The sequence below is a fragment of the Schistocerca serialis genome, chromosome 2, assembly GCF_023864345.2.
Source record: "Schistocerca serialis cubense isolate TAMUIC-IGC-003099 chromosome 2, iqSchSeri2.2, whole genome shotgun sequence".
Taxonomy (NCBI): Eukaryota; Metazoa; Arthropoda; class Insecta; order Orthoptera; family Acrididae; genus Schistocerca; species Schistocerca serialis.
The window spans coordinates 1,023,023,153-1,024,176,585 of NC_064639.1; the positions used below are offsets into that span (position 1 = coordinate 1,023,023,153).

Here is a 1,153,433-nt window from a genome sequence, read left to right on the forward strand (position 1 = left end):
TAAAGGAGAATGAAAAATAAAATTTAGGATGTTTTAAATGATAATCAGTTTGGTTTTAGGAAAGGTAAAGGCATCAGAGAGGCAGTCCTGACGTTCCGGTTAATAATGGAAGCAAGACTAAGGAATAATTACGTGACATTCGTAGGATTTATTGACTGGAAAAAGCGTTCGACAATGAAAAATGATGCATGATGATCGAAATTCTGAGAAATATGGGGTAGGCTGTAGGGAAAAATGGGTAATATAAATATATAGCAGGACCAAGACGGAACAATAATAGTGGAAGATCAAGAACGAAGTTCTCGAACTAAAGAGTGTGTAAGTCAGGGATGTAGTCTTTCGCCCCTGCTATTTAGTCTGCACATCGAAGAAGCATTGAGGCAAGCAAAAGAAAGGTTCAGGAGTGATATCAAAATTCAAGGTAAAAGAATACAGTGATACGATTCGCTGACGTCATTGCAATCCTGAGTGAAAGTAAGGAAGAATTACATGATTTCGACTTACTAAAGAAAAACGGTTAAATTTGTCAAACTGGTATTTATGGAATGGATTTTACCCATAAATTGCGTAATGAAACAGGTCAGTACTGAATCAATTACGCATTATTTTTGCTGGAGAGAAGTAAATAGGGTTTTCACTTTGACGAAGTAGATAGCGGTAAGATAATTGAGACGAGACAGAAATCAATGTGAAAAATTTCTTCGTGTCATGAAATACATCCCCGGAAAAATATTAGTACACCGGGAAAAAAGACGTCGACTTTGATACGATGAGAGCACTTTGCACCTAGGGGATAGTAGACGTACTGCTAAAGGTTTCAACGTCGTCCTCCGACAAATAGTGTGGTGGTATGGCTACCAGAGCGCCATTTGTATCAAACCTTTAATAGGGAATGCTCACAGCTAGAAGGCTCAGTGCGGCGCAAAAGTGTGAAGCAAGCAGGCAACCATTCCACGGTGACGCACTCGTGCTTTCTGCAGCCAAATGTGCGAGTTTGTAATCGGTCAAATTGAGGTTCCAGAGAGGCAGTCCTGACGTTGCGATTGATAATGGAACCAGACTACAAGAAAACCAAGACACGTTCACAGGATTTGGTTCAAATGGCTCTGAGCACTATGGGACTTAACTTCTAAGGTCATCATTCCCTAGAACTTAGAACTACTGAAACCTAACTAACCTAAGGACATCACACACGTCCATGCCCGAGACAGGATTCGAACCTGCGACCCTAGCGGTCGCGCGGTTCCAAACTGTAGCGCCTAGAACCGCTCGGCCACCCCGGCCGTCACAGGATTTGTCGATATGGAACAAGTGTCCGACAGTGTCAAACGGTGCAAGATGTTCGAAATATTGAGGCAAATATGGGTAAGGTATAGAGAGAGAGACTGGTAACATACAAAATATACAAGAGCCAAGATGGAATAATGTGAGTGTACGTATTAAACAGGGTGTAAGACAGTGATGTAGTCTTTCGTCCCTTGTGTTCAATCTGTATATCGAAGAATCAACGACAGAAGTAAATGAAAGGTTCAAGAGTGGTATTAAAATTCAAGGGGAAAGGATATCAATGATGAGATTCGCTGATGACATAGCTATCCTCAGTGGAAGCGAAGAAGAATTACAGGATCTGCTGAATAGAGTGAACAATCTAATGAGTACAGAAAATAGATTGAGAGTAAATCGTAGGAAGACAAAAGCAATGATAAGTATCAGAAATGAAAACAACGAGAAACTTAACATAAGGACTGACGGTCGTGAAGTAGATAAAGTTAAGGAATTCTGCAACCTAGGTAGCAAAATAAATAGTGAAGGACGGAGCAAGGAGGATATGAAAAGCAGACTAGCTCTGGCAAAGAGGGCATGCCTGGCCAAGAGAAATTTACTGTTATCAAGCATTGGCCTAAATTTGAGGAAGAAGATCGTGAGAATGTACGTTTTCAGTAGAGCATTGTATGATAGTGAAACATGGATTGTGGGAAAACCGGAAGAGAAGAGAATCAATGTTTCTGAGGTGTGGTGGTACAGACGAATGTTGAAAATGAAGTGTACTGATAAAGTTAGGAATAAGGAAGCTCTCCACAGATCCGGTAAGCAGAAGAATGTTCGGAGAACAATGCCAAAAAAAAGGGCAGGACGATAGGACATGTATCATGACATCAGGGAGTAACGTCCATGGTAGCAGACGGAGCTGTAGAAAGTAAAAACTGTAGAGGAAGACACGGACTGGAATACATCCAGCAAATAATTGAGGACGTAGGTTGCTACTCTGATATGAAGAGATTGACACAGGAGAGGAATTCGCTGCGGGTCTTTTCAAACTAGTCACAAAATTTAAGAAAAAAAGAAAAAAGTTCGGACAGACACACCTCTAGCCCTTCTTCCACTCACGGCACAGCTTCGATGTACACGCACATCTCGACTGGTGCCGCCAGAGGCTCACTTGGAAGTTGTCCGCCCCGATAGCTGAATGGTCAGCGTGACGGACTGCCGTCCTAAGAGGTTGGATCGAGGATTTTCTCCGCTTATGGACTGGGTGTTGTGTTGTCTTCTTCATCATTTCATCCCCATCCGGCTCGCAGGTCTCCCAATATGGCATCCAATGTAATAAGATCTGTACGAAGGCGGAGGGATCTTTCCCGTAACGGGCCTCCTGGCCAATGACGCCAAACGCTCATTTCCATTTCCACTTGGTAGTTGTAATGTTGGGCCGTTGTCTTCACCAATGAAAGCAGAATCTCCCAGCTAAGTGATGGTCGTTTGAGCGTAAGACGTAGACCTAGTGAGTGGTGTCTCGTAAAATGCATTCGTCCAAAACACACTAGCCCCACACCAGGTTTTATGGTCTGATTTGCGAAAAGCTACAACTCTCGTTCATCTTTTGTATTACTGGAGAGGAGGCTAACTTGCACTCAGTAATTGCAGAGTGTTCTTAGACTTATTTCTTTCCATTCAAGAAGGTGATGTGAAACTTCCTGGCAGATTAAAACTGTGTGCCGGGCCGAGACTCGAAGTCGGGACCTTTGCCTTTCGCGGGCAAGTGCTCTACCAACTGAGCTACCCAAGCACGACTCACGCCCCGTCCTCACAGAGTGAAAAGCTCGTTCTGGAAGATGGTGATGTGTTGTTCCAGCAGGCTAATGATCGCCCACAAACTGCCCGTGAAACTCAACGTACTCTGCAATGTGCAGCAACTTCTCTCCCCAGCTCGATATCTGGATTCGTCTCCAATCGAGCACATGTGGGATATGGTAGGATGAGAAGTTAAGCCGGCCACTGTGGCCGAGCGGATCTAGGCGCTTGAGTCTGGAACCGTGCTGCTGCTGCGGTCGCTGGTTCGAATCCTACTTCGGGCATAGATAAGTGTGATGTCTTTAGGTTAGTCAGGTTTAAGTAGTTCTAAGTCTAGGGGACTGATGACCTCAGATGTTAAGTCCCTTAGTGCTTAGAGCCATTTCTGAATGAGAAGTGACTTATCATCCAACGAATTTTAGAGAACTACATGAACAGGTCGATCAGACGTGGAAGAGAGTGTCCCAGGAGAACGTTCGCCATTTGTAGGATCGACTAGATGCCATTGACTGCATTGCGAGCCGTGGAGGTTACATCAAGTGCTGAGATGGATATTTCAGCATGGGTAGATACCTGGTACCTCAGAACTTGTACTATTGCTCTGTAATTGTAATCATTTCAAGTACTTCGTATGCTCTGTTGCAACGATAAGACTTTAGGGAATTTGAAACCTCCAAAAGGATGTACCAATTTTTTTCCGGCAGTGTAAATTATTGAAATGATACAAAGAAGAACAGTTGTGTATAACAAGTCACCTTGGAAAAAGCTGATTTACACGGTTGCTTCTGATATGGTATTCTTGTAGTGTCTGTGATAATTACATGAGAAAGAATAGCAAATGGAACGCGTTGATTTTGAATTATTACAACGAGAGAGCTATACCTCAGATGGAGGGAGCACCTCATTCATCACAAATTCCCCACGGCCCAGCGTATCAATTTATTGTCCTTTCTCACCTGTTGAACAGTCGGTGAGCAGCGTCCATTTAGAAGCTAAATTTGTGAGAGCGCGTTTGGAGATTGTCCAAGAATAACTGCAAGGATTTAGACACTTACTGTCCTCTTCTTAATTAGTGCGGAGAGGAGTCGTTGACATAGATTTAGAAACTGTAGACGCCAATTTTTTTCTACCTATTTCGATGCCAAGTAGTGGGCCGAGGAGAAAGTAAACAGGAAGCAACATTTCACACTCGCCACGATCTGCTGTCCACGCCGCTTACCGCAGAGTCGACAGAAATACGCCTCGCGTCGCCTGCGCCCAGCCGGCCGGAACCGATTGGAGTTTCAGAGGCAGCCAGCGGCGACATCGTCAGCGCTTTCGAAACCCGGCGGCCTGCCGAGAGCTGTCGTCACACGGGCAGCTGCTGTCAGTTTAACGCGCCGCCGCTGCGGGTGGCAGCACTGACAAAGTGACTCGCGGGGAAGTCCCCTCCCGCCGCCTGTTTACTCTTTGGCGCTCCCTGCGGGATACGATACCGATCGCGCCGTTTCATCCGATTCGTGCCCGCCTCGAACAGCGCGACGTAGAAAATTAATGGCGGAAACGGCACAAAAAGACGTGAACGGCTGTACTAAGGACCCCTATCTCGCCTTGGTCATCGCCGGCGTTCCGCTGCAACCCATCTCCTACAGCGCCGAGCTGGGAAAGAAGGATCATTCCGAGATTCCAAAGGAAGATCAAGAAGTCTATTAAAGGCGAAAATTGGATGCTTGTACGACAGGGCACGTTTTCATGCCACGTGAGCAATGACTTGTCTCCCCTCTGATAGGAAATTCTTGGTAATATTGAAGCAGGGAAGGGGAGTAAGCTTTGTGTGGGTTTGTATTTGTGTGTATGTTATTTATCTCATGTGTTTCATGATCCTGTGTGTTCATACCTCCTCCATGGTTCTGTCTGCCTCCGTCATGCAGCAAATAAATAAAAAAACAGGTTCTTAGGAGGAACTTCTTGTATTAAAGTAATTTTTATGTATACGTGGATCATTTTGCACAAACTTATTAGAAACTTCAGATATTCAGAAGAATACAAGGTAATAATAAGCAGATGTTCACAAGAGTAAAAGCTAATAATAAGCAAACACTCATTTTTTGAGACCATGAACAACTGATATGGAAATTTCACCTAGTTAAAGTTCAATGATACAATAATTATTTTAAATTTATTTTTAATTTTTGTGGAGGTCTACAGCCTCTGTTCTGAGATAGAAAACATGCTCCAAGTAGGCTGTTATGTGTTTATTACTCACGAAATTGGCCAGTTTCAACCATGGGTAATTTTCAAACACCTTTAACTCATTCAGTAATGGAGACATTATTCTATACGCCAATTGTCTACAAGCTCTCGCATGTACATTTACTTTACAACCCAAGTTATCCACGTATTTGAAGTGTTACGCAACATTTCACATTCTAATACATTGCTGATGCAAGTGCACCGGTATACGTCTCATTTCTGTGCGTATGTGGCACATAAATAACACAAAGATTTACATAATTACGTCCCTTACCCACACAAAAATGAAAGCTGCTGTATCACAGTAAAAGCCCAGCTGTTACGGTATGACCAACGGTGTTTAAAGCCCTAAACAATGGTCGATACGATTAAGTAAGCTGCTGGCTCAGTGTTGTTGTTGTGGTCTTCAGTCCTGAGACGGGTTTGACGCAGCTCTCCATGCTACTCCATCCTGTGCAATCTTCTTCATCTCCCAGCACCTACTGCAGCCTACATCTTTCTGAATCTGCTTAGTGTATTCATCTCCTGGTCTCCCTCTACGATTTTTACCGTCCACGCTGCCCTCCAATACTAAATTGGTGATCCCTCGATGTCTCAGAACATGTCCTACCAACCGATCCCTTCTTCTAGTCAAGTTGTGCCACAAGCTCCTCTTCACCCCAAATCTATTCAATACCCCCTCATTAGCTATGTGAACTACCCATATAATCTTCAGCATTCTTCTGTATCACCACATTTCGAAAGCTTCTATTCTCTTCTTGTCTAAACTATTTATCGTCCACGTTTCACTTCCATACATGGCTACACTCCATACAAATACTTTAAGAAACGACTTCCTGGCATTGAAATCTATATTCGATGTTAACAAATTTCTCTTCTTCAGAAACGCCTTCCTTTTCATTGCCAGTCTACATTTTATATCCTCTCTACTTCGGCCATCATCAATTATTTTGCTCCCCAAATAGCAAAACTCCTTTACTACTTTAAGTGTCTCATTTCATAATCTAATTCCCTCAGCTTCACCCGACTTAATTCGATTACATTCCATTATCCTCGTTTTCATTTTGCTTTTGTTGATGTTCATCTTGTACCCTCCTTAAGACACTGTCCATTCTGTTCAACTGCTCTTCCAAGTCCCAGAATTACAATGTCATCGGAGAACCTCAAAGTTTATATTTCTTCTCTATAGATTTTAATACCTACTCCCAATTTTTCTTTTGTTTCCTTCACTGCTTGCTCAATATACAGATTGAATAGCATCGGGGAAAGACTAAAACCCTGTCTCACTCCCTTCCCAACCACTGATTCCTTTTCACACCCCTCGACTCTTTTAACTTCCATCTGGTTTCTGTACAAATTGTAAATAGCCTATCGCTCCCTGTATTTTACCCCTGCCACCTTCAGAATTTCATAGAGAGTATTCCAATCAATATTGTCCAAAGCTTTCTCTAAGTCTACAAATGCTAGAAACGTAGGTTTGCCTTTCCTTAATCTTTCTTCTAAGATAAGCCGTAGGGTCAGTATTGCCTCACGTGTTCCAACATTTCTACGGAATCCAAAATGATCTTCCCCGAGGTCGGCTTCTACCAGTTTTTAAGTTCGTCTGTAAAGAATTCGTGTTAAGAGTTTGCAACCGTGACTTATTAAACTGATAGCTCGGTAATTTTCACATGTGTCAACGCCTGCTTTCTTTGGGACTGGAATTATTATACTTTTCTTGAAGTCTGAGGGTATTTCGCCTGTCTCATACATCTTGCTCGCCAGAGGGTAGAGTTTTGTCAGGACTGGCTCTCCGAAGCCTGTCAGTAGTTCTAATAGAATGTTGTCTACTCCGGGGGCCTTGTTTCAACTCAGGTCTTTCAGTGGTCTGTCAAACTCTTCACGCAGTATCGTATCTCCCATTTCATCTTCATCTACATTCTGGCACAATGTTCACTGACATATTATGTTCGTTATTCTCACATGTGCTATCTTGTTAAAAGTAGAGGAAACTCATATGTCGTGCCACGTGTAATATTAGAAATTATAATGCGATGTCCGAACTACAACGATTATGTCGGGCCATTTTAAGAGATGCGCCAGTCAGTTTATAAAATGATACAGTTGTGATCTAGTAAAAGTACATCATGTGGTATATTAGAAGCTCTCGTACACTTCCTATTTATTTCATTTCTAAGTAGCCAGTTATATATGTACTTAGCACGCTTTCACTTTATCTTTGATGCTGTGTATAATAAAAACTGCAAAAGCAAAGTTGGATTAGAGCATGTCTGCACGGTATTTAAACAGCAAATTACAGTACAATGTGGGAACCTAGAGGTGTTATGTGAAGGCGAATGGACTTACTTCGAATTACTGTACCACTTGAAGCAAACTGTTTTGAGGAAAATAGCCTCGTCGAGAGCCCCTACTTTATGTCTTATAGTACTAATTGATTCATAGCTCATACAAGATGTATCTTGTTACACGTACAAATGTAGCATTCACTGCCGCGTTGAAACTACTAAAAGTATGCCGGACTTCCTCTTGGGGCATATTAGTCAGAGTTAAACCTGAAGTCTCCATTAGTGATTCATTAACAGGGTGAACAGAATATTTGAAACCGATATAAAAATTCACACATAATACACTAAACTGAAGTCCTAGTACATCATAAATACAAAAAATATCGAAATTCCATAATTTGCTTATATCGTGCTTTGCTGCTGTAAGACAAACAAAGCATAAACCCGTCTAGTGCACGAAGCGGGAAATGGCTAAATTACTGACAATGGAAAGACGAGTAGACTGAAACAAATTGGAGGAAGGGAGGGGGAAAAGGAAATAGGTGACGCTCTGGCGATTTTCTATAAAGGACGAAAGCTTCTAACATTTATGCAAATACTACAATGTCTACCAAATCTATAACATTGATGATTAGCGGTGAGACAATAGTCTGAAACCAATATCATCTCCTCTCACTCCATGTCACTCACAAAGTTTGTACAATGAACAAGTCAACAGGCTCGTGAATAGTTAATTTTGATCTTCAAAACTGCTATGCTGGAAGTAAGATATGAAGTCTTCACACGAATACACAAGCGGATACAACCAACTTGTATCTACCTTCCACGTATTTTCCACTTAATTAGCTGCATTCTGAATCAGCTTGTCTTAGCATGGGATAAAGTTTTGCAAGTCCTCCTCTAGTATTTCACAATCAATAACAAGAAGACGACATTTTCTTTCTCATTATGACAATTGCTCATTTTCTTAAACACAGATTCAGCTCTTACTAAGGAAGTTTCTCATGTCCTGAGTTTAATAGTTGCACTCACCGCCACGTCTTCTACTAGTCACAGTAAACCGTGGTATAATAAAATGTCGTTAGCGAGTTCACTCATTCGTAACAGAAGTCAGCAACCGAATATTAAGTGTTATGAAAATAGCTACTGTGCCAGTGAAATGAAATCTTCCCGTCCTTCTTCGTAGTGTTCGTGATGCATCACAAGTCATAAATTTTCCTATCTTCTAGTGAAGTGAAAAGATGGGAGAAAATGTATGCCTGCCGATATGCCAGAGTGGGCGATGGGGTGGGGTGCCGGACTACAAATTGACGCGCCAGGAAGACAAGGAAAACCCGAGAAGATTGTATTGCATTCACATTCTACTCATAAACAAAGCAACTGTCAATATGCATATGGAAGCTTTGGACTGTTACCACACCGCGATAATAAGTTTTAGGTTTTACCGGTAAATGCTAGGATTTATTAATTATGTTATGTTTACAGTAACACATACACAACTTTTAACTAACTAATGATTATTGTTAATGGAAAGAATAATCTTTGTGTGGTGTATGTATAAAATTGTACCCAATTTCAGGGTTTCCAGTGTTTTACTGAAGCCTCTTGATCGTCTTCTCGGTAATAGTAAGCAACTTACCTCGCTACAAGTATACCCCTTACAGTCTTGTCATTGATACAAATACCAGATTACAGTAAAGAAAGCACTCCATTAACTTCATTATCTTTCAAAAATGCGGTTGTACAAATGGAAAAGCATTGAAAATTAGTGAGATGTAAGCTTCTGGAAGAGTGCCAAACCACATCAAACAGAGTGTAGTTCTTTTCCGTAGAATAAAGACTGTTCTGTTATTACTTTCCTAAGCAGTTTCTTGTAATTTACTTGGTCGCTTTAGCCCTATGATAGACATGATTTACCATCGGAAGTGCATTCTGTTAACGTACATCAGCATGGTAACTATGAGACTCTGGCGAGTAAAACGGATATAGTGTAAAAAAGATAACTGCATATGGTGCTGAAGCCTTTTCAATGATCTCTTAATTCTTCGCTCATTTCCTAATACATTAACTCCTAAATGATTTTGTTGCTGACGATAAAAATCAGTGTCAAGTGAACTGTGATATACAGTCACAACACAAGACACAAAAATAATACAAAAATACCTCAAGCGTATATAAAATTAAGCAGTACAATGATTTCCTAACGATAACACAGATGCTGAAATACACGCACTACTTAGAAGTGAACTCATGACGAACACGACTGTCAGACGTTGATGTTACCCTTTGCTCAAAAATAAGTTCCTGTAGCAATTTCAAAGCTCAAACCAGGAAAGGCACCTGGTCCGAATGGCGTCTACCCTGACGTAGTGCGGATGGTAGGTCCACTGATGGCACCAAATTTGACACCATTACTAAACGAGACGTTGACAACAGGTAGGATCCTGGCAATACGGAAAATAGCTAGAGCTGTAGTGATTGAAAAGGAAAGGTTAAAAACACGGAGTCCCCGAAAAGGAACAGACCCTTGTCCTTGTTAAACGTCTTGGCCAAAGTACAGGAGCTTCTGCTTTGTTATCCGCTGCAGGCACTCAGGGAGCTCTTCGGTCTAAATCGATGGCAGTATGGTTTCAGAAAAGGGAAATCTGTAGATGGTGTGGTTAACTGAGCTCTTGAAATCATAGAACGTTCTACAGCCAAGAATGAAATAGTGCTCGTCACTGACACCGCAGGTGCATTTGATGATCTTTGATGGCCTGTGATCTTCGGATGCTTCCGAGATCTCAGGATCCCCAAATGTTTGTATAAAACGTTTGTAGATTATTGTACTGGACGTAGTGTCAAGTGGCATGCGGGGCAGAGGAAGGTAATCAGAGAGATTACCAAGGGCTGTCCTCAAGGCTCCATAAGTTGTTCATTGTTACGGGATATTAGTACTGAACCTCTATTAGATATGCTAGACGGAGCAGATGCTATTGAAGGTGTTGTTACATATGCGGATGACATCCTGGTAGTTCTGTCTGCGGACCCCATGGAGAGACTTGAGGGAAGCAGAATGATGTGGTTGCTCAGATACAGCATTGGCTGCGGACTCCATGGAGAGACTTGAGTTAAAGAGAATGATGTGGTTGTTCGGATACAGCATTGGCGTAAGGGTAACAAAGTCATTGTAGCTGTTCATAAAACCATATATATATATACTTCTGAAGGGAAGACTTTCTATTGCCAGAAATCCTTCCCTGAGGTTAGACGGAATCCCTGTAAAACGCAGCACAATTTGTAGATATTTAGGCATTCTTCTACACGAGAAAAGAACTTTCTAGGACATGTAAAATTTGTTACTCAGAGAGGGACTAAAATTATGCATAAGATTGCCCATGCTGGCACTGCTGACAATAAATTACCGTTGCATGTGGTAAGGTTGTATCATGAATTTTCGCTGCCAATGTCTGGGCACAAGGCCTTCGACTAGGTAGCCACAACAAGCAGTGCAACGAAACCAGTGGAGGATGTTCCTGGGGCTCACCCGTGTCATTTCGATAGTTTACTGGTGATTCTCAGCATACTTCCGATGGATATCGTGGTACGTCACAGGGCAGCACCGTATTGATTGGGGTGTGAACAGCGCGATCGTGTGTACGTGATCATAGAAACTCATATTACTGATAAAAGACATTTACGAGGCTGGGATTTAGACCAATGGCAGATTTTCTGGGGCACTAGAAGTGCGGAAAGGCTGGTTTACCGCTTATTCCAATCATCTGAAACAGGTTCATACCTCTACTCGAGGTATGTTCAATATCCCAAACACCTGCATCGAGTGGGATGCAGCAACACATCAATCTGTGAACTTGGGGAGGAAGGTTCCTCTGATATCGTTTTCAGCTGCCCCCTGACGATTAGACTGCGATCTGCAAACAACTGTAAGTGACTGAAACTCGTGGTCTACAGTTAATATGACTGCACGTCAAATATCTGAAACACGTTTGCTTAACTATAAGATCAAATGGATGGTCTGAATATCAAACTAACGTCAACTGATCACAAGAAGCATTTCCTCCAATATAGATAATCATACCCGCATATAAATTTAATTACTTAAATACATATATATCTATAAATCAGAAATATTAAAAAGGAGATGAAGGAGAGAAATAAAGAGTGCTCTGATCACCTACGATCGTAAGCACAGATTCGAGGATTGCCAAGGCATTCACATATCCCTGTGGGCAATGCAGAATAACTTAGCAACAATAGCTTTAGAAGTAGGTAATGTTGCAGTTCGTTGATAGATCTCAAGTTTCTCCGAGGCTGCCTGTAACATATATAGTAACGTAAGCTGGAAATATCATTTGGAACTGGTGTTAATTCCTTTTATTATATTTTTTATTGAGTCTTATGTTGAATAGTTTTTTTTCTAAATCAGTATTTCCAATAGTTGACGTTAACATCACCTATTACTGTATGCATAATAAGAAACAATGTCTGTCACAATGATTATAGAATATGTGTGACCTGTTTAGAGTTTCCAGATAAAACGTTCAAAATTTATGGCAATAAATTAAATGAATTTAATTGAGTGCAGTGAGAGATTTCTCCCTCATGATGGGATGATGGGATCCACGAAAAACGGTGAATGAATGAATGTTTGCTGTACTCAATCCTTGTCTCAGTTCTAAGATTTTTACCCCCCCCCCCCATCCGCAAACTCTCTCTCTCTCTCTCTCTCTCTCTCTCTCTCTCTCTCTCACACACACACACACACACACACATACATATATATATATATATATATATATATATATATATATAGTCGATTAATATTAGATAATAAGGCACTAAAATTAGTGGAGAAATCGTACTTAGGAAAAGATGACGTTTCTTGGTCGGTACATCAATCTAGTGACCGATTTTAATCACTTGAAAGGACACCCACCAGAGACTGGCATAAGCAGTTTTGTTGTTAGCCATCAGTTTTTGCTTTGTGCAGCTTTTGCAAATGTTTCTCGTTCTAAAATTTACGTGCTGCATGATATGTTCAAGCTACTTGGAATGTAACGTTAGTTCTTCAGGAACAGAATTTTATGCTGAGTAAGTGCTGTATACTTTTAGTACTACAGGGTGTGGCAGAAAAACGGGCTGTTTTAATCAGTCTCTAGAAGTGGAATGGTATTACTGGCAACACTGAATGTTCCTATCACGTGTATGTTTCAGGTAGTAGGTCATTTTCTGAGCCTGAATACTGGAGTGAGCCTGAACGTGCTGTGGCTGTGAAGGCCTTTTACAAAAACGATGACTGTGTTGCTGCTGTTAGGAATACCGTCGTCATTTCGATCTTAGACGGAAAAATGCTGTACCATAGGCACATGCAATCAGCCTATGTGTGAAAAAACTTCTATATTATATCTATATTGAAGGCAGATTCGAGGATTGCCGAGGCATTCACATATCCCTGTGGGCAATGCAGAATAATTTAGCAACAATAGCTTTAGAAGTAGCTTTGAGAGATGAAACAGTAAAGATAGCAGAGCATCAAGCAGGCAAATAGTGAGAGGTAGTAGAAATCCTTGAGTAACACACGAAATATTGAATTTATTTGATGAAAGGAGAAAATATAAAAATGCAGAAAATGAAGCAGGCAAAAACGAATACAAACATCTCAAAAATGAAATCGACAGGAAGTGCAAAATGGCTAAGCAGGGAAGGCTAGAGGACGAATGTATGGATGTAGAGGCATATATCACTAGGGGTAAGATAAATACTGCCTATAGGAAAATTAAATAGATCATTGGAGAAAAGAGAACTACTTATATGCATATCAAGAGCTCAGGTGAAAATCCAGTTCTAAGCGAAGAAGGGAAAGCAGAAAGGTGGATGGAGTATATAGAGGGCCTATACAAGGGCAATGTAGTTGAGGACAATATTGTGGAAATGGAAGAGCTTGTAGATGAAGATGAAATGAGAAGTAAGATATGCGTGAAGAGTTTGACAGATCACTGAAATATCTAAATCGGAACAAATCCACGGGAGTAGACAACATTCCATTAGAGCTACTGATAGCCTTGGAAGAGCCAGCCCTGACAAAACTCTACCACCTGGTGAGCAAGATGTATGAGACAGGCGATATACCCTCAGACTTCAAGAAGAATATAATTCCAATCCCAAAGAAAGAAGGTGCTGACAGGTGCGAAATTTACCGAACTGTCAGTTTAATAAGTCACGACTGCAAAATACTTACACGAATTCCTTACAGACGAATGGAAAAACTGGTAGAAGCCGACCTCGGGGAAGATCAGTTTGGGTTCCATTGAAATTTTGGATCAAGTGAGGGAATACTGACCTTACGATTTATCTTAGAAGATAGGTTAAGGAAAGGCAAACCTACGTTTCTAGCATTTGTAGACTTAGAGAAAATTTTGACAATGTTGATTGGAATACTCTCTTTCAAATTCTGAAGGTGGCAGGGGAAATTACAGGGAGCGAAAGGCTACTTACAACTTGTACAGAAAGCAGATGGTAGTTATAAGAGTCGAGGGGCATGAATGGGAAGCAGTGTTTAGGAAGGGAGTGAGACAGGGTTGTAGCCTATCCCCGATGTTATTCAATCTGTATATTGAGCAAGCAGTAAAGGAAACAAAAGAAAAATTCGGAGTAGGAGTTAAAATCCATGGCGAAGAAATAAATATTTTGAGGTTCGCCGATGACATTGTAATTCTGTCAGAGACAGCAAAGGACCAGGAAGAGCAGTTGAACGGAATGGACAGTATCTTGAAAGGAGGATATAAGATGAACATCAACAAAAGCAAAACGAGGATAATGGAATGTAGTCAAATTAAATCGGGTGATGTTGAGGGAATTAGATTAGGAAATGAGACACTTGAAGTAGTAAATGAGTTTGGCGATTTGGGGAACAAAATAACTGATAATGTTCGAAGTAGAGAGGATATAAAGTGAAGGCTAGCATGGCAAGGACGCGTTTCTGAAGAAGAGAAATTTGTTGACATAGAGTAGAGACTTAAATGTCAGGAAGTCGTTTCTGAAAGTATTTCTATGGAGTGTAGCCATGTATGGGAGTGAAACATGGACAATAAGTAGTTTGGACAAGAAGAGAACAGGAGCTTTCGAAATGTGGTGCTGCAGAATAATACTGAAGATTAGATGGGTAGACCACATAACTAATGAGGAGTTATTGAACAGAACTGGGGAAAAGAGGAGTTTGTGGCACAACTTGACTAGAAGAAGGGATCGATTGGTAGGACATGTTCTGAGGCGTCATGGGATCACCAATTTAGTATTGGAGGGTAAAGTAGAGGGAGACCAAGAGATGAATGCAATAAGTAGATTCAGAAGGATGGAGGTTTCAGTAGGTAAAGGGAGATGAATGAGCTTGCACAGGATAGAGTAGCATGGGGACCTGCATCAAACCAGTCTCAGGACTGAAGACCACAACAACAACAACCCTGTATTTTATTTGTGACTCCTTCAGGATTTCATAGTGTGTATTCCAGTCAACATTGTCAAGAGCTAACTCCAAATTTAAAAGCCTGTAAACGTAGGTTGACCTTTCTTCAGCGTATCTTCTAAGATACATGTTGGAGTCAGTATAGGCTCATGTAATTCCACGTTTCTCCGTATTTTAAAGTGATCTTCGCCGAGCAAGACTTCTATCAATTTTTCCATTCTTATGGACATAATTCGTGTGAGTTCACGCTTTTCGACCTAGGTCTTCTAGTGCTGTGTCAAATTCTTCTCGCAGTATCGTAGCACCCATCTCATATTCATAATTCCTCGTCCCTTTTTATGACACTTCCGTTGTATAGCCCTTCAACACAGGTTGTTTCATGTTATTTATTTTATATTACATGTCTAGTTCTGTAGTACCATATTGAGGAGGAAGTTTCCAAGGTCATGGAATTACAGCAGAAAAGTAATGACAGATAAAACAAAATGTTCATGAATCCAAAACAAACGACAAGCTGTAAGCTTATATAAACACAGTGAACAATATAATACAGGAATTTGCTTAATTTTTCAGGAAGCCCTCGACAGAATAGGAGGAGTGTGCCATGAGGAATGTCTTCAGTTTAGATTTAAAGGCGCGTGGATTACTGCTAAGGATTTTGAATTCTCATGGTAGCGTACTGAAAATGGATACAGCAGAACATTGACAGGACAATTTCTGCCTATCCAGACTAACGATGAGGGGTCGACAAGAGGTTCGCGAACTTACACCACTTATTGATCGAACAGGACGTTTCTGAGCCAAAAGTACTCTTTCAGAATGGGAATAGTTGCCCCAAAATATAATAACATACGTAATATGCGACAAAAAATAAGGTAAGGAGACTACTTTTCGTGGCAAACCGTCACTTAATTCAGCTACTGTTCTAATAGCAAAAATTGCAGCATTAACTCTTTGAACAAGATCCTGAACGTGGGCTTTCCACGACAGTTTACTGTCTATTTGAATTTCTAGACATTTGAACTGTTCTGTCTCACTAATCATATTCCCATTTTGCGTAACTAAAACGTCATGCTTTGTTGACTTGTGTGTTAGATATTGTAAAAAATGACTTTCTCTGTGTTTTGTATTAGTTGATCTTCTACAAGCCATGAACTTATGCCACGAACTGCACTATTGGAACAGTGCCAGTGTTGCACACAACATCCTTTACTACCAAACTAGAGTCACCAGCAAACAGAAATATTTTAGAATTAGCTGTAACACCAGAGGGCATATCATTTAATTAAATAAGGAACAGAAGTGCCCCCAACACTGATCTTTGGGGCACCCCCACATTTGACCGTACCCCACTCAGACCCAACATCATAGCCATTCTCAACATGGTGAATAATGACCTTTTGCTGCCTGTTGTTAAAGTACGGGGTGAACCAATTGTGAGCTGCTCCCTTATTTCCATAATGGTGCTACTTCTGTAGCAATATTTCGTGATCAACACAATCAAACGCCTTAGTTAAAAGAAAAAATATGCCTAGCGATCGAAACCTTTTGTTTAATCCATCCAGAACCTCACAGAGTAATGAGAATATAGAATTTTCAGTTGTTAAACGACTTATAAAGCCGAACTGTACATCTGATAGCAAATTAAATTATAAAATGATCAATTATCCTTAGATACACAGTCTTTTCAATAACTTTAGCAAACACTATTGCCATTGTAATGCAGTAGGTCTAAAATTGTCTACAGTGCCCCTTTCTCCATTTTTATAAAGGAGCTTTATTATTGAGTACTTTAGTCATTCTGGAAACAGACCATTCTTAAAGAAAAAATTAAAAATATGGCTAAGTACAGGGCAAACAAGTGCAGCATAGTAATTGAATATTCTGCTAGGCACTCCATCATATTCATGAAAGTCCTTATTATTCAGTGATTTAATTATTGACTCAATCTCCCCTATGTCAATATCACAGAGGAGTATTTCAGACATCAGTCTTGGAAAGGTATTTTCCAAGAGAGCTATATGATTCAGTGTAGAAACTAAATTTTTATTTAATTCACGAGCAATGCTCAGAAAATGATTGTTAAATACTGTTCATATATCATATTTATCAGTAAAAGAAATATTTTTACTTCGAACGGACATTATATCGTCGACCTTATGCTGCTGATCAGACACTTGCTCCACGACTGACCATATGGTTTTAATTTTATCCTGTGAATTAGCTATTTTTTTCCGTACCTCATATTCTTTGTCTTCTTAAGAACATGTTTAAGCACCTTACAGTACTGTTTGTAACTGGCTCCTATAGCTTGATTGTGACTACTTCTAACATTTTGATATAATTCCCACTTTCTTCTACATGATATCCTTCCACCAGAACGTTGTAATGGAAAGCACCTTTCAAAAGCACGAGAAACGTGTTAAGGAAAGCATTATATTTGTCACCTGTGTTATCGGTGCTTTAAACATCCTGCCACTCTTCTTCCTTAACGAGGTTTAAAAAACAACTTATTGCCCCTGGATTAGCGTTGCTACACAGCTTGAAATTATATAGATCATTCGTTTGTGTTAAAAACCTTTTAGTGTTAAATTTGTGCATCATGCTCTGAGAGACCACTCACGCTTTTACTAACAGAATAATCATCTGGCAAAGAAGAATGATTAAAAATATTGTCTATGGCTATGCTACAGTACCCCTGCACTCTGGTTAGAAAAAATACAGTCTGCATCAGATTATATGAATTTAGGAGATATTTCAACATCTTTTTTCTTGCGCAGTCATATATAAAATTAATATTGAAGTCACCTCATATAACTAATTTTTGTTACATCGTATAAAGCGAACCAAGATCCCTCTCTAGCTTTAACAGAAATGCTTTGTAGTCTGAGTTTGGGGGCCTATAAACAACAACAATTAGAAGCTTAGTTACACTAAATTCAACTGCCCCTGCACAACATTGAAATACCTCTTCAGTGCAGTTCTTTGATAATATACAGACTCAAAAAGAATACCACTTTTTATGTACAAGGCCACTCTCCCACTCTGCAAAGAACTCCTTGGAAAACAGCCAGCTAATCTAAATCCTGAGAAAAGAAACATCTGAATTGTCACATTATTTAAGTGGTATTCCGATATACCAGTAATGTCAGAGTCAACATGTATAAAGATATAAGTCAGATATTTTTATATTTGGTACCTTAAGACGTACAGACATTACTGCGTTGGTCCTTTTCCTCTGCACTGAACTGTCTTCCCACAATCATCTCACGAACTGATTACCTGATGTTGTCTGCGTAGTTGTAATAACACCATTAAGTACACTGCAGACGTCGGTATATACTACCCATTTGTCATCTACATGCCCACACTTCAATATTTGGGCTGTCACCCATGGGACGGTCTAATGGCTTGATCTTGATGCATCTTCTTGGAGGTACTAACCAACCTAAAAGCATACTACTTCTAATACCTATGGTTATTAGTCTGCAGATGATATACCGGTAGATACTGATGTAATGTTATTCAGTACACTGTCCTCAGTCACCAATAAAAATATCCGTTCTTATTTCAGCTTTTACGCTATTTCTTGCCACTGGCTTGCCATCTTGAGGTCTTCATATTCACAAAGTTGCTCCTTTCTTAAAAGGTTTATTTAATTTTCCTGTATGCCTCGTCTACCTCTCTTCTAATTACTCTTGCTTCAGCAGCCTTTGAATCTCTCATCTAGCCATTCCTGCTTTGTCAGTTTATGCTTTCCATCAATATCGTTTTTTATATAACTGCAGTCCCTTTCAACTAATTCGTTTGCTTCATTTTTATATATTCTCCTCTGTTATTAAGTGATTACTAGTGGAGCTGATTGATTTGCCTGTGTGACCTTCTGCTGCCTTCTCAGTTGCAACTCTGAAAGCTGCCCATTCGTTTACTGTCGTATGCCTTTTTCCTGTTCAGTCAGTCGCTCAACCGTTTGCTAATGGTTACTTTCAATCTTTCTTTTCTCTAAAACATCCAGGTCCCTTCTCCTTAACTTCTAACCTTTCTCCAACTTTTTCAGTTCTAAGAAGCACTTCATAACAAAAAATAAAGGTCAGTGTCCACATTTGCCCTTAGAAATGTTCCTCAGTTCAAAACCTAGTTTGAACATGTTTGCTTCCCATCACATAATATCTCTGACACCTTTCGGTTTCTTTACGTTTCTTCCACTTATGTAACCTTCTTTCATGATACTTAATGACATCCTTATGCTATGTGCGGAGCTGCACCACGCACTTCCCCTTTCATTTCTTTCCCCTGGCCCTCGTTCTCTTCCCGCTTCTGATATTGAATTCCTGTCGTCCATCACAATTCAGATACCGTCTCTTTTACCATACAGAAAAATTTCTCTTGCCTCATAATACATTTTAGCAATCTCTTTCTCATCTGAGGAGCTGCTACTGTACTGGGTTTTGCTCTTGTGTCTATCATAGCTACAATGATGTTCAGGATGATAGAAACAGATCCACATCTCCAGCTTCTGTACATTATTGAATATACTCTCGTTTTACCCTTATTTTGTGTTGAAAACTTTGTATTCTCCTGAGCGCAAAAGCCTGGTTCATTCTGGTGTGACACTCTACAAAATCCCACTGATACCTAGCTCCAACTTATCCCCTTCTTTTATTGACATATAAGTGAAAATACTTTGTTTTCAACCGCAGATACATTTGTATCCGTTTCGTATTTCACAGAATGTTGAAATAACTGGATAACGTCGAGTTATTAACTGGTAACACGCAAAAAGTAATATTGCATGTAATATGTACCTAATGTGAATGTCAGCGGCTCAGTCCAAGACATCATTCTTAATGTTACAAATGTTGCTCAATCACTATGCCGTCGTTCTACGTTTCTGCCGGTACTTTACCTGATAACGGCAGCGTTATCAAGATATGTATCATTGACGAAGGAGGCAGGTATGTGGGTAGAAGGTAACTTGTGTGATGAAGTGAAAGCAGTGGGTAACAAGATCGTAGTTTATTTGTGCAAAGATATATCAGAGAGTGGAGGCACGTAATGGTGGCAGGCCCCCAGCGGTCATGCAGTTCGTCGATATGTCGTGAACATCGTTTCCACAAGGTGCTCGCTACACTCGTATTACAGACCAAATAAATCTCAACGATCAGCGATACTATCACCAATAGGTGTAACACACTTCCAGGACATGCCATTCCTCTACGACTGAGGATAACGGATGGGCTCAATATGTGATTGCCAAGGGAATTAACGAGCGCTAATTCTCGCGCGACAGCCGGCCGTGTGGCTACTTTTATTTCGCGCGGAGTCTATTTCCGCTGGTGGCGGGTCCTGGCTCGCTGCCGTATACCTCTCCGGGCCGCCATTAATTAGTGAGTCCGGCGGGAACCGATACTTCCGCCGAGTCCCAATTACTCATCGCCGGCCCGCAGCGCCATACCACCCCCTTCTCATTCCAGACTCCTGGAGTAGGAGGTCTACGTCCAGTATTCTGCGATACTACCGCCTGAACGATCTGCGTCTGATACCTCCAGTCTGTTTACTATGTACGTAAACCACCAAAGAAATTTCGTGCTGCCTGTTGGCGTCCATTACGTAATTCTCGAACGAGAGTTGTTTTATTGATTTACTTAGCCCTCGGATATACATTGAGGTGAGAAAAAGTGTTGTGAGATGGCGGTAGTATCGCGAACACAAGTTTTATAAAAGGGCAGTGCCTTGGCGGATTTGCCATTTGTACTCAGGTGATTCATGTGAAAAGCTTTTTGACGTGATTACGGCCACTCGACGTGAATTAACAGACTTTGAACACGGAATGGTAGTTAGCTAGACGTATGGAATATTCCTCTTCGGATATCGTTAGGGATTGCAGTACTCTGAGATTCACAGTGTGAAGAGGGACAATGCAGTGGCCGACGACCTTCATTTAACGACCGAGAACAGTACCCCTTGAGTAGAGTTTTCAGTGCTAAGGGACACTCATCATTGCGTGAAATATCCGCGGAAATCAACAGGGGACGTACGACTAATGTAGCCATTAGAACACTGCAGCTATCACAATAGACGACCGACGGAAGTGCCTTAGTTAGCAGCACGTCATCACCTGTAGCGCCTCTCCTGGGCTCGTGAAGATATCGCTTGGATCCTAGTCGACTGGAAAACCGTAGTCTCGTCGGAAGACTCCAGGTTTCACCTGTTAAGAACTGCTGGTAACGTTAGAATGTGGTGCAGACTCCAAGAAACCATGGACCAATGTTGTCAATAAGGCACTGTGATAGTTGGTAGTGCTCTACAATGATGTGGACTGTGTGGCATGGAATGAACTGGGCCCCTGGTCCAATTGTATCGATCATTAACTTAATTGCCCGACGTCAGTCCCGCAGAAAATTTCTGAACTATTTGGATCAGCATGTGAAACGTGGCAGTGAACTATCCATCACATCATCATTGAATGGCTAAAGCTTCATATGGCACACATGAAGAATGTAGACTCTCTTCCTAGCCAGATGCAGGCCGTTATCAAGGCAAGAGGTGGTTTAAGCGTTACATCTCCCGTGGATGACAAACTGTTTGTCTAGTGTTGCATCATGTAGACGTGGAAGCTATTCAGTCGGGTAGCAAAATTCCTAGTAACGTAGTAGCTTTAAGTCTGAACAATAGAAGCTTATGAACACGACTGCTGAGACAGTGCTGTGCCTGCTCAGACAGCTCCTGTTCCAAACAATTTGATACAGCAGGAAATATATTCCTCTTTGTGATGTTCTTCTAGCCATTTGCAGACTATATTAGCAGTAAAGTGAGCCGAGAACATGTTGTGCAGTTTGATAGTTTTATAGGCAATAATATTAAATTTGAACCTGGATTACGAAGTCCTAGCAACGCATGGGCACTGCCTTGTAATCATATGTACAGTGATAAGCTGCGTGATCGTCGAAGGAATACTGAAGTACACAACTCACCATTCAAAATAAAATGTAGCAAAACTCCAAACAACGAAGTAGAGTTCAAAACCACTATAATATATTGTTACTACTATGTACATACAAGAGTGGTTACATTCTGCCGGTTGTTTCAAGTCGGCTTTATTGGTCGCGACTGCAATGACCTGGGTGGCTGAAAATGTTGCTGTAGGTGCTGACTTCTTAGAAGCGTCGTGAGGTTCCATCTGGATGAACGTACACGGCTGGGATGCGACTCGGAAGAATTATTGATGGTAGTAACAGTGCATTGCCTTTCCAAGTACTGGCGAGAAGTAGGCAGATGTACTCTGTGTTTCTCGGCTTCCAAACAGCTTCTTGTTCTGTAGCACACCAACGGCTACGGAAGAGAAAAAAAAAAATGTTAGCTTGGGATAACAGAACTGGTCTGTAGTTACGGTAAAAATGTCCTTACAGGTTGCACGCAGCGTATTCTCTTTTTTACAGAAGCGTAAGTTAATCTGTTGTTCTCTAGGTGATTGTAAGTGTATTACTACTCTTCACGTTAAATGTTAATGCCTTAGCGCAGCATTAGTTGCCAACTCAGGGTTTTCGCAGGTGATGCTGTTATGTGAGAAGAATTCGTAATCCACAAAAACTGTGCTAATATTGATTTAGAACTTGACAAAAATTTTAATAGCTAAGAAGACTTGCAATTAGCTCCTACAGAATTAATATAAAGTTTGCTCACAAACTGTAATAATTGTTTCACAATTAATGACTCACAGATAGAGGCAATAATGTCTTACAAGTACATGGAAATAACAGAGGATAAAAGTATGTGGTGGAATTATCATAGATTATATTAGATTAGATTCAATTTTCGTTCCATAGACCCAGAAAACGAGATAATTCTAGTGGGTGTGGAACATGTCAGAAAGTATAAGATATAAAGATATAACATTTGAATATAATGCTTACTACCCTGATCATTTGTCAGGAGATTGTCCGAATCGGTGAACACAATGCGGTAAGCTGGAACAACTCATATTTAAGAATTAACACGCTGTCAGAATGAAACATTGTTATGCACTATTAATAAAATTATCATACCCAAAACACCTAATCTTGTCTGTTGAGACCAAGTGTTGTCAAAATGTAACAGACATTTTTACTTAAGATGGCTTAACAGTCTCTGTTAAGATGTACGTCTATAGAGTAGAAGGAGTTGCCTAACAAAGAGTCTTTTAGACTCAGTTTAAACCGTGCTTTATCTGAAACCAAGTTTTTAATGGTTGTTGGCACTTTATTGAAAATTTGTTTCCCTGAATATTGGATCCCTTTTTGGACCAAGATAAGTGATTTTAGGTCTTTATGTAGATTATTCTAATTCCTAGTATTGATATTGTGTATTGAGCTATTGGTTGGTGATACAGATGTATTACTTGCAACAAATTTCATTAAGGAATAAATATACTGAGAAGCAGTGGTCAGAGTACAAAGTTCCTTGAACAGGTTTCTACATGACGTCCTTGAATTTACAATACAAATTATTCTTATAACAAGCTCTTGCACCCTATCAACTTTTGCTCGGTTTGATGGGTTGCCCGAGAGTATGATCCCAAATGACATAATAGAATTAAAGTAAACGAAGTATGCAGTTTTTTTTATATTTATGTCTCATACATCTGACATCATTCTTTCTGCGAATACAGACTTGCGTAGGCACTTAAGCAATTCTGTGGTATGCCCTTCCCAACTGTATTTATTATTGAGTTGTACTCCCAGAAATTTAACACTGTCAACCCCTTCGATGTGCATGTATTCATATGTTATACACGTGCTGGAAGGAACTCTCTTACAGGTTCTGAAGTGCATATAGTGGGTCTTCTCAAAGTTTAATGACAGTGAACTAACTTTAAACCACTTATTAATGTCAGTGAAAATTTGATTAGCAGCTATTTCTAAATCTGTGCTTCACTTTCTATTTATTGCAATGTTTGTACATCTGCAACCAAAACAAACTTAGTACCTGGAGATGTAACAGATGATAGGTCATTAAAGTACACAAGAAAAAGGAATGGACCCAAGACGGAAACTTGAGGAATACCACATGTAATTAATTCCCAATCAGATGAAGAGTGACTGCTTACTTCACAGGTATGTCACAACGACACCCTTTGTTTCCTGTTAGATAGATAAGACTCAAACCATTTCGCAGCATTGACACTGTCACCATAATACTCTAATTTACTTAAGAGGACGCTGTGGTTCACACATAAAAGGCTTTTGACAGGTCACAGAAAATACCAGCAGCCTCTAATTTATTATCTAATGAATTAAGTACATTCTCACTGTAAGCGTAAATAGCTTTCTCTATATGAGAAGCCTTATGAAATCCAAATTGTGACTTGGACAGTATATTACTTGCCGTCAGATTCTTAAGGAGATGCTTGAACACAACTTTTTCAAATATTTTTTAGAAAGCCGGCAAAAGTGAAACTGGTCGACAGTTTGATGGTGTCTCTTTATCCCCCTTCTTGTAAAGAGGCTTAACTTCAGCATATTTAAGGTAGAACTCAACTCGCATGAGCACTCTTTCATTAACTTCGTTGATATGTCTTCATACTCACTGAAATACTTAGTTTTTAAAGCTATTATGATAGATGCTACTTATTTGGGAGTCGTGAGTGTCTTCGTGTCTTGTTTTTTACTGAAGATATTTTTAAAGACTGGTCTCAGATACTCCAGTACACTGTTCACGGAACCTTGTAACCCCAAGTTGTCAGTAACAGAAATGAAGCACTTGTTTAAAAGGTTTGCAAAACTACATGCACTTGTTACCAAAGTCATTTATTTTTAGAGCTATCTGTTCCTCTTCCTTTTTGGCCCCACCTGTCTCTGTCTTCACTATACCCCATACAGTTTTTATTTTGTTGCCTGATGTAATTGTCTTTTCCTCGTAATAAAGCTGCTTCGATTTCCGGATTACTTGCTTTAATATTTTGCTGTATTCTTTGTAATGCATTACAATTCTGACATCAGAGCTGTTTCTAGATCGTAGTTACAGTCTCCTTTTTGTCCGACATGATATCTTTATTCCTGTGTAATCCACGGTTCAATTTTTGACTTCTGTGTGATTTGAGTTACCTTTAGGGGAAAACAGTTTTAAAAAGTGAAGGTTTATTAGTATAGATTCTGCAAATGGCAGCTGTAAATTCTTTGATAGGACATTCCGAAACGGCGGCTTGTCTACAAAAATATTGCTAATGTACAACTTCTAGGGTTCATCTGAATGTTCTTCAAAGATCCATATCGCGTCGGACTGATGAACCCAGTTCTGACACAGTCTTGTCTCAACCAGCCAGTAAAAGAACGAATTTGGTGATTCCACTGTAGCGTACACAAGAGTCGCTGTCTATTGAAAATTGTGTTGGTCGAGATGTAGAATGATGAAAGGAACTTCCGGTAATGTTACATTAAGTGCATGGGATACTTGTCTTCTGGTTATTAACTGGATATTCTACTGTTTTTAGGAGTTTTATTGCCAATAATTTTTTTTAGGAAGTAAAAACGAACCTATTCTGAAATTATATAACTATCTAAGGTAAGTCGCGTAACTTTTTCACGTCTAGTAATTTATAAATCCTTAAAGATATTTGCAATCTGTCGTCACCTATACAGTGATCAGGGTCTCGTGAATTAAAGACCAACTCATTTCCACTATCGAGATACAGACAGCATCTTTATTTTTTTGCTTAAATGGAATTCGGTCCACGTTAGCAAATCTATAGAAGCATTTTGAATATTAGGTGAAGTAATAAGGAATGAGGTTCTTCAGAAAATGGAGGAGGAGAGAAATACTTGGAAATCTTTGACAAGAAGAAGGAGCAGAATAACAGGACATTTGTTAAGGTAGCAAGGAACAATTTCCATGGTACATGAGTGACGAGTGGGGGAAGGCAGCGATTGAGATATATCCACAAATAACGCTAGTCAACAGCCATTTTGCATCTGCAACAGCCATTTTGCATTTTGCATGTCATACATCCACTAGTATGTATTTTGGTGTGCAGAATCTGAATATACCTTTCAAAATGTTCTAGCACGTACCAGGTTTGAGTTTCTAAAAGTTTTTGATTTTTCCTATTCAGTATTTCTCTTTTTACTGTTCTTCTTTGATGTTTACTTGTTTGTTTTTGATTTGCAGAGGAGAGCTAAAAGATCTACAAATCATCAGTAAATGGTTGGTGTGGTTCGTTGTTTGGGGGAAGAGACCAAACAGCGAGGTCATCGGTCTCATCGGATTAGGAAAGGATGGGGAAGGAAGTCAGCCGTGCCCTTTCAAAGGAACCATCCCAGCATTTGCCTGGAGCGATTTAGGGAAATTACGGAAAACCTAAATCAGGATGGCCAGACGCGGGATTGAACCGTCGTCCTCCCGAATGCGAGGCCAGTGTGCTACCACTGCACCACCTCGCTCGGTAATGGTTGGTGTGGTAATCCAGTGGTGTGAAAGAGATCCTCAGGGAGTGTACCTGTGAAAGACAGTGCAAACATGTTGTGTTTAGAACTTAAACTAAGAAAAATGGCAACTAGTAAATCTCGTTGCCGTCTAAACCACCCCGACAACTGTTGTTATATGTGTGGGAAATACACTCCAAAGCCAAAAAAAAAAAAAAAAAAAAAAATGAAAATGAAGGATTCTGATAGAGAACAAACATTGTATTTACCTTAATTATGTTCGTAAGTAATGTGGAGAGAGAGACGCCAGAGTTTTGAGAGGTTACTATAAGCGGACGATCTAGACGTGTGTCCGCCAGAAAAAGGAAATTTGTAAAGAGGGATGTCATGAATTGATATATTTGGCGGATACACATCTAGATCATCCGCTTATAGTAACCTCTCAAAACTCTGACATCTCTCTCTCCACATCCGCCACTGCTGGCGGCTCAGCTCCAACTGCACAACGCTACGCGCTGTTGACATCCAACTGCCCAACACTACAATAGCGAATATTCCAACAATGCCAACCAGCCACCGACTGCACACAGCACAGTCAGTGATTTTCATACAGAGCGCTACATGGCGTTACCAACATAAAAACCTAAACAGCCTACTTACAGCTTCAAGTTTAAGATTTTAAACCTTTCTGTAAGTTATTTGCTTTAAGATATAACTGCGTTGGTCTTTTACCTTTGATAGTCACTCACTGTTCATGGAGACGAGGCACACGCCAGAGCTCTTGGTGTTGACTTAGTACTTATGGTGTTGACTTAGTACTTATGTGCCGCATTTTTAAACTGTGACTACGCATATTCAGGCTGTTTTAATTTTATTTCTAGACCATGCCCCCTAGACAAATTATAGATTCAGGTATATCTTCTGAAGAAGGCTCAATCATTTGGGCTGAAACCTAGGTAAAGGTTGGTTTCACTACCGCAATCGAGGGTAATAGTTTCTTATATATTAGATTATCGAGAATGCTGACTGTGCTGCAATGTTGAAGCACAAAAATGTTTTGCAACTCTTTTGTAGGCCCAACAAGAAATTACTGGTAAAAATGTACTGGATGTGGATATTTTTGAGATGCTGATATGGCTGTTTGAATGGCACGCCACTCTGAAGAAAACTTAAGTTTCAGTGGAAAATAGCGCTTCCACGTAAAGTGGTATGTGACGTTTACGCCAGTCTCTAGTTTGAGTGTAGTGTGTAAGAAATCTGTGCGCGGCAAGCTATTCTAGTACGAAACTCTTGATTTGTTTGAGTCCTATAAAAGACTTATATCGCATGTGTGATATGATGTGAGGCTTCGGCTAAAAAAAAAAAAAACATATATTTGTGCAACAATGTTTGTACTTAAAGATGTTGCCAGTAAGCGTTGGTCTTTGTTCCACGAGGCTCTGTTCACTATTCGTGTCGATGGAAACAGTTTACAAATAACTTTAAAGACTTAAAAGTTATTTTAGGTGAAAAATTTAGGTGACTTACGCTTCACAAACACATGTGCGAAGCCGCACAAAGATTCTGGTGCGTCGATGTTAAAACCTACACATCGACTACTCATTTTGCAAGTATAAGCAGAGCTTGATAAACTTCGTATGTCCTCCACAATGCCGCGCAGAGTGGCCGCGCTGTTTGAGGCGGCATGTCACGGATTTCACGGTACCTGCCGCCAGAGGTTCGAGTCCTCCCTCGGGCATACGTGTGTGTGTGTTGTTCTTCACATAAGTTAGTTTAATTAGTGTGTAAATCTAGGGACAGATGACCCCTGCAGTTTGGTCCCTTAGGAATTCACACGCATTTGAACATTTTTCTTTTGTCCTTCACAATGTCAAATTACCACTGTCTTCAAGGTGAACGTGTATCAGAGGCGACATGGATGAAGCAAATGATAACAGACGAATAAACATATTGAAATATTTTAAAACTCTTTGGGCAGCTTACGGAAATTTCGTCGCTAGAAAATACAGTGACACACTAGCATTCATATTTAAGAAATTATGTTAGTTACCTCACGAACTGAATAAATAATTTTTAAAACTAATTCATAAGTTCAAGTGAGGTCTTTGTGTCATATCACATTATCCGAATTTAGATCATAGCCTTCAGTCATTAATGAAGCGCTGTGAGCGAAACGTATGATAGTAAATTGTCAGAAGTTAAATCCTAATTGTAGATGCTTTAAATAACACTACCTTATACGTTTGAAAAATATGTGTTAAAGAATCTGACTGATGTCCAATGTATAAAACTATTGTGAGAACTAAATAGATGCATTCGCTGAAAAATCGCTTACAAACACAACTTTTGTCAGAATCGCAGTTGTTTCATTTATCGCATTTCCTCATGGAGCATTTCGGCATCAGATTAGTAACGTTACAGATTTGTAACCAGAAGGCATTAACTGCAAAACTATAAGTATGCTTCGACACAATGTGCTGTATCTAAACTTTTTATATCCAATTGGTACTGATATAATGATAACGACACCGAGACATGCCACAAATAAAATCGTTAAATAAAATATTTGTAATAGTAATAAAAGTTCTGCGTGAATGTGCAAAAATTGTTCTGTAATATCTTTACGAATTTTAGGTCATGTACTATGCCGAAGAACCTATTAGATACGTGGAGAACAGTACATGAAACACATCAACGTTCGCCTTGTGTTTGATCCAATTCCTACTGAATTTCTGAGAAACATCAAAACATTTTCTTGACGCAATGTAAAAAAGACATGTAAGTTACGTCTTTCATTAATTTCCTTGGTTGTGATCGCCCGGAGTCAGACGTTACTGACTTTCGCTTTCCTCTCTCAGTGTAGGCCCACTCGCTGGATCCGGCTTGAGGCACGCTACATGTATGGAAATTAGTACGTTGGTTTAGTAACTAAATACTAGGATCACAACACACCAGGACGAAATATTTCTTAAATAAATTAGGCAACACTTAGTCCGACTTCATATTTGAAAGACGCGGTGGTGACAATCACAAGTGCCCGCAGATACACCTACACTGAGCGGACAAAAATATGGAAACATCAAAAACACTACATATTACCATGCTTAATACGTTCTAGGAAAACACGTAGTCATTCAAACCAGTTCTCAGTCGTCTCGGAGTGGATAAATGTAAGTCCGTTGTGGATATCAAGGGAATATTATGCCATTCTTCCTGCAAAATAATGGAATGTTCAGATAACAATTGTGGTGTCACCGCCAGACACCACACTTGCTAGGTGGTAGCCTTTAAATCGGCCGCGGTCCGGTTGTATACGTCGGACCCGCGTGTCGCCACTATCAGTGATTGCAGACCGAACGCCGCCACACGGCAGGTCTAGAGAGACGTCCTAGCACTCGCCCCAGTTGTACAGCCGACTTTGCTAGCGATGGTTCACTGACAAATTACGCTCTCATTTGCCGAGACGATAGTTAGCATAGCCTTCAGCTACGTCATTTGCTACGACCTGGCAATGCGCCATTATCAATTGCTATTCATCTGGTGATGCATGTACCGTCAGACCGATGTTCACCAATTATGGATTAAAGTTAAGTATTCCAGAAGCTACATACTATTTTTGCTACTATAATGACCTTGTCCTATTCCAGACCTCACGCCATCCTGCGTGAGCTTAAACGCGTGCCCTTCGGCCTCCCGTCCTAGTGGATTGGCTGTCTCGCCAGCCCACAAAAACAATGATGGAGTTGAACAGAGATCACACACCCTTCTCTCCAAAGCAGACCAAAAAGGCTCAATAATATTGAGATCTGGTGTCTGGTGGCCAAGGGAGATGTGAAAATTCATCCTCGTGTTCGCATAACACGGCTTGGACAATTCGAGCTGTCTGTACAGGAGCTCTTCCGTGTTGGAACGCATTATAACCGTTGAGGAACAAACATTGTACCATGGAGAGGACTAGATCAGACAAAGTGGTCATATAATCCCTGGTAGTAACATGCCCTTGCATAGTAGCCATGGGGCTCATGGAATACCTCGCTATGGCTGTCCTACGGTGACCTTTGGACATAAACTCGGCCAGCAGTTGGAAGCAGTGTGAAGCAAGACTCATTCGACCAAACGACTTTCTCCAATACTCTATAGTCCAGATTTTTAGGCTTCGGCATCATGTTTTCCTGTCACGGACATCTGTTTCGCTTATGAGCTTCTCTGGAATACCAGCTCGCATTGCAGTTTTTAATTTACGGGGCTCCCTTCGTGTCGTTTTCATGCTGACAGGATTTGCGAGTGCGACATTCAATTTACACTACCACGTAGATAACCTGTTTTGTGGTTTAAATTAAGTTTAAATCTCTTGACAAGTTATTGGTTTGAGTTAGTTCAAATGAACTGTTCTGTCTCTGGTTAATTAACACTTACTAAATTCTCTGCACAAGTGAAAGGAAACTGATAACTTGAAACTATTAGTTTGCATAGCAAAGAACGGCATGTCAGGATTTATTTCAATGGCAGTGATTACGAATAACGGCTTGACTACAGTTTCAGTAGAGCAGAAAATTTTGTAGAGTCGATGTTGTGCGTACTGGAGAATTTGGTGATATTCTCTCCGTTGACGCGACAAATCTCGGCAACATTGAAGCCTTAAATAGTCTTTATTCTTCTCGCATTAGATCCAGCGAATTATGTCCTGGTGGCAATGACAGTATCATAACAGGAAGCGATTGGTAATCCTATACATTTCCGTAATTCGAGACTAGAAAATAAATGGACTCTTGTAATAGTAGTGACAGCGAGAAGGCATGTCCACCAAATCAGTTCACTGTAATTCCGAAGAATCTGAGTGATGCTTTAGTGACGCTCATGTGAAATCAAATAACCTTCGAAAATCGATATATAAACGTACCTTCCGTTTCAGAATCTTATACTACATTTTCTAGACAACACTGCCCTACTGCAGATTTTTACAAGTAATGAATCCTCTAGTCAATATTATGACTTGAACTTTCCCAAGATAAGAAATTATTTAATGGCGACCTTTAATTATGTATCGCAATGTAAAGACGTTCGCTATCAGAAAACTAGAACATCGGGCCAATTGTTCGGATCGATAGGGGCGGTTCCGGGTGACATCACTGTCGGGTACGTCAGGAGCGCGAGAAGTAATCTCAATTTGGCGTAGGGCCGCTGAGAGCCAAGAGTGGCCTAGGAGCAAGAAGTGTGACAGAATCCACTTTTATTGTTCCTTTGTAGAAGGTCTGAAATGAGTTATGCATAAATCAGTTCCGGGAATATTGGACATACACAAAAAATATACATTCGTATAAAATACAGAATAAATATAATGTCTTATTAAACACTAAACATATCTTTACAAATGCAAATGCCGATGTGCTCCAAAACGGTGCGTACGAAAACGTAGTTTTTCAGGAGGTTGTATATCGGGTTCTATTGATCACAGAGATAAGGGGTCAATCGGGTTCTATTGATCACAGAGATAAGGGGTCATTGATCACAGAGATAAGGGGTCAACTGTTTTGGATAGCTCTTGACCACATTCCAATTTGTATATCTACGGTACCAGACCAAAATTTAAATGTTACACACTTTTTCCAATCCAGCTAGATTGAGTAAGTCGGTAGGTTCTTCTGCACTGAGTGTGGCCTAAGGTGTACCTCAGGCGGCTTATGAAAGCAGCAGTTGCTCGTGGGCGATTCGTGAGGAAATCTCGGAAAACCACGATTCTTTGGGCACGAAAAGTACCCACTGTGGTAATTCTGCGGTGAAACCACTTCGATAATTTCTGTTGATGGCAGATAGTTAATCCGCACGGTATGTTCTTAAGGTAATATTCTCGTAGAACTTCGAAACTTTCTTCGATATGGTTATTTGTTATCAAGTTCCCCGGATTCAAAATTTTCGCACTTATGCAATAAAATATGGGCATAGTACCCAGTCTGAGGCGTAAACGTAGTTTCAATTGGCGTTGTGGACGCATGGCAAGGGTTTTAGGATCATCGCAAGGGTTCTGAGACCACCTAACTGAGCTTTTAGTCAGCATTTGCTCACCAGTAATACTTTATGGCGCACTGTCTCTGTATAATGAGCACTTAACACCTGCACAAATATGCCCAGAGTGGTACTGCAGTAACAAAATAGGCCAAAAAGGGATCTTCTTGTTACGGCGTGATGTCAAGCGCCATCACGCCAGTCGGGAACAATAGAGAAAAGATGGCTGTGAGAACACGTCAGCCAATCGCACGCTGAGCGACCACTTTCCAGGACGATAATGCGTCAGCAGTGGCCCCTGTGTGAAGAGGACGTAAGCGCCGCGACCGGCTGGCGACCAACCAGTTAAATAGCAGTTTCAGGATTAGGTACTTGTATATCAACGTCTTAGGATTGATTATACTGAAGAATGTTGCTTATTTTGCATGTCGCCCTTTGCTTGAGACACATTAATGTATTTGTCAAAGTTTAGTACTGTAATCTTTTCCTTTTGTAATGAAACTCATTAATACGATTTGTTTGAATGTTGTCTACAGATAAGAGAAACCAGGTTTCCTAGACACCCCATATTCGACGACTAGGTTGGATATAACAATTAACATGCCTGAAAGGAACTTAAAATGACTGGAAAAATTATGTTCAATCTAAAGACTGCAGATTCAGTAAAATATTTTAAATTACATTTCTACTCCTTCGGGATAAAAATCATAAGCTTGGCGGTTTCTCTGAATTGCTATCGATCAGCAGAGTATCGAGAAAAGAGTAAAACAAACGATATTGTGTTAAACTTATATTGTGCGTCCTTATTTGTTGTTTATATCTGTCAAAGTATATAAATGTGTCGAAGTCTATGAACTGTACAACTTTATTGACCTACAGGGTTCGTTCGAGATAAGCGGCATGCGCTGCAGTCGCAGGGGAAAGAAGGGAATCAGAGGAAAAATGCTCCCGTTGGATCACAAAAAAGGCTAATAAATATCTTCCCCTTTAAAAGACTCTGACAGATAGTGGGGATCCAGTTCTACCATTCTCGGCACACATTTTGGCATGTTCACGCCTTTTTGTGCTGAAAGAGGATGACAGACAGATAGTGACGATGGAAGAAAAAGGAAACAGTGCCAGTGGGAGAGAAGGCGAGAGGAGATAGTGATGGTCGGAGAGAGAAAGTGTCAGTGAAAGAGAAGAATGAGATGAATGAAGACAATAGCAGGCAAAGAGAGAGGAGACACCGATGGTCAGTAAGAGGCGGTGCCAGTAGAAGAGTAAGAGTGATGCATGGAGACAGAAGCAGTGTGAGGAAAAGAGAGAGGAGACAAAGGAAATGAAAAAGAGAGATGAGTGGACGCCCTTTATAGACTTGGCGGCGTGTGGACCGACAAAATTTAGTTTGAACCACCAGTAATTTTTGAGTTCCGAGGTATGGTGGAGACCGCGGCAATGGCGAAGAAAGACAAAAGAAAACTTAGGTTGTCTTCTTTTGTGGCAGTGGGATATAATGTAAGTCAACAGGAGAAATACGAGACAGTAGGAGAGAGACATAAACAGTGGCAGTGAGAGGGAGATGCTGTGTACGAAGACTTCATTACTAAGAGACACTGGATAAAAGGATTTAGAATGTTCTGTGTTAAAAGAGCGCAAATATGTTCGCGCACCTGAATGCTTAAATTTTTGGTGAGGAAGGTGGAAAGAGGACTAAGGCTGCTGCTTCTTCACTTTTCTGCCAGTGTTTTAAAGAGTGACATATTCGCCGTTTTTGTTCTCCGACAGGAGCATTTTCTCGCTGTTTTAGACTACGGTACCATACGTTCCACGAGACATTGCCGTCGGAATAGAGCAATAGGTTGAATCAGAGTGAACACAGACGTGTATCAGTGAGCCACAGTTAATAGTACTAACTTCGGTTGCATATTGGAATAGTGTTGTCCCATACTACAGACCATGTGAACATTCGAGAAAATTATATACACTGGGACATGTCAATGCGCTGTATTTAGAAAACAGATGCCTCCGAAGAAATAACGTGAAGTTTTCCGACGCAGAGCAGAAACTTTATATACAGGCGTATCAGAATAACACTTCCCTACAGTGCTTGCAAATGCTTCACATTCTACACAAAAGCCAGTGCACATCGCTCAGATTTTAGATGCTTTTGTTTCAGTTGTTTTTCTTTACATCGAAACAATAAACTACTGAAGTTATTCGGTTAGTGCATAAGTTCGTAGAGTTTTTCTTTTGCATATTGGTTTTACGGTTCCTATAGATTTATTTATCGATTGTCATTTTTTGTTTGTAGTTCACTGTAACTATTTGAGTTTGCATATAGCCATTTTGTCGATTGGATATAGTAATTGGAGCTGAGGACGCTAGAAAATAGAGTTCCAAGTGTAGAAATCGGAACGTACCCGACATATTCTGTTTGAGTTCAATAGAGGGGTGACAGTAACGGAGGCAGCCAGAATCATTTGCGCAGTGTATGGGGATAATACAACTGAACAGAGCACGGCAATAAAACGGTTTTCACGTTTTAACTCTTTCATGCACAGGTGTATGAAACAAATTTCGACCGTTATTGAACAAGAATTTTATTTTTTGAACAAATTGATAAAAATTTGGTTGGAAGTTATATAATTACATTAGAACAAAAACATTAATAGAAATTATGATGTATTTCAAAAGAGTCTTTCGAAAATGTGTACCACCACTCTTCAAGTTACATCCCAGTAATGGATGCAGGATCTGTTTCTGGAACAATAGAGGAAGGAGCCTGCCATTCGTAACACTTCAAGCAGCGTGGTAGTCTTGCAAGCAAGGCTTGTTTTTACCTAAGGCGAGGGGCTCCTGGCACTCGCAATACGTCCATGCGGTCCTTATCTGCTTTTCCTTGGCGCTGCAATTTGCACATCTTCGTCGTGTACTTCTTTGTGACTGGTGTACTGTACTCTCTGTTCTCACACTATTGGGCACATGAGGTTTCTTTTTGCTAATCTCTACTGGGTTGCTCAGGCGCCTGCCTCTCATCCTTAAAGCAACCAGAGAGTTGCTCACAAGACTTCTGGTCACATCCCTCCGAAAGTTCTTCATCGTCATTGTTTCAAGCTTCAGTTCCTTGTGAAGCACAAAGGCATTCACGACACTTGGATCAGTAAAGTACCAGAAGATACGTGGCTACCATTTCATACTCTTCCTATCAATTTCACATGTTTATTTTCCTTGATCAAATTTATCCACACAGTTCATGATAAGCAACTACCGGTAGAGCGCAAGGCAGCTTTGTCACAGTTCCAGCGTTTTCTTTCGGCTGTACTTCTGTTGTGATTCTTGGGTCGTGAAAGCTTGACAAGTACACTGTTCCTTTGTCATTCCATTTTACAGTACACAACCCAGTGTCATTTGTAACCGAGTCGTATTCACAACGTTTCAGTTCTTTGCCTTGTTTCACCCTAGGCAGATTCTTTCTTGATATGATGATAGTACCACGTGCATGTATTTGCTCCCTTTTCAGATCCTCCATCAGTCGTAGAGAACTTTATGATCTTTTCCTTCAAGACCTGTCAACAGCTCTGTTACTACATTCTCTCCAAGACATTTTTCTGTTGAGTTGCCTATTTTACCAGTATAATTGTTGAGTTTTGGTGCATAACCAGACTTATCTGCTAACATCCACACTTTGTAGCCGCTTTTGATTGATTTTTTAGGTACGTACTGTTTCAAGAATGACCTACTTTTGAATTTGATCATCGACTCATCTACACGTACGTATCCATTTCGATGATAGTCACTTCTGAAATTGTCACCAACCATTGACAAATACGATTGTAACTTGTACAGCTTATCACAACCGTCCTCACCCTGATTTAGCACGCATCTGTTGTCATTTAGATGCAAAAGCAAGCCGGCCGCTGTGACCGAGCAGTTCTAGGCGCTTTAGTCCGGAACCGCGCTGCTGCTACGGTCGCAGGATCGAATCCTGCCTCGGACATGGATATCTGTGCTGTCCTTAGGTTAGTGAGGTTTAAGTAGTTTTAAGTCTAGGGGACTGATGACCTCAGATGTTAAGTCCCATATTCCTTAGAGCCATTTCAAACATTTGCAGAAGCCACCCGAAACCATTAACAGTCATCGTTGAACTAAAAATATATCATGAAGATCGAGCCCAGAGCTCCAGTAATCCCCGTAACTTGCTTGTGGTTTTATGCCCATGAGAATGTCCAAGTCAAGAAAAGTTTCCCTCTATCTACATGGGTGTGTTTGTGAAGTTTCCCATTTTTGTGATTGTAGTCTGGTCCCTTCAATCCCACAAACTAACCAACCAAACATTTCTGTGATACTCCTGTTCAGCATAAAAATTTGTCTGCATAATTATCTACTGAATTACATCATCAAATATGAACAATTTGAACAACTGATATGGAGTGGAATCCTCTATGTCTCCCACATGCGCAGCAGGACCAGTTATTGAGGAAAAGGCCGAGGTTGGTGGGGGTTTCCTGTTTTCCCCAACTGGGGACGCTGTTTACGTGATGTTCCATCTGTGAGAGTTGCATTTTAGTCACTTGTATTATGTGCTGGTACTTGCTGTGGATTAGCAGTTAAACTGGATACAGTTCCACCAGAACAGTAACATGACAAGTCCGTTGTTTGATTGTGTATTTTCTCAGGCGAATCACTTTCGCCTGAAGAGCTTCTTTCAGAAATAACCATCCCTGAATGTGATACGCAGTAATCTGGGTCGTCACCACTAAAATCTTCATCTTCGTCCGACGGACGACTGAAGGTATTCCAGCATGGAGTATTGCCATTATCTCATCATCTTTCAGTACTTCCCTAAAGCGATTCGTTATAAACAGAAATCGAAGATAAAGCCTGAAATTAAGTATATGAACTTCAGAACCTCATTTACTCTCCTAAGTAACTTAGTTACATAAACAATGCACAAAATGTGTAGCACTACTCGATATTCAAAGCAGTTTCTCACGTAGAAGAGGGACGTTGATGCATGGTTGTAGATATTTTGGATTCTGAATTATTCATGAAATACTCGTCTCCTGTAGAATATATCTAAGACCATGAATTCTTGAGTGGTAATCAACGTCCCCTATTTACCACTGCGGCTCTGTAAGAATTAATATGCGAATCTTATAAATCACGAATTAATGTGCTATGATTCTTTCATGGGACAGAAGACTGAAAGAATAGTAACAAATTGATTTGAAAAGTAGTGACGAAGACAGTTATCAGGAGCCCAAGACCACCACAGGTAGGGGACTGTACGATAGCTCAACCATGACTTACACGACAAGGGAGAAAACGGATGCAACTGACCAAGTTACAAGTTCATCTTCAGATGCTACTCAATAACGAATTATTGTAAAATGTGAGTACGCTCCACTTAATTTTATTTTTAAATTGTTTTAATGGCTCTGAGCACTATGGGACTTAACTTCTGAGGTCATCAGTCCCCTAGAACTTAGAACTACTTAAACCTAACTAACCTAAGGACATCACACACACCCATGCCCGAGGCAGGACTCGAACCTGCGACCGTAGCGATCGCGCGGTTCCAGACTGTAGCGCATAGAACCGCTCGGCCACCTCGGCCGGTCTAAATTGTTTTAATTTACTTTCAGTACACTTTAAAATAAAAGGCTAAGTATTGTACGGGCCTGCAGACTGACGAACTGTCTGGTGCTAGTAACGTTGCAGTATGGAGTGTTCTGTTCCTACCTGTTCCTTGGCATGCCCACGCCTTTCAGTAAGCAGACATCGCCAGGCTTGCATGTAAACGGCAGTGAGTCGTCCAACAGCGTTCCCTGTAACACTGTCAGTGGTGCTTTTTGAGCCATTCGTTCAGCAACTGTTTGAGTCACAGCATCAAAGTACGGGTGCATTGCGAAATAGTATCCAGTTGTCAACGTCCCTGATACTGCGAGACGTTCTTGATGCATAGTTGATTTGAGACAAGTTTTTAACACGAAACAGAGCGCTGAACAGCCTTTCTGTTCACAGGAAAGATGTAAAAGATGAGCAAAGCTACGCCAACATTTCGAAACAAGCTTGAAATTTTAAGCTCATGCTTCGTATTATAGAGGTCTAATGCTACGAAATCAATGTATTAAAAGTTATAAGTATAAATTGCTTTCATACAGTTGATTTCTTCTAATTGTCTTGTGGCATCATTACGGTATTCGTTGATGCCTCAACGACCTGACTGTCAGTCATCTTTGATTTCCATAAAACCCAAACGTTTCATCTAAAATTCTCACAGCTTCATATTGGACTTTGAAATTAGACACAAAACTATTAGACGCAAAACTATAGACCTATATCTCTTACGTCGATCTCTTGTAGAATTTTAGAACATGTTTTTTGCTCGCGTATCATGTCATTTCTGGAAACCCAGAATCTACTATGTAGGAATCAACATGGATTCCGGAAACAGCGATCGTGTGAGACCCAACTCGCCTTATTTGTTCATGAGACCCAGAAAATATTAGATACAGGCTCCCAGGTAGATGCTATTTTTCTTGACTTCCGGAAGGCGTTCGATACAGTTCCGCACTGTCGCCTGATAAGCAAAGTAAGAGCCTACGGAATATCAGACCAGCTGTGTGGCTGGATTGAGGAGTTTTTGGCAAACAGAAAACAGCATGTTGTTATCAATGGAGAGACGTCTACAGACGTTAAAGTAACCTCTGGCGTGCCACAGGGGAGTGTTATGGGACCATTGCTTTTCACAATATATATAAATGACTTAGTAGATAGTGTCGGAAGTTCCATGCGGCTTTTCGCGGATGATGCTGTAGTATACAGAGAAGTTGCTGCATTAGAAAATTGTAGCGAAATACAGGAAGATCTGCAGCGGATAGGCACTTGGTGCAGGGAGTGGCAACTGACCCTTAACATAGACAAATGTAATGTATTGCGAATACATAGAAAGAAGGATCCTTTATTGTATGATTATATGATAGCGGAACAAACACTGGTAGCAGTTACTTCTGTAAAATATCTGGGAGTATGCGTACGGAACGATTTGAAGTGGAATGATCATATAAAACTAATTGTTGGTAAGGCGGGTACCAGGTTGAGATTCATTGGGAGAGTGCTTAGAAAATGTAGTCCATCAACAAAGGAGGTGGCTTACAAAACACTCGTTCGACCTATACTTGAGTATTGCTCATCAGTGTGGGATCCGTACCAGGTCGGGTTGACGGAGGAGATAGAGAAGATCCAAAGAAGAGCGGCGCGTTTCGTCACTGGGTTATTTGGTAACCGTGATAGCGTTACGGAGATGTTTAATAAACTCAAGTGGCAGACTCTGCAAGAGAGGCGCTCTGCATCGCGGTGTAGCTTGCTCGCCAGGTTTCGAGAGGGTGCGTTTCTGGATGAGGTATCGAATATATTGCTTCCCCCTACTTATACTTCCCGAGGAGATCACGAATGTAAAATTAGAGAGATTAGAGCGCGCACGGAGGCTTTCAGACAGTCGTTCTTCCCGCGAACCATACGCGACTGGAACGGGAAAGGGAGGTAATGACAGTGGCACGTAAAGTGCCCTCCGCCACACACCGTTGGGTGGCTTGCGGTGTATCAATGTAGATGTAGATGTAGATGTAGTTTGTCAATAATAACATAAAATACATTTACCGTGCTGAATTTAGCTCTGCCGCTTCACGTCTGCTTTCATAATGAAATTATTTCCCCTCCTTAGTTCGCACCTTTGGAAATTCAGGATCGATATTAGTTGCACTGGCAAAAACATTGTATCAGGAAGAAAGGCGTCCCAATTTTCACAAATATATTTTATTTCAAATAATAAGCACTCGAAGTGTTTTACCTCAGCGTCAGTTGTAGTCGTTCGAGCTTGTAGCAGTTTGCTTCTGTAGTCAATTGGTACTAACAACTTTAGTTAAGCTGATATCTTGATCAAACACTTGCATCAATTCACATAACCAAAACACCCTGTACCACTAAACGTTATTAACATGACAAATTTGAGAGTTTCAACAGCAATGGCAATCTTATCCAAGTGAACTGGAATTGGCATTGCAGCGTCAACAGGAGCTCTCCAGCGAGTATCAGACAAGGAATACAAGGAATTTCTAACACACTGTTTCATAATTCCCCATCGTTGTGAACTACTGCTGAGTGGATTGTAAAGAAGTTTGCTGTCTTCGAAAAAAGTATCTGCTTCATGACAAGTCTCACCTGCATGTATTCCACATAAGGCTATGACAACCACATAGAGAACATTTTGCAACAGAATTTCATGAAGGAAATGTCTCTTAGGTCTTTTATAAGTTCCTCTAATATTATTTATAACGAATCATTTAGGAATAAAGAGGGGACTCACCGAAAGCCAGAAGGGCTGCTTCTATCGAAGACATAGAGACGAAAGGTATAGAGCTTTGCTTTGCTAGCTGTCGGAAGGAAATTATTTTCGAAAGGTGTAGGAGAAACATACACACACACAGACACACACACACACACACACACACACACACACACACACACACACATTGGGAAACGCCTGCCTCCCTACTTTGTGATGATTCAACTCAGCCTTGTCCGTGGCTTTCACTGATAGGAGTTGTCTCTTTCGTAAATGCTGGTCGAATTAACTGTACAATAGCAACTCGCCTTTTCTGATTACAATTTACGAATTTCAAAAACTATTCATGTACTTCACATTTATCAGTTTCGTTCTTGAAGTAAATATAACGTAGGATAAATGTTGTTTGTTCAGTTTGACTTGCATCATTATCACTGGCATCCACAATGTTTGAATAAAACTTCTCATTTTCTCTCAGTTAGAATGGGGCACTCGCAACATGATGAACACAATTAGAAATAAATACATTCTGAGAATCACTTGACAATTAATGCACTTGTAAACGATTTCCAGCTTCTTGTCGGTCTCTGACCTTGCCAGTGTGTTTTGCAAGAAGTTGATCATAATGACTCAAGAGCTCTAGCATTCCGAGGAAATTTCCGTTATTTGGATTTCCTGTTTTCTGAGCTGAACCTCTGAACGCCAAGCCTCTTTGGCCAAGAAGTAATGTATAATGAAGAAATGAGAGAATTCCCGTGCAAGTTGGCTATTCTGCGAGCGAAAAAATATGGCCAATCTACCTCTTGCATGCCATTTCAATTCTTCACCTTTATGTTCCTTCCAGTGCAACAAACAAAAGTATTTTATGTTGTGTTTACTCCCGAATGCAAAATATTTTCGGTATACGCGTTTTTCGTGTAAAATCACCTTGTGATGGAGTCAGAAGTGCCTTACCTTTGAATGTTGTTAGCAAACCTACCAAATTACAATGATGTATATTTGTTGGGGAAATGTTTTGATAGGATTTCCAGCATCATTTAAAGAAAGCGCGTTTTCGACTCCATCATCAGGTGGTTTTAATGCACTATGTCCAAAGAAAATAGTGTGCACTCAGAGTTAAACACAAAATAGGATTTTATTCAATTGTCCAGTATGACTCAGAAAACTGAGAACGGACGTTGAAAGGAAGAGGTACTTTGGTTATGCTGGTGCTGGAGTAATGTTTTTTTATTTGTTGTATGATACAAATTTGTTTTACAATATCACACTGACATTCGCCACTTCGCACCCTGGGGAATACGAACCTTGAGAGACTTGAGGCCCCTCATGAGTCTTGAAGCCCGGAGATTTTTCCCGTCTGCTCCCCTCCCCCCCTCCTCACGATGGGCCTGCGTTCGCGTTTGTCACTGTGCTGCTTAAAGTAACGTTAATTTGCGAAAACTGAAGGGCGATATAACGAGATATGGGACTACTCACTAAGGTCATAAAACCCTTTTTATTGTCTTCCTGGTAATGACAAAATTGAAACAACAGAGTTTTGGCTCCCCCTGAATTCTCTTACTCAATATTTTCTATTGGATAATTCAGTGTATCATTCTTCAGTCTTTTTTATATACTGTACAATTTTCAATAGTACTGGAAACGCACGAATCGCAAGAGCTTTCAGTTAAACTCATTTTTTGCGTCACAATCGGCTAGAGTGTGTAACATCCTCTTCGTACAGATATTAAATAGCAAGTAAACGATGCCAGTCTAGTTACTTGACACATTACTACGCATGATGATACAGAAGCTAGAAGACTAATCACCTCACTACCAACAATTTTAAGAAGAATTTAAATATCTTAATCCGATACGGAGTGAACTGTAGAAGCTGCTTTCGTTGCAGCTGTTTGCCCTCTGTGCCTTTGTTGATGTGTTGAAGTGCCTTATCCAGATAAAGGTTCCGGTTTTAGCGAACATCGTGATGACATCTTGAAAAACACTTAAAAGTCTCGTGAGGTCTGTCTGGCGTCTTTACACACACTCCTGCCATGAAAATTTAATAAAGCACTTGTAATTGCTTAACAACTTCAAATCACAGATCTAAAGACACGACTAAGTCACCTCGAGTCAATTTCTCAGTCCAACCAGAACATTTGACATTTTCATTATCATGCCACTAGGATGTCCAACTGATTTGTCTATGCAGGCTCATCTCGAAGCAGTATACCCAGCGATGTAGCGGATCCGTTCTAGAGAACACTATGGAGCCTCTAACAAAATTGAAACAATTAAATCCTCTACTATAATGTTCCTGATTTGTTGCTCACCTATCATTATCTCTTCCTCAGTACCCGACACAAGTTCTGTAAAGAACTTGGAAGTCAGAGAGCTTGTACAAGTTTCCACTGCGACTGGTGAAGAATTTCCTAACTGAGTATCAGCAGTACTTTTGTTCAAAGCTAAGATACATAAATGGCTTTTCAATTCCACTCATAAGGGATGATCATGGGCCGTGGGAATTGCTCTTGTCTAGGAAAAAAGTTTTCAAGGCAGGCTTGGTTGAAACCTTGAGGTCAATACATAGTTCAAATCGTAGCCATGTTTTAAATCAGAAAAAAACCAGCAGTTACGGTATCGAGGAGAATAATTCCGTTTGGAAAGGAAGTAAAGTTTTATTACTTCCTACTAAAATTTTTTCACAGAAGGAGTAGAATCTGCCAAGAACTCGCATTTCCGTACACAATCCAAAAACACTTTAAATGGGTCATTTACCAAGAGGTATCATCGAATTCATAATTGTCGTTTATCGAACTGAAGAGATCTGGAGTGTCTTTTTCGTCAGGCATTACATAAGAAAGTATCTCTGATACATTACTGGGAAGAGTTGGTAAGTAAGATGAACGCGCTGTCGATCTCTTCAGGAAACTGTCAAATTATGAGCAGTAAGTGTGGGGCACAGTTTTAGTTCTCAATTATCTTTCAGCAATAGCTGCTCTATTACGCGTTTTATTATTGCTGTTCCGTCGCTAAATGAAAAAAAAAGGAATCCAAAAAGTGGTTTCTCAAAAGTTTCACCACATGTGATACATCAGCAAACAGCTAAACACGTTTCACTTCACAACGCAAGAGTTTCTGTTGTCAATGTGAAATTCCTTCCACACTTTCCCATCCCCCCGCTCCCCCCCAGCCACTCACCCCCCACCCCCTTGCCGACCCCCTCAAAAACTCGTTTTCAATGCCAGCTATGACAAACTCCAACTTTTTCTGCATCCTTGATGATACTGACCAGAAAATCCCGATTCATCGTAGTGGCAAAATTATAATGTACAGGTTGCTTCCAGGTTCCTCCACGCCAAACAACATGTACTTGGCAACGCTATTCGTACATGGTGTCGGTTTCTTGGTCGTAAATTATAAGACTGTCCGATTTCAGTTTGGCAAAGCCTTAGCGGCCGCGCGGTTCCAGACTGAAGCGCCTAGAACCGCTCGGCCACACCAGCCAGCTACGGTTTATCCAAGAATACAAGACTGATACTGCAGTTAGAGGAAATTCGAGATTTTTCCTCAGAAAATTTTAGCTTTCTAGCGAGACGGAGGGCAAAGTAATCGACTTGCAGATGTACTCTCTGTCCCATCGAACCCTTTGTGATCCGTGTCATACACTTCTGATTTTACTTGGTGAAAGTATTTTGCCCAGAATTCGATGAATTTCGTGAGACGCGAGGGCACTGTTATTTCTTTCTTCATCGTGCAGACTTGGTTTAGTTGATGACAGCTGACTTCGAAGATTTTTATTACGTACTCGCAGTTTAAGGACTTGTTTTTCAGCTGATCATTTGCCCTCTGTAATGCTCAACAGAATTCAGTAAACTGATTTTCTCGGGATCATTACCAGCTGCATACGTAACTGTACATTTTTCAACGCACTTCTTCTGTGGCGAAAGGTTTTTTTAGTCTTTATGCTTCGCTTAAGCTTGTTGTTTGCTTACTCATCGAGTACAGCGCATTAGACAAAATACTAGGAACAAAGAGAAAAGACTATCCATCTTTCTAAAGTAGAAAATCCAGATAATGGTATACTCATTATGCTTCTCAAATAAATATAAGCTGTTTCTGGACAGAGAGTGCAGAAACAAGCCATTTCTTGTATCTTCCTGGTTCCAGTGGATGCTCTTCTTGGGTTTCTGGAGACGCTTCGTTTGTGTGTCCGTGAATAGTTCTAAGACTTGATGTGCCTACTTTAGTCGCCACTCTAGCATTTGGTCGGTGCTGAAGGCTTTGGCAAAGCTTCCTCTATCTGTTTAATGCTTGAGCCAGTAATTTGTTTTTGGTTCTCAGCGTACTGTTTTCATCTATTAAACACTGATTTTTTTTTCTCTGTAGGGACAATTCTTTACCAAGTCTCTTCATTTCATCCTCGGTACGTCCTTTTTCCATTTCAGTGCTTTGATCAACTATTTTCATCGATGACAATGAAGCTAGGGCGTTAAGCGCACGTTTACATTTTTCATTATCTTTCATTCCGTCGTCTCTTTGTTGGACAGAAGACGAAGTAGCAGCAGAAGTGGATTTAATAAAGTTCAGTGTATGAACTGCAGTCGGCTTTACTCGTAAAATCTTCTTTGGCTGAAGTTTCATTTATTCGGCATGGAGAAGCCTTAAATAATTGTTTTCTTTAAATTGCATGCTCAGATAGTACTAATGTTAACATGTACCATTACTTCTACAGAACTGAACCCATCGAGTACGTGTTTCTTGATCCTTAAGAAACTTATGATAGGCACTACTACTCTCTTTAGTCTTCTAATTATAGTTTTCACATACCACCAAGGCACAGTTCGGCATTATTAACGTCTAGCAGAAAGTAAATACTCCATAGAACTCAAAAGTAAACAGCAACAACACAAAACTCATTTGCTTCAACATGTAAGAGCGCTCGTAAACTGAGCGTAGTTTCCCGACGCTGACGTAATGGGCAGTACGGTGAAAAAATCTCGGTTCTACGCGGGCACTATGCCTTCCCTGTTACAATGTTTCGTTTACAAATGAATTCTGATAACCAGCTTAACATTAATATAGGCAAAAAAATTATGACTGACTGAGAACGCTGATGCCGCTAGCAGGCGAATATTGTTGGACGTTGTTACAACAAATTAACGATCCATAACACTCGTTGTAATTCAGTTCAGTGGTAAAACACTCAGTAGACAGAGTATAGGCAATTTATATTCATACTAATACGATAGTTACAACTACATGTAGCTACATTGCGATAGTGAAACACTTCGCGCAACTACTCGTATGTTGGCGGCTGTGCTGTTTTGTGAGTGTAGTCGCTTCCGTGTAGGTACTGGTCTGTAGTAAGTAATTAGCAATTGGAAATGTTTGAATTGTGGGCAAGCAGTGCCAAATTGTGTGTTGCTGACTAATTCTTGCAATCACAACACAAAAGGAGCCGAAGTTGTACTTCATGCTTTCCCTAGCGATTCAAGTCACCAAAAGATTTGGCTGTCGAAATGTTGCAGAAAAGGTGCTGTGAATGTTGTAAATCCTGGAATACGTTTTCTTCATTTCAAAGACACTGATTATGACAAAGACTTGCGTATAGAGCTGCTAAATTTACACAGGTAACGAGTGCTGAAGGGTGATGCATTTTCATCGTGTTATCTGCCTTGCACTAGTAGCCCAGCACGTGCAACAGAAGAGAGGAAGGGAGGTTTCAACAAAATTGAGATTCATAGACGAAGCATAAAGACTTAAAAAAAGCTTTCACCACAGAAGAAGTGTGTTGAAAAATGTACAGTTACGTATGCAGTTGGTAATGACCCCGAGAAAATCAGTTTACTGAATTCTGTTGAGCATTACAGAGGGCAAATGAACAGCTGAAAAACAAGTCCTTAAACTACGAGTACGTAATAAAAATCTTCGAAGTCAGCTGTCATCAACTAAACCAAGTCTGGACGATGAAGAAAGAAATAACAGTGCCCTCGCGTCTCGCGAAATTCATCGAATACTGGGCAAAATACTTTCACCAAGTAAAATCAGAAGTGTATGACATGGATCACAAAGGGTTCGATGGGACAGAGAGTACATCTGAAAGTCGATTACTTTGCCCTCCGTCTCGCTAGAAAGCTACAGTTTTCTCAGGAAAAATCTCGGATTTCCTCTACCTGCAGTATCAGTCTTGCATTCTTGGATAAACCGTAGCCGGCCGCTGTGGCCGAGCGGTTCTAGGCGCTTCAGTCTGGAACCGGGCGGCCGCTACGGTCGCAGGTTCGAATCCTACCTCGGGCATGGATGTGTGTGACGTCCTTAGGTTAGTTAGGTTTAAGTAGTTCTAAGTTCTAGGGGACTGATGACCACAGATGTTAAGTCCCATAGTGCTCAGAGCCATTTGAACCATTTTGAACCATTTGAACCTTTTTCGATAAACCGTAGATTTATTTGCCATCCAGGTACTTTGAAGGGTATTTTAGTGCAGATGAAATTGCAGGCCGGAACACTGACACGGAACGTAATTGTATTTATTCATTTAGCGAAATGAACATTGATAGCAAAATTTACAATGATACTTGAACCTCACACCAATGTCCTAGTTGTTATGGTGCGAGAGTTGTTTGCTACTTGGAAGCAGCCTACCTACTTCAGTTTTGATTTTGAAATGACAGCTGTCCTCTTGACTGAAACAGTTGTTTCCTTGCCAGCATTTGCTTTGATATCTTGGCTGCAATAGCTGACATTCGTGCAAAGAATACCTCTTTCTGGAAAGAGCTTGGCGTTAGTCACAAAAACAGTGTGTGAAACGTGTGTGGGTATTCGATAACGGCCCACATCCGCTAAAAATTTTGAGGAATCATTTACTCGATCAAGGCATTGTGCTGCGAAATAAGACAAGTTACGAAGGCCGTGTCCAAGAAACTGTGAATTTTGGGACCGTGGTGAAATGAAAATATGTCCTAAGTTATCTCGGCAACACACTGAAGTTAAAAGCAAAGAACATCAGTGAGTGCGCTAAGCAGTTCAATCACTATCTCACACAACTGCACAGGCGATTCGCTGTTTAATGCCTCAAGGAGGTTTAGCCAGTGATTTCATACAGATCGTGGATGAGACCTTCGATGTGTTCAATTCAGGGACTCGCGAAAGTAACAAACCACTAGCTTATAGATTCGGCATTCACTTTCAAGCCGAAGAGTAATGCCCCTGTAAATTTTATAAATAATGTGAGACATGCTCGTTGTCCCCCCCCAAAGCGTCTTCTACCATTTCCACCATTTCACTTTTGGGCCTGTTCAGGCTTATATTATTGAACACATTCTCACTGGAAGGTTAAATCAATACTGCCTGGAGGACATATTTCCATTATAATAGGATTGGATACTTTTGTAATGATCCATCACCAGTCAAAGTAAAGAGCCGGATAAGATTGCTGTTGCTGCGAGCAAACACAGACGATATTCCACTTTCAAAAAATCGTCTGTTGACCTAAGTGAAGAAGAAAGTTTTGTGACTGAAAAGCTGTTTGCCAGCATCCTGCCAGATATGTTTGAGTCACTGGCAGTGGTTGAAGGAGAGAATGAGATCATAGATCTAGATCTCGAAGTAGCAGATTCCGATGTTTGAGTAGCGTCATTGTCTTTTGACTGCAGCGTTGAAAGATTCAAACATCGCGCTGCCTATACGTAACATACCTGTGCAGACAGTACGACTAATGACTGACCGTAGCCCCTGGCGAATTAATGAGAACGCCGGAGGATACAACTAGTAGATGGCTGAGCATGCTTTCTCTGGGTGGGGGGGTTAGTTGTACCCTCTGAAACATGGCTCGAAAAGCTAGAGAATTAGAATTTATATTTGCCTAGTTCCGTGGGCAAGACAGTTTGTATAGGAAAACTGGCATCATGAGGAACCTGATTGCTACACTTACCAAGTGTTTCTGCTCTGTTCACCCGACAATAACAAAAATTTACGCCTGAACGAGAACATTTATTCGACTAAACTGATTGTCATCAAAAGACAAGGCACTCGATATCGCTTTAGGGTACAAATGAATAATACGAGGGTCGTCCTCAAAGTAAGTTCCGTCTCTATCTCTATGCGCGGCAGTTACTCTGACTCAAGAAGAAGACACGCACGCCATTTTCAGATCGCTGCTGCCGCTGCTGACGTGTGCTTTGCAGTGCTTCTTTGTAATGTCAGCCGTAATTGAAAATGCGGCCATAAATGCAAAGAAAGTTAAACAAAAGGAAAATCATCGGAAAATCTCCGAGGTTTACAGAAAAAATGCTACGATTGATTCAATGGTTAGAAGATGGGTCAAACTGTGCAATGGAGGACGTGATCAAATGCACGATGAAGAACGAAGTGGACGTTCGTCTGTGGTTGCTGATGAACTGGTTCACACAATTGAAGAGAAGATTAAGCACTTAGTGTCCTTGCTTTGGAAGTTCCGCAAATCTCACGATCACTAATTCATGAAATTATTACTGAAAAACTGAAATTTCGGAAACTTTGCTCACGTTGGGTAACCGAAATTCTTACTGAACAACCCAAAAAACAACGGATGGTCAGTGCACTTCAGTTTTGACACGATACAATGAAGAAAGTTTTCTTTCTCGGATAGTCACCTGGGATGAAACCTGGGTATCCTACGACACCCCTGAAACAAAACGGCAATCAATGGAATGGAGGCACACTTCATCCCCAACGAAGGTTAAGCCTAAGTAAATCTTGACACCTCGAAAAGTCATGTGCACCGTTTTTTGGGACAGAAAAAGGCATTTTGCTGATTGATTTTCTACCGCGAGGCCAAACAATCAATGCACGTGGTTACGAGACCATTAAGAAATTACGCCTCGCAATACAGAACAAGCGCCGAGGATTAATGTCAAAAGGTATTTTTTCCGACCTCACACGGCGAATTTCACAGGGACGCGTTTGATCATCCTCCGTACAGCCAGGAACTCGCTCCTAGCAACTTTCATCTCTTCTTACACATAAAATCTGTCCTTGTTGGGCCGGCCGGGGTGGCCGACCGGATCTAGGCGCTACAGTCTGGCACCACGCGACCGCTACGTTCGCAGGTTCGAATCCTGCCTCGGGCATGGGTTTGTGTGCTGTCATTAGGTTAGTTAGGTTTAAGTAGTTCTAAGTTCTAGGGGACTGATGACCTGAGAAGTTAAGTCCTATAGTGCTCAGAGCCATTTGAATATTTTTGTCCTTGGTGGTCAACACTTCAACGATGATGACGAGCTGAAAGAACATGTTAACACGTGGTTGAATACACGTGTGGCAACTTTCTATGGAGAAGGCATACAAAAACTTGTGCCACGCTATGACAACTGCCTACAAAATTTCGGAAGCTATGTAGAAAGTAGTCTAACATTTGTAGATTTTTGTACAGCAAATATTTTTTCTGTATCTGTACACGTTTGTTTTATATAACCAAACGGAACTTACTTTGTGGACATTTTTTTATTTACGGAAATTAAGTTATGCAGGAACCTAAATTAATGACAGAAGTGAAAGTCCTCTGACAGTGTTTGTTTGACAACTACCGAGCAAGACACCAATCCTGACCTTGCCGAGGTCTCTCTTATTTTCTCCCACACCACAGCCCAGCTTTGCTGAACGCCAGGCATGGTAAGTGAACTTGTTTATTTCCCTGTAAACGTATTTTGCAGCGGTGTTAAAAAGTTGTCTACCTAATTTACTTTTATATGAGTTAATCTGGACAACTAGGATCAATATTCTTCTCCTGCTTGGTTAAAAGATCATAAGGTTAGTGGTGTGAATAAAACTATGTATGTGTGTGCGTCAGCAGTGTCTGTTTAAAATCTGAAGAAGCTACAGAATGTAGCCATAACGTTCTAACAAAACGAGAACGAGAATTTACATTTCATTATTCCAGCAGAGGCTAAAGCATACCACAAGTACATCGCATAAATGTGCGGCCTGTTTGTTTCAGCGCTGTTCCCGAAACAGAAGGTGTTCCTTAGCGGCAACCGATAGGAGCACACAACGCTTCCTGCCAAACCTATTTTTTTATGTACCTTACCTTGTCCCTGTATGCGGTATAAAACGGTTGCTCTGAGACATCAGGCACTCACGAATACTTAAAACACTTTTCTTGCCACGAGTGGCACTTGCAACGTTTTGCGGACATTGCACAGGTGGCGTTCGTGGCCAAATACAAAGGCGCAACTGGCAGCCTTGGCTAGCATTTGCATTTACGTCCAAGCATGCATTTTTTGCGGTATTTCTGTACTTTGTCCAACCCCTATACGTTTTTACAAGAGAAACTGCAAAAAAACAGCTGATATTCTCCCCGTCAGCAATGGGGAATGTCTAAGGCCGATTCAGTACTTCTTTGATTAATTCGATAATGTATGGAAGCGCTGTCGGCTTGTTTTTAAATTGACATGTCTTTACGCTCTTGTCTGCTTTTGATGTAAATATGACCTATCCATTGACAATTTTCCAGCAAATGACGAAACTTGTCACGCTTCCAGACAAAACAATACTACAGTAGCCGAGTCGCTTACGCACATTGTTTTGTAAACCAACGGTCTCAGCTACTGCTGATATTTACATTCTCAGCCACGTGATTTTTCATGTGTGTAATTACATTTAACTCATCAAACGGCTTCGTAGAACGCAGTTCTTATTATTCGCTGGCAACGTGATCCTCATTAAAGCATCATGTGATAGCCTGAAAAAAAAAAAAATGAGTACAGGGGGGTTTCACCGAACAGCTCGTCAAAATCTGTATAGCGCTCCTGTTTCGAAACGTGTAAAATGGACATTTCTGTCAAAGAAATACTAAATGTCAGATTAAAAGAACAGAATTCTCAACAAATTATTTTATGAAACAAAGGTAGCAGTGAAAGCAAATATATAAAACCTAATGAGAGTAGCTAAATGTGGTACAAAATGTTTTCACGAGATTTATTAGAGATGGTTGTTTTAACAGTTAAACTGAAAAGCCACACATCCGCTCATCAAATATACGAAAAATTTTGTGTACACTATCTGCTTCAAAGGGTTATTCTTTCAGCTACGAGTCGAGACTCAATACTACCAACTGCTTTTCTATACATTTATAGGCAGAGGCTACTGAATCATCTGTATTTAAAAAAATTAATTTGTAGGCCTCATTTTACATTTCCAGTTTCATTCTGGTCTTCTCAACAGTAACCGCAAAACTACTCAGAAATTAAAAGACGCTGACGTGCTTCGCTCAGCTTCATTTGGAATTAACATTCAATGTCGTGAAACAGAAGAGTAATTACTTCATAAATTTTTCAAATTGTAGAACATTCGAATGGTACAAAGTCAACCATGCGAGCTCGGAAAAGGAATTATATGGGCAAAGAAGTTTTACTCCGGACTCTGTGGTACAAGGCTAACAGAAACTACGTTTCAGTCTGCAAAGCCCGTGTTCCGCTTCACGAAACTAATTTCTTACTTGTAGGGTACAGAATGTCGTCGGGTTATTAATAAAGACGAGCACCGGCGCGTGCCTTCCTGCTCGCGACAAACATGTTGACGATTTAACGGCACCGTCCATAAATTTTCTGCCACAGAGAACACACTCCTTGTGCCAAATTCTATGGATGTTGGCGAGCAGACGAAAGATATACTTAGCTGAGAGTCACATGAATTCTCCGGCCTCCGACTCACAATAATATGTTTGGCACTGGTGACGCGTAATAAATAAAACGCGTAATTTGGAAGGCACCTGTCCGCATCTGCGCAAGTTATACGGCTCTTGTGTTGACATACACTCGAATAAAATATTAGGTGTTTGCGCGTGGCCGCAGCATAGCGTATGCTTGGCTAATTTTATGACAAATTGCGATAAAAATATTTCTATGACTAATTTTCAAATGCAGTTGCTGTAAATAACAGGCTAATAATGTACAGTCATCTGCAAAGCAACGTGCTAATCAGTGAGCCAACAAAAGTTTGCAAATTAAATCTTTACTTTACATATATCCTTAAGGGTCGATGAACTGACGTATGTGACTACCATTTTTGAGAACATCTCTCTAGGAGAGTATTAGCGGTCTCGGTAAAACATTTTAAAATTGACTTGTAAACGGTCCTGGTAGCAATAAAAGTTTATTAGTGTGGTAATCGATTTCGGCCTAACTGCGACCATCTTCAGGCCATATTATACCATGATGGCAGGCGGTGGCGGTAAATGGAACAGGTATTGTGGATCCACGAACGTCAACTGATGTTCATGGGTCCACGATACCTGCTCCAAGTCATGGGATACCTCCTAATATCGTGTCGGACTTCCTTTTGCCAGGCATAGTGCAGCATCTAGTCGTGGTATGGACTCAACAAGTCGTTAGAAGTCCCCTAGATAAACAATGAGCCAAGCTGCTTCTACAACCGTCCACAGACGTGAAAGTGTTTCCGATGCAGGATTTGGTGAACGAACTGATCCACAGTGTTCCTCAGACCAAAGAGATCCGGTGAAATGGTGTATTATCATCCATAAAATTTTCATCGTTGTTTGGGAACATGAAGTCCATGAAAAGCTGTAAATGATCTCCAAGCAGCCGAGCAAAACTATTTCCAGTCAATCATCGGTTCAGTTCGGCCACAGGACAAAGTCCATTCTATGCAAGCAAATCCCTCACCATTGCCCAGCGTATTATTGACAGTTTGGGTCACTGATTCATGGGCTCAGCGTCACACTCGAACCCTATCATCAACTATTACCAACTGGAATTGGGACTCAGCTCACCAGGCCACGTTTTACCAATCGTCTAGGGTCCAACAGATATGGCCGGCCGGTATGGCCGAGCGGCTCTAGGCGCTTCAGTCTGGAACCGCGCGACCACTGCGGTTGCAGATTTGAATCCTGCCTCGGGCATGGATGTGTGAGATGTCCTTAGGTTAGTTAGGTTTAAGTAGTTTTAAGTTATAGGGGACTGATGACCTCAGCTGCTAAGTTCCATACTGCTCAGAGCAATTTGAACCATTTGAACCAACAGATACGGTCTCAAGACCAGGAGAGGCGCTGCAGGTGATGTCGTGCTGTTTGCAATAGTACTCGCGTCAGTCGTCTGCTGCCATAGTTCATTAAAGCCAGATTTCTCCGCATTGTCCGAGCTGATACGTCCAACGTACATCCCGCATTGATTTATGAGGTTATTTCACGCAGTTTTACTTGTCCGTTAACACTGACGACTCTACGCAAATGCTGCTGGTTTCGGTCGTTAAGTGGAGGCCGTCGACCACTGCATTGTCCGTGGTGAGAGGTAACGCCTGAAATTTGGTATTCTCTTCATACTCTTGACATTGTGGATCTCTGAATATCGATTTCCCTAACGATTGCCGAAATTGCGTCATAATTCTCAGCGTTCGGTCATAATCACGTCATAAATCTGTTCATATGAATCACCCGAGTGCAAACAACACCTCCACCAATGCACTGTCGTCTTATAAGTTGTGCACACGATCGCGATACTACGGCCATTTCTATAAGTGCGTATCACTGTCCCATGCCTTTTGTTGCCTCATTCTATGGTCTGAAGATGGTCACATTTTGACCTAAATCGGTAACCATTGTCAGTAAAAGTTTTAATGCTATCAAGACTATTTTTAATTCAGTTTTTAAAATATGCATCTATATTTTTGTTAAATTAGAGGGCGATACGTGTAGTTACGTATCCACGTATTTAAAACTAAGTGTCTCAGAAACTAATCTACTTTGCGTAGATACATTAACATCTTGCAAAGCCGCTTCTGCCAACTACAGTGAGTATATTGATATCTAACTGTCAATGTATATTGACAATAAGTCACTGAAAAAAGTGTTAGTGGGCTTAAAAGAGCACATTGGTTGGTATGGAGCGCAGTAGCATCTGACCTTCCACTTCTGACGTTTTCATGCAGTTGTATAGAATCAACGCGGTAAGGTAGATCGACCTGAGGATGTGACAGTGTAGCAGAAATGAGATGAGGTATATGGACGAGTTCATGGCCAAACTTTGAATGAAGCTGCCAAATTTGTTGATGTGACTTGGCTTCGAGAAAGCGGCAGTAAAAATGAATCTGACCTACAGGCTTGTAAATGGAGTGTTACGCCTTGCCGGTTTCATAAGCGATATGAATTATTCTTGTCATTGAATACAGCTTCACCTCAATCAATTTAGAACAATCGTTGCGAAGGGAGCTGCGTAGAAAGCTGGTACCTCGGAAATGGCCATTGCTCACTGCAGCATATAAAGCTGCATGTTTTCAAAAAGTTAACGGTATCTGACTGAAGGCGCATAGTTCGCCAGGTCTTGATTTTACCTCTTTTCAAAAGGTGCAAGGTGTCGACTGCACCGACGTCCTTGTGAGGCGCTTAAAGTGGAGTGTGTGGGAAATGTAGCTCAGGCTGCAGGTGGTCATGTTATATTTTTGAAACTTTTTATTCATAACGTATGCCCATTCATTCAGGGCACAGCGAACTTGAACTATGGTAACGTCCATCGATATCGCAGAGCATGATAATGTATCACTGCTTACCGCTAGGACAAATGACAGGTGTTGGCGAAGCCACGCCCTCTCTCCTAGCACCGCAGTGCAGGCCGATATACAGCTGAACAGTAGAGGATCACCCCAGTTAGTGACATCCGGTCAAGCAGACAACATATGTCTTATTATAATACATGTGGCACACGTGTCTTAAATAGAACTACCATTCAGAACTTCCTGAACATTTTACTTGCAGAGAAGAGTTTATTAAATGAGGGCGCCACGTCATGGTTTAATAGTCTAAGATAGTTGGAAATATTTGACAATGGATTGGATAAAATTAAGTAAATTATTCGGTTACTCTTGTAATAAAGTGAACCAAAATTTCATATGTCGTCGTTTCCCACCACCATCTCCTAGAGCAATTGAAGAACCCACAGTTATACTGGGCGATTGTAGTTTCGGCACTTCATACCATGAACCAGAATGTTTATTTCGACATTCTCGGTGAACAAGTATAGCCCTTTCTTCTATATACTCATGATGAATATGTTGTGGACACTCCGCCTACCAAGACGACAACGGTTGTGTCGACAGGGTTGCGTTTCAGAAGTGGCCTGCGCCTCGAGTGGTCCACAAATCAATTTTTTTACCCTACTTTTTAAAACATTTGATGAGGCGAACATCCGCAACTGAGGAGATTATTGATAGAATAAAAATTCGCATCGGCTGCCGGTAATTTCTTATTTATTACACGACGTGTTTCGAAACCTAAAGCACCATCTTCAGGTGCCTCCAAATAATTAACAAAACGTAAATGTGTGGTAGTCGGACCTGGCCGGCTATCGACGCGGACGTTGCAGTTGCTAGTCGTTCTCTCCCACAAATTTGTTTGCCGTGGGCGTCATCCCTCGCGATTGACTGGGCCAACTGCCACACTGGCACCTGATGAGCTTTCCTCTTTAAAACTGGTCTCGTAATAAGTACGATATTACTAGCAACGGAAGCGGGTTTTTATTCTATTAACGTCTGAATAAGATAAACATCTGTTTACAATACCAAATTGAGGTACATTCATCTGCCACAGTCAGTTGACCATAGTGACTATGGAGCCTCATAGCACATTGGAACATGACAGTGTATAAATATAAATTGTTATAAGAAACTCGAAACGGAAGGCAAAGACGCTTGTAAAGATGGCTCAAGAGCTCGGAACAGAAATCGTGAACAGGAAGTCTGCTTGTGATTTGATTAAGCCCTAACGGCTTGAAAAGGGCGCTAAAGATCATACAGCGTACAGCTTCCTGGTGCATCTAATGGCATGTATATTCATCAATCCTTTAAAAGTGTAGAAGGTTAGTGTTTACTTGTAAAATTGCCTGGCTATATTATCCCACATATACCTACCTCGTAAATAACACACTTCCAAAAAACTAACTAAATTACTAATACTTTTTGACTAACACTCGAATGTAAACTATCCTGGAGTCTACACTTACTAATCATCCAAAACAAATCCGGCAATAGACTGAAACTAATAACTAGCGAGATTTCAGACTAAGTCTCACTATCATTACCCTAACTTGCAAAACACTCGTCTGTGCCATCTTCAACTATGCACCCTCTTGGTGAACCTCCCCCCCCCCCCCCTCCCTAGTCTATGGCTCACTCCACATGCACGCCGCCTCATTTTCCATATCCGATTCCTCTCCCATACATATCTTGTACCTACTCAACACGTTTCCACTCCTCAATACATTTGCCCATTCCCTCGAGCAACACCCAACTGTATCTTTCATCCTCAAGAACCCTCTCCTGTTGCCTCGCCATTACCAACTCCTCAACCATTCTTTCATATCCAACAACACTAATCGAGTCCTCCTCTCAGATCATGATATCATCCCAGAGACGTTACCTTCTTATCAGCCTTTTCTCAGCTTACTCCTTTCACCCCAAAGGAAGCTCAAAAAATGATTCCAGCTCTTACTCTCCCTGGCTAACTGCCGTAGTATGCACTCAATAAAACGATCTCTGATACATCAGTTCTTTGTCATGAAAACAACCCAACATTTCATCCCCACCTCATCACTCCCGCATACACCAACCCGTTATTATCAGGAGCCCATAACAACTTTATCTGCAATGAATTATTATTATTCTGCCGTCATAAAAATTATATTAGTGTTTCACTCATTTCCTTATACAAGCATGAAGTTTGCTAGAACGGCCGTCACCAGCCCATCTCAATCGACATGAATGCAAATTACGAGCGAACAAAAACTGAAACAAGTAACGTTTTCAGGTCGGCAGACAACACAGAGAAGGTCGATAGATGGAACCACAGAAGCTGGTGACCATCTTGCAGACTGATATCGGTGAAATTGGGAATTATCAATAACTGTGTCAAAGGCGTCATTAATAAAGGTTTGCATAAGTGAAATATCTATTCTCAGTTTACGCTGCTCTAGTTTCACCGAATGGAAAATACTGCAAACGGGAACTGCTGGAGATATCACTGAATCGAGTAAACGAGATCTGTTAACCATCGTAATAAGACACTATGTTCGTTGCTAGTTCTTCGATACAGCATAGGATAGGCAGCTGTCACAACTGAAGCACACCCCACTTTCTGTCACATTTATATACATGTCCAAACACGTGTGACGTTGGCATTTCGATTGACTCCACACGAATTTATTGCTGACAGTTACCAATAGCGTATTGTGGCCAACGGCGGCAATAATCATAAAGGTGTATTTCATAACACTATTCTCTAACTTTTCACAAATGTCTCTTATGAAATAACGTATCATTGGCGACATCTTCGTAGCCATTGGTGTTACGACAATCCATTTTATACGTAAAGGTAACGATAGTGTAATAGTAAGTATTATGACTCAATTCATGAAAATTATCTCAAATTTCTATCCTTTATTCAAATGGTTCAAATGGTTCTAATCACTATGGGACTCAACATCTGAGGTCATCTGTCCCCTAGACTGAGAACTACTCAAACCTAAGTAACCTAAGGACATCATAAACATACATGCCCGAGGCAGGATTCGAACCTGCGACCGTAGCAGCAACGTGGTTCCGGACTGAAGCGCCTAGAACCGCTCGGCCACAGTGGCCCGCCTTATCTTTTATTATGGCAGGTACTTTCCGCAGAGTTATATGATAGCCTACTTCTCTACTACATCTTCATGTATTTCCTCCCAGTTTCTTAGATAAAAGTGAAACAGATACAGGAAGAGTCGACGATAGTACAGTGAGGAATGTAGTCTTTGTTGAAGAAACCTTATTTGGATGCTCTGAGGTGGATATTAGAGAGCAGAGTGTTACAACGATTGTGTAGATCAATGTGATGAATTCTGATTTATGTTTAATAAGAAAAATAAACAGAGATTCCTCGCATAACTAACGAAACAGCTGCATGATTTACGAGTTTGAGGTCCAGTAAAATTCACTTACATCTCACCATTACGTTTCATTACAGGCCTGATAGTTAAAAAGCTATAATTCCAAGTTCTAATGTATGTCTTTACATAATTGTTAACAATTTCTGTCTCAAAATTTAAACTCCTCAGAATTTCATTCTCCCACAGTCCAAAATGCTCTTACTTAGATGTAGTATTTTTGTGCTAGTTTTGCTATTTTCATGAAGCCAGCCAGCTGTGATTGTATTCCTTGGTTCGACAATAATGTACCTTCACTCCCCAAGTAGCAGAATTCGTTTACCCTCGTCCTGATTTTAAAGAAATCGTTTTTATTCTTTCGTCGTCGCTACTCTCCTTTGCTTGTCACGTTATACGAATGAAACAGCTTGTGCGTCAGTTACTTGTTTATTTTTCTACTACGCGTTTCGATGATTCACAGTATTATCTAGAGGTGGAGAGATGTTTATTTACGTAGCTGGTGTTGGTGAAGAGTACAGACGTGTTTCAACAGAAGCAGATCAAAGACAGTGTAAGAAGTGTAGCGTTTTTTTGCTAGTCATAAAAATTATTTACTTGGAAAAGGCACTTCGATGTTAAGAAACATCTAACTTCAAAAATGCCTTTTCCAAATAAACGATTTTTATGATTATCAGAAGACGCAGTATAGTCAACAATGCCCTTGTACTGTACTCTTCGCCAATGTCACCCATGTAAGTAAACAAATCTCCCCCTCAAGATCATGATGTAATCTATCGAAACGCGTAGTGTCAAAATAAACAGAGGACTGACGCAGAGCCTGTTTTATTTGTATTTGTCGCACCTCTCATAATGTCTTCTCTTACGTACGAAACATTCATTTGCCACCTTATCATCTTGTCCCTACAAGCAGCAACCGCACCACATCATTTTTAGGGTTGGATTCTTAAAACAAACTGTTGTATTTCAATCTCGTTGTTTCGAAACAATTCGTTTGGACATACTTTATGTGTATCAGATTTTAATATTCGTTTGACATTTTCACTTCAGTGATAAACTGAGGGGATATGTAATGAAAACATAAGCTCTCTGTAAAATGATACAAGTCAGAGTCCCGTGGAAGAGTTCCAAATGACTGCACTGCCGTTTTCTGTCAAAACATGTCCGACGAAGTTATCTCATTAAACACGGTTAGTAAAACGTAATACTACTCACTGAAAACCTGACTGTCTGTTGTAGTCGGTAGTCCTTCTCTCTCTCTGTGAGTTTTGTTCAGGCCAGTTTCTGGAAAATTTGAAGAGACACACTTGTGGATGCCTTCTCTTTCTCTCTCTCTCTCTCTCTCTCTCTCTCTCTCTCTCTCTCTCCGTGTGTGTGTGTGTGTGTGTGTGTGTGTGTGTGTGTATGTTTACGCATGCGCACGCTCTCTCGTGATAAGATGGTTGGTATGTGGGTCGCAGAAGTATTTTCCAGTTACGGCCATGCCCAACTAATGAAATTCCATTTCTTATTCGAACGAAGGGTGAAAGTAAATTAAATGTGAAATTAAATAAAACTAAATTTTCATGATCTCTTGAGAATTTTGAAATCGAAACTGATGTAACTCCAAAGAGGCTGCGGATAGAGTAGGTATCCCACGATAACTTGTAATATATAGGAAGCTGCTCTTTATAAAATAGGGGTGAGGTGATGGGCTGACACGCTTGCTTTGTGAATGATGAGTGGGATAAGTGAAAGGTGGAGAAGATTGAGGTTCCTTTGCAACTGAGAGGAAGTATGCTGGGTATTTTGAAGAGATATAGTGGATATATGAAGAGCAAACTGATTGAAAGCTGTATGAAAGCTGTAACGTACAGATTTGTTGTCTGAAAGACGAGTAGTATGCAGTCTCTAAATGCAGAAATTCTGACTGGTAAGAGACCAAAGTGGGTGTAGTGCTAAACGCTCCCTTACTATTAAACCCGTACATATTATTAAGATAAGTCCTCTGCCGTTGTATGCGAAGGCTAATCTCAGGATTTTCGTAGAGTTGTCACTAACTGACAGACTAGTGAGGAAGAATTGTGTATAACATATATTACCGCTACGTCAGACAAGTCGCTTGGTCATAGCTACTCACAAGGATACCACGTAGGAATCGGACTGTTTTAAATTTTTGTGTGTGTTATACATGAAGTTGAGAACTCAAATTTTAATCATTGAAAGCGGTTTGATGTAACTCAAAAATTCTCGAAGTTTTGAACTTTGGAGTTTTCCGACGGTCTTTAATACTTAAAAGTAAGGTTAATTTTTCTTGGCAAGCAATGTGGCTCTGTGGTAAAATTCCCGCTTTCCACGAAGTGGCCTCATGTTTGTATCCTGCCCGATGCAAATTTTGAAACAGAGGTGCATTTTCTATTGGCATATCCGTGAAGCATTGAGTACATAAAGAAAGAAAAAATCAATAGCTCTTGAGAATAGTATCAGCTGGTTCAAGTTTCATTTCGATCATTATTTTTGCCCTTCGTTTCGTTCAGTTTCAGTACTTTCGTCATTCAAGCATAAAATCCAACACTCATACGTTAATTAACAGATATCCAATAGTCATTTTTATGGAAAATGCACTTCTTCTAATTTCGTATTATATATTATACACAGAAGAGCAGTTTGGATAGAAAATGCTAATTCTTAATTACTAACCTTTTGTAAAAGACTAGCGGAGAAACCCGGCGTTTCCTAGACATTTTTTTACGGCTGTGCGTCCACGCCCGTACCATGCAACGTTAGGCGTTGTGCGTAATGTCTATAACGGCATATCTACTTAACTATTTGTCGTACAATGATGTACTACTGCAATTACATCCAGTGGCATATGTGGATACTACCTGCGGAATTTAAGAGGACAGAGTTGGTAGCAAAGAACATGCATAATGAGGCAGTTTTTCACACATCTTATAGTTTATGACGTCTTACCTGCTGAACTGTGTGTCATAGAACAATATGAATCTGCACTTCCATGCAATGGTATGTGTGCATGCAGTCTGCAGAATGAATCACGAATACATTTAGTAGTAAATAAGTGATAAATTACAAAGACATGTCTCGCGCGGTACTTTTCCTACATGAACAGCAGAAAACTAGTAAGTGATAAATATTTTTCACCATTCTGTGGGAGATGCCAGCGAGAAAAAAATTCATAACGCTTCGGTATTATGTGTAAAGCAGTTGAAAGTCTGTAAGTACCCTCATTCTCCAATATTGGATGAATAACATTTGGGAACTCAAGCGCCGTAGGCTAGGCTCCTTTTTCAAACCTCCACTCCCGTTCCCTCGCCTTAAGATAGATCGGTGGTTGCCACTCCTACAACGACTGTCGCCTGACAGCAAAGTATACGTGTAGCAAGTTTCCTTGAAGTAGGCCCAGTGGTTTAGGAGAAGATGTGGAAAATACATACATAAATAAACACACACACACACACACACACACACACACACACACATCCATTTTAATAATCTATGTTGTTGTTGTTGTTGTGGTCTTCAGTCCTGAGACTGGTTTGATGCAGCCCTCCATGCTACTCTATCCTGTGCAAGCTCCTTCATCTCCCAGTACCTACTGCAACCTACATCCTTCTGAATATGCTTAGTGTATTCATCTCCCTCTACGATTTTTACCCTCCACGCTGCCCTCCAATACTAAATTGGTGATCCCTTGATGCCTCATAACATGTCCTATCAACCGATCCCTTCTTCTGGTCAAGTTGTGCCACAAACTTCTCTTCTCCCCAATCCTATTCAGTACTTCCTCATTAGTAATGTGATCTACCCATCTAATCTTAAGCATTCTTCTGTAGCACCACATTTCGAAAGCTTCTATTCTCTTCTTGTCCAAACTATTTACCGTACATGTTTCACTTCCATACATGGCTACACTCCATACAAATACTTTCAGAAACGACTTCCTGACACTTAAATCTATACTCGATGTTAACAAATTTCTCTTATTCAGAAATACTTTCCTGGCCATTGCCAGTCTACATTTTATATCCTCTCTACTTCGACCATCATCAGTTATTTTGCTCCCCAAATAGCAAAACTCCTATACTACTTTAAGTGTCTCATTTCCTAATCTAATTCCTTCAGCATCACCCGACTTAATTCGACTACATTCCATTATCCTTGTTTCGATTTTGTTGATGTTCATCTTATACCCTCCTTTCAAGACACTGTCCATTCCGTTCAACTGTTCTTCCAAATCCTTTGCTGTCTCTGACAGAATTACAATGTCATCGGCGAACCTCAAAGTTTTTATTTCTTCTCCATGGATTTTAATACCTACTCCGAATCTATATGATCGTTAAAAGTAAAATCAGACCATTACAGTTCTTTTTTTGTCCTTCTGTATTTTGCGTTTCACGGAAACGTTCTTGGAACCTGCACCTTTGTTTAAAACTTTTCGCAACGTACTAAAACATTTACGAAAAAGTAACTTGCGACTCTTCAAATGTGAATGAATCCCTGTTGAAACAAATGATTGTGACTTCAGTAGCGAGCGATCTTTTCTCCCTCTCTCATTCCCTTCTGTCTTAGCTTCCGATGCAGATGTACGCTTTGATAGGATGTGCGGTTCTTTTTAACACATACATAGTTTGTGACACATCAGCTAAGCTATCAAATGTTCTTATTTACAGTAAGCTATTGCATCTACCTTGTACTGACCCGTATTTATCTATTTTAGTGTATGAGGCAAGGCAACGTGGAGATCTCGGTGAGCCGCGCGGGATTAGCCGAGCAGTCTTAGGTGCGGCAGTCATGGACTGTGCGGCTGGTACCGGCGGAGGTTCGAGTCCTCCCTCAGGCATGGGTGTGTGTGTTTGTCCTTAGGATAATTTAGGTTAAGTAGTGGGTAAGCTTAGGGACTGATGACCTTAGTAGTTAAGTGCCATAAGATTTCACACACATTTGAACATTTGAGATCTCGGTAAGGTGATGCAGTTGATTGGCAGCCTATATGCAAACATTCGTAATCCGTCATACAACCTGTCTTCATTATCTTTTTATGATTTACGAAGTCCAGTACAATTTGTTGTACTCATGCATATGCACGACGCACTGGCGACTTAAATCTTCGTTACCGGTACAAAGTCTACCGTTACCCTATTAATGACTGACCACAAAAACCAGCTGCGTAGATTCATAAACAAAGTCTTTTATTCATTTCATTTTATTAGGTGACGTAAGTCATTGCACAGCGATATGCACATATACAGATGGCGGTAGTATAGCGTACACAAGGTGTAAAATGGCGATGCATTGGGGGAGCTGTCGTCTATACTCAAGTCATTAATGTGAAAAGATGTCCGACGTGATTATGGTCGCACGACGGGAATTAAAAGTCTTTGAAAGCGGAATGGTAGTTGGAGCAAGAAGCATGGGACATTCCATTTCGGATATCGTTAGGTAATTCAGTATTCCGAAATCCACAGTGTTAAGAGAGTGCCGAGAATATCAAATTTCAGACACTACCTCTCACCACTGACAACGCAGTGGCCGACGGCCTTCACTTAACGACCGAGAGCAGAAGCGTTTGCGTAGATTGTCTGTACTAAGAGATAAGCAACCCTGGGCGAAATAACAACAGAGATCAATGTTGGACCCAAGGAGAACGTATCCGTTACAACAGCACGGCAAAATTTGGCGTTAATAGGATATGGCAGCAGACGACCGACGCGAGTGTCTTTGCGGATAGCACGACACCGCTTTCACTGCCTCTCCTGGTAACGTCACCAAATCGGTCTGGACCTAGACGACTGTAAAATCATGACCTGGTCAAATGAGTCCCAATTTCCGTTGGTAAAAGCTGAGGGAAGGTTTCGAGTGTGGTTCGGATATCATAGGGCCACGGACCCTGGTTGTCAACAATACATAATGGTTTTGGCTTGTTTACATGGAATGGTCGGGGTCCTCTGCTCCAACTGAACCGATAATTGACTCTGAATTGTTATATTCTTCTACTTGGACATCATTTGGAACCATTAATGGATTTCATTTTTCTCAACAACGATGGGATTTTCATGTATGACAACGTGACATGTAACCCCTTCACTATTATTCACGATTGGCTTGAAGAACATTCTGGACAGTTTGGGCGAGTGATTTGGCCACCCAATTCGCCCGCATGAATCACATCGAAGATTTAAGGGACGTAATCAAGAAGTCAGTGCATCGATAACACTTCTGTGCTTACTGTCGGATATAGAGGCAACATGGCTCAGTATTTCTTCAGTGGACTTCCAACAACTTCATGCCACGTCTCATTGCTGGACTACGTCGGTCGAAATAAGGTCCAGCGTTAGCTTAGAAGGTACCCCATGACTTTTGTCACATCAGCGTAATATTTCTGCTCCCATCAACTCCATTTTTAATTATTAACTCTGCCCCGGAGCGGAAATATCGTAAGGCGAGAGTTCTACCACAGAGCCAGAAGGTATACTGGAAAAAAAGCCGCCGGCCGTTGTGGCCGAGCTGTTCTAGGCACTTTAGTCCGGAACCGCGCGACTGCTACGGTCGCAGGTTCGAATCCTGCCTCGGGCATCGATGTGTGTGATGTCCTTAGGTTGGTTAGGTTTAAGTAGTTCTAAGTTCTAGGGGTCTGATGACCTCAGAACCATTTGAACGATTTGTAAAAACGACCTTGCTGTACATATTAAGGACTCTAAGAAAATCTGCAAAGCGATTTCTCCGAGAATTATTCACAGCTGCATTGATTTACTTTGGCTGACTGATACTTCAGTTGTTAACGTCACGTACCATAACTATAAAAATGTTCTTGCCATGTGATCTCCATGCGAAACCGGGACAGATCGCCAGTTAGTGCTGATTACAAGTATTGATTTGGCTTCGAAAACTTTTATGGAAGGCGGTACTTGTGTTAACTGATGCTCTCATATTCAGCTGCGCAAATAACAGTCACGTATTCATTCGAAAAAATAAAGAAATCAACATTCCGTCGGAGCACCGGCAGAGGTAGATTGCCTAGCGGTACGGATTTTACCAGCGTCCATGTACACATTGTTCTTTGCTGTAACAAAGGGCTTTGTACGATACTTTCATCAGGTAAGCGTTCACAGATACAATTAATTCTTCCTTATAATTACAAATTCCGTGATCCTGGCTATACATCTCTATTACTCAGGTGATTACCTCGGCTCTTGTTATTTATGGGCGAGCCGACGGAATTTTCCGTAAATAATGAGCAGACTTTATCAAACAAGCTCCGAGTGGGACGAAGGCCACCTCTGAAAGTAATTACACGAAGCCGGCCGGTCTGACATGTGGAGCGCGTCCCAGAATGGTGCTGGGTACGTGAACAGGGGGCGGGGGGCAGGAGGGGTTGAGGGGAATGGGTTGGCATCACCGGAACTGGTTTACACGCGCTCCGTGATTACGCCCGCCGCGTATTCATACCAAGACAATGAGCCTTACATAAATCGGGCGTAGGATCATGTTAATGCACAGCTAAATTATGAATGCATAACAAATGCGCCGCATGCAGTATCGGTCTGACACTGGAGTCCAAGTGCGAGAAGTAAACTGCAAGCGTACTCTACAGGCCGAAACAGAACTATCTATGGATTGCATTATTATGTATCAAACGATGACTTGTTAGCTTTATAACCAATTCAAGTAAAGTCCGAGTACAGGACGTTATGCGTCAATAATACGAAGAAGCAAAAGATAAGCAGAAATTTACGTTGATCTTCAAGCCCCCCACTCCGCCTCCTCCAAACCCCACGGGTCGAAACAGAACTATCTATGGATTGCATCATTACGTATCAAAGAATTACTTGTTACCTTTATAACCAATTCAAGTAAAGTCCGTGTACAGGACGTTATGCGTCAATAATACGAAGAAGCAGAAGATAAACAGAAATATACGTTGATCTTAAAGCCCCCCACACTGCCTCCTCCAAACCCCACAAGAAAAGGAAGTCAACAACGAAATTTAGGACTGATCAAGAAAGTGATAAGTGACTCGATGGAAGTCTTGTGGCTTAACTGACAAGCAGCTAACACGGATTCAGAAAATTCCATTTTTGTGAAACACAACTAGCTCTTTAATCTCACGACATATTGAGTGCTACCGACATGAGATATCAGATTGGTTCCATATTTTTAATTTCCAGAAGGCATTTGGGACCGTTTCTCACAAGCGACTTCTAATCAAATTGGGTGCTTGTGGAGTATCGTCTAAGTTGTGCGAATGGATTCGTGATTTTCTGTTAGAGAGGTACTAACCGACGGAAACCATAGAGTAAAACAGTAATAATATCCAGCACTTCCGAAGAAACTGTCATAGGCCCTCTAGTGTTGCTGATCTACATAAACGACATAGGATGGTTCAAATGGCTCTGAGCACTATGGGACTTAACTTATGAGGTCATCAGTCCCCTAGAACTCAGAACTACTTAAACCTAAGGACATCACACACATCCATGCCCGAGATAGGATTCGAACCTGCGCCGTAGCGGTCGCGCGGTTCCAGACTGTAGTGCCTAGAACCGCTCGGCCACTCCGGCCGGCAAACGACATAGGAGACAATCTGAGCAGCTCTCTCAGGTTGTTAGCAGATGATACTGTCACTTACCGTCCTGTAAACTCATCAGATGGTCAAAACCAATAGCAAAGCGATTTAGATAAGCTATCTGCATGGTGCAAAAAGTGGCCAGTGACTGTAAATAATGAAAAGTGTGAAGTCGTCCAGATGAGTATTAAAACAAATCCGCTACATTTCGGTTACAAGACACAACATACGAATATAAAGGCTGTGAATTTAACTGGGTATACTTAAATTATTAACGATCATATAGGTAATGTTGTGGAAAAGCAAACCAAAGTCGGCGATTTATTGACACAGCTCTTAGAAAATGCAACAGGTCTAGTAAAGAGACTGCTTACACTACGCTTGTCCGCGTACCCCTGGAGTGCTACTGTGCAGCGCGGGATCCGCATTGGATAGGGCTGACAACGGAGGACAGGATAGTTCGTTTTGCATTATCGCGAAACAAAGGAGAGAGTCTCACGGATATAATATACGAATTGGGGTGGCAATCATTAAAACAAAGGCGTTTTCAGTGTCGGTAGGATCTTCTCATAAAATTTCAGTCACCAACGTTCTCCTCAGAATGTGAAAATATTTTGTTGCCACCCACCTACACAGGGAGAATTGACACGATGGTAAAATAAGGGAAATCAGATCTCTCACAAGAAGATTTAAGTGTTCATATTTCCCACCCGCTCTTTGTCGCGTTCCGGCACAGCCTCACTATACCAGAATGAAGTAAGTGCGAACTGCGTAAGGCAATCGGGACGTTAAGGAAAATGGTTCAAATAGCTCTGAGCAGTATGGGACTTAACTTCTAAGGTCATCAGCCCCTTGAACTCAGAACTACTTAAACCTAACTAACCTAAGGACATCACTCACATCCATGCCCGAGGCAGGATTCGAACCTGCGACCGTAGCGGTCGCGCGGTTCCTTAAGGACAATGGGTTAGTTATAAATTGCTGTCAACCTTTATATCAGAGATGAGAGGGAGAGAATGTCCTTGGTTTGAAGCAAATAAGTTTCCTGAAAATGGGTTACAGAATTGCAATAGGGAGAAAAGATTGGTTAGTTTCTATCAAGTTTACTCTCACATATACTTATGTGAGGTGTTAGACCATAAACCCCTTAGTAAGATTCAGTCTATTTATTCGGACTTGCTACTTCAAAGCTAATTGCTGGTACATATAAGAAACAAGCACAAAGCAATTACTTGTTCTTGGATAGCACTGAAATCTCTCTAAGTAATTGAAACAAAGACTGACAGCCTCTGTTCAACACTATTCCAATGAAACTCTGAAAATCCTACTTGACCTGCAGTTCCTGAGTGTCCACCAGAGTCTATCACCGTCTTCTTGTAGTTGAAGTCTTTATCAGCTGTATCGGCTGCTTTGGGCCTACTCAGCCCAGCTGGCGTTTCGCTGCGGAATCTCCAAACTGCCGGCAATGGCTCTGAATCTGCATCTGAATCTCTGCTCCTAGCTATTCTGCTCTCTGGCCTTTTATTTCGTTTCTCATGTACTTGGGTGCACACGAGTTAATTTGTTTCACACGACCCATTCATTTCTAAGTGATTGGATTGCACAAGAATGCCTTCGGTTCCACACGACACTTTCCTTTCTAGCTGCACACAACTTAATTTGGTTCCACACGACTCCTTTCCCCACGTGACTGACACTCTCTCTTGCTGTATTATCGTCCTGGTGTTTGCGTCTTGCATTGCGCAAGTTTGATTCATGCTGCTTCCTCTAGCATGAACTCAAACACTAAGTTATTTGATCAACAAACCATACTTGGCAGCCTCCGCTGCTTATCTTGTCCCTATGTCCTGGTGGACTAATTCTTAATGTCGACTGGCTGGCTGCATATGGAGCCTGGACTCTTATTACGGTCACAAAAGCAAGAATAAAAATTAAAATTTTCTACGGTCACAACATCTTCGAGAGTGAATCAGTAAATAAACAGCTGGAAGATAGTTCGATAAGCGCTATTCCAGACACTTAATTGTGAATTGCAGAGTAATCATGTAGATGTAGATGCAGAATATGTTGAACAGTGAGAACAAATTAATCTAGTGAAACAGTGATTTCACAGTTTATTCGAAAATAAAGGGTAAATCTAATTAAGTTACACTAATAAGCAAAGATTTCGCGCACAGGAGTCTATAAGTACACCGACTAGTAACATATTGGCTGAAACGCGTTACATATAAGGGAATCGCACCCCCTTCCCTTCCCCTGTCCTCTGAGATTTACCGGTAAAATTTCCTAATGGATAGCCCGCCAAAAACTGTAAACAGGTCAAGCATGAAAACAGGGGGAAGGTTCCCGAACAGTGAAAATAGAAACACGATACAAACAGTGAACGGTCCAACCTTAAGATGTGCAACATCGTGCGAATTACAGCAGCCACGATGTCGTGGTTGTGTGGTCACCGACTGTGAAGAGGAACATCCGTATTCAGGTCTCTCTCGTGGCCCAAATTTTGTTTACAAAATTATGAATTCCTATTCATGTCATTGAGGTGTGTGTTCGCTGTATTCAGTTTTATATCTGCGTCCTGGTGTAACGTCCGTTTGCAATAGCGTGGTGTAAGTAGGTACAGCCGGCCGCTGTGACCGAGCGGTACTAAGCGCTTCATTCCGGAATCGTGCTGCTGCTGCGGTGTCAGGTTAGAATCCTGCCTCGGACATGGGTGTGTGTGATCTCCTTAGGTTAGTTAGGTTTAAGTAGTTCTAAGTCTAGGGGACTGATGACCTCAGATGTTAAGTCCCATAGTGCTTAGAGCCATTTTTTTAAGGAGGACCTCCAAACTTACTTACCTCCTGTTTGTTCTACCCAAGTAACACATTTTATGGTTCTTGCGTTCCGTATTGGAGGTTTTGACTCTTGAATTCCTTTGTTGTAACATAGTTCACAAATGTAAAATGTTTAGTTGTTGTCTTTATTTCTGTGAGAGGTCTATGTAGTATCTCACCTGCTCTCACTATTCATCATGTGCACTTGCGAAGGTAATATATTCTTACCACATGACTCATATTAAACTACGCATAGTATGATAATTGCCAAGACTATAGAAAGATAACAGACACGTCAATGATTGGGCGGTCGGTTCGTAATTTAGTGAAAAACAAATAAATTGGATGTGAGGGGGCTTGAACACGGATCTCCCGCTTCGTGACCACACAACCACGACACCATAGTCCTTATTATTTGTTCGATGTTGCGTATCTTAAACTTGGACCGTTCGCTACTTCTGTTTTCCTTATTTCCTCACAGTTGAATACACCTTCTTCTTGCTTTCAGGCTTGATCTGTGTTTTTGACGGGGTCATTTTACCACTACATCTGAAGAGGGGTGCGATGGGAAGTTTCCTTTGTTAGTTGTGTGTTAATTTTTGTTGCTTAAAATTGTGCAGAATCGAAAACATATTTTTATCAATCGTAGGCAGAATTTAGCATTCTACCAACAGTTTCAATTTAGTTGTGAGTTTCCATGCAGTTCCTATACCGGCAAGAGCTCTTCCGGAATGCTATGATACTATTCGAGGAAAGGAATGGGCAATGATTCAGTCATACGAAATGCAGATTTTTTGGATTGACGGAAACTCAATCAACACAAGTTTTCAGTGGTGGCTTACTTAGGGTCTTAGGAACTGTAAGAGTCATTATCTGGGTTCTGAGAGTTACTCGTATACCCATAGAAATGAAACGTAGCTGGTGCATTTTGAAGAAGTGTATCCCTTGTCCTTTATTTTCTGCATACTTCTCGTAAATGAATAAGGGTGACGTCTAAAGTGAAGGGTGTCAAATTCTCATGATGGAAACTAAATTTAAAAAAGGAACATAATGAGCTCTTTCGTATTGAAACTCCACTATGAATTCATAAGAAAACAAAACATTAAAGCTAATTAAACTAACTGGTTTACAATTTGTGTTACTTCCTGTAAATCCTTGTCGACATTTTACCTGTTTTTCATTGTGTAACAAATGTCAATGCATTAGTCCGTGCCCCCGTGGTGATACCAATGAATAAAATCTTCTCATGTGTCCATCTGCATCAAGTGCTTGTATTTCGAGGTTTTGGTCGAGTAGTCTTGGGCCACTGTAGAGTAGTAACTGAAGTGAGGCTGTTGGCTTCGTCCTATAGCCCTCATACCAGCTGTGACGTAATCGGTTCTCCGTTCATCGCCGTATAAAGGCATGTTTTCGTCCTGTGTTCACTTCGGTCGTTTAAACCTCGTAACAGCCGCAAACTGCTATCTTTATCGATTTTAGTATCACGAACTTTGATCTCTATAGCTTCTTTAATTACGCTATCTCGGAAACCTTTAGACTTGGTCTTGATACTGGTGTTGTTCAATGCAGTTTTATGTCCTTTTTCCAATTAATTTCCAGCTACCGGAGATGTCTCTGCATGAGGTAATTCCCTCCGAACGTACACAGTATTTTATAAGTGCCTGGAATCCTGAGTTCTACATTATCGTAATGACTTGAATTCATATCTCTTAAGGAGTTGGCTGAGGTTCCGTTTCATTGAACCGCATACTGCAGTTTTTCTCACCTCCTAGGCGCTGTTGTACTAACAGATGCCTCCTCTAATTGTCCCACAAGGAACACTTGAGTGTGAGGTTGCAAAACGTCAATGATGTTTACGGAGCTCGACACCCCACATATTGTCTACTACGCAATCACAATATTGGCTGCTTATGACAACACAGGGCGAGACTGTTGGCATTCAAGGGTGAGCACAGAATGAGGCTACGGAGCGTAGTTGAACTGTTTAGTCGACGATTCACAACAGTGCTGTATGCTAGTGGTGTTGATACAAAGCACAGCAGTGACAACTATAAACAAAGCAAACATTGCATTATATCAACAACAGTTGCCGAAGTTGACATTTCGTCAGAAAGGAACTCAAGGAATTTCACAGAGTGAGAAAGAAGAGGCAGATGAAATACTAGCGTTTTTGGAAGATAAGTGAGTGGAATTTGTGCTTTCGTATACGCTCGACTGTGCGGACAGTGTATGAGGACTACAATGACGTCGATACACGCCTAACAAGTGAAAGCGATAATGAAACAGGTGTCGGACCATGTAAATAACATCCTTATCGGATAGGGAGTCAAAAATCTCGTCTCCAGTGAGACTTAGTAAAGGACAATCATTGTCCGAGGAGCACGTACTAAACATACGCAATTACGTATGTGGAAGATCATGCACAACATAAAAAACATTAAGAACAGATTTAGAGTAAGTCCTCTGCAACGTGACCGTGTTGTGGGTAAGAAAAGCGACAGATATTCAAGGGAGGACAAGACATACTTGTTGCAAAAACTGATGTTTGCGCGTTTCAAAAAATGGCTCAGAGCACTACGGGACTTAACATCTGTGGTCATCAGTCCCCTAGAACTTAGAACTACTTAAACCTAACTAACATAAGGACATCACACACATCCATGCCCGAGGCAGGATTCGAACCTGCGACCGTAGCAGTCACGCGGTTCCGGACTGAGCGCCTAGAACCGCACGGCCATCGCGGCCGGCCGCGTTTCAAAGATACTCGATACAATTTACAGGATGTGCATGATAGTGACCTATTCCGTTATGCACAGCAATTCGCGCAATACATAGATTACAGTGATTTCAAGGGAAGCAGTTGATGGTTGTATAACTTCAGAGAGTGCTACAGAATTGGAAGACATAAGATAACGAAATTTCAAACAAAATGTCAACTTGAAGATGCACAGAAAACTGCAGAATCGTCCTGAAAATTTTTAGCTGAGATAAACAAACTTATCCCATCGTTCAGTAATGAATTACTTGTCAACTCTGACAATTCAGGATTTGAAGATGAAATGTGTAAGAGATACCAAGAGTTGTATCAAGATCAACTAACATCAATGCCCAAACGCCTTCTTATACAATTATTCCTATTGTTAATTTAGAAATAAATTGTTTGGAAAGTTATTTATTGTGCTGCGAGAAGTTGAAGGTGCTGCGTCCCCCACGACTCTTTCCCGTGTGCGTGATATTTCAAGCGCAGTAGGGAATATATAGGTCACAGCCAGCTAGAGTGGGAAAGTGGCCCTAAGAAAGCTACTGCTTTTGGCCAGCAGCTGGTAAAAATAACTTGCTTTTACTTGATTCCTGTTCTGAGTACAAAAGTCATACTCCTTTAGAGCAAACTATCTCCCCCCCCCCCCCCTGAAAAGTACGTGACATTGTAATTCAAGGCACTTGGAAACATTGGACAAATTGGACAAGTTCAGCCTCTGTATGTTTGTTTTTTCCGTGGCTATAAAAAATATTATCGCACTATCTGCAGCTACGGCTTGAAGGATACCCACTTTCACGATAAGCTCCACGACAGGGAGTTTCGCATTCGGTTGCATACCATTACATTCCATCAATTCTCATCACCCCATTACACCAGTATCATTCTATATGCATTATTTAAGTGTGAATACCTATCTGAATGTCCTGCATGGTTGTAAATTCCCAAGGAACTCGCCTTCGACCTTGATGGTGTGAACCTTTGTGATCACTGTTGCGCCCCGTTTTTCATTTTGTGTTGGTGCAAGTTAAAATGTTTGTTCTGAACATATCTTGAATGTAGATGATATTTTGAGAAGTGGAATACATACATTGATCTCTGCATGTTTCAGACACTCATCTTTTCTTGCCCTCCTCATGCGCATGATGGGTCAATAGCGGCTAATATTTTTCCTGTCATAATTAACACAACACTTTCAAATGAGCCTTACTAAAGGATGAACTTGCGACGCTGCACTCAATGCCTTCCTTCTCATATATTTGTTCATTGTTATTGCTATTCTCACAGCAGCATTTTAGTGCGTTTTTCAGTTTTTATGGAAAGGTTTCGACATCGCAGGCGGCTCCCACTACCGCAACCAAGGTCCTTAGAAGTGTGGGGTTTTGGATCGAATGATTGTCGCTGTATGGGTTCAGACAGATTATTAGAACTGATTTTCCCGATCCCATGTTGATGAGACATCCTTTGGGTATTCGGACCACGACGACGAAAAGGAAGCGTAAGGCAACATCCTTGTCAACCTCTGTTTTGGACGATTTTCATATAAGAACGTGTAAGACAACACATCACTAATGAAGTAATAAAGATCAACGTGAACCTATGAGCTGGGTGCGATTAAGACTTAACAAAATTTAAGAAACACGTTTAGGACTAACTTTAGGCAGCCCATCATTCAAATAAAATGATTAAGAATAAAAATGTTGACGTAATAACATGGAGGTAACCATCATTATATAAGAAAGAATGCAACGCTTCTGTCTATATTGTTTAGTTGAAAGGCACAGTCTTCTGTCTGTGACCTCGGTTGTTATGCTGTATGCATGTATAGTCACAACACACGTCGCGCCTGTACGTGTTGTAGGTTGTGCATAAGTTCGTAATGTTATTCTGTTGCATATTGGTATGCGGTTGCTACGGTCGCTGTGGGTTTATTCATCAATCTTTATTTTTTATTTGTAGTTACTGTTCCTATTTGAATATATACACTCCTGGAAATGGAAAAAAGAACACATTGACACCGGTGTGTCAGACCCACCATACTTGCTCCGGACACTGCGAGAGGGCTGTACAAGCAATGATCACACGCGCGGCACAGCGGACACACCAGGAACCGCGGTGTTGGCCGTCGAATGGCGCTAGCTGCGCAGCATTTGTGCACCGCCGCCGTCAGTGTCAGCCAGTTTGCCGTGGCATACGGAGCTCCATCGCAGTCCTTAACACTGGTAGCATGCCGCGACAGCGTGGACGTGAACCGTATGTGCAGTTGAAGGACTTTGAGCGAGGGCATATAGTGGGCATGTGGGAGGCCGGGTGGACGTACCGCCGAATTGCTCAACACGTGGGGCGTGAGGTCTCCACAGTACATCGATGTTGTCGCCAGTGTTCGGCGGAAGGTGCACGTGCCCGTCGACCTGGGACCGGACCGCAGCGACGCACGGATGCACGCCAAGACCGTAGGATCCTACGCAGTGCCGTAGGGGACCGCACCGCCACTTCCCAGCAAATTAGGGACACTGTTGCTCCTGGGGTATCGGCGAGGACCATTCGCAACCGTCTCCATGAAGCTGGGCTACGGTCCCGCACACCGTTAGGCCGTCTTCCGCTCACGCCCCAACATCGCGCAGCCCGCCTCCAGTGGTGTCGCGACAGGCGTGAATGGAGGGACGAATGGAGACGTGTCGTCTTCAGCGATGAGAGTCGCTTCTGCCTTGGTGCCAATGATGGTCGTATGCGTGTTTGGCGCCGTGAAGGTGAGCGCCACAATCAGGACTGCATACGACCGAGGCACACAGGGCCAACACCCGGCATCATGGTGTGGGGAGCGATCTCCTACACTGGCCGTACACCACTGGTGATCGTCGAGGGGACACTGAATAGTGCACGGTACATCCAAACCGTCATCGAACCCATCGTTCTACCATTCCTAGACCGGCAAGGGAACTTGCTGTTCCAACAGGACAATGCACGTCCGCATGTATCCCGTGCCACCCTACGTGCTCTAGAAGGTGTAAGTCAACTACCCTGGCCAGCAAGATCTCCGGATCTGTCCCCCATTGAGCATGTTTGGGACTGAATGAAGCGTCGTCTCACCCGGTCTGCACGTCCAGCACGAACGCTGGTCCAACTGAGGCGCCAGGTGGAAATGGCATGGCAAGCCGTTCCACAGGACTACATCCAGCATCTCTACGATCGTCTCCATGGGAGAATAGCAGCCTGCATTGCTGCGAAAGGTGGATGTACACTGTACTAGTGCCGACATTGTGCATGCTCTGTTGCCTGTGTCTATGTGCCTGTGGTTCTGTCAGTGTGACCATGTGATGTATCTGACCCCAGTAACGTGTCAATAAAGTTTCCCCTTCCTGGGACAATGAATTCACGGTGTTCTTATTTCAATTTCCAGGAGTGTATATTGCCATTTTGTCAACTGGAGACTGTGAGTGGAGCTATGGACGCTAGAATATGGAATGTGAAGAAGAGAAATCGAATATTTCCGACGTACTGTGTTCTTCTGTTTGGGTTCAGCAGAGGGTGACAGCAACGGAGACAGCCAGAAATATTTGCACCGTGTATGAGGGTAACGCCATTGGACAGAGCACGGCATGAAAATGGTTTTCTTGTTTTCAGTAGGATCGTTTTGACATTAGTGACTCTCCATCCTTAGGAAGTTCTTCGGGGCACAGGTGGCCATTGTGGCCGAGCGGTTCTAGGCGATTCAGTCTGGAACCGCGCTGCTGCTACGGTCGCAGGTTCGAACCCTGCCTCGGGCATGGATGTGTGTGATGTCCTTAGGTTAGTTAGGTTTAAGTAGTTCTAATTCTAAGGGACTGATGACCTCAGATGTTGTCCCATAGTGCTTAGAGCCATTTGAGCTTTTTTCGGGGCATGATGAATCGTTTAAACGCATTAATACACAATGTCCGAAGTAAGAGTGATTTCAGGTGTGCCGCAAGGGAGTGTCGTAGGACCGTTGCTATTCGCAATATACAGGGTGGTCCATTGATAGTGACCGGGCCAAATATCTCACGAAATAAGCATCAAACGAAAAAACTACAAAGAACGAAACTCGTCTAGCTTGAAAGGGGAAACCAGATGGCGCTGTGGTTGGCCCGCTAGATGGCGCTGCGATAGGTCAAACGGTAATCAACTGGGTTTTTTTAAATAGGAAACCCCATTTTTTGTTACATATTCGTGTAGTACGTAAATAAATATGAATGTTTTAGTTGGACCACTTTTTCCCTTTGTGATACATGGCCCTGTAATAGTCAGAAACGCATAAGTACGTGGTATCACGTAACATTCTTCCATGTCGGACGGTATTTGCTTCGTGATACGTTACCCGTGTTACAATGGACCGTGTACCAATTGCGTAAGAGGTCGATATCGTGTTGATGTATGGCTATTGTGATCAAAATAAGCATCGGGCGTCTGCTATGTATGCTGCTCGGTATCCTGGACGACATCATCCAAGTGTCCGGACCGTTCCCCGGATAGTTACGTTATTTAAGGAAACAGAAAGCGTTCAGCCACATGTGAAACGTCAACCACGACCTGCAACAAATGATGATTCCCAAGTAGGTGTTTTAGCTGCTGTCGCGGCTACTCCGCACATCAGTAGCAGACAAATTGCGCGAGAATCGGAAATCTCCAAAACGTCGGCGTTGAGAATGCTACATCAACATCGATTGCGCCCGTACCATATATCTATGGACCAGGAACTGCATGGCGACGACTTTCATCGTCGTGTACAGTTCTGCCACTGGGCACAAGAGAAATTATGGGACGATGACAGATTTTTTTGCACGCGTTCTATTTAGCGACGAAGCGTCATTCACCGACAGCGGTAACGTAAACAGGTATAATATGCACTATTTGGCAACGGAAAATCCACGATGGCTGCGACAAGTGTAACATCAACGACCTTGGCGGATTAGTTTATGGTGCGGCATTATGGGAGGAAGGATAATTGGCCCCCATTTTATCGAGGCGATCTAAATGGTGCAATGTATGCTGATTTGCTACGTAATATTCTACCGATGTTACTACAAGATGTTTCACTGCATGACAGAATGGCAATGTGCTTCCAACATAATGGATGTCCGGCACATAGCTCGTGTGCGGTTGAAGCGGTATTGAGTAGCATATTTCATGACAGGTGAATTGGTCGTCGAAGCACCGTACCATGGCCCGCACGTTCATCGGATCTGACGTCCCCGGATTTCTTTCTGTGGGTAAAGTTGAAGGGTATTTGCCATCGTGATCCACCGACAACGCCTGACAACATGCGTCAGCGCATTGTCAATGCATTTGCGAACATTACAGAAGGCGAACTACTCGCTGTTGAGAGGAATGTCGTTATACGTATTGCCAAGTGCAGTGAGGTTGACGGACATGATTTTGAGCATTTATTGCATTAATGTGGTATTTATAGTTAATAACACTGTAACAGTATGCGTTCTCAGAAATGATGAATTCACAAAGGTGCATGCATCACATTGGAACAACCGAAATAAAATGTTCAAACGTATCTAAGTTCTGTATTTTAATTTAAAAAACCTACCTGTTACCAACAGTTCGTCTAAAATTGAGAGCCATACGTTTGTAACTGTTACAGCGCCATCGATCACAAAGCGAGAAAAGTGGTCCAACTAAAACATATTTCTTTACGTACTACACGAATATGTAATAAAAATTTGGGGTTCCTATTTTTTTTTTAAAGCGGTTGATATCCGTTTGACCTATGGCAGCCCCATCTAGCGGGCTAACCATAGCGCCATCTGGTTTCCCACTTCAAGCTAGACAAGTTTCGTTCTTTGTAGTTTTTCCGTTTGATTATTTCGTGAGATATTTGGCCCTGTCACGATCAATGGACCATCGTGTATATAAATGACTTTGTGGACAGCATCGGAAGTTCACTGCGGCTTTTTGCGGATGATACTGTAGTATATCGAGAGGTTGTAACAATGGAAAATTGTACTGAAATGCAGGAGGATCTGCAACGAACTCACCCATGGTGCAGGGAATGGCAATTGAATCCCAATGTATACAAGTGAAATGTGCTGCGAATACGTAGAAAGAAATACCCTTTATCATTTAGCTACAATTTAGCAGTTCAGCAACTGGAAGCAGTTAATTCCATAAATTATCTGGGGGTGGGCATTAGGAGTGATCTAAAATGGAATTGCCATATAAAATTAATCGTTGGTAAAGCAGATGGCAGACTGAGATTCATTGGAAGATTCCTAAGGAAACGCAGTCCGAAAACAAAGGAAGTGGGTTACAGTACACTTTGTTCGCCCACTGATTGAATACTGCTCACATGTGCCCACAGATAGGGTTGATAGAAGAGATAGAGAAGATCCAAAGAAGAGCAACGCGCTTCGTTACAGGATCATTTAGTAATCGCGAAAGCGTTACGGAGATGATAGATAGACTCCAGGGGAAGACTCTGCAAGAGAGACACTCAGTAGCTCGGTACGGGCTTTCGTCGAAGTTTCGAGAACATACCTTCACCGAGGAGTCAAGCAGTATATTGCTCCCTCCTACGTATGTCTCGCGAAGAGACCGTGAGGATAAAATCAGAGAGATTAGAGCCTACACAGAGGCATACCGACAATCTTTCTTTCCACGAACAATGCGAGACTGGAATAGGAGGGAGAACCTATAGAGGTACTCAAGGTACCCTCCGCCACACACCGTCAGGTGGATTGCGGCGTATAGATGTAGATGTAAATGAAGATGTTCCCCGTGAGTGTACTTGAGAATAGGTAAATGTGATGAACTGTTATCATTCTACCATCGTGCGACATTTGCATGCAGTGAGGAATGTTGAAACATCGAACCTAAGCCAAAATTTTAAAAAATCAGGGGGGTGCCATATGTACATCTCTGTTTGACTGTCGTCAGCTGGCTGTACAAAAACACTGACTTTTCCTATCCTGTATGGTTACTGCTGACAAGGAACTGTGGCTTTGTGCTAACATAAGGAAAAGAAAGGAACGGCTGAGCCCAAGCAAAGCAGTAACTCCCCGTGCAAAGACCTGCACGCATACACAAAAGGTAATGTTGTGCACCTGGTGGAGCAGCGACGGTGTGGTGTACTACGACTTGCTTACCCAAGGTGTAACCATCACTGGTTGCACTTATTATCAATTACTGAGACGTCTGGCAGGCGCGGTCCATGAACAACGACCAGGAAGACTGCGTGAAGTGAAGCTACTCCACGATAAGACCTCCCCGCATTCTGCTAGGCTGACAAACAACACTATAAAAGAGTTGGGTTACTAATTCATTTCGTACCCACCTTCTTCATCTTACCTTGCACCCTCAGAGTTTCACCTTTTCCGCTCTATGTCACACAAGCTTCAGGGAACTTCCTTTCCGGTTGAAAATATCGTCCAAACAGCGTTGGACTAGTTCTTCGCCTCAAAACCAAGTGATTTCTATAGCCGCGGAATCGAACAGCTACCTCAGCGTTGGCAGACGGTTGTAAGTAGTGAAGAAGAATATACTATTAATGACTACAGTTTCTGTTATGTGTATTTGTTGTCTTTATTAAACTTATGGAAAAAAGCTACGAGTTCATGTACTAAGTCATTGCTACTGAATTTTAATTTTTATTCGTGAAGGCTAGGAATTGCTTGGTAGCTAGGTGTCAGTTTACATACCAGAGTCCGTAGTTGTCCAAAGGGCATGTTTCCCACACAATTACTTCTACGTTGTGTAATAATTCATATAAGCTACAAGTGCTAAAGGAAATGCAAGTCACTCAATAGCTGGCCGTCATGACTAATTATGAGACTTAGAGTGAATAATTCATGTGTAGGTTGCTCTTGATATTGCGTTCCTTGTATAGTCATTGAACAACCGTCGGTGGAGAATAGACATCCTATGGTGTGTACGTCATTTGTGGTTTAATTGTCCTGTGAGAACACTATGTAGTCATACCGTACAGCTCTTCAACGCCTTGAAAAGTTTCTGAATAAAAGTGTGATAATTATTGTTTTGAAAGAAACCATTTTATAATAGTAGCAGCAGCATACTGGAGATATAGTAATGATCCAAATATACTCATGCTGATAAGTTTAGGATAATGCTGATACATGATGAAACAACGCTCTGGTGGGGGGGTTTCGGGTTTAAATCACCTCAGGGTATGACCATACGGTGCATTTGACCTGCGATCGTCGCACTGTGGCGCTGGCAGCAGTCCACATATGCAGAGGTGTGTTGGTGCACGTCAAGAGTATGGTGCAGCGAGTAAGCGTGCAGACGGTTTCAGACGTGCTAATGGTGACTGTGTATTCAAAATGCCTCAAAGAACACGTACTGATGACGCTATGAGGGATAGAATACTAGGGCGACTGGAGGCTGCCCAAACACAGCAGATTGTAGCACGGGTCCTCCGTGTGCCACAAAGTGTGATCTCACGATTATGGCAAAGATTCCAGCAGACAGGAAACGTGTCCAGGCGTTACAGTACGGGACGTCTACAGTGTACAACACCACAAGAAGACCGATATCTCACCATCAGTGCCTGCAGACGGCCACGGAATACTGCAGGTAGCCTTGCTCGGAACCTTACCGCAGTCACTGGAGCAGTTGTCTCCAGACACAAAGTTTACAGACGACTGAACAGACATGGTTTATGCGCCCGGAGACCTGCAAGATGCATTCCACTGACCCCTTGTCGGAGGAGAGCCCGTAAAGCCTGGTGTCAAGAACACAGTACATGGTCATTTGAACAGTGGTCCCACGTTATGTTCACGGACGTGTCCAGGTATAGTCTGAACGGTGATTCTAGCCGGGGTTTCATATGGTGTGAACCAGGAACCAGATACCAACCCCTTAGCGTCCTTGAAAGGAACCTGTATGGATGTCGTGGTTTGATGGTGTGGGATGGGATTATGATTGGTGCACGTACCCCCCTAGCATGTCTTTGGCAGAGGAACTGTAACAGGTCCGGTGTATCTGGACGTCAATTTGCACCAGTATGTCCGCCTTTTCAGGGGTGCAGTGGGTTCCACCTTCCTCCTTCCACGGCCCAACCGAGCTGCCACCGTGGAGGAGTACCTTGAAACAGAAGATATCAGGCGAATGGAGTGGCCTTCCTGTTCTCCAGACCTAAACCCCATCGAGCACATCTGGGATGCTATCGGTCGACTTATCACTGCACGTCTTCAAACCCCTAGAACACTTCGGGAGCTGCGACAGGTACTGGTGCAAGAATGGGAGGCCATACCCCAGCAGCTCGGCCACCTGATCCAGAGTATGCCAACCCGTTGTGCGGCCTGAGTGCATGGTGATGATATCCCATATTGATGTCGGGGTACATGCGCAGGAAATAGTGGCGTTTTGTAGCACATGCGTTTCGGGACGGTTTTCTCAACTTATCACCAATGCCGAGGACTTACAGATCTGTGCCGTGTGTGTCCACTATGTGCATATGCTATTAGAGACAGTTTTGTGTGGTGCCACGTTGTGTGGTACCTCATTCTGCAATTATCCTTAATTTATGAGCATGAGTGTGTTATGAGTTTATTCACGGCGAGTTTTTATGGCGCCTTCTGGAGATGCGGGCACTTGCCGCCGTAAGGAAAGAATAGAAGCGTGGTAGAGACGAATGGGGAATCATTTTGGAAACGATACGGGGCACAGATTCTGACCATCCGTTTGCACCCAAAAAGGTGGAAGAATCAATAACTGAAAGTCGTTTGTCACACTCACCACTTCCAGTACTGACTTCGTTTCGCTCATCCTCAAACGCAGACACTCTGCAAGGATATATTATGTACCTAGAAATCGATCTCTGAAAGCATGACTGTGTTTGATATGCTCTCAGTAGGATGCTTTGGGTGAAGTGACGTTCCTATTACAGTGAAACAATAATTAGCGAAAGCGTAATTTAGTCTATTTGGGACGTTAGGTTTGAATGAAGAAAAGGTCTGACAGTTGCACGCTGACGGTCGGACTGGTTGATGTGTTTTTATAATATTAAAGTTGAGTAATATGCAAGTGGAACTGAATGACGAGTCTGACGCAATCTCAGATCTAATACTACAAATGTGTGCCTATTCTCTGGTCCTTATTGCAAGGCTAGGCGTAGTAGTATTTACAGTATTTTCAGAACTTTAGCGTGCACTTATCTATATTGAATCAGTATGTTCGGAGTTTGTTAAGATGGTTGGCTTTCAAAGCACAGTATAGGATCGGATTAATATTAATCCATCCGAATTTTAGGACATTTGAATTAATTACATTCCGTCTTAGTGAACTTCTTTCTATAATTTCTCATGCATGCAGAATTTGTTTGTTTAAATATTTCACATTTGGTGGTTCGATGTGCCACGCGTTTTACACACGGATTATGATGTGTATCATGATGGCAATAATTATGCTTTAAACACAATTACAAATACTGAAGCGCCAAAGAAGCTGGTATAGGCATGTGTTTTCACACAGGGGTATGTAAACAGGCAGAAAACGGAGCTGCGGTCGGAAACGCCTATATAAGACAAGTATCTGGCGCAGTTGGTAGATCGGTTGCTGCCGCCACAATGGCAGGTTACCAAGATTTAAGTGAGTTTGAACGTGGTGTTATAGTCGATGCACGAGCGATGGGACACAGCACCTCCGAGATAGTGATGAAGTGGCGTTTTTCCCGTACGACCATTTCACATGTGTACCGTGAATATCAGGAATCCGGTGAAACATCAAATCTCCGACATCGCTGCGGCTGGAGAAAGATATGGAAAGAACTGGACCATCGACGACTCAGGAGAATCGTTCAATGTGACAGAAGAGCAACCTTTTGGCAAATTCCTGTAAATTTCAGTGCTGATCCTTCAACAAGTGTCAGCGTGCCAACGATTCAACGAAACATCATCGATATGGGCTTTCGGAGCCAGAGGTCCACTCGTGTACCCTTGATGACTGCACGGCACAAAGCTTTACGCCTAGCCTTGGCGGACAACACTGACACTGGACTGTTGATGACTGGAAACATGGTGCCTGGTCGGACGAGTCTCGTTCCAGATTGTATAGAGCGGATGTACGTGTACGGTTGTGGAGGCAACCTCATGAATTTATCAACCCTGGATGTAAGCAGGAGACTTTCAACCTGGTGGAGGCTCTGCAGTGGTGTGCGGCGAGAGCATTGGAGTGATGTGGGACCCCTGGTACGTCTAGATACGACTCTGACAGGTTACACGTACATAAGCATCCTGTCTGACCTCCTGCATCCATTCATGTCTATTGTGCATTCCGACGGACTTGGACAATTCCAGCACGACAATGCGACAATCCACACACATCCAGAATTACTGCCGAGTGGCTCCCGGAACACTCTTCTGAGTTAAGACCATTCCGCTGGCCACCAAACTCCCCAGACATGAACATAATTCAGCATATCTGGGTTGCCTTGTAACCTGCTGTTCAGAAGAGATCTCCACGCCCACGTACTCTAACGGATTTCTTTACAGCCCCGCAGGATTCATGGCGTCAGTTCCCTCCAGCACTACTTCAGACATTAGTCGAGTCCATGCCACCTAGTGTTACGGCACTTCTGCGTGCTCACGTGGGCCCTACACGACATTAGCCAGGTGTACCAGTTTCTTTAGTTCTTCAGTGTATTATCTTATTCATAGTTTCTATGGTTTATTCATATACCGTTGTCACTACTTCATTATTCTAGTATTTTTACACTTGAGCTGCCCTTTGCAATGGGCATAAGCTAATTCACAAAATGTTCTTCCTACCTTTCAGCCAATTTCTGAACCTAAGCTATTAATGCAGTCAATATACATATATCAAAAACCGCAGTGAGCATCACGCCTCTCTATTTTCGGCGCATGTTTTTACAGAACAGAGGGTAAGTCAGCAGCTGGTGTTGCAGAGATGGCTGGCATTTCATCACTTTATATGCGGCACAATTGTTTCGTGACTTTGAATTTTTATATTTCTAAATAGAAAGTTTAGGCTGCAAGAATGGACCAAACATGTCCACCGCAAGTCACTTGGCTGAAAGCTCGGTACTTACGTGTTATTCAAAAATGGTTCAAATGGCTCTGAGCACTATGGGACTTAACATCTGTGGTCATCAGTCCCCTAGAACTTAGAACTACTTAAACCTAACTAACCTAAGAACATCACACACATCCATGCCCGAGGCAGGATTCGAACCTGCGACCGTAGCGGTCACGCTGTTCCAGACTACGTGTTATTTAATTTGTGACTATGCGCTTATCACAACTTACTACGTGCATGTAATTCACTGAGGTGTCCACTTGTGTCCATCATTATCACGCTTCACACAGTGATCTACTGCGGTACTCTTCGTGTTCTATTATTTTAAAAGTTGCATTATTCTATAACATCTAGGGTCAACATTTTGTGTAGATGAGGGTATTTTATTTGGGCCAAGTTGTAGCATACATATTTGCATGTAATTCGAAGCAGAAAGAAAAGACGGGAGGCTTACATCTGGTGATTCTGCCAAGACTGCATGCTTGTGAAGTTTTTAATGATCTCCAGTATGCAGTTAACTGCAGTTTACATTATCTCTTGTCAATGACATTCGGAATTTTGGCACTTGTCATTCTGTAAGTGTTACAAAATTATTCAATTTTTTTCAGATTTTGTAGTGGTTTCTTGTCTACCTTGTCAAAGCGACTATTGCATCGGCTTTTTTGCTTGTGAAGCTTCTGGTAAATACAATTTTCAGCCTAATTGCAATTCATAACTTTTTATTTACATTTCAGTGTAATAACCAATTGTAAATGTGAGCTCACTATCCGGTTATCTCAGGATCAGTGTTTGTTTTCGTAGCTCATCGTGTTACCTGATTGCATTGCATATGCTAACTGTATATTGAAGGATATTCTGTGCATTCCTTTAGTGTTTATCTTGTTACAAACATAACTACCTTGTGTGCTACTTTGCTGCAAGTTTCAGATTTCTATTGCATTCCTGAATGGGTACAGTGTTGTAACTAAGAATCTGAAACAATTTCATGTTTTCGATTATTAATGAAAGAGCTATTTACGTCCTTAAAATTGTTTCAAAATACGTTTGGCTTGCATAAATTTCTGAGCAAAAATTGATAAATTTGGAGGACCTTTAATAATGTGTGGGACACTTAACACTCTCGTTTCCGATATACTGTATGGGCTGGAGATTGGAGCTGTTTCCACGAGTTCCCCCTGCTGATGCCTGACCATCTTCTCGAGTGGATCTGCGTTAATAACAGATTATTCATGACCTTCGAAAAAGTATTACAGGGAGCGAATATTGCATTTATTTGTTTTATCTCGGTTTTTCACCATTTTCGATGCCAAGGATTGATTTTCGCGCTGTGTTATTCCCTAATTACGTGTATATTTCTTGATTCACATGTTTGTTTCACTTCTCCGGTATATGAGTATTTGTATGCTGTTAAGTGGGAAGGATTTTCATGAAACCACATATGGACTGATGTGGTAAGCGCATACTGAAATATTTTTACCATCGTTCTAGTGTTCACTTGGGACTGATAAATATCACGTGTTTTGCGGTGAAATGAACATGATTTACACTGAATGATCAGGTATGACGTGGAAATTCGGTGGTTCATAAAGAAGTTCTCTATATTTTCGGTGAGATTTAAAATACTTGTAAATCTTAAACGAGAGAGTAATACTTTGGAACAGTGAGTGGTTTAAGGGATTTGTAGGTGTGATGAGTGAACATATGTGTTGTGTAGTGGTGATTTTGTAGGGGAGATTTTCTTCTGAGTGATATTGCAGACAATAAGTCATATATTCTGATCAGATGGAATTAATAGTAGCTTTATGGGAACTGAAATGACAGTTTTTTTATTTTAATTGTGCAACTGAAAGATGAATTTATTGTTGGGGAAGAGTAATATAGAAAACCATACCGAAACTCTGAATGCAAAATTTTCTTCATTCCACTAAGAATATTATACATTACCATAGATTGGATGTACTTAATCATTTGCCATGGAGGCTTAAAAGTTTAGTTGCTGATTGATTGGGGGATTGTGTCTGAGCATTGAGTAAACGTGTGGTTCTGTAGTTTATCTTATAGCAGCTCACAAGTCTAGGACATTTAATGACTTTCTTAACTGCGACCTTTTGGATTGTTGCAACACATAATTCAATTATAGTGGAATGATAGGAGTATCCTTGTTTGTGCATTCAGTAGTTGTACTCAGCTGTGATGTAAGTGGTGCCTTAGTAGACTGGAGTTAACTCCTTCTCTCTCCTTCAAACCCTCCTACACTGATGTTGAAAGTGATTTGTATGTAAGTGAGTATAGATTGTTTGCAACGTATCTCAAGGGTATTAAATACGTTGAAACTTACAATTTAGATCAATTTGAAAAAAACTATTTATTCAGGGGAGAATGTGATATACTTGGAAAAACTTTGCAACGTGAACAGATGTGAATTACTGTTGAGCATTGATTACTGACATTTGAAATACATTGTGCTGGCGGCACTTACTGCCTTTTGTAATATTGCGTGTGTCTGATGTTAAGATTATGAGGACCAATTATTTTATTCTTGATACCAGTATGAGAAGAATTTTGATTTTTTATGGGGGACAGTATAAAATGGTGCAAGCTGTTCGAGATTCTGAAAAAAGTAGGGGTAAGCTATAGGGAGAGACGGGTCATATACAATATGTACAACAACCAAGAGGGAATAATAAGAGTGGACGATCAAGAACGAAGTGCTCTTATTGAGAAGGGTGTAAGACAAGGCTGTAGCCTTTCGCCCATACTCTTCAATCTGTATATCGAGGAAGCAATGATGGAAATAAAAGAAAGGTTCAGGAGTGGACTTAAAATACAAGGTGAAAGGATATCAATGGTACGATTCGCTGATGACATTGCTACCCTGAGTGAAAGTGAAGAAGAATTAAATGATCTGCTGAACGGAATGAACATTCTAATGAGTAAACAGTATGGTTTGAGAGTAAATCGGAGAAAGACGAAGGTAATGAGAAGTAGTAGAAATGAGAACAGCGAGAAACTTAACATCAGGATTGATGGTCACGAAGTCAATGAAGTTAAGGAATTCTGCTACCTAGGCAGTAAAATAACCAATGACGGGCGGAGCAAGGAGGACATCAAAAGCAGACTCGCTATGGCAAATAAGGCATTTCTGGCCAAGAGAAGTCTACTAATATCAAATACCTGCCTTAATTTGAGGAAGAAATTTCTGAGGATGTACGTCTGGAGTACAGTAGTGAAACATGGACTGTGGGAAAACCGGAACAGAAGAGAATCGAAGCATTTGAGATGTGGTGCTATAGACGAATGTTGAAAATTAGATGGACTGATAAGGTAAGGAATGAGGAGGTTCTACGCAGAATCGGAGAGGAAAGGAATATGTGGAAAACACTGATAAGGAGAAGGGACAGGATGATAGGACATCTGCTAAAACATGAGGGAATGACTTCCATGGTACTAGAGGGAGCTGTAGAGGGCAAAAACTGTAGAGGAAGACAGAGATTGAAATACGTCAAGCAAATAATTGAGGACGTAGGTTGCAAGTGCTACTCTGAGATGAAGAGGTTAGCACAGGAAAGGAATTCGTGGCGGGCTGCATCAAGCCAGTCAGTAGACTGATGACCAAAAAAAAAAAAAAAAAAAAGGGGGATCTGTATGAATTCATTCACGGTCTTGAATAAATCACTGATCCTTGAGGAACAATAGACAGTACCGTTGCTTTATGATTTGCTCTTGTGGAGCTATAAAGAAATTTTGTGGTTACAGTTAGAGATTATTTCTTAGTTGCTAGGTGTTTAATTTGTATTTGTCGCATTTGTGTGTAATTCCACTTGACATTCTTAGGGAAGATTGTTTGATATCTCGACTTTTTCAGCATTTATTGCGGAAATGAAGAGTGTTCAAGTGATTGTGCAGGGTATTCCTTCAAACTGTGAAAATATCCCCATCAGAAATGGGTTTGGCATATCAATGAACTCTGTAGAGGAGATGTTTGAGAATATCAACAAACCAATAAGGGCTGATAATAATGACTTACTCGAATAAATACTGAGGGATTAACAAAAGAGGTAGACTCCCATACTGAAGTAATGAAAGCAAATTATAAAATATTAGGAGGGAAGAGTGTACACTGATAGGCATTAATCTTGAGGCATCAGTTAACAGCGATCGAAAGATATGACTAGTGAACGAAAGGAACAAACTGAGGTTCAGAAGGTTGTTACACTGATTGATGCACTTAATGCTTCTGCAGCCCAGCTGGTTGTTAGTGCTGGGAGAACCGAAATGGCATAGTTCCAACAGTGTTTGTGATTTAGTGGAGATCAAGAGGAGACAGTGGCTGAACCTGCTAAACTCACAATAAATATGAGGCTACAACTAGGAAGAGGAACTGAACAAGCAGTAATTACAGTACATGTGCAACATGAGAGGGGAGGAACAGGTTGTAGCCGGTAGAGAACCTACCAGGACAATAACTGAAAAAATGGTTGGTTCAAATGGTTCTGAGCACTGTGGGACTTAACTGCTGAGGTCATCAGTCCCCTAGAACTTAGAAGTACTTAAACCTAACTAATCGAAGAACATCACACACATCCACGCCCGATGCAGGATTTGAACCTGCAACCGTAGCGGTGGCGCGCTTCCAGACTGTAGCGCCTAGAACCGCTCGGCCACATCGGCCGACCAAGAACTGAAAATGAATTACTAATGAGCAAGGTGCTAGTGAATCAACTTTTTGTGGGAAGTGCGTTCACAACTGTGTTTCCTTGTTTTGAGAATGGGTGTGGTTTTGTGAAGGCTGTACTAACAAGGAGTAAAATTTCAGAACACGTTACATCTCCACTGAAAAACGAAATTTGTTTAATTCTTTTGGCAAATGGGCATAAGACATAGTTACTGGGGTTAATTCAGAAGGAATGGGGTACTTGGGATACTTGTGTGTTTGGGAATTGGCTATTCTGATGAGAGGTGTTTCCAGAATGTGCTTTGATGTATATTTTGATGTAGTACTACTGGATCTACCAAAATATTGTGTGTTATAGTGGGCTAATGCAGGACGATGACTGTTTACATATTTATTGTGAGTCTTTAATTGTGACAGTAGTCATGATTCGATATACGAGTAGTAAGTTTAGAAGCATGGCACATACTGGGTTTATTTGCCAATCTCAGTGTTAGGGGATTTGAAATTTTCACATCCCCATTTAGTGATCTTCCATCAGTACTTTCTCATGCATACATAATTCATTTGTTTAAATATTTCACAAGAAGTGATTCGTTGTGCCACGTGTTCTGTACACAGATTTTGTATGTATGATGGTGGCCATATTAATGCTTTACATGAAGTTACATCTCTTCTTATTAAAAAATCCTAAGTTTATTCGTGATACCTTGCCACTACTTTAAAATTCTATTATCTTTACAGCTAAATTGCACTTTGTACTTGGAATTGAGTTATCTCACCTAATGTTCTGTTTGAGTTTCTCCCTTTTCCTGAACTATTATTGTAATTAACATATACACTTCAAAATCTGCAGTGACCAGTACACGTCGTCTATTGTTTTTACAGATCAAAATATAAGTCATCAGTTGTAGTTGCAGAGGAAATTGGCAGTTCATCACTTCACATGTAACGTGATTGCTTCTAGTCTTTGAATTGTCAGATTTCTGAACAGAAAGGTTAGGGTGACAGACTATATGAAGCATTCCCACTGCATGTCACTTGGGCAAAAGTTTGGCTATTTCGATGTTATTAATGTGAGGTCGCATGCTTATCACAACTTAGTACATTCGTATAATGCAGTCGTGTACATACTTACGGCCATTATTACAATCTTGTAGAAAGTAGGTCTTTCTGTTCCTTCTCTTGTTCTGTTACTATAAAACATGTAGTCCGATAGCATTGTTATATGAGTTAATCGGGCAAAAGTATTATAGAATAAGAAACTGTACTCAAGGCATGTTTGAGGATACATTATTGCATGTGATCCGCTGCTGTAAAGAAGATATGAGACTTATAAAATGATCAACAACATGAGGATGCAGACAGCAATAGAGCCCAACGTGTTCAGGACACTTCATGTGTATCCAAACGACATTTATGCTCTAATTCAAAATGTCATTATGACCTCGCTGTTGGCAAAAATTCAAGATTGGTCCCCCCAGTCAGATCTTCGAGATGGAATGTGAAGGGGAAGGGAAACATGAAAAAAATAATGAATAACCAAAGAAAATGTAACTTCCTACACATTGAAGCGTGGAATATTGTATTGCGGTAGGGAAGCTAGAAAATCTAAAAATGGATGTAGTAGGGGTCATTGAAGTGAAATGGCAAGAAGATAAGGTTTTTGGTCAGATGAATGTAAAACAATATCAGCAGCAGCAGAAAATAGTTTAATGGGAGAAAGATTCGTTATGAACAGGAAGGCAAATCACAGTTCGCTATTTTGAACGATTGGGAAGTAGGATTATTTTCATCGCAATTGACAGCAAACCTACTGGAATTTCAGAATATATATATATATATATATATATATATATATATATATATATATATATATATATATCACCCCTCAGTACTTCAGTATTACTCTTCTTTTCATACTAGTTCTTCTGGACTATTCTTTTAAACTTCAGCCTACAATTCACCATTACTGAATTGTAGCCCCGTGTATATACCGACGTCGGTAGCACAAAATGGAGAGACAGGGAGAGTATATGAGGGCATTGAACTGTTAACTTAGTGGCCGGGCCCCACAGCATCAATAAATTTGAAAAATAACATCATTCCGACAGGCTGTGTTTTAAAATATTTTACTTGCACTACCAGGCTACAAATCAGTAATGGTGGATTGTAGGCTGAAGCTTGAAAGAATAGTTAAGAACTAGTATGAAAACAAGTGTGATATTGAAGTACTGAGGCGTCATGTGCGTATGAAATTCTGTGAGACAGCGGATTCTGCTACAGTTAAATACAGTAAACAATTCAGCTGAAGTGGAATGGACATCTTTAAAAAGGACAATCACAGAACCTGGACAGACATAGAAGGTGTTTCAACTGCCCCTACCGATGTCGTTTAATGCAACCCGCTATTTTATATGAGGCCTTCAAAAACCGCGCTCGAAATTTTCAAATTCTCTCGCTCGCTACACATAAAATTTTTGTAGGAAATTTAAACAGTTAAATTTTGGAGTCAGATAAGTTTTCGCTAGAGGCCGTAGTTTTCGAATTATTCAAGAGAAACGCACGAAAGTGATATTCAAACGCACCGTCATTGCTGCACTGAGCGCCCAGTCTGTCAGAATTTCTAATATTGTCGTTCACAGTATTTCTATCACTTACAAAAATTCGTGTCGGTAAGAACTGTTTCCTACATGCGATCTTCTTCGGTCTTCATTGACTGTCCTTGTTACGTCGCCAGCTTATTCAAGCAGTTACAAATTGTAAAAATGATATCTGTGTAAATTTTACATAAGCGTTTTGTGAATTTTAACAAATACAACGTTGTATTCGTCAGGCCTTCTGATTACTGATCTACTGTGCTTGTAAGTGTTAAGTCTGGATCGAATTATCAACTTCATTAGTTTTAGCGTAAGGTTTACAAAAGCCGTTTTTCTTTCATTGCCCTCACGGCCATGTTTAAACTAATAATGTTAACGAAATAATCAACTATGCTGGTGGCGTAGCAGCCCAGTCAGTAGAAACCAAGAAAAGATCGAATATCAGCAATAGTTCGTATAATCAGAAAGTTCTGTACGGTGGTAGGAGAGAGTGATATGAACCAATTGACAATAAATTCTGACTGATGAAGGGATGAGTGTTTGGGTGGAAGTGCGTTAGAGGTCACTTTTGTGAATTTTCCTTGAATGACTCTAAAACCGTGACCTGCGCTGGAAACGTATCCCTGTACAAAATTTAACTACGTTATCTTTTCTACAAAAAGGTCCTGTCAATTTTTTCTATAAGACTGTTAGTTCGGCCATAGCGGGCGAGGGAACGTGCATATCTCGCACATGGTTTTTGAAGGCCATATACAGAATGAAACTACATCAGTAGTACAGCTGGGTCACCTTGTATATAGGTACATGACAGGTAACTGTAAAAAATGCTTTTCTAGCAGAAGACGTACTTCAATTGATCGACGGAAGAACGTAGCACAAAAAGGCCCTGGAAAACACAGTAAACAGCAAGACAAAGCATTTAGGACTGAAATAAATAGTTAACACAGGAAACATAACGTGATATGGTTGCAGGAGAAATATGAAGAAATCGAAAATGAAGTGGTCATCGGGAGGACTGATTAGCAGACAGAAAAGTCTTAACAACTTCAGTGAATCTAATATCAAACGTGTCAACATTAAGAGTGCAAGAGGAGTTCCGCTGTTAAGCGTTGAGGAGAGAGGTGAAAAGAATACACTGAAAGCCTCTAAGAGGGTCGATATTTGTTTGACAACGTGACAGAAGAAGAAATGGAAGTCAGTTTGAAAGAAATGGGAATTCAGTATTACAGAGTTTGACAGAGCCGTGGAAGGATTTCGGTGAAATAAGGCAGAGGATATAGACAACATCATATGGGAATTTGGGAGAAACATTCGACAGTGTAAAATGGTGCAGAGTGTTCAAAATTCTTTGAACTATAGGAGTAAGCTGTAGGAAAAGACGGGTAATGTACTATGTGTACAAGAATCAAGAAGGAGCAATAGGATTTGAGAATCAAGAACGAATACTCGGATTAGAAAGGGTATAATGCAAGGTTGCAATCATACATTCCTTCTGCTCAAGTTGTACTTCAAAGAAGGAAAGGCAGAGATAAAAGGTACGTCCAGAAGTGTTTATTAAAATGTAGGATGAAAGAATATCAACGATAAGATTCGCTGATGACGTTCCAGTCCTGAATGAATGTGAGGAAGAATCAAAGGACTAGCCGGATGGAATGAACAGTCTACTCAGCAAAGAATACAAATTGAGAGTAAACCGAAGAAAGGCGGAGGTAATGAGTAGCAAAAATAATGTTGGTGAAAAATTTAATACCAAATTACACGGCCGCGATGTAGGCGAATTGAAGGTATTCTGTTACTTTCACACCAAAGTAACGTATGACGGACGTAGCACAGAGAATGTAAAAGATAGTACAGACCAAGACGTAATTCCTGCCGCGTCGTCTGGTGGACTCAAAGCGTTGAAGCATAGCTATCGTCTGGATTGTAAATAACAAGTGAGACGTTGCTACCAGCGCAGTGTAACCGTCGGAGAGATGAAGATTCCAGTTTTTGTACAATATGGCCTTTATATATTTAGAGGGGAGATGGATGATGGAAATTTCAAATACAAACACACACATTTCAAAAAAGAATGTTCCAATAAGTTTATAAATATGTTTCGATAACAGAAGCGTATAACTCTCAATCTTATTTACAACAAGGTCAAATAGACGAACGTTTAGAGTAAACAGGAAGATCTTAAATATAATAGAAGTTTTGCTATTTATATTTTATATTACAAAAGTTGCTTACTAATGTATAAAATACGAAACAACAATTATTGTACAATAGTAGTAACAAGAAAAATCTCTTTTAAACAATAGCAATTAATGTGGTAACTATCATTATTTGATGAATAAGTGTGGTCACTGTTTGTCGGTACCACTTTCACTACAAATCACTTTGCAGACTGTTTATCGTCGCGTAACAAACAGTTTAGAATTTCATAATGAAAAATAAATAAGGCTCGCATTTTCATTTTCGGGGATACGTGAAAAAAAGTCATCACTTTACCGAGTGGCCCATTTCCGAAGGCGTCTGTCAAAGATAAGAAACTACTGAGCACAATATACTCGCAGTTATATACTGTGTTGTATCAACACTCTCTAAACTGTCATGTCACAAACGTCATGTAAGTTTATAGCTGCAACAAGCTCTGCTATAGGAGCTAAAGTCATTCGCTTCTTCAGTACAGCGCGTGGTGCTATTTATTTTTCTGTCATCGCCAGTACAGAGTCAAAATAACACACCAGAAGTACCTATAACTAGTGTACATAACAATAGGACTTTATGTGCCTGTATGGAACACAACAGTGGCTGAAGTGTGACTTTGTAGAAGTAGTAAAGAAGTTCTTCACCACAAATGCTTGTAGATTTAAACATTTGATTACCATTTTGTGGAATTATTTTCGATAAGTATGTACAAGGTTACAGCAAAGATGTGCTATTACAGAAGAGAATACTTTTTTTCATCATAAAGTAAAAAACGTTTTCTACCTGTTATCCACCAGTATCCTAAACATACGGTATAAGAAAACCAAGTACTCAACTATTCGTAAAAAGTTCCTTTCTTTCATTAGGATAAAGATAAAAAAATCGCAACCTTAAGGGGTTTTGCAATGACCAGTTAGGATAATGTGTGTTTCTTCACAATTCAAGACCTTTTCGAATGGCTCGGTACTTTTTAGTGCAAGTATTTAGAAAAGTTTCTTTACAAAACTTTCGATAACTTCATACATTATGTTTCTTTCACAGCATAATTTTGACAGCAACAGATATTCAATTAAATGTCACAATTCTTGCAACAGGTGGGAATTGCCCTTATAAGGCATCGCTAAGCTTATAAGGTGACAAACAGTTGTTATAGAGAACATTTGTGGACTCTGTCTTTTCCAAGCCACGGATACCTTTGAATTACGAATTTGGAAACCTTTCGTTAGTATATGAGTTCCGCCTGCAAATTTTATTCCACTTTTCAAAACGTATCTATTCTGGGAACTCTGTATTTGCTGCGTATTATGCAGGGTGACGAAAATTCGCACACCCTGACATCACAGAGCGATTCCCTGCTTTAGCAAAATTTTCTCCCGCACATATTTCGGATAGAAAATTGACTTAAAAGGAAGCCAATTGACAAAACTGCTACCATATATATGTTGTTGGTTCAATACACTGTAGCTGTGGTGCTCATTTAGTAGACAGGGTAGTGTTTTGCTTTACAATACTTGAGTTCGAGATTCCGGTTGTGGCTCTAGGAGTGATTTTTTCTCCTGATGTTAAGCTGTGTGGAGTGGTATCTGGCTTCTCGAGCGTTACAGAGCAGTTACAGCAGATCTTATGCATACCAATGGTATTATTTAATACGAAATCAGAAACAAGTGTACAATAGTTTTACTTATTTCACTTTCAAAGAATGTTTTGACATTGTTTTTCTGTCATCTTCCATAAAGTACAGTACAACATACTCTTTCCTGCCATTGCCAGCATTTCTCTGTTTCTCTTTAGTTATACCCCTTCCCCAAAAGTAAGAAAAACTGGCCCCAACCATCTCCTTTTTCGTTTATCCCTGCTTCTTTCGTTCTAAATAATTCTCCTACATCCATGAGAATTACATAGCTAATCGTCTTAGTATACTGCAGTACTTCATCAACTATATTCGAACACAATTTCCAGTGAACCTTCTAGTCACTGCTCGTAGGAATTAATACCAATTATCATGCATACTAATTTCATCACCTATCTTTAGGAAATTTGGTGACCAATGGGTCTAGCAATCCACTTCCTAGGTAATCAACGAACTCTGTTACGTTTATTGTACCCGGTCGATGAATATAGAAGAACTGGTAGCGCTTTCCTATGCAGCTCTTGTTACTGTGGGTGCAGATATTCAGCCAGTACTACAGAGAAGCAAGAACCAGCTAGTCGCTAAAGTTTTGAAGCTGCAGGGGTCTCTGCTTGAGTTTCTGCTCTATTTGGTTTTTGGAAAACATGCTGTCACTGATAGTGTATTTAAACTTCTACAACTGGCCAAAACGTCAGTCGGGAACGATAGTACGGAGAGGGCTATGAAGAAGGCGTCAACTAATTGCACGCTGATCGACCCCTCTCCATTACGACAACGCGATAGCAGAGGCCTCTATGCGAAGAGAACGTAAGCGTCGACTGGTCGCGGCCCAGTTCTACAGAAACTTCACGACTAGCTACCTGAATAGAAGAATCAACTGTATTACTTCACTTGCGTCAGGAATTGTAAATATTGAAAAGTTTTCTTATTTGCAAGTCGCCCTTTGCTTGCGACACATCTATGTATTTCTCAAAGTGAAGTATTGTCATTGTTCATTTCGTAAAAAAATTCATTAATGCGATTTGTTTGAATGTTGTCTAGGGAACTGAGAACGCAAGCTTCGTAGACCCCACATATTTGACGACAAGGCAGGATACAACAGTATTTGTGTTTAACGTCTCCAGGTTGGTAGGTTTTGTAGTTATTTATGTCCTGTGTCAGTTATAGGGTATGTATCTTTCAAAAAATAGTGTGTACTACAGATTACTGGACAGACATAAATTTGGAAAAAAATTACACTTTGACCGGTTATGGAGGTCTGGAACCTGATTATTCTAACGCCAAGCTCTATCCACTGCACTAAACAACCAGCACAGTCACTGTGTACTGAATGATTATGCATCTCGTACGTGTGGTTACAATGTTGCCAAACTGACTTCTTTTAACGTCTCTTTCTGCTGAAGATATGCACGGGACGAAATTTTGTTACTGCTATTTTTGTAACGTTAATATGCAAATAAAATGCTCTTCGAATGTCGACATCATCTACCTGCTGCAACAGTTCACCGAAAAGATGTGGTAATATGGCGAAAACCTACATGTGCCCTTCATAGATTTTAAGAAGGCGTAAGATTGCATCCACCGGGAGAGCCTGATGAGTTGCCTAGCCTAGTTTGGAATACTCAAGTTCGAGTTTGTGTCATTGATTCCAAAGGCAGGTGAAGCTCCGGAACCAAGTCACGGAAGCTTCTACATAGGCTTGAGACAAGGAGATGGTGTGTCACCAATAACATGCAACTTGGCACTCGAAAAGATAATAGAGAATGCTATCCATGAGAACTTCGCGGTGGAGTATGAGGGTGAAACATTTACACGTTTCCTATTTGAAGACGATGTGGCTCTCTTGTCCAGATCTATGTAAGAACTGATGCAGATGAGAGACAGCGAGGAAAATCGGTCTACATGTGTATCAGATGGGGACCGAGTATATGGTGATGAGCAGGTTACATGGCCATTCAGTATACTCACTCGCACTTCTGGTAGTCGAAACCCGATCATACAAAAGGGTTCAGAATTTTAAATACTGGGGGGTGGGGGGTAATCTTTAAAGAGAACGCATCGTTTGAGGTAGAAATCAAAGCGAGTATATAAGCCACAAACCGATCATCGTTCAGTCTGAGAGTTTTTTAAATCACGCTGACACTCAAGGAACTTCAAACTCCAGCTGCACCAAACACTAAGCCTACGCTAAAGACTGAATGGTTGCGAAACTTGCAATATCTGCAAACAGACAAATAATCTTCACGTTTTCGAACGAAAAGTCCTAACGCAGATATATGATCCGGTACAAGATGAGATCACTGGAGAATGGAAGATGCGGCGTAAGTGTGTTCTGGATGAAATCTACAGTAGACCAAATATTGTAAGCATGATGGCAAGCAAGCGGCTGTTTGGGCAAGATATGTCATTCGGATGGGTTGCACGGATGGCCTTTGTAATCCATGGACTTTACTTTTCGTGGAACAATGCCAATACGAGGACCAAAGAAAAGATAGAGAGATTTAATCCATGAGGACTTGCTGCACATCGGTAGAGAGAAAGAGAGACGGTGGAAGACACAAAACCGAATCCAGTGGAAGAGGAGTGTTGTAACTCAGCGCGGTAATCTAGGTCTGAACGCGTGTAGTAAGTAGTGGGCAAAGAACCTTGTTGCGGAGTCGGGGGGGCTGAATTCAGGTTCACGCTGCATATAAGAATATATAAGGATTAAAACGCCTACTTTAGGAGAAACTGTTAAAGTACGTAAAAGCAGCTGCAATGACAATGAGAATCTAACTCAGCAGAAAGTTGAGTTCAAGGCCAGCATGAAATTAAACTCTAGCCATTTCTTTTGCCAATACAACCCGAAGTGAATAAGTGATATACCCTTCTCGGTAGAAAGTTCAACGGGCCTTTTGATTATTGTATCATCCCACTAGTATTGAAAGCATCTTCCTGTAATTTGTCATGTACTCTGGCCTTATTTTACCTAAATAGACTGAAGCGATTCAAAATTTAAAACAAATCTCTTTTGTTTTCGCAGACTTAATCGTGAAATAAATGTTACATAAAATACACACATAACTAAACTCCGTAAACCATTTTGCCAAGTGCTTATTTTTCTAGTTCTGAATAATGTTGGAATGTTTCAGACCACTTTTATTTTGTGTCATGCCACTGACGACCTTACCGATCTAACAGTACTCCGAATACTAGTACTGTAGAAACTTGTGGACGCAGCTTTTCAGTTCATTACATTGCGCTGCTTTCAGGCTGCTTGTGGTAGAACAAGTGGTCTATGGTGGCGCCGCCTTCCAGGTAAAGCAGGCTCGTTATCAACAATCAGGGTACATTCTCGGAACGGAGCACAATGCAATGGCGCTGTGGTTGCACTGCGTACAGGATGTTGGCACTGTTCGCCATGATCCGCTCATTAGCTCTCGGTAATCCACATGTTGGGCGGGGCGTGCATTCTCTGCTCCGCATCACTCTGTTAACGCCAAAGAAAAAGTTTGCTGGCTGTATTAACTTTTCGACTTTCTATCACAATGAAAAAGTTCCACACATTACCTTCAGGTGAAAGGACTACGAAAAATACCGGATGGTCGGTGTTATGAGGGTAAACTCTTTATATTAGTGTCGTATGTATTATTTCCGATGGTATTTGACGAAAGTGTGGTTTCTGGGTTTCTTATGATAAAACGAAATAATTCATACAGAGATTCATGACGAGTTACTTGAAATAAAAAGTCAGTGGTCATACGTGTCCACCGCAAGAGCAGTTCAGTAAGAAATAATGAATAAGAAGCAAGAAAAAACGAATTACATATTTATCATGCAAACATAAATAACCATCAGTTTATCACACAATAAATAGTATGTGTCACATACGCCGTGACTTTTTAGGATATTTGAACAGATAGTGTCGGTTCTCATATTAGGACTGGCGTGATCACAAACTGCCGTGATCATTGGATCGCACTCATTTCATTATTTTCGTGTAGAGTCGATCACGTCGTGACTGAAAAAGAAACTGAGCTGAAATCGATTTGTTTGTGGCATAAAATCGTTCAGTGGTTTTCTTAGTCGGTAATGAAACTAACCACAATTTTTTCGTACAATGCGGAAATGAATCACAAGCGATTCTAATTTTCGATACCTTGACACACAACCGAGACATGTCAGTTCTTTGGTTTTTCTTTATTCAAAGCACTCATTTTCGAGCTCTCCGTTATCTATCTAATTCCTGTTTGGTTGGTTACGCACTGTAAGTTTGACGATATACTCTAAAGTATCAAATGGTACAGACTTCGTGAGAATTTTCCTAGTATCAAGCGCACGATAAAAGTCGACTTGTACACATGACTCAAAATCTCTGCGCAGCCAGCCATTATTTCAGTTAGAATTCGGGCTCTGACTGGTGCTTTAGTAAAGCCCTACTCAATAGAACACGCTATAAGGAATGAAGTTCCTATTACATTATTTGACTGGCTTGGACTTCGATTCTACACAGAGAGACAATGGCTTCGGGCCATTGTTATAATGATGCCGTCATCTGAGAGTCTCGCACACAATGCTGTTCTGTTCTACTCTTCAGATTCCATTTTCCTTCCGTCCCATGCCATTATACCTTTTCTCCTGTACACTTGCTCCATACAGTAGTCCTTCTCGCTTGTTTGAACCATCATCTTGATCGCCTTATAGTTACTAAACCGAAACATCTCAAGAATACACTCCATGCATTATAATTTTCGTCTAACCATTCAACCTTCATTCATAAGTACTTCCACACACGTGGCTCTGCGTATCTTATTTCCTTTGTTTCTGTAGAGGTCTTTTTTTAAGTTTTCTTTCTTCGTATGACAGTCATTCTATCAGTCATGGCAACTATGGTATATTGTGGGAAAATGTTGCACCACCGTAGTCGTAGTAAATACATTCGAAAGCCCGCAGCAAACAGTGTCGTAATCTACCGACTGATTGCGACCGCATGTGAGGATCGCTCGTTACCAGCGCCTGAAACATTCAGTGTGAGCTTGTCCGCGCTACAAGATGGATGTAAGCAGAGTAGAAGAGCTAGTATACGTGAAAATTGCCTTTTTCGGGGCAGAAGTGTTACTCACTGTCATGCAGAGCTAGGAGATGCTATGGATAACAGGGCATTATGCTATCGAACAGTTGCACTTTGGGTGGAGGCTTTCCGGCGTGGACGGGGAGCAAAGACAGACTCGCAGCGAAGTGGGCAGACCACGTCTGTCCGTACTGACCGCTCTGTGGCTGTTATTGAACAGTGTCTAACAGAAGACCGACGCTGAGTGCAGGAATTACTGACGGAAGAGCATGTCGAGGCCAAGTATTCTGTATGTCACAGCAGGACCTGAAGGTGCGCAAAAGGTGTTCAAAACGGGTACCGCATCACGTAACAGAGGTGCAGAAGTGGATGCGATAGGAGACCAGGCGTATCCACCTGGACTGATTTCAGTGGAAAGGCAATGACATGCTGAGTTGCATTGCTGCGATTGATGAAACTTCTACACGAGCGTGTGAACCGGAACTGAAGACCCAATCGGCAGAATGGCGTTATTGAGGTTCACCACGAAAACACAGGTTGTGACAGAATCCATCACCCATGCTCATTCTGGCGTATGACGGACACGGCATTCTGGAGTGTCACTCTGTTAGTGGCGGCCACACAGTCAATGCTCAAAACTGTTACAACTTTATACTGTACCATCTGCGACGTATATTCGACGAAAGCGTCCTGCACTGCTGGATAATGCTACCGTACTTCATTACGACGTGTACAGCGGTACGGATGGGAACTCCTCCTCCACTCACCTCACCCAGCAGATTTCTATCTATGCCACTTCTACCTCATTCCATAACTGAGGAAACCGTTGCATGAGAGGTGCCTTCCAAACAGAGTGGATATCCTCAAGGCTTTTCGGCGACAGGTGGCACACACCGATGGGAATGCCAATGGCATTGAACGCCTTCTGCATCGCGAATGCACTGGGGGACTATTTTGAAGGACAGTAATTGATTTCGTTCAATTTGTACTTGTGCACAATGCATTTACACCGACTTCCAATGCGTGTGTATCATTTCACCTTTCGCCGTGATTTCCAGTACTGGAAGCCTACTTTAAGTTGGCATTCAGATTCACGCTGCCATACTGGTTCAATTCACGGTGTGGAATTCCCATGTGGTCGCATTATGGCAAGATACGAGGCGTATTTTTTTTAGTAAGAACCGTTTTGAAATTAAAAAAAGACGTGCTAAGATATCTCAATAATTTTATTTTTGCATGAAAGCCTGTACTTTCATCTACGCGCTGACACCATTACAGTGTGATTCTTCGTTGTTTACGTTGTGTACTGAGTGTTTAAGATTCCTCCGATAATCGTGAGTCCCGCCGACTGTGAAGTACGGGCTGTTATAAGATTTCTTAGTGCTAAAGGCCTAAAAGCGATTGATAGTCATCGTGAGATCTGTGAAGTTTACGGAGAAAACATTATGAGTGATGGAATGGTAAGAAAGTGGGTGAGAGCATTTAAAGAAGGCCGCACAAATGTGCATGATGAACAACGGAGTGGGCGTCCTTCGGTCGTTAATGAAAGTTTTGGTGCAGTTGAGAGAAAACAGACGCTTTACGATTTCTTCCTTGCGGGATGACTTTTCTAATGTTTCTCGTGGTGTTTTGTATGGCGCTGTGACCGAGCACTTGAATTACCGAAAATTGTGGGCACGTTGGGTATCGAAAATGTTGGCGGATGTGGACAAAACCAAACTTCAGACAGTGCATTGACTTTCCTTGAGCGATACCACAACGACGGTGATGATTTCTTAAGCCAAGTTGTTACGGGCGATGAAACATGGGTGGCCTACGTCACACCAGAATCAAAGCAACAGTCTATGGAAATTGAGCAATTGCATCGTTTTGCTGCAAGACAATGCCCGTCCGCATGTGGCGAATCAGACCAAAGATCTCATCACATCTTTTCGATGGGAAACTCTAGATCATCCTCCGTACAGCCCCGATCTTGCGCCCAGTGACTACCATCTGTTCCGGCACTTGAAGAAACACCTGGGCGATCAGCGTCTTCGAGACGATGACGAATTCAAAACAGTGGTGATGCAGTGGTTAACAAGTCAGGCGGCAGACTTCTATGAGGAGGGTATTAAGAAACTGGTACAACATTATGACAAGTGCCTCAATATTGACGGAAATTATGCAGAAAAGTAGATTAAGGTACAGGCTTTCATGTAAAAATAAAATTATTGTGATATCTTAGCATGTCTTTTTTCAATTTCAAAACGGTATTTACTTAAAAAACACTCCTCGTTTACCATAGTTGCTAGGACTAACAGACGACCGTTGTTCATTGTAGCATTTCGTCTTTCATGGTTTATTTATATCCGGTTTCTAATATAACATAAGAAATGAAAGGTTGATGACATATAGTCCAATAATGAAAGCAATGAAAGAGATATCTTTAAATATTTAAAATGTTTATTGTCGCTGTATAATAGTGCCACATTATAGTCAAGGGCTTATGGCTTTCCAGTGAGTGACGAGTGCTAGAGAACGTAGACAGTGAACGTTCTTGTGTAATAGGTGCAACGGTATTTCGTCTCTATTCGAAGAAATAAATAAGCAGTCTTTTCTGCGTGAGTGGTAGTAAAATGTGGTGGAGATGTGGCACAGAGTGAAGGTGATCGATGGAAGGTGTCGACGAGTGTCGCCGTGACGTGGGGAAAGAGGGCGTGGCGCGGTCAGACGCAGGTGGTGATCTGCTCGACGACGGTGAAGGCGGCGGCGGCGGGCGGCGGCGGGCGGCCCAGGCTCTCGGGCTCGCTGCGACACGACCGCACGGGCCGCCACAGGATGTCGTCCGGGGGCGGCAGGTCCAGCGGCGTGCCGAACGACATGCTCTTGGTGAGCAGCGGGTGGGGGCGGACGCCGGGCGCGCCCGCGAGCGGCGCGGGGGCGGCGGCGGCCAGGGGGCCGTCCGGCAGCGCGCCGCAGCCGCCGGGCACGGAGTCCCAGCCGCGCCGCGACCCGCCGCCCACCACGAACAGCAGCGCCGCGCCGGCCAGCGTGGCCGCCATCGAGAAGTAGTAGCCCGCCTGCGGGTGGTTCTGGTTGATGTAGCCTGCAAGAGGGCAACCAGCGCCTGACTCAAATTCTACATCTACGAAGGCTACCCAGAAAGTAATGCACCGCAATTTTTATCTCTCAGCTGAAAACAATGCTACGAATGCGAAACGTTAGTATGTACCAGGTGATCAAAAAGTGAGTATAAATTTGAAAACTGAATAAATCACGGAATAATGTACATAGAGAGGTACAAATTGACACACATGCTTGGAATGACATGGGGTTTTATTAGAACCAACTAAATACAAAATTTCAAAAAATGTCCCACAGATGGCGCTTCATCTGATCAGAATAGCAATAATTAGCATAAGTAAGACAAAGCAAAGATGATCTTCCTTACAGGAAATGCTTAATATGTCCGCCATCATTCAAAATTGGCTCTGAGCACTATGGGACTTAACTTATGAGATCACCAGTCGCCTAGAACTTAGAACTACTTAAACCTGACCAACCTAAGGACATCACACACATCCATGCCCGAGGCAGGATTTGAACCTGCGACCGTAGCGGTCGCGCGGTTCCAGACTGAAGCGCCTAGAACCGCTCGGCCACTCCGGCCGGCCCGCCATCATTCCTCAACAATAGCTGTAGTCGAGGAATAATGTTGTGAACAGCACTCTAAAGCATGTCCGGAGTTATGGTGAGGCATTGGCGTCGGATGCTGTCTTTCAGCATCCCTAGAGATGTTGGTCGATCACGATACACTTGCGACTTCAGGTAACCCCAAAGCCAATAATCGCACGGACTGAGGTCTGGGCACCTGGAAGGCAAGCATGACGAAAGTGGCGGCTGAGCACACGATCATCACCAAAAGACGCGCGTAAGACATCTTTCACGGGTGTAGCAATATGGGGTGGAGCGCCATCCTGCATAAACATCTTACGTTCCAGCAGGTGTTTGTCAGCCAGGCTGGGATGATGCGATTCTGTAACATATCGGCGTACCTCTCACCCGTAAAGATAGCAGTTATAAAACTAGAATCACGCATTTCCTCAAGAAAAAAGGCCCGATAACGGTTGATGTGGTATATCCAACCCATTGCCGTGACTTTCTCGTCGTGCAATGGAGTTTCCACGATAGTTCTAGTAGTTTCGGTAGCCCAAATTCTGCAGTTGTGGACGTTGACAGACCCTCGGAGCGTGAAATGAGCTTCGTCGATCCACAACACGTTACTCAACCAATCGTCATCTTCCGCCATCTTTTGAAACTCCCACACCGCAAATGCCCTTCGCTTCACTATATTGCCAGGTAACAGTTCATGATGCCGATGGGTTTTGTACGGATAGCATCGGAGGGTACGCCTCAGTGCCAACCAATCAGTAGTGTATGGAATGCCTGTGCGACGTGCGACTGCGCGAGCGCTGACTTGCCCGTGCATAGACGAACCCGCTACAGTCTCCATTTCTTCCTGAAATGTCTCAGCAGCGTTACCCCTTGTGCTCGGTCGGCCACTACGGGGTCTATCGTCTAAACAACCCGTGGCTTCGAACTTCGAAATCATTCTCGCCACAGCTGCATTTATCAACGGACCTTTACCCGTTCGAATCCCTTTCCTATGGCGATAGGATCATAACGCTGAACTAGCACATTCCCCATTCTGATAATATAGCTTCACTAAACGCGCCTTTTCAGGTAACGTCAACATGCTGCGACTGGTGGCGCGTCTGATTCTCTCTCTCTCTCTCTCATTACAGCGCCTTTTATACACGATTGTCATACGCAGTCACTGACGTTTTACTGTCCAGTGCCATCTGTCGGACATTTTGTGAACTTTGTTTTTTTTTTGTTCTAATAAAACCCCATGTCATTCCAAACATGTGTGTCAATTTTTACCTCTCTCTCTACATTATTCCGTGGTTTATTGTTTTCAAATTTATACTGACTTTTTGATCAGCCGGTATAAATTCAAGCATCCTGAGTGAGCGCCCTAAGTTTCCGTCACTTCCGACAGCTAGTGTAGCTGTAGGATAGTTTCAAAATGGTGTCTGTAAGTGACGTACGTTACAAGGAACGTCCCGTCATTGAATTTCTTACTGCAGAGAAAGAAGCTGCGGAGCACAAACGCTTGTACAAAGTCTATGGAGCATCTGCTGTCGGCAGAAGTACAGTTAGTCGCTGGGCACGGAGGGTGAGGTCATCAGAAGGCGGTTCGGCGAAGCTCCACGATTTGCAGCGGTCGGGGAGACCATCCAAGGCTTCAAAACCTGACATGTTGCTGATGTCACTCGCGATAACAGACGCATTACGACTCGCAGTTGGCACTGCAATCAGCAAAGGAAGTGTTGATGCAAATCAGGGTTGGACAGTGTTAACCCATCCACCCTACAGCCATGACATAGACCCTAACACTTCCACTTGTTCAGGCCTTTAAAGGATGCCATTCGTGGAAGACGTTTTTGGGATGGTGAGGAGGTGATTCACGCAGTAACGCCCTGGCTCCACCACCAGGACAAGGTTTGGTACCGACATTGCACACACACCCTTGTTTCGCCCTGGAGGAAGGCCATAGAACAGGGTGAAGATTACGTGGAAAAAAGGGTGTGTAGATAAAACACCGTTGTTTCGTGTGCGTAATTCTCATTTTGTTCAATAAAGAATTATTGAAGAAAAAAATGAAGTGCATTACTTTCTGGGCAACCCTCGTATACTCGGCAAACCGCCGTGAGATGCATGGGGGAGGGTAAGTCCCATTGTACCAGCAGTTATGGTTTCTCCCCGTTTCATTCACATATGGCGAGCCGGTACGAGAAATGAAGGAAATAAAAGAAAGTTTCAAAAGTGGGATTTCCGCGGTGAAAGTGAACAAGAATTAGAATCTCGGTTGAATGTAAATGAGTACGAAATATGGCTTGAGACTAAATCGAAAAAGTCGAAGTAATGAGAAGTAGCAAAAATGGGAATATCGACAAGCTTACTATCAGAAATGGTGATCACGAAGTACATACTCACGAAGCTAAATACATACGCAGCAAAATAACGCATGGCGGATGGAGTAGGGGAGGGGTGGACATAAAAATCAAATTAGCAGTGGCAAAAATGGCATTCCTGGCCAGGAGAAGCGTACGAGTATCAAACGTCGACCTTAGTCTTAGGAAGAAATTTTTGAGATCATACTTTTGGAACACATTGCTGTATCGTAATGAAACAAGACTGTGAGAAAACTAGAATAGAAAAGAATCGAAACATTTGAAATGTGGTGCTACAGATGAATGATGAAAATTAGTTTTATTGGTTACGTAAGGAGTGAGGAGATTCTGTGCAGAATCGGAGAGGAAAGAAATATATGGAAAATACTGAAAGGAGGAGGGATAGGATGATAACACATCTGAGAAGACATCAGGGAATGGCTTCCGTGGTGCTAGAGGGAGCTGTGAAGGGTGAACTGTAGAGGAGGAAAGAGGTTGGAATTCACCCACCAAATATTTTAGGACGACTATTAGAAGTGCTACCAAAAAGGTTGGCTCTACAGAGGAATTCGTCATGTGTCGTATCAAACCAGTTGGAAGACTGGTGACTTGAAAAGAATGACGCCTCTACGGTTGTTGAAAGCTGAATGTACAGAAATGTTTGACATCGGCTGCTTTGCCTTAACCGTTATTTCAACACGAACCTTTGCCTATATTTCGTCAGAGCTACACACAGCTGGCATTCCTCTGCTTCCGCAGTTTTAGCACTCTTCCCGGACGGTTCAGTCACAGAAATTTCGCAGCAAGGAACGGAAATGATTCATACACACTTTTATCTCAAATATTTGTGAATTGGGTTAGAAACTTTCACGTCAAAATATATTTGCTGTAAACAGTACTCCACAACTTCAACCTATTTAAAGAATAGCATAACAACACCACCACAAGCTACAGCAACGTGCATTTATTTACGGGCAAACAGTTGTGCTCAAGCGTCCATCTTCGTCACAGATACGAGAATATCAGCTTCAAGAAAGTTTCCTAGGCATCAGGTACATATATAGAAACTACAACTGATAATAAATGTGTACTTCATATCAGGGAATTCTCCACTAATCCGACGTAATCGTATGTTTCACTTGAGGGTAGTTGCTTGACACGGTGGTCCTCAACCAAACACACACCGCAACAGCTTTTGGTGCTGTTGTTACACCGTACTTAGTGAATTATGTAGTAGTACATGGGATTTTAGAGCGTAACAGGCAGTTTTAAGATGCTCATTAAGAGATAATGCCAAGTTATTTTACACAATAAGCCAAGTACTAAAGATAGAAACTGTAAACATACCCAGTATGAGAATGAGAGCACTTAGTGAGTTACAAACAATTTTACACCTTGGTTTTTGACTTTTTGCTTGGTCTGTGGGTGAATGATCTGAAACTAATAAAAACTAGAAAATCTGAGCTTTGTGTCTTGAACCATAAGGGTAAGTGTTTAACATGCTTGGAGGAGAATATTTACAGTAGCTTATTTGAAACTTATCAGGCGTTTGAAATTGTTTTATGTATGGAAGATCGATTCTTTAAGGAACTGAGTTTTTGGGAGGGGGGGGGGGGGGCGGAGATAGTACATCAATGACCGTACTTTACAGGGAGACATGGGATAAAATTTTTGTGCAAATCAAACAAAAACATTTTCTAAGTATATAGTCATGTATGGGCTCAGGCAGCCAGAAGGAAAGAAGCAAGAACCATCGCTTCCATAAAAATGACTACTACGAATGTTATTTACTTCCCCCAAGCAAAAAGACGTGCTAGTTTGTAGTCTTCTGTGAATTTTGTGAATTATGGGATCTATTAGAGGCGATTGGACAGCATCGCGGAAAATAAATTCCACGTTGTAGCACAGCTTTATAATTAAATAACAAGAGAAGTCCACAATTAGAATTGGATAATATGTCAAAATCAGCATTTACCTCATTCGCACTATGTTCGTTTCATGTATTTCACGTGACACAGTTCATTGGTGTGGGTTCAGTTACATCAGACTGCAAGAATTCTGATCATTCTCTTTCGCATTTCACTGAATTGTTACAAACTGTTACTTATATCAATGAAAATGTGCTTCGCAGCAATTTTCTTAAGATACATGAACCCCATTATCTCTACTGCGCTTCAACGTTTTGTACAAGAGAAATATCTTCACCTTTATCTTCAGGAAGGTCAAATGTATGTTCTTTGAAGATGGCATGGAATTATTAGTTGAAGAGGAGATGGCAATCAGAATCAGATTGACGAATTGAAAAAAAACTGCAAACATCATGGCAGAAGGATCAATAACGGTCTTGGTTAAAAAAGGAAGAGAAGATTAGCGAATGTCGTCCTCCATAGGGCTGAAATATGAATACTGCAAAAACGCTTGGAAGTCTTCAAAATGTGATAAGATACATGTCAACCATTTTGAGGTGCCAAACGCTTGAACATTGATAGGACAATGGCCAGTATGATGATAAAATACCGGGGGAATTGAGATGTGACGGTATAATAAAGTATTCCTTAGATCAGTGAATGGACAGTGGGTAAAAAACACGAGACACGAGAGAATACAAGCTAACAGATGGCATCAGGACAGATGCATCATTCTTAAAAAGCAAGTGTAAAATAATGGCGGAGGGGAGGAAAGAATGGAAGACACCGAGCTTCCGAAGAAAGACCTTTCCGGATGTCAGAATACTTGATGACGTCTAATAGAACATTGCCTACGAAAGGAAATGGACTAGGATTGAGCACCCGACTGGCTCATAGCTTCATTCTGTCAAAAAATGTCGTATCACCGTCTTTAGCTGCTGATACAAATAGTTTATTTATACAATCAGTTTCAGTCATCTGACCATAAGAGCTACAGGACACCGCCTCACCAAAGTTAATTCTGTCAGGCAGTTCACAACAGCAAATGCTGCTGAAGAGTGGATATTTCAGCATCGGGGTAACCGAGATGAAACGGCTTAAATTTACGCCAGATATTGAGCCATGGAATTCAAAATGTATAAAGCTGTTTAGCAATACTCATTTACCAGAAATTGAAAGGGGGATGGCCCATTTTGTAATTACGAAACAGAAAGGCCCGTTTTATTATGAATTAGGAAGCAAACCACCGGCTGCTTCAGGGCAGCATCAACGAACTCACATCAGAACACATTCTGAAGTAGGATAGATAAAGCATAACAGGAAACGTATATTTAATTAAAGCGATTTCGACTGCTTTAATAAAGACTTCATTCTCAGAAATGATGAGAGCTGTAACACTAGCATGTGCAACACAACTACATTCATTTTCATGTTTCTCAAATCTTTGTTCAACTTAAGGAGGACGGTGACATTTTCGGTCATTCGTCATTCAGTTCGAAAATGCGGAGAGTGTGCCCATTTGAATGTCGGCTAACTCTTGTGTTACCTACGAAGTAACTTCTGATTTGTAGGTTCAAGGGTCGGTTTGTTTAACTAAACCACGTCAGATCATAGTCATAGGACGTTCAGTGTACATTACTTACTCCGGCTTGGAATAATTAACATTACGTAGATGATGTACTACACACACACTTCGTACCAGGCAGAAGACATCAAGGATTTTCTAAGACTGAGCAAGTGGACAACGATTGAGCGCATTACCTACGATTCACGGCCGGCAGAATATTGCTAAAATAAAGGAAAACACTTTCGTAACACAACAAAGAACTGAACTGAGAGGTGGTGAGCTGGAGAAAACGAGAATAAGAATCAGGCGAAATATGGTGACAGATATACGCCTACATTGAAAAATAAAAGTAATAAACAAAACACACAATTCCCTACACTGTAATGATTAGTGAAAAGGTATTAATAAAGAGACCTATGAAGATTAGAATATGGAAAATTGTTCAGGACCCTTCAGTATAGTAAGAACATCATAGTAAGTTAGAACGATGTGACGAACGTCAATCTGGAATAAGGTACAACGATATCAAAAACGTAAATCCAGTCGAAAGATTAAAGACCAACGAAATATAGTTTTGCGATCGTCTTGGTAGTTGCTATACCGACACCACAAGCTACAAAATTTTTGAATAAAACCAAAGACAAGTTAAAATGCAATACCAACGTCAGTACTGAGTAAAGTAGTCATATATCCTCGGATTAGAAAGTATTTGGAATGGAAAAGGTGCCAGTGGTAATAGATCACCAGATTGTTACGAACTGTGGTTCATGTTCAATATCTCTTTAGAGCTCGTGATCAACGATGTTATCGTAAATCGTGAAAATCTGTGTAGATATACTACGTGACACACAAATATTTAAAACCACAGCTCCCTTGCTTGTTGTTATTTCTCAGTGGAACAGGAAACTTAAGCAGTTGCAAAACAACAAGATGCTTCTAGTGGAGGAGAGTCGCGTTTGGGAATGTGAAACAACATTAACACTGATCTCAGAACCAAGACTGGTTTAATGGAGCTACTGCACCACTAGTCCTGCCGAATATAATGGCAGTTACGCCCTCAAAGAACTCTAGATTCCGTGACAACTATATACACTCTCTCTCGTCTTTTACAGTAGTAGTGTCTTCAAAAGAGTGTGCGCTTATTCCGAGTTTTGTACCATAGCATCATCTTCTCACGTATGATCATCTCCCCAACAAACACAGGCCGCTGGACGGAAACACGATGTTAATCTGCGTCCAATCGTGCGATGGTGTGTGTGTGTGTGTGTGTGTGTGTGTGTGTGTGTGTGTGTGTGGATTTGAGGCGCTCAACAGCAGAGTTGCCAGCGTCGTTGCCAAAATAATCTGTGACGAATGCAGTCAACACAACTGCAATAACACTCTCCCACTTTCACTCACATTTATCTACTTAGCAACACTCTGTCACGAAGAATGTAGAACTGCCATATTTATCAATGTTAAAATGCGCTATTAAAATTATAACTGCAGTATAAACTCAAAAAAGTGACAAGGGGGCCTCTTGTCATCTTTACTGTTTAACTGCATTTTCACAAAAAAGTAAAATAAAGCAAATTAAGGCTCTGGAAACTGGGGCTAAAAATTTTCAGTACTTTTAGAAAATCTGCAGAAGCAGTTACTCCACTCATTTGGAAACAAACAGTGAATTGAATTGATCTCAAAAGTTCCGCTGAAAAAAGACATTTTGACATATATAAAAAATTGCAACAAAATACATAGTGTTAAGGCCGAAATGTTTATATGCACGTGACAGCCTGATGCTGAACTATAAATTGAACGGACTAGAGGTACTGGAAAGATGGATTATTAGTAAAATAATGGGTGGAATACAAACTACATCTGACTGTAAAATGATACGTAACGACGAGATCTACGGAAATATATAGACGGTACCGAAAGGAATGATAAAGTGAAGATTAATCTTCTTTAGCCACCTCCAGCGAATGAATAACAAGGGTAACGAAATAAGTTTGCTGTACTGTGTATCTGGAAAATAAATCTATAATAGCGTGGATTAGATGATTCATATGGCTCTAAGCATTATGGGACTGTACATCTGAGGTCATCAGTCCCCTAGACTTAGAACTACATAAACCTAACTAACCTAAGGACATTACATACATCCATGCCCGAGGCAGGATTCGAACCTACGACCATAGCAGCCGCATGGTTCAGGACTGAAGCGCCTAGAACCGCTTGGCCACCGCGGCCGGGAGCGTCGATTACATAAACGAGAAAAAATTAAGCAAAAACAACATCGAAGACTAATAAATAAAACAAACGAACGTTTTTAAGAATAAAATTATCAAGCTAGAAGGCTTTCAAGACAAAGGAAACAAGAAACTTGGAGCAACGTGGATAGAGAAAATGAAAAGACTAAATCAGGAGAAGAACAAGGACTGCTGGAAAAATAAGAAAGAACAAATAGGAAGAGATGCTGAAGTTGTTACGTGATTCTTCTTGGCCGATAACAAAGATAAATAGTAAGCTCAGAAAAGTGTAGCTGGCTGATCACTAAAATAACATATTAGAACCCTCTTCCTTTTAATATTATCCCAATTTTCTCTCGGTGTTTAACCGAACATGACAACACTGTCAAATTGGAAACACTTTCCTGATGTCCTGTTAATACAGAGGGCATTCAGAAAAAGGCTGAAAACCTCATGAGGGTGCTTTAGGGTAGATTGTGCTGAGATGTAACGGATAAGAAAAATTTGAATACATTGGCCTGGTTCCAAGTTAATTGGCATTGACGTTAGCTAATCAAGCCCTTGCGCGCACAAATTCAAGTGGCCCGCCAGATACACTAATCTCAATTGGTCTCCTAGCATAGATGACGGTGCACGAGAGTGCCCAGCCTTTGGCTCGGTATCGATCCTTACCACCATCCCAGGTCTAGTGCTTGTATAGTTCTCTTGTTCGCTTTTAGGAAACCAAACGAAGAACGTCTTTGACGACACAGTCTCTAGAAGGCCGTTTGAAATTGAGTGTGCAGCGGCCTGATTGGCTAATTTCAAAGCCGCTTAGCACGGAAGCGGTGCAACGAATCGAATTGTTTTTTCTTAAGAATTATTTCTCAGCACAACCAGCCCTGCAACATCCTTACAAGCATTTCATACTGTTTCTGACCGCCCTGTTTAAGGGCCAGTCAAAAGAAAACCGGACAGACGCAAAAAGTAAATAAGTTCAAGTGATCGCGGGTACTGTTAATACATTTATCACAATGTGAGAAAAGACGGTCAGTGCCTTCATGGAAAAATACTTGCGCTTGCCTACGGAACCAGGATTGTATACTGGCGTGCAGTTCTCCATGTGGGTCCCCCCACACGTTGCCAAGTTTGTTCCGACTATGCTGCAGAAGTTCCGCTGGGAAACGCTTACACATCCTCCATACGGTCCCGATCTCTCCCCATGCGATTCCCATAATGCAGTTTACTTATTTTTTCCATCTGTCTCGTTTGCATTTGAGTGCTCCTCATAATTTCTTCCGAGCGAGGTGGCGCAGTGGTTAGTACACTGACTCGCATTCGGGAGGACGACGGTTCAAAATCAAATGGCTCTGAGCACTATGGGACTTAACATCTACGGTCATCAGTCCCCTAGAACTTAGAACTACTTAAACCTAACTAACCTAAGGACATCACACAACACCCACCAGACGACGGTTCAATCCCGCGTCTGGCCATCCTGATTTAGGTTTTCCGTGATTTCCCTAAATCGCTCCAGGCAAACGCCGGTGTGGTTCCTTTGAAAGGGGGCGGCTGACTTCCTTCCCTGTCCTCCCCTAATCCGATGAGACCGATGACCTCGCTGCCTGGTCTCTTCCCCCAAACAACGCAACCAACTTTTCTCACGAACCAGTTTGGGATATTTAGGTCATCGTCAGAGACACCTGAATCCCGCAATTACACGTAAAGTGACGCACAACTTACATAGGTATACAACGAAGAGGAAGCAGATAATGTTATACAAGGTGAGTCACTATGGCCACCAAGAATAAATCCGAAAGTATGGTAGGAGATGAAAAGTTGCATTGGACAACGGGGGCCATAATATGACGTTGGCGTTTTGTTTTTAGGTGGCGTCGCTTCAGAGATAGGAAGGTCAACTTTTTTTTTAATGGGGTGCTTTAGTTTGGTACTTATTTTCTGATAGCGGACATCGAGACGAATCCAGTAGTGTGTACCAGTAAGGCCTTTGAATGTCAACGAATGTCACAAAGGTGGCACGAACGTCCGTTTACAAAAGGTGTTGGAAGTGATGACCATTGGTATCAATGCAGTGTTGCAATCTTCTTATCAGGGACCGAGTGGTATTGCTTATCACATCGGCACTTATCGAATCACATGCTCTGACAATTCTCTTTCGCATATTTTCAGATGTAGTCGGAACGTCTTTATAAACAATATCTTTTACGAATCCCCACAAGAAAAAATCCAGAGGTGTCGAGTGTGGCGAACGAGCCGGCCACGATACATCCCCTCGGCGTCCAATCCAACGATATGGGAATTGTCTCTGCAACTCATTTCCAGCCATCAGTGAAAAATGTGCCGAACACCCATCATGTTGATACCACATTCTATTCCCTGTTCCTAAAGGTAGTTCTTCCAATAACAGATCTAATGTTTCTTGCAAAAATGTGGTGTACTTACTACCACTAAGATTTCCTTCGATGGAATAGGTGCTTATAATTCTGTCCTCCAGAATCCCAGACCGTATATTCACCGAGGACGGGTTTTGGTGTGCAACTTGCCGCAGCCAACATGGATTTTCAGTTGCCCAATAACGCATGTTACGCAAATTAACATTTCCATGGTTCGTGAATTTAGCCTCGTCAGTAAATAAAATCAAATTAATAAATGTGTCATCCCTCTGAATCTCAAGTTGAGCGGCAAAATTCAATGCAACGCATACAATCTCTACCAGTTTATTCTTGGTGGAGACTGATCTGGTAAGGATTATATTTATGGCGATGCAGAACACGAACAACACTACTCTGGCTCATGCCAGATTCCCTTGCGATTTGACGCCAACTAACAACGGGATCTCGAACCACAGTTGCAAGAGTACCTATTTTCGTTTCCTCGTTGGTAACTTTCCTTCACCTGATGAGTCTGCGATGCGTTAAAGATCCAGTTGTTCTCAGTTTATCTTACACGTATTTAAATGTACGACATCTAGGGTGAGGACGTTGAGGATATCTTTCAGCGTATGAGTCTCCAGGTCTCACTGAATTTAGTTGGCATTCTCCGTAAATAAGAAGCATATAGACTCGCTCTTCGGAGGAATACATCATTCACATTCGCTTGATTCAACGATATTAGTCTTACCGTTCCTATTAGTGTTGCATTAGTAAACCGTCGAATGATGTTTACATGTCAATGGCATGTTACATGGATACGCCGTATTCGGAAATTTTTTACTATTTGCACGATATACGAGAGAGAATTGTTAGAGCATGTGCTTCGGTGAATCGATCATTTAAGAGACATAATCAAGAGGTCACTTCGAACACAAAACCTTGCACTGGGAGCTGTTTCACAATATGGATGGCTATAGTGGCAGCATCTCAATATTTATGCAGGGGACTTATTAAGTCCACGCCACGTCGAATTGCTGCACTACACAGGGTAAAACGAGGTCCGACACGAATACTAGGAGGTGTCCCATGACTTTTGTCGCCTCAGTGTAGTAGTTTACAAAGGAATATACTATCGTAATGTTATGCAGAAATCGTTACAGTTAACAAATACAGAATTTGTTATACTTAAGAAAATTTAAGAAATAAAAATAAACACGAATATATTGATGCAATCTAAGATTTATGTACTTTTTGTACTCCAAAGACATCGATTTGTTTTAGAAAACGTAATGAACCCCGGTTTTTACCGGTGACGGGCACGCCGACCAGCAGCGGCACCGCCTCGGCGCCCTGCACGAAGCCCCAGGCGCGCGCGAAGTAGCGGGAGCGCACGCACTCCATGGCGAACACCTTGAACGAGTAGACGAAGCCGCCCAGGCAGACGCCGTACAGCCACACGATCAGCACGTAGCCGTGGTAGCCCTCCACTGAACCCAGCGCCAGCAGCGACACGCCTGTAAACATTAGGATTACCATACCGTCAGGCGTTCACGAAAAAATAATACTTCATACAGCTCTTATAAACGTAGAACTGGCTAAAGATCGTAAGTGAGTACTGTGCATTACTGTTTTTGGTGCATACACGCTAGGAAGGTAAAGCATTGAACTACACTACAGGCCATTAAAATTGCTACACCAAGAAGAAATGCAGATCATAAACGGGTATTAATTGGACAAATATATTATATTAGAACTGACATGTGATTACATTTTCGCGCAATTTGGGTGCATAGATCCTGAGAGATCAGTATCCGTAACACCCATCTCTGGCCGTAATAACAGCCTTGATACGACTGGGAATTGAGTCTAACAGAGCTTGGATGGCGTGTACAGGTACAGCTGCCCATGCAGCCTCAACACAATACCACAGTTCATCAAGAATAGTGACTGGCGTATTGTGACGAGCCAGTTTCTCGGCCACCATTGACCAGACGTTTTCAATTGTTGTCAGATCTTAAGAATGTGCTGGTCAGGGCAGCAGTCGAACATTTTCTCTATCCAGATAGGCCCGTACTGGACCTGCAACATGCGGTCGTGCTTTATCCTTCTGAAACGTAGGGATTCGCAGGGATCGAATGAAGGGTAGAGCCACGGGTCGTAACACATCTGAATTGTAACGTCCACTGTTCAAAGTGCCGTCAATGCGAACAAGACGTGACCGAGTCGTGTAACCAATGGCCCCCCATAATATCACGTCGGGTGATACGCCAGTATGGCGATGACGAATACACGCTTACAATGTGCGTTGGCCGCGATGTCACCAAACACGGATGCGACCATCATGATGCTGTAAACAGAACCTGGATTCATCCGAAGAAATGACGTTTTGCCATTCGTGCACCCAGGTTCGTCGTTGAGTACACCATCGCAGGCGCTCCTGTCTGTGATGCAGCGTCAAGGGTAACCGCAGCCATGGTCTCCGAGCTGATAGTCCATGCTGCTGCAAACGTCGTCGAAATGTTCGTGCAGATGGTTGTTGTCTTGCAAATGTCCCCATCTGTTGACTCAGGGATCGAGACGTGGCTGCAAGATCCGTTACATCCATGCGCATAAGATGCCTGTCATCTCGACTGCTAGTGATACGAGGCCGTTGGGATCCAGCACGGCGTTCCGTATTACCCTCCTGAAACCACCGATTCCATATTCTGCTAACTGTCATTGGATTTCGACTAACGTGGGCAGGAATGTCGCGATAAGATAAACCGCAATCGCGATAGGCTACAATCCGATCTTTATCAAAGTCGGAAATGTGATGGTACGCATTTCTCCTCTTTGCACGAGGCATCACAACAACGTTTCACCAGGCAACGGCGGTCAACTGCTGTTCTTGTATGGGAAATCGATTGGAATTTTTCCTCGTGTCAGCACGTTGCAGTTGTCGACACCGGCGCCAACCTTGTGTGAATGGTCTGAAAAGCTAATCATTTGCATATCACACCATCTTCTTCCTTTCGGTTAAATTTCCCATCTGTAGCACGTCATCTTCGTGGTGTAGCAATTTTAATGGCCAGTAGTGTGTTTATATGCTGTGAAGCCATAGTACAACAGTGTCATCAATCTGTAGTAAGAATGTTACGCACTAGTTGTCAAACTGTCAATATGTTTCCAGTCCACATTACACAATCATCAAGTACTTACAGCTTTACAGTTTACAACTGAGCTCTGAAATTACACTGAGTTGCCAAGTAATGAGACATCTCCAAATACAGTGTCGGACCTCGTTTTGAACAGCGTCGTGCAGAAACTTGAGGTGACATGCACTCAACCAGTCGTTGGAAGTCCCCTGCAGAAATACTGATCCATGCTACCTCTGTAAAAAGCTAAAGTAAACTCCGCCCGAACAGGTCATGAAAGCCCAACGGTACCGAGCGGCTACTATGTCATCCTCAGCCCACAGGCATCAATGGATGCTGATAAGGATGGGCAAGTGGTCAGCACCCCGCTCTCCTGGCCGTGTGTCTGTTTACGAGACCGGAGCCGCTACATCTCAGTCAAGTAGCTTCTCAGTTGGCTCACAAGGACTGAGTGCACCCCAGTTGCCAACAGCGCTCGGCAGACAGGATGGTCACCCATCCATGTGCTAGCCTAGTCCGACAGCGCTTAACTTTGGTGGTCTGACGGGAACCGGTTAACCACTGACCACTGTGGCGAGGCCTCTCTAGCAGTCCATAATTCCGAAAGTGTTGCTGGGCAGGATTTTGTGGACGAACTGACGTGACGGTTATGTCCCGTAAATGTTCGATGGGGTTCATGGCGGGCGATCTTGGTGGCCAGAGCACTTGCTCGAACTGTCCAGAATGCTCTTGAAACCGATAGCGAACAATTGTGGCCCGATGACAAGGCACCCTGTCATCCAGAATGATTCCATCGCTGTTTTGGAACAAAAGTCCACGAACATCTGCAAATGGTTTCCAAATAGCCGAACAGAACCATTTCCAGACAGAGACCAGATGACCCAGTCCATTCCACCTAAACACAGTTCACACCATTATGGAGCCACCACCAGTTTACACAGTACCTTGTTGACAACTTGGGTCCATGGCTTCTCTGGATCTGCACAACACTCGAAACCTACGCCCAGAGTTTACCAACTGAAATAGAGACTCATCTGACCAGGACACTGTTTCTCTGCCGTCTAGGAGCCAACCGATATGATCATGAGCCCAGGAGGCGCAGTAGGAGATGTCGAGCTATTAGCAAAGACAATCGAGACGGTCGTCTGCTGAAATAGCACGTTTAACGCCAAATTTCGTCGCCCTGTATCACTGGATAAGTTCGTCGAAAGTCTCACATAGATTTTTGTGGTTATGTCACGCAGTGTGCTTGTCTGTTAGCACCGACAACTATGCAAACACTGCTTCTCTCGAACTGCACGTGAAGGCTGTCGGCCACTGTGTTACCCGTCGAGAGAGGTAACACCTGAAATTTGATATTCTGGGCACACTCTTGACACTGGATCTCGGAAAATTGAATTCCCTAACGATTTCCAAAATGAAATGCTCCATGCGTCTAGTTCCAACTACCATTCCGCGTTCAAAGTCTGTTAATACCCGTCATGCGGCCACAATAACGTCGGAAACTTTTTCACATGAAGCACTTGAACAGAATTGAAAGCTCCGCTAAATGCACTGCCCTTTTATACCTTCTTTACGCGGTACTACCGCCATGTGTACATGTGCAAATCGCTATCCCGTTACTTTTATCACGTCAGTGCATAACACGCTAACATTATATGCTCTAGGAAGAGTTTTAAGATTAACAGCGCATGTTTGCTGCTGGCTTTTATTGTTGGCGGGCTCTGACGGCATAAAAGGTGTAAGCACTTAATAATGGAATAATGTAGTCCCGACACATGTTGTGGTAAAAATATCACACATTTGAAGACTGGTGCGTAACATTCTTAGCACCGATGTTGGATTTATAGTACTGGTTGGCTATGTTACCTTCTGCGATGGAGTTCTTGAATAAATTGTTGTGGCTACACTTACCGCGTCAAACTCGGATAAAATACAGCCAAATAGATGTCATCCACTAAGCGTAAAAGTGGGAGGCTTGCCTGTTTCAGGACGGTCGGACATGGCCTGACGGCGACGATGGAAGCACTCTTCGAAGGCATGGGATTTCATTCGAATTTGACGAGAATATTTTATTATACTCAATGTCCAAGAAGTCCCTTGGCGATTCCAAAGTCTTATTACAGTAGAAACGCTCAGACATCTCCATCAGATCTGTGCTGTCTACTGAGTAAAAATCAAACTTTTTAACCACATTGCAACTGTGTATTCTCAATATCCTGTTAATAGATTGTAGGGTGAGATCTTTATTTATTTGTTCGTTGGATGTCATATGTCTGTTTACAGCCTAGAAGCAAAACAAACTCACTCATCTGTTAGTACAAACATAAAAAATACTTTAATTATAAATGCTAGCAATGAAAACCGACTATTTCACGGAAAATTTCAGATTACTCTAATTCGAAAAGAAAACTACTATCTGATCTGGGTATCAGCCAGCAGTACGTTTGCTTTACGAAATCATAGTCTTCCGCTCTGGTTTTCCGTGCTGGTGCCCTGAGGCGCTACCTGCCGTTCTATACCACATACATTTTTGCTCCATAAAACTCACTTTCTTAATTTAGTTATAGTGCTATGTCGTATATCATTATACCTAGTTTGCAGATTAGGTGAACCAATCGCGTCTTGCGTTCAGCTGATACGTTGTGTTAACCAGGTGTCCTCAAGGGACTCTCTGCTTCCCGCAACTCTAGCAGGGTGCTTACGGAACCGGACACCGTTCTCATGTTTCCATTTTTAGCCGAAATTTTTGGGGAACAGTGATCTGGTGTGGTTCGGCATGAGTTCTTCTTTTATTTGCATCCATACATGAGGTCACATGTTGTACCTTATTATTTAGAGTTTTTGTACGTGATTAAATTAATGGCATACTACGTTTATGTGCAATGTCTATATGTTACCTGCAACTTAGATAGTACAGCGGATTAAAATTGTGAAATTATGCACAAAATTTCATTTTTTGATGCACATGCTTTAAAATCTTCGTATGAAGTATTTTCCATCCATGCAACTAACTGAGGGCAATTTGTTTATTGCCATAAGCATTTCCCTTCTTTTATTTGAGAAGCGTCTTCAGTGGCCTGTAATACATGTTTTTTTTTATACATACAATAAACGTATTATGTAGTAGTTACAATATGTTACTATGTTACATTTTGTCGTGTTTTTCTCTTGCTTTTTAGGTTAGAATCAACGTTTGGAGCACAAATTTCGTGATGTGAAATTGTCGTTGGGTGTTACTTACGGTTTCCAGCGATGTTAGCGCAGATGGGCTATCCTGGAGACGTGTTCATTAGTCTCTATGCTCCAGTTGGCCGATTTACTGAGTTCTTTCAATCATATATGATTCAACACATCGCATACATCACTTGCACTTTATATTTTGCGTGTGTTTTCGGTGTGTAGTGTAGGCAACTGTCATTGTGTGTCTATCATTCGTCTTATGCTTGTGTTGTGTGTGTGTGTGTGATATGCTCTTTTATTGTGTGTGTGTGTTTGTGTGTGTGTGTGTGTGTGTGTGTGTGTGTGTGTGTGAGAGAGAGAGAGAGAGAGAGAGAGAGAGAGGGGGGGGGAGGGAGGTGGAGAGGAAGATTCATTAATTATCTATTCTGGTTATGTTTCAGATCCATGTTTGCTATTATTTTAGTGGCTAACGTGATCAGAAAATTGTTTATATGGATTTGGTCATGAGTACCGTCTTTCTCATTGCAGTTGCTCTTCGTATGTTAAAGTTTTCTTGTAATGTCACAAGTCTTTTGATGTGATTATTCACTCTAATAACTATCATGTCATGATCCATGCTGGATGGTTCGTGTCCATGTTTTATCAGGTGTTCGGTGAAGGTAGAATGGCTACTTTCATAATTCTAACTTCTTATATGTTCTTTGCCTCAAGTTTTGAAGTTCCTATCTGTCATCCCCAGATATACTGCTTTACATTCTTGGCACTCTAACTGGTATATACCTGCTCCTTGGTATTTATCTAGCTTGCCTGTTGTTTGTAAATTCTTGGGAGAACACAGACAGACACACACACACACAGCAAATGAAAATATCAAACCAAACACACAACAGAAACAATAGACGAATGTTATGCACACAGTGACACTTGCCAACACTACATACCGAAAATACAACACAAAATACAAAGATATAAAGTGCAAGTAAAATATCCGCGATGTGTTGAATCAAATGTGGGTGACCAAACGCCAGATATCGGTCAACTGGAGCATGGAGGCTAGTGAACACATTTCAAGGACCACACATATAGGCTAACTGCGCTGGAAATCGTAAAACCCAACGATAATTTCACTTCAGCAAATTTGTGCAACAAAAGTTGATTCTAACCTAAAAAACAAGAAAGAAAGGCGACAAAAGGTAACATAGTAACATATTATAACTACCACATAATACGTTTATTATATGTACAAGTAAAGCATGCATTACGGGTCACTGAAGATCCTTCACAAAAAAAGAAGCGAAATGCATATAGCAATAGACAAACTGCCTTCAATTAGTTGCGTGGATGAAACATACCTCCACGAATTTTGATGAAACTTCGGAACGACGGAAAAAAAGAAAAAATGACGATTTGTTAATCTATTTCTCCTGCCACCAAGTGAAGCACAATGGCAGCATCTGCTATTTTAAATATTTAAATATAGCTGCTCCTCTTGGATAGTATCGAAGTCTTTCCCACGGTATCATAGATGATATTCGTCCTATCCTAGAGGAGCAGTGATGTTATCCCACTTGTGCTGGTTGTGGTGCCTGTTCTTTTCTTGCGGCTGATTCTTGTTTCGCCAATTACAGTTCCAGAACACCTTTTTAGCTAATCTATTTAGTATCTCATTTAATCCTCTGCTACAGACACTGTTGTTTCAAAACAGTTCACAATGGATGACGACGTGTGCACGAGTCCCTGACAGCCCACAAAAACAAACACCACTTTCCCTTCTGTTTATCCTCTTCAATTAGGTGAGTTACATATGTATCGTGTCCATTTATGAAATGAGCCACCCCTCTTGATGAGTAAATACCGTTCATTAACAACATTTCCTCAACACTAGTAAATATTTCATATAGTCGATTCCCACTAGCACTGCTCTCCCGGGCTGGTCGCAGTTCTATTAACAAATTATTCATTATTTCCAACTTACTGTCTGCTATTCTCCTACAGTGGTTTTTATTTCGTGTCAGAATCTTTTCCTTGGGCAATACAGTACACTTCTGCAGCGTATGATAGAATCCATTGAACGGATTCCCAGAATCATAACAGCATCTGTAGGTATCAAACGATATTCTCTAGTTAATAGTATCGCCACTCTTCTCTTCGCCAGTTAATCTTCTGATTATTCTTCTCTGCACTCTTCTTCTTACCAGGACGAATGATGTCCTCAATCTGCGGGCCCATATTCTTGCTTCATATATCGTTGTGTCTGCCAAAATATAGGGTGACCCAAGAGATCATCAATATGCAGGCATTATGACAGGAACGATCATTCGAAACAAAACGTCCAGTAAACATGAACTATAAACTGTATACCTTAATTGATATGAACACATCATCTTCGATACTGTGAAACATATCTCTTCTACAGCAAGCTCTTTGCTTTCCATATTTTGGGTGGCGGTAATAAGAAAAATTGTCGACTTAATATTGGCTTTAAAACGCATGCCTCAAGAGTTACGAGCACTCGAGCCATAGACGAGATGAACTGCACAGTAGCGAAGATGAAAAAGTGCTCACAGCTCTAAAGGTATGCATTTTCACGTTTATTAGACTTTTTGCTTCGAAAGATCTTTCCCGTTATATCCTTGAACATCCATCATTCCTCCTGGGATACCATGTACACTCCTGGAAATGGAAAAAAGAACACATTGACACCGGTGTGTCAGACCCACCATACTTGCTCCGGACACTGCGAGAGGGCTGTACAAGCAATGATCACACGCACGGCACAGCGGACACACCAGGAACCGCGGTGTTGGCCGTCGAATGGCGCTAGCTGCGCAGCATTTGTGCACCGCCGCCGTCAGTGTCAGCCAGTTTGCCGTGGCATACGGAGCTCCATCGCAGTCTTTAACACTGGTAGCATGCCGCGACAGCGTGGACGTGAACCGTATGTGCAGTTGACGGACTTTGAGCGAGGGCGTATAGTGGGCATGCGGGAGGCCGGGTGGACGTACCGCCGAATTGCTCAACACGTGGGGCGTGAGGTCTCCACAGTACATTGACGTTGTCGCCAGTGGTCGGCGGAAGGTGCACGTGCCCGTCGACCTGGGACCGGACCGCAGCGACGCACGGATGCACGCCAAGACCGTAGGATCCTACGCAGTGCCGTAGGGGACCGCACCGCCACTTCCCAGCAAATTAGGGACACTGTTGCTCCTGGGGTATCGGCGAGGACCATTCGCAACCGTCTCCATGAAGCTGGGCTACGGTCCCGCACACCGTTAGGCCGTCTTCCGCTCACGCCCCAACATCGTGCAGCCCGCCTCCAGTGGTGTCGCGACAGGCGTGAATGGAGGGACGAATGGAGATGTGTCGTCTTCAGCGATGAGAGTCGCTTCTGCCTTGGTGCCAATGATGGTCGTATGCGTGTTTGGCGCCGTGCAGGTGAGCGCCACAATCAGGACTGCATACGACCGAGGCACACAGGGCCAACACCCGGCATCATGGTGTGGGGAGCGATCTCCTACACTGGCCGTACACCACTGGTGATCGTCGAGGGGACACTGAATAGTGCACGGTACATCCAAACCGTCATCGAACCCATCGTTCTACCATTCCTAGACCGGCAAGGGAACTTGCTGTTCCAACAGGACAATGCACGTCCGCATGTATCCCGTGCCACCCAACGTGCTCTAGAAGGTGTAAGTCAACTACCCTGGCCAGCAAGATCTCCGGATCTGTCCCCCATTGAGCATGTTTGGGACTGGATGAAGCGTCGTCTCACGCGGTCTGCACGTCCAGCACGAACGCTGGTCCAACTGAGGCGCCAGGTGGAAATGGCATGGCAAGCCGTTCCACAGGACTACATCCAGCATCAGCATCTCTACGATCGTCTCCATGGGAGAATAGCAGCCTGCATTGCTGCGAAAGGTGGATATACACTGTACTAGTGCCGACATTGTGCATGCTCTGTTGCCTGTGTCTATGTGCCTGTGGTTCTGTCAGTGTGATCATGTGATGTATCTGACCCCAGGAATGTGTCAATAAAGTTTCCCCTTCCTGGGACAATGAATTCACGGTGTTCTTATTTCAATTTCCAGGAGTGTATATTCATAGCATATACTTATGAAATGCAACGGCAGTCTATATTTATTTTGCGCTATATTGATAATATTTTGCAGCAGGAATAAAGCAACAGTCGTTATGCAAAATGTTATCAATATAGCGCAAAATAAATATAGACTGCCGTTGCATTTCATAAGAATATGCTATGAATATACTGTTGCTTTATTCCTGGTTGTTTTGTAAGGCCTAAAAATTTCTTTCTTCAAGAGTGATCCCTAGATGTTACTGGTAACTGCTCTACGAGTTTACTGTTTATTGTACGGTTTCTTGTGAGACGTTAGGGTTCTTTCAACGATGTGTGAACTGTTTTCTGTTTGGCTGTATTTATTTTATTTAACTGACATCATTGATATAAAATATACTGTGAAATGAATTTCATACAAACAGGCTGCTCTTCAAGAGCAGATGTAGTGTGAATCAGTGTTTACTGGAATAAAATATAACTTAGCGAAGCTTCATAATTTACGACGAAACATTACTAATTTATGCTCGTATTCTAAGGCGAGAAAACAACACTTGTAAGATACCAGATCCAGCAATCGATCCTGCACGAGAATTTGTGCCATAACTCTCGTAGTATACAGCCTTGACCTTCTGAATGAACAGCTTTTAAACTTTTTACGTGTGCCGGCTGTTTGTCACTCGCTCTGCCCCACTTCATCCGCGTAATGCCCGAGTGCGAAACACGAGGGCTATTCGTTTATTAAGGCCTAATCGAACGCGAAATGTAAACAACAGCGAATATCAAAAAATGGTTTATTTGCAGCAGTTAGCTTCTCTGCATAGTCGTCTCTCCGCTCTGGTGCTCAGTTCCTATTTGGGCTATGAACATGGGATGAAAAATTTTTGGCTTAGCTCGAACCAACGGCCATTTGTACAACCATTCGAATATATGTTTTACCGTATCTATGCAATAGTATGCACTGCTGTCCATTAAAATTGCTACTCCATGAAGATGACGTGCTACAAACGCGAAATTTAACAACAGGAGGAAGATGCTGTGGTATGCAAGTTATTAGATTTTCAGAGCATTCACACAAGGTTGGCGCCGGTGGTGACACCTACAACGTGCTGGCATGAGGAAAAATTCCAACTGATTTCTCATACACAAACAGCAGTTGACAGGCGTTGTCTGGTGAAACGTTGTTGTGATGTCATGTGTAAGGAGGAGAAATGCGTACCATCACGTTTCCGACTTTGATAAAGGTCGGATTGAAGCCCATCGCGATTGCGGTTTATCGAATCGCGACATAGCTGATCGCGTTGATTGAGATCCAATGACTGTTAGCAGAATATGGAATCAGTGGGTGCAGGAGTGTAATACGGAACGCCGTGCTGGATCCCAACGTCCTCGTACCACAAGCAGTCGAGATGACAGGCATCTTATCCGCATGGCCGTAACGTATCGTGCAGCTACGTCTCGGTCCCTGAGTCAACAGATGGGGACGTTTGCAAGACAACAACCATCGGTACGATCAGTTCGACGACGTTTGCAGCAGCATGGACTATCAGCTCGGAGACCATGGCTGCGGTTACCCTCGACGCTGCATCACAGACAGGAGAGCCTGCGATGGTGTGCTCAACGACGAACCTAGGTGCACGAATGGCAAAACGTCATTTTTTCGGATGAATCCAGGTTCTGTTTACAGCATCATGATGGTCGCATCCGTGTTTCGCGACATCGCAGTGTACGCACATTGGAAGTGTGTATTCGTCCTTGCCATACTGGCGTATCACCCGGCTTGATGGTATGGGATGCCACTGGTTACACGACTCGGTCACCTCTTGTTTGCACTGACGTCACTTTGAACAGTGGACGTTCTGTTTCAGATGTATTACTATCTGTGGCTCTACCCTTCATTCGATCCGTGCGAAACCCTACATTTCAGCAGGATAATGCACGACCGCGTGTTGCAGGTCCTGTACGGGCCTTTCTGGATACAGAAAATGTTCGACTGCTGCCCTGGCCAGCACATTCTCCAGATCTCTCACTAACTGAAAACGTCTGGTCGATGGTGGCCAAGCAACTGGCTCGTCACAATGTGCCAGGCACTACTCCTGATGAACTGTGGTAGTATCGTGTTGAAGCTACATGGGCAGCTGTACCTGCAGACGCCAACCAAGCGCTGTCTGACTCAATTCCCAATTGCATCAAGGCCGTTATTACGGCCAGAGGTGGTTGTTCTGAGTACTGATTTCTCAGGATCTATGCACCCAAATTGCGTGAAAATTTAATCACATGTCAGTTCTAGTATATTTGTCCAATGAATACCCGTTTATCATCTGCATTTCTTCTTGGTGTAGCAATTTTAATGGCCAGTAGTGTATTAAGCAACATTTGAACGACGAACCAGAGCTGGCGCCAGGACATTTGTACGAAACCATTAATTCGTCCTGAAAGAGATGTTAAGTAGGCCAAAACTAATGATTAGCTAATGACACCATTTGTATGTTCATCGTTCGGATTTTGCGAGCAAATACGTGCAAAGCACGTTACTCTGGACTGTATTTGAGGCGGGCCACTACTATACCATAAATTTCTATGAGTAAGTTCAAACTTCCCATGAACGTAGACAAACGGTTAAAGTAAAAATAAGAATTGATCCAACAATCTTTATCCTTTGTCGAGATAGTAGGTAAATGTAGCATATAAAAATAATTCTTAACTGAACTGAATGTGCATAAACTGAAAACGTGCTTCCGATAAACTATTTTTAATTGAATTTTGTGTGGAAAAGCACGATTTTTTCAAGGTGTTTTGCGGTCGCCACTTATACGAGGCGTATTCGGAAAGTAAGGTGCGATTATGCGCGAAATGAAAACCACTGTGAAAATCCAATGGAACTTTGCATAGATGTGTTTCTCAGTGTCCTTAATGTGCCAGTCGATCGCTTCACGTCGCTCTTTTCAGTTCAGAGCGCATAGTGACCACGTAGAAACGCCTACAAAACTGTCTTCCACCAAGTACATGGATCTGCTGAGAGATTTCGCCTGAAGCTATGCAGCCCACGTAACATAAATGTGATGCATTTTTCTCTTCAAGACAATGTTAATCCACATTCTATAGGGGCAATGAAAACACTCCCCCCACAGCGTTTTGGATGGGAAGTGTTTGATCATAGACAATACAGCCTTTAATTGGCTCCTTCCGTTGTTCATTTCTGCTCACACAAAACGCTGGCTACAAAGACAACATTTTGGCACAAACAACGAAAGGCAGATCAGCGCAGAGAATTGGCGGAAAACACAGGTGGCTGCTTTCTGTGACGTGAGTATTGGAAAGTTTGTACAACGCCATGTCAAATGCCAAGTCGGAGCGGCGACTACTTAGAGAGGTAGCTGGAAGGTGAGGCTATCTGCTGCGGATAAAAATGTTTTATTTTGAATGTGGTTCTCATTTCTCAACCCATCGGACCTTACTTTCCTAACAGCCCTCGTATGTTTCAGACAATTATGAATCGGTTCAAATTTTGTAAGAAGGTAGACAAATAACTGTAGTTTAGCTCGTCCTGTTGTTTTGTGAAAGCTCTATCCGTTACCGTGATATAAACAACATGATTTGTAAGGTAATTTAAAAAACCTATACTGCGTCAGTCGTCACAAGGGTCAACAAAAATGTACATCAATTGTCGAGCTATGCAGTCTGATGTCAGTATTACGGAAGAGAAAAGGTTAGGAACAAGAACGTAAAATGCTCCTTCCACAGCTCAGAAAAAGCGAATATGTCCTGGTCAAAGTTTGGGACGTAAAAGAAGTAAACCGCCTTTTCGACTTATCTGGCAGCTTCAAAGACACACTCCTGGAAATTGAAATAAGAACACCGTGAATTCATTGTCCCAGGAAGGGGAAACTTTATTGACACATTCCTGGGGTCAGATACATCACATGATCACACTGACAGAACCACAGGCACATAGACACAGGCAACAGAGCATGCACAATGTCGGCACTAGTACAGTGTATATCCACCTTTCGCAGCAATGCAGGCTGCTATTCTCCCATGGAGACGATCGTAGAGATGCTGATGCTGGATGTAGTCCTGTGGAACGGCTTGCCATGCCATTTCCACCTGGCACCTCAGTTGGACCAGCGTTCGTGCTGGACGTGCAGACCGCGTGAGACGACGCTTCATCCAGTCCCAAACATGCTCAATGGGGGACAGATCCGGAGATCTTGCTGGCCAGGGTAGTTGACTTACACCTTCTAGAGCACGTTGGGTGGCACGGGATACATGCGGACGTGCATTGTCCTGTTGGAACAGCAAGTTCCCTTGCCGGTCTAGGAATGGTAGAACGATGGGTTCGATGACGGTTTGGATGTACCGTGCACTATTCAGTGTCCCCTCGACGATCACCAGTGGTGTACGGCCAGTGTAGGAGATCGCTCCCCACACCATGATGCCGGGTGTTGGCCCTGTGTGCCTCGGTCGTATGCAGTCCTAATTGTGGCGCTCACCTGCACGGCGCCAAACACGCATACGACCATCATTGGCACCAAGGCAGAAGCGACTCTCATCGCTGAAGACGACACATCTCCATTCGTCCCTCCATTCACGCCTGTCGTGACGCCACTGGAGGCGGGCTGCACGATGTTGGGGCGTGAGCGGAAGACGGCCTAACGGTGTGCGGGACCGTAGCCCAGCTTCATGGAGACGGTTGCGAATGGTCCTCGCCGATACCCCAGGAGCAACAGTGTCCCTAATTTGCTGGGAAGTGGCGGTGCGGTACCCTACGGCACTGCGTAGGATCCTACGGTCTTGGCGTGCATCCGTGCATCGCTGCGGTCCGGTCCCAGGTCGACGGGCACGTGCACCTTCCGCCGACCACGGGCGACAACGTCGATGTACTGTGGAGACCTCACGCCCCCCGTGTTGAGCAATTCGGCGGTACGTCCACCCGGCCTCCCGCATGCCCACTATACGCCCTCGCTCAAAGTCCGTCAACTGCACATACGGTTCACGTCCACGCTGTCGCGGCATGCTACCAGCGTTAAAGACTGCGATGGAGCTCCGTATGCCACGGCAAATTGGCTGACACTGACGGCGGCGGTGCACAAATGCTGCGCAGCTAGCGCCATTCGACGGCCAACACCGCGGTTCCTGGTGTGTCCGCTGTGCCGTGCGTGTGATCATTGCTTGTACAGCCCTCTCGCAGTGTCCGGAGCAAGTATGGTGGGTCTGACACACCGGTGTCAATGTGTTCTTTTTTCCATTTCCAGGAGTGTATTTTAATAAATAAGTCTTGACATTTTCGCTCTTTTTTAATTGTTAACGCTACTTCCCAGTGTAATGAACTCTATTTATATGAATGTGTGGTGTCTGTTCATTCGGACATGTCCAAAAGAACATAAACCACACATTCATATAATTTAATAGGATTAGATAGGCAATGAATCCATCTTCCTCACTGCAGATGCACAAACACGTTCGACCTCCTGTGGGAGTCTCGGAAGAGCTAATATGAAGGAAATAGACAGGGCTACGGATAGGTGAAGCTCGATGGTAGTGTGAATCTGCAGTGAAGCTAGACGAGATAATCCGTGCAGTTGTGATAGAACTGTTTTCCTGGTGGTGCTATTGCTCAAATGGTTCAAATGGCTCTGAGCACTATGGAACTTAACATCTTAGGTCCTCAGTCCCCTAGAACTTAGAACTACTTAAACCTAACTATCGTAAGGACCTTGCCGGCCGGTGTGGCCGTGCGGTTCTAGGCGCTTCAGTTTGGAACCGCGTGACCGCTACGGTCATGGATGTGTGTGGTGTCCTTAGGTTAGTTAGGTTTACGTAGTTCTAAGTTCTAGGGCACTGATGACCACAGATGTTAAGTCCCATAGTGCTCAGAGCCATTTGAACCATTTGAACCTAAGGACATCACACACATCCATGCCCTAGGCAGGATTCGAACCTGCGACCGTAGCAGTCCCACGGTTCCGAACTGAAGCGCCTAGAACCGCACGGCCACCGTGGCCCGCCCCCTGGTGGTGCAGTGACTACGGCACATGCTTAGTAAGCAGGAGATCTCGGGTCCGAATCCCGGTCCGGCAGACATTTTCACTCGTCGGCGCCGACTCCGCGTAATGTCCCAGTACAGCTGATAGCAGTGATCTCTTCCTTTTCCTTTCCTTGCTTCCATTCTCCACCTTCAGTTTACATACATTTAATGATCTCTGTACTAGGTGTTGTTGCATCTACATCTCGCTATTTGTAGCCTAAAGACCCTGATGCTGTGCCCCAAAACCACAAGTTTCAATAACCAACCATAGTACACAATGTATAATATCATGTAGATGAAGAGCGTACATGCAATAGCTAAGAAGTGTTTGTTGGGGGATAAAATTTCTGTAGGTGGATTTGTTCGTGTTATGTTACTTATTCGGTACGATGCATTATATCACATGACGTGGGCGCTAATACTAACAAGTAAAAACGCGAATATTTCGAGATGTTTTGATTTACACGTGTTCAAATCTGACAGATAAATCATAAACCTAGTTCCATTCTTTTACATCTCTAACTCTCCCGAGGACTTATTCACCCTTTTGCACTGTGACAGTAGCGTTTTCTATTCTATCGCGAATTACGTCCCAAATTTTCTCGCGGGGTCGATTGTTGGAGCTGACACGTTGCAACTGTGCGTTTTTCTCCTAAAATATGAAGTCCGGTTGGGATGTTCCCTTATGGAAGATATCCACCACCATACCCATCAATTAAAACTGTTTTTGTTGTAGTCTTCAGTCCAGAGACTGGTTTGATGCAGCTCTCGATGCTACCCTATCCTGTGCAAGCTTCTTCATCTCCCGGTACCTACTGCAACCTACATCAGAAAATGGTTCAAATGACTCTGAGCACTATGGGACTTAACATCTATAGTCATCAGTCCCCTAGAACTTAGAACTACTTAAACCTAACTAACCTAAGGACATTACGCAACACCTAGTCATCACGAGGCGGACAAAATCCCTGACCCCGCCGGGAATCGAACCCGGGAACCCGGGCGCGGGAAGCGAGAACGCTACCGCACGACCACGAGCTGCGGACCAACTTACATCCTTCTGAATTTGTTTAGTGTATTCATCTCTTGGTCTCCCTCTACTATTTTTACCTTCCACGCTGCCCTCCTATACTAAATGGGTGAGTCCTTGATGCCTCAGAATATGTCCTACAATCCGATCCCTTCTTGTGGTCAAGTTGTGCCACAAATTTCTCTTCTCCCCAAGTCTATTCAATACCTTCTGATTAGTAATGTGATCTACCAATCTAATCTTCAGCATTCTTCTGTAGCACCACATTCCGAATGCTTCTATTCTGTTTTCGTCTAAACTACTTATCGTCCACGTTTCACTTCCATACATGGCTACACTCCATACAACTACTTTCAGAAACGGTTTCCTGACACTTAAATCAATACTCGATGTTAACAAACTTCTCTTCTTCAGAAACGCTTTCCTAGCCGTTGCCAGTCTACATTTTATATCCTCTCTACTTCGACCATCACCAGTTATTTGGCTCTCTAAACAGCAAAACTCATTTATTACCTTAAGTGTCCCATTTCTTAATCTAATTCCCTCAGCATCACCCGATGTAATTCCACTTCATCCCATTATCATTGTTTTGCTTTTGTTGATCAAGACACTGTGCATTCCGTTCAGCTGCTCTTCGAGATCCTTTGCTGTCTCTGACAGAATTACAATGTCATCGGCGAACCTCAAAGTTTTAATTTCTTCTCCATAAATTTTAATTCCTACTTCGAATTTTTCTTTTGTTTCCTTTAGTGCTTGCTCAATATTCAGATTGAGTAACATTGGGGATGGCTACAACCCTGTCCCACTCCCTTTCCAACCACTGCTTCCCTTTCATGCCCCTCGACTCTTATAACTGCCATCTGGTTTCTGTACAAATTGTAAATAGTCTTTCACTCCCTGTATTTTACCCCTGCCACCTTCAGAAATTGAAAGAGAGTATTTCAGTCAACATTGTCAATAGCTTTCTCTACGTAGGTTTATCTTTTCTTAATCTATTTTCTAAGATTATTCAATTCAAATATGACACAATAAATATAGTGGAGACAGGGACAGTCTCTGATCAAGGAGGAGTGCAAAATATCGATCGTGTGAGAAATGGTTTCGAGTTAGTATAGCCCCTATCTTCGTGAGTTTCTACACTGGACATGATCTTACAGCGGCAGCTACGTCAGGGTGTGCGTTACGTACCGATGCCGACCATGGCGGCCTGGCAGAGGTACTGCCTGGAGACGAGGCACTGGTCGCTGGCGCGCACCACCATCAGCCCGAAGCCCACGCAGCCCAGGGCCGTGGCGCAGCCCAGGAAAGTCTGCAGAAGCACCAGCGCCCGCTCGTCCAGGCCCTCGCGCTGACCTTGCAGGGCCTAAACACCACAACTTCACGTCAGACAGAGAGGCAGCAACTCTGCATGCACCAGGTACTAGACTAGCCACACACAAATACACTGAAGCGCCAAAGAAACTGGTACAGGCATGCGTATTCAAATACAGAGCTAAGTAAACAGGCAGGATACGGCACTGCGGTCGACAACGCTGTATATATACAACAAGTGTCTGGCGCAGTTGGTAGATCGGTTAGTGCTGCTACAATGGCAGGTTATCAAGGTTTAAGTGAGTTTGAACGTGGTGTTATAGTCGATGCACGAGCGACGTGACAAAGAATCTCAGAGGTAGCGATGAAGTGGGGATTTTCCCGTGCGACCATTTCACGAGTTTACCGTGAATATCAAGAATCCGGTAAAATATCAAATCTCTGACATCATTGCTGCCGGAAAAAGATCTTTCAAGATCAGGACCAACGACGCAGAAGAGAATCGTTCAACGCGACAGAAGTTAAGCCTTCGGCAAATTGCTGAGCCATCAACAAGTGTCAGCGTGCGAACCATTCAACGAAACATCATCGATACGGGCTTTCGGAGCCGAAGGCCCACTCGTCTACCCTTTATGACTGCACGACACAAAACTTTACGTCCTTCCTGGGCCCCTCAGAACAGACTGCTGATGACTGGAGACCTGTTGCCTGTTCGGACAAGTCTCGTTTCAAAATGTATAGAGCAGATGGACGTGCACGGGTCTGAAGACAACCTCATGAATCCATGGATCCTGTAAGTCAGCAAGGGATTATTCAATACGGGGGAAGCTCTGTAATGGTGGGGCGCGTGTGCACCTGGAGTGATATGGGACTCCTTATGCATCTACATACGACTTCGACAGGTCCATCCATTCATGTCCATTGTGCATTACGACGGGCTTGGGCAATTTCAGTATGACAATGCAACACCCCACACGTCCAGAATTGCTACAGAGCGGCTGCAGGAACACTCTTCTGAGTTTAAACACTTCCGCTGACCACCAACGTCCTCAGACATGAACGTATTGAGCATATCTGGCATGCCTTGCTACTTGGCTGTTCAGAAGAGATCTCCGCCCCCTCTAACTCTTACGGATTTATGGTTGGTTGGTTGGTTTGGGGAAGGAGACCAGACAGCGTGGTCATCGGTCTCATCGGATTAGGGAAGGATGGGGAAGGAAGTCGGCCGTGCCCTTTCAGAGGAACCATCCCGGCATTTGCCTGGAGTGATTTAGGGAAATCACGGAAAACCTAAATCAGGATGGCCGGACGAGGGATTGAACCGTCGTCCTTCCGAATGCGAGTCCAGTGTGTAACCACTGCGCCACCTCGCTCGGTACGGATTTATGGACAGTCCCGCAGGATTCATGGTTTCAATTCGGTCTAAAACTACTTCATACATTAGTCGAGTCCATGCCACGTCGTGTTGCGGCACTTCTGCGAGCTCCCGGGGGCACTACACGATATTAGGCAGGTGTACCAGTTTCTTAGGCTCTTCTGTGTATAAACGTAGTTTAAACTTCAGAGTGTTTCTCGTAGATTAATCCGATTTCACAGAACTATATAAAATGAGACAGAAACTTGGTGTAAATTTTTACCTATGCATAGGACAACCAACTTCTTAACAGTACAAAAACGATCTGACTATGCATCCATGTACACAGCCAAAGTTCTGGGTTTAATTTTTACGATTGCCTTTGGGATCTAAATTTTCTTCAGTTTTCACAAACGTTCCATGTTCCTTCGAAACAGCTCTTTAACAATACAGCCCCCATGATCAAGACAGACCATGAATCAGCCTGTTATGGTTGTTGCATATGTTGTAGGATTATAGGATTACAGGAAATTGGCGTTATAGACTGCGACTATGGGAACAGCAAAGACAATGTGAACTAGTACGTGCTGATTAAGAAGCTCATTTCCAAACGGCACCAAACACGAACAATTAAAAAAAATGAGATAACAGGTGGCAGCACTACTTAGAGTCATTACCTACATAATAAGAACTGTTGTGAATACCAAAACATACCATATTCTTTATATATAGCCCCTTAAGATTTGCTGTTCATGGTGACGAGTACCAAATACAGTCTTATTTTGTTTCCAAGAAGTACCAAATCCCGGCAGCCAATCGTTGGTCATCTTTGTAATGACGTCACACCCGAAATGGCCGACGTCTGTGCACATAAAGTTGCTTTTAGTAACGACGTGTCTGGCGCTCTTTTATGCCCATTGTGTTTTGTAATTAAATTATGGAGTCTGATATATCAGATGAGCATCGTGAATCACCAACGGAAACTCCATAACAATAGCTACCAAACTTAACACGATTGTTTGATTAAAGGGATCAAGTTGATGTTTATTTATGCAATAAGAATTAGACAAATAAACATTTAATAGAGACACTGGGCGTAATGTGTCTCTACATCTGCCCGAATATAATAACAGAGCTACAAATCATATTCTGATGCTACTGTAGCTGTAAAACGTTTTTCGTCTCTCCTTGTAAATTATATTTTATAGATTTGGTACCTTTTGAAAATGAGTTTCTCGGTTAGGATCTCCTCATGATCTCAGAATAAGAAGTCGACTTTCATATTACCTGATGACTGAGTGAAACAGAACTATTACAAACTATGTATAGTTATCAAAACGAACATCGAGTTGGCTTGTGGCTTCGGGTCCTAAGTGAATTTTGTTACAAACTGGAAATAGCCTCTAGGCTTTGAGATATTACTGTGCGAAATACTTCCTCCCAACAGCGCAAGGTATGCACTGTAACTCTGTTTGAATTCCTCTTGACAATTACTAATAGCACTTTGTTCGGATTCAGGTATCGTCACCCTTTGCAATAATGTTGGTTGGCTGTACTTACACTTACTTCTGGATCGAGGATACTATCTTAGAATTCGAAAAATATCGTATCATCGACTTGAGCTGCTGGTAAAAATCTTTATTTATACAACCAGTTTCAGTCGGCTGACCATCATCAGGCTCATAAAAATATTTAGAGGATTAATTTAGGCAAAATTGAGATCGTGTACTCATTCATACATACACTACTTAGAACAGTTTATATAAATTGACGATGTAATTTATATTGCGATATGATAACAGTGTGTATTTCATGGTTCTATCATCTGACAGTTGTTTTCTGTATAACCTAACGTGACACTGTAAATACTTTTATGAAACTGATGATGGTCAGACGACAGAAACTGGGTGTATATGTAAAGAATTTTACCACCAGCTCAAGAAGACAGTACAAGATTTTTGAAATACATAAGAACCGTGGGGCGCCACCTCCCAAAAACGTATTGGTACCGTGTTAATTTGTTATCTCCATCTACACTGTAGAGCCCAGATCTAATTTAAAAGACGGAAAGGCTTAAGGAATTGTCTGAGATTTAGTTTCACCTTCCTAATTTTAGGGGGTTTCCTTCCTACTGTTACAGGTTCAAGTGTATCGGAGCGAACAGTTCAGAGCACATTGTTGACGATGAGAGTCTGCAGCAGATGGCTCTTAACGTATTCCAACGTTGACCCAACGACATCGTCAGTCACGATTGCACTAAACACAGAATCGTAGAGAGTGGTCCGTGGGTCAATGGAAACGCATCACAATGCCGTATTAAATACATTTCTTGTCACACCAGTTCGGTGGTCATGTTCGGAAACGTTGTCAACTAGGGGAATAGCTTCCGGAAACATGCACCGCATCACGGACGAAGGCCTTTGGGGGACAGTATTATTATATAGGACATTCTACAGGACCGTCATGCTCCTGTGATAGTGACGAAAGCATCTTGACAGCTGCGGATTACGTGACTTCTTTGCAGACAGCCTGCATCCCTTGCCACTTGATGTCTTCCCCAAGCGCGACTGCATCTTCCAAAATGGTAACTATCAACAGCGCCAGGGCAGATTCGTGCCACACCCGTATCGCGAACATGACAATGAACTTAAGTTCCGTAGCACGCCTTACCTGAAGCTGTAGCCACCAAATTCACTGATCTGAAATCGATGGAGCACTACTATGACACTATTGACTGACAGTACCATGCCCACAAAACACCAGAGCGTAATTTGGCGTAAAAGAGTGGCCTATGGATAGATGAGCTGCCACGATTGATTTGTCAAATCCATGACACGCATTGCGTTCCGAAGGTGGACAAACGAGCTGCGCCGGCAGCTGTGACCGAGCGGTACTAGGCGGTTCACTCCAGAACGGCGCGCCTGCTACGGTCGCAGGTTCGAATCATGCCTCGGATATGGATGTGTGTGATGTCCTTAGGTTAGTTAGGTTTAAGTAGTTCAAAGTCTAGGGGACTGATGACCTCGGATGTTAAGTCCCATAGTGCTTAGAGCCATCTGAACCATTTGAGCCAAATGCGCTGCTGTCAAACAGGTCGTCATAATGTTTTGGCTCAACGATGAATCTGCATTGCATACCAGAGGTAGGGTACTTATTAACTTTATTTCCACCGCCGCATAATCACTGTATAGAGAAATTTCAATCCTCGGGATGAGGGGATACGCGCACCAAGAACCATAATTGGGCATAAGCTACAGAAAGATAACACACACACACACACACACACACACACACACACACACACACACACACACACACACCTAGACAACTAACACCAACACATAATAAAGAAGAACCAACGCCAGAAGGTATCAATGTTGTTGTTGTGGTCTTCAGTTCAGAGACTGGTTTGATGCAGTTCTCCATGCAACTCTAACCTGTGCAAGCTTCTTCATCTCCAAGTATCATTTACAACCGACATCATTCTGAATCTGCTTAGTGGATTCATCTCTTGGTCTCCCTCTACGATTTTTATCCTCCACGCTGCCCTCCAATACTTAATTGGTGATCCCTTGATGACGCAGAACATGTCGTACCAACCGCTTCCTTCTTCTAGTCAAGTTGTACCACAAATATCTCTTCTCCCAAATTCTATTCAGTACCTCCTCATTAGTTATGTGATCTACCCATATAATCTTCAGCATTCTTCTGTAGCACCACATTTAGAAAGCTTCTTTGTCTTCTTGTCTAAACTATTTATCATCCATGTTTCACTTCCATGCAGGCTACACTCCATATAAATACTTTCAGAAAAACTTCCTGACACTTAAATCTATACTCGATGTTAACAAATGTCTTTTCTTCAGAAACATTTTTCTTGCCATTGCCAGTGTACATTTTATAACCAGCTGGTGTGGCCAAGCGGTTCTAGGCGCTTTAGTCTGGAACCGCGCGACCGCTACGGTCGCAGGTCCGAATCCTGCCTCGGGCATTGATATGTGTGATGTCCTTAGGTTAGTTATGTTTAAGTAGCTCTAAATTCTAGGGGACTGAGGACCTCAGATATTATGTCCCATAGTGCTCAGAGCCATTTGAACCATTTTTGAACAAAGCTCCAGAATGAGATTTTCACTCTGCAGCGAAGTGTGCGCTGATATGAAACTTCCTGGCAGATTAAAACTGTGTGCCGGACCGAGACTCGAACTCGGGACCTTTGCCTTTCACGGCCAAGTGCTCTACCAACTGAGCTACCCAAGCACGACAGACGCCCCCTCCTCACAGCTTCACTCGGGACCTTTGCCTTTCACGGCCAAGTGCTCTACCAACTGAGCTACCCAAGCACGACAGACGCCCCCTCCTCACAGCTTCACTTCTGCCAGTACCTCGTCTCCTACCTTCCAAACTTTACAGAAGCTGTCCTGCGAACCTTGCAGAACTAGCACTCCTGAAAGAAAGGATATTCCGGAGACATGGCTTAGCCACAGCCTGGGGGACGTTTCCAGAATGAGATTTTCACTCTGCAGCGGAGTGTGCGCTGATATGAAACTTCCTGGCAGATTGAAACTGTGTGCCGGAGCGAGACTCGAACTCGGGACCTTTGCCTTTCGCGGGCAAGTGCTCTACCAACTGAGCTACCCAAGCACGACTCACGCCCCGTCCTCACAGCTTCACTTCAGCCAGTACCTCGTCTGCTACCTTTCAAACTTTACAGAAGCTCTCCTGTTCGCAGGAGCTGTGAGGACGGGGCGTGAGTCGTGCTTGGGTTGCTCAGTTGGTAGAGCACTTGCCCGCGAAAGGCAAAGGTCCCGAGTTCGAGTCTCGGTCCGGCACACAGTTTTAATCTGGCAGGAAGTTTCATTAACAAAGCTACTGGGAAATCTACCGTAGCGTACAGTTATATTAATCGTCTACAGTAGGCCACTGTGGTTATGCAACTTCGTTCCTTATGCTATATGCTATAGTCAAAACTGCCGTACACTTCTGTACTACGTTACAGTGTCGCGTGCTACGGAATTGTGCCCTGTGGATTTCAGTGCGTACACAGACTGCAGGCAGAGAACTGCAGACAGAACCAAAACTTAAATAACGTGCTTGGTTTGTTCGATGTGACCGTCGAAACATAGTTACTACACGATGTACAGCGGCGTATTGACAGACGACTTACCAGCCGAGCGAGGTAGCGCTGTCGTGAGCAGATTGGAGTCGCATTCGGGAGGACGACGGTTCAAACACGCGCCCGATCTTCCTGATTTAGGTTTTCCGTGATTTTCCTAAACCACTTCAGCCTGATGCCTGAACGGTTCCTTTAAAAAGGACACGGCCGATTGCCTTCCACATCCTTCCCTAATCCAAGCTTCATCTCTAATGACCTCGTTGTCGACGGAACGTTAAACACTAATCTCTTCCTCCTCGTCCGCAGCTCATGGTCTCGCGGCCGCGTTCTCGTTCCCGAGCACGGGATCCCGGGTTAGATTCCCGGCGGGGTCAGGGATTTCCACCTGCCTCGAGATGACTGGGTGTTTGTGTTGTCCTCTTCATTTCATCATCATTCATGCAAATGGCAAGATTGAACTGGGAAAAGGTTAGGAATTTGCACGGGCGCTGATAAACGCGCAGTTGAGCGCCCCAAAATCCAAACATCATCATCACATCATCCTCCTCCTCCTTAGGACTCACCAGGTAGAATAGCGGTGAGTAGACTCCGAAGGCAGCGACGGCGGCGGCGAGCATGAGCAGCTGCACGGCGCGGATGCGCAGCGGCGTCAGGTCGAAGAAGGGCTGCTTGGGCTGGCGGTGTTGTGGCGTCTTCTTCAGCTTCACCTTCTTGCGCTGGTTCTTCAGGTGCTGGATGGCGCGCCGCTGCGGGTGGTACATGGACGCCGAGCGGTACAGCATGCCCAGGAAGAAGGCGGCGCACAGCAGCACCGTGACGGCCTGCAGTCCCAGGCGCCAGCCCCACTGCCTGCCGGAAGACCACCGCTCACTCAGCTGTCCCGCCAGAGTGTGCCCACTGATTACTGGCAAAACTCAATGTTCTAGTTATAACACTGCCACATGGTGCCTAAAAGTATAACTTTATTTATTTTGCAATCCTTGCACAGAGCGGAGATCACTGAAGTTAAGCGCTGTTGGGCGTGGTCGGCACTTGGATGGGTGACCATCCAGGCCTTCATGCGCTGTTGCCAGTTTTCGTGGTGCACTCAGCCTCATGATACCAACTGAGGAGCTACTCGACCGAATAGTAGTGGCTTCGGTCAAGAATACCATCTTACGACCGGGCGAGCGGTGTGCTGACCCCATGCCCCTCCCATCCGCATTCTCCTGCGAGGATGACACGGCGGTCGGATGGTCCCGGTTGGCCACTCGTGGCCTGAAGACGGAAAGAGAATGCACAGGGCGGAACAAATAAAAGTGGCCTGGACGAGTGGATACGATTGGACGCGAACGTGCCGTGTGATCAAAAAGTGAGTATAAATTTGAAAACTTAATAAACCACGGAATAATGTAGACAGAGAGGTAAAAATTGACACACATGCTTGGAATGACATGGGGTTTTATTAGAACCCAAGATCTCTTGCACGCATCGTTTGGTGATGATCGTGTGCTCAGCCGCCTCTTTCGTCATGCTTGGCCTCCCAGGTCCCCAGACCTCAGTCCGTGCGATTATTGGCTTTGGGGTTACCTGAAGTCGCGAATGTATCGTGATCGACCGACATCTCTAGGGATGCTTAAAGACAACATCCGACACCAGTGCCTCACCATAACTCCGGACATACTTTACAGTGCTGTTCGCAACATTATTCTTCGACTATAGCTATTCTTGAGGAAAGATGGTGGGCATATTGAGCATTTCCTGTAAAGAACATCGTCTTTGCTTTGTCTTACTTTGTTATGCTAATTATTACTATTCTGATCAGATGAAGCGCCATCTGTCGGACTTTTTTGAACGTTTGTATTTTTTTGGTTGTAATAAAACCCTATGTCATTCCAAGCATGTGTGTTAATTTGTACCTCTCTATCTACATTATTCCGTGATTTATTCAGTTTTCAAATTTATACTGACGTTTTGGTCACCCTGTATATAGGCTATATAACGAGACCCCATGACGCACACAGCACGGGTACGTCCGACACCTGAGCCACACCAATTCAGAGCATAATGCGGTCTGTCTCAGCATGAATGGAGCAGTGCAAAGGCGACGATGGTACTCAATGTGCAGCAGGTGTTCATTATGAAAAGTGTAGTGACAACAAAGACGTGGAAATGGTGTGGTCAGTTGTTTACTGAGAAGTTTAATGGTGTCAAAGTACCCTGCAGGACAATGCGGATGAGACTGCAGCAAGCAGTCCAGCTTCGATCCGCCTTCAGCAACATGCTGACCAGGGCCCAAAAGGGAAGACATGAATGGTGGTTACCTTCAACGTCTGTTATATCAGGTTAGTGCTGTATTTCCTTTCCCATGCTACGATTCTTTTTATCTTGGAACTAGGTTCCCTTGGCCACTTTTATTTGTTCTGCCCTGTGTCATGAAGTGCTTATAGTGAAAGTGCAGCTGCTCACAGAAATTCAGTGTGGGCTGTAACTCTCGTATGGCAGCGAAACATGGTAGATATGCTAATGTGTTAACGAGGAACCGACCTACGCTGGAAGAAAATTAGTTCCAATTTTGGCCACCTGGTGCAAATCTGGCGCTGTACGCCATCTCGTCGACGTCTACGGTGTTCATATTAAAGAAACGGCGTAATTGGCGGATGCCTTTGTCACTTGTTTGACATATTCTGCCTACATCCTATTCTTAACCCATTACATACGGAATTATTTCTATACGTTTTCCTTGCATTGACGCTGCCAGATATGAACATGGTTGTCAAAATTGGAACTAATTTTTCCCAATGTAAGTTGGCTCAGCATTAACGCATCATAATATCTATGAAGTTTTGCTGTACTTTAATTACAATCACCCAGCATTTATGACCACCTAGATACCCGTTCGGTCTAACGCACTGTTTCCTGGGCGCCAAGGCGTGCCGGTCCCCGGCACGAATCCGCTTGGCGGTTTAGTGTCGAGGCCCGGTGTGCCGTCCAGCCTGTGTTCTAGGGGACTAATGACCTCAGAAGTTGCGTCCCATAGTGCTCAGAGCCATTTGAACCAATAAGGGGAACCAGCCCGCATTCGCCGAGGTAGATAGAAAACTGCGTTAAAATGCTTAATATGTCCGCCATCATTCAAAAATGGCTCTGAGCACTATGGGACTTAACATCTGAGGTCATCAGTCCCCTAGAACTTAGAACTACTTAAACCTAACTAACCTAAGGACATCACACACATCCATGCCCGAGGCAGGATTCGAACCTGCGACCGTAGCGGTCTCGCAGTTCCAGACTGCAGCGCCTAGAACCGCACGGCCACTTCGGCCGGCGTTCCCCGAATTCCACCTCGGTTCTACTAGGTCGGCGATTGCTGCGCCAACACTATCTCCAGGTACGCGTACACCATAATTACTCTACCACGCAAACATTGAGGTTACATTCATCTGGTGTGAGACGTTCCCAGGGGGGGTCCACTGGTAGCTGAACCGCACAATAACCCTGGATTCGGTGTGAGGGGGTGGTGGGGTGGGTGGACTGATGTGGCCTGTTGTGGGGTTGTGAACCATTGAAGGCTACAGCGGGACAAAGCCTCTTTGTTGTTTCTAGGCCCCCGGTTTAATACACAATACACATACCCAATATTTTTCTGAATATAAACATATCTTATTACTTCCTTGGTAATGATCATTAACTGATGTACGATAACGTGTAATTCTGAAAATATATTAGAAAACAGTATTGTAAAATAATGTAGCAGCAACGCTGGTAAAGTCAGGGACCTCGCACTATGTACAGTCAAAAGACATTATTGGGAACAGTGCTTGATCGAGCACTGATTAACAGTATGGCACTAACATCGTTGAGGCACGTGCGTGCATAGGTAAGAAGGAGCGCTGTTAGTGAACACTGATCGATCATGGACGAATACGGCTAGCGTAAGTAATGAAGTGCAGTGTCGTTGTGGTATCCAAAGTGAAGGAAGATACTGTTTATTTTTAATGAACGAGCGTATATCTGGGTCACACTTCCTAGTTTAATCAAGAAGGGTTGCCACATGAAATAATGGAAGAAGAGTACTGTGTGGCCACTCATTTCCGAAGGAACTATGCATCATAATTCGGAATAACAAAATGGTTCAAATGGCTCTAAGCACTATCGGACTTAACATCTGATGTCATCAGTCCACTAGACTTACAACTACTTAAACCTAACTAACTTAAGGACATCACACACATCCATGCCCGAGGCAGGATTCGAACCTGCGACCGTAGCAGCAGCGCTGTTCCGGAATGAGGCGCCTAGAACCACTCGGGCACAGCGGCCGGCTTCGGAAAAACACTTGCACAGCAATATCGACAACGGGCAAGAAAGTTAAATTTCACCCCTGTAGGGTAATATACATTATGGATGTACGAATACAGGTTGTATACATCTGGTTGACGACACATAGATGTTTGGGTCTGGACGTGAGTCGTATTCGGATAGCCAAATAGTAAGGCGACGGTTCGAGATAAGCGGGAAATCTGGGTTCGAGTCCCGACCCGGCACAAATTTTCACTGTCGTAGTTCCACTATACAGCTGATGGTTGTCCATATTCGCAGCTGCGAATATATTTCATATACTGTGAATAAACTTCAACTCTTCGAGAACCTACTCCATCATTTAAAAAAGGAACGCATTTATTGGCAGCCTGACTTGTGATCTCTTTACCAACGTTAACTCAACATTTCGTTTTAGTCTACAGTCTGCCATAGCGGGACTGCAGCTGAACCTAATGAATCGAAATACTTCGCTGGCGAAGTGTGTGTCCCAAATCGACTACGGCTGGAACTGCGTTAAGCTATTTAGAGTAAGACTGGAATATGAAACTCCAAAATATGTGGCAATAACAACAACATATAGAAGAACGAAATGTACAGTATCAGCTGAAAGTAGCACCTGGCCTAAGCAGAACATCAGACGCTAGTACGCTCTAACACTCTCAGAAGCCCTATAGCCCTTAGAAAGTCCCATTTTGAACAAAAAGGAACATTTTCAGAAATTTGTCTACGAGGGAAGGTTATTTGGGAATATCTTGACACCAATAGAAGGGCTGGGGTAGTATAGGAAACAAACCGTATAGAGCCCGAGTACATTGAAAATGGCGATTTTTGCTGAATTATGTGGTCATTGTTGGAATAGCAGGAATTACCGAACGGCTTATTGAGTCCAGAATGATATTTTCACTCTGCAGCGGAGTGTGCGCTGATAAGAAACTTCCTGACAGATTAAAACTGTGTGGCGGACCGAGATTCGAACTCGGGACCTTTGCACTTCGTGGGCAAGTGCTCTACCTACTGATCTACACAAGCACGACTCACGCCCCGTCCTCACAGCTTTACTTCTGCCAGTACCTCGTCTCCTACCTTCCAAACTTTACAGAAGCTCTCCTGCGAACCTTGCAGAATTAGCGCTCCTGAAAGGAAAATTGTTGCGGAAACATGGCTTAGCCACAGCCTGGGGGACTTTTTCAGAATGATATTTTCACTCTGCAGCGGAGTGTGTGCTGATATGAAACTTCTTTCTTTCAGGAGTGCTACTTCTGCAAGGTTCGCAAGAGAGCTTCTGTAAAGTTTGGAAGGTAGGAGACGATATACAGGCAGAAGTAAAGCTGTGAGGACGGGGCGTGAGTCGTGCTTGGGTAGTTCAGTTGATAGAGCACTTCCCCGCGAAAAGCAAAGGTCTCGAGTTCGAGTCTCGGTCCGGCACACGGCTTGTTGAAAGCTAAATTCTCTTTAATGGTCATTTCTATCGTAACATTACCTAGTTTGTGTGCTGTGCTTTCCGTGTTATCGAATAAAATGACACGAAGATGCCGTCCGGTTACAGAAGTTCAGCTGCTGTGTCTTCTAAGTCAAGTTTACGAGGACTTCTTCATACCCAATCCAGCACATTATGATTGGACAGATAGTGATGTCGATAAGCCTGTAAGTGAATTGGTCATTAGAAATATTCAAAACATTAGTGAACCAGAAAACTCTTAACCAGTAAAGTCATATCCAAATTTTGATCTTGCTATAGCGTCCTCCCCCGATTCCGAAGTAGAACTAGAGCATATGCCTCACAAATCTGCTACAATACACAAAACAGATGATTTTAGATGAAGACTCTCATTTGGACCGCAAACTCTATGATTTCCATAACAGTCAAATGGTTCAAATGGCTCTGAGCACTATCGGACTTAACTTCTGAGGTCATCAGTCCCCTAGAACTTAGAACTACTTAAACCTAACTAATCTAAGAACATCACACACATCCATGCCCGAGGCAGGATTCGAACCTCCGACTGTACCGGTCGTGAGGTTCCAGACTAAAGCGCCTAGAACCGCTCGGCCACCCCGGCCAGCCCATAACAGTCACTCCGATTGCGAAATTATCAATTAAGACGATTCAACTGCTTTATTTGACTGTTTAACAAGAGCACTGATCGGGTTTACTGTTTCATTGCCGTAAATTTTCTGATGACTCATGCGAGAAATATGAAATAACACTTATTGGGCCAACAATCAATCACTATCTACTCCAGTGTTTGTGCGGGTCATGACCAAAAGTAGGTATGTTCTGTTACTAAGGATGTTACAGTTTGTTGATAACAGTGAGGATCCTGGAGATAACAAAATCTGGAAAATTGTGGAGCAGCTAAGAAAAGTATTTCTAGATGGCTTATATTCTTTTAAAATATGTGCATTGACGTAAGATTAGTTCTCTAGAAAGGTCGTGTTTTCTTCAAGCAGTACATTCCATCCAAACGCTGTAAATTTGACGTAAACTTATTTCGAGTTGTGTGATTGTGAAACTGGATGTGTTCTGGACTTATTTATGAGGCTGCAGCAACGGGCGTAAAGAAAGAGAAACTGATTTTAGTGTCAATTTTAGAACACCTGTAATTATTATTCTTACCTTTCAAGAATGCTACCTTGGTAAAGGTCAGGCAGTGTACGTTGACGACTGATACACTAGCCCGATGTAATTTTCTTATTTGTACTACAAAGCGACTAATGCTTGTGGAAGTGTAAGGAAAATCGTAAAGGCAAGTCTGCTTTATATATATATATATATATATATATATATATATATATATATATATATATATAAACCAGGTGAGATCCATTTTATGCCAACAGATAAATTTCTTCCTCTCAAGTGGCAGGACAAGCAGGAAGTGAGGATGCTTTCAACTCTTGACCAAAGCGAAATTATAGGGAGTGAATGATTTGACAGAAGTACAAATGAAGCAAAAAGTAAATCAGCTTCCATCGTAAGATACACTGAACATATGTGGGCCATCGACAGCAGCAACATGATACTAAGTTCAGTAAAATGTGTACGAAAATCTATGAAATAGCATGAAAACTACTTTTTCATTTTGGATCTGTCTTTGCTGAAGGCGTGTGCGTTATATAAAACTGTAAGAGAAAGAAATATTTCAATATCTGCTTTTCAGTGGGCTCTCGTCAAGGAAACCCTAGAGATTCACCACCGATCGTAAACAGAGGGTCGCCATGGAAGGAAATCGGCTGGTGCTGATAACCCCTTACGCCTGAACTACCGCCACCTTATCTCGTTAATCCTAGGAACATCAAAGAAGAAGACCGCGCAGATAAAAGGTGTGTTGTATATGCAGAATAAGCTAAATCAAGTGACACTAAATACACGTGTATAAAATGTATTGCACATTTATTTCTAAAATTTTATTTCGAAAGATATCACACTCTGATGTTTTATTAATGTATTAATTTGTCTATAGCCGACCGCGGTGGTCTAGCGGATCTAGGCGCTCAGTCCGGAACCGCGCGACTGCTACGGTCGCAGGTTCGAATCCTGCCTCGGGCATGGATGTGTGTGATGTCCTTAGGTTAGTTAGGTTTAAGGAGTTCTAAGTTCTAGGGGACTGATGACCACAGATGTTAAGTCCCACAGTGCTCAGAGCCATTTCAACCAATCTGTCTATTGTTTCTCCTAATAATGTAACTTCTTGAAAAAAGTCTCTATAAATGCTTAAAAAAGGAACAATTTAACATGATAATACTGTATTTTGCGTCATAATTTTCTCTCAATAATAACGATAGACTGCTAGATTTATACATATACGTACCACTTGAAACTTATGCACGCATCGCAAGTGGCCAAATGGTCAAAATTGTTCAAATGGCTCTAAGCACTATGGAACTTAACATCTGAGGTCATCAGTCCCCTAGACTTAGAAACTACTTAAGCCTAACGAACCTAGGGACATCACACACATCCATGCCCGAGACAGGATTCGAACCTGCGACCGTAGCAGCATCGTGGTTTTGGATTAAAGCGCCTAGAAGCACTCGGCCATAACGGCCGGCAGTAAATGGTCCATGAAATAGTTAACATATGAGGCTTAAGAGATGATATCATAGGATATTCAACGTCAACCACAAAAAATGTTCGAAAAGTCTTCAAAGTCACTGGAGTTTTCACGACAAACCGCCCCGTAAGAAGAGAACGTCTGGTAAACATGACAGGAAGGCACTCCGCGGCTGAAACAAGCAAGACAACTGGGCTAATATCCAGGCCAAACACTGTGGTCACACAGTGACTGGTACATATTTCACATCATTAGTAGTTAAGTAAACACTGATGTATATTATGTGCAGTTCCAAGATATATTTTAAATTTGCATGAAAAATGTTGTTATATATTACATTCAGTCAATTTGTATGTAATATATCAGGCTGTTTCATTCAGCTGCAGCGATGAGTCTTCGTGGCAGAGAATTATGACTCTGATTTTCCGTAAATTAAGTCCAGTGTGAGAGATCGCAGCAGCGCTGACTTAATTTCAATGGAACTGAAATTCCTGCCGGAGTTTCCGTACCATGTACAATTGGAACATACGTCTTCGTGCAGCTTCAGTAATTATTATCAAGCATGGAGGTTAACATTCAGCGAAGGAATACATTTTCCTTAGCTGAATACAGAAGTAGTTTCGGAAGTGACTTAGGGCTCGCAGAGAACTCAGAGATTTTATGCTGCCGTAAGATGTCAGAGGCTTCACAAATAGGTCAGCGTAAGTCTTCCTTTCATTAAATTAAATAGTATCAACGGTTTGCGCATCCGTGGTTGATATCACCTGAAGGGGGACAAAAACAAGGGAAAATTTTACATTAACGTGAAAGTCTATCAATCTGCATATGCAGCACAGACAGTACAGGACGTTTAATGTTCAACAGCTATCAGGAGTTGTTTTAGCTCGTGACGTAAGGGACTCGATAATGGATCCTTGAGGACAGTTCAATCAGTTGAGAAAACGGAGAAAAATGAGGAATGGGAGTAATGATTTCCAGTAGTTTCCTTAGGCAAAATTACGGTCGTCTGGTTCTGTCGTAGTTCATTTTATGTGGAGAGATGTAAGGTGAAGGTGTGTATTGTTATTAACATTTCTACATCTACATCTACATCTTAGTGATACTGTGCTATTCACAATAAAGTGCCTGGTAGAGGGTTCAATGAAGCATCTTCATGCTGTCTCTCTACCGTTCCATTCTCGAACGGCACGCGGGAAAATCGAGCACTTAAATTCTAATTTAGGAACGGGAGGGCTGTGGTGAATGATCGGTGACAGCCTTATCATAATGGGCAATAAAAAATTTTCCGCTCGAAGCCCGTACAGTAAAGCATCGGTATGCCAATCAGGAAAAATCTCCGTAAGCATAGAGCCAGTCATTCGTGACCTACTGCGTGAAGAAATTCGCAGCTGCCTGCTGCACAACATCATCGTCCTAAAGGAATCGCCGACCGTTCAAGGCCTTTTTTATGGGACCCAAGGCGTGATAATCGCTTGGGGAGAGATCATGATTATAGGGTGGATCCTCTGGTGTCTGCTACTTGCGTTGGCGTAGCTCCAGCGTTACGACATTTGCGATATGGAGACGTGCGTTGTCATGAACCAGTAGCACCCCTTGTCGCAGTCTCCCCAGAGGTTTCGTCTTATGGCTGCTTGTTTACCCGCAGCAGAGTCGCGCTGAATAGCGTATAAGCTGCAGCACCACCCTCAAACGGGAGAGTTTTGACAGCCCATTATACATAGTAGGGCTATTAGACACCTTGCAAACGTGCTACTTCATCAGACCGACCAGGTAAATTAGTTGATGTGGAAATAAGCCACATTGTTTCTAAGAAAACTAATATGTTACTAATTTTGTATGGGTCTCGCAACATCCCAGTAATCACCCACGTACGTTTTTCCCGCTCTGTCCAGAATGTTTCTAGAAATCAGTCGAGATGTCAAGTGAGGATTATTAATCATCAATATTTTCTGATACAGTAACTAAATCTTAAAGTTTATCTGACTGCAGTCATTCACAGGCGTCACACCGCTTGTGTAGGATCTGTGAATAGAAATTCAGGCTAGTAACCTTTATCTAAATAATGTCACTATAAGTGTGGGAAGTTTCCATGTGTAAAAAATGTTTCCTCTACACACCGTACTATTACTACGCCACTGCTTGAACTGTTTAAGAGTCGGTCGTGACAATGTAGACGAAAAATTACAAATAATTTTAACGTTGCAAATTATTGGCTATCTCTTCTGTAGCACTGTTCCTACTAAGTACGAGCAATGGGGTGACACAATTAACGGAATAAATCAAAAGAAGGAATGAAACATATTTCTCCAGCTGAGCTGTGTCTTCCATTAGTGTCTGTGTCACTGCTGGTATTCTAACTCGTGGTTGATCTGTGATACCTCTCGTTCATTCATTACAGAGGTCTCTCTCTTATTTCTTACCTGTTCCCATTGCTTTCGAATTAATAAGTACACATAACGTTGCACATTATTCTTTCCGAAGAATTTCGTCGTGTAGAAGAGATAATTATAAAAATGACTCAAATGGCTCTTAGCACAATGGGACTTAACTTCTGAGGTCATCAGTCCCCTAGAACTTAGAACTACTTAAACCTAACTAACCTAAGGACATCACACACATCCATGCCCTAGGCAGGATTCGAACCTGTGACCGTAGCGGTCGCGCGGTTCCAGACTGTAGCACCTAGAGCCGCTCGGCCACCCCGGCCGGCAGATAATTATACACTAAAAATTTAGAAACAATATTCTTGTCCTCTGTAAAGCAATTGTTTATAAATGTAATCGTTATCAAGGACAAATGACTTCAACACTTCTGGTCGGAGGAATCCGAAAACCTAGAGGTATGAAAAACAAGGAAAATTAAGCATATCCTCCAAATGTTTACGTACGTGGCGATAAAAGTCTTTGCACAGGTAATGAAATTGACGTAAATTATAGGCCGTTGGTTTGTGGGCGCGCAGATGGCGCCCGATTGCTTCATAATTTTATTCCGTCACATTCAGATCTGGCGAGTTTGGTGCCTACAGAAAAAACGTCCCACGGAACAAGAGTTCGCTGTAACGCTCCTCTATAGCTCGTTTCTGGCCTCGTAATACGGACAGTTATCCTGCTGGAAACGTCGCTGTCGGGGAAGATATCAAACTTGAGAGGTTGCAGGCGGTCTGCAATGATGTTCACTTAGCTCACTGCTGTGACAGTTTTCGTGGAAACACAGATAAATGTTACCCACAGCATAATAAAGTCCTCATTAGCCTGCGTCTGTAGCGCGGTGCATCCTTTGAGCAGCCATTCTTCTGGATGAAGATAAAGCATGTGATAAGAATGAAAGGGAAAACAAGTCACGGGTCAATTCCATCAACATCCGCATATGCTATGAAAAGCGGACAGTCCTACGTCAGCACCTGAAAGACATTTCTTTGATTGATTAGAAGCGTAAATTTCTCAATGTTCTGAAATGCAGTTTGTGTTTTCCTGATCTGGTCACTAAATTGGTTTGAGATGACTTTTATGGAAGAGAATTATTAGACAATATTTCGTTTCTGTGGTTGGTCAAAAGTGTTTTACTGCACTAATCACAACATTCTTTCAAATAAGTTAAAATTTTATGGCGTCACAGAAATGTTAAACAATGCTTAAGTCTTATCTGCGTAACAGGAACCAATAGGTGTCAGTTCGAAATAAACAATCAGTTGCCATTCGTTCCCGAGATATCATCCAAGGACCTTAGGACTTCCTTAGGCGTACCGATTTATCAGTTACGTTATTAGAATGTCCTGGATTAAATTCCAAATGTCTCCACAGCATCTCATCAAGCGAGGACATGTGACATCGCTGATGGTGATTAGTCTGTCGGGTAGGGAAGTTAAACTTGCTAGCCTCCTTGGTTCTATTCACGACGAGTAGTCCAAGTGCCGGCATTGGGTTCCACAGTCTCCCTTCACGTTATCCACAACAAAGCAAACGCCACACTACGTTGAGCAAGCAGTCATCACAGTCATCCAAACGACACAGGTATACACTTGACACTCTGTACCAGGCTGGAGGAAGACAGTGGCATAGGACCTCCACTAGGACTACTTCACCTAGAATGACGTTGCAGCATTTCTGTATCTGGTACCTACGCTCGTTTCCTGAGTATGGGACTACTTTGACTTGATTACACTCTACGTTTGCTTAGTTCGCATATTATTCATTTTTTACGCAAATGAAGTTTCGGAAAGAGCTGTTGGCCTTGGTCTCTGGCATGAAGTACATGTAACTTACGCAAATGTTTTATCCTGTGACATCTACCAGGGCTGTCCAGAAAGTAAGTTACGATCGGTCGCGAAATGGAAACGACTATGAAAATCCGATAAAGCTTTGCAAAGATGTGCTGGGCAGTGTCTCTAGTATGACTCTTTATTTATTTATTTTATTTATTTATTTATTTATTGTTCCGTGGGACCACATTTAGGAGAAGTCTCCATGGTCATGGAACTAGTCAATACATGAAATTATAAGACGATTGTAGAAACAGATAAAATGAAATATAAGAAATATGTTCAGGCGACAGGTCGTTAGTTTAAATAAAGAAAATCAAGAATGTAACACTGGAATTTGCTTAATTTTTTATCTCTTCCAGGAGCTCCACGACAGAACAGAAGGAGTAAGCCATGAGGAAACTCTTCAGTTTAGACTTAAAAGTGTTTGGGCTACTGCTAAGATTTTTGAGTTCTTGTGGTAGCTTATTGAAAATGGATGCAGCAGAATACTGCACTCCTTTCTGCACAAGAGTCAAGGAAGTGCATTCCACATGCAGATTTGATTTCTGCCTAGTATTAACTGAGTGAAAGCTGCTAACTCTTGGGAATAAGCTAATATTGCTAACAACAAACGACATTAAAGAAAATACATACTGTGAGGGCAATGTCAAAATTCCCAGACTATTGAAAAGGGGTCGACAAGAGGTTTTCGAACTTACACCATACATAGCTCGAACAGCCCGTTTTTGAGCCAAAAATACCCTTTCTGAATCAGAAGAATTACCCCAAAAAATAATACCATATGACATAAGCGTATGAAAATATGCGAAGTATACTACTTTTCATGTTGAAATGTCACTTATTTCAGATACTGTTCTAATGGTAAATAAAGCGGCATTTAGTTTCTGAACAAGATCCTGAACATGGGCTTTCCACAACAGCTTACTATCTATCCGTACGCCTAGGACTTGAACTGTTCCGTCTCGCTTATAACATGCCCATTCTGTCTGATTAAAATGTCAGTTCTTGTTGAATTGTGGGTTAGAAACTGTAAAAACTGAGTCTTACTGTGATTTAGCATCAAATTATTTTCCACAAGCCACGAACTTATATCATGAACTACATTATTTGATAATGTTTCAATATTACACACAAGATCCTTCACTACCAAGGTGGTGTCATCAGCAAACAGAAATATTTTTTAATCACCTGTAATACTAGAAGGCATATCATTTACATAAATAAGGAACAGCAGTGGCCCCAGCACCGACCCTTGGGGAACGCCCCATTTAACAGTGCCCCATTGGGACTGAACATCATTACCACTCTCAATATTGCGGAGGATTACCTTCTGCTTTCTGTTCTTAAAGTAGGAGGCGAACCAATTGTAAGCTACTCCCCTTACTCCATAATGTTCCAACTTCTGCAGTAATATTTTGTGGTCAACACAGTCAAAAGCCTTCGTTAAATCAAAGAAAACACCTAACGTTCGCAACCTTTTATTTAATCCCTCCAAAACCTCACAGAGAAAAGAGACTATAGCATTTTCAGTTGTTAAGCCATTTCTAAAACCAAACTGTACATTTGACAGCAAATTATGTGAATTTAAATGCTGCAGTAACCTTGTATATACAACCCTCTCGATAACTTTAGCAAACACCGATGGCATAGAAATAGGTCTATAATTGTCAACATTATCCCTGTCTCCCTTTTTATAAAGTGGCTTCACTACCGAGTATTTTAATCGGTCAGGAAACCGACCACTCCTAAAGGAAAAGTTACAGATATGGCTAAGTACTGAGCTACCATACGTGGAACAATACTTCAGTATTCTGCTAGATACCCCGTCATATCCATGAGAGTTCTTGGTCTTTAGTGATTTAATTATTAACTCAATCTCCCTCTTGTCAGTATCATGGAGGAGCATTTCAGGTAACAGTCTCGGAACACTTTTTTCTAAGAGCGCTATATGATTCCCTGTTGGGACTAGGTTTCTATTTAGTTCACCTGCTATATTCAGAAAGTGATTATTAAGTACTGTACATATATGCGACTTTTCAGTAACACGGACATCCCCACTACGCACTGATTCTATATTCTCGACCTATCTCTGCAGACCAGCCACTTCCTTTACGACTGACCATATGGTTTTAAGTTTATCCTGAGACTTAGCTATTCTATCTGCATACCACATACTTTTTGCCTTCCTAATAACTTTTTTAAGCACCTTACAATACTCTTTGTAATGGTCTGCTGCATTTAGATTTTGACTGTTTCTAACGTTTTGATATAATTGCCACTTTGTTCTACAAGATATTCTTATCCCTTTAGTCAGCCACCCAGGCTGCCTGTTTGTGCTAGTACCCTGTTTTGAACGTTCTAACGGAAAGCAACTTTCAAAGAGCACGAGAAAAGTCTTGAGGAAGGCATTATATTTATCGTCTACTGTATCAGCACTATAAACATCTTGCCACTCTTGTTCCTTGATAAGGTTTACAAAAGTCTGTACAGCAACTGGATCAGCTTTCCTAAAAAGTTGGTAACTATATTTAACATGTGTTGCAGCACAAAAATCTTTTAGACTTAAAATTTGTGCATCATGATCTGAAAGGCCATTCACCTTTTTGCTAACAGAATGCCCTTCTAATAATGACGAATGAACAAAAATATTGTCTATGGTTGTTCTACTGTTCCCTTGCACTCTCGTTGGAAAGAATACGGTTTGCATAAGATTATATGAATTAAGGAGGTCTACCAGCATCCTTTTCCTTGCACAATCACTTATACAATTAATATTGAAGTCACCACATATAACTAACTTTTTGTATTTCCTATAAAGTGAACCAAGAACCTCCTCTAGCTTTAGCAAAAATGTTGTGAAATCGGAGTCTGGGGATCTATAAATAACAACAGTAAGACGTTTAGCTCCACTAAATTTAACCACACCTGCACAACATTCGAACACCTTTTCAGTGCAGTACTTTGAAACATCAATTGACTCAAATGGGATACCGTTTTTCACATACATGGCTACTCCCCCACACCGCAAAGAGCTCCTAGAAAAGCTGCCAGCCAACCTGTATCCTGGTAAAGGAAGCCTCTGAATTATCTCCTTATTTAAGAAGTGTTCAGATATACCAATAATTTCAGAGTCAACATCTATAAGCAGTTCACTAACTTTATCTCTAATACCTTGTATATTTTGATGAAATATACTAATTCCCTCATTAATCGGATACCCAAGTTTTGTAGAAAGTGGTTTCTTTGTTAGAGAGACTTCCCTTAAGCAGGAATACCTATCAGCTGACTTCAATCTAAAAAAGGTACAGCTCTAACACCCACAACTACCGGAATTTTCCCATGAGTGATCCCACCACCCCCACCTATGCTGTCACCTATAAGTTTTGCCAACCTCCCCTTCCCATACCTGTTGAGGTGCAGGCCATGTCTAGTGAAACCCGTCCTACTGATAGACTCCACCGACAGCACTGAAATGTGACTCATGCCTTCCGTCATCAGTGCACCCCCAAGTCTCATGTTATTACGCCTGACGGCTGTATTAAGATGAGTCCGATCGTGACGCTGAAACAGTTCCACGAAATGCACATTCGTGTTGCCAGTCTGAGTGGCTATCTTTTCCAGGTCACCATCTATGTCATACTCCCCATCCCTATCAATACTATTACCAGCCCCACCCACAATCACTACCTGATCCTCTTTAGTAAAATCCCTACATAAACCCCCTATGTTAAAAGTCACCTGAGCCAATCCTGCATTAGGCTTCACAATGCTGGTGACCTGGTACTCACTCCCCAAAACTTCCTGCAACTGCTGGCCTACACCTCTACCATGAGAACTACCTAACAGCAGAACCTTCTTCTTTCTCTTAGACTTTGCAACTGTCCTAGCCACCGTAACTGCTGAGGTCTGCTGCATACTTCCTACATCTACAGCTACTAGAGATTCCTCTCCACTAGACTCTGACAGTTGGTCATATCTATTACAAACACCAATAGTAAAACTATCTGAAAATCTCCTTCTCCTAGCAGATCTCTTGCCAACAGCCAGCTCCCATTCCCCAACCCCCTTCTCCCTCCTTATCCTATCTAGCTCCTCCTGTGCGTTTTTCAACTGCACTTGAAGGGCACAGATCTTACGCTCCTGCTCCTCTATCTACTTACTCTTGCTACATAACCTGCAGTTCCTGGAGAGGATCTCACCAGAATGCCCACTGGCTTCCCCACTACATTCCCCCCAGTGAAAATACTTCGAACAAGTCTCACACCGCAATCCACTACTCACGAACCTACGGCAAAGCCCACACTTCTCACTCATGGTAAAATTTTACAATTATTGAAACAAGAAAACAACTTTATCTAAGTTTCGCTACTACAATAAGAAGATGTTAAAAACTGACTACAATGATCACAAACTTGCTCTACAAGGGAAGTAACTACTATTATAGACAGTATTAATCAACAACAAATGAGAATATAACAAAATACCAACACAGAAAGAAAATCAAACGTCTAATGACAGTAACGAAACTGAAAGCAGTTCGCAAAAATTTCTTCTGAAGTTATTTCACCGGAAAACACCAAGAACACCGGTTGAAGGCTACTAAAGTTCCTAAATAAACTACTATACACAAACAATTAATTAGTACTTAGCTTTCGATGCGCCGCTACAGCTGCAACTGGTCAGCGCGGAATGTAAACACGGGTAAGAGGTTAAGTTGCTCGATACGAAACACTCACAAATATCAGGCCACAACACAAGAAATGCAGAGGTGAATGAAGAAACCACTAATAAGTCACTTATATAGTAAATATTATCACAAAAACAGTTAAAATATATATCTGAAACCTAAAAATAGATGAAAACTTAGCGATCTCACACGCAGTCACGCGCTTATGACGTCACACCAAAGTCTAGGTATAATTATGTCGCTCTTTTCATTCCTGAGCTCTTAGTGAGCGCGTAAAGATGTTATAGAAAATAGTGTCTCCCGCCAAGTACGAGGGCCTGGTGAGAATTTTCCCCTGAAGCTATGCAACCAACATTACATAACTGTCGTGCGGTTTCTTCTTCAAGACAATTCTCAGCCTCATTCTGCAGGGGCAATGAAGATGTTCCTGCATCGTTTCAATTGTAAATGTTTTGTTACCCACAATACAGCCCGTAATTGTCCCCCACTGAGTTTCATCTCTGCTCAAACGAACCGCTGGCTATGAAGACAACATTTTGGCACAGAGAACGAGTTTTAGGCCAGCGTAGAGAATTGGCGGAAAGCACTGGCGGCTGCCTTCTATGAAGAGGGTATAGGAAAGTTGGTACAACGCCACGACGAATGTCCGAGTCAGAACGGCGACTACGTAGAGAAGCAGCTGAAAGGTGTAGCTAACTGTTACAAATGAAACATTTCTGATTTTCACTGTGATTTTCATTTCGCGATTAATCGTAACTTACTTTCTGGACAGCCCTCGTATTACAATTTCTTGTTGACAAGAGCCCCTACCTGTGGGCATTTTATAGTGGGCATTCATTGTGAAGTACGACATTTGTAATCTGGCTGCTATCTAAAGCCTTGCCTTGGGAAAATTCTTGTTTTGTCAATTTTGTATATGACCAGAGCCGCACTGTTTCATCTAATCTAATGTACCGTCATGTGATGTAATAAGACCCACTGCTTCTGAAGAAGATATTTCTTCAAATATCGAAACCTAGGTAAAGGGCTAGTGAATCTTGGTTTGCAAGTGGCTGATGATGTGCAACCTCTTCATGCATTGAACTATGGAAAGGCTCATAATTTGAAACCGAGTGAGGTGGTGCATTGGTTAGCGCAATGGACTCTCATTCGAAAGGACGGCGGTTAAAAATCTGCTTCCGGACATCCTGTTTTAGGTTTTGCGTGATTTCGCTGAGATGCTCTAGGCAAATGTCAGAGTGGTGGCTCTGAAAGGGCACAGCCGAATTCTTTCCCAATTTTTCAGGCAGCCAGAGCCTAGATGTCGACGGGACACTGAACCCTAATCTTCCTTCCTTACTCTATTATTTCAAGTAGCAAACCTGTAAGATTTAGGAGAGGGAAGTATAAGTTGGCTGCGTTTCTTGCAGAAAAGGTACACCAGGGCCACCATCACACAAAGGAAGATACATGTGCTTACTGGTGTCAGAAAGGTACAATTTTTCGGTTAGTATCAGGATTCAGGCACACTGTTTTGAAAGACACCAAAATAACGGAAGAGCCCCACAAAATGCTTAATAACGTACAAAAAAAGTATGTTTAGTTTATTTTATCAACATATTGGATGACAGCAATAAGCAGAACTAACTCTGTCGTTTAAAAAATTTGGAGAGCTCTGAAAGGACAGACATCCTGTACCTATCTGAGCACTACATAACCACTGGGTTAGATCGCAGTCTAGCATAACAAATGAAAAGCACGAATTTGCTTTTGTTCTACAGTATTACTTTTATTGTGTTAACCGGATTTCAGCTTACAAGGCCATCTTCAGACATTTACCGAGATAAGACTTACACAGTAAATGTATGAAGATGAACTTGTAAGCCGAAAACCGGTTAACATAGTAAAAGTAATACTGTAGAACAAAAGCAACCGCGTGCTTTTCATTTATTATGACATTGTTCCGACAATAACCAACGGAAGATTCAGTTAACACACTAGCATCTTGCTCATGCAAAACTAATACGAGGAAAATGATTTGTTACATATATTATGACCAAACAGAAATTCAGAAACACTGAGACACGTAGAGTTTGAAACGATGAGCACGTAGAAGTGTGCGCTTGTAAATTAATGCTGAAAAATAGTCCTTTTTAATATATATATATATATATATATATATATATATATATATATATATGCCCACTGAGGTATTTAGAATTGTTTATAACAAAACTAGATTACTTACTTCGCTATCTGTCAGGCAGCAGCAAACAGACTGTGCTCACTTTAGTGTAGATTTACTAAAGGCCTCTGCCAGGGAAAGTGACATCGAAACCTTATTTGCATCCTACAACTTGAGCTCAGTAATTGAGTTTCCAACGCAGATGGATAAAGACGGTGGGGCCCTAACTGATAATGTTTTCTTTGTCGAGGATCAAAGTTAAAAAAACAAAGTAACATATGCCCTCTCTGATGCTCATGCACAGTCAGTAAGGATCAATAAGATAGAGCCTTTCAGTACGGACACTTCTAACTGGAAATCAGTTTTTTTAATCATTCTTCTGACTGGTTTGATGCGGCCGCCACAAATCTCTCTCCTGTGCTAACCTATTCATCTGAGAGCAGAAACTGGACCCTCTGTAATCAGTTATTTGCTGAATGTATTTCAATCATTTTCTTCCTCTACAGGTTTTACCCTCTACAGCCCTCTAGTACCATGGAACTTATCCCCTTTGCCTTAACAGATGTATCATTCTGTCCATTCTACTTGTCAGTATTTTCCCTATGTTCCTCACCTCGACGATTCTGCGGAGAACTTCCTCATTCCTTACCTTAACCATCCACGTAATTTTCAACATTCTTCTGTAGCAATACATCTCAAATCCTTCGATTCTCTTCTTTTCTGGTTTTCCCGCAGACCGTGTCTCACTACCACACAACGCTCTGCTCCAAACGTTCATTCTCAGGAATTTCTTCCTCACGTTAAGACCTATTTCTCATAACATCAACTTCTCTTGGTCAGGAATACAATTTTCGTCAGTGGTAGTTCGCTTTTTATGTCCTCCATGCTCCATCTGTCATTGGTTATTTTGCTGTCTAGGTAGCAGAATTCCTTAACTTCGTCTTCTTCGTGATCACCAGTTGTAATGTTGATCTCCTCGCTGTTCTCATTTCTGCTGCTTCTCATTACTTCCGTCTTTCTTCGATTTACTCTCATTGCGCTCATTAGACTTGCCATTCCATCCAGCACAACCTGCAGTTCTTCTTCACTTTCACAGAGGATAGCAATGTCATCGTGGATCTTATCACTGATAGACATTCCCTCTGAATTTTAATCCCACTCTTGAACCTTTCCTTTTTTTCCCTTATTGCTTCTTCGATGTACAAATCGAAAGTGGAGGCGAGAGACTACATTCCGGACTTACACGCTTTTTAATCCGAGCACTTCGTTCTTGGTCTTCCAGTCTTATTGTTCGCTCTTTGTTCTTGTAAATACTGTAGATTACTGCCTTTCCCTATATCTTAACCCAATTTTCCTCAGAATTTCGACCATCTTACACTATTTTACAGTGTCGAACGCCAACTCCAGGTCGACAAATCATAAGAACGTGTCTCGATTTTTCTTCAGTCTTACTTCCATTATCAACCACAACGTCAGAAGTGCCTCTTTGGTTCCTTTACCTTTCCTAAAACCACACTGATCGTCATATAACAAAGTCCTCAATTTTGTTTTCCGTTCTTGTCTAAATTGTTGTTGTCAGCAACTTGAATGCTTGAGCTTTTAAGCTGATTTTGCGATATTCCGCCAAGGATTTTAGAAATTGTGATGGAATGTTATGTATCCCTTCTGCCTTATTTGATCTTAAGTCTTCAAAAGCTCTTTTAAATTCTGATTCTAAAACTGGATACCCTATCTCTTCCCTGTCGACTCCTGTTTCTTCTTCTATCACATCGTCAGAGAAGTCGTCCCCCTCGTAGAGGGCATCAATGTACTCTTTCCACCTATGTGCTTTCTCCTCGGCATTCAGCAGTTAGAACACAATAGGCAATGACTTCAACGCAAATGCTCTTAAGAATAATTTACAAAATATGACATGCAATGAAATTTATGACGAGCCATCTGCTAACAAAAAATTTAATCTATCCCATGACAAATTCATTTCATTATTTCAAAACAGTTTTCTGAATAAACTAATCAGAAAGGACAGAGCCACGTAAAAAATCCTTGGATCACTAGAAGGTTTGAAGCATTTTGTTAAAGAAAAATGGAAATGAATCTGTTGGATAGAACAAGTAGAGATCTTTCAACAGTTCCACGGTACACAAACTACTCAATATAACTAATAGAAGTAGCATATAATGCAAGAAATCAGAAATTACGACAACAGGTTTAAGGCTACATGGAATGCAGTGAAACAAGAGACATGGCAATCAGAGAACTGGACATCATCACTGGTGAACTGAATGGAAGGGCTATAAATGATGAGTCACAGGTAACAAATATGTTTAATAATCTTTTCTTAAACATAGTGGAAAGAATATGGACAAAAACTACAACAGAAAAATCACAGCAGCACGTTGAAAAAGCAACTTATTCAATTCAGTCGTATGCAGGCTTAGCCAAGTTTTCCATCGGAAATTAAGAAATGTATATATTCCTCCAAAAATATAACCCCATTAGGACTTGTTACTTTAGGCTGGTTTTGATCGCGTTTCCGATAGAGTAATAGAGATCTGTGTCTATATAATAAGCGTTGCGTTATCTGAAATATATAATGCGTCACTAACTCATGGCATTTGTTTTCAGGGAGAATGACAGCCCGCTGTAAAACCACTCTCTAAGGAAGGTTACATGAGAGATGTTAATAACTACTGACCAGCTCCAATAATGACATCATTTTCCAAAATCATTGAGAAGGTGGTGTATTCTAGAATAGTATCTCATCCAAGCAACAACAACATCCTCAGAAAAGCAAAATTTGAATTTCAGAAGAGTTCTCCACTGAGAACGTCGTTTACATGTTCACTCACCATATTTTACTAACATTAAATGAAACAAAAGCGCCAGCTGGTATTTTATGCGACGTATCTAACGCATTTGCCTTTGTGAATCACAACATTCTCCTAGATAAACTGATGTTTTACGGGTTTGGTAGTATAGCCAACCAATACATAATGTCATACCTAACCAAAAGAATGCTGAAAGTTGTGCTTAATAATTCAACCAATTTAATCTCGGAAGAAGTCATCATATAGGTAAACCATCTTCCGTCTAATATACAACAAGCAGAATTAGTTCTGTTTGCAGATGCCACGATTATTGTAATCAAACCTTACACTGCTACAGGAGAAATGATAAACCATGTTCTTCATAGCATCTCTGGCTTTCTACGAAAGGTCTCACCCCTGAGTTTGAAAAAACATATCATATATAGCACTGCACATCTAGGTGTACTACACTAATGACAAGTTAACAGATGGTGACGAAATTGTACAATGAGTGAAACTTCAAAATTCTTAGGTGTCAACACTGACGAAAAAGCACGTTTTAAACTTATTTCAGTCACATTTTCACTCAGAATAATGGCAAATCTTGGGGAGAAACAAATCAGTAATCTGACATATGCTGCACATTTTCATTCAATAATATCATATGGAATAATGTCCTCGGGTAACTCCTCTTCAAGAAAGAAAGTCTTAATTGCTCAAAAACGTACTGTAAGAATAGTATGTGGTCTTAACCCACGATCATGGTATAGACATCTGTTCAAGGAGTTTAGCTATCTGAATGTTGAGTAACAGTATGTTTAATCACTCACGAAGTTTGTTTTAAATAATCTTCCACAGTTCATAAGCAACAATGACATACATAATTACAACAGCACAAGGAAAATGACATTCACTATTTCACATTAAGGTTTCCTTTTGTTCAAGAATGGATGCACAATGATGCAATTAAAATTTTTGGTAACTTGCCCAGTGATATAAAATGTCTGACAGACAGCAAAGTAAAATCTGAAAACAAACACAAAAAGTTCGTCCTTGACAATTTTTTACCATTCAGTAGAAGTATTTCTGTTATTGTCATATATAAAATGTGGTGGATAGAAATTACTATGTCAAATCTGTAAATTTAATGAAACAGAATTAAAAACTTATAGATGTTCACTATGTAGCAATATTTACAAATTAATTTGCAATCTGAATGTAAAATAACCTGTTTCATATCATAATGACTTATAAACAGATATAAAAACTTACAGATGTTCACCATGTAGCAATATATACAAATTAATTTGCAATCTGTATGTAAAATAACTTGTTTCACATCATTATGACATATCCTGTAAATGATACATGGAACATGAAACTAAACAACTTACCTGGCAAGACCATAAAATATAAGACCTTGGACAAAAAAGATGCGCCATATTAAGCTCTTTGGACCTCAACATTAAAATATTTCACTTGGCCTACATAACAAAACGGCCGTAAAACCTAAAGGAATCTTCTTTGCAAAGCGATTGTTACCATACATTGGAGACGTGAAGATAAACAGCTTGCATGTTATGCTTCTATTAGTCATATAATACCACACTTTGGGATAATTCAGCTACCTTAATTAAGCTTCTAATCTGAACTATATACGGTTTTACTAAAACATTTTCATATCCATGGTAACAAGTGCATGATTGTGTAAATCAAATTATTCTTTTCTCTTCTTTTACTGTACATAACTGAGGACCTCTTCACAATGGATTTCCAGCAGAAACGTCAAATTTAAACATATTTATTCTTGTGTGAATTATGAGTTAGATTCTACACTAAGTTATCCTTAAGTGTTCTATATTCATGAGGTTTCCTCCACAATGGGCCAGCATGTATCTTTCATAATTTGCCGGCCGGAGTGGCCGTGCAGTTCTAGGCGCTGCAGTGTGGAACCGAGCGACCGCAACGGTCGCAGGTTCGAATCTTGCCTCGGGCATAGATGTGTGTGATGTCCTTAGGTTGTTTGTTGTTGTGGTCTTCAGTCCTGAGACTGGTTTGATGCAGCTCTCCATGCTACTCTATCCTGTGCAAGCTTCTACATCTCCCAGTACCTACTGCAACCTACATCCTTCTGAATCTGCTTAGTGTATTGATCTCTTGGTCTCCCTCTACGATTTTTACCCTCCACGCTGCCCTCCAATGCTAAATTTGTGATCCCTTAATGCCTCAAAACATGTCCTACTAACCGATCCCTTCTTCTTAGGTTAGTTAGGTTTAATTAGTTCTAAGTTCTAGGCGACTGATAACCTCAGAAGTTAAGTCGCATAGTGCTCAGAGCCATTTGAACCATTTGAACCTTTCATAATTTAAACCCAAGGTAATTCTACCAAGATAAAGAGCTATCTGGGATGTCCTATGCTAAGGGTAATTCATTGTGTTATTCTATCTTCCTACAAAAATGGTATTAATATTAAATATTATAGCTGAATTACTAGTGTTTACAAGTTCAAAAATCTGCATTTACAATGTCTTCCCTTGTAAAAACGGGATAAGTAGCGCACATTGATGAAAACAACGGAATAACATAATCCATTGTGTTTTTCTCGTAAATATTATGAAGAGTCAATAACAAACGATCAAATCGTTGAGTGGAAAACATATCAAAGTAAAAATTCCTTGTGTGTATTATTATAGCATTATTTCTTTTGGGGGATAGTATGCCTACTTCCAATTCTGACTTCTACCTGTTATTTCAAAATTATTCCTAATTGAGTAATTTGCATCACCGGAACGTATTTTTTGAGAGCTTGCTTTGGTCTTATTTATGTTATGACGTTGTACAGAAATTTTAAGGAAGTCAGATTTCTGGAAACAGGTCTGAAAGGTTTTAATTGTGGCCAATACAAAGTTATTACACGAGTATTTTCTTCAGGTACTGCATTTCACTCCAGCAGCTGTTTGCCATCATTCTACTTCTATTAGCCGTTGGAACGAGTCATTAAATTAATAACTAAGCTCAAAAACTGAAGCTTGCAATAACGACGTGTTAGACATTGTTTCTACTTATTTGAGACTATTTCGTCGTGGAACATCGCTTGCCAAAATAGAATTTGCAGAAACTAGAGAAGAAGAAGTGCGAAGAGCAACAACACCTCAAGTCACTGAATTCGTTTTCGTGAGGGGTGGGACGAAAATTCCTTGCGGCCGTCCTCAACTTTTTTGTTTTCCGTGGATTCTCCAAATAATTTGAAGTGGATATCAAGATAGTTCTTTGAAATATGCACCACGAAAAATTGTTTTTCACCGTTCTTTAAAAGCCAGGTGTCAGTGTTGAGAGATCGCAACGTTTCAAAATGGTTCAAATGGTTTTGAGCACTATGGGACTTAACTTCTGAGGTCATCAGTCCCCTAGAACTTAGAACTACTTAAACCTAACTAACCTAAAGACATCACAAACATCCATGCCCGAGGCAGGATTCGAACCTGCGACCGTAGCGGCCTCGCGGTTCCAGACTGTAGCGCCTAGAACCGCTCGGCCACAACAGCCGGCAACGTTTCAAAAGGTAGCACACTCATCATCTTCTGGCGAAGTATCAATGTAGGAAGGAAACCTACACAGTCCTGTATCTCAGTGAGACAAAGAGCCACCAACCAACGCAGAAGCACACAGTATTAAAGACTCTGGTGTAAAGGGCGCTTGGCCTCAGTGATAAAGAAAGCCTCCCAGCCGAGGTACAATATATTTTCGATATATTCCCCCAAAATGGGTACAATCAAGCCCGGATCAGAACGGCACACAAGGAGAGAAAATATGCAGCAAAACAGGAAGAGTCAAGGTACCCTATCTTTCTTTCCTATATTGGGCCACACTCGGCGAATATAGAAAGGCTGCTTGACGAATGGGACATCAAGCCAGTCTAACGACCACCATCGAAGATGAAAGATTTTATTTGTGGCTACTTGGACTGCAAATATTGCAGCAATGGATAATGGTGTTGATTTTAGGTTTTCGGGGGCTCGTACTCTTAGTCAGTAAACAATTTATTTTTTGAGCATACACACACGTTTTTAAAATAAGCAGTGCCTATTGACATTAACCAACTAAGAGCAAGGTAATTTAGAATGTCAATTGTGTTTGTTTCATGATTCTAGTGCCAGACGTTTACGAGATATCGTATTCTGAAAAGTTTACACACCGATACTTGTTGGTATCATTCAACATGCATAACTGCTAAGTACTTTATTGTTATGGTTGCTTACAGTGTGCTGTGTGTTCCTTGAGTGCATTGTGAGTTGCTAGTCAGCTAGTGTGTGACAGTCCAAGCAGTAGGCCGCGATTGGGCGCTGGTGATTATCAATGCAGAATAAGCCGACCTGGTCATGGGGTCTGGACAGTGCAGGAACAAAGCATTTCGTCCTCGTACGGCGGATGCGGCAAGATATCCCAATAGACGCCAATCATCTCTGCAGTTATTCATCAGCCTCTTCAACCAGTTACGTTAAAGTGCCAGAGTAACACCTAAACAACGTAATAGAAGAAAAGAAGTGATGACAGAAGAGGGGGGATTAATGTTCTTGTTGCTATTGCAGTTGATCCGCACGTTACCTGCCGTGCAATGATACAAGGAACTGGCGTTATTCACACAAGCGTTCCACTCCTTCTTTACCGACATAGGTTCTATCCCTATCACGTCTCTCTCCATCAAAAGCTGCATGAAAAGATTACGAAATCGTCTTAACCTCCGTACATGGAAACTAAGACAGGATGCTCCAGATGTATCATGTATCTTATTTAAGGATGAAGTAACATTTACCAATTATGGACAGGTAAATTGGCGAAACATACATTATAGGTCTCTTGACGATCCCAGTTGTCTTCTTCAGGTAGAATGTCAGCGTCCATGGAGTGTAAACGTGTGTTGGTGGATAGTGAACCATCAGCTCGTACGACCGTTTCTCGTAGGCGGAGTATTGAACGCAAATATCGCAGTCTCCTAATGTACCAGCTTTCACGAATGCTAGAAGACGTTCCTCTGCGTGTGAGGAGGAACCTGTGATACCATCATGATGGCTGTGCAGCCTATCGTGCACGAAGTATTTCAGCATGTCTTCACGAATTGTTTCCGAATCGTTGGAATGTATACAGAGGACCTGTACCTTAGCCCGCCAGATCCCGGGATTTTATGCCTGTACACATTTTCTTTAGGAATCTGAAAGACGCTGTCTAGAAGAACATATCAGCTACACCAGATGATACGCAGCGACGTGTTACTGCAGCCAGTTCCGACATCTCCGCCATCTGGAATGCCAGCACGTGTGCAGCGGTGGCTCCATAACAGACCAGAAGCGTGTGTTGATGCTGCTGGTGGTCATTTTGAACACAATATGTGATAGTCTACTGTCTCGGTACTGGTCAGAATATGCATGACTAGTGAATACATTTGTGTTGTTCTTTCTTGTGTGCTGCAATAGGTATTGTACAAATGTCGGTGTGGGAACTTTTCAAAAGACGATTCCTCGTATACCACTCACAACAGAATCCTGCAAAAAACACCACTGCCATTCTAATTTACACTACTTTTACTCTGTTAATGTCAACAGGAATTGTTCCATATAAAACGGTGTGTATTTGTACAAAAGTTACACTTTCTATCATTACAATCTATTGATTGGCTAACAGTACGAGCCCCTGACTACAAATTCATTCTGTGAAAACTTCACATAAATACCGCTTTCCACATCCTCAACTTTTGCGGTGCAAGTTTTAGGTGATTCACCGTACATATACACTATGTGATCAAAAGTATCCGGACACCTGGCTGAAAATGACTTACAAGTTTGTGGCTCTCTCCATCGGTAGTGCTGGAATTGGTTCAAAATGGTTCAAATGGCTCTGAGCACTATGCGACTTAACTTCTGAGGTCATCAGTCGCCTAGAGCTTAGTACTAATTAAACCTAGCTAACCTAAGGACATCACACACACCCATGCCCGAGGCAGGATTCGAACCTGCGACCGTAGCGGTCGCTCGGCTCCAGACTGTAGCGCCTAGAACCGCACGGCCACTCCGGCCGGCAATGCTGGAATTCAATATGGTTTTTGCCCACCCTTAGCCATGATGACAGCTTCCACTCTAGCAGGTATACGTTCAGTCATGTGCTACAAGGTTTCTTGCGGAGCGGCAGGCCATTCATCAGGCAGTGCTGCACTGAGGAGAGGTATCGATGTCGGTCGGTGAGGCCTGGCACAAAGTCGGCGTTCCAAAACATCCCAATGGTGTACTATACGATTCAGGTCAGTACTCTGTGCATGCCAGTCCATTACAGGGATGTTATTAACGTGTAACAGTCCGACACAGGCCGTGCATTATGAACAGGTTCTCGTTCGTGTTGAAAGATGCAGTCGCCATCCCCAAATTGATCTTCGACATTGAGAGGCAAGAAGGTACTTAAAACATCAATCTAGGCCTGTGCTGTGATAGTGCCACGCAAAACAACAAGAGGCGCGAGCACCCTCCACGAAAAACACGACCACACCATAACACCACCGCCTCCGAATTTTACTGTTGGCACTACACACGCTGGCAGATGACGTTCACCAGGCATTCGCCATACCCACACCCTGCCAACGGATCGCCACATTGTGTATCGTAATTCGTCACTCCACAGAACGTTTTTCCATTGTTCAATCGTCGAATGTTTACGCTCCTTACACCAAGCGAGGCGCCGTTTGCAATTTACCGGCGTGATGTGTGGCTTATGAGCAGTTGCTGGACCATGAAATCCAAGTTTCCTCACCTCCCGCCTAACTGTCATAGTTCTTGCAGTGGATCCTGATGCAGTTTGGAATTCCTGTGTGATGGTCTGGATAGATGTCTACCTACTACACATTGCGACCCTCTTCAACTGTCGGCGGTCTCTGTCAGTCAACAGACGAGGTAGGCCTGTACGCTTTTGTGCCCTGCGTGTCCCTCCACGTTTCTACTTCACTACCACATCGGAAACAGTGGACCTAGGTATGTTTAGGAGTGTGGAAATTTCGCGTACAGACTCAAGTGACACCCAATCACCTGACGACGTTCGAAGTTCGTGAGTTCCGCGGAGCGCCCCATTCTGCTCTCTCAGAATGTCTAATGACTACTGAGGTCGCTGATGAGGAGTATCTGGCAGTAGGTGGCAGCACAATGCACCTAATATGAAAAGCGTATGTTTTTGGGGGTGTCTGGATACTTTTGATAAAGGTGATTCACGTAGATATGCAAGTATTGTAATACGCTATTCTACAAGTATAAGTAAAGGAGAAATTTCATGTAAACATAGCTACGCAAATGTTTAGTTACGGAGTTACGGGTCGGCTACTGTGGCCGAACAGTTCTAGGCGCTTTTGTCCGGAACCGCGCTGCTGCTACGGTCGCAGGTTCGAATCCTGCCTCGGGCATGGATGTGTGTGATGTCCTTAGGGTAGTTAGGTTTAACTAGTTCTAAGTCTAGGGGACTGATGACCTCAGATGTTAAGTCCCATAGTGCTTAGAGCCATTTGAACGGAGCTACGGATAACAAAAGATTTTCCCTCAAATTTAGCAACTTCGTTAACATGAAGCCATCGCAAAACTGTACGAGGTTAAAGTAAAGCACGATTTCCATTTATTTTGTTGTTATTGATCTGGTGAATCTAATACAATATGTCCCAAACGTGTATCTGCAGTAGTTTCCCAGAACATTGAGAGAAGCAAAGATAATTATATAAGTAAATCGTTTACTTTCCATTAACAACGTTACCTTTCCATCAAAAAAATCTGTTCATACACGCGCAGCTAAATGCACTGAACGTGGTGGAAACATTTTTGAACATTTATTGTGAATGTATTGTGAAACTGAATGCACACTGTACAATTTCCTTAACACTGAGCTTTGCTTTTTCCGGTTTAATATGATTTCACGAGTGGTATGGTACTAATAAAAGCATATTATCTCACACATTCATACAGTTTCAGTTAACGTTATTACCACCATTTCTCCAAAATTAAATTCTCTACAACTTCTGTTGAAAACTTTGTTCAACTGCCTGGAATTTAAAAAACAAATTGGGCCAAATAGTTAATAAACTAAAAATTTTACGATATTACGTCATTGCTTCTCTGGATGTTTTGGAAAAATACTGAAGGTATATGTCTTGGACATGTTTTATTAGATTCACCTGATCAGTAACAACAAAATAAATTTAAATCATGTTTTACTTTAGGCTTGCACAGTTTTGCGATGGCTTCATTTAGCGGAGTTGCTAAACTTCAGGCAAAATCTTTTATTAGCCGTGACTCCATAACGAAACATTTGCGCGCCTATGTTTATATAAACGTTTTTCTTTTACCAATACACCGACCAGAGCTTAAACGAATCACGTGTGACTGAGTTTGAGGACAGTAAATTTGTTTTCCACCTCAGTGGTTACAGGGAAGTATAACATAGGAGTCCTTAAAACTAAGGTTCTACGATAATCTTGCCAATAGCAAAGTTATAAAGTAAGTTCGATGTGGAATCCCTGCTGTACTCTTACAGCACACAAAGCTATTATCGATATGCGAAACGGATCAAGAATGCCCACGCATAGACACGAGTGCAGCTCCTACTCATTCCCACTCCCTCCACATCTCCGGCATTCATTCCCTACGCAACAGATGGTCGAGCAAAATATGGCGCACACAGCCACGTGGAGGGGCTGTCGCTGCACTGGTATATACATACACATGGACATCCGCGATATCTTGATTTTTAGCCAGATGATAACCATAATAGTCCGAAACGTCGCGGTGACTCAGCACTACCACCCATCTGGAAACCCCAGGCTGTATCACCGCTTGCTTACAAAGTCTACGTCCTCATCCTTGTTAGTTATGAGCGTATGTCGCGAAATGTTTGGTTTTATTTGTACGTGTGTCGTAGAAAAAGCTTAGCTTGATTGACCTTCCATAGAGTAAGCTCTGACTTACCCGCCTGTGAAATCGCAGATACTGCTGCGCAGTGGTACGTCATGTAAGTACACCAACCGGGGCTGCATGGCTTCCACAGCCCTCTCCACTTCGTATATCACGGCCTAATAACGAGATGCTCATGAATAGGTAATTACGACTGGATGCCAGCAGTCCGTCAGCGGGCTTTATTGCCAGTTCGCCGTCCGCCGGCCTGAGCACACACAATAAGTGTTTGTACACACGGGGCCGGCAACTCCGCGAGCGGCCGTGGCCTGAGTTACGAGCCGGGCGCCGTCTTAACGTAATACTGCCGTCCCGCTGAACGTACGACCGGCGCGAGCGCTCGAGGTGGAGCGCCTAGCCCGTGCTCGCGCGCCTGCTGCAGCGGTGTTTACGCCTGATACACGACGTCAATTACGACGGGCACTGCAACCGGACTAGCCTCTGGGCTTACAGTTGCCGCAGACAAACTTCTGGCTGTGGCCGTCGCTAAGCCGCGGGAATACCCCACACGCTGTGCGCCGACTATCTTCCACAGATTACCGATCAGCAGTTCCTGCATTAAAAGCTTTCTACTGTTCTAAACTTGGCGGTAAACTCCATGCAAAATATGACTGATTTCGATTACTATTACGTTCTATCAATGCTTTTATGTCGTTTTTGTATATTTGCAGTCTCTCCTCCTAGTTATGTTACTGATTAGATCCTGCCCTATTCTTTCCTCACCAATCCACGAGAAATGATCATACGATGTTATTATCTTTTCTCGTCTAAGAAGCTCATTAACTTTCCACACCCCTGCATTTTATTTCCCAACTGGTATTCGCTATAAATTATCCGGGGAGCAGGTTAATCCACCAACAGAATGCCTGTTTTACTTTTGAAGCCACACAGTTCATTTATGAACTTATGTGCTTAGTAACAACTCATTTTCCACTTTCGTTGTCCCAACATTCTTGTTTAGCATCTCCTTTCAAGTGCATCCAAATTAATGAAACTTGCCGCTCTTTCAGGTTCGTACACTAGAGTGCTCTAGCCATACATTTTAGAATATTTCTCCCACAACATTAGAACTTATTTACTATAGAATAGTTTTTACTACTTTCGCTCTGTGCTTTGGCTCATAGTTTCAATTGCACGCAAGGAATATCTTAAACTTTTAAATCATTTGCAGCTCTCTTGCGTAAGTCTGCTGTGCTTCAATCATTCCTTGTCGATGGTACACCCATGTCCCACTAAAGTAATACGCAATTCTGAGCGTCTTGACATCTATATTTCATATCTGTCTAGTGCTACCATGTAGCCAGGTGCTTTCAGAACTTGAAGACAAATGCTATGGGTCATGGGGGTGGATAGCTACATACGGATATACTGAAAGCTGTGAGCGACCGGATAGGGTGGCATGTGTTTATAGCTAGCACAGTACTTCTGCCGGCCGAAGTGGCCGTGCGGTTAAAGGCGCTGCAGTCTGGAACCGCAAGACCGCTACGGTCGCAGGTTCGAATCCTGCCTCGGGCATGGATGTTTGTGATGTCCTTAGGTTAGTTAGGTTTAACTAGTTCTAAGCTCTAGGGGACTAATGACCTCAGCAGTTGAGTCCCATAGTGCTCAGAGCCATTTGAACCATTTTGAACAGTACTTCTGTCCCAAGAAAATCAAGTTAGATGACTGTCTACCCCATTCTACCATATTCTATAGTATCTGACTGAGTTTTTTATATATCATACACATTATTTTAAAACAATACTACACTCTTTGATTTTACCCATACTGGATATGAGGTCGTCACTGTAAAAGCCAATGTTAAAATGTCGCCTCAACCACCTAGTTACAGTGCAAAAAATACTAGAATTGATACGTTTAGGAGGTCAAGGCTCAATAAAAAAATAAAAGAATGTGGCTGCTTCCCTTGAAGAAGTGTTCACTTAAGATGTGCTCCACGTCGCCATAAAATGACAAAACACACACATCAAAAAAAGTTTTGAATGACCCCGGTTCCCTGAACGCCTGAAGATAGACGTTGATTGTGGATATTGTATTAAAGACCCAGGCCCTTTGACTGTTCAGAGGTGTACACGGCTCGTGTTGTCTGTAGTTCAACCATGCCCTAGACGGTCAATATCGCGGTTCAATCGCGTCCGCATTGTTACTTTGTGCCAGAAAGGGCTGTCCATAAGGGAAGTGTCCAAGCGTCTCGGAGTGAACCAAAGTGATATTGTTCGGATATGGAAGAGATGACAGGAACATCGATAACATGCCTTGCTCGAGCCGCCCAAGGGCAACTACTGCAGTGGATGACCACTACCAACGGATTATTGCTCGGAGGACCCCTGACAGCAACGCCATCATGTTCAATAATGCTTTTCGTGCAGCCACAGGACGTTGTGTTACGACTCAAACTCTGTGCAGTAGGCGGCATGATGCGCAACTTCACTGTCGACGTCCATGGCGAGGTCCATCTTTGCAACCATCACACCATGCAGCGCGGTACAAGTGGGCCCAACAACATGCCGAATGGACCGCCCAGGATTGGCATCACATTCTCTTTACCGATGAGTGTCGAATATGCCTTCAACCAGACAATCGTTGGAGACATGTTTGGAGCCAATCCGGTCAGTCTGAACACACAGTCCAGCGAGTGTAGCAAGGTGGAGGTGCCCTGCTGTTTCTGGGTGGCAGTATGTGGGGCCGACGTACGCCGCTGGTGTTCATGGAAGGCGCTGTAACGGCTGTACGACACGTGAATGCCATCCTCCGACCGATAGTGCCACCATATCGGCAACATATTTTGGAGGCATTCATCTTCGTGGACTACAATTCGCGCCCCCATCGTGCACATCTTGTGAATGACTTCCTTTAGGATAACGACATCGATCCATTAGAGTGACCAGCATGTTCTCCAGGCATGAACGCTATCGTACGTGACTGGGATAGATTGAAAAGGGCTTTTAGTAGAGGACGTGACCCACCAACCACTCTTGGGTATCTACGCCGAATCGCCGTTGAGGATTGGGACAATCTGGACCAACAGTGCCTTGATAATTTTGTGGATAATATGCCATGACGAATACAGACATGCATTAGTGCAAGAGGTCGTGCTGCTGGGTATTAGTGGTACCGATGTGTACAGCAATCTGGACAACCACCTATGAAGGTCTCCCTGTATGGTGGTACAATATGAAATGTGTGGTTTTCATGAGCAATGAAAAGGGCGGAATTGATGCTTGTGTTGATTTCTACTTCAATTTTCTGTGCAGGTTCCGGAACTCTTGGAACCGAGGCGCTGCAAAACTTTTTTTGATGTGTGTAGATTAAAATGGAATTCCATATTTCGTTCTAGGTAGAGGCAGCGGCACAACAACTGTGTGGGTACAGGGCCCGTATATCTTTGTGAAAGCCATACCCCGCAGACAAACACTGAACTACAGCGAGTAGCTGGTAGAATTGTTCTGCAGTCTACAGCACATCTTCTTCCCTTCAGGGACTCCCATTTGAGTTCACGGAACATTCATGCTGTAGTCACATGGTGATCGAGCCCACCGGATAACAATGTAGCTGCAAGCCTCTAAATTGCTACTACGCCGTCTTTTAAGTAGATGGTTGAAATCCTAAACTTGCTAGCAGTACTTAGGAACTGGTCGAAAAAGTGTTTTGGACGCGGACGCCTTTCTGTGGGAATTACGCCTCCTAAAGTTTTTTTTCTTTTTTTACGATATTTTAAGTCGACCATTCGCCTTACCTACAATCATGAAGCCGCACTCTTTCCATTTCATGTCGCTTTGAAACGTTGCACCTATATAATTAATCGACGTAACAGTGTCTAGCAGCACACCACTAATACTGTATTCGAAAATTCCACGATTGTATTCTTTTCAGACTATCGGATCGACTATACTCACATTTAGCAATCATACACAACCGCTCCGTCGGTGAAAAATCTGTCCCTAACGACTGGAAAGTCGGTCACATCAATACTCAAGAAAGAAAATATCTGACGTAGAATTGTAATAAGATTATCGAACACGTACTATATTCGTATATTACGTATTACATCTAAGAAAACGATATATTGACATATAGTCAGCACAAATTCAGAAAATATCGCTAGTGTATGACCCAACTAACTGTTTATTCTCACGAAGTACTGAGTGCTATCAACAGGGATCTCAAATTGACTCAGTCTTTATATCTTTCCAAAAGGCTTTTGATGCCACTCCTCACAAGCGGCTTCTAATCAAACTGCGTGTGTATGGCTTATCTTCGCAATTGTGCTATTGGATTCATGATATACTTTCAGGAAGGCCACAGTTCGTAGTAATTGGCGGAAAGTTATGGAATGAAACAGAAGTGACATCTAATTATCTCCAAGGAAGTGTTGTAGGCCCTCTGCTGTTCCTACTCCTGGAGAGAATCTAAGCTGGCCTCGTGGATTATTTGTGGATGATGCTGTCATTTACCGTCTAGTAAAGTCATCAGAAGATCAAAACCAGTTGCTGATCGGTTTAGAAAAGATATCTGTTTGGTGTGAAAAGGGGCAGTGGACCCTAAGTAATGAAAAGTGTGAAGTCGTACATATGAGTACTGAAAGGAATCCATTAAATTTAGGTTACAAGATGAATCACACTAACCTAAAGGGTGTCAATTCAGCTAAATGCCTAGAGATTACAATTATGGACAACTTAAATTAGAACTATCCCGTAGATAATGTCGTGGGTGAGGCGAGCCATAGGCTGCGTTTCATTGGTAGTATAGCTAGAGACTGCACCAGATCCACTAAAGAAAATGCCTGCACTACGCTTGTCTGTCCACTGCTAGAGTACTCCTGTAAGGTATGGGATCCTTAACTGATAAGATTGATGAAGGATATCCAAAAAGTACCAAAAAGGACAGCTCGTTATGTCCTAACGCAATATAGAGGAGAGTGAGCGTCATGGATGTGATAAGCGGATTGGTGTGACAATCATTAACACAAAGGCATTCTTCGTTGCTGCGTGATCTTTTCACGAAATTTTAAGTCACCAACTTTCTTCTTAGAATTAGCAAATACTCTATTGACGCTCGTATGCATAAAGAGCAATAATCATCGTAATAAAGTAAGTGAAATTCGAACTCGCATGGAAACATTTACGTTTTCCATGCACATCGTTCGACAATGGAATGTTAAAGAAATAATATGAAAGTGGTTCGATAAACCCTCTCCCAGCCACTTACGTGTGAATTGCAGAGTAGTCACGTAGGTACACATGTAGGTGTAGAAATATCGGCGCCTGATTAAACTGAAGGAGAAATGTATTTTCTCAAAACAAGGCTTTAAATTGACATTATTCAAAGTGTTGAACACACGAATAATATGTGATTCTGGTCTTACACACTGACTGCAGGTAGATCATGATAGTAATAATAATAATAACAATAATTAGCCGGTTTACTCCTTTCTGTTTTCTACAGCCAGCAAGGCTGCACTCAACTTAGGCTAATCCTCAGTAAAACAAACTACTTAAAAATCAGTTCCTAAAGTTAAATTTCTTGGAACAGTTTCTAGTGCCCTCTAAACTGTATCATGAGTCAGAGAAGGAGACTACTTGTCACCATTATTATTGAATTGTGTACAAGAAAACATTATAACCGAAAAGAAAATAGAGGAGTAAAAACAAAAGGTTAATAACTACCTCAGAGAATGCAAAGAAAACACTAGAACTTCTGAAGGAAATACCTAAGAAGGCAAGTCTACTAATATCGTTTGAAAAGGCAGAATACATGTCCAATGAAAGGCTACATTAAGAAAACAGGCAATTTAAATATCGGGACGAAAGTATAAACATAAAAGAACCAATTAAAACTGAAAAAATATAAACAGCATACGTAAAAGTGAGATATCTGCAAGATTAAGATTGTTTCTCAAGGTATAAATTAAGGTACTGTAAGACAGTTCTGTACTTGTTCTAAAGATAAATCAAGACATAATCGAGTTCATGCAGTTAGAAACAAGAAAGAGCAGGAAGAATCTCTTTAGATAGATGATATGCGGTTGAAGAAAGTTCACCAGTTAAAATACTTGGGATCATGACTTACAAATGACAACAGCAAAGGAAAAGACATCAAGGAAAGAATAGCACATTGAATGAATTGCATATATTAGCTTAGGGAGACGCTCAGCTCAAAATCTATATCCACGAAAACTGAGGTACGATGAGAATATGTAAGCACTGTATGCTCAGCAGTCATGAACAGCTCAGAAACATGGAGCATGGCTAAAAGAGAAAAGGAAAAACTATTATCATTTGAAAGAAGAGTAATGAGGAAGATATGGGGATCCCTCTTAGATTTAAAAAAGATTGGAGGTTGAGGAATAATGAGGTAATGCACCACACGATGGAACAACCAACAGTCCTACAGAAGCTGAAGAGAGAAAGAATCCGGTGGGCTGACCATGTAGTTTGTATGCCAGACGAAACAAAACACAGATGAAGAAGGCACATGAAGTAAAAAGCAAATACCAGACACCTCATAGCTTGGCCAAGGCAGCGCTGGATGGAAAACCTGGTTAAGGACCTGGCAGCATTGGGACTGAAGACGCTTGGAGGAACAGAGCACAAATCAAAAAGGAATGGAGGCAGCCTGTGGAAGCAGCACGTGGTCTTCTGGGCCTGTGATCGCTGGATATGTATAAGGAGTAGAACAAGAAAGGTATACACAAATTTGATAAACATAATCTTATACATTACTATCAGTATTACAATGACTCAAAGTGAAACATTTATAGTAAGTGTTCAAACTGCAAACTGCCTGCCTGCAAATATTTCTGAGTACTTGCCATACATTCAAGGTCATGTCTTCCAGATTAGCTACAGGAATTACATAACAATCTGTTTCAATTTCATACCACATTTCTGTCAGTGTGCTTGACTCTCTGCTCTACACTACATTCTTGAGGGAACCCCACAAGCAAAAATCAAGTGAATTCAAACCAGGGGAACGTATGTAGTACTAGATGGGACCCCTTCGTCCAATCCAACGAGCTGGTGCATTGTTATCCAGACAGACGAGTACGTTCCTATGCAAGTGGAGTGGAACGGTATCTTGTTAGAAGTAAAAGGTTCATCACCTAACAAAGCAGGAATGGAAGATAAAATTAATGAGTCCAGCATCTCCAGGTAACTCCTGCCGGTAATATTACCTTAGAAAAAGAGAGTTCCGGTCAGTCCCTTTGACGATAACCGCACTGGACGTTAAGTCACGGAGCATTGACCACTCGCTCGACATAAACAAGTGGATTTCACGTGGCCTAGTACACACAGTCATGCCCGTTTATAGTGTCATTTGATTTGAACTGCGCCTCGACAGAACACACCACTTTGGTAACAAAATTATTATTATGTTCATCTTGCGCGCGGTACCATTCACTAAACTGGCTTGTTATGTCTCGGTCGTCCTCATTAAATGCGAGTACCAACTGCGGATTTGTTCTGTGCAAAATACGATTTATGCTTGCCCTACACATGCCCGTTTCGTGTGCAGATCGTTGTGTTGACTTCTGCGGTGAAGGTGTGAATGCGTCTAACATCTGAGCGGAAGACTCCTCACCTGTTTTCTGTGTGGGCGGCCTGATCTTCGCTCGTGCACATCCAAAATTGTTCCAGCATTTTCTAACTTATTGCGAAGGAGAGTGATGCTTACACATTTTGGTAGTACAGTTTCATATCCCGAGCTCCAATGTCTTTGCACTTCATTGATGTTCTTGACCTTCCAATACCATTTGATAATGCTTTGTCGTTGTTCGAATGTTAGTCGTGTTTGGTCCATGGCCTGACTTTGTACACTGACATTAGCACGCCACAACACTATTGCTGTTGTTGCTCAACCATTGTTCTACACCTTCAGCCCATATCTATCGTGATTTCAAAGCAGCGGCTGGTCCCGGCTGAGGTTTAAGTCGTCCCTCGGGCTTGGGTGTGTGTGTGTTTGTCATTAGGATAATTTAAGTTAGATAGTGTGTAAGCTTAGGGATTGGTGACCTTAGTACTTAAGTCCCATAAGATTTCACACACATTTGAACATTTCAAAGCATATGGTTTGTTAGCCAGTTTTAACGTCTGTATACATGTTTTGATTTACCATTTATGTTTGTATACAGTTGTAAAACCGTAAGAGCTCTATGGGTCTAAAAACTACTTTTATTAGGATGCGAAAGAGCATTAGATGCAAAAAATGTTAAGTCCAGTCAAGAACGATAATGGCAATCGGTGTTGAGATCAAATAAGGAAATACACTCTTTCTGCCCTAAAATAACAGATGAGATAAGGAAAAGATGTGTTACGCTTATGGACACCTAGAGAGAATGGAGGAAAACATATTAACAAAGCAGTAGACACATTCTTCCAAAACAGGATAACAAAGAAAATGGGTGGGGAGCCAAGACAAGGACGTAGTTACAAGCAATACGGACAGAACAGATCTTACTCAAAAGAGACAAATGCAGATTGGAAGTCAAGGAAAATGAAGGTCATCAAGAGGCTAACACGAACAGAAAAACAATAGATGCCAAATGGTCAGAGGAAGGGAAAAGATATCGTTGTGAGAAAGTGAAAAATTTTTGAACGAAGAAGAAGGAAAAGTGAAATAAATAGTTGTAATGACGTGGTCCTTAGCTGGCCTCTAACGAACAGAAGAAATCTTTAGTAGAATGTTTGGGGTGTTGGGAGGTGGGAGCCGGTCATGACCTCCTGTGGCCTCCGTGTTCTGCCCTCATGAAGCGCCGCTAAACTTGCGAGACTCACCCGATGGCCTCCCAGTAGAAGACGGAGAAGAGCGCGATTCCCACGCCGGCGCCCGCCTGCATCAGCATCTCGACGAACTCGCGGCGCCGCCGGAAGTAGTGGCCCAGAGTCAGCGACGCCGTCTCCCGCACCAGGCCGCTCGCTGCCCCCAGCAGCAGTCCGTAGCTGAAACACAGCGGCAGCCTTCCACAGCACGACTCATACGCCGCGGTCGCACTGAAGCTAGAGTGTGTTTTGTTGCTTGTACAAATCCGACCTGAGGCGCTTACTTGCTTAATGCGCTGTATTTCAATTTGAACTTAGAGTGCTAAATGAGAACGTACTCGTAACGCCACCAAAGATTATCTTACTGATAATGCATAGCAAAATAGATTTATTTTACATAGCGCGGTTCAAACTGCCACTGCAGTATGGGACTAAAAACCTGCAACGAAAATTAACGGAGGAAAGAAAAATCACAAAATTACGCAGTGACCCAGCTGTTACAGGAATCGTTTGATGTCGTAATTCTGCTTTTGACCAGAGCAACTTTCAGAAAGTCCTCATCAAAGAATGCATAGTCTCTTTTCATTTACAATACCTAATCAAAAGTATCCAGACACCTCTAAGTAGTACTGAATCTAAGTTCGAATAGATTGGTGTTGTTAACATGTTTTTGTGTCATGTGTCTGATACTGAATCGTTTCAGACAAACCTTTGAGTAGTAGTTAATTCTGATTGACACTTTTGTGTGTGGACGATGATAGATACATAACCAAAAAACTGTACTGCCAGTCCGCATATGTAACAGGTGGATGTTTAATACCAGCCATATTTGAGTAAAATTGTATGGTACCCAAATCCGGAACCGATGATGTTCTTTCTAAAAGGGAAGCTACTTTTTAAAAATATTTGGTTTTTTAAAATTATTTTATTAAATTATGAGATTCCTTAATCATCTTTAAGTTCGGTTCTAATTTTCATTAAAAACGTGAAGCCGTATTTTAACATGGTTCTGGCTTTAAGCTTAGTGTTTAAACAGTTGCTAAGTCGCCTCCAAACTCTTAAGAGTTTGACCTAAATTCGTTGGGAACCTTGTTTTTGCAGCTATTAATGTATTTGATCTTTTTAATTTGTTACTTAGTTCTGCTCAAGTTAAACTGGGTTTGCTGAGAAGCCCCAACAAGCGATCTGTCAAGTTATTAAAACATATTTTGTGCTTTAAAAATAGTTGTTACATACAAGGGTCAATTCTTGCATTTGTAACAATTCAGTTCGTGCCACCATTCATTCCCACTGTCTAGTGGCGCCACATCATATACTGAAGGCACTGTCGAACATTGTGGAGGTTTGGTTGTACTTGAGTTTCAAAGTAATTCCAGCAGTTCAGCTAGCACAATCACTTTCCGCCGGCAGTTGAAAAGAATAGGGTACAAAGGAAATTCAAGAAGTAATGTAACTCATTTTCATTCTGGTACCGGGCTGGGTTTATTGAGGATTCCAATACACCACATTATTCCCCACTCTTTCGCCTACAAAACTCAGTTTTTCAGCACAGTCTCCGTTAAATGCACGGCTTTACACCTTCTTACTGTGAGGGCCTGTATGCCCGCATGGTACCATTCTACTGGTCGACGTCGAAGCCAGCTCTTGCTGCATCAGTAATATCCCCAGCATCCAAGAACTGCTCTCCACGGAGTGCATCTTCCATTGGCCAAACGGATGGAAGTCGGAAGATGCGAGATTTAGGCTGTAGAGCGGATAAGGAAGAACAGTCTAAAGAAGTTTTGTGAGCTCCTCTCACGTGAACAGACTTGGGTGAGGCCGTGCATCGCCATGGAGAATGAGCTATTCGTTTGTACGATTGTGGCGACGAGTACGCTGAAGTTGTTTCTTCAATTTCACGCTTGAAAGTTTATCGTTACTCCTCGAGGGACGACATCAAGCGGAGTAGCTCCTTCACAGTCCCAATAGACCGCCGCAATCACTTTATTGCATCAGGGTGGAGCTTTGATCTTCTTCTTCGAAGGGAAGGTGTGGCCCCATTCCGTAAATTACCGTTTTGTTTCCGCTTCGAAGCGATGAACCTATGTTTCATCACCTGTGACGAAGATCAGCAAAAATTGTCACGATCAGCCTCGTAAGGCGCAAACAATTTCTCACAGATGGTCGTTCGCTGCTCTTTATCGTCTTCTGTTTGGTGGGCCACACCTTTTTGAGTACCCCAACTGGTGCTACCTACAGAGACGTCCAGCTGAGCAGCACAGTGTTTAATTCTGATTCGTACATCAACTCGAATAAGGGTGTTCGCACGTTCCATCGTTACATGAGTGACAGCTGTTTGCGACCGGTCGTCACGCGGGATTTCGGACAGATTGGAGCGACCTTGTTGCAATCATGACAGACGCTTTGCCTAACGGCTTACCGTGCTTTTGTTCACTGTCAGATCTACGTTGACATCTGCAAGTGCCTATGAATATCTGCGATGCCCCGATTTCCACCAAAAGAAAATCAATGACGACCTGCTTGGAACGCACCTCTGTTAAAGTCGTCATTTTGAAGACCACATATAGCACTGCCACCCACTGGAAATTCATGAAACTGTAGGGGGTGAAGCGAGAATATTTCACCATGTTCCTCAGCAAATTCTGCGTATTTCCAACCGAAATTGGCCGAGGAAACAGGTCTGTTGCATTAGTTATTGAACACCCCTCTCAGAACCATCGAGCTGTTCTTCATAACCCACACACTCCTGAAGTCAATCTGACCGACGATTGAGCTGGTGCAAAGAGAGACGTCAGTGGACAGTGGATAACTGGAAACGAGTGATTTAGACACTTTTAACTTCCCTTCAATACAGACGGGGAACAAACTGAAGTAGGGAAGGATTAGGAGGGAAATCAGCTTTCCTCTGTCAGAGGACCCATTACGTCATTTGCCGAAGTGATTTAGGGAAATGACAGAAAACCTCAATCTTGATGGTCGGATGGGGATTTGAAGCAACGTCCTCCCGAATGCCAGTCCAGTGTACTAACCATTGTGCAGCCCCGCACAATGAGAGTGATTTGATATGATGTACCACCCTACATGCCCTGTGACATTCCGATGGAAGGGTTTGGGTTTGTCGAATACCTGGTGAACGTTACTTACCACCATGTGCAGTATCACCAATGATGCACGGAAGAGGTGGTGTTACGGTGTGAGAGTGTTTTTGTAGTTAGAATTTGGTTCCCGCGTTGGGCATAAGAAAACACTGAATTTTGAATGATATGAACACATTTTACAGGTTATTCGTGAGTGATTACATGAACACACAATTGTGTTAAATGTGGAAGGACATGAACACATTTAACAGTTGTGTTAAATTTTATTTCGTTTTCCAATAAAAGGAGAGCACAACCAGGTTTCGGGATAAACAGTCCCATCTTCATATACGTAGAATATCCATCTTGGAATATATGAAATGAATTTTCTGCTTACTTGTCATGTACTAGAGAATCACTACATTCCTGAAATGGACTGACCTGCCCGGAGTCCAGACATTTGGGATGAGTCAGAACGTTGACTTTGCCCTAGTCCCCCGCGTCCAACATCATACTATCTTCTTTGGTTTCTGTCTTGTTGGAGGATGGGCTACCATTCCTCCACAGACTTTTAGACAACGCATTCAATGTATTCCTCAAAATAAAAGCGAAGGGTGAACTAACACATCCCGTATTAATATCCACTGATAGATGGAATAAATGTTTTGCTGGTTGTGTTTCTCTGTTTTGAAATAAGTATTTGTTTATTGTACTGTATTTCAAAATGCACTTCATGCACTATATGAAGACGAAACACAAGAAAAACTATTTTGTGAATAGGGCACAGCAAAACTGAGGAAAATACTGTTATAAACACGTGATATATATTTATTGCATACAGTGTAAGTAATTCAGGCAGAGCAGTATCACACCAAGAACATGCAACAAAATGAAAGAAAACGAGGTAAAGGTCGCGAAATTACACATAGTGATTCAGCTAAGCTGTTCACCTCAAATAAATTCGGCACTTATATCCAGAAATGATTATACTATCACAATTCTGTTCTCTGAGAATGCGGATAGAAGGTGTGTGTGATCAGCACACCGCTCTCCTGGTTGTTATGATGGTTTCTCTGACCGGAGCCGCTACTATTCGGTCGAGTAGCTCCTCAATTGGCATCACGAGGCTGAGTGCACCCCGAAAAATGACGACAGCGCATGGCGGCCCGGACAGTCACCCACCCAAGTGCCAGCCACACCCAACAGCGCTTAACGTCGGTGATCTGACGGGAACCTGTGTATCCATGGCGGCAAGGCTGTTCCCTGATCTGTCAAAAAGTAGTCACTAAACGAAAGTATAGTCTCTTTTCAGACCTGTATTAGTAACAGAGATGTCTTCATTATCTTCACTCTTCGAAGTGTGACTGTAATACTATAAGACGCTAGTGTGATAGTACCAGTAAGAGGAATCTTTTAGAAGCTAGTATGATAGTATTGCAAGAGAAATCTCTTCTCTCTGTCCAGACCTCCTTGGCAACAGCGACTGCAAATATGTGTTTCTGTAGACGATGGGTATTTCAGACTTTTGATATAAACTGAATTTTAAGAAAAATCTTTATGATCGCATCGTTTTGTCATTTCCTTTGTCTTGCTGTTGTTGATGCAATTTTACAGTGTGTTTATATTGACAATAAAATCATAATGCAAAGCTATTATGTAACAATCGGTATACCTCAATTCTATATTTTATAATTCTATTCAATTTTTGACATGCACGTTTCTGTCAAGGCTCTTATGGAAACAAGAACGGAGTTGTTACCTCAGTTAACTTGCAAATCGTCCTTAGATGCCACGTCCTATGCCTTCCAGTTGGTCTGTCGGTCCAAACACACGTAGCCAAGTGTGATTCGTACCACTTTTAAATTAAACTTTTCAACAATATTCTTGTTTTGTTATATAACATCTATTGCCGCAGCTTTTCCTGTTCTGTGGGATAAATTTCCTTTTTATAGGGGTAAGATAAATGTATGGTTCTATATTTGCTCGTCTCTTAACACTAATACTCGTCACTTTCTTTTCATATTGAAAAGAGGTGACCATAATATCAGAGTGAAATGCTCGTAAATGTGGATTTGGCGATTTCCATGTTTCCTGATTTCTTGGGAATTGTTATAAGTTGTGGACGTTAACTTCAAGTCAAATTCATTGCCCAGCTCCATGAACCTTTCTCCATTCTCATTCGTTCTTTTGCGGTGAGTGGGTATTCCCCAACGCTTTTTCTACATTTATCTGTCCTCCTGCTTGCGCAATGAAGTCCCCGAATAGCTTTTTTTTTGGTATTGTTCCCCGTAATTTAAGACATTTCAAGCTCTAGAGCAGCACCCGTCAAACGTTTTTCGTTACGAGGCAATACTGATATTTTACGGGGGCACCAGGGACCACATATGTACCAATCCTGTTATTATTTGATAGCCTACGTAAGTTAGTGTATTACGAGTTACCAATGGACAGCTATGGCAAGAGCACGATAAGCTGCCCACTCGCCCCATTCTCATTCTCGAATCCTCTTTACTTCCGTTTGAAATTTGTAGTATTGCAACTGATAGAGACGACTCAAGCACGCCAGTGAGTTGTCAGTACTGGAGGAAAAACGAGAAAACATATCCCCTCTCATGCAGTCATGGACTTTGCGGCTGGTTTCGGCGGAGGTTCGAGTCCTCCCTCGGGCATGGGTGTGTGTGTTTGTCCTTAGGATAATTTAGGTTAAGCAGTGTGTAAGCTTAGGGACTGATGACCTTAGCAGTTAAGTCCCATAAGATTTCACACACGTTTGATCACTTTATCCCCTCTCACAACCTCTAACAGAGTGGTAGCCACGCTACTTCACCCCCTGTACCTGAAGTAAGCAGGCAGCGTGACTTGTCTCTTATTCTATGGAACGATTTATCTTTCAAAATAATGCAGATTTAGCGAGCAAAATTATCTATTATGGAAGATATTTATACGACTTACTCTTCATAAATAACGGTTCTCAAGATGATAGAGAACAAATTTTCACAACTTTTAATAAACCCCACGAGAAAATAAGCTTTACGCTGGAAAATGACTCTCCCAATAGAACTTTGAATTATTTAGACCTAAATTTGGCAATAGAGGACAACCGTATTAGGTTTAACATTTTTCGGAAAAATAACTTTTCTGATAATATCATCTCAGCCGACTCTATACACCCCGAAGCCCACAAAATGGCCATCTTCCATTCTTGCATACACCGAGCGCTCGCCATTCCTCCCCAATGGAGAACGAGTTACAAACCCTAGAACTTATCGCCTATAGTAATGGGTATAAACCAGAAATTGTGAGACAGCTCTTTAACAAGGAAACAGGTAAGAAATAAACTGCGACCGCATCTACACTTGATGTCGCACCAGAGGATAACGCCACTAGATTTATTTCTATTCCCTTCGTAGGCAAAGCATCCCATAAAATAGAGCGACTCTTAAAGAGCCACGGCTTTAAGACAGCATATTCTACTAATAACAGCCTCAAAAAGAACTTGGTCCACTCGTTAAACACTACTAAGGACATATTATATCATTCGGGGGTATACAAAATCACCTGTAGTGATTGCCCGAGTTATTACGTTGGCCAGACAGGGAGAGCCCTCTCAGCTAGATATAAAGAACATATACCCACGAAAAGTGGTGATGGCACGCGTGGCTCGACTTTTGCCGAGCACCTTGTTCAATTGACCCACGCTCCTAATCCACCAAATAATACAGAGCTATTAAATTGCGAGGTTAAAGGCACTAGGCTTGACGTCCTTGAGGAGATGCAAACCTGTAAACACCTGTTGCTAGATAAAAAATACCAGCTTAACGACCAGCTTCACTTGAGAAATAAGAACTTTTTCGATGGTTTTCAACCTTTGCTTCACCTGCCCTGATGTTACGTTGCCTTTGTAGTCACCGACGGCTGACTCCACTTTCTTTAGTCGAATAGTTATGTATTCAAAATTGAGGAATAGTTTTGCCGAGTAATAGCTAGTCTTTCTTATGGGCTCCGAATCAGTTATAGGGTTCTCTTTCTCCTCGGAAATAATTTCGGTTATATATTACGCCATTAACAGTTTTAATGGTTACATTAATCCAATTCCTAACGTAAAGGTAGCTACGGTTGTGTATCTGTATTTTCAAGCAGGCATGCGCATGACCGTCATCTGTGCTCGGTACATAGCTGCTCGCCACGGTTAGTTCCGGCGCAGCCCTCGCGGCCTACAGACCTCATCCGCGCAGTGGGGCCAGCTGTTTCTCTTCCGCTAAGTAATGTAGATTTATGAGTGGGTACTAGGTGCTATAGTTTTATACTTGACATGGCCAAACTTTGGCATGCAATAGTTCAGTGGCCGACCGCTGTGGCGTAGTGGTTCTAGGCGCTTCAATCCGGAGCCGCACTGTTGCTACGGTCGTAGGTTCGAATTCTGCCACGGTCATGGGTGTGTTTGATGTCCTTAGGTTAGTTAGGTTTAAGTAGTTCTGTCTAGGGGACTGATGACCTCAGATGTTAAGTCCCATAGTACTTAGAGCCATTTTAAACCATTTGAATAGTTTAGTGTCAATAGCTTCTAACATCAACAAAAGCAAAACGAGGATAGTGAAATGTAGTCGAATTAAGTCGGGTGATGCTGAGGGAATTAGATTAGGAAATGAGACACTTAAAGTAGTAAAAGAGTTTTGCTATTTGGGGAGCAAAATAAATGACGATGGTCGAAGTAGAGAGGATATAAAATGTAGACTGGCAATGACAAGGAAAGCGTTTCTGAAGAAGAGAAATTTATTAACATCGAGTGTAGATTTAAGTGTCAGGAAGTCGTTTCTGAAAGTATTTTTATGGAGTGTAGCCATGTATGGAAGTGAAACATAGACGATAAATAGTTTGGACAAGAAGAGAATAGAAGCTTTCGAAATGTGGTGCTACAGAAGAATGCTTAAGATTAGATGGGTAGATCACCTAACTAAAGAGGAGGTATTGAATAGAATTGGGGAGAAGAGGAGTTTGTGGCACAACTTGACAACAAGAAGGGACCGGTTTGTAGGACATGTTCTGAGCCATCAAGGGATCACAAATTTAGCATTGGAGGGCAGCGTGGAGGGTAAAAATCGTAGAGGGAGACCTAGAGATGAGTACACTAAGCAGATTCAGAAGGATGTAGGTTGCAGTAGGTACTGGGAGATGAAGAAGCTTGCACAGGATAGAGTATCATGGAGAGCTGCATCAAACCAGTCTCAGCACTGAAGACAACAAAAACAGCTTCTAAAGAAGGCCCAATTATTTTGGCTCTGGCTCTGAGCACTATGGGACTTAACATCTGAGGTCATCAGTCCCCTAGAACTTAGAACTACTTAAACCTAACTAACCTAAGGACATCACACACATCCATGCCCGAGGCAGGATTCGAACCTGCGACCGTAGCGGTCGCGCGGTTCCAGACTGAAGCGCCTTTAACCGCGTGGCCACACTGGCCGGCCAAATTATTTTGACTGAAACCTAGGTAAAGATTGGTTTCTACTTGCAACTGAAACTGACGTGTTATATGTTAAATCTTGCTTTTCTTACCCTGGTGCCCGCCCCTTTTTTTATTTGCGAACGGGTGAGATTTGCCAAGATGTAGTTTCAGATGTGACGGAAGATGCTGCATCGACTTCAACAGTAGCCTTTCCAGTTTTTAGAAGCCGCAGCTCCTACAGATAGTTCATTGCCTGGATCATTGGAAAAAATCTTCAATCTCTCCTTCATTTCCGGCAATGAAATCTGCATCCGTGAAAATATGAGCGTTTAACAGGTACATTCCTGTCACCCTAAACCCATTTACTGCTATCTCCCTTGTCTGGCAAATTGAGGTAAGCCTCCCCAAACAGTTCGGCGATCTCCATGATTGTTACTGGACGTGCAGTTTCTCCCATCCAATAGCGTACCTTTCAACTGACTCATGAAGGTCCTACGCAGCGGCTGCATCTTGCGATAGGCATGAGGGGGCATTATGACATGGTTTTCGCATGCGAGATTTATAACATCCATATTTCTTGTGTGGCTAAAAAGCCCATCCAGAATCGGTATCACCGGTGATTCAGCTGTTGGTTTCATCTTTCTCAATAAATGTTGAACTCAATCAATGAAGAGCTGGTTTGAATCTATCTAGAGAGATGGCAGACAAGAACGGACCCAGGTGAAGCACTTCTTGTTAGCTGACTGCCGCAGTTCTTCCAAGTGAATATCATCATGGACGGGACAACATTTCCTGTAGCACTCATGCAGGTGACGACGGTCACAAGTGATCAGTGCTCTGCAGAAGAAATGGTTGCTTCTTGTCGCTTTCCCTTTCTTGCAACGATGTGGAAATCTTTGCTCTGTATAGTACGTAAAACAATGTCGTCGACATTTCATGATCTGTCTGGCGGAAAGCGATTTTTCTGCATCTCTTGTGAAAGCATAGAGAAAATATATTGCAACATTTTCTGTTGTGAAACCTAGACATCTGCAAAATGATGTTGCGGTGATTTTTCTGGTAGAAATTTTCTTTTAGTGAGGCTCCAAGAATACGCGTAACCACTTTCTTGCAGCCCTTCACCCAAAAATGGATTCTGGATACGTTCCATTGTCATGCTATATTCAATCAGCTGTTGTTCTTGTTCGGGAGGTAGAACAGCTTTTCACCCAAATTTAGTCTTTGTGGCTAAATCACATGGTAAGTCTGACTTTTACTAGCCTAAAACGAGTGGCCCTGGGAACTTTCAAAGTTTTTGCCATCTTCAGGAAGCCCATTTTCTTCTCTCCAATATTTTTATTTGCTGTTTGCATAGCTGATTCATTCTACTGCTTTTGAGCTCGTGAAGTCATTTCTGAAGCAATACTCAGTTTCTGAAAGTACGGTACAAATATGTAATACTGGAGCAAAATACGGAATACTACATTTCATATTAGTGACACAGCCACATTGAAATTCAGAAACACGAATAAAATCGAAAATGAAATATAGATAGGCAAAAAACACACCGTTTTACAGCTTAATGCGTGAGCTAAGAGTCTGTTTACAAAATACAGTAATAATTAATGTATTATGACATGACTGAAACTGAAAACTACACTACCAACCTGCAACAATTATTCCGACTAGTGTATTCATTAAAACAGGTTTACTCACTCGCAGTGGCTGCCAACTGAAAAAAGAACGCATCCCAAAGCACTCCACAGTTGCCGAATGTAGTCTTCAACCAGCTCACTAGAGTCTTACAAGGCAAGAAGCCGTAGTATTTCATATTGCTACCCTTATTCCACATTTGTGCCTACTCCTCTACTGTCTCTGTAAACATATTTTTTGGTACTGAGCCGAAAAACTACACTCTTAAGAATCTGTCAGTGTTATCTGACGTTTTTGGATTAGGCTAATAGTTCGTAGATGCATATTGTTACACATTACGGCTGAAACCCGGGCCGCACAACTTGTTGATTCTCGCCGCATGCGGACCGTCGGCCGCAGTTTGAGGACAACTGCTCTACAGCTTTCTATAAGCACTCCACATTGTCGGGATTTCCTTTTCGTCTTCATTAATTGGGGCATTGTATTTTATTAAAGAATATCTTTTATTCACGCGTAGAAGGGTTAAAATTAAAAGTGCCCATTTGCTTACCGAAAATATGTGACAGGATATTGGGCTGCAATCGATTAATCTTGTTACTAAGAGAGGGATCTCTAATCTCGTTGAGTGCCAGCCAACTCTACCACTAAAAGTTGTATCTCGCTTGGATTCATAATGTTCTCGCCCCTAAAGCTAGCTGCTTGCGTGGAAAAAGAGTCTGATTGGGTAAACATCCTGAACTTCAGTGACTTGTTTAATTTTTCCTGTTGTAAAAGCGTGCTAATGTTTAATGTTTCAATAAAAGACTACCTTCGTGCTTTTGGCTTGTTACTGGCTTCATGATTTCTAGTAGATTCGGATTTTCACGTTCGTTTGGCCCAATTGCATTTTAATTTGTGGTGGATAATTTGCTTTCAGGCTGCCACAGGAGTAATCCTTTTTAGAGTACTTTCAATCATGAATCCTCTATTTCAAATTATCTTGCAGAAATTGTTACGAAACATTTCCAAGCTTAAAACTACCACCGTGATTCCCTGAGCGCAAGATCTGCTCTGCCCCGTGCACCTCATTTCAGCGGTACCACCAATATCAGGGAATTGCTCCCTTATCCGACACCTGGGGAGGCGCCTTGTGGAGGATATAGTAATTCCACCCCTATATTATTATTATTATTACTATTATTATTATTATTATTATTATTATTATCTTGTTTGACATGTGGTCAGTTTATGCAAGTATATTTATATTCATATGACATACTTCTTTCGTTTCTTTTTACTAGCGCACTATCGTCGGTTGTATGATTATAACAAATGTGTTTTCGGATATATTACTACTCACATTCACTATATATCTATAACAAATGTGTTTTCATATATATAACCATATTAAAGTTTATTTGTTACTCTCTTAGTTTCAGGTAACAACTTTCTGGAGTACAATTTTCGTAACATTAAGTTGCTGGTTGATTCTACACACGAATTTTTTGCGATCTTATCCTTTTTTTGTCGCCCTGGAACTGTACATCTTTGCACTGCATGCATCGGGACGTCCGAGTTTCGGCGTTTGCGATCACATTAAAAAAAAATACCGGTTCGCTACATACATTTTACACTCCTTGTCCAGATTATCATCGTCACACACAATAAAATATGCACCTACAAAACAAACCAATATCCACACGCATACAGACGCTTCACCAAAACCAGAAGACGACTTAAAAACACCCAGTGACAGGTGGCAACAGTAAACACAAACAACCAACACATTTTATTAGAAATTACGCACTTTGAAATGTTTGAGTTGGAATGTGCTTGCAATTACCGAAAATTAGTCTCCTGATGGTACGATTTCCAGACTCATAGATTCTACGAAGCAATCTGAATGTCAGGTTCCTTGTAGTTACGTTTTCTTATCCAACTTCTGTGAGTGCCCTCTTACAGGTGATCATTTCTCTTCAACTAAACTGGCTATTGTTGTATTCATTATCCTAATGTCTATAGTCCTAGAGAATTTCAAATGCACCTCATCACTGCTCAGTATTATGGTATACCATTTATTTCTATGACGGTTTTTGTTGAAGATTCTCTCAAACTTCAACCGTCTCTTCATCATTATTAAACTGAGACATGAGCTATATCTACTTATCGGCACGTGCTAAAATCTATACTTGTTTTGAGAATCTCTGCTGCAATATCTCATGTCTCTAGGCCTTTTCCATGTAGAACTCCTCCCCTTGTGATTACTGAACAGTTTATCAGCTATTATTATATGAACGTTAATGCAGAACTCAAATAGTGTTTCTTCTCTATCATTACTACTCTCAGCCCATCTCCTGCAATTCTGTCTTGTACTCTTTCCCCTACCACAGCGTTTCAGTCACCCACGTTAATTAGATTGACATCACTCTTTACACATTGAAATACCCAGTAAGTATCCTCATGTACTTTCTGTAACTCTTCATCATCTGCTTGCGATATACGCATATGTGTATAAACCCAAACTAGTGTTGCTGTTGCAGAATTCAAGTCGATCCTAATGAGTATAATCCTACCACTTGAACTGCTCTTACTAACTCACTCTCTGCCCTACACTTCCATTCATGACGAAACCTACTTCTGTGACACCATTTTCTGCCCTATATTCGTCAGGCGATATGTCCTTACCTTTTCTTTCACATCATTTCACTAACGTGCTTTATTGCTAATTGAGTCTTTGCAATTACGTTTTCAGATTTCCTAGCTTCGCTGCTTTGGGATCACATATCGAAACCTCCTCATGGTCGTCGTAGCAACGGAACTGCAAGTTTCTGTCTGACTTCGATAGCAGTCGCACAGGATATGGCAGACCCAGTGGCGCGAGCCCGCTGAGCCACGTCTCCAGCATCTCCGTACCACAGCGCTCTCTGCCACCACGATGTGGAAACCACCATTATTCTTGCTTAGTACAGCAAGACTAATCCTGGTAGCTACTGTATGAGCTGGACTCTGTTTCTTGTTGAATTATTTGTACTGGGTCTTCATATGCTTGGGGAAATATAAGTTAAGTAAATCTTCTGTTTACTGTAATTGGTTTCTTTCACTAATCATTTCTGCTCCTGTCAAGCTTTTGTGAGACGACAGTTGCCGCACCCCTCTGCAGCCAACCACTCCTTACCACAATGCAGGAGTTGTACACAACAACTACCACAAGCAAATTCCGACACTGCATGCCCTGACTCACAGAATATTACGCTTTCTTTGGTTATTCAAGCTTCTTCTCATGACCTATTTCTCCAGTGCAGTTGTTGAAGTGGACAGAGGTTTGAGGCTCCCTTTTGCCCTGGGACCAGAACCAGATCCTAAAAGACGGTCCACGTCTTGAGGATGCAAAAGGAAAAACGCAGCGTGTAACCACAGGCTTTATGTCCTGTAATAGGAAAAGTGCCCATTGTCAAAACATTCCTGATTTCTCCACCATTCGAGTCTTCAGGAACAGAGTGCCAAGGAGAAACAGGTCATGAGAAGAAGCTTGAATAACCAAAGAAAGCGTAACATTCTGTGAGTCAGGGCATGCAGTGTCAGAATTTGCTTGTGGTAGTTGTGTACAACTTGTGCATTATGGTAAGGAGTGGTTGGCTGCAGAGGGGTGCGGCAACTGTCGTCGTGGTTTTCTGTTTCCAGATGTTGAAAGAATATGGATGTTTTAACTGTTTCGGTGTGCTCTTTGTATCTAATATTGAAGTTTCTGCTGGTTTGTCCTTCCGGCCGCTGTGGCCGAGCGGTTCTAGGCGCTTCAGTCCGGGACCGCGCTGCTGCTGCGGTCGCAAGTTCGAATCCTGCCTCAGGCATGGATGTGTGTGATGTCCTTAGGTTAGTTAGGTTTAAGTAGTTCTAAGTCTAGGGGACTGATGACCTCAGAAGTTAAGTCCATAGTGCTTAGAGCCATTTGAACCATTTTGATTTGGTTTGTCCTGTGTGGAACTTGTGGCATGTGTTACATGAAATTTTGTAAACGTCGAAGTTGTTAGTGTGGGAATCGTAGAGTTGCCTTTGTAGATTTTGTGTTTTAGCCTGTGCTGTCTTGATATGCAATGGCGATGTTGGTTTTGTTGAATAATTTGTTAATTTTATTTGAGACATTACCTACATAAGTTGTGGTTACGTATGTTGCTCACTTCCTTTTCGTTCTGCGTCTTAACTGTTGTTTACCAAGTCTCACTTGTTGGTCATTCCGCAATAAAAAAAAAAAAAAAAAAGAATTTCTCCTTGGGACTCTGTTCCTGAAGACTCGAATGGTGGAGAAATCAGGAATCTGTTGACAATGGGCACTTTCCTTATTACAGGCCCTGGACTAACAAGGGTGACTTCTTATGCCGAAAAACTTGGGCTGCAGTTGCTGACGACTTTTATTCAAAATTTAGACAATGTCCGTGTTAAAAACTGGAACCCATGACGGTTTGAGTACTAGTCAAAGACGCCAATCGTAGACACAGCTATGCCGAATACTTTCGCCGCCTAACCAGTGAGACAAGTGGCTCTGGCCAAAGCACTGGCTGCACAGTGGAGCTGTTACGCCTCAGCCGGTGAAGCGATTGCCTCGGTTTCCCACAGGTCGGCGGCAGTTGGCACGCACTGCACTGTGCGCCCGTCCACTTGGAGACCGGGGTATGCAGCGGAGGTCCTGGCCGCCCGCCGTCCACATACAAATGGGCGCCAAGTGGCGGCACCAGCGCCGCACCCACCCGGGGACAGGCGGCGCGCTCACCTCGGCGCCGTCCAGATATATCACAGTGCGTCGGTGATGAAAGAAACAACAGCCGCGGTCCTCCAGTCAAAGTGTAGGCGGTTCATGTTTCCATTCATGATGTGCCACTTCTGCAGCAGAGGAAAAAAACATTTTGGCGCCAACGTCGGTCTTCACACCAAATGGAGTGCCATCACCCTTTGGGTGTTTAGCGCTTTTGACTGTGGACGGTAGGGCCTACATTTCGATTCTGTGCAACCATCTGAAACATTTTCCTTTCTTTTTTTTACTGTGCAATGACCTTCAAGTGAGACACGGTAAATAACAGTTACGACGCAGAACGAAGGAAGTGAGCAACATACGTAACCAAAAATAAAATTAACAAATTATTCACCAAAACCAACATCGTCATTGCATATCAAGACAGCATAGGCTCAAACACAAAATCTACAGAGGAAACCCTACGATTCCCATATTAACAACTTCGACATTTACAAAATTTCAGGTAATACATGTCACAAGTTCTACACAGGACAAATCAGCAGAAACTTCAATATTAGATACGAAGTTCACGCAAGAAACAGTGAAAACAACCCATCCATATTCTTTCAACATCTGCAAACAGAAAAACACTACGTAAAATCCATAACCGAAGCTCTATTAATCCTCCTTATTACGCAAAATGAAGCAATCACGTACCTCCTCGAAGAAATGGAGATATGTTGAAATCCACAACCCTCTAAATATACTGAACAAACAAACCGACCTCAAGCACACAAAATATATTGAAAACCTTATTGATATTATAAAGCAGAAAAACGGTTAAAATAAACAAACCAGACACACAAGTAACACGCATCTATAGTAACGACATTAACATCATATAACAAAGATACAACAGCAAGAAAATTTAGCAAATCAGTAAGAAAATTATTTCATAAAAATAAAAAATAAAATTAAACATAAGAATCTTCAAAAATCAGACCGATTTTCAGGCAAAAAACCGAATCAGAACCTAACCTAAGCAAATAATCAAAACATAACCGAATTTCCACATAGTACCTGCCTCTACCGGTAACTATGTAAACATGTAATATCGCTGATCCACTGTCATCCAAGCTCTCAAGAGGGAAAATAACGCACAATAACTGAATATTATGTATTTAAAATAAGATATAACAGTAGGTTAACAACGAACGTCGAAGTAATGTCTAAATACAAGTTCCAAAAATACAGCATATAGCAGAATCGATATTACAAGCATGATAAAAACACTAACGAATGTATAATACCTTTACGATCGTAATTGCAGTTTACAATATCAATACTATCACCTCTTAATGGAATAGAAACCACTTCAAGATGGCTATATATTGAAACAGCACATTGTGATCTGCACAGTAAAAGTCATACAAAGAACAGTGTAACTGGTATATCACTATCGCACTCATGTCACTACAAGACATATTTTGCACTGTGGGCCCCATGGAACAAAGAAGATTGTAAAAAGGAAAGGACTTTTGACTGGAAAGTGATATGTCTATTTTTCCTATCCATGTGAGCAAGCAAGGTCCGCCGCTTCTCTGTCATCATCAGATGATCTTAACTAATCTTTCAAAATGATGGAGCACAGCACCATCACACTAAATCAATGTAGTTCACTGCAGTTATCCAGTTTCGTTAATGAAGGTGCAATTTGTAGTCCTGAGTGATTTCGACCAAAATGAAAGCTTAATTGTTTCTGTCTCTGCTCCACTATCATTTTTTTGTTCACTCGGAAAAGCGTAGTGGTTCAAATGGCTCTGAGCACTATGGGACTAAACGTCTAAGGTTATCAGTCCCCAAGATCTTAGAACTACTTAAACCTAACTAACCTAAGGACTTCACACACGTCCATGCCCGAGGCAGGATTCGAAAAGCGTAGTGGTAACGTCTTTCGATTAATGGGAAACGAAAACTGAAAGAACCTGCTTTCGCAATTTCCCCTTTAAAATAGCGGTTACATTTTAAGGGAGATTTGTAAACTCTTGCCAGTAAAAAGTAACATCAAAACACTGTACTCCGTGCGAGATGAGGTCTCTAAGATGGATCCCAAAAGATTCGCGGAGAGATTGTGTAGAAGTACAAAACATTTTACTGCCAAAGCTCATTAGATGTGTAGACAAAAAAGGACATGTCATTTGTTCTCGTTAGCAAATCCAGCTTCTGTCAACAGACAAACGTTTCATAAGTTCTCATTATTCCTGTTGCCATGAAGCTGCCAAGAAAAACTCCATCTATCACTATGAAAGTGTGTAACTAAATTCTGACGGAACTACTTTCATTAGTGCTTTAGTTTTCTAGTCACGTAGGAAGCTCGTATCTCATTTTCTGAGGAAATGTGGCAAATCGGCTGATTATTATTACGAGGTGTGAAGAAAGGCTAGTCAGCAACCAATTTATATATATATATATATATATATATATATATATATATATATATATATATATATATATATATGCGTTCCCCTGAAGACAACTTAAAAGCCACCGACAAGGCGCTGCAGTCTGGAACCGAGCGACCGCTACGGTCTCAGGTTCGAATCCTGCCTCGGGCATGGATGTGTGTGATGTCCATAGGTTAATTAGGTTCAATTAGTTCTAAGTTCTAGGCGACTGATGACCTCAGATGTTAAGTAGCATAGTGCTCAGAGCCATTTGAACCAACCACAACTCACTTCGAGATCCATGCATATTCAAATGTCATCGATAAACATGCAAACTGTCTTTTCGTCATCAACTCTTACTTAAAGTACTATCAGATATTACAATCAACTGACTGTAGAGGTTCGCCGTTTCATCCTATAACAACCGTCGTGCACTTCGCGAGAACTCATTGCATTTCACCTTATACCTCACACATTCGGCTATAAACGTCTGCCATTTCGTTTTGTGTAGTAAGAAACGGAATAAGTATTCGCATTTCTCTGTCAAAATACGGTTTCATTGTGCTAAATATTCAGATCGCCGATTCGAAAGCACTGCTAGCTTACCCACATACAACGTGTGCTATCGTGTGAAGCACATTGCAAGGCTGCCTTTATACTTTACAACAATAAGAGCAGATGTAGGCAAGTACAGAGAAATGAATCTCTGCTAATAGGCAGTCCTCTTACCCCCATGTCTCAATAGGGCTTGACATCAAAATCAGCAAAATACAGTATTAGAGAAGGTGCATGCAGTAATAAATTGAGGACAAAATTTTTTGGTCAAAAGTCTTATCCAAAAATTCCGTGAAACATGGAATGTATTGAGACTGATACTTACTGGAAGGTCACTTCGATTGGCATGAACTGTACTAACTTGGTTCTCTGCGGACATTTCAATAATCTAGCTAGTTAAACATCAGAGGGATTAGACGGAGCCTGTTTTTATGATACGTACAGCAGACAAAAGTCTTAAAACTACGCCAGGAACCTCCGAGTAAAAACTGATGACACACTGTGTCAGGTACGTCGAAATAGCAAATGTGTTCTTCAAATTATTCTTGTGTTGTTATTACTATGAAACGGTTTGAACAGTAGTGATTAATAATTTAAACTTATCTGTGTGCTTTACAAATGGCAGTGAATAATTTATAGTCCCTTTTATTATGTGTGTACACACACACACACACACACATGCAGAAAAACTAACATCCCCCCTCCTGACACACACACACACACACACACACACACACACACACACACACACACACACACACACTGATTTGGAGGACGAAAATGATCTCTACAAAAATCAACATGGATCCCGAACAGTGATCTTGCAAAACCCAGCTTGCTCTATTCCGCTATGCCATCCATAGCTATGTAGGCAACGGTGCTCAAGTTGATACCGTGTTCCTAGATTTCAGGAAGGCATTTGTCACCGTCCCGCACAGCCGTTTAGTGAAAAAGTTGCTAGCTTATCGAGTATCGGGCTGTATTCATGACTTCCTTGCAGCTGGAACTGATCACGTAGCTCTTAACGGAACAAAATAGACAAATACAAAGGTAATTTCCGGAGTACGTCTAAGAAGTGTGATAGGACCGGATAGGACCATTATTGTTTACAGTGTATACAGGGTGTTACAAAAAGGTACGGCCAAACTTTCAGGAAACATTCCTCACACACAAATAAAGAAAAGATGTTATGTGGACATGTGTCCGGAAACGCTTAATTTCCATGTTAGAGCTCATTTTAGTTTCGCCAGTATGTACTGTACGTCCTCGATTCACCGCCAGTTGGCTCAACTGAAGGAAGGTAATGTTGACATCGGTGCTTGTGTTGACATGCGACTCATTGCTCTACAGTACTAGCATCAAGCACATCAGTACGTAGCATCAACAGGTTAGTGTTCATCACGAACGTGGTTTTGCAGTCAGTGCAATGTTTACAAATGCGGAGTTGGCAGATGACCATTTGATGTATGGATTAGCACGGGGCAATAGCCGTGGCGCGGTACGTTTGTATCGAGACAGATTTCCAGAACGAAGGTGTCCCGACAGGAAGACTTTCGAAGCAATCGATCGGCGTCTTACGGAGCGCGGAACATTCCAGCCTATGACTCGCGACTGGGGAAGACCTAGAACGACGAGGACACCTGCAATGGACGAGGCAATTCTTCGTGCAGTTGACGATAACCCTAATGTCAGCGTCAGAGAAGTTGCTGCTGTACAAGGTAACGTTGACCACGTCACTGTATGGAGAGTGCTACAGGAGAACCAGCTGTTTCCGTACCATGTACAGCGTGTGCAGGCACTATCAGCAGCTGATTGGCCTCCACGGGTACACTTCTGCGAATGGTTCATCCAACAATGTGTCAATCCTCATTTCAGTGCAAATGTTCTCTTTACGGATGTGGCTTCATTCCAACGTGATCAAACTGTAAATTTTCACAATCAACATGTGTGGGCGGACGAGTATCCGCACGCAATTGTGCAATCACGTCATCAACACACATTTTCTGTGAACGTTTGGGCAGGCATTGTTGGTGATGTCTTGATTGGGCCCCATGTTCTTCCACCTACGCACAGTGGAGCACGTTATCATGATTTCATACGGGATACTCTACCTGTGCTGCTAGAACATGTGCCTTTACAAGTACGACACAACATGTGGTTCATGCACGATGGAGCTCCTGCACATTTCAGTCGAAGTGTTCGTACGCTTCTCAACAACAGATTCGGTGACCGATGGATTGGTAGAGGCGGACCAATTCCATGGCCTCCACGCTGTCCTCACCTCAACCCTCTTGACTTTCATTTATGGGGGCATTTGAAAGCTCTTGTCTATGCAACCCCGGTACCAAATGTAGAGACTCTTCGTGCTCGCGACGGAGGGTGGATGCGTGTATCTTCGCTAACGGAGGACATTTTGAACATTTCCTGTAACAAAGTGTTTGAAGTCACGCCGGTACGTTCTGTTGCTGTGTGTTTCCATTCCATGATTAATGAGATTGGAAGAGAAGTAATAAAATGAGCTCTAACATGGAAAGTAAGCGTTTCCGGACACATGTCCACATAACATATTTTCTTTCTTTGTGTGTGAGGAATGTATCCTGAAAGTTTGGTTGTACCTTTTTGTAACACCCTGTATAAATGACCTAGTAGAGAGCGTCGAGAACTGTTTCAGACTATTCGCAAATAGCGCACGTCTGTAACAAAATAGCAACGGCAGAAGACAGTATGGATTTGCAGTATGGCCTGCAGAGGATTGATGAATAGTGTATGTTCTGGCAGTTGACTCTGCACGTAAATAAATGCAACACATTGCCTGTGCGGCTGGTTAAGTAGTGTGTAAGCTTAGGGACTGATGACTTAGCAGTTAAGTCCCTTAAGATTCCACACACATTTTTTTGTAATATATTGCGCGTACGTAGGAAAAGAAAGCCGCTACACTACTGATGATAAACTGAAGGAAACAGTATCTACTGTGAAATAACTGAGAGTGTCTATTCAGAGCGACCATAAGGGGAATTATCACACAAAACAAATAATAGGAAAAGTAGATGCAATACAGATTCAAAGGAAGACTGGTAAGGAAATTAACTCATCCACGGAGGAAGCGGCATGTAAGGCGCTTGTTGAACCGATTCTTGAGTATTGTTCAACAATATGGGATCTTTGTCAGGTAGGACTGATAGAAGAGATAGAGATGATCCAACGAAGAGTGCCGCGTTCAGTCACGGGATCGTTTACTCGGCATTAGAGCGTTACCGAGATGATCAACAAACTCCAAAGGCAGACGTTACAAGAGAGACGTTGTGCGTCATGGAGAGATTTACTATTGACATTTCGAGAGAGCAGTCTTCACGAAGAGACGGACAGTATACTACTTTCCCAACATAATGTCGAATAGTGAACACGAAGAGAGATTTCGAGGAATTAGAACTAGTGCCTGGGCTTACAGACAATAATTCTTTCCACGCGTCTTTCGCAACCGAAACAGAATAGGAGTGATCAGTTAGTGCGGGGTGTGATGCAGATGTAGAAGTAGATGTAGAAGTAGTTGAGCCAAATCATTCCGTCCACAGCCCACCGCAAGAGCGAATGCCACCTCATAGCATTACGAGCAAGTCATGCAGTAAGGAAAGCATATGAGCGAAGCAGAGAGGAATTACAATGCATTCCACAGACGATAAGGCCCCAAATGGAGACATTCACCCACATAAGTGACGTTAAGAAAGGGAAAATTGTTACGGCCCAACCCCTGGGAACCTCCATCTCGGAAACTGCGAAGCCCTCGGCCGTTGGCGTGCTACTATCGAGAAATTCTATGGAAAAGTGGTTGACTGGTGAAACCACAAGCCGGCGACAAGGTGTTGGGAATGCACACCTCATTAAAGAACGTGGAGGTCGCTCTGTAAACCAGGATGGACGGTGATTTGTGGAAGATCTGATGACAGTGTGTAGCGATGCAAGGGTCACCAAATTTGTTATAAAAATCAGTAAATTACTCAAGGAACAGTATTTTTCAGTACATGTATTTCGTTCATTCCAAGCACGTGTCGATTCGTGACGTCATCGTCCAGATACGAGTTGACTGTAATATGAATCCGTTTTAGCAAACTAATAACTTATCACAGGCAATAAAATTTTATTGATTATGAAATACAAGTTCTTGAAGTTTATTAAGAATCGCAAATGTTTAGTTACTAATTACACTCCATAATTTATTTGCTTAATGTAAAAGTGTTTTGAGTTTTTTATTCATAAAAAAAGTGTGAATTTATGTGCTGCTTTTACTCTGAGACGAGTTCAGTTCGCTGACCTATGTAGTAATTTTATTTTGTGATCTAGACCCGAATGGAGAGTAAATGCAGTTTCATTTAAACTTTACGTGAGACAGACACATCACGTTATTACAAAAGAGTAGTTTAGCCCATTAGGGAAAACTGAAACCTGCGTGCTTGATTTGAAATAAGTTACACTACAGTGCGTGATCGAGCTGTCCAGTAAATCATGTACAACAGTTACAAATGCGTTAGGACTTAACACAGGAAGTCAGAAATTAATTTTGAGACAAGTGCTAATTTTGAGAAAAAAATGAACCGAAAGTTTATTCAAAATATGGAGGTCCAGTTTTATTTGGGACTCGTATCACCTTGTTGATTACGTTGCCTAGGAAACACTGTAAAGTAGTTTAACTAATTCATTAGAACGATTTGCGACGTAGTGACGTCCATTAAACACACAAAATGCATCACGAAGTTTGCTGACCGCGTGAGAGTATGAGAGTGTTTTCCTTTCCATAAATGCCAATAAACAGGCAGTTTCAAAAGATGAATTATTAACTGCTGTGTAACTTCACTGATTGTCCTACACCACTACGGAACTAGTTGTAGCTTGCCTCTTCGGAAGAGATCTCAGGAAGCCGGGGTAAACAAGAAGAAGAGAAAGACTAAATAAGAACATCGGTATAAGTGCACAACGCTGGTGCAGGTACAAGTATTTGAGAGCACACCACGCAGAGCACACTGTTGTGCATGGGATCCGATGCAGGAAACTCATGGTTGCATTAATCACGTTTCTTGATTCACCATTTCGATGATCATATCTGGGTACGCCATGGTACAGGCGAGCTAGTGTTAGAAACATGGAGCAGTACTATACTATGGGAAACAGTCATCTGGGCTTCAGTGGGACGTGTAGAAGTAATCGAAGGAACCATGAGGCTGTAGACTACATGAACACTATTGCGAAACACCTGCATCCATTAACGCTTGATGTCTTCCCTGCTGCTGATGGGATTTTCCAGCAGGACAAATGTCAGTGTCACAGAGCCAGAATCGTGCTAAAGCGGTTTCAGAAATACGGTAGGGCATTCACGTTGATGTCTTGGTTATCAAATTAGCCTCATTGGGACCTCATGGAGTGCGTCTAGGACGATATCAGCCACCAGCTGCGCGCCCATAATTTATAGGAATTGCCTTGCCTGTCGAACAGAGGTGGTGCCACATACCTCCAGAGACGTACCAAAGATTGACGAAGCTATGACACGCAGATTCGCTGCTGTATTATGTTCCGAAGACGGATCAACGTGCTATTAAGTAGGTGGTTCAAATGGCTCTGAGCACTATGGGACTTAACTTCTGAGGTCATCAGTCCCCTACAACTTAGAACTACTTAAACCTAACTAACCTATGGGCATTACACACATCCATGCACGAGGCAGGATTCGAACCTGCAACCGTAGCGGCCGCGAGGTTCCAGACTGTAGCGCCTAGAACGGCTCGGCCACCCCTGCCGGCTATTAAGTAGGTGCTTATACGGTTTTGGCACACTGGTGTTTTGTGGCGGTGTTCGTAGCGACAAGCAATTCGCTGTAGAAACGGCTTACGAAGTCACCGCCACACTTTTAATAGCGGGCCGACCGGTCCGCTGGAACGGTGAACAGAAAGATGAAAACCCAAACACTCTGATTAAATAAAAGTCGGTACTTATCTTTATTAACGAAGATACAGAAACAGTAGTGAAGTCGGTGTCTACAGAAATCTGTCTAGTTCGAGTCGGAGCGGCTAGGTCAGCGTCGGCTGACGACAAACAACAACTCTGCTGCGATGAACACACAACTGACTAGCAAGTACACAATTCGGGGCCGAGTATACAACTGAGCGGCGAATACAGAACTGTCCTAGCGCTCGCGACTCCAGCGCTTAAGAACCCAGAAGCCAGCGGTGGCGCGCGCAGACTCGCGGCGATTTGCTGTCTCGCTGGCGCTGCTTATGCGGACGGCGTCCGGACTTTGATGCTGCCAACCTTTTGGCAGCGGGCTCGGGTGGCATTACCGGCTAGGATATAACAGGTGTATTTACATTTTATTGTCTGCTGCAGTGTCTAGTGAGGAGGATAGTGATAAGTTACTTGTCACGTCACACACCGACAAGCATTAATTCTCATGTTATGTTCGCTGAATAGAATTGTTACGTTACCTTTGCTTGCACGAGCGACCACAGTAAGGTTTTTCCTACATGTGTCCACTTCTGCAGTATCTCGCTAGGATGCCATCCTAATGTAATGGTGCCTTCTATGCTAATGTATCGACCAAGACTCCACCACTACAAGATGTTAACAACAGACATGCAAATTAGTCACCTCGAAACATATCCTCAATGCGACCTGTATTTGTGGATGATGCATTCTGAGGAGGATAACGTACAGGTGATGGAGGCAACCCACCTGACCAGGAGCTGGTGCAGTTGCATGGCGAAGGAGGCGAAGAGGCAGCCGAGCGCCATGACTAGCCCGGCCAGCACGGCGGAGAGGCGCGTCCACTTGCGCCTGCACAGCGCCACCGCCAGGGGCGCTGCCAGCAGCGACATGGCCGCGCTCAGCGCGCCCAGCCACGCTGCAACACCACCACACACACTGTTCAGTGCAAACTTTCATAACTGGATGTGTCACGTTTATTATAATACCAGCTTAGCGCCCGCAACTGCGTAGCAATTGCATAAAATACATTTTTGTAAACTTCTCGTGGTGACAGTTAAGTACACTACTGGCTATTCAAATTGCTACACCAAGAAGAAATGCAGATCATAAACGGGTATTCATTGGACAAATATATTATACTAGAACTGACATGTGATTACATTTTCACGCAATTTGGGTGCGTAGAGCCTGAGAAATCAGTACGCACAACAACCACCTCTGGCCGTAATAACGGCCTTGATACCCCTGGGCATTGAATCAAACTGAACTTGGATGGCATGTACAGGTACAGCTGCCCATGCAGCTTCAACACGATACCACAGTTCATCAAGAGTATTGACTGGCGTAATGTGACGAGCCAGTTGCTTGGCCACCATTGACCAGACGTTTTCAATTGGTGAGAGATCTGGAGAATGTTCTGGCCAGGGCAGCAGTCGATCATTTTCCGTATCCCGAAAAGCCCATACAGGACCTGCAACATGCGGTCGTGCATGATCCTGCTGAAATGTAGGGTTTCGCAGGGATCGAATGACGGGTAGAGCCATGGGTCGTAACACATCTGAAATGTAACGTCCACTGTTTAAACTGTAAACTGCTGTCACGTGTGCCACATCGAGACGTGTGGCACCCCATACCCTGACGCCTGGTGATACGCCAGTATGGCGATGACGAATACACGCTCCTAATGTGCGTCCACCGCGATGTCGCCAAACACGGATGCGACCATCATGATGCTGTAAACAGAACCGGGATTCATCCGAAAAAATGACGTTTTGCCATTCGTGCACCCAGGTTCATCGTTGAGTACACCATTACAGGTGCTCCTGTCTGTGATGCAGCGTCAAGGGTAGCCGGTTCGTGCAGATCGTTGTTGTCTTGCAAACGTCCCCATCTGTTGACTCAGGGATCGAGACGTGGCTGCACGATCCGTTACCGCCATGCGCATAAGTTGTCTGTCATCTCGACTGCTTGTGATACGAGGCCGTTGGGATCCAGCACGGCGTTCCGTATTACCCTCCTGAACCCACTGGTTCCATATTCTGCTAAGAGTCATTGGATCTCGACCAACGCGATCAGCAATGTCGCGATACGATAAACCGAAATGGCGATAGGCTACAATCCGACCTCTATCAAAGTCGGAAACGTGATGGTACGCATTTCTCCTCCTTACACGAGGCATCACTACAACGTTTCACCAGGCAATGCCGGTCAACTGCTGTTTGTGCAAGATAAATCGGTTGGAAACTTTCCTCATGTCAGCACGTTGTATGTGTCACCACCGGCGCCAACCTTGTGTGAATGCTCTGAAAAGCTAATCATTTGCTTATCACAGCATCTTCTTCCTGTCGGTTAAATTTCGCGTCTGTAGCACGTCATCTTCGTGGTGTAGCAATTCTAATGGCCATTAATGTAGGTTTCTTTGATTTTGTTCACAAATTACATCACCTCCTAGACTTTTCATGGTAATTAAGGCAACAGAAGCGTGGTCTCTTTTGAATTTAATCCTGGTAGCTGCAGTTCGTTAATCCTGTCTTTTGAATCCTTGTGGTGGTATTTCCAAATAAAATTTCGTCCCCCAGCACAAATTTTCTTATTTCTAACGGAGACGTCAAATGCTAGATTTCACAGATTCAGCATCAAAAATATTTCATAAAAACTTTCATCCTGCATTTCACCCTCATAGAAGGTGAATTTCCACAAACACTGAAACATCTATTTTATGATTTCAAACCGAGCATTCAAACAACAATTCTCATGGTTCTAACTTAAAATATACTTAAGTAGTTCTTTAAAAATGATTTATTTGAAAAAAAAACTTTTGGCCTACATTTCACCCCCTTGGGGTTGAATTTCTCAAATGCTGCAACAGGTATATTTTTATATCCGACACAGAAACCAATCGCCAATTTTCATAGTCTAGCTTCAAAATTACCTTTTGTAGCGGCATATTTTTAAAAAATACTTCCATCTCTTACTTCGTCCCCTTGGGTAAGGATTTTCGAGAAGTCCCCTTAAACGATGCCTACAGTATGACATGAACACCCTAGCCAAATTTCAAGTTCTGTCCTTAGCAGTTTGTGCTGGGCGATGACGAGTCAGTCAGGATGCTTCCTTTTAAATATAGAGATTCCAAGCTATTGTATAGTGATCGAATGAATTTCGTTGAGGGAACCAACGTTCTGCCCCAGCTTTAAGGAGTGTTTCAGCTTTAATGTAGATGCAGTTCATACCCTGACTCTTTACATTCAGTAGCAGCATTCAGGAGCAACCCGATAAAGTGGTACGCAGATTTATTGTAAACCGAGTTACTGGCTTACAAGATACCTAGTGACAGAAAGTACTTCCTTTCGAACATGTAACAGACTCAACACGTCGTAGCATTGACTTCCCAAGGCGTCTAGCGCAATGGGTAAGGGTGTTGAGACTTGTAGCAAAAATGTTTTCCTTTAATCGTTTTTGTAGGAGCTTAAAAGACGGCCCCCGTGCCAACAGAGCTTTCCAGCTCGTGTTTCTGACTCCCCAGACCAACTGGCCACAACAGGACATAGATTTCACTGCCACTTAAAGCCTGTTACCTGAGAAGTGGCCAGCCCTTGAAATCTAGCAAAGCTATCCACAGCTTACGTTTAACGTCTGTTTGCTGTCTGCAAAACAGGATAAGACCCACACAAATTAATTGGCTATGTTTAAAGGACGAAAGACGAAGAAGACAGTAGGGGGAAATTTATGTTAATGCCAGTCGCACCTCCACACGGCCTCAAAACTACAGTAACATGTCGAGGCATTGATTCTAGAATGTGTTGGAACCATTCAGGACAGATAGTGATTCACTCACCTTCCAGTACTACCTAGTTGGTGTTGAGTTCATCAGGCATTCACAGGTTTCGACAGCATTCCATAAATGCTTCATTGTGTTAAGATTTGGTGATGAGGGGTCATGAACTCACTAATAAGTTCATCAGGTCACCTGCGTAGAACTGCAGAGAGGTGACATTTCACAGGGTGCAGATGAAACACGGCACATCGATCTCTAATGATGGACTACAACAATGTCCACATAATGTATACCTTTTGTTGGTCCATGCCGCCAGACAGTGGCACCTACTTGTGGCAATGTGAACACAATCTTGACCTCAGCTGGGCCACCTCCGGTGTGTACACAACCTTGCTGACATGCTGTCACATGTAGCCTACGCTACACTCTCACGCATCTGTCAGCTGATACAACATCTGACCATGTCATCATTGTTCCATGGTCTACTCACGATATTCGGTGACCCAAACCGGCCATTAAGACCCGTACAGAGGGGTCAGCGAGGAGACACAGTTCGGTCATGGAATGCTGAAGCAATCTTTGTGCATCTGTCTCTATGTATTGCTGATAGAAACGGTTTCCTGAAGCCTAACATCAAAATCGGCCACAAAATCACTCATAGTAGACCGTCGATCGCTCCCTACAGCTCCGAGAAGGTGACGTGATGTTCGATCTTGATATATCTCTGGTCATCACTTGCGGCTGCCTGGGCATGTAGAAAAATTACCTCTGTTGCAATGTTTCTGCTATATTGAAGATCGACAATAGACAGTGTTGACTTTGACTCTTGATTTTTGTGTATTCTCCGATATGCAATGACTCATGCTTTTTCTATAAATTATCACCACATGTTCAAAGTCGGTTGAGTGGCGAAGAGCAGTAACGTTCACAACATACCATTCTGCTCAGATAACATGTCTACAGTCTCACCGTGCACGACATCGAGCAACAACGTTCGGGCGTTATACATGACACGGCCTTAAATGGGACCACCTTCCCCATGACTTCTGACCACTTAATTCATAACAGCCTAACCATAATATATCTAGGTATTATCCTTTCTGAACCGTGCGACTGCTACGGTCGCAGGTTCGAATCCTGCCTCGGGCATGGATGTGTGTGATGTCCTTAGGTTAGTTAGGTTTAAGTAGTTCTAAGTTCTAGGGGACTGATGACCACATATGTTAAGTCCCATAGTGCTCAGAGCCATTTCAACCATCCTTTCTGAAATTCTCCTGCACTGCACTTGTGACCATTTCTCTCACGAACCTGCAAACCAAAGGAACGACGTATAATCTGATCAAATCATGGATGAGCTTGCACGATCTTAATGCGGTAGCTCCCGGATGAACATCATCAGCAGCACAGTTTGGTCACAATCGAGCCGCAGACGTTTACGTCAGCGCTCCTAATGCCGTAAGGCACAGCTCAGAGACCACGCTTTCTCATCACTCTGCGACACAGAGGTTCCGTGCAATAACATGAATCTACCAGACCTACATTACAGTTTGTAAGACAGTGAAGGAGGTTAGGGCTGCCTAAGATCCTTAAATGTGGACTTTCGTAACTATTCAGTATCACATTCCAGCGATTGAAGCTGTTCACTGGCCACGACTAGACAAAGTTAATTGACATGAAAAACACAGACTTTTTTTGCAAAGCCTACGTTCAACCTTTCGTTTCTTTTTTTCCGAGGGGTTGAAACTTCCGCAGGACGGTGGACAGTGTGCGGTTATGAATGCCAGAGGTGACTTCGTTGAACAGGTAAGTCTTTTCAGTTCGATCGTTGCATAGACGGTTGTATTCCTACTGTTGTAGAACAACGTCGACAGTTGAGCGTTGCAGTGGCTTGTTTGATGAACTGAACGAGCAGCGAGTGGAATGGTGAGTGGGTTTTAAGTTGCTTGTCCTTCACCTTGGGAGTTGCCAGCGTACGTTGCTACTGACCTTATTACATCGTTGAATTATGAGCTGACGCGAGATTGTGGCTGTGTGGGTCATACTTGCTCTAGGTCAAGCACGCGGTGTGGTCAGTTAAATTTGTGGTTGTCGTGCTGAGGAGGTTTCTGCATAGAGCAGTTGCTCGTTTAAGTGTCAATTGTTTCCTGAGCGTGTCTGTTCCTTTTCGCTACAAGCTTGCATATTCTTGTTGTGAACGATGGGGGTAACCAATTTTCTAGTGTTTCGCAATCGTTTTGGTAACAAGACTACGAAGCAGTCGCTGCTATACTGTGTTAGTAGCTTTACTTATGGCCGCCCTAGTGGGCTGTCGGTACGACTCACTTGTAGTACTCTGCTTGTTGAACGAAGGGTATTTTAATGTTGCGCCCATGTTCTATGATCGTCGTTAGGTTTGCTGACCCGTGATTGAAATTGATAAGATATCTCTAAGCAGGACGCTGTGCTGGCTGTTATTGTGGAGAAACTGCCTTGTAGGTGTGTCCAACGTTGGTTTATATTTTCAGTGCTGGCGACGACGTTAAGTAGCCGCAAGTAAGGTTGTTGACTTGGTTACAAGTGACAAAGCGCCAGCTGCTGTTCTTTAGTGTATGCTACAATCGGTGGGGTGACAATCAATTACGTGGAGTGAGCTCGGTAATTCTAATCCAAGGTTAACTACTTGTAAAATCTGAATGGCGAATGGGACTAGCCCCTGATCACTGATTAAACACTACATAGCGCGATTTTATCCACCTTAGGCTGTGCAGGTTACTACTTGCATAAATTAAATTATAACTAATGCCAAGGCCACTGGGTCTTTCGTAAGGTGTGCTATCCAGAACAAGTAGTGCTCTTACGTTGTGGCCGAGTACACCAGCGGGCCAGATTGGTAAACATAATAGGCAGATGGTGGCTGTTATTCGTCTGGTTGATACAATTGTTCTGTTTACAATGTTTAGTCACAAGGGTGCTACGTAATGATGGTGTCTTGCTTGTGTCATCGTGGTCAACGTTGATGAGTAACATGTGTATTAGGTCAGTATTGTTGTGATTTATTATGAATTATCATTGCTTGTTGAAATTTCAAAGCCTAAGAAAGTTTAAGTAATCTTTTATAAAGGAAAATCGCCAAACAGAATCACATTTTGAGATATATTTTATTTTGAGAACCAGTTTCGGTATTTCAGTATGCCATCTTCAGGCCCCATAGGCACTTCATGTACAGACATGGAGAATGTAGATTACATATTGAAATGCCGAAACTGGTTGTCAAAATAAAATAAATATCATCTCAAAACGTACGATCTTGGCGATTTTCCTTGGTAAATATATGACGAGTCGCTGTCCTGCGTCCACAATGGATCAACAGAGATTTAAGTAAAAATGTCTGGTGACCTTGTAATTATTTGCCTTCAAGCTGTAGAGTTTCTTTTTCAAGTTATCGAACCCGTTCAAAGAACTGAAATTCACTTTAAAATAACAAATTTTTGCAGAGAAATAAAATCGAAATTATAGGCTGGAACTTCGAAATTTTGTAAATAGATTATAGTAGCGAGTTGTTTCTATCGTTGTCAAATAGTTGGTTTTGTTAAGTCGCTTTATTCCCCTCTCCCCCCCCCCCCTTATGCCTTCTATGGTGGGTGCCAGAAAATAAACTGTCGCTGCCGCAGAAAGTAGAGGCCGTCCATTTATACCGATCATTGTTTCAGAATACATTACTAGTCCTTCTCGCGAGTCGGTTACAACTAAACAGCAGACTACGCATGCTGCAGTGTAGCAAGGTGCTGAGGTACCATGGATACAACATGGGTCACTAGCCACGACGTCTTCGTTATAACGTGCCTCGTCCCTCGAAGTTTGGTCGACATGATATCTGAGAATCTCAGTGTGAGGAACAGTGGGAGTCATCAAGGGAGAAAATATCAAGTTTGAGGCAAATATAACAAGAAGAAAATGTTATTGAGTAAGTGGAATTGTATTAAGGGGCTTCGCTTGTAGCTGTTAGAGCGCCTGTGGTTAAACAAATACGCCAGCGTATACACCGTCGATGAAAATAGTACACCAGTTTAAATGTTTGCAATCCACTCACGATTTATAGTTGCAACAGTCCATACAGAGTACATGAAATGATTACATTTACAGATCAGTAGCACTACGATTTTGAGGTGCCGAATGTCGATCCATGCTGGAATACCAACATTAGTACACTACTGGCCATTAAAATTGCTACACCACGAAGAAATGCAGATTATAAACGGGTATTCATTGGACGAATATATTATATTAGAACTGACATGTCACTACCTTTTCACGCAATTTGGGTGCATTGATCCTGAGGAATCAGTACCCAGAACAACCACCTCTGCCCGTAATAACGGCGTTGATACGCCTGGGTATCCAACAGAACTTGGATGGCGTGTACAGGTGCAGCTACCATGCAGCTTCAACACGATACCACATTTCATCAAGAGTAGTGGCCAGTTGCTCGGCCACCATTGACCAGATGTTTTCAGTTGTTGAGAGATCTGGAGAATGTGCTGGCCCGGGCAGCAGTCGAACATTTTTTATCCAGAAAGGCCCGTACAGGACCTGCAATATGCGGTCGTGCATTATCCTCCTGAACTGTAGGGTTTCGCAGGGATCGGATGAAGGGTAGAGCCACGGGTCGCAACACATCTGAAATGTAACGTCCATTGTTCAAAGTGCCGTCAGTGCGAACAAGAGGTAACCGAGACGTGTAACCAGTGGCACCCCATACCATCACGCCGGGTGATACGCCAGTATGGCGATGACGAGTACACGCTTCCAATATGCGTTCACCGCGATGTCACCAAACACGGATGCGACCATCATGATGCTGTAAACAGAACCTGGATTCATCCGAAAAAATGACGTTAGTGCAGATGGTTGTTGTCTTGCAAACGTCCGCATCTGTTGTCTCAGGGATCGAGACGTGGCTACACGATCCGTTACAGCCATGTGGATAAGATGCCTGTCATCTCGACTGCTAGTGTTACGAGGCCGTTGGGATCCAGCACGGCGTTCCGTATTACCCTCCTGAACCCACCGATTCCACATTCTGCTAACAGTCATTGGATCTCGACCAACGCGAGCAGCAATGTCGCGATACGATAAACCGCATTCGCGTTAGGCTACAATTCGACCTTTATCAAAGTCGGAAACGTGATGGTACGCATTTCTCCTCCTTATACGATGCATCACACAACGCCGGTCATCTGCTGTTTGTGTATGAGAAATCGGTTGGAAACTTTCCTCATGTCAGCACGTTGTAGGTGTCGCCACCGGCTCCAACCTTGTGTGAATGCTCTGAAAAACCAATCATTTGCATATCACAGCATCTTCTTCCTGTCGTTTAAATTTCGCGTCTGTAGCACGTTATCTTAGTGATGTAACAGTTTTAATGCACAGTAGTGTAGTTGTGTAGCCTCCACAGGTGCCAAAGCAGGTGTTGACTGTGGCGTCCAATGGATTGTACAGATGGCGATTACTGTCCTAAGATGCGTTATGCCTCGACTTCTCGACCTGTTCACGTAGTTCTGTAGGAATTGCTGCTTGACGAGATGCACGAGTCACTTCTCGTCCCATCACACCCACGTGTGCTCCTTATGCCTCGCCTTCTCGACCTGTTTACCTAGTTCTGTGAGAATTGCTGCTTGCCGAGTTGCACGAGTCACTTCTCGTACCATCACACCCACGTGTGCTCGACTGGAGACTATTCCGGAGATCTTCTTGGCCAGGGAAATCGCTGCGCGTCTTTCAGAGCATGTTGAGTGTCACGGGCAGTGTGTGGGCGATCATTATCCAGTTGGAACAACGCATCATCTTCCTCTTGCCAGAACGGCAAAGGAACGAATCTAACAGCATTCTGCACGTATGGAGAGCTGGTTAGGACCCCCTCCAGAAATACTAAGGATGAAAGATTGTTGCAGCTTATCGCATCTCAGAGCATAAAGATTGGATTGGAGCCAGTGTGTCTTAGACGAATACATTCTATGAGACAGACCCCTGCAAGTCTGTGTCGTATGTGCAAACAACCATCACCTGCGTGCAGGCAGAATCTGCTTTCATCGCTGAAGGCCACGGCACACCATTCTATCTTCCAAGTGATTCTGCAACGTTACCAATTGAGCCGTGCAAGCAGATGTTGTGGCGTGAGTGAAAGACATGCTAGAGGTTTGCGCCGCCCTTGTCCCTGAGCTAATAACCGCATCGCAACAGTTCGTGCTGAAAGGTCTGGGCTCTCAGGCCCTCTTATGCGTGCAGTGATAGCTGTACGATCTACCACCGCTGCCCTTAAAAACAGACGATCCTGGCGGGCGTCTGTGTTGCCTGGATGTCCAGTACCTCATCTACGAGTGTGAGAATGTTCACGAGACCACTGATATTAGGATCGTTGCACAACTGACACAACACGGCCAACTTGTGTGGCAATTTTCCGAAAGGACCATCCAGTCACTCGGAAGACTTCAATTTGACCCACTTCGTACTCGCCCATTTGGCTGTTGGAAGCACGAGTGCGTCTCCTTGGCATAGTTTCCTGCTTGCTTCATACGTATGCACCAAACTGCGCCTTCTGGCTGTGAGCATTCTCTGTTAGGATTAGACACAGATGGCTGTCTGGCAGCTGTGTCACTACGATAACTGTTGGAAGATGACTTTGAAACCATTACCAGTACATCTAATATGCCCCGACTGGCATACGCCGTCATCTGATCAAAATCGACGTGTTCTTTCCAGGTGTATTAATTCTGCTCATCAGTGTATTTAAACAATAGTTTTCCATACGCAACGATCAAAAGCGTGGCTACAGGAAGCTGTTCATGAATTCTTTTTTGTAAATAATCTGTCTTAGTTTCTAAGTTCTTCTGGCCGAACATCTGTGCTTCTTTCTCGACATAGTCACAAGTTGTAACAGCCATTATGATAATGTGTAACGTGGGCAATAGTATGGTGAGTGTGAATGATACGTTGTGAGACTAAGGGGGATAATACGTCAAAAAGAACGAGTACGTAATTCTGTGATGTTATATAAGTGGAAGTGCTGTCATAAGAGCCGCACAGGTTCTCGAAAACCCTATCTCTGCGAGATGATTTGACACTCGTGTTGTATGAAAAATTCGAAGTCATGGATTCTAAGTGTGTTATAATCTTTTCCTGTAGAGTACCGCAGTATGCAGCGAGTGACTTATATACAGGGTGTTGCAAAAATGACCGGTATATTTGAAACGGCAATAAAAACTAAACGATCAGCGATAGAAATACACCGTTTGTTGCAATATGCTTGGGACAACAGTACATTTTCAGGCAGACAAACTTTCGAAATTACAGTAGTTACAATTTTCAACAACAGATGGCGCTGCAAGTGATGTGAAAGATATAGAAGACAACGCAGTCTGTGGGTGCGCCATTCTGTACGTCGTCTTTCTGCTGTAAGCGTGTGCTGTTCACAACGTGCAAGTGTGCTGTAGACAACATGGTTTATTCCTTAGAACAGAGGATTTTTCTGGTGTTGGAATTCCACCGCCTAGAACACAGTGTTGTTGCAACAAGACGAAGTTTTCAACGGAGGTTTAATGTAACCAAAGGACCGAAAAGCGATACAATAAAGGATCTGTTTGAAAAATTTCAACGGACTGGGAACGTGACGGATGAACGTGCTGGAAAGGTAGGGCGACCGCATACGGCAACCACAGAGGGCAATGCGCAGCTAGTGCAGCAGGTGATTCAACAGCGGCCTCGGGTTTCCGTTCGCCGTGTTGCAGCTGCGGTCCAAATGACGCCAACGTCCGCGTATCGTCTCATGCGCCAGTTTACACCTCTATCCATACAAAATTCAAACGTGGCAACCCCTCAGCGCCGCTACCATTGCTGCATGAGAGACATTCGCTAACGATATAGTGCACAGGATTGACGACGGCGATATGCATGTGGGCAGCATTTGGTTTACTGACGAAGCTTATTTTTACCTGGACAGCTTCGTCAATAAACAGAACTGGAGCATATGGGGAACCGAAAAGCCCCATGTTGCAGTCCCATCGTCCCTGCATCCTCAAAAAGTACTGGTCTGGGCCGCCATTTCTTCCAAAGGAATCATTGGCCCATTTTTCAGATCCGAAACGATTACTACATCACGCTATCTGGACATTCTTCGTGAATTTGTGGCGGTACAAACTGCCTTAGACGACACTGCGAACACCTCGTGGTTTATGCAAATTGGTGCCCGGCCACAAGGCACGGCCGATGTCTTTAATTTCCTGAATGAATATTTCGATGATCGTGTGATTGCTTTGGGCTATCCGAAACATACGGGAGGCGGCGTGGATTGGCCTCCCTATTCGCCAGACATGAACCCCTGTGACTTCTTTCTGTGGGGACACTTGAAAGACCAGGTGTACTGCCAGATTCCAGAAACAATTGAACAGCTGAAGCAGTACATCTCATCTGCATGTGAAGCCATTCCGCCACACACGTTGTCAAAGGTTTCGGGTAATTTCATTCAGAGACTACGCCATATTATTGCTGCGCATGGTGGATATGTGGAAAATATCGTACTATAGAGTTTCCCAGACCGCAGCGCCATCTGTTGTTGAAAATTGTAACTACTGTAATTTCGAAAGTTTGTCTGCCTGAAAATGTACTGTTGTCCCAAGCATATTGCAACAAACGGTGTATTTCTATCGCTGCTCGTTTAGTTTTTATTGCCGTTTCAAATATACCGGTCATTTTTGAAACACCCCGTAAAAGGGCACCTAAACTTGGATTCAAGTTCAAGTGTCATAAACATACTAGCTATCCTGGTATGTTTATCACTAGCGCTAGTTTTCAGGGCCAGCCTGTGAACGGATCCATACAAAGTGGGGAAGGTTTCGAAAGTATGTGAATGTTTTCGCAAGCCTTTGTCGTATCAGGCAGTTCATAGGGCCCACTATTTCAAGAGGGGAAAAGTTTAATGGCGCGAGCCTAACGCAAAAGTGCTCGTTGCCGCCAGCAGCTACTTACAGTAATTGCTCATGCCTCTCACTGGACCCAACGCCAGCCAGTCAGCTTTGCATACGTCGGTACGGGTGTGCTGCATTACACTGCAGCTGAGCCAGCATCACCAGCAACCTGAGTAAGCTGACGTTCCTAAGTCATTGGGGCACGTTCAGCTGGACGGAGCAACACTTGGTTCCATCACCAATAAACTTCGTCCACGTGGGAAGTACAACACAAGCGGAGGAGCCTCAGCGGCTATGCAGTCCAGTCTCGTACAAAGAGAGTATAATTAGACAATAATTATGTTTCCAACAATGGATTCAAAGAACACATGCAATAATGATTTCAACCATAACAATCACAGGCCTACTGCTCAAATAATTGCGAAGTCAGTAAAATTTATTGGCCAATTTAATCATAAATATCAGTTTTCCCTAGCTATTGGAAACCACTGATGAGTTGCCGAGCTACGGGACCATTGAGTGGGAGGCGGAGGGAATCACTTTTCATGCCCACCGATCAAGGAAAAATAATTACAAGATGGCGTAAATCAGTAAAGCTCTGGGCCGTTACATTAAAATTTCGGCTGTAGACACGACGTTGCGTGGCGATACTAATAGTTTTGTGTATAAGTTGGTAGCGTTTTTGTTTTGCCTGGTCGTATTCCGGTAGCTATGAGTTTATTTCTCGAATGTCATTTTTTACTTGTTGTTCACTATTGGTATTTGAGCTTACATGTTGTTATTTTATCATTTTGAGATAGTGAGTGGCAGTGTGGATGCTAGAGAATGGAGTGTCAAGTGGAGAAATCGGAACATTTCCGTAATGTTCTTCTGTTTGAGTTCAGTAGAGGGATGGCAGCAACGGGAACTGCCAGAAACATTTGCACCGTGTGTGAGAACAATGCTATGTGAGGATAATGATATTGGACAGAGCAAGATAAGAAAATGGTTTTGCCGTTTTAAGTAGAATAGTTTCGACATTAGTGACTTGCCACGTTCAGGAAGACCTTCGGGATTTGATCAACATCATTTAAAAGCATTAATCCACAATGACCCATGTCAGTGAACTCAAAAACTGGCACATGTGATGACCTGTGATCATTCCACCATCGTACGACATTCGCACGCAATGGGGAAGGTTCAAAAATCGGGCGTATTGGTACCGCATGCTCTTATCAAAAATCACAAAAATCAGCGCGCGTCCATACACAAGTATGCATCTCTGCTTGCTCTTTGTCAACTGGCTCATGAATAACACAGACTATTTCTATCCTGTGCCGTTACTGGTGACGAGTAACGGGGCCTTCATGCTAACATAACGAAAAGGAAGGAATGGTTTCGCCCAATCAAGGCATCAACTCCCCTAACAAAGACATGTGCGCATCCACAAAATATAATGTTACGCATCTGGTGGAACAGAGACGGTGTGATGCACTACGAATTGCTTCCCCGAGATGTAACAATCACTGCTGACATTTTATGTCAACAACTGAGACGTCTTGCAGACGCAGTCCGAGAAAATCGACTAGGAAGTTTGCATTAAATATCTCTACTCCACTATAATGCCCGCCCACTTTCTGATAGACTGACAAAAAACGCTATACAGGAGCCGGTTTGGGAAGTGATTCCGCGCGCACGTTATTTACCTGACCCTGCGCCTCAGATTTTCACCTTTCCCGCTCTCCATCGACCAACGTTCAAAGAACTTCCTTTCGGATGAAAATGTGCTCCAAATTTGGCTAGACGTGTTCTTCACTTCAAAACAATATCATTTCCACAATCAAGGAATTGAGAAGTTACCCCAGCGTTGGCAGACTATTGTGACTTGTGAATGAGAATATATTATGACTGAAGCCTCTGTTATGTATATTTGTTTTGTTTATTAGATTTACGGAAAAACGCTACGAACTTCTGCGGAAAACTGACAGTTTCTCACTCATCCTTTGACCTGGCACCACAAAAGGTTGAAAGGCGTCAGTCAATCCACCTCTCACATAATTTTGTGATTTTTTTTTTTTACAATATACAGCAGAGTATTTTTCATCTACTTGCATTTGCTTTTATTCGACATGCCAGAGAAGATGATGATGCTGGGAATCTATGTTGTCTGTGTTCATCCTCATCCTAATTACAACTGAGAGCACAACATGTGTCTATAGCAAACCTGTCCAGAACAATTATTTACCAAAGAAGATCGCCAAACAGCCGTATGGTTTGAGGAGTTATTTTATTTACGCAACCAGTTTCGGCGTGTCTTAAGTGCCATCTTCAGGGGCCTATGCACTCCATGTATAGACAATCAGATACATCGACACTTGCATAGTTATAGTCATCAATATCTGTATTCCGTGAATTCCTTCACTTGGTATTATCAGATATTTATTTCGTTTAATTCATAGTTATGAAGACTATTTTCGTTCTTACGTGTTCTGTGTGTAATGTGGAGTAATAGTCTTTGTATTATTATTACTTTTCCTTTCTCAGACGTTATGTCTGGTTAAAAATGAAAAGTGACGCGGACCTTGATCAAGCGTGACTTCCTTTTAACTGTACGGTATATGTTACATTGCATTCAGGAACTTTCGGGTAATTAAACATATATCAATAATTACAGGTTTCTGTATTTGTATATATACGTTTGGATGAGCTGTATTGCGTTAAGGTACTGGTGGATATTATGTGGTATGACTCCTGTAGTTGATAGTATAATTGGTATAATGTCAACTTTATCCTGATGCCACATGTCCTTGACTTCCTCAGCCAGATGGATGTATTTGTCAGTTTTTTCTCCTGTTATCTTCCGTATATTTGTTGTATTGGGTATGGATATTTCGATTAGTTGTGTTAATTTCTTCTTTTTATTGGTGAGTATGATGTCAGGTTTGTTATGTGGTGTGGTTTCATCTGTTACAATGGTTCTGTTCCAGTATAATTTGTATTCATCATTCTGCAGTACATTCTGTGGTGCATAGTTGTATGTGGGAACGTGTTGTTTTATTAGTTTATGTTATATGGCAAGTTATTGATGTATTATTTTTGCTACATTGTCATGTCTTCTGGTGTATTCTGTATTTGCTAGTATTGAACATCCGCTTGTGATGTGATCTACTGTTTCTATTTGTTGTTTGCAAAGTCTGCATTATCTGTTGTGATATTGGGATCTTTAATAATATGCTTGCTGTAATAACTGGTGTTTATTGTTTGATCCTGTATTGCAATCATGAGTCCTTCCGTCCCACTGTATATATTGCCTTTCTTAGCCATGTGTTGGATGCGTCTTGATCGACGTGTGGCTGTGTTAGATGATACGGGTGCTTGCCATGTAGTGTTTTCTTTTTCCAATTTACTTTCTTCGTATCTGTTGATGTTATGTGATCTAAAGGGTTGTAGAAGTGGTTATGAAATTGCAATGGTGTAGCCAATGTACTTATATGAGTGATTGCTTTGTGTATTTTGCTAGTTTCTGCTCGTTCTATAAAGAATTTTCTTAAATTGTCTATCTGTCCATAATGTAGATTTTTTATGTCGATAAATCCCCTTCCTCCTTCCTTTCTGCTCAATGTGAATCTTTATGTTGCTGAATGTATGTGATGTATTCTATATTTGTGGCATTGTGATCGTGTAAGTGTATTTAGTGCTTCTAGGTCTGTGTTACTCCATTTCACTACTCCAAATTAGTAGGTCAATATTGGTATACCATAAGTATTTATAGCTTTTGTCTTGTTTCTTGCTGTCAATTCTGTTTTCAGTAGTTTTGTTAGTCTTTGTCCATATTTTTCTTTTAGTTCTTCTTTAATAATGGCTCAAATGGCTCTGAGCACTATGCGACTTAACAGCTATGGTCATCAGTCCCCTAGAACTTAGAACTACTTAAACCTAACTAACCTAAGGACATCACACAACACCCAGTCATCACGAGGCAGAGAAAATCCCTGACCCCGACGGGAATCGAACCCGGGAATCTTCTTTAATATTTGTATTATTATTATTATTATTGTGTATCTTCATTCACTTCCATATTTAATGACAATATTTCCATTCCAGTGTCCTGTTTACCATCTGTGCGAAATTGTCAAAGTGGTCAAGTGGAGTGTGTGCCGTTTTCGAGACAAAGGCAGGCTCGTGGTTTTAAATTACTTATATTAAAATACGTTGTTATAAATTCTTTTCGTGCCCGTATAACAAGTAATTAAATTCCTTGTATTAATTGCTATGTCTCTCGGCATTAAGTTGTGTATGTTTTATTGTTTTTGTGCAGTACCGGTTTAACAAAAATTGGTAAAACGTAATAAAATGTTTCGTTTGCATAAATATCTTCTCGGTCTAGCACTTCCACTCCGAGCTCCTCCCTTTCAACCTTTTTATATGAAAGAGTGAAGCGCAGATGTAGTGTGGCCACTTGGCGGTGCTACAGTTACGGAACCGAATGTGTACGGCATCGTTCTTCGAAACTACGATCTGACGCTTCGATGTGCTCTGGTTCCTGGACTTCCGTCCAGTGTGAAAGATCAAAGTTTTCAGTCCGTGGGCAACTGTCTTGTCGTCTGTGTGCATTGCTTGCATACGGTCCACACAGAGGGCCGGTGTCCTCCCGGTGTGCCCACACGGGCATTAGCATTCAGCTGACCGCCGCGGACCAGAATAGAGAGCGCGCACGTACGCTGGCTGTTAGGCGGGCGCGGATGTACTATGAATTATTCGGCGTGCCCCAGGCAACACTCGACGTGGAAACGCCTCGTTAATAATGCTTTCTGTCCCTGAGTAGGCGCTTCGCTCCTCCTACAGTGCTTTCACAAATGAGGAGTGAAGGTTGCCCTAGTGCGGTCATCTATAATACCAAAACCTAGAAATAGTGCGGGAGACAGCACAAGGCAGAGATGAACTTTACAGTGCTGTACAAGCATATACGTCGAAATTGAAATACGTAAGAAATAGATACCTCAGTTCAGCAGCGCTCAGGGAAAAATACTGCTCCAAGTAGTGACACTATTCATCTGAATAAATAAACATTTTTAGTTGCGTGGTCTATTGCCATCATCTGTGACGTAAGGTACCAGCTTTAATGTGGGAGAAACCGAGGTGTGAAACAAGGAGCGCTAACTGATATGGGTGAATAAACAGTAGGAATTCAGTCGCTCTTTCTGTGGGTATCACCAACTAATATTTCATCCGTGGAATGGACAGACTGGTTCATCCAGCCGGAGGTGCTGAAGACCTGTTACTTTAAACGATGTGATTCTGTTGTCACGCCGAGGTTTTTAATGTGTAGAGAACCAATATTTAGGGCAGTGAGACAAATTGAATTATTCGATACCAGATCCAAATCTGGTGATGGCTGTTACCTCAAGCGATGGGTCTCTGGGGTAATGTTAAGGTTTTCACTGTGTAAAGATCCAAGGTTCAGGAAAGTTAGACAAACTGAATTATTCCATAGGAGTTCCACATGAGAAGACAACTATTGGCAGATAAAAACTGTGTGCCGGACCGAGACTCGAACTCGGGACCTTTCCCTTTCGCGGGCAAGTGCTCTACCAGCTGAGCTACCCAAGCACGACTCACGCCCCGTCCTCACAGCTTTACGTCTGCCAGTACCTCGTCTCCTACCCTCCAAACTTAACAGAAGCTCTCCTGCGAACCTTGCAGAACTAGCACTTCTGAAAGAAAGGATATTGCGGAGACATGGCTTAGCCACAGCCTAGGGGATGTTTCCAGAATGAGATTTTCACTCTGCTGCGGAGTGTGCGCTGATATGAAACTTCCTGGCAGATTAAAACTGTGTGCTGGACCGAGACTCGAACTCGGGACCTTTGCCTTTCGCGGGCAAGTGCTCTACCAACTGAGCTACCCAAGCACGACTCACGCCCCGTCCTCACAGATTTACTTCTGCCAGTACCTCGTCTCCTGCGAAAGGCAAAGGTCCCGAGTTCGAGCCTCGGTCCGGCACACAGTTTTAATCTGCCAGGAAGTTTCATATCAGCGCAGAGTGCAGAGTGAAAAATCTCATTCTGCAAGACAACTATTGTTTTAAACGGCAGGCCTCTGTTGGTCCTGCTGAAGTTTCCAGTGTGTAATGAATCAAGATTTAGACCACTTAAGACAAACTGAATTATTCGCCACCATTTCTAATTTTGAATTTTTTGATAGCATTTAATTTTGAACTACGCAAAACATGGTGTTTGTGGAAACATTCGACACTTTCGAGCATTTCCACTGCCGGAAAAAAATCATAACACCAAAAAGAACTTGTGCGATATAAACGAACGGTGATAAGAGTGCTATTACATCTGAAAGATATTGTCTATTGATATCTTACGCCAGCCGCATAAGAGTGAGGCTGGGTGCGCCACTATGTGCATGCAAAATCAAGCTTGCTTTAAATTCACGATGCAACGGTCGTGAGCTTTAGTTACCTTTGAGATTGGGCGTGGTGCTTTGATGTTAGTCAAAAATACCAGTATAAGCACCTCACTGAGTTTGAATGGGGCTGTGTAAATAAAGAAACGGGAAGAAAGCTGGATGTTCCTTCTGCTATATTGCAGAGAGACTTGGCAGGAATGCAACAACTGTAGATGATTGCTGGCAGCAGTGGCCATGAGATCGTACGGTCACAAGAAGACTGGGCTCCGGGCGGCCACGTGGCGCTACTGACAAGGAAAACTTGCCATCGCAGCCCCCTCAGATCTAGTGATAAGATGTTCCAGTGGATAGCCCACCAAAAACTGAACACATATCAAGCATGAAAACAGGAAGAAGATGTAATGAGCTGTGAAAAAGGAAACAAAATGTAAACAGTGAACGGCCCAAGCTCAAGATGTGCAACATCGAACGAATTTAAACAGCAACGGCGACGTGGTTTTGTGGTCAAGGTGTAGGACTGCCAAGGGGAGATTCGTTTTCAAATTTCCCTCGTGCCTCATTTTTTTTTTCAAAATTACGAGCTGTCCGTCCAGTCATTGACGTCTCTGATGGCTGTATTCAGATTTGTGTCTGGGCTTCGGTGTAACGTCCGTTTGCATCAGCGAGGGGAAACGAAAGCACCTGCAGAAGTACGAACATCCTACTTGCTCCGGATAAGTGCCACAAATTATGACTTCTTCGTCCTGTTTTGAAAGTATCGACTTTTGAATTCCTTTGTTGTAACGTCGTTCACACCCGTTTATTTGTTGTTTTAATTTCTGTGAGAGGTCTATGCGCCATCTCGCCAGCTCTCACTATTCAACACATTTACTTGTGACGGTAATATATTCGTACGACATGACTCATATTTTATAACCATTGTATAGTGTGACAATTGTCAAGGCTACAGAAGAAGAACAGACACGTCACTGACAGGACAGGCAGTGCATAAATTTTGAAAAAAGAAAAGTTGTGCTCGGGGGAGATTTGAACACCGATCTCCCACTCGGCAGTCCAACCACGTGACCACACATCCACGACGTCATTATTCTTGCAATGCATTCGATGTTGCAGATGTTGAGCTTCCACCGTTCACTGTTTCTAGTTTGCTTCCTTTTTCAAATTTCAGTACAATGTCTTCCAATTTTCGTGCTTGATCTGTGTTCACTTTTATACGGACAATCCACTGGGCCATTGTCCGCCCCCGGTAAGTGAATGGTCAGCGTGGCGGTTTGTCAGTCCTCTCGGCCCGGGTTCGATTCCCGGCTGGGTCACGGAATTTTCTCCGCCCAGGGACTGGGTGTTGTGCAGTCCTCATCTTCATCCTATCATCCTCATCGACTGCAGGTCGCCGCAGTGGCGTCAAATTGGAATACCGGCACCTGGCGAACTGCCTGCCCGACGGGGGCCCTAGCCCAAATGTGGGACGGGTGCCACGGGCAGTTTCCCTTGAAAGAGGGGAGACCATCGCGTTCGGCGCGTGGCTCCGGCGTATCGTACTGAAATCTGCAGCAGTCATTTGAGCAGCAGTTGGCATCACAGGAACACAATGAATTGTTACAAATCTTTTACTTCAAGGACAGCACCCAGCCAGACACCCTATAGCGACATTCCACTGACCCCAAACTACCACCATTTGTGACATCCAAAGTGTCAAGTGGGAGCTCACTGGAGGCAAGGGTTGAGCTCTGGTTCTGCCTGGGTGTCAGGGCTGGCCGCATGTTGGTTAGGAGAAGGCCAGTTCAGGGTCTGCAACCAAACTGTTTGCGTGCTAGACACACTGGAACTACACCGGGAGTTAGGGTCCTGAGTGCGATTTCGTATGACTCCAGGATCACTCACGTCGTTATCCCACTCCAGGAGCACTCACGTCATTATCCCACTCCAAAAAATTGTTCAAATGGCTCTGAGCACTATGGGACTCAACTGCTGAGGTCATTAGTCCCCTAGAACTTAGAACTAGTTAAACCTAACTAACCTAAGGACATCACAAACATCCATGCCCGAGGCAAGATTCGATCCTGCGATCGTAGCGGTCTTGCGGTTCCAGACTGCAGCGCCTTTAACCGCACGACCACTTCGGCCGGCTATCCCACTCACCCCGCCACCAAATTTTTAGGTTAATCTAGTGGTTAGACCTGTTGTGCTGCCATTCATCAACAGCTTTCCAGAGATTGTTTTCCAACAGGATAACGTTCGCCCACATACAACTGTTGTAACCCAACATGCTCTACAACATATTGCCTTGGCATGCTCGATCACCAGATCTGTCTCCAGTCGAGAACATCATCGGACGACAACTCCAGCGTCATCCGCAAACAACATTAATCGTCCCTGTATTGTCCGACCAAGTGGAACAGGCATGGAACTCAATCTCACAAACTGACATCCAGCACCTGTACGATACAGTGCATGCACATTTGTACACTTGTATTCAACATTTTGGCGAACACACAGGCTATTAATGTAGCACCGTTTCACACTGAAATGGCTCATCTCGCACTTGCATTAACCTGTGACTTGCAATGTTAATCACGTAAATATGTTACCTAGACAAATTTACTCCCGAAATTTCGCTACTCTACATAAATCATTTTTAGGTGCTGCAATTTATTCCGTAAGTGCAATTACCTTTCTTGTTTATAAGTGATGAGACTATTTTTGTAAGTTACAACTCGTCACCATAACATTCCATAAAGTTAATCATTCTATCAATTTCATTTTAAACAGGAAATAGTAAGTAGGAACACAATTTCAAACAGAAATAAAATGTGCACTTACAAAATCATGAAATTTTATATAAGTTGTTCCAGATCTTGCAGACGGTAATTAATCGTTGAATAGGTAAATAGTCATATTTTTCATTACCTTGTTGCCCGCATCTCGTGGTCGTGCGGCAGCGTTCTCGCTTCCCACGCCCGGGTTCCCGGGTTCGATTCCCGGCGGGGTCAGGGATTTTCTCTGCCTCGTGATGGCTGGGTGTTGTGTGCTGTCCTTAGGTTAGTTAGGTTTAAGTAGTTCTAAGTTCTAGGGGACTGATGACCGTAGCAGTTAAGTCCCATAGTGCTCAGAGCCATTTGACCCCATTACCTTGTTAACTTCGAGCAAACCTCTTCATTGGCACAAAATCACAAGATTATGATATGTAAACAAGATTACACACATGTAACATTCTTTAAACTTCGATCTCTAATTGGCGTTTACTTAACGGATCTTTTGTAACTAGTGTTGCAGTTAGATTCTCCTACTAGAAAAACAAATAGCCTAATTTTGTCTAAATTTTCATTAACAGAAAAAAAACATTTGTTTAACGTAATAATTAATGTGCGAATATAGCTTTCCAAATTTTTCCGGTGCACATATATAGGTTGTAAGTAAAAGATAAAGAAAAAGTACCAGGAGACAGTTCGATTTTAGTCTTCTTTGCAAGCATCTTATAGACAGTAAGTTATCAAACTTACTCCTTCTCCTTGTAAAAGGGCACTTGAACACAGATCTTCGTATAGGCAGTTGGGCTTTGTACTTGTCATACTATGCAGTAACATTTTACCTTTACATCCTCTGTAGTGTTTTCTTTTGAAATTAATCTTGTGGAACCATGCAAGTAAAACCTGATTATACATGAAGGAAATAGACCCGAAGTAGATACGAATAAACGTGTTGTGCCCATTCACTCACTGAAGTATACCCATTATACTATTTGGTCTACAAGCACGTTTTTGCGAAGGTCACCCACCAAAGATGAGTGAAGTATTCCGTAAACAATATCCCGTTTCTACCACTATCTTTATTCGTGAATATGGGGATGGAGTAGATTAGCACTGAGCATGCTAGAAGCGTTTATTGGAAGATAAGCCATTTTACAACTTTCACTTTTCAAGGCGATATCAACTACCATATTTATGTTTTGGTGAGTGTATGGTTCAAAGTGACGACATTATATAAGACCTGCTCTGAGCACGTGGTTGCTAAAACAAACTTATAAGCCACCAGTCTTATAGGCTTGGCAACGCTCAGTTCTATCAGTGTCTTCATAAGTGCGCCGAATCTAAGTTTGTGACGGTCGATTACCGATCAGTGTTGTAGAACTATGCATTTTCACGTACCGCGTCTCCATAGTAAGCAGTGGTATAACCCCTCCAGTGTTTTCCGGAGTGAAGACTGCAGTTAAATACAGAGCCGGCCATATTCCTCAGGGGAGATAATAGGAAGGCCAGGACGTCAACGAGTCCTGTAACCGTTAGTCGTCCTTGATTGAAGTTTATTTATACCGACGCTGCGGCTAGTAATTGTTCCCACACAGCAAGAGATGACCGAGTTTGATTTGCCTGAAAACTCTGTCTTTCATCCGATAAGTGATGCCTTGACGGCATTCATTCATTCCTCACCATAGTATGACTAATTTACGTCCTACTATCAGAACACGTAACAGTCCTGTATATGAAGCTGACCTCAGTAGACAACAGCACCGCAGGTACGTACATGAGCTGCCTGAAATCATGGGGTAGCTCCTAATATCGTGTCGGACCTCCTTTGTTCTGGCTCAGTGCAGCAGCTTGACATGGCATGGACTCAAGAAGTCGCTGGAGAACCTCTGCAGAAATACATGGCCATGCTGCTTCTGTAGCCATCCAGCGTTGGTGGTACAGCATTTTTTGCATGAAGCGACCTCTCGAGTAGGTCCCATAAACTTTCGATGGGATTCGGGCGATCTGGATTGCAAAACCATTCGCTCGAACTGTCCAGAATGTTCTTCAAACAAATTGCGAACACTTGTGGCCCGGTAACATGGCGAATTGTCGCCCGTAAAAATTCCCTCATTGTTTGGGGATATTAAATCCAAGAATGTCTGCGAACGGTCTCCAGCTAGCCGAACATAACCATTTACAGTCAATGATCGGTTCTGATGGACCAGAGGACCAAGTCTATTCCATGTAAACACACCCCACACCATTATGGAGCCACTACCAGCTTGTACAGTACCTTGATGACAACTTGAGTCCAAGGCTTCGTGAAATCTGCACCATACTCGAACCCTATCGTCAGTTCTTACCAACTGAAACTGGGATACATCATACCAGGCAACGGGTTTCTAGTTGTCTAGAGTCATATCGATATGGTCAAGAGTCCAGGAGAGGCACTGCAGTCGATGCTGTGCTGTTAGCAAGGCACTCGCATCGGTCGTCTGCTGCCATTTCCCATTACCGCTGAATTTCGCCGTATTGTTCCAACAGATAAGTTCGTCTTACGTCCCACATTCATTTCTGCTGTTATTCCACGCAGTGTTGCTTGGCTGTTAGCACTGACAATTCGTTGCTCACGCTCGTTAAGTGAAGGCTGCCGACTACTGCGTTGTCCAATGCCACTGGAGTGAAATTAGACAATTGGTATACTTGGCACACTCTTGACATTGTAGATGGTGGAATATTTAACTGTTCGAAACGGAATGTCCATGCGTCTAGCTCGAGCTACACTATGTGATCAAAAGCATCCCGACACCTGGCTGAAAATGTCTTACAAGTTCGTGGCGCCCTCCATCGGTAATGCTGGAATTCAATATGGTGTTGGGCCACCCTTAGCCTTGATGACAGCTTCCACTCTGGCAGGCATACGTTCAGTCATGAGCTGGAAGTTTTCTTGGGGAATGGCAGGCCATTAATCATGCAGTATTGCACTGAGGAGAGGTATCGATGTCGGTAGGTGAGGCCTGGCACAAATTCGGCGTTCCGAAACGTCCCAAGGGTATTCTATAAGATTCAGGTCAGGACTCTGTGCAGACCAGTCCATTACAGGGATGTTATTAACGTGTAACCAGTCCGCCACAGGCCGTACATTATGAACAGGTTCTCGTTGCTGTTGAAAGATGCAATCGCCATCCCCGAATTGCTCGTCAACAGTGGAAAGCAAGAAGGTACGCAAAACATCAATGTCGGCCTGTGCTGTGACAGTACCACGCAAAAGAACAAGGGGTGCAAGCCTCCTCCATGAATAACACGACCATGCCATAACACCACCGCCTTCGAATTTTACTGTTGGCACTACACATGCTGGCAGATGACGTTTAGCGGGCATTCGCCACACCAACACCCTGCCATCGAATCCACATATTCTGCACCGTGATTCGTCATTCCACACAACGTTTTTCCACTGTTCAATCGTCCAATGTTTACACTCCTTACACCAAGCGAGGCATCATTTGGCATTAACCGGTGTGATGTGTGGCTTATGAGCAGCCGCTCGACCATGAAATCCTATTTTTCCCACCTCCCGCCTAACTATCATAATACTTGCAGTGGATCCTGATGCTGTTTGAAATTCCTGTGTGATGGTGTGTGTAGATGTCTGCCAATTACACATCACGACCCTATTCAACTGTCGGCGGTCTCTGTCAGTCAACAGACGAGGTTGGCCTGTACGTGTTCCTTCAGGTTTCCACTTCACTATCACCTCGTAAACAGTGAGCCGAGGGATGTTTATGAGTGTGAAAATCTCGCGTACAGACTATGACACAAGTGACATCCAATCACCTGACCACGTTCGAAGCCCGTGAATTCTGAGGAGCACCGCATTCTGCTCTCTCGCGATAGTAGGTAGTAGGTGGCAGTACAATGCACCTAATATGAAAAACGTGTGTTTTGATCACATAGTGCACCATTCCGCGTCCAGAGTCTGTTGATTTCCGTCGTGCGGCCGTTACCACTTCGGAAACCTCTTCACATGACTGACATGTGAGCATATTACAGCTCTGTCAATTTACTGCCGTTTTATACATTGTGTTTGCGATACTGCAGCCATCTCTATGTCAATATCGCTATTCCAAGCCTTTTTGTCATCTCAGTGTATGAGCTAGTGATGAGCACACTGCTATCTTACGATTAAATAAATTTTTTCGTCAGAAGGCTAGCGATTTACCGAGTTTTTGTATCATTGGTGACGATTTCCTAATCATTGGAAAGCAGTGTACGTCGAAATCCATACCAATGCTTCACTTCCAGGCCTAAGGGGAGAGATAAGAGAACAGAATGTTCTCTGGTAGAAGTTAATTACCATCTTTGAAATCTCGTTGCATGTTCGGAGAGGGGAAGAGCGATTCGGTGTTGTTTCAGAAGTGATGTATAATTTATTATCTCTTCCCAACACCTATTCCCGCTTGGTTCACAAACCGACTTTAAAAATGCTTGAGGGCGACATATTGTTGCTTTCGTTGCTCGACCGGGACCACTCTGGCACGCATGTTTCTTGGCGTCAATGGATTACACAAGGACTTACCCGGCAGCGGGAAAGCCCCTCCCCATACCGCCACCACCACTACCGTACTTTCAATACAGCAATAGTATTTTTTGGAGGACCAGAACATTTCCTCGCTACTGACAACTGCTTAGTGTAACCAGAGCTATTTGCCATGAAATAGTGATGGAAAAAACTGGCTGGTTAAAACTCATACCTGTATTTTATTTTTGAATAATCGGTATTTTTCGGTATTTATTTGGTTTCTGTAATAACAGGTGTTATTTCTACTAACAATCGAATGAAAAACGAAATATCAGTTAGCCTTAGCAGCAGTGCTGAAATTTTTCGTTTCTAAATAAAGCTTTTCTAGTAAAAGGAGTTATTATTATTTGTAAGATTTGCTTTGGATTGAAATATAGCTTTATTGTAGAAAAATGGGAAAACGAACAGTGCTATTTTAATAACAATGCCGACAGAAACGGGCAACACACACATGGAATAAAAATTGGTACTTCATCACTGAGACAATAATATCCCTGTTCCTGTGTGTCGTAGCTTAAGGTACGCCTGTACGTGCTGTGTGTAAGACGTGCCGCCATCTGTTCTATGCGGTAGTTTCTCGCTGTTGCCACCGGACATACGTTGTATTGCAAAATGGCGCCAACCCTGCTCTAGAAATATTTTTACGAAGTGGCGTAGCAGTGAAGTACGTTTCTTGGTTTGCTTCAAAGCATTAAATATGTGACAGCACCTGTACGATACAGTGCATGCACGTTTGTACGCTTGTATTCAACATTTTGGTGAATACACAGGCTATTGATGTAGCACCGTTTCACACTGAAATGGCTCATCTCGCACTTGCCTTAACCTGTGACTTGCAATGTTAATCACGTAAATATGTTACCTAGACAAATTTACTCCTGAAATTTCGCTACTCTACATAAATCATTTTTAGGTGCTGCAATTTATTCCGTAATAATATAATGTAAGAGGATATTACGGTAACCGTAATAAATTAAAAATTTAACAATTCTTTCGTAGTATACAATAAATATAGAAAGTAACTGATATGCTGCTGTGTCTTCATAATATGCCTTTGTCTGCTTGTGGCCCTCGCAAAAAGGAAAACTTAACTTGCAAAATAGAGTCCTTCAACCTCAGTTTTCACTCTTTAACACTGAATATTCGTAATACCCAAAACGTATTATGATCGCTGACTATAACATGAGCAGAGCTTCAATAAATTTGAATCAATTGGAGAAAAGTGGTGATGTTTTGCTAGTATTGAACCACTTATCACTTTTAGAGAAAAGTAGCGGGTGGTGAACGAACTAAGGTTTCCGTTATTTGGCTATTTATTTTAATATTTCGATTCTATGTACCTCGAAACTGGGTGAGTCGAAATTTTTCAAAATTTATTTTACTTTTAATACCTGAAATAATAGGAATAACAAACCGAAAATCTGTTATTTCAGAAACCAGTTATTTTGAGCAGTTTTGACAATCATGTCAAATTGGTGTGGAAAATAGCCGATATAATCGAAAGCGATAACCGCCATCCCTATCATGAAACCTCAAAACTACGTTGCCACTGGCCGTCATTCTCTTTGCAAATAAAAATGTCATATGGCTCTGTGATCTAAATGCGTCCAATAGCGTTGTATTTTCAGTTATCTACTTCAGAGCAATGAGACACAAAGTAATCATCCGTGTCTGAATTTGATTTACTTGACAGGAAAATAAAATGTACAAATCTCACACAAATGATACTTTTCCCGCTAACTACACTGTAGGAAGCAAGAGTCTATTACAAAGAGCATGTTTGGTCATAAGTGAACAGTTTTTCAATATTATCGAGCATCGTTTCCTCTACCTCTTCACATTCCACGAAACTAGTGAATGACGCGTTTCTTTTGCACTAAATGTACATATGGGAGTCAACACTTGATGTTCTCTAACAAACGGCCAAATTACTGTATTTGCATGCTTGGAAGGTGTCATGAGGAGGGAACGTCATTTTTATTTTGCTGAAAACTTTTGTGTGTGACCACAGACATAGGCACTGAAACTGAAATAATGCTGTATGGCACTCTTATTTCTGATCACTTACGGCAATCTGTAAATTTTCATTATGTGGCATACCATAAGACATTTAAAACTTGAAGCGTTCCTATGACCCAAAATTTCGATCTACAGGGGATTCATTTTAGGTTATTTTACATTACTGGTGCGGAAACGAAATACCTGACATTAATATCTCACTTTTCTTTAAAAATTGCAAGCTATGCTATTGAAAGTACAGAACAATGAAACGTCAAAAGAGAATAGCTGGGAGGACATATTGTCCTTATGCCCAGTGCAATTAAAAATTATTGAACAAAAAAAGCTGAGTCAGACGGAAGCGTCACTGAAATAGCAGATCCCTTATAGGAGCGTTATTATTAAACTGGAGGCTTTGCGGGATAGTGGTGTAAACAACCATGTGGGCCGTGGATACTTAACCAAGAGGAGAAAGGGTCATTTGTGTCGCGTGCTGTGAAAGTGTGTAACTTTGAGCTAAAAGAAGGTATTTTGTGTTGTACAAAGAATCTGATGTTATTTCCAAAACTGAATCCCCAGCTACGCTGACAAAGAAGAATTGTATTCTGTGAAGTAACTCGAAGACGTATGAGGCAAATGAACTATCGTGAGACTTATTTTTTTATATACTGTTATTAAATCTTAATAAATAACAAAATAAATAAGTTAAGTAATGTTTTTCATCTTCTGCTCAAATAAATGGACACAAAAACCGTAACTATAAGCCATGGTAACATATGTGAGGTGGACCGTAATTGGGAACATCGGCACCTAACTGTGATCCAATTTTTAATAAGTAAAATCTTCTCTGATAATACTTTAAGTTGAAAACTGGAGTAATAACAATGTTCCTGACCACTTGAAAATAAAAACCAAATAATTTGAATGTCATATACAAGATATGTTAACAAAATGAAGAAAATTGCGGAAATTGGATGACAGTTATGGAAAACTATGGTACTTTGATCTTTACATGCTCTCAACAAGGACTGTCAGACGACAATCGTGGAGAGAAAATGAAACAATTAAAAGAAGCCTGTACCTTTAATTAACAGGATACAAACCTTCAAAAAGGAGAATATATTGCCATACTGAGTTAAACATGTGAGAGTCGACACAATGAAAACGAAAAGTGCATCTTACTCTAGCGGTGAACCAAATAGTCAGTGCGAAAGCTAAAACACAGCAGTATCAAATATGACTACGAAAGATATTGTCACAAAAGGCTTAGAAGTAGCATCTTAACACAGAAATAATATTTATCCTCCAATATCCTTTCCGTTTAAGTGAACAGGAAAATAGTTCCCATCGTTACTTACCAACGGCTATCTCCATCGCTTTCCATTGTCTCGTATCTGAAAAAATAAAATTGTTTTTTAAGTCATACATTCTAGGAAACACTAGAAGCAAATATTAAACGTGTCTATTTCAAATTATCATACATTGTATCTTTTACGGCAGGTGCGTATCCAGGGTTGGGATCTAGGAGGAGTTACATTTTGTGATTCTCTCTCTCTCTCTCCAGAAGTTTTGGGGGACGTCATGACCCCCATGAGCAACTCCTCTCCTTGTATTTTCACCGGTCAATGGACTGCAATAACAAGAAATAACAGAATCTAAAGTACTCGAACTTCTTTTAAACTAGACAGCGCCTACTCGTAATCACCGATTTCGTCCAAATTTATAGTATACTCAGGATGTCTAGAAATGATGAGCTCTCCAGATACAAAGCGTTTAGGGAAAATAGCATTTTGACACGAATCAGGTAAGACGTGAGCGATTTATGTTAGCGTATTTTCCTGGCAGCGGTTGGAGAAGCGGAGAGAGTGTGTAATGGTCATCCGAGTTTCGTGGAGTGGAGTCCTAATGCGAAACATTTTTTATTTCCAATGTTCACGTTACTTTCACTGCAAATAAACGGAAATAATACTAAATGTATTCTATATACTAATCTTTTCAAAAAAAGCATAAAAGGAAAGGCAAAGAAAAATTTAGAATTGCGTATAAAGTTCCAACAAATTATTGTACTACAGCGTCCACGTGGATAATGCAAATAATTTTACAAGAAGGAAATGTAATTAATGCGTACAGAACTGCGTATTCCCTTAATTTCATTTTGACTTCTAGCAGCCCTTGGCAGCAGGACGGAAATACACTCCTGGAAATGGAAAAAAGAACAGATTGACACCGGTGTGTCAGACCCACCATACTTCCTCCGGACACTGCGAGAGGGCTGTACAAACAATGATCACACGCACGGCACAGCGGACACACCAGGAACCGCGGTGTTGGCCGTCGAATGGCGATAGCTGCGCAGCATTTGTGCACCGCCGCCGTAAGTGTCAGCCAGTTTGCCGTGGCATACGGAGCTCCATCGCAGGCTTTAACACTGGTAGCATGCCGCGACAGCGTGGACGTGAACCGTATGTGCAGTTGACGGACTTTGAGCGAGGGCGTATAGTGGGCATGCGGGAGGCCGGGTGGACGTACCGCCGAATTGCTCAACACGTGGGGCGTGAGGTCTCCACAGTACATCGATGTTGCCGCCAGTGGTCGGCGGAAGGTGCACGTGCCCGTCGACCTGGGACCGGACCGCAGCGACGCACGGATGCACGCCAAGACCGTAGGATCCTACGCAGTGCCGTAGGGGACCGCACCGCCACTTCCCAGCACATTAGGGACACTGTTGCTCCTGGGGTATCGGCGAGGACCATTCGCAACCGTCTCCATGAAGCTGGGCTACGGTCCCGCACACCGTTAGGCCGTCTTCCGCTCACGCCCCAACATCGTGCAGCCCGCCTCCAGTGGTGTCGCGACAGGCGTGAATGGAGGGACGAATGGAGACGTGTCGTCTTCAGCGATGAGAGTCGCTTCTGCCTTGGTGCCAACGATGGTCGTATGCGTGTTTGGCGCCATGCAGGTGAGCGCCACAATCAGGACTGCATACGACCGAGGCACACAGGGCCAACACCCGGCATCATGGTGTGGGGAGCGATCTCCTACACTGGCCGTACACCACTGGTGATCGTCGAGGGGACACTGAATAGTGCACGGTACATCCAAACCGTCATCGAACCCATCGTTCTACCATTCCTAGACCGGCAAGGGAACTTGCTGTTCCAACAGGACAATGCACGTCCGCATGTATCCCGTGCCACCCAACGTGCTCTAGAAGGTATAAGTCAACTACCCTGGCCAGCAAGATCTCCGGATGTGTCCCCCATTGAGCATGTTTGGGACTGGATGAAGCGTCGTCTCACGCGGTCTGCACGTCCAGCACGAACGCTGGTCCAACTGAGGCGCCAGGTGGAAATGGCATGGCAAGCCGTTCCACAGGATTACATCCAGCATCTCTACGATCGTCTCCATGGGAGAATAGCAGCCTGCATTGCTGCGAAAGGTGGATATACACTGTTCTAGTGCCGACACTGTGCATGCTCTGTTGCCTGTGTCTATGTGCCTGTGGTTCTGTCAGTGTGATTATGTGATGTATCTGACCCCAGGAATGTGTCAATAAAGTTTCCCCTTCCTGGGACAATGAATTCACGGTGTTCTTATTTCAATTTCCAGGAGTGTAGTAGTTCCTAATACACTCCTGGAAATGGAAAAAAGAACACATTGACGCCGGTGTGTCAGACCCACCATACTTGCTCCGGACACTGCGAGAGGGCTGTACAAGCAATGATCACACGCACGGCACAGCGGACACACCAGGAACCGCGGTGTTGGCCGTCGAATGGCGATAGCTGCGCAGCATTTGTGCACCGCCACCGTCAGTGTCAGCCAGTTTGCCGTGGCATACGGAGCTCCATCGCAGTCTTTAACACTGGTAGCATGCCGCGACAGCTGCATGTATGTGCAGTTGACGGACTTTGAACGAGGGCGTATAGTGGGCATGCGGGAGGCCGGGTGGACGTACCGCCGAATTGCTCAACACGTGGGGCGTGAGGTCTCCACAGTACATCGATGTTGTCGCCAGTGGTCGGCGGAAGGTGCACGTGCCCGTCGACCTGGGACCGGACCGCAGCGACGCACGGATGCACGCCAAGACCGTAGGATCCTACGCAGTGCCGTAGGGGACCGCACCGCCACTTCCCAGCATATTAGGGACACTGTTGCTCCTGGGGTATCGGCGAGGACGATTCGCAACCGTCTCCATGAAGCTGGGCTACGGTCCCGCACACCGTTAGGCCGTCTTCCGCTCACGCCCCAACATCGTGCAGCCCGCCTCCAGTGGTGTCGCGACAGGCGTGAATGGAGGGACGAATGGAGACGTCTTCAGCGATGAGAGTCGCTTCTGCCTTGGTGCCAATGATGGTCGTATGCGTGTTTGGCGCCGTGCAGGTGAGCGCCACAATCAGGACTGCATACGACCGAGGCACACAGGGCCAACACCCGGTATCATGGTGTGGGGAGCGATCTCTTACACTGGCCGTACACCACTGGTGATCGTCGAGGGGACACTGAATAGTGCACGGTACATCCAAACCGTCATCGAACCCATCGTTCTACCATTCTTAGACCGGCTAGGGAACTTGCTTTTCCAACAGGACAATGCACGTCCGCATGTATCCCGTGCCACCCAACGTGCTCTAGAAGGTGTAAGTCAACTACCCTGGCCAGCAAGATCTCCGGATCTGTCCCCCATTGAGCATGTTTGGGACTGGATGAAGCGTCGTCTCACGCGGTCTGCACGTCCAGCACGAACGCTGGTCCAACTGAGGCGCCAGGTGGAAATGGCATGGCAAGCCGTTCCACAGGACTACATCCAGCATCTCTACGATCGTCTCCATGGGAGAATAGCAGCCTGCATTGCTGCGAAAGGTGGATATACACTGTACTAGTGCCGACATTGTGCATGCTCTGTTGCCTGTGTCTATGTGCCTGTGGTTCTGTCAGTGTGATCATGTGATGTATCTGACCCCAGGAATGTGTCAATAAAGTTTCCCCTTCCTGGGACAATGAATTCACGGTGTTCTTATTTCAATTTCCAGGAGTGTACAAGTACACTCAATAAAGAAATAAATACTCTAGCAGCTAGTGGTTGTTAAAGTAAATCAATGGGGAAAGTTGACAATTGATGCCCAACCAGGACTAGAATTCTGATTTTCCCGTTTCTCGCAAATGGTCGCCTCGACAGCTTCAGGCATCCGGACACGGTCCTTGAGTAATCCAAATTTCCAACTTATCCACACCCTACCATCATGGTGCCCCAACCCATTACCCTCACTACTCACAGCAATCGCTGATTCTCCACACACTATTGATGTATTGATGTAGTGCCCCTGCTCATTATCCTCACCACCATATATATATATATATATATATATATATATATATATGGTGTTTGTTCTTTCGGACGTTGGTGGTGAGGATAATGAGTAGTGATTGCTGTGAGTAGTGAGGGTAATGGGCAGGGGCACTACTCCAATGGTGTGTGGATAAATTGGAAACCCTTATACATAATGTTCCTATCCAGTTGAGTAATTGTTATATAAGGTTGCAGGAGAAACGATGGTTTCCGTTCTTCTGGACATGCACGAAAGAACAGACACCACGCACATACAAGCAAAATCGCCAATCCGCCGTTGGAGACAACGTTAGCTGTGGCTACGGAGCACAATCGCTTGCTAGCTCTCGACTGTGTAACGTGAACGTTTCTAGAATATGGTATGACCAGAGAGAATATTGTTTTTTTACAGGAATCTTACAACTATCATGTTTCTGTAAAGATGAGCCGTTTATGACGTGTGGAAGTTGCCGAGAAAGTTACTGCTTCCCGCGTTTCTACTATGAATCCCCTTACCCCAACACGTGTAAATCACCAACTAGAAAATAATAGAAGTATCTTATTTTATATGCGGCACCCAAAAAAAAACTGCGGTAAACCCGTTTTTTCTGAAAATACGTTTTTGCTACTGTTTTGTTCACTATTCTGCCCTCTTTCTACTACCTCCTTAGAAAACGAGGAAAGCAGCTTGTGTCCTCCCTAAAACGTACGTGCAAAATAGTTTACAGTACAAAAGTCGGTGTATCTACTTCTCGTTGCAAAGTAAAACTGAATAAATCCACTACGTGATAAAGTATCAGACCTTGGTCAATTCTTAGCAAGCGCAAATATCTGAAGACACAAAACTCGCTTGGTACACGTTATTTATTTTCCTGAACAATGCTGGTTTACCAGCTTATTATTTGATTAGTTCTGAGGCTGTGTGTGGCAGTTTCGTCAAGCTGTCCCAGATGTACGCTACCGTGAAACAGAAAATAGCAACACGCCGGCTATTACCTAACCTTACTGCTGCGTTTCTCTTGGCTTGGTTTCTTCGTGAGAGTATGCAGGAAGTTTATGGTGTATTTCTTGGATCATATGCTAAGGTTCCTTTATCATATCCTCCACAATCATGGATTTTAATGAGGGAATGTCTGTACAATTAGTTCCAAAAGGCCGTAAAATATCGTCAAATCCATCTGACCCGAAGAGGTACAAAGTACAACGTATGAGGTAAGATTCAATAGCCAACTCTTTTATTTCATGCTATTTCATGGTAGCATGGAAATTGTAAGAACTTCATTGTTAGCATATCTGAAAACAGCAATTTGTGCTGTGATGTGTCAGGTTCTTGCAGCGATTTTTTTCACCTCCTGGTACTTTTGGTGTCCCGAACATGCTGCTTCACCTCCACACTCTGAAATAAAAATTTTTGTCTACCTTCACTTTTTTGCTTGTCTCTTTGGATTCCACATTAGGTTATTTTGTCGTCTGCGGCTGGCAGCGGTGCTGAAAGCGCAATATAGGCCAAGGCGTCGCCCAATGCGTATTGCTGTGCTGTGCTGTTTCGGCAGCCGGCATCACTGCCTTGGAAACTTTCCGCGGCGTCTCAGAAATGTGTGAGACCTGTTCAAGCTCTGCGGATAGCGAGGCGATGAGTGTGGTTAGGTCTTCATTGGCCACGGCGCACGGTATTGTGCGGCAGCTGCAAGACGTCGGGGTGGACGGCGTTGGTAGCGCTTGCGCTACGACACCTGACGCTATGACTGTGTCTTCTTCAGAACAAGGAAGGGAGGGAGAATGGGTTTAATGTGCCGTCGACATCGAGGACATTACGGACGGAGCACAAGCTCGGATTTTGTCAAGAATGGGGGAGGAGATCGGCCGTGCCCTTTCAAAGGAACCATCACGGCATTTGTTTGGAGCGATGTAGGGAAATCACGGAAAACCTAAATCCGGATGACTGGACGCAGGTGTCTTCTTCAAGGCAGTGCGCTTTCTACCTGGGAAGTTAATTCTGTGTTCCTATGGCGTGTTTGCCCTTGAACACTTGGTTCGCGCGTGCGCGCTTAGCCTTCTGCTACCTCCAGGTGCACAGGTATTGGCGGCCGGTGAGTGTTCGTTGTTGATCGGCTGCCCGGCGTCTGTGGGCAAGGGCGCGGGCATATGACGGGACGGTCGGCTTTCTTCTTGAGTTTTGATGGGCTAACGTGGCCTAAAACACTTCACAGTCACCGTAGCTTGCGACGTACGGGCAACCACAGTTCTTGCTCTGAGGAGTGTGTGTATTGGCTAGCGGGCATCTTGCACTTGCGTGTTCGCCTGCCCACTTCGCGCATGCCTCGGAGAACGTACAGTACCGTGCCACATGTCCCACTCCTTGGTAGCGGAAGCACTAGGGCGAGCCATTCTTCAAAAAAATGGTTCAAATGGCTCTGAGCACTATGGGACTTAACATCTGTGGTCATCAGTCCCCTAGAACTTAGAACTACTTAAACCTAACTAACCTAAGGACGTCACACACATCCATGCCCGAGGCAGGATTCGAACCTGCGACCGTAGCAGTCGCGCGGTTCCGGACTGAGCGCCTGAACCGCTAGACCACCGCGGCCGGCAAGAGCCATTCTTCTTCCGTAGATGTTTATGTGCAACAGATGTATGTTTAGAAGCACTGATAAAGTAAGGAATGAGGAGATTCTGTGCAGAATCGGAGATGAAAGGAATATGTGGAAAAAACTGACAAGGAGAAGGGACATCTTTTCGGACATCAGGGGATAAATTCCATGGTACTGGAGGTAGCCGTAGAGGACAAAAACTGTGGAAGAAGACAGAGACCGGGCCGTGCGGGGTTAGCCGTGCGGTCTAAGGCGCTGCAGTCACGGAATGTGCGGCTGGTCCCGGCGGAGGTTCGAGTCCTCCCTCGGGCATGGGTGTATGTGTTTGTCCTTAGGATAATTTAAGTTAAGTAGTGTGTAAGCTTAGGGACTGATGACCTTAGCAGTTAAGTCCCATAAGATTTCACCCACATTTGAACATTTGAACAGAGACCGGAATACGAGTACATCCAACAAATAACTGAGGAAGTCTGTTGTGCTGAGGAAATCGTAGTGTGTTGCATCAAACCAGGAACAAGGGTGATGACTGGAAAAATAGAAAGTTTGACGTCGGCTGCTGAACCTAAGCGGTGTTCAAAAGCGAAAAAAAAAATATTCGGCCACCCTCTTCACACGAAAAGAGCTTATTGTTCTCCTGATTGTTGTTAGTGATCACCAGGAGTGGGTGGATTTGATGCGCGTCACTGTACGCACACCAGCACCGATGACCGCCAGGGCTTCTTTCAGGTGGTCAGGGTCTGCTCACCTTGGAAAGCCCGTGAAGACCGCCTTGATGGCATTATCTGGGACAACAGCATAAGTGTTGAAAGAAAGTGAGAGTTCTGCTGCCTCGCTTGTGACCTTCCCAGCGTCTTCGACATATGATAGTTACATTCGCACGTTGTTCTCTCCTGCAGCCCTCACAGTGAAGACGGTTGTTGTATCCACTTTGAGGCACTGCAGGAATCTTTCGTACTTCGTAACACCCACGATGATGAGTGGAAGCCGATGCTCCGACCGCCCAGCAGGGAGTGTTGGTTGTTAGTCGTTTGCACCGCTTTCCTCTACTCCGCTGGCAGGACTGGGATGATGGTGTCCACTTCCGTGGCCACAATTGTAGTCAAATAGAAAAGCTGCTCTGATCTAAAGTCACAATTACCTCTGCTAGTTACTACAATTAAGCGTGCAAAGATCACTGAATTGTTTTGCAGTTATTAATTGATGTAGACAATCGGTTTAGATGGATGCAGTTGAGGACGTCGTTACACCACATAGTAAGTGGCGCTACTGATTCACCCATGTAAAAAGGGTTGTGATCGCCAGAAGTGAACATGGAAACGCACTAATAAGAAGTGAGGTTGTCTGCAGAATGGACGCTGGTGAAGGCAGAGGGACATGAAGACAAGGCAAAGCCTATTTATCATTGGAACCCAACTGGAGGCCAGCCGGTGTGGCCGAGCGGCTCTAGGCGCTTCAGTCTGGAACCGCGCGACCGCTACGGTCGCCGGTTCGAATCCTGTCTCGGGCATGGATGTGTGTGATGTCCTTAGGTTAGTTAGGTTTAAGTAGTTCTAAGTTCTAAGTCCCTTAGTGCTCAGAACCATTGAACCATTTGAACCACCCAACTGGAACGCCCTTAAAGGCAGCAAAAGTGAGGACCGTTGATTTCCGGTTCAAAAAGAATTTCGAGCAGACTTGAGAAGGAAACGAAAATCTTCTTTCCTACAAGAATGTATCTGATTGTCAAACAGCTGTAAAAAGTGCAAAGAAAGACTCAGACTGTGGAATTGATACAGAGGATAACCAGTCGACAGTCATTTGGACGAAACAGGGCAGGATTTGTAAGCTTCTCACGTTTCAACTACTAACTCTTGTACAGTTTCACTTGTTTTGTAATCACAGTCAACTGTAGTGATTAAGTTGTTGCATTTTCTCCTTTGTACAGGTATTAAGTTGTCTTTGTACTCTTATGCAATGATAACATATGCACATCCATCTCTACAGAAGCAAAACTTTGTAGATCTTTGGGAATTGATGCATAACTCGGCGAATCCAAATTATTTTAGGTTATGATTAGTAAAAGAAAAACAAAATATTTCAGGGGTTGTCAGAAATGTAATACTTAGGTAAACATAAATCTATTAAGGAAATGAAATTCGAATACCTGCCACAAGGAGTAAGTAAGACATATTTTTGCGTTTCCTGAAAGAAATATTGTGGTGTACTCGCTGCAATTTGCTTGTGTGCGCCTTACTAACACGTTATGGAAATTTATTTGCGATCTCAGATATTCGTGCGCCTTTCCTTTTCCCGCCTTTCGTGAAAATATCAATAAGTGCAATATACTGAGCATTATTTCAGTTTATTTGCAGTAAAAGTAACGTAAAAATCGAATTTTCTTTTAAAACTTATGCACAGGAACCCGATCACGCGACCCTCGGATTTTCGTTCTGTGCTCCTCCCGCTACGTCAATCGCTGCTTGGGAACTACGCTAAAATAAATGGCTCATGCCTCGGCCAACCCATGCCAACAACATAATTTTTTTTTCTTTTTCTAAATGCTTGGCCATTCGGAGCTCCCGCTTCCGTCACCTTGATTTCTTGCTGCCCCTGCGTAAACCATAGCTTTTCTCGAAACCGGTGATGACAATTAGGCGGGTCTCGGTGTTAGTTTACAGATCAGTATTCTAGAGACCAAGTCACATTAGAAAACAAATCGTTTATCTCAGAGAGAAGTTAGCAGTCTTCAGGGATCTCATGAGTCAATATAGTCTCTATAAATTTACAAATTCTGCTTTAAAGAAGAAACTTCTTCTCAGTTAAGCCCCAACTACCATTCATTTATTTTACAAAAAGGAATAATAACTCTTATAAGAAAGGCCAAATTTTTCCGTTTGCAGATCTGTAACAATAACAATCAATTCTTCTGACATAATAAAATCGTAAGGCCCTCCCAGACGACCTAAAAACTGCAAGGATGTCGACGACATTCAGTTACTTCCGACAGAAGTGGTTACATTAAATCCAAGTAGCAAAATGTGCCACTGAAAGCAAGCAATCTCTGATCTGTCTATAACACAAACTATAACTTTGTTGGAGATACTTAATTAATTGTTTCGTTGACCCATACCAACTGAGATGTGTAATGTATTCACAGAGCTAAATGGGACATTAGCTCAAGCCTGGACTGGTATTACAGAGGACAGATTTCCAAGACTCCGTTCAGTCATACACAATGTAACACTTACATCGATTAGAAGCAGCTTTATATTATGTAACTTCGTATTTGTAATTATGAATTGTTTATTCTTTGTTAGTTAAGGTCATTGATTTTTGAGAGGAAATTTAGAGTTTGTAATGTGTATATGGGAAAAGATGAATTATTGTTTAAAATAATGAAATTTTATGATATGTGTAAGTCTATAAGATAAACAATGTGTATTGAAAGCTGGTTCGTGCTTAGGGCACTTGTATTGTAAAATGTAAAAGATGTAGTGAAGACCCTCGCAACGAAAGTGGGTTGGCGCGATGTAAAAGGTGGGTTTGGTGGTCGAACTGGGTGGCTCCTTTGTGTGAACGGTACGCAGTCAGTGGCTGGTCGATGCACGGTACAGATCGACGATGCCAAGGGAGGCAATTGGAAGCCGTTTTGCAAAGAAATTTGCCTCGGATGTGGATATAGCTGATGTTTGGAATTATCGGCAATAAGGAATGGCTCTAACACGTTAAAAATCCGTCGCCAAGAAGAAATTTTATAGAGCATTCAAGAATCAAGAGCCGTGAGTACGGTTATCCGCCACGTAGCTTGAGGCCATAACTTCGCCACTGCTCCGCCAACTTCATGCACAAAGGTATGTAACAGATCATGGACCAGTTAATTTGTGTGAGTGATTTTAATCATAATCCCAGTGCTATGAACTTGTGTTTACAATTATATCTTCTATCCTGATCATGTACCTATGCAGAGTCCTCTCCTAAGTGTTTATAACACCGAGTATCATGTTTCAGATGAACAAGTGATTTATTCATGTTTGTCAAACGTGCAAGGATAAGCAAAAGTTGAAGTTACTTAGAATTTTGCTAAAGTGCTCTCAGTTTATTGCAAAGTATCGTTTTGCAAGAATTCAGTGCCAGACTGTGTAAATGTTATTGTCTAAAATACCTACTTCACAGATGATGAAATAGGTATATAAGTTGAACTTATTTGAAACATAATTTAGCCTTGATTACTATCATGAACGGTTTTTTTGAAGTTAATTGAGCTCAGTGTTGAATAATTTGACTTGAAAAGTAAAAATATAAACTATTCCAAGAGAAGTTAAGAGTTAATTTTGTTTGAATTAGTCTTTGCTACTGAAGTAATTTTAGAGCTTGAATAGTAACACCATACTTGTTTATGTATCCCTATCATATTCTTCAAATATTAAAAAAATAAATGGACTATTATTACTACTATGGAAATCTGATTTATTTCTATAAACGGGAGTATAAACAGTGCGATTGTGGTATTATTTATTTTAATTGAGGTATTTTTATGTCATTTAAGTCAGAAGCCCCTCCTGGCCAATTTTAGTTTGGCACTTCTGGCAGGAACATTTCAGTACTGATCCAAATAACAAGATTTGAGTGTAGCTTTTATTGGTGTGAGTTTGGTACGAGTTTGTTTTCTATGATTAGTAATATGTGCATTATTGATAACTACTGCTACACACAGCTCAGAGTGGCTTGTGCCCTTTTGTATCCTGTATGCTGTTCAAAGTGAATATTCAATTTTCTTAAACTTATATTTCCAAATTAATGTGCCTAATTACGCTGCCAATCGTAAGTTTTTTTCATTCACATATGCATTTTACTACTTTCATTAAACCTCAAAGTTAGAGCCTGTTTAGCTTTTCTGTTAATTGCAATATATTCAAAATTACAGTCCGATACCTTTATCCGTTAGACACATACGCAGTGAAAATTTCAAAATCCTCTCAGAGGGTGACATTAACTTGAATAACAGCAGGCTAGTGCTATAACATATTCGAAAAGTGTATTAGGAGAGCAGAGACGAAAGGAGAATCATCTTAACTCCAATCCTGAGCTTTTATGGAAAGTAAACTTGGAAACTTGTTGTAAGGTCTTATGGTACCAAACTACGGAGGTCATCGGTCCCTAAGCTTACACAATACTTAATCTAACTTGAACTAACTTACGCTAAGGACTACAAACACCCAGGGCCGAGGGAGGACTCGAACCTCCGACGGAGGGGGAGCAGCCCGGGCCGTGACAAGACGCCCTAGACAGCGCGGCTACTCCGCGTGGCTATGGAAAGTAGTTTTTGAAATCACAAGTAGGTGATATGGTGCTTAAAGTCCACGCTTCATCACAGAACGTGGAGAGTTGCCCACTCACTGAAGCAGCATAGGTGGCAATCTGTGTAAAACCTGACGACGGAGTAAAATGCTCGTTGAGACATAAATTGTTCGGAGCACACTGTGTTGAGGGTTGTTGAACATGGGGCTCCGCAGAAGGCGACCTTTACATATCCTCATGCACGGGATTGTGGAATTGGACCGCAGATCAATTGAACGCCTCGTATGGCCGGACGATTCACGTTTCCCGTTACACCAGTTCATGTCCGGATAAGTCGACATCCAGGTGAACGGCTGATCCAAACATTCACCGCGCCACGGACGCAGGCGGGTGGCGGCAATGTTATGCTCTGGAGTATATTCGCCTGCGCTTCCACGGCACCTGAGATAGTGATACACTACAAAAAAGAGAACGATTCCCCACGAAGGAATTATCCGAATGTGACGGAAATCGATAGATGAGATGTACAAGTACACGCAAACAAATGATTACAATTTCAGAAAAATTGGATGATTTATTCAAGAGTAACAGCTTGACAAATTGAGCAAGTCAGTAACGCGTTGTTCCACCTTATGAGCCGTTATTCGGCTTGACACTGATTGACAGAGTTGTTGGATGTCCTCCTGAGGGATATAGTGCCGAATTCTATATAGCTGATGCGTTGGATCATCAATATCCCGAGATGATTGGAGGGCACTGCCCATAATGCTCCAAACGTTTTCAGCTGGGGAGAGATCCAGGACCCTTGCTGGCCCAGGTAGGGATTGGGATGCACGAAGCCAAGCAAAATAAATTCTCGCCGCCTATGGGCGGGCATTAACTTGCTGAAATGGAAGCCTCTGGCTTACCATGGAGGGCTACCAAACTAGGCGTAGAATACCGTCGACGTATAGCACCTCGGTGCTGTAAGGGTGCCACGGACGACAACAAAACGGGTCCTGCTACAAAATGAAATGGCACTACAGACCATCACTCCTGTTTGTCAGGCCGTACGGTGGGTGAAATTCAGGTTGGTATTGCTCTCTGATGCTTCTTCGCTGGTAATCGGGTCTCACTCCACCCTCGGTAGCTGATTGGTCAGCGCGTCAGAATGTCAATCCTAAGAGCCCGGATTCGATTCCCTGCTGGGACGGAGATTTTCTCCGCTCAGGGACTGGGTGTTGTGTTGTCCTAATCATCATCATCTCATCCCCATCGACGCGCAAGTCGCCGAAGTGGCTTTAAATCGAAAGACTTGCACCTGGCGAACGGTCTACCCCACAGGAGACCCTACTCACACGACATTTACATTTATTTATCGGGGCTCAGTTCGGAGCGAGACTCATCACTGAAGACAGTCAATGAGATTCCAGGCCGAATGTGTCCGACACCACTGAAAATGGGCTTGTTGGTTTTCAGAGGTTAATGGCAATCGGCGCAGGGGGCGCCATGAGCTATACGCTCTTTCTGAGGGCCAACTTTCAATGGCCCTTGTGGTCACTGATGCATCATTTGCACTTAGTATGGATGACTTTGGTGAATTCTGGACTCTTTATTTATTTATTCATTACAGGTCAGCTTTATTGCGTCATGTATGGCCCATTTCGGCCTATGGATAGCTGCGTGCCGGCCGCGGTGGTCTCGCGCTTCTAGGCGCGCAGTCTGGAACCGTGCGACTGCTACGGTCGCAGGTTCGAATCCTGCCTTGGGCATGGATGTGTGTGATGTCCTTAGGTTAGTTACGTTTAAGTAGTTCTAAGTTCTAGGGGACTGATGACCACAACAGTTGAGTCCCATAGTGCTCAGAGCCATTTGAACCATTTTTTTGATAGCTGCGTTCAAGAAACATGCCCGTATTTAAGAATTATTTTGCGCAACTGGAGAACTGAGATGTGTGTGTTACTGAAACAAGTCGTTGTTCCCACGTAGTAGCAATATGTATTTTTTAAATACGACACTCATTTCACCGACGCAACTGCATTTGCAATGGTCCACAGGACAGAACTGACACATCATGCAGTGAACTTCATCTGTACAAATATTATTCTGAGAGACTACGGTGGACACTGAGAACGATGCAAGTCATCTTGGAAATCTGGACTCTTAAGATGTAGCAGTGAATACTATAGTTGCTTTTAATAGTGGAAACCCTGCCGAATTGCTGCCCGACGCCCTAGGAATCTAGCAGACTATGTCTGTTGACCGGGTATTATGAGGGTGGATCCTGTGGTGTCACCGCCAGACACCACACTTGCTAGGTGGTAGTTTTAAATCGGCCGCGGTCCATTAGTACATGTCGGACCCGCGTGTCGCCACTGTGTGATCGCAGACCGAGCGCCACCACAAGGCAGGTCTCGAGATACGGACTAGCACTCGCCCCAGTTGTATGGACGACGTAGCTAGCGATGCACACTGACGAAGCCTCGCTCATTTGCAGAGCAGATAGTTAGAATAGCCTTCAGCTAAGTCAATGGCTACGACCTAGCAAGGCGCCATTAGTAACATTGTATGTTTCTAAAGCGTCTCACTTGTATCGCCACGATCTCCAGATGTACCAAAAGGATGGATTAAAGTTAAGTATTCCAGAAGCTACGTACTTTTCTTTATAGCATTCATTACGTATCCTGTTTCAGACCTCACGCCATCCTGCTTTAGCTTAGCGCGTGCCTTTCGGCTTCCTCTCATTGTGTCTAGGCTGTCTTGTCTAGACACAGCATATCCAGTATCAAAATCAACCATGTACAGGTTATACGCAACAAAATAAATGAAAAAAACAACAGATTCTGTAGTGCTAACAGTAGTATTAGTAGTTGGGCAACGAGTTAAGAGTTTTATTGTTGTTTTGCAGTAGCAGCAACGGTTGTAGTATTAAAAAAGTTTAAGTATTATTGCTGCCCAAGAAAATTTGATTTTCACGGCCTATTTCAGCCTCTCAGATAATAGGCTCAAATTTTGAAGAATAAATGAAATTTGAAAAATGTATAAAACGATTTTAACGTTCATAAATTACGTAAAGATTAGAGGGGCCATTAGCTTCCCTTCGTGTTTGATGTCTGCCCCGATGGTGATGGCATCTTCCAGGTAACTGTGGATAAGTGTGCTTGTCACAGGTCCAGAACGGTGTTACAGTGGTTTCAGGAGCATTGTATGAATTGGCTCTCTGTTTCGCCTGATCTGAAATTAATGGAACACAGACGTTATGGTATCGGATAGTGATTTCGTTCCCACAAACCACCGACCCGTAATTTGCAGGAACTAAGTGACCTGCGCAAGCACATCTGGCGCTACACACCTGCAGATACTTACCAGGGACTTACTGAATCCTAGCCAGGCAGAATCGCTGCCGTATAGGGTTTCTGAAGTGGATCAACACGCTTTTAAGCAGGTGCACATAATGATATGGCTTATCAATGTAAGTTTACTGCGCCGACTGTCAAGACAAGTCCTTCAAAACACAGAAGCCAAAATGGCTCTGAGCACTATGGGACTTAACATCTGTGGTCATCAGTCCCCTAGAACTTAGAACTACTTAAACCTAACTAACCTAAGGACATCACACACATCCATGCGCGAGGCAGGATTCGAACCTGCGACCGTAGCAGTCCCGCGGTTCCGGACTGAGCGCCTAGAACCGCTAGACCACCGCGGCAGGCCACAGAAGCCGATTACCCTTCTACACCTACATCTACATCCATACGCCGCAAGCTCGGTTGTGGTGTGTGACGGAGGGTACTTTGTGTACACTGTCGCTTTCTTCTTTTCCTGTTCCACCCGCGAGTAGTTCACGGAAAGAACGAGTGCCGATAAGTCTCCGTGGAGGTTCGAACCTTTCTAATTTTAACTTCAATATTTTCGCATGATAAGCGTACGCTCTCGGAAGATCAACAGTAAACTACGTCGTGGAGCAGAATGCCTCTCGTGCAGCGTCTGCCACTGGAGTTAGTTAATCATCTCAGTGATGCTTTCGTGCTTACTAAACGAACCTGTAACAAAATGCGCTGCTCTTCTTTGAATCTTCTCTATTTCCTCTGTCCGTATTACTTGATACTGGTCCCATACTGAAGTGATATATTCAAGTACTGGTCGAACGTCTCTTTCGTAAGACACTCCTCTGTTAATGGTCTACATTAATCTATCTGGCCTCTGCCTATCCTGTGATTAATTTTATGAGGTCGTTCCACTTTAAATACTACTTCTAGATATTTTATGGAAGTAACAGCTTCCAGTGGTTGCTCTGGAATCGCATTATCATACAATAATGGGCCTTTCTGTTTTTACGCGTTACTTTACATTTGTGAAGGTTGAGGCTAAATTGCCACTCCCTGCACCAAGCATCAAAACAATGGTTCAAATGGCTCTAAGCACTATGGGACTTAAAATCTGAGGTCATCAGTCCCCTAGACCAAGAACTACTTAAACCTAACTAACATAAGGACATCACACACAGCCATGCCCGGGGCAGGATTCGAACGTGCGACCGCAGCAGCAGCGCGGTTCCGGACTAAAGCACCTAGAACCAAGCATCCATCCTCTGCGGGTAGCCCTGCATTTTGCAACAATTTTCTAGCATTGCGACTTTTCTTTACACACAATCATCCACGAAAAGTCCCATGGAACTTCCGACGTTGTCTACTGTCATTTAAGTACATTAACAAAAGTAATGGACCTATAACAATCCCTTGCGGTACGTTCGAAGTCTGAAGACTTATTCAGAATGACATGCCGTGTGCCGTTAGCTAGAAGCCTTTCTTTCCAGTCCCACAGTTGATCCGACGTACCATAATCTCGTATTTTGGGGCAGACAAGTGTAACTGTTACGAATGCGTTTCGGAAGTCAAGGAACACGGTATCTACTACAGTGCCTGGATTACTGCTTTCTGCCTCTCATGGACGAACAGAGCGAGCTGGATGTCAGACGATAATTGTTTTCGGGACCCTTGTTGAATTCCTACAGAGGAGATTTTTCATCTCCAAAAATTTCATAACTGAAGCATAAAACATGTTGCCGAATTCTGCAGCTGACGTCAGAGATATAGGGCCATAGTTATGCGCGTTATGTCCGACGACCCTTCTTGATTATGGGAGTGACCTTGGCTCTTTTTTCCATCATCAGTATTACTTCGCTCCTCTAACACCGTGCGGTATACTGCTGCTAGACGAGGGGCAATTTCTTTCTCTTACTCTTTGTAGAATCGTACTGGTATCACGTCAGGTCTCTTGGCCTTCCTTCTGTTGAACAACACATTTACCCAATTGAGCTAACGCTTCGTCTCTGAAGACCTGGATGTGGACCAAGTATTGGACTCTAACCTTCCTTGTATCCTTCGTCGACAGTTATTACGAAGCTGAAAAGCAGGACTCATAAACAAATTTTAAAAGCCTAACACTAATGATTACAATTCTTTGAAGACAGAAGAAAGACATCTACAAAGGAAGGCTTTGTTTCATCTCATTTTCTGCTGGAAGCTGGTCCTACAGCTGTAATTGCTATCACTTTCTGCGTAGTTTCACTTTCTGCTATAGAACATAATTTCGTTCTAGATTTTTGTTTCAACAATCAAGCAGTATGGCATTTTCTGCCCTAGTGAAACCAGACCATGGCTGGAAAATTGCGCTCTGGATCGACACGCTGTTATTTGCTTCTCAGCTGACGAGCTTCTGTCCCCGCGATGAACAACATGCTGACGAATCTTGTTTCGGCAACATCAGATCGCCTTTAGTCCTTCGTAGGAGTTATGTGCACGCCAGGAGAAGCCGCAGATGCTTGTGACTGTCTGCTGGGGCAGACGCTAAAGCCTCAACAGCCAGCTTTTGCTCATTTACCACACTGACAACGGTATTTGCTGGTAGAACTACGCTGCTCGTGTTGCGTATGCCTACTGAGTACGAGTCTCTTCCTGTGTCCCTCGCCAACTACTCGTAGCGCGACCATAATAATCACTGAGCCCCAGCGTCGAGGCTACAGAACGTTCTGTAGCTGAGAAATGCCTGCTCGTTAGTCACTTCTGTAACTGAGTAATGTATGTGAGTAACAACTACTTATTCACCTTCTGTAATAATGCTGAACGATCCTACTGCTAGCAACAGCAGATACAATACAACTGCCAGGAAATATCGCGGTATGATAAACTAATCCTAATTGATTCACCTACACTGCACGTAACAGTAAAGTAAAAGCATTTAGACTGTTCCTTCACTCAGTATCACTTAACGCTTAAATAAGTAACGCAGTTTCTTCCACATGTTTTTAAGGAGATGCTTGTATGAATAAAATGACTTGAAAAAAACAAGTTACACATTATTGTGGCAGGCTCAGTAACTTTTACTGATTGTTGTACTACACTTCAAAGTGACACAAACACATGACACTATTCTTTGACATGGTCTCCAAGTGCATACAAACAATGATTGGAGCGTCCTACCACTCTTCAGTTCCTGGACGATAGAAATCTGTTCCTCTGTCACAGAGTCCTTCGAGAACAACTGTATGAACGTCCTCATCATGGTAAAATCTCTTTCGCGCAGATGTTCTTTTAGCTTGCAGAAATGGTGTAAATTACACGGCACAAGATCTCAACTTCTCGATGGGCCCCATCCACGTCACTGCGGCGTTGAAGAATCGTACTGTCCCGGGTACTTGATTTGGATGCATATTTCCAGTTGCCGCGCCATTTCACTTCCACACCGTGATGCATCTGTTATCCGAACCAAAGCATAACTATGTCTGCAAGAGACGCAGATCATGTACTCTCTTCTGATAGTGTCCCACTGATGAAGAACGGCCTTAGCGTGGGACCACAGGTGCAACTAACTTGTCGAAGTCCCCTCGTGCATTTACGTATCATCTGTTTGTATGCTTATTCTATTATATGCTACTGTATTTAAACTGATTGTGACTGTAGTTTTCTTTCACAAAATGAAATGATGCTTATCCGTTTCTGGTTGCAGAATCTGAAATTCTTTTCGGTGTTGTCCGAATATAACTGAACTGTGCATTAAACAGTGCTGCAATTCATTTTCTGACATTCACGCAAAATTGTCTGTAGTAGATACATGGTCATATGTCAGTACCCACGTCTGTTAACATCGAGAATGCAGCCCACTTCGTATAGTTAGATGAACAAGTAAAAATACAGCGATAGTTGTTACACTTGTATTGAGAAATTTTCCTTAATTTCAAAGAAACTGTTGTCAACAGATTGACAATGAAATGCATTTAACGGCAGCTGTGAAAGAACTGCAAAATCGACGTGCCACCCCAAGATTCCATAACGTTCTCTGGTATCCGTGATTACGAGCGTATTATTGGCTTCTGAGGTTTTCTTATGATCCTAACGAAGAGTTGTTGGACCTACCCGACTCCCACAAAGATATAAGATGAGCTGAACAAAACAATAAATAAATAAACAAATGCTAGACCTAGCTTTTGGTACGCTAAATATGCAGTTGCAAGAGCCGATGAGTGAACATCATCTGACGGATCACACCCTACGTTATATTTCTTCAACCTTCAATTATTATTTAGGATGGAACTTGAAAAGTAGTAAGGGTTCAATTTTCGATGGTAAAATGATTTTACCTCATATTACTTCTGTTGAATCCTACAGAAGTGGTTTTCTTGGCGTTAGTACAACTATGACTTCGAAGAAAAGAAGACTACGACAAGACAGCCACGTTTCCATACACTGAGGACTCTCCTGAGATTAACAGAACAGATAAGAGACGAAACGCGAGGGATCATAAATACTGTGGACACGAACAGTGACACAGCGCCAAAGCAGCGTGGTGTAACAGCGGCACCAGGAGGTTTGCCAGAGGCAGAATTTGTCGAGGTCGTCTCAGATATACTGGACTTCTTCGGAGACTTTGAAGTGCGGTGCGGCGAGGATAGGGCGTCGAAATAAGGCGGTCTGAGAAAAAGTATGATTTAGGAGTTCCATCTCTTTTGAGACGACAATAAAACAAAAGGCTGCTGCCGGTAGTAGTAAATCCGAGTGACTGGCAGGTAAGCCCCGCGCCAAGTTTCCAGTGAGAGAGATGTTTATTTTGCTCCTCTGGAAAAAAATCTAGCTGTGTTGCAGGAAAGTTAAGGAGTTTCTATGTCTGACGGAATAAAGTTTAAATCTTCAAACAGTTAGTCACGATCATCATTGTATAGCAGGTAGTGCATTTGTTTATCCGTGGGCAGATGTCTGATTAATAACGAAGAATACATAACTTCATTTTCACAGAATATCTGTGTAAATAGTCAACTATATTTCAGTGAATGTAAATAATGTTATGAGATAATGACAGCATTGTCTTTATTTTTGAGTCAGTTCGGTGGGTCGCAAACTATATAATAATATATGCCTTCTCTTGGATGAAAATGGAAGTAAAAAACTTCAGATGGCTAAGACCGCTCTTTCATATCATTCATTTAGATTACCGGTTTAATCAAACGAATTTGCCCTCGTCGGATTTTATGCAGTACGCTTCAGTAAACCTCGACTATGTGCACAGTACACCGTGACAAGTCATAAAAAGAACTTTCAAAAAAATGAAAACCATGATATATCGGCATGCCAAATATACTATATTATACCATACCAGCTATTGTACGAACTCCAGCTTGTATACACTAACCACCGATGTACTGTTAACATAAACCCGTACAGGCGATGGCAGCGTCACCTGGCGAGGGATGTTGCTAGTCAGACACATGCCCGATACACATAGTATCTGTGCTTTCCATGTATAGAATGCGTAAAGCGCGCTATCTGTCTGACATTGTGACGACTCGGAGGCTCGGCACGAGCATTTCGGAAACTGCACGTCTTGTGCGGTGTTCGAGGACTGCTATGGTGAGTATTCTCCACACGTGGCGAAAGAAGGTGAAACCATGTCCAGATATTGTGGCGTTGGACGGCCACCTCTCATTACAGATGTCGGACGTCGTAGGTTGAGTGGACTGGCAAAAAAGGACAGTTGGCGAACTGTGGCGGAAATAACATCATCAGACTTTAATTCTGGGAAGGGTACAAGTGTATCTGAACACAGAATATGCCCAACGCTCCTAACGATGAATCTCCGCAGCCGATGACCCATTGTGCCAATCTTAACACCACGACATCGGCAGTTACGATTGAAATGGGTATGTGACCAACAGCACTGGACGTTGGAGCTATGGCACAGCGTTGCACGGTCCGATGAATCCCGATACCTTCTTCATCGTGCCGATAGGGGGCGTGAATCCGTCAGCTTCCAAGGGAACTGTTCCTCGACACCTGTACTGCGAGACGGAGACAGTCTGGCGGCGACTGAATTATGCTCTGCGGAACATTCATGTGCGTTCGGTGGAGCTCGTGCAAGGCACCTTAGACGAGAAGTATTGCATACTGGTTTCAGACCAAGTACACTTCTTCATGACGATCATGTTTTCCAACAGCAGTGGCATTTTTCAACAAGATAAAGAACCAAGTCATAAGTCCAGGAATGTGATGGAGTGGTTCGAGAAACACAGTGGCGAATTACAATTGATGTGCTAGCCCACCAACTCGGCAGACCTGAACGTGGTCGAAAACATCTGGGATATGACGGAACGTGGCGTCAGAGCTCATTGCCCCTCTCCATGGAACCTACGGGAATTAGGTAACTTGTGTGTGCAGATGTGATGCCAGCTCTCTCCAGCGACCTACCAGGGCTTCATTGCTCACCTATCACCACATGTCGCCTCTGATATCAGTGCTAAAGGTGGACGTAACGGATATTAGGTGGATGGTCATAATGTTCTGGCCTGTATTCACGGAAATTTATGAAACGTTTGTTTTATACTGATATGCCGATATATCAGGGTCCTCATTTTCTTGACAGGATCTATTTTGATGAGACACGGTGTAATGCACACACGGTCGAGATTTATTGAAGTGTATTGCATGAAGTCCGAAGCTGACAACTTTGTTTGCTGGAACCGGTAACCCAAACACGTAAATGCTGTAAAATGTGGATCTTGGCTCTCTAATGTTTTTTGCTTCTATTTTCACTTTAATTTTGATCGCCCCCATAGAAGAAGAATGTCAAGAATATAGTTCATTTTGGTCCGGTCGATGAAATCCAAGGCACCTTTCCAAACGAATTTCGCAGGACAGCTCCTTACACAGGCATTAAAGAAACATGTACATGTAGCAGTAGTTTCTGGCGGACACGTTCGCGGAACCGCCATCATAGCAGATGAACAAACTTGAAACTTGTTTTGAATTCACTCCAGCAGCTCACTGGAGACTTACTGCTAATTACAACAATAAATGTCTTTTGAAATCTCCCAAATTCACTAAAATTGAACTGAGAATTTTCCAAGATGCAATTCGTAATATTATACGTGTTGCATCATGTGGCTTAAGAGTTTCTCAGCCGAGTTTGGAAGGTAGGAGACGAGGTACTGGCAGAAGTAAAGCTGTGAGGACGGGGCGTGAGTCGTGCTTGGGAAACTCAGTTGGTAGAGCACTTGCCCGTGAAAGGCAAAGGTCCCGAGTTCGAGTCTCAGTCCGGCACACAGTTTTAATCTGCCAGGAAGTTTCATATCAGCGCACAGTCCACTGCAGAGTGAAAATCTCATTCTGGAATTTCTCAGCCGTTTAGTGGCCGAGACACTTATAGTATATGTTTAAGAAAAATAAATGAAAACCTAATTCGCGGAAAAAGGAACGAAATATCCGCAGTAAAGAGATGAAGTATTAAACCAAATGCTATGTACGACGAAGCTATGGGTTAGGCTAGTGCGGCGAAATTTGGCGTTAATGGGCTATGTTAGCAGACGACCGACGCGAATGCCTTCGCTAACAACACTACATCGGCTGCAGCGCATCTCAAGCGCTCGTGACCATATCGGTTGGACGCTAGACGACTGGAAAACCGTGAATTGGTCAGCCGAGTCCCAACTTCACTTTGTAAGCCATCAACCCAAGTTTTCGACAAGGCACTGTGCATGTTGTTGGTGGCTCCATAGTTAGGTGGGCTGTGTTTACGTGGAATGGACTGGGTTCTCGACTGAACCGATTATTGATTGGAAGTGGTTATTTTCAGCAGTCATTCATGGACTTCGTGCTCCCAAACAACGATGGAATGCCTTATGTCACAAAGTCACAATTGTTCGCAATTGGCTTGTAGAGTTATCTGGAAAATTCGAGCTAATCATTTGACCATCCAGACCGCCCGACGTGGGACAGAATCTAGAGGACAGTTTGTGGAGAAAATACAGCACCAGCAACACTTTTGCAATTCTGTACAGCTATAGAAGTAGCAGGGCTCACTATTTCTGCAGGGGGAATTCCTACAATTTATAGAGTCCATGCTACATCGTGTTGCAGAAGAACGCTGGGCATAAGGAAATCTGACACGATATTAGGAGGCATTCCATGACTTTTGTCACCTAAGGGTATCCGCTTGTACGTTTTCAGTACTCCTGTTTTGTCCACGCCTGTGGCGTGATCACAGAGGGGTGCAACATTAACACATGCATGAACAAAATTGCAAAGGGTCCATCTAATAGTCCTAGTTCTGCAGTACTCTCAGTGCCACCTGTCCACGTTTGCTCGATCACTTTTAAAATGTACCTGCACAGGAAAAAGCTAGCTAAGAGTTCTGGTCATCTGCTTGCAGGTAAGAGGGAATCGAGAAATACTATGTGATTGCCTGTGTGCAGACGCCTACGACTCTCGCCATGGGTTTCCTTTGTACAGTTACGTTTTTATAGTGTTCAACAAAAGTGAGGGGATGGCAGTGACAGTGTTGCCGTTTTATTCACGCATGTGTGAACGTTGCAACCCTCCATGATCAAGTCACAAGAGGGCGCAAACAGGAGGGCCGAAAAAATATATGTACCCTTTACTACTTTTGATCGCATTCACGTCTCGTCGATTGGTTTTGAACGATACCTTGTGGTTCCGCACTGTACACCATAGCAAAAATTGCTGTCGTACTGCACTCCAAAGAGGTACTATCTCGATCAACGGGGTTGCTGACCCACGACGTCTTTAGAGAAGGAATGAAGCCTCCGTGGTGTGTCAGCAATGATACAGTTGGTCAAAAACGTCGTCCTGTTACTCACCGCACTGTGAACTGTCGTTTTCGACGGCAGAATTTGAGGTTCAAATGGTTCAAATGGCTCTGAGCACTATGGGACTTAACATCTGAGGTCATCAGTCCCCTATAACTTAGAAATACTTAAACCTAAGTAACCTAAGGACATTACAAACATCCATGCCTGAGGCAGGATTCGAACCTTCAACCGTAGCGGTCGCACGGTTCCAAATTGAAGAGCCTAGAACCGCTCGGCCACACTGGCCGGAAGGATGTGAGGTAATCAATGCCTTACGGGAAGGGGTGGTTCCATCGAAACCGGTTATGTTACCTCCTGACATCTTTTCGTATCAATTCTGAGAGGCGAAGCGTCTGAAATATTTTTCGCGGCCACACATAAGAAAATCATGTGATTTCAACGCTGGGGGTTGTGCTCTACCCTCCATCGCGGAGGCATCAAAAGCAGAGGGAACATGTGGGTAACAGTGGTGCAACGACCTTCTCTTCTTGTGATAGGTCCGCGCTGGCCTTGTGTAGAACTGTGACGAAATTTGGTGACAGTTAGACATCATAACATACACTTTGCTGAGTGAAGCATCGCTGAGCCCGAGAGTGATGTTGCAGCGCGCCACGCTTTTTATTTTACGGCATTTCAAAAAGGTGATCGTTTAACTCTGTTGAGCAATGTACATTCACAAACTCATTAGATCGACAGAGGCGTCAGGGGGAGAACTGTTACGAAATGGAGAAAAGAAATAGAATACTAATGTTGTGACATTCATTTAGGACGTTGTTATGACATTCGAAAGTAGCCCCAATCACTCAGAATGGGCTGGCTGCACTGCTGTTTTCAAAACGCTTCTCTAAAATCAAAGCTTTGTAGCTGTGAATGCAATAAATATGTATGACGTTTCATTTCAAAGAGTGATACCTAGTTTACCCAATCTAAAAAACTTACTATGAAATATTAAATTTAGGAGAATTACGAAATGGTCCACTGACTCATATTTTTGTTTCAAAGAAAAACGTGTGGACTCCATTCTTTCACGTAATTTGCCTGAGTATGGTATGTTTTGAAACATCCAGGTACAGAAAGAGCTATATCACAATTTGGACACATATCTCCATTCTGATTCTTATTGACAATGTTACAGCTTTGCAGACATGGGTTGGTTGTGGACTCTTATCACACTTTTTGCTACCAGAGATGTTTTACTAAAGATCATTTAGGTGACAAAATATTTCAAACGGTTCAATACATTATTGTCTTTTATTTATTCCTTACCTGACCATTCAGCTACAAAGGAATCTGAATAAATATCACAATCGGCAACTTCCCCTTCTAAAATAGGAGCTACAACTTCTTCTTCCAGGACATTGAAAACATCGTTGACATCGAAATTCCGAATGTCTAAACTATGCAGAACGCGAATAATAGGCCAATAAAGATGCCAGTAGCAGACGTGAGATATGTGGGGATCAACACAAACGCAAACATACAAACGCTTTTGTGGAATATAGACAGTTCAGTATTCAAAAGCTACGTGGTAGAACAATGTAGTGACTGTCCTGTTTGCAGTCTATATGGCTCACACAAAGGACAGAAAATGACATGTTAGCTACACTTTTTTATGCACTGCACGAGCAAGTCTCGTGTACAGTTTTGTGTTGATGACTATGCCGAGCGATATTTCAAACTTTCAACGTGTTGCCGCTGCAAGAGTCCTGCTTGTGCCACACCCACAAAGTGTCAAGCGAAAAAGTTCTGAAATATTTCCATTAAATGTTTCTGATGACTTCTCTTTCACACTTCTGAAAAAATCGATGTAGGATGGGAGCTAGACACAGATCCTGTGGCACGTTCCAGCCACGGAACGATACAGACAGAACAACCAAGACCAATGACCTGCAGTATGCCCCTGTTTTAGTCTTTAGAGTCGGATTTCTAGCTGTACGAACATGTTTCTTGACAATGTCACCTCTGATCAGAGAGCAGTACATTTTCTACGAACCTGAAAAAACCAATCTGTCAAGTCTCCAAGTCTCAAACATTTAACTCAGACTATTTTTTGTTGACGATGGTGCCGGGCAATATTTTAAACATTTAACTTGTTGCCATCAGGGAAATATATATATATATATATATATATATATATATATATATATATATATATATATATATATATATATATATATATATATATATATTCGTATATTTGCATACATACACGAAAATAATATTTAGTATAAAGTCAGTGGATTGATCAACATTTCCCTTAAATGTGTTTACTGTTGCACACTGCAACACTTGTTATATTGGTAGTTCTAGCACGTTAAAATGATTTTGCATTATGTTGAATTAATATTCACTTCATAGAAAGTCCATATGAATAGCATTTAACAATATGCAAAATATGACGATAACTATTAATGTGACTTGATTTCAGATTACTTGACGATCATACACTTTTCCGGAAAGATTCACGTTCCCGTTGGTGAGGTCAAGTCATTCACTACCATCCCATATAAAGAAAGAGCGTGATATAAATCACAGATTCACAAATTCTGAGAGCTAATGAAATTACAAATAAAATGATTGGAATTACGGATCGATTATATGCATATTAAGCAAGCACGTAAAGTTAATATATAAATCTCCTACAGATTACGAATTATGAACGAATTTGTAAAACTACCGATGCATTAGCGAGGTGTAGAACTATCAAAGATTTATGTCCGAATAATTATGTGATTATCATAAATCACTTTAATTAAACATTTAAATTAGGCCATTTGGCGCTAGGAAAAAGCTGTTTCCGTTTAATTTTCTCGTGGCCCACACGGTTGCGGAGGTAGATTTGTGTCTTCGTGTCCACGAGTTCGTGGCATGTGCAGAGGGCAACCCTAGAGCTAAAATATCCCTGCCTCTGTAAGAGGGGTCGGTCACCGCATTTTCTATGCAGGGCTATGTTTTCATCCATCGAAGCACATTACGCAGGTTATAAAACTTATAGGTCAACAACTTGTATTCGCACTCAGTATAGTATTCCTCAGATTGCATTTGGAATCCGAACCATTTTCTTTGTTATCCATGCAAGTATGTTAATTAGTTGGTCCTTTGCCATCCTGTCGTCCCTTTTAGACACACTATTGTCTCGAGCAACTGAGCTCCTCTATCAATTTGAAATTTTTTCGGCTGAAGTACTTCCTCGTTTGCTACAGATGCGGGATTTGTTTCTTTTATTTCTTGTCTGTAATCGTTCCACTTACCTCAGTGAATTATACAACAAGTTTCGGAAGCAACAACTCGGGTACAACAAGAAGTCCGACGCCGCCGTGTTGACGGAAAATTTATCTGAGTATAGGGCACGAAAGGACAGTTGGGGAAAGACCAGTCCCAGAATTGCAAAAATTTCCAAGAAAGTGTCACAAAATACACAAACCTAAAAACGTTTTGTATCACCTCTATTCCGAGAGTTCCAGAATCTGTACAGAAAATTGGAATAGAGATCAACATAAATATCTTTTCCGCCCTTTTTATTGCTCATGAAAACCACACATTGCGTGTTGTACCACCATACAGCGAGACGTTCGGAGGTGGTGGTCCAGATTCCTGTACACACCAGTACCTCTAATAACCAGTAGCACGTTCTCTTGCATTGATGCATGCCTGTATTCGTCGTGGCATATCATCCACAAGTTCATCAAGGCATTGTTGGACCAGATTGCCTCACTCCTCAACGGCGATTCGGCGTAGATACCCCAGAGTGGTTGGTGCGTCACGTCGTCCATAAACAGCCCTTTTAAATCAATCCCAGGCATGTTTGATAGGGTTCATGTCTGGAGAACATGCTGGCCACTCTAGTTGAGCGATGTCATTATCCTGAAGAAAGTCATTCGCAAGATGTGCACGATGGATCATGAATTGTCGTCCGTGAAGACGAATGCCTCCTAATATGCTGCCGATATGGTTGCACTAACGATCGGAGGATGGAATTCACGAATCGTACAGCCATTACGGCGCCTTCTATGACCACCACCGACGTACGTCACCCCACATAATACCACCCCAAAACAGCATGGAATCTCCACCTTGCTGTACTCGCTGAACAGTGTGTCTAACGCGTTCCGACTAACCGAATTGCCTCCAAACACGTCTCCGAAGATTGTGTAGTTGAAGTCATGTGCGATACTCACTGGTGAAGAGAACGTGATGCCAATCCTGAGCGGTCCATTCGGCATGTTGTTGGTCCCATCCATACCGTGCTGCGTGGTGTCGTGGTTGCAAAGGTGGACCTCGCCATGGACGTCGGAAGTGAAGCTGCGCATCATGCAGCTTATTGTGCACAATTTGAGTCGTAACACGACGTCCTGTGGCTGCACGAAAAGCATTATTCAACGTAGTGGCGTTGCTGTCAGGTTTCCTCCGAGCCATAATCCATAGGTAGCGGTCATCCACTGCAATAGTAGCCCTGGGCCAGCCTGAGCGAGGCATGTCAATGACAGTTCCTGTCTCTCTGTATCTCCTCCATGTCCGGACAACATCGCTTTGGTTCACTCCGAGACACCACGACACTTCCCTTGTTGAGAGGCCCTCCTGCCACAAAGAAACAATGCGGACGCGAACGAACCGCGGTATTGACCGTCTAGGCGTTGCTGAACTACAGACAACACGAGCTGTATACCTCATTCCTGGTGGAATGATTGGAAGTGATCGGCTGTCAGACCCCCTCTGTCTAATAGGCGCTGCTGATGCATGCTTGCTTATATCTTTGCACGGGTTTAGTGACATCTCTGAACTGTCAAAGGAACTGTGTCTGTGATACAAAATCCACAGTCAACGTCTATCTTCAGGATTTCTGCAAAAATTTTTTTCATGTGTGTTCATTTGATAAATTGCGGCTGAACTCATCAAGAATGTATCGGGTTATTTTGTGTTAAAATGTGGCAATGACTACTCTGTGGAAAATAAATTACTTCTGATTTCAGCAGACAAAAATTCAGGCCACGCGCAAAGCTATCGCCAGAGCTCCGGGATTCTGAACAGTTTACCGTGGTTTACTACATTTTAATATCCTTCGACGGCGTTATGAATAAGAGACATGAGGGCAAGGTACTTTAGAACGTGGAAAGCATTTCTCTCGCCACCACGGGCCTCTAGTTAGAGACGTACCTCTGCTCGCCGCATATAACCGTATGGAATTATGTGCAGGATTTGCCTCACTACCGTAACAATTTCTTTTTTGGGTTAGATTTTTTTGTGAATTGTAAGTGCAACATCGCTTCTTACCCTTCCGCGTGACATCGAATATCCCTCTATGTCCCACAGAGACCTTAATTAGATGTAACGGTCATGAATGAACAACGTCTCTGTGCGTGATTGCAATCGTTTGAATGCTAAGAATACGAAATTAGACTATGACTAATGAAAATGTCATTCTCATATCGCTCGATCACCAGAGTAGTACAACAGCTTCACTTTCATTAAATTACAGCTTAATTATTATCTGAGTGTAATGAATAACTGCTGGCTGATGTGGCCCAGCGGTTCGAGGCGCCTCAGTCCGGAACCGCGCTGCTGCTACGGTCGCAGGTTCGAATCCTGCCTCGGGCATGGATGTGTGTGCTGTCCTTAGGTTAGTTAGGTTTAAGTAGTCTGGGGACTGATCACCTCAGATCGCCTCAGATGCTAAGTCCCATAGTGCTCAGAGCCAATGAGGACTAACTAGTTGAGGAAAAAGTGCCCAATGACGGCCAGTTTCTAGCGCATCTCTGCTGTCCATAGAGGAAGGCTTTTGGACTTGAGAACTGTGCCACTTGGTTGCCATACAGAGGACAGTAAAGATGTGTTATCTATGGAGGCAGAAAATGTGATAGTTTGGTTGCGTAGCTAAGTTTTGAATTTTGATATGAAACCTATTAGTTGAATAGAATAACATGTAATTTTATGAACATGTCTGTATTGTTATATTTAGAGCTACGATATTTCGTAGTTTTGTATTTATACGCTTTTTTTGGGGTCATCAGTCTTCAGGCTGGTTTGATGCGGCCCGCCACGAGAAAAACTTCTTCTCCTGCACCAACCTCTTCATCTCGGAGTAGCACTTGTAACCTACGTCCTCAATTATTTGCTGGATGTATTCGAATACAGTTATCGCCCTTTACAGCTCCCTCTAGTACCATGGAAGTCATTCTCTCATGTCTTAACGGATGACCTATCATCCTGTCCCTTCTCCTTATCAGTGTTTTCCACATATTCTTTTCATCTTCGATTCTGCGCAGAACCTCCTCATTCCTTACCTTATCAGTCCGACTAATTTTCAACGTTCGTCTGTAGCACCACATCTCAAATGCTTCGATTCTACTCTGTTCCGATTTTCCCACAATCCACGTTTCACTACGAATCAGTGTTGTTCTCCAGACGTACAGTCTAATAAATTTCTTCCTCAATTTAAGGCCTATATTCGATACTAGTAAACTTCTCCTGGCCGGGAATTCCATTTTGCCTCTGCTAGTCCTGTATTCAAATCCTCCTTGTTCCGTCTGTCATTGGTTCTTTTAATGCCTAAGTAGATGAATTCCTTATTTTCATATACTTCATGACCGTCAATGATAAGTTTCTCGCTGTTCTCATTTCTGTCACTTCTCATTGCCTTCTTCTTTCTTCGATTTACTCTCAGTCCATAATCGGTTTTCCTTAGATTGTTTATTCCATCCATGAGATCGTGTAATTCTTCTTCACTTTCACTGAGGACAGCAATGTCATCAGCGAATCGTATCTCTAATATGCTTTCACCTTCAATTTTAATTGAACTTTTGAACGTTTATTTTATTTCCATCATAGATACCTCGATATACAGATTGAACAATAGGGGCGACAGACTGCATCCCTTCCTTACACTATATTTAATCCGGGCACCTCGTTCTTGCTCGTCTACTCTTATTATTTCCTCTTGGCTCTTGTACATATTGCATGTTACCACACTTTTCTCAGAATTTCAAACATCTTGCACCAGTGTAAATTGTCAAACACTTTTTCCAGATCCTATGAACGTATCTCGATATATCTTTAGTCTTGCTTCCATTATCAACTGCAATGTCAGAATTGCCTCTCTCGTACCTTTTACCTTTTCTAAAGCCAAACTGATCGTCATCTAGCACATCGTCAATTTTCTTTTCCATTCTTCTCAGTATTAACCTTGTCAGTAACTTGGATGGATAAGATTTTAAGCTGACTGCACGATAATTCTCGTACTTGTCAGCTCTAGCAGTCTTCGGAACTGTGTGGACCATATTTTTCCGAAAGTAATGTGGTATGTCATCAGACTCATACATTCGACACACCAACGTTGGTAGTCAGTTTGTTGCCAATCTCGCAATGATTTTAGAAATTCTGATGCATTGTTCCCTACCAATTTTGTCTCACTTGATCTTAAGCCTTCTAAGCTTCTTCTACATTCAGATTCTAAAACTGGATCCACTAACTCTTCTGTACCGTCTCCTCTTTCTTCATGTATCACATCAGCCATGTACTCTCTCTCGTAGAGGCCTTAAATTTATTCATTTCACCTATCCGCTCTCTCCACTGCATTTAACAGTGAAATTCCCATTGAACTCTTAATGTTATTGACCTTGCTTTTAGTTTCAGAGAAGGTTGTTGTGCATTTCCTATTTTCTGTGTCAATCCTATCGACAATCATTTTGTTTTCGGTTTCTTCATGTTCTACATGCAGCCATTTCGTCTTAGCTTCCCTGGACTTCCCGCTTATTTCATTCCCAAATGATTTGTATTTCTATGTTCCAGAATTTCATTGAATGTTCTTCTACTTCGTTCTTTCATCGATCAGCTGAAGTTTTTCTTCTTTTACCCATGGTTTCTTCGTAACTTCTTTATATCTACGTTTCCTTACAACTCCCGTGATGGCCCTTTTTAGAGATGTCCATTTCTCTTCAACTGTACTGCCTACTGAGCTATTCCTTATTGCTCTATTTAGAGCTTTAGAGAAGTTCTAACGTATCAGGCAATCCCTTAGTACTTCCATATCCCATTTCTTTGCGTATTTATCCTTCTGGACTAATGTCTTAAACATCAGACTACTCTTCATCACTACTATATTGTGATCTGAGCCTATATCATCTCCTGGATACGCCTTACAATCCAGTATCTGATTTCGGATCGCTACCTGGCCAAGATGTAATCTAACTGAAATCTTCCCATATAACCCGCCGTTTTCCAAGTACAGCTACTCATCTTCTGATTCTTGAACAGAGTATTCGTTATTACTAGCTGAAATTTGTTGCAGAACTCCTCTCTCATTCTGTTATATCTTAGCCAGTAATGCCACCCGAGCCCGCTGCCAAAAGGTTGGCAGCATCAAAGTCCGGACGCCGTCCGCATAAGCAGCGCCAGAGAGACAGCAAATCGCCGCAAGTCTGCGCGCGCCACCGCTGGCTTCTGGCTTCTTAAGCGCTGGAGTCGCGAGCGCTAGGACAGTTCTGTATTCGCCGCTCAGTTGTATACTCGCCACCGAATTGTGTACTTGCTAGTCAGCTGTGTGTTCATCGCAGCAGAGTTGTTGTTTGTCGTCAGCCGACGCTGACCTAGCCGCTCCGACTGGAACTAGACAGATCTCTGTAGACACGCAGTTCACTATTGTGTTTCTGTATCTTCATCAATAAAGATAAGTACCGACTTTTATTTAATCAGAGTGTTTGGGTTTTCATCTTTCTGTTCACTGTTCCAGCGGACCGGTCGGCCCGCTATTTAAAAGTGTGGCGGTGACTTCGTAAGCCGTTTCTACAGCGAATTATTTGTCGCTACGAACGCCGCCACAAAACATTCTTTGTCCCAAACCCATGTTTTCCAGTTACCTTTTCCTCTATTCCTTCCCCTACAACTGTATTCCAGTCCCCCATGACTATTAGATTTTCATCTTCCTTTACGTACTGTATTACCCTTTCAATACCCTCATACACTTTCAGTGTCTCTTCTTCTCCAGTTTGCAACGTCGGCGCAAGTCGGCATGTGTACCTGAACTATCGTTGTCAGTGTTGGTTTGCTGTCGATTTTGTTAAGAACAGCCCTATCACTGAACTGTTCACAATAACACACACTCTGCCCCACCTACCTATTCATAATGAATCATACTCCCCTTATACCGTTTTTGCTGCTGTTGATATTGTCCTACACTCATCTGACTAGAAATCCTTGTCTTTCTTTCCGTTTAAGTTCACTACCCCTACTATATCTAAATTGAGCATTTTCGATTCCCTTTTAAGATTTTCTATTTTCCCTACCACGTTCAAACTCCCGAAATGCCACGCCCCGACACGTAGAACGTTATCCTTTCGTTGATTATTCAATCTTTTTCGCTTGGTCACCTCTCCCTTAGTATTCCCCTCCCGGTGATCCGAATGGGGGATTATTCCGGAATGTTTGCCAGTGGAGAGATCATCATGACTCTTTTTGAGTTAAAGGCCACAAGTCCTGTGGATACACGTTAAGTGTCTTTAATGCAGTGGTTTCCAATGCCCTCTGCATCCGCACGCCACTTATTATTGCTGATTCTTCCGCCTAGGATAAGAGAATGCCCTGAACCTCTGTCCGCACCTCCACCCTCGTTGACAAGGCCGTTCGCAGAATGCTGTCATGTAAAAGTAATGACTGACGGCAGACACTAAATAAATTGCAATAATTTACATTCCATGTTCTCCTCTGGATGTATCCCAGAGTCGAAGTTCCTTTTTTTTCTCCGCTGTCGTTGTACATAGCCGTATGCCCCATAACAATTATGGACATATATATAGGAACTTCCTGAAGGATTAAAACTGTCTGTCCGAATGGGAGATGAATCTTTAATTATGAGTCATGCATGGATAACTTAATCAATGAAAGATAGCCTGCGAAGCTCATGGTTTTATGTCTCCTTGCCACTTAAGTAGACCGTTTAGATCTCTCAGGAAGTTTGAAAACAGCGCACACGTCTTTGCATAAAGAAAGATCAATTCAGGAAACAAACATATCGCTCCTAATATGAGGCAATGATTAACTTAGGTACAGGATCACTGTCATTCAACGTTCGAAGCTTGGGGAAAGATCTGCACCTACGGAAGCGAAAGAGCACAGATGAGGGATCGCATACTGTCAGAGAGGCACCAGTCAGAAAGGTGGTGGAGATATTCTTACGTAGGGGACATGTGCTGTGAAATTAAGTGGGGTGCCTGATGCATTTTCCAATGTCTCTGACAGGCGAATGATACAAGAATGCAATGTCCGATCACGTACATTCCTTTTCACACAGTACCCCGCAGACAAACACATAATGCGCCAAATCTATCGCTCCAACATTGTACAGAACTGTTTGAAGAACACTCACAGTCATCGAGGTTCCAGTTTTGCTATGAAGTTACCTGACCCAGTCATATTTAACAAATCTGAAATGCCACAGAGAGAGATGTTTTAATATAGTTTTCCAACTACGAATCAAAATGCCTACGTAGCGTCTGAACGGGCGTTGGGCAGCTTTCAAACATAATGGCTCCCAACACTCTCGTTTTCTCGTGGTATCCATCACATGACTCGTCATCACAGTCGAAAGAGATGCTTATTGTGGAAGTTGTACTCTTACCGTTCTTCATAGCTGGGACTCAATTCCCTCGTATTACACTCCTGGAAATGGAAAAAAGAACACATTGACACCGGTGTGTCAGACCCACCATACTTGCTCCGGACACTGCGAGAGGGCTGTACAAGCAATGATCACAGGCACGGCACAGCGGACACACCAGGAACCGCGGTGTTGGCCGTCGAATGGTGCTAGCTGCGCAGCATTTGTGCACCGCCGCCGTCAGTGTCGGCCAGTTTGCCGTGGCATACGGAGCTCCATCGCAGTCTTTAACACTGGTAGCATGCCGCGACAGCGTGGACGTGAACCGTATGTGCAGTTGACGGACTTTGAGCGAGGGCGTATAGTGGGCATGCGGGAGGCCGGGTGGACGTACCGCCGAATTGCTCAACACGTGGGGCGTGAGGTCTCCACAGTACATCGATGTTGTCGCCTGTGGTCGGCGGAAGGTGCACGTGCCCGTCGACCTGGGACCGGACCGCAGCGACGCACGGATGCACACCAAGACCGTAGGATCCTACGCAGTGCCGTAGGGGACCGCACCGCCACTTCCCAGCAAATTAGGGACACTGTTGCTCCTGGGATATCGGCGAGGACCATTCGCAACCGTCTCCATGAAGCTGGGCTACGGTCCCGCACACCGTTAGGCCGTCTTCCGCTCACGCCCCAACATCGTGCAGCCCGCCTCCAGTGGTGTCGCGACAGGCGTGAATGGAGGGACGAATGGAGACGTGTCGTCTTCAGCGATGAGAGTCGCTTCTGCCTTGGTGCCAATGATGGTCGTATGCGTGTTTGGCGCCGTGCAGGTGAGCGCCACAATCAGGACTGCATACGACCGAGGCACACAGGGCCAACACCCGGCATCATGGTGTGGGGAGCGATCTCCTACACTGGCCGTACACCACTGGTGATCGTCGAGGGGACACTGAATAGTGCACGGTACATCCAAACCGTCATCGAACCCATCGTTCTACCATTCCTAGACCGGCAAGGGAACTTGCTGTTCCAACAGGACAATGCACGTCCGCATGTATCCCGTGCCACCCAACGTGCTCTAGAAGGTGTAAGTCAACTACCCTGGCCAGCAAGATCTCCGGATCTGTCCCCCATTGAGCATGTTTGGGACTGGATGAAGCGTCGTCTCACGCGGTCTGCACGTCCAGCACGAACGCTGGCCCAACTGAGGCGCCAGGTGGAAATGGCATGGCAAGCCGTTCCACAGGACTACATCCAGCATCTCTACGATCGTCTCCATGGGAGAATAGCAGCCTGCATTGCTGCGAAAGGTGGATATACACTGTACTAGTGCCGACGTTGTGCATGCTCTGTTGCCTGTGTCTATGTGCCTGTGGTTCTGCCAGTGTGATTATGTGATGTATCTGACCCCAGGAATGTGTCAATAAAGTTTCCCCTTCCTGGGACAATGAATTCTCGGTGTTCTTATTTCAATTTCCAGGAGTGTATTTAATTAGTATAGGTGCAAAGTGTGAACACCAATACGTAAGAAAAAAACTCTCAGTGAGAATTAAAACCTCCAAAATTAACTATTCTTGTCAGTCATCTCACAGGTTTGTTGCAGCCAGACGCGAATTTCTCTCCTGTGCCAACCTCATCATCTCAGAGTAGCAACCGCAACCCACGGCGTCCATTATTTGCCGGATGTGTTCCAATCTCTGTCTTCCCCTAGAGCTTTTACCCTCTACATCTTCCTCTAGTACCATGCAAGTTATTCCCTGGTGTTTAACAGATGTCCTGCAATCCTGCCCCTTCTTCTTGTCAGCGATTCCCCCATATTCCTTTCCCCACCTATTGTGTGGAGAATTTCCGCATTCATTACCTTACCGGTCCATCTAATTTTCAGCCTTCTTCTGTAGCTCCGCATCTTAAATGCCTCGATTCTCTTCTGTTTTGTTTTCTCATAGACTCCGTTCACTACCCACCATACAATGCTGTGCTAAAACGTACATTTTCGGAAATTTATTCCTCAGATTAATAATAATTGTTTGTTACGAGTAGACTTCTCTTGGTCAGGAATGGCCTTTTTGTCAGTGCTAGTCGGCTTTTTACCTTTCTTCCTCCGTCATGGGACATTTTGTTGCCTAGGTAGCAGCATTCCTTAACGTCATTTGTTTCGTGGTCCCCAGTTCTGATGTTAAGTTTCTCTCTGTTCTCATTTCTGCTACGTCTCATTACTTTCCTCTTTCTTCAATTTACTCTCAATCCATATTCTGTACTCATTTTACTGTTCATTCCAATAGCAGATCCTGTAATTCTTCTTTACTTTCACCGAGGATGGCAATGTTATCACCAAATCTTATTATTGATATTGTTAGACTTTGAATATTGATTCCACCCTTGAACCGTACTTTTATTTGAGTCATTACTTCTTCACTGTATAGACTGAGTAGCAGGGCCGGCCGGAGTGGCCGAGTGGTTCTAGGCGCTACAGTCTGAAACCGCGCGACCGCTACGGTCGTCGGTTCGAATCCTGCCTCGGGCATGGATGTGTGTGATGTCCTTAGGTTAGTTAGGTTTACGTAGTTCTAGGGTACTGATGACCTCAGAAGCTAAGTCCCATAGTGCTCAGAGCCATTTGAACCATTTTGAGTAGTAGGGGGGGGGGGGGGGGGGAGAGACTACACACCCCTGCCTTACACCATTTTTAATCCCATCGCTTAGTTCTTCGTCTACCACTCTTATTGTTCCGTCTTGGCTCTTGTACACATTGTATGAGTACATTATCTGCCTTTCCCTATAGCTGCCCCGTATGTTTCCCCGAATTTCGAACAGCTTGCACCAATGCACATTATTGAACGCTTTTTCTAAGTCTACAAATGAAATGAAAGAATATTTAGTTTTCTTCAGCCTTGCTTCCACTATCAACTGAAACATCAGAGGAGCCCCTCTGGTGTCTTTGTCTCTTCTAAAGCCGCACTGATTATCATATAACACACCCTCAATTGTCTTTTCCATTCTTCTGTATGTTATTTTCGTCAGCAACTTCGATGTGTGAACTGTTAAGGTGATTGTGCTATAATTTTCTCAGTTGTCGGCTCACTGTATCTTCGGAATTGTGTGGATGATGCTTTTCCGAAAGTCAGATGGTATGTAGCCAGTGTCACACATTCTACACACCAACATGAATAGTAGTACTGTTGCCACTTTCCAATGATTTCCAAAATTCCGATGGAATGTTATCTGTTTTTACTGCCTTATTTGATGTTAAGTCCTCTAATGCCCTTTTAAATCTGATTCTAATACTAGACATGCAGCTTTACTGTATGGTTAAATGATGATGGCGTCCTCTTGGGTTAAATATTCCGGAGGTAAAATAGTCCCCCATTCGGATCTCCGGGCGGGGACTACTCAAGAGGAGAAAGAAAATTGGCATTCTACGGATCGGAGCGTGGAATGTCAGAGCCCTTCATCGGGCAGGTAGGTTAGAAAATTTGAAAAGGGAAATGGATAGGTTAAACTTAGATACAGTGGGAATTAGTGAAGTTCGGTGGCAGGAGGAACAAGACTTCTGGTCAGGTGAATACAGGGTTATAAATACAAAATCAAATAGGGGTATTGCAGGAGTAGGTTTAATAATGAATAAGAAAATAGGAGTGCGGGTAAGCTACTACAAACACCATAGTGAACATATTATAGTGGCCAAGACAGACACGAAACCCATGCCTACTACAGTAGTACAAGTTTATATGCCAACTAGCTCTGCAGATGACGAAGAAATTGAAGAAATGTATGATGAGATAAAAGAAATTATTCAGGTAGTAAAGGGAGACGAAAATTTAATAGTCATGGGTGACTGTAATTCGACAGTAGGAAAAGGGAGAGAAGGAAACACAGTAGGTGAATATGGATTGGGGCTAAGAAATGAAAGAGGAAGCCGTCTGTTAGAATTTTGCACAGAGCATAACTTAATCATAGCTAACACTTGGTTCAAGAATCATAAAAGAAGGTTGTGTACATGGAAGATTCCTGGAGATACTAACAGGTATCAGATAGATTATATAATGGTAAGACAGAGATTTAGGAACCAGGTTTGAAATTGTACGACATTTCCAGGGGCAGATGTGGACCCTGACCACAATCTATTGGTTATGAACTGTAGAGTAAAACTGAAGAAATTGCAAAAAGGTGGGAATTTAAGGAGATGGGACCTGGATAAACTGACTAAACCAAAGGCTGTACAGAGTTTCAGGGACAACATAAGGGAACAATTGACAGGAATGGGGGAAAGAAATACAGTAGAAGACGAATGGTTAGCTCTGAGGGATGAAGTAGTGAAGGCAACAGAGGATTAAGTACGTAAAAAGACGAAGGCTAGTAGAAATCCTTGGGTAACAGAAGAAATATTGAATTTAATTGATGAAAGGAGAAAATATAAAAATGCAGTAAATAAAGCAGGCAAAAAGGAATACAAACGTCTCAAAAACGATCGACAGGAAGTGCAAAATGGCTAAGCAGGCATGGCCAGAGGACAAATGTAAGGTTGTAGAGGCTTATCTCACTAGGGGTAACACAGATACTGCCTACAGGAAAATTAAAGAGACCTTTGGAGAAAAGAGAGCCACTTGTATGAATATCAAGAGCTCAGATGGAAACCCAGTTCTAAGCAAAGAGAGGAAAGCAGAAAGGTGCAAGAAGTATATAGAGGGTCTATACAAGGGCGATGTACTTGACGACAACATTATGGAAATGGAAGAGGATGTAGATGAAGATGAAATGGGAGATAGGACACTGCGTGAAGAGTTTGACAGAGCACTGAAAGACCTGAGTCGAAACAAGGCCCCGGGAGTAACAACATTCCATTAGAACTACTGACGGCCTTGGGAGAGCCAGTCCTAACAAAACTCTACCATCTGGTGAGCAAGATGTACGAGACAGGCGAAATACCCTCAGACTTCAAGAAGAATATAATAATTCCAATCCCAAAGAAAGCAGGTGTTGACAGATGTGAAAATTACCGAGCAATCAGTTTAATAAGTCACAGCTGCAAAATGCTAACGCGAATTCTTTACAGACGAATGGAAAAACTGGTAGAAGCGGACCTCGGGGAAGATCAGTTTGGATTCCGCAGAAATGCTGGAACACGTGAGGCAATACTGACCTTACGACTTACCTTAGAAGAAAAATTAAGGAAAGGCAAACCTACGTTTCTAGCATTTGTAGACTTACAGAAAGCTTTTGACAATGTTGACTGGAATACTCTCTTTCAAATTCTGAAAGTGGCAGGGGTAAAATGCCGGGAGCGAAAGGCTATTTACAATTTGTGCAGAAACCAGATGGCAGTTATAAGTGTCGGGGGGCATGAAAGAGAAGCAGTGGTTGGGAAGGGAGTGAGACTGGGTTGTAGCCTCTCCCCGATGTTATTCAATCTGTGTATTGAGCAGGCAGTAAAGGAAACAAAAGAAAAATTTGGAGTAGGTAATAAAATCCAGGGAGAAGAAATAAAAACTTTGAGGTTCGCCGATGACATTGTAATTCTGTCAGAGACAGCAAAGGACTTGGAAGAGCAGTTGAACGGAACGGACAGTGTCTTGAAAGGAGGGTATAAGATGAACATCAACAAAAGCAAAACGAGGATAATGGAATGTAGTCGAATTAAGTGGGGTGATGCTGAGGGAATTAGATTAGGAAATGAGACACTTAAAGTAGTAAAGGAGTTTTGCTATTTGGGGAGTAAAATAACTGATGATGGTCGAAGTAGAGAGGATATAAAATGTAGACTGGCAATGGCAAGGAAATCGTTTCTGAAGAAGAGAAATTTGTTAACATCGAGTATAGATTTAAGTGTCAGGAAGTCGTTTCTGAAAGTATTTGTGTGGAACATAGCCATGTATGGAAGTGAAACATGGACGATAACTGGTTTGGACAAGAAGCGAATAGAAGCTTTCGAAATGTGGTGCTACAGAAGAATCCTGAAGATTAGATGGGTAGATCATGTCACTAATGAGGAGGTATTGAATAGGATTGGGGAGAAAAGAAGTTTAGGGCACAACTTGACTAGAAGAAGGGATCGGTTGGTAAGACATGTCCTGAGGCATCAAGGGATCACAAATTTAGTATTGGAGGGCAGCGTGGAGGGTAAAAATGGTAGAGGGAACCAAGAGATGAATACACTAAGCAGATTCAGAAGGATGTAGGTTGCAGTAGGTACTGGGAGATGAATGAGCTTGCACAGGATAGATTAGCATGAAGAGCTGCATCAAACCAGTCTCAGGACTGAATACCTCAACAACAATATTAGATCCCCTGTCTCTTACCAATCGATCGCCGTTTCTTTTTCTATCAAATCAACAGACAAGTCTTACCCCTTGTTAGGGAATTCAGTGTACTCTTTCCACCTATCCGCTCTCTCCTCTGCATTTAACAGTGAAATTCTCATTGCACTCTTCATGTTCAATCTCTTGCTTTTAATTTCAACGAAGGTGTTCTGACATTTCTATACGCTGATTCAGTCCTTCACAAAATCATTTCTTTTTCGATTTGTTCACTTTTTTCATGCTGCCAATTCACCTTAGCTTCCCTGCGCTTCCCATTTATTTCATTCCAAAGTGACTTGTATATCTGTACTCCTGAATTTCAAAGTTTTTGGTAACATTTTTGTACTTCCTTCTTTTGACGATCAGCTCAAGCATTTCTTCCGTTATCCATTGTTCCTTCGTAGTTAGCTTCTTTGTACTTACGTTTTGCTCTCCAACACCTGTGATCGCCCTTATTAAGGATTTCCATTCCTTTTCAACTGAACTGTCTACTGTGATTCTCCTTATCACAGTACTTACAGCCTCAGAGACATTCAAGCATGCCTCTTCTTTCGTTAGTACGACCGAATCTCACTTCCTTACACATTATTCTTCCTGACTACATTCTTCAGCTTCAGCCTACTCTTAATCACTACTACATTGTGATCTGAGTCTACATCTGCTCCTCGATAAGCCTTACAATCCAATGTCTGATTTTCGAATCTCTGCCTGACCATGATGTAATCTAATTGAAATCTTACCGTTTCTCCCGCGTCCTGGTAAGTATACCTCCTTCTCCTGTGATTCTTGAACAGATTGTTTTATGTTACTAATTGATATTTGTTGCAGAACTCAATTAGTCTTTCGCCTCTCTCATTCTTACTACCAAGCCCATATTCTACGGCAAAGCCTTCTTATACCCGTTGCCCTACACCCACATTCCAACCACACATGACTATTAGATTTTCATCACATCTACATCTACATCTACATTTACATTCATACTCCACAAGCCACCCAACGGTGTGTGGCGGAGAGCACTTTACGTGCCACTGTCATTACCTCCCTTTTCTGTTCCAGTCGCGTATGGTTCGCGGGAAGAACGACTGCAGGAAACCCTCCGTGCGCGCTCGAATGTCTCTAATTTTACATTCATGATCTCTTCGTGAGGTATAAGTATGGGGAAGCAATATATTCGATACCTCATCCAGAAACGCACCCTCTCGAAACCTGGACAGCAAGCTACACCGCGATGCAGAGCGCCTTTCTTGCAGAGTCTGCCACTTGAGTTTGCTAAACATCTCCGTAACGCTATCACGCTTACCAGATAACCCTGTGACAAAACACGCCGCTCTTCTTTGGATCTTCTCTATCTCCTCCGTCGACCCGACCTGGTACGGATCCCACACTGATGAGAAAGACTCAAGTATAGGTCGAACTAGTGTTTTGTAAGCCACCTCCTTTGTTGATGGGCTACATTTTCTAAGGACTCTCCCAATGAATGTCAACCTGGTACCCGCCTTACCAACAATTAATTTTATGTGATCATTCCACTTCAAATCGTTCCGCACGCATACTCCCAGATATTTTACAGAAGTAACTGCTACCAGTGTTTGTTCCGCTATCATATAATCATACAATAAAGGATCCTTGTTTCTATGTATTCGCAATACATTACATTTGTCTATGATAAGGGTCAGTTGCCACTCCCTGCACCAAGTGCCTATCGGCTGCAGATCTTCCTGCATTTTGCTGCAATTTTCTAATGCTGCAACTTCTCTGAATACTACAGCACCATCCGCGAAAAGCCACATGGAACTTCCGACACTATCTACTAGGTCATTTATATATATTGTGAAAAGCAATGGTCCCATAACACTCCCCTGTGGCACGCCAGAGGTTACTTTAACATCTGTAGACGTCTCTCCATTGAGAACAACATGCTGTGTTCTGTTTGCTAAAAATTCTTCAATCCAGCCACACAGCTGGTCTGATATTCCGTAGGCTCTTACTTTGTTTATCAGACGACAGTGCAGAACTGTATCGAACGCCTTCCGGAAGTCAAGGAAAATAGCATCTACCTGGGAGCCTGTATCTAATATTTTCTGGGTCTCATGAACAAATAAAGCGAGTTGGGTCTCAGACGATCGCTGTTTCCGGATCCATGTTGATTCCTACAGAGTAGATTCTGGGTTTCCAGAAACGACATGATACGCGAGCAAAAAACTTATTCTAAAATTCTACAACAGATCGACGTCAGAGATATAGGCCTATAGTTTTGCGCTTCTGCTCGACGACCCTTCTTGAAGACTGGGACTAACAGTGCTCTTTTCCAATCATTTTGAGCCTTCCGTTCCTCTAGAGACTTGCGGTACACGGCCGTTAGAAGGGGGGTAAGCTCTTTCACCCTTAGCAGACTGAAAAATCCATTCAGTATTCTCATATACTTTATCTCTTCATCTTCGGCCTGCAGCGTCGTCCTATATACCTGTAATACCTTTGTCGCTGTTGGTTTGCTGACCATTTTGATGAGAACAACTCTATCACTGAACAGTGCACAGTACCTTCATATTTATAACGAATCCATGTCCCGTTATACCAGATTAGTGTTGGTTCTTCCGCCATTAGAGGCCGCTCTTCCACCTTCTTTAACAAGGCCGTTGGCAGAGTGAGGGTGACTTCTTATCTCAGAAGTGTTCGACCGCTATTGCTGATGATTTTTGTACCTCTCTCGGGTTTTGTCGGAGCGGACCTCATATGACACCCGTTCAGATTTATCTGTGATTCTTTCAATCAGTTTCTTTTTTTAAGAGAGAGGAGCAGCCAACCCTCTGACCGACAACGCTGAGCTGCCGTGCCGGCTACCCTTAGACTATGGGTATACTGCACTGCTCTGCATTACTTTACGGAAATCATTAAAATTGTGGCCGAATTCCTGACAGAAATCTCAACATCGGTCCTCCCATATATAAAAGTGCAATGTTTCCAAAATCAGTGTTACTTCCCTGTGAGAGCCACAGCGTGATTTCCATTGGTAGTAAAGTAATGCCGTTTTTCAGGGTGAGAAAATTTGGCATTCGGCTCTTGTTCTGACTCTGAACTAAGAACTTTGATGATGGAAATCGATTACACCAGTAATCAATCTTACTAATCTCTGCTTTGATTGTAGATACTGAACCACACTGAAGTTTGGGAGGTGGGAAAGAAAGTGTTAGGGAAAGTGAAGCTATGAGAGTCGGTCATCAGTCGTAATGCGACAGCTCCGTCTAGCAGTTGACCATGAGACGTAAAAAAATCGTCCCAGGTTCTTGTCGCGGTCCGGCACATTGTTTTATATTTCCTATATTGTTAAACGCATAAAATACTGGAGCAGAGATTCGATACACATAGAAGCACAAACAGTTGGTGATGAGGAATTGTATATTGCACTGATTAATAGGGCAGAGTCTATAATTACCTAAGCAACAGTGATATATGCGTACATTTATGACCTAAAACTTCTATAGATATTCCCCTAAATTATAAAAAAAGTTACTTTATTTAGTTTTATTTAAGAACTCTGTTGCGGATGTTTCTACATACCATGTAATACGAATTCATTCCTGGACAAATTTGACTATAGTCGAGGATAGTTTTGTACCTGAAAAAGCTCCCTTACACGTCTCAGGACGTCACATAAGCGTATTTGTAGGTGGTGTAATCACTGCAGGCCAATTCGGTTCATTAACTTCAAATTTTGTCGCATTTACATAAATGATTCATTAATTTGCGCACCGTAGAATACGTTGGATTCAACTGGAGAATACTTAGCAAATTATCTTCTGGTAAACCTTCCGGGATGTAAGGTCGTGGTCCATGAAACTCTTCAGCTCCTAACGTTTCGTCCAGAGCTGCGCTGGACATCTTCAGAGGGGTGTTTCTCCTCCGGTGAGTCGGCAAGACACACCGGAGGAGAAACACCCCTCTGAAGATGTCCAGCGCAGCTCTGGACGAAACGTTAGGAGCTGAAGAGTTTCATGGACCACGACCTTACATCCCGGAAGGTTTACCAGAAGATATGTCATCCGGTCGTGAAAGCTTTCATACTATGACTTAACAAATTGTTGTTCACTGTGTCAGCCACGTAACCAAGAGCTCGATCAGGCTCACTCTGCAGATGTTACACAATATCCAGAGAGTCACACCGTTGAGTACCAGCATCTTCCAAACGTGTGTGGCTTTTGATACCACTGAAAAGTTGGCGTTTGTGTGTGCCTAGTTTCGCGACAGGGTATCTGTAAAAACCGCTTTCATATTCTTTTCCTCTCCGATTCTGTGCAGATCTTCCTCTTCCTTACCTTATCAGTCCGACTAATTTTGAATATTCATCTGTAGCACCACATCTCAAATGCTTCGATTCTACTCCGTTCCGATTATCCCTCAATCCACGTTTCACTACCAAACAATGCTGTGCTCCAGACGTACGTTCTCAGAAATTTCTTCCTCAAACTAAGGCCTATGTTTAATACTAGTAGACTTCTCTTGGCCGGAAATTCCTTTTGCCACTGCTAGTCTGCTTTTGATATCCCCCTTGCTCCGTCCGTCATTGGTTATTTTACTGCCTAAGTAGAAGACTTCCTTAACTTCATATACTTCATGACCGTCAACCGCGATGATAAGTTTATCGCTGTTCCCATTTCTGCCTCTTCTCATTACCTTCGTCTTTCTTCGATTTACTCTCAGTCCGTATTATGTTCTCCTTAGATTTTTTATTCCATCCAGCAGATAGTGTAATTCTTCTTCACATTCAGTGAAGATAGCAATGTCATCAGCGAATCGTATCATTGACATCCTTTCACCTTGAATTTTAATTCCACTCCTGAGCCTTTATTTTATTTTCATCATTACTTCTTCCGTGTACAGATTGAACAGTAGGAGGGAAAGACTACATCCCTCTCTTACACCCTTTTTTTTATCCCAGCACTTCGTTCTTGCTCGTCCATTCTCATTACTCCCTCTTAGCTCTTGCACATATTGTATATTACCCGTCTCTCCCTATAACGCACCCCTGTTTTCCTCAGAATTTCGAACACCTTGCACGATTTTACATTGTCGAACGCTTTTTCCAGGTCAACAAATCCTATGAACGTGTCTTGATTTTTCTAAAGTCTTGCTTCCTTTACCAACCGCAACGTCCGAATTGTCTCTCTAGTGCCTTTACCTTTTCTAAAGCCAAACTGATCGTCATCTAGCATATCCTCAATTTTCTTTTCCATACTTCTGTATATTATTCTTGTCAGCAACCTGGATGCATTATCTGTTAAGTTGATTGTGCGATAGTTCTCCCACTTGTCAGCTCTTGCAGTCTTCGGAACTGAGTGGATGATATTTTTCCAAAAGTCAGATGGTACGTCGCCAGACTCATACATTCCACACACCAACGCTAATACTCGTTTTGTTGCCACTTCCCTTAATGATTTTAGAAAATCTGTTGGAATGTTATCTATCCCTTCTGCCTTATTTGATCTTAAGTCCTCCAAAGGTCTTTTAGATTCTGATTCTAATACTGGATGCTCTATATCTTCTAAATCTGTTTCCTCTTCTATCACATCATACAAATCCTCCCCCTCATAGAGGCTTACAATGGGTTCTTTCCATCCATCCGCTCTCTCCCCTGCATTTAACAGTGGACTTCCCGCTGCACTCTTAATGTTACCACCCTGCTTTTAATGTCACCGAAGGTTGTTTTGATTTTCCTGCATGCTGAGTCTGTTCTTCCGGCAACCATTTCTTTCATATTTCTCCTGCAGCCACTTCGTCTTAGTTTCCCTGTACTTCCAATTTATTTCATTCCTCAGCGACTTGTATTTCGATGTTCCTGAGTTTCCAGTAACATTTTTGTACTTCCTTCTTTCATAGATCAAATTATCTTCTATTACCCACGGTTTCTTCGTAGTTATCTTCTTGCCCTACGTTTTTCTTCCCAACATCTCTGATGTCCCTTTTTAGAGATGTCCATTCCTCTTCAACTGTACTGCCTACTCAGCTATTCCTTATTTCTGTACTGTAGCATTAGAGATCTTCAAGCGTATCTCGTAATTCTTTAGTACTTCTGTATCCCACTTTTTTGTGTATTGATTCTTCCTGACTAATGTCTTAAACTTCAGCCTACAGGTGATCACTACTATATTGCGATCTGAGTCTACAGGGTGTTACAAAAAGGTACGGCCAAACTTTCAGGAAACATTCCTCACAAACAAATAAAGAAAAGATGTTATGTGGACACGCTTAATTTCCATGTTAGAGCTCATTTTAGTTTCGTCAATATGGACTGTACTTCCTCGATTCACCGCCATGATTTCATATGGGATACTCTACCTGTGCTGCTAGAACATGTGCCTTTACAAGTGCTGCTAGAACATGTGCCTTTACAAGTACGACACAACATGTGGTTCATGCACGATGGAGCTCCTGCACATTTCAGTCGAAGTGTTCGTACGCCTTTCAACAACAGATTCGGTGACCGATGGATTGGTAGAGGCGGACCAATTCCATGGCCTCCACGCTCTCCTGACCTCAACTCTCTTGACTTTCATTTATGGGGGCATTTGAAAGCTCTTGTCTACGCAACCCCGGTACCAAATGTAGAGACTCTTCGTGCTCGTATTGTGGACGGCTGTGATACAATACGCCATTCTCCAGGGCTGCATCAGCGCATCAGGGATTCCATGCGACGGAGGGTGGATGCATGTATCCTCGCTAACGGAGGACATTTTGAACATTTCCTGTAACAAAGTGTTTGAAATCACGCTGGTACGTTCTGTTGCTGTGTGTTTCCATTCCATGATTGATGCGATTTGAAGAGAAGTAATAAAATGAGCTCTAACATGGAAAGTAAGCGTTTCCGAACACATGTCTACATAACATATTTTCTTGCTTTGTGTGTGAGGAACGTTTCCTGAAAGTTTGGCCGTACCTTTTTGTAACACCCTGTATATCTGCTCCTGGGTATGCCTTAGTATCCAGTAACTTATTTCGGAATCTAACTGATGGAATCTAACTGAAATAAACCTGTATCACCCTGCCTTTTCCTAGAATACCTCCTCCTCTTGTTATTCTTGAACAGAGTATTCCCTATTAGTAGCTGAAACTTGTTACAGAACTCAATTAGTCTTTCTCTTGTCTCATTCGTTGTCCTAAGCTCATACTATCTTGCAATCTTTTCTTCTACTCCTTCCCCTACAACGGAATTCCAGTCTCCCATGACTGTGAGATTTTCGTCTCCCTTTACGTACAGTTTTACCCTCTCAATATCCTCACATACTTTGTCTGCTTCATCATCTTCAGCATGCGACGTTGGAACATATACCTGAACTATACTTGTCCGTGTTGGTTTGGTGTCGATTCTGATAAGAACAACCCTATCACTGAACTGTTCACAGTAACACACTCTCTGACCTACCTTCCCATTCATAACGAATCCTACTTTCGTTATACCATTTTCTGCTGCTGCTGCTATTGCCCTACATTCATCTCACCAGAAATCCTTGTCTCCTTTCCATTTCACTTCAGTGACCCCTGCTACATCTAGGTTGAGCCTTTGCATTTTCCTTTTCAGATTTTCGAGTTTCCATACCACGATCAAGCTTCTGACATTCCACCTCCAGTTTCGTAGAACGTTATCCTTTCCTTAATTATTCAGTATTTTTCTCATGGCCAGCTCCCCCTTGGCAGTCCCCTCCCGGAGATCTGAATGGGGGACTAGTCCGGAATCTTTTGCCAATGGAGAGATCATCATGACACTTTTCAATTACAGGTCACATGTCCTGTGGATACAGGTTACGTGTCTTTAACGCAGTGGATTCCATTGCCTTCGGCATCCTCATGCCGTTGATCACTGCTGATTCTTACGCCTTTAGGGGCAGTTGCCCACTCCTAGGATAAGAGAGTGCCCCGAACCTCTGTTCCCTCCTCCACTCTCTTTGACAAGGCCTTGGTAAAACAAAGGTGACTTCTTATGCCGGAAGTCTTTGGCCAACAATGCTGTATATTAATCAAAATTTAACCAGTGGCGGGATCCGATCCCGGGACTGAACATGTTTTCATTACTAATCAAAGAGACTACCCCTTTTTTTCTTTTTGTTCTCATTGCGTTCGATATTGTTTGTTGCATTTTTCGGTGCGGAGGTCCCATGACAACGGTTCAAGTTCAATGTTGAGCTGTTGACTCAGTTTATTTATTACAGAGGGTAGATAACCCTCTGACCGAACACGCTGAGCTACAGTGCTAACACTTCTAGGCCAACTGTTAGTAGCATTGAAGTGTTGTCTCTGTTTATACAATCCAGTCCCAGTGGTTTCATAGAGTCGTCACACAAAATGGTGGTAGTCGAGTTGTTTACCCTGTCGAGAGCATCACACTTTAGAAGGCCCATTTCTCCAGGCCAATCAGCTCTTAGAACACCACCAACAACATTTGCAACTTAGCGCCCACCCACATTGGTGGTGTCACCTATGAACACCCAGACCGTTTGTTCAGTAACACTAATTCGTATTTTGTTGAGCGCCTCCTCGCAGCACACTGATAAATGGTTCTTTCCCAGTGTAGTTCATCTGGAACTGAATGTGTTGTGCATTTCTGTGGAACGCTGCAGGATACCACCAGCTCACACAAGTCCTTGTAGAGTGATCGTATGGTTGAATAACAGCGTTTGTCTGCTGTCATTTTCAGCACTTATCTTCACACAGCTACTGTTTTATGCGGTATTACTGTTTTAAAACACTTTTTGCGCTAACTATTACTTCAAGTAGTTTAAAAAATAGTATTTCCCCGTCAATGCTGAAGAGCTCCTGTCGAATATCATGGACAAAACCTAGTAACTTCATGCTGTTGGAGCGATTTATGAACCAGACTTAGTTTGTATACAGACTGGAAAGTGTGACCATACCTACTAAGTTTATTACGTCGGAAGCCACATCTGTTTACTTAGCGTTCCGTCGGTCTCGTGCAACAATGTCCACTGTATTCCTGATGAATAAAGCTTTTTAGTAATTGTTGTGTTTACTTGTTACAGAATCATCTGAAACACTGTCACGCGAGCAACGTCTTCACGTTTTTATTCTTCTGCCCTTAACAATATGACAAATGTATGCATTTCTGGTAAAAGTTAGCCGATATATGAACTGTTACTAAAAAGTCGTGTAAAACTGACTTCATATGCACAATAAAAATACATTTTTCTACACTAAAACGTCTGGATAAATTGTTCTAAAATTCACTCTAGGGCTCTGGAGGAATTATGGCTTTCATTAAAATCTGGGACCTACTGATTAAGTAGAGTAAACTATGTTATTTTACGTGACTGAAAGTTTGCCTGTTTAGCTCGGGGACGTGTAATTGCATTAAAGCTTATGTTGCGAACACGGTGGAACACTCGTACGTTGAATGGGAATTTCTCGTATGCTGTCGACGACTTAGGAAGATCCATTATAGTGGCGTTCTCGTTAAATTACCGTAACGTATTTACGGTATCTGCGAGTAAAGATGCGCATTTTAAGATAGTTCTTTAACACATAGATCAGCTAACCATATCGAGTTTAGCTAAATTACCCATGCCAGGGAAAGGATACACCTTTGGGGACTCTTACTTCAGTGTTAGAAACACAAGTCCTCACCAAAGAATCTTCAAACAGGGGATGGCAAGCCATCGCAATGAAGAGAGTGTAGGTAATAACACATATGATTACGATTAGATGTGTTACCTTTTCTTACGAAATCAGCTTTGGAAGTATGTGAGGTTAGGTAAAGCATGATTTTAAGCACAAAATAAAAACTGAATTGAAAGAAGCGACGAAAATAAGTCATTGTGATACACTTACCAGAACAAAGGACATGTTATTGTGTTGCGTACCATGCGATCCGGAAACAACCTCGACACAGAGGGGAATCGTACGGGCAGAAGGAAGAAATGTTTCGTCAGGCAGAGTCCAGAATACGTAAAACAATCAAGATATTGGCCACAGCCCAATCCTATTGGAGTTCAGAAATCAAGAAAGCTGTGGATATATAATCAGCAAAAATTCTGCACAACCGAGATGAGGGTTTCCAGCTTGACAAATCATGAAAACCATACAGTTGATGTCAGAGCTCTCAGAGGAATTATTATTTATCTTCGTTGCCTAGCATTCGAACATTTTCTATCAACTTCAGTAATTAAACACTGTGGATATGCTCACTCGGCGCTTGCTATGCTTCTTTGTTATGCACCTAAAGATTCATCAGTGACTGACACTATTGTTGTCGACTGTCATATCTCTGTTGAACCCGCGTTCATTCCACATTATTGTATCAAGTGCTTTAAATTCTGCCGACACTCACCTTGAAGATGGCTTCACTGTTATCAGCCGAAATACTGAAAAGAAAAATAATACTGTCCCGGATGCAAGCCCAAAAGGTGATGGAATGTTCTATCCGGCAGAAAACTTCCAGAAACACGAAAATCGAGGGTGTTTACAGAGATATACAGACGACACCAAATACACTGTTGGCCACACAAAATGCAACATCCTGAAAGAAGCATCAAAATCAGGCGAAATTTGCAACTTAATTTTGCGGTGACGTGAGATGCACAGGATTAACATTTCAGCGCAGGCCCCGATCACGAGCGCCATGAGAGCCACCCGCAAGAACTACGTAAAAGGGAAAAAAATAGCCGTGTGGACGTGATAGAATTGATCCTTCGTGCCGTTGTTTCGCATAAGCAGTTACCTTATGCGTCTTAGAGAACAACGAGCGTCTTTCGAGTACCTTTTAGAGTTCAACCGAGGAATAATAGTTGCCTATAGGGATTTCAGGTTGTCCTTCAGAGAAATCGTTCATCGTGTAGGATGGAATCAAGCAGTTACGACGCGGATCTGTAAGCTCTGGATGCAGGAGGGAACGACGGACCGACGGGGCCGATTGAAACCGAATGGAATCCCAATTCAGCCAGCACCATTAGGATGGTCGGATTAAAATCTGGAAACACTGTGGTGAGAGACGGTTAACCTGTTGCCTTATTCATTGCAGTACTGGCCCTCCACCTGGTATTGTGGTTTGGGGTGGACTTGGATTAGACTCCCACACCCCCTATTACGTACACTAACCAGCCAGCGTTACATCTGTGGAATGTTGGAGCCTGTCGTCCTCCCATACTTTTGAAACTCTCCGACGGTCACACTGCAACACGATAACGCACGACCACACGTGGCACGCAGTGTTCAAGATTTTTTCGTGGCCCATCGGATTGCGTTGCTGCCTTGGCATCCCTGTTCTCCCGATCCCTGGTCGATGACTGGGGATCGACTGACGAAGGATACACCACCCGCTGCTACACTAGATCAACTGTGGTGTCACCGCCAGACACCACACTTGCTAGGTGGTAGCTTAAATCAGCCGCGGTCCATTTAGTACATGTCGGACCCGCGTGTCGCCACTGTGTGATCGCAGACCTAGCGCCACCACAAGGCAGGTCTCGATATACGAGAGAGCACTCGCCCCAGTTGTACGACGACATTGCTAGCGACAATACGGACAAAGCCTTCCTCTCATTCGCCGAGAGACAGTTAGAATAGCCTTCTGCTAAGTCCATGGCTACGACCTAGCAAGGCGCCAGTTGTAACAGTGCATGTATCTTACGAGTCTCATTTGTATAGTCAAGAGAGATGTATCACAAGGAGTAAATAAAGTTAAGTATATTCCAAAGCTACGTATTTTCTTGATAGCAGTCATAACGTATCTTGTTCCAGACTTGACGCCAGTCGGCGTGTGTGTACGCGTGCCTTTCTTTCGGCTACTTCAGTGTGGCGTAACAGTCTTGTTACGTCACAACATCACCTTTGGCAGTATGTGGACGCATTATGGACCACTATACCCCAAAAACACGTCCATAGCTCTTTGATTCTATACCGAGGCGTGTAGCAGCGGTTAAAGCCAGCAGTGGCGGCAACACTCGATACTGATTTTATAACCTTCTTCTCCTCACATGGGGCAGAATTTTCAATCGTATGATCTTTGTACAATGTTTTATCTCCCAAATCAATTTGGCTGTGATGTCTCCGGCACTTCTTGGTGTTGCATTTTAGGTGGCCAGCGGTGAAGAGAAAGATGGGAGGTAGTTTAAAACCAGTCAAAAGACGGTCACATGACTATCAGAAAACTGGAGAAGTATAGCAAATTTACTGCAGAAGGTAAGACTGAGTATGAACAGGAAGTTAGAAAACTTATGAAAGTTGCGAGGAGAGAAGAAGAATAATACAGATGCACGTTACTTTGAATGCAGTATAACATACTGGGGATACAGTACACAGAAAAGGAAAAGAAGCAGGAAAAGGACAAGACGGAGGAACAAGACCGTCTGAATATATAGATCCAAATGTAGATTTTTCTGTCCTATGGAAATGCACGGCAGCAGTGGATATTATTGGAAGTTATAAAATTTTATATTACATTTTAAAGCCCATTGCCGTCAACTAAGAAATGGCACAACCAGCTGCTTCGAACAGGTTTGTCACAGGTCCCTGACACTTCTTTACTGGGCCCTCTTGCACTATGTAGTCTACACTTTGCTTAGGTGTGCTTAGGGTCATACGCGACAGAAATTGATGTATCCCACATATGCTTCCCGAACACGTACTACACATGGCCAATTCTTATTATGTTCAGCCTTATCAGCACCCTAGGAAATTTCGTTCCCGTATGTTCTTGCATGGGATCTGCAACATCGAAATGATTGACCTCAATTGTCCACAATCTCTTTTACTATTCATAAATATCAAAGTTTGGTTCAGTGATATTTCTATAGAGTATTTTTAGGGCCTTCCTCAGTAGATCGTTTGTGCTCATAAGAATGAGGACGTTTTATGGTCGATAGGTTTCCTGGAATTTCTCATCATCAGACGGTGGTGTTAAGGAAACATTATCTAGACCATGTGCAGCTTATGGTCTTTCTGACTGAACTGCCTGGTGCTATCCATGACAATCACCACGACCATTCATCTAGCAGCACGTAGTCCACACAATATTTCTGTAACACATCTGCGCCGGCCGGTGTGGCCGTGCGGTTAAAGGCGCTTCAGTCTGGAACCGCGTGACCGCTACGGTCGCAGGTTCGAATCCTGCCTCGGGCATGGATGTGTGTGATGTCCTTAGGTTAGTTAGGTTTAATTAGTTCTAAGTTCTAGGCGACTGATGACCTCAGAAGTTAAGTCGCATAGTGCTCAGAGCCATTTGAACCATTTTTTTTAACACCTCCGCCTGATGAGAAGCCTCGAGTGGTTTGAAAACTAGTAAACGGCACAGAAGATAAATCGAACCAAAATTCAAAACAGTGACTGGTTGAAGTGTACTGCTATTCGCATCTTCATACGGAACACAAGAAAGGCAATCTTGCTGTTCATGTCCTCTTGGGAGGTAAATAACATTTTCTAGACACTTTTTTACGTCTGGAGAAAACTTTATTTGGGACGGTCAGGATAAATGGCCAGCCTGCATATATATTTTAGCAACATTTTGTGGTCTGTAACATAAATATTTCCCATTTGTGTCTTTTTATCTGACGCATTCTAAAGATAGCTTAAAGCTCAAACGTGTAAAATTGTAAAGTTCATACACTAAAAAAGGGTCCAAAAAAGAGCATTACATTGTCTAATCTTTAAGTAATTTTAGCATAGTCCAGGGCCGGCCAAACGCTGCACAGTGTGCAGACGTGCGGAAGTGCTGCACATGTGCGCACGTGTGCGACAGCGAGCGAAGGCGACATCTGTTATTAGACGTGTGTCCTAAATGAACGGCGGCGGCTCGACTTCCCTGTATATGTGGTGCAAGCAAGAGCGCAACATACCCAGTCTCGTTTACCCCTGGTAACCGTAACCTTAACACAGAAGTACTGAGAAATGCCAGGTACTGTGAAAAAACAAAGGACGGGAGATCTATGTTCTCAGTCGTTTAAAAATGACTGGGAGCTGCAACTCTCTTTTGTATCCGTTGGTGAAAACTCACTGTGCCGCCGAATAACAGGCGGCCAGCGTAAGTTTTCAATTGAAAGACACTACAATAAATATTACAAAGACGAATGTAGTGTACTCAACAGTGAAGTATGGCAAGCAAAATTAAATGTCCTTAAGAAAATGGATGAGACACATCAACTCGATTATCAATTTTCATGACCAGTGATAAACGTGTTTGGATTTATTCCTTTCATAATTAAAAATTATTGTTTACTAACTGTGCATTATTGCTTCATTCTGCTCCACGTTACATTATTATCAGGAAAGTTGGTCATTAAATCGATTGTTCCAATGTATACTTACATTTAGGGATTTTTTTTAATGTGTGAAGGGCTACACTCAGCTGAAGTCGATAAAACATAACATTCATCTAATTGTCGGTTATTATGCAGATTTCTGACGTAACTGATGAAAGATATAGCAATAATGGTATTGAAATAACAGGTGATCACCGAGAGGTCTGCGGTTATTCTGTTCAGAGGTCAGTGAGACATAAATTATCTGGGTGTAACTGAGGGCACCGAGAATTAGTTATAGGAAACCTTGCATTAGTTTAATGTTATTTGAAATCATGAATAAGGTTCGTTGGAAGTCGGTAAGTGCTCTCTTTCTTAAATACTAGATCAAAAACATTACGCGTATTTACGTGCCGTCAGTCAAGCTGCCTTAAAAAAAAAACCACGGTTGTTAACTGGGGGTTAAACTGTTAACATAAAAGTAGACGCCTCAATGAGTAGACTGTGACAGTATTTTAAATGTTTAATACGCGAAATACCTTCCCATGGTTGGCTTGCAAGCTGTGGAACGAGCACTAGAATGCGCCGGTACAGAGTATCCCAGCAAGTGGATAAAGCGACATCTGTGCGTAGAAACATGCACTACATGAACGTTGACAGCTGCGGCGTGCACGCTGTGACCCGGAAGTTGCACATGTGCAGGAGCACCGCACGCATGAAGAATTTCTGGCCGGCCCTGGTATAGTCGGATAGCGGACTAAAGGCTTCAACGTGGTGTGACCTTTAACTGCGTGAGAGTAACAAAGTGATTGGCAGTTAGTGGTTTACAAAAGAGCTTGCATAGCAGCAACCAACAAGGGAACGAACTTTGTCGTGCGTTCTGTCTCTTTTAACATTCGAGCTTATTGTCAACACATGCTTCGGTTCCTTGCGCTGCATTTTTTTTTTTTTTGTAATAATCGAAAAATAATTCCAGCTAACAGTGAAAGTAGGCAGCCAAGCGATACGGCTATTACGATCCCGTGAGGTGTACTACAGGTTAACGGAAAACGTACGAAATAGTGTTTATCACTAAACAGCTTAGTCACGCTCTCGCGATTTCAGCTTGTCTGTCTAACGGCTTTTGAGGATAGTAAAAATTTGCTTTACAGAACTTCATAGAATACGTGACGAAGTTTAAAAATCTAAAATGCTTACGTAATCAGATCATTATTAGGTATGCCGTCCAGGGTGGCTGAGCGGTTCTAGGCGCTACAGTCTGGAAATGCGCGACCGCTACGGTCGCAGGTTCGAATCCTGCCTCGGGCATGGATGTGTGAGCCGTCCTTAGGTTAGTTAGGTTTAAGTAGTTCTAAGTTCTAGGGGACTGATGACCTCAGCAGTTGAGTCCCATAGTGCTCAGAGCCATTATGAGGTATAATCTGATGTTAAATGTTTGACAAAAGAACTTAAGAATTAAAGTTAGAACCTGTGTATATGTTTTGAGGCAGCGTAACTCACAGCCCGAAAACTACCCAGACTATGTGCATACAGCAACTGAGAATGACACTTAACGACTTCAAAGAAAGTTTATACATAATTTCAAGCCATTTAGAAACGTTATATCGCTGACACTAACTGACAAAATGATGAACGAAAAACTTTTTTCGCTTACTTTAATTTCGCTGTTCTTGTAGTAAAACTTCAGCATCAGACACGACGTTGTAATTTATTACACCTTTATGACTTACTCTACTCGCAACACATTTTGCAGACAGTATCCACATGTTTTACTGAAAGTACCTGCAATATGGTACCTATGCACGACACAGATTCAACAGATATGACGTAATAAACAGTGAGACGAGTGGAAACTCGCTTTTCTGAGGAAGGAGGGCAAATTCCAAAAACTGTACTCATCCTGTGAATAATCCGAAAGCTATAAAACCAACATGACAAGGGTTTCGCGTCTTAATCCTTAGGGTTTTTTTACGCTTAACGTTAAATATTTAACACAATATCTCATTTGTAAAGTAATCAGACGTTCTAAGTTGTTTTACACGCGGGAGTTCGTCTGTTAAGGAATTGGGGTGGGTGGATTATTGGTTCAGGACAGAATAACACAGCTATTGCTGCCAAGGCCGTACTGGACGTGCGGGTAACAGCGTACTGCCTAGTATCGTCCCTTTCAGTGTCCAAGAGTCACTTTGTTATGCTGATCTCGTCTAGTCGTTGTTACGAGTGGCGTTCAGTAAGTAACGCAACACATTTTGTTCTGAAAGTAGGTTGATTTTATTCAGGATTCCAATAAAGTAAATAAATCCTCACTCTTTTAGGTAAAAAATTCTATTTTTCAACATAATCTTCTTTCAATGTGGCGGCCTCACCGTACCTTACTGAGGGGGCCTGTATGCCCGCATGATACCATTCTCTTGGTCGACGTAGGAGCCAACATCTTGCTGCATTACTAACCTCTCCACCATCCATGTACTGCTTCCTGCGGAATGCGCCCTTGTTTGGGCAATTCTGCACAGATGGTCCTTCATTGCTCTTTATGGTTTTATGTTAGGCGGCAAGGAACACAGGGACACACATCTTTGGTGGACTGGTGTGTCAGCACTACCAACAGAGACGTCCGGTTGTGCAGTGAGGTGTCTGATTGTGATCCGTCGTTCAGCAAAAAAAAGAGAATGTCCGCACGTTTCAACATTGATGGGGTCACGTCCGCGTGCTATCGCCCAGGACGAGGGAGAATGCATAGGTTTGCGCGATCGTGTACCGATAATGACAAGCTCCTCACCCAACGACTGGCAGTGCTCTGCGTGATCCATAGTGTCAACTAAGACCACTTCAAAGAACAGTCTGGAACAACCGACATGAGGTGCACAAGTCACACACAATCCTAAAACCAGATTGCACCTTATATGTAAAAAGTTAACAGCACCTCCATGTCTAATAAGAGCTTAAAGCTAGGCACCTCTTCAAGGGACCTACGCCTCCCGTTAAGAGGCAGCGCACAGTCTGGATGGAAGGATCTTAATTGTGGTCCCTCTCTTTTGAGCCCAACCCGACTGATACCTATGGTAGATCGGGGAAAACCACCGTTCAGGCTGTGTTGCTGGCGGGGCCGGAAGGTGCTAACTGCCACACAACGTATCATTATAAGTCGCATTGGCTCAGCATGAATTGTTTGTACAACCAACCTACACAACCGATACCTTAACCTCCACTATACTAATAACTTCTGATCTGAAGCTTAAAGTTAGGCACCTCTTTAAGGGACCTACGCCTCCTGGTAAGAGGCGGCGAGCGGCCTGGATGGAAGGATCTTAATTGTGGTTCCTCTCTTTTGAGCCCAACTCGACGGATACCTATGGTAGATCGGGAAAAACCACCGTTCAGGTCGTGTTTTCGGCGGGGCCGGGAGGTGCTTGCGCCTGATGTACTCTACTAGGAGCCTTGTAGGTTCAACGCAAACCGTTAGCGTCATTACCCTTATTACTATTACCACAAGAACCCTTTCATTAGCAACTTCGAGCCAAGCACAAAATCAGTTACCTCTCTATTGTATATCGTAAATAGTTTAGCACGCTGGACATGGAGGTCTTAGTCTTAGTTTCTAGCTTTAACGTACACTAATATCTTCTAGTTAAGTTAGTATTTAGCATGGTAGATGTTAAAGGCATGGTGAGCGATGGACAGCGTCTTGAGGGTCATTCCGAGACCCGGGCCGCCGCCCACAACCAGGTGATGGGCAATATTATACCTATCTTTTCTCTATTCAATTCTCTTCCTTCCTTCTTTCTAAATATTTAATTTCGTTTTGCTTATTAATATCTCACTTGATTTTATATTAGTTATAAGTTTTTCTAATGCTGCGCAAAAAGAAGATATTAAATGGATGTAAACAAATAGAGCCCGCCTCCACGTGGCGGGACACGGGCAACGGTGTGAGTGGGGTCGGGAGCCGGTGTGGTGTTACTTTCAGTCACACCGGACCCCGGACCCAGTCACAGCAGCTAAGTGGCAACATACGACTCACCATAAGAAATTAGACGGTGGGTCATTAAAAAATAAATAAATAAGCAGCAGCAGCTAGTGCTCTCGTTCGACGCCACGTCTCCGTTGACACTCTCAAATGCCTAAGAATATCTGCGGTGCTCTGGTTTTCCGCCAAAAGAAACTCAATCTCTGCTTGGAACTTCGTTATAGACGCCATTTAGAAGGCTACGTATAGAGCAGCTACCTTTCGTTACTTCGTGAAACTACAAAGGCTGAAGCGGGTATATTCTACAATGTCCCATAACAGGTTACGCTTTATTTCAACCGAAATGGGCCTAAAAAAGTGTTGTATTACTTACTGCACGCCCTCGTAAGAAAGAGTGGATGAGGAGGAGAGACAGGTGGTTGGGGAGGGAGAGTGGAGCCGGCAGAAATGAGCAGCCGCTCGACTCGACTCACCGGGCAGGACGCGGCCCTTGTCGGCGAGATGGTGCACGGCGTACAGGTAGAGCAGGCCGAAGGCGAACTGCGCGGCGGCGGCGAGGAGCCGCGCGAGGAAGCCGGCGGCGCAGACGACCCAGCCCCAGCCGCCCTCGGGGTAGTAGTGCTGCCGGATGGCCGCCGTGTCCACGTCGCGCCGCCGCAGCGCCGGGATGTTGCGGTGCAGGCTGAACATGTCGCGCTCGCAGATCGCCGGACACGTCTCCTCGTCGTCGTGCAGCGCCGCCGCCACGCCGGACGCCGACCGCGCTCGTTGCGGGTCTGCAACACCAACCCCCAACAAATTCATTCATTCATCTGTTGTAAACATAGCAACATTAATGCCATGAGGCCAAGCTTACGTCTGACCAGGCAGTCCATATTTCGTCTTACATTCTCTACGATAAGCAAGTTATGACTGTGTGTGTGTGTGTGTGTGTGTGTGTGTGTTTATGTGTGCGTGAAGAAGCGTAGACAACTCCAACAAATAGTGAGAAATAAGCAAAAATGTGTGTGAAATCTTATGGGACTTAACTTGTTGGTTGTTTTTAGGAGGAGGAGACCAGACTGCGAGGTCATCGGTCTCATCGGATTAGGGAAGGGAGGAGAATGAAGTCGGCCGTGCCCTTTCAAAGAAACCGTCCCGCCATTTGCCTGGAGCGATTTAGGGAAATTACGGAAAACCTAAATCACGATGGCCGGACGCGGGATTGAACCGTCGTCCTCCCGAATGCGAGTTCAGTGTGCTAGCCACTGCGCCACCTCGCTCGGTGAGACTTAACTGCTAAGGTCATCAGTCCCCAAGCTTACAGCAGGCCGGAGTGGTTGTGCGGTTCTAGGCGCTGCAGTCTGGAGCCGAGCGACCACTACGGTCGCAGGTTCGAATCCCCCTCGGGCATGGATGTGTGTGATGTCCGTAGGTTACTCAGGTTTAATTAGTTCTAAGTTCTAGGCGACTGATGACCTCCGACGTTAAGTCGCATAGTGCTCAGAGCCATTTGAACCATTTTTTGAACCTAAGCTTACACACTACTTAACCTAAATTATCCTAAGGACAAACACACGCACCCATGCCCGAAGCAGGACTCGAACCTCCGCCGCGACCAGCCACACAGTCCATGACTGCAGCGCCAAGACCGCTCGGCTAATCCCGCGCGGCTGAGAAATAAGCCCTCATTACATTAGCGCATATGGTAGGACATACTAGGGGAACCTTTATATGTAGTATTTGGTACCACGCTTTTATGTATTATACGACACACATTTCACAGGATAGCAAATGTTAAAACACAACTTTCGGTGGTCTGTATTGTGTCAAGAACACTATACACGAGATACATAAAATGTAGCACATCCATGTAGTCAACTACAGCTCATTTAAATACAATTAACAGGAATCTGTAATTAGTGGAAAAGTTTCTTACTGTTACCATCAATTTTACGAAATTTACAGAAAAAATCATTACTTCATGTACCTAGCTATCAGATAACAGTGACGTAGAAAAGGTAGTGTTAATTTCAGTTCCGCCATTAAATGGGAAATGAATTACGAAAAATCTGTTACTTCAGAAAACGTGGAAATTAATGTTTCAGGTAGATTTCTGGCTAACTCTCTCTTTCCTTGTACCTTCGTCCCGCACTTTCGCAGGGTCGGCATGGTTATGTTTTGATTTGGCAAGGTTAGTTTAAGGGGTCGCCGGATGCCTTTCGTGTTGCCACCCCGGTGGATAAGATGATGATGAAGACAACACGATGACGAGGACAACACAACACCCAGTTCCTGAGCGGATAAAAATCCCGACACAGCCGGGAATCGAACCGAGGCATACTGTTTCGTGAATGCAACAGGTTACTTTAAACCATAACACGCCTTCTGCTTGTAGCGTCGAACTGTGCAGTGTGGCACTCTCCTCGTAGTTAATTAGTAGAAAGATCGTGCAGAAATAGTAACTCCTATCACACGTAACATGATTCTATATAAACGAGACACCACAACACAGCATCTAATAGTAGCACTCAGCAATCCAGCACATTTTGACTTTCCATCAGCACCTGAAACCTAATTGGCATGGCAGAATTTCTGTTCATTACTATTGTTTCTGAGTCGCGGTTCAGTGGCCGAACGTCTATTAATCAAAATGGCTTTCACACACATAGCTATTTATGTAAGACAACAAGACGACGCCCAGCCAGCGTGGCACTACCAAGTAGGTTAAAACAAAGAGTGCTTTGATTTTTGGTAAAACGGAACGGAGAAGTGATTTTAACAACCAGTATTACATCAATGAAGAAAGAGAAAAGCCTTACACACCATAGGGATATTTCAGCCTATAACTTCAACATTTAACTTCACAAACCAAGCAACACCGCCTAAAATACGTGACTCTCATTTCTTCAAAAACAAATCTTTGCAGTACAGGAGAGGATAACGTCTTTGAATTTATAGTAGCAAGAAGTGAAGCCCGCCCGGCTAGCCGCTCGGTCTAACGCGCTGCTTCCCGAGCGGGAAGGCGTGCCTGTCCCCGGCACGAATCCGCCCGGCGGATTAGTGTCGAGGTCCGGTGTGCCGGCCAGCCTATGGATGGTTATTAGACGGTTTTCCATCTGCCTCGGTGAATGTGAGCTGGTTCCGCTTATTCTGCCTCAGTTACGCTATGTCGGCGATTGCTGCGCAAACACTGTCTCCACGTACGCATACACCATAATTACTCTACCACGCAAACATTTGGGGCTACACTTGTCTGGTATGAGACTTCCGAGTGGGTCCACTGGGGGTCGATACGCACAGTAACCCTGGGTTCGGTGTGGAGAGGCGGTGGGGTGGATGGACCGCTGTGGCCTGTTGTGGGGTTGTGAACCACTGAGGGCTACGGCGGGTCGAAGGCTCTCCCTCGTTTCTAGGACCCCGGTTTAATACAAACACACACACACACACACACACACACACACACACACACTCATTCACTCACACACACACACGGAATGAAACAATCGGATTTTTATGCAATAACCATCTTCCAGATATGTTATAATGACAACTTACTAGCGCCTGTTACTTCGCGTAAGCACTTAATCTGATACCGACTCAAGGAGTAAAACGAGCGAACATTCCGAAATTCACTTCGTCACGCAAGACTAAATTTCGTCATACTAAATAAATCGAGTTGGTCTCACCCGATTTCTCATGCATTGTTATGTATGCTGAACAGCCTGGAAGAACACAGGACACAACGCTTCTTCTACTTTATCGTACCAACTCCAACCAACAAGTGGCCAAGAATAATGGAATATTACTTTCAAACAGAAAAGGACCGCCCCAAAATAGCAAACCGACTCACCGAAGGCTTAAATTTGTCACAGTGATCAAGCAAAGAGGTCGCTAAGGAGCTAGTACCGATAGATCGAAACTGGTAAGAGCTAGCTCTCATAGAGTGTGCCCAGTAGCCATTCTACGAAGTGATGGTGGACTATCTTAAAACAATGATCAAAAGCCTTAGCGCCGCGAGGGATTAGCCAAGCGGTCTAAGGCGCTGCAGTCGTGGACTGTGCGGCTGGTCCCGGCGGAGGTTCGAGTCCTCCCTAGGGCATGGCTGTGTGTGTTTGTCCTTAGTATAATTTAGGTTAAGTAGTGTGTAAGCTTAGGGACTGATAACCTTAGCAGTTAAGTCCCATAAGATTTCACACACATTTGAACACTTTTTACAAAAAGCCTTAGCACAGAGTTTTTTGTATGGGTGTGGCCTGTGCTACTGCAGCCGAACTAGGTATGACTTAGACGTGAGGCAGACGTTGGAATGATGGAAACTGGACGCACGTGTAAAAGTTGCCGAAGGACGCGCGCTGCCAAAATTAGTTCTTGTGCGTGTCAACAACACACATATCCCCTCGAGCACACAGTATATATAAGTCAATACTGTGGCTTTGCATCCCGAATGGGTAAGAATGTCAACTTAAAACGATAATATTTGTGATTGACCGAATGAAATGTTAATAGGCGACATTCGTAATATTGTAACTCCCGTTCAGCATCCAACCACAATTAATTATAATGGTGGATATAAGTAAATACACCTGCAGGTATCCATATCGGTGCAGAATTTTATCTACAATGGAATTAATTAGGATTTCAGTGGGTATCTCAGCAGCGACAAACATGCACTGCATGTGTCATACAAGTCATCGTCTTTAATATGTACACCCGTACAACAGAATTTCAGTTTTTCTTGTGTCGTATTGTGTGATGTTTATATTTCAAAAAGGTCCCATGGCTTGACTCTGAGCACTATGGGACTTAACATCTGTGGTCATCAGTCCCATAGAACTTAGAACTACTTAAGGGGCTCCGAAAATGGCTCAAAATCATGAAAAGTTCAATTTTTACTTTTTTGCGTTTTCTGAATCTGCAGACTATTACCTTTTAATAGATATATAATTTATTCAATTCCGAAGACTATGACTATTTTTAAATTTTTTTTGAAATGTGTTCTACATGGGCGTGACCCACTGTGGCGCTGTTAAACTGCTGTCAAATGGTGTTATTATTAACGTCCGTGTTCATCAGGTACATTTTAGTGATGTGAGATAAAGTATGTGTTGTGACTAACCTGTGATGGTTCAATATACGAGGGCAGTTCAATAAGTAATGCAACACATTTTTTTTCTCGGCCAATTTTGGTTGAAAAAACCGGAAATTTCTTGTGAAATATTTTCAAACATTCCCGCTTCATCTCGTATAGTTTCATTGACTTCCGACAGGTGGCAGCGCTGTACGGAGCTGTTAAAATGGCGTCTGTAACGGATGTGCGTTGCGAACAATGGGCAGTGATCGAGTTTCTTTTGGCGGAAAACCAGGGCATCTCAGATATTCATAGGCGCTTGCAGAATGTCTACGGTGATCTGGCAGTGGACAAAAGCACTGTGAGTCGTTGGGCAAAGCGTGTGTCATCATCGCCGCAAGGTCAAGCAAGACTGTCTGATCTCCCGTGTGCGGGCCGGCCGTGCACAGCTGTGACTCCTGCAATGGCGGAGCGTGCGATCACACTCGTTCGAGATGATCGACGGATCACCATCAAACAACTCAGTGCTCAACTTGACATCTCTGTTGGTAGTGCTGTCACAATTGTTCACCAGTTGGGATATTCAAAGGTTTGTTCCCGCTGGGTCCCTCGTTGTCTAACCGAACACCATAAAGAGCAAAGGAGAACCATCTGTGCGGAATTGCTTGCTCGTCGTGTGGCTGAGGGTGACAATTTCTTGTCAAAGATTGTTACAGGCGATGAAACATGGGTTCATCATTTCGAATCTGAAACAAAACGGCAATCAATGGAGTGAAGCCACACCCACTCCCCTACCAAGAAAAAGTTTAAAGCCATACCCTCAGCCGGTAAAGTCATGGTTACAGTCTTCTGGGACGCTGAAGGGGTTATTCTGTTCGATGTCCTTCCCCATGGTCAAACGATCAACTCTGAAGTGTATTGTGCTACTCTTCAGAAACTGAAGAAACGACTTCAGCGTGTTCGTAGGCACAAAAATCTGAACGAACTTCTCCTTCTTCATGACAACGCAAGACCTCACACAAGTCTTCGCACCCGAGAGGAGCTCACAAAACTTCAGTGGACTGTTCTTCCTCATGCACCCTACAGCCCCGATCTCGCACCGTAGGATTTCCATATGTTTGGCCCAATGAAGGACGCAATTCGTGGGAGGCACTACGCGGATGATGAAGAAGTTATTGATGCAGTACGACGTTGGCTCCGACATCGACCAGTGGAATGGTACCGTCCAAGCATACAGGCCCTCATTTCAAGGTGGCGTAAGGCCGTAGCATTGAATGGAGATTACGTTGAAATATAGTGTTGTGTAGCTAAAAGATTGGGGAATAACCTGATGTATTTCAATGCTGAATAAAACAACCCCTGTTTCATAAAAAAATGTGTTGCATTACTTATTGAACTGCCCTCGTATATCGCTGGTGTGATTGTCGATTGTTTCATGTTTATTTACTCTATCGTTATCTCCAAAATATTCGTAATTAATTCTGTTTTTGAGTCTCTGTTTTGTTGAAGTATAATAATGAGTAAAAGTAAAGTTGATAGAAATCCTCTGAAGGCTTTTAAGAAAAGGAGAAATGTTGGAAAGCCAAAGGTATGTGTTATTACTGTAAACAATAAAGACGATAACCAAGTGAGTGAACCGAACCTCTCAAGTACACCTGTCCATAGCAGTCAAAGTGGGAAAGAAAATACTTCACAGAAGAAGCTTGGTTCAATGAGTCAAAACTATGAATGTTTTATGGGCGAATCGGATGTGAATGAAATATTTGATATGTCGGTTCTCAAAGGAATTTTTTCAAACTGTGTAAGATGTATTCATTGTAGTGAAGTTGGTCTGGAACTCTCCATAATAAAGCACGTAGGACTTGCTAGTGAAATACAACTGAAATGTGATAAGTGTTCATACATGACCACCTTTTGGAACAGTGTTGCAGTAACTGCAACTGAAGAAAATGGTAGCAAAATCTACGAACACAACAACGAGCGATGCTTGCTTTAGACAAGGAACGCCTTCGGGCTGCAGACAGGGCTGTAAAGAGTCTAGAAAAACAAGCAAGAGTAAACAGGAGGAGGAACAAGAGGAAGCTGGAGGAGGAGTTTGCAGAGGATGAAGATAATCTATCCTATGGACCTGGAATGCACTAAAAAGTTAATCCAATCTTTGTCGCTCGATTCCCAAAACTTTTATTTTCTCATACTAATTCCATGTTTTCTAAGGATCTTCCAAACATATTTGTTTCAAACTTTCAGTAAATGTTACACAGTACCTTCTGCATAATTTAACACAGCCTTTTTCCAAAAAACTGTATATTTTTGAATATATAAATAAAAAATTGCAAAAACATGTTGTGAATTTTCATTACAATTGAAAAAAAATCATCTTTAATAACTGAACTAAAATTTTGTAAAATCCCTGTGTTAAGTTGTAGCCCATATTCCAATAAATAATCTGTAAAAAGTTCGACTTCCTACCGCAAATATTTTGTGAGGAAAGATGTAATTTATAAGCGTTATTTTAACATTGCAAGTATAGGGCGTTCCGGAGCCCCTTAAACCTAACTAACATAAGGACATCACACACATCCATGCCCGAGGCAGGATTCGAACCTGCGACCGTAGCGGCCACGCGGTTCCAGACTGAAGTGCCTAGAACTGCACGGCCACACCGGCCGGCCAAAAAGGTCCCATAGCCCACTTTTGAACAAAGTCTTCCGGAGTTGTTGCTTGGTTGTGAGGAAAATGTTGGAACCGGTGACCCCGATGCAAACATTTCCAATTGGTACTGCCTATGCCCCATTACAAGTTCACATGATATTTTGCTGAAAAGTTCCACACTCTACAATAGGTTACCACTTGAAGAGCTAATTCTAACCAGAGAATGAATAGTTTACAACAAGAACAACAAAAACCGATATTCATAACCGTGCAGACCTCTACCTGTGAGAACTGAATGTATAAAAACACCTGCTAGCGAATTTTACTCCCATACAAAAATCTGTGAAATTTGCGTGGAGCGTCCCTGGAAATAACCTGCTCACTACGTCACGGCCTAGCTACAGCTCGGGAGTCGTCGTGCACAGTACCGAGCGAGGTGGCGCAGTGGTTAGACACTGGACTCGCATTCGGAAGGACGACGGTTCAATCCCGCGTCCGCCCATCCTGATTTAGGTTTTCCGTGATTTCCCTAAATCACTCCAGGCAAATGCCGGGATGGTTCCTCTGAAAGGGCACGGCCGACTTCCTTCCCCATCCTTCCCTAATCCGATGAGACCGATGACCACGCTGTCTGGTCTCCTTCCCCAAACCAACCAACCAACCGTCGTGCACAGGACATGCTCCGTATGCCCGCAGTGAGGTGCAGTGTTGTCCAGATCGACACACATCGAGGCCGTCTTTCAGATGCTTGCTGTACTGGTTCTAGACATTAAACTAGATTTTTCTTTTTTACATACTCTGTTGTTAGTCAGGGATAAGATTCACTGGTGACACTGCTATCTTCAATGAAAGTGAAGAAGAATTGCAGATCTCTTGAATGGAATGAACAGTCTAATGAGTACAGACCATGGATTGAGAGTATATCGAAGAGAGGCGAAAGTGATTAGATATAGCAGAAATGAGAACAGCGAGAAACTTATCGTCAGAACTGGGGATCATGAAGTAAACGAAGTCAAATAATTCTGCTACCCAGGCAGCAAAATGACCCATGTTGGATGAAGGAAGAAGAACGTAAGAAGCGGATTAGCACTGGCAAAACGGTCATCCTCGCCAGGAGAAATCTATTAATATGAAACATACTCCTTACTTTGAGGAAGAAATTTCTGTTAATGTGCGTTTCAAGCACAGCGTTGTATGGTAGCGAAGTATGCACTGTGAGGAAACCGTAACAGAAGAGAATCTAAGCATTCCGGATGTGATGCTACAGACAAATGTTGAAAAATAGGTGAAATGATAAGGTAATGAATGAGGTGGTTCTCCGCGATATCAGCGTGGAACTGAATATATGGGAAACACTGACAAGAAGAAGGGATAGAATCATAGGACATCTGTTGAGACATCTCGTAATAACTTAAAAAAATGCTTCAAATGGCTCTGAGCACTATAGGACTTAACATCTGCGGTCATCAGTCCCCTAGAACTTTGAACTACTTAAACCTAATGAACCTAAGAACATCACACACATCCATGCCCGAGGCAGGATTCGAACCTGCGACCGTAGCAGTCACGCGGTTCCGGACTGAAGCGCCTAGAACCGATCGGCCACCGTAGCCGGCTGCGTAATAACTTCCATGGTACTAGAGGGAGCTGTAGAGGGCACAAACCGTAGGGGAAGACAGAGATTGAAATATATGCAGCAAATAACTGAAGATGAAGGTTCCAATTTTTATTCTGAGATGAGAAGGTTGACGCACGAGAGGAATTCTTGACGGGTCGCATCACACTAATCACAAGAATAATGACAAAAAAACTGTTTGAATGTAAAAAATCGTATTACGAATGATAATGTTTCCATTGTCTAGGGTCACAGTCGTATAATACTGCTCAAGGCCGAAATCATGATTGTACAATAGAATAGACAGTCCACTCAGTCAAATAGCGGAACTTACATTGAAGCGGTATTACGGACTGTTATAAATTTTGGTTTGCTTATTGGTTCGTAAGTGGTTTTATGATGCATACACTGTACTTTTGAAGTGCATTTTGAGTAATATGCAACTTTGTAATGTTCATACACCTTGCACTTAACATAATTACAATTATATGCAGAATTATTATTAAAAAGAAAACTGAATTCACCTTTTAAGTTACACATAGAGGACCCATTCATGTAGCGCTAGAAGTGGGAGGAGAAGCTAATTACTGCCTATGCTGCTTGTGTTGTGATCTTCTGTCCGAAGACTGGTTTGATGCAGCTCTCCATGTGCAAATATCCGTGTTACTCTATCCTGTGCAAGTATCATCTCCGAGTAACTACTGCAACCTGCATCCTTCTGAGTCTGCTTGCTGTATATATCTCTTCTTCGCCCTCTACTATCTCCCACATTTCTCCCCCCCCCCCCCCCCAAGCATAAAATCCGGATATCCATTAATGTGTCACAATATATCCTATCAAACGACCCCTTCATCTAGTCTGGCTGTGTCACACATTTGTTTGCCATCCAGTACTTCTTCTTTAGTTACCAGATCGGCCCATCTACTCTTCACATTCATCTGCAGCACGAGATTTCGAAAGCTTCTATTCTCTTCTTGTCTGAACTGTTTATCGTCCTTGTTTCACTTCCATACATGGGTACTCTCCACACGTATACTTTCAGAAAAGACTTCCTGAAACTTAAATATATACTTAATGTTACCAAATTTCTCTTCTTCAGAAAGATTTCTCGTGCCATTTCCAGTCTACATTTTATATCCTCCCTACTTCGGCTATCATCAGTTATTTTGCTACCCAAATAGTAAAACTCACCTATTACTTTGTGTTTCGTTTCCTAATTTTATTTCCCCAGTATCACTTGATTTAATTCGCCTACACTCCATAGTCCTTGTTTTTCCTTCGTTGATTTTTATCTTACGTTCTCCTTTCAAGACCCTGTCCATTCCGCTGAACTGTTCTTTCAAGCCCTTTTCTGTCTCTGTGAGAATTACAATGTCATCGGCAAACCTCAAAGTTTTTATTTATTCTCCCTGGACTTTAATTCCTACTCTAAATTTTTCTTTTGTTTCCTTTATTGCTTGCTCACTGTACAGATTGCATAACATAGGAGATAGCCTAGGACCTTCTCTCACTCCCTTCTCAATCGTTGCTTCCCTTTCATGCCCCTCGACTCTTATAAACGCCGTCTGGTTTCTGTACAACTTGTAAATAGCCTTTCGCTCCCTGTATTTTACCTCTGCTACCCTCAGAATTTCAAAGAGAATATTCCAGTCAACACTGTCAAGAGATTTTTCTAAGTCTATAAATGCTGAAACATAGGATTGCTTGTCGTTAGCTTACCTTCTATAAGAAGTCTTAAGGTCTGTACTGCCTCGCGTGTTTCTACATTTCTCCAGAACCGAAACTGTTCTTATCCGAGGTCGGCTTCTACCAGTTTTTTTTTCCATTCTGCTTGTTTTGTAGCCATGACTTATTAAATGTGATATTTACAACTGTCAGCACACGCTTTCTCTGAAATTGAGCGCGGGATTAGCCGAGCGGTTTAAGGCGCTACAGTCGTGGACTGTGCGGCTGGTCCTGACGGAGGTCCGAGTCCTCCCTCGGGCATGGAGGCATTATCCTTAAGATAATTTGGGGTAAGTAGTGTGTAAGCTTAGGGACTGATGACCTTAGCAGTTAAGTCCCAAAAGATTTCACACACATTTGAACATTTTTTTCTGAAATTGGAATTATTATATTCATTTTGAAATGTGTGGGTATTTCACCTGTTTCACACATCATTCTCACGAGATGGAGGAGTTTTGTCATGGCTGGCTCTCCCAAGGGTATCAGCAGGTCTAACGGAATGTCGTCTCCTCCCGGGGCCTTGATTTGACTTAGGTCTTTCAGTGCTCTGCCAAATTCTTCTCGCAGTATCATACTGCCGTCAAGTACCGTACACTTCCTTTGTATAAACCCTGTACGTACTCCTTAGGACTGGTTTTCCATCTGAGCTCTTGATATTCATGCAGGTGGTTCTCTTCACTCTTTAATTTCCATGCAGGCTGTATCTCTCTTTCCCCTAGTGATCTGTACATTTGTCCTTTAGCCATTTCTGCTTTTCCATTTTGCACGTCCTGTAGATGTCATTTTTCAGGCGTATTCCCTTTCGCCTGCTTCATTTACGGCATTTATATGTTTTCTGCTTTCATGAATTAACTTCCATATTTCATGTTTTACCTAAGGATTTCTACTAGGCCTTGTCTTTTTGTCGCCCTCACTATTTTATCTCTCAAGATTTCCCATTCTTCTTCTGCTGTATTCTTTTCCTGTGCTTTGTCAAATCGTCCCCAAACGCTCCCTCTGAAACTCTCAACACCTTCTGGTTCTTTCAGCTTATCCACGTCCCATCCCCTGAATTTTCTACATTCTTGCAATTTCTTCAGTTTTTGTCTACAGTTGGTAAGCAATTAATTTTGGTCAGTATCCACATCTACTCCTGGAAATCTCTTACTACAACATTTTAAAATATGGTTCGGAAAAGTTTGTCTTACCGTTACATAGTCAATCAAAACCTTCCGACGTCTCCCTGTCTTTTCGACGTATACAACCTTCTATCATGATGCTTAAAGCAAGTGCTAGTGATGATAAAATCTTGCTGTGTGCAGAATTCTACCAGACAGCTTCCTGTTTCGCTCGTTTTCCCCAAGTCCATTTTCAGCTACTGTTTTTCCTTCTCTTCCTACTATCGAAATCCAGTAACCCATCACTATTAAATTTTCGTCACCCTTAACGATCTGAATAATTTGTTTTATCCAATCAAACATTTATCATCACTTGTACTGCTGTGGTGGGCTTCGTGCCTATCTTGACTACAGTAATGCGTTCACAGCGCTGTTCGTAGTAGCTTGTCCGCATTCCTACTTTCTTATTCATTATTGAACCTATACTTGAATCACCACTACTTGGTTTTGTATTTATAATTCTGTATTCATCCGACCAGAAGTCCTGTTGAAACGTCCCCTTAGAAAAATTATACATTTAGCGCAACGCAGTCTGACTTTCAATATTCCCTACAAAAGAATGGCCCTGACTAACATTAACCTATATCATTCACAAATCACTTACCTCACAAAAATCTTCGTTACTTGAACTACGGCAATACAGCGAGCGCCACTACTGCCAGCTAAATAAAAGATTCAAACTACTGAAGACACTAACTACTGATAGGCATAGTTAGCAAATGAAAGATTTTGATAGAGAAGAAACAATGTATTTACCTTAATAGTGTTCAAAAGCCATAATATATATAGCAGTTCATGACATCCAGTCTTACAAATTTACTGTTTCTGATGGACACACGTCCAGATCATCCGCTCTCAAAGCTCCGCCATCTCACTTCCCCACATCCAACACTGCTGGCGACTCACCTCCAATTGCGCAACGCTACGCGCTGTTAACAGCCAACTGCCCAACACTACAATGGCGAATATTACAACAATGCCACCCAGCCACAGACTGCACACAGCACAGCCAGTGATTTTCATACAGAGCGCTACGTGGCGTTACCAATATAAGAACCTAAACAGACTGCTTACACTGTTTGTCCAGCCAACGAACTTCAGTAATTGCCACTCTATCTAGATTTAATCTATCCATTTCCCTTTTTAAATTTTCTAACCTACCTGGCCGATTAAAACACCCTCCGATCCGTAGAACGCTATTTTTGTTTTTCGTGATAACGACATCCTCCTGAGCAGGCTCCGCCCGGATATAGGAATGGGGGACTATTTTACCTCCGGAATATCTTACCCAAGAGGATGCCATCATCATTCAAGCACACAGTAGAGCTGCATATCCTCTTGAAAAATTACGGCTGCAGTTTCACCTTGCTTTCAGCTGTTCACAGCACCGGCATAGCAAGACCGTTTTTATTGATGTCAAAAAGCCAAATGAATTAATCATCCAGACTGTAGCCCCTGGAACTATAGAAAAGGCTTCTGAACTGCGTTTATCTGGCTTCTCAACAGATACCCCTCCCTTGTGGTTACACCTATAGTACGGCTGTCTGAAGAACAAAAACCTCACCATCAACGGTGGAGGGGGCGGGGAGGGGGGGGGGGGTGGGTGGAGGGATGTCACTTATGTACGACGATAAACCGGGAGTTTTAGTAAATATGACGGTGCGTCTTACGTACATTACATGTACGGTATGCTGATCCGTAAGGATGAAAAATATTTTATTACGTTAGTTTGAAGTAAGCTAATCGTGTGAAACAGACACAATATCAAAATTCCGTAGTTGTTATTTGGTTTTTAGCTTTTCTATTGTGGTTTACTAAGATTCTGTCAGACTGAAAATGAAATAAATTATTATCATTCCAGTTCTTGTTGAAACATTTCCAGTTCTGTTCATCAGTACATCACAGCTCCTCTGTCTGCCGGGCAAGTTGCGAAGTTCCCACAAGAGAATCAACGAACCTTTCCAAGTCCTTTCCCGGACGCCAATCTTTTTAGGCGCAGTTTAAAAGACACCGTGAAAAATTATTGGACTAAGTCTTTGCCTGAGTATGCGGGAAGCTAAAAGACACAATTTCGCTGCTGCTCTGCTCCAGTACGCTGGCAAAAATTAACAATGTACTCCGAGCTCCGTATTATTTGGCTGCGCTGTGACTTGACGGAGCATTGGCTCAGCGAGACGATTGCAGACAGGGAGGGCCGTTCCTTCCCCGCGCTGAGCCAAAGCCTTCTAAATACAAGGCCTACGCACAGCGGCCATATTGGCACGTGACGTCACAAACTGTTGGCCATCTTATCCGTAGTCGGCAGTCCTGTTGGCGTGTATGTTGTGTTGAAAGTGTGTGCCACGTGGAAGTGATATATATATTTCATACAGTATTAACCTTCAGTTCTTCGAAGTATGGGATACAAGTGTTGCGTTCCCTTTTGCCAGGGAAATTATAAATCCCAAAAAGGCATGAAAGTGCACATGTTTCGATTTCCCAAATGTGTGAAGTTGAGAAATCGCTGGATTGCAGCTATTCCCAGACAGGAATTTGTGTCTACGCATCATTAAATGGTAAGTAAATGACAAAAAATTCATAGCGTCTTATTTGTTTCCATTGCACCACATTTGCCAATTGTTTTTAAAGGAGTTATGTATCATGTACGAGTATAATTTGTTTCTTAATTCTGGACCATTGCTGCGAGGTTAATACGAAGCTGGCTGTGAAATGTCTCTCATATTTGCAACTATTGTCACACAGACTAGTTATATTAATTTGTGTGACTCGGAACTGTTTAGTATTCCTTATCATTCCTACCAGATTGTTGATTTTCCAGTACTTTTATTTGGAGGAGCTGCAGAATGATTTTGCTCAGTTTTACATACACAGCCATTCGCAAATAATTTCAATTTTAGTAAACTACCTTAGAAAATTGCTTTAATGAATTCAGTGTTCGACAGATTAAGCGGTATAGAAAGCAGAATTTCGATGTAAGTGCATTGTGATTAAATTAACAGCACTCTGTGAGATGAATTTCAGTCAAGGATATAGGAGAAACAGTCTTTTCATGTTTAAGGTTCTAAAGTTTTGGAGAAACAGGGAAAAAAATATTTTTTCGGGTTTTTTGTTTTATTAAATATAATGTCAGGAGGTGCTCCATTTCCCCGAATGGTTTGAGTGTCGTGTGAGGTCAACAAATTTTGAAGTGGAGAGGAAAATTTTCGAAAATAACCAGGGAAACAAATTCTTAAATTCTGTAGGAGCTCCAGCTGGTTTATTTAAAACCGAAAACGTCTGCCTGTTATTGCATATTGCCGATTTTTTTGCTGCAAGAAAACGTAGCACCCTGAGGTAAAATGGCTCTGAGCACTATAGGACTTAACATCTGAGGTCATCAGTCCCCTAGAACTTAGAACTACTTTAACCTAACTAACCTAAGGACATCACACACATCCATGCCCGAGGCAGGATTCGAACCTGCGACCGTAGCAGTCCCGCGGTTCCGGACTACAGCGCCTAGAACCACACGGCCACCGCTGCCGGCCCCTGAGGTAAAAGACAGAATTTAAAATTACAGTTTGTATTCAAGCCTAGAAATTCGTATTTAAGGCAAATCGTCAAAATAATTTTACATCTTGAAATAACATAGGGCAGTTTTGTTCAGTTACTTTACGCACTGATATAAATTTTCATATTTTCATTGCAAGGCCATATAGAAGAGGAAAGCGCGAGAATCCCTATGCGGTCTCAGCTCTAAATCTCGTAAAGTTCGTATAGCTGCAGAGTGCTTAACAGGAGCGTTCCGATACAGACCCGGCCACCAGTATGTGACGTCACAAGTATGCGCGCAGCCCTGTAGTCTAGGTGGTGTTGGCTGAGCCCGGGGCCAGGCGTCCACTTGCCGGCGACAGTGCGCCACGGGCGGCGTGCATACTCGGGCCGGGCTGGCCGGAGTCAATTTGGCGCGCGGGCTCTTCCCGGAGGGAGTGGAGTGCCTGCAGATGGTGCATAACTAAGGGCGAGGCGCCGCAGATTGGCCGCCGCGGAGAGGGACGCCCGCCTTCCCACGCGAAGGCGCCGGCCCCCTGCGGCGACCGCCTGTCGCGGTCGACCGGCGTGCCAAATGAGCTCCACCTGTATCTCTGGCCGGCTCGCTCATTTCCTGCGCGCCTTTCGCCGGCGCCTCCCCAAAATATACTGAGTCACTCCGTTCGACGCTGCTACTCTACAGTGCTTTCGTATCGTATCGCATCACATCGACTGCAGAGTCTTTAACCGAAACCAGACATTTCTTTCACTGAAGACGCATATCATCGGCGGCATCATCATGACTACCTCAGCTGCGTGAAAGGTCTCCTCTATACTTGCCCATCAATTACGGTCTCCTGCTGTACGGATTATTCGTGTTGCTTGTGATACGTACATACAGGGTGCGTCAAAAAAATGTATACACACTTTGAAGTGTCATAGAAAATTTATTTCCCGTTCTACAATGTTAAATTTCTGGAAATGGAAAGCTTAAAGTCCAATTGGGAAAATAAATGTACTTTGCAAATGTGATTAATGTTCAAACTGGTGGCCTTCAACATCAATACATTTCTGAGTACGAGTCACCACTGATTCCGTACATCGTACCAAAGTGTCCAATGAGATATCTGCGCACACCGCCTGAATATCATTCCAAAGTGTGTCCAGGTTACGTGGTTTACGTTTGTACACCTCATCTTTTACTGTGCCCCATATGAAGAAATCCAGCGGCGTCAGGTCTGGAGAGCGTCCAGGAAACTCGATTGGTCCCCTGCGTCCTATCCACGGGCCTGGCACATTGTGATCCAGGTACGCCCGTACGTCCCTATGATAGTGCGGCGGGGCGCCATTTTGTTGGAAATAAAACTTATCATTACCATATACTGTACGAATGGCAGGGAATATGGAGTCAGCAAGCATTGTTAGGTACGTTTCTCCAGTAACATTACATTCAAAGCGGGAAGGCCCAATGAGTCCCTTTGCGGACAAACCACACCACACATTTACACCAGGCAAATTCACAGCCTTTTCAACTGTAATGTGAGGATTATCTTCAGCCCAGTACACACAATTGTGCCTATTGACAGTTCCATTGAGTTTGAATTGGGCTTCATCCGACCAAATTATGCTACCCATAAATCCCGGTTCACGTCTCACCATCTCCTGAACCCATTCACAAAATTCTAATCTTCAAAAATGGTTCAAATGGCTCTGAGCACTATGGGACTCAACTGCTGAGGTCATAAGTCCCCTAGAACTTAGAACTACTTAAACCTAACTAACCTAAGGACATCACAGACATCCATGCCCGAGGCAGGATTCGAACCTGCGAGCGTAGCGGTCGCGCGGTTCCAGACTGTAACGCCAGAACCGCTCGGGCACCAGCGGCCGGCTTTCTAATCTTCGATCTGAATCGTCGTCACTTAGCTGTTGCACCAGCCTTGGAATGTACACACGAAACTTCCCTTTCCTCAGAATGCGTTGCACAATACTAGCACTTACATTACTCTCACGTGACAGCTGCCTTGAAGATTTTTGAGGCGAACGCTGAAACAGTTCCAAGACCGCAGTTGTGTAATCATCACTTGTAGACGTGTAATTGTTAACCTTGAAGGTGGTTCTGTACCATGCTCACTTCTCCACTGTCTTCGAACCGCGGCTATATTCTCAAACTTCCAGTACCACTTCATTATCTGCTTCCGCGCTTCAAAGATCAAACGCACGTCCGCATTTGTTGCAGTTACTTCCTTGCTACTGCTGCCACCTGTTGAAGAAACATAACATTACTTTCTCACAGATAGTTAACCTTGTTGAACGGGAAATAGATTGTCTATGACAGTTCAAAGTGTGTATACATTTTTTGACGAACCCTGTATATGGCACTGTCGGCTGGAATATCCCACGGTATGAGATCAGTCACCTGTCGGGAATGGTGTTCTTCCCCCGCACACACCTGCCTTTTCATGGCATGTGAGCATTTGCAAATTATAAGCGATCATTACAGATGCTTGTATAGTATAGCTTTATACACTGAACAGCCAAAGAAACTGGTACACTCGTAGGACCCCCGCGCGCACGTAGAGGTGGTGCAACACGACGTGGCATGGACTCACCTGATGTCAGAAACAGTGTTGGAGGGAATTGAAACCATAAATCCTGCAGAGCTGTCCAGAAATCCGTAAGAGTACGAGGGGGTGGAGATCTCTTCTGAACAGCCTGTTGCGAGGCATCCCAGATATGGTCAATGATGTTCATGTCTGGAGTTTGGTGGCCAGCAAGTGTTTTAACTCAGGAGAGTTGAAATACGTCAATTGAAAAGTCAACCAGGCCAAAACATAAATAAATCAAAGTAATAAACTGATGAAAAATATTTATAAGCTAAGAAATATGTAAATAACAATTATAGTGTGTAAGAAAAACGTGAAGAAAAATCTTTTGTGTTGGGGCTTATGGGCGCTCAACATCGAGGTCATCAGCGCCGAAAAATCTTTTGTAAAATTTATATAAGTTCTTTGCATATCGATGGTGACAGTGAAGTATCCGCACCAAGCTCTTTATTGGCGAGAGAGCCCGCACATTGATACGTAGGGAGAGCGGCGAGAAGCGCGCAGCAATGTCGATAGAACACTCTCGAGTCAACCTTTGTGCATTGAAGTTGCGTGTAGAGACAGAGCGGTGTGCCTGTTTGCCACCAGCTATGTAGTACTTGAAGAATACTATAATTATGTAATTGGTAATTATTCATGAATTATTAAAATCGACGTCATGGGGACATCAAAGGTATTTAAGCGCTAACTGCATATTGTAAGTTCGTTGTTACGTTTTTAATCTGTTTTATGTAAACGATCCCCAAACTAAAGTTTTATAAATTGAATCATTATAAAGAGTTAAAAATTTATATTCAATCATTTTCAGAATACATCAGTTTCTCTCAGTCAATATCGTATTATTTTTCATTGAACCCAGTAACCACAAGATTTAACTTTTGTTGAGTTTTCTCAATTATTTTAATAATGAAACTGAATTTGGCACGAGTAGCTTCAATTAAAAAAAGCAAATGAATAATAAGTACAGTTTTAGCTCACATACTTGCAATCCTAATAAATAAATGCCAACCCAAATAATTATCAGCAATAGACCAGAGTGGGTAAATTCAGACATGCAGTCAGATGACGTTATTCAGAGGCGACCCAGTCAAATAAAAGGAAAATATGTATGTATGTTTTCAGGTTCACTGCATAGACAACCAATACTAAGGGTCACGGCGTAATCTTATGTGTTCACGTCGAAATAATCTTCTTTTGATCAGTCACATTAATATTGTTACCAATAAAGGCAGAAGGCGTACAACATTGTGTACGCTACAGACTATCAGATCAGACACGTTGTCAAAAGCAGGTTCAAACAGGAAAGCTGTATGACACAAAAAGTTCAATTATCTTTCTTTCTTTCATTAGACGGAAAGCAAGTTAAATTATTGTATTCCAAACGGCAAGGTTTTCGTCTAAACGCATTAAGTTCAATCATTATTCGTTTCATTTATTCGACGGGACGGTTTGGAAGTGTTCCTGTGGCCACTGGACGTGTGGGTTGTCGCATTGTCCTAATGGAACTGCCCAAGTATGTCGGAATGCACAATGGACGTGAGAGGATGCAGGTGATCAGACAGGATGTTTACGAAAGTGTCACCTGTCAGAGTCGTATCTAGAAGTATCATGGATCCCATATCACTCTAACTGCACACGCCACACACCATTACAGAGCCTCCACCAGCTCGAACAGTGCCCTGCTGACAAGCAGGGTTCATGGATTCATAAGGTTGTCTCCATTCCCGTACACGTCCATCCTCTCGATACAATTTCAAATAAGACTCGTCCAACCAGGCAACATGTTTCCATTCATCAAAAGTCCAATGTCGGTGTTGACGGGCCTAAGGCTTTGTGTTGTGCAGTCATCAAGAATACACTAGTGAGCCTTCGGCTCCGAAAGCCCATATCGATTATGTTTCCTTGAATGGTTCGCACAGTGACACTTATTGTTGGTCAGCATGGAAATCTGCAGCTATTTGCCTAAGGGTTGCACTTCTGTCACGCTAAACGATTCTCTTCAGTCGTCGTTGGTCCCGTTCTTGCAGGATCTTTTTCCAGCCGCAACAATGTCGGAGACTTGATGTTTTGCCGGATTCCTGATATTCACGGTACGCTCGTGAAATGGACATACGGAAAAATCCCCATTTCAACTCTGTCTCGGAGATGATGTGTCCCATCGCTCGTGCGCCGACTATAACACCACCTTCAAACACACTTAAATCTTGATAACCTGCCATTGTAGCATCAGTAACCGATCTAACAACTGCGCCAAACACTTGTGTTATATAGGCGTTGCCGACCGCAGCGCCGTATTCTGCCTGGTTATCTTTGTATTTGAATAACCATGCCTATACCAGTTTCTTTGGCGCTTCAGTTTATATGGGTTTTAGGATTAAAAGATGCCGCTATTTCGTTACTAATCAAAATAACTAAATACTGGTAGTTGACATTTTACTGTGACGGTTAATTAACGTGTAACAGGCACTTTTCGTAGCCGAGAGTTTCTTCTTGCAGAAAAGCAGTGCTTAACACTTAGAACGGATCATCTGTCTGACAGGTGGCTAAGTTTTACGTACGTTCCGCTAGAGGCACTGAAAATCGCTCTGCCGTTCTAGGCGGCTACGACAGATTCATTTATTATTTAGTCGTAGAGCAGCGAATGTCATGTGCCTCACAGATGGTTGTTCCAGGTAACAGCAAATAGTCACCCTCTTCACAGACGGAAGTTCTTGAATTCGCGCTGTTGTGCCTCACAGGCGAATAGTCCCTCTTATTCTTTGACTTTTGTTACAGGACATTTTTATTTACCTGAGTAGGCTACAGTTTAATTTACGTTTTAGTGAATTTGCTTAGAAGCTTTTGGAGTGAATAACTTTGTCCATAAAATTACACCTACCAAATTTCGTATTTTCAGGTGCGATTTCACTTCGTTTTAGAGTATTTCTCATTCTTTATAAGCTGGAATTTTATTCGTTCAAAATATTTCCTCTACATGGGTATGCACTTAACACAGTTTCAGTTTTGATTCCATTTATTATGGCTCATTTGTTTTATCATTGTTTCTTGTCGGCTTGCTAGTCTGGAACGGTTTCCTCGGCCACCTACAAAGAAAACCGCATGATATCAACGCTGAGTGTCGCAGTTCTGATCTTCATCGCATATGCGTCAAAAGATGTAGTCAACTATGGATAAGAGCGGTATGACAACCTCACCATATTCTAACAGTGCTTGGTGGCGTTGGCGAAAAATTTAGTGCCAATGTGACATCATTAACCCACCTTACAGTTCACATGAACTCCACATCCATGGACTTTCTTTCATATATCAACACTTTGTTGTTTCGAGTGTAGCACAGCCACTTTGTGTTCATGTTCGACAACTCTTCGCTTGCACTTCCATCTCTCTGCCCATCTGCACGAGCCCGCTTCTCAACGATGTTAGTGCTATACTCTTAATAATGTCTTTGGATTGTACATAAGGCAAACTCCCTTACTTGACCAGCGTTTCCACTACGATATTTTACAGTATGTGTTTTAAATAGTTTGTCACATATATGCATTACACTCTCTAGGTTAATGACCATTGCCAAGACACTAATAAGATGTACACTTTTATATTCAAAAAAATAAAAATAAAACTGCAAAAGACACAAAGCGATGATTATGAGGTATTGTGTTGAAGTGTTGTAAGCGGCGTTTATTGTTATAATCGAAGTCCTCACGCCCAGAATGGTAAAGCTTTGGCTGAGTTCATGTTCAACTGTATACCTCAGACTGTTATGCAGTTTAGCCAGGTGTACAGGGCTCGCACAGAACAATTTAAGTGCTCCTTTTTCCCGCGTGCCATTCGAGAGTGGAACGGTAGAGAGAGAGCTTGAAGGACGTTCATTGAACCCTCCGCCAGGCACTTAATTATGAATAGCAGAGTAATCACGTAAATGTAGATGGTATACGTAGACAGGAATTGGTGCAACTTCACGCATGTTGTCATTCATTGCAGCAGCCGCCTTAAACTGTAAGCTGATGCACAATATTTGTAGGAGGTCCGCATCTGAGGGACATGATTAACTAATTTGAAGAGGCCCTCTTCAATTGTACTAAGTGCGATTGAAAAGGATGGTAGCTGAAAGCTATATAAACAATCTTAAAGAACAATATTGCGTTGGCAACAATCTAATAACAAGATATTTCACACGATAAATCAGTCTAATCTAAAAGCCGTAAATTCAACTAAATACCCAGGTATTACAATAACGAACAACTTAAATTGGAAGGAACACATAGAAAATGTTGTGGGGAAGGCTAACCAAAGACTGCGTTTTATTGGCAGGACACTTAAAAAATGTAACAGATCTGCTAAGGAGACTGCCTGCGCTACGCTTGTCCATCCTCTTTTAGAATACTGCTGCGCGGTGTGGGATCCTTACCAGATAGGACTGACGGAGTACATCGAAAAAGTTCAGAGAAAGACAGCACGTTTTGTATTATCGCGAAATATGGGAGAGAGTGTCACGGAAATGATACAGGATTTGGGCTGGAAATCATTGAAAGAAAGGCGCTTATCGTTGCGACAGAATCTTCTCACGAAACTCCAATCACCAACTTTCTCCTCCGAATGCGAAAATATTTTGTTGACACCGACCTACATAGGGAGGAACGATCACCAAGATAAAATAAGGGAAATCAGAGCTCGTACGGAAAGGTACAGGTGTTCATTCTTTCCGCGTGCTATACGAGATTGGAATAATAGAGAATTGTGAAGGTGGTTCGATGAACCCTCTGCCAGGCACTTAAATGTGATTTGCAGGGTATCCATGTAGATGTAGAGATGACGCTGTCAGAACCATTTTTAATAAATCTGTAGTGAGACAGTTGCTATTACATAATCACATGATCATTGTCATTCAGAATCTCATAAACTTCAGTCAAGGGCACTTTCCCCTCTATACGCTGTCAGTATCTTGTACGATTTTTACGAAGCCAAAGTGGCGAGGGGGCTGAGGGTGCTAGACACTGTGGAAGGGGGTGGGGGTGAGATGGCGTGCAGTACTCTCTGAACTGTCGCCTGATGATGAACTGTAGTCGAATCTGCCGCATGATCAAAATATTATAAACCCACATTTTCAACATCTACCGTCTCATTTGTTCATTTTAACCTCCGCAGAAAATTACAGCTGCTGTGGTTAACAGTTCCCCTCTCGAGACGCGTTTAGATTGTTCCGTTTCCTCTTAAGTGGCATTATCTTCTTACATTATTTCCTTTCGATGCAATGGAATTTTTGTTTCTTCTACAATTTTGTTCATTTACCAGGCAGTTTTCGGCAACGTCCTTGCATTATGACATTTGTATCATAGGATGGTTCCTCTAGTAATTATATCCGCCTCAAGCTTGACTCTGTCCATTTGAATCTTATTTCTTTCCATCATTCTTTCTTTGCTTTTATAGGGAGAAAAAGAAAGACAGTTGAAATGCGCATTTTCTCAACGACTTGCAGGCCTTTTCTTCTGGGTAACTTATATTCCTAGCTTTAGCATGTTCCGAATTCGTTTTAATCGTCTAATGTAATCCAATTGAAACAGCGAGTACGGCGAGACGATAACACTACGCATATTACCTAACGACATTACAGTGTTGTCATCAGCTGCTAGGCAAATTCAAAGTCGAAACAACGAAAGCGTGATTAGAGAATGCGCCGTGGCGCCGAGCTCTGAATGGCAATCGGCTGCGGCTGGGACTTTTGTTAGTGCCGTTCCCCGCGCTCCACGAGCTCGACTTTTCCACCCAAAACGACCTTTCTGAGACAAGGACTCACGAAAGGGCACGGCAAATTGGGGGCTCGCGCGGCAGGCGGACATTATAATACGGTAGGTGGGGGAGGGGCGTGCGGTGCTCGTGACCCACTGCGATCGTCTCTTTTTATCGGCCGCCAGACCATAGCGCACGAAGACGTTGCGGGAGAGTTCAGTGAACCAGCGGCTACCGCCAGCGGCGCCCCAACTTTCTGAATATCGTCGCGATTACAGAAAGAGTTGTTGGGCGTTTCCAACATGCACTTTAAGTTGGCGCTGGTGTAACAAAACTGCTCCTTTCACTGCGCCTATAAGTGAAAAAGCCCATCTACTCTGTGTTGGCTCTGTGGTGGTTCCCAGTCTCGTATGTACAGGGTGTTTCAAAAATGACCGGTATATTTGAAACGGCAATAAAAACTAAACGAGCAGCGATATAAATACACCGTTTGTTTCAATATGCTTGGGACAACAGTGCATTTTCAGGCAAACAAACTTTCGAAATTACAGTAGTTAGAATTTTCAACAACAGATGGGGCTGCGGTCTGGGAAACTCTATAGTACGATATTTTCCACATATCCACCATGCGTAGCAATAATATGGCGTAGTCTCTGAATGAAATTACCCGAAACCTTTGACAATGTGTCTGGCGGAATGGCTTCACATGCAGATGAGATGTACTGCTTCAGCTGTTCAATTGTTTCTGGATTCTGGCGGTACACCTGGTCTTTCAAGTGTCCCCACAGAAAGAAGTCACAGGGGTTCATGTCTGGCGAATAGGGAGGCCAATCCACGCCGCCTCCTGTATGTTTCGGATAGCCCAAAGCAATCACACGATCATCGAAATATTCATTCAGGAAATTTAAGACGTCGGCCGTGCGATGTGGCCGGGCACCATCTTGCATAAACCACGAGGTGTTCGCAGTGTCGTCTAAGGCAGTTTGTACCGCCACAAATTCACGAAGAATGTCCAGATAGCGTGATGCAGTAATCGTTTCGGATCTGAAAAATGGGCCAATGATTCCTTTGGAAGAAATGGCGGCCCAGACCAGTACTTTTTGAGGATGCAGGGACGATGGGACTGCAACATGGGGCTTTTCGGTTCCCCATATGCGCCAGTTCTGTTTATTGACGAAGCCGTCCAGGTAAAAATAAGCTTCGTCAGTAAACCAAATGCTGCCTACATGCATATCGCCGTCATCAATCCTGTGCACTATATCGTTAGCGAATGTCTCTCGTGCAGCAATGGTAGCGGCGCCGAGGGGTTGCCGCGTTTGAATTTTGTACGGATAGAGGTGTAAACTCTGGCGCACGAGACAATACGTGGACGTTGGCGTCATTTGGACTGCAGCTGCAACACGGCGAACGGAAACCCGAGGCCGCTGTCGGATCACCTGCTGCACTAGCTGCGCGTTGCCCTCTGTGGTTGCCGTACGCGGTCGCCCTACCTTTCCAGCACGTTCATCCGTCACGTTCCCAGTCCGTTGAAATTTTTCAAACAGATCCTTTATTGTATCGCTTTTCGGTCCTTTGGTTACATTAAACCTCCGTTGAAAACTTCGTCTTGTTGCAACAACACTGTGTTCTAGGCGGTGGAATTCCAACACCAGTAAAATCCTCTGTTCTAAGGAATAAACTATGTTGTCTACAGCACACTTGCACGTTGTGAACAGCACACGCTTACAGCAGAAAGACGACGTACAGAATGGCGCACCCACAGACTGCGTTGTCTTCTATATCTTTCACATCACTTGCAGCGCCATCTGTTGTTGAAAATTGTAACTACTGTAATTTCGAAAGTTTGTCCGCCTGAAAATGTACTGTTGTCCAAAGCATATTGCAACAAGCGGTGTATTTCTATCGCTGCTCGTTTAGTTTTTATTGCCGTTTCAAATATACCGGTCATTTTTGAAACACCCTGTACTATCACTGTGCCTTTTCGACGTGTACCTTAACTGCAGCTGGATTTGACTACATAGCAAGTCGACAACAACCTGGTAGTAGCTTTCTTCATTCTCCCAGACGCCAACACTTCTGTCTGTCCATGTAGATGGCTGTATGCCTCATGACATTATACCTACATCTCCATCTACATACGTACTCTGCAAGCTACCGCCGGCCGCGGTGGTCTAGCGGTTCTAGGCGCTCAGTCCGGAGCCGCGCGACTGCTACGGTCGCAGGTTCGAATCCTGCCTGGGGCATGGATGAGTGTGATGTCCTTAGGTTAGTTAAGTTTAAGTAGTTCTAAGTTCTAGGGGACTGATGACCATAGATGTTAAGTCCCATAGTGCTCAGAGCCATTTGAACCAATTTTGCAAGCTACCTCACGGTGCGTTGCGGAGGGTACGCTGTACCACTGCTAGTCATTTTCTTTCCTCTTCCACTTATAAACAGTGCGAGAAAGAAACGACTGTCTATATACCTCCCCAAGAGCCCTAATTTTAGTGGTCCTTACGAGCAATGTCTGTTGGAGGGTGTAGAATCATTCTGCAGTCAGCTTCAAATGCAAATTCTAAATTTTCTAAATAGTGTTTCTCGAAAAGAATACCGCCTTCGTTCCGAGGAATCCCGTTTGAGTCCCGAAGCATCTCAGTAATATTTGGTTGTTGTTCTAAACTACCAGTAACAATTCCAGCAGCCCGCCTTTCCTTTAAACCGACCACGTAGGCATTCCAATCACTCGAGCAGTGCTCGAGAATAGGTCGCACTAGCGTCCTATATGCGATCTCTTTCGCGGTTAAACCACACTTTCCTAGAATTCTCCAAATAAACCGAAGTCGACCATTCCCCTTCCCTACTACAGTCCTCAAACGCTCAGTCCATTTCAGGTATCTAGACGTCGTGACTGTGTCGCGCTGGACACTACTAATGCTGTATCCGAACATTACGGTTTTTCCGGAATAAGATTTTCACTCTGCGGCAGAGTGTGCGCTGATATGAAACTTCCTGGCAGGTTAAAACTGTGTCCCGGACCGAGTCTCGAACTCGGGACATTTGCCTTTCGCGGGCAAGTGCTCTACCACCTGAGCTACCCAAGCACGACTCACAGAGACCGGATACTGGCAGAAGTAAAGCTGTGAGGACAGGGCGTGAGTCGTGCTTGGGTAGCTCAGATAGTAGAGCACTTGCCCGCGATAGGCAAAGGTCACGAGTTCGAGTCTCGGTCCGGCATACAGTTTTAATCTGCCAGGAAGTTTCATTACGATTTTTTTCCTACTCATCAGCATTAAATTACATTCTTCTACTTTCAGAGCTAGCTAATATTCATCACACCAGATAGAAATTTAGATTAAGTCATCTTGTATCCTTGTATAATCACTCAACTTCGACACATTACCGTAGACTGCAGCATCATCAGCAAACAACCGCAAATTTGGGCCCATACTGCCCGCAAATCCGTTAGTGTATACAGAGAATAATAGCGGTTCTATCACAATTCCCTGCGGCACTCCTGACGACATCTTTGCCTCTGATGAACACTCGCTCTCGAGACAACATACTGGGTTCTGTTACTTAAGAACTCTTTGAGCCAACCGCGTATCTGGGAACTTACTCCTTACGCTCGTATCTTCGTTAACATGTTAACAGCCTGAGTGGGACACCATGTAAAATGCTTTCCGGAAATCTAGAGATACGGAATCAGCCTGTTGCTTTTGCAAATTTGTGGTAAGGTTCTATGTGACCAAACTGCTGAGGTCATCGGTCCCTTAGCTTACTCACTACTTAATCTAACTTAAACTAACTTACCCTAAGGGCGACACACAGCCATGCCCGAGAGTGGACTCGAACCTCCGACGAGGGGAGCCACGCGAACTGTGACAATGCGCCCAAGACCACGCTGCTTCACCGGCGCAATCTTTTCGGTGTCTAGGAAATTTATTATGTTCGAACTGAGAATACTTTCAAGAATCCTGCAGCTAACTGGTGTTAAAAACATCGCACTGTAATATATTGCACTGTATTTTTCGTGGTGTTTTTTTTTTTTTTTACCATTCTTGCATACAGAAGTCACCTGCGCCATTTCCAGTGGCTTGGGATATTGCGCGCGGCGAAAGATTCGCGGTAAATGTAGGCTGAGTACGGGGCCACTTCAGTAGAGTACTCAGACTGGTAAAACCGAGTTATAATTCCGTCTGGACCTGGAGACTTAATTGTTTTCAACTTTTTCAGTTGTTTCTCTACGCCAGGGATGCTTATTACTTCGTCGTCCGTGCGGACTGTGTGCGATGATCAAACGTCGGTATGTTTCTATGACTCTCCTGTAAGAGTGATTTCTTAAAGACGAAACTTTCGTTTTGCTTTCTTCTCGTGCCACACCAGACTGGTCACCGATTTTATATAGGACCAGAATTTACGCTGGTTCTCGGACAGATCTTTTCCTAAGATATAACTGCTCTAGCTGTTGCGTGCTTCACGCATAGATATTTTCACAGACGCACAAATCTCAACTAACTCTTGCCTGACGTCATTTGCGCGTCCTCTTTTGTACCGAATGCTCAACATCCTTTGCTTCCTTAGCATTTTCCAAATTTCATTGTTAAACCATGGTAGGTTTTTTCCTTCTTTTCACCTTTTCATAAAAATTGTGAAGCCTTACTGTCGACCTGGGAGAAATAGTTTAGGTCTTTACGTTTGCTAACAGCTTGACAATTTCTGAATGAATCAAACTTTCTTTTTGTATCTGTGAAAACATTCTTCCTCTAGTGGCAAAGCACTATCTATAAATGGTGGCAAGTGTAATTCAACCCGTCCTATTCAGAGCTAACCACATATTTATCTTCAGCGATGTCGGGGCCTACTTATTTGTTACTTTTTTCATTGTTCATTTAGACCTACAGTCTCCGTTTCTACAGGTTGAGTCAACAGGAAAGGTAGATGATTTGAAGGGTGATAATATTGGCGATTCTGAACAAAAAACGTCATATGGACTTGGGCTCTAGTCCGAATGGTTTTCCAGACAGGACACTTTTAATGTCACTTTTGTAAGTTTTCCTTGAATATCTCGAAAACCACCATCTATAGCGGAAACGTTTTACAGTAAAAAATTAAAGTACACTGAATTTCCTACTAGAAAAGTAGTATTCATTTTTTCTCTAAGGATAACAGTTTGCGCGCAGAGAATGAAAGAATATTAAAAATCTAGCGCGACGGCCGTGGGCTGTAGATTAATTAGGTTTTTTAGGGATATTTGAAGAAGATTCGCTGCTTGAAGTACCACAAGTGTTCGCCTCAAATTTCTCTGACCAAGAGAGGTGGCGCAGTGGTTAGCAAACTGGACTCGCGCTAGGGAATTTGCCCGTAATTTTCCTAAATCACTCCAGGAAAATGGCGGGATAGTTCCTTCGAAAGGACACGGTTAATTTCCTTCCCATTCTCAACACAATCCGAGCTTATGCTCCGTTGGTAATGCCGTAGATGTCGACGGGAAGCTAAACCCAATATTCTTTCCTTCCTTTTCTTTGGAATTTCTTTGCACTATTGTGGTACTTTTTAAACAATGACATTCTACTGAGCAATACAGGAAATAAATAACATACTGATGCCTTAACATACGGATGCGAAGCGTGGACTCTGGGAAAGGCAGAGAAAAAGAGACTGGAAGCAATGGAAATGGGGATATGGAGAAGAATGACGAAAACAAGCTGGGTAGATAGAAAAAGTAATGAACAGGTCTTAAGAGAAGTGAATGAGAACAGAACGCTGTTACATAGGAAGAAAAAAATCAAAAATGTATGGGCACATAATGAGACACAACCAGTTCCTAAAGAATGTACTGGAAGAAAACGTTTTAGGGGAAAAACCAAGAGGCTGGCCAAGAGCAACGTATTTTAATAACATCAAAGAAGATATGGGGATGAAATCGTATGAAGAATTGGAGAGGATGACAATGGAGAGGGACGTGGCTAAATAGACAAGGCGTAGCCTTTAGTTTATGGTGATAACATATCGTTGCTTCTCACAAAGCTGCGTCTCAGTACAATAATAATAATGATAATAATAATAATAATAATACTATCAACTACAGGAGTCATACCACACAATATCCACCAGTACATCAATGCAATACAGCTCCATCCAAACTTATATATACAACTACAGAAATCCGTAATTATTGATACATTTTCAATTACCCGAAAGTTCCTAAATGCAATATAACATATACCGTACAGTTAAAAGGAAGTCACGCTTGATCAAGGTCCGCGTCACTTTCCATTTCTGACCAGACATAACGTCTGAGGAAGGAAAGAAATAATAATAATAATAGCAATGATTACGTTATGGTAAAAATATTGTCTATCCGTAGTAGCATTAGTTGAGAGAATTTATGCATATGTGTTGGCTGAAATAGTGAAAATTAAAGTTTAAAAAGAATGAATTCTAGGCTGAAAAGTCTTGATAGGAAGAGTCATTTGTGATTTCGTTCTAAATAAGAGGGCTAAGGGCAGAGAGAAACAGTTGCAGCGAATACCAACACCTGAAAAAAAAATGACTATGTATGCCTATTTACTGGAGTAACGTTAGAGCACGTTAACGTTCTGCCTATGCCATAAGAATCAGATTTTTTTTTTTTTTTATAATCTCGGTATAGCATCTCCACGTTTACGACACTGTAGCAAGTGCACTTCACGTGTTCTACATCCCGCTCCAACGCGCGACCCCTTGTCGTAGTAGCTGTGTTGACATGGCGATCGTGTATACTGCGGATTCTGCCTGTTTTGGCGCTGCGGTCTTGGTTGTAAAAACACAATTTCTAACGCAACACTCGCATTCACAGCTTTCACAACACCAGATGCACACGGCAGCGCGTCGTTGTTCTTTTCATCCACGTCTGCTGTGTTCTCGTGAGGAGTAGGAACGATTTTGTAACTTTCTTACCATGGTAATTTTTTTTATGCCGAAAAATGAACACCGGCACAGCAGTAATGAAATGAAATGGATATTTGCATTGCTATTCTGTATTACCTCATATACAGACTTTACGAAACAAATCGTACAATATGTTTCGGAAATATGCTACCCGCACAACTGGAAAACAAGAACGGGAGGACAGAGATAAATGTATCTCGCAACGCAGTCTGACTTTCAATAATCCCTACAAAAGAATGGCCCTGACTAACAATAACCTATACCTTTCATGAATCACTTACCTCACAAAAATCTTAGTTACTTGAACTACTGCAATACAGCGAGCGCCAATACTACCAGCTAAATGAAAGATTCTAACTACTGAAGGCACGAACTACTGATAAGTATAGTTAGCAAATGAAAGATTTTGATAGAGAACCAACAATGTATTTACCTTAATAGTGTTCAAAACTCATACTATGTATATATATCAGTTCATGACATCCAGTCTCACAAATTTCCTTTTTCTGGCGGACACACGTCCAGATCGCCCGCTCTCAAAATTCTGCCATCTCTCTCCCCACATCCACCACTGCTGGCGGCTCACCTCCAACTGAGCAACGCTACGCGCTGTTCACATCCAACTGCCCAACACAACAACAGCAAATATTTAAAAAAAATGGTTCAAATGGCTCTGAGCACTATGGGACTTAACATCTGTGGTCATCAGTCCCCTAGAACTTAGAACTACTTAAACCTAACTAACCTAAGGACATCACACACATCCATGCCCGAGGCAGGATTCGAACCTGAGACCGTAGCGGTCACGCGGTTCCAGACTGTAGCGCCTAGAACCTCACGTCCACACCGGCCGGCAGCAAATATTCCAACAATACCAACCAGACTGCGCACAGCACAGTCAGTGATTTTCATGCAGAACGCTACGTGGCGTTACCAACATAAAAACCTAAACAGCCTACTTACAGATGTTTGGCCTTCCAACCATCTCGGGATTTTGCCGATCAAACGCGCCAATTGGATAGAATTTGGCACGATATCCGTCAGGAGAACGTCCGATCCCTCCACCAATCAATACCAAGCCTAACAACAGTTTACATAGAGCCCAGTCATGCACCATCGTGTTTTTACTCAGTTTGTGGTGCTCTTTCTGTTGAGTAAACAATCCAATTTTGTTGAAATTGTAATCATTGGTTTCCCTCTACATGTTCATTGCATCTACCTATTTCCGTGCCATTTAGATAATTTCGTTGTGGTCGTTCGTTTGTTATGTCTTAGATTGTACTAAAAGGGTGGCTGTTGGCTACTACATTTCTGAAGATGCTTGTGGCTGCTCCACAGTTTTACGCCTTGAAACTATTGGTAAAAATGCTTTGGCTCATCACTGTAAATGTACTTATCATTTCCGAGCATTGTGCTTAACTCAATCGTTCTACTGCTAGCCTTACTGAGTGATCCTTTATGGAGGTACATTTTGATGACGTTTCAGGATGCAAAATGATGAATAACTGATAGAAGAGGCAGAGACTATTGTGCTGTGAAATCGAAGCAGCGGAACTGGTATTTCGTGAAGTGGTCTCCAGACCACGTATAAATTACGAAAGCGACGACGGCGGTGGCGGAGTCAGTCTCCGATTGGATTGTCCGGTGGCTAGGGCCTGCGGGCCGAATCTTGGCCGGAGGAGCGGCGGCCATATATCTGTCATGTCGGGGGCTGAAGAACGAGCAGCCGGCCATTTGTCAGGGGGAGGGAGAACGATTCTGTTTTGTCGGAGCGGCCGGAATTTCCATCGACAAATCTCCCCAGAGGGGCCGGCCACCCCTCTTCCTGTCGCCGGGGGCGGCGACGGATGAGCCGGAAGCGTCTACGTCTGAGCCTGGGTCTGGAGACGTCGTCCATGCTGTGGACGGCTCTAACCTTCCGGCAGCGAGCTGAAGTTGTCCATCGCATCTTCTCACAAGAACACTGTTTCCCCTTTAGTGCAACGTATTATCCTGAATGACACGGTGCGGTACTCAAGCACAGTTCGGTTTAGGAGACTCGTGCTGTTGTCGTCGAGTTGAATCAATGTAAACTGAAATAGTTGAAACATAAGTTTGCGAAATGAGCGCTCGAGTTGAATTAAAATTAAATAGAACCAATCATATTTATTTTGTTAAGCTCTTTGACAGTGTTTATGTACTGGGACAAATTACTATAGGTACATTGCTTCAGTCGTTTTCATTGCAATTCAAACAATACTCCACGTTTTGAAGGACAATCCATCATCATCAGGTCGATTAGGTATTGTCTATTCGACAGATAATGCAATGGTAGGGAGGTAATGTTTCGTAGCACTGTCTGTAAAATAAAAAGAAACGCTTATATAAATTACTAACAAATTACCAATGGAAACGAATCTTAATCGACGTGAATATGACGACTTGGCTCAAATGGCTCTGAGCACTATGGGACTCAACATCTTAGGTCATAAGTCCCCTAGAACTACTTAAACCTAACTAACCTAAGGACATCACACACACCCATGCCCGAAGCAGGATTCGAACCTGCGACCGTAGCAGTCCCGAGGTTCCGGACTGCAGCGCCAGAACCGCATGGCCATCGTGGCCGGCCATGACGACTTGACCATGAAAATGTGGAATGATGCTTAAACTAAAGTGAAAGTAACTTAAGCAGTCTACCAGTAACCAGATGTATCTAAGGAATCACAGCCCTTAACAAGCAGTCCATTACAGACTCCCTGCCCAAGAGGACCAAAATAGGTAAGTTTATAGCATTCTAGCTCTAATATTTACAGAGATATAGACATGTGTGTTCTTGAAATGCCTACCATATAGGCTGCCCAGCTTGACAGGTGTGTTGTGTGGGAATGCTATCGACCTGCCTTATCGAACTGTTTTACAGGGCAGCTTAAACATCAGGGGAAAGAAACAGTTTTCCAGCTCCTGACATTTAGGCTGGACAGTACAACATGTATGTTGTGTTGTTGCAGTTTTGGCCTGACTTATTGACCTAACTTGTCTGGTAGCCTATATGTCATGATAAAAAAGGATTTCCAAGCCCTTGGAATAAAAGTTATGCTGTATGAGCAGCAAGTTGTGGAAGTAGCACCAGCCTGCTTTATCGACCACATTCGCAGGAGCTCCATGTGCAGATGGGCATGTCTGGGGAAAAATTGAAATGGACAGAAGAGGAGATGGATAGGAAGAGAGAGGCGCAGGAGAGGTTGGGTAAATGGAATGGTTATACGCTGCAACTGTAGAAGCACAGGTTTACCTGTCTTGACCTATATTTATGATTCGCTGTCAATTATAAGATCTTCAGCAAAATTAGCCATAGAGGCCACTCTGACATCTGTGAGAAGTTTAATGGCGTGGGACAGACAGGGACATTTTGACGATGTTGTTGTTGTTGTGGTCTTCAGTCCTGAGACTGGTTTGATGCAGCTTTCCATGCTACTCTATCCTGTGCAAGCTTCTTCATCTCCCAGTACCTTCTGCAGACTACATCCTTCTGAATCTGCTTAGTGTATTCCTCTCTTCGTCTCCCTCTACGATTTTTACCCTCCACGATGCCCTCCAATACTAAATTGGTAATCCCTCCATGTCTCAGAACATGTCCTACCAACCGATCCCTTCTTCTAGTCAAGTTGTGCCACAAGCTCCTCTTCTCCCCAATTCTATTCAATACCTCCTCATTAGTTATGTGATCAACCCATCTAATCTTCAGCATTCTTCTGTAGCACCACATTTCGAAAGCTTCTATTGTCTTCTTGTCTAAACTACTTATCGTCCACGTTTCACTTCCATACATGGCTACACTCCATACAAATACTTTCAGAAACGACTTCCTTACATTTAAATCCATACTCGATGTTAACAAATTTTTCTTCTTCAGATGTTAACAATTAAATATTTTTGATAAATTCATTTATCCAACTAGTTTGTTAGCAGTTAAGTATTTTTGGTAAAAAATTAATTTTTCCAACTAGTTTGTTTTGTTTTGCACTTATTAATAAAATTAATTTTTATATTATTGTAACTTATGGTATAATTTTTCTCCACCAACGATCACAGTTTTGTCTGAAAAATTAAGAATTGCGGTTTTTCCCAGTGATCAGATAACAATACTGAACACACGTATATTATGAGAAAGTGTAACATAGTACATTAACTAACTTGACATCGCTGTGTGTTTCTTATCAAGTAAAAATTAATTTAAGCATTACTGTGTCGAGAACTACTACAACTATTGATTAGGTTTCTTTTCATTAACAAAAATCAGACTCAGATTTTCCTCCTTTAAAGTTAGAACAGTCCCCATCATAGCCTGTGTACCTAATACAGTAGCCAGAATTCTTATGCAGGGTGTAATGACACATTCCGACGCAGAGACATACAATACCTTAAAGGCTGCGCCAAAGATTAAATTGAGAGGCATTTAGATTATAATCTTTGTAATGTTCACATTGGATTCTCTTTTGTTTCATGCTCCAAGAAGGAGCTAAGAGACACTTTCGATTGTTGCCATGTGGAGCACGGACGTAATTTTTGGTGTGTGCGGAAAGGCAACCATCTTGTTAGTAATTATGGTTTGTGCGACGAGCAGAGCAAGTCTTATTGTTTTGTGAATAAAAAATAGTGAAAAGTATCGAAGTGTTACGAAAATTATTTAAAGCGACGTAGCATAGTATTCCTTGGTTTCCACCGTCTTCGTGAAGTGAACCGATTCCGACTCATGATGGTACACACGGTCAACAAAGAGAAGAACATCGATGGCGACTGATGAATTAATATTGTGACAGAAGGACTAATTCTACGTCTAAGGTGAGAACTCTGATTAAATCAACAATGACGTAGAATTCAAAATGTAATTAATCGGAATGGTGAATTATATTACAGGCATATTTCACGCAGCACTGTATTTGTCCGCATTCAAGCCGGTCAATACAATCCGTAAAAAAGCCTTTCAAAAATTCTAAAGTGACAGTTCCATATCCATAATTTTTCCTCATTTCAAAAAAAAAAAAAAAAAATGAATAAATAAATAAATTTAAATGTTTTTTATTTATTTTGCCACACTAGCGACCGTGACAGGACAGTGCTGGTGGAACAAAGAGTAAGAACTTGATTGTTGTACTACAAATGTACTTGTACTAATTATTGTATCTCTGTTACATGACTCACATGGAAAATGACGAAAAAGGTGAAACAATATTAACTGTATAAACGGATGGCACAATAACCAGAAGGAACAAGGACAAGGATTTACAAAACTAACTTAATCGTGAGTGACGCAGCTCAGCAGGAATTAAGGTAGGAAAGCGCAAACGCATGCAGTGGCTGCACCTTAGCTTAGCTCCACTTAAAGCAGAACCTTTTCCTTTCCACATTAAAATCCTGGTAGTGTTTGTGGTAACACACAATTACACTTTGATAATTACAGTGAACCTAGCCCGGTTTCGATTCAATCAGACCGTGGCAGAGAAACAATGGCAACAAATAATGGCATAAATACAAACACACAAGATTCGTCAGTTACGCTTGAGGCATTATATAGTCTGATGTCAAACGTGAGCGAGCAATTATCTGATTTAAAGATCAGTCACAACACAGCGAACACAAAACTGGCGAATCTAGAAATCAGCCACAACACAACGAACACAAAACTGGCGAATCTAGAAATCAGCCACAACACAACCAACACTGTCGAATCAGCCACAACATGACAAACACAAAATTGTCAAACATGGAAATTGGGTTCCAACAGCAGTTTTCAAGTGTAAACACGCAATTTGAAAACATGCACAGACATTTCGATCAACGCTTAAATAAACTCACCAATGAAATCGATCAAAAGATCGCAGACAAAGTCATCAAAACAGTCAATAATGTTTACAATGTATTGGCAAATGATTTAGAAAAGAAATTGTCAGATCTTACAAACAAACAGGAACAGGAACTGTCAGAAATCGTAGAAACACACAATCAAACACAAACGGTACAAAAAGAAATACATGAAAACGTACAGGCTATTCAATTAAGCTTAACCAGAGCACAGTCCGCATGTGAAGAAATACCTGACCAAGTTAATAAAGTTAACGAAGAATTCGGTCTTCTGAAACAGGAGACTCGACGTATCAACGCTGACATTATCAAAATAAATGAAACTTTAGAGAACGGTAATGTAAATGAATCAATAACTGACCGGGAAACAAAACTTTTTGAAAAATTAGGTAATGAAATCAAAGTAGCCGAGGACAGAATACGCAAGGAAATTGCTGGTAGACTGAATGTTTCAAATGACTTGCCTACGTCAAGCAACAGGCAGCGCGACACTTATTCGCCCGTGCCAGATTACGATGTCAATAACGCAGAACATCACGCGCCCAGTCCGGCGTATGTGCACGCACCGGCGCAGGCAAACAATGGCTATCAAACGCGGTGCTGCAACAGGCAGTAGGCGTGTCACCTTGCATCTCGACGATTCTAGTCGATGAGAGCCTGTTGAAACATAGACAGTTTCCAGTTTTCTCCACAGAATCCAGAAAAACTCATCCAGTCGTATTCATAAGAGCATTTAAAAATGTCTTACCAAGAAACTGGACTGAGGCACAGAAGATTAGATATGTAGTAGGCTTCGCACAAGGCGACGCACTTTTGTGGGCCACAGACATGGCTGAACAGTGCGTCACCTACGAACAATTTGAACGGGCTTTCTTGGAGAAATATTGGTCTGCTGGGGTCCAAGAAAGACTGCGACGTGAGGTATTCAACCCACAACCGTTCAACCTAAAAAACGGCGGGTTGAGAAAGTATTTCGAAAGGTATTTGAATAAAACGCACTATTGGAACAATCCAATACAGCACGTAGATGTTCTCAAAATTCTGAAAAACAGACTACCCGCGAACTTACGCGAAAAATTGGTAACCATACCGGAGAACGACCTTGAATACTTTCTTTCCGTGCTTGACTCAATTGATCTAATATATGAAGAAGAGCCGAGCACAAGTAATCGGAATGAACACTCCGTAACCAATCAAAACAACGGTAACGGGAAACATTTTAATGGCAATGGACAAAACCATCACAGTTGGCATCCGTATGCGACAAGGCCAAATAATGGAAACTGGAATTACGGAAATCGGACAAATTCGGCGCCACAGAGACGTGAAGACCGAAGATACAGCACAGATTACGGTCCACGCCGGTATGGAAATGATAGGAATCACGTGAATGATTCGTCAGGTCCGCGTTATGAAAGGTGGCACAGAAATGAAAATTACAATAGTTACGGTAATAGGAATGACCTACCAAGGAGAAACAGCGACGACCGGTCGCAAGAAAATGTTGCACGCAGTGGTCCGGAAACTAATTGGCGACAGAATAACCACTCAGTAACTTTGTAGAGGTAACGGACAGTACTGAAGCAACGCCGTTGTCTCCCCCGGTAAACAACAATCGGTCGCAATGAGCCCCCACCGGCCGACCGATTTGACAACAGGGGGCACAAACAAGCACACATTACATCTTAGACAATTATTTTTAAGATATGATCAGGATGCTACCGTAGAAGAAGAACTGTGTGAAGAAGAGATAAAAGCACAGAACAAGGTAAGTGACTTCGTGCAGGCTGTAATAACAGTGAAGATAGGAACTATAATTACCAACGTAATTTTAGATACAGGCGCATCTACGAATATTATTTCTAACAGTTTATTTAAAGAAGTTTCGAAAGCATTTAAAGTACCAGTGTTGCCAACGGAAAATTGTAAAATCTTGACAGCTGTGGGTAACAAGTCAAAAAGTATTAAGTAGCAGACGCAAATACCTGTTACCATTAGCGATGTCACGATAAACTATACATTCTTAATCGTTGACAAGTTAATCGTCAATTGTATTTTAGGTATGGAAGTTTTCCGGCAGCATAAAGTAAACATCGACATAGGCAGTGGACTTTGCTATTTCCGAGTGGGCAGTCGTAGTGTGAAGGTCAATCTTGTAAAGTCAACAATAGATCGTAATGGCCAATTACAGAAACAAGCTGAAGTATAATTAGTTTACCCACAAGTTTTATTGATAGATATTCCTTTCCCCGAACAATTAGACACGGAAATAATTAACGAACAGGCCGCCCACGATAAGGTAGGAAAATCCACTTGTCTTTCAAATGGTTCAAATGGCTCTGAGCACTATGGGACTTAACAGCTGTGGTCATCAGTCCCATAGAACGTAGAACTACTTAAACCCAACTAACCTAAGGACATCACACACACCCATGCCCGAGGCAGGATTCGAACCTGCGACCGTAGCGGTCACGCGGCTCCAGTCTGAAGCGCCTAGAACCGCACGGCCACACCGGCCGGCACTTGTCTTTCAGAAACTCAACAAAATGAACTAGCAGATCTTATTTATGAATACCGAGACATTTTTAGAAAACAGCCGACAATAATCAAAAAGTATGAATACAAAATGGAAGTCTACCCACATAAAACGTACTGCCATAAATCATGTGCGATACCGTGGGAAAAGAAGGAAGCGGTTCGCAAAGAAATAGATAGATGGTTCTGTGGAAGGTGATAGAACCTTCGCATGCACCGTACTGCAGTCCCATTCTAGCTGTTAGCAAACCTGACGGATCAGTCAGATTAGTACTTGATGCGCGGGAAATTAATAAGATCATCCTACCAATACGCACTAGGCCGGAGAACATAGATGAGCAATCGCTTAAATGTCGTGGAGTGAAGTATTTAACATCCGCTGACATGAAGGCTTCGTATTGGCAAATAGCCCAACATAGTGATAGCAGAAAATACACTGCGTTCATTCATGCTGGCAGAAGCTATCAATTCCAAGTACTGCCATTTGGACTCAACGTGAGTGCTGGGGTGTTTATAGAGGCTTTAGACAGAGTATTGGGTCCAGAACTGATTAGCAAAGTGACGTTGTATGTAGACGATCTCTTGATAGCCACGGAGACCTGGCAAGAGCATGTAGAACTGGTACACAAAGTGTTCCAAAAGTTCCGAGAATATGACGTCACAGCAAATTTTAAGAAGTCCGAATTCGGAAGGGATCGAATAAAATTTTTAGGCCACATTATTTCACGAGGCAGAATTCTACCAGATCCAAAAAAGCTTGACGCCATAAAATATTTGCCCTCACCACAAACACGTAAACAGTTGAAAGCTTTTCTGGGGCTCACGTCGTTTTTTCGAAAACTTGTGCCCAAACGGTTACTGAATAGTGATTCCCTACTCGACCTTTTAAGGAAAAATCACACATGGCTGTGGACAGAAAAATGTGAGGAAGATTTCGTAAAAATCAAACAGGCACTCATAAGCGCACCCATTTTGAAGCATCCTAACATGAACTACAACTTTTGTTTGAGCACGGACGCATCATGTCAGGGATTAGGCTCTTGTCTGTTCCAATTAGTAAATGATAGTGGAGAACAGAAGGTAAACATAATTAGTTTTGCCAGTAGAACGTTAACGGAATGTGAAAGAAACTATTCGGCAACTGAACTTGAAGCGTTAGCTGTAGTGTGGGCTTTCCGCAAGTTCCTATACTATCTCTGGTGAAGGCATACACGAGTGTTTTGTGACCATCAAGCATTATCGTTTTTACTCACATGTAAATTGTTGCACAAACGGATTGCACGTTGGTGCTTATTCCTCCAGGAATTTGATTTCGAGGTAGTTTATATCAAGGGTGAACAGAATGTAATTGCCGACGCATTATCGCGTTTGCCACAAGGCTTGAGCGAGTTCAATGAATTGATCGAACAGACTTCCGATTTTAGAGTTTTTCTGATGCATGATGGCACATTTCAACCATATTACAGAAAGATATGTAAAGACATGAGCAATCTACAAAAGGAAGACAATAGATGGTGAAAAGTTATACAAAAACTGCAGGCAGATGACAATAGTACACTGAAACAATATTACACACTGTCAAACGATGTTCTTTTCTACAGGCGGAATCCACAATCCAACAGCTGTTGTGTATGCATCCCGGAAGAATACATAGACAATTTGATAAGACACACACATAGAGTATGGGGACACTATGGGGCATCAAAATGTACATCGAAAATATCAACGTATTGTTACTTCCAGAATCTCAGACGCAGGATTGAACAAATAATAAAAAAGTGTACAATATGTCAGAAGGTTAAACATCTTAATAGATCTTGTTTGGACGTATTACACCCTATCATTCCAACTAGAGCAAGAGAACTAGTTTCCGTGGACGCAGCAGGACCATATCCACGAGCTAGGGGAGGAGCTAGATATGTGATCGCATTTTAAGATGTCTTCACAAAGTACTTAAAAATGTATGCTATAAAAGCAGTACTGTCGGGATCAATAATCAAACGCATGATAGAAGACTACATACCACTAGTGGAAAAATCCGAAAATTATATTAAGTGATAATGCAACAAACTTCACTAGTAATAAATGGAAAACATTTCTCGAATCTCAAAACATAAAACATATATTGGTATCCAAATTTCACCCAGAATCGAGCCCGATTGAGAGAAATTTTAAAGAATTTAATCGCTTTATAGGAACTCATATACCAAACAAACAGACAAAGTGGGTGGAATACATAGCCCCATTTGAGCATATTGTAAATAATTTAATTCATACTTCAACAGGCTTTACACCTACAGAGTTAATGTTTCAAGGCACAGAACTTGACGAATGGGCTATACCTTTACCTAAATTAGCCACAAAGGAAATAACACTAGACGAAAAGGTACGTGAAGCATTACTACAGATGGAAGAACAAGTAGAAATAAGGAAAAAACAATTCAACAAAAAGGTAAGAAAGGTTACAGAATTTAACATTGGACAGGAAATACTATTACGTACCCACCCAAAATCCTCTAAAATTAAGGCATTAAACAAAAAGTGGCAGTTGTTGTATGATGGCCCTTTCATTATAATAGAGAAACCTCACCCAGGATGTTATCTGTTAGGTAACACACGAACGGGCAAGGTGAAAGGGTTATACCCCCACAAGGGTATGAAGGAATTTTTTCATTAAAGGTTATATGTTATTTTAGCAAAATTGAAATTATACAACTTTGGATCACATAGTGAAATTGCTGTCATTAACCTAAAAAACTGGCGAACACGAAAATCGAAGTCCGGTGTTCGTAGTTTAAGAAGTTCATTGAAAAAGACTGTCAGTTAGTGAAAAACATGCATTAAACTAGAAAGCATAAATGAAGTTTCAATTAAACATCGAGACTAGTAACCAACTGGGGGCATACGCCAGCTTAAAAGCGCATAGTCAACCACACCTAATGAAACATGTGTTACTGTGAGTCTTAACACTATAAAATAAACCATACGGTACTTTTTTAGTCTAACTCAGTTATTTAAGTGAGAGGAACAATGCAAAATTAGCGCGAAGGTCAAGAGTTTGTTCGCTTGAGACGAGCAACAAACCACGCGTCAAAGTTGCAACACAACGCTCAGCTGACGAGCACGCGATAGCGGCATAGCAAGACGAGGGCATTGGCCGCGCTGTAGGCAGCGAGCCGGGGAGAAATCTTCCCCCCTTCCCTCACCGATCAACTGAGTGTATACAAAGCGCGAAGGCGCATGCGCGGTCGAGTCCAGGCGTCACGTGACTCTATTACACGATGGTGGCTATCACGAATAATGTTCACCAACAATGCAGAGTTTTCCCCGCTCCTACAGTACAGTCGTGATACATAAGCGCATATGCGCGGAATGTTCAAAAGTTTTGAGACCATGCTTACTATGAGACACAATGACGAAAGTCATTCAAAAACAAGAAAGAAAAGGGTACACAAGTTTTGTAAATAGTGGTTTAGAAAATTTAATTATAAGCTGGTGCTACATAATAAAAGTGAACATACAAGTACATGCTGGTCATGGACGGTATTGTAATATTATATTATACTGAGTAAAAATCTTAGCTTGTACGGAAGGAGAAAGAAAATAGAACAAAAAAAATAATAATGCAGATATATAACCGGAAGAAAGGCAATGTACACGAGAACAACACACAATTACATATAGGGAAAAAGCAGCAAAGAGATAACGGATACATTTACATTACACAGTAGCTAGCGATTTTCAGAATGGACAACAAGGTAAACGCGTGAATTTTTGTGACTAAGGAAAAGAATGATACAAGCTTTAAAATAGGAAAAGTAATAAACAGATCTATGCAGCGTGAGTAATGAACTGAATCGCTCTCAAAACAAGTACCTAGGATTTATAGAGAGAGAAACACATTAACGTTAGGAAACACCTAAAGCACTCAGCAAACAACTTTGTAGAATATATAAGCTATACACGAGGTTACATGTACGAAAGCTAAAGTGTAAAGGAGGAAAATATGGAATGATTGCGCATTAATGGACCGTAAGGCAGTTATGTATGTAAGAAGAAATATTTAGTTGTAAGTATTATTAGTATGAGGGGACGATGCTCAGCACACCCTGAATTATTTTGGAATATTGAGGGAATGGTGCAGGGCACCGAAAAAGGGCCCCACCAGCAAAGTGTATATTATAGTGGTAGATATTTTTTGTGTGTATAAACGTATGTATGAATGTGTGAAAGGCAAAAGAAGTTCTGTACATGTTCGGAACCTAAACAACATAGAAGTGTATAATGAAAATTAAACTCTAAGACAACCTCGTATAAACATGTATATCTAACGTCAAGAAATAACTTAATTAAAACCGTAAGACTCTACGAGTTTACGAGAAAATACGAAAAACCTGATACCCAGTGCAACATTAGCGATTCTACACTCATGTATGCAGAAGGAAGGTATGAATTACTTCACACACTTGAAATATGAAATGATAAATCATGTCAAAATTATATCTTTCATACATATAACGATTTACAGTCACAAAGAATAAAAATTATATCGCCGCTATACGAGAAACAGGTTAGTAGCGTGATCGACGACCTGTAAGCAAAGGAATCGTCTATAAAATAAACTATAAAAAAAAACGTCATACAGAATATTATGCTGCACTGAAGCTATGAAAGTCGGATTATTCGTGTACAGAGATTTTCATGACAACCGATGCATTAAAATTTCTGTATTTTTTCTCCCATGATAACACAAGACGCCTATAAGCGCACTTTAATTGAAGATGATACACGCACACAAGGGCGTGCCGCTATTATGAAACACTGCACATAGTAATAGTAGTTACACCCTGAACTTCAGTCCGCAGCTAGTGGTCGTGCGGTAGCGTTCTCGCTTCCCACGCCCGGGTTCGATTCCCGGCGGGGTCACGGATTTTCTCTGCCTCGTGATGACTGGGTGTTGTGTGCTGTCCTTGGGTTAGTTAGGTTTAAGTAGTTCTAAGTTCTAGGGGACTGATGACCATAGATGTTAAGTCCCATAGTGCTCAGAGCCATTTTAACCTGAACTTCAAAATTTTATGTTTGTATGTCCATGTTAATGTAGGAAGTTTTATTAGGGTTAATGATTTACAAGCACACCAGAATGTGCTTACGCCCAAAACACTGAACATATTAAGGTTATGCTGCATATAAATGATTATTTCGTGCATTTTCAGATTTAATACGTAAAAACCGTAGCATACACGTAGTCGTTGCCACTACCCTAAGTAGAAGGTAGAAAATTCCCTTCCCAAGCTTCAGTGGAGCGGCTACAGGTGTATTCTCTGCATGCTGATGCATGTCGTTGCGTATGAAGAATACGTAACGGAGGTAAACCTTAACTTATACTCGAGTTCAAGAAGGAAAACAAAGGACTTGTTCCTTCTAACAGATTAATGGAAAAAGGTGCGTGTGTCAGTAAAATCCAAGACGAAGAAGCCACTATGAGTGGTCAAAATTTTTTTCAATTTTAGTCGATAGTTTTTTCCTGTAGTTAATGTAAACAATGTATTGTGTGTGTTATATGTTATTCCATTGTATGTGATGTATTTTGTATTTCATGCCAAGTCCCGTGACTTACAAACTTGTGAATACTTATGTACATTGACCAGAAGTATTGAGGGGAATGAATCTCGGTGCAATAGGTAACAGGGGTTAATGCGAAGAAAAAAGTGTAGTGAAAAAGAAAGTTTCGATCGCAATGCTCGCGGTTAAAGTGGTGTGTGTAGAAATTAAAATTGTGCAAAGCAGTGCTACGTTGTAAGTGTCAGCGAGCCTAAACAAGTGACATCGAAAATTGAAGCTTGTATCGTCAAACGACCCATGGCGTCACAATAGGAAAGGACAATGCCAAACAAGTTTGACATGGTACGCTTCTTACCTGGAGTTGCATCGACGGGATCGTCCTCCGCCTCGCACATAGTGTGGTGTGTTCTTCGGGGCACATATTCCAATGTACCTCGTCGTATCCAGGCTAAGTACTGGAAGGAACTACAAAAAGCACACGCATACTGAGGTTCGGAAGTCTCGACGGTACCCGCACGTCGGTGTATATTCAGTGCACTGGCGCGCGCATTCAATCAACGTCGCCCGCTAACGGACGACCAAACAATTAGGCGCGCGTATCACCCGCCCATATTCAACACTGGGTCTAGCGAACAAAGCTCGTCGCCCCAGAATAAATAGAGAAAGCAATACAAGGACTTAATTTTCACCTCTGATGAGGAAGGAAACATTTGTAAATGACGTTGTATTCATTGTATATTTTATTGTACAAACTTTACCACATAATGTCGTTTTCTCAGTATTAACCAAAACTTTGTATATTAGGATTAAGGTTTGTAAATATTAGCATAAGTATACCAAAAAACTGACACACACTCAGTAATACCAAAGAATTCACAGTGCCATGAAAATGAGACAATAAAAATGAAGTTTGTAAATAAAAGACCCCCAAACCTACCAATTGCAACGTCGACTACTGTATCCTGTCAACCAAATACAATTTTCTAGTGACAGTATACAGTAGGGGGGCAGTTGTAATGACACATTCCGACGCAGAGACATACAATACCTTAAAGGCTGCGCCAAAGATTAAATTGAGCGGCATGTAGATTATAATCTTTGTAATGTTCACATTGGATTCTCTTTTGTTTCATACTCCAAGAAGGAGCTAAGAGACACTTTCGATTGTTTCCATGTGGAGCACGGACGTAATTTTTGGTGTGTGCGGAAAGGCAACCATCTTGTTAGTAATTATGGTTTGTGCGACGAGCAGAGCAAGTCTTATTGTTATGGTTTGTGCGACGAGCAGAGCAAGTCTTATTGTTTTGTGAATAAAAAATAGTGAAAAGTATCGAAGTGTTACGAAAATTATTTAAAGCGACGTAGCATTGTATTCCTTGGTTTCCACCGTCTTCGCGAAGTGAACCGATTCCGACTCATGATGGTACACACGGTCAACAAAGAGAAGAACATCGATGATGAATTAATATTGTGGCAGAAGGACTAATTCTGCGTCTAAGGTGAGAACTCTGATTAAATCAACAATGACGTAAAATTCAAAATGTAATTAATCGGAATGGTAAATTATATTACAGGCATATTTCACGCAGCACTGTATTTGTCCGCATTCAAGCCGGTCAATACAATCCGTAAAAAAGCCTTTCAAAAATTCTAAAGTGACAGTTCCATATCCATAATTTTTCCTCATTTAAAAAAACAATAAATTTAAATGTTTTTTATTTATTTCGCCACAAGGGTCAACGTAGATTCATCGCATGTGGATCAAAGTGCTTTACGTACTTTGGAAGTTTTCTTTGTTCTTTGAAATGTTCTTGTTCCACTTTGATTTTTTATCTTCGTTGTTGTCTTCAGCACAAAGACTGGTTCTGCAATCCTCTTCTCATCTGCATAGCTCGCAGAACCTACCTTCACTTGAACCTGCTTACTGTATTCAAGCTTTGGTCCTCCTCTACAATTTTTAACACTCACAACTTTCTTACTTTACCAAACGGACACTTCCTTGAAGCCCCAGGACTTGTCGAATCACTAGATTCCTTCATTTAGTCGAGGTGTATCATAAATTTCTTTTTTCTTCTATTTAATTTAGTAACTCCTCGCTCGTCATTCAATCTACCCACCTAAACTTCAGTATTTCTCTAAAACACTGCGTTTCAAAAGGTTCTATTCTCTTATTGTCTGCGTTTCAAAATGTTCTATTCTCTTTTTGCCTGAACTGCTGTTCACCCTTGTTTCACTTCAATACGGGGCAACACTCCAGACAAGTGCCTTGAAAAACACTACCTAACTCTTAAATGTATATTCTGTGTCAACAGACATTTCTTTTTCACAAATGCTTTCCCTTTAGTCGTGTGTTTCATATTCTCTCTACTTCAGCCATCATCAGTTATTTTTCTGCCAAAACAACAAAAATCATCAACTAGTTTTCTTGTCCCATTTACTAATCTGACTCCTTCAGGAGCACCTGATTTAATTCGACTACACTGCATTCACCTTATTTTAATTTTGTTGATGCTCACCTTATGATCTCTTTCCAAGACACTATCCACTCTGTTCAGCTGCTCTCCCAGGTCGTTTGTTGCATCCTACGGAATTGGCATTACAGTGTCATCAGCCTACCTCAAAGTTTTTATTTCTTCTATCTGAACTTTAGTTCCCCTTTCATATTCTCTAGGTTTCCTACGGAGCTTGCGCAACGTACATATTTAATAACATGGGGTATAGGCTAAAGGTCTGCCTTACTTTTTATTGTGGATTCCATTTCATCTCTTTCGATTCGTAATTGCAGCCTGGTGTTTGTAATCGTTGTAAAGAACCTTTCGCTCCTTCTACTCGTATTTTGTCCGGGCTACCTTCAAAAATTTTGAGAGTTTATTCCATACAACATTCTAAAAAATAAAAGTTTCACATCAGTGCACGGACACACGTCCAGATCGTCCGCTCTCAAAACTGTGCCATCTCTCTCCCCACATCCACCACTACTGGCGGCTCACCTCCAATTGCGCAACGCTATGCGCTGTTCACGTCCACCTGCCCAGCACTACAATAGAGAATACTCCAACAATGTCAACCAGCCACAGACTGCACACTAGAGATGGACAAACTGAAACACATAACTGTTTGGAAACAAATGAAACAGTACAATGTAATGTTTCGATACGCTGTTTCGAAACAATGAAACAGTTTGTGTTTTGTAATCTAATAAACCTACACATTTTATCATCTTGAATGTCTACTGTATAAGTATGTACATATAAACACAAATGAGGTGCGAGAGCGCTAATCATATCGGAGAGCGTATGAAACTATCACTTAGGCGTATTGGCTGTTTCGTATTTCCTGCAGCAAATGCACTGCTTTCGTGTCGTGTGACTTTCATACTTTTCAATTGGCTGAGGACAGCCATAGCTGAAGACAGAAGAACCACCACGAACGGAACAGGAGGTGGGAGCAAACTGCAAAAACTACGGATATGCTACTGGGATTCCCACATTCCGTTAGTATGGGTAATATACCCATCCTGTTAATTTCCATGCACACAAAGGGAATCATTGTGGATAATAGGCACATTGACTATAGACTCACAAATAACGCCAAATAATTCGAATAAATAACAAAATATGTCAGAAAAAAATTTGTCTTTCAAGGTGTTCCGAACCGTTGCTATAAATATACTATGCTCCCCAGCCCTTTCCGTTCACCATTACACTATAAGTGATATGTTAAACAGATTGCTTGCAATTATACCTACATCAAATTTATGTATATGTCTAATTACTGTCACTCTACGCCCTTTTTTTTTTTTTTTTTTTTTTTTTTGTTCAAAATGTTGTAGTCTTACTTGCGTTTCTTAATATGATTACTGTACGTGAACAGAGAAGCGTATGTTATAAAAAAAGTGTAATTTATCTGAATGATTTTCATATATTTATTATTTTGAATGTGAATAGTATGGTTAGTGTTTATAAAGCAGATGTTACGCCATTTCGGAATAGAACAGTCAGCTAGAAACGAAGCTTTATTTTCGGATATCTTAAGCTTCATGCTATTGCCTGTCAAAAAGATTTCGACACTCTTGAAAGTGTTTCATGAAGTAGTATGTTGTGTTTCAGTACCTGTGCCGAGCCCGAATCTCGTCCGACACAGAGCGGAATGATACAATTAGTCCGTTCCAAGCACAGGTGGACTGAAACAGCCTTATTTTGAAACAACGATACAGTTTTCTGTGTCTGGCTCGAGATCGAATCTGTTCCGGTTATCCGAGACAGGGGCGGAATGAAACACCACTGTTTCGAAACAGTGAACCACAGCCGTTCCGACACGCTGAAACAGTTCCACGTATCGATACACTGTATCGAAACATAGAAACAGTGGCCAAGTCTACTGCACACAGCACAGTCAGTGATTTTCATACAGAGCGCTAAATGTCGTTACCAACATAAAAACCTAAACAGCCTACTTACACTGTTAGCAAAGACACTCGCGTCAGTCGTCTTCTGCCATAGGCCATTAACGCCACATTTCGCCGGACTGTCCTAACAGATACGTTCGTCGTGCTCCCACATATATTTCTGCGGTTACTTCACACAGTGTTGCTTGTCTGTTAGCACTAACAACTCTACGCAAACGCCGCTGCTCTTGGTCGTTAAGTGAAGGCCGTCGGCCACTGCGTTGTTCGTGGTGAGACGTAATGTCTAAAATTTGGTATTCTCGGCACGCTCTTGACGCTGTGGTCGCAGAATATTGAATTCCCTACCGATTTCCGAAATAGAATGTCCCATGCGTGTAATTCCAACTAACATCCCGCGTTCAAAGTCTGTTAATTCCTGTCATCATGTCGGAAACTTTATCGCATTAATCACCTGCGTACAAATGACAGCTTCATCAATGCAGTGCCCTCTTGTATGTTGTGTACGCAATACTACTGCCATCTGTAAACGTGCATATCGCTATTCCATGACTTTTATCACCTAAGGGTGTACCTCCATTATTAAGTGTGATCTGGGCCGCTATCGGTATTATATCTTGAGTCGAAACCACGCACTGGTGTGAAACTGCTATGCTTGGTGGACCAGCTAGCTTTTCGTTGATATTACGAGCTGTTTCTGCACTGCTGAGTGCGCTGTGTGGTTTATGTATAGGTCAACAGGTGCAACAAGTACAGAGTGTGTCATTTGTTCACGTGGCTGGATTCCACTGTACTGCTCGTGGATTTTCGTAGTATGTAAAGGAAGAAAATAATAGTTCAAATGGCTCTGAGCACTATGGGACTTAACATCTGAGGTCATCAGTGCCCTAGAACTTAGAACTACTTAAACCTATCTAACCTAAGGACATCACACACACCCATGCCCGAAGTAGGATTCGAACCTGCGACCGTAGCGGTCGCGCGGTTCCAGACTGTAGCGCCTAGAACCGCTCGGCCACTCCGGCCGGCCCTACTACTCAGTCTATACAGTGAAGAAGTAATGACTCAAATAAAAGTACGGTTCAATGGTGGAATCAGAATTCAAAGTCTAACAATATCAATAATAAGATTTGCTGATAACATTGCCATCCTCGGTGAAGGTAAAGAAGAATTACAGGATCTGCTATTTGAATGAACAGTAAAATGAGTACAGAATATGAATTGAGAGTAAATTGAAGGAAGACGAAAGTAAAGAGAAGTAGCAGAAGTGAGAACAGAGAGAAACTTAACATCAGAACTGGGGACCACGAAACAGATGACAATAAACGGTGAGCCTTACAATTTACAACACAAACACTTGTCAGCTTCTGGTATTAATATGCGCCACAGATTAACTATGTTTAATAGGTTGTTGGTGCTTGAGAAAGTTTGTTTTCAATTTGCATACTTTCAGCAGTTCATTGTGTTATCAGGCTGTTGACCAGTCTCTTCAGTATTTAATTTTGGCTAAGTGCCGTTCAGCATTTTGATTACCCTTTTTTTGTTCTTGGAGCAGTATTTTTAAAATTAATGTGTGATCACGCAGCTTTATTCTTGCTTAACTTTTTTAAATTCTTTAAATTGTTTTAAAGGAGAAAAATACTCATCTATGCGGCGTTTATCTTTTTATTCACTTCTGATTCTGTTTGAGGAATGCACATGGCTGGCCAGGTATGGAGGAAGGTTGCAATTTACCTTGGTGGAAACCGAGATCGCTGACTGGCAGCGTAGCGGTTCCGGCGAGACCCCCAGGAGGCCTGTTACAAAGGCTCTATTGGAAGGAGGCCAGATTCATGGGTTCTGCTTTTCGCAGAAGGGTCTGTAGTAAGCCCCTGACCGTTCACGTCCATTTCGGTTACGAATGCGGTTTTCTCCTTTGAAATGCGTAGCCGACTAGCCCCTAGAGAACTACGACGTGTGACGAATTCACCTTCCTGCACACAGAACGTAGAAAAGAACGATCTGAAGCAGCTAGCCTACTGCGAGAAAAACTCGTCACCTTACTTCCAAAATCGGGTTATCCAGTCGCGTAAATCTTGTCCGAAACCGTGCTTTGGCGCGAAGGACTGGACCAGTGAGTGAAACCTGGCTAGGAGACAATACCCACCTTCTGCATTCTAAAATGCTTTCGTTCAGCTAAGAATGAAAAATATGTGCGTGGTTCCCTTGTATTCTGCAGAAGAGTGCCAAATTCTCACTCGTCACCGTGGCAATTCCTGGAGATCCTCTCCTCCGGACTGTAGTTTTCGAGCGCTGGAGATTTAGGAGGAGACGACGGTTCATACTCGAGACTTGCCGCGAACAGCACGTCTGGTCCTGTTCTGCCGTCTGCGGCAGCTTTTCTCGGCCGCCATCTCAGCCATTTTTGCATTCGGTGCTGATTTGTGCGTAGACAAGCATATCCGCTGAATTTTAAGGAAGTTTCGCATTTCGTAATTAGCGCTGTCCATTATCCGAGCAGTTCATAATTTCTAGGCTTAGCAGCACAGCTCGGGTTGCTTGATTACTAGTCTTATTTCGCGAGTCTTGCAGTCGATTATTTCCCGTATGCGAGAGGTGCAGAATACGGAAGTTTTCTGTGCTTCTCAAGCACCCTTCCAGTTAGAATTGACGTATCCTCCAATACCTTAGGGGTACAATAAGCTACAAATAAGCTTCTAAGAGGCCATTGTTTACCGTTAATGTTCGGTGAACTGATTACTCTCATAGTAGTAACTGCTTGGTAATCATTTTCTTTGTTTCATGTAGAATTTTGTTCACAGTAAACCGATATTGTTCAGCACACTCTTGCTTGGCAATTACAAACCCGATTGTCCTACAATCGATCCTAACTAGGCGACCCGTTAATAATAAATATAATAAGTTACTTGCATATCCAATTTGTCGTCTCACAGTGACGGTATTTCCGCTGCATTACAGGTGCCCACGCATAAGAGATTTTGATTAATTTGTTTAAATTAATATTTAACGAGCACTGGGATTTTTAAGCTGCAGGTGAGGTACGCAGATAGCAGCCACAACTGCCGAGTCCCAGCAAGATTTCGACGTAAAGTCTCGTTGAGATGCTGACATTTTAACACCGTAGAAGGATACAATTTCATGACGACCCTGCCAGGATACTTACTGCTGGAACTATGTGACATTTCGCAGTAAGAACGGCTGCGAGACACAACTTAGAGTGCAAAAATTTGTTGCAGCGAACATTTGCGGTGCCAATCTTGTTCGCTTGAGCATTTCTCGCCAGATGCAGCCTTGCTTGCACAAAGTTTTCTTTATCAGCTGTACATTTGGGGGTTTCTTTTGTCTAACATGCCCTGTGAGAAGTTATATTTATTTTGCGCTTGACATTTCTTGGGTGTTTAGAGCATTTATTTATATAAATCGAATTTCTATTTCCAAGAACTCAACAGTTGGCTCTGCAATTAGCGTTCATTGAAGTGGACGGAGCAGATCAACGCGTTCTAGGGAAGATAGGAAGATGGCCAGAGACAACAGTCAAGTAGATGTAGAGAATTTCGTTACTGAATTTTCCGAGGAAGAAGAGAGAACAGTAGTTACTTTGTCAGCTACACAGGAAAATACACTGATAGCTGAGCAGAGTGAAGATAGAATTTCTTACGAAACTAAATTGAACGGAACGCAGAGCAGCTCAACTGTAGGAATTATAGGAAAAGAACGACCCCGGGAAAAACAAATTTTAGTTCAAGCCGAACAAGACACAGAAGCTAAGGAAAGAGACAGAAAAGCCGAACAAGATACAAAGGAAATGCAGAAAAGGGACAAAAGATCTGAGAAAAGAGACAAAAAATGGTTCAAATGGCTCTGAGCACTATGGGACTTAACTTCTGAGGTCATCAGTCCCCTAGAACTTAGAACTACTTAAACCTAACTAACCTAAGGACATCATACACATCCATGCCCGAGGCACGATTCGCACATGCGACCGTAGCAGTCGCGCGGATCCAGACTGTAGCGCCTAGAACCGCTCGGCGCGGAAAGAGACAGAGAAGCAGAACAGTACAGGACAGAAACGTGGGAGGAAAGAATGCCATTCTAGTAAAAAATGTAAGATTTAGGAAGAAAGGTGGATTATTTGCTCAAACTGATTGACGATAAGTTAGAAGTTTCGGAAACGACGAAAACCGGTATATCCAGGATGGCATAAGCGGAAATTAATCTGAAGTAGATAGAGGAAACCAATACCTCTCTTTCAAAAAGGCTGCAGAATGTTGAAGGTGTTAATAAATCTTCTTCGAGAAAAGTATAGAGCCTGGAAGAGCGACCAGTATCAGATAGCACTGGACCGGCAGAATTTGCAGAGACAGAAGAACCTGCCTCGCTCAAAAACAAAGTAGACAGATTGTCAAAAAGAGATGGAACGATCGCAATTAGCTGAGCCGCTGTTGTCAGCATCCGATAGTAGGATGAGGAACGAAAATGAGAAAAATGCAGGGGAAGTTCGCAGTCTAATGGTTGCTCCCCCGTCCTTTCGTGAACGACTTGTGGTTATAGAAACGAACGCAACATCGGTGTCCATGTCCGCAAATGACATAATATCTGATGCAAAACTTTTTCCCTCTGAGAACATTCCAAGTTATATGGTAGGTGCGACCCTACTTGTGAAAAGATGGATGGCTCAGTTTAGAGATAGCCTACCGAACTCATGGCCGGTATGGAGAAAATTAGATTTCATAACTAACCATTTAAGTGGTGAAGCTATTGCGAAGGTGTTACCAATAAGCAAAAACTGTGCTACCATAGCAAATTTCGAATCATATATTATGAAACAGTACTGACTTGTTGATGAACGCATAATTAACGCTCCGCCACTGTCAGCAGCGCGGTTTCAGTCGCTTGTAGTGCACTTTGACGAAATTTTGAAGAGAATTGAACAGTTGAATAACCAACAGAACAATGGCGAACTAATCCAGTTGTCTGTTAATTCCATGACGATGGGGCATAACTCTCTTTTACGTGGAAAAAATTACTTCGACGCCTACAGATCGATATTAACAGATTTGGAAGAGATTAAAGAGAAAAGAAGGAGGCGAGTGTTACTTTCGACAGGCACCAGCGTGGAAACTCGTAGCGTAATGAGCATGCAAATGGAAACATGGAGTGAGCGGTAAAGGCAAAGAAAGCCATAATTCAAATGAAAATTGGAGCAGTCCGAAACCGAGGCAGTTCGACGACAAAGGAACCCAAGGGAACAGAATGTCGGAACCTTCAACAGAGAACGGGGATGGTGAAAAAGTTGAGTTATATAATTAGAATTTTATTTTGTTTTTCTTTGTGTGTTCCGTAACACTAGCACTCGGGTATTTAGCTATAAGTTTGTGTGAATTATTTTTAAGTATTAATGTTTCGTGTTTTGCAGTGTTTGGTGTTTCCTTCGTGAGTGTTCTTTTGTGGCATTTTACAGCATTAAATGTAATTGGCTGTGTGTGGAGATATTGAAATCGATATGCCTCAAGGGGGACGAGGGATGGGGAGTGAGCTTGCTGTAGATGTGTCAGAAAGCACAACTGATTTGCCTCCGCACTCATTTGGAAAAATCTTAGTTTTGCTCAGGAGTGTAATAACGTTTTCGACATTTTATGGATTGTGTTGTGCCGCAGTGTACTATGAGAAACATTGGAAAAGCCTGCCAAGATGTGTTCGTTTGTATGCTCTCTTTCAGCGGCACCGCTAATACTATTCGAGGTTGTCAGAAAGTGGTGTACCTTTCCTTATAGTTTCATCTTTTTTTGTAATTGTTTTGCAGGCTGCCTCATTTCTGTATCGTTTGTTGAATGATCCATGTGTGATTCGTTACTATGCTTTTCTTGTGAGGCGTCGAATTTAAATCGTAAATGAGAGACTTTTCGTCTCAGCCACTTGCAAAAGAATTCAGAGGGGTGCGAATTAATGCATTTGTGACGGAGAGCTGAGTTGGTGTTAGTGATGTGAGGGGGAGTCTGTTGCTTTGTGTCCCGTGTAATTACGTCACACACCGCTAATAGTGCAGGAGACTTTTGCTCTTCCGCCAGCAGTGAGTTGCGCCTCGGGCAACCTTCTTAAACGTTATGATTTTTTGTCAGCCACCGGTTTCAGACATTTGAGCGTTAAGCATGCTTGACAATATCTTTTTGAGTGTGATGCTGTGTAAATCAGCTCTCTCTGTCACGTAGGCGATTATATTCGTGAATTCGGTTCAATTATAAGTTTGTCAACCCTCATAAACCAATTATAAGATGAATCCGTTTCATGAGTAGCAACAACACGGACTGGTTAAATGACAACTTCTATAGCTTTACTCGTGGGTAACATTAGCAATTTTTTCTTTTTTTCTGACATAGATTATCGCTAGTCCGTAATTCATTTTAGCGCAGCTGCTTTTCAAACTGTATTTCTGAAGAATTTTTTAATTTGTTTTATCCCTTGTATTTTAGTTAAACGTTGATAAAAATCCTTGTTGATTTCAATTATAGTCAAGGGCTAAATTTTTATTGTAAGAGGGCCCTCTGATTTCTGATCTGTTCTAGCACTGGTACTTTGTTTCCAGTCTATATTACCCCAAAAGTTTCAGTATATTTTACCAAGGGGTTTTTGTGTACTGTGTTCCTTTATTTTAGAGTGTAAAAGGTTTTAACTGCTTATTCTAAGACATTTATTAGAATTGCTTATTATGTGTTTTTTGGTTCATTGAAACGTGTTATCCCCTCTGCATACTGATTAAACTTGTCTGGATCGCCGGATGCGCCAGTTATTCTGTAAGAACTGTTGGAAAATGCAAAGGAATTGGTATGAAATTTAATTTTTAAGTTGCGTGTCTTTTAAAGAAACACTGTAATTTAGTTTTGGAGATCTTTATTGTCGTTACAGAAATTTCTACAGCCGTTTTCTTCCAGTTACCCAGTAAAAATAAAAATATTGTACACTTTTATTTCTGAGTGTGGGCACTTGCTACCTGCCACTACCGCATTGAGTGTATTTTCTTGACGTAATTTTAAGATAGTTCGAAGTGTACATATTGTGAAGAAACCATTAATATGATATCTTTTTCCAGATGTCTAGTTGTATTTATTGGCCACCTCAACTAGTGATACATCAAGGAGCTTGTGTTGAGTGTCTTCAAAATTATAACACATCAATAAAAGTACAAGCCAGCTATCTAATAAGTACACACTCAACTGTTGCCCACGGTTTCATTGTGTGCGTGAGATGTTTGTAGTAGTCGCATTTTGACGCTACGTAGCAGCATGAACCTAACATTCTGGGTGATCAATCGTTAATGGAACCATATTGGTGGCGTGCGAGGCCGGGTGCTGTACTCGAGGTGCGGGTGACTTGAAGCCTGCAGCAAATACAGTACGGTTTCTCGCGTTAAGTCATATCCAACAGTCGTAAAGTAAACACCTAAAAAGGAAAGCAAAGTAATCACGTATATTAAGCAAGGAGACGCTGGAACTACCTCATTTTGTTCTTCAAGCTGACAGCTGCTTAGGAAAGTGTTCATTACACTCTGCTGTTTCCTCCGAGAAATGGTAGCAATTTCTTGACGAATGTTAATTTTAAGTTGATGTAAACAGCGTAGAGTTGATTTGCACACGTTGCCTTTTAACGCCCCACGCAGAGATAGCCGGCCGCGGTGGTCGCGCGGTTCTAGGCGCGCAGTCCGGAACCGCGCGACTGCTACGGTCGCAGGTTCGAATCCTGCCTCGGGCATGGATGTGTGTGATGTCTTTAGGTTAGTTAGGTTTAAGTAGTTCTAAGTTCTAGGGCACTGATGACCACAGCTGTTCAGTCCCATTGTGCTCAGAGCCATTTGAACCATTTGAACGCAGAGATAGAAATCGCAGGGGGTTGGATGCGAGGAACAAGGAGGCCATACGTTGTTAATGATAACTCATCATGAAACACGTCATGAAACGCCCGTAATGAGAAGCAGGCTGTGTATGCTCGCCGCAGAGTCCTGCAGAAAGGTCGCTAAACCAAATTCTCTCTCAGTTACACTCCTGGAAATTGAAATAAGAACACCGTGAATTCATTGCCCCAGGAAGGGGTCAGATACATCACATGATCACACTGACAGAACCACAGGCACATAGACACAGGCAACAGAGCATGCACAATGTCGGCACTAGTACAGTGTATATCCACCTTTCCCAGCAATGCAGGCTGCTATTCTCCCATGGAGACGATCGTAGAGATGCTGGATGTAGTCCTGTGGAACGGCTTGCCATGCCATTTCCACCTGGCGCCTCAGTTGGACCAGCGTTCGTGCTGGACGTGCAGACCGCGTGAGACGACGCTTCATCCAGTCCCAAACTTGCTCAATGGGGGACAGATCCGGATATCTTGCTGGCCAGGGTAGTTGACTTACACCTTCTAGAGCACGTTGGGTGGCACGGGATACATGCGGACGTGCATTGTCCTGTTGGAACAGCAAGTTCCCTTGCCGGTCTAGGAATGGTAGAACGATGGGTTCGATGACGGTTTGGATGTACCGTGCACTATACAGTGTCCCCTCGACGATCACCAGTGGTGTACGGCCAGTGTAGGAAATCGCTCCCCACACCATGATGCCGGGTGTTGGCCCTGTGTGCCTCGGTCGTATGCAGTCCTGATTGTGGCGCTCACCTGCACGGCGCCAAACACGCATACGACCATCATTGGCACCAAGGCAGAAGCGACTCTCATCGCTGAAGACGACACGTCTCCATTCGTCCCTCCATTCACGCCTGTCGCGACACCACTGGAGGCGGGCTGCACGATGTTGGGGCGTGAGCGGAAGACGGCCTAACGGTGTGCGGGACCATAGCCCAGCTTCATGGAGACGGTTGCGAATGGTCCTCGCCGATACCCCAGGAGCAACAGTGTCCCTAATTTGCTGGGAAGTGGCGGTGCGGTCCCCTACGGCACTGCGTAGGATCCTACGGTCTTGGCGTGCATCCGTGCGTCGCTGCGGTCCGGTCCCAGGTCGACGGGCACGTGCACCTTCCGCCGACCACTGGCGACAACATCGATGTACTGTGGAGACCTCACGCCCCACGTGTTGAGCAATTCGTCGGTACGTCCACCCGGCCTCCCGCATGCCCACTATACGCCCTCGCTCAAAGTCCGTCAACTGCACATACGGTTCACGTCCACGCTGTCGCGGCATGCTACCAGTGTTAAAGACTGCGATGGAGCTCCGTATGCCACGGCAAACTGGCTGACACTGACGGCGGCGGTGCACAAATGCTGCGCAGCTAGCGCCATTCGACGGCCGACACCGCGGTTCCTGGTGTGTCCGCTGTGCCGTGCGTGTGATCATTGCTTGTACAGCCCTCTCGCAGTGTCCGGAGCAAGTATGGTGGGTCTGACACACCGGTGTCAATGTGTTCTTTTTTCCATTTCCAGGAGTGTAGCTGGCCAAAAAAGGCAGAAAAATGTTTTCCTCGTTTTCTCACAATTAATTGTTTCCTGAAAATAAGGGGGCCTATTATTCTCTCGCCGTTAATAACGCACCATACTTCCATTTTCGATCACTCTGGGGTGCCTCATGTATTACAATACGTTTTTCTGAACTCCAATAACGGCAATTTTGTGAATTAATATATCCATTTGGGTGGAACCATGATTCATCCAAGGAGAAAGGTGAAGTTAATCTTCTTCGTCATGCACGCTATTCAAAATCTAATTACAAAACCGCAATCTTTCTTAAGGGTCACTCGGTTTAAGTTCTTGCGCTGCAGTTATTTTGTACGGCAGTAACTTTGTAGCCGTTTGAACAGAAGCGTAGAAAATTCCCACTTGCTTTGAGACGTCGAAATTGTTATCTAGGAGGCCTTTACAGAACGTGCCTAATGTTGTTCAGCGTTTCCTCTGTGAAAATTTTTTTGGTTGTCAAGAACATTCCCAGTATTACGAAATTTATTTATCAATCGATGAATCGTACTCCGATTAGGAACTTGAACATCAGAAAATTCCTCTTGAGATAATCCCCTTACTCCACGCACTCATTCAGTATGCACTATGAATCATACGTGAATGCTCTAGGGTGAATAGGTCACTTGTATTTTGCCATTTCACTGGAAACGCTTTCATTCAATACACTGTATAGCGTCGCCTCAGGTACACATGTTACATCTGCAAGATTTCTATACTAACAAAGGCTTTGCAACGGAGGGTAAATACGGCCCCGGCCAGCACCACTGCTGGCTGGCTACCGGCCGGGCAAAAGAATCCCCAGCAGGTGATTGCATTGAGGACTGATCATCATGTAGGGTAGCGTTTCCCAACCTGGGGGTAATTACCCCCTGTGCGGTCAAATGAAATTTTCTGACGGTTGCGAACTGAACTATTCGATTCTGTTTCAGTCTATAAAATAAGATATTTTCAAAAGTTCATTGCTATTATCGCAATTTTGTAAGACTCTAATACGGATTACATAAGTTACCAATAAATGCTTTTCCTCTATTAGTAGCGTTGATGCGAAGGAGATCACAGGTTCCTCACATAATCCACCCACTACACGATTATGTTGTCCTTTGCCCCACAGGTAGCTGATGATAAAAGCGAGACATATACATTGCACAACCAAAATACCTAAATAAAATATCTTCTCCGAGGTGTAGATGGTACCTGCAGTAGTCTAGTAAACTGCCTCATTACTCACCTCGAAACAGGTAAAGGAATTAACTGACAGCATGACGCAGCAGTAACCATATAACACCTACTATAGAGCTGTACACAGTATTATTATTATTACTATTACTATTAGTGGCTGTGGTGAGACACAAAGCATTAACAGCCTGAAGTCTTCCAATTCAGAGGTAAAGAGTGTAACAATCAACTAATTTACGAACAGTAAGTAAAGTGCACATATTTTAACTTACTTGATTTTAAATGGGGTTGCAGTGTGGATGTTTAGCAAGTGCCGTAATAGAGAGGAGTAATGCAGCAGGGGAAGTATGTTTCGAAACAAGTGTCTACCCTCATTGCGAATAGATACCTTTCTTACCTGAGAAGGAGTTGTGAGTAGCACTTTTGATGCACCATGAATTCCTTCGTCATCCATACTAAAACACACACACACACACACACACACACACACACACACATACACACACACACACACACACACACACACACAAAATATCATTCATCAATTTATAAACAAAATTGTTCCAAGAAATCTTTCATTCTGTAGTTTAGTTGGTGTTAATGTTGGTGATGATGTGGGTGAGTTGGAGCACCAGATGGTGGTGGTGATGTGGCGGGGTGGAGGGCGAGGAAACCATCTTACGTCTAACTGCACTCAGGGTAATGGTGTAAAAAAGGCTGGGAACCACTGCTGCAGGCTACTAGTTATGTTACCCCATTCCTCAACTTACCCTGTCTCTACTACTCTGGGCAACAGCCCTGCGGATGTAACAAGAGAATCGCATGACGCCGACCGATTGTGGCTTCACTCAGTAGTACGAAGTGGCATGTGGTTTGCACGTTGCTCTCACTCCTTAATGTACTGCCCATGTGTCTTTTTCTTACGAAGCTTCTGCTCACAGAACGAAGAACAATGTACTGTTAATACTGACTTCGAACCTCGATTCTCCGTGAAATAATGAGATTCGTGATCCTACGGGCTCAAATGCTCCACAAATCAGCGCTAATGAAAAGCCAAGAAATGGCATCAACACACTTTTAATTTGGAGAACTTACGTAGAGCGAATGAAGGAGGTTTCGTTCAGTGAAGTTACTTTCAAAATTCTTTCCTTCTCCCCTGTCAGGGATGAGCTTTCTAGGCTGTGAAGCCTCTCAATGAACTCCGTAGCTGTTGTTCAGTCAAGTATTCTAGAGGGAGATCAGAAGCAACAATAAATAGTTTTATATCAGTGTCATTGCGGCTTTAGGACAGTTATTCCCATTTGCGTACAGTTATTTTTACCCTTGTTTCATAGTCAGCATCTTCAACAACATGTCGTCCGTTGTTACGATGAGTTCTAGCGAATGACTCTCCTTGTCTTTCCTTTGGTAGTACTCTCTTTCGTGACACTGCAAGATATGTATTTAGACTACGAACAAGTAGGAAGTACATAGTTTCTGAATAATACATACGAATACTTTATTTCCTTGTAGCACTGCTTACAGCGTCAGGTCTATCTTTGCAATGTAAACGAAATGTCGTTGGTTTAGTATGGAATTACGTGAGCGAAAAGAGAAATGGCGATCAATTAATGCCATTCAGTAGGCCTTTGGTTTGGTTTTTGTTTCGCTCAAGAAGCATAAATAGGTTCTTCACATATTTAAACATTTCAAATGCTTCTCAGTCATTACAACACTAATAATTATTCTCATCAAGTTACCTCAACCACTTTTGAAAGAACAAATTAAAACAAAAAGACTTCCCCTTATTTATAAGCTGAGGTGTTTCTTCGGATAGTTTTCTATGGTTTGTCAAACTTGTAGTTCCTTTCACGTCTTCCATTCTTTTGAAAAAAGGATTTAATTTTATACTTTTGTGGATTCGCAGCATGCTGGGTATTTATGGGAGAGCAAATTTAGTTAACCAGTTGTTTGGATGATTTCAAAATGGGTTCGGTCATCTATTAAATGAAAAAAAGGAATTTCTCAACTTTGGTGGTTTTCTACTTCAAACAATACAGGGTGTCCGAAAAGTCTTTCCCTGATTACATAAATTCATAACTCAGGCTAGATGTAAGATACAAATATGAAACTTGTGTCAAATTGTTTACAACTATCATAGTTTTTTTCTGTTTTAAGTTCGCATTACGTAAGTAGTGGATGAGGTGCAGTGCCCAAGAAGCCATGTTAACCAATGTCCTGTGGTACCGTGAGACACGATCACCAACCACAGTGCAGAGACACTTCCAGACAGCATTTGGAAGGAATCCACCTGATGTCAAGAGCATTAAAGCCTGGTATGAGAGGTTCAAGAACACAGGATCGGTTGCTGACCTTCCGAGGTCTGGTCGACGAAGAACCTCAGCAGACAGGGCGGAAGCTGTAAAGCAGTCTTTTCTGCGAAGTCCGAAGAAATCGGTGCGCAGGGCCTCACGTGAATTATACGTGCGAAAAAGCTCTCTCCATGACATTTTACACACACGTTTATTGTTTCGTGCATACAAAGTGCAAATCGTTCAGGTTTTGTTGCCCAATGACAGTACACGTCGATATGACTTTGCGGTAGAAATGCTATCACGGATTGAGGACGATGCTGGTTATCTCAGACGAATTGCCTTTTCCGACGAAGCGACCTTTTTTGTCAGTGGAGTAGTGAATCGCCATAATGTACGCATTTGAGGTTCACAACCCCCTGGCGATGTCATGAAGTGCACCAGAGGCAGTCCAAAGGTAAATGTTTGGTGCGCGCTATTGCACGATCGAATTATCGGGCCATTCTTCTTCGCTGACGTTACCATCACATCTGTAGCGTATCTGGGTATGTTGCAACTGTGTGCTGTTCCTCAGCTGCTTCAGTATCACCCCGATGTCTTGTTTCAGCAAGACGGTGCACCGCCTCATTGGGGTTTGGACGTCCGTGCCTATCTCGAGATGACCTTTCCTGGGCGATGGATTGGTCGTGATGGGCCAAAGGTTTGGCCTCCACGCTCTCCTGACATAACCCCATTAGACTTCTTTTTATGGGGTTATGTCAAGAACGACGTCTACCGAACACGTGTACCAGATCTTGAAACCCTACGGCAACGGATAACCACAGCCGTTGAATCGATCCCTCCAGTGATGTTGGCTAATGTGTGGACGGAAATTGAATATCGCCTAGATGTGCTACGTGCTACCAAAGGTGCTCATGTGGAAGTTTACTGATGTGTGAAAAAAACTATGATAGTTTGTAAGCAATTAGACACCAGTTTCATATTTGTATCTTACTTCTAGCCTGAGTTATCAATTTATGTAATCAGGGAACGGCTTCTCGGACACCCTGTACTTTTGTATTATTAGTATTGAAGCTTGCCAGTCAAGCCGTTGCACACGCACATTCAAGCAGACCGTTTATTGCATTTGTACTACGACGTCGCGATCACTTCACGAGTATAGTTTCTTTTTCAAATCCCCCATCTTAATCGGTTTCACGCTTCACAGAACTGGAACAAATGAAGCAATACTGACTCGAGGCTCAACCAAGGTCCATTCTCAGAACAGAAAGCTTTTTTGACAATATGGTCGTGCCTTGTTCTAATATAATGCCCAGTTAAAGTGCTCGAGATTATTTATTATTTACTTATGATTAAATCAAGTGCACATATACAACATCAAGTACATATATACAGCCCGCCCTGTTACCCGTGCGGCCTAACGCACTGCTTTCCGGGCGGGTCGGAGCGCCTGGTCCCCGGCACGAATCCGCCCGGCGGATTTGCGTCGAGGTCCGGTGTACCAGCCAGTCTGCGGATGGTTTTTAAGGCGGGTTTCCATCTGCCTCGGCGAATGCGGGCTGGTACCCCTATTCCGTCTCAGTTACACTATGTCGGCGATTGCTGCGCAAACACTTTCTCCACGTACGCGTAGACCATCATTACTCTATCACCACGTAAACATTGGGGTTACACTCGTCGGTGTGCGACGTTCCCGCGGGGGCGGGGGGTCCACTGAGGACCGAAGCGCACAATAGCGGGGGAGGGGCGGTGAGTGGACTGCTGTAGCCTGTTGTGGGGTTGTGTACCACAGATGCTACGGCGGGGACGAAGCCTCTCCGTCGTTTCTACGTCCCCAGTTCAATGCAATACAATACAATACTATACATATATACAAGATCTGTAGACACATGTACACAATCAGTAGCCCTTATAATCTTACCTCTCCATATCTACTCGCCTGATTGACTTGATCGCTTCATCTGACGCATGGTGAACGTCCATTATCTTCCCTTTCTACGCCCGGAGAGAACAGTCAGTAACGACACGGTGGCTATAAGAAGGGACCACAGTCACAATTTGCAGAGCTACCCCAGCCCCTCTTGTGCATTGGGTACCCACATCTGCTTTGTCACGTTGTAATTGGGTTTATGATCATCCATTGACGTCTGGGGGATCGATTCCTTGTATGTGAATAGCACAGTTCTCAACTACATGTTTGTTGACTAGCGACGAATATTCCCATGGCATTTTATCATAAATGAAGGAGGACCCCACAAACTTGTCTGTTTTGTGCCACGACGGTTTTCTTGATTTCAAGTGTTGGTGTTCTGCTTGTCCAATTTTTCGATGAGTGGGTAGCTGAGGATTCTTCTGAATGTTGGCCCAGACCTACAGGACAACTTATTATTTTAGAGCTGGATGTGGGTTATCACTGATTAGGCCTTAGGATGTTGTCCTACGAATACATTCCGTCATTATTCGCATTGCCTGTGTTGTTCGTCTATATTCTTAGCGTGAGCACTGTCTATCCAGGTCGAACAGCAGCATTCAGCAGCAGAGTGTGGTAGAGCTACAGCTGTGAATCTGAAAACTTGAGCATTGGCTCTCCATGAGGTGCCAAGAAGCTTTTGAAGAATTTTTGTCTCTCGTTTTTACTTTAGTAAGTACGCTGGAAATATGCTGCCTGTAATTTAGAGTTCTATCTAATGTTATTTCTAGGTATTTAGATTAGATTAGATTAGTTTTTCGTTCCATAGATCCGTGCTGAGGAGATCCTCGTGGATGTGTAAAATGTAATTTTTTTTTTTTTTTTTACACTACAGTACTGCAAGACTGAATCTGACTTCTGGTGTGTAATTTGCCTATCTGTTGTGTATATGAAATGCAAATATACTGTTTTCTGAGTATTTAGGTGAAGGCACTATTTCTCCAAGTACATATCCAAGACTTCCATGTCAGTGGATAAAGCGGTTTCATCAACAGAAAAGTTGGAACTCTCTTGAGACAGTACCGTCTGAAAAGACCTCTCACTGAAAGAACACACAAGAAATCAGAAAGTCCTTTTCAGGACGCCCAAGTCCTTAAAAATTTGAGAACGACTCTTTCCCTGTTTTTAGATTCTCCGGCTCATTGAAACTGTAACCGGACCAAGACTCGAAACGCTGAACGGTGACATTTGCGAATGCCACGTTCGCAGACAAAAGCTTTTCTGCCCGGTCTCATGTGCGGCTTTTACCCCCGCGGATCTAAAATATCACTCCTACTTTCCATGCTTCACAGAATCTCTACTGCATATGCTGCTGGACAATCACTCTTGCAAGGAAAGATATCACGGAGAAATGACGCGTAAGAATGGCGTAGACACCACAACCAGAATAAATTTTTTATCCTTCTCTTGAGTTTGAGAATTAGCCGTTATATACTGGAAGATCTGAAATTGTGATGGTAATTCATAAATGGTGTGTGGATTGCGCATCCAGGAAGAACTTTGCCTGGAGAAGAGTCCCAGTATGATGTATAGTTTCAGTCTGCTGAAAGTATTAAACCAATCTAAATGGATAGCACTCGTTAGTAATAAGGTACGAACATATGCTCATTACTTGTGAATATGGCAAAAGTTACCTTAATAAACAAAAAGGTTAAAGATATTACATGAATGTGCACCTGTGTGCTTTACTGAATTCTCTCCTCCTGAATGTATAATTTCTTTATGAATGAAAGCATGACAAAAAAATTTCCATTCTCTTCAAGTTAAAGATATTACATGAATGTGCACCTCTGTGCTTTACCGAATTCTCCCCTCCTGAATATATAATTTCTTTATGAATGAAAACATGACAAAAAATTTCCATTCATAGCAGAGAAGTATCTGCATAAGCTAACTTCACATTTACAGTTATGAGCTAAATCCGTCAGCGAGAATGAGAAGCAAAATAGACTGCGAGATGCCAGAATGTAAATTAAATATACCCTGTCTGAATCAACAAAAAAAAAACTATCTACTTTAGTTGAGAATAATCAAATTCTACTCTGTTAACCAACCCTGTGAAACTGAAAACTCAAATCTCCTGTATCTGGCTTATCTGCATCGCAATGGAAAAATGCTGTGCAACTGCTCCTGTAGAAAAAGAAGGAAAGGTGCACCTCAATTCCTGAGCTGCTGCTAACTACAGAGAATCATGGTAGCGCAACTGATCTCTTAAGTACATGCAAGTCGAACTCGGTTCTCATAAATTTTATCACTCATAGAGAAGAATGTTCATCAGGTAACGGGAGCTGGATAATGGAGTAGGATAATCTGAGCTAATCTCAAGACAAAAAATTTTCTCAAGAAACTGTATTAAAAGAGTTCATCTACAAACAACCTCTTGACACTACTCGATTTAGAAAATTTCACCGTTGAAGACTAAGCAAATTACAGTTAGTAAGATGAACACTGGAATGAATATAGCTCAAGATTAAAATTTAGTATAACACAAAAGTCCTCATCTAATGATTAAATTCCTTGCAAATCCATTAACATTGACTGTGAAAAAACTTTATAAGAATAGCAAGTAATTTCTGGTTTGGATGTCTATGTTGTACCAAGAATTCCTAAATAAATACTGCCGCAATAAATATATTCATTCATTACCTTAAATTCCAAAGTTCTCAAAATAGTATCTGTGTTAGAAAATCCATCCCAACAATGCATAACGTTAATACTATTTTTTAATAATAACATCTTCCATCAGATCGATAAAATAAATCCCAAGAGCACCATGTTCTACGTCCTTCCTGTACAAGCTCAAAGCCACGACGCGCTGCTACAAATCTCTATCTCCTCTCCTTGCAATCAACATTTAGGATTCGTAAACCTTCGCAGGGCAAAGATGACCTAAGAAGTGTCCAGACAGCGCTGCGTCTTTGACGAGCTTGCACGCACATAACTAAAACATATAAATACACACATCAAAAAAGTTTTGCTTCGCCTCGTTCCTGAGATTCCGGAACCTGTACAGAAATTGGAATGGAGATCAACATAAACATCATTTCCGCCCTTTTTATTGCTCTTGAAAACCATACATTGCATGTTGTACCACCATACAGGGAGACCTTCATAGGTGGTTGTCCAGATTGCTGTACACTTCGGTACCACTAATACCCAGTAGCACGACCTCTTGCATTGATGTACGAGTGTATTCGTTGTGGCACGCTATCCACAAGTTCATCAAGGCACTGTTGGTCCAGATTTTCCCACTCCTCAACCGCGATTCGGTGTCGATCCCTCAGAGTGGTTGGCGGGTCACGTCGTCCATAAACAGCCCTTTTCAATCCATCCAAGGCATATTCGATAGGGTTCATGTCTGGAGAACATGCTGGTTACTCTATTCGAAGGAAGTCGTTAGCCTGAAGAAAGTCATTCACAAGATTTGCACGATGGGGGCGCGAATTGTCGTTCATGAAGAGGAATGCCTCGACAATATGCTGCCGATATGGCTGCACTATCGGTCGGAGGATGGCATTCACGTATCGTACAGCCGTTACGGCGCCTTCTAAGACCACCAGCGACGTACGCCGGCCCCACATAATGCCACCCAAAACAGTAGGGAACCTCCAGCCTTGCTGCAGGGTGTGCCTAAGGCGTTCAGACTGACCGCGTTGTCTCCAAACACGTCATCGACGATTGTGTGGTTGAAGGCACATGCGACACTCATCGATGAAGAGAACGTGATGCCAATACTGAGCGGTCCATTCGGCATGTTGTTAGGCCCACCTATATGTCGTGGTTGCAGAGATGTACCTCGCCAAGGACGTCGGGAGTGAATTAGTGCATCATGCAGCCTATTTTGCACGTTTGAGTCGTAACACGACGTCCTGTGGCTGCACGAAAATTATTCGACATCGTGGCGTTGCTCTCAGTGTTCCTCCGAGCCATAATCCGTAGGTAGAGGTCATCCACTGCAGTAGAAGCCTTTGGGCGGCCTGAGCGAGGCATGTCATCGGCAGTTCCTGTCTCTCTGTATCTGCTCCATGTCCGAACAACATCGCTTTGGTTCACTCCAAGATGCCTGGACACTTCCCTTGTTCAGAGCCCTCCCTAACACAAAGTAACAATGCGGACGCGATCGAACCGTGGTACTGACCGTCTAGGCACGGTTGAACTACAGACAACACGAGCCGTGTACCTCCTTCCTGGTGGAAAGAATGGAACTGGTCGACTGTCGGACCCCTCCGCCTAATAGGCGCTGCTCATGCATGGGTGTTTACATCTTTGGGCGGGTTTCGTGACATCTGAACAGTTTGAGGAACTGTGACTGTGATACAGAATCCAAAGTCAACGGTCTGTCTTCAGGAGTTCTGGGAACCGGGGTGATGCCAACTTTTTTTTTAGTATGTATATTATATACGTGCCCTAAGACATCTAAAAACACGACAATTACCTACAAAATCATATATACACACCTTTCAAAGGTAAAAATTTAATTTATTATAAGACAAATGAGAAATAACGAATATATTCGGAGGTAGATCCCTATAATCGAGTATCTTCAAATGTCAGTGGCAATAGCGACACAATGGTTAACTAATAAAACTATCTTTTAAGCATGTAGAAACTTCACAGTACAATGGAGCAAGAATCGTTACCTTTATCGGTCACGAGCTAGGAGTAGCACCATTCGCTCAAATGACCTTTTGACCCGTTTGGCAGACAGAAGGTTGCTTCCCACACCGTTCTTCGCAGCGCGCTGATCGCATCCGCTTTTGGTGGCGGAAGCGGATTTGGGGGCCCTTTGATCCGCTATTTATAAATGATGCGGCAGCCGCCAGCAGCGGACAGGTCAGTGGAGGTCAACGGTCGATCCGTAGGCCAGAGTGGAGCGCCGGACAAAAGGACGCTCTTCTCACGGTACGCCACGTGTCGCTGTCTGAGCGTAGCGGTGCTGGCAGTGGCGATTTAGGGTACCAGAGTCTTGGCAACTTGCTGACCAGTGTCATGGAGTACACTGTTTCGTGAAGAAATTCGTTTCACACGCATGTAAGATGACATGAAAATCTTTCCGTAATTTGTCATACAAATTGTAAATACAAAAACATATTTTAAAGCAGTGTAAACCAGGAGCAGCACTTGTCAAAAATATCATGCTACTGCGCTAAGGCTAAAATTGATGTATAATCATTCTGCGAGTCTATCATTGTCAATAACCATATAATTTTTTTCCATTGACTGCTGCGCAAATAACCATCTGATGTCCTTTACGTCAGTATTTTTGTTCTACTGAGGCAATGTCGAGAGATATTCTTCTTTTTCTTCTTCTTCTTCTTCTTCTTCAATACTTCTATTACGCTTCAAGGTTCTTAAAAAGCTGCCAATCAGTGTCTTCTTTTGGTTGTAGCTGCTCTTTGCAACGTATTTAAAGTACGGAAGTTCATTCACCGGGAATTGGTCTGTTCACTTGATGTCGCGGCGCGTTATCGATAAATTCAATTAATCACCATCGTTCAATTCATACATATCGACATAGATTTATTTTGCAGTAAGGCTTCCATAAATAATTATTATGCGTGTGATGCCGTCGTACTCAATATCAGCTATTATCAGGGCTTTTATTTAATTCCTTAATCACAATACAAAATTTAAATAAATCAAGTAACTAATTCACTTTATAGAATCAATTTCTGTAAATACAAATCATTATAAAAATATTTTTAATTGATTATCTGTTTGTGTTGGTTAAATCTTTGAACTTTTGTTATATGTAGTATGTTACTAAATGGGTAAAACGGTCACCTAGTCACCTGGTCCGACTTGCAGGTCATCTATCTATCCACATGCAGCAAATATTTTATTTTCAGTCTTTGATGTATAGTAATCACAAACATCAAGCACTCTTGCAAATACCTCAAAGTTCAAGAAAAGAAGATTGAAATAGTAAAAGAATTCAAATATCTCGGAGAATGGATCAGTTTGAAAGCTGGAGAAAGCAAAGCAATGGAATCCAGAAAAAATAAACTTGAGTTGGCCTTCCAACTGACAAAAAATACATACAAAAAAAAGTCCCTTTCATGGGGGTCCAAAATTACGCATACAAGACAGTGATTAAGCCAGAAGCACTGTATGCAGTAGAAGCACTAAACATGAATTTCAAAGGTCAAATGGAGAAATTTGAGCTAAAGGAAAGAAAAATTTTAAGAAAAATCATAGGGCCAAAATTTCAAGACAATAAGATTATATACATCAAAAATGAAACTCTCTACAAGAAAATTGAAAAACTTTCAGACACTATGCGAAAAAGGAGAATAAATTTTTATGGTCATCTTCTCAGAGTGAATTCCAACAGATTAACTAAATAAATCTTTGTTTTTTTCCGTAACCACAAAACGAAAGACAATTGGTTTAAAGAAACCGAGAAAGACCTAGTAGAATTAAAGATTTCAGAAAATTCACTTACTGATCGAACTGCTAAATTAATTACTAAAGATGAAAACATAAGGTTCCACGACAAATCTACAAAAAAGTCCAAACCCTTCCTCTCGGAAGAAGAGAGGAAAAAAAGATCAGAAAGAATGAAGAAAAGAACAACGCACAAAGAAATTATTGATCCAGCGTACCCCAAAGAGGGTGCAACGAAAGAATAAGAAGAATCATTAACCCAATTTAAAAATTTTAAAGGCTTTTATAATCTGCTTATTAAAAGGTATAATCTTACATTAAAGGCTTAACACAACAAGTCAAGCATTGGAGTTGGAAACTGCGTATATGTCATGAGCCAGGCACAAATTACCCAGACCATTTTCATCCATTATTGGAGAATGAATGCAGTTCGCAACTGCCAACAAAATTTACACATAATTTCAAATCATTTCGAAACTACAAAATAAGTTTATCGTTTATCTTTCATTGACTTACTAATGCTGCACGCTATGTCTAGAAACTCTTCAGTCCGTGCGTGGATCAGCTCACAGAAGACGAACGATTGCATGTGTATTTTCAATGAGGTATTTGATGAGGAGAGGGCAACCAGCAGACGCAGTACAATCATTTGGGCAGCTCGACAGTATCAGCCCTCTTCTTGCGAATGTTAGCTATAGGCCAAATTGAAGGGTCAGGTGGACTCAGATAATTCGCACGCATTAGAAGAATTAAGGCAGAAAACCGAAAACGCTGTTGCTACTATCCCTCAGGCAGAGCTGCTTTGCATGTCTCACAATTTGATCAAACGATCACAGTGCTGCTTCAAACTCAACGGTGCACATTTGCAGCACTTTCTGTGATGTTCGTTAACGTAGGAAGGATACAGGGGCACCTCTTTACCCCGAGTGATTCTCTATGTTCTATGTTCATTGAACATTCTTCATTGAACATTAGGTGAACCCATAGCTGGACGGGTAGCTCATTTCATAGGTCGTTGGAAGGTAAGACATTATCATCTCTGGTAGGAGCATGAATAGTACTCACAACACGAAACTAAAACATTATTAATTTTGGTAGACCTGACGCTTGGTTTATTCCCAGTTATGCCCGAGGTGCAATTGTTGCTGGTTGTGTTTAGTAATTTACTACCAACAAAAAGGAGAAGCATAGAGGTTATAGTAAAATGGTACCCCTTATCTTACTAGTTAAGTACATTTTTGTAATAAACTTCAAATTTTGGAACACGGCGACCGGCAGTAGAGAAAAATTAACGGATCCCAATTTCAAAAACGTTATAAATATGTGGGTAAATGAAGTAGAAGCATTCGTTTTGTAAGAGGCAGGTGTCGAAGATGACAACGATGAATTTGGAGACAATGTTGAGGTTCTGTCAGATCAAGAAAGTGCTATTTCGGAGACTGAATTATCCGACATCAACGATGTGAATGATGATGTGGTTCAGCACTGTATATGTTATAGATAAAGTGTAGAATCCAGTTATTCTGCAGTTTATCTAGGTAATGTGAAGGTGAAGTAGGGTGATCCGTTAAAGTGCCGAAAATTGCTTCATGTCTTAAATTACCTAGATAATCTGCAAATTACCTACTAGGCACTCTTTAAAGCGAAAATAAGATATTTGCTGGAACAGCAGCAATGTTTCTCTGTTGTTAAATTAACATAATGGTATTTAAATATTTTTCGATATCCAAAGAATCAAGTCCGTCAACAGATTAGCTGACAGATTCAAGCATCAGTCAAGTGAAAAAGATATAATACAAAGAATCATATTGTTTAAAATATTGTAATATAAGAATCTACAAAACATATGATAAAATTATGGTCACTTGTTAGTACAGTCTAAAGACTTTGTGACACTTTCAATTAGATGGCAGATGGTTTTTGCGTGAAGCACACCTCCTTGTGGCACATTTATATTTACAACCACACTCTCTGAACCCTGGAAATTACCTGGATTGTTTTAGTGCTGTTTGACGTAAAGATATTTCTACAGAAGTGCCGTCTTTCGTTAAAAAACTTTCTTTGCAAATTGTGAATTCATATTTTGCATAGAACTGTTTTAAAATACACGTTTTAGTACCAAGTTTATAAAAGCCAAACCCTGTTTTACGAAGCACCGCAATTAAAACTGAGTGGACATCAGTTTTTGCTCTGCCCACTTCGAGTACTTAAATTCTCACAGTGTCACCTTCATCGACATTTGGATGCTTTGCACTAGCAACTGCTAACGTTTTTCTTGCTTGCTTTTCTAAACCTTTCTCGGCTTCATCACGCTGTATTTTCTGCTTCATATTCTTTTTGCAAATGTTGCACAATACATTCTTATCATACGTTTCCTCTGTAGGACCTATTTCTCCGCAGACTATGTGAACAAATATATCACATTATTTATACCTGTGAGCACCTGATGCTGCTTTTGATTAAACAATACAGATCGTGATTTGTACCGTCCTCTTTTCAGGCTCTGCAATAAACTGTGATTACGATTCTGCTGAAGTTGACTGTAATTCAGTGATGACTTCTTCGACATGTAGAGGTGATTCCTTGAAGGTGTTGGGTAACTGAATATTCTCCAAGACTGTATCCTCAGGCGACGGTGTAGAACGCAATTTAAGATTTTCGACAAACTCTTCTATGTCTACAAGTTATTCTGAGAAATACGGGATAACGGGGTGTTCTCTTGATTGTGACCCAATGATCGCAGTCCCTTGTGAACATTATAATTTTTCAATGTCTTCTTCAGTATTTACCGAATGTAATGTACTTTGTAATATAATATAAGAAGATAATCCCATTTTTGCGAGACAACCGAACATGGCTTCGTATGGACTTCTTTTAATTTCAAAATGATGGGCACGATTCTTCATGAGTTTTACAAGTCCAACGGCCTCACTCCAATTGTTCGTTTTGTTATCAGCCAACCCATTAGTGATCGTATTTCCAATGTCTTGATTCGCTCGTTCTATACTTCCTTTAGTTTGGCGGTGTCTAGGTTTGATAATAATTATACTGAATTCTTCCCACCCCAACTGTGTTACACATTCTAAGATTATATTACGAAATTCGCGTCCATAATCAGAATGCAAAGTACCTGGAGCGCCGTAAAGGAGAATAATGTGAATATAGTTATAAGGTTCTTCATCCGCCTGCTTTGATGTTAGTGCTTCAATACAACAGGTTTTGTTAGGTAGACTTATTACACGAGAAGAAACATTAAGGGGAGCCGGAGGTGGTCAAATCCAAAAAATTACGATTTTTTTTGATACCGAAAATTAATTGCAACATTCCTCTTTAATGTAAACTTTGAATTATTGTTCTACTCGCCCTAGAAGTGGAGTTATTACCATTTTCCCCCAAGCCTGCAGAGGAAATGGGCGGCCGCTGAATGCATCTAACACCCTCTCGTGACTTCCTGGCGAACTGATTGGGATTTTCTCGGCCTGTTACGCATACAGCGCCTTATGTTACGCATACAGCGAGTGTGCAAGGGTTGGCTACATTGTTTTCTGTGACAAATGAAGCGCTAAGAGCGCGGAACATCGTCTCTTTGCTGTTTACCGTTTCGAATTAGTTCAGTGTTGCGCCTGTTGTTGGTAGTATTATACGTCTTGTGTAAAGCGTTGTTTTGGTTACGATGCCACGTTTTAGTAACCGTGTATATAAGAAGAGGAAGAACGTAGGGAAAAGAAAATTAACACTAATACCAAGTTGCGATACTACAATTACTGAAACAGTGCGTTCTCCTGCTAAGCAACACATGGACGGCCATAGCACTGTGACATCTTCTAGCAAGAAGCTGACTGGTGGAAGTGACAGATTTCGTGAATATATTAGTGACAGTGATGATATTAACGAATTACTGAATATTGGATTATTATCTTCTGTGCTGAAAGAAAGTGTTCTGTGCAAAATGTGTTCAAGTGTAGGAGTGGGACTAGAGATAACAAAGAACTTTGGCTTAGCTTGTGAGATGAAGATAATCTGTGCATTGTAACGTTCCCTGGCAGCACACACACTATTAATAAACTAAAATTTAATTGTACTATATACGCCGCTATGAAGCAATTTGTATATACTATAATTATTTAACAAAGAATATAATTTAATTTTGTATAAAGGACATTCGTTATTATTGTAATATTTTCTGTAATAATATTCTCGATGTATTTATGATTGTAATATTTTTATACTCATAATGTAATTATGAAATATGTCAATATCTGCTATAAGAAATATGTAAAATACAGCCACAGATTGCAAAGAGACATTAACGGTCGGGAGTGGTATAAATAGAAATACATAGTGTGCACTCTTTGTCGTCTTCCTCGAGAGCTGAGAGAGAGAGGAACCTGTGACGTAGCATTTTATGAATGAGTAGACTTCTTTTGTCTATATCTAGATTTAGCCGCCATTAGAGGAGAAATTACAAACTAATGTAAGTTGAATTATTGTTGTGGTCTAAATACATTATAATTTATCAAAATTGTGTATTACTAATGTAAATTAGCTTGCCCATGTCATCTATAATATTTCTTTAAAGAATTTTCAGCATTTTTAGCAATTATCGCTGGTGTTGCTGGGCTGTGCAGCGGCGGCACATTTAAAAAATTGTTCCGCTAAGAAAAATGAACCATATCCGTAAATCGGGAGCAGATAAAAATTAACAGTGAATTAAGAAAATGTTTTTCTTTTACAGCGATCCTGAGACTGACGGAATTTATTATTGGTTTTACATTTGTGCATTCATAGGCGGATAGTTAATGTTGAAGTTTAACATTTTGTTGGTCCTTTGGATTTCTAAAGCAAATAACTTAAAATGTATAGTGAAGCGTGTTTTATCAATGATGATTAAACGTTCAGGTTGGCTTGGCAATATTTAACCATTTTCTGCTAACAGAGACAGTCTTGTGTTCCATTGCTAACGCCAGGAAAGAATTCAGTAAATATTTTAAAAAAATCACTGCATTTAGAAAATGTGTGCCAAGGCCGAAATACGTAAAAAATGTAATTTTTACAATTTTCAACTAAATGTTCTTAATCAGTTAATATTAATTTATCAGCATGAGATGGTTGACTAAGTTCACGTAATTTTAAATGTGCTTAATTCTGTCTAAATGAATTTTTATTACCACATGTAAATAAGGGGTTCTACAACAAAGTTCGTACAGAAAGAGCAAATAACAAAAATATTTAAAGCAACATTTCCATCCCTACATTTTCAATTCACATTTCATTATATTTAATTTTTTTTATTAATTTCATTAAAGCATGTTGCAAGTATCAAGTGACTTTCTACAATTCACATGCCAGTCTCTTTGGTGAAAATGGACGATGTATAGTGTTTGATGTGAAGGTGCAACTTGTGTATGGTCTTCGATCCATTGGAAAAGGGTCTGCTGCTGGTAAACTGTTTTGTGGTATTATGAACTTGCCATCGCCTCCAAGCAAATTTGGGTACTACCGTGAACTGGTAGGATCCTCTGTTGAAGATGTGGCTTTGAAAACCATGAAGGAAGCAGTGGAGGAATCTATAGGAATGAACGGTGGTTCTAGGGATTTGGTAGTGGCATTAGATGGTTACTGGCAAAAGAGGGGTCATAAATCCCTGAATGGGGTTGTAACTGCTGCTTGTGGTGATAGTGCAAAAGTAATAGATGTTGCAATATTATCAAAACATTGTAGGTGCAAAAATAAAATCAAAGGAGAGCACAGTGAAACCTGTGAGGCAAATTTTAGTGGATCAAGTGGAGCAATGGAAGTGGATAGAGTGAAACAAATGTTTGAACATTCAGTTCCCAGATACAACGTTAGGTACAAATACTACCTTGGGGATGGTGACTCCAAAGGTTTCAAGACTATAGAGGAACTGAAACCATATAGAAATGAATTTGTAGTTGAAAAGTTGGAAAGCATTGGGCATGTGCAAAAGCATATGGGTGCAAGCCTTCGAAGGCTCAAACAAACTTTGGGTTCAAGTAAGCTCAGTGATGGAAAGACAATAGGAGGGAGAGGCAGGCTTACTGATGAGGTGATTGAACGTCTACAGAGATACTATGGGTATGCTATAAGGCAAAATACTAGTAATGTTAGTGACATGCGAAAAGCAGTGTGGGCATTGTTCCTTCATACTGCCTCTTCCAATGAATACCCTCAACACAGCCTGTGCTCAAAAGATTCCCGGTGCAAATATAATGCAAAAAAGGACTATGATCACAAACACGGTTTGCCAGCAGCTGTGATAAATGCAATAAAACCAATTTTTCATGACTTAGCATAGCCAGAATAGTTACACAGATGTCTACATGGAAAGACGCAGAATCCTAATGAGAGCGTAAACAATTTGATTTGGAAAGTGATTCCAAAAAGGGTGTTTGTAAGCATAAAGACACTGTCCTTTGGCATTTATGATGCAATACCAACCTACAACCAAGGGAACAGTGTGAAGTGTGAAGTTCTGAAGGCATTAGGATTTACAGCTGGGGTGAACACTGTACAAGCACTAAGAAAGTTCACGTAATTTTAAATGTGCTTAATTCTGTCTAAATGAATTTTTATTACCACACGTAAATAAGGGGTTCTACAACAAAGTTCGTACAGAAAGAGCAAATAACAAAAATATTTAAAGCAACATTTCCATCCCTACATTTTCAATTCACATTTCATTATATTTAATTTTTTTTATTAATTTCATTAAAGCATGTTGCAAGTATCAAGTGACTTTCTACAATTCACATGCCAGTCTCTTTGGTGAAAATGGACGATGTAGAGTGTTTGATGTGAAGGTGCAACTTGTGTATGGTCTTCGATCCATTGGAAAAGGGTCTGCTGCTGGTAAACTGTTTTGTGGTATTATGAACTTGCGACCGCCTCCAAGCAAATTTGGGTATTACTGTGAACTGGTAGGATCCTCTGTTGAAGATGTGGCTTTGAAAACCATGAAGGAAGCAGTGGAGGAATCTGTAGGAATGAACGGTGGTTCTAGGGATTTGGTAGTGGCATTAGATGGTTACTGGCAAAAGAGGGGTCATAAATCCCTGAATTTGGTTGTAACTGCTACTTGTGGTGATAGTGCAAAAGTGATAGATGTTGCAATATTATCAAAACATTGTAGGTGCAAAAATAAAATCAAAGGAGAGCACAGTGGAACCTGTGAGGCAAATTTTAGTGGATCAAGTGGAGCAATGGAAGTGGACGGAGTGAAACAAATTTTTGAACGCTCAGTTCCCAGATACAACGTTAGGTACAAATACTACCTTGGGGATGGTGACTCCAAAGGTTTCAAGACTATAGAGGAACTGAAACCATATGGAAATGAATTTGTAGTTGAAAAGTTGGAAAGCATTGGGCATGTGCAAAAGCGTATGGGTGCAAGCCTTCGAAGGCTCAAACAAACTTTGGGTTCAAGTAAGCTCAGTGATGGAAAGACAATAGGAGGGAGAGGCAGGCTTACTGATGAGGTGATTGAACGTCTACAGAGATACTATGGGTATGCTATAAGGCAAAATACTAGTAATGTTAGTGACATGCGAAAAGCAGTGTGGGCATTGTTCCTTCATACTGCCTCTTCCAATGAATACCCTCAACACTGCCTGTGCTCAAAAGATTCCTGGTGCAAATATAATGCAAAAAAGGACTATGATCACAAACACGGTTTGCCAGCAGCTGTGATAAATGCAATAAAACCAATTTTTCATGACTTAGCACAGCCAGAATTGTTACACAGATGTCTGCATGGAAAGACGCAGAATCCTAATGAGAGCATAAACAATTTGATTTGGAAAGTGATTCCTGAAAGGGTGTTTGTAAGCATAAAGACACTGCACTTTGGCATTTATGATGCAATATCAACCTACAACCAAGGGAACAGTGTGAAGTGTGAAGTTCTGAAGGCATTAGGATTTACAGCTGGGGTGAACACTGTACAAGCACTAAGAAATATTGACAGAGAAAGGATAAGAGGAGCAGAAAGAAGTGAAAGGCATATGAAATATGCTGGAACAACAGGCCAGAAAAGAAGACAGAAGAGGAAGCTTTTGGAGGATGGAGAAGAAGACCCTGATAATCCATCCTATAGTGCAGGAATGTATTGAGAAACTTTGATAGCCATTTCCCGTAAATTACAATTTTTCGAATATAAGGAACATTTTCTCAAAATCCACTCAAGCTAGAGAGATGAAATTTTTATACAGGACTCCTAGTGGGCAAACGTACATTGTAACACAGCCATTTGGCAATATGTTCAGTAGTTTCATTTTAGTTTAATTATAAAGCAATTACTTGTAAAAAAATTGGGTCATTAATAAAAAAAATAATTGGAAGGAAACTAGAAAAGATACTCCAAAATCCCTCTGTCATAACTGCAATACTAAACCACTCTATATGTAAAAAAATTCAAATTTTTATATTTGGTAGTTTATTCATAAATGTTCCTCAAACGTAGTGATTTTAACATGGGCAGCATAGGCACCTCCGGCTCCCCTTAACTTTCCACCTGGATGAGATTGGTAATCAATGAGATCGACGTGGTATCTGTTACGGACATGCAATGAAATAATCACATTTACGACTACCATTTTCACACTTTTATGTTTTATTTGACAATGTCCGCACGAAACCAGAAACCTTTTTGTTTGGGTTTAGTTTAAAGTGCATTTAATTGCTTGACTATTTTCTCTCTTCCACTGTGGCCAATTGAGAAATGACAAGAATAAAATATGTTAAACATTTCTGCTCTGTGAACAAACTTTTTCGCCCTTTCTCACGCGTCTGACAACGGCACAATGAGTTTCTGACAGCCTAGTACTGTCAAGAAACAAAATGTTTGAGTTGTTCTGATCATCTTCGGATGATTCTTTCTTCTCGAAAATTTTTATTAGCCTTACATCTTCAATTTTGGTATCATACTTTCGTTTTTCATAAAAACACTCTTATATCCTGAATCTTCTACAAAGAAATTTGTGAAGAATCTTTTCTTCATTTTACGCATCAATTCGGTGATTGCTTGCAGACTCGGAGCTAAATTTACCTCATTAAAAAAATGACGACACAAATTCACGCTCTGGCAGCCGAGACAAAGTATGGGGAATTAAAACAACTACCGGCGACAAGATGCAGGCGAAACCAAACTAAAATGGACTTCTATGCCAGCAAAAAAAAACAGGAGCAGATATTTTGGACTAAGTGACACATTGCTATACAGTGACACGTGAAGCCACATGGTGACCTCTGAGATTCTTTTGCGTTATAGTAGATCAGACGGGAATAAATGGAAATGGTGCTATTCATGGCACGAAGCAAATCGACAGAATAAATTACAAGAAGACACTTGCTGTACGAACTTGGGTTTCAGATGGTGCAGAAACGCATGAGGAAAAGGCTGACCAAAAACTTGCCTGCAGAACATTCAGAATCTACTAGACACCCAAGAGGACAATAAGCAAGCAGAGGTCCGTAAAAAGATTAATAGAAGTGCTACGTGTTACTTGTCCTCAAGATCAAAGGACAGAAAAATAAAAACTGTGTGCCCGAACCGTGACAAGCAACTATGCCAAGAGCACCGTGTGGATGTATGTCCACTGCGCAGAAACACATACACTTAAAGTGAGAGCGAGAGGTTAACAATCAATTATTGCATTGATTCAATTAATGTACCTTAAAATTTCTTTGCGGTAATCAAATTATGAGTGTCAGTTTCATGTACCCTTCCCAGTGTTCCCATGAGTCATTCCCGAGTCTGCGTTTTTGTAAATATTGGGTTGGTAAATAAGCTCGTAGCGTTTTTCTATAAGTTTAATAAACACAATTTAATAAACACAACAGATAAACGCAACGGACACTTCAGCTGTTGATGATACATTCTCCTTCACTATTTGCAAATAGCCTGCCAACGCTGGGGTAACTTTTCGATTGCGCGACTGTAGATATCACGTGGTGGGCTAAGTACTTGTCGAGCCATGTTTGGAGCGCATTTTCTTCCGGAAAGGAAGTTCCTTGAAGGCTTTTCGGTAGGTAGCGCAAAAGATGAAAATCTGAGGGTGCTAGATCAGGTGAATAAGGTATGTGCGGAATGAATTCTCAATCCTACTCTTGTATAGTGTTTTTTGTCAGTCTAGCAAAATGCAGGCGGACGTTACCGTGGAGTAGCACCACTTCACACAGTCTTCCTGGTCACTGTAGTTGCACTGCGTCTGCAAGTCGTCTCAGTTGTTGACAATGAATCTCAGCAGTGATGGCTATACCTCGGGGAAGCAATTCGCTGTTCCCGCGGATGAATGACATTATCTATGGTGGCTGTGCGCAGGTCTTTGAAAGGGGAGTTGATGTTTTCTTTTGGCTCAACCATTCCTTTCTTCTCCTTATGTTAGCATGAAGGCACCATTTCTCATCACCAGTAACGAAACTTTTGCATCCTGCCTGGAAGGCGGTGCATGGATCTGCTCCTGAAAACTGAAAGGTTGGCCGAATGAAGAAAGCGAGTAGGAGCAGGTGAGGTAAGATTCTCGTTACAGCTTTTTACGTGAAAGGCCATTTAATTATTAGTCAACGACATATGTAACTTTACACTGAAGAGCACGTAGGTACAGGTATGAACGGTAAGGGCTACTAGTAGTGAAACAAATTATCATTGAAGTAACAAAGTCAGTAATGGCTCCCTATGAAGTAGAAACAATGTTGCTAGGTCGTCTCCTCGGAGTCAAATGGGGAGAATCTGGAACGGAACTCGTAGATCTCTCCCGCTCCGGCTAGAGTGCGCTGTCGTCGGTGTCTGTCGTACTGCCAACCTATAGCAAAGCGGACATACATTGTGGCATCGTAGCTATCGATACCACACTAACGGAATAAGAATGGTTGGTGACAAGCCAATTGATGACGAGCAAGCAGAGATGCCTATATGGCCAGCCGCAGAATTTTTGTGATTTTGGCTTAGAGCATGCGGTACCCATACACCCTGTTGTAGAATTTTCCCCGTTGCACGCAAATGTCTCACGTTGGTGAAATGATCACAGTTCGTCCCATTTGCCAGTTCTCGAGTACACTGACGTGTATCATTGCGGATTAGTGTGTTTAAACGATCATCATCGAATTCCGATGGACTTCCTGAACTTGGAGAGTCACTAATCTCGAAACGATCTTCTCTAAAATGAGAAAGTCATTTTCTTGCCGTGCTCCGTCCAGTTTTTTTTCTTTATTGTCATTTTCACACCTGATACAGGTAGGCCAGCAGCGGCATAATACGCCGCTCTTCGGCCACAGATATGACAGAGGACTACGAGCAGTGAAGGGAAGGAGACAATCGAAAAACAGACATGGTGGATATACAAACGTAGACATACAAAATTAAAATACACGGAGCCGTTCACGGGCGCTGTGTCCAAAATGAAAACGTTCAGAAACGTGGACACGCACAGAGATGACAGAGATGACACCCGCGAACAGTGGGTCACAAACGATGAAACACTGGAACGCAAACACGACAGCACACACAAACACTAGGGGTTGAGCTCCGCGCGCGATAGTTCACTACACGTGTACGAGTCCGGGGACCTACCAAAGGGGAACAGGTGGGGGAGGAGGGACAGGGAGGGGGTAGATGCCAGTGGCACAGGAGATATGAGGGGCAGGAAAGAAGATAGGGGGATAGGGGAAGCCCAGGAAAGAGGAGGGAGAGAGGAATGGAGGAGGTAGAGAAAGGAGAGAGGGTGCCTTTGGGAAAAGACACAGGGGGTGGAAGGGGAGGATCAAAGTTTGTAGGAGGGGTAGATGGAGGAGATGAGGGCATGATCAGGAAGTGGGAGTTGGTGGAAGCCACCTTGGGCGAGGGTATGGAGAGTGGAGAGATGGAGAGCAGGTGGGCTGTAGGAATACAGGTGCGGCAGCAGACGGGGGTGGGAGAGGATGGGAGAGACAAGTCAGTGAGGGGGATCAAGTTTATGGGAGGTGTAGAGGATCCATATCCGTTCGAGGAATAGGAGGAGCTGCGGGAACGGAATGAGATCACATAGGATCCGAGTGGGGGAGGGGTGACATATATGATAGGCAAGGTGGAGCGCATGGCGTTCTAGGATTTGAAGGGATTTGTAAAAGGTAGGAGGGGCGGAGATCCAGGTAGGGTGGGCGTAGCAGAGGATAGGGCAGATGAGGAATTTATAGGTGTGGAGGATGGTGGAGGGGTCCAGACCCCATGTGCGGCCAGAAAGGAGCTTGAGGAGACGGAGTCGGGAGTGTGCTTTAGCTTGGATTGTCCGGAGATATGGGCTCCAGGAGAGGCGACGGTCGAGCTCCATCCAGCGGAATTATCCACATATACGGCGCAAATGTTCCTGGCTGTCTCCGCTGCTGTCAACCCTCTACAGAACTCGAACAGAAGAATATATCGCAAATGTTCCAATTTCTCCACTTGGAATGCGATTTCTACGTCCACAGCTGCACTTACTACCTCGAAATGACAAAATGATAATACGTAAACCCAAGTAGCAACATTGAACTGTCCGGCCGGAGTGACCGAGCGGTTCTAGGCGCTTCAGTCTGGAACCGCGTGACCGCTACGGTCGCAGGTTCGAATCCTGCTTCGGGCATGGATGTGTGTGCTGTCCTTAGGTTAGGTAGGTTTAAGTAGTTCTGAGTTCTAGTGGTCTGATGACCACAGATGTTAAGTCCCATAGTGCTCAGAGTCATTTGAACCATTTTTTTGAACAGTGAACGTCAAATAAAAAATGGCAACCATAAATAAACCGATAGCAGCCGGTGTACCAACATGCAAAACGAAAACGCTACATTTTATGCAGCTTTATGTAGCCCACACTGCAGTGGTACGTTTCGGTTATTTCCGTTCATGTTCACTAACAGTTACTCCACTAGCCGTCAGTCGTGCACAGACGCCCCTATGAAAATGATGTGATCCACCCGCGTTTTTCCGCACCGCACATTCCGCCCGGCCCTCACTCGTTCGTGCTCTGCCACGGCCATAAAATTGGACGCATCCGAGCGGTTCGGCGGCCACGCCGCGCCGCGCCGCGCCGCGCCGACACTGGAATAATTTTCCACGGGCTTTGGCTGCGGCGCGGGCCGCTGTGGGCCGCCTTCACGCTTAATTGTGCGTGCCGCTATTAGCATGTCGCCGTCTTCATTTGCATGTAATGACGGCGCGCACTGCGGCCGCACGCGCACCTGCCGCTTCCTCCCAAATTATATGCCAGCCGCGTCAAGCCACCACAGGGACCAGTCAGCAAAGTCGAACGCGCCGGACGCACATGCGTACACGCGTATGCAATTATGCAGATAAGCTGCTCTTTAATTCGAGCGTGAAATATACTTTAATTGCTCTGTTTGCGCTACGACGGCCGCGTGTAATTGCTGCCTCTCGCAAATGTAGACGGGAGACCACTGACAGGCCTCACAATGCTAATTGTGGATCTCTGAAGAGAAGCAGTCTTTCATACTACTAACTGTAGCAGGTTTATGACGAACATAAAAACACCTACTAAAGCTCTTAACTGGTCCTAAATATTAACACTGTGGCAGCTTTAGATCAGAAAACCGATGATTTTGAAAGAAAAGCGCATTTTGAAAGAGAGAAAAGGGAATATTCATATTTATATTTACTTTAATGCTCATCGCTCTTTCAACTTACTTGAAATCATCCTCTTCCTGTATCAACGTAGCCATATCTTAAATAGTATATGATCGTGTTTACAGTTGAAGTTTATTTATATTGCCAACTGGCTACCGCTTTCTTCACACACTACCAATTTCAGGCCATCCCATCATCAAAAAAATTCGATTACAACAGTAGCGTAAGAGCAATTTATCAAAATATTACCGTTTAAGACAGAAAACGCATGACATACAGGGTGGTCCATTTATCGTGACCGGGCCAAATATCTCACGAAATAAGCGACAAACGAAAAATCTGCAAGGAACGAAACTTGTCTAGCTTGAAGGAGGAAACCAGATGGCGCTATGGTTGGCCCGCTAGATGGCGCTGCCACAGGTCAAACGGATATCAGCTGCGTTTTTTTTAAAATAGGAAACCCGATTTTTATTGCATGGTCGTGTAGTACGTAAAGAAATATGAATGTTTTAGTTGGACCACTTTTTTCGCTTTGTGATAGATGCCGCTGTAATAGTCACAAACATATGGCTCACAATTTTAGACGAACAGTTGGTAACAGGTAGGTTTTTTAAATTAAAATACAGAACGTAGGTACGTTTGAACATTTTATTTCGCTTGTTCCAATGTGATACATTTACCTTTGTGAACTTATCATTTCTGAGAACGCATGCTGTTATCAGCGTCATTATCTGTAAATACCACATTAATGCCATAACTGCTCAAAATGATCTCCGTCAACCTCAATGCATTTGGCAATACGTGTAACGACATTCCTCTCAACAGTGAGTAGTTCGCCTTCCGTAATGTTTGCACGTGCATTAACAATGCGCTGACGCATGTTGTCAGGCGTTGCCGTTGGATCACGATAGCAAATATCTTTCAACTTTCCCCACAGAAAGAAATCCGGGGATGTCAGGTCCGGTGAAAGTGCGGGCCATGGCATGGTGCTTCGACGACCAATCCACCTGTTATGAAATATGCTATTCAATACCGCTTCAGCCGCACGCGAGCTATGTGCCGAACATCCATGATGTTGGAAGTACATCACCATTCTGTCATGCAGCGAAACATCTTGTAGGAAGGCGAACTATTCGCACTTGAGAGGAATGTCGTTACACGTATTGCCATTTTGATCACAATAGCCAATAGCCCACATCTTGTAGGAACATCGGTAGAACATTACGTAGGAAATCAGCATACATTGCACCATTTAGATTGATCGATATAATGGGCGCCTATTATCCTTCCTCCCATAATGCCGCACTATACATTAACCCGCCAAGGTAGCTGATGTTCCACTTGTCACAGCCATCGTGGATTTTCCGTTGCCCAATAGTGCATATTATGCCGGTTTACGTTACCTCTGTTGCTGAATGACGCTTCGTCGCTGACTAGAACGTGTGCAAAAAATATGTTACCGTTCCGTAACTTCTCCTCTGCCCAGTAGAAAAACTGTACAGGACGCTCAAATTCGTCGCCATGCAACTCCTGGATATGGAACGGGTGCAATGGATGTTGTGTAGCATTCTCAACACCGACGTTTTTGAGATTCCCGATTCTCGCGCAATTTGTCTGCTACTGATGTGCGGATTAGCCACGACAGCAGCTAAAACACCTGTTTGGGCATCATCATTTGTTGCAGGTCGTAGTTGACGTTTCACATGTGGCTGAACATCTACTGTTTCCTTAAATAACGCCGGCAGAAGTGGCCGTGCGGTTAAAGGCGCTGCAGTCTGACCGCTACGGTCGCAGGTTCGAATCCTGCCTCGGGCATGGATTTTGTGATGTCCTTAGGTTACTTAGGTTTAACTAGTTCTAAGTTCTAGGGGACTAATGACCTCAGCAGTTGAGTCCCATAATGCTCAGCGCCATTTGAACCATTTTGAACCTTAAATAACGTAACTATCCGGCGAACGGTCCGGACACTTGGATGATGCCGTCCAGGATTCCGAGCAGCATACATACCACACGCCCATTGGGCATTTTTATCACAACAGCCATACATCAACACGATGTCGACCTTTCCCGCGATTGTTAAACGGTCCATTTTAACACGGGTAATTTATCAGGAAACAAATACCGTCCGCACTGGCGGAATGTTACGTGATACCACGTCCTTATACATTTGTGACTATTACAGCGCTATCTATAACAAAGCGAAAAAAGTGGTCCAACTAAAACATTCAGATTTCTTTACGTACTACAGGAATATGTAATAAAAATAGGGGTCCCTATTTTTTAAAAAAACTCAGTTGATATCCGTTTGACCTATGGCAGCGCCATCTAATGGGCCAACCATAGCGCCATCTGGTTTCCCCCTTCAAGCTGGACGAGTTTCGCTCTTTGTAGTTTTTTCGTTTGATTCTTATTTCGTGAGATATTTGGCCCGGTCACTATCAATGGACCACCCTGTGTAAGGAACCTTTTCCCCATGGCACGGGATCGTCACGCTTGCTTCAGAATTAGGTGTGTCAAATACTAAAAGAAAAGATCAATGTTGAGCTTTAAACAGATGTTAATAGCCAAAAATGTTCAAATGTGTGTGAAATCTTATGGGACTTAACTGCTAAGGTCATCAGTCCCTAAGCTTACACGCTATTTAACCTAAATCATCCTAAGGACAAACACACACACCCATGCCCGAGGGAGGACTCGAACCTCCGCCGCGACCAGCCGCACAGTCCATGACTGCAGCGCCTTAGACCGCTCGGCTAATCCCACGCGGCTGTTAATAGCCGCCAGCAGGGATAAGGGTGCCCCCTGTGTACAGACTTTATTTTATTTATTATTATGTCTTTTACCTTTTAGAGTCACAGTGTAAAAGATATCTAAAGTAGTACATTATTTGAAGACAAGAAATTACATAGTAAATGGACTCTAAATCATCACAAGCAAGGTCGCAAATATGTTTAGCCAAGTTTACATTTTACTATGAATTACCGTACTGAGCCAACCCCTTCGTCTCAGAGTTACACTTGCAACCAACTTTCTCAATTATTTGCTCGATATATTCCAATTTAATTTTCAGCATTCTTTTTAAGCACCTATAAAACATCGATCAGGCCATGAATTTTTAGCAAGTGCCTTCGTAATAGTTGTGTTACATACTAAAAATACCAAATAATTTTTTATGGAAAAGAAAGCAAACGTCCAGAGGTAATAGTGACGTAGTTTGGTTATCTATAACTTTGCAACGATTTTTGGCCGCATCTCCATTTTCATGTTCGTGCAAGCAGTGATCATGTGTACGCTGCGGCTCTCATCGGCGTTGCACTGCGCCTACTACATGCCTTGTCGCAGCTCATTGACCACCCACGGCCGCGGTAACCATCGCGCGTAGGTAACTTCCAGTTGTGAGAAGGCTGCACCGATGGGCTTTGATATTAGGCGACAACATAGGACCACACAGAAGCGTGCTTTACTGTGAACATTATCGTACTGGGGCATTGTAATCAAGTACTATATTGGTCGGCATCACGTCGAAAACGTGTAATACTCATCTCTACCAAATGTAGCATTGCAGACACAATACAGGGTCCGATGTCAAATCCGACTGTTTTTCCACACCTGAAGTCCAGCACTTACGTCACGGCAGCGGCTCTATCTATCGCTGCAATACTTGGCATTTCGAGGCAGTTCGACAATGCTTCAAGGGTCGCAGATGTAATCTCAACCACAACAAGACCTGCGTTGCCTAGTATGGAAGCAGACCATCTGGCAACGCTGGGCACGTCGCCCCACCCAGGCTTCGAACCGGTGTCTGCATGAGTTGGCTACAGCCGTGAAGCCGCCAACGCTCTTACTAATGCAGGCTTTCTCTGCCGAGGGTCGAACTGAGGCCCCCAGTCACAAACCTGCAGGCACCTGCCAGCACTCATCACTCGCCTTAGTTACATTTTTGCACCCAGCGTAGGGTTACCTATCTTGCTGCAGTGTAACACTATTTTTGAAAATTCGTCTGTCTTTTCCTATCAAGTATCAACATATCCATCTCCTCCTCCTACGGCATGCTGCGAGCATCTGTGCATTAATAGGTCGCGGCACGCTCTTTGCTTCCTCAGGCGTTTTTCTGAAGAACGTCGGCTACCAGCATATGTGCATGGCCTGTGCTGAGCTCGCTTAGCAGGTGAATATTAGAGATCAGGAGCAGAGCAAGTATAGTGCACGCAGAACACTGTTGGCGGTAGATGGGCAGACGGCAGAGCAGGTGTGGGGAGAACAGTAGTGGCGGGGGCTGCAGGCAGGTGCTGCAGGGGAAATGCTCAGCGCTAGAGGGGAAGTGTTATTTGAAACTGAAGCCTACACTCACATTTTTAGCGAGTATTAAGCGGGGCCACTTCACGCTCACACTTCCATGGTGACTATTCAAACAGATCTATCATCTTTTCTTTGATTAGTATCTAAAAAGAATTCCGTCGAAAATACAACGATTTATTTTCCCCTGTTTTGTTAACCATTTGTAACTTTCAGAGAAGTATCACAAGTGAGAGGGATTTAGAGTAAAACCTACACGTTTCTCTTGTTGCCTAGTTAAAATTTGCTTATTTTGCCAGAACTCATCGGAGCTTACACAGTCTCACCTCACTGACATGTTGTGCAGACGAAAATGCGAGAGAAGTTTGAAACAGTGGTCCATTAAGTTATTAATTGAGGAAATTAGGAAAAGTAAGGTCTGTGTCTTATGAAGAATGCATGCCCTATTTACAAAATAAATGTGTAATGACTTCACTAATGTTGTTCCAAAACTCATAACATTTCTCGTTTCACCAACTATCGATCGCTCATAAAAATTACATCCCTTCATCGTAAAAGTCTGTAATTAGCGGAAAACGCAAATAATGAAGTTTTGCGTAATAACCATGCGACAAAATAGTCTCCTCTCTGTATGCTATGATTTGTCAAAATCTAATTTCGATCTTTCAAACCGTTTATGACGTATGAGGAATGTTGAGGATATTTCACTCTCGCTTTATCGCTGGCACAGTGCGATCGAAAATGGGTGTGCTACATCCATCCCAGGTATCGACCACGTAAACAAAATTAGAGAACATCTAACTTATATACAGGCTGTTCCAAAAATACTTCTGCAAACTTCTAGGGGAAATGGGGCACATCATAAGGGCTGAGATTTGTGTAGCAGCCCATGCATCCAAACGTAGGGGTAGCAGAGATCGAGAATCAAAAAGAAACAAGAGAGTGGTTCATTTGAAACATTTATTGGACGTAATGATTATACATGGTGTACGGCATGAACACAGCTCTAGTGTTACAATAGTTTGCCTTAGACATCACGGGTGACCGACATCGGCAGATCATTGACCACTGGACACACTCGAACATATCTACACCTCTTTTGCTTGTGGTACCTGCACAGTCGAGTGTTGTGACGAGATGCATTTCAGACTCCAAAGGGTCGCGATAGATGAGAGATTTCATGGACCTCACAGAAAGAAATCAAGGGTTGATAAACCCGGTGAACGTGGTGTCCAGGGAACCAATCCACCCGCGCCAAATCCACCGAGGCGGGAATGACACGTTCAGATGCCTACGAACAGCCGGTCCAAAATGAGCAGTTGCCCCACCATGTATTCATGTCGTACACTAAGTGTTCACATTATGTCCAGTAACTGCCTCGGGCATGGATGTGTGTGATGTCCTTAGGTTAGTTAGGTTTAATTAGTTCTAAGTTCTAGGGGACTGACGACCTCAGAAGTTAAGTCGCATAGTGCTCAGAGCCATTTGAGCCATTATGTCCAGTAAATGTTGCCAGTGCCCTCCTGCCGGAGTTTAGAGTCCTAGCTCTGGCTTGAATGTGTGTGTTGTTCTTAGCATAAGTTAGTTTAAGTTGGTTTAAGTGGTGTGTAAGTCTAGGGACCGATGAAATCTGCAGTTTGGGCTCTTAGGAATTCACACACATTTGAACAGTTGTTTCCAGTGAACCATTCTCTTGTTTCCTTGCTGATCTTCGATCTCTTGCCCCTGACGTTTGCGGCTATGGGTTGCAGTGCAGTTATCAATACCTATGGGGTGTCCCACCTTCCGTAGAAGTTTGTCGCAACATTTCTGGGATACCATATAGAGGATTTTTGTACCAACCATTGATAAATGTAGAGAAAATTGAGCTTATGTGGAGGGTTCCAAAAAACTTTCGTTCGAAAACCATTCATGGATGGAACAGAGGGAAGCGTCATGATTGTGATACAATACGTACTTTCTACAACACTTGGAAAGGTGACTTGGGCACTACAGATGTAAACGTAGCGGTATGGGTGTGGAACAAAATGCATTTGGTAGTTAAGAATAAAATCAAAACAATGGCACCACAAAATCACCGAGCACGAAGAAAAAAGAAAATATCGATGAAGGTAGATAATTTGCTGAGAAAAATTATGAGCCGATTTTGGCGAAGTTATTCAAGCCACTCTATATTGGATGTCAATTGAACGCTGTAGCTCAAGGCCTAGCGTAATCAACGATGAGAGCTGTGATCCAGGGTGTGCGGAGAGCTCGCCTAGGTTAGCAATATCAGTCAACAGCAACGAAATATGTCGCCAACAATTGATACATTCTAACACCATCTGCGCTATGCGGAGATTAATTCTGAACGATCCTAATGAACGGATTTACATGCAGATCAGCAGGTCGCTTTCCCAGACACAACTTCAAAAATGTTCAAATGTGTGTGAAATCTTATGGGACTTAACTGCTAAGGTCATCAATCCCTAAGCTTACACACTACTTAACCTAAATTATCCTAAGGACAAACACACACACCCATGCCCGAAGGAGGACTCAACCTCCGCCGGGACCAGCTACACAGTCCATGACTGCGACACAACTTCGACAGGGCTAAATTAGTCTGTTAACCTCGAATAACGTGTGAGACAGGGCAAAGTTCTTGGGAGCTACTTCAAGCAGAATGTCATTAATACTGAATAATCAGGACAGTATTCAGAGCGATTATTATTCAGAGGGACAGAAAAACTTACAGGCATTTGGTGATGAATAATGTGGCTTCAGAATAGATATTGTAAGAAGAGATACTATATTTAAATAAAGTCTAGAAGTGGCATGAAGAATGTCTGTGCTGAGCTTTCCTCGACTGTATTAAGGAAACATTAGTCTATGGACATAGAAATGACTCTGGAGTAAAACTGAGATATTAAAAGTAGGACTGTTCCAGGTTATGAAGAGGGAAGGACGATTTGAAATTGGGAAACACTTGTAACCAACTTTACTGAAATGTTTTTATTCTCTTTCATTATTCCGATTGGAGCCTACTATTTTCTTAAGAGGTTTCATTACCTCTTTTAGCGGGTAATAATTATAGCAGTTTCCTGTTGATGTGAATATTTGGAGATGTAATGGCAACAAAAAAAGAAAAGAAAATCACGTATATACCTAACTTTGAGCAAAAAGTTTTTATTATCTATCTTCAACTTATTGTTATGATCTTCAGTCCGAAGATTTATTTGCTGCCTCCCTCCACACTAGTTTATTTTGTGCAAGCCTTTTCCTCTCTCAACTATTACTATTATTTTCAAATCAGATCGTATTGCAAATGCGTGGGGGGCGATTATGACCTCCTTTCAATAGCTGCGTGGCTATACGCGGCTCGACGTTTAATTTCATCGGTAAAGAGAAGTCAAAAGCCATTTCAAGAGAGTAACTTACATCGTGGCAGCTGGCGTCTGGTTTATGTAAGATTAGGACAGTAAGAGAATATACTAGAACGGTGATTTTGGTTACACAGATATCTGCGTTCTCTTCTGTTTACATGTAGCAGCTCTGGTCTCTCGGCATATAACGCAGAAGTTGCAACAACATATTTTCGAAACAACTGGTATTTTATCTGTCATCTACGGACTGCAGTCCGTCACAGCATAAAGCCACCACTGCAACATTGAAAATAAAATAAAAGGGTCTGTCCAGTGAAATGTGGTCCTCACTTACTGGAATACTACGTTACTATACAGCAAACTCACCTTCACACAGGTTTTTTGTCAGACAGCCTCTCCATCAATTTTTTTAAAATACACACGGCCTTTTGTGATCTACAGCGCCCTCTATGGGGGGACTGATGGAACTATGTGCGTCACCCTGTAGATTGGCTGTCTGGTGATGCCCTCAGTGGTTACAGCTGTGCACCGTGTGTGACGGTGGACACAGCAGCAATATTAACTAGAATACTCTCTTTGAAATTCAGAGGAGAGCGAGGATAACATGAAGAGAACGAGAAATTATTCACAGCTTGCACAGGAACCAGACTGTAGTTATAAGAGTTGAAGAACGTGAAAGGGAAGCGGTGGTTGAAAAGGGACTGGGACAGTGTTGTAGCCTAGCCTCGATGTTATTCGCTCTGTACGGTGAACAAGTAGTGAAGGAAACAAGAAGAAGTTTGGAGAGGGATCTAAGGTTCAAGAAGAAGAAATGAAGATTTTGAAGTATGCCAATGACGATGTAATTCTGTCGCAGACATCAAATGACTTGGAAGAGCAGCTGAACGCAATGGACAGTGTCTTGAAATGAGGTTATAAGATGAGCACCAACAAAAGTATAACAAGGGTAAATGGATTAAGTCGAATTAAATCAGGTGAAGCTGAGGGAATTAGATTAGTAAATGAGCATTAAAGATAGTAGATGAGCTCTGCTGTTTGCGTAGTAAAATAACTCATCCTGACGTAGGTTGGTAGGATATAAAACGTAGACTGCTAATAGGTATAAAAGTATTTTTTAAAAATTGTAATTTGTTAATACCGTAGATTTACGTGTTAGGAAGTCTTTTCTGAAGGAATTTGTCTGGAATGTAGCCATGTATGGAAGTGAAACGTGCACGATAAACAGTTTAGACAAGAACAGAATGGAAGCTTTTGAAATGTGGTGTTGCAGAACGACGCTGTAGATTATATAGGTAGATCAAGAAACTGATAAGGAGGAACTGAATCGATTTTGGGAGAAAATTTGTTGCACAATTTCACTACAGGAAGGAATCGGGTGGTAGGACACATCCTGAGGCGTCATCTGATTTATGCGACTGCAGTCTTTCTCGGCGTATTCCAATAATGAGTTCTTATCGGGTTATCTGGCGAAGATGATGGATACGAAACTCATCGAAACGTTGGGGCAAGACGATGCCACCACTCGGCTGATAACCTGAGAAGATTTCATCAACCATCTGATTGCTAATGGAGGAAAGTGTGAGTTATAAAAATTAGGATGCAAGAGATGAACACAGCAAGCAAATTCAAACTCATACAGATTCCAGCAATAATTCAGAGAGGAAGAGGATTGCAAAAAGTAGACTAGAGTGAAGCAGTGCATCAAACCAATCTTCCAGACTGAAGATACAACAAGTTAAGCACAGGTATAATAGCTTGAACGCACATAGCTAGGCACAAACATGATATTGATTTCTTTCTCTGTTGTCACTAGAGTTCGTTCGCGCAGAACGCCAGGTGACAGAATGACCCTAAATCAACGTACGGGAAGCCTCCAAAGATGTGCAATGTGCACTTTGCGTCTAGGGACAGCAGGTGGTTAGGTCTAGTAGAAAGCACCGTTTCTTAGTGTATTTATTGGTATTGCGGGAAGCAAAGCCACTGAGAAAGGACGTATGGCATATATAAGGGGCAGTCGAATGAAAACCGAACGCACGCCACGACGGGACCAGAGGATGATTCCATTCTAATCACCAAACGAGTTAAGACATTTATCGCACCAGGAAACGAGACAATCAATACCTGTTTCGTATCGCAAGGTCTTCCGCTGACGGACATACAACCACACCAATCTTTGCACTTCCCCATCCGACTGAAACAGAGGTCCACGCACTTCTATCTTCAGGCCGCCAAAGATGTGTAATTCACAAGGCGAGTGAGGATGCCGCAGTGTTTCCCAGCCAAATTGCTGGAGCGTCGCCTTCGTCGGATTGGCAGTGTGGGGACGGGAGCTGTCTTGCAGCAGAATGTTTTCTTCTAACAGCATTCCTGGGCTTTTTGACTTTATGACGAGCTGCAGTTTCTGGCATGTGTCTTCATAGTGCTGCGCATTCACTGTGGTTCCACGCTCGAACTCGACGAGCTGAGGGCCGCTGGAAACGAAGAAGAAGGTCGTCATGACCTTACCGCAGCTTGTGTGGACAGTTTTCGATTTGTCTGGCGGGAGAGATGTGGGATATTTCCACTGTTGACTTTGCTGGATGCCCTCGGGCTGTCGGAATGCTGTCGGGCGGCCTCATGGTGTTGCATGATAATGCTCGTCCCCACACTGCCAAACGGACGAAGGCTGCTCTTCAGCGATTTTGTTGGCGAACACTGCTACATTCCCCGTACCGTCCTGATCTTTCACCATGCGATTTTCACATCTTTCGCAACCTGAAGATACACATGCGTAGACATCTGTTTCTGTTCAAACATGGTTCAAATGGCTCTGAGCACTATGGGACTTAACATCTGAGGTCATCAGTCCCCTAGAGCTTAGAACTACTTAAACCTAACTAACCTAAGGACATCACACACATCCATGCCCGAGGCAGGATTCGAACCTGCGACCGTAGCGGTCGCGCGGTTCCAGACTGAAGCACCTAGAACCGCTCGGCCACCCCGGCTGGCTCTGTTTCTGTCGGACGGCGAAATGAAAGAGTGGGTACGGCTGAGTATCCGTCAGCGGCCGACCGCTTTCTACTAGACAGGAATTGATCATCTCATTTCCTCGTTGGATAAGTGTCTTAATTTGTAAGGTGATTACTTTTGAATGAAAACATTCCATGGTCCCGTTGTGACAGGTGTTCAGTTTTCATGTGTCTGCCTGTCATAGTTCAAATCTTCAAATGTGTGTGAAATCTTATGGGACTTAACTGCTAAGGTCATCAGTCCCTAAGCTTACGCACTACTTAACCTAAATTATCCTAAGGACAAACACACACACCCATGCCCAATGGACGACTCGAATCTCCGCCGGGATCAGTCGCACAGGCCCGTCATAGTTTCTAATACTCTTTTGTTACCTATACCATCGCTTCCGACCTGGACTATATCAGTCTAACGATGTGCGTCAAAAATATTTGCTGATTCGCCTGGTCAGTTGTTCAGCTTGACACTCACTTTGTGGTTTTTTGTTTCTTTCTTTGGTAAATAGTGTTGCGGGAGGTGTTGATACCTTTTATAAAAAGTTCTACATGTGTTAATTTTGTATGTCTTGTGTGTAGTTTTCCTGTTTTTATTTCTTTATTTATTTTGTAATATGACGAATCTCTTGAATATAATTTACGTCCTTGGTGTGTTAATGACCTGTTGTTTTGCTGGCTAGTGGTACATGGCGCGCTTATGAAGTACCACACACTGGTTACGTAGAACACGAGTGCATTACGCGATATCAGCACCAGGCTTGGCCGGTTATAAGCAGTCGGTGAGAATCTGGATGATACAGTAAAACTCTCAAATACTAGTCTCTGTACGTCCACCTTTTCAGGGATGGCTGCGGGACTCGGCTGTTCGCTACAGGATGTGAGCCAGCCGCGGTGGTCTCGTTGTTCTAGGCACTCACCCCGCAACCGCGCGACTGCTACGGTCGCAGGTTCGAATCCTGCCTTGGGCATGGATGTGTGTGATGTCCTTAGGTTAGTTAGGTTTCAGTAGTTCTAAGTTCTAGGGGACTGATGACCACAGATGTTAAGTCCCATAGCGCTCAGATCCATTTGAACCATTTTTACAGGATGTAAAATCAAACACCTTTCAGCCGTCTAATTTCCCAAACTTACTTTATTTCGGCGATTTACTACGCCACCTTTTGGCCTACACGTCGGTCAGACGCCTGAAGATGGAGAAGTAAATCGCCAAAACTGGTAGCCAAACAAAATAAGTTCGGAAAATTAGATGACTGAAACGTATTTGATTTTACTTCTCAAAGTCCAGTTTCGTTGCAGTAGGTCGTCATGAAAGTGTGCCAAGTGTGCCACTATTTTGACTTAGCCTTCTAGATGAGCACTACTTCCTACCTTTTACCGCTGGCGTGTTTGGCTTGTGTATCTCGTTTCAGAGTGTCTGTCTCGCTGTGCGCTGTGGGCAGCGAGAGGAGCCACGAGAACACGTGAGTGCTTGACAGCCAATCCATGAGTTGAGAGCGAGTCTGTAGGTACGTGGCCGTTCGTACGCACGGAGCTGCTGTAGGCTTACGAGACCCAGCAGTCTTCTGACGCTGCAACCTGTGGCTTATGGATTTGCCTATAGTGTGTCTGCGATCCATGTACGTTAGACACACGTAGTTATACGGTGGCCAAGACATGTGCGTAACCGATCGTGGCAAGCAACATTGAATTCCGAGCGGGTACTATGTGCTGATGGATACGATGACGTCCACTATCTGACAGCTATATACGTGCAGTATGTCGATAGACTATGGTAATAATAACTGATTCTATTGATCTGGTGGCCCACAGTGGTTAATGTATGCTGTGAAATTTTGCAGACCTCTTGTTAGTGGTCAGGCTTGCTAGAGTTATATCTTATCATTTGCGCAGCTTTTGTACTTGTCGGCTGCAGCAGTTGTAGCTCGTGTTACTAATAGAGGCCGCGGTTGTTTTCCGTTTCCAGCACTGAGCTGTTTCAGATCAGTTTCCGAGCTATTTCTTGTGCCTCGTATGTGCCGATGGACTGAGGTTAGAGTGCCAAGACGTGTGGAATAGCAGTATTCAGACGGATGACATCCAGGCTCCTGCACGAGGGAGACTTCGTTCTCAGTTATCTTAAATTTTGTTTATCTCCTTAGTGTTCTCAGTTGGTTTCAATTGAGTGCATAGTTGACTTTTAATTCGCTTGGACTCAGTGCAGTTCTTGCACTGGTTTGTTTTCCAATCCTATATCACACTGAATACGGTGCTAAATTAAAATAGAAATTTTCTCATCATTCCTTATTTATCGTTTCTGAAGTAGTATTTAATATAGGAAGCAAGCTACTCTATTCAGATCAATTAAATGAATGTAAATTACTGCTCAGAATAAATCAGTTTTAAAGTAGTACGATCCAACCAATAAAAGGATAAATGCTGTATTGTTAAACCGAAATCAGTCAATCTATTCCATCATTTTCTTGCTAAGGCCTCGTCTTCACTTACCAGATGTAATATTCAGATAACAGCGTCTGATTATTATGATATTAGTAGTATCTTTTTATAGAACTGCAGAAATTTTTTCGGTCTGCGCATAGATAGGCCATGTTACCGTGACTGTTAACCTTGGGTACCGAAAGCTTGACAGCCATGCCATGTAGCCATCTAATACTTCGTTGCCTGGCGCTCAGGATGAAAGGGTTCCACCTAAACCACACTTGGGTAAACTGGGGCTTTCCCGAAAGCCACAGAAGACAGACTGGTGTGGTTTAACTGAAATAATTTCTTCACTCTGGAAGGGGTGTCTCGTTTAAAGACTGACAGTTGTGGAACGCCACCGAGCTTGAGATGAGAATTTTATTAACAGGTAATTATCCGTTCTGATTAGACAATGTTCGCTAATTACTGTTCTTAATTTCGAGTGTAAATACTTTTTCATACTTATCGAATAATTTCTTGTCACACAGAAGTGATTAATTTTTGAATGTATTTTGTTATTTAAAAGTTCTGTTTGCGGAAATGTTCCTGTTGTAGAAATTTGTGTAATGTAATAAATTATTGTAAATTAGTTTTCTGTGCTGCACCCGGTTAGAATACATATATATTATTTGTTTAAGTGATATAGGAAGACGGTAGATGTTAATAGTGGAGTGGTGAACAAGAACTGAAGTGCTGTAGAATTCGCGATTTTCTATGAAATTCGCGGTAGTGAAAACTCAGAGGAGCTTTAAACGCATTGCATGTCGATGTCATGAGAAGTGAAGCCGGAAATTGTAGATAATGTGACGTGTTACAAATTTTTGTCGTGTCGGCGCGTAATGCCGGTGCTGTAGAACCCTTTGAGAAGTGTAACTTGGAGCCTTCGGTTATTTATTGTGCACAAGGATTATGGACGTATCAAAGGAAGCTAGGCTACAAGAATGAAGATTCACTGGTAAGAAACATGAATAGAAAATATTGAGAAAACATTAATGGCAGACTGAATCAACTTGATATTCAAGAAGTTTCGTAGATGATGGATATTGCAGCAAGACTCACGAGAATATGGATGGTGAATAAATTAACGTTGTAAGTTAACAATCTTGTTGGCAAAGCATCTAACGGGCGAATGGACTGAGGCTGTTGAACAAATTCTGGACGTGGCTAATATATTTAATTTGAACATTCAGGCTTAGTGAAGATGACTTTCTCAATAAGCGTGTATGCAAACAAGTCATTAAAATTAATCTTGTGTGTACTGTTGTAATGACATTATTGCGTTTTGCTCGAGCAACAAGTCACATCCAAGACTAGGTCTCCTTTGTTTTACTTAAAACTTACGTTTTCAGTCTGACGACCATCTGGTGCAAGACTTTCAGTCATATAACATCAGTGGAATTTGTTCATAAGTGGTTGCCAGAGACCACCAATCCATTTATAGCAACATTAGATGATGTAGTGCGACGAGAGAGCACAGATCAGGCAGCGTCTCACTGCAGCAACCGGTGACGTAAGCCAGGTAAGAAGATACATCACTGGTAACAGAAGGTAGATAACATCAAATTCTTCATGCATGAAGAACAACCTGCTGTTAGTTACCACAGTGAGATTCTGTCGAAATGTTTGCTTCACTAGCTTTATCCTTCGCTAAAATCACTGCTACCTTCTATTTCAAATTGTGTACACTAAGATACTCGAATAAGATGCTCCTTCAATAAGGTCTCTCTAAGGAACGGAGACCTAATATAGTCATACTCTCGTTCACCCATTCAAACACATCACAGGTATACTGGACAAACGTACAGTAACTTTTGATCTTGTGGTAACATAGGTGGCAAATGTATGAATAAACTGAGAACTAAAATTGCTGTGTCTGGAGTTAATAGTTTGTGGAGGATTCTGATAATAGCTGAATTCGTTTAATATTCTGATTTACTAGGACTCTCCCTCTATTGACAAACTGGAACGGCAAAAGAAAACGTTAGCTTTAACTACTAGTTAGTTCCTTTGGATGAATGCTAATTTAACTTTATCTATAGAGTGGTTCAACAGAGTTTTGCTAAAGACAGAGCTTTTGTTCTGACTGTAGCATACTAAACGTTTTGGCTAGTCAGAATTCTAAAACCTTCCATTGTTTTAAACCTTTTAAAATGCAGTCTGCTACATTAAAAAATTTTCTACCGCTTATAGTTAATACTGAAATTCTGATAATTTCAATAGTAATTCTCGGTATGATAAATAACAGCGATGCTTTGTCAGTGCTGCGACGCGTCGCTCTTTACACATGATGATTTTTTTGTTATATTGCTTCTGTGGTCCTTCTGTGCCTTGTGTGCCTTCTGTGGTGTCACCTCAAGGCACCACACTTGCTAGGTTGTGGGCTTCAAATCGGCCGCCGTCCGTCAGTACACACCGGACCCGCGAGTCGCCACTGTCGACGCTAGCAGACCGAGCGCCGCCACTCGGCTGGCCTTACGAGACAAGCTAGCGCACTGCCCAGTTCTACAGCCGACTTGAATAGGAATGGTTCACTCGTTATAGCTTCAGAGATCTCATATGGAGAGACGCTAGTTAGCATAGCCTTCAGCTGTCAGTAGCTACGACCTAGCCAGGCGCCACATACAGTTTATGCATTGACAACTGATCTATATGTGTGAAGCAATCAGAATTGTAAAGCAGTATTCGCAGTTCAGTCTATAACTGCACTTGTAAATATTATTGTACAAAGTCAAGATCGGCGTTCATCGCTGATGCAGAATTAAAGCTAACTATTTAACTGTATAACTATCTACTAACTTCTAATCACCTAAGATGTTCCAGATACATCCCGTCAAGTATAGTTCATTGGTCCTCACGTCAGCCTACGTGATCAACGCGTGCTATTAATGGCCACACCTCGTGATCAGACTAAGAGTCAAATTGCGTGACTCAGCCGGGTCACCCCTTTTTCCATGAGGCCCATAGTTACGACCTCATACGTAACACCTTCTTACCTTCCTGACATCACAGTTGCTGCGGTGAGATGCTGCGTTATCTCTCAAGCTCGTAGGTCGCTACAAATGCTGGCCCTTGACAGCCATTTACGAACAAATTCAGTTGAAAATTATGCGATTCTAAGGATTGTTCCAGATAGTCATCATATAAAATTTTTGAATAAAACAAAGGAGACTAATATATGGAATGTGAGTTGCTGCTCTAGCGAAACGCTATGTTGTCGTGACAGCTATGCATCCAAAATTAATTTGATTGACTTGCTTTCGCGCATGTTTACTTGGTGATTCTCATATAATTGTCAAATTTGAATGTTGGCATTACATTTTAATGAGCCTCGTACTACTTCCAAATACAGGGTGAACATCAACAAAACCGACAAACTGCAGGAATGGATTTCTGACTGCAAATGGAGAAAGAAAGATTCTATGAACATGTGTCCGGAAATGCATATATTCCACAGCAGATGGCTCTGTCGAATGACAGTTCCTCTGACCACGTGGCGTGTGTTTCTTGAGTGTTGCAGGCTGTGTGATGACGCAACGTACTGTAAGCAGCAAAATGGACCGGTATTCATGTTGGGAACAAGCCGAGATGGTGTTTGTGTACGGCCAAGCAGGTGGCAACGGTCAAAGTGCAGCACGACTATACCAAAACAAGTACCCTCATAGAGACCAGCCACATGGTATAACACTTCAAGCCCTTTTTGGGCATTTGTATGACCGTTGGTTCTTTCAGACAGACGAACGTGCAGGGTGGCGGCGTAGTGTGCGTGCACCTGGAGGACCGGGTTTTACAGGATACTGCGGCGAAGCTCCAGGCAAGTTGTCTGCCAATATAGTGTAAGCCAAAGCACGATTATTTGTATCCTGCATGACAGTGCATTCGATAGAGGCCACTTTGAACATTTGTTGTGACGTGGTTGCGGTGCAGCTCTATGCTGCGTTCCGGGACGACTTGACGTTGCGTACTCCGTCCAATCAGGAATCCGTCCCTGCAGCTTGTCGTTTTAATTAATGTTCACCGTGTGTAACATTAACAGCACATCTGCTATCTAATTACTGCAGACAATAGATGCCGTGAGCATGTTGGAAGCCAGCGAGTATGCGGAACCGGCGAGAACATCACGTCAGCCGCCGCGCAGTGGTTTTATCTGGAGAGTAAGTATATATGCGCAGGAATCGCAGAACAAGGAACATGATAAGTTGTCCTGAACGTTGGCACCAAGGCCGTAGAACATCAAGATAAATAAATATAAACGTCGTGTGACTAGGGCCTCCCGTCGGGACTTGCACGTCGATGGGGATGAAATGATAGTGATTAAGACAACACCCAGTTCTTGAGCGGAGAAACTCTCCAACTCAGCCGGCAATCGAACCCGGGCCCTTAGGATTGACATTCTGTCGCGCTAACCACGCAGCTACTGGGGTCGGACAACATCAAGATGAAAGCTGTGTGCCGGCCGAAGTGGCCGTGCGGTTAAAGGCGCTGCAGTCTGGAACCGCAAGACCGCTACGGTCGCAGGTTCGAATCCTGCCTCGGGCATGGATGTTTGTGATGTCCTTAGGTTAGTTAGGTTTAACTAGTTCTAAGTCCTAGGGGACTAATGACCTCAGCAGTTGAGTCCCATAGTGCTCAGAGCCATTTTGAAAGCTGTGTAGTATCAACTAATGGCCACGCCAAATTTGGCGGGAGATTAAAATATCACACCGACACCACATCAGACGCCCATGTTCACATGTCAAAGTGTCTCTTCCATGCGGTGAGATAACGTGGCAAAACCCCCTTCCGTCCCCATAACCGCTATTAGTCGTGTCCATGCACAATCGAACATGCCCTGATTTTCTTTTTGTGTTGATGCTTTGCGAAAGACTATAACAACGTAAATGTTTGCCTGCTTTACCATTTTGTACTGTTAGTGGATATTATGTGCTGTTTATGTACTTAACATGTTATAATGTTAACTCACCAAAGAGGTGTGGCTAGACGTAAATGCGAGCCTGTAGACACAGATCTTCCTGGGTGAAATAAATAAACTACTCCCCAAAACACACATTAGGCTGCAGAATCAGAAAATAGCTGGGAAAACGTGATTTCAGATATTCAGTAACGATGTAATTTTGAGGTTCTGCCTAATTCATTGCAAGGGATATTAGATTGAAATGTTCCACAAGGTTCACACTGTCTTCGTAATCAGGAATATATCTAATATCCCGGCAGGTGCTTCGTTTACTTAGTGATCAATTTGCACGTATCTCGTTTGAATTAACTTCGATAGAAGAAGCTTTCTACGTCCACCAACTGTATAGTATACAGACTGTGAAACCTCCAGAAAAACTCGGGTTAAGTCACAAAACAAGCGAAAACTTAAGCTCTAGGGACAGACAGTAGGAAAGAGCATTGCAGTACGTCCGACTGAATACGTTTGCGTCAGTTTCGTAATCAATTATTATCATGTCTTAGCAACGCTCGTATGCTGTATTCTCCATTGCCGTCCTCTCCAACTGCAACTTTTCGTAAGCGAAGACCTAAATTAAGTTCAGTAACTCAGCTCACTGGTTCAGTATATTCTCACAGTCAATGAAATGTGTGCCTCAGAAACCGCATCAGTCAATCTTGCTATGGATAGCTTATGTAAAACATTGCAGAGCTCTCAGCTAAGATTGTTTCTACGACCTAATATTCCAATAACCATTTCAGGGTGATTGTATATAAACAAGGATCAGCATCGGAAGAACGTTAAGTGATAATTGTCGTCGCTATTTCTGCCGATGTACGAAAATTACCAGTACACTAACGAAAGTGGTAACTGATAAATTCCAAGTGTTGTACAACGAATGAAATGAGGACTCACAGCAACGCAGCTAGAGCTGTGTAAATTTCGTCAAAATACATGAGCAGAAACTATCAGGATTGTAATTACACCTTCCCCAGTTGTTAAGCAAACAATTACAGGTTTAAATCACAGCGGTTATAATGCTAGGAGCAGACAGAAGAGCCTACAAGATATTTCACATATTGCACATACGTGGACCACTCCTCAGGCAGGTGGTTAAAGGCATTAGTTATTCAAACAATGGTGAATGGGACTTCAGAATAGACTGTGCCCTGTAATTAACTATGTACGGTTTAAGCAGGATTCGAACCCTTTCTTTCTTTTTTGGTCCATGTGAGACGTTGCAGATGGGGCTGTTGCTGACGCGTTTTCGTGTCTAGCACCCAACAGTGTAGAAAAAAATAAAGATCCGGGTAAGTGCGAGGACGACTCACGCAGCGAGGACTCCGTACGAACTTAATTATGTACGTAGAACGTTCTTTCATCGAGGAAATCACGAATTTCCACGATTATTTCCTCTTATTGATATCGTTACTAACAGTATATATGTGACATAAAAAGCCGTATCTTCTGATTGTATTTGCGTAGAACTTCACAATTTTACACAGTGAAGGACTGTAGATCTTAGTGTGTGACATAAATTTCAACTTGATAGGCTTATATTTTCTGTCTTAACGGAGAAACAGACAGACAGTCGGATAACATAAGAAAAAGGTATTTTTTCGTGTGAGGTAATTAAAAAGTAACATCTCCGGATTTTATCCTTTACTTATAATGTAAAACCTTGCTGCTCTCTATATTTCATGATTCCAGGTCAACGGAAAGTACCCTATAGGATTGTTGTGTGAGTTTGTATCAAAATATGAACCTATCGTTTGACTGCATTGACTTGGAAGCTTGGAGTGTTTACGTTGCCAAGGGATCATAGACCTAAGTATGTGACAAATTTCTACATTATATGTCAACCCGTTAGTGAGGAAAACGGAACTTAACAGTCGGAGAGACGGACGGACAACAAAGCCATCCTATAATGGTTCAGTTTGTACCGTCTGCAGTACGGAACACTAAAAAGCGAAAAGCAAATAAGCTTGACGGCAGCATCTACGTATTTACTAAGGCGTATAGAGCTAGATTACTGATTATGCCCTGCGACTGAGCCGTCTGACCTTGTATTGCCTCATTTACCGAACCCTTCAAAGTGAACAATGTATTCCGCGTGGTCTCTTGGAAGGATCTAAATCACCGGGAAATGGCTATGTATATGTCTTTCGATAGCCCGAGAACAATGGCCGCACACTCAAACAGTGCTATCACGAGACAAATGTGGCGTGGAAACGAATTCGGCGCGGCTCGCACGCCGACCCTGACGATATCATCAGCGGCCGGCCGCGAGTAGCGGTAGAGATTGTTATTGATTGGTATCCTTCTCCGGTTATCTCCGGCACGTGCAGACGAAATTGCCAAGGCGGGCATTCCTTCCGCCGCAGAGCCGTTTAAGGCGCGGTAATGGAGTAATTTGCCTTCTCCGCGCTACGAGATATGAAAGTCGCCGGGGCGCGTATTGTTGCAGCAGATAAGAGGCAGCAATGGCAAACAAGGACCGAGAACAAAGCCGACAGCCCGCTCCAGCTATACCGCTTGAATGCACCATCGAGAAAACGATGCTCTTTCTTTTCATCTTGTCGTTAGTGCTTCCGAAAGACGCTCAAAAATTTTGTTATTGGTTGAAGTTTGACCGCATTTCTCCTACTGGCTGTTTCCAGTATGCAAGTGATCCTGCTGTTGTTTATACGGACTTGCAAACGCACCACCACTCTCTTTGACGTACACTTACTGTGAATAATCACGGAGCCGGCTGAAGTGGCCGTGCGGTTAAAGGCGCTGCAGTCTGGAACCGCAAGACCGCTACGGTCGCAGGTCCGAATCCTGCCTCGGGCATGGATGTTTGTGATGTCCTTACGTTAGTTAGGTTTAGTTAGGTTTAACTAGTTCTACGTTCTAGGGGACTAATGACCTCAGCAGTTGAGTCCCATAGTGCTCAGAGCCAATAATCACGGAAATGACAGTGACGTATCTTTCTTTCTTTCACTGGTGTCATGTCCCAAGCTGACGCAGGTTCGGCATTGTTAGGAACGGATTTGGCAAGGTTAGTGGAAAGGGGTGGGCAGATGCCCTTCCTGCCGCCACCTCGTACACCCCAGGAGGGAATTAGTGTACCCCTGCTGCCTGCGTCTAGTGTAATTCATGGAAAAGTGCGGACGTATTCAGATATCTGCGAGTCGTGTAACTGAGGCGGAACGTGGGGACCAGCCCGGTATTCACCTAGCGAGATTTGGAAAACCGCCTAAAAACCACATCCAGGCTGGCGGGCACACCGACCAACATCGGTAATCCGCCGGGAGGATTCGATCCGGGGCGCGAGCAATTACCCGAGTCCAGGAAGCAGCGCATTAGCGATCTCGGCTAACCTCGCGGGTAGGGACGTATCTGTAGAATTTAATTATTCCTAGCCACGCAGAGTGGGCTCGTGGTTAGACGCACCATGTCACGGATTGTGCAGACTCTCCCGCCGGAGGTTCGAGTCCTCCCTCAAGCATGGGTGTGTGTGTGTGTGTGTGTGTGTTGTTCTTAGCATAATTTACTTTAATTACTATTTAAGTCTAGTAAGCGAGAAAGTCAGCAGATTGCCCCCTTAGAAATACACACACATTTCAATATTTCTGAATTATTCCAATTACAGGTGTCTATAGCCTGTAGAGAGGACTTGTTAGATGAAACCTTGATAAGGCATCCATGTCCGGAAATGTGCTGTTTCAGTATACAGTAAATTTGAAGACTGCATTGTTTTCAAATCTCCCGCTTTACGGAAAGCACACAAACTGAAAACGTGGCGCCTTCGTCGTTTCTTCATGTAATTAACATTTTCGTCCGATTGCAACAACTACTGCAAGAAACTGATACGGTAACATCTAGGAGAGTTGCCTGTGGTCGCACTTCCGACTTTGAAGAGGGCGTCCTTTGCACGCATGACGTTATAAACTGCTGCGCATGTGGGGACAGCCTTCGTCACCACCCATGAGATTAACATGCTTACTTTTCGTCAGGCGGCTGACGACCATGATGTCGAGCGCCGCTCGCCTCAAATCATCATCATTTCATCATCATCCTTCGTCACGTACCAGAGAATCCGATAACGAGTACTACAGAATTTGCCCATGCCGAGGGGCTCTTGTAGAGCACACATGTCACAGCTCATTTTGTCTGCTCTGAAACCTGACATCCTTCCAGCGTTAATTTAATATGCCTTTTACCCCCCTCCCCCCCCCCCCCCCACTCTCTATCCAAAAGCTTGGTTCAGGATCGTCCCCGTTTTCTTTTTCTATCCTACATCTTTTCGATAAAGCTCTCTCACAATGACCGTCCTTACTTGCAGCTCACTTCCTGTAATTTAGTGCAGCGAAGTGTTCAGCTTCTTTTTAAAAAAAACCAACCACTTGTTCAAGAATATTAAACGCACTACTGCCCGCTTCATTATTTCTAGAAACACGTAAACAATGTAGCATTTTAATTCTTTAAAAGCAAACGAGTTCGTTGCGTGGCCATCCTCCGCCGCAAGCACAGAAATATTTGTTTTGTAAATAATCACCGGTTTTGTTCACGAGCATGTTGACGACGGACAAGCACACGGCCACCGGCTGATTTTGTGATTTTGGCTTAGAGCATGTACTTAATATTTGTACCTTCTCCATTGCATGCAAATGTTGCACGATGTGGAATGTTCACAGTTCATTACATTTAACAGTTCTTAAGTAAACTGACGTGGATCGTTGTGGATTAATGCGTTTAAACGATCTTCATCGAACCCCGAAAGTCGTCCCGAACGTAAAGAGTCATTAATGTCAATAACATCCTCCTTGAAAAGACAAAACTATTTTATTGCCGTGCCCTCTGCAATGGAATCATCCCCATACACGATGCAAACGTTTCTGGCTGCCTCCGCCACTGTCACCCGTCTGCTGATTTGAAACAGACGAACATATAGGAAATGTTCCGGTTTCTCTACTTGGCACTCGACTTTCTAGCGTCAACAGCTCCACCCACTAGCTCCAAATGACAAAATGACAATATGTAAACTCATACAGCAACAGCGAGCTACAGATGAGAAATGACAATCGATAAATAAACCCCTAGCAACCGGAATACTACCATGCAAAACAGAACGCTACGAATTGTGCACCAACCTAATATAAACGGCAGTCATCTGCCCATTTTTCCAGTCGCTTGTGACGTTACGCTGGTCGAGATCTTCACGATAAATGCAATCTGAGTAAGGGCCCAGTTCCGAAGAGTACTCTGCGTAAAACCGAGCTGGGATTCCATAGCCGGCCCTTGTGACAGAGCGGTTCTAGGCGCACACAGTTTTAATCTGCCAGGAAGTTTCATATCAGCGCACACTTAGCTGCAGAGTGAAATCTCATTCTGCAATTTAAGTCCTGGACGAAGGCTGTTTTTCCGGTGAACACCAATGTTCTGTTACTGGAAGTAATGTTTAGAAGATATGGATCAAAGTAATTTTGGTACTAAATGATGCGAGTTGGGTACTGGAACATTGCAGGGCACAACTGAAAACCATGGAAATGTGGGCTTACGTCGTTTTGCATATTCACGATTCAGTTATGATACACTTTTGTTTTGGTATGCATTATTCGTAGATTATAAAACATTTTACTTCTCGCTTTTTATATAAATAAGTGATCACTTACAATTCTTCGCGGTTTTAGTTGGTATCTGCGTTTCCTCTCATTTGGTCACATGGAGGTCATTCCACTTCTCTATTTACGGAACATAAGCATGCTTTTATGTTTCGTACGTCGAAGAAAAATGTTCTAAACATAAAAACTTGCTTATGTTTCGTAAAGAGAGCGGTAGTGTGGCCTCCATGTGACCAGATGAGAGGAAACGCAGATGCCAACTAAAAACGCGAGGTTTCACACACATTTGAACATTTTGATGACATTATGCATCTGATGGAACAACGACGGAGTGTTGTACTATGAACTGATTCACCTAGAAGTAACCATCTCTGCTGACATTTATTGTTAACGACTAAGACGTCTTCTAGACGCAGTCCAACAGAAATGACCAGAAAGACTACTTGAAGAGGTGGTACTCCATGACAACGCCCGCCCGCATTCTGCTCTAAGCTGACAGGAGATGGTTTGGGAAGTCATCTCTCACCCACGCTATTCATCCTATCTTGCTCCCTAAGATTTTCACCTTTTTCAGTTTCTATTGAACAACCTTCAAGAAACTTCCTTACGGGATGAAAGGACGCTCCGAACATGCCTTGACGAGTTCTTCGCCCCAAAACCGCTTGACTTGTACAATCCCGGAATCGTAAACTTCTCCCGGCTTTGGCAGGCTGTTGTAAACAGTGAAGGAAATATACTATTGATGACGAGGTTGTCTGTTATGTTTATCTGTTGCGGTTATTGAACCTATGAAAAAGCACTACGAAGTTAAGCACGAACGCAATAAGACGGACCCTACATGATTAATACAGGTAGTTAACTGTTGCGCATAATTGCCGTATTGACATCGTGTTATAGTTGCCCTATGGCTTCACAACTAATGCTCGTAAAACTTATCACTAATCTAGGAGAGGTAGCACTAATAAAGACGAACTTTTTATTTCTTTTCGGCTATAGAAACAGCTGAAGGAAAACTAACAACCAATTATGCTTGGGCAAAAAGAAAAAAATAAACGGCAATGACAATGATAAAATACTAGGCTAATAGAAAGTAATTCGTGCAGTGGATATGAAAATCCGAGGTACAAGAAACAGAAAAAGTTTGACAGTATGTCGGGAATACATAATACACTACTGGCCATTAAAATAGCTACATCTAGAACAAATGCAGATGATAAACGGGTATTCATTGGACCAATATATTATACTAGAACTGGCATGTGATTACATTTTCACGATATTTGGGTGCATAGATCCTGAGAAATCAGTACCCAGAACAACCATATCCGGCCATAATAACGAACTTGATACGCTTGGGCATTGAGTCAAACAGAGCTTGGATGGCGTGAATAGGTACAGCTGCCCATTCAGCTTCAACACGATACTACAGTTCATCAAGAGCAGTGACTGGCGTTTTGTGACGAGCCAGTTGCTCGGCCACCATTGACCAGACGTTTTCAGTTGGTGATAGATCTGGAGAATGTTCTGGCCAGGGCAGCAGTCGAACATTTTTGTATCCAGAAAGACCAGTACAGGACCTGCAACATCCGGTCGTGCATTATCCTGCTGAAATATAGGGTTTCACAGGGATCGAATGAAGGGTAGAGCCACGGGTCGTAACACATCTGAAATGTAACGTTCTCTGTTGAAAGTGCCGTCAACGCGAACAAGAGGCGACTGAGACGTGTAACCAATGGCACCCCATACCATCACGCCGGGTGATACGCCAGTATGGTGATGACGAATACACGCTTCCAATGTGCGTTCACCGCGATGTCGCCAAACACATGCGACCATCATGATGCTACAAACGGAACCTGCATCCTTCCGAAAAAATGACGTTTTGCCATTCGTGCACCCAGGTTCGTCGTTGAGTGCACCATCGCAGGCGCCCCTGTTTGTGATGCTGCGTCAAGGATAACGGCAGCCATGGTCTCCGAGCTGAAAGTCCATGCTGCTGCAAACGTCGTCGAACTGTGCGTGCAGATAGTTGTTGTATTGCAAACGTCCCCATCTGTTGACTCAGGGATCGAGACGTGGCTGCACGATCCGTTTCAGCCATGCAGATAAGATGCCTGTCATCTCGACTGCTTGTGATACGAGGCCGCTGGGATCCAGCACGGCGTTCCGTATTACCCTCCTGAACCAACGGATTCCATATTCTACTAACAGTCATTGGATCTCGACCATCGCGAGTAGCAATGTCGCTATACGATAAACCGCAATCGCGATTGGTTACAATCCGACCTTTATCAAAGTCGTAAACGTGATGGTACGCATTTCTCCTCCTTACGTGCGGCACCACAACAACGTTTCACCAAGCAAAGCCGGTCAACTGCTGTTTGTGTATGAGAAACGTACGTGTCGCCACCGGCGCCAATCTTGTGTGAATGCTCTGAAAAGTTAATCATTTGCATATCACTACATCTTTTCCCTGTCGGTTAACTTTCGCGTCTGTACCACGTCATCTTCGTGGTGTAGGAGTTTTAATGGCCAGTAGTTATAAATGAAGGAAAATCTGTAAAGGCGCTACGATAAGTGTTAAATGGACACAGGGCAAAAAGATGAAAAAAAATCAGAAAGAATGATATAAACACAAAATTTACAATGGTAATCTTACTGAGCCTCGTGGGGATCGTTCAGGTATTCTCCAAAGGAAAGAAAAAAAAATTGAATCCCATAGAACAGCTCGTGGAAAATGAGCGGCATGGCCGTAATTAGAAGGATGCTGACGAACGCTGAACAACACTGCAGACTGCACGGCGGCTGAAAGAAGTTTGCCGTCTTTGTGGGTGTGGCTCGGTCGGCAGCCCTTGTGATAGCGGCGCGCGGAGTCAATTTCCAGCGCCGGTGCGGTGCCCTTATTTGTGGAGCTGGATCGCGCTGAGTGACGAGTTAATAGAGCTTCCGCGACAAAGCGTGGACGCCCTGATTACACTCAGGCCGGCGTAAACCTCGATCAAGGTTAATGGAGGTCGCACTCACAATCTTGTCGCTGAATACCCGCCGCCGCTCGCGTTCAGCCCTTTCAGCCGCAAAATAGAGCGCCGCTCCGTGACGCGCAGTTGCCTATGGTAAATAAAGCAGCCGCACTGCTAATTACTGCATAGTCCAGATACTTCCGAGCCCCGTTATCGTTCAAACTTTTTTTTAATTTAATTCCTTCTTGAGCCGTCTGAGTCAAATTCTTTCCCAGTGGTTAGGATGCGCCTTCTAACTTCTTAGATAATTCGATTGTTCTCTCGATATTTTCCGCGGCAGAGGGTTTCTTCTACAGCGAGATGGAGGCTATTTGAGTTCCTGCGCGTTGCCGCGTTTTTCCTCTTCGAGAGTAGCGCCGTGATTGTGTGGTGGCTCCCCCGCGAGGTACCGAAAGTGACGCGGTCTGTGACGACAGCCGCCGGGGGTCGGCTGTAGCGTGTCTGAGCTGGTCGTTACTCGCGAAGTAGAGTAGTCAGGCTTGCCATTACTAGAAGCACTTCGATGGAGGATCGCGAGCCCGTAAAACGGACACAGCTTCATCTGTGCACGTACGCGACCCGCACAACCATACACATTCTGTCGATGTGTACAAGGCTGCGCCGGCCAGGGTGGCAGAGCGGTTCTTGGCGCTGCAGTCTGGACCCGCGCGACCGCTACCGTCGCGGGTTCGAATCCTGGGGACTGATGACCTCAGAAGTTAAGTCCCATAGTGCTCAGAGCCATTTGAACCTTTTTTGTACAAGGCTGCCACGCACCGCATGGCTACAGGAGGCCACCTCTTCCGTCAAGATGGGGACGCGATAAATCATTGTAGCAGCCTGGGAGACGCAGACGGCGGTCGTCACGCCCGCCACGCTGGCCGCTGCCCCTGCGCTGCACGCAGCAGCACAGCCTGCTTCACCGAATGCCGATACGACAGAAACATCCACACAGGATGCGGATGATGCCCTGGAGTTCCTAAAGGGAATTCTCCCTACGCGTACGCCCCTAGAATATCGCGAACACCTGAAATCCTCACAGCCATCGCGGAAAGGCAGAGCCGCGTGTGATGAAGAAGCCTCCACACCGCAATCTGCAAGCAGTAATCGGAAGGAAGATGAAGAGGGATTTATCGTTCCAAGCCGGGAGCACACTGCTAGGGCCAAAGTTCTCCAGCCAGTGCAACAGCTACCGATGGAAAATCGTTTCAGTGGTATACCAGAGTCGGGGGACGCTGGTGTGAGTGGCGCTGAGCCGTCACAGGGGAGGAAACCTCCACCTGTACCTACAACGATTTTCTGCACCTGATCGCAGAGATGGAAGCAGCAATAGTGGCAGTCAACGGAAACGATCTTCTCAAGGTCAAAGTCGGCAGCACTGAAGCAGGCAGCAAACTCATGGACGTGTTCAGAAAGGAGGGGCTCCACTGCTACACACACAATGTGGACGCGCTCAAACTCCTCAAAGTGGTCACACGCCGCATTCCAATGAAGATGGAGCCTAGCCACCTGAAGGAAGAACTGGAGGTGATGGGTTGTGGTGTCCGATCGACGAGCCTGATGAAATCTCCGAGGACGCACACGGACATGCCTCTGTTCTGTGTCGTCCTGGCCGACGACGTTGAAAACTGTAAGATTTTCCAGCTGCAGCACGTTGTCCGAGTACGAGTGACAGTCGAGCCGCTCCGAGCTAAGAGAAGGCGGCCTCAGTGCTATTCGTGCCAGGGCCTAGACTACATGGCGCAGTATTGCTTCATGCCACCTGGCTGCGTCAAATGAGCAGGCCCTCACCAGTGCTCTCTGAAGAAAGAAGACGCGCCACTATGCTGGAACTGCAGTGAGGCTCATGTGGCAGACTATAGGGGTTGCAAGGTGCTCAAGAAGTCCAGCAACAATGAGAGAGGAAAGTCAGCGCGGTCTAAGAACGTGCGGCCTGCCACCAGTTTCGTGGATGCCGTCAAAGGAGGAGCACTCACCGCAAATCCACACCAACAGCGGCAGATTACCGTAGCAACCGAGGAACAGCCAGACAAAGAAGTAGCTGCTCCACAAACAGCACTCAGAGGGCGAGGCCGACGCACCGAGCGCTCACCACACCGCGGCCGGCAGAACGAGCCGCACAACAGCCCGCAACCGCCTCCCAGTCGCAGTGCGCTACTGCAGCTGCAGAGGACGCCACCATGGCTGTCCTGCCCGGACAGAAGATGCCGGGGAACTCCGATCACTCCTGAGATCACTCAACGAGCTCTTACAGCAGCTGCCGGTCCTGGTGACGGCAGTTACGGCAGCCCTCCAGGCCAGCGCCGTTCCCATGAAGAACTATCATGCATAATCGTCATATTCATGGTCTCACAGTCTGCGGCTTCAACGCAATCAGTCTCTGTCCCCAGCAGCAATTCCTTCACGACCAGAAAATCGACATCTGCCTCGTTTGCGAAACTCGCCTCAAAGCTGGAGTCAACGCGCGAGCCGAAAACTACGAATGCTACCGAAACGACAAGCTGACGGCTGGCGGCGGCACTGCCGTATACATTAAGAGTTCGCTGAAACAGCACTTGGTGCATCTGCCTGCACTGGACACCATGGAGGCCACAGCAGTCGCTGTCAATACCACGGTCGGGCAGTTCCTCATTGCGGCCTACCGATCGCCGATAGATAACTTGAAGGCTGCTGACATTGAAGCATTGCTGACAAATGGAGTGGGAGGAACTGCATTGCGGGTGACTTTAACGCAAAGCACACGCAGTGGAACTCCCGCCTCACAAATTCCAACGGTCGCCGCCTCCTGCGCGCCGCCCAGCAAAACGGGGCCATCACACTGGGGCCGTTCGACTCTACGATTTACTCTGCCAGAGTGTAGCCAGTAGTCCTTGATGTCGCCATCATCAAAGGCATCGAGCAACATACGGCCGCCACAACTCGCTGCGCCATGTCATCGGACCATCTGCTAGTTCTTTACGATATTGACATCGTAGGCACTGTGCTACCTGCCCGCCGCCGCTGCTACAAGAAGATGAACTTACAACGCTTCGAGAACAAAGTTCTCGACGTACTGGACGACCTCCCGGACCCTGGCACCGAGGGTGCCAACGCCACTCTTGAATCCATGTACCGCCGACTTCTACAAGCAGCAGAAGCAGCCACACCGTGACATCCATCTCAGCAGCGGGACCACTCCCATAAACTCCCTCCTCACATGGAAGAAGCCATCAGGGAAAAGAACAGGACCTTCCGAGAGTGCCAGCTTACGCGCCAGCCGGCAACCAAGCGCCGGCGAGAAATCTAGACGGCGGTGAAAGACTATACGAACCGGGATTGGGCTGGCGTGGTCGCATCCCTAAACCCAGAGGATGGCAGCACTTGTCGATTAGTGAAAACGTACTTTTATATTTACTAAGATGGTATCTGTTCTTTCGAACATGTCCGAAAGAACAGATACCATCGGTGACCAAGCAGCTCGTTAGAATGAAATTACAATGAAATGAACACCCTTAGCTGCTTACAGGCGTTGACATACGTCAAGGGGGACAGATGAAAATGTGTGCACTCGAACCCGGGATCTCCTGCTTACATGGCAGACGCTCTATTCATCTGAGCCACCGAGGACAGAGAGAACAACGCTACTGTAGGGTTTTCTCTCTAGCACGCCTCCAGTGAAACCCACATTCTCAACCTATTGTCCCGCACTACATTCGTAGTGCCCCCGCCCATTATACTCATTATTCGCGGCGCGTTGCCGATTCCCGTAAGAGTTCGGGCATTGTTTGTGCATTCGCACAGAAGAAGAAGATGGTCAAGTGGGCGGTGAACCTTAACTACACTCCTGGAAATGGAAAAAAGAACACATTGACACCGGTGTGTCAGACCCACCATACTTGCTCCGGACACTGCGAGAGGGCTGTACAAGCAATGATTGCACGCACGGCACAGCGGACACACCAGGAACCGCGGTGTTGGCCGTCGAATGGCGCTAGCTGCGCAGCATTTGTGCACCGCCGCCGTCAGTGTCAGCCAGTTTGCCGTGGCATACGGAGCTCCATCGCAGTCTTTAACACTGGTAGCACGCCGCGACAGCGTGGACGTGAACCGTAGGTGCAGTTGACGGACTTTGAGCGAGGGCGTATAGTGGGCATGCGGGAGGCCGGGTGGACGTACCGCCGAATTGCTCAACACGTGGGGCGTGAGGTCTCCACAGTACATCGATGTTGTCACCAGTGGTCGGCGGAAGGTGCACGTGCCCGTCGACCTGGGACGGGACCGCAGCGACGCACGGATGCACGCCAAGACCGTAGGATCCTACGCAGTGCCGTAGGGGACCGCACCGTCACTTCCCAGCAAATTAGGGACACTGTTGCTCCTGAGGTATCGGCGAGGACCATTCGCAACCGTCTCCATGAAGCTGGGCTACGGTCCCGCACACCGTTAGGCCGTCTTCCGCTCACGCCCCAACATCGTGCAGCCCGCCTCCAGTGGTGTCGCGACAGGCGTGAATGGAGGGACGAATGGAGACGTGTCGTCTTCAGCGATGAGAGCCGCTTCTGCCTTGGTGCCAATGATGGTCGTATGCGTGTTTGGCGCCGTGCAGGTGAGCGCCACAATCAGGACTGCATACGACCGAGGCACACAGGGCCAACACCCGGCATCATGGTGTGGGGAGCGATCTCCTACACTGGCCGTACACCACTGGTGATCGTCGAGGGGACACTGAATAGTGCACGGTACATCCAAACCGTCATCGAACCCATCGTTCTACCATTCCTAGACCGGCAAGGGAACTTGCTGTTCCAACTGGACAATGCACGTCCGCATGTATCCCGTGCTACCCAACGTGCTCTAGAAGGTGTAAGTCAACTACCCTGGCCAGCAAGATCTCCGGATCTGTCCCCCATTGAGCATGTTTGGGACTGGATGAAGCGTCGTCTCACGCGGTCTGCACGTCCAGCACGAACGCTGGTCTAACTGAGGCGCCAGGTGGAAATGGCATGGCAAGCCGTTCCACAGGACTACATCCAGCATCTCTACGATCGTCTCCATGGGAGAATAGCAGCCTGCATTGCTGCGAAAGGTGGATATACACTGTACTGGTGCCGACATTGTGCATGCTCTGTTTCCTGTGTCTATGTGCCTATGGTTCTGTCAGTGTGATCATGTGATGTATCTGACCCCAGGAATGTGTCAATAAAGTTTCCCCTTCCTGGGACAATGAATTCACGGTGTTCTGATTTCAATTTCTAGGAGTGTATATATATACTAAGATGGTATCTGTTCTTTCGGACATGTCCGAAAGGGGAGGCGCGCCAGAGATAAATCCCTGCAGTCGCGCTATCCTTTGTGTCCTCGGTGGCTCCGATGGATAGAGCGTCTGCCATGTAAGCAGGAGATCCCGGGTTCGAGTACCGGTCGGGGCACACATTTTCATCTGTGGTGGTGGTGGTGGTGGTTAGTGTTTAACGTCCCGTCGACAACGAGGTCATTAGAGACGGAGCGCAAGCTCGGGTTAGGGAAGGATTGGGAAGGAAATCGGCCGTACCCTTTCAAAGGAACCATCCTGGCATTTGCCTGAAACGATTTAGGGAAATCACGGAAAACCTAAATCAGGATGGCCGGAGACGGGATTGAACCGTCGTCCTCCTGAATGCGAGTCCAGTGTGCTAACCACTGCGCCACCTCGCTCGGTTTTTCATCTGTCCCCGTTGACGTATGTCAACGCCTGTAAGCAGCTAAGGGTATTCATTTCATTGTAAAACGTACCTTTGCCGGCGGCAAGGTATCCTGCGGCTACAGATGGGACAGAACTACGTCTGCAACCCAGACGAGAAGGCTAGCGTATTAGCAGACACTTCCGCGAACAAGTTCACAGCTATAGGACGACGTGAACCTGGATCACATCCGACGTGTGGATGAAGAACTTCCAACGTACCTGTCAGCGAGGCAAGAGAATGACGACATCACACACATCGAGGAAGAGGAAGTAGCACAGCAGCTGCGGTCGCTGAACGTCAGAAAGGCAGGAGGAGCTGATGGAATTGACAACTTTCTCTTACGAAACCTGCCGGCTGGAGACCACCGGACCCTGACCACCAGCTTTGACAGCATCCTTCGCACTGGAGTCTTCCCTTCCGTATGGAAGCATGCGGATGTAGTGCCAGTGCCGAAGACGAAAAAGAATGATCGTCTGCCCACCAACTACCGCCCCATTAGTCTGCTTTCATCCCTGTCGAAGGTATTCGACAGACTCTACGTCAAGAGGCTGCTGCGTCACCTCGAAGAACAGTCCCTCGTCCCCGACGAGCAGTTCGGGATCAGGATCGGACCCACCCACCACCTGCTGAGGCTGGTGGAAGAAGCTATGCGCGCCCTCGAGACGCCAGAGTACCTTGGGGAGGTGCTACTCGATGTTTCCAGGACCTTCGATACCGTGTGGCACAACGGCTTCGCGTACAAACTCTTTGTGCACCGGATACCTACGCCACGTGGAGTACTGGTCCGCTCCAACCTCGCCGGACGAACATTACACGTCTGCACTGACTGGCTCTCTGGCCAAGTCTTTGTACAGCCACGGCTGTTTCTTCTGAATACAAGATACTTGTGCAAATAACGAGTTGGACTGGCTCTACTGTCCGCCGCAGCAATGTTAACCATAATGGTTAGCATTTCTCCCTAGAAGCAGGAAGACCCGGGTTCGAGTGCCAGCCGCATAACAAATTTTATTTAAACTCTTCTGCTTCAATCATTATCCCTGGTAAGTTGTTCCACGTGTGATGGCATCGACGTGTATAAGGTGTGAATGGCATCCTGTGGTACAGCCACACATGCTGCGTTCACCTGGTTCCAAAGTTCATCTGTGGTGGTTGGCTTTGGGTCACAGTGCTGCACACATTGTTTGACAATATCCCACACGTTTTCGATTGGCGACAAGTCTAGTGATCTTGGGGGGGCAGGCCAAAAGGCTGGCATCCTGCGACGCCAAGAAGGCACGTGTTCGTGCGGCAACATGTCGCCGTGCATTAGCGTGCAGAAAAATGGGGTCTGGTATATCTTCAAGAAAGGGACACAGAATGTCATTCACGTAGGTCAAACTGATCACAGTGCCCCGAACTTGAACCAACTGTGGTTTGTGGTTGTACCCAACAGCACCCCACACCATAAGAACTTGAGTTGGCGCTGTGCTACTTGTGCGAATGCAATCACTGTGATGCAGCTGCCCCTGTCTGCGGCGAACCAAAATGGTGGAATCATTTTCAAATTAGGAACCTGGATTCGTCCGCAAACACTCTCTGATCCATTCCTGCCCCGGTGACGTCGTTCCATATACCACTGACGTCCAGCATGTTTCTGCACATTCGTCAAAGGTAGGAGAAGAAGTGGACAACGTGCACGTACCCCATACCGTAATAAACTGTGACGGACTGTCACCCTTGATAGCTTACATCTACATCTACATCTACATTTATACTCCGCAAGACACCCAAAGGTGTGTGGCGGAGGGCACTTTACGTGCCGCTGTCATTACTTCCCTTTCCTGTTCCAGTTGCGTATGGTTCGCGGGAAGAACGACTGCCGGAATGCCTCCGTGCGAGCTCGAATCTCTCTAATTTTACATTCGTGATCTCCTCGGGAGGTATAAGTAGGGGGAAGCAATATATTCGATACCTCATCCAGAAACGCACCCTCTCGAAACCTGGTCAGCAAGCTACACCGCGATGCAGAGCGCCTGTCTTGCAAAGTCTGCCACTTCAGTTTGCTAAACATCTCCGCAACGCTATCACGTTTACCAAATAACCCTGTGACGAAGAACGCCACTCTTATTTGGATCTTCTCTAGCTCCTCTGTCAACCCGACCTGGTACGGATCCCACACTGATGAGCAATACTCAAGTATAGGTCGAACGAGTGTTTTGGTAGCCACCTCCTTTGTTGCTGGACTACATTTTCTAAGGACTCTCCCAATGAATCTTCAACCTGGCACCCGCCTTACCAACAATTAATTTTATATGATCACTCCACTTCAAGTCGTTCCGTACGCATACCCCCAGATATTTTACAGAAGTAACTGCTACCAGTGTTTGTTCCGCTATCATATAATCACGCAGTAAAGGCTCCTTCTTTCTATGTATTCGCAATACATTACATTTTTCTATGTTAAGGGTCGGTTGCCACTCCCTGCGCCAAGTGCCTATTCGCTGCAGATCTTCCTGCATTTCGCTGCAATTTTCTAATGTTGCAACTTCTCTGTATACTACAGCATCATCCGCGAAAAGCCGCATGGAACTTCCGGCACTATCTACTAGGTCATTTATATATATTGTGAACAGCAATGGTCCCATAACACTCCCCTGCGGCAGGCCAGAGGTTAATTTAACGTCTGTAGACCTCTGTCCATCGAGCATGGTGTGTTCTGTTTGCTAAAAATTCTTCAATCCAGCCACACAGATGGTCTGATATTCCGTAGGCTCTTACTTTGTTTATCAGGCGACAGTGCGGAACTGTATCGAACGCCTTCCGGAAGTCAAGGAAAATGGCATCTACCTGGGAGCCTGTATCTAATATTTTCTGGGTCTCATGAACAAAAAAAGCGAGTTGGGTCTCACACGATCGCTGTTTCCGGAAGCCATGTTGATTCCTACAGAGTAGTTTCTGGGTTTCCAGAAATGACATGATACGCGAGCAAAAAACATGTACTAAAATTCTACAACAGATCGATGTCAGAGATATAGGCCTATAGTTTTGCGCATCTGCTCGACGATGTCAGCCATTTTTTTGTTAGTGCGAGGAGTTAGAGAAGGAACTGCAGTGCGGTCTTCCTCCGTGAAACAGCTTTGGAAAAAGATGTTTAGTATTTCAGCTTTACGCGTGTCATCCTCTTTTTCAAAGCCTTTATCATCCCAGAGTGTCTGGATATGCTGTTTCGATCCACTTACTGATTTAACGTAAGACCAGAACTTCCTAGGATTTTCTGTCAAGTCGGTACATAGAATCTTACTTTCCAATTCACTGAATGCTTCACGCATAGCCCTCCTTGCGGTAACATTGACATCGTTTAGCTTATATTTGTCTGAGAGGTTTCGGCTGCGTTTAAATTTGCAGTGAAGCTCTCTTTGCTTTTGCAGCAGTTTCCTAACTTTGTTGTTGAACCACGGTGGGTTTTTCCCGTCCCTCACAGTTTTACTCGGCACGTACCTGTCTAAAACGCATTTTACGATTGCCTTGAACATTTTCCAGAAACACTCAACATTGTCAGCGTCGGAACATAAACGTTCGTTTTGATCTGTTAGGTAGTCTGAAATCTGCCTCCTATTACTCTTGCTAAACAGATAAATCTTCCTCCCTTTTTTTATATTCCTATTTACTTCCATATTCATGGATGCTGCAACGGCCTTATGATCACTGATTCCCTGTTCTGCGCTTACAGAGTAGAAAAGTTCGGGTCTGTTTGTTATCAGTGAACCATTCTGCACACACCCGTTGCATTGCCGGAATGCTTCATCCCACATGAACAGCAATTTCCAAGATAGACGAATCGCATTCTCTCATGCCAATAACGCGTCCTCTCTCAAACTCACTTATCTGTTGGTACGGCTTGCGAGGCATCCTGCACGTCTGCTAAAGTAACACTGATCGATTACCCTCGGTTTTTAGCCACAACGAAACCCACAGGCACATTCTACCAGTTGTTGTTGTAGCGCCGCGCTATCGAAGTTGACCTTGAACGCAGACCGACATGGTTAATATGCTAAGCATTTATGTAAAACATACCGATGTACATGTCCTGTGAATATGAACTTCCTTCGTCTGGTCTTTCAATGTCACCTGTTTCTTTCTGAACATGAGTATATTATAGTCTACTGATAGAAATGGAACAATATACGTTAAAAAAAATGGTTCAAATGGCTCTGAGCTGAGGTCATCAGTCCCCTAGAACTTAGAACTACTTAAACCTAACTAACCTAAGGACATCACACACATCCATGTCCGAGGCAGGAATTGAACCTGCGACCGTAGCGGTCGCGCGGTTCAGTACTGTAGCGCCTAGAATCGCTCGGCCACATCAATATAGATTAAATTCCACATGGTATCAGTAGCTAATGGATAAATACACTGATGTGCCAAGCTTAAAATCGAAAGTAACTGTCGCATGATATGCCACTGCCAAGTAACATAGCTCTTTGAAACATTGACCATACGTGGAAAGAATTGCTGCAGCAGAATACAGAAGGTAACTGAAAGAAATACGCAATGAGACGAATATAAAAAATGGTTCAAATGGCTCTGAGCACTATGGGACTCAACATCTTAGGTCATCAGTCCCCTAGAACTTAGAATTACTTAATCCTAACTAACCTAAGGACATCACACACGTCCATGCCCGAGGCAGGATTCGAACCTGCGACCGTAGCGGCCGCGTGGTTCCGGACTGTAGCGCCTAGAACCGGAGGGCCACACCGGCCGGCGAGACGAATATAAATGACACTTTTATTCAAGAAAATTACTACACTGATGTCACCGCGATTTATGGACATTAGAAAAGATGTGACGTTGTTCGTAATAGGATGTGTGATTATCACTGACAGCAACGTATGCTCAGCATTGTGCTCCCATACTGGCCACAAGTTGGTACGGAGTTATGATATTAAGTTTCATTCTTCCACCATCACCGTTGACAACCGCTGGATGGTCGCTGAATCACGTGGACGTGCCGCAATACGTCTCACCCACACATCCCCAAAGTGCCTTGTGGGATTTAAGTCGGGGCAACGGGCAGGCCAGACCATTCGTGAAAATCTTCTCGTCCGAAGAGTTCCTCCACCAGCGATGCTCGTTGCGGTCACGCATTTTCATTTCCAGGAATGACGTAAGGGTTGAATGCACCTCTGAAAAGACGCACATTGGAAAGGTGTGCAATGCCACAATGACGTTCACTGGTGACTACTGTGTTCAGCAAACCCATGCTACATTATACCTCACCACACCGTAACTCCTGAACCACCAACACTACCATGTTCGATAATGCTGACACCACCTTCACAAAACGAGAAGTTGGAACGTGTAATGTACCCACGGATATTGTCGAACACGATTGTTTTTGTGGTCCAGGTGTTACTAAGTGGGGAACCACAAGGCTGTATGGGCCTACTAACCACCAATAATTTGAACACGTTAGGCTCACCAGACAACCTTGCTGTTACACTCCCCTTCTGCGTCTCTACAGGGGTGTGTCCAGCACTAAGTTCATTTTAATCCAGTCCAGGTCCACATGAACTAACAACCATGAAACAGTTGGCAGCCGCACTGGCGGAAAAATGGAACGCTCTATCGCAAGAATCTTATGGCCAACAGGGGAGTGCGTTGCATAAAATGGATTGCTGTCCGTAGGTATTACACAACCTATTAACATCTACATCTACATGGTTACTCTGCAACTCACACTCAAGTGCCTGGCAGAGGGTTCATCGAACCATTTTCATACTTCTTCTCTACCATTCCATTCTCGAATGGCGCTTGGGAATAAGGAACACCTAAATCTTTCCGTTCGAGCTCTGATTTCTCTTATTTTATTATGATGATGATTCCTCCATACGTAGGTGGGTGTCAGCAAAATATTTTCTCATTCGGAAGAAAAAGTTGGTGACTGAAATTTCGTAAATAGATATCGCCGCAAAGAAAACCGCCTCTGTTTCAGTGACTGCCACCCCAACTCGCGTATCGTATCAGTAACACTCTCACCCCTATTGCATGATAACACGAAACGAGCTACTCTTCTTTGCACTTTTTCGATGTCCTCCGTCAATCCTACCTGGTAAGGATCCCATACCGCGCAGCAGTCTTCCAGCAGAGGACGGACAAGTGTAATGTATGCTGTCTCTTTAGTGGGTTTGTCGCACCTTCTAAGTGTTCTCCCTACAAAGCACAGTCTTTGTTTCGCCTTCCCCACAATATTATCTATATGGTCTTTCCAATTTAAGTCGCTTGTAATTGTAGTTCCTAGGTATTTAGTCGAATTGACAGCCCTTAGATTAGTGCGGTTTATCGTATACCCAAAATTTATCGGATTTCTTTTAATACCCATGTGGTTGACCTCGCACTTTTCTTTGCTTAGTGCCAATTGCCACTTTTCACACGATACAGAAATTCTCTCTAGATCATTTTGTATTTGGAGTTGATCATCTGATGATTTTAGTAGACGGTACATTACAGAGTCATCTGCAAACAATCTAAAGGAGCTGCTCAGATTATCACCTAGATCATTTATGTAAATCAGGAACAGCAGAGGGCCTATAACGCCAGATATCACTTCAGTTCTACTTGATGATTTAACGTCTATCACTACGAACTGTGACCTCTCTTAGAGGAAATCACGAAACCAGTCGCACATCTGAAACGATACTCCACATGCACGCAATTTGATTAATAGTCGCTTATGAGGTACGGTATCAAAAGCCCTCTGAAAATATAGGAATATTGCATAGATCTGAGATTCCTTGTCGACAGCACTCATTACTTCATGTGTCTTGTTGCACAAGAACGATATTTTCTCAATTCGTGTTGGTTATGTATCAATAAGTCATTTTCTTCAAGGTGATTCATAATGGCCGGCCGGAGTGGCCGAGCGGTTCTAGGCGCTACAGTCTGGAACCGCGCGGCCGCTATGGTCGCAGGTCCGAATCCTGTCTCGGGCATGGATGTGTGTGATGTCCTTAGGTTAGTTTGGTTTACGTAGTTCTAGGGGACTGATGACCTCAGAAGTTAAGTCCCACAGTGCTCACAGCCATTTTTTTGATTCACAATGTTCGAGTTCAGTATATGCTCCAAAATCCTACTTCAAATTGATGTCAGTGATATGGGTCTGTAATTCAATGGGTTACTCCTAACTCCTTTCTTGAATATTGCTGTGACCTGTGCTACTTTCCAGTCCTTAGGAACAGACCTTTCCTCAAGTGAGCGGTTGTATATGATTGCTGAGAAAGGCGCTATTGTGTCTGCATGCTCTGAAAGGAACCTGACTGGTATACCATCTGGACCGGAAGACTTGTCTCTCTTAGGTGATTTCAGTTGTTTCGCAACACCTAAGATATTTACTTTTGTGTCATTCACGTTAACAGCTGTTCTAGTTTCGAATTCTGGAATATTTACTTCGTCTTCTTTCGTGAAGGAATTACGGAAAACTGTATTTAGTAACTCCGCTTTAGTGACGCCATCATCGGTAACATTTCCATCGCGCAGTGACGGTATTGACTGTTTTTTGCCACTGGTGTACTTTACGTACGACCAGAATATCTTGGGGTTTTATACCATATTTTGAGACAATGTTTCATTGTGGAAACTATTATGAACTATGTCTCGCCATTTGTAATGTGCATGTGTATGAAACGAGGTGATTTCAGTGTAATTGTTGTCTTTTATGTTGGTCTCAATACGTATTTGTTTCGTTTGTTTTCTGAGCTATACTGTAGCAGTTATTTCTAAGTATGATCGAAGTTACATAGAGCTGTGGCAGTGAGACATCAGGCAAAAGTTCCTTTCGTCCTCAAGTTTTGCAAACTATTTTAGTTGCTTGATACTGGAATTGTGTGTTTTTTTGTCACAGTACACATTTCACTTTTTCCAGTTAAAACATCGCCAGTACACGGCTAACAACGAAACACAATAAAGCTGGTAATGGGTTCTAGTAATATAGCATCATTTTTAGTCGACCAGTAACACAGACAACGCACGAGGCGCAAATAGGAGCCTACGGAACGGTTGTTTCACTCTTCCCCGCCTCACCCCTCACAGGCATTCCTCTGAACTGCTTACTGCAGTTTCTAATACACGATGTCGGAATTTGTTTGGTTATTCCTGGAGCACTGTGAAGAGTCGATACAAGGCTCTTTGCTCGAATCACTCTGGAACTGAACCATCTTTCTTGCTCATTCATAACACGTTCGACGTTGATCAGATATGGTCTTTGAGCCAATTTTCAACTACATTTTTTTCGAACCACGATGGTGTAGTGCTTGTTTGTAGACCACGTCGTTAGCATTCCTGCACGTACAGATCCCGTACGAGAGGTATGATAGCAGTCTAAATGCTTCGCCAAATAACAATGTTCTTTTTATCACTAATCAAAACAGTCTAAATCCGAAACATCAGAAATGGCCACAAAGCTTCGAATTACTTCCCACCCATTTCACTGCGGGTAGTCGAGAAGTTCACACATGCAGGCTCACCTCGAAACTACATCTCCACACGAAATAGTTTTTTACGCATCAAGAAAAGTCGAAATAGTGAAGAAACTCAGTCTTATTTGTGAGGACGATGATTGAAATCTACGTACAGCCATACAGACAGAAAATAAGGTGGTTTTAGGGTTTAAAGTCCCTTTCACGAGGAGACGGAACACAAGCTCGGAATTGGGAAGGAAGTCAACCGTGCCCTTTCAGATGAACTAGAATTTAGCGATTTATGGAAATTGAGGAAAACCTATGTCTTGATGACCAAACAGGGTTTTGAACCGCCAGCTTCCTGAAGACGAGTCCAGAGTCCTGCCATCGCCACACCTCCCTTCGTATCCAGATTTAGGATTTAAGTGGTTACCCTAAATCGGATAATCAAATGAGAAGACGGTTTCTTACAACAGGAAGCAGTCCATTTCCTTCTACATCCTCCGCCAATTTGAGTTCATGCTCCGAAATCCTTGTCAATGAAATGTTGAAACCTAACGTTCCTTCCACGTCACCAGGCACCAATGATTGTGTTATTTGTTTCACTCTTCCTTCACATAAGTAGCTTTCTAGCAGTAATAGAACGGTGAAAGTCGACTCTCATCGGTAGTCGGTGGGTCACACTGCAACTTCCCCTGTACTTGGATCACAGCGGAATTCTTTAGCAATAAATGAAAGGTTTTTGTGGTATGCCTTAAAGTTGTACGGTCAACACACTAAAAAAATCTTCAAAATTAACAAAATAATGATATAACAGAAAAATAACTCACGTTCGTGCAGCAGTGGCCAAGGGTGATAGCTGTGTAATCACCAAATCGCTCACCTAAAAAAGACCGAAAAATAGCTATTATTTTCTAACTCTATATAGAACGACAACAATTTACTATAGCTATTGTGTTTCATTACATCTTACTTACTGACTTTACTGATGCTTATCACAATAAATCTAAGCACAATAATTAATAGCATTCGGCATTTAATTGCTTTATACTGTGTGGTTATAATTAAAGTGCATCTAATCACAACGGTCCAGTGTGGGCTGCAATTATCGTACAGCGAAACAGGGTAGAAATTTTAATGTGTTAATGTGGAACCGTTTTATGCTGAAGAAAAGATTATTTCCAATTTGGTCACCAGGTGGAAATCTGGCGCTGTGAAAGTAAGAAAGACGTGATCTTGCAGACTCTGCATCTGGGAGTCCTCTGGAGATAGTACGTTCATGCAAGCTTGCATTAAGCAGATCTTTCACCGGGGGAACGACATGAGGTGTTGCCTCATTTTGCCTGATAACAGTGCTTTCCAAAGCAGGAATCACATGCTGAACAATGAGGTCTCGGTAAAGTGCAGACGTCATGGTACACCCGACAGGCTCTTTATGTGTATTTTCTTCAAAGAAAATCCGACCGAGAATAAAGGTACTTGTGAATTCACACCACACTGTCACATAAGATGAGTGCAGCTGGTCTTCGTCCACAACATGTGGTTTACCAGTACCCCAAATCCGGCAGTTCTGTGTATTCACTGCACCCTCTAGCCTAAAATGTACCTCGTTACTCCATACAATATTGCCCGGCCACATTTCTTCGTCGTGAATCTGTCCAGAAACAGAAGAGGAACTCCAGACCATCCCTACAGGTCATGAGGCTGCAGTTGCTGTACCATCTGGATCTTGTATGGTTACCAGAGTAAACGAGATAGAAAAACTTTTCGTAATGTTGATCGAGGGATGGACAATTCCCGTGCACCAGCGATATCTGGGACACATGCTGCAAGGTCAGTTACAGCAACAACAACCTCGTCAATTACTTCCACCCGAATAGGACACCTTCCTCTTCCAGGTGCCACAGCAATCTCACCTCTGACGGAATTACAATCATCCGGTCATAACTTGTGGATTCTTTGATTGTTCTTGAAGAGGCTGATTGGTACTATGGCATATGAAACGGTAGTTCAGTTTATTAAAAGAATAATTAAAAGATTTACCTGACTTCACACAACCCATTGCAACGCTAATGTTTCCTATATTTACAACTGTCTTTGAAGTGTAAAACGTCACTTGGTGCTCACAATCTCAAATTCTTCTCTTGAAGTACAAGTCCAATATTTACAAAAATTAGTTCCATCCTACTTCATCAGAGGTCAGGAGCTGGGTGTCAGAGCGGTTCCGTGCTCGGCTCTATATCGACCTCCGTGCGATGGTGCTGCAGAGCTGGGAGAGAGGGCGAATCTTCAGGAGTATTTGCAGATTGCATTGAGACATCGCTAATGTCTGTGGTACGGATGCGCGTTGCCGATTTTGGTGTACCACTACGATCCTTGGACGATTCCACAATTATTATCTTCTTTAAACCATTTAGTGACATTGGACCTATCGTAAGACCTTTCAGTCGACGATACTCCCACAGTGCAGCACTGTAATCGCTGCCGTTCAAATAAAGCAGTTTCACTGACTGCGCATGGCCCCCTTTCTCGATTCCATACTGTTCACTCGTGTTATGGCGTTCCAAATGACAGCATGAATGTCATAATGTCTTACAAACAGTGTACAGCGCCATATTTGTACCTCGTGGCCACAATTAGAAATAATTTGTTTTTCAACGTAAATCGCATAGCAGTTTTATCAAGTTGAAACTGCCATACGATAACTAAAGCCCACGTTGGTCCTCTGTGAGTCGCTGCACTTTAATTATAACTACTCGGTACCAATATTACTGAATTACATCACTTGCATTTGTTATTCTGGGTGCCATCCTTATGTTAGTTATTTTGATTTTACCATGAAATGAAACTACACTCCAGATCGTTTCTTTAGTGACGTAGAGAGTACGAACTCCTGGAAGAAGACAAAAAAATTGAAGATTCATAGTCAAAGCGTGATTTATTGTTATATTTCCCGTAGGACAAAGACATCTGTGCTGAATACTGAATCTCATATTGTCTTTGTCCACATACAAAATGTGGAGATATACTTGTTTATTTCTAGAAAAATGTTCATGATTAGTGGACAACGTGGATGTTATGCAGATTTTTAACAAATTTGAAATTATTTTACTTTGAACATGGCTGTTTTACAACCATCCTATATAAGTTTTAACGGAGGAATAACACAGCCACCAGTTGCAAATAATGGTTGCCAATAATTATTTTGCGACTTTTTTGTTTATTCCTTAAGGCTTTTTCACTGTATATATTGCATGCGAGCCGGCCGAGGTGGCCGAACGGTTCTAGGCGCTACAATCTTTAACCGCGCGACTGCTACGATAGCAGTTTCGAGTCCTGCCTCGGGCATGGATGTGTCTGATGTCCTCAGGTTAGTTAGGTTTAAGTAGTTCTAGGTTCTAGGGGACTGATGAGCTCAGATGTTAAGTCCCATAGTGCTCAGAGCCATTTGAACCATATTGCATATGAACCCATTTCAGTAGTTGCAAATACAGCATGCTCGAATATGGTGGGATGACAATATGACTTGTACATTTTAAATGGTTGGGTTAATTCTTGGGTAGTTCTGTCTAATATACAGATAACTTAGTTTTAAACAATAGAGTAGGTTTGTAGATAAATAAGTGTGTTACTGGAGACATGTAAGTGACGTAATGTGGTAGAAGAGAACTAGTCGAGAACGTCCTTACATTCTTCAACTGTGTTTCACAGAGATACAATGTATCTCAATTTAGTATGAGAACAAGACATAAATTTCTACAAAATCATCAATAAACATTTAAAACTAAGATCCTTCTTTTAGAAGAAAGAAATATAATGAATTTAGAGTACCTTGTGATATGTTGGAGTGATAAGACTGTACATGAGTGTAAGCAAATGTTGCAAACGGAAGAGAATGTCCTGGAAATTTGTGTTAATTTTCCTATGGGACCAAACTGCTGAGGTCATCGGTCCCTAGGCTTACATCTAACTAACTTATCCTAAGGACAACACACACACACCCACGCCCGAGGGAGGACTCGAACCTCCGATGGGAGGAGCCGCGTGAACCGTGGCAAGGCGCCCTATGCCACGCGGCTATCCAGCGCAGAGAGAATGTCCTGGTTCGAGTCCCGTTGCTATAGACATTTTAAACAGGTCAATAAAAATCAGTAGATAATTCTCGTTTTCATTAGGTGAACGGCTGGTATTTCGATTATGAAATATGTTTCATTCATGTTCTATGGGCTACATGTTGTGAATAGTATCTCATTCTGTTTCTATGGGCTGTTTTTGTTGTGGTCTTTTCTCCAGAGACTGGTTTGGTGCAGCTCTCCATGATAGTCTATCATGTGCAAGCTGCTTCATCTCCCAGTACCTACTGCAACCTACACCCTTCTGAATCTGCTTAGTGTACTCATCTCTTGGTCTCCCTCTACATGTTGTGAAAAGTACCTACAGTAGGATATTGACTCACTTTTACTATAAAATCGCGTTGTTTACATAATTTATTTTATCATCCTAGTTTATAATCTTCGTGCCATCCTTCGTGTCAATTTAAAATCATACACATCATGAACTTCCATTTTTCGTAAAGAGCTTTGAATTCTGACACGCATACTGCCAGTCATTTTGAGCAACGATAATGCCACTCCACCATTGTATCAGTGACATACTTAAAGCTCGAATTATGATGCTCTATAACCATGGGGCGACTGAAATGTCTTAAAGAGATTACACGAGAAGCGAGTGGCAGTAGTTGAACCGTGGATCTAGACGCATTTGTTTTTGTTTTGAGCCAGCTTCGTGTCTGCGTTGTTTGTAACGTGGAGACCTTGGTGGTCTCGGCACTAGGCTTAAAGCGCCTGGGCGACACAGGAGAGTTAAATTCTCATTTCATGCTTTTCAGCTATCAGTTGCTCATTTTGTTTAATATCTAGTTTCTAGCTGCACTGCAGCATTGGTTAAAATAAAATTTAATAGATGTACTAATATCACTATTTTCTGTCTACGGACCCAGTAAAGAATACGTTTATGGTGTACTTTCTTAGAAAAGAGAGCACAAATAGACATTTCCCTTCACAGGAATTGTATAAATAATTTTTTTCAATGACTGGTAACTTTTTAGTAGTGTAAATTAAGGTGATGCATCACTCTAGTATTAAAATGTGACATAGGTATTAAACATGGCCATTTTAACTGTAATATTTTTTTCTGCTTGAGCTTTGTCATGTTTAGGTATAAGTTATTGCATTTGCTTCTGCTGTTTGTCAGGCATAGTGCTACTAAATTTCACTTTGTATTACTCTGTTAAGCTAGTTTTACTACTGATTTATTTTTCTTGTTGCTGCACATTGGCTCATATTAGTTGTAATGTTGCATTTGCTTGATAATTTAGATTTACTGTAGCTTACTTTGCCAATTTCCATTTTTTTGTCATTGCTGTTTGTGTTAATTGTTTTGTGCTGCTGCATTGCCACTTCCCTTAGTTTAGTATCTGAGCTCAGTAGATGGGGTAGGCTATATGTGAGAAAGAGTTGTGATGAATTGGAAGAAATGCATTGGGAAGCTGTAAGAAAATGGTCTGGCCGAAAAACAATTTTGAAAGAGGATGTGAACAGAATAGAGAAAGCATGCTTGGATAGGATTTTTTTTTGGTGGAAACAAATGTTGAAATAAGGGGAAAGATCTACAGAACGAAGTTTTGGGTTGGACTGCAGTACCAAATGTTACACTGAAAATGAACCCTGTCATTCCGTTTGTATTATTCTGCTATGTGTTTATGTACCCTTGTGTATTTGTCTTTTTCCTGTCTTTAAGTGTTTAGCTAATAAGATTTATGTTGTAGAATTTTTCAAATACTATGTTATTTTCTTTGTAAAGATGTTTAGACATTATTTATTCTGTTCTGTTTTAATGCTCATGTGTGAAGTTGATGTTTTAAAAGTTATTCTGATCTTTTATGTATTTACATATGTCATAATTCCTGTAACACTGATGTATATGTTTATTTCTATTGTTTTGTAAAGCCTGTACTACAAATGTTATCTGTATTGTTATGTTCTTTAATGATGTATTTTGTACATTTGTAATTGCATTCTTATGTTATAAAATTGTAATTGACACCAGTTCATCATATCATTAACTTGTTAGTTCCATTTCACTGCACACGTTTCTGTTGGTCATACTATATGGACAATATGTGAGAAGTAGGGACTGTTAGTGTTTGCACGTGTGTTAATAATTCAGCAAGGGACTGGATAACAGCATTGCTGGTTCTAAGGACAATTCCAAAAACTTTGTGAGTGCACAAATGGTGGTTATGGACTTTCTATATTATCCGCAAGACTCTTCAATGGTGATTGTGCACCTGCACAGTCACAACACATGGCTGCTGGCCATCTCTACAAGGACTACAGTGGGTCCAAACCTTTGCTGACTCAGCAATACCACAATCTCTACCAGGACTACAGTGGGTCTGCAGCTCTGGTGGCCCACCAATACCGTAATCTCTACCAGGACTACAGTGGGTCTACTCTGTGATGACCTACCTACCAATATTCTTCAAAACTTCGAATGACTCTGCTGTGGGTTTGCTCTGTTGTGGCCAATTACCTGTCTGCATGTCGAGAGTCAGCACTGTCTTTCCGTTGGAAGGACAACACTACTTCTTCAAGACTGCATGGAAATCCACTACTTCTGTGTGCATTTTTTTTTACTGCTCAGACTTTGAGAAAAACACAGCAGTTTTACTGTGATGAATGATCAGGACTGTCTTTATGGACTGTGAGAAAATTTTAGCTTTTGACCAACATTGTATCAATAAGTGTGTGCATTTGATATCTCTGTTATTGTAATTATGAAAAATTTTATCAAATAATTATTGGCCACTGCCCAAAACTATATGTAAATTTTTTTGTGGGGAGCATGGGGGCTATGTAAGTAGGCTGTTTATGTTTTCTTATTGGCAACGTTATGTAGCGCTCTGTATGAAAATCACTGGCTGTGCTGTGTGCAGTCTGTGGCTAGTTTGCATTGTTGTCTGCCATTGTAGTGTTGGACAGCTGGATGTGAACAGCACGTAGCGTTGCGCAGTTGGAGGTGAGCCGCCAGCAGTGGTGGATGTGGGGAAAGAAATGGCGGAGTTTTGAAATTTGTAAGACTGGATGGCATGAACTGCTATATATATTATGACTATTAAGGTAAATACATTGTTTGTTCTCTATTAAAATCTTTCATTTGCTAACTATGCCTATCAGTAGTTAGTGCCTTCTGTAGTTTGAATCTTTTATTTAGCCGGCAGTAGTGGCGCTCACTGTATTGCTGTAGTTCGAGTAACGAAGATTTTTGTGAGGTAAGTGATTTGTGAAACGTATAGGTTAATTTAGTCAGGGCCATTCTTTTGTAGGGATTTTTGAAAGTCAGATTGCGTTGCGCTAAAAAATATTGTGTGTCAGTTTAAGCACAGTCATGTATAATTGTTCTAAGGGGACGTTTCATAAACGTTTTTAAGAGATGCACGTTATTAGAAAGACTCGTTTGGGTAATGTTTACACTATCAGCTCAAACTTTTCTGCTTGATGTATTTCAGTGAACTTAACAAGTTTTCTTTTTGTCTCATCACACTCACTGGGAACGGATATCAGCAGTTAGAACCATGTTGGTCTTTTTTCAGTTCTCACGTAAAGCTAAACAGCGAAATGGTTAACATCATCTTGTGTAACGGCGACCGTTCGTTTTACTTTCATTATTTATGTGGTGGACTGATTCTGTATGTCAGCCATTTTGTTATGGCAGTTGATCGTATTTGTAACTGGATTACACCACAATATACTGATTTGAGTGTAAGAGATTAGGAGGACATCCTATGACCTACTTCGGTTTGAACTAAAGAAAGAAATTCAATTAGTTTTTCGAACGTTTTGCTTACACTTTCATGGTGAAATATGTCGAATAGTAAGGAGATTGGAAAGGAACAGGTATTACCATCACATAATTCTGTAAGAAGTATGATTCTCCCTTTTGAATGAACAGTTTAATATAGTTAGAAATAATATTACAGTTCGAATCCATCTTTCACAACTAAAGGGTATTGTAACCACGTAAATAATTTTACAAGGAATTTTCCTACATCTGGTTTATTTTTAAGGATGCTTTCTGCAGTCATCAAGCTATAAGTGCTGCTTTTGCTAGTGCTATACTTCTTTCTTGTTTTCTTGTCTCGTTGTACAAGATCAACGAAAGTTATAAATCTTATCTAATGCATACATCAACCTACAAAATAAAATTTGAAAGTCAGCACCAGTCGACTTGCTGAAACTTGAATTGAAGATTCTCATGAACGAAACAAAATTACTAATTTCGAACAGTAACGATAAATGCTATCACATTTTTAACATTTCTTTAGTTGTCTAGAGAGTATATTGTTGTCCGATGCTGTTGCTTCATGAGAGTAAGACGATTATAAAACTAACGACTGGAATCTCTCACTTCACTAAAAATTACTAGGTATTTTTTTTATTGATAGAAATAAATTAAATATTTGAAATTGTTGCAAATTTGTGTTTAAGAAATGTATGATGGATTACCGTATATATGTGATAAAAGAAGTATTACCCTTTTTGTATTCTGTTAAATAACCGTTTTGAGAGGGCCTGAAATATTGACTGGGTGCAGCAGCAGCCCTTTTTATCAGTTATTTAAAACAGATGCTAGCGTATCTCGCCATCAGTTCGTTGCCACGTTGTATTGATACCGTTGCTGTGTACCTCTACAAATTCCTAAAGACAGCAATTTGCAAATGGCATTTTCTTTATCAAAAGAATGTATATTTGGCTTCCCAAACAGAAGTTACCAAACACAGCAACGTTCAAAAAGAAATACCGACAGCGGGTGGAACGCATGAGGCAGCTGAAAAAAAAGCACAAGTGGAATTCCGCCAGAGCGAGCACTTCATCACATCAAGCTGGCAGCCACAGAGGCTGAGCGAAGCGTTTGAAGCACTCAGGTGGGAGAGGAGGGTAGCCATGCAGCCGTCCGTGCAAGCGCCGGGCACAACAGCAAGGGTCGTACGCGAGCGTGCTCTGCGGTAATGAATTAAGTCCCGCCGGAGAGATTACGGCTTAGAGGAGCGCAACTAATTCAAGCAGCAGCCGCCAGGCGGCACTCGAAGCCGCCGGCACGCCTTTACTTGCGCCTGCTCAGACGCTGTGTAATGTTCTGAACCCGGACACCGAGCACCCTGACAATACATATGCGGCGATTGTTACAGTGTATCTGTAGCGCCTTCATTTACAACGCTGTGCTTCATGAGTGTTTTAGTACGGTGTAAAACATTACAATCTTCCCACTACACTGAACTAAAATACCCAATCCAAAATTTTGACACTCCTCAGTATCTAAATAACTTCCTTTGTCCACCTACCACAGCTCAGTATTTACTGAAGTCCTTTAGATTCCTCAGTGATAATCAGACGTTTTATTTTGCACTTGAATGAGCAATCTCACAACCAGGCATACCTTTTTCTCAGCGACGCATTTAACACTACATTTACTGCTACAACTAATACCCTAGCCTTAAAGCCCCTTCAACATCTAGATATCAGAACGACATTTTTGAACCAGCTTTCACCCTCAGACTACAAAATCCACGACTTTTTTGCACTGTCTAATTTTTTCTCCCTTTCTTGCTAACTTTAGCGCTCACTTGTTTTTCTTACCATCCCAGAAACATAGGTCATCTTGCGTTATACTGTATTAACGCCTCCAAGTGGTACACCCCGGGCAATGCCGATAGGTAGCTAAAAGTCTACTACTATCGTGGCGCTGCACTATGAGTGTGAACTCATCTCGCGTCTTAAAAGTGCAAATGGAAGCAAACAATAAAATGAATGGGTCTTCTCAAAACCCAATGACAAGAGACCTCAGCCCATCAGTCCGAGTACTGCAAATTAACATAGAAGGTATAAGCAAGACTAAATGTAGTATCCTCTCAAGACTAGCACGGGATAACAATATACGTGTCATTCTGGTCCAAGAAACACACGTAAACCACGAGGCAGATCTCATGAAAAGAGGTCTCATAAGTGGATACATCGTTGATGGAGCTATTCACCATGAAAACTATGGATCTGCTACATACGTGCGTAGTGACATTGATAACTGGGCTCCAATAAAAATAAGTTCTTCGGATAACTTATTTCTAATATAAACACTAGTAAGTTACCTCACAATAGTCAATGTATATAAGCTTCCTAACATCCAATGGCCAAATGAAGCACTCCCTGAAACAAAATACCCTACCCTCTTAATGGGCGATTTCAATAGCCAACACAATTTATGGGAGTATAGTGAAAACGATGATAATGGTCAAACCCTACTTGACTGGGCAGATAGTCAAGACCTGCAACTAATATATGATGCTAAAGAGAGACACACCTTCTGGTCAGCTAGATGGCAACGCGGTTTCAACTCAGATCTGTGCTCTGTTAGTAGAGACCACAAGGGTAAAGGTTACCCATCAAGCAGGAAAGTATTAACTAACTTCCCACACAGCCAGCATAGACCTGTCATTGACCACATTGGAATACAAGTCCCTCTTATAAAGTCAGCTCCAAAACCAAGATGGAATTTTGAAAAGGCTGATTGGGAGTCATACGCAAAACGTGCCGATGCCACTGTACGGTGGATAACGCCAATCATTAACAACTATGAACGATTTAGTAGAGCTCTTATTGCATCAGATAAGAAAACTATACCACGCGGTTTCAGGAAAGAATATACACCTGCCTGGAATGAAACAACTGAACGCCTCTATAACGAGTTCAAAGATTCGGGAGACAGGGAAGTGGCAGAGGAACTTATCGAGTCACTTGACGGCGCCCGAAGAGAAAAGTGGAAAAAAACCGTGGAAGGTATAGACTTTAGAAAGTCCAGCCGAAAAGCGTGAGCTCTACTCAGGAAACTAGGATGTGGTGCAGACAATCCCTGTGAAAGAGCAAAAACCACTCCCAACGCAATTGCAGGCCGTATAGCCAATATGTCCAGGGCACCTCTTGACAAAGAAACCGCCAGAAACATTAAGAAACTAATTAAAACACGGTGGAGACAAGCTACTGAAAGATCACATCCTGCAGCACCTTTCACAGTGGAAGAACTGAAAATGGCTATCTCGAACATCAAAACTAGGAAGGCAGTTGGGCAGATGAGTTATACCCCCAATCCATTAAGTATGGTGGGAAAAATGTTATCAACTGGCTCGTGAACTTCCATAATAACATCCTTGAAGAAGGCCGAGTGCCTAAGATATTCAAAAGATCTAAAGTATTGCCAATATTAAAACCTGGGAAAACACCAGACAAGCCTGAACATTTTAGACCAATCTCTCTCCTGAGCACCTGCTTCAAATTCTTGGAGAGACTCTTGTATAATCGTATTGGGACGACTTTGCTTGATAGAATTGTTGTGGGTTGGCAAGAGAGCCGAAAGGCATGCGTTTTAGCTCACGCAGGCTGGCGTGAGGTCTGGAACAGGACAAGGAAATTAGAATTTAGAAAAAACGGACGTAGCTGGTGGAATACTTAACTTTAATCCATAAATGGTGAACATCGCTCTTGATGGTACATTATGCACAGTATCAATAGTAACTGGTAATGGCGCCTTGCTAGGTCGTAGCAAATGACGTAGCTGAAGGCCATGCTAACTATCGTCTCGGCAAATTAGAGCGTATTTTGTTAGTGAACCATCGCTAGCAAAGTCGGTTGTACAACTGGGGCGAGTGCTAGGAAGTCTCTCTAGACCTGCCGTGTGGCGGCGCTCGGTCTGCAATCACTGATAGTGGCGACACGCGCGTCCGACGTATACTAACGGACCGCGGCAGATTTAAAGGCTACCACCTAGCAAGTGTGGTGTCTGGCGGTGACACCACAGGAATCCCTATCGAGCAGGCTGTTTTTCGACCACAACGTAACTGTTGCGACCAAGTACCGGCTTTACCAACACATATCGAGAACGGTTATGAACGGAAACTTAAAATAGCTGTTGCATTTGCAGATTTAACCGCTGCATGCGATACTATGTGGAGGCATGGTCTTCTTAGCAAGATACTTAAGATTATCCCTTGCCAGACCTTGAACAAATTACTAAGTGATATGCTCAGCAATAGAACCCTTGAAGTTCATCTAGAAGGAAAGAAGAGTCGAACCATTGTTTCAAACAACGGCTTACCACAAGGTTCTGTATTGGCACCATTACTCTTCAATGTGTACATAAGCGACATACCAACAACAAATGTGCGGAAGTTCTGTTATGCAGATGACATGGCCCTGGCTGTGCACCATGAAAGTTTTGAACAGTGTGAAAACTCCCTTAACCAAGACCTCGGAGTAATGGGTAAATATTTCAGATCTTGGAGATTAATTCCTAACCCAATAAAGTCAGAAGTTACAGTGTTTCATTTAAACAACCAACAGGCAACCCGATCCCTTGACGTTACCTTTGCTGGTAGAAAGTTACAGCATAACCCCAACCCTAAATATCTTGGTATTAAACTGGATAGATCGCTTACATTCAAACCACACCTAACAGATACTGCTGCTAAGATAAGTACAAGAAATAACATTATCCAAAAGCTCGCCAATACTAGCTGGGGAGCTGATGTACACACTCTGAAGATTTCCTCTATAGCGCTGGTATACTCTGTTGCGGAATATTGCAGCCATGTTAGGCTTAACAGCAGCCACACGTCTAAGGTGGATACTCAACTAAACAATACCATGAGAACCATAACTGGGACCATTAAATCCACCCCACTATCTTGGCTTCCTGTTCTCTGCAGTATAGCTCCACCACATCTTAGGCGGTAAACCGCCTTAGTTAATGAATGGCGTAAAATCTCCTCCAATACCAACCTTCCAATCCATCAGGACATTGCCCCAAATCTTTCCCGACTAAGATCTAGAAGACCACCGTGGAAAACAGCTCAAAGCCTTATGGCTACGTCTTACGAAGCTATGGATTCATGGAAAAAATGAATGGTCTCAGACCGGACTATCCAAGAACTGCAATGAAATATCACCTGGTGGAAACCTACCTGGTACAGACCTGCCAAGAAGAACTTGGGTTATACTCAATAGACTCAGAACTGGTCATGGCAGAAGTGGCGAGATGCTCTGTAGTTGTGGCATACGAGATTCACCACAGCGCGATTGTGGACATCCAGAGCAAACGATCCAGCACATCATTCAAGAAAGCACTAAACGTGCCATTAACGGATCCATTCGAGGACTTTATGCAGCCTCCCCTGCAGCCGTCGAGTGAATGGAAAACCTAGACATAGAACTTTAAAGAGACTCTATAGATTTCATATATGCGATTGCTGAATGACCTTATAGCAACAATTTCTATATGATAATTTTATCTTATCTATGACAAGATACCTTATTGTAACAACCTGTGTATGCCTACTTTATCCTCAATTAAATGACCATAAGACGTGACATTATTTATGTGTTATAATGTATGTTGATTTTATCTTTATCTGTCTGTATGTATTTAAACCTGAAACCATTTGTACTTGAAAACCACATACGCTAAGTAATAAATAAACAACACCCACAATCTTCAATCATAACCCATTCGTAATTTTCAGTCCTTGTGCCTCTTTACCCAACCGCAATGAACAAAAATTTTGTCTTTCAAGCAAGCTCTTCCCAGTTCTGACCAACTCACTCCGTATAGTAACACATTCTCCATTTTCATCATCGTCAAACAACAACTATAAAAGTTTTCATCTATATAGTTTTTGTTCTTCATCATCGCATCGGTAATTTTAGAAGCGTCTAATAATCGACTGTTCTGAAATATTTCCAACAGTTACCTAATGTGGTATTTAAAGGTCTGTGAGATTATGTATGAGTTTCACTAAATGTGCATCACGCACTTTTATCGCAAAAGAAAATTTTCACGAGCCTTACAGGCCTGTGTCTAACAAGTATTTTAAAACTGTCAGAAAATGTATTAAGGCCTCACATTTTCTTAGCCCTAGCAACATCAGCGCGTTTTCAATAATGCATGTTACCAACATGGGAAAGGAGGGGGCGGGAGGGGGGGGAGATGCTTGGTGACCATACTGAAAAAATTTTAGAAAACTTTGTTATTGTCGACTTATATTGACAACACAGTGTTTAAAAAGGTACTGACGAGTGAGCAGGTTGCAGAACATTCTCAGCACACACTTAGAAATATCAACGTACTTTCATTGACGTGTACTACCAACAACGGAGGGGGAGGGGGCAGGGGCAACTCACAGCAAAAAAATGGTTCGAACGCAATTAACCTGAGCTTACAAACGTTAAGAGGTTAGGTTAGTGTTTTTTAACGTCCCGTCGACAACGAGGTCATTAGAGACGGAGCACAAGCTCGGGTTGGGGAAGGATGGGGAAGGAAATCGGCCGTGCCCTTTCAAAGGAACCATCCCGGCATTTGCCTGAAACGATTTAGGGAAATCACGGAAAACCTAAATCAGGATGGCTGGAGACGGGATTGAACCGTCGTCCTCCCGAATGCGAGTCCAGTGTGCTAACCACTGCGCCTCCTCGCTTGGTCAGCAACCAAAATTTTTTTAACGATTACAAATTTCAAGAATTTTTGTAGATTTTTTCTTACAATATACTTTTTAAAGAGATACTGATGTGGAAGTAGGGTACTGAACCTGAAAATATTGACTATGACATTCAATTTGAAAAGTCACATCTACCACTAACATTCAAATTTTTGGACTAAGTTTAACGGAAAAATTTAAAATGTCTATGGGATCTGGTAGAGGACTTCATTAAAAACAATAAATAATTTTTTCAAAATTTTAAATTATAAAGTACATGAATTGATTACGATATTTTCGAAATGCGAAGTAGCCCCCCCCCCGGTCGCACTCCCTCCACAGAAACAACTGGTACAATGAGGGTTAGTCGTTTACTCACGCTAACTATGTCCATATGAACTGTCAATCCTCAGAGAAAAGCCAAGGTAAACATTATTCTTGTTATTATAAGACAAAACAGTAAAATAGTGAGGATAGCATCATGTTTCCGAGAAGTTTCCTTGATGCTGCTTTCTCAAACATTAATGTTTGTGCAGAAATCAAAGCACGTTACTCTTAATTCTGATCAGGCAACAGCAGCAGAAAGTGACTACAACTATCAGAAATTTTTTCTCTATATCGCTGTGTGTTAACTGCCGATTACTTCATTTGATGAGATAAAACTGATAACAGGATTATCAACCTAAATAACGTTTTAGCAGCTATCCAGACCACAGACTAAGCTTTCATTCGTAAATATCTACGTAAAATTCTGATGCATAGCGCTTGTTGCAATGGAGATCATATTTTGTATAGTGCAGCACTACGAAATGAAGGGCGGCCATACACCGACATCGGATCACAAGGAAAGAGACGCAGTTGTAAATGTATAGTTGTACATAGCGTAACGGAATAGTGAACTCCACACGTAAGTATTTACTGTATGCATCATACGCTGAGGCGACGAAAGTCATGGGATATGTCCTTATACCATGTCGGACCTCCATTTGCCCTGTGTACTGCAGCAACACGACGTGACATAGATCCAACAAGTCGTTGGAAGTCCCCTGCAGAAATATTGAGCCATTCTGCCTTTCTGCCCGTCCATCACTGCGAAAGTGTTGCCAGTGAGGGTTTTGTGCACGAACTGACCACTCGCTTATACGCTGTAAGTGTTTGGTGGCATCCATGTCGGACGATCTGGATGGCCAAATCGTTCGCTCGAATTGACCAGAATGTTCTTCAAACCAACCACGAACAATTGTGGCCCTATGATGTGGCGCATTGTCATCCACAATAATTTCTACCACTGCATCTACATGGATACTCTGCAAATAACACTTAAATGCCTGGCAGAGCGTTCACTGAACCACCTTCACAACAATCCTTTGTTATTGCAATCTCGTAAAGTGCGCGGAAAGAACGAACATCTGTATCTTTCGGTGCGAACTCTAATTTTCCCTTATTTTATTATAATGATCATTTCTCCCTATGTAGATCGGCGCAATAAAATATTCTCTTATTCGCTGGAGAAATAAGATGATTCAAATTTCGTGAAAAGATTCCGCCGCAACAAAAAAAAACACTTTTGTTTTAATGATGTCCATCCCAAAAGGTGCATGATTTCATTGACATTCTCTTCCCTACTTCGCAATCATATAAAACGTGCTACCGTTCTTTGAACTTTTTCGATGTAATTCTATCTGATAAGGATCCCACACCGCACAGCAGTTTTCTAAAAGAGAACAGACAAGCGCTGTGAAGCCAGTCTCTTTGGTAGATCTGTTGCATTTTCTAAGTATCCTGCCAATAAAACGCAGTCTTTGGTTAGCCTTACCCAGAAAATTTACTATATGTTCCTTTCAATTTAAGATGTTCGTAATTGTAACTACTAGGTATTTAGTTGAATTTACGGCCTTTAGATTTGACTGATTTATCGTGTAACCAAATTTTAACGGATTCCTTTCAGCACTCATGTGGATGAGTTCACACTTTTCATTGTTTGGGGTCAACTGCCAATTTTCGCACCATACACGTATCTTTTGTAAATCGTTTTACATTTTATTTTGATCTTCTGCTGACTTTTTCAGGCGATAGACGACAGAGTCATCTACAAACAACCTAAAACGATTGCTCAGATTGTCTCCTAAATCATTTATATAGATGAGGAACAGGAAATGGCCTATAACACTACCTTTGGGAAAGCCAGAACTCACTTCCGTTTTACTCGATGACTTTCCGTCAATTGCTACGAACTGTGACCTCTCTGACAGGAAGTCATGGATCCAGTCATATAACTGAGAGGATATTCCACAACCATACAATTTCACTATAAGCCGCTTGTGGGGTACAGTGTCAAAATACTTCTGGAAACCTAAAAAAAAAAAAAGGAATCAATTTGAAATCCCTTGTCAATAGCAGTCAACACTTCGTGTGAGTAAAAAGCTAGTTGTGTTTCACAAGGACGATGTTTTCACAATCCATATTGACTGTGTGTCAATAGACCGTTTTCTTCTAGGTAATACATAATGTTCGAACACAATATGTTCCAAAGCCCTACTGCATATCGATGTTAATGATATGGGCCTCTAATTTAGTGGATTACTCCTACTACCTTCCTTGAATATTGGTATGACCTGTGCAACTTTGGGTACGGATCTTCCGTTGAGCGGAGGGTTGTATATTATTATTAATTATGGAGCTATTGTATCAGCATACTCTCAAAGGAACCTAACTGCTATACGGTCTGGATCGGAAGACTTGTTTTTGTTGAGTGATTTAAGTTGCCTCATAGTTGTTTGAGAGCATGAAGTCCATGAATGTCTGCAAATGATTTCCAAGTAGTTGAACATAACCATTTCGAGTCAGTAGAGACTGGATCAGATCATTTGTACCTGAGCATACAATCTGTTCTATGTAAACACAGCCCAAACCATTATGGAGCCACAACCAGCTTGCACACTGCCTGGTTGACGGCTTGGGCCCGTGGCGTCGTTTGCTCTGCGCCATCCTCGAAACCTACCATCAGCTCTTTCCAACCGAAATCGGAACTGGTCCGTCAAGGTCACTGTTTTCCGCTCTTCTAGGGTACAACCGATATGGTCACGAGCCCTGGAGAGGCGCTGCAGGCGATGTCGTGCTGCTAGTAAATGCACTCTCAGCGGTCGTCTGCTGCCGTAGCGCATTAACGCCAAATTGTGCAGCAGTGTCCTAACGGATACGTTTGTTGTACGTTCCACAATGATATCTGCGATTATTTCATGCAGTGCTCCTTGCCTAGTAGCACTGAAAACTCTATGCAGATGCCGCTCTCTCGGTTGTTAAGTGAAGGCCGTCGGCCACTGCGTTGTCCGTGGTCAAAGGGTGAAAGATAATGCCTGAAATCTGGTATTCTGAGCACACTCTTGGTTCTGTAAATCTCGGAATACTGAATTCCCTAACGATTTCCGAAATAAAATGTCTCATGCGTCTAGTTCCAACTATCATTCCTAGCTCAACATCTACTAATTCCCGTTGTGCAGAAACCATTTCACATTTATCTCTAGAGTACAAATAACAGCTCTGCCAATTCACTGCCCTTATATACTTTGTGTACGCGATACTACCGCCATCTATGTGTGTGCGCATATCGCTATCGCATGACATTTTTCACCTCAGTGTATTGTTCGGGCCTCAGGAATGATATAAAAGATGGACATATGATGGTCACTGTAAACTGTACCTCAGTTATCTCGAAAATTTGCGATTCTATCCGTACTCTGGTTCGTTTGGCTACACTCTCGGTGAAAAAAAAAAAAGTGACGAAGAGTACAAAATGTGCAGAAATGACGAACTGTTTCCCTTCTCCATAACGACCGCCCCCCTTCCTAACAACCTCAGTAAGGCCAACCACTTCCCTTCCCACCTTTCCGAAGGTCTTCTCCATCCCTGATGATCCCCACTTTGATTATTCTCTTTTCCCCACCCTCATGGAACGCGCCGATACCGCAGTCACTCCACTTGTTCCTAGTCTCCAGTACTTTGTGCCCCCCTCTGACTCCAATCACAGGACACGACATTAAACTTATCCTCTGGTCCAAACGCAACACTTCCCCTGGTCACGACTGTGCCACCTAACGCCACCTTAGTGGTAGCCCCCTCTCCTTCCTGACTGTCCTTGCCGATCTCTAAAACGTCATCCTCTCTACTGGCTTCTACCCCGACCTATGTAAGACTTCCCACGTCCTCTTATTCCTCAAACCCAACAAACCCCCTTCTGTCACCTCTTTCTATTGTCCCATCTACCTCTTCTCCACCTTCAGTAAGATCTTCGAATCCATCCTCTCGCATCGTATCCATGAGCACGTTATTCAACATCACCTCCACCACTTTCCCGAGTGTGGCTTCCGACCCTCCTTCTCCACTGAAGACCAACTCCTTAACCTAGTCCACCTTCTCTCCCTGAAGCTTAACTCCCGTTGCTCCGCCATTTTTGTTTCCCTCGACATCCAAAATGCCTATGACCGCTTATGGCATCCCAGTCTCCTCTTTAAACTCCAAATCCATACCCTGCCTATCAGTTTTGTCTGTCTGGTTGCTTCCTTCCTCTCACGTCGGCCTTCCTATGGCACCCTCCACAACACCAACTCCTATATCTTTTATCCCACTGCTGGTGTCCCCTAGGGCTCCGTCCTCTCCCATCTCCTCTATCTCCTGTACAATACCGATACGACCAAGCCATCCCCACCTGTCTACTGAAGACACCACCTTCCTAGCTCTCTATCCTACTCTTCAATGGTCCCAATGCACCCTCCAAACCCACTGACCAGTTCACCACTTGGTGTAACCAGTTGTTCCTTCGTCTCAACCCCTCCAAAACCCAGGCAATCATCATAGGTCGCACCACCCGCTCCTTCCATCTCCACGATTTCTACATCACCATTTATGGTTGTCCCATCCATCTCACTCCCACCCTGAGGTACCTTGGCCTCACCCCTGACTGTCACCTCAACTCCTGACCCTCCAGCAAAAAGCCCATTCCCACCCCCACCTCCTGAATCTCCTGTCTGACCAGACATGGGGATCGCATCCTTCCACCATCCTCCACACCTACAAATCCCTTATCTATCCTATCCTCTGTTATGCCAGCGTTGCCTGGATCTCCGCCCTCCTCCCACTTTCACAAGGCCTTATAAATCCTCAAATGCCGTGCACTTCACCTTGCCTTCCATATCCGCCTTTCTTTATCCACACAACTCCTGTATGACCTCAACCTCCAACATCTCTGCATCCTTTACGCTGTCCACAGGCTTGATCCCCCCAGCCCCTGATTTCCTCCTTTCTCTCCACCCCCAGCCTGTTGCCATGCCTCTATCGCTGTATCTCTCCCTCTCTCTACCTCCACACCCTCCATCTCCTTCATCAGGGCAATTTCCAGCACCTTCCCCTCCCAGATGTTGAACTTTGCTGTGACACCTACCCTTCCATCCAACTGTAACCTGGCCCTGTTCCCTCCCTTCCCCAGGGTCTCCTCTTCCCTCTCCCCTCCTCGTCCCAGAGCGGATTTTCCTCCTTCCCTCTCCTGAGTCCTTGTGCCCCTCCTCAACTGTGTCCCTCACATGTCCTCCATTCTACAGACCTCCTGCCCGTCTCCCTCCCCCCTCACCCCTTCTTCCCTTCTTCCCTTCTTCCTCATCTACATGCCCTTGTCAGATCCTGTGTTAGTTCATTGTCATCAGTGTGCTACGTCATTGTAGTGTCTGGTGCTGTTCTCCTGCACATCCAGAGCTGTGATATCAACTGTGTGCTGGACTTGTACATAGTGTTACTGTCATTGATCGTTATGTGCTACGCCGTCCATAGCTACTTTTATGCGCCAGCCATACTTCGCCTTGTGTTCTTTTAATTGTCCCAGTGTGAGTTTTTCTGTGTGCAATACTATTTTAAGGTTTTTATCTCCCTTTTGCAGTCGCCCCTCTTTGTCTGTTCTCTTCCATTATGTTCCCCCTTTTTATGTTTATGTACGCCATATTCTCTCCTTTGTAATTTTAAACGTCTTCTCTTGTATAACTAATGTCTTTCGGCTGAAGAGCAGCGCATATGCTGCTTCCACCCTGAATTGAACTACAGTAAAGGAAAAAAAACGAACTGTTAGATAAGTCTCACACGACAACAAAAGCTTTCCGTCGACAGCAGTTTATACCACGACACTAAACACAATCTTCTTCCGTAACTTATTGTCCTTCGAGTGCCTTCAAACTTTAATAGTACCTTGTGTACCGATAATCTTAAACAGCTTGGGTTCAAATGGTTCAAATTGCTCTGAGCACTATGGGACTTAACATCTGAGGTCATCATTCCCCTAGAACTTAGAACTACTTAAACCTGACTAACCTAACGACATCACATGCATCCATGCCCAAGACAGTATTCGAACCTGCGACCATAGCGGTCTCGCAGTTCCAGACTGAAGCGCCCAGAACCGCTCGGTCACACCGGCCGGCAAACAGCTTAGGTCTTAGGGAATATTCCACGAGCTTCATCTACATCTGTATCTTCATGGATACTCTGCAAATCACACATATCCGGCCGCTGTGGCCGAGCGGTTCTAGGTGCTTCAGTCCGGAAAAGCGCTGCTGCTACGATCGCAGGTTCGAATCCTGCCTTGGGCATGGATGTGTGTGTGACGTCCTGAGGTTAGATAGGTGTAAGTAGTTCTAAGTCTAGGGGACTGATGACCTCAGATGTTAAGTCCCATAATGCTTACAGCCATTTTTTGAAATCACACTTAAATAGCTGGTGGAGGGTTCATCGGACCACATTTACAATAATTCTGTATTATTCCGCTCTCGAATAGCGCTTATTCTCATTATAGTAATGTTTCATCAGCAGTTTCGATACGTTCCCAATCTTTGTACTGTTCTTCAGCGGTAAAGGACTTTGGGAAATCCCTCGCAGTGTTTATTATTACTTTAATTCAACCTGATTTTTTGTCCACCGCTATTTCCAGGTGGCTTACGTTGTGCTTCTCGAACTCTAAGACATGTTACTGTGTTCAACGCAAAAGACACCAGTTTTAAAGAAGTTTACATCGCTTTCCTGTTTCAAGCATGCCTCCAGCTGTGTTAATAACTTCCGAGTGTTGATTTGAATTTCGTTCTGCTGTGTAATTTCGGGAGATATGGGGCAACAGGAACTAAAAGCTTTGCTATATGAACGGAGGTAATAACTTACCATAGTCTCCTAACTGTTGAAACATATTTGTGTTTCTTATTTAATGATTTCGAGCCGCCTAGTTTAAGCAGCTTTCGGATTATCATTCAGGAACAGGTGCAAAGAGGCAGCGAGTGACTGGAAAGCTGGTCTAGGTGTGAGCCACTCAATAACTTCGTCCGTAAAACGTCTCTTGGCGGCCGCTCTTCCAGCTAAAGTGATTGGTGCTGTTGTTGAAACGCCGTAACTGTCAGCAGAGAGAGCCTGCCGAACTAAAGGTGCATTTTATTTACTACAGGACTCCTAAAGACAGGTAAAAGATCTAGTGACACCAGGTGGAGGAGACTGAAGAACTGCACAGGACAATCATAAATTTACGACTACGGATGGAATTTAAATGTGTCTTAAAAAGGTTTTCCAAGAAAGCATGGTAAAACTGAACACTTAAATATTTTTCTATTTCACTATGACTACACCCACCTGAAAAGCAATAAAAGTTTCTGGAGCGGGGAGCGACCAGTCGATTCTCTAACGGTCAGAAGAGACCCTATAGAATGAAAGTGAAAAAAGCAAAGGTATTAGATTAACGTCCCATCGACGACGAGGTCATTAGGGACGTAGTATAAACTCGAAATGAATAACGATGGGATATGACGACAGCGGAGGCCCGTACAAATTGTAAAAATGGATGTACGCCTGTATGTATGAAAGTTTGTACGTATGATCCACATCTCCCAAACCACTGGACTGATTTCAACCAAACCTGGTAAGTGTACGTATGTATGTATGTACGTATGATCCACATCTTCTCCTAAACAGCTGTCCCGATTTCAGCCAAACTTTGTACGCCTACTATTTACTGTCTGAAAAGAAACAATCTGGGGGTAAGACCACCAACAGACTGAAGGGGTGGGGATGTGGGTGAGAAAGCAGTGTCGCCCAAGACGCGAGAATACCCGCACCTCATTCATCCAGCATTTTAGAATGAGAGCACTTAGAGACTTGTAACAAACTTATTAGATAATGTCAAGGGTTTATGAAACTTTTTGTCGCCGACGTACCCGACAAAATGATGAAAGGAGAAAAGTTTATCGCTTCCTACATTTTTCGTTGTTGATGCAGTAAACTGCCACATGAAACATGACGTTCTAATTTATCACTACTTTACTGCTAAATATATTCATGATACATTCTTCAGAAAGTATACACTTATACCACTTTACGTACCAGAAAGAGTACACCATTTTTACGATCGATAGTTCAGGAGATATGGCATCAAATACTGATATGTATAAAGAAAGTGTCGTATCATGCATCACTTTTTAATTTATTACTCCTTTAGAGCCCGCCCCCGGTAGCTGAGTGGTCAGCGTGACAGACTGTCAATCCTAAGGGCCCGGGTTCGATTCCCGGCTGGGTCGGAGATTTTCTCCGCTCAGGGACTGGGTGTTGTGTTGTCCTAATCATCATCATTTCATCCCCACCGACACACAGGTCGCCGAAGAGGCGTCAACTCGAAAGGCCTGCACCAGGCGAACGGTCTACCCGACGGGAGACCCTAGCCACACGACATTTCATTTCATTACTCCTTTAGTGCCAAGTCATTTCGCAATATATTTCTCAGACGGTATCTACACAAGCCGCTGAGTACGCCTAGAAAATTATATCATTTTGCCAGATATCGTGATATTTCGACGAGTGTCAATCATCATCTTCTGGCCAGAGGACGATGACTATGACAGTCATCGAAACGTCTCAGTACCCTAATTCTGCCACCTGGATGGATACCAGACAGCTATTCATCAGCAGTATGCGCCGGTACAATCTATTCACACGTCTCAGTATTCACTCTATGGAAACTACGAGAGACTTGGATCTGGATTGAAACCCATTCATCTTCAGCGCTTACCCGTTGTTGTCCCTCGCCTGGTCTCGTGCAGCCACACAGATTCTGCGGGCGGGAACCCATATATGTGGGTACCTTATCCCGTAACGTTGCCTCTTCTTTTTCTTTCATTTCTGCCTGTGCAACAGTGGATGCTGGTGACCACACGACGCATCATTATTCTACGAACAATAGAACGCAGTAGTCGATCTGGACTTCGTAATCTGGTCCAATGATTTATGTTATCTAAACAAGATATTCTTTTTCGTCCATTTGAAGATCTCCCAGAAAGAAGGATATATGCCACATTTTTTATAAATTTGACTTTTGACTGGAATAAAATCGGACGTCACATGAGACATACTACTACAGAATCTCTTAGTTCTGTTTACAAGTTGAGCTACTTGTAGCTGCCAAGCTGACCATCCTGAAAGAACGTTGCATATCAACGAAAATGGTGGACGTGGCTGACGTAAATTGTGTCATTAAATAAAAGCATAGAAAACAAAGTAGAGCCATCAAATTCGAAGCAGAACGTCAAGAAAAGTAGGAGAAACAGTGGAAAGTTTTATATCACTACAACTAGTAAGGACGCGCCTGAAAAAAACAAAAAAAGTAACACCTATAAGAATGTTGTGCATCATTATAACGTAAACATTGTACAACAGAATTATTTGCTTGATCTGGCCGCTGGTTTGGGTAACACAAAAAAAGAGCAACCTGAAGAATGATACTTTTGTAAACCTATCTTGTTTTGGCAGGATGTTTTAGAACAGAAGAGCATACGTGTATCGTTTCGGGCCTTAGCTTTGTGCCTTAGGGTCTTACTTCTACATTAACCTGGAAGAAACGAAGAGTAATGACATAATTAGCTATGAATGGAAGTATGTAATATCGCGAGTTTGTTTAAGTACAACTTTCATTACAAAGAAAATGGGCCGGAATGTTTTCGTTACTGTAATGTTCTTGAAGTTGTGAAGACGTCAGACCCCAACTTGAAAATTACGAGTTACATGGTTGAATATCAACATAGATGATCCAAATGCAGTGTATCTGTGTCTTATTCATAATGCCATTAAACTCTGGACACATAATTCTCTGCTGAAAACAAAAGAGAAAATCAATCTCAGGTTAACATCCCTATACCTGTGCAATGTCCGTGAAATCTCGACAATACGTTGCAAGTATAGTCGAGGTCAGAACAGTGTTCTGTGTAGTGCATTATGTCGGAGCTAAGTGAATTCGGTCGTGTGAAAATTGTTGGGGCACGTGTGATGTGGTTGCAAATTTTGTTGTATTTAGAGCTTTGTTATGTACCACCAGCGATAGTGGTGGCCTTCTTGGATATGCACGATACCGGGAATATTATACGAACTTACCTCTTGACTGAACATTCAATTATCTTTCCTCTGTTTAATTTTATCTTTGTTGTTATTTCTTGTCCTATTTAGAACGAGTTTTTTCTTTAGTTTGGTAGTTAATTAATTAGATACATTGATTATTTCGTTATGTCAGATAATATATTCTGTCAACGCTTCTCATTATTTTGGCCGTTTTAACAGAAAATTAATTTATACAACGTTATCTCACAATGTACTGCTACAGGATATGCAACGTTCTTACACAGAAAGGTACGTAAAAATTAAGATAACGTCCTAAATAATGTAAAATATCCTATAATACACACTGAATCACTTGATCACACATTATAAAATGAATAAATAAATAGTAACAAAGGAAAATAATTATTTCTACATCCCGAAAAATTATGAAATTGCGATAAAGTGCTTTCCTTGAGGGGGTCCTCATTTCTTCTTTCGATATTGCCTTCTATCATCAACTGCAGAAATGTACTGGGTGGTCATAAACAGTCCGAAAGCTTATAAGGATGTTCCGAGGTAGGTTGCGCTGGAAATAATTGTTAAGTAAAAAATAGATACATTGCACCATTTCTGAGTTAATTAGTGGTGAAGTTAGCCATTCCGGCAGTGCACATCCAAATTCAGTCTGCCCGCCAGATACAGTTTATTGGTGTCAGCTGTTCTCACAGCGTAGATGATGGCGCACAAGACTGTCTAGGCTATGGATTGGGTTCGATCCTTGCGACGTCTAAGGACGCCCATGGCCTGCGGGCAAGTGGGTCCTGAAGCTTCCCCTTAGGTCTCAGGAAAAGAAAAAATACAGCGTAGCTACGTGTTTTTCTTTGAAAAGATAATTTAAAAGTGGATATTACATAAGGTTTTAACGGGGTTGGAACTGAAACTTTTTTTATGGCTGCTTACAAGTCGCCACAAATCGCCACCCGTCTTTCAGAATATTAATAACACTCCACACCTTTTGTCACGTTTTTGTATCGTTCTCTTGTTCGGTTTTAGGAAACCAAATGAAGTACACGTTTGGCAACACCATCTCTTGTCGGTCGCTTGAATTTGCGCGCACAGCGGTCCGACTGGGTAACTTCTACGCTATTTAACTCTGAAACGGCACAACGTAAAGTATCTTTTCCTTAACAGTTATTTCAAAGCACAAACTACGCCGCAACACAGCGAATTAGATTTATATCTATATCAAAAGGAAATAAACGGCGATATTACAGCAACCAACGGCTCGCGCATTCTCCCAAAAACATTTAGCTGCATGCGTCTATGTATGAATGAATGTGTCGTCTGACTCAACTTGGGTGCATAAACCATATCGTTCAAATGTCTCTAGAAATATAGCCAAGTGTTTGGGGTCAGGGCTGAGTAGGTGTTTGATCCCATGTGTTTCATGCTTTGCAGCACCATTGGATTAATTGTCCAGTTTTGAGTTCCTACCCTCGATTTTTTGCTTCGGGTACTGTCTACAGTGCCTCGCAGAATTTGAAACAACCTTCAAACACCATTCGCTAAACACTGACAGTGGTTTCACAGATTCAGAAAATCAGATATTATAATGGAAAGAGATATCGGTCACCACGCTTGTTTCATTTTTAAAAATCTGGATTGAGCTGCAGAGGTACAAGTAAAAGACGCGGTGAAAATTTGTATCAGTATTGCTTTAAGATAACTTCAATTCTTTGGACTAGAGACAAAAAACGTAGTTGCCTATTGCGAAATCACTGCTTTTCCACTTCATTTGCACCTAGTGAGTTCCATTTCCTGTTCTCCAACAACGCACTGAAATGCTACGTTCTGACAAAGCAACGGCTCCTGCAAGGTAACTTCCTGAGTTTCAGAGGAATATTCGAGCAAGCGAGTAAGTGCGGAGCGACCAAAGAAGTCGCAGCCAGCATTTTGCCGAAGTAAGCGGAAGTTCCGCAATGGATACTAGGGAACACAAAGTTGCGGGTTCTCCAGAACGGTTGCGAAAGAACACTCCTTTCCGTTTCCCAACCTCATTCTAGACGATGAGAAGAGAGGCGACATGTTTTTACTGTCTCTGCAAGACAGCGAAACCTTCGGTAACGCTTTCGCCGACAGTAAATCGAAAATTTCTTCTTTCCGAATGTTTTTGTAAGCAAAAAGAATCATTTGTATCTGAAACCGTTCTTGTGTGACGTTTCTGTGTTTTCTTTTGTTTGTTTCTTCTTTAATCTGAGAGGGAGCTAACATCATGACGAGTTAGCGTTAGTATGCTTGCTGTTTTTACAAGTACCTTGACTGCAAAGACGATTGTGCTGCACTGTTCTATCTCAATCGAACAGAGAGCGAAGTGAAACTGTGGTTAAGAAGCCATCTAATGGGTAGTAATCAGTTATACCTTATTTAGTGTGATTTCCATGAAAGGCTGATTGTCCAATACCTAAACTCTGACCCGACCTCTTTCATTATCAGTGAAACTTGAGTCACTGTTCAGATCCACCTTACATTCCTCCAAGAAACACCATACAAAACCTCATCATCCTCGGGTGAACTCCTTATTGTTAAAAAATTGGCCTTCGTCTTCTAAGAAAATCTAAAGTAATTCATCACTGCCTTAATTTACGACCTTTTTGTTATTTAAGATATTTTAATCGTAATAAACCACCTTGGTATACATTTTCTTTAAGTGTCTTTGAATAAAAAGGCCGTTAATCACTACTTTTGAAGGAGGGGGATGAAATTGGAATAAATAAAATTCAGACTTTCATTACTGCTCGGCGTGCTTTCAGATTTTCTTTGGGATTCCAAGCGATTGAAATTTTTCAGAGTATTATTCTAATGAAACAAATAATTAAGAAACAATTCTCGTCTGTCTCTTTCGTTCACTCTTTCGTTCACTTGTGTCTCAAGATTTTAGCAGAGGTTGAAGTTGGAAGATGCCCTATATTTATGATTCAATATCTGTTAGCTTGAGCAACAAGTAGGAGTAAGTTTTATTATGAGAAACCAGACGACTTACACTTTTATGAAATCGACGGTAGGCATACACTTTCGGTTAGTTTTCAGTGAACACATCTGTTGCAGATATTACGTAATATTTTAACTAGAATTACACAAAAACTTATTAATAACTCAATCACAGATCGTATATGAGAGATGATCCTCATCCGTTGATACAACACAGTATCAAGCTTTGCGCCTTGGTAAGTTCTCGTATAGCAGTATCTACAGTCTCTAAAATTTATGTTACGCCAAGTCTTAGTTTTTAAAAGTACTTCAAAATATTACGAATTCTGACATGGAAAATTGTTTATTTATAGTATCTAGCTTCTCCTTCACTGTTACTTATTGTGATTCTTCGCCGGCCGCGGTGGTCTCGCGGTTCTAGGCGCGCAGTCCGGAACCACGCGACTGCTACGGTCGCAGGTTCGAATCCTGCCTCGGGCATGGATGTGTGTGATGTCCTTAGGTTAGTTAGGTTTAAGTAGTTCTAAGTTCTAGGGGACTGATGACCACAGCTGTTAAGTCCCATAGTGCTCAGAGCCATTTGAACCATTTTTTGCGATTCTTCAATTTCTCCAGGCGTATTTTATGACGAAATAAATCTCGGGTGAACAGCCTGGTATGAGTGTGCGTAGGACACAATATTTCGGCAATCGACCACCTCGCCATTATCAGGTGCGCTGATGTACTGATCAGCGCACCTGATGGTGGCAACGTGGTCGATTGCCGAAATATTGTGTCCTATGGACACTCATACCAGGCTGTTCACCCGAGATTTATTTCGTCACTGCTACTTATTAATGTACTTATGCAAATGTGTACCAGATGCGGTTTAAATTCGAGGAAAAAATACTGATGGCAGTAGTGAGGACTACACCGAATAAATTAATAACAGATGGAACTCAACAAAGTTCAGGAAACTGTTGCAGAAGCAATGAAAAGCATGCCAAATTTTAAAAACGCAAAAAAACTCCAGGATTATCGATGTTTTAATAAAGTATTAAATTAGGGGCGGACTGCAATACGAGATGTTTTTAATACTTCTCACAACAAAATTCTGTCTTGAAATCTAGCTGAAAATCAAAAAACATTCTGGTCTTATGTAAAGTATACTAGCGTCAAGACACAATTAACACCTTTACTGCACGATAGCAAAGATAATGTTACCAATGATAGTGCCACTAAAGTGGAGTTATTAAACACGCTTTTCCGAAGTTGCTTAATCAAAGAAGGCGAAGTAAGTTTTTCAGAATTGGAACCAAGAACAGTTGCCTATGTAAGTAACTTAGAGGCAAATATACTCAGAGCAGCGAAGCAGCTTATATCACTTACCGAAGCGAAGTCTTCTCTTCCAGACTGTATTCCAATTACAGAATTACAAATCAAACACCTTTCAGCCGTGTAGCTTCCAAACTGTTATTTTATTGGGCTACGTGTTTTGGCGATTAATTACACCATCTTCAGGCCCTCTGACTGACGTGTAGGGAGATTCCAGCCTCGGTTACGGTCAAAACAGGGGTCAGCATTAGAAGACTGGTATCTGTAGATTTCTGCTTGATACAACGATCACTTCAAACATCATCTGCCGTCTTCGAATACTGGCCCCTATTTTGACTAGAAGTGAGATTGGAATCTCCCTACACGTCGGTCAGGGGGCCTGAAGATGGCGTAATAAATCGCCGAAACTGGTAGCCCAATAAAATAACAGTTTGCAAATTAGACGGGTGAAAGGTGTTGGATTTGTAAGTCTGTACTGAACAACCAAGTCCAGCAACCATCTCTCAAAAGATGGACATTCAGGTATTTCAATTAGGTTCCTTTCAGAGTATGCTGATGCCATAGACCCATACACAACAATCACATACAACCATTCGCTAGACGGAAGATCGGTACCAGAAGACTGGAAAGTTACACAGGTCACACTAATTCTTAAAAAAGGAAATAGAAGCAATCTGCTGAATTACAGACCCGTATCAATGACGTCGATTTGCAGCGGGTTTACGAAAAATATCGATGTTCTATCATTATGAATTACCCAGAAGAAAACGATCTATTGACACATAGCATGGGTTCAGAAAATATCATTTTTGTGAAATACAACTAGCTCTTAAATCACAGGAAATAATAATAGCTATCGACAAGAGATCTCAATCTGAATCCATATTTCTAGATTTCCAGAGGGTTTTGCCACCGTTCTTCTAAAGCAGCTTCTAATCAAACTGCGTGCCTTTGGAGTATCGTTTCAACTGTGGGAATGGATTCACGATTTCCTGCCAGGGAGGTCACCGTAGTGACTGACGGAAAGTAATCGAGTGGAACAAAAGGAAAGGGATATCTGGTGTTGCTCAAAGAAGTATTACTGGTCCTCTTCATTTGCTAATCTGTACGAACGATTTAAGAGACAAACTAAGCAACAATTTCAGATTATTTGCAGAGGTGCTGTCATTTTCTGTCTAGTAAAGTCATCAGGTGATCAAATCAATTGGAAAATGATTTAGGCATCTGCATGGTGCGAAGAGTGTCAATTGCCTCCAATTAGTGAAAAGTATCAGAGCATCTACATGAGTACTAAAAGAAATCCACTAAATTCCGCTTACACAATAAATCACACAGATCTAAATGCTGTAAATTCAGCTAAATACCTAGGGATTACAATTACGAGTAACTAACTTTGGAAAGACCACAGAGATAATAGTGTGAGGAAGGCGAAGCAAAGACTGCGTTTTATTGGCAGAACACTAAGAGGATGGAACGGGTCTACTAGACTGCCTACTCTCTGCTGGTCCGTCATCTTCTGGAGTATTGTTGCACGGTATGGGATTCGTACCAGATAGTAATGTTGGAGGACATCGAAAAAGTTCAAAGATGGGTAACACGTTTAGTGAGTGTTATCAGGAAATAGCGGAGAGAGTGTCCCGGACATGATACTCGAGTTGGAGTACCAATCATTAAAGATCTTTTTCGTTGTAGAGAGAACTTCACACGAAATTTCAGTCAGCAACTTTGCTTACCGGGTCCGAAAGTATTTTGCTGGTTTTGCTGCCACCATCCTACATAGGGAGGAAAGACCATCGTGATAAAATGAGAGAAATAAGGGCTCGCACGGAAGGAGTTAAGTGTTCCCTTTTCCCTCAAGCAGTTCGAGAGTGGAAATAGTCTGAAGGCGGTTCGATGGACCCTCTGCCAGGCACTGAAATGTGAATTACAGAGTAGCCATGTAGATGTAAATGTAGATCGTTCTCTTATGTTTCTTCCTTTTGTACCACATAGTTGCTTCTGTTAAAACTGTACTCCCATACTGTGCATGTAGGTCAAATTCTGTTTCCACATGAATCCAATCAATAGGGCCTATATGTGTTTATAACTGGCTAGAAGACCCTTTTTTAAACTAGAGATTTTCTATTAATTAGTTATGTATGAATTTCTAAACAAAATATTATGTAATTGTGTGTTCTTTAAGACTGGCCACATGGCTGATAATTTGCTAGACCCAAAAAAAGCCAGTAAAATCGTCTTTTCCTTTCCTTGCGGTTATGTATTGCAATTCTTTTTATAGAAAGTGATAATATACTCTCAACCTTGTCCACTAGTTGTAGTACAAATGTGTGCATAACTACCTTGCAAAGTGTAAGGCATCTAGTACAAAACAAGAGAAGTTGAAGAGGCTCTAAACCAGATAGTGTAACACATCGAATACATAATAGTTGTCACTCGAATATGCCAGCGTGTAAAGTCGATGTCAGGTTCAGAAAATTAAGAGTGATCACTGAATTATTGAACGTCCATTACTGAATGGACGTGTTTTACAACTAAAATGGGTACTATTGTACCGTTTAGTATCTGCAATACCGAAACTACTTACTTAGCAGCCACATGTTATACTTAATATGGTCACGTTACCGTGGCCTTCAGTCCGAAGACTGGTTTGATAAAGTTCTCCACGCTAGTCTATTCTGGGCAGTTCTCTTTATCTCTGCAGAATGGCTGTAACCTACATCCATCAGAACCTGCTTTCTGAAGTCCATCCTTGATATTTCCTTACACAATATTTATTCCCTACACTTTCCTCCTTTATCAAACGAACCATTTCTCAATGCCTCGGAATGTGTCATAACAACCAAACCCTTTTTTTTAAATCTGGTTCGGACAGAAATATCTTTACTCTCCAATTACAGTCAGCACTTCCTTATCAGTTATGCGGTCTTCCCAACTAATCATCAATATTCATCATATTTCAAAAGCATCTCTTCTCTTCTCTGATTTATCGTTCACGATTAACTTTCGTACCAACAGAAAATATTTTATAACATATAAATTTATCTTCTCTCGTAACGACCTTTTTTCAGAAATACTTTTCTTGCTATTGGTAGTCTGTATTGTATCTCCTCCCTTCTTCGGTTATGATGGGTTATTTTCCATTTCTAATATCAGAACTCATCTGCTACATTTATTCTCTTACTAGCTGAAAAACTCAATGTTGCACGGGTATTCATATTGCCAGTTTTCTAGTAGTAAGGAAAACAAAAAATGAACCGTGTTTTTAGTGTATAATCGAAAAATTTCATTTCAATGTGTTCGTGAAAACACCGTTCAAATTACGAAACAATCTCACAAAGAAATATGCGTAATGTAGTAATGTATAATTCAAGTATCCAAATTAAGAAACATGATCTCGGATGGTTTCTGTACGCTGGGCGCAGCTGCTTCTTATTGTTTAGAATCCGATTTTGTGAAAGTCTCTATGGCAAAGCCTCTTCATAGGTCTATAGACAGCAATGTTACCGCCTACAGCCTTTTGCGTTTCGCAGCTGATAACTGTCGAAAGCGGTGTCAGGTGTCAGGGATTTTCTTAAGATGACTAGGGTGAAGGAGTGTCTTAATGGTAGAGAATAAATGTATTAAAACTTCAGGCATGATACAGTATTTTTTCACGCATCTGAGTTCTTATGGTATCATATCTCTTGAACTATGTGTGGTTGTAGATTTTGTAATGAACTATGTGCGGTTGTATAATTTTGTAGATACATTTAGCGGCGTATGTGGATGCTCCACACGACGTTTATTGAAAAACAGAGTTAGTGGCACGAAGTAACAAATTATAAACATCATGCGTGACGTGATAGTTTTCCACGCATCTCATTGTTTATGACGTCATATCTCCTGAACTAAGATAACGATTGTTGCCTGACAGTAACGCACACGCGTAGCAAGTTTGGTAGAAATCGCTCCAGTGGTGAATGAGGAGATGAGGAATATTCACACACACACACACACACACACACACACATACACAAATTTTGTAATGTATATGGATTTTCTAATCTTTCTGCCATCAGCAACGCCTCATTTAATTCGACCACATTGCATTACGCTTCTGTTACTTTATTCATGTACGTGTTATAACATCTTCCCAAAACACTATTACTATTGAAGTACACTTCCAATTCTCTGCCTTCTCCGACAGAGTTACAATCTCATTAGCAATCCTCGAACTTCCCTCTTCTTCCCGCCCGTACTTTAATTCGCTCTCCAGAAGTTCTTCTTGGTTTGCTTCACAGCTTGACACAGGTTGTATAACATCGGTAATAGGCTATAATCCTGTCTCACTTTCTTTTCAACTACAATTTCCGTTTCATGGCCTACGATTCATAAAACTTCCGTATGGTCTATGTATAAGTTGTAGACATCGTTCATTCCCTCTATTTTATTCCTACTACCTTCAGAATAGTGAACATAGTCAAACGCTGTAAACTTAGATATGTCTTCATTTATTCTATCTTCTGAGATATATCGTGTCGTCAGTATTGCCTTATGCATTCCTTCGTAACTCTGGAAGCCAAAATCGTCTTCTGCCTTGTTGGCTTCTAACAGGCTCTCCATTCTATTGTAATTCGTGTCAGTATTTTGTAACAACAAGTTATAAATTCAGTATTTGGCTAATATTCACACTTTTTTGAACCTTCCTTCCTTATAACTAAAACTGTTACATTCTTCTTGCAAGCTGAAGTGTTTAGCCAGACTCGTACCTCTAGCATACCATATGGGACAGTTTTGTCGTGACTGGCTCTCCAGAGGATGCCAACAATTCTGAGGAAACATCGTCTACTCCAGAAGCCTTTTTGTGAAGTGCTTAAAATTTTGTGGACGTAAATGAAATGACAATACGCTGCATCTGCTCCGGAACATAGAGATATCAGTTCCTTTTTTGTAAGTTATACAGTTACCAAGTTTCAAAGAGTGGAACGAAATGTACGATGTGTTCCATGTCTGCACGTGTAGCTACTAAAATGTCAATCCTGACGTAATTATTAGAGGACAGACACGCGTTGAGAGGCCTGAACCAGCATTGTTGACGACTGTAGTCTCTTGTGATAAGGAGTAGACAGGGAATCGGCAATCGTCACTCATTGTGGTGCTCAAATAACGTAACCCACTACGAGAGATTTTCGCTAAAGGGTGATCATAGATTTTTAAGGTTAGAGTTTCTCATGCTAGAATTTAGTCTTTTGCCACTCCTAGCTGCAGTCTGTGAGACGCTGTAAAGCTGGGCATGTTCAGTATCGTCTACCGCAATAATGGAGGAGACGCGCGATGAACAATATGCGGCCTTGAAAGTCTGCTTTCGTCACAACAAATCTTCAGCTGAGGTCTACGCGATGTTATATGAGGGCTATGCAGATTCTGCTCTTCCCTACATCGCATCTCGAAGATGGTTTAAATTGTTTTAATAGGAGAGAGGATCGGTTTCAAAGGAAGTTAGACCCAGAGCTCCGGTTACTGCTCTTACGGAAGAACACATCATCATCACTGCTTTCATTGTGAGGAGGGATCGACGAATAACCTTACGAACACCTTCTGAAATACAGAAAATTTTATTGAGTGTCATTCACAAGTTGGTGAAAGAAACTTTATAGATGAGCTATGTTTGTGCGTGCTGAGTTCCAGACTGGTGATCCCAGAATTAAAGGACATTCACATGCAGGCCTGCAAGAAGTAGAATTTCTTGTTACAAGATGAACCAGAGTTTATTTCAAAATAACCACAGCTGATGAAGCTTGACTACATTATTTTCGTCTAGAGAGCAAGCAGCAAAGCTCAGTCGGCATATCTCCTTCATCACGAACTCCCAAAAAAGCAAAGGTGGTTTCTTCTACTGGGAAAGCGATGGTCGACACCTCTGACTGGATGCTCTGAAGACTTTGAAAGTCCACATCGGGCGCAGATCCAGGTTGGGTGTCACACATCGATGGTACACGGCAACATATTGCGAATGTTGTTAGTGAATATTCTGCAATATTCAATGTTAAACGTATCCCTCACCCTCCCTATTGTCCTGAATGAAACCTCCGGGACATACACTGCTGGCCATTAAAATCACTACACCATGAATATAACGTGCCACAGACGCGAAATTTAACCGACAGGAAGAAGATGCTGTGATATGCAAATGATTAGCTTTTCAGAGCATTCACACAAGGTTGGCGTCGGTGGCGACACCTACAACGTGCTGACATGAGGAAAGTTTCCAACCGATTTCTCATACACAACCAGCAGTTGACCGGCGTTGCCTGGTGAAACGTTGTTGTGATGGCTCGTGTAGGGAGGATAAATGCATACCATCACGATTCCGACTTTGATAAAGGTCGGGTTGTAGCCTATCGCGATTGTGGTTTATCATATCGCGATATTGGTGCTCACGTTGCACGAGATCTAATGACTGTTAGCAGAATATGGAATCGGTGGGTTCAGGAGGGTAATACGGAACGCCGTGCTGCATCCCAACGGCCTCGTATCACCAGCAGGCGAGATGACAGGCGTCTTATCCGCAGGGCTGTAACGGATCGTGCAGCCACGTCTCGATCCCTGAGTCAACAGATGGGGACGTTTGGAAGACAACAACCATCTGCACGAACAGTTCAACGACGTTTGCAGCAGCATGGACTATCAGTTCGGAGACCATGGGTGCAGTTACCCTTGACGCTGCATCACAGACAGGAGCGTCTGCGATGGTGTACTCAGCAACGAACCTGGGTGCACGAATGGCAAAACGTCATTTTTTCTGATGAATCCAGGTTCTGTTTACGGCATCATGATGGTCGCATCCGTGTTTGGCGACATCGCGGTGAACGCACATTGGAAACGTCTATTCGTCATCACCATACTGGAATATCACCCGGCGTCATGGTATGGGGTGCCATTGGTTACACGTCTCGGTCACCTATTGTTCGCATTGACGGCACTTTCAACAGTGGACGTTACATTTCAGATGTTTACGACCCATGGCTCTACCCTTCATTCGATGCCTGCGAAACCCTACATTTCAGCAGGATAATGCACGACCGCACGTTGCAGGTCCTGTACGGGCCTTTCTGGATACAGAAAATGTACGACTGCTGCCCTAGCCAGCACATTCTCCAGATCTCTCACCAATTGAAAACGTCTGGTCAATGGTGGCCGAGCAACTGGCTCGTCACAATACGCCAGTCACTAGTCTTTATGAACTGTGGTATCGTGTTGAAGCTGCATGGGCAGCTGTACCTGTACATGCCATCCAAGTTCTGTTTGACTCAATGCCTAGGCGTATCAAGGCCGTTATTACGACCAGAGGTGGTTGTTCTGGGTACTGATTTCTCAGGATCTATGCACCAAAATTGCGTGAAAATGAAATCACGTGTCAGTTCTAGTATAACATATTTGTCCAATGAATACCCGTTTATCATCTGCATTTCTTCTTGGTGTAGTAATTTTAGTGGCCAGTAGTGTATTTTGTTCCTAACCTGACCAAACGCCTTCTTGGGAGGTATTTTCCATCATCAAAAGCAGTAAGAAAGGCTGCGGCGTCGATTCTAAAGGACCCTCAAAAAAATGGTTTCCAGCAAACTAGCAGAAACGCAGAGACAAGTTCATTGCATCCAGAGACCATTTTGAGAAGGACCATCAAAATTATGTTGAGCAATGGAGTGTTGTGAAAAAAAGAAAAAAAAACAATAGCCTACGTATTTTCAGTGCGTAATTTCCTAATGCAGTTACTTCAGTCTCACCTGATTTGTTTCAATCTACGTTCCACTGTCTCTGTTTTACTTTTGTTGAGGTCCGCCTTCCAGTTCCTTTACTGTGTCTAAAAGAATTACAATGTTATCGCCGAATCTGAATGTTTGAATTTCTTCTCGCTATAGTTTCATATTTCCTTTTCCAAATCGTGGAGAATGCTAAATGAAATTCTCTCATCGCTGGTCGCAGCAGTGCCTCTGTCAGACGTACGTTCATCGCGGGAGTTTGTTTATGTGCCGCGGGCGTTCTCAACTCTGTTAACCTCTGACGACGCGCTGCGGGGAATTTGAAAGGGTCATTTGTCAACGGCCGTCCGTTGGACATTGTGTCCGCCCGGGAGCATCTGCCCGGCGCGCGCGTTCCTTTTATAAATGGTTTTATTGATTGCCCGAAAATTAAACATCGTTAACGCGAGGGAGCGGGGACTTCAAAGCGAGACAAGGGCGGCTGTAACGAACTTGACGGCGGCCCGCGGCTGTCTCCAAACAAACGCCGCCGTATTTTGGGAGCGCTCAGCTCCTTGACGTGGCTTTACGTACCACGGAGGGCCTCCGCTTCCCCTGCAATGCTGTGCGACGACAAAGGCGTTGGCAAGGCCGAGGAAGCTGCGCTGTTAAAACCGCGTTAGCCGGCGAACTGCCGCCCTGTGCGGAAGCCGCTGCCGCGCCTGATACAGACGTGCCACTCACTCAGTCACACATCATTAGTCTTCATATTGTGCGCCCTGCCTTCTGCGCCTCCTCCTCGGCCTCTCATTTGCCCAGACGTCTACTACTCTACTGATTCAATTACTGAATTTGAATCATTTCTTTTGTGGCTCCCGAGACTGAAGTTGATTTTCTCCTTCTGCTCTGAATAACGACTCGATGGCGGATGATTTAGTCGACGTATTTCCTCTTCTCTTGTACGTAAAGGAAACAAAAGACCACTTTTCGGTTTTTATTCCGCTACACTTAACGCTATGTGGGAAGTTCCCCACATGTCTCTAGCCATCCACCCTGCAGAATGTATTTATTTATTTATTTACACGTCTAGTTCCGTAGGGCCAAACTGTGGAGCAAATCTCCAAGGTCATGAAACGTGTCAATAAATGAAATTACAACATAAAAGTGATAACCGATAAAAATAAAATGTTTATGAATCCAAAAAAAGTCAAACCATCAGTTTACGTAAACGCAATCAACAATATAACATAAGAATCAGCTTGATTTTTCACGAAACTCCTCAGCAGAACAGAAGGAGTGACCCATGAGGAAACTCTTCAGTTTCGATTTGAAAGCGCGTGGATTAGTAGTAATATTTTTGAATTCTTATGGCATCTTATTGAAAATGGATGCAGCAGTATACTGCCCACATTTCTGCACAAGAGTAAAGTAAGTGCGATCCAAATGCAGAGCCGGCCGCTGTGGTCGTGCGGTTCTAGGCGCTCCAGGCCGGAGCCGCGCTGCTGCTACGATCGCAGGTTCGAATCCTGCCTCGGGCATGGGTGTGTGTGATGTCCTTAGGTTAGTTAGGTTTAAGTAGTTGTAAGTTCTAGGGGACTGATGACCACAGCAGTTGAGTCCCATAGTGCTCAGAGCCAGAGCCAAATGCAGACTGGGATTTTGCCTAGCATTAACTGAATGAAATCTGCTAATTCTTGGGAATAAGCTGATATTCTTCACAAGAAACGACAGTACTGAATATATATATTGAGAGGAAAACGTCAAAATACCCAGGCTAGTGAACAGGGATCGACAAGAGGTTCGCGAACTTACACCACTTATCATTGCCCGAACTGCCCGTTTCTGAGCCAAAAATATCCCTTTAGAATGGGAAGAGTTACCCCAAAATAAAATACAATACGACATGAGCGAATGAAAAGAAGCAGACTAGTATTGGTGTCGTACGATCACTTACTTCAGATACCGTTAGAAGTTTGAATAGTAAAAATGGCAGCATTAACTACTTGTACAAGATCCTGAACGTGGGCTTTCCATGGCATTTTACTATCTGTTTACCTAGAAATTTGAAATGTTCAGTTTCACTAATCATATGCCCATTCTATGAAACTAAAACATCGGATTTTGTTAAATTGTGTGTTAGAAACTGCAAAAAATGAGTTTTACTGTGATTTGAGGGTAGTTTATTTTCTACAAGCCGTGAACTAACGTCATGAACTGCACTGCACTGTTTGAATCCGAGCCAATGTTACACACAACATCCTTTACTACCACGCTAGTGTCATCAGCAAACACAAATATTTTAGAGTTACCTGTAATACTAGATGGTATATCATTTATATAAATAAAGAACAGGAGTGGCCACAATGCTGACCCCTGGGGCAAGTTCAATATATTCCCTTATTACATTTAGAAATATAGCATCCACTTTACACGTGTTGCAGTCTTTTTTATGAAATTGCAATAGTTTCTTAGTAAAGTAAGGTTTTCCCAAAACTTGAAAAATTATTCCAAAGTACAACATTATCATATACTGGGAAAGAAATACTCTATTCAGATAAAAAACGGTTGCGATCGAAATATTCTTCTCAATACTGTATTTAATAGTGTTTATGTTTCATTATTACTATAATACACATCAATAATCAGTAACCGAAATCAGATTAAGCAGAACTACTCTCAAAATGAAGTTAATAACATTTTGAAGTAGTCTTTATCGGCAATTTACGAAATTTTCCATTTTCAAGAAAGGAAAAATTGTTATGATGTAAAGAAACTTAATTTATTTGGAACTATCAAGTGCAGCTATAGGGCGTTCAATGTTAGAAGACATTATTCCGTTTCAAGGTAGAATATGGTACATGACCGACGAAATATGGCTTAATCGTCCACACGTCATGTAACTGGTTTTAAAAGTATACTGAGTTTTAATAACCATAAAACGCTGAAGAATTAATAATATCCTCTAAAAAGCCGTAGTATATGTAGTGTTGGCAGAAGAGCCAACACTGTGTTGCTAGAGGAGGCCGAAATGCACGCTTTTAAGTTCACGCAGATTGGCGTGAGGTCTGGAACAGTTAAAGGAATTAATAGTAGCAAATAAAGTACGTAGTGGATGTAATACTTAACTTTAATCCACAACTGTAGAACATCTCTCTTGACGGTACATGTTATAACCACAACATAAAATAATATCAAATGCTATGGCGCCTTGCTAGGTCGTAGCGAATGACGTAGCTGAAGGCTATGCTAACTATCGTCCCGGCAAATGAGAGCGTATTGGTCAGTGTAGCTTCGCTAGCAAAGTCGGCTGTACAACTGGGGCGAGTGCTAGTAAGGCTCTCTAGACCTGCCGTGTGGTGGCGCTCGGTCTGCTATCACTGACAGTGGCGACACGCGGGTCCGACGTATACTAATGGACCGCGGCCGATTTAAAGGCTACCACCTAGCAAGTGTGGTGTCTGGCGATGACACCACAGTATAGCTTATTAGACAGCACTTGAATATGTAATACTCACAATATTTACGAACGCTGCGCAACACACAAGTTCATGTCTCACTACAAAAAGTCAAGGGAAAATGGCGTAAACCTTTTATGGGGGTCTCAAATGCTCATTCTTCCACATGATCAAAATCAGCCAATAGATCGAAACTGCAACCAGGCAACATAATGCGTTCCTAGGTACACTATCCTACAGGTTCAGTTGTCTGCCCTACTTTTAAATGCAATGACCTTTTTAATATTCAGTATTTTTATGTCTTTCCGTTTCTGTGAAGATTGCCAGCAGCCAGTGTGTTACTCTTCCGTCTTCGTTTGATAATGAAAAGATGTTGATTGTATGAGCTTACTGTACTCACAAAAATTGTGACTTCGTGATTATCAAGATCGAAGTGATGATGCTGTTGCTGTGTTGTCGACAAATGGGAAGGTAGTGCTAATGATGAGACCGTGACTGACGGAGCCTTAAAAGGCGCGAAAGCAATCTAACTGCTCCGGAGTGACATGGACGTTCTCGAACCAACGACGTTTCACGTGACAAAGCTGTGCTTATCGCGCCAGCTGTTCTTGAGGTCGATGAAAGAAAAGTCTGAGCCCCTATGCAGTATAGCGTGCCACACATGAACTTCAGAAGTTGATCAAGAAATAGTTCAAATTGCTCTGAGCACTATGGGACTTAACATCTGAAGTGATCAGACCCCTAGAACTTAGAACCACTTAAACCTAACTAACCCAAGGACATCACACACATCCATACCCGAGGCAGGATTCGAACCTGCGACCATAGTGGTCGCGCGGTTCCAGACTGAAGCGCCTAGATCCGCTCGGTCAAGAAGTTGATCAATACAGTGTGGTGACTTTAATGGTTGCAGTGATGGTGCCCACGATCGGTAGTTCTACCATGTTTTTCTAACTACGTGCGACGTTGTAGTGATATAGACGAGTGGTACAGCTGTGATGAGGAGTGAGTTAACGTAAAATTTAAGATTTTTAAGAAAACATGCTTGGATTTTCAATATACAATAAACACAGAAGATTCATAGAAACACGTTAAATTACCCACCAGGGCGGCAAATAAAAAAAAGCTTTAGTAGCAGACCAGGTCTTGCTCAATCAAGGCAAAAATGCAAAAGTGATTATAAGAATAATTAAAATCCAAAATGGTAGAACAAGCCCCAAAAGATAAAAGGAGTAATAAACATGATACTAAAAAATGAGGCAATTGCTTTGCGCTGGGCAAAACAACAGAGTGAAAACGATTGATAAATAATACAAAAGATTCCTAATAAACTCAAAACATATGGAACCAGAGATTAAATAAAATCACGCTATACAAAAGATACAAAATACGCATGAAAGTTACTCTAGCGAAATATGATCACAGTCTGTGCCATATGACAGAATGACAAAATGTTCAATCGTGTGTGAATTCCTATGGGACCGAACTGTTGAGGTCATCGGTCCCTAGACTTACACACTAACCTATGCTAAGAACAACACACACACCCATGCCCGAGGGAGGACTCGAACCTCCGGCGGGAGGGGCCGCGCAATCAGTTACGTGGCACCTTAACCGCGCGGCCACTCCGCGTGGCACAGAATGACAAGAAATTAGGATTATCGCTAAGGCTAATTCACCCCAAATCTTTTATTTCCCTGATTCACAAGCATGACTAATCACCATAACGATTTGGAAAGTTAAATAGTGCCATTTGAAGTCTCAAGTAATCTTAGCACATATGTTCAAAAGCAGACGTGAGCAATCACTGACATGTCAGTTAGGACGGGTGTAATAATAATATACCCAACCTTACACAGAGTATCGACCAATTTCCGCCACACGATACTAGTGTAGCTCTTTCCTGTAAATACAACACTAGGCGTATAGTTAGAATTAACAACTTGCACTAGAGCCTATAGTTAGAATTAACAACTTGCACTAGAGCCAAGGAAGCATTGTATGTAAAACACACAGACATACACAGCTCAAGCCACTGCCCCAGTTCGTGCAGTCCAGGAACCGCAAGGCGCAGACTGCTCCAAACCAAAACAGCATCGAACAAGCCTTCGAATAGCACACTCATGTTGGCCGCCGACAGCGTGCCGGCGGATACCCAGGCGCCTCTTCAAGTCCATCCTGTTCTGCTCCTCCACAACATTCTGTCTTGCATTCGCAGGAGGCCTGCCTCGTCGGCTTCGAACGCTACTGCAGCTGCGCCGCTGCCATCCGTAATGGGCGAGACAACACCATGTAATTTTAAAACGCCGACGACGTACGATGCCTCGCGATGGCACAAATGTAAATACTGATAAACCAAAAATCTCTTCATAGCTCGGTATCTGTTTCGTAAACGACTCACAAGACACTCTCGCGAGTGAGATCGGAAATGTTTATACAGCCTATTTGGTCTGTATTCTCGAAAATAAAAAAATTTTGCAGGAAGACGGTATCTACCACAAAATCAATTCACTATCAAGTGACACTTGGCATCATCAGTTTGAGGGGTGTGATGTCACCAAAGGAAGTACTAGCCTGTATTCAGTAGTATAGTTAAGCTGCTTTTAGAATATATACGTTTTCCTGTTGTATATTAAATCTGTTTGGATGTATGTTAATGTCGTAGCAACCATTCTGGCGTCCACAATTATTTCCAGGAACCTATCTGCCATCTTTCGAAATAAAATAAATGAATCCTTTACAAAAGTTAAAACGACTGAGAAATTATATATAAAATGTTTCATCCTAAAGTAATATTTTTACTGTTAGCATACATATTCTTAGATTTTGCGAGTCTGTAGTATTATCGAAATTACGGCGAGTTTAATACTGTGACTTATATTTGAGAAATTATATCCGGCTGATGCATTTGAATTACAGTATTTTGCGCGATACATAATCTTTTGTCCTCCATCCCGTGCTCAATGAATGCTAGTTTCGAAAACAGCCTTTGAATTTTATGTGAATGTTACACAAGAGCTTTCTTTCGTTCATAGGCGGTAAATGAAATGAATGTGTATGTGTAATCTTATGCGACTCAACTGCTAAGGTCATCAGTCCCTAAGCTTACACACTAATTAACCTAAAGTATCCTAATGTCGAACACACACACCCATGCCCGAGGGAGGACTCGAACCTCCGCCGGGATCAACCACGCAGTCCATGACTGCAGCGCCTTAGACCGCTCGGCTAATCCCACGCGGCTAAATGAAATGAGCGTGTAGCATTGTTGGCCTGGAAGCCCCATCCGGAGAAGTTCGGCCGCCAAGTGCAAGTCTTATTTCAATCGACGCCGCATTGGGTGACTTGCGTGTGGGTGATGAGGATGAAATAATTATGAGGAAAACACGACATCCAGTCCACGATCGGAGAAAATCTCCAACCCGGCCGGGTATCGAACCTGGGCCCGTTGCATGCGAGGCAAGCACGTCAGCACTTTGTTTTATCTCATTTTGTTCTATATTGTTCGTTGAATTTGTTCGTGGCGGACGTCCTATGACACCCGTTCAGGTTGTTCGTTGATCTGTTTACTCAATTTTTTTATTGCAGAGGGTAGCTAAACCCTCTGATCGAACACGCTAAGCTACCGTGCCGGCAAAGCAGGCGGACTTTATATGATTTACAGTTTAGGACTTAGCTAAATGATTTAGTCAGCCGTGAATCATGGTACCAAATATGGTTTCAACATTCGAAATACGAATTTCTGATCGGAATCCTAAATTACAAATTCTGCGAGTGATATGATACTAATGAAATCAGTAAGCAATAAACAATGTTGTTTTCTTGTTATAAATATGTGTTATACATAAGAAGAAATGGAATTTAATGATATGAAGTTTGGTTAGTATCAAATAGTTTGTTGTTAGGTGTCGCAACTGACTTAGCTCTGGTAATCGATTAAGAAATTATATCACATACTCTGGACGATGACAGGATGAATAATATTTGAGTACAGAAAATGTTAGATAGTCGGATCTCCAGATGTATTAAAACATAGGGATGAGTGTGGCCCCCGTGTGGGAAACTGTGAATAAACTCAACTACTTTTGGAGGTTATACCCTAGACTATGGTTCCAAAAGTCTCTTTTCCAACCTCTAGTCAGCCTTAGGACTTTTGTCTGTCACATACCACTCGCTTCATCTCTGGTTCAAATGGCTCTGAGCACTATGGGACTTAACATCTGAGGCCATCAGGCCCCTAGAACTTAGAACTACTTACATCTAACCAACCTAAGGACACACACACACATACATGCCCGAGGCAGGATTCGAACCTGCAACCGTAGCGGCCGCGTGGTCCCAGACTGAAGCGCGTAGAACCGCTCGCCCACTGCGGCCGGCGCTTCATCTCTGAAAAAGTTTGTTAAGGTAAAGAACGTTTTCTGCATCGCTTCTAGAACTGAGAAGCGTGAGACCAGGCTCCTAGAGTGAACTTGGAAACAATGAGGCTACCATTTAAACACCTGTCTTTAGACATATTGGGTTCACATACGAGGGGCGTTCAGTGAATAATGCAACATATTTTTTCCCTGCCAAATTCCACTGAAGAACGGTATGTGTTGTGGGACACCGTGAAATACCTCCGCCTCAGGCCCTTTAGTTTCATGAAATATCTATAGGTGGCAACGCTATACACATGTTTCAAAATGGCGTCCGTAACGGAGGTGCGTTCCAAGCACAGAGCTGTCACTGAGTTTCTTTTGGCGGAAAACCAGAGCATTGCAGATAGTCATAGGCGCCTGCAGTATGTCTACGGAGATCTGGCAATGAACAAAAGCTCGGTGAGTCGTTGGGCGATGCTTCTGTCATCATCGCAACAAGGTCGAACAAATCTATCCGATTTCCCGCTTGCCAGCCGCCCGCACTCAGCTGTGACTCCTGCAGTGTCGGAGTTTCAGCTTGCTCGTCGCCAAAAAATGCAAACGCACTCTCCCTTCTTCGTGACAATGCATAATTATGTTTTATCGATCACACCCACGGAAAGGTAATTAACTATTAATGTCATAAGTTCTGCCACAAGCTACTGTGCATCCGAAAACCAACGATATCGTCTCAAAGTGTGTAACGATCAAGGTGATTTTAGGTCTTTCTCTTCACCGTCTCTGTAGCCATTTCTTGTTTATCGATTTTCAAATTTGTTGGTACTTCTCCACCTTAAATATAATTCCATAGCGAAGACATTGTGCCACAACTGATTGAAATAACTTGTTTCCAGTATTTACAAAAAGAAAAAAAAGTTTGAAATTGTATTGAGGGAAGCGGCCTACCTTCATGCGTTTTAGTTTTAATGCAGAACGCATTGCAATAATGATTGAACTGTATTTGTTGAGAATATGGAAACTTGCTAGAAACATACAAATTATTGGCAGATTTCATAAGTTCATGTGGCCTTGCCACATCCTATGCGAGGACTATCTGCAATTCTTACTCTGATCGTAGATGAACTGAGCGAGGGGCGTTTAGTAAGTAATGCAACACCTTTTTTCTGAAAGCAGGTTTGTTTTATTCAGAATTCCAATGCACCATATTATTCCCCCTCGGTTGGCTACAAAACCTTATTTTTCAACATAGCCTCCGCTCAGTATGACGGTTTTACGCCACCTTTCTGGAAGGGCCTTTATGTCCACATGGTATCATTTTATTGGTCGACGTCGGAACCAATGTCTAGCTGCATCAGCCGGCCGATGTGGCCTAGCGGTTATAGGCGCTTCAGTCTGGAACCGCGCGACCGCTACGGTCGCTGGTTCGAATCCTGCCTAGGGCATGGATATCTGTGATGTCCTTATCTTGGTTAGGTTTAAGTAGTTCTAAGTTCCAGGGGACTGATGACCTCAGATGTTACGTCCCATAGTGCTCAGAGCCATTTGAACCATTTGAATGTAGCTGCATCAACAACCTCCCCATCTTCCACGTACTGCTTCCAGAGGAAAGCATCCTTCATTGGGCCAGATGAATGGCAGTCGGAAGGTGCGAGATCCTGGCTGTAGGGGTGATGAAGAAAACAGTGCAATGAAGTTTCGTGAGCCCCTATCGGGTGACTTGCGTGAGGCCTTGCGCCGGCATGGAGAAGTTAGTTTACATTTTTGTGGCGACGAACATGCTGAACTCGTTTCTTCAGTCTGCTGGAGATAGCACAGTACACCTAAGAGCTGATGATAGTTGTACTGCGGGGGAGGATGTTGAACAGAATAATCCCTTCAAAGTCCCAGAAGACCATCGCCTAGACTTTACCGGCTAAGGTTGCGGCTTTGAACTTTTTCTTCGGAAGGGAACTGGTGCGGCGGCACTCGACGGATTGCCCTTTTGTTTCCGGTTCGAAGTGATGTGCTAATGTTTCCTCTACTGTGACGGAGTTCGACAAAAAATTGTAAAGAGCAGCCTCGTAACGTGTAAGCAGTTGCGCACAGACGTTCCTTGCTCGGTCTTTATGGTCTTATGTTAGGCGGCAAGGAAACCAGCTGGAGATCGGAGAGATTTTAGTGACCGTGCTGCGATGATGACAGATGCCTCGCCTAACGACTCACCGTGCTTTTATTCACTGCCAAGTCTCTGTAGACGTTCAGCAAAGGCCTATGAATATCTGCGATGCTCTGGCTATCCGCCAAAAGATATTCTATGACAGCCCTCTGCTTAGAACGCACCTCCGTTAGAGACGACATTTTGAAGCCTGTGTATAGCGTAGCCACCTATCGGGATTTCATGAAAGTATAGGGGGCTGAAGCGGAAATATTGCACAATGTCTCACAACAAATTCCGCATCTTCTCAACCGCAACTGGCGAACGAAAAATGTGTTGCATTATTTATTGAAAGCCCGTTGTATTATGAACTATTGCATGGCTCTTAAAGAGCATTGCGACTAAGGCTTTCATTGGATCCTTGACGTTGTTGTTGTTGTTGTTGTGGTCTTCAATCCTGAGACTGGTTTAATGCAGCTCTCCATGCTACTCCATCCTGTGCAAGCTTCTTCAGCTCCCAGTACCTACCGCAACCTACATCCTTCTGAATCTGCTTAGGGTATTCATCTCTTGGTCTCCGTCTACGATTTTTACCCTCCACGCTGCCCTCCAATACTAAATTGGTGACCCGTTGATGCCTTAGAATATGTCCTACCAACCGATCCCTTCTTCTTGTCAAGTTGTGCCACAAACTTCTCTTCTCCCCAATCCTATTCAATACCTCCTCATTAGTCATGTGATCTACCCATCTAATCTTCAGAATTCTTCTGTAGCACCACATTTCCGAAGCTTCTATTCTCTTCTTGTCCAAACTATTTATCGTCTATGGTTCACTTTCATACATGGTTACACTCCATACAAATACTTTCAGGAACGACTTCATGACACTATAATCTATACTAGATGTTAACAAATTTCTCTTCTTCAGAAACGTTTTCTTTGCCATTGCCAGTCTACATTTTATATCCTCTCTACTTCGACCATCATGTGTTATTATTTTGCTGGCGGCCGCTGTGACCGAGCGGTTCTAGGCGCTTCAGTCTGGAACTGCTCCATCGCTACGGTCGCAGGTTCGAATCCTGCCTCGGGCATGGATGTGTGTGATGTCCTTAGGTTAGTTAGGTTTAAGTAGTTCTAAGTTCTAGGGGACTGATGACCTCAGAAGTTAAGTCCCATAGTGCTCAGAGCCATTTGAGCCATTTGTTATTTTGCTCCCCAAATAGCAAAACTCCTTTACTACTTTAAGTGTCTCATTTCCTAATCTAATTCTCTCAGCATCACCCGACTTATTTCGACTACATTCCATTATCCTCGTTTTGCGTTTGTTGATGTCCATCTTATGTCCTCCTTTCAAGGCACTGTCCATTCCGTTCAACTGCTCTTCCAAGTCCTTTGCTGTCTCTGACAGAATTACAATCCTAGACGTTAAAAGTACCAAATAAAACTAAGTCACATTCTGATACCCAAAAACAGTTTCAACGTGTATATCTTCATTTTTGTTCTTTATTCCACACAGTCAACTCGCATATGGTTCGTCTCGTCCGTGGTCAACTATTTCTAGCGAAGTAAATCACGGTACATTCGCAAGCCAATGTGCGAGTGCGGTATCTGCGATGCTTCATCTCGGTGTTACTCCGCGGTCAGCCGGCGAGCGCCTGGGAGAAGCGCCTGCTCCGCTTGGTCCCTTGCCAAGACGCCGACCGCCGCTCCTCCCCCGCCGCTGCACCCCGCAGACCTCACTCGACCCCCGAGCCTTGTGCCGCAGGTTACCAGGGTCGGGTCAGACGCAGTCACGTAGCCCGCGCTCGTTTACGCTGATTTACATGTAACGACGGCTTTCGCCGCGGACGCACATCTGATTGCGCTCACCCGTTGGCTTTCTGGTCACGCGTCACGAAGATTATCGTCTACTGAAATAGCCCCTTCCCCCCCTCGCACCTCTCCTGATCTCAACGAAGTGCTATTTTCTTAATAACAGCAAGAAAAATATTTCTTCCTTGCGCCGACGTCGATTGTAAGAGGAACAGACGTACTGAAAACCGTGACCAAATCACGTAGAAAATTTTTAACAGGAGGCTGTACACTGTGTTTTGCATAATTCAGACCTCATAAATTGACATGTACTTTTATTGCGGTACCTTTTTGGATTAAAGGATTACAAGTAATGGTTTAATTAGAGGAAATACCCTGTTATACCTGCCCCTTCGCATTACTCAGCTTCTAAAAGGCTAAGATGCTTTCTCCATGAAATGTGCAACAAATTATTACGTCAGTTTCTTCGTTCATAATCCATACACATTCTGTGGAAACCACTGTTTGGCGCATCAGCGATATTTAATGGTTCAAATGGTTCTGAGCACTATGGGACTTAACATCTGTGGTCATCAGTCCCCTAGAACTTAGAACTACTTAAACCTAACTAACCTAAGGACATCACACACATCCATGCCCGAGGCAGGATTCGAACCTGCGACCGTAGCAGTCGCGAGCGATATTTATCTTCTCTGTCGCATTAGATTCTAAATCTGCATATTTACATCGCAAGTCAATGGGCGACGCATGGCTGAGGGCCCATCGTACCAATATTATCGACTTTTTGACCCGTTCCATTCACGTAATGACTCAGGAGAGCACCTATATGCTTTTTTACATGCCCTAACCTCTCCTAATCACATGAGCCCTACAAGCAGTATAAGAACGTGGCAATGCCGGCGCTTGTGGCCCAGCGGATCTAGGCGCTTTAGTCTGGAACCGCGCTGCTGCTACGGTCGCAGGTTCGAATCCTGCCTCGGGCATGGATGTGAGTGATGTCCCTAGGTTAGTTAGGTTTAAGTAGTTCTGAGTCTAGGGGACTGATGACCTCAGATGTTAAGTCCCATAGTGCTTAGAGCCATTTGAACACGGCAGTATGCTGGTCGCACAGACTTCCAAGTGTAGATTCCCCATATTTATCGAACAGGACTTTTCTTGGAAGGATTCCCATTTGAGTTCTCCGAGTATTTCTGTAACATTTTACGATTCTACCAGCGTTTCTCTCAGTTCGTACGGTGTTTCTTCTGTCATGCCCATTTGTTGAGGAGTGGAATGCTAGAATTGGTCACACCAGCATTTTGTAGGGGATTTTGTATCAGATGCACTGCTTTTTCCCAAGACTTTTTCATTACATCTAAGCTTTCCATTTGCCCTCCCTAATAATGGTTTTATATTCTCTTTTAGTCGTTATATTACATTTATCCTCGTTTAAGAAGCACGCCATTACACCAAGTGGCAATATTCCAGAGTGAGATTTTTACTCTGCAGCGGAGTGTGCACTGATATGAAACTTCCTGGCAGATTAAAACTGTGTGCCGGACCGAGACTCGAAATCGGGACCTTCGCCTTTCGCGGGCAAGTGCTCTACCATCTGAGCTACCCAACCACGACTCACGACCCGTCCTCACAGCTTCACTTCTGCCAGTACCTCGTATCCTACTTTCCAAACTGAGAGCTTCTGTAAAGTTTGGAAGGTAGGAGACGAGGTACAGGCAGAAGTGAAGCTGTGAGGACGGGGCGAGAGTCGTGCTTGGGTAGCTCAGATAGTAGACCACTTGCCCGCGAAAGGCAAAAATCCCAACTTCGAGTCTCGGTCCGGCACACCGTTTTAATCTGCCAGGAAGTTGAAGTAGCAATATTATCTAAGTCTTTCTTAATCTCCTTACAGTTGTCCTACGACGATATTTTGCTGTAGACAAGAGAACCTTCAGTGAACAATACTGTAGTGCAGCTGATTCTATCTGATAAGCCGTTCAAAGTTTTCGAGTGTGTCCTTGGGGCACATTCGAAGACACTCCGTATGACCGTATCTAGCTCCAAAGGCGCCAATGTGGCACAGTCTCGACAACGTTCGGAGACCTACCAAGACCAGTGGGAAAAAGGTAACTAAAAGCGCTTCTGTTTCTCTAATATTTCATGGAGGCAACAGCATTCTAATACAGCGTTTCCAAAAGTGGTTCTACAGAAGTCTCCAATAGCGCTTCACTAAAACAAATCTGTACCAAATCAAGATACCACAGGCGACAACAGAAGCTCATTCAGCCGGCAGAACTGACACAAAGTGTAACGACACGGAGCATTGCAGGCAGACGTCAGCGTTGGAGGCGCTGTTGCGTGCGATCGGCGGCCCGCTGAAGCTGCTGGTACCTCCATATACTGCTGCCGCTGCTGAAACCGCCTCTCACAAATCTAATCTGTGGCGTTTATAGATCCCTTGCTGTTGTTCGGTCCTGAGCAGAATATGCCACATACAATCTTGCTCGTTCTTTTCGCTTGACGCATTTTATATGGCTTTGTAATCTTATCCCAAAGCCTTTAATCGATGCTCCTTCGTCCAGCATGGGTCATTGTTCGTATTACCACCAGCTCCCTCTTTCTCAAGCACGACATTTGCATCTACCCACAGTTAAGATAAACGTCACTTATTAAACCTCTACGAACGTCATTCTGAACTGCTTATGCTTACACACACCACATCGGACCGCCTTTTGCATGGTGTAGTGAAACAACTCGACGTAGCATGGACTCAACAAGTCGTTGGAAGTTCCCTGCAAGAATATTGAGCCATTATGCCTCCATACACATCCATAATCGCGAAAGTGTTGCCGGTGCAGGAAGGTATGCACGAATTAATCTCTCGATTACGTCCCATAATTGTTCGATGGGATTCTCGTCAGGCGATCTGGATGGCCAAACAATTCGCTCGAACTGTTCAGAGTGTTCTTCAAACCAATAGCGAACAATTGTGGTCCAGTGACACTGCGCATTGTCCCCCATAAAATGCCGAACATAATCATTCCATGATTGGTTCAGGTGGACTAGAGGACCCAGTCCATTCCATTTAAACGCAGTGCACATCATTATGGAGCCACTACCAACCAATTTGTAGAGTTACCTGATGACAGTTAGGCTCCATGGCTTAGTGGGGTCTACGCCAGAGTCGCACCGTGCCATCAGCTCTTACAAACTGAAATCGGGACTCATCTGACCAGGTCATGGTTTTTCAGTCGTCTACGGTATAACCGATATGGTCACGTGGCGAAGAAAACGCGCTGCAGGCGATGTCGTGCACTCGCGCAGTCGTCTGCTACCATAGCCCATAATTTCGTCCTACGGTCGTAACGGATACGTTCGTCGTACGTCACACATTGATTTCTTCGGTTGTTTCACGCGTTGTTGTTTATGTGTTAGCACTGACACTCGACGCAAACATCGCTCCTGTCGGTCGTTAAGCGAGGGGCGTCGGCCACTGCATTGCTCGTGGTGAGAGGTAACGCCTGAAATTTGGTATTCTCGGCACACTCCAGACACTGTCGATATCGGAATATTGAATTACCTAACGATTTCCGAAATGGAATGTCCCATGTCTCTTGTTCCAACAACCATTCCGCGTTCAAAGTATGTTAATTCCCTGCTGGTTGCAATAATCACTTTGGAAACATTTTCACATGAATCACGCGAGTACAAATGACTGCCCTTTTATACCTTGTAAACACGGTACTACCGCCAAATACATATATGCATATCGCTACCCCGTGACTTTTGTCACTTTAGTGTATATCGTAATATAATTTTTAGGGCACACAAATACGCTAAGGACTAGCGTTTATCTCGTCGTATGACTTCCACTATTTTCTACGATTTGGAAAATTTTATTTTCAGTTTAAATTTGCTGCTGCATGCCGTTCCTGTCGCCACAGTCGTCAGTGAACCATGTGCCTGTGAATCTCGTAAACTTGGTTGTATATGTTGTCGCATTTTTAACTGTTTGTGTATCGCATTTGCTGAATCAGCGACTTTGGACCAGTCCAGCCTTTGCCTAAACGAGCGTGAACAACCCTGAAAAACCATGCTCAGACTGGCCAGTCCACCAGACCAACGGTCGCTGATGAGCAGCGTGGATTATATCCGAGTCTGGTTCACCTTCCTTTCTTATAAGGTAGGGCTTTGCAAGTTAAGTAGTACAAGCAGGTCAAATAAAATTCAGACCGCTAGCTTTTGATATGAACAGGCATTACTTCCAGCTGGGGATCCATAACTGGTACCCCTGTTATTGAGTGTTATAAATTTGGCTATAAAACAGCGATTATCAGTTACGTAAAGACGAATTTGTATTAGTTTTTGTCTTTCAAAATTAATTTAAAGACGTATAAATAATGTACATTACATCAACTTGCAAAATACTACGATGTTTCTTTGAATTATGAGTCACATCTTTAAGAAGATCTAAAATTTACGACTAGATAGCCACGTGCGATAATCTCGTCGTCTCTGCTGTCTGATTTTATCGTGCTCTTCAGCTCTGCTTTTCTGCGCTCATTCCTTTCGCATGAAACACGAACTGAATACAAATGGAGGCATCAGAATAAACAACGACATTCTTACGGTGGAAAAGTAGTCATACATTGCCGAGGGAAGCCCTTAATACGATTTCTACGGTACACAGCTCCGGAAATAAGCATACAGAGAAGGCAGAACAAAATTAGAGTGCCCAGTCAAACGTAAAATAACCACCTTCGCAGCGCGTCATCGCCTTATGCAGAGGAGATAAAGGTAGTGATGTAAGTGAATCACTGCTTCGCGCACCAGAGAAGTGCTAAAGAAATGAAGATGGGACCTACGCTTTACTTGTCAGTTCTCTCTGCTGCATTTAGCACTAAATGGAAATTTCAGGCCGAAGTGAAACGAACTTATTTAGCTATTTTTGCTAGAGCCTTCTTTCTAGCTTTACCACCGCTTATTTTCTTTCTTGCTCTCATTCTTTCCCATTCACTTCCTCCTCTTTAATCTCTGTCCTTGCAGTTGCTGTTTGGGTCGAAGAAAACCGCTTCGCTTCTACGAGAAAGTTTCAACAGTTAGACTGAAATAAGACGTTCTGCCTTTTAGTATCACACAGAATAGATTCTCTCGCCAGGGAATTCCCGCAAATGCTGCAAACCGAGTCACATACTCTGTCAACAACCACTCGTACGTTTAATTCCCGTCTGTGTCAAATGCAGAACGCAAAGTGAGTACGACCGTCGCCATTTGGCTCTTATCGCAACCTGTTTGGGTTAATGCCCATCTAATAAGAGAAAACCCGCTTTTATTTTCTAAAGGTGCGTAATATCCCTTTCGCATTTTCTATATCAGGCGTAGTAGCATAGCGATTATGACAACAGAATCATATTAGTGACCTCCTATCTAGATTCAGGTATTCCGTGATATCCTTAAATCATTACCGGTGAATGATAGGATGTTTCCTGCTACACATCACCGGCGATTTTCCATTCCATCATGGTTCATTCCGAGCTAATGCAACATCTCGAGAGGCCTCGATTACAACAGAAATATACATTCAGCCCTTCCTATCTGAATTTCTTAAAGTCATATTTTTCTAGCTTTTTGATTTCGTCCACCATCGCTCCCCATTCTGTGCCAAAGATATCAACCTTGTGTAGTTACCTCAACCAACATCTCCTACAGTGTATTCACTATATTCTAGTCTTAACCTGGTATCACAATTTTTCCTCTTTTCTGTCCACTTCAGTTCCAAACAAACTAGCAAGATACTGTACCAGATATCCTATTAAACTAACTTTTTCTCTAAAATTGGTTTTTCACAGACTTCTTTTCACGTCTATCGTTTTTAGAACCTCATCATTACGAATTTTGTCTATCCATTTAAGTCTTAACATCGGTCGACAGGATTACATTTCTGAGGTTTTAAGTTACTCCCTCTTCGAAGTTTGCATTATGTGTGTTTCGCTTGCACACAATGTTGAGCCTCAGAGGCATTCACAAGTAAGTTCTCTGACAGTCACATTCTGTCGTACCGTAGTGGGTACTAGAGCGAAAAACCGCAACTTGTTATAGGTTTCGGACATGTCTATAGATAACGAACGTGCACTGACTGCTGATGACGACTGTGCATTGCCTTTAGAACGGGACTGGAGCCCGTAATCAACTTTAATATATCTCGTGGACATCACATCTCTACTTTCTGAAACTTCCTGGCAGATTAAAACTATGTGCCGGACCGAGACTCGAACTCGGGACCATTGCCTTTCGCGGGCAATTGCCTGCGAAAGGCAAAGGTCCCCAGTTCGAGTCTCGGTTCGGCACACAGTTTTAATCTGCCAGGAAGTTTCATATCAAGGCACACTCCGCTGCAGAGCGGAAATCTCATTCTCTCTACTTTCTGTTACCATTATGTGTTTATATAAGCTGAAATGGATAGTCTATATACACTCTTGGAAATGGAAAAAAGAACACATTGACACCGGTGTGTCAGACCCACCATACTTGCTCCGGACACTGCGAGAGAGCTGTACAAGCAATGATCACACGCACGGCACAGCGGACACACCAGGAACCGCGGTGTTGGCCGACGAATGGCGCTAGCTGCGCAGCATTTGTGCACCGCCGCCGTCAGTGTCAGCCAGTTTGCCGTGGCATACGGAGCTCCATCGCAGTCTTTAACAATGGTAGCATGCCGCGACAGCGTGGACGTGAACCGTATGTGCAGTTGACGGACTTTGAGCGAGGGCGTATAGTGGGCATGCGGGAGGCCGGGTGGACGTACCGCCGAATTGCTCAACACGTGGGGCGTGAGGTCTCCACAGTACATCGATGTTGTCGCCAGTGGTCGGCGGAAGGTGCACGTGCCCGTCGACCTGGGACCGGACCGCAGCGACGCACGGATGCATGCCAAGACCGTAGGATCCTACGCAGTGCCGTAGGGGACCGCACCGCCACTTCCCAGCAAATTAGGGACACTGTTGCTCCTGGGGTATCGGCGAGGACCATTCTCAACCGTCTCCATGAAGCTGGGCTACGGTCCCGCACACCGTTAGGCCGTCTTCCGCTCACGCCCCAACATCGTGCAGCCCGCCTCCAGTGGTGTCGCGACAGGCGTGAATGGAGGGACGAATGGAGACGTGTCGTCTTCAGCGATGAGAGTCGCTTCTGCCTTGGTGCCAATGATGGTCGTATGCGTGTTTGGCGCCGTGCAGGTGAGCGCCACAATCAGGACTGCATGCGACCGAGGCACACAGGCCCAACACCCGGCATCATGGTGTGGGGAGCGATCTCCTACACTGGCCGTACACCACTGGTGATCGTCGAGGGGACACTGAATAGTGCACGGTACATCCAAACCGTCATCGAACCCATCGTTCTACCATTCCTAGACCGGCAAGGGAACTTGCTGTTCCAACAGAACAATGCACGTCCGCATGTATCCCGTGCCACCCAACGTGCTCTAGAAGGTGTAAGTCAACTACCCTGGCCAGCAAGATCTCCGCATCTGTCCCCCATTGAGCATGTTTGGGACTGGATGAAGCGTCGTCTCACGCGGTCTGCACGTCCAGCACGAACGCTGGTCCAACTGAGGCGCCAGGTGGAAATGGCATGGCAAGCCGTTCCACAGGACTACATCCAGCATCTCTACGATCGTCTCCATGGGAGAACAGCAGCCTGCATTGCTGCGAAAGGTGGATATACACTGTACTAGTGCCGACATTGTGCATGCTCTGTTGCCTGTGTCTATGTGCCTGTGGATCTGTCAGTGTGATCATGTGATGTATCTGACCCCAGGAATGTGTCAATAAAGTTTCCCCTTCCTGGGACAATGAATTCACGGTGTTCTTATTTCAATTTCCAGGAGTGTAATATCATCATTATTATCATTATTATTATTATTATTGGCAATCACACATTGTATAGCTCAGTATGTAGTGGATACATGCTAACTTCTCTGATGCCCTCGTACAGTGACAAGTCCAAACGTTATGAGCACCTACCTAATGTCGTACTCCCTCACCTTTGGAATGCAGTACTGCAACGATTCTGCGCGATAAGGATTCGTCAAGTACTTGGTAATTTTATAGGTATATGTCATTAGATGTGTACTCACAGGTCACGCAGTCCCCGTAAATGACTAGCCGATGGATTTTGGTCGCAAAGCTGGTTCCCGGTAGATGTTTTACATCAGTTTCAGATCGGGCGAATTGAGTGCCCAAGATAGCTACGTGATTTCACTGCCACACATCTCAAAGCACTGTGGCAGGAGTCTGGCTTTGTGTTCTGAGCGGCGCTCTGCCCGAAATGTGTGCGCCTGCACCACCACTGTACTCTATCTTCAGATCTGCCACAGATCATCGCCTATTCCGTTTTACGGAGCGAGTAAGTCCCCGATCTCCGCGTTATGTGACTGGATTTGTGATTTCCTGTCAGACAGGTCACAGTTCGTAGTAATTGACGGAAAGTCATCGAGTAAAACAGAAGTGATTTCTGCCGTTCCCCAAGGTAGTTTTTTTTGGTCCTTTGCTGTTCTTTATCTATATAAACGATTTGGGAGACAATCTGAGCAGCCGTATTAGGTTGTTTGCAGATGACGCTGTCGTTTATCGACTAATAGTCATCAGGAGATAAAAAAAAAATTGCAAAACGATTTAGAAAAGATATCTGAATGGTGCGAAAATTGGCAGTTGATCCTAAATAATGAAAGTGTGAGGTCATCCACGTGAGTGCTGGAAGATTCTATAGCCGCCAGTCATTAATGGATGTAAGTGGTCTGAAAACGTTCACGTAATCCACAGGTGCCATGGTGCCTTTAATTACCATCATTGGTGGCATGAAAGCGCAGGTGATAGCGGTGATAACTGTTTTATGGGCACTATCCTGTGGTCAAAGCCACATTTCTCTGCCCAATGCTTCCTGTTCCCATGCTGGAGACATCATCAGAGGCTATAACAATTCTGAAAGCAATCTCAGACAACCTAACCAAGTTCCATATAAACGTAAACACCGGCCGTGAAAGCCTGTTGCCCAAGTGATTGTCCCTCACAGCCCATCGGAAGCGCGGTACATGTTTCGAGCAGGCGTTCATGGCCATTGATCGGGTGCGACAAGAAATGTCATTCATCCGAACAAGTCACACGTTTCCACTGATCCACAGCCGATTCTCGACGACCCTGCGCTCGCTGAGCTGACAATGCCGGTAAGTCAACATGGCGCAGATAGGGGTCGTCTGCTGTGGAGCCCCGTAGTCAATACTCTGTTCTGAGTGGCGTGCTATGCCCGAAATGTCTGCGCTTGCACCACCACTGTACTCTATCTTCAGATCTGACACAGATCGTATCCTGTTCCGTTTTACAGAGCGAGTAAGTCCCCGAGCTTCGCGTTATGTGACTGGATTTGTGATTTCCTGTCAGAGAGGTCACAGTTCGTAGTAACTGACGGAAAGTCATCGAGTAAAATAGAAGTGATTTCTGGAGTTCCCCGAGGTAGTGTTATAGGTCCTTTGTTGTTCCGTATCTATATAAACGATTTGGGATACAATCTGAGCAGCCGTCTTGGCTTGTTTGCACATGACGCTGTCCTTTATCGACTAATGAAGTCGTCAGAAGATCAAGAAAAATTGCAGAACGATTTAGAAAAGATATATTAATGGTGTGAAAATTGGCAGTTGACCCTAAATAACGAAAAGTGTGAGGTCATCCACATGAGTGATAAAAGGAATTCGTTAACCTTCGGTTACACGATATATCAGTCTAATCTAAAAGCAGTAAATTCAACTAAGTACGTAGATACTGCAATTACGAACAACTTAAATTGTAAGCAATAAATAGAAAATGTTATGGGGAAGGCTAACCAAAGACTGCGTTTTATTGGTAGGTCACTTAGAAAACGTAACAGATCTACTAAGGAGACTGCTACAATACGCTTGTCCGTCCTCTTTTAGAGTACTGCTGCGCGTTGTGGGATCCTTGCCAGATAGGACTGACGGAGTACATCGAAAAAGTTCAAAGAAGGGCAGCACGTTTTGTATTATCGCGAAATATGGGAGAGAGTGTCACAGAAATGATACGGGATTTGGGCTGGACATCATTAAAAGATAGACGTTTTTCATTGCGACGGAATTTCTCACGTAATTCCACTCAACAACTTTCTCCTCCGAATGCGGAAATATTCTGTTGGGCTGGACATCATTAAAAGATAGACGTTTTTCATTGCGACGGAATTTCTCACGAAATTCCACTCAACAACTTTCTCCTCCGAATGCGGGAATATTCTGTTGACACCGACCTACATAGGGAAAAACGATCACCACGATAAGAGAAGTCAGAGCTCGTACGGAAAGATATAGGTGTTCGTTCTTTCCGCACTGGATACGTCATTGGAATAATAGAGAATTGTGAAGGTGGTTCGATGGACCCTCTCCCAGGCCACACTGCTACCACGGAACCCACCCACTAAACAGGAGTCCGTAACCCGTTCACAGTTACATGCAGCGTCTTCTGTAGCACTTATGAAAAGATAGCATGTTTGACAATATTGCTGATTATGTCGAACGACAATTTCTTTTTCCATTTCGTGGCAAATAACTGTGAAATGGTTTGCGCGTTCCCGTACAAGCGCAGTATGTGCATTGAGAATGGAAAGGTTTCTGTTCTGCTTTATTAGCGAGCTTCAGACCTTTTGTTTGATGATCGTTTGCACTGTGTAATGTGAAGTCCGCCCCAGGTAGGTGAATGGACAGTGCGACGGAATGTTATACCTAACGGCCCGGGCTCGATTCCCGACGGGGTCGGAGATTTTCCCCGCTCAGGGATTGGGTGTTGTGTTGTCCTTATCATCATTATTTCATCACCTTCGACACTCAAGTCGCCGAAGTGACGTCAGCTCGAAAGACTTGAACCAGGCGAACGGTCTACCCGACGGGAGGCCCTAACCAATCGGCATTTCCATTTTATGATACTGAATACTTTTGAACACACTTGGACGGAGTCGCAGTCTGAGCTGGTCCCACAGATGCTCTATCGGGGACAGATTGGGGGTGTTGCTGGCTCCGGAAGTAACACCACGTAGGCGGGTGCCATGTGTGTACGAGCATTGTCCTGCTAGAAATTGGCACCATGATACGGTGCCATGAGATGTAACGCATGAGGACGCAAAGTGAGGCCACTTTCAAACAGTATCAGATGCCTATATCCCTGTCTCACACTGATTACTCAACATCTGAAGCTGCTCACGCCTTGTAATAACATTAAAAACGGACAGCACCTAAGGTCGTGGCCGTCCTACTTGTCAGAGAGAACTATATCTCGAATCATTTAAATACATGTCGTGTGCGAAGTTACATCGGCATCCGACCATGTCTTCTACGTGACCACTCTTTTTTTGTCTGGTACCGTGTATTCGCCGGCCGAAGTGGCCGTGCGGTTAAAGGCGCTGCAGTCTGGAACCGCAAGACCGCTACGGTCGCAGGTTCGAATCCTGCCTCGGGCATGGATGTTTGTGATGTCCTTAGCTTAGTTAGGTTTAACTAGTTCTAAGTTATAGGGGACTAATGACCTCAGCAGTTGAGTCCCATAGTGCTCAGAGCCATTTGAACCATTTTGAACTGTATATTCAGTTTATTTTCGCCTTGTATTGTTTCCAGATGAATCAAAATGGCTCAAATGGCTCTGAGCATAATAGCACATAACATCTGAGGTCATCAGACATCAGACCCCTAGAACTAAGAACTATTTAAACCTAACTAACCTAAGGACATCACACACGTCCTTGCCCGAGGCAGGATTCGAACCTGCGACGGTAGCGGTCGCGCGGTTCCAGACTGAAGCGCCTAGAAACGCTCTGCCACGGCGGCCGGCGCCCAGATGAATCAGTCTGCGCGAATTACGGCTAGGTAGATTCTGGTTGGTCCACTGGTCGCGGTCTTGCGGTAGCGTTCTCGCTTCCCGCGTGAGGGGTCCCGGGTTCGATTCCCGGCCGGGTCAGGGAATTTCCCAGCCTGGAGATGACTAGGTGTTGTGTCGCCATCATAATCATTCATCCCCATTTCGGTCGGAGGAGGGCAGTAGTAAACCACCGCTACTACGACCTCGCCTAGTCGACGGTGCGGGTCTCCCGTATCGTCCCCTACGCTTCTCGGAGTATGGGACCTCATCATCATCAGATACTGGGCGACCGAAGCAATATGCACAAGCGCGTATCGTTATTTTCATCGTTTGCAGATGTCAACAGAACGACTACCCTGGGGTGTATAACGAACATCCAGTACTTTGGTATTCCGTCTCAAATGGGTTATAATAATGGCTGAAAGGAGGATAGCACATAAAGTATTGTTCAGCTAAGAGTGTTTATGACAAAAAGAGTAATGGAGCTGGGAGAAGAAATAGGGGAGAGCTGCAAGTGGAGCACAACACTACGCCGGCACTGGGAGTCAGAGGTATGGTGTGTCGCGTGGCGTGGGCGGGAGCGCGGGGTTTGGCTGCGGCGGGAAGCAGCGGCGCGAGCGCGGCACAGCACAGGATGCGGCCATGAGGGGCACTTCCCCTGGCTGGCAGCTATGTGGCCAGCGGGCCAGCGGGCGCTGCGCAGTTAACTGCCGACACCGCGGCGCGGCCCGCCCCCCACGCCGACAAGGCTTCCAGCGCGTTTGTAAACACCCATTTGTGACTAGAATCAAAAGCAGTGGCTCCCAACCCTGCTGGAAGCGTTCGCCCTGAATGAGATCACGTATCAGCCAACAATGTTTGACACCTAATTAAATTTTAGATTGAAAAATAAATCTTCATTTTTAAAGAATTCATAATGGTTTCTCTTGGCACACAGAGACAGTAAAATGTACACATTTCATGAATAAAGTCCGTCGGTTGCCTGTATTTCTCCATATAAATGGAGCACATTCCTATGCAGGCGCTGCGCATCAGAGGTGGGTCAACGTCCTAAATACACTGAAGTGCCAAAGAAACTGATATAGGCGTGCGTATTCAAAGACAAAGATATGTAAACACGCATAATACAGCGTTGCGGTTGTCAACGCCTATATAAAACAATTGTCTGACACAGTTCTTAGATCGGTTATGCTGCTACAAGGGCAGATTATCAAGATTTAAGTGAGTCTGAACGTGATGTTATAGTCGGCGCTCGAGCGATGGGACACAGCATCTCCAAGGTGGCGATAAAGTGCGGATTTTCCCGTTCGATCATTTTACGAGTGTACCGTGAATATCAGGAATCCGGTAAAATATCAGATCTCCGACATCGTTGCGGCCGGAAAAATATACTACAAAAACGGGTCCAACGACGATTGAAGGGAATCGTTCATCATGACAAAAGTGCAACCCTTCATGAAATTGCTGCAGATTTCAATGCTGAATCATCAAGTGTCAGAGTGCGAACCATCCGTCGAAACATCATCGATATGGGCTTTCGGAGCCGAAGGCCCACTCCTGTACACTTGATGACTGCACGACACAAAGCCTTACGCCTCACCTGCGTCCGTCGACACCGACATTTCATTGATGATGGCTGGAAACATGTTGCCTGGTCGGACGAGTCTCACTTCAAATTGTATCGAGCGGACGGTTGTGTATGTGTATGGAAACAACCTCATCAATCCATGGACCCTGCACGCCAGCACTGGTCTATTCAAGCTGGTGGGGGCTCTGTAATGTTGTGGGGCACACAGTTGGAGTGATAAGGAACCCCCGATACGTCTAAAGATAAGCAAACCCTGATGCGTCTAAATACGACTCTGACAGGTGACACGTAGGTAAACATCCTGTCTGATCACCTGCATCCATTCATGTCCATTGTGGATTCCTGCGGAGTCGGGCAGTTCTAGCAGGACATTGCGACAACCCACACCTCCAGAGTTGCTACAGAATTGCTCCAGGAACCCTCTTCTGAGTTTAAACACTTCCTCCGGCCACCAAACTCTCAGATATGAACATTATTGAGCATATCTGGGATGTCTTTCAACGTGCTGTTCTGAAGAGATCTCCAACCCCTCGCTCTATTACAGATTTATGGACAGCCCTGCAGGATTCATGGTGTCAGTTCACTCCAGTACTATTTCAGACATTAGTCGAGTCCATGCCACGTCGTACTGCGGCACTTCCGCGTGCTCGGTGGGTCCTACGAGACATTAGGCAGGTGTAAGAGTTTGTTTGGCTCTTCAGTGTATTATAGGTACACAAGATGCCCAATCAGGCACACAAACAGTTCAAGCTAAAAATATTCTAGGTTGTTAGGCCGCGACTTATTTCTCTTAAAATTCATTATTCCACAAGCGACATTGGAGTCACCGGTTAGTTAAATACTGTCAGAGATCAGTGTCGCGTTCGTTTACGAAACAAATTTTCCCCGTGCTTTTCCTGAAGAAGTCGACTTCTTGGGTGAAATTTTTCCTGCTGCTATTGATACACCACCGTTACTGGGCATGCAGCTGTATTAGGCTAGAGAAGAGAGGAGGAATGTTCCCCAAATTACTGTTGTCGGCCGCAGAGTTGGCTTCCGGGTCGTCTCCTGTATCTCTCGCACAACGTTGCTGGATGTTCGTTGGTGGCGGGAACTCTATAACCATCAACTCTATTGAAATTACTTTCGCTCTCGGAACTATCAACGTCTACTCGGACTTCTCTTTTATAAATGTTGCCTTCTTTGGCCAGCAGTCGCACGCTGTTAAAATTTACATACTGGCCGCTATTCTCTTGGTTCCACTATCCTACATTTTGCCGATTGTTTTAAATGCGTTCGGTGCTCTTTAATCAGTATCGCCTGTACACGTTTTCCGATCAGATGTATCCAGACACCCCTATATAATGAGGATTTGGCCACTAGATGCCAAGAAGGTGACCCTGGCGGTATAGAAGGAGGCATGGATGTATTTCGTTGACACTTAGGAAGTAATAACAACTGACTGGGTCGAAATTAGAATTATATAAATACCTCCAGCTGCTGACTGGCGTTGATATATATCAACGGGGACAGGTGAAACTGTGTTCCCTGACTCGGACTCGAAACCGGGATCCCCTGTTTACATGGCAGACGCTCTATCCATCTGAGCCATATAAGTATATACTCCTGGCAATACCGGCCATGACCTTCTTCTGTGCGGATGCACACATATTCCCCGACCTCTTACGGGACTTGGTAAGAATGTCTTCCACGAGTAATGAGTGTGTTGGGGTGGGACACTACGAATGTAGTGTGTGGACATACAATGTGTGAATGCGGGATAGTCGCTGCGCCCTCGGTGGCTCAAAATACGGTTCAAATGGCTCTGAGCACTATGAGACTTAACATCTGAGGTCATCAGTCCCCTAGACTTAGAACTACCTAAACCTAACTAATCTAAGGACATCACACACATCCATGCCCGAGGCACGATCCAAATCTGCGAATGTAGCAGCAGCGTGGTTCCGGACTGAAGCGCCTAGAACCGCTCGGTCACAACGGCCGGCTCGGTGGATCAGATGGACATAGCGTCTGCCACGTAAGCAGGAGATCCCGGGTTCGAGTCCCAGTCGGGGCACACATGTTCATCTGTCCCCGGTGATGTACATCAACGCCCGTCAGCAGCTGAAGGTATTAATATAATTCTAATTTCGTCCTAGGCGGCAGCAGGTCACCAATGGTGTCTGTTCTTTCGGACATGTCAGAAAGAACAGACGCCATAGCCATATAAGTACAGAGTAGGTCGGTCAGGTGAGCTCAGTTTCTTCGAAAGTGAACTAGTCATTGGATGTGACAAATCCGTGTATTGTATGTGGCAAATCTGTAACGAACATTTCAACCTTTCTGCCCAGGTTGACAGCTGGTGACGTCATTTTAATGTGGAAACGCAAGGCAGTAACCGCAGCTAAATCGATAGCAGGAAGACCTCATGTACTGATGGACAGAGACGGTCGAGCATTGCAGAAACTGGTTGCAAAAAATCGCATTAAACCAGAGGAAAGAATCACTCGTGACTTCCAAAGCTCTATCATCAGTCCAGTTAGCACAAGAACTGAGCGTAGGAAGCTAGAAAGAACGGGTACAGAGGTCGAGAGGCTCCTCGTAAACCACTCATTTCTGTAGTCAATGTTAAGCGATGCTTGTGGCGCTGTAAAGACGAACACCACTCCACAGTGGATGACTGCAAATAACTGATTTTTGGTAATGAATGAAGCTATACCCTGTGGCAATCCAGTGGAAGGGATTGAGGTGAGAGAATGCCTGGAGGACGTTCCCTGCTCTATAATGTCAACAGTGAGGTACAGAGGAGGTGGAACTACGGTATCGATGTATTTTTCCTGTTTGGGATGTGGGCCCCTTATTGCGCTTAAGGAAAGCTAAATTCGGAAGGATGTGAACACGTTTTATAGCATTATGTACAGCGTACAGGAGACGAACGGTTCAAAGATGATGGCTGTTTTTCTCAGCATGACTGTGTACCCTGTCACAAGGCAGAATCTATGAGGCAACAGCCCGTATAGAATAACATTCAGAAAAGGAATAACTTGCTAAGTCCCGAGCTGGAGCCTTTGTGAAGAGTTACAAAGTCGACTGGATTCCAGTGCCTGAGTCCAACATCGTTACCTTGTCTGGTTTCGGCTGGCTCTTGACGAACACTGGTCTGCCATTTCTCCACAGACATTCAGACACCTCAGTGGAAGTGTCCCCAGCAGAGTTAAAGCCGTCATAAAGAGGATGGGTGGACATACCCCACATTAATATTCACCAACAAGTGTTCTGTTACTTAAGATCACATAGTTTACACTCTCCCACAGCCACACTTCACTTCACAGATTCCCACAGTGGAGGTAATGAGTTGCTTCCACCTTGTGTCGAAAAATATGTTTTAGTTTGGTTCAAATGGCTCTGAGCACTATGGGACTTAACATCTATGGTCATCAGTCCCCTAGAACTTAGAACTACTTAAACCTAACTAACCTAAGGACAGCACACAACACCCAGCCATCACGAGGCAGAGAAAATCCCTGACCCCGCCGGGAATCGAACCCGGGAACCCGGGCGTGGGAAGCGAGAACGCTACCGCAGGACCACGAGATGCGAGCATCTTTTAGTTTGTTCTGATTAAAAAACGAGTTGTTCATACCATTTTTCCGAAGGGTTCTGATTATGCGGTCAACAACTTTAGACACAGATTATAATCTTATCTAGTGAGACTGTAGTTCCTTGTCCTTGATAAACGAATATTTTATTTGGAAGATTTATGGACAAACTCTTAATAGGTATTGGCCTGCAGTGACTCCTTCCACAAATTCAGCTTCATTTACAAGCTGTTTTTGTTACACATGAGAGGCACACCAAAACAATTTGAACACTGCTCACTTCCAGGTGCAGTGGTGTACTATGTGTGTCCTAGACTATCGTTACATATTCCATAGACCAACACAGCTGGAAATTCTTTGTATACAAGGTGAATTTGTTTTTGGTATCAATATCAAGTAAGAAATTATACAAACTACGAAGATCTCATTTGCTGTGTGATCATGGAACAAATTTGTCATCCACGTAATGGAGCCAATAAGAGCGCTTCAGTGGCATCGCCTAAGACATCTACAATTTTTTTTTCCATTCTTGTGTGTATTATTATTGTCAGCTACTTAAATGCATTAGCCGTTAATTTGATTGTGCAATCATTCTTCCACGTGTCTCCCCATGCTGTCTTCGGAATTGCGTGCATGATATTCTTCCGCAGGTCAGACGGTATGTCTCCCTTCTCATAGATTTCGAGCATCAGACTGAATGGTTGTTTGGTTACTATTTCTCCATTAATTTTAGAAATTAAGAATGAACGATAACGTGAAAGGAAAATAAGAAAATTAAAAAATATTTGAATAGTTTCGCTACTGACCACTAACGAATCCGATTGTCGCATCATGCTAATATTTACTGTGTTGCTGTTTACTTGCTAATAGCGCTCCCTCACGTCGCTCTGCTTTACAAGGTCATAACGAAAAACCTGAAGTGCATTTTGGAACCCTGATAACTGAGGCACCAAGTACTTTTATTCATAAAATATAAATAAACCTGTTTTAGAGTATGAATGATAAAGAATACTCAGTTGACGTCTAAACAACTAATACTGAGAGTATTTCTCGACCTAGAAGATAATAATAGCCAACAAAAGGGGTGTCCTGATCATCTCTAACAACGGTTTTCTTATATTTGGTTTGATGTTGCGAACCGCACATCGTAAATCATGTGCCTATCCAATTAGTTCCTCACTTTTATTTTCACTGCCATCATAGCCGAATGCCTACTTCCACATCTGTCGATTGTGACGAATGGAATCAATCGGCATCCTTACGACTTATTTCAGTGACTTTATTGGTCTGTTACACGAAACACCGTTTTCTCATGTGACCCAGACATGTTTCAGCACCTTTGTACCATCGTTAGTGGATTTTCTTTATTTGAATCTGTGAAAAGTGAACATATTTTCAGTGATAAGTAGTCAACAAAAGTGATACCAAAAGACAGTTTTTGTTCGTTTTTGTCATTACCTTAATTTCACATTACATGGTTATGCAGGACATTCTGTATTTTCTCATGTACTGGTAGCTCATCATATGTCACTGAATGATGTTAATGTATATGTGGTTGGCGAGTTAATGCATCAGTTTATATCTAATCATGATTTCACTGTGTCTAGATATTTCGCGCCTGTATTTTCCGTTGTTTTTCTTGAGAAAATCCTTCTTCATTTGCATTCACACACATACTACACAAATTTTCGTTTGTAAATAGCACTTTTCATTTTGCTAAAACCAACTGTAAACCTTTTTATCCTGTCTCGAATCCGAATCTGTGTTCTCAAGTGAGTTTTGCGAAAAACGGAAGGAAGCCCTTTGCTGCTCCCCTCGAGCTTCGGACAACACTGGGAGTTATTCCTCAGCTCACACCTCACAAGATCTTCCCGGCAAGCATGTCTGGGACCACTCATATTTCTCAGGGCTAATTTAACTCGAAGAAGGATCATTTCTAAGTTGTGGCAGCGTTTCAGTGAATGGTGTTCTTAGTGTCCCTCCTGTTGCGGTAGGAGCCTCTGTTTTGTTCATTGATCTGTGACTTAGCTCACAGAGAATCGTTGCCTCCCGGTTCGTGGCTCAGCTCAGCCTCCTGATTTAGAATTTCATGGCTGCCGCCCATATCCCTCCTCCAAATTTGAATATAACGGCCTGCTTTACCACACACGCCGCTTCTAACTGACTCCCGGCGGGTCACTCGTGTGTCGCTGTTGCCTTAAAGGTTACTAAGTTATCGTGGTGAAGTTTGTTGAATTTGATTCTCTACCTGTTTACTCATGTTTATGTATTATTATTGAAGTGTTGTGCTGATTTCCAAACGGATGTGACATGTATCTTGAAATTTCCGTGAACCATTAATTACTACCACTTTCGACTCATAGCTATCTTGGCCAGCCTGGAGCAAGTTTTCTAGTCGACCTTTCTGTAGTATTTATTCACGCGAACTGAGCTCTGAGTTCCATTCGGCGCCGAGGACGTAATATTTAAAATTAATTAATGGCTGGTGTGTGAGCTTATTCCGTTCTACAGTGGGCGGGGTACTTACCTACCGGATAAACTTTTTACCTTAATTTGAGAGGTTTTATTATTAGAAATTACTCTGAGTGCATTGCAGTCAATTTATTTATTATTATTGTTGGTATTTTTATCATTATTATTAATCTATTGGTGGTGTTCACCGATTGTAAACTCCGCGATCCATTCAACTTTCATTCGTTGAGTATGGCTCTTGGTATCTGCACTTCAGCAAACGTCTTCGGTCTTCGGATGTTAATAAATGTTGTTTCGGAAACTTGTCAATGTTGTGGGTGATGTTCATCCTGCCGTTTCCCAGTCCTTCCACTTTCGAGCAACCAAGCACAGAACGTAACTTAATAGAGGGAATACACTCCGGCCGGCCGGAGTGGCCGTGCGGTTCTAGGCGCTATAGTCTGGAACCGCGTGGCCGCTATGGTCGCAGGTTCGAATCCTGCCTCGGGCATGGATGTGTATGTTGTCCTTAGGTTAGTTAGGTTTAAGTAGTTCTGGGTTCTAGGGGACTTCTCTGCAGTCGAGTCCCATAGCGCTCAGAGCCATTTGAACCATTTTTTTTAATACACTCCCTATTACTAGGAGTCAACAAACAGAAGGTGTCCAGAACCAAGTTAAGAGGTGAAGCTAGATATTCCACACAGAGATTGGAAATCTGAAAACAGGTAGATGGAATTGTTTTTGCAGAGACATCCAACCATTACGCAAGCTGGTCTTTCACTGAGACAGGTCACTAATGAATGTGGAATAAGTTTGATGATGCCAAGGCGGCTCTGACAAAAAATGAAAACTGGTTATACTGGTAACAATACATATATTTACAAATAATTCTACAATTTAATTATCTAAGAAAAGATTATCTTACATAAGACAATTCTGAGTGAATATTTTTAGGTATTTTAATTTCCGGTTGTTTTGTTACCTCTGCACTGTCTCAGTCCCCTCCTCAAAACTAAACGTTAATTGTCAAAACGCATACTAGTGCCGCCCCGACGTAATATCGGTGCAACATAATTATTCTTAGAAAATATATACCTAGAGAATAAGCAAAGAGTGGATTTTTTACTTTGCAACTAACTCTGGAAAATGTAGTTCTATATGTATTGCAGAGTATTAAAGTAATTGTTGTATAATTGTCATATCGTAAATGTGAATTACATTATGCCATTAGATCTGCCTGTGGACAAAGAATTCAGTATTTCATGGAGGTGAAATCAGGGATCTATGGTCTAAATGTTGCAGAATACATCGTTATTTATAAAAGGTATGAGTCCCTCTTAATTAATGACATTACATGTACATGAACGTTTCGCATTGGCTTCCATTAGGATTGCAAGAATCAAGGGATAGCGGTGGATAAACAGAACCTGCAAACCTTTTCTTAATTCCGTTCGGGAATCCAATCCTTTCATCTGGATAATTCATTTCACCTCAATACAACTAATACCGATAGCTATCTTCAACCTGTATCCGCGCAGTTAATGTTCATGACGTCTTAAGAATACTATAATGAACGTACTTACCCTCATTGCACAATCGCGTAGAATTAATACTAGGAAATAGCTCTTTCCAGCAGTCAAGAAGGACAAGATGTAACTGGAGAAATCAAGTAAGGACTAAATATACCACAAAACCTGCTCATAGATAACAAGCGAGCGGAGTTGTTAGTGATAACGGATTGATGTATCTTTCTTTTTCAAGCTCATGCAATAGATGCAATGCGAGGTGTGTTAGGCTCTCTTGATGAAATACATGTACATTAACAATAAATGAACTTTATGCATACATAATACAGAACGGGAAGCCAAAACAAACTTAACTCAAGTTTTCTAGATAATATTACAATGTACGATCCACAATTTCCGATCCTATTCAGCTGTGCCTGATGTCCTGGATAGAAAAAGTCTCGCCTGGTTTTGTCAGAGGATGAGACAAGTACACTGTATTCAGATTAAGAAAATAGGAATTTTTCTACGCTAGCGATGCAGAACTTGAAACATATGTGCACGGTGGGAGAGAAATACTCAAGGAAAGATGATCAACGTTGGAGAATGGGGAGCGGCACCTAATCTTGAGAGCAATATACACTAACGCCAAATGTGGAGCGGCAGTCGTGGTCTCTCTGAAGGGCTGCAAAGTACTGCTACAGTAAAGACTCGTCAATCAGTGAAGATGAACCTGACTTTCTCTAGTGCGGCAACGTCTACGTGATATACAAGTGTCATGAAAGAGTGAACAACATGTAAATAGTTGGTTTCGAAATCAGTGATATGGACTAACGTATTTTTCACAGGTGCCTAACCGAAAACAGTGTATAAAAAATGGTTCAAATGGCTCTGAGCACTATGGGACTTAACTTCTGAGGTCATCAGTCCCCTAGAACGTAGAACTACTTAAACCTAACTAACCTAAGGACATCACACACATCCATGCCCGAGGCAGGATTCGAACCTGCGACCGTGGCGGTTTCGCGGTTCCAGACTGTAGCGCCTAGACCCGCTCGGCAACTGCGGCAGGCAAAACTGTGTATATAAAAATATCAAAGTTAACTATCATTTTGTGTATTTGTAAAAGAGAGAAAACAGTATACTTGATATGTAACTGCATGCGAAACAAAAAAAGATGTCATACATAAATTTATTTTTTTTATTAGAAAGCTTCTTTCGTTTAGGTTGACCATTAATCTGACATATTATGGTGTTGATCATTCTGGAACATTTGAGCTAATCTGTGTAAACTGACGCTACGTGGCTTAAGCGGCAAAGGTCAAATTATGTAATAATGAATGGACCTATTTTTCGACTAAAAGCCATTGAATTTTGGCGTCTCTTTCAAAACCCGGGCTTCAATCGTTCATCATCTTGGATACAACATATCCAGCCTCGACATGATATTATTGCCGGGAAAATTTGTGGAGAGGCTGCCAGTGTTCTAATGCCGAAAGATACGAATGGCTATGTGAGAAGTGGACTGTTTTGTGTGAAGGTTACAAGCTAGATGATATTTTCAATGCAGAAGAAACTGTCCGGTTGTACAACATGACCTGATAAAAGTCACTGAATTTTTAGATGGCCAGTGCTCAAATGGAGAAACGTCTAAGAAAAGAATTGCAGTTATGTTTGCTTCAAATATGACAGAATCATGTATAGAAAAGCTTTTGGTGATCGGAAAATTGAGAAACGTCCTACCCGTATTTAATGAAAACAATGGAAAATGTTAGGTAACATCAAACATTTTTGAAAAGTAGTTGCGTATCTGGGACTCTCTGCGCAAAATCAAAGTATCGGGAAAACAATCTCCTAGTCGATAACTGTCCTGCTTATCCGATAGTCGACAATCTGTAGTGTAGAAAGCGTGTGTTTTCACCTCCAAAAGTCACTTCAGTTCTACAACATACAGAGCAGAGAGTTATGAGAGCTCTGAGTGTGCAGTGCGGGGAACTTCAAGTGAGGAACACGAATAAGGTAAAGAAAAATTTTCTACGTTCTCGATGCAATTTTAACGATATCAGAAGCATGGGAAAGTATCACTTGAAAAACAGTTTCCAATTATTTTAAACAGGTAGGATTCAAACATTTATCTTCTCCATCCCACGGTGAGGCCGACACGTTTCCAGCAACGCCTGAGGATGTCATACCTCTGGTGGAATTAGTGCAAGAATTACGTCCATCTTTGACATCTTGTAAAGTAGGGGAATTCGTCCAGGTAGACAAAAAAACTTACCAAGGATTCCATGTGAAGAAGAAATTGTAGCTGACGTCCAAAGCCAACAAACGACTGACGAAGATGAGAATGAAAATGGAGAACGGTTCGTTGTCTCATCACTTAACGAAGCTCTCAGTGGACTGAAATCTTTATATAAATTTCTTATTATAAAACAAGACAATAAAGAGGCAACAAATTAATACATCGTCAACTGCCAAATGCGTACGCGCATCTTAAACGCAAAAAGCAAACAAAGATGACTGATTACTTTTAATAGGACAATGCTCTATTTCTTTTTAATGTTAAAGAAATCTGGTTAAAAAGCTAAACAAGTCTGTCTCCGCTGCTATTATACAAAACTAGAAAATCAGATTCCAATATGTGTTATTTTTTCAACATACAGAAGTGGGAAAATAATATATTCCTTATTGGTGTTTTGTGGTTATGAGTGTTGGATATTTTCATTGCCTTATAAAATTTTAAAGAGAAATGTAGGAGAAGGTGTAGGATACGTATAATTTAAGTATAGAATACCTTTTCTTCTTTGTGGTACTGTTGATTAATTTTTGTAATAGTATTTGGAACAAAGTTGTTCAACATTTTATCTCATTCACTATCAAAGAGCGTGTTCAACATTACTGAATAATTTAAATGGTTGCTATTTCGTTCTACACTTATTGAAGGCTTTTAAATTTTTCTGACATGTTGTTTACTGTACTTCCGCTGCCTTTTGAAGTCTTCACTCAATGACAGCGTAAAATTTAGAAACAAAGTTTCTACGAGAAAAAGCAAAATCACGTTTTGTGCGACTATTGGGTATAACAACCTTAAGCCGTCGGTCTCTTCGACGTCATTATAACCAGTCTGGATTGTGTATACTTTCTCTGTTCCAAAACTACTGTGGATCAGTGTAAAAATCTCATCGACGACATTTGAAATCATTGAGCACAAAATCTGATTGTGAAGAATGAGGTAATTTACAGAACGGTCGTTTCAACACTGACAGGGCAACATTTACTTAAAGCCAGAATGTTTTCTTGACAAAGAATCATTTCAGAACAGGAATTCACAAATTAAACTTAAGGACTCAACATACGCTGTGGTAAGGCAAAATGAGTGAAAGATGACAAAATAAGAATTTGGTGGCAGAATAGCCCTCCGTCGGTATAGTTATCGCTTGTTTTCATTCCTACTGTCCCTGCGTAACGCATGCAGATAGACAACCCGTTAGGAGGTTTTTCAATGCCAGTTGGCTTATTTTGGTATCCTCATCGTTTATGATGGCATCCGACAAACGAACACACCTGGTGGCTACCTGCATAATAGTCACTCCCGAAAGCTTCTCTACCTCCAGACGTATCCTTTGCAATTTCATTTGAGAAACTTGTAGCTCCTATGGGTGTCAAATTTAGGACAGACGATACAAGCGGGAAGTGAAAGATTATAGACCGATTTCTGGAGGGTGTTAGGAACGAACTAGGGTTCGACTGAACGCAAGTTACTGTATCAGATGGAACATACCTCTCATTTAAAATAATTTTTGGTAACTATACACATTAGAGTAATAACATTTTACTTGTGACAAAATCGATTTTCAGAAGACTTTGTCCGTGGCAAACATGTTTATGCCTTTCGTTATCAAATGTCAGCCCACTCTCGGCAACTTTCTAATTCTGCAGTGACTGTTTCTGTAGGACTGGTAATGCGCACGTAATAATCCTAAAACAGGGTATATTTCAGTGAGAGTTTGGGCGAGTGTGTTGTACGCTCTTCTAAGCACCTAAATTATGCAAATGTGTGACATAATGAGCGTTACCGGCTCGCTTTGTCCGGAACGCGCTTGGGGAGCTGATGTGGAAGTAGGGGACGTGGCCTGCTTTATATACGGCACTTCAAATTTAGCACCAGCTTCAAGGCCTCATCTAATAACGGTTAAGCAGAGCGTCTAAAACGAGAAAAATGTCGAAACCTCCGTGAGTCACACGTGGGCACGAGAGCGCGTGCTAAGATAATCTACATTCTAGTAGACACAATCTGGGTCACCACACAAGAACCGCCGGAAGGCTGACGCGTGCAGTACACGTGGAAAGGGGCAACGCTATCCAGGCCCCACAGCTGAAACGCAAGGATACAGGCCCGCCCAGAAAATTCCAGGACGACACCTTCGCATTGTCACAGCATTCTGCCTAATCTTCGAAATATTTCATTGCCCGGTGTTAAGTGGAAAAACTGTTTCTCGTTATTTCATAATAAAAAGAAATGTAGGTGCATTATTTAACCCTTAACTACATTCGTGGGTTTATTCAGTATCCCACACACACAATTTAAAAACTGGTTCCTGATTCTCTGTCTTACCATTATATAATCTATCTGAAACCTGTCAGTATCTCCAGGCTTCTTCCATGTGTGCAACATTCTTTTATGATTCCTGAACCAAGTGTTAGCTATGATTAAGTTATGCTCTGTGAAAAATTCTACCAGGTGGCTTCCTCTTTCATTCTTTACTCCCATTCCAGATTCACCTACTACATTTCCTTCTCTTCCTTTTCCTACTATCGAGCTCCAGTGACCCATGACTATTAAATTTTCGTCTCCCTTCACTATCCGAATAATTTCTTTTATCTCATCATACATTTCATCAATATCTTCGTCATCTTTAGAGCTAATTGACATATAAACTTGTGCTACTGTGGCAGGTGTGGGCTCCGTATCTGTCTTGGCCACAATAATGCGTTCACTATGCTGTTTGTAGTAGCTTACCCGCATTCCTATTTTCCTATTCATTATTAAACCTACTCCTGCATTACCCCTATTTGATTTTGTATTTATAAACCTGTAGTCACCTGACCAGAAGACTTGTTCCTCCTGCCACTGAACTTCACACATCACTCCTACTATATCTAACTTTAACCTACCCATTTCCCTTTTCAAATTTTCTAACCTACCTGCCCGATTGAGGGATCTGACATTCCACGCTCCGATCCGTAGAATGTCAGTTTTCTTTCTCCTGATAACAACGGCCTCCTGAGTAGTCCCCGCCCGGAGATCCGAAGGGGGGACTATTTTACCTCCAGAATATTTTACCCAAGAGAACGCCATCATCATTTAACCACACCATAAAGCTACATGTCCTCGGGAAAAATGACGGCTGTAGTTTCCCCTTGCTTTCAGCCGTTTACAGTACCAGCACAGCAAGGCTGTTTGGGTTAGTGTTACAAGGCCAGATCAGTCAATCATCCAGACTGTGGCCCAGAACAGAGACCACGTACAAAAATTTAGACGAGAACGACCATTGATCACTTCGATGCGGGTGCATCCCCCCACCCACACTCGAATTCTTACGGGAGTCGAACGAAGTGCCGCGAGTAAATGGGATAATGTGTAAGGGCACTACATCAGTAGTGTGCAGATAGGTTGAGAATTTGGGTCTGACGGGAGGCTTGCTAGGGTAGACCCTGCATTTGCGATGACGACTGTGTCCGGATGGCGCAGTGCACCTGTCTAGTCTTCGAATTCCGGTTCGGCACAAATTTTCACTTTTCCCCCTAGATTTAATCAATTTCCACTGGCAGCTAATGTCGTTCATTCCTTTGCGACTTCTTTTTGTCTCCCCCTCATTATGTTAGCCCTCAAAGGCCTACACTTCGCAGACGCTGAGGATGTCCGATAGCGCGGGACCACGATGCTTCTAGCGATTCCACAAGAATCGTTTGCTGACATTTTCTTGCAGTGTCACATATGTGTTGTAGCTGATTACTTTGAAGATCAACGTAGGTATTTTGTTTGTACCTGTCTCTTTTTTGCCGGCCGGTGTGGCCGAGCGGTTCTAGGCGCTTCAGTCTGGAACCGAGCGACCGCTGCGGTCGCAGGTTCGAGTCCTGCCTCGGGCATGGATGTGTGTGATGACCTTGGGTTAGTTAGGTTTAAGTAGTTCTAAGTTCTAGAGGACTGGTGATCTCATATGTTAAGTCCCATAGTGCTCAGAGCCATTTTGTACCTCTTTTTTCCTTTATTTTCCGAGACCATTTACCGACATCTTCAGACGCACCTTGTACTAGCTTGAAGAGCTCAGTCAAACCAGTCTTGGAACCGAAGACCACAATAACAACAACAACGTGGTTAATACTTCTTAGAAAGGCAAGCTGCAGTGACTAAAGTTATGTCAAAAAGATTTCTTATGTTTAGTGAATGATTTTGTGAGATTTTTGAAGATTATTCCTTTTGCTTCTAAATTTACGGCCTCGTGGTTGGTAGGTACCGTGGAAGAGTATTGTAAAGCTCTGGTCTGCCTGTAAACGTCACTCGCAGAGTCCTTCTCAATCATTACAAAGTGAAAGCGCGACGGTAGGCTTCTGGGAGTACAAAAGGCTCCCGTCGACGCCCGCGTACAAGGTGTCTCTGAGTCGCACACACGCATGGATGCAGTTTGTAAGTAAATTTAGAGTCTGCGGCGCGTGATAGGCGGCTGTTGCGAGCGCTCAAAGCGGCGGTGTCGGCTTATCGTCCACGTCCGGCCGACTATCTGCCGGCAGCTCGTAAATTGCGCTGGCATAGGCCGGCCGGTCCTCCGCTCGGAATAGCGCCGTCGAGTGGACGCAACTCAGCGCCCCAGCCGCCACAGAATGCTTTCACTTCAAGACAACATGGCCGCCGCACTGAACGGTCCTGCAGTCCACACTAACCTCTCTGTAGGGAGATGATTCCGAAATCGCTGAATCCGAAACAGCAATACGGGATGAAGTAAATAACGCGATAATAAGGTCAGAGCAGTCGAGGACAATTCGCATCTGGCAAAATTTTCCATATAAAAATGGTTCAAATGGCTCTGAGCTCTATGAGACTTAACTGCTGATGTCATCAGTCCCCTAGAACTTAGGACTACTTAAACCTAACTAACCTAAGGATATCACGCACATCCATGCCCGAGGCACGATTCGAACCTGCGACAGTAGCGGTCGCGCGGTTGCAGACTGTAGCGCCTAGAACCACTCGGCCACTCCGGTCGGCTTTTCCAAATAACCTCGGGTTGGAACTGAAATTCGCGGGGCCACGGCTATAATACGGCTAGCAATCAGCGACGAGCGCTCGGAAGTGTGTGTGTCCTAAGGGACCAAACTGCTGAGGTCATCGCTCCCTACACTTACGCATTACGTAAACTACCTTAAACTAGAATGAGATTTTTACTCTGCAGCGGAATGTGCGCTGATATGAAACTTCCTGGCAGATTAAAACTGTGTGCCCGACCGACACTCGAACTCGGGACCTTTGCCTTTCGCGGGCAAGTGCTCTACCAACTGAGCTACCGAAGCACGACTCACGGCCGGTACTCACAGCTTTACTTCTGCCAGTACCTCGTCTCCTACCTTCCAAACTTTACAGAAGCTCTCCTGCGACCCTAGCAGAACTAGCACTCCTGAAAGAAAGGATATTGCGGATACATGGTTTAGCTACAAATCTCATTCTGGAAACATCCCCCAGGCTGTGGCTAAGTCATGTCTCCGCAATATCCTTTCTTTCAGGAGTGCTAGTTCTGCTAGGTTCGCAGGAGAGCTTCTGTAAAGTTTGGAAGGTAGGAGACGAGGTACTGGCAGAAGTAAAGCTGCGAGTACCGGCCGTGAGTCGTGCTTCGGTAGCTCAGTTGGTAGAGCACTTGCCCGCGGAAGGCAAAGGTCCCGAGTTCGAGTCTCGGTCGGGCACACAGTTTTAATCTGCCAGGAAGTTTCATACCTTAAACTAACTTATGCTAAGAACGAAACACACGCACATACATACACACCCATGCTCGAGGGAGGACTCGAACCACCGGCGGGAGGGGCCGCGCAGTCCGTGACATGGCACCTCAAACCGCGCGGCCACTCCTCGAAAGCTTGTCTGGTAAGCGAACGTTTCTGAGTGTGTCTGTAGTTGTTAGCGATGTTCTGGCCGACGTTTCGAGGGAGACGGCGAGCGAAGAGAACTCGCTGCGCCTGCCAAAGGTTAGCCAGGTGCGGGCGGCATGGTGCACGGTTGTGGGGAGGGGGAGGGTAGGGGGGAGAGGGTGGGAGGGGGAGTGTGAGGCCGAGAGAAGCTCCTCTCACAGTTCTGACGTTACCCACGTGCCTGCCATTTCGGCACGACAATCACTTCGTAACGACTATGGTAATACGAATGGGGAAAACTAACCGGTTAAAACCAATATCGATATTACGATTCTGGACAATCGGTAGTTTTCGGTATTTATTTTGTCTCGGTTTTTTCTCATTTTTTACTGATAATTGGGTAAAAAATCGGCATACCAATTTTTCTTAGCAGCAGTGATAAAATTTTTGATTTCTAAATAAAACTTTTGGTAATGAAGAGCAACGTTTAACCACTAAATTTCTATTGATTGAAAATACTGGATTATTTTGGAATTTGGGATTGCGATCAGCACAATTTTAATAAGAACGCCTGCAGTTAGAAACAAGCAAAAGACACATGCACGGTGACAGTTACTGAACTATATGAAGAAACGTAAATTATTTACAAACTACGGTGTGCACACACTTTATTCAACAGGTAAACGTCAGTACAGATATTTTCATTTAGGTTATGGCATCTTCGGTATGCCTTCCATCTTTACCGATGATGTGACGCAGACGAATAGCAGTATTCTAAATGAGCCGCTGAAGTGTCGGAACAGCGATACTATGACCTCCTGAAGGGCTGTCTTCTGGGGCTATTGCTGTACACGTTGTCTTTCATGTAGCCCCACAAAAAGGAATCACATGTGTTCAGAATATGGCGGCCAGTCGAGGCCCACGCCAGTGGCCTCTGGGTACCCCAGAACCAAAATGTGATCCCCAAAGTGTTCCTCCAGGACATCGAACACTCTCCTGCTTCGATGGGGTCGAGCTCCGTCTTGCATGAACAAAATCTTATCGAAATCAGAGTTACTTTGGGTAATGGGGATGAAATCATCTTCCAGAACCTTCACATACCGTTCGGTAGTCATCGTGCCATCAAGGAACATCGCACCGATTATTCCGTAACTGGACATCGGACACCATACAGTCACCCGTTGAAGGTTAAGAGACTTCTCGATGTTAAATGCGGATTCTCGGTACCCCAAATGCGCCAATTTTGATTATTGACGAACCCATCCAAATAAAAGTGGGCATCGCTAAACCAATACGCATACTACTTCCCTTCATGATCCGCGGCCAACCGTGCAGTTTGAACGTCTTGACGAAAACTGTTCAGAAGTTATGACGATTTTATTTCATATAGTTCACTAATTGTCACCCTGTAAGAATCTGTACAGCATTGCAAGGACAATAATGTACCTGTTTCCGTGTAGCGTGGCCTATTCGATAGTAAGTGGGTACCTGAAGTGTGCAAGACTTCTCCCCCCCCCCCCCTCCCCACGTCCTTAAAGCAGGTTCTCGCCGTCGTACTCGGACGTCAGTTCTATTACAGAATGCAGTATCCCTATTTCGGAAGTATTTAATGAAGTACGGCAGCAATGAAGTACAATTCTCCTGTGCTTTATAAGAGCACACAAAGCACAAAAATCTTGTGACACCATATAGGGATAGAGAAACATCCACAGTGTTCCTTGGTAGAGAAGGAAAATTTTGTAAGTACACCTGTAACTCTGTTGCCTGGCTATAAATTTAGAACAATATCTAGGCCCTTAATTTTGTTGTTGCTTCAAGGTGAAAAATTGAAATGACGAGGCAGAGTAGTCATAAGACCTTTCACTCTCTCTGTCACAATCTTCACCGTCACAATCTTCCCTGGAGGCAATGAGGCCAATTTCTGTCGCAGCATCAACCTCATATTTCCTGCTGCTTCACCTTAATTAGAATCTTTCAATCTTTGTTCAAAGTCTATGGTTATTACCGCGAGAAGCAACAACAAAAATCTAAAATACGTTGTTTCAGAAATCGGTTATTTTGAGTGGCTTTAACGGTCAGGCTAAACTGGAGACGAAAAGATCAGTGTAACCGAAAACCGGTTCTTTCAGTGATAACAGCCATCCACATTCAGTATAGTGGCAAGGCTGTTTTCATCTCTTCGACTTCGTAATCTTTGTGGCGATGATGTAGGCAGCAATTAAGAGAATTTACCTTAAAAAATAAGGTTTTATCTGCTGTACCTGATAGAACAAAAGTTCACTCGTGCTCTGTACATTACGAAAAATTATAGCATGTGGCCATTAGATATCGTTACTAGTGCGTAACACTGCACGTCGAAGTACCACATATCGATTATCTTACTGCTGTGCTGTTTCTGCAGTATAAGCTCATTACCTTCACAAATCAGTGGCATTACAGTACTTTTAGCATAATTGATTTAGCAGTCAAGCTTAATCTCGTAAACACCCCTGAAAATTCCATCCAACGTAACTTACAACGGGTAGGGATTAAAAAAATGCCTAGGTTTCACTGTTCAGCTGAAACCATTATCTTTAGGTAATTTATTGAGTAACGGCGCTCTCCAGTATAACGTTTATCACCTGGCGTTTAGTTGGCTTAAATGCACGCATTTACGCACGCTCACAGCTGATTGGATACTTTATGACGGAACTGTGCATATCGGACTTTCGATTTGTTGGAAAATTTTGCTCTATCCGACATCCGACATGCTGCTATGTCCCTGCTACCAAGCTGTTTCTTTCCACCCTATATAGTATTGGGTCCCAACGTTTAAGAGAACATTACTACTGAGCGCAATCACATGTAGGTAGTCTGGTACCGCGCACCGCGGAATTTGAATCCGCGCTAGACGTCATGGATGTCGAAGACCCATAGAGATCTCCGCACCATCGCGCAGTAAGCTGTGGCGGCGCGCGCCTCCTGGCCCGCTTTTAGTGTGAGGGCGCCACGGTTGAACACGTGGTCCCAGTGGCCAATAGCGGTGCCCCCGATAGCGTACTTAACCGTCGGCCTCTCGCTCAGCCAGACAAACCTTCGCCCTTCCCATTAACTACGTCCGTCTGATCGGCTCCTTTCTCTCCCACCGTCCTTCGTACGTCACAAACCATAACACAGATTCCTACACCTTTTTCCCCTCCGCCGGTGTGCCCCAAGGCTCCGTCCTCTCCCCCCTTCTGTACCTTTTGTACACGGCGGACATGCCGCCGCCGTCACCCCCTGTCCACCTTCTACAGTTTGCCGATGACACCGCCTTCCTTGCCCTTGCCCCCACCCTGCAGCGTTCCCAACACCTTCTCCAATCCCATCTTGACCGGTTCACCGCTTGGTGCAACCAGTGGTTGCTCAAGGTCAATCCCTCCAAAACCCAGGCGATCAATGTAGGCAAAACCACCCCTTCCTTCCGCCTCCTTGATTTCTATCTCACCGTCTATGGCCGTCCTATCGCCCTCACTCCACCCTTAAGTACCTTGGCGTCACCCTCGACAATTGCCTCTCCTGCACTCCCCATCTCTGGACAATCCAAGCCAAGGCACGCTCCCGACTCTGTCTCCTCAAGCTCCTTTCTGGCCGTACATGGGGTCTGGACCCCTCCACCATCCTCCACACCAATAAATCCCTTATCCGCCCTATCCTTTGTTACGCCCATCCGGCCTGGATCTCCGCCCCCCCCCCCTACCTTTTATAAATCCCTTCAAATCCTTGAACGCCATGCTCTCCGCCTTGCCTATCGCATCCGTCTCCCCTCCCCCACACGGATCCTGTACAATCTCATTCCATTACCCCACCTCCTCCTTTTCCTTGAAAAGATACGGATACCTCCCGCCAACTCGATCCTCCTCACCCACTTGTCTCACCCATCCTCTCCCGCACCCGCCCACTGCTGCGCCTGTATTCCCATGTCCCACCCGGTCTCCATCTCTCCACCCTCCTTACCCTCTCCCAATGTGGCTTCCGCCAGCTCCCCCTCCCTGATGATTTCCTCCTCCCCTCAATTTACCCCTCCTATCAACTTTGATCCTGCCCCCCCCACTTCCTGTGTCCTTTCCTTTAGGCACCCTCCCTCCCTTCTCTCTCCTTTTCCCCCTGTCCCTCTTCCTCCATCTCTCTTCCCCCGAGCTTCCACTCCCCCTTCCTCCTTTCCTCCTATCTCCTCTGCCCATGGCATCTTTGCTCTCCCCTCTCCCTCGCCCATCCCCCCCCCCCCTCATCCTCTCTTGGCAGGTCCCTGGACTCCCACACGCTATGTAGACTTTCGCGCGCCGGAGATCATCGCCATCAGTGTCTCGTGTGTGCCGTCGTGTTTAGTGTTCAGTGTTCACCGTCGCACTCCATCGTTCACCTGTGCCATCGCCATGTTCCGTGTTTGTGCATCGTATCAACAGTTTGCAGTGTGGATTATCGTCGAGTGTGAACGGCTTTGTGTTTGTCTTTATGTGTCCACTGTTTTATTGCCCACCGTTCTGAAATTTATGTGTATTCTTACTGTTTTTTCTCATTGTGTATTCTATGGCTGAAGAGCAGCGTAGAATGCTGCTGACAGCCTGCCTGGTGTACAGGTTTTAAAATAACAATAAAGTAAAAAAAAAAAGCTCAGCCAGACCCAGGCAATCATCATAGGCCGCACCACCCACTCCTTCCGCCTCCATGATTTCTACCTCACCATTTACGGCCGTCCTATCCACCTCACTCCTACCCTCAAATACTTTGGTCTTACACTCGACCACCACCTCACCTGGACTCCCCATCTCCTTACCATCCAAAACAAAGCTCACAACTGCCTCCGCCTCCTGAAACTCCTGTCCGGACGGACGTGGGGTCTGCATCCTTCCACCATCCTGCACACCTACAAATCCTTGATCCACCCCATCCTCTGTTATGCCAGTGTCGCTTGGATTTCCACCCCTCCCCAGTTCTATAAAGCCATCCAAATCCTCGAACGCCATGCGCTCCGCCTCACCTTCTGCATCTGTCTTCCGTCCCTCACGCGCATCCTCTACAACCTCATCCCCTTCCCCCACCTTCTCCTTTTCCTTGAACACATCCGCACACTATATATTGTCCGCCGCCTGGATCCCCCTCACCCCCTGGTTTCTCCCTTCCTCTCCACCCCCAACCAGTTGCCGTGCCTTTACCGTTGTGTCCCACCCTCTCTCATCTCCACACCCTCCATCTCCATTCCCAACGCAACTTCCACCATCTACCGCCCCCCTCCCCGGATGATGAGCTTTGCCCTGACATCTACCCTCCCTACCAACTCTAACCCCATCTTCCTGCCTTCTCCTCTCCTCTTCAGGGCTCTCTCTCCTCCCCCTGCCTCCTCCTGAGTGGCTTCCCCCTCCTACTCCCCCTCACTTTCTTGTGCCCCCTTTCAGTGTCTCTGCACTCCCTCCTGCCTTGTCTTCCCTCTTCATCTCCTACCCCACATGTCTCCTGCCTCTTAGTGTACCCGCTGATGCCTCTACTCTCTTCATCCAGCCGCTTCCCCTGTTGCCCCTTGTTCTCCCCACCTTTTCCATCCTCTCTGACGTTTCCCTCGGCAGGTCCCACCTGGCAGTTTTATTCTTCGTCGTGTGTGCTCCAAGTGGGTTTTAAGTTTGTTGTTCTGGAGTGTTTTTAATACTGTGGCCGACTTTTAACCTTTGCATGTGCGTCCAGTGTCTTCCCTGTGTTTTAAGAATCGCCAACAGTGTTTTTTAACTTTCTGGTTACTTTTTTAACTGTCCCCCACGAACGTCTCCATGTCAGTGTGTTTTTACCTCCATTTTCTCCCCTTACTCTGTTTTATGTTCCCCTTTTTTATCGCGTTATGTATGTAAAATTTTATTCCTGTTTTAGTTGTCATGTCACTCGGCTAAAAAGCGGCAGATTGTGCCGCTGACAGCCCTCCCCTGCCCTTATGGGGCAGGGGAATGAAATCACAATAAAGGAAAAAAAAAGCTCAGCCAGTCAGTCTAATCTCGCTTACGTCGGTTTACACCTCGCTTTGCGCTAGACTGCTTACTTCCTGGTTCGTGTACGAGTGGACGTGTTTGTTTTCTTGTGACTCTGTTATTCGGTGTTGTTGTATTCCTTCTGTCCTTCGTTGGTCGTGTCCGTCCTCTTCCGTTGTGTTGTTGTTCGCGGGCCTCGCCGCGGGTCCCGCCGCGTTTTCTGTCATTGCTACCCCGCGACCTCCTGGTCGCAGTTACAACAGGTAGTACCTGCCATACTTCCCATGCCACCCCGTCCACCCACCTAAATCATGCGCATTCGCGGCTAACTAAACTTTTGAATGAAAAATAATTATCTTTGATATAGCTAAATAATAAGCAACAAGCTGCATAAAAGAAAGTCAACTTCTTTACCAGTAAGACCAAGGATCTGAATATGACGCAAATGTAGCTCTGAAACTAGTCGTCTGAACAATAAATACTTTGAAAATACGGCTGTGTTGTTCCATTTCCGTTACGTTTAAATAACTGTCTTAGAAAAGATCGTCAGCCAATTAGGACGAAGGATCTTAGTTGAAAAGACTAAAATTTCGTGTTACGGCAAACATGGACCAGAAGTAGTTGGGACACACAAAGAATGAATTCAAAGGGTGAAGAAGTGATCTGGTGAGATTATACAAAATTGTAGATTAGAAAGAGCAACTGTTCGAGATGTAATTAGAAGATGGAAGAAACATATGGACCGACAAAAAATTTCTATAATATGAACAGTATTTCTGGGATTGCTGAAAAAAAGCGCTAAAATATCGTCACCAAAACTGAACGTACCTACGCCAATGAACTATGAACAGTAGTCAAAAATTTGTTATTATCATGTCGAAAAAATGCTGTTGGGCCATTACTTAGCTTTTTTTCTTTTTTTTCCACATGCATGTCTGCAGTCTGCAGCTTTGGTCCACAGTGATATCTATCCAACACAGTACCGTAGCACTCAGCAGGAGAGGTGAAAATAATATGGCGCGGCCGGCCGCGGTGGTCTCGCGGTTCTAGGCGCTCAGTCCGGAAGCGCATGACTGCTACGGTCGCAGGTTCGAATCCTGCCTCGGGCATGGATGTGTGTGATGTCCTTAGGTTAGTTAGGTTTAAGTAGTTCTAAGTTCTAGGGGACTGATGACCACAGATGTGAAGTCCAAGAGTGCTCAGAGCCATTTGAACCATTTTTGAATATGGCACGGCCCAGTCATAGCGTGAAATTTCTTGTGGTAATTACTTTCATCCATTCTATGGGGAAGAACACTTCAACAAACCATACGCTAAGAATTTTTGAAAACATTATTGGAGAATGCAGTGAAAGAATTAGATAATTTGAAATAGTCATCAACCTTGATCGCCAATTAATATTAGAATTAAAAATTGCATTTTCAGTGGTAGCCGCTTTCGGTGATGCGTAAATCATCAGACGACATCTCACGAGATGGTGAGTAGATAAGTGTCGGAGGTGCTCTGTTCGTCGTCTCTGCTCACCACCTCGTGAGACATGGTCTCTACGCCTACATCTGCATGACTGCTCTGCAAATCGCACTTACGTGCCTGGAAGGGGGTTTATCGAACCACGTTCACAATAATTCTCTTGCGCTCACCACCTCGTGGGACATGGTCTATACATCTAGGTCGGCATCGCTAATCTACAAATCCCACTGAAGAACCTTGAATTGGTTCATTGAACCATGTTCACAATAATTCTCTGTTATTCGGAAAAAGCGAACACCTCTTTCCGCACCAGCTCTGATTTCCCTTATTTTATTACGATGATCGTTTTTCCCTGTGTAGGTCGGAGTCAACAAAATATTTTCGCATTCGGAGGAGAAAGTTGGTGACTGAAATTTCGTGCAAAGATTCCGCGGCAACGAAAGACGTCCTTATTTTAATGATGTCCCCCTTCAAATCCTGTACCAAGTTTGAGACACTCTCTTCCCTATTTCTCGATAATACAAAACGTGTTGCTCTTCCTTGAGCTTTCTCGATGTACTCCGTTAATCCTATCTGGTAAGGATACCACACCGCGCAGCAGTAATACAAAAGAGGACGGACAAGCGTAATGTAGGCAGTCTCTTTAATAGATATGTTGCATCTTATAAGTGACCTGTCATTAGAACACAGAACACAGTTTTTGGTTCGCCTTCCCCACAACAATTTCTGTGTGTTCTTTCCAATTTAAGCTGTTCATAATTGTAGTTCTTAGGTGTTTAGTTGGACTTACGGCTTTCAGATTTGATTGATTTATCACGTAGCTGTTCTGTGAAACCGTACTTCTTACAAAATTTAATGATTCTAGGTCGACGGGAAGTGCCCTACAGATTTTGATGAGTGAGTTTCCGAATATCAAAGTGTATGACATAAATGGCTGTAGGTTTTGACTGAATTGTCATAAACTCAACATTTCTACATCGGCAGGCGACCACAGACCATAACATATGATATAAATTTGAACTTGATATGTGTACTCATTCCTGGAGAAAGGGTTCGTAACTGTCGGACAGACACAGACAGATGCATGGACAACAAAATGATCCTATAATGGTGCCTTTTTTACAAACTGAGGCGCAGAATCCTAAAAATCAATGTTGTACCTAAGTCACAAAGTGAACTTCCATGTAGTACAACCAGCAGGAACCGTTAACACTTAACGACCACAAAGTACATTGAGTTGCTGGCTGTTTCCCTCCTTGGTCACTTCTGTGTATTCATGTAACACGTGGACGCATTCCTCATGCTGTCTGTGAAGCTTTCCAGCAAATGCTACTCATTCTTGAACTGTTTTGCCACCGCCGATGAACCACGTTCTTCATTATTGCGCTCTTTAAACCTTATTTTAAGGTTTCTGTCCATCTGATCCACATGTTCGTCTCACAACCAGTTAAAGGCAGGTGTGTCCTAGTGGCAGTCACATTAATTTGGCTGGACAGTGTAACTGAGCTTTGTGTTCTGCTGCAACAGGAGCTGTTCAAGGAACTGTTTTATTTGTCCGTTAGTGCATGTTAGCTGCCGGCTTTTTGGTTTTGATTGTGCCTAATGGCGTAATAACTCTCAGGTACGCAGTGATAATGAGCAGTACAAACACATTTACATGGTTGTCAGTATGAGTATTTTTCTGTTGTGATGATTTGTGTTTTCTTGTTTTATTGGTATTAATAATGGGATGATGTAGTCCCGAAACACGTTGGGAGAACTCAGTAATTTCCAATAATGACTGCCTATTGAACGCACGGGCCCCTAACGATTTATATCGAACGTGTGGCTCGCTGTCGACCACAGAACTCTGGTGGCACGAGTTACGGATACTGCTTACGGCATTCACTAGAGCAACGACAAAAGACGAATGTTTACTAATTTACATTTGCAAATGAAAGTGGTAACTTTACTTACTTCAGTCGTCAGCCTCGTCTTCTTTCTGCCCTATTCCTGCCGTCGACAGCAGTCGCTTTTCCCACAACCCAGGTTCTCTTCGTATGTCAGTAAGAATTACCGGGAGACTATCAGGAGGGTAAATTTTTCCATGCAACATCAAGCTGTGAAAATATAGGTAGTGGGAGAGGTACAGTTCTTGCCTGTCTCCTTTATTTCCTTGTAGCTAGATGCTATTCTTTTGTTTCGATAACCTTTTTTTTCCGCCGATTGCAACACTTTCGTTCGTGACTATGTCGTAACAGACCTAACAGAACTAACCTAAGGACATCACACACTACCATGCCCGAGGAAGGATTCGAGCCTGCGGCCGTAGCAGCATCGCGTTTCTGGTCTGAGGCGCCCAGAACCACTCGGCCACAGTGGCCGGCTCTCACACATCACAGTATCGTTTTCACACTCTAATGCTGATATCTTTGGCACTGATTATGTACTGCTTGTAGTACCAATGCAGTACAGACTCGGAGAAGCCATAGCAGTTGCACACGGTGTTTGTGAACTATTGTGTTTCAGGAATTGTCACTTGTGGCGTACAATCTGTTACCCAAAAAGGAACTAAGATGATGTTCTTCATGATGGATAGCGTGGAACTGTTAAACCACGTACGCCTTCCTACAGATGTTCTTTTTTTTGTGGTAAAGTCCTACGGGACCAAACTGCTGAGGTCATCAGTCCCTAAGCCTACACACTACTTAATCTAACTTAAACCAACTTAGGCTGCCCAGCACGGCACAGATGTTCCCTTTTGACACTGGGCGCAGTACAATTGCAAAAGAAAATCAGTAACCGCCCTGTTCTTGCAAAGTTTCGCAGAGCTGAGACCATGACATTCTACACTATTCCTGCTATCCTCATTTGGAAGCAATCTGGACTAGCAACAAAATTTCAAATAACTTTCCACACTACATAACCGAGGAAAGAGATTTCACCATGTGAGGCTATCGGCACTGGAAACTGCAGCGCTTTCACTCGTTGCTGTTCGCAACCGAAAATGATGAGCCATGTTTCCCTCGCAACGCACTAGACGTTTGACATAATTCGCTCGATCAGAGCCGTGTGATCGACATCGAGCCACGCGTGCCATGCAGGCTGGATCTAAAATAAATTTACAACTTTGGTATAATACAGAAATTTATTGGAATAATTTATAGAATCGGTAGATGTACCATTTTGTAGCAACAGAACTCAAATTTGATTCACGTAGTGCATCGGTACCCCTTCCGCCTTAAAATGGCTGCTTTCACTGGTGTGGAGGGTGCTTGCTGCGTGCTTTGGTTTCATGAAAATAAATCTGAAACAACTGTTCGGCGTAAATCTCGCACCGCATATTGTGTGGAGTCTAGTTGATCACTCCGACATGACGAATTACCATGTCGCCCGCGTGTGGGGCCCTTTCTTCTTCCTGGGGGAAAATGTCACTGTTATTGCGTACCTGAATATGTTTGAAAACTTTTTAATTCCACAGATCAATGAAGATGACCGAGGCTGGTTGGTTTATTACCAGGAAGGCGGTGCGCCACCTCATTTCCTCACTGAAGTTCAAAGATTCCTCATAAAATCGCTTCCCAGGTCGGTGGATTGGACGTGATGGGCCAGCAGCATGGCCACCTCTCTCTCCAGAAATTGACACCACTGGATTTCTTTCTCCGTAGTTTCATTATGGACTGTGTGTGTTCCTCCCCTACTAAAGACTTTAGCCGACCTGGAAAATCGAAGCTACACTGCCGTTGCATAAGTTACGCCGGATTCGCTGCAACGAGTGAGGGAAGAAATTGATTACCGACGGGATGTTTGCCGCTTCACAGATGGTAATCACATCGAAACAAAACGACACTTGAAACTTCCTGGCAGATTAAAACTGTGTGCCGGACAGAGACGCGAATTCGGGACCTTTGCGTTTCGCTGGCAAGTGCTCTACCAACTGAGCACGACTCACGCCCCCTCCTCACAGCTTTACTTCCGCCGGTACCTCGTCTCCTACCTTCCAAACTTTTACAGAAGCTGTCCTGTGAACCTCGCAGGACTAGCGCTTCTGAAAGAAAGGATATTGCGGAGACATGGGTTACCCACAGCCTGGGGGATGTTTCCAGAATGAGATTTTCACTCTGCGGCGGAGTGTGCGCTGCGCGAACCTTGCAGGAAGTGAAAATCTCATTCTGGAAACGTCCCCCAGGCTGTGGCTAAGACATGTCTCCGCAATATCCTTTCTTTCAGAAGAGCTAGTCCTGCAAGGTTCTCAGGAGAGCTTCTGTAAAAGTTTGGAAGATAGGAGAAGAGGTACTGGTAGAATTAAAGCTGTGAGGACGGGGCGTGAGTCGTGGTTGGGTATCTCAGTTCGTAGAGCACTTGCCCGCGAAAGGCAAAGGTCCCGAGGTTGAGTCTCGGTCCAGCACACAGTTTGAATCTGCCAAGAAGTTTCATATCAGCGCACACTCCGTTGCAGAGTGAAAATCTCATTCTGAAAACGACACTTGTCATTCTTATAAAACTTGAAGTTGTTTGCTACAAAATGACACATCTACTGATTCCGTAAGTTATCTAAATTAGTTTGCATATCATTCAAAAGCGGTAAAGTCCTCTTCTACTCACCATATTTAAACTGATTAGCCAGAACATTATCACTGCCACCTAACAGCCGATATGTCCATCTTTGGCATGGATAACAGAAGCAACACGTCGTGGCAGGGAAGCAATGATGCCTTGGTAGGTCGCTGGATGGGGTTGGCACCACATCTGCACGCACAAGTCACATAATTCCCGCAAATTCCGGGGAGGGGTGGGAAGAGCTCTGATGCCACCTTCAGTCACATCCCAAATGTGTTCGATTGAGTTCAGATCTGATGAGTTGGGGGCCCAGCAAGTCAATTGTAACTCGCCACTGTGTACCTCGAACCACGCCATCACACTCCTAAGCTTGTGATATGGCGCATTATCTTCTTGAAAATGCCACTGCTGTAGAGAAACATGATGAAATGGTTCAAATGGCTCTGAGCAATATGGGACTTAACTTCTGAGGTTATCAGTCCCCTAGACTTAAGCCTAACTAACCTAAGGACATCACACACATCCATGCCCAAGGCAGGATTCGAACCTGCGACCGCAGCAGTCGCGCGGTTCCAGACTGCAGCGCCTAGAACCGCTCGGCCACCCCGGCAAACATGATCATCATGAAAGGGTGTACGTGGTCTTCAACCACTAAACGATACGCCTTCGCCGTAGTGGTGGTTTGCACGAGCCACACTGGAGCCATGGATGCCCACGAGAACGTTCTCCAGAGCATAATGGAGCTACCACCAGCTGGTCTCCGTCGCGCTGTACAGGGACGACTGATTCGCTCCCTCCCATCGGCACGATGAACGAGGTTTCGGATTTCATCTACATCTACATCTAAATTTATACTCCGCAAGGCACCCAACGGTGTGTGGTGGAGGGCACTGTCATTACCTCCCTTTGCTGTTCCAGTCATCAGACCATATAACGCACTGCCACTGAACCAAAGTCCAGTGCCGATGGCCACGTGTCTATTTCAGTCGTAGTTGCCGATGTCGTCGTGGTAACATGGGCACATGTATGGGTCGTCGGCTCGGAGGCCGATCCTTAGGGATGTTCGGCGCACTATGTTTTCAGACACACTCACTTGTAATCTGCCCAGCTTAAAGTCTGATGTCAGCTTTGCCAAAGTTCGCGCCTGTCCTGTTTTGCCAGTCTGCTCAGCTTACGACGTCCGACATCTCTAACGACAGATGGCCGCCGATCACCATGACGTCTGGACGTGGTTTCACCTTGACTTCGCCACGAGTGGGACGACACTCACCACAGCACTCCAGTTTCCGGAATGCACGTGCCGAGCCTCCGGACCATCACAATTTTCCCTCGGTCAGTCCGAGATAGATCGCGCTCCTTCCCTACTCTGCACTCGGAGAGCACGCCCACTTACACTAACTACACGCACCGTGCCTTTGTCTGACTAGCAGTCATTTCTTCCTAGGTGCCGCTGTTATCGCCTGCACCGGTTTATATCTATTTATTTATTTACACTTCTAGTCTCGTAGGACCAAACTGAGGAGCAAATCTACATCTACGTGTACATCTACATACATACTCCGCAATCCACCATACGGTGCGTGGCGGAGGGTACCTCGTACCACAACTAGCATCTTCTCTCCCTGTTCCACATAACGAGGGAAAAATGACTGCCTATAAGCCTCTGTACGAGCCCTAATCTCTCTTATATTATCTTTGTGGTCTTTCCGCGAAATGTAAGTTGGCGGCAGTAAAATTGTACTGCAGTCAGCCTCAAATGCTGGTCCTCTAAATTTCCTCACTAGCGATTCACGAAAAGAACGCCTCCTTTCCTCTAGAGACTCCCACCCGAGTTCCTGAAGCATTTCCGTAACACTCGCGTGATGATCAAACCTACCAGTAACAAATCTAGCAGCCCAATTCTATGTCCTCCCTCAATCCGACCTGATAGGGATCCGAAACGCACGAGCAGTACTCAAGAATAGGTCGTATTAGTGTTTTATAAGCGGTCTCCTTTACAGATGAACCACATCTTCCCAAAATTCTACCAATGAACCGAAGACGACTATCCGCCTTCCCCACAACTGCCATTACATGCTTGTCCCACTTAATATCGCTCTGCAATGCTACGCCCAAATATTTAATCGTCGTGACCGTGTCAAGCGCTACACTACTAATGGAGTTTTCAAACATTACGGGATTCTTTTTCCTATTCATCTGCATTAATTTACGTTTATCTATATTTAGAGTTAGCTGCCATTCTTTACACCAATCACAAATCCTGTCCATGTCATGTTGTATCCTCCTACAGTCACTCAACGACGACACCTTCCCGTACCCACAGCATCATCAGCAAACAGCCGCACATTGCTATCCACCCTATCCAAAGGATAGAAAACAGCAGCGGACCTACCACACTTCCCTGGGGCACTCCAGATGATACCCTCACCTCCGATGAACACTCACCATCGAGGACAACGTACTGGGTGCTATTAGTTAAGAAGTCAATCTCCAAGGTCATTGAACGTGTCAGTACATTAAATTACAACATAAAAGAAATAAGCGATAAAAATAAAATGTTTATGAACCCAAAAAAAGTCAGGACGTAAGTTTAAGTAAACGCAATCAACAAGATAACATAAGAATCAGCTTAATTTTTCAAGGAATAGAAGGAGTTACCCATGAGAACACTCTTCAGTTTCGATTTGAAAGCGCGTGGATTACTGCTATTTTTAAATTCTTGTGGCAGCTTATTGAAAACGGATGCATCAGTATACTGCACACCTTTCTGCACAAGAGTTAAAGAGTTACGGAAGTGCGATGCAAATGCAGATTGGCGTTCTGCCGAGTATTAATTGAGTGAATGCTGCTAATTCTTGGGAATAATCTGATATTGCTAACAAGAAACGGTAGAAAAGAATATATGTATTGAGAGGCCAATGTGAAAATACAGACTAGTGACAAGTGTTTCGCGAACGTACACCACTTATTGCCTGAACCGCTCGTTTCTACCGAGCGAGGAGGCGCAGTGGTTAGCACACTGGACTCGCATTCGGGAGGACGACGGTTCAATCCCGCGTCCGGCCATCCTGATTTAGGTTTTCCGTGATTTCCCTACATCGCTCCGGGCAAATGCTGGGATGGTTCCTCTGAAAGGGCACGGCCGACTTCCTTCCCTGTCCTTCCCTAATCCGATGAGAGCGATGACCTCGCTGTTTGGTCTCTTCCCCCAAAAAACCAACCAACCAACCGCTCGTTTCTGAGTCAAAGCTTCCATTTAGAATGTGAAGCATTACCCCAAAATATAATAACATACGACACAGGCGAATGAAAACAAGCAAAGTGGACTAATTTTCGTATATGGACAGTAGGCCGGTGGTCCTAATGTTCCAAATGATAAGTGTCTATCGTTAGGGGCCTGCACGTTCGATAGGCAATGATTCTTGGAAATTATCAACAAATCAGGCATCTTCGGCTGCTGGTGCGTTACATTCTCACTACCGTTTCATATATTTTTTTTTTTATAGCTGTATGATATCATCTTTCGTCCATCATTCTCCTGAAAGAAGGCTTTCGAAATTGGCGGAATGAAACTTTAATAGAGGTGGAGCCGATCCCTCGATATCTGGAAGCAGTCTGGACGGCCCGGCTGGAATTTGGCGGCTCGTGGGCGGCCTGGGAGCGGCCCCTGGAACGGCTCATTTAGCCCGGGCGTAAATGGCGGAACGCTCTCACGCTCGTCATGACGTCACGGAGCGAACATGGCTAAGCGATTCCACGCGGAGCCCGGCCTATGATTTCCTCGTAATTACGGACCCGGGGAAAAAGCCGACCCCCAGCCGGCGGAGACGGGCTGCCGCTTCCCGTTTCCCGCTCCCATCGCCGCTCGTTTATTTATCTTTCCCCGCCGGGTGTCGTCGATGCGGGCGGCATTCAGATTCCGCGCACCGAGCCGGCTTCGTTTATGGCGCGGACCGCAGTATTTATCCCGGGAATAAATTCGAGGCCGCCTCCTTGTTTCGCACACTTTACTGCGGTGTCACTCGGCCGGAGATCGCCGCACTCGCGGCCGACTCTTAAAAGTCTTCCGCGCCGCGGTTCGCAGTTCTCAGCTCCCGTGCGTCCGGTAGGCGCTATAGTCGCCGCGCAGCCACACGCTCGTAAACAGGCTCACTGTAAATTAAACGCAGCCTCCGACCGCCGTGCGACTCGCCGGTTTCCTCTCAACACTATCTCCAGCAACGTACAAAGTTTGCTGGCATGAAAAGACATGGTTTAAGAGTGCATTAAATATGGCATATCAGTAGAGTTAAATCTGGTTCTGAACCCTACCCCGACACTGGAAACATATTTAATACGCAATAGTGGGAAAATATCTAATGAAACGATGTGCTTTGTAATATATTTCGTACACCTGCGCATGGAGAAAATTATTCGCATTCATAAAATACAATGTCATTGCTAAATTGCTCAATTAGTTAACTTCTATGTTAGTAATTCAGAGGTCAGGGGTTGAACTGTCGATAGATTATGGGTTTCTTTCGTGGTACTCAGAGATCTAAGCTTCTCCGTAGGTCATTAGTACTAGCAGCATAGTCGTATGAAGCCTACAGTAGGGTGAACAAGGATCGTGGGTTCAAAGGTAGCAGCATATTAATCCCTTCCGAGTTCCAGTTTTAACTAGACACAAATATTCATCGCGACCTCAACTCGAGCAAAAACCACAAGTTATCTCAAACTTTTGGACACATGTCGTTATCATTTTCCCCTTTCCGTTTAGTTAGATGTGATCCCAAAACTAGCCAGAAAACAGAAATAGAAAGTAATAAAATACAAACGCTAAATTACAGCCATGAAATTGCAGTTTCCAAAACCCTACTTTGTCAGCTAAAGACCCACACATCTTCTAAAATAATAGAGAACATAATGAAAAAATTGTTATAACAGAGTCGCTTGAGAACTGGGCTGCGAACCCCAAACCTGTCCAAAGCAAACTAATATAAACAAAAAAAAAACTCTTTCTTACCAAGAAACAGGCACGCAACAAATACCACAAAAAGTCTCCAACACACAGGCACATCTACTAGCCTGGCGTCTCTCAGGCTTGTGCAGTATCCTCCAGATGGTGTTCAGAAACCTGCTCCTCTTCCTGCTTCTGCGCCATATCTTTCAGTGCATAGATAACATCCACCAATTGTGTTGACAGCCAATACGGAATGCTGTTAACTGTGGACTGCTTTATCTTTGCCTCGTACTGGCAGACATGGAAAATCTTTCACCAGGCAGGCACCGAAATGGTTCAAATGGCTCTCTGCGCTATGGGACTTAATATCTGAGGTCATCAGTCCCCTAGACTTAAACCTAACTAACCTAAGGACATCACACACATCCATCCCCGAGGCAGGATTCGAACCTGCGACCTTAGCAGTCGCGTGGTTCCAGACTGAAGCGCCTAGAACCGCTCGGCCACCGCGGCCAGCCAAGGACCAAAACACAAAGCGCCATAGACACTTACACAACAGTTTTGCACCACCAATTAGATTCTACCGTTCAGTGCTCGCAGAGGGCTCAGCCCAATACTCTGAAGGCTACAAAAAAATGGTTCAAATGGCTCTGAGCCCTATGGGTCTTAACTTCTGAGCTCATCAGTCCCCTAGAACTTAGAACTACGTAAACCTAACTAACCTAAGGACGTCATACCCCTCCACGCCTGAGGCAGGATTCGAACCTGCGACCGGAGCGGTGGCGCGGTGCCAGACTGTAGCGCCTAGAATCGCTCGACCACTCCGGCCGGCTCTGAAGGCTACACTCCGACTTAAGCTCAGTGCGAACAAGTCTCGGAAGGCCCAGTGGTACTGCTGACCGCAGTGTCATCCTCAGCCTATAGGCATCACTGGATGGTGATACGGAGGGGCGTGTGATCAGCGCTCCGTTCTCCCGGCCATCATCAGTTTACGACATCACAGTCGCTTCTTCTCAGTCAAGTAGTCCTCAATTCGCCTCACGAGGGCTGAGTGCGCCCCGCTTGCCAACAATGCTCGGCAGACCGGACGGTCAAACATCCAAAGTACTAGTCAAGCCTGACAGTCCTTTACTTCGGTGATGCGACGGTAAACAGTGTTACCACTGCAGCACGGCAGTTGGTACCTTCTGACTTAGCACTTGCTGTTTATGGAGGAGTTTAACCAAACCAAAATGTCTGTAATGACAGATTCAGTTATAGTAACAATATATAGACTGCCAAGAGACAGAAAACTTATTTAGATAATAGTGTATTAGGTTTAGAACATCAAGTCATCAAGTACCACGAATCAAACTGTATCAGAGTTAGGTATAATTTCTAACATACTCTTGTTAAATGTTACTTGTGTTGTGACCAGACTAAAATTCCTTCAACCAGCCATTACTGTAAGTTCTTTCATTACTCTGGCAGAAAGTTCATTAAACTAGAACACACGAAATGTTAGTTCACTTTATTACAAAAATGAATAAAAGATTTACTTCACCTTGATAGACTTATTTTCCAGAGGTTTCCTTGATAATTTCAGCTCTCCTTGACTAGCAAAGTATCGCCTGCTGCAGTAAATAACAGGCTATTCCTTGAGTTACAATGTTCAACATACTAAAGTACAAGCTCATCAGAACAACTCGTTGATCCAACACTAGATGTTGACTACTTCAGGTGGGGTTACGAACTGGGTCGAGCTCTAATATCGTCAACACCATATTGACATCAGAGTGAGGGCGCTGCTATGCTGAGAGGAAGGCGTGACCTTCTGGAGGTCTTCCACTGGTGATTAAGGAGTGCAGTGAGCCCCCGCTAATGTCTGTGGTATCAATTTGCGTTTCTGGCTTTGGTGTGACACTGTGCTTTCTATACGAGACCACAATTTGTTATTTCTCATTGTGTTGCCAATGTTTGTATATAGCCACATTATCAAAAAGGTGTTTATTTGCAGGTTTGTAAATCAACCACCACTAACGAGCCATAGGAGGGCAACAGTTTTCTGCTACCAACTGTGTTTGGGCTAAATTAATAGCAGAATGCAGCTACTACATTTATATTTCTATAACGAAAAATTTAAACTCATTCCAGTTGCGATTTAACACATGTGTTGGAAAAGCAATGAGAATTGTTCTTCTTCTATATATACACTCCGCAAGTCACGTTACGGTGAGTGGCAGATGGTGCTTCATGCACCTTCTTCAAATTCACCCTTTTTTTCACCATTCGTGAATCTGCAACAAGTCTCCACTTGAAGTGGAACTTTCCTCATTTATCCACCACGGGGTTAAGGCGTTTGTGGTTGGGGTAGGGAGGGTGTACGAAGAGGGACACAAGAGTAAAACATGTTGCTTAACCTTCTTGCTGTAAATAAACTGGATTTATATCACTAAACCTGGCAGTGATACACAACGTCACTTCGATACAAGTGAAAAGAGGCAGAAAAAAATTATTACTTTATGTTCACTGACATCAAAAACTTGCAGTACAATAACACGCAATCAACAGTCGTGAGAACTATGGCGCTTCGAGAGCTGGCAACTCAACCAGTCCCTCAGCAAGACAATCGTTACTGCAACGCTGTTGCTCCTCTTCCACGACTTAGCTTTTTCGAGAACGTTCCGTTCCGTGACTGTGGCTGGATGTACATTCGTGGCCATTTGAGCAATGGACCTGAGCGAAAATAATGCGTTACTTGAGTCTTCCACCTTCGTAAACTATTGGGATATTAACTGTAAACCTATTTATGACCCACACTACGCCTCTGAAATTCAGTTCGCAATGGATTACTCTATGAGTGTTCGAACCATAATTCTGTGTTTGCTTCTTGAAGTGCATCAAATCTAAATTACCTTGTACAGCTCTCGTTGTTACACCTAGTAACGCAAAATTAAAAATTGAAGTGTGAAGCTAAGTTTAACAGCTCTATAAGAAATACTTTGAAGTATTTATTTGTTTATAGGATTATTTTAATAATTCGATTTACGAAGTATTTTCAAACTTTTAAATTCAATTTTCCCAGAAAGCTATTTCTTTACTTAACACGCTTTACGCAGCAGAACTATTTTAGCTCTGCACCGTGGTCTCCTCAACTTGGTTTTCATTCTCCGAGAAGATTTTGTACTCAACTTGCAATAACTGGACCGCCCTTCAGCGATCTTGACCGCGGCTCAAAGTTTGCACTGCGCTAAACGTCGCCAGTCACATTGGTAGAAAATGACTGCACATAAAAACTAATTTTGTGTGTTTTGTGCTACTACAGTTGTTGAGAACACAAAATAAACTCATAAATAACCACTTCAGCCGATATTCTGCAGAGTGCTTTGTTATCACTATCGTTTACTTTCTTATACCATCGTCTGGTCACCTGAATCCAACTTGTGATGGAAGAGTGCTTTCAAACATATCTGAAGTTTTTTAATGGCTTGTGTCACTAACCACTGTATCGAGCTGAGTGGGTAGTGTTAACGTGCGAGCTTGGATACTGTAAGGTCACGTTATCGAATTCCGGTACCACACCAGCATTTTTCAGTTTGCCTTTACGCTAGTCTTTACTGCTCAGTGATGTGAAGGAATGACACATGATTCAGATTCCACGTTGCACTGTGGGTCCCCTTTCTCTGGTGGGATTTCTAGGATACAGTAAGGTTGCACAAGTCACCGAAGTGGCGTCCAGCTGAAAGAACTTGGAAACAGGTCGCCGAACATCCCTCCTGAGGGACTCTCACACGACCGTGCCACACGAATTTACTACTGCGTTATCAAGATATAATTCCTTCACATACATATACCGACAGCGCTGTCCAAAATGCAGCATGCAGCTACACCATCGTGTAACAGCGACTCCACAACACCTAAATGCTCATTTTGAACCAGATGAGCAAACATGTGAACCAGCAACATGGTGCTACTCAGTAAGTATTGTAAACAGGCAAAGACGTTGTAAACATATTGCTGTACAAAGCAATACGTATCCTGGCTGTGGCAGGAACTAATTTGGGCAGGTGACTAGGTACACGGGAACAATAATGTCCAAAAGTTGTGCGCGTTGTTACCTTGCATTGGAAGCACGGAACGTGATCGGGGAATATACCTTCGCAGTCAATCGATTTACTGACAATGGGGACGAGAAAGCACTGACAATATTGCTAGAAAAGGTGACAGAACAATGCTTAAATCGACAGGGCGCAAATTTCGTCAGGAGAAACACCAGGCGGGGATTCGGGTATCTAGCCCAAATAAGAAGAAGCAAGCAAAGGGCACGAAGTAAATGTATCACTGACGATATGTGTAGCCGTGTTGCTACGCAGCAATTTTCAAAATATCATGAACAATCAAATCAAGTGCCAAGTTTGCAGTAATGTAAAATTTTTATCTCACAGTACACACATAGCAAGGGAACTCTGAGAAAAATTGTTCTGCCATTGGAATTTGCCTTAAAAATGGTCCAGGATCAACAAGTTATCATATGTGAAAGAGACAATGAAGTGACAAAAGTCATTACCTCCTAAGACTGTGTTGGACATCCTCTTGCCCGTACTTCAGCAATTCCACATGGCATAGACTAAATCGTTGAATGTCCCCTGCAGCAGTGCTGAGCCATGCTGACTCTACAGCCATCGATAACCGCGAAAGTATTGCCGATGCAGCATTTTGTCCACGAATTCATAGTTCAAATGGCTGTAAGCACTATGGGACTTAACATCTGAGGTCGTCAGTCCCCTAGAACTTAGAACTACTTAAACCTAATTAACCTAAACACATCACACACATCCATGCCAAGGCAGGATTCGAACCTGCGACTGTAGCAGCAGCGCGGTTCCAGACTGAAGTGCCTAGAACCACTCGGCCAAAGCGACCGGCGCACGAACTGATCTCTCTATTGTGTCCCATAAGTGTTCGATGCGATTCATGTCAGGCGATTTGGGTGGCCAAATCATTTATTCGAATTGTTCAAAATGTTCTTCAGACTAGTCGAAAAACAATCGTGGCCCGGTAAAATGGCGCATTTTCATGGGAACGTGAAGTCCATGTATGGCTGCAAATGGTTTCCGACCAGCCAAATATAACCATTTCCAGTCAATGATCGGTTCAGTTGGAGCAGAGGAACCAGTTCATTTTATGTAAACACAGCCCACACAATTGCGGAGCCACCACTAGCTTGCACAGTCCCTTGTTGACAACTGGGTCCATGGCTTCGTGGAGTCTACGCCACACACCAACCTTACCATCAACTCTTTCAAATTGTAATCGGGACTCATCTAACCAGTCACGGTTTTACAGTCGCTATGGTCCAGCCGGTAATATCACGAGCCCAGGAAAGGAGCTGCTGAAGACATCCTGCTGTTAGCAAAGGCACTGGCGTCGGTAATCTGCTGCCATCGCCCGTAAGCGCCAGATTTCGCCGCACTCTTCCAGCGAATACGTTAGTTGTGCGTCCCGCGTTGATTTCTGCGATTATTTCGCGCACTGGTTCTTACCTGTTAGCTCTGACAACTGTAAACAAACGCCGCTGCTCTCAGTAGTTAAGCGAACGCCGTCGGCCATTGCGTTGTCCATGGTGTGAGGTAATTCTTGAAATTTGGTATTCTCAGCACGCTCTCCACATTGTGGCTTTCGGAATATTTAATTTACTAACGATTTTCGAAATTGAATGTCCAATTACCATTCCACATTCAAAATTTATTAATTCACGTCGAGCGGCGATAATCACGTCGGAAATCTTTGTACATGAATCATATGAGCACAAATGACAGCGCCGCCGTGCACCGCCCTTTGCAACCTTTTTTACCCGTGTACCCGATACTGCTGCCATCTGTATATGTACATACCTCTATCCCATGACTTGTCACATAACTTTAGTAGTTTTCACGATAGATTAAGTATCATATTAGAGGCCAGTGGTTTATTCAGAGCAACCAGAGTTCGTTCACTTTACACTGTGAATAAATTTTGTCGCATGGATGCTGCGTGACAACTTTTGATAACAAAAGTCCCAGTCAGTGCTTAATGGCTGTGCAGCGTGTATAGTTGTATGGCGCATGAACGCCCTCCTCTTATGACTACTTGTTAGAGTGAATATAAAATAACTTGGCACCTAGCAGCCCAAACGGCAGGATTAGATTACATTAGATTAGTACTTGTACATGAATACGACACTTCGTAATGATGTGAAACGTGTCAGGTTAATAAAAGTGTCTTTACAAGATATCACATTACACAAAATATTACATGACAATATTTTTAATTTTTTTGGGTGAGGTGTGGGGAAATTACCCACTTACTATATCCAAAAATTCATCTAATGAGTAGAAGGAGTTGCCATTCAGAAATTCTTTTAATTTCCTTTTAAATGCTGTATGGCTATCTGAGACTTTTGATGCTGTTAGGTAAGTGACCAAAGACTTTTGTGGCAGCATAATTTACCCCCTTCCGAGCCAAAGTTATATTTAACCTTGAGTAGTGAAGATCATCCTTTCTCCTAGTGTTGTAGCCATGTACACTGCTATTACTTTTGAATTCGTTCGGATTATTAACAGCAAATTTCATAAGTGAATTTATATATTGTGAGGCTATAGTGAAGATCTCTAGCTCTTTAAATAAGTGTTTGCAGGATGATCTTGGATGAGCTCCAGCAATTATTCTGATTACACGCTTTTGTGCAATGAACACTCTTTTAGTCAATGATGAGTTACCCCAGAATATGATGCCATACGAAAGCAGAGAATGAAAATAGGCGCTGTAGCTAATTTGCTGAGATGTATATCGCCAAAATTTGCAATGACCCTAATAGCATAAGTAACTGAACTCAAACGTTTCAGCAGATCTTCGGTGTGTTTTTTCCAGTTCAACCCCTCATCAATGCATACATCTAGAAGTTTTGAATACTCTACCTTAACTACCTATTTCTGATCGAAGTCTGTATTTATTAATGGTGCCATTCCATTTACTGTGTGGAACTGTTCAAAAATGGTTCAAATGGCTCTGAGCACTATGGGACTCAACTGCTGAGGTCATTAGTCCCCTAGAACTTAGAACTAGTTAAACCTAACTAACCTAAGGACATCACAAACATCCATGCCCGAAGCAGGATTCGAACCTGCGACCGTAGCGGTCTTGCGGTTCCAGACTGCAGCGCCTTTAACCGCACGGCCATGTGGAACTGTATGTACTGTGTTTTTGTCAAAGTTAAATGAGAGCCCATTTCCAGAGAACCACTTAATGATTTTCTGAAAAACATTGTTTACAATTTCACCAGTTAATTCTTGTCTGTTGGGTGTGATGGCTATACTTCTATCATCGGCAAAAAGTACCAGCTTTACATCTTCGTGAATATAGAATGGCAAGTCATTAATATATATATAGAACAGCAGAGGGCCCAAGACAGAACCTTGCGGTACCCCATTCTTGATTGTTCCCCAGTCTGAGAAATCACCAGTTTTTTGCATATTATGTGAGCTGCTTATTTCAACTTTCTGCACTCTTCCAGTTAGGTATGATTTAAACCATTTGAGCGCTGTCCCATTCATACCACAGTACTCTAGAAGTATTCCCTGATTTACACAGTCAAAAGCCTTTGAGAGTTCATAAAAAATCCCAACGGGTGACTTATGGTTTCTCAGAACATTTAATATTTCATTAGTGAAAGTATATATAGCATTTTCCGTTGAAAAACCCATCTGGAAACCAAACTGACATTTTGTTAAAACTTTATTTTTACGAAGGTGTGAAGCTACTCTACAATACATTACTTTTTCAAGAATTTTGGATAAGCCAGTCAGAAGAGAGATTGGGCAGTAGTTTTTGTCATCAGACGTATAACCTTTTTATGCAGTGGTTTAACATGGCATACTTCAGTCTATCTGGGAAAATACCCTGCTTCAGAGAGCTATTGCATATATCAGTGGCGGACAAGACAAAGGTTGTGGTGGTGGTTCCGGCCGGGGCTTCCACTCTATGGTAGGGGAGGTGAAGACTGAATCCTGAAGCCTATGCATACATCTACATCCCACATAAACTATAACCTATAGCCACCAAGCCCCATACGATTGTATTAACAGGTTACGTTAGTACAACTAATTGTTCGGGACATACAAACATTCAGTCAGTAGTTTCTCACTAGAGTAACGGAAACTAAATAGTTGCGTAAAAAAATGATCACTCAAAGGAAAATAAAGACATTGCACACAGGCTGCCAGAAGGAAATTTCATAAAACAAAAGTCACATAAAATGTGTAGGGCAGTGGACAGTATCGGTCTCTACAATACTGAAAATTTTACGATATGAACGTGGCTCTGTGGAAAATATATATTAGTCCGCTGACAATCTGTTTGTCAAGCTAGTCAAATATAAAATTTTGTTTCCGTCTTTCGTATCTGTCATGAAATAGAGAAGTCTTGGGACGTAGTTAAAGTTACGTTTTCTTTACGCTGACATTCGTATGTCCGAGAATCCTCTCAATCACAGTTTTGAATGAGATATTTGCTTCCTTTAGATGGACGAAATTATCTCTATTTGATATTTTAAATCTACATATCTTGAAAAGTACGAGGGCTATTCGGAAAATAAGGATGATAGGTGTCTGCAGTACACTCGTAGATATCGTCACAACGCTCTTCTCAGTTCTGAGCGTACAGTGAGTATGTAAAGATCCCTAGAAAATAATGTGTCCCGCCAACAACTTTGCCTGATTTCATGCTACGCCACATAACGTAACTGTCATCCATTTCCTCCTTTATGACAGTTCTCGGCCGCACACTGCAGGGGCAACGAGGACGCTCCTGCGGCGTTTTCGATGGGAAGTTCTCAATCATCCATTATGCAGCTCGGACTTGACTCCCTTTGATTTTCATCTCTGTTCAGATCAACCGCTGGCTATAAAGATATCATTTTGGTACAGAGATCGAGCTCCATTCCATAGTAGAAAATTGCCGGAAAGCACTGGAGGCTGCCTTCCGTCATGAGGGCATTGAAAGGTTGGCACAACGCTACTACATTTGTCTAACTCGGAGCGGCGAGAGAAGTAACTGGTAGCGTAGCTAACTGTTACAAATGAAGCAGTTTTGATTTTCACTGTGGTTTCCATTTCGCGATCGTTCCTTACTTACCGAACAGCAGTCGTATGACACAAAATCCTGAGGGAGTCCTAGAATATTTCTATTTTTGTTCGATGAGTACGTTTAAACTGGAAATAATTGCTATAAAAGACCGAAAATCGGTTATTTCAGAAACCACCCTTTCTAAGTCGTTTTAAGGGTCCATTTAACCTGGAGACGAAACAAATCGGTGTAACCGAAAACTGGTTTTTTCAGCGATAACCACCATCCGTAATATATGGTAAAGAGATAGCAACGAGAAGACTCGACGTGTGCAGATAGGCAGACGACGGTCAGCTGAGGGGAGGAATCAGCCGGCGCTCATGATGAGAATGTGTTTCGGTGCAGGTGTCACGTTATTTTGCGTTATGTCTGCTATCTAGCTCGTGCATAGCCTCGACGGTTCCACCAGCCTTCCCAGATTTTCAGTTCGCTTCTAGTAATCATTCTATTCCAAATTTGTGTTGTTAATGAGGTTGCGACAAGATATGAAACAGTTCTTTAATTCCCAATCAGTTCTATCAAATTCTATTTCAATTTATTTGTTACTTAAAACAAGACGACCAGAAACTAAGGTTCTGGAAGCTCTCAGTACACGAGTTAATCAGGAACTACCTTATAACCTCGTATCAGTTTCCCTCAATGAAGATCACCGATTAATCGCCGTAACGAAATACAAGCAACAAGAGAGGCCGAAACGATGCCCTTCGCGGCCCTTCCAGTCAACTGCCTGAAACAAAAAAATGTTTCACCGCCTACGGCCGCTCATTCGGCATAATCTGGCATCGCGGACGCAACTTTTTACGGAGCGCTCGCTTCCCGCCTGGATTTACTGGCTCAGCTCGGCTCGGCGTGGCCCCATCGGCAGCGCTATGAGTAATTAGCTTAATAGGGCGCAGTTGTGAAACGCGACGCGAGCGTCCGATTCCTCGGCGGCGTTTATCAGCGCGGGGCATCACCGGGGACCAATATTTCATCGGCCGGCTTACTGCCGTTCTAGGCCGCCGCCCGTTAATACAGGCCATCCGCTTTCTAGCTAATGATAGGTTTTCATTTATTTCCTGTTCCCCGAGGACTTGTTTGTTGCAGCCTTTTTACGGTGCTTTGTCATAATCTGATACGCAGCCAGCACGCACTGAGATATATTTTTTTCCTCGAAGAACGAATAAACGAGGACCAGCTCTCAGAGATTCCGCACAGGTGTCTACCTCCGACCACTTTTTAACGAACGTCTATGTCTGACGTCGTGGCGCGTTATGAACACCAAATTTCTGTATCGACTGGAAATGAATCATGTATGTACTGAACATGACCGTGAGAATAATCGCTCACCCACCCCTCCGCCACCCCCCCCCCCCACCTCCCTCATGTTCCCTGCTATCAGGAGAACAGAATGTTCATTCTTTAGGGATATTATTACTTATTGATTTATGATGGTCAGTCCATAAAGAAAAGGTCTGAAGGTCTCTTCATTGCTCCCTGGGTCCAGACACGTCTTCGGGCTGGAACGTCTTTGGCTGGAACAGAACTGTCTTCAGTGAAGTGTCCCTCAACGAACGATGTCAAGCGAAGACGTCCCTGGAGATGCTCCGGACAGCGGTGGGACACCAGCCTGAACGAAGCCCGCTATAACGTCCGACAGTCACGAGTGATGGTCCGGGGTGTCATTTCTTCTCATAGCAGGACCTCTTTGGCTGTCATCCGCGGGACTCTTACTACTCATTGGTTGGCCAACCAAATTCTTCACCCGTTTGGTTGTCTTTCATAGCAAGCCAACCTGGATTTATATTTCAGCAAGATAGCCCCCTACCGCACGCTGCCCGAGTTTCCACTCCTTGTCTTCGTGCTTGCCAAACCCTACCTTGGTCATCATAAATGGTTCAAATGGCTCCGAGCACTATGGGACTTAACATCTGAGGTCATCAGTCCCCTAGAACTTAGAACTACTTAAACCCAAGTAGACTAAGGACATCGCACACATCCATGCCCGAGGCAGGGTTCGAACCTACGACCGTAGCGATCGCGCGGTTCCAGACTGAAGAGCCTAGAACCGCTCGGCCACACCGGCAGGCGGTCATCATAGTCACCAGATCTCTCCCCAAGTGAGAACGTTTGGAGAATTATGGGCACGGCTCTCCAACCATCTCGGGATTCTGACGATTTAAGTTTCCAGTTCGACTGAATTTGTTACGATGTTCCTCAGTAGAACATCCAATAACCATATCAATTAATGCCAAGCCGAATAACTGCTTCCATGAGGGCCAGAGGTGAACCAACGCTTCATTGAGCTGTTCAATTTGCGAATTTTATTCTCTTGAATAAATCATCCAATATATCTGAAATTGTAATCACAGTGGATACATGGTGGCAAAGTGGTAAAGAGCAAGACTACGAGTACAAAGGTGTCGGGTTCGATCCCTGGTCAGTCTCACGATTTTTGCCGACGCAATAGCTCAGCGTGTTCGGTCAGAGGGTTAGCTGCCCTCTGGGAAAAAAAACTGAGTTACTGGATCAACAGCGAACTTGGACGGTTGTCATGGGACGTCCGCAACGAACGAAAACGAACAAAATGAGAAATTCCGGCACTGTAGCTTTGCGTGTTCGGTCGGAAGGTTAGCTGCCCTCTGTAATAATAATAAAAAAACTGAGTTAACCGATCAACGACGAACTTAAACGGGTGTCTTACGACGTCCGCTCCGAGCAGATGCAACGAGATGCCGGCACGGTAGCTCAGCGTGTTCGGTCAGAGGGTTCGCTGCCCGCTATAATAAAAAAAAGAAAAAAAAACTGAGTCAACGGCTCAACACTGAACTTGAACGGGTGTCCTGGGACATCCGCACCGACAAAAAAAAAACTGAGTGGTAACGTGCTTCCGTCCCATGCAAGCGAGCCCGGGTTCGATTCCCGGCCGTGTTGGTGATTTTTCTCCGGTCGTGGACTGGGTGTTGTGTTGTCTTCATCATCTCATCATTTCATACTTATCACCGGCGCCCAAGTCTCCCAATGTGGTGTCGACTGAAATAAGACTTGCACTTCGAGGCCGAACTTACCCTGATGGGGAAAGCCATACGCTCATTTCCATTTTTGTATATCACATCTTCCTATTTCTGTTCCATACGGATAAATAGATACTGCCGACAGGAAAATTAAAGAGACCTTTGGAGAGAAGAGAACCACTTGTAAGAAAATCAAGAGCTCAGATGGTAACCCAGTTCTAAGCAAAGAAGGGAAAGCAGAAAGGTGGAAGGAGTATATAGAGGGTTTATACAAGGGCGATGTACTTGAGGACAATATTATGGAAATGGAAGAGGATGTAGATGAAGATGAAATGGGAGATAAGATACTGCGTGAAGAGTTTGACAGAGCACTGAAAGACCTGAATCGAAACAAGGCCCCGGGAGTAGACAACATTCCATTAGAACTACTGATCGCCTTGGGAGTGCCAGTCATGACAAAACTCTACCATCTGGTGAGCAAGATGTATGAGACAGGCGAAATACCCACAGACTTCAAGAAGAATATAATAATTCCAATCCCAAAGAAAGCAGGTGTTGACAGATGTGTAAATTACGGAACTATCAGTTTAATAAGTCACAGCTGCAAAATACTAACGCGAATTCTTTACAGACGAATGGAAAAACTGGTAGAAGCGAACCTCGGGGAAGATCAGTTTGGATTCCGTAGAAATGTTGGAACACGTGAGGCAATACTAACCTTACGACTTATCTTAGAAGAAAGATTAAGAAAAGGCAAACCTACGTTTCTAGCATTTGTAGACTTAGAGAAAGCTTTTGACAATGTGGACTGGAATACTCTCTTTCAAATTCTGAAAGTGGCAGGGGTAAAATACAGGGAGCGAAAGGCTATTTACAATTTGTACAGAAACCAGATGGCACTTGTAGGAGTCGAGAGGCATGAAAGGGAAGCAGTGGTTGGGAAATGAGTGAGACAGCCTCTCCCCGATGTTATTCAATCTGTATATTGAGCAAGCAGTAAAGGAAACAAAAGAAAAATTCGGAGTAGGTATTAAAATTCATGGAGAAGGAGTAAAAACTTTGAGGTTCGCCGATGACATTGTAATTCTGTCACAGACAGCAAAGGACTTGGAAGAGCAGTTGAACGGAATGGACAGTGTCTTGAAAGGAGGTTATAGGATGAACATTAACAAAAGCAAAACGAGGATAATGGGATGTAGTCAAATTAAATCGGGTGATGCTGGAGGGATTGGATTAGGAAATGAGACACTTAAAGTAGTAAAGGAGTTTTGCTATTTAGGGTGTAAAATAACTGATGATGGTCGAAGTAGAGAGGATATAAAATGTAGACTGGCAATGGCAAGGAAATCGTTTCTGAAGAAGAGAAATTTGTTAACATCGAGTATAGATTTAAGTGCCAGGAAGTCGTTTCTGAAAGTATTTGTATGGAGTGTAGCCATGTATGGAAGTGAAACATGGACGATAACCAGTTTGGACAAGAAGAGAATAGAAGTTTTCGAAATGTGGTGCTACAGAAGAATGCTGAAGATAAGGTGGGTAGATCACGTAACTATTGAGGAGGTATTGAATAGGATTGGGGAGAAGACAAGTTTGTGGCACAACTTGACTAGAAGAAGGGATCGGTTGGTAGGACATGTTTTGTGGCATCAAAGGATCACAAATTTAGCATTGGAGGGCAGCGTGGAGGGTAAAAATCGTAGAGGGAGAGCAAGAGATGAATACACTAAGCAGATTCAGAAGGATGTAGGTTGCAGTAGGTACTGGGAGATGAAGAAGCTTGCACAGGATAGAGTAGCATAGAGAGCTGCATCAAACCAGTCTCAGGACTGAAGACCACAACAACAGCAACAACGGATAAATCTTCCGTAGTGAGTCGTTTATTTTTGTCTTAGAGTGTATTAACATATTGCGGGAGAATCAGTTGTAAGTTACGCCTTCAGTGTTAATAATATTTGTTTATACAATTATGTATCATTAGTACTATTCTACCTGCGCTAATAGCTCCCGCATACAAACTACTGGCTGACAGACCCGGCATTGTCACTGAATTGATGTCACTAAAATTCTGTTAGAAACGAAAACAAAAAATTAGTTATGTTTGCTGTGAAGCACCGAAAAAATCTCACTTCCATGTATTCCTGAAAACACATTTGAAATTATGAAACAGTCGTACAAAGAAATATGTATTATGTACAAATGTATAACTACTGTATCCAAATTAAGAACCGTGATACCGGACAGTTTCTGTCTTTTCGTGTCTACAAAGCGATTTTGTAAACCTGTCTATGGAAGCGCGTCTTCATAACTCCACAAACAGCTACTGTCTCAGCTTCGCAGTTGGAAGGCCACAAAAGCGCTGCCTGGTGTCAGGATTTTCTATAGTTTGACTCGACTGTACGAGTCTTTTAGTAGTAAAGAAAAAAAATGTATTAAAACTTCACGCATGACGCGGCAACTTCTCACACATTTCAGTGTTTATGACGTCATCTGTGTGCGATGTAACTATGTAATATTGTAGGTAAATGCGGCGGCATACGTAGATACTGTCTGCAAAATGTGTTTAGAGTAGATTTAGTAGAAACTAAGTAATAAGTATAACGTCATGCGCAATGCGGCAGTTTTTCGCACGTGCCCTCTGTACAATATGGGGTACCATGATATACCTTTGTAGGTGTATTTAGTGGCATGTGTGGATATTGTGCGTGAAATTTATTGCGAATACTGTTAGGAGCAGAGAAGTACTACATTGAAACGTGATACATATTGCGGAGGTTTTCCGCGAATCTCATTATTTATGGCGTCATAACTCCTGAACTATGTTAGGCAGGCGTTCATTACCACTGCAGTAATTGTTCCTTGGCAGCAAGGATATGTGTACCAGATTTCCTTGAAATCGCTACAGCGGTTTAGGAGGACACACACACACACACACACACACACACACACACATATATATATATATATATATACCCTCACACCCATGCCCACCAACATTAGCTTTAGGCTAAATTTTGAAATGAAAAGATTTTTCTGCGAACTCATTTTTAGAAAGACGAAAGAGATATCATGCTCAGTTTTTTATAACTGTCACATTCAACCACGCGAATGAGTTAATGAGATAAATAGTAAGCCCTATTTCCAACCACCTTTTTTTATAGATTAGTGAAATACTTCCCACTGCATCGCGAGCGCTATCTACAAGTTCTTCTCAGAAAAGAAAGCTAACTGTCTACACTGAGGGTGCACACTTGTTACAAAACCTGCTTCCTCTCCACCACTAGCGACACTTACTTCACCCACACCCTACACCCCCATTCAAAATCAACCCATTGTACAAAGGCTGATCAACAAAGAGTGAGACTGCATTTTTACTATAGTTTCCGTCATAGTTTCCTATGTGTACCACGACTAATTAAAAAAGCGGATTTTTACGTATAATGTCCAGAGGCAACAGTACTCTCGTATCGACATGTTGGTAGTAACGCTCTATTTTGTGGACCCTCCTGGCATTTCGCATACCAAACAATGGAGCTATCGCGAGAGGAGCAGTACGGCGGAATAATATTCTGTATTCGTTGCAAACATATAGCCACTAAAACTTACAAAAGCGGCAGCAAGCGTTCAGTGAAGATGCACTGCCTATTGCAACTGTGTTTAGGTGGTTCAAAGATTGCAGAGAAAGCCGACTGGCCGGCCGAAGTGGCCGTGCGGTTAAAGGCGCTGCAGTCTGGAACCGCAAGACCGCTACGGTCGCAGGTTCGAATCCTGCCTCGGGCACGGATGTTTGTGATGTCCTTAGGTTAGTTAGGTTTAACTAGTTCTAAGTTCTAGGGGACTAATGACCTCAGCAGTTGAGTCCCATAGTGCTCAGAGCCATTTAAACCAGAAAGCCGACTGTGTTAAGCGAGATAGGCCTCGTGTTTAGGTTTTTGCTGTGACTAAATTCAACATTGCCACAGGTGGTGTGATTTTCCGAGAGTTTCGGCGGATAACGTTGCTTAACGTCAGTGAAGGAATGAGAGTTTCATGTGGCAGTGTCTTTACGATTACGTACGATGATCCGTCTATTAAATTTCGGGCATGCAAAATTTTATTTGCGCGGCTGAATGCCTGAAATTTAATGGACTATTCATTACGCCGCGAGAAGTTGAAATGCACAAATGATCCGTGTTTGTCCCCATTGGGTGCCACGTCTGTTGAAACCCGAACAAACGGCTGTGAGAGTGGAGACAAGCCGTGAGGTACTGCATCTCTTTGCTGATGGAGGGGATGCATTTCTGGAAACGATTATCACCAGTGATGAGTCATGGCTGCATCATTATGATCCTGAAGGAAAACGATCCGGCGCGACCGCGTGGAGTGGCCGCGCGGTTAGAGGCGCCATGTCACTGACCGCGAGGTCCCTCCCGCCGGAGGTTCGAGTCCTCCTTCGGGCATGGGTGTGTGTGTTGATCTTAGCATAAGCTAGTTTAAGTAGCGTGTAAGTCTAGGGACCGATGACCTGAGCGGTTTGGTCCCTTACAAATTCACTCAAATTTGAACATTTTTCGATCCGTCGCTGTGTGGAAATCGCCAGGTTCTCCAACGCCAAAAAAGGCGAAGGTGTTCCATCAGCAGGGAAAGTGATGGTGACCACACTTTTTTGTCTATCATGGAATGATTTACTAGCATGCAGTTTCCCTCTAACTACTGTTACAGCAGCGTACTACACGTCAGTATTGGTTATATGAGGAAGCAAAATGGAAGGAATGCAGAATGGGTGGTGACTTCATCACGACAATGCACGATCTCACGTAGCAAATCAAGTCATGCAGTTTGTGGTTCAATTCAGCGTTACCGCATTCGCCTTATATCGTCAATCTTGCACCCAGTGATTTTCACTTATAATCGCTCATAATTGTGCACGATGGGGATTGGTAATTAAACTTAGGAGCTGGATCCATTCACGTCCACGTAACACAGAGGGTTAAGTAGTGTTAAGCTTCCAGTGAACAGAATGTATCTCATCAACGTTCCAAATCAAATTACTTAGAACTAAACAACAAGATGCCCACTCAGACATTTCGACAAACTCTGTACTTGTGACCAGAGGTAACGGAATCAAAAATAAGTGGAGGTACTTCTGACATTCCAGAAGGTATGTATGTACTCATCGAAATTCTGGGTATTGCTTTTTTTCGCCTTGACATCAGTTTTCGTTCCGCTGAACTGATGATAACGTTTAGAATAACGAAACGGAAAAAGCTTGCATGCAGCATGTCTCGATCACTCAGGTGACGAAAATTATTTGAGTAAAGACAACAAATCAAAATTGCATGAAAGTGGGTTTACCTATCCGATGCTTCTAATGAAGTGATATCGATTGCACCGCATATTTCGATACGTTTGTTATACGTCGGTTCAGTTCGATGCATCTTTACCACGTGTAGGTATATCGATGTGTAACGTCCATCCATAGGTCTCATCGTACGTTCTAAGATGACTACAGTAAGTACCCAGTATTTCACTTAATCTTTTTGAATGTCTGTAATGGACTTGAAATAATAATTTCTACAAAAGAAACCCTGTTTCATTACTGAGTCTGTCGTTTGAGGACAACAAAAGTATATACCTACTGTGAGAAGAATCTCGTTCTCGTAACAGACGGTGGGAGTTTCGATGATTAAAATCGAATATAAGTAACCTATGATGCGCCTTTTCGATCGCTCCCAACTTGAAACAGGCGACAGCATGTAGTCTAAGACATCAATGAATAAGATGATTCCAAAAATAGGTACGCATAACATTTCAGCGAATCATCTCTGTAGAAGCAATAAACAGTGTCGTCTGCTAGTTAACGTTAGCAGCGATCAGAAATCAGTTAATATCCGTCGATGTCATATGATTTCTACCAGCCACCTCGCCAAGAGACTTCGCAGAGCGTCTAAACACAACTTGCACACCAAATTGCCTACACTGCGTTCCACAGTATGATTTAGCGAATGATGGGAAATCTGATTACCACAACAATCCCGATATCCCCTTGTGGGTAATAGGTACGTAGCGTGGTGACTGGCAGCAACGGAAGGCGGCATGACGAAGAAAGGCAACTGTTTCCTCCGGTGTCTTTTGTTGCGCTGTAGGAATTCAAATTCATGGGAGAATGATCCACAAACGAACAAATTCTGTGACTCTTAACACTTGCACATACTTTCTAAAAGAGAATAAGTAATCCTTCACTCTATACTTCCGAATTCCTATTTCCTAAACTCACCATTCTTAAATTCACAACACACAATTATCTAATAAACACGTGTGTCCGGACCCATTTAAGCAGTCCAAGTATCAGGGATAACCTAATGTTGCCAGATCTGTTGATTTTCACGTGACGTCATGATTTTCCCACTCTCGAAAATTTTAGGACTCACGGTATATATGAAAATTCAATTTCTAATATAACATATGAGCTATTAAAACGGCAGGTCAGGAATTAAATGCATTTAATTTGTGGAGTCTCGTAAATGCAGATGACGAAGGAGATTTGTGAACTAGATAAGATTTCTCCGATGTAATCATTGGGTGACATCGCCTAAAGCAGAACTGAACCTCTCATTACTTCCATCATTGCAGCGATTAAGGATGGGGTCTAATTGAAAGAAGTCGCTAGCACACGTGAACCAGAATCGCAAACTATTTGTTCATTCATTTGGGCTAGAGTTGTTCTGAGAGGGAAGAGAATGTCCTTCATTGACCCAGCGAAATACCAGTTTCACGTTATGGCACTGCGAAGCATTGAGGGATAAGAAGAGAGAGGGAGTTACCCATGAAAAGGCGTACTGCAGTTATAAGGGATGCATGGCAATTCGTAGCCCGTTTCGAAAGAGGTCAGCGTCGAAAGCGACCCAAGGAGATGTGCGAGAGACATTTCACGACTGCATCCACGTTATGTAACAGAGAAGAGGAGGAGACACACGACTGACGTCTTGCAAGATCCGGCATAGCCAGGGTTACTCGTTTTGTGACCGGCACAGCAGCTTAAAGGGGTTAGAACAGATGGTATGTTGACTAACCGGTGTAGCGGCTGACGGAAAAGCAGATGTATTCTACTATCAATTATAAATAAAATAGCCTCTGGCTACAAGGATGGATTTATAAACTATTTTTTATTGCATAAAAGATTTCTGAACTGCTAGTCCCGCCTTCGAGTACACCTGTGCACGTAGTAAAATTTTCCAAAATTTACATTACGTCACTGTATATACAACATGACGGAATTTCTCGTAAAGTAGGCCGATGTGTTACCGCTCATAAGCTCTGGTTAAAGTTCTTGTGCTTCAGACTGTTTCATGAAAGTGGTTTTCGATTACATAAATAGTTTACATTTTCAGAGAGGATTTTCACACTGAAAATATTCCTTAATTTTAAGCGAAAAGTTTATTGCCAACATTGCATTACGATGTATAAAACCTAAGGAAGGAAACACTACTGTATTAATATTTTTTTCTATGGCTGTCAATAATTTTATCATGGGGAAAACAAGATAATTACAGTGATGTATCAACTTCTGTCTTATCGTATGACGTTCTTGTTGGTGAACGTTGTGCTGTAATCAAGTCTGATACACAGTTTGAACCCTTCAATACCAATGAGTATAGGTGATTTCATTTATAAGTAGATAAACTCGTATAAAACAATGGTGACTGAAATTCGTTATTTCATCTGTACCTATTTACATTTTATGTGCTTAGACAAGTATAATTTTGAAGCTGTAACATGAAAATATTTAAATTTATTTCAGCGAAATTTTGCTAACTATGTATTAGTTACTGAAACGACGTCTTCGACAACGATTCAGATCATTTGAATCTCTTTCCCTCCAATGTAATCTTCATTCCTCTTGTTTTTCACACTAGGCGGTGAGTGTTGTGTGTTACGAAGTCATGTAGTATTTGCGATGGTGTAGAAAGCAGCCATGTTTAGTTGGAATCTGATGCTCAAGGGAGAAAATGGATGTTAAATTTTATCAGCTGATATTTGAAGAGATCAAAATGCGTAAGGTTGAAATATTATTTCTTAGTTAATGATTCGTCAGATATTTATACATTTTATCAGATGATTACATTAGTTCAGTTTTCGTTCCATAGACCCAAAAATGATATGATTCTGTGGGTGTCGAACATGTCAAAAAGTATAACAAAAGAAGTCATAGAACATTTGAATATAACAGTCATATCCCTGATCATTTGTCAGGAGATTGTCAAGGTATGTGCATACATTATAGTAAACTGGAACTGCTAATATTTACAGAATTTATAAAGTGTCAGAATAAAATAGTAGTGCACTTTCAATAAATTTCTCATACACAAAATACCTAATCTTAACTGTTGTGACGAAGTGCTGTCAAAACTGAAATCTAACAGCCATTTTTAATTAAGTTGGTCTAACAGTCCCTTTTAAGATATTCATCTATAGAGTAGAAGGAACTGCCTACTAAACAGTCTTTCTACCTGTGTTTAAAATGTGCTTTATCTGAAACAAAGTTTTTAAAGATTACTGGTAAGTTATTGAAAACGTGTGTTCTTGAATATTTTACCACTTTTTGGAAGACGGTAAGCGATTTCAGGTTTATATGTAGCTTGTTTTATTCCTATTATTGGTACTATGTCTTGAGCTATTGGTTTGAAACAGAGACATATTATTTGCAGCATATTTCATTAAGGGATAAATATCCTGAGAAGCAGGTTTAGGATACATAGTTCCTTGAACATCTTTCTACATGATGATCTTGAATTTACACTACAAATAAGTCTTATAACACGCTTTTGCACTCTAAAAGCTTTTGCTTGGTTCGGCAAGTTACCCCAGAATATAATCTCATATGGCACAATAGAATGAAAGTAAGCAAAATGGGAAAGTTCTTTTTTATATTTATGTCTACTACATCTGAAATCACTCGCATTGCAAATACACACTTGTTTTGGCACTTCAGCAATTCTGTGGTATGCCGTTCCCAAGTAAATTTGTTATTGAGTTGTAATACGAGAAATTTAACACTGTCAACCTCTTCCATCTGCATGTCTTCATGTATTATAACCATACTGGAGGGAAACCTCTTACAGGTTCTGAAATGCATATAGTGGGTCTTTTCAAAGTTTAATGACAGTGAATTAACATTAAATCATTTATTAATTTCAGTGAAAATATGGTTAGCAGGCATTTCGAAATCTGTACTTGTCTTTCTATTTCTAACAATTTTTATTTGATCCGAAAAGAAAACAAATTTAGCATCTGGCAATTTGACAGAAGAGAGGTCATTAATGTACAGAAGCAAAAGCAATGGGCCTAATATGGAACCTTGAGGAACATGACATGCAATTAAATCCCAATCAGATGAAGACTGAGTACTTACCCCACAGGTATTTCGCAATGACAGTCTTTGTTACGTGTTTGTTAGGTGGGCCACGAACCATTCTGTAGCACTGCCAGTAGTACCAAAATATTCTAATTGGTTTAAGAAAATTCACACAGTCAAAGGCTTTTGAAAGGTCGCAGAACAATCTAAAAAAGGTTTATTTTCTGCATACAGGCAACAGCTCCAAACATTATCATACTCTCGAAGAGAAGACAACGAATTCAGTTTTTAGACAGTCAGCTAAGTAATAAGTTCTATTTTAGTAAAGTGGACATGCCCTTCAATGACAGTTCCTTCAGGTAATGAAGCAAGTCTGTCAACGGACACATTCCTGTACAGACGTTATTGAAGTGGTGTGTTACAAAATTTGCTTTATTTTACGTTATATGTAACCCATTGGGCATAAAATAGTATTTTATTATATCTTAGGGTCCTTCAGATTAATATTCGCTCATGTTCAGTATATATGTGGCTGTCAACACCAATATTGGTAGACACTGCCAACTGCCAATATGACTGGTTTTAAATCAACTATAAATCAGTTACCAACTAATTGTTATGACCATAGCAGTTCAAAGATAGAAAATATTATTGGCTGAAGTTTGGTCTTGGCTGTGAGTAATCAAAATTTCATTTGTACTCTGACTTGAACGTAAGAAGTTTCAGCTGACCTCATAGCCAACACCATAATTTACGAGAAATACCGTTATGTTTGTTTTATACGCATTGATGTAGTGTATCCAGAATGAGATTTTCACTCTGCACCGGAGTGTACGCTGGTATCAAACTTCCTGGCAGATTAAACCTGTGTGCTGGACCGAGACTTGAACTCGGGACCTTTGCCCTTCGCGGGCAAGTGCTCTACCATTTGAGTTACCCAAGCATGACTCACGACCCTCCTAACAGCTTCAATTCTGACAAATATCACAGCAGCTTCTGTGAATTAAGTTACTGTCACGCTTTCGTATGAATCAGCTGCATAATGACTGGAATTCACTATATCCAATTTTATGGCGCCATACGATAAGTTTGCTAATTTAAAAAAGCGTTTGGGGCTTGAAGATAGCAGAATAAATTGCGGAAACTAGTTGCATTCAGAGTAAAATAAAATATCTTAAAGCGTACGGCTGTTGACAAAGTTTATTGAATTGAAAAGTACACACCAGCCGATGGACCCTGGCCGTAATGGACCAACAGAGATTGCTTTGGTTCATTGTCATACATACCATTCAGTGGTTTGTAATGAAGTTAGCTGCCTGCCACGGCATTTAGGTTGTTTGATTAATAATAAAGTGTCCATAATTGTAAGAGACAAAAATGTTTATTTACCCACTGCTTTTAAGTAAATGAAAATTTATGGTTCCAGAGGGCTTATTAATTCTCAAGGTTCAGTGATGTATATCTGCTGACTGAAGAGACGAATGAAAATTTGTACTAAGGCCAGGATTTGAAACCATGGTTTCTGCTCACTAGCCAGATGTGCTAACCACTACGCCACCCTGGCACAGTGGCTTTGCTCTACTTCACGGAATTCTGACGTGACGTCGTTTCGAATCCCAGTATTGGTACACAATTTTAATCGTTACTTCAGTCTGCATATATACGTCACTGATGTTTGAGACTTGAGAAGGACTATGGAACCATAAAGTTTCATTTAATTCAGTTACCTACTCTACATCTACATCTACATTTATACTCCGCAAGCCACCCAACGGTGCGTGGTGGAGGGCACTTTACGTGTCACTGTCATTACCTCCCTTTCCTGTTCCAGGCGCGTATGGTTCGCGGGAAGCACGACTGCCGAAAAGCCTCCGTGTGCGCTCTAATCTCTCTAATTTTACATTCGTGATCTCCTCGGGAGGTATAAGTAGGGAGAAGCAATATATTCGATACCTCATCCAGAAACGCACCCTCTCGAAACCTGGACACCAAGCTACACCGCGATACAGAGCGCCTCTCTTGCAGAGTTTGCCACTTGAGTTTGCTAAACATCTCCGTAACGCTATCACGCTTACCAAATAACCCTGTGACGAAACGCGCCGCTCTTCGATGGATCTTCTCTATCTTCTCAGTCAACCCGACCTGGTACGGATCTCACACTGATGAGCAATACTCAAGTATAGGTCCAACGAGTGTTTTGTAAGCCACCTCCTTTGTTGATGGACAACATTTTCTAAGGACTCTCCCAATGAATCTCAACCTGGCACCCGCCTTACCGACAATTAATTTACTCTCGGGTTTCAGGCGGAATCCCCCGATTCGTTCAGTGCTGATGTTATTACTCAAATACAGTCGGAGAGCCGCTGCAGTGCTCTTCGAGTTCATGGGGAACACCAAGTGGGCTTAGGCGTGAATGGCTATTTCGACTGAGGAGAGATGTGTGCTAAGGTAGTACATGCATTTTTGGAAAGCCACTGTGCCACGGTGGTGTAGTGGTTAGTGCATCCACCTAGTGTGCAGGAGATCCTAATTCGAATCCCGGCCTTGGTACAAATATTCAATCGTCGCTTCAGTCGGCGTATATACATCACTGTTCACAGCGTCACCTACCTCACTTTGTTATGGGTGATAAGAAAAGTGTACCTCTCGACTCGACTTTCGGTATTGAGCCATTAGCTAGTGTAGAGCATATGCGTGCAAACACGCAGATACCGTAGGTATGCAACGTGGGTCCACTTCCGAGTGGCGCCGGCCGCCGCAGCCGGTGACTCTCGCAACCTGGCGGTCCACTCGTGGACCGCAATTACTGCTCCCACTCACCGCACCTCGGGCCGCGCTGCCCTCTTTATCTCAAAAAGAAACTACTCGCGGCCACTCTGAGAGCTATTCAAATTAAGGCAATTCGCCGCCGGCTATCACAGTACAGGGACAGAAAAGGGCGAGCTGAAAAACCTACTCGAGCGCGCCTGTCTTATTTGCGGGAGTGTATAATTTCACATTTAGAACAAAGAGCTGACGGAAAGGCCCCCGGACAGCGGTTTCTCCGCTTTTTCTTGTGCTTCTTGTTTCTGCGACGCCGGTAATTACAAGGTGCGAGCGCTCCGCCAAAGTGCGGTAGCGCCCCCCGGTGGAGCAACTCGGTCCGTAGGCGGGCTCGGAAAACGCGGATTTGATTTAGTAAGAGCGTAAATCATTGTGTAATGCAGCGTAACTCACCGTGCGGCCCCGGGGGCGGCGTGCAGGCGGCAGGTGGGAAGGATTTGGAACCCGGCGCGCCCCTGTGCTGGTCGGTCCAGTCCCTCCCTAATAGCAGCCTTCCCTGTCTCTTGTCCGGGAAGTCACAGCCACGCAACGCAGTTACCCAGATTGCGACATTGTGTTCGGTTGGCGGTCCTGCACGATTGTACACAGAGTTCACTGACTTCAAGGGGCAATGAGGAAGTAGGGGAGTTGTTAGGAAGCCAAACACTTTCTACTTCCACGCTATCTGACCAAAACCATCCAGTCATCTATACGTGGACGTTAATATGCAGTGTACGTCCACGCTTGACCTTTAAGATGGTTGAACTCTACTGGGGACACTTTCAATGAGTCGTCAGAATGTCTGATGGGGAGTGACAGCCTATTCTTTCCCAAGAGCCGAAACCAAGAACCCCGCCCCCCCTCCCAGAGTAGTTTCATTGAGTTCGTGTTGGAAATATGGGGCGTCTAGGCCATTTCACCACTGTTATTGTCCACAATCCATTGTCTCGCAGATGCTGATGTATGATAGCGTGCATTGTCGTGCTGAAATAGTCATCGTCTCCGAACCGTTCCTCTACTGGACGCAGCACACAATGCTGTAAAATATGTTCGTAAGAGAAATAAAGGGACGACACCCCCACCACGAAAACCACCCTGATACAGTAACACAAACTTCTCCTCACTGTTGGCTCTAGACCTGATGGCAGCCAACGTTCTCCACACATGTGCCAGACCCAAACCCTTCCATATTTTTGTTACAGGCTTTAGCGTGGGTCATCACTCCAAAATACTCGTCTCCAGTGATGCACTGTCCTGTGTCATCGCTCGTTCCATCTCATCAATCGTTGCATAGCACTGAGAACAGAAAAGCGTGGGTTATGAAGACCTGTTCGACCATTGTGTGTGTTGTGAATTAAAGTGCAGACCTAGAAACGATGGAGAGGCTTCGTCCCACTGAAGCCCTCAGTGGTTCACAACCTCACAACAGGCCACAACGGTCCATCCACCCCACCATCGCCCCACACAGAACGCAGGGTATTGTGCGGTTCAGCCTCACAGTGTACCCCCTCCCCCTCCCCTCCCCCCCCTCCCTGGGAATGTTTCATGAGTGTAACCTCAAATGTTTGAGTGGTAGAGTAATTATGGTGTACGCGTATATAGAGGCAGTGTTTCCGCATCAATCGTCGACATAGTGTAACTGAGGTGGAATAAGGGGAACCACTAATCCACTGGGCGGATCCATGCCAGGGACCGGCACGCCTTCCCGCTCGGGAAGCAGCGCGTTATACCGCGCGGCTAGCCGGGCGGGCTGCTCGACCATTGTAGGCCACTCCTTTTCAGCTCCTTACGCGCAGTCATTTTGCAAGCTGTGCACTTGATAGCTCTTAGGACCTCACAAGTTATTTCCTCGTCTGATATCTTGCGATTGTTTACAAACACCTTTTGCAGTGCGCGACGGCCTCTGTCCTCAACACATGAAATCTGCCTGTTCTTGCTTTAACTGGGGTTATCCTTAAGCGTTTCCACAATAACATCACCAAAAGTCGACTTGGTCAGTTTTCAAGGGTTGAAATGTTCCTGATAGATTTGTTACTTAAGTGACATCCAGTTCCTAGTTCATGGTCGAAGTGCTTGAGCTCTCTAAGCCAATTCACTGTATTGTTGCAGCTTTTCTAGTGACACAGTGCTGCCCGTCTCCTTTTACACTGGCAGATCCGGCTCTCGGGATATGTAGTGATCAATTTCTAATTGCGGAAGGGTGTCGGAATAGCTTTGATGCGATAGTCTACATCTACATATATATACTCCGCAAGCCACTTTAGGGTGCGTGCTGGGGGTCGTTCTAGTTTCACTAAATGTTCAGCCCCTCCCTGTTCCATTCGCGAATGACGCGTTGGAAGAAAAAAAATGGTTCAAATGGCTCTGAGCACTATGGGACTTAACATCTGTGGTCATCAGTCCCCTAGAACTTAGAACTACTTAAACCTAACTAACCTAAGGACATCACACACATCCATGCCCGAGGCAGGATTCGAACCTGCGACCGTAGCAGTCCCGCGGTTCCGGACTGAGCGCCTGAACCGCTAGACCACCGCAGCGTTGGAAGAATGGTGGCCGGTAAACCTTAGCTTCAGCACTGATTTCCCAGACTTTATCGTCGTGATGATTTCACGACCGTATGCAGTAGGAGGTAATATGAAGCCTGACTGTCCCCGGAACGTATTCTTTCTGAATTTTCATAGGAAACCGCACGGTGATGCACAACATCTCTCTCGTAGCTTCTACCACTGGACTTTCTCAATCTCCATATTACTCTCACTCCGACTACGCTACCACGTGTCGAAACACGCCGTTCTTCGTTGAATCTCCTCTACAGCTTCAATATTGTAGACTACTGAGCAATATTCAAGAATCGTTCGAAAAGTTGGGTGAGCCACTTCGTTCGTGGATGAATTAAATTTCCTTGAGATGCCTCAATGGAAAACTCCATTCTGTTTTTCCTAAAACGTGTTTTTGTATACCTTAGGTCGCTTCAGACGGTTACTTCTACGTATTTTACAGTACAGTAATTACTGTTTCCGGTGATTTGTCTTCAATAGCGCAATCGTGCGCTAAGGGATTCCTTCACCTACTTGTGTGCAGTACGTTACATTTATTTACGTTCAGGGGTAACAGCCGTCCCTGCACCGTCAGCCGGTGTTCTGCAGGCCTTCCTGCAATAGCTACGTTCTTATTATAGACGACCACTTCATCTCTGAGAAGTCTCTCGGTGCTTTTGACGACACCCACTACTCCATTTCTGTATATCGTTAACTGTGCACTATACCTCCTGAATTTCCTTTGTAAACAATACTATACTGAGACCTCTTGAACCAAGATTAAAATGAGGGCTTTCTCGGGTAAATATCCGGTACTATCCAAGCCATTCTGGATAATGTAATTTTACACGTGTCATCGTGCTCTTACTTGGAATGTCAAATTGGCCTAGACAGAAATAAAGATCTAGTTATAAAACAGCCTCGATTTGAAAGTGTATGTAGCACCACTGGTAATGTAAAATAAGAGTAGACAAAAAAGAGAGTAAAATTTTATAAAACCTTGGCTCTTCCAGCATTTCTTCGTAGGAGTGGTTGCTGGTTATCTACAAAAAAAGCATTAAGTAAAATTCAGAGTACAGAAACGAAATTTATAAGAAGAACAGAAGGCTACTCGAGAACAGACTAAATAAAAAACCAAACAGTGCAGCAAGAACTAAAAGTAGGGCAAGTCAAGAATAACCTCATGCCGCAATATCTGGTGCGAACACGTAAGAAGAATGAACAGCAAACGACTTCTTGAACCAGCCTTAGCCTACTAAGCGGGAGGAAGAAGAGGTATTGGAAGACCTGTGAAGGGATGGGCAGTCAATGTCTGAAGACGGAACGGGCTCAATGGCTAATCCACTACGTGTAGAAGAAGATGATGATGGTGATGATGATGGTGAAAAAATAAACAGTAAGGTCATTTAACACTTCTCGAAGTACTCCGATCATGCTCCGTTAAGAGGCACGTGCTGAATTCTGACTGCAAGGAATTTCTGAATCCAGTCACAAATCTAGTCTGATACTCGGTAAGCTCGTATTTTGTTCGCTAAACTGAAGTGTGAATCTGTACTGAATGCCTTCCGAAAATCAAGAATCACGGAATCAATCTGGGCGTCTTTGTTTACGGCGCTCCGGATCTTACAGACGAAAAGAATGATCTAAAGTGTAATGGAGAAGTAAAGTGTGTTTCAAAAACATTTGTGTTATTTTGCAAGACTACATCTTCTACATGATTTCCGTTTACCGTAGGACAGCAAAATTTTTGTTTTTGAATGAAACATATCTTTCACGTGCCGGCTTATACAACACTGAGATACTTTTTAATTATTTTTTTTAACGATCAAAGTTTCATTTGTGACCCACAAACGTTCGACGGGCCTTCTATCCAGCGCACGACAAACGTCTAAACACGTTTCCACACCTAACGTGTCGCATTCGTAGTACGCACAAACGCGCGGTGCAGAGCAGAGTAGAACGCCGCAGAGGAGCGCAGAATGGAGCAAAGTGTTCGAAGGCGCGAAGCAATGCTCCAGCGTGCGCGGGCGCACGTCAGTAACAATAGAAAGCGAAAAATGTCGTCCAAACCGGGCGGTCCGGAGCACAGAGATGAGCGGTTTGACGTCCGTGCCGCGCTGAGCCAAACGTCTTTCCTTGGTTGTGCCGATGTGGACACGGCTTGAGCATAGCCAAACACGTTCCACACTTTTGCGAACATGTTTGGAGTTGCTGAATTCACTGCTTTTGCTACGCAGCGTCGCCGTTCGTCCAAAGTTGTCGAAAAGTGAGGCATGTAAACGAAGTCGTTTCACAAACACATAAAAATCACATACCGGAGATAAGGTTCTACATGATCAAATGTTCTGGTGCTTCGTCGGGAAAATGAAATCACCGGGATGTTTTCGCAATTGTGGATGGAGACAGAGCCAAGGCCAGACGAACGAGCAAGCTTACTACGGCAAACACATGAGTTTGATATTTATGGCTGACGCCGAAGTAAACTTTTAGTTTCCATGTGTAGGTTTAGATCCGCCCGAAGTTTCTAACTGCGTCCACCGAGAACTTTCATGTTATCCAAGCCGGCCGGTGTGGCCGAGCGGTTCTAGGCGCTTCAGTCTGGAACCGCGCGACCGCTACGGTCGCAGGTTCGAATCCTGCCTCGGGCATGGATGTGTGTTATGTCCTTAGGTTAGTTAGGCTTAAGTAGTTCTAAGTTCTAGGGGACTGATGACCTCAGATGTTAAGTCCCATAGTGCTCAGAGCCATTTGAACCATGTTATCCAAGGTGCGAGGTGCCACGATCTGGAGTACTGATGTTGTTACACTACTAATATCGTTTTCAGGTTACGATGACGGTCTCAATCCACAGTAAACTTGTCTTCTTAACAAGTTGTGTTGGAGAAGAAGTAGGCTAAAGGGGAAGGGTAAATACGCGTACTGGAGCGCAGTTACATAGTTATTTATAACGCTTTGAGGAATTATGCCAGTGTCGAGAGGAAATTCTGCTTTAATGTGATGTAATGTAAAACCGTGACCTGGAGATGGTAGCTTAACGAAAACTTGTTGTCTGTGAACTTATATTACAGCAGTTTCTTATGGATCCATGATGCCACTGTACTTGTATTTGGCAGACCCTAGAGTATGTGACATTATGGTGTGCTCGGGGAAGTTGGGAAGAATGTATCAAAGATGTTATTCAATTGCGATTTGGCAAGGTCGACATCGGTGGTTCTATTCGGGAAGAGATATCTGGAGAATAAATTAGTATGTTAGGAAGGAGTCGTAGTTTAGATAGAGACTAATAACAATCAGCCGATAATCAGTAGCTTATGTTCCGTGTTAGCTGAGGAATAATATTTTTGAACCAAAATTCAATAAATCCGTACACTAAATTATCTTCCTCGTTGCAATACCTGTTTTCTTGTGCGCCAGATTATTGAAAATTTATAATCCTAAAATAAAAACCATCATATGAGTAAATATTTGAGTTCGATGATTTTCCTGTGAACTATTCCTACTTTGTGGACGATTACTGTTAAAAAAAAAAAAAAAACAAAAAAAAATACAGCGATTAATAGTCAGAAGGCTGGCTACCGCACAGTGTATATTGTCAGTTTTTGAGTGACCACCGCACAGAAGAAGAATAAACGAAGCGCACCATTTCTCACATAGTTAATTCATATTGATTATTAGACCATGGAGAAAGGTGGGAGCTTGAAAACGAGTAGAGGATAGGAGATGGAAAGGAGAGAGAGGGAAGGGGGGGGGGGGAGGAGGAAGAGTTCGGGCAGGAGAAATAGAAATTAGCCCAGATAATGGTCTGATGATTCCGCGAATTGTGGAAATTATATTTAACTCTTTCACTATTGCTTTCTTTCATTATGGTCTTTTCTTGTCTCCTTATTTCTGTTTATTGCTATTGATTTTTTAATGATTTACAATATTCTCTTCACCACTTCGACTCATTCAATAAGTTCTACAACTGGAAAATATCAGAAAATAAACCAAAGTTATAGTTTTCAAAGGAAAATACACAGTACGCTCTAAAATAATACTAAATAGAAAACCAGCTGAATATGTATCTTACTTTAAGCTATTAGGATGTGACGTATGTTATGAATATGATACTGACATAATCAATAAGTTAATCTAGTTTCAAACGATATGTCACATTACACGAACATTAGCCAGTAAAACTAGGAAAGTCACAAAGACAAAATTTTTAAAAAGATGATAACATCTTTGCTCACATACAGAGCTGAGACCTGGACAATAACTAAGAAAGACCAAAGAAGGAAACAGTCAGTTGAAATGATTTTTTTTAAGGAAACCTAAAGGATGTACTCTGTTGGATCAATTAAGGAATTCCGACATAAGAAAAGAAGGAAATAATTTTGCATGAATGGAAGAATAAAAATGGTTAACAACATGGAAGAAGCATGTTGAAAGAATCGGTGGGCACAATGATAGACGTATAATAAATCGCAGACGTGTAGGAAGAGAGATACAGGAGGACTAAGGGAAAGGCGGCTTTTCTGAGGACGGAACGCCTTGAAGCGAAGAAGAAGAACAACACTTTTTAGTATTGCTTCTCTGTGCTTTACTTTACCATATCTTAAGAGCAACAAGTGTAGAGCAGTAAATGAAGACTGTGTGAGAAACCACCAGAAGTAAAGACAATGTACTGACCGTAATTTTAGAGCAGCCGTAAGATTTGTCTCTCTGTTAGAATTCATCCCAGTTGTTACGGAAATCCAAAGAAACTGGGATGGTCCAAAGGAGATTTAACCCAAAATTCAAGTCCATTTGTGAATTACTTTTTCCGGGTTCGCTCTAAATCAGGCGAATGACTGCTAATGTGGGAAATCTGAACTGGTCTGTTCGTTTTCTACGTCACATTACTGCCCAAGTGAATCAGTGGTGAGTACATTAGATTCTCAATTGGTAGGAGGAAAGCTCGGTTCTCCGTCGACCTATGAGATTTCCATCACTTATGGCGGACTGGTTCCGTTTGCTCCGTTTATCAACTTTGTCCAAAAAATGGCTCAAATGGCTCTGAGCACTATGGGACTTAACATCTATGGTCATCAGTCCCCTAGAACTTAGAACTACTTAAACCTAACTAACCTACGGACAGCACACAACACCCAGTCATCACGAGGCAGGGAACTTTGTCCAGTCTTGGCTTGTACCCCATCTATAATGACCTCGACGTCGGCGGGTGGTTAAGCCGTAATCTTAATTTCTAATTTTTCAGTTCACGTAATGTGTAAGACATTAAACATAAATATTGGACTGTTCTTCATTTCTGAGGAAGATTAAGTGAAACAATACCGCTATCGAGAGAGCAAGATTACATAAGGTTTAAATGGACCAAGTACTGAGAAAAAATTGAGATTGAAACTTTGAATTTGAGCGTCTGGATAACTTTTTGGTTTGGAAGAGAAACTTTGTGCTGGAGAAAGGAAATAGTTGTATGATACTGAATTATGGTGCCACTCACGGATACCTGATATTTTTTGGATAAAATCAGAAATAAATAATAAGAAGAGCAAATGGGTAACTAAGTACATGTAAAACCCTCACACAAGAAGAAAGAATTTAATGTGAATTATTCTATGACGTCCTAGCTTTAGTTTACTTAGCGGTAAAAAAAAGTAGTATGTAAAAATGTTATTGCACAGAAAATTACTAAAATAAGTCAAACATAATATCGAGGGCACTGGATGTTGTCAGGAGCCTGATATGAAACGTTAGTTCAATACACACAAGAATTATTTCTCTGCAGGGTGAGTACTGATTCCGTCCGTAATCGACCGACTACAGTACATATGCCAGCCAGTGATGTCATCAAAATGCGGTTGTTGTTGGTTTAGCAGATATCGTGCCGTTAGTAATCGGCTAAGTAGCTCCTCAGTTGGCATTAAAAGTCTAAATGAAAGCACCACGTTTGAGTCTACGCACTAAAAATCTCTGCCAGCACCAGGAACCAAAGCTAAAAGCTAGTTCCCACACATGGTAGCCACACTGACCTTTGCGGCCACAGAAATGGACAGCCCACAAGTGGCTGTAGTGATATATCTAGGCTCTTCGTAAACTCACATCCAATGTACTGCAAATAGTCATTATGTAACTGTTCCATAGACACTCACTTCCACTCCTCTGAACGTCAGAGAAGCCAGCGTGTGGTACTGACTCAGAATTGTTGCAGACGTTCAACTTGTTGGTAAGGGTGCCCGCAGTTTCGTCCATGGTAGGGATCAATCGCTCGGTAACATGTTTAAAAAGTGACAATAATATTAATTGCATTTTTCATTCGGTGCTTGTTATAACATGACTGTTTAGTTGTGTCACTCTCTCTTGCCACTGTTAGTGGCATCTAGCGCTGCATTTTGCAACTGGACAAGTCAGCTTGCCAGTAAACCCTGCACTCCGCTGGGAACTCTGTAACTATATTGAATGCATCTGCCTGGAGCACACGGTCCCTTTATTCGGGGCAAACGTCTAGCTTAAGACACTCTACAGCTAGTTGTTGTATGTCTCAGTCTGACATGCTCCGAAGTTTGCGTCACGCTACATATACATTGCCATCTAATGTAATAAAAGCTGTTTCTGTAACAATTGTACCATGCTGTATTACACTACTGGCCATTACAATTGCTACACCACGAAGATGACCTGCTACAGACGCGAAATTTAACCGACAGGAAGGAGATGCTGTGGTATGCAAATGATTAGCTTTTCAGAGCATTCACACAAGGTTGGCGCCGGTGGCGACACCTACAACGTGCTGACATGAGTAAGTGTCAAACCGATTTTTCATACACAAACAGCAGTTGACCAGCGTTGGCTGGTGAAACTTTGTTGTGATGCCTCGTGTAAGGAGGAGAAATGCGTACCATAACGTTTCCGACTTTCATAAAGGTCTGATTGTAGCCTATCGCGATTGCGGTTTATCGTATCGGGACATTGCTGCTCGCGTTGGTCGAGATCCAATGACTGTTAGCAGGATAAGTAATCGGTGAGTTCAGGACGGTCATACGGAACGCCGTTCTGGATCCCAACGGCCTCGTATCACTAGCAGTCGACATGGCAGGCATCTTATCCGCATGGCTGAAACGGATCGTGCAGCCACATCTAGATCCCTGAGTCAACAGATGGGGACGTTTGCAAGACAACAACCATCTGCACGAACAGTTCGACGACGTTTGCAGCAGCATGGACTATCAGTTCGGAGACCATGGCTGAGGTTGCCCTTGACGCTGCATCACAGACAGGAGCGCCTGCGATGGTGTACTCAACGACGAACCTGGGTGCACGAATGGAAAAACGTTATTTTCTCGGATGAATCCAGGTTCTGTTTACAGCATCGTGATGGTCGCATCCGTGTTTGGTGACATCGCGGTGAATGCACATTGGAAGCGTGTGTTCGTCATCGCCGTGATTTTATGGGGTGCCATTGATTACACGTCTCGGTCACCTCTTGTTCACATTGACGGCACTTTGAACAGTGGACGTTACATTTAAGATGTGTTACGACCCGTGGCTCTACCCTTCATGCGATCCCTGCGAAACCCTACATTTCAGCACGATAATGCACGACCGCATGTTGCAGGTGCTGTACGGGGCCTTTCTGGATACAGAAAAAGTTCGACTGCTGACCTGGCCAGTACATTCTCCAGATCTCTCACCAATTGAAAACGTCTGGTCAATGGTGGCCGAGCAACTGGCTCGTCACAATACGCCAGTCACTACTCTTGATAAACTGTGATATTGTGTTGAAGCTGCATGGACAGCTGTACCTGTACACGCCATCCAAACTCTGACTCAATGCCCAGGCGTATGAAGGCCGTTATTACGTCCAGAGGTGGTTGTTGTGGGTACTGATTTCTCAGAATCTATGCACCCAAATAGCGTGAAAATATAATCACATGTCAGTTCTGGTATAATATATTTGTCCAATGAATACCCGTTTATCATCTGCATTTCTTCTTGGTGTAGCAATTTTGATGGCCAGTAGTGTATGTCGCCCCAGTATTCTTTTTTCAAGCGATGCCAGTCCCGCAAGTTTCGCAGAATACTGCGAAGTTTGAAAAGCAGGAGATGAGGTAATGGCGGAAGTAAAACTGTGTAGATGGGTAGTAACTCAGTTGATAGAGCACTTGCCTGATAAAGGCAGATGTCTCGTGTTGCCGGCCGAAGTGGCCGCGCGGTTCTGGCGCTGCAGTCTGGAACCGCGAGACCGCTACGGTCGCAGGTTCGAATCCTGCCTCGGGCATGGATGTGTGTGATGCCCTTAGGTTAGTTAGGTTTAACTAGTTCTAAATTCTAGGGGACTAATGACATCAGCAGTTGAGTCCCATAGTGCTCAGAGCCATTTGTCTCGTGTTCCAGTCCCGGTCCAGCTCAAATTTTTAATCTACCAGAAATTTCTATGTAAAAACTCTCTTAACATACCGACATTCACGTGAAATGAGTCACAGAAACTACAGAAGACTTTATTCATGATAGTTTTACGAATATTCCCATCCAACAACACTCGAATTCCCTTCAGCTATCATAGCCACTACACCTCCACACCTGGTGGCACGAGTGGCGCCGAAAACTCTGTCCGTCAAACTGTAGTGCATGTCTACTCTTGCAATTACCTTCACAAAGGATAATTTTCGTTTCTATAAATGCATCAGCTTCTTTCGATAGAAATTAAGTAATGAACAGAGTTTGTAGTAGCGAGCAGGGAATGTGGAAGATGTGGATAACGGACACGCATCGTTCTGTGATGGACAATTTGCCCTTTGTTATAACAGTGGCACCTTAATACAAAGATTTCTTTTATTTTGCAGAAGACGAACATAGCACTTGTATTTCTACTAAATGTTGCCGATGATGATTTTATATTTACGGCATGCCACGTCAAAGTCATCGGCGCTCTTACTGTGTATCAACGATCAGGTACCTGGGATTGAACGACGTCTGTTCTCACAAGGGAAATTGGAGCGACATTTCCCAGGGACACTAACTACCAGTTTCCTTCGGGATGTTTGACTAAGTCGACACACGCATGGGGTTCATCATTGATAAAATCACTAGATCAGTTACCTTCTCACCAAGTATTAACACCCAGAAACCGTTCTGGAAAAACGTTCTTATTAGACATTACACTCTGATAGTTAAAATTTCAGCTCACCTTTTCCACCGTTCGTATCAACTGAAGAAAACTGTTCTCATACTGACTTGAAATACTATTTAATGAAACTAGAATCAGCTGAAGAGAGCTGCAAATGGATTTTATAAGTGGAACGCTAACCACACAATACATATGTCTACATATCCGTGATTACTCTGCTATTCATAATAAAGTGCCTGGCAGAGGGTTCAATGAAACACCTTCAGGCTGTCTCTCTATCGTTTCACTCTCGAACGGCGCGTAAAAACAAGCACCTAAATTTTTCTGTGCTAGCCCTGATTTCTTTTATTTTATCGTGATGATCATTTCTCTTTATGCAGGTAGGTGCCAACAGAATGTTTTCGTAAGCACAGGAGAAAACTGGTGTGTGAAATTTCGTGAGAAGATTCCGTCGCAACGAAAAACGCCTTTGTTTTAATGATTGCCACTACAATTCACGTATCATGTCTGTAGCTCTATCTCCCCTATTTCACGATAATACAAAACGAGCTGCCCTTATTTGTACTTTTTCGATGTCATCCGTCAGTCCTACCTGATGCGGATCCCACAACGCACAGCAATACTCCAGAATAAAAACAGAGCACGAATCGACCATCCATAACTCATTAACATCCTCTCCCCAACTCATTATGTTGGAGGCCTGACTCTTATCAGAACTTTAAAATGCATGTTAAGGCTCCACAGAGTGGCCAATGTGCAGAAACTCGTTGTTTTTCTTATTGTTGGGCAACTCTACCCCTATGTTCCGAAGGCGCTTACACTGCGCAACACACCTAAGGGATTACTTTTTCTGAAACTCCTTATTTGTCTATAACTGCGACGCTGAAGTTTGAAATTTGGCTCAAAGGTGCCAATAATTTCCCTGTGTAATGGTGCAGAAGCGTAGGGCCCTGCAAAGACAACCTAGGTCTCGGCAACGCTTCAAACTTCTAGATGTCGACACATGCGAAAAAAAGAAGGCAAAAGCTCACAAGTCGATGTGAAGCGTAAGCTAAGTTAGTGACCTCACATTGGCACCAAATTTCCCAGAAATTCTGCCCAACGCTAATACTGACGTTTCAAGCGACGGGAAGGTTGTCGCATCCCCACTTACCCATGTTTCACCCCTTCTTTTGGGTCTCTGTGAAGGAGATTCGAACCGCGACGCCTAGTGTTAAAATAACACGGTTTCCTTATGCGTGGCAGAAGAAAGCATTTCGGACACGCCGACAGTCAGAGTCGACACGAAAATGACTCAGGAGTGGCAAAAACGACGTCAACGAAACCATACCTTTCCTTAATACGTTGATTCCCACACATTTCGCCGCCGGAAACGACAGTCGCAGTGCACTGAGCAACTGAACGACGTACTTGAGAACACTTGACACTGGTGACACCCCTCAGACCATTCAGCCCTTCTCTAAGGATATCATGGGCCAGTAACACCAGTTGATGCGATTGCACCCCTCTGGAGTGCAGTGCGACCGCAATTTCTGCTCTGGTGTACAGGCTGGAGCCGATATTGTCCAATTAAAGACATTCGACGAAATATGAATGTGATCCGAAACAGAGAATGGTGCTTATCTCGTTTCAAACTTCCTGTGACTTAATCGCTGAGGGGTGGGACATTGACACAGGCGTGAATAAAACGGCAAATGGTCCCTATAAGACCATATAGACAGCAACACGCGCAGTGCCATGCGCTTGCCTTACGTTGAGCACTTTAAAAATGTACTTGTACGCGGAAAACTGTGACTAGGGTCCTAGGCAACTGAAGGCAGGCTACGTAGCAGCTCTTGCGCCTGCTAGTAGGCGTACAGGATCAGGCATGAGGATTGTTAAGGGGTTGACTGCAGGCGGCTAGTACTCACGTCACAGTTTTGTTGAGATATATTTTTAAAGTGCTCAGTAAAGGTGGCGGGTAGCACTTAAGGTACTGCTGATCTGGATGGTCTTAGAGAGGCCCTTTGACATTTTATTCATGCATGTATCAATGTCGCCGCCCGCCACCCCCTTCCCCATGATCATGTCATGGTAAGACGCGAAACTGGACGGATGAAACAGCATAAGCACCCTTTGCTGCTACGGATCATGTTCAGATTACGTCAGATGGTTTTGAACGGCAGCTCGGGATTAGCCGAGCGGTCTAGGCGCTACAGTCATGGACTGTGCGGCTGGTCCCGGCGGAGGTTCGAGTCCTCCCTCGGGCGTGGGTCTATGTGTTTGTCCTTAGGATAATTTAGGTTAAGTAGTGCGTAAGCTTAGGGACTGATGACCTAAGCAGTTAAGTCCCATAAGATTTCACACACATTTGAACATTTTTTTTGTTTCGAACGATCCATAGTTGTTCCAGCCTGTACAGCAGAGCAAAGATTGCACTCGCACTGCACTTCAAAGGAGCCCAAACTCATTCTCTGGGACAGCTGACTGATGATGTCCTTAGATAAAGATTCAATCCTATGGTAGGTATCAGCAGTGACAAACGTTGTCAGCAACGTCGTCTCGATGTTCACTGCACCACGAAATGTCGTTTTTGTCGGTAAAATGTGTGGGAATCAACAGTCAAAGGAAAGGTGTGGTTTCATTGAAACCCTTTATGCCACCTCCTGAGGCCTTTTCGTGTCAATTTTGAGCGGAGGTGTGTCTGAAATGTTTTCTTCCCATAAGAAAACCACGTGACTTCAGCACTGGGTGTCGCGGTTCTGATCTCCATCACAGAACTGCCAAAAGAAGTGATGAAATGTGAGTAAGATGGGGTGCGACGACTTCTCCATCGTGTGATACGTCCACTATGGTGTTGCGCAGAATTCAGAAGAAATTTGGTGCCAATATTACATCATAAACCCAACTTACACCTCACATGTACTTGTGAGCTCTGGCCTGTTTTTTCACAAGTGTCGATAGCTTCCACTCTCAGGCGTCGCCGAGCCAGAGGATGACGCAGGGGGCCACGTCTTTGCACCTTTATAGAGAAAAGTTGATGGCACTTTTGAGCCATGTTTCAAACTTGCGTGTTGTAATGGGAGACATTTACGGTGTTTCGAAAAGTGGCCTTTTGTGGTGCGCAATGTGTGCTTCGCCCATCAGTAGTGAATGTCTCAGTTTTTCATGCGCTGATTTTCTTATTCGGTGCTCTAGTCAGAGACTACTGACTTGTCGCTCGTACTGGGATAACCCGTTAGGACGAAATTTTGTGGACTCGCTACCTGTAACTTAAGCTGTCCTCACACGGGACATGTTTGTCATCGTTAAGCACGCCAGGAATGGTTTACATTGTTAAGAGCGTACGTTTAGAAACAAGCTGGTGCATCACACGAAACGTTTTCCTCATAATGATTCGCAATTGCCGAGTTGTCTAGCGGCAGATGTCGGCTATATCTGGCTCGCAAATCGCAGTTGGTTTACCAAAATCGACGGAAGTAAAATTCCTACGTTAGCCGTATTAAAATGCAAATATCCTCTTCTCTCTACACTACTGATGTTGTTCCTGCTGTAGAACAAAGAAATAAAAGCTTCAGCATGTATAAACATGTTATAAGGCAAAAAAGGAAGTTTCATATAAAATCGGTAAGGACATAGCTGATAAAAGTTCAATTACAAATAGCACTATACGAATTTTGAAGTAGTTTTTTATATAAAATAGAAATTATGTTAATATTTCATCATACTTATTTCTCTGAAACTCTGAAGTCATTGTTACTAAATAGTTGTTTCTATTCAGAAGCAGAACTTTTACAACATGTGACAACAAGACGTGAAACAAGAAGGTGCAATATATCTTTTTGCAGGTAGTGCAAATTCACGTGTCGATAAAGCAAAATAAATCATTCCTTTACTGCATTGTTACGGTTTCATTTTCTGTACTGCATCTGTGTGTGTGTGTGTGTGTGTGTGTGTGTGCGCGCGCGCGTGTGTGTACACGCATGATGGTGCAGAGAATCATAAAGGACACTTATAAAGGAATTATACCACGAACAAATAAGTACTGAATTACTATCGTACCATGCAGCGACGTACAAAGCCGTCTTGCATTTCGTTAGTCCATGTTGCCTGACGTCTTCACAAAATCAAACAAAGTCACTCCTGAAAGAGAGAACGCTTATATTTACGTAACACTGAATAATACGCAACATACTTTTCATAAATTAATTAGAAAGTGTAGAACCTTTTAGAAAACATGAAGATGAATTAAAAGAAGTACGAATGTAACAGGGCACGAACTAGTTGCACTCGTACACATATCTACACTTAACGGCTCTGTCCACTACACTACTCACAGCATCAGTAACATTTGACCATGTCTTGTACTTTGCCATCTATTAATTACATTACTGACATTTAATTATACACTACTGGCCATTAAAATTGCTACACCAAGAAGAAATGCCGATGATAAACGGGTATTCATTGGACAAATGTATTATACCAGAACTGACATGTGATTTCATTTTCACGCAATTTGGGTGCACAGATCCTGAGAAATCAGTACCCAGAAAAAGCACCTCTGGACGTAATAACGGCCATCATACGCCTGAGCATTGAGTCAAACAGAGTTTGGATGGCGTGTACAGGTACAGCTGCCCATGCAGCTTCAACACAATACCACAGTTCATCAAGAGTAGTGACTGGCGTGTTGTGACGAGCCAGTTGCTCGGTCACCATTGACCAGACGTTTTCAATTGGTGAGAGATCTGGAGAATGTACTGGCCAGGTCAGCAGTCGAACATTTTCTGTATCCAGAAAGGCCCCGTACAGCACCTGCAACATGCGGTCGTGCATTATCCTGCTGAAATGTAGGGTTTCGCAGGGATCGAATGAAGGGTAGAGCCACGGGTCGTAACACATCTGAACTGTAACGTCCACTGTTCAAAGTGCCGTCAATGCGAACAAGAGGTGACCGAGACGTGTAACCAATGCACCCCATACCAACACGCCGGATGATACGCCGGTATAGCGATGACGAATACACGCTTCCAATGTGAGTTCACCGCGATGTCACCAAACACGGATGCGACCATCATGATGCTGTAAACAGAACCTGGATTCATCCGAGAAAATGACGTTCTGCCATTCGTGCACCTAGGTTCGTCGTCGTTTTGGTAACCGCAGCCATGGTATCCGAGCTGATAGTCCATGTTGCTGCAAACGTCGTCGAACTGTTCGTGCAAATGGTTGTTGTCTTGCGAACGTCCCCATCTGTTGACTCAGGGATCGAGACGTGGCTGCATGAGCCGTTACAGCCATGCGGATAAGATGCCTGTCATCTCCACTGCTAGTGATACAACGCCGTTGGGATCCAGCACGGCGTTCCGTATTACCCTCCTGAACCCACCGATTCCATATTCTGCTAACAGTCATTGGATCTCGACCAACGCGAGCAGCAATGTCGCGATACAATAAACCGCAATCGCAACTGGCTACAATCTGACCTTTATGAAAGTCGGAAACGTGACGGTACGCATTTCCCCTCCTTACAAGAGGCATCACAACAACTTTTCACCAGTCAACTGCTGTTTGTGTATGAGGAATCGGTTGGAAACTTTCCTCATGTCAGCACGTTGTAGGTGTCGCCACCGGCGCCAACCTTGTGTGAATGATCTGAAAAGCTAATCATTTACATATCACAGCATCTTCTTCCCGTCGGTTAAATTTCGCGTCTGTAGCTTGTCATCTTCGTGGTGTAGCAATTTTAAAGGCCAGTAGTGTAGTAAATACTACCATCAACGATGCACGTTTGATAAATCTTCAATTTTCAGATGCCTTGGAATGGCATACTTTCTTAATGTGTAAGTTATAATAAGAAAACTACCAAGTACGAACATTATTTAACCACCAATGTGACATTTCCCGTCATTTTACTGCAACAAGTTGTAAGAATAACGACGCGTTTTCAGTGTGCTGATGCTTTGAAACAGCAAATATCAACAATACGTAAGTTATAATACAAAACCCATCAACTATGAGTTTCAACTTAAAAAGATGAAATCCAGTATGGCGTTTTTCAAGTGCGCCTTGTGACATACAGGGTGGTCCAAAAGTCGGGAAACACCCTGATAAAATCCAAATGAAATAGCAGACAAGGAAACAGAGTCCCTAAACAAGAAGAACGGGAAGGGGGAAACTTTATAGGCTATGCCACCAACATGGCGGCCATGTTGAAAGCTCCATCTTGGATTCAACTCCAAAATTTCAAATGGGAATGTGGTCATGCGACATATCAAACAGATAGAGAATTTCACCAGAAAAACAATGCCGTTGTTACTTTAAACGTAGCTTTATTCATTCTCTGGTTATAGCCAATTACTTGCGGCAGCAGTGGGACGCTCGGCAGCGTGAGTATTACATACTGAGGAGTCATAAAATGGAGTCTGAAACGGTGCAAAGTGACTATCCCATGCCTGATATGTTACATGTGTTTAACTGTTGGGTATCATTTAGTCATGCTAACGTTATACTCATTGTTTCCTTATTTACAGGTTACAAAATGTCCTTAACACATGACGAACGCATTGCAATCATCTTGATATCAGGAGAAAGAAGCACACGGGTCATTGCTGAGGATTTCAACAGTCGTCACCCAACCAGACAGCCCATCACTCACAGCGCAGTTGCCAAACTTTTGGCCAAATTCTGTCGCAGATAAAGCTAAGGCTGGAAGACCAAAATCCGCCACCGATGAAACAACAACAGTGAGCGCGTTGGCATCATTTAGCAAGAGTCCGCAACGGAGTACTCGTCGCCTGTCACAAGAATGTGGGGTTAGCCGTACTTCCATACTGCGAATTTTATCGCAACACAAATAGCACCCGTACAAAATTCAGCTGCTCCAATACCTGAACGAGGATGACCCAGACCGTCGGGTACAGTCCGCAGAATGGGTGACACAGCAGCTGCAGATAAACCCGCGTTTCTCCTATCAGGTGAAGCCAATTTCTTTATCAATGGTGAAGTGAACAATCAGAATCCCAGATACTGGTCCGACACAACCGCACTGGATTGATGCTTCCAAAATGGTCGACTCACAAAAAGTGATGGTCTGGTGTGGTGTGTGGGGTACCAAAGTCGTTGGACCTTTTTTTATTGATGGTACGTTAACAGCCAACGGTTATCTGAGGTTATTGGATGAAGAAGTGGTTCCCTCGTTGTTAACGGAGGATGGGACATTTCCGGAATCCTTCCAGCATTATGGAGCCCCACCACATTATGGACACAATGTGCGAGCATACCTGGATGTGCAGTTCCCTCAAAAGTGGATTGGTCGTAGGGGTGCTGTGAAGTGGCCACCACGTTCACCAGATTTGACTCTTTTGGATTTTTATCTTTGGGGTCATGTCAAAGCACTGGTTTATTCTGTGAAAATACGGGATTTGCGTCGTCTAAAGCAGCGCATTGTTGATGCGAGTGGTCAAATTCAGCCAGATGTGTTGGCGAAAGTTCATCAGGGCTGGGTTCGGAGGATAGCATTAACAATCCAACATAATGGGGAACATATCGAGCCATTCCTATGACTGTTGGTGGTCTCTCGGGACTGTGTAACATCGGCGTAATGTCTCTTCGGCACATAACACACATGCTGCCGAGCGTCCCACCGCTGCCACATGTAACTGGCTATAACCCGAGAATGATTAAAGCTACGTTTAAAATAACAACGGCATTGTTTTTCTGGTGAAATTCTCTGTTTGATATGTCACATGACCACATTCCCATTGGCGGCTTTCAATATGGCCGCCATGTTGGTGGGATAGCCTATAAAGTTTCCCCCTTCCCGTTTCTCGAGTGTAGGTATTCTGTTTCCTTGTTTGCCACTCCATTAGAATTTTATGAGGGTGTTTCCGGATTTTTGGACCACCCTGTAGAACGTGGTCTCGCATGCCATTTACCACATTCCTCTCCACGAATCAAAACATCTGAATTGTCTTATTCAGTCTTTCACGCTACATAATGATATGGAACGTGAAATATGACGCTGGGATGTCACAAAACTCTACCATACCTTGTCCACAAACGATTTCTCGTCCCGTGTGAGAACGGCTTTACAAATACTGCTTGTGAGTACTCTTCAGCTGTTGAAGTGCATCTCTCCTACCGCTCGGTGGGCTCTCGGAGAGCGACACAGAAAGGAATGAATGTAATAGGAGCAGAGAGGGACGGGGAAACATCCTAGCAACTTAAGACAAATGGGAAAATCCTCAGACGTGAGAGACTTTCATAAAGGGTGAACACCTAGTTCCGAGTCGAAGCTTGTACGCTTTGTCAATTGCATCACTTCCCCGTATCACGTCGTATCCCGCTTCCCAGTAGAAAACCACCTCTTTGAATTTGCTTTGTCTTGGACAGTCTGAATCATTTCCTCCATTGCAGAAATGTGTTGTACAGGTTGCAAGACAGGAATAAATACAGAGCAGATGAGAAACTTTCCACCACGATGTCCCTGTGCCTTTCTGAACGCTGTATATCTGGGCATTACAATTGGTCCGTTGTTTCGGTACGCGATCTCTGAATACCCTCTCAACAAAAAACTGCTGAACTACTGTGTGTATCACCAACAGCGACATGGTAGATCTTTATGACGATGCTATGCTGATTATATTTATATGTTTTGACGATGCCATTATGGCCTAATCGCTTTAGGACATGGTGTAACAAAGATCTGAGGATTGTCATTACGGACTGAAACCGGTCATCGTCTAAAGAATTCACGTAGTGATCAAAGACTGAAATAAAAAACATAGTGTATGCCCTTGCTTAGGTCCATCCGTTCATACGATGAAATTTTCATACAGTCATAAAACTAAAGTTTTTAAAAACGTTGTCTGGTAAATATATGACAGGAATTGTGGATCACACTCTAGGTAAATTTAACGGTCTCGACTCCACTGAAGTCTACATGATTTGTATAGGGAACGAGTCAGTGGTTATGAAGAGCACCCTGTATTTGGGTGGGAAGCGCAAAGATTAATTAGATACGGTCATGTGTGATGTGATCTTCTGCAGTTAATTCACCAGTAATTACAAAATTTTCACCATCGTGTAGAAGCAGTGGCTCACTCCACAGGCAATTTCGTTTTCGTGATATCATACATTATACGACATATTTCACCATCGATTGCTGTACAAGTAACCGTTGGTTGTTCACCGACGCCGTACACTGTATTTACATGGGCAAAACTGTCTTGGAGCGTGTGAAACGGTTTTGCATTTTATCGTCGGTGAATTGTAGTGTCTGTTCTGCGCGTTAGTTGGAGCTTAGGTAGCCAGAGGTCCGAAGGAGTCTGACAGGTTTGCGGCGGTTATCGTGCACTAAATCTTGTGTTTTCGGCAGCAGTGAATTATTTATGGGCCCGCTCGCCAGTAGAATGCAAATAACTTCCAACTACCCGCAGCGCGCTGCTTTCGCCCCAGGCTGCGGCGCTCAAAGATTGTTCTGCGATTAGGAGAGCGGCCTCCGTGTATGATGCGAGGAGCCTCAGGGAATCAACAACTGAGATGCCTTCTTCAGTCGTTCGCAGAACTTTGTTGTTCAACGTTATCCCATTTTGTTAGGCTCAAATATGGCACACTACAAAGTATCACGGAAAGTGTTTATCAGCACTGCTGCTGAGTAACAATGTCGGCATCTGTAAGGACTCCGGGATTCTATAGCAAGTGGATCAGCAAGCAACTGGAAGAGATGGGAATAATGAATCCAGACTTTAAACAAAATGGATCCACTCTTACGGACTTATATAACAATAGATAAACATCTTTCCCATGCAGGTAGTATTCGGTTACAGTTCTCTTACACATCGTTACTTCCTGTAACCGAAGTGAATGAAGGGATTAAAATATAATTCTTTTCTTAGTTGTAGAAGTGATGCTGCACTTCTAAAAAATAATTGTAGGTCTCCCTAGAACTTCATTGTTAGACACTGGTCATTAAAATTGGAGCTGCGACCGTTATATTGGCAGGAAGTATAAGTCATGCTAAGATACGCAAATTATTAGTACGAGGAAGGTTCGCAAATGATTTACGATGATTCGTCCACCGAGTTCGATAGCTCGCGCCTTGTGATTTGAGCGTGTTCTTTGCTGGTTAGAGGGTCTTTGGTTTTGTCTCTGGTGGAAGAGAGGAAATGGGTTGTGCAAAAAGGTGGAGTGGCTGTTGGGACGGGGCCGTTGTGGTGGATGGTATGTCCGGTGGAACGTAGGGCCTTCCTGGAGAGAAATTGGTCAGTATTGCCGACACACCATTTTTCTGGTGGGAGCGTACGCTGGCGGTCGATCTTCTCCGTACAGCTCTCTGTCAGGTCGTCTGCTTCCTTCTTGGCGCTGCGGTCGCCCTGGTTCTCCCATTCCAGCCAACATAGTCGTATAGCGACATCGCTCCTGTTCGAATGTCGAGCCGTTCTCCGATTAGCCCAAGAGGCTTTCTTTAGCCCAATTACACGTCGTCTCTGAAACAGTGATACCTGCTCGTATTGTTCACGCACGTGTTTCGAGGCGTAGTTAGTGTCCAACTAAGTACACGGAATTAAATTCGCGGGAACCTTATGCCCTAGTTATCGAGATGTGCTTTGTTGACTATTCTTACCAGCTGCTCTTGAAATCGCGCTGCGGCGTCATACATTCATCCATCGGCCGCCAAATTTTACAGCTAGTAATTTGGACAGCGGATGATACATTTCTGATATGTTGAGGTCTCTGGCTGTGCCCTATCTTCGAGACGAGATACCCATCATGTTTTTGTCCAACAAGTTAATGAAATACCGCAGGTTGGCAGTGCTGTCCTGACCTACCTGGATACGGAGGATATTTGTTGCTCTGCCTAGCATGTTCTCCCGATCTCTCACCCATTTATTACTTGTAATAATGGACTCTCGGGTGGACTTAAGGCTGCTAAGACACCATCTGAGACATTATCCTCCGTAGTCTTTTTCCTAGAGATGCCACAGCTGCTGATTATACGTAAGACCAAAATGGGAACTTACGACGAGTCGGAACAGCTTTGTTACTGGATGCAGAACTACCTAACAAAACAACAACATGATATAGCAAAACGGAGGGTGTTAAAGTATTTTCCGGAGTATCCCAAGAGAATTTCATAGGGTGGTTACTGTCATGATGTGCTTCGGAATTCCGCACAGGTACTAGGAAACGAGGAGTACGATTTATCTCACATAAATGCGTTTTAGTCAAACCGATAAATGCTAACAGAAATTTGAATTTTACATTGCCTGGATCCTACTGGAAAATGAAAAAGAAACTATAGAACTTCAAACGGAGATATGGAAAACAAGTAAGTGCCATTGAAAAGAGTTTCCATAAATGATCGTTTTGGTCTCATAAGATTTTTGTGTTTCTAATATATTATCAAATCATTATTCCTGAATCTGAAGATCTCAACAAAGCTTAAGATAAAATAAAGAAAATTCAAGGTGTGATATATGCCTTTTTTAATGATGCAGTACAGGAAAAATCCTGTCCTACACTTTTAATAGAAAATATCATACATTTCTCTTTCCGTCTACCGTAAGAGATGTTCAGAATGCTTTCCGCACTGTCGTGCCAGTGTCTGTGAACTTCGATTACTCTGATGAGTATCACTGACTTCATAGGGAACCACCGATACACTTTGGGGTTGGAGTGTCTCACATCACCGTGCATTATTGCGACCTGTTTCACACAGAGTCTTTGATGTGTTCCAGAAGAAATCATGGACGGAACAGGCTACGTCATTGGCTTTCCTCTACCAGTCACCGAATAGGAAAAATCTTGTGTAAAGTACACCGGCCAGGAAGGAAAATGTGTTTCACACCCATCTTTCTGCAACCACATTAACAACCACGTTCTTAGTGAAACATCTTCCAGCAAACCCGTCACTGTATGTTTGAGAAAACTCGTAGTACCGCTCAGCTTTTAATGTGTCATCGAAAAAAAAAAGATGGAACACATTTATGACGTACGAGTCCACCGCAGACACTTATGCCCCTAGTGTGATTGTTGAATTTCTAATGTAACACGTTACAGTTTTCTTCTGAGCAATAGAGAGAACTGTAGACATTTATCTCACTATTAGTTTTAAAGGTGAGTCGACAGTATGACAGTGGTGAAAGCTTCATTTTGATTCAGAGACCAGGAATAGAAGGCGTTCTTTGAAAATCATCTTCGCTTTCTGCCTGATTGACGTAAACAGACAGTACTTCTACTCATCCCGAAGGTTCAATCTGTTCTTCTGGTAATCTTCAATTCTATGGCTTACAAATTTTCTATCACCGTTCTGTAAACCATGTACCGCTCGTTCCATGACCACGGAGCTTCGGCTCCCATGTTCCCACGCAAGCGGATAAATAAATAAATAACCAATTAAATATACCGTTTATTTTACGGTATCAGGTGCATTTTTATTTTTATAGTACGACTACTTTTGATCGAAGTCGATAGTCTTCAGATCTTCGTATTATGTAACCAACCCATAGCACACGTATGGGACTATACATCAGAGTATTCTCAGGCGTATTTCCATATGATTACAAAAGGTTACTTACCCCATCTGAAGATGACCAATTTTGATCGATAGTAGTCATACCTTAAAAATAAATATGCAACTGATTCAGCACGATAAACGATTCATTTTAAGCATCAGAGCAATTTCGGAGTCCCTCACGACAAATATACTGACGGAGCAAATGTCACAAGAAGGTGTTGTGCGACATAAACGAAAGTAGGTAGGCGTGTTTTTACAACTGAAAGATAATGTCTAAGCAGAATTCGGGCCAGCCGCATATGGGTGTCGCTAGTGGCACCGCCACGAGGACGCAAATCAGGTTTGCTTTAAATAGACGCTGAAATGGTAGTGAGACTTAGTTACCTTTGAGACTGGGCGTGGTGAGTTGATGCTACTCAAAATGCCTTTAGGCGACACAGACGCCATTATCAACACCTTGCTGAGTTTGAACGAGGTCATGTAATAGTTATATTAGGAGCGGGTACTGCAGAAAGAGTTGGCAGGAATGTAACGACTGTTTATGACTGCTTGCAGCGGTGGTCACGAGAATGTACGGTCACAAGAAGACCTGGCTCCAGACGGCCATGTGGCACTACCTGTAGAGAAGACCATCATGCTGGCGTATGGCTCTGGCGCATCGTACTGCACCTTAAGAAGCAATCTGGGCATCAATTGGCACCACAGTGTCACAGAGAACTGTTAAAGATCGGTTAATTCAAGAACAGCCCCGAGCCAGGTGTCCTGTAGCGTGCATCCCACTGACCTCAAAGCAACGCCATTTGCAGCTTCAGTGGTGTCAAGCGAGAGTCCATTGGAGGACAGGTGGAGGACTGTTGTGTGTTCTGATGAAAGATGGATCTGCCTCGGTGTCAGTGACGGCCGTGTGTTGGATGAAAGGAGACCAGTTGAGAGCCTGCAACCAACCTGTCTGCATGCTAGACACACTGGACCTGCTCCTGCTGTTGTCGTCTGGGGTGCGATTTCGTATGACAGCAGGAGTACTCTTGTGGATATCCCAAGCACCCTGACTGAAAATCTGTCTGTTAATCTAGCGACTCGATTGTGCTGCCATTCAAGAGCATTATCCCGCGTGGTGTTTTCCAACAGGATAACGCTGGCCCACAAATCGCTGTTGAAAGCCAACATCCTCTATTGCGTGTCGACACGTTGCCTTGGCCTGCTCAATCGCCGGATCTTCCCCAATCGAGCACATATGGGACACCATCAGCGTCATCAACAATCAGCATTAACCGTCCACGTACTGACCGACCAAGTATACCAGACATAAAATTCCACTCCACAAGCTGACGCCGGCCGCTGTGGCCGAGCAGTTCTAGGCGCTTCAGTCTGGAACCGCACAACCGCTACGGTCGCAGGTTCGAATCCTGCCTCGGGCATGGATGTGTGTGATGTCCTTAGGTTAGTTAGGTTCAAGTAGTTCTAAGTTCTAGGGGACTGATGACCTCAGATGTTAAGTCCCATAGTGCTCAGAGCCATTTGAACCACAAGCTGATATCCGTCACCTGTACAACAAAATTATTGGACATTTGCATACTTTCTGTCAACAATTTTGGCCGTTACAACAGTTGTTAATGTACCACCATTTCAGATTTGGAATGACTTATTTCGCGCTTACATTAAACTGTACTCTTGCAATTTTAATCACTTCAGTTTGCTACCGAGACAAAGATATTCCCGCAATTTCATTACTCTACATTAACTATTTTTCGGTGTTGAGATTTTTGTCCGTCACTGTACACCGACAAGACGGAAAAACAGTTGTCCAAGAGTTATGTGTCGTCTTTTATTTAAATGCACAGAAAAAAAACTTCAAATGGCGACGAAGAACACGAGTTGAGAGCGACACGGGGAACTATTTGAGAAAGGTGAGCTGGAGTGCAGGTGCCTACTGCAGTCCTCAATTAAAGATGCCCGGCAGCGTGCCATTAATATTCATGCATCGAAGGCGTTTTGAGAACGCAGGTCGGCGCCTTCTGAACACGATTCCAATTTCGTTCCGCGAGCGGGCACTAAATCAACGCAGAAGAGGTCCGGCCTTAAGGTGGAGTGCATAACGAAGGCGGCGAGCAGGCAGTCGCTCCCCCTCAACTTCATTACGCTCGCGCCGGGAACTGAACCGTAGGCTGCCGACGAAGCTCTTGGCGCAAGTAATGAGCCCCTAGTCGCCGGTACTATGACTAATGCCACTGCAACCACTTAGAATACTTGTTCCATAGCGGTTCACGGTTCGAAGAGTGCAGCATGCTTGTTACGTACGAGAAAAACCGAAGCATATGAAGCAGATAAAATGTATGTTTTGTCTGGAGAACAGTGGAACGCAAAGTAGAAAGGCAACAGTTGGTCGGCTTTAACTGATGTCGTTATGGATCCTCAGCTTCAGCTACAGATAGTACTCGACTCGAACCAAAAAGTTTCTAGAGTGAAAGAAAACTACTGTAGACATAAAATAATAACCAATTGTACTATAAAATCACAGTGTTAAGTTGTACCTCTGCGTGAGCTGGTTTATCCATCGCTGTAAACGCAGATGGATTTCTGTAACTCAGTTTCGGGGAATTGTTATGCACACATCAACAATAGTTTTGGATCACACTGATATGTGACGCAGGTGTGATGCTACTATGCTTGTCTCTGTACCCATTGGAAGACCACCCCTGGCGTTGCTTGTAAATATATGCAAGCTACCATGACCGCTATTTATAGGAGAAACGCCGCTCACGATTTGATAGCAGCGTTCAGTGGAAATTAAAGCACAAATAGGGACGCATTAGCGACGTTTGTGAAACAGTGGAGCGAATTCCTCAAAGGACAGCCGTCAATTACCGGCTCCGCATCGTCATGTTAGGCATAGAAGGGTTGTATCCATGAAAGTTGCTCGACGTGCGCATCAAAGTCAAAGTGGTGTGGTCATTCGGCGGTTGCACAGAATGATCTACACTACTGGTCATTAAAAGTGCTACAACAAGAAGAAATGCAGATGATAAACGGGTATTCATTGGACAAATATATTGTACTACAACTGACATGTGATTACATTTTCACGCAATTTGGGTACATAGATCCTAAGAAATCAGTACCCAGAACAACCACCTCTGGCGTAATAACGGCCTTGATACGCCTGGGCATTCAGTCAAACAGAGCTTGGATGGCGTGTACAGATACAGCCGCCCATGCAGCTTCAACACGATACCACAGGTCATCAAGAGTAGTGAATAGCGTACTGTGACGAGCCAGTTGCTCGACCACCATTGACCAGACGTTTTCAATTGGTCAGAGATCTGGAGAATGTGCTGGCCAGGGCAGCAGTCGAACATTTTCTTTATCCAGAAAGGCCCGTACAGGACCTGCAACATGCAGTCGTGCATTATCCTGCAGAAATGTAGGGTTTGGCAGGGATGGAAGGAAGGGTACAGCCACGGGTCGTAACACATCTTAAATGTAACGTCCAATGTTCAAAGTGCCGTCAATGCGAACAAGAGGTGACCGAGACGTGTAACCAATGGCACCCCATACCATCACGCCGGGTGATACGCCAGTATGGCGATGACGAATAAACGCTTCCAATGTGCGTTCACCGCGATGTCACCAAATACGGATGCAATCATCATGATGCTGTAAACAGAACCTGGATTCATCCGAAAAAATGACGTTTTGCCATTCGTGCACCCAGGTTCGTCGTCGATTACACCATCGCAGGCACTCCTGTCTGTGATGCAGCGTCAAGGGTAACCGCAGCCATGGTCTCCGAGCTGATAGTCCATGCTGCTGCAAACGTCGTCGAACTGTTCGTGTAGATGGTTGTTGTCTTGCAAACGTCCCCATCTGTTGACTCAGGGATCGAGGCGTGGCTGCTCGATCGGTTACAGCCATGCGGATAAGATGCCTGTCATCTCTACTGCTAGTGATACAAGGCCTTTGGGATCCAGCACGGCGTTCCGTATTACCCTCCTGAACCCACCGATTCCATATTCTGCTAACAGTCATTGGATCTCGACCATCGCGAGCAGCAATGTCGCGATACGATAAACCGCAATCGCAACTGGCTACAATCCGACCTTTATCAAAGTCGGAAACGTGATGGTACGCATTTCTCCTCCTTACACGAGGCATCACAACAACGTTTCACCAGGCAACGCCGATCAACTGCTGCTTGTGTATGAGAAATCGGTTGGAAACTTTCCTCATGTCAGCACGTTGTAGGTGTCGCCACCGGCACCAAAATTGTGTGAATGCCCTGAAAAGCTTATCATTTGAATATCACAGCATCTTCTTCCTGCCGGTTAAATTTCGCGTCTGTAGCACGTCATCTTCGTGGTGTATCAATTTTAATGGGCAATAGTGTATATCTGCGAATTTTTATTCGAAAGATCCGCAGGCTGAAAGTTCCAGAACTGAATTCGGTGTTCGAAGGGATTACGGTACATCTTGTTTCGTATCAAACAGTTAGGAGACGGTAGCATCCTGCAAATTTCCATTCCCGTTGACCATGGCGAACACCACGTTGTACACCACAAGTCCGTGGAATCTGTTACATATGGTCAAAAAATCATGATAAATGGACGCCCCAGACTTGGCGTAAAGTGCTGCTCACGAACGAAACTTGGACTTGTCTGCACTCTAATAATTGCAGAGATATTGTTTGGAGACAACCTGGGAAGACCGAACGCCTCCAACACTGGCTGCCACATGTGCAAGAAGGGGGTGTTGGTGTGAAGTTCTGAACTGGTGTCACATGGGGTCGTCGTGCATGTCTCGTGGTGTTGAGGGAAATCTCGCTGTTCTAGGAACAAAATTCTGCAGTCAATATCGGGGCTGTATAGCCTACATTTTCGTAACTATTTCGTCTTCATGGATGGTATCTCACGTGCTTATCGTGCTGTCCTCGTGAATAAATTTCTTCAGCGTACTAGGATCACGAGAATGGCGTGGACTGCCTGTTGCCCCGCACGTGAATCCGATCGAAGATGTGTGGGACTGATTGCAATGAGCTGTTTCTGGACGTCAGGAACGATCACGTACTCTGAGCGATTAACGCAGAATCGCTATCGCAGAGTGCGATGGTTTCGACGAGCTCTCTCTTGATGATCTCATCGATGGAATGCCACGACGGATTCAAGCCTGCGTCCGAGCAAGGTGACCTTCCAACAGGTACTGACGATGTTCAGGAGTGCTGTGAAAAACTACCATGGGAAACAGAGGATTGTGCCACTAAGAAAATATTTGCGTTTTTGATTTGATGTTCTGGACACAATGCCAATGCCAATCTTCTAGGTTGTTCCGTTGAACTTCCTGTTCTGCCCTGGTCGGGTGAAGTGGAAGTTATCTTGTCGGTGGGTCCATTGACTGTCGGTCGGTTGGGTTGTCGTCGGATCATGAATGGTTGGCCCGACTGCCTGCTTCAGCTAAGTGAGCGTTAGCGTTTGAATTGCAGGCTGACTCTCGAACGTCTGAGCGCCCTTGGGTGTACTGCCCTATTTTTTTAATGACACGGAATGACACACTTGAACTAGAGGCACGGAAGAGAGGACAGTGTGTGCAGATGTAGAGAAGGGCTGTTCGAGCTGTCGACAGCTGTTGCGTTGCAGTCTTCAGGAGATCACAGCACTCGCAACTTTTCACTACTCAGAAAAGGATCTGGTGAGAAACTACGGATTGGGCGAGGAAGGTATGGGATTTACCGTGCAGTTGTAGGCGACTTGTTAGGGTCTACTATTTTCGTGAAGCTTGTGCATTCCTCGAGTGAATGAAGGCTCATTCATGGCTTGATCAGTGGAGTTATTTGCATGTGATAGTCTTTGATTCTTGTGGCGTATTCAAGTAATCACTGCGTGTCCACCACCGATTTGTCTTCCCGTAACTAACTAATTAAAATTTTATGCCATTCGCCTAAGCTCTCCAGTTTTTGACAAGACATTAAAGGGTTAAATTAGTACTGTTTCAAGTCAATAATTGTCAGCTTTCGTACAATCTGCATTTCTTGAGGTCGAATGGACACAAAGCTTAACGGAAGCAATGATACTGGACGATTTTATACGATTTGCTTTAGCACTAAGTTGACTGTCGCACTGTGTCTGAGCTCATGAAAGATGGACCAATGGAAATACTGCTCGTTATGTCAGTTCTACGGTGATTACTATTTCTCTTCAAATTCTAGGTTGTCAGTGGAGGTTGCGACAAGACACTCCATCCTCCCTGAATCTGGCTCGATAACATTTTGAGCCCTTTCGTGTGTCAGTGGAGAAACTGAAGGCAACGTACTACGGCCCCCGTGTCTGACCCAGATTTGTGTGCATTCTGTTATCTTGATGCAACTGTGATAAGTGTTTGTGTGACAAAACAGCGATGTGTGTGACATTTTCCTATGATTTTTTTTCCTCCCGTTGCGTGCCGTTGTCCTTACAGGTTTTCTCAATTATTTCGAACAGACAATACTAAGCATTACTGTAACATATTTTAAATGTGGGCATCTTTCTCGCCTTATTTGAACTGACAGGAATAGTCATTTATCTTTGTAAGATTTTCTTATACATTTGAACAGCCAATTGTAATTGTTTTACCTAGTTTTGTGCCATGTTGCACGAAATGTATATATCTTTCTTACTTCATCTGAATTGGTAGGAATTCCTACATGTCCCTACAGGTTTTCTTTAAACATTTGTACAGTTAATTGTAACGACTTTATAATGCTTTGTACATTATTATAAAACTGTATTTATTCATGCCATTGTCTTTGACTGAATTAGATTACTGATTTACCACAGCAAGCATCTTGTTATACCATGTCTTCGGTATCATGACAAATATATAAAAACTTTGTACATTTGTTTGCCTGTATGTACTGTTACTTGTACTTCAACTTATGTACCACATTTATAATACATTGTACCTCTTCACTGATATTTTGTATACATTGCCACGCACCCTAGGTGTTTGTAACCACACATTTGTACCATGCTGTTGTGATTGTTTCTTTTGGAAAATTTTTTGAGTGACTCTTGCTATTGTATCTGCAGAAACCACTCTGCAAAATTCTTATTTAATAGTGAAGGGGGATGAAAGGGGACTGTCCTATTTGCCATGATGATTTCAAGGTAGTTTTTGCCATAAATGTGACTGAAGTTAGCTATTTGATAAATGTACTCATCCTCTCTAATATTATGTTCTTTGGTCAGAGAGACTACTTCAAGAGCTTAGCTGCGTGTGTTGGATAGTATAGCTATGTGTTTGGTTTTGTGAAGGATGGAAGCTGCAAGCTGCCATGCCGTGTAGTGGAGGCAGCATTATTTAAAAATGATTTTTTATTAATATGTTTTGAGGAAATAAAATGAGACTATATTACAGGAAGAATGTCAAAAGAGTAATTTTTAAGGTAAATTAGTTTTTTTTATGTTTTTGTAACTGTACAGCTTCTTATTGTTAGAACATTGTGTACGGCTGAAACTTGCAGTGTAAATCTTGTAATGCAACATACGGTTATGTTTTATAATTGAAATAAGTGTCAAGAAAAGTAATTGTACACGGAAAATTTGTAAGAAATATTTTGCTAGCCTGATGAAAATGTATGTTGTTGTTGTGACTTAGTGAAGCATAATTATACTTGGAGTCTTTGTTCGCATTCATCACTCGTTAAGTTCAGTTCTTCAGTTTTTATTTTTTACTTTCATGACTATGTTTGTATACTCGCATTACACATCGCGAGTTGTTTACAGAGAAGCATTTTTGTGAAAACTGGTGTAAGATACTGTCTTGCATTGCGCATCGCAATTACGACAAATGGAACGTGATTTTCGATTGTCAGTTCGATATTCCCAATAACGATAGGCTGCAGAGAAGACGAGCATTCCGTGAGCACAGATACACCAATAAAATTAATTGCCACCAAGGTTCATGTCCATTGTAAGGCACAGTGATTGTCAGAACGTATTTTTGAAAATAATATCACATCATTTCAGAGGCTTAAGGTCAGTAGAAGATTTCAATTGAGTGCTATCTTGTGAATTTTCAAGCAGTTTTATGAGAAAGTCCGAGCGTTAATTTTTATGTTCATTTCTTCTGTAATTACAGTGACAGTTCTGGTACAATTATTGTTCGCAAGGCTAAGGATAAAGATTAGCCACATTCTAGGTCAATATTTTAATCTGAATCCCTTTGTTTTGCAGTCAGATGTTATATTTGATGTACCGGCTGGTCTGGATTCCGCATCGTGTAGCGTGATTTTTACATAATTTCCGTTAAAAGTTAAATTTACACATAGTTCTGTTGCCCTGCACCGAGATTCAAACATTTCTCAGATACTTACAAACACGAGTTTAAATAAATACGAACACGTTTCACTTGTTGACTAGGAATTTTATAACAAATAGGAATTAATGTGGATCACTGTTTGACTTCATAGTTAGACGATCATACTGCTTTTTATGTTTTGTGAGGTGCAACAACCATGTTCCTAGGTGCAACAACCGTGTTGCTAGGACCTTTCTGTCCTATCAGTTATCTACTGCGTTAAAAGCCGAATGTGGTGGAACTTGGACGAAGTTTAGTACATATGACACAGCATAAATTAAACGAGGGCACACAGTTCTACACTAACAATTTCTGTTCGAAATTAGAACTTGGTAGAAATATACGACAGAAAATACTGTGCCACACTCCTACCGTAGCATTATCAAAAACCCTCATGTCACCTGCTTAATGCATTCTCGCTTTACTGCATTTCCTTGTTTTCATTTAGTTCAGGAAATCCATCTAAGATTAATCTGGTGCAACAACAGGAAGTTAGAAATTATTATCTAAGTAGAGAATCAAACTTTCTGCCATATTTTTGTAGTCCGTATCGGAAGTTCCCGCAATGTAGTAACTATTAGATACAATTTTGTTTTTTCTACTTGTAAGTTCAATAAATCCATTGCAGGTAGCTGTAGTTAGAGCTATTAAAAAGTCTGACACTAAGCACAAACCGGTCGATAAAATATATTGTGTGTTACAGCAGCTGTAAATCGCCGTAAGTAACGACAAGCCATAAAATTTTAACGTAGTAGCTGTGTGTACTGCTGCGAATTTTTGTATGCAAAAGATAATGTTTACTGCGCTTATATGATCCGCCGTCAATAACCTTAGACTGGATATAGTAGATGTATTTAGATCATGTTCTAAACTTATAAAAAGTGAATTGTCATAAGTTTACTCATTTTTTATGTGTTGTTGACACTGTATTAAAACTTGTGCAGCATCCGTTATGAGACTTGTACCTTCGATCAGTGGCAAGAAGCTCACCTTCAAATATGTGCTTCGTCTAAACGATAACGCTTTCACTATTCCTTTCCTTTCCTTTTGACACTACTGCAGTTGTGCCTCTATAGACATTTTCAAGTGATTCACTATTATTCTGTAGTAATTACACTGCATTCTGTAATTACCGGAAGATAATAATATATCACCTGAAAATGGCTATGCATCTGAAACTGTAATAATGTGCAAAAGGAAATGAGACTGGCTGAAAAGCGAAAGCGTTATCATTAAGAGAATGCTGTATAATTGCGACTACACAAAAATATGAAAATTATGGACATACATAAATCTTGTCGAAAAAAACCAAGTGTATGAAATATGAGCTCCAGTTTTAAAATGGGGTAGATAGGGCTCGTGGTATTTGTGATGCTTCGACTACAGCTATGAAGTAGATTATTCTAGCTTGTTTCACAACAATTAGTGCGTACGCTAACAGCAGCTGCTTGCTGAAATGATAGTTCAGTGGTTTACACATTCTGTGTACCACATAAGAGTCCAGAGATAAGGTAAGTCATCCTTCGCGCGTACAAAAAGTAAGACTTATGGAGTTGCACCATTTCTGTTCGTTGCACCGTAAATAACTTTTCCTTTTATGTGTTACAAAAAATGTTGTTGTTGTGGTCTTCAGTCCAGATACTGGTTTGATGCAGCTCTCCATGCTACTCTATCCTGTGCAAGCTTCTTCATCTCCCAGTACCTACTGCAACCTACATCCTTCTAAATCTGTTTAGTGTATTCATCTCTTGGTCTCCCTCTACGATTTTTACCCTCCATGCTGCCCTCCAATACTAAATTTGTGATCCCTTTATGCATCAGAATATGTGCTACCGACAGATCCCTTCTTCTCGTCAAGCTGTGCTACAAATTTCTCTTCTCCCCAATTCTGTTCAGTACCTCCTGATTAGTTATGTGATCTACCCATCTAATCTTCAGCATTCTTCTGTAGCACCACATTTCGAAAGCTTCTATTCTCATCTTGTCCAAACTATCTATCGTCCACGTTTTACTTCCATACATGGCTACACTCCATACAAATACTTTCAGAGAAGACTTCCTGACACTTAAATCTATACTCGATATTATCAAATTTCTCTTCTTCAGAAACGCTTTCCTTGCCATTGCCAGTGTGCATTTTATATCCTCCCTACTTCGACCATCATCAGTTACTTTGCTCCCCAAATAGTAAAACTCATTTAATACTTTAAGGTCTCATTTCCTAATCTAATTCCCTCAGCATCACCCGATTTAATTGGACTATATTCCATTATCCTCGTTTTGCTTTCCTTGATGTTCATCTTATATCCTCCTTTCAAGCTACTGTCCACTCCGGTCAGCTTCTCTTCCAGGTCCTTTGCTGTCTCTGACAGAATCATAATGTCATCGGCGAACCTCAAAGTTTTTAATTCTTCTCCATGGATTTTAATTCCTACTCCGAACTTTTCTTTTGTTTCCTTTACTGCTTGCTCAATATACAGTTTGAATAACATCAGGGATAAGCTACAACCCTGTCGCACTCCCTTCCCAACCACTGCTTCCCTTTCATGCCTCTCAACTCTTATTACTGCCATCTGGTTTCTGTACAAATTGCAAATAGCCTTTGGCTTCCTGTATTTTACCCCTGCCACCCTCAGAATTTGAAACGGAGTATTCCAGTCAACATTGTCAAAAGCTTTCTCTAAGTTTAAAAGTGCTAGAAATGTAGGTTTGCCTTTCCTTAATCTATTTTCTAAGGTAAGTTCAAAAATGGTTCAAATGGCTCTGAGCACTATGGGACTCAACTGCTGAGGTCATTAGTCCCCTAGAACTTAGAACTAGTTAAACCTAACTAACCTAAGGACATCACAAACATCCATGCCCGAGGCAGGATTCGAGCCTCGTAGGGTCAGTATTGCCTCCCGTGTTCCAACATTTCTACGGAATCCAAACTGATCTTCCCCGAGGTTGGCTTCTATCAGTTTTACCATTCGTCTGTAAAGAATTCGTGTTAGTATTTTGCAGCCGAGACTTATTAAACTGATACTCGGTAATTTTCACATCTGTCAACACCTATTTGCTTTGGGATTGGAATTATTATATTACAAAAAATATTAAGACAGATTGTGCGTACCATTAAAACTGCGTGAAGACGCCCTGAGTCAGAGAGCAAATCCAATGGAATTTCACTATCGCTAAGGAAATGCTGGTACTGATAAAATATGTAAAACGTCCGCTTCAGTCATTAGTAATTTTTTTTTTTTACTACACCACCGGTTTCGAAGCCTAAAACTTGATCTTGAGGTGCTAGAAAATACTCGTAATTATGGAAACAGCGCTCGTGCCGCTCAGTCATGGAGGCGGGTCAAACAGTCACTTCCGTGTCACGACGTCGAGGCAGGCACTTTTGGTCCCACTATCCCATGCGTTTGTTTTATGGGTGTGAACCCCACGACTTACTGGCCCGGCCGCCAAACATTTACATCTCCATAATTATGTGCTCGCATCACTTTCACGGCTTTGTCTTTCATTTTGGTGTACCAACCCCTTAGTGCTTGCACGCTAGTATCTCCTCCTCTTGTTCGAAGTTTGTGGCCCCTGAAGGCAAAGCTTTAGGCTTCCAAACAGGTCGTGCAAATAAATAAGAAAATGAAGCTGATTTTCACGTTGTTAAGATGTTCCTCAGACGAAATCTTTATTGGTACATATGAATCTAATGGTCTCACTATGGTTTTCCAATCATAAAAGCGTAAACAAAGTCGCTAAAATGAAAAAAAATGTTACTGCAGGATGCGTCACTAACAGTACTAACAATCTCTCTACATGTATCTTTGATACACTTATTCATACTCCTTCTCCTCCTCCTCCTGCTACTACTACCAATACTACTACCACTAATCGTCACTGCTATATACTGATCACTGCTCACCGCGATATTTAATATCGCCTTGTGGCAAAGGACCCTATATGATAATTTGTGTGTGTGTGGGGGGGGGGGGCGGGGGAAGGGGGGAGGCACTAGCCCTGGAGGTAGTATGAATATTTTGGAGGACGAATGGCGACTTCTGAGTACCCATAAAATTTTTCAGAGGCGACCGTATTAGAAACCTGTTAATACTGACTTTTAAATCGTTTTCTTCTTTTCTTCTCCTTCTTCTGCCTCTCCAGGGTTAGGCCTAACGTCTGGTCCAGTCTCACCATCGCATACTCGGTCTTCCCACACTTCTCCTGCCGCTGTGGTCGAGCGGTGCTGGGGGCTTCGGTCCGGAACCGCGCTGCTGCTACAGTCGCAGGTTCGAATCCTGCCTCGGGCAAGGATGTGTGTGATGTCACTAGGTTAGTTAGGTTTAAGTAGTTCTACGTCTAGGGGACTAATGACCACAGATGTTAAGTCCCATGGCGCTTAGAGCCATTTGAAGCATTTGAACCCACACTTCTCACACTTATCTTTCCCCATGGTTTATAATGTATTGCTAGTGTAGGAAGTCTATAAGGCCGCATGCGAAGTACATTTTCTCTCCATTTTTATTTGTACTGGATTTCGTTTTGAATTATTCGTTGGGTTCTTAAATCTTCACTTATTAATTTATTTCTAGCTTTGTCTTCCCCAATGCTGCAGCCTTTCATAGATCTCAGAAATTTCATTTCTGATGTTTCTACTTTCCGTAAACCTTTACCTCTCAGCGTCCAACTTTATACTCTGGTAAGTATTAGCTTTTTCAGTATATCCACATGTTCATCATACACTCCTGGAAATTGAAATAAGAACACCGTGAATTCATTGTCCCAGGAAGGAGAAACTATATTGACACATTCCTGGGGTCAGATACAACACATGATCACACTGACAGAACCACAGGCACATAGTCACAGGCTACAGAGCATGCACAATGTCGGCCCTAGTACAGTGTATATCCACCTTTCGCAGCAATGCAGGCTGCTATTCTCCCATGGAGACGATCGCAGAGATGCTGGATGTAGTCCTGTGGAACGGCTTGCCATGCCATTTCCACCTGGCGCCTCAGTTGGACCAGCGTTCGTGCTGGACGTGCAGACCGCGTGAGACGACGCTTCATCTAGTCCCAAACATGCTCAATGGGGGACAGATCCGGAGATCTTGCTGGCCAGGGTAGTTGACTTACACCTTCTAGAGCACGTTGGGTGGCACGGGATACATGCGGACGTGCATTGTCCTGTTGGAACAGCAAGTTCCCTTGCCGGTCTAGGAATGGTAGAACGATGGGTTCGATGACGGTTTGGATGTACCGTGCACTATTCAGTGTCCCCTCGACGATCACCAGTGGTGTACGGCCAGTGTAGGAGATCGCTCCCCACACCATGATGCCGGGTGTTGGCCCTGTGTGCCTCGGTTGTATGCAGTCCTGATTGTGGCGCTCACCTGCACGGCGCCAAACACGCATACGACCATCATTGGCACCAAGGCAGAAGCGACTCTCATCGCTGAAGACGACACGTCTCCATTCGTCCCTCCATTCACGCCTGTCGCGACACCACTGGAGACGGGCTGTACGATGTTGGGGCGTGAGCGGAAGACGGCCTAACGGTGTGCGGGACCGTAGCCCAGCTTCATGGAGACGGTTGTGAATGGTCCTCGCCGATACCCCAGGAGCAACAGTGTCCCTAATTTGCTGGGAAGTGGCGGTGCGGTCCCCTACGGCACTGCGTAGGATCCTACGGTCTTGGCGTTCATCCGTGCGTCGCTGCGGTCCGGTCCCAGGTCGACGGGCACGTGCACCTTCCGCCGACCACTGGCGACAACATCGATGTACTGTGGAGACCTCACGCCCCACGTGTTGAGCAATTCGGCGGTACGTCCACCCGGCCTCCCGCATGCCCACTATACGCCCTCGCTCAAAGTCCGTCAACTGCACATACGGTTCACGTCCACGCTGTCGCGGCATGCGTTAAAGACTGCGATGGAGCTCCGTATGCCACGGCAAACTGGCTGACACTGACCGCGGCGGTGCACAAATGCTACGCAGCTAGCGCCATTCGACGGCCAACACCGCGGTTCCTGGTGTGTCCGCTGTGCCGTGCGTGTGATCATTGCTTGTACAGCCCTCTCGCAGTGTCCGGAGCAAGTATGGTGGGTCTGACACACCGGTGTCAATGTGTACTTTTTTCAATTTCCAGGAGTGTATAATACGTCACATTCTAAATACTTGAAATGGGCCACCTGTTTTATCAGTTTATTATGGAGGACTATTTTTATACATACCAAAAAAAGGCATTGTAAATACCTAAAACGGCCACGATTTTATTTTAGTTTATAAATATAGTCAGATCGTAGATTGCACTTCTCTCATTTAGTTTTTAGGTCCGAGGGTGTCTTTGATTTTCCTCTTCTATTTCTAACGGCGAAGAACCCAACGGTAGTTATGGGGCAAGATGAGTCCTCTGGAACGACTTAACTGGCGTAAGTGGTACCTTCAAAGCAATCTCAAGACACTGCTGCCTTATAGTTAAGTGTTGACTCTTCAAAGGCTAGAGGAAGAAAACCTCGAACAAAAATTACCCAGTCCTACTAAGTGTTAATAACTGAAACACGTAGAAAGATGCTAGCTCGAAAGTCTCACATGGAGCCTCGGAACAAGGACAGGCAAAATTGAAATTGATCAGACATGAATACGGACATGTGAAAAGGGTTAACGGATGTACAAAATCGTTTTCTGCAAAGAAAAACTCCTGAATGCACTGTTTTTGTTCCTTTCTCTAAGAGCCAGAGGAGGTGAGGCAGCCGCACCCCTGTCCTCTCCCAAGACCACCTACAATACATCAGACCACAACACAGAAACCAAGATGGCGGCCATCTTAGGCCAAGTATTTCAGCGCTACACTAATACGAATAATTTACAAACTTCATAAATGGTAAGTAGATTCTAAATTGCGTAAGAAATGTATCGTTATTTTTCTACCTTCAAACTTAAATAAATAGTTGTCACTAAAGCCACAAATTACGTAATAAGAACTATGACGAAGTAAAATTATGAGATGCAACTCAAAATCAAATCCAAAAAACTGCTACAAAACACATGTAAATGGCATATTTGGACACTAATAATAATTTGCACAATAGAAGCTACATAGCAATAATAAATGAAGCGTGTAACTAAAGCACAAAATTGTATTAAACAATATGCAGTTAATTCTAGTCACTGTCATTACGTAATATGAAACATATGTGGAGCCACTTAGCCTTCTATAAGCTCCAAATCTTGCTTCCAAAGCATCGGTTTGTAATTTTGCTGTAAGAATATAGGACCAGTTGTAAGTGTTAAAAATGTATCTGCATAACTGAACTGTTGTTGCAAGTGTGTGAGAGAAAGCAGTATATGTTTCATTGGTTAATTTTCCATGAGTAGGCAATGCATGCCAGATATCAAGAAATGTTTTCAAATTTTCAAGAATCATAAGTTCGGAGTCAGTAGGTCCAGTGATTGGGCTAGAATTATCATTTTATGTGTATTTGCCTTTCATGGGATGCTGTACATTAGAAACTGTCCACCATTTAATGATTAATTTCAAAAACTGAATAGTGCCATCAGAAATCTCAATCCCCCTGACTTTTCAAAATTTTTAGTGCTGCCACATTTTTAGAATCAAAAACACTGACAGCAAGGGTAACATACTGTCTCTCAATAGAAGTTGGATATACTGCCTTTCTCACTAGCTTTGGGGCAAGTTTCAACAGTTTTATTTTTCTCAGAATGAAACAGGTTCCTCAAATCTGAAAACTTTGCTTCACTGACAGTATATTCACATGCAGTATTCCCTTCATCACTGTGTAGAAAGGTATTGATGAAAGCAAATGTATCCTCAATATTTGGCATTTTGAAGGATTCATTTTTTGCATTCAACCAGTTATTTCTGATACACTTAAGCAAGTGCACATTGTCAAACAGAAGAAAGAGAAATTTGGATGGAGTGACTGGATTTGTAATACACGGCTGTAAAGTGCCACCACACATAAGCTGATACATTTTTCTATTAGTGCTATGGTTATCTGTTACCAGGCATATAACATCATACTGCAGCTCATGCTTTAACTTTAATACATCAATTGTCATTTTCAGTAGAGTATCAGAATTAATATTTTTTACAGGAAAGAGAGTTATCACTTCTTTATACTCAGAATGTAAAGATGATGCCATGAAAACCTGCATTGTACCTGCTGTTGTAGTATCTGAAGTATTCTCAGCAACACCAAGTATCTTTCCCGCCCTATAAGAGAATTTTGAATTAACATAAACTTCATCTCGCATCACTGAAATTACCTTGTTACTTCCCTGAAGAAATTTATTTTTTTCCCTCAAAAAAGCTACCTGTGATGGACCAATACAAGGTTTATTTGGACCCATTTCGCATAGAAACAGCCTTAAATAGACAGGATGAGGTAATGTTAATACATTTGTTTTTCTCAAGTGATGGTAGGCGCCAGGAAATGAAAAGCAAATGGTTGCTGCCCATATCAAAAGCTCAGGAGAATATCTACATTGCTTTGTTATTGCGAGTTGTAATTGCTCCAAAACAAATTCCATTTTAGGTGCTATTTCAGCGTCAAAATCACTACCAGCTTTTAGTGCTTGTTTGAGAACATTGACTAAAATTATAATCTTGTCAATGGTGCCAGTAGAGTTATCTGTGAAACCATTTAGGTGACTCACCAGATTATCAAATTTCGTCCACTTGTCACATTTCAAGTTCTCTTACTCCCCAGGCTGTAGTATCCATTTCAAGGTTTCCGTAGGCAAACACACATTTTTGTGAAACACTTTTACTTCCAAGGAACTTGATATCTTGAAGCACACTGAAACTACTGGAACATCACTGACTGAATCATCCTTTAATTTAATGAAAGATACGTAGTCATCCTTTACTCAAATTGTAAATGGACAAACATTCCTTTTCTGCACTTCGCTTTTAAAATGCTGAAAGTCAGTTATATTGTCATTTTCGCACCACTTACTGAAACTACATTCATCACGTTCCAGTAGCTGTTGAACACAATCTTCATGATTCTTCCTTTGCTTAAGAACTGGTACTGTGTGATAAGAAGGTTGATTAGGAAAGATGGTTGGAATTGCATCATTTGTTAGTTTTGGTATTTTCGTGGCACACGTATTGGTTCACTATTTTCCACAGGAAAAATGTCTTCCCTAACCACAAACTTAGGTTCAAAATGCTTAATGCACACCACAGCTTTATCGTTCACTTAAAAATTATCTCTATGAATTAGTTTAATCCATTTGTTCCTCAATGCTGTTTCCTTGGGAAACTTAAATGTTGAGGTATCGCATGTTTTGCCGTAACTGGATTCACATCCTGGTACACAACAGCTACGACCCATCGTAAGAACAGTTTACACTCTAAACTATGCCGAACTTACTACAGAATATAGAAAATAAATACTAGCGTAGCACTTTTGACGACATCCACAGCATATAGCATAAATAACAGCTAGTAATAAATGCTTTCGCTTCTCTTGAACGTCACGTATACAATGTTACACACACGCGTTATGGAAACACAAGCACGCTGGTTTGTTTCCCCCACGATTGCCGCCATATTGTCAACTATCGATATCTGCCTTAAGGTCTGATTTATTGTAGGTTTTCTTGCCTCTCCCCCATGCCTATGGGTGTGGGAGTCCTCGCCTGGGGGCATTGAAGGGACGCGTCGTGGTAGAGACAGTATATAAGCGGAGCAGTGACGAATGGGGAATCGTCCTGGCGGCGTTCCCGGCCGCAAGTAGAGTAACCCATCAGCGTAAGCGATTTTAGCAAAGGCACATTTTTAGAGCCCGACTCTTGGGAAAATGTATCTCGGAGAATATATCTTCTGTTCTCGTTGTGCTGTTGTGAGAATCTGTGAAAAATGTTTGGTGGAGAGAGTCCGTGACAAGGTTTCGAACGTCCACGCCTCAAATGGCTCTGAGAATTATGGGCGGCGATCAGTGGCAGATTGACAAAACAATACATTGCTCGTGCCAGCACAAATGTCTCGAAGCATATTGTTCAGGAAACATCGTTAAACGAGGGATTCCGTAGCAGACGAGCCCTTCATGTTTCCGTGTTAACTCAACGACAACATCAATTACAATTGCAACAGGGACAAGATTATCGTGATTGGACTGTTGATCGATGGGAACGTGTCGCCCGGTCGACCGAAACACATTTTTCGTTGCACCAACCCATTGGTCATGACCGGATACATCGTTGTCTAGGCGGACCGCTGCGCGGAATATGCACCGTGTCACGGTCACAGGCCAATGTGGGGCTGATTTATACTATGGCGAACATTCATCTGGCGTTCTGTGGGACATGGGGCAGTACCCTGAGGCGCCACAACAGTTGTCTACGTGAACAGTATTTCCGACCGTCTGTATTCCTTAATGCTTGATATCTTCCCCTATTGCATTGGCTTTTTTTCAGCAGAATAACTTGAAAGTTCCATGTTAAACAGCATGTTCATTTCACTCGCAGTTTTGTTTTCAGCAAACTGGGAAATCCTCTTTCTATACGTTTCGCAGAGTTATCGGTAATCGGCATCGATAGCTCATGCAAGCTCTTTGAGCTGTCGCTTTGCGAAACACTGCTGTAGCTAAACTTTTCATGTTTGGCGAGTCACGCTTGATTCAGTCAATCAGGCGCGAGAGCGGTTGAGTGGGTCGCGAGGCCGATAGAATTGGAATGGAATAGAGTGGTGTTCTGAACGCGGCGGTCACAAGTTGTCGGCTGCCGGCAGCCGGTGTTAGCAGTTGGAGGTTTGGTGAGAGGGTTACCGTTATTTGCAGCTATTATTAATAACCAACGCGTACGACACGACAGTCGGGAGATATTAGTATTTTCACGTTTTAAGTGCTATCATTTCATGAGCTGGTTTGGTGATGAACCGTGAGGATGGACTTGTTTCCAGCAGCGTCGTATCACAAAAACTCAGAGCACGATTACTTTCCGCAAGGTGGAAGCTGATTACAGGACCTATCGCAGTTATTCAGTCTAATGCAATTTAGTCGTCCTCTCTTGTTCTTCAGGTTATTTAATGGACTGTTGAAATATATAGATTGTATAAAAAACTTCCATTTGTAATAAATGCTGGAAATTCACTTCGCCATCAAATATATTATAAAGCCATTATGATGTAGGTATATCCTCTGACTATTTTGGAGTTAATACAGAGTGTTAATTCAATAGTGTAGTTACTTATTTATGCACTCATCAGTCATTCAAGTAATTTCCACTCGTAATACTGAAGCACATGCTGCCAACGCCATCTTGGCGATACTTGTAGCCAGTATTCACTTCATCAGTTCAACGGTTATCAAATTAAAGCAGAATTTGGTGATAGGGGCTCCAGTTTTTGTAATGGTATGTACAGATTTAGTTCTTGAACGACTCCAATATTCAGTCACTGAAAAGGTCCGTCAGCTACAGTTTGGAAATTTTGGAAATTTGTGGTAAGATCTTATGGGACCAAACTGCTGAGGTCATTGCTCCCTAAACTTACACTCTACGTAATCTAACTTAAACTAACTTACACCAAGGGCGATGCACACACCCACGAACGAGGGAGGACTCGAACCTCCGACGGGGGCAGGCGCGCAAACCGTTACTGGACGCCCTATACCACGCGGCTACGCAGCGCGGAAGCTACAGTTATCCCACTAATTACTACTAAACATTCCGATCTATGCACACGTAATTTCTAGGTTTTGGAACGCAAATTTCGTCGATGTTGCTGGGCTGGAGCTTTAATGTGGCAATATGTACACTGATGTTCTCGTGCAGAAATTAGAGCTGAATTTGGAGGTAGGGTCTTCAGGTTTTTCAGTGGTATGTACAGATTTTGTTCTTGAACGACTCCAGTATTCAGTCACTTTAATGAAGTGTTTTCTATGTCAGATCACTTTCACACTAAAATATTGTTATTGAAGCCAAGGAAGGTCATCCCATAGTACCGTGTTTAGTTACAGGATAACCACAATACCCTCTGTAATTATGAGTGATTTTTAAAAGTGATTACACAGCTTTTGACTGAAATTGTACAAGCTACACATATCAGTCTTCTGTTGCACAAATTTTCTGGAAATTTGTGCTACTGTGTTCACTTCCTTTGGTTAATTCGCAGTCAGCTGCTGTTTCAAAGTCTATTACAGCGTCATGACTATTCATTTAACAGGGCATAGCTTCAGTCTATCAGGACTTAGCGTAACTGTTCATAAATATTAGACGAAACACAACACAATACACAGCTTACAAACTCTCTTTGTCACAAAATCAGAATCGTATTACAGTGGTATGAGGAGCATGATAATGAACTCTCGATGTCGAATTCGGTACCAAATTCGCATTATCTAGTCCACATGGAGCACACTCCGTGATTTACGGGCATTGCGTGACCTGTGCATGAACATCTGGTGCAAAATAGGGTAAATCTGGGATAGATGACATGATTTTTTTAAAAAGCTAATTTCAGAACCTGATACGCAAGAATAATCTGAAAACTGAAACTTTCCATAAACTACCTTTTCAATTCATAAACTTAAGTTGACTTCGCTTAGAAAATTTGATACTAGCTAAAAATTCTTAAAAAAAAACGTGACACTTGGCATTTTATCAGAGTATCAGGGTTAGACGGCCAGATATGTAATGGATAGATGGCTATTGGACAAAATACTTTAAAATCAATGAGCAAATTATTAAAAAACTTTTAACACCTTCAACGTCTTTTATTCAATCTCCTGGTGTAAAAAATATTTTATAAAGTTATTAAATGTCGGTAAATTATACTGTAAACAGAACCTCATTTGCAAAAAACTCCGTCCGAACAGGCCTTGGAAGGCCCAACGGTACCGACCGGCCGCCGTGTCATCCTCAGCCCTCAGGCGTCACTAGATATGGAGGGGCATGTGGTCAGCACACCGCTCTCTCGGCCGTATGATAGTTTACGAGACCGGAGCCGCTACTTCTGAATGAAGCAGCTCCTCAGTTTGATTCACAAGGGCTGAGTGCACCCCGCTTGCCAACAGCGCTCAGCAGACGGGATGGTCACCCATCCAAGTGCTAACCCATCCCGACATCGCTTAACTTCCGTAATCCTACGGGAACTGGTGTTACAATTACCGCAAGGCCGTTGGCTCGTTTTTAAAAAGCATTTTACAGTCCTTGAATTTTTTTGTTAGCTCATGGGACATACTAGTCTTATACAGAACATAATGAGAAATCGTCTAAAATACGCAGTTAGTTGTGTCTATAACTAAGCCTAATTAATGAAAAACGATGTAGGCTTCGATATTTTTTTAAATTGCATTATCGTATCGATGGCATACATCAACATATGATGTGCAGGATTCATGTAACCAGCGCTTACACCTGATATACTGAATCCGATCAATCTCGTCCTCTTCGTCAAGAAGATTGTCACTTGACTCTTCCTTGTAATGATCATCATCTGACGAGTCTGAAATGTCTGAAGTAGCTTTAACCTTCCTTATCAGAGCCATTTTCACTAGTTTTTATGCAGCCGGCCTAGCTTTTCTCTTTTGCATCAAGTTTAAATTTAACTTTTTAATATTTTGTTTTGACCTCAGGTTTGTAGCTATAACTTTCTAGGCCTATTTGTTTTTGTTTGAGGTTGGGGTCTAGTGGGCAAAGGTGAAATAGTGTTCAGAATCGTGATTCGTTTCATTTGAAATCACAGACCAAATAGGCCTATCGTCCTGTTAGAGCTGACGTTGCTCTTCTTTCGGTCGATTTTTGGTCACATTTGTCTACTGAAGTATAGGCGGGGGAACCTAGTAGTGGATTGCGTCTTGAGTAACAGAGCTCTTTCAGTAGATTATGGGTCAGATGACTGTACGATATCTGCTCTGGTACGGGAAAATGGCAAGGGAGACGACGTTTTTTGGTGGAGTATTTGGCCACATACATTCATGTTTTCATTCCTCTAAATCTACCTGGATCTCTTCTAAAAGTGTAATCTGGAACTGCATCGGGATTAAACAGTTAAATTCCCATTGCTTTGAATCCATAGGCGGCGTTCCTAGTGTTGCAGCTTTTCCCTTGAAATCTTCTAGCAGGACGCCACATTTAAATCTTCTTTTCAGGACAGATCGGTCCAGCAGCTACAGACAATGGGTAGTATGGCTGGAGAGGCACATTAAACCGATACTATTCCTGTCGGCAAACCATGATATCTGTAGTGAGATAGAGTGTGAAGTATGGCCATCCAGAGTCAGCATAACAGTTCCGAGAGGTTTTCGGGGCACAAAATGATCCCTTAACATTTCAAAAAAGATCTCAGCACTCACATAGGAATATCTGACATGAAAACTTTACTTTCGGGCTTCATGTTGACCTCCCACTCCCTTCTTCTTTTTCTTTTTTTTAACACCCTTTGGGTCAAAATAAGGGGGAAAAACCTCCCTTCAGCATAGAAGCATGCACGTGCGGTAACAGTGTCTCCTTTTTCTGACGAAGTAACCACAGGAACTGTTTTTCATCAGTTTTCAGCTGCAATAGCACCTGATCGGCTATTTAATTGAAGACCTATCTCATCCATGTTATGTATACTTCCCGGTTTATTGAGAAAACCATTTTCTTCCATTACGGTTCAGAGTAGGTTGAAATATACCTTGGTTTCATCACAATTTATTCCTTAGGCTCTGGCCGAAGTACGCCTTCAGATTTTCGCGCAATTAGATCTGGATGTCGAGATAAGAACAGTTGTAAGCAATCATATTTTCCTTTTCCTTTTTTGTTACTAAATTTACGTTTGGGGCCAAGCCACACAGCAAAATCGTAGGCTAGATTTTGTGCGCAGTCTATCGATATTTCAAAATTGCGAGCCTGAATTTTTTTTATGAGGTGGACAAGTCACAATTCATTAGCTGAATCCAAAACAAGAATAAGGACCCATTGGAATTTTGGAATCACAGCCGATCCTTAATTTTTTCTCTAAACATTTCCTGAGAATATAAAACTCCCTGGAGAGTTTCTCATCGTTGCCTACTTTATTAATAACATCTTTAAGTTCTTCTTCTTTCCGTAATTCCATAGAAGAGATGACCTTTCGAATGTACTTATTTGGCATCTGCGAAAAAATAACGATGCCAGGAAAATTTAATACACAGCACGTTTATGGGATGAACATCTATCCCGACGATGGTATGGTCGTTTCTCCAATCACTTGGGTGAGACGGCCACAGCAAGTCATCAAACGTGGTGGACGTAAATTCAAACAGTACCTCCCGTAACGGTATGTAGTTAGACCTAAACAACTCTAAAACTAAAGTTTCCGTCGCTACTCACAGCCTCAGTTATGTTTAAATTCAAAGGTCATGACACAGTACATAATTTCATGGTATACTAAAAACTATAATCAGGGAAATTACTTTTAGATGAAATAAAGAGTCATCCGGAACAACAATAATCACTCATGCTACTAACTAGCTAGCAATTGACTAGTAGCGCTTTACAGCGGATCGTGGAAGAACTACAGGTGTTGGCCATCTCTCCCGTATGGCCGTCTATCCCGTGTTTACACTTCCATTGTAAACATACCAAGGACATGTGCCACAGACAGTTGCTGCTGCAATATGTTCGAAAAGTGGACCAATACTCTTTTAAGCATGCAACAAATTCACTGAAAATCTTGGGACAGATACTGAATGACGTAATTTCTGCAGTTGTGCACGGTTCCTATACGAAAACTGAGAGACCACTTGGATGACCTCAGTAGACGTAGCCTTAGGTGCCCTCTCTTGCTCTCCTACCTTCAGACGCAACTGATGAAGAAACGTTTTGTTCCATTATCGTTAAAGGAAGAAACATACAATAAGAATACACTACTAGCCATTAAAATTGCTACACCAATAAGAAATGCAGATGATAAACGGGTATTCATGGGACAAATATATTATACTACAACTGACATGTGATTACATTTTCACGCAATTTGGGTGCATAGATCCTGAGAAATCAGTACCCAGAACAACCAAGTCTGGTCGTAATAACGGCCTTGATACGCCTGGGCATTGAGTCGAACAGAGCTTGGATGACGTGTACAGGTACAGCCACCCACGCAGCTTCAATACGATACCACAGTTCACCAAGAGCAGTAACTGGCGTTTTGTGACGAGCCAGTTGCACGGTCACCATCGACCAGACGTTTTCAATTGATGAGTGATCTGGAGAACGTGCTGGTCAGGGCAGCAGTCGAACATTTTCCGTATCCAGAAACGCCCGTACAGGAGCTTCAACATGCGGTCGTGCATTAGCTGCTGAAATGTAGGGTTTCGCAGGGATCGAATGAAAGGTAGAGCCACGGGTCGTAAAACATCTGAAATGTAGCGTCCACTGTTCAAAGTCCCGTCAATGCGAACAAGAGGTGACCGAGACGTGTAACCAATGGCACCCCATACCATCACGCCGGGTCATACGCCAGTATGGCGATGACGAACACACGCTTCCAATGTGCATTCACCGCGATGTCACCAAACACGGATGCGACCATCATGATGCTGTAAACAGAACCTGCATTCATCCGAAAAAATGACGTTTTGCCATTCGTGCACCCAGGTTCGTCGTCGAGTACACCATCGCAGGCGCTCCTGTCTGTGATGCAGCGTCAAGGGTAACCGCAGCCATGCTCTCCGAGCTGATAGTCCATGCTGCTGCAAACGTCGTCGAACTGCTCCTGCAGATGGTTGTTATCTTTCAAACGTCCCCAACTGTTGACTCAGGGATCGAGACGTGGCTGCACGATCCGTTACAGCCATGCAGATAAGATGCCTGTCATTTCGACTGCTAGTGATACGAGGCCGTTGGGATCCAGCACGGCGTTCCGTATGACCCTCCTGAACCCACCGATTCCATATTACGCTAACAGTCATTGGATCTCGACCAACGCCAGTAGCAACGTCGCGATACGATAAACCGCAATCGCGATAGGCTACAATCCGACCTTTATCAAAGTCGAAATCGTGATGGTACCCATTTCTCCTCCTTACACGAGGCTTCACAACAATGTTACACCAGGCAACGCCGGTCAACTGTTGTTTGTGTATGAGAAATAGGTTTAAAACTTTCCTCATGTCAGCACGTTGTAGGTGTCGCCACCCGTGCCAACCTTGTGTGAATGCTCAGAAAAGCTAATCAATTGCATATCACACCATCTTCTTCCTGTCGGTTAAATTTCGTGTCTGTATCACGTCATCTTAGTGGTGTAGCAATTTTAATGGCCATTAGTGTAAAAGAATTCCTTATAGAATGAGTTACATGAGGAGACATATTTGAATACAGATCTCTTTCCCAGTCGTACCGTCACGCGCAGCTATGCCAGCGCTTTATTTCCCGGAAGGCTGAACGCCGTCTGCGGCAATGCTCGAAGGTACGGCCCAGTTTCGGGTGACGCGTGCAGGGAAGGGCGTCCGATGGCGATGTTTCGTTATTAGCCGGGAAGCTCATGAATAGATAATTGCACGCCGGCACGTGTGGGCTATGGCGGGCGTTTCGTCACCGCCTCTAGCTGGCCGGGCCTCGGGTTATGGCTGCGCCGCGGCAAGTGTGTCGATGGGAGCGCGGTCGCTGCAGTGGGCGACCGTGTAACAGCACCGGCAGGCCCACCTGCAGTGCTACCTGAACAACATCCTGAATATACGATAAGCAGCCACCGTATCGCGCAGGAATGTGACATGCCATCTGTTCACACAGCGCTATGGTTACACCATGATCCATGACTCTCCCATATGTCACTGCCACCAAATACATCTACGTATCTACATCTACATATATACTCCGCTAGCCATCATGCGGTGTGTGGAGGAGGCCAAAACTCGCACCAGAGTCATATTCCCCTCCCCCCCTCCCCCCCTCCCCACTCTGTTCCACTCGCGGATCGCACAAGAGAAAAACCACTGTCTGAACGCCTCAGTATGAGCTCTAATTTCCCTTATCTTTGAATGGTGATCATTGCGCGAATTGAAAGTTCGTGGTAATAATATATGCTCTACATCCTCGGCGAACATCGGATTTCGGAATTTAGTGAGCAGCCCCTTCCGTTTAGCGCGCCCTCTATCTGCAAATGTGTCCCACTTCAAACTTTTTATCAGATTTGTAACGCTCTCGCGACGGCTGAATGTACCAGTCAGACCCAACTAGTAAGGGTCCCATACAGACGAACAATACTCTAAGACTGGACGAAGTAACGTATTGTAAGCTAATTCCTTTGTTGAGGGACTGTATCGCTTCAGGATTCTACCAATAAACCGCAGTCTAGAATTTGCCTTACCCGTTACTTGTGTAATCTGATCATTTTATTTGAGATTATTTCGAATAGTTATCAGGCGTGATTTCAGATATCCCTCGTTAAGCACAAGCCTAGCGGAAAGTGCGTACTTGTTTACATTTTCGCGACATTTCATCAGTGTACCAAGACTGAAGATTTTACCACGAAGGACATATCTTTTGTTGCTTACTCTTGACACCATCAGATTTGCGTTCTTACGTCGACACGAGGCGATTGTCGGCTGCTGAAGCCTCCATATAGTCCTGGTAAAAATGTGTTCCAGATGCCCCACGTTCAAATCGGTGGCAATCTGTTTCTTTAATAAGTCATTGGTGCAAAATAACGACAGGAATTATTTGGGTAAGAACAGATAGAAACTGGTAGAAGCTGTCCTCGGAAAGATCAGTTCGTGTTCCGAAGAAATGTATGAACACACGAGGCGATACTGACCCTAAGACTTGTCGTACAAGATACGTTAAAGTAAATAAAACCTACGTTTATAGCATTTGTAGATTTGGCAATATCGACTTGAATACACTAAAAGAATTGTGAACATAGCAGCTGAATAGAATGGTCGCAGTAGTGGGATGGGAGTGAGACACGATTGTAGCCTATCCCCGCTGTTATTATTCTGTTTACTTAGCAAACAATAAAGGAAATCAAGGAGACATTTGTAAAGGGGAAGTTAAGGTAGAATATAGAAGAACTTTCAGGTTTGCTCATGACACTGTAATTCTTTCACAGACAGCAAGGGACTTGGAAGAGTAGCTGAACAGAATGGATAGTGTCTTGAAGTGATATTAAGTTCTACTTCAACAGAATCGCCGGTAATGGAATGTAGTTCAGTACACACAGAGTAGACAAATTTAATGTAACTACAGTTAAAAATTATGTTGGTAAAATTCCTCCAGTTTATTAAAACAATTTTGAATTTTAAGCCCTACACATTTCCAAAACTCCTTCAGGTTCAGACCCTCCGCGGTAGTTAATTAAATAGCCGAATGGATGTGAGTTTGAAGCTGTTTAGAGTTTAAGTATAGAAAAGAGATACATGAATATCATTGCAGGGTCATGTACTATAGCTATGAGAATTTTAGAGTAAAACTAGTTTTTCTTAAGTGTGTAAGACATTGAAATATGCATAAACGTAGCAGAATTGGGCAAAGAAGGGTCAGGATATAATCCGCAGTCTCTCTCTCTCTCTCTTTCTTTCTGTGTGTGTGAAATCCTTTGGGACTTAAGGACTTGACTGCTAAGGTCATCAGTCTCTAAGCTTACACACAACTTAACCTAAATTACCCTATGGACAAACACACACACTCATGCCCGAGGGAGCACTCGAACCTGGGCCAGGACCGGCCGCACAGTCCATGACTGCAGCGATATATATATATATAATTGTGTACATACACACACACACACACACACACACACACACACACATAACACTGTAACACTTTAATTTTGGACAACCCTGTCCAGAAAATAAATTAGTTCCAATTCCCCAGTGTGACCAATGTTTCCCGACAATTTCCGTTGATCATCAGGCGAACGCCAGAACTGGCCATCCCGCTAAGATTCTCAATTGGGGTTCCGTCCTACAATATCCCACACTGCCCTCACGAGTTGGAAATTAAAAAAAAATCAAGGGAACCTTTTGAACCGTGCTCGTGTATGAGACTAGAGTCTGTACAATTATGTAATTTCAGTTGGTAGATATCTTTTACAGTTTCTTAGCTGACGATCAGAAATAATTGATGGTTACATATAACGATATATAACAATCAGTTATTTCTGATGCAAAAAACCCTGTCCAGGAAATAAATTAAACGTACACTATGTGATCAAAAGTATCCGGACACCTGGCTGAAAATGACTTAAAAGTTTGTTGTGCCCTCCATCGGTAATGCTGGAATTCAGTGAGGTGTCGCCCATTCTTAGCCTTGATGACGGCTTCCACTCTCTCTAGCTTCCGTTCAATCATGTGCTGGAAGGTTTCTTGGGGAATAACAGCCCATTCTTCACTGAGCGATTCACTGAGGAGAGGTATCGATGTCGGTCGGTGAGGCCTGCCACGAAGTCGGCGTTCAAAACATCCCAAAGGTGTTCTATAGGGCTCAAGTCAGGACTCTGTGCAGGGCAGTCCATTACAGGGATGTTATTAAAGTGTAACCACTCCGCCACAGGCCGTGCATTATCAACAGGTGCTCGATCGTGTTGAAAGCTGCAATCGCCATTCACAAATTGCTCTTCAACAGTGGGAAGCAAGAAAGGTGCTTAAAACACCAATGTAGGCCTGTGCTGTGATAGTGCCACGCAAAACAATAAGGGGTGCAAGCCCCCTCCATGAAAAACAAGACCACATCATAACACCACCGCCTCCGAATTTTACTGCTGGCACTGTACACGATGGCAGAGGACTTTCACCGGATCGCCACATTGTGTACCGTGATTCGTCAAACCACAGAACGTTTTTCCACTTTTCACTCGTCCAATGTTTACGCTCCTTACACCAAACGAGGCGTCGTTTCGCATTTACCGGTGTGATGTGTGGCTTATGAGTAGCCGTTTGACCATGAAATCCAAGTTTTCTCACCTCCCGCCTAACTGTCATAGTACTTGCAGAGGATCCTGATGCAGTTTGGAATTCCTGTGTGATGGTCTGGATAGATGTCTGCCTATTACACATTACGACCCTCTTCAACTGTCAGCGGTCTCTGTCAGTCAACAGACGAGGTCGGCCTGTACGTGTCCCTTCACGTTTCCACTTCACTATCACATCGTAAACAGTGGACCGAGAGATGTTTAGGAGTGTGGAAATCTCGCGTACAGACGTATGACACAAGTGACACCCAAACACCTGACCACGTTCGAAGTCCGTGAGTTCCGCGGAGCGCCCCATTCTGCTCTCTGACGATCTCTAGTGACTACTGTGCTCGCTGATATTGAGTACCTGGCAGTGTGTGGCAGCAGAATGCACCTAATATGAAAATCGTATGTTTTGGGGGTGTCCGGATACTTTTGATCACATAGTTTATTTATTAGATGAAACGTTTAATATCAAACACTTGCGTATTTATTTCACGAGCTACGATTGATCGGTTCACGGTGTCACCTATGTTAAAACAACAAAATATTGCGAACATGCACTTTACGGCGAAAAGTAACAGTTAATCTCTGCAGATAACAAATCATTAATTCGTTGTAATTGACTAATGGATCGCGCGCGCAGCACTTCGTCGCTTTCGCCGCGACCTCAGCTACGGGCGGAAGTTTCCTCTGTGATAATATTGCATAATTGGTACTAATTTGTGTGTCTCAGCTCATTAGCTACTGTAAATTAAATATGTGTGTGGTGATGTCTCCAATTTTTCACGCGTCAGAAGGCACACGTGTACCATTATTCTCTTGAGTAGCTAACCTACGTTGAGTGCGTATTAGACGTGTAAGAATTGTACGCACGCTACGCTTTTTGCTCCCTACAAGAAGCTAAATGGAATTACAAGAGACATAGAACTTAGATAAATGACGGTCCTTCTTAAATCTGTGTAGTGAAATTATTTCTTTTGATTGTATGCCATACTCGCTTTTCCCTCTTCTGCTTCCCATTACTCATTAACATATGGTCCACGATAACGAATAGGCGTGCCATGCTAAGAACTTAGTTTCTCGAAATGCCACGTTCTGGCGAATAAAAGACATGATTTGGACCTTGTTTGGTTTACCGAACAGAAATGCTGTTTCTTAGAAACGTTGTTACTGTTATGACTCAACGATCTCTTTCCACATACGAGTGCGATTTTAGACGACTTGGTTTACAGTGCAATCTCTCGCTATGGCAACTATGTTTTCAACATGTTATTAAATGTCATCAGGAATTATCCTGTTTCTCTTTCTACGTCTTTTCTTCTTCTCCCCCCGTTCCTCGTATTAAACGTTTCCTTTAAAGAACAGAATGTGAGATGGAATGAGTGCCATGGGTGACGCATTGCTTCACCCGTACATTAAGCGTTAACAGATGAGAGGCGTTTCAGCTACCTGAAACAATCCTAGGGCCGACTGTCGATCCAGCAGGCCCAGCTGAGATATTCGTTCGCCGAATTCAGTTCCAATCATCCAGTTGCTATTGCTAAAAGTTCTAATTGATTTACAATATCATGGATGACAAGCAAAAAAAATTTCCTAATGTATATTTTGTTGCAGTTTATTACATTATCTGTATTGTAACATGGGCATAAGTATAGGCAGCACCTGGGCAATGGTAAAGGCTTTATTCTAATGTATCCGAAAAGGTAGCGTAGTAGTCGAGTCAATGGACTGGCATTCGGAAGGATCGAAGCTCGAACCTCTTCCAGCATTTAACACACAGGTTTTCGAGATATCGATAAATCCATTAGGGCTATTGTCGGAAAGCACGTAGTCGATTTCGTTCCCAATGCTTGCACAATCCTTGTTCCGTCATTAGGATCCTCGTTATATACGGAATGCCAAATAAAAACTTTCCGCGTCGTACTAGAATGTTGACAAAAAACTCTCTCGCATTGCGCACGATAGTGACAGTGGGCAATGGATCAACTGCATCCTCCCCCGAATATTAAAGCTAATAATTAACTTAGTATTAAGAAAACAGTCTTAATCGCGTTTTTTATTTATTTAGGAGACAATATCCTGCCACACCTTGGTAGACGTGACGCCACCAGCAGTCGATCAGTGGTATGTGCGCCCTGAAGATGGCCCCTGCGATGGGCTGAAACCGGCCGGCACAAAATAAATAAAAAACGCGATTAAGACTGTTTCCTTAATACTACGTTAATTTATATTAATCGCTTTCACTCCACAACCATGTTGTCCAAACATATAATAAATAAAATGCCACACGAATGCCTCCTCTGGAGTATTGATGAACAGTCTGCACAGTATGGCATCCACATCAGACAGGTTTGGCGGAGGATGTCGAAAACGTTCAACGATGGGCATATTGTTTTGTAGTATCGTGAAATTGGGGAGAGAATGTCACGAATATGGTAACACGAGTTGGGGTGGCAATGATCAAAAGAATAGTTGCAGCAGGTTCTTTTCAAGAAATTTCAGTCACCAACTTTCTCATCCGCACGAGGAAATATTTTGTTGGCTTCCACCTACATAAGGAATAATGACCATCGTAACAAAATAAGAGAAATCAGAGCTTGCACGGTAAGATTAAGTATTCGTTTCTCCCTCACTGTTCAGAAGTGGAACGGTAGAGAAATAATTTCAAGGTAGTTCGATGACCCTCTGCGAGGCACTTAATTGTGAATTGCAGAGCAGTCATGTAGAAAGTTCATAAGCGACTTAATGAAGGAAATCATTTACAATATAGTCATGTAATTCAACTTTGTCATTGGAGGAACCTAGCATGCTGAAGAGGGGAAAGCACTGTACGTCAAGTACACATTTAATACTACTACATAATGCTCAGCGAGCTCACGTGACAATGGAAGGATCACGTAGCGAATCATTTGAAGGATTGCTTTTTTTAAGTTTCCAGCAGTGTGTCGTCACGGAACAACTTCAGTACTCTTTCTTAAATGAGCATAGATTAAGGACTGCAATGTTAAAAATGAATTTGTTGGAACACACTGTCAGTTATTTTGTCCACTGTGCTATCTGCTGATGAAATGAGTATTCGATAAATCAATCCAATACCAGATACATTAAGTCACTGGCCGTGATGTGGAGCGCAGGGTGTCCCAGAAACGTTGCGTTAAATTTCTAGGGGAGATGGGGCACATTATAACGATTGAGAATTGCGTAGCAACACACGGCCGCAAACGTTAGGGATAAGTGGGAGCAGAGGTCGAGGAACTGATTTTCTAGGAATTTTGTTCGCAGAAAAACCAAGGAGTGGTGGACTAAAAAGGAAATCAGTGACGTAGGATAGCTAGATAGAATATGGTAGAAAAAGCGTCGGTGGGAAGCCGGCTGACTGGAGAACTTTCACGATCGTTCTTTGGTCGGAGATCGGACAGAGTCTTAGAAATTACTCTATTGGCCAGAATTTGGCAAAACTTTTTTCATTAGAGGATTTTGTTTTGTGGCGCTGTCTACGTTCAGACGCGGTAGAGGAGACTTAAGGCCAAGAGTGCAAGGAGAAGATATCGATGAGTACATTCGTTCCGAGTGAAGACTAGCGACTTGGGCTTCAGCAACGAGATGCGGCAGAGAGCATTCTTTGTGCTCTGAGAGGCAACCTTCGTGTTGTCTGGCGAGTGGTGGAGGGTGGCATCATTGCCATAAGCAGCGCACGTCTCTAAGATGAGCTGAAGGCATCAACTGGTTAAGGAGGAGTGAAGTTAGGGATTTTTCGTCACTGAGCTGAATTGGCTCTGAGCACTATGGGACTCAACTGCTGAGGTCATTAGTCCCCTAGAACTTAGAACTAGTTAAACGTAACTAACCTAAGGACATCACACACATCCATGCCCGAGGCAGGATTCGAACCTGCGACCGTAGCGGTCTCGCGGTTCCAGACTGCAGCGCCAGAACCGCGCGGTGAGCTGAATTCATCTGGGCTCATCCATGGGCAGGCGAGACTTAACAGGTAGGACCTTTGTTTCCTTTTCTAAGTTCCTTATGATCTTACAATCACCGCATAACAACCAGAGGTCATATTTTCCCACAATTAAGTTTTCAGGATATTAAACATTTCTCCGATTCCTTTTCCGGGAACTTTGCCAAGCTGTTTAGTGCTTTGTTATGTTGAAACACGTATGTATTCATTACCAGCGATGGCGAGGCATGACAGAATCTCTGACCAGAGAGTTATTTATCGTTGCTAGTCTGCGCTTGACCGCGCGAGTGTTCAGTTGCGAGTTGCACTCTGTCTGCAGTAGTAGTCAGTCGGCAGTAGTGTGTGGCGAGTGGGCAGAGAGAGTAGACAGTCGGAGAGTAGTAGCAGTCTGGTGTAGTAGTCGGTGCTAGTCTGCGGGAGTCGGCATGCGTCGACGGCGTGCTGTTCTTCCGAATCTGGTCGGGATTGTGTTGGACGATGTGTATTATTGTAGAAGGTAATCAAGCAGCATTGCGCTCAGCTAATATCGTATGTTAATTGTAATTAATTTGTTCAGAAAAATGCCCCAATAATAATTTTTCAATAAAGTAACTTTTTAAAGAAAAGGATTCATTTCAAGTTAAAGAATATTTCCTATGCATTTCCTCCAAGAATCAAAATTAAATATGGGCCAGCATTGCACGGAGCTGTGCCGAAAAATAAGAGCAGATATACATGCAGTTTTGCTGAGGTAAGAATTTATCAGGTTTAATTATTTCACAGGGCCGGAGATCAGCGTTGCTGCCCTTATATGATTTATCAGGTTTAATTATTTGTTTAGATGTTACATTCAGTTGATGGTTCATTATTTAATTAATATTATTGTGTGGGTTTATGATCAATTATTATTCTTTAATTTTGTGGGAAGTTTACGTTTGGGTCATTGTTATTCTTTAATTTTGCAAAGAGGTTACGCTTCGCTCATTTTTATTATTCAGTTTTGTGGGAAGACAACATTTGGCACATTTTTTTATAATCATTGACTTTCTAAATTTCTTGCGGGGAGGTTACAATGTGCCCAGTTATGATTCATGTCAAGGCTATGTCTGAAGAATGCACACTGGGGAATGATTGTAATCAAAACTAGAATAACTTGGATTCAGATTTTAATTCAGCAGTTAGTGAATCCCTTTTTCACAGCAGTACAGCTTTAATGATTTTTGTCCAGCCCAAACCCAATGACTAATTTACCAGTGCCACCCTTCAGCTATCGTCAAATTCGTTGCGCATAGTTCTTAACTTAGTAACTGAGTTCATTGGGGACTGATCTCTGTGCCAGCACCGCAGCTGATGTAGAAGCACTCTTAGCGCGGTTAGCGCTTGTCGATGTCTCTGCTTTTACAGCATCGAGTGTTCGCTTCCACGTACTGCTAAGGTTATGGGCGTTATCCCGGTTTAATACATTCTTAACAACAGTATTCAAGTATGTATTAGGTCTACAACGTTTTCCGCTGTTTGTTCTCAACTTCGAAGCTTCATTGTGAAAAACTTACAAAACATGTTGGATTACAAGTATTGGCCATCGCTGGCCACTACTTTCTCCCATATTTCGGGCAGCATACGTATCCCATGACAGAACTGGGCATCTTTTGAGGAGATCTGAGAATCGATACAATTTTGCACTTGTTGATACGACCAGAAGTGCTAGTCAGCCAGGCCGTTTGCCATTGATCAAAAAAGGTTGTGTAGTCAGAGGGAGCAATGTGTGGAGAATACGGCGGGTGTGGTAGAAATTCCCATTTCAATGTTTCCAAGTATCAGTTATTAAAATCAATCAAAATTGCAGAATATCTCCTTTATTAAAATCTTCTTTTTAATCACGTTAAACGGCCGCCACCGTACCGAATCTGGTCATTTTAATAAATGAAATATTCTGCGAATTTGACTGCTTTCACTAACTGATCATCAAGAACAGATCGTAGTTATTCCTCACCATTGTGGTTAAAGTAATTTTTCCTAGTATGTTTTGACGGGCTTTGCAACATGGAGACGAGAATTGTGATGCTGAAAAATCACCTTTCCGTGTCTGTCGCTGTATTGTGGCCGTTTGTCTTTCCGTGCTCGGCTCAAAAGCATCAGCTGCCTCGATAACCATCTCCTGCGATTGTTTCAGTGGATTTCACTAGCTTCGAAAACATTCTCTCTTCCATTGCCACGCCGGTCTTCGACGTCAAAATCACCGTTCTTGAAGCGTTGAAACCATTCCCTGCATTTTATTTCAGTAACAAGCGCTTCACTAAGGGTCTTACCCAGCATTTTATGAGCCTCAGCCATAGATTTCTTCATGTTAAAGCAAAAATTTGAACTTCCTGCAAAACTATGCTAGTAAGTTAACATATTCAGTGGAGAATAGTGATATGATGCAATCACAAATCAAACCGAATAATATTCTGACGGTGTTACCTTTACAAATACCTAAGCTTGTTATGTGACACTTACGACCTACCACATGCACTACCACTTGCCGCTGCTGCCATTTATTGCAAAACGGCGTAAGGAGTGTTGTAGACCTAATAGATGCGTAGGACAAGGTTTTAGTTTCGTCAACATTATTCTGTGCTTATCAGTGGAACTGTTGGATTCTCAAGTTCTCGATTTTTTAATGTGCCTTTGACGTTGGCAGGCGCAACACAACTTTCATCATCTTTGGCGGTCATCTGATTCAGGTACGTCATCATTAGGTGAATATGCCAGAGATTGTGTCGCTGTCTGCACTGGTTGTGCCAGCTCTCTCGTAGGCATGTGAGCAATACAGACATTTCTCTGTGTCTTTCTGACTTCGAAAACTCCTAAAAATTGTGAGAATTTATATACAGGGTGTCCTATGAGGAATGGTCAGTACATAGAAATATGATAGGAAGGATCACTTCAAGCAAAAAAAGAAAAGAAATACGTCTAGTAAACGTGGCCTCCAAGGCTATGAACACTGGTTGGGTAGAACAGATGTGTTTCACAGTCGCTAAGATGAACAAGTGTTCATAGTTGATAAGGTATGCACTTTACAGCCCGTGTTTACTGGGCATTATTTTCTTGTTCTGGTCCATACTGTGACCTCTCACAATATGGCAAGCAAAGAGCTTGCAGTAGAATAGATTTGTTTCACATATCTTAGATGGCGTGCTTATAGAACTCAAGCTATCCTTTTTAAAGCCCATGTTTGCTAGACACTTTTGCTTCGACTGGTAGTTGCTACTATATCCCTCAATATTGACCATTCTTTCTGGGAACCACACTGAAAGTGAACAAAACGTTTAGTGCTACGATTGTACGTTGAAAAGGTCTACTTCCTCATTGTGTACCGTCAAAAGTAAAGAGGATTAATAATGTTAAAAATTTATATTGGAGTTGTGCGCTCAGTTTCCGTGCTTGCAGAAAATGATAATGAATTAAGGATGGGTCCGCATTTTTGTAAGTACACAAATGACTGTTTTGTTTTAGGACCCAACAATGTTTCAACACAATTATGGCATCTTCAGTACCGTTTCTCCTTTTATTTTAAATTGTTTGTGTCCTGTGGCTGCCAACCGAAATCGGTCACTGTTCTGAAGTAGTTCATGATGTGGTCATTGCAGTATTTGACTAGCCCCGAGCTGTGACATGTTTCTTTTTGTGTGTCAAAAGTGTTTTGTGTCGTTGAACTGAACTTCTTCCCTTTCTTGATTCTAAGTACTGCGTCTTGATATGTTGCTATAACTTGGACATACGTACACAAAATACTTTTGACAAACACAAAAAGCCTTGTCACAGCTCAGGACTAGCCAGATACTACAATGACCTGCGGGTGATTTCGGTTGCCAGCCACAGGACACCGACAGATAAAATAAAAAATAAATAAAAGAAATAAAAACACTGAGTATGCCGCAACCATGGTGAAATTTGTTTCGATAATAAAACAAAGCAATAATCTGTGTACTTGCCAAAAGTCGGACTCATCCTTAACTCATCGTTAAAATTTTGATTAAGAAATTACACATATCTGTAGTTATTCGTTCATGCATTTTCAGTCAGTCCACGTGTATAAATCTAGCTGCATCTCCAGCGAGGCTTGAAATTAGTTTCTCGCTGCTTGACGACCAATCTCCCAATCGTCGTTGTAGTAAAAGCAAACTAACAGAGTTACCGGTTCGGAGGACAGCAGGCAAAACAGCCAGTTCATCCGAGCCCTACAGCATACCTGCGAATCGCTTGTTACGAAACTTGAGTTACGCAGAGCCGCTACATATGTGATTCTCGAATCGCAGAGAATAATTCGCGCGTCAATGGAGCGGAAATTTTTATTACACAGCGTCTGCCAAATTTGGTTACGAATGCGCAGAGACGGTAGCGCTATTTCTCAGGGGGGCTGGAGACAAAAAGCCTGCCCAGAGCGGCCTCAGATTTACGAGTAGTCACGACGGCAGAGCGGCGGAAGGTCGCCGGCGTGAGGGGGGAACCGGCAGAAGCCAAAACGTGGTTCCCTGGACGGAGCGCAGTGCAGTGGAGGGGCCTCCTTGCTGGCCGGCAGGATGGAGCGCCCAGGAATCCAAGCCAGAGGCTGCTTTTTCCGAGGTGTGCGAGTAGGTTAAAAAAGCTGGGAGGGCGACCTTTGGAAGCCGCGTGCGCGTAATGACGGCAATAAGTCAGGTGCGTTGCCCGTTGCTCTGGAACGATCGAACACGGACGCTCAGTCACTCAGTTTTCTGCTGCACTCTTCTCCACGTAACTTGCAGGTGCTCGATATGCAGATGATCGTCTTGCATGACACGCTGTGGTCAGCACTGTTACACTACTGGCCATTACAATTGCTGCACCAAGAAGAAATGCGTATGATAAACGGGTATTCATTGGACAAATATATTAAACTAGAAATGACATATGATTACATTTTCACGCAATTTGGGTGCATAGATCCTGAGAAATCAGTACCCAGAACAACCACCTCTGGCCGTAATAACGGCCTTGATACACCTGGGCATTGAGTCAAACAGAGCTGGGATGGCGTGTACAGGTACAGCTGCCCATGCAGCTTCATCATGATACCACAGTTCACCAAGAGTAGTGACTGGCGTATTGTGACGAGCCAGTTGCTCGGCCACCATTGACCAGACGTTTTCAATTGGTGTGAGATCTGGAGAATGTGCTGGCCAGGGCAGCAGTCGAACATTTTCTGTATCCAGAGCGGCCCGTATAGGACCTGCAACATGCGGTGGTGCATTATCCTGCTGAAATGTAGGGTTTCGCAGGAATCGAATGAAGGGTAGAGCCACGGGTCGTAACACATCTGAACTGTAACGTCCACTGTTCAGCCGTCAATGCGAACAAAAAGTGACCGAGACGTGTAACCAATGGCACACCATACAATCACACCCGGTGATACGCCAGTATGGCGATGACGAATACACGCTTCCAATGTGCGTTCACAGCGATGTCGCCAAACACGGATGCGACCATCATGATGCTGTAAGCAGAACCTGGATTCATCCGAAAAATTGACGTTTCGTCATTCGTGCACCCAGGTTCGTCTTTGAGTACACCATCGCAGGCGCTCCTGTTTGTGATGCAGCGTCAAGGGTAACCGCAGCCATGGTCTCCGAGCTGATAGTCCATGCTGCTGCAAACGTCGTCGAACTGTTCGTGCAGATGGTTGTTATCTTTCAAACGTCCCCATCTGTTGACTCAGGGATCGAGACGTGGCTGTACGATCCGTTACAGCCATGCGGATAAGATGCCTGTCATCTCGACTGCTAGTGATACGAGGCCGTTGGGATCCAGCACGGCGTTCCGTATTACCCTCCTGAACCCACCGATTCCATATTCTGCTAAGAGTCATTGGATCTCGACCAACGCGAGCACCAATGTCGCGATACGATAAACCGCAATCGCGATAGGCTACAATACGACGTTTATCAATGTCGAAAACGTGATGGTACGCATTTGTCCTCCTTACACGAGGCATCACAACAACGTTTCACCAGGCAACGCCGGTCAACTGCTGTTTGTGTATGAGAAATAGTTTAGAAACTTTCCTCGTGTTGGCACGTTGTAGGTGTCGCCACCGGCGTCAACCTTGTGTGAATGCTCTGAAAAGCTAATCATTTGCATATCACAACATATTCTTCCTGTCGGTTAAATTTCGCGTCTGTAGCACGTCATCTTACTGGTGTAGCAATTTTAATGGCCAGTAGTGTAGTTGTGGTTACTGTGCTTGTACACCGTAACAGTTTTCCCATGTACCTCTCTGCAATTGCCAGATGTCTACAAACTGTTGTCTTTAATTTCTACATCTACACTGCTCGGCCGAAACGTTATGACAACCTGGTCAGTAGTGTGGTCGGCCACCTCCGAAACGCAATACAACAACGGTTCTGCCTGGCACGGTTCACAGAAGTCCTTTGCGGAAGTATGTAGCACTTTGCGTCTGTGCGCATGTCACGCAGTTTCCGTAAATCATGGAACCGTCGTTATTGGGCGCGGAACCAGCGTTCGATAGCTTTCCAGATTGGTTCCATCGGGTTAAATCAGGTGAGTTAGTGGCCAAGAAACCATCGTGAGTTAACCTTCATGCTCTGCAAACCACTGTAGAAATGTTCTGGCCTTGTGACACAGGCAATTAATTTTATGGAAGATGCCTTCGCATTCGGGAAGACATTAATTATGAAAAAATTTAGATGGTCCGAAATAGTGTTATTTTGCGTCTTTGGGATTTCCCGGTGAGACCTTGTCATTTCATAAAATTGGCTTTTCTGACGGTAATGCGCGTCGTCCTTGCACGATACTTGCATCACTTAGCTCGCAAGTGCCTGGCGACGGTCATTACGAGAACTAACGGCAATTTGAATATCAACGGCCAGAAAATAATCCGACATCCGCCCCTAGCGGTCACACCTGACGCGGCCGGCTGCGGTAATAGTACAGTGTAGTCCACGGGAAGCCTTAAATGACGGTAATCAGAAGATTGAACACTGAGTACAACTTGGAGGTGAAACAAAACGTCAGATGACAAAATTAAATTATTAAGTGACAACAGCCAAAAAGTACTCGCAGAGCAGTCGGAACAGCCACGGCTAGGAAATACTTCGGTTACTGTTACTGAGCGACGCGTACCTCGGACGCATCGCCTGATGTGGCGCGGACCGATAACGGAGCACCTCACCCCACACTGGCATCAGTACTGGACCCGTTCCACATAGAGAGGACATCATGAAGATTCCGAGCTACACGATCGAAATATCGTGCAAGCACGATGCGGATTATCGGCAGAAAAAACGATTTTCCAAGATGACAATGTTCTTGTAGTCTGCAGATGTCAAGGCACTTTCGATTACTACCAGAGATCGCGTGGGAGTCCAAATGAATGTTCATGTTTCGAGCAGCTCGTCTTTTTATGAGGGCGTCCATCAACTTAGTATAACAAGAAACGTGATTCTTCCAACTGTGTAATATGATTCCACAAAAGTCTCACTACTAAACATAAAATCCCCCACAAAGCTCAAGATTTAAAACTTATTCACCATAAACTTATTACATAAGATTAGGACCGCATTGCCTATCGATATACTGCGCAGGTTCCACAGAGCACTACGCGACAATGATTATCACTGCGTTATCTTTCATCAGAAATAAAGATGCAGTCTTCAGTGTTCAAAAGTACTGGGAGACATAGGAGGCGCTTTAACACCTTTTGCTAAGGATGCTAAATACATTGACGGAAAAACTGCAACACAAAAAAAAATAATGTAGAGTAATGAAATTATGGGAATAAATTTGTCTAGATAAAGTATTTAAGTAGTTACTCGTACATCACAAGATCACAGGCTACCGTAAGTACGAGATCAGCCACTGCAAACGTGAAATGCTGGTACATTAATAATTGGCGTGACAGTCAGAATATTGTATGCAAGCATACGTGCATTGTGTTGTACAGGTGCCGGATGTCAGTTTATGGGATGGAATTTCATGCCAGGAACGGTTAATGCTGGTTGTGGATGACGCAGGAGTGTCGCACGATGACGTCCCATATGAGCTCGACTGCACACAGACATAATGACCGAACAGAGAAGGCAACATGTCGCCACTCTGTAGAACAAGCTGGAATACAGTGGTATGTGGGCGAGCGTTATCCTGCTGGAAAACACCCCCCAGAATGTTGTTCGGATACGGGAACACAAAGTACGGAATCGTACCCCAGAGTATAGCTCCACGTGTAGGTTCGGGACAGAACGCACACAGTTTGGTTGCAGACTCTCAAGTGGTTTACTCCTAACCAAGACATGGCTACCACTGGACCCAGACAGACCTCCACCAGACCTCCACCCAGCCCTCCAGTGAGCCCTCGCTTGACACCACTCAAGTCGCAAATGTCGATGGTTTCGGGTCAGTAGATTGCACGTTACAGGAAGTCTAGTTTGGAGCACTCCTTGAAGTGAGCAATTTTTAACAGTTGGCTGTGTCACTGGGGTGCCAACTGATGCTCACACTGCTGCTGCAGATGAAGTACGATGCGCCGTAGACATACATTGAGCACAGTGGTCTTCCCTCTCGGCAGCACCACGTTGCCATCCAGAACCAGGGCTTCTTGCGACCGCACTTTCCCGTCACCACTGCTGCCAGCAATCATGTACCCTGGCTGCAGTCCTCCGACGTCATTCTACACTAACCAAGGAGGAACATCTAACTCTATTACAGGGCCTCCATCAAACTCAGTGAGTGTTGATAATGGCTTTCTTTGTCGCCTTAAAGGAGTTCTTGGCTAACAGCAGTTGACCATGTCCAATCTCACGGAGTCCTGGGTTCAATTCCCGGTCGGGTTGGGGATTTTATCTGCCTGGGGACTGGGTGTTTGTGTTGTCCTCATCATTTCTTCATCATCATCATCGTTGGTGACAGTGGCTAGATTGGATTGCGTAAAAATTGGACTGTGTAAAAATTGGGTCTTTGTATCGGCGCTGATGACTGCACAGTTGAGCGCCCAACAAACCAAACATCAACATGATCATCCCCAAGTCGAATCTCAAACGTAAGAAACGCTCACGACAGTTACAGCTTGTATTCAAAGTAAATCTGACTTTCATCCTCATAGCGGAGCTCGTAGCGCCGTTCTTACGCGACTGGTGCAAAATTTAAATAGAAATCATCTTTCAGATGTAGAAACACATCTATCAACTTTCGTTTGTACCGCAAAACTCCCTCTTGGTGTTGTGATTTTTTTTCTCTCAGTGTGCTGTACTAATGGGTATTTAAGCGCCACATTTAAGCACGGCAGTAATTCAGATACTAATTTCACCTGCGGTGCGGCGGTGCTGCCAGCCGTTTTGAGAGGGACCGTGTGGGCGTTGGGAACGGCGGCGTCCCCGCCGTGATGACGGCGTGACGTCACGCCAGCTATCCGGCGCCGGCCAACCTGTTCCGTTCCCGATAGCTGCGGGCCCGCCTGTGTAATTACGCCTGCCTCCGCTTCCCCGCACCCCCTCCCCCCGCCCCACACTGCTCTGCTAGGCGGGCTCTTCAGAGTAGCCGCCGGCTTTTCACGGCGCGGCCGCCTGTTCTGCCGCGGCGGCGCTCCTCGGTGGAGGATCGTTTTGTTCGGCGGCCAGCAACTCCGCGACCGCCGCAGGCTGAGATCCGCTGCTCAGATCCACCGCCCCCAACTCAAACAGAACAAAGGGGCCAACGGCGCCGCGGCCCGGGCCTTACTGCACGTTAAGATCGCGCCTAGGGGCTCCGCGCCGCATTCCGTAGCCGAGTGGACCGCCAAGTTCCTAGTCCGGGATCAACAAATGCTGGTAGGGCCGCCGAAACAGCGGCCGTCACAACACAGGGAGGGGCAGGCGTACACTGCAGGAGCCACGCATCCAGGGTTGGAATTTGGGGAGGGGGTTTCGGGGGGGGGGGCAGGGGATACATTTATTTCTTACTCTCCTCTCACCAAAATCCGTAAAACGATGTCCAAGTTTCAGAGGTAAAATACATTGGCGGAAAAAATCACAACATCAGGAACGAGCTGTGCGACGTAAACGAACATTAGTAGGTCTGTTTCTACACCCAAAAGCTAATATCGATCAAATTTTACGCCTGTCGCACAAGAGTGGCGTTGGTAATGCCGCTATGAGGGTCCAATTCAAATTTACTTTAGATACACGCTCTAACGGCCATGAGAGTCAGTTATCTTTCAGATTGGGTACAGTGAGTTGATGTTAGTCAAGACTGCCTTTGGGGCTACAAAGACGCCGTTATCAACACCTCACTGAGTTTGACTGACGTCTTGTAATAGAGCTGCGTGTTGCTCCTCGGATATTTCAGAAAGACGTGGGAGGAATGTAGCCACGGTACATTGCTAGGAGCGGTGGTCACGGGAATGTGCGGTCGCAAGAAGCCCTGGTTCTGGACGGCTACGTGGCGCTACCGAGAGTGAAGACCATTGTGCTCGGCGGATGGCTCTGGCGCATCGTACTCCATCTGCGGCAGCAGGGTGAGCATAAGTTGGCACCCTAGTGACACAACCAACTGTTACAAATCGGTTACTTCAAGGAGAGTTCCAAGTCAGACGCCTGTAGCGTGCGTTCTACTCACCCCAAACCACCAGCATTTGCGACTTCAGTGGTGTCTAGCGAGTGTTCACTGCAGGCAGGGCAGGGTGAGATCTGACGCGTTTTCTGATTAAAGCTTTCTGCTTAGGAGCCAGTGAAGTCCACGTCTAGGTTAGGAGGAGGCCAGTTGAATGCCTGCAACCAATCGGTCTGCATGCTAGACACTGCAATTACACCTCGAGATGCCGGCCGGAGTGGCCGAGCGGTTCTAGGCGCTACAGCCTGGAACCACGCGGCCGCTACGGTCGCAGGTTCGAATCCTGCCTCGGGCATGGATGTGTGTGATGTCCTTAGGTTAGTTAGATTTAAATAGTTCTAAGTTCTAGGGACTCAGAAGTTAAGTCCCATGGTCAGAGCCATGTGAACCATCTTTTGCACTTCGAGATGTGGTATGGGTAAGATTTCATCTGACAGCAGGGACACTCTCGTGGTTAGCTCACGCACCCTGACTGCAAATTTGTACGTTATTTTGGTGTTTCTACCGGTTGTGCTGCCATTGATGAACAGCATTCCAGGGGGTTGTTTTCCATGTTGATAACGCTCAGCCACATACCGCTGTTGTAACCCAAAATACTGTACAGAGTGTTGAGATGTTGCTTTCGCCTGCTCGATCACCAGATCTTTATCAGTCGAATACGTTTTGGAAATCATTGGACGACAAATCGAACGTTATCCATAACCAGCTTTAACCGTCCCTGTATTGATCTACCATGTGGAACAGGCATGGAACTCCGTGCTATAAACTGACATCTGGCACCTGTACAATACAATGCATGGACATTTTCGTGCTCGCATTCAATATTCTGACGGTTACACTGGTTATTAATGTACCAGCATTTCATGTTTGCAATGGGTTATCTCGCTCTTACATTAACCTGTGATCCTGCAATGTGAATCACTTTAATATGTTATCTACACAAATTTATTCCCAAAATTTCATTACTCTACATTAATTACATTTTTGTCTAGCTATTTTCGCCCGCCATGTACAGCAATTTAATTGACACTGTTTACAACCAGTAGTACATCAAATTTAAGGTAAACCAACTTAGTTTTTCTTACAAATGTTGAACTGGTGCTTCTTTAGTTATCCTGCACTTTGTTGTGCAAGTATGGAGTAATGGAAGCAATAGCTTCTTCAGTTCCGTGTCTCAACTCTGGCAAATCATTAAATAGTGGTCTCTTGACGAGATGTCAAGTATCTTCGAGGCCAGGGGAACTGAGTTCTGCTGCATAGACCATTACGTCGAATCCAACGGGCAGGACATCCACTTTCAATCATTTTCGTGCAAAGTGCTGCCAATGGGGAGGGGATCTACCTTATGGCCAAATAAAATTTTCATTTTGACCTTCAAACTGAGGAAAGAGGCACTCTCGCAACGTAACCAAATAAGCCACGCTTGTTAGGGTAGCTTAAGCGAAACAAAATAATCTGTACACTTGACATTGGAACATACCGCAGAAGGTGTTTAATTTTGGGAAATCTCATAGATTTGTACAGCTTCTTGAAGATGTTCTGATCCCCACAGACCAACAACATGGGTATTTACGCGCGCCTTCCAGATAGATGAAAAGTTGGCTCTTCAATGAATACCATAAGAGCTTCCCACATTAGCACTTCACTTACGAAGTGGGTTTAACGGATGTACCAACTGTAACAGGTATGGATAAATGTATAAACGTTTTTTTGGAAGATTTCATACTGACTCATTTCACAACTGAAATTCAAGAGCTACTTCCGAACACGCTTCCTATGACTACGAGGGCGAGACGCTCTGTCAAGGTGTCATGCTCAACATCCTCTTCAGATATTTTTGGACGTCCTGTGCTTTTCCCTTTACACACACATCCGACCGTTTCGAATTGACTATACCACCGGCTGATGTTTTTGCGACATGGGGAATCATAACTAAACTTCAAGGAAACTGAAATTACAGATTCACTGTTAGCAAACTGCAGAACAAGAAATGCTTTACGCTATGGAATCGCCTTTTTGCGTTACTGATGTATGCGATGTTTCAAGCGGGAAATCGGGAAAGCAGTATTCTCGTATCCACTTACCTAGCCCGCCCGATCAGTCGTGTGGTCTAACGCCCTGCTTTCCCAGCGGGAAGGCGTGCCTGTCCCCGGCACGAATCCGCCCGGCGGATAAGTGCCGATGTCTGGTGTGCCGGCCACTCTGTGGATGGTTTTTAAGCGGTTTTTCCATCTGCCTCGGCGAATGCGGGCTGGTTCCCCTTATTCCGCCTCAGTTACACTGTGTCTGCGATTGCTGCGCAAACACTTTCTCGACGTACGCGTACACCATAATTACTCTACCACGCAAACATTGGGGTTACACTCGTCAGGTGTGAGACGTTCCCCAGGGGTCTGCTGGGGGCCAAACCGCACGATAACCCTGGGTTCGGTGTGGGGCGGCGGAGGGGTGAGTGGACTGCAGTAGCCTGTTATGGGGTAGTGTACCACTGAGGCTACGGTTGGGTCGAGCCTCTCCGCCGTTTCTAATTCCTCAGTTCACTACAATGCAATACAATACAAAATCCACTTATCTAAAACTGTTTCAGTTACTTTTTAATTGTGGTGTGGAGCAACACACTACACAGCTTACTGTTGCAACTATTAAAATTTATAACTGTAGCATTCTTTTATGGGCATCCAGTATTATTGTGACGGTTCGCCTATGAAGACTGTCAGTACATACATTTAATTATCGTGTACATCATAAAGTTGGGAGATTTTATCGATCAATATTGCCGAGCGACCAGACGAAACTAAAGTGGTAATTTCATTTTGTGCTAATGTTTGTGAAAGTACACTGATAAACCAAAACATTATGACCACGCCCACCGCGACGTTGAATGCTGCCTGGTGGCGTTGCGAACACGTGACGCGGTAACTAAAGTACAGGGTGTACATAATGTCTGGGAACACTTTCAATCATTTATTGCACATAAATTAAACATTGTACAGATGTCATACATATTGCATTTTGAGGAGAAACTCTGAAAGTTTATTTTACAAACATTCGATATGCGAACCATGAGTGACCCGGCAGACGTCAATACGGTAATCGAATTCTTGCCATACCCGTCCAAGCATGGCATCGTCGACTGTGGTAGTCGCTTCCCGTATTCTCAACCGGCACTCTGCTACATCACGTGATAAAGGCTGTACGCACACCTGATCTTCAATGTGTCACCAGAGAAAAAAGTCACACGGAGTGAGATCTGGTGATCGGGGATGCCATTTCATGAAACAGCTATCCGCTTCTGTAGCACGGCCGATCCATCGATACGGCAGGTACCCACGAACTACGCGATGAAAATGGGGTGAAGCCCCATCCTGCTGATAGATGAACGGAGAGTCCCATTGCATTTGAACCATTTCGAGTTCACGGGATGCACTACGCACCGATTTCTTAGGATTCCTTATGAATATCTCTCGTACGCGCTCCACATTCACTTCACTCACACTGGGACGCCCGTTTCTCTTTGCCGGGCACAAGCAACCCGTCGTAACGAATTTGTTGTGCCAGTGGTAAATGGCCTTCCTTGTTGGTGGCTGCTTACCGTACTTGGTTCTATACATCCGCTGAACACCTGTAGCCCACTTGTTTTTGTCGAACTCCAACACACAGAAAGCTCGCCCCGCATCTGAACTCGCCACGTTTGCGACAAGCGCTGACTATCGGCAAATTACCAAACTACGCTGTGGCAGTATATATGAAAAAAAACTTTCAGGGTTTCTCTTCAAAATGATATATGTATAATATCTGTACAATATTTGATTCTTGTGCAATAAATAATTGAAAGTGTTCCCGGACTTTATGTACACCCTGTATGTAAGCGGAGCAGTCACGGACAGAGGATCACCCTATCGATGTGGGATCCAAATGGAGGAATCCATTCAGATAAGCGATTTTGACAAAGGACAGATTAGTATTTCGCAGAGACTGTGAACAAATATCTCGTAAAGTCGATGCTGGTCGAATGTTCACGTCCTACTGTCATGAGCATCTAGGACTGTGAAACTACCAGTAGGCGCTAAATGGTTGGATGCCCACGACTCTTCACAGAACACAGGTTCGGAGGCTTGTTTGCTCTGTAAATTAGGACAGATGGTGATTTGTGTCATCTTTGCCGAAAGAGCCCAACGCTCATGCACGCACAAGTATTTCGGAGCATACCGTTCATAACATATTGTCGAACATGGAGCTTCGCAGCAGACCACCCCAACATGTGCACATGTTGACCTAATGACAACGTCAATTACGACTCCAGTCGACACGGGACCATCGGGATTCGACTGTCGATCATTGGAAACATGTCGGCTCTTCGGGTGAGTCACATTTTTGCTACTCTAGTCGATGGTCGTCTCCATAAACGACGTCACCGAGATGAACGGCGGCTCGAAACGTGCAGCGCGCCACGGACATAGGCTGGTGGGAGAAGTGTTATGCTATGGGAGACATTCTCCTGCGCTTTAATGAGACTTACTGTAGTAATCTAAGACACACTGACAGCTGCGAACCACAGGTATCCCTTCATGGTTGATGTCTTCCTCGACGGCGATGTCATTTTTCAGCAGTGTAATTGTCCGTGTCTCGGAGCCAGGGCCGTGTTACAGTGGTTTGAGGAGCATTGTAGTGAACTCACGTTGATCTCTTGGCGACCAAATTCACCTGTTGTAAGTCCTATGGAACCCATCCGGGTCACCGTTGACACCATCACTCCGAACGCAAATCAGCGGCCTGCTATTTACGCGAATTACGTGACCTGTGCGTAGATTTCTAATGTCACATACCTCCACAACCCTACCAACAAACTGTCGGATCCCTGATACGCAGAATAAGTTATGTATTTATTTCCAAAGACGGACAAACAAGCTATTAAGCATGCGGTCGTGATGTTTTAGCTCATCAGCATATGTTCCAGGAAGCTATTCATTGTAACGAGCCAAGCAGTTTCCGGACGTACTTCGCTCTCGGCTGTGTGATCACGACAAGAGGGCGACAATACATTGGCAGCCAAAGAACGTCGGGACGCGTCTGCAGCAGAACATTAAAATGATATTAACATTGTTATACGCCTGTCCTTGTTATGTGTCCTTGATCGACTGACGTAATATTACATTTTACGCCGCGGAGAGGGCGTCAGTGGAGGGCAAGAGTAGGGTGAGGTGGGCAAGGGGGAGGGAGGAAAGGAAACATGATCACCTGGCATTCGCGCCTGTAGCGTCCAGCTCATGACGTGCTTCACGCCACGTCCACAGGGCGGTAGGCTTGCAAACTGGCTGACGCACAGTTCAGTCACAGGAGATAAAGGTAAAGGATGCGGTACATGTCGTGTGCAAAGAGCGATGATCGCCGACGTTTAGTTCAACAGTCGAAAAAGGGAAGGAAAATAATTCTTATGCAGTGTGAGAAATTTTTGTCTCGAATACTCTTTGATTATCTTCACGTCTCCGCTGTGCAATGACTGCTCCATCAAATTTCGGGCATCCAACCGTATAAATTCCTCTACTTTTTCTAATATTTCGAACGTGCACCTTTCGGCCTGCAGGGGACTTTTGCCTCGCTCTGAAGATGATTCAAGTGTATACGGTCGAAATATTAGAAGACGCAGTGGAATTTTTATGCGTCTGCATGCCCGAAATTTTATGGACGATCTGTTTTGACTAATTTGAAGTATTACTTACCGCGAACGCCGGTGACCTACATCTGCATCTATACTCCACAAATTGCCTAACCGTGTATGGCGCTGTGTACTCTGTGTATTGCTGTCACTTTCCCCTTTTCCTGTCCCAGCCGCGTATGGTTCGCCGAAAAACGGTTGCTGCGAAGCCACTGTGTTGGCTCGATTCTCTCTGATTTTATCTTCGCAGTCTTTTCGCGAGATATACATAGGAGAAAGTAACATACGGCTTGACTGTTCTAGGAACGAACGCTCTTGGAACTTTAGGCCATACATGATGTAGAACGCCTCCCCTATCAACTTTTTTGTGCCATCTTCTTCGTTACAAAACTGTTTTCGGGTTTTTAAGCCTTTACGGAGTGTTAGTCCAAAACAAGAAGCCACATGCTTGAAAATGATAGTGTATTAACAAGATGTGCTACCGTTCTTCGTGATTTGCTGATTATACTGTTCTTAATGATTTTACATATAGTCACTAAACTTAATTACAGAAAAAAATATTTTGCAAAATTAAGTCCACGGACTATCTATCAAGCCATCACGAAAAGTATAATTTGGAAACAAGCACGAGCGGTAGCACTTCCTGTGAACATGCGGGCGTTTCAATGCATGTGACACATTGTTCTTTGTAAACATACTACGTTCTTGTTTTAGTCTTGAGTCCGAAGACTGGTTTCATTCTCTCCGTGCTACTCTGTCCTGTACAAGCCTCTTTATCTCCGAATAACTATTGCAGCTTGTGTCCATTTTGACCTGTTTCCTGCATTCATCCCTTTTCTACCTCTACAATTCCCCTCCCCCCTCCCGCACTTCTCTCCAGTACTATACTGATGGTTCATTGTGAAGTGTCGGCAGAAGAGCCAACACTGTTTTTCTAGAGGAGGCCGAAATGCACGCGTTTAATTACACGCTGACTGGCGTTAGGTCTGGAACAGGTCAGAGAAATAAGACTATCAAAACAGGAAGTAACTGGTAGAATACTTAACTTTAATCCACAATTGTAGAACATCTCTCGTTACGGTACATGCTTCATAATATTAATTATCAATTGAATACGGCGCCTTGCTGGGTCGTAGCAAATGTAGCTGAAGGCTATGCTAACTATCGTCTCGGCAAATGAGAGCGTATTTGTCAGTGAACCTTTCCTTGCAAAGTCGGCTGAACAACTGGGGCGAGTGCTAGTACGTCTCCCTAGACCTGCCGTGTGGTGGCGCTCGGTCTGCTATCACCGACAGTGGCGACACGCGGGTCCGACGTATACTAACGGACCGCGGCCGATTTAAAGGCTACCACCTAGCAAGTGTGGTGTCTGGCGGTGACACCACACATTGTTGTTTCAGAATGTGTGCTAGCAGCTGGTTCTTTCTTTTAGCCAAGTTATGACACAAATTTCTTTTCTCCCCAGTTCAATTCAGCACTTCTGGAGCAAAAAATGGTTCAAATGGCTCTGAATATTAAGGGACTTAATATCTGAGATCATCAGACCCCTAGAGTTAGAATTACTTAAACCTTACTAACCAAAGCCTAGAACCGCTCGGCCACAGCAGCTGGCAATGATGATGACCTGAATCGATTTATTACAGAACAGATGCTCGACTGAACTTTCACGAAACCAGCTATGCATTAGAGCGTTGCACATTCGGTGGGCGGGGGGGAGGGGGGGGGGATGAGGGATGTTTCATTTGGGGCAATATATGACTACATACATGCAAATTTAAAAAATTTCGCCACCATTTGCCGTGAGTGGAGACATGTGGGTGGTCAGGTGGGCTCTCCCCCTCCCGCTGCCCCGCCACGCCCTAGCACATGGCCAGATGTGGTTTGTCCTATAGCCTTGGAGAGAAGGAAGTGCTGATGCTATACGACACAAAAAATGGTCAAATGGCTCTGAGCACTATGGGACTTAACTTCTGAGGTCATTAGTTCCCTAGAACTTAGAACTACTTAAACCTAACTAACCTTATGACATCACACACATCCACGCCAGAGACAGGATTCGAACCTGCGACCGTAGTGGTCGCGCGGTTCCAGACTGTAGCGCCTAGAACCGCTCGGCCACTCCGGCCGGCTATGCGACACATGCGGTTGTCTCATCTGTAATGTTACACTGCAGATAAGCAAGTTCTGATGCTGATGTTAGTACATTCTCTGCCTGTACCGGCAGTGCCACACCATTTACTGCAAATGTCAATAACAGACACTGTACTGGCCAACTGTTTTGACTAGCAGGACGTCCGTTACAAGAAGAGTCAACCAAATTGCCTTCTTCTGCGTACATATCGTAAAAAGACAGCGACGATAAAATTAGAGAGATTTGAACACACAAGAAATCTTACCAGCAAACGTTGTTCCCACGCAGCACTCGCGTCTGTGACAGGAGATGGGGGAGGTGACAGTGGTACATGAAGTAACCCCCGGCACACATGATAAGTTTGGTTTTGGATTGTAAATGTAGTAGCTGATTGTGCTTGGTGTAACAGGTGCTAAGAGGTGAAAAGACAGGAACTTATGAAGGATATCGGCGACGAAACTATCTGAATGCAGTCGTGGACTTCGGTGGTCTCTTCAGAATCGACTAAGACAGACCATAATCACATCTAGATGGGTATTTCCTAGAGACTGTTCAGCAGCGTTTCTTTTTGCTTCCAGCCGACTTCCCGCTAAAAGTGAAAGATACTTGCCTAAAAGGAATACAGCGGTGAAGCCGGCTCGGTGGCCGAGCGGTTCTAGGCGCTTCAGTCTGGAACCACGCGACTGGTACGGTCGCAGGTTCGAATCCTGCCTCGTGCATGGATGTGTGTGATGTCCTTATGTTAGTTAGGTTTAAGTAGTTCTAAGTTCTAGGGGACTGATGACCTCAGATGTTAAGTCCCATAGTGCTCAGAGCCATTTGAACCAATACAGCGGTGAAAAAATAACGAGGAGAGAATATGCAAGGAAGGTAACGTCTTTTGCTAGACTGTAAATAATCATCACGTCGGTAGCATTGCTGGAAGAGGTAGCGAAGAGATCGAAGCTCGTTGGCCCACGCCTCAGAGAAGCGCTCTCGACTGCCCACGGGTGCTCAGACTGCGACAAGGACTTTCCCCGCAGCCACCAGAAGCTCAGCCGCTTACAAAGGAACGACGCACAGCCTTCTATATTTAAAGTCAATTGCGCCGTCGTAAATTACACCTCGCTGTCGCCTAATAGCGCCATTAATACTCCGAGGTCAAAATAATTACATCAACATGAAATACGGCGCTCCGCCGTCTTAGCACAGTAGTTTATGGCTTCGTGGCTACGAGTCACGTCTGCACCCGATATGCCGGCGTCCGCTCCATCTCTCGTTGCAAATAACCGATTTTTATGCTCGAGCAAAATTAGGCGCGGAAGCTAAATTAAGAAAGGACAAAAAAGGAAAAAGAAACGTGGTTGCTCGCTGCGAAACCAGCGCCTGCGGGGCTTCTGTACCACTGTGCAGGAGGCAATGAAAGCAGAGGGAAATTAATTCTGACTTTTTAATTGAGTCTGTAATGAGTTCAGGACTCTTTGGATATCGTGGTTAAATATTGGTCACTGCAGACTATAAATTAAAGACAAATTATTGGTCTTGCTAGAGAGGATCTTTTATAGCAGCATTGTAATTGTAGTGTGGGATGGCATAAAAACTGTGTAATCATAAAGGAATACCACATAGGTGCTCTGAAAATGATAAGACAGAGGAGAAGGACACATGCTATAATTTTTAATGCTTTAGAGTTCGAACTGACAATTTTACTGCTTTGCACGCTATACAGTTTCGAGATTTATGGTTCAATCGATTATTTACTAAGCTTTTTTACAGTACAGCCGTAGGCACTACCTTTTTGTTGACCCAGACAGGAGGGGAGCGGAGACAACAGTCGTACTCTTCGGTACATATAACAATGTTACGGATATTACAACTTCTATAGGTAGTCTTGTATTACCATAAAATTTATGATATACCTAATGCAAATTCTTAGTAATTACTGCTTAATCAATAGTAACAGCACGTTGTGTAGCAGACGCTTAAACGTATAACACGGAATGAATAAATAACACTATTTTTATTTATTATTACAAGTACCTGATCCTATAAACGAACTTCCAATGGTTCCAGATGCGGGGAGTACATTTAGAGATTATATTTTCCGGTTTCATAAGGAAAGTAACTTTCAAAGAAATCTCCCTTTCCCCCGTTTCGTATACATTGACGACATAATTTCATCAGCACCTTTCAAGCATTAGTATTTTAATTACCTGTTCTGCTCTCTATCATCCGTCCACGCATCTCTTACGAGGTCTACCTAGTTCTCTCTTTCCAGTCGGCCGATAATTCATTACCTTTTCTGACTATCTATGTTCTGTCAGTTTGTCAACATGATCCTTCCATTTGATTCTATCTTGTCATTAACTGCAAGGATTTTTAAATCTGATCTTATTGTTTAATTTCTTATTGTTTCGGCGTAAAGTCAAGCGCGAGCACACCAGTCCGAAAAGAGAGAGCAGAGAGGGCTGTGAAGGAGACGTCAGCCAATTGCACTCTGACTGACACCTTTCCAGGACGACAACGCGACGACAACGCCGTCTATGCGAAGAGGACATAAGCGCCGCGCCGACTGGTCGGTGCCCACCTCTACAGCAGCATCAAGACCAGCGACTTAGGAATTGTATATATTGAAGATCATTGTTTATTTTGTCTGTCGCCCCTTGCTTGCGATATATCTGTTTAACACAAAGTTAATTATTGCAATTATGTCATTTTGTAACAAAATTCATTATTACAATTTACTTGAATTGTTGTCTAGCGATGCGACAAACCAGGTTTCCTGGGCACCCCACACTGACTAGTAGGTAGGATGCAACACTTGTTTTATCCACTTTGTTACAGCGTCTTACATATCTCATTAACTGTATCCCTCCTGCTTGTATATGTGGTTTTCCTGTTTTTGTTATTGGCCATGTTTCGGAACCATATACAAGAATAGGTGCGGCCAAAACCCTACAGATTATCGTTTGTGTTTCTTTTCTTGTTTATCTTCCCAAAGATCTTTCTGCTGTTCCGCTGATAGCTTGGTAGTTATTATAGTTAATATCACGTCCTTGATAACTAAAGTTGGATACTTGTTATAAAATTTTCTCATTTATCGTTATTTTCGATCTAATTGGATTCTTTCCTTTGAAAGCCATTGTCTTTCCCTTATATGCATATGCAGCTACGTTGAAATGTATTGTGTTTTGACTCAATCTATACATCGCTCTTTGTAAATTATGTTCTGTTTCATGTTATGTTTCCTGTATAGCTATCCGGCCATCAGGATATGACAGAGTACGTAACGGTATGCAAGATCCTATTTTAATTCCTAAATGTATTTCATGTTTCCCCCATTACTAAATCGTCAATATACAAATTAAATGAAGTGGGTGATAGACTGCACCTTTGTCGAACACCTTCATTTATTAAAATTTCATCAGAGATTTTAGAACCCGAACTGACAACTATTCGTATATATACATACTTACTTCTTATGGTATTAATAAAATGTTTAGGGAAACCTTTTATTTCCAATATTTTCCACAAAAGAGGTCCTTTTATCTTATAAAGGCTTCCTCAAATAGCGTAAATGCTAAATACGTTTCTAATCCAAAGTACCGAGAAGCTTCAGTAATCTGTCTTATTATAAATATATTATCATTACACGAACGTCCCACTCTGAACCCTGGTCGTTCTTCTGGGATTATTACATAAGCGATAGTTTATAACGTTTGATTAAGAATTTTCTCAAAAATTTGGAATGAAAACGAACTCGCTACTGAATTTTAGCTCAGTACGCTTTTTCTTTCGCAGTGTCAGAACAAGTATTTCTAAGTTTCTCACAGTCGCCTACACGTTTCATGCACGACCAGCCGAATTCCAAAATCGCTAAGGGGACGGCAGATGCTTACGTCAGTGACAACCGTAAACAGCTTTCAGTCTGTCTTTACAAGTGGTAAATTACGTGCTTTTAATGGCGGGTTAACTTTTCTCCACCACCATACAGTACACAGGAAAACAAGAGACTCACCTGGATGTGTCGTCATTGCTACAGCTTATAGAGATTGTACTAACACCAATGAGGAGGAAGGGGGTGGTGCTGATAGTGGTACTGGTTTAAGAGGTTGGCGGCAGAGACATCTGCCTGTAGGTGAAAAACGTAGAACCAACAAAAGGTGGCTAGTAATATGGTGTAATGCTACTACGTATCCAACTATTTACGGAAAAAAAGGTTACAGTATTTTTAAGATTACAAAAATTTATTTCTAAATAACTATGACAGGTAGAACAGATAGGGAGACATGTACGCAACTGTTTTACCCTCGCTCTATTTGCGAGTGGAACAAGAAAGTGAATGACTGGTAGTGGTAAAATGTACCCTCAGCCACAGACCGTATGGTGGCTTGGGGAGTATACAGGGTGTCCCAGCTATCTTGTCCACCCAAAATATCTCTGGAACAATAACAGCTATTGGAAAACGACTTTCACCGGTATCAATGTAGGGCTGGAGCCCATGAATGTACATATTTGGAAACATTCTAAAACGAAAGCATATGTGTTTTTTAACACAAACTTATGTTTTTTAAATGGACCTCCTATATTTTTTCTTCATCAATCCATAGCATGACAAAGCACATACACAATGGCGTTGATTGCATCGCAATATTCCCATTACATCCCGAGATATTGAGACGCGAAGTTGACGCTTGAAACACCCGACATGCGCTGCTAGCGCACGTCCTGAGGCTCAGGCGTGAACCCCATGCTGCCCGTAATCGCGATGTGATTGACATACATAATCACACTTCCACACTTATCAAGAGGTCCGAAACGAATAATACGGTCTGCTGCCATCGTACATTCCAGCAGGTATTTATCCCATAGACTAGGGGTGATGCGGTTCTGTAACATATATGTGTGCCGCAACGTTAGTCACAATGTTAACTTCGCTTATCGTTAATCCGTTACTAAAAAGGTAATGCCGTTCAACGTTAAAACTTTACTTTACTGTAGATCTAGCGCAAGTGACAGTTAATCATTCACTCGTAATAATACAGTCTGCTGCCATCAACTAAGCACATAATGGTTTCCCTCTTGCACGTTTTACGTATCTACGTACACAATATGAACCAGTACCGTTCGGTTTACACCCGTCAGGTTGTCTTATTTATCCTGCGCACCCAAAATAAGGTTTATCTAATGCGTTATATGACCCATTGTGCCTGTCACGCAGGACCTGGCTCTACCTTGTCAAGTGTCCAACGTAATTCCCACTACTGCCACAGTTACCACTTCGCCTTGTTTATTATTTGCGACCCATGCAAACTCCTGTACTCCACCACCCTCCGAGCATCCCATTTGCTGTTGCTTTGGCGTGCAGTACACCGCTTGCCAGTGAAGTCGTGCATCAGAGTAAGCTAGTGACGGCACGGAGGTAGTACACATTGTGAATAAACTTTGTGTTGTGGAACTTATATTGTACAGTATAATGTACACACATGAAGATATGGTAGAAATGCTGCTGATCTGTGGAGAATGTACGTTGACGGGAAATACGTTATGAGATTGCTTGTTTGTTGGTTCAAATGGTTCAAATGGCTCTGAGCACTATGGGACTCAAGTGCTGAGGTCATTAGTCTCCTAGAACTTAGAACTAGTTAAACCTAACTAACCTAAGGACATCACAAACATCCATGCCCGAGGCAGGATTCGAACCTGCGACCGTAGCGGTCTTGCGGTTTCAGACTGCAGCGCCTTTAACCGCACGGCCACTTCGGCCGGCGCTTGTTTGTTGATAGTACTGTTAGCGAACATTATGATTATTAAGTTAATATGTCTGTTTTCTATCCTACTCTACATACGTGTACTGTAACCTGTTGTAGGTGGACAAAATGCTGTTCAGGCAGAACGACTGTACAGAAGACGATTCCCTGGCAAGCCATCGCCTTCGCGCCGGATGTTTGGACGTCTCACATCTCGTCTACGTTAAACGGGAAGCTTAAATCCAAGACCTCGACATCGTCCTAGAACACGCACAGATGAACGTGCTGAAGTTGCTGTGTTCGCTACCATAGCTGTGAATCCTCAAATCAGCACACGTCAAATTGAACGTGAAGTTGGTTTGTCGAAACCAAGTGCACAGCGTATTCTTAAACGTCGGCCGGCCGGAGTGGCCGTGCGGTTCTAGGCGCTAAAGTCCGGAGCTGAGCGACCGCTACGGTCGCAGGTTCGAATCCTGCCTCGGGCATGGATGTGTGTGATGTCCTTAGGTTGGTTAGGTTTAATTAGTTCTTAGTTCTAGGCGACTGATGACCTCAGAAGTTAAGTCGCATAGTGCTCAGAGCCATTTGAACCATCTTAAACATCATAAATTTCATCCTTACCATGTTCATTTACACAAGGATCTTCATGGAAATGACTTCCGCAATAGGGTAACATTTTGTCGGTGGGCTCAGCAGAAACTTCTGACTAATCCTAATTTTTTTGCAGATGTTCTCTTTACCGACGAGGCATCATGCTCCAATAAAGGAATTGTCAATATGAGGAATATGCATTATTGGTCCGCAGACAATCCAAAATGGCTCCGTCAGGTAGAGCATCAACGTCCGTGGAAAGTTAATGTTTGGTGTGGGATTATTGGAGATACCATTATCGGACCTTTCTTTATAAATGGCATCCAAAATGGCAGACAATACTCCAGATTTATACGACACAATCTTCCTGTCCTCTTGGACATCGTACCTCTGAACCGGAGAATGGTCATGTGGTATCAGCATGACGGATGCCCTCCACATAACGCCTTACGAGCACGACGACTACTGAACCGTAAGTTCCCTGGTGGGTGGATTGGACGAGGTGGCCCAGTTAGGTGGCCTGCCCGATCTCCGGGCCATACACCGCCGGATTATTTTCTTTGGGGAGCAGTGAAGGATGCTGTTTACCAACATGAACCAACAACACCAGAGGACATGAAGCAACGCATTATTGATGCTTGTACAGACATCAAAGTGGAAACAGTAGCACGAAGTATGGCATCCTTCATCCGCAGAGTGACCCTATGTATGCAAGACAATGGGCATCACTTTGAGCATGAGATGTGAACGCTGTGTTTAGTATGTAGTGCTGGTATCACAGTGGAAGTTACTACAAAGGGCCATTTTACCCAGTGACGTTAAGAAACATTTGTTTGCAACATTTGTCATTTAACGCATTAGATAAACATAACATTGTAATTATGTGATAATAAAACTAATTGGTTAAACATGTTTACATTCACCTTCTATGTCCTACCTGAGCTTCCCAAATCAAAACATTTTTGCCTAACTTTGAGTCCACTTGCTCGTTTCACTAAAACCATCAACATGACTTTTACTATTACGAGTGAATGATTAACTGTCACTTGCGCTAGATCTACAGTAAAGTAAAGTTTTAACGTTGAACGGCATTACCTTTTTAGTAACGGATTAACGATAAGCGAAGTTAACATTGTGACTAACGTTGCGGCACACATATATGTTACAGAACCGCATCACCCCTAGTCTATGGGATAAATACCTGCTGGAATGTACGATGGCAGCAGACCGTATTATTCGTTTCGGACCTCTTGATAAGTGTGGAAGTGTGATTATGTATGTCAATCACATCGCGATTACGGGCAGCATGGGGTTCACGCCTGAGCCTCAGGACGTGCGCTAGCAGCGCATGTCGGGTGTTTCAAGCGTCAACTTCGCGTCTCAATATCTCGGGATGTAATGGGAATATTGCGATGCAATCAACGCCATTGTGTATGTGCTTTGTCATGCTATGGAATTCTGAAGAAAAAATATAGGAGGTCCATTTAAAAAAACATAAGTTTGTGTTAAAAAACACATATGCTTTCGTTTCAGAATGTTTGCAAATATGTACATTCATGGGCCCCAGCCCTACATTGATACCGGTGAAAGTCGTTTTCCAATAGCTGTTATTGTTCTAGAGATATTTTGGTTGGACAAGATAGCTGGGACACCCTGTATATTTGTTGTAAATGGTAGCTTAAGTCTTGGTGAAGCTCTAATTCTCTGCACGTCTTTGCCAACAACTTTTCCATCACCGCCTCTGCAGCCTCTTATTCGTTCCGTAGAAGTTTACACATCGAGAAATGGTAAATTGAATACTTAACGTAACCCAACAAAAAGTCAAGAGGGTACGTCAGGTGATCGTGGTGGCCACGATGTTTGACCTTTTCTACGATCCATCTGTCCGGAAATGTTTCATCCAAGAACTGGCAAAAAATAAACCCAGCGGTGCACAATCTTGTTGAAACACCACCTAAAGTTGCAATGATTCCTGTAACAATGGGGCGACGTAAAGCTCCAACATGTATAGATAAACTGCAACTACCGCTAGTATCAGTGAAAAACATCGATTCGGTAACTGTGTTGTGCATTAAGCCACACCAGGCTTTCACTTTCCATTTGTCCCTTATCTGCTGTACTACGACATGTGAGTTCCCCGACCCCCTGATACGAACGTTACGTTTGTTTACTTTCCCAGAGACGTGAGAAGTCACCTGATCGGAAAAACAAACTTTTTAAGACAGCCACCGCCTGCATCACTCGTTCCAGTGTGTTCCTAACAAAATTTGCACCTTTGGCCCTGTTATTTAGCTGCAAAGCTTCCAGGAGTTGAACTTTGTGTCCATGAAAATGCAGCCGCTTGTGTAAAATATTCATCAAAGTGCTATGAGTATATCTGGTACTCTGAAAGCATTACACGTGGATATCCACAGCCTACATTATGATGTTATACACACGGTATCAACAGTGTCGTCATTCATAATGCCTTAACCCCAACACTGCTAGTCTCTTTTAATCTTTTCATGCCTCTCTTTGGTTCATGTATAATGGATCTCAACCATAGACACTTCGGAACTGTCGTTCGGAACTGTTGCTGAACCCTAATAGGCACTCGTGCTTCATGAAAGCACAAAAAAAGCCTTGCTTTTCTCCTGCGTAGACACCTTTGTGACAGCAGCACTCCTGCATTACGTAACCCGTATCGAGAAAGAGGGAGAGGAGAGAGAGAGAGAGAGAGAGAGAGAGAGAGAGAGAGAGAGTGCGTGTTTGAGAAAGAGAGAGAGAGAGGGGGGGGGGGGGGGGAAGAGAGAGAAGAAATCAGATGCTGCCAGAGCACAAGTTGAAGTGTATCCCTAAAAACTACATGAGTTAACCTACCTTTTCAACCAACTGCATAGTTTTCGCTAACTTAGCTCTTTGGAAATAAATATTTGTAATCACAGAATGACCTTTATGCTCACTTTGTACTTATTTCCATTTATACGCGTGAGATAAGTGCATTCGACTAGATGTAGGTACTGCAAGTTCGATTCGCGTCTCCATACGGACCGCCAGTGAAATCTTTTACCAGCAGTCGATTCAAAATCGCGCACTGAGATCACGCACGCGCGAGTAATTAATAGGTCCCTAACGTGCAGTGGTCTCTCGATCATCCATCACAGTTCCGTCAGCTCGAAGGACTTAATCCTAATTAAATATCCTTATCAATTATTACGTCATTAGCGTGAGTTCAGGTTAAGTTTGAGATTAAAGCTGTAAGTCCTTTGGAGACGAGATTCATTAGCAAAGTATACATCATAACAAACCCATGTTTCTTTTTTTTATTCCACTGCTAGGCGGTGTGGAATGACTCGTAGCTTCTATATAAAGCCCAGACTGTCGAGTTCCACTTGTATGACTACCAGTACCAGTTAGTACCCAGAGTATCAGGTGCTGGATTACCAGCAACTGACTAATAAGGTGCTACACTGTAGCACGAGTTCTTTTGCCTGCAGTACTAACCACAGCTGTATCACACGACAAGATGTAGACACTCACGCTCAAGAAAATACTTTGAGTTTTGATGATACTCTTCCACATATTTTTGAACAATTCTAAGTTTGAGACAACGCAAATTATCTTCGTAAAATATTCCATTCTCTTCTGGGAAGATAGCCACCTGGACTCGTAAGATCACGACCTTCATGCTCATTGATTAATGGACATAGAGAATAAATCAGTCTTCCAGGAGATATTGACGTCTTCAGTACCTAGTATTCTTCCAGAAATAGCTGTTCATGGCTTGCTATCTTCGATCACCACAGCTTTCAGACGCCTTATGACTTACTACCCGCTAAACAGAGTCCGGTTTCTACAACGTACGAAAAATTGAAGACACGTGAAGAATAACGGGCTAACCCTCAAATGTAAAAAGTTAGAGATAAGTGTTGCTGGGTACAGGAACTATCAAAATTTGGGGCTGAGACTAATGTTAATTTTTTGATAGTTGCCGTACCAAGCAACACGTGGCAACACTTATCTCTAAGCGTTTATGTTTGAGGGTTAGCCTGTTTTTCCGCTCATGTCTTACACTCTTCACTTACACTGTTGCACAAACCATCCATCTTCTCCAGAATCCCATTTAAGGAGCAAGTTGGAGCAGTGGTAAGTCAATGGACATTCGTGAGCGGCGAGGGTGGTTCGAATCGCTGTGCGTCCATCCAGATTTTGGTTTCCCGTGGTTTCGCTAAAATGGTTAACGCAATTTCCCGAATGAATCTGAGCCATGACTACCGACGGCTCGATTAATCACATCCACCAGAGCACACTATCAAGGTGCTATCTTGTGGTTGCTTGACTAGGATTATTTTCAAGGAGAATAAAAAAAATGGCTCTGAGCACTATGGGACTTAACTTCTATGGTCATCAGTCCCCTAGAACTTAGAACTACTTAAACCTAACTAACCTAAAGGCATCACACACATCCATGCCCGAGGCAGGATTCGAACCTGCGACCGTAGCAGTCGCGCGGTTCCGGACGGAGCGCCTTAACCGCGAGACCACCGCGGCCGGCGAATAAAAGACATACACGGAGCTAGAAGGTTGGCGAGTGTGACAAGGATATGAAAAACACCAGTCAGCGATTGCCAAGTGTGCGCTGACAGTTCAGTAAAGAGCATTCACGGAGACCAAAGTAATACGAGGAAGACAGCTGTAAATTGCGTTGGTAGTTTCGCCGAACTCGAGAAGCACACGGCCAAACTACCCACAGCGTCGGAAAAGCCAGTGGTTTGTTTCCGAGGACGGCCCAAATAATGTTCAAATGTGTGTGAAATCTTATGGGACTTAACTGCTAAGGTCATCAGTCCCTAAGCTTACACACTACTTAACCTAAATTATTCTAAGCACAAACACACACACCCATGCCCGAGGGAGGACTCGAACCTCCGCCGGGACCAGCCTGAAGACGGCGCGATCTACGCCTGTCGTTACTGTGAGGCCACATGGTATCGCGGTGCGAGCCTTTTGATGTGGACCAGTGCTTCTGTCACATCTATCGCAGTTCTGTAAGGTACTACTATCACGCTACGTAGGGTATTGCAGTGCCTGTCTTGATAAGAACGACGCAATGTTCGTTCGGACATGGATGGTACGCCGGCCGTTGTGGCAGAGCGGTTCTAGGCGCTTCAGTCTGGAACCGCGAGACCACTACAGTCGCAGATTCGAATCCTGCCTCGGGCACGGATGTGTATGATGTCCTTAGGTTAGTTAAGCATAAGTAGTTCTGTTCTACGGGACTGATGACCTCATATGTTAAGTGCCATAGTGCTCAGAGCCATTTGAACCATTTGCATGGTACGAAGCACCATTGTATTATTTTTCTTAACAGCACAGGCACTGCAATGTCGTATTTATCCACAAATATCGGGCAGCGGCTCTCAATTAAAATGTCCTCACCTGTACGGGAAGTACATAATGTGTGTGCAAGTACATGTAAGTTTGGGTATAGCGCTGAGTCGTACACCGACAGCCAAAGTGGTTGAGGCGTCCGCTCACCTAAAGCGGGAAATGTAGGTTTGAGTCCCGGTCTAGCATAAATTTTCGCTGTCGTCATTCTCTCAAAATGGTTCAAATGGCTCTGAGCAATGAATGGTTCAAATGGCTCTGAGCACTATGGGACTCAACTGCTGAGGTCATTAGTCCCCTAGAACTTAGAACTAGTTAAACCTAACTAACCTAAGGACATCACACACATCCATGCCCGAGGCAGGATTCGAACCTGCGACCGTAGCGGTCTCGCGGTTCCAGACTGCAGCGCCAGAACCGCGCGGTCACTTCGGCCGGCGGCTCTGAGCACCATTGGACTTAACTTCTGTGGTCATCAGTCCCCTAGAACTAAGAAATACTTAAACCTAACTAACCTAAGGACAATACACACATCCATGCCCGAGCAGGATTAGAACCTGCGACCGTAGCGGTCGCGCGGTGCCAGACTGTAGCGCCTAGAACCGCTCGGCCACTCCGGCCGGCCGTCATTCTCTTATACAGCTAATGACGATCTTTGGTTTACGGGGCGCTCAACTGCGCGGTCATCAGCGCCCGTACAAAGTCCAAATTTTTACGCAGTCCAATGTTTTCTCACAGTCCAATCTAGCCACTGTCACGAATGATGATGATGAAATGATAACACAAACACCCAGTCCCCGGGCAGAGAAAATCCCCAACGCGGCCGGGAATTGAACACGGGACCCCGTGATCCATATACAGCTAATGGTTATTCACTTTCGCAACTGCGAATACATTTTATCTACCACAGTACGTGTCTCAAGAACAAGAGTGAATGATTCAAATTCAAACATTTTGGATTAAAGCTGGCTAACCGATCTTCATTCATGTAACGGCAGTTGTTTTAAATCAGCTGTATTGAGGTGATCACCAATCCAGGCAGCCGTGGGTGGCGTGTTGGAAATGTGCTTAGTAGAACAGTGCGCGTCTGAGCTCTTCATGTATTTTTCGGAGACAAGAGCCTTTGTTCTACTTATTTTGTAATCACTACGCGGTCACTTCTAGAGCTGTTGTCCGAATCTTTTTGTAACCATAATCTGGTCTTTCAACACTAAGTATTTTATCTTGGGTCATGAAGAATCTAGGATACTCCTGTGTTTATTAGAAATATAAAGGCAGTTAACTTGACCTTCTTTTATGCTACATCCTTTACGTTTCTGCCACAGGACGGAAGTTGTCAAAGCCGTAGGCTGTAAAGTCGTGGTGCTTAAAAGGCAGGACGATACTGCGTGAATTGTTTCATTAATTTTCTGGATATTGTTAAGCTGTATTCAGACCGATTATCTTTAGTTAAATTTTTATGAAAGCTGTTTGTTTATAATCTTAAAGCTTTAATGTCTTTGTTGGATTTAAGAGCTCAAGTATAAACTGCGAAATAGAAATGTAACAAAATCACCCTTTCAAATTTTTTAATTTTCTAAATGCAATTGGGATTATAAGTTTAATTCTTCAAGCTGCTAATAGGCAGTTAGAGATTCCTGAAAAATTAAAAAGTAGTTTGAAAGAAATGTTTTTGGAGGGTAATCCAATAGCACGCTTCGCTTCCTAATTAACCTAAACTGTATCACCATTCCAGAATCATTTGGATTTTCTTCCCAATACATTCTTAATCAAAGCTTGTGCACGGTCTCTAATAATATCGCTGTCGACGGGACATCTTGTCAGAGTCCCATACGCTGTAGAATTCACTGAACTGTTGTAGTAGATCTGAATTTGGTGCCTCTCTGGTTTATTTGGAGGGGAAGGCCATTGAAGTTGACTCCCGCCTAACGCCCTAGTCGTGTTTCTCCTCAGACGTCAATAGCTCGTGGAACTCTGAACTTTCCAGAATCTTTATTCAGAACGCTGCCATTTATCCGCTCACGATCGACTTTCACCGCAGCCATTCGCCATCGGTGTGAGAACTAAAAGAAAGAGCCTGAAGAAAGTCCTTTAGAATGAATGTAGTATTTCAGTCCTTTCTGTCTTCCGGCTTTTCGGTGTCCTTACGAATACTAAATGACAGTACAGGCGCCTTTGATCCGGTCACTAAGTAAGAAGTTCTTTGGATTTTTCGGCAGACTCTTAGATGTAATTTTACTTATGAATTCACTGAGCGATTTTAGCGGTGCTGATCTTGGCAGCATTTAACTTTTTCTTCTCATAATTGATTTGCTTCGATGAAACACTCCTCTTTCATAGTACCTTTCTGACGCGGCTATAGAATCGCGGCTGTCATTTTAATTTATCTCTAATTTTGTTTACTTGATTTTTTAACATATACGAAAGGTTGGTTACTGTAAATGAAAGTCTTTTATCTTTACGTTGGCACTTCTAAACTGCACGTAAGCTGCACAACGAGATAATTCTGACTACTATGAGACACCTGTGAATTCCAAAAACCATCAACGCACCTTCAATATGGCTGCGGATACGATAGCTTCAAACCACTTAAAATAATTTAATTATCTCTTTGAATTTCGAATGACAGTATCATCTCAACACCCAACAGTAGAAAGAAACTACAGTCCTAGAATGTTATGCCTTAAGCTAGGCAAGTAAAGCAGTATTGCTTTGTCGACATTCAGATTATATCTCCGGTAGCAGTCAGCACTTTTCTGTGCGAAACCTGAACTCCCCTTTCCGTTCATCTGTTCTTGTGTAATAGCTTCACGCAAGATAAATCTGCGTCTTAAACACTTGTCCTCTTCCTGCTATTTGTTCTACTTCCTCTCTCTCACGAGTTAATTTCATCAAATGGGTCAAGAAAGCGAATACATCTTTCTCTCTAAAGCATACTTGCTGCAAGTGTAATACTAAGTGCTGATCTGATTCTTCAGTTTTAGATTTTTTTCTTTCACTGAATATTTTCGTTGTTTACTCGAATGGGATTTTTGCCCTATCGAAAACCTTCACTCGTTGGCTATAAGTGAGACATTACAATGAAAAGTGTCTCAAATACATACCCTCTCGGAAGCGGATGGTTTAAACTAGTGCGTTATTTTGTTGAAGCTAGGTGCACATGGATAATACCTGTACTCCAGTACACATTCAGTATGAAACTTTGTATACTCGTATATACATATACAAACATTTGACGAATGTGGGAAACTAGCAAATACTTCTTCCTAAATTTCGATTTAGACGTTAGGACTCGAAGGCATGTGTGTTTTTAACGGGTTTAACACTGTAGTTTCACATGTGTTAATAAATCTACAGTTAATTTGCTTATATATTCCTTTAAATGGTTTTTAAAATTTGAGCGGGTATTCTTGTTGTCGCACACTCGTTTTTGCAGTGCACTCCCGCACGACTCCTTCCTACAGCTTTCGCGTTTACTCTTCCCCTTTTCTATCAACCCCTCAATATGCGTCAGACGTGAATCCCCACGACTCGCAGGCTCAGCGTATCTGCAAGCCCAGAATATCAGAGAATCGTTTCCAGGGTCCTGATATTACTGGAGATGGAGCGGTTCTGCTGACATCCGACAGACAAACGTAAGAAACTGGTTTGCCTCTCGGGGAACCACACTCGGCAGTAAGGAAAGTATACAATTTTCATCATGTTTTCTGACGATTCCATAAAATCTATTATCTTCTTTTAGTTCCATCATAAGTAACAACATCGATCGTAAGACGATGTCGTGTCCCATCAACCTTTCGTCATCATCATTGATCTACGTTCAAAATTTTTGTGCATCTAGTCACGTCAGCCTTCTTCAAAGGTTTTCTCTTTATACACACACACACACACACACACACACACACACACACACACACACATATATATATATATATATATATATATATATATATATATATATATATATATATATTATGACATCAGTAGCTTTCACAAGTTACACGTTCTTCTCACTTAAAATTTTTTTGCTTTATATTTAAAATTATAGGTGCAGAGTTTGTGTGGATAACTTTCGAAACAATGCATTGACAGGAAGAAAAATCATATTTCAGCAAAGCCAAGGTCCCCTGAAGAAATAAATCCTTCGTAACTACTGGTTACGATCATCTTATCATCATATATCATGAAATTACTTACGGCAACCTGTACGGCAAGATTCCTACTGTAGTGTCAAATAAAACTATCATAATTCTGCGTCACTGCCACTATCAGCAAATGTGTTAACTATGTATCACATTTCAGTATTGATGACTGTAACGCACCGTAGTTTTTTATTTCCTTTGAAACCGTAACAATGTTGTCAGGTAGGATGCCTTAAACAATTGTATAGCATCTGATTATGATCAGATGATCGAAACCATTAGCAAACAGAAATTTATTTCTTCAATAGATATTAGAGCCCTTAAAAGTCTTTATTCAGTTATAGGTATACAATGTCAAAACGCTCAGTCGTGTTTCTGCATTAGTAATTTATCTAAGTGACATATCCTCAAAAACTTCCTGATATGCGGGTCACTGACAACGCCACTTGCTTATTGCACGAGCATGGTCTCTGCTACTTTACCTTACAAACAGTCACACACACACACACACACACACACACACACACACATGCACGCTAACGCGAGCGCACAAGAAATCTGGATGGATACAGCAGCATAGTAGTAGAGTACTAGCCTATTTGCCGCTAGTAGCCTAAGCGTGGTGCAAGGTGGAACGTAATTCTTTCTTGCAATTTCATCTCAGAGTAGCAATTGTATCCCACGTTCTCATTTATTTGCTGGATGCATTCCAATCTCTGTCTTCCTTGTTACCCCCTATAGTTCCCTCTAGTAGCATCAAAGTTACTCCCTGGTATTTTAACAGATGTCCTATCATCCTGTCCCTTCTTCTTGTCAGTGTTTTCCAAGTGTTTCTTTCGTCCCGATTCTGCGGAGAACCACCTCATTCCTTACCTTACAGTCTACCTAATATTCAGCATTCTTCCGTACCACCACGTCTCAAACGCTTTGACTCTCTCCTGCTCCGTTTTTCCCTCAGTCCATTGCTCACTACCATACCATGCTAGTAGCTTCGACCGTACATTCTTAAAAATTTCTTCCGTAAATTAAGGCTTATGTTTTACACTACCAGACGTCTTTTGGCCAGGAATGCCCTTTTTGCAAGTGCTAGTCTCATTTTCATATCCTCTTTGTTCCGTCCGTCATAGGTTTTTTTGCTGTGTAGGTATCAGAATTCCTTTACTTGGTCTACTTTGTGATCCTCAATTCTCGTTTCTGCTCATTCTCACTGCTGTCGTCTTTCTTCGATTTACACTCAATCCAGATTATGTGCTCTTTAGACTCTTCATGCCATTAAACACATCCTGCAATAGTTTCCTCACTTTCACTGAGGGCAGCAATGTCATCAGCGAATCATGTCGTTGATATCCTTTCACCCTAAATTTTAATTCCACTCTTGAACCTTTCTTTTGTTTCCGTCATTGCTCCTTCTATGTACAGACTGAACAATAGCAGCGAAATACTACATCCCTGTCTTTAAATCGAGAACTTCGTTCTTGGTCTCCTAGTATTGTTGTTCCCTCTTGGTTCTTGTACATACCGTACATCACTCGTCTTCTCCTATAGCTCATCCCTTTTTTTCTCAGTATTTGGAGCATCTTGCCCCATTTAACGTTGTCGAACGCTTTTTCCAGATCGACAAATCCAATTAACGTGACTTTATTTTTCTTCAATTTTGCTTCCAATATCAATCGCAACGTCAGAATTGCCTCTCTGGTGCCTTTATCTTTCCTAAAGCCAAATTAATCGCCATGTAATAGATTCTCAATTTTATTTCTGTTTCATCTGTACGTCATTCTTGTCAGCAACTTGGAAGGATGAGCTGTTAAGCAGATTGTGCGACAATTCTCGCACTTGTCGGCTCTTGTTACCTTCGGAATTGTAATGTTTTTTCTGAAATACTTCGTCTTTAAACTTATCCAACCGTGTTTCCCTGAAGGGATATCTGCTTGGATTTCTTTTGACAGACATTCAGGATCTGCCCAAGACGGTCACATTTACTAAACCAGCCTGTGACAAGTGTAGCAAAATTATTTGAATTTTTTCTATCTCATCCAGTATTTGAAGCCTGTCTGTATCTGAAAGTCTCAAAACACAGGCGACTAGCTCATACCAAAATCTCATCTGCAGATAATGAAGGGACATTATTGGAGTATTCTTTCAACATAGGTTTCATCCTTTCCCAAAAACAATACGATTTTAAGTTTATGAAGAGTTGAGATACTGGCAAGTCGAGAAACCCGAACCAACTAAATTATACGAGTAGTTTTTGTTCTGAATTGAAGACACACTTTCTACTGTTAAAACCGGCATTTTACAATAAGCAGCAGGACGTAGCTGCAGGAGAACCTTTCAGTTTCAGGTGCTACGCACAGCGACCAGCTATTCATGGGCACTGCAGACAGTACCTAAACGTTGACTGGTTGTTTTCCAGCAACTACCATTCTAACGTGTTCTGCAGTAGAAAAATGCCGGTTTTAATTATGGAAAGTGCGTCATTATACTTAATAATAGACGATGTTGCGTGAATATTTCTGGCGGATTACTGTACTTTCCGCGGGAAAGTGCTCTGTTGACAGATATCCATGCACGACTCACAATCCGTCCTCACAGCTTCACTCCCGTCTGTACTATTACTCCTATCTCCCTATCTTATTTTTTATACCTTGTGGGACTATCACACTTGGAAGAAAGTACACTGCGCCGAAATGGCTTATTTAGTCACAGCCTAGGACAGCGATAGTCAAAGGGTGCTTCATGGACCCCTGGGGCTTTGCTACGCCTTTTTGAGGGCTCCGCCAACATAATAGTAAAGCAAAGAACAAAGCACAACAAGTCTTGTCATACATTGAGAAAAACAACTGTTATAAATATTGAACGTTGGTTTTATAAAAGTTATTTTTTTCTTTCAGTGTTACAGCCGAAAATGAGACGACAAGCAATATAGTAAATTTACAACAATTCCAAGAGCAAAAATTACAGACAAAAGAATTTATCTTGTACGAGTCGATACGAGGTGACTCAATACTCGTCACTACCCACGCACGCAGCAGCCATGTTGACGCTTTCTCCGTCTCCCTCTTCCTCACTCTATCCCCCTCTCTCTCCGCACAGTGTCTCATCTACACACGTCGCGAACATTCCAGTACGCTCTCTCCATCACTCTCTCATCCACAAACACCTCGAACCGCTTCGAAGGATTTGTCGCTAAGCTGCCTCTATACAGAGTGTTCGAAAATTAACGTTACCAACTTCTAGGGTTTATAGAGGGGACTGAGTACACAGAATTTTCAATAGGAACCCTTGTCCTGAAAACGTGTTTGCCAGGTAGGTGCGCAACAGGATAGTCATGGCAGAGAGCGTAGCAGAATGGGGGGGGGGGGGGGGGGGGCGGGAACTTACTTCAGGTCGGCTATCCTACGTCTCTGATCTGGTTCCAACCTCACTCACGTGTCTGCGGGTGTTAAAGCAACTTGGTTGAGTACAGTTTGCAGAATACACCGAGATGATCCTTGTGGATGGCGAAGCTCATTGCAATGGAACAGTTGCTCGCTCCTTTATCAAGATCACTCTCCACAACGTCCGACTCCAACGCATACCATTTTCGCCACAATTACGCAACGGCCTCGAGAAAGGGGCACCTCCACCGTCAGGCTTGATTGTGGTTCTCAAGGGGACGCCGAACAACCTAACTGGAAGACCCGTACTGCATCACCTTGAAGAGAACCCGACAATAAGTACACGAGCAATTTCTTTGGCTATTAATGAGTGGAATTGTAAAACAAGAGCTGTACTGTTTCTCACCTAATCAATTACTTGTAAAAGAGGTCGTGGTTTCAGATGGTTGGAGCACGGAAACGGTACGTTTTCGGGCCCGGGTTTCAATTAGAAATATTATTTACTCACTCCGTCGACAAGTTTGTAACGGAGATTTCCGAACACCCTGTATAAACCCGATCCGCGCAGCACATACTTCAGTGTTTGAATTTGTGATTGCAACGTGCAGGCTAATTCGGCAACGCGAATCCTTGCACCACTCACGGACGACAGTATATTCGATTCGTGTTTTTTATTGACTGTAGTAGTGAAATTCAATGTCTTGTGGCATTCATATTCTGTGGCTGTCGTACGGTAAAATTAAACTGTTGATTTAAAAAAAAGAATGGAACGTTAGCTTGAAGATATTGCAATAACACCTTGCATCGAAAGTTTAAAGGTGTTTCGCTCGAAAGTTGCGTCGTCAAGATTTCGAGTCAAGACCATGAGATTCAAGAGGTGATGTTACGACTTCAAGTTCTATGGTTTCAGGGAGTAAGAAATCTAACGACTAAAAGGGGGAAAAAGAAAGTATGACGAATCTCACATCAATCTCAGATCTGTGGCTTCTAAGAGCTCACCTCTGTTCATGTTATGTAAGGAGCTACTTCTAAATAGTTCCAAGGTACCTACGAAGACGCACAAAAGCTTAGGAACCGTACACTCCGCTTGCAAAGACAAGAACGAAAAGAAGGAACTATAATTAAGAAGTCGAAAAACCATGAAGTATTGCGACCCAGACTGCGAATGAAAAAGCCAGGGAGGCATCAAATTTGGCCAGCTGTCGCCATGTACAAATGGCCGGAGTGCACACTATTGCGGAGAATTCAATGAAACCAAGTTGTCAGGCATAAGACAATGTCAACTCGATGAAATATCAGAAAAGCAACTTCCTACAGCGTCGCTTTCGAACGAGACTGCACTGCGTCGAATCAACGATCGTGCAGGCTATATGAACTAGTTGATCGCCTTCAACACAACAAATTCTTACTGCAAATGGATGAGTCGACTGATGTTTCTGAACTGGATACTTGACCAGTTTTGGCACAGGGTTCGTCATGAATACCCACAGCTTGCCATCGGGCTCTGACTATTCTTCTCCCTTTTCCAATATCATATATGTCTGAAACAGGACTCTCAACAGATGCAGCTACAAAGACAAAATGCCGCAATGGACATGTTGCTGCACCTGAGATCAGTCTTTAGCTCTCTTCTATCAAGCCTGACATTATACAGTTGATCAAAAACAAAAAATTAAAAATAACTTCAGATCTCCTATTAAATGGAAACACTATTATCAGTTTGCAGCTGACTCAGTGGCGTATTATTTCCTGTATTGTATTACTTTGTGTTATTTAGCATAGTGTTGTGGAAGTCATTACTGTGTAATGTACTAGTTTTCGTATTATTTCAATAAATGATTATAAATAAAGACTGAACATAAAACCTGGGCTTTCTTATTCCAGGTATCCATAAAATATTTTGTGTTTCAAAAGGGTTTCGTCGCCAAGGAAGTTTGAGAACCGCTGACCTAGGGACTTCCTTCCTGGACTGAAATTTCGGCCTGCAACCGAGTACGCAGTGATTTTCAACTTCCTGGCTGGTATGCAAGAGGATTTCTAATCAGTTTTTAAGGTAGAAAAGACGTATGGGTGAGTGTAAAGCTGTGATGTGTCGTCGTGAGCATTTCTTCACTAGCGCAGGTATTTGTCCACAGAAGGCAAAGGTCAGAGGTCAGAGGTCCCAGTCTCAGTCAGTAGTTTAAATCTGGTGTGAAGTTTCAAATCAGCGCACACTCCACCGCAGAGTGAAAAATCGATCTGGAAATGATTCTGAGTGTTCGCTCTGTTCCAGATGGCTTAACATGCATTCCATAAAGTTTTAGATTATATATCTGCCATCGAAGCTTTTCAGTGAAATGGTTATCACTTTCTACAAGATTTTGGTTCCTATTCACAGCATTAAGTTGCGTTTATTAAAATTTATTTTCATCTCTTTTCACAGTGAAGTACACTCCTGGAAATTGAAATAAGAACACCGTGAATTCATTGTACGAGGAAGGGGAAACTTTATTGACACATTCCTGGGGTCAGATACATCACATGATCACACTGACAGAACCACAGGCACATAGACACAGGCAACAGAGCATGCACAATGTCGGCACTAGTACAGTGTATATCCACCTTTCGCAGCAATGCAGGCTGCTATTCTCCCATGGAGACGATCGTAGAGATGCTGGATGTAGTCCTGTGGAACGGCTTGCCATACCATTTCCACCTGGCGCCTCAGTTGGACCAGCGTTCGTGCTGGACGTGCAGACCGCGTGAGACGACGCTTCATCCAGTCCCAAACATGCTCAATGGTGGACAGATCCGGAGATCTTGCTGGCCAGGGTAGTTGACTTACACCTTCTAGAGCACGTTGGGTGGCACGGGATACATGCGGACGTGCATTGTCCTGTTGGAACAGCAAGTTCCCTTGCCGGTCTAGGAATGGTAGAACGATGGGTTCGATGACGGTTTGGATGTACCGTGCACTATTCAGTGTCCCCTCGATGATCACCAGTGGTGTACGGCCATTGTAGGAGATCGCTCCCCACACCATGATGCAGGGTGTTGGCCCTGTGTGCCTCGGTCGTATGCAGTCCTGATTGTGGCGCTCACCTGCACGGCGCCAAACACGCATACGACCATCATTGGCACCAAGGCAGAAGCGACTCTCATCGCTGAAGACGACACGTCTCCATTCGTCCCTCCATTCACGCCTGTCGCGACACCACTGGAGGCGGGCTGCACGATGTTGGGGCGTGAGCGGAAGACGGCCTAACGGTGTGCGGGACCGTAGCCCAGCTTCATGGAGACGGTTGCGAATGGTCCTCGCCGATACCCCAGGAGCAACAGTGTCCCTAATTTGCTGGGAAGTGGCGGTGCGGTCCCCTACGGCACTGCGTAGGATCCTACGGTCTTGGCGTGCATCCGTGCGTCGCTGCGGTCCGGTCCCAGGTCGACGGGCTCGTGCACCTTCCGCCGACCACTGGCGACAACATCGATGTACTGTGGAGACCTCACGCCCCACGTGTTGAGCAATTCGGCGGTACGTCCACCCGGCCTCCCGCATGCCCACTATACGCCCTCGCTCAAAGTCCGTCAACTGCACATACGGTTCACGTCCACGCTGTCGCGGCATGCTACCAGTGTTAAAGACTGCGATGGAGCTCCGTATGTCACGGCAAACTGGCTGACACTGACGGCGGCGGTGCACAAATGCTGCGCAGCTAGCGCCATTCGACGGCCAACACCGCGGTTCCTGGTGTGTCCGCTGTGCCGTGCGTGTGATCATTGCTTGTACAGCCCTCTCGCAGTGTCCGGAGCAAGTATGGTGGGTCTGACACACCGGTGTCAATGTGTTCTTTTTTCCATTTCCAGGAGTGTATATCTCGTTTTAGTCTAAAGTGTATTTAATTAGCGGCGGTACTTGCTCATAGCTAATGCAGTTAACTCTATCTGGCAGACAATGTTCACGCGGCGATAGAGTATTTTTCATTCAAAACTGGGACTGTGGAACAGTTATTATACTCAACAGGAAATGAGGCAGACGAGAGAATAGATATATCAGCCTCACCTCCAGAATGTATATGATGCTCATCAAAATTTCCATCAACCGCCTAGGAAATCACTCGATATTAATCACGGGAATAAAACTGGCTTTTAGAGATAGTTACAGTACAACGCACCATTTGTTACACTTGAGTGAGGTTGCAGATCGTAGTAATAAATTTCAATTACCACTTCCTCTTGAAATCACACGTTTTGAGAGACATTTTGCTTTTAACTGAATTTCAGCAAAAACTGCAGCAACAGCCTTTGTGAAAGAAGCTATTAGTAGAAGCATTGCCGCCATCGTTGAGTACAATCCGGTGCTGACGATCTAAGTAAGTTAAGCTGATGTCTACGACATTCTGTTCACAGTTCTAGGTACACAAAGTTGTTAGACGCGTTACACAGTGATAATCGGAGACAGCGGTAGGTAAAATGACTAAAGACTTAAATATTATCTCTTGGACTATTATTAAGTTCCATAAACATCACGGCAAAAATATTACCATGTTCAGACGCTCGTGGCAGACGCAGATTATATCATTTTGCTCTCGCGGGAGAAAGAGTAACCGCTACAGCATGCGGGCGAATCGCAGTTGGCAATCTGTAGTTACGTCGGCGAAGTTCACGGCTGAAATAATGCGGAAACGAAGGGGGCGTTTTCGCAATGAATTAGTGGGACGAAATGTGCGAAACGTGCTCAGAACTTGTGCTAGCCGATCATGAACCACCGGAGATTTTTTATGGTTCGGTGTACTGAGAGCGAAATTAATGGTCCTCGACGGCTTAAGGCAAGGCGTACAATAGCCAGCGCCCTGAATCGCAATAACTTAGGACCGGTCGTTGCAGGCTCGCTTGAGCTCAGAGGATACTTCGCCGAAGCGTATAGCTACATTTTGGTGTAATACGTACCTACATTAGTTTGCTTACGATACTTGGGCTACATATTATACAAAAAGCAAGTAGTCATTCATACATTTATCTTTTCAATGAAAGATCCAGTAATGCCACATTTTTGGAATCCACATAACTTTTTGACAGATTTTTTAGCATTTGTTTAAAGTCTTTCGCCTTTCAGTGGTTTGATATTTTCCCGTCATCTCTATATAATTGCTACAACCATCTTCCTTTGTGATCTGTTCTCCATACATCAGTTTTCGGTAGCCACTATTATTTTTTCATTTTACTGCTCGTTGCAGCAATAAAAAAAACTCTTACTGGAAGTTGTATCGTGTGTCCCTCTCCAAAGTCGCTTTTTTTGGTAAACATCTTCGATAAACTTCCTTCCCCCCCCCTGCTGACGGTAGTAAATTTCCATTTCGTACTTCATCTTTCCATTTAATTTACAACATTAGTCAAGAACAGCACATTCCAACTGGCCACGGTGTACGTAACACAAAACATGTAGCAGATAATACTGAAAACAGAGTTGAAATCCAATAATTCTTTGGGCTTTTCAAAAGTGAGATGTGATTCAGTCCAGAAGTCATCTGATGGCCGTGCACATCAGTAACGTGTAAAATTTAGCTACAATGTTGGGGGCTTTTATCAGTACAAAATAAGTGCATTTTAAATTAACTTCGTAAGGTATGTTTTAAAAGCACAGCACTGGGGCGTAGAACGACGATACCGTGACCGGTATGATATCTGAGACAGTGCCTACTGGTATTATCAAAATATTTTAAAGTTATGAGTATAGTTTTATTTTTCTAAAAATGTCTGAGTCTTTTTTTTTTCACCGCAATGTGAACTGAATTTCCTCATGTAGAGAAATGAGGAGGAGCGATCTGTTTCCCTTGGTAAAAAACTTATAGCCAAGATTGCATAAATATTTCTTTATTTTCGACAACTGGTTTCGACAGACTGCTGTCAGCATCTGGTTTTCAAAAACGTTGTTACAAAACATGTTCATTATGAGTTGGAAACTCATGTCAAGTTGTCATATTAGTAAATAAAATGTAGCACATTATATTTGCATAACGTGCTACATTTTATCCACTTGTACGACAACTTGGCAGGACGTTTCAACCCGCAATGAACACGTCCTGTCAAACATTTTTGGAGACCAGAAGATGACAGCAAAGTCTGTCGAAACCGATTGTCGAAAATAAAGAAGTGTTTATGCGATCTTGGCAATAAAAATATCTTTTACTCTAACTTCATAATGATTAGGATGTTTTAATAGCACAAAGGTCGCCGACAGAGAAACCAACGAACAGTAAGAGCAACTAGATGCAACAGCGCATGTAATGTCGTCAAGTTATTTTAAATTTATCATTACAGCTTTATTATTTTAATTAAATATATAATACACTACTGTTCAAGAAAATTAGAACAGCTACAGAACTATCAAAATAACATTTGAAGTTGTAAAATCAGCAATTATAGCAGCACCTGTGGCCACTGGTAATACACGTAATTTCATAGGTACAATTTTAATTTTTATTAAAGTTAGTGTATTATAGATGTAACGACACAAGTACATTTGATTTGATTGCAGCAGTTCTAAAATTAAAACTCTAAAAACATTTTGTAGAGTTGATTTGAGAACATAAATATTAAATTTTTAGTTGCTAATTGCTGCAAAATATCAGCCTCCGTAGATGAATGGTCAGTGCGGCTCTGAATGCTACGCGGAGACCGCGTGCTCGATTACCGGCGCTACCAGGCACTTTTACTTGGTGAGAGGACTGGTACTGAGTCCAGTAACAAGGGGAGCGGGCCTATTCGTTAACACCTATTTTGTCCAAACTTATGATATACGCAGGGCTTGACCAGAGAGGAAAGTGACAGAAATGGGAGCTTCAAACAGCCAAGCTTTAAGAGAAAATACGAAGGTTGTTCAATAAGTGATGGAACACGTTATTCTCGGCCAAGGTCGGCTGAAAAAGTGTGGGATTAGCTGTGGGACATAGTGGAATATTCCTGCTTCAGCTCCTATAGTTTCATTAAGTTCCGATATGTGGCGGCGCCATATGCAGTCTTCAAAATGGCGTCTGTAACGGAGGTGCGTTCTAAGCAGAGAGCTGTCACTGAGTTTCTTTTGACGGAAAACCAGAGCCTCGCAGTTATTCTTAGGCACTTGCAGAATGTCTACGGAAATCTGGCAGTGAACAAAAGCAAAGCGAGTTGGGCGAAACGCCTGTCATTATCACAAGAAGGTCGCACAAACCTGTTCGATCTCCTGCGTGCCGGCCGGCTGCACACAGCTACGACTTCTGCAATGTTGGAACGTGCGTATACTCTCATTTGAGATGGTCAACGGATCACTGTCAAAAACCTCGCAGCTCAAGTGGATGTCTCCGTTGGTAGCGCTGACACAATCGCCACCAGTTGGGATATTCAAAAGTGCGTACCCGCTGGTTTTCTCGTCGCCTAACAGAAGACGACAAAGAGCAACGAAGGACCATATATATAGAACTGCTTCCGCGTTACGAGGCTAATTGTGACAGTTTTTGCCTAACATCGTCAGAGGTGATGTAAAATGGATTCTTCACTTCGAACCTGGATGGAAATGGCAATCCATGGGATGGCACCACACCACCCTTGCTCCAAAAAAAAATTTCAAAGCCGCGTCCTCGGCCAGTAAAGTCATCGGGACGGTCTTCTGGGGCCCTGAAGGGATTATTCTGTTTGATGGTCTCCCTCATGATGTAACGATCAGCTCTGAAGTGCATCGTGTTACACTCAGGAAACTGAAGTGACAACCCCAGCGTGTTCGTCGGCACAAGAATGCAATCGAACTTCTCCGTGAGAACGCAAGTCCTTACACAAATCTGCGCACCAGAGAGGAGCTCACAAAACTTCATTGGACTTTCCTTCCTCATCCACACTACAGCCCGGATCTTGCACCTTCCGAAGCCCATCTCTTTGCCCCAATGAGGGACGTTTTCCATGGGAAGCAGTACATGGATGATGGGGAGGTTATTGATGCAGCAAGACTTTGGCTCCAATATCGACAATTAGAGTGGTACCATGCGGGCATACAGTAAGAGACGTAAAACCGTTGCAGTGAACGGAGATTACGTTGAAAAATAGGATATTGCAGCCAAAAGAATGAGGAATAATATGACGCATTGGAATTCTGAATAAAACGAACCTGCTTTGTCGCATTACTTACTGAGCTCGTCTCGTGCCATTTCTGGCGCGGGTGGGGCGAGGCATCTGACATTCACGTCGGCACAGTTTCCAGGCAGTGGATTGGAGCAGCGAAAAGAGTGCAAAGCGGTGATCTGAGGGTCGTGGGGTTGAGTTTCTATGTGGAAATTCTTTTCTTTTCCTTTCATTTTCCGTTTTTAGGGTACTTACAGCGCAAATAAACCAAAATAGCGTTCAATATGTTGTATTTATTAATAATTACATAAAAGGCATGAAAAGAAAAGGGGAGAGGAATATTTGCGATAGGAAATACATTTCCACGAATGGATTACAAGGAGTACACTAGAACTTCGTAAATAAAATTACATTATTTTACTATTTTGCAGTTGATGGTACACATGTGCTGGGGCGATATTCATCGGAAAAACAAAGGAAGCGGTAGTTTCCTCAGAGTCTTGAATTTGTTGTAAACGCCGCATTTTTACAATTACGAAGGTGTTTTAAGGTTTCTGTAGAAAAGGAAACATGGTTTACATTCATAAGACATTGTCTCTCATAGCACTGTTCGGCAGCAAACTACTCGTAACGCATTATTTAGCAAAATATTGACGAGGATAGCTGGTGATGCACAATGGAATGTTATTTTTATGCACTCTCCTCGGGATGTGCCTTATTTTTCTCTCTCAACGATCTTAGAGCAGTTTTCGAGCTTACTGATAATATTCTTCACCTAACGGTAAAAATGGACATCGGAGGATTGCGTTAGAGGAGTGCATTTGGAAGGAATCACTTTAGGACTGTGCGATGGCAATCCTTCTTCATCTCGAAAAAATCTCGTCCTATAGTAGTGGATTTCATTCTCTTTCCAACGAGTCAGTTAACAGAAGAAATATGTTATCTAGCACGTATGGCTTCATCACATCATTGAATAAATTTTTGTACATGGCTGATGCAAGTATCAAATATTTTGAATAAACATTTGGAGAAGAAACATAACCCAACAAACACCAATACTGATTTGAAAGTTCTCAAATGCAACAAGAGCCCCCCACAAAAACTAATAATTGAAGAAAATTATCAGATACAAAACGCCATAGTGGAAGGCAAACAAGTGATAAATGAATACACAGCCCTCTGTAATGGAACTCTGTTCTCTGCCCTCAAAGAACAATTAGAGAAGACCGACCTATGGAGCCGTCGAGCTCCCCAACCCCCCTCCCCCCCCCCCCCCCCACACACACACATACAAATTCTGAAACCTACTGTCACACTCACTCTCCCTCTCCCTTTTCACACACACACACACACACACACACACACACAGAATTAATTAATTTCAGGTATACAAATAACAATTTTCAAATCGCATTTTTTGGCTTAAACAATTTATCTATTTTAAGGTGTGAGTGGTTGCAGATGACAAGAGTGGAACAAAACAGTCACTGTGGAAACGCAACACATCAGAAAAACCACGTAATGTGGTAAACAGGTATGAATACACAATTTATGCGTTTTTTCAAATATCTGTGATTAAGATTTAAAAACTAATAGTTACATGTATACAAACAGTAAAGAACATTCTTTATCTGTAACAGATGAAAAATAAAAGACCCCTGAAGATGCTGCAACTGCAGTGAAACATGTTTGCATTAAAAAACAAAACTGTGTTTTGCTAAAGGCGGACCCTATCCAAAACCATACGTACAATTAAATATAGATAACCACATGCGTATACCAGCATCTTTGGCGCTTCAGTGTAATACGCAGGTATGCCACAATCTATATATTACACTACTATGCTCCGTTCATACAGAACACTGAAAAAGATATATGGATTTTAACAATTTGGTATTTCATATATTTATTATTGCGCCATATTACGTAGCCAGTGGTATGAAAATGAACGCATGCGTTCGAATCTAGTCACGATTGAAAACTATGTGGAACTGTGACAAAAAACTAAATAAACAGCAAATAAATTGAGTTGCCAATCCATTATGCCAACGTAGTGTTGTAACTGCCTAAATGGTCCCGGATCTTCTCCTGATTTGCGTTGTAACAGGTCTGACTTCCATACCGTGCAAAACACCAGATCTACAGGAACATTTTCTCTATTTTCACATCAATATCCGATACCAGTAGGCTATTGACCTTTATTATTTGCTTGTACCAGTCTGTTCCATATTTCCCTTGCTACAGCAGCCCATTTTCTAATCTTATTTTTGTTCCTCTTCCACTACTGAGTCGTTTTCAGAATAATATTCAGCAAGTTGTTATTATTCTTTGTACAACCCTTCATCACCTTCATCTTTGGTTTATTTATCCTTAATCCATATTCTATGCTATACATGCTGCGAATTTTTTCCAAAAAGTCATAAGTCTTCTATGTGTTGTTACTTTTAAGTGTTTCTTATTTCAAATTAAAGTAATGCATTTCAGACTTCTCTTAATATTATGTCAACGATACTCCTGAGGATTGTATACGACCCGTAACATTTAGTTTGATGAGCATTTGAATTGCTGTAAGTTGTCCTTGGCGGCTTTGCGTGAAGCTTTCCCCAGAAATTATCTCACCATAAACTGTCCATGTACGTATACACGGCATGCTGCGGAAAGAGAGTGAAGATGACTCACATAAATCAAAATCAGATAGGTTAGTACATAAACCAGTCACTCTCAAGATTTTGAAATTCTCTAGTTTCGATTTACCAGTTCCGAATGTTTCACATTCATCTTTAGACGCCGTACAATTATCTGATGCTGTTTGCAGACAGAGCCTTACTTCTCAATTTTTTTGTTGGTTTCCTACCAGAATTTATACTCTACATAGTCCGTATGTCTCGTTCATGCCTAACGTAAAGCAAATTGAAAACATGCAGTTATTTTCATTGGTCGCTTCGCATCTTAATTTTGCGTTCATTACATCGTATATCGAAGGATGATGGATCTAAAAAAAAATGCGAAAAGAGAATAAAGCAAATTTCAACAACGACCTAGAGACTGGAGGAGGAGGAGGAGATTAGTGTTTAACGTCCCGTCGACAACGAGGTCATTAGAGACGGAGCCCAAGCTCGGGTGAGGGAAGGATGGGGAAGGAAATCGGCCGTGCCCTTTCAAAGGAACCATCCCGGCATTTGCCTGAAGCGATTTAGGGAAATCACGGAAAACCTAAATCAGGATGGCCGGAGACGGGAATGAACCGTCGTCCTCCCGAATGCGAGTCCAGTGTGCTAACCACTGCGCCACCTCGCTCGGTAGAGACTGGTCATGAAACATTTTTTCAGGAGCTAAACTTCGGTTGTAACGTTCTCTGCCAGTTTATGTCATCGGATAGGAAAGCAAAGCTCTACAGTAATCAACATGGTTGAGGAAACCCTCGTCCATTTTAAATATTTTCATATCGTCGGCGCAGCTTAACAGCCGTATTTCATCTTTATAGTGGTAGGAAGTAGGACTGTCAATATTTTTAAAAATATCGGGAATCCGATATAACAATATTTAAAAATATCTCATTATCGGCCAAGTAGGGTCGTCCTCGAATGGTGAAGGTGAAATACTAACAGGTCGAAACGGATTTCTTGCTACACTTGACCAGGAGACGAATCTGTACTAAACTGGTTTTTAAACATTCTCTTCCACTTTTCTTGTGTGACTGAGAATATGTGACATACAGGGGTTGGACAAAACACGAAAACACCACGAGAAAACCATTGTTGAACATAAATAAAGATTGTAGGCACGTTCTTAGTTTGGGCTGTTGTATTAGACTAAGAATGGTACCTGTGCAATGTCCTCAATACGTGGCAAATGTCAGACGTGGTGAGAACAGTGTTCTATGTAGTTGTCAGATTATTATGTCGGAGCTAAGTGAAATCGAACGTGGGCAATTTGCTGGTGATCGCATGGTAGTTGCATTTATACGTACAGCGGGAAAATAGAGATCGATAAGTCACAACGCTGACGAAAGCGTGTGTCGAGAGATTGTGACTGACGGTCATAGAAGACGACATCTGCAGAAGACAGTGCAGAACTGGATGTCACACTCGTGAACCCTGTCAGCACCAAAATGACACGAAGAGAGCTCCGTAAGCCGGGATTTGCTGGACGAGATGCAATTCCAGGACCACTCATCAGTGATTCAGTGAGAGGAGTACTGCAGTGCGGAAGCCATAAAACTTGGACTGTGGAGCAATGGACGAAAGTCGTTTTATCGCGTGAATCTTGTTTCATCGCTTTGTTTCCAACTTCTGGCCGTGTTTACGTCCCAAGGGTGAAACGTGTGGGGACTTGGGCAGCAAGGCCTCTGCACCTGATGGGATACCAGTTCGATTTTACACAGAATACGCGAAGGAACTTACACCCCCTTCTTGCAGCGGTGTTCCGTAGGTCTCTAGAAGTGCGTAGCGTTCCATAGGATTGGAAAAGGCCACAGGTCATACTCGTTTTCAAGAAGAGACGTCGAACAGATGTGCAGAACTATAGACCTATATCTCTAGCATCGATCAGTTGTAGAATTTTGGAACACGTTTATGTTTGAGTATAATGACTTTTCTGGAGACTAGAAATCTACTCTGTAGGAATCAGCATGGGTTTCGAAAGAGACGATCGTGTGAAACCCAGCTCGCGCTATTCGTCCACGAGACTCAGAGGGCCATAGACACGGGTTCCCAGGTAGATGCCGTATTTCTTGACTTCCGCAAGGCGTTCGATACAGTTCCCCACAGTCGTTTAATGAACAAAGTAAGAGCATATGGACTATCAGACCAGTTGTGTGATTGGATTTAAGAGTTCCTAGATAACAGAACGCAGCATGTCAGCCTCAATGACGAGAAGTCTTCCGAAGTAAGAGTGATTTCAGGTGTGCCGCAGGGGAGTGTGGTAGGACCGTTGCTGTTCACAATATAAATAAATGACCTTGTGGATAAGATCGGAAGTTCACTGAGGCTTTTTGCGGATGATGCTGTGGTATATCGAGAGGTTGTAACAATGGAAAATTGTACTGAAATGCAGGAGGATCTGCAGCGAATTGACGCATGGTGCAGGGAATGGCAATTGAATCTCAATGTAGACAAGTGTAATGTGCTGCGAATACATAGAAAGAAAGATCCTTTATCATTTAGCTACAATACAGCAGGTCAGCAACTGGAAGCAGTTAATTCAATAAATTATTTGGGAGTACGAATTAGGAGTGATTTAAAATGGAATGATCATATAAAGTTGATCGTCGGTAAAGCAGATGCCAGACTGACATTCATTAGAAGAATCCTAAGGAAATGCAATCCGAAAACAAAGGAAGTAGGCTACAGTACACTTGTTCTCCCACTGCTTGAATGTTGCTCACCGGTGTGGGATCCGTACCAGATAGGGTTGATAGAAGAGATAGAGAAGATCCAACGGAAAGCAACGCGCTTCGTTACAGGACCATTTAGTAATCGCGAAAGCGTTAGGGAGATGATAGGTAAACTCCAGTGCAAGACTCTGCAGGAGAGACGCTCAGTAGTTCGGTACGGGCTTTTGTTGAAGTTTCGAGAACATACCTTTACCGAGGAGTCAAGGAGTATATTGTTCCCTCCTACGTATATCTCGCGAAGAGATCATGATGATAAAATCAGATTAGAGCCCACACAGAGGCATACCGACAATCTTTCTTTCCACGAACAATACGAGACTGGAATAGAAGGGATAGAAGGGAGAACCGATAGAGGTACTCAAAGTAGCCTCCGCCACACACCGTCAGGTGGCTTGCGGAGTATGGATGTAGATGTAGATGTAGAATACCATGGGAGTCCATTAGCCCCACGGGCGTCCTGTAAGGTTGCATTACCGCCAGGGATTATGTGACCACTTTGGCTGATCATTTTCATCCCATGGTACAATTTATTTCCCAGTGGTGATGCTGTGTTCCAAGACGGCAAGACCTCTGTTGAAACGGCTTGCATCGTACACGACTGGTTTTTTGAGCACGACAATGAATAGTATCATGTTCTCTGGACATCATAGTCACCAGATCTCAATGTTATTGAGCCTCTGTGGTCTGAGTTGGAGAGAAAGATGCGTGATTGCTATCCACCCCAAAAATGATATGTGATGTTGCCACTATTTTGCAGGAAAAATGGTATAAGATTCCCTTGGAAACCATACAGTAACTGTATTTGTCCATTACAAGACGATTGGAAGCTGTTTTGTATGCCAACGGTGGTAATATGCTGTGTATTTGTGGTCTCCAAGCCAGCCGAAGTGGCCGTGCGGTTAAAGGCGCTGCAGTCTGGAACCGCAAGACCGCTACGGTCGCAGGTTCGAATCCTGCCTCGGGTATGGATGTTTGTGATGTCCTTAGGTTAGTTAGGTTTAACTAGTTCTAAGCTCTAGGGGACTAATGACCTCAGCAGTTGAGTCCCATAGTGCTCAGAGCCATTTGAACCATTTTTTGGTCTCCAAATCTTTGTCCAACCCCTGTAGTGACCGCTCATCACGCTTTAGCGTCCGACAAATGGATTATTTGATCAGAAACACAAGACGTATTACGTGTGGAAGCAATGACGACGACCGAAAGAGAAATCGGAAAAAGTATCCTGTTACATATTACGAGCGGTTTCTGCAGAACACCTGCCGACAAATCGCACTTGAGACGTTTCCAGATGTCGCTGCAAGTACGCCGGTCACGCCAACGGGAGAAAGCTGTGTTTAGCTGCGACGGAGCGAACACGGCCGAGCTGCGCCGCTGCATGGCCAATTCGGAATTTGCGGTGCGCCGCATGCGCCGAGCATCGCTGTCGACTGCGTCGGCAGACGGAATACTGAGCCGGCAAGTGGAGGAGCGGCGACCTTGCGCGCTGCGGTGCTCGCTGGCCTCTGCCGGCCCGCTGGCCAGTAATAGGGAGCGAGGGGCTCTCCTACCCATCAGGCACCGCGGCTGCTCCGAGGCCACCCTGATCGCTGCCTGACACACGGCCGCACATTCGTCCCTCCAGCCAGCTGTCACCGGAGATTCTACCTGCGCAATCGTCTTCTCGCAGGACTTCCTGGATGGCCTACCGCGCCTACTTTCGCGAGTGGGGCGTGGTAGTAACTTACGATGTGACACACGGTGTCGAAAGTAAAGTATAGATATTTTATTCATGAGTAGTACAGAAAGGAATAAGTATCGGCACCTTCGATACCTTGAAGTATCTAAACACGTTTATCTAAAAACTGCGTTTTTTTAAAATTAATTCTTTCTTCTACGTACACTACTGGCCATTAAAATTGCTACACCACGAAGATGACGTGCTACAGACGCCAAATTTGACCGACAGGAAGAATAGGCTGTGACATGTAAATGATTAGCTTTTCAGAGCATTCACACAAGGTTGGCGCCGGTGGCGACACCTACATCGTACTGACATTAGGAAAGTTTCCAAACGATTTCACATACACAAACAGCAGTTGACTGGCGTTGCTTGGTGAAATGTTGTTGTGATGCCTCGTGTAAGGAGGAGAAATGCGTACCGTTACGTTTCTGACTTTGACAAAGGTCGGATTGTAGCCTATCGCGATTGCGATTTATCGAATCGCGACATTGCTGCCCGCGTTGCTCGAGATGCAATGATTGTTAGCAGAGTGTGGAATCAGTGGGTTCAGGAGGGTAATACGGAACGCCTTGCTGGATCCCAACGGCCTCGTACCACTAGCAGTCGAGATGACAGGCATCTTATCCGCATGGCTGTAACGGATCGTGCAGCCACGTCTCGATCCCTGAGTCAACAGATGGGAACGTTTGCCAGACAACAACCATCACGTTTGCCAGACAACAACCATCTGCACGAACAATTCGACGACGTTTGCAGCAGCATAGGCTATCAACTCGGAGACCATGGCTGCAGTTACCCTTGACGCTGCATCACAGACAGGAGCGCCTGCGATGGTGTACTCATCGACGAACCTGGGTGCACGAATGGCAATACATTATTTTTTCGGATGAATCCAGGTTCTGGTTACAGCACCGTGATGGTCGCATCCGTGTTTGGCAACATCGCGGTGAACGCACATTGGAAGCGTGTATTCGTGGTATTCGTCATCGCCATACTGGCGTATCACTCGGCTTGATGGTATGGTGTGGCATTGGCTACACGTCTCCGTCCCCTCTTGTTCGCACTGACGGCGCTTTGAACAGCGGACTTTACATTTTAGATGTGTTACAACCCGTGGCTCTACCCTTCATTCGATCCCTGCGAAACCCTACATTTCAGCAGGATAATAGAGGACCGCATGTTGCAGGTCTGGCACGGGCCTTTCTGGGAACAGAAAATGTTCGACTGCTGCCCTGGCCAACACGTTCTTCAGATCTCTCACCAATTGAAAACGTCTGGTCAATGGTGGCCGAGCAACGGGCTCGTCACAATACGCCAGTCACTACTCCTGATGAACTGTGGTATCGTGTTAAAGCTGCATGGGCAGCTGTAACTGTAGAACCATCGAAGCTCTGTTTGACTGAATGCCCAGGCGTATCAAGGCCGTTATTACGGCCAGAGGTGGTTATTCTGGGTACTGATTTCTCAGGATCTATGCACCCAAACTGCGTGAAAATGTAATCACATGTCAGTTGTAGTATAATATATTTGTCCAATGAATACCCGTTTATCATCTGCATTTCTTCTTGGTGTAGCAATTTTAATTGCCAGTAGTGTATGTCACATATAAAGGGTGATTCAAAAAAAAGTTTACAAACTGACATGGCACATCGGGGATACAACAAGCATCAGCAATCGCATAGAAACCGGGCGCGCGCAAACGCCAGGAGAGGACGCCATGGTCACGAGAGGGCGTTACTATACAATCACGGGCGGGGCGCACGGAGACCGTCGTCATTCACGCCGTGGAAGTGTTGGGAGATAATAACTAGGTACACGTACCGCGAAACGGCTGGGATGCATTTGATTAATGGCGCGGCCATTGGACGAGAAGCCGTGCAATTGTGCGAAACCGGCTCGTTTCACGTGCACAAGGTGGATGCTGGTCGCCGCAACAAGCGCACGGGATTTGCGCGATGGTTTCTGCAGGAATCTGCTGCAGACCGGATTTTCACAGCGAGTGTCCTCTTCACCGACGAGGCTGCGTCCTCACTCGAAGGTGTGATGAACGTTCACAAGCTGCATGTGTGGGAGAATTTGAATCCATATGCTACACGTACTAATGCCTCACAAAAGAAATTTATCCATAACAAGTGGGTTACCATCGTAGGAGACTGTTTAATTGGGCCTACGTTCCCCTCAGACTGACATGATGGTCGCACGTATCTCGTATTCCTGCGACGGTTCTGCCGAACTTGCTACATAATGTTCTCATGCCTATTCGTCACCGTATTCGATTTCAGCACGATGGAGCCTCCTCGCATTTTAGTAGACAAGTGACGGCACATCTGCAGACAACCTTTCTCGGCAAAAAAAAAAAAAAAGTCAAATCACTCCAAGCACTATGGGACTTATTACCTGAGGTCATCAGTCCCCTATGCTTAGAACTACTTAACACTAACTAACCTAAGGACATCACACACATCCATGCCCGAGGCAGGATTCGAACCAGCGATCGTAGCAGCCGCGTGGTTCCGGACTGAAGCTCCTAGAACCGGTCGACCACAGCGGCCGGCTCCTTTCTCGGCAGTTTCATTGGTCACTGTGGGTTAATCAGATGGCAACCATGATCCCCCGATGTGCCCACTCGAGTTTTTTCCTGTCCGTGTATCTGAAGAGCCTTGTGTATGGAACACCTGTTACCTTGCCGGGCTGCCGCGCGGGATTAGCCAAGCGGTCCAAGGCACTGCAGTCATGGACTGTGCGGCTGGACCCGGCGGAGGTTAGAGTCCTCCCTCGGGCACTGGTGTGTGTGTGTATGTCCTTAGGATAATTTAGGTTAAGTACTTAGGGACTGATGACTTTAGCAGTTAAGTCCCATAAGATTTCATACACATTTGAACATTTTTGAACCTTGCCGGGGGACCTAGTGGGCAGGATTGTTGGGGCAGCAAGACGTCTTAGAGATACACCAGATATCTTTGAGAGAGTGAGAGAGTGCGCCGGTCAAAGGAGCGTCAGGCGTGTCTTGATGCTTCTGGACAAAACTTTGAGCATCTCCTGTAGTGGGCGTCCATTTGTAGCAAGTGACTAAATAATTGCAACGTCATTTAGTAGCCCCAGATGGCCTTTACCAACCGCTCTTCCCCCTCCCCCCGTACCTGTGTCATAACTGGTCCCTTTTGCGTACCCCACGTGACACGTCAGTTTGTAGACATTTTTTTGAATCACCCTGTATTTACACTAACATTTTCTGCTCCTCCTCCTCTTCTTCTTGCTCTTTTTCTCCTATTGTTTTTTTCCTATTTCTTCTACAGGATCAACATATTTATGTGAACGGTGGCAATGTTAGCGAAAATTTGTGGCCTGATGCCCTTCCAGACGGACCCCCCCCCCCTCCCCCCGCCCCTCTTTGCACGTCTAGAGTAAATCTGTGTTCATGTGTGTGCAGAATTTCTAAACGTTTGCGTAATGTGTGTCTGAGGTGGGAAGCGAGTACCAGCCAGGCGGTATTTATCTAGTTGATTGCGGATAACCGCGTAAATGCACATATCACTTGACCGGCTCACCAGCTCTGGTCGTTACTCTGCGAGGCGGATTCGATCAGGGACACGATTGCCTCGCGAAAGCGACGTTTTAATGCGCTCGACAATCTGAGTTGGTCAACTATGCAAATATCAATCCACACTATCATTACCTTGTTAAGGAAATAATTTTAACTTGTTGTCGTGGTTGTTTGCATTCTGAAATGCTTCGTGATGTCTGAAGTATGCTCCGATGACTTCATATTTTTAAAACAGATTTTCCACACCATTTCATTATTACCCGACATATCAAAATACTCTCAAGTTGTTCTTCTTGTAGTCACCATACCATCTGTTGATTCAGTTATTTTTGTACTTAAACTGCTTTAAAGAGCAATACTAAAAAAATGATAGGTCGTTTTGGGAAAACAAGGCGATTCCGAGACAACGAAATAGGAGCGAGACGTTGCCAAGATTGGCGAAGTGGCACAAATGTTATCATATATTTTGCCCATCGCACACAACAGAACCCATTAAATTGTTGGCCTGTTGGGGCACCGAGCGAGGTGGCGTAGTGGTTCGTACACTGTACTCACATTCGGTAGGCCGACGGTTCAAACCCTCGTCCTCCCATCCCGATTTAGATTTTCCGTGATTTCCCTCAATCAGTTCAGGAAAATGAAGGAATGGTTTCTTTCCCAGTCCGGTAGGACCGATGACCTCGCTGTTCAGTACCTTCGCCCCAAATCAACCTTCAAACTTATTGGGCTTTGCGCGTTGAGTTTGTGAAAGTGGTGGAACTCTGGCACGTGGCCAGGGCTTCGGGTAAGTGATAAAAATGTAATATAACGATGTTATATCTGCTATACAGTACTGATATGAGTGAAAGTATCTCTTCAAAAAGGTCGTGTGAAAACGTGCTAATACCGTGACGAGTGGACTTGGTTCACCGAAGAGTCGATACATTTTCCGCGTCCCTGCGTCTGATTTACAGAACAACATCGTTCAGCCGCATTAAGATTATCGAAAGTCCGCATAATTAAGAAAACATTACAATAAATATTCATGTTAAATTTACTTTCACGTAACCAAATAAATTACACACCATTCTCACATAAAATTTGATGAGACATTTGCAGAGAAACACAATGGGTTTTATACGCTGAACTAATCACAAAGGTTCTTTTCAGCCATATTAGTATTTTGTTTGTATGCAACACCACTGTTTGTTCCGCCGAAGTTGTTTTCGCCTGGCCTTTCAGATAAACCATTATTAGTCCAGCTGTTTTTGTTGTTGTATGTTTCTTGTTTCCATAATGGACGCCAACTTCACCATCTGATCCATCACTACCGTCATTGCCGGTGGTAGATAAACTGTTGGCTATAATTCGTCATCAGAAAAAGTCATTTATAAGGCCTCTGCTAATCTTAATCCACATAACTAATTTAGAAGGCAATCTGAGCAGACCTCTTAGCTTTTTCGCAGACGATACTCTCGTTCACCGATACCAGAGACCCCTGTGGCAGCTGGTACCTTAGCAGTGGAAGAAACTAACGCTCTGACAGTCTTGTAGCGGATGCAGAAATCGGTCCCATATTATGAGCGCCACACAGGCAGAAACAGTTTGGAACTCGGGATGGCACCACGACTCGAGTGCCTGGATGGTGGTGACCTGTTAGTGAGTATCGCAGCGTACCAGTGACTAAGTACACAACAGTCTCATTACTACACTCTCAACACCCTCTACTGTTTGCTTTTCATATTCTAGTCATCGGACGCCTCCAGCTAATTTTCCACCAAGTGGCTCCTTCTCCAACAGCAGAGTTATTCCTGGATGCGGTAACACATATCCCATTAACCATCCAACACCTGTTTCTAAGATACCTAAAGATATTCAGCACTATCTGAGTTTTTGCCTTGAGGTCCTTTACGTGTCGTAACCACGACAATTGTCAATAAAAAGAAAAACAGTCCCAGAAACTTCACCGAGTTTTGAAAATGTAGACTGGCGTCCCTCACATGCAAGTCACGTAAATTGAAAATGCGACGAGGACGATTGAATCGACTGGATAGATGAGTAGGCCTACTGGATAACAAGCATTGCACTGTAACGAGTACTAATGGAAATGAAAGAATATCTTCAAGTAAAGAGTTCTACATGGCTATCCAATTTTATAATATTAATTCAGGAAGTTTACTGAAGGAAGGATTTTCTTCTTAGAGGACAACCAGCTACGTATACTCAAACATTTTACATTGAAATTAAACTGCAAGTTTAAGCAGCAGTCAAAGGAAAACGAGACAGCTGGAAAAAATTAAATGTACTTTGTTACTTCAAAAGCAATGGTATATGGATAATACATTTATTCCAGTGGGATACAAGACGGTCAGTGCCTTCGTGGAGAAACACCTGCGGTTGCCTACGGAACTGTGATTAAGCCCAGACGTGTATCTCTTCGTTCGAAGCATATCGACGGCCAGAACTGTCTTACTTCAAGGCTCCAAAATTATGGAAACTGCATGGGTAGAGATCGGGACTATATGGAATATGGTAAGAACATCCCAACGGAACTTTAGCAGCGTAGTCGTAACTGCACCATTCTCTTACAGGATAATGGCCGCCGACTGTTACCGAGGTTGTTTCGACTATGCGCAGCAATTTAGTTAGGAGGCCTTTACACATCGTTAAAAGAGTAGAGGTTTGAGCTCCCATATGGCACCCAGTTATAATCTACCGTAAAATTCCAGATAAGTGCACATTTCACACTGAAGTGAAAATTCATTCTGGAAAAATAGCAATGATTTATAATACAAGAAAATCAACTCTTGGAAAATTATGGTTTAAAAACAGTAGATAACTTCTGAAATGTGCTAGAATGATATTTAAGGAAAGGCAAACCTACGTTTGTAGCATTTATAGACTTAGAGAAAACTGTTGACAGTGTTGACTGGAATACTCTCTTTCAAATTCTGAAGGTGGCAATTTGTACAGAAACCATATGACAGTTAAAAGACTCGAGGGACACGAAAGGGAAGCAATGGTTGGTAAGGGAGTGAGACAGGGTTGTAGCCTCTCCCCGATGTTATTCAATCTGTACTCTGAACAAGCAGTAAAGGAAACCAAAGAAAAATTTGTAGTAGCAATTACAATCAAACGAGAAGAAATAAAAACCTTGACGTTTGCCAATGACATTGTAATTCTGTCAGAGGCAGCAAAGGACTTAGAAGAACAGTTGAACAGAATGGACATAAGATGAACATCAACAAAAGCATAACGAGGATAATGGACTGTAGTCGAATTAAATAAGGTGACGCCGAGGGAATTAGATTAAGAAATGAGACACATAAAGTAGTAGATGAGTTTTGCTATTTGGGCATCAAAATAACTGAGGGTGGTTCGAAGTAGAGAGGATAGACTGGCAATGGCAAGGAAAGCGTTTCTGAAGAAGAAAAATTTGTTAACATCGCGTATAAATTTAAGTGTCAGGAAGTCGTTTCTGAAAGTATTTGTATGGAGTGTAGCCATGTATGGAAGTGAAACATGGACGATGAAAAGTTTAGACAAGAATAGAACAGACGCTTTTGAAATGTGGCGCTACCAAAGAATCCTGAAGATTAGATGGGTATAACACGTAACTTATGAGGAGATACCGATTAGAATTGGGGGTTGAGGTATTTGCGGTATGACTTCACTAAAGTAGGAATCTGTTTGTAGGAAACGTTCTGAGGCAAAAAGCTATCACCAAGTTAATACTGGAGGGAAGCGTGGAGGGTAAAATTCGTAGAGGGAGACAAAGAGATGAATACACTAAGCAGATTCAGAAGAATGTAGACTGAGCAGATACAGAAGGATGTAGATTGCAGTAGCTACTCGGGGTTGAAGAGGCTTGCACAGGATACAATAGAGGGCTGCATCAAACCAGTCTTTGGAGTGAAGACCACAACAACAACAGAATGATATCTGCTGTAGTTGTCAATACCAACGTGTAATAACATTTTTCCTCCCACTTTTTCAGTACTGTTTCTGAAACCGTGTGTTGGCGTAAGAAGCACAGTTATTGTCAACCTATTTGTTCTGAGATTAATCAATTTCTCACACTCAAACTGCATGTAAAATAATAGTTTACTGTTCAAAGAGTGTTAGTGTATGACCAAGTTTAGAAACTATTAGATATTTTGGCCATCGCCCGTGAAAGAAAACATTACTAGAACCATGCTTATTAACAGTTATTCCACAATTTCTCGCTCTACATTGCGATTTTTCAGAATGATCGCAAGCAGAAGCGGTTGGCACAACAAAACGTAAAAACACTTGTAACAAGTAGAGTTCATTCTAACACTATCTTGAAGGAACAGGGAGGAGATTTGAAAACCTTTAATAACGACGGTCTTCATTCTCAGGAGTGGACCCCAAAGAGAAAGGGGCGCGCACATTTTCGTCCGAAATTTAAATATTAATCCTATCTGCAAGTTTAATTTAACGACGGGCCTGTGAAGCTGTAATCCGCTCTGGTGCTCCCTCGCCTTCAAAGTTCTGTTTCTGCTTTAATTAGCGGATATTACGCGCCAGCTCCGCAGCTACTGGACATCAAAGGACAGGAACAGGAGTGTAGAGCAGAGGAGAGGCGAGGACAGCAAGGAGAGGGCCATCAAGCGCCCTCCCAGCTAAAAGCGTCGCAGCCCGGTGGAAGAGCAGGCGGCGCCGCCGCCCATCGGCGAGGGAACAGCTGCTGCCGCGTTGCACCGTTGTGTGAGAAGGGAGTAGTCTGAGGTCACGTAAGCGCCACCGCAAACTCAAGTGGTTACTTGGGTAACATTATTTGCTATACCGTCTACATTATTACATTATTTTGTCTTTTATGTGCTGATGCCACAATATATAGGGTGGTCCATTAATATTACATATTCATTGTTATTACATATTACATATTATATATTCATGTAGTACGTAAAGAAATATGAATGTTTTAGTTGGACCACGTTTTTCGCTTTGTGATAGATGGTGCTGTAATAGTCACAAATGTATAAGTACGTGGTATCACGTAACATTCCGCCAGTGCGGACGGTATTTGCTTCGTGATACATTACTCGTGTTAAAATGGACCGTTTACCAGTTGCGGAAAAGGTCGATATCGTGTTGATGTATGGCTATTGTGATGAAAATGCCCAGCGGTCGTGTGCTATGTATGCTGCTCGGTATCCTGGACGACATCATCCAAGTGTCCGAACCATTTGCCGGATAGTTACGTTATTTAAGGAATCAGGAAGTGCTCAGCCACATCTGAAACGTCAACCACGACCTGCAACAAATGATGATGCCCTAGTTTTAGCTGCTGTTGTGGCTAATACGCACATCAGTAGCAAATAAATTGCGCGAAGATTGGGAATCTCAAAAACTTCGGTATTGAGAATGCTATATCAACATCGATTGCACCCGTACCATATTTCTATGCACCAGGAATTTGCATGGCGACGACTTTGAACGTCGTGTATAGTTCTGCCACTGGGCACAAGAGAAGCTACGGGACGATGACAGATTTTTTGCACGCGTTCTATTTAGCGACGAAGCGTCAGTCACAAACAGAGGTAACGTAAATCGGCATAACATGCTCTATTGGGTAATGGAAAATCCACGACAAGTGGAACATCAGTGACCATGGCGGGTTAATGTATGGTGCGGCAATATGGGAGGAAGGATAACTGGCCCCCATTTTATCGATGGCAATCTAAACGGTGAAATGCATGCTGATTTCCTACGTAATGTTCTACCGATGTTACTACAAGATGTTTCACTGCATGACAGAATGGCGATATACTTCCAACATGATGGATGTCCGGCACATAGCTCTCGTGCGGTTGAAGCTTTATTGAAAAGCATATTTCATGACAGGTGGATTGGTCGTCGAAGCACCATAGCATGGCCCGCACGTTCTCCGGATCTGACGTCCCCGGATTTCTTTCTGTGGGAAAATATGAAGGATATTTGCTATCGTGATTCACCGACAACGTCTGACAACTTGCGACAGCGCATTGTCAATGCATGTGCGAACATTACGGAAGGCGAACTACTCGCTGTTGAGGGGAATGTCGTTACACGTATTGCCAAATGAATTTAGGTTGACGGGCATCATTTTGACCATTTATTGCATTAATGTGGAATTTACAGGTAATCACGCTGTAACAGCATGCGTTCTCAGAAATGATAAGTTCACAAAGGTACACGTATCACATTGGAATAACCGAAATAAAATGTTCAAACGTACCTACATCCCGTATTTTAATTTAAAAAAACCTACCTGTTAATAACTGTTCGTCTAAAATTGTGAGCCATATGTTTGTGAATATTGCAGCGCCATCTATCACAAAGCGATAAAAGTGGTCCAACTAAAACAATCATATTTCTTTAGGTACTACACGAATATGTAATATAAAATGGGGGTTCCTATTTAAAAAAACGCAGTTGATATACGTTTGACCTATGGCAGCGCCATCTAGCGGGCCAACCATAGCGCCATCTGGTTTCCCCCTTCAAGCTAGACAAGTTTCGTTCTTTGTAAGTTTTTCGTTTGACACTTATTTCGTGAGATATTTGGCCCGGTCACGATCAATGGACTACCCTGTACACTGACGGGAGAAAAGTTGCAGCACCGAGATGGAACTGTGTGACACAAACAAAAGATGGTAGGCGTGTTTCTACACCTGGAAGATGGTGTCTCTTCAGATTTATCGCCAGTCACATAAGAATGACGGTAGTAACGCCACTACGAGGTTTGCTTTAAATAGACCCTGCAACGGTCGTGAGCGCCCCAGGGTGTCCTTTTGGATAGGGTGTGATAAGATGATGGTAGTCAAGAATGCCTTTAAGACGACAGAGGCTGTATCACCAACACCTCCACTGAGTGCTGAACGAGATCGAGTAGTCGGGCTACAAGGAGTCGGATGTTCCTTCCGAGGAATGTAGACAGAGCTAGGTGGTGTAATGGTTAGCAAACTGGACTCTCATTCGCGAGGACGATGGTTCAGTCCTGATTTACGTTTACCATGATTTCACTGGATCGCTTCAGGCAGCTTCCGGGATGGCTCCTTTGAGAGGGCCAGGTCTAATTGCTTCCCCATCCTTCTCTAATCAGATGGGATCCACGATCTCACTGTTTAGTCGCCTCCCCCAAATTAAATAACCAACCAATCAACCGTGATATATCAGAACGTCTTGGCAGAACTGTAGCTACTGTACATGATTGTTGGCGGCGGTGGTCACAAGACTGTACGGTCGCAAGAAGACGGAGCTCTAGGCGGCCACGGGGTGCTGCCGAGGCGGAAGACCATTGCATTCGGCATATGACTCCGGCGCGTCGTACTGCATCTGCAGCAGCAGTTTGAGTAGTAGTTGGCAGCACAGTGACACAATAAACTGTTAGAAATCGTTTAATCCAAGGGCAGCTCTGAGCCAGACGCCCTGTAGCGCGGATTTCACTGACCCAAAACTACCACTATTTGTGATTTCAGTTGTGTCAAGCGAGAGCTCAATGGAAGGCAGGGAAGGGTCCCGTTGCGTTTTTTTAAGGAAGTTGGTAATGTCTTTCTGCCAATGATGGTCGAGTTTTGGTTGGACGCCAGTTGAGTACCTGCAACCAACCTGTCTGCGTGCTAGACATACTGGACCCACACCTGGACTATGATCTGGGGTTGGATTTCGTATGACACCAGGAACATTCGTGTGGTCATCCCACGCACCCGGACTGCACAATCTGTACATCAATCTCGTGATTGGATCTGTTGTGCTGCCATGCATGAACAGCATTCCAGGGTGTCTTCTCCAACAGGATACTGATCGCCCACACACCGCTGTTGCAACCCAGAGCGTCGACATGTCCCTTAGCCTGCTCGATCACCAGATCTACCTCCAATCGAGCACGTATGGGACAACATTGAGCGTGCGATCTAACATCAAAAAAATGGTTCAAATGGCTCTGAGCACAGTGGGACTTAACTTCTGAGGTCATCAGTCCCCTAGAACGTAGAACTACTTAATCCTAAGTAACCTGAGGACATAACACACATCCATGCCCGAGACAGGATTCGAACCTGCGACCGTAGCAGCAGCGCGGTTCCGGACTAGAGCGTCTAGAACCGCTCGGTCACATCGGCCGGCTGTTGAGCGCAACCTGGCGGGCTGCATTGTGGAGCGGCATAGCGGGTCACCATCGATTACAACAACCGATCTCGCCTCGTACGTATTGCGGGCACTTATAACAGCAACAGGTACTTAATGGAGGTTGTGGAGCCTGAAGTACTCCCACTGATTCAACATCTCCAGAGGCCACATTTCAAGAGGACAATGCCCGGCCATATATTGCGAGGAATGTGCAGGCCTTCTTCGAAGAGCGACGGGTACCATTGCTTCCCTGGCCTGCACGTTCGCCAGACATGTTGCCCATCGAACATGTCTGGTATATGATTGGTCGGCACCTGGTGCGTCACGGTCCTCCAGTAACTGGTGTCACGGATTTGTAGGTTCGGATACAAACTACGTGGCCTCAGGAGCGTATTCAGAAAGTTACTGATTCAATGCCACGGCCTACAGTAGCTCTAATTGCAGGAGGGCTCAAAGGACATGTATAGATTTGAAAAGGTAATCATTTGTTACTTGTCATGTATCTAACCTGTGGTAATTAAAATAATTGAATTCATACGTTTCCTTCTAAGTGTTGCAATTTCCACAAACGGTAGTGTACTTACTGACATACGAGAGCGAATGTTCATGTCTGTAACAATAATTCAGTTGTCAGTGATGTCTTTGTTTCTTCATCTTAATTATGAATTGTTTCTAGTTTATTTTCCTCATTTATCACATGTACATCATCTTCTCTGTTATCCTCGCACACGCACATGCCACACTCCAACACTCGAAACACACACACACACACACACATACACACACACACACACACACACATATATATATATATATATATATATATATATATATATATATATATGCATTATATTATGTACAAACGCTGCTTTGGGCCACACTCTCCATAGGTCTATGTATCAATTTTTCTGTATTTTTCAATGGGATTATATATTCTCTGTAGACAATAGTCATTTTTGTCTCCTGACAACCTTGCAAGCCGAAATCCAGTTAACTAAATCAGTTAATAAGGGGTAACATGCACAATTTTTTATTTTAATTTATAAATCATGTACAAGCAAAAGAGGCTTGTAAGGATGAGGACAAGAAATCTGACGAACGAGTGTAAAATGATAACTCGACTTTGGTAAACGTCCCAAGTCTGTTAAGGGGGTAAGGGGGTTCGGCACCCACGCAGATCAAAGCTTGTTGGCTCAAGACCATGTATTTGAGGATAAACGAGTTTAACGTGAACGTGGGGAGTCCGAAGTGTCCTCTGATCGAGTGCAGGAGACCATCATACAGGAGACCATTCAGAAAATCCACAATAAGTCAAAATGAATGAGCGCGAGGTACTTGATACTAGAGACTTCTCAAATGTATCAGGACATCCATTTTTCACGAAAAGGCGGATGCGAAACGCCATGCGTTTACTAGGTACTCCGCTTCATAACTTTTGACGAAAAAAGGTAAAATATCACGCCGTTCAGTTGATATCCAGACCCGTAAAACTTCCTGAGTTTAGCCATGTTGTCCTACACGGCGAATGTAAGATGGCTGACTTTCCTGTTGAACTTGCCTAGCTGCAACTACTTACTTCGGCATGTTTTTGTTAATACTGCTGTATTCATGTTGTCATTTTCGAAGCTTTGAGTTTTTCATTGATTTTCAGAGCAACAGGGCAATTTAAAGATTTCACTTCTAGCTATTTTGCTTATTAACTTGCGTAGAGAGTAATATCATCATCAGTTTTCAGAACATGAGGTAGTAATTTTATGCAGCCTGGTTAGTACATCAGAAATTTTTGTTATACGGTACATGGAAACAGGGGATAGCGGTTATGCTGAGTAAAAAGTTGTAATAATGTTTCGTACCTTAATTTTATTTAATATTACCTACTTCCAATGTTCTTTTAAATCGTGTAGGTTAATAGATCTGTTTCACTTTTGACATTTAAGTAGGTAATATTTAGTATTAATGAGATGCAGCGTAGTGTGAAAGCATAGTCATAAAACTAGAGATTTTTTACGACGTAATGACTGGCCAGTAAAGGGAACGAGGTCTGGAATATTTTAGTGAGAAAGCAGGTTTTTGCTAGAAACGACGCCTCTGAAATTAGCGCAGCTAATCTTCGTTTTTGAAAAGGATATACAATAGAAAAGAACAGAAACCTTTCTCCAATTAAATAGCACGACCTGCAGCATCGATTCCCCTACTTCATGATATATGAGGACTTTCCATTACGTGCTACAGCAGTATTTTTTTAGCTGCAGTGAAGAAACAATATTTTACATAATAAGAGCTACTAAAGTTCCAACCATATTTTCTTAAGTTACTGTTCTGAATACACTGTACTTAAGCTGTCCTAAGATGTCTACATTATCGCTGATGTACAGACTCCGTCACCCATCTGGGGATCATAGTTGACTTCCTCCAGCAGTATTTCAATAAACTTCACTCTCGCGGCAATAAACCTATGTTCGTCGATCTGAGGACAAATGCTGAATTTAAGGATATCACTATTGATGAGGAAACCACCGAAGGAATTTCAAAGCCGTAATGCTGTGCAAAAATTGGTAAAAAGAAGATATTTATTGGCGTATGGATGGCCCTTAACGGAGTTAATGCTGCACTGTTCATTGTAAGACTAGGAAATGGTTAAGTAGCAAGCTGCTCAAATATCTCAATCTGGAGAGCATAGTTTGAGAAACAAAAAACCACATGGATGTATGTGTATATGAAAATAGGTATGTATTCGAAATAGACTCTTTTACAAGTACGGAGTCCTCCCTGCCACTGGTGTTCCGGCGTGACCTATGGCACGTTTACAGAGTACGTCCATTCAGGTCTCTGTCTCTGCGTGGGTCTTCACGTCCATTTGAAAGGCTAAATCCATGCTACAACGGGCATGTAAAGGACGTAGAGGGCGTTAACATTGCACTACGAGACGGTTCCCCTAGCGGCGGATTGGGAAGGACAGAATGTAGCAGGGAAAAAGTCGCAAATGAGGATAGCAGTGTCCGAACAAGCGATTTCGGTCCTTTAGGCCATGGGAGTAACCTGAGTTCGTCACTGTTTAGTCTAAATCGCACACACACACACACAGAGACGGAAGCCCTGACGCTAGACACCCATTAGTGGTCGACAAGTATGGCATAGATTGGTAGGGTCCAGCTAGTAGGTGGGGAATACAGTGAACCGTTGATCCGTGTTTCGTTTCCCCTAAACCCAAGTCCTCTTGTAGCGGCCCGGCATGTGGGTAACGTGTATAAATGAACTCAGTTTTTATTCTCTGGGCTCCCATTTAATTCTGCAGAGAATAAGAACTAGGTGTCACTTGGAGCAACCTGTGTCGAACTGGACTCGACAGTGGCTACGTGTAGCCCACTGCCACTACTGCCACCCTTTCGGATCCCACACAGTACACAGATGCGCCCCACGGTTCGCCGTCACCAACGGCCGCCTTTCAAGTTTTTACAAAAAACAATGTAAATAAAATATTTTTGATACTAATTGCTTCAGTGTTTCACAAAATATCTGACTTTAATATGCGAACAGCTCTCCACGCATTAAAACAATTTCTCGTAACATTTTATCACTCTGATGTTGGTATATCGAAATAATGATTTTGAAAGTATTCAGTAGCTTCCCGAGTAGATGAAAATTGCTGAACATCTTTTTCATATTGACGTAAGAGAACAAATAGAAGTTATTACTGTGTAACTCAGGTAAATACGAGCAAAGAGAGAGTCACTCTTCACACCTCAACAAAAGTTCGGAATATCATTGAATTTTGGTTTTGAATTGAGGTTTGTACAATACCTTGCTAACAAAATGAACATAATTCCTTCCGAAAACGAGGACAATCTTCGCTAGTTACAAAAAATCGTTACAAAACAAAGCAGGCTTTCTCCTAAGTGCACGTCTTGAAAATAATAATAGTGAAAATCTATATCTCATGATGATGACTATGGATCTATAGTAGTGAGTATATCCTCCTCGGACACGGATGAGTTCGTACACTCTGTGAGCTATGCTCTGGATGAGACCATCAAGTTTAGCTTTTGGTATGAGGTGCGACTCCTCAAAGACAGCTTCAATGAAGTCCTAAAGATTGTCAGGTGTATTCGGACGCTTTGTAGTGTCCACATTCAGCAGGTCCCAAGCATGCTCAATAGCATACATGTGTGGGGACTGTGCAGGCCAATCCATTCGGTTGATGTTGCATCTCTGAAGACTCCGAGACACTGCTAGAGTACGGTGCGGTCTTGCATTGTCTTCGAGTACATCGACTAGGGTGAAGCTGTCACCAACTTCAAGACTGCAGCGCCTCACAATCGTCTGCATGACCTCTTGGTGGTACCCGGAATCAGCCAAATTGCCGTAGATAGGAACTGAGGATCCACCGTCCCTTCCACCTACAAATAGACTGACTTCCTGAACTTATCGGCGTTCCTGGTGTCGTCTAGCGCTTCTAAAAACTCTAACACGCCCTGTACCAGGTCGCAAAAGAATCCTGATCTCGTCAGCAAACGTGATATTACTTCATTCTTCAATGGTCCAGCGTTGATTTGAAGGAGCCCAGGCCCTTCGACTGCGTCGGTTCCGTTCGTTCAGTGCAAAACTTCTCATTGGTCTTCTGGGATGAAGACTACCCTGAAGCAATCTGTGCACTGTTTGGTTTAAGATACGGATCCCCGTTGCCTGGAAGGTGTCATTTCCAATATTTCTGGCAGCTGATGTTGGACGCCTGCGAGCTGACAGTTGGAGGAAACAATCCTGCATTGGTGTTGTCAAGCGAGGACGACTAATGCGAGGTCTGTTGTTCACACAGACCGTCTCTCTGTACTTGGTCCGCATCTTAGACACACCACTTTGAGTGACATGTAATTGATCGGCAACATCTTGCTGTGTATGATCTGCTGAAAGTAAAACCACTATCCCGACTCTGTCAAAGTGTTGTATGCCTCGACGTGGCATGTTACTGCTGTGCTGAACACAAACTGAACGGAGCTGTTGATGATACTGGAATGCTCGCGGTGTACCGCTGCGGTAGCGGTATGTTTACATGACAGGGAAACGGCCACAAAGCATGTCAGTAGTAAACATCGCCTAGTACACCGGCTGTAACTGGATAATGCGTGAAGTTCCTAGGTCAATGAGACCTCTGGTATCGTAAACTGCAATTTATGATAGTACTTCAAACTTTTGTTGAGCAGCGTATATTTTTTTCTGGTTTCATGGATTATGTGCAAGCATATTGTTTTAATAATCCATGTTATTCAATATTCACAAATTCCTCGGTGACGTGAACTCGACCATGACGAAATTGTGCTACTTTCTGAACGTGATTCATTACCAATATTTGAACGAAGTAATTAGAGCTACTGTTGTTCAGTTAAATCTTTATTAAACTCATGAAAACGAATCCAATGACAACCTCCATGTGAAACTTCCTTTATTTCACAACACTATTCATTTCAACGGTCACTGTAAACGAACTGATCCGCAAATTTCTGAGCTGCGAATGGTTTAACGATAACAAATGCGAAATTTTAAAACAGTTGTAATGTCATTTTCCAGTTGTGCCATCTGACTGTAGTTTGTAAAAGCCTGAAAGGCAATTCTGCTCACGTGCTTGCTTAAGGCTCACCTCTGCGAAGGTTCCGTCGCTTCTTAGAGTGGGGGTTGCTCTGAGTCACTCCATCTAGTGTCGGTCCGTTGCGTCCGACAGTTAGTCGACATGTTGATGTGGCCTGAGATCGCACTGGATACAAGCATAAACCCGTCTTGGTGGTTAAACTAATGGCACAGAAACAGCACAAGTACGGAATGTGTAACGAAAACCGAACATATTTGCGACAGGGACTTATCCGCGATGGTATATTAATGCAAAACAAGCTGTCTGCTGATCTCTGTTTCATTTCAGAATGACCAGTTTCGTGCAATGTTACCGAATACCAGATCTTTTAAACAAAAGAAATGAATTATGATTGGGTTTTAATCCCATGTTTACATCAAAGTTAAGAAATTTTTCTGTTTCATTTTACTACAAAAGTTCCATAACCTGTCATATACCGTAGTTGCAGAGTAACCACTCTTAACGGTCCTACCAAATTACTGCTCTGTACTATATCCAAACTAACATGCTGTCACTTTCTATTAAAATGTTGAAAGAAATGTAATTGGTATAAGACGCGTGTGGTCTGAAAGAGCGCCCTCTAGACGTACTAAAGGCTTGAAAATACAATACGGAATTAATTTCTACGTAAAACATTCCAAAGCATTAGACACAAATGTGTAGAAGGCACTCTTTAAGTAGAAGGCACTCTTTAACACTATAGTCGTTTTACACCAATCACATTCCTCTTAAAATTTTAATATAAAGGAACAGCATACAGGTATGGCTTTAGTATACAATAGTACACAGTTTATTCCGTTAAGACTGGTTACTCTGCAACTACGAGGTACAGTATGTTGTACAACTTCTGTGTTCTAAACATGCAGACAAATTTTTAGTTTTGCACTTCAAACGCAGGATTAGATCCCAACTGATATTCATTCATTTCGTTCAGTGTATCTAAATATGGGTGACATTGCCCGAAACCAGACATTTTGAAACAAAAACAGCGACCGACAGACAGAAAATAAGTTCATTTGAATATCTAATGGCTAAAAGCTGGGCGTCAGTTCATAGGAATGATTTCGTATCCAGTGAAAAAACTAGCACCTCAAGTGCTCCAATCCTATCGAGTCATAGCGCAACAGACAGTCAGCTTCAGAATGACCCGTAGTTCAAAAACACGCGTACCTACAGGAAGAAACATTTATGCTGCCTCCTCAGAATGCACATAAAAGTGAAGAAAGACGTGATGGACTCTTTAAGACAGTCAATTGTCCCACATATTCATATCACACATACTCTTCACAAATGTGTAGGTAGGCCGTTTAGGGTATGGCGGCTCTTGTGTCGCACATGTTAAAAAATCGATAATTTTTCTTGGACCATCCTAAATTTAGCTCCATTCTGTGTAAAATGTGCTGTGTGAAATTTGAGCTGAGTGGGATAAAGGGAAGTGGTGAAGAGGTGCCCCTAGGTTTTCAAAACTGGAAAATCATTAAGAAAGAATCCATCAGATTTGAAAAATATCACTTCTACATGTCAAATTCTTTCATTCCCTCCTGCAGGTGGGCTGTTTACTTAAGTCTCCGATCTCGTGTCACAGGTCTGACTGGCAGCGTAACGTTACGGATTAGTGACTCAAAACTATGTAGTGAGGGTGCAGCGTGTCGAGCGATTCCTCCTGACGACCCAACCCGAAACTCTTCAGATTATTTATTTATTTTTTTAATTTTTTTTATTTACATGTCAAGTTCCGTAGGACCAAATTGAGGAGCAAATCTCCAAGGTCATGGAACGTGTCAGTACATGAACTTACAACATAAAAGTGATAACAGATAAAAATAAATGTTCATGAACCTGAAAGAAAATCAGTCCATACGTTTAAGCAAACGCTATCAGCAATACAATGAGAATCAGCTTAAGCTTTCAAGGAACTCCTCGACAGAATAGAATGAGTGACCCATGAGGAAGCTCTTCAGTTTCGATTTGAAAGCGCGTGGATTACTGCTAAGATTTTTGAATTCGAGTGGCAGCTTATTGAAAATGGATGCGGCAGTATACTGCACACCTTTTTGCACAAGAGTTAAGGAAGTCCGATCCAAATGGAGGTTTGATTGCTGCCGAGTATTAACCGAGTGAAAGCTGCTTATTGTTGGAAATAAACTAATACTGGTAACAAGAAACGACAGTAAGGAATATACATATTGAGAGGCCAATGTCAAAATACCCAGACTCGTGAACAGAGGTCACAAGAGGTTTGTGAACTCGCACCACTTATTGCCCGAACTGCCTGTTTCTGAGCCAAAAATATCCTTCTAGAATGGGAAGAGTTACCTCAAAACATAATACCATACGACATAAGTGAATGAAAGTAAGCAAAGTAGACTAATTTACGTGTCGAAGTATCACTCACTTTCGATACCGTTCGAATAGTGAAAATGGCAGTATGAAGTCTTTGAACAAGATCCTGAACGTGGGCTTTCCACGGCAGCTTACTATCTATCTGAACACCTAGGAATTTGAACTGTTCAGTTTCACTAATCATACGCCTGTTCTGTGAGATTAAAACGTCAGGTTTTGTTGAATTGTGTGTTAGAAACTGTAAAAACTGAGTCTTACTGTGATTTAACGTTAGTTTATTTTCTACAAGCCATGAACTGAGGTCATTTACTGCACTACTTGAAACCGAGTCAATGTTGCACACAACATCCTTTACTACCAAGCTAGTGTCATCAGCAAACAGAAATATTTTAGAGTTACCCATAATACTAGAGTCGTTTTTGACATTCGGGGCAAGGTAGCAGTCCTTGATGGTAGCATATCTATTTTGTGGGAAATAATTCCCATAAATGCGTAATGGCACCTGTCGAACAAACATTAATGATACTTTTATTACAATTCAATGATTTCCATCATGCAAGGTTCATGTTCGACAAAGTTGGACGTACACTCAAGGTGGAAATAGGTAATAGGCCCAGGAACATAGTCGAATATGATCGTTTTTGTGGACCGGGCGTTACGGTGTGGTAAGGCACAATGTGGCATGGGTATACTCTCTCCAAACCTTTGAACGTTGTACACTGACCATTCAGCGTTATTGTGGCATTGAATCTCTTCCCAGTATGTGTCTTTTCAGGGCTGTATACGACCCGGACTTCATATTTGTGGTTACAATGCGCGACCACATCGAACAGTATAGGTGGTGGAGCTCTTGTAACGAAAGGATATTTGGCCAATGGACAGGCCTGTCCGTTCCCACGACGTTAATCCCATGTAACTCGTGTGACATGAATTGGAGAGGTGTATTGCAGCAGGTCCACACGCCGTACCACAAGTAGTTCTTACAATTTTGCGACCAGCATGGAAGTACGTTGCAGAGCATGCACTGCTGTCGATGGTGATAGCATACCCTTTTAAGAACCATTTCCCAACTTTTATAATGCCCAAGGAACTATCGTTAATTGCAGTGACTGCAGTTTAATCATTGTCTTAGAATAAAAGTGTCATTTCTGTTCCTCTCATTGCATTTGTCTTTCAGTTACTTTCTGTATTGTTCTGTATTGTGATTTAGCAATTATTTTATGTGTGGTCCACATTTCATCGAGCTATGTTACTTGCCAGTGACACATAATCTGATATTTACTTTAGTCCTTACGTTTGGCACACCTATTTACTTCTAGGACCATGTTATCCATCGCCCCAGACACAAAATACGAAGTTATATATATAAGCGAATGAAAAAACAGTCATCATGTTAACTGACCCACCATTCATAAACAAAATTGCCGTAGGGAACCAAGAAATCAAAATTGTAGATAAATTTAAATATCTGGGAGAAATCATAACATATCACTTCAATGAAAAGCCAACATGGCATAACAGAATAAAGAAATTGACTAGAGCACAATGTGTCCCCAAGAACACCTACAACAAAAACAGCCTGTCAGTAGCAACAAATTTAAAACACTACAAAATAGTCATTCAACCAGAAATAACATACACAAGTGAAGCCATCTTCAAAACAATTCTAACACTGCGCAAATAGACAAAATACTCCAGAGAGAAAAATCATCAGAACGTGCATCAACAAATCGTACCAGAAAGATGGACACTGGAGAGTAGCTACAAATGAAACAGTCTACAAGGAAATAGAACCGGTAATGAGTACGATCAGGAAGAAACGCATTTCATTTTTCGGACATTTAATCAGAACACCAGAGAACAGGATCATCAGGAGAATAATAGAAAAATTTTGGAATCGTAAGTGCAACATTAAGTGGATTACAGAAATCAAGGAAGATATGCATGAGCTACAGATTATATTGGAAGACCTAAGAAACAAAACTGACAAAATCAGGAAACTCACAGACAAACAAACCAGACTGCAAACAAGAATCGACAAACAGATGATAGTAAGGGTGATTTCCGATGAATAAAGAAGGATGAGATCCGAGAGAATGAAGAAGTACTGGGCATACAGGAAACTGAAAAATTCTTTGTATAAAGTTTGCTAGAGTGGTCAAATGAAGGCCATAAAATGTAGACAATAATAAGGGCGTGTTTGTTATGAATGTACATGACGTGCGGAGTGGTGTGAACGTTTTTTACTGTACACGTTGTTAATGTACTGAACGTTACGATCCATGTGAGCCTACAATAACTTAGTCACAAAAACTGAAAGCAGTTATAATATTTGCTTCAAAAACGTTATGCACTGTTTCACTTCAACGTAACTCAGAAACATTAACGGTTGAGTTGAAAATAAATAAGTTATTGGTTAATCAGAATGCTACACTAGGGTGACAGGTCTTGGCATAGCGATATGCACACATACAGATGGCAGCAGTATCGCGTACACAAGGTATAAAAGGGCAATGCATTGGTGGAGCTGTATCACCCTCATCCCCACCCTCAAGTACCTTGGCGTCACGCCTGATGGTCCCCTCCCCCGGACTCCCCATCTCTGGACTATCCAAGCCAAGGCATGCTCCCAGCTCCGTCTCCTCAAGCTCCTTTCCAGCCGCACATGGGGTCTGGACCCCTCCACCATCCTCCACACCTATAAATCCGTCATCCGCCCTATACTCTGCTACGCCCATCCCTCCTGGATCTCTGCCCCTCCTACCTTTTACAAATCCCTTCAAATCCTAGAACGCCATGCGCTCCGCCTCGCATATTGTATCCGCCTCCCCTCCCCAACGTGGATCCTGTCTGACCCTATTCCATTCCCACTCTTCCTCCTTTCCCTCGAATGGATACGGATACTCTACACCTCATGTAAACTTGATCCCCCTCACCCACTTCTCTCTCCCATCCTCTCCCACCCCTGTCTGCTGCCGCACCTGTATTCCCACGTCCCACCTCCTCTCCATCTCTCCACTCTCCATACCCTCGCCCAAGGTGGCTTCCGCCAACTCCCTCTCCCTGATGGTGCCCTCAACCCCTCCATATAACCCTCCTACCAACTTTGATCCTCCCCTTCCACCCCCTGTGTCAATTCCCAAGGGCACCATCTCTCTCTTATCTCCCTCCCCCCTTCCTCCCTCCCTCTTCTCCCCTGGGCTTCCCCTACCCCCTATCTTCTTTCCTCCCCCTCCCATCTCCTCTGCCACTGGCATCTACAACCTCCCCTCTCCCTCCTCCCGACCTTTTCCCCTTTGGCAGATCCCCGAACTCGTACACGTACAGTGAACACTCGCGCGCCGGAGATCATCGCCATCGGTTTTTTGTGTGTGCCATCGTGTTAGTGCTTGTGTTTCACCGCCCATGCTCCATCGTTCACGTGTATCATTTCAGATATCTGTGTTCGTGTACCAGTGCTGACTGCTTTCTATTTTACTACGCCTTTGAACGGCTCCATGTTCTTTACCTAGTGTGTCTACTGGTTTTTGTCCATCATTTGTTTTGTTTTTCTGTGTCTTCCTATGTTCCGCTAATACTATCTATGGCCGAAGAGCGGCGTAGTATTTCCGCTGCTGGCATATCTTGTATAAGGTGTTAAAATGACAATAAAGAAAAAAATTGGAGCTGTCTTTTGTACTCAAGTGAGTCATATGAAAAGGTTTCCAACATGATTATGGCCGCACTGCGGGAATTAACAGACGTTTAACGCGGAATATTAGTTGGAGACAGACGTATGGGACATTCCATTTCGGAAATAGGGAATCCGATATTCCGAAGTCCACAGTGTCAAGAGTGTGCCGATAATACCGAATTTCAGAATTACCTCTCACCACGGTTAACTCAGTGGCTAGCAGTCTCACTTAACGACCGAGAGCAGTGGAGTTTGCGTAGAGTCGCGAATACTAACAAACAAGCAACAATGAGTGAAATAACCGCAGAAATCAATGCGGGATCTACTACGAATGTATCTGCTACGACAGTGTGTGAAGTTTGGCGTTAATTGGTCATAGCAGCAAACGACCGACGCGGGTGCCTTTGGGATCAGCACGAAATTGCCTGCAGCGCCTCTACTGGGCTCGTGACCATGTCTGTAGGACGCTATACGTCTGGAAAGCCATTGCATGCACCGGGAACACTTCTGCAATTATGGACGGCTATAGATGCAGCATGGCTCAATATTTATGCAGGGGACATCCAACGTGTTGTTGACTCCATGCCACGTAGAAGGGCTTCACTACGCCGTGCAAAATCTGGTCCGACACGATATTAGGAGATGTCCCACGACTTGTCACCTCAGTATATTTGAGGGAGAAAATAAATTTTTCGTTTATGTGAAGCGTATGGGTAGAGGGACACCCTGTTCCCATTTCTTATTGAACCACAATTACACGCAAGTCAAATTAAAATTGGAAAACAAGAGTCAGCTTAATCTATACCGACACCTCCATACCCACACTGCCGCACCCCGAAACAAAATTTTAACGTGCAGAAAATAATCAACGCACCGCAGTTCTGCGAACATTGAAAGAGTTTAGTCATTGCCAGTACGAAGATTCTACCTGGAGGCACACACCCACTTGTTTTCTCGGGAACTAGTAGAACGGCCGGCGGCTTCCCATCTAATTGGAAAGTCAATGGGTGATTCGGCGCAAAGCTGAGCTATCCGGCGCTCGTTTATTTGCGTAGTGGTGCGTGATGGACGCACGGCGCCATTTTATTAAACTTGCATCTTCTGACAATGAATAATGGCGGCATATTTTCCGGAATAAATAGCCTGTCGCGCTGTGCGCGTTCCGAAAGCGCCGCAATTATTTACGAATTTTGATTTCCTCCGAGAACATTGCTTCTGATATTCGCAGTTTTCGCTGTCGTGGCTGGAGCCGTGCCAAACTAAGCGTGAAATGATATGCGCTGCCAGTGAACACCCGAGGGGGAATTTTGCATGTAATATGCAAGAACTGCTTCGCCGAACTCGGCAAGGAACGTCGCTGTAATTGCAAGAGGTAACAATAAAGGATGCGTAATATATATTCTTAGTCTTTGTGACATACACATGCCGTCATTGTTTATTTCACTAAACGATCGGCTCAAGAGCGTCTTCCTCTGGAATTGGCGCAGGGACAAAACTCTACAATAAGCGATCGAACGGGATGTGAAAGGAGACAGCGACATAGGCTTGAAGAGTAGAACGGGACTGCAGTTCGTGTGATCGTGATATTAGTAACACGATGAAACGAAGCCAGAAATAATTTTAAATTAGTATAAATATTATACCCTCATTATACTTGGCTAGGTCTTAGTCAAATAGCTTATAGCAGCCTCCGCTCAGTGTGGCTTATGAAAAGAAGGAGAGAGCAACATAGTGGGAATAATGCTAGATGTGTAGAAATTTTTTGTTTTGATCCATTTATTTGGCACTTTACCAACTATTCGTTAATTAGCCTCCGACTGGATATAAAAACGTAGGAAATTAAACTTGTATTCAAACATTGACGTTACTTTATGGTTTTGACACCGAAATCAAAACATTAGTCGTACCGTGACACCAGTTTCTTTATCCCTTAAACAGAGAATCAGGCCACCTTGCGCTACGGCCAGTTACGAACAACATTCTTGAGCTCATCGTCTGTCGTGAAACGGTGAGTATCCAGTCAAGTCTTAATTTTGGGGAAGGGATGAAAGTCATTTGGTGTAGATGTCCGAACTACGGGAAGGATATCCCCCCTCCCTTCCCGCAGTTCAAGTGACTGCCAACAGTGGACGCTGCAGACGCCGAAAAATCCAAGATGGCGGCTGCAGGAAGATACGCATATGGGAAATTTAAAAATAAAATGCAAGATAGTGATGGCGGAATATTTTTAATACTGAAAAACGAAAATTCAGCATGACGGAAATAGCCCAGTTATGCTTGCTATCCGACTGATGTTATAATCGAAAATGGCACCATGTTCACAAGCACCTGAGTGGTTTCAGTTTTTTGTAAGTTGGTGCACATTCAAAATTATCCAAACGATCTTAATTTTGCACAAAATCCAAAAGTAGTTGAACGACCTGAATTTTGGGTGGTTTCCTGATGTAATGGATTATTTATCAAAAATATGTAAAGGTAATGATAATACTGGTGTAACATGACACTAGTGATGTAACGTAAAAGTTAGGCAGGACTTGTCAATAAACTTAGTTCGATCTCTGCAATTCACTTCGTGTAAGGCACTATGGAGACCCTAAATTAAATATTTCCACATTCCAATGACTGTACTATTTATCAAAAATATATAAGTGTACACCTTTTACGTCAGCTGTTACTTGTTGCTTGAAACATGGCTGTGGACTCGCAAATTAAATTTTGCATGATGGTCTGTTGACATATTGTGGCAGCCATTACCCCAGATACTATTTAAGGTAGAAAGATGGTCAGTTGACATCGTGACATCCATTACGCCAGATACTACTGTGAGACAATAATGGGTAGTTGATATTTGTGGATACCATTATTCCAGATACTACTGGGGCAATAACGGTAAATTTACTAATGGACAACGATGGTCACTTGACAGTGTGACTACCATTATCCTATAAACTACTGTGGGTTAATGATTGTCAGTGGACATAGTGTCCGCCCCTGGCCCTGGTAGCTGAGTGGTCAGAACGACGGGATGTCATACCTAACGGTCCGGGTTCTATTCCCGGCTGGGCTGGAGTTTTCTCCGCTCAGGGGCTGGGTGCTGTGTTGTCCTTGTCATCATCATTTCATCCCCATCGACTCGCAAGTCGCCGAAGTGGCGCCGACGGGAAAGACTTGCAGCAGGCGAACGGTCTACTCGCCGGAAGGCCCTAGCCACACCGAATTTCGATTTCCAGTGGACATAGTGATTACCGTATATATTTGTAGACTTAGAGAAAGCTTTTGACAGCGTTGACTGGAATACTCTCTTTCAAATTCTGAAGGTTGCAGGAGTAAAACATAGGGAGCGAAAGACTAATTACAACATGTACAAAAACCAGACGGTATGGAAATGGAAATGAGCGTTTGGCGTCATTGGCCGGGAGGCCCCTCGCGGGGCAGGTCCGGCCGCCATATCGCAGGTCTTATTACATTCGGCGCCACATTGGGCGACCTGCACGCCGGATGGGGATGAAATGATGACGAACACAACACAACACCCAGTCCCTGAGCGGAGAAAATCTCCGACCCAGCTGGGAATCGAACCCGGGCCCAGAGGACGGCAATCCGTCACGCTGACCACTCAGCTACTGGGGCGGACACCAGACGGTAATTATAAGAATCGAGGGCAGTGATTGATAAGGGAGTGAGATAGGGTTGTAGCCTATCCCCGATGTTTTTCAGTGTGTACGCTGACCAAACAGTAAAGGAAACCGAAGAAAAGTTTGGAACAGAAATTAGAGTTCAGGGAAAAGAAAAAAAGACTTTGAAGTTTATTGAAACAGCAAAGGATCTTGAAGAGCAGTTGAACGGAACGGACAGTTTCTTGAGAGGGGTATATAAGATGAACATCAACAACAGCAAAACAAGGATAATTGAATGTAGTTGAATTCAATCAAGTGATGCTACGGATGAGATTAGGAAACGAGATAACTAAAGTAGTTGAAGAGTTTTGATATTCGGGCAGCAAAGTAGCCGATGATGGTCAAAGTAGAAAGGATATAAAATGTAGACTGGCAACGGCAGAAAAGCATTCCTGAAGAAGAGAAATTTGTTAACATCAAATACAGATTTCAATATTAGGAAGTCTTTTCTGATGGTTTTTATCTGGAGTGTAGCCATGTATGGAAGTGAAACATCGACGATAAACAGTCTAGATGAAAAGAGAATGGAAGCATTCGAAATGTGGTGCTACAGAAGAATGCTGAACAGTAGATGGATAGGTTATGTAACTAATAAAGAAGTACTGCATAAGAGTGGGAAGACAAGAAATTTGCTCCACAACTCGGCCCAAAGAAGGGATCGGTTGAAAGGACACATTCTGAGACATCATGGGGTCGCTAGTTTAATAGTGGAGGGAAGTGTTGTGGGTAAAAATCGCCGAGGGAGAGCAAGAGATGAATGTAGCACGCAGATTCAGGTAGATGTATGTTGCAGTAATTATTCGGAGATGAAGAGGCTTGTACAGGATAGAGTAGCCCATGAGCTGCATCAAAGCAGTGTTTCGACTGTAGGCTACAACAGCAGTCTACGTTTGTGTTGCCTATCAGTGCTTGCCTGCTCAGCATAGTATTTTACGCAATATTTGTTTTGTACAGTCACAGGCATGGTCAGGTACGTTTGTGACACAGCAGCGCTTAGGCCTAAAATGAAATGTCACTTGCCTGCATAGCACGTTTCCTTCTTTCTTTAAAAAAAAGCCTCATGTGTGTTGTACAGTTACAGAGCAATTTAGATGCATAGGAAACATTGACTGAATATATATAAGAGTGGACAGTCATCGCTTTTAATCGAAATTCGAGACATGTAAATGACATTGTGACACATGACGTTGTGTGTGTGTGTGTGTGTGTGTGTGTGTGTGTGTGTGTTTTGGTGAGTGGGTGAGAAGGTGGATGACGGGGATTTGGGTGGTTGGGTGCGTGGGTGTATGCAAGCGAAAATAAATCATACAGATAATTTGTATGTGGAAATATTTAATTTGGGGACGCCACTGTGCATGACCCCGAGTGTAGTAAGGACACAGAACTAAGCTCATTGACAAGTGCTTTTTATCGTGTAAAGCAGATAACTAGTGTCAATTTACACTAGTATTATCAATATCTTCATATATTTTTGATAAATAATCGCACACTTTTGAACAAGCACAAAACTGTGGACATTCGGTTTCGTTTGAACTTCGAGTGAATTTACACAAAATTCAGATGTTTTTACACTTCTGAAGATTACACAAAGTTCTCATCGTTCAAATACTTTCGAAGATGGCGCTCAGTATTCACCCACGTTACTCTCATAAAATACATTGTCAAACTTTCTATGGATCCAACAGATTTCTAACAGTGATATCGCTGTTTCACAGCGTCTACTTGATTTTTTTCAGATTATTGAGAGAATGAGTGTGCACCACTGTTTGAACTGTTCCTGAGTTTCAGAATTCATGTATTGCACCCAAGTCCCCACCACATTTACGATTCTTCTCGACCGTACAGTTTCGGTACCTTGTTTAGCTTCATCAGTCTCATCTGAATCTCTCCCTCGACTACTTTTATCTGGCACGTGCCAGTTTCCAGTCGTAAATTTTCCTCACCACTCCCTCACAACACCATCACTCGTAACCGCGTCCCCACACACATGACACAATCGGCGACGAATCTTGGTGGCAGTGACTGCTGCTTGCAGGAAGTGGATGATAGAACGCACCTCGCGAATGGTGGGAGACACAATGAGGAACGAAACAGAGAGCGAACTGGAGAAACGTGACTTAACCACATAATCGTCATGAAGCTACAACCATTTGTTTACTTTTATAGCCAATCGAGGGTTTATTTACAAATAGCCCTTGTAAATGTTTGCTTACACATCTCAAGTTATTCCCGAATTTGCCCGCGCCTGTCCAGAAATTTGTTGAAGTGGAATTAGTTCAAAATCGATTGGACGTTTCACACGGCGGTTTCTGTCATTACTAAGTGCAAAACCAGATTTATCACTACGACCCAAACTATATGGAAACATACAACGTATTCTGCTCCAGTTTTGAAAGTAGGCATTTCTGCAAGGCCTAAGGAGAGTTAATCAATATATTCAACTTGTCACACAAAAAATGGTTTGATTGAACATCTCTTATTTCATCCTGTGGGATACGATTTACCTGATAAAGACTTTTCAACATTACTGCAGTAAGAAGAAACGCTAGTTCTTATCAGCTAGACGTGGTGCCTACGAGGCGAGGCATTTGCTTGACAAACGGAACCTCATGAGCTGTCGATGTTGGGTGAGAGGATTCACTTAAACAGAACGAAATTGGTGCAGTATGTCGGACAGCGCAACAAGAGGTATACCGAAACATAGGTAGAGTAAAAGACAGAGGCTAATCAGTCACTTTGTGATACGGCAAATTAATTTGGAGACGTCCACGTTTTTACTTAACGAGGGTACATATTTCTCAGGGATCGGGATATATTCGAGGGATTATTGGGCAATGTCGATCACCAGACAGGATTGCTACCTGTTTGCACAGTTTGCAGAATAAATGGTAAAAGGAAACTAAATTACAGAAAGTTTCGAACAGTACAACTGGAAGCAGAACAACCACCGAAACTGTCCAATATCGTCGGTTGACATTGGTCCCATGGTATATGTTTCAGTAACAAAATGGGGAGGTGTACTGACTGCATCGATGTATCTACAACTGGAAATTGTGTATTGCTGCTGCAGAATAAACCTACAGTCTTGGTGTCTGAGGCATAAATGGTGTATGTGACAAATCTTAAAACAAAGTTGATGGTGTTAGGACAGCAACCCGCCACAAGTTTACTTTCAGTTCCTTTATTCAAAGGGTACCGTTACCGGTTTCGAATCGTTGTGATTGATCCTCAGACGGTTTAAACGCTTTCTTTATGAGATGTGGCGTGTTTTTTACAGATTAATTGTCCTAAAATATAAATAATACATAATTATAAACACGCCACACACAGATGGTTGCGTTACAGATTTTCGTTGCATGTGACTTATGTGAAACGTCGGTTTGGAGTGTTTGTTTTCATAACATTCGTCCAACAGATGTGAATACATTCCCATTGCATTCTTATTGTCGCACACGTAAATTGTTCTCACTGAACACTTTAGATTCGTCACAGAAGATTTCTAGCACGCACCACATGTTTTGATATATACAAAGAGCTTACAAACATATGAGTTTCAAAGATGCTATGATATATCGTAACATTTGACAATGATGTCCTATGTTTCGAAAGGATCACATATTCATTTACGCAACTGTAATGCCTTTTACACTAGTACAGAGACAGTAAATTTTTGAGTTGATATTGTTAAATTAATTATAAAGTTTTTTAAAATATTTACATATATAGTCCTGTATAGGTAAAATAGTATATTATTTAATGAGAATTATAGTAACATAAATTTGCTACTTGATCTGCAGATAGGCGTACTAATATACGTATATATCAAAAAAAACTTTATAATTAATTTAACAATATCAATTCAAAAAATCAATGTCTCTGTACTAGTGTAAAAGGCATTACAGTTGCGTAAATGAATATATGATCCTTTCCAAATATAGGACATCATTGTCAAATGTTACGATATATCATAGCATCTTTGATACTCGTATGTCTGTAAGCTCTTTGTATGTATCAAAACATGTGGTGCGTGCTAGAAATCTTCTCAGTGATGAATCTAATGTGTTCAGTGAGAACAATTTACGTGTGCGACAATAAGAGTGCAATGGGAATGTATTCGCATCCGTTGGACGAATGTTATGAAAACAAACACTCCAAACCGACGTTTCACATAAGTCACATGCAACGAAAATCTGTAACGCAACCATCTGTGTGTGGCGTGTTTATAATTGTGTATTATTTATATTTTAGGACAATTAATCTGTAAAAACACGCCACATCTCATAAAGAAAGTGTGCAAACCGTCTGAGGATGAATCACAACGATTCGAAACCGGAAACAGTACCCTTTGAATAAAGGAACTGAAAATAAACTTGTGGCTGGTTGCTGTCCTAACACCATCAACATTTGTCTTCAAACAACAGCCACGGGCTCCATCATGTAATCATACGACAAAATTGCATTAAAGCAAAGTATTCGTAAGATAATTTGGGGTCGTTGAAAGCGAAATATCCTAATATTTGAATAAAACTTTCCGTTATTGAAGTGGTGGTCGGACGGAGTGACAAAGCTGAATTGGTACTTTGATGGCTTGTAGACACGCAGACGAGAAGGTGGGTACATTTGTTCTGTGGTATCCCTACCCCAGAACCACTGGCTACTGTTTCCTTATTTTTCTTCCCCTCCGTGGCTGACTGCCATGTGCAGAACCCACGTTCAATTCCCGGTATTGCCAGGGATGTTTGCTTGGTTCGACGACTGGAAAGGAATGCACTCCCTTCGTGAGGCCAACTGAGGAGTTACTTGACCGAGCAGTGGCGGTAACAAACTCCGAAAACCGACACCGACCATGGCAGTGGTGAGCTGACTTACCGCTACCCCACGCGGCATCCAGAGACGCCATTGCCAGAGGATGACACGGCAGTCGGTTGGTGCAGATTAGCCCGCCTGTGGTCAGAACGATGTTGTTTATTACTCTTTATTTTTATGAAGGACATTATCGGTCTGAATTTTAAATTTTTGATTTTAATAACTGCTTGCAGCCGGTCGTCGTTAATTACGCTCCACGATATTTCGACTAGGCACATACGAATCGTCCTCAGACGGGCCATCGAAGAGGGACGAAAACTTTTACCGCTCCGCTATTTATTAGTGCGCTGTGTGTATTCCGCGCGTGCGTTAACATCGTGGTGACAGACTGATCACAGTGCGCGGTGAGCAGAGAAAGTGGTAATCGTCTAAGATGAGAGTATCATTCTAAGATCATCGCATGTGCACGATTCGTAAACAATTAACGAGTCGTTACCAGAACATCACCTTCCAAGTCTATTTCAGAACAGGAGCTTTTTAGTACTGGTAGAATGTGGCACAGAATTTCATCAATAACGCCACTGACATGCTTTCCATGTTGACCGCACATTATTTCGAGAGTAAAAAGTTTCACTCGTCTCAACATTGACACTGACTGCAACTACCAGACTGCTGAATTGTATGAACTGCACAGCAATTTTTCTTGTGGGGTACATCTCAAGGATTCCAGTATGAAGGTTTTGCAGGATTTAATGTTACTCTGGATCCGAAGGTGAAAGTATAGGACGAATACTGGATTAAATCTGTGAGATTAACGCCAAATTTGATTGGGGACCACATAGCAGAGTAAATAAGAGGAGTCTGCTACTGCGTAAACAAATTATCGGGTGACGGACGAAACTAGAAGGAAATAAGAAGCAGCTTGGCACGGGCAAAGAAAGCATTCATCACTAAAAGAATTTCACTAGCATCGAACATAGTAGATAAAAATAAATAGAGCACTGTACGGAAGTAGATCATAGAATGTGGGAAATACGGAAAAGAATAGAGTGAAAGAGATTGAGATGTGTTAACTTAACATGCTGAAAATGAAGTGGACTCGCTGGAAATGAGAGTCTCCGCAATATCAATGAGGAAATAAATATGTGGGAGCACTGAATGAAAGAAAAATGTTAATGCATGGTACTATAGGTGTCACCGAGGTTGTAAATTGTACGGGAAGGCCAAAACATGTAATCCTACAACAAATTCATTGATGACGTCTGGTGTGCTATTCAGAGGTGAAGAGATTAGCAAAGGAGAGAAAATTATGAAGGGAAGCATCAAATCAATCAGAATATTTAATGCTCAAAAACAAAGAATTGTTTATAACCTTTCTTCCGACTTTTTAACTTCTTTTTTCAATAATACAACGTATTCAGGAAAACATAATATGCAAGTTCTGGCAATGTTCCTTCGCAACAGCAAATGCACTGCAAGAAACATATCACTGTAGAACCATATTGTATGTAGATCATGGTACAATTCATGTATATTTGGAATTCATTTTTCTTCATACCATAAAAGAATACTTCGCCGGCTGAAAACAATCACAGTTTTAAACCATGGCATTGGTAAATGTAGCATGTAGCTGAAGGTACACAAGAGTTTTGAAATTAAAATGACAATAATGCCTGTTTGCCCTTAGAATAATGTGGCAAGCATCTCTAACATATAGATAGTTTCTTCCGTGTTTCTCGTGTGTTTCTGAAATTTGTCCAGGGTTTCTTTCTGTTTAAGAAACAGAATGTAACATTCATCATTTCTTCTCAAAAACCGTAAATTCAGTTTGTTGCGTTTTCATTGACAAAAGCTGCAGTGGAGGACTTGTCTTTAGCCACAGAGGTATTGGGGTATGCATTACGCTTACAACTGACACTGGAGGTCGGACATTGTGGCAAGGCTGTCGGTAGAGATTACCGGCCGGCATTTGGCGATGAGTCCAGCGTGCTACGCAACTGCAACTCTGACCACAAGCTGACAAGGTGTTTACCTAATGCTTTGTGTTGCCGACTGTTTTTTGTGTGTCAACTTCATTCAACTAATTATTAATAAGCGAGAAGGTTATGTATAGTAATTCGAACTCTTCTCTCTCAGAGGCAGCATTAGCAGATGGGCTGCGATTTATAGTAACGATAAGCGAACGTCGTAACCGTCCACGAACAATACGAGACTGGAATAGAAGGGAGAGCCGATAGAGGTACTTAAGGTACCCTCCGCCACACACCGTCAGGTGGCTTGTGGAGTATGGATGTAGATGTAGATGTATATGTAGTCAGTGTAGTGTGATGAGAGTCGTCTTGTACGAAACAGTTTCCAACCGCTGGGTTCAGAGGGTTTTTATTCCATATCAGAGGCCTTGAACTGCAGTCTGCACATAGAATAGTTTATTAAATCACTTATTTTAGAAATAAATGTAAATACCATATGATATTCTTGCCTGGGATGACTTCTAGGCGTTCATGACTTGTTTATTAACATATTTGGCACCCTCCCTTTACGAAACGCGACGTTAGTGCTATATGTGTAACTGGTTATTAGAGATGTTCGTGAGGAGTGCATGTGGAGTACCGTGCTGTGTTTGTGCTGTTGATGATGTTGAAAGAGAACGTAGAAGGAAATCCTGGACTTGTGCATAGCTTGTTCATCTTTAATATCACAAAGAAGGGCCACTGAGGTTAATGTCCCCACCTAACGGACGTATCATCATCAGTAAGTGTCACACCTTTCTCCTTGAGGCGCTGCAGATAGTTTCACGAAATTTAGCACCAAATCCTGTGATCAGGAATTTAACAACGTTTTGTCTCTTCCTCTTTCCCACATATTGCAGACAATGAAATTTTTTATGATTATGAAGATCCCAATTTACTATTTCCAGCCAAGTTCTGCCTCGTAGTTCCGAGTAAACAACCTCTTTCTTTTGGAGCAAATGAATGAGTATCCAACCCGTGTTCTGGCCCATCCTTTCGGTCGAGTGTAAGCAACAAACGTTAAGTTATTCTGGCTGTTTAGTGTGCACTTGTGACCGCCAGCTAACTGTTTACTATTGGCGGTTCCTATTTGCAGGTGGGCATCATTTATCCTACTTCGTCCGTGCATCTAAATTATCTGCACTAGTAGTTACGTAATTTTTTACTATTTCTATCTTTTATAAGACCATCTCTCCCAATCTACGAGTTGCTATTTAAGAGTACGCCATTATGTAGTTGAGGGTGGGCTTCAATTACAACAATTATAGCACTCTGATTGAATTAAAAGACCTCTAAAGTTGTAAATAATACAGGGTGTCCACAATGAGACTCCAACAGTTTAATATCCTATATCTTTCTCATTTCAGATGGTGGACCTGTGAATCCTGAAGGGACAGACAGAGCAACTCAACAAGTCTGTGGTGTGCAAATTTGGTACGCCAAGTGACCGTAGTGGAGCTACAATCAATTGTTTTCACAAAATGGAGGATATGAAGGAGCGTGCACAAGTGGTCTGGTGGTATGCAGAGACAAAATCGGCGACCCAAGTGCAAAGAAACTTTCGTCGAGTTTACAACAAAGCGCCCCCGTCGTTCAAGACTATAAAGAAGTGGTGTGATCAGTTTTTGGCTACTGGGAGCGTTGCGGAAGGGCATGGTGGTGGTAAGCCTGGGATCAGCGAACATCATGTGGAACAAGTGCGGTGGTCATTCGAACAAAGTCCACAGAAGTCAGTGCGACAGGCAGCACGAGAACTTCGTATGAAACGTTCAACAGTGCACAAAGTGATCATCGGCGATTACGTTTGTACCCAGATAAAGTGCAGGTTGTGCAAAAAATCAAGCCTGATGATCGACCAAAGAAAAAAGAATTAGCATGTGTCATGTTAGATCGCATTGCCGCGGACGAGACTTTTTATCACGCGTGATGTTTACTGACGGTGCAACCTTTCACGTGACAGGGGCTGTCAATCGTCACAAGGTGCGCATCTGGGGGTCCGAAAATCCACATGCACCTAGAGAACACATGCGCGACAGTCCGAAAGTTAATGTGTGGTGTGGTTTGATGATAAATCGCATTGTTGGGCCGTTTTTCTTTCAGGAGCCGACTGTGGATGGAGCCATCTATCTGGACATGTTGGAACGATTTGCCGTGCCACAGATAACAGACCTGCAGCCAAATGTGATGTTTCAACAGGACGGTGCACCACCCCATTGCAGCCCTGATGTCCGAGAATTTTTAAATGACACATTCCCGCAACGATAGATTTTCCGTGGAGGTCCAATTCCTTGGCCGCCACGTTCGTCCGACATAACCCCCCCCCCCCCCGATTTTTTCAAGTGAGGTTATGTGAAAGACCGGGTATACACTACACCAGTAAAGGACCTGCAAGATTTGAAACAGCGCATAAGAATTGTCATCAACTCTGTCACAGAACAGATGCTCCGCAACACATGGCACGAAACCGATTATAGACTTGATTTCCTTCGCGCTACCCGTGGCGCCCATGTTCAAGTGTACTGAACCGTCCACCTGTGTATGAAAACTTGATGAGCTGCTGTATGATTTCCCTGCATTTGTTCGTCAATAAATTGTGTTTCCTCACAGATTTTATGAGTTCAAATGTTGGAGTCTCATTGTGGACACTCTGTATATCATTTTATTTCACGATGACTTTTGACAGCTTAGAGCTCCGTCATCAGGTGCGACCAAGTAATTTATTAATTCGTGGATGCGTGGCGGGCGGGAGAGTCTGTCATAGCAGATCAAACGCACGTCTTTACGACTCATGGCAGCGTCGGTATAGTGAACAGGGCGCTTGCTTCCCAGTCTACAAGGAACTCATTTACAACCTCTCCTGGGCTGTAGAGCTGACGTGTTACCACTATCGTATGTAAGCAAGTAATCTATTGCAGTAGGTATACTTTAGAAACGACAATATTTCCCTCCTGGACTCTTATTAAATGTATTTATTCATCAGAATCGTGATTTGGCTCCATGTCGCCATTCTCAAGAGATGGCTCACTACGTAGAGCGTCAATGAGTATCGTTCCTTTCAAGAGGACACTGTCCTCCTGTCAGTGGTGTTTACATATTTCATGCGAATAATAAAACAGACGTCTTCTTTACTTGTATAAAAACGTGGAATAGTCAGCTATCACTTGGGGATGGCATCGCGATCGTGATGAATAGATGCAGTAATAACAGATCAGGTGGAAAATAACCCAGCGTCCAACACAAAACCATTACGCCTCAAGTACCGGTTAATCATATCTAATCGAATTAGTTGTCAAGCGACAACACTGTCTTGAAAGTTGGCTACACTGCATTTTGCAGCAAAAGTTGAGTGCAGCTGCGTGTGTTTGTGCGCCAGTTGTCTGAAGCGCGTATTATAGAGTTATTACGGAAATAGAGCAGTTTCCAGTAGAACAGCGAACTGGTATTATAGAGTGTTAAATAAAAAGTGGCTCCATCAAAGTATGTAAAGAAATGTTTCAGGAGAAGAATCCTAATAGGAAACTCCCCAGGACCGGCGCTATTCATGATCTGTACAAGAAATGGAGGGCTGTAGGATCCGTTCAGAACATGCCGACCATTAGGTGACCAGCAGTGAGGACCCCTGAAATTATAGGCAGAATTCCCATGGACATTACGGGAAATTCCCGAAATCGGTGAAGAGGTTATCGCGGCAGGCTGGTGTGTCTCGTATCTCGCACATCGTGTCATTGCATACTAGAAAATATGAAATTAAAAGCCTATCGGGTGAGTGTGGTGCAAGAGCTGAAATTTGAAGACCATGAAAAAAGAGATCATTATTGTAACTGGCAGTTAACATTAACAGTTAACGGTTACTTGGAGCCCTTGCTTTCCTTCACGTCAGATGACGGCTGGTTTCATTTGTCAGGCTATGTAAACTCCCAAAATTGCAGATACTGGTCGGAGGACTATACACATATTCTGCACGAAAAACATCTCCACTCAGATAAGGTAGATGTCTTGTGTGCGTTGTCCGACATACGGATTATTGGCCCATACTTTTCAGTTACACCTTATGCAGTCCGTGATATGTTGAGACCTTTGATTGTTTCTATGCACAATTAACAGATGTAGAGAAGTGGCATTCAGTATTACAACGAGATGGAGCAACCTCTCACACATCCAACCAAAGTACGGACAAAATCACCAGTTTTCCCCGAAAACAGACTTGTCAGAAGAGGACTCTGGCCCCCAAGGTCCCTGGACTTAACATTGTGTGGATTTCATTTATGGGGCATACTAAAAAGCAAAGCGCATACTGACAATTTTGGCACAATATACGATCTTGAACGGAAAACTACGAGAGAAATGCCTGGATGCCCATGGCCACCACTTCATCTACATCTACATCTACATTTATACTCCGCAAGCCACCCAAAGGTGTGTGGCGGAGGGCATTTTACGTGCCACTGCCGTTACCTCCCTTTCCTGTTCCAGTCGCGTATGGTCCGCGGGAAAAACGACTGTCTGAAAGCCTCCGTGCGCGCTCTAATCTCTCTAATTTTACATTCGTGATCTCCTCGGGAGGTATAAGTAGGGGGAAGCAATATATTCGATACCTCATCCAGAAACGCACCCTCTCGAAACCTGGCGAGCAATCTACACCGCGATGCAGAGCGCCTCTCTTGCAGAGTCTGCCACTTGAGTTTATTAAACATCTCCGTAACACTATCACGGTTACCAAATAACCCTGTGACGAAAAGCGCCGCTCTTCTTTGGATCTTCTCTATCTCCTCCGTCAAACCGATCTGGTACGGATCCCACACTGATGAGCAATACTCAAGTATAGGTCGAACGAGAGTTTTGTAAGCCACCTCCTTTGTTGATGGACTACATTTTCTAAGCACTCTCCCAATGAATCTCAACCTGGTACCCGCCTTACCAACAATTAATTTTATATGATCATTCCACTTCAAATCGTTCCGCACGCATACTCCCAGATATTTTACAGAAGTAACTGCTACCAGTGTTTGTTCCGCTATCATATAATCATACAATAAAGGATCCTTCTTTCTATGTATTCGCAATACATTACATTTGTCTATGTTAAGGGACAGTTGCCACTCCCTGCACCAAGTGCCTATCCGCTGCAGATCTTCCTGCATTTCGCTACAATTTTCTAATGCTGCAACTTCTCTGTATACTACAGCATCATCCGCGAAAAGCCGCATGGAACTTCCGACACTATCTACAGCATCCCTTCTAATCAGGTAACTACACGTGGTTTTTCGACGTTAATATTATCTATTCCTTCTTTAGTTAGTTCATTGTTACTTGAATCTCAGTCGTGAGGAGCACCGTTTTATGTGGGGCACCCTGTATTTCGGGACTGTTGACTTAAGTAAACAGAAGGACGTAGTTGTGTATAGAAGATATTTTATTTATAATTTGGTTTCGTAGTATTTTACTATCCCCGTTTTTCGCAGTTCTTTAAACATATCAATTGATGATGTCTTGCTAAGAAGTCGAAAGCGGTAATGAAATCATTTGTATGAGCCGAGGCTGAAATACAATACAACGGTTTCCTTACAAGATAATCACTGCTTTCCTTTTGGACAGTCTGCCCAGTGTGTCTACTGTAACATCCCGGGACAAGGCAAGTGGACTCGGTGCCTTAACAGGGGCACTTGCCGCAACACGCTGGCGCAGCATTGCGCCCTGGCACCTGCTGGGCGCCACAGCCCCCCTGCCGGTCAGTTCCTCCCGACACTGTGGCCTGCCAGAGGGTTCACCAGCAGCAATGATGGGCAGTAGGTCGAACTGAGGCCCTCCCAGCCGCCGTGCTACGGTCCTCCGTCAGCGGAAGACACCGCCAGCCAGGCGACGGACCGGGGTTCGGTCCCCGGACTTCTACGCTGCCGTCACTCGCCACGGTTGGCACAGGCTGCCAGCAGAGCTAGTCGGCCGCATCAGCTCCTGACGTAGCACGGCCGAGAATGTTTACCGCGCAAGGTCGCGCCGCGCCTGGGTTGGGCTGGGCGTAGCAGCTGCAGGCGTCTTCACGGCAACGTTTCGCTGCCGAGGTCTGTAGGTCGATGCCCACCTGGAGGTATGCACATTCCCCTTTTAATCTGTCCATACTGCCTGTTAGCGCGGCAGGCAACCTGCCGCACGTTATCAGCAGAACGGGCAGGCTGCTTTACCAGCATCAAAAGCCTGGCTATGCCCAACCCAGTCGGGATGAAATAGTCTTGCTTTCCTGCCCGTCTTTCCCCTGTGGTACGCTGCGTAGCAGTTCTTCCCGTACGCTTTCATTATGGTGTTATGTGTAGGGTTCGAAATTTAATGAAATACCTGAGTATCACAAGACAACAATCAATCATACAGGGTGTTCCACAGTTCATGTTACATATTTCTAGATGTTGTAGACGGGACTTAGTAGATCAAGTTTTATATTATGAACCCATATCAGAAAACGTCATCCAACGACGCTACATGGCGTGAAACCCATAGGCGTAGGCGATTTATACGCAGGGTGATTCTCTGATGATGTTACAAACTTTCAAGAACGATGGGGACAGATCAATGTATCACAAAGAGGTAAGGGTCCCTAATTCGCAAGTGAAAGAGTCGAAAGTTACAAGCGCAAACGTGCTGGGACTCTGACAGTGGAATTCATGTATCGGTACTGTTGTTGCTAAGAATGTAGGGTATTCAGATTTCAGAGGTGGTAGTATGCACCAAAACAAGAAAAAATATTTTGTAATCACCGCCCCAAAATGCATACCTGAGGCACTACGAGAATTTGTTCATCTTAGCTAGTGTGTAACACGTCACCTCTATTGAACAAGTGCTCATAGATCATAAAGTATCCATTTTAGAGCTCATGTTTACCAGATTTTTTTCCTTGGTTTTGTCCATAGTACCACCTCTGAAAGTTGACTATCTTACAGTCTTAGCAGCAACAGCACTGGTAAATGTATTCCACTGTCAGAGGTATCAGAACGGTTTTCACTTATAACTTTCCCCTGGTTTGTTTTTGTACAGGGGCTCTTGCCTCAAATTGATAAGTCTACCCTTCTCCATCACCCTAGAAGGTTTGTAACATCATGACGGAGTCATTCTGTATAAACACACATTTACGGGCGCCAGCGCCTATAACTTCGACGCTCTATAGCGACGTTGGATGACGTTTCCGGACATGGGTTCCTGTGTAAAACTTGATCTCCTAAGTACCATCTAGACCCTTTAGAAGTGTGTAAAATGAATTGTGAAACACTTTGTATATTCATTTTGGGCCACCGTTTGGTCAGAAATGGTCGATTTTATTTCTCCGCCGGCCGAGGTGGCCGAGCGGTTCTAGGCGCTACAGTCTTGAACCGCGCGACCGCTACGGTCGCAGGTTCGAATCCTGCCTCGGGCATGGATGTGTGTGATGTACTTAGGTTAGTTAGGTTTAAGTAGTTCTAAGTTCTAGGGGACTGATGGCCTTAGAAGTTAAGTCCCATAGTGCTCAGAGCCATTTCAACCATTTATTTTTATCCATTTCAGCGTATTTCGGGCTTAATTATTTATTTATTTCGGTATGACCGGTTTTCGCTGCACCTTCACCCTCCTTCGGCTAGCACTGACTGTCCTCAATTCGACCGTCATCAGTTCACCTCTGATACATATTTTTTTTTTTGTCGGGGAAATAAGGTTTTGAAAATCTACTTTCCCTAACCTTACTGTTTCCCAGCAAAATATGATCCATGCTATACCAATCTTAATTACTTTTTCCAGGATTTGTATTGTGGGCTCGCTGAATTCATTCCAACGTCCCCAAATGCATTTTAGCAAACACGAAGTGCATTTTTCAAATTACGTTAATCTAAAAAGTACAGGTCTGAAAGAAGAAGCTTTTCTTTCATACTAAGCTTTATTCGCCCTACGTTGCATCCCACCACAAATTGATTTTTAATGTCCACTGAACAATATTTTTTTCCTATTTCAATCAATGTTTTCCCTAAATTTAAAAAGCCTGTGTACAGCCAAATGGCCTACGTCCTTAGCACACATTTCCATACACTTGTCAACACTAAGTGTTTACGCTCATTCAAAATATTATGGAATGAGGAAACTGCTGCTCAAATTTTCAAATATATCGTAACATGCTCGGGGTTCCCGAATAAATGTTTAGTAACTTTTTACAGAATTTGCGTTGCGGAAGATCTAACGGTTTATTTGAAGACGCCTTATAAACACACGACAAGTTTTGCCCTGCTGAACTTGTACTATGTTTCGTGACTGGTATATATTCCTCAATTCTTCATTTTCCCTCCATCTGCTTTGAATTTGGTTTGTTCATTTTGCTACTGCCACCGTTATGATAACTGAGCCTCAGTGAAACTAACTAGGTGGCCGGGCGGTTCTAGGCGCTACAGTCTGGAACCGCGCGACCGCGACGGTCGCAGGTTCGAATCCTGCCTCGGGCATGGATGTGTGTGATGTCCTTAGGTTAGTTAGGTTTAACTAGTTCTAAGTTCTAGGGGACTGATGACCTAAGAAGTTAAGTCACATAGTGCTCAGAGCCATTTGAACCATTTTGAAACTAACTACGCAAACATATATCTGGGATCGTCGCGTTGAATTCATAGCGGAACCTGTTATCAGCTTCAGCAGACTAAACGACTGCCGTGAAGCTTGTCAGGCTTGCGGAATAGAGGTCTACGATGCTCACGAGAGAGACAGGCCGTGGCGCTTACGTCGCAGCATGTGAGATTGCAGGTGTTACGAGTACCAGCAGCCGTCTACTGCGGGGAGCAGGTAACTATTTCAAATTTAATAATTATGGACTGCATTTTTAAATGCATACAAGTTTTCGATAGCGCATGACAAAGTTAAGACCTTTAGTGGGTGGGTGTTGCACGAAGCCGAGAGTTCACGAAGTGTGGCGGACTATCCGAGTAGTGTGACGTCACTCACTCGTCCGCTGTAGGACCACGGCGCATTAACGCGATATGAAGGAGCGCGTGAAAGCGAAACGTGATTCGAAATAATATTTACTGAGTGGGAAAGGCGGTGGTTGTGTCAATGTTTGGGAGAATTTTCGTTAGCGACTGATAAGAACTTACATCTGAAGGCATATATCTGCAGAACAGGACAGAGCGCATTTTCAGAGGCGTTAGTAATTTCAGTGAAAGCTACAGTAATCGTAAAGGTGCGTAGAAATGTATGCCAGTCTCCTTCGACCATTTACATTAACATTAGGTGAAGCATTTCGCGCTTTATAAGAGCTTGTAAATGTAGGTTTAGACTTGGGACGCGTAGACGTTTCCAGCATTTTGCCTCATCCTATGATGGTAGCACGAAACACTGAAAGGCAAGACGACTTAGTACGAGCTAGTATGGCTTCTAGCATTATGCAGGCCATAGGTGAGAATGCGTGTGGATGTACAGCGGATATATGGACCTAAAGATGTCGGAAAATGTGTCGCCTATCTAGCACTGCACACTATGCTTATGAAGATTAGGCACTGCGAAATATGGTATTGGTGGCAACTCACTTTCCTGAGTAGAAAAAATATGGGAAATTTATTAAGAGCTAAATCGAGGAAACATTACTCAAATTGTTAGGAGTTATTCCCCAATATTTCATTTGCCACTGACGATGACACTAATGTAGGAAGGCCACTGCAGTCCTTTCAGAATTATGCATGCACTACACATGTTTTGAACACAGTCCTGAAACACGTGATGGATGAAGTTTATTTGATAAATGGGCTTGGAGTGATTTATTCCACGACTTAGCAGTAAAGATAGTATTCGTTTTATGAAGAGAACTGGTGGCATGAATTCGGTGCAGACAAGCTTGAAATAACGAACGGAGACTTTAGAATGCTACACCGTGTAGAAAGGCAGTACGACAAAATCATAGAACTGCTTTGGGAGAGAGGAATCTCTAAAAAAACTGACTGTTTACAACAACATTGCAAAAGACCTCGTGACATTTTAGACCCATTCAAAGATGCAATAGGAATGTTGGAAGGCGGGAAGTATCCAAACAATTCAGTTTGTTTCTTTATGGGTACACAAACTGAAAACTCATTGTAATACAGGGCCCGAAGACATAGAAATTACTGTAGACACGCTGCGTGTTCAGCAGATGAAAATTGCGCTTAATTACAAAACGATGGTTTGAGTGTCATAGGTATTTTGGAGTATAGTACAGAGGTCGTATTGTCGTATGTTAACTACATATACTACGAGTGCTGAAACATCGCTGTCTCCGTCTTGCAGATGAGAATGTCGAAATTCCGACGTTGCACAGAATAGTAACAATTCTGTGACCGCCCTTCCGATTATGGAAGTGATGTCTGCTTCTGTTAGAGGTAAGACGTTAAATGCTGTGGGTCAAATGAGTGATGAAATATCAGTTTCTGATAAGGTGAAACAAAATTACAACGTCGCAGTGATAGCTTACTCTGTTTTTGTTATATCTGTAAATATTCTTGTTGTGACTGTTGAGAGAATGTCTACCGCTCTCGGCAGCCAAAAAAATGAAGTCCTTGGTTTTTGAGTGACTAGACTTCAGGCCACCTCACACTCACTCTCCCTAAGAACTTGACTTTTATTTAAACCATATGGATAGTCATGACGACAAATATCTGTTTTAGAGGTGAAAGCGTAAAAGTAGGCTCTTTTCCAAACTATCAAATTCAGCGAGATGAATGTTCTGTGTTCCAGCCTCAAATGTGTATAGTGAAAGAAATTTCAGCGTATTTTGTGAGGGGAGAAGCAAACTTGATACGAAACGGATCGACTCATTGTAAAGGCGCCAACAGGGAATAATTTGGTGACAATTTTGTTCTGTTAGGTTTCTAATTTGTTACGTGTTCATGTTCACATACGTACATTTGAATCAATGAAACGGATGGTGTTACAAAAAACAGAAACATCATTTTTCACTAGGAGACCAACATAAGTTGATAGTTACATAGTCTTCCTGTGAAACTCCAAAATGTTTCCAAATTTCCTTTTTTGCATAAAGGACACCATTTCCTCTTACGGAACATAACGGTGTCGCTTCACCCACTACCATTCGGGAATATACGTCTGCAGAATAATAAAGTGAAATGAGTGTAAGTCCAGTAGCTGGTGGGACTTCGTCAGGAGCGACACCAACCTCCAGACACACAGAGACGCTACTAAAACGGTCACAAGAGCGGAGCAGCGAGCGCGCCAGACCCGGCGGCCTCTGGCTTGTTCTGTCCATGCCGCCTAGTTCGGCCACAGCCTGCCCGCTTCGAGCGTTCGTACTCGGGCAAGCCACGCCAGAGCGCGGTGGGCTAGAGTGAATATGAGCGGGCGAAACGACCTGTTTGCGGACTTCTACAGCGGAAACCCAAATTTGTCTGCTTTAGCCACTGTACTTCAGTACACACGTACTTTTGTGTTTTCGTTAGGGCAGGTTGAGTTGCTTTAATGGTTGCAGTGGAGATAGGGGCAGGCAACTGGGAGGAGAATTTGTACACTTCTCTACCCACATTACATTGCATGCCAAGGGATTCTACTGTCACTGAACAGCTTTTAACTCACCCCAGCTCACTGTCTTCCACCAGAGCACACCCATACCCTCTACATTGTGTAAACCGAAGAGCATCTCTATGTGCACTTGTCAGCTCTACGTTACTTCGTGAGAAGACGGGGATCAGAGATGCTGAAAAACATCTGTCCGTTGTTTACCGACCTTAACACTCCCCATGAACCATGAACCTTGCCGTTGGTGGGGAGGCTTGCGTGCCTCAGCGACACAGATAGCCATACCGTAGGTGCAACCACAATGGAGGGGTATCTGTTGAGAGGCAAGACAAACGTGTGCTTCCTGAAGAGGGGCAGCAGCCTTTTCAGTAGTTGCAGGGGCAACAGTCTGGATGAATGACTGATCTGGCATTGTGACACTAACCAAAACGGCCTTGCTGTGCTGGTACTGCAAACGGCTAAAAGCAGGTGGAAACTAAAGCCCAAATTTTTCCCGAGGGCATGCAGCTTTACTGTATGGTTAAATGATGATGGCCTCCTCTTGGTTAAAATATTCCGGAGGTAAATAGTCCCCCATTCGGATCTCCGGGCGGGGACTACTCAGGAGGATGTCGTTATCAGGAGAAAGAAAACTGGCAACGGATCGGAGCCTGGAATGTCAGGTCCCTTAATCGGGCAGGTAGGTTAGAAAATTTAAAAATGGAAATGGATAGGTTAAAGTTAGATATAGCGGGAATTACTGAAGTTTGGTGGCGGGAGGAACAAGACTTCTGGACACTTGAAAACAGGGTTATAAAGACAAAATCAAATAGGGGTAAAGCAGGAGTAGGTTTAATAATGAATAGGAAAATAGGAATGCGGGTAAGCTACTACGAACAGCTTAGTGCACGCATTATTGTGGCCAAGATAGATACGAAGCCCACGCCTACCACAGTAGTACAAGTTTTATGCCAATTAGCTCCGCAGATGACGAAGAGATTGATGAAATGTAGGGTGAGAAGGAAACTTAGCAGGTGAATATGGATTGGGAGGAAGAAATGAAAGAGGAAGCCACGTGGTAGAATTTTGCATAGCTAACACTTCGTTCAAGAATCATGAAAGAAGGTTGTATACATGGAAGAAGCCTGGAGATACTAGAAGGTATCAGATAGATTATATAATGGTAAGACAGGGATTCAGGAACCAAGTTTTAAATTGTAAGACATTTCCAGGGGCAGATGTGGACTCTGACCACAATCTGTTGGTTATGAACTGTAGATTAAAACTGAAGAAACTGCAAAAAGGTGGGAATTTAACGAGATGGGACCTGGATAAACTGAAAGAACCAGAGGTTGTAGAGAGCTTCAGGGAGAACATTAGGGAACGATTGACAAGAATGGGAGAGAGAAATGCAGTAGAAGAAGAACGGATACCTTTGAGAGACGAAATAGTGAAGTTAGCAGAGGATCCAGCAGGTAAAAAGACGAGCGCTAATATAAATCCTTGGGTAACAGAAGAGATATTGAATTTAATTGATGAAAGGAGAAAATATAAAAATGCAGTAAATAAAGCAGGCAAAAAGGAATACAAACGTCTCAAAAATGAGATCGACAGGAAGTGCAAAATGGCTAAGCAGGGATGGCTAGAGGACAAATGTAAGGATGTAGAGGCGCATATCACTAGGTGTAAGATAGATACCGCCTACAGAAAAATTAAAGAGACCTTTGGAGAAAAGAGAACCACTTGCATGAATATCAAGAGATCAGATGGAAACCCAGTTCTAAGCAAAGAACGGAAAGCAGAAAGGTGGAAGTAGTATATAGAGGGACTATACTAGGGCGATGTTATTGAGAACAAAATTATAGAAATGGAAGAGAATGTATATGAAGAGGAAATAGGAGATATGATACTGCGTGAAGAGTTTGACAGAGCACTGAAAGACCTGAGTCGAAACAAGGCCCCGGGAGTAGACAACATACCATTAGAACTACTGACAGCCAGGCCTAACAAAACTCTACCATCTGGTGAGCAAGATGGATGAGACAGACGGAATACCCTCAGACTTCAAGAAGAATATAATAATTCCAATCCCAAGGAAAGCAAGTGTTGATAGATGTTAAAATTATCGAACTATCAGTTTAATAACTCACGGCTGCAAAATACTAACACGAATTCTTTACAGACGAATGGAAAAACTGGTAGAAGTCGACCTCGGGGAAGATCAGTTTGGATTCCGTAGAAATATTGGAACACATGAGGCAATATTGACCCTACGACTTACCTTAGAAGACAGATTAAGGAAAGGCAAACCTACGTTTCTAGCATTTGTAGACTTAGAGAAAGCTATTGGAAATATTGACGGAGATACTCTCTTTCAGATTCTGAAGGTGGCATCGGTAAAATACAGGGAGCGAAAGGCTATTTACAAATTGTACAGCAAGCAGATGGCAGTTATGAGTCGAGGGACATGAAAGGGAAGCAGTGGTTGGGAAGGGAGTGAGACAGGATTGCAGCCTATCCCAGATGTTATTCAATCTGTATATTGGGCAAGCAGTAAAGGAAACAAAAGAAAAATTCGGAGTAGAAATTAAAATACATGGAGAAGAAAAAAAAACTTTGAGGTTCGCCGATGACATTGTAATTCTGTCACAGACAGCAAAGGACCTGGAACAGCAGTTGAACGGAATGGACAGTGTCTTGAAAGGAGGATATAAGATGAACATCAACAAAAGCAAAACAAGGATAATGGATGTAGTCGAATTAAATCGGGTGATGCTGCGGGAATTAGATTAGGAAATGTGACGCTTAAAGTAGTAAACGAGTTTTGCTATTTGGGGAGCAAAATAACTGATGATGGTCGAAGTAGAGAGGATATAAAATGTAGACTGGTAATGGCAAGGAAAGCGTTTCTGAAGAAGAGAAATTTGTTAACATCGAGTTTTGATTTAAGTCTCAGGAAATTGTTTCTGAAAGAATTTGTATTTAGTGTAGTCATGTATGGAAGTGAAACATGGATGATAAATAGTATAGACAAGAAGAGAATAGAAGCTTTCGAAATGTGGTGCTACAGAAGAATGCTGAAGATTAGATGGGTAGATCACATAACTAATGAGGAGGTATTGAACAGAATTGGAGAGAAGAGAAATTTGTGGCACAACTTGACTAGAAGAAGGGATAAGTTGGTAGGGGATATTCCGAGGCATCAAGGGATCACCACTTTAGCATCTGAGGGCAGCGTGGAGGGTAAAAATCGCAGACAGAGACTAAGAGATGAATACACTAAACAGATTCAGAAGGTTGTAGGTTGCAGTAGGTACTGGGAGATGAAGAACCTTGGATAGGATAGAGTAGCATTGAGAGCTGCATCAAACCAGTCTCTGGACTGAAGATCACAACAACAACAAACTCAAAATGATAAAACTGATGGGTTACTTCGTGTTCAGAACCTGTGTCGCAGTGGTTGGCCACAGTCTGTAACAGCAACAAGCAGCTGCTGATGCACGGAGTGCTTCAGGGAGAGCAACATAGCGCAATGTTTACCAGAAAGAATCGGGAGAGGTGGTGCGTTCCAGAATGTAGGGAACTCTCACTATGGAGGTAATTTTGACTAGAAGTGCGTGTGGCAAAAGTATCAGCTGAGACCGCGATGTCACTGACAAGTGATCAAAATAATACTTGCAACTGTAAAGATCCACGGTATACACTTTTCATTACAGACAACTGTGCATTTTATGGAATGACACTCATTTGGAACAGTTGTTGTAAAGCGACTGATTATAAGTATGACTGAACACACTAATGGAGAAACATCTAGTCCTTTGTTCGGTCCGGGCACGAATAAGTAACAAATGGATTTATTATCAAGAAAGATAATGATAGAATACACCGTATATCACATTTTCCTGCGGAGAACTGCCTTCGATAACCTCAGTCGCGAATCCCTTTGGACATTCTAAAACAAAAGGATTTGTCGTCTTACAACATAGAGGTAGAAAGAAAGTAGGTACTTGTGAATTAGTCTCTTACACCTTGAGTCTGGGTCAGCCACAGTTCAGCCCTAGCACCAATATAAAGAAAATTTGTTCGTTACAGGCAGAAGTGCTCAATGAGATGGGCCGGGCGAAGGCAGCACATATGACATCAGATCACGTGCTTGAAAACATGTACACTCACTGGCCATCATAAACAAAAAGACTAACTGTGAAGGAGAGATGCGGGTCACGCTATACCGGTACAGTTATGGTCAGAGTAATTACGAAATCGTAGGTGAATAGAGATTGGGTCATGGATGAAATTAAATTTTTTGGTTGATATCTCTTGACTAAGATAAACTGCGTTTTACTTAATTGTATACGTAGATAATACCCAAAGCAATTGCAATTGATAAGGGATGACTCCCAATTGGGATTAAAAGTATTGCCTTTCACTTGGTAGAACTGGAAAATAACAGAGCAGTTGCAGAATTAAAAGTTTATTCACCCCTTGCCCTGTTTTCAAAAAATTGCAATGCGTCTTCTTCAGAAGTAAAACAGACCTGCTTTTACAATTTCCAAATTAATTTCCATAGAATTTGGATGCGACTTTCGACATTCTAAAGCATTTTCTTTTTTCCCATACAGATAATACGAAGCGGAGCAAGATCTGTGAACTCTGATGTGAAACAGAGCGACTGCTACAATATTTGTCCTCAGAGCGCAGCTCTGCTGCACAGCGCCACGTCTAGAGACATTTAAACGCTAACGGCGGACTCTGAAATAATCGCACCGAGAAAAAAGGAAGATAAGCTGAGAACTTACAACTCACGTTATTTTGTAGGTCGGAGTGAAATTAAATTTTGTAAGTCTTTTATGAATCTTTTATACTAACTTACTACCTGGACTCTTAAAGTATTTTTAAAAAATTCAGAACTTTCAGGAAAAGAAAAATGAAATAGTTTTAATCTTTAGCCACGAAAACAAATTTTATGCCAGAATTAGTATTTTAATGTGCAATAATTTTTTTTCATTTAATTTTAATCTCTGTTCAAATACTGTAGAGCAAACAAACTGAAATCTACACGGTATTTCTAGCTCAGTGCACTAGTACAAAAACAAATATTTGTTACAGCAGCCACTTACAGTAAGTACATGTGGACTGTTCCGAGAACAAGAATTCACTGCAGTTGTAATTATAAATTTCCTGTATTTCGATAAAGGCATGTACATGACCCGGGATTCAGGACACTAACCCACCTTCAGCGTACTACAAAACGTTTAAAGTCTTTAATTTTTCTGCATGACTAGTACGGTTTTGTTGTACGCAGTTAAGTAGCACCCGATTATTGAATAAGTGTTCTGAAATCCGGGTAGTGTGCACGCCTTATGACACCCATCCCAAAAGTTCAGTGCATGAATAAGTACTGAAAAAGTGGGCTCATAATTCCAACTTCTTTGTAATTTTCATTCGATTTAGTATTCACAGAAACAGTGTTGAACACCTGCGAAGTTTCATTTAGTTCCCTTCTGGGTGCTTCACTTTTCTGTCAGGCGTGTGGAAAATACTCACAAGGAGAAGGGGCAAGGTGACTGGAAATTTTATAAGACACCAGAGAGTATCTTGCATAGTGCTAGAAGGATCTGTATTGAGTCAACACTGTATGGGAAGCCATAGGTTGGAATACATTCAACAAATTATTGAGAGCGTAGGGTTCTAGAATTCTGCTCCTTATGTCCATTGAAAAATCATTTGTTGATAATTAATTGTGTTATTTTCGACTAGTCATATAGCTATGTAAATGCGTAGTTGAACAGTACGATAAACAGAAATGTTAAAAAACAATTCTAAACTGAATGGTGGAATAACCAAAAATTGTATTTCTCATCTTCCCCATGAATGTATTCGTGGCTACAAACTACTTCTTCTGTAGGAGATAATGTAAAGATCCAGGTTTGTCGACCATTATTGAAGACACTTTTCACATATTCATCCTTTTTTTCATCCAGGCAGGATAAAACAATGAAATTTATGCATTAGCTTTCTGCAGCTCGCTAAAGAGAGTCTACTGATCACTGTACTCAATGAACAAGTCCGTAAAACATTCCGAATACATTTTCAGTACAAATAACAGTTTCCAACACAAAAAAGTTTTACTTGGCGAGCCGGCCGGGGTGGCCAAGCTGTTAAAGGCGCTACAGTCCGGAATCGCGCGACCGCTACGGTCGCAGGTTCGAATCCTGCCTCGGGCATGGATGTGTGTGCTGTCCTTAGGTTGGTTAGGTTTAAGTAGTTCTAAGTTCTAGGGGACTGATGACCTTAGAAGTTAAGTCCCATAGTGCTCAGAGCCATTTGAACCATTTTTTTTTTTTTTACTTGGCGCACATTCCGTCCACAGGACAAAGAATGAAAACTTCGCATGTAGACAAAGACTGCACCACTCAAGTCCATGACACACGCTGACTACTTTTGGCACATATGATAGACGATATGTTACAGCATGAAGTTCTACATTATACTAGAACCAGCAACTATTAAAATTAACTTTTGTCTTTTGTAAATAGTTTTTTCCACACATGAGCGAACAGTTACTAAGAAAACACTCCTCTTAGGATTAATAAAATTTACAGAAAAAAATAATTGTGTATTATTGCACATAATTTTGAAACAGAGTCTTGTAAAAATTACGGGTACGGCACATCGACAAAATAACAACAAACATTTTATATTTTCCTTCATGTGAGTGGTCCTCTATGAAAAATTGAGCTCCATTCCGATTAATTATAACAGTGGTTGATTTAATGCATAATAAAATGTTATGATTTCTGAAATCACTAGGAAATTCAATTTTTCGAGATCAGCAGTATCATGAATGTGCCGAGTATACTTTGGTATTCACCACGGACAACGCAGTGGCCGATGGCCTTCGGTTAACGAACGAGAGCAGCGGCGTGTGCGTAGATTGTCAGTGCTAACAGACAAGGAATACTGTGTTAAATAACTGAATAAATCAATGTGGGACATACAATGAACATATCCATTAGGACAGTGCGGCGAAATTTGGCGCTAATGGGCTATGGCAGCATACGATCGACGCAAGTGCCTTGCTAACAACACGGCGTCGCCTCTCCTTAGCTCGTGACTGTAACGGTTGGACCCTAGACGACCGGAAAACTGTGGCTAGTCAAATTCAAATGGCTCTAAGCACTATGGGACTCAACATCTGAGGTCATCAGTCCCCTAGACTTAGAACTACTTAAACCTAACTAACCTAAGACCATCACACACATCCATGCTCGAGGCAGAATTCGAACCTGCGACCGACCGTAGCAGCAGCGCGGTTCCTGACTGAAGTAGCAGCAGTGCGGTTCCTGACTGAAGCGCCTACAACCGCTCGGCCACAGCGGCCAGCGTGGCTGGTTAAATGAATCCCGATGTCAGTTGGTAAGAGCAGATGGTAGGCTTCACATGTGGCTCAGACCCCACAAAACCATGGACCCAAGTTTTCAACAATGCACTGTATGGCATACGCTAACTTCTTCCTTATTCATCGGATGAAGAAACTACGTCGTGGCAGGTATTTAGGAATGCAAAGGTGGTACTCGTGGTGCAAGTTATTACGCGAACACCCGAAATGCAGACTTCTTTGTGAAGAAGTCCGCCAAATCGTCAATCGTTTGGAAAAATATGTCGCTTTGATGGGGGAATATGTAGAGAAGGGCTCACGCTATCGCCAAGTTTCAAGGTTACAGCTTCATCTTTTCTTTCTTTTTTTTCTCGAGGTTATAATGAAACCGTTATGAGGGTCTCTCGTACAGTATATTGTGGACTACGCATGTGTAGAGACACTATCACGGAGTAACTTCTTCTATAAGAAGTTTCAGTAGTCAGTTGGTGACAGCAGCACGTGTCGAGGCACTGACCTTTGCGGAAGCTGCCGGCAGAGTGAGTGTGGCTGGTAATGGTGGCCTGGCTGTGGCTGGAGGCGAGCCGGCTGCGCAGGCTGCCGCTGCAGACGGCGCGCACCCGCGGCTGGTGCGCCATCGCTGGGGGCGGCGGGGGCGGCGGCGGGGGCGGCCAGGGGCAGCCGCGCTCCGCCAGCGAGTCCGGCGAGTCCGGGGGCGACGGGCCCTCAGCCGCCCCCACCAGCATGGCGGCGCCGACGAGGGGGCCCTCACGACGCGGGACCCGTCATCGCGCCTGCAACACGCCGATGCACAGCGGTCAGCTGTCGCCGCATCTGCAATTAGTCACTGTCTCTCTGTCTACATAGCATTCTGCATTACGTAACCAGTTGGAATATACCGGGTGATCAAAAAGTCAGTATAAATTTTAAAACTTAATAAACCACGGAATAATGTAGATAGAGAGGTAAAAATTTACACACATGCTTATAATAACACGGGGTTTTATTAGAACCAAAAAAATACAAAAGTTCAAAAAATGTCCGACAGATGGCGTTTCATCTGATCAGAATAGCAATACTAGCATAACAAAGTAAGACATAGCAAAGATGATGTTCTTTACAGGAAATGCACAATATGTCCACCATCATTCCTCAACGATAGCTGTAGTCGAGGAATAATGTTGCGAACAGCACTGTAAAGCATGTCCGGAGTTATGGTGAGGCATTGGCGTCGGATGTTGTCTTTCAGCATCCCTAAAGATGTCGGTCGATCACGACACACTTGCGACTGCACGTAACCCAAAGCCAATAATCGCACGGACTGATGTCTGGGGACCTGGGAGGCCAACCATGACGAAAGTGGCGGCTGAGCACACGATCATCACCAAACGACGCGCGCAAGAGATCTTCCACTCGTGTAGCAATATGGGGTGGTGCGCCATCCTGTATAAACATCGTACGTTCCACCAGCTGTTTATCAGCCAGGCTGGGGATGATGCAATTCTGTAACATATCGGCATACCTCTCACCCGTCACGGTAGCAGTTATAAAACCAGAATCACGCATTTTCTCGAAGAAAACAGGCCCGATAACGGTAGATGTGGTAAATCCAACCCATACCGTGACTTTCTCGTCGTGCAATGGAGTTTCCACGACAGTTATAGGATTTTCGGTAGCCCAAATTCTGCAGTTGTGGGCGTTGACAGACCCTCGGAGCGTGAAATGTGCTTCGACGGTCCACAACACGTTACTCAACCAATCGTCATCTTCCGCCATCTTTTGAAATGCCCACACCGCAAATGCCCTCCGCTTCACTAAATCGCCAGGTAACGGTTCATGATACCGATGGATTTTGTACGGATAGCATCGGAGGGTACGCCTAAATGCCATCCAAACAGTAGTGTATGGAATGCCGGTGCGACGTGCGACTGCACGAGCGCTGACTTCCCCGTGCATAGACGAACCCGCTACAGTCTCCATTCCTTCCTGAACTGTCTCAGCAGCAATACGCCTTGTGCTCGGTCGGCCACTACGGTGTCTATCGTCTAAACAACCCGTGGCTTCGAACTTCGAAATCATTCTCGCGACAGCTGCACTTTTCAGCGGACCTTTACCCGTTAGAATCCCCTTCCTATGGCGATAGGATCGTAACGCTGAACTAGCAGATTCCCCATTCTGATAATACAACTTCACTAAAAGCGCCTCTTCAGGTAACGTCAACATGCTGCGACTGCTGGTGCATCTGATTCTCTCTCTCATTACAGCTCCTTTTATACACGATTGTCATGCGCAGTCACTGACGTTTTGCTGTCCAGCGCCATCTGTCGGACATTTTGTGAACTTTGTTTTTTTTTCTTGGTTCTAATAAAACCCCATGTCATTCCAAGTATATGTGTCAATTTTTACCTCTCTATCTACATTATTCCGTGGTTTATCAAGTTTTCAAATTTATACTGACTTTTTGATCATCCGGCATTAAGTTGTTGCAAAAGTTCGTAGCGTTTTGGTTTTGCATGTTGGTATTCCCGTTGCTATGGGTTTATTTATCTGTGGTCATTTTTCATATGCAGCTCCCTGTTGTTATTTGAGTTTACATATGATCGTTTTGTCGTTTGCAGTTAATGATTGGAGTACCAGGTAGATAAATCGGTACATTTCCGATATATTCCTCTGTTTGAGTTCAATAGAGGGGTGGTAACAGCGGAGGCAGCCAGAAACATTTGCGTCATGTATGGAGATAATAGCGCTGGACGGAACATGGCAACAAAATGGATTTCTCGTCTTAAGGAGGATCGTTTTGGCAATATTGACCACGCTGAGAAAGACCTTCGGGATTTGATGAAGTTCGTTTAAACACATTAACCCACAATGATCCATGTCAGTGTACTCGAGACCTGCCAGACGTGATGAACTATGATCATCCAACCATCGTACGACATCAGCACGCAATAGGGAAGGTCTGAAAATCGGGCGTATGCTCTAAATTAAAATCACAAAAATCTGCGGGTGGTCACATGTGCAGCTCTGCTTGCTCGTCGTCAGTTGGGTCGTGAACAGTTCCTGCGATTCCACTCCTGGTGGCGAGAAATGATGTCTTTATTTTAACATAAGGTAAAGAAAGTAACGGTTGAACCTAAACTAACCAGCAGCTCCCAGTACAAAGACCTGTGTGGATCCCCTACAGCTAATGTTACGCATCTGGTGGAAGAGTGACGGCGTGATGTTCTACGAATTGCTTCTCCGAGGTCTAATCATCACCGCTGAAATTTATTGTCAACAACTGAGACGCCTGGCAGACACAATTCCAGAACAACGACTAGAAGACTGTGTGTTGTGAAGCTACTCCCCCATAACTTTCGCAGGCATTCTGCTAGACTGACAACAAACACAACAATGGAGCTGAGCTGGGAAGTCATTCTACAAGCACCTTATTCACATGATCTTACGCTCTCAAATTTTCTCTTTTTACTCTCTCTATCGAACAGTTTTCAAGGAACTTTCTTTCCGGATGAAACTGTGCTTCGATCATGGCTCGATGTGTTCATCGCCTCAAAGCCAAATGATTTCTACAGACACGCAATCGAAAAGTTACCCCTGCGTTGGAAGACTGTTGTAAAAAGTGTAGGATAATCACTCCTTATGCAAGGTTCTTGTCAGTACAAGGCATCCCTACTGGTGATGAATGGTTCATTTGGAAACCGCAACATAACATTCCCAGAGGATGAATACTGTCGATCATCGCTCTCCTTCGGACTTGGAGAATTATCAGAACATTGACATTACCGACGTGGTGGGATCATAGCGACGGACTGCACAGACTGTAGGGCAATGACTGTTGAAAGAGTGGTGAGATGCACTCAGGACAATAGTATGGCAAGAGCAGTAGACACAGGTCCTTCCATAAGAACGACACCACGAAATTATTGTTGCACTGTTCTACTGGCTCTGACAGATGACAGCTGAAATACGGGCTGACCTTACAGAAAGTCACAACGAACCGTTGCGTATGGGGTTGAGATCTCTAGTTCCTATGTGTCGTTTACAACCAACACCATACGACAGACAACAGAGTCTTGCACGGCATGGTACTGGAGTCAATTGGACACTGAGTGACATTCTGTCATGTTCAGTTTCTTTCCTCGGCACTAGATTGCCAAACTGGCAAAAGATCATAGGAAACAACAATTGTCGAGACCCCACCTTTCCCACTCCTGCATTCACAGTGTGAGGAGCTGTTCGATATGGAGAACAGGACTGATTTGGTAAATATGGAAGGGAGGCTGAATGACTTCACTCTTACTAGTATGTGGCAAGGGTGATAACCCCTTTTGTCATACCTTTAAAGATCAGGACACCAAATGGCATATTCCACTAGGACAATGCAAACCCCATATAGCAGATGACACAACAAACGCTTAAGGAATGTATGGATCCCAGAATGTCCGGACCGACGCCGCGATTTGTTACAAATGGAGAATGTATGGAATGAGATATGACGTATATTTTCATACCAGCCTGCTGCCAGAAAAATTCAGGAATTGTTACAGCATGTGTTTGAGGCAGGACAATAAATTCCTCAAGATCACATTCGGAGGCTGTTTCATGCCACAACGGATAGAAGTGCTTATTCTTGCCTGTGGGGATTATACCTTCCACTGATGTAAGAGACGGATATCGTTTCTGAATAGAATCGAGGTTTAGTAACTAATTACGTTCTTGTGATTAACAGCTCTAAGAATTCTGGTAAATATCGGATTGGTGTCTCAGGAGGCATCATTTTCCATTTCCATCAGTTTACCCGGGTTGTTTTAATTTTGTCATCCATCTGTTTCTGTGTTGTATATATATATATATATATATATATATATATATATATATATATATATATATATTTATTTATTTATTTATTTGTGTTGGGACTTAAGTCACAACACAATAGGGGAAACACTGATAACTACGTAACACGTGAAATTGTGAACACTATTATTTCAATCCGAAGAATCTTTGAATTGAATATTTCAAATTTTCTCTTAGTAATTGTATTTTCATGAAACTTTAATTGTTCATTTATGAAAACTACGTGTAGGATTTCAAAACTTATGCTCAATAAATATTTATATACTTTGCAACACCACAAATTTTATTAATTTTTGTTAAGGAATATAACTGCTTTTCCGTCCAGTAAAACTGGGTACTCAGATTTATCATAGCACTTGCGATAGGACCCTGTCTAGGTAAACGACTAAGGATTTAATACTGTAGCTCAACACAAAGTTCACAGAACACAAACATAATACTGAAAACGAAACCACATAAGTGGTCTGTGCAGTTATACGCTACTTAGCTGATAATTTTAGATTAAGGTGGTTGCAATGTCGATCTCCTGTGCTATTTATAAAAGGTAGTAAATGCATCCATGCCGTCTTCCTTTGTAACAAGCTCTGAAAATTCACTTCTTAACGTCGGATTTTCGTAGTGCTGAGCCAACCAAAGTATGCCGTGAATAATAAGCAGAATAACTTCCGCATCCGAGGCTACATTATATAATCTTGCAGTTCTTCTCGCCTCTTTCAGTTCACAAGATGCGCACCCTTTGCCCGCTAGCCAGATGCTGACTCACGCCAAGCAGAAGCCCTGCAGTTCGACCGCCAGATCCACTTTTCTATTCCCTCCTAGCCAGTTCCGTTTCAGAGGGACTTCCTTTCAAGTTTTACCTGATTACGAACCTACTGTCCCTATGCATGAACCACTATTACAAGTAAAGTATTAACATATTCATTCTTGTACGGTACATTACTTTTGAAATTGTATCCATCGATTAATTACAATTATATAAATTATCTTAAATAACGAATAAAATATTTACATCGATGTTACGTCAAAGAGCTTGATTACACGAAGTCACATTAAGTAAAAGGAGACAAACAACTTAGATAAGACCATTATAGGTAATATCGATAAGAGCGTTATACGTCGCGACTTCTCTACTCACAACAGCACATCCGCAAACAGCCTGATGGTTTTTCAGACAGCCAGGGGCAGAGCGACTCTGATTGGAATTTTAATGCAGACGCAGGACGACAGGCTGCTATTACGGAGTGATTCATGATGGCGACGGGACGTCAATGAACGTGTCGCGGCGTGAGGTGTAAGATCCCCGCGGATGAGTTATAAACATCGTTCTAATCACAGCGTTTGAGCAACACTCGCATAAGAAAATTCCTCTGTCCCATTGATTCAGCGATACATTGTATCTCGTGAAAAACGACCCCATCCTCTATTCACGCGTATAATAACAATAAGCATGATTATCACTTGCGGCGCCGACGCCACTTTTGGTATTCACTTATGGCTGAGTCATCTTTCCTTTAAAGGATTGGGGATACGCTGCCTTGGAGAAAACATAGGGGCTTCAAGGTACTTAGCGGCAGCCACGTCATGTACATAAGAAAAACATCAAGCATTTCATCATATTTATTTAACATGTTTTGTCATGTCACAGCGGATGTATTTTCAGTTAGGTGGTCACTTTTGGATGTAGGGTCTAGAAGGTTGTTCGGTGTGAGACAAAAACCATGGGACACAAAAGATGTGTTATTATTCCAGAAAACGCAGCTAAGAGCCATGGTAAGCTAGATTGATACCTAGTCTGATGCACATCATTTGATACCTGTTCTGATACAGATCATTTCCTCTGTATTCGGGAGTTTTGTCGGTATATTGGTCTCAAAACGGAAATCACGTAAGCGGAATAAAGAATAAAAGGTTTAAGAAATTCGACTGTGATTTTGTTCAAAAATGGTTCAAATGGCTATGAGCACTATGGGACTTAACATCTGAGGTCATCAGTCCCCTGGAACTTAGAACTACTTAAACCTAACTAACCTAAGGACATCACACACATCCACGTCCGAGGCAGGATTCGAACCTGCGACCGTAGCGGTCACGCGGTTCCAAACTGAAGCGCCTAGAACCGCACGGCCACACCGGCCGGCCTGTGATTTTGGAAACATTCTATTTATACACTCCTTCTAGGGTCCAGAAAACCGGAGAGCGCGAAAGGCTGGTGACAGGCTCCTTAAAACAGGCGATTTCACAATAATGGGAAAAAAATCTGTAACTGATGACCAAATTACGTCCTCGGAAACAGAAATTTATATGGACTGTTGCTTACTCACTCACAAGAACTTTGTATTTACTCACCGTACAGTGAGTAGCTACAGACGCCTGATGGCAATGTGTAAACCTGGGGAGAGACGATAATGAATTGCAATAAAGGAACTGTCAGTTGCAGCACCATGACGGAATTAGTCATTTATATTGAATTTGAGAATGTGTAACGGGGTCGGTACGTAGGTGACGCTAGAGCTATGCTATTGGAGTCTTTACACAGTTCAACGATAAGCAAGGTTCAGCACAGGTTTGCCGACGTTCGACAGATGAGCTGAAGTAGCTCTAAAACTTTTTTGCGATGCCTGTGAGTGCATCAGCGATAGAAAGTTATCCACTTCAGAATAGGTTTATCAACATACGTAGTCACATTATGTTGTTATTGCAATCGATTTCAGTCATATACACGACAACTCAGGAAAGCACACTGCCATTTAAAGAACTCTTAAAGAGACCAAGCAAATCACTGATGTACCACATGTCTTCGACGACTTACTCTTGACAAATTGTGGGTTTGCTATAGCATGATCCTACGACACGCCCAAAAGACACTGGTTCGGAGTAAGAGGATAATTTGTCTGTGAGAGAGGAAATTGTCACTTTGGTCTGTAGCAGAACGAGTTGCCTGAAACGCGTACTGCAACAGTGGTCACAGACGCATATTCGAAGGTATAGTACAAAACCGACAGTCAGTACAACAGAACGTCTGCACTGCTGCATCTTAGCATGTCCTAAACAGCACAGGAGGAGTAGCACTTTACCATAACTGCTATCGTACATCGAAAAACTAAGTAAAAGAACCATTCAGACCTAATTTAAAAAAAAAACAATGCGTAGATAAAACTGACGCATAATTTTTCGAATTGTGTCGCTCAAGTGATAGAAATCACTGAAGACTTAAAACAGCTGTTGACAGGCAGTTTGTAATAGAACTCATGTAATGAATTCAGAAACCGAACACAAAAGTAATAAGATGCCGAAAAAAGGGAAACAATAAATGTCTCAACATTTAAATCAAGGATTTATCAGTAGATGAAGTATTACTCTACACCGGTAGAAATAAAATTACGTGGAATGTATGGAAGATAGGACAGCCAAAATTAGCTGGCCTGTTCTGGGATTCACTAGCGTCGAAGTCGATAAAAGAATTAGTAATTAATTTGTTAAGCTGGATGTCTTGTGGTGAGTAATGTCCAGACATCGATCGTAGATGTGGACACCCCTAATAATAAACAAATCTATCAAAATGTGATGGAATGAAAAATGAGTATTTCAGTGTTTATATTATGGATCTTAAAATTTTATTTCCGAGATATACGCTTTTCTTGGCTGTTTACGAGATCCTTTGAAAACATGTTACGACGTTTCCAGTGAACTCTTTCCCAGTAAAAATCGAGAACTGTGGCAAGTGTGAATGCCATATTGCATGTATCGCACAGGTATCGCCGCATCGCATGATGTGGCAAAGGTGGTGTAACGGCTGTCGGCAATCACTGTCTCCATATTTAGCTCAGTTTACAACTCTTAATGCGAAATTTTTCACTGGAAATTTTAATTCGGTTTATATAATTATCTCATCTTTCTGAAGGTCCTTAATGTTATTGCGAAGCACAAACTTCAGATTCAAATTCCACACGTTCTCCAATACGTCTGTATGTGAACAGAGTTAACCTGTTACCGTTTACTGAAATGATTCTTTCTATATGTTATGAAACGCCCTGTATGTTGATGTATGCTATCTAAGTACTGAACTGATTTAGGTGTCCACTCTATTTCTACCTCTGTTCGGTTCCGTATCTCTTGATTCAGATGAATTACTCATAATCACTGCAACATGCTGTTGTAGCACCATATTATAAAACCTTCTATTCCCTTCTTCTCTGAATTATGGATGCCCCAGGTTTCAGTTCTATGTAAGTCTACAGTCAAGACAAATGATTTCAGGAAAGGCTTTCCGATGTTTAAATTGCTGTTGGATTTTGAAATATTTCTATTTTTCATAAATACTTTTCTCGCCGATGTCAGTCTGAATTTCATTTCGTCTATAGTTCATCCATTGTCAGTTTATTTTGCTGTCCATTTACCAAAATCTGTTTACTACTTTCAGAGCCTCATATCCTAAAATTAGTCCCTCAGCACTGCTTGCATAATTTGGCTACCCTCCATTCCCTTTGTTTAATTTTGTTGAGATTCATTTGACAACCTCTTTTCGAGATACTTCCCATTCCGTTCAACTAATCTTCCAAATCTTTGGTTCTCCCTAAGAGAATTATAATCTCGAAAAGTATCAAGGCATTTGGCACGAACTTTTTTGTTAGTATGAGAATTGCTGTCTATTAAGAGTATATGCGGTGGATGTACAATACAATGATGGTTTATAAAAAAACGAACTGGAATGAAAAGACTGGACGTGTCTATTAAGAGTATATGCGGTGGATGTACAATACAATGATGGTTTATAAAAAAACGAACTGGAATGAAGAGACTGGACGTATTGACTTCTAATTGACGTCATATTTTAATTACATGTAACATGACGCGAGCCTTATTTTTCTCTGCTTTTCGAGGGTGGATGGGAACAAAGCGTACGCTCGATCAGAGACAGACAAGACACTGTCCGACGTTACGAAAAAGCCCGACCCAAGCAGTCAGCAGGGACTCTGGCATTCGCACAGGGCAGATAACGTGAAGTGCTGACTGTGAAAGCTGTATTGACGGTCGAGCCCAGTGGGACCATTGATGTTGTTCATTTACGACTTGTCTTCAGCCTAGCAGCCAAGCGGGGAGGAAGTTCTGTCGGTTGGAGACCGACACTCTACTGCGTTCTGACGAGTGCCTTCAGCAGACATCAATCTAGCGGTTTCCTAAAAAAACATGGCCTAGCCTCAAGTGCAGCTTTTTGCATTCTAAGGAACTGTGATGTGAGGCTAGATGCTGAGTGCGAAAACGCATGATTGACAAAAATGTGAAGATGGATCATTGGAAGAAGATTTATGGAAGAGAGGGGAGGGTCGAAAAGTAATTACGGTTTTAACGCGACACGTTTTCCTTGACGGGATTTTTGCGGAAGAGACAACCGCACCATTGGTTGGATGAGTGTTCTTTTACAACAATTGGAGGTCATGTCTTGTTTTGTGGGAAGGAAAGAGCAGGCTATACGATTCAGCTAGAAGATTAGAGTTCGTTGGGGGATGGAAGCGAGTGCGGATTTAAGAATTTGACGCAGATCTTGGGGTAAAACGGATCGCTGGATTTGCCATCTCCAAATGAGCAGCCAGTCACGGGTCCAGAGTTCGTGTCAGTAGGAGCACAACCCTCCCCTGGTACCTCAGAGTGACACTGATGATGGCAACGCTCTGCATGCCTCACGGTTAACATAACTAGCGGCAACGGCATCTTAGGACAAACTTCGGTCATAATTTAACCAGAACACTGCAGTTATCTGTCTCAATTTTTTTCAGTTAGAAGCTCGTAGGTCATTTTTAGAACGCCAGACGCATCTAAAGGGCGTGTTCTCAAGACTTCCAGGTAACCCTGAGAACCAGCAGGTTCATTTCATGTAATCCATGCAGTGCAGCTTTGTAACATTAACTGAAGTTATTAGTCAGATGTACTTCATGTCTGTATTTTTAACATAATAAATTAATGTATTCGTTTAAAACCACTTCTTGTTAACACATTGAATTAATCTCATTTTAATATTATGGAGTTCCCCACTTCAGGATCTACTGCTAGGGCCATAAATTCCTCACATTAGTTAATCAGAATGTGCACAGTAATTCAACTTTGTCTTAAAAGTGTTTCCAACTCTTACTTAATTTTCTGGATCAGGGTAACCATTTGACACACACCGCAGGGTTTTTTGCAACGATATTGTCAAAACGTTAATTTGTATTTATTTCCCGTCAACATTAATTCATTTTCAAAATTTGAACATATTTTTCTTTACTGGTTGTTCAAATTTCACGAGTAACATGATAAACAGTCTACTACTATATATCAACTAATACCTCCCTTTCATATCATGCTCTTGAGTTCTTAACTGAAGACTAGTTTCCAAACAAGTTTTACATAACCTTTCACTCCTGTATTTGATCCCTTTTATCACTCAACATACGGAAGAGTGTACTCCAGTCAATATTGTAAAAACCTTTTTTTCAAAGCTGCATAGTTACAAATGTTGGTCTGCCTTTGTCTTCTAAGATAAGATAATCTGTATGATCAGTTTTATCTTGAACGCTTCAGTATTTCTCTGGAACCCAAACTGGTCTTCTTAAATGCCAGATTCTTATCACTTTTTCTATTCTCCTGTAAATGCGAATATTTCGTGTTACTATTTTGCAACTATGACTTTCCGAACTGATCGTTTGATAGGATTCGCATCTGTCAGCATCTGTTTTGAAATTAGAATGATTATATTCTTCTTGAATCCTGTCCAATCCTGACTCATATCTCTCATAACATGTAGAATAATTGTGTAATGGCTGGTTCTCCTACGGATGTCACTATTTCTGAAGGATGCCGTCTCCTCAAGATGCTGCGACTTAGTTCTTTCAGTACACTGTCAAATTCTCTTTACAGTATCACAGCGATCGACTTATCTCTATTTACTTCCTCTCCCCACTGTGTTTAAAATTTTGAGTCAAAATAGTTGCTTCACCCAGTTGGACGTACGTTTTTAGGACTTTTGCCTGGGTCTTCAAGCTAATTCTGGAACTAGAAATACCGCCTCAAGATTTCCAACTATATTCCTTCTGCCCCATTTCAATCACGTATTTTAGAAATTCTACATTAGCTCGCCATGATGTAATGAGTTGCGAATGAAATACGGAAAATTTTCAAATTTTTTCTGTTTGTAGCCGTTCTATGCACTACTCCTCATTTTCAGCCTTTTCTTCTTTACTTAGTACTGGCTCACCATCTGAGCTCCTGAAAACTCTGCAAACGAATAACTACAGTAATTTACATATTCAAATTTTAGCTGTATCTCTGAATATTAAGAAATTCATACAGTTAAAAAATGAATATATATGAAAAATACCAAGCAGGAGTTATTTCTGTTAGGCCATTTGAGGATTACAGGGAGAGAAAAAGCATCCAACCACAGATTTAAACAGAATCCAAATCATTCCTGACCGGTTGTTACCCTTACCATGACAAGATAAACTCTGAGGAAATATTGGGTTAGTGCATAAGTTCGTAGCTTTTTCCCAAAAGATACACATAACAGAGACTTTAGCCATCAATAATATATACCGAGCGAGGTGGCGCAGTGGTTAGACACTGGACTCGCATTCGGGAGGACGACGGTTCAATCCCGCGTCCGGCCATCCTGATTTAGGTTTTCCGTGATTTCCCTAAATCACTCCAGGCAAATGCCGGGATGGTTCCTCAGAAAGGGCACGGCCGACTTCCCTCCCCATCCTTCCCTAATCCGATGAGACCGATGACCACGCTGTCTGGTCTCCTTCCCCAAAACAACCAACCAACCATATATTGTCATCCACTATTTACAACGGCCTGGCAGCGGTGGGGTAAGTTTCGATTCCACGACTGTAGAAATCACGTGGTTTTGAGGAGAAGTACTCGTCGAGCTATGTTCGGAGCCCATTTTCATCCAAAAAGGAAGTTTCTTGAAGGCTGTTCGACAGAGAGCGAAATAGGCGAGTATCTCAGGGCACATGATAAGGTAAACGAGGTGGGAGCGGCTTGACTTCCCAACCCAGTGTTTTTCGTCAGGCAAGCAAAATGCAAGCTGGCGTTATAGCGGATTAGCATCAGTTCATGCAATCTTCCTGGTCGTTGTTCTGAAATTGCGTCTGCAAGACGTCTCAGTTGTTGACAGAAAATATTAGCAGTAATGGTTACACCTTGGGGAAGCATTTTGCAGTACACCACAACGTCGCTCTTCCTTCAGATGCATAACGTTATCTTTTGTGGATGCTCTCAGGTTTTTGTACTTGGCGTTGCTGATTTGTTTGGGCTCAACCATTCCTTTCTTCTTTTCCTTATATTCGCATAAAGACACCAGTCCTTCTCATCGGTAAGATACATGATAGGAATGGCCGGTGTGTCTCACGGGCCAGTTGATAACGAGCAAACAGAGGTGCACTTATGGCCGCCAACTGCTTTTTGTGATTTTGGCTTAAGAGCATGCGGTAGCCATACACCGAGTTTTTGAACCTTCCACGCCGCACGGAAGTGGTGGAATGATCATAGTTCATCCGATTTTCCAGTTGTGTAGTACAAAGACGTGGGTCATCGTGGATTAATGCGTTTAAACGGCCTCCATCAAATCTCGAAGGTATTCCTGATAGTAGAGGAACACTAATGTCAAAACGATCCTCCTTAAAACGAGAAAACCATTATCTCGCCGTACTGTGTCCTATGGCATTATCCCCGTACACGTCGAGAATGTTCGTGACTATCTCCGTTGTTGTTATCCCTCTACTGAATTCAAACAGGAGAATATGTAGGAAATGTTCCGATTTTTCCATTTGGCCCTCCGTTTTCTAGCGTCCACAGATCCTTTGAATGACAAAATGACAACATGTAAACTCAAACGGCAGCTAACTACAAATAAACAATGACAATCAATAAACAAACTCATAGCAAACGGAATACCAACATGGAAAACAAAAGCACTACGAACTTATGCACCAACTCAAGTCACATTTTTATTTTCTCCGACCATCATAACCTTGAAAGGAATATCAACGCACCTACAGCAGAATCTAGATGAAATGAAGATGTCGATAGTGAAGTCGTTAGAGACAGAGCATAAGCTCTGATTAGGGAAGGATGGGTAAGGAAATCGCGTGTGCCCTTTAAGAGGAACCATCCCGACATTTACACTACTGACCATTAAAATTGGAACACCAAGAAGATGACGTGCTACAGACGCGAAATTTAACCGACAGGAAGAACATGCTGTGATATGCAGATGATTAACTTTTCAGAACATTCACACAAGGTTGGCGCCGGTGGTGACACCTACAACGTGCTGGCATGAGGAAAGTTTCCAACCGATTTCTCATACACAAACAGCAGTTGACCGGCGTTGCCCGGTGAAACGTTGTCGTGATGTCTCGTATAAGGGGGAGAAATGCGTACCATCTCGGTTTCCGACTTTGATAAAGGTCGGAATGTAGCCTATCGCGATTTCTATTCATCGTATCGCGACATTGCTACTCGCGTTGGTCGAGATCCAATGACTGTTAGCAGAATATGGAATCGGTGGGTTCACAAGGGTAATGCGGAACGCCGTGCTGGATCCCAACGGCCTCGTATCACTAGCAGTTGAGATGACAGGCATTTTATCCGCATGGCTGTAACGGATCGTGCAGCCACGTCTCGATCCCTGAGTCAACAGATGGGGACGATTGCAAGACAAGAACCATCTCCACGAACAGTTCGAAGACGTTTGCAGCAGCATAGACTGCGATGGTGTACTCAACAACGAACCTGGGTGCACGAATGGCAAAACGTCATTTTTTCGGATGAAACCAGGTTCTGTTTACAGCATCATGATGGTCGCATCCGTGTTTGGCGACATCGCGGTGAACGCACATTGGAAGCGTGTATTCGTCATCACCATACTGGCGTATCACCCGGCGTGATGGTATGGGGTGCCATTGGTTACACGTCTCGGTCACCTCTTGTTCACATTGACGTCACTTTGAACAGTGGACGTTACATCTCAGATGTGTTACGACCCGTAGCTCTGTCCTTCATTCGATCCCTGCGAAACCCTACATTTCGGCAGGATAATGCACGACTGAATGTTGCAGGTTCTGTAAGGGCCTTTCTGGATACAGAAAATGTTCGACTGCTGCCCTGGCCAGCACATTCTCAGATCTCTCACCAATTGAAAACGTCTGGTCAATGGTGGCCGAGCAACTGGCTCGTCACAATACGCCAGTCACTACTCTTGATGAACTGAGGTATCGTGTTGAAGCTGCATGGGAAGCTGTACCTATAAACGCCATCCAGGCTTTGTTTGACTAAGCGCCCAGGCGTATCAAGGCCGTTATTACGGCCAGAGGTGGTTGTTCTGGGTACTGATTTCTCAGGATCTAAGCAACGAAATTGCGTGAAAATGTAATCACATATCAGTTGTAGTATAATATAGTTGTCCAATGAATACCCGTTTATCATCTGCATTTCTTCTTGGTGTAGCAATTTTAATGGCCAGTAGTGTATATGGAGCGAATTAGGGACGTCACGGAAAACCTAAATCTGGATGGTGGGACGGGTATTTGAAACGTCGTCCTCCCTAATGAGATTCTAGGTTGGTGACTGTATGCATATTTTATTCATTACCGGATCCTATTTTTCTCGCTGAATAATATGCGTACTGTGCGTTCTTCGTAAGAGTCGTCAGGCGCATTTTCTCTGCTGTTTCGGCAGATACATGCCGCTTCATGGGGGCAGCAGTCAGCGCGGGCCACAGCCCTACTCACACGTTGTTGGGGTACTGGTTATTCTTCCTGCTTAGACACCGTTAGTGCATACCGATGAAACGTACGTCGCACTAGAGTAATTTGGGATCGCTCTATCGAATGGACACGAAAAATTCCACACTAAACGTCATTGTAATCATAAAGAGAAACAAACCCACACTTTCCATCAACACTGGGCGTCACATGAAAGACGCGATGAGCGGTATTTGTTTGTGGTGATTGCAACTAAATATCACGAATATAAATATCACGAATACGAAACTGCAAATATCTGCCGAAAACCCAGAGAAAATGCGCCTAACGACTCTTAAGAGGGACGCTCGGTATGTATATATAAGTGCGATGTTGGCTGCAATTCCATTTGGCTGACAAGGATCTGGCAAGGCATTTGTAGTAGAACATATGTGCATCGTCATCTCTGAAGTTCGTGAAATATCTAACAATTTATGTGAACGGTGTTAAGCCCTTGAAGAAAACTCGAGGATGCAATAAAGACAGTTAAAAAAGGTACGGAAGCGCCAGACGATTAGGAGGTACATATAGACTTGTCAGTAGAGATACTGTAGCATTTCACACAGGATTAAGAGATCAGGAGAAATATACGGCTTTGGGGGCGTAGCTTACAACACGAAGTGTTATTTGTTTACATCGCATACGCTTGTAGAACAGTTGTCAACATTCTTAGCAGCATACTCTGGATCTCTGTAAACAACTTATAAATATTTTGCACGTTTTACGGCCCCATTCCAGCTTACGTTGCGCGTCGCACTCATTCTTGGCCGGATGTTTCTTGCTGCTACAAATTTCGATGACAGTCAATTCTAAATGTTATATCATTAATCCGCCAGTGCTGTGAGTCACGTACATGGCGCTGAATAGAAAGACGGCATTTTTTTCTTCTGGTGAACTGGGTCTGCGAGGTATTAAGTACTCTCAAGCACAATCAGCACTGAGGTGTCTCGTATAAGCCTCTGTTATATCGTGCTATATATCCCGCAATTCATTGCACATTTCAGAGCATACGTTGTTCGTAGCGGGGACGTTCTTACTAATACCAGTCACTTATGAAGCAAGGGGGAAGTGAGGGGGAAGTGGCGGTCTGTTTGTCACGATGAGGGAAGCATATTGTCGGACACTCTCTCTGGAATACAAGTTCTCTTAATTTTAACAACAGGGTTTCGCTCCAACACCGTAGCTTTTCTTTCACTCATGTTCACTGAGCTTATCAGTCACAATTTGTATGAGCTATTCTGACACGTTACGATTGCATAACAGTGTTTTTGAAATCGCTCAATGTCTGCTGACAACGCTACTTGAGAAAGGCACGCTGAAGCAGTGCTCCGCAAATGAACGCACTGACATCTATTCAATTTTTTTTTTTTTTGCAAATGCACCACACTTCTACCACAGCATCCTAACAAACGTGTGCTATGGCGCTATAATCCGCAAATATTTGAACAATAAAGGAAGAGGGGCAGTACAGAAGTTAAACTCCTAATTTTACTCTGATAGTTTGAAGTTCTTTCCGTTTCACTGGGAATTATCTTCAAATTTCATACATTTAAAGGCAGCTGTCGATTATTACTGGTACAGCTTGTAGAAATACTGTCTAAGTTGTTCTACATTTCCTTACGATCAACCAACGACAGTGCTTTCCTGAAGTCAGCAGTATAGTTAGCGAACAATCTGTTGATTGTAATGTGCTTTCATGACAGCAGCCATGCAATAACCATTCGTTACATGAATATACAATTTTATTTCCTCAGGAAGTTGATTCAGGCACAGTTTTCACACCTTTACCCATATGTCGTCCTTTATTTTTTTACGTAATATTTCCTACTGCTGTTCCTACATTAAATTCAGTTATTTTCAGTATTTACAGTGGAAAATAGTTCACAGAGGATGTATGGTTAGGCATTGTGTAATAGCAGCAAAGGGATGCTTCCTCAATTGCTTCTGCTTGCCAAGCACTTTGGAAGTCATTGATATTATTTATTATGAATTGATTACTTGAGGGCTGCTTTCTCCTTTTGGTGTGATATATTTTCCCTTGAAGTTTGTGAAAGTGTTTGTATTAGACCCAGTATAAACTCATCTACGATTGTATGTTAATCACAAGCACCACTTCACCCAGCTCATCACGCAGGCGTGTGGAAGAAGAGGAGGAAATTAGTATTTAACTTCTCGTCGACAACGAGGTCGTTAGAGACGGACCACAAACTCGGATTAAAGAGAAGGAAAGCGCCTCTGCCATTTCGAAGGAACCACCCCGGCATTTGCCTTAAGCTATTTAGGAAAATCACGGAAATCCTCAGTCATGATGGCAGGACACCCCTTTGAACCACCGTCCTCCCTAATGCGAGTCCAGCGTACTAACCACTGCGCTACCCCACTCAGTATTCAGACACGTGCCCCTCTTATTGGCAATTTCACATTATCAGTCTATCACGCCCTTCTTGTAAATACATTTCAAACTTCTCATCCTCCCCTCATTTATAGATTATCATTTTGACTGTTTAAAATCCTCCCGAGTTTTTTTCGTGGTTTCCACACAGAATTCACTTTTATGTAGCATGTTTGGGGTATAAGTGTAGATATTTATACTGGTGACTAAGAACAGTGTAGTGAGAACATTAAATCAGTATTTACTTCATTTTCAGCCTAGTAATGCTCCAATGTGTGTGAATTCCTAAGGGACCAAACTACTTAAACTAACTTATGCTAAGCATAACACACACACCCATGCCCGAGGGAGGACTCGAACCTCTGGCGGGAGGGTGCAGATTAATAACTATAGCTATTACATGTAGAATGTTTGTAGGTTGGTTATTACTTCCAAGTATATATGGCAAGAACATGCTGAACAACACTGTGTCATTCTTTACTTCATTTGCAGACTAATAATCGCAACTATTAGATGCAGCAAGTTTTTAGATTGATTATTACCTCCAAGTACATGTGGCAAGAGCATGGCATTAACACTCATTTTACCCTAAGCAACAGGTCAGATTTTGGAGTCTTGACACGTGGACGCAAAACGGTTACTCTATACAGAAAGGGGTAGTCCACTTAGTGGTGCTGTTACGACTGTGCAGAAAACATGAGGTAGTAAACTATGTGATGTGTTTTCGAGAAGATTGTTAGATGCAGAAGAAAACCAGCTAACACATTGAAATGAATGCATATGAAGATACAAATGACCGCAGTATCTACACTTACACCTCTAACATCACGTATATAGGAAGTAAAACATTATTGGTTTCTTGTGACGGCTGATCGAAAGTTAAACTCTTTTACTTTATAAATGAAACACTGGAGGAGTTAGAGAAATATAATTAGAACATAAATTAATCATGTATCAGAGGCAAGCAATCATCAAACATCTTAGCGAGTTGATAAATTCCATTTGTATATAATTCTGATAGTAGAGGTTGTTGCAACCAAACGAGAACAGAAATTGTGATAAACTCTTTGTTTATTGAAGATATCGTGCGAAATACTCCAAGAAATTTGCGGAAAATCATCCAAAGGTTGAGAGACACTGAAAAGCCGATACCGGAGAAATCTTTCGTCAATTTTTCCGCTTCGTGTGTCTTCTGACTGCGGACGGTCGGCCACTTCTGTCAGTATGCCGTACATCCTTTCTTCCATTTTCAGTCAAATGGCTGCACTGACGCAGAACACCATCACTCATCACAGTCGGACTGTCTACATCACACTGAGCGAAGTGGCGCAGTAGTTAGCACAATGGACTCGCATTCGAGAGGACGACGGTTCCAGCCTGTGTCCTGCCATCCTGAGTTAGGTTTCTGAAATTTCTCCAAATCGCTTGAGGCAAAGGTCGGGATGGTTCCTTTGGAAGGGCACAGTCGATTTCGTTCCATTTCCTAATCCGAGCTTTTGCTCTGTCTTTAATGATCTCCTTATTGACGGGACGTTAAACTCTAATCTCCTCCTCCTCATACATCACAAACTTGCAGAATGGTGGTGACATTTCGCGTGAATTTCAGTTACAAAGCTAAATTTGAAGGAATACTGTAGGCGAACGAGAATCATTGTGGCTTTCTTGCTATCGCAGCTCTACACCCGCTGAATTGCTACATGAGTCAGTATAGCAACTGTACTGTCCAAACCTCCATCCCCCCCCCCTCCCCCACCAATTGCAATGATACATGAAAATAGAGTTATTTTAATTAGTGATCGTAATTTCTCGTTTCTCCTAGTACGAGGCGTAGTCAGAGTTTAATTAACACACCAAAAAAAATGAAGTTACAACATTGAGTATCTCTGTAAGTTTGCAGATGTTTGTCTGCGGTCCTGGTACACACTGCTTTTCAGTGCCACTTTATCGTAGCACGTCGCTGGATGAGGCAAAACAAAATTGACAAACCCACGTCCATTTTATTAATGGACTGATCCATCTGGTTTTCGCTCTTCTAGCGCAGTGTACTACGCGAGTGTGGCGCGTGGAAAGCTATGTGCGGCAGGACTGCAGCCATGCATCTAGAAAAAAAATTAAAACCTTATGCAACAATTTCTGTTCACCGGAAAAGGTATACTACAATCAGCAGGAAGGAAACGGTGAACAGCTCCCACAACAGAGAGACGCGCGGCGTAGTCGGAGCCAGGATGTTAGTGCTAGGGGGAGGAGTGTGCAAGAAAGCTCGGGGGTGGCTGTCCCACGCAGACTCGCACACTGGGAAACTTGGCGCAACTTAGGCGGCATCTGGTGACAACATTTCCGGCGCACCCTGCTCGAGGTGGAAGATTTTATGCTCCAACCAGTGTGACTGAAACAAGATAGGGGATAATGCTGCACGTTCTCTACAGCGACTCTTATTATCTGAAGTTCTTTTGTAAAACAATAATTCAACTTATTTACAGATACCTCATTATTAATATTTTCAGTATTAGGTTTCAGCGTACAATGGTAAAACCTATTGAAAAGATGAGAAAAAATTTACCACAGTCCGTTAGATTTCGGGCGTGCTAACGCAGTATTCTTCATCTGATATTTTGATAGTATGTCTTTCGACCATCCTACAATTGAGTCGACTGACTGTTGCTATAACACTCGCCGCGGACAAGTGCTAGAGAGGTCGTTCGGCAGAAAGAACTAAGTGGAAACTACGTCTATGGTTAGCTGGACGTTCCACAGTGGGTTATCGATGTATCACAAACAACTGCACTTTAGTAGGGTCTTTGTGAATTTATTAAAAAGGCGCGTGATTTTCGTCCAGACTGAAATCGCTATTTCTATTAATTAAAATCTTCGTCAGAAAAATTTTCTACAGCTTCCTACACAACCATCCCAAAATGACGAAGTGCACGCTAGAATTTCGGCATTTACAAACCGCATAGAGTGACTGGTATCAATGCAGTGCTCCGCCACAGCTGTACGCGTACTCCACACGATGTATGAAGGTCACACTCACAGGTTTTCGTGTAGACCCCAGCTTCGCGGAACAGCAGTCTCTGCTGTTTTGGGTGGAGAACGAAAAATCACTTTACCTTTCTGCTTCGTTAGGATCCGATCTGTTTTTGATGGCATGCTTCCCACATACAGTGGGAACGCAAGGAGTGTGAATCTCTCTCTCTCTCTCTCTCTCTCTCTCTCCTCTCTCCCTCCCTCTATCTCTCTCTCTCTCTCTCTCTCTCTCTCTCTCTCTCTCTCTGTCACCTTCCACCTCAATTTGATCTCCGGTTTCATCCTTAGCGCCTTACGCATTCCGTTCTGAAGAGTACTCACTTGCTTCGAAAACTCCTTTTATGTGTAGAATCTCACCCCACAGACAGCTCCAATCACCGATACTATTTGCTCTGTGAACCAAAATTCTAAGAACGCCCGTCGTCTGAGAAGGGTGGGGCAGCTGCTTGCCGTATAAGGCGGAACCCGAGAAATTGTGTGTCCCAAGATACCATCATCTCTGGGAGGGGTTCAGATTAAGTCCGATGTTTGATATTAGTAGACTTCTTATGACCATGAATCCCTTCTCTTGCCTGTGATAATCTGCGAGTATGTCCTCCTTGAGCCATTCGTTTCCTGTTGTTTTGCGTATAAGGTATCAGAATTCCTTCACTTCCTGTACGTGCGGTCTCCAATTTTGTATGTTTATCGCTAACTTCATTTCTGTTATTCGTCGTTACTATCGCCTTTCTTCGATTTACCTTCGATCCATATTACGTGAATGTTACACTATTCATTCTCTGCAATATATCTTCCATTTCTTTCACTCTTTCACTGAGGCTAATAAATGTTGTCAGAGAATCTTATCATTGATATACATTATACAATATTGATATCCTCAGTGAAATTCAACACTATCATATGACGTAACAAGTTTTTAATGTGCCAAAGTTCATACAAACACCGATGCGCAACGGCCGTTAAGATGAATATTTTAAATTAGATTGCTCACAGACCTGTAAAGTACCACTATATTAAAAGTACCACTATATTAAAACTGTAATTATTATTATAATTATAATTATTACTATTTTGTTAAACGCTGTGTTCTATGAATGACAGTCTCGACAGTTCGTTATAACCACTGTTTTTAATGGTAATAGTGTTCTATATGCATATATTCCGGTCATTTATGCGTATTTATCATATAATTACGAGAAATTTCAGCCTTGGAAACGAGCTCAAAATAAAATTTGGTATTATATGACATCTAAATTTGTGACATTACTATGATAAACTGTTACGTGCTAGGTGCACTTTTCATGTGTTAATTTTGTTGCTACAAGGTATGTTTCGTACAAATATTTTCATTTAAAAATATAGCTACGGAGTTGAGTAACTGCTATTCCTGAAGTTCTATTATTGTATGCAGCTCTTTACTTAAGCTCCTGACGAATGCTGTTTTTAAAGATATTCGAAGGCCTCTTATAGCCAGACGTTTCTCATTGATAGCTACAATAAAGTGCGTTTGCATAAAATGTTTCCAATTTTCAGTAACAAAGATAAGAAGCAATTACTATAGTCGAGTCGGTGTACGATGATCCCTAACAGCTAAGAGCGCTGTTGCTAGATTTCAATTGCGGCACTGCCATAGAGACGTTTGTTTACGTTGGGCGCGAGGCTGCTGCTCCCAGCCCACTGTAAAAGTAACGACTCGACTATAGCCAGCAGCGAGGTATATAAAATTAATTACCCTGATTGTGGTAAGTTTTATATTGTTCAATCAGGCAGAGACACAGCAACTACCCTGGCTGAACATGAACTGTACTGTATGATGCAGAATTATTATCTACATTTGCTATGTACTGAATGAAGGGAACAAATACCACCAATAGTAATAAGTCTTTCACGTAGCAAAGGCCAAAAGCTCGACCTGTCGGATGCCCGGTAAATCAACAAATATCTAGGCCACACTTCCGATTTAATCATATACAGACATCAAAAAAAGTTTTGCATCACCCTGGTTCCCAGGACTCCTGAAGATAGACGTGAACTGTGGATATTGTATCTCAGACACAGTCCCTTTGACTGTTCAGAGACGTCACTAAACCCGCCCAAAGATGTTAACAACGTTGTACGAGCAGCGACTATTAGACGGAGGGGGTCCGACAGCCGATCAGTTTCAGTTATTCCACCAGGAAGGAGGTACATGGCTCGTGTTGTCTGTAGTTCAACTACATCTAGACGTTCAATACCGCGGCTTGATCGCGTCCGCATTGTTAATCTATGCCGGGAAAGCTTCTCAACAAGGGGAGTGTCCAGGCGTCTCGGAGTGAACAAAAGCGATGTTGTTCGGATATGGTGGAGAAACAGAGAGACAGGAACTGACGATGACATGACTCGCTCAGGCCACCCAAGGGCTAATGCTGCACTGGATGACTGCTACCTATGGATCATGGCTCGGAGAAACGCTCACATCAATACCACCATGTTGAATAATATTTTTCGTACAGACAGAGGACGTCATTTTACGACTCTGACTGTGCGCAATAGGCTGCATGATGCGCACCTTCACTCCCGACGTCCATGGCGAGGTCAATCTTTGCAACCACGACACCATGCAGCGCCGTACACATGGGCCCAACAACATGCCAAATGGACCGCTCAGGGTTGGCATCACGTTCTCTTCATTCTCTTCACCGATGACTGCCGCATATGACTGCAAACAGACAATGTCGGAAACGTGTTTGGAGGCAACCCGGTCAGGCTGAAGGCCTTAGTCGCACTGTCCAGCGAGTGCAGCAAGGTGGAAGTTACCTGCTGTTTCAGGGTGGCATTCTGTGGGGCCGACGTACGTCGCTGGTGGTCATGGTAGGCGCCGCAACGGTTGTACGATACGTGAATGCCATCCTCCGACCGATAGTGCAACCATATCGGCAGCATATTGGCGAGGGATTCGTCTGCATGGACGACAATTCGCGCCCCCATCGTGCACATCTTGTGAATGACTTCCTCTAGGATAGCGACGTCGCTCGACTAGAGTGGCCAGCATTTTCTCTAGACATGAACCCTGTCGAACATGCCTGGGATAGATTGAAAAGGGCTGTTTGTGGACGGCGTGACCCACCAATCACTCTAAGGGATCTACGCCGAATCGCCGTTGAGAAGTGGAACAATCTGGACCAACAGTGCTTTGATGCACTTGTGGATAGTATGCCACGACGAATACAGGCATGTATCAATGCAAGAGGACGTGCTACTGGGTATTAGAGGTACCGGTGTGTACAGAAATCTGGACCTTTTGTCTGAAGGTCTCTCTGTATGGTGGTACATCAGGCAATGTGTGGTTTTCATGAGAAATAGAAAGTGCAGAAATGATCTTTATGTTTATCTCCATTCTAATTTTCTGTACAAGTTCCGGAACTCTCGAAACCGAGATGATGCAAAACTTTTTTTGATGTGTGTATGACCGAAAACACTTCACCTCTTCTAAATTTTACGTACCCTCCCAGCATTCCAATACTTCACACACTATTCCCCCATTTTTCTGTATTATTCACGTCTTTTTATTTTGTTGTAACTGCGTATGTACTCTCTATATTCTCTTTTGGGCAGCGCCCACAGCATAGATTACGTCATAATGTGACTCTTATAATGAATTTTTCCAATAAGTTGCAAATAGCTTAATTAGTAGTGCTTGTTCCTTAATAGGAGCTTGTTTCGACTTTAGCGACATTCTCAAGCAAACCTGTAGATGTCATAGTTGGTGGGCCTGCTTACGGTTATAATACATAAAGATCACTTCGTATGTATGTATGTACACACTTACGTTTAGTTGGAATACACGCTCACATTGCGTGAGTGAGTAAACTGTCAACTATCTATTTGTTTGCTAACATGTTATAATTCACCTAATTTCTATTTGTGTAGAACTTTTTCCGGGAAATACTTTTAACAGTTAAATTGACAGTTTATTCTCATTGATGCTTTATGTTTTCAGGGTAATCTATGCTAATCAGTGATGTTAGTTGTGTTTCAATGATATTATAATATTGTTATTATTTGAATCTGTGGTTTTCTTTTGTTGTTATTTACTGTGTGTTTTTATCCGTTGTCGTTTCCCAAAATGTCAATAAAATTTTCTAGATAATTTTTATGATTAAGATCCATTTGTTTATTGAAAGTACCGTTTGGATAACTTTTAGTGTGCGTATATAATGTAATTCTTCCAAACAGTTCATAGCATGCTCTTTTCGTATTTTATGTATAACTTGTGATGCATTTTCGATATGCTCTGCTCTGTGTCTATGGTTTTTTTTATATAAGTAGAAGCTTGATTAATTGTTGTCACTATTTCATGTGCCTTCTTTAAATCTAACACTGCAGTTTTGTCCCCTTTGACCGATATAGAACTTAGTGCAGACGTCACACATAATTTTGTATTCTGTATATTCGATTTTTGCCTACAATTCCCAGATATATACAACTTTTATAAACGTATGTAGATTCACCAACTGTAACATCTACGTATTTGCTTGAGACTGTCGCTATAGCTGAAATAAGCTTGCAGTAAGGAAGAAGCACTACTAATTAAACTGTTTGCAGTTTCCTGAAATAATTCATTGGAAGTTCTCTACATTCTGTTGCTACCATTATTTATTCCTTATTTTACTTGGTTTCTCTACCACTTTCCATTCGTAAGATCTATTGAAGTAGTCATGACTAGTACTAATTTTGTTATTTTGTTAGGTTTGTTTATTTAACGTAAGCTGCTTTATGGGTACTGTTTTCGAGTTTTAGTGTTAATTTTTTTCCTGGTGTTCCCTCTTTATATCTATTTATTGTTCGATTTTTTATCTTTTAAATTGCATTACCACCGCGCTGTCGAAGATGACATTTACTGTGTATTGGTGCCTCGGTATAGATGAATAACATAGTTTCCATTGTTGTTTACAAACTTCGTAACTTCTTTGAGGCCGATAGACGTTTAAAGACTGTAATGGTCTTGTAAGCCGAAAGCCAGCTAATCATAAAAAATTAATCCTTATAAAAATCCCGCTATAGTGATTTTCATTTATGTTTAAAATTTGTTAACATTTCCACATTAATCCTCTAGGTATGTAATGAGCTTAATAAGAAATAGGAATGTATTTCAGGCATAAAAGTGCCCTCTAAATCTCTTTTCCTTCCCCGATAACTACATTCTGCATACAACTTGGAGAAAGAAGAGCTTAATATCAGGTGATGTTCTCAGTATAATTAGAGACAGAGGAGTAAGTATTTTATCACCAACGTGGGTGTAGGAATAGCGGCTCGCAACGTCTAAATACGGGTATCAAAATAACATGGCAGATAACATGTCTCTATTAGCAAACCATGAGACAACGGAGAAAGGAATTTCTATTACAACGAGAGAATACAAGGGAGATCAATCTAATACCTTCGCATGAATGGAACAGTGCAGCCTGTTACGCTGCTCCTGAATGAACAACTACATAAATGAAAGATGAGGCGTCCGATATTCTAGCACTTAACACCTAATATTCACTAATCAAATGTTTCTGATACTATAAACACATGTCCATACTTAAAAAAAGAACGGTTTTCAGTAAAAAAAATTACTGTTAACACAGAGTAATATATCCTTGAGGCACTTCTGAATACTGCAGATGTTGCATATTTCCGTATTTGCCATAAAAGTGCAATTAACAGTCAGTAATTAACTAAACACCTGTTAACAAATACATTTGTAAACGACTGTGTGTTATTCACATTGGGTTCATTCGTCTTTATTTTGTTAAAATAAAACTAAAAATTTGTTTTTTTTATTTAATTTTACAAATGGTTCAAATGGCTCTGAGCACTATGGGACTTAACATCTCAGGTCATCAGTCCCCTAGAACTTAGAACTACTTAAAGCTAACTAACCTAAGGACATCACACACATCCATGCCCGAGGCAGGATTCGAACCTGCGACCGTAGCGGCAGCGCGGTTCCAGACTGAAGCGCCTAGAACCGCTCGGCCACCAGCGGCCGGCATTTAATTTTACAAATAGTTAATCCACAGTATTGTTTTCTCCTTATAGTGTGATATGTATGGAGTAAGCATTAAAGTATTAGTTGATGATGATGATGGTGATGATCATTTTGGATGTGGGGCACTCAAAATCATGGTCATCAGCGCCCTGACGAAATTTCAAATTCCGTGGAACACTGGTATCAATGTTGGTGAGAATGGTGGGCAGACCTCCAGCCAAAGCAAGGGCTTCCCTGATGTCAGTGTATAACACACGTAGCCAAAATATGCTGAACCAAAAGTGGCATATCACAATCTTCAGAGTGGTGAATCCTCCTGCCGGAAGAGGAAACCGTGTGGTAAAGGGCTACGTCGTATGCCCTGTCCAGCGTGCAGCAATTTCTGCTATTGGTGAGGAGACATGAAGTCCACCATGCCTGTATGGTCGACCTGAGTGACAGTAGTTCGTTTTCCGCTACATTCAGTTTCCCACTAACGCATGATATGTCTATCAGATAATGAGTTGGCGGCGTGCAAGGGGACGGCACATCGATTTACATCATCCCGTCATCCAGTCATCGCCTTTGTCGTTTCCCTGTATTCTGTTGTGTCCAATTACCCAACAACAGATAACCTCCTGCCCATGGTGTTTGAGGCGCCTAAGGTGTCATGGACGAGCTACTGCATACAGTCTGTTAGACCGCTTCTAGCCCACTGTACGAAACAGAACAGACGAGAAATGCCCTGTAACTCCGAGTCACAATTTTTAAATTGTTTCCGAATGTAAATTGTGGAAACCTTATCAGGGAAAACAGCTTAATACCCGAGGGCGTTCTCGAGTGTGGATCTATCCGCATAAACAACGATAAGAATGTGGTACGTACTTAAAATTGAAGAAAACGGAGTTGTGAAAACATAACTTGGATGACACTTCTTCTAGTACTGCATCAAGCTTAAAATCGCTTTGGGCCTCTGAAGAAGGCAAGGTGGCAACTTGTTGCATCCGTGGCTGTGTGTTCGGAAGTCTGATATATCCAGATTTTTGAGACAGTCAGTAACATGTGTCCTGAATGGCTTAGTTACATGGGACCGATTCTGAACAATCTCTGAAAACTGGGGTGGCCCGCAGCACTAAATGGCAATGACTGAGGCAACGTTGAGATTTTGAGAGCCTGACGAGCCAGAAGGAGGCACCGCCAATCCAGAGTGGTGGTCCAGGAGCCTCTGCAGGCAGACTCTGAATTGGGCTGATCTGAAAGGCTCAAGTCGATGTACGAATTCCACACTGAGGAAACCATCTGGCATCTTCAGTCAGGCAGTATGGGCTGATCCATTAGCTACGCTGCCGTCATCTGACCGTGATCTGACAAATACCCCGTAAATCTGCAAGAAGCTGCCCCTGTCACCTTCCGATGCTTTTCTATTGCGGCACATCAAAATAGATGCCGGAACTAAGTTAATTCCGAGTCAAAATGGTCTAAAAGCGCACCATTTTCTTAAAACGTAAACTACTGTCCCCCATTGTGAGTTCTGGTTGGTTAAAACTTCGGACGAACACTGTTAAAACTGACGCACGCAGTCTTCTGTGGTAAGACATTTACCCTACTGATGGTGAGCTATAGTTGCCTCGTTATCGTTGCAACATCGGAGGAAGAGTAGAAAATTGCGAAGTCACCTACAACCAAAGAGCATTTAATATGCATTCTGGAGGAGATGCCATTGAAAGTCAGTGCAAACAATGTAACACTGAGTACATTGACATTGAAGGATCCCATTCTTCTGAACACAGCAGTTGGATATGACATCACCAACGAGCTATCGGAAACTGGGGTCCTCGAGTAAGGATTGGGTAACGAGTGGCAGACGGATACATAAGCCCCATTTGTGAAGTTAGCGAAGGATGATGTACCTCCATGTGGTGTGGTATGGGTTTTCGAGTTAAAAAAAGAAAAAAACATACCAGCCAAATCGTTTCGGCGTGGCATAAGAAGGAATCCTGTATTGCGGCCACCAGTAGAACTGAGGTGTCGAGGACATAACTGTTGCGTCTAAAGCCGCGCTAGGAGCGGCTTGGTGACCTTGAGATTCGAGGAGCGAGACGAGGCGACAGTTGACCATGTGCTCGAGAGTCTTACCTATGCAACTGGCAAGGATTCCACTCCAATAAATGAATTATTGGTACTAGCCTTGTCTTCTTTCCTTAATGGAGTTAGTATTACCTCCTAGCTAGTCGTTCGGTATTGTCCATCGAATCAGATCTGATTTAAACAAGTTGGGAGTTTTCTTTGACTTCAGGACATAGATGATGGAGCATGACATAATGAATCTGCTCTGGCCGTGGACTAGTGTCTTGGCCATGGACGAGGCTGATTCCAATTCCCACGTGGAGACGGAAGATTGTAGGCCTCTTCATTACACAAAAAGCAGCGGAGACGCCTCAAATCCATAGTCCACGAAACATCAAGACCGCTGGAGTATGTATGACGCAGTGACGGTAAATAAAGTGTTCAGCTAAAGCCTGGAACATGTCTTTAGGAGCATTCACCAACACCCCATTTCTCAACAAGGACTTAAGGGAAGGCGTATTGCTTTAGCCCGAAATTCGCCTTATTGAGTCTCAAACTCGAACAGTGGAAATGGATTGATTACTGGAAGTCAGGAATTCCTTCCGGGAGTTCCCTTTCCGTTCTTTTGTCATTCGTCTCGCTTATGCTCTCGCAGCTCTGTTGGATGGTGTTTGAACATCCGCAAAGCTGTATGCTTGGGTCTGATGGCCGACCGACATTTGTGTTTCCACCAAGGGACAGACCGACATCGGAGGCGCTTACTAGACAGCGAAATGGAATCTGCGGCAGCTCGTTGGATCTCACAGGTGCTATGGTCCACCACACCTTGGGCACAATCCTGTTCTTCGAAGATGGCCTGCTGATTGTTTCGTAACCAATGTGTCCTTTGGAACATTCAACTCCGTGGTCTCCTGGCGACCAGCGTCAGAGTCAGGAGACGAATCCACACCAGAAAGTGGTCACTGGAATGGAAATCTGTGACAACTCCCCACTTAACTAAGTCTGCAATAGCTTGGTGCAAAAACAAAGGTCTATGGCTAAAGGAGTCCCTATAGCTGTGGAAAAGTGTGTCATCTGATCAAAGTTCAGAAGGCAGATATTGTCTGAGTGGATGAGTCGCTCGATAATTCTAACCGTAAAGCAGGTGGTAATCGAGCCCCACAGCACTTCGTGTACGCTTAAGTCCCCCACGAAGAGGAACAAGGGGTCATTGTGTATTTTCAACTTTTCATGGTGTAATGAATAGCCCATTAAATATCGGGCATGTCGCCGCGCAAACAAAATTTCTTCCAATGATGTTTCGACCGCGTATTGTCCGGCCATCCTCAGAGTGAGTCGCAAGAGTGACGGAAGAAATTTTATTTCCGCTGCTGCAAGCCCGAAACTTAATGGACTAATGGGTGTAGTGTCCCGAAGAACTCAATCGGTACATCTCCATACAACGGATCATGAGGTGAAAGATATATATGGAATACAACTGAAAGAAAACAACCCTCGGTCACTATTTTTAACGAATTAACCGGGTTTCAACACTGCTAGGAGTGTCTTCCTCAGAATTTAAATCAAAAAATGGTCTATAACATGGTCACAGAATTATGACTAAAAACCTATGATACATTGTTGATGAAAAACAGATTCCTATGAAATGACCCAAAATATTAAAAAACCTGTCGCTGTATGTAAAGAATCAAGATTCAAGCCAGTTAGACAAAATGAATCGTTCGATAGCATTTTTCCTCAGGTTCAAGGTTCTTACGCCAGTCCGCCATCATTGGAGCAATTTCAATTATTACATTTTCCTCATTTATTTAAATGACGAGAGGGTTTTTACACGTTACAACTCGTAAAATGAAACCCCAGGAGAGAAGAACATCACCTTAAAACACAGAAAAGAAAATGGGAACATGATTTTGAAAATCGATATCTTCTGAAAATATTGTAATTGTCACAATTTACGTCACTCATACAATAATAAATACCACATGTAGTTAGGAAACCTTGAAATTTTATTTAAGTTCTCCCAGACTGTAATTTGTTATTCATTACTTAAACAGCCACCATTCTTTTACAAGAATGTAGCTAACCTTACAATTTCATTTGTACAAAATCACAAACTACAGAATGTATTCAGCCTTTTACAAGTCTCATATTAGAGAAGTTTCTATTTTATTTCGTGGTTATTTAACATAGTTTTGTAATTACTTGGCTCTTAGATTTTTCTACTCATAAAAAAACTAAATTTTATATAAATTTTCACTCATATGAAAACCGGATGTTAAATTAATAATTAGTATGACAATGGATGTTTTCACTATATTCCGACGAGCACATACATACTGTAAATATTAAGCAAAAGCACACTAGAAGTTAGTACTATGCAGTCCATCCCAGAGAACAGTTCATAGTTGGCATTTCACACCCCGAGACAGAACTTAGTTCCATCCTTGAAATCAGTTCATTCGCCTTTTTTTCTTTAAAAAAATGTGTACGGATTGACACTTCTATGTATAAGCAGTGATTTTTCGATATTGTTTAGTAAGAATATGTGAAAACTTTTACATAGTGATCATCTGTGGTTACCGTGTACCATCTTGATGTCAATCTACGTGAAAACATGCAAATCAAGGCTGGCAAGATTTGAAAGAAATAAATCTAAAGTGTGAACCAACGTGCTGTGCACATTCTTCAAATAAAACATGTCATATTACGTGATGAACGAGCAACTTTTCTTGAGATCTACAGTAACAGATGAGTAAATTATTGTACAAGTAATAGTTCATTTGAACCACTTCTCTTACCCATGAATATTGGATGCAGTAGGTTGTCAATGACATTGGTAGAAAAGTGTAATGAAAGTAAAGATACGTCCTAACACTCACATTCACTTTACACATTTCGACCAAGGAACGAAGTTGGTTCATAATGGCACACGAGTGGGCGAGCGTGCGCGACCGCAGACACACACACACACACAGACACACACAGGCATGCACGCGCGTGCACACACACACATATATACGAGTACTTGTAGGCTCTGCATTCATGTGCAGTGGAATTACAGACACCTACGCACAGTACGTAGCAACTCGTTCCATAGTGATCAAACCGTTGGAGGTAGCGCAGTGGGTAGCACACTAGACTCGCATTCGGCAGGCGATGGTTCAATTCCACGCCAACCATCCTGATTTAGGTTTCCTGTGACCGCACTAAATCACTCCAGGCAAATTTCGTTGTTGTTCCTTTGAAAGGACACGGTTGATTTCCTTCCCCATCCCTGAATCATTTCAGACCTTGTGCTCCGACTCTAATGACTTCGTTGTCGACGTAACGTTAGACCCTGATCTTCCTTCGTTTCTCTCTTACTGATGAAGGCGTGTTGTGTCCTTTAGAGTCTCCACGAAACACTGAAAGCGCTGAGGAGTCATCTTCATCCATGACCTGTCAGTCACCGCCCACGACTCACGCAGCTGTGCAGAAGGTACACACATCCTGGAGCCTGTTATGTTCTCATCTGGACTGAAACCAGTAAATCTGACAGCAAGTCAAGAATTATAATGTCCATAAAAATGTCCCTCACGGCCGGCCGCGGTGGCCGTGCGGTTCTAGGCGCTTCAGTCCGGAGCCGCGGGACTGCTACGGTCGCAGGTTCGAATCCTGCCTCGGGCATGGATGTGTGTGATGTCCTTAGGTTAGTTACGTTTAAGTAGTTCTAAGTTCTAGGAGACTCATGACCTAAGATGTTAAGTCCCATAGTGCTCAGAGCCATTTGAACCATTTTGTCCCTCACGATCCTACTGCAGTCTCATGGTGCATATTTTGTTCAAATCACATGTCTACCGCGGTGTGCTGAACGTGGAAAAAACGGATGCACACTATCAGTAGGTTCCCTTATTGTTCGCAAGAACACAGACGTACCAGCCATCTTAATTAGCCACCACATGGCCATAGCCTGACGTAAGTGCGCACACGTGTAATGCGGTCTTCTTTTTTTTACGCTTCGAACCTCCAGTGTTCCTGGGCCCATGTTAATCTCTCTGCCATGCTACCTACGGTATTCAGAGGCTCATATGTACAGCGGTGATATCTATACGGCACGACAAGTACTCGTATGTGGTTTTGTAGTGTACCAGTAACCACAAGCCACTCCGATTCTTAATAGTGTCTAACTAAAACTCCGTCAGAATAGGCCTTGAAAGGCACAATGGTACCGACTGACCGCCGTGTCATCCTCAGCCGATAGACGTTACTGGATGCGGATATGGAGAGCATGTGCTCAACACCCCACTCTCCCAGCTGTCGTCAGTTTTCGTGACCGGAGTTGCTACCTCCCCATCAAGTAGCTCCTCAATTGCCCCACAAGGGCTGAGTGCATCCCGATTGCCAACAGCATTCGGGAGACCAGGACGGCAACCGGTCTTGCCACTGCAGCAAGGCCCTTGGCAAATGTGCTATCTACCACACATAAAAGAGATTCAAATGACTGATCATTTCGCAAATGAGTTAATTTGTTAAATATTTGACGTGAAACACGTAAAACCCTTATGACTGAAGGCGCAAATCCCTATTTATGTTGGTAAATGGCACTCTGGTTTAAGAAAATGTAGTTATTCATGCGTCTCAGTGCTTATGATATTATATATTCTGAGCTACTTGCCGTACAACCACATAAACGTGCAGGCACATTCACTAGTGTATGTGGATACTGTCTGCAAAATGCCTGATGCTGACGTTCTATTGCATGCACAGCGTAAATGCAGCAAGCGATAAACTTTTTTCCCTTTCATTATATTGTAGAGGGGTGTCAGCGAGAGGAAGTTTGGAAAAGGTTTGAAATTACGGAACTCACTATACCCCCACTCTCCAATACTGGATGAATATAGTCAGGGTGTTTTTAGCACTGACAATTAAGCTGCCTCTCGATATGTACGCATTTCCCAAATTTAATATTTTACTTGTTGCGGTGAATGCAAGGTCACACCTCTTAATCAGTAGATTATGACAGCATTTTACATTTTTAAGTCCGGTCAACAATTACATGAAATACTGAAAGTTTTTGTTGCCCTGGAAGCCGTTAAATAGGCAACCTGCAACTGGGACCGGGTGATGCGTTTAACCGTTTAGTAACATACATCGGGACTCATCTGGCCAGGCCTTGGTGTTCCAGTCGTCTAGGGTCCAACTTGTATGGTCACCAGAACAATGTCACCGCACCGGACTAACGGATACGTTCTTCGTACGTCCCACATTGATTTCTGCAGTTATTTCACGCAGTGTTGCTTATCTGTTAGCACTCACAACTTCACGCAAACGCCTCTGCTCTCGGCCGTTACGTGAAGGACGTCAGCCACTGCGTTGTCCATGGTGAAAAGGAATTCCTCAAATTTGATAATTCCGGCACACTCGTGACACTGTGGATCGTAGAATATTGAATTGCCTGACGATTTCAAAAAATGGAATCTCCCATGCGTCCAGATCCAACTACCATTTCGCGTTCAAAGTCTATCAATGTCCGTCGTGCGGCCACAATCACGACGAAACCCTTTCACTTGAATCACCTGAGTATCGATGACAGCTCCACCAATGCAGTGCAATTTTATAACTTGTATACACGATAATACTACCATCTGTATGTGTGCATGTCGCTATCATATTACTTGTCACCCCAGTGTAGATCTTTCCATCCGCAGGATGAGGAATCTGCTTTACTGTGGGAGTGCTATCACGATTTAGTGTGGTTCATATTGTTTTTTTTACAATGAACACCCACCGTCTAAAGGAAAGAAGAGTTGGATTTAACGCCCTCTCGACTTCGAGGTAATTAGAGACGGACTTCTTTATGACTGCAGGAAGTCCCAACCTTTCTGGTTCATGACCTCGTAGGAGGCCAAACATCAGACAGTACTTCTAGGTACTACCGAAATTTTAGTAAACATTTACATCCACATCATACTCCGTTAACGACTGTGAACAGCAGGTTACTTACCATAGCATCACGCTACAGGATCTCTTTCTGTTCTACAGAGCGTTGGAATAGTGCCAAAAGCCTCTGTGCACGCTATAAGTAATCTGACCTCGTCCTCGCGGTTGCTACGGGTGTGGTACGCAGCATATTCATAGATTCCTGACTACTGCTTCCGACATTTTGGAAGTAGGCTTTCTCGGCGATTATCAAGCGTCTTCCGGTTGAGGGTTTTCTGCATTTCCTTACGATCCCTCCCGTGGGTCAAACAAACCTGACACCATTCGTGCTGCCCTCCATTGTACGTTCAGTGCCCTACGCTATGTGTACAGCATTTCTGAACAACATTTTAGGATGACGCGTTGAATTATTGGGATTTTTGCCGATTTTTCGCGTCATTCTCGCACAATATTTCGAAGACGTAACTCGCTGTCTTCTTCTGATGCTAGACGAGAATAACCACTCTTGGGTAGCACCTGTAGAAGACAGCGAGTTATGCCGCCGAAGTATCGTAACAGCTTTCTACCAATGAATCGAAATCTGCCACTTGTTTTATCAGCGACTTCGCCCATGTTATTATTCCTCTTCATATCACCCTACATTAATACACCCAGTTAAAAAAAGTAACACACAATGCTTAAAATCACTCTAAGTAGTATGGGACTTAACATCTGAGGTCATCAGTCCCCTAAACTGAGAACTACTTCAACCTAACTAACCTAAGGACGTCACACACATCCATGCCCGAGGCAGGATTCGGACCTGCAACCGCAGCAGCTGCGTGGTTCCGGACTGAAGCGCCTAGAAGTGCTCGGCCACTGCGGCTGGCAAAAGTAAGACATATCTTTGAAATGATGGAAGGTCAATGATACTTCATGTTCGTCCGAACAAAACTCACGTGTCCTAGCAGGTATTTTACTGAGCTAATAAAAAAGGAGTCAACCCGATGGTTAATACTGCTTATTCCTAGCGATCTTTTTAACATTCTCATTGGTGTACGACAACGCGTGTCCTATGTCATGTTCAACGATCCTGTTTTTCCTTGCTACCACAGTGGATCGATAACTCACTTTTACACCTGTAATTTATAGAGAATTATATCCTGGAGATACGCAAATTTTGACACTTTCAGTACATTTAACTCCATGGACATCATTTTTTTATTTAAATTTTGGCTAGTTTAATCCCGTCGTACCCCTCTTCCAAACTGATGCTACTTCTTAGAAATATTTAAATGAATAGTGCATACAACATTGGCATATTATATTAATTTTTCATGCGTCTTCAAAACCAGTCTATTTATATTGTAGATTTAATGTTATTCTACGATTTTCATCGTGAAAAATAGAAATTGTTTTCAAGACAAACTCTTTTTAATAATAATGCCTAATGGTTCTGAATTGCAAACCTGCTGAAGAAATTGATGATTGCAAAATTTCGAATTGCACATGGTTCACCCACGAAGAATGCACTAATTTAAGTTAAACGTAATTAGTTTTTCATGTGCACGTGTCTCTCTGAAGCAAAGTAAATGAAAAAAATGGAGAACTTCTTACGAAATTCAGTAATAGTGGTATGATTGAAGCTAGTAAAAGGCTGCTGTAACAGAAAAAGCTGCAGATGTATAATATTAATCATACGTAGGTCTCGACCGATAAGCGAAAGTATGGTAAGTCGCTGAAAAAACTGATTACGAACGTTAACATTACAATGCAAAACAGTCGTATTGCTAATTTTTTCATCTCTTTTAATACAACAACAGTTGGCATATGAGACAGTAATCGAGTTTTAAATTCGTGAAGAGTACTAAGAATCAGTTGAAGATGTTTTAATTGAATAGTGAATGCAGCTATAGGATTTTTCTACGATAAATTCTCAGTATCAGTATCCTCGCATACAAAGAAACTCCATATTTAATCCTGCCAGCTAGGACCCACACGAGAGCCGCTATTCCTTAGCTGAACGTAAAAAAAGTCTTAAAGCATTTTGTATTTGGAGCCGTAAACGACCGTTTATTCATAATTACGTCCCATAATTGATCCATATATCGCTCCGAATGGTGCATCGTGAAGTTTTAGGGCTGAAGTAATGGCCTGTCTGTCAGACGAAAGCGATATCTGGCGCACTAAAAGAAGAAACTAAATTTATTATCGTCGTTTGGAAGAAGTCTAAAAACACTGGAAGCGTCACAAGGAATCTTTACAGGAAACCAAACTGATGTTTCCCAAACGAGAGGTGGATTTTATTACACCACTATCTCGTCGTAAAACAGACAACAAAACCTTTTTGTACTACTCCACAATGAAACGATGTATTTTATGCATCATCTTAATTAAGTTCCGAAATGTATTCGTCTTCGTAAAATATTGTTGCTGTAAGCTGTTAGTATCCATGAAGCTGTAACGTGAACTGTGTGCGAATCATCCCTGATGAAGACCGAAATAGCTGATGAGAGACTCAACCTGTTTCATCCTTTGCCTGCATTCAGTAAACGAAATAAATTAAACGGTGAAGAACGAAGCGGGCATTTATTCTTTGGAAACGATGGACATCTTTGGACATTAAACTTTTCGTAATGAAGAGATTTCTTAACCCTAGAACATTAAAGTGAGGAAAATGCAACATTGTTACCAAACCGTCGGAAATATTTCTACTCCATGTTTCATTTATAGGTCCTTATTTATAGCTTGTTGTTGTTGTGGTCTTCAGTCCTGAGACTGGTTTGATGCAGCTCTCCATGCTACTCTATCCTGTGCAAGCTTCTTCATCTCCCAGTACCTACTGCAACCTACATCCTTCTGAATCTGCTTAGTGTATTCATCTCTTGGTCTCCCTCTACGATTTTTACCCTCCACGCTGCCCTCCAATACTAAATTGGTGATCCCTTGATGCCTCAGAACATGTCCTACCAACCGATCCCTTCTTCTGGTCGAGTTGTGCCACAAACTTCTCTTCTCCCCAATCCTATTCAATACTTCCTCATTAGTTATGTGAGCTACCCATCTAATCTTCAGCATTCTTCTGTAGCACCACATTTCGAAAGCTTCTATTCTCTTCTTGTCCAACCTATTTATCGTCCATGTTTCACTTCCATACATGGCTACACTCCATACGAATACTTTCAGAAATGACTTCCTGACACTTAAATCAATACTGGATGTTAACAAATTTCTCTTCTTCAGAAACGCTTTCCTTGCCATTGCCAGCCTACATTTTATATCCTCTCTACTTCGACCATCATCAGTTATTTTGCTCCCCAAATAGCAAAACTCCTTTACTACTTTAAGTGTCTCATTTCCTAATCTAATTCCCTCAGCATCACCCGACTTAATTAGACTACATTCCATTATCCTTGTTTTGCTTTTGTTGATGTTCATCTTATATCCTCCTTTCAAGACACTGTCCATTCCATTCAACTGCTCTTCCAAGTCCTTTGCTGTCTCTGACAGAATTACAATGTCATCGGCGAACCTCAAAGTTTTTATTTCTTCTCCATGAATTTTAATACCTACTCCTAATTTTTCTTTTGTTTCCTTTACTGCTTGCTCAATATACAGATTGAACAACATGGGGGAGAGGCTACAACCCTGTCTTACTCCCTTCCCAACCACTGCTTCCCTTTCATGCCCCTCGACTCTTATAACTGCCATCTGGTTTCTGTACAAATTGTAAATAGCCTTTCGCTCCCTGTATTTTACCCCTGCCACCTTTAGAATTTGAAAGAGAGTATTCCAGTCAACATTGTCAAAAGCTTTCTCTAAGTCTACAAATGCTAGAAACGTAGGTTTGCCTTTCCTTAATCTTTCTTCTAAGATAAGTCGTAAGGTCAGTATTGCCTCACGTGTTCCAGTGTTTCTACGGAATCCAAACTGATCTTCCCCGAGGTTGGCTTCTACTTGTTTTTCCATTCGTCTGTAAAGAATTCGTGTTAGTATTTTGCAGCTGTGACTTATTAAGCTGATAGTTCGGTAATTTTCACATCTGTCAACACCTGCTTTCTTTGGGATTGGAATTATTATATTCTTCTTGAAGTCTGAGGGTATTTCGCCTGTTTTATACATCTTGCTCACCAGATGGTAGAGTTTTGTCAGGACTGGCTCTCCCACGGCCGTCAGTAGTTCCAATGGAATATTGTCTACTCCGGGGGCCTTGTTTCGACTCAGGTCTTTCAGTGCTCTGTCAAACTCTTCACGCAGTATCATATCTCCCATTTCATCTTCATTTACATCCTCTTCCATTTCCATAATATTGTCCGCAAGTACATCGCCCTTGTATAGACCCTCTATATACTCCTTCCACCTTTCTGCTTTCCCTTCTTTGCTTAGAACTGGGTTTCCATCTGAGCTCTTGATATTCATACAAGTCGTTCTCTTATCTCCAAAGGTCTCTTTAATTTTCCTGTAGGCGGTATCTATCTTACCCCTAGTGAGATAGGCCTCTACATCCTTACATTTGTCCTCTAGCCATCCCTGCTTAGCCATTTTGCACTTCCTGTCGATCTCATTTTTGAGACGTTTGTATTCCTTTTTGCCTGTTTCACTTACTGCATTTTTATATTTTCTCCTTTCATCAATTAAATGCAGTATTTCTTCTGTTACGCAAGGATTTCTACTAGCCCTCGTCTTTTTACCTACTTGATCCTCTGCTGCCTTCACTACTTCATCCCTCAAAGCTACCCATTCTTCTTCTACTGTATTTCTTTGCCCCATTCCTGTCAATTGCTCCCTTATGCTCTCCCTGAATCTCTGTACAACCTCTGGTTCTTTTAGTTTATCCAGGTCCCATCTCCTTAAATTCCCACCTTTTTCCAGTTTCTTCAGTTTTAATCTACAGGTCATAACCTATAGATTGTGGTCAGAGTCCACATCTGCCCCTGGAAATGTCTTACAATTTAAAACCTGGTTCCTAAATCTCTGTCTTACCATTATATAATCTATCTGATACCTTTTATATCTCCAGGGTTCTTCCATGTATACAACCTTCTTTCATGATTCTTAAACCAAGTGTTAGTTATGATTATGTTGTGCTCTGTGCAAAATTCTACCAGGCGGCTTCCTCTTTCATTTCTGTCCCCCAATCCATATTCACCTACTATGTTTCCTTCTCTCCCTTTTCCTACACTCGAATTCCAGTCACCCATGACTATTAAATTTTCGTCTCCCTTCACTATCTGAATAATTTCTTTTATTTTATCATACATTTCTTCAATTTCTTCGTCATCTGCAGAGCTAGTTGGCATATAAACTTGTACTACTGTAGTAGGTGTGGGCTTCGTATCTATCTTGGCCACAATAATGCGTTCACTATGCTGTTTGTAGTAGCTTACCCGCATTCCTATTTTCCTATTCATTATTAAACCTACTCCTGCATTACCCCTATTTGATTTAGTGTTTATAACCCTGTAGTCACCTGACCAGAAGTCTTGTTCCTCCTGCCACCGAACTTCACTAATTCCCACTATATCTAACTTCAACCTATCCATTTCCCTTTTTAAATTTTCTAACCTACCTGCCCGATTAAGGGATCTGACATTCCACGCTCCGATCCGTAGAACGCCAGTTTTCTTTCTCCTGATAACGACATCCTCTTGAGTAGTCCCCGCCCGGAGATCCGAATGGGGGACTATTTTACCTCCGGAATATTTTACCCAAGAGGACGCCATCATCATGTAATCATACAGTAAAGCTGCATGCCCTCGGGAAAAATTACGGCTGTAGTTTCCCCTTGCTTTCAGCCGTTCGCAGTACCAGCACAGCAAGGCCGTTTTGGTTATTGTTACAAGGCCAGATCAGTCTATCATCCGGACTGTTGCCCTTGCAACTACTGAAAAGGCTGCTGCCCCTCTTCAGGAACCACACGTTTGTCTGGCCTCTCAACAGATACCCCTCCGTTGTGGTTGCACCCACGGTACGGCTATCTGTATCGCTGAGGCACGCAAGCCTCCCCACCAACGGCAAGGTCCATGGTTCATTGGGGGGGGGGGGGATTTATAGCTTATGCACTAGTTAGTTATTACAGTTATGAGGTCTCCAGTACTGACAATTTCATACTGACGGGAACTTCGAGTTGGTACCAGCTGCAGTGGTAAATAACTTGAACTGATTCTCTCTAGTTCACATACCACGTTTACGTTTGTTTAAACAGCCCTTCGTATTACTGTTTGCTGAAATGTAATTAGACGCTACGCTTTATGTCCAGCCACACTTTCTTTCATAATTGACTTTCAGACCAACTAAGAACCACGTCAAGACAACTATTTATTTCTCTTTTCCTTCATCATTTTCCAAAACTCTTTTGTTTTTTAGAATGAGCTCTTTACCTCTCATCTGACCATTTGATGCCAATTGTTTTCTTGTTTGTTTTATCTTCCTGACAACCTGTGAATTTGTTACTTTTAGTCTGCGTTGAGTAAGGCTTCCTCTGCACTCTGCGTTTCTTATAGGTCCTTTTTTCTCTTGCCTCCCCACCAATTTTCTTTGTTTGTTTTCCTGTTTTCCAAAACTGTGTGGATTTTCCGTGTTAATGTGGTTCTTTAATTCTTAATAAACGTCCATAAAGCGAGCATTCCTTTTCCTGATCTCAGATGTTATTTTAGGGTAGAAAGAGCATATTTCCATATTTGCCCTCAAACCCAAACTGCTATTCTTTTTCTTGATTGATCATACTGTTTTTCTTCCGATCCTTCCATCTTTCTTTTCTAAATCTTCTAATGCCATTCTCCATCCACATAAAAGTAGCGTTGCCGACCCACAGAGGAATTCTTGTGTAACAACTGCATTATAATGACTTTAGACAAACATTTTTAATTGTATAGATTTGTCACTTTCTTGAATGTACTTTTCAATTTTTTTTTTCTGCTTATGGTTGTAATGGATTCTCTTTCACTTTTACGTGTTCATATCCACCCATTTAAAATTGCCTATGTTCTTTATGTTGCTACATTTGGTTTATTAAATTCTTTTTGTTTTCCTTGGTCATGTATTCTGTCTTCCCAAAGATATTTGCAAAACTGGCTTTTCGGTAAAGAGGAGCACTGATCACGCCATTGGAACAGCGTCCTTTCTCTCTGAGTTAACAGAGCCGACTTAGTTCAGTATTTGATGATAAAATCTGCTTCTCATATCAATTTTCTGTAGGCGTGGTGTGCTTTTGTTGCTGTTATTGTTGTGATCTTCAGTCTGAAGACAATTTTGATACAGCTCTCCATGCTACTGTATTCTGTACAAGCTTCTTATTGCTGGATAACTATTGAAACTTACTGTTTCTCTATAAGCAGACTGCTGGATTATTTTTCTCATATTATCTTTACACCAAATTTTCTGGTACCTTGAGGTGTGTAAACATGAAAATTTTTGTTCCACGAGAACCGCAGCGAAGCCCAAAGAAGACATTCATTGTTGCATCCGATAATTGGAAGTGATAACAGTTGAATGGTAAAATGTTACCCTGAATGCTCAGTGGTCGCGGTTTCGGTATCTAAAAACCTCTATGCTTAATTGTAATATTTTAAAACACAGCCATCAATGAAGCTTATTTGAATGTGAGTTGGGTGAAGACAGATATACAAGCACATTTCACAAAACAGGCTTCTTTTAATGTGTGACGACTCATTGCTGGATTACTGTACGAGTATGTGTGGGCTAATTACCTGTAGTTCTAGTATCGCGTAGTGACGTAAACTACTGAAATTGAAATATGGCATGTGAAAATTTGTGGAAAACTTGTTCTTCGTGTTAGAGTTTATTACACACACCATAGACAACATTAATACAATCTTTTACTGCAGGAAGCACGTACCAAACCCATAAATAATATGGCAATTTTTGTGCTATATGTTTTCCTTTTTTATTGGATGGAAGCGGTAACATCGAAAATTTATTATTGTGAATCAACAGTTTAGTAACACGTTTAGATAAAATAATGAATGGAATCTTTTCGTCAAAAGTTTCAGTTCTTATAATTCTTCAACGTTTCTGTAAATTGTATTGCGGTTTTTGACTGCTTAGACAGCCTAACATATGTAGACCTGCCACAGTAAACTGTGTTATTTATTTGAAAAGAACGTGAATCCAGTGAACTATTCCTGTTTTTCAGTTCTAACTACCGTAAACGTAAAGGAACCACAGCTCATCCTACAATGATAAAAATAAAATTTTTAAGATAATTACGTGTGTTACAAATACATATGGACTCTTTCTTGAAAAACAAAAAAAAAACAAAAAACAAAAAAACAATGTACGACGCTTCCTGCTAGACCGATGACCCTTATAAATTACGGGTTCTATATATCGTATACATATTTTCCATAATTTACTTAATCCAAGCCTTGCATAAACATTTCGTGTATTATTTGTTTGCAATTTTATAACCTTGTTGTGATGTGAAAGTAAGGCACATTGTAAAAAACAACCAAATAAAGTATTTACTTAACAGTATTAACAAGCGAATTGGGAGTAGCACTGGTTAAAGATCTAAAATCCTATCCCTGAGGAACGTTATTCAAATCCCGTACCGGTGTTCTGATTTTCCTTGGTTTCCTTTAATTACGGTATTTTGTAGAATTTTTCTTTTCTTTATGTAGCTTCCAGTAATTACATCAAAAATATAACGATAAATTCTATTAACATTAATTTTGGATATTAGTTAACAACGTGATCTCCCATGCTCGTTATAGATTTAGGTTCAAGTGAAATATTACGGAAGAATGAACACTCTATGACTGACACAACAGGTGTGTACTACAGACTGAGACACGAGTAGTATTGTATACAACTGAAACATTCTACAACATTCTAGAAAAGCCAGTCTACAGTCTAGCATGATTCATTTACGTGGACAGGGCAAAGAAAACCAACAGTACATCCCAATATAACCTGCGTAGGCTAATTTGTAATAATACTTGGACGAAGGACGATAATCTGCCAACAAATCAACATTAAATAATAACATTAAACCCACTGTCATCTGTGACAATTTAGAAAACCTAATGAGAATGCTTCATGCCGTACGTGAATAGGATTGCAGGCAAATGAATTATGTGTACTCACTAACTCCCTTTTTTGTGTGAACAAAATTGATTGAATTTTGCCATGACTGTTTACCGAAGAGCCGTCAAATTAGGTGAAGAAATTAAATGAGGAAGCACGTCCCATCCCCATGAAGGATTCCAGTCAAAACATCGGAATTTCAATGAGCAGCATGGTATCTCTCTGTAAAAGCGTAGGAATATCTATTGCGTGAGAACAGCGCACCGCGCATGTCTCCAACATTAATGTGCGACTGTCACGTGACTTCAATATAATTTTGCTTGTCTACTCTCTATATTTGGTTCTAAACGGTAGTATTACACGTATTTACCTTGTTTTTACATATTTATGTACTAGTAACAGTTATGGTCCATAACAGTTGTAGCTATAGGCGAAAATAAAAATACTTCGAAGGAGGAGAATTTACTTTTCCTAGATGAGAGCATTTTGTTTGTGGAAAAATATCTACATAAAGTGTAATGGAGTCAGGGTTAATTCACGTGAATTTATGGTCATATATTTATGAGAAAAGCACTGGATATATTCGGTATGTACCGTGAGTTTGTGCTGTCAGCCAACTCGTTTAATGTCTATACATTTAAAACAATATCTCAATAAGATCTGGTCTTGGGTCTTGCGTCAGATTTCCAAATCACAATGTTTATTATAAGAATGTGACACAGGAAGCTGTAAAGACATCTAGGACGTGGAGAATGGATGTTATGAATATTTTACTTTCTGCGACACACTGTCCTGTCTTGCTGCCCTTGTTCCAATCAGTGTTTCAAACATACTTCTTTCCTCGTCGATTCTGCGGAGAACCTTATCTTATCAGTCCAACCAACTATCAACATCCATCTACAGCATCTCATTTCAAACGCTTTTTCTACTTTCCCGGATTCTTCGCTCTCCATAACTCACTTCAATACATAGCTGTCTGTATTCCAGATGTATATTCTCAGAAATTTCTTTCTCAAATTAACTCCAATTTTTTATACCAGTCGACTTCTTTTGAGCAGGAATACCCACTTTGCCTATGTTAGTCAACTTTTGTCCTTAATCCATTCGTCATGCTAGTTTGCTTCAATAAGTGTAAGAAATCGTTCACTTTGTCTACTTCCTGGTCTCAATTTTTATTTTAAGTTGATCACTGTTGTCATCTATGCTATTAATCATTAATTTCATCTATCTTCGATTCATTGTCAGTTCATGTTCTGTGCTCACTAGACTACTCATTCCATTCACTATGGTTTTTTTTATTATTATTCTTTCCTTTCACTAAGGTCAGAAGCGTCATCTGCTAATCTTGTCGTTGATAACGTTTAACTGTGAATTTTAATTGTATCACTGGACTTACCTTTTATTTCTATCATTGCTTCTTCGATGTACCGATGAACATTAGGGGACAAAACTGTATCCTTGTCTCCCAATTTTTTTGACCTGGGCGCTTCGTTCTAGGTCTTCCATTCTTTTTGTTCCCTCTTGGTTCTTGTACCTGCTGTTTCTTACCTGTCTTTTCCTATATTTTCACCCGTTTCTCTAAGAAGTCCGAATACCTTGTACTATTTTTAATAATGTGCTAAATTCTCTTTATAGGAACATGTTTTGATAAGCAGAAGTTTATGATCTCAGTATCGTATTCTCTCTCTCTCCCTGAAGCACCAATTACTAGTATGATAATTACAAGTAGACCTTTGTTGCTTTGATGTACTTCTGTTCAACTCCTTAAGTACTATCGCGTAATATTTATTTTAAAATGTAATGGACAAGCTTGCATAAAATGCGCAAAATAAAAACGTCAAATGTTAAATATTACTGTGCGCTTATCTATTATAAAGAAAAATATGATGAAAATAAATCGATAAAAATAACAGACAAACTCGTCACTGATTTTCTGCATGTCACAGCCCTAAACTCGATGTTTTTCGGAAAACTTGCACTGCCTTTAACTATGCAGCTATGAAACCTTTCCGCTACGCGCTACAGTATATTACATTACAACAGAGATCCGGAAATACCATGAAGTGCAGTGAAAAATATATACAAATAGCGGTGGTTACATTTTCTTTTCGTACTGTCTCACTATGACGGTTCGCATTGTCCAGAAACCAAAAATTCCTCAGCACTCCGAAAGGCATCTCAACGTCGTCGCTGGAGAACTGAGTGGAAAATGAGGTGTTTCCTGGACGATTGCCACTTTAGCCAGGCATAAAGTGCTGGCATCGTACGTATTATTCGGAACCATGGTGATCGCAATCTGCCAGTCTGCGTTGTAGATTTATTCCAACACATAATGTACCAATTACTAGTATGACCATTATAAATAGACCTTTGTTGCCCAGCACAACAGACAGACGTCGAGTATAGTGAATTCGAGCGCGACTGAATATTAAACGCGATCTCTACCTCAGGTAATCCGCACGGTAGTGCCGCATCGGGAACGTTTTAAAGCCCAAAAAATAGCATCTTCTGCTATGAGCCGTTTTTCGGTTGGGAAATGCCTGGACAGCTGTCGTGTACTATTTGCAAGCCTTCGAAGTAGAATACAGGTACCATTGCTTCCAAGGCTTAGGCGTCTTATTGAGCCTGACTGGGATGTGTGGTTGGTGCGGTTGATCCCCAATTTGTTCCTAACCGTTACTCCAACAACTACTGTCATTATTTTGCCTAACTCGCACACAAACAACGTGGAGAGAAGAGAATTCGTACAAGAATCTATCCAGAGCGTTTTAACACGACGAGAGCTTAATGTTAGCAACGGTGCTGTATTACTCATGCCCTTCTCTTCAACCTCGTCTCCCACTTATTATTCCTAAATTAACCTACAACTAGATTCATTCAATTGATTGACTCAGTCGAATTATGATTTACGAATTTCTTACGAAGCGGATTACGGTGCGAACAATGATAGGTGCGATCGATAACACGGCTCTATCTCCAATAACCTCAAGCTACAGCTTAATTCAGAAAAGTCCTATGTGCCATAATACATAATGAATTGCATCACACTGAGAGTTCAACTGTACTGTAAACGCTACGGGGATGATTCTACTGGACATCGTCTCGAAAGCACTGCAGTTTTATTTCCTCGTAACACTCGTTTCACCGTGACATTGCTGTCGACCAACTGTGTCTTATTGAAATACTCGTATTATAGCCAGTGCGCGCACATCTCGAAAAATTACAATTCATAAAGCATTATCGATATAGGCAAAGATTGTATTTTACTGCTGGATGTAATTTAATCGGCTATTGTTACATCATTATTGATACTTTAGGGCTCGATATGCTGCCACATAAAATAATAGGTTTAGGAAACATATCGAAGACATCTGCGACATTTGAAGATACAGGATCGTCACAGCCTCTTTCTTGGATTGTTACAATGTCTAGGTGCTTCGATCTCATCGTGTATTGGCTTTACATAACAATGATTTGTCAAAAGAGAGGATCATACACGGTTGTACCATCCTAACTACTTGTATATTTTTGTGCGTCTAATTTGCGTTACAAAGATATGTTTAGTTGCGACACATGCAACATATCTAGGTATAAAAGAATGAAGAAACCTGTCGTTAAGTTAATATGCTATACTATAATTTGACTCGAAAGTCAGGATGACTCCGTATACACGAAGAAAAAGAAAAAGAAAAGAAAACATCACACATTTCCACCCTCCCTCTTATAAATTTAGAACTATTGCTCCATGTCCAAAAATCGCGACATATATGTTCATTTGCGAATAAAACTATGACTATATCTTTTCCTCATTTCCTCGCTGCAGTGCCAATTTTAGAACTCATGACAGCAAATGTGAAAGATCTATCCAGTTTTGTCGCTCCTATAAATGTTGTCGTCGGAGTGGTGTACAGACGTTAGTGGTGTACCTGCGGCCTTCAGCACGGACAGTGAGAGAAACTCTCAGCAGGAGCCACGCCCACCAGCCAGCAGAAAGCCTTTCTGCGTAGCACCCCTTCCCCACCCCTTCCTCCCTCCCCCATACCCCTCATCACTTAGCGCTCGGCCGTTCCTGCAGGCACAACTTACGCTGTAAATCATCCACCAACACTGCTTCCAACTTGTACGATCCTCAGCTCTAACTCCAAAATTTCTTCGTCTCGCAAACTGAGAGGGCCTTCACGATTTGGTGAAGTGGGTCTCGAAGTACGTGCTTTCACGAATAACTGCTCAGTTTATTATCAGAAGAGCACTGTGTGACACGAGTGGCTACTTCGGTCCAGCAAGAAACTATATTAAATGTGGCAGTTTCGCTATACCATTGCAGTGCCAAGATGTGCGATCCGTATCTTCTTGCCACTTACACTAAAACAGTTATTCTACTCAGCTATCCTTCTGTGAATGCATAAGAGCGTGCGATTTAATCAATTTAAGTATCCCCTGCCATTTATCATACGTAGATCACGTAACACAAAGCTAGTATTCAAGCTCCTACTTCTTTCTGAAGCATAATGGTAGAAGCACAATTATTCACACATAGTGTACAACTAGCGGAAATGCTTCTATCAGTGTACAAAAAATGCGAATGTGCTCCTGTTTAAAATACTCTGAAAAGTAGAGTACCATCTGCCTCACTCTACCTTCTTCAGCACCTTTAAAAATTTTCCCAATAATTTTGGAATGCGAACATATTCGTATTCTTTTAAACATGCAGTTCACCTCTTACTCCCACAAGCTTCCCTAACTGTAACTCGCTAACATCCACTAGTTCATCGCCGTAAGTCGCCATACCAATCCTCGGCCATTCTCACTCACACATTCAGTGCAGTTCATTGTCTGTATCTCTAAGTGCCACTCTGTCATTGCCTCACACCTCACATGCTACTATTACTGTGTCCCCTAGCTGTCCCCACGTCATTCATTCCTTTTCCATTGCTTCTGTCTATTCTTCACTATCTCTCTCATCCTCGCTGTCACTGTCATACAGTCTGTCTCTCATTATAATAGACTTTCACCTGCTTTCACTTTCTCCTTCTGTTTATTCCTCTCCCACTGGCACTGTCTCCTTTACTCTTTTCCTAGCACTGCTCTATCACTGTCATCTATATTCCACAGCCACTGTGATCCTATCTCTCTCTGACACTTCCATTGTCTTCTTCGCTCTTTCTATACCACAACCACTTTCTACAACCGTCTAGTATTTATTAATTTTCGTCTCTTTACGACTGCCACCATCTACATCATTCTCAGCATAAAGATCTGCGAATATATTCGCATGCCAAAAGTTTTGGGAAAATTTTTAAAGGTTCTGGGAAAGGAAGGATGAGGTAGCTTGTATCCCTCTTTTCAGTCAGAGTTTTTTGAACACGAGCATATTCGCTTGTTTTTTGTCCTCCGACACGAGCATTTTTCCCTTGGTTCCCTTCTTTTCTCTGTCAGAGCAGAGCTTCTCACTCTTATGAAAAGAATCCTTCGAATGATACCGAAAACTCTTTGTAGCATATTTCTCCGTCTTACGTCACTTTATAAACTACCGGACTTTACGTGCGCACTTTACATGAACAACCAGGAAAGCTTTGAACTTCTGTATCTCTGAATCGGATAAAAATAACAAGAAAATGTTCAAATTTGATTGAGATCGGGATCTTAGGATTATATTGTAAAAATTTCTGGCATTTGCTGTGCGTAGCCGTCTCGGATTCCGTGGCACTGTTTCGCTACGAAAAAATGTAAAAGAAAACCATTGTTTGAGGATTTTCTAAGAAACTGCCCAAGAACTAATGGTACCTCCATAAGCCTTTTAAGGCCCACCGTAGATCACATCTAATGCAAAAAGACCACCCGGTTTGTTCCATTTGCCTAAACAGTACTGTACTGTAGGTTGGTGACACCAACACGGTTCTCCTGTCGGGTGTGCAAATGGTCCCTAACCTATGGGCTATCGTCAAAATTTGAGCCTACCTTTCTATCAGCAATGGAGCCCACGTTTTTATACGCGGCGTTTAGGTATATATCAGGTAGCGCATGCTGTCGCACACATGCCGACAGTCGCAAGCACAAATTTGTTCCACGTATGAAGATGTCTCTCTTACAATATTTCAAAACTGAACTACAATATTCAATAAAACCATTTCTAATGACAACAACAATTTTAACTTGTGTTTGCCAATAATTAACGCTCTAATTTCAGGTAAGTGACTTGGAAGAGCAGTTGAATGGAATGGATAGCGTCTTGAAAGGAGGATATAAGATGAACATCAACAAAAGCAAAACGAGGATAATGGAATGTAGTCGGATTAAGTCGGGTGATGCTGAGGGAATTAGATTAGGAAATGAGACACTTAAAGTAGTAAAGGAGTTTTGCTATTTGGGGAGCAGAATAACTGATGATGGTCGAAGTAGAGAGGGTATAAAATGTAGACTGGCAATGGCAAGGAAAACGTTTCTGAAGAAGAGAAATTTGTTAACATCGAGTATAGATTTAAGTGTCAGGAAGTCATTTCTGAAAGTATTTGTATGGAGTGTAGCCATGTATGGAAGTGAAACATGGACGATAAATAGTTTGGACAAGAAGAGAATAGAAGCTTTCGAAATGTGGTTCTACAGAAGAATGCTGAAGATTAGATGGGTAGATCACATAACTAATGAGGAAGTATTGAATAGGATTGGGGAGAAGAGAAGTTTGTGGCACAGCTTGACCAGAAAAAGGGATAGGTTGGTAGGACATGTTCTGAGGGATTAAGGGTTCACCAATCTAGTATTGGAGGGCAGCGTGGAGGTTAAAAATCGTAGAGGGAGACCAAGAGATGAATACACTAAGCAGATTCAGAAGGATGTAGGTTGCAGTAGGTACTGGGAGATGAAGAAGCTTGCACAAGATAGAGTAGCATGGAGAGCTGCATCAAACCAGTCTCAGGACTGAAGACCACAATAACAACAACAACAAGTGCGTTGGCGCAGCTGTTTTCAGTTTAAAACGATTTTTATTCCCACAAGTTTAGCATTTCATGTTTCAACACAGCTCTTGTGTAGCGAAACATGCTCGAGCGATCGGCTTGATTAAAGCGTCACTGAGTCATGTTTCCGGAATTTGATTACATCCTGAATACTGGCTCGGCTGAATAGTAGAAGAGCTCTGAAACTTAGTATTTCGTTGATCACTTTGTTCGCCTGAATTCTCGAGAGGATTCTGTCATGCTCCTGCATCCAGAAAGCGTATGGATGAGGTATGGTCAGCTTCTCTGTTTTTATTATTAATATTTTTCTAAGTTATTTCCTATTTTAAGTTTCTCTCGTAGCGAACGTATCGAACATTTTGTATTTCATTTTCATTGCTCTTCCTGTAGCGAATATTCGCTGGAATTAACTTAGAGTAAAGTTCAAAGCTTTGTGTATTTACTGATTACGAACCCACAACTTGGACTTCTATGGGTAAACAATACACACGCCTGTTCCACATAAAGTCGACGAAGTACCTTCTTTATTAACAAAATTTTTCATGAGAGTTATCTTTCACTTAATATTCAAAAGTGTTTATCAATAATTTTTAGCTTACAGCTACTATAGTTCAGTCGTTGACTTATTTTTCGAAGTATGATTGTGTTAGAAGATTATAGCCTACGTCAAGCGTCAGAGGTGTTGTCTTATTTTCCTTTAAATGTTACATAACCAACAACATAGGTTATAGTTATAGTTGTTTCAGTTAGTTTTGTTTTATATGTTACGGTCTGTCTTCAAAATAGTGTGGTTTCATTCCGACCTGTCCTTGACTGGTAAAATATCGTACAGCCTAGAGGTGTTGTAACAACAATTCTAAATGGCAAATATTTCCGTAACTTAGCAAAATGGGAGTTGCTTGTGTGAACTTGGGAAAATGTACCATCCGCCTATTTCCATGGAATCTTTTTGATTTTGTTTTTGACTGTTATTATGACAGCAATGTCATATTGTGACCTCATAAAGTATACTGCAAATTTCATAAGACATATACTGTATTATCGGGTTTAAGTGCAGATACTTTCTATTGGTGACTGAGTTAAGAGTACTGAACAACATTATACCAGTATTTATTTCATTTGCAGACGAATAATTACTGCTTTTAGGAATAGTATGCTTTTAGTTTGTTTGGTATCTCCAATTACATGTAACGTCCGCCGCTGGTAACTGAGTGGTCAGCGCGATGGACTGTCATACCTAACGGCCCGGGTTGGATTCCCGGCTGGGTCGGAGATTTTTCTCAGCTCAGGGGCTGGGTGTTGTGTTGTCCTTATCATCATCATTTCATCCCCATCGACACGCAAGTCGCCGAAGTGGCGTCAACTTGGAAGACTTGCACCAGGCGAACGGTCTATCCGACGAAGGCCCTAGCCACAGAGCATTTCAATTACATGTAACAAGAACAAGCCATTAATACTTATTTCCCGTGGGTAGCAGATCAGATGGTGTGGACGTGAGGACGCAAAATGGTTAGTCTACACTGACAGGCGTAGTCAACTGAGTGATGCAATTACGACAGTGCAGAAAACATCAGTTTATAAGGTTTGTGATCATCGACTCAGGGGAAAAAATAATCAAACAGCTGTTGTGTTAACATATTGAGGTACGACATATAAAAACTTCTCCACTTATACTCTGTGTAAACAATTTTCACAACGGTTTTGCTAAATTCACACTGTAATATTAACGATTACAGACTCCATGAGATGTTAGCTCAGAAGCACGGAACTGGTAAGTCTGGGAAGTTGTCAGCGTGGGGAGTAGGGTCGCACATTCCTGTTCGATAGTGGCAGTGGTAAACAGAGTTGGTCACCTTCTAAGAAGTGTGAGTACGCTACTAAACTGGCAAACACGGTATCAATTATCCTCCGGAAATAAAGGAAGACGGAAAGGAAGAACAGAAATACAAAATCAAAGACGCAATCGTGAATGGAAGAAGCTATATTCAAAACTCCAATAATCGATTTACAAATAGATATTTGAATAACTTTCCAGTTCCATACATTTTAGTGTGGTAAGAATCACAGGAAAGAAAAGAAAAACCAGTAAACTTTCAGTGGTGTGTTATTGTACTTCCACATATCTCCTGAAGCTATCTAATCTTGCACTCAAAATCTTCAGTGATTTGTTTACTCAGAACTGTTGTAACTAAATCATGTTAGGCTAACCGGAATCTGAACTATTTACACTGGAGGCAAATCCAGATTCACAGCAATTTGTTTGGTTTTAAAATAAGGGAAGGTTAGGAGCTATGTCCTGACGACAACCAGGTCACTGACTTGAACAATGATAGGGACGGAAATCTATCTTGTCCTTTTAAAAGAAAGCATCCTAGGATTCGCTTTATTCGGTTTAGGGAACCACGGAAAACCTAGATCTGGAATGTCAGTGATTGGAACCCCGCTCTTCTGGAATATGAGATCGGCGTCTGAAACGCTGCTGGACTTCGGTCTGCCCATCTGGTCGGAAGATTGGCTCTATGAGCTAACGACACATTACCACTCAAGAACGTTATCTGTTGATGTTGTTAGGTTCATTACTAACTCGCGCATTCTGAAACGAACAGAACACCGTTATAAAGGAAAATATAGAGATATTCTTGGCAGTGGGCACCATACTCATAAATTTGTTGAATGAAAGCGACTTTTTTGGACTTGGTTTCAAGTTGCAGTCAGATTACGTTATGCAAAAAAATGGTTCAAATGGCTCTGAGCACTATGGGACTTAACTGCTGAGGTCATCAGTCCCCTAGAACTTAGAACTAGTTACACCTAACTCACCTAAGGACATCACACACAGCCATGCCCGAGGCAGGATTCGAACTTACGACCGTAGCGGTCGGGCGGTTCCAGACTGTAGCGCCTAGAACTGCTCGGCCACTACGCCGGCTACGTTATGCAAATATCTAGAGCATTATTACACATTGCACTTATTCTTCCCTCCAAAATGATCTGTAAATTTCTGGGGATACCGTAATGAAATAATTTGGAATGGTACATGGAGGAAATAACTGACTTTTTTACATTGTATACAGCGAAAACTGACATAGGCGGAAGTATACAGCAATAGAAACTGCCGTGTAAAAGTGGGTTCTCAAACAAGTGGTTGCAAGCCGACACCGATTTTAGTAATAGAGACTGTTCCAAGTGCTGCAAATGTATTTTGAATGTTAAGTTTTACATCAGATCCCATCTAATTGGCCTCAAATTACACCCGTAACCTGCTTTAACCAGAAATACGATACTATTTCTGCACGTCACGTATTCCAGTTTACTATACACTGGTATCTGTTACAGCAGGTGTACCATGTGTCATCCTTACATCTGGATGCAATAATGCTCTCTGCAGTGAGCTAAAAATTCTTTCGAATTAATTTATAAAGCTTGATAAGGTCTCACGATTGTGTGCTTCGGTTCTTCAAATGTATCAACGGTAGAACTGTAGAATACACTTTCGTGACTCCCCTGACAGAAGAATCCAGAGAATGGAGGTAAGATAATCTAGGATGGCAAGATACAGGCCCTACTCGGTAAGTCCAGTAATAAAAATCGTCTTGTATCAACAGAAAAATGTGCCAGTGCCTCAATTTACAGGTTTCAACTACCGTTGCCACGTGTGATATTCGATCTCAGTCACATAGGGACGTAATCTAAGAGTTTACATCTCACAAACCTTTGCCCAACATATCATACTCATATTAGTAGGAGCTCGAAGGAAAACAAATTTGAAATTATTACGAACAACGTTCATTTGTGTACCCGTGTTTAGTGGAAAGTTTTTCCTTCTGTTATTGTTTACTTCCATTCGTGTCAGCTGTCATCATTATTTTTGATGTACCCTATATAGGATGGTTTCTCACTTCCTAGTAAAATGTTTTTTGCGCATCAAGAATTACAGAAAGAAAAATTTCTTAGATGATGCAGATTGTATTTTTCGAGGTTCAAGATCAGTTTCCAGGGATTAGATTCTAAAACAGTTCGACATACTATAACGTTAAGTCAAATGAAAGCGGTACATATGGGGCTACAAGTAAGTAAACTCTCTGTTATTTGACAGTAATCGCCACAATTTTTGATACATTTTTCCCACTGTGAGACAAGGTCCGTGCCTTCATCGAAAAATGTCTACAGCTGCCTCCGGAATCATGACTGTACCCAAATGTGCACCTCTTCGTCCGAAGCAAATCGACGGTTGCGATTGTCTTTGTTCAGCGCTCCAAATGTATGTGAATAGCATGGAGAGGGATCAGGACTGTAAGGAGGACGTGTAAGAGCGCTCTAGCGAAACTTCCGCAGCCTAGTCGAAATAGCGGATTTTTCCATGAAGGCACTGGCCATCTTGTCTAAGAGAGGGATAAATTTAGTAACGGATATGGCGATTACTTTTGAAATATTAAAGAGCTTACTTACTACTTTTCGATCTGTCTTGTTTTTGTTTGAGCGCCCCTTATAGGGCATGAAATTTATGTAGCTCATTTACATGCTCATCTAATTGTACACAAATGACCGATCCTGAACTTTTATGTTGGTTATTTGGTGATATTGTGAAGTGGTACTACACGAGAACTAACGAACACGACAGGTAAATGAAGTGGAAACGTGCTGTTTTGTCGCGATTGAGAGACATCGGATGCAGAGCGCTAATGACACCTTGTTAACCTATATGAGGGTATAGATTTCAGATCAGTATTCACTGCACACATCAGCAATACACTAATAATGCCAAATTGTTGTCTAACTATGTTATAGCAGGTTTTTTCGGTGACTAATTGACGGTGTGCTTCAGGGCTGTTCAGCCGATTTGTTGTTTCCGAGGAAACCAGGAAGCGCACTACTAATGGTGTAACAAGCTGAATTTGTCAAGTAAAAATAGAAACCACTGCCTACGGAATGAAATTCCTTGTAGATGATGGTAGTAGTGATATAAGACGTACTGGCCTACAGAGGCCTACAGCGAACAACGAAAAGGAGGAAAGCGCCGAGATGTATCAGCCGACTCCGGGCGGCACGCAGTGTTGCGTGTAGAAAATAATGCCAGGCCGCGTTGGCCTGAGGCGTATGATTTTATAAATTATAACGTCGCGGCGCCGGAGAGTCTAATCAACTTCGTGCATGAAACTTTCGATTCTGCCTACAGCCTTTATCCATAAGCGGCGCTGCAGCGAGTAGCGGAGGACGAAAATAGAGATACCTATAAATCATCACTACAATCAGCCTAGCGAAGAAAGAACGAAAAATATCGTCGTAAGGTTCGTGAGACAGGATACGTCTAACTGAAAAGTGACTCTGCAGATCAAACCTTTTATTCTGTTCGTGAAACGCGCTTGGAAGGGACACTGCAGACGAAAATCAAGATTGAGATTCTACCAAGTTAATTATTCTTAACAGCTGCCCTGTACGTTTTACTAAGGCAAGCTGAATCTCTCTAGTTTACACCACTCAACGTAAAAATATGCGAATATCGCCTGCTTAATAAATCAGTAGTATGTGATCACGATAGGAGAATCATAACATTTTTCTTCCATTGTACTTCATTAAACATGGTATGTTGATTTCGATTAAAAATTAAAGATAGATTACTAGTAAATTAGAGTAACAATTCATAAGAATTTTTTTCCGCCCCCCGGTAGCTGAGTGGTCAGCGCGACAGAACGTCAATTCTAAGCGCCCGGGTTCGATTTCCGGCTGGGTCGGAGATTTTGTTCGCTGAGGGACTGGTTGTTGTGTTGTCCTAATCATTATCATTTCATCCCCATCGACATGCAAATCGCCGAAGTGGCGTCAAATCGAAAGACTTGCACCCGGCGAACGGTCTAACCGACGCGAGTCACTAGTCACACGTCATTTATTTACATAATAATTTTGACTTATTTCTACTGTTATTTAACGTAAGATTCTGAAGGACACCACAATCACCGAAAAATACTTTTTAAAAAATTAAAAAATATGTACGAGGCGTGTTTTTTAAGTATGTTCCTTTTTCAAATTAAAAAAAACGTGCTAAGATATCTCAATAATTTTATTTTTACATGAAAGCCTGTACCTTAATCTACTTTTCTCCATAATTTCCGTCAATATTGAGGCACTTGTCATAACGTTGTACCGGTTTTTTAATACCCCCCTCATAGAAGTCTGCCGCCCGACTTGTTAACCACTGCATCACCATTGTTTTGACTTCGTCATCGTCTTGAAGACGCTGACGACCCAGATGTTTCTTCAAGTGCAGGAACAGATGGTAGTCACTGGGCGCAAGATCGGGGCTGTACGGAGGATGATCTAGAGTTTCCCAACGAAAAGATGAAATGAGGTCTTTGGTCTGATTCGCCACATGCGGACGGGCATTGTCTTGCAGCAAAACGATGCCCTTTCTCAACTTCCATGGGCTGTTGCGTTGATTCTGGTGTGACGTAGGCCACCCATGTTTCATCGCCCGTAACAATTTGGCTTAAGAATCATCAACCTCGTTGTGGTACCGCTCAAGGAAAGTCAATGCACTGTCTAAACGTTTGGTTTTGTGCACATCCGTCAACATTTTCGGTACCCAACGTGCGCACAATTTTCGGTAATTCAAGTACTCGTTCACAATGCCATACAAAACACTACGAGAAACATTAGGAAAGTCATCCCGCAAATAGGAAATGGTAAAGCGTCTGTTTTCTCTCATCTTATTGTCCACTTCCTTCACCAAATTTTCATTAGCGACCCAAAGACGCCCACTCCGTCGTTCATCATGCACATTTGTGCGGCCATCTTTAAATGCTCTCACACACTTTCTTATCATTCCATGACTCATGATGTTTTCTCCGTAAACTGCACAGATCTCACTATTAATATCGATCGCTTTTAGGCCTATAGCACTAAGAAATCTTATAACAGCCCGTACTTCACAGTCGGCGGGACTCACGATTATCGGAGGCATCTTAAACACTCAGTACACAACGTAAACAAGGAAGAATCAGACTGTAATGGCGTCAGTGCGTAGATTAAGCTACAGGCTTTCGTGTAAAAATAAAATTATTAAGACATCTTAGCACGTCTTTTTTTAATTTCAAAACGGTACTTACTTAAAAAAACACGACTCGTATTTTATTGCCTTTACAGGTCTAGGAAACCTGTATTCATTTGCATGTGGTTAGAATATTTTGTTATATTGTCAGTATCTTCAATAACATGTTGTCTGCTCTTGCTATGTGCTCCAAAGACAATTTGCTCCAGTGATCGATTGTTTCTTCGTTTTCTGGATATAAGAATTCTTTGTAGTAAGTCCGAGCAGCACACCATGCACACGCACACCGTGTAATACACCCTGTAACCGAATATGGGACACGAGCACATCATAATAATGCTCTCAACAGTCATAGCGTCAGATACACACTTTAGAAGCAAATAAATAAATCATTTTAATAAATAAAGCCTTTAAGGCGCCTGTCTGGCAGTATAATCGTTGCGAGGATTATTGTAAGATGTTGGCGTGCTGTATTCGATGCGTAATGTTTACCATCAACCATTTCTTGCATACTCATAAAAATCGTTTTGTCAAAGAAGGAACAAAACATCGACCACTCTAGTGCGTTGTACACGCTGACGACTTATCACTTAAAACTCTGACAAAGTAACGGCACCATTTCAGACGTCTGAGAATGCGTGTAGTTTTCCAAAACCGTTAATATCGAAGAAATAATAAAGATTTTTAGGTATTTCTGTCGGGTTATGGACTCCCTTAACAACCTTTAATTCAATAACGGGAATTTTAACAAAATTCATTATGGATGTGACTAATTATTTAATGTCTCATTAAGCAGATTGTGTCGAAGTATCTTATCTTTAATAAACCAAATATTCATTCTACATACTTAATGCTGGCCATGCGCGTTACTTTCTAATTAGGCGTATTTATAACATTCCTGTACTCCGTTTCTCAGGCTTGATTTACCAAGCACTTAGTTCTCGACACTAACTCGTGTCTGAGATTTGTAACGACTCAATACTTTTTGGTCACATTACACTTCCTCGCTGTACTATACTGCCTAAGCACTGTGCGAAAACACAGTATCCACACACAGTATTTGATCAAACATTCCTCTTCGAACAATTCTCAAGTATCCGTCCTCATATATAATATTCCTAAATCAATAATACTTATAACATGCATTCTAAAGTAATTCCAGCGCAGGTTATGATCAATGATGTACTCGATTTTCTTATGTGTCACAATCAGTCGTCTGTTGAGTAACGTGTTCGTAAATATCGGACTAGATACACTTTTCACGATTCAGAAATAAAATAATGTCTCAACTCATGAAATAGTGAGATCGTTGCAGTTACGTCTCACTGATTACCTACAAACCATAATCAGCAATGCGAGAGAACAGTGTCAGCTTCTTACAAAAGTCATAGAATCTGTCACGTTTTGTTAATATTAATAATCCTTCTCGTAGTTCTCTGTTTGTATTACAATCATTATAATTATATCGTTAAAAAGATATTCCTATATTTTCTTACTATCGTGTAAATGTATGCGCGTCTACCTACATAATGTAAAGTGTGTCATCCTAAGCGTAATATGTCAAATTGCACTTTCCAATTAACCCATTAGCTAGAAAATGAATTTAAAGTAGAATTTTCTCGTTCTTCTACACTTATCATTTTTAGTAACTGCTGTTTACAAGCACTGTAATTCTGTTTGTTATTACAGTTGCTCAGTAAAACCTCCATTTCCTGAAATTTTTCACGAACACGAAATCTGCACCAGAGCAATAAAACTTGCCAGTACGCGAGCGTACACACACACACACACACACACACACACACACACACACACACACACACACACACACCACACACACACAAAATCAGAGAGAGAGAGAGAGAGAGAGAGAGAGTAGTAGAGAAACAGACAGAGAGTGAGAGAGAGAGACGAATTCACGCACACGCAAATACTTCCACAGAGGAGTGTAAGAGAAAGCACGAACATGGTTAAAACATTTATCTGTCTCTTCACACTCGTGCAATGAAACATACCAAAATATAGCCTTGCGCCATATAATATAACTCTGTCCGAGGAGCAGGTATTTTTTTGCTGTTACAGTACCACGTTTCACATGGAGGTCGTCCATAGAGCGAATATACGGGCTATAAACCAATATGAAATACAAAACCATGTGTAGATATGAATACGTTTAATTTTATTCTGAGACAGCAGTTTGTTCATAAAATACCTTTTTGTTTCCCTATGTAATTTAAGGAACAAAAACTGACTTGCACATTTGTGTACAGCAACTAAAATAAGGAAAAGCAGACATTATCAAGCAGAAATCTCTCTAGTGTAGTCTCTCTCTCTCTCTCTCTCTCTCTCTCTCTCTCTCTTCGGTCTTACTTTGATGCAACTAGGTACACTGAGAAACTTAGTGCAGTGTTAATAAGGGAGATATTCGATCTACTTTTCAAGCCATATAATAACTGCACCGTCAAAATTCCAGTCATCAGTTTAAGAGATCTATATCGTAAAGAGTGGCATTAGATTTCAACAACGTAGGAGAGTCCCATTAAATCTTGAAAACCTATTAAACACTTCATGGATGAAACTACGTTTATATACTGAAGAAACCAAAAACTTCTGTTGTAATACTTTTCGTTAAAAGAAATTTTCATCGTATATGACTGTCTGCTGTCATCTACGGCAATGTATCTACCACGCTCTAAGGACTGAGCACAAAGGTGAACAGAACATATGTAAAATACGGAATGCAATCTTCTTTTATCGTGAATACATCATTTCACTGTGGCGAAGAGTTGGATATACTCTCAGTAAGAGTCTGCATCCTCCCATTAGTGAAATAAATAGTAGATACATTTATTCCCCTCTCTACAACAGAAAATTAGAATACTATGTTTTACTTTGGCAAAACGATCGTTAGCAGTTTATGAAGGCCTAGTGTATCCTTGACGGAAGAAAATAAATTTACCGCAGATATACTGAATACGGTTAGGGAGACCCTTGCGGAATGGTACATCTAGAACAAGCCACATGTGATGCCTCTGTACTAACCAAGTGTCGTTGTCTAATATTTAATGACTTTCTCCAAAATTTTTATATGGAATTTTACTCCAAATGCAAGTAACAATAAATTATACCATCTTACTACTAACTTCCGTATATTGCGTGGACCTAATGATCCGTTTTTCATAAAAGGTATCGGAAAGTAAAAGGTGTCTACCGCAACTCTCATCTTACGCAAGGTGTTCTCAATCATCTAAGAAAGCAGAATGATTAACTTCCACGGAACAGTTAGGCTTCAAATAATCTACGCTAGAGAAGTATAATCTGTGACACGCACACTTCTGATGGTGCAGTACAACATGAGCTACTAAAAAACTAAAATTATGTATGATCTTCTGCTCAGAAGAAAACACACAGCATTTAAACTTTAACCCACTTTAAGTATGTAAGTTTTACACTGACAGTGGCGTATACTGCGTAACAGCAAGTAACGATCTAGCACCCTGAGTAAACGCAGCCTCACAAGTGTCAATACTACAAGTTTTCGTAGCAGTTGGAATGTCTGCTCTTAACTCATCTTCGACATATTAAAATGGAAAGAGGAGTGCTGTAGAACAATTCCAAGCAAATAGTGAACACATACGAAACAATTCATTTATTTATTGCTGTATACATCTGCTGCTTGTAATACTCGTAGAACTTGTACACTACTATTCCTGAAGACTTACAACAAGGATTTCGCGAGGCTGACACATACTGTCTTCCCTTGTTAACATGTTGTGCATATTAACTTAAGCGTCAGTCATTATAGGACTTATTAACGTACCGTTCATTACAGGTACTGTTTTGCCCGAAAGTTTGGCACTAACAGAGAATTTAGGATGTCCTTGTACAGGTTAACTGTAGAGACATTAAATACGGTTTCGTGGCATGCTGCGAGTAGAATCGAGCGTCTTTTTCAGGTTACGTAACATTCGTAGTTCTACCTTCCTTATGTGTATTATGTCGTCCTTCTCACTAGAAAAAAGCATTCGTCTAATAGTCTTTCAAACCCTGGCGATGCAGACGGAATATTCTGTTACTTTAAAAATTCCCCGACAGTAAGGTTTAATTAGAGCACCATCAAAACATTCCATTATCTGAACAAGGCGTAAATTAGTAACGGCTAAGCAAGGAGGTAATACGAAGAAACTGTGACACAGTGTAATGTTTTTCGTATCGTAATTATACTCAGTCATGAGTCCTCCGTCCTTCATGTATAAAGAAACTTCTTTCCTCTACGAATTTTTATTTCACGAATATTGTCGGCAAACAAATAATAGCAATAAAATAAATGTGTAAATGCAATAGCGTATATGACGTGACCTACTTTAAGAAAAGCAGCTGTTGAAAGAAAACAGCCTCTAGTCACAAATCTGAGTACTCGGTCTAAATTGATAAATTCACTCCCATGTACACCAACTGATTAAGCTGAACTGTTCTTGAGTTTACGTTAATGGGTTACTGTTTAGTCTCGTATGCTGCTGTGAAGTATGTATTAAGTAATAGAGTACATAGTAAACAAACAAAAACGGGTCTGTTATAAAGAATAAATCCCAATCACGCCTATTTAATGTTGTTAAGGCCTTCGGTCAGTACACCATGATTTAGGACACGGTTGACACAATACCGAATAATATTAACGCTCATGCTGAAGAGAGTAGACCTCAGCTGGTCTACTGAACAAAAGCGTTAACAACATTAAACAGATGCGATTGAAACTTATTTTTGTATAAAACATATAGCAATCACTGTAGGTGTATAGACATTATGTCAAAAAGTATTAATTAAAAATATTGTGTAAAAGGAGCTTCACGTATTTCCTGTAGACAAATGAAAAGAATGAATACAGGAATAAATCTCTATTTTTAAATGTTCCATCCAAATTCAGTATTCTTCGATGTGCAGGTCTGTTATGTAACGTAATTAATACAAAACTATTGAGTAAAGTGGTATCTATGGTGAACCCAGACATCACGGACAAAATTAAGGAGTTATAATATTCTTGACGAATCAAGTTTGCCAAGATCGCTAGTAATTGTTTTTATTACTGTTACTTGTTTCGACAGATCTACATTGTCATCATCGGGCTTTGTGACATTATTAGATGTACGTAGTATCGTTGCATCGAATTGAACCAAAAAGTGATAGGTAACACCAACATGTCAGTACCACTATTATTACAGTTTGAGGCAACATCGCTATGTGACTTTCAGGTTAGTAAAAAGCATGTACAAAAAGTAATGTTACATGATCTGATGATGACAGCGTAGATCTACCGAAATCGGTAATAGTAATAAAAAGTATAAATTCTCTTTACTTTAGGTCTGTGGTCACAATTTTTTTGTCATCATCCTACCTGTTTCGGTCTATAATGACCATCTTCAGATCTGTTTTATAAAAACATGTCCTAATGTACTGCAGCCATAGTGGTATCGTGAAATGTTAACACAAAATCAGCAACATTTGACGATGCCACTATGGATCCAGTACATTAGGACACGTTTTTATAAATCTGAAGATGGTCATTGTAGACCGAAATCACTAGTCTGGTGACAAGAAATTTTGTGACCGTGGACATAAAGTAAAGGAAATTTATTCTATATTCGGGTCACTGTTTTATTCGCGGCTATGTCGCAGCTTGTGAGTAATAAAAAGAATTACTAGCGTCTTGGCAAACTTGGTTCTTCAAGAATAATATATCTTCCTGATCATCCCCAATGCCTGAAGCAGTGTCAAAAAAAAAAAAAAAAAAAAAAAAAAAAAATGGTTCAAATGGCTCTGAGCACTATGGGACTTAACATCTGAGGTCATCAGTCCCCTAGAACTTAAAACTACTTAAACCTAACTAACCTAAGGGCATCACACAAATCCATGCCCGAGGCAGGATTCGAACCTGCGACAGTAACGGTCGCGCGGTTCCGGACTGAAGCGCCTATAACCGTTCGGTCACTCCGGCCGGCGAAGCAGTGTCAAAGATACATAAAATTAGGGACGTTTTTCAGGTATGTTTTCCGAGTATTGTAATGTAAGCGACCTGCGTCTCAATGGGTCTCTAAAGGCAAGACATTCATAAAACATACCTGAAGAACTTTGGAAACTTTGTCGACGGATGTCGCGTTTACACCGAATAACACAAGGTTCACTTAATATTGCGGAAACATCGATAGCAATTTTGTATGTGCGTCTAGATGTCCGAATAGGTATCCAGCAGGAGGGATGCTGCAACCTGTTCACTGTTCGTCAGTTGTGATATTCCTACGTCAACGTAGCAGTGACTAATTTTCTAGCCGGGAACTAGCGCACAGAGCTGAATGAAATGAAAGACGCAGTGACAGACGTGATTCTAACCACGAAGACAATTTAAGTGTTCCACGGGATTTTAACTCTACAAACTGCGTCCCAACGTACGGGAGCGGCCAGCCTCCCCCGCCGCCCCCCCCCCTCCCCCCCTCCCCGAGGGATTATACGATCTTGTAAATTTCATCCGCAGCAGAGTTTTGTTCATTTACATATAAATGACGGCGCGTTATTAACTTTTGCTCGGACTCGGCATTAATCTGCTGTTTTAATTAGGGTGTCCGCCGCGGAGCGCTCTGCCGGACAGACCGCACGGCCCCCCACGTGTCGCCGGCCGCAAGAAGCGGCGCCATACGCCGTTCCCTCCGCCTCCACTGCCCCCGGAACTCCTGCTACCCTCGCAACTCTTGCTGCGCCCCCGACTCTTGCCGATCCCGCAGCAGCCGCTGCCAACGGCGTCTCCATTTCCGTGTAACCCGCCTCACTTTCGTGTTCGTAACTCCGATGGCGCAAGGGGCGTTGACCAGCTTGCGCACGCACGTCGTTGTTTACAACCAATTTAAATGGCTGCTACAAAGCCATTCGGTCCCACTCCTCACAACATTCTATCTGCTATTGCGAACCAATTTTATTACAAGAATATTTTCTTATGACTGCGCCCAGTAGCTTCGATAAACACCAGAAATGGGAAATGGCATCACGTGACTCTGCAAGTTGCCGTTAAAAGCATTCTTCAAAAGACGTCCGGTTTACGTCAAAGACCATTTTTCAGCATAGCCAAGGGTAAACCAAAACTACATTGAACAACAATGATGTCGAAAAAACTTGTCATCCGCGCATTGGACTAGCACACTGAGAGACACGTAGAAACTTAATTTTGCATATAGACAGTTCTTCAATTCCGCGAACCGAGAATCTCGATCATTTTTGCCTGTTATCGACATCAATACTGGTAAGATATCGATCCCAGGGATTCCAAGATTTTCTAGAAAGTTTTGATTTCAATAATACGAATGTGACATAAAGTAAGATGTTCAAATGTGTATGAATTCCTAAGGGACCAAACTACTGAGGTCGTCTGTCCCTGGACTTACACACTATGTAAACTAACTTATGCTAAGAACAACACACACACCCACGCGCGAGGAAGAACTAAACCTCCAGTGGGAGGGGCGGCGCAATCCGTAACATGGCGTCCTAAACTGCGCGGCCACTCCGCGCGGCCGACATAAAGTCATGCAGTACGTAGGCGACCATTATTGTAATAATGATTAGATCTCTGTTCAGGCTGACTGTCGCAGCATAGTAAAAGTTAAACATCAGGCAAGGAATGACTTTACTGTTGATATGACGCGTTTCGGAGTTTATGCATCATTAGACTAGTCTGCAAATGTTTGTTTCACATGCAACTTGAAACGCCATATCTACGTCCAGTAACCGCTCCTGGTTATCTGAAGGTGGATAAATTCCGAAACGCGTTATATAATCGATAAAGTCATTCGTTGCCTGATGTTTTTTTACCTTTGCGACCCAGTCAGTTTTATTGCAGAACTACTGTTTTAATTTCAAGTTCGAAATCGGATAAAAATGACAAAAGAAATATTTTTCCGTATGATATAATGACAGATTAACAGTTTCCGGATATTTTCCTTTACTTTTTCTGTGAAACGTTGTTTCTTGCCAAATTTCATGATTCTAGGTCAACGGGAAGTACCCTACAGGTTTTGGTGAGTATGTTTGCGAGTATCAAAATATGTGACATAAATGGCCGTACCTTTCGATTACATTGACTTAGAAGTTTAAGGTTTTACACCGCTAAAACGCTACACACATCTTTACTTGAAATAAATTTCAACTTGGTTCGTCTGTCCACTCCCGAGAAAAAAATGTTTTCAACCGGCGGACAGACAAACATATGAACAACATACAGATCATATTAGGGTTCCGCTTTTAACGACTGAAGCACGAAACTCCAACAAGAGCAGAAACTGAATAGGTAACCGTTTAGGGAGTAGAATATCCTTACATTGTACAGAATATGTCAATGACAACCTTATCGATGATAAATTGTTCGATTATGTTATCACTAACGAATTATGTACCAATAATATGTTTCCGGTTGACATTTTGACACTGTGCTTCTCTTTCGGCGTCATTGAGGTATAGATTGTTCGTGCTGTCAATCCAAGTTGTGCTGTAAAATGGTATTTTACTTAAAGCGGACCCCTATTAAAGAATACTCGTACTTTTAACACCAGCTAATTGTGATACTTGATGTTATTACTAGAATTTTAGAGCCTTGTTGCCTGAATTAAACTAGATAAGTGACCTTACCTGTAAATCAGAAATTGATGAGAAGGAAAACTAACATCGATTAGACAAAGAAAACTGACACAGCCTCGCGTGCAATGTTCAAAAGATTTGGAAATTTATGCTGGAAGTTCTGTAACATAGTACTTAAAGGCATGAACTCGTAGGCACCTCTTCCTATTAATGTTCTGGAAACCTAAGTTCTGGATAAGCTGAAATTTTCTCCTTTAAGTAAAGGTTACAAATATTTATTACACACTAGCAAAATTGGTGGACAATTACATCCAGGAACATAAAAGACGACAGTTCACTGAGCGCTTAGTAAATATTCTATCCCCATCCGCTTTTTGTCTTTCCTAACGATTCGTTCTTTTGTCACAAGCCTCGTAATGTCGCTTATGTAATATATTTATGAGCAAAGATTTTTGTATATTAATGCGTGTTATGGACAGCTTCTTCTCATCAGGCTGTATTTCTGCTAAAAATAAGCAGAAGACCTCTTTGAAACATCCTTCATTGCACAGAGCAGTTAACAGCTAACTTTCAACATCACGTTCATAAAACTTTTAAATTTGTACTAAGTTAACTTGTAGTTATCCTAGGAGTTAAAAATTTAATGATGTTTTGTCGAAAATTGATATTCTGAGCCAGTGGCTTTGTACAAAATATAGGTTGAGTCTTACAGAGAAGACAACAGCAACGGGAACTAGAAGTCTGGAGATGAACCTTTCGGTTCGAAACCGATATTGGGACTATTTAAATACATAAATAGCACTGTAAAATGTGTCTGGATGCTATTGTCTTTTCTGTAAGAGTCAACCTATAAGACATTTAATATTCTGTGATCATACAATCTTCCTTTCCATGCTGGTGTCGACAAGGTTGTAAATCATAATTTAGTATTTAGTTACTTAGTTAAATATTTTGTTAATCTTGGAAATGACAGCTGCTTCGTATTGTGATTCCTTATTTATTTCCCAATTGAGAATCTAGTCACGAGAAATCAATGATGTGAAGCAACGGTGGATTCAAAGTGTTAACATTTTCTTTCCCTTCTTTATTTGTTTAAAAACTTCTCTGAATCCTGTGTACTACGCAAAAGAAGTATATAAACCACATGGAGATTAAACATTAAAGCCTCAGACGTAGCGATATTGCTTATAAATCTCCACTATGGAAAATAAGCGGTGTCAGTGTAGAGGTACATTATTAGCCGAAGCAAGCTTTGATACAAAAATTTAAGTATAACGCATTGCGCAAATTTCATTGTCATATTGTTAACGCGTTGCCCAAAATTTTGTCAGAATTTAGTTGTAGACGATAAACAGGTGTAAACATGGAAGGTAAACGGGTGTAAAGATGAAGGATTTCAACAAATTTTACCAAGATATCACTTCGTTGCGATATTGTTGATATTAATAGCTGGGATGGAGTGAAGGGCAGACATTTTAGCAGTAAACTGCAGCCACCTTCGCTTTTGGCAAAAACAGATAACCTGTAGGACGGCATACTTAAATCTATAGCTGTACAGGCAGTAAAATTTTTCTGCTGCACAGTAGTATATCCGTAATCAACGAAGTATTCCAAATGAATCGCTCTCATAATGTGTAAAAACGTTTTCTCTTGACAGTAATCATGTCATCGACATTATGAAAAGACATTGATTTTAACTGCGGGAAAATTTATCACATCGTCGTCGCTAAATGACGAGTGACTATATCGACACATATTTTCAAACAAGTATTACAAAAGATCAATTTACGTTCTGCACGTTTAAAGTGTTAATGAAGAGTTCAAAATACACAGGAAAACCAAGACATTTGTAAGTAAGTAATTATGCGTAGATGAAACATCTACTGTAGTTGAGTAGTATCTAGTGATGAATTTGTAAGTTCCTGCGTAAAATACTTATATTGTAGTCGCACTCACAGTTAACTTGAACCGTCATTGGTGAAAGCTAAGGCGATGTATAGGAAGTGAGAACTCAGACTATTTGACTAGAATTCGTTTACGTTTGTTTTAATTTCCGAACATAATCCTCTCATGAATATTGCAAAAGTTCTGTACCTACTAACACGTACACAGGCACACATTTAGGCACACGCACACACTTTGGCACATGCATCATATGTAAAATCGGTAAGCGGATCTAAATCCCCTATTCAGTCATTCGTTGACCACGATGGCACCGAAACAGAGGACGACCGAAGAAAGGCAGAAATACTGAATTCAGTGTTCCGAAACTGTTTCACTGCGGAAAATCGTAACACGGTCCCTGACTTCAGCCGTCGCACGGACGCCAAAATGGAAAATATTGAAATAAACGATATCGGAATTGAAAAACAACTGCTATCACTTAGTAGCGGAAAAGCATCCGGACCAGACGAGATACCCTTAAGATTCTACAGTGATTATGCTAAAGAACTTGCCCCCTTTCTATCAGCAATTTATCGTAGATCGCTGGAAGAACATAAAGTACCTAGCGACTGGAAGAAAGCGCAGGTCGTTCCCATTTTCAAGAAGGGTCATAAATCAGATGCGAATAATTATAGGCCTATTTCGCTTACGTCAATCTGTTGTAGAATAATGGAACATGTTTTGTGTTCTCGTATTATGACGTTCTTAGATAATACAAATCTCCTTCATCATAACCAACATGGATTCCGCAAACAGAGATCATGTGAAACTCAGCTCGCCCTATTTGCCCAAGAAATTCACAGTGCCGTAGACACTGGCGAGCAGATTGATGCCGTATTTCTGGACTTCAGGAAGGCATTTGATACGGTTCCGCACTTACGTTTAGTGAAAAAAATACGAGCTTACGGAATATCGGACCAGGTTTGTGATTGGATTCAGGATTTCCTAGAAGAAAGAACACAACATGTCATTCTTAACGGTTCAAAATCTGCAGATGTAGAGGTAATTTCGGGAGTACCGCAGGGAAGCGTGATAGGACCTTTATTGTTTACAATATACATAAATGACTTAGTTGACAACATCGGTAGCTCCGTGAGGCTATTTGCAGATGACACGGTTGTCTACAAGAAAGTAGCAACATCAGAAGACTCGTACGTACTCCAGGAGGACCTGCAGAGGATTAATGCATGGTGCGACAGCTGGCAGCTTTCCCTAAACGTAGATAAATGTAATATAATGCGCATACATAGGGGCAGAAATCCATTCCAGTACGATTATGCCATAGGTGGTAAATCATTGGAAGCGGTAACGACCGTAAAATACTTAGGAGTTACTATCCGGAGCGATCTGAAGTGGAATGATCACATAAAACAAATAGTGGGAAAAGCAGGCGCCAGGTTGAGATTCATAGGAAGAATTCTAAGAAAATGTGACTCATCGACGAAAGAAGTAGCTTACAAAACGCTTGTTCGTCCGATTCTTGAGTATTGCTCATCAGTATGGGACCCTTACCAGGTTGGATTAATAGAAGAGATAGACATGATCCAGCGAAAAGCAGCGCGATTCGTCATGGGGACATTTAGTCAGCGCGAGAGCGTTACGGAGATGCTGAACATGCTCCAGTGGCGGACACTTCAAGAAAGGCGTTACGCAATACGGAGAGGTTTATTATCGAAATTACGAGAGAGCACATTCCGGGAAGAGATGGGCAACATATTACTACCGCCCACATATATCTCGCGTAATGATCACAACGAAAAGATCCGAGAAATTAGAGCAAATACGGAGACTTACAAGCAGTCGTTCTTCCCACGCACAATTCGTGAATGGAACAGGGAAGGGGGGATCAGATACTGGTACAATAAGTACCCTCCGCCACACACCGTAAGGTGGCTCGCGGAGTATAGATGTAGATGTAGATGTAGATGCACACACAGATTTTCTGCTTAGGAATTCAACAACAGGGTGCAATACTTTAAACACTGTACTATTATTTACACAGTGGAAAAGAGCTGATGATGTTATTTTCTGTATATATCCGTCCACCATCGTACAATATCTAAGAAACTTCATGTACCGCCTGACTGTTATTTTATTTATTGATTTTTCGGCCAGAATTTTGATAGGTGTGCTCTGCTCAACTGATAACTCATCAACTAATTATTAAGTGCGTCAGTAAGCATTTTCTAAGGTTTAGAGTACATCATGGTCGTCTGAACCGTCTTTACTTACACATTCTTATGCATCCTAATGTCAAACATCTTCGCGTACTTCACGTTGCCTCTTATGCCTAAAATAGAATATGTAAATATGGCTGGCACGAGGACGATATACTTTTGGTAATATCTACATCTACAAGGATACTCTGCAAATCAATTTAAGTGCCTGGTAGAGAGTTCATCGCACCACCTACACTATTCACTATTATTCCATTCTCGTATAGCACGCGGAAAGAATGAACACCTATATCTTTCCGTACGAGCTCTGATTTCCCTTATTTTATCTTGGTGATCGTTCCTCCCTATGTAAGTCGGTGTCAACAAAATATTTTCGCATTCGGAGGAGAAAGTTGGTGATTGAAATTTCCTGAGAAGATTCCGTAGCAACAAAAAACGCCTTTCTTTTAATGATTTCCAGCCCAAATCCTGTATCATTTCTGTGACATTCTCTCCCATATTTCGCGATAATACAAAACGTGCTGCCTTTCTTTGAACTTTTTCGATGTACTCCGTCAGTCCTACCTGGTAAGGATCCCACACCGCGCAGCAGTATTCTAAAAGAGGACGGACAAGCGTAGCGTAGGCAGTCTCCTTGGTAGGTCTGTTACGGTTTCTAAGTGTCCTGCCAATAAATCGCAGTCTTTGGTTTGCATTCCCCACAACATTTTATGTGTGTTCCTTCCAATTTAAATTGTTCGTAATTTTAATACCTAGGTATTTAGTTGAATTTACGGCTTTTAGATTAGACTGACTTATTGTATAACCGAAGTTTAATGAGTTCCTTTTAGCACTCATGTGGATGACCTCACTTTTCGTTATTTAAGATCAACTGCCACTTTTCGCACCATTCAGATATTTCTTCTAAATCGTTTTGCAGTTTGTTTTGATCTCCTGATGACTTTATTAGTCGATAAACGACAGCGTCATCTGCAAACAACCGAAGACGGCTGCTCAGATTGTCTCCAAAATCGTTTATATAGATAAGGAACAGCAAAGGGCCTATAACACTACCTTGGGGAACGCCTGAAATCACTTCTGTTTTACTCGATGACTTTCCGTCAATTACTACGAACTATGACCTCTCTGACAGGAAATCACAGATCCAGTCTCATAACTTAGACGATGTTCCATAAGCACGCAATTTTACTACGAGCCGCTTGTGTGGTACAGTGTCAAAAGCCTTCCGGAAATCCAGAAATACACAAAAATTAATAAACAAGTTGATTTGACATTGACGCACTTCATAGTGAGATATCACCTCGAGAATAGCAGACATGCCGAAATCGCGATCGCGAAGTAAGTCAATTCAGCAAAATCCGAGGAGGAACATGTTGCCCGTTTCTGGACGAGAATTGAATATGTGTTCCTGAATCACCGCAGCATTTGATGCTCAGCGCTCTGGAGGACCATATAATCAGCGACTGCTCTCTGTAAGCACAAAAAAAAAAAGACTTGCTACCAGGGCGTCTTGTGAAATGCTAATGAAATTACCGACTGGTGTGAAGACAGTTTCAGTCACTGGAATTAGTTGATTCCAATAGTTCGCTGTGCTTGACTGCAAGAGTTTCATCGAAGTAACAGTTTTATGTTTTCGCAATAGCTTTATCACTTCGTTTATACTCTCGCTTTCACTTTTCTTATATAACACTGCTCTTGGTTATTGTTTGCGCAAATAACAATAATTACGAGATCGAACTCTGGTGTAGTTCCTCACTTACGAAAAATGTGGTGGTTGCGAAGAAACATGTTACAAGGGTAATGTGTGATGTCCACCGCAAAGGTCTTGTACACAACCCTGCAAACAGTTAGTCATAATGACAACAACCTATAACTACCTTACGAAGTTTGTTCTCAATAATCTGGCATAGTTCAGAAACAACAGAAACATGCATATATGTATGACTTACGCTCTTCACTGTGGCGGAGGTAGACGTGAGATATTCAGCCATAGAAGCAGCTTTGGCCACCCACCGAATGGTGTAAATAATTTAATAAACGAAATCAAATCTGCAAGTATCTTCCACTGTGCATAGCTATTAGAATCTACACCCGTTTTATCCTGCTTGCAAGTAGTCGAGCATTAGTCTTTCTCTCTACACACTTTCCCCCATCATCAAATTGATGCCTCCAGGTATGCCCTAGCAAATAACCACTTCCTTTAGCCAATTTGCGCCAGAAGTTCATTTTCTCTACAATTTGTTACATTAACTCCTGATTGGTTATACGATGTACTCATCTAATCTTCAGCATTATCCTGTAGCACATTTCAAACGTTTACATTGTCTACTTTTCTGAACTGCCTATCGTCCACGCTTCATTTCCATACAAAACTACACTCCAGACATATAACTTCAGAAGAGACTTCCTAACATTTCAGTTTAATTATGTTTCTGATTTGCATAAAAACAAATCCGGCTTTTGCATTTGAACATTTGTTTTGCTTTAAACTAACGTATTTCTCCTAGGCCTCATCAGTTGTTTACATTTTTCTAGCATGAACAGACCAGGAATGTTTGGCCAAAAACAAACAAATTAATTACTTGCAAAGAAGGATTTGTTCTTATCTAGAGGATGTCCAAAGAAGACAGCGACAAACCTTAGTGACAGGTTCCTCAAATCTAAGCAATAAAATAAAAGGGTTTAATTAACAAGGACTCTAAAGCGCAAAGCGCATACCTTAAGAGACATGAGCACTGGTTCGTCTTCGGTTTTATGAAACATATCTCTTCTACTACAAGTTCTGCGCTTTTCACGTCTTGGGAGGAGTTAGTATGGACCAAAACAAGAAAAACCTGTCTAGCAAATTTAGGCTCTAAAATACACACATTAAGAGCTATGAGCACTTATTTTGTAGAAGAGATGTATTTCACCCCATCGAAGTGCTCGCAGCTGTTACGGTACGTATTTTAGACTCCTTGTTTACTAAACATTTTTTTTTCTTGTTCTGGTCAATACTTCCTCCTCCCAAAATATGGAAAGCGAAGACCTTGAGGAGAAGAGATTTGTTTCACAGCATCTAAGATGAACAAGTGCTCATACTTATTAAGGTATACACTTTACAGCTCATGTTTACTAGACATTTTTACTTACTTCCTTATAAGGAACCTGTCCCTAAAGTTTTCAGTGATTTTGTGGGACACTCTGTACATGAAAAGTGTAACTGCAAATATTAACAAAGTTTAAATGTATATTCGATGTTAACAAATTCTTCTTTTTCAGAAATGTTGCTCTTGCTGTTGACTGTCTGCATTTTATATCCTCTCTACTTCGACTATTACGCTGCCCAAATAATGAAACTCATCTGATGTTTTAGAGGTCTCATCTCTGAGGTATGGCCAGTTTAATTCGAATATATCTACATCTACATTATTACTCTGCAATTCACATTTAAGTGGTTGGCAGAGGGTTCATCGAACCACAATCATACTATCTCTCTACCATTCCACTCCCGAACAGCGCACGGGAAAAACGAACACCTAAACCTTTCTGATCGAGCTCCGATTTCCCTTATTTTATTTTGATGATCATTCCTACCTATGTAGGTTGAGCTCAGCAAAATATTTTCGCATTCGGAAGAGAAAGTTGGTGACTGAAATTTCGTAAATAGATCTCGCCGCGACGAAAAACGTCTTTGCTTTAATGACTTCCATCCCAACTCGCGTATCATATCTGCCACACTCTTCCCCCTATTACGTGATATTACAAAACGAGCTGCCCTTTTTTGCACCCTTTCGATGTCCTCCGTCAGTCCCACCTGGTAAGGATCCCACACCGCGCAGCGATATTCAAACAGAGGACGAACGAGTGTAGTGTAAGCTGTCTCTTTAGTAGACTTGTTGGATCTTTTAAGTGTCCTGCTAATGAAACGCAACCTTTGGCTCACCTTCCCCACAATATTATCTAAGTGGTCTTTCCAACTGAAGTTGTTCGTAATTTTTACACCCAGGTACTTAGTTGAATTGATAGCCTTGAGAATTGTACTGTTTATCGAGTAATCAAATTCCAACGGATTTCTTTTGGAACTCATGTGGATCACCTCACACTTTTCGTTATTTAGCGTCAACTGCCACCTGCCACACCATACAGCAATCTTTTCTAAATCGCTTTGCAACTGATACTGGTCTTCGGATGACCTTACTGGACGGTAAATTACAGCATCATCTGCGAACAACCTAAGAGAACTGCTCAGATTCATTTATATAGATCAGGAACAGCAGAGGTCCCAGGACGCTTCCCTGGGGAACACCTGATATCACTTCAGTTTTACTCGATGATTTGCCGTCTATTACTACGAACTGCGACCTTCCTGACAGGAAATCACGAATCCAGTCGCACAACTGAGACGATACCCCATAGGCCCGCAGCTTGATTAGAAGTCGCTTGTGAGGAACTATATATGAAAAGGAAAAGTTAAGACAGTCACTGTTAGCATCTCGCCACATTTTGGACTGAAAAAGTGCACCGCTATCGTAAAATTGACTCGCTTCACATAATAGAGCGGGGTCTCATTTATGATAGGTGGAATGTAACTAAACTGGACGTGACGCTCGAAGGCTAGTGCAATCGCAACCACAACCTAGTTCACACTCGGTATTGCTTATGGCGCTGTGATTACCCTGGTGAACTCCCCGCGGCTGTCACCTCAGCAGGAGGCGGGGTCGCGGGGTGGAGGCGGCGGGCAGTGGGGGTGACGTCGGTGTGGGCGTCGGCGTGGGTGGCGGCGGAGCGGCGCGTCACATGCCGGGCGGCCGGCGTCGCGCACACGCTACGCACGGGCTACGCACTCGCGCTGTCACGCGCACGCGCACACGCACACGCGGGGCTCGGCGCTGGCGCTCGCTGGGCTGTGTGCGGCCGGCGAGGCGTCGGCCAGCTGACTGAAGGCCGGCCGGCCGAGGCGCGCGCCCCGCGCCGGGCCTGCGCCACAGACGCGGACGCGGCCAGTAGCTGGCTGTGGCTGCGGCTGCGGCTGGGACGCCGCACGGCGCGGCCAGGCAAGGCAAGGCACAGCGCGACGGAGGTCGCCTCACCCAAGCCGCCCTCGCGAACGCCGCCGCTCCCACACACACACACACACACACACACACACACACTTTGACATTGTCCTATATATCTTACTGATCTACACTATTAGCCATTAAAATTGCTACACTAAGAACAAATGCAGATGATAAATGGGTATTCATTGGACAAATACATTACACTAGAAATGACATTTTCACGCAGTTTGGGTGCATAGATCCTGAGAAATCAGTACCCAGAACAACCACCTCTGGCCGTGATAACGGCCTTGATATGCCTGGGCATTGAGTCAAACAGAGCTTGGATGGCGTGTACATGTACAGCTGCCCATGCAGCTTCAACACCGTACCACAGTTCATCAAGAGTAGATACTGGCGTATTGTGACGTGCCAGTTGCTCGGCCACCATTGACCAGACGTTTTCAATTGGTGAGAGATCAGGAGAATGTGCTGGCCAGGGCAGCAGTCGAACATTTTCTGTATCCAGAAAGGCCTGTATAGCACTTGCAACATGCGCTCGTGCATTATCCTGCTGAAATGTAGGGTTCCGCAGGGATCGAATAAAGGGTAGAGCCACGGGTCGCAACACATATGAAATGTAACGTCCACTGTTCAAAGTGCCGTCAATGCGAACAAGAGCGACAGAGACGTGTAACCAATGGCTTCCCATACCATGACTCCGGGTGATACGCCAGTATGGTGAGGACGAATACACGTTTCCAATGTGCATTCACCGCGATGTCGCCAAACACTGATGCGACCATCCTGATGCTGTAAACAGAACCTGGATTCATCCAAAAAAATGACGTTTTGCCATTCGTGCACCCAGGTGCGTCGTTGAGTACACCATCGCAGTCGCTCCTGTCTGTGATGCAGCGTAAATGGTAACCGCAGCCATGGTCTCCGAGCTGATAGTCCATGCTGCTGCAAACGTCGTCTAACTTTTCGTGCAGATGGTTGTTGTCTTGCAAACGTCCCCATCTGTTGACTCAGGGATCGAGACGTGGCTGCACGATCCGTTACAGCTCTGTGCATAATATGCCTGTCATCTCGACTGCTAGTGATACGAGGCCTTTGGCATCTGGCGTTCCGTATTACTCTCCTGAACCACCGATTCCATATTCTGCTAACAGTCATTCGATCTCGACCAACGCGAGCAGCAGTGTCGCGATAGGATAAACAGCAATCGCGATACGCTACAATCCGAACTTTATCAAAGTCGGAAACGTGATGGAACGCATTTCTCCTCCTTACACGAGGCATCACAATAACGTTTCGGCCGGCCGGTGTGGCCGTGCGGTTCTAGGCGCTTCAGTCTGGAACCGCGTGACCGCTACGGTCGCAGATTCGAATCCTGCCTCGGGCATGGATGTGTGTGCTGTCCTTAGGTTAGTTAGGGTTAAGTAGTTCTAATGTCTAGGGTACTGACGACCACAGATGTTAAGTCCTATAGTGCTCAGAGCCATTTGAACCATTTGAACAACGTTTCACCAGGCAACGCCGGTCAACTGCTGTTTGTGTGTGAGAAACCGGTTGTAGGTGTCGCCACCGGCGCCAACCTTCTGTGAATGCTCTGAAAAGCTAATCATTTGCATATCACAGCATCTTCATCCTGTCGGTTAAATTTCGCGTCTGTAGCACGTCATCTTCGTGGTGTAGCAATTTTAATGGCCAGTAGTGTAGTAAGAGACATGGATTGGTTGTAGATGGCCGGCTACGACTCTGCACTGCGGAAATGTCGACTGGATGACCAAAGGTGGTGGCTTGGCGCACTTTGTCCATATGGAATAATCTCTTTCATTCTCAAATGCCATCATCGCATTTTCTAGAACCAGCTATGTTTCATTTAATCGACAGTAGAGTGTATGATGACGACTTGACGTCTGGAGATTTACTTCTGGTGATAAGACTCGAAGCTAATAAACAGTAATTGGCACTGATGTGCCAAAATAATATGACCACTTTTCACCGTGAGAATGAATGCCGCCTGCTAACGCTGCAGGGCCTTGATGCAGTAAGTAAAGTGTATAAGCCGGGGTGAAATAAAAGTAACTCATCTAAAAATACCAGGTGTGCCATTCTGGACTGTTCTTGAAGGTGCAAACTTTTGGACTCCCATTTACTTCCGCCTTATAGCCTCCTTCCTCAGCCATTACTGATATGCCGCAATCAACCACGACTGCTCCCAGATATTTCACTCCACCAGAAGTCTGCCTCAAGGCTCTGTCCCATACCCCGACTTCTAAATCCCGTACATCGCTAACAATCATCTCACCACCCCCCCACCCCCTCCATCTACCTCGTGCCGTACATTGACAACACCACCAACCTATCTACTCACTGCACCCTCTAACATCACCTGACCTCAGTCCCTTAGTCAAGTGACTTAGCCGGCCACGGTAGCCGAGCGGTTGTAGACACCTCAGTCCGGAACCATGCGGCTGCTACGGTCGCAGGTTCGAATCCTGCCTCGGGCATGGATGTGTATGATGCCTTAGGTTAGTCAGGTTTAAGTAGTTCTAAGTTTCGGGGACTGATACCTCAGCTGTTAAGTCCCATAGTACTTAGAGACATTTGAACCATCAAGTGACTTAATAGGTGGAAACTTCAAGCAAATCCACATATAAGCAAGCCACCATCTTAGGTCATACCACTCGACATTTCCGTCTTGCAGACTTGTAGCTGTCTATATGCAACCAATCCCTCTCTCTTTCTAGCACAGTAAAGTATTTATGACAATCCCTTGACAGAAAATAAACACCAAATGCACACCTCATTACCACCAAACACAAAGCCTGTACTGAGTGAACACTAACATGGTGCATCTGGAATCTACATACTGTTATCTTATCCTCACCTATAAATTTCCCATCTGCCTCATCCCAACTTACACTATCTCCTGGATCTCCATCTACCCTACATTCAACAAGTCCCTTAAAATATTGGAAAGGCATGCAATCCACTTGATTTTCGCTTCGGCCTGACACCACTAATACACTTCCTATAACTTCTTCTTCTACACACCCTGCTGCGCCACTACATCCATACTCCATCTTCGAGCCTTATCCATCTTCTCCCACTGAAACTGCCACCAAATCCCATTGCTAAACAATGAAATCAATCCCAGATATATCCCCATTTCCCGCTGCAATCACAATGCTCCACTTACGCCAGGCATTCATTTTTCTTCCTCTTCCTCCTCTCTCCTCCGCCTCGTTGTCTTTTAGTAGCTACCTACGATTCTGCGGCACCTCAGAGTCGTGGTCTCCATATCAGTCACATCACTTCCCTCATGACCACGATCATTTTCAGGCACCACCAGCATCATTATAGCCATTCGCCATTAACGTAACCAGTGACTGTATTTAAATTATTATTTAAAAGTGTATAAGAAGTTTTAAACTCATATAAATTACCCATCGATGTACTTTTCTTTCTTAAAAAGAAGTTATTTAATGTCATCTGCTTTATGTATTTGAAAACTTCTTTTGAATATGTAAAACTGTTGGCTGAAGAGTGGTTTATGTCCCCTGCCAGTCCACTGTTCATGGAAAATTCAAATAATTAAAAAGGGGGAAAAGAGAATCACACACTCCTCACATCCTCTCCCAACGAGTTTTCAACCGCTTCCTTCTCCTAGACAATGAAATCCGTCCTGACGTTTATCTGTCCTACCAACTATAGCTCTACCCGAACCATCCCATCAAATCAGGGCTCCCCTCTTTCCCGTTATCTTCCCTATCTTTCGCTCCCCATTTTTCCCTACTCCTTTCTCCCCTTCTCCTCAAAACTACTCCTCCATTCCTGCCCTTCCAGCATCCCCTCCTACTCCATCGATACTATCCGTCAGTTCTCCACATTTATACTGACAGCCTCTTACCCTACTCAACATTTAACGTTTGCCCTCCAAAAACAAACCATCCTTATCCCAGGGCAAGTCCTTCAACTTGTAATGACAGTGCAGTGCTTCATTTTTGAAATCACCATTTTTACAACAAGTATTATTATTATTTTTAAATGTATTCCTGCTGTTTCAGTTTTATCTTTAGTTTCTTTTTTTTTAATTTTAAAATCTAAGAAAATCTAATTTCTTACACTTAAAAACTACATTACTTTCATCCTTTACTTTTTTTAACTCATTTCTAATTATCTCAACGTTTAATTCAATGTTCTTCGGCTTTGTGCATTTACTTATCCTCTGTCTAGAGAGCAGGTTGATTCTACCCCTAACAGCCAACCCCCAGCCCATAGTGTGTGAGGGTGTTGGAACAACACTAAAGAACAAAAAGAAACGCAATCATCCTGCTACGATGCTGGTTGCAAGTGAGAAAATCAGCTGAGATCAGCGAGTTTGACAAACATCAAATGGTTAAGGGAAGGTGCGTGAAACAAGCATCTCAGAAACGGAAAAACTCATCCAATGTTCATATGCTACTATTGTGAGCATCTATGGAAAGTGGTTTAAGGATGGTGATACCACGAGTTGATACCAAGGTGTTGGACAGCCATGCCTCACCATATGACGTGGAGGTCAGAGGCTTCCCCATTCTGTAATGCTATAGGCTGCGATCTGCGGCAGATCTGACGACAAAGTACGGTGTTGCTGCAGTCACAGGAGTTTCAAATCATACCGGTTACCAAACAATATTGAATGTGGAACTCTTTTACAGACTCCTTATCAGACGATCCATACGTGTTCCCAAGCTGACCCAAGGATGTAGATTGCAGTGAAAACGAGAACTTTGAGATTTAAACGTGCATCAATGGAGACAGGCTGTCTGGTTTGATGAATCACGTTTGTTGTTACACCATTTCCATGGTCGTGTCTAGATACACTGTCATCTACGCGAACGGTTGCTCGAAACATGCTCCGCGTCACGAACAGAGGCCGACGGGGGCAGTATTACGCTAAGGTGAACGTTCACCTAGGCTTCAGTAGGACCTATGGTAGAAACAGAAGGCACCACGTTAGCTGTGGACTATATAAACGTTTCTGCGGACCTCCTGCGTTCCTTGATGGTTGATTTCTTCCCTGACGGCAAGGGAATCTTGCAGCAGGGTAACTGTTCGTGTCATAAGGCCAGAGTTATGCTACAGTCCGCAGTTGTTTGAGAACAGCGACAGGGAACTCACATTAATACATTAATATCTTTGGCACCAAATTTACCTCATCTGAACACAACAGGACACGTATGGGAGGCATGGAGCCCAGCGCCACGTCGACAAACATGTAGCCAGTAATTTACGTGGATGGTGTACTGTTGTGCTGACAAGTGATCCATATACTTTTGCAAACCTACCAAGCACATGTTTAATCCATGCCACCCAAAATCACTGCTGTATTTCTTTTCAAAAGTGGACCAACACGGTATGAAGCTCTTCATTCAGGAAAGGTATGTGGGAAGAAAGTCTATCCAAACGTTCAAATATTCAAATGTGTGTGAATTCGTAAGGGACCAAACTGCCGACGCCATCGGTCTCTAGACTTATAAACTACTTAAACGAACTTATGCAAAGAACAACACACACACACACACACATGCCCGAGGGAGGACTCGAACCTTCGGCGGGAGGGGCCGCACAGTCGGTGACAAGACGCTTCTAAACGCGCGGCCACTCCGCGCGGTGAAAGACTATCCATAAACCACCAAATGAGCTTTACTTTCCCTAATTTTCTCGCCGTGTTCATTTCGTGAGACTTATGCGAGAGGCAGCAATATTTTGTCTGTCTCTTCTGGAAACGTACGTTCTCGAACTTTAAACAGTAAACCCTGCGCTACACCTCTCTTACAACGTCAGCCACGGAGTTTTTACGAGCATTTCCACAACGCTCTCGTGGCAATTAAACGACCCCTTGACAAAAAGCGCCGCTCTCTGCTGCACCTTCCCTACCTCGTCCATCAATCCAACTTGATAAGGCTCCCAGACTGATTAACAGTACATATGCAATAGAATCGTTTGTCTTTACGAGTTGTTGAATAGCAGCATCCTCGAGCTCATTTACATTGATTTTTAAGTTTATATCAGTCAATATCAGTCAGACATCAGATGAAGACAAAAAGAAAATATTTTAAAGAATGAGGAAGTTATGAGCAGACAGAAGAGAAAAACACCCTTCTTATAACAAGAAATTATAATAATCCGTGTATAGCCACTGTATTTATGAATTGGTTTATTGTATTATTATTTAACTGAATTGTAAAGGGCGTTCAGAAAGTCTCCCCGCAGTGCCGTATGATTGTTAGCCGCGCGTGCCGTATTCCACAGTGAATATACCGAAATGAAATTCAGTGAAATACAAGTTATTAATTTTTTGAATATTCATTTTTACTTACAAATTTTCACATAAAATGTTGAAAGTGTCGTCCCCTGTTGTTGAATACACAATTCAATTCGTCTAATCATGTTTCCAAACACAAGCTGTAACATTTCTTCTGTAACAGAAGCAGTGAAAGTGGATATTGCAGTTTCCAATTCATCGATCGAATTTGGACGGATTTTATAGACAGTTGCTTTCGCTGCACCCCAGAAGAAAAGGTCAGCTGGTGTTAGGTCAGTCGATCATAGAGGTCAAAGTCCCTGTGAAATCATGCGATCACCAAAAACATCAGCCAGCAGTGACATTGAAACGCGAGCTGTACGCGCGGTTGCACCATCTCCTTGAAAATAACCGTTCAGTATTTCACTTAACACAAGTCCTCCTACGAATGGGTACAGAAAATCACTGCAGTATCTTTGTGCGTTTATTGTTTCGATGAAAAATATGGGACCCACAATCCCACGTCTAGAAATTGCAATCCAAACTCCTATTTCCACAGCATGAAGTGGTTCCTCATGAATTCACGATGGATATGCAGTACTCCACATATGAGAATTTTGCGAGTTCATGTACCCGGATAAATGAAACTACGCCTCATCAGTGAAAAACATTTCACTAAGAATATCCCTTCCATTTTTTTAATGAAATTTTTGAACCATTGACAATAATGCAGTCTCTTGCCATGATCAGTATTTTTCAGTTCTTGCACGAGAGTCATTTCGTATCGGAAAAGTACTAATTTTTTCCTTACAGCTGTGTGGGCTGTTCCGGCACTAACATCGACTTCCTGGGCGAGTTTTCTTACTGACTTGTTCGGACTCATGGACATTTAATCGGAAATATCGAGTAATTTATCCTCAGAAAAAACGCTAGGACGACCACTCCTCGGTGAATCTGTCACTGAACCCGTACTTCGAAATTTTTTAATCAAATCTCGCACAGTATCGCGATGTGGGAGTGTTTGTCTATGTGAAAACTGAATTAAACTTTTGACGAACTGAAAACGTGTATTTGCCGCCAGCTCTGAGCACTTGTTCGACTAAAAACACACATTATTCAATGGTTAGCATTTTAACAGTGACAGAAACGAAACAAATGAACAAAGGAACTAAACTTAATCGTTCACATCAACACGTAATGACACACACCAACGATGCTACTGACGCTGGCTGAGATGAACGAAACAGTGGAATGTTGGGAGAGTCCACTTGAAGGGAAGTAACCCAAGCAGGCGAACAATCATACGGCACGCGCGGCTAACAATCATAGGACACTGCGGAGAGACTTTTTGAACACCCCGTATTACGGAACAACAAAAACTTGTAAAAGCATTTGTGTAATTGACTGGAGAGGTCCAATAATAACAATAATCAGGAAACGCACACACAATTTTTATGTATTGGCTATACCGGTTTCCACCTTCTATTGCTCATCAATAGCCCGTAAGAAATGTTATGTGCTACTGACAGTTACCTTAATGTCGAAATCAGTATATACAGTAAACAGAAATTGTGTGAGCGTTGACTGATAAAAACTTCGTAGTCACAATGAAGAACTGGGTTAACAAGGTTTTGTAACCCACATCTTTCACGAATGAAGTACGCTTCCTTTCAAATTCTTCCAGTAAATCTCAACTTGACATCTGCTTTTTCTGTTACTTGTTTCATATGGTCAGTCCGCTTCAAGTAGCTAACGATAGTTACTCATAGATATTGGACGGTAGTTACTGTTTCCAGTGCTTTGTCGCCTATAATGTAATCGAACGCTAGCGGATCTCTTCGCCTGTTTATGCGGAAAACGTTAAGTTAATTTACGTTCAGGGTCAAATGCCAAACTCTGTACCAGTTGTCAATCCTCTGCAGGTATTCCTCACTTCGCTACAGTCTTCTGGCGTTGTAACCAGGGCCATACGGAATGATGGCGAGACAGGCGTACAGGCAAAGGGCTCAGGGCTAGATGGGGCATAAAAACTGAACAAAAGTGAAAGAAACAGGAAAGAAAGACGATTTAAAGTCAGACGTGGAGCGGGTGCTGAAGTGACGATTTTTTCCTATCTCTGCCGGCTGAGCACTGCAGCAAAGTGCGACGGTGGAGAAAGCATGCATAAAACGTGGGGAGTGTATGTAATTTATTTGTCCCTCCAGTGAGAACTTTCTCTGCCCATAGATTTCGTTTGGTACGAGCTGCTGTATAGAAGAATGCGAGAATAAACGTTTTGTGGCTCCCCATGTGGACACTACCATGATTGGGACGAGGGTTGAACGTTATGAATATAGTTGTCTGCAGGCACAGCGATTAATAACTCATGCTAGACAACTCAACTCTGTTCATGGAACTGAACCCTCACGCCATTCGTGCTCGTGTCCCTAAGGACGTTCCGTTTGCATGTGCCTATACGAACCGTGGCGAGGTGGGCAGGCAGCGCTATTAGAGAACAAATGCGTAGGTATTCAGTAGTTTTGTTTCATCACCCTGTCACAATAACATATAGACGTTGTAATTTCAACATTTTAAAAATTTTATGTACTTATTTGCTGCAATGTACATTTGATTTTCTGTGTGCAATATTTTCGATCAATATAGTTCATCATACACTCCTGGAAATTGATATAAGAACACCGTGAATTCATTTCTCCAGGAAGGGGAAACTTTATTGACACATTCCTGGGGTCAGATACATCACATGATCACACTGACAGAACCACAGGCACATAGACAGAGGCAACAGAGCATGCACAATGTCGGCACTAGTACAGTGTATATCCACCTTTCGCAGCAATGCAGGCTGCTATTCTCCCATGGAGACGATCGTAGAGATGCTGGATGTAGTCCTGTGGAACGGCTTGCCATGCCATTTCCACCTGGCGCCTCAGTTGGACCAGCGTTCGTGCTGGACGTGCAGACCGCGTGAGACGACGCTTCATCCAGTCCCAAACATGCTCAATGGGGGACAGATCCGGAGATCTTGCTGGCCAGGGTAGTTGACTTACACCTTCTAGAGCACGTTGCGTGGCACGGGATACATGCGGACGTGCATTGTCCTGTTGGAACAGCAAGTTCCCTTGCCGGTCTAGGAATGGTAGAACGATGGGTTCGATGACGGTTTGGATGTACCGTGCACTATTCAGTGTCGCCTCGACGATCACCAGTGGTGTACGGCCAGTGTAGGAGATCGCTCCCCACACCATGATGCCGGGTGTTGGCCCTGTGTGCCTCGGTCGTATGCAGTCCTGATTGTGGCGCCCACCTGCACGGCGCCAAACACGCATACGACCATCATTGGCACCAAGGCAGAAGCGACTCTCATCGCTGAAGACGACACGTCTCCATTCGTCCCTCCATTCACGCCTGTCGCGACACCACTGGAGGCGGGCTGCACGATGTTGGGGCGTGAGCGGAAGACGGCCTAACGGTGTGCGGGACCGTAGCCCAGCTTCATGGAGACGGTTGCGAATGGTCCTCGCCGATACCCCAGGAGCAACAGTGTCCCTAATTTGCTGGGAAGTGGCGGTGCGGTCCCCTACGGCACTGCGTAGGATCCTACGATCTTGGCGTGCATACGTGCGTCGCTGCGGTCCGGTCCCAGGTCGACGGGCACGTGCACCTTCCGCCGACCACTGGCGACAACATCGATGTACTGTGGAGACCTCACGCCCCACGTGTTGAGCAATTCGGCGGTACGTCCACCCGGCCTCCCGCATGCCCACTATACGCCCTTGCTCAAAGTCCGTCAACTGCACATACGGTTCACGTCCACGCTGTCGCGGCATGCTACCAGTGTTAAAGACTGCGATGGAGCTCCGTATGCCACGGCAAACTGGCTGACACTGACGGCGGCGGTGCACAAATGCTGCGCAGCTAGCGCCATTCGACGGCCAACACCGCGATTCCTGGTGTGTCCGCTGTGCCGTGCGTGTGATCATTGCTTGTACAGCCCTCTCGCAGTGTCCGGAGCAAGTATGGTGGGTCTGACACACCGGTGTCAATGTGTTCTTTTTTCCATTTCCAGGAGTGTAGAAAACTATTGGGTCTCCAGCCAGGAAGCAGCGTCAAGACATCGTGACTTTTTGACAAGAATCATGCTCATTCAACTTCAGGTAAATATGACACTTGTCGAAACGTCACGGTATGTTAATGCTCCTACTTCACTAAATATCCGAGAGATTTTCATGAGTACTAAACCCTGGGAAAGCTTACCCTCCAAGTAACGTATTCAATAATTATATACCAGAATGAGATTTTCACTCTGCAGCGGAGTGTGCGCTGATATGAAACTTCCTGGCAGATTAAAACTGTGTGCCCGACCGAGACTCGAACTCGGGACCTTTGCCTTTCGCGGGCAAGTGCTCTACCAACTGAGCTACCGAAGCACGACTCACGCCCGGTACTCACAGCTTTACTTCTGCCAGTACCTCGTCTCCTACCTTCCAAGCTTTACAGAAGCTCTCCTGCGAACCATGCAGAACTAGCACTCCTGAAAGAAAGGATATTGCGGAGACATGGCTTAGCCACAGCCTGGGGGATGTTTCCAGAATGAGATTTTCACTCTGCAGCGGCTGTGGCTAAGCCATGTCTCCGCAATATCCTTTCTTTCAGGAGTGCCAGTTCTGCATGGTTCGCAGGAGAGCTTCTGTAATGTTTGGAAGGTAGGAGACGAGGTACTGTCAGAAATAAAGCTGTGAGTACCGGGCGTGAGTCGTGCTTCGGTAGCTCAGTTGGTAGAGCACTTGCCCGCGAATGGCAAAGGTCCCGAGTTCGAGTCTCGGTCGGGCACACAGTTTTAATCTGCCAGGAAGTTTCAATAATTATATAATTTGCTACATCTAAGAAGAAAAACTGCGAAAAAGGAAGGTCTATGGAGGGTTGAGGGGGAAAGGGAGAGGGGTTTGGCGAAGCTTTGGCAGATCTGCGAGGACCAGAGGACCGCCTGGGTACAGTTCTGGTTCTAACCGTCCTAAGGACATCAACATAATCCATGAACAGCATCTCACAGACTCTCACATTACACACTAAATCATTGATACAAATAGTAAGCACATTGTTCTCAGATTTTTCCCCTTCCCACTCCCTCCACCCCTCTGAGCTAGTCCAAATGTCCAGTGTAAAAAATGATGGGAAACTCAAAAACTGCAGGAAAGGCAAAATACACTCCTGGAAATTGAAATAAGAACACCGTGAATTCATTGTCCCAAGAAGGGGAAACTTTATTGACACATTCCTGGGGTCAGATACATCACATGATCGCACTGACAGAACAACAGGCACATAGACACAGGCAACAGAGCATGCACAATGTCGGCACTAGTACAGTGTATATCCACCTTTCGCAGCAATGCAGGCTGCTATTCTCCCATGGAGACGATCGTAGAGATGCTGGATGTAGTCCTGTGGAACGGCTTGCCATGCCATTTCCACCTGGCGCCTCACTTGGACCAGCGTTCGTGCTGGACGTGCAGACCGCGTGAGACGACGCTTCATCCAGTCCCAAACATACTCAATGGGGGACAGATCCGGAGTTCTTGCTGGCCAGGGTAGTTGACTTACACCTTCTAGAGCACGTTGGGTGGCACGGGATACATGCGGACGTGCATTGTCCTGTTGGAACAGAAAGTTCCCTTGCCGGTCTAGGAATGGTAGAACGATGGGTTCGATGACGGTTTGGATGTACCGTGCACTATTCAGTGTCCCCTCGACGATCACCAGTGGTGTACGGCCAGTGTAGGAGATCGCTCCCCACACCATGATGCCGGGTGTTGGCCCTGTGTGCCTCGGTCGTATGCAGTCCTGATTGTGGCGCCCACCTGCACGGCGCCAAACACGCATACGACCATCATTGGCACCAAGGCAGAAGCGACTCTCATCGCTAAAGACGACACGTCTCCATTCGTCCCTCCATTCACGCCTGTCGCGACACCACTGGAGGCGGGCTGCACGATGTTGGGGCGTGAGCGGAAGACGGCCTAACGGTGTGCGGGACCGTAGCCCAGCTTCATGGAGACGGTTGCGAATGGTCCTCGCCGATACCCTAGGAGCGACAGTGTCCCTAATTTGCTGGGAAGTGGCTGTGCGGTCCCCTACGGCACTGCGTAGGATCCTACGGTCTTGGCGCGCATCCGTGCGTCACTGCGGTCCGGTCCCAGGTCGACGGGCACGTGCACCTTCCGCCGACCACTGGCGACAACATTGATGTACTGTGGAGACCTCACGCCCCACGTGTTGAGCAATTCGGCGGTACGTCCACCCGGCCTCCCGCATGCCCACTATACGCCCTCGCTCAAAGTCCATCAACTGCACATACGGTTCACGTCCACGCTGTCGCGGCATGCTACCAGTATTAAAGACTGCGATGGAGCTCCGTATGCCACGGCAAACTGGCTGACACTGACGGCGGCGGTGCACAAATGCTGCGCAGCTAGCGCCATTCGACGGCCAACACCGCGGTTCCTGATGTGTCCGCTGTGCCGTGCGTGTGATCATTGCTTGTACAGCCCTCTCGCAGTGTCCGGAGCAAGTATGGTGGGTCTGACACACCGGTGTCATTGTGTTCTTTTTTCCATTTCCAGGAGTGTAGCATAATTTTGATGAGTCAAAAATGGCATGAAATTCAAAAATCCAAGATCCCGGGCCTGTATCAGAACCTAGGATGGGAGACCTGGAGATATTTGTCCAACCTGAATGAGTGCCAGATCTCATATGTTCTTAGTTTAGAATCCTAGCCCAAGTGAAAAATGGGGAAAATTATCAAAATTGGTGGAAATTCAAAATAGTTTAATTGTGCTATGCCCATATGTAATATTTAAACAATCTCCCATCGCTCCGCCATCACAGCTTGCTACCCTTAAGTTTTGAAACCATGAGCTGACTGGCCTTAAGTTTAAGTCAACTTGTGCTATGCTCATATTTAATGTTTAAACATTTCCAGTAGCATGGAGTCGACTACATCTGTATTTAAACAAGAATACCCTTCAGCGTTCTGCATATAAACTCCTGTTCGGCGATACATATGTGTGCCACCGTTCAGTGCGGCTGGCCACCGCAACGTACCAGGCCACCATCTGCATCACACTTTAAGTGTGGCCTATAGCTGTCTCTACCACGCTGTGCCATGCTGAGTCAGGTGTCATGCTTCGACTCACAGCCACTCGGCAGGTCACTATGTGTGTGCCAAGGCTTCAGCTGAGACAGTTCAGTACCCACATACATCACTGCAGTGCCAGTGCATAGCCATTGTGACATTGAGCTCGGCGGCGTGTGACTCAAGCAGCAGGCGTTCACACACCAGATCACGTTCTCTGGCAGGTCCATACTTGTTTTATTTATCTATACTAATCGTAAGGAAGTCTTTTTCCTTGCTGGTTGGACAGTGGACAGTGGCTCAGGTCACTCTCTTGCGCTTGGGATGGAAAACTTCCCCCTAAAATACAGAAGAATCAGCAGTGATTAATGGCATAAGGATGCAGACAGCATTACATGTGTATCGACGGCCTGTAACTGAAAAGTGTCATCATGATCTCTTCATCTGCAAAAGATTCCGGATTACTCCCCCATTCCGATCTCCAGGAGGGAATGGTCAAGGGGGAGGTAACGAACTAAAGGATAAAGTTCTGTCAGTTGGGGTGTGAAGTGTCAGAAATTTGAACTTCGTAGGAAAGCCAGAAAATCTGAAAAGAAATATGCTAAGGCTTAATTTAGATATAGTGAAATGGAAAGAAGAAATAGAATTCTGATTAGACAAATACAGGATAATAACGACAGCAGCATAGAGTGGTATAACAGGAGTGGGATTGGTTATGAATACGAAGACAAGGCGGAGTGTGAGTTACTGTGGACAGTCCAGTGATACGGCCATTCTCAGCAGAGTCGACAGCACACCGACGCCGACAACAATACTTTAGGTATCGGCGCCGACATTGCAGGCGGAAGAAGAAGCGATGGAGAAAGTTTATGAATGTATTGAACGGGTAATTCAGTATTTAAGGAGAGATGAAAGTCCGATAACCAATGAAGAAAATAGTTCAAATGGCTCTGAGCACTATGGGACTCAACTTCTGAGGTCATCAGTCCCCTAGAACTTAGAACTACTTAAACCTAACTAACCTAAAGACATCACACACATCCATGCCCGAGGCAGGATTCGAACCTGCGACCGTAGTGGTCTTGCGGTTCCAGACTGTAGCGCCTAGAACAGCACGGCCACTCCGGCCGGCTAACCAATGATGATTGGAATGCGATTGTAAGGGAAGGAGTAGAAGAATGGGTTACCTGAGGATATGGGCTTGATAGTGGAAATGGGAGAGGAGAAAGCCTAATAGAGTTCTGTTACAAATTTCAGCTAGTAATATCGAGTAGTCTCTTCAAGAAACTCAAGTAGAGAAGGTATACATGGAAAACGCGTGGAGGCGCTTGAAGAATCACACTGGATAACAAAATGGTCAGACAGAGATCCTGAAATGAGATATTGGATTTTATAGCGTAGCTAGGAGCAGATATAGACTCAGATCTCAATTCAGTAATGATGAAGAGTAGACTGAAGTTAAAAAAACTCGCACTGAAGAGTCACCGTGGAAGGAAGTGGGATACTGAAGTAATGAGGAATAATGACACGCATTTGGAGTTCGCTAAAGGTGTGGACACTCCAATAAGGAGTACTCCAGTAGCCAGATCATTTGAAGATAAGTGGACACCTCTAAAGAAATGTAATAACATATTTTGGAAAGACAAGCTTAGGTACTAGAAAGATAACTGTGAAGAAACCTTGGGTGTCAGAAGAAATAATTCAATTGATCGACAAAAGAAGGAAGTATAAAAGTGTTCAGGGAAAGACAGCAACACAGTAATACAAATCAATTAGATTGAAATAAATAGGAATTGCAGGACGGCAATGGGAAATGGATGCAGGAAAATTGAGAAAGAATCGAAAAAGAACTAGTCGTCAGAAGGCTGAACTAAGCGAATAGGAAAGTCAAAAACACCTTCGTTGAAAGTAAAAGCAAGGGTGGCAACCTTAAGAGGGCATTGGGTACTCTACTACTAAACGCAGAGGAGAGAGCGCATAGGTGGAAAGAATACATCGAGGCCTCTACGAGATGGAAGAATTTTCTGATGATTTGATAGAAAAAGACGTTGCAGTGATGTGGAAGAGATGGGGTATCCAGTATTAGAGCAACAGTTTAAAAGAAGACTTGAAGTCAAATACATCAGAAAGAATAGATAACACTAGATGAAAATTTGCTAAAATCATTGGTTGCAATGGGGCTGGGGGCGTACCAACAGTCTTTCGGAGAAAATCATCCACACAATTCCGGAGACAGCAAGAGTAGTCAAGTGAGAGAACTATCGTACTCTTAGTGTAACAGCTCGTGTATCCAAGCTATTGAGATGAATAGTATACAAAAAATTGAGGATCCGTTAAACGATGATCGGTTTGGTTTTAGGAAAGGTAGATCCATTAGAGAGGAAAAACTTGACGTTGCGCAGAATAATGCCAAGGAAGACTAAAGAAAAATCACGGCACGTTCATAGGATATGTAGACTTGAAAAAGGCGTTCGACACTGGCAAACTATGCAATATGCCCGACGTTTTGAGAAAAATTGGAGTAAGCTGTAGGGAAAAACCAAGTATACACTGACATGACAAAAGTCATAGGATACCTTCTAATATCTGTAGGACCTCCTTCTGCCCCGCGTACTGCAGCAGCTCGACGTGGTAGGGACAAGTTGTTGGAAGTCCCTGCAGAAATACAGAGCCACGCTGCCTCTGTCCATAACAGCTAAAGTGTAACCGGTGCCGTATTTTATGCACGAACTGACCTCTGGAATCTGTCCCCTAAATCTTCGATGAGATTCATGTGGGGCAATATCGGTGGCCAAATAATTGGCTCGAACTGCCCAGAATGTTCTTCAAACCATTCGCGAACAAATGTGGCACCGTGACATGGCACAATGATATCCTAAAAATGAAGTCCACACATGGCTGAGAATGGTCTCGAAGTAGCCGAACGTAATTTCAAGTCAGTTGTCGGTTCAGTGGGACCAGAGTATCCAGTCCATTCCGTTTAAACACAGCCCACACCATCACGGAGTTATCGCCAGGTTGCACAGTGCCTTGTTGACAAATTTGTTTCGTTGGGTCTGCGCCACATTCGGGACCCATCTCACCATGCCACAGTCTCCCAATCGTCTAGTGTCCCGCCAGACGATGACGCTGTGTTAACAAAGACACTCGCGTCGGTCGTCCGCTGCCATTTCCCTTTAACGCCATATTTCACCGCACTGTCCTAACGGATACCTTAGTTGGAAGTCGCACATTGATTTCTCCTCTTGTTTCTCGCAGTTTTGCTGTTAACACTGAAAGCTCTACGCAAACGCTACTGCTCTTTATAGTCAAGTGAAAGCCGTCGGTCACTGCTTTGTCCGTGATGAGACGTAATGCCTGAAATTCGTTAGCCTCGTCCCACTCTTGACACTGTGAATCTTGGAATATTGAATTCCCTAACGATTTCCGAAATGGAGTGTCCAATGGTTCTAGCTCCTACTATCATTCCGTGCTTAAGGTCTTAATTACTTCCGTGTGGCCTTCACCACGTCTGAAGCCTTATTTCATGAATCATATGGGTACAAATGACAGCTCCAGCAATGCGCCGCCTTTTCATTATACCTTGAGTAAGTGCATATCACTATCCCATGACTTTCGTCATCTCAATGTATACAATATGTGCAAGAACCAGGATGGAAAAATAAGAATGGAAGACTAAGAGAGAAGTGCTAGGATTAAAAAAGGTATACGAACAGGATGAATTCTTTCGTCCCTGCTGTTCAGTCTACACATGGAAGAAGGAAACAAAAGAAAGGGTCAGGAATGGGACTAAAACTCAGGGTGAAAGGACGTTAGAGATGAGATTTGCTGATGACGTTCCTGTCCGTAGTGTGGATGAAGATAAATTACAGGGTCTGTTGAATGGAATGAAGAGTCTAATGAAAACAGAATATACACACATAAAAAAAGGTTTTGCATCACCCCGGTTCTCAGAACTCTTGAAGATAGACGTTGACTGTGGATATTGTATCACAGACTCAGTGTCTTTGACTGTTCAGAGACGTCACCAAACCCGCCCAAAGATGTAAACAACCATGCCTGAGCAGCGCCTATTAGACGGAGGACGTCCGATAGCCGATCAGTTCCAGTCATTCCACCACGAATGAGGTAGACGGCTCGTGTTGTCTGTAGTCCAACCTTGACTAGACGGTCAATGCCACGGTTCGATCGCGTCCGCATTGTTACTTCGTGCCAGGAAGAGATCTCAACAAGGGAAGTGTCCAGGTGTCTCGGAGTTCGAATATAACGAATAATGAATTTCCTTGAGACAGAGAAGCTGCTGTCCATGCATCAGTACGGCTTTAGAAAGCATCGCTCCTGCGAAACGCAACTCGCCCTTTTTTCACATGATATCTTGCGAACCATGGATGAAGGGTATCAGACGGATGCTATATTCCTTGACTTTCGGAAAGCGTTTTACTCGGTGCCCCACTGCAGACTCCTAACTAAGGTACGAGCATATGGGATTGGTTCCCAAGTATGTGAGTGGCTCGAAGACTTCTGAAGTAATAGAACCCAATACGTTCTCCTCGATGGTGAGTGTTCATCGGAGGTGGGGGAAGTGTGGTAGGTCCGCTGTTGTTTCCTATTTACATAAATGATCTTTTGGATAGGTTGGATAGCAATGTGCGGCTGTCTGCTGATGATGCTGTGGTGTACAGGAAGGTGTCGTCGTTGAGTGACTGTAGGAGGATACAAGATGACTTGGACAGGATTTGTGATTGGTGTAAAGAATGGCAGCTAACTCTAAGTATAGATAAATGTAAATTAATGCAGGTGAATAGGAAAAAGAAGCCGTAATGTTTGAATACTCCATTAGTAGTGTAGTGCTTGACACAGTCATGTCGATTAAATATTTGGGCGTAACATTGCAGAGCGATATGAAGTGGGACAAGCATGTAATGGCAGTTGTGGGGAAGGCGGATAGTCGTCTTCGGTTCATTGGTAGAATTTTGGGAAGATGTGGTTCATCTGCAAAGGAGACCGCTTGTTGTTGTTGTTGTTGTGGTCTTCAGTCCTGAGACTGGTTTGATGCAGCTCTCCATGCTACTCTATCCTGTGCAAGCTTTTTCATCTCCCAGTACCTACTGCAACCTACATCCTTCTGAATCTGCTTAGTGTATTCATCTCTTGGTCTCCCTCTACGATTTTTACCCTCCACGCTGCCCTCCAATACTAAATTGGTGATCCCTTGATGCCTCAGAACATGTCCTACCAACCGATCCCTTCTTCTGGTCAAGTTGCGCCACAAACTTCTCTTCTCCCCAATCCTATTCAATACTTCCTCATTAGTTATGTGATCTATCCATCTAATCTTCAGCATTCTTCTGTAGCACCACACTTCGAAAGCTTCTATTCTCTTCTTGTCCAAACTATTTATCGTCCATGTTTCACTTCCATACATGGCTACACTCCATACAAATACTTTCAGAAATGACTTCCTGACACTTAAATCAATACTGGATGTTAACAAATTTCTCTTCTTCAGAAACGCTTTCCTTGCCATTGCCAGCCTACATTTTATATCCTCTCTACTTCGACCATCATCAGTTATTTTGCTCCCCAAATACCAAAACTCCTTTACTACTTTAAGTGCATCATTTCCTAATCCAATTCCCTCAGCATCACCCGACTTAATTAGACTACATTCCATTATCCTTGTTTTGCTTTTGTTGATGTTCATCTTATATCCTCCTTTCAAGACACTGTCCATTCCATTCAACTGCTCTTCCAAGTCCTTTGCTGTCTCCGACAGAATTACAATGTCATCGGCGAACCTCAAAGTTTTTATTTCTTCTCCATGAATTTTAATACCTACTCCGAATTTTTCTTTTGTTTCCTTTACTGCTTGCTCAATATACAGATTGAACAACATTGACCGCTTATAAAACACTAATACTACCTATTCTCGAGTACTGCTCGAGTGTTTGGGATCCCTATCAGGTCGGATTGAGGGAGGACATAGAAGCAATTCAGAGGTGGGCTGCTAGATTTGTTACTGGTAGGTTTAATCATCACGCGAGTGTTACGGAAATGCTTCAGGAACTCGGGTGGGAGTCTCTCGAGGAAAGGAGGCGTTCTTTTCGTGAATCGCTACTGAGGATATTTAGAGAACCAGCATTTGAGGCTGACTGCAGAACAATTTTACTGCCGCCAACTTACATTTCGCGGAAAGACCACAAATATAAGACAAGAGAGATTAGGGCTCGTACAGAGGCATATAGGCAGTCATTTTTCCCTCGTTCTGTTTGGGAGTGGAACAGGGAGAGAAGATGCTACCTGTGGTACGAGGTACCCTCCGCCACGCACCGTATGGTGGATTGCGGAGTATGTATGTAGATGTAGATGTAGATGACTGAACCAAAGCGATGTTGTTCGTAAATGGAGGAGATACAGAGAGAAAGGAACTGTCAATGACATGCCTCCCTCAGGCCACCCAGAGGCTACTACTGCAGTGGATGACCGTTACCTATGGATTATGGCTCGGAGGAACCCTGACAGCAACGCCACCATGCTGAACAATGCTTTTCGTGCAGCCACAGGACATCATTTCACGACTCAAACTGTGCGCAAGACTGCATTATGCGGAACTCCACTCCCGACGTCCTTGGCGAGGTCCATCTTTGCACCACGATAACGTGCAGCGCGGTACAGATGGGTCCAACCACATGCCGAATGGCTCTGAGCACTATGGGTCTTAACATCTGAGGTCATCAGTCCCCTAGAACTTAGAACTACTTAAACCTAACTAACCTAAGGACATCACACACATCCATGCCAGAGGCAGGATTCGAACCCGCGACTGTAGCGATCGCGCGGTTCCAGACTGAAGCGCCTAGAACCGCTCGGCCACACCGGCCGGCTCCACAAGCCGAATGGACCGCTCAAGCCTGGCATCACTTTCTCTTCACCGATGAGTGTCGCATATGCCTTCAACCAGACAATCGTCGGAGACATATTTGGAGGCAATCCGGTCAGGCTGAACGCCTTAGACACACTGTCCAGCGAGTGCAACAAGGTGGATGTTTCCTGATGTTTTGAGTTGGCATTATGTAGGACCGATGTACGCCGCTGGTGGTCATGGAAGGCGCAGTAAAGGCTGTACGGTGCGCGAATGCCATCCTCCGACCGACAGTGCAATCATATCCGCAGCACATTGGCGACGAATTCGTCTTCATTGACGACAATTTGCGCTCCCATGGCGCACATCTTGTGAATGACTTCCTTCAGGATAACTACAGCCCTCGACTAGAGTGGCCAGCATGTTCTCCAGACATGAACCCTATCTGACATGCCTAGGATAGATTGAAAAGGGCTGTTTATGGACGACGTGACCCATCAACCACTCTGAGGGATCTACGCCGAATCGCCGTTGAGGAGTGGGACGATCTGAACCAACAATGCCTTGATGAACTTGTGGATAGTATGCCACGACGAATACAGGCATGCATCAGTGCAAGAGGACGTGCTACTGGGTATTAGAGGCACCAGTGTGTACAGCAATCTGTACCACCACCTCTGAAGGTCTCGCTGTATGGTGGTACAACATGCAATGTGTGATTTTCATGAGCAATAAAAAGGGCGGAAATGATGTTGGCATGTGGCCGAGTGGTTCTAGGCGCTTCAGTCTGGAACCGCGCTGCCGCTACGGTCGCAGGTTCGAATCCTGCCTCGGGCATGGATGTGTATGATGTCCTTAGGTTAGTTAGGCTTAAGTAGTTCTAAGTCTAGGGGGACTGATGACCTCAGATGTTAAGTCCCATAGTGCTTAGAGCCATTTGAACCATTTTTTTATGGTGGTCTCTGTTCCAATTTCCTGCACAGGTTCTGGAACTCTCGGAACAGAGGTGAAGGAAAACATTTTTTTGATGTGTGTAAATTAAGAGTAAACCAAAGAAAGGCGAAAGTAATGAGAAATAGCGGAAGCGGAAATAGCGAGATGTTTAAAAGTTACTGGTCACATGGCAGACGGAGTTAAGGATTCTGCTACCTTCTGGAAAAAGGGCTATAGGCATCCATGTTGCTCCTACTGGTTTTCTTATGTCATCTGTCCACTTCATAGCAGGTCGTCCTCTAGATTTTGTAGTATCAGTTGGAATCTACTGCATCACTCCTTTGCTCCTCGGTCACCCATCTACCATTACGCTGGCGTGAATCCATGTGGAGAGGCAGAGGAAAATTGGAGGCTAAGACAACCCCTGTGCCCCGCTGCCCCCTCCCCTAGAGAACATTTTACAAAATGAGTTTATATTTTTACGTTTATCATTTTCCAAATTCGGAGAATGAAGCATCAGCATAATAAAGAGCCTTGAAAATGACTAGCATTCGAGAAAACTATAAGCTGTTTTAATACAGGATAGTTTCCAGTTGCTTGCTTGAGCGCCAGCAAATGAAGATGGTGTTGCAGCGTGAGTTGACACATAAAACATTCCAGCTACAAAGAGGCGACCACAGCCGCTGCCAACAACAAATACGACAAAGTTCTTGAATCAACAAGCAGATTCGGCTGACCTCAGAACTTTGAGTATGAGAAGATAGAAAGCGGAAGACTTCCCACTAAGAACAAAATTAGTTAGACTGACTCTACCGAATGTAGGCGGAAACAACTGAAATGCATCTACACCTAATCACTGCATAACAGAGGGTACTTCCCATTGCACAATTTATTAGGACTTTTCCCTGTACCGTTCATGTGTGGATCGCGGTAAGAATTATTGCTTAAACACCTCTGTGCGTGCTGTATTTAGTCTAATCTTGTATTCAAAATCCGAGATACATATGGGGTTCTGGTAGAGGGTGTCAATGAAGTCCCGCTATCATTTCAGAAATTCGTGTCTTGTAAACTCGTTTCGTTGTAAAACTTTTACCAGGTTCAAACCGCTTGTCCTTTGTCATTTGTTTCAGTTTCACTTGCAGTGTATCAAAATGGAGACAAATCAGGAAAAGAAGCAATTTATCCTCTGGTGTGCAAAATCCAAAATATCTCAACGGTCCTTGGGAATTAGCGACGCCAGTATATGAAGGCACTTCCGACAAAAACAGTCATAATAAGGTAACTCAAAAAGTTTAAAAAGACAGGCGATACCAAGCACTTTCCTTGAAGTGAACGTCTCTCTGAGGCTCAAGAAAGTATTGACACTCCAAGTTGCATTTCGGCGCAGCCCCCAGAAGTCAATTCCTCGTGGATCACGAGAATTACAGGAAGCAAGATCAACTGCTCATAAAGTGTTACAGAGGCTGTTACGCCCTTTTGCGTGCTAAGTGCAAATGGTTCAACCATTGCAGCCAAATGATCGTCCGTCGTGATATGTGTTACGGTGTTCGGTGCTGGCTTGCATAGATATTGACAATGACTGCTTGAAAACGTTCCACGTTTCTGGACTTATGAATCGTCCACAACGTTAGAATCTGCGGCTCCGGAAACCCACACAGAACGAATTAACGCGCCCTTGATTAGCCGGAGTTTTATATTCAGTGTGGCTTTATGCACGATAGAGTGATGGGTCCAGCTTTCTTACCAGAGAAAGCGTTAATCTTACCTGGTAACGTTCGAACAATTCCTGATACCTCAGACTACAATGCCGCAGCCATCCATGGTCTTCCAGCACGATGTGGAACAATAGCGCTAGAGTATAAATGTGCAAAATGTGTCCCATCTCATGGCCCAAGCGCTCTCCCGATGTCATATCACTGAACTTCCTTTTGAGGGGTTACGTCAAGGATCACAAGTGTACAACACAAATCAATGAAATTTTTATCCTCCGTGCTCGAACCAATGAAGCAATCAGAGTAGCTTATGCTGTACTGACTCTTAAATAGGCAGAACTTGAATATCGCAACTTGTTATCCCATGGGTTACAGGTAAGTCAAGATACTCAACATGGCCTCATCCTTCAGAGATTCAGTGGTCAACTGAAAAGGGGTACCACATCGGGACAAATGATGGAAACTACACTGGGCTCTCATATAAATTATTGTTCTGAATCCTCACTTCCTGGTATTTCACGTATGCCATCCATTTCAAGATTCAAGTGTATAATTCGTAAATACTGTGGTTTTGCTGACTTTGCACTTGCTTTGTTTTACGTCGTCGACCTTCTGCTGGGTTTGATGGAGCCCGCCACGTATTCCTTTCCTCAGCTAACTTCTTCTACTCAGAGTAGCGCTTGCATCCTACGTTCTTAATTACTTGTTGGATGTATTCCGACTTTTGTCTCCTTCAACAGTTTTACCCTCTTCAGTTCCCTCTAGTATCATGGAGGTTACTACCTAATGTCTTAATAATGTGCTATCATGCTGTCCATTCTTCCTGTCAGAGATTTCCACGTGTTGCTTCCTTCGCTGATTCAGTGGACCCCCTCATCATTCCTTATTGTATCAGTCCACCTAATTTTCAACTTTGATTTGGAGCATCTCATATCAAACTCATCAATTCTCATATGTTACATTTTTCCCACTGTCTATGATTCACTACCATACAATGCTGTGTGAAAACTCGCATTCTTATAAATTTCTTCCTCAAATTAAGGCTTATGTTTGATGCTGGTAGACTTCTCTTTGCCAGTGGTAGCCTGTTTTTTATGTTCATCTTACTTGTCTGTCATGGACCATTTTGTTTCGGGGGTAGCAGAATACCATAAATTGGACTACTTCGCGATCACCAATTTTGATGCTTAGCTTCTCACTGTTCTTATTTCTGCTACCTCTCATTTTTTGTCATTTTCAAGTATATTCTCAATCCTTATTCTGTACTCATTAGACAATCCACTCAAAAGATACTGTAATTCTTCTTCACTTGCACTGAGTATAGCAATGCCATCAGTGAATCTTTTCTCTGATTTCTTTTCAACCGATATTTTAAACCTCCCTTTCTCCGAGGGCTTCGTTTCATTGTTCCGTCTACTTCTTGTACATATTAACAGTATTTCCCTATTGCTTACTCCGTTTTTCCCCTAATTTGAACATCTTGCTTCATTTTACATTCTCGAACGCTTATTCTAAGTCCATATCCAATGAAGGTGCCTTGGTTTTCTTCATTTTTGGTACCATTATTATGGGGGGATTTAACGGAAAATGTAAACATTTATTTAAAAATGATTACAGCCATATTTATTAATGTACAAATCTAAAACTTTTAATTCGTAAAGCAAAAGAGCTGTGTTTTAACGGAAAAATATAATAAAATATGCAGGATTAATATTTTGCCAGAAATGTGAATTTTTAATTTTTTACTGTCTTTGTAATAAAAAACCATAACTCAAATGTTAATCAAATGTTTTTTATTCCAGTCTCTGGTCACAATATCAATTCTTCAGACCATGACCGGTTTCAGTCCGTAATGACCATCGTCAGATCTTTTTTACACCATGTCCTAAAGTGACAAGGCCATAATGGCATCATCAAAACATATATATTATATTTATATGTTTAACGATGTGCAGTCCAATGTTTATAAAAACCGGTTACGGTACCCCGAACGACTACAAAAGCTACGAAGGGATACAGCATTTCTACACACGACTGGCGATCTATCTTCCGCTAGGAAAACTTAGTTCCCTTAATAGACGCACAGTACCATAACGGTACCAGGATAAAAGTAAAAATTATTGTACTCGCAAAAAGTTACCTTTAAGTGTAGCATTAAGGAAATTTATTAAGGGAAAAGAGTATTGCAAGTGATGACTCATTCGGTGGACAGTGTTGTGGTTGAAGCAAGGTGGTGGGTAGGAACCAAGTGGATAACTTCCGATAAATTAAGAGCGTACGACTGGCACAATTTTAGTCACGAGTTTACAACAGTAGCTTCGCGGACGGCAGCCAGAGTCGGGCGTTGGTCTTGGTGAGAGTCGAGCTGCTGATCTCAGCAAGAAGCCTCGGCGGCACAGACAGTCCTGAACAAGTACGCCGAAGTGCTAGCGTCCCTCGTTAGCAGGCTGGTGGCGAGGAATTGCCCAATCAGGGCTCCACTCCGGGGAGCGTACGAAGGAGAGGATGTCTGCGTCTGCTGGCCTAGGAGCACGTCTTAGTGTGGATCGTGCCAGAATGCGCAGAGTCGAATAGCGTTGGCAGCTGAGATGTTTGCCTGCACAGTGCTGCTAGATACACCAGCGTTTGCCTGCAAATCACAACGATGGCCCACCAGCTAGGTGGTCGAGACGTGAATTGCGGATCCCCAAGTAGGTGGCCTGCATTGGATGGAGATCAGGCGGTAAGTGGCCCTTCAGATGCAAGGCACCAAATCAGCAGATTTCAGGCTTAAGCCCTGTTGGTCATCCCACAGCTAACGAGGACAACTCGGAACAGCTTGATGAACTATTTCCGGATATGAGTAGTGTAGATTTCCCCTCATGGCTGATTCTGCGCAGTAACTAATACTACTTGCTTATTATGGGCAGTATTTATTCGACAGTGTTTCTGAAACGACAGCATCACAAGAGAAACGAGCCACGAGATGTGGCTGTTGAGAAATCACGACATCACGCCACGGTGACCCAGTCTTTCCTTTGTGTCAGCCCGGTCTGTGATGTGATGGTGTACCAACTTCGCCTTTCAGGAGACCGAATGATGGCTTCCGCAATGTCAGCATAGTCTTAACATGGCTTCTTGTTCAAGAAGACCCAACTGGACCTGTCACTATGGTTTCTTGCGTCATCTGGCAACGACGTTTTCTGCTAAGACTGTCGCAGGACTCTTCCAAGCCAAACCATGGCATAACACCCACCCATTTCCAGAAGGTCCAGTCCTCCAGATCACGGACTGTGACTGACGGTGGAAGAGGTCTCTACATATATACTTTGCGTACACATAATCTCATTTAAATTTGCCTTACTCGAATTCACCTCAAACCACAACATCATTGCCCAAGTACTTAACTAATTTTTACTTTCTAAAGCTAACGCAGTCGACAGGTAACTGGTCTTAATTGTGTGTGTGTGAATTCCTAAGGAACAAAACTGCTGAGGTCATCGGTCCCTAGACATACACGCTACTTAAACTAACTTACGCTAAGGACAACACACACACCCATGCCCGAGGGAGGACTCGAACCTCCGCAATTTAAATGCTTAAGTCGCTGATCCTGTGTCCAAACATTCAGAATATTCGCCAACAGTAGTAAACAATATGTAAAATCATATTACTGAGGAGCATCCATGTATCAGCTGAAGAAGATTTTTTTTTTGGGGAAGGGTGGGGCGGGAGGGGGGAGGGAAAAATTTCTGGGGGTGGATCTCTTCCTGGGGGGACGCTAACCATTTTTCCACCAAACCCACCCCCCGTTACATGTATGGTGAGGGTGTAAGACCAAATAGACACAAAGTTATGATTTTTGTAGAGAGTGGGACGCATCGACAACAGGGATATCCAAGAGTGGCGAGTAAATCTACAAGGGTTGCCCAGAAAGTAATGCACCGCATTTTTTTTTCTTCAACAATTATTTATTGGACATAATGAGTATTACACACACGAAAGAATGGTGTTTTAACTACACACCCTAGTTTTCCACGTAATCTCCATCCCGTTCTATGGCCTTCCTTCAGCGCGAAACAAGAGCGTGTATGCCCTGTTGGTAATAATCCTTGTCCTGATGTCGGTGGCAGTGCTTCACTGTGTGAACTTCGTTTGCTAATTGACTGCAACGTGTCAGGTGTGACAGCCGTGGATGGTCTCCCCGATCGCTGCAAATCGTGGAGCTCCATTAAACCAACTTTGATGACCTCACCCTCCGTGGCCAGCGATTAACTTTAATTCTGTCGGCAGCAGATGCTCCATAGATATTGCACAAGCCTTTGTGAATATTCTCCATCGTTTCATTCTCTGCAGTGAGAAATTCAATTGCGGCGTACATCACCTACAGACGCCATTTTGAAACTGTCCTGCAGCTACGCTATCTGTCAGAGGTGACGGAATCTTGGCACTCTAGCTCAGGAGACTTCAGACAATATATACGTAACGTTTCGCATTCGTAGCAATCTTTTCGCCTGAGCAAAAAAATGCAGTGCATTATTTTCTGGGCAACCCTCATATATTAGGTAGTATTTCAGAGTGGGGACTCATACATCCTAAGCTTTCATGGCTCGTTGTATCATATTCCAAGACATGACAAGTGCCATGTTGAATGATATGATGGGATGTATCACTTTATTAGACTTGACATCACGTATCATATTACTTTACTTGACACGATGCATTGTATTATATGACATGGCTACTAATACTAAAAAGTCAGAAAGCGCGAATATTTCAAATGTTTTTATTAAAATGTCTTTGAAACTCCTAGATATGTCGATAAGCTATTTCACTTCTTTTACATCTCTAACTATGCCCAGGGTATATTCGCATTTTTTATGCTATGATAGGAGCATTTGTCGTTCTAATGGATATATGGCCGGAAATATGTTCCAAGTGAGGCACATCCACTTGAAGATGGAGGTAAAACACCTTTGACAGCGTAAGTTTCAAAGACTACAAGCTTTATCGTCTTGGTTAGTTCGGAATGCCTTACCTCAACTCCTTTAAAAGCGTTTGCAGGAAGTTTCTTCCATCTTCTGTGTCGTTTCTATTTTGATCTTCTGCTTCATTCGACAGAATCACACTGAACATCTTCCAGCGCTTTCTTTTCTGTGCATATTTCAGTCCCAAAACTTCAGAGCTCCATGTGGACAGAGGATGGTTTTTTTCTGAATTTTCTGGAAACATCCCTCACCTCCCAGCACTCTTAGACTTTATTTTTCGAAAATCTATTTGAATACAAATTAAACGGCAATAGAAGCAAACTGCAATCCAGAACTTTTTGGTATCAACTTTCCGCTAGCACATCATCATATTTACGCAATCAAAGACGTCGACAACTTCCGTGTGACGCATACTTATTGGATATTCCAAATTTCTTAAAATCTATACAGGTCTGGGTATCGCAATTCGTTGGTTTCACGTTTCTCTTCAGTTCTTCAAAGGCCTTTTGCTTTCAGCCAGACTAATTACTTCTTGGGTGAAACATCTCGTGGCAATATAGTTACCAATCTTGGCCTTAGGAATATTGGGTCACTTTTGCATTTTTTGTTATTATTATGAACTACTGTTGCGACTTGCTAGACGTAAAGTAGTATAGAGTGGTGACGAACTGCAGTATTGTATCTTCTCTTTCTCAGGTTCCCATTTGTAATTTTTCATCTTTCACGTCGTCTCAGAAAATTACATTTCTGCTCTGAATACTTGTCTTAGTAGTCCGTACTTCAATCTACTTCTCTGAAACCATCCAATCATAAGTAAAAAAAAATTTAAAAAAGGGCATCTTTGCTGGAGAATTATTTGTTATTAATCTCCTAGTCTCTCGCGTTTCTCATCTGTCCACTCTGACCCTCCCCTACTTAAAGTGTATTGTTCTGTTAATTGCTTCGTGACTTTTTCTTTGCACAGACCAGAAATTAAAAACTAAGAAATTCATTTACTTGAGAGCTCTCCTTCACTACCCACTTTAATGAAAACGCTCCTGATGTCTGTTTAGCCATTACGGTCACGATTATATACGGAAAAGGAATAATATAGCAGCCAGGTTACTTGGAAGGACTTCATTAACACACAGAGACACCTGTTTGACGTAATTTTCATTTAAAGGTCAAATTATGATGTCACCCAGATTTTCTTGATAATGGCTTCGAATACAGTCTAAGAAAAAAGAAAAGGAAAGAACACACCACGAAGGAATTATACGAGTTATTTTCGCTGGTCATCGGAGCTCAATCCGAAGAGGGACTAACACTTCAGTCAATGTGATTTCAGGTCGAAGAAGCATCTGGAGACAGCCCATACAGCAGCGTGTTACCGACGTGAACTTCGCCCTCCATAGGGTCCGACAACCTGGAGTGATGATCTGGGGTTCCATTTCTTCATAGCAGGACCTATTTTGTGGTCATCCGTGGGGTCCTTACAGCACAGCGCTTCGTCGACGATATTATCCCCCCCGTTTTGTCATCCTTCATAGTTAAGCCATCCTAGGAACATTTCCAAGAAGATAATGCCGGCCCGCACACGGCGAGAGTTTCTACTCCTTGTGTTCTTGAATGCCAAACACAACCTTGACCATCAATGTGCCCGATGTGGCCCCAGCTGAAAATATTTGAGGCATTATGGGCAGCTCAGGATTATGATGATCTAAGGCGCCAATTTGACAGAATTTGGCACATTACCCCTCAGGAGAACACACAACGACTCTATCAATTAATGCCAGGCCGAATAACTGCTTGCATACTGGCTCATATTGCGGAGCACTTCCCCTTGAATAAGTTGTCAAATTCTTCTGAAATTGTAGTCATTTGTTTGTCTATACATGTAAATCACATCTACAGATTTCCATTCAATTCGGATAATTCCTTTGTGGTGCGTATTAGAGTGTATCTCGACGTTTGTACAACTGCCGCATATTTTATGGCTTATGCTAAGGCAGTGTTTCAAAGAATTTGTGTAACGGCCGGATAGCTGATGGCTTACGTTAAGCAGTTTTTTGTAAGCAGCTAACGCTGGTCTCGTTGTAAAATCATGTCTCAATCGTCGAAAATCTAGGTGGTGATGATTCCAAGCTCGGATGCAACGAGGCCTAGGCTTTATTCTGCTATATTCAAAAGTTGTATAGATGTGTTTCACAAACCATTCTTGAAGATTAAACCTATTAAAGCTGGCACAATGGTGATGTAAAATAATAATCAGCACTCTGAATTTAATTTGTTGTTGTTGTTGTGGTCTTCAGTCCTGAGACTGGTTTGATGCAGCTCTCCATGCTACTCTATCCTGTGCAAGCTTTTTCATCTCCCAGTACCTACTGCAACCTACATCCTTCTGAATCTGCTTAGTGTATTCATCTCTTGGTCTCCCTCTACGATTTTTACCCTCCACGCTGCCCTCCAATACTAAATTGTTGATCCCTTGATGCCTCAGAACATGTCCTACCAACCGATCCCTTCTTCTGGTCAACTTGTGCCACAAACTTCTCTTCTCCCCAATCCTATTCAATACTTCCTCATTAGTTATGTGATCTACCCATCTAATCTTCAGCATTCTTCTGTACCACCACATTTCGAAAGCTTCTATTCTCTTCTTGTCCAAACTATTTATCGTCCATGTTTCACTTCCATACATGGCTACACTCCATACGAATACTTTCAGAAATTACTTCCTGACACTTAAATCAATACTGGAAGTTAACAAATTTCTCTTCTTCAGAAACGCTTTCCTTGCCATTGCCAGCCTACATTTTATATCCTCTCTACTTCGACCATCATCAGTTATTTTGCTCGCCAAATAGCAAAACTCCTTTACTACTTTAAGTGCCTCATTTCCTAATCTAATTCCCTCAGCATCACCAGACTTAATTAGACTACATTCCATTATCCTTGTTTTGCTTTTGTTGATGTTCATCTTATATCCTCCTTTCAAGACACTGTCCATTCCATTCAACTGCTCTTGCAAGTCCTTTGCTGTCTCTGACAGAATTACAATGTCATCGGCGAACCTCAAAGTTTTTATTTCTTCTCCATGAGTTTTAATACCTACTCCGAATTTTTCTTTTGTTTCCTTTACTGCTTGCTCAATATACAGATTGAACAACATCGGGGAGAGGCTACAACCCTGTCTTACTCCCTTCCCAACCACTGCTTCCCTTTCATGTCCCTCGACTCTTATAACTGCCATCTGGTTTCTGTACAAATTGTAAATAGCCTTTCGCTCCCTGTATTTTACCCCTGCCACCTTTAGAATTTGAAAGAGAGTATTCCAGTCAACATTGTTAAAAGCTTTCTCTAAGTCTACAAATGCTAGAAACGTAGGTTTGCCTTTCCTTAATCTTTCTTCTAAGATAAGTCGTAAGGTCAGTATTGCCTCACGTGTTCCAGTGTTTCTACGGAATCCAAACTGATCTTCCCCGAGGTTGGCTTCTACTAGTTTTTCCATTCGTCTGTAAAGAATTCGTGTTAGTATTTTGCAGCTGTGACTTATTAAGCTGATAGTTCGGTAATTTTCACATCTGTCAACACCTGCTTTCTTTGGGATTGGAATTATTATATTCTTCTTGAAGTCTGAGGGTATTTCGCCTGTTTCATACATCTTGCTCACCAGATGGTAGAGTTTTGTCAGGACTGGCTCTCCCACGGCCGTCAGTAGTTCCAATGGAATATTGTCTACTCCGGGGGCCTTGTTTCGACTCAGGTCTTTCAGTGCTCTGTCAAACTCTTCACGCAGTATCATATCTCCCATTTCTCTTTCAGTGCTCTGTCAAACTCTTCACGCAGTATCATATCTCCCATTTCATCTTCATCTACATCCTCTTCCATTTCCATAATATTGTCCTCAAGTACATCGCCCTTGTATAGACCCTCTATATACTTCTTCCACCTTTCTGCTTTCCCTTCTTTGCTTAGAACTGGGTTTCCATCTGAGCTCTTGATATTCATACAAGTTGTTCTCTTATCTCCAAAGTTCTCTTTAATTTTCCTGTAGGCGGCATCTATCTTACCCCTAGTGAGATAGGCCTCTACATCCTTACATTTGTCCTCTAGCCATCCCCGCTTAGCCATTTTGCACTTCCTGTCGATCTCATTTTTGAGACGTTTGTATTCCTTTTTGCCTGTTTCACTTACTGCATTTTTATATTTCCTCCTTTCATCAATTAAATTCAATATTTCTTCTGTTACCCAAGGATTTCTACTAGCTCTCGTCTTTTTATCTACTTGATCCTCTGCTGCCTTCACTACTTCATCCCTCAAAGCTACCCATTCTTCTTCTACTGTATTTATTTCCCCCATTCCTGTCAATTGCTTCCTTATGCTCTCCCTGAATCTCTGTACAACCTCTGGTTCTTTTAGTTTATCCAGGTCCCATCTCCTTAAATTCCCACCTTTTTGCAGTTTGTTCAGTTTTAATCTACAGGTCATAACCAATAGATTGTGGTCAGAGTCCACATCTGCCCCTGGAAATGTCTTACAATTTAAAACCTGGTTCCTAAATCTCTGTCTTACCATTATATAATCTATCTGATACCTTTTAGTATCTCCAGGGTTCTTCCATGTATACAACCTTCTTTCATGATTCTTAAACCAAGTGTTAGTTATGATTATGTTGTGCTCTGTGCAAAATTCTACCAGGCGGCTTCCTCTTTCATTTCTGTCCCCCAATCCATATTCACCTACTATGTTTCCTTCTCTCCCTTTTCCTACACTCGAATTCCAGTCACCCATGACTATTAAATTTTCGTCTCCCTTTACAAACTGAATAATTTCTTTTATTTCATCATACATTTCTTCAATTTCTTCGTCATCTGCAGAGCTAGTTGGCATATAAACTTGTACTACTGTAGTAGGCGTGGGCTTCGTATCTATCTTGGCCACAATAATGCGTTCACTATGCTGTTTGTAGTAGCTTACCCGCATTCCTATTTTCCTATTCATTATTAAACCTATTAATTTAAGTTACACTCCCTTTTTATTGCTTTTGTTGCAATTTCACGTAACACACAAAACCTCACTTCTCAATACAAAACATACTTAAAACATCTTCCTCACTGTTAAAGTTCACAATTTATAAGCTGACTACATTATGAGTCTCTCCAACATGACGTCCAAGACTTGACTTTCTCAAGGTCCGACACTCTAACTAATAACCGCTTACGCGCCCAAAAATCAAGAGTTACAAGTACGTCAAAGATCATAGTGACAAAAGAAAGAATACACATATGAATAATATCATTGAAATACAAACATATCGATGTATCAAAGTACCTCTACATTAATGAAATCAAATCTGAATATTGTCTCAGAAATATGTTAACTACTTTACAGAAACACAGTAAAATATTGCTGGTATCGAGAGGTTCAGGTGAGGTGCCGTAAGGGTTACGTAATTCAAGTACCATTACAACCCCAAGTACCAGACAATATTCAAGGTCTTTCTATTCTCTTTTTTTACACTATTTAAATATGTCCCCTTCCTTAAAAATAGTTGTTTTTCTTTCTTCTGTATTTTTACACAGACGTCGCAACTTTTCTAAAGATGGAAATTTAGTTCGAAAAGAAGAAGAAACGGCAATAGTAACTTCTGACCTCAGGAAACGGCTTCCTAGGACAAGGGCAATTTTGTGAGACCACCATCGAATTAACGACGTACTTTGTCGACAACGTAGCTGCTGCCGGACGAGTACCCGCGTATACAGCAGAATCGCTCACCTGGAAATAACGCGGTAAGAGCCACCTACACCTGCGGACCATCCGTCTCTAAAAGGCCAAGCGCCCGGCCGGACCCATAAACGCACGATGGCGTGAAATTTCAGCACGTTGGAACAAACGTTTGTCGTCTCTCATTGGCCGTAATGCGATATTAATGCCCATAATTTTCTATCATTTTACGTCATTAGCGCTGTACCGCTTCCAGCGAATTCGGAAACGAGAGCAAAAAAAGCTCCGAAATGGCCGTACGCCGTGGACACCGCCGCAGTGAGGCAGCGCTGCCTGGCACCGCCACCGGCGCCCCCTGGACGAGCTGGTGGCGAGCTGGAGGCGGAGGCGGAGGCGGCCGCCTTTATGAAGTCATAGCGAGGGCAGCCGGTTTAGGAGGCGGCCCCTGGCCCCTCTACGACTCACCGGCGGCGGCGATTGCCTCGTGACAATTTCAGACCGTCTGCAGTTGATTGTGAGATGAGGGGTTTGGAGGTCTGTTTGGGCGATTGCTCTCAGCGATTACTATAACGTACTACTATTGGAACGCGCCATTACCAACGTCTGCAACTGACATCCACCTACAGGTACAATATACCCCGCAGCGAAGATCAGCTATACCGCCCTGGTCCTATCTGTGAATGCATAAAACGTCATGAGACACTGATTAATCAGTTTCCTACTTCTGCTCTAATCAAGCAAGCCTTGCGACTCATTCGAAACAAAACCACTCGAGCAAGTATTAGATTGGTGCATACATTCGTAGCGTTTTGTTTGATCCTGTGGTATTGCGGTTTCTGTGGCTTCATTTATCGATTGACATTTTTTATTTGCTATTTGAGTTTACATATTGGCATTTACATATTACCAGCCAGGGTAGCCGAGGGCGCTAATGCGCTGCTTCCCTGACTCGCGTAGGCGCGCTGGCCCCGGATCGGATTAACGACGATGGACGGTATGCTGGCCAGCCTGGATGTGGTTTCTAGGCGGTTTTCCACATCCCACTAGGTGAATACCGGGCTGCTCCCCAAATTCCGCCTCAGTTACCCGACTCACAGACATTTGTAAACGTTCGCACTATTTCATGACTTACACTAGACGCAGAACAGCTGGGGTACACTACTTCCGTCCCGGAGTGGTCGGCGTGGCGTCAGGAAGGGAACCCAGCCACCCTCTGCAATTAACACTGCCAAATCCGTCATAACAAAGCCGACCCCGCGTTGGAGCGGGACAAAGGCCCCGAGAAAGAAAGAAAGAAAGAATTGGCATTTACATATTGTCGTTTTCTCATTTGGAGATAGTGAGTGGCGCTGTTGATGCTAGGAAATGGAATGACAAGTGGGGAAAATGGAACATAGCCTTCTTCTGTTTAAGTTAAATAGAGGGGTGATGACAGCGGAGGCAGCCAGAAACGTTTGTGTCATGTATGGGGATAATGCCGGTGGTCAGAGGCAGCAAGAAAAAGGTTTTCTCGTTTTAAGAACGATCGTTTCGAAATTAGCGACCCTCCACTTCCAAGAACAGTTTCGGGGTTTGATGAAGATCGTTTAAACGCATTAATCCACAATGATTAACGTCAGTGTACTCGAGAACTGGCAAATGTGATGAACTGTGGTCGTCCCGCCATCATGCGACACTTGCAAGTAGAAGTGAAGATTCAAAACTCGGATGCCTAGGTATCGCATGCTCTAAGCCAAAATCACAACCACCGAGCGACGTGGCGCAATGGCTAGCACAGTGGACTCGCATTCGGGAGGACGACGGTTCAATCCCGCGTCCGGCATCCTGATTTAGATTTTCCGTGATTTCCCTAAATCGCTCCAGGAAAATGCCGGGGCGGTTACTTTGAAAGGACACGGCCGACTGCCTTCCCCGTCCTTCCCTAATCCGATGAGACTGATGACCTCGCTGTCTGGTCTCCTCCCCCAAACAACCCAACCCAAAATCACAAAAATCAGCAACTGTCCGTAGGTGCGTCTCCGCTTGTTGGTTGTCAACTGGCCCGTGAACGACGGCGACCATTCCTATTCCGTGTGATGACAAATCGTGTCTTTATGCCAACATAAAGAGAATAAAGGGATGGTTGAGCCCAAACAATGCAGTAACTCCCCGTCCAAAGACCAGCAAGCATCCACAAAAGATAATGTAATGAACCTGGTGGACGATGTGGTCTACAACGAATTGCTTTCCCGAGGTATCACTGTTGACATTTATTGTCAACAGCTGAGACATTTGGCAGACGCAGTCGAAGAAAGACTACCAGGAAGACTGCGTGAAGTGATGCTACTGCTCGATAACGCCAGCTGGCATTCTCCTATCTTGACGGAAAACACTATACAGGCGTTGGGTGTCGAAGTCATTCCGCACCCACCTCATTTACTTGATCTTGTGCCTTCAAATTTTCCCCATTTATACTCTCTGTCTAACAACCTTCAAGAAACTTCGTTTCTGGATAAAAATGGGCTCAGAACATGGCTCGACGAGTCCTTCGCCTCAAAACCACATCACACAATCGAAAAGTTACCCCAGCGTTGGCAGAATGTTCTAAATAGTGAAGGATATATTACTGACGACTAAAGTCTCTGTTATGTGTATCTGTTGTCTTCATTAAACTTATGGAAAAACGCTACGAACTTATGCACCAACCCAGTTGAGTGTTTTCCATTTATCTTTCTAGAGTAGATACTGTTCTCAAAGATATTTCAATATGATTTACATAGAATGAAAAGAGATTGAGGTCATGGACATGGATGAAGAGCATATTTTTCCGTGCGATCAGATAGTAATGCATTTCCTTTCATGTTACTTTTCCTCCATACAATTTATGGCGAACAATTCGAATTGGCCTGATAATTATTATGTCGGTACTACGATTTAGCAGCTCATCTTGTGAGTCGTCCTTATTTCTCTTACGCTTCACTACTTCGTCTTACTCCCTGTAAATTATTTTTAAAGTTACGCAGCAAATTAAGCTTCGTTTTCGTACGCCAGGTTGCTTGTACCACCGTGTTGCTGACTAGTCATTGTAGTAACTAACTAATCAATAACATGTAAATGACAGCGATTATTACTCATTAACACAGACTGAGCAGAAAAAAACTACACATTTTAAGAAATTCGCACAAACGAAACGGTACAATTTATTCGCTTTGAACGTTTGCCTGTTAATAGTGTATCTCCATAGGCTCTCTTCCTGCCCGCCCTTTTTTTTACATATGGGCTCAATTATTTTCTTTCACGCTACTGCCTTTATAAGTGTTAATGCATAAAATGACAATTACACCAAACAGAGGAGCTGGCGTGTCCTTCATTTAGAAAAATGAGAATCATTAACTGCTGTTCAACGAGCATTTCGTACATAATTTCACCAGGAGCAGACCAGCAGAGTCCTCATTTGTACCTTATACAAAGTTTTTGAAGGGTACATTTATAAAGTAAAAGTCTTGGTCGACCTCCTGTGTCGGAATAAAATGTTGATAGCGTTCGGCAGTTTGCAGTCGGTCCAGGCACTTACTCGTGAAGATTATGCTGCTCGAGTTGTCCTCTGCGCCAAGATGTTGTCAACGATGGGCAATGACGACGACACGTAAAACATGTTACTTTCTAGTGAGGAGGCACCGTTTCACACTGATGATAAAGTTAATCGCCACACTGTTCGTTTTGGGGGGCACGAAAACAGCCATTTCTGCATCGAACATGAAAGAGATTCGATGTTCTCTGTGCATTGTCGAGTTAGAAGTTTCACTGCCCCTTCTGTTCCGTGGAGTATACCGTACAGGCATTTGCTATCTACACATGCGTTCTTTGTGGCTTCCTCCATTAAAACAAAATCGTCCACCTCTTCTCCTCCAGTTGGCTGTACAGAAAACCTGAACACACATCTGTCTCGACGAAGGCTCTGCGATGCAGGTGTCGATGACGTTTGATGCTTAGCGGATTGAAGCCCATGGGGTTTTTAATGGGGTTATGTGAAAGGAAAAGTGTTTGTCCAACCCATACCACAATACTTGCTGTAGCAGTTACAGCAACGAATCGCAGATGCGGTAGAGTCCATCACCACAGACTTCTTAGACAAGCTTTGCAAACAGTATGAATACCGTCTCGACGTGTACTGTGTGACGCGAGGAGCACATATCGAAACCCTCTAAACCTGTGAAGTAAACTTCCAGGGATACTCTATTAACAGGATAAAATTCAAAACGATTAAGTTGTGCCTTTTCGTTTGCATGAAGCCTCGAAAATGTAAAGCTCTTTTGCGGTCACCCTGTATATAAACACAGCTTGCTTTTTTTCAAACACCAAGAGACTATGTAATTTTTGTCGTTCCACATCGTCTTTTTCTGACCGAGATACGATCATACAGACTGTCTTCGCAAATATGCGTTTGCCTCGATGAATCTTTGGCTAATACAAACTAGTGCGTTCTACTGGACAACGAATGTTCGACAGAAACCAAAGTAACGTCTTCTGTGCCCCAACGAAGCGTAATGTGGCATTAACCAAACTATAGATCATATTTTACGATGGTTGTGAAATTTTTAAGTGGCGTCATTCTGCTTTAGACTATTAAAATATTATGTACAGCTATTGACATTACCACACGTGGTCGTTTTCAAACATTCCCCTAGAACAGAACAAAATTGACAGAGAATTCGCGATCATTAGACATATAGCACTGAACAATAGTTTCAGTGTGCAAATTGTTGATGAAATGTTTGCTGCAAAATTACTTAATCACAGTATTACTGATGAGGTCACATTGCAGAAAATGGAAGAAGCGAAAACTAAATATTTGTCCCTACTATGTAGTTGATCTGTTTCTCAAAGAATAGGTGAACAATTTCGTAGCACCAAAGTAAGAAGAGGCCAACGGCCTTTCCGCAGTGGAAACACCGGTTCCCGTCAGATCACCGAAGTTAACTGCTGTCGTGCTGGGCTAGCACTTGGTTGGGTGACCATCCTGTCTACCGAAAGCTATTAGCAAGCAGGGTTCACTCAGCCCTTGTGAGGTAAACTGAGGAGATACTTGATTGAGAAGTAGCGACTTCTGTTTCGTACACTGACATACGGCCGGGAGAGCGGTGTGCTGACCACATGCCTCTCCATATCTGCATCCAGTTATACCTATGGGCTGAGGATGGCACGGCGGTCGGTCGGTTCCGTTGTGCCTTCATGGCCTGTTCGGGCAGAGTTTAGTTTAGTTTAAAGTAAGAATAGGCTTCCGTACTGACCATACGTCATAGTATCCAACTTAGTAAACCTTACACACAATCTGCAAATTATGTAATCGGCTGTGGAGAATGAAATAACTTTTATATAGAAGACATCTGGTAGAAGTTTTAACATTTGTTTTAGAGAACGTAGTAACCCCAACGATAGTTGTAAATCATTGTCAACGATATTCGGGCGATTAAACACAAGTTAGATAACATCGAAAAATCTTTAGAAATTCTGCACAGAATTGGAAAATTTATAGAGCATTTAGAGACCAGCCAGAACACATTTTGAATGAACAGACTGACATTAAAAATACGACTGGACTGCTTCTGGAACATTTAGCGTTTTTTGATATGAGCGACTTTAGCCGTGTATAGTTTGGGAAATGTTCTTGACCAAGCAACGCTTATTACTACTTAAGATCTGTTTCTTTCCCAAATTTGTCTATTACTTGCCCTTTTTTTCCGTATGTGGACCGCTACTTTCATTTATTTTGAGGTTTTATAGGATACATTCTCAGTATGATCTGCGGATTCCGTTATTATGTAACACATAACTCAGGTGTTTACATTATTATTTCACCATCCTCCTGGCGTGTGTCGTATGTGAAACAACAGGCAAAATGACATCACCACATGTAACTGCTCTTACCCACATCATGTCACAGCTATATGTTACTGAATATGTTGTGGCGTTCGCTGTGTTATTCAGTGGTTTGATATTTAACTAATTTCTAAATGGAAATGATAATCTTATTTTATTACATTGAGTAATTACTAAATAAATTTTCTCCCGGCTAAATATTTGATCAAGTTGCTAAAGAACTCCAAGTTAACGTCGTGTTAAAGTGTTGTCTGTAAGTTGTGTAAGTGTCACTAAATCACAGTTCATACAACAGATTCTATACAACTATGGATTATGATGGAAACAGTTATCTTCAGCAAAATGATCATTAAAACCACAGAATATCAGCCGCGCACAACACTGACGTATGTTACCTGAAACAATATTCTTCGCAACTCCTGCGTAATTAATTTCGGCTCCATACATCAGCTAGAAAAGTTTGTTATAACGGTCGTGCTATAAGCACTGTTTTTAACGAACCAATGTGATTCGAATTATTTTCATTAAAATGAGTTCGGGACCACCGGTGCACATTTCAAAAATGATGGTTCAAATGGCTCTGAGCACTATGGGACTTAACATCTATGGTCATCAGTCCCCTAGAACTTAGAACAACTTAAACCTAACTAACCTAAGGACAGCACACAACACCCAGCCATCACGAGGCAGGGAAAATCCCTGACCCCGCCGGGAATCGAACCCGGGAACCCGGGCGTGGGAAGAGAGAACGCTACCGCACGACCACGAGATGCGGGCCCGGTGCACATTTATTTTTACACATTTGTATTACGTTCAGCATTTATGTCTGCAGAGTTGCGTAATTTGAATTTGCCACTGTGATATTTGTTAAGATGGCGGCAGACAATTGATAGAGATTTTCTATTGTTAGAGCAAATAAGTAAATATTTAAAATGTTTATTAAACGCTATAAACTATACTTTCATATTGTGCAGTATTTAGACCTCATCAAGCAAACATTTGATTTGTTTCTAAAGAAAACACAGACAAAAACGCGATACAAATCGCTATCATCAATGGCTGCGTTCGTTGCAGCGGAAAGAAACAATTAACACAGATAATGCTTACTGGGAGAGGAATTAAAGTTACAAATAATTATTCACTCATATTTATAATAATAATGAACTCTATTTTCAAGTAATAACAAATAATTACAATTTCTTAACAGACCTCAGTTTGATATGCGTCCGCAACTTACAAAAGCCAACCAACAAAAGGTAAAAACTAAGGAAGACAATCGCAGATCATAAAAGCAATTTACAATTATCATTGTCTTTGTATGATACACATCGATATGTCCAATTATATCATAGAATATTATATAAATAATTAATATTTATAAGTTTTCACTGTTTTTCATACGTCGAATAGATAATGTTTATAACTGTTAGAGGCATAATTTCCTCTCGTCGCACTGTAGCCAAAAATGTATCACGTGGATGTTACAGTGTACAATAACCTACGTAAGGAGCTTTGAAATTTTCAGTTTCAACGTTTGTCGATTTCATATTTACGTGCATTATATTTGACGACTGATTGTTCACATTTACACGAATGCATGGTGTCTGTTCTTTCGGACATGTCCGAAAGAACAGACTTCACCCGGAATCCTCAGCTGTGATACATTATATGTAAACGGTAGGTGCAGGGGGGGGGGGGGGGGGAGAATGGAAGGGAAAGAGATTACTGATGTCAACTGCATTGGGGCATTACGCGGCATCAGCGGCGACGAGTGATAAAATGGGTGCTAGCCCGGGATGCGAACCCAGAATCTCCTGTTTACTAGTCAGGTGCGTTAACCACTGAGAGTTCTGAGAGACAGTGTTACCGCAAATGTGCAGACTATCTAGCTGCGCTTCACAGCCAACCCAAATTCGCACCGAACGCCACCTATCCGCCGTCCCTGACTATATCCTCGACGCTCGCCACTCTGAGATTCCTGTAGGAGGTCAGACGCACTTGTGCATCAGTTATATGATTGCATGGTGTCCGTTCTTGCAGACATGTCCAAAAGAACAGGCACCTCGCGGAATCCATAGTTGTTATACGCTAAATGTAAACTGAATTTGGAGGGGGAAGAAGGGAAATGTAAGGAATTACTGATGTCAAATGCGTCGGAACATTGCGCGAAATCAGCGGCGATGGCTGAAAATGTGTACCAGACCATGATTCGAACCCGGCATCTCCCACTTAATACGCAGGTGCGTTAACCACTGCAACATCCGGGACACAGTGTGAGCGCAACTGTGCAGACTGTCTTGGTGTGCTTCACGACAGACCCACATTCCCACTGAGCACCACCATCCACCGACCCTATACATTTCCTCCATGCTCGCTGATCCTGAGATTCCCGCCAGATATGAGACGTGCTTGTGCAACCGCACTGAAGAAGGTAGATTCATTGCCCTTCCATGAGAATCAATTATATAAATGTCCAAAAGAACAGACACCAGGCATTCATATAACTGATTCGCCTAGATGGACAATGGATCCACCTTCTTCAGTGCGGATGCACAAGTATGTCCGACCTGCTGCAGGAAACTCAGAGCAGCAGGGGCGGCAGATACATGGCGCTCAGTGGGAGTGTGCGTCAGCCTTGAAGCGAGCAGAAATAGTCCGCGCAGTTGTGATAACACTGTGTCCCAGATGGCGCAGTGGTTAACGTTCCTCAACAGTAAGCAGGAGATTTTTTTTTTTTTTTTTTTGGTCATCAGTCTACTGACTGGCTTGATGCGGCCCGCCAGGAATTCCTTTCCTGTGCTAACCTCTTCATCTCAGAGTTGCACTTGCAACCTACGTCCTCAATTATTTGCTTGACGTATTCCAATCTCTGTCTTCCTCTACAGTTTTTGCCCTCTACAGCTCCCTCTAGTACCATGTAAGTCATTCCCTCATGTCTTATCAGATGTCCTATCATCCTGTCCCTTCTCCTTATCAGTGTTTTCCACATATTCCTTTCCTCTCCGATTCTGCGCAGAACCTCCTCATTCCTTACCTTATCAGTCCACCTAATTTTCAACATTCGTCTATAGCACCACATCTCAAATGCTTCGATTCTCTTCTGTTCCGGTTTTCCCACAGTCCATGTTTCACTACCATACAATGCTGGACCCCAGACGTACATACTCAGAAATTTCTTCCTCAGATTAAGGCCGGTATTTGATATTAGTAGACTTCTCTTGGCCAGAAATGCCTTTTTTGCCATAGCGAGTCTGCTTTTGATGTCCTCCTTGCTCCGTCCGTCATTGGTTATTTTACTGCCTAGGTAGCAGAATTCCTTAACTTCATTGACTTCGTGACCATCAATCCTGATGTTAAGTTTCTAGCTGTTCTCATTTCTACTACTTCTCATTACCTTCGTCTTTCTCCGGTTTACTCTCAACCCATATTGTGTACTCATTAGACTGTTCATTCCGTTCAGCAGATCATTTAATTCTTCTTCACTTTCACTCAGGATAGCAATGTCATCAGCGAATCGTATCATTGATATCCTTTCACCTTATATTTTAATTCCACTCCTGAACCTTTCTTTCATATCCATCATTGCTTCCTCGATGTACAGATTGAAGAGTAGGGGCGAAAGGCTACAGCCTTCTCTTACACGCTTCTTAATACGAGCACTTCGTTCTTGATCGTCCGCTCTTATTATTCCCTTTTGGTTGTTGTACATGTTGTATATGACCCGTCTCTCCCTATAACTTACCCCTACTTTTTTCAGAATCTCGAACAGCTTGCACCATTTTATATTGTCGAACGCTTTTTCCAGGTCGACAAATCCTATGAAAGTGTCTTGATTTTTCTTTAGCCTTGCTTCCATTATTAGCCGTAACGTCAGAATTGCCTCTCTCGTCCCTTTACTTTTCCTAAACCCAAACTGATCGTCACCTAGCGCATTCTCAATTTTCTTTTCCATTCTTCTGTATATTATTCTTGTAAGCAGCTTCGATGCATGAGCTGTTAAGCTGATTGTGCGATAATTCTCGCACTTGTCATCTCTTGCCGTCTTCGGAATTGTGTGGATGATGCTTTTCCGAAAGTCAGATGGTATATCGCCAGACTCATAAATTCTACAAACCAACGTGAATAGTCGTTTTGTTGCCACTTCCCCCAATGATTTTAGAAATTCTGATGGAATGTTATCTATCCCTTCTGCCTAATTTGACCGTAAGTCCTCCAAAGCTCTTTTAAATTCCGATTCTAATACTGGATCCCCTATCTCTTCTAAATCGACTCCTGTTTCTACTTCTATCACGACAAATCTTCACCCTCATAGAGGGTTTCAATGTATTCTTTCCACCTATCTGCTCTCTCCTCTGCATTTAACAGTGGAATTCCCGTTGCACTCTTAATGTTACCACCGTTGCTTTTAATGTCACCAAAGGTTGTTTTGACTTTCCTGTATGCTGAGTCTGTCCTTCCGACAATCATATCTTTTTCGATGTCTTCACATTTTTCCTGCAGCCATTTCGTCTTAGCTTCCCTGCACTTCCTATTTATTTCATTCCTCAGCGACTTGTATTTCTGTATTCCTGATTTTCCCGGAACATGTTTGTACTTGCTCCTTTCATCAATCAACTGAAGTATTTCTTCTGTTAACCATGGTTTCTTCGCAGCTACCTTCTTTGTACCTATGTTTTCCTTCCCAACTTCTGTGATGGCCCATTTTAGAGATGTCCATTCCTCTTCAACTGTACTGCCTACTGCGCTATTCCTTATTGCTGTATCTATAGCGTTAGAAAACTTCAAACGTATCTCGCAGGAGATACTGGGTTCAAATGTCGGTTCGGCACTAATTTTCACCTGTCACCGCTGACTCCGCGTATTGTCCCGATGTAGCTGACATCAGTAATCCCTTCATTCTCCTTTCGTTTCTCCCCTCTCCACCGTCAGTTGACAAATGACTGCTTTCATAATGTTTGAAAATGATCAGTGTCGAAATAGCAGTCGCCTACAGCGGAATGATTTCATTTAAATTTTATCATATAAGAGGGATCTTCAAAGAGTAAGTTGCACCTGTCGTCATTACAAAACTAGAGTGGTATATCGTCAGAAGAGAGTGCATGTTCAGGGTTTCCACAAGACATAGTCCTTCTGCGGTACCGATGGGAGGTGCCTCACAGCTGTGGATGAAATTGCGTGCCAGCTGGAAACGTACTCGAAAGTTGAAATACGCGGGTTGGTACGATTCTTCTCAAACGTCTGAATTTCAGACATATACATCACGGACCAAATGCAATGCCGAATCCAGCTGTAGCGAAATGGTGCCAACAATTTGACCAAGGCCTGGCAGATGTGAGTGTCGCTGACCGGGAAAAAAGGCCACCGACGTTGACCACAGACGACAATGCACAGCCAATCGCGAAACTGTTTACCAGTAATCGCAGAGTTTCCGACACTGAGGACGTTCTCGAATGGCTACGTGACCAAAGAGTAGGTTATTATCGTAGAGGAACTCAACGACCGCTGCAACGTTACGAACGTTGTTTATAGAGGAGACTTGGTGACTATATTGAAAAATGCTGTCATGGTTCTCCGTCACCTTAAAGTGCAGCGCAGCATTCAATATGAATTACTTGGTCCCCTGTAGTATTATATCACTTACTTTTCAAATGTCCCTCGTTAGACAAGTAGCGTGTCAGTTTATTTACTGACGCTGTTATACAAGGTGGTCGTATAGTGACCGGGCCAAATATCTCACGAAATAAGCGTCAAACAAAAAACTACAAAGAACAAAACACATCTAGCTTGAAGGGGCAAACCAGATGGCGCTATGGTTGGACAGCTAGATGGTGCTGCCTTAGGTCAGACGGATATCAACTGCGTTTTTTTAAAATAGGAACCCCCATTTTTATTACGTATTCGTGTAGTACGTAAAGAAATATGAATGTTTCAGTTGGACCACTTTTTTCGCTTTCTGATAGATGGCGCTGTAATACTCACCAACGTATAAGTACGTGGTATCACTTAACATTCCGCCAGTGCGGAAGGTATTTGCTTTGTGATACATTACCCGTGTTAAAATCAACCGTTTACCAATTGCAGAAAAGGTCGATATCGTGTTGATGTATGACTGTTGTGATGAAAATGCCCAAAGAGCGTGTGCTATGTATGCTGCTCGGTATCCTGGACGATATCACATAAGTGTCCGGCTCGTTCGCCGGATAGTTACGTTATTTAAGGAAACAGGAAGTGTTCAGCCACAAGTGAAACGTCAACCACGACCTGCAACAATTGATAATGCCCAAGTAGGTGTTTTAGCTGCTGTCGCGGCTAATCTGCACATCAGTAGCAGTCAAATTGCACGAGAATCGGGAATCTCAAAAACGTCGGTGTTGAGAATGCTACATCAACATCGATTGCACCCGTACCATATTTCTATGCACCAGGGACTGCATGACGACGACTTTGAACGTCGTGTACACTTCTGCCACTGGGCAAAAGAGAAATTACGGGACAACGACAGATTTTTTGCACGCGTTCTATTTTTGCGACGGAGCGTCATTCACCAACAGCGGTAACGAAACCGGCATAATATGCATTATTGGGCAACGGAAAATCCACGATGGCTGCTACAAGTGGAACATCAGCGACCTTGGCGGGTTAATGGTTGGTGCGGCATAATGGGAGGAAAGATAATTGGCTCCCACTTTATCGATGGCAACCTAAATGGTGCAATGTATTCTGATTTCCTACGTAATGTTCTACCGGTTCTATTACCAGATGTTTCACTGCATGACAGAATGGCGATGTACTTCCAACACGATGGATGTCCGACACATAGAGCGCGTGCGTTTGAAGCGGTACTGAATCGCATATTTCATGACAGGTGGATTGGTCGTCGAAGCACCATACCATTGCCCTCACGTTCACCGGATCTGACGTCCCCGGATTTCGTTCTGTGGGAAAAGTTGAAGGTTATTTGCTATCGTGATCCACCGACAACGCCTGACAACATGCGTCAGCGCACTGTCAATGCATGTACGAACATTAGGGAAGGCGAACTACTCGCTGTTGAGAGGAATGTCGTTACAAGTATTTCCAAATGCATTGAGGTTGACGGACATCATTTTGAGCATTTATTGCATTAATGTGGTATTTACAGGTAATCACGCTGTAACAGTATGCTTATCATTATAAGTTCACAGAGGTACATGTATCACATTGGAACAACCGAAATAAAATGTTCAAACGTACCTACGTTCTGTATTTTCATTTAAAAAACATACCTGTTACTAAATGTTCGTCTAAAATTGTGAGCCGTATGTTTGTGACTATCACAGTGCAATCTATCACAAAGCGAAAACAGTGGTCCGACTAAAACATTCATATTTCTTTACATACTAAACGAATATGTAATAAAAATTGGGGTTCCTATTTAAAAACACGCGGTTGATATCCGTTTGACCTATGGCAGCGCCATCTAGCGGGCCAACCATAGTGCCATCTGGTTTCCCCCTTCAAGCTAGACAAGTTTCTTCCTTGCAGTTTTTTCATTTGACGCTTATTTCGTGAGATATTTGGCCCGGTCACGATCAGTGGGCCACCCTGTATATATGGAATTTGCTAAAACCATAGCCCACAAGAAAGGATAATTCAGATGCGCTGGGTCCTTAATTGGGGCTCCTTGGATGAAAGGTGACATGTTGTTGTTGTGGTCTTCAGTCCTGAGACTGGTTTGATGCAGCTCTCCATGCTACTCTATCCTGTGCAAGCTTCTTCATAGTCACACAAAACACCAATGAGAAAATTTCGAGCAGCTGCTTTTGAGGAGAAGAGGGCGACCATTCTGTCACCAGTACAATTTTTCTTTAGTAGGTATCATGAAAGCAGGATCAAGGCGCGTATTGATGCATACAGTTTTTCTTCCACTCGCTCAAAACTTTAAAAGGCCAAGAAGTTTCTACTATTGGAATGAATTACCCTCCACTATCACAAACTTGGCTTGCTGAATATTCACTGAAAGAAAAAAAAAGAAAGGAAGAAGAACCGACGCACTATGAAGTACTTATCCGAATGGGATGTGAAGTACAGACAAACAAATGAAAACAATTTCAGAAAATAATGTATGTTTTATTCAAGATAAAGAGTTTCACAAGCTGAGCAAGACAATAACGCGTTGCTTTTTCTCTGGCTTTTTTTGTAAGCAGTTATTCGGATTAGCATTAATTAATGACCTCCTGAGGGATATCGTGCCAAATTCTGTCGAACTGGCGAGTTAGGGCTTCAAACTCCCGAACTGGTTGCAGAGCCCTGCCCACAATGCTCCAGACGTTCTTAACTGGGGAGAGGTCCAGCGTCCCTGCTGGCTAAGGTGGATTTGAAAAACACAGGAACTCTCGCTGTGTGCGGGCTGGCATTATCTTGTTGAAATGCAAACCTAGGATGGCTTGCCAGGAAGGGCACTAAAACGGGGCACAATATTGTCGAAGTACCGCAGTGTTGTAAGGACGCCGCGCATAGCAACCAAACCACTAATCAAGGCTGTCGGGTGGTACGGCGGGCGACAGTCAAGCTGATGTCCCACCGCTGTCCTGGGCGTATCCAGAAACGTCTTCGTTAGCCGTCAGTGCTCGGTTTGAAGTATGTCTCGTCACTGAAGATAATTCTACTTCAGTCAATGAAATTCTTCACAGAAGAATGGATTCAGTACGCTGAGGATTGTACGAGGATCACTCCAAAAGAAATTCACACTATTTTTGTAAAAATACAGTCTTCATTCTGCATGTGTGAAAGTTTTACAGCGTGTAGATACATCCTTCCCGCTTGTTTTCAAACTTAGCTCAACCTGTTCCCGTGAGTGGCGCCGTCACAGCATGTCTTCAAGATGGCGTTCGTCAGCAGCAACGTCCTGCCATAGAATTCCTGTGCTGGGAAAACGAGACAGTTGGAAACATCCACAAGAGGTTGAAAAACGAGTATGGAGATGCTGCTGTCGATCGCAGTACAGTTAGTCGGTGGGCAAGCAGGTTACGTGATGAAAGCGGGCACGGAAATACTGAGGACTGTCTTCGCAACGGCAGGCCTCGTACGGCACACACTCCAGACAATGTACAGAGAGTTAACGAATTGGTTACTGCTGACAGACGCATCACAGTGAACGAATTGTCACGCTACGCTGGGATATGGGAAGGAAGTGTTTGCAGAATACTGAAAGTGTTGGCATTAAAAAAGGTTTGTGCCAGGTGGGTTCCCAGGGTGTTGACAGAGGCTCACAAAGAAACAAGAAGTACGGTATGCAGCGAACTTTTGGAACAGTACGAGAATGGTGGAGATCAATCTCTTGGAAGAATTGTGACAAGTGATGAAACATGTCCCCTTTATTTTTCACCAGAGACGAAGAGGCAATCAATGGAGTGACATCATCCAAATTCACCCAAAAAAAAAAAAAAAAAAATTCAAAACCACACCTTCTGCTGGAAAAGTTATGGCTACAGTGTGTTTCGATTCCGAAGGACTCTTGCTTGTGGACATCATGTCAAGTGGAACCACCATAAATTCTGATGCATATGTGACGACACTGAAGAAACTTCAAGCTCGACTGAGCCGTGTTCGACCACACCGGCAAAAGCAGGATGTTTTGCTGTTGCACGACAATGCACGGCCACATGTCAGTCAAAAAACCATGGAAGCGATCACAAAACTCGGATGGACAACACTGAAACACCCGCCTTACAGTCCTGACCTGGCTCCATGTGACTATCATCTCCTTGGGAAAGACTCTCTTCGTGGAACGAGGTTTGAAGATGATGACTCCCTTGTTCACGCTGCCAAACAGTGGCTCCAACAGGTTGGTCCAGAACTTTACCGTGCGGGTATACAGGCGCTGGTTCCAAGATGGCGTAAGGCAGTTGAGAGGGATGGGAATTATGTGGATAAATCAAAATATTGTTCCTAAAGGATGTATGTACACATTGTAAAACTTTCAAACATGTAGAATGAAAAATGGATTTAAAAAAAAAAGTGTCCATTTCTTTTGGAGTGACCCTCGTACAAGGATTTTGTTCATTACATTCAATCGTATTACGTGGGACACACCAATGAAGAAAAAGCATTTTCACAAATATTATACAGTTGAAACGTCAAAGAGTAAACAGCTTTTTCAAAGAATGTGTTTCCCTACTTGGTGTTAAAATTTTTAAATTCCAATATCGTCTTTTTCTGTGATACGATTTTGACGAAATAAAACCTATACTTTGGCACAAACTACGCTCAAGTTACTTGTGGAAACCCAGAGAAAACTTGTGTCGAACGTTTTGGAGATTAGTACCTTCAAACAGACAAACAGTCAGACACGACGGCTTAAGACAAAACTTTAAATCACAGTATCTTTTTTCCATGATCCGCTTTTGACGAAAGAGAGCCTATACGTTGCTCCAAGCTACGCTCAAGATAACTGAAATTTCATCCAGTAGTTTTGGAGACTAACGAGTTCAGACAAGCACGACGGTTTTGGATGGAATAATATTTTCCTGGAGACATATGCCTCAACCTTATCATCTATAAAGTTAAAAGCTGGAGAAGTGAATTAAAATTTGTGCCTCGGCCAGATTCAAGTTCAGGCAATGGCACAAATTTTAATTCATTTCTTCAGCATCTATCCGCAACGACTATTTTAGATAAAATTTTAAATTACGCACTAGTCTGATTTTGATGAAATAAAACCTAGTTGTCGTCACAAGCTACGCTCAACTTATCTGTGAAAACATCATTAAAATTGGTCTAGTAGCTTTGGAGATTAGCGTCTTCAAACAGACAGACAGGACAGTTCACCATTTTTATTATTAGTGTAGATACAGTAAGCTTCACAAGGTAATCCAGTACCTAGCGGGAGATAAAAACTGACCAAAAGATTCATGAAAATATCGAGTACTACATGCCAAAGTATAGCTCCAGGGAAAACTATAATATTGCCAGTTGTGGAAATCAAATAGCTTCATTTGAACGTTTATGTACGAATATTAGCCGTGAGTCTGAAGGCTGGTTTGATACAGCTCTATGCGCCAGTTTGTTCTGGACTAGACTATTCATCTCTGCATAACTACTGCAACCTACGTCCACTTTAACCTGCTTACCGCCGGCCGCTGTGGCCGAGCGGTTCTAGGCGCTTCAGTCCAGAACCACGTGGCTGCTGCGGTCGCAGGATCGAATCCTTCCTCGGGCATGGCTGTGTGTGATGTCCTTAGGTTAGTTAGGTTTACGTAGTTCTAAGTCTAGGGAGCTGATGCCCTCAGATGTTAAGTCCCATAGTGCTTGGAGCCATTTGAATTTAACCTGCTTACCATACTTAGTCTTTAGCCTTCCTCTACAATTTTTACCTTCCACACTTCCTACAAAGTAAAGCTAACTGTTCTTTATTCCCTTAGATCTCCCCTTTCGATCTCTCGCTTCTTTTACTCAAGCTGTGACATGGAATTCTTTTCTCCCCCATTATTTATTCGATCTATCCATCTCACCTTCAGCATTCTCCTCTAACATTACATTCCTAAAGCTTCTACACTCTTCACTACTGTACTGTTCATTGCCCTCGTTTCATTTTATTTAATTATACACCCCATATGCTATCTGAAAATATTTTCTAATACATACTTTTCATTTTCAGAAGAAATTTCCTTACCATTCCCAGTTACCATTTTATAATAACGTTTTCTGCTTGAACATCTCAATTTCTCTACTACTTTCAGTGTTTCATTTTCTAAATTATTCCGCCCAGCATCACATGTAGTTTCCAGTTCACGCAGTAACCACTGTTTTACTTTCACTGACGTTCATTTATATTCCTTTTGATCTTCCAACTCCTTTTGCACCAAAGCGTGTTTCGTCCAGTGCGTTAGGCTGAACATCTAATCACATCCTTTTGACGGCGCCCAGATAGCATGCTACTGGCTCTCCAATTAAATGTACTTACAATCGCACAGAGTGTCGCCCTGCTGACTATATGGTTGGAGTTCAGTAAGACCTTCCTCTTTATATTCTTCAAAAACCACGATCACGCAATGCGCTCTCTATTAACACAGTTAATCACAGGAAAAATAATTGACTTAGTTGGGGCTACGTTTCGACCAATGCGATAGCCAGAATAAAATAACATTTGCGATGGGAACCCATTTACTGTGAAGCGAGCTGATTTCTTAAAACAATACACAGAACAAAGCTTTTCCCGAATTACAAAAATTGCTTCGCACCATTGAAGAGAGAGCCAGAGCATAGTCCTGCCAAGCGTTTTTACACGGTTTTCCTAGAAATATAGGAGTTGTTTACGTTAGTTATCACGGCCCAGTCGTCCTCAACAAATTAAGTCACAACGAGGAAAAAGGCAAATACGAGGCGCTAGAGCCTCGGAGACATATTTAAAACATGAGGCGAGCTACGCAGTAGCGTCACCATCGCTTACACCAAAGTTAATGGCGTTTCAACTGCTGCTGGTAAGAAACGAGTCATGATGCTGACGCCGCCTTAGTACAGCTACAAGGAGCGTCCGACATCTTCTCTGTAGCTCCCGTCGGGACTAGCTTCACAATATCTTTCCAATTGCTGGGCGGCTTCATCGAACATTCACACTGTCTTCCATGGAGTGCTCCGTGCCGATATCTTCTCGACAAGAACCAGAATGCGCCTTCAATTACGCCACAGTTCAGTTTTGTGTAATTATTGCTTGCGTTATATCTTTTATTATTAGTACCTACGGTGCGGTACATAGTTAATTCCTGCATCTTGCCTCATGTCCAGCTCTCTAACACAAGAAGAGAGCATGTTAGGCCTAAAAAATATTCACACAAATGTGAGTCTCCCCCACTCCCAGAAAAAAGGACGGTACCATTCTCGCAGGGAAAGAGCGTCTTCACAGGAATTCTACGTCTCAACTTCAGGAACTGCCAGTTTTGTTCCTCCGTCTACGTATCTAGAAACTTTGAGGAGGCCATATTTCCTTATCAGCGAAAATACACCATAAAGTGGCCCACTTTGGACCCTAGTGCTTTACACCTACTGTCTCCACAGGCACATAATTAGCTCAGGAAATTAATTACACGCAAACAAAACAAAAGTTTCTTACCGTATTGTCATTTCAAACTTGAGAAACTCGAGATTACATTAGCTGATGAAACCAATTATCCAGTAATTAGTGAATGATGGGGAGTGAAGCATGGACCCCATTTGGGTGCCATGTTACGCTTTTATGTGTCTAACAGAATTACTATGTCATCGGAAAACATCTTGCAACTTTAATTCACTCTCCAAATTTATTCTTTCGTTTCTTCGCTGCTTGCTCAATTTACAGACTGGGAGACAGGCTACAACAATCTCACTCCTTTCTCAATTACTGCCTCCCTTTCACATTATTCACCTCCTATTCCTCTGCTTTCCGTACGAGCTGAAGTTTGCCTTTCGCTACCTTTAGTTTATACCTGATATATTCAGAATTTCCGAGAGAGCATTACAGTCGACATCGTCGAAAAAGTTTTGCATATCTATCATAATATATAGATGGATATGTTTTTCTTGAGTCTATATTTCAAAATAAGTTGTAGGGTCAGTATTGCCTCGTATGTTCACACATTTCTCCTAAGCCCGATCGGCTTCTACCAGTCGCTGATGTCTCGTGGTAGTATTTTACAACCTCGACTTACTAAATTGATGGTCCATTTATAGTTACTTTCGACAGCGTAGAAGCGTACGTATCTGAATGCGTTGAAAAGTACAGAAATTAAGGTATTTAGCTTTATCAGTTTCCACAAAGTGAATGCTTGTGGAACTGGAATAGGGAATTTGACACAAAAATAGTAGTTGCGTTTAAAACGAGTAGAATTTTGTAGATGTCTGTATATGTTGGTCATAAATACTCGTATCTGTGCCTGCAGAACACACATATTTTGTTGATTATCCGTGCTGTGATTGGCGTGTATATAATGTTGTTAGGAGCAGGCTGCAGCGGACGCACGTTTCGCGTGCACCCGCAATTAATCGGCAAAACGTCAAGTTCGTTTTTTCGCTTTCGGCTAGCGGAAAGTTAATTACGCTTGCTCTGACATTCGTGAGGTTTTGTTTCCGCCGCACGGTGAAATAATGCGGAGGCTTTTGCCAGATACCCGTCAGTTAATAACAAATCCCCTATTAGGTACCCCGTTTTTACGGTACACGTCCTCGTTGGGGCAGAAGGGAAACATAATTACCAAACTTCGACCTGTTAAATTACGGAAGTGGCGAAAAACTAGCATAGCACATGAAACAAGTAGAATCTTGTTGAAAGCATCAGGAAAGATATCTGTTCATGCAAACAGTTTCAAATATCGGTTTAGTGTTTTTGGTGAGTGATGTTACGCCAAGCAGTATCAATATTTTTTTTCTTTTCTTTTTTAAAGTGTGCTGCTTACTTATGGGGGAATATATAAGTCGCATTATCAACGGTTCTATATGACATTTGTTATGCCAAGTTTTAGCGTGGCACAGGGTTGGAGTACAGGCTTCATTTCGCCTCATTCCACCTTAATGATGCTAATTACTGCATAATTAATATGATTAGAAATGTTAATTAAAAAGAAGAATTACGGTATAGGCGAAAATCTTTATTGTGCAGTTCTGAGTAAGTAACTGCTTTTACGAGCTTCTGTAAGTTCTAGTTATGTACAAAAGGAGTGCGTATGAACTCAAGAACTGAAAGCCGATATGGCCGACTTCACGGCACGTCTCGTGGGAGAGGTGTAGATGGCGATGTCTCTAGCTGACACACCTTGGAGGCACAGGCTGTAGTTGGGATGCGCTTCTAGAACACTGGTGCATGGGGCAGTAATACTGCCACTGAATCCTCCCTTTATGGCTCAGTTTCACTCCAATGGCCACTCCTTCACTGCAGGAATGGGATGGTCTCTTTAACTGAAAGATGGGTGGAGTGGGAAGGGGGGGGGGGGAGAACCGTTTATATATTTTTCAAGCAATCTAAGAGTTGGAGAGCAGAAGAGAATGGCAACGTGCGTGAATTTTTATTATGTTCCCGACGTGTCTACGGACAAAAATTTATTCAGTATATTGGCCACTGAACACTCACTGGAGGCTGATATGAAAGAAGAAGGTACTGCCACGTGGTACTTAATAGGAGTTTTCTTGTCGCTGTGCTCGACAGAAAAATGGCGTAGCTGGCAGTCAAGCTACTCCGGAGCTTAATCTTCCCAGAGCTCCAGTAAAACTGCTATAATACTTTGTTATTTTATCATGAAGTATGATAGAAGTAACGCCCCCTGGTGTTACCTCATAAGTATATCTTCAGCGCGGTAGTGGTATGACCAGCGTCTCCTTGACTTTCGAAGATAATGCACTGTTGGCAACTGGATCTTCATTAATTTCATTTCTCTTTAAGGGCTCTGATATTTTTTGAGATTCTACATGTAAGGTCCACAGAACAGAACCCTGACAAAAATGAGAAGCAACTTAATTTGTCATTTAATATTGGACACTACAGAAACAGACGCTAGCCCAGTAATTTATGCTGGGTTTACTCTCTGTGCTTTGTTGCCAGGCACAAGTCTAATTGGGGACGTGTTAGGAAGCCACCGCACTTGTGAGGAAATTGTATCCCCTTTTAAATAATAGTTCTGTTCTGATTAGCCGACCGACATAAATCCTTTGCAGATGAAAGCGCTCGATTTCCCATTCTGACATTTGTGATGGAGATATCATGTCGCTTTTGCAGGTAGTGCCCCTCAAGTCAGTGGGGCGATACGCAGTATCTGGCCGTGTTTAGGAGACTCTTCATTTCCTCATCCTCTGGGCACCTGCGGAGAGATAGGGATACGTGTCTCCCGCACTGAGCCTACTTCAAGTCACAAGAATGCTACGGCGCAAAGTCCATTTCCATGGTATAGCCCTATTTTGCGACCACTACAAAACGTTTTTTTTTATTTCTATATTTCTTGCAGAAATGTCCGATTAGAAGTATTTTACCTCCTAACTGACAGTGGAAGACCTAACCAATATCTATAAATAAGGATATTTATAAAATGGATTTAACAAAACGTACATTCAACATGAATGATGCAGGACCACTCTGTGGGGAATAAACTCAAATTACACTTTACATAACAGACAAAAATTAGTGATTGTTAAGTTCAGTAGACTTATTCAGGTATGTATATTCTATTTCACCGAACAGTTAAAAATTATTTTTGAAGTAATCTGCAGTTAGGCTACGTAGTGCATCCAATCTTTTTCTTTCGGTTGTACTATGTTCTGATAAGTCTCTGCATGTTCATCTTTTTAGATATGGTTGCGGGACTTGGCTGTTCAGTACAGGATGTCAAATCAACCTTCTTTCGGCCGTCTAATTTCGAAACTCTTATTTTATATGGCAACCAGTTTCGGAGATTTACTACGCCATTTTCAAGCCTCCTGACAGACGTGTAGGAAGATTCCAACCTGATGTGACCGCTGCATCAAGCAGAAATCCACAGACACCAGTCTGGATCCTATTTTGACCGGAACCGAGGTTGGAATCTTCCTACACATCGATAAGGGGGCCTGAAGATGGAATAATAAATCGCCGAAACTGGTACTCAAATAAAATAAGTTTGGAAATTAAACGGCTCAAAGGAGTTTCATTTGACATCCTGTGTTCTGATAATGTTTTTCCTTTTTATGTCTTTTCGGTATGGGGAACTCAAAAAGTTAAAGTGGGGCAGTTTATTTATTTATTTTCTGAACCACTTGACAGTTCTCTTTGTTAGACAATGGAGGATCCGACACATTGGTTGCTACAATGCAGGCCGTTTGCTCCGCAGTGCCTCAAAAACAGTTTTAATAGTGACAGACAGGAATGCTGGTCTCGTGAAGAACAAATTTATGGTGAATTCTCCCCATCACGTCTCAAAAACAAACCACCATAATCTTCACGCTGAAGTAGAAGGCTCAATGATTCCTAATCAGACGCCTGCCGAAGCTGTCAGAAAACACAACATGACCGTAACACGTTATTTCGTTACATCAGCAGTTGTAAAATCGTCTGACTCGTGAAACAGCTTTCCGGGGAACAAGAAACAAGATATCCGGCATAAAGACGCTTCCCCGTGGGTGTAAGTTGTTCACCTGATCCAAAACGTCGTGCTGTAGAGACACCTAGTAGGTGAAACAATAACTTTGCTCTTTCCACCTACAGGAAAGAAATTCTATTTACTTTTGTGTAGCTAAGCAGGAGTAGCATCACGCTGTAGATTCTCATACACTGAAGAGCCAAAGAAACTGGTACGCCTGCCATATATCTTGTAAGGCACACGCGAGCACGCTGACGTGCCGCAGCACAACGTGGCATGGACTCGACTAATGTCTCGTGTAGTGCCGGAGAGAATTGACACCATGGATCCTGCAGGGTTGTCCATAAATCCATAATAGTACAAGGGGGTGGAGATCTCATTTGAGCAGCAGCACGTAGCAAGGCATCCCAGATATACTCATTAATTGTCATGTTGGGGGTGTTTTGTGACCAGCGGAAGTGTTTAACTCAGGAGAGTGTTCCTGGACCCACTGGACGTGTGGGGTGTCGCATTGTCCTGCTGGAATTGCCCAAGTCCGTCGGAATGCACAATGGATATGAATGGATGCAAGTGATCAGACAGGATGCTTACGTACATGTCACCTCTCAGAGTCCTATCTAGACATATCAGGTGTCCCATATCACTCCATCTGCACACGACCTACATCATTACAGAGCCTCCACCAGCTTGAACAGTCCCCTGCTGACATGCAGGGTCCATCGATTCATGAGGTTGACTCCATACCCGTACACGTCTATCCACTCGATGCAATTTGAAACGAGACGCGTTCGAACCGGCAACATGTTTACACTCATCAACAGTCCAATGTCTATGTTGACGGGCCAAGGCGAGGCGTAAAGCTTTGCGTCGCACTGTCACGACTGGGCCTTCGGCTCAGAAAGCCTATACCGATCATGTTTCGTTGACTGGTTCACACGCTGACACTTGTTGATGGCCTAGCATTGATATCTGCAGAATTTGGGGAAGGTTTCCACTTCTGTCAAGTTCAAAGATTCTCTTCAGCCGCCGTCGGTTCTGTTCTTGCGGGATGTTTCTCCGGCCGCAGCCACGTCGGTGATTTGATGTTTTACCGGATTCCTGATATTAACAATGTATTCGTGAAGTGGCCGTACGCGAAAGTCCCCACTTCACCGCTACCTCGAAAATGCTTTGACCCATCGCTCGTGCGCGGACTATGACAGCACGCTCAAAGTCACTTAAATCTTGATAACCTGCCACTGTAGCGGCAGTAGCCAATCCAACAACTGCGCCAGACACTTACTATCTTATATAGGCGTTTCCAACTGCAGCGCCTTACCGCCTGTTTACATATCTCTGTATTTGAATCTGCATGCCCATACCAGTTTCTTTGGCACTTCAGTGTCTCTCTTGTTGCGTACTGAGCGAGGTCTCGCAGAGGATAGCACAGTGGACTCGCATTCGGGTAGGCGACAGTTCCGCGTCCTCCCATCGACATTTAGGTTTTCCGTAACATTCGTAAATCGCTCCAGGCAAATTCCGCGAAGGTTCCATTGAATGTGCATGGCCGTGCACATTCCATGAAACATTCTGATCATGTGCTCCGTCTCTAATGACCTCGATGTTGACGGACGTTAAACCCTAATCTTCCTACCTTTCTTCTGTTGCGCCATAGCAGACAGATGTCAGAGATAATCTTATATTGTGTTATGCATCTGTTCTATTACCTTTTTTAGAAGAGTGTTTTTAGTTCATTTGGCCTCAGTGGGACCTGAGCAGGACATTTGCGTTGCACGCAATATAAGGAATTAGCCAGTCCTTCAACGTCAGGCTTCTGAAGTGAGGTAGCAATTACGTCGTACTCTTACACCTTATTTGTTTTTCAAATGCTTTTCAACACACACGAAGATTATTCCGTTTTTCACATTATGTAATAACAAAAGGTGAGTTACGAAAGTAGCAGCCGTTGGAAGATAAGAGCCGAAAGCTGTCCCTGTGACGAAATCGTTAGCGCCAAACTCGCTCGTAGCCCCGTGGACAGAGTAAAACGTGACTGACAACCGACCAACGGTTCTTGCGCCACAAAAACGTTTCTGTACCTTCCTGCTGTGACAAAAACTGGTCCTAGCCCGAGGACAGCGATTCATTCACTTTAATGATGCGAAATTTGGCGGTTTCTGCTTCTTTCGAGCTTTTTAGATTTAACAAACGTGTTTCAAAGAGTATCGGTGGAAGAAAGCCGAACAGAAAAGTCATTACGTAATATTATGTAACGCATAATCATCAAAATGTGAGAAACTGAAACACTACAGAAGAACAAAGTAAAGACTAGTTGGCTGTCATATTATAGTCGTCTTTTATTTGCAACAGCAGGTAATCAGTACTTTGTTGTCCCACCCATTAACGACGCCTTTCAAAAGTGAATCACTACTTCCGTTTCAGGTAGCTCGATATTAATTCCATGACGCTGAGGATTCCTGGATACGGTCATTTCCGAAAGGTACCTCAAAGGGCGGATTCTTGAATGTACACATTGACTTCGATTATAAACTCTTTTAGTCTGGTAGAGAAGTCTTGCCAACGTAGTGTGAGTAGTCACAAGAACAGAGAGATGTACCGACTGCTGGACACACGTGCTTTTGTATGAGAGTTTAAGCAACAGTTCTCACTACATAGTAGTGGTGTTTGGCTTAGCGCTCTTCACGTACTAATTCCCACAATTCCAGTCATTTACTTATATTCTGGCATAAATGTGCTTAAAGAATTTTATGTTTATACGTGTGTTGCAGGACAAAGCCATTTGTTGTACCCAAGATCTGTACTTATTTTACAGAGAAATCTGGCCAAATTAAAAGTTTTACTATTTTGTGTATCGCTGTCCACCCAGCGTCATTGATTCTGTGTTTAAATCATAATAAAGAAATCTGGGTATGTCATCTTTCCTTTAACATTATTCGCTGGCCAGAGGGCTTTAGTTTACACACGCCTAGTGAGCTTGTATTTTTGGTTGTAAGCTTCCTATAGCCTCTGATGTAGCGTTATTTTATGCTGTTTGGAACTTTGGAACGCTGTTGATTGTTGGGCTCGCCTCTGCCCGTGTTTAGATAGGAAAAAGAAACATTCTGTTTTGTAGACGTGGTCAGAGCAATTGTTTGCTTAAGTTAATTTCTATCTTCCTTGCAACCGCTAGTTTTGCTGAAAAGCGAGTGGTTCATGCTACATTATTTCTATGGTCACATGTGGTCGACTTCACTAAAGGTCCTTTTAGCAAAATGATGCGCATTATTACGATTAATTTATTTACGGAGACAAGTTAAACGAAATCACCTTATTTGATGCATCTTGACTTGCTAGACTTGGCAGTGTTTTGTACAAAGCAAATAGCAATACATCAAACAGTGGAAAATCCAGGATAGAATGTAAAAATATAATGAAAAGGACAGTTGCTACTCACTATATAGACGGAGATGCAAAGGGGCAGATAGGCACAACAAAAAGACAGCCGGAAAGTTAGCTTTCGGCCAACAAAAGTTCGTCAAAAATAGACAACACACACACACACACACACACACACACATACTCGCAAACGCAACTCACGCACACATGACCACAGTCTCTGGCAGCTCGAGCCAGACTGCAGCCAGAGTGCAGCAGCAATATATTGAAATTTCACTCAGAAAATATTTTTCAATTAATAGTCAGTTACCTGAGGCTAGAAAAATTTTAATGCTATCTTCAGAAACCAATGGTGCTAGTGTTTCTATTACAGCTTCTCTAAGAGAGAAACAATGTTCGTTTTCTAACGGATTTTTGGCGTGGACTGGACTGCACCGCAAGGTGACTGGATATATCCGTAGCCGAAACGCAATACCGCCGCTTGACGCTCAAAACCTTTGCATTCAATTAGATCACTGGGAGAATGTAATTTTAATGCGATTCAGACATCAAAATACACCATCTAGGACTGGAAGTGCATAATGTAGAAAATTTACGAAAAGACTTTGAAAGTAATAGCAGCTACATCTTTTAGACTGGAAGAACATTTTCACTTGTTGTAAAAAGGGCGTAGTCATCATTAAACATACAGAAACCCTGGGCACCTTTTTGTCATTAGTATTTCGTGTCATCGTATGCTTTCCTCCAACTCTTGCAACAGCCTGATAATCACTGAATTCCCTTTACACTAAACTTACTTGATAATAATCAGTGCTCTTGCTACTTTTTCGTATGTATTACACCTTCTATCAACAAGTTAATCACTCCTTGATACCTTACTACATTTTGTACCATCCTTTTCCTTCTTCCGGTAATGGTTGTCCATTGATATGTTTCCACGCTTATTATTTCAAATCCATACAGGGTGTTTGGAAATTCCCGTTACGAATTTCTTTGACTTGTAGAGGTGACTGAGTAGATAATATTTTGAATTGGAACCCACGTCTGGAAACGTAACGTTTACGTGCTAGAACCATTTGAAAAGATTTTGGTGACGCGACCTCTTTTACAAGCAATTTCATGCAGAACATACCAGACGGTGTTGCGAGCAACATCCACTGCGCGTGCAAATACTCGTGTACTCGTTGACGGGTTTTCTTCCAAGTGATGCGGTACGGCCTCTTCCTAATGGGAAGTGAGCCGTTTCCTTGGAGCACCACAGTCACGCCTGCTGTTGACGATGGTACCCCTATCGCAACTGTGGCGAAAAGGGTGTTCGATGGAATCGGAGGTTGTCGATAACGAACGTTGTGGAATGATAAAGACAACGTAAATTCTTCGATTACCATAAGCTTCGCCCTACAGTAGGCTCATGGAGCATTCTGCGTATACTTACCCATGTTGCTCTAACACACACACGCGAATGAGGCTCTAAACAGGTCACAGAGTCAGAACAGACTTCAAATGATCCAACGTAAGCACACCCCACCGTGACTATCTTACTGCATACCTACCTAACAAACATATTTTCAAACGGCTGTACAACAGAAATTGTACGTTTCCCTATATGGTTTCAGATTCAAAATATTTTGTACTCACTCCGCTCTGTAAGACCTGGAAGTTTGTAAGTGAAGTTTCCAAACACCCTGTACACAAAGTGAGTCGCTGTCAGATGAATTGTGAAGAGCTCCTCCATAAATACGTATACGATAATTGTATTGGTAAATGTGCAAAAGATTGTTATTGGAAGGACACTGGAATACTTTGGAGAACGTAAGGAAAAGGTCTTCAACGAGCGGAGCATACGAATCACATGGTCTCACAGCTGTTGTTCATAACACACATGTCAACGACGGAGAAACTGCGAGTGCCCATGGAACAGGTCATCCCAGAGTTGTTCGCATTTTTCGCGCAAACTGATTCCATCTGTACCATGTCTCACTGTATCAGAAGCTTAACCAGTGCGATTGCTGATAGCTCATGGAATTCTGTGGCTCGGTTCAAAATGGTTCAAATGGCTCTGAGCACTATGGGACTCAACTTCTGTGGTCATCAGTCCCCTAGAACTTAGAACTACTTAAACCTAACTAACCTAAGGACATCACACACATCCATGCCCGAGGCAGGATTCCAACCTGCGACCGTAGCAGTCCCACGGTTCCGGACTGCGCGCCTAGAACCACTAGACCACCGCGGCCGGCAGGCTCGGTTCTGATGCGGTATTACGACAACAGATTTTTTCTTCAAAGCATTCTCTTTACCGACGAAACATTCTTTACAAATATTGTGGAAAGCTGAATGTAAGAAATAGTGCTGCTGAGCTGGCTGAGCAAGGTTGAACGTCAGAGGCAGTGTAGCACACTGAACTGATAAAAGTCATGGAATAGCAATCTGCACATATACATGTAGTATATGTGTAGTATTTGTAGTATATGTTAGTATCACGTCCTCAAAGTATGAAAGGGCACTGCATTGGCGAAGCTGTCATTTGTACTAAGGTGATTTTGAATGCGGAATTGCAGTTGGAGCTAGACGCATGGGACAGTCCATATCGGTAATCGTTAGGGAATTCATTAGTCCAAGATCCACTAGGCCAAAAGTTTGCCGAGAATACCAAATTTCAAGCATTACATCTCACCACGGACAACACAGTCGCCGACAGCCTTCACTCAACAACTGAGACCATTAAAATTAATAAAGGAATGTCTAAAACATTCTTACAACGTTAAAAGATCACAGGCATACCCTTTGCTCCTTGTCAAGTATCATTTTTAAGTCAAGCGTTTCTCCATTATTCCACTTTAGCTGCGCCAAGATAGAACGCCCAGTCACACGGTCCCAAAAATTCCCTATAACAACAGGAATTTCATTTTCATGTTACTCGTACATTAGATTCTAAGTACTAAATATTGTAGTCTCAGAAACGACCAATCGGATTTTGAAGAGTGAAACACCATTGTATTCGTCTCTTTTACAACTAAGATTCGAGCAACAGAAATTACTGTACATTCATTTGAAAATGTGAGGTTCATATCGAAATTACTGTAGTTAATACAGCTATAAAAGAGACTGAGAATTAATGACGAATTTTTCACAATTCGTTTGAGTGAAAAAGGAACTACGATAGCTTAAAAATTCAAGAAATATTTGAGTTGAACTGCCTACCAGACTCATCCTTCCGTATTTCAAGTGTTTCCCGCTCCCTCTCCCATTTTTCCAATGCCAAGGTATCACTTACATACAACAGTACGTCCATCTGTGTCGTTGTTCTGCTTGTAGGTGTCTCGGTGATATTTTTTAGCTCTGTCTCCTATGAAGCCGAATTTTTCACTTCGGTGTATCTTTAAGAAGTTCCAAGTCCCTTTTTTCCTACTTTCCATGTCTTTCGTCTAGAAGTGACAAGTATTATGTTAACTTCAAACTGAAGATATTTTCTTTCTTGCCTTTAGTATTAAAGTTAGGCTGTCTGTGTATCTTTACATTTTTGCTCTATCAATTGCACGTTTAGAAAACTGTGTTGGCAAGCCGAAACTCTGTCTTAAAATCTTATTGACACTATTCTCCTTATTAATTCTATACTTATTTTTACTCCTTCGTAGTTTTTGCCAATATTGTAGGTTACTCATTGGTCTGTGAAAGGCATTGCCATTCTTTTCATCATTTCAAAAATCTGATCATAGTATAATAAAATTATACTATCATTTATTTATCAGGATTCACATATTTTAACGCGAAGTACTGCACACAACTTCGGAGTAATTCTTCCATGTTAATATTTCGTATTATGATATCAAGTAAATCCATTACTCTGAATAATTCATGCAAATAACGATTCAGCCGATTTTATAACCTCGTCCCAAGTTTTCATTTCACTGTACATACTTTTTTTTTCCACACACAGTTTAAGGCACGTTCAGAGATACATTTAGACAAACAGAACATACAGTGTCTCATCGAGTAATATTCAATAATCAGTATATATGTTTTCTTCGATTCGTTTATTTTTGTGGGTATCAGGAGGATTCGCGACGATTTCTGCGACCAAAATCCGTATTCACTTTGCCCTTCACAGTTCACTGCATTACATATTTTCTTTCGTTTGTTTCATTTTCTGACGGAATCTACATGATTAGTTATTAGCATAAATCAAGATCTTAATGTAATCATCGTAACCCCTTTTTGTTATATCAGTCACAGTATTAGCACAAATACTTCGTGTATCTCAATGCATCTTGCTCTAGCTTTCCTGCTTATAAGACAAGGAGGTAAACTAGATCGGCATCTAGCTGGTGCGGCTGGTTACTGACAGTTGATGTTTTTATATGGTTTTCCGCAACTGCCGTGGCAAAATTTGTGCTGGTCCCCATCCTCAGAAAATTAGATTCACAGCTAAAATTTGATAACACGATACACAACTCACAGACAGATAGTACCCACAACGTGCCTCTCCCAAACCATGCAAAACAATCGTCCCCGTACAACAGAATAATCACATCTGATCAGATTTTACGGGTAGTATCGAGAAGCTAAATTCGTAACGAGTATGACAGAAAAAAAGCATTCTTAATTTACGCCTGTCCAATAGGACCGGCCTAGCAATAAGTGGTCGTCTCTCTATCTTTTCTGTCATCGATCTCCTGACTGGTTTGATGCGGTTCACCACGAATCTCTTCCCCATCCGACATCTCTGCATCTCACAGTAGCACCTGAACCCAGTATCTTCAGTTACTTGTTGGACGTATCTTTGTTTGTACCTACAGTATCACCCTCTGTAGCTCCCTCAAGTACTATGGAAGCTCTTCCTTATGTCTTAATACAATTTCTGTCACCCTGCTTATTTTTCTTGTCAGTGTTTTCGAGACGTTACTCTCCTCATCAATTCTGTGGAGAACCTCCACATTCCTTATCTTTTTTTATCCTTAGATAAATTTCCACGTCCTTCTATAGCACCATATCTCAAAGGCTCCGATTCTCTAATTTTCCAATTTTCCCAGTCTGTTATTCATTTTCATACCCTTGCTTCGTCCGTTATACGTAATTTGGCTTCAGAGGTAACAGAATCCCTTCACATCATCTGCTTCGTCTTATTCCTGTTAATCCTCATTGTTCCGTGAGTAATCTGTATAGATCGCTTTTCAAACTTTTCTTTATTTATTACGACGTTTCGGCTACTGCCATCATCAGATATCTGCAATTAATATGAAAACGGCACAGAAACAAGGGTTTGCTGTACAACCATAAGCTGACAAAAGATAATAAATTAAAAGGTTAAAATGGTTTTAATGGTACACTTATCAGAAAGCTTAGAACTTATAAAAGACGGTTCTGTAAAGTAATAAAATCTCTGCCAAATCACGGCGTCAATAAAGGTGTAAGTTTTGCTTGACTGGTGGCACTAGTGTTGGCTTTTTTTCCAATTTTTATTTTATTTTATTTTTTATATGTATATTTTTGCCTCTTCATAGTTATAAAAAGACATACAAGTATTAAAAGTCATATCACAACATGTAATCTAGATGTGTATAATTTCATACTTGTCAATTTATAACACTACCGTCTGTTTTTACGTAGCTTGTGTAATCAAATAACAAATTTGGTTTATTACATACTATGCCCCAACAGAACAAATAGTCCTGTCACGGAAAAGCCACGTATAACACTTCCGTCTGCTACTACTATACCATAACCTCAAAGCTGAAGGCAATTCGTATAATGAAATTATTCTTATTCAAGTAAGTGTAGTATGAAGAAGCAGAGCAGTGTTACCCCCTGAGAGGAATTTTGTTATGTTGACCGTGTTGTACCTAACGGAGGTGGCTTATCGGAAGTGAAAGTCAAAATTACGTATATATTCAAACAGTAACAAATAATATTTTACCTAGCTACACTGTTTAAAGAAAAAAGAAAACGGTCGCCAGCCTAATTAGGCAAGAGAATGATTAATATTCTTGTTTAAGAAAATAGGTATGAGTAACTTCAACGGACAAACACAACCTATACCTTGCCACGCGCGAGTGCAATGAACTCTGGCATCTGAATACAGTGTGTTCAGGTTAAGGTTGGAGTTAACAGATCAGAACGAACTACTGGCATTAATATAACAGACAACAATACACACTATTATTTTAATGGATTATTCAAACTGAATGGTCTTTCTAATATTACTATTAATATTCACTGTAGAATCATAAATTGGACATAGGTTCAGTATTACTTTTCAAACATTTTCCTAACTGACATAAAATTGTAAATGTAGTTCATTGCAAAATTATGAACTGGCCACAGGTTAAGTCTCTCTCAGCTAAATACTTGTCTATTTAGAATGAAAGTTAAATGGAATTCACTAACAGGTTACTTCTCACTGTCTTTTGAATAAAGAAATTATTGTTTTCATAAATAGTGGTCTTTCTATTAATTGTTATTTATCATGAGCATAAAGGATAACCTGTGGATCCTATTACACTATCAATACACTTTCAATACCCAAAAGAAACAAGTGCTTAGCAAGCATGAGTATATAACTTTCCACAACTGCAGTTTTCCACTTTTACTACAATGAGACACAAAATTAACATATTTGTAAAATACTAACTCACCTTCTGCGATTTACAACAGGCAGCAGTGTGATCATTTACTAAGCAAAACATTATAAGCCTCAGTCTTAAGAACTTCTAATTTTGAAGGTGGCAACAATATATCAATAAGAAGTTTTAATAGGAAAATTATTTTCAGCAAGCATCACTTCCTTTAACTCAGTCTCTTGCCACATTAACTTCAACTTTCTTTTTACTATGTTCAAGAGGCATTAATTCGCAAATGTTCTTTCAATAAGGACACTCGGCAATCACTTTAGTTCAAACGGAGAGGAACCTGATAGGTGTTATGATAAGGAAAAAAACCAAGGTAGGTACATAAATTCAGTTATAAATTACCTTATATTTGAGCACACTAACACATCTAATAAGCTAATCCTTCACTGTACATTATTATAGTGTTCCGTTACAGTGATTGCCCAGTGTGGTGGCGATTGCATGTTAGTAGGTAGATTTGCAGGTGGAATTGCTGGACTCTGTCATTTCTTGGTGGTGATGATAGATACCAATTTCCGAAAAATTCCAGCTCTTCATCCATCCATCCGGGGCATTGGAAAGCGTCAGGAAAAGCCTCTCTCGGAACCAGCACAATATACAACTTTTACATGGGCAGTTCACAGTTTGGTAGTTCGTCCCCGACTGACTCTTGCTCCACCTTTCTACCTAGGCCAACCACAATTTGCGCGCGCTACACAGTTCCGTTCCCGAGGGGAACCACAACACCTTTTGCATACAAAATAACTAGGAACCCTAAGTGAAGGGCAGCAGTTTACATAACAGAGAACAAACATTTTAAATAAAACAGGACTTTTGCACATACAGACATTTCTAAAAAAATGTTTAAACAAATTACAAATATATACAGTAATTTTTGTCTCCCTCCAATTGGGACTAAGAATTTAAATGACAGTTACACTACATTATATAGAATCAAATCATGACATCAAAGTTCTTACAAAAAAAGGAGTATACAATTTTGTGTTATCTATTCAATCAAACACATTTACAGAAGCTCAACGATGTATCATGAAATAAAACAAAACGCAAAATAACTCAGTAGAGTATTAGAGTTATGGTGTTACAAAGTATCCATTGCAGTGGAGCCAGTTAGCCCATGTGGAGCTCTCCAAACTAACAACAAGCGTTCATTAAATCCGCTACATGGCTATATCTGCATAACAGCAGCATAGACTATAGATTTAATATTTTTTTGCATAATTATGTACCGATTATAAAAGTAGTACTTGCCGTTAAAATTAAAAATTAGAAGGTATGACCTGTGAACTAAACGTAGTCAAACAATAAATTAAAATCTCTAAACTTATAAAACAAACTAATTAAATTGAAATACACTCCTGGAAATGTAAAAAAGAACACATTGACACCGGTGTGTCAGACCCACCATACTTGCTCCGGACACTACGAGAGGGCTGTACAAGCAATGATCACACGCACGGCACAGCAGACACACCAGGAACCGCGGTGTTGGCCGTCGAATGGCGCTAGCAGCGCAGCATTTGTGCACCGCCGCCGTCAGTGTCTGCCAGTTTGCCGTGGCATACGGAGCTCCATCGCAGTCTTTAACACTGGTAGCATGCCGCGACAGCGTGGACGTGAACCGTATGTGCCGTTGACGGACTTTGAGCGAGGGCGTATAGTGGGCATGCGGGAGGCCGGGTGGACGTACCGCCGAATTGCTCAACACGTGGGGCGTGAGGTCTCCACAGTACATCGATGTTGTCGCCAGTGGTCGGCGGAAGGTGCACGTGCCCGTCGACCTGGGACCGGACCGCAGCGACGCACGGATGCACGCCAAGACCGTAGGATCCTACGCAGTGCCGTAGGGGACCGCACCGCCACTTCCCAGCAAATTAGGGACACTGTTGCTCCTGGGGTATCGGCGAGGACCATTCGCAACCGTCTCCATGAAGCTGGGCTACGGTCCCGCACACCGTTAGGCCGTCTTCCGCTCACGCCCCAACATCGTGCAGCCCGCCTCCAGTGGTGTCGCGACAGGCGTGAATGGAGGAACGAATGGAGACGTGTCGTCTTCAGCGATGAGAGTCGCTTCTGCCTTGGTGCCAATGATGGTCGTATGCGTGTTTGGCGCCGTGCAGGTGAGCGCCACAATCAGGACTGCATACGACCGAGGCACACAGGGCCAACACCCGGCCTCATGGTGTGGGGAGCGATCTCCTACACTGGCCGTACACCACTGGTGATCGTCGAGGGGACACTGAATAGTGCACGGTACATCCAAATCGTCATCGAACCCATCGTTCTAAAATTCCTAGACCGGCAAGGGAACTTGCTGTTCCAACAGGACAATGCACGTCCGCATGTATCCCGTGCCACCCAACGTGCTCTAGAAGGTGTAAGTCAACTACCCTGGCCAGCAAGATCTCCGGATCTGTCCCCCATTGAGCATGTTTGGGACTGGATGAAGCGTCGTCTCACGCGGTCTGCACGTCCAGCACGAACGCTGGTCCAACTGAGGCGCCAGGTGGAAATGGCATGGCAAGCCGTTCCACAGGACTACATCCAGCATCTCTATGATCGTCTCCATGGGAGAATAGCAGCCTGCATTGCTGCGAAAGGTGGATATACACTGTACTAGTGCCGACATTGTGCATGCTCTGTTGCCTGTGTCTATGTGCCTGTGGTTCTGTCAGTGTGATCATGTGATGTATCTGACCCCAGGAATGTGTCAATAAAGTTTCCCCTTCCTGGGACAATGAAATCACGGTGTTCTTATATCAATTTCCAGGAGTGTATTTTGGAAGGCAGATCCATCTTGCAGAGGTAGCAACACAGTTGAGCTAGAAAATGATAAAAATAAGTATAACCTTCTTGTATCTGCTAATTACTAACAACGATGGGAGGCGCAAAATAGATATACATAGAAAACCAACCAACACTGATGAGATCACAAATTCCAAATAATGTCATCCCTGGAAATATATGTACGCTTCCTTCATGTCTATGATACGCAGTGTATTGAAATTATCTTTGGATGAGGGCGAAATTGAGAAAGAGCTCCAAATAATTATGCAAGTAGTTTGTGCAAAAGAAAACTGGAATAGTGACATCATCAAAATATACTAGAAAATTAAATACAGGAAAAGTACTCGATCAGAGAGGCAGCAGAATACTATAAGATTTGCAGCGTTAATTTTTAGTGGTTGGCATTCAGAAAGCGTTGGGCTCAACTTCAGAAACTTGATGTCACTATATGATTTCAAACCAGAGAGAGCCTGGGAAACTAATTACGCCACAAAGTTGGAAAAGAACATAGCCAGCACATTCACAAAGGAGTGTATAAAATGAGCTGCAGTGACTGTGATAAGTTTTATATGGCACAAAACGGAAGAAAATTCGTGACAAGGTTTAAACAACACTCCTACAGTATGAATGGTACCGCATTGATGATGCACTTAAAAAGTCAGGAGCATTTATGCTAGATACGTTCAGAATGGAAGAATTGCGCAGAACCCCGAAGGGACATGGCTTAAGCGTATTTGGAGACCTAGAAATTTTTATCCACAGAAACAGGACTCCACAAACAACTCTGAATGAACAGAGAGAGTTTGTCCCCAACTAGTTGAAACGGAACTTGTTATCCGGTTCCATATTTTCTTGAATAAATCCTGGCACATGAGAACTATTGCGAGTGCTTTTTTACTCAGCAGAAGTAATTACTAGGGTAACATACAGAAGACAATGGACCAAGTGTTTATTTATTTATTTGTTCAGTCATTCATTCATTTTATGTGTGCCTCATTTCCTATTTGCATTCCTTTATGTGACCTGGTTTGTGTGATTGAGATAGTTAATGATGTAGCAGAAAGCTTGGTCAAAGGTCGTAACTGTGCATGTGTAGAATGGTTCTGTGGTAGGATGGTACCAACCCCCTAAACGTGAGCAAGTTTAGCAAAGATGGCGGGTAAGTCAGGTCAAAGAGCTCGCGAAGTCTCGCGGTTCGGCTCTGTTAGGTTGGCGAACCTTCCCGCCACCACTTTTTGAACGAAGTTCGGTTAGGTGAGGTGCCCGGCATTCTCTTGCTCCTGGGACATGGCAATGAACAGACGTGGAGACGCAGCTCTTGATTTGGTAAAGTAACAAAGGTTCAGTAATGAAGTTTAATCTGCTCTTACATTTTCAGTAATATTTTGGGGATTTTTATTTATTTTCTATGTTATTTTATGGACTTGTTTTCGAGCCACGTGGTAGGTCAGAGCAACCACCACATTGACTCTGTGTAGTTTCGAACTGAAATTGTATTGTAAATGATGGATACCCATACGATGCTGCGCGAGAGTAAATAGCGAAAGAATAATCTGCGTTCCGCATTTTTCTGGATTTTTATTCCCCACCGAAACTTGGCCACGTGTGAAGTGATAATGTTTCGTGTGCTCCTCCACAACTGTTTGATTTCCACTGTTGTGCATTACGGAATATAGACGGTTTAAGCTCGTACATTTAGCAAAGGATTTGATTTTAATTATCTTTGATTTGACAAAGACTTCTGAGATCCTCTTCCACCCTGACGTAGTACACTTGTAGCGTCTTTGCTCAATTTGTTTTGCGTGCCCAATAGCAATTTAATGCAATAAACATGGGTTTCGGTGTAATTGTGTGTTTGTAGAAAATTACTTTTAAGCCACGTCTGTGATCCAGTCCCCATTCCATAATTACGTGGCGGAACTGAACGATGTTAACTAGCGAGACCAATTGTGATCATGTTCATTGCAACAAGTCCAATAGTGTAAACGCCCTTGATGCCGAATAAATATCCTTTAAGCCATGTCTTTTGGTAATTATTTGCTCCCTCATCATAGAGAATAGCTCAAAATCAGTACCTCTATCAAATCCTGGGTCACTAAATTAAGAAAATGAAAGCTATATATATTGCCTAGTAAGCCCTGTATAGGTACCTTCTGTAGTCGTTCAAAAAAAAAAAAAAAAAAAAAAAATACTGCGTTGTCCGTTGCGTGCTAATTTTTACTGGTTGGTCAAAACCTTCCACTAGAAATTATTAATACCCGGCAATAAATTTAGGGGGCCAGTAATTTCGTGGACCACACGAACTTGAGACCCCATTTACTACAGACGGTAGCTTACAGTATCTGCAGGACAGAAAAGCAACGACAACTGTCCTCCTAACAGATCCAGTCGTCCCACCCACACCTAAAAAAGAAGTTCACAAAATGTCTCCACAATTAGTTGTCACGTTGCATGGTTACTTGACATTTTTCGAGAGTTAATAGTGTGACGTGTGTTGACTGTTTGGTGCTGTCCTGTTAGCGACTGGGTCACATCTTGCTGCGCCGTCGGGGCTGTCGCCGGTGCGCGACAAGCGACCTCAGGTAGGAAGGTCTACATCTGCATCTACATAGGTACAGCGCAAGCCACCGTACGTTGGCCGGAGGACGGTATCATGTAACACTAATAGTAATTCCCTACCCTGCTCCACTTGCAAATAGAGCGAGGAAAATACGATTGTCTTTAAGCCTTCGTATGAGCCCTAATTCCTCCTAGCTTAACTTCGGGGTCCTTACGAACTATGTATTTTGGCGGCAGTAGAATCGTTCGGCAGTTAGCTTCAAATTACGCTTATCTAAATTTTCTCAATCCCATTTGCGTTCCCGAAGCACCTCCGTAACACTTACGTGTTGTTCGAACCTACCGGTAACAAATCCAGCAGCCCGCCTCTGAACTGCCCCGATGTCCTCCCTCAAACCGACCTGGCACGGATACCAAACAATTGAGCAGTACTCAAGAATAGGTCGCACCAGCGTCCTACATGCGATCTCCTTTACATGTTAGTTACACATTCCTAAAATTCTGAAGTCGACTATTCACCTTCCCTGCCAGAGTTGTCACATGTTCGTTCCATTTCATATCATTTTGCAACGTTTGCAGGTATTTAAACGAGTTGACTGTGTGAAGCAGGGCTCTACTAATACTGTATTCGAACATTACAGGTTTTATCTACCTACCCATCCACCTTAGCTTACATTTTTCCACATTTGGAGCAAGCTGCCATTTATTGCACCAACTTGAAGTCGTCTTGTATCTTCCTACAGTCACTCAACTTCGACAACTTACCGTACACCACGGGATCATCAGCCAACAACCGCAGATTGCTGCCCGCCCTGACCACCAAATCATTCGTGTAATTAGAGGACAATAGTTGTCCCACCACACTTCCCTGGAGCACATCTGACAATACCCTTGTCTCTGATGAACATTCACCGTCGAGAACAGCATACTGGGTTCTATTATTTAACAAGTCTTCAAGCCAGTAACGTTTCTATGAATTTCCTCCATATGCTCCTACCTTCGTTAACAGCCTGTAATGGGGAAAGTGTCAAATACTTCCCGAAAAATAGAAATATGGAATCAGCCTGTTGCCTTTAATCTATAGTTCGTAGTACGTCATGTGAGAAAAGGGCAAACAGAGTTTCGCATGAGCGATGCTTTCTAAAACTGTCCTGATTCATGTACATGAGCTTCTCTGCCTCAAGAAAATTTATTATATTCGAGCTGAGAATATGTTCAAAGATTCTGCAGCAAACTGCACTTAGGGATATTGGCCTGTAATTTTGTGGGTCCGTTCTTTTACCTTTGTTGTGCACAGGAATCACCTGCGCATTTTTCCTGTCGCTTGGACTTTGTGCTGGGCCAGAGATTCACGATAAATGCAAGCTAGGTAAGGAGCCAATGCCGTAGACTACTCTTTGTAAAGCCGAACTGGGATTCCCTCCGGACCTGGGGATGGAATTGCTTTCAAATTTGCCAGCTATTTCCCTACGCTGCAAAATGGAACCGCCTTCCATAATATTTTACTTCAACAGTTAGTTTTATTCTTTAGTTTACAGATTTTAATGAAGTGTTTGACTGTGTTTTAGTTCACAAGACAGCTTTTTATTTATCAGACGCGTGTAATTATAATAGGAAGAACACTACATCATATTTATACAAAAATGTATGTAATGCTAATTTTCATGCTCCAGTTGTATTGATATTACTGTGTAACAGATTTAATGTATTTTTGTTATTGGTTTGGAAAACTTCACACGGTTTCACTGTATCCGTCTGAACAGCTAATTTGAGAAGTAGGAAACTATATTCATTTACATTATATTTGTAATTTGACTTTGAATCTTTAACTTATAAATAATAAATACAACACTTGTTTGCCCTCTTCTAAACTATTGCTGAGTGGTGTGGGATCCGCATCACATAAGACTGACGCAGACAATCTCAGAAGTTCGAAGAACGGAAACTCGTTTTATATTATAGTTAATAAATACAACACTTGTTTGCCCTCTTCTAAACTATTGCTGCGTGGTGTGGGATCCGCATCACATAGGACTGACGCAGACAATCTCAGAAGTTCGAAGAACGGAAACTCGTTTTATATTATAGTGAAATGTAGGGCAGAGAGTGTCATGCGTATGGTACGCAGAGGTGGCAGTCATTAAAGCAAGGGCGTTTTTCAGTGTGGCAGGACCTACTTACGAAATTTCAGTCACCAACTTTCTCCTCAGAGTGTGAAAATATTCTTTTTGCGCCCCCATTCGTAGGAAGAAATGATCATAATAATAAAATAAGAGAAATCAGAGCTCGCACGGAAAGATTTAAGCGTCCATTTTTCCTGCGAACTGTTCGAGAGTGGAAGGTAGAGAAATAGCTTGAAGGTGTTTCGATGAACTCTGCCAGGCACTTAATTGTGAATTACTAGCACCAGGGCTATTCGGAAACTAAGGTCCTATGGGGTGCGAGATGGGAGCCACAGTGAAAATCCGATGAAGCTTTGCACAGATGCGTTGGACAGTGCCTCTAGTATGCCCGTCGCTCTTTTCAAAAATGGCTCTGAGCACTATGCGACTTAACTTCTGAGGTCATCAGTCGCCTAGAACTTAGAACGAATTAAACCTAACTAACCTAAGGACATCACACACATCCATGCCCGAGGCAGGATTCGAACCTGCGGCCGTAGCGGTCGCTCGGGTCCAGACTGTAGCGCCTAGAACCGCACGGCCACTCCGGCCGGCGTTCTTTTCACTCTGAGCACACAGTGAGTACGTAAAGACGCTTAGGAGAAGAGTGTCTCCCGTCAAGTATAAGGGCCTTGTTTGAGATATCGCCTGATGACATGCAGCCCACGTAACATAGCTGTCATGCGTTTACTTCTGCATCACAGTTCTCGGGCCACAGTCTGCAGGGCCAATGAAGATGCTCCTGCGGCGTTTTCGCTGGGAGGTTTATGATCACACACGATAGATCCCACGATTGACACTCCCTGAGTTTCATCTCTGCTCGCATGAACCGCTGGCTATGAAAATGTTCTGTCACAGACAACTAACTGTAGACCAGCGCAGAGAATTGGCAGGAAGCACAGGCGGCTGCCTTTTGAAAAGTTGGTACAATGCTACGAGAAATGTGTAAATCTGAGCGGCGACTATGTAAAGAAGTAGCTGGAAAGTGTAGTTAATTGTTACAAATAAAACCTTTTTCATTTTGACAATGATTTCCATTTTGCGACCGATCGGACCTTACTTACAGAATAGGTCTCATAATCATTTTCTAAGTATGCAGAAGCAAAACATATATGTATAAATAATAAAAATTAAATTAAATTTAAGGACATCGTCTCAAAAACTAGCTCCTCTTGTCAACTAAAACATACACCTTTGTAAACTATTTAAACCTAGCTTTTAGTTGACGCCCTGATTAGGCATACTTTTAATAATGATACAGAACTCACTTTCATAAGTTCTAAGCTTTCTGGTGAGTGTATTTCTATTCATATTTTTTGACATCTTAATTTATTATCTTTAGTTAGTTTATTCTTGTATAAGACACGCCTGTCTCTCTTTAGGTTCCTTTCATCTTTACTGCAAATATCTGATGATGCAGCGTCATAAATAAAGAAATTCTATTAAGCGATCTAGACCATTTTATTTACTAGATTTTCGCAGTCATCGCTGACTCACACGGGAAAATCATTTTCTATATTAATAATCTATATCATTTTCTATGTTAATAATCCCCCTCCCCCACGAACGATGGACTTTGCCTTTGGTGGGGAGCCGTGCGTGCCTCAGCGATACAGATAGCCGTACCATAGGTGCAACCACAAAAGAGGGGTATCTGTTGAGAGGCCAGACAAACGTGTGGTTCCTGAAGAGGGGCAGCAGCCTTTTCAGTAGTTGCAGGGGCAACAGTGTGGATGATTCATCTGGCCTTGTAACACTAACCAAAACGGCCTTGCTGTGCTGGAAATGCGAACGGCTGAAAGCAAGAGGAAACTAGAGCCGTAATTTTTCCCGAGCGCATGCAGCTTTACTGTATGGTTAAATGATGATGGCGTTCTTTTGGATAAAATATTCCGAAGGTAAAATAGTCCCACATTCGGATCTCCGGGCGGGGACTACGTTATCAGGAGGACGTCGTTCTCAGGAGAAACAAACTGGCGTTCAACGGATCGGAGCGTGGAATATCTGATCCCTTAATAGGACAGGTAGGTTAGAAAATTTAAAAAGGGAAATGCATAAGTTAAAGATAGATATAGCGGGAACTTGTGAATTTCGGTAGCAGGACGAACAAGACTTCTGGTCAGGTGAACACAGGGTTATAAATAGAAAATCAAATAGAGGTACTGCAGGAGTAGGTTTAATAATGATTAAAAAATAGGAGTGCGGGTAAGCTACTACGAACACTATAGTGAACGCATTACTGTGGCCAAGTTAGACACGGAGCCCACACCTACCACAGTAGTACAAGTTTATATGCCAACTACTTCGACATTGATAAATGTATGATGAGATAAAAGAAATTATACAGATATTGAAGAGAGACGACAATTTAATAGTCATGGGTGACTGGAATTCGATAATAGGAAAAGGAAGAGAAGGAAACGTAGTAGGTGAATATGGAATGGGGTAAGGAATGAAAGAGGAAGCCGCCTGGTAGAATTTTGCACAGGGCGTAACTTAATCATAGTTAACACTTGGTTCAAGAATCATAAAAGAAGGTTATATATATGGAAGAATCCTGGAGATACTAGAAGGTATCAGATAGATTATATAATGGTAAGACAGAGATTTAGGAACCAGGTTTTAAATTCCCAGACATTTCCAGGAGCAGATGTGGACTCGGACCACAATGTATAGGTTATGAACTGTAGATTAAAACTAAAGAAACTGCAAAAAGGTGGGAATTTGAGGAGATGGGACCTAGATAAACTGACTAAACCAGAGCTTGTACAGAGTTTCAGGGCGAGCGTAAGGGAACAATTGACAGGAATGGGGTAAATAAGTACAGTTGAAGAAGAATGGGTAGCTTTCAGGGATGAAGTAGTGAAGGCAGCGGAGGATCGAGTAGGTAAAAAAAACGAGGGCTAATAGAAACCCTTGGGCAACAGAAGAGATACTGAATTTAATTGATGAAAAGAGAAAATACAAAAATGTAGTAAATGAAGCAGGCGAAAAGGAATACAAACGTCTCAAAAATGAGATAGACAGGAAGTGCAAAATGGCTAATCAGAGATAGCCAGAGGAAAAATGTAAGGCTGTAGAGGCATATCTCACTAGGGGTAAGATATATACTGACTACAAAAAAATTAAAGAGACCTTTGGAGAAAAGAGAACCACTTGTATGAATATCAAGAGCACTGATGGAAACCCGGTTCTAAGCAAAGAAGGGAAAGCAGAAAGATGGAAGGAGTATATAGAAGCGCGATGTATTTGAGGACAATATTATGGAAATGGTAGAGAGTGTAGATGAAGAAGAAATTGGAGATATGATACTGCGTGAAGAGTTTGACAGAGCACTGAAAGACCTCAGTAGAAACAAATCCCCGGGAGTAGACCAAATTCCATTAGCCTTGGGGAAGCCAGAACTGACAAAACCCTACCATATAGTGAGCAAGATGTGTGAGACAGGCGAAATACCCTCAGATTTCAAGAAGAATATGATAATTCCAATCCCAAAGAAAGCAGATGTTGACAGAAAATTACCGAACTATCAGTTAAATAAGTCGCAGCTGCAAAATACTAACCCGAATTCTTTACAGACGAATGGAAAAACTGGTAGAAGCCGACATCAGGGAAGGTCAGTTTAGATTGCGTTGGAACACGTGACGCGATACTGACCCTACGACTTATCTTAGGAGATTGATTAAGGAAAGGCAAACCTACCTTTGTAGCATTTGTAGACTTAGAAAAAGCTTCTGACAATGCTGACTGGAATAATCTCTTTCAAATTATGGAGGTGGCAGGGGTAAAACATAGGGAGGGAAAGATTATTTACAACTTGTACAGAAACCAGACGGTAGTTACAAGAACGGAATGGACGGTGTCTTGAAATGATGATATAAGAAGAACATCAATAAAAGCAACACGAAGATAATGGTATGTGATCGAATTATGTCCAGTGATGCTAAGGGAATTAGATTAGGAAATGAGACACTTAAAGTATTAGATGACTTTTGCTATTTGGGGAGCAAAAAACTGATAATGGTCGAAGTACAGGGGATATAAAATGTAGACTGACATTGGCAAGGAAAGCGTTTCTGGAGAAGAGAAATTTGTTAACATCGAGTATAGATTTAAGTGTCAGGATGGCGTTTCTGAAAGTATTTGTACGGAGTGTAGCGACGTATGGAAGTGAAACATGCACGATAAATAGTTTGGACAAGAAGAGAATAGAAGCTTTCGAAGTATGGTGCTACACCGGAATGCTGAAGATTAGATGGATAGACCACATAACTAATGAAGACGTACTGAATAGAATTGGAGTGAAGAGAAATTTGTGGCACAACTTGAGTAGAAGAAGCGATGGGTTGGTAGGACATGTTCAGAGGCGTCAAGGTATCTCCAGGTTAGTATTGGATGGCATCGTGGAGGGTAAAAATCGTAGACGGAGACCAAGAGGTGAATACACTAAGCAGATTCAGAAGGATGTTGCTTGCAGAAGGTACCGGGAGATGAAGAAGTTTGCACAGGATAGAGTAGCATGGAGAGCTGCATCAAACCAGTATCTGGACTGAAGACCACAACAACTACAACAACATATTATTAATCTTCATTACTTCCATCTTTCTTCTGTTTACTCTCAGTCCATCTCCTATAAGGCGCAAATGTTTCAGAAACAGATGTAATATCGCCTATGTCGTGTATTTTTCCGTTCGGGAGACACTACGCAGACCTACATGTCGGAGACAGCATGTGTCTGGTCCAGGGAGAGGCGGTGTATCACAGACACGCAGCGGCGGCCCTGACCGGCGAGACGACAAATCTCGTTGGCGAGCGCCGTGGGGCCGCAGATGTTGGAGACAGCGGCCTTATCGACGTCCGGACCTCATCACGGCGACCTAATGGATGGCGGCGCTCTGCCCATCACAGGAAGCGGTGGGTGGGGGGGCCTGCTGGAATTGACCACCGGTCACTAGCCGCCGTCTCCACGGAGTCGGGGGCTCGCCGGCCACCGCGCATCGGGTACTGCAGACGTTTGATAGCATCGCAGCACTTACTCCTGACATACACAGTGCCACAGCTGTCACTGAAAGCAAAGATATCTCCACTTCAATATACCAGCAGCATTCGCAGTTAATTCCGGTTCCTAAAAATGAGGCTGTACCGTCTACTGACACACTAAGGTACAGATGAGAATAACCGACAGTTAAAACCGATACTGGTATTTCAGTTCTGAATAATTTTCTGGTATTTATTTGGCTTCTGTTATGAGTCGTGTTTCTTATTTTTACTAAGAAATTTATATAAAAAAACAAGAAATTTCAATTAATCATACCATATGTGCGACAAGAAACCTTTTTAAAAAACGAGTAATTTGTATTCGTAAAATTACCGTGGCAAAAGTGATCAGTGATATCTTAATAACAATGGCGATGGAGACAACAAACACATGGTATAAGAAGTGGGACAGTACTGCTTAGACAACAATGTACTTGTTACCGTGTGACACGGCCTGTTGGATGGTACACGTGTACATGCAGTGTGCGAGACTTGCCCCATTTGGGCTATTGGGTTACAGAATGGTAGCATACCCAGTCTGGAAGTAATTTCCGATGTGTGGTACCGGTAAAGTACAATACTCCACTTCCTTTGAACAGGAGGAGCCACAACAAATTTGAGACATAACGTTAGAGAAAATGTGTAACGTACCAATTCATTTATAGTTTGCAATAAAAACTGAAGGTAGCTGATTTGTTGCCTGTGTCTACGTAGTATGCCTTTATTATGTGTTTGTAGCCCTTGAAAACGGACAAATTAGCACAAAAAATAGAGTTCTTCAACCTCAGTTTTCACTCTTTAGCACTGACCATTCCTAATGCAAAATTTATTTACTTAGCGTATGGTATTACATATGAACAGCGACTAAAAATTGTGGATTACATAGTTTTACAAAATTTTATAAAAATATATTAGTTTCATAATTTACAGTTTGAAAAATGTGTCTATAAATTCATATCTAATTTGTCGATCCATTCAAGGGCTGCCTCTGTCACTTCAAAGAAATCTTCCAAGTTCCCATGGTAGTCTCTTCTACTACAGCTTGTTACAATTTGATGGATCGTCTGGTGTTCATTTCCACAGTCACAGTGAGAATATGAAGCCCTTCCCCATCGGTAGAGGTTTTCGGCACAGATGCCGTGGCCTGTGCGGATCCGATTAATTATTTTCCAGGCACGTCGCGTTAGTTCCATACCGGCTAGTATTGTGTCAGCTCCATGTTCCTCATGGACAACGGTGTTCCACATTTCTGTCCACTTTTTGTTGATACTGAAAGTAGCTGTTTGTGGCGATTCTGCCAGTAGGACAGATGGCTGAAAAGATTTTAATCAGTTCATTCGGAGTGCAGGAACGTCAGAGCGCATTGGAAGCTCGGGGATTTTAAGTAACTTTTGGTATTCCTTGAGGAGGGCGTTCTGTCTTCGGAGGTCTGGTGGCGCAATGTTGCTTAGAGGTGGTAACCAGTATAGAGGAGTAGATTTGATGCAGCCTGTTATTGTCCTCATTGCTGCATGTAGCTCCACGTCAATTTTTCTCACATGTGTTCTATTGAGCCACACTGGGGCACAGTGTTCAGCAACAGAATAGACCAGCCCTAAGGCAGCGCATCGCAGTGTCGTAGCTCTTGCGTCCCATGAGGTACCACTCGGCTCTGTATGATGTTATTGCGTGATCTCAGCTTTGCTGCTGTGTTTTCTATGTGCTTCCTGTAAGAGAGGGTTCTATCAAGAATCACTCCTAGATATTTTGGAGAGTCTTGGTGGTGAAGGACCTGACCATTAAAAGTGACATTCAACTTCGATTGGCCATTCTGTTGTTAAGGTGACAGCAGCTGACTTCAGTCTTCTTTGGATTTGGTATCAGTCTATACTTTTTGAAGTATTCGTCTATTGTGCTTAGATCTGCTGGTAGGTTCTCCTCACCAGCTTCAAGAGTTCTCTGCTGGGTGGCCAAGGCCAGATCGCCGGCATAGATGAAGTTCCTTGACTCTGTTTCGGGGAGTTCAGATGTATACAAGTTGAACTCGATTGGAGTCAAAACTGACCTTGAGGAAGACCACTATAAAGTTTCTTCTGTCTGCTTAGATGGTTGCCAAGGACTACTTGGTAGTATCTCTCAGATAGCATGTTGTTTATGGGCCTGATTGTGGTTTGGCAGTGTATTACACTGGCGAGTTTCTACAAGAGTTCTTGTCTCCATACTGTATCATAAGCAGCTGTAAGATCAATAAAAGCCACTGACATTTTAAGGCGATGATGGAATCCAGCTTCTATGTGTGTAATTAAGCTCAGCACTTGATCTGCACTGCTTCTGTTTTGTTTGAATCCTGCCTGTTCGATGGGCATAACCGATTCGGTTGAGGAGGGCTCTTTCCAAAAGCTTGTACGAGCAGCTCTGGAGGGCGATTAGGCGATAGCTAGCAGTTTTGTTCGCTGGTTTAACAGGCTTGAGTATTGCTAAGATTTTTTAAAGGCTTTTGGCATGTTCCCTGATAGCATAATATTAGTCAAGAAGCTTGCAAGCCATCTACGAGTCCTGTTTCCACAACTGATGAGGAACTCTGGGTGTATCCCATCAAATCCTGGAGCTTTGCCTTTTTTCATTTCTTTGATTGCTGCAGTGATCTTATCTACAGTGAAGTCTCTGGAGAGACCAAACAATCATGTGATACTCGATTACGACATGATTCTTGAGCAGATTTTCAAAAAATTTGTATGAACAGGAGAGTATTGGTGATGTTTTGTGGTATTCAGTCACCTATCACTTTCCGAGAAATGCAGCGAACGATAAACAGACTAAGTTTTTATCTGCTTATTTAATTTAATATGTTGATTCTACTTATCTTGTAACTGAGCGACTCAAAATTTTTCAATCTTTGTTCGATTTCTAGGTTTACTAGTGTAAATAACTGAAATAAAAAACCGAAAATCAGTTATTTCAGAAACCAGTTATTTTGAGTGGCATTAACACTCGGGTTAAACTGGATTTGAAAAAAAAAGGAGGGATATAACCGAAAACCGCTTGTTTCATCGATAACCGCCATCCTACAATAAGGTTCACCATGCCCCACCCCCCCCAAAAAAAAAACAACGATGTCGAAATATTCAGATTGCTTATAATTTTTAGGCCACGTGTTTTTGGCCTGTTAGTAATAGAAATATTATGAAACTGATGTGGTATATCTGCAGTCCTGTGCAACTCTGTTGTACACTTTGCTCGGAGTTTCTGCAGCTGAGTTCTCCACACTCACTGTTTGCAAAATTTATTGGTGATAAAAGCATGTAGCGCCTCGTGCCTTACACATTACAGGCCTTTTTGACTTACGGCGTGGAAAGATTATTACATTGTAATACAACAGCCGATTGTGTTTCTTGTATCTTACACAATTTCTATATATCTCTTCATAAACGAATTTCCTTCTAAAATATGTCATCCATATAATTTAAAAACTATATTACTTCATTTGAATTCTGAGTGATATTACATAAACTAAATTCAACTGCAATTTGACCTGTTTTGAAAAATAACATTTAAAATTGGATATAACTAAAGGGGTTGTATAATAAATAATAGTAAGTAGGGTCAGCTGAAGATGGGGTGGTTTAAGAGAAGAGATATGTTTCAGTAAAGTTCCTTGTTACTTCTATGCATCGATTGTTCATCTGTTCATTCAAAATTTATTTCGCTGTAGCTTTTGTTTTCTGTAGATTTTTTTATTGTCCGTGTTATATTTAACTATGTACCTTCAGGCTGTATCTGCAAAGTGGTCTGTAGGGGATACTTAACCTCTAGCGTGCCCCCTAATAGAAGTTTTATGTGTTTCCTAATTCCATTTTGAAATGATGCTCATTCACTTTACGTGTACTGCAGTCCTTTTCTAAAGCTACGAAAATTACTCCAGAAACGTTTTTCCAAATGTAAAACACGAAGTACGACATGGTCATGTACCTAATTTAAAAGTGTTGTACACAATCAAACTTCATCAGTATCGTATTTAATAGTCTATGTATAATATTATTCCTATTGCACATCAGTAATCAGTAGGTGAAATCAAATTAAGAAGTATTACCAAAAACCAGTTACGGTTTAAAACCATTTTGAACTATAAGCTATCGCTAACGAACACAGATTTCCATTTTCAAAACAGGGAAAATTGTGAAGACATCAAACAATCTCGGTTCGTCTGCAGATATTACGTTTCTCATAAAGAAACCTTCCGTTTCGAGGTACAAGCTGGACACGACTGACGAACACATTTCGTATCTAGCTTTAAAAATACGCAGAATTTGTTCGCCATTAACTCAGTAACTGAAGAATTAACAGTATCCTCCATACTCAGTCAAAAACAACAGCACAACAAAACACCACACAAATAAGTTCACGCTGCAACAGAACAACAGTGACACAAAAGACACATGAAAACAAGAAAGATGTTTGAAGATGGTACACAATGACCACCCACGAGCAAAAATTCACACATACAATAACAAACGTTTTCAAAATATAAGAAATAAACATAGCGTTCAAAACAGACGTTTCAATCCGAATGTACGTTCCAAAAATGGCAAAAGACACAGACATCTACCAGAAAGCAGGAATACATCAACGAAAATGCAACACATGTGATGAAAGATATGTAGGACAAACCAGCAGAATATTCGATACCCGGTACAAAGAACATATCAGAGCATGGAGATCTGGGATAAGCCACTCAACTTTTGCGGAATATTTAAGAGAAAATAATCAAAAACCTTCTAGAAGAGAAAGAGAGATCAAAATAGAATAAATAATTAAATGTATTTCTTAATCTCACAAAAAATTATCAGGTATACAAAACAAAGGCTGAAAGTGAATATTACTAACTACTCACCATTTACACTGATTTAACATATAATAGACAGTAATCCCAGTAGAGACCACAAATCCCATTCTCTCCCAAGTATATAAATGTCTCTGGAAGGAAACAGCACACGTACGCACACACGGAACTTACATCAGCACACATACAGTCACAGAAAAAACAATTGAATGCGAAAGCTGAAAAAATGGCAACAATTAAAGAAACGAATGACACTCTATATAAAGTGCTATATTTTGAAAACAGTGACCAAAAGGAAACCTACGGAGTTTCAACCGTTTGGCCACATGAGAGGAAGCTGTTTGGCTTAAGAATAACGAATTAGATGCTGATCTGTAAATATTACAGATTTCATTATAAAAATCTCAATGATCTGTGAAACACGTATGTTGTGTGGCGGCGATGGCGAGGCATTGCAGAGTCTCTGACCAGAGAGCTATTTGTCGTTCCTAGTCTGCGCTTGACCGCGCGAGAGTTGCGAGCAGTAGTCTGTCGGTAGCAGTAGGCCAGTGTAGTCTGTGGGTAGTCTGTCGGCAGAGCAGTTGTGTGTTGTACTCTGTCGGCAGTAGTGGTCTTGTACGGTCGCGAGACAGTCGCGAGTGGGATGCAGTCGCAGGCGTTGACATGGGTCTCTCTGGTCAAGATGCTGAATGAGAAAAAAATAACGTGTAAAGGAAATAAATTACACAGAAATGGGAACGTCACCTACGGAATGATCGAAAGAAGATGCAATAACTTTATGAGGAAGAGTAAATGGATCAGTATTAACAAGCATTAACAAGAATATACTATACACATCGTAGAATAGCAGTCTTAACTAATTTTTTCTTTCAGAATACAAGATGATAATGAATACTGATGAAGAGTAATGATGAAGAATATGCTACTATGAATAATGAAGTTTTTCTTATAAGTAGGCTGTTTATGTTTTCTCTATGTAAGTAGGCTGTTTATGTTTTCTTATTGGCAACGTTACGTAGCGCTCAATATGAAAATCACTGGCTGTGCTGTGTGCAGTCTGTGGCTGCTTTGCATTGTTGTAATACTCGCCATTGTAGTGTTAGGCAGCTGGCTGTGAACAGCGCGTAGCGTTGCGCAGTTGGAGGTGAGCCGCCAGCAGTGGTGGATGTGGGGAGATAGATGGCGGAGTTTTGAAATTTGTCATGAACTTCTATATTTATATATGATGATATCAAGGTAAATACATTGTTTGTTCTCTATTAATATCTTTCATTTGCTAACTATCCCTATCAGTAGTTAGTGCCTTCCATAGTTTGAATCTTTCATTTAGCTGGCAGTAGTGGCGCTCGCTGTATTGCAGTAGCTTGAGCAGCGAAGATTTTTGTGAGGTAAGTGATTTGTGAAAGGTATAGTTTAATGTTAGTCAGGGCCATTCTTTTGTAGGGAATTTTGAAAGTCAGATTGCGTTGCGCTAAAAATATTGTATGTCAGTTTAAGGACAGTCTTGTAAGAATTGTTCAAAGGGGACGTTTCATATGGACCAGCCGCCCGGAGAAAAAGCCATTAGGTGGAGAAAAAAAAAAAAAAAAAAAAAGAGTCCATTAACCTCGCTTCTGACATTCCTTTGTAGAAAGCATCGCAAAAACGACACGGTCGAACTTGAAAACATATGATTTTTGTAATGCATTGTGGGCACACAGCTGTGTCAAACACCTGGAGAACAAGCCATTAAGGTGTGCCTTTCATCGCTAATGCGACACCCTCGTTACTTGAAAACATATGATTACTCGCACTTTGTGCTAATTGCTGAAATGCTTATGAATTGATGGGAAATATTCGTACATCTGCACACCTGATTATGACAAGTGTCTTTCTATGAGAGTTAAGAGCTACTGACTTACGAAATGCCACATGACTATTGAATGATGTTTTTATGCTTTGGTTTGCGTAATTGCTTATTTCATTTGATATCTGGTTTCCAGCTGTGTTGCAGCATTGCTTTTATAAAATGAAATGCATTTGCTAATGTGAACACTTTCTGTCAACAGATCTATTAAATAATTATTTTATGATCCACATTCTTTAAAAAAGGAGCACTTGGAAAGGAAAGAACAATAAGAAGGAACTAGTAACTGCATTCATAATTTTCTTTTCAAGTAATTGGTAACTTTTTGGTAGAATAACTTCTTGTGGTGCACCACTTTAATTACATAGACATTAAGATGTGATTATACATTTCCCTTATCTGCATTGTTATCTTTAGTGTACTATTTTTTCTGCTTGAGCTATGTCATGTTTTGATATAAGTTATTACATTTGCTGCTGCTAGCTTTGCCAATCTGTATTTTTTTGTCATTGCTGCTTGTGTTAATTGTTTTGTGCTGCTGCATTGCCTCGTCCCTTAGTTTAGCATCTGAGCTCAGTAGATTTAAGTTAGCTTAAGAGGGGGTAGCCTCTAAGAGAATGAGTTGCGATGAATTGGAAGAAATGCATTGAGAAAACAGGTTTAGGTAGGATTTTCTTGGAAATAAATGATGAGGTAAGATAATGGAAAATAAAAATGAGGTAAGAAATGTGTGAACATATAAACACAGAAAGCATGCTTAGTTAGAATTTTTTTTGGTGGAAACAAAGGATGAAATAAGAGGAAAGATATATGAAGTTTTGGGTTGGACTGCAGTACCAAATGTTACACTGAAAACGAACCCTGTCCTTTCCTATTGGTGTTATCCCACTATGTGTGTGTGTACCCTTGTGAATTTGTTTTCTTCCTGTCTCTGTGTAGTTTCATAGAATTTTTTCTTCTTTTAATATTAAGCTACATTCACTATGATGAGGAATACTGTTATCTTCAAATATAATTGGCATTAATAATATGTTATTTACTTTGTAAAGATGTTAGACATTATTCATTCTGTTTAAATGCTCATGTGTGAAGTTGATGTTTCAATAATTATTCTGATCTTCTATGTATGTACTCATGTCATAATTCCTGTAACACTGACGTATATGTCTATTTCTATTCTTTTGTAAAGCCCCTATTACTACAAATGTTATCTATATTGTTATGTTTTTAATGATGTATTGTGTACCTTTGTTATTGTATTCTCATGTTATAAAATTGTAATTGTTACCAGTTCTTCAAATTAAGTAACATTTCACTGCACACGTTTCTGTTGGTCATAGTACATGGACAATATGTGAGAAGTAGGGACTGATAGTGTTTGCACGTGTGTTAATAATTCAGCAAGGGACTGGATAACAGCATTGCTGGTTCTAAGGACAATTCCAAAAACGTTGTGAGTGCACAAGTGGTGGTTTATGGACTTGCTATATTCTCTGCAAGACTCTTCGATGGTGATTGTGCACCTGCACATTTGCAACAGATGGCTGCTGGCCGTCTCTACAAGGACTACAGTGGGTCTACATCTTTGATGGCCCACCAATACCGTAATCTCTACCAGGACTACGGTGGGTCTGCTCTGTGATGACCTACCTACCAATATTCATCAAAACTTCGACTGACTCTGCTGTGGGTTTGCTCTGTTGTGGACCAATACTTGTCTGCATGTCGAGAGTCAGCACTGTCTTTCCGTTGGAAGGACAACACTACTTCTTCAAGACTGCATGGAAATCCACTACTTCTGTGTGCATTTTCTTTTACTGCTCAGACTTTGAGAAAAACACTGCTATTTTCCTGTTATGTACGATTAGGACTGTCTTTATGGACTGTGAGAAAATTTGAGCTTTTGACCAACATAATATCAATAAGTGTGTGCATTTGATTTCTTTGTTATTGTAATTATGAAAAATTTTATCAAATCATTATTGGCCACTGCCCAAAAAAAAAAATTTGTAAAATTTTTTGTGGGGAGCATGGGGGCTATGTAAGTAGGCTGTTTATGTTTTCTCTATGTAAGTAGGCTGTTTATGTTTTCTTATTGGCAACGTTACGTAGCGCTCAATATGAAAATCACTGGCTGTGCCGTGTGCAGTCTGTGGCTGCTTTGCATTGTTGTAATACTCGCCATTGTAGTGTTAGGCAGCTGGCTGTGAACAGCGCGTAGCGTTGCGCAGTTGGAGGTGAGCCGCCAGCAGTGGTGGATGTGGGGAGAGAGATGGCGGAGTTTTGAAATTTGTCATGAACTGCTATATTTATATATGATGATATCAAGGTAAGTACATTGTTTGTTCTCTGTTAATATCTTTCATTTGCTAACTATCCCTATCAGTAGTTAGTGCCTTCCATAGTTTGAATCTTTTATTTAGCTGGCAGTAGTGGCGCTCGCTGTATTGCAGTAGCTTGAGCAGCGAAGATTTTTGTGAGGTAAGTAATTTGTGAAAGGTATAGTTTAATGTTAGTCAGGGCCATTCTTTTGTAGGGAATTTTGAAAGTCAGATTGCGTTGCGCTAAAAATATTGTATGTCAGTTTAAGGACAGTCTTGTAAGAATTGTTCAAAGGGGACGTTTCATATGGGCCAGCCGCCCGGAGAAAAAGCCATTAGGTGGAGAAAAAAAAAAAAAAAAAAAAAAGAGTCCATTAACCTCGCTTCTGACATTCCTTTGTAGAAAGCATCGCAAAAACGACACGGTCGAACTTGAAAACATATGATTTTTGTAATGCATTGTGGGCACACAGCTGTGTCAAACACCTGGAGAACAAGCCATTAAGGTGTGCCTTTCATTGCTAATGCGACACCCTCGTTACTTGAAAACATATGATTACTCGCACTTTGTGCTAATTGCTGAAATGCTTATGAATTGATGGGAAATATTCGTACATCTGCACACCTGATTATGACAAGTGTCTTTCTATGAGAGTTAAGAGCTACTGACTTACGAAATGCCACATGACTATTGAATGATGTTTTTATGCTTTGGTTTGCGTAATTGCTTATTTCATTTGATATCTGGTTTCCAGCTGTGTTGCAGCATTGCTTTTATAAAATGAAATGCATTTGCTAATGTGAACACTTTCTGTCAACAGATCTATTAAATAATTATTTTATGATCCACATTCTTTAAAAAAGGAGCACTTGGAAAGGAAAGAACAATAAGAAGGAACTAGTAACTGCATTCATAATTTTCTTTTCAAGTAATTGGTAACTTTTTGGTAGAATAACTTCTTGTGGTGCACCACTTTAATTACATAGACATTAAGATGTGATTATACATTTCCCTTATCTGCATTGTTATCTTTAGTGTACTATTTTTTCTGCTTGAGCTATGTCATGTTTTGATATAAGTTATTACATTTGCTGCTGCTAGCTTTGCCAATCTGTATTTTTTTGTCATTGCTGCTTGTGTTAATTGTTTTGTGCTGCTGCATTGCCTCGTCCCTTAGTTTAGCATCTGAGCTCAGTAGATTTAAGTTAGCTTAAGAGGGGGTAGCCTCTAAGAGAATGAGTTGCGATGAATTGGAAGAAATGCATTGAGAAAACAGGTTTAGGTAGGTTTTTCTTGGAAATAAATGATGAGGTAAGATAATGGAAAATAAAAATGAGGTAAGAAATGTGTGAACATATAAACACAGAAAGCATGCTTAGTTAGAATTTTTTTTGGTGGAAACAAAGGATGAAATAAGAGGAAAGATATATGAAGTTTTGGGTTGGACTGCAGTACCAAATGTTACACTGAAAACGAACCCTGTCCTTTCCTATTGGTGTTATCCCACTATGTGTGTGTGTACCCTTGTGTATTTGTTTTCTTCCTGTCTCTGTGTAGTTTCATAGAATTTTTTCTTCTTTTAATATTAAGCTACATTCACTATGATGAGGAATACTGTTATCCTCAAATATAATTGGCATTAATAATATGTTATTTACTTTGTAAAGATGTTAGACATTATTCATTCTGTTTAAATGCTCATGTGTGAAGTTGATGTTTCAATAATTATTCTGATCTTCTATGTATGTACTCATGTCATAATTCCTGTAACACTGACGTATATGTCTATTTCTATTCTTTTGTAAAGCCCCTATTACTACAAATGTTATCTATATTGTTATGTTTTTAATGATGTATTGTGTACCTTTGTTATTGTATTCTCATGTTATAAAATTGTAATTGTTACCAGTTCTTCAAATTAAGTAACATTTCACTGCACACGTTTCTGTTGGTCATAGTACATGGACAATATGTGAGAAGTAGGGACTGATAGTGTTTGCACGTGTGTTAATAATTCAGCAAGGGACTGGATAACAGCATTGCTGGTTCTAAGGACAATTCCAAAAACGTTGTGAGTGCACAAGTGGTGGTTTATGGACTTGCTATATTCTCTGCAAGACTCTTCGATGGTGATTGTGCACCTGCACATTTGCAACAGATGGCTGCTGGCCGTCTCTACAAGGACTACAGTGGGTCTACATCTTTGATGGCCCACCAATACCGTAATCTCTACCAGGACTACGGTGGGTCTGCTCTGTGATGACCTACCTACCAATATTCATCAAAACTTCGACTGACTCTGCTGTGGGTTTGCTCTGTTGTGGACCAATACTTGTCTGCATGTCGAGAGTCAGCACTGTCTTTCCGTTGGAAGGACAACACTACTTCTTCAAGACTGCATGGAAATCCACTACTTCTGTGTGCATTTTCTTTTACTGCTCAGACTTTGAGAAAAACACTGCTATTTTCCTGTTATGTACGATTAGGACTGTCTTTATGGACTGTGAGAAAATTTGAGCTTTTGACCAACATAATATCAATAAGTGTGTGCATTTGATTTCTTTGTTATTGTAATTATGAAAAATTTTATCAAATCATTATTGGCCACTGCCCAAAAAAAAAATTTGTAAAATTTTTTGTGGGGAGCATGGGGGCTATGTAAGTAGGCTGTATATGTTTTCTCTATGTAAGTAGGCTGTTTATGTTTTCTTATTGGCAACGTTACGTAGCGCTCAATATGAAAATCACTGGCTGTGCTGTGTGCAGTCTGTGGCTGCTTTGCATTGTTGTAATACTCGCCATTGTAGTGTTAGGCAGCTGGCTGTGAACAGCGCGTAGCGTTGCGCAGTTGGAGGTGAGCCGCCAGCAGTGGTGGATGTGGGGAGAGAGATGGCGGAGTTTTGAAATTTGTCATGAACTGCTATATTTATATATGATGATATCAAGGTAAATACATTGTTTGTTCTCTATTAATATCTTTCATTTGCTAACTATCCCTATCAGTAGTTAGTGCCTTCCATAGTTTGAATCTTTCATTTAGCTGGCAGTAGTGGCGCTCGCTGTATTGCAGTAGCTTGAGCAGCGAAGATTTTTGTGAGGTAAGTGATTTGTGAAAGGTATAGTTTAATGTTAGTCAGGGCCATTCTTTTGTAGGGAATTTTGAAAGTCAGATTGCGTTGCGCTAAAAATATTGTATGTCAGTTTAAGGACAGTCTTGTAAGAATTGTTCAAAGGGGACGTTTCATATTCTTTACAGGTGATGATGATAATGGAGTTCGTTTTGACAGCAGGTGTTATATTGCATAGTATGACTGAAGGTTTTGGAAAGGACAGCTATGGAACACATTCTTTATACACATTTTACTACCTGTTAATTCGAAGTTCACTACTTTTCAGCATAAAATGCATTTCTCTTTTCAGCTTAATAATCCATTTTTATACATTTTTTGCAGGAGAAATTATTTATGAGATTAATGTGCTATAAGCAGTTGTTCATTAAATCTATGAAGGTGATTACATATACTCTACTTATTTCATAATCTTGCCACAGCTGACTTATGACAGATGACGTTACACATTTTCATTTATACCTACAAACCAGAAACAAATTTTTTCTTCTTGCTTTCCCTTATAATTACCCAAAGCAATGCATTGCTAGCACAAAAACAAAATGTATTACCAGTCCCAAATAATGTTACTAGTTTAAGAGAATTCTGAATACTACTGATCAGCTCTGAATAGTATGTCACTTCAGTAATGACTTCTTAATGATACAAAAAATATATAAAATAATGCTTTGTAACTGGCTAATAACTGCCACTGTTTATTGTAATGAGACTACTTATAATGCCCATGATTATCAATGCTACGATTGTAATTAACTGATTTTTAATAATGACTTCTTAATGATCTGAATAATACTGAATGATGAACAATGTTTTATTCTATTCAATACTTGCTGGCCACTGAGTGCCAATGGAAAAATGGAAATGTCGTGTGGCTAGGGCCTCCCGTCGGGTAGACCGTTCGCCTGGTGCAGGTCTTTCGATTTGACGCCACTTCGGCGACCTGCGCGTCGATGGGGATGAAATGATGATGATTAGGACAACACAACACCCAGTCCCTGAGCGGATAAAATCTCCGACCCAGCCGGGAATCGAACCCGGGCCCTTAGGATTGACAGTCTGTCACGCTGACCACTCAGCTACCGGGGCGGACGGTGCCAATAATTAATATAACTAAATGAATTATGACTTTTCATATTTTGGTAACTGGCCACTGAGTGCCAATAATTAATATAGCTAAATGAATTATCACTTTTCATATTTTGCTAACTGGCCACTGAGTGCCAATAATTAATGTCATTAAATGAATTATGTTATTAATTTTTCCATTAATTAGCTCCTGTTTTCAATTATGACTTTTCATGTTCTATAACTGGCCACTGAGTGCCAATAATTAATGTCACTAAATGAATTATGTTATTAATTATGCCATTAATTAGCTCCTGTTTTCAATTATGACTTTTCATGTTCTATAACTGGCCGCTGAGTGCCAATAATTAATGTCACTAAATGAATTATGTTATTAATTATGCCATTAATTAGCTCCTGTTTTCAATGATGATTTTTCATGTTCTATAACTGGCCACTGAGTGCCAATAATTAATGTCAATAAATGAATTATGTTATTAATTATGCCATTAATTAGCTCCTGTTTTCAATGATGACTTTTCATGTTTTGGTACCTGGCCAATGAGTGCCAATAATTTGTATAACTCAATGTATTATGTTAATGCTAGGCCAATAATTGACTCTTTTTTTTTTCTTCAATGAAGACTTCTGATGAACATTATTCTGTCATACTAAATATGCTTTGTAACTGGCCAAAGACTGCCGCTGTTTATTGTAATACGATTACCCATGATGCCAATAATTTAATTTAATGAACATTATTCTGTAATACTAAATACATGGTACAGAAATGTTCAATAACTAGGCTATGAATGCCGCAAACTACTAATGTAATTCCTAATCAAGACTAGTCTGTGACTTAATGTCCTTCACCTTCTGACCTAACTACCTGGGATTACTGTAATATCCATTTGTCTTGTCCATCCTCATGATCATGGAGCACTATATTTGGTTTCTGCACTAATTCTACGTTGGTGTGCCTTGTAAGAGCGTGGTGTTGACACGACATGCTGTCCACCACCGTGAGCGATGGAGACGTTATTATGGTCCCACTGTTTGGTTGACCTAATGTACTGCCAAAATGAAAACATGGAATATTACTACGACAGTTCAGTGTCTTGGCTACGCTGATAAATTCTGATGGGAAAAGAACTTCAAATTGTGTCACTTGGTGTTGTACTTCTGTGGAAAGATATGGACTTTCAGAGCAGCTGCATTCAACCTAAAGTACTACAACCATGATGCAATCCTTCCCTTTCCTATCCTAATTCTTGTAACATAATAAAAAAACATTTTTTGCTAACATGATTTGTATTCATGACCTATACATTTTTTTGATTTGATGATATGTTCTAAACTACAGTACATGTGCAATTATGTCATGTGTTAATATGCTTTCTACTGAATTTCAGTGCCTGTGCACTTTTCTCATTTTTCAATATGATTTGTACTTATTCTGTATACATTTTGTGATTTCCTGATATGTTCAGTACTTCCGTGCATATGAAGTTATGTCATTTGTTACTTATTGTATATACATTTCCTCATTTGCTGATATGTTCTGAACTGCAGTGCATGTGCACTCATGTCACTTGTCAACATGATTTTCTGCCATTCTGTTTATTTGTTCTGAAAATGCTAAAGAGTTATTCAGTGCGTGTGCACTTTTGTTATCTATCAAATAATTTGTATATACATTTTTCTGATTTGCAGATACGCTCTGTACTCATTGTATACATTTTTTGTCACTGTCTAATGTTTTGTACTCGGTGCATGTGCACCACATTTAATTCATGTACTATATCTGTATATATGCTGTAACTGTAAAGTTAATTAGTTAAAAAAAAAATTTCTTGCGATGGCAAGTCCAAATGACTCACCATGGCTGCCAAATTTTTGCCCCCCCAGTGGAGGGTTATGAAACACGTATGTTGTGTGGCGGCGATGGCGAGGCATTGCAGAGTCTCTGACCAGAGAGCTATTTGTCGTTCCTAGTCTGCGCTTGACCGTGCGAGAGTTGCGAGCAGTAGTCTGTCGGTAGCAGTCGGCCAGTGCAGTCTGTGGGTAGTCTGTCGGCAGTAGTGGTCTTGTACGGTCGCGAGACAGTCGCGAGCGGGATGCAGTCGCAGGCGTCGACATGGGTCTCTCTGGTCAAGATGCTGAATGAGGTATATTGTTAATTAAGGTAACCAAACTGCATTGCGCACATCAGATAATGTAAAGTTTATTCATTGTAATTAATTTTCAACAACTGCCCCAATAATAATTTTGATTTCAAAACAATTTTTTAGCAAAAGAACTATTTAATTGAACGAACGATTTCCCTCCATTTCCTTTAAAGAAAAGTTTCAGTTAAATTAAAAAAAAAAAATATTACTTGCGATGCATTTCCTCCAAGCCGTGGCCAACAATAAGAGCAGAACTTTGACATGCAGTTTCAATGAGGTAAGAAATTAATTCTGATTTTTTGCACAGGGCCAAAGACCGATATTTCGGTTTAATTGAGTTTACATTGTCACTGAAGTCTCATTAGCATTGAATTGTTTTTCATTATTTTCGTGAGAGCTTACACCTCGAGTCAGATTGCGATTCTCATTCTTATTGTCATTAAATTTAATTGCTAGGGAGGTTACGCTTGGCTCCCATTTATTACTTATTTTGTCTTTCAAAATTTCTGTGGGGAGGTTACAACTGCTTTAAATGTATGTCGTATTGTGCAAACGATAACCTGTATGTGCAAACGAAAAAATCACGTAATATTTCAGAACACTCACTGAAGACTCCTTGTAGCTAAGTCGAAATGCATCTGGATGCACATGATAAATAGAGAAAACTTAATGTGCAGCGTGCAAAAGGCGTTTTTCTTTTGAATTACTGTAATTTGTAACTTTAAAATATTAAGCAGCACTTAAATACCTAGAACGCGTAATATTTACAAACGCTGCACAAAGCGCAGCCTCATGACTTTAAAAAACAGTAAATAATGCAGCAAGTTGAATGTGACGGTTTCTGGTGCGCTTTCCTTGGTGTGATTCTAAAATTAGTGACGCCATTGAATCACCAACCCGGAACCAACATGTGTTCCTGAGTAAATCATCCTCCAGGTACAGCACTCTCCCCTACTTGATTCGTATGTGTTGTTTTGTGTCTTGTTTCGTGCAGACGGGTTGAGACAGTGAACTCCTACTGTAATTCTGAATGGAAGGATTGTCATTTGACACAGAAAAGTAAAAACGAACTTTAGCAAGACATGTCTCTTACCTTAAAAAAAATCATACGCAGTTCGCACATCCTTTATTACACATCCTTTTCTTTTATAACCAGTGGAATACATTATTTTTAAAAACAGGTCAGATCACAATTCGCTTAAATTTACAGAATAAAACTCAGAATTCAGATAGAGTAATGTATATTATTTTATTAAATTATTATTATTATATTATTGTAGAATAAATCAAGCACAGGTCTCACACATGTAGAAATACGTAGAAATTACGTACAACTGTCTGAAAGCAATCTCCACTTTTTAATAATCTGAGCTGCATATCAGCTTATGGAACGATTATCGACAGGGATCTCCACTGTATGCTATCTCTGAACCTCATAACAGAGCAGCGAGTTCTATAAAGTCCCGCTAAAGGGCCGGAGGAGAGTTGCGTCCGTAGCCTTGTCCGCTGTCAGTGTGTGTTCCTTGGAGCGGCTTGGACTCAGGTGGTGCACTGAAACAGAGTAGTATTTGGGTTTTGTTTGGAGGCGATGGCTGATATTTTGTTTTGTCTTCTGTCAACTACAGGCACCGTTTAAGGAGACGGACTGAGGACAACGCAACTGAAGAGACACCGGATCAAACAGTTTGTCGTCTGTAGGACGGACCAGTCCCAGACTGATGGCCAACGCCCGTGCAACGCTAGCTGTGAGTTCCTTTTGTTGCATGTACTGCGAGTGGAACACCGAAAGAGATTGAATCTGGGGAGGAAACGTTTTGCCGGATGCCTTGTGTGACCTCAAGTAACTGCTCTTTAAATTGTCAAGTAATATGTAATCTGCCCCTGTTGTCGGAGGCCTGTCTGCCCTTACTGATGTTCTTTGTAATGGTTATAGCTCCCTTGCCAGAATAAAGAAAAAAGCTTATTTTGTAATTTATTATACGTCGAGGTTGTATCATTCTCTATTGTTTTTGGGTTTCAGAGTATTTTCATATGACGTTAATGGTTCATTTACTTGATGCTACTGACCTTTTCGATCCAAATATTTTTGTATTCACAATTCTGAAAGCTTCTAATTATCTGTTTTGTATATAGCATATGTGAGAAAGTTTGTAAACAATGAGGATGTAAAGCTAAATTTGTACTTGACAATAACGTTACAGAAATTTGGAAGCTAGTTAAAACCTTACGGGAGTGGGATTCAATAATGCAAAGCTACTGTCGCAGGTTTGAATCCTGCCTCAGGCATGGATGTGTGTGATGTCCGTAGGTTAGTTAGGTTTAAGTAGTTCTAAGTTCTAGGGGACTGATGACCTCAGAAGTTAGGTCCCATAGTGCTCAGAGCCATTTGAACCATAAATTATCTAAAAACAGATAAGTGTTTGCAGCATTTCAGTAGCCATAACAGTAGGTGTGAATATCGAATACTACTACTGGGTTTGTATGTTCAAAATGTGTGGTGAAGCAATTCTAGACGCATGGCTTGTGCTAGCGATAATTCCGCGAACAATAACTGTTGCTGTACAGAGCTAAATGAGAGAAATAATTGAAAATGTGACCGATTGCTGTCGTGGAGAACTAACGAGGAATGTGTGCTACACAAAATATGATAACCCCGATAATCCGGAAATATTCAACTAAAAATAAAACTCTGATAAGTACTACAATATACAAACGTTTCACTTTGGCATCAAAGAGAAACGCTTTTTTTGCAGATGAATTGTATAGTTACTATAGTCCGTTCACGTTTATTTACTGAAAGAGTTTGTAGGTTTCCTTTGTTTCAAACGTACGTTTGGGAGCAGCACGATCGCGTCATTGACATCAGTTCAGCTGGAGTTGTCCGGCTGACATTCTAGGTATACCAGTAGTTTTCTCAGCTGTTTCGTTTCCTCCGTATGACGCATCGTTTCTTTCTCTCAAACGCCACTTTTGTTGTCCACTTCATCACCGCTGTCGTTTTCTGTAGCAAAAAAAAGCTGCAATACAAATTCGGTTTCGGTCATTATGTCGTAACTAGGATCATTGCCTACAACGAAGCATCTACGTCTCTATCGTCTATATACGAGAAAACCATGATTGTTTGCTAACATTTCAAGGAATTCCGAGGCGTTAACAACTTCATAAACCTCAGCGGTGGAATCACCGTTTCCCATGACTTCAGAGAAGATACTTCAGTAACTTGGTTCCAAAAAAAATTCAGCTGTGAAAATTATATCTTTGAAGTTTGCCGCACACCCCTGGCCAGCAGACTCCCCCGATTTAAACATAAAAGAATTCGCAACACCAAAAAATAATTAATCGAAAGCTGTTCATGAATGGCAGCACAACTGGAAGAGTCACCAGACTGACGTAATAGTTTGCAGAGTGCGTGGGATAATCACGAGAGCTCTCCTGCTCTCATATGAGATCACACGCCAGACCATAAGCTGTGGGTCCAGTGTGTCTAGCACATAGACAGGTTGACTGCATGCTCCCATCTGTCCTCCTTTTAATCATCAATCACTGTTATCGAGGCAGAACCAGCTTTCAACAGAAAGCACAACAGACCTCCACCCTGCCCTCCAAAGAGCTCTCGGTTGACACCACTGAAGTCCCATGTGATGGTGGTTTGGAACGCACGCCACAGGGCATCTGGCTCGGAGCTGTCCTTGAAGTAACCAATTTGTAACACTTGTTTGTGTCACTGTGCTTCCAATCATTGCTCAAATTGCTGCAGCAGATGCAGTGCGATGCGCCAGAGTCATAATTGGAACACAATGGTTTTAGCTCTCGGTAGTGCCACGTGGCCGTCCGTAACCCTATCTTCTTGTGACCGTACATTTTCTTGAGCACTGCTGCCACCAATCATGTACAATAGCTCCATTTCTGCAAGGCCTTTCTGCAATATCGCAGAAGGAACATCCAGGTTCTCGTAGGTCCGTCTCAAGACCTCGTTCAGACTCAGTGATGTGTTAATAATGGCGTCTTCTTCGCCTTAAAGGCATTCTTCGCTAATATCATCTCACCACGTACAAACGCAAAGGGAACAAACGCTCACGACCGTTACAGCACATATTTACAATAGACCTGAGTTGTATTCTTACAGTGGCGCTAATAGCGCGACGTTAACGTGAGTGGCGAGAAATTTAAACAGACATCATGTTTCGCGTGTAGAAACACGCCTACCAATTTTCGTTCTGTCGCACAACTCCTTCTTGGCGACGCAAGTATTTTCCCCGTCGGCTTATACTGAAGAGCCGAAACTTTATGACCATTGTCCACAGTGTGGCTGAAAGCCGCCGTGTGGCGTTACGTGAACGTGACACTATAAGGAAACTATATGAACAGAACATAAACGAATGGGAAGTCATTCAAGCGACGATACGAAGGGCAGATGGGGAGATTCACTGACTTAAGCCACATTGACCAAGGGCAGACTGTGTTGATCTGGCCTATGGAAACGAGCATCTTGGAAACTGCAGAGATAGTCAGCTGTTCTCGTGCTGCTGCTGGACTCCATGTATAATAAGTTGTTGGTAGAATGTGAAACCTCGATTAGGCGACAGGGTCCTGGGCATCCTCGTCTCATCACAGAATGCGGACAATGGAGGTCTACCTACATGGTAATGTTGGATCAGCGTCGTTCTATGGCAGATATGACGACGGAACGCAATGCTGATGTAGGCGAAAGTGCCCAACAAGTATAGGAGAACGCTGCGCTCAACAGCAGGCGACACCTGAGTGTTCCCATTTTGACACAACTAGTTTTTCATTTACGACAGCAGTGGGCACTGGATTATCGGGACTAACCGTGGGTCAATGGAAGCGTGTTACCTGGCAGGATGAATCACTTTTCGAGTTACACCAGGTCGATGATGGTGTCCGGATATGCTAATATCCAGGTGCCCGAGTTCTGTGGGGGCAATGTTATGCTACTGAGGTTTATTTCAGTTTCCATCTGGCCTGTTGTAGTAATCGAAAGTAATATGTCATCTGTCAATTGCGAGACGATTACAGAGCACTGGCATCGTTTCATGCTTCACGTCTCTCTGACGACAGGCTAACTGTCGGTGTCACAAGGCTAGAATCGTAATACAGTTGTTTGAATACAACGTAATGAATTCACGTTGATGTCTTACTACCAGATTCGCTTGATATGAACGCGATGGAACACAACTGGGTCGGTATCGCACGTTAATTCTGTGCTCACAAACTATCGGTCCGTAATTTACGAGGATAGCGTAGTCTCAGTGCAGGCATCCCCGGGCACGTACCTCCGGAAACCTGCCGAGGACTTGTCGAATCCCTGACATGCCGAATCGCTGCTGTATCGCATTCGAAAGACGGACCAACACGCTACGAAGCAGGTGGTCGTAATATTAAATGAATTAACTGCGTGACCATTCTGTGCACGTAGCGACCTACTCGCTCGTCTGCCAACTTCTTGACCAATCAAATACCGGTGGAAGATCGTAGCGTCGGTCGCAATTCCTAGTTACTAAAGTTGACCAGAGGAGTTATTATAAAGAAGAGAGAAAAGTTGTATAAATTCATGTAATATGTGAACATCCTTTTATTTGACGTCATTAAACAGATCTTCAGTGAACATATAGTTGTAATGTTGTATGATCCTTTAATTTTGAATTAAACTAAAAATTAATGGATGTATCGTATAACATATGATCAACTGCAGTATGTCAAAATTATGCAGTAGAGATATTTTCAGGCAGCATGTATCTTTTGCATGGACGAGTAAAAGTACAGATTAGTGTCTAAGTTACAATATCCTCCAGTTGATTGAGTTCGGAGCTCATCACAATGAATAGCGCACATGACAGAGGCTATAAAACAGAAAATCCGTCATACTTAGTTGCTGATAAGTGTATGGCGAATATATGATTACAGCTCCCATGTGCACTATCTTTTAAAAATGGCAAACTGCCTCATTCTCAGAACTTCGAACGATTTAACACAGACCAGATAACATAGATCTATACTTGGTATATATGTCAACGTATTTATTTTCAATGATTTTCAATGAACAATTCAAAATCAGGTACTCACATACTAATTTACATACTAGATAGCGGACACGGTGGATACAAACCTTCTGTAAACCCTTAGCTTAGCTCTCCTCTTTATCGAGATGGGAAATTATGTAGCCTCCTTGACCCTTGGACATTTTCCATTTTTTTTCTATTTTATACTTTGTGATTTTAAACGTTCATTTTACTGTTTGGGGCAAGTTTTAGCACCTCAGAAGAACATAGTTTTCAGTGTCTTTTTTCCCTTGTACCCTACGTCCTTAATTATTTGCTGCATATTCTCCAATCGCTGTCTTCCTCTACAGGTTTTACCCTTTATAGCTCCCTCTACTACCGTGCGTTAACATCTTCGTCCTGTCACTGGTTTCCATATATCCCGTTCTTCGTCGATCTTGCGAACTTCCTCATTCCTTATCTTACTAATCCACCTGATTTTCACATTCTTCCGTAGCACCACAACTCTGACATTTCGATTCTGTTCTGTTTCATATTTGCTGCTGTCTGTGATTCACTACCACCATATAATGCTATGCTCCACATTTACATTCTCAGAAATTTCTTCCTCAGATTAAGGCGTGTGTTTGACAATAGTTGACTTCTCTTGTCCAGGAATGCCCTCTTTGCCGGTACCAATCTGCTTTTAATGACCTCCTAGCCTCGTTCGTCACGGGTTACTTTGCTTCCAAATTAACAGAATTCCTGAACTTCTTCTTCTTCTTCCTGATCACCATTTTCTATCTTAAGCTTTTCACAATTCTCACTTCTGTTACATCTCATTATCGTTCTCTTCTTCCGGTATACAATCCACATTTTGCATTCATTAAGCTGTTTTACCCCGAATTTCAGTCACACTCTCGAAAGTTTCTTTTATATACGTCACTGCTTCTTCGATGTACAGGCTGAACAGTAGGGGTGAAAGACTGCATGCCTGTCTTACATGATTTTGGATCCGAGTACTTCTCGTATTGTTAGCTCTCGGTTCTTACACATCCAGTATGTCACCATTCTTTTCCTATAGCTTACTCCAATTTTTCTCACAATTTCGAACATCGTGCACAACCTCGCATGTCGAACACCTTCTCCATGACGACAAATCCTATGGACGTGTCTTGATTTTTCTTCAGTCTTGCTTCCGTTATAAGCTGCCACGTTAGAACTGCCTCTGGTGACTTCACGTTCCCTAAAGCCAAAATGTCATCTAACAGATCGTCAGTATTCTTATCCATTCTTTTGTTGATTGCGCGATGGTTTTCGCACATTTCTGCTCTCGCTATCTTCGGGTTTTGTTGGGATGATACATTCACGAAAGTCTGATGGTACGTCGCCTGTCCCATAGGTTCCACACACGAACTTTAAAAGTCGTTTGGTTGCCTTTTCTCCCAGTAATTTTAGAGCGTCCGAAGGTATGTTTTCTATGTCTTCTACTTTCTTTGATCTCATGTATTCCAGATCTGGTTTAAAGTTTGAAGCTAATACTAGATCCCACCAGACAACTCCTCCCAATCACGTCGGCCGTTGTGGCCGAGCGGTTCTAGGCGCTTCAGTCCGGAACCGCGCTGCTGCTACAGTCGCAGGTTCGAATCGTGCCTCGGGAATGGATGTGTGTGATGTCCTTAGGTTAGATAGGTTTAAGTACTTCTAAGTCAATAATCACAAGAGGAGGAGGTATACTTGGAAAAGGCCGGGAGATACGGAAAGATTTCAATTAGATTACATCATGGTCAGACAGAGATTCCGAAATCAGATACTGGATTGTAAGGCGTACCCAGGAGCAGATATAGACTCAGATCACAATGTAGTAGTGATGAAGAGTAGGCTGAAGTTGAAGACATTAGTCAGGAAGAATCAATACGCAAAGAAGTGGGATACGGAAGTACTAAGGAATGACGAGATACGTTTGAAGTTCTCTAACGCTATAGATACAGCAATAAGGAATAGCGCAGTAGGCAGTACAGTTGAAGAGGAATGGACATCTCTAAAAAGGGCCATCACAGAAGTTGGTAAGAAAAACATAGGTACAAAGAAGGCAGCTGCGAAGAAACCATGGATAACAGAAGAAATACTTCAGTTGATTGATGAAACGAGGAAGTACAAACATGTTCCGGGAAAATCAGGAATACAGAAATACAAGTCGCTGAGGAATGAAATAAATAGGAAGTGCAGGGAAGTTAAGACGAAATGGCTGCAGGAAAAATGTGAAGACATCGGAAAAGATATGATTGTCGGAAGGACAGACTCAGCATACAGGAAAGTCAAAACAACCTTTGGTGACATTAAAAGCAACGGTGGTAACATTAAGAATGCAACGGGAATTCCACTGTTAAATGCAGAGGAGAGAGGAGATAGGTGGAAAGAATACATTGAAAGCCTCTATGAGGGTGAAGATTTGTCTGATGTGATAGAAGAAGAAACGGGAGTCGATTTAGACGAGATAGGGGATCCAGTATTAGAATCAGAATTTAAAAGAGCTTTAGAGGACTTACGGTCAAATAAGGCAGAAGGGATAGATAACATTCCATCAGAATTTCTAAAATCATTGGGGGAAGTGGCAACAAAACGACTATTCACGTTGGTGTGTAGAATATATGAGTCTGGCGATATACCATCTGACTTTCGGAAAAGCATCATCTACACAATTCCGAAGACGGCAAGAGCTGACAAGTGCGAGAACTATCGCACAATCAGCTTAACAGCTCATGCATCGAAGCTGCTTACAAGAATAATATACAGAAGAATGGAAAATAAAATTGAGAATGCGATAGGTGACGATCAGTTTGGCTTTAGGAAAAGTAAAGGGACGAGAGAGGCAATTCTGACGTTACGGCTAATAATGAAAGCAAGGCTAAAGAAAAATCAAGATACTTTAATAGGATTTGTCGACCTGGAAAAAGCGTTCGACAATATAAAATGGTGCAAGTTGTTCGATATTCTGAAAAAAGTAGGGGTAAGCTATAGGGAGAGACGGGTCATATACAACATGTACAACAACCAAGAGGGAATAATAAGAGTGGACGATCAAGAACGAAGTGCTCGTATTAAGAAGGGTGTAAGACAAGGCTGTAGCCTTTCGCCCCTACTCTTCAATCTGTACATCGAGGAAGCAATGATGGAAATAAAAGAAAGGTTCAGGAGTGGAATTAAAATACAAGGTGAAAGGATATCAATGATACGATTTGCTGATGACATTGCTATCCTGAGTGAAAGTGATGAAGAATTAAATGATCTGCTGAACCGAATGAACAGTCTAATGAATACACAGTATGGTTTGAGAGTAAATCTGAGAAAGACAAAGGTAATGAGAAGTAGTAGAAATGAGAACAGCGAGAAACTTAACATCAGGATTGATGGTCACGAAGTCAATGAAATTAAGGAATTCTGCTACCTAGGCAGTAAAATAACCAATGACGGACGGAGCAAGGAGGACATCAAAAGCAGACTCGCTATGGCAAAAAAGGTATTTCTGGCGAAGAGAAGTCTACTAATATGAAATATCGGCCTTAGTTTGAGGAAGAAATTTCTGAGGATGTACATCTGGAGTACAGCATTGTATGGTAGTGAAACATGGACTGTGGGAAAACCGGAACAGAAGAGAATCGAAGCATTTGAGATGTGATGCTATAGACGAATGTTGAAAATTAGATGGACTGATAAGGTAAGGAATGAGGAGGTTCTACGCAGAATCGGAGAGGAAAGGAATATGTGGAAAACACTGATAAGGAGAAGGGACAGGATGATAGGACATCTGCTAAGGCATGAGGGAATGACTTCCATGGTACTAGAGGGAGCTGTAGAGGGCAAAAACTGTAGAGGAAGACAGAGATTGGAATACGTCAAGCAAATAATTGAGGACGTAGGTTGTAAGTGCTACTCTGAGATGAAGAGGTTAACACAGGAAAGGAATTCGTAGCGGGCCGCATCAAACCAGTCAGTAGACTGATGACCAAAAAATAAAAGCCAAGGGGACTGATGACCTCAGATGTTAAGTCCCATAGCGCTCAGAGCCATTTGAACCCAATCACAGAAGCCTTCGACGTACTCTTCCCACTTACCCGCCCTTGCCTTTGCATTTAACAGTGGAATTCCCTTCGCACTCTTATTGTTGTAACCATTGCTTTTGATTTAACCTAAGATAGTTTTGACTTCTGTATGTTCCGACAATCATTTCTTTTTCGCTTTCTTCTCTTTTTTTGATTTTTGTTTTTTCTGTTTTTTTGTTTTTTTTTTTGTTTTTTTTACACAATTTTGCCTGGCTGCCCTGCATTTCCTGTTTAGTACATTCCTAAGTGATTTATATTACTAAGTTATTGATTTTTCCCTGAACATTTTTGTACTTCCTTCTTTCGCCGATCACTTGAAGTATTTATTCCGTTACGCAAGGTTTCTTCGGAGCTATCTTCCTTGTACCTATATCTGTCTGTCCAACATCTGTGATTACCCTTTTTAGAGATGTCCACTACTTTTCAACTAAATGCCTACTGTGATACTTGTTACTGTATAGTGCAATGCACATCCTAAGCGAACTTTAAATGCGTCTCATAAATCCTCAGAAGTTCAGCATCCTGCTTTCTCTCACACTCATTGTGGTGTACGATTATCTTAAACTTCAGCCTACTCCCCATCATTACTATATTTTGATATGTAGTTATAGCTGCTCCTTGGTGAGCCTTCCAATCGAGTATCTGATTTCGGAATGTCTGTCGTAATTAAGCTGGAGTCTTCCTGTGTCTCCGGGCATTTTTCATGTATTCCTTCTGTCTCTTCATTATTGGCATCTCAAATTTATTCCAGAACTGAATTAGTCTCCCTTCTCTCTTAGTCCTACTGCCAGGCCCATATTCTCCCGTGATCTTTTCATCTACTTCTTCCCATACAACCGCATTCCAACCGCTCATGATTGGATTTTAATCTGCCTTTACGTACGGAATTACCTGTTCAATGTCCTCAATTATTTTATATGTCTCTTCATCTTCTGCTTGTGACGTCGGCAAGTATAGCTGAACTATCGTGGTCGACGTTGGTTTGTTGTGCAATCTGACGAGAACAACGCTGTCACTGAACTGTTCACAGTGCCTCACTCTCTGCCCCACTCTCCTAGTCATAACAACTCTTGTTCGCGTTATTCCTTTTTCTGCTGCTGTTGATATTACCCTGTATTCGTGTGATCACAGATCCTTATCTTCTTTCCATTTTCACTCCCATCATACCGTATTCATGGGAAGTACCTTGCACAATTTCGATACACAGGGTTGCCTGACCTTCCAGCTGATTTATTTCGTTCCAGAATCTTCAGTAAGCTTCTAGGAGACTAAAGTAGCCCTGTTTTCTCGGCCTGTTCTGCCTTCTTCGATGACTGAGAGCGAGCTACGCTAACCGTAAGGCCACGAATTGCTAACAGTGGTTACTAATATGGGGTGTGTCCATTGTAATGCGCCACCTCAACGTTAAACATTCAATGACTTGTCTTAAAACCAGATACTAGTTATTATTTAGAGGTGGGCTGCATCGACGGACATATCCACAGACGAAAATATGAAATTTTACCTAGCTGATTGTCTTGACGAGGCCTTCTTTGTCTTCTGTAAAGGCATGATAACGTGCACGTGTCCTCTTCTAGTACAGAGAAAATTAACTGATGGAACGACTGTGAAAATCGGGTAATTTTCGAAATACTGAGTGATTTATTCCAACTTTTAAACATTTCCAGCAACATTTCACATACTACGACGGCATAATTTTTCGCAAACACAACAAAAAATATATCTCTTTTCTGCACGTTTACAGACAGATCGACTTTCATTTTACAGCCCCTACCCGCCAATTTTGACGTCGACGAAGAACAACACAACAACAGAGACTCTACTCAAAGCAATGGGTTTATATCTTCTTACTGACAATCGCTGACACATATTTAACAAAATTGATAGATTTAAATTTACAAAATATTATGTAAAATACTCTAACACTGTTTCAGACGTATATAATATAAATACTTAAGCGCGAAGTAATTAATTTTTTATGAGCCTGTATTTGAATTACCTTATTTTTGTTGCCGCGCGGGGTAACCGTGCGGTCTGAAAGCGTCTTGTCACGGTTCGCGTGGCTCTCCCCGTCGAAGGCTCGAGTCCTCCATCCGGCATGAGTGTGTGTGTGTGTGTGTGTGTGTGTGTTGTCCTTAGCGTAAATTACTTTAATTAGTGTGTAAGCCTAGGAACCGATGACCTCAGCAGTTTGGTCCCATAGTCCTTACCACAAATTTCCAATTTTTTCCTTATTTTTGTAAACATGAAAATCCCGAAACCCGTTTTTCTTAAGTCGTCAGTCTTCTGACTGATTTGATGCAACCTGCCGCGAATTCCTCTCCTGTGCCAACCTCTTGATGTCAGAGTAGCACTTGCAACCCAAGTCCTCAATTATTTGCTGGATATATTCCAATCTCTGTCTCCCTCTACAGTCCTTACTCTCTACAGCTCCCTCTAATACAGTGCAAGTCATTTCCTGATGTCTTAGCTGATGTCCTATCATCCCTTCCCTTCTTCTTGTCGGCGTTTTTCAAATGTTCCTTTCCTCGCTGACTCTGTGGAGATCCTCCTCATTCCTTACCATGTCAATCCTAATTTTCAATATTATTCCGTAGCACCGGCTCTGAAATGCTTCGATTCTCTTCTCTTTCGGTTCTTCCACAGTCCCTGTTTCACTACTGTCAAGCTGATATAATCATCGTCTCGAGGCTGTTCCTGGAATTCACAAGAGGTTCATTCCACTGAATTCATGCGATTCTTTTACAACGGCCCTCCACAATGTTCGATGGTCCCTGTCCGTTATTACATGCGGTCTGCGTGGTCCTGCTTTGGCTGTATTTTTTCTTAACAGTCGCATTAACAACAGTCGACTTGAGCAGCTTTAGAATCCCTAACAGATTTTTTACTCGGCTTACATCAAATCGGTAGTTTACGTTGTTAAGGGGAGGTCTACCATCTTTTGGTTCAAAAAATCGATTTTTTTAAAAAATTGCATTTTTGGATCCATAAAAGTGTTAGAATCCACCGCCGAAACTGGTTTACCGAATACGTAACGGAAATGTTTGTTATTCGCGGTGGAATAAAAAAATGCACCTGCCTGAAATCGGCCTTTTTCACGCACCAGGTCTTTTTTCCGGAAGACGAGTTATTGTACCGGTGCTTGGGAGGAAACACACAAAATTCAAATGAAAGTTTGAACACGTGTGTTTGGAAGTTAGCCTCCGAGCATTTACATTCTGGTGCAAAGACTGTGGAGATAACGACTTTCCTGGCAGTGTGCAGCTTCAGCGAGGTGAATTCAGCAATTCTGAAGGCCATGACAACGATGGACTCACCCTGGGACTCTATTCGACGCAGTTCGCCAAGCATTCGGACGACTACCGGATTCAAGCGGCCGAAAACCGCTTGTCACCGGCCGTAAGAGCGGCTCTGGAGCAGTGCAGGATGACCCAGATCGAGCAGAACGCCCTCTATGGGGAAGAAGAAGGACTACTTCATGGACCCGGAATAGCAGATTGAACGTAAGTTGCATAATATTGCATTTATTTCTAATCAAGTCTTCAAACTCGGTTTTTTCGAAATGACTTTTTTTCATCGCGCAGTATGGTAACTTCAAATCGACTGTACCGATTGGCATGATTCTTTGCTTCCGACGAAGCTCAATAAATTGTCTAGGAGTTGTACCACTTTTATTCCGACCCACCAACTATAAATATTTTTACTTGGCCGACAAAGTCGAAAAATCGATGGAAAACCCCTGTTTTTTCTTTCAAATAGCCTCCATTTTGTTTCCTATGGTCCAAATATCTTAAGCGAGGTACAACTCCTAGAGAATCTTATATATTTCGCTAACGTCAAATCAGTTTTGATTTCAGACGAGCCGGCTGACCTGTGACATACCGCACGTAGAGGTCTACATCGAAATTTTGTTTCGTTCCGATGGCACTTCCGCATTTGCTCTTCGACATTTCAAGTCGAATAAATTCTAGTTTGTAGAGGAAATATCAATAAATATTTTGACCAAATTTGACATTGATATCTATTGCACATCCCGAGAAAAAAATTCTCAAAGACCATGTTTTTTTTGGGCCAAAGAGAGTAAACCTTCCCTTAAGTCACTGAGCTCTCCTGTCCGACTCATCATATTCTGCTGTATCTGCTTGTATACTGACTACACAGTACCCCCTGTTTCTTTTTATTCTGTTGGGTCCGCATCTCGTGATTTCTAACGGTCAACTCCTCATTACGTAGGGGCGTTTAGATTCTTTTCATCAAATAGTGCATCTCACAAAAAGAAGGGAGGGTAAAGGTTTAATGAATTCATTTCTTTTTTATTTGTGGAGATCCACAGCCTGCAGACGCTTAATAAACGTAAACGTGGTCCGCAGTAGGCTGTAATGCGATGTTTGTTTAATCGTACGATTAGCTAATTTCGATTAAGCGTCATTGTCAAGCACCTGTAAAACCAACAAGCAAAAGCACTACATCGTCTGTCTACTAAACCATGTATAAATCACACTTTACAAACCTCACATTAAGATAAAATATTACTGTACGAGTTACATACTTACGTTTGTAACATCTGTATTTCGTGTCAGCTTCAAATCACTATTAATTACATGTAAAACGTAGCCATAGTCCGTCATCCACACTACGGTGACACCTTTTAAGATCGTATTCTGAAATTGCTCTATGTACGATAACATGGTAAGTGACAGCAGATGGTGATTTTTTATCACAGATACTTATTCATCCAAATACTGTAAGATTTTCCATAGCATATATCATACGCACGTTACAGACATCGTTGGCGTCCCAGACTTAATTGATGTCATGCGTAACACACAGTCAGCGACCAAAGAAAGAATACATTAAGTCTGGCGCGCCATCAACATAAACTATGTGATCAAAAGTATCCGGACACTTGTCTGAAAATGGCTTACAAGTTCGTGGCGCCCTCCGTCGGTAATACTGGAATTCAATATGGTGTTGGCCCACCCTTAGCATTGATGACAGGTTCCGCTCTCACAGGCATACGTTCAATCAGGTGCTGGAAGGTTTCTTGAGGAACGGCAGTCCACTCTTCACAGAGTGCTGGACTGAGGAGCAGTATCTATGTCGGTCGGTGAGGAATGGCGTTCCAAAACACCCCAAAGGTGTTCTATAGGATTCATGTCAGGACTCTGTCATGCCCAGTCCATTACAGGGATGCTATTGTCATCAAACTACTCCGTCATAGGCCGTGCATTATGAACAGGTGCTCGATTGTGTTGAAAGATTCAATCGCCATCCCCGAATTGCTCTTCAACGGTGGAAAGCAAGAAGGTGCTTAAAACGTGAATGTAGGGCTGTGCTGTGATAGTGCCACCCAAAACAATAAGGGGTGCAAGCCCCCTCCATAAAAAACACCACCACCACACCATAACACCACAACATCCGAATTTTACTGTTTGCACTACATACGCTGGCAGATGACGTTCATGGGGCATTCCCCATACCCACGCCCTGCCATCGGGTCGCCACATTATGTACCGTGATTCGTTACTCCATACAACGTTTTCCCACTGTTACGCTCCTTACACATAGCGAGGCGTCTTTTGGCACTTACCGGCGTGATGTGTGGCTTATGAGCAGCCGCTCGACCATGGAATCCTCGTTTTCTCACCTTCTGCCTAACTGTCATAGTACTTGCAGTGGATCTTGATGCAGTTTGGAATCACTGTGTGATGGACTGGATAGATGTCTGCCTATTACACATTAAGACTCTCTTCAACTGTCGGCGGTCTCTTGTCAGTCAACAGACGAGGTCGGTCTGTTAGCTTTTGTGCTGTACGTGCCCCTTCATGTTTCTACTTCACTATCACATCGGAAACAGTGGCCCTAGGGATGTTTAGGTATGTGGAAATCTCGCGTACCGACGTATGAGGCAAGTGGCACCCAATCACCTGACCACGTTCGAAGTCCGTGAGTTCCATGGAGAGCCTCACTCTGCTCTCTCACGATGTCTAATAACTACTGAGGCCACTGACATGGAGCGTCTGGCAGAAGGTGGCAGCACAATACGCCTAATATGTTTTTGGAGGAGTCGGGATACTTTTGATCACATAGTATATTTAACGTTCCTATGATATGTAGTATCGAGAATCTTAAAGTTTTAGGATGAATATTACCAGGTGATGTCAGTTACCGGAATACGATCTTAAAATGTATGACTTTAGTGTAAATACTTTCGTAAAATGACGGAATGTGGCTACGTTTTACTTGTAATTAAAAGTAATTTTAAAGTGACACGAAATACAGACGTTACAAATCTAAGTAAGAAATTTGTACAGTAAAGGTTTATCTTAATATGAGGTTTGTAAAGTGTCTTTTATACATGGTGAGGTATGCAGACGCTGTAGTGCTTTTCTATGTTGGTTTTACAGGTGCCTGACAGTGACACTTAGTCGAAATTAGCTAATTGTGTGATTAAATAAACATCACATTACAGCCTACTACAGTCCGTGTTTACGTTTAATGAATTTTTTTTCGAAGGTGATCGCTTCTTAGCCAGTAGAATTCCTTGCTGCTACTGACATCTTGAGTAACGGACGAGTAAAGCATAGAAAGGGACGTGAAACTCCTTAAAAACGGATATGGTTACGCGAAAAACGAAGCTGTGACAGGTGGAATCTGCAGAAAATATTGTGCCGACTCAGTGAAAATGGAACACAGATGGAGAGCTAGCCGAGCGGGTTAGCCGCCCGGTCTTAGGCGCCTTGTCACGGTCATGAGGCTCCCCACATCGGAGGTTCGAGTCGTCCCTCGGGAATGGGTGCGTGTGTTGTCCTTAGCGTAAGTTACTTTAAGTTAGATTGAGTAGTGTGTAGGCTTAGGGAACAATGACCTCAGATGTTTGGTCCCATGAGACCTTAGAACAAATTTCCAAAAATTTAGAGAGTTAAATAATGAAGCAGTCGGCATTAAACAACTGTACCAAAAATTCTAACTCATGTAGTTCCCATTTCCCAGAAAGGAAACAGCTTAATTCATGCTCATAACTGGCGCTTTGTCCAAGCAGCTTTACTTCTACAGAAGCGAGGGTGAGCCTTTGTGAAGTTTGGAGGAAAAAAGAAACGTTGCAAAGCACAAGTACTGAATCGGTCCATGACGTGGACTTGGCAGCCCTGCAGCCAAGCGACTAGCGCGAGGTTTGGTGTTCTCGTAAAGATAAGTTATTTTAGATTATAAAACACATAGATTAGTACTGATTACGTGGTAAATAAGTGTATTAGTGTGCCGTTTAAGTGTACCATTAAAGGTTTCATTTCTCTTTACGTAATATAGCAGAAAACGCGAAAAGACCGTACAGTCGTATTTTCTGTTTACGTTCTGCTGCAGCAAATCTATAGAATTTCGTTTAGTAGTTCCTTGCTCTCTCCAGCAATTTAACTTAGCGTACCTCTTCATTATTTAACTAGCATTTCCGGAAAGTAGCGTAAAGTTTAACTTGTTGTTTCAGAAACTTTGCACTTTTGTTTTTGTTTACACACAGTTGCGTATAGGCCAAATTTGTGTAACCATATTTTCGTGTTTATCTGTAATTTAACTGACTTATTCTTAATCAATTATTACGTTTATCATGAGTGAAAAGTGCTTGACTTGCCGTAGAATTGTTAGGTCGGGGCTTTGGTGTGATGGGTGCTGTAGTTTTTTCCATGTGGGTGACTGTAGTGGCGTGGGAATAGGGGAAGTAAATGAGACTCATCAGTGGTTTTGTAGGATTTGTAGTAGAGATAGGAAGATACTGGAACAGGAGGGGAAAATTGCTGCCCTTCAGGCTGAGTTAGACAAGGCCAGGGGAGATCTTGACAGGTTAAGGAGGGAGAAGGGTAAAGAGAGGTGGGAAGTGGCAACAGGCAACAGGAGGAACAGGCCTAGAACTTTGTCTGACAGCTTTATGGTGAATGTGGAAAATAGATTTGACCTGTTGCTTCAGTTAGAAGCTGGTGAGCCTCAAGCAGTTACAGGTGTAGACAGGGCACAACAAACTTTCAGCAGCAAATTGAAAAGTAAGAATGTAGGGAAATCAGTAAAGAGAAAGAAAGTGTTGTTGTTAGGTAGTTCCCATGGAAGAGGTGTTGGCCAACTCTTGCAGGATGAACTAGGATCAGAATACCAGGTCACCAATTTTTTTAAACCTAGTGCTGGTCTGGAGCAGGTGACAGAGGATTTAGGATCACTTTGCAAAGATTTCACTAAGGAAGACACCGTGGTTATAGTGGGTGGGGCAGGTAACAGTATTGACAGAGATCCTGGGTACAGCGTAGAGTGTGACCTGGCGAAGATTGCATCAGCATCGAGGCATACCAGTGTTGAGTTTGTATCTGTTCTTGGGCGCCATGACCGACCTCATTTGAACTCTTCTGTCAAGAGAGTTAATTTGGAGCTGGAACGGCTGCTCATGTCGGGTGCGGGGTCACACATTGGTGTGGTTCATGTTGATTCTATCAGTAGGTGGGATTATACTAGGCATGGCCTTCACCTCAACAGGAAGGGGAAGGGTAAATTGGCTGGGGAAATAGCAAGAAAGTTAAAGGGGGGAGGCACTGTCATGAGTGGTAAAATACCAGTGGTTATAGGATTCAGAAAAGACCCTTTTTTAGGGTAGGGAGGACAGAAAGAAAACAAATTTTAAGAGAGGTTAGAACTGAGACAAACCTTCAGTTTGAGAAAGAAATCAAAAAACATAATCCCAGCTTATTACATCAACATAAACAGCCATTGGTTAAGAATTTTCAACTGTCAGCAGATATTTTAACTCCACCCAATTTTAAGTCAGTCAATGTGAAATGTCAGCTATCTTTATTGCATCAAAATATTCGAGGACTGAGAAATAAAATTAATGAATTAACTATCTGCATAGATGAATTAGAGTCTTCAAACCCAGCTGACATAATATGCCTCTCTGAACATCATGTGACCACTGGTATAGAACTTTTAAGTGTTACAGGGTTTAGGTTAGCATCTCATTTTTGTAGATCAGAAATGGAGAAAGGAGGAGTTGCCACATTCATCAGGAACGGTCATAAATTTAAGAACATAGACATTCATAAATTTTGCCTAGAACAGCATATGGAAGCATGTGCAACAGAATTAGATTTTCACAAAAAATCTTTCATAATATTAAGTGTATATCGAGCACCTGCAGGTAACTTTAATCTGTTTGTAAACCACCTTGAAGCTGTACTGGCCCATTTAACAACCAAAAACAAAGAAATAGTGGTTGCTGGTGATTTCAATGTAGATTTCCTTAAAGACTCTCCCAATAAGAACCTATTTGAGTTAGTAACACTATCATTCAACTTAATTCCCACAGTAAAGTTCCCCACTAGGATAACCACTTGCTCACAAACAGCCATTGATAATATCTTTATAGAAAAGTCAAATGAACAAAATTATATTACAAAACCAATAGTCAATGGCCTCTCAGACCATGACATGCAGTTCCTTCTGTTAAATGTTAATACTGAACAGGATATAAAATCTGTTAAATCTGAGCTCAAGAGGGTAATCAGTAAGCCAAAAATTGATTATTTTAGGACACTCCTCAGAGACATTCACTGGACTGATGTTTACAGTGCTCATGGCATGAATGAAAAATATAACATTTTTGCTAATAAAGTGCTTACCTTATTTGAACACTGCTTTCCCCCAAAACTTACCAAGGTTAGAGCAAAGTCTACAAAGAAGCCATGGATTACTCGAGGAATAGGGGTATCTTGTAAAACAAAAAGAAAACTGTATCTGTCAATCCGAAACATTTCCAATGTTGATGCTATAGCACATTATAAGAAATACTGCAAAATATTAAAGACTGTAATACGGATGTCAAAGCAAATATATTACAAGGAAAAGATAGTCATATCAGATAACAAAATAAAGACAATATGGGATATAGTGAAGGAGGAGACCGGTAGAACCAGACATGAAGAGGAACAAATAGCATTAAGAGTAAATGATGCATTGGTGACAGATGTGTATAGTGTTGCAGAACTTTTTAACAAACATTTTATAACTGTTACTGAAAAGATGGGGTTGTCAGGTTCGGTAGATGCTGCTATGGATTACCTTAGACCAGACATTTCAAGTAACTTCCATAATATGAATTTGACCCTCACTACCCCAACAGAAATAAGGTCCATCATAAAATCTTTAAAATCAAAAACATCTAGTGGGTATGATGAAATATCAACAAAGTTAATTAAAGAATGTGATTCTGAGCTAAGGAACATATTAAGCTATCTGTGTAACCAGTCGTTTATCAGTGGAATATTTCCCGAATGGCTGAAATATGCTGAAGTTAAGCCACTGTTTAAGAAGGGAGATAAAGAAATAGCATCAAATTTCCGTCCAATTTCACTGTTGCCAGCATTCTCAAAAATTTTCGAAAAAGTAATGTACAGTCGTCTTTATAACCATCTTATCTCAAATAACATACTGTCAAAGTCACAGTTTGGATTTCTAAAAGGTTCTGATATTGAGAAGGCTATCTACACTTACAGTGAAAATGTACTTAATTCATTAGACAAAAAATTGCAGGCAACTGGTATATTTTGTGATCTGTCAAAGGCATTTGACTGTGTAAATCACAATATCCTTTTAAGTAAACTAGAATATTATAGTGTAACAGGAAATGCTGCAAAATGGTTCAAATCTTATATCTCTGGCAGGAAACAAAGGGTGTTATTAGGAAAGAGACATGTATCAAGCTATCAGGCATCATCCAACTGGGAACTAATTACATGTGGGGTCCCACAAGGTTCCATTTTGGGGCCCTTACTTTTTCTTGTGTATATCAATGACCTGTCATCAGTAACATTACCAGATGCCAAGTTTGTTTTGTTTGCTGATGATACAAACATTGCAATAAATAGCAAATCAAGTGTAGTCTTAGAAAGATCAGCCAATAAAATATTTGTGGACATTAATCACTGGTTCCTAGCCAATTCTTTGTCACTAAACTTTGAAAAAACACACTACATGCAGTTCAGAACTTGTAAGGGGTGTCCCAAGAGTATATGTCTAACATATGATGACAAGAAGATAGAAGAAGTGGACGGTGTTAAATTCTTGGGATTACAGCTTGATAATAAATTCAACTGGGAGGAGCACACCACAGAACTGCTGAAGCGTCTTAACAAATCTCTGTTTGCAATGCGAATTTTGTCAGACATAGGGGATATAAAAATGAAAAAGCTGGCATACTATGCTTACTTTCATTCCATAATGTCATATGGGATTATTTTCTGGGGTAATTCATCAAGCCAAGCTAAAGTTTTCCGGGCACAAAAACGTGCAGTAAGAATTATATGTGGTGTGAACTCAAGAACATCCTGCAGAAGCCTGTTTAGGGAACTAGGGATACTAACTACAGCTTCCCAATATATTTATTCCTTAATGAAATTTGTCATTAAAAATATATCACTTTTTCAAACCAACAGCTCAATTCATGGAATCAATACTAGAAATAAGAATAATCTTCACAAGGATTTAAAGTCACTTAGTCTTGTACAAAAAGGTGTGCATTATTCAGGAACACACATTTTCAATAACTTGCCAGCAGCCATAAAAAGCTTAACAACCAATGAAATTCAGTTTAAGAGAAGCCTAAAGGATTTATTGGTGGCCAACTCCTTCTACTCCATTGATGAATTTCTTAGGAAAACCAACTGATTTGTATATAAGTACAACATAACTTCTGCACAATTTCAGTGCAGTAATGTGTTCACTGAAAATTTGTGTGTGTGTGTGTGTGTGTGTGTGTGTGTGTGTGTGTGTGTGCTTGTGTGTGTGTAAGTGTGTAAGTATAATCTAACTTCTGCACGATTTCAGTGCAGTAATGTGTTCATTGTAAATAAGTATTACAGTAGTTGTATTACATGTTTCTTACCTTATAAATAAATAAAAAACTTTTTTATTTTAAATTCAGTGCAATAGTAGTTGTAAAATGACTCTTAGTGTTCATTAAAAAATGACGATCATTCCACTTGGGACCTGTGGAATGGTACATTAGCTTATTTGTTTTAGTTGTAAATATTTGTCATGTATTGTTGTTTTTCTGACATGTTCCACATCCTGGAGGACCTCCTCACTACGGATCAATTGGAATGAAAGTAAATCTAATCTAAAAAATCTAATCTTATGGCATCTCTCCAGCTTCAGGTTTTAGTCAGACTTAAAGTTTTGATGATACATATGATCGTTGTGACGTGTGCTGCGCATAAGGTAAGGAATTTAATCAGTGTTGTAAGAAAATTCTATAGACAAAATATTTATTGTACCTGATCTTTCTTACTATTTGGCCCCGATTTTGTATCGAGGAAAGAGTACAAACGTACTAAGGCAAAAATTATTTGTGACAGTCTTTGTTAAAGATGCACGTCCAACGAGATTCTGCCCCTACTTCCTTTTGCTCTTTTGTATGTCACACATACACATCAATGTGTGTGTGTGTGTGTGTGTGTGTGTGTGTGTGTGTGTGTTTGAGCGTGCGCGCGCTCGCGTTTGTGTCGTAGAGAGAGAGAGAGAAAGGGAGAGAGAGAGAGAGAGAGACGTAAGGGAAGGGGAATGCGGGAGGGGGAGCGTTTTTAACGCTTGGTGTTTGTCTGTGTAGATGAATGGGTGTTTCTATACAGGGAGGGCGATTTCTATGAAACGCTAATTGGACTGAAATTGGCTTTGTTATTGAAGGTGCTCTTGCTACGCCGTATCGTGGATCTACAATGGCACGGGAAATTCTGAATGCAGTTTTGTCTGTATGCGAGATTGTGATCAGACATCGTGTTTCACTGATTCGCTTGTTCATTCCCACGGATCTCCGCCGACCCATTATTAAACCAAGCTAAACACAATTGCAGCGATACTACGCTTCAAGTATACTCGGCATTAATAAGGAGCGAAAGCAGGAAATTAAATGTCTGTAATCAGGATTATTCAGATTGCTCTGCCAACAGCGTAAATTGCTTGGTGGCTGTACAGCGCCCATGGCACCAAAGGGAGCAAAAAGTCTCATTCTCCGAACATTAAAACGATTTCAGATTTTATTGCTAGATAACACAGACCTGTACTTCCATATACATAGTAACATAATTATTTTCAATGCACTTCTTCGTCACAGTTCATAATCAAGCACTTATATACTAATTTTACATAGAGTGCCTGAGTTTCCCTCTTTCGCACAAATTTAGGCCTTCTTTCAAACATTATTATCACGATGATCATACCGAACATAGTTTCTTGAAGCGTTAAAAACTCGCAACTGCATTTCAAGTAATTCTTAACGCTATATAATTTCATCTCGAGGCAAAGTTTTCACGTCTTAGATTTTGTCGACTAGTTCTGATTTTCAGTTTTGCAAATGGGCTTGCGTCCCCTTAGTTTTCGATAAAAAATATTAGACTGTAGTTACATGTACTTGTGATACCTGTCGGCCAAGTCTTCAACCTCTACACACACACACACACACACACACACACACACACAGAATATTATAACTTCTTTTATGACGTGGCAGTAAGCCACTGCAACAATGTAGCATTCTTGCCATAAAAGACTAATCGATTAAATTTAAGAATCCTGAAAAGCACGAAAAGTCTCAGTAAAAGTGTCTTCATGCGAAACGTAAGGCGATACCAGATCTTAAAGCCTTATCTCTACAGTTCGAGTGTTGACTTCCCCTTTTATTTGTGCCTAGTTGTTAATATTTCCAAAAAGAAGGAATCATTTTATACCAATTACGGAGATATTGTCTTATGCACTGCCAATAAAATGTTGAGTGTACGTGGTGCACTATCTTTCACTCGAACAATACATTATCCAGACTTGTACTACTCATATAAAAATTTACGATTGGTTACCTCACTTACTGGTATTATTTAAATAACAACATTACGGTTTTCCTCGTTTTTTTTCTCTTTAATATGCAATTCATGCTGTAGAAAAGAGCAGATACTATGAAAATTGATATTACAAAAATTGTACACATAAACACACAATAGCATTATCTAAGGGAGACGAGCATTGCGCTTGTCATGATCACCACCAAAGTAATGGCTCTGTACGTCGTCCATATGACTGACCTCATGCGATCTAAAGCGGCAGAGTTATCAAGTCACCACTGCTTCACCGTCCGACTCACATACCGAACCGAGTCGCGGGAGAGCGCGGTTTCATTACGATGACCCCATTTCCTTTCAGTCAATCGTTGCAGACGATGTACGTCATCACACATAGTCTAATGGCTCTCTAAACGGGCACTATGGCCTTACAGTGACCTGAGCGAGGTGACACAACTCTTTAAATTTGAATGGCCGCTAACGATCTTGGAACACGTGACATGTGCTGTTATGCCTTCAACCTCAAAGTATAGCCTGTCTGCAAACTGCCTTCATTACTACGTTACAACCAGCACCTAATGGGTGTTTCAGTAAGTTATACCGACCCATTCTCAGTGCCGACATGGCTCAATGACACGCTTTTGTTTTCCATTAAATGTATTAAACCTAGAAAAGGAATACGGAATTATAAATTAATGCAACAAACAGAAGGAACACACACGGATAAAGTCTACATAAGTCACCTCACGATGCACTGCCCTCCTAGATAGGACACTAATTCTTAGTTATCATGTGTACCAGTTTCGGCGTTCTTCCGGGAAAGGCCATATCCCCCTAACTTCAAGCGTTACTCATCTTCAGTTTGCACACAGCCTGTATCTGGCTTCTGTAGCCCCGAGCCATTGTGTGATGAGATCCAGTGAACATCACGCAGCATACCTGCACTGAAACAGGACAAGTGTTAAGCATCTGATCTTCGATAGGATTTGACACGGATAAGGGAAATGAGATCTGTATCTACACCTCATTCGGAAGTGTCTTATCTGCATCCGCAATTATTTCATCTGCACCAATAAATATTAAAATGTTGCAAAACATTTTAAGACATTGTTACAATGGTACTGTGACAGTAGTAATGCCTACAGCATAAACTTTCGTCTACTGAAGTAGAATTCAAGTGTAATGATGCAGAAAATCAGGAAGAAGGGCTTCACAGATCTCAAAACACAATCTATCCTTACCAGTACACTTCGCACTGAAGCCAATACATTGGCACTCCGTTCCAAATGGGTAAAAATGATGGCTAAAGGCTTTAGCAATTACTGTTGATCCCAAGTAATGCAAACAGACAAAAATCATAACACTGTCACTGTCCTTCAACTTTTGACGACAAGGAAATTCATAGCACAAATATCTGCACACATACCCACGGATTTCTGCATCCCTACAGATCTCAAAGCATTGTGTATGAAGATCCACCATCGCCTCATCTGGAAGCACTGGACGACTAATATAGCATTATAGACAGATCTTTATCCGATTTTCATCTTCCAACCAAGAGACATTTTCACTGTCACAGATGCTGCTTTGGTACATTTGCGGGATCTGTGAATGAAGTGATATCCTGACAGGAAGCTGCTTCTGTTGTTCGTCCAAATTTCTTTGCCTAGTCTTCGAACAGATAAGGTGAGCAACTTGTCACTGATGCAGCTGTGTCGACACTGGCTAGCGACGTGCACAATTAAAAAGGATCGTATTACTCATTTTGAGGAATGTCGCACTCAGGGTCCACGTGGTCAGTTTTGTACACGAAGTGCCAAAGCGTAGTATGGTCTGCGACTTATGACAATAACTGTCCCAAGCCAATTGGCAGTGCGTCTTCCCAAGCCTCGCTCAGATATTTCTGCATGTAAGTACTCCAGGCATGGTGGCTGGGGTGGGGGTGGGGGTGGGGGGGTGAATAACTTAAATGGACCTACCCTGAACTGCGATGGGCGACAAACTAAAATTTGGAACACGCTGTGAAGAATTACGTCTTTTATCATGTAAAGATCCTAGCAGTGTAGCTATATGGATATCAGATACCAAAATAAGTCATTTGCATAACAAGGAGTTCTACAGAGGTTAACAAAGGAGTACATTCGCCTTTCCCATCCACTGCTGTTATTATGTCACACCTCCCACTATAGATACGTTGCAACATTGTAGGATTCCCAATTTGGGGGGGGGGGGAGGAAGATAGTTGTGTTTTGCATAACAATGAGGTGAGAAAGGGCTCCATCAAAGATGAACAGACCAGTTCCTACCCCTTTTCCACCCACTGCTAGTGTTATTTTGCAAGTAGGCTATTCACAGTTCTTATCCCCACCTCTGAATGTAGAAGTGTTGCAACATTGGAGGGTAGTCAGATGTAAGTAGTCTTTGTTCCGAGTTGTATAATGATGAGGTGCCAATTTAGGGTGCATAGTAATGAGTTAGATGTGTTTGTCTAATGGTGAGATGTCGTGTCCTGGACAGTACAGTGTGCGTGATGATAACACAGGTGTGTGTAACTGAGTGGATTGTGATGACGAGATGTCTGATTGTGGCGTATTCGGCCAGATCATCCTATGAATGGTGTGCCAGGTGCTAGCTATCGGCGTGCAGTATAATAATGAGCTATTCCAGGATCACAGTCCCCCTGTCCCTACCCAGGGCATTGACCCTTGGATTGACATGTATTATTTGGGCTCCATTGCCCCATTGCATCTTACAAGTAATAATAGTGATAGTAGCAGACAGGGGACGTGTGCACATAAAGTACCGACTAGCTTCTTTCAACAGTGGTCAGTAGGCAAGGTTCTGGATGTCTGCACACTGCAGATAAACGTGAAGATCGACACATAGGGCGAACAGTGGTGGCCGACCGAACATCCTCCATGGACGAAATGTGGATGCATGTTGCACCTACAGTGTCATCTGGGACTATTAGGAACTGTCCACTTGCAGCATCAGTCAGAACATAGGTGAATCTGGCCAGTCTACCACTGAAACCACGACACCGCCAATAAAGGCTACATTGGTATCGTGAAAGAGTTGACTAGAGAGTGGAATCCTGTTGTCTTCAGTGATGGGCGTATGTTCTGCTCTAAGAGAGTGATGTATGTACACTTTATGGTATTGCTGTCTGTTCTAGAATACATTCGCCCATGGCCCATGACACTTGACGCACAGGTTCCTCCTTAGGCTTTATAGTGGAGGTAGGCGGGGGGTGGGGGGGGGGGAGGCGTGGGCGAGGGGCTGCAGCAGTTACAACTCTCTACCACATTTGGTGTTTCTGCAGGGTAAAGCATTCAGTGTCCGCTATATTTCTCAGGTTGTCACCTCCTTACTGCTCCGTTTCTTCAACAGGAAGGTGACGTGCTTCTTCCACAAGACAGCTCACGCCCTCATATGGCTGCTAAGGCGCAACTTGCTCCTTGTGGAGTACGCCAACTGCACTGACCAGCAACATCACCAGATTTTTCGTCAATTGGCAACTTATGGTACATGGCTCTCTAGGGCCTGCAAGAACAAATTTTGCAACAACAGGCGCAAGAAGCTTGCGACAATCTATAACTGGGTGCCATTCAGCAGTACGATTGTTTGCATGCGAGAATACATACCTCCGTTACTGGCGAGGGGGAGGGGTACACTGTTCAATAATGTGATTTTTTGGGAACCATTTAATGTGACACCTGTGATTCGTTTGATCTGAATTTATTATCATATACACCTACAATAATGAACTACATGTCACCACTTGTTAAAAAAATTACTTTGTCTTTGAGTTTGTTGCATTTCTTTTTTCCGGCAGTGTTTGAAGTTTACTTGAAATTCCTCGACTTTGTTGATGGATTACTTCGCCCAAATGTTTCATCACATCTAGGTAAGTTTACTTTCTTACCAACGTTTTGTTGCTATACAAGTTCTTATAGTCATGTCCACCAATTTCAGCTTTTTTGTGTTCGACGTCAGCGATATTATTTGGGAATTTGTGATATAGAACCAACGACTGCAAGCGAAATATGTGTTGAACCTGAGCAGTTTCGAATGGCTTTGATCACTCATCCCTTCCAGATGCCATACCTCCTTCACAGCCTGAACTACAGAGCTTAGATTTAACTGAATGTGATTGCCTTTAGGTACAGAACTGCTTTTGGACATACTAATCATTCAGTGGGGTGTAAGGGTCCAGCCAATTGTTTAGTTGAATGTTTTGTCGTATGGAAATCTCAAATAGTAAGACTTCAACAAAATCCGCTTTACCCATCAATTAAGAGTACCACAGCATTATGTTGGGAGATTGCTGTTAAAAGTAGAGAAAACAAGTTAATTTTGGGCTGTACTCATTTTGAAGGTCAATGTAAAGTGGTCTAACTAAGCACCATTTTGTATGAGTGGTATAGGAAAGTGGTGTTTGAACGAATTTTGTAACATTTTGCTGAGTTTCAGAAACATGACTCAGTTAAATCATCAAAAACCGTTGTGGAGCTGGTCGTTGAGGCCTATGTCTTTGATTAACTCTGTAAACCGCTTCAAATTGCAGAGAGAGCTATAGTCGCTGTAAAAGTACAAAACCACAGTGACAATGCATGTTTTATGTGGTCTGTGCTGATATGGAAGAAATAGTTTGATGTTAACGAGAATCGTAATGCCACCTTCCCATATAATACCATATAATACTGCAGATATTTATAATCTCTAAATTATAACACTGACTTCCCGTGAAACTCGGGCATTCCCAACTTCCATAGGCAGAATCCACAATTTTCAATAAAAGTCTATGTGCCTCATACACTACAGCCACAGAAGGGCCTGTTCTGTATCCTGTGGCCTGTCAAGTAGTTTGTGCTTTTGATTCATCTGAAAACCATAGTAAGTAATATGTTGGAAGTATCCTGCTGAATACTTAATCATCGATCTGTGGTCATTTACGGAGGTTTCTCATAAGATTTATCAAACAATCGTTTCCAGAATGAGATTTTCACTCTGCAGCGGAGTGTGCGCTGATATGAAACTTCCTGGCAGATTAAAACTGTGTGCCCGACCGAGACTCGAACTCGGGACCTTTGCCTCGGTCGGGCACACAGTTTTAATCTGCCAGGAAGTTTCAAACAATCGTTTCTCGGCATATGAGAGCAGGAAATGAATTTTGGTTTCAAAGTTCTAATGTGTGTCATATCTGAGACAAAGGCTATAGCATCTGTGAGAAAGTAAGCGACCACTGCCGTCTAAGTGGGAATTATCGTGGTGCAGTATACCTGAACCGAATCTTTTGTGTAAAACACCTCACTTCACACCAGTTCTATTTCATAATCTCAGCGGAGAAGAAGGCCAGCATCTCTAAAGAATTGACTCGGACTTAAAATGGGTGTTAACGTCCTCCATGTAAGCACAGGAGGTTACATTTCCTTTTCCGAAAAAGTCAGTGAGGGAGTAATGCTTCGGATTCTTGACTCATACAGATTTATGCAAATATAATTACAAAACCCAGCTGAAAACCTGTGTCCAGATGAATTATATTCTACTTGGGGCCCACACTTGGTTGATGAATAATAATTCACCTAGCTACTCGAAAGGGAGGTTTTCTGTGAGAATTTTTAGATTCACGGGAAAAAAAATTGCTAGAAACCATGCTTCCAGCTAGACTTTAATTCGTAAGCAAGTTTAGGGATGAAACTATATCCGATGTGGTTATGAACATGTGTAGCGAGCTTAGTAAGCATTTAATTTGGATGACTTTGCAAATTTTACATGGAGGCAATGGTGTGCCCCCTTGCAGCTATATTTCTAAAGTTTCATATGGCGTGCCCGATCAGATATGATCTAGACCATTTTCATTATTTTACTGCACCTCCAGGGAATGCTGTGATGAAAAGCACGTGTACTGAAGCTGAACTTTTCACTGACATAGACATGATGCTTTCCGTCAATTGCGGAATTCGAGGGTATCTGTGTCAACATATCCATGGGCACACAAAGGCAGATAACGCACAAATGACTGAAATTTTCAATTTCAAAGAAGAATACAGCTACAGAATGTACTAGGATGTGAGCAATTTGTATGTGCATGCCATATCCCAATATGTACCTACTGGGAGTTTCCGATGGTTACCCGTGGGGAAATTTAGTGAATAAATTTCGTGCCCACTGCACTTGATTCTGAAATTAGATATGTTCTGCACATAGACTTGGCGTACTCTGATAATGTACAAGCTGCATATAGCGATCTGCCAGTCTATCTAGAAGAGCAAGATCCTCAATGAAATGGCACTCTTTTCAAGTTGACGACGGCGTTAGCAATAAAACAGAGTACATTACCCATTATCAAAATCTCCGCAAGTTTACAGACTTGTGAATGCTACCTATGAAGTTTCACTGAGTAATTCTGTTCAATTAGAATATATGGTTGAAAAAATACATTTATATGAAATCCGATTAAAGAGCTTCCGGATGTACAATGTTTTTAGAAGGATTTGATAAGCCCATAAACAAGGCGATTTTTAGAAAAACTATTGAAGATATCAGTAACAAATTCGTACTCGTTTGGTTATGGAGGTAGTAGGACGATATAGGGGTAAAATATAATCGTCAATCTTAATTTAAAGAGTTGCACTGTATTCAATGAGGAATTTGTTGCTGTGGAGACGCCAAAAAGGAGTATAACGTTTGCGAAACAAGTCTTTGTTAATGTTTTCTTTAGAGCTTCCATTACAAGTCCACGCAAATGTCTTTTGGGCTCCCAAATTACCTTAAATGGATACAGACAGTTTTGTCTACCGGATAAGCAACTGTCATCCACATAGTGCAGTGAAGTCTCACAATTATCTGTTCCAACACAAGTAGCTATGGGAGCAATAATTCTTGTGGCATTGCAACTGCAGGCAATAAGCTTATAGGTCTAATGAAAGATCAAGCAAATGGATTGCGTACTGCTGAATTTGGTCTGCACTAAAAATGTATGGTTATAGGATTGAATCTGATGCAGTCCAGAGACAAGCTACAGTGTAGTGTTATAGTGCTACAAAATCGCTTCGTTTGGAGAATTATCTTGCATGCCTGTAAGGCTGTGACGAAGAAGCTCCCAAAACGGTGGCATCCATCCAATCCAAGGGTTATGTGGTGCATACTGCACTCGAAGATTGAGCTTATGAAGCACGACGACAAGTTATCGATTTGTGCAGATGGGGTACAACTTCTTTCCTGGGGGAACTATGCACTGCCTCCTGAGGGTAAATTGTAAATAGCGTATTATCACGAGCGCAATAAAAACTTGTATATCATTGTGTATACACATACTAAATATTTCTCACATATGGTAAATAGCAGAACACTGTGTCATACTTGACAAATGCTCTCTAAATGCTATTCTGTGAACGAGAAATTTCTTATGACTTGAAGATAATGAAAACATGTGTATTATACAAAATAAATTTATTTTGTTTCCTTTCTAATTGTTTCACAACGAACTAATGAGAAACCTATTTAAGCATACTGAACGAGATTAAGGAATATTAGCAAGGAAATGTATGAAGCATAAAAAAATCGCTACACAGTCTATGCATGAATCAAATGTAGAGAAAACTAGCCAAAAATTGACATAACATATATGATATATGCTTAAAGTAAATGTAACAAGAAAGGAAAATAAATAATTTTTTAACTTTCAAGTATTTTAGTAGAATTTCAACTACATATGAATTCTATGATGCACATGTATTACAAAAGGAAAAAATATCCGCATGTTTTCAATACTTTTATAAAACAGCTGCAGACTTATGTGATCCATTCCCAAGGATCAAACCGTGCGGTTCTAGGCGCTACAGTCTGGAACCGCGAGACCGCTACGATCGCAGGTTCGAATCCTGCCTCGGGCATGGATGTGTGTAATGTCCTTAGGTTAGTTAGGTTTAAGTAGTTCTAAGTTATAGGTGACTGATGACCTCAGAAGTTGAGTCCCATAGTGCTCAGAGCCATTTGAACCAAGGATCAATACGTGTGGTACTCTAAATCGAGTGACACTATTTTGTGAACTGTCTCAGTTTTACAGCCATATCACGTTTTCTTATTAGACAAAACAGAATGAGCTGTCATTATAGCTTAGTCAGATGGTTAATATTAATGGGGGGTACCTATTTTATTATATTCTACCAATACCTTTGTATTCTACCAATACCTTCACTTATGATTTAACTACCTTACTAAGATAAATAAAATGACTACATGTCTTTATAAACTTTACACACCCATCAGAATAGTTGCACAGAGATATGGACGTACAAGACCATAGTAGCTCTTGCAACACTACACTTTTTTTTGTAAAAATTAAACAAAGAATAAAAAATTGAGGGAAAAACGATACACCAACATTAGAAACTTTTAAGTTTCAAACGCACATTTAATTCAAGGGAAATTCTATATTTGCCTCCCATTTGATTGTCCACTATAGTGGATAAGGGCATCCTCACTGTTTAAAAAATTAAAGAGTTTTTATATTACAATGATGAAGTGTTTCACTAAGAGGACTTTGCCGTCGTGTAATTGAGCTAAAATCGCTGGACGAAATGGTATTTTTAAAACCTTTACAAATAAAATATGAAAATGCTGGTTTCAGGCAGTCTCCAGTTTCATGGTCAGTTTTGGAATGATTTAGACATTTAGAGATTTAGAGCCATTGTCCCGTTGCAAAGACATAAATGAATGAAATAATACATCGCTGAATACTGCCAATTTCATCTATGACAATCAACCAAGTTGTGCTTACATCTTGTAGTGTGTGCTCAGGTCACTAGAAGCAAATACTAGTCTATTTACTATATCTTGTCTCATATATATATATATATATATATATATATATATATATATATATATATATGTGTGTGTGTGTGTGTGTGTGCGTGTGTGTGTGTGTGTGTGTGTGTGTGTGTGTATGTGTGTGTGTGTTTATGTGTGTGTGTGGTTTTGCTATTTCGATAATTTATGTTTCTGTAATTAATTCACAATTAAAAACACATCTTCAGTATTTCTCACATAGTTTTTAGTGCATGCTGCATGAAACTACTTTTTCTATATTCTCTGATCGAATTTATCTAATGATGGACAATCATACTCTTCAGTACTGTACACACAATCTTCATGAAATAGTTGCTATGTAGTCCAGCTCACTTTCAGTTATCCTGTGACAAAAACATTACAGTTTCGTTGCCTGTACAGCCATGTCATAGTGTGTGGCGGTATGCTAAATAACGTGATAAAAGTGGTATTAAATAACTCCGCAAATATACCAAAACTGCTATTGTGCGAACTCCCATAGATATAAATAGTAAATCTTTTCAGAAAAATAACAAACACTCTGTAATCAATTAATATAATCTCCGAATATAGTTGTAACCTCTGTTTTTTTTTAAGAAAGATCTCTTCCCTTTTGTTTCTCTGTAGTGTAAGAAGCCATTTTGTCACAAGGCACGAAAACGTGTAAGTTTCATGTAATAATTAGCCTAAGTATAATCAAATATTACTTAAAAGTGTTGTTAATTTTTATCTGTACCAGCTGCAATACTCATGAAGTGGTAAAATTAATTTCTTTATGCAAATTTTATAGGGGAACACTGGTGCAGAGGCCAGTGCCATTGTTCTGAATGATAATTGCCCAGAGTCGTAATAAATATCTTAATATTCTCTGATTTTGACAAATAAAAACAAATGTAAATCTAGGAGATTTCTCTTGATTAGCAGTTCTTCCGTAGCAACAACAGAAGTAATCAATATTTCCAATATTGAATCATATTTGAGTAAACTGAGTTCAGTAAAGTTTTTCGATCCTTGTGTAACGAAGTCGTGAGAATCTCCTTTGCCTTGCATTTTCAGAAAAATAAAAATAATCAACAAAAATCAATTTTAATAACAAATACAATCATATATCGGGAACTTTGTCTGCATGTTGGACCACAAGTTTAAGACGCTGAGACAGAAAAAGTGTGCTTAAGCCATACACAATTCATACATATTTACGGAATTTTCATTACATATTGGCCTACAAGTTTAAAACCCCGCGTGAGAGAATGTCGTATGCTCAATCCAGACACATTATTTTCAGTAATTCGTTGTCATACGTGTGCAGTCGTGTTTCTAATACAGAAACACCATGTCAGGATTATTAACTGCGAGAAGCACCACACTGACGTAAATAATTTTCCAGTTGTGAAGCAGGCACAATAATATTAATCTCAACTTTTCATAATATATAAAAACCAATACATAAAGTACCATCACAAGTTCTTGACATTGAATAAAAGTATGTGCCTGATGGTTTCCAGTATTATCTGTGGTAATTGTTTATTAACACACAAAGTGGTGTTTCTTGCTGGGAATGTTTGCAAAGCTGAGATCAGAATTTTTTGTGATATGATTAATTGTTTATTAACACACAAAGTGGTGTTTCTTCCTGGGAATGTTTGCAAAGCTGAGATCAGAATTTTTTGTGATATGATTACGTTGAACAAACTAATCTTGGTTCCCATTTCATTTAATACTGTTGATGTAATTTCTCTGATAATGAAAATATCAGACTCTGTGTGGAATCCTTGTGGACCTAAAACGATGTTAATAAACCTGGAGGTCATATTTAAATGGGTTTCGAAAACATTTGAGCGAGTTTTTGTATTATGTCTGTGAGAGGGGTATAATGGATTTTGTCTCATGCAAATTCGACCTGAAGGAAAGCTTTCACTGGAGTCATCTTCAGTTCTCATGTCAACTGTTCTGGAGTGGGTCTTTAATTTTGTTGCGAGCAGTGAATAATAGCTACAGGAGCCAACACTTAACTTTTTTGGGGTTAACATACAAGTCATCTAATCGTTCTCTTCATCATAGTATCAATGATGGAATTTAGCATACATGTTGAACATCGGCACAAACATGTTGTTGGTTTCTGTTGTTAATTGTCATATTGATAAAACTCTTAGTTTAGGAAAACTTTCACGTTTGTTAAACTGAAATGGTCGAACTCGATTCAATATCAGGTTAACAAAGCTTTACTTTTCGTTTGCGATGCTAAAATGACAAAACGAAGAGTTTCTAAATATGTTGATGTTTTGAGGGACAATTTCCGATGAGAAGTGATTGCAAGGGAAGGAAATTAGTACAGTTCCCACTACCTAAACCTTAATGGATGTGACACATCAGCGCTCACTACTCTTCATCGGAAATAGGGATATGAGAATCTTTCCTTGCGAGTTCGTCGATCGCAACTTTGCTCCTTTATGTGCAGTAGTTGCCTGCACTTACTTATTACCGTCGTTGTCGCTATGTACCGAAATCAGTTCCTATTTCAGACCAACGAGTAGCGTATTATACTCATAACCTCCAAAAATAGGTGCTAAGACGTTTGTATAACCATTTACGGTCGCTGAATTAGTTGTAGAACATTGAGATCTGAATCTCATATGGAAATGTGTGTCTTAAGGGTTGATATTAGGCTCACATTCCTTGTGTGGTAAATTTTAGTACCTTTGAGTCCGCAGCGTATTTCGTGGAACAGATATAAAATATTGCAAACAATGTGAATTTCGAGATTTCAGCATTGTTTCCATGCACTTTTATGAAGAGAGAGCTCTCACTTGATATTGTTGGAGCAGCCTGGTGATTAATCAAAGTTCTAATTTCGCCATTGTTTACCAACGAAATAGAAGCATATGCTTTCTGAGAGAAATATTCTCGACGCATGACGCGTTCGTCACACTGGACACGCGTTCGTCGTACTGGACAAAGTTGGTTATATCAGGAGGTAACACTTAGTTTTATAAGTTCCAAACCGACCGACTTAAGGAAGCAACTATTTTTTTGTGGTAGCGCCATGCGTTACACTCTTGAAATAGGACGTAATTGCTCATGTGTCTGCCAATTATACCTCAGCCGCATGTCACTATCATTTTATAGCGAGGTGTATCCGGATCATATTTCTTATCCACGAAAACAGGTGGAGTTTTCTCCTGGTCGAGTAAGTAGTCAAGTGTTTTAACCGCTACTGGAAGATAAATAGGTCTGGATGGCAGTTCCACCATGTTGAAGTCTAGTGGTATGTAAGGGAAAAATCGTAGGCTGCACTAATCGTTTATTGAGACAGTAATTGGTCGCAATATTACACTGTGTTTGGATTATGTTGACGGACTGAATGTGTACAGGCAAATTAGACTCGTAACAATTCTGTGAATCCACTGATATATATCTCAGGTTTGAAAATCCTGAGAGAATACCAATCATGTAGCATTGGTAAAGTCTGTAACTACTTTCCTATGTTTATCTCTCTTTTAGGCATGTTATTGTTCGCTCATGAAACTATGCTTTTAATGCGTGTTTTTAAGTTGCTACTTAAATCCTCAGTATCGTATGATACCATAGAAATTTCAGCTGTATTTCCTTCATCTGCTGTCAACAAACAGTTCGGTGATTGGGATGCTACGCTACGTCTCCAAGCGAATGAGTGCTATACTGCAACCATCTCCTTTTACATCTATAAAGAGAAATATATGTCAGCAAGAACTGATGTGCTTTCTTTCAGGATTAGCGTGTACAAAGCACCAGTATCTGTGAACATCTCCGTGATTCTGTTATGGCTCGTAATCTCTGTATGAATCGAAATAATAGACAATATCATGCTTTGTGAACCTATTGAGTGTCTTGGCGTCCACTTCCCTTTCAGACACTGCACATATTATGCGGAAGAGCATCATGCATAAAAACTCTGAGAAATCTTGGGGTATTGAACTTTTAATCGTATTTAATTATTTCAAAATATGACATCGGTCTATTTGGTAGAATTCCTACGATCTTTTTTCTTTCCGATCGCAGCACTCTCCATCATGTAGTTTTGTCTTTTTTCTTCTCTTAATCTTTCTTCAGGATTTCGTGCTGATATCACACGCTTCGCAATTGCAGCTGTTCCACCACCTAATGACCCAAGTGCACTTAAGCCAGTTAGAGCAAGAATTATGAAAGTAATTTTCCCTCTTGATGCAGAATTCCATTTCTTGTTGTTTGGTATCGGCAAAACACTTGGAACATTTACGTTTGCGTTTTTGTTCTGTTTTTCTGCTCGTTTTGCCGCTGTCAGGGAGTATCTGATTTATTTTAATTTCCCACTGTTCTTGCTCCTTAGAAACTGGACTGTAAGGATTGTAGAAACTAAAAAACTGTAAATCGAGTTTCAAGAGCAATCGTTCCTTCTTTCATAGTTTTCAAATATGCGTGAACAGCAGCCCTAACGTTACTAAAATTGTCATTAGCATACTGTTTATTTTCTGGATTGCATCGATTATAAGGGTACAGAAAACTACGAAATCGAGTTTTCAGTGCTGTCATTCCTCCTTTCACAGGTTCAGATCGTGTATCAGCAGTAACCGGAACCTTACCAAAGTCTTCATCAACACACGTTTTATTTACTGCATCCAAATCCCTAGAAGGACTTGCTATATCAGTAAGCTATTGATTATTGAAGATAATTCGCCTTCTACATCTGTGTGAAACGTCACTATAATGCATTTAAAAGTGCTTATGTTGCCTGGGGCGTTTGAGCATGTAAACTTGTTCATTTGCATGCTAAAAAGCTAATACATGTTATTTTATAGCTGCAACTATGTATTTGTGATATATTTGCTTTTGGATCACACAGAGGAGGTAAATTTTCATTATTTGAGAACATATGATGACTTAATCCTTCAGTTTCTGACAAGATTTTCACTGCAATTTCTTCATTTTTGTTGGAACAGTGGGTTTGGTAATATATAAACTTTTTCGAAACGATCCCCTTCAAGGTGTGTAATCACTGTCAATATGTTATTTGTTTTTCCTCATTCCCATGGGCCAACGATTAATACTCTGACAGGAAGTATTTCTCCATTATGCTTCTTACTCATAGCTTCTGAAACGTCCCCTTAGAAAAACTAATGAATTACTGTGCTGATAAACTTGTTACATTATTTGATTTTCAAACAGCTGAGCAGAACTGAACGTACTCAGACATTTCGCTCTTTACCTATTCTGATCAACACTAAACTGACACACAATATTTTTAGCGCAACGCAATCTGACTTTCAAAATTCCCTACAAAAGAATGGCCCTGACTAACAATAACCTATACCTTTCATGAATCATTTACCTCACAAAAATCTTTGTTACTCGAACTACTGCAATACAGGGAGCGCCACTACTGCCAGATAAATAAAAGATTCTAACTACTGAAGGCATAGTTAGCAAATGAAAGATTTTGATAGAGAACAAACAATGTATTTACCTTAATAGTGTTCAAAAGTCATAATATATAAATCAGTTCATGACATACAGTCTTACAAATTTACTGCCTCTGATGGACACAAGTCCAGATCATCCGCTCTCAAACCTCCGCCATCTCTCTCCCCACATCCACCACTGCTGGAAGCTCACCTCCAACTGCGCAACGCTACGCGCTGTTAACAGCCAACTGCCCAACACTACAATAGCAGACAACAATGCAAACCAGCCACAGACTGCACCCAGCACAGCCAGTGATTTTCATACAGAGCGCTACGTTGTGGTGGCGTTACCAATATAAGAACCTAAACAGCCTACTTACACTTCTTTAGTGCAAGGCCTTCCTTCAGAATGAGTTTAATTCTGCCTATCCTTAGCCCATTTCATAATGATAGAAACAAAATATAATCAGACAACACCTGTAATCGTTATAAGATAGTAGTAAATCCTAACAAGTATATATCTCTTATGAAGAAGAATAGTTAAAGTCACTCTTTACAGCAGATGTACAGGTGATTTCATATAGGACCACAGTTCTGCGGCGATGTGTAGCATACTGCTTCAAGCATAAATATCCTTCTCCAGGCATACACCATCCGTCGAAATGATTAACAACAGTAATATGTACAATAGGCGAACTACCTATATGGCGAACTTCCTCGACAATATTCCTAACAAGATTTTCATAACAGCTGTTTACATACTACTTCCACTCGTTTCTTTCATGTAGTGCATGTTGTATGATGTAACTGGTGAACTTAAGGGGCCTAAATACGAGTATCTACTCCTGGAAACTGGTACACTGTGTACTATGTAAACTGCTACATATTTATATTGCCAGTAACTCTTTCTGTAGGAATTTAACAGTAGGTATTCTGTGTTTGTCCAATATCACATCTGGATAATTTCTCGCCTGCAGGGACATTGACATAATATGTAAGGGATTCTTGCATAGCTGACGCCATTTGCAATATGATAAACCATTTTCTTGTTATATCGGGGACTCTCAGTTACAGTTGGCTCATATTGACACACTAAAGACCTGCCATTCAGAAAACACTTCGTATCACCAGCATTCAACTGGAATGATGCGGTAAATAGTAGTGTGTCTTGCATCTTTGATATCCACTGCCTAAATGAACTAAATGTTCGCTCTTATATATTACTACATAGAGTTAGAAGGTAATTGGCCATTATAGTGGGAGGCGGGAGAGGTGGTTAGGAAGAGGGTTACAGGTCGCCAGACGCGAAGCACTAAGCTTCATCTGCGATTTGAGAGCAAGTTGCATCAACGTAATGGCATACACTCAAGACAGGAGCAAGGGAACCAATAGCTCAGGATAGCTCATTATTATTTACACCAACAGCAAGCACGTAGCACCCCACTCGCAGCATGATCCAGCCAGACAGAACTCACCTAGATAACTCATAGTGATGCGACATTCAATAACGAACTCCTGACACATTATTATACACCCCACATTGGCCAGGATAAGACACCTCATCATCATGCAATGCCCATGGCCACCCTTCAGTGGCGCAACAGCCCCCCCCCCCCTTACATGTCATACTCCATTCAATAATACGCCTGACGTATTACTATACAACCCACTCAAGCAGCTTATCATTGTGCAACACCCAATAAAGACCTCCTCTCAAACCTTGACACCCTCCAATGTTGAAAACCTTCTGTAGAGGATAGCGTGGAGAATTCTGAATACCTGCAACATAACTTTAACAGTTGATAGGAAAGGGGGAAGGATTCCATTCGTTGAGTTTGTTAGCGCCCTTTGTCACCTCATCATTCATCATGTTACAGGAAACACGTGAATAGACAACTGGACACACTCCACTGTTGCAACATTTTTCTGCATTGTGTAAATAACTGTTTAAAATGTATCACAGTGGTGTTGGATAAGTCTAAGGAAACAGTTTGATATAAGATACTTCCGGCTAACCGAGCCAGGAGGCAACCTAAAATTGGCCTACAAAAGCTGTGTGAGCTACAGAGAATTCACGCCGCACACAACAGCAGTGGGTGAGAAACAGAGAAACCCCTTTATTCACCTTTCTTACAGCCCTCTGTCACTTCATCACTTTGCAACACACAACAAACACCTCACCTCCCAATGCCTTGATGTGGGCAGATAAAAGAAACTTTTCCTCACTGACACTCCAACCCGAATGAACAATAATTTGAGTGCTGTACATCTGAACCAGCGCTGCAGATCAGTGTTGAAACACCTGCACTACCTTTCTACTCGTTATTTCTATACCTGTAAGATAAAAAAGATTAGCTAACTACTGTTAAAACACTGTGGCCTACAAGTATACTTCTCAATGTTGTCTAGATGTTTTTTGCCCACAACAAGAGATCATGTTGCAGGGAACACGCGAATAGTCAAACCTTTCAAACTATTGATCTCGTATTTGACTCTTCCAAAGGGACTATTAGTGTCAAAAATGAAGTTTAAGTTGATAATGTTGTGCTCTTTAGCCCCAAGTCTGGTTTGATGCAGCTTTCTGTGCTAGTCTATCCTCTGCAAACCTCTTCCTCCCTCATAACTAGTGTATTCTACACCCATCTGAACCTGTCACTCTACTCAAGGTTTGGTGTGTCAATTCCTTGTTGCATGTGGATGTGTGTTATCATCGAATCCGTTGTTGTAGGCTTGTGTCACAAATTCCATAAACTTCTATTCTCCCCAGTTCTATTCAATAGCTCTTCGTCACATATTCGATGTAACCATCTGATCTTCAACATGCTTCTGTACCCCAAATTTCAGAACCTTTTATTTTCTTATTGTCTGTACTGTTTACCGTCAACGTTTCACTTTTGTACAAGGCTACAATGTAGTGACATATCTTCGGAAGAGATTTCGTAACATCTAAATTTAAAATGCAGCTGTAACAGATTTATCTTTATCAGAAATATTTTTTTGCTCTTACTAGTCTACATTTTATATTCTCTCTACTTTAGCCATGGACTTTTATTTCGCTGCCGAAATAGCAAAACTCATGAACTTCTTTGAATATCTCAGTACCGCCTGATTTCATTCGATTACATTCCAATACACTTACATTACTTTTGTCGACATTCGTCTTCTAACTACATTTAGAAACGCTGTTACTTCTTCGCGATGAACTTTAATTCCCTTTCCAAATTTCTCCTTGGTTTTCTTTACCGTTTACTCAGTATACAGACTGAATAACATTGAGGACTGGCTAAAGAAAAAGTTTCACTTCCTTCTCAACCACTGCTTCCCGTTCCTGTCTTTCCACACCTATAACTGCAGTCTGGTTTCTATGATAGTTGTAGTTAACCTTTCTCTCCCTGTATTTTAACGCTGCTACATTCTGAACTTCAAAGAGTTTGTTGTAGGCAACATCCTCAAAAATTTTCTCCGAGAGGATTAATTAACTTAAAGTGTACTTTCTTTTATTCAGTCTATCTTCCAAGGCACATCGAAGGATAAGTGTTGTACTGCATTTCATTCCTCTGGAACGGAAAGAGATCTTCCCTGAGGTCGGTTGAAATGGCTCTGAGCACTATGGGACTTAACTTCTGAAGTCATCAGTCCTCTAGAACTTAGAACTACTTAAACCTAACCCACCTAAGGACATCACACACATCCATGCCAGAGGCAGGATTCGAACCTGCGACCGTAGCGGTCGCGCGGTTCCAGACTGTAACGCCTAGAACCGCTCGGCCACTCCGGTCGGCCCTGAGGTCGGTTTCACCTATTCTTTCTATTATTCTTGAAGTAATTCATATCAGTATTTTTAAGGTTCCAGTTACAAAACGCTTTAAATAAGAACTGATTCTGAAAATGACGTCAAATTTGACCAGAATACTCTCGTAGAAGGAAGAAACGTTACGAAAACAAGAAAAAAAATCACGAAAATTTTCCCGTAAGATGGTGTTGTAAGCGTCATATCATAAACAGGTTCAGGTGCAAATGACAGATGAATTGCAGTAGCCTACGATGGCTACTAAGTGAATAGAACATTAAATCAACCGTAGTGTGTAATGTTTATGTTCGCACAAGTTTGGCACTGAACTGTTGAGGCACTTCTAATTAGGTAAGCCCATCCAACAAAGCAAGGTCGCACCACATCGGGTAGAAAAAAATCGGTTTTTTAATTATCCTGAAAAAAAACTTCGTAAAAGCTAACAATGTCATCGGGTTTTTAATTGTCCTCAGGCGGAATATCAGAAAAAAGTAACAATGAAGTTGAATTATAATCGTCCTGAGGCCAAAAACAATATAAAAAGCAGCAATGCAGTCGGTTTTTAACTATAGTGAGAATGTTGCAAGAGTTTTTGAATATTCTGTCCATCATTTGCTGCCACAAATTGAAATCGAGAGACAGTATGTTCCACAACACATCGAAGTCTCTGAGGGGTCACGTTTAGAATGCGTTGCACAATACGTGCCTTTAGTTCAGGTACGTTTACCTCGACTGCCAGGCTGTAAGGAAGTAACGGCTGATATTCTAACGTTTCCAGAATGCCTCTTGAGCAGCTGCTTCACCGGCTGTGCGATGTGCGGAGGAGCGCCATCATGCATAAAAATGATACTGCCGCACATCCATGCTGTTGAAGGGTTGGAATGACGTTGGTGCGTGAAACACTCTCATAACGTTTACCAGTGGTGGTATAGGTAACAGCCCCCACAGGAGTCATCTCCTAGGAAGAAAAAATACGGCCCTACGATAAACGATGCAGTCAACGAATGCCTGGGAGTCACCTCTTCATAATGAAGTGGTACCGGTTGATGTGCGAGAGGACTTTTTGCTGCCCATGATCTGTCAATGTCGTGTTTCTTCCGCATAACTTTACAATTTTGTGCGTCGTGCTCACAGGCCTGCCAAAAGTTTGGGTAACCTCCCGTGCACTGTATGTCTGCACACCTCAGCTCGGTCCCTCCTGCAATGCTGTGGCCACATCTGATATTGACGTGGTATCAATTGTTTTTCTCCCTCTGCCACACTGCACTTCAAAAGAACCTGCCTTTTCTAAATTCGTAATCGTTTTCTCCAATTTCTTCACTTCTACATCTACATGTACGTCCATACTCCGCAAGCCACCTGATGGTGGGGATCGGAGGGTACCTTGAGTACCTCTTTCGGTTCTCCCTTCTGTTCCAGTCTCCTATTGTTCGTGGAAAGAAAGATTGTCGGTATGCATCTGTGTGGGCTCCAATCTCTCTGATTTTATCCTCATCGTCTCTTCACGAGATATACGTAGGAGGGAGCAATATACTGCTTGACTCCTCGGTGAAGGTATGTTCTCGAAACTTCAACAAAAGCCTGTACCGAGCTACTGAGCGTCTCTCTTGCAGAGTCTTCCACTGGAGTTTATCTATCATCTCCGTAACGCTTTCGGGATTACTAAATGATCCTGTAACGAAACGCGCTGCTCTCTGTTGGACCTTCTCCATCTCTTCTATCAACCCTATCTGGTACGAATCCCACACCGGTGAGCGGTATTCAAGCAGTGGGCGAACAAGTGTACTCTAACCTGCTTCCATTGTTTTCGGACTGCATTTCCTTAGGATTCTTCCAGTGAATCTCATTCTGGCATCTGATTTACCGACGATTAATTTTATACGGTCATTCTATTTTAAATCACTCCTAAAACCTACTCCCACACAATTTACGGAATTAACTGCTTCCAGTTGCTGACCTGCTACATTGTAGCTAAATGATAAAGGATCTTTCTTTCTATGTATTCGCAGCACATTACACTTGTCTACACTGAGATTCAATTGTCATTCCCTGCACCATGCAAATTCTCCTGCATTTCAGTACAATTTTCCATTGTTACAACCTCTCGATGTACTAGACCATCATCCGCAAAAAGCCTCAGTGAACTTCCGATGTTATCCACAAGGTCATTTATATACAGGGTGATTCAAAATGTGTATTTAATGAAAGAAACATAATATAACCTTCTGTTATACATCATTACAAAGAGTATTTAAAAAGGTTTTTTTTTTCACTCAAAAACAAGTTCAGAGATGTTCAATATGGCCCCCTCCAGACACTCGAGCAATATCAACCCGATACTCCAACTCGTTCCACACTCTCTGTAGCATATCAGGCGTAACAGTTTGGATAGCTGCTGTTATTTCTCGTTTCAAATCATCAATGGTGGCTGGGAGAGGTGGCCGAAACACCATATCCTTAACATACCCCCATAAGAAAAAATCGCAGGGGGTAAGATCAGGGCTTCTTGGAGGCCAGTGATGAAGTGCTCTGTCACGGGCTGCCTGGCGGCAGCTGCAGACAGTGCTTGAACCAATTTCAGACGATAAGGTTTCATAACTAACCTTTTTCGTAGGACTCTCCATACAGTTGATTGTGGAATTTGCAGCTCTCTGCTAGCTCTGCGAGTCGATTTTCCTGGGCTGCGAACAGATGCTTGCTGGATGCGTGCTACATTTTCATCACTCGTTCTCGGCCGTCCAGAACTTTTCCCTTTGCACAAACACCCATTCTCTGTAAACTGTTTATACCAACGTTTAATATACCACCTATCAAGAGGTTTACTTCGTTCGAAATGCACGCTGAACAACTGTCGTCGATTCACTTCTGCCGTACTCAATAACACAAAAAGCTTTCTGTTGAGCGGTCGCCATCTTTGCATCAACTGACGCTGACGCCTAGTCAACAGCGCCTCAAGCGAACAAATGTACAACTAAATGAAACTTTATAGCTCCCTTAATTCGCCGACAGATAGTGCTTAGCTCTGCCTTTTGTCGTTGCAGAGTTTTAAATTCCTAAAGTTGTGGTATTCTTTTTGAATCACCCTGTATGTTGTGAATAGAAACGGTCCTACGACACTCCCCTGCGGCACACTTGAAATCACCCTTACTTCGGAAGACTTCTCTCCATTTAGAATGACATGACTTCCATCGGACGAACGATTTTTTTCATAACCTTTACTCTCGCAGAAGTTCTGCAGAGCTAGTGGTCACCATTCTTGTAAAAGAGATTTACCTGCAGCGCGATATCCTGCATTGAGACAGTCATTCTGATCGTCTCAGATACAAACCGAGGAACAGTAGTGTACCCCACAGCTTTTATTTAGCCTATTCTGCTGCTTACACCGCCCAATAGTGGCAAGAATCTTCATTACTTTTTTGTTTCCATAATGTTTCCCCATTCCTCGATAATATTCCGTTCAAATTTGACGTCATTCTGTGTATCGTTTATTATTTTATAGAACTTTGAAACTGGAACTTTCATTATAAACACCTTATGTACCACAGTTGGTAATTAAGTGCTCTGTTTCACTATTCTTTACAACTATATGAAAATATTCTGTGGCAGACGTACATTGTAACACTAAGTGCCATTAAAAGCAGACTATATTTAAAATCTTAAATAGCGTTTGCAGTTCCATAACATTGTAATATCTGATAGCATTACGACATAAATCTGCAGCCTGAAAATCCTCACATAATTGTGGCTGATGGTGGGACAGACACTTAATTGGCAGACAGTGTCGGTAAGGTAGAACATTTTAGTCACTGGAGTGTGATCACAAAGGATGTCGCACAGGGTTCAATTCTGGCTCCACTCCTATTTCTTATATATGTGAATGACCCTCCACTCAGCAAAAAAGGGTTCAAATGGCTCTGAGCACTATGAGACTCAACTGCTGAGGTCTTCAGTCCCCTAGAACTTAGAACTACTTAAACCGAATTAACCTAAGGACATCACACACATCCATGGCCGAGGCAGGATTCGAACCTGCAGCTGTAGCAGTCGCGCGGTTCTAGACTGTAGCGCCTAGAACCGCTCGGCCACCTCGGCCGGCCTCCACTCATCATTTAACAAGCAAAATCGGTACTTTTTGTAGACAATACTAGTGTTATAATAAATCGCATTAGAGAAAAAGGAACAGAAATGTTAGTAAATAATATTTTCCAACGAATTATTAAGCGATTCTCTGAAAACTGACTCTCCCTAAATTTTGAAAAAAAGCTTCATTAAGTTCGCTATAACAAACAGAGCTGTCCAAGCAATTGATGCAGCACATGAGCAGAAGTCGGAAATTAGGTTGGGCTGCTCCAAATTTTGGGTGTACATACTGACGAAAACTTGAACTTAAAGCACATAACTGAGCTTCCCAAACAATTAAGTTCAGTTACTTTGTCTCTTCGTATAGTTGGAAACAAACGTATCAACCTTCTTATATGTTTTGCATGTATACACTCAGTAATGTCAAACAGAGTAATGTTCTGGGGTAATTCACCACGTACCAAGAAAAATTATTGATTGTACAAAAACTAGTAGTAAGAATAACTTGTGGTGTTCACCTGCTGACGTCATGCATGCACCATCACAATAAATATTTACGCTAATCACATACATCATTAATAATCCATCACAATTTGAGAACAACAGTGATACAAATACCTACACCACTGGAGGAAAAAATTACCTTCATTACCTATTGTTAAGGCTGTCAGTGGCTCAGAGAGGAGTTCAACGCGCAGCAATAAAAATTGTTGGTCATTTGCCCAATAATATAAAATGCCTGGTAGCCAGGGAAGCAAGTTGAAATCTAATTTAAAATAATTTCTCCTGGACAACTCCCTCTATTCCACTGACGAATTTCTACTTAAAAAATGGCTATCAGCAAAAAGTAAGAATTGCATGAGAAGGGACAAAATGAAAATTTGTTCATTATTGTTAAAATTAATCGTCTATACATATCCTAAAAACTGCCTCGTTTCACATAATTCCGATAAAAGAATGGTTCAAATTATCTGTGGAACTTGGGACTAACTAACTAACTAACTAATTAACTTACAAGAATGAGTTTATTTAACAGTTAAGATCTCTTGAGTGCGAAAAATTAATCTTTAGAGTTTTGTCTCGGACTTTCACCATTTCTGGAGCATCTCGGCGGCCAATGGTAGGACTCCGCTGTAACACTGATGAGGTATGTCCGCATCCCCGAGGTGGGCGTTTTTAGATGAAGAGCGATAGGGCTCGAATCCTGGAATTACAGGTCAGGCGGTGGTTTTTAATACGTTGAGTCGATTGGAGATGCTATCTGGACCCAGCACCACCCGGTCTGGCCACAAAGACGTGAGACGTGGCAGTTTGCGGTCTGGGAGACTGCATTAAGAACACAACGTACACCACAGAGTACGAATTAAATTACGAAACTATCGATACCACACTGCTTTTGCCTAAACTCTGTCTCATTCTAACGCAAATTCATTGTAACACACAAAACAGTACAAACACTGACGAGTCATATTTTTAAGACCATTTCTCTGGATGTTCATAATTAATAAAGGAGATTGCCATGGGTGAACACAAACCTTGTGTGAAACGGTGTCTTGGCCTCCAAGGTCACCTGACCTCAATTATCTTGTTATTTATGACTAGCATCGTCTCAAAGAATACAACACACACGATGACCTGGTGAAAGAAAGTGGAGAAGCGAGTTGTAGTCCTCTCATGCTTTACGAGATGATTCCGGGTGTTTGAATGATTTGTAATTCACTGCGTAGACGAATGGGAGAACGAAGTGTGGAACAACTGCTTCCACGTGTACGATTGTATAAGAAACTGTAACACGCAACTTGTTACAACAGTATTGTATTTCTTATTGAGGTAGGCCGTAGCTGAAATGCCTTTAATTGAAAAATTTTCAGTTAATATACATTTCTATTAAAGAGGACAATATTTCGTACTGAAGTCAGCGATGGTCCATAACCAGACATCATATACCAAACGGCTCGTTCGTGGATAAATGTTTATTGGTAAGATTTTTGCTTGTATTATTGTATATGTTCATTGCGTCAGTTAAGCTATTAATTATGATACCCACATATACTTGTATGTAACGAATTAGTGCAACAATCCCAGCGACTGCGCTAGCTCCTAATAATCTCTTCTAGTCCGCCTAAAACTGTTGAAGGGTAGACACGACGATCGAGGTGGCGCCATAGGTGCGAGGAGTTTGAGGTCGAATGAAGTATAAGGTGCCTGGTTCCTCTTCTTGTTAGTCATCAGTCTTCTAATTGGTTTGATGCGGACCGCCATAAATACCTCTCCTGTGCCAATCTTTTCATTTCAGAGTAGCAACTCTGCAACCTATGTCCTCTATTATTTGCTGAATGTGTACCAATCTTTGTCTTCCTCTACAGTTTTTACTATCTACAGCTCCCTGTAGTAACATGAAAGTTGTTTCCTAATGTCTTAACACAAGTCCTGTATTCCTGTCCCTTCTGCTTGTCGGTGTTTTTCCATACATTACTTTTCTCGCCGATTCTGCAGACAACCTCCTCTTTCCTTGCCTTAACAGTCCACCTAATTTTCAACGTTCTTCTGTAGCACCATATTTCAGATGATTCGATTCTCTCTGTTCTGGTTTTCTCACAGTCCATGTTTCACTATCATACAATGCTGTGCTCCAAACGGACATTCTCAGAAATTTCTTCCTCAAATTAAGCTCTATGTTTGATAGCAGTAGTAGACTCCTCTTGGGCAGGACTGCCCCTTGTGCCTGTGTTAGTTTGCTTTCTATATCCTTCTCGCTCCGTCCAACATGGGTTATTTTGCTGCCTAAGTAGCAGAACTGCTTAACTTATTCTACTTTGTAATCCCCAATTCTAATGTTACATTTATCGCTATCCTCATTTCTGCTACTTCTCATTACTTTCGTCTTTCCTCCATTTACTCTTAAACCACATACTGTACTAATTAGAATGTTCATTTCTTTCAACGCATCCTGTAATTTTTCCTCACTTTCGCTGGAGATAGCAATGCCATCAGCGAATCGTAACACTAATATCATTTCATCTTGGCTGTGAATTCCACTCTTGAAGCCGGCTGTGGTGGCCAAGCGGTTAAAGGCGCTACAGCCTGGAACCGCGCGGCCGCTACGGTCGCAGGTTCGAATCCTGCCTCGGGCATGGATGTGTGTGATGTCCTTAGGATAGTTAGGTTTAAGTAGTTCTAAGTTCTAGGGGACTGATGACCTTAGAAGTTAAGTCCCATAGTGCTCAGAGCGATTTTAACCACTCTTGAATCTTTGCTTCTTTGATGTACAGATTGAACAATGGGGGAGAAAGACTATAGCCCTGTCTTACACCCTTCTTAATAATAGCACTCCGTTCTTCGTTTTCCACTCTTATTGTTCGCTCTTGGTTCTACTACATATTGTACGAGACTACCCGTCTTTCCCTTTAGGTTAACACTATTTTTCTCAGAATTTGGAACATTTTGCAACAATTTACATTGTCGAACGCTTTTTCCAGGTCAATAAACCCTATCACTTGATATTTCTTCATTCTTGCTTCCATTATCAACCGCAACTTCAGAACTGCCTCTCTGGTGCTTTTATATTTCCTGAAGCCTAACTGATTGTCGTGTAACAGACCGTCAGTTTTCTTTTCCATTCTTCTATAAGTTTTTCTTATGGGCAACTTGGACTCATGAGCTTTTAAGCTGAGTTTGCGATAATTCTCGAACTTTTCGGCTCTTCATTATCTGATTATATTGCGTACTACACTCGAAGCTAATAAAATTACGAACCAATAACTCAGACTCATAACTCATTATGGACTAAAAGGTTTTTCTTTAGACATAGAAATTCAGCCTGCTTGAAATTCTGGCGCTACGTTGTATTCGGATACTCGCGTGTTTTTGTATCTGGAAAGAGACGTAAACATCTGCTTTCGCAAATAAAACTGTGAGTTGCTTGTGTTCCAATTTTATATTCAGTTTCATTCATTTCTTTTGTTGGGGATATGATTTGTTTATCTGTTTTCGAAAATCGATTTCATTGCCTTCGTTTCTTTTCAGCTGATCGTCGTCTGTGCTTTCACTGGGCTTACTACGAGTTTTACCAGTTGAAGATGAAGAGGAAAGTTGTTGTTTTCGTTCACACTGTTGTGCACAATCAAATGATGGAAGCGATTTGATTATCTGGGAAGTGATTTGATTGTCTGTTTTCGAGAAACAAAATGTGAGTTAATTCGATGCCGTTTCTTCAATTAAATTGTTTTCTTTTGTTCTGAAAATGATTTAATTACCCGCTTTCGAAAATCAGACTGCCAGTTACTTTGATTTTGGTTGTTGCTGAGCCATGGCGCGGTCGATCTTGCTCCAGCTTTGATCGGGGTTCGATATCAGAGAGAATCTGGTGCGACTAATCTTAACAGGGTGCAAATGGTGGTGCTGGAGAGAAGGAAGGGCGGTTGTATGGGCCGGTTGGGTCCTGGGAAGCTGAGTGCAATACAAAGTTTTGCAGTGTCAGCAAGTGGAGCGTGTTAGCTTGGCTCAGCTCCGATAGTGGATAGCACTTTCAATAAAGCAGTTGCTGTTTACTTCTCATTTGAAGGCACCGTCCCAGGGATAGCTTGGGGAACAAGTTATTGGTTCTAGGGCGTGGAGCTCGCTCAACTTGGGTCTTTAGTGTGAATAATGTATATGAGAATGGTTGGTATTCCAGCTATAAGGGTGAAGGACGCAGTGAAAGTTTTACATTTTGTAAGCATTCATTCTACTTAAAAAAATTCGCTCTAGAGCAAACCTGTGTGAAATTCGGCGTATTGGTTACCAGCCATGGATTTAGTCGCATTAGCCGCATAGTAACGTAACGGAAAAAAACGCCTTAAATTTAAAAATGTAGTCCAGCAAACAGTTTCGTTGTGGGTAACTCATATTTAAATTTGTCAGTTGACTTTCATTGCGAAGTAATTTTTTTGGTAACTTAAATTCCTTGCTTTAAACTGCATCAAGAAATTTGGGTGCTGTGTTATTTCTGGCATTTAAATTTATCGGATGGTTTGGCAATTCACTTGCCTAGCACCTTCTCCAGATAAGCAACATTTTTGGGTAAATTAAAAGTTTTGTCTTTAAATCAGTTAACTACGCGAAACTCTGTAAGGGGCCAACAAATTTTACTTATATTATTTGGTAATTACAATGCTCAACAGTTATTGTGTTCCAGGAAATGCGAAAATTGTGTTCATGTAAGACAAACATTTAATCGTTGAGGTGAAATGTACAGGTGGTAAAGTTAATCCACCACGTCATCGGAGTTCTTTTTAAAAAGACGCATTCGGTGTTCACTCATTGTAAAATGGACTGGATTACTTACCTCTGCATTGCTTACGTTTTAAGTGATTTAATTTGTTGTTAATGCGAATATTTGTTTTCTTAAAATTCATTTTAAAGTTCCTCTAAAGAAATCTTAAAATTCATGGAAGATTTTAAAGTTTTAAAGTTGATGTTTTAATCTATTGTTAAGTTATATAGATTTCTGAAATCTGGTTCTTTGTGTGATCTTGAGTAAATATAAATGTAAACTGTGGTGGTTTCCCAAGTAAAAGAAAGCTTTGACTAATGGATGTCAGTAACTATGATTTGAAATTATGGGCCATCCGGTGTTTAGAAGAATAAGTTTCTATCTGTCTCTCTCTACTTTTTTGTACATAACACTCCTTGTCCCAGCACCTTTCCTATTCCACAAGCTTGGAACCACCCGTTTTCTTCAAAATAACTGATAACTGCCTTCTTAAGTGTGTGGAATAATTTAAATTATAATATTTTCTGAAGTATTGTGTTAGCTGCATTCAATTCAGTAAATTCCTTCCGGTTCTTTTCCCACTTGATAGTCGTCTGCGTTTTCGCCGGCTATACTACGAGTTTTATGAATTGAATCGAGAAGAAATGCAGCAGAATTGTCTCAACAAGGCCACTTTTCTAACGGAATTTCTTAATACTCTCGAAGTTCCTCAATTCCCTTCACACATTCTGAATTCGAAAATTGGAGTGCCAACTATATTACTCTGAAACATCAATCAGCTGAAGTTACGCAGTGGGAAAGGATTAGTAAGTAATGCTGATGAACAATCTAACTGAATAAAAAGTTATGGTGGGACCTTATAAAAGTGAAGTACTGCTTCCAAAAACACCAATCATTGCGACCGACATGGCGTTAGAGTTCAAACCACTTCAATTTTCAGTACCCTTGTGTTCGCTATGACAATCAATAAAGCGCAAGGACGACCTTTACAAGCATTAGGCTTGAATTTTGGAAAACAATTGCTTCTCTCGTGGGCAGTTATATGTTACATGCTCCAGAGTCAGTAAACAGTCTGATCTTTATATTTGCGCAGAAAGTGGACAAACAAGAAAAGCCAGTCAGTCCACTATCTTTACAATAAAAATGATTTTCTGTGGAAGCATCTTTTTTCTTCTTTTCCACATAGCACAGCAACGCAAGGGGGTGCAGTGAATTGAATGATATGTTTCTCGGCGAATCTATGTTCCCTTGAATACTTTTATTTACTTTTCCATTTATTTCATATCAGAATGAACCACAGGGAAGTGTGGCGTGTTTTAGGTAGTTTTTCAATAAAACTGGCGTTGACGGTGTAAAAAGTTCACTGCATAATAATTTACATGGTTTTATTGCGGCCTTCAGTCCGGCGACTGCTTTGATGCAGCTCTTCATGCTACTCTACCCTGTGCAACCCTCCTCATCTCCAAAGAAATACTGGAACGTACATCCTTTTGAACCTCCACCCAGTTCCATTCAGTATTGGTTACAAAATAAAATCTCCAGCATTTTCTGTAGCACGACATTTCGAAAGCTTCTTGTTGTCTGAACAGTTTGTCGCCACGTCTGATTTCTATAGGCTACACTCCAGGCAAATACCTTCAGGAAAGACTTCTTATCGCTTTAGTCTATTTTCAATGTTAACAAATTTCTGTTCTTCAGAAATGCTTTTCTTGTCATTGCCATTCCACATTTTACATCCTCTCTACTTGGGCTATCATCAGTTTTTTGCTGCCCATAGCAAAACTCATCTACTACATTTATTCTCTCGTTCCATTACCCTAGTTTTGCTTTTGTTGATTTTCATATTATGCAGTACTTTCGAGACACTGTCTATCCCGTTCGACTGCTCGTCAAGGCTTTGCTGTCTTTGACAGAATTAAAATGTCATTGGCAATCCTCAAAGTTTTTATTTCTTCTCCCTGAATTTTGAGGCCTTCTCCAAATTTTTCTTTAGTTTTCTGTACTGCTGTTCAGTGTACAGACTGAATAACATCGGAGATAGGCTACTACTCTGTCTCACTCCCTTTTCAACCACTGCTTCCCTTTCATGCCCCTTCAGTGCTTCTAAGGGTTTATTCCAGTCGACAGTGTCAAAAGCGTTCTCTACATAAAGAAAAGCTATTTTCTAAGATAAATCGTGGGGTCAGTATTACCTCGCACATTCCTACATTTCTCCAGAATCCAAACTGATCTTCCCAAAGGTCCGTTTCTACCAGTTTTTCCATTCTTCTGTAAATAATACGTGTTAGTAACTTGCATCCTTGAATAATGTAACTGATATTCGGCACTATTCACACCTGTCAGCACCTGATTTCTTTGGAACTGGAATTATTATGTTGTTGTTGTTGTGGTCTTTAGTCCTGAGAGTGCAGCTCTCCATGCTACCCTATCCTGTGCAAGCATCTTCGTCTCCCAGTACATACTGCAACCTACATCCTTCTGAATCTGCTTAGTGTATTCATCTCTTGGTCTCCCTCTACGATTTGTACCCTCCACGCTGCCCTCCAATACTAAATTGGTGATCCCTTGATGCCTCAGAACATGTCCTACCAACCGATCCCTTCTTCTAGTCGTCCTAGAAACTCCTCTTCTCCCCAATTCTAGTCGATACCTCCTCATTAGTTATGTCATCTACCCATCTAATCTTCAGCATTCTTCTGTAGCACCACATTTCGAAAGCTTCTATTCTTTTCTTGTCCAAACTATTTATCATCCATGTTTCACTTCCATACATGGGTACACGTGTTTATTTTGCCTTCAGTAATACGTTCACTATGCAGTTCATAGTAGTTTATCTGCATTGTTATTTACTAAAACATTGTTAAAAATATTTCTGCATAGCCTCTATTTCGTTTTGTATTTATAACCCATTGCCTACAGTAATACGTTCACTATGCTGTTCATAGTAGTTTATCCGCATTGTTATTTTCTAAATCATTGTTAAAAATATTTCTGCATAACCTCTATTTCGTTTTGTACTTATAACCGAGTACTCACCTGACCAGAAGCGCTGTTCCTCCTGCCACCGAACTTCACTAATTACCTTTATATCTAACATCATCCTATCCCTCTCCCTTTTTAAATTTTCCAACTCGCCGGCGCTGTTACGGGATCTACTGTTCCAAGTTCAGATCTGTTGACAGCCAGTTTTGTATATCCTGATGATGGCATGTTGCTGAGAAGTCTCCACCTGAAGATCGGAATGGGGGACTGCTTTGGTCCGGAATATTTTATCCAATGGGACATTATCACCATTTAGCCGTACAGTAAATCTGGGCGCCCTCGGAAAAAATTACGGCTGTAATTTCCCATCACTTTCAGTCGTTTGCAGTATCATCACAGCAAGGTCATGTTAGTTGATGTCACAAAGCCCGATCAATCACCCAGACTGTTTCCCTTGCACCTATTGGAAAGGCAACTATTGGAACGACTGCTGCTCCTCAGGAACCATACGTTTGTCTGCCCTCTCAACAGCTATCCTTCCTTTATAGTTGCAGCTCTTGTACAGCTAAGTGTATCAATGAGGCACGTAAGCCACCCCACCGTGACAAGCTATATGCTTCATGGTCTGAAACGCGTTTTATAGAACTCGCTTGTCAACTGGACATTAACCGTTCTTCTTTCGTCTTCATGGTCTGAAACGCGTTTTATAGAACTCACTTGTCAACTGGACGTTAACCGTACTTCTTTTGTCTTTTTCCCAGACTGCGTGTCAAAAATACTAAAAAAGGAAAGAAAACTTATCATTGAAGGAAGAGAATTAAAGAATTAGTGGCGGAACGAGAAAATGAGATGTCTTTGGTAGTGTTCTGCCCCATTCCATGCACCATCTTCAAAAGGATTCCTGCGCCCAGTGAGTGGCGGAATGCTCTGATGTTCTCCTCAAAGCTACAAGAAGAGTGCACTGCTGAGCTTACACTTCCCACCATAAATTAACCTTCCTCAGTCCTCCAAATGACTTATGACTGTTTTTAAATATATATTCAGACACTAGTTGTAAATCAGTTACAGCAAGATCCACATATTAAAACGTGTATAGCCTGGTTTTCCGAGCAGGCTAAATCGTGGTCTGTCGTGTCCTGACATAGGTGTGAGAGGGAGAAAATGGTCAGTCTGCGCTCCCGAGCCGTACAGAGTAGAAGACAGAAAGACAGTTCACAGTGAAGGCATTTGATTGTTTTCTTCTATCTGAGCCAACACTGGTACAGGCATTTACTAGAAATGCAGGTGGTGAGACTTGGTAGGGAACTCGTTGTGGAGACTCTTGGAGAAACAGGGTTTTGAAATAGTTGTTTATTCCAGACAGGACTAACTAATACACTGGAGGCTAGTTCTAGGGTTAGAAAAAGCATGAATAACACTGTTATAACAGAAGCCAGTGCAGAAGTCCAGGAGTGGATGCCAACCACAATAGCAAACACTAGCAGCATCTTATTGCAACACCTTAGTTGCAAAAGAAAACATACTGAATGTGACACTGTTCACTGAGGCACTCCAAGTGAGAGAGCAGACGTATGCGGAGCTGGACCGAGGCTGGAGTCGACGGACGCGGATTCGGTGCCCAGATCGTCTGACTGAAAACTGCGCCAAAATGCGGAATCTAGGGGTTTTAAAGAGTCGCATGGGGGCACTGTTTTTCCAACTTAAAGCCACGCAGCCAATCCCGCAGGTCTCTTGCAGGCGCCTGCCAATCACGGTTTAGTTGGGTCCCCTCTACTGCTCCTAAGGCGGGGATGTTAATGCAGTTGCACGAAGTCTGCATTTGGTTTCAACATTGTTCAGCTGCAAGCTAAACGTAACTGCCCTGCAAAATAAGGCTTGCAACATTATTTTTATACGTCATTTAGTTCCGCCCCTCGGGCTCCCCAGATTAGAGCCTGCTAGGTCAACAGTTTTTGGCGTTTTCGCGCTCTTTCTAACCCTTGTGAGCCTACTGACGTTGCTGTTCTGAGGGCTGGTATCAAGACGGCTTTATACGCTAGTACATGCCTGTTGGTTACAAAATTCTACAGTGGCAACCTACCACAGCGTCTAGATGACATATGAAGCCACATGTTATTTCCTTGAAGAGTAACTAGCGCCCTGGGACAGCGTCTGGGGGCGCCTGAATTTTCGCAATACTTACTGTTTACTTCATGTAAAAATATCTCTCCAAGTTTCGTCTGCCCTCAACATCGTCTCTGCTTCCAACCCTTGGAGCGCCTGACTTCCTTTCTCACAGCTTCAAGATAACACTACAATACCAAGGAATAATCAATATATTACAGGTCCTCTGTCGGACTACGGAGGTACGAGATTTGCAGTCCGAGGAGAATGAGTGGACTCGTGAGATCCGAAGAGCCTCGTGGTTCGCAAAGGACAGTCTTTGTCTTTAGGATCCTATACGACAGTTTTGTGGGTCTTAATAGCTGAGCAAACCTGTTGGCATCAATGCCGGGCTGATAGTGCAACGTACCTCGCATTGGCGAAACCTAAATCAAACATAAGACCAATTTCCAAACCACATGTAGACCGAGGTGTCAGTGTTAACACACTGGGGGTGTACTCGAGAGGACACGGATTCAAATACCCATCCGGCCATACAGTATTTGGTTTTCCATGGTTTTCGTGAATCGCTTGAGGCGAATGCCAGGATGTTTCCTTCGAAAGGGCACGACTCATTTCCTTTCTCATCCACCTCATGTCCCAGCTTGTGCTCATTCTCCAGTGACCTCGTTGTCAACTGGACGTTAACCGTACTTATTTTGTCTTTTTCCCACAATGCATGTCAAAAATACTAAAGAAGGAAAGAAAACTTACCACTGAAGGAAGAGAATTAAAATATGAATCTCATGAAAACTGTGTAAGTGGCAAGTAAAAGAGGAAAAAAACACTTTCCCGTCAATTGAATCGAACGTCGTCACTAACGGCCTACTATCTACAGCACTAGTTCCGTGACTGTACTGAAGGATACGCTGATAAAACGTGTGACGCACTATATCTCGGACTAGAATATAATATTTTCACACACTATTTACTTAATCCTCTCGATTTATTGGTTATTACCGACATGAGAGACTGGATCGGTCAAAATATCATAACGTGTGTTTTTCTCTAGTATATCTGTCTCATGACAAGTAGCGACTAACCAATCTCCATTTTACGAAAGAAAGCATGGTCAGTAGTAGGAGGTATTTTTCCTCATGTTTTATTAGCCGATTTCGACAATTACGGCATGACAAACATGACAAAGCACACAAGGATTAGCATCACATGATGCATCACATAAGATGAGGCGTAATTGAAATTTATATATATATATATATATATATATATATATATATATATATATATACAATATGTGTAAGCTATAGCGACTCATGTCTACACACTGAGTGGCTACAGCTTACAAATACAATGAGGTTACAGAAGTCATGGGACAGCGATTTGCACATCTGCAGATGGGGGTAGTACCGCGTACACAAGGCATAAAAGAGCAGTGCATTGGCGCAGCAGTTAATCGTACTCAAGTGATTCATGTGAAAAGGTTATTGACGTGATTATATCAACACGATGGCAGTTAACAGACTTTGGACGCTGAATAGTAGTTGGAGCTAGACACATGGGACATTCCAATTTTGCCGGCCGAAGTGGCCGTGCGGTTAAAGGCGCTGCAGTCTGGAACCGCAAGACCGCTACGGTCGCAGGTTCGAATCCTGCCTCGGGCATGGATGTTTGTGATGTCCTTAGGTTAGTTAGGTTTAACTAGTTCTAAGTTCTAGGGGACTAATGACCTCAGCAGTTGAGTCCCATAGTGCTCAGAGCCATTTGAACCATTTTTTGACATTCCAATTTAATATTCTGAGATCCACACTGTCAAAAATGTGCCGGGAATACCAAATATCAGACATTACCTCTCACCACGATCAAGCCAGTGGCCGACGGCCTTCACTTAACGACCGAGAGCAGCGGCGTTTGCATAGAGTTGTCAGTGCTAAGACACAAGCAGCACTGCGTGAACTAACCGTAGAAATCAACGTGGGAAATACGACGAACGTATCCATTAGGACAGTGCAGCGAAATTTGGCGTTAATGGTCTACAGCAGTAGACGATGGACGCGAGTGCCTTTGCTAACAGCGTATCACCTGCAGCGCCTCTCCAGAGCCGACGACTATGTCGGTTGGACCCTAGTCGGCCGCAAAACCGTGACCTTGATAAGTCCCGATTTCAGTTGGTAAGAGCTGACAGTAGGGTTCGAGTGTGGCGCAGACCCCACCAAACCAAGGACCCAGGTTGTCAACAAGCACTGTGCTAGCTGGTCGTGGCTCCGTAATGGTGTGGGCTGTGTTTTAATGTAGTGGACTGGGTCCTCTAGTGCAACGGAACTGATCATTGACTGGAAATGGTTATAGTCGGGTACCTGGAGACCGTTTGCAGCTATCAATGGACTTCGTGTTCCCAAACGACGATGGAATCTTTATGGATGACAATGTGGCGTGTCACCGGCCCACAACTGTTCGCAATAAATTTGAAGAACATTCTGGACAATTCGAGTGAATGGTTTGGCGTCTCAGAGTGCCCGACACTCATCCCATCGAAAATTTGTGGGACATAATCGAGAGGTCCGTTCGTGCACAAAGTGATATGCCGACGACACTTCTGTAAGTGTGGACGCCTGTGAAACTAGCATGGCTCAATATTTCTTCAGGAGCCTTCCAACGACTTGTTGAGTTCAACCTTCATCGAGATGCTGCACTACGCCTGGCAAAAGGAGGTCCGACACGATATTAGGAGACATCTCACAACTTTTATCACCTCAGTGTATGTATATTAATGTGTGATATTGGATATGGACTACATAAAACGTAGCCTCAAGTGTGAAGCAGAAATTTTAATTACGTGCCACCTCTGGTTTGGTGTATCGAGTGTTACTCATCCACAAGTGCATCATAACTACGCAGTTATCGAAATCGGCCGACAGCGCAGCTAATAGGAAATATAAACAATACAGCCTACTACGAACCAGGCTTTCTTTCATAAAATTTCTAGAGGCTGCAGCCCTGCACAGAAGCAAAATTACTCTCCATTTCACTCTGTCCTTTAGTCTTTTGGTAATCTGCTGATAAGCTCGTCCATTTTCATTGTCTCTCAGCATTCTATGTCTTTGTCTTCCTCTCCTCTCTTCCATAGATTCTTTCCTTCGCCGCGAGGGGTAGCCGCGAGGTGTGAGGTGCCTTGTCACAGTTCGCGCGGCTCCCCCCATCGGAGGTTCGATTTCTCCCTCGGGAATGGATGTGTGAGTTGTCCTTAGTGTAAGTTAGTTTACGTTAGATTAAGCATAGTGTAAGCCTAGGGACCGATGACGTCATCAGAACTTACCACAAATCTTTCCCTCGATGACTCTCTGTAGTAAACAATTTATTGGTATTACATGTTCCATCCAAAACGTTTGTATCAATCTTATCCTTCGCATTATATTAATTCTTCTACTATCGTTACAAACAGTTATTCGTTCCTCATCACCTCAATTGTAATGGAATGGGACACACAAATAAGGAGACAGCTTGTTTAGTGCCAGGTGCTGCAGTTGTTCTGAAAAATGATATGAGAATGGATACGGGGGTGGTAAATTGCCAGCAGGACTTGCTACGAGTCTAAAGAGATACAACAGCCTTCTGTGAACGGGCAAATGGAGTGCGACGCGTTAGATCTCACCGACAGCACAGGACAGGCTGAACCGATGACCACCTGAGGAGAAGGAGTACAGCTGTACTAACACTCCTACATATTGTAAGAGTCCGCCAAGAAACGGAGTCAACGAATTACAGCATTCAACTTAAATTGTGTACGTCCTATTTATTACAAAAGCTAATTATTCCTAATTTCGAGACATATAGTCAAAGCGGTCTGTCTTCACCAACTCATCTGGAAGGATTAATTATTTTTTTCAAAGCCACAGTAAAAATAAAACGACAATGCGTGCTAAATTAGCATGGAGGGTGTTACCGGCCCCTGACTGGCTGGCAAAAACATTCGTTGAGCGAGCCAGCAGCGAGAAAATACCTCTCGAGAAATTCACTTCGTCCTCAGCGCTCCCAAACGAAGAACAAGCAGAATTTCTTCTTGGACACTCATGAGCTGGCGGATAGGTGTGAGTATACTGGTGCACAACAGTGGTGAGATGTTAATTACTTTGCTGCATTGGCTTTGGTTTTCCCTCTTCAGGAACAATTTGCAGCGTAACCGTCTGAGTCCAAATAATTAGAGTAAGAACCTAGCACGCTGTCCTCGACGGAGGGTGTTCATTAGAAAATGATGTGACGGACAGGCCGAGCAGCAATTTACGGCTGTTTGCTGATGACTCTGTAGTGCACGATAAGGTGTCGAAGTTGAGTGACTGCAGGAGTACGCAAGATGACTTACACAAAATTTATAGTCGGTGTGGTGAATGGCAGATTGCTCTAAATGAAGAAAAATGTAAGCTAAGGCGGATGAGTATGAAAAATAATCTAACTTTCGAATAAGGCATTAGTAGTTGCAGCACGACATAGTCACGTCGATTAAATATCTAGGCGTAAGGCTAGAAAGGGATATGAAATAGAGTGAGCACGTCACGTTGATAGGTGTAAAATTTTCAACTTTGTTTTACTGGGAGAATTCTGGGAAAGTGCGGTTCACCCATAAAGAAGACGGCCTGTAGAACGCCACCGGGACTCACTCTTGACTACTGTTCGAGTGTTCGGGATCCCTACCAGATCGGATTGAAGGAAGTTATCACCGGAAGGATCGATCAATGCGCAGGTAATGCAAAGATACTTCGTGGACTGAAATGAGAATCCCTGGAGGGAATACATTACTGCGCAGATTTATAGAAATGTTATTTGAGGCCGACTGCAGAACGAATTTACTATCGCCGAAGTACATTTTGCCTAGGGACAAGATGTGAGAAATTAAGAATCACGCGGACGCTTTTAGACTTTTCTCCCTCGTCATATTTAAGACGGTAACAGGAAAGGAGGTTCTCTCCGCTAAGCACCGTTAGGTGGCTTGGGGAGTATGTATGTAGATTTACATGCAGAAGATATAAATAGTGTGGCCTAAAAGTAAATCCAGTAATGTACTGCAGTTGGGGTGTGGCCATTGTAAGAAAAAAAATGTACAGTCGTTTCGTGACTTAGCTTTGTTTATTCCAGATTGGGAACCCTGTGGCGACCTCGGCCTTGGCGGGTTTATTAGTTCCTACTGAAGTTGCTCCACATGCTGTATGCCGAGTGTTCAGTGTGTTCACTATGTGACAGGGGTCAGAGGTGAAGGTATACTTTGGGGCCAGATGAGCTTAAGCAGTAAAACGCAGATCTCGGTTCGCTGAACTCTTCACGTTACGGAACATGCACACGCAAGCACAACATAACAACCACATTTCAGACCCCTAGTGGTCACGCACAACTTTTACAACTACACAGTCATTATTCCTTTTCGTATTTTTTTCCACAATAACATTTCAGAACTTTCGCAGCAGTTTTCCTCATTGTTTTCGCCTGTCTGGCTCGCTGTCAATCAGTACTGGACTCTAGACAAAACACGTGTGAAATATCTTTCTCACTTCTATCGGCATTCTATTTGCTGGCAAAAGCCTTCCATCTTTTCAAGACCTCTTTCACCCACGCATACTCTGCTTCTTTTTTCCTCTACACAGCATCCGTTCCTGTCACCTAACGTTCTAGATAACTAAAAGGCTTAACTTGCACCAATGTCTGCCCTTCAAATAATATTTAATAGTGCCTTCATGTTTGGTGATAGTCATCACTTACATGATACCAAATTTCATCCTAATTTCTTACTCTTTTCACCTGTAGTTATTCCTTACTCCTTTCTCCTGAGGATGTTTCTTTAATTCAGCCATCATTGCTTTATCATCTGTATTCTTAACTGTCTATCTATTCTCCTCGTGCTATTATGCCTCTGCTTCTATTGATGCTTTGCCTGTTAGTTTCACTGTCTAAATACTTGGTCATAAAAAACCTCCTTGTCTAAATACTTCGCCATAAACAACCACCTTGTCTTGCATAATACCCGTTTCCTTTTCACTAGCAATTACTACCTCTTTCTGCCGTGTATGCTGTTTCAATAATAATTTACTTGACTTACATTTTTGAGGCCCACTGAAGGCCTCTACGGGGGAGGGGGGGTGGGGGGGAATGTGGATGGAGGGACTGTCTACTGACGTGATAGAAGAAGGAATGAGAGTAAATGTGAAACACATAGGTGATCCATTATTAGAATCAGAGATGATAAGATATTTGGAAGATTTATGAACAAATAAGGCAGCAGGGACATATAACATTCCATAAACTTTCTAAAATCGTTGGAGAAATTGGCGACCATCGATCATTTAAGTTGATTTGTGGAATGTATCAGTCTGGTGACGTACCCCCAGACTTTCCAAAAAATACCATCCACACAATGCCGAAGATCGCAAGGACATGTAATTCCGAGAATTATGGCACGATTAGCCTAAAAGCTCATGTATTCAAGTTTCTGACAAGAATCAGGTACAAAAGAATGAAAAACAAAATTGGAGCTCTGTCAAATGACGATCATTTTGGGTTTCTGAAAGATAAAGACGGCATAGAGGTAGTTCTGGCATTGCAGTTGACAGTCGAAACAAGATTTAAGAATAATCAAGACACGTTCATGTGATCTGTCGACCTAGAAAAAGAGCATAACAACTTAAACTGGCGCAATATGTTCGAAACTGTAAGAAAAAAAGAAGTAAGCAACGGGCGAAGGCGGGTAATACGCAATATGTATAAAGGAACGATAAGAATTGAAGACCAAGTTGTTATTAAAAAGGGCGTAAGACAAGGATGCAGTCTTTTGCTCGTTCTGTTCAGTTACTGTATCGAAGACGCAAAGGTGGAAATAAGAGAAAGGTTCAATATCGAAATTAAAACCAGGGTGAAAGAGCATCAATGATAACATTTGCTGATAACGTTGCTATCCTCGGTGAAGATGAAGAAAAATTTCAGAATCTGTTGAATGGAATGAACAATATACTGAGGACAGAATATGGACTGATAGTACACCGAAAAGAGGCGAAAGTAATGAGGAGTAGCAGAAATGATTTCCGAGAAGCATACCAATAAAAATTGGGAACCACGAAGCACACGAAATTGAGGAATTCTGTTACCTCGGGAGCACAGTAACACATGAAGGACGAAGAATGAGAACATAAAAACAGAGTAGCAGAGCCAAAGAAGGAAATCCTGGGCCAAAGAAGTGTGGTAGCATCAAACATCAGACAATAATTGAAAGAGAAATTTCTGAAGATTATATTTGGAGCACGGCATTGTACAGACGTGAATCATGGACTGCGGGAATATCATCACAGAAAAAGATCGATGCGTTTGGGATATGATGTTACAGAAACACCTTGAACATGGGTAAACTGATACGAAATGAGGAGGTTCTCCGCATAAATTGCGGACAGAGAAACATGTGCAGCCGGCCGGGGTGGCCGAGCGGTTCTACAGTCTGGAACCGAGCGACCATTACGGTCGCAGGTTCGAATCCTGCCTCAGGCATGGATGTGTGATATGTCCTTAGATTAGTTAGGTTTAAGTAGTTCTAAGTTCTAGGGGACTGATGACCTTAGAAGCTAAGTCCCATAGTGCTGAGAGCCAATTTTTTTTTTTAAACATGTGCAAAATGTTGACTAGAAGAAATATCAAAATAATAGGACATGTGTTTAGGGATCAGTAAAGCATTTTCACGGCACTAGAGGGAGCTGAAGATGGAAAAAACTGTATGGTAAGAGAGAGATTGGAATACATTCAACAAATAATTGAGAATATGTGTGCAAGTGTTTCGCTGGGAAAGAAATAGTTAGCCCGGGAGTGGAATTCGTGGCGGGCGAAAAAGAAGTAAATAAATAAATAAATAATACGCTAATAAAGAAATTCACTCTTTCGTGGATAGCACGATACTTAGGATTAGGCTCGCACATCATTCATTAGCTGGTTTTAGTAATGATCTTCTTATTCACGTCTGTTGCACTGCTTGCAGTTCTGTTACTCACGGCATCGAAATTTCTCTTCATTATGCGTCTTCTTTGTTTTTGCCTTTTAAAGTTACTCTTTCGGCACTGGAAAATTGTCTGAGTCGTGACTAATCTGTGTTTCAGATGGATCATATGTAGGAAAGTCAGTCACTCACTCGCAGCCATTTCGCTGATTAATTAGGTGTAAGCCGGGGCTGTTATTTCTGTCTTCTGGACAGATAGCGACCGCTCTCCCGTAACACCTCCGCGGACGTATATAATTATGAATTTCCACCAGGCCACAGGGAAGTGACACATTGTAATGAGTTTACCTTAATTTTCTTGGCTCATTTGTTTCGTCTTAGAGCGCTCTTAAGCCTGCGTGCGGCAAGAAATTATTGCTTTGTGTGTTCAGAGAGTAGTTGGCTCATCAGTTATTTCGAGCTACAAATGAGAATTTAATGGAAGGTCGCGTGGTTATTTAGTAATTATTATCGGTCGGACGTAATTACAACTCGCTCAGAAAATTTCGCTGCTAATGGAATACCAAGAACCTCACCTGATTACCCTTCAAACTTACTCCTTTCGTAGGTGGCGCAAAAGTCGGGTCATGTTTCGATCGATGTTCATTGACCTAGGAATCATCAGATGCAGAGAACCAAATTCATTGCGTTTAACATGTTTTCACCTCAAAAATTTGTTAATAAAAATAGGTCATGTGCTGAACAAAGATTTAATCGAAACCAGTCATTCGCCACAGATTATAGAATTTAAAGATGTTATAGTAACGTTCGTTGATAGCCCACCCGGTTAGCCGTGCAGTCTAACGTACGGCTTTCCGGATTGGGAAGGAGCGCCTGGTCCCCGACGCGGACCCCCGGGCGGACTAGTGTCGAGGTCCGGTGAGCCGGCCAGCCTGTGGATGGTTTTTAGGCGGTTTTCCACCTGCATCAGCGAATGCGGGCTGGTTCCCCTTATTACGCCTCAGTACACTATGTCGGCGATTGCTGCACCCTACCACGCAAACATAGGGGTTACACTCGTCTGGTGTGAGACGTTACCTGGGGTGGGGGGAGGGATCCACCGGGGGCCGAACCGCACAATAACCCTGATAGAGTGGTTCGGTGTGGGGTGGCGGAGGGGGGAAGTGGACTGCGGTAGTCGTCGTCGAGATGTGGACCACTGCGGCTGCGGCGGGGACGGAGCCTCTCCGTCGTTTATAGGCCCCCAGTTAACATCCAATGCAATACAATACAATGTTTGTTGATTTCAGAAAGGCTTTTGATTCTGTTGACAGACAAACTATAGATAAAATAATCCGAGAATTTGTTGTAAAGCCTAAATTAGCAAATTAAATTCGTGAAACACTTACAGACACACTATGTAAAACAAAATTTATGGGAAAATTATATCATCCCTTCAAAATAAATGCTACAAATGCGGAACGTTAAGAATGTATTATTTGAATTCTCCTGAGTGAGAGCGCCAAGTTTCCGTACTTCCGACAGATAGAGTAGCTGTAGGACAGTTTCAAAATGACGTCTGTAGGTGATGTACGATACAAGCAATGTGCCGTCATTGATTTTCTCACTGCAGAGAAAGAAACTGTGGGGAATATTCACAAACGCTTGTGAAAATTGTCTGCTTTCGACAGAAGCGCAGTTAGTCGCTGGCCACGGAGGGTGAGGTCATCAAAAGGCGGTTCGGCCGACCTCGACGATCTGCAGAGATCGGGGAGACCATCCAAGGCTATCACACCTCACACACCTGACCTAGCCGCCTAGGTCTTCCACTTGTTTGGGCCATTAAAGGATGCCATTCATGGAAGAAATTTTGAGGAAGAAGAGAAAGTTATTCACACAGCGAAGCACTGGCTCCGCCACCAGGACAAGGATTGGTACCTACAGGGCACAAACAGCTTTGTTTCGCACTGGAGAAAGGCCATATAACGGGATGGAGATTACGTGGGAAAATAGGGTGTTTAGATAAAACACCATTCTTTCTTGTGTGTAATTCTCATTATGTTCAATAAAGAATTGTTGAAGAGAAAAATGCGGTGCATTACTTTATGGGTAACCCTCGTACAATACAACAAATATCCATTGACGACAGCGAATAATCACCTGACAGATCAGAGAGAGGTAAGTTTTGCACACTACATGTACACGCGTACCTTAAGCCATGACACACAGCAACAGGGACACTATTGTCTCATGTTGCTCGTTTCTATCGACATCGTTATTAAAATAGTAGTGATCGATTTTTCCATTTTTTATAACGAAATAGTTCAAAACAGTGCAAATTTAACGAATAAAATTACTTCTTTTTTAAAAGTAGGTTTATTCAAAAACTGATAATTTTAGCCTTGCTGTTATGGCTTATTAATATTTCTGCTTTTCACTCGGTTATTAGTAAAATATATTTAAAAAATCACCTGTTAAACCGAGCTCTGACAAATACCGAAGAACACCGTTTATGAAAAATTAAAATACGGGTTTCGGTTTTAATTGGTCTGATTTCCCCGTCCCTACTCTGGATGCTGGAACAGAAGCATGAACTCCACAATAACGAAGCTGACAAGCAACCAGACGCAGCCAGGGATCTGAGGTGATAGATGTGTTCTCAGTATAAATGAAGGAATTAGCACAAAGAGAGGAATGAAGGATGACGCCAAAGTATTTGGAACCTCAGTGACAGTGAAGAAGTGACTCTTCATGTTGAAAGTACTTCTACAGGAACGCTGTTAAAGAACGGCTGCACGTTACAGCCGTAACTTCGTCTACGTCCAACCTCTTGCAAGTCATTCTGTTTGGAATGTGATGTCGACAGGCGACTCTCGGCACTTGTTTCAAGCAAACAAGCATCCCGGTGAATGGCAGCAGAGCCAAACGCACATTAAGAGGATAAAGACCTCTTTCCGCACCAAGCGTTGCCGAGGAGAAGAAAGAGGAAAAGACAAAGGGAGATAACATGAAAGGCGGCGAGTGGCGACCGGCGGCCCCTTCTCGTTTCCCAGAGGCCGTCCGTCCGTCCGTATAAAACTCCCGGCACGGGACGGGCTATTGTGGCAGCGGCCGTTTCCTGGACACCTCGCCCAACAAAGGAGGCGGGCTCTTCAGGCACGATTGGGCAATAACAGCCGCTCAGCCGTGCGGGCTGCCTACCCGCCGCGCTGACGGTGGTCCGGTCCGATGGGCTCTGACCACCGGTGCCAACATACTGGACGGACACGGCGTGAAGGACGATTCACCCTTGGCGTCACGAAACGGAACCGAGCGTCAGAACTTTCCACAGTGCACATCGAATGGCAGCATTCACACAGGCCGTCAACAGAACGGAATGGAACGGAATGACAAATCCAAGGTTTCTCGGAAAGAAAGTTTTTACACTCATGTAGTCGGAGGGAGGGGAGCTCTAGGGACAGCGACACTGCCTGCCAGCATCGGCAATTAACACACTTTTTGTGTGGTCGCTTCACTTTAAATTACTCCGTATGCATGTAACATTCGTAACCACATCCAATTTCCTGTAACTAACTCCTACTGCTGTTATTTTCGATTAAGACTGTTATATGAAGAATTAACATTGCTGTAGTACAGTCCATGAGTCCTATTCTACAGGAGTCTACAAGTAGAAAATCGTCAGTCACTCCTCAACGGCCGGCCGATATGGCCGAGCGGTTCTAGGAGATTCAGTCTGGAACAGCGCAACCGCTACGGTCGTGGGTTCGAATTCTGCCTCGGGCATGGATGTGTGTAATGTCCTTAGATTAGTTAGGTTTAAGAAGTTTAACCGCAGATGCCAGACTGAGATTCATTGGAAGAATCCTAAGGAAATGCAATCCGAAAACAAAGGAAGTAGGTTACTGTACGCTTGTTCGCCCACTGCTTGAATACTGCTCACCAGTGTGGGATCCGTACCAGATAGGGTTGATAAAAGAGATAGAGAAGATCCAACGGAGAGCAGCACGCTTCGTTACAGGATCATTTACTAATCGTGAGAGCGTTATGGAGATGATAGATAAACTCCAGTGGAAGACTCTGCAGGAGAGACGTTCAGTAGCTCGGTACGGGCTTTTGTTGAAGTTTCGAGAACATACCTTCACCGAAGAGTCAAGCCGTATATTGGTCCCTCCTACGTATATCTCGCGAAGAGACCATGAGGATAAAATCAGAGAGATTAGAGCCCACACAGAAGCATACCGACAGTCCTTCTTTCCACGAACAATACGAGACTGGAATAGAAGGGAGAACCGATAGAGGTACTTAGGGTACCCTCCGCCACACACCGTTAGGTGGCTTGCGGAGTATGGATGTAGATGTAGATGTAGATTTGAACCGTTTTGAACTTCTCAACGCTTCCTCGTCTCGTTTGGCGGAGGTTGCGGGCACAAAACACAAATACCACACAGAAAATTAACACGTGTAAATTATTCACACAAGTAGATAAATTGTAAACTAAAATTTGAGATAAGTATTGATGTGATAATAAATGTCCCTAGAAATGTCAGTAAGCAGAGCTCCAAAATGTGAATAAACATAGGAGCTGTCTGCTTCCAATAATTTTCTAACAAACCGTTCCTTACATTTCAGTTTCGTAAGGTCTGCTGTTTAATAAAGTAGTACAGCTAGTATCTTCCATGTAAATCTCTGTCAATACACTTCGTTATGCGAAAAATTATTTAAAGTGTTTGCACTGAACTGGTCATTTATAGCACATATGTAATTTTAATCTGCTGAGTTACTGCGAGAGAATTATAAAACAGACAAATCGAAAGCTGACATGAACCCATGTGACACACTTTAAATTTTGGTACCTGGGAAATTGGTGTTGATAAATGCCAGTTAATACCGGCCGGCCGGTGTGGCCGTGCGGTTCTAAGCGCGTCAGTTTGGAACCGCGTGACCGCTACGGTCGCAGGTTCGAATCCTGCCTCGGGCGTGGATGTGTGTGATGTCCTTAGGTTAGTTAGGTTTAAGTAGTTCTAAGTTCTAGGGGACTGATGACCTCAGTAGTTAAGTCCCATAGTGCTCAGAGCCATTTGAACCATTTTGAACCAGTTAATACCTGACTGTGTGATTGCATAGACATGTTTTTAGCTGCTCTCCATGTGGAATGACTGCTGTAACACAGTTGGTGCCGACACGTCGTTGTCTCGTTAATCGCTGGTGTGGAGTAAATACAGCGATGCTAAATTCCATAAATCATATGGAGCAGCTTCAGAAAATTTCAATGCTCCGCCGTAAAACGTGACAAGACGCAGGCGACCGCTGATCGTAGAAAACACCACTCCGTATTAACCTTGGGCAGCTGACTAACATACTCTTTATTATACAGCTCAGCCATTTATTCGTAGTCCTCAAAGTCAAACAATATTTGTCGCTCGGACCGTAGATACAATACCAATTATGATTGCACCTAATCATGATGGACAGACAGACATCCAGCGATCACGCGCTGCTTCCACAAAATGCCTCCATTCCTTCCTGTTTTGTGCCCGGTTCCTCCAGGTGTCTTCAGTCCCCACTGCTGCTAGGTCCTTCGCCAGGTCGTTCATCCAGCGCTGCCTTTGTTGTCCAATGGGGTGTTTGGTGATTGGTTCCCCCTCTAGTGCTATCTTCGCCTGTCTTCCAACTGGCATATAGGCTGCATGGTCCAGCCATTGTATCCTTTTGCTCCTTATCTCCTGTAGGATAGTTGGTTGTCGCATCAGAAGGTAGATTTCCTCGTTTTTTCCTCCTCCTCCATTCTCCGTTATCTAAAACTAGACCCCATATCGTCCTCATTACCCTTCATTCAAATATTAATAGTTTTTCCTTTTCTCGCTAAGTCATGCTCCACGTTTCTGAACCGTACATTACTGCTGGGCAAATCACTGTGTTGTAGATTTTTCATCTTAGTGTTCACTGAGACCAATTTAGAGCCGAGCGTCTTCATACCCTCTGCTATTCTTTCCTTAACGTCCATTTTTATGTTGTTGTCAGTGGAAAACCAAGATCGCAAGCATTTGAACTGGTGTACTCTCTTGAATCTGTTGCCATCTATCTCAAAAAATTCTTCCTGCTTTTGTCTTCTTCCTAATTGGATGAACTCTGTTTTGTCTTGATTCACTTTGAGCCCTAACTTCTGTGCATAATTTTCCATTTCCTGTACATTCCTCTCAAATCATGCTTTTATTCAGTTAGTTGTACTATGACATCTGCGTATGCGAGACAATTGAAGTTACCGTCCATCTGTACTCCAGCCCACTCCTGTTGCCTACACTCTTTTATTACTTTCTCTAAGACGACATTGAACAGAACACATGGAGACCATCCCCTTGTCTGAGGCCTATCTCAATCTCGAATGTTTCTAATGTGGCTCCTACGAAACGTACTGCTGCCTTTGACCTTTCCATACAAGCTTGGACAATTCTCATTAGCTTCTCAGGGATTCTGAAGTCACGCATTGCATTGTATAGGCTATTCCTGTGGATGATGTCATATGCACCGTTGAAAATCGACGAACAGGATGTAAATATCTTTATCATATTCCCAGTGTTTTTCAGACACCTGCCTCAGTGTGAAATGTGACCTATTGTCGATCGGTTTGGTCGAAAGCCTGCTTGGTACTTCTGTATGTAGTTATCTATGACTGGTTGAAATTTTCTGAAGATAAAGATGGACTGTACCTTATACGTTACATGCCTCTATAGTTACCACATTCCATTTTGCTTCCCTTCTTGTATATTGGGTATATTATAGCCAATTTCCATTCTTGTGGGAGTGTCTCCTTGTCCCATATCAATTGAATCTTTTACATATCTCTAAGTGTAAGCTCTCACCTCCCTCTTTGATTAATTCTGATGTTATTCTGTCCTCCCTTGGGGCCTTGTCGTTTCTGAGTCCTTTGATTGCGATCTTCACGTCTTCTTCACTAACTTCCCATTCTTCTTCATCTTTCGTTTCCTTCTTAGTGTTTCTGCAGGTAACATCTCATCTGGCTCTGGGCGATTCAACAGTTCTGAGAAGTATTCTTTCCATCTTTCTACAATTCTTTCCTTGTCGTTTATGAAGTCGCATTTCTTGTCTCTAATGAAAAAAGTTTGGCTCTGAAATTCACGTTTCCGATTTTTTATATATTGGAAGAACTGCCTTGAATTCTTGTTTGGCTCTCTGCCTCAACGTATTCTAGCAAACTGGTTAGATATATTCTCTTCTCTGCTCTTAGGATTCGCTTTGTCTCCCTTCTGACGTTTCTGCTCATTCTCCCTGTCAACTAGCCACTTCTCCCTCATCTTCCTTCTCTTCACTGTAGCCTTCTGGCATGTCTCGTTGAAACATTTCCTCTTCCTCACTATCTTCTTTCTTCCCAATATATCGTCCACTACACTTCGTACCGTGGACTTTATTTCTTTCCACTTTTCCTCCACGTTCTCTCTTGCTTTCAGGATCTCTAGGACCTCAAAACGGCTTTGATTTCTGTAGCATATTGTTCTTTAATGGCACTTTCTCGTAGTTTCTCAACATTCAAAGCAGGTACTAGTGTCCACTTCTTCTTATGCATGTAGGTGAATATCAGTTTAAGCCTGCACACAATGAGGAAGTGGTCTGACGCACAGTCGGCTACTCTGTACGACCTGACGTCCATGACTCTATGGCTATAGCGCTGGTGCACCAAGATGTGATCTATCTGGTTGGTGGTTCTCGCATCCGGTGAGCACCATATTCCCTTATGAATTCTCTTCTGCTCTAAGTAATTCGAAATTACTCTCAGGTTCTTTGAGATAGCTAAGTTGACCATCCTCTGACCATTTCATTGGTATCATCATGCATACTGTGCCTTCCTATAGGTGGTATGTAGAATTCTTCTCTTCCTGCTTTTCCATTAAAATCTCCCAGCTCTATCCCGATATTGCTAGTTGGTATGCACACCTAATCATGTAACACATTTCAGTACACCAACAACACTGTACTCGTTTCAGCAGCATAACACAGCTCAGAGTCTCTTGCAGAACGCAAATTACAGTCATATATCTCGTTCTGTACAGTCTCGGATGATCTGTGGCGTAGCTGAATTACTCCAGTTTATCACCAGCTGTCCCTGACACCGTCTGACGCTTTAGTATTTTCGAAGTATAATGTGTCATCTTCTGCGATGAGTCCTCCCCAACCTCTTCTCTCTTCCAAATCTTCTCTCTCTGCTTCCTCCTCCTCTTATGAATTCGTCTTCCTCTCTAAATTATTGGTTATTGCAAGCCACAGAAAAAATACAAAAGAAACGCAAACGTTGATTTATCTCTCAGTACCTCGGTTCTCGTCCTATATCTTCTAGAAAGCATTTTCATCAAACTCTTCCTTCTTCTCTTGCCGATAAACAGTTTCCTTCTCAGTAAAATTAGCGAGCTTTTTCTATAATATAATTTCGTCTCAGTCCTTTGCTGGACGCCCTACACTGCTCTTCGACTGTCTCTCTCTCTCTCTCTCTCTCTCTCTCTCTCTCTCTCTCTGTCTGCGTTATTAACATTAAGCTCCTATCAGGCCTAGAATTGTAATGAAATTACTTATACTTGTAAAATACATAGAAGAACATTACACAAAATTATCACAACACCAAAAACGGAATTTAAAGGAAAGCAATACAAAAATAATGAAAATAAAAGAATAATATAGAGGTACGCACAAAGGCTGGGTCAAATTGGCCCATCACATCCAAACCCCCTGACATTTTATGACTTCTTGCAGACGTGCTATCATACTATAATGGGTCTTTCCTCTTATTTATCCAGAAGACCTTATATTTATGTTGAGATTTAACTTACAATACCCGCACCGAGGGTCATTCCTCTGCAGGTCTTTCTGCTTGTCGAAATTTTCTAGAGTTGTGTCTCGTTTGTACAGAACACCATCATCGGCGAAAAGCATCAGGGAATATCCGATGTCATCCACTAGGTCATTTATATTTGTTGTATGAATTAATGGTCTTATAACACTCCCTTGAGGTATGCTCGAAGCTAGTTTTAGACCTGAAGATTCCTCTCTGTTGAATACTGTGTTCTGTTCTCTGACGACGACGGTTCAAACCCGCGTCCGGGCACGGGCATCAAGATCTAGATTTTCTGTGATTTCCCTAAACGCTCCAGGCAAGCGCCAGAGTGTTTCCTTTGAAAGCGCACGCCCTTTTTCCTCCTCCATCCTTTACACAATCCAAGCTTTTACTGTGCCTCTGATGACCTAGACGTCGACGGGACGTTAAACGCAGTCTTCCTTCCTTCAATCGCTGTTCTCTAGAAACTCTTATATACAATCATAGAGCTGATCTGTTCTTATTTTATTCATTAGGTGGCAGTCTAGAGCTTTTGCGAAAGTAAGGGAACACGGTATATACCTGGACGCCGGTATTTACTACTTTTTAGGTCTAGTGGACGAACAGAACGAGCAGGGTTTCGCATGATCGTTGTTTTCGGAATCCACGCAGATTCCTACAGAGGGTATTTTTTGATCTTCAGAAATATCGTTACAGGCTGGCGTTAAATAAGTTCCAAAATTTACAATACATCAACGTTAGAGATATAGTTTTGTGCGTCTATCAGAATATCCTTCTTGAAATCGGGAATGTCCTGCACTTTTTTCCAATCACTGGCTCCAACAACCACCTACGGGTACACAGATGCTAGAATTTCTTTAGCATGCTCTATGTAGAATCGTATTACTATTCCATGTCCAGTCTTTCCTCTGTTGGGTCATTTCAGTTAGTCTCTATTTCGATGTCTGTCTTTTGATGTTAGAAAATGAAGTATAGACTGATCTCCTCCGTGTAACAGTTTTGGAAAATTTCGGCCTTCTTTCTGTTATCCTCCGTTTCGATGGCATGTGGTCACAGAGCTTCTGGACGGATGGCTTCGATGCGTTTACTAGTTTAACGTAAGACCAGACTTCTTAGATTCTTCCTTCAAGCTACACAGAATTTTCCTTCAGAATTAGTTGAATGCTTCATCCATTGTAATCCTTCAGATAATTTTGACTTCGTTCAGTTCTTTTTTGTCTATGAGGCTTTGGCAGCGTTTAAATTTGCAGTAATATTCTGTTTGATTTCGTAGAAGCTTTCTAACACAGCTGTCGAATCACGGTGGATCTTTACGATCCCTCACTACTTTGCCCGACAAATACTTTACAAGCCATAGGGTACAATACTCTTCAACTTTGTCCGGTGATGTTCAACATTCTCAGTGCTGAACATGAAATTTTCATGTTAACTGTCAGGTTTTACTTGCCGCTCTTACTAAATAGAAATACCTTCCTTTCTTTGTATTTATATTTACAGCTATATTCAGTGAAGCTGTAAAAGCGTTATTATCACTAAAACACAGTGCTATGCAACAACGCGATATGTTCGGGTCTGCTGGTGATCAGGAGATCTAGAATGTTATATTTTGGACAGACACCGTCCTTCAGTTGAGACATTATTGTCCTGTATTAGAGTTTGGTATTGGGGGCCAAGCATGTTTTAGATATTGCAATGTCATGTATCTACGGACGGAAATGAGGCCATATTCAGCCCCTTTCAGTACTGAAGGAAACAGGAAGTTTATTGTGTTGCATTTCATTGAAGATCAGCCTGCCCTTTCTTACCGTCTTCAAATTAACCCAGTAGGGCACTGTGGCTGTCGAAGTTTTTCTCTGTTAAAGTTTCTGCTGAAGAAGCACATTCATCGTGCAGTTATATAATTCAGCAGTTGGTACTTTAATATCAAGTGTGTCTAGCGCAATTGTCGATGGGATCTGTAGGCTTGGTTTGGCAAACAATGCATAGATATATCGAAGTGTGGTTTTTCCGTCTCCAGCCTCATGTCATTTATCTTCTATCTTTTTAGCGTGCTGTCTCTATGTTCATTTTTTAGATTTGAACAGAGAAAAAAAAGGCTGTCGAAGACAAGTAAAATATCATAGATTTTACGAAAAAGCCACTTCTTCATTTTGTGCCGCAGTTTTGTGATAGGGGTTCCTGAGTGACTCATAACTGCTTGAGCATAAATACTCACTTACTGTACTTATATTGTAGGTATCCATTCGACCTAATATTTTTTTAGCAACCATTATGTAATTTAGCTATCTAAAGTTGATAATTCTTTTACATATTTTTGCGACATAAGTTACATCATTATTTAGTTAGCTGCATTTGAAAGTTATGTCTAAGGAATCGAGAGACAGTGTGTCTATTGCAGTCGCTCAGATAAAATAATGAATTACAGCATTAGTTCTTAAGTGTAAAACTGTTTAAGTTTCTATGAAGACATTAACCATGACTGTTTTACACGTTCATCGTATGCGGAATAGACAATCTCGATTAACATTTTATGTTTTTTTAATTTCTGTAACGCCAAATTTATGTCAACCATCAATCACCGCATTCTGGCACAAACCACGCACAATAAGAACTGGGTCAGATCAAGATTCCTGACCCGGAGTAGCTCCGTCTACGTTTTTCTTATTGTTTTTAGTATTGCCAGACATAATCTTATGATTATGCATCTTTATTCTGCATTTGTTTTATTCTGTGACATGGCCAACGTTTGGCCCTCAAAAGAATTTAATTTTTGTCCCGAAGAAGATACTATTATTGGCATTGAAACCTAGATAAACTATAAAAAAATTTTACCTTGCAGCTGAAGGCTGAATTTCTTATTGTCTGAACAACTCACGGTTGCTCAAGCGCTGCATTATGTTAAAGATTTGATATCATATAGCTTTCATAATTTAAATATCTGAATGAAACCATTCAGGAAAATGGAATCGAAACAAAGGCAAACAAAATCAGAGCCCAAAAGATGGATGGATACGTCATGCCGACTTACTCAAAATATCTAAAAAAGGAGTATATCTCCAAGTATGCAAACCTAAGACATTGAAATACAGTAATTAAATCAGAATCCCTCTATGACTCACAAACACTAACTTCTAACAGAGAAACAGACAGTGAAAACAATGATAAAAAAGAAACGCAAAATCGTAAGAAAAATTCTAGGCCCAAAACTTTTAGACGAAAACTACAGACTCAGAAGCAGGTTGGAAATGAAAAATACACTAATATCCATAGTGACACTACAAAATGCAGGTCAATATTCTGTGAGGACATTAAAAGTATGAATCCAGGCAGATTTACCAAGCCAATAATCTATTTATTAGACTACAGAACCAAAGCCATAAAGCACACGATGAAATTGATTGACGAAATCAAAACTGATCTAATATTGGCAGTAATTACTCCAGAAGACGTCAAAAAAAACCAAAGAAGAAGACTGCAACATTACAGTCTACAAAGAGAAAGGAAGCCTACAAGAAGAGAGTGAAAGAAATATGCACACGTCCAAGTACAAGTAATATGCGTAGTCCTATCGGAATTATTGCCAAATAATAATAATAATAGTGTATTGATTCAAGTAACCGACGCCACAAGTGAGCAGCGACGGTGGACTACCTTGATAACTTTTATTTTTACAGAGACTGGTTTGGTGCAGCTCTCCATGCTTCTCTCTCCTGTGCAAGCCTCTTCATCTCTGACTAACTACTGCAACCTACATCCTTCTGAATCTGCTTAGCGTCTTCATCTCTTGCTCTCCCTCTGCGATTTTCACCCTCCACGCTTCCCTCCAGTACTAAATTGGTGATTCCTTGATGCCTCAGAACGTGTACTACCAACCGATCCCTTCTTCTAGTCAAGTTGTGCCACAAATTCTTCTTCTCCCCAATTCTGTTCAGTACCTCCTCATTATTTACGTGACCTACCCATCTAATCTGTAACACCACGATTCAAAATCGTCTATTCTCTTCTTATCTAAACTGTTTATCGTCCATGTTTCACATCCATACATGGCTACACTCCATACAAATACTTTCAGGAAAAACTTCCGGACACTTAAATCTATAGTCGATGTTAACAAATTTTTCTTCATCAGAAACGCTTTCCTTGCCATAGCCAGTCTGCATTTTATAACCTCTCTACTCTGATCATCTGTTATTTTGCTCCCAAATAGCAAATCTCATTTACTACTTTAAGTGTCTCATTTCCTAATGTGATACCCTCAGCATCATCTCATTTAATTCAACAACATTCCACTATCCTCGTTTTGCTTCTGTTGATGTTTATCGTATATCCTACCTTCAAGACACTGTTCATTCCGTTCAGCTGCCCTTCCAGGTTCTTTGTATGACCGAATTACAATGTCGTCGGCAAACCTCAGTTTTTAATTCTTCTCCGCGGATTTTAATTCCTACTCCGAATTTTTCTTTTGTTTCCTTTACTGCTTGCTCAATATGCAGATTGAATAACATCGGGGTAGGCTACAGCCCTGCCTCACTCCCTTCTCAACCACTGCTTCTCTTTCGAGCCCCTCTACTCTTATAACTGCCATCTGCTTTCTGTACAAATTGTAAATAGCCTTTCGCTCCCTGTATTTTAACCTGCCTCCTTCGGAATTTTAAAGAGAGTATTGCAGTCAACATTGTCAAAAGCTTTCTCTAAATCTACAAATGCTAGAAATGTAGGTTCGCGTATCCTTAACCTATCTTCTAAGACAAGTCGTAGGGTCAGGATTGCCTCGCGTGTTCCAACATTTCTACAGAATCCAAACTGACCATCCTCGAGGTTAGTTTAGACCTGTTTTTCCTTTCGTCTGTATTGTTGTTTTACATACAGTATACGTTTCATAAGACGTTATATACTACATGAGCGATTGTTATACTTAATGTCTGCCCCCGGTAGCTGAGTGGTCAGCGTGGCAGAATGTCAATCCTAAGGGCCCGGGTTCGATTCCTGGCTGGATCGGAGATTTTCTCCGCCCAGGGACTGAGTGTTGTGTTGTCCTAATCATCATCATTTCATCACCATCGACGTGCAAGTCGCCGAAGTGGCGTCTACCCGACGGGAGGCCCTAGTCACACAACATTTACATGTCGTGTTTGTAAGAAATGTTGCCCCTATTTCATCTCAAGCTCTAACTTTAAATGCTTTATACAGAGGAACTACGTAATATCGGAGTGGCAGCAAATGAGGCACGATATTACCTGTACTGAGAAAGTGATGAGATGTTGCGCTAAAACACGATCTCCTGCAATTCCTCGGCCAACTGCTTCCTCGACACAGCACCAACGCCGCCAACAGCAGCGGCTCTTGGAAGCTGCCCAAGTCTACGGGTTGGCTATTATAAATTAGTTTCACGCCTCTATACATCAGCAGCCACAACAGTGAGGGCGCCATTAAGGTTTCAGGCTCCGCAATATGACCGTCGCTCGCCAGAGGGCTCCGAATATTTTTAACGACTAACGGCTTGTGGTGGCTCCACCAGTTTCTCTGTTTCATCAGCCGGCTGCATGGTCCGCAGCATACGCACAGTGGTTGGCAAACAAACCACCGTCTCAGCTGTGTCCTCTAGATACTGCCTCAGGGGGCCGAAAGCTATAAACACACAGCTAGAATCGTCTTTCACTCTCCTTACAAACGTCGCCTCAGGTCACTGCTTGATACTCTCGTTCGTTCTCCGAGTCGGAACATCCATGAGTCAGTAAGTAGAATACAAACATTTGTTTCCCTTACTAGTTAACAAATCCTGTCGCCATGTTGCACAATTAGATTCTACAAACTTTACTATTTGCTTTACACTCCACTATTTGAAACGTGTTACTCTGCTGGAAGACGAAACAAAACAATTTTAAAAAAATTCGTATACGAGGGTTGCCCAGAAAGAAAGCTCCGATCGGTAGCTAAATGGAAACCACAGTGAAAATCAGAAACATTTTATTTGCAAGATTTAGCTACACTTTCCAGATACTTCTTTACAAGGTCACCGCTCCAACTTAGACATTTGTCGGAGCGTTATACCAAATTCCCAACAACATCGTCATAGAAGGTAGCCGCCTGTGCTTTCCGATAGTTCTCTACACTGGTCTATAGCGCGCAGCCTGCGCCAAAGTGTTGTCTTCGTATCCAGCGTTTCATGTGAACAGAGATGATACTCAGAACGAACCAATTAGGGCTGTGTTGTAGGTGATCGAACGCTTCCCATCGAAAAGGCTGCAGGAGCGTCTTCACTGCCCCTGCAGAGTGCGGCTGAGAATTGCCATGAAGAAGGAAGTGCGTAGCAGTTGTGTTAGATGGGCTGCATTATTAAGGCGAATCCTCTCAGAGGCCCCTCCTACTTGGCGGGAGACATTGTTGTTCTAGGCACCCTTACTCGCTGACAATTCGCTCATAACTGACAAGAGCGTCTTGATGTGATCGACAGTCATACTACAGACACTACCCAACACATTTGTCCAAAGCGTCATCGGGTTTTCACTGTGGTGTCCATTCCACGACCGATTGGAAGCCGGCCGTTGTGGCCGAGCTGTTCTAGGCGCATCAGTCTGGAACCACGCGACCGCTACGGTCGCAGGTTCGAATCCTGCCTCGGGCATGGATGTGTGTGATGTCCTTAGGTTAGTAAGGTTTAAGTAGTTCTAACTCTAGGGGACTGATGACCTCAGATGTTAAGTCCCATAGTGCTCAGAGCCATTTGAACTATTTTTTTCTGAACCGATTGGAACTTACTTTCTGAACAACCCTCGTATTCAGAACGATTAAGAGCCGCTGGTAATTATGTCTTAGTTGTGTTTTATCATAAATATTAAAAAATGCCATCTTTTTCAACTCATTTTATTTCTTTGTACGAGGTATTTTTCTCCTGTTCATGTTAGGCACCTTCAGTGATCTATAATATGTGAAAAGCTCATTTAATTTTACATATTTTGATATGATATTTCTAGTGATTCTCCAGCAGTTTTATTTCTATTCTTAACTATATTGTTTTGTTTTCTACTTTCATTCATTTTATGTGCCATTCAAGCATCCATTAGTTGTTTCTGTATGTCCTAAGTGCACATAGTACAGGCTTCTTTCATGGAACGTTTCTTTGCTCGTAACCTATGCTATAGAATACTGCACATGTTTGCACTGCTTGGTCACGTGCTTTATATTTGACCCAGGGATCATGGGAGCTGTGGAACCGGAGAGCTGAATAGGATGTTGTGGTGGGGTAGATGAAGAGGGGTGGGGATAGAGGCCACTGTGTATGTGTGTGTGTTTTTTTAATTTGATCCTTTATTTTTACTTCACATTTATTTAACTTTTCTCATTTACTTTATTAATTTTTTTTTTTTTTTTTTTTTTTTTTTTTTTTTTTTTTTTTTTTTTTACTTTCACAATAGATAGTGAATTAGTTTGAATATTGGTGGTCTTCTGTTGTTGCTCTTTTGGTCATTGAATTTTCATTGTTATCTGTGGGCTAATGGATGATTTCTTTTGTTGTTACGACATAAGACTGCTACATCTGTTTTTATCCCAGTGTGAGGGTGATTTTCTTTTATTAGATGTTCTGCATACTTAGAGTGAGTACAGTCACTCTTCAATGCATTTGTGTGTTCTTTGTACCTGATGTTAAAATTTCTTGCAGTTATCCAAATGCATGTGGATTTGCTTCTTATACATGTTAATTCATACATTTCCGAACTGGTGTATTTTGTATTGTGCTGTTTGTCCTGACGGATATATTAATTTTACGTTTTTCTAAGATGTTACTAGTTTTGTGGGTGAGCCTTATGATGTGGGCTGCTACTGGGTACAACTGCAACTCACAGTTGGTGTGTGTGCAGGACACTGTGACCAGTGTGACCTATATGAATGACATCCTGCAACCCGTAGCCATACCGTTTCTACACTACGCACCAGAAGCCATTTTTCAAGAAGACAGCGCACGAACACATGTTGCTGCACGAACACAAGCCTTCTTGGTATCACAGGATGTCAGCCTTTGCCCCTTGCAGTCCAGATAGCCACACTCGCCGCCAATAGAAAATGTGAAACGACGGATGCAGCGCTGTGACACAATGTAAAATTAAATGACATTTTTTTGTAATATAGATCACTAAATATGCCTAACACGAACAGGTGAAACATGTCTGCTACATACAAATAAATTCAGTTGGAAGAGAAGTCACTTTTATTAACTTTAAGATAAAACGTGATTGAAGTTAGTAAATGAGTAAAATGACTGCAAATATTAACAAGAAATATTGGCTTCCGGTTCTGATTATCTGATTACCTTCAATATCATAAACGTATGTACAACTGCTTATATGGCGAAGTTCGAATCCTTCCACGGGCATGGATGTGTGTGATGTCCTTAGGTTAGTTAGGTTTAAGTAGCTCTAAGTTCTAGGGGAGTGATGACCTCGGAAGTTAAGTCCCATAGTGCTCAGAGCCATTTGAACCATTTTTTCTTCTAGCACGTCGTCAGACAAATCGTCCGCTACACAGGCGCTTTCAGTGTACCCTTTCCACATATTCGCTCTCTGCTACAGCTACAGCTACATGTACACATCACAAGTCACCCTACAGTCTGTGACTGAAAGTACTTCTGTTGCCGCTGTCATTCCCCTCTTTCATATTCCATTCGCTAATGACACGAAGCCAGAATGATTGTCGGTAAATCTCAGTGTTAACTCCAATTTCTCAGATTTTCTCGTCGGGGTTATCTCGCAAGAAATATGTGACAGGAAGTAATATCTGGCTAGACTCTTCTTGGAACGTTCGACAGTAAACCTCACTGTGTTGCACAACACCTCTCTTGCAGCGCCTGCCACCGGAGGTTTCTGAGCAGCATCTAACACTGTAGCGCTTACTAACTTATCCCGTGCTGAAACGTTCTAGTTTTTATTGGATATTGCTATTTATTCTATTAGTACAAACAGGTAAGACCGCGAGATCGATGAATTACTTTTTCTTAAATTTCTTCCATTGAATCTGAGTCTGCCTCGGTGCTCCGTACATTTAATTTTTTGTGATCACACCACTTTGGGTCTCTCCTTAGTATTTTGTGGTTGTTACTGCTTTCATTGTTTTACCGGCATTAGCGTAATCATCCATGCTTGCGGGATATGTTAATTAATTTACGTTCTGGGTTAACTAACAGACTTTGCACCCGGTCCAGATTACTTTCCAATGTTGATTTGCTATTCCGCAACCGTTTCTACCATTTCGGCATTCATGATTGAAAGCATCAAGCGTTCAGGTTGATACCATTTGGGAAGACTGTATTCAGCATTTCGATCTTCTCTATGTTATCTTCGTTTCGGTACCACTTTTGCCACAAAGCGATTGGAAAGATAATTTCGATACCTTTATTGAATTTACGTAGGACCAAAATTTCTTAGGTTAGAAAAGTTATACTTTCCAAGTCATCGAAAGCTTCTCGCATTGTTCTTCTCATGCTTATTTTAGCTTCAGATTTTCGTTGTCACTCGGACTTGGATTTCGCTTAAATCTGTGATGGAGATCAGTTTCAGTAACAAGTGGCTACCTAATCACGAATGGTGTCTCCCATTACTCACAACATTGCGCGTTGCATATCGGTCTATAGCAGATTTTACAATTCTTTTGAAGTTTGTTCATTTGTGCACCGGTCCTTCGCCCTCAGAGCTGAATATTTGACACTGAGTGTCAGATACTCCGTAAATTATTTTTTAGGAATCTTACTAAACATCAATATTTTGCTACTTTTCTTAACGTCCTTGTAAAACCTATAGTCACTGATGCTATAACAGCTTTATGCTCAATGATGTCATGATTCTATGACTGCACGAAGTAATTTTCAGTCACGACATTGAGAACAACCTCATACGAATTCCTGTTTCCGGCACTAGTTTTTGTCACATGATCCTACCATTCTACTGCTGACTAACTGCTTTCTTCGCCTGGGGTTACGGTGTTATCTCGTAACAAATCGTCATAGCAGTCTTTAAATACAAAAAATTTTCTTATTTTCACGTTATTAATTAAAAGTAACGCTGAGCAAATAAATCACAAAGTGCAGTGGCAAAATATTAAGGAGATCAAGCACATAGTTGAAGTTCTGTTCAACATTAGTACTTACTAACACTTGTGTTACGGTAAAGCAAAATATAGTTTTCATTCATTAGAAAGTATACGTGTGGCGAGCGAGAGATTATGTTCAGACTGTACTAGATACTCTCAATTACACTGGCATAACATGTCAGAGGAATCCGTGAAAAAGCGCGAGTTGTGTAGAATAATTGCTTGTATGGTGTTGGTAACAATATGTATGTTAAATGCAGTTTTGTGAGTTTTCCAACGACAGATAGACGACTATACACGCTGAACCCAAAAGTTTCGAATGTTGTTCACGGATACTTCCTGAATATTTTGATATGTCGGATCCGTTGTCTCCAAAGGTTTGTAACAGAATATTTATACTCCCTTTGATTTCTTAACTCTGTTTAGCTTTTTATCAATATTGCACTGAATATATCTGGACTATAATGCAAATGTCAACGATAATTCCTTGTGTCTTGTTTACAAGCAAACTGATCCCATTCATTCACAGTACCTACTGTTGACAACATTAATGGCCAATTTAGTCATCTCGTCAAACTTGCAATCCGGAAATGCTTGATTTTGACTCCGGTTTGATTTTCCTGCACTTTCATTAGTACGTCAACAATGATACACAGCATCATTAACAAGTTTGACGAAGAAGAGCAGCAAAATTGGAAACGCAAATCCATTGGGATGCTGTTTCCGTGATTGAGGAAACAGCTAAGTATTACGTCGTTGTGCCGCTCTGCTATTGAATCCTCTCAATCCGTACACGAGGTGTATAAGGGCCGTCTCTTCATCAGTATATCTATCCATACTGCTGTCAACGTGCGATTAACAGTGCCTCTAAAATAAACACGAGACAGAACTGAGCAATACTGAATGCAAACTTTAGAGCGAAGAGTGTAGTGTCTGTTTCTGTTGTCAACAGCAAGTACCGCGAGTGAATGGCGAGGACTTGTTTCGAAACAAGACACAGAGCAGATATTTTCAGCAGAATTCAAATTAGGAGGTGAATGTGGGTAAGGAGTCTAAATGACATTACAGTATTTACGGGAATCTAATGCGCTATGGAATATAATGTGCACGCCAGTTTTAAAATCTAAAATCATAAAGCAAAAAGAGATTGTTGGTGCAATAGTTGTTCGCTAAATTTGTTTTACACAACAATGAATGTACACGTGAACTATCAAAGTAACAACTTTAAGTGACCCATTCTTAAGTGACACTCGCATAACTTAATTAACTACATGACATTCGAACAAACATATCATAAATTACAGACGTTACTCATTATTATTCAATAATGTCATATATAGCGGTGTCTTCGGAGGAGTATGCCGCAGAAACACATCCTTTTCCTCTTTCCGCTTCATTCCCGGTGTCGTTCCATAGCAGATAACCTTCAATGCCGTCCAGAGTATTGGAAGTACAGTATTTGCTCAGTGATTTTTAGATCACTGGTGCTTAGATGCTTTTGCAGGCAGCCGCAACCCAGTTGCAATTGTATGGGGTGCAGCACGCTTAGTTTTTCCTGTCAAGAGTCGGTACACGGTATGGTTCTCAAAACTATTTTTCGTACTGTTCCTGAACGTAACCTTTGAAACCTTTGTTTATACTATCGTCCGGGGTCTGTAAAACAGAAGTAATTTCTCTAGGAACAATAACAAGGTCACTGGCTAGGCTGTGGATCTTCTTTTTTACGTCGGCCGTGAGATGACCACAAAGTGCATCAAGACAAGGGATTGAAAGTAGTTTGGAAGTTTCAGCTATCCGTCCGAACAATAACGTCATCAGAGAACAGCTTTTCATTTTTAGGGGTCCTGGTGCTTGTTTTTCGCTTGAAGATTGAGAAAGAGGGAAGTCTGCGCCCGGGTGCTGCTATTGCCAGAATTACATTTATGCGCTGTAGCGACACCATGATGTTATGGTGGTAACTTGTTTGTCCCTTTCATATCAATCGTATAATTACGAGGCATATCAAACCAAACTGACGTCTCATCAGCGTTGTTGTCTATTTGTTCCATCCAAAAATTCTTCTCTTTCCGAAGTGTAATGACATACCGCCGAAATTCTTAAAGTTTTTTCTCAGAATTCTGGGGAAGTCTTTGGCATACTGTTGTACGGCGTCTTATTTATAAGCCCGTCCGTTTCATAAGGCGAACAACGCGTCTACGCGTATCCTAAACCCTTGCCTCATTATATTAAGAGCTACAGCTACCTCTTTTGCTTTTTTTTCTTATGGTAGTGTTACTAGTCACATATTGCCCATTCTTGCTGATTTTGCGGACGAATTCCAAAACTTTTACTTCAGCTTCAGGATGTCTTCCATTGCGAGAGACAGTGAATTTCTTTCTAGTAGCGATAGTTGTAAAGATTGCCAATTTTTTCTTCCATAAGCGAACGTTACTCCCCGCTACATTCAACTCCGATCCTGCCTTCCTATTAACATATTTTTCAGCATAAAGATTTACTTTACGCCTTAAAGTAGCATCATCTATTTTCTTCTATGCTTGTTTTCCATTTCGTGGCTGCCTAATGCAAACACAATACGCAGTAGTAGGGCGAGAATAATGTAACAAAGTTGAAGATCACTTTACGTAATGTGTCATAACGAAGGACATCTAAATTTCAATGATGTTGCCAGTGAACGACGGATTTAAGTTTGTACTCGAATCTTCTGCGCACCCAAATTTTGAATACTGCATATCGTAAAAAAAATGAACATTATATTTGCGTAAATACAGTACTCTCCAACGACCCACCGAGATCTGCGGCTAACTTTTACAGCAGGTAACACATTTGTTGCATGGTCTGGGCATGCACAAAAGTATTCTGAACAGCCTCCGAAATGTTGTCGGTGGACTTTGGGCTCTCTCTGTAGAACAGGTATTTAAGCTGTCTATATAAAATATAAGACTGCTGCATGTACCCAAAAATGCTTTAAAATTGCTTAGTGGCCTTGCCACATTTTCAGCCACAGAAGGGAATTTAAGAATCCAAACACTGACGCGAACCCCAGTGGTTCCCACTGGTCTGTAACATGAGAAATGGCTGGCATCAATTGATTTACGAAAAGTAATTTCGAAGATCATAATAATAATTTATCATGTTTACCAGCTAGCGACGGATTTATTGCCGACAATGGCTCCCTTGGCCTCCCTGCACGTCCTTTCGCCTCCTGTGAGACCCCCTTCGCATTTTCCGCCGGTTCTCTTCTCTTACCGCGGACTTATTTTTACATCTGACCCATTTCCTCGTCTCCCGTGTTCCGCGGCGCCCGGGACGCGCGCCGCAGTGTATCGCGTGTTTTTATTTGGAGGTGCCGGGCGCCCCAGCCGGCTCCGCTCCGCCGTTATGCTCTTATATTCCGGAGCAGCCAGCCACTGCTAATGACCTTCCCGGGACGCATTTCTTTCCCTTTCCAGGATGATGGCCCGAGTGGTCGGCATTAATCTGTCGCTGTCGCGCACGCGATATGCATAATGCCGCGCTGCGCGTAAACAACATTCTTTGTCACCGGGGTTTATGCGCGCTGCAATGTGCACCCGCCGTCGTGAAAAAGGTGAGTTCTTCCACATTCCTCTGGCTCACTGCAGAAAGGGTAGAGAAAATGCTGAACGAGATAGGTACACAACTGCCCAGTAGCGTTTATATTATATTGAAAGCATCTACATCTACATCTACATTGATACTCCGCAAGCCACCCAACGGTGTGTGGCGGAGGGCACTTTACATGCCACTGTCATTACCTCCCTTTCCTGTTCCAGTCGCGTATGGTTCGCGGGAAGAACGACTGTCTGAAAGCCTCCGTGCGCGCTCGAATCTCTCTAATTTTACATTCGTGATCTCCTCGGGAGGTATAAGTAGGGGGAAGCAATATATTCGATACCTCATCCAGAAACGCACCCTCTCGAAACCTGGCGAGCAAGCTACACCGCGATGCAGAGCGCCTCTCTTGCAGAGTCTGCCACTTGAGTTTATTAAACATCTCCGTAACGCTATCACTGTTACCAAATAACCCTGTGACGAAACGCGCCGCTCTTCTTTGGATCTTCTCTATCTCTTCCGTCAGACCGATCTGGTACGGATCCCACACTGATGAGCAATACTCAAGTATAGGTCGAACGAGTGTTTTGTAAGCCACCTCCTTTGTTGATGGACTACATTTTCTAAGCACTCTCCCAATGAATCTCAACCTGGTACCCGCCTTACCAACAATTAATTTTATATGATCATTCCACTTCAAATCGTTCCGCACGCATACTCCCAGATATTTTACAGAAGTAACTGCTACCAGTGTTTGTTCCGCTATCATATAATCATACAATAAAGGATCCTTCTTTCTATGTATTCGCAATACATTACACTTGTCTATGTTAAGGGTCAGCCGCCACTTCCTGCACCAAGTGCCTATCCGCCGCAGATCCTCCTGCACTTCGCTACAATTTTCTAATGCTGCAACTTCTCTGTATACTACAGCATCATCCGCGAAAAGCCGCATGGAACTTCCGACACTATCTACTAGGTCATTTATATATATTGTGAAAAGCAATGGTCCCATAACACTCCCCTGTGGCACGCGGAAGGTTACTTTAACGTCTGTAGACGTCTCTCCATTGATAACAACATGCTGTGTTCTGTTTGCTAAAAACTCTTCAATCCAGCCACACAGCTGGTCTGATATTCCGTAGGCTCTTACTTTGTTTATCAGGCGACAGTGCGGAACTGTATCGAACGCCTTCCGGAAGTCAAGAAAAATAGTATCTACCTGGGAGCCTGTATCTAATATTTTCTGGGTCTCATGAACAAATAAAGCGAGTTGGGTCTCACACGATCGCTGTTTCCGGAATCCATGTTGATTCCTACATAGTAGATTCTGGGTTTCCAGAAATGACATGATACGCGAGCAAAAAACATGTTCTAAAATTCTACAACAGATCGACGTCAGAGATATAGGTCTATAGGTTTGCGCATCTGCTCGACGACCCTTCTTGAAGACTGGGACTATCTGTGCTCTTTTCCAATCATTTGGAACCCTCCGTTCCTCTAGAGACTTGCGGTACACGGCTGTTAGAAGGGGGGCAAGTTCTTTCGCGTACTCTGTGTAGAATCGAATTGGTATCCCGTCAGGTCCAGTGGACTTTCCTCTATTGAGTGATTCCAGCACAACTCCGTTATTTCATATTCTCAATAAAAGTATGTTTGCTCAGAAAAGTAAAAAAGAAAATCAAATTATAGCTGAAGCTTATTCGTATGACATTAAACACATACACAGCCGGCCGGAGTGGCCGAGCGGTTCTAGGAGCTTCGATCTGGAACCGCGCGACCGCTGCGGTCGCAGGTTCGAATCCTGCCTCGGGCATGGATGTGTGTGATGTCCTTAGGTTAGTTAGGTTTAAGTAGTTCTAAGTTCTCGGGGACTGATGACCTCAGCTGTTAAGTTCCATAGTGCTCAGAGCGATTTTTGAACCACATACACAGGAGGTCTGAGACATCCCCCACAACCACTCACAAATCAAAGAAGCATTTAATTTTAAAACTGAAAACTTCTAAGAAGGGTAATATTAAAGATATGAAATGTCTTGTCAGTTGCGAATGTGAATCACCTCCGCAAGACAACGAAATTTCACGAAGCTCTAACCTACTTTTTTCTTAATAATGTAACAGTCAATCCTGTAGAACAGACGCAAAACTGTCATACTATCTGCCAAACAACAATCTGTCAATATTGGTTATTTCATCTATACAGGCTACAGGTCATTACTGTATTGTTTACACTACAGTTATGTTGTTGTTGTTGTTGTGGTCTTCAGTCCTGAGACTGGTTTGATGCAGCTCTCCATGCTACCCTATCCTGTGCAAGCTTCTTCATCTCCCAGTACGTACTGCAGCCTACATCCTTCTGAATCTGCTTAGCGTATTCATCTCTTGGTCGCCCACTACGATTTTTAACCTCCACGCTGCTCTACAATACTTAATTGGTGATCCCTTGAAGCCTCAGAACATGTCCTACCAACCGATCCCTTCTTCTAGTCAAGTTGTGCCACAAACTCCTCTTCTCCCCAATCCTATTCAGTCCACCAATCAAATCTTCAGCATTCTTCTATAGCACCACATTTCGAAAGCTTCTATTCTCTTGTAGTCCAAACTATTTATCGTCCATGTTTCACTTCCATACATGGCCACACTCCATACAAATACTTTCAGAAACGACTTCCTGACACTTAAATCTATACTCGATGTTAACAAGTTTCTCTTCTTCAGAAACGCTTTCCTTGCCATTGCCAGTCTACATTTTATATCCTCTCTACTTCGACCATCATCAGTTATTTTGCTCCCCAAATAGCAAAACTCCTTTACTACTTTAAGTGTCTCTTTTCCAAATCTAATTCCCTCAGCATCACCCTACTTAATTCGACCGAATTCCATTATCCTCGTTTTGCTTTTGTTGATGTTCATCTTATATCCTCCTTTCAAGACACTGTCCATTCCGTTCAACTGTTCTTCCAAGTGCTTTGCTGTCTCTGAGAGAATTACAATGTCATCGGCGAATCTCAAAGTTTTTATTTCTTCTCCATGGATTTTAATACCTACTCCGAATTTTTGTTATGTTTCCTTTACTGCTTGCTCAATATACTGATGGAACAACATCGGGGAGAGGGTACAACCCTGTCTCACTCCCTTTGTAACCACCGCTTCCCTTTCATGCCCTTCGACTGTTACAACTGCCAACTGGTTTCTGTACAAATTGTAAATAGCCTTTCGGTCCCTGTATTTTACCCCTGCCACCTTCAGAATTTGAAAGAGAGTATTCCAGTCAACATTGTCAAAAGCTTTCTCTAAGTTTATAAATGTTAGAAACGTAGATTTTCCTTTTTTTAATCTAGCTTCTAAAACTACAGTTATATGTTAATGCAATACACGGTCTTTTTGTGAGTTGCATTAACTGCATGGATTATTCTAATCTCATCGTAAATGAAATATCACTTTCCCTACCATTAACGTTTATCCACTGAATAAAAATTGCAAAATACAGGTAACTGAGGGAACAATTTCGTGTCTTTTCTAATTATACAGTGTAAAAATGATAACAGTAAACTCCTTTAATTAACGTAGGAAACTGGAATAAACTCCAAAATGCTCCTTATGTGTGAACATAAATCGGCGACCGTTCGTTTTGAAGACGTCAGACGCCGATTGGGAACATGCCATCAGAATTCATCGCCAGGCCTTCGATGGTCGTGATAGTAGAGCTTCCCTTTCAACGCTGCTCACCGGAAAGGTTCCAACTGTGGTGCTGGCTGGAAAAAAATACTCCCCAAGTAGTTAGAAAACGTGGCCTGGTGTTTGACGTGTCGCATCATTATGCGGTGTCGTGTTAGCAGACACGTCCGAAAATCGATCACGTTCTTGGGTCCATTTCTCAAAAGATAGAGCACGGCTATATTTTTTTTTATTTAGGTGATCGCATGTGTGTTTCACGGTGGACAATATGTCGCATCCAGGTACAGGAGCGTACTGGGAGCAATCATGTGCTTGGGCACATGGAGATAGAGGGCAATATCTGCTGGAGAAGGAGGCATACGTCTGCCGCTGCGCCATCCATATTACAACACAAGCAGGGGGTAGCGCCTAACAGAGTGATGGCATAGAGTTTGCGTCGTGATGGGTGTTTACTGGCAACGACGATGTAGCCGGTGGCCCTCGTTACCGTGGTGAAGTATCGTTGAACTGCGCGCCATACCGCCGGCCACCTAACACGAGAGTGACGTCGTTTGACAGCGTTCCGAAGGTGAGTCCACATTAAGAGATGATAAATGTCTCCCATAGTGGAGCACTACCGCGAAGGAAGTCTTCATAAACATCACTGTATTCAAGAAGGAAAATTTGTATATGCGACAGCGCTGCACCAACGTGGGCCAGAGCAATCGGTGGTTGACCTCAACCAGGTGTGAGTTCGCCGACCATAAGTCCGGTGATATTGGTGAGGCTGCGATTCAATAACTTCAAGACTGTATATACGCCATAGCGCGCACCTGGCCACTGACCAGGTCTAGACCCCCTCTTCGCTTAGGGAGTGTGGCAATGTAATAAATGGTTCAAATGGCTCTGAGAACTATGGGACTTAACATCTATGGTCATCAGTGCCCTAGAACTTAGAACTACTTAAACCTAACTAACCTAAGGACATCACACAACACGACAATGTCATACTTGACGTTGAATATGTGACCGGTTCTGACAAAATAACCGTAGGTCGCTTAGATCTGACGCAGCATCGCTTGTGAAATATGTGTTATGCGGCATGTCCCGTAAATGTCAATAAGCTGCACCTTACGTAACATGTCCATTGCTTGCAAAGGCTGACTTAGAACCCCAATCCTTTTTTTTTGGTCATCAGTCTACTGACTGGTTTGATGCGGCCCGCCACGAATTCCTTCTTTCCTGTGCTAAACTCTTCATCTCAGAGTAGCACTTGCAACCTACGTCCTCAATTATTTGCTTGACGTATTCCAATCTCTGTCTTCCTCTACAGTTTTTGCCCTCTACAGCTACCTCTAGTACCATGGAAGTCATTCCCTCATGTCTTAGCAGATGTCCTATCATCCAGTACCTTCTCCTTATCAGTGTTTTCCACATATTCTTTTACTCTCCGATTCTGCATAGAATCCTAATGTTCTGAAAAAGATTTCGGAAGTTGACTGCCGCGGTGCGATGGATTCTCGAATGAAAAATATTCCTAGACAGCGTAAAGTACCTATCATCCTGAACGAGGCCACACTTTCATCCGGGAGTCCCCTTCCACGATCATCGTTCAGGATCGACGACATTCGTATGGCCGCCTCTCCGTTCCTTTACAACTTGATCCACCGTGTTGCCTCTTGAACCCCCCCCCCCCCCCCCCGGTTGGTGCATACAGTGAAGACGAGGTCGTCTGCACAGGAGTGGCAACTGAATATGTGTCCCCGCCGGGTCTCTGACAATCGACGTTGCAGCCCACAGACAAGTGGTTCTAGTGCGATGGCGTACATGTACGTTGAAAGGGGACAATCGTGTCGGACTGACCATGCGATCGAATTTGGTGTTGTCACCTGTCCAATGACCATCACTCTCGACGAAGCTTCACGAGTTAGGCGCATGGCTCAAAATGGTTCAAATGACTCTGAGCACCATGGGACTTAACTTCTGAGGTCATCAGTCCCCTAGACTTAGAACTACTTACACCTAACTAACCTAAGGACATCACACACATCCATGCCCGAGGCAGGATTCGAACCTGCGGCCGTAGCGGTCGCGCGGTTCCAGACTGTAGCGCCCAGAACCGCTCGGCCAGCCCGGCCGGCAGTAGGCGCATGGTTAAGAGGATAAAAGCATACACAAACCCTACAGTCTGAGATGGGTGAAGGCCACCTTTCCGCATTCAGGGCGTCCGATGTCAGCAGGAAAGTCACGTAGACACGATTTAGTCGTCTGGCTGAGAGGGTCGTGACGTACATGTTTCCTAGGCGATCGCAATGCACTACTTCCCAGTTGTCTACGAGACTGAATCAACATACAAAATAACGGAGTTTGGAACAGGTGGTAAAATTTGGATACTGGTCCTTCCTCGCAAGAACACAGTTGACGTATCCACCGGCGACGATGTGCTCGTATCGTCACAGAAAAACTGGCGTGATTTTTTCAGAACAAAACTGCTAGCGCTCTCGTCGTTCGTCTGTAATGCATGGGGCATAGATATTCACAAGTCTGGTCCTGTGTACTGCTATGCTGGTCTTCCAGCTGACTGCAAGTAAGTGACGTCTTCTACTGCAGTGCCATCATGCATGATAATCTCTGCTCCACTGTTCCCGTTGGCGGCTGGAGTAACGAATCCAGTACGACCATAAAAATCGGAACAAGTCTCCGTCCATAGCTCTTGAAGCAGGGGAGTGTCAAATCCGCTGCTCGCAACGTGTCACGCAACAACTGCAGTTTATCGTATAAGCCAATCATATTTCAATTGATGTTGGCAGTTTTATACGGTTGTACTGGCAGTACGTTGCCGTGCGATCTCATGTCGTCAAGAATGAATTTCGTCTGGTCTTCATCATTGTTTCTCTGCGCCTTCTTACACAGGAGCAAAAAAAACATACACATGAATGTGTGCCAGGACTATAAAACAGAGATTAAAAGCGATCCAAACTTCTTGAACAATTACAGGTGATGAGAGTTGGTGGTTCGGTTATGACTGATAAACCAAGCAAGTGTCAAGCGAGTGAAGGACTCCCAATTCTCGCAGACCAAACAAGTAAGGCAAGGGAGGTCGGATGTGAAGATTATGATCATTGTCTTTTTTTTATGTTCGTGGAATTGTGTTTCGGGAATTTGTTACCCTGGCCACACTGTTAACCGGCAGTTTTATTTGGAAGCTTTAAGACGTCTGCGAGAGGATGTGTGGAGGAAACGCCTGGAACTTTCACGATTAAGTGACTGGTTCATTCATCATGACAACACCACATACATGGCCTTACGAATGATACGAATGACCCACTATTTGGCATCTTAGGGATGGTCTGTCGTTCCCCACGCGCCGTATTCGCTACATCCAGCCCAGTGCAACGACTTCCTATTCCCGCGAATGAAAAAAGCGCTAGAACGGAAGCGTTATGTTGATGTGGAGGCGGTGAAAATAGTTTCCCAAAGGGCACTGGACAATATAAAAGTTGAAGAATTTATAACACCCGACAGAACAAATAGTCCTCCCACTGGAAAAGCCACACTATTATACGCGGAATTGTACATGTAGTATACACGTCATAAATGTGCATACTTTCCATAACTGTCGTATAGTGTTACCCGTTTTACAGGATTTGACCGTGTTGTATGACTAATGGATATAGAAATAGATCCTTTCAATAAGAGCTTTCTAGCTGTTAAAAAGAAACGCAGTGAAACTGGAGTCCTACTGAATCTAGGACCTTTCTGTTCAAAATGGTTCAAATGGCTCTGAGCACTATGGGACTTAACATCTGAGGTCATCAGTACCCTAGAACTAACTAACCTAAGGACATCACACACAGCCATGCCCTAGGTAGGATTCGAACCTGCGAACGTAGCGATCGCGCGGTTCCAGTCTGAAGCGCCTAGAACGGCTCGGCCACATCGGCCGGCGACCTTTCTGTACCAAGTTCATTAAGCTGTTTGTCTAATGTATTTACGGTCGTCAGCTTAAGTAGGCAAAGAAATGGTTAAGATTCAGAAAAGCAGAAGTAAATTTGTCCTACTTTCCTGCTGTTCCCTAAATTAACTGCACAAATGAATATAGCTTTTCAGAATATGATACTCAGAAAGACACAGAAATCTTTTAGCTACTACACCCACAGACTTGCAGGGTGGTCCATTGATCGTGACCGGGCCAAATACTAGAAAGAACGAAACTTGTCTAGCTTGAAGGGGGAAACCAGATGGCGCTATGGTTGGCCAGCTAGATGGCGTTGCCATAGGTCAAACGGATATCAACTGCGTTTTTTAAAGAGGAGCCCCATTTTAATACATATTTCGTAAAGAAATCGAAAGACTTGCACCCGGCGAACGGCCTACCCGACGGGAGGCCCTAGTCATACGACATTTATTTTTTTTAGTGAACGGTGCATCGTACGACATGTTAACGAAAAGTGTATTTATTTTAAATTACAGCTATGCATCGCACAGAGGGACTCGACTTTTCTTCCGGATAGTTTCTATTACAAAGAACAACATTTGAAAATGTGCTTATACTCTCTCGTATTGGATGCGTCATTCTTTTAATATTATTATGTATGACTAATACAGTTTGCTAGACTTTTGTCTGTTTGGAGATTAACACAACGTCGCTGATAAACAAAAGCTGCCGAAGAATGATTCGAATCCATACTGTCGAGAATTACGATCAACGGTCTAGGAATCGATCCATTATTAAAAAAATTCTTAGTCAGTGATTATTTCAAAGGCAGAAGAAGAAGCATTCTCTGATTGTCATGATTTTAAAGCCGACAACAGTCATCATACAACCTTAATGTGAAATTTCCCGTCAGGAATTAAAAAATAAAATACCGTATTGGCAAGATGAATCAACTGTTTGTATGTTGTTCATTACCATTTTTATTTTTTAAAGTGACAATGCATTTTTTCTGGTGAATTGCTCATAGACGATGCAAAACTAATATTTCAAATGTAACATCGCTAATGCTAGCACATCGCCTGGCTTTCATCTTTTCCAATGAGCGAGTTTTTCGCATCGAATTTATACCCAGTCTGGCCTCAGCATTCATTTACATCCTGTCTGGCCTCAGTACTCATAGCAGCAGGACGCCCGTTTCGATTGCATCCTTATCCGCACATAAATTGAAAGAAGAAAAAATTGCAGTACCAGGAAGGTGTTGTGCAACACAAACCAAAGTTGGTAGGCGTGCTTCTACGTCTGAAACATGATATCTGTTCAAATTTTGCGCCAATCGTATAAGAGTGCCACTAACAGGATCACTATGAGGCTGAAAATCAGGTTTTCCTTGAATACACGTGTTAACGGTCGCGAGCGTTAGTTGCCTTTGAGATTGGACGTGGTGGGCTGATGTTCGTCAATAATGCCATTAAGACGGCAAGAACGTAATTATTATCAACTTACTGAGTTTGAAAGAGGTCGTGTAATAAGACTACGAAGAGCTGGATGTGCATTCCACTGACTGCAAAGCACCGTCATTTGCGATCTCAGGCCGGCCAGTGTGGCCGAGCGGTTCTAGGCGCTATAGTCTGGAACCGCGCGACCGCTACGGCCACAGGTTCGAATCCTGCCTCGGGCATGGATGTGTGTGATGTCCTTAGGTTTAAGTAGTTCTAAGTTCTAGGAGACTGATGACCACAGCAGTTAAGTCCCATAGTGCTCAGAGCCATTTGAATCTTTTTCGGTCTCAGTGGTGTCAGGGAAGAGCTCACTGGAGGGCAGTATGGAGATATTTTGTGTTTTCTGGTGAAAGCTGGTTCTGCCTCGTAGCCAGAGAAGGCTGTGTGTTGGTTACAAGGAGACCAGTTATGAGCCTTCAACCAACATGTGTACATTCTAGACATACTGGGCCTACACTTGTAGTTACGGTCTGGGATCCGATCGTATGACAGCAGGTATACTCTCGTTGTTATCCCGCGCACCCTGACCACAAATCTCTACGCCAGTATAGTACCTGTTGTGCTGTCATTCATCAACAGGTTCCAGGGGTGTTTCCAACAATATCGTTCGCTGCTCTTCGGTATTCAGAGTGTACACCTGTTGCCTTCGCCTGTTCTATCACCAGACCTGTCTCCAATCGAGCACGTATGGGACGTCGTCGCTCATCCACAACCAGCATTAACAGGCCCTGTATTGGCCGACCACGTGCAACATGCATGGAATTCCATCCCACAAACTGACATCCGGCACCTGTACATCACAACGCATGTAAGTCTGCGTGCTTGCATTCAACATTCTGGTGGTTCACCGGTTATTAATGTACCAGCATTTCACATTTTTAATGGCTTCTCTCGTTCATAACTAACCTGTGGTCTTGCAATGTTAATCATTTGAATACGTTACCTAGACATGGGTATTTCCGAAATTCCATTATTCTTCATTGTGTGTTTGGGTGGGGGGAGAGGAAGGGGGGGTGTATTCTTTTGGACATGTCTGAAAGAACAGACAACACTTTTGATCCAGCAGCCATTCTGAATTAACACACAAGTAACTATTACAGAACTTGGCTGCAAGCTGGCACTGACCGAAATCAAAGGGGAAGTTGAAAATTTGTGCCAGACCGGGATTCTAGCCCGGATCTCCTCCTTACTAGGCAGATGCTCTGACCATTGTGCCATCCGGACACAGTCGTCCCGCGTCAGTTATCTCTTCAGTGCAAATGCGCAGTAGGCTCAAAGTCTTATGGAAATCGGCGAAATGCCACGAATGGCTCTAAAAATGGTTCAAATGGCTCTGAGTAATATGGGATTTAACTTCTGACGTCATTAGTCCCCTAGAACTTAGAACTAGTTAAACCTAACTAACCTAAGGACATCACACACATCCATGCCCGAGGCAGGATTCGAACCTGCGACCATAGCGGTCGCGTGGTTCCAGACTGTAGCGCCTAGAACCGCTCGGCCACTCTGGCCGACTAATTGCCACGAATATTCAGGATAATGGACAAGGGGCACTACATTTGTAGCGTGCTAATAGGTTGAGAATTTTGGTCAGACGGGAGGCGTTTTAGGGTAGTCCCTGCTGCTGCCATGATTACTGCGTCTTGATTGCACAGTCTGGCTTTAGAAGCCGAGCAGTGCAGAGGCGCGCTGTGTTTTTGCCTGGCGCTGTGGCTAGCACACTGGACTCGCGTTCGGGAAGACGACGGTTCAATCCCACGTCCGGCCGTCCTGATTTAGGTTTACCGTGATTTCCCTAAATCGCTGCAAGCAAATGCCTGGATGGTTCCTTTGAAAGGGCACGGCCGACTTCCTTCCCCGTCATTCCTTAATCCGATGAGACCGATGACCTTGCTGTCTGGTCTCCTCTCATAAACAACCCAACCCCCCCCCCCCCTCCTTGCCCCCCTTGTTTACTTTGCGGACCTCTAGACTCCGCTTGCTTGTAAGCAGAAAGATGACCAACCTATTCAGAAAAGGAACACTTCGATTCATCTTTAATAGTGAATATTCACTACCAAATCCGCTGGAAGTACAACGTTTCCTGCGTGATGAGGCATAGATATCACCATCGCACATACTGGGAATACACCTTTACATTCATAGTGATGACGTATATGTCAAGGTCGTTGACAATGCGGCGTGTGACAGGTTCTTGAACTCTGCTCAGCATGGCCTACGGTTCTGTCGTGCAGACGGCAACGTCGGAATGGTCATGGTGGCGCATGCGGGCTTGGGCGTACGTACAACACACGTTTTACAGTTGCCTTTCGAACTGACGGTGAAGAAAGTCATAGGAGTCTTCCGGCCCTACGGCAGGGTGCACTGTCACATCACAGAATGCTGGATGTAATTCAGGTGCGTCAATCACAACTGATCTTCGTTTTCACGTCCTGTCCTATTTAAATATCAGTGAGTGTCGCGTGGTCATTATATATGACCGTCAACCGAAGACCTGTGGCAAGCAGGGTCAATTGCAATGGCGCATCGCTCAGCTGCCGCCCTCTGAGACGTTGAGAGGGACACCATCAACAGTACTGCCTGTCACCTTCGCGGCGGTCCTCACTTCGCAGCACACCGGTCGGTGACCAACAGAGCCACTGTCAGAAGTGACACACCCATCCGCGGAGCCCGACGGAACGGAGCTGTCTGCGTCCATCCCTCCTCCTACCACATCGAAACCTCTTCTATGGAACTTTGAACGCTCATTGTTCCTTAGACGGTTTCTGTGCAGGAATGCCAGGAATCCCTTTCGTCTTCTGATAATGAAGGTCGAGTGTGCAAACAGCGGTCACCAAAGAAGCATAAGTGGTGGCGCCACACGACCTCTGACCGGGATGCCTGGCCTCCATCCGTGATTCAGTGACCGACTCTTCTGGTGATACCGTGGTGATTTCTCAAAACGAACCAGTAGTGACAAGCGTGACAACTGCGGAAACCGACTACCTGGAAAATCCTGGACGACGTAATCCACCAACCACTCTGAGGGATCTACGCCGTATCGCCATTCAGGAGTGGGGCAATATGGACTAACAGTGCGTTGATGAACTTGTGGATAGTATACCATGACGAATACAGGTATGCATCAGTGCAAGAGGACGTACTACTGGGTATTAGAGGTACCGGTGTGTACAGCAATCTGGACCACCACCGCTGAAGGTCTCGCTGTTTGGTGGTATGACATGCAATGTGTGATTTTCATGAGCAATAAAAAGGATGGAAATGATGTTTATGTTGATCTCTATTCCAATTTTCTGTACTGGTTCGTGAACTCTCGGAACCGAGCTTATACAACACTTTTTTTGATGTGTGTATAAAGCTTTCTAAAATTTTAGTTCACTCTTCCTCCTCCAGAATGCTAGGTAACTTCGACCTAGCAATGGCCAGTGTTGTGCAGCAGCCTTGTATCTGAACACCGTGAGCAAATAGTGGTTGGGCACAGGGAACTCACTCACGTGGTAACTCTTGGACGTTTACAAGCCGATGTCAGTCGGTCATGTTGCGCCTCTGTTTGTGCATCTATCTGTCTGTTTTGTTGATCTTAGCTATGTCTGCGCCAGCCTCCAATGTACGCGCTCCCCAAAGGATTATTACTGTAATAACCGCTTGGCATACCTTGCAATAACGTTGAGATCGCGTATCCAATAACGAGATGGACGCCGTTGTGACGCAATCTTCATCAGCCGTACCTCCCGACATCAGCCCTAGCAATATGGTATCATTTCGCCTGTGGAAAATTCCCCACTAACCAGCGTTGACATGTGATTAGTGTAATGGACCTTCTTTATGCTTCACCTGTCACTCGGTTGACGATTTGGCTCATCGCCTGACCTGTGCTAGTGTTCGTGAAGTCTGGACACTGGATCAGCAAATGGTTGCCTGTTTTCTCTATGGCCCTACATCCTTGGTCGAATCAAAGGCTTTCATTCTCCCAGAGGACGTGTGTCTCCTTGCAGCCAAGACTATGCCATAGTGTGGATCAAAGAACGGACAGTCGTCTACGTTTAGGGAGTCGGGGACAAATTGGAGCTCTGTCTTTGGACATTCCTACAGAACGAGCATGTGGCGACTGAATGACGTCCTCACTACCACGCTTATTTCGTCAATTACATCCTTGGGATTTTGCATGACCCCTCACTCATCTGACATGTGCCTGGCGTGGTTGGCTCAACTGTTGGAGAAGTGCACTACTAGCACCCCACTCATGTTATTTCAATCCCTCGGCTGGCGCAATACCTGATATCGCGCTGTCCTTGTTTTCCATTCCCTTCTTCCCCAACTACCACTGTTGTGTCACACGACGGAATTTCGTGGTTACATTTAAGCACTTCCTTCTTAGACTGTCTCTTCTTGTCGCCTTCAGGGTGTTTGGTGGTGTTCGGAACGCCTTGGCCAGGCACCATGTAACTGACCCATGCCATTCCGCTTCCCCGTCCTCCCAACGAGCCAGAGGCGACCTAAGCGTACTTATATCCTATCATTTCTGCCTCCTGTTTGTATAAAACGATCGGTCAATTTTCCTCATTTGTATTTTCTGACGTTATCTGCTGATTTGATGTATTGTTTGTTAGTAAATAAAGTCTACAGCTCCCTCTCAGGTAAAAAAGGAATAAAAAGTAAGCAACAAAGAAGTGGTCAGAGAATCTGCCTAGCAAGCTGAAGACCCAGGTTCGAATACCAGTCCGGCACAAATTTTCGACTTCCCCCTTACTTTAAATCAACGCCCGCTTGTAGCCAAGGTCAGTAATTCCTTTTTGCATTTCGATATTAGTTATTTTTTGGTTTTATGATTTTTCCTGTCAGTATATAAGCGTATTTATAGGTTAAAAAGGTGTGTTAATTCCTGATTCAGAGGTGACTCATTCCTGCAGTGTTGATTTTACTTCAGGAAAACAATTAAATAAGTTAAAGTTATAAATCTCGAGTTCTTATTTGTAGTTAGCCATTGCCCATGCAATTATTACTGCAATCACTGCATTTGAACTGGTCTTTAACACAGGAAAGAAGAGACAGAATGCAATGATCTCTTAATATCTTAAACAAATAACTCCGAGAGCATAAGAACCCCATGTGCACGAACTTTTGTCCTCGCAGAATAACGTGTAATGTTGTAAGAAATGTGTCTGCAACACACACACGGTTAAACTGATTTCAGTCTACAAATTCATTACCTGTATTTCAATTATATTATTCATCATCAGCGTCATACGTTAAATTACTTATAATATACATTTTACTTTACGGGGTGGCACACGGTTGAGCGATTTATAGGACTCAGTTATTGTGTAACTAATCCATTAGCTTTTTCTTTTTCATGATACAAAAATTAAAATTAACGAGAAAACGAGAAGAAAGACGCAAACCAAGTACGTATTGAAATACAGAATTTTTTACATTCAGACTGTACACTTTTTTCTTTCAGATTGAATCTTATTATTGAGTATCCGTTTCAGTTTTGTGCGTAATGGTGGCAGAACTGCACGCAGAGCTTGTTGAAACCAAGCGTTCCCAGATTATTTTCTGTGTATTCGCTGCTATTACAAGACGTTTCTAACGGGAGACGTTTCATTGTCAATACTTTTTCTAGTTTTACGATGTAGTAACTACTCTTTTATGTTCTGCAGTTTTATTAACAATAATCTCAAAATAGAAAATCATGAGCAATATAAAGCAGATGTAGATCCGATAAAACAACACACAGAATCACATTCCATAGAACAAGTTAAAAAATCGAAATACTGACTCTTGCTATGAAAACTGTATCGACCAACCAGCTGTGACGCCATACTGGTGTATGAATCATCTTACCTTCTTTGATATTCTGAACATATGTTTACTCGAAAACTGAATAATCCTCTGCTGAATATACTGAAGTGCAAACCGGTGCAATCATTTTTAAACACAGCTATGCCAGTTGCCGGAGAAAAAAATTAGTCGCTTGATGTTGAGCAACTTATTTTTATTTATGTGTTCCGAGTCAATTCATCCTCACAATATCAAAGGAGGTAAGGTGCTCCATAGACCGGGTATGGTCCCAAGTGTCAGTCAGTAGTTTCAAATAATCAGTAGTTTCAAATAACTATTCAAGTATGAAATCAAAGAAATTACTTATAATACGTCCTGATTGCCAAAATATTTATTAATATGACCGGTTTCGGTTCTTCTAGAACCATCTTCAGATCTGAAATTTCGGTTACAGGAGTAACCCGTCTACTCACAGCAATCTTCACATGCTGCATCAAATTATAATAAGAAGGAAAAGAGAGAGGATGATAGGACATCTGTGAAGACATGAGGAAATGTGTCATCTGAGGTTTTCCCGGCGTACAGAAATCTTGAAAATTTCTCGGGTATTTAGCCGGCGATCGCCTGAAGATGGCAAGAAGTCGTCTTGCCGAGATATCGGGCCTTTCGGACAACGCTACCCAGCTGAATACCCGAGAAATTTTCAACATGAGAGAATGACTTCCATGGTACTAGAGGGCGCTGTAGAGGGCAGAAACTGTAGATGAAGACAGAGATCGGAATACATTCAGCAAATAATTGAGGACGTAGTTTGCAAGTGCTACACTGAGATGAAGCGGTTGGCACACGAGAGGAATTCGTGGTAGGCCGCATCAAACCAATCAGAAGACTGATGACCTCCCCCACCACCCAAAAAATGGAGTTATTAATAGACTTCATAGAGTCAGCCATGACAAACATCTTCAATCTAGTCAGCAAAATGTATGAGACAGGTGAAATACCATCAGACTTCAAGAAGAATATAATAATCGCAATTCCAAAGAAAGCAGGTGCTGACACGTGTGAACATTACCAAACTATCAATTTAATAAGTCATGTATGCAAGAAACTATCTCGAATCCTTTACAGAAGGATGGAAAACTGAGAGAAGTCGACCTCTGGCAAGATCAGTTTGGATTTCGGAGAAATGTAGGAACACGCAAGGCAGTACTGACCCTAAAACTTCTCGTAGTAGATTGGTTAAGGAAAGGAAAACCTGCATTTATAGCATCTGTAGACTTTGAGACAGCTTTTAACATTATTGACTGTAATATTCTTTTTCAAATTGTAATGGTGGTAGGGGTAAAATTCAGGGAGCGAAAGGCTACTTACAATTTGTGCACAAACTAGATGGTCGAGGGGCACGAAAGGGAAGCGATAGTTGAGAAGGGAGTGAGACATGTTCATAGCCTATCACCGATGTAATTCAATCCGTATTTTGAGAAAGCAGTAAAGGAAACAACAGAAATTTTGGTGTAGGAATTAAAGTCGAGGGAGAAGAAAAAAAATTTGAGATTTGCCGATGACACTGCAATTCTGTCAGAGACGGCAATGGACTTGGAAGAGCTGTTGAACGGAATAGACAGTTTCTTGAAAGGAGGATATAAGATGAACACCAACAGAAGCAAAAGGGGCGTATTGAAATGTAGTCGAATTAAATCAGGAGGCGATGAAGAACTTAGATTAGGAAATCAGCACTTAAAGTAGTAAGTGAGTTTTGCTATTTGGCAAGCAAAATAACTAATGGTGGTCGAAGTATAGAGGATATAAAATGTAGACTGGCAATTGCAAGGAAAGCGTTTCCGAAGAAGAGCAATTTGTTTAACATCGAGTAAAGATCTGAGTCTCAGGATGTCCTACCTGAAAGTCCAGTGAAACATGTAGCGTTGCTCTTGGGGGCCGAAAAGAAAAAGAAAGAAAAAGAATTCTTATTTTATATTTTTTTTAAAATGTCGAAAATGTGAATATTTTGGTGGGCCACTTGGCGGGAGAATCAGGGATTGATTACGGTATTATAATAACATACGTTGAGCATTAAATACCTGGTTGGACAATTTTGAAGAAGAGCAGCAGATTGATTTATTTGAGATCGTTTGGAAGAAACATTAGCATTTCTGTGCATTTTTACAGTCGCGATGTAGTCATACCCGGAACAACACTAAGGGACCAGAAGATTTATAGACTTTTTAAAAAATGCAACACTACACAATTAAAAAAAAGAGCTGATTCAGAAGAAATAGGAAAACGATAGTGTTCCTTCTGCCTCATGCTGCGTTCGGCCCATCAAAATAATTAACATTCAAGTAAATAAGGAGATGGAAATAATTAAGGTTAATTTACTAAAATAAGCACACTTATCTTTAACACACGTTTTTTAATGCTACGTACCTTTTCATATATAAATTACAATAGATGACCATTGTTGTTAAGTACTTTATACATAACGGTCAAAATGTCCTCTTGGTGCTGACTGTTCGTAATCAGTTACAAGAAACTACAAGTTTTCTGATTGGAAAAATAACAATTAGAATATTTACTGAATATTTTCACATAAAATATAAAATACCAATCCGGAACGCAGCAAGTCCGCGTCCGTCTTTTATGGAATACAAACAGTAAAAGGTGAGGCGCCCAATGCCTCATTTCTCTTGAAACAACAGAATTCCTTTTTTTATTTCATTAATCGATACATGTACATAGAGATTTACAGGCACCGCGCAAGAACGGCAAAGATAAAGAATATTAGATTCTGTCGCTGCTATGCGGTGCTTCATTTCTTTTACTTTACAATTGTTCGATAACTTTAGGCAATCAGGCGTTTACTATTGAGCGTATATTAATGTTTGTGAGGCGAAAATTACTAATATTACAAACATGGCCGAGAAACAGTTTAGACAAGAAGGGAATAGAAGCTTTTGAAATGTGGTACTACAGAAGAATGCTGAAGATTACCGGGGTACATCAGGTAATTAATGAAGAGGTACTGAATAGAACAGGAGAGAAAAGAAATTTATGGTACAACCTGACTAAAAGGAGGGATCGGTTGGTAGGACACGTTCTGAGGCATCAAGGGATTACCATTTTAGTATTGGATGGAAGTGTGAGGGGTATTGGATGGAAGAGTGAGGGGTAAAAATCGCAGAGGGAGACCATGAGGTGAATGCAGTAATCAGATTTAGGTTGCAGTAGCTACATTTTGCTTCTGTTGATGTTCATCTTACATCCTCATTTCAAGAATCTGTCTATTCCGTAGTTACCAGGATGAAGCTTGCACAGGATAGAGTAGCACGGAGAGCAGCATCAAACCAGTCCTTGGACTGAAGATCACAACAACTACAACTATAACAACACAAGAATACTATGATTAGATCACTACGAATCGTCAAGTACTCCACATTCTAAATGCTAAGTTCCACGTACCAGTATGAGAGAAATTAATAAATGAGACAGACTAAGACCTGGATGCCTTTACGTCTGTTTTTTTATAATATTGATGTAATACATGAAGACGGCACAAATGTGCATCCCTCTCAACCGGAGAATGATACTGAGTCACATGACTGAAACAATAGGAATTCAGAGCATTCCAAAAACTACAGCGAGTGACGTAAATCAAACAATCACTCTCATCTGCAAGGTCACAATAGATGATGTGATAGGCATGATGATCAAAATGACAATCACAGTCATGGCAATAGGCACGATTACAATGAGTACTGTTGCCCGTCGAATGTAAGAGGCAAAAATAGACGTGGTGATAGACGTGGGCAGTAATACAGACATCGTGGGCCCAGAATGAGTGTAACTGAAGTTCACACCAATTTGTCTCAGAATAAATCAACAAACTAAATGAGTACAGAAAGTGCCCCACTGGTCTGGTCTCAGAGAACAGAAGTGGCATGCTGTATTCCACGAATTTAACTATTTGAACAAGAGAGTAAGCATGAGGTATGAGTTGTAGCACGAGCACACTCAGTGTGATAAGTATGTGGAACGCAAAGTTCAGACCAAGATTGAAACCATGCATAGTGGGATACTGTGATGGTGATTCCCAGTACAGGTGAAAAGTTAAGTGCCGTACTGGCTGTTCTATCTAAATGAATCAGTGGGCAACAGAAAGTACTGACACTTCCTACGAGCAGAAGCAGTATTATGGGAGCAGTTACATCCAAATCGAAACCCTTGAAAATCCAGGCTCTCCTACAGATCAAATTAGGGAAGATGAGTTTTTCATTGCGTATGTCCCTCGTCGTGGAAGGCCTAAAAACTGAATGCATCGTAGGTATTGATTTCCTGAGAGAGAGAAGGAAATAGTGATCGACCTCTCTGATGGCAAACAACATGTTAAATTAGGTTGTCATAATGTCACTATGGATTTTAATACTGCAGTGACGAGCAATGGTAAACTTTGCCAGAGAGCTAATATGAGAGTCGTGGGAGAACTCACAGATCCCACCCAGTAGTGTGTTGATAACAAGAGTGCAAATGTAAGACCTATCACACAAGAGAAAATTAACAAATTAGCCTGTCTCCATGCTTGATACAGAACAGTATTAGAACAATTACTGATATCCTACAGCACAATGTTTGAGGATCATCTCGGTACTATCCTTTGATATGAATGCAAACTCGACACATATCATTATGAAATTACTATCACATATCTGCTGGGTCCCATGGGCCAAGTAACCAGTGTTTACGAACTTACAGATGTTATAGTTCCACTATAAAGAAATATACATAGGAAATAGAGGTAGTTTACATGTCCATTACTTGAAGAACAGATATTCTGCTTCAGCACCGCCGGACGACATCCTTGCTGCTACGGCATTTCAGAAGATGCTGAGACGTCCATATCGCTGTGCTCAAGTGGAAGTGACCTAGGAGTGGAAAAGCCTTGAGGAAGTTTCAGCAGTTTGACTGATTGCTGCATTAAAAACAGCCAGACCCTGGTCGTTGGCCTCTACTCCAGAAGTTTCCTGGCAATATTTGTGTTCTGTATTCTGACAGGTACCAATGGCTCTCTGCGGAGATTACGACCTATTGATGGGAGGAAAAATTCGTATTTTGTTAGAACCCCAGGTAACATGTGAATTATATGCATAGATCAGTCATCTAGGATGGGGTTGAGCTAATTCAATGTAACTTTATTGTGTACGTGTACAAGGGTGCCAGGGATGCAAGTATAGGATGTTTGTTTTAACTTGAGGCAACTAAATACCTCGAAAAAATGCAGCGTACGAAAAAACTGTTCTAGGTGAAAAGTTAATAATAGGAAAGGAGATGGATATCTGTCTGTGCTATAACTGGCCACCTCCTAACCATCCCTCTTGCGTGAGCGGCGTCAGTTTTGTGTTTTCAAATGAGAACCCATCCCCCTTCAACATTTTTATTGCTTATTCAGATTCTACGCCCCATTCGTGGTAGATAGCCCTGTAATCGACAAATATGAAGTGCGTCTGTTTTTGCAATTGAGAGTTGACGAATTTGATTCTATAGTTCATTTACAATGTAAATATAAACCTTTCTGTTCTAACGGTTGATATTGATTTTCAGACGTTATTTGAGCGTTGGAAATGTGATATTTTTCCTTTTCGCACTTCTGCTCTTACGAAGCCATGTATTGATGGTAAACATTCTTCTAGGAAGACTGTTATGTTTTATTAGTCTAATACTAATTGTAAAATTCTGCCTTTTTCAAGCACGGTATATTACTGACCTATTGTCCTGGAGTTAGATCACAATCTCCCCACCGATCACTCAGCTGACGCATCTTATGCTTTTGTTGATGATTGATATTATTGTGGTTCCTACTTCTGAAAACATATTCGACAACAGTTTTTAAAGAAACCTTATGTAATTTAATATTAAATGTTTATTACTGTGTCCACTTGAAAATGTTTGGTTGGAATAAAGTTTTGTTACGAGATCTATGACTATTGTTATTTAATCCTGGCTACCAATGTGATATCTTCGTAATCTTTGAATTGTTTTAATTGAGTTCCTCGCCCTGTAGTGCCAGTGTACGTTTCGTGCTGATCCTCTTCAGTTAATTGTTCTTCGCACAGATACCGTTCTTGTAATGTTCGAAATGAACGATACCTTTAGTTTTGAAATATAATTTTCGTGGTAGATTAATTTTTAGAGATAAGTTGTTACGTTTAAAATAATCCTGTTACTTTGTAGGTCATTTCCTGTCAGCATTTTGCCATGTTTTTGTATTTTTTATTTTGTACAGGACCGTGAACATGGTTTATGACCGAAACCGGTCGGTGTAAAATATAAATAAATTCAACATCTGTGTGTCTTGCATTTTATAAATTTTATTTTGCGGGTTTCCCGTGGGCCACGAACAAATCTCAGGACATGCACCAACCTAGCAACAACACCACATTAGGCCTATCACCCAATGAGCACTATCTGGGAATATCCGAATATATTGTCCAAATCGAGTGAGAATAAATCAAAAAATGTACAAATGAAATTTGATTCTTTTATTTGAATGATGCAGTGGTACCTTAGCACACAGAGCCAAACTGAAGAAGATTATTATATCTAAAAATTTATTGTACGCCTATAAGAATGTTCTCATTGGAGGAATGTCCCATTTAATTATTCAGCTAGGTACACCATAAGTAAATGTACTTGTCACATCATTGTTCATTCACTATGTAGAGCTGTATGTTTGTCTGCAGGACAATAGATTTAACATGAACATGACTATTAAGTACGAATTACAGTATTTGGTTGTTCTTTTCTCAAATACTTTGTGACTGTAAGACAGTAGAGAACTCAAAACAGTTATGTACGATTTTTGTCAACATTGTTACGAATATCTGGAAACTGACAGAGTGATAAGGAAAATGTTATATGACCTATTTAATCGTTCCATTAGTAATATGATTCCCATGGTCGTTTCGGGCAGTGCAATGTCAATGATTATATTTACCTTTTTTTAAGGAGACTATACGCACTTTTTCTCATTACTTACTTGTACGTGATCCAAAGTTAATATTGTACATGCTATTTCGCTGATTCTAGGCCATCAACTAACGTCTGTCTTTTGCGATGAGCGACTTTTCTAACTGAACATTCATCGTGTCTGCTCAGAGCATTCACAGGAGCAGGACGCACATTTCAACTGTTCGCATATTCGCTTACATAAGCGTAGGTAAAGCTATAAAACTTTGTTAATGTAATGCCTCAGAAGCGAGTCACTCTCTTAATCATGAAGTTCTTCCACGAAGATAAAAAAAACTTGAAGTTATAAGTGCCAACTACTTATTTGTATTTAACCTTTGCTATTGCAATTGTTACTGATTTACTATGTGTCTCATCTCATGTTTAGCGCAGAAAATAAAAGATTGGATGTGTTGTTCTCATATCTTAATAGCCAAACATAGCCGGCACGGTAGCTCAGCGCCTTCGGTCAGAGTGTTGGAAGCCCTCTGTAATAAAAAAACTGAGTTAATCGATCAACAACGAACTTAAACGGATGTCTTATGACGTCCGCCCAGAGCAGATGCAACGAACGAAAGCGAACAAAATGAGACTAAAAAAACAGCTGAGAGATCTTAAGTAAACCATATATTTCAAACTTTGCCCTCGCAGAATAACTTGCATTTTTTTGCAAGAAATTTGACTGCAGAATACACACGGTTCGATACCAACCAATGCATTTATTATTATCCACTTAATTTCATTATTAGTCATCATTGTTAAACATTAAATTATTTGTTATCTATTTTTTTCTTTCACAGGCGACAGAAGTGTCAGTAAAACTTTATTAAGTGTAATGTTCAAGTGTCCATGTGTAGCTATTATGTCTAGTTACTGGGCAGAACGGTTGCTGTAAATGTGGGATTTCCGTCGTATGAAAACTATGAGTACCCTTGGAAAGGCATTCACCTAACTGTATATTAAATGATCAACTTATGAGATGAGACCTATTCTTTGAAAGACATTTGTTTTATATAATTTTCGTAACTGTAAAGATGCGCATCTAGCGCGGACGCAAATATTTCGATTGCGCAGTCAAAGAAACATTTTAACAGAAGCTGAACTGAACGTTCCGCTTCGATCTAAATAAAAGATGACAGTAAAAACTTTTGTAGATCTTCAGATTTTATCGTACTTCTGCTTTTAAGGTGAAAGTGTAAAGCAGGTCGCCTTTAAGCCAAAAAAGAGCAGTCTTCCTAGCGTGCAGACAACAGTTATTGATTAATAAAATTCAAGTAATTTATGTTCGAAACTGGAAATCGGCAAGTTATTGTTATGAAGATGTTGAACGGTGCAAGAATTGTCTCGAAGCAAGGAGAAAAGTAATGACTGTAATTTGTGACCAAAACGTAAACCAAGGAGACAGCACAGGACAGGCTGAAATCTGATCGCGCCATACAGTTAGAAAAGTACTTATGTAAGTTATACTGTTTATAAATAAGCCCTAATTGCTTGTGAGAATTGTTTCAATATATTTAGTGTTTATCAGATTTCTTATTCTATTCTTTTCCTTTATATTGTTTTTTACCTCCATGTCATATTATTTTTGTAAATATCAAACAGCCATTACTACAGCAGAGAATACTGCCCTATTTATTAATGATTTCATTTGCAAATGCAATTTTTTTATTGTTCATTGTTAAAGGTCCTTTAGGTGATTATAAATTTCACACTGATTACGTAAAGAAATTCGGGTTGTTCTTTTCTAAATAATAGAAGTCTTTGCGTAATCAAATACTAGCCTCCTTCTGACAACGATCAGGAGCCGACCAGAAGATGGACGTCTTCGACCGCTTTCGTGTTTCCTGTGGCAAAGCTGTGCCAAACTGGGAACACGACAGTCTAGTATGTAACCAGTTTAATAAGTCACAGGTGCCAAATACTAAAGCGAATTCTTTACAGGCGAATGGAAAAACTGGTAGAAGCCGACCTCGGGTTTGGATTCCGTAGAAATGTTGGAACACGTGAGGCAATACTGACCCTACGACTTATCTTAGAAGAAAGATTAAGGAAAGGCAAACCTACGTTTCTAGCATTTGTAGACTTAGAGAAAGCTTTTGAAATTGTTGATTGGAATACTGTCTTCCAAATTCTGAAGGTGGCAGGGGTAAAAATACAGGGAGCGAAAGGCTACTTACAATTTGTACCGAAAGCAGATGGCAGTAATAAGAGTCGAGGGACATGAAAGGGAAGCAGTGGTTGGGAAGGGAGTGAGACAGGGCTGTAGCCTCTCCCCGATGCTATTCAATCTGTATATTGAGCAAGCAGTAAAGGAAACAAAAGAAAAGTATGGAGTAGGTACTAAAATCCATGGAGAAGAAATAAAAACTCTGAGGTTCGCCGATGACATTGTAATTCTGTCAGAGACAGCAAAGGACTTGGAAGAGCAGTTGAACGGAATGGACAGTGTCTTGAAAGGAGGGTATAAGATGAACATCAACAAAAGCAAAACGAGGATAATGGAATGTAGTCCAATTAAGTCGGGTGATGCTGAGGGAATTAGATTAGGAAATGAGACTCTTAAAGTAGTAAAGGAGTTTTGCTATTTGGGGAGCAAAATAACTGATGATGGTCGAAGTAGAGAGGATATAAAATGTAGACTGGCAATGGCAAGGAAAGCGTTTTTGAAGAAAAGAAATTTGTTAACATCGAGAATAGATTTAAGTGTCAGGAAGTCGTTTCTGAATGTATTTGTGTGGAGTGTAGACATGTACGGAAGTGAAACGTGGACGATAAATAGTTTGGACAAGAAGAGAATAGAAGCTTTCGAAATGTGGTGCTACAGAAGAATGCTGAAGATTAGATGGGTAGATTACATAACTAATGAGGAGGTATTGAATAGAACTGGGGAGAAGAGGAGTTTGCGGCACAGCTTGACTAGAAGAAGGGATCGGTTGGTAGGACATGTTCTGAGGCATCAAGGGATCACCAATTTAGTACTGGAGGGCAGCGTGGAGGGTGAAAATCTAGTAGAGGGTCCTACACGTACACAAGCTGATGTGGGCATTTTTATGCTCTGGGGGATATCGGACGTATCTACTGGCTTCACTGATGGTATAACGGAAACACCAAGTGCCAGAAAATCTCTCACGCCAATTACAGACCTTCTTGACATTAGCGAGTCAGCAGTGATAAGCGTGGTGGAGTGAATGTTCCACGACGTGCACTGGACGCATCCCGTTGCACGGGAGTAATTGCCCCTCGCACGAAAGCGGGTGGCACGCACCCAGTTTGAGCCGGGCCCCAGCCGAAAGCGAAAGCGGCCGGAACAAGCAGCGAGCCAGGCTGCAGGTGCGGCCTGTGGTCAGATCAATAGCGTTCAGGCCTACACATCGCATCGCATCGCGTGGCGCGCGCCCTCAGCTGCTTTAAGCTGCGCGCCTCATTCACATGCAAATGAAGCGTGTTTTGACTCATCCAGCTCGTCAAAAGTAATCCGCCACTGCTCTTAAAGCTGCCGTCTAGCCGTACCAACGTTCGATTTTACGCAAACGCGAGGCTCTCTTATCGTATAAAAGTTTCTAATAAACAAACACTTTTTTCTAAAAGCATTGTTTACAGGCAGCTGTGTCGTCACTTTACTAAACAACCAGTTTCGGTCAGAAATGGACTATCCTAAGGTATACAGTGATATCATAATCAGATGCATGTCAAGTCATAACTCTTAGCAAACATCACGCTCCAGAGGTCCTCAAACTTGAACCCCCCCCCCCCCCTTTCTGAAACGTAAATTATTTTGCCGCCCCCTACTTTTCTTTCCTTCATCAGTACTTCTCATACTTGGCAGAAAAACGGCCCACGGTATCTATTTACTTCCAAATTTAGCAACTGTCAGTTGCAATAACAATAATAGTATTATTATTAATAATAATAATTAAAGTGTGTTCTTCAACAACATCAGAGTTAAACATTTTTTTGATTATCATACATTTGAATTATTCAAAGGCATTGTAATTTAGTGATTACATCTAGTTTATACATAATGAAGGTTGTGTTTGCAATTATTGGAACTGAATACATATGTGTGTTTCACTACCTACCATGTATTTCAAAATGAGTTAAAGTTTAACTGTTTCCCTCTATATTGTTTCTAATTCATTTAGAATGTTTTAATATTTGAAATATCAAGACATACAAATGACGACAGAACAATAGTCAGCATTTGAAAGCCAGTTTAAAAATTGCTATATTTCAACTGATCATCCAAAAAGGAAATAAACAAGACTAAAATTGCAACTGTGAAGACGCTTCAGGACTTGTTGACTCGTACAAGTTGATGTGAAGGATAATATCACGTCCACTGCCCTTCTTGATGAATTTGGATAATCATTGCGAGCCTGCACTCAGAAATTTTCAAGAGACTTCGATTTAAATTCATTTCGAAATCCTCTGTCACTTGAGAGTTCTATTAGCACGTCATGTTCTGCTTTTGGCAAATGTCTGATTAGTGGTCTGAAATCATGGTATCGAAAAGGTTGTGGATCCAGTCATGATCAAATGAAGGTTTATCCTCGAATTGTTGACGAAGCTTTTCGAGATGTACTACGCCCATTCTACTAATTTTGCGCACATACCACTCATTTCCCTTCATAAAATCATTTAGACAAAATAAAATCTCGCAGTTACTCTTCTCCATCAGTGTTTTTCGAAGTCCCAGTCCTCTCTTAAATGCAAGCATTTTTCCCCCCAGAAAAATGATATTAGCATTTCGGCCTTGAAATGATTGTTAAGATCATTCAGGTTCTCAAAAACGAAGGCCAAGCAGAACAATATAGGAACCCATTTTTCATTAAGAAACAGAACCGCGCTCCCTTGAACCTCTTTTTGGTTCCAGTAACAGCTATGCTGTCGCTGCATCAGTGGCACATGTACCAACATCGTTTGTCCATGACCTATAGTTGCCAACGAAAAAGGAATTCACAAGAAAGAATATATCTTCGCCTGTAGTCCTCTCTTCTAGAGCTTTACAAAACAGAAAATCCATGTACATTTCATTTTGATAACAGTAGCGTACAAAAACAGGAAGCAGGGAAAGATTTCCGACATCAGTATTCTCATAAAGCTGCAGGGTGAATTCTGGGCTATCATGAAGATGTGTAGCAATTAATTTTTCATGTCTGAGGTTGCTGCATCAATACGACGATCACGGTATCATCTGCGAGCGGTATCGACTTCAGATTCTCTCCAAATCTCTCTCCACGTATTCTTGACGGATAGGGGAAGAAGTAATGCATGATGATTTAGGTTTTGCAATTAAGTAGGATACATCTTGAATGTTCGCAGGAGGGATTTCTTAGGAACTGATATATGGTTTTAGAGGAATCTGACGCTATCTTTTAGTTGTTGTTCATGACATTCAAAAATTGGATGGGTTGACTAACGTAGTCTGTATGTTTTGTCTGCAGCCAGCTTTTTAGTTTTATACTCTTCAAGCTGTCGCAGGCTGATATCAAAAACACGTTGTTGCTTTATTTGATATTCAAAAGATATCTGGTAAAACTTAGTATGAGATAATCAACTTGAACTTTATGCTTTTCGATTATGGGTTTAAAACTAACGTCGCTGATAATAACAGAGGAAGACGCGAAAGAAGAATGTACTTGGATTAAAACCGAATCATTTTCCTTATTAGACCTGCATACTTTTGAGAGAGAGGGGACACGTGGTGAATCAATGCCCCTGGATCTCTTGTTACCACTGGGAATCAGTCACTTATCTTTGGGAATGTTGGAACTTGTATTAGTTTATTTTAAATCCCGTTAACAATATCCACTGACCACAATTTTAATTCAATTTCTAGCAAACTTACTACTTTTGAACTGACTTCGTAAGCCTGGCTGATATCGAGTGGATAGCCTCAATAGCTCTCAGAACAATATACTATTGTAGTCAGCGTTGCAAAGAAGTAGCGGTCACATTGTCATTATTAACTGCTTGGTGACCAGCAAACCCTGGAGGTGATCAGTGATAGTTTCTCATGACAGGATCTACTGGTCAGTTCTTGTGAAATAAGACAGCAAATTAATGATTGGGGAGCTTACTAACTTGGTACATCGACATGAGTATCTTTCGGTAGCAATATTTATTCAGCGGAAGTCTTTTTCTTACAATAATATGAAAAGCAAATATTTTGATGAAAGCCTGCACCCGCTCTGTAACTTTCTGCGGGCCCCAGGGGGGCTCGCCTGACCACTCTGACGGCCCCTGCCTTAAACTAATACGTTAAATACAAGTATAGTGGTGGAGTACACACAGCCCACGGTATATAATTTTGCGAAGCACATGGCAAGACTAGAAAGCACGTTAGTTTATGGCATGGTGTTCCTTAAAAGTTATGATCTGCTAGGCAACGCATTAATCGTGTCACATTATACCTGCGGATGATCGGGTTCTGACCGAAACTAACTGCTTAATAAAGTGAAAAGAAAGCTGTATGCAAACGATAATTTTGTAAAAATTTCTATAAACTGTAAGACACCGCACCCCAAAATAATATTACTTTCTTTATTAGTAGTTACTGGCTAATAAAACACTAAGACCAATTATCTGCAGAAGCATGGAACGGCAGGTACAGGCCTACCTGTGGGAAGATTAGTTTGGGTTGCAGCGACTTACTTATTATTAACCAGCGAAGCCTGCAACGCTTCACAGTTCTTAAATATGTATGAGAATTGCATATACATCCTTAATTCCTTTCCCCCTCTGTCTGACCATCTTCTCATTCCCCTTCTCTCTCCCTACATTTACTCTCCACCTAACCGCCCAAATCTCTCCCCCCCCATCTCTATGTCCATCTTCTCCTCCCCCCTCTCCATCTCCATTTCTGTCTGAATGTTCAGTAACTCCACACATATCCTCCTCGTCCCGTCTCTGTGTATATAACCTCCTTGCCCTCTCTCTCTCTCTCTCTTTCCACCTCCTCCTCTCTCCTCCTCTCTTCTGCCTGAATGTTCAATAGAGATCGTCTAAAAATTTAAACTAAATCGGTCAAGAACTTATCAAGATTTGAATTAACTACGCTTCCCCTTTATACATTACATAGATACGTATATATTACAAAAATATGCAGCCTGTTTCTATCCGAAAGGTCATTAAAACGTCATGTAAGAATTTGTAGAAAATCACTAAAGAACTTTTCGTAATTTTCAGTAACAACAGATCTATTGCATATATTACATAGGTATTTAGATATTACGTGTGTAACTGTCAAACAGTTGTTTTTGTTATTAAAACATGTAACAGCATGTAACGCCGGAAATGCATATCCTCCTATTTCCATCTATTGTACTATTATTTTTTTCCTTGTTTTGCTACCTCAAGATATGACATTTCTGTCTCTTTATATATTGTAATTGTTTTACTGTTTGTATATATATATTTATGCACTCATGTCGATGTATAATTGGTTTGTTTCGTAAATATTATTTGTATTTTTACGCTGGGTCTTGCCTAGGGAAAACTGCTATCGAACGATTACATCGATGGGTCGTGTGAAGAATCAAAGTGTGTAGGATCTTTGGTAGTGTTAACTCTGCCGCGTGGAGCGCGGGCAGTGAGAGTCTGGCGGGAGTAGCGAGTGGAGCAGGTGTTGTGTGACGCTCCCGCGAGTTGCCGCGCTTTCGGGGTTTGGCAGCATGTAATTGCGCTCGACTCGCGATGATAGTTTCTGACATGGTGTCGCGGACGGGAAGCATTAGCTGGCGCACATCAAGAGCCCGTTTCGCCTGGTGACCGTGTCGAGAAGAAGTCGCGCCAACATCCAGCTTCTGCAACAGCGACGGCCGACAATGAGTGACTGTCGCCACCTCCTCGATCGACGGCTTCAAACCTTCAATCATCCAACAAGGAAGACTAAAAGCACGTAAAGTTTCAGAACTGTATGGCAGACCTCAGCTTTTCAAATTGTTCCATTTGCCTCGCAAAACTACAGCAACTTAGCATGAACCTTTGTTGCTCATTGTCCCAATTGCATTGCCAAGCAGGGTCCCTTCCTTTTCCGAAATGAACCCGAGTGTCGTTGAAATTCAAAATCCAGCATTAAAATAATATAATTAGATTTCACTGCTTTAATTTCAAAGTTCAGTAGCTGGCTACAATATTTAGGTTACACGAGCACAAATTTAGAGTGCGAGTTTTGTTAGCATATTTTAGCTTACCTGTGACTGCAGCTCAGCTTGGTACGTACTAAATTTTACTATTGTTAATAGTTCAGAATCATTTAATTCAAGTTCAAAGTAAAATCTCTTGTTTCTAAATTGCGTAGAGTCAAGTTGCTTTTGAAATGATTGTTGAGGTAGTCCAAGACTAACCGTATTTTACTGGATTTCGATGTGCTTCAGAAAGAAAGCTCACTATTAACTTCAGTCACTAAATTAACTTTCGATTTTCCGGTTTTATTAATTCTTTTGCTAAATTAAGTCAGAGTGTAGCGAAATTTATTACTTCTGACAAACTTTCAGTTTTCACACTAAACGTGTCAACCTTCAGTTGCCACGCTTCTAGTGTTAATTATATGTGTAATAACCTTTCTTTTTCAGTTACTATAGTAATTGTCCTTAGGACTGGCGACCGTGATTTCCCCCAAATCTCAAATATCTAATTACCGCTAGTTAATTGTTAACGTAACGGCCGCACATTTACTTTCTTTATTAACTTTACCCCTTTTCAAAATTAATTTCCACCAGTTTCATTTGCATTTTTCCTTTCATTTAGATGTAACCCTTTCCTCCCTCTTTACCGATAGCTTAACTTCGGTGACGATTGCTTTTCCCAAATTTCCATTAGGTACACGCGGTTTAATTTTTCACTGTCATTAAGGTCGATAAGTGAGGGGGGAGGTTACAAGCATATTTGCCAAGCTGAACGCAATTTCTTTATCGTAAAAAAAGAGGTTGAGACAATCTCGGGTGATCATCTTTCAGAACTGATTTTAATCTCCGACTTTTCCGGTGGATTTTACAAAAAATTTCTTCCATGCAAACCTTGTCCTGACAGTTACGAACACAATAAAGACAAAAATCAACAAAATCTGTCTAGCCGTACTTAGTTTTGATGATATTTCGAACATGCGGCAATTGATGTTAATTTCAGACTTTGCATTTTCTAAAAAAATTCTTTCAAATAAACTTTGTCATGACAATAACAAAAACTACAGCAAAATAACAATCAAATCGGTCAATCTGTTTTCCGGTAATGATACGGCAACTGTTTTTAATTTATATAGATTTACCAGCGACGCGTTTCGTCTGATTCAGGGATCTTCAGATTGGCTGAATATTAGATGGGGTTTGGTACATGGAATACCAAGTTCACAGAAAGTCCCAAAAAATAATTGCCCTCGTCAAATGATTAGAAACATTTCCAGTGTCCTTGTTGAGACATGCGACGTAGTCCAAACAATGAAAACAGGATCAGGCGTTATCTGTCATCATGCAAACATGTCGGAGGTATAGTTGCTCATACACGGGCTATGCACATAGTATCTCAGAAGACACCGCATAATGTTTGCTAATATTTGTTAGGAGCAATTATTTGATGGGACGTATTCTCGGTATCCCATGTACCTAACACCATCTAATATTCAGCCAATCTGAAGATACCTGAATCAGGCGAAACACGTAATTATTAAATAAATAATAAATACATCCCTGTAACCAAGACTATTTCTTGCTTCATCATATATTACTGCCACGTATTGGAAAACGTTTTGAGAATGTTATCAGATGTGTAAAATTAAAAATTAGAGTCTATTATGCAAATGAAATGACATAGTTTCAAGAGACTTACTGGTCTCATGCAAATATGAATAACTTATAGACCGAAGCGGAGAGTGAAAATTGATACATTTTTACTCGCCACTTCAGTCTATATAATAGAGTCCATTGTGTTGGTGGTACATCTTCTGTGCCAACGGGACCTTCCGCTAGGTCATCAGTTTCACATACTCTTTCTTATTAGTTTCGATAACTCTTTGAGCCCCAGAATTATTTTCAAAGAAATTTCAGAAGATATAAAGCTTTGTGAATAGACGTAGCAAGGTAAGTTTTTTTCTCGCATTATGTAAGTAACTAAGGAGTCTTACAACTGAAATATTGTTTACATTTGTGTCATTTTGAAAAGAAAATTATTTTCGTGAATCGGAACGTTGAAAACCATACGGTCATTAGTGAACACTGAAATGAGTCACTTTTCTAATAAAGTACGCTTAACAAGGCCTCGATAAGTGTAATCTCAATAGCAGAAAAGTGCTCTTTCAGGGTGTGCAAGAATTTGTATTCGTCTTCGAGTTAATCCCTGAACTCCTATTTGAATGTGGGAAAGTCGGCCCTGCTCGTCGCCAACGTTAAGTAGGTATCTCCCGAATTTGAGAAGGCTACTAAGTGCCTGGATTATTTGTGTGTATCTCTCAAATATTTCTACTCATATTTTATTCTGTACTACTTTCTACTGTACTTTGGTCTGTAGTTTTGTTCCAAGCACACAGTTATTGCATGATTTCAAACGGAGGATTTGTCTAATGTGTTTCAGTATTACCCATGACACGATGTGATTTTGGCTCAGTTTTCAGTTCTATATTCCTATATTTATATTACTTCTGTGGTAAACGGAATTTCTGAACCTAGATTTGCTATCATGAATTTTAACTGGAGTGTAAAATTTCGTTTTTTCTTACACGTATTTGTTCCAGTGTGTGTGTCCCACGTGGTCAGGAAGGAGCTCGCCCATAACAAAAGCATTTATTATAATGTATCGTTCACTACTACTTTCCTTTCAGCCTATTACTCCGATGAAGGACGCTGTACCTGCAAGATTTCAGGTAAGTCGTAAATTATGCTAGTGTTTCACTTTGGTGCTACGACGTTTCAGACGTTGTTCGGTACGAAATAATTAAAGTACAAATAGATGGGCACAGAATGACGTCAGGAACGTTATCCGGTATTTCTTTTCATTACAGAATAATGGAGTAATTCAGCTGTACTACGTGCTTTTATCCTTAATCATTTATTGAGTAGTTCAGAGTATATTCCGCTACACTCAGTTGTCTAATGTCTAATATAAGGTGTTAGGCTTTAATGTTCAATTGTTTTTTGTGGGTCGAATTACGTATTCCTTTACGCTTAGCTGTTTGGTGTATAGCATTAATAGTTCAGTTTCTTTAGTGGCCTCTGTTTACACTCCAAGTTCAAGTTCGGATGCAATATTAAATAACAGATGTCATACAGATGAAGCATCGATTATTAGGAACATGTGATATCAGTCAAATACGCCACCAGTTAAACACCATCCAAAGCCATTAAACACACATTCACGATGACATTGTGATTTTATCAGAGACAGTAAAACACTTTGCAGATCACTTGAACGGAATGGATAGTGTTCTGAAAAGAGGTTATAAGATAAACATCAACGAAAGAAACTCGAGGATAATGCGAAATATTCGAATGAAATCAGATGATTCAGGGGGGGGGGGGGGGGATAATACGAGGCAATAACACACCTAAGTTTATTTTGGTTGCAAAAATCCGATAATGGCTGAAGTACAGTGATTATAAAATGTAGATTGTCAGTAGCAAGAAAGTTGTTTGCGAGGAAAGTAAATTTGTTAACACAGAATACCAATTTTAATGACGGAAATTATTTCCGGAAAGTATTTGAAACATAACCTTAAATGGAAGTGAAATGAGGACAACGCACAGCACAGACAAGATGAGGATAGAAGCTTTCTCAGTGTGATGCTGCAAAAGAAAGCTGAAGATACGGTGGCTACAGCGAGTAGATAATGTAGAGATACTGCATCGAACCGAGATTAAAAGTGTTCCGGCGTAACGTCAAGCGCCGTCACAACAGTCAAGAACGTTAGAGCAGAGAGGGCTGTGAGACGACGTCAGCCAATAGCAGGCTGACCGACCCCTCTCCAGGACGACACCGTGACAGCAGCGGCCTCTAGGTGAAGACAATATAAGCGCCGCTCAGTCTGACCGCAGCGGAGTTGAAGACGAGCCATCCTACGAACGCTACAGCAGTAACTTATGAACAGTATTGTTTCACTTGTATCAGAACTTGTATATACTGAAGAGATTGCTTATATTTCCTGTCGCCCTTTGCTTGCGACCTCTCATTGTATATTTCTCAAAGTATTGTCATTTATCTTACTGTAACAAAAATCCATTGATACGATGCTTGAATTGTCTAGCGATCCGAGAAAGCAGGTTTCCTAGGCAACCTATATTGGACGAGTAGGCAGCCACAACAAAAAGATCTTTATGGCGCAACATGATTGAAAGGAAGAACAGGTAGGACACGTCCAGAAGCATAAAGAAATCATTGATTTGGTTATAAAGGAAAGCAAGAGAGTAAATATTGCAGACGGACACCGACACTTGATCAGAGCAAGCAGTAAGCAGTTCAAGTATTTTTGCAGAGATGTAGGAACTTTCACATGTTAGTCAGACATAAGGCGCTACCTCAAACATAACTTTGGACCTTATACAGCCCCAAAAACAAAACAAAAAAAACTGACTTTAAACAAAAATCAACTCAACTGATTTATTCCTACGGAAGCGTCACTTCAGTGTAGGCTACATATTCACGAGACAGCTCGCTGGCTGTAACCGATGCTAACGCTTCCATACGGAATAGAAATTTAGTGATTGTGCCTGAAGATGGTCTGAATTTGGCAGAAACCAGTTGTAATGTTCTTCAACGATGACAAAAGCAATTGTATCCTCAAATACTGAGCGAGGTGGCGCCGTGTTAAGACAATGGACTCGTATTCTGGAGGACGAAAGTTCAAATCCTGTGCTACCATCTAGATTTAAGTTTTTCGCGGAAGGCGGATTCCAGGATGCTTCCTTTGAAAGAGCACCATCGATTTCCTCCCCTATCAGTCCACAATCTGAGCCCGTGCTTCGTCTTTAATGATTTCCTCGTCGACGGGACGTTAATAATTTTTTTACATCAATCTCTACGATGTCACGCGACATCATGAACATTTCATTTCAGACTATTAAGCTCTGGTGAGTGGCCGTTATTAAAATCATTAATGTCTGTTCTATTAGTTGCCTTACACTTTTCGATATTTCTTGTTCATTGAAAGTAAGAAACTATTTGACATTTTATGAGTTAGACGTTAACAAAAGGTAATCAGGAGAGACGATTGTACTTAGGGGAAAGCGTACTTCGAGGTATATGACCTTTATTGGTTAGTATTTCAGTTTAGTGGCTCATTTTAGAATCACTTGAAGGAATGGTTCAAATGGCTCTGAGCACAATGGAACTTAACATCTGAGGTCATCAGTACCGTAGAACTTAGAACTACTTAAACCTAACTAACCTGAGGACACCACACACATCCATGTCCGAGACAAGATTCGAACCTGCGACCGCGCGCGGTTGCAGATTGAAGTGCCTAGAACCACTCGGCCACAAAGGGCCAGCGTGAAGGAATGCGCATTACAGAGTGCTCTAAGCATTTTCCGACATTGCATACAGTTTTTCTTGATGTTAGACATGAAGTTGTGTTTTGTCTAACATTTGTCAATATTATGAGTCCTACATATTTAATTTCTGATAAAGAAATTAAAACTTTTGGGAATTTATTGTTTATTCTTCAGTAACAGAACGTTATGGTAAGAAAATATTTTATATTTTTAAAACCACTTAGATATCGTGTAGACGATTAAGCCCTACTTCGTCGGTCGTGCACTATCTTGCATCTTGAAGCAGAAGAAAGTGTTTTATCGTAGAACATGCGATGTTTGAAAAATTAACAGAGTTTCGTTAATATCTTAGCAAATTTTACCCGTCTTGTTAATGGGAATTTGTTTTAGTTACCAATAGCTTCAGTTTCAAAATGTATTTCTCTTGTAACTGTTTCATTAATGCTTCTACTTAATTTGATTTCACTTACTGATAATGTAACAGTTAGACGACTAATTACTAACAAAATTTTCTCGATATCAACGCTTTTAAATTTCAACAGAACATTTGTTCCTAGGTAGATGACCATGTTGTACAAACATGTTTTCTCATTTGGAAAAACTATAATTGTCTGGAATAATGTTTGCAATTTCAGAAAAAGACTGCAGTACGTAAAAAGTAAATACCATCATTAAGAAATGCTTTAAGAAAATGTAGTGTCATCCGAAGAGCTCGGTGCCAAAGCACGATTGGCACTGCTTGCAGCACCAACGAATAAGAAACGCTACTAGCTTCTCGTCGCCACCACAACGGATCCTCTACTTACGCCTGAACAGAGGAAATCTCGCCCCAATTTGCAGTCAATGATCAAGACGACAGTATCGTCTTAGATAGGTCGTCAGTGTACTAAACGTTTAGGTAGAACATTCATGTGAACATTATGCCTGTAAGACTTCAAGAGAAGACTCTTACAAAAAATTGTCTTTATCAAGTGAGACAGTTGTCGATACTTGGAACATTGTTTGGGAATTCAGTTGCACAAAGTTAGGTTAATCTTCATGTCTTTACTGTAAAAAAGTGAACTAATAATTTATATGTTAAGGTTCTGAGCAACGTCCTCCCGGAGCAGACCAAGGAACCCACCGTTCTGCCGTGAGTGTATTTTCGTATGGCACAACAGAAAAGAAGTCTGAAAAGTTTTCCAGTGTTCATTACTTTCCCAAGCGTTTAACCGTAGCATCGGTTGCAACAAAATTGTGAAATTTGGCATATCATGAGAGACAAGCGGCTGTTACTTGGCATGTGCATATTCCACTTGACAAGTTCCAGAAGCAAAGCTACTTGAATAATTACTTCAGTCAACAATATTTCGTAATGAATCTTCACTCAAAAAAATGTTTCGAAGCTTTACGTCTACTAAACAGTTATTATTACACATAATCCCAAAATCTTCTGCAAACTGACTGAGTCGATGCAGTACACATCTCACAGCTTCTGTTCGTTCATTACAGTTCCATTTGGTAAAGCGTTAAAATACGAGTAAATTCAAGCAATCAAATTATCACACTGCTGCCAGCTTCAAATATTACACCTGAGCACGTAAAGACCCGTAATGAGGCTTTTTGCGACAGGCTATGGGCAGCATTAGGGCGCACGACCAGATTGCCGCACCGTAACCGTCCTACGAGCAACTGCACCGAGCTAACATGCAGACAATTCCCTGTGACAGCAGCGACGCGGCCGACTGAACTGACTAACGCTGCCTCGGCATTATAATTAGCCAACTTGTCGGGCATCTCAATGGGGGCACTAATTCTCGGTGCTTTGAAATTACAGGGCAACACAGCGCTGCCTGAAAAGAGCGCGCCGGGCATTTAAATCTTCTAATGAAGGGCGATGACGCGATCAGTCGTTACTATAATTTTCACGGGGCCGTCCTCTGTCAGCTAACTGTCGGTGCTTCGAAATTACAAAGCTATAGCACGTTCAATACGTCTTCCAGCAACAAACGCGCCAAGCATTGAAATCCTGTAGTCAAAAGTGATGACGTGATTTTCGAGGGCGTGTTCTTCACGATAGTTGCCTACTAAGCAGTTATACAGGGCATCGTCGATAAAGCAGCAGTTCGAGCTTTTCGGTAGGGGAGAGTGTTAAAGCGAGCTTTAGGTAACGACTGACTGAAACAGAGGAAAGTAATGCAATAAATGACGAACGGGTAGTTATCGAAGATGAAATAGCGAGTATAGCAGAGCATGAGATAGCGAAAAAGAGAAGGCTCAGTAGACAACACATGAGGTAGTAAATTAATCTGCAGCTGTTGGAACAGGTAGGAATAATCTAAAAAATGAGATTGATACGGAATAGACAATGGTAAGTGTGGGACTGGAGTGGATGTATGAGTGTGAGAAAGAAGGATTCTGCCTCTCGTAAAAATGAAGAATCATTTAGAGAAAAGAGGAGCAGCTCTGTGAGTATAAAGATCTCCGATGGCAAACAAGAGCAAAGCAAAGAAGGCAAGGATGAAATGTGAAAGGACTACATGGAAGGGCCATAAAGTGGCTTCGAACGTTTTTTTCCTACATTTCATTCGCAACTCGTGAGAGCAGGATCGGTTGTTGTGGGACGTCGATCTCTTCAGTTGAGTATCCCAATAGAGTGGCAGTGGGGCAGAGGGTTTTCCCATTAAGAATCTTAGGAAAGGAATTTCCAGTTGTGACATTGGTCTGATGACAGCGAAAAACCTACAGAAATCCTTGCACTGGGGAATTGTAACTGATTTATTCATGGGAAAATCCATATTATATTATGTTATTGAGACAGAACTCGGTGAAGATGAGACGGGCGACATGATACTGCGAGAATACCTAAGTCGAAAAAAGACATTCGGAGTACAGGATATTCTCCCTGAACTACTGAAATCCTTGCAAGAACATACCAGATAAGAGACCGGCGGAATATCCGCATAGTTCAATAAAAATACAATACTTCCAGTCGAAAAGTAGGCAAGTGCTGACAGATGTCAATAATGCAGAACTATCAATCTGCTAGTTGAATACTGAAAAGTACTGACAGAAGATAATACTGCAGAGCTGTCAGATTGCTAAGTGACGACTGTAAAGTACGGACGCGACTTATTGAGAGCAAGAACGTAAGACTCATAGAAGCTGACAATGGGGAACATTAGTTTTGGTATCGGTGTAATGTAGAAATGACCCTACCACTTTTCGTAGAAGATAAAATGAAGAATAACAAATGTACTTTTATAGCGTTTGTAGATTTAGACTAAACTTTCGATAATGTTGGCCGGAAATTCAGAAAATAAAAACAATAAAATGCAGACAGAAAAATAATGTCTACAACTTGTACAAAAATAAGACAACAGTTCTAAGAGTCCAAGGACATGAATGAGATGCAGTGGGTGAGAAGGAAGTAAGACAGGGTTGTAGGCTGTCCCGATTTCACTGAATCTGTACAGGAGCAAGCAGTAGTGGCATCGAAAGATAAATTTGGAAAGGAAATTAAAAGATAAGAAATAAACACTTTGAGGTTAGCTAATGTCAGGGTCGGTAAGATACTTGGAGGATCAGTTCAAGCAATGTATAGTGTCTTGAAGAAAGCTATAAATTGAACGTTAACAAGTGTTGTCATCACTTAACACTTCCGGGCTGAGATGTCGCGGTCCATACATAAAACTCTCCACTGACGTTTCCCCTTCGACTGCGGAAGGCGAAACGTCAGGGGAGAGTCTCATGTATGGACCACGGCATCTCAGCTCGGAAGTGTTAAGTGATGAACGTTAACAATTTTGAAACAAAGACAATGAAATGTAATCGGTACTAGTCATGTGATGCTAACTAATTTGAATAGAAACCGAGGTTCTAAAATTAGGAAATGCGCTTTACTATTTAGTCAGCATATTTGACTATGGTCGAAATAGAGACGATATAAAATCAAGACTCGCAATTGCAAGAAACTATTTGGGGAAAATAGAAATTTGTTGATGTTGAATATAACTTTAAGTGTTAGAAAATGTTTTCTACAAGTATGGAACATAGTCTACAAATGAAATGCGAGAGCTAAAATACTGAAATAAGAAGAAAGAAGTAGCTTCCGAAACATAATTCTACAGAATAATGCTTATGAAGTGGTAGTGAATTCAGTTGAGGAGAAAAGAAATTTATGCCGCAACTTGATTAGATATGACAAATCGTGAAGCATCGAGGAACCGTAAATTTGGTACTGGATGGAAGTGGCGGGGTGGGGGGGGGGGGGCGTGGGGGGGGGGGGGGGGAAATTATGGAGAAGACCTGGCGTGTATCGATGCAGAACGCACAGTCACAATAAACTGCTTATCCAAGTGCAGGATGTGAATATGCGGCGTCTGGGGCAGGATTATTAATTTCATTAATTTTTCGGGTTGTTCTTAGTTGCGTTGAAACTGAAATATTGATGCCATTTTCAAGGTATCACATAGAGGTAACGCTGATCAGCCGTACTGCGTTTATACAAAAAATCAAAACTGCTCGAAATGCTACACGTGGTGCGTTAATGAAAAACTTTTTTTTTTATCATGAACTTCGTTTTGCCAGATTTGTTTTGTTGAAAAACTCAGTGGCAGTAGGTGAGACGTTTACTACGGGCGTGTTCTTACACTCCTCCAGAAAATTTGTTGTATGTCTACTGACGCTTAGGAAGCGATAAAGCTGTGAATTTGTGTACGTGCGAAACATGATCATTTAGTAGTGTTCGGCTCCAAACGCTGTACGCGATGTTTTGAGTAGTAAGAACATCTGTAGGCGACTCCCAATGCGTACATCGATTCTGATGAAACTTGTTACAGCATAAAAACGCAGTTCACGGTCAAAAACTGTTACAGACTGCTGCTCCATGAATAGTCCTTAAAAATTCAAGGAAACTCGTTTAATTTGTGTAATTATCAGTTTTCTCGACCTAATATTCACGCGTCACATGAATTAATAACAATCGCACGATGTTTTGTTTATGTTAATCTGGACTTGTTAGTTTATAAAGGCAAGAACATTTTAAACACTTATCTAGTGTTGAATTTTTTTCTGTTGACGGCAGTCTTGGTCGGATATATGCAGTAGTCATTATACACACCATATGGCCGAATGTCTTTAAATTTCACTTTGGTCGTACTCTCTGTTGTTAATCTTGACATTTTAGTACATCATTCTGTCTAGTCTGGTCATTCTATTATGGCATAGTTCACATGTTTCCTTTGCCACAGTTTTCTCACAGAGGAAGTTTTTTCTCCGTGTACTGCTGTTGTCGAGGAGTGTACTTTCGGAAACGTCTCCCTCAACTAAGAGTCAGTATTTTATGCTAAAAGAGCGCTTTTATATTGGCCCAAGACCGTGTAGTTCCTATGTTTCGGGCGCTTCAACCATTCTCTTTGATCTCGCTTCTGCATAGCGTCTTCTAACGTGTCTTTTCCAGTACTAGTGTTCTCGAGTAGCTTTTCTTCCTTCTGCTAGTCATCATTATTGCCGGTATTGTATTTTTATACTTGACTCAAATATACGTTTAGCAAGCTGCCTACTCCATTGAACCGTTCTAAATTTCTGCCACAAAGACTTAATTGCCTGAAAATCTTATAGTGTTATCATTAGTACCTCTTACCCTTCCGTCATTGTTTCTGTACTTAAGTCATCTTCTGATTCCTTTATCTTGTCAACTTAAGAACAGTACCTACAAGCATCTATCTTGCCTTACAACTTTCTCAGCAGTGTTAACGTCTGCACAGATGGACCTGCTCCACGCCAGCGATTCCTACTATCATCAAGGAACGTATATCTGATGATGATCGCTTAGAAGACCTAAACGGGTCATTTAAAAATACAAATAAAAATTAAATGCGATCACGTCAGTGTTTATTGAACAAATTATAATGTTAATAGATCGCTTTTTTCCTTTCACTAGTTCTTGCAGATGTTGTAGTTTACTTTCTCATTTCTGAAATTTATCTGCTCTCCACCTTGCACTTTTGATCATCTCTTCTATCTTTCGCTGTAGTTAACGATGTTGTGTTCTAAGTGAATTAAGCTACTGCTGCCGTTTTCTGTCCACGCTTACAGCAGTAAGTGCTTAACAGGTAGAAAGAGTCGGTATTCTTCATTGTATACTACCTCAGAATAGTGGCAACTGCATTTTGTCGTTCTGTTTAAGATTAGTGGTTTGCGTGGGGCGACTACGACCATCCCACATGCGCCTCCAGTGCCTGCGGAGACCGCACGGGCCCCGACAGGCAATTAGGTTCCAGAACATCCCTCGGGGAGTGACACATGCTAACACGGCCACCACACACTCCAGGGACATAAACACGTACAGTCACCTGCCACGCCCGTGTCAAAAAAACGGGTGACAACGATGATATTGTAGCTCCTCTGCTGCTTGGTTTACGTGATGAACGAGCAACGAAGACAAAACAGATTCATAACAACAGCAACAGTGTGCGAAGAAAAACAGGAACCATTTAATGCCTGTGGATAGCAATAGCATTTTGTTTGAAAGAAACTGTGAGGCTTATACGCCTCCCCCACTCTCGCCCCCACTAGCCTGTAATCCTATCTAGATGATTCACCACATAAATTACGGATTTACAGTCAGTACCACTGAGTGTGAACGCAACTACTAGTGAGGCCGATGCTAATCGCTGATACTTCCACTAACTTAATTTTGGAATTCCAAATAACGATGTCGTAAGACAAAATAGGAAGCAACAGAAACAAAAATAAATACGAAAGACTTATCAGTTACGGGAGGGGTACGGTAAACACGTAAAAGCCGCATACGGTGTGTCAGTAAACAGCTAAAGAAGCAGAAACTGACATGAAAATTGAGATAAGCAAATAACTATTTAAGAAAACAAACATTCCGTTTGGTTAGCATCGACCTCAAATAAATAGAAATAGTTTTTAGCAATGTACCATTGAAGCAATGCATGCAGTAATCAGTTCGTGTCTGGACGTTATAATTCACTGTAATGTGTGTTCATGTGTGCAGTGGTGAAGTAGGTCTCCTTTCCTTTTCTGTGCGTGGTGTCTCAAGTTTGCAGCAATGAAAAGCTTGCGACGAATGACATCGTCGTAAAATGTAACCGACTAAATTGTTAACACTTCAGTTTAATTGCACACTATCACAAAATAGCTCAAAATTGTAACCGTGTTGGTGTACACTAGCCACTGTAAGAACCATAAAATGAAAGCATCAAATGGTGATGACAAAATGATGTACTATCTGTTTGACGAAGTATTAGGTGTCTTTGGAATACCATTTGCTACTTTCATTTTAAGGTTCTCAAAACGGCCAGTGTAGTTAAATACCAGCTAATATTTCGAAGAGGTTTGTGTTTATGTCAGCTGAAAATAAAAAGTTAACAATTTAGTCACTCACATTCTCCGACGACAAAATGTCGTTTCCGAGTTAAAAATTGCTACACACTTGGTATAATAGGCAGAAGATACAAGACGGAACTTACACCGTAACGTGTGGTTTACTGTAACGAATGTTGTAGATTTGGGCTTGAAGTTAGTACGAATAGTCACAAATAAAAATAAAAAAACACGGACAGGATTAACTTGGTTCCGTCACCTTCTACAGTAGCACCAATAGAACGTCGGCGCTTACCGTCCCCGTGATATGATCGCCATAGACGTTAATGTACTGAATTCTGGAGTCAGGATTTAGGTTTCTTTTCGAGCATCCTACCTTCAGGGTGACTTCATCTCTGGCGCTCACCTTAACCACGTGGTTGTTACGACAAAGGCCACTGCAGGTTACAGTCCACACTGTGCAAACAGAATGGTTAGTACCAGTGTTTGACTGTTACAGAAAGAACATTGTAGGTAATTATTTATCATCAGACATAAGATATAACACTGCCTCTTCACCTGACACCCTGGCGATAGAACTTCCTTGGTTAACACAACCAATTACGCCTCGGAGGAAAAAAAAGAGAGACGAGACGTACCAGTGCTACTCTTTTGAGGCTATTCTCGACAAATCATAAGTAACCTAATATAAGTCGATGAGTTTCTTTCTGCTTAATTTCGCACTACGGATATCAAAACTTTGTCTTATAGTTTCCAATATCAGGAACGTAAAGTACCTTGTATAATAATCTCGTACGACTCTCCTTGGTTACCAAATTTACGAATAATACTGGGAAAATAATGACGTTAGATGGTTTCGAGAGTATCATTGATGCAAGCACGTTTCCGCCAGATAGCCGCATTGTAGTTTTACTTGCCCCAATAAATGTGCATTTTCGGGTATGCCCCTCTTCCAGAGTGGATTAACGCTTGCTCGTTCAAATCGGGGTTGCCGTAACTCACTTGGAAATCTACCATTTCGACCATATTGCGAGCTAGCAACAGCAACACCACCATTGTATTCCCATCGCTGTCATGAAGTTAGTGGTTATGAAAATTAATAGGACTTCTTTGGTTTTGTTAATAAAGTAAGCCTTTAGAATCGGTAAATATGTACCAAATCATACAAGGTTTGAGATTTTCCCAATGAAAATGATTTACACTTCGGTATTCAGAAACAGCAGGACACTGACTCATCTACTTGCAGGCTTAATTACAATGACTTCTTCCATTAGCACGAATCGAACCATACTCCTTTGGATCACCGCTGAAGAAATATCATTCAGAAATGGTTCAAATGGCTCTGAGCACCATGGGACTTAACATCTGAGGTCATCAGTCCCCTAGAACTTAGAACTACTTAAACCTAACCAACCTAAGGACATCACACACATCCACGTCCGAGGCAGGATTCGAACCTGCGACCGTAGCAGTCGCGCGGTTCCGGACTGAAGCGCCTAGAACCGCTCGGCTACCGCGGCTGGCAAATATCATTCATTAACGATCTCAAATATAGGACTTAGAGAGATATTTTCAAAAATAAGTACTCTATTTAAAATCAGTCAATTGTTTCACATAAATATTGCTTCTTTAGTTGCCTATCATAAGTGCTCATTTATATTCATATTGTCAGTCAAACGGGAATTAACATTCGCCATTAACAGGAATCTCCTTAAAACCGCCTTTCTATATCTGTTATTTTCATCCTCGTCACTACCACTACTACTACTACTATATTTTTCGTAACCACTACTGCTACTTTCCATCTTTCTTTTCGCTCCCTTCTCCGATACCTCCAGCTTGTCTTTCACCTTTAGCCCACAGACGCTTGAGTCAGTCACGACCTTGGACACACCTGTAAATATGTCTTCCCCCGCGAAATCCAGCTTTTGTCCCTCTTCCGGCCAGCAGGTAGACGGAGCGCGCTCGGTCCTACAGGCGGCCACAATGGGACGGACCAGTTCCGGCGGCGGGCTCTTTGTGGCCCATGCGAACGCTCAGTCGCTAACGGCTCACTTCGACGAGTTCTGTGACCTGTTCTGCCAATCGCTGTTCCATATTATCCTCGTCTCTGAAACTTGGTTGAAACCAAACATTTCTTCCGACGCTATCCGAATCACTGGTTACTCTCTCCTAAGGGCAGATCGTGAAACACGACGCGGGGGTGGTGTGGGTGCCTATATTCGCTCTGATCTGAGACCTACTATACTATGCACATCGGATGCAAAGGGCGAAGGAGAAGCAGAGTTCTTGTTTTTCGAAATAAATACATCAAATCAGAAACTGCTAATTGGAGTAATCTATAAACCTCCAAACGTCGGTGCTATGTCCTCCTTTCAGTCTGCCCTGTCCTCGCTCGTGACACTGTATGAACACATAATCATTATGGGCGACACAAACATCGACTTACAGTTAAAATCTCCCTCTGCAGAAAAACTTAGGAGACTGTTCCACTCCAATGATATGAGTTTAACACCGCTGGACCCAACTCATCACACGCCACACAGCCATACACTCATAGATATAATAGCAACAAAGCGACCAGATAAAATAATTCGCGCCAATCAGACATCCGCTCCAGGACTCTCTGCTCATGACGTGATTTTCTTAAATTACTCAGTACATACTACCAAAGAAAAATCTCACCTGGTAACCTACAGAAACCTAAAAAATGTTAACCATGACGCTCTTCAAAAGGATTGCTCAGACATCCCTTGGCATGATATAAACAATGAACCGACTTTAGACGGAAAAATTCGGGAATTATGTCGCAAAATTATTGCACTGTATGATAAACATGCTCCTCAACGCACTGTCAAGGTAAAGAGAGCTCCCGCTCCGTGGCTCACCACTGCATTACGCCAGTTAATGAATGAACGTGATGCTGCACATAGGGCCTTCAAGCGTAACCCAACTCCCGAGGCGTACGAAGCTTATAGGAAACTCCGAAATAGAACCAAGCAAAGCGTGAGGAATGCCAAAATTAGACACGCCCGCTCTGTCGTATGCGGCATATCAAAACCTGCTGCACTGTGGAAAAAGCTGCGCAGTTTCGGTATAGGGAAGCGAAGATCTGACGCTGTTTATCAAGCGTCTGCAGAAGAATTAAACAATTTCTTCTCAACAGCCGTAAACTGCCACGCAGCGACAAATTACCAGCCCCAAGATATCAATCTCTCGAGAGACAAGTTTTTCCTAAAACATGTCACTACCGGCACAGTACACAAGGCAATTATGAGAATCTCTTCCGAGGCAGTAGGAAATGATGGAGTGAGCATTGGCATGATTAAGAACGTCGTAAACACTATTACTCCAGTTATCACAGACATCTTCAACCTGTCTCTTGTCAGTAGCACATATCCAACTGAGTGGAAGCAAAGCTTAATTCAACCTATACCCAAGACTGACAACCCTAAGTCGCCAGGTGACTACAGGCCGATCAGCATACTTCCTGCAATATCTAAAGCCCTAGAACACATCGTCCATGAACAGCTGACGGATTACCTCAAAACTCATAACATCCACGACAAATATCAGTCAGGCTTTCGAAAGCACCATAGTACAGCAACTGCATTAATCAAAGTAACTGATGACATTAAACATGTTATGGACAGACGTGAAGCTACCATCCTAACACTGCTTGACTTTAGCAAGGCTTTTGATACTGTTGACTTTGATATATTACTAATTAAAATGAAGCAGCTGAATTTCTCAAACAGCGCAATACACTGGTTCGACAGCTACCTCAAAAACAGAAGTCAACAAGTCATTTGTGGGTCGGAAAAGTCATCATGGAAAAACGTGCGCTCTGGAGTTCCCCAAGGCTCCGTCCTTGGTCCATTACTCTTCTCACTGTACATTAATGATATTTCTTCAGTGATTCACTCCTGCAACTACCATCTATATGCCGACGACATCCAACTGTACATAAGTGCAAGCCCCAAGAACATTGCTGACGCAGTAGCGAGTATGAACGCAGATCTTTGCTCTGTTTCTCGATGGGCACAGAACCTAGGTCTGAAACTAAACCCCAAGAAATCCCAGGTCATACTTATATCTCATCCAAAGTTAATCAGTCGATACTTTCGCGAAACAGTCCCTCAAATACTCCTCAATGGTACCCAACTACCATACCAAAAAACAGTAAAAGACCTTGGAATAATCTTGGATGAACACCTAAACTGGGAAGAACAAACAGTCACAGCTTGCCGGAAATCGCTCTCCTCCCTACATGCAATTCAAAAATTTAGAAAAATATTTCCAACCCATGTTAAACAAAAATTAGTCCAAACACTAGTCTTGCCTAATCTTTACTACTGTGATGTAGTTCAACATGGCACAAATAATGAAAACTCGAGATGCCTCGAGCTAGTGATGAATGCTTGTGTTAGATACGTATGCAACATACGGTTGTATGATCATATCAGTCCTTCATACTCCCAGCTAGGTTGGATACGCCCACATAAGGCACGCGATCTCCACACGATGTGCTTACTTCATCGATTTCTTAGCCACTGGTGCCCCCAATACTTATCTTCTCACATTAAACACCTATCATCATTCCACAACCGCAATACCAGATCGGATACGTCTAGCATCTTGGCTGTACCTTTACATAACACAAAATCTTTCTCCGTGTCATTCTCCATCTCAGCCATACGACTATGGAACGCGCTCCCCTGTGATCTGCGTCTTATCTAAAACCACTCAACATTCAAGAGGGAACTTAAGACTTACATATTAGGGACGGTATAGCCACCATTGTTGTGCCCCCCCTCATCTTTTTCTTTCTCCTCTCCATCATAGCTTCGAATTTTACCATTCTATTTCTCTTCCTCTAACCTATCTACCTCTTCTATATCTCTTTCACCCCATTCCATCGTCTTATGTCTCTGCTCGATGAGAATAACTCACAAGCTGCAAGAATATAACGAGAAAATTCCCAACTAGCAATAGGACTGACACTCATAAAAGAAAAATATGTTTACTTTCATATACATAGTTATTATTATTATTATTATTATCATTATTATTATTATTTTTATTATTCTTGATTGTTATAATTATTTTTTGATTGTTATAATTATCATTGTACTACTTTTATAATCTCTATTTTTTTCTTTAACATTAATACTGTATAACATGTTATATGTCCTAATTTTCTGTAGACACTGAAATTTGTTGAATCTGAGTATGCCTGGTTAGGTGTAAGAGAGGGCCTGAAGGCCCTAATCTTGCCAGGTAAAATAAATGCATAAATAAATAAATAAATAAATCCGGGAGGTGATAACGAAGAAAAGAAATGTAGCAAGTACAGGAATACGAATATTAAGTTGCTGAAAACATTGATTATTGACGATACGAAATAATAAATGTACGGACTGAAGGCCACCATCAAAACTCTTGACCAAATTCTAAACACATTTTCGGTAATCACGCTGCAACTGTACCGCCGCTCTATTCTTTGCATTATTTTACAAAAAAAAATTTGAAAGTATGTTCCCTAGAAGTAGCGGCTTTACAGATCTGAATAGCAAAGATGTGTTGGGTCATTTCGCGATTTTTACTGTCGGATGGCTCGTCTTTGTGACTCGTGCTCATATCCAAAGAAGTTACTTCTCCTTGAAGTAATCTAGGTACTGAGTGACTCCATTCTGTTTGTTTCTATTATCTTCCATTATCTCTGTATCTAAATCAACAAACTTTTAAATTTATTCAGTCTTCGAGATTAGGAGTTATTGTTATAGCTTTGGTCTTTATCACAAATAAGCAGCATTATTAGCAACCACTTAAACCAGTTAATGGTTGCATCCCTTGGTGCGACTTGCCGAAATGAATGTATCCTCTCTTCCTTTCATATTACTCACCAGATCATTTATACTGTAGCAAAAATGGTCCCTTTAATTGGTACATATTACCACTCAGTATAATACGAACTGTTACATTGTTTCCAGATTCCTGAATTACGGATCAGAAATACATTAAATTTGTAATACTAAAAGCTGTCGATTATAAAAGTACGACCAACACTAAATCAGCATTTAATGATGCCTCATAAAGTTGGATAAAGAGCCTACGCGGTCTGACCACAAACGAAAATTTGTCTGGAGCTAATTTTGGAGTTGATTTCTGTTCTCTTTACATTCAAAACTACTATTCACTAATTATTAACTTTGGATTCAGATAAGTTACTTGGTCTTTTCTTTCTTGTTACAGTGTTTTTCCGGGTATTGTTCATTTCTCCAGTAATGTGACACTGATATTCCTTACAGTATTTAGTTTTATGGATCTTCGATAGTATGGATGTAGCATTTATAAAATTTTTATCCACTTAGGGTTTATGGAAGTTAGAAGACATCTCGTAAAAATTGTCTTAGTCGGTAGACATGGGAATGTAATAATCATTTCTAAATGTTCAGTGTTACATTTGTTAACTATGCTAAAGCACATACACCTAACGTACTCTCCGCCGCATACACAAACACACACACACACACACACACACACACACACACACACCGAAAGGTGGCTAGTGGAGTGCAGATGAGGATGTGAGGAAAGGTCTGATACTCGAAACGGCTCCTAATGACAAGTAAAACCTTCTGCGGCTCCGCACAACTTCCAGAGACTGTGCGCCATTTTCGGATCACTCGATACATTCACTCATAAAATGCTACATGTACAGTTTACCGATTCTATATATTTATTTTTAGGTTTCCTTCAATAACAACATAATCTGACGTCAGTTTAGGAGTGGGGTAAACTGTATATCGCAGTTTCACATTATACTATCATTTTTGTGCATTTGTGTTTATGTGCATGGCTGGCTCTCACTGAAATTTAAGACCTATTACAGCACTATTTTAAGTGCTTTGTGATCGTATCTTGACATATGTCGACAGTCTACAGCTAAAGAAATTTCGTTATCTCTTCTTGAAAAGTTAGTATCTAATAAGTCTCTGTCCTCGTGAGTCATGGCTGGATAGTTCAACCTGTAAGAGCAGTACTTGCAAATCTTGACTCTTGTCTCAGTCTGGCACGAAGTTTTAATGTTTTAGAAAATCTCACAGGAGAACATTCTGCATTTCAGAGTGTAATATGTATTCCGGTAACAACCTCTAGGTTGTGGCTAAAAAATTCTCCGCGATATCGTTTCTTCCACGGTCTAGAAAGGTGCATGGAAGAGCTGTCCATTTGGGAAAGTGGAGAGAATCTGCCAGAAATGAGGCTGTTGAAGACGTTTCTTAGTTTATGTTGCTAAGCCCAGCAAAGTTTGGTTGCAAAATGACATAGAATGAGCATTTTAAACATATGTGACACCCATAATTAACGCCTATGAATTTTAATACTGTGGCCTCCAGCAGTTTCTCGCTGACATCAAATACAAAAGGCCAACAAGCAAGTTGCTGTGCTGGTCTCAGCTTCACATGACATGAAGGTACATAGGCCAGTCATCGGCACAAATAATTGACAACGTCCGGTAGCAAACTCAGCAGCACAGGGTTTATTATTATAAGCCTCTTCACTGACGTACTGGCAGACACGGTTTGGGAACCTAATGACGTGTCTTTAATGTAGAAAATTTGTGGACGCTTTCATTCAAAAACGAAACTTTGATCAAAAGTAGAATAAAATTTTCCATTAGTTCTCTTTCGATAATTCTTCCTGGCAACAGAAATAGCAGTATGCGTATATCAGCGTACGCTCACAAGAAATAAACATCACGGGAGCCAGGGTAACTATGTCAGATGACTGAGAATATATCTTTTTAATGATGTGCAGTTCCGTCTTGGCCGAGCTACAACATTCACAAATTGGCTGTTTCCGTCAGGCGTTGAGTTCTCATAAACAACGTGAGCTTAAAGCGGGGCTGTCTAAGTTCGCGTTCATATTTTCTCGTATGATAATTGCTTCGTAACCTCGTTTATAAGTTGCACAGATGTTTTTTCTGTGTGTTATAGTCTCTTGGAAAGAGAATACTTATTGTGCTACAACATTTATTTTGTGTAATAACCAGCTTACTCTTCTCATATACTCCATAGCGCAGAAAGCTGTTTAGTGTGTGAGCGTGTGTGTGTGTGTGTGTGTGTGTGTGTGTGTGTGTGTGTGTGTGTGTGTGTTTAAATACGGAGACTTTCTTGTGAATCACGGCATGCACTCCAGCAAAACAGTTTGGTGGAAGATGAACTTGCAGAGGGGCCGATGGTCTCGACGGAATTACCACGATGTCGAAAGATCTTTCAGAAGACCTAAGAAGATTCTAGTTGTGTGTAAAGACTCTTTGTGGCACCGAAGTTACCATCCAGTCACTTGTTGACGAGACAGGAAATGAAATTGAGGATAGAGAAGAAAAAGCAGAAATTCTTCACTCTGTTTTCAAATGTCCCATTAGCAAGGAAAAGCCAGGAGTACAGTCCCGATTTAATTCTTATACCACTGAGAATACAAACGAAATAGGCATTGTCAGTGGCGTTGAGAAACAGCTGGAATCGTTAAAACTAAACAAATTTCACGGGCCCGATGGAAGCCTTATTGCCGGCCGGGGTGGCCGAGCGGTTCTAGGCGCTACAGTCTGGAACCGCACGACCATTACGGTCGCAGGTTAGAATCCTGCCTCGGGCATGGATGTGTGTGTGGTTCCTTAGGTTAGTTAGGTGTAAGTAGCTCTAAGTTCTAGGGGACTGATGACCTCAGAAGTTAAGTCTCATAGTGCTCAGAGCCATTTGAACCATTTTTTGAAGCCTTGTTTTAGATTCTATCCTGAATTTTCCACTGCGTTAGCCCCTCTTTCAACTATTATCTATCGTAGAGCCCTCAGAAGAATTCGTGCCCAGTAGTTGGGTGAAACCGCAGGTGGTGGTGGTGGTGGTTAGTGTTTAACGTCCCGTCGACAACGAGGTCATTAGAGACGGAGCGCAAGCTCGGGTTAGGGAAGGATTGGGAAGGAAATCGGCCGTGCCCTTTCAAAGGAACCATCTCGGCATTCGCCTGAAACGATTTAGGGAAATCACGGAAAACCTAAATCAGGATGGCCGGAGACGGGATGGAACAGTCGTCCTCCCGAATACGAGTCCAGTGTGCTAACCACTGCGCCACCTCGCTCGGTGAAACCGTAGGACACATCAGTCTGCAAGAAGGATAGTGACTCACATCCCGTCCTATGTCCTTGACATCGATTTGTTGTAGAATTTTATAACGTATTCCGAGCTCAAATATAATGAGGTATCGCGAACAGAACAATCTTCTCCATGCAAACCATCATGGATCCGGAAACACAGATCATGTGAAACTCAACCCGCACTTTTCTCACATGCCGGCCGGGGTGGCCGAGTGGTTCTAGGCGCTACAGCCTGGAACCGCGCGACTGCTACGGTCGGTGGTTCGAATCCTGCCTCGGGCATGGATGTGTGTGATGTCCTTAGGTTAGTTAGGTTTAAGTAGTTCTAAGTTCTAGGGGACTGTTGACCTCAGAAGTTAAGTCCCATAGTGCTCAGAGCCATTTGAACCATTTTTTTTTTCTCACATGACACTGTAACCTCCCCACAAAAATAATAAATGAATAGGAGCCAAACATAACCTCCCTAGCAATTAAATTTAATGACAATAAAAATGAGAATCGCAATCTGACCCAAGTATAAGTTCGTCACGAAAATAATGAAAGTCAATTCAGTGATAAGAAAATCTCAGTAATAATGATAATTCAATTATACCGAAATATCGGTCTTTGGCCCTGTGCAAAAATCAGAATTAAATTCTTACCTCATTGTAACTGCTAGTCAAATTTCTGCTCTTATTCTTGCGCACGGCTTGGAGGAACTGCATTGCAAATAATAATATTCTTTTTTTTTTATTATTTAACTGAAAACTGAAACTTTTCTTTAAGGGAAGTGGAACGAAATAGTTACTTCAATTAAATAAAATTTTTATGTAAAATTGCTTTTGAAATCAATATTATTATTGGGGGCACTTGTTGAAAATTAATTACAATAAATAAACTTTACATTATCCGATGATTATCTTAAGTAACAGTATACCTCATTCAGCATCTTGACCAGTGTTGCCGACAGACTACATCACACAACCGCACTGCGCTGCTACCACTGACCGAGTGCTCTGCATGACGACTACTCACGTACAGCTCGCAACGACTACTACTAACAGACTGCTCTGGCCTACAGCTACTCGCGTACTGCTACTAGCGTACTGCTCGCAACACTCGCGCGGTCAAGCGCATACTAACCACGATAATAGGCTCTCTGGTCAAAGATTTTAACGTGCCTCACCATCGCTGCTATGTTACATACGTGTTTCATAACCCTCCACTGGGGGGGCAAAAATTTGGCAGCGATGGTGAGTCATTTGGACTTGCCATCGCAAGAAATTTTTACAATTCAAATTTAGTACATAAATTAAATGTTGTGCACATGCACCGAGTACAAAATATATCAGACAAAGACAGGATGTGAGTACAAAACATAGTAGTAAATCAGAAAACTGTATATACAAATTATTTTACAGATAACAAAGTGCACAGGCACTGAAAAAATTCTTTAGCATTTTCGCAATAAATAAACATAATGGCAAAAAATCATCATATTAAAAAATGAGAAAGGTGTACTCGCACTGGAGTTCAGCGAATCGAAAAAAATGTATAACCCATGAACATAAATAATGTTAGCAAAAAATGATTTTCACTATGTGACAAGAATTAGGATAGGAAAGGGAAGGATTGCATCATGGTTGTAGCACTTTAGATTGCACACAGCTGTTCTGAAAGTCCATATCTTTCCACAGAAGTACAACACCAAGTGACACAATTTGAAGTTCTTTTCCCATCAGAATTTATCAGTGTAGCCAAGACACTGAACTGTCGTAGTAATGTTCCATGTTTTCATTTTGGCAGTACATTAGGTACACCAAACAGTGGGACCATAATAACGTCTCCATCGCTCACGGTGGTGGACAGCATGTCGTGTCAACACCACGCTCTTACAAGGCACACCAACGTAGAATTAGTGCAAAACCAAAGATAGTGCTCCATGATCACTAGGATAAACAGGACAAATGGACATTGCAGTAATTCAGGGTAGTTAGTTCATAAGGTGAAGGACATTAAGTCACATAATATAGACAGTTACAGTAGTAGTTTGCGGCATTCATAGCCCAGTTATTGAACATTTCTGTACCAAGTATGTAGTATTACAGAAAAATGTTCATTAATTGTTTTACATAGAATCAGTAATCTTCTTTTCCTAGTTACAAAGCATTATTAAATACTCGCATTCTTTTCCAGTTACAAAGTATAGCATAGTTAATTAATCATTTGTCATTCCAATAGTAATAATCATTAGCCTTCTCTTAATTACAAAGCATTATTAAACAGTCGCATTCTTTTCGAGTTACAAAGCATAATTAAGAATCATTAGCCTTCTCCTAATTACAAAGCATAGTTAAACAGTCGCATTCTTTTCCAATTACAAAGCATAATTAAGAATCATTAGCCTTCTTCTAATTACAAAGCATTATTAAACAAACATTCTTTTCCAATTATAAAGCATAGTTAATTAATCATTTGTCATTTCAATAGTATTAATCATTAGCCTTTTCCTAACTACAAAGCATTATTAAACAGTCACATTCCTTTCTGGTTACAAAGTATGGCATAGTTAATTAATCATTTGTCATTTCAATATAGTAAGAATCATTAACTTTTTCCTAATTACAAAGCATTATGAAATAATCGCATTCTTTTCCAGTTACAAAGCATAGCATAGTTAATTAATCATTTGTCATTCCAATATATAAGAATCGTTAGCCTTCTTCTAATTACAAAGCATAGCATCATTTGTCATTTCAATATAGTAAGAATCATATTCTTTTCCAGTTACAAAGTATCAACATTGAAAACAAGAGCTAATTAATGGCATAATTAATAACATAATTCATTGATTGACATTAATTATTGGCACTCAGTGGCCAGCAAGTATTGAATAGAATAAAACATTGTTCATCATTCAGTATTATTCAGATCATTACGAAGTCATTATTAAAAATCAGCTAATTACAGTCAAAGCATTAATAATCACAGGCATTATAAGTAGTCTCATTACAATAAACAGTGGCAGTCCTTGGCCAGTTACAAAGCATTATTTTATATATATATATTTTTTTTGTCTCATTAAGAAGTCATTACTCAAGTGACATACTATTCAGAGCTAAACAGTATTATTCAGAACTTTCTCAAACTGGTATCACTATTTGGGACTGGTAATACATTTTTTTTTTGTTAGCAATGCATTGCGTTGGCATTGATAATTAATTGCTAAGGCATAACACTTTTTGCTTTTGACCTATTGCTGCAAATGAGGATAGGTAACGTCATTCGTCATGAGTCAGCTGTAGCAAGGTTATGTAACAAGGCAGTATATGTGATCACATTTATAAATGATAAACACAAATGGGTAAAAAAAAATAAAAATGCAAGTACTAGAACAGGTATAATAAGTAACAGGTTTAGTAAGTATCACGAAAAGCTTCTCCTGAAAAAAAATACAAAATGGATTATTGACCTGAAAGAAGAAACGCACACTATGCTGAAAAGTAGTGAACTTCGAATTAACAGGTAGTAAAATGTGTATAAAAATGTGTTCCATAGCTGTCCTTTCCAAAACTTTCCGTCATCCTACTATGCAATATAACACCTGCTGTCAAAACAAACTGCAACAAATACTTAAATAACTACATAGCATAAATACATAACTTCAACATTATCCTCATCTGTAAAGAAAACTTCATTATACATCTCATCATAACACCATTATCATCATCACCTGTAAAGAAAAACTTCATTATTCATATCAGCATATTCTTCATCATTATCCATCAGTATTGATTATCATCTGCAAAAAAAATCACTTCATTACTCATTACACAACTATTCCTTATCTCTAACATATTTCATCACTAAAACTAAGATGTGTAGTTCTGTCTGACAGCCTGCATCAATCACCTTGTATTCTGAAAGAAAAAATTAGTTAAGACTGCTATTCTACGATGAGTATAGTATATTCTTGTTAATGCTTGTTAATCCTGATCCATTTACTCTTCCTCATAAAGTTATTGCATCTTCTTTCGTTTATTCCGTAGGTGAAATTCCCATTTCTGTTGAATTTATTTCGTACACGCATCATTTCTTTCTGAAATTGATGAACAAAGATTAATGTCTTGCATTTAAACCATATACCCACTAGATAATGACTGGTTAATGGTGACACAATTAAGTATACAGCATAACATGACAGAAAACGTAATATGTCAAAAACATTGACAGTGTTCAGATGCTAAAATGTACACAGAATAATACAATGCAGCAGCAAAAAATGTAAAACAGTCACGATATTGAGATGTCATAAGGCAAAATGTCAAAGTCAACTGGTGTGTGTTATATCTTAACTATTTCACAATGCATATAAACAAAACTGGAATACAATCATACACACAAAAAAAATGGAAAATGTGCATGGTCTGATTTGTAACGACAAGAAAAGCGACCTGCTAACCTTACCTTGCCGGGCACTTGCCAAGAAAAAATACGATAATCATCAGTAATTAGTCATGTGAATATAATTGCATTAGTAAATGGCTTCATAGTGTGTTGAACCATACAGTGGTTTCACTCAATAAACGGTTTAATGTTTGAGATATGGTAGTTGCCTTTCGATTTTCTGGTTCTCAAAGTTTCGACGTGTACAACATTGGGGTGAGGAATGCTGCGAATCCGATATGGACCTGCGTATAGAAGTTCAAATTTACTGCACTTACCTTTTAATTTACTGGATAAATAGTGTGTACGTACTAATATTTTCTGTCCAACGTGAAAGTCTCGGCGTCTACAAACCTGTTTTTGCTGTCTTCTCCGGCGCTCTGCGGCACGTTTGATGTTGTTCAGCGCAATGTCAATTATTTCGTGACGACATTTAGGGAAGTTTACTAATTCTTTAATTTTGTTTGGTGGTTCAACGTTTTTCAATATAACAGACGGAGATAGCATAGTGGATTCATTTGGGATGGAATTAATTACATCTTGGAATGAGAGTATGTGTGTATCCCAATCAATATGTCTTTTGTGGCAGTATATTCGGCACAGCTTACTAATTTCTTTCATTAACCGTTCACAAGGGTTCGAAGAAGCATGGTACTTGGATATATAAATCGGAGAAATGTTTCTAGCTCGTAACATGCGTGTCCATGTAGCTTGCTGTAAAAGAATGTTGCGTAGTTGCGTGCGTTCGTCGTCTGTATTTGCACTGCTCTCTTTAACCTTATCAGAAATCATCTGTATTACGTCGTAGTCAGCTTCGTCTGGAGTATCATAGTTGTGTACGTACGTATCCGTGAACAATGCAGAATTACAGTCTAAGTTGCGTGTTGCGGAAATGACCTCTGTGCGGTTAATTGTTTGTTCTTCCGCAGATAGTGAGTGCTGAAATTCTATAGCAAATTGTATATTTTCATCCTTTAACATTAAATAAGAATTTTGAAAATCAATAATTGCGTCGTGTTGTACCAGAAAATTCGTACCTAAGATAACGTCTGTTGTCAATAAAGGAACAATCCAAAAATTTGAGTTGAAAGTATGACCTCCAATACAAAATGATAAATGCGTCTGTAATTTAACGTCTACACCTTTACTCGATACTGCTCCTTTCACTTTTGTTTTGCCTAATGGTAATATCGGATACGTATTCTCTTTGTTGCACTCGTTGAAAGTCTCCTCATTAATTACTGATATAGGTGAGCCGGAATCGATTACTGCTGAAAATTTCGATGAACCAATTTTAATTTCGATAACAGGATGTGAAATGGTTTTCTGAATAAATGGTCTTTCCTGCAAGAGAGTGTCTCTGATATCGTCAAAAGTAATTACATTTTCGTGAACAACATTTTGCGTGTCTAAAGTAGTGCTTACGTTACTGGAATATGCAATCTGTACTGTGTCTGGTCAAATTCTGTCGTACGTGCTATTATTTACCGGAGGATGCTGTGGCATATCCACTATATGAACTGCTCTGTTATTTCTTACTGACGTGTTACGCTATGGATGACACCTATTGTCTGTTTCATTCATGATTATTTGTTGTTGCTGATGTTGTTGCTGCTCATAAGATCGACTGTTATTAAATGTACGCTGAAAATTGTGCTCATCATTCTTTTTACGTCTGTCCTGATAGTAATTTCTATACGGCTCATTGCGATACGAGTTGAAATGGTGTGTTGTCTGCACGTAGTTATCTCTTTGCTGCCGTGCGTTACTATTTGTTGTAGCTGAGACTTTACGTGCACGCGGCGAAACATTAAAGTTCGGTTGACCTTGTGGACTACATTGTTGGTTAGGTACGCCAAGCGGCTGACTTTCATGCTATTGTGGTGAAAAACATCTATTGTTACAAAAATGTGGTTGCGACTGCCGAAAATTTTGTACATACTGATGATTATGATTTTATTTGTTATTAAAGTTACGGCGGTAGTTGTCATTACGGGAGTGCCTACTGAAAATTGTCACATTCGGTAAAATATTTGTCATATCCGGTTTTCATTACATATTCTTAATCCTACAAAGAGCAATAGTTAAAGAGCAGTTTTGATAGATATAAAGGATAGTAGAAGAGAAGGCAGCAGTGCAGAAAACTAAAGATGAAACAGCACTACTACAGCTCGGGGCCCTATGCTCGCTACGGCACATATTCATTAAAGCGTAATGAATCCCCTGAGGTCAATTACGCACTGCAAATAAATTTTGGCTTTTTCGTTATAGGCAATTGCGGTATAAATTCAAAAGCAAATAGTTGTATCCAAGTTAATTCTAATTTCTGCATTATAGGCAATGCTGTTGTAAATACAATAGCAAATTGTCGCCTCTGGTTCAAAGCTAGTTTCTGCATTACAGGTAATAGCGGTGAATGTACAAAGATAAATTGTCGTATACAGTGTAAAGCGTGTACCTGTACGCTGTCATTATTAAATTCTTTACATTTTCTTGCGGATAAAAATTGCTCGTAATCTACGTTCTCGTCATGGAATTTGAAAACACGTTCGGGTTTGTGTGTGAATCTGTTTGTCTGTGTCGTTTCGTACTTCAAGTTGCGTAGCTTTTCATATTTTAAGTCGCGTAGCTTTTCGGATTTTAATTCGCGTAGTCTCTGTAAATTGTTCACATTATACACGCTGCGTGAGTCAGACAAATGCTCGCAACGTGGCGGATTCTGTGACGTGTTGGTGACTAAAATAGTTTCTAATTCTGTTACTTTAAAACTTTCGACATTTTGGCTGTTGTGTCGTTCACTTTTATTAACAATTTCCTTATTCAGAGTGTGTGAAACTTCCAGTGGCTCTAAATTAAACTCGTCGCGTATCTGTACTGCGTTTTTACGGCATTGTGCAGTGACTGCATTAATTTCGTGTATCTGTGTTGCGTTTGCTGAACATTGTTCAGTGACTGCATTAACTTCGTCTTTATGTAATTCTGTTGTGGTTACACGTGTACTATTTAATTCTTGTGCAACAGTGCCAACTTCTTCATTACTGTTATTAGCACAAGCCTTAGTATCCTCACGTAATTGTTCTTCACTGTCCTGACATTGCACGGTAACAGCTGTAATCTGCTCACTAACTTGTTTGTTCTGTTCTTTAAGGTCGTCTTGTTTTTCACTTGTCAGTTTGAAACTTTCATTAATTGCTTCGCTAAGTTGTTTGTGAAAGTCGTCTTGTTTTTTAAGAATTTGTAGCAACAATGCCATAATTGGATTCGACTCAAAGTCAGCATTTCTATTCTCAGTGCTGTTTAATGGTGGATCTGGAATTGTTTCGCTTTCTGTAACTATTTGGTTATTTTAAGATTTACAAAAAGGTTTGTCAGTCGAATGTACACTGTCGGTCATTATTTCTGAATTAAATGGATCCGTCGTATTTTCAGAACACTGTCCATTTACATTAGACAAATTTGTCTGTACGTCACATGAATGTAGTAAACCGGTTGTGTTAAGCTGGGTAGCGCTCATTACAATAGAGCGTCCCGCGTCATCGATTGTCGACAAATCAACAGAGGACATAACCGAGTTCGTTTGTTCGTCATTAAGACAAAAATCATCATTAGTGGTTGGAACGCATTGGTTGTCAGTGAACGCAGGATTGTCATCATTACACTGCGTGTCACAATTACTATCGGTCACGCTGTTTAAGTCGGTAATTTCATTCAAAATACCTCGCGATACACTATTCACAGTCTTTCGCGGCATTTTTACAATAGTCACAAATTTTCACAAAATAAATAAGCACAATGCAAAAACAACACACAAATACAACAGAGCAACGAATTGCCGTTGACCTGTAGAGAGAAAGTCACAAGTTAATAAAAGCGTAGCGCCAAATCCTAATTATATCTAAGCAAATAAGAGCAGATATCTGACTGTTGCTCAAAAGACTCTCAACGAAATACGATCCTGGACTGGGTGTCGCCAAGTGTAACCTCCCCACAAAAATAATAAATGAATAGGAGCCAAACATAACCTCCCTAGCAATTAAATTTAATGACAATAAAAATGAGAATCGCAATCTGACCCAAGTATAAGTTCGTCACGAAAATAATGAAAGTCAATTCAGTGATAAGAAAATCTCAGTAATAATGATAATTCAATTATACCGAAATATCGGTCTTTGGCCCTGTGCAAAAATCAGAATTAAATTCTTACCTCATTGTAACTGCTAGTCAAATTTCTGCTCTTATTCTTGCGCACGGCTTGGAGGAACTGCATTGCAAATAATAATATTCTTTTTTTTTATTATTTAACTGAAAACTGAAACTTTTCTTTAAGGGAAGTGGAACGAAATAGTTACTTCAATTAAATAAAATTTTTATGTAAAATTGCTTTTGAAATCAATATTATTGTTGGGGGCACTTGTTGAAAATTAATTACAATAAATAAACTTTACATTATCCGATGATTATCTTAAGTAACAGTATACCTCATTCAGCATCTTGACCAGTGTTGCCGACAGACTACATCACACAACCGCATTGCGCTGCTACCACTGACCGAGTGCTCTGCATGACGACTACTAGCGTACAGCTCGCAACGACTACTACTAACAGACTGCTCTGGCCTACAGCTACTCGCGTACTGCTACTAGCGTACTGCTCGCAACACTCGCGCGGTCAAGCGCATACTAACCACGATAATAGGCTCTCTGGTCAAAGATTTTAACGTGCCTCACCATCGCTGCTATGTTACATACGTGTTTCAACACACTGAAAGCCTTGGATCAAGGCAATCGGATAAAGGAATTCTAGATTTCTGAAAAGCATTTGTCTCACTACCACATGTACGCTTATTATCAAAAGTATGATCGTATGGGGTATCAGGCGAAATTTGTGACTGAACTGAGCATTTATTGGTAGAGAGTACGCAGCAAGTTACCTTGATGCAGAGTCATCGACAGATGTGGCGATAACTTCACGTGGGTCGCAGGGAAGTATCTTGAGACTCTTACTAATCATGTTGTATATTAATGACCTCGCGAACAATATTAATAGTATCCTCAGACTTTTCGCAGTTATCTATAATGGAATACTGTCTAACACAAACTGCATAAATATGCAGTCAGATCTTGAAAAGATTTCAAATTAGTTCAAAGACGGCCAATTGGCTTTACATGTTCAGAAATTGTGCACTTCATAAAACGAGAAAACGTAGTGTCATATGAGCATAATATGAATGAGTCACCGTTGGAATCAAATATCTTTGTGTAAGGAAATGAAATGGAATGATCACATAGGATCAGTCGTGGATAAAACAGATGGCAACATTGGTTAATTGACAGAATACTGGGGAAATGCTGTCAGTGTGCACAGGAGATCGCTTGAAAATCACTCATGTGACAAATTCTAGGAGATTCCTACAGTGTGTGCAACCCGTACCAGATATACTAACAGGGTATGCTGAACGCATGCAGAGAAGAACAGCACGAATGCTCACAGGTTTGTTTGACCTTCGGGAGAGTATTACAGAGATGCTGGCAGACTGCTGCAAGTAGACGTTAACTACACCGAGAATGCCTGCTTACGAAGTTTCAACAATTTGCTCTCAACGGCGACACTAGGAATATACTGCAACCCCTTACGTATTGCTCCTATAGGGATGGAAAGTATTAGATGAGATTAATCACAAAGTCATTTAAACAATCATTCTTCCCACGCTCCCTACGTAAATGGAAGGGAAAGAATTCCTAATAACGAGTACAATGGGACATACCCTCTGCCATGCACTTCAGAGTGGTTCGCAGAGTAGAGATTCAGATGTAGATCTAAATAAATGATAGAGCGAATTTTGATAGAGAGGAGTGAAGATCAAATCGTGACCTCCTAGAAAACAAAAATGCAGATATATAAATGAAAGAGCAGGGTGGAGAAGAAAATGACGCATCAAAGAATTGACTAGGCCACACTGGACAATCTTGATATAAGTCTAAATGTACCCATGGGTTTCTACATAGATTTTGAAGAGCTCCAACAAACTCTGGTTGAGGAGGAGAGCGAATCATCCAGTATCGGCTACCTGATACTCAATGTTAGGATGAATGACTAACGGGATTTTAGACACCGATGGTCAGACCTCTGTGACTGATCAAAGTGTATTTGAGATGAGTAGTAAGGATAAGGCATGGCCAGTCTCCGCAATGCAGAGATCGAGATTACATGGGACATTGAACGGAAAGAGTACTGAAGTGAAGATGTAACTCCAACGTGATGTGCGATTGCTTTCCCCCACCCCCCCCCCCCCTTTTTCTTGCCTTTTACATGTTTCATTACTGTGGTTACTTTTGGTGCCCGGGCGTGATGTAGATTTTTTTCGGATTTTTAGGTCCCTTTACCCTTTCGATACGGAACCTTTGGTTCCATGATAATATTGGGCTGTGGATGACTCAGATGATTAGGTGATTTTATTTATAAGTATTGTCCCGTTCTCTCTTTTAATTTGTTTTAATTTAAAAATTTTAGCCCCATAGTTCCTTATCTGATATTTCTGACTTAAGCATCCCATTCGCGTATAACGGAATATTTTTATTATTACAGTTTACACCAGTTGTTGGAACTTTAAGTATTCCGAAACCGGTCGTCTTTACAGTAAAAAGGGTGCGCATTAAGAAACTGTTCGGCGGTTTCTTTATTTTTTAAAATAGATCATTTTGTAGTTTTGATGTGTATTTACGTAAATTTGTCCGTAGGATTTGAAGTTGTTTCTCTGTTTTTGGCAAAGTAATATTTGTGCGGCCCGATCTCATGTGTGAACAAAGTAAGGATATCGTGAGTAAAAGCTTTTCTGCTGAGTAGAATAAGTGGTTCTATGCAGAATGAACACCAATTTGCACAATGTTTTTCAAATGTAGTGGTAATTAAAGAATTTATTAATTAGCGTCTTTCATCTGTGTGGTTCAGTGATGGTGGAGAACGAATTGTCTGTAGTAGTCACTGTGTTGTACGTGATCATTCCAACATCAGTGCAGGATTACTCTCCTCTTCGTATGGTCTCCCAGTTCTCATCTGTTTGCCACTGAAAATATCCACACTGCGTTTCCCCAGTAATTTTAGTTAAGCATCGTTGTGTTGCAAACTCGGGACGCTATAATTGATATCAGTTCATGTGTTTCAAGGGGGTTGCTGATCATTACAATAAACCACTAGTTTTATTCAGACTTGCTTTCCAAATATTCACCCTCGCTATGCACTCCCCTCAAAAGATAAAGAAACCAAATCTTTTTAGATTCAAAATATAATTTAATAACGTTCCACGTGTAATGAACCGTATGACAGGGATTTTTCCGAACCTCAATAAAATACCAAGGTTTTGATGAAGTTTGTAAATTATCTCGAACTGTCAACACTGCAGGCACTGTGGACAAGAATGAGACGATATTTACCTAAACTAATTGCTCTCTCCCTTCTTTCCGTCATTACTCTAGATATACAGGGTGGTCCATTCATAGTGACCGGGCTAAATATCTCACGAAATAAGCATCAAACGAAAAAACTACAAAGAACGAAACTCGTCTAGCTTGAAGGGGGAAACCAGATGGTGCTATGGTTGGCCCGCTAGATGGCGCTGCCATTGATCAAACGGATATTAACTACGATTTTTTAAATAGGACCCCCATTTTTATTACATATTCGTTTAGTACGTAAAGAAATATGAATATTTTAGTTGGACCACTTTTTCCGCTTTATGATGATGGCGCTGTAATAGTCACAAACGTATAAATACGTGGTGTCACGTAACATTCCGCCAATGCGGACGGTATTTGCTTCGTGATACATTACCCGTGTTAAAATGCACCGTTTACCAATTGCGGAAAAGGTCGATATCGTGTTGATGTATGGCTATTGTGATCAAAATGCCCAACGGGCGTGTGCTACGTATACTGGTCGGTATCCTGGACGACATCATCCAAGTGTTCGGACCGTTCGCCGCATAGTTATTTTATTTAAGGAGACAGGAAGTGTTCAGCCACATGTGAAACGTCAACCACGTCTTGCAACAAATGATGATGCCCAAGTAGGTGTTTTAGCTGCTGTCGCGGCTAATCTGCACATCAGTAGCAGTCAAAAAGCGGGAGAATCTGGAATCTCAAAAACGTCGGTGTTGAGAATGCTAAATTAACATCGATTGCACCCGTACTATATTTCTATGCACCAGGAATTGCATGGCGACGACTCTGAACGTCGTGTACAGTTCTGCCACTGGGCACAAGAGAAATTACTGAACGATGACAGATTTTTTGCACGCGTTCTGTTTAGCGACGAGGCGTCATTCACCAACAGCGGTAACGTAAACCGGCATAATATGCACTACTGGGCAACGGAAAAGCCACGATGGCTGCGACAACAGGAACATCACCGACCTTGGCGGGTTAATGTATGGTGCGGCATTATGGGAGGAAAGATAATTGTCCCCCATTTTATCGATGGCAATCTAAATGGTGCAAAGTATGCTGATTTCCTACGTAATCTTCTATCGATGTTACTACAAGATGTTTCACTGCATGACAGAATGGCGATGTACTTCCAACATGATGGATGTCCGGCACATAGCTCACGTGCGGTTGAAGCGGTATTGAATATCATATTTCACGACAGGTGGATTCGTCGTCGAAGCACCATACCATGGACCGCACGTTCACCGGATCTGATGTCCCCGGATTTCTTTCTGCGGGGAGAGTTGAAGGATATTTGCTATCGTGATCGACGGACAACACCTGACAACATGCGTCAGCGCATTGTCAATGCATGTGCGAACACTACGGAAGGCGAAGCTACTCGAGAGGAATGTCGTTACACGTATTGCCAAATGCATTGAGGTTGACGGACATCATTTTGAGCATTTATTGCATTAACGTGGTATTTACAGGTAATCACGCTGTAACAGCATGCGTTCTCAGACATGATAAGTTCACAAAGGTAGATTAATCACATTGGAACAACCGAAATAAAATGTACAAACGTATCTATGTTCTGTATTTTAATTTAAAAAAGCCTACCTGTTACCAACTGTACGTCTCAAATTGTGAGCCATATGTTTGTGACTATTACAGCGCCATCATCACAAAGCGATAAAAGTGGTCCAACTAAAACATTCACATTTCTTTACGTACTACATGAATATGTAATAAAAATGGGGATTCTTATTTTAAAAAGCGCAGTTGAGATCCGTTTGACCGATGGCAGCGCCATCTAACGGGCCAACCATAGCGCCATCTGGTTTCCCTCTTAAGCTAGACAAGTTTCGTTCTTTGCAATTTTTTTCGTTTTACGCTTATTTCGTGAGATTTTTGGCTCGGTCACGATCAGTGGACCACCCTGTAGTAGTACTGTCGAGGGGTACATGGTAGCTAATGTAACTACTGGAACGTAATAAGCATAATAATAGGCAATATTTGGGATTATTACCCATTTAGAGTGAAAACCGAGTGAAACAGAATTGTTGCCCCTAGACCGCTCAGTTTAAACCAAATCCCAGATGGAATACAAACGGATGCAGTAGCACACTTCACCTGCAAGCTGCCGGATCTCAAGAGCGTTCGACGACCCGTGCAGCGGTGAGATCCGCCGGCAGCCACCCGTGGCGTGCGCCTGCGAATCCGCTTACGTCAATTAGGCCGCCTCGCCTCGCTTCTGCGCCAGACCCCCAGGACAGACGTTCCGCCTATCGGCGCCAAGTAGGCGGGGGCCCGCCCCCTCCCCCCCCCCCCCTTCCCACCTTCACTTCCCGCGGTGCTATTGCTGCTCACGGCTGGCCTCCCAGGCGTGAATAACGATAAGGCCACTCCCACGTCGCGGTATTGTTCACATTCTAAAAATACTCTATCTTCAATGCAGCACGAACGCACAGAAATTTTTGTGCTTGCTTGTAACACCTCGCTTGGTAGAAAAGGTCTGTCGGAAAGACTTTGAAGCACGAATCTGTGTAATTTGAAACACAATGTGCTTGCTGAAAAACAGGTTTTGATTGCGTAGAGAATTTGTCCTCTGTCACAAATGAATGTGTTTTATTTTAACGCACATTGAAACTTTGGCAAATTATGTCCATAATGCCTTTAGCCACAGGTAATTTTCTGTAAGCTAATATTTTTCTCCTCCCACCTTCCAGTCCTCTTTCAATCAACAAGGAGAACACTGTGTAAAGTTTCTGTTCAAATGGACAACTGTTAGGCAATTCCAGTATTTTGAGCATAGTACATGCAACTGTTAGTTCCGTTCAGAAGTATGCTCTTCCCTATCTACAATGTTTTCTTTCAACTGTAATAGAACTATATGGCGACAGATCGATGCCAACTCATATTTGTCAAAAGTGTTTGAACCAAAGTTTCCAAAGATAGTTTCCAAAATTAACTTCCAAAAATACCTCATAAACGAGGAAATTTTAAGAGTATTTATTATCTGTTAATAATGCACACAACTTCATAAGAGAAACGAACTTCTCATTACAACTTCTGTGCTATAAAAAGGTAATGTGAGGGAACAGACATTAAACATCATTTGTATTTTTTATGCAGAGAGAGGATTTAATAGCTGTTGAGAACTCTATACTCTCTAGCAACAATCTGTAAAACTTTTCATCTTTTGTGAAGTGTTGTTATAATGCTAAATGAGTTTAATGCCACCCTCTACTATTTCGTTCACAACAGCTATCTCCTGATCCATTTGGTCACACATGAGTGCTAAAAGGAACTCGTTAAACTTCGGTTACACGATAAATCATTCTAATCTACAGGCCGTAAATTCAACTAAATACCTAGGTATTACAATAAATAACAACTTAAATTGGAAGGGACACATAGAAAATGTCGTGGGGAAGGCTAACCAAAGACTGCGTTTTATTGGCAGAACACTTAGAAAATGTAACAGACCTACTAAGAAGACTCCCTACACTACGCTTGTCCGTCCTCTTTTAGAATACTGCTCCGCGGTGTGCGATCCTTACCAGATAGGAATGACGCAGTACATCGAAAATGTTCAAAGGCAGCACGTTTTGTATTATTCCGAAATATGGGAGAGAGAGTCACAGAAATAATACAGTATTTGGGCTGGACATCATTAAAAGAAAGGCGTTTTTCGATGCGACGGAACCTTCTCACGAAATTCCAGTCACCAACTTTCTCCACCGAATGCGAAAATATTTTGTTGACACCGACCTACATAGGGAGGAACGATCACCAAGATAAAGTAAGGGAAATCAGAGCTCGTACGGAAAGATACAGATGTTCATTCTTTCCGCACGCTATACGAGATTGGAATAATAGAGAATTGTGAATGTGGTTCGATGAACCCTCTTCCAGGCACTTAAATGTGATTTGCAGAGTATCCATGTAGATGTAGAGGTAGATGTATAATGAGGGTCTTTGTGTTGACAGAATATAGCCTGTTAATTCGTTTTGTACCAGGAGTTATAAAAGACCACAAACCAATATTTGCCAAGGATGAAAAATCACTTTGATTCAGAATGTACCTCTTCGGTGAGCTTTTCTCATTCTTCTTCTTTTATCCTTCTTCACCTTCCTCTGCTTGCAGTATAGCTTTCTCCAAGTTTGCTTTAAACACTGATGAAACATCGCCATCAAAAAAGTTTAGAGTCACAGTTTCAGAAACCAATTTTTTTACTGTAGCTTTATTGTTTCACCTATCAGTGTAATGATAATCTATCAACCGACGCTTGGAATGATACTCATTCTTCAGAATGCCTCCAAGAGAGATCATTGTCAACACCGAACATATTCAGTAATCATCTCGCTGTACTTTCTGCACGGAAATGAGTTGTTCAAGAAATCCGAGAATGATAGAGCTTCATTACGTAATCCATGGTGAAAAGCTTCATCCATGTTCCTCTAAATCTTTTCAAATCATCGTGCAAGGACCATAAATGGTACTCATTAGCTTGTCGACACAGTTCATAAAAGAATATAGCGGTGACAAGGAAAGTTCCATAAATCACGAGTGAACGATTTTTCCACGTTTGTACAGGAACAATTTAGTCGACTCGTGTTTCTTACTGACCTGTCACACCAAATGCGTGAATTTTATCAGTTACCCCGAATTCTCCACTGATTGGCAAACAGTCAATGCTTGCTCTTTTCCTGGATATTTTGGGAGTTTAGGGATTCCCAGCTACTACTCCATCCTAGCCCAGAGGACACAAATTCCAGACAGTCGATTAAGGACAAAGGGAAAGTGGCTGAATTTCGAAGAACATGTCAAATTAAAACGCACAAGAGAAGGGGAAAACCACCAGAATTCTACGAAAGGTACAAATAATTGCGGATAGCATGCTGTTGTGAAACCGCAAGAATGCAAAGATTTCGTTCAAAATGACCAAATTACACGGGAAGAAAATATTCATAGATAAGGGTTTAGAAACTATTATTCTAAACTCCAAAGCCCTCCCAGATCATAACAATCAAGAAAAAGGGGACGAAATTTGAAAAGTAAGGAAAATAAAAACTTTTGTGCCGCTAGTATAGGAAATGAGACACCAAACAAATTAAGAAAACTGAGAGTTTCGCGATATTCTATACCGCTTTTAATACTGGGGTTAGCATAAATATCGAGAACAAGTCAGCACAAGCGAAATGGAACGTAGTAAAGAGCAGAAAATTCATTAGTGAAGAATCTGGTGATGTCAGACAGTAAAAGTGTAAAGCCTTAGATAACTGAAAACAAAGCCTAGTTAACAGATTAAAGAAGAAAACAGCGCTCTGGATAGGCAACAAAACTGTGCCTGCAGTATAGTTAGGAATTAAATAATTGGTAGAAAGAAGATCAAGCCAAATGTGAAAAGAAGAACACGAAGATATTTAGGTGAATTGTACGAGAGAACACAGCTTCTGATAACTCTAAAGAGTACGTGTTAATGTCAGAAATTCAGCCACTAAATTTCTGTCAAGACCAGAATAAGTAAAGATGAATGGGAAGTATTCATCGAGAGCCTGCTGTAAGGGAAAGAAGTACGGGAAATGAAATGCGAGTAGTGGAAGAGCCAAGACACTGATAAAATTTGTAAAACTATTGTGGGAAACGTTGTAAATGAATTACGTGGACATATAAGATGGGCGAAAAAGTTCCGACTGCCCATTCTGTAAGAAAAGATGGGTTGGTGGAACTAATTAATTTAAAACTGGAGGGATCAATGGACGACCACAATTGTGGGACACACCAAATTTGACTATACATGTATGTCATTCCAGCCATGAGTGTGATAAATGTTCGGGGAAGCAGTATGAAAAGGTATGTAAAAATGTGTGAAGTCTACAGAACTACTGAAGACTCCGAGAAAGAGCAGCAAAAAGTCGGTAATCTGCTCTCTAGCTATTCTTTACAAAGCTGCCGCCTGCAAAAGCCAAAAATTGGAAGACAATTAACTGGCAGGAAGCCTCAAGGTGCAGTCAAATGCTTCGGTACAAATACGAACTTTTAATAGAAATTTTAATTAAAATTTTACAAAGAAATCCGCTGTAACTGCCGCTGAAAGTGTTGAATAAATATCTCGTTATTGCTGTCTAAAGGTGTGGGCTTTATGGTCCAAGTAGGCTGAGAGATTCATCCACGAGCTCTTACGGTTCCTGAAAACTTCCCTTGGGATGGATTTAGCACTGAAATACCTTGACTTTCTAAACGCCGTGGATGTAAATAGCAAATGAGGTACTAAAAAGTAAGATAACAAAAGCATGCTTTCATTTGGAACAGATACTAATACATCGTAATCAGCTTACCTGTAATCAGTGATTTTTTTATCCTTACAGCTACAAAATGTCCATACAGTACCAGCAGAAATCCCTCATTTAACTCTAAAAATCTGTTTACTAGCACTGGATGTACAGAAACTCGTCTCACAGGAATCCCTTGGATGCGAGGTGGCAGGTTCAATCCCTAGTAAGACTCCTCCCTCACTCATTGCAGATATCGGACATCGTAGGCTGGTCAGACTGGTAAAACACGACAGGCGGCGAACCGTGGTGGAACTAACATTATACTTTAACGCTGGTCAGAGTACAAGTGTGTCTGGACATACAGTGCACCAAACACCTCCGCAGCCTACGACCCATGCATGCCCCAATCTTATCACAACTACATAGACAATTACGACTGAAATGGGCACATGACCACTAGCACTGGACGTTGTAGTGGCAGAGCGTTGCATGGTCTGATGAATCCCGATACGTTCTTCGTCATGCAGATTTGGAGAGGGGGAGGGTGGGGTGGACAGCTTCTTGATACTTGTTCTGCTGGACGGAAACAACACCTAGCTCGTCACAGGACCCGTGGATGCCCACGTGAATGTTCCTTATAGCATAATGGAGACGGACAAGGAGTACGGTACACTGGTTGCAGACCACGTGCACCCTTTGATGACGATCATGTTTCCCGATGACAGTGGTATTTTTCGACAAGGTAATGCATAATGCCACAAGGTCGGGAGTGTGATGGAGTGTTTCTAGGAACACAGTGGCGAGTTCCAGTTGATGTGTTGGCCCCTCAACTCTCCAGATCTGAAACCGATGGGACTCATCTGGGATGTGACTGAACGGGGCGTCAGAGTTCATCGCACTCTACCCGGCATTTACGGGAATTATGTGACTTAGTGTGTGCAGATGTGATTCCGTCCAGCGACCTACCAAGCCTCTTTGCTTACAAGCCACGACGCGTCGCCGCTGTTATCCGTGCCAAATGTGGACATACGTGTAGATGGACATACCTATAGGTTGGCGAGTGTACAAACCGTGCAGGACGCTCAGTTAGGTATGCGTGTACAATCATACTGAAAGGGGTGGTGAGAACTGACGGAATGTGGTAGCATTTTACCGAATACGAAACAGTCTGTCGTGGAGCTTATCCTGGAACTGGCTATCCTTTAAGGCGTAGCTGCAGGTAGTGTGATAATATGTTTGTACGCACGGAAAATCAAACATGCAGAGGCTGAATTTCTTCAGTGGTCATGAACTGCCATGTCACACACTTTTCAGGTGGATAGTTTGTTCTAAGGAGTTGATTTTTATATGCAGACCAGGAATCAAGCAACAGCAAGTTATTTGGATTAGCATTTGACCAAAGTCAGTGCTCATACTAAAGTTGTAGTTCTCTTACGCCAATTTTTCCACTCTTGCTTGCTGTAACGTAAATATTCCCTACTGCCCTTGCAAGATCACTCACAAGAGAAATAATCGTAGGGGGCAGAACACCTCCAACTTCTCTCAGCACAATACCAGGTAAATAGTTTTTCAACCAATTTACCATGCGGATTAACAGATGGCATAATTATTGTGTATGAATGCGTTAAAGCATTGATATAATCGTTCTTGATACAACTCTTTTGTTACCTCTTACTTTTCTCATCCACAAATTTCTGGGTCGATTCCGCAGTTCGCTGTGCTTCGTCGTCGTTATATTACATCTTTCAGCTCTGTAGCTAAAAACTAAACTCTGCCCGAACAGGCCATGAAGGCCTAGCGGTACCGCCTGGCCGCCGTGTCATCCTCATCCCACAGGCGTCAGTGTATGTGGATATGGAGAGGCATGTGGTCAGCACACCGCTCTCCCGGCCATATGTCAGATTACGAAACCGGAGCCGCTACTTGTCGACCAAGCGGCTTCTCCGTTTGTCTGACACAAGGGCTGCTTGCCAACAGCGCTCGGCAGACTAGATGGTCACCAATCCAAGTTCTAGCTCAGCCCGACAGCGCCTAACTTCGGTGATCTGACGGGAACCGATGCTACCACTGCAATAAGGCCGTTGGCACAATCTTGTATCACTGTTTGAAATTATGCAGCTATTCACTGCTTCCCTTTAAATCAGTATAATCTATATCGCACGCACTTTGATGTGTATAACGCAGTACGTCACTATGATCCAGATCCTGTAAATTTTATCCAGCATCCTTGAAACGCACAAACACCAGTTTTTGTAACAAGTGCACCTTGTCCTCCCTCGAATATCCGTTGTTTCTCTTATGCACTACACGGTCATATTGCGACCTCGCACTCTAGGCGGTCCTTGTCAGTGAAGCACAGTATTGGAACTGTAGTCCGTTTTGACCACAGCAGTTGAAATGTAGTGTTATCTAGTATGTTGGTTCATGTCACGCGGTAATACATTTTAAGATGAAACACAGCTGCCTTATTTGAGGTATCATCTTTCGGAAGGCTTTCTATTTGCCTGATTATGTATATATAAAATTCCCAAGGAAAACCGAAAACTGTTGTAAACTATTGTAACGATCAGTTACAGATTATCTAACGTAACAGAAATTTTCCTTCACATTCAGAGATCAGATACCTCATTCCACTAGTTGTTACGTCGAAGTTACCACTTCTAAAAATGGGACACAAAATTGAAGAAAAGATGGGGCATGAAAGAAGAGCAAAAGTAAGTAACATGATTAAGTCGTTTCACATCAAGAAGTGACAGTTAGCATAACTTCATACCGAAAGTGCAACCATTCGAACAGAAACTGAAAACAGTTATCGGCTGATATTTTGCCTCTCGTCGAAATATAAGACCTGTCCATTTCAGGTTTATGTAACTATTAAACGCTGCCCTCGGCTTCTATTCCACTTCCAAACCCATAAACTTCATGAGACACACCGTACAGAAGTTATCATTGGCGCGGTATTCATGGGTATTAATAAGGATCAAATCTGCATTGTGTAGAAGCGAGAATGAAGAACAAATTGCAGATGTTACATCGTTCATTCCACTCATCTGTATCGTTATAGTCGCGTCCTCGGATCAAGATCCAGAGATGTGCCATAACTCATGGGGAAAGAGTTACGCGTAGAAGTAACGAAATGCGCATCATTTTATGGCCTCGCAGCGGTTAGGAAGGGAATAACTCTGGCGATGGAATGGGTTGTGGTAGGCCGCAGCCGTGATTAGATGTCTGCTGCGATACCTAGGAAGGCGCTAACTGCCACCTGCGGAGAGGCACGTCTGGGTTCTCCGCTGCCCTAATCACACAGCTTGTCGGCTGCACCAGTCACGTAGCAGGGGCGGCGCTGCAAACTTTATGACGAATGAGTTCACGTAACAGCTGTCTCATTCCCTCAACCTGATTTCGATCTTCCACCATTCACAGCGAGACCACACGGCAATTACAATTTCATATCCGTACATATTACAAACTAGTGTATCCGGCAATGCTTCGGAGTTGCTAAATATGAATTGGAACTCAACATACATCCTACATCCCAGCCCCCTTCTCTCTGCCCATCTTATCATGCCCCTCTCCCTCTCTCCGTACATCTGCTACTCCCACCCCCATCCCCCACCCTCAGCTCTCTGTCCGCAATCTCCTCTTCCTTCGTCCGTTCATCTCCTCCTCCACCTCCCTAGGTCAGGTTCAGTAGAGAATAGTGTAAAAATTTGAAGTAAATCTGTTAAGATCTTTTCGAGAGTTGTGCTTACAACATTTCCCCTTTAAATATTACATGTATATCTATACATGCAGTATAATACAAAAATATGCAGCCCATGTCTGTCCGATGTTACTATAAAGCTTTTCAAACCAAACATTCCTTAGTGTCATGTAGAAATTTGAAGTAAATTCGACAAGAACATTCGAGATCTTCCAACACAACGTTCCACACTTACATATTACATATGAACCCTCATGTTATACATATAACTGTCAAACTGATCATTTTTTGTTATTAAAACATGACAGTAGAATTCTCAAACTGAACATAAAAACTCTTTTATTTTCTTTTTCGTACCAAAAGTACCATTACCATCCACAATTACGAACACACACACTCACACAAATCCGCGCGGGGTAGCCGAGCGTTCTGAGGCGTCTTGTCACGGTCCGCGCGACTTCCCCTGTGGGAGGTTCGAGTTCTCCCTCGGGCATGGGTGTGTGTGTCGTCCTAGCGTAAGTTAGTTTAAGTTAGATTAAGTAGTGCGTAAGCTTAGGGACCGATGACCTCAGCAGTTTGGTCCCATAAGACCTTCTCACAAATTTACAATTACACTCACACAAAAACAAGGAAAAAATCAATCAAATCGGTAGAGCTGTTCTCAAGTGATGATCTTTCGGAGTTCATTTAATTTTCGACTTTTGTGGTGTATTTTTCACTAATTTTCTTTCATGCAAGGCTTGACCTGACAATTACGAGCACAAGAAAGTCAAACTAAATCTGTGAAGCCGTTCATAATTGATGATATTTCATACATGCAGAAATTAATGTTAATTTACGATTTTTTCGTTGGATTTTCCAATTTTTTTCCATACGAACCTTGTCCTGACAGTGATGACCACATAAAAACAACCAACCAACCCTTTTTCAGGTGATTATCTTTCATATATGCGGCAATTTATTTTTGTTTACTTAAAAAAGAAATGAAAATGTGTGTGGGTGTTTGCGTGTGTGTATGTATAGTAACGTTCCCTGGAAAAACACACACTATTAATAAATTAAAATTTAATTGTACTATATACGCCGCTATGAAGCAATTTGTATATACTGTAATTATTTAACAAAAAATATTATTTAATTTTGTGTAAAGGTCATTCGTTATTATTGTTATATTTTCTGTAGTAATATTCTCGATGTATTTATGATTGTAATATTTCTATACTCATAATGTAATTACGAAATGTGTCAATATCTGCGATAACAAAAATGTAAAATACAGCCGCAGATTGCAAAGAGACATTAACGGTTGATAGTGATATAAATAGGAATACATAGTGTGCATTCTTTGTCTTCTTCCTCGAGAGCTGAGAGAGAGAGGAACCTGTGACGTAGCATTTTATGAATGGGTAGACTTCATTTGTCTGTATCTAGATTTAGCCGCCATTAGAGGAGAAATTACAAACTAAAGTAAGTTGAATTATTGTTGTGGTCTAAATACATTATAATTTAGCAAAAGTGTGTATTACTAATGTAAATTAGCTTGCCCACGTCATCTATAATATTTCTTTAAAGAATTTTCAGCATTTTTAGCGGTGTTGCTGGGCTGTGCCGCGACCGAACGATTTGCAGCGACGGCACATTTAAAAAATTGTTCCGCTAAGAAAAATTAACCAAACCCGTAAATCGGGAGCAGATAAAAATTAGCAGTGAATTAAGAAAATGTTTTTTTTTTTTACAGCGATCCTGAGACTGACGGAATTTATTACTAGTTTCACATTTGTGCATTCATAGGAGGATAGTTAACGTTGAAATTTAACAATTTGTTGGTTCTTTCAAATAACTTAAATGCATAGTGAAGTGTGTTTTATCAATGATAATTAAACGTCGGCTTGGCAATATTTAACCATTTTCTGCTAATAGAGACAGTCTTGTGTTCCATAGCTAACGCTGGGAAAGAATTCAGTAAATATTTTAAAAAAAAACACTGAATTTAGAAAATGTGTGCCAAGGCCGAATTATGTACAAGATTTAATTCTCAACTAAATATTCTTAATCAGTTAATGTGAATTTATCAGCATGAGAGGGTTGACTAAGTTCACGTAATTTCAAATGTACTTAATTCTGTCTAAATGAATTTTTATTACCACACGTAAATAAGAGGTTCTACAACAAAGTTCGTACTGACAGAAAGAAAGAAAGGCAAATTAACTAAAAACAAATTTAAAAAAGGGTACCTGTTTATTTTTTTTATTTAATTTCATTAAAGTATGTGTGATCCACATCTCCTTCTAAATCACTGGACCGTTTTGAACCAAACTAGGTACGTATATGCCTTTCTGTCAGACAATAAGACAGATAGTTAAGGAAATATGACGTCATAAACAATGAGATGTGTGAGAAACTACCGCATCATGCATGACGTCTATTTTTTTTTTTTTTTTGTGTTGCTAACTCTATTCGCAATAATCTAGCAAACAGTATCCACATAGGCCGCTAAATGCAACTACAAAATTATATCATGATAGCGCACGTAATTCAGGAGATATGTCGTCATAAACTTTAAGGTCACGGCGTGCCTTACCCTGGCTTACCATTAGCATCTGCACACCAAGAAGCTAGTTTATAGTGATGGCGGGCACATTCAGCCTGGGATCTCACTGGAGTAGAATTGTCTTCAGTGATGAATCCTACTTCGAACTGAGCCCTGATGTCCAGCGAAGACGTGTCTGGAGATGTCCTGAACAGGATACCACTCTGACTGTCGCCTGCAGCACGGCACGACACTCAGGAGTGAGGCGCTAGGGTGCCATTTCTTTTCATTTCAAGATCAAGTTTTCATCCGCAGCATTGTTCCAGGACAGCAGCACGTCGGCTGTATTCTACGCCTCGTTTTCTAGCCCTTCATGGCAAGACATCCTGGACTTACATTTCAGCAATCCCCGGCCTCACACGGCGAGAGTTTCTACTACTTGTCTCCATGGTTGCCAGACCCTGCCTTTGCCAGCAAGGTTGCAAGATCTCTACCCAGTTGAGAACGATAATGGGTAGGGCTCTCCAACTAGCTGGAGATTTTGACGAGCTAATGCCCTAGTTAAACACAATTTGGTGCGATACCCTCTCAGGAGGATATCCAACAATTCTTATCAACTAGTGTCAAGCCGAATATCTGCTTGCAAACGGGCCATAGATGGACTAACGCGTTATCAACTTGCACTTTCTGTTGCATACATCATCCATTTTTTTCTGAGATTTTGACCACTTGTTTGTCTACACGTGTATATCACATCTACCAACGTCCATCCCATTCGGATAATTCTCCCATAGCGCGTGTTTTTCTTTTCCTCTTAGAGTGGACTTGTACGATTCCACTTGCTTAAGATGTTCACAATTAATCTTCTAAATAGATATACGAGCTTCTTACTCTTGTTATTACATTAGTCTAGATTAAAAATGAAAATTTCGGCCAAGTCTTTCTGCAATTCCTTAGGAGTCGCCATAGGCAATACTTTCCTCTACACAGCCACGTCGTCAACGAACAAACTTATACTGTTTTAATTATATTTCCGCCATTTTGCTGTACAGACTTTTGTACTTTATTTGACTATGACTTAAGGTTGAAATTATGATAGTAACGTAAAATAAAGACGTTTATACAGCCAAATGGTGGAAATGTCTATAGTGCTGCTGATCCTATCTGTACATCGTCTATACTCGTACTTCACCCGCACACAGCTAAGTGTAAAGTTGCATCCTATGTCCGTCCCGTTCGATGCAATTCAAGAATAACGGGTGTCAAACGAAAGTTTACCCTCCAGCATTATGTATCCCGTAGTTTTAACAACTCAAACATAGTTTAATTTCAGTTCCACTATTCGTTATCCTTCAACAGACTTAGACCACGTGTCTAATGGCCTTCTCTTTGCCTTAAACATTTGACTTCCTTCTCGTTTTTGTCTTCCCTGCAATATATTGCTTAAGAAGAAAGCTTGCTTTTTTTGGATTTCTATATATACATCCAGTGGCAAATAATTATTGTAATAACGATATGCAAAGGGCGTTCAAAAAGTTATGCACAGTCGTATCTAATTTTTTTATTTTTTGCAGGAGGAGAATGAAATTTTTTGTGAACATATTTGGAACATTTACCTATAAGTTGATATATAAAAATATTTTCTTTTATTTACAGGTGAGCCATAATGAACCGTGAAGTAGATGTAAGATTGCGGCAACTGTCGGTGATGGAGTTCCTCTTCAAGACCGGCGCTGACTCTGCCACATAGATTCACAGTAAGTTGCTCCCTGTTTATGGGGAGGACACAGTGGATCACAGCAGTATCCAGCGGTGGTTGCAGATGTTTTAAGAAGGTGATTTCTCTCTACTGAAGAATCCACAATGCGTTAGACCATCGACGGCAGTAAGTGATATGAATAAGGGGACCGTTGACCAAATCATCCAAAATGACAGATGTGTGACGACACGATAGCTTGCTTAAATGACTCGTTTGTCATTGGGTAGTGTGGTATCACTAGTACAGTCACTAGGATACAGAAAAATCTGTGCACGTTCGGTGCCTAGATTATTGACAAGAGAAATCAAAACGATGAGGAAAAATATTGTCGAGGGTCTCATGAAAACCTTTATTGGAGAGTGCAAACAGTGTTTTCACTGCGTCATTACCCAGGATGAAACATGGTTGTTTTTGTTCGAACCTGAGAGCAAAACCCAATACATGGAGTGGCGTCATCCGGGCTCCCCTCGGAAGAAGAAACCAAGACTTTCACGGACAGCAGGCCGGAAGGTGATGGCCTCCTTCTTCGGGGATCAGTGTGGTGTCATTTTCACTGACATTTTGGAACCTGGCTCCACAATTAACCTGGACCGTTGCTGTTTGTCACTGGACACGCTGCGAGGTTCCATGAAGACGCACAGACCACAGCTTCAGGGTCAGCTCATCAGACTACACCATGACAATGTCAAACCCCTTACAGCCCTTATGACGCAGGAGAAAATCACGGAAATGGGTTGGAAAATTGGTCCTCATCCTCCCTATAGTCCAGACTTGGTTCCGTCTGATTTTTATCTCTTTGGTCGTCTGAAGACCCACCTGCGTGGTAAAACATTTGATAGTGAGAAAGACCTTATTTCCTGTGTCAGGCGATGGTGCAAAAGTCAATCCCCAGAATTTTACCAAAGTGCATTTGCATCATGGAAAGAACGTTGGCCCAGATGCGTCACAGCTGTTGGAGGCTACAATGAGTAGTCTCAATGTATAGCTAAATGTTCCAAGTATGTTCACAAAAAATTTCATTCTCCTCCTGCAAAGAATAAAAATATTAGAGACGACTGTGCAAAACTTTTTGTACGCCCTTTGTAATAGCGTTTTTGTGAATTTAAAACACTATAATTCCGTACGCAGCAACTTTTTGTAACCTGTCAAAGCAGTGAATTTGTTCTTTTGTAGCAGCCTAGCCTATGTATTACACTATTTGAGATATCACCAAGGAATGGACAGAACTTATATTATATCCCCTGTACACTCTTGTCTCTCTTACTTTTCCTTCCAACTTTTCAGTAACAATAATTTAGTCAGTAAGAGACGTAAATCCTCAAGACAGCCATGAATGTTTGTGGATGAACATATTGTTTATCAGTAGGTTCTTAAAAGGAACAAAATCTCTAGGCAATCCTCCATTATTCTTTACGACGTTTCTCCTATCGTTCCTACAATATTTGGGATGAGTGTATTCCCTATCATTGTGTTTATATCTCCTGTCAGTATTATTTGATGCTTATTGTTAAACTTGTCCAGAATCGACTGCAGTTTGTCATGTAAATCTATAGACTCTCCTTTTTTCTCTTCATCAGGGGCGTAAACCGCAATAATAGTCAAGTTCTATCTCTCCACTTTGACAGTTAAAACTGTAATTCTTTTATTTATGTAACTGTGATGTGGTAGTCAGGCAGAGGCAGGATTGTGAATGGGGCCGTAATCAGCTTTCGTTGGCTACAATAAACCCATACACTTTATTTGAAGAAATAATTTTCAAAAATCATTTTAAAGGAATTTACCACACTGAAAACTGAAGGCCTTACTAAGAAAGAATTCAAAATTATTGGTCGGTTGAAGGCCACAAGCAACTTCAGAGTACTCAACAGCTGAGGGCCTGAATTACAAGTGAGGAAGGCAGCTACACGTTAAGAAATACTAAGATATTTTCTTCTTAAGCAATCAAAAACTGTAACAAGCTATAGTAACGGCTGAAGGCCTCATTAAGAAAAAATTGCAAATCATTTGTCGGCTGAAGGCCACAAGAAATGTTACACACACTCAATGGCTGAAGGCCTGAATTACAAATGAGGACGGCAATTATACGTTAAAAATACTAAAACCCTTTTTTAAACAATCTTAACAAACTGTAACAAACTTTAATGAGGCTGAAGGCCTTATCAAGACAGAACTGAAAATTATTTATCGGCTGTAAGCCACAAGCAATGTTACATTCAATTAATGGCTGAAGGTCTGATTAAGAAAGGATTCAAAATTATTTGTCGGCTAAGGCCACAAGCAATTTCAGAATACTCAACGGCTGAAGGCCTGAATCACAAGTAAGGAAGACAATTACACGTTAAAAATACCAAAATCTTTTTAAACAATCTTAACAAACTGTAACAGGCTATAGCGATGGCTGAAGGCCTTATTAAGACAGAATTGAAAATTATTTGTCAGCTGAAGGCCACGGAGAGCAATTACATGTTAAAACATTAAGGTAAATTTTAAACAATTATGACAACTTGACCGAGTAAGACAGAGTTGCCCTGGATCGACCTACAGGTCACTACAGCTGTGTAAGCGGTGAGACTGGCAGCCAAGAATAATGTTCACCTAAGGAGGGCAACCCAAACTAGAGATGGCTTAAACGCCGATCAACATTCTTACCAAATCCATCTAACGCCAAATAGCCAGTACAACGATGGAATAATTCAGTCGAGGGCGAAGTTACAGACAGCTCTGCGTCTCCAGAGTCCGGCCACTATATCCAAGGTAGATAAGGAAAACAGTTATCCATACCCCAATCAAGGATGCTGTCAAATTACACGCCATGTCGGACAGCATTGGCAAGACGAGGAGAAGTACACTGCTGTAAATTACGCTAACCTCCAGGGCAGATAACTGGGGCGTTAGCGGCCACTAGGCAGTAAGATACCGCGGGTTGCACTTCACCAATAATAACATCAAATTCAAACTAATATCAAACAGTAGGAGGTGGCTAATAGTTTCCGTCAACCTGACAGACTCCACTTTTTGCGGTTGATCTCACCGACCCTGGAAGCAGCAACATGCAAACAACGCAAGATCTCAAACAGTGGAGATTTCACTACTGGATAAGGTTCACTCAACTTCAAACGTCCTGGGTTCGATCGTCGGCTACAGCACCTCGATCCGACAGTGCCTGCACTCCGCCAGTGGTCTCAGCCTGCCCCCTCCTCGCTGCTCTGTCGGAAGTCCAACTGTGTGACACACACAACGACCCGGAAATACATGTGGTCGCACCAAAGATAGTACCACAGTACAGGCTATCCATAACCGCTGCTGCTGCCACTCGCGGACAAACAACACTAGCAAACTCTGTGGTGACACTAACACAAGAAGGAAACGAGACGCCACTACCGCTATTAGAAGATGCCAGGTTAAGAGCAGCAAGAACGCGAGCCGCACACGCCTCAGTAACTGTACCCTATAATTCTCTTTTCCCATGTCTTATGTATGAAAATGGTAACCCCTTTGCTTTCTCTATCCAGTTTTTGTGTTCCGCTATGTAACATCAAATAGTCTCCTACATATTTGTTACTCTGTAGCTTTTTCTTTGTTTGTGTTACTGAAGCGCTATCTACCGTAGCCTTTTGTTAAATTTCTGACAGCTCTTCCTTTTTGTTTGCCAAACCTCTGGCATTCTATGTTGCTACCATGATTGTATTAACAATCCATTTATTCTTAGTCTTTTTCTTCACCGGGTTCCTCTTCGGCACATCTGACATTGACCCGAGGCTGTTTTGGGTACTAGTAGTAAATGTAAAATTCACCTGGCCTCCTTACGAATGCTGCGCAAATATATTTGGATAGTGGTGTCCCCACTTTGGGGCTTTCCAACCTGCCTGATCTCCTTTTAAGGGTTTACTGACCTAGGGAGGTTGCTTCCGGACGTCTAAGGGTCTTCCCTACCCTTTACCACTAAGCGGAAGTCACATGAAAAGGGAATATGGGAAGGCTAGGCTTAGGACAGTATAGAGAGACCAGTAGTCAGTTGTGAGACACACTGCGTCTAGCTGCTCCCCTTCGGCTTGTCTGGCTTGGGTGATCCTTTTGACAGCTATGCTACCGTCGGAATAGCCCCCCCCCCCCCCACCCCCCGGATCCGGAACACGCAGACCGCCTCGCCCGCTACGTTAAGGCAACGCCCACTAAGGAGGAAAGACGTGTCATATGACAGTAACAATAGTTACAGAGTACAGCTCAAAACGACACTGAGGCTCCATACCACACCGGCTCAAAAATTTTTAAAAGTAAATCCAGTGCGTCCAAGGACGACTTTTAGTCTCCGTGAAGTTCCCGAGATCCGTACGAGCTGAACACATCATGTGTGTAAAACATTAACCTTCAGAGTAGTTGCCCTGAACATGCGTAAGTAATCACTTTCCACATAACCCACCAGTAAAAACTTACACAGTCTTCGCCTTTTCAATTTGAATTTCAAAACAACCGTACTACTGTGACATGTATTGTACATCAGCACATAACAAAATCTTGAAAGGTGCCTGCTTATTCGGTTCTTTCATTTCTTCCCATTATATCTTGTTCTAGGGAAAAGCGATATTGATCTTCGCCATAATTTACCCTAGTCTGCTATAATAAGTTTCGATTAGTCGCTATAAGCACTGTAGCAGATCTTGCCTGATTACTGTGACAGTTTTAAGTCTGTTGGAGCGCAGTTTTTGCTTTCTAACGATGAGATTTGTTCGTGGGTATCAGACCTTGAGGTTGTGCTCATTTGAAAGAGTATTCACCACTCTGGTTTCTGATTTCGAATGGCTAGTTGAGCCTTGACTGGACTACTTTTATCATGCAGATTCTACAATGACTAAGGAATTTGGTGAGATTGTTTCAATTTATTTACCTTGGTCAAAAGTATTGAAGGTGGCAAGTTTAGACTGACATTACTTATCTGCGATCAGCCCACTGGTAAACATGTGGAGACGCACTTGCGCATAATAAAATGGATGGTAATGGTTTCTCATAGTTAGCTGAATGGAAGTTGGTTGTACCAACGCAAAGTAGCTGTTTTCTTCAATGTGTTGTAAATTCAAGGTTCTTACACTCTCATGAAGTATAAAACAGATTTTTGTTTGCTGAAAAATCGTGAGACGCGAACATGATGATCTGTTTTTTTGTCGTGAATATGAATTTGTACTTCTAGGTTTGAGTGCCTGTGCTGGATTGTAAGTTTCTTTATTTATGGGCTGAGACAATACAATTATTTGCTGCTCTAATTCTTTCGGGTTTATTTCAAAAATACCTGGTCATGCTTTGTTACCTACTGCTGGAGATTGTGTCACGTCGCATGGCAACCGTCTTGTTACTGGTGTGACCTCGCTTCACGACTCACGTATGTTCTAATTGATAAATAAACCGCCAGTAAGAAATAGCTCTCCTTTGCATGCCATTCGGTTCCTGATTCTGAAAGAAGGAGGTCGACGAGTTTTGTTTTGCTGATTGTTGTTTGTCGGACATTGTGCGACATGATCTTACTTCTATTGCTACGTGTTATGTAGTACTGAGAATCAGGATTTAGTTCCTTTCTCAGATGATTTAATCATTTTTGTACATCAAACTGGTGATCACAAATTCGAGGAAACATCTAACGGGACAGTTGTACCCAACGAGCAGAAGCCTAAGACGCGTTCAATTTTGTCAATGTCTTTACGAGTCAGTACTCACCATGTATATAGAAGTACGAGGTATGATGGTCCATTTCTTTCCGTTGCCCTGAATTGATGAAAAAATATGTGTGTGCTTTTAATTAATTCTATTCAACTTTACGACGTTTTCGGATTGTTTTCTGGGGAATTAGAAGTATAAATTTTGCATATCTTGGAGTTATCGGGGCTTGACGTCCCTACTAATGGGAGCTGTCCGTGCTTTTCTAAAGATACACGCGTCTTCCAATCTGCTAACGATATAATATCACCGGTTGGATCTTATGTGACTTTTCGAACACTTTTAATACTTTCACTCATTGCATTCTATTAGAGAAATTAAATTATTATGAAAAATGTAGTTCAGAACATACCTGGTTTAGTTCTTACTAACAAATAGAATAATAATACAGAGTGGGACGCCATACTACTGCTCTTGTTTAATATTAATGATCGGCCGTTTTACTTGACTCAGAAGGAAGAATTAGTCCTGTTTTCGGATGATATGAGAATTGTTGTGAAGCTGAACAAACGCGCATCAACAAAGAAAAAATTCAATGACGTTTTTGTGGAATTTACCTCCTGGTTTTGAACAAATGGTCTGGTTTTTACCTTTGACAAAACACAGCTCATCCTGTTTTGTGCTGTGAAAAACATACCACCTCCTACTAACAACGTATATCGAAAGAGAATGATATACAAGGTGGGAAGTTCTATACTCTTAGGTATGTTTATTGATAAAAACTTGAGCTGGAAAAGTCGTATGTGGGTTACAGAATAAAAATTAAAGTTGTTGCTTAAAAACAACATACCGCTGTTCCTGCCTGGGTAACAGAGTGACAGAAAAGCAGTCACACAGGCTAATATTCTACCGATAGGTAAATAGCATTCACTTGACACATATCTTTTCTATTTTTATTGTGGAGAAAAAGTCATTTATGGTGCTCAAGACAGAAGGGACACTTTGTAATATATCTTTCATTTTTGTTATTATTATTTGCGAATAAGCCCATTATGACTACGTAAAGTACTCAGAGGTAAGCAATTCTCTTCCTTTGTCTGCATATTTCTTTCCTTCCCTTCGTGTAGGTTTCCTTTCTCCATTCTTACCATGTTCTTCCAGTCTGCTTTGGTTTTTTCCTCTTGGTGAACTAGCCACTTGTGATGAATATATCACGATTTTGGACGTATTCCAGATTCATTCTTGTCAATTTCAGATCAGTTTTAATCTCGTCAACCCATTTCATTGTGTCCGTTTCGGATTTGCTCGTATTGTCAAAGAAATCGACTATCTGTTTTGTAAATGTGTATTGCTTCATTCTTTTAATGTCCCCATGGAATCATAACCTGAGTTATCTAATGTCACTATAGATTTTTTTGTGTATTGTTTGATTTTCTGTTTGCTACTCAGCCGCAACTGTTCGTCTACAAATTTTGGGTCTTTACTATTTCTTACAATTTTGTATTCCTTTCTTTCAGTTTTTCGAATGTCTGTTTTCCCGTTCAAATAATTGTTTCTCAGACATGGAGGCATTCTGGTGTAATTACTTTGTTGTAATGTCTTAGTTTGGTGTGCTTGGAGATAAATTTCTTGCTGTAAGTATTTAGTGTGCAGTATGCATCTTTTGGCACCTTTTGTAGGCTTTCGATTCGATTCCATTGTTCTCAATGGTTTCACTGACATACTTAAGTTGTAGAGATTGTTTAATTTTGTTATATAACCCGGCCGTGAATTTTTGTGCTTCTTTATTGCAGATTATGTAGTGTTTCTTTTCAAAAGAAATCCGGAGATTTTGGACATTTTTATTAAATATGCGTTCCGTCTTCGTTCAGCTGACGGGTTACACATCATAACCTTTGCCGTGAATATAATCTATGGAACATCTAATTAATTAATAATTAATTAATTGAGATGAAACTAATTTGCACCTGAAAGGTATTTTACTGTGATTTGCAGTGTAAGGCTGAGGACGAGGCGGAAGGATGTGTTGAAGCAGCTCGGATGCAGTGAGCGGGTGACCTGGATTCCAGCAATGCAGGGGGGCCATGCCGGCAGCTGGGAGGTAAGAGCACGTGGAGCCGACAGCGAGAGTCGAAGTTAGTGGTGCGGCTGACCCAAACGTAAGTGGATGGTCCACTAACACGGGCAGTGTCATGGACGTGAAGAAAGCACGCAGTTCACCATTGAGAGAAATCTGCCTGCCGAACTCATTACGTTGCCAATCATTACGTTACGGTACGTTTTCGACCGTATGTGTATCTCTCAGGCTGTTCTGTACTAGCCTGTAGGATGCCTACACAGCTAAATTTAAGTCAGATAAGTGGATTTTGTATTACACTTGTAACCTCCCCCTCACTTATCGACCTTAATGACAGTGTAAAATGAAACCGCGTGTACCTAATGGGAATTTTGGAAAAGCAATCGTCACCGAAGTTAACCTGTCGGTAAAGAGGGAGGAAAGGGTTACATCTAAACGAAAGTGAAACTGGTGGAAATTAATTTTGAAATAGGGATAAAGTTAATAAAGAAAGTAAATGTGCGGCCGTTACGTTAACAATCAACTAGCGGTAATTAGATATTTGAGATTTGGGGGAAATTACGGTCGCCAGTCATATGGACAATTACTATAATAACTGAAAAAGAAAGGTTATTACACATATAATTAGCACTAGAAGCGTGGCAACTGAAGGTTGACACGTGTAGTGTGAAAACTGAGAGTTTGTCAGAAGTAATAAATTTCGCTACACTTAATTTAGCAAAAGAATTAATGAAACCGGAAAATCGAAAGTTAATTTAGTGACTGAAGTTAATAGTGAGCTTTCTTTCTGAAGCACATCGAAATACAGTTAGTCTTGGACTACCTCAACAATCATTTCTAAAGCTACTTGAATCTACGCAATTTAGAAAGAAGAGATTTAACTTTGAACTTGAATTAAACGATTCTGAACAATTAACAATAGTAAAATTTAGTACGTACCAAGCTGAGCTGCAGTCACAGGTAAGCTAAAATACGGTAACAAAACTCGCACTCTTAATTTGTGCTTGTGTAATCTAACTATTGTAGCCAGCTATGAATACTTAAATTGAACTTTGAAATTAAAGCAGTGAAATGGAATTATGCTGGCGTTTGAATTTCAACGACACTCGGGTTCATTTCGGAAAAGGAAGGGACCCTGCTTGGCAATGCAATTGGGACAATGAGCAACAAAGGTTCATGCTAAGTTGCTGTAATTTTGCGAGGCAAATGGAACAGTTTGAAAAGCTGAGGTCTGCCATACAGTTCTAAAACTGTACGTGCTTCCAGTCTTCCTTGTTGGTTGATTGAAGGTTTGAAGCCGTCGATCGAGTATGTGGCGACAGTCACTCATTGTCGGCCGTCGCTGTTGCAGAAGCTGGATGTTGGCGCGCCTTCTTCTCGACACGGTCACCTGGCGAAACGGGCTCTTGATGTGTGCCAGCTAATGCTTCCCGTCCGCGACACCATGTCAGAAACTATCATCGCGAGTCGAGCGCAATTACATGCTGCCAAACCCCGAAAGCGCGGCAACTCGCGGGAGCGTCACACAACACACCTGCTCCACTCGCTACTCCAGCCAGACTCCGACAGCTCCGCCCGCGCTCCACGCGGCAGAGTTAACACTACCAAAGATCCTACACACTATCAGTCTTCACCCGACCTATCGATGTAATCGTTCGATAGCAGTTTTCCCTAGGCAAGACCCAGCGTAAAAATACAAATAATATTTACGAGACAAACCAATTATACATCGGCATAAAGTTCGTTAGCTGAAGTGAAAGCAACTGCTCTAGGGGTAGGCATCCCCGAAATCAAGACCCTGGTCCTCCAGGTTGGGGGTTGTGCTTAGGGCCAGCGACCCTATCACAGGATCCTGTAGGAGAAAATGGATTGCTACGAATCAGAATGACAAGAATGCTGGGCCACCAAACTTGATGACGAACTTGCAAAATTTAAAGGTTATGAATATGGGAACATGGAATGTATTAAGTCTCTATAGATCAGGATCACTGATAAATGTCATACAGGAACTTGAAAGGTATAAAATGGATTTAGTTGCAGTACAAGAAACCAGATGGACGGGTAATGGAAGTATAAACAAAAATAAGTATACAATAATGTATGGGGGAAATGATACACAAATACATGCACTAGGGACAGGATTTATAATAAACAACAAATTGTTACCTTTTATTAGGAAATTTGAGACAGTGAATGAAAGGATATCTCACATTACGATTAAATGCAAATATAAGACTTTAAATGTTATAAATTGCCATGCTCCAACAGAGGATAAAGAGGACAATATTAAAGAAGAATTTTACAACAAATTGGAACAGGTATATGATACATTCTCGAAAAATTCAATTAAAATAATTCTAGGAGATTTCAATGCCAAGTTAGGACATGAAAATCATTATAAACCTACAATTGGACCTCATAGTCTACATCAGCAGAGTAATGAAAACGGAACAAAACTTATTAGCTTTGCCACTTCCAAAAACATGTTGATCAAAAGTACATATTTTGCACATAAAGATATACATAAACAAACATGGGCTTCAAGAGATGGCATCACAAAAAATCAAATTGATCATGTATTAATCGAAAAACAACATCATAAATGCATACATGATATCAGAAGTCAAAGGGGAGCAGACTGTGATTCGGATCACTTTCTTGTAAAAGCCAAGTTCAAGATCTCACTCTCAAGACATAAATGGTCTAAATTAAACGGTGTTCCTAGGTTTAATACAATGAAACTGAAAAACCCAAACATTCTCAACCAGTACATTAGAGAATTAGAAACACACAAACCTGAAGTGGAAAGTAAAATTAACAATGATGATACTAATCAAGCCTGGAACGCTCTGAAAGAAAATATCACACGAGCAACTACCTCAGTTTTGGGACATTTTACTACAACTAAGAACCCCTGGTTTGATGCCGAGTGCTCGAACGCTATCGAAGATAGAAAATTAGCAAGGGAAAAATTCCTACAAAAACCAATAACACAAAACAAACTTATTTTTGAAGAGAAACAGAAACTTGCCAGGAAACTCATTAGGAAAAAGAAAAGGGATTTTATGAATTACAAATTAAAAAGAGCTGAGAATGACCGTACCACAGACTCCAGAGGATTTTTCAAGAGCATAAATATGTTTAAAAGTGGGAATATAAAAAATTATGGACAGTTCATAACAGACCCAGATGGCTCCTTGCTAACAGAAAGAAGTGACATTGCTAACAGATGGAAGGAATATTTTAATGAGTTACTAAATGCTCCAACTATAAGCGTCTCTCAGGAAGATGACAATGAATATCTTACTGCTGACCCATCGGACGAAGAGCCCAGCTTAGCAGAAATTAAAGAAAGCATCAAGAAGCTGAAGAGACATAAAGCTCCTGGAAGTGATGGTATAGACACAGATATATGGAAGCTCAGTAAATTTCCTTTTGTAAACTGCTTACACAAAATCATCACCAACATCTGGAAGCAGGAACAGGTCCCACATGATTGGAAAGAAGTAGTTGTGTGCCCTATATACAAGAAGGGGGACCCAACAAATTGTTCAAACTACAGAGGAATTGCGTTACTAAACACAACATATAAAATTCTGACAAATATACTGTTAGCAAGGATAAGCCCTTACGTTGAAGACTCCCTAGATGATGCCCAATGTGGATTTAGACCTAACAGATCGACTATTGACAATATATATGTCCTAAGGATGTTGGGTGAAAAGAAATATGAATTCAATCAAAATGTACATATGCTTTTCATTGATTTTAAAAAAGCTTTTGACAGTATCAACAGGGAATATTTATGGAAGTGCATGAGGCAGATTGGCATCCCTAACAAATTGATAAATTTAATAAAATCTTGCACTTTAAACTCAAAATACAAAATAAAAGTAGCTAGCAAACTTTCTGAAGACTTTGAGGTTAAAACTGGAGTCAAACAAGGGGATTCACTCTCACCAGTTCTTTTTAACATAGTAATCAATAGAATAATCCAAAAAGTAAAGCTACTACAAATTGGAGCACAACTGGAAAGCAAAATTAACATTGTAGCATACGCTGATGACATTGCATTATTATCTGACAGTGAGAATGATTTGAAGCTTCTTACAGCACAATTAATTAAAGCCACAAATGGCACAGGCCTCCAGCTGAATACAGACAAAACAATGTACTTTATCTTATCCCGCTATCCATCAAATAATAATGTACTGCAAATTAATAACACAGCTTTCACAAAGACAAATGAATTTAATTACCTTGGTACAATAGTAACCTCTGACAACTCCATAAAAATTGAAATAGAATCACGAATTCAGAAGGCTAACAAATGCTACTATAGTCTCTTGACAGTTTTCAAAAGCAAGTTAATTTCTAGGAACACCAAACTACAAGTATACAAATCATTGATTATACCAGTACTCACCTATGGATCTGAAACCTGGACTCTCACAAAAAAAGAGGAAAACAGATTAAGAGTATTTGAACGAAAAATTTTGAGAAAAATATTTGGACCCATAAGAGATAGGATCAGTGATGAATGGAGATTGCTAAATAACAATGAAATTTACAAATTATATAAAGACTCCGATATAGTGGCCAAAATTAAAGCCAAAAGACTGAAATGGATAGGGCATGTCATCAGAGCACCACCAAACAGGACCATCAAGAAAGTGACTGAAGAGATTCCCACCGGAAGACGACCTCTTGGACGCCCACGCATGAGATACTTGGACAATATTCAAGACGATCTCAGAAAACTAGGACATGACAGACAGTGGCAAATTACTTGTAAAGACAGAGCAAAGTGGTTCAACATTGTCCATTCTGCAGCAAAAAGCCTTCATGGATTGTAATGCTTAATAATAATAATAATAATAAATGCATAAATATATATATACAAATAGTAAAACAATTACAATATGTAAAGACACAGAAATGTCATATATTCAGGTAACAAAAATAAGGAAAACAAATTATAGTACAATAGATGGAAATAGGAGGATATGCATTTCCGGCGTTACACATGCCCCACATTGTCTGAGGATGTTCGTGTAACGTAAACAGACTCAGAAAATGTCCAAAAACAAAAAGAAACAGCGGAAATGCATATGCTCAAAACATCAACAAAGTTAGCATTGGCCTAATTAACCATAAACCAATTTTTAGACGATAATAATTGAGTGGGGACACTCCTAATCTTATTCCACTCTGTCATCTTCATTAAAATAAAACAGGTTGACAACATATTAAAATTCATAGAAAACATAGAAAATGGTTTAGCTATTCTAAAAATCTCAATTCCTAGCAGTATCAAGAAATGGAATACTATTTACAAAATTAATCAGATTACATGGTCATAGAAAACAGGTATATCAAAATACGCAAATTAATAATTAATTACATAGAATACGTATTTTATATAAACTTTTCATAATTAATATTCTCGTCATGAGTGTGCACTTAACGCTAAACAAGAAAATAATATACAGCAGATCGACAAAAACATAAATATTGACAACAGAATTCTTTCATATCAGCTGTTCGGGAAGAAAAACAACTCCGCCTTCCGTACTCGCAAGTACAAAGAACGCCGACAGCGGCACAAGAGCCGACAGTGGCACAAGAGCCGACAGCGGTTCCGCCCCGCCAGTATTGTTGCGCCCGCCTGTGCGGCACGCTTGATCTCTCTCGCCCTTGTAACGGCATTTCCAGAACGTCCGTTTCACTGAATTCTTTCGGTAAAACTCACTCCCGAGTAATCTCAAGGAGTCCATAAACACTATCACAGTGGATAACTCAACACTGTCCATCATCACACGCATGTACTAGCCTGAAACTTAAAACAGCGTCTAAGTACATCGGCAATGACTAGTAAATCACATATTTATGGAATCTTACAGCTATTTCCTTAATCTACTGTGACTCAGCTGAAAACGTAAACTAGCAGCTTGGATTTTTCAGTTGATCAGATCATGATTAAATTGATTAAAATTAAATTGATTAACCAAAATTAATTACTTATTAATTACAACTTCTTTAATGACCTTGGTCAGTCAAAAGCATGGCAATCTAGCAAATCGTTAAATCTTACACTCTATTTTACATACTGTACAAATTACCCATTCTGTGGTATTAATCAATTCTAGGTTGGTACAATTTCAGGTCTACAATGTTCCGTATACCTAATAGTTTTCCAGAGCTTGGATACTCTAAGCAATAAGCATTTGTGTGAGGTATACCAATGACTTTATATGGTCCATTGTAAACAAACTTAAATTTAGAGATTTCATTGTCTATCTCGCTCGATTTCTCATGAGCTTTTACAAGTACTAAGTCTCCGATTGCAAACTTAGCAAAACGCACTTTAGCGTCATGACGACGTATGCGAGCATCGGCTTTTAGCTTCATTTCTCCTGGCAAACGATCTTTTTTCACACCAATACTCGGTTTGTCTGGAAACACACTCTTATTCCTCATTATTACTTCATACAGGCCTCGTCTTTGTTCGTGTGTTACGTTTGACACACCGTCTACAATACTTTCCAATTCACTTTCTACACTATAGTCAATGCCGAGATTCCTCACATTACAGTAGTTCAAATTCATACCTACGTCAATAGCATCCGGCCAGTTAACAATGTGTATAGGCTGGTATTGCCTATGCACACCGTCTCCTGCCTCGTCAAAACTAACTACTATTGTTTCATCTTGTGACGTACATGTCAGAGTTTTGCTTTCGCAATTAATCACTGCACGGTACTTTAATAGCCAATCTAACCCGATAATTACTTCCGTAGTCAAGTCTGGCACGACGACAAACTCTTGTTCAAATCGTGCCCCACATATCTCGAAGTGGACAAAAATCTGTTTTGTGACCGGTTTACTGGCCTTCCCAGTAGCACCGATAATTTTCACTCCTGTTCCTGGCACAACTACGATACCAGGTCTGTCTTTCAGTAACTCAAATATTTTCCCAGATACAGCACTCAATTCTGCACCGGTGTCAATCAACACGTTTAGTTGTAGGTCGTGCATATTAACAGACACTACTACCCGTCTACACTTGTCCTCGACTGTTTCATTATTTTCCCACAGTAAATCCTCGTCTATATCCAGGTCATTCCAGAAAAAACCATCCGGCTTTGATCCCAAATCCGGCTTATCTGGCGGCTTTTTCAGCCTCTGTTCACATACTGTTTTAATTTCAACACGTTTGTCCTGAGGCTTTGTCTGTAGCTTCGCCTCCAATACCGAAACCTTTTCCTGTAACTCGTCAACTAGTGAGTGTTGCTTTGCTATCAATTCACTAATTGTCACCTTTGTTGATTCCTCTTTGGCCAGATTGATCTCATCTGCCAATCTACCTGGAGAAATGTGCCCAGTAGCATCTGCAATTACTTCCTCTGGATCTGCGCAACCCACACTGCTATCGTCTGACTGTATAATGTCAGCTCTAACCTCATACACGCTGTAATCTACGTGGTTTTCTACCAATCGTGTCCGGCTATCACTAAAATTTTCGCAATCTTTCTCCTTAATACTTTCGCAATGTTTAAACTGGAGGTTTGCGTCGGATGGGTCGGCTACTTCTACCACTGAAACTTTCGGTAAGGTCTGCCGGTTAGGGCCAGAACTTTCCGTTACTACTTCAACATCTAACTCTTGCGGGACGAAACACGACCAATCTTGCTCGTGCTCCCCATTAATATCAACTATTTCTAGTAAAGTCTGCCGGTTAGGGCCAGAACTTTCTATCATTTCACAAACACTATCTTCCTGCGGGACGAGACGCGGAAAATCCTGCACGCGGTCCCCATAAACACTTCTCCCATACAGGCCCCTATAATCTCTTAGTTCGTCGTATAAGCGACCGAACTGCCTTAACCAGACCTCATCCCTCTCTGCATCCCCTCGCTCGATGACGGACGTTTTATCCGACATCTGATCTTCTCTCAACACTTGCGAATCATTCTTAAACTCAATCTCCAGTTCCGCTGTGGGTATTACAGCTGCCACTTTATAATCGATTTCCGGAACACTACTTAAATTGTTCTCACTGACAGTGAATGTACTTCCTACTGCCGTGTATACAGCCGATCTACTACTTGTGGGCGCACTCCTTTCTCCTAACACTGGCACACTCTCCCGCCGTTGATTATTCCACACGGAATTTTCATATCGACGACACCTGGGTTTTCTCTTGCTATTGGGCTGCCAAAATTTCTCCACGCCCGGTCGGCCCCTCACCGGCGCGGCTAATGGTTTCCCTGTCTCGTCCCAGCAGATACGATCCCCGGATGCTGCTGAGGCGGCTGATCACACCCTCTGGCGTTATTACTATTCTGTGAAGCCCGTATCACGTTAGTATGATACTGGTTTCCGTCATTCCTGTTATTATTTGCATTGTACCGATTGTTATTACGATCCGAACCATTATTGTTATTGCTGCCATGGTTGCGGTATGCATTATTCCCATGGTTATCGTTGTTGTGGTTGCTGTGGTACCCGTTGTTGTTACCACGGCCTCTACCACTGTCGCGATTATTGCGCCAATTGTCCTCGTCCTCCACTCTTTCCAGGAAATCATTTATTGTTCTGTAATTGCTCCCTACGTAGCGTTTTGTATCATCTGGAAGCTTTTTGTAGAGTTCCCAGACTATTTCGGATTCCGTGCGGCGATCACGCAAGTATTCCAACTTGCGGATCCAGCCCTCACAAAACTCCTTCATCGAACCGCGCAAATTCGCATCGAAAGGCCTCGATACGACAAATTCGCGCCAGACACTTTGCTGTTTTTGCTCTGACCAGTATTCAGCCAGAAACAAATTTTTAAATTCGTCAAAAGTCAGGTCCGTAATGTTGAGGTTTAAGCCCCAACGCTTGGCATCACCAACCAACACATCAATAATCGCATTAATTTTTCTCTCATTAGTCCATGATCTGGGTAAAACTCTTTCACAATTCTTAATGAAATCCGTCCCGTGTATACTGCCTTTTTTCAAGGGGTCAAACCGCTCCTCTTTCGTCAACAATTCCGAACTATGTGTATAGATTGGCACATAGCTCTGTTTTTCGTCAAGTTTCTCTTCTAATTCCGACACTCTCGTAATTACTTGGCAAGTGGTTGTCGCAAGCGTTTCTACTTCCCTTTTTTTCTCTTCACAGGTATTAGCCTGCTTCGTCACTTTGGTATCTACTTCGGATACTAAAGCCTTTAAAGTTTCCACCTTCTTTTGATCCTCTTTTTTCACTAATTGAATTTGTTCCGTCACCTTATTCTCGATGATCGGAGCAACTGATTCTCCTACACTTTTCTCGATTCTGCTAATTTCGGAATAAAAACGAGTATTTATGCTCGCAATTTCCGCCTGAACGCCTATCATTTCCTGTTTAAGATTACCGATTTCGCTATTAATTACAACAATATCTTCTTTGATTTTATCAACTTTTGTGTTAACGACTCCAACATTGTTGATAACAACGTTAATAGCTTTGTTCTGATTGTCTAGCATCCGTTCAAATTTTTCAGACTGAGCTTCTTGCTTGGCCGATTGACTCTTGATTTCGTTAATCAAAACATTCAATAAATCAGTTAAATTCCAGAAACTACCGGTTTCACTTCCGTAGCGGCTTCCTCTTTAATTGTCCCCCAGTATTCGTCATCAAGGGATTCAGATTTGATTTTCACTCCCGATTCCGAAACATTTTCTAAAGTTTGGAATTCCATTTCTGCTCTTTGTTGCGTTTCGGCGGTCGCGTCTTTAATGCTAGCCGCCTGCCCCTGAACAATGGGTACCGGGGTGCGCGTTTCCCACCGTTCGACCGATTGTTCCGTATCCAAGCCTACCAAATTTTGGTAATTGTTGCCTTCACTCATTTTAATAATTTTCAATATAAATGCCAAATCTCAAATCTAATTAGAATTACTCACACTAATATTCTAGCTGACGTATCGACCATTTCGTAACCAGTACTTTGTTACGAGATTTGTACAATGCAAAATTCGTGTCCAGAACAACCTCAAATTTGAAGATTGTCCTGTCACCAGGTCGCCACGTGTAACCTCCCCCTCACTTATCGACCTTAATGACCGTGAAAAATGAAACCGCGTGTACCTAATGGGAATTTTGGAAAAGCAATCGTCACCGAAGTTAACCTGTCGGTAAAGAGGGAGGAAAGGGTTACATCTAAACGAAAGGAAAAATGCAAGTGAAACTGGTGGAAATTAATTTTGAAATAGGGATAAAGTTAATAAAGAAAGTAAATGTGCGGCCGTTACGTTAACAATCAACTAGCGGTAATTAGATATTTGAGATTTGGAGGAAATTACAGTCGCCAGTCATATGGACAATTACTATAATAACTGAAAAAGAAAGGTTATTATACATATAATTAGCACTAGAAGCGTGGCAACTGAAGGTTGACACGTGTAGTGTGAAAACTGAGAGTTTGTCAGAAGTAATAAATTTCGCTACACTTAATTTAGCAAAAGAATTAATGAAACCGGAAAATCGAAAGTTAATTTAGTGACTGAAGTTAATAGTGAGCTTTCTTTCTGAAGCACATCGAAATACAGTTAGTCTTGGACTACCTCAACAATCATTTCTAAAGCTACTTGAATCTACGCAACTTAGAAAGAAGAGATTTAACTTTGAACTTGAATTAAACGATTCTGAACAATTAACAATAGTAAAATTTAGTACGTACCAAGCTGAGCTGCAGTCACAGGTAAGCTAAAATACGGTAGCAAAACTCGCACTCTTAATTTGTGCTTGTGTAATCTAACTATTGTAGCCAGCTATGAATACTTAAATTGAACTTTGAAATTAAAGCAGTGAAATGGAATTATGCTGGCGTTTGAATTTCAACGACACTCGGGTTCATTTCGGAAAAGGAAGGGACCCTGCTTGGCAATGCAATTGGGACAATGAGCAACAAAGGTTCATGCTAAGTTGCTGTAATTTTGCGAGGCAAATGGAACAGTTTGAAAAGCTGAGGTCTGCCATACAGTGCTAAAACTGTACGTGCTTCCAGTCTTCCTTGTTGGTTGATTGAAGGTTTGAAGCCGTCGATCGAGTATGTGGCGACAGTCACTCATTGTCGGCCGTCGCTGTTGCAGAAGCTGGATGTTGGCGCGCCTTCTTCTCGACACGGTCACCAGGCGAAACGGGCTCTTGATGTGCGCCAGCTAATGCTTCCCGTCCGCGACACCATGTCAGAAACTATCATCGCGAGTCGAGCGCAATTACATGCTGCCAAACCCCGAAAGCGCGGCAACTCGCGGGAGCGTCACACAACACACCTGCTCCACTCGCTACTCCAGCCAGACTCCGACAGCTCTGCCCGCGCTCCACGCGGCAGAGTTAACACTACCAAAGATCCTACACACTATCAGTCTTCACCCGACCTATCGATGTAATCGTTCGATAGCAGTTTTCCCTAGGCAAGACCCAGCGTAAAAATACAAATAATATTTACGAGACAAACCAATTATACATCGGCATAAATGCATAAATATATATATACAAATAGTAAAACAATTACAATATGTAAAGACACAGAAATGTCATATATTCAGGTAACAAAAATAAGGAAAACAAATTATAGTACAATAGATGGAAATAGGAGGATATGCATTTCCGGCGTTACACACTCCCTGACAGATTTACTTAAGAATCCTTTTGTAGCCGGAGTTATGACACTGCCTGTGTAAAATAAGCTAACAGTGGAGAATCTAAAAAAAAAAAAAAAAATGGCTCGGAGCACTATGGGACTTAACATCTGAGGTCATCAGTCCCCTAGAACTTAGAACCACTTAAACCTAACTAACCTAAGGACATCACACATCCATGTCCGAGGCAGGATTCGAACCTGCGACCTAGCAGTCGCACGGTTCCGGACTGAAGCGCCTAGAACCGTTTGGCCACCACGGCCGGTGGAGAATCTCAGCTTATGTATTATTTGCATTATGTTGCTTTAACGAAGAGCACTGAGCAGTGACTTCCCGCGATGCTTTTGACAGGATAGTTTCTCTGTCGAAGTTACGCACTTTGCTGGGTGCTGGTTGGCTAGCGCCCTCTATTTATGACGGCCGCGGCTCGCAAGGTAACACTCGGTCGGGGCAGTGACGGAGGGAAGACAGCGCACGGAGCATCGCGAGAAGTCAATCGGCGCGTGGTGTACCGCGAGGACGCACCGTGTTGACATTCCGGCGCCTGGGTCCGGTGGCGAGCGGAATTGAAGTGCGGAAGCAGTCATCGGTCAACATAGGCTCTGTTTATGAGCCGTGTTTATCTCGAGTCGAGAGCGCGTGAGTTCACTCTGCCGTGTATGTTAACAGCGAGCTCCTGGACTAACTTTAAATGGTGAGCCATTTTCTAGTGGAAATTTTGGATGTGATTGCTCCGTGTAGCCACTCCGATTTTCGCTAGTCATTACTTAAACCACTTGGACCAGGGTCCGGTATACATGGTATTGCTAGTCCACGTAACTACGCCAAGCCCTGATTCCGTTGCATTTATCTTGAATTACAAGTGTGACCGATATTCGGCGATTCCTTTTTTTATTATTATTGTTAATATGTTAAGTGGTCAATTTTATGAATCAAAGTTTATTCTCTGTATTAGTCTTCAGGAGCTAATTTAATTTGGTATTGCAAACTTCTTTCTTGTTGGCGACTATAATAGTAACAATTTTGCGCCGCAGAGCGGTGCTTTGGTATTCAAGGTTGTGTGCGGATTGTCTGGTCATAATGACTTTGAGCTAGTTGTGGTTTATAAATTTCTCAAGTGAAGTTTCACGTATTGGGACATCGTTTAGTGAACTATTGCTTTAATAGTAACTGCAGTTGCCATAATATAACCTTTAACGTCTCTTCCTGCATTTGGCCAGTGCTTGGCTCTTGGTTTTAGTATTTTAGTGAACTGTGTATTAATACTGGGTTTGTGTGTTCTAGAAGCCGTTACTGGTGTACGGAGGCTCTCCTGCCTGTTGTTGTCACTTGAGCTCTCGAGCACGGAATTCAGACAAGCGGCCGATGTGAACGCCAAACGTCGAGAATGTGCTGATTGCTGCGTAGATGTTTCAGGCTATCATAACATCATGTTGCCGAATGTTTTCCATAATGATTCACGTATTTATGAGATCTTGCTATTTAAGTATTTTTGACACTTGATAGATTTTACAAATTTTTCTTTTTCATATTCACAAGGCCTGGTAATTGACTTAATTCCACAACTGGTGAGCTCAGATCTGCAGTTATGTTAAAGTTATATTTGTGTAAAGTAATTTTTTATTAATTTAAAGTTGGGGCCATAAGGCTGTTTCCCTGTTAAAATTTTTTGAATTATTTTCATTGCTTTTATACAGTTGAATAGTCGGTGTAGATCACCGCAGTTCGCAAATGCTAATTAATCATTGTGTTGTTACCAAAGCTCTGTTTTAATTAACGCGGTGGAAATAAATTTTTGTATCCTCAAATGGGGTCAGTATTCCACTCCGGCAGCCCATGTGCCCTGCTTACCAATCCTATACCTTATCAAGCATAAATGACAGTAATACCCGACATATTCAAACAGAATTACGCAGCTTATAATAACGACTTTCAGCATTATTTATGGGGCGAAATTGGCAGAAAAAAATAGCATCCCAAGGCGATGAAGCTCACTCCAAAACACACATAAAGTCTGCGAAAGAAACGTTCTCTGAAACACTAGCATGTCGTCTTATAGAAAAAGCAATTTAGATAGACACATTCTGATTTCACCTTTCGTGCAAATACTGTAAGGATATGCTACGATAGTTTAATTCATATGCAGAGGTCACTGAGATATAGCTCCATGCGTAAAACGAACAAAAAAATTCCATAAAGAACCCCCTCCGCCACCTCTGTCTCCAGACCACGCATCATTATAGAGTGGCTTGGGCCAAATATATGCAGACAGTTCGTAAGTGCAGTGTAGCTGCATACTAATTGAAGATCATTGGAAAGAACGCTGGAATGCGAAGCTACACTGATCAGCCTCAACATTATGACCACCGACCTGCTATCGATATAAACCCGTCCAGGCTATAGCAGCGTCACCTGACGAGGACTTTATGCTAGTCAGGCACACGCATGGTGCATTAGTATCAGCGAGCGTGCTGTCTGTCTGTAGAATGGGGAAAAGCGCTCGATCTATCTGAGTTTGACGGACGGCAGATTGTGATGGACCGGATGCTCGGAAAGAGCATTTCGGAAACTGTACGACGTCTCGGGTGTTCGAGGAGTACTGCGGTGAGTATCTTCAACACGTGACGAAACCAAGGTGAAATGACGCCCAGGCGTCATGGGACTGGGCGGTCATCTCCCATTTCAGATGTCGGACGTCGTAGGCTGGGCAGACTGGTAAAACAGGACAGGCGGCGAAATGTGGCGGTACTAACACCAGATTTTAATGCTGGGCAGAGTACAGGTGTGTCTGATCATGCAGCGCACCGGACACTCCTAACGATGGGCCTCCATAGCCGACGACCTATGCTTGTGCCGATGTTAACATCACGACATCGACGACTAGGACTGAAATACGCACGTGATCATCGGCACTGGACGTTGGTGCCGTGTCAGAGCGTTGCATGGTGTGATCAATCCCGATACCTTCTTATTCATGCCGATGGGAGTGAACAAATCTGTCGTCTCTCAGGGGAAGAGCTCCTCGACTGTTCTACGGGGCAGAGACAAGCGGACGCCGGCTCTCTTATGCTGTGGGGAATGTTCACATGGGCATCCATGGGTCCAGTGGAGCTTGTGCCAGCCATCACAACGGCCAAAAGGTGTCGTACACGTACACCCCTTCATGACGATTATATTTCCCGACGACAATGGCATTTTTGAAAAAGATAATGCGCCATGTCACGAGGCCAGGAGCATGATGGAGTGGCCGACCGCGGTGGCCACGCGGTTCTAGGCGCTTCAGTCCGGAACCGAGCGACTGCTACTGTCGCAGGGTCGAATCCTGCCTCGGGCATGGATGGATGTGTGTGATGTCATTAGGTTAGTTAGGTTTAAGTAGTTCTAAGTTCTAGGGGACTGATGACCTCAGATGTTAAGTCCCATAGTGCTCAGAGTCATCTGAACCATTTGAACCATGATGGCGTTGTTCGAGGAACACAGTGGCGAGTTCCAATTGAGGTGCTAACCCACCATCTTGCCGGATGTGAACCCGATCGAACATATCTGGGATGTGACTGAACGGAGGCGAAACTAACGTCAAACTGTAATGCTGAACAGAGTACAAGTATGTCTCAACGCACAGAGCACCGAATGTGCTTCCAACTTCCTCCAGCGACCTACCAAGGCATCATTGCTTCCATGTAACGACGCGTCGTCGCTTTTATCCGTACCAAGGTCGATATACTGGCTATTGGGTAGGTGGCCAGTGTATAAGACTACTCCAGGTGACGCAGACTATAATAACGATCCGAAAAGACATGGCTCTGTATTGTATACTGGATGTGAATAAGACATAGATCCCGAAAGAGAAAAATTTAATCACTTTGCGAAAGTATAAAACTAGTTACTGATATAACATGCTGGGTTATAAATATAAACTAAGTAGGTCAGTCACGCGAGTTCTGAGATAGTGACGAGTACTGAGGTAACTAAATTAAAAATAAATCAGTTCCCAGTCTAGCAGGACAACGCTTTTTTGAGCAAATTGTTTATCACCACGTAGGTGTCGAAGGTATGGGGCACACTGCGCACGTAACATTCCCAAATGAGCAATCTAAAATAGATTACCCAGTGATTGAATTTATGTCATAACACAGACCGAATTTAAAACGAAAAAAATGAAATTAAGTACTTAGTGAACATGAATTCTATCTTCCATGTTACTGGTGCAAGTCCACGACGTTGCTTTAACGCTTAATTACATCTAATCTTACATAATATAGCGTTCAGGATTATAGAACGACCTTCGTTTGACCACTAGGCAAAACAACAAAAGGTTTCAACGAATCTGAACAATGGACGTGTGACAACTAGATACGACGAACCATGTCTGAGAAAACTAGACAAAAAGTGTAGATGAGCATATGAATGTATAATAATACGTCGTACAAGAAAAGCGACAATTTATGTTCCTCTACTTATCGTAAAATTTACATTTCGGAAACAGCTTAATTTACTGATTTGTATTTCACTTACTGTTAAGTAAAAATTTCAGCCAATCAGAAACTAATTTTAAGTATCTGAGAAACACCTCCTTTAAGATATTCTCTCTCTTTTGATAACCAATTTAGCAAATAATGGATTGTGACAACATAACAGGACCAATCCAAAACCATGAGCAAGGTAATATTGCCTAAGGTAAATGATGAAGCCAAGATCGTAATGATGCATTGATTGAGGTAATATTAACACCCTGAAAGTCAGACGCTGATCCTGTCTTTTAAAGCATTAACTGATTCCGCAACACTGCTTCAGATTCTGCGACGTTGTAGTGCAACTGCTTTGTTTGTGCTATACGTGTTTTTATACACTACGCAGTTTTAAACGTTTTAAAATAAAAAATAAATTTATTGCCGAACAGCCACTTTTTTTACGTACTGTTTCTTCTCATCACAGATGCGTAACATCTGTAACTTGTAACACGCTAACTAGTTTCAGATGTCTAAGTGCTAAGTTATTGATTATCTTCATTAAAAATTATTATGTAAGTCTTTTAATTTTCTTGAAGTATGTTACTGCACGTGGCACAGCACACATGAATAGTTACTTTAATGCCCACCAGCGGATTACCCTTCAGGTGCATGAGACTTCTCCCTCATACCCACTGATAAAGCGTTTCTCACAATGCGATTGGGAGTTAGCTATTGTTTCTTCTTATGGCATTGCGTCACTGTGTTTCACATGTTTCAATATTCAGTTATCTGTATAGCTTTACTTTTAAACGTATTTCCATTAGTGTCCGCCTTGCAGATACAAAAATGATCAGTTACAACCGAACGCGATACTTTCGTGATGAAGTCATATGTGACTCTGATGGACAATAACTCATCCTAAAATCGATGACACTTTTCCATTCCCACAGCTCCGTGGATTCTACCAGTCTGTTTAAGTACATACACTAGGCGGTTTCCAGTTGAGCACAGGCCTCTTATACCAATCATTTTGGAAAAAATTGTCTGCGTCCTGTGTTGATCTCATACAGCAAAACACTGCAGGGCACTGTATGGCAAACGATACAGTGAACCAAATTTAACTGTTCACCAACTGGTTTCAGTACCCCAGTGGATCGGCTCTCACTTAAAGAAAGTGTTGTGGGCGCCGAACACAGAAGATATGGTTACCACTTTTTTCAGAAAGTCATGGAATTGCGCTGCAATTGGTAGACGAATGTTGACCCAACTAAAGTACGTAGTATTTGTGGACGTCGTCTGGAGGGCTTTATGGCTGTCTTGCGGAGGGAAAGTGTCACAGTAAAATTTGATACAATAAAGCCACATTAAATATCACGTCCAAAAGGGTATCCAATTCCCAACCAGATGATCTGTATGTGATTGACCAATTTCTTTATCATTCAGCATTGCATCAGTTACTCCACTGAATTTGTTAGTTTCGGTGTATAAAAAATGGTACAGCGGGACCTTTTTGAAGACAGTTGACTAGTAAAAACCTGGAAGCTAACAATCAGTCGCAAAATGTGATTACCGTTTCATTTCCTAATCATTTTCATTTACAATAAATGAAAAGCACCAGTTTGCTTTTGTTCTACAATATTGCTTTTATTGTTAACTGGTGTTGTCATTATGGACTTGATTATTCATCCAGTGCTGCAACTAGTTAAATACAGTTTCATCATCAAATATATGTACTATTCCAACAAGAAAACATAAATGAAAATTGTGTTAACAGAATCTTCCGTCGGTTCTTGGTCGAACAACATTATAATAAATGAAAAGTACCAGTTTGCTTTTGTTCTACAATATTACTTTTATTGTTAACCGGTTAACAGTCACACTCATATTTAAAATACACTTATAATTGTAAAAGGAATGTGACTGGTAGCAGGTTACCACAAATAATTATTTCACAAAATTACGTTCCTTACACTTAACAACCATTGCCATAGTTGAAAGTGAACGTGATCTTAAAAATATACCCCACAGGTAACAATGGTATTTTTAAAAGTTCGCTAAAAATCTTCATGAAAATTATTTCTTTTTCTTTATAGAATTTTATTCAGAAACACACAGTATGTACAATATACAAGGCTCTAATATTATCAAATGTTAGTGATTATCGCCATACAAATCCTTAAATGGGTGGCATTAAGACGTTTATATGTCATTATAAAAGATCTTAAATCGTGTGCGAACTGCGTTGTTCTAAATCGTGTAGACGCGTACGTGCTCTATGTAGCCTATCAAAAAATTATCAGATTATTTGAAGAAACTTTCGTGATGTGAAGGAAATCAGGCAATGATCGAATCATTCGTAAACATGATACAAAAGTTTTGCCGGCCGGGGTGGCCGAGCTGTTCTAGGCGCTTCAGTCCGGAACCGCGCTGCTGCTACGGTCGCAGGTTCGAATCCTGTCTCGGGCATGGATGTGTGTGATGTCCTTAGGTTAGTTAGATTTAAGAAGTTCTAAGTTCTAGGGGACTGATGATCTCAGCAGTTAAGTCCCATAGTGCTCAGAGCCATTTCTGAAATAAATGGAAAGAGGTATTGGGATTATGAACTGGCGACAGATGGAGTCAACGATGAAGTAGAACACCACAGAGTGGAAATGAAGGGATGAGTTTCGACAATCTGTCGGAAAAACTGATAGTTCCTAACGCGAAGTGTAACGTCTTTCCGTGGCACATAAACATCAATAACTATGAAGGCATAACAATGAAGGCCAAAGAATCATTTGAAACATTCGGGAAAAAGAAAACGGAAGATGCACTAAAGACTCTGTATGTGTTCCACTTCACTACGGATGAAACATATCAGATACTTTATGCTGTGATCAGTAATAATGAATGTGACATTTGTATTAACTGTTTGCAAGAATTACGGACGCAAATTACACCTTTTCAAAGCGAATTGGTTATTATAAAGAAACACATGAAAATTGATAGAAAATCGCGCAATAAATTGGTATTAAAGAGATCTAATAACAGGCGGTGGGAGAGACGTGCTCTGCGAAACGCCCCTGCCAGTGATTTCGGCAGTGGTCACCTCATTTCGCGGCCGTTCCAATGTGGGCACAAACAACTCACAGCACGATACTACTAAAAGATGTTTCCTACAGGGACTGATTTATCCGTAAAAGCGTCGTAAAATTTGTTTTATTTTCTTTTCTTTTCTTTTTGTTTCACTGGAGTCCGTTCGGGTTCACTTTAATTAGATGTTACTGTTGCGTGACGAAGAACATAATTTTAAATTACCTTTACAGGACCAAAACTTAATGAGTTCTTCCGCCGTCTCAAATGCGTTTTTCGATGCAGTAGATTATATTTTTTCCCCCAAGTACGCCGACTTTCTTCTATCATCTTATTTATACCACAGGTCTATTTGCAGCAGTTTCTGGTAATCAGAATCGGTTAGTTTTAGTTCCTTAACGGGTTAAGGTTAGTGAGCTTTCAGATTGAGACTGATGACAAACGAGTGCCGTACTATTCCTCAAAAAATACTCATCATTAATTCCACGAAAAACGTAAACGTGTAGAATTAGTACTTGTGTTCGTATTCGTCACAACTTTAGGAGCTGTTTCGGAACTCTCATGATTTGCTCTGTCTTGGAACATGTGTTTTGAAAGCACACACTCACAGCTTTATATCAGAAACAGTCTCTGTTTTTAATACTCTGCGTTGAACTAATAGAACGCAAAGTTGCACATGGACAGTCCAGTAATGAATCTTCAGTAGCAGACTATCATCTTTTGAAACAAACATGTAACGTGATAAGGAATCACGCTTCCTATAAGACGATGTCATTCATTCATGTAATGTATTTAGTATCACTGTAGCGTGGTCTGTTTTCATTGGCATGAAAGTAAGTTGCGCGGAACATATGAAAGGCGACTGAGATCGATTTACTTGGATAGACTGATAGGTTGTTGTTGGTGACAGCCCTGTCGTAAAGTCACGTGGCTGGACGTATCCGGTGCGCGGGAACGTTTCTAGATGTTTTTCGAAACTTCGTGGCGTATGTACACCTTAATTAGCGATTAATTCTTCAAGTTAATGAACGTCTCTGTTATGCTACAACTAAACAAGAAGTTTGCGAAACGAATTTAGTAGTCTGTCTGAACGTAAGTAGTTAATGTTACGTTAGCAATTCGCAGTTTCGGTGTTGGAGTGCACTTTTGGTCTCGGAGGGAGTGCAAGTTTCGGATGGTAGGATTTTGGTGCGCTGGCCGTGGGAACTGGATAGCTAGCTGTTACAACAAAGGGACGTGTTGAGCAAAACATCCTGCAATACTAATAGCCATGGTGCTGGTAATAAACTTACGTGCAGGGAAAAAGCTCATTCCTGGGTAGCGTAGAGGATTTGTAACTGAGCGTGAACTCTACGCCGAATATTCTGAGCTTATTCTGAACAGCGACAGAAATTAGACCCACTTATATGCCTCAGTAAAGTGTCGACTAGACGATGCGATTTTGTGAGATGGGACATAATAATTTTACCGTCACAGATATTCAGAACGAGAACAGTTCGCGTTCTACACATTGACGCTAAAATTAGTGTCAGAAACCTATCAGCGGAGTGATTTCGTTTCCTAGTGCAAGAATACTTCCAGTATATGCAACTGATACAGGACTTGTTGCCGAAAGATTATGCCCCAGTTCCGTCAGAATGGTACAAAGCCCCTCGTGGTACGCTCAAATCGAATTCAGTTAATTTAAAGGAATTTTATTTTGTTCTTTTACTTTTTAGTTGAGCTGTAGGTAACACTGCGTGCCCTTTGCCACTCTTTGGGACGACCATGCTTCTAATTTTTTCACAAGCGCAGTTAGTGGCTATCTTATTGCGCCGGGAAAGTGGATGCCTGAGATAAATGTCTTCCGTGTACATACACAGCTCAAGTCTCGAACAGGCCTGTAATTACAAAACGCTTATATCGATTTCATGAGGACTGTGCACTTGACCAATAAAAAATCAGGGAAAAAAGAAACAAACACCTTATTTGATAATATCTTCTTCAGCGACTAACCATAATCCGAGACATTATCTTTCATCGTATTCCTTTCATAGTAATTACTGGATGTATAAAGGAGAGCGGAGTTGCGGGACTGTCCTTGGATCCCATGCAAACTATAACTACTACTCTACCGATGTGACAGTGATCGCTTAGTTTCGACCAAAATGGTGGTCTGTTAGTACTGTTGACACGCAGCCGTTACTGAGTGTATAGAAAACAGGGCACCAAAGTAATCTAAGCTACTGGATTCTACAGAAATATATGTTCAGTCTCAGTTAGGTTTCTGCTTAGTAGTACTTAGAAATGCTAGCACCTTTTTAGTGACAGACGAATGGTCAGCATTCCATGGTTTTTATATGGTTTCTTACCATTAAGTTTCACTGTTTCCTTAGGGAAACTTTTTTCAGATACATCCATAAAGGTATCATCAAATAGGTTACATTTTAAATTAGCATCAGGTTCCCTGTACATCTCATCCCAATGTAAGTGTTGCAGGCTTCCCCTAAAATTTGCAGTTATTAAATCGTTACTCGAACGCGCTGAGGATTGCTTTGCATTACTCTGTGGAGCTATGCGATATATTGTAACTATCTTTGCATCATGATCAGAAAGAACGTTCTTCTCAGAAACAGGTTTTAGTTGATTAAATTTATGTTGGTTTGTAATACTTTCCTATACTAGGCAAATCAGTAACTGGTGTCAAATTGGAAGAACCAAGTAGTACTTCGAGTTCATTCTTTCTATCAGCCTCTTTCAGAAAACATATTTTTAAATCCCCACAACCAATAATTTGCTTCTCTCTGTTTGACAGACAGCACAACAAAGAATCCAAGGTTTTCAGATATAGCTGAAAATTTCCAAATGGGGATCTACACACAGCTACAATAAAAAAAATATCTTGTGAACAGAAAAGAGAAATGTATCTTACAGCTAGGGGGAGTAACAGTCCAGAAACAGTTAAACAGTATAAAAACTGCTACACTGTATTAATAAAAGTTATTAAAAATGCGTCTGAGATTAGCATCTCTGATAGTAAAATTAGAACAGTTTAGAATATTGTTAAAGGGGAAAGGGCAACCGAGAGCACAGGAAGACGGTATTTGTATCAAACTGCATGAAAAGTGTGGTAACAAAGAGTCAGAAGTAGGAAGTATTTTTAATAATCATTTTTAAGTGTTGTAGAGAAACTAGGGTCCAGCTGTTCACTAGGAAATGCAAGGCTGTACATGTAAAAGGCAATACCTATGCAATTTGGTAAAACTGACATTCAACCTAACTATCCTACTGAAACTAGGAATAGAATAAATTCACTCAAAAGTAAAAGCTTATATGAAACTGATGGCGTTTGCAACAGGGTACTGTAAACTTATTCCCAAGAGAGAGGTAGAATTCTCAGCAACATATGTAGCAACTCTCTGAAACAGGACGTTTTTCTGGTTAGATTGAAATATGCTATTGTTAAACCATTGTATGAAAAGGAGGGATAGGTCTGATGCTAACAACTATAGCCAAATCTCGTTTCTGACAGCTTCATCCAAAATTATTGGAAATGTGATGTACTCAAGAGTAGCTTCACACATTTGTAAAAATGAAGCACTAATAAAATATCAGTATGGGTTTCAGAAAGGCTTTTCAACATAAACTGCAATGCATGCTTTCACTGATAAATATTAAATGCTCTGAATAACCGAACATCACATACTGGGATTTTTTGTGATTCTCAAAGGCATTTGACTTTGTGAATAACATAATATTGTAGTGTGAGTGGTACAGTGCACAAGTGATTTAATTCATATTCATCTGATGGCTGTAAAGAATCCAGAATAGAGCTCTGCGGCTGGCGCTAGCCCCTCCGAAGGACTATCTATTACGATAACTCCACCTACTCGCTGAAATACCACGAATGAAGCAACAATATCGAGAAACTGCCAGAAGCTTCTACCAAGAGACTGCTACATTCACATAAGTATAAATCAGAAACCTCAGGAACAAAGCTGAGTACCGACTCAGTCTGAGATGGCCACACCGTTAGAATGCAAGCAGTGCTTCTTCCCATTTGTAAGACAGACAGCCAACAGATCTGTCAGTCGTCCGTGACAAGAGCTTAACGGTGATGTCCCAACCTGTTTTACACTCATTATAGATCCGTTAAGGATAGTGTTTTCATTGTTCTTAGGGAATGGCGTTAGAGAGCCATAGTTCAACAGTAATGTGTATTTAACATGCAGCAAGGTTCCCCTGTGCCAATTTAGAAATATCTTTCAACGTGAGGTAGATATTCTGGAGTTAACTCTTTCATCGTTAAATTTTGTATCGCATATACTTCAAAAATAAAATGTCAAAAACTGTCTTCTTTTGTGATAAACGATACATTTTCCTTACCAAAAAAATTTTAAGCGGGCCGATTTTGAAAATCTGTGAAGCGGGACAAATGTGTCCCAAGAACCTAACTACACTATGTGGTCAAAAGTATCCTGACACCCCCAAAAACATACGTTAATCATATTAAGTGCATTGTGCCGCCACCTACTGCCAGGTACTCCATATAAGTAACCTCAGTAGTCATTGGACATCGTGAGAGAGGAGAATGGGACGCTCCGCGGAACTCGCGGACTCCGAACGTGGTCAGGTGATTGGTTGTCACCTGTGCCATACGTCGGTACGCGAAATTTTCACACTCCTAAAAATCTCTAGATCTTATGTTACCGATGTGATAGTGAAGTGGAAACGTGAAGGGACACGTACAGCATAAAAGCGTGCAGGCCGACCTAGTCTGTTGACTGACTGAGACCGCCGACAGTTGAAGAGGGCCGTAATGTGTAATAGGCAGACATCTATTCAGACCATCACACAGGAATTCCAAACTGCATCAGGATCCGCTACAAGTACTAAGACGGTTAGGCAGGAGGTGAGAAAACTTGGCTTTCATGGTCGGGCGGCTGCTCATAAGCCACACATCAAGCCCGTAAATGCCTAACGACACCTTGCTTTGTGTAGGGAGCATAGACATTGGACTACTGAAGAGCGGAAAAACGTTGTGTGGAGTGACGAATCAAGGTACACATTGTGGCGATCCGACGGCATGGCGAATGCCCGGTGAACGTCTTCTGCCAACGTGTGTAGTGCTGACAGTACAATTCGGAGGCTGTGGTGTTATGGTGTGGTAGTGTTTCTCGTGGAGGGGGCTTGCACCCCTTGTTGTTTTGCGTGGCACTATCACAGGCCTACATCGATGTATTAAGCACCTTCTTGCTTCCCACTATTGAAGGGCAATTCGGGGATGGCGATGCATCTTACAACACGATCGATCATCTGTTCATAAGCGATTACACGACAATAAAATCCCTGTAATGGACTGACCTGCACAGAGTTCTGACCTGCATCCTGAAGAACACCTTTGGGATGTTTTGGAAAGCCTACTTCGTGCCAAGCCTCACCAACCGACATCGATACCGCTCCTCAGTGCAGCATTCCTTGAAGAATCGACTGCTATTCGCCAAGAAACCTTCCAGCACCCGATTGTACGTATTCTTGCGAGAATGGAAGCTGTCATCAAGGCTAAGTGTGGGCCAACACCATGGGCGAACTCCATACTGAGTTCCAGCATTACCGATGGAGGGTGTCACGTACTTATAAGTCATTTTCAGCCAGGTGTCCGAATACTTTCGATCACAAAGTGTAGATCCATGTTTTCTCGTGCACCTAGGATTTTCAGGGTTAAATTCTTAATTTGATAATGATTCTATTAGGATGGAATTTACGGAACTAAGTGTAGCATTTCAGTATCGAAACACACTCATTCTCGTGACAGTAAAAAACATGAAATATCACACCTAAACTGCATGCAAGTTAGACAGACAAACCAGTTTTAGCTTTAATTTGAAGTTCCCGAAACTTCACTTTTTTGCAATTATGGAACACATTGGTTAAGAACTATTGAGGATAGAAACTTCGTATACTATCCTAGAACATAATTAGCCGGCCGGTGTGGCCGTGTGGTTACAGGCTCTTCAGTCTGGAACCGCGTGACCGCTACGGTCGCAGGTTCGAATCCTGCCTTGGGCATGGATGCGTGTGATGTCCTTAGGTTAATTAGGTTTAATTAGTTCTAAGTCCTAGGCGACTGATGACCTCAGAAGTTAAGTCGCATAGTGCTCAGAGCCATTTGAACCATTTTGAACCAACATAATTAACTAAAAAGTAGACTCTGTATGTACATCTTTATACAGATATTTGCAGTCGTCTAAATTTGCAGGTTGTTATTTACTGAGCAATAAGTTTCGGCTATATATTACGACATCTTCGGGCACCCTGACCGACGTGAGGGAAGATTCCCGCCTCTGGTCCAGTCACAATAGCGGCCAGCATTTATGACTAGTATCCGCAGATTTATACTTCAGACAGCGATCAGTTCAATCATGACCTGTCGGCAGATGATGATTGAAGTATGAAACTGTGAACTAATTGCTGAAAATTCGGTAATTATTATGAAAAAAATTCTCAATTACGACTGATGACAGTAACATATTTTTAAAACTCTGTTATAAAGATAATAGTGTCGGTAAGTTTCAGAAAAAAATATAGGCTTCTACACTGTTTTTATTTGGAGAATCTCTACCTATTGGCCGGCCGGTGTGGCCGAGCGGTTCAAGGCGCTTCAGTCTGGAACCGCGCGACCGCTACGGTAGCAGGTTCGAATCCTGCCTCGGGCATGGATGTGTGTGATGTTCTTAGGTTAGTTAGGTTTAAGTAGTTCTACGTTCTAGGGGACTGATGACCTCAGATGTTAAGTCCTATAGTGCCTAGAACCATTTGAACCATTTCTACCTATGTTGTACGTAAATAATTAACATGCTTTATTTAACTTGCATCCGCAGCTCGTGGTCTCGCGGTAACGTTCTCGCCTTCCGAGCACGTCGTCCTTGGTTCGATTCCCGGCGGGGTCAGGGCTTTTCACCTGCCCTGAGATGACTGGGTGTTGTTGCGTCGTCTTCACCGTCATCATTCATCCACATTAGGGTCGGAGGAAGGCAACGGCATACCACCTCTATTAGGACCTTGCCTACTATGGCGGTGCGGTTCTCCTGCATCATTCCCCTACGCTCTGTCAACAAGCATGGGACATCATTTCCATTTCACTTGCAATACAAGACATAATTCAGAAAAAAGTGTAAAACCAAAAATTGTAAATCAGACACTAAAATGTTCCGAAATGAACAGTTATGATGGAAAACCTAACATGGGCTTACAACCGCTATTCTTTGAACTACACCACCCAGAAAACTGACAGTTTTTCAAAAATTCACTATGTGTTCCTGAACTATTCCCCTTGATTGTCCCAGATCTTTCTCTAAACTTTTTAAAATGCCCTGTTTTTTAATAAAAATCAAATGTACACCATAGTCCAGGGGCAAGCAACAGAGTGCTGAGAAAGCGCATTTAACCACTCGCCACAGCTGAAGGCTAGAGAAAAGTTAATCGGTGTATATCGCCGTGTCACGACGCACTAGTGCGAAACCGGCTTCGTTAAAACTGAGTGGTACCGTCGAGTACCACGATCGGGACAAGTGGGCTGCTTTGCATCGGGCGGCAAGTGGTTTGTCGGCGGCGAACGAGCGCCTGTCACGGGGAGCGGGGCGAGAGCCCTCGGCGGCGTCTATCGCCCGCCAGGTGAGCACAATGGCGCCTCGCCGGATCACCGTAATCCCGCCAATGCGCCGCCACCACATTGTGCTCCCCAAATACGCGGCGCTCCTACGATCCGGCCGGCCGCTCGCTTCATTCCCCACCTCTCCGCAGCCGCGACCTTCTCTTTTTCGCTGCGTGGCGAACGCTGCCGTTTTTAGCGGATTGTCGCTGCCCGGTGTGATTGGAATCCGGCGCGCTGAATGGGGAAACGCGATGGGACGGGGTTGACTCAGCAGCGTTCGTGACGGAAGTGGCCAGCGCTGGCGGGCGCCGTATCCCCACCGCAGCTAATGCCGCGCCGTTCCCTGAAACGACACCATTAGCGCTCCGCGTCTCGCGATTATCCCTGGTGCCAAAATCAACACCCTCTGGCCAGCTAAGCTGAGCAAATAATCACTTATGTTCTCATTACGCTCTCGGCGAAACGTGGAATCGAGCTTTAAACTCTCCCCTACCACGATTACATCTAACGACGGCACCACTGACGGGGGGCGAGGGGAGAATCAAAAGTACCGGGTGATCAAAAAGTCAGTATAAATTTGAAAACTTAATAAACCACGGAATAATGTAGACACACAGGTAAAAATTGACATACATGCTTGGAATGACATGGGGTTTTATTAGAACCACCTCATATTGCTAGACGCGTGAAAGATGTCTTGCGCGCGTCGTTTGGTGCTCAGCCGCCACTTTCGTCATGCTTGGCCTCCCAGGTCCCCAGACCTCAGTCCGTGCGATTATTTGCTTTGGGGTTACCTGAAGTCGCAAGTTTATCGTGATCGACCGACATCTCTAGGGATGCTGAAAGACAACATCCGACGCCAATGCCTCACCATAACTCCGGACATCCTTTACGGTGCTGTTCACAACATTATTCCTCGACTGCAGCTATTGTTGAGGAATGATGGTGGACATATTGAGCATTTCCTGTAAAGAACATCATCTTTGCTTTGTCTTACTTTGTTATGCTATTTGTTGCCATTCCGATAAGATGAACCACCATCTGTCGGACATTTTTTGAACTTTTGTATTTTTTTGGTTCTAATAAAACCCCATGGCATTCCAAGCATGTGTGTCAATTTGTACCCCTCTATCTACATTATTCCGTGGTTTATTCAGTTTTCATATTTATACTGACTTTTTGATCACCCGGTATGTCCTGTAAAACGATGCCATTCGCACAGAAATGGTTCTGAAACACACACCAACGTTTCTAGAATGGACGGAAAAAGAATTGCAACACAAAGAAGGAGTTGTGTGACATAAACGGAAGTTCGTAGGTGTGTTTCTACATCCGAAAGATATCCGTTAAAATTGAGCGTCAGTCGCACAAGAGTGGAGCATGCTTTAAATACACGATGTAACAGTTATGAGCGTTAGTTACCTTTGAGATCTGACTTGGTGAGTTGATATTAGTGAAGAATGCCTTTAAGGCAACAAAGACGCCATTATGAACATCTGACCGAGTTTGGACGAGGTCGTGTAACAGGGCTACGAAATGCCGCATGTTCATTTTGAAATGTTGTAGAAAGACTTGAGAGACATGTAGCCTCCGTACATAATTGCTATCAGCGGTGGTCACAACAATGTACAGAGGCAAGGAGACCAGTCTCCGGACGACCAGGTGGCACCACCGAAGAGGTAGACCACTGTGTTCGGCTTATGTCTCTGGCGCATCGTGCTGCATCAACGGTTCGCACCACAGTGTTTTTTTTTCTTTATCATTTACCATTTTGACCTGTTATCTAGGTTACCAAAGTACCCCCTCTAATAGACCAACATTACAGCTAATATTTAACGATTATAATTGACAGGCAGTGGATTCTCTAAAACATTAACTCTTACAAACATTTCTCGCATGTTAGCAAACCCACTTCAGGCGGTCCAGTACCCGTCCCTAATCTCGGGGAGGTGTGCGGAGTTCACCATCTAGCAAAACCACTGCTGCAATACAATATAATTAAGATTTTATGACTTACTAAAACTTATAAAACTAATTACAGGTACTCATACAGTTATTTACCACTGGAGCACCGTCATTATTCACTACAAAAAAATTATAGAGGCTTGAGAAGCAAACTGACTACCAGCTTCTGTCATATTGTTTTCCTATCTATCCTTAACTAGCGATAAGTACTATAAGCTTACATAACTCTTAACGCACCTCTCTCACCATCTCGAAACAGTGTAAATAATAAACTTGCTTCCCAAGACTATCAGTCCTTGTTGATATATTTGATCGCAAGCATTTCTACACTGAAGACCCAAAGAAACTGGTACACCTGCCTAATATCGATTAGGGTCCCCACGAGCACGCAGAAGTGCCGCAAAACGATGTGTAATCGACTCGACTAATGTCTGAAGTAGTGCAAGAGGGGAGTGACACCATGAATCCTGCTGGGCTGTCCATAAACCCATAAGAGTACTAAGGGTTGGTGATCTCTTCTGAACAGCACGTTGCAAGGCATCTCAGATATGCCCAGCAACATTCATGTCCCGGGAGTTTGGTGGAAAGAGGAAGTGTTAAGTTCAGAAGAGTGTTCCTGAGTCACTCTATAGCAATTCCGGACGTGTGAGGCGCCACATTGTCCTGCTGGAATTGCCCAAGTCCGTCGAATGCACAATGGACACGAATGGATGCAGATAATCAGACAGGATGCTTACGTACGTGTCACCTGTCACAGTCGCATCTAGACTTATCAAGGGTCATATATCACTCCGACTGCACACGCCCCACACCATTACAGAGCCTCCATCAGCTTGAACAGTCCCCTGCTGACATGCAGAGCCCATGGATTCATGAGGTTGTCTCCATACCCATACACGTCCATCAGATCGATACTGTCGGCCGGTGTGGCCGTACGGTTCTAGGCGCTTCAGTCTGGAACCGTGTGACCGCTACGGTCGCAGGTTAGAATCCTGCCTCGGGCATGGATGTGTGTGATGTCCTTAGGTTAGTTAGGTTTAAGTAGTTCTAAGTTCTAGGGGACTGATGGCTGCAGATTTTAAGTCCCATAGTGCTCAGAGCCATTTGAACCAGATCGATAGAATTTAAAAAGGGACTCGTCTGACCAGGCAACGTGTTTCCAGTCATCAACAGTCCAATGTTGGTGTTGACGGGCCCAGGAGAGGCCTGAAGCTCTACCTCATTAACGGTACAAGAGTGGGCCTTCTGCTCTGAAAGCCCATATCGATGATGTTTCGTTGAATGGTTCGCATTCTAACACATGTTGATGGCCTAGCATTGAAATCTGCAGCAATTTGCGGAAGGGTTGCACTTTTGTCTCGTTGAACGATTCTCTTCAGTCGTTGTTGGTTCCGTTCTTGCAGGATCTTTTTCCAGCCGCAGCGATTTGGAAGTTTTGATGTTTTACCGGATTCCTGATATTCACGGCACACTCGTATAACGGTCGAACGAAAAAAAAAACACTTCATCGTTACCTCGGAAATGCTGTGTCCCATCGCTCGTTCAAACTCACTTAAATCTTGATAACCTGCCATTGTAGCAGCAGTAACCAATCTAACAACTGCGCCAGACATTTGTTGTGTCACATAGGCGTTGCCGACCGCAGCGTGGTATTCTGCCTTTTTTATATATCTCTGTATTTGTACACTCATGCCTATACCAGTTTCTTTGGCGCTTCAGTACATATTAATATTGACTAGATTAGTTGCCCCCTGCCGGGGTGGCCGAGCGGTTCTAGGTGCTTCAGTCTGAAACTGCGCGACCTCTACGGTCCCAGGTTCCAATCCTGCCTCGGGCATGGATGTGTGTGATGTCCTTAGGTTAGATAGGTTTAAATAGTTCTAAGTTCTAGGGGACTGATGACCACAGCAGTTAAGTCCAATAGTGCTCAGAGCCATTTGAGCCATTTGAACCATTGAACCACTTTTTTTTTTTTAATTTGTTTCCAATGTGTGCTACACCGCACAATCGGCTTCTTTCACATGTAGTCACCACGCTGCAGCTGTTCTCTCCAACAATAGCGCTGTGCATGTGTCGATATAATATCGACTAACTTTGTTAAATGACTCAGTTGGTCAACACCAAGCAATAAGTGATGTACGTTCTGGCTGTTTATGGCTTCCCTCCCATCTGAAGCGGCTTGTGCGTGTGTTGCACAAGCGGAAACAACATGCTCAGGTGTACCAACCTCTTCACAACATTCGCAGGCTGCTGTTGGCCTTTTTCCAGTCCGTTATAATTTCGCCAGATATAGCCCTTTCCACGCACAGAGGGCAACCCACAGTGACACAACGAACTGTTACAAACCAGTTACTCCAAGGACAGCTCCGACTCGACGCTCTGTAGCGTGGAGTCCTGTCGTGTTTCGTGATGAAAGATGGTTCTGCCTCGAGGCCAGTGATGACCGTGTGTTGGTTAGAAGGAGACCAGTTGAGGACCTGGATCCAACCTGTCTGCGTACTAGGCACACTGGAGTTACATTTGGACTTATTGTCTGTGTGCAATTGTGTATGACAGCAGGAGTAACCTCGTGGTTATCCCACGCACCCTCACTGCAAACTTGCACGTCAGTTTGGTGATTCGACCTGTTGTGCTGCTATTCATGAACAGTATTACAGAGGATGTTTTCAACAGGATAACGCTCGCCCGCACACTGCTCTTGTAATCCAACACGCCTTACGAAGTGCCGACATGTTGCCTTGGTCTGCTCGATCACCAGATCTGTATCAAATTGATCACTTCATAGCACGACAACTCCAGCGTCATCCACAAACAGCTTTAACAATCCCTGTACTGATCGAACAAGTGCAACAGACATGGAACTCCAGCCCACTAACTGACTGAATCCGGCACCTGTACAGCGCAATGCACACACGATTGCATGCTTGCATTCAACATTTCACTTTTTCAGCGGCTTACCTCGTGCTTATATTAACCTGTGATCTTACAATGTTAAACACTTACATATTATACTTAGACAAATGTATTCCCGTAACTTCATTACTCTACTCTGTTTCTTGGTGTTGAGATTTTTTCCGTCAGTGTATTTCATTCTGTTACCCAAAGCAAAAGTCAACCCAGGCGTTAAATATTCATGCCGATTCTTGCCTTTCGCGAACAGCACCAGGATAGCTCTGTCAGTAAGAACATTGCCTATGGAAGAAAAATGTTCCAGGTTCGAATCCCGATGTGTCGGCTCACAATAATAAGCTTCGTAAAAACTCACAGTCCGCTGCTGAGTGAAACGTACATGGGAAAGCTTATGTGAAATTTGCAGAGTAGGGGAGAGGTACTAGGGAATATGAAGCTGTGAGGGTGGGTTACTACTCGTGCTGTGACCAGCTTAGTCGGTAAAACAACTGCCTGCGAAGGCCAAGATTTTTTCTCGCATCTCAGTGTTTATGACGTCATAGCCTTGAACTGCATGAGGATATTGCATGGGGATACTGCATGTGGATACAGTCTGCGAAATTTGTTGTGAAGACTGTTAGTAGCCCAGAAGCAATACATTTAAACGTCATGCATGATGCGGCAGTTTTTCATGTATTTGATTGTGATGTCATCTGCTAATCTACGATATCTGTGTGGTTCTTACTCCCACAACGATTGTTTCCTGACAATAAGGGATACGTGTATCGGCTTGGTTGAAATCGGTCCAGTCGTTTAGGAGGATGTGGTAAACACATACACAAACACACACACACACACACACACACACACACACACACCAACACACACACACGCACACTACTATACATAAGGATTTATGATAATTTCCAATGGTGCGATACAAGTACTTACCGCTATTTCATTACCTGAAAATTCGCATCCACCTTTCCTATAGCCCATACTAAACTAAGCTCACCAAGAAAGTCAAGCATTAATGTGCATTCTATTTGTCTGTAAGGCAAACACAACAACTGGCCCCATATAAGGGTCGATTCGCACAAACTGAAGACTGTAAACTATGCAAAAGCTTAGGTGGGAGAGGGGGGGGGGGGGGGGTGGGGGGCAAGGATTGAATCTTTCACGGATGGTAAATAAATGATAATGATATTTTGTCTCTCACAGTATTCAGATTAAAATAATACAGCTATAGAGTGCTGTGCACTGTGTGGTGTCAGCGCCAGACACCACACTTGCTAGGTGGTAGCCTTTAAATCGGCCGCGGTCTGTTGGTATACGTCGGACCCGCGTGTCGCCACTATCAGTGATTGCAGACCGAGCGCCGCCACACGGCAGGTCTAGAGAGAGACTCCCTAGCACTCACCCCAGCTGTACAGCCGACCTTGCTAGCGATGGTTTACATACGCTCGCATTTGCAGAGACGACAGTTTAGCATAGCCTTCAGCTACGTCATTTGCTACGACCTAGCAAGGCGCCATATTCAGTTACTATTGATATTGATATTGTGAATCATGTACCGTCAAGAGCGACGTTCATCATTAATGGATTAAAGTTAAGTACCAAACTAGCTACGTCCGCTTTCTGAATTCTAATTCCTTGTCATGTTCCAGACCTCACGTCAGTATATTTCTTCCCTCCTCACGCCAGCCTGCATGAGCTAAAACACGTGCATTTCGGCCTCCTCTAGTAACACAGCGTTGGCTCTTCTGCCAACCCAACACACTGAATATTTTCAACTGAGCAACCGTTGGTCGTGTTAAACGTTCGACAAGTTCCCTAAAATATTAATGGATGTAAATCAGGTTAATTTTCGTAATAAACGACAAAGGCAGCCACATCGATACCGGTGGCACGAGCCTGCAGAAAGTAATTAATCGTCGGTGATTTATAAACAATTTACATAGATACGTTTAATACCCTGTATTTAGTGTTACAACACAATGCCCCGAACATCGAACGAATGTAGAGAGAAATATTGACCGTTAGCCGTCATCTAAGAGCCCTGCCACTGTGGTCTGAGAAGCGCGTTAATGTCTTGGTCACCAAATTCTTGTGGTCTGAACTGACCCACCTCCCCATGGATCCCTTGGGACTGTTGATATTTGGCAGTCTCCACACTCTTCTATAATGATTATCAAGCACGAGACGAATCCTGCACTCGTCGGTGAAGATCAGGTTCCATTCCAGGTGCTACCCACTTTCTTTGCTAATTGAGGTGCTGGAGCGTTTGCTGTATTTTTCGTAATACATGTCTAGAAATCAGATTGTTTGTGTGGAGACGGTTGCGTACTATTAAGCGGCGGCCAGTCACTACGAGACAGAACTTCGATGGCTGGTGTTTCATGATAGCAGCTAAACTCTGAGCTGACATCAGTGTGTTGTACGCCGATTGGGCGGTCAATTTCTCATGCCGACAACCGTTCGTAAGTGTTGGTGCAGTCATGTTCTAAAATCGAAATTAACCTTCAAAAGTAAACTGTGTGCACATGCCGCATTGCCTTTCTGACGATTGGAGATACAACTGTACTGAATTGTACTGACGACGGGAGGCCACGATGTTCGGATCAGGATTTACTTCAAACATTGTACACTTTTAGTATCCATCAGGACAACGTGATGTGCAAGAAGTAAGGCGTACTACTCAGGCGATTTCGAAAAATTCGCAAGAAAAGTTTTATAGAACTGTGATGTATCTTTGCGTTGTGACTCCGTGCAAGAATGACGGCGGTCACGTGATCAGAGTTCAAGTTCCGTAGTCGGCAGATAGCGGGATCGAATCCCTCTCATGGTTTTTTTCATTTATATTTTTTGCAATACAGGTCATATTATTTCATACATGCTACATTTGAATCGTAATATGATGAAAAAAAATGTAATTGCACGAAAGTTTATTGACTTTTCTATGTTATTTGCTTGTTCACTAAATTTTACTATCACAACAAATATTACATTTGTATCTGTCCACAAGTAAACGACCAAACGCATAAAGTTTTCCTGAGAACGCATGCCTGTGCTAAATTCCGTAAATCGGGTAAGGTAGCAAGAACTGCTTTGCACGCGGACGCTTCGACCTGCAGACACTGGTTTGAAGGACGAAGGATAGGCCTGGAAAGCCTAAGTCAAACATCGATAAATAAATAACAGAAAAGAAGCCAAAGAAGCCCCAGAGACACTACATGAAATCGCAACCAGAACAGGACTACAAATTTCGTATGAAAAACCCAGCACATGGGCACAAAATCCACAGACAGAATCCCACTGGTAACAAGTATGGAGAGATAGCACGGGTCGAAAGTTTCAAATACCTGGGAGAGATTATACAAAAAACAGGACTATATTCGACAGCCAATGAAAAAAGAGTTGCAAAGCTACAAAAAGCTTACAGACTTACATGGAACCATTACAACAAAAGAAGTATTTCCATTAATGCCAAATTAAGACATTACAAAACAGCAGTCTTACCAGAAGTATAGTGTCGCGGAATAGTAAAGAGTTGGAAACGTGGAATATTGTCAAAGTTTCGTTGCCTATGCCGAGAGCCATAGCAAGTACGTTAGCCAAGAGGTAGGAGGATTGCACATATATCGGAAAGTGTCGCCACGCAGGGGCAATGGCCTGGTTACACACAACAGGCGAGAGAGAATTGCTTAGCACGCGGGTTTGTGTTGGACGGAGACTTTCGTAGAGCGCAAGACGGAGGTATAGCATTAGCTGTACTGCATTTCACAACTTCTACCGTAACAACACGTAGCTCTGTCGCAAGAACACCTAAGGGGCAAGTACGACAGATGAATCAGCAGTATAAGTGGAACGAATGCGGTCATTACAAAAGAGCATGACGTCAGGACGTCGCTCGTGCTTCCTTTAAATACGCCAGCTTTGATAGCAACAAGGCACTCGCAGTTAGACTTGCAGTTAGATGTGTACTGGGTCGCTGCGTAGCGCTCAGCTCGGTGATCGACATGTTAATCTTTATTAAGGAGATGTTGCAGTAAGGGCTGCCCGTCCAGCAGCAGACATGATGGGACACTACCAGCTCTGGTCCTCTCTGCTGCCGCTGTCAATCATCAACCCAGGATTAGCAAACATCGCGGCAGACTCGCTCGCCGCCAATGTGGACCACATCAGTGAGCCGTCGTCGAGATCGTGCGGGGCCTAGGCGCTGTGCATCCGCTGTAGCAACCTGGTGAGCCGACGACGCTGGGGGACTGCAGCCCGTTCCGCCCGTCCACCGCGGACGAGCCACCAGGAGGAGCAGGGAAGAAGACGGGGTGGGACAGAGTACACTCCGCACTACGAGAACGCCTCTCGTGCCGACAGCGCCGGGACTCCAACCCAGAGCCTCCACGTGCAGCAGCCTGCTGTCCGCAGCCGAGTCGGCCGCCCAGCCGGACGCCGCCAGCCACGCGCGGCCAAAGTAAGGGCTTTCCTCCGCTACGTCACAGCACGCGGCGCTGCGCTAGCAAGACTGTGCGGCCCAGATCTGGTGTCATCGCTACGAGCCAGTGAGGACTCGGGGACGGTCGTTGATATCACCAAGCCACATTGTACTCGGCAGGAAAAAAGATGTTATGAATTAATAATGTTTCTTTGGCGTTTCTGGCGCTTCTACAGCCATTTCCTAGCATCCTGACAACTGGAGAGGTCACCGCTCGGCCATCCAGTCCATCGTAGGCGACCGGAACCATCGAGGCGCCTATAGAAGCCTTGTATGCCTCAGAAACAACAGTAATCAGGGGAAGAACGAAAATCAAGGAATTGGAAAAGCAAGAGAGGAAAATTTTGAGAAAGATCTATGGACCAGTTCAGAGACAGGGGATATGGATAAAAAGACCGACAAAAGAACTGTACAGTCAGAGAAAACTACAGACAACGTCAGAAAAAGAAGGGCTTAATTCTGTGGGCATATTTATAGGATGAACGAAAATAGGCTGATCAAGAAGATTTTTAATACAGTGATGAGTAATACGATGAAAACTAACTGGGCAAAGGAAACCATGGAAGATTTTAAGAAACTAAATATCTCCACAGAAGAAATAACGAACAGAGAAAAATACAGAGAAAAAAATCAGTAAACAGGACTTCGAAACACCAAAAGAGAAGAAACCAGGAAAGATGTGGACAGAAGGGAGGAAGAAGAAACACAGTGAATATATGAGAGGTTTTTGGGAAGAGAAAAGAAAGAAACAAAAAAAGTGCCATGAAAATTTATTGTGTTTTAATGCTCTCCAAAATGGGGAATTAGTTATAATAATAATGATAAAGCGATAAATAACTTTATTTTCTAATAAAATGAGTTACAGTATGCCAGAATATGAGAGTAATGTACGACTAATCGTCGGATGTGCCTCCGACGTTAGAGGTATCAGGATGATATTTTTCACATAAACATGGAAAACATCAATTACAGTGGCATCTACATCATATGAATGCAATTTTCCCGCATGCGCAAGGAATCTTCAGAGTGTCTAAGCTAAAATAAGGCTCGTTGACTTTCTGCCAAAATTCTCTTTCAGACAATTTGGATCCAAACCATGTACAACGCAACATTTTCGTACATACAGGTGCCAAAAATTGGTGATGTAGGAGTGAATGTATTTTAATAGCGTTCTCACGAGAAGCAATTTCTCCTCCGTTGCCAGTCAAGTTTGACGAAGCTTGATAAGGTTTTTAACTTACCAATAAAAATAAAAGTCTCATAATATTTATTGTATGACAAAAATTAGTAAACCGTGAAACAACATAGGTAATTCAATAAAATTTCATGTAAATACACGTCTTTCCATCATACTATCTTTCAAATGTAATATACACGAAGTAATACGAGTCGTGTCGAAAAATACATAAATTAAGGAAGTGACTCATCGATTAAGGATCTTGAACGCTAACTCCATGACCGTCGCTAGCTCCTGCACATGGCTGCAACACACTGGTACCTCATTGACGCTTATAACGTTTCTTGCTATTTTGTCCTAATGAACTGCTAAAGGTGTACAAAGTCTTACGTAATTCCTGATCCGAACGTCGTGGCCTCTCCTTGTGAGAAACATCTACTTAGGGTGCTGTACCTAGCTATTCCCTGTTGCCAAACCATACAAGTCAAGTGCATGGTGAAAAAAGCTTTTTTAGCTTTTTATTGTGAAAATATTCTTGGATATATTAATTAACAGCAGATTTTGAGACGTTCCCTTCTCTTGCCCTTGGTATTTACAGAGTGCTAACGCTTTTGTGTGTGTGTGTGTGTGTGTGTGTGTGTGTGCGTGCGTGTGTGTGCGTGCTTGGGTGGTAGAGAGGACCTACGTCTGCTTGATAGGGAGGGAGAATCCATGTAAGACTGCGAGTCTCATACATAATAACAGCGAAACAATAGGGCAGCACAATAGCGGCGCCAGCAGACTAGTTCTCGCTGCCGCTTTCGCTGCGTCGCTAGCAAATCCCGCGCCTGAATACACTAGAACCCTCTCACAGCTCGGCACGAGTAAACAAGCCATCGTGTACACAGAAGCTTTCGCTGTTCCGGGCCCTTTCACGCGCGCCTGTGAGGAAGCAAGGAACATTACCCCGAACAGCTTCGTCAGAGCCAGCGCGAGGCCCTGTGTGCTCGCTCCCCAAGTTTCCACCGCCAGACCGCCGTCGGCGCCTCAGAAGCCCGACAGCCGGCTCTGTTCACACTCAGGCAGCAATCACGGCCGTGCCCTGACTTCTGGCGTGTCAGAACAGCTATTAACAATTCTCTGAAACTTCTCTGCTCATTTATGAGTCCTGTTTCGAAAATAAAGTTTCGCGAGTCTGTTGCATCTCTCACTAATTATGAGGAAACCGGAATACGCTCGTACTAGACACAGAATCACAGAATTTTTCACGTGGTTTCTATGGACTTAGTGCCAATCCGGCATATCTAATTAATGCGCAGCATGAAACATCTTATTTTTTAATAAATCTTTTAATATACACTAACGGGAAGAATAGCAACACCAAGAAGAAATAGTGCGGTGTAAACGTAAGTTGGTACGCTTCTTTCTACTCCTGAAAAATGATACCTACTCAGATTTCTCGCCTGTTGTACAGGAGTGGCGCCAGTAGTGCCACCATGAGAACACAAATCAGGTTTGCTTTCAATACACGCTGTAAGGGTCGTGAGCGCCAGTTACGTTTGAAATTGGACGCCGTGAGTTGATGATAGTAAATAAAGCGTTTAAGGTGATAAAGACGCCCTCATCAATACCTCACTGAGTTTGAACCTGGTCGCGTGAAAGGCTACGAGAAGCTGAATGTTCCTTCTGCGATGCTGCAAAAAGACTTCGAATGACTGCAGCCTACAGCACTTGATTGCTAACAGCGGCGGTCAATGGAATGTACGGCTGCAGAAAGACCGGGCTCCGGACGGCCATGTGGCACTACCGAAAGGGAAGAACGTAGCGCATCGTACTGCATATGCAGAAGCAATTTTAGCGGCAGTTGGCACCACAGTGAAAGAACAAACCATTCCAAATAGTTTACTTCATGGACATTTTGCAGCCAGGCGCCCTCCGCTGATCCCAAAACACCGCCATTTGCGACTTCAGTGGTGTCAAGCGACAGCTCAATGGAGGCCAAGGTGGAGGTATGTTGTGTTTTCTGATGAAATCTGATTCTGCCTCGGGCCTGTTGAGGGCCTGCCACCAACATGTCTGTATGCTAGACTCACTGGACCTACACCTGGATTTGTGGCCTCAGTTGCGATTTCGAATGACAGTAGTAGCACTCTCTTGCTTATCCCAGGCACACTGACTATGTCAATCTGGTATTTCGACCTGTTGTGCTGTCATTGATAAACGGTGCTACAGTGGGTGCTTTCCAGCAGGATAACGCTCCCCCACATACCGCTGTTTTAACCCAACACGCTCTACAGAGTGTCGACATGTTGTCTTGGCCTGCTCGATCGTCACATCTGTCTCCAATCGAGCATATATGGGACGTCATTGGATGACAACTTCTGCGTCATCCACAACAAGCATTAACCGTCCCTGTATTGACCGACCAAGTGCTACAGGCATGGAACTCCATCTAAAAAACGGACACCCGGCACCTGAACAACAGAATGTATGCCCGTTTGCATGCCTTCATTCAAAATTCTGGCGATTAAACCGGTTTTTAATGTAGCAGCACTTCAAATTTGCAATGACTTATCTCGGGCTTGCATACCTGTCATCATACAATGTTAATCACTTACATATATTACCTAGACAAATGTATTCCCGAAATTTGATTACTCTACATTAAGTATTTTTTGATGTTGCTGTTTTTCCCGTCACTGTATTTAGTTCAAACTGCATTAACTAGAATATAGTGGCTATTACAATTTTAAAATGGCATCCTGGTGGAAAAAAGCATTTTAGTGGGCAAACTGAAGATTTTCAGGCGTTTATTTAGCGAGCAGGTTTCAGTAGCCTATATAATAGGGTAGACTGAGGAAGCAGAGTACCAACATGAAGCGCTTGCGGCCTTTTGTGCAGGTGCAAAGTGGAGGTCTACAGCTAGGAGAAACCGTATTGGTTAGTTTCCCTTAGAGGACACTCTTTCTAAGGAGGAGAACATTCTTTATCTTCAAATAGTGACTTCTGCTTTTCCTTTCCACGGCATAATGGCATTGGAAAAGGATGTTTTATTGGTCTGCCTAAGACTGCTCCCCCTAAATGCTGATTTTGGATCAGCATTGTATGTTCAAACACACAGTAATCAAGGTGAACGTGACAAAAGGCCCTCTGCCTGAAAAATAAGTGTAGCAGTCGGAAGAGGAGTAGGAAACAAAATGAAATGAATGAATGATGTTCCAGTCATTACGAACTTCAGTCAAATCTACAAAGAAATTGGCAGGATGAGCCTGCTAATCAGTATGGCGTAGCGCCCGCTCTGGCCGAGATGCGTGCACTGATTAAGTTGGGAAGCGTTTCATAACGCTGTTGTTTCCCATATTGCGACAAGGTGGCTCTCTAAAGTTGTAATTTGCCTTGATATCCAGCATACAGCAACTTTGATGCCGTTGACGTCGGAGCTAGTACCATACATGTTCTATCGTGGCCAGATCTGGGGGTCCTGCTGACCACAGAATAATCTCACATCATGAGACAGCTCATAGAGAGACATGCCATGCATTGATGGGCACTGTCCTGCTAAAAATTGGTACATCGATACTGTCACATGAGACTCGACACACAAGGAAACAGGATGTCGGTGATTAACTGTTGTGCTGCCGTAGTTCCCACAGTCATTATCAGCCGTAACCTGAAATCACAGATGATAGCTCCTCACACCATGACTCAGCTGCGTGTCTCCAAAACATTAGAAGGATGTGAGCTCTCTCCAGGTAACTGCTATATTCACCGACCGGTGTTATCCAGGTTAGTGCAGAGCCGCAATTCATCGCTGCATGCAGTGTGACACTATTCGTCAGCATTCCATGCTTCCCCGGCGCGGCTCTACCTCAAACGCAGCCGTTCGTGTCGTGGTGTTAGCGGTAGGGCGGTCTGCGCATAGGACGGGAATCTCTTAGTTCGTCTGGACCCAGTTTACAACCAGTGGTGCATGATGGCACAGAACGTCGCAAGGAGACCATTATCTGTGCAAATGGGAAGAGGTTACGATGTCCTCCCTTGTCGTGGTCGGATGTGGTCGATCGGATACTTGAGGACGAGTACGTCTGCCCTCACGTTGCCATTCGTTCCAACAACGAGCCGGCCAGATTCTACCATAGGGCCAAATGGAGATCCACAATGAGCCACTTTTCAAACTCTTTCATCTGCTGATAACTCTGTCTCACATGAGTTTGCTGCATATCCGCACCCTTCACAGTTATCACCCAACATTTGGTGCTGTTCACGCCGCTTGTACATCCCACCAGGCCCCCTCTAAACACGAGGAAAACTAATGAACTCTGGTGGGCGTTCTACCTGTCACAGAGAATTGCTATTCCAATCACTTACTTCCGATGGTGAGCACTTGTACGAAGTTAGATTGACGTCCTACTATGTATTCTGGGTGCTCCGTTTTCTGCCTTCTCAGGCCTCAACCTACAGATGGAGCAAGCACAAGAAACGTCCGAAAGATGACGCAGCTGCGGTCTACATAACTGGTGGAAGAGAAACTGTTTTTGCGCTCCTTTTCGGTACCTAGCGCACCTCCTGTAATTCCTTGATAGGCAAGACTAGGTCTGAGATACACTGGTAAGTGGGCGCTCTCTAGCCAAGTCAACATATATGTCGTTTCCTTTTCCCATTTTCTTCTGAAATTAGTTTAATCCGCTTGGACACAGCTCAATTAAGAGGACTTCTCTTTTTTCCAAAGACAGTGGCTTGCTCTCTCATTTCGGTACTCTTTATATCATGTTTGATACTTCAAATCTCACCGTGATGGTCTCATCTAGAGTACAGTATTCAAAAGTCCAAAGAATTTTCATACAAGTTTTAGGGACGATTGAGGAAATGAATGTGTACTACAATACTTCTCTTGTCTTTGAATTATCTCCTTAAGCCACTTTTAAGTAGTGGGAGACACGACCGCCATTACAGTCTTTCACCGGAGCCTGGTCGACCTAAAAGCGTCAGATGAAAGCAGCGTAGTACAGTTAATACTGCATTTTTTTCTAGCAATTGACTGACGTAGTACCAGTGTTGCAGATATGCAGTGTCTGCCAGATTTCAGTAATCGGACGAGAACGGCGCACTCGGAGGCAGTTATCACGCGTTTTAATGCGACATTTACTTTACCACTGAACAAAAGCTGAAACAGCGCATTCTCTATTTTTGTTGCTCTTGGAATGCCCACAAGACATAGGAAAATTGGGCACGACTAGAACTAGTCCAGTAATCTCCAGACTATAGGGCAAATGTCTGGAAGGTGCCTCTTTACTGAATACCGGTCTCATCCTGGTCCTCTCCCTCCTCTAGCAATACCAAGTATGACTTCGTCTACGACGAGATTTTAAACTCTAATTTTCCTTACTTATAATCAGTAGCCCAACCAGACGTGTCCAAATGGTGAATGTGAGGTGATAAATGTCATGGAATACCTCCTAACATTGTCTCGGACCTCAATTTTGTCGATGTAAAGTCACTGGAACTGTTCTACAGAAATAATGAACCGTGCTGCCTCTATAGCTATCCATAGTTGCGAATGCATTGCCGATGCAGGATTTTGCGCAGGAGATGACCTCTCCATTAAGTCCCACAAAGATTCAATGGGTGACCAAATCATTCGCTCTAATTGTCCAGAATGATGTTCAAACCAATCGCGGACTATTGTGCCCCGGTGACATGGCGCATTGTCATCCACAAAAATTCCATCGTTGTTTGGAAACATGGTACTGCGGCTGATCTCCAAACAGCCAACATAATTATTTCGAGTCAATAATCGGTTCAGTTGTACCAGAGGACCCACTCCATTCCATGTAAACACAGCCTACACCATTATGGAGTGGCCACTAGCTTGCACAATGCCTTGATGACAACTTGGGTCCATGGCTTTGTGGGGTTTGCACCACATTCGAGCAGTGTCATCAGCTCTTACCAACTGAAATCTGGGCTCATCTGACCGGTTCACGGTTTTTCAGTCGCATAGGGTCCAACCAATATGGCCACGAGCCCAGAAGAGGCACTGCAGGCGGTGTCGTGCTGTTACCAAAGGCACCAATGTGGGCTGCCTGCTGCCGCAGCCCATCAACGCCACATTTCGTCCCATTTTCCTAACGGATACGTTCGTCGTATGTCCCAGATTGATTTCTGGGACTATTTCGAGCAGTGTTGGTATTTTGTCAGCAGTAACAACTATGCAAACCTCATTGCTCTCGGTCGTTAACTGAAGGCCGTCGGCCACTGCGTTGTCCGTGGTGAGAGGTAATACCTGAAATTTAGTATTATCGACACACTCTTGACACAGTGGATCTCAGAAAATTGAATTCCCTAACGATTTCCGAAATGGAATGTCCCATGCGTCTAGCTCCAGCTACCATTCCGCGTTCAAAATCTGTTAATTCCCGTTGTCGGCCCAATCATGTCGGAAATTTTTTTACACGAAATACCTGAGTAATAATGGCAATTTAGCCAATGCACTACTCTTTTATACTATGTGTACGCGATACCACAGCCATCTATAAATGTGCACATCACTATCCCACCTCGGTGTACGCTAAGTTCTTCTCTTGGATTACAACACCGAACGACAGCTGTCTCTATGCATTCAATGGACTTATATACAGAACAACCGTTCAAATCCTCCTCCGTCCCCGAATGTTTTTACGAAAATGCAGCAGTGATTCTTTCAAGTCCACACGGCCAGTTCCCTTCGCCATCATTTTCAAATCGGATCATGTGTTCCGTCTCTCATTACGTCTTCATCAACTGAACATGAAACACCAATCTTCCTACCTTCCTATGTCTATCAAGGAACAGCTTTTCCCTCCCGCCGTAGTTTACAGTAAAACTAGTTCTTCCAGTAAGACAGGAGATTAACCAGGCAAGTGCTCATTGTTTCAGAGCTGCATATGAAGTCTGTAGTATCCGACACAATGGGTACAGCTCCTTACCTTAGCTTCGAAGCCGGTCCTGCCTCCAGCGGCGCTCACGACAGCCATATTAGTAGAGGAGCAACCAACACACAGCCATCCATTACAAATCTGACAGACACGCAGATGAACATGTACTAGGTTTTCACATTTTTTATCTGTAACATATTGTCACAGAATTAAGTTGAAAACCTTCCACAGTCCCCCAGTTCTGACCAACGCCTTTGAGAGATTTTTCTTGATTGTGAGGTGGATGTTGAAATGGACGTCCCTTCCAAAATATTTGCAACTGGTATTGCATTTGGTCAACTACAGGTCGCCTGGTTCGGCTGGAAAGACTCTGTCTCTACCACAGGTCATACCTCGAATAGCTCACCCTGTAATAAAATATGGCCGAGGGGTTCTAGGTGTTTCAGTCCAGAACTGCGCGACTGCTGCGGTCGCGGGTTCCAATCCTGCCTCGGGCATGGATGTGTCTGAAGTCCTTAGGTTGGTTAGGTTCAAGTAGTTCTGAGTTCTAGGGCACTGATGACCTCAGATATTAAGTTCCATAGTGCTCAGAGTCATTTTGTAAAAAAATAATAGGGTCGAAGCTATACTGACCGACGGATCATTGCTAAGCAACAGGAATATATGGGGGTTGCTCTTAGCTAGCTGTTATAACCAATATGTTCTCCGACGACTCGCAAATCTGTTTCGTACCAACTGCTATTTGTGCATTTTATTGTATTGTTAGTAATACCCCCGAAAAACTTTCACTCCTAGTTCAGTAAAGAATGGAACTCTTGTGTATAAAACAGTTCCAAACGTCTGATTGCTCTACAAATGAGTTAATTTGGTAAATATTTGACGTTAAGCATGTGAGCGAAAAAAGCTTAGCAAAGGTTTGATTTTATGTTTAAAGTTTCTTGGATATCGCTAAGTGAGCTCCTTATCAAACGCTAGATGCGTATAGTCTGGGCAATCTGAGCTCCGTTTTCCAAGCATCTCCGTGTTTATGGCGTTATATCTCTTGTAATACGTGTCGTACAATGATATAATTTTGTAGACAGATTCTGCGGTATATGTGAAAGCTGTCTGCAGAATGTGTTGCGAATAGAGTTAGTAGTAAAGAAGAAGTAATAAATTAAAAACTAATGTCTAATTCTGCAGTTTTACTGCATGAACAGCGAGAATGTACTAAGCGATAAACTATTTTCCTTTAATTATTTTGTGGGGGACTGTCAGCAAGAAAAATATTAGGAAATGGTTGAAATCATGAGTGATCATAAGTGAAGGTTGTTAGAAGTCGCTAAGTACTCTCATTCTCAGATATTGAACCAATATAGTCTAGGCAGTTAGTCCTGCCACAAGACATAGCCATATTTTCGAATTGTAGTACTTGAACTACTGTTTTAAACTTTCCACATAAGATTATATCGATTAATTAATAGTTTATGACAGCGTTTTACAATCTTAAATTCATACTTATATAAAATACTGAAAATCAAATTTTCTTGGCCCTGGAACCCATACGTAGTAACCTCCAACCGGCACCGTGCACCACAAATCGTGAAACATGAAAAACGTGAAACAGTTCCAAACGTCTCATTGCTCTACAAATGAGCTAATTTGGTAAATATTTGACGTTAAGCATGTGAGCGAAAAAAGCTTAGCAAACGTTTGATTTTATGTTTAAAGTTTCTTGGAAATCGCTAAGTGAGCTCCTTATCAAACGCTAGATGCGTATAGTCTGGGCAATCTGAGCTCCGTTTGCAGAAATATTCGTTTTCGGTCTTTTATTGCTTTGTTTCTTGTGAGACGCGTACAGCGCCAGAGACTAAGTGCGAATCAAGGTCACGCGCTTTAACACGCGTACACGAACAAATAACGTATTCTACAAATGCAGTAGCGTCATAACAGGAAAAACCCACCCACCATCCCCACTCCTAAACGCAATAGACCACCCAAACAGTACGTTGATTATTTAATTGACTCATTTAATTTCCTAATTAAATCACCCTGATACGGAGACCTCACTTACCTTGAGGCCATTGTCTAGGAAGGCCTTCGACTGTGCGTCTGAGAAGGACTTTGAGGTTTTTATTCTATTGAGGCCATAACATCTTAACCTAAAAACGCTTTAACACGAGTACACGAACAATAACGTATTCTACAAATGCAGTAGCGTCATAAGTACGTTGATTATTTAATTGACTCATTTTAATTGCTTAATTAAATCACCCTGATAAGGAGACCTCACTTACCGTGAGGCCATTCTCTAGGAAGGCCTTCGGCTGTGCGTCTGAGAAGGACTTTGAGGTTTTTATTCTATTGAGGCCATAACATCTTAACCTAAAAATTAAAAAAAATGATAAGATCTTTTAATTCATGAGGCCATAACATCTTAACCTAAAAACGCTTTAACACGCGTACACGAACAAATAACGTATTCTACAAATGCAGTAGCGTCATAAGTACGTTGATTATTTAATTGACTCATTTAATTGCCTAATTAAATCACCCTGATAAGGAGACCTCACTTACCGTGAGGCCATTCTCTAGGAAGGCCTTCGGCTGTGCGTCTGAGAAGCACTTTGAGGTTTTTATTCTATTGAGGCCATAACATCTTAACCTAAAAATTAAAAAAAATGATAAGATCTTTTAATTCATGAGGCCATAACATCTTAACCTAAAAACGCTTTAACACGCGTACACGAACAAATAACGTATTCTACAAATGCAGTAGCGTCATAAGTACGTTGATTATTTAATTGACTCATTTAATTGCCTAATTAAATCACCCTGATAAGGAGACCTCACTTACCGTGAGGCCATTCTCTAGGAAGGCCTTCGGCTGTGCGTCTGAGAAGCACTTTGAGGTTTTTATTCTATTGAGGCCATAACATCTTAACCTAAAAATAAATATAAGGCAGTTATGTAGATCATTTAATCGTTTCGAGAAAGAACGCTTCACATCAGAGTCAACCGACAATGCGTTCAGCTTACTGTGACACTACTGTAGCTTTGGTTTCTTCGATATTGTCGCTGAACGTCACGTGGGTGAACCACTTTCGACATTCTTGCCGTCGGTCGACATCTCTTGGCATCCAGGCCGTCGCTGTTCGACTGACTTACTATAGCCCTTACCACAAGCATGCTTACACTGTCTTTGGAACATTTTCTCGTAAATCACTATTCAATAACACACCTCATCAGTTCACGTATGTTGAGATTAGGAATCAATTTACCTCCACTGCAAAAACAATCTTAAATTTGTTTTTGCTGCGTCATGACCGATTTCCGGGTTAGCATCCCCATCCTCAGATGCACCTGCTCACATTATTTTTTAAAAATAACATGACATTACGCCATTCCAAATACAATACAACAGTATTACTCTTTGTGTATGTGTTATAAATTCCTTGACCGTTGCACTTGAGAGATCAATTAACGTCCATGTGCTTAAATCAAACTTTGTATAATGTCGTAATCCAGATAATCACATGCAAAAAAAAAGATATGATCCGATTGATGCGGGGTCTATATCAACTAATAATGTTGGCAACCAGTTTACACCTTGAACTAAGAAATACTATGCGAGCAGGTATAGGATGTCCAGGCTAGAGGTATACAAAAACATTTGTTTATATTTTAGTACCTAATGAGGCTTATACATTTATTTGTACAACTCTGCACACAGGTACTCATTGTTTCGTACAGTTCAATGTGGGAACCGTTTGCAGATGAACAGATATCGAACCGATACTCCACTTGTCGCCACAAGTTCATAAGCTTGACAACTGTTATGGCCTCTACTGCGATGTAACTTCGTTATCTCAAACCCGCCAGATCTCGAACCTCTGTTCTGTAAACAGTGTCTTTGATAAACCCCCGTGCACTGAAATTCAACGGAGCCAGATCGGGAGACCGAGGGGGACAGGCAATGGGACCTCACCTTCGGATCCAACGCTCAGAAAACGCCTCATGGTGAAATGTGGTAAGAAACCCATGATATCCTGTGTGGTGGGAGGGGAAGAGGGGAGGGTGCACCATCTTGCTGGAGTATGGGGTCGGGAGGCATCTGTGGAACTGTATAATTCGGCAACACATCGACACATCAGGCGTGCTCTGCCACTGGAGCACATGAACCATGCGACTCAGTGCAGTTCATGCAATGATGAAGATCAAATCTGGGAGAGTGTCTACGTCGACTGTGTATTTACCCAACAATATAAAATGTCGAGATTTTTCATTACAAGGGTTTGTTTGTGTATACCTATATCCTAGACATCCTATATATCACACCCCAATGTCATCACGAATTTTTCGCACCAAAAACTAAGTTTATCACATAACCTCAGCATATCATACGACTGAATTTCCGTGTTCCAACATGATGAAAAGTTTAAATATTCTTCTTACGTATTTTTTACCGCAAATGTTATTGATAATTCGTAGCGATAAGCGTCCTAAGCTTTTCACGTTCCTTTAACTGCCTCGTGTTGCGGGAATAGTCACGTTCACCTTTCTGTGAACGACTGGGAGACCTCTGATAATATCCTCCCGCACTGTCATTCATCTCCACGTAGATGTTAATATGTTATGGTACTTTTTACCTCTTATTTAAGCTTTGCAGAGCCGTGTATATTACAGGAACACCATATGTCTAAGAATCCTGCCCATTTATTTCAGAGTCAGAATCCCGCCAAAGTTGCACTAAGTGTAATTGTAGTCGTTGGCTAGACCGTAAGATACCTAGGAACGGCCTAAAGTTGAAGGATCACGTGAAACTTGCTGTAGGAAAGGCAGATACCAGGTTGTGATTCTTGGAATGACCCTAATGAAATGCAGTTCGCTCATGCAAGAACGGATTGTTAGGGTCTAATGTCGCGTTTATGTGAAATCATTGCAGAAAAAGCAGTCTTTCGGATTAAGGAAGCGTAATTAAATAAATCGACAGTGGTGTGTTCACGGGAACTGCCTGAACATTTGCCTTAAGTGATCTATGGAAATGAAGGAAAACACAAAAATGCGGATTTGAATTCCCATCTCCTAAATGTGAGAACAGTGCTTCACGACCGCACCACCTCACCTGGTAGTCAAGAACGCCCTCGATGGAGAGGTTCTACCTTACCCGGTAAAATTAATGAAACAGTGGCAAAAAAAAAAAAGGTTCAAATGGCTCTAACCACTGTGGGACTTAACATCTGACGTCATCAGTCACCTAGACTTAGAACTGCTTAAACCTAACTAACCTAAGGACATCACACACATCCATGCCCGAGACAGGATTCTAACCTGAGACAGTAGCAGCAGCGCGGTTCCGGGCTGAAGCGCCTAGAACCGCTCTGCCACAGCGGCCGGCTAAACAGTGGCACATTTCGTTTAGTGAGTACGGGGATAGTGACAGAGATGTTCATTGAACTAGAGTGAAAGGGTCCATAAGACAAGCACCGTGGGTATTGGAGTAGTATTGTGGTAAAATTCCGAGAGTGTACGTTGCAGGAAGATCGACGATAGGTGAACGGGATGCCGCCAAAGTGTTGGGAATGTATCGCGTACTGTATTGGTGGAAATATACTTTTAAAGAACGGTGTCACGAAACAACCAAGTTTCTGCATTTATATTTGTTTAAGGGCATTCAGTTTCGGTCAAACGATCTTATGCAAGTCACTGACACCATTACAACACTTCAAAGGAAGTACTTTATCTCCTACCTTCCAAAATTCACATAAGCTCTCCTGCGAACCTTGCAAGAGTAGCACTTCTGGAAGAAAGGAGATTGTGGAAACATGGCTTAGCCACAGCCTGAGGGATGTTTCCAGAAAGAGACTTTCACTCTGCAGCGATGTGTGCGCTGATATGAAATTTCCTGTCAGATAAAAACTGTGTGTCGAACCGAGACTCGAACCCCGGAGCTTTGCATTTCACGGGCAAGTGCTCTACCTACTTAGTTACCCAAGCACGACTCTCGACCCTTCCCGACAACTTTACTTCCGCCAGTACCTCGCCTCTTGCCTTTCAAACTTCACGGAAGCACTCCAGCGAACTTTAAAAGACTGGCACTTCTAGAAGAAAAGCCATTTCTCCACAATATCCTTTCTCCCAGAAGTTCTAGTTTTTCGCAGGAGAGCTCCTCTGGAGTTCGGAAGGTAGGAGCCTGGGTACTGGCGGAAGTAAAACTGTGAGGATGGGTCGTGAGTCGTGCGTGGGTAGCCCAGAAGGTAGAGCACTTGCTCGCGAGAGGCAAATGTTGAGTTTCGAACCGACACACAGTTTTAATCCGCCAGGAAGTTTCATATCAGCACACACTCTGCTGCAGAGTGAGAATTTATTTCTCGAAACCTTAAAGGAAGCTTCCTTGGTGCCCAGTAAATGAATTCTTGTTGATTACACACCTGTCAGTTACATATGCATCCATTGACAGATTCTTCAAATGATAATAAGTTTGACGTCATGGAACCTTCCTTTAACCTGATGCGAAAGTATCCGCGACATGAAGATGTTTGCTTGGCCGATACTGGTTCCTCATAAATGAATAAACATTGAAGCAGCTTTTGGTGTTATTGTTATGCCTTTGTAAAAATACGTAGGTGCGGCGATGCATCATTTGCAGAAAGTATTTTGGAAAAGACTGTGATTACTAGGATCATTCACCATAATCGGTATTTCTGGATGAGACACACAAAACAATCACCTGTGGCGGAGCACACTCTTTGAGAAACCAATAGTTTAACAGGATTCGCTGACACGAAGGTTTTCGCTGTGAAGAACTAGCACATCTTTTTGGTCCCAAAAACCATACAATCTCAAAAACACGACACCTGTTTCAACGAGAAAGAGGAATGTCTTCAACGGAGCCTGCTGCCTGTGACAAGGTAAACGATCCGAGAAGGTCCCTCAGAAGAAGGCACGTCAAGAATATATAACAAATTTTGGTTGCAAGCTCGACTCCGGGCCACCACCAGCAGCGGACGGTAGATCTTTCATAAGGCCAATCACTAATGCAGGAGAAACGTCAGGAAAACTTCTAACCGACCGTTGCCGGAAGATTTAGAGACAAGCTCCAACAGACCACCTGTCAAGAAGTCGCCATAAAAGCTTCAAGAATTTATTTCTGCATTAATTCTCATCATCAGATTCAAATATTATCTCTTGTGTTGCATGCTCGATGTTTGGCTGGATGAAGTAGTACTGTATAAACACGCTGGTTCAAGTTCACACAGCGTAATCGATTGCAAAGGACTAGTGGTAGGTAGCTGCTAATTCCTAAAAGTCCATTAAATATGATCACATTTCCTGATAGTGCACATTCGCTCTATTTTAGACTGTATGAGTAATTTAACATGTCATTTCTCTGTACGACAGTCGTAAATAAGACAGAGTAACGCATTTGAGAGTGGCATAAGTACATTTGTTCACCTGATGCAAATGGTGTTTCTCTCTTCTGAAGTTCATTGTGTTCAAAATTTTAATGGTTATCGTGATTCTCTTGTTAAGATCTAACAATCAAACTAAACCCTGAGTTCTTACGTTAATAACGGTTTTTGGCTGTATAAGGTATACTGAATTAAAAATTATATCGTACATAATTTTCCTCGTACTGGACGAACTGTCACATTCAAACGGGTTTCAATCTGGTTTACGTTTCGTGTTTCTGTCACCCCTATAGACGAAGAACTTCGCGATTTGACAAACGTTTGCTGCTCTTCGCGACCATTAGAATTAAAAGCTCTTCTAGGGGCAAAATTTCACTCCCTAACTTTATTTTCGTGCTTTTCCATAGCCCCCTCATTTCTTGTGCAAAGACATTAAATCCGAGATAGGGAACCGGAAGTTTGGAAGTTCTCCAGAACTCTCTCACTCCATTGTGCTAACCATGCCTTCAACCAGGAGTAGTTCAGTTCAGTTAGTTGAAGGGCCATAAGAAACACAGTAAACATATTCTTTTGGTGTACAATCACTCGCAGCATGTCACGTAAAATTATGCAAAAGGAGATACTTCCTCTCCGCTTGTTCAAATGGTTCAAATGGCTCTGAGCACTATGGGACTTAACTTCTTTGGTCATCAGTCCCCTAGAACTTAGAACTACTTAAACCTAACTAACCTAAGGACATCACATACATCCATGCCCGAGGCAGGATTCGAACATGCGACCGTAGCGGTCGCGCGGTTCCAGACTGTAGCGCCTAGAACCGCATGGCCACAACGACCGGCTCTCCGCTTCTTGTTAAAGGTATTAGCCCAGAATTATTTTTCCTTTCCCTATTATGACTGATACATAATTTGCAGTTTTATTATGAACTACACAAGTCGCTTATCGATTAGGTCAACGTAGAGGCACAGCGTCTCATATTACAATTTTTGTCGACGCTGCAAACGACTTCACCACCCTCTGAGCTCCCCGCACAACGAAAACCATACGACGCTCAACTGTACGATCCAACGTTCGTGAGGAAGGAAGAATAGGGTTTAAAGTCTCCTGAACAGTGAAATCATTAGAGAGTTAGTTAAATATCGGACCAGGGTGGGATAATGAGGAAAAGCAGCCGTGTTTTGTTCAGTGGAATCATACCGGCGTTTTTCATACGTGATTTAGAAAAATTACGGAAAACCGAAATCTGAATAACCGGTTGCGCAAATAAATCGTTTTCCTCACGTATAGACTCCATTGTGTGCTACCAATGAGCAATCTCGCTCTATAATAAAATGTTTATCTCACAGCAAGCAGCTCCCACACCTTTAGTGGATGACTAGCGTAACTTACTGATGTACCGAGGTGACAGATTCACTCTGCTGTAGCGCCAGAGATTTTCTTTCGAGAAAAGTATGGCACGCGTTACATGCAAGGTCGAGGGGAGCGATTTTCGGCTTTAAAACCATACATTAACGGTCCACAAAGCTGTGTGCTGACAAGCTCCTTCTATTCTACCGTCCACTGACACACAAAGTAGTTACGGTAGCACAAAATCTTAGAAGTAAAATTTATAGTGACTAGGAACCTAGAACACACTCGACCAGGAATTATTCTGGCAAAGACTGAACTAACAAACCAGCATCTTCGGTAGAAAACTGTTTCTATGAAATGTTTGCATATTGCGTAGAAAACTGTAACCAATAGAGTGATTTAACAGACGTCGAAGATGCTGGATCACAGCTTTCAACGATTAGTAGCATTTTCTAGTACGTTCAATGCTCTTACCCTGTTTATCTATCGACGTATTGTGGAAATCACATTTTGCCCTGGTGATGTATGTCCGCGACCCTTTTTTATTTTTATTTTTAAAACAACGAAAGATATCGGTATGTTAGCGTAATCTCGCCTAGTTTGTATGTTGTTGTTGTGGTCTTCAGTCCAGAGACTGGTTTGATGCAGTTCTCCATGTTACTCTATCCCGTGCAAGCTTCTTCATCTCCCAGTACCTACTGCAACGTACATCTTTCTGAATCTGTTTAGTGTATTCATCTCTTGGTCTCCCTCTTCGACTTCTACCCTCCACGCTGTCGTCCAATACTAAATTAGTAATGCCTTGATGCCTGAGAATATATCCTACCAACCGATCCCTTCATCTAGTGAAGTTGTGCCACAAATTTCTCTTCTCCCCAATTCTATTCAATTCCTCCTCATTAGTTATGTGATCTACCCACCTAACCTTCAACATTCTCCTGTAGTACCACATTTCGAAAGCTTCTATTCTCTTCTTGTCCATACTGTTTATCGGCCACGTTTCACTTCCATACATGGCTACACTCCATACAAATACTTTCAGAAACGAATTCCTGACACTTAAATCAATACTGGATGTTAACAAATTTCTCTTCTTCAGAAACGCTTTCCTTGCCATTGCCAGTCTACATTTTATATCCTCTCTACTTCGACCATCATCAATTATTTTGCTCCCCTAATAGCAAAATTTATTTAATACTTTAAGCGTCTCATTTCCAAATCTAATTCCCTCAGCATCACCAGATTTAATTCGACTACATTCCATTATTCTCTTTTTGCTTTTGTTGATGTTCATCTCATATGCTGCTTTCAAGACATTGTCCATTCCGTTCTACTGCTCTTCCAGGTCGTTTGCTGTGTCTGACACAATTACAATGTCATCGGCGAACCTCCAAGTTTTTATTTCTTCTCCATGGAGTTTAACTCCTACTCCGAATTTTTCTTTTGTTTCCTTTACTGCTTGCTCGCTAGTTTGGATATTGCTAGTAGTATTCTTAAAAATATGACTTGTCTAACAATACTAATTATTACTGTAATGTGGTGCTGGTATATTCTTCGAATAAAAGGGTGCTATTGCCTATCTGAGTTTTATTGCGGTATTATTTGCAAATTAACTCCTCATTGTTTTCACCATAATTACACAGCTCATTCTGTCATTTCACTGCATACACAGGTACAAGCGATAGTATTGTTTTACGTTCAACATTTAACAGTTATTGAAGTCACTGTTTCAGTCGCTGCCATGCTTAACGTTATTAATACACAAATGAACACCGAAGGTATTCTAGAACAGGGTCGTCACGCAGCGTCTTCTAAATGCACTGCCGGGAAAAAATTAGTACATCCTTTCCAATTCATTCAAGATTTATTGTTGCAACAGTACATAAGGAGCACATGAGGTACCAGGTATCGACCCATTGTGAAACACCCATATTAGCAGGTGGTGGTCTAGCCTCGTCGGGCAGATGCCCAGGCGCTGACTCTCGCATCTAGTCGATAGTACAGATGGCGAATACTGCTCTGGGATGCGTTATGTCACGCCTGCTCGACCTATTTATATTGTTCTGTAAGAGCTGTTGGTTGATGAGTCGCATTAGTCACTTCTGTCCCATTGTATCACACACACGTGCTCGATTGGAGTTGAGTCCAGGGAAGTTGCTGACCAGGGAAGATGCTGTACGCCTTTCAGAGCACTTCGAGTTTCACAGGTAGTGTGTGGCGGAGCTTTATCCTGTTGCAGCAACACATCACCTTCCTGTTGCAAGATTGACAAAAGAACAGATCCCACCCAGGCTTCATGGTGTCGGACGGCATCAATTACAACTCACGGTCACATTGGGTGTTTCGTTAGGGTAAAGTAATCAGTTCCCGATACGTTACACTTGTTGTTATCCTTATGCTACTGCCATTTCTTCGACAGGAAGATAATGTGATTTTTCAGACGGAGAGTGCGCTTCCACATATGGGTGCCCCAGTGCAACGTGCTCTTCGTGGTGTACAACAACTGACCTGGAAAGTAAGATCAGCAGATCTCTCACCAACCGAACACGTATGAGACATGATAAAATGGGAACTTACTCGTTCTCCGGAGCTACTACCGATATGCAACGAAAGGTACAAGATACTTCGGACAATTTATGGAAGAATGTCATTCGGCTCCTTTATGATCGTTTGCATGCAAGAATACACGCCTATTTATGCGACTGTCTGGGCACCCTTTAGTGTGACATATGCGTTTCATTTGCTCTGAGTTTGTTGTCATATACTCCTGCAATTATGCACAACTTGTCACCTCACTTGCCAATAAAATAACCTTCTCCTTGAGGATGTTGCATTTTTTCAGGCAGTGTAATTTTTCTCCAAATTATATCTTTCTGCAACTAGGCTGTAATCCACATGTTAATAATTGCTATAATGAATGTTTGGTACTGTTGAGCCACCCAGATAACAGCGTGAGATAACACACTTCTTCCGGGATTCAGGGAGGCGTGTCATTCCTGGATCGAAACCGACCGCCGATCAACGACGAGGGTGGTGTTATGACCAGCCTGGCTGTGGTTTTCGGCGGTTTCCCACATCCGACTAAGCGAATACCCGGCTGGTACCATGTCTCTCCTTAGTCACGTGTCTTGCAAATATTTAGAAAACGTGTCCACACTTTCAGGTGGATAACTCTAGACGCAAACAGTTGCGGTACACGAATTCCGTCCTAGTGCAAAGACGTAGCGAGAGAAGGGGCACTCGATTACTATCTACTATTAACATTGCCAAATCGAATAATTAAAATGTTCATTCCGAATAGGTTTACAGCCTTTCGTAGATATATACAACGCGACATATGCAAACCCACAGCTTCTACACCAAGTCTTTTAATGGCCAGGCGACATCCCTTAACAACGTGCTCAGTATGCAAGCTAATCACAGAAAAATTTACCTTCGTAAACCCGCTCGTTAAGGAGTATAAACGAGGTAGATGCGATATTCATGCACTAAATAAACTCACTTTTCAAAGACTCCTGAAATTAGGTTAGAAAATCGTTAACAGTACTATTAAAATAGGCACTTATTTTCTTCCATATCAGTGCAGATAAGAAAATCAAGAGCAGTAGATATTCGTCTCTGTGCTTGTTATCATTTGTACGACAATTTATTTACACATCTTAAATAGTTATCGGGTGAAGGAGCTTTCTCCCTCTATTTACATTCACCCCTCAAGATACCTGTAATTGTAGCATAATTACTGTATGTTGTATGTTCAGTATTCCATCCTTTCCTCTCCATTATATAATACGTTATTCCCACCACTGTTATCATTTCTTCTGTAGCAAACCACCCAGCAAAATTCCGAGGTCCAAACCACTCTGCATTCATCAACAACCGAGAGCTATCCTCGATGCTAGTGTACCTTCCATCTAATGTGGTATAAAAATTTTTATTTCTGTCTTAACAGTACAAAAAATCTGTTGTATATCCCTGTGCCGTCTTCTTTCTTCCCTCCTTCGCTATTAAAATTAAACTTCCATATCTTAATCATTTTATCTTTTATGTGCTGTGAAATGCCCCTCGTCAAAAACCGCTAACGCTGAATTTAGGGTTACATTTAAATGTAGAAACGTTGATACACTTTTCATATAGAGTACATGTACAAATAAATTTAAAATTCTCTCTGTGTTAATAGCTGATTTGGTAACTCAGGTTTCTTTGTTGAGGAAAGTAGAAGTAGACATAGATTGCAATACATCCAGCAAATATACTGAGGTGACGAAAGTCATGGGGTGCCTCCTAATATCGTATCGCACCTCCTTTTTCCCGGAGTAGTGTAGCAACTCGACGTGAGATGGAGTGAACAAGTCGATGAATGTCCCCTACAGAAATATTGTGCCATGCTGCCTCTGTAGCCGTCCATAATTGCGGAAGTGTTGCCTGTGGCGGATTCTGTCCACTATCTGGCCTCTAGATTATGTCCCACAGGTGTTCAATGGGATTAATGTCGGGTGATCTGGATAGCCAAATCTTTCACTCGAACTGCCCAGAAAATTCTTCAAACCAATCGTGAACAGTTTTGGCCCAGTGACATGGCACATCCTTGTTTGGGAAGTTGAAGCCCATGAATGGCTGCATATGGTCTCCGGGTAGCCGAACATAACCGTTTTCAGTCAATGATCGGTTCCGTTGGACTAGAGGACCAACCCATTCCATCTAAACACAGCCCACGCCATTATGGGGCAGCTGCCAACTTGCACAGTGCCTTGTTGACAACTTGAATCGGGACCGATGACCATGGCAGTCTGGTCCCTTTAATCCCCCAAACCAACCAACCAACCAACAACTTGAATCCGTGGCTTCGTAAGGTATGCGCTCACTCGAACCCTACTATCAGCTTTTACCAACTGAGATCGGGACTCATCTGACCATGTCACGGATTTCTAGTCGCCTAGGGTCCAGCCGATATGGTTATGAGCCCAGGAGAGCACTGCAGGTCACGTCATGCTCTTAGCAAAGGCACTGATGTCGGTCATCAGCTGCCACAGCCCATTAATGCCACATTTTCCCACACTGTCCTAACGGATACGTTCGACTTATGTTCCACATTGTTTTCTGTGGTTATTTCATTCAGTGTTGCTTGTCCCTTGGCACTGACAACTCTGTGCAATCGTCGCTGCTGTCGGTCGTTAAGTGAAGGCCGTCGGCCACTGCGTCGTCCATGGTGAGAGGTAGTGCCTGAAATCTGGTATTCTCGGCACAGTCTTGACACGATTTCGGAATATTGAATTCTCTAAGGATGTCCGAAACAGAATGTCTCATGCTTCTAGCTCCAACTACCACTTCGCGTTCAAAGTCTTTTAATTCCCGTCGTGTGGCCACAATCTGTTCGGAAATCTTTTCACATGAATTGGAAAGCTGTAGTAAGGTCTTATGGGACCAAACTGCTGAGGTCATCGGTCCCTAAGCTTTCACAGTACTTAATCTATCTTAAACTAACTTACGCATGCCCGAGGGATGACTCTACCCTTCGACGGGGGGAGCTGCGCTGATTTTCACATGAATCATTTGAGTTCATATGACAATTCCTCCAAGGCACTGACCCTTTATACCTTGAATCCCCGATACTACCGCCTTCTGTATACGTGTATTTCTCTGTCTCATGACTTTCGTCACCTCAATGTACATTCAGCAAAATGTAAAGCCAATTCACTACAGTAAAGGAATTTCTCTGCACCATGAGTTTGATATTTTTGGGATTAAACTACAAAAACACGTTAATTTGATAGAGCGTTCTCTCTGTTTAAAAATCTTATTGATAAACACGTTTCCTTCAGCAATACGGTAATATTCCCCTCTGTATCTATCTCCTGAGACATCATTGTTGTTTATTTTGTGAGAAGGAAATAGTTGACAAACAAATCCAATTTATAATCAATGGTCCAACGTTAAGGGAAAATGACACTGAGTTGCAAGTGGAGAGCCAAAGCCGTAGCATCGTGAACTTCCTGCGAGTTTTAGTGCTCACGGAGATCTCGACCAACTCTGGAGTGGCAAGTTCCTACAGCTTTCGCCTCCCCCATCTTTCAACCCGCCCCCCCCCCAACCCCACCCCTTTCTTCTCAAGGACTTAATAGCTTTTGTCGAGAAATGTCAGCCGCTTTTATTGCAGCCCTCTGATATTGCCTTCACTGCAAAGAAGAGAAAGAAATATTTCGGTGTCTCGTATTTTACTTTTATGTCAAGTCAAAAATAGTTGTCGTTGGCTGTTGTTCCGCACGTCATTATTCTGAAATTGATATGCCTAATGCATAAACGGGAAGTTTCTAAGAGAAATGAGCCAGCAACAACGACGCTAGTTACAATTCTATGACACATCATACTGCAGACAACAATCTCCGTGAAGGCATACATTTAAACAATCAAATGACAGGCTGCAGTATGTCGTCGACCACATTTGAAATATATACGCAGTATACATTTGGAAGGGTGGAATCAGTCAAGCGAAGGTATGTTCCTTTTCAGCATGGTGATATCTACTTATACCTGTACATAAAGTCCGGGAACACTTTCAATTATTTATTGCACAAGAACCAAACATTGTACACATGTTCTCCATCGCTTTCTGGCTGATCACAAAAATAGTTGCCAGTCTCGCGTGAGAAAGACGGCGTACTAAACAACAATACAACCGTCATACTTTTACCCGCCGCCCCACACATATCCCAAAATTTTAGAAAATTTTCTAATTTCACTTTTGAAGTCGGAGAGCAAATGACAAAAAATATCTTTTTTCGTGTGATGCAGTTATAAATTAACAATTTTTGGATTTTTTCCTTTGGTTGTGGTATGAAACCTTGCTACTTTACCAAATTTCATGATTCTAGGTCAACGGGAAATGCTCTATACGTTTTGGTGACTGAGTTTGATAGTATCAAAATATGTGACATAAAATGCCGTATCTTGTGACTGCATTGAGTACAAGCTAACGTTTATTATAAAAACAAATGTTAGCTGAAAACGTCTCGATAAAAAGCTATCTTAACATATGGACGCACAGACAAACAGTCAGTCTCATAACAAAAATTTCTTGTGATATAATTATAGTTCAACAACTTTCAGATTTTTTCGCCCTTTGGTTGTAGTGTGAAACCTTGCTTCCTGGCAAATTTCGTGATTGTAGGTCAAAGAGAAGTACCATGCAGGTTTTGATGGGTGAGTTTGCGAGTAGGCCCATTAAAATATTTGACATAAAAGGCCATATATTTTGATTGAACTTACTTAACGTCATATTTTTACATCGCCAAGGGACCGTAGACCTCAATACGTAACACAGATTTCTACTTGACACGTCTGCCCGTTTTGAACAGTTGGACAGACATCAGCAACTGGAGACAGAACTCAGTTACCTCACTGGATTATTGAGTGCCGTACTAAAGTTCTAAATTTACTACAGTTTGTATAGTTGAAAGAGGGTAGCGTCTTCTTAATTTATTAATGGTGACAGTCTCCTTCCAATTGAGGCCAGGTTTAGAAAGTATAGGTCAGCAGGGAGAACGAACCTTTCCAACCAAGTAATCGATGTTACAAAACTGTCTGACGTATTATGACTGTGTGTCGGACTGAGGATCGGCTCCAGAAACTTACTTTACACGGTAATGCTCTCACCGGCCTAGTTATCGAGAAACGGCTCTCGACCACCCATCATAGCTCCAATTCTGTCAGTATCTCTCTCCTACTAACCAAACTTCACAGAAACTAACCTGCATATCTCACGGGAAGGAAGGACATAGTAGAGAAGTAGTATATCCAAAGACGAGGGGATGTTTCCAGAATGAATATTGCACCATGCAGCGGCTTGTGCGCTGTTATGAAACTTCAGGGCAGATTAAAACTGTGTTCAGAGAGGGGATCGAACGCGGAAATTTATGTGTTGTAGGTAATGCTCTTACAGAAACCCTAGGATGCATGAAAGTTGTACTAAAGAACTGACGCTGTTGGGATGTGTCGTTAGTTGTTCTTGGATCGCTCAGTCGATAGAAGTTATTGTTTTCAACTAAATAAAAAGAACAGTAGAGGACATATGCAAATCCTGCGAGTGTTGCGGCTGAAACTTTGTCAAGAATTACTTCCGTGGTATGTCTACGCTTGATAATTTAAGCAAATTATTTTTCTGGTTTCATCCCTCTTGATATTATCAGTATTACCTTCATTTTCATTAAGCCTAACCTGCTCAAACCGTCTAAGTTTCAGTTTTAAAAAATGCCTTAATGGCACTTTTATTTCTATGTGAAGCAGCCTTAACTTAATGTACAAATAAAAAATGCAATTTGTCAACTACAGGAAGGCTGCAAGACACCATGAGTACAAAAAAACGATACAGATTTGTCATTCGGAAACCATCATTTAACTGATGTATCTGCAAATAATTGCATGCTCGAACTCGCATTTCTACTACTGCTGTCTTTTTGCTTCCACTAAAACGAGCATGTGAAGGACTCCAGCGTACAGCAATTTTATCCAAGAATGTCATTTTGCTACGAGAAAGATTTAATAGCTTTTGTGAGATATGTCGGGCGGTTTTATTGCTGTATTCTGACATTTCCTTCGCAGAAGTTAAAAGAAAGAAATATGACGTCGTTCACGTTATGTTTTGTGTCAAGAAAATGTCGTGAATTACCGCTCTCTCGTAGATCTCTTGTTATACCACACAGACCGATAAGGGAAATTGACGGATAGAAAAGAACTCAACAGTTCCAGTAAATTTTCCCAGTAAGTTATAACTTTCTAACATATTGTCAACATCCGATATTTCCGGTGAGAACCAGAGGGATTTTATTTTTCTTATGTTTGCTTGTGGTTATTCTACGCTGTTTAGAATTGAGTTTGGTCATCTCCGCTTGCTGGGTGATGTGGGGCATGTACAGAGAACGATATCCAAGTTTACGTAAGCCATATGTTGGGAAAGAAATGGAAGGAAGATTAGGCTTTAACGTCCCGTCAATATCGAGGTCTTTAGAGTCAGAGCACAAGCTCGAACTGATTCAAGGTTGGGGAAGGAGATCGACTGTGCCCTTTCTAAGAAACCATCCCGGCATTTGCCTAGGGACATTCAGCGAAATCACAGAAAATCATAATCGAGATGGCCATATTCGAATTTCAACCGTCGTCCTTCCGAATGTGAGTCAAGTGTGTTAAGCACACGCCACCTCGCTCGCTCTTCCATATGCGAAGGGAGAGCCGTTTTCGGGCAGTCGCACTGCGAGGCTAAAATGATTCTTGTTTTGGCCATGTTTACAGACTTGGTTCAAATGGTTCAAATGGCTCTGAGCACTATGGGACTTAACATCTGAGGTCATCAGTCCCCTAGAACTTAGAACTACTTAAACCTAACTAACCTAAGGACATCACACACATCCATGCCAGCGGCAAGGTTCGAACCTGCGACCGTAGCTGTCGCGCGGTTCCAGACTGAAGCGCCTAGAACCGCTCGGCCACTCCGGCCGGCTACAGACTTGGACAACACTCTGCGTCACGATTCAAACCCGCATACGAAAGCGTATAGTTATGTGATCGCGTTCATGCATAAATATACAGTTGTCGGGCCGCTTACGGATACGGATCCCCCTTGCGCTACAAGTTGTTGGATACGAATCCGAGTTCGGCAAAAAGCCGCTTAGCATGTATTCGTTGTCAATTTTTCAAACCAACACAAGTGCAGCACCGATTTCCGTTGTGTTTGGCCGCATTACGCCTCAATACATCGTAATAACTGACAAGTTAAAACAATTATAAAAGGCATTGTCTTATGTTAGTTACTAGGTATTATTCCACCGTCATAACAGTGAACCTTCTACTTTGTCTGGTTCTGATACAAACGACCAAATTAATATATGTAACTTAATACCTAATTTAATTCGAAAAGGTTTTCTTAGTAGTCTGGTTTTCGTGGTAGAGTTGTAACATTTCTTAATTACATACCACCATGACAAGTGGTTGTTGGTCGTCTTTTAAGCCGCCCGAAAGTATGAATCAAGATGTTATTTGTACAGTGATAGTTATTTTTACGTTTTTGATAGCATTATACTTTCAACAGCACTTCGACGACTGTGTGAGTCGTATTATGTGGAGCTGTGAGTGAACTTTATTTCTGCAATGGACTGCATCGATATTTATTTATTAGAACTGGCTAAATGGACGCTATCCAGAGGACACAAACAAAAACAATAATTGACAACACAAAGATCCCAAAAGAGTAATATGCTGCTCCTTAATGACAGAGATGCATACAATGTCCGTCCAAAATGTTCCAAGACTGATTTTATTCCTGGCTCAATAACTACGATGGTAGTTTTACTTAGCAATTGTCAGTTGCGAACAGACAGAGTTAAGTGGAGGATGTGCGACAGTTTTCCGATTGACTTGTATATTGGGCATACAGCCCAAGCAGTTATGACGTCATTAACTTATAACGCATCTTAATTCAGGTAATAGCAATTATCAGTATTTGCGTGGATATAAAATGTTGTTACTAATAATGAACTACAATTTTCTCCAAAAGGAAATGCCAAGTTTGTTGATCAATTTCTATTTCACGTACATTAATGCAAAATAAGAATTGAATGTTTTTAACTTTACATATTTAATTACATGTTCGTGTCATTCATTTGTCGAAGAATTTTATTTTCTGTACATGAGAACGGATGAATTACATGACATGTTATGTTCCGTAGTCACGCACTAGCTCAGTTGGTGGTCAAAATATTGTACTTGAAATGGAACGAACAATTCGTCTAAACACTCGGATGTACACCTTTAACAAAGTACATAAAAAGGTAGTTAAGTGGAAATGTATGAAGTGTTTACACAAGAGCCAATGAACACTTACATAAAATGGGAAACCAGTTTGTGGTTAAATAAACTATGTTTAACATCCTTCTATTATATGTTTTTAGACCGTACTCTGAGTTGAATCGCAATGCGATTTTCTGAACGGAATGACCCCATCCGGTAACATCGGGCTCGTCCGGTAACATCGGGCTCGCCAAGACTCGCATATTGGTAGAACAGGACAGGCGGCTAACTGTCACGGAATTAACACCAAACTTTAATGCTCAGCTGAGTCTGAAAATACAGTGCGCCGAACACTCCTAACGAAGGGCCTCCGCAGCCGATGACTCATGTATGTGTCAATGTTAACACCACGACATCGGCAACTACGACTGACTGGGGACCTGATCATCGGCACTGGACGTTGGCGCAGAGACAGAGCGTTTCATGGTCCGATGAATCATTCCGATGGGGCGCGAATCCGTCGTCTTCCAGGGGAACAGTTCCTTGACACCTGTACTCCGAGACGGAGAAAAGCTGACTGTGGCTCCATTATGTTATGGGAAGCAGTCACGTGGGTGTCTACGGATCCAGTGGAGCTCTTGCAAGAACCATGACGGCCAAGGAGAATCGTACACCATGATCGTAAAAATCATGTTTCACGACGGCAGTGGGATTTTCAGCAAGATAATGCGCCGTGTCACAAGGCCAGAAGTGTGATGGAGTGGTTCGAGGAACACAGCGGCGAGTTCCAGTTTATGACGCCCCCACTCACCAGATCACCCAATGGAACAGATCTGGGATGTGGCTGAACGTGGCGTCAGAGATCATCGCCCGCCTCCCCGGAATTTACAGGAAGTACGTGACTTAGTGTACACTCCCTCAATTGACGTAGCAATGCCTCTCTGCTTCCACCCCACGAAGCGTCTTCGCTGTTATGAGTTCCAAAGGTGGACATACCGGCCATAAGGTAAGCGATCATAATGTTCTGGTTGATCACTATATAATAGTACAAATAACTTCAGGTGTTTTTGCAGACCATGCACTTGTCTTTAATGATGTATTGGCTCATAAAATTGTAAGGTTCTCGATATGTCTACTTCCGGCACGACATCGTGTCTGATAAAAATTACACAAATATTCAGACAAAAACGTAGCATCATATGACTAAAATATCATATAACTCATATAAATACCGTGGTGTGGCTGTTTGTAGCAATACGAAGTTACGCTGTGAGTCGTAAATGAAGCCGGTGGCTCATAGCGGTTCTGATGGTGTGATCTTGTAAAAATAGAACCAGTTTACAAAAAAGATTACTCAAAAACCATGGTGAAAACCCTCCTAGGATACTACTCACGTTGTGGGACTCATACGAAAAGCGAAACGGAGATATTGTGACAGATTTGTTTTGACTCAGCTGAAAAGCATGAAGTGGGAGACGCTCGAAGATAGATGCAAACTATCAAGCGAAATGTTATCTATAAATTTTCAAGAAACAGTATTAAATGAGAAATTTATGAATATGGTGTACATACCCTACCCCTCGCTTCCAAAAGGGATATGCCGTCAAAATTAGAATCTTTCACAGCTCGTGCAGAGATACTTAAGCAGTCATTCTTCTCGTGCTCTATACGCGAATAGCTCGGAAGAAAGCTTAACACTTGATGCAACAGGACGTATCCTGCGCGATGCACTTCACAGAGGTTAAAAGAGTATATATGTAGATGCAGACGTACCAGATGTACAAAGACAAGGATGTAAAGTGCACTGGCAGCAGAGAGCGAAACAGTATACGAAAATGGCGATGCAGATTCAGGTGCCGGAGAGGACGTGGAGAGACTAGTGAGATTTGCGTGTAAAATGGCGGCCCTTATATCACTTGGAGCGGTGCAGGCAAATGACACGTGGCGCCATCCACGGCCTGCCTGGCAGGAACTGTTATGGCCTCTGGAGAGCCCTCGGCCCTCAGCCCTCGCCGTGACACGCAAAGGGCCATTTGGCAGGCATGGCGCTCCCCCAGCTGCCCAGCTGCCGCCTGGCAGCCTCGGCCCTGGCGCGCTCTCGCCAGCCCACAGTGCCGAAGGGCAAGGAGCCGCCTGGGGGGCACTGACCCAGCCGCTGGCTGCTCAGGGTTAAAAGTGGGCCTAGAAAGTTCAGCTGATGCACCGTTATCTGCGTAGAAAAAAGGTTGGAAGAGTGTGTCAGTAGTCGATGAGCGTCTCGTAGCATCGAACGCAACAAGTAGAAACAGGATTATCGTCACTTCACGAAGAACCAATTTTAATGCGCTACTGGCCATCACTATTAGAATACCATGAAGGCGACTTGCAACTAATATCAATGCATTTGCAACAAATACCAACGCATATGCGAATGACTAGCATTTCAGCGCACCTGCCCAAATTAACGCCATCCACATTCTATATACAGGGTGTACATTAAGTCCAGGAACACTTTCAATTATTTATTGCATTAAACATTGTATAGATGTCATACATTTTGCATTTTGAGGAGAAACTCTGAAAGCTTTTTTTTTTTTTTCAAACATTCGATATGCGAACCATGAGTGACATGGCAGACGTCAATACGGTTATCGAATGCTTGCCATACCCGTCCCAGTATGGCATCGTCGACTGCGGCAGTAGATTAGATTAGATTAGATTAGTAATTGTTCCATAGATCATGAATACGACACTTCGTAATGATGTGAAACGTGTCAAGTTGATAAAAGGCGTCTATACAAGATATTACATTAGACAAAATATTACATACATGACACTCAATATTTTTAATTTTTTTTTATTTTTTTTGGGGGGGGGGGGTTGGGAAATTACCCAATTACTGTATCCAAAAATTCATCTAATGAGTAGAAGGAGTTACCATTAAGAAATTCTTTTAATTTCCGTTTAAATGCTATATGGCTATCTGTCAGACTTTTGATGCTATTAGGTAAGTGACCAATGACTTTTGTGGCAGCATAATTTACACCCTTCTCAGCCAAAGTTAGATTTAACCTTGAGTAGTGAAGATCATCCTTTCTCCTAGTGTTGTAGTCATGTACACTGCTATGACTTTTGAATCCGTTCGGATTGTTAATAACAAATTTCATAAGTGAATACATATTTTGTGAGGCTACAGTGAAGATTTCCAGCTCTCTAAATAAGTGTCTGCAGGATGATCTTGGATGAGCTCCAGCAATTATTCTGATTACACGCTATTGTGCATTGAACACTCTTTTACTCAATGATGAGTTACCCCAGAATATGATGCCATACGAAAGCAGAGAATGAAAATAGGCGTGGTACGCTAATTTACTCAGATGTATATCGCCAAAATTTGCAATGACCCTAATAGCATAAGTAGCTGAACTCAAACGTTTCAGCAGATCCTCAGTATGTTTTTTTCCAGTTCAACCCCTCATCAATGCATGCACCTAGAAATTTTGAATATTCTACCTTAGCTACCGATTTCTGATTGAAGTCTATATTTATTAATGGGGTCATTTACTGAGTCGAACTGTATGTACTGTGTATTGTCAAAGTTTAATGAGAGCCCATTGTCAGAGAACCACTTAATGATTTTCTGAAAAACATCGTTTACAATTTCACCATTTAATTCTTGTCTGTCGGGTGTGATAGCTACACTTGCATCATCGGCTTCCCGTGTTCCCTCCCGGAGCTCTGCTACGTCACGTGGTAGAGGCGGTACATACACCAGATAATGTATCAACACAGAAAAAAGTCACACGGAGTGAGATCTGGTGATCAGGGAGACCATTTCATACAGCTGTCCGCTTCTGTAGCACGGCCACCATGTTTGCGACTAGCGCTGACTATCGGCAATTTTCCAAACTACGCTGTGGTGGTATAAATGAAAAGAAAATTTCAGAGTTTCTCTTCAAAATGACATATGTATGATATCTGTACAATGTTTGGTTCTCGTGCAATAAGTAACTGAAAGTGATCCCGGACCTTATGCAAACTCTGTATAAAGGGAAATTAGGCAACAGGATCCTCATTCAGGAATTGCAAATTAATGATTGTTTTTAGAACATTTCGTTCTATCTCGGATCAGAATTCAATAACAGCACGATTGAGGTTGTGGTTTATGATTCCACGATATTGCTACTCACGCTAGTCGTGAACCTATGACTGCTGTACGAATATGGAATCGACTCGTTCAGGGCTGTCATACTCAACATCATGCCGGAGCTCATTGGTCACACCTGACTATTTCCATTTGGTCTCTCGTGCAGTGTCGTACAGCTATATCACGCAAATCAGAAAATCTGCTAGTTTGTCTTAAGGCAGGTAGCCACATGGTTATTTTTTCTTAACTATTACTCTTAAACCTGCTACCTAGAAAGTTTAAATCAGGTTGCAAATATTACATAACGGAAATAGTAGTCACGTAATAGTAGAGATTATTCGTTTATAACTATTTATTAATGTTACTATCTTGGTCTGCTTAGTCTAGGGTGTTACTATCGAGTTGCCCTGCCGTAGGGCCTTGTCCGAGATCAACCACTCCTGGTTCTCGACTGCCAAACACTCACTCCAAACTCTTCATTTACGTAATTAAAGTAGAAGTTTAACTGAAAAACTACGAGAAGCGTTCAGTAAGTAATTCAACCCCTTTTTTTAAAAAAAGCAGGTTTGTTTAATCAGGATCCCAATAAAACATATTATTTCCCAATCCTTTGGCTATAAAACACTATTTTTCAACATTATCTCCGTTCAGTGCGACGACTTTAAACGACTTTACTGGGAAGACCTATCTGCCCGCATGACACAACTCTAGTGGTCGACGTTGGAGCCAACGTCTTGCTTCATCAATAATCTCTCCGTTCAAGTATTGCCTTCGTGCTCTTCATTCTTCATTGGCATATACAAACATGCAAAGTGCAAGATCCGGGCTGTAGAATGGATGAGGTAGAACAGTGCAATTTAGTCTTGTGAGCTCTTCGCGGGTGCGCAAGCTCGTGTGATTGTGATCCGTCAATCACTTCGAATGAAAGTGCCCAACACTGCAGGAGTCACAGATTTGTGTGGCTTCCGGCACGCGGTAGATGTTTGTGCGACCTCCTTGTAATAATCACAGACTCCTTGCCCAACGACACACCGTGCTGTTGTTCATTGACAGGCTTCCGTAGACATCCTGCAAGCGCCTGAGAATATCTGCGATGGTCTGGTTTTCCGCCAAAAGAAACTCGATGACAGCTATCTGCTTCTAACCCACCACCCCTACAGACGCCATTTTCAAGGCTGGATCACCGTCACGTAACGAAACTTCGTGGAACTATAGGGGGTGAAGTATTCCACGATGTCCCACAACAAATTTCGCATTTTTTTTTTCAACCGAAACTGGCCGAGAATAAAATGTTACCTATTGCTAATTGAACACCTCTCGTAAAAAAGAAAGAAAAGTAACGCCCTAACTAGTTATAATAATAGATACATGCACTTAACGGTCTATGAGAGCCTCGGAACTTCCTCGAGACTTGCCTGCATCATGAAGGCAAATTTATGTAGCTACCTATACTGATACTACTGTACCAGTCTTGTTTGTGTGATTTGGAAGTACTCAAGTCAACACAATTCCAGACGAGACTATTTTAATATGTTAAGCATGAAACTTGATATTATTTCTGTTACTACAACCTTAGGCACATAGTTAACTATTTCAGATACGTCGTTGATCTAAAATCTATTTTGAGTGATTAGGCAAGATTCAAGTCAAGCAAAATCGGGTCGGTTCTGTCCTAAAAGTCTATTAAGTAATAATGACTGAGCAAATTACATATATCTATACAGTTAAAAAGTACACTATTTATTTTCAAACTAAGACAATAGGTACATCTGCTACAGTTAGTTGTTGGTTTAAACTGCTCAAACTTCTTCGGACACTTAAGACAGTCTTTCTTTAATACTGTGTGTGTGTGAGTGTGTGTTTGAGGTTTACGGGCGCTAATTCTTTAATACTAGGTCCATCATCATCAAATCTGGAGTCCGCATCTTCAAGAATGCCTGAAACACGCACGTCTTCTAAGCGAAACCCATGGGAATCGTCTCCTGTTAGTTGCTACAGGCACCATGGCCTGTTGTCTCTGAGACAGATGTATGAGACCTGTCCCCGATTCCTCTTCTCGTTCTTATTCTCTCGTCATTGCTGCTGCTGGCTGCAATTGCTTCGTTTCACTGCATTTCTATGCAGTGTTCTCCTGATGACTCTTTTTTCATTTCCCAGGTTTTACGTGCCACGATTTTGATGAGTGGCACAACGTCGTCTTCTGAAACGAGTCCGTATCTGCATACAACATTACAATGGATGTGTCCGTGGATGGAGGCTCGACCTCAACGTGGCGTAATGGTTTAGGGTGCACTGAGTACACAGCACGTTCGCCTGTGGATGGCATAATCGGTAATTTTTTGACACTGGAAGTTACATTTCTCAAATGTTAGGATCGATGGTTATGCCTAATATTCAGCATTGCCGTGACGCTGTCTTTCAGTAGGCTGTACACCCAGAAGATCATCATCAATCAGTCACGCTGAGAAAACTGAAAAAATGTATAACCCTGCTGTTCAGTGCATTTAACCATGCTGCTACAACCTTGCTCCACACTGCTTGTTTATTCTTTTCATAGACTGAGATCACGCGAACTCAAAATGTACCGTATACACCACAGAACAAGAAGTCAATTAATAACGAATGTAGTAATGGATTTAATTCGGGCACCACATTAGGGACGTAATTCACATTCTAAAAATTATTAATTACGAAAATGTGAACTTGAGTGTGACATTTTCTGTTACCAACAAGTAACAGGGTTATTTACCTGCACGATTACAGAGAGTATGTATGACAACCATCTTACCACCATAAAACATATATGTTTTAACTATAGATAGACTAAATGCAGTTATCATTTACAACATTTATCTTGACAAAATTGATGTCTTTCCATGAAATACTACAGTAGAAAAAGGAAACAATAATATGCTCATTATTTCGATGGAAATTTCGGGGTTACTTCTCCTTGTTGTCAATTTGAGACAAATATTAAATCAGGGGGTATAATTTTTGAGTAATTTCTCGACACTAGTCTCTCAAGTGGTGTGATGGCATCTCTCAGGCTATGCCTGTAACAACCGTGGTCGCAATGGGCCTCTCATGATTTGCTAACGTTCATCACTTAAGTGCACGAGAAAAGCCTTGCAGCACCTTCCACCGAATGTTCGTGTCTTACATCTTACTAAGCTGTGAACTATCTTTCATTAAGTCTAGCAGAAATTCTACATTACTGGGCTATGTCCTTCAACGTTCTGCAAAATTTACTTTGGATTGCCCGTCCATTTGATTGGCTAGCTTAGATCCCTCGTCTCATCAGCTTATTTTATTTAGGAACCACATTCGTTGACTTGCGTCACGCCTTCCTTTCCCACGTTGATAGATATGCTCGCTAAGAATATTCTTTCCTAAATGCATTCATGCATAACTTCAGATAGGCTACTATTTAATCAGATATCTCCAACCTTTGTGGTTTACTAAATCAGTTCGTCAGGTCCCTGTGACTAGCTCCTTTATAGTGCAAATATCTTCTTTACTTAACGCGATGTTCTTGATCGGCCTTTTGAACACTGCAGTAGCACTTAGTGTTCTTCAGATGGTGACTTCCTAAGTTTCCCTGTCTGTGGTATCAGATTGATAAGCCTCCACGTTCCTCCTCCTGGCTGACACACGACTTCATTTATTGTTGGTGAACTTGTAAATACGAGTTCTCCCACCCATCTTGGCCGACACGTCACACTATTTAATTGTCGTACCTCAACTAGTAAGTACATTTTTGTGCCACTGTTCTCGATTAATGCACTCTAAAACTTTCTGCCTTGGGTTCATGTTTCTCCAATATTCAACATTCGGAGTATTAGACAATATCTTCTGAATATTCTAATATTTCTATTTTTTTCTTATTTTTTCGTCTGTACAGTTACTATTAGTGATGAATCGACTAAAATGGGTGCTTAAGCAGATGTCTCATTACTCTATCATTCCTACTACTTATCATTTTCACTTCTTATCGTCACTTTTACATCAATGCTTAGCAAACCGCAGAACGCTGGGTGGCAATTTCTTTTAAGTCTTTCATCTGCTTTTTCAATTACTTCTTCTTTAAAACGAGTTAAACAACAATGATTATTAGCTGTGACTCTCACTGATAATTTTCTTAACAGAAAATTTTTTACATTTAAGATTTGAACTTGGTTTCTGTGCTTTACTTTCCTCGCGAATTCGGAAAAAAGTCACTTCCAGTTAAATACAGTTCCTTGATTTAGCGGTTACATAGAACTTATTGATCTTTATTAATCGTTAAATGACAACCGTTGACAACCTGCAAGAAATGATAAATCATATCACACTACAGTTCATTGTCACTGAATACTCATCTACAACCGATTAACAAGTAACACGGAAGAATTTATAGCCTACGCAAAGGCTAAGCAGTGTAGTGAAAATACTGATATACTTCGAATTTTGAATATTTGCTTCACTGTATGTTTACATTTAGGTAGAAGTCTGTTGACGTTTCATTGTATTTATCTGTGTTTTACTGTGAAACTTATACGCTCTGGGAAAAAGCCAAAGGAATTGTTATTTGCATCGACTAGCAACGATAATAGCAGTGTTTGTGCGTTTAAAATCTTTGGGTAGGGAGTTGTTGCGCAGAGCGCGCGGAGAGAGACGGGATGCAGCGCTTGTAGTGTGCGGAAGTGTGGTGTTAGCACTCTCGCAGTAGAGAATACCATTTTCTGCGGCATCATGTAGGCACGCCGACCAGATGTCTAGAGCAGGAGTACGGACAGTGGATGGGCGGAAGAGGCTGTATTAATCACGATTGCCCGTTCCTATAATTAGGCGTGGCTCCACGATATGCTAACGTCTTCAACAACAGCAGCAGTTCCAGCAACACAGTTTCGTCGTCGGCTCCGAGTTCCACCGTGTGCACAGTACTGAAGTAAGACTGTTCATTGGTAGAAAGTATTAACGGCTAACCCAGCAGCACAACTGAATGCGATTTGATTGATAAGACTCATTTAAATAATAATCAGTTAAACTCAGGGCGATTGTGTGCTCATAGCCCCCAGACATTGTTACCAAGCAGGATCCTTGTTCCTTTCTTTCCTAATATGCTAACTGAGTGTCATAAGAAACAAATTGAATAGTTACAGCCAGTTTATTAATGAATAATTTTTCTTTCAAGAATTTTAGCCTCAGTCTACTTTCAATTAACTGTTGTACAACAGAGGTTTCAGTATATGACTAAAGTAAAGCAATTTCATTTCACAAGTTTGAGAATCAATCATTGGAAAAAAAATCCAAATCTAAAGAAATGCACAAATTAAGAGTGCGGAAGTTTTATTTATTTTACATATAGCTTGGAACACATGGTTGTTTGGTTTGGTACTTATTCTAGTATTTAATTCTGTTCAAGCGGATCTAAATCCCCTATTCAGTCACTCGTTGACCACGATGGCACCGAAACAGAGGACGACCGAAGAAAGGCAGAAATACTGAATTCAGTGTTCCGAAACTGTTTCACTGCGGAAAATCGTAACACGGTCCCTGACTTCAGCCGTCGCACGGACGCCAAAATGGAAAATATTGAAATAAACGATATCGGAATTGAAAAACAACTGCTATCACTTAGTAGCGGAAAAGCATCCGGACCAGACGAGATACCCTTAAGATTCTACAGTGATTATGCTAAAGAACTTGCCCCCTTTCTATCAGCAATTTATCGTAGATCGCTGGAAGAACGTAAAGTACCTAGCGACTGGAAGAAAGCGCAGGTCGTTCCCATTTTCAAGAAGGGTCATAAATCAGATGCGAATAATTATAGGCCTATTTCGCTTACGTCAATCTGTTGTAGAATAATGGAACATGTTTTGTGTTCTCGTATTATGACGTTCTTAGATAATACAAATCTCCTTCATCATAACCAACATGGATTCCGCAAACAGAGATCATGTGAAACTCAGCTCGCCCTATTTGCCCAAGAAATTCACAGTGCCGTAGACACTGGCGAGCAGATTGATGCCGTATTCCTGGACTTCAGGAAGGCATTTGATACGGTTCCGCACTTACGTTTAGTGAAAAAAATACGAGCTTACGGAATATCGGACCAGGTTTGTGATTGGATTCAAGATTTCCTAGAAGAAAGAACACAACATGTCATTCTTAACGGTTCAAAATCTGCAGATGTAGAGGTAATTTCGGGAGTACCGCAGGGAAGCGTGATAGGACCTTTATTATTTACAATATACATAAATGACTTAGTTGACAACATCGGTAGCTCCGTGAGGCTATTTGCAGATGACACGGTTGTCTACAAGAAAGTAGCAACATCAGAAGACTCGTACGTACTCCAGGAGGACCTGCAGAGGATTAATGCATGGTGCGACAGCTGGCAGCTTTCCCTAAACGTAGATAAATGTAATATAATGCGCATACATAGGGGCAGAAATCCATTCCAGTACGATTATGCCATAGGTGGTAAATCATTGGAAGCGGTAACGACCGTAAAATACTTAGGAGTTACTATCCGGAGCGATCTGAAGTGGAATGATCACATAAAACAAATAGTGGGAAAAGCAGGCGCCAGGTTGAGATTCATAGGAAGAATTCTAAGAAAATGTGACTCATCGACGAAAGAAGTAGCTTACAAAACGCTTGTTCGTCCGATTCTTGACTATTGCTCATCAGTATGGGACCCTTACCAGGTTGGATTAATAGAAGAGATAGACATGATCCAGCGAAAAGCAGCGCGATTCGTCATGGGGACATTTAGTCAGCGCGAGAGCGTTACGGAGATGCTGAACAAGCTCCAGTGGCGGACACTTCAAGAAAGGCGTTACGCAATACGGAGAGGTTTATTATCGAAATTACGAGAGAGCACATTCCGGGAAGAGATGGGCAACATATTACTACCGCCCACATATATCTCGCGTAATGATCACAACGAAAAGATCCGAGAAATTAGAGCAAATACGGAGACTTACAAGCAGTCGTTCTTCCCACGCACAATTCGTGAATGGAACAGGGAAGGGGGGATCAGATAGTGGTACAATAAGTACCCTCCGCCACACACCGTAAGGTGGCTCGCGGAGTATAGATGTAGATGTAGATGTAGAAGTCAGTAAAAAAAGGCTCAGTTGTTCAGACAATAATATGGAATCCAATTTGCAAAATAAGTAACGGCAAAGTAAAAAGTGCTTCCTTTTTTTCTAAATTTTTTGATGACGTTATGCTGAGGTCACTGAAAGTCATTGTTCACCTAACGAAGTTCAGTACTAACATACAGTTTAATTGCATATTTTCAAATCATTACTCGATTGCCTTTTTCAAAATTTAATGGCAAACATAACGTAAGAGTGACTTCTCAGTTTTCTTTATCATTACATACTTAAAATTAGTGTCCCCAAAAAAAAAAACAAAAAAAAAAAACAAAAAAAAACGTCGCAACCTTTAGTTGCCACGTCAGTGTTTAACAATACATGTTTTTCTTTCCCATCATCTTGTACAGGATTTTGGATGTAAATTGCCCTTGTGGGCTGGCGACCGTTAAGTACTTCTTTTTCGTTCATTAGTGTAACTTTCGAATTCATGATCAGTGGTACCCCTTTCTGTCCAGTGTTGTTCGTGAGTGAATGCACAAAATAACTTTCATTTTCCAAATTATAGCCCTGTTCAGTTTAATTACATATATTTTTAAAAGACTTTCCATCATAAGGGTCGGTTGTACACTTTCCTCCTACTTATCGGTATCACTTCTTCTGGAAAGAGAGCCCTATACAACTAGAAAAAATCCATTAGGCATACACGCGATCCACGGTCATATTTTATATCGCAAGCAGGATAGGCCGATTAGTAAGAGGGAGGTTACACAGTGTAACATATTATTTTGAAATTAAACTTTCAGTATGTTCACGTCACAAATAACTTAACTCAAGTACGTCGTCAGTTGTCATTTTAGATTTGTATGCCGCCAAGGATTGGCCGAGCGGTCTAAGGCGCTGCAGTCATGGACTGTGCGGCTGGTCCAGGCGGAGGTTCGAGTCCTCCCTCGGGCATGGGTGTGTGTGTGTTTATCCTTAGGATAATTTAGGTTAAGAAGTGTGTAAGCTTAGGGACTGATGACCTTATCAGTTAAGTCCCATAAGATTTCATACACATTTGAACAGATTCGTATCTTCTACTAGAGAACTATTTTAGTGAGCACATTAGGGAGTTTCACGAATTTATTTTGTCAGCAATTTTCATTATCCATTATGACAGTGTAGCCAAAATAACGATTTTAACGTCTTGGAGACTTTTCTGAAAGTCTCAACAGAGAGATACAACTAGAAAGAACCATACTGCGTAGTTTATCTACCCAGATACCGTTCAGAAGAACAAGATCTCCTATGTCTTCAAGTATTGTCAACCTTTTCTGCTAATTACGGTATGGTTAGCATGGAAAATGACACATTCTTGTTCTGTAAAATGATTGCCCCAATATATGACTTTTAAACTTACATGGTATATTCATAATTACAAAGCACAAGAACTAACCTGGCCATGAGTGGAAGGGCCCCTGTGCTACTGTCCTCCGTCTTAGGCCTTCAACGTAAACACTGGGCGAGCACAGCAGACAGCTGCCACGGATACAAAGCTCAAGGGTTACAAACCGCTCTACACTCCATTTTAATAACATGCTGTCCATAATTGCTTGATTGACAGCAGCAAGTAATTCAGTGTTTCGTGTGTGTGTGTGTGTGTGTGTGTGTGTGTGTGTGTGTGACTGCATTCGAGTAAAAATTGTATTTCCAGTGTTTTCTGCTCTCTTATGAAATTAACTAAATCTGCGATTGTTGACCCTTGATTTCGGTAACCATTTTAGCGGTACACAACAGAAAGCAACTCACTCTGTTGATCTTTGCTGTAGCACGACACTTGGAAAGCCAAAGCGCTATCTATTATCTTTTAGAGAAAGTCTATTAATGCTACCAAATAAATGAATATTTCTTAATGGCATCAAATAAATGAATATTCTGACAGTAAATGAATTGCTGTAACATTTCCCCGTCTGTGATCTATCATAACTATCCTCTTTGGTTTGAAATATTACAAGACACGTTCTTCCACCGCTGTCTGGTAAGTGCAGAAGAGTAAGCTGAGAGCATTGTCGATATACAGTACAGATAATACTACCATTACCTTCAGCAGCTGACTGACATCGTAAAATGTACGCATCCAACGGACGAAATCCCAGACATGATTAATGGCGGATATTTCTAGGAAATGAGGCAGGCAAGGGGTGAAGCAGTGTGCCAGCGCGTACCAGAGAAAATCTTATGAAGTAACGAAAATAGCATTATTTACGTTCAGTTTTTATTTTACATGCAACATTCAAAAAAGTAACACAATATCATACGTGTTCTTATGATATATTTTAGCTTTTAATTGTTCGTGTCATAGTGTAATGTACATTTATCACTCCTGCTTAAATACCTGTATTGCCGACATGCTCAAACAGGATGTCACCTTACTTTATTGTGCGACTATCTTGCATAACCTCTTCATTCCCGAGAGAAAAAATTATTCACAGAAAATTTTGCTTTTCATATTTCCAGAAATCTAATAAACAAGCATGACACAAACTCAAAAGAAATACTTTTATGGAGTTTCACTGAGGCACAAATGGAAGTCCACCTGTCGTTTTTAGCTTTGTATTTTCTTTCACCTTTTATTCAGTAACGTGTATATATTATTTGAAAAAATTAACTTTATTTGCTAATCCACTCGAAAAAAGGATAATTAATGCTAATAATTTTGAACTATATGATTCCCAATAAAGGTTTTTGTCGATTATCTAAAACAACTTCATAAATGCGAGAAAATAATTGTCATACAACAATTCTTGTAAGTAATAATTTTCTACAGCCAGTAAATAAATCTTTACGGTACGTTTTATGATGAGCTATATTATTATTTTTCACAATATATAAAATACATTAAACATTTGCTGCACATGTCTCCTATCTTGGAATTTCAGGCACGTTTTCTGCATTTTGAGGAGCTCCTTACCTCAACAGATTTTAGTATTTGTAAAGCTAACTTCTGTAACTGGATTGCACCACAGCTCTTTGTGGCTTTCTATCCATATTTTCTACAACATTTACATCTTCGCCGTCAGAGGAATTCACTGTACAAGGATGACCTCTGCTCCTAGCTACTGGCACTACATCTTAGCGTTCTTATTGCTTACCACTTAGTTTCATCGAGATCAGCAGGGTAATCCTCAGTCAAAAAGGAGAACTCGTCACCTTCCAAATCAGATAATTAGGCTGTATTGTCATTAAGAAGAGCTTTTAATCGTTCACCAGTTAGTATTCCATGCCTTCCTGCAGAGGGTAGAAATAATATTTAGGCATAATAATTATTTACACTCCTTTTCGATTTGCAAAACTAAACATCTTCTGCATACGAATGCCAAATTGAAATTAGTAGATATGCATTATGGCTTGACGTCCATGTACGAGGACATTCAGAAAACGGGCTATTTAATAGTTTCAAATAAAATTTATAAAAATCTGAACTAATCCTCAACATCTAGAATAGCTACTAAGACGTTAGGTAAAAAACACATAATATTTAGGCATAATAATCATTTACGCCTGCTTTTCGATTTGCAAAATTAAACAGCTCCTGCATACGGTCATCTGTAAACTAACAAAGGAATCGTTCCATGCGAAGTGCTGCTCCCTGGTTTTAAGACTCTTAAAACTAAGAGTTATAAGGTTCACACTCACGGACCATCGGTCTATAAGTGCATTAATACACTTAATTACTTATAAAAAGAAAGGAACGAAGATCCGTATGTGTGGACAGATGGAACAAAAAGGTTAAAGTCACATATGCTAACAGTCCCCACTATTGTAGAAAACAGCAAGTTCTAACAAGCAAGTGAGTTATTATTGTAGCTTATTCGTGCTTCCTGAAGTTTTTACTTGTATTTGCTGGGGGACAGCAGTACAGGACTGAAGCAGTATGCATATATGAAGGTAAATTGAAAGTCAACTAACAGTCCTCAATATTATCTTAAGAATACAAAAAGGGAGATGTACTAACTAGTCGAAATATTCTGAGCATTGTTCACAGCAAGACTAAAGCCACGAGGTGGTGTTGGCGGGCATGTGACTTGGTAAAGAGATTAACAAGCGGTTTATAGACGAATGGGGAATCATTATAGCGGCAGTACAGGCCGATAATGGGGAAATCAATTGACGTTAGCGACTTTTAGAAACAGCAGGTCGTTAGGGCGTGGCGCATAGGAACCTCAATGACTTGTCCACTCTGTAAACCAGGATAGACGTGATCTTCGGCAGGCCTGATGAAGGAGTATAATCCTGGTGCAGCCGCATTGTGGAGCACACAGTTCAGAAAACACAGAGCTCCGTATCAGACCACGTGTTCCCATGTTGATCCAATGACATCGGACTCCGTCAATTACGAGTGCAGTCGCCACGGGCTTATCGATATTGGACCATGGATCAGTAAGGAAACCTCGCCTGGTCGGATAAATCACGGCTCTTGTTACACCACATTTGATAACCCGTCTCTAAACGAACATCTACTAGAAACATGCACCACGCCACGGACACTTGTCAGTTGGCTATAGGGGACATTCCTGTGGGCTTTCATGGGACCTGTGGTAGTAATGGAAGGCATCATGTCAGCTATGGAGTACATGAACATTATTGCCGATTGCCTGCACCCTTGTTGCTTGATGTCTTCCTAGACTGTGGTGGCGTCTTCCAGCAGGAAATGTGCATGTCACACAAGGTCACAACCGTGTTACAGTGGCTGGAAGAGTATGAAGTGTTGGCCACCAAATTCTCCTGATCTTAGCTCTACGGAAAACGTAAGACACACTATCGAACGCCAGAACTGGTCCGTAGTTAAAACAGTTGCGTGACCTGTGCCTACACGTCTGGTGCCACATGCCTCGTGAAATCTACCAAGATTGACAGACACGCTTTTGAGGAGGTGGTTATGACTCTTTGGCTTTTCAGTGTACAATGTGCTTCAACTTTGGTTTCTTCTCCCTACGCTCAAAATTTTTACTCTCTACATTCAGAGGACACACCTGCTCAGATTACCGTTTAAACTTCAATAAATAGTAATAGCCTGGTGTCATACCGTCCATTTGTTAGCGTTTCCTTCTCTAATACAGTTACTTTATTTAAACTGTTCTCAAGTTTCCCTAACTCGATTAAGCAAATCTTATAGAATAGGTCTTATAAAAGCAACAAAGTAACTTTCTCCTGTTTTAAAGTGTCCCCCATTTCTAATTACCTCTTATCGATGAGATACCAAACCAGGATCACCCTGCTCTATATTTTAAGACAATTTAAAACGAGCGTGGTTAGAGTTTTAAGCTTTTCTGGTACGTCTAACTCGTTTTCTAAACTTTTAGAGAGATGTTCTTGGCTCATCCACGTTTTTCATAAGTCATCAACCAGTCATATTTCCCTATGCTCTTGTTTTAGGTTTTCTTTAGTATTTCTTGTTCTGTTTCCGTTTTAACCCCTTCGATTTAGCCCCTTTAAGACATTTTACAAACTGGCTCGCCCTCTTTTTTTTTTTTTTTTTTTTTTTTTTTTTTTTTTTTTTTTTTTTTTTTTTTTTTGTGCGTAGTTAGCCAATAGTTTCTCTGCGCTCTTAGTTCAGCTTCTCTGCCGTTTCACTTATGTTTTACTCCCAAGTATAGCACTCTTGTACAGGTCAACGTGATGAGGCGGGAGATGGAAGCGAGTGAGTGATTGTCACTTTATAGGTTTACTCATTAGTAGCTGACAACGTTTTTAGACATTTTATCCACATTATCCACATTCATTTCATCTTCGTAACGGCGTTGATAACATCCCCGTTGAGCCCCGTAACCTCCAAACACACACACACACACACACACACACACACACACACACATACACACACACGATGTTTCCCAATAAGGCACCCGGCGCAGCACTATGAGACCCCTTATGTGTAGTTCACCCGTGCAGCAGTACAGCATCACAAGTCATATGCCAGTAAGGCGATCTCTTGACTCGAGTGAAACCGTCAATACTCATGTAATATACGTAAATGAAAACGAAGCAGACGGACAAAAATTAAATAAACTGTTTGTTATTTCAAAATTAATGGGCATAATTGTTAATATATTTAATTCCCTGTGAGACAAGACGGTCAATGTGTTGATAGGAAAATTTTTGCGTCAGCAAACGGAACCATAACTGTATCCAGGCGTAGAAATCACCCCCAACAACCATGGACCTTGTCGTCGGTGGGTGGCTTAAATGCCTCTGTGATGCAGACAGCCGTACCGTAGGTACAACCACAACGGTGGGATATCTGTTGAGAGACCAGACAAATCTGTGCTTCCTGAAGAGGGGCGACAGACTTTTCAGTAGTTGCGGGGGAGATAAGTGACTTATACGGCCTTGTAACATCAACCAAAAGTCCTTGCTGTGCTGGTACTGCAGACGGCTGAAAGCAAGGGCAAACTACAGTCACAATTTTTCCCGAGGATATGCAACTCTACTGTATGTTTAAATGATAGTAAAGTCCTCTTGGGTAAAATATTCCGGAGGTAAATAATCCCCCATTTGGATCTCCGGGCTGGGACTCATCAAGAGGATGTCGTCATCAGGAGAAACAAACCTGGCATTCTACGGACCCGAGAGTGGAATGCTAGAGCCCTTAATCGTGCAGATAGGTTAGAAAATTTAAAAAGGAAAATGGACAGGTTGAAGTTAGATTTAGTGGGAATTAGTGAAGTTCGGTGACAGGAGGATCAAGACTTCTGGTCAGGTGAAAACAGGGTTATAAATACAAAATCAGTTAGGGGTAATACAGGAGTAGGTTTAATAATGAATAAAAAATAGGGATGCGGGTAAGCTACTACAAACAGGGGGGACCGGAATTCGATAGTAGGACAAAGAGGAGAAGGAAAAATTGGAGGGGAATATGGACAGGGGTAAAAGAATGAAAGAAGCCGCCGCCTGGTAGACTTTTGCTCAGAGCGTAATTTAATCACCGCTAACGTTTGGTTTAAGATTCATAAAAGAAGACTGCATACGTGGAAGAGACCTGGAGACACCGGAACGTTTTAGATTCATTACAGAATGGTTAGACAGAGATTTCGGAGTCATATCTTATATTGCAAGACGTTTCCAGGGGCAGATGTGGTCCCGGACAACAATTTATTGGTTATGAACTGTACATTAAAACAGAATATATTGCAAAATGGTAGCAAATGAAGGAGACAGGAGACGGGACCTGAATAAGTTGAAAGAACCAGAGATTGTTGAGAGCTTCAGAGGGAGCATTAGAAAACGGTCCACCTGAACAGGGGAAATGAATACAATAGAAGATGGATGGTTAGCTTTAAAAGCTGAAATAGTGAAGGCAGCAGAGGGTCAAGTAGCTAAGAAGACAAGACCTGTTACAAATCATTGGCTTCGCTTTAACTAATGAAAGGAGGAAATTTAAAAATGCAGCAAATGAAGCAGTGGAAAGGGAGTACAAACATTTAAAACTTGAAATTGACAGGAAGTGCAAAATTGCTAAGAAGGAGTGGTTAGAGGACAGATGTAAGGATTTAGAAGTATATTTCACTAGATGAAAAATAGATACCGCCTACAGGAAAAGTAAAGTGGCCTTTACGGAAAGAGAAGTAGCTATACGAATATCCAGATCTCGGGTAGTTAACCAGTTCTAAGCAAAGAAGGAAAAGCTGGAAGCTGGAGATGAACTCGAAATCAATATTATACAAAGGGAAGTCCACGTATATGAAGATGAGGGGCTGATATGATACTGCGAGTAGAATTTGACAAAGCTCTGAATGATCCAAGTCGAAACATAGTCCCGGGAGTAGACCATACCCTGTCAGAACTAATGATAGCTATAGGAGAGCCACTCATGACAAAACTCTTCCATATGGTAAGTAAGATGTATGAGAGATGCGAAATACCCTTAAACTTTAAAAAGAATACAGTAATTGCAATTCCAAACAAAGAAGTTGCTGCCAGGTGTGAAAATTAAAGAACTATCAGTTTAATGATTCTTTACAGAAGAATGTAAAAACATATAGAAGCAGACCTCGGGTGAAGTACAGTTTGGATTCTAGGACAAATTTAGGAACACGCGAGGCAATACGGATCATACGATTTATCTTAAAAGATAGGTTAAGGAAAAGTAAATCTACATTTATAGCAATTGTGAACTTAGAGAAAGCTTTTGACAATATTGACTGTAATAATCACTTTGAGAGTCTGACGGTATCAGGAGTAAAATACAGGGAACGAAAGATTATTTACAACTTGTACAGAAAGCAGACGGCAGTTATAAGAGTCGAGTGTCATGACATAGGAAGCAGTAATTGAAAAGGGAATGACACAGGGTTGTAGCCCATTCCCAAAATTATTCAATTTGTACATCGAACAAGCAGTACAAGAAAGCAAAGAAAAGTTTGGAGCAGAAATTAAATTCAGGGAGAAAAATTAAAAACTCTGAGGTTTACCGATGACACTGCAATTCTGTCAGAGACAACAAAGGACATGGAAGAGCAACTGAACGGAATGGACAGTATCTTAAAAGAAGGATATGAGATGAACACCAACAAAGGCTAAACAAGGAAAATGGAACGTAGTCGAATTAAATTAGGTGATGCTAAGGGACTCAGATTAGGAAACGAGACACTTAAAATATTAGGTGAGTTTCGCCATTTGGGCAGCAAAATAACTGATGATGGCCGAAGTAGAGAGGGTATAAAATGTTAACGGCAATGGCAAGAAAAGCATTTATGAAGAAGAGACATTTGTTAAAATCGAATATAGATTTAAGTTTTACGAAGTCTTTTCTGAAGGTATTTGTTTGGAGTGTAGCCTTGTATGGAAGTGAAAGAATTTGGATAAAAAGAGAATAGAAACTTTTTAAGGGTGATGCTACAGGATAATGCTGTAGATGGGTCGATCACGGAACTAATGAGGAAGTACTCAGTAGAAATGGAGAGACAGGAAATTCATGGCCCAACTTCACCAAAAGAAGGGATCACTTCATAGGACACATTCTGAAGCATCATGGGATCACCAGTTAGTATTGTATAGATGTGTAGTGGGTAAAAATCGTAGAGGGAGACCAAGAGATGACTACATTAAGCAGACTGAGAAAGAGGTATCTTGTAGTAGTTATTCGGAGATGAAGAGACTGACACAGGATAGAGTAGCATGAAGGGCTGCGTCAAACAATTTTTTAGGATTGAAGATCACATCATCAACAATAACAACGTACCCTCTTCGTCCGATGCAAATCTATGGCGACCAATGTCCTTCTTTGTGGCTCCAAAAATCGCATGGAAAAATAACAGGACAGTATAGAGGATGCGTAAGGGCTTTCCACACGAAACTTCTCCCGTGTGCTCCAAACAACCTTTCCAACATGTGCATGGGTATTACCCTGCAGAAAAATGATGGTGCCTGTCAACATTACTGATCGTATGGACTCGACCCGCTGCTCATTGACTTTCAAGAACACAACGCCACAATTAACGCATAGATGTACGTGGACACTTTACAAAAAGTAAAGCCCGCCATCTAGTACAATCCCCCAGGAATGTTTACGCACCGCATCATTTTATTGCTGGATAATTGGTGCCCACATGTTCCCAACCTCGTTTCGAGTAAGCAGCAGAAGTTTCTCTAGGAAGCACTTACATATCTTCCACAAAGTCCCGATCTCTAGGCATGCTTTTGTCGTATCTTTGGAGCCCTGAAGAAAGATAGGCATAGCCGTCGATTTGTTTCGGATGAAGAGGTGTACCAGTTGGGTGCAATCATGGATCTGTAGGTAGCCATAAACATTTCTCCGTGAGGGTACTTACTGTCTTGTCTTGTTGTAGGATAAATGTATTAACAGTTAAGCCTATTACTTCTGAAATAACGAACAGTTTACATATCTTTTAACAACTTTATCGTTTTCATTTGAGTGCCCCTTATACTGGTGTGCAAAACTTTAGAACGAAAATAACATTTGCATAATGTGTCACTGTCAAATTATGCAGCGCGATGAAACTTGAACAATACATATAACTGGTATAGTATAGTACTGAAGGCAGCTGAAGGAACTGATACTTTTACTCAAGAACAATAATTGCACTGAAGTAACTACATTCATGATAGTCCCACGGATATTACAAAAGGCGGATCATGGTTCTTAATACGTTGTGTGATCAGCACGGACAGCAGTGCCTGTTCTGCAACGTGCTCCCGTCCAGGTCTCAAGATTGCTCAGGATTTCTTTTGTCCGGGTGTTCCTTTTCTCCACCACTGCGATTGACAACCGGTAAATACCGACGTCCTATAATACATCTCCACAATGCGTCCCACAAGTGCTCGAAGGGTTTTAAGTCGCAGGAACTGGCAGATCAGTCCATTCGCAGAATATACTCTCGTTCCTTTTGCTCCTCCGTCTCCACTGTTCGATGCTATCGGACGTTACCATCCTTAAAAATTAAGTCAGGGCCGAATGCACCCATGAAAAGAAACTTATGGGCTAGGAGTACCATGTTTGAATAACGTTGACCGCTGAATGCAGCCCTTTCAAATATTTGCATCTCAGTACGCCCATGTAATATTATGCCTCCCCACATAACAACACCTGGACCGCCAATTCGATCGTGTTCGGCATTTCTGGACGTACCGTCATCTGGCAAGAGGTGGGAGCACGTAATGCACTGATTCACCCAGGAAAATTGTAGAACATCATCAAAGTCAGAAGGACATACGTCTCTAGTGCCGATTCAGCTTCGTAGGCTTTTCGCTTTAGGAATGCCATATTACCCTCGCTCTCAGTTCACACGACACGCACAGCAGTAAGGTGGGTTGCCTAACGTTCAGGAACTCTGTTCGTTTTCTAACACACACACACGATTGGTTGACTGTAAGAATTTTCACTCACTACCTAGAGAGCCTGTATTATCGCTATCCCGCATGGTGCTTTCTAATATGTCGTGTGAATCTGATTGAAGTCCAGGGTTACCAAATTCTCAGAAATCGCAAATTAGAGTCTCGTACTTGAAGCGGTGCACTCTCCGTAACGTCGTGTCTTGCGAACGTTGTTTTATACAAAATGATTTCCAGTATTTCAAGAAATCACCTTCCAAACCCTCTACCTTCCTCAAAAATGAACAATGTACCATAGACACTGCTGTGTCAAAACATGGCGACGACTTGCATAATAGGGTGCTGGTAAAACTTCCGAAGACTTGTTGTTGTTGTTGTGGTCTTCAGTCCTGAGACTTATTTGATGCAGCTCTCCATGCTACTCTATCCTGTGCAAGCTTCTTCATCTCCCAGTACCTACTGCAGCCTACATCCTTCTGAATCTGCTTAGTGTATTCATCTCTTGGTCTCCCTCTACGATTTTTACCCTCCACGCTGCCCTCCAGTACTAAATTGGTGAGCCCTTGATGCCTCAGAACATGTCCTATCAACAGATCCTTTCTTCTGGTCAAGTTGTGCCACAAACTCCTCTTCTCCCCAATTCTATTCCATACCTCCTCATTAGTTATGTGATCTACCCATCTAATCTTCAGCATTATTCTGTAGCACCACCTTTCGAAAGCTTCTATTCTCTTCTTGTCTAAACTATTTATCGTCCATGTTTCACTTCCATACATGGCAACACCCCATACAAATACTTTCAGAAACGACTTCCTGACACTTAAATCTACACTCCGAAGACATAGGGGTCCATTAATGGAGTCAGAGTTGAACAGAGATTTAGGACATGAGTACAAATAGTTTTCTGTCCACGACAACGGCAGCTGAAGAAATTCATGTCTTCCCACAGCCCATGATTTTCTACCATGCAATTCTGTGATCCAAACGCAGATTCTCATAAATTTCTTCTTCTAACTAAGGCTTATACTTGGTACTAATAGGCTTCTCTTGCCTGGAAATGTCCTCTTGACCTGTGCTAGTGTGCTTTTTATATCCACGCTCCATCTGTCCAAGGTAAAAACTTCTTTTGTTCACCCACTTCATGATCATCAATTTTGATGTTAGGTTTCTCATTAGTGTCATTTCTATTACTTCTCATTACTTTCATCCATTACCGATTTATTCTGAACCCATATCCTGTACACATTAGACTGTTGATTCCGTTCAAGAGATCCCATAATTCTTCACTGATGATTGCAACGTTATCGGCGAATCTTATCATTGTCACCCTGAATTTTAATCCCGTTTTTGAACTTGTCGACCTAGAAAATGCGTTCGAAAATGTGAAATGGTGCAAGATATTCAGAATTCTGAGAAAAATTAGTGTAAGATATAGGGAAAAATGGGTAATATACAGTGTGTATATGAACCAAGAAGAAACATGAAGACTGGAAGAGTAAGAGTGCTCGGATTGAAAAGGATGTAATAGTGTATCATCAGTCTATACCACCAAGAAGCAGTGACGGGCATAAAGGAAAGAATCACGAGAGGGATAATAATTCAGGGTAGACGAATATCAAAGATAAGATTCGCTGATGATATTGACTGTGAAGAAGAATTACAGGATCTGTTGAATGGAATGGTTTAATGAGTGCAGCAAACCGAAGAAAGACGAAAGTAATTAGGAGTGACTGGAATGAGACTAACATTACACTTAATCGAAATCGATTGTCACAAAGTAGACAAAGTTTAGAAATTCGGTTACCTAGGGAACAATATATCACATGACAGACATAAAAAGGAGACTAAAACAGGCAAAGAGAGCATTACTGGCCAAAATAAGACTACTTGTATACATAGGTATTCATTTGATAAATGTGAGTGTGGTGCTCAGTATTACATGATAACGAATCACAGATTGAGGAAAAACCGGAAAGAAGTGAATCGATGGGGTTGAGGTGGGTCGCTGTGGAAGGATGTTGAAAATTATGTACACTGATAAGGAGCTTCTCCGTAGAATAGGCAGAGAACGAACGTATCGAAATTACTGACAAGAAGAAGGGCCAGGATGATAGGGCACGTGTTAAGACATCGGAGAATAACTTCCACGGTAATAGAGAAGGTTGTAGATGGTAAATTTGTAAGTAGGCTGTTTAGGTTTTTGTATTGGTAACGCCACCTCTGTATGAAAATCATTGGCTGTGCTGTGTGCAGTCTGTGGCTGCTTTGCATTGTTGTAATGCTCGCCATTGTAGTGTTAGGCAGCTGGCTGTGAACAGCGCGTAGCATTGCGCAGTTGGAGGTGAGCCGCCAGCAGTGGTGGATGTGGGGAGAGAGATGGCGGAGTTTTGAAATTTGTCATGAACTGCTATATTTATATATGATGATATCAAGGTAAATTCTTTGTTTGTTCTCTATTAATATCTTTCATTTGCTAACTATCCCTATCAGTAGTTAGTCCCTTCCATAGTTTGAATCTTTTATTTAGCTGGCAGTAGTGGCGCTCGCTGTATTGCAGTAGCTTGAGCAGCGAATATTTTTGTGAGGTAAGTGATTTATGAAAGGTATAGTTTAATGTTAGTCAGGGCCATTCTTTCGTAGGGAATTTTGAAAGTCAGATTGCGTTGCGCTAACAAAATATTGTGTGTCAGTCTAAGCACAGTCTTGTATAATTGTTCAAAAAGGGGACGTTTCATATGTCGACCCTTAGCCGAGGATACCTCACTGGAATCTTCTGATTTTTCTTGTAGTTTCTGTAATTAGTGTAGATTTTGTTTATTGCTAGCGCGTAATTATAGAGAGAATTTCCTTTGTAGTTGTAGTTTTTCATTGTTGTACAGTAAAACAGTAGTGGCATGCATGTAGATTTGCAGCAAGTTTTTCGCAGCTACGCTTGCAATTAACTAAATATTATTTTCAGTGCTATGTTAATGTGTTCTCTTATTTTTGCTCTTCAAATTGCGCTTTTCTGTGTTATCGTGTGAAATACTGTGACAATAATGGCGTGTGAAAAACGTAATACTAGGCTCCAAAGTAAACTGAAAAATGACAGTGAAGACGAAAGCAGTGTGTTAGCGCCGCAGAGTAATGAATTAACTAATGTTCAAAGTAGTAATTTGGTAATTGCGCATAGGGAAATGGAGCGGGCGGCAAACAATGGTGTAGACAGTGAAACAGGTAGTGAACAGGGAAGCGTTATCGATCGATTGGTCGGCAACAGCTCGCCTCAGGAATCGGGAATGACAGAACACAATATTGCAAATACTGCAGACTCAGGTTTTGGGCTCCCACCGTTTTCTCAAATGAGTCAAGACACATTTTCCATTTGTCAAAATGTGAATGTTGCCGGTGCAACTTCACTGCCGAAAAGCACTGAGGAACATGTTTCAGACACCAGTGCATTGTTATTACAATTAATGCAACAAATGGGACAAAAGCTTGAAAAGTTAGACACAATGGAACAACATCAGAGACAAACACAGCAACAGTTAGACACAATGGAACAAAATCAGAGACAAACACAGCAAAAGCTTCAAAAGTTAGACACAGTGGAACAAAATCTTAAAAAGTTAGACTCATTGGAACAAACACGTGAAGATTTAACTACTGAGTTACATAACATTGAGTCGAAATGTCGAAAAGTCTGTAATGACGTAAAAACACAAATTTGTGAGCATTTTCAACCTATTTTTTGGCGGCATGAAAATGCATTACAGAATCACGAAGCAGCCATAAAAGAACTGCAAATTATTGTTCATGAAAATCATGAGACCTTGCAAGCTAAATTTGACTCAGTTGCATCTACCGATTCGGTTACGCAACTTGCAAAAACTCAGGAAAACTTTAAGGACACAGTAGATACTCTGAAACTTGGTTCAGAAAAACACACTGAAGAGATAAGTACACTATCGGAGAAAGTAGCCGAACTTTCGGATCAGGTCACTAACTTATCTACAAAGGTAGATGATGATCTGAATGACACAAGACCCGTAGCCTTCACTGACACAGAAGAGTATGAACAAATAAGAAAATTCAAACAAAATCAGAATCAAATTAATACACAACACCAAAGAGAAATCCGGGAAGTACAAGATCAGCTGACACAGGTAATACAAGAATTACGTATTTCAGAGGACACTGGCGCTCCAACATGGGAAGAGGCACTTAGAAACACGGAAAAGCCGCAAAATAATAACACAGGGCATTTCGGAAGTTATGAAAGAAATTGGCAATGTGCACCGAATTTTGAGATGGAACGGCCGACACGACCTAACAATGACCGATATGCGACTCGCCGACATGATGATTTTGACTATAAGCTGTTCATTACTACACGTAAATTCAAAACATTTAAGAATTCTGGCAACGACATTCATCCACAAGCATGGCTCCATCAATTCTCTCATTGTTTTCCTCCCAACTGGTCGTTGGAACACAGATTAGAATTTATGTGTGGCTACATAGAGAATGAACCAGCTGTAAGAATGCGATCGGTCATTCACGATTGCCACAGTGAAGGAGAATTTTACCATGCCTTCCTCTCAGCATATTGGTCTCAAGCCACACAAGACCGAGTAAAACATGGTATCATAATGATGAAACATTTCGAACAATCTGAATTCTCCAGTCTTGTGAAATATTTTGAAGACATGTTGCACAAGAATCAATACCTGTCAAACCCATACAGCCCCTCAGAACTCATCCGCATTTGCTTAATCAAATTACCTGAACATTTACGGCATATTATTTTAGCAGGACGTTGCAAAGACGACATTGAAGCTTTTCAGGGACTGTTACAAGAACTAGAAATTGACACTGATAATCGCGGAACGCGAAAACAAGGACACAACAATTACAGGTCACATCCGTCACAATTCCGTGACGACAGAAACAATAACCGGACACGACTGGTCTATTCTTACAACGCAAATCGTGACCAAAATAGACACCACCCGTACGACAACCGTTGGCAGAGTAGTAATAATTACAGGGAAAGATCACCTCTCCGCAGTAGTGACTATCACAGAGACAATCAGAGAAACAGACAATATGGGAACCAAAATAATTATTATCAAGGGAGACAGAATAACTTCAGACGCAACAGTTCAGCGTGCAGTTACGATTCAGGGAGAAATTCTCCACCACTTAACCGACAAGAAAGAAACTACAGGAACTACCGACATGACGACAGACGATGTGATCGTAACGACAGACCTGAATTGCATCAGAACTGGCGCGATTCAAACAGAGCAGGGCCCTCTCGAGGAGGTGAATTTGTAGAAGTTAGGTCTCTAAATCCCAATAACGACGCGCGCCAACAAAGAGACAATAGGCAATGACTCACACCGCTGGCAGCCACAAAACGTTCTTATGACACTAACGACGGAGCTGCCGTAGCTAGTAATTACGTAAAAATGGAAGACATTAGGGACATCTTACTCCAGGAACACGATGTAAAACATAACAACATTGCATATCCTGTGATTCACATTACTGTAAATGACGTAAAATTTACGGCAGTACTTGACTCTGGCAGTCCCATTTCAGTAATCAGTGAAACAGCCTTTAGCAAATGCAACAAATCGAACGATTGCCCCACACTTCCGTTACGTAAGATTAAATTACAAGGTGCAATCTTTGGAAAAAGTGTAGATGTACGCCAACAAACCAATTTAGAATTCTTTTGTCAAAGCCACAGCTTCTCTACGAACTTTCTCATTGTTCCATTATTGTCGACGGAAATTATATTGGGAGTAGACTTTTTGAATGAATACAAAGCAATCTTAAACTTTCACGATGCTGAAATAAGTTTAGAGAAAGAAGGTAAGTCAATAGCTTTGAAATTTGAAGATTGGCTCTCAAACCATGACGAGGAAATTAATCGGCTTTACCTTCTGTTAGACAACAGTTCGGACTTTTCTACGGAACCAGACACTAACAATCACTCTGCAAGTACTGACAGGGATGATATCGACGGCGCATTTGACACTAATAAGTTAATTCAGAATAAAATTCAAACAATTGAGAATTGTAATGACACTGATAGGCAGGACCTTTTTGAGATTTTACAAGCACATTCCACAGTTTTTACTCATAAAACAGGAACAATCAAGGGATTTCAATACCAATTTCGTGTTCGTGAGCATACTAAATTTTGTGTTAGACCATATGTAATTCCAGCACATTATAGGGACCGTGTTAGAACAGAAAGACGATCTATGCTCGACGAGGGCATTATTGAGCCTGCAGTAAGCTCATACAACAATCCATTACATGTTGTTGAGAAGAAAAATGGATCGATCAGGCTTGTCTTAGATTCGAGACAAATCAATACGATCATTATTCCTGAAACAGACAGGCCGCAAACGTTGGAAGAACTTCTTCAAAATTTTAATGGTGTAAAAGTGTTGTCTTCCATTGATCTCAGATCCAGCTTTTATCAGATCGAACTTCATCCAGAATGTAGAAAATACACAGCTTTTCTTTGTTTCGGCGTTTGTTATCAGTTTCGGAAACTTCCCTTTGGTTTGAACATTTCTTCGGCAGCATTCATTCGCGGGCTAAATTCCATATTACCTGAGTTCTTAAAACGTCACATCACCTTATATGTAGACGATATTCTGATAGCAGAAGCCTCATGGGAACAACACAATCGCATCCTCAACAGCGTGTTACATATTTTTGCAGAATCTGGAATTACAGTTAACTTGGAAAAGTCTGAATTCGGCAGGTCAAAGGTGAGGTTTTTGGGACATATTATTTCTTCTGAAGGCATTCAGCCGGATCCTGAAAAGTTAGAAGCAATCAGAGCCATTCCAGTTCCATCGACAAAAAGACAAGTCCGCAGTTTTCTGGGTCTCGTAAATTTTTACCGTCGTTTTCTGAATATGCAAATTCTTGTTACACCAAAACTATGTTCTCTCACTGGAAAAAATACTATTTGGAACTGGGACGAACAAGCACAGTTGGAATTCAATTCTTTGAAAGAATCGCTACTTAACGCGCCAATACTAGCTCATCCAGATCTGTCACAAGATTTCTGCCTTAGCACGGATTCTTCTAAAGTCGGACTTGGTGCCCATTTATTTCAAGAAGCCATAGAAAATGACACTACTGTTCAGAAAACCATTGCTTTTGCTAGCCGAGTGCTAACAAAATCTGAAAAAAATTATTCAGTTACTGAATTAGAAGCTTTAGCTATCGTTTGGGCATTTAACAAATTCCGTTTCTTTCTTTCTGGTAAGCACGTAAAAGTATACAGTGATCATCGTGCATTACAGTTTCTTATGTCTTCAAAATTAAATCATGACAGGTTAAAACGTTGGGCATTGTTTCTGCAAGAATTCCGCTTCACAATAGTCTACATTCCCGGCAAGGAGAACATTGTTGCGGACGCACTGTCACGCGCACCGGCTGGGCTTGAGAAAAGTAACACAGAAGGCAACCTCGAGAAAAATTTCAGTATTCTTTACATTCAGAAAGTCGCCTTTGAAAACTTCATCACCACATCTTTAAAGGACATTGCTCATGAACAAGATAAAGATCCGATTTGGAAAGACATCAAGAGCAAATGGCATGAAAAGACACACACACAGATTCGGCATTATTACCTGGTTAGAAACAACATACTCTTCAAACGCTGCACTGTTGATGACAAGCTATGGGTACTTTGCATTCCAGACGATTTTGTTAATAAGCTCATTTGGTTCATTCATTTCAGCTACGCACATTTTGGTCCACGAAAATGTTATCATATTCTTCGAACGACTTGTTATTTTAACAATATGGAAAAGAGAATTCGAAGAGTCTTGTCTATTTGTAAACTTTGTCAAAAGGCGAAACCATCTACTGTCTCACATCGTGCTCCGTTGTTTCCTATCATTCCTTCTAAATTAAAAGAATTGGCTGCTGTTGATCTCTTGGGACCGCTTGTCAGAACATCTAATGGATTTTCGTACGTTCTAGTCGCTGTTGAACTTACTTCAAAATTTGTTTCTTTCACACCGTTACGTAAAGCCACTGGACGGTCTGTATCCAACGCCTTTGTTAAAAATTTCTTACGTGAAGTTGGCCACGTTGCTAAAGTCATTTCAGATAACGGACCGCAATTTAGATCTGCTGTTTGGTCACGCATGCTTCGCAACCATAAAATCAAACCTGTTTTTATTTCATTGTACTCACCACATTGTAACCCCTCCGAACGGATTATGAAAGAAATCAATAAGCTTTGCAGGCTTTATTGTCACAGAAAGCATCAGCATTGGGACAGATATTTACACATATTTCAAAACGTGCTGAATGAAATGCCTCATGATTCCACTGCTTTACCACCTACTCTTGTACTGAAGAATGAAGAACCACCGAACAGAATCAGAGAGCTTGTACCTTTCCCAAATACACGTAAACTTCGACACAAAGACATAATTGATTTGGCTCTTAAAAATATAAAGTCTGCAGCAGACAAAAGGAGAAAACTACACGGTAAAGCAAATGCAAAGAAATTGTATATTGGTCAGAAAGTTCTCATTAAAGCTCATTCATTGTCACATAAGAAGAAACACTTGAGTCACAAATTCTTTCTAGTTTACAATGGACCATACAGAATCCGACGTATACCACATGATAATTGCGTTGAAGTTGAAACTCTGCGTACTAGGAAGAGTAAAGGTTTACACCACATTTCACATGTAAAACCATTTATTGAAAGATAATCTGCTTTTTAACTTTGTCTTTGCCATAAAACTTTTCACTTCACATTTCTAGTATGCTTTGTCAGACTTAAGAAACTGTTAACATGCAACAATGTTTGAAGTTAAATATCCAGTCTAGAACCTAGAGAACTTATTTAAACAGAAATTAAGAATGCATTGTTATAGTGAACTGACGACACATCGTTATTGTGTGTGTACATCCTTGTTTGTTAGTGGCACGATTACGTAACGACCATAATGCTCACATACTTAAAACATATACTGGTGCTGCTAATGAGATTTTAATGCAACATTTTGGTTTACTTGAAAATATATTCTGGATTTAAAGTACTTTCTGTGAGATACCAGATGACACAGTGTGACAGCTACATGATTTTATCACGACGCTACTAATGAGTGACAATATACAATGTTGCTTTTGCGGTGTTTCTGTTTTATATCTGCACAGTTTTTCTGTTTTATTCTGGAAAGTAAAACATGTTTTAGTAGTAACTTTTGTAGTATAGCTACAATGAGACAGGGTTTTCCGTAGCACAACAATACATTACAGCACAGTACGTTCTTCACCACAACAATAAGCGTAATAACTAAGATATCTATACGCAAAGCATTTCACTTTCGTTTATCATGAGGTAAGTACATTGTCTTCTGCAGAACTTAGCTTTCGGAGGACGATAACTACGACACTTCCACAGAGATTATCTTACAGCAAGACGCATATTTAGCGCTACAGGACACGTATTTGAGTGATTAATTTTGTACTTAAAACATTTATTTTTAAAGATTTTTGAATTACAAAGAAAGTTTTCCGTGATACATTTCATTCCATTGCTGTAATCTGTAACACCTGAGGGTATAATTACAATAATCCTCAGGGGGGTACACACTTACTTTGTGTACCATGTGTTTGGCAAGCACAAAGAGCCCTAGCTAATATGGTATTTGCTTATACAACTTTACACTTCGGTACCATATTTCTCTAACACAGAATTACACAGCTATCTGATTATTTGACAGAGAAACAAACATTCCTTTTACTACGTCAGTGACAGATGTTTACGCAATTACAGAGTTGGATTACTTCAAACTTGTGAAATTGTATTTTGTCTGTACTGTGTGAACTGTTCATATTTTTTTGGACCCATTGTGATACTATGAGAGCTTTGAATGATGTATTTGGTATGAGATCATGATTTTTAAAGTACGTTTGAGGTAGGTGACACTATTTAAATGAGCAGAGAATTCTTTTTAGGCTTTGAAATTATTGGAGGAAGCTACGACGATTGTGAGAATTGACTGAGATGTTATGATATTATTACGACGACGATGTGTACTATGCTGTTGAGATATGTTTATGATCAATAAGATGAGGCTACCGTATATGAGGAATAAGAAGTATGTTGGAAACCAAGAATCGTACTTTAAGAGTTATGAAATGTGCGTAAATGCGTGACTGTATCACAATGCTGACGAATATTTTATTTGGACACTTATATTTATAGAATTTTCTTTCTACATATTTGAAACGCTAATTCTTGACCTGTGAAATATTTTTATGTGAGACTGTCACTGTAGCGGAAACTGCTGTCGTAAATAATTCCGTAAGAAAGTTAAGTGACCACCTGCACGTAATGCGTCGCGGGCACCCACCTGGGCGACAGCCGCCCGAAAAAAAAGCCATTAGCCTTTCAGCAGCACAGGTAGAAAAAAAAGGGGAGGCCATTATACTCGCTATTGACATTTCCTTGTTGAAAGCATACTGTGGAGCTCGTAATTTATGATATTTACTGAAATGCCTAATGAAATGACGAGAAATATTTTTACATCTGCACACCTGATTACGACAAGCGTCTTTCTATGAGAGTTGAGAGAATTTCTACTCACTTATGAAATGTCACATGACTATTGAATGATATTTTTATGCTTTGGTTTGCGTAATTGCTTATTTCATTTGATACCTGTTTTCCAGCTGTGTTACAGCATTAGTTTTATAAAATAAACTTAGATGCATTTGCTAATGTGAACACTTTCTGTCAACAGATCTATTAAATGATAATTTTGTAATCCACATTCTTTAAAAAAAGAAGCACTTCGAAAGGAAAGAACAATAAGAAGGGACTAGTAACAGTAACTGGACACATAATTTTCTTTTCAAGTACATGGTAATATTTTTTTTACAATAAGTTGTTGTGGTGCACCACTTTAATTACTTAGACATTAAGATGTGATTATACATTTCCCTTATCTGCATTGTTATCTTTACTGTAATATTTTTTCTGCTTGAGCTATGTCATGTTTAGATATAAGCTGCTGTTTGCCAGGCATAGTGCTACTGAACTTTAATTTGTGTTACTCTGCTAAGCCAGATTTATTTTTTTGTTTGCTGTGCATTGCCTCATATTAGTTGTAATGTTGGATTGCTTGGTAATTTAGATTTACTGTAGCTTGCTTTGCGATTTTCCATTTTTTTTATTGCTGCTTATATTAATTGTTTTATGTGCTGCTGCATTGCCTCGTCCCTTAGTTTAGCATCTGAGCTCAGTAGATTTAAGTTACCTTAAGAGGAGACTATATAAGAAACTAACTATTATAAATTTATAAGAAATAGGATACTGTACAGTGGAGAAAAACTATTATTGACAGAGGATGTGAACAAAATACAGAAGGCAGGCTTAGATAGGACTTTTTGGGAATAATGATGAACAAAGGGAGATCTCCATGCAAAATACTGCAGTAAAACAAACCCTGTCCTTTCCCTTTTGTGTTATCCCACTATATGTTTGTGTACCCTTGTGTATTTGTTTTCTTCCTGTCTCTGTGTAGTTTCATAGAATTTTTTCTTCTTTTAACATTAAGCTACATTCACTATGATGAGGAATACCGTTATCCTCGAATATAATTGGCATTAATAATATGTTATTTACTTTGTAAAGATGTTAGACATTATTAATTCCGTTCTGTTTAATGCTCATGTGTGAAGTTGATGTTTCAAAAGTTATTGTGATCTTTTATGTATGTACTCATGTCATAATTCCACTGATGTATGTTAGTTCGATTCTTTTGTAAAGCCTGTACTACAAATGTTATCTGTATTATTATGTTCTTTAATGATGTATTTTGTACCTTTGTTATTGTATTTTTATGTTACCAAATTGTAATTGTTACCAGTTCTTCAAATTAAGTAACATTTCACTGCACACGTTTCTGTTGGTCATAGTACATGGACAATATGTGAGAAGTAGGGACTGATAGTGTTTGCACGAGTGTTAATGATTCAGCAAGGGACTGGATAACAGCATTGCTGGATCTAAGGACAATTTCAGAAACTTTGTGAGTGCACAAGTGGTGGTTTATGGACTTGCTATACTGTCCGCAAGACTCTTCGATGGTGATTGTGCACCTGCACATTTGCAACAGATGGCTGCTGGCCGTCTCTACCAGGACTACAGTGGGTCTGCATCTTTGATGGCCCACCAATTGCTACAAGGACTGCAGTGGGTCTGCACCTCTGGTGGCCCACCAGTACCGTAATTTCTACCAGGACTACAGTGGGTCTGCCCTGTGATGACCTAACTACCAATATTCTTCAAAACGTCGACTGACTCTGCTGTGGGTTTACTCTGTTGTGGCCCATTACCTGTCTGCATGTCGAGTCAGCACTGTCTTTCCGTTGGAAGGACAACACTACTTCTTCAAGACTGCATGGAAATCCACTACGTCTGTGTGCATTGTCTTTTACTGCTCAGACTTTGAGAAAAACACTGCAATTTTACTGTGACGAATGATGAGGACTGTCTTTATGGACTGTGAGAAAATTTTAGCTTTTGACCAACATTGTATCAATAAGTGTGTGCCTTTGATTTCTTTGTTATTGTAATTGTGAAAAAAATTTTAACAAATATGTATTGGCCAGTGCCCAAAAAAATTTGTAAAATTTTTTTGTGGGTAGCATGGGGGCTATGTAAGTAGGCTGTTTAGGTTTTTTTATTGGTAACGCCACCTCTGTATGAAAATCACTGGCTGTGCTGTGTGCAGTCTGTGGCTGCTTTGCATTGTTGTAATACTCGCCATTGTAGTGTTAGGCAGCTGGCTGTGAACAGCGTGTAGCATTGCGCAGTTGGAGGTGAGCCGCCAGCAGTGGTGGATGTGGGGAGAGAGTGGCGGAGTTTTGAAATTTGTCATGAACTGCTATATTTATATATGATGATATCCAGGTAAATACATTGTTTGTTCTCTATTAATATCTTTCATTTGCTAACTATCCCTATCAGTAGTTAGTGCCTTCCATAGTTTGAATCTTTTATTTAGCTGGCAGTAGTGGCGCTCGCTGTATTGCAGTAGCTTGAGCAGCGAAGATTTTTGTGAGGTAAGTGATTTGTGAAAGGTATAGTTTAATGTTAGTCAGGGCCATTCTTTCGTAGGGAATTTTGAAAGTCAGATTGCGTTGCGCTAACAAAATATTGTGTGTCAGTCTAAGCACAGTCTTGTATAATTGTTCAAAAAGGGGACGTTTCAAATTGCAGGGGAACACAGTTATTTGAACGTTCAACAATAACTGAGGACGTGCGGTCCACTGAGATGACATTAAGGGAAGAGAGGAATTCGTTAAGGGACACATCAAACCATTCAGAAGACTGATGACGCGAGAAAAATTGGAATCATTGTGCGACCAATTAAATGTCCACCACAGCATAAGACTGTCCCCACCGGCCTACGTCCGTCGCACGGTACATGTTTCCAGGAAGCATTTGCCTGCACGATGGGATCCGGACATAATCATTGATCTGATGTAACGGGTAACGTGTTTCATCCTACTCATCTTCCGGAAGGCATGTTTCCACTGATTCACTGTTCAGTATCGATGGTACCAGGCACACTGCAATCGTGATAGACGATGTTGGGTCAACATGTAAGCGTCTAATGGTCACCTCCTATGTAGCCCCTTGTTCAAGAAATGCTGTGAACGATGTGAACTGAAACACGTATGCCTGCATCAGTATGGTACTCTGTGGTCATTTCTGCCACACATCGCCGCCTATGCTGCGTACCAGAATGGGCAGCCTCTGGAGTCCACGTTTTGTAATTAGGTGTGAATGTCCAACAGCTTGTGGCCTGATCGTGGTTTCTCCGTCCTTTAACCACATTTTGCACATACCCATAACAGTAACGCGGACAGACGATCAATTTTGGGAATTCTCATTCCCGTGCCAAAAAATATCTGGCGTTTCTCAATGTCGCTGCCGTCAGAGGATTTCCCGATTTGCATTTCCTATCAACGGTGGAATGATTCATCTATGCTCCGCTTACATAGAGTGTAACTGGGTAAGTGCATTTATGGTGCCTTAAGAACACACATCAGGGTATTGTTTTTTTTTTTTCTCTGTGTCGAACAGTCTTCCCACAAACACGTCACCAACTTCACGTCCGTACTACACTACTAAGTGAACTATGACTGTCTGTATAGACTAACCATTTTGTTTCCATGGGTCCACACCTCAGCAAGTGACCTGCTGCCCAAGGAAAATAAGCATTAATGGCTTGCCATTGCCACATGTACTTGGAAGTTCTAGCCAACTTAGAAACTTACAACTTGTAATTGCTCTAACTACTAGTCTCCAAAACGTAATGTAATGTTGTTCAGAACACTGTTCTCAGTCACCAGTAGAAATACACTCCTGGAAATTGAAATAAGAACACCGTGAATTCATTGTCCCAGGAAGGGGAAACTTTATTGACACATTCCTGGGGTCAGATACATCACATGATCACACTGACAGAACCACAGGCACATAGACACAGGCAACAGAGCATGCACAATCTCGGCACTAGTACAGTGTATATCCACCTTTCGCAGCAATGCAGGCTGCTATTCTCCCATGGAGACGATCGTAGAGATGCTGGATGTAGTCCTGTGGAACGGCTTGCCATGCCATTTCCACCTGGCGCCTCAGTTGGACCAGCGTTCGTGCTGGACGTGCAGACCACGTGAGACGACGCTTCATCCAGTCCCAAACATGCTCAATGGGGGACAGATCCGGAGATCTTGCTGGCCAGGATAGTTGACGTACACCTTCTAGAGCACGTTGGGTGGCACGGGATACATGCGGATGTGCATTGTCCTGTTGGAACAGCAAGTTCCCTTGCCGGTCTAGGAATGGTAGAACGATGGGTTCGATGACGGTTTGGATGTACCGTGCACTATTCAGTGTCTCCTCGACGATCACCAGTGGTGTACGGCCAGTGTAGGAGATCGCTCCCCACACCATGATGCCGGGTGTTGGCCCTGTGTGCCTCGGTCGTATGCAGTCCTGATTGTGGCGCTCACCTGCACGGCCCCAAACACGCATACGACCATCATTGGCACCAAGGCAGAAGCGACTCTCATCGCTGAAGACGACACGTCTCCATTCGTCCCTCCATTCACGCCTGTCGCGACACCACTGGAGGCGGGCTGCACGATGTTGGGGCGTGAGCGGAAGACGGCCTAACGGTGTGCGGGACCGTAGCCCAGCTTCATGGAGACGGTTGCGAATGGTCCTCGCCGATACCCCAGGAGCAACAGTGTCCCTAATTTGCTGGAAAGTGGCGGTGCGGTCCCCTACGGCACTGTGTAGGATCCTACGGTCTTGGCGTGCATCTGTGCGTCGCTGCGGTCCGGTCCCAGGTCGACGGGCACGTACACCTTCCGCCGACCACTGGCGACAACATCGATGTACTGTGCAGACCTCACGCCCCACGTGTTGAGCAATTCGGCGGTACGTCCACCCGGCCTCCCGCATGCCCACTATACGCCCTCGCTCAAAGTCCGTCAACTGCACATACGGTTCACGTCCACGCTGTCGCGGCATGCTACCAGTGTTAAAGACTGCGATGGAGCTCCGTATGCCACGGCAAACTGGCTGACACTGACGGCGGCGGTGCACAAATGCTGCGCAGCTAGCGCCATTCGACGGCCAACACCGCGGTTCCTGGTGTGTCCGCTGTGCCGTGCGTGTGATCATTGCTTGTAGAGCCCTCTCGCAGTGTCCGGAGCAAGTATGGTGGGTCTGACACACCGGTGTCAATGTGTTCTTTTTTCCATTTCCAGGAGTGTATATGCCCTTATACCTGTTACATCCTGTATACTTTCTTTACTGAGTCACGTTCCCACAATGCCACCAGGTAGCGTTCATCTCGTGGTGTGCAGTCGTCATTATGTTTTTGACTGATTAGTATATGTGAATTTAAGCTCTATATGTAGCACCTCCGGGAAAATTATTTCCATTGTTCATTTCACATATATTCTTGGTTTCCAAGATATCGATATAGATTTAGTGACATTGCACGTGTCGTTCCCAAACAATGTTTTAAAGAAATGGTCAGTCAAGCTGGACACCCTAACATCAAGCAGGGAAACTCTCTAGAACTGGAACTCTACGCCTGTAAAACGTACTCAGAGATCCAACTTCAGGTGATATAAAACAATCAATAGAATTAAAAAAAACAAGCACTACCTACCTCAGACAAAATCTTAGGCCTGGGAAACTGCCTTTTTTGCCTGTTATGCAAAGTTTAGAGAACCAGAATAATATGAGATACCAAAGATATCCGTTACAGACTGAGAACCACTTACCACAAACACGGTGCTGAAACAGAGATGTTTCAACATTTACTACTCCTTGTCATTGCAGTCAGAAAATGCAGTTGTTGAGGGTGACCTATGGGGTATGAGGAATACTGTCTGTAAAGTAGCTGTCAATTTTGAAAGGTACATAGTATATTCATACACTAGCAATGATAGTGGTACGCGATGGACCGATGCCCTTCCTGTCACCTTCCCTTTCTGCCTAGGACGGGATTCATGTACCCAAATTTCTATGTTTAATTTTATACCTGTGAAAGCGTGAGAAAGTTTTCTAAATGTTTGCAAATCGTTTCACTGACGAGGAACGTGGGTACCGCCCTGGTATTTATTTATTCGGATGTCGGAAACCATCTAAAAATCGCGTCAAAGCTTAACCTTTGTCATTAATCCCTCTGAATCGGTCCGGCGCGCCTCCTCGAATAATGGAAGTGGCGTGTTTTCGCGATCTGCTATCCGAGCCGGTCATCTCACTTTTTTCATTGCAAATGAAAAATGTAGTTTTTCAATATCCTGTCCTCATTTTCAGTTGCCTTACAGGATGGCTTAAAATATTTCGAAGAAGTGGAAGTTAACATTACCAATCTTATTTCGTCTCTATTGAATGAAATCTGTGTATCACCTCAGCTGAGAAGCAATACAAGCGAAATAGCTAACAAATTTGATGCGTTCTGAAAGGAAGTCAGTTGCGAGGTGTAAAGTAGAAATATTTTCCTGGAATTTGCAATACTTTTGCATTAACGTACGGTAGAATGAATAGTTGTAAGAGCTTTCTAAGAAAAATAGATACATTTTTATGGTCCAGTTTTCATCTTCTCGCAAATTGCAATAAAGTTATAGTCTAGTTATAAATGTCCGAGTAATGGGGAAAAATATTATTATCCTTTGTATTTGGATATATGTAGCGTCTTTCTCACTTAACTACGTTAAGGAAAGACTAGGAAACAGAGTAGGTGCTGCTGAGTCGGTTTATAGCGGTAATCCATAAACCTCCAGTCGTAAAAGAAAAATCTCGTAGCTGTTACAGACAATTTGAGGACTCTTAGAACATCGTAAAATTCTGTGGATGGACATACCATTTAGATGCATATGAAATAAAGTGACACTTCTGCTGTTAGATTAAAAAGATTAGTGATACTTCGTTGCTGTAGTTCGTCTTTTTCTCTTTGCGTATATGATATGCATTTTAAGACTTAATTCATCTGTCTGCTACATCCTGAGACTTATGGACTATTAATTCTAAGCCCATAAATCGACTTCGTAATTTCTGAGGATATGTATTTGTTTGTAGAAAATTACGGGGGATTCGTCCATATGTCTTCCCCCAAAAAAACTGTTGGCTAAAGGTAACCACTGCGTCATTGATAAGTGATACTTTGTTGACCATCATAAGTAACTACGAGCATATAGTCATAAACTGTGAGCCGAGTAATCATAATACGAAACGAATTTATTCGGACTGCATATGTTTACACTGATGCATCGATGACGGTATCATCAATGGGTTTTTAATTCTTCTCTTTTTCTTGTCTCACGTTTCACTAAACACTTACAGCTGTGTTTCTTTCATATAGCATAACTGTATTTTACCCAAATTGTGCAGTGCCTAGTTAACGTGAACAACGTGTTCGAAAGACGTAGGTGTAAATTCAGTTGTTATTTTCTGTTTTGTTCTATGTTTTTTCTAATTGATGAAGACGTTAATTAGTAATAAAGCAACAGGACTATATTGCATGTTGTGTTGTATTATGAAATGCACCATGTAATAATTTAATAATGCGTCTAAAAGAGGAAGAACCAATGAATAAACTCACTCATGGGAAAAGTCTTTCCAGCAATGGTTTGCGTGAAACACAGTGTTCTGTATTAATACAAATTTATTGCACTTAATATTTCTATTAGTTACCATGAACGTGTGATCTATTGCTGCATAATAACATCGGTGATCAGAATGGAGACGGGTAAATAACATCTATAAATATTGTGGATGGAATTCTATGTACAGCTACTGCTCAATGACACACTAAGTGCCTTTAGGTCTGTAACATACAAGAAGGTATATATACTACTAGGGCACGTGACTCGTTTGGAAACAAAATTTCATTTTTGAGTGGACAAAAGAGTTTACACCCACGGAAACAGCATGTACGCAATGCAATAGTTTTATCAACAACGTGTCTGATAGTATCCCACAGCTTTATTGTGAAATGATATATTATTGGCCAACGTAATTTGCTCTAAAAATGTGGTTATTTACTGTGGACAGTTTTCATCAGGTAACCATCACGTGAGACATATTTTATCTGACAACGTAGGTTTGCATTAGTATGATCTGATGATGCTATCATTACTGAAAAAGAATAGGTATGTTTTATACTTCTCATCAATGTTTCTTAGTTTTTTTATTGGTCTTGTCTCCAGTGTGTATTTCTGAGGTGTTACTGGCTGTGTCTCATAATATAGTCTAGTGTGTACTTCACTTCTGTTGTTTGACAATTAGTTCATATCCTCAACACATACGAAAAATGTAGACACTAAGGCAACTATTTTTCTCTGATTTGATGATTTGAAGACTATGTTGTTTTCTAAACTGTAAAGATGCAAATTATTCAGCGTAAGAGGGGAGTGAATTAAATGAGCTAATGAACTGTCAACGATATCGTGTAGTAATTTTTTGGTACGTGAGATGAGGGGAAGAAACAAATTAAAGACAGACAATGAAAACGTGTTTCTGATACTAGTTTTGGTGTATTTTGGATTACCACAAACGTATTGCACTGTACTTTTTCTATTAGCTACCACAAGGCTGTGTCGCCACGAATTTCCGAATCGATACTAGCAAATTCTTGAGGAATAGAGTCCTGTGTTGGACACAATATTACCACTGAAAGGCACACAATATGTGCGTCTAGGTTTTGAACGTACAAGTAACTAAATATCACACTAGGTAACGTGCTAGTCTGGAAAAAATTATTATTTCACGGAGAAAAGCGATCAGATTCGTGGGAACAGTGTGAGTGTGTGTGTGCGAAGTAGCACTAATATCAATATCGTTATTGTTAGCACCCGTAGTTTGATTGACAAATTATGTACAATTGATCAACATAATTACCTCGAACAACATAGTTATTTCTTGTGGATCATTTTCGTATGGGAAACAATTCGTACGATAACTTAGCTTTAAGTTGATATGATGTCATCATGGCATTGTTACTGAAAATGAATGTTTTGTACTTTTCATCAACGGGTATTCTAGGTTTGTTTCTCTTATCTACCGTATTTATTGCTGAACTGTTACTGGTTGTGTTTGATAATATAGCTTAACGTGTACTTTACAGCAACTAGTTCAAGTTTTCAACACATACGAAAAACGTAGATATAAAGGCAAATGTTATTCTCTGATTTGGTCACTTGGGGTCTACGTTTCTTTCTACCCGTAGGAGAAAGTACTGGATAGTCAATTTTGCCACATAATAATTTTGTAGTAAGTGAAAAGAGAGAAAAAAACGAATTAAAAACAAATGATGACAACATCTTTCTGACACTAGTTTGACGTGTTTTAGATTATCACAAACGTATTGCACTGTGCTATTTCTATTAGCTACAGTAAGACTGTTACGTAATGCTTAAGAATAATCTCGGGTTCCCGAATGGATAGTAATAAATAACGTACACCGCTGGGGAAAACTTCAGGTATGGTGTCCACTACTGGATATACTGTTACTGCTGAAAGATACACAATACGTGCATCTCGGTGTGAAATGTACAAGAAAACAAATTTGATGCTAGGTCACGTGGCTAGCCTGGAAACAAATTTTTATTACTGCACGGAGAAAAGCGACCGGACGCGTGGGAACAGCGTGAGCGCCGGGTAGCAGTCTGCATCAGCAACGCTGCGGGCCGTGACGTAAGCGGGAGGACGGGCGTAGCGACAGGTGCGCGCGGCGCCGTACGCCGTAGCTTGAGCTGTACTCACCACAGCTGAGAGCGAACGGTGGAGGCGGAGGCAGGACGAACGGCGCGCTTCGCGGTGCTCACCGGGAGGCAGGCGGCCACGCGGCTCGCCCGCCGCGGGGGCGGTGGGGCCGGCGGGGCGGCTCGGCGCATGCCCGCGGCCGCGGCCTCGGCCCGGCGACCTGCGCGGGGCGCATCAATCAATGGTCGCCCCTCCCCTCCACCGGTCCCGGACCCGGCCACGGCTGCCGAATTAATCAACAGGGTGCCCTCGGCGCGCACGGGCCACCATTGTCCGGATTAAGCGAGGAGGACGCCGGAACAGTCTCCGCCCGTCCGCGGCGCCACTTTTTTTTTAGAGCGGGCTCGCGCTGTTGTGTTCAGTACGGACGCTTGTTGCGTGATCTTTCCTGATTACCCTCACCGACGGAGGAACATTCCTAGCATCCAAATGAGTCAATGGGTAGTGTTTAACCCTCCTACTAACGGGATGTTTTTGTCTCACTGAGTGCCAGTGGGGTCATGTAGATCCCAGGTAATTTGCACCGGATCTATTGGAAGTATCTGAATTCCTCCGGCGTATGCAGTGTTCAAATAACTTGCGGAAATGCAGCCCGCTAACGTCGTCGATAACCACCGGTATTTCGACATGAGCACACCCTGCCGTTTTCAAGGCAGATTTACCTTAAAGATGGGGACAGGATCTGCTCCTGTCGAAATACCGCCGCTGTCGACGATGTCACCCGGTTGCAATCCCTTAAATAATTTGAATACAGGCCGGCCGGTGTGGCCGTGTGGTTCTAGGCACTTCAGTCTGGAACCGCGTGACCGCTATGGTCGCAGGTTCGAATCCTGCCTCGGGTATGGATGTGTGTGATGTCCTTAGGTTAGTTAGGTTTAAGTAGTTCTAAGTTCTAGGGGACTGATGACCTTAGTAGTTAAGTCCCATAGTGCTCAGAGCCATTTGAACCATTTTTGAATACGGGAAGTATGTTAACTAACATAGAAACATATATTACGGTTTTTCGATGTAACAGTAATGATTCTATTTTTATGAATATTACGTCGAAGAAACCAAAAAATCTTCTTCATTTTCAATAAACTAGTAGGAAATAGTTTATTTCTCGTTAACAGAATTTTCCGTCGGTTTTGGTAGAACAACATTAATATAAAAGAAAAGCACCAGTTTGCTTTTGTTCTACAATATTACTTTTATTGTTAACTGGTTTTCGGCTTACAAGACTATCTTCAGACATTTACTGAGTATTATCACCAAAGAAGTTAAATGTTTGCAAACAACACTGGAAGAGAAGTAACACATCTAGACTGAAGTAGAAACATACAGTAAGTAACATCTTTGCAATGAAAAAGTAAAAATTGAACAGTACATAAATAACAATGGAGTGAATACCATGAGCTTCATTTGACGATCGACACTAGTATTACGTAAAAAGCGGATGTAACAGACGAGACTTCTGCAGTTCTGAGTGAACCCTTATGTGCTCAAAAATGCGGCGTCGTGTGCGTTCATTACCTTGTCGGTGTTTGTTAGGGGGCGGCGGCTGGCGCAGCTCCATGCATCTCGCCGTCTCAGAAGCAACTCCTTTCTAACTTCTCCTCACTACAATTTACCGAAGTTGGTTTTAAAAAAAAACTATCTGGCTGTGTTTTCATCTGACCAATCAGGGTCTCAATGTTAACCTTAAGCTCTGCCTACAAAAATTCTATCTATCCAATGAGAAACGTTATACTTTTCGTGGTGGGGCAATGTTTTTAAAGTTTGCAACGTAACAGAGACGCGAAAAAGTCTCACGCTAAAACTTGCGGCTGGTGCGGCCCTTTTTGTGTTATCGTAAGATCTATACTGTTCTTCTGGAGGGCTCTAGCTTTTAACATGGGCTGGGGGGTGGTCCTGGTGGTTAACTGGCGACGTGGGTGTCCGTCCCTTATCGTAGGGCCTTCTAGCTTAACACGGTTCTGCTCCTGGCTTCTGTTCTCGTTTCTCCCCTCGGAACTGCGTCTGTCTCATGGTGGGAAGGTATGACATGCATTTAGGCATTCTTGTGTTAGTCTGTGGTATTCCATTTGCTCACTCATTACTCGTATTACTTTGGTTAATTTAATGTCACGATCTATTCGGAGCTATGTGACATACTACTGGATTTGCTTATCATGTCAGGGTTTTCATGGAAGGTGTTGGATTTGCCTGACACCTTCCAGTATAGAATAATATCAACAACAGCAGAAAATGGTATAATGGTAATTCGTCATGAATAGGAAGGATGGACAGAGAGTGATTTACTATAAATAAATTTAATTGTGCTGAAGATTTGGCTGAATCTTAAAAGCATAGTCAGGAAGAATCAGTGCACAATGAAGTAGGATACGGAAGTAACAGTTTTTGTCAACAAAATCGATAGCAAACAAGTATGCATGCCGACGTCGCAAGCAGGAGAAGAAGAGATAGAGAAAGTGAAAGAGGATATTGAACGGGTAATTCATTACGTAAAGTCATGGGGGACTGGAATGCAGTTGTAAGGGAAGGAGTAGAAGAAAGGGCTACAGGAGCATTGGGCTTGGTAGTAGGAATGAGAGAGAGACTGATTGAGATTTGCAATAAATTTCAGCTAGTAATATTGAATACAGCATTCAAGAACCACAAGAGGAGGAAGTATACCCGGAAAAGGCCGGGAGACACGGGAAAATTTTAGTTAGATAACGTCATGGCCGGGCAGAGATTTTGAAATCAGATACATGATTGTATAGTGTACCTAGAAGTAGATACAAACTCAGATCACAATTTAATTGTGCTGGAGGGTTGGCTGAATCTTAAAAGTCTAGTCAGGAAGAACCAGCGCACAGTGAAGTAGGATACGGAAGTAATAAGGAATGAAGGGATGAGCTTGAAACTGTAGAAACTGCGATAAGGAATAATTCAGTGGGCAGTTCAGTTGATGAGGATCGGAAATCTATGAAAAGGTCAGTTGCAGAAGTTGGAAAGAAAAAAGTAGTTACAAAGAAGGTAACTGCAAAGAAATTGTGGGTAACAGAAGGAATACTTCAGTTGACCGATGGTAGAAGGGAGTACGAAACTGCTCAGGGATATTCGGGAATACAGAAGTACAAGTCACTTAGGAATGAAATAAATAGGAAGTGCAGGGAAGCTAGGGCGTAATACCGACATGAAAAATGTGAAGAACACGGAAGAGAAATGTTTGTCGGAAGGAGTGGCTCATTTCCATCAAATGAAAAGTAAGGGTAGTAACATAAGAATGCAATGTTAAATGCAGAGGACAGAGTAGATAGGAGGAAAGCGTAGATTGAAGGCCTTTAAGAAGGGAAGACTTGTTTAATGACGTGACAGAAGAAGAAAAAGAAGTCAAATCGATATAGAAGAGGCAGGAGACCCAATATTAGAACCGGAATTTAAAAGAACTTTGGAAGACTTAAGATTGAATAGCGCAAAAAAAATAGATAAAATTGCATCAGAATATCTGAAATGATTGGGGGAAGTGGCAACACTAGGACTATTCACATTAGTGTGTAGAATGTATGAGTCTGGCGATAGACCATCTGATTTTCGGAAAAAAACACCACCCACATTATTCCAAGAGCCGACAAGTGCGAGAATTATCGCACAATTAGATTTCTGATAAGAATAACATTCAGAGGAATGAAAAAGAAAACTGAGGATCTGTTAGATGACGATCATCCGGATTTAGGAAAGGTAAAGGCATCAGAGAGGCAGTTCTGACGTTGCGGTGATAATGGAAGCAAGATTAAAGAAAAAATCTAGACATGTTCTTTGGATCTGTCGACCTAGAAAAAGAGTAGGAGTGGACAAGTGGAAGACTAAGAACGAAATGCTCGGATTACAAACAGGGTAGAACGGGGATGCAGTCTTTCCCCCTACGGTTTAATCTGTTCATTGAAGAGACAATGACGGAAACGAAATGGAAGTTCAAAAAATGGAATTGAAATTCAAGGTGAAAATGTGTTACTTTACAAGACACGTTGATGACATTGTTACCCTAAGTGACAGTGAAGAAGGATTACATAATTTGCTGAATGGAATGAACAGTCTAATGAGTATAGAATACGAATTGAGAGTAAATCGAAGAAAGACAAAAATAACGAGAAGTAGCACAAATGAGTACAGTGAGAAACTTAACATCTGCGTTGGTGATCACGGATTACATAAAGAGAAGCAGTTCTGCTACCTAGGCAGCGAAATTATCCATGACGGACGGAGCGAGGAGTACACAAAAGGCAGACTAACACGAGCAAAATGGCTTTCCTGCCCAAGAGAAGTCTACTAGTATCAAACGTAGGCCTCAATTTCAGGAAGAAATCCCTAAGAGTGTAGTTTAGAGCAGACCATTGTCCGGTAGTGAAAAATGGGCTGTGGGAAAACTGGAAAAGAAGAGAATCGAAGCATCTGAAATGTGATGCTACAGAAGAATGTTTCGGTGGACTGCTGAGGTAAGGAATGTGGAGGGTCCCCATGTAATCTGCGGGGAAGAGATTGTATCGAAAACACTGACAAGACGAAGAAGCAGGATGAGAAGGCATCTCTTAGGACATTACGAAGTAACTTCTGTAGTATTAGAGGGAACTGTAGAGGGTAAAAACTGTAGAGAGGGATTGGAATACATACAGCAAACAATTGAGGACGTAGGTTGCACGTGCTAATCGTCATGCTGATTCTTCCCTCTGTTTGGGGCAGTTTCCCACCATAAGTGCAGAAGAGTGCCTTGAATCTCTGCCCTCCATCTACTTTGACACTGCCTGCAATCTTATGCTGGAAGTCTTTGGCCACCATTGTTGCCGATTTTTATTCAAAATT

General features: G+C 42.3%; 1 protein-coding gene and 1 non-coding gene across 2 annotated transcripts; one reads left to right on the plus strand and one right to left on the minus strand.

Moving 5' to 3' along the window:
* Positions 1 to 103,663: 103,663 nt before the first annotated feature.
* Positions 103,664 to 700,300, minus strand: LOC126456606 (monocarboxylate transporter 12-like). The gene is made up of 10 exons (XM_050092349.1): positions 700,181 to 700,300; positions 293,386 to 293,688; positions 233,871 to 233,906; positions 204,841 to 205,009; positions 180,280 to 180,444; positions 140,823 to 141,108; positions 133,670 to 133,844; positions 116,336 to 116,542; positions 103,865 to 104,043; positions 103,664 to 103,822 (listed from the first exon to the last, which is right to left on the minus strand). Exons 2-10 carry the CDS (start codon positions 293,600 to 293,602, stop codon positions 103,664 to 103,666), a joined length of 1,593 nt encoding a protein of 530 aa, XP_049948306.1. The 5' UTR covers positions 293,603 to 293,688; positions 700,181 to 700,300.
* Trnap-cgg (transfer RNA proline (anticodon CGG)) lies at positions 495,528 to 495,602 on the plus strand. The gene has a single exon. It is a non-coding gene; the product is annotated as a tRNA-Pro (tRNA).
* Positions 700,301 to 1,153,433: the final 453,133 nt, after the last annotated feature.

Bases quoted from the DNA above. Each gene is read 5' to 3' on its own strand.
- LOC126456606 (XM_050092349.1), bottom strand. From the start codon at position 293,602: ATGTTCAGCCTGCACCGCAACATCCCGGCGCTGCGGCGGCGCGACGTG. The intron at 205,010-233,870 runs GTAAGTAACGAT...GTGGTGTTGCAG, and splicing joins AGCGATGGAGATAGCCGTTG to CGTGGCTGGGCGCGCTGAGC. The intron at 116,543-133,669 runs GTACGTAACGCA...TAATGTTTACAG, and splicing joins GGCCGCCATGGTCGGCATCG to GCGTGTCGCTGCTGGCGCTG.